The sequence below is a fragment of the Kogia breviceps genome, chromosome 2 (assembly GCF_026419965.1).
Source record: "Kogia breviceps isolate mKogBre1 chromosome 2, mKogBre1 haplotype 1, whole genome shotgun sequence".
Taxonomy (NCBI): Eukaryota; Metazoa; Chordata; class Mammalia; order Artiodactyla; family Physeteridae; genus Kogia; species Kogia breviceps.
This window is the reverse complement of record NC_081311.1, coordinates 14,609,341-15,762,463: the sequence shown is the minus strand read 5'-3', so window position 1 is coordinate 15,762,463 and position 1,153,123 is coordinate 14,609,341. Positions and strand designations below refer to the sequence as shown.

At 38.1% G+C, this 1,153,123-nt stretch overlaps 3 protein-coding genes and 1 pseudogene across 5 annotated transcripts; 3 read left to right on the top strand and 1 right to left on the bottom strand.

Annotated features, from left to right (window-relative positions):
• Nucleotides 1-112,114: 112,114 nt before the first annotated feature.
• FHIP2A (FHF complex subunit HOOK interacting protein 2A) lies at nucleotides 112,115-149,080 on the top strand. 2 transcript variants are annotated; one of them, XM_067024590.1, is made up of 18 exons: nucleotides 112,121-112,476; nucleotides 119,726-119,804; nucleotides 124,207-124,295; nucleotides 125,328-125,497; nucleotides 127,203-127,307; nucleotides 127,745-127,867; nucleotides 132,386-132,679; nucleotides 132,856-133,052; nucleotides 134,619-134,733; nucleotides 135,272-135,348; nucleotides 135,437-135,629; nucleotides 135,813-135,982; nucleotides 136,363-136,506; nucleotides 137,395-137,485; nucleotides 139,738-139,881; nucleotides 145,069-145,209; nucleotides 145,556-145,659; nucleotides 145,764-149,080. In XM_067024590.1, the coding sequence occupies exons 4-18, from the start codon at nucleotides 125,378-125,380 to the stop codon at nucleotides 145,867-145,869; spliced, it is 2,124 nt and encodes a 707-aa protein (XP_066880691.1). In that variant the 5' UTR covers nucleotides 112,121-112,476; nucleotides 119,726-119,804; nucleotides 124,207-124,295; nucleotides 125,328-125,377; the 3' UTR covers nucleotides 145,870-149,080. The 2 variants fall into 2 exon arrangements, with proteins under 2 accessions (XP_058910348.1, XP_066880691.1); XM_059054365.2 differs by lacking the exon at nucleotides 124,207-124,295 and having other exon boundaries at nucleotides 112,115-112,476.
• A 61,580-nt stretch (nucleotides 149,081-210,660) lies between these two features.
• On the bottom strand, nucleotides 210,661-211,344 carry LOC136793669 (eukaryotic translation initiation factor 1 pseudogene; annotated as a pseudogene).
• Nucleotides 211,345-211,578: 234 nt separating this feature from the next.
• Nucleotides 211,579-246,378, top strand: TRUB1 (TruB pseudouridine synthase family member 1). Its single transcript, XM_059054375.2, has 8 exons — nucleotides 211,579-212,221; nucleotides 215,484-215,582; nucleotides 223,120-223,175; nucleotides 229,206-229,287; nucleotides 238,457-238,529; nucleotides 239,852-239,991; nucleotides 242,449-242,505; nucleotides 243,306-246,378. The coding sequence occupies exons 1-8, from the start codon at nucleotides 211,942-211,944 to the stop codon at nucleotides 243,563-243,565; spliced, it is 1,047 nt and encodes a 348-aa protein (XP_058910358.1). The 5' UTR covers nucleotides 211,579-211,941; the 3' UTR covers nucleotides 243,566-246,378.
• Nucleotides 246,379-352,992: 106,614 nt separating this feature from the next.
• Nucleotides 352,993-1,058,719, top strand: ATRNL1 (attractin like 1). Of its 2 annotated transcripts, XM_059054362.2 has the most exons (29): nucleotides 352,993-353,433; nucleotides 380,590-380,673; nucleotides 381,845-381,958; nucleotides 389,060-389,188; nucleotides 390,548-390,756; nucleotides 403,416-403,590; nucleotides 406,129-406,216; nucleotides 419,043-419,298; nucleotides 448,775-448,958; nucleotides 472,521-472,675; nucleotides 491,017-491,101; nucleotides 492,392-492,600; nucleotides 493,636-493,754; nucleotides 497,975-498,107; nucleotides 502,006-502,187; nucleotides 510,830-511,043; nucleotides 512,761-512,949; nucleotides 524,294-524,512; nucleotides 543,230-543,367; nucleotides 561,517-561,610; nucleotides 586,369-586,421; nucleotides 607,232-607,326; nucleotides 611,201-611,279; nucleotides 613,280-613,437; nucleotides 651,834-651,895; nucleotides 679,830-679,908; nucleotides 832,366-832,473; nucleotides 951,041-951,155; nucleotides 1,054,524-1,058,719. In XM_059054362.2, exons 1-29 carry the CDS (start codon nucleotides 353,135-353,137, stop codon nucleotides 1,054,646-1,054,648), a joined length of 4,149 nt encoding a protein of 1,382 aa, XP_058910345.1. In that variant the 5' UTR covers nucleotides 352,993-353,134; the 3' UTR covers nucleotides 1,054,649-1,058,719. The 2 variants fall into 2 exon arrangements, with proteins under 2 accessions (XP_058910345.1, XP_066880682.1); XM_067024581.1 differs by lacking the exon at nucleotides 951,041-951,155 and having other exon boundaries at nucleotides 353,041-353,433.
• The last annotated feature ends 94,404 nt before the right edge of the window (nucleotides 1,058,720-1,153,123 follow it).

Sequence of the window (1,153,123 nt, the reverse complement as noted above, 5' to 3'; positions counted from 1 at the left end):
GGTTCGAGCCCTGGTCCGGGAAGAGCCCACATGCCGTGGGGCAACCAAGCCCACAAGCCACAACTACCGAGCCCACGTGCCACAAGTACTGAGGCCCACGCACCTAGAGCCCGAGCTCCGAAACAAGAGAAGCCACTGCAATGAGAAGCCCGTGCACCGCAACGAAGAGTAGCCCCCGCTCGCCGCAACTAGAGAAAGCCCAAGTCCAGCAACGAAGACCCAACAATGAAGGCCTGATGCAGACAAAAATAAACTAATTAATTAATTAATTAATTATTTTTAAAATGTGGGGGGAGAAGTATTACAAAGATATGTCAGTATGTTTATTACTTAACTGCCTGTTGCTCTGTATGGCATGATATTTGATAACTGTCGTGTTTAAGAAAGAAATTTGAAACATTTGACATTTCTTATGATTTTTTCCTCTTCCTAAATAAACATTCACTTTTATACCTAATTTTGTAGTCATAATTTTTCATTATTTTGCCTAAAGGGGGCTCCTCAAATAATACCATCTTCATATGGCATGTAAGGCTCCATAAAGCCTTAGCAAAAAATAACTACACATACTACCATCCCCACCATGTGCATACACACGTACACACAGATGCACGTGTGTGCGCACACACGCACACACATTTACTTGGGCAAGAACTGCCATGTTGACCCAGGTCAAGGATACCCATTGGACTCCCCATCCACTCCTCTCACAGATTCAACTGCCCAACAGATCGAGAGATGAAGTGACTCAGTAGGGCTTTGGCAACTATCAGAATTGTATTAACATGTAATCTTGACAGATTTGGCTTTCCAGAAAGAAATGCATGGGTCCATATCTGCATACTAAGTGTCTGAATTCCACTATTTCACTAGAAAAGGTGAGCCTTTGAAACATCTGCTTGTCTTTCACTCATTCTTTAAAATTCTAAAGACATTCTGAGACACCCTACTTAAAGTTGACCTATAAGCTCATACTTGTAAGTAGGTCTGAAAAAGACAAGTCAATGATTATGACAATATTCAAGCTATTCCTGTTCTATTTGGGGTCTGTAGTCCCTGTAAGGTATCTCTGTCACAAGGCACTATATATTCACTTGTCACAAGTGAATTTTGACTGTCATAAGAGCAACAGTAACGGAAGTTACTCTGGTTGTCACAAGGAAGGCAAATGAATATTGGAATGGCCAGCCCTCATGCTTAACTTCTGCATCAGTCAGGGTCTTGGCAGGAAACAGAGAGAACATTCAAACTGCATCATTTGAAAAGAGTTGAACAAAGCGGATATTTGCAAAGGTATGGGAAGGGTTTAGGTAAACCGACAAGGAACCTCCACTACATGAGGCTAGCTACAGTGGAGAGCTGTTACTACTCCTAGGCCTGCAGTGGTGAGGGGTAGAGTAGATGCTAGAATCCGAAGTGGGATAGCCAAATGGAGAGGGCTACCTGACAAGAGCTGTGGCCCTTAAGAGAAGGACAGACAGCCAATGGTGACCTGGCAGGGAAGGAGTCAGGGGAATAAACACCCCAACTACATTCTCCTCCCACTCTCAGGTGTCCTGCCAGAGCCCCCCCACAGGCTGGACCCGACTCCAGCAGAAGTCAAGGGAGCCACTGATGCAGCTGTAGAGAGTGAGCCTGGAGCACAGGGCAGGGCAAAGGGTAGAGGGAGTGGAGTCCAAGGAACATCGGGAAGATTTTCAGTGTATCCTTGAGAACGAGAGGGAAAATCTTTTCATGACAGAGTGTACTGATGCCATAATTAAAAGTTACAGTGGTTCCTTCATAAGACCTAAAAATTACAGCGTAGAGGCATGCAATGGTTTTCAAACCATAAATGCATAATGGAGGAAATTTAAAAGCAAAAAGGCTGCAGCCTATTCTGAGGTACACTCGGTCAGATTGACTACACTTAATCAAGGCTGCCTTCTGTTTGCCAGGCTCCCAGTGTCATGCTGGCTTTCTTGGTTTGGGTTTTTCCACTTTACTGTGGTTGAGACACACATGCTACGTGGATAAAAGCTAAGGAGATGACAGCTCACACTCTGATGCCACTAGTGAAACATTTTAGTGATGTGTGGACCCCGGTACAGGTTAGTCTATGACACAGGACTATTGGGGGCTTTTTAGGGCAAAGTTGAATCTGCTCAACAAAACTGTCATGGATTTTATATGAGTACTTCTTACTTATTACACATCAAACCCTAGGGCAGTGGACCGCCTCCTTTCCCTACAGCTCCATCTGCTAATGAAATACACACCTTCTCACCCTGCTATTTCCATGATGTAGCTGACAGAGCATTTTGATACCTGACTCAGGTTTTAATAAGGAAGAGGGGACATTGGTATAAGAAAAATGCCTGGGAAGGAGGAAGCCAGTTCCTACTGTGCTGGCCTCTTTCTGGGGCACGTGTGTTACTTGCCAAGGATGGCAGAAGGGCAGGTTTCCGCAACGAATACAGGATAATCCCCTTCAGATGGAATGCCCAAGATCCCATTAAAATCCCTGCACTTTGCGGGGGTGTTACAAAGCTGTTATTCCGTTAGGAAGGAAGAAGGGAGCTATGTCCCCAAAGGAGAGTGTTTTTTAAGTACACAATAATAAGGTCTGGCAGTAAACTACACATCCAAGGGAAAGAAAAACTTAGTGCAAGATGAAGAGAAAGGGAAAATAAAAAACAGGCCTTGTCAAGAAGCCATCCCTCAATGTTTTTCTTACCCAATGAAGGGTAAGAAAAGCTTCTAACCTCACATTTCCTACCACTGGCATTTACTTAGAGAAAGTATAGACTTTTCATTTGTGTTAGTCTCTTTTTGGCAACACTAAAGAACTTTCAGTTTCAATCACCCAGCTTCATTCAACAGGATTGTTTCCCTTCAAGGGGCAGCTTTTAAGAAAACTTCACTCCTTTCAATAAAAGAATAATAAAAGAAGTGAGGAAATCACACCCATCTTTCTCTAAATGCAAAGAGCGTAAGTGATAAATATCACTCTTGCAGAGAAAATGTGTCTCCCTGCTTAAAAAAATACACACAATGGATAGAGTGACAGCTTAAAAGGGGCTCAAACGAGACAAAAATGGGAAACTGACATGTACCTACTCTGTGTTAACTGCATTCTGTACTGGGAAGGTGCCGCATTCACAGGGTCTACATACCGACTTGGACTTGAAAATCATATCCCAGAAATGCCTAGAGAGGAACCTCGATAAATATATCGTAATCAACCCTCACAAACACTTTACTTTCTGGAACATTTTTTCCTCTGATGCTGTTTAGCCTGAAATTGAGTGCCTTCTCTTCCTGCTTATTAATCACAGGGCTGGGGATGGTTTTCTAATTAACTTCATCTAGATCATAAAAATCATCCATTTGAGACCTCGGACTTCACATCTCATTTTACAGATGAGAAAAACTAAAGCTCACTGAGGCTAAGTGACTTGCTGCAGATTAGACAGCTAATCAAACTGAGCCCAACCTGAAGGTCTTTGGACATGGAGCCTAGGGCTTTTTCTGCTATAGCACTTACTGGGTCCCCAGCCAAAGGCGGCCTTTCAAAACTGGGCTGTCAACCACCGGCACTGAAAGACGCCAGTGATCCTGGCACCTCAAGCTGAAAGCTGCACTTGAAAAGGATTTGGAAACCCTGGAGGGTTGACGTCCTTGTGACTAACGTTACCAAAAGCTCCCCAAGTCAGAGCCGGGACTGCTGATGCTGTGCTGTCCTCCAACTGTAACTGAGCACCCAGCTCCTCAGAAGAATGTAAAATGCTCCTTCCACGTGTCTTGGGATCACACACACTCAGAGGGGTTTGTTTTGTTTTGTTTTGCTGTGGCCTGCACAGAAGTCAATAGCAGATTTGTTTGTTTGTTTGTTTTTGCGGTACGCGGGCCTCTCACTGTTCTGACCTCTCCCGTTGTGGAGCACAGGCTCCGGACGCGCGTGCTCAGCGGCCACGGCTCAACGGGCCCAGCCGCTCGGCGGCATGTGGGATCTTCCCGGACCGGGGCACGAACCCGTGTCCCCCGCATCGGCAGGCGGACTCTCAACCACTGCGCCACCAGGGAAGCCCCCCCCCCCCCCTTTTTTTAACAGTCAGAGAAAAAGGGCTTTAAATGCTTGGCTTATTTATTTATTTTTGGCTGTGTTGGGTCTTCGTTTCTGTGCGAGGGCTTTCTCTAGTTGTGGCAAACGGGGGCCACTCTTCATCGCAGTGCGCGGGCCTCTCACTGTCACGGCCTCTCTTGTTGCGGAGCCCAGGCTGCAGACGCGCAGGCTCAGTAGCTGTGGCTCACGGGCCTAGTTGCTCCGCGGCATGTGGGATCTTCCCAGACCAGGGCTCGAACCCGTGTCCCCTGCATTAGCAGGCAGATTCTCAACCACTGCGCCACCAGGGCAGCCCAATAGCAGATTATTTTTATGTAAACTATTTACAGATTCAGCAAACTAAGGAAAAACCTTAAGAAGACAATTATCCATTCACTGTAATAAGAAATAAATTAATTAACCCCACATTATGTCCTTGTAATATCTATAGAAGAAGGATTGTTATCCTTCTGATTTCAAAAAAATAAAAACACTTCAGATTTCTCTTTCTCTCTTCCTCCTTCCTTCCCACCGTCTCTGGTCCCCTTTTATGCCATGAGGGCAGAAGTGATTCCAATGTGGACTTTTGCATATTCTTAAAGAAAGAAGGAGAAGTAAAGAAAAGGAAAGGAAAGGAAAACGCAAACCCAAACCTGATCCACATCTAAAATTTCAACATTTTGAAGTTACTTATGTTTAATATAATATTGTTCTTAATAAAATGACTAGCTTTCACGGAAGCATGGACTTTCTTATTTGATGCGGGGGGAAAAAAGGCACAAAGATTTCCCAGAAAGGCTGAGGGCCAAGGGAGTTGGAAGAGAGAGCCAAGAAAGAAAATTCCAGTCATCTTAGTTGCTCTACTTAGGGAGCATTGCCCTTTCCTCCTAATTAGCTAGCCAAACACCATTAATTTTCACAAACACACCTAGAATTAGTATTCAACCCTCTTCCTTCAATTCTTTCCAAGTAAAATCAGCTGCAAGAAAAGGACAAGGCTGGGAATTGGGGAATCTTCTGCTCTTTTCCCAGTAAGAACACGTTTAGTAAAACAAAACAAAAACCAAATTACATTCCTTAAAAGACACGTATTTCCTCACAGTGTCTCCTCCCTGATAAGTGACCCAGGCTGACATTGAGGCTGACTCGCTCTCACTCAGCCCAGTGGGTAAAAGTACCTGGTGTTCACACACACAAGTTAGTTCTCCAAAGAGGACAAAGTGCGGAGGGGTCCTCCGTGACCTCAGCTTTCACGGTGACCTTTCCTTTCTAGAAGAAACCTAGCGTAACGTATTGAAACCTTGGAGTTTGGGGGCTATTTAAGCTTAAAATTGAAGTCCATACATCTAAAAGAAAACATTTCTTCTGAACCCTAATTTTTAATTTCCAACCAAATATACTTCTGAATTCTTTCATTTGCATACCAAGAATAAGGAAAACGTGAAGAGAAATGCAATGTGGAAAGAAACATAAATACAATGAGCGTGTTATAGATTGCCCTTGAAATTACTCTTAAGAGTTAGGTACCCACGTTGGAGCAATCACATTCGACTCCCATCGTGATAGGGAGCTGTCATAATGGAAGTTCCTACTTCTCCCCCTATTTATCAACCAAACAATCAAGTGTTTCTACAGAAGGAGAGTGTCAGGATAAAGCAGAAAATCTCTCTGGTGCTATTAGAAATGCATGTTCCATCCACCACTAGAGTCACTATTTTTTGTCTCAGACTGTCTTATGGAGTCCTCTAGGCCAGGAGAGTAGCTATCCAACAAGAAGTGGAGAAAACATAGAACTTTCCATCATCATCTGCCATGTCCCTCCATGGAAGGAAAAGGTAACCCTAGATCATTTACGGCCAGTGTTAGAACCGTTTCTCCAGCTCCGGTGGCACTCTTTAGCTACGGTAACTAAGTAGGGTAAGTACATATATGCAAGTTCTAATGGTTTGTCACACATAGGGTGTCTAAAATTAGTAGAGAGAAAGAGAGAAGAAAAAGAAAACACTTCCCCATAGCCCCACAAAGAAAAAAGACACATAGGGTGTCTAAAATTAGTAGAGAGAAAGAAGAAAAAGAAAACACTTCCCCATAGCCCCCCAAAGAAAAAAGAAACAAAGTCATTGTAAACATGTTTTTCTGATTTTCTTATGTAGAGACCATCACCTCCTGAACTTATAAGGGACACTTTCTTAAGGATAATCACTTGTCTTCCGATTGATGTACTTCATCTTTAACATATATGCTATTAAGATCATGTAAACTTTCCATGCTAGAAATCCTCCTGTCTAAACGATATCAATGATTTGGGAATCCAAGGTAAAATTAAGTCCTTTAAAACTCCAAGAACCAATGATCCCCTCCCTGAGTGGTTTTTTTTTTTTTTTTGTAACATCTTTATTGGAGTATAATTGCTTTACAATGGTGTGTTAGTTTCTGCTGGATACCAAAGTGAATCAGCTCTATGCATACGTATATCCCCATATCCCCTCCCTCTTACGTATCCCTCCCACCCTCCTTATCCCACCCCTCTAGGTGGTCACACAGCACCGAGCTGATCTCCCTGTGCTATGCGGCTGCTTCCCACTAGCTATCTGTTTTACGTTTGGTAAAAAATGTAATTGACATATATACCAAAATATTTGGTATATATGTCAATGTTACTCTCTCACTTTGCCCCAGCTTACCCTTCCCCAATGGCCATCATCAAAAGATCCCCGAGTGGTTTTTATGCAGGTCTCCAACACTGAGTTCATTACACACTAGCTGCTTCTGCGGATGCCATATATGTATAACTTTCTTCTGTAATTGCTTGCACTGCTTGGAACTGCTCATCCACAGGAGCAGCAGGAAACTACAGGGGAAATGGTAACCTCTGTTAATGGAAGCTACCACATGGACACAGAGCTGTCACAGCAGTCACAGTCACCATGGAGCAAAGGGTGTGCTGGTGCCAGATGTCTGCTCACATCACCGCTGCAAGCCCACCAGCTGATGCCAAAGCATCACGTTGTCTCACTCATTCAACCCAAGTCTGCTGAGCTCCTACTATTCACTGGGGCTGAGGATACCATTGCAAGTGAGAGGCCTCATCTGTAAATGCCTCAGCAGTGGGGTAATTCTTGCCATTAGTGTTTATTAGGAGCAAGTGAACTGCGCTGTGTGGATACCTTTATCTGCTGATCTGAAGAGACTCTGAGAATCTAACAGCTGGAAGGGATGTCTGAGGTCCTAAGAAATATACAAAAACAATAAAATTGATATCATGTAGGGAGAGCACTGAACTCCAGATGAATCGGCTAGGATTCCTCAACCTCAGCATCTTTGACATTTGGGGTCCGATAATTCTTTGTCGTGGGGATGTCTGTGCCTTGGAGGATGTTAAGCAGCATCCCTGGCCTCTGCCTGCCGGATGCCAGGAGCACCAGCCCCCCCCGCCAGGTGTGACAACCAAAAATGTCTTCAGACATTGTCAAACATTCCCTGGGGGACAAAACTGCCTCCAACTGAGTACCACTGAAACAGATACCACAAACATGCCTTCAAACTAGGATTTTTTCCTTCCAGTTTTATGGAGATATAATTGATATATAGCACTGTATACGTTTAAGGCATACAGCGTAATGAATTGACTTCAAACTAGGATTTTATGGTATTAAAAAAGGCAGGAAGATGGAAAGAGGGGAAATAAGTAGGGACATAGTGTCCCTTTGAATAAGACTTCCAAATTATCAATAGATGACCCCAGAGGGTCAAGTGATTTACACCCCACCCCCAGTACATACAAACACAATTTCCCCCCCTCTATTTTACGATAGGAAACCCAGTATGGAAACACTATAATTCTAAAAAGAATCACATGTGGTTCTGTTTTGTAAGAAAATTTTCCTTCTCCAGAAGCTATTGGTAATGAGGACAGAGAAGGGAGCATTCTCTCCTGGCTCAGCCTGGATGATTAATTACCTCTGTGGAACAGCAATGCAGCAGCTGTGTCTGCCGGTGTCCCTGGGACCCATAATTAACCCAGAAGGTCCTCCAGGGGGAATCATACAAGAAGCCAAAGGAATATAATTAAATCCCTTGCAGCTTTAAAGGTGCTCAAGTCCTAGATTCTTAACCAGATCCTTTCTTTGTCTGGAAGCTCCAGTTCTCCTCCCAGGTTGTGCATGATCTTCCAGATAATCTAGCTTTTGTATTGTATGAGTCAATATTGATGTGATGTAAAGTTACTGAAAAACAAAACAACAACAAGGTACAGAAGAGTGTGTCTGGGCTGCTCTCATTTGTGTAAAGAACAAGACAGGAGTGTACATGCAGGAAAATTTTCTGGAAGGAAACAAAAGAAACAACACTGGCTACCTCTGAGGAGTGTAAATGGGGTCACAAGAAGCTCATTTCACTGAACAGCTTTGCATACTGCTTGAACTTTTGTCCACTTGTGTATGTTATTATATAATAATGACCAAGAATCACGGGGCAAACTTGGCAAAACAGGTCTGGAATATAATGAAAAGTAGGAAACACAGTGAGAAGCCAATAGATTCCACACCTCGCCCAAAGGCCACTGATCTCCCGGACAGGATTTACGTTGGCCATAGTTTCACAGAGTCTGAAAATTAACTACATAGGCTTTCTCCATAAAAGTCCAATAAACATTTTTTGACTACCTATGATGCCCAAGATACTGTACAGGGCAGTTTACATAAAAGAGCTCAGTTGAACCTTAAATAACCCTGAGAAGTAGAATCTCTACTCTCATCTGAAACTCGGGACCTTGCCCAAGGTCACTGAGGTGCGGAAAGAGCCAAACGAGGCTTGAGCTTGAAGCCCAATCCTGTGCTTCTACTTCACCACCCATCTTCCGAGCACTGGGTGAAGCAACCTCTCAAGGCCACTAACCTCACCACCGCCTAGAGTGTTGTGAGAGGTCAGTGGCTTCTTCTCATGGCTGGCGTCAGGCTCACAGCATCATTCTAGGTACTGCAGTAATAAGGATGCCCATTCTGGCGTCCGATTTTGTATGTTGTAGGGCAGGCCACACGAAGTAGAAAGGTGACATCTGTGTCTGTCACACTCAACTTCTGGGGGATGATCCCAGCAGCGCTGAGTTGGCTGCTCTGGCTGAAGCCTGGCCTCCCTGCTTTCGCCTTCTGGTGGCCTGAACAACTCTTCCGACGGTTAAACATTTTCAGAATCTCCATTCTTTTATTTTTATTTTTATTTTTGGCCATGCTGCACGGCTTGCGGGATTCTCTGTTCCCAGACCAGGGACTGAACGCAGGCCACAGCAGTGAAAGCCCGGACTTCTAACCACTAGGCCACAGGGGAACTCTCAGAATCTCCATTCTATTTTTTTTTTTTTTTTTTTTTTTTTGCGGTACACGGGCATCACTGCTGTGGCCTCTCCCGCTGCGGAGCACAGGCTCCGGACGCGCAGGCGCAGCGGCCATGGCTCACGGGCCCAGCCGCTCCGCGGCACGTGGGATCTTCCCGGACCGGGGCACGAACCCGCGTCTCCTGCATCGGCAGGCAGACTCTCAACCACTGTGCCACCAGGGAAGCCCCAGAATCTCCATTCTTTAATCAAACATACCTGCCTTTTCTTCCATTCCTTCAGAATAATTCTCAATAATTATTCCTATAAACTTAGCTGTGAAGAAGGGTCTACGAAGGGTCCTTTCTTCAGTAATACATTTTCACAGGGCTTCTGGGAGCCTCAAAAGGCAATTCTGTTCAGTGAGCGAGTACAGAGAGACATCTTTAGGAAAGAATGGTTTCTAGTAGCCTTTGAATCACAGTACTTACCCAACCTGAAACCTCTCCGTGAACCCATTTCTCCCAGGGTCCTTATGGATGTAGCAAGACCAGGGAAAATTCGAATAAAAACAACAAGCATGAAAACTTCAATCTTAAAGAAAACAAGGAACCAAATCTATTTTCCACACAACACGAACTGTGAGACGTAGTCCCTCCCACCCCTTGTCGGGCATTTGCCTACCATTTACCTTCAATCTTCACAACTCCAGCCGTGGATAATTATCCAACGAGGATAACCAATAGTGTGTCTAAATAAAAACCCTTCCCAGCAGTGGCTAAAAACCAAACACAGAGTGTCTGAGACCTCAGCCCCTACTCTGTTCCTCGAGGCCCTGAGCCAGGGTCAGCCCTCCCGATAAATCTGGCTCACACTGAACGTCTGTTACTCTGTAAGAGGCTGCTCTGGGAAGTGACTGGAAATTGTGTTCAGCTAAGATAAGGAGGGCTGCCATACTCTTTATTAATAGATCAAGTAGCTTTTCAAAGTCTGATCTGGTGGCAATGAACTGTGTTCTTTTCCAATCCCGTTCCTGGCCTGATCCCTTCTGGGACAGCTTCCTCAGTTAGCAGTACCTCCCTCACAGGTGACCTTCACCTCTCAGGAGTAGAGGTGGCACAGTGAAATCTCCTGGACCTCAAGCGTAAGCTCTTTTGCATTCTGGGGAGGATGTCTTGTGGACTCCTCCCAGCCAGTGGGGCCCCACTGAGCACTTGCTCCTAAGGAGATGCCAAGCGATGGCTCCCGGCTTGATCCAGACAGATCAGTCTGGAGGACGTCCTCGGTGAATGGGCAGGCGGGCCTGGGGGGTAACTAAGTGCTCTTAGAAGATCATTTTTAAGCCTTATGGTCAGATCTCAAGGTCCAGTCACAGTTTTTTTCTAATAAAATTCCAGAGATCTAAACTTCTAAATCAATCCAATAGCCTTAATTAAGAAATAAAAAAGTCATCATTTACAACTCGTACTTATCCGCACACATACACACACAAGGTAAGAGGAAATTTTGCTTTCCTGGCATCTCCTTTACCCCAAATGATTTTGCTTACAGGGATCCCACTGGTGCCCAAAGAGGCCTGCCTGAGTAGAAGATGCTTTGTCCTTGTCTAAACCAGTGCAGAGCCAAGGGAGCAGAGAGCGGTCTGTCACTGGCTGACCGGGAGAGGCAGGGGAGGGGGCCTCAGCTTCTGGGTTGGTCTTTTTCCCCCCAGCAAAAGCCCACTCATGCTTCCAGACCTAGCTCAAGCTGAGCTAATCCCCCCCTCTCCTGTAATCAAAGCACTGGGCACATTGTGTGGTAATGATTATTTACATGGCTGTCTCACCAGTAGAGCGCGAACTCCTACCTAAGCTATTACGCCTCCAGCACCTAGCACAGGGCACAGCCTCAGAGCAGTGGTAATATATGAAAACTTACCCTAATGAGATTTGCTTATTCAAGCCTTTCTAAGTGTCTGACCAGGTTTTGGGGAGGAAGAGAAAGTGACAGATCCAAAGGACAGGGATACCCAGGGGAGGCAGGCTCAGGAGAGGACCAGAGCTGCAGTGGGCAGGGGGGACACACAATGATGAGGACGGGCCCCTACAGAAATACTCAGATTATCTAAGAGAGCAAACTGTAACCTGGCCGAATGCGGGGGTCTCAGGAAATGGAATACGGGGCAGGTACATTTTAACGGCTGAAACAGGAATAAATGAGAGCACAGGCTGCTACCTGGAGGGCAAGTTATCTAGGATTACCCTGGAGGGCCGAGCCAGGCCAGCACGAAAGGACTGCAGGGAAAGGTCAAAAACCTTTTCAAAACCTTGAGAAACACCTTCAATCTATCCTTGGCTGACTCTTGCCCACCCTCCTCCTTACCACCAACCTACCATGGAGGCAGCCTCTCTGTCCTTTCAGCCTGTTTGACACGCCTACATAAATTGTGCAGAGAGGAATTTGTGTTTTAGTGGAAAACTATGCATTGTCTACATACAATACACACTTAAGGGTCATCTGATTCTAGCCCTGCCCATTATCTTTGAGTCGTTTGCACCGTTTTGTTTATAGGTTAAACTGAGAGACATGCCATCATGGTCATGCTTGGTAGAGGTTCCATTGTCTTCTCTCCTGCTCTGTGCAAAAATCAGTTTGACTCCATTTACGTATTTGTTTCGGTATTCCTGATGTAGAAATGTATCTGGTTTTCAATTCTCTTTTGAACTGGTTATAACATCTGCATGGTTCCTTTGTTGATTAATGAGTCAAACAAAACTTTTGACGTGTGCTCATTTTGGTATCTGTAGGAGAGCCATGGTTTTACCTTTTTCTGAAAAGCATCTTTTAACAATTGCTATTACCTCAACTCCAAACTTTCAATCGCTTTTTTGTTTTGTTTTTTGTTTTTTTTTTCAGAATGCGGGCCTCTCACTGCTGTGGCCTCTCCCATTGCGGAGCACAGGCTCCGGACGCGCAGGCCCAGCGGCCATGGCTCACGGGCCCAGCCGCTCCGCAGCACGTGGGATCCTCCCGGACCGGGGCACGAACCCGTGTCCCCTGCATCGGCAGGCGGACTCTCAACCACTGCGCCACCAGGGAAGCCCTTCAATCGCTTTTTAAAAGGAAGACCCCTCATTTCACATCTGGGAGGCTATTCGTGATATTTAAGTTGCGTGTTCTTTATTAGCGTGCACCAGAGAGAGCCCTTAACAAGGGACTCCTCGTGGCTCCCAGTTCTGCTACTTCCTGCTTGTGTGTCCCTGAGTAAGTTACTTGATTTCTTTGGGCTTCAGTTTCTTCATCTGTAAAATAGAATCACTGTGAAGATCCAAGGAGAATGTACATGAAAAGTACAAACCTGCATGTAAAGCACCTCAAATAGGAGCTCTCACCACTGTCATTACCATCTTTATGGAAGCAAGGGATTCTTTTGTGTCTTGTGTGTGTGTGTGTGTGTGTGTGTGTGTGTGTGTGTGTGTGTGTGTGTGTGTGTGTGTCTGTTAATCCCAAGCTCTTAGTTTATCCCTCCAGCCCCCTTCCCCTTTGGTAACCACACGTTTGTTTTCTATGTCCATTGAGTCTATTTCTGTTTTGTAAATAAGTTTATCTTTATCATTTTTTTAGATTCCACATAGAAGTGATATCATATGTGTCTTTCTCTGTCTGACTTAAACTTTACTTCGTATGATACTCACTAGGTCCAACCATGTTGCTGCAGATGGCATTATTTCATTCTTCTTTATGGTTGAGTAATATTCCATAGCACGTGCGTGTGTGTGTGTGTGTGTGTGTGTGTGTGTGTGTGTACACACCACATCTTCTTTATCCGTTCATCTGTTGATGGACATTTAGGTTGCTTCCATGTCTTGACTACTGTAAACAGTGCTGCTATGAACGCTGGGGTGAATGTATCTTTTTGAATTAGAGTTTTTGCCTTTTGTAGACATATGACCAGGAATTGCTGGATCATATGGTAACTCTATTTTCAGTTTTTTAAGGAACCTCCATACTGTTCTTCATAGTGGCTGCACCAATTTACATTCCCACCAACAGTGTAGGAAGGTTCCCTTTTCTCCACACCCTGTCCAGCATTTATTGTTTATAGATTTTTTTGATGATGGTCATTCTGACTGGTGTGAAGTGATACTTCATTGTAGTTTTGATTTGCATTTCTCTATTAATTGTCAATGTTGAGCATCTTTTCATGTGCCTCTTGGCCATCTGTATGTCTTCTTTGGAGAAATGTCTATTTAGGTCTTCTGCCTATTTTTTGATTGGGTTGTTTGTTTTTTTGATATTGAGTTGTATAAGCTGTTTATATATTTTGGGAATTAAGCCCTTGTCAGTTGCACCATTTGCAAATATTTTCTCCCATTCTGTAGGTTGTCTTTTCATTTTGTTGATGATTTCCTTTGCTGTGCAAAAGCTTATAAGTTTGATTTGGTCCCATTTGGTTTTTCTGTTTGTTTCTGTTTTGTTTTGTTTGCTTTTATTTCTTTTGCCTTGGGAGACTGACCTAAGAAAACATTGCTACAATTTATGTTAGAGAATGTTTTGTCTATGTTGTCTTCTAGGAGTTTTATGGTATCGTGTCTTATATTTAAGTCTTTGAGCCAGGAATTCTTAAAAGTGGAGAAACTCAGTTCTCTTCCTGCTTTTTTTAAATGTCTTTATTGGAGTATAATTGCTTTACAATGTTGTGTTCGTTTCTGCTGTACAACAAAGTGAATCAGCTATATGGATACACATGTCCCCATATCCCCTCGCTCTTGGGCCTCCCTCTCACCCTCCCTATCCCACCCCTCTAGGTGGTCACATCCATTTTACATTTCGTAGTGTATATGTCAATGCCACTCTCTCACTTCGTCCCAGCTTCCCCTTCCCCCGCCCCCATGTCCTCAAGTCCATTCTCTATGTCTGCATCTTTATTCCTGCCCTGCCACTAGGTTCATCAGTACCGTTTTTTTGATTCCATATATGTGGGTTAGCATACATATTTGTTTTTCTCTCTGACTTTCTTCACTCTGTATGACAGACGCTAGGCCCATCCACCTCATTACAAATAACTCAATTTCATTCCAAACAAAAAGCCTAGATGTTTCTATGCTTTTTGTTTGTTTCTGTTTTGGTGTTGCTTTTTCCATACCATGCTGCAGGAAATATCCTCATCCATGTTATTTTGGCCCATTTGTTCTGGTATATCTGTAGGGTAACTTGCTAGTGGGGGAATTTGTTAGTTCACCAATTATGTGCTTTTTAAGTTCTTCAGTTTTAATCCTGGAGATTTAAAAAATACATTCTCAAATGCTAATTTTGGAGTAAAGGCCTGATGCTAGTTGAGGAAGCCTTCTTTTTAAAAAAATAACATTGAGTTATTTTGTGTGGCTGGGGGTGGAGGGAGAAAAGAGAAACATTTTACTCATGGTATATCTAAATATATGAAAATGTGAGGTCCACCTCATTACAAATAACTCAATTTCATTCCTTTTTATGGCTGAGTAATAATACTCCATTGTATGTATGTGTCACATCTTCTTTATCCATTCATCTGTTGATGGACATTTAGGTTGCTTCCATGTCCTGGCTATTGTAAATAGTGCTGCAGTAAACATTGTGGTACATGTCTCTTTTTCAATTATGGTTTTCTCAGGGTATATGCCCAGTAGTGGGACTGCTGGATCATATGGTAGTTCTATTTTTAGTTTTTTAAGGAACCTCCATACTGTTCTCCATAGTGGCTGTATCAATTTACATTCCCACCAACAGTGCAAGAGGGTTCCCTTTTCTCCACACCCTCTCCAGCATTTATGGTTTCTAGATTTTTTTTTTTTTTTTTTTTCAGTATGCGGGCCTCTCACTGTTGTGGCGTCTCCCATTGCAGAGCACAGGCTCCGGACGTGCAGGCTCAGTGGCCATGGCTCACGGGCCTAGCCGCTCCATGGCATGTGGGATCTTCCCGGAACAGGGCACAAACCCATGTCCCCTGCATCAGCAGGTGGGCTCTCAAACACTGCGCCACCAGGAAAGCCCCTAGATTTTTTAATGATGACCATTCTGACTGGTGTGAGGTGATACCTCATTGTGGTTTTGATTTGCATTTCTCTAATAATTAGTGACGTTGAACATCCTTTCATGTGTTTGTTGGCAGTCCATATATCTTCTTTGGAGAAATGTCTGTTTAGGTCTTCTGCCCATTTTTGGATTGGGTTGTTTGCTTTTGTAATACTGTGCTGCATGAGCTACTTGTATATTTTGGAGATTAATCCTTTGTCAGTTGCTTCATTTGAAAATATTTTCTCCCATTCTGAGGGTTGTCTTTTCGTCTTATGTTTTCCTTTGCTATGCAAAAGCTTTTAAGTTTCATTAGGTCCCATTTGTTTATTTTCGTTTTTATTTCCATTACTCTAGAAGGTGGGTCAAAAAAGATCTTGCTATGGTTTATGTCAAAGAGTGTTTTTCCTATGTTTTCCTCTAAGAGTTTTATAGTGTCTGGTCTTACATTTAGATCTTTAATCCATTTTGAGTTTATTTTTGTGTATGGTGTTAGGAAGTGTTCTAATATCATTCTTTTACATGTAGTTGTCCAGTTTTCCCAGCACCACTTATTAAAGAGGCTATCTTTTCTCCATTGTATATTCTTGCCTCCTTTGTCAAAGATAAGGTGACCATATGTATGTGGGTTTATCTCTGGGCTTTCTATCCTGTTCCATTGATCTATATTTCTGTTTTTGTGCCAGTACCATACTGTCTTAATTACTGTAGCTCTGTAGTATAGTTTGAAGTCAGGGAGCCTGATTCCTCCAGCTCTGTTTTTCTTTCTCAAGATTGCTTTGGCTATTTGGGGTCTTTTGTGTTTCCATACAAATTGTAAAATTTTTTGTTCTAGTTCTGTGAAAAATGCCATTGGTAATTTGATGGGGATTGCACTGAATCTGTAGATTGCTTTGGGTAGTATAGTCATTTTCACAATGTTGATTCTTCCAATCCAAGAACATGGTATATCTCTACATCTGTTTGTATCGTCTTTTATTTCTTTCATCAGTGTCTTATAGTTTTCTGCATACAGGTCTTTCATTTCCTTAGGTAGGTTTATTCCTAGGTATATTATTCTTTTAGTTGCAGTGGTAAATGGGAGTGTTTCCTTAATTTCTCTTCCTGATTTTTTGTTGTTAGTGTATAGGAATGCAAGAGATTTCTGTGAATTAATTTTGTACCCTGCTACTTTACCAAATTCATTGATTAGCTCTAGTAGTTTTCTGGTGGCATCTTTAGGATTTTCTATGTATTGTCTCCTCCTGCTTTTGCCTAAAGACAAAACAGGCAAAGTTTTCTTGGCAACAGGCACTCCCTAGCACCAGGCCTGACCTTCTCTCTTGCCTATCCCTTCTCCTTCCCATCCTTTTCTAGAGGCTACAGTGAAAGGCATCTATTTTGTACTGGCCTTTTCAAGGCCTTCCGAGGTGAAGAGCATTCCCACCCTATTAACAGAACAGGGCTGGGGTGAGGGGCTCTAAGAAGTCCTGTCTTCCTCCCCTGAGCACAGGAGGCACATTTTACAAAGACCTTCTAGGGTCAGGCCCTCTCCTGGACTGTCCAACTCTAAGGAGCAACTCAAGGCAGCAGTGAGGGCAGTCACCTTACAGAGGAGACAGGAGAGTGGGTCTCAGAAAGCTCCAGACCTCCACCAGGTATCAGCCACCAGATACCCAATGCCTGCCAGTAGATGAGCCTACATATTCCCTTAGTGCAAAGTGAAGCATATTCTGTTAAAAACATGCCCCACATTTTCATGTATTCAGATGCACTGTGAGTAAAGTGATGTTTCTCTTTTCTCCCTCCACCCCCAGCCACACAAAATAACTCAATGTTATTTTTTAAAAAAGAAGGCTTCCTCAACTAGCATCAGGCCTTTACTCCAAAATTAGCATTTGAGAATGTATTTTTTAAATCTCCAGGATTAAAACTGAAGAACTTAAAAAGCACATAATTGGTGAACTAACAAATTCCCCCACTAGCAAGTTACCCTACAGATATACCAGAACAAATGGGCCAAAATAACATGGATGAGGATATTTCCTGCAGCATGGCATGGAAAAATCAAAACCAAAACAGAAACTAACAAAAAGCCTAGAAACATCTAAATACCCATTAATAGAGACTATGGCACTGTTTTTTTTTTAAAAAGAAAAATGCAGGGCTTCCCTGGTGGCGCAGTGGTTGAGAATCCGCCTGCCGATGCAGGAGACACGGGTTCGTGCCCTGGTCCGGGAGGGTCCCACGTGCCGCGGAGCGGCTGGGCCCGTGAGCCATGGCCGCCGGGCCTGTGCGTCCGGAGCCTGTGCTCCGCAATGGGAGAGGCCACAACAGTGAGAGGCCCGCATACCGCAAAAAAAAAAAAAAAAAAATGCAGACCATCCATACAATAAATGGGGTACTGACATTAATGGGCACTCCACATATCTGTATGCTCAGGTGTGACACAACCTCGATGTAGATTATCAAGTGTAAAAAACTAAAGGACGAAATGGTGTGTAGAGTATCATCCCTTATGAGAAATGAAGTGCATTTCTTCTGGAAGAATACAAAGAAACTCTCTGGGGGAAATGCACTGAGTGTCTGGAAAAGAAGAAGTCTGGGCATGTACTGTGCAGATGTAAGCCCTGTATGTGTATCACTTTTCTTGTCTTTAAATGTCCAAAGGCACTATCTGGATTGTAAGACTTGAATTCATTTTCTTTTTGTGCATTTCTATATTTAACTGCTATGTTTTATAGCTCCAAAGAATATGAGTGTGTGATTTGTAAAAAGTTTTAGGGAATAGGTTTAGAGATTTGTTGCTGTTACAAAATAAAACGAAACAGCTGTTGTGTGTGGGAAAGCTATTTTCTGCAGTTTTCACAAAACTCCTTCATTTTGCCAGTGCGCAAAAAGGTTTTGTGACTTATAGCAACACTGTCTAGCTTGCAGAAACAATGTTAAATGTGAATTCATATAAATAACAGCAATAAAGTAACCCCCCAAATTCTACAGAATCTCAAAATATCATCATCAAAGACATTTACCTCCCTTTCCCAGGCTGTCATGCCTCAGGACGTAAACAAATCAATAGGCCCATTTCATCTCCTTGCCATTTTTCTGCAGTGAATCCGCTAGCATAATAAGTGTATGGTACCACCTGAGACAATGAGCTAACAAATATTTTAAAAGCTTTCACTAGGAAAGAATAGTTTCACCTTAGGAACAAGATAAAATTCCAGGTGACAAATTAGAAGTTTCTCTGTGTTTTGATACAAGAGCAAAAAAGTAGAATACAGAATTTTAGAATACATAGGGGAGGAAAAATATCTTTCCTCTACTCATCTCAGGCTCTTGATTAGGTCTCTGTAACAAAAGACAGGTTAACAAGAGGAAAAGCATACAAATTTATTTAACATAAGTTTACTTGACACAGAAGCCATCATAAGAAAATGAAGACCTAAAGAAATGGTTAAACCTGAGCATGGTTTGTTTGTTTGTTTCCATTTATTTTATTGAAGTACAGCTCATGTACAATGTTGTGTTAATTTCTGCTGTACAGCAAAGTGATTCAGTTATAAAAATATATATTCTTTTTCATATTCTTTTCCATTATAATTTATCAGAGGATATTGCATACAGTTCCCTGTGCTGTACAGTAGGACCTTGCTGTTTAAACCTGGGTGATTTTTATGCTAGTTTTTTAAAATTGAGATATAATTGACAAATAACATTATATGTTTCAGGTGTATAACATAATGAATCAATATTCATATGTACTGTAAAATAATCACCACAATAAGTCTAGTTAATATCCATCACCCACAAACAGTCACAAATTTTTCTTGTGATAAGAACATATGATATACTCTCAGCAACTTTCAAACACACAGGAAGTATTGTTAACTACAGTTGCCAGGCTGTACATCACATCCCCAGGACTTATTTATTTTATAACTGGAAGTTTGCACCTTTTGATCCCCTTCACCCATTTTACATACCCGCTACCCCCCAACCCCAACCTCTGGCAACCACCTACGCATTCTCTGTATCTATGAGTTTGGTGTTTTTGCTAGGTTTAATGAAGAGTGGAAAGTGGTGAGAAAATGTGATAGGACAAAGAGTGTAAACTAATTGTGGGAAACTGGGAGATTTGTAAAAATGTGACAAAGAATTAGTATCCAGAATTTATAAACATCTATAAATCAGTAATAATAATATAGCTGATTCACTTTGTTATACACTGGAAACTAACAAAACACTGTAAAGCAATTATCCTCCAATAAAGATGTTAAAAAAAAAAAGACACAGTAATCCACTGGAAAATGGTAAAGATACTAACAGGTGACTCACAATTGAGAAAAAACAAATGGTCTTACATAAATGTACAAAAAGGTGCTGTTCAGATTCGTCAGTAATCAGGAAAAGGCAAATTAAAATGGAAGTGAGTTATCACTTCATACTCAAACCTGACAATGCAAGTGTTGGTAAATTTGTGGAGAAATGGGAATGCTCTTCTGCTGGTAATAGAAACCCATACAAGCACCTTGGAGAGCAAAATTTTAATATCTAGTAAGTGGAAGATGCACATGCCCAAAGGCCAAATAGTTCCTCTTCTGTTTGTGTACCCTGCATCAGAAGGACAGATAAGAATGTTTACTGTGGAGACCTTCAAGATGGCGGAGGAGAAAGACGTGGAGATCACCTTCCTCCCCACAAATACATGAGAAATACATCTACACGTGGAACAGCTCCTATAGAACACCTACTGAACGCTGGCAGAAGACCTCAGACCTCCCAAAAGGCAAGAAACTCCCCACATACCTGAGTAGGGCAAAAGAAAAAAGGAAAAACAGGGACAAAAGAATAGGGACAGGACCTGCACCAGTGGGAGGGAGCTGTGAAGTAGGCAAGGTTTCCACACACTAGAAGCCCCTTCGCGGGCGGAGACTGCGGGTGGTGGAGGGGGAGCTTCAGAGTCACCGAGGAGAGCGCAGCCACAGGGGTGCGGAGGGCAAAGTGGAGAGATTCCGGCAGAGGATCGGTACCAACCAGCACTCACCAGCCCGAGAGGCTTGTCTGCTCCCCCGCCAGGGTGGGCGGTGGCTGGGTGCTGAGGCTCGGGCTTCGGTCAGACCCCAGGGAGAGGACTGGGGTTGGCGGCGTGATCACAGCCTGAAGGGGGCTAGTGCACCACGGCTAGCCGGGAGGGAGTCTGGGAGAAGTCTGGAGCTGCCGAAGAGGCAAGAGACCATTGTTTCAGGTTGCGCGAGGAGAGGGGATTCAGAGCACCTCCTAAACGAGCTCCAGAGACGGGCGCGAGCTGCAGCTATCAGCGTGGACCCCAGAGACAGGCATGAGACGCTAAGGCCACTGCCGCCGCCACCAAGAAGCCTGTGTGCGAGCACAGGTCACTCTCCACACCTCCCCTCCCGGGAACCTGTGCAGCCCACCACTGCCAGGGTCCCAGGATCCAGGGACAGCTTCCCCGGGAGAACGCACGGCGCGCCTCAGGCTGCTGCAACGTCATGCCGGCCTCTGCCACCGCAGGCTCACCCCGCCTCCATGCCCCTCCCTCCCCCTGGCCTGAGTGAGCCAGAGTCCCCGACTCAGCTTCTCCTTTAACCCCATCCTGTCTGAGCGAAGAACATACGCCCTCAGGTGACTTACACACAGAGGCTGGGCCAAATGCAAAGATGAACCCCAGGAGCTGTGCAAAAAAAGAAGAAAAAGAGAAATTTCTCCCAGCAGCCTCAGGAGCAGTGGATTAAATCTCCACAGGCAACATCATGTACCCTGCATCGGTGAAATACCTGAATAGACAATGAATCATCCCAAATTGAGGAGGTGGACTTTGGGAGCAACTGTAGACTTGTGGTTTGCTTTCTGCATATAGTTTGTTTCTGGTTATATGTTTATCTTAGTTTAGTATTTAGAGTTTATTATCATTGGTAAATTTCTTTATTGATTTGGTTGCTCTCTTCCTTTTTTTTTGTATATATAAATATACATATATTTTTCCTTTTTCTCTTTTTGTGAGTATGTATGTGTATCCTTTGTGTGACTTTGTCTGTATAACTTTGCTTTTACCATTTGTCCCAGCGTTCTGTCTGTCCTTCTTTTTTCTTTTTTTATTACTTTAATATTTTTTAATTTTTAATAATTTTTATATTTTGTATTTTAATTATTTTTTTTTCTTTCTTTTTTTCTCCATTTTCTTCTGAGCCGTGTTGCTGACAGGGTCTCGGTGCTCTGGCCTTCTGTCAGGCCTGTGCCTCTGAGGTGGGAGAGTCAAGTTCAGGACATTGGTCCACCAGAGACCTCCCAGCTCCGTGTAATATGAAATGGGCAAAAGCTCTCCCAGAGATGTCCATGTCAATGCTAAGACCCAGCTCCACTCAATGACCAGCAAGCTACAGTGCTGGACACCCTATGCCAAACAACTAGCAAGAAAGGAACACAACCCCACCCATTAGCAGAGAGGCTGCCTAAAATCATAATAGGGTCACAGAAACCCCAAAACACACCACCAGACGCAGACCTGCCCACCAGACAGACAAGATCCAGCCTCATTCACCAAAACACAGGCACCAGTCCCCTCCACCAGGAAGCCTACACAACCCATTGAACCAACCTTACCCACTGGGGGCAGACACCAGAAACAACGGGAATTACCAACCTGCAGCCTGCAAAAAGGAGACCCCAAAACAGTAAGTTGAGCAAAATAAGAAGACAGAGAAACACACAGCAGATGAAGGAGCAAGGTAAAAACACACCAGACCAAACAAATGAAGAGGAAATAGGCAGTCTACCTGAAAAAGATTTCAGAGTAATGATAGTAAAGATGATCCAAAATCTTGGAAATAGAATGGAGAAAATACAAGAAACTATTAACAAGGACCTAGAAGAACTAAAGAGCAAAAAAACGATGATGAACAACACAATAAATGAAATTTAAAATTCTCTAGAAGGAATCAATAGCAAAATAACTGAGGCAGAAGAATGGATAAGTGACCTGGAAGATAAAATAGTGGAAATAACTACCACAGAGCAGAATAAAGAAAAAAGAATGAAAAGAATTGATGACAGTCTCAGAGACCTCTGGGACAACATTAAATGCACCAACATTCAAATTATAGGGGACCCAGAAGAAGAAGAGATAAAGAACGGGACTGAGAAAATATTTGAAGACATTATAGTTGAAAACTTCCCTAATATGGGAAAGGAAATAGTCAAGTCTAGGAAGCACAGAAAGTCCCATACAGGATAAATTCAAGGAGAAACACGCCAAGACATATATTAATCAAACTATCAAAGATTAAATACAAAGAAAAAATATTAAAAGCAGCAAGGGAAACACAACAAATAACATACAAGGGAATTCCCATAAGGTTAATAGCTAATCTTTCAGCAGAAACTCTGCAAGGCAGAAGGGAGTGGCAGGACATATTTAAAGTGATGAAAGGGAAAAACCTACAACCAAGATTACTCTACCCAGCAAGGATCTCATTCAGAGTCGACAGAGAAATTAAAAGCTTTACAGACAAGCAAAAGCTAAGAGAATTCAGCACCACCAAACCAGCTTTACAACAAATGCTAAAGGAACTTCTCTAGGCTGGAAACACAAGAGAAGGAGAAGACCTACAATAACAAACCCAAAACAATCAAGAAAATGGTAATAGAAGCATACATACTGATAACTACCTTAAATGTAAATGGATTAAATGCTCCAACCAACAGACACAGACTGGCTGAATGGATACAAAAACAAGACCCATATATATGCTGTCTCCAAGAGATCCACTTCAGACCTAGGGACACATACAGACTGAAAGTGAGGGGATGGAAAAAGATATTCCATGCAAATGGAAATCAAAAGAGAGCTGGTATAGCAATTCTCATATTAAACAAAATAGACTTTAAAATAAAGACTATTACAAGAGAAAAAGAAGGACACTATATAATGATCAAGGGATCACTCCAAGAAGAAGCTATAAAAATTGTAAATATTTATGCACCCAACATAGGAGCACCTCTATACATAAGGCAAATGCTAACAGCCATAAAAGGGGAAATCAACAGTAACACAATCACAGCAGGGAACTTTAACACCCCACTTTCACCAATGGACAGATCATCCAAAATGAAAATAAATAAGGAAACACAAGCTTTAAATTATACATTAAACAAGGTAGACTTAATTGATATTTATAGGACATTCCATCCAAAAACAACAGAATACACTTTCTTCTCAAGTGCTCGTGGAACATTCACCAGGATAGACCATATCTTGGGTCACAAATCTAGCCTTGGTAAATTTAAGAAAATTGAAATCATATCAAGTATCTTTTCCGACCACAATGCTATGAGACTAGATATCAATTACAGGAAAAAAATCTGTAAAAAATACAAACACATGGAGGCTAAACAATACACTACTAAATAACCAAGACATCACTGAAGAAATCAAAGAGGAAATAAAAAATACCTAGAAACAAATGACAATGAAAACACCATGACCCAAAACCTATCGGATGCAGCTAAAGCAGTTCTAAGAGGGAAGTTTACAGCAATACAAACCTACCTCAAGAAATAAGAAACATCTCAAATAAACAACCTAACCTTACACCTAAAGCAATTAGAGAAAGCAGAACAAAAATACCCCAAAGTTAGCAGAAGGAAAGAAATCATAAAGATCAGATCAGAAATAAATGAAAAAGAAATGAAGGAAACAATAGCAAAGATCAATAAAACTAAAAGCTGCTTCTTTGACAAGATAAACAAAATTGATAAACCGTTAGCCAGACTCATCAAGAAAAAAAGGGAGAAGACTCAAATCAATAGAATTAGAAATGAAAAAGGAGAAGTAACAACTGACAGTGCAGAAATACAAAGGATCATGAGACATTACTACAAGCAACTCTATGCTAATAAAATGGACAACCTGGAAGAAATGGACACATTCTTAGAAAAGCACAACCTCTCGAGACTGAACCAGGAAGAAATAGAAAATATAAACAGACCAAAGACAAGCACTGAAATTGAGACTGTGATTAAAAATCTTCCAGTGAACAAAAGCCCAGGACCAGATGGCTTCACAGGCAAATTCTATCAAACATTTAGAGAAGAGCTAACACCTATCCTTCTCAAACTCTTCCAAAATATAGCAGAAGGATGAACACTCCCAAATTCATCCTATGAGGCCACCATCACCCTGATACCAAAACCAGACAAAGATGTCACAAAGAAAGAAAACTACAGGCCAATATCACTGATGAACGTAGATGCAAAAATCTTCAACAAAATACTAGCAAACAGAATCCAACAGCACATTAAAAGGATCATATACCATGATCAAGTGGGGTTTATCCCAGGAATGCAAGGATTCTTCAATATATGCAAATCAATCAATGTGATATACCATATTAACAAACTGAAGGAGAAAAACCATATGATCATCTCAGTAGATGCAGAAAAGCTTTTGACAAAATTCAACACTGATTTATGATAAAAACCCTCCAGAAAGTAGGCATAGAGGGAACTTACCTCAACACAATAAAGGCCATATATGACAGAGCCACAGCCAACATCGTTCTCAATGGTGACAAGCTGGAACCATTTTCTCTATGATCAGGAAGAAGACAAGGTTGTCCACTCTCACCACTATTATTCAACATAGTTTCAAAGTTTTAGCCACAGCAATCAGAGAAGAAAAAGAAATCAAAGGAATCCAAATCGGAAAAGAAGAAGTAAAGCTGTCACTGTTTGCAGATGACATGATACTATACATAGAGAATTCTAAAGATGCTGCCAGAAAACTACTAGAGCTAATCAATGAATTTGGTAAAGTAGCAGGATACAAAATTAATGCACAGAAATCTCTTGCATTCTTATACACTAACAATGAAAAATCTGAAAGAGAAATTAAGGAAACACTCCCATTTACCACTGCAACAAAAAGAATAAAATACCTATGAATAAACCTACCTAAGGAGACAAAAGACCTGTATGCAGAAAACTATAAGACACTGATGAAAGAAATTAAAGATGATACAAACAGATGTAGAGATATACCATGTTCTTGGATTAGAAGAATCAACATTGTGAAAATGACTACACTACCCAAAGCAATCTACAGATTTAATGCAATACCTATTAAACTACCAATGGCATTTTTCACAGAACTAGAACAAAAAATTTCACAGTTTGTATGGAAACACAAAAGACCCCGAATAGCCAAAGCAATCTTGAGAAAGAAAAACAGAGCTGGAGGAATCAGGCTCCTGGACTTCAGACTATACTATAAAGCTACAGTAATTGAGACAGTATGGTACTGGCACAAAAACAGAAATATAGATCAATGGAACAGGATAGAAAGCCCAGAGATAATCCCACACACATATGGTCACCTTATCTTTGACAAAGGAGGCAAGAATATACAATGGAGAAAAGACGGCCTCTTCAATAAGTGGTGCTGGGAAAACTGGACAGCTACTGTAGAAGAATGAAATTAGAACACTCCCTAACACCATACACAAAAATAAACTCAAAATGGGTTAAAGACCTAAATGTAAGTCCAGGCACTATAAAACTCTTAGAGGAAAACATAGGCAGAACACTCTATGACATAAACCACAGTAAGATCCTTTTTGACCCACCTCCTAGAGAAATGGAAATAAAAACAAAAATAAACAAATGGGACCTCATGAAACTTAAAAGCTTTTGCACAGCAAAGGAAAACATAAGCAACATGAAAAGACAACCTTCAGAATGGGAGAAAATATTTGCGAATGAAGCAAGTGCCAAAGGATTAATCTCCAAGATTTACAAGCAGCTCATGCAGCTCAAAATCAAAAAAACAAACAACCCAATCCAAAAACGGGCAGAAGACCTAAACAGTCATTTCTCCAACGAGGATATACAGATTGCCAACAAACACATGAAAGGATGCTCAACATCACTAATCATTAGAGAAATGCAAATCAAAACTACATTGAGGTATCACCTCACACCAGTCAATGGCCATCATCAAAAAATCTACAAACAATAAATGCTGGAGAGGGTGTGGAGAAAAGGGAACCCTCTTGCACTGTTGGTGGGAATGTAAATTGATACAGCTACTATGGAGAACAGTATGGAAGGTCCTTAAAAAACTAAAAATAGAACTACCATATGACCCAGCAATCCCACTACTGGGCATATACCCTGAGAAAACCATAATTCAAAAAGAGTCATGTACCACAATGTTCATTGCAGCTGTATTGACAATAGCCAGGACATGGAAGCAACCTAAGTGTCCATCGACAGATGAATGGATAAAGAAGATGTGGCACATATATACAATGGAATATTACTCAGCCATAAAAAGAAATGAAATTGAGTTATTTGTAGTGAGGTGGATGCACCTAGAGTCTGTCATACAGAGTGAATTAAGTCAGAAAGAGAAAAACAAATACTGTATGGTAACACATATATATGGAATCTAAAAAAAAAAAAAATGGTTCTGAAGAACCTAGGGGCAGGACAGGAATAAAGACACAGACGTAGAGAATGGACTTGAGGACACAGGGAGGGGGAAAGGTAAGCTGGGACGAAGTGAGAGAGTGGCATGGACATACATACACTACCAAATGTAAAACAGATAGCTAGTGGGAAGCAGCTGCATAGCATAGGGAGAGCAGTTAGGTGCTCTGTGACCACCTAGAGGGGTGGGATAGGGAGAGTGGAAGGGAGACGCAAGAGGGAGAGGGTATGGGGACATATGTGTACATATAGCTGATTCACTTTATTATACAGCAGAATCTAACACAACATTGTAAAGCAATTATACTCCAATAAGGTTGTTAAAAAAATGTTTATTGCATAAGTTTTATAACAGCAAGAAATTGGGGGAATTGAGGGGAACCTAAATATCCACCAATACCATGGATGGATAAATTATGATTTAGTCATAAAATATTTGCCTTATAGGGCAGGGAAAAAAATGAATGAATTATAGCAACATGTATCAACATGAATTAATCTCAAAGACATAATGGTGAGCCAAAAAAAAAAAAAAAGCAAGCTAGAGAGTAGTACATAATGCTTTTATATAAAGAGTGAGATAAGCAAAGCTGTGCTGTATGTTGTTCGTTTACATATATATGTGGGAATACTCTAGAAGCAGTAATTACAACAATTCATGAAAGCAGTTACCTCTGGGGAGAGGAGATGAAAGAGATTTTGGAGGGGTGCACAGGGGAAGTCAGTTGTATTTATGACATTTTATTTCTTTATAAATCTGAAGCAAGTATAGCAAAATTGTAAAAGTCTATACATCAGTGTCCATATTATGTTTTTCTCTATTCTTTTCACTTTTTAAAGTTTTCATAAAGTAATGTTTTCCAACCTGCAGTTAGGAGTCCATTCACTCATTCAACAATTATTTACTGAGCCCATGCAAGCACTGGTTCTAGGTACTGCAACACTGTTGTTTACTCTGTGTAACCATGTGCCAGGCACTGTGCTCAGCACCTTTGATGTTTTAGCCTCTTTAATCACCACTTCACTCCCATGCTCTTAGGACCTTATTTTGCCAATGAGGAAACTGAGGCTTAGGGAAAGTACTTGACCAAGTTCTTGCAGCTATCAGCGTTAAGTACGAACCCAGGATGACTCCAAAGCCAGTGTTCTTCCCACGGTACTGACTGTCTGCCTCCAGAGGTTCCAATGTATAGGTATACCCTGAGCTCCAAAACATGCAGGCACGTTCCATTCCACATGGCGCCACCAGCCTGGTTCCAAAGCTGATCACCATCAAACTGTGGGATGATATCAAAGTCCCAAGGAAATGAGCACCTTTTTAAAAAGATTAACGGCTGCTGGTCCAACGTGCCCAAAGCTAATTATCTAGGGTATAAAAAGACCCCCGAGGACCAAATCCTGAAGTAGTTTTCACAGTCTGATTCTCAAATTGAAACAGAAACTGTGAATGAGTTGTTAAGTCGTCTGACTGTGACTGTCCACAGTTGCTCTCAGGACATAGAGCACAGGAAGCTGTGTGGCATGGCTAAGGAAAGGAGTCTGTACATAAAGCCAGGGCATTTCTTAAACCCAGTCCTGAGAAAATGATACTGTACTATACAGTATTAGGAGAAATAGAGAAACGTCAACATTTTGATGAAACAGAAGTTTTCTATGCAAAGCTCCTTTCTGATCATTTTGCCTTATGGTCTACTGTTCTGCTAGTAAAAAGCCATGTTATTTGGCTTGGTCAGGACAGTTATTGGGTAAAACTGTAAGCCAATTAAAAAATAACAGTTTCCTCAGTCTTTCAGCCACTTCACTAGAATATAAACCCTTTGAGAACAGAGGTATTATTGTATCAGTAAACATTCATACAAATAAATCAGCCTAATTCAGTGGCTTTCCATTCTTCATTCAAAAACTGCTTTACTGGGCTTCCCTGGTGGCGCAGTGGTTCAGAGTCCGCCTGCCGAAGCAGGGGACATGGGTTTGTGCTCTGGTCCGGGAAGATCCCACATGCCGCAGAGCGGCTGGGCTCGTGAGCCATGGCCGCTGGGCCTGCGCGTCCGGAGCCTGTGCTCCGCGGCGGGAGAGGCCACAACAGTGAGAGGCCTGCGTACAACCAAAAAAAACAAAAAAACAAAAAAAAAACTGCTTCACTGTTCATATGGCTGGGTTATGTTTCTTTTCCCAAATAACATGTACACAAAGAATGTATTCCTTAAAGGAAAATGTGGAATATAAATAGCTAGAGTGCTGTTTCCTCTGCTACAGTACAAAATTCCACCTAGAGTGAAATGGCTGAGTAGGCTATGATCAGTCACCATGATAAAATCCTGGGCCATTGGGCTAATGACATTATGAATTATGTAACTGAACCATAAGTTAGTTGGAGTTAGGTTCATGACCAACCAACAGCAAGTATATGGACCGTTATAGGTTAATACTAGTTTTCTTCCTAGATCCACGTTATATGCTTGTTTCAGTATTCTCATCCACTTTGCTTTTGAAATATACATACCATAATTCACCCTTTTAACCTATACAATTCATTGGTTTTTAGTACATTCAAAAATTTCTACAACTATCATCACTATCTAATTCCAAAACATGTTCATCACCCAAAAAGAAACTAGCAGTCACTCCCCATTTCCTCCGCCCCATCACCTCCCTGGCAACCACTAATCTACTTTCTGTCTCTTTGAATTTACCTATTCTGGATATTTCATACTTATGGAATCATACAAAATGTGACCTTTTGCGTCTGGTTTCTTTCGCTTAGCATGTTTTCGTGGTTCATTCACGTTGTAGCATATATCAGTACTTCACTCTTTTTATTGCTGAAAAATATCCCATTGTATAGATACACTACGTTTCATTTATCAGTTCACCAGTTGATGTATATTTGAGTTGTTTGCATTTCTTGACTATTATGAATAATGTTGCTATAAACATTCATGTACCGGTTTTTGCATGGACATACGTTTTCAATCCCCTCAGTTATATAGCTCAGAGTGAAATTGCGAGGTCATATGGTAATTCTGTATTTAACTTTTTGATAAACTGCCAAACTGTTCTCCAAAGGACTGTACCATTCTACATTCTCACTAGCAATGTATTAGAGTTCCAATTTTTCCACATCGTCAACACTTGCTATCTTTTTTATTATAACCAACCTAGTGGGTGTTAAGTGGTGTCTTGTTATTTTGATTTGCATTTCCCTAATGACTAATGATATTGAGCATCTTTTCATGCACTTATTGGCCATTTATATACGTTCTTTGGAGAAAGGTCTATTCAAACCCTTTGTACATTTTAAAATTAGGTTGTGTGGTTTTGTTTGAGTTGTAAGAGTTCTTTATTCTAATAGACCCGTATCAGATATATGATTTGTGTATATTTTCTCCCATTTTATTGGTGGCATTGTCACTTTCTTGATAAAGTCCTTTGAAACACAGAAAATTTTAATTTTGGTGAAGTCCATTTTACCTATTTTTCCTTGGTTGCTTATGCTTTTGGTGTCATACCTAGGAAATCATTGCCTAATCCAAAGGTCATGAAGAGGTACACCTAAGTTTTCTTCTATCTACCTACTTTAAATTATGCTGCCTTGGCATATTTTATGTAACACTATAAACTGTCATAAATTACCTCTAGAAAAAAAGCTAGATATTAATGAATTAATGTTTTAAAAAGTCATAGTCACTGAAAAGGACAACTGTGTTCGTTCCTTTCATATACGGAAATCCTATGACAAATATGTAAGCAAAATCTAAAAATTTAAAACTCAAAATATGGGGCTTCCCTGGTGGCGCAGTGGTTGAGAGTCCGCCTGCCGATGCGGGGGACACGGGTTCGTGCCCCGGTCCGGGAAGATCCCACGTGCGCGTCCGGAGCCTGTGCTCCGCAACAGGAGAGGCCACAACAGTGGGAGGCCCATGTACCGCAAAAAAAAAAAAAAAAAAAAAACTCAAAATATGAAAGTGAAATGTTTACATTTACTTGGGCTCCAACTGAAATTCAGGTTATATAACCTAGTTTAATGTTCAGATTCTCTAGTCTATATTATTGTGTTCATTTAGTATAAATATAATAATTAAGAATATACTAGAATCATTGATTGCATATTATGAATACTAAAAGTGGATTAGCGTCATAGTGTGGAGGACCACGAGTGTAAGGTTATAGAGTTTGGACTTTGCTACATAAACAAAACCACTGAGAAGGTTTTTGAGCAAGGGAGTGACACAATCTCAGGGGTACTTTAGGAAGATTTGGTGGGGTGCCAGGTAGTGTGATGGGACTAGGGTGGGGAATAGAGGAAAGAGAGCCCTAAAAAGGGCTACAGGGAAAATTGTAACTATTCTGAATTCTTTGACTGAATTGTCTAGCAACACTAACCTGGTCCAAAAAAAGTGCCCTTTAGGAAAAAAATATTGCAACCCACTTCTCACGTAGCTTGATCACATGTAATTCAGCCACTGTAATGCTGTACCCCAAGCGAAAACATGCTCATCGAAGATCTGAGGTTTAGTCTCTGGAATTAATTTAATCAGCCATACTAAGCAATTTAAAAGTCAGCCTTCCTGTAGCATGCTGGGCTGAGGTTATTTATTTATGGGGTGAATTGAACCCTGCTGAGAAAAACTTAGTCATGTCACACCCCATTTTCTTCGGTACCCAAAGAACCCAGGTGATGCGTGGGAAAATTGATTTACAACATCCAAATTCAGTCTCCTTATAATTAGATAAAGGACTCATTTGTTCCCAGTAAGTAACAACCAGTTATTTCTGCCCAATAGCACCTGTATCAGAAACAGACACCCTGTTGCTGTCATAGTCAAGTAAAAAGTGTTTGGCATCTCATTCTTCCTTTGTATTTTCTTTCTTTCTTTTTTTTTTTTTTTGTGGTACGCGGGCCTCTCACTGATGTGGCCTCTCCCGTTCCGGACGCGCAGGCTCAGCGGCCATGGCTCACGGGCCCAGCCACTCCGCGGCATGTGGGATCCTCCCAGACCGGGGCACGAACCCGTGTCCCCTGCATCGGCAGGCGGACTCCCAACCACTGTGCCACCAGGGAAGCCCCTTCCTTTGTATTTTCATCACTAACTCCCTATTTCAGGACGTTGAGACTTCATAGGTGGATTCAGAAACCCTATCTGGTCTTCCCGCCTCTGTTCTTTGCCGAACCTCCTGCCAGCTAACTTAATTCATCCTCTACCTGGCTCCCCACCAAATCTTCCAAATATACCACTGAGATTGTGTCATTCCCTTGCTCAAAAACATTCCAAATGGTTTTCTGTTTACACAGCAAAGTCCAAACAGCATAACCTTACATTCATGGTTCTCCATCATATGCTCACTTTCCAGCCTTATCTATAATGACTCACTCTCCCAAAGTCGCCATTCTAATCAAAGTGGTCTTCAGTTTCTCCCCAAAACTCCGTCTAGTCTGCCCAACTACCACACTCTGCTCCCCTCATCCTCCTTCTCTGAAAGACTCTCCTCACACCTCTGTTTTCCAAATCCATACAATCCACCCCATGGGAGGAAGTCTTCCCAGACCACTAGCCACATAACAGGGTGATGTGCTTTCCTGTCCGTGGCTTGACTTATCATGGCATCAAATTCTCAACAGATTATTTTACATGGCTTGTTGAGTTTTCAAAAGGGTTAAGTCTACGCTTTATTACTAGTGGGTAAGTTTCCTGGGGCTAAGGTCTCTTTAGTATGTTTTCCATCAAGTAAACACAGTAAATATGTAATAATTATGAAATATACTCAAGAGGTTAAGAAAGTCCTTGCCTGGAATAGTTTTTAAGTGAGGACATGCTACCTACACTGGCTCCAGATGGGATTTCAATCAGCTCACAAGACTGCCTAAAACGAAGCAAGTTAGCAAGTACAACTTTGGAATTTTTTTCCCCTACCATGTATACAGTGCAGTTGTAGGTACTGCAGAGGTTCACAAAGATAAGATAGATCCTTGAGTCCCTGCCCTCAAGAAGTTCAAAATCTAGGAAGCTCACTCAAGTCCTCCAGTTACTTCCTGTAAGGTTTCAGGTAGAGGGAATGGTATGAAGAGAGGAAAGCAGGCTCCTACCTAGAGTAACGCTGCAGGGTCTCTGTCTAAAGAGCAGTGACCTATTTGCTCGTTAATTAATCCAGGGATCTAAGATTATTTATTTTGTTATCTGTAGAGCCAATAAAGCACTCTCCTTAATTTCTTTTGAACACAGATAAACAAAAAAATTTCCACTTTCAGTATGTTCCAGGGGTTTGGGAGCCAACTGAAATCCCATTTATTATTTTCATTTATATTTTTATTATATTAGTAAATGTAAAGAATGGGTCGTAGAACGGAAAATGTTTTAGTAAAACTGGTGCTGTGGTCAAGTCAAAGCTGTATTTGTGAAGTGGGAACAGGAGTCCAGTAGTCAAATATTACAACATAGTACGTGTGCCTCTGTCCCTAAGGAGACTAGGTGTAGGAATATGGATGAATAATCACAAATCTCTGTATTACTCTCAAAATATCTAACCACACATCCTCTACCAATGGAAAGCCAGTAGATCTCCCTGCCTTACCATCTGTGGAGCAATGTGACTTCTAAGCTTGCTGGCAAAGGAATGTTTTTAGATAATGTACCTACAAAGACAGCTAGAGTTTCTGCAAAAGGGATTTTGACAGGTGGCGATGTTTTTCTAGAACCATTTCCATAATCCTAAAGTGCCCCCCAGGAACCAGAAGGCATTGGTTTTGAAGTCCACTATTATACCATCTGTCATATGTGAAGAAGAGCCTGGCCCTGGGATATGAGATAAAACTCAGATACCACTTGTATTAAGCAATGACCTCATAAATAAGAATGCAATAAACGGGCCATAGTGATTTAATCCTCATTGCCATTTGGGGTTTGATTATCAAGCCAAGCCAAACAGAGACAAAGAATTAGATGAGTGTGTTGGCTGACTGGATTGTATATTAAAAAACAACAACCCTAAGGTACATTTCAGTCCCTGCTTAAAAAGTAATAAAACTGACAATTACATATTGTAATAACTTTGGATGGTGACAGATGGTAACTAGACTTACCGTGGTCCTTGTTTTGTAATGTATAGAAATATTGAATCACTATGTTGTACATCTGTAACTAATACAATAAGTCAATTATGCTTCCATAAAACACTGACAGTTACACATATTCCTTAACCATTTTTTAAAATAATAAAGGAGACATTTGTCCTGGGAAAAATATAAATAGTACATCCGGTGACAGCTATCTAAACATGAAACCAGGAACAGCATTGAGCAGCACACACAGCAGGCTAGTCTATGAAAACATAAAATGCTCTTAGATCTAGTGACCAACATGTAGACAGAAATATTACTTTACCACTTCGGGCTTTTGAAAAGCCAACTTAATGCAGTGACGCTTAAAATATATCTATCTGAAATAGCTTTCAATTACACGTTGGTAAAAATTCTAGTAACACCAAAAAAAGAAGGTGCATTAGCATGTCCCAGATTCATCTGTGAGACCGTGGCAGCTACATCATTAGCAAGAAATAAAACGGTGCATAAAATAAACAGTCCCTGCTCAATTTGGGAGAAAACTTTTTCAAATCTTCTGACTGGTTGAACTCTAGGCTCTATTCTACTTTGATCTTTGAAACTTGCATCATCCTTAGTGCTTTCTGACTTCCTGGTTTCAACACAACGACAATTATAATTCCAAATCCCTCCAAACCTGAATTGTGTTATCCCCCAACCCCAAATCCTGCCCCGTAAATGGGCCTGTTCATATCCTGCTGCATCCTTATCCTAATTGAAGGAAGATTCTAACCTTGTATTATCAACAGGTACAAATATCACTAAAAAAATTTTTAAAGAATTTTTATCTCACACTTCAATATGATGTACTAAAACACTAAAATAAAGTTCAAAGCAACCCAGTAAAGAAACCTCTAAACCTATTGTGACACAACACAGAGAACACTCAGATAGGTCTGAACGATTATGGTCTTCAGAGATAGTGGCCAATATTGAATGATTTTGCACTTGCATATCCAGGCAACAAAATACATTGCATTTTTAAAGTTCATGCACTTCTCAAAATCTAATGTTTCCTCAACATTAGTTCAGCCTCAGAAGCATTCTAGTAAAAAGGGTGCCATTAGATAAAGAAGATGTGTTGTATATATACAATGGAATATTACTCAGCCATAAAAATAGAATAAAATACCATTTGCAGCAACACGGATGGACCTAGAGATTATCATTTTATGTGAAGTAAGTCAGACAGAGAAAGACAAATATCATATGATATCACTTATTTGTGGAATCTAAAAAAATGATATGGGGCTTCCCTGGTGGCGCAGTGGTTGAGAGTCTGCCTGCCGATGCAGGGGACACGGGTTCGTGCCCCGGTCCAGGAAGATCCCACGTGCCGCGGAGTGGCTGGGCCCGTGAGCCATGGCCGCTGAGCCTGCGCGCCCAGAGCCTGTGCTCCGCGACGGGAGAGGCCACAACAGTGAGAGTCCCGCGTACCACAAAAAAAAAGAGATACGAATGAACTTATTTACAAAAAAAAAAATAGACTCACAGACATAGAGAACAAATTTATGGTCACCAAAGGGGAAAGGAGGGGGAGAGGGATAAATTAGGAGTATGGGATTAACAGATACACACTACTATATATAAAATAGATAACTAACAAGGACCTATGATACAGCACAGGGAACTCTACTCAATACTCTGTAATGACTTATATGGGAAAAGAATCTAAAAAAGAGTGGAGGACGTCCCTGGTGGTGCAGTAGTTGGGAGTCCGCCTACCAATGCAGGGGACGCGGGTTTGATCCCTGGTGCGGGAGGATCCCACATGCCGCAGAGCGACTGGGCCCGTGAGCCATGGCCGCTGAGCCTGTGCTCTAAAGCCCGCGAGCCAAAACTTCTGAGCCCGCATGCTGCAACTACTGAATCCCGCGCGCCTAGAGCCTGGATGAGCAAGAACTTAAGATAAACAAGGGAAACAGTTCTCTTCAAATGAAAGTATGATTAAGAATCTAAAAGATCTTAGTAACATGGGGAAAACATAATGTCTCTTCTCTAATTACAAAAGAGAAAGGCACCTAAAACCTTCAGAATAGGCAGAGAAGCTACAATAAAGTCATTATCTGAATAGAAACCAATTTAAAGGTGATGTGATTTTGAGTAATTGAGGAATGTAAGAAAAAAGAATCCATTTGACCTTAATGCTTTGAACATTCTCCTTAAAGAAGCACAGGTGTGGTGCGGTGGAATTGCATTCCTTTCTCTGGTTTCCAATGTTTAGAATAAGCCTATACACAAAGCAGGGCAAGTTTACAATAATATCAAAATGTAAGTGTCAATTTTTGATAACATAAAAATAGTGGTAGAGCTGACGGAGCTCAGGGCTTGTAGTGAAGGAGAGGCTGAGAGTAATTAGGAACCCTAGTTCCTCAACTTACATCCTAGAGAGTCTATACAGCCCAGAGTTGACAGAACAAGAAACTGGGATAAAAATATAATTTTTAAAATTAAAAAATGTATGTTATATGGGACTTCCCTGGTGGCACAGTGGTTAAGAATCTGCCTGCCAATGCAGGGGACATGGGTTCGAGCCCTGGTCCGGGAAGATCGCACATGCCGTGGAGCAACTAAGCCCGTGCGCAACAACCACCGAGCCTGCGCTCTAGAGCCCACGAACCACAACTACTGAGCCTGCATGCCACAGCTGCTGAAGCCTGCACACCTAGAGCCTGCGCTCCTCAACCAGAGAGGCCACCACAATGAGAAACCCACGCACTGTAACAAAGAGTAGCCCCTGCTCACTGCATCTAGAGTAAGCCCGTGTGCAGCAATGAAGACCCAATGCAGCCAAAAATAAATTAATTTTTTAAAATGTATGTTATAATAAAAATAATAAAACACTAGGTAGGACGAAGAACGGCAGAGATACATTAGGGATACTAAATCTTTATCTTTCATAGTGAGGAGTCTAACATTAATGGATGAATAAAGAGCAATGTAGTTTTTACATATATATTTTATATATGTATTTATATTATATATACATATATACAATGTAATACCATTCAGTACTGATTGATTTTTTTCTTTTTACGTTAAACATGCATTGCTTTTACCATACTTTCTTGATTCTTTAAATCACAGTCAAGGGGGAAATAATCCACATGACAAATAGACACAGTAGAGACATTTTTGCCATCAAAAACATGAATCCACTGGATTGACAGTTTCCCACTTCAGATGGTCAAATGCAAGTCAGCTGGCATTCAGGCTATGTTAGGTCCTTGCTTCAACACTAGAAAATCAACTGAATACAGCCCAAAAGGCTTAAAGGAAGCTCAACCAAGATCTTATCTTGTTAGGGCATATTTCTATTGGCAACTTATGAAGTAATAAGAAGCCAAAAATGCGCTGGCCTTGGGTCCAGTGGATGAACTCCCTATTTTCAGCTAGGATAAGGATAGCCATTTCTAAAATAACAACACACTTATCGCACCAATTTTTTAAAATCTTAATCTGAATATACAATACACAATTATGGGACACAGAGAAAGAATTGTCACCAAAATGATTTAACAGTGTTTCTAGGCAATCAGTGGAGAGTCTCCCACAATGTAGTAGATAGTTGAAAACACATGTATATGGTTCTTCACTAAGTCTGACAAATGTTATTGTGGGTGCCTCAAAATTTTCATAACACCCATTCTGTCAGTTATTAGTAAGAACTGTTAAAAACAGATGTTTTGAGCTTTGCATACACGTAGTACATACATGTACCGCGTATAAGAAAAACAGGAATACTAACACAAATGGACAGTTACAGATTTTTAGCAGAAGCTTTACCCCTTGCCTACATTTTCTTAGGGAAATTTGTTGCCTCTTGGCTTGGGACTGTATAGAAAGAAATAACCCTAGGGGACTTATACCGCTTCCCTTTGAAGTCTTTCTTATTCTGCCAAGGAGGAAATCTGGGCATGACTAAATCCCAACCCCTACACATCCTCCTATGGGAGAGTATGAAAATGGAAAATTGCAGGTATGGAAAGGAGTGGATGCAGCCTCAAATCTAAATTTACAGGAAAATTAATACTATAGCGATTGGAAGTAGTTACTTGGACAGAGCTGATATGGAAATGGATCTTTGAAATAAGAAAAAAGTCTCCTTTTCTGAGGTGATATATAGACTACAAATCAGGGAAGATGTGGTCTTAGCACTTTGGAAACCACTTAACAACAGTGGTTCACTACTTTCAAGTCACCCTAAAGAATTCTACTAGATAACAGCTTTGACAGACTTGTCCTTAATATGAATCCTTTAAAATAATGGAAGTGCACTAGGTTTAAAATCAAAACACCTGCCAATAACTGGGAAGGTATATGTACAACATATATCAGGGAAATGGTTAATATCTTTAGGAAGAGAAATGGAGGGACATCCTGCTGTCTCCACCCCTCAACCCCCCACCATAAAAAAACAGCAGGCAATTCCAAGATGAAGTATATGGGAAAAGGTCAGAATTGTTCCTAATCAAAGGCATGTAAGTTCAAATAGATTCTCTTTGTTCCCCACAAATAACTGACAGTGATTATTTGCAGTTAAAATCCAGAAACTCTGAGGACACTATTACAGCTGTTAGTGGAAGTTTAAAATGATACAGCCTAGGGACTCCCCCAATGGTCCAGTGGTTAAGACTCCATGCTTTCAGTGCAGGGGGTGCAGGTTCGATCCCTGGTCAGGGAACTAAGATCCCACGTGGTGCATGGCGTGGCCAAAAAAAAAAAAAAAAAAAATACAGCCTTTCAGGAAATCATATGTCAATATGTTGTCAAATTCATTCACTGGAATATTATGATGTCATGAAAAGAACCCCAAAGAAGTTTTTATAGATCTAGAAAGTTGTCTATGGAAAACTATAACAAAACATAAGTACAGAAAAATTACCTTTTTGTCAAACACATGAAATACAACCTATTCATAACTTGTGGACTTCCTATATTTAACAAGAATGTTTAGGGTTACTAGTAGGGCAAAGCAGATTGCCTCTCCCTTAATTCTCATAGATTTAGCTAACTTTGATAGAAAGCTAGCCTATCTCAAGCTGATTCCCGTCTTATGAAATATGAATTATCTAAGATAAATTAAAAAGTACTTAATTTTTATATTTGGCATTATTTTTAAAAGGCTCTACTAAGTGTTCTTTGAAAGCCCTTGAATATTTTTATGCTGTGTTAAGTATTACAATATCAGTTAATTGCAAAATAATTAAGTATCTCTAATGACTAACTGTCAGAAGCACACTTTGATTCCACAAAAAAGTGTGGAGAGATACAATTTATCTTTGTGTTCCATCACTGCCTTATTTGAGTTTATTTCCAACCATCTGTAAGTAAGCAAAACAAAACAAAACAAAAACAAAACAAAATACCATTATCTACATTCTACCTGTCACCTGCATCCGCAAGTAAAACATCCAGACCAGCAAGTTAAATATGAAAAAAAATCTCTTCCTGAGTCAATGACTTTGAACCAGTTACTTAACTTCACTGTGCCTCAGTTTCCTCACCTGTTGAATGGGGTCATAATATTACTTACCTTGCTATGGTCTGAATGCTTGTGTCCGCCCCCCCAATTCATATGCTAAAATCATAACCTCCAAAGGTGATGGTATTCATACCATCACGTTTGGGTTTTGGGAGAGGTGATTAGGTCATGAAGGTGGAGCCTTCATGAACAGAATCAGTGTAAAAGGGACTGCACAATGGACGTATATACACTACCAAATGTAAAACAGATAGCTAGTAGGAAGCAGCCACATAGCACAGGGAGATCAGCTCGGTGCTTTGTGACCGCCTAGAGGGGTGGAACAGGGAGGGTGGGAGGGAGATGCAAGAGGGAGGAGTTATGGGGATATATGGGAGGAGATACATATAAAAGTGTATAGCTAATTCACTTTGCTATAAAGCAGAAACTAACATACCATTGTAAAGCAATTATACTCCAATAAAGATGTTAAAAAAAGAGAGAAAAAAATAAAATTGAAATTAAAATTGCAAAAAAAAAATAAAAAAGAGGCGGCACAGAGCTCCCTTCCACCACGTAAAGACACAGCGAGAAAGTGTCAGCTATGAATAAGGAAGAGGGCCCTTCCCAAAACGTGACTGTGGTGGCAATCTTGATCTTGGACTTCCCAGCCTCCAGAACCGTGAGCAATAAATTTTGGATGTTTATAAGCCACTCAGACTGTAGTATTTTGTTATAGCAGCTCGAACAGACTAAGACATATTCAACACCTCAAGGATTATAAATTCATTAATCTGTGTAAAAATCTTAGAATATTGCTTGGCACATAGTACCTCAATAAATTTTAGCTTTTGCAATTATTAGCATTACTACTACTAAGTAATGTACTTTTCATTTATTATTATTGTTCTCATTACTATTATTATCATTATTATATGTAAGGATACAAGTAGTAGCACTAATGTGGTTAAAGCATAATTAAAGCAACTATAAAAAGCAACTTCAAGGTAATTTTGCCTAAAAATGAAGCTTTAGAATGGCTTCTAGAATTAAAAATTTCTACTCCATTGGTGTTGATTCAGGGGCAATGAAAACTAGATAGCAGTAGGGTTACACCACGCGTCCTGAGTGTCTGTGTCGAAACATGCTCAGAGTAGTGACTCAATTAGCTATTAAAGGTGTCATATATTTTAGAACTCAGAAATACTAAAGGTCAATAGTAGAACCACTTGTACTTTTTGAAGTTCAAATTGCCAAACTCAGATACACTGACAGATTTCTTGCATAAATTAGATAGAACCATCTTGGATCTTGCTGTGAAATAATAATTTTTAAACTCAGTTTTAAATCAGTCCAAGCGGTAAGATAATAAATGTTTAGTTCTTTGTCTTCTCTTGACATTTTTCTTTTTCCAAAGCATGAGAAAATTTTAAACCTCTAAAAATCAAATTACTACTTTTCAAAACTATTCAAGGGAAGTAACTGTTAGTCTATAATACACTTAAAAAACAGAAACCCGGGCTTCCCTGGTGGCGCAGTGGTTGAGAGTCTGCCTGCCGATGCAGGGGACGCGGGTTCGTGCCCCGGTCCCGGAAGATCCCACGTGCCGCGGAGCGGCTGGGCCCGTGAGCCGTGGCCGCTGAGCCTGCGCGTCCGGAGCCTGTGCTCCCCAACGGGAGAGGCCACAACAGTGAGAGAGGCCTGCGTACCTAAAAAAAAAAACCCAGAAACTCTAAAGCTTGTGTTTAAGATCAGGGCTGGCAGATCGAAGCTGCAGCTCCTCCTGCCTCCTGTTCCCCACCATGGACCCTTATTTGTGTGGGCTGATGTGCAAGAGAGAGGACGGATCCTGGGAAATGGGAGACAGAATGGCCCTGTTTTTTAGCTCTGCCCACGGGCAAGGTCTAACATCTATAAAAAGAGGAGCTGATGTTAAAAGGAAAAGGCAGCTTTCTGTAGGGACTTTATGAAATATTTTTTAAAACCCTAATGTATAAATAGGATTTCTCTGGGGACCCAAGTGACAAAGTGAGACAAGAAGTGGAGGAAAAACACTTCTCATTTCTATAAAAACCGATGGGGATGCAGCCCCTCCTGGCAACCTAGGTTGACCTCTTAGGAGACCAAGAGACATCACTTGGGCATAGAAGCAGAAGCTTCATGATGGGATCACAGCTCTGTTGACGTTATATCATGGGCCTTGCTATGGTCACTCCCTAGGAAAGAATGCAATAAAAAATCATAGTGAAGCACCTGGGCTTCCCTGGTGGTGCAGTGGTTGAGAGTCCGCCTGCCGATGCAGGGGACGCGGGTTCGTGCCCCGGTCCGGGAAGATCCCACATGCCGCGGAGCGGCTGGGCCCGTGAGCCACGGCCGCTGAGCCTGTGCGTCCGGAGCCAAAAAAAAAAAAAAATCATAGTGAAGCACCTGTACCTTGGAGTCAGACGAGGTTCCAACCAAAGGAAAATCAAAGTTTTCCTTCTACCTCACTGGCCTTTTATTCTCAGGCTCTGTTTCTAACTCTTCCTTCCTGCTTAACCTCTAAACTTCAGAGCAGTGTTCCTCAACTGTTTAGGGAAAAGAGTTAGGTGTTTTTGTTTTAATTTCTAAACCCTGCAGAACAGTATTATTGCAAAGTGCAGTACAAACGTATTACGGAAACAATGAAACCAAAGGCATACAGAATGCAAGCTACTGATCGGGCATTTGTTATAACTGCTATAAACGTTTCTAAAACTTACTCTGAATTCCGTTTTTATCTCACTGGGACCAGTAACAGGGCGTGGGTGGGAACCACGCTCAGAGGTGGACCACCTCTGAGCAGCATTGCTTCACCATGTACATCTCTTCCTAGGTGGTATCCCTAAGCTTTATGCTGACAAATCCCCAATTGAAAGCTCTCGCCTTGACCTGTCCCTTAGAATACTCAGATGTCCAGCTGCCTGCCTGACCGCCCCTCTCGAATGTCTCAGAGGCATCTCAAATTCACACGTGCTAACAGAACCCATGACGTTCTTCCCACTCCCAACACCTGTTTCCTCCATCACCCCGTATCTCCCTACACAGAACCACAGCCCTCACTCTCCCCCAGGTGCTCTCCCTCCCTCCCTGTCTAACTCCACTCCATCAGTAATTACTGCCAAGCCACCCTCCTTTCTCCCCTACATGCCTGAAAGGGCATCCCAGCTGCTCTTCCTGATTTCTCTCCTGCCAACCTGTAACTGACAATCCACAAAACAGCAAAAGTGAGGCTTTAAATGTGCATCTGATCCCATCATGCCCCTGCTTAAAATCCTCCAGTGGGAGTTCATGACTGTCAGAATAATATCAAACTCTGTGGTACACAAGACCCTAGCTGGCTGGAGCTCTGCCTCCCCTCCAGCTTTCTCTCTGATTTGGTTCCCACGGATAAACTATATGCCAGCTACACAGACCTTCTTTCTGTTCCTGAAACACACCAAGCTCCTTTCTGCTTCAGGACTTTTACGTCTGCTGTTTCCTGTGCCTCTAACACTCGAGCTCAAGCTCTTCGGGTGGCTGCCTCTTTCTTCTCACTCTGATCTCAGTTCAAAGGTTCCTTCTCTAAATGGCTTCCCCGACACCCCCCCCGCCAAGATGCCCACCCACACTCCAGTCACTCTCTTTCACAGAACCCTGGTTTACTAACACCATGATAGCCCTTATGGATATTTGAAATTATCTTTTTTTGTTTCTTGCTTTGTTTATTATCTGTCTCCACCTCCCCAACAGATTATAAACCTGAGAACAGGGGGCCCTCACTGCACTGTTCACCACTGCAGCCCAGTACTTGAACTGTACCTTGGTTGGTTTGCACACACACAAAAAATTATATATATATATATATATTTGTTGAATCAATTAATGAGTGATTCTGAGAAATGTCACTTGAGATCCCTGTGAGTCTTTAATCTCCGTGCCTCTGTTTCTTCATCCGTAAAACTCAAGTGTTAATGCATGACCCATCAGGTGGCTGGGAGAATTCATGCATTCATAAATGAGGTCATGCACATAAAGCACTGGATACAGGGCCTGGCAGTAGCAATCTATGAATGGTGGCTAAAAAGTAAATTCTGTGCAGTGGCCAGTAATAAGGAGCTTCACTAGAATGTGGGAAGCTCTTTCGTAGCACGTATGAGATCCCTCCTGGGCCGTGCCAGAAAAGTGGGGAGAAACTTTCAGGGAGGAAAATGCTGAGTTCTTCCAGGTTTTTTAGTTGAAGGTCACTGAGCCAGCAAAATGTGGATACTTATAGGGATATGCCCCATTTGTACTCACTGGCTGGTCGGCCCCAGGGGAACTTGGTGTGCATTTGCATTTTACACAGCTCTCGCACTAAAATACCAACCTAGGCTTGCAGATGTCAGAATGCAACATGGAAATTTCATTTAATTTTATATTTAGAGGGAACCTCACTTGACAACCCAGCATTTTTCTCAAATATGCCTGTACAGAACTATGACTCCAGTTTTAGAATCGTTTTCAAAGAAAACGGGTGATAAACAATCATGCTCTTTTGTGCAACATCCAAATTATACTAAATTATGGAGAAAATAGAACATGTGTACTCCACGCTCAGCATTGCATCACTACATCTAAACCAAGAGTAATAAATTTCACTCTCTAGCTTTATTCCTAACTAATGTTTTCCTCCTCAACCCACCTGAGTCTACATACCTTTAAGAGTAAATGTGACCACAGGCCAGCTTATTTGATTCAGTGACAGCCCACCCTTAAAATGATCTGTTTTTCTTTTGCACTTTGATATATTTTCCTCTTGTAAATCTGTGTTTATCACCAATTTTTGTTGAATGAATCGGGCGTTAGACCAGATTAGAAGTCCCTAGCTAACGTGGTTCCTACGAATACATCAAGTTATTAGACAAGGGATGATGCTTATAATCCAAAAATTCCATGAAGTGCTGAAGCTCCTCCTATCTACCCCCCGTTTGATAACTAGGGAGTTACAGTAGCACCAGAGCACTCGAGGAAATAGGCGTGCACTTGTACAAGCTGGTTGATTTTTTTTTTCATGCCTAAAGAAAAGAGAATGTTAAATTATGAGCATTTGTAAAAACTGTCACTGCAGGGCTTATGATTTCAACAAACTGCATTTCCGCCTCCCAATCCTGGCAGTTCAACATGACCAGTTCAACTATATAGAACACTCAAAGAGAGCCAGGCACTGACTGGCCTTCCTACTCTTCAACCTCCAGGCACATCAGAAAGAGGGAGACACTGACTCCAGTGGTTCATAAAAGTTTAGCACTTGACATTTTAAATCAGAAGATATTTTATGAAATTTGAAGATGGGTATAGTACAATAGAATTGTCACAAAATAGGTGGATACCAGGAGAAGGAAGAAGAAATTATCCAAACTCTTCCACTGCTATCTATTAGTTTCCTGAAAATAAAACTGAAGTCCAGACTACGGCATCAATTTATCATTGGCTTCACGTTGTTATGAATTTCTAGAAAGCAGCATATTTTAATCACAAATACTTTATGGTCCTATTATAGGAAGGAATGTTTTCTGTTAGCTGGATTTGTCCCATGAGATCAGGTCAGGGAAGAAGCTCGGTGTTGCAGTCAAATGTTACTGAAGGGTTAATTACCCCAATCTGGGGGATGTTCGAGTGTAAATAATCTCTCACCTCTCTTATAGGTCACTGGTTACCCATGGTCCCTTATGCTACTTAGTTTCTGTTTAAGCCTATCCTTATAGCTTAAAAACTACTTTTCCCTCATGTTTCCTCCTCCAAACCAAAGCTCCTTTCACCTAAATGTTGGCTGATTTAAACTAAGTCAAGAGAAAAACAATCAGATTAAGCTAACTCATTTATAAGATCTCCCATCACAGTGCATTTTGAAAGAGGATATTGGTTAACACAACCCAATCTGGGATCAGTATAACTTCAGGCAACACAGCAAGGTGAAATGAAGAAGGGATATTTTCAAACTTCTAAATCAAGCCCGCTAACATGAGGCTGCTACCCTCATGGCATTACTAGAATAACAATGACCAGCATTTTGTTTTTTGAAGGGTTGATGTACTACTCTAATCAGAATCACATCTCTCAGAGTATTTTAACTTGACTAACATTGACTAATACAATGATAATAATTTTTAAATAATAAGGGAAATGAGAGAAGAAACTCATATTCATCAAGCACGTTCCCTACACTAGGCAGTTGACATACGTGATCTCACTCAATCTGTACATTTATTTACTCCCCTAGCTCTCTGGCATGGTTATTACTATCATCCTCTTACAAAGAAGGAGAAGCTGAAGCTAGGAAGATTTAAGTATGTTGTGAAATTCACATAGCCAGTGAAAAGCAGATGTAAACTCTGAACTCATAAATGCATGCTTTTTTTTATAGTCAGCGTTTCAACTCAAGAAATATGTATGAAGCCCCTACTGGGTACGTGGCACCATGCTAAAAATTTTTTAAATGAGCGAGACACATAGTGAAATCAAACAGACCAAGGTCCAAACCTCGGCTCTCCCATTATCAGTCGTACAATCTTGGGCAAGTCGCTTTATTTCCCTGAGTTTCAATCTCCTCGTCTTTCAAATAGGGCTTAATATACACTTCATAGAGTTTTTGTTAGGATGAAATATTATGATGTTTGCAAATAGTAATTGCTACTGTTGAGTGTTTACCATGTGCCAAGCACTGTTTGAAATCTTGTTTTTTGTATGAATGCATGAAATTCTCTTAACAACTCTATAAGAAACTTGCCATTTATGAGGAAATAGGCACAGAGAGGTGAGGGCCCTTGTCCAAGGTTACATGACAGTAAGTGGCAGTGCTGGGCTTTGAACCCAGGCAGTCTGCTTCTAGACTCATCTCTCAGTTACAATGCTATATGCCTCTCACTGCCTGGCACAAAGTAAGGACTCAATAAATGGCAGCTTTCAAAATGTTTCCTTTCTAAGTACGAGGAATGCAATGAAAACAAGCACATCAATCTCCACAATGCAAAGGGATTGTGACTCAAGAGACTCCAGATAAGCAGAAGAGGTCTCTCTCTCTCTCACAGAAGAGTCTTCATAGCATATAAGATGGGTCTTTCTTATTTATTTATTTATTTTGCGTTATGCAGGCCTCTCACTGTTAATGGCCTCTCCCGCTGCGGAGCACAGGCTCCGGACGCGCAGGCTCAGCGGCCACGGCTCACGGGCCCAGCCGCTCCGCGGCATGTGGGATCTTCCCGGACCGGGGCACGAACCCGTGTCCCCTGCATCGGCAGGTGGACTCTCAACCACTGTGACACCAGGGAAGCCCTAAGATGGGTCTTTAAAAAACTGACACAATTTTGTCAGAACCTGGTGAAGAAGAAGGTATTCCAGGTGGAAACAGAGTCAAAGGTATAGTTGTGCTGAAAAAGATGAAAAGTCTAGCTTGACCCAAGCAAAGGTTTCAAAGACCAGAAAAGTGAAGTGGGTCATCCAGGTCATGAGGAGCCTTGAATGCCAAATTAAAGTAGGCTGAAGGCAATTCAACAGGCAACAGTGGTGGGTGAGGTGGCGAGCAGGGGAATTACAAAAGCTTTTTACAGAGGGAAGTCATTGCAATCATGCAGTCAAGCTGCAAAAAATTAATTAATTTAGAAGTCATTTCTGCTGTGTGTGCCTGTCTCTTCACTCTGCTCAATGTGTATGCATGTCCAATGAATTCATCTCTTCCCTCCAAAAAAATGAAAACATCCTGGTACTTGTCACAAAGGAGCCTTGAATGAAGTGGCAGAGGACTCTGAAGGTAAATTCAAGAGACAGTGGGGGAGGGGATCACGGCAGCTTTTCAAGAAGGGAGCCACACGGGCTTCCCTGGTGGCGCAGTGGTTGAGAATCCGCCTGCCGATGCAGGGGATACGGGTTCGTGCCCCGGTCCGGGAAGATCCCACATGCCGCGGAGCGGCTGGGCCCGTGAGCCGTGGCCGCTGAGCCTGCGCGTCCGGAGCCTGCGCTCCACAACGGGAGAGGCCACAACAGTGAGAGGCCCGCGTACCACAAAAAAAAAAAAAAAAAAAAAAAAAAAAAAAAAAAAGAAGGGAGCCACACAATCACAGTCAAGCTGTAGAAAATTAATTTAGTAGTGATGCATAGAATGAAGTTGAAAGGGGATGTGAGTGAGATTGACAACAGTTGTCTATAAGTACCAATGACCTAGTTTACGGTTCTAATGGCTTTCTTTTTTAAAAACTTTTATTGAAGTATAGTTGATTTACAATGTTGTGTTTAGTTTCAGGTATACAGCAAAGTGACTCACTTATACATACATACATACACAGATAAATATTCTTTTTTCATATTCTTTTCCATTATGGTTTATCACAGGATATTGAATATAGTTGCCTGTGCTATACAGTAGGACCTTGCTGTTTATCCATCCTATATATAATAGTTTGCATCTGCTAATCCCAAACTCCCAATCCTTCCCTCCCCCACACCCTATTGCTTTAATGTATTCTTGAAATTTAAGGAGAGCATTACCTGAAATTAATTACTTAAAAGGCTGTATTAGACATTGAAAACCACAACATGATCACACTTGAATGGCTGAACTGCCAAAACGATGGGAAAAAATTACAAACCACATGAAGTCCTGTGCTTAAGTAATTCTCATTTTTAAAAATATTTATTTATTTATTTTTGGCAGCGTTGGGTCTTCCTTGCTGCACACAGGCTTTCTCTAGTTGCAGCGAGAGGGGCTACTCTTCATTGTGAGAAGCACAGGCTTCTCACTGCAGTGGCTTCTCTTGTTGCGGAGCACGGGCTCTAAGCACATGGGCTCAGTAGTTGTGGCTCACGGGCTCTAGAGCACAGGCTCAGTAATTGTGGTGCATGGGCTTAGGTGCTCCACGGCATGTGGAATCTTCCTGGACCAGGGCTCGAACCCGTGTCCCCTGCATTGGCAGGCAGATTCTTAACCACTGTGCCACCAGGGAATTCCCAGTAATTCTCATTTTAATGGAAACCATGAACTAAGTTTGGAAAATTGGGCTGACCATGTTTTTAGCTATCATTAATCTTTATTATTTTTCAGTTCTTAAAAAGCATACATAGTAGTAAACAGACATGAACTGAGATACTGTCTCTGGTTGGCCAGCTTACAATATGCAATCTGTACAAAAGGGATCACAGTTCAATTCTGAAATTACGTTTCTACTGTCAGATATGCAGAGACAGACGCAAAACAACAATGAAAATGTTATCTGTGTTTTAATACAGCCCCAGGCCTTCAGAAGTCATATCTGCTGTGTGTGCCTGTCTCTCATTCTGTTCAATGTGTATATGTGTCCAATAAATTCATCTCTTCCCTCCATTTTGTCTGCTTTCCAAAAACTAAACTAAAACTAAACTAAACTCAACTAAAATAACCTGGTGCATAACATGAAAGACCAGGCAAGGACGGCAGCTGAGATTTTTTAATATCAGTCACACCTGCACATAATCCCCATCCCAGGACACTTGTCTCTAGCTCAAATAGCGCGCTACCATCAGGACTGCCTAACAATTTAATTGAAATTACGTGTCATGGGTGTACTGAAAGTATAATGATTTATCATTGGACATCTTGATTTCTAAGCTTGGTCACACCCTTTACCAGGCGGTTATCTGGTATTACAGCATTTCCTTTCTGAAACCACAGAAGGAAGCAGTTTGCCTTCCTCTACTAGTTATTCTTCTGGACTATATCAAGCGCTCTAAGCCAAATGTTAGGCAATGACTGCCCGTTACCCATTGACTACATTTGCTTCTTTCTGGTTCCAACAATGTCAGCGATCTGTGGTGCAGGATACACACTTTGTTTGCTTGCTACAATGGTAACAGTAGCCAGAGGTAAGTTTTATTCATATAGTTATTCACAAATTAAAACAATAAACGCACACACAGGTCAGGACTAGGGTGAGGGGAGTGAGGTGCTTAGGGTGTAAAAGTTAGGAGGCATCACGCTCGGGGTTGAGTCTCACTCCCTTCACCCTAGTTCTGGCCCTGTGCATACACATGCGCGCGCGCACACACACACACACACACACACACACACACACTTCAGGGCTAGGCACCCCTCCTTCCAGTCCACCCTGCACCCAGGAAAGCAATAACATCTGATCTTCCAGCCTGTCATCTGGGCAGCCTACACAAACACACACACACACACACACTCACACACACACACACACACACACACCCCACAAAACCCAAAGATGACCAAATACTGTATAAATAAACAAGCCAAAGCCACAGATCAGGGTTTCATGCTTTCTTTAAAGGTATGCTCAGGTCAGGTCAACATTTAACTGTGTTTGTCTGCTCAAAACCCTCCAGTGGTTCCCATCTCACTCAAAGTCCTTATGTTGGTTCACAAGACAGCACATGACCCATCCGCCAAGCTGCTCTCTGACCTCCCCCTCCTACTAGCCTCACTGTGTCTGAAACACTCCAAACATGTTCCTGACTCAGGGTTACAATCACTGCTCCCTCCACCTAGAATTCTCTTACTCCAGATGCTCACATAGCTTGCTTTCTCCTCCTTCTGTTTAAATGTCATCTCAGAGAAGCCTTCCCTGATCAAGCTCAACCTGCACTCTCCATTCCCTGCCCCTGATTCATCTTCTCCAGAGCATTCATCACCATCTGATATGCTACATATTTTACTTATATTTTATAAGCATAATTTTTACATAAATAAAAATAACATCTTAAAGTGTAAGCTCTCTAGTAAGCTCCCACCGGCAAGGAAGTTTTTTAAATGTTTTGTGTACTGCTGCATCTACTGCTCCTAAGACAGCAGGTGCTTAATAAATATTAGGAGAGTGACTGTACTAAGTGCTAGGCAGACAGACTTGACTAAAATATTGTTCCTCCTACTCAGATCGTAACAGTAGCCATGATTATTGCTCCTCAGGTAAAATCAAACTCATCAAATTGTCTACATTAGGGTTTTTGTCAGTGGTGATGTAGTCGACCTTACTAAATCATTTCCAAAACTTCTTTCTTTCTTAAATTGGAGTATAATTGATTTAGAATATATTAGTTTCAGGTGTATGGCATAGTGATTCAGTATTTTTACGATTATACCCCACTAAATGTTATTACAAGACAATGACTATAGTCCCCTGTGCTATACAACATATACATGTTGCTTATCTATTTTATGCATGGTCATTTGTGTCTCTTAAACCGTACCCTTATTGTACCCCTCCCCCCTTCCCTCACCCCTCTGGTAACCACTAGTTTGTTTTCTATATCTGTGAGTCTGTTTCTCTTTTGCTTTATACATTCATTTGTATTATTTTTTAGATTCCACATATAAATGATATAATACAGTATTTGTCTTTCTCTGACTTATTTCAGTAAGCATAATATTTTGTAGCTCCATCCATGTCGTTGCAAATGGCAGAATTTCATTCTTTTTTATGGCTGCGTAACAATCCATTTTATATAATATATATACCACATCTTCTTTATCCATTCATCTGTTGATGGACATTTGAGTTGCTCCACACCTTGGTTATTGTAAATAGTGCTGCTATGAACACTGGGGTGCATGTATCTTTCCAAATTAGTGTTTTTATTTTTTTCTGCATATATTGGAAATGGATATAGTGGGATTGCTGGATCATATGGTAGTGCTATTTTTAGTTTTTTGAGGAACTTCTGTACTGTTTTCCATAGTGGCTGCACCAGTTTACATTCCCACCAACAGTGCACAAGGGTTCCCTTTTCTCCACACCCTCTCCAACACAGACCAAAACTTCTTTAGAGAAGCAAATTTAAACACTCTCCATAGGAAGTGCACATATACCTAGAGGCTAGTTTAAGCAGAATACAAAACTCAAATGAAGACTAGGAAATAAATTTGAAAAAAGGTGGGAAAGTAAAAATGTTGTTGATAATATTCTCAACAAAGCTGAAGCCAGGTAGAATACGTCCCTTCTGCCAAAGCTTTATAGCGTCAATATTCATAAACCCCCAAAAGCATTCTGCTGTATTTTAAATGTATATTACATATGACAACAATTTCCTATACAATATCTTTCTTTTAGCATTCTATTAATGAAATATATTTCCACTAAATGTCATCACTTTTTTTATGACTTAGACAATAAGATAGTAAAAATAATTTTTCAAAAAAACTTTTCCTAACTGACCTTAAAGTCATATTGATTGTACTTAGCATCCCAACATCAATTTCATGTGGAATATTTTCTTGTGCAATGAATAATACAAAAGTAGAAATCATTCTGTTTAAAAACAGTCAATAAGTACCTTTCCTCCTGACTTCTGCTTCTTTTCTTAATTGAGAAAGATGTTGCATAATCTTACCATCATGATTCTAAAGACTGAAGTGATTGATGGAGAAGCTGCCTTAACTACCAAATTCATCAAAAGGAAGAGAATGAAAAGAGTTCAGTCACTGATACTTCACTGCAAAGTCAAAGAACCGTATGAGGGAAACAGGAGCTGCTCTGAATACATACTCTAATAGGTAATAATACTCATTTCTTAAATTTGTATTTCCTATTTACTAATAAATATTTGGTATTGTTTGTTTGGTACCAGAAACAACAGGAAGAGGCATGGAAAAAACAAAGAAGATATGATATTTTTCTAGTTCTTTCTATTCCATACAAAAGTTGTCATTTAAATTCTTTTATAAGTTAGATATGATATTTTTATATTAAGCCTTATCAGTCAAGGCTTCCAAATAAATTCATCCAACCAACCTAATGAACATCATATGACCTTTTCTAAGAACAAAGCAGACCCTCTGTTAGTTTTAGGTTTGGGCTCCTTGACCAGAATAGTTACATGCATCATTAAAAATGGTATACAACAACCAGGCTCAAAAAGGAGGCTCTGCTTTCACTAGCAAAATTTTCTTTTTCATTGGCTTCAGAACATCAAACCCATCATAGTCTTCTTAGAAATTTTATCAGCTCTCCTAGTAAATCAGCAGTCACATCTTGCAAAGGCAAAAGCAGCTTAAAATTTTAATTCCATGACTTGAGATGGTAGCCAGCCCCTTCCCAAACCCCTTTGCCCAAGTAGCTCCTGTCTGCTGAAACTCCAGCCAAGAGTGAAGCGTTACAGGAATTTAATCAAAGTAAAATTGAGTCATCTGATCTGGAAATTCATTTTTAGTTTCAAAACTTGGAGGTGGAAGAGTCTTCTGAGGTCATCTTGGGAATAGGGAATGGGGCTCCAAGGTGAGGGTCTGTTGTATGGTATACCCACAATCACACAGCTGGAGGAGCGGAGTTATAGGTAAAACTCCAGCCTCCCAACTCCTCATCCAACTCTTCCCACTAGAATGTATGACCTCCTGTGGAGGGATGGCCAATTTGATTATTTGTAAGTGGGGAGACTTGGACTCAATCTTAAAAAGAATTAATTTTCAGGTTTTATTTTTTAACTGAGGGTAACGAGTGACCATGAATAAGGATAAATAATCCAGCCTTTGGGAAATATATCAGCACCAGACTATTTTGTGAGTAACTTGTCCTAAAAGCAATGGATCATTCTGGAGAAAATTAATCCTGTAACAGGCAATGAGGTTGGCTTTAGATGAAGTAAGGGAAAATAAATATTCTTTTATTTTCCCATGGGCTAAAAGTGGGCTGTCCCTTGGTAAATATAAAGGAGATGTCTGTAACATTTTTTAGTGCTGAGAAATAAGCTGTTCATAGCTGGGCAGAGACTGAATGGGAGCAAGGCAGGAGACACCACAGGAGAGAGCCTAAAGCAAGTCAACCACAGAGGGGACCATGCTCCCTTGCCATTTTCTCTGAACCATCAGTAAAGCCTCATTAAAAGTTACAGCTAATACCTATGGCTATGCTCTAAAAATCTCAACAAGATACATGCACAAAGATGTTCAGTGCAGCATTGTCTATAAAAGCCATCAAGCAAAGTATCTATCAAAAAGGATTATTAAGTCAGGTGTGGTGAAACCATCTGCTTGAACACTATGAAGTCATTTTAAAAAATGAGCTATATCTGCAGGTACTAAGATGGAACAACATCAAGATATATTATGTGAAAAAGGCCAAGTGTTTTTTTAAGTAAGCAGGTAGGTAGATCATCATTTTATAGGTAACAGATTGATTTTAGCGTCCTAGTACACACAGAACTTTTCTCTAGAAAAGAATCTCAAGAAACTGGTAATAGTGGTTACTTCAGAGGATGAGGACCTTTCACGTCTCATTTATGTTATTTAAATTATTCTTTGAAATCTAAGTATATGTGTATATCCCTCTTTTACGTCAAAAGAGTTTCTCTGGACAGCTATATTATAGCTCTTAGAATTAAAAGAGAAGCTTTTACCTTTTTAGTTTTCATTTAACTGTCTAAGTTACACCTTGATCTCAGTTATGCTCTGGGGAAGAGCCTCTGGCCACGCTTAGCTCAAACCAGCTCAGGGAGACTATGGCCAGAGTGGGTGGGGGTGGGAGAGGTGACCAGAAGCTCCAGCAAAAGAGCAGTGCCCAAGGACATTGTCCACACCAAGGCAGCAGGGTTGCAGCCAAGCTGGACGTCCAAACATAAGACACTTGAGACAATACCTTAGGAAACTCTTGGAAATAGCTGAAGGATGCTTTGCAGGGGATTAATTTGTAGCTGCAAGTGCAGCGGGCAACACAACATACCCAATACGCACCCCAGTATCCTTGACACATTTCAGAACCCCATGGCAGGTGGGAATGAGGAGTGTGGGTGTGAGGAGGATAAAGGGAGAAGGGGGTCAGGGTCCGTAGGGTACACATCACCTTGTAGGAAAACAAAACGCAGGGGCAGGAGGGGTGAAAGCGCGCATCAGAGCAACCACGTCGGAGTGTCTAGCTTCAATCCTTCCAGAGCCCAGCCCACTGAAGAACACAATGGATTGGATGGGGTTAGAATCTGCATGTCAAACACTCCGTGCCCAGGTAGGAAAAACTGTGTCCTCAATCAGGTTTAAGAGCAAAGGCATATGAGGAAATGAACTTTCAAGTCATACCCAACTTGAGTTCAACCAAAAGGACTGAGAAATCCTAGGACAGCACCTTCTCCTTCCACCCCCCTTCATGTGTTTGCGCATGCCACCAGACTATGGATTTCATGCACGGCAACCTTTCTTCTCCCAATCTCTCAATAACCATTCATTGAACGGTACTCAGCTTCAGGCTCTGGGGTGGGCTAGGATCTGGGAGTGCACTTATAACACCCAGTCTCTGGCTTCTCAGAAGTCACAGTCTAGGAGAGGATTGAGCCACTTAGACAACTCTGCACAGTTTAGTGTCACTGACTAGACGCCAGGATGAAAAAGTCTGGGTAGAGGAAGTGTAACTGTTAGAGAAAACAGCAGAGTTCACCACCAAGTTCAAGATGTATTTATTAGCAGAGAAATCAGGGCAAAAGGATGCCTCCAAAGCGAGCCCAGATTTAATCAAAGGGATTCAGAGAATCAGGCAGGCTTATCTCCAAGAACCTCTAACAGGAGGCTCACTTAAGTCAAATGTTCTGAGCCCCAGCAAGTAAATATCCTTTATCACTTGAGGCAGCTTGGCTCTGGGAGGAGAAAAGGCTGAGATAAATGAGTTCATTCGACTGCCCATTCTAGCCCAGCTCCATGTGTTACTTTGTCCCCCTTTTCAGCAGGAATAGAGCATCCCAACCATGTCACCTGTTTTTCTATGGTAAATGCATGCCAGTTGTCACTGGGTAGCCTAATATTAACCTTAAAGTAGACGACCACTTGGTGCCATTCCTACAACTGTCAATAAAAGGGATAAAGCCTCTGACCACACTATCCTAAGAGATGTGAATGTTCTGGAAGACAGGGAAGAATGGGAGTGATGGTGGCCTTCCAATTTCAGATATCAAACCTAGGTCCAACGAGGCCTCTCTGAGGCAGGGACTATATGCTGTATCCCTTGCACTTGGTAGTGAAAACCCTCCCTCTGTGTTTGTGAAATGAGGGGTGAAGGCTGTCCTCAGCATTTGTCTGGCCTGCTTTGTACAGAGAGTGAAACTTCAGTGAGGTTCTCAGGGAAACCCTAACACTAACACTGTCAAAGCATTTGCCACGCTCTCTAAAAGGCCACAGTAGTGCCCTCCCCCTCCCGCAGCCCATCTCTGCCTCTTCTCCGGCTACCTGCTGGCTGGACCTTCCTGGTGCAGGTGGCCAGGTCGAGTCAGCTCTGCTGGGGCCTTGTGATACAAGCCAGAGGCAGGGTGGGGTATTTTTAACCATACAGAATTCTTTCCATATTTTTATGTAGTTAAGTGTATCTACATTTTCTTTTATGACTTCTGAGCTTTGTAGCCTGTATGAAAGGTCAGGAATCTTCTAACATCCTCAGTTTATAAATTTACCTGTGTTTCCTTCTAGGACCACTATTGTTTCATTTATTTTACACTTAATGACTTACTACACTAGCAATTGTGTGCCTGTGTGTAAGAAATAAGGGGTCCAGATTTCTTTGTTCTAAATAGCCAGCTGTACCCATACCATTTATTGAATCTCTCTTCTCACACTGACCTTAAAAAGCCACTTTTCTATAATTAAATTCCATACACACTTGTTTACTGTACTCTGTAATCTTTTCCCACTACTCTCATTTCTCTCCAATACTTAACTGTTTTAATTATTGCAGTTTCATATTACATTTTAATATCTGATACAGCTAACCCTCCCTTAAATACACCTCTGTCTCAGAATTTCATAAATTTCATTTTGCAAAACGAATAATAGTATGATTTTGCCATGTCTCTAAAAAAATATTCTGTTGGCATTTTAATCGAGATCTCATTTCTTTTGTAGAGAGATTTAGGGGAAATGAACATTTTTGCAATATGGTATCTTGTTATCCAAGAGCCTAGTAGGTCTCTCCAATGACTTAAATTTTTCATGTTTCTCCTCAGGGTAATTTTAAAATTTTCCTGATATTGCTCCTGTATGTTACATTTCACTTCAAATGTCTTACTGTTTCATATGCTTAATTAGCATTTTTTAAATTCTAAAAGCATGCTGTGTTTGCAACGCTTTTCCTCCACTTCTCCCATTTGGCACTCATTCATTCGTTAAGGTCCCATTCTGGTATCACTTGCTTCATCAAGTCTTCTTTGGCCCCATGTCCAGCCAAGATGGAGCGGGTCCTTCCTCTGTGCTCCTGCAGCACGTTTTACGTCGCACCATCACCACTGGTCACACTGTGCTGCACCTTCTGTACACACGCCTCTCACCTCATTAGTCTGGCAGCTCTGCTAGTAGAGGAGCCAGCTAGCACCCCCCAAGCCTGGTTTATAGCGAGCACTCAACGATCAAATCAAGTGCATGAATGAATGCCATACTATGCTTCTTCATGTTTTGGTAACATTTTTGCAATGCTAACACTGATAAATAGTAGAATTTGGAATAATGTGACTGACAGGGTTTTATTTTCCCCTTAAACACAAGCCATGTTTAAAAATGCAGAAAATGATCTCATATAATGAGAAATCATAATTAAGAAGTGAAAACTAGATGCATTACTTTTCTGGCATGTATTTCAGCCTCATGTAAAGAGGCAGCATTGTGGTGGATAATATATACTCTGGCACGAACAAGACCTGAATTTAAATCCTGTATCAACCACTTACTATCTAGGTGATATCAGGCAAGTGTCTTTACTTCTCTGTGCCTCATTTTCTCTATCTGTAAAATGGGCATAATAAAAATCCTCATAATAGAATACCTACGAGACATCTGACGTTTAAATGTCCCAAACGCTTGATTCCTCTACTCCCCAAACCTGCTTGTTCGACATGCTTCCCCATTCCAGGAAATGACATGCTACCCTTCCAGCTGCTGACAAAATGGAGGTATCCACAGTTCTCCCCCTTCTTTTGCTCCACGTTTCCCACCCATCCACCAGTCCTATAAGCACTTCCTTAGAAATATTTCCAGAATCCATTGACTTTTCACCAGCTGCTTTCCTACCATCTGGTCCAAGCCACCATCTTCTGTTTTGACCATTGCAGTAACCTCCTAAATGGTCTTCATGCATCTACCCTCACTCACTACAATCTATTCTCTATATTGCTGACCAAGTGATCCTTTTAACCTATATCAAATCATGTCACATCTCTGCTCAGAACTATCAAGGGCCTCCTATCTCACTCAGTCTCACCCAGAGGAAAACTTAGGTTCTCACAGTGGCCTGAAAGGACCGATTTGACATAGCCACCCCTTCCCCAACTATCTCTCTGACTTCACCTCCATCCCTCTCCCCTACACTCTCTGATCCAGCCACACTGGCCTCCTGCTGGTCCCAGGACACACACGCAAGATAGACCTCAACACCTTTGCATTGCTTATCTCACTGCCTAGGAAACCCTTCCTCCAGAATCTGCATGACCTCTCACATCCTTCGGGTCTCTGCTCACCCGTCACATTATCAAAGAGGCCTTCCATTATCATCCCGTATGTATAAAATAGCACCTGCGGGCTTCCCTGGTGGCGCAGTGGTTGAGAGTCCACCTGCCGATGCAGGGGACACGGGTTCGTGCCCCGGTCCGGGAGGATCCCACGTGCCGCGGAGCGGCTGGGCCCGTGAGCCATGGCCGCTGAGCCTGCGCATCCGGAGCCTGTGCTCCGCGGCGGGAGAAGCCACAACAGTGAGAGGCCCGCATACAGCAAAAAAAAAAAAAAGCACCTGCCAGGCCTGCCCTCTCATCTCCCCAACTCTCTTCTCTCTTCTCTTTGCTCTTCTTTATATTTCTTCCTAGCACTTTATCACCACTTGTCACACTACATGTTTATTTGGTAAGTGGCTGTCTCATTTCAACACCTAGAATAATTTGAGCCCTTAGCAGGTGTTCAACTAATACTTATTGAATGACCAGATAAATGAACACATTGTTTACAACTCCAATTCTACAGTTTATATATAAAGTGTCTAACCACCGAACAGATCCTCCTAAGATAAAAAGGAGCTAAGGAACTGGTGAGAAAACTAAACTATCACTGGTGTCCATGCTCATTGCTCACCTGAATGCTTAAATGAATAAAAATAAAGATTCCCTTGTTTTACACAGAACAAGAGCAACAAAAAATCTCCCTAGAAGCCATTAGAGACTGCCAACCTAAACTTCTTTTCTACATTTTTTTTAACATTTAAAATGATGATGGGGCTTCACTGGTGGCGCAGTGGTTGAGAGTCCGCCTGCCGATGCAGGGGACGCGGGTTCGTGCCCCGGTCCGGGAGGATCCCACGTGCCGCGGAGCGGGTGGGCCCGTGAGCCGTAGCCGCTGAGCCTGCGCGTCCGGAGCCTGTGCTCCGCAATGGGAGAGGCCACAACAGTGAGAGGCCCGCGTACCACAAAAAAAAAAAGAAAAAAATGATGGCTTTCCCTCCCCTCTCTCCCTCCCCCAGACTCTGGGACTCCTATCCTTCTGTTCATTCTTATTTGGAGCTAAAAGCCAGAAATAGCTGTTTACTTCATTGTCCTCATTTCCCTTCATTGTTACCATTCAGTTCTCTAGTGGCTACCCTCTTGTGGATGTGTTTTTTTTTTTGGATGTGTTTTTTAAATGAATTCTCAATAAGTTGAGAAAGAAAAGCACGGGTGAAGACTTCAGACACAGATTTAAGCAAAACATATTATAGGATATTTTCTTGAGGACAAACTATTTATAAATTGACTCTAACATGATTACATATACACCATCAAATATTATTCTCATATGTAATAAAGTTAAAGAGCTGGAGAGAGAACACACAGTACAGAATAAAGAACTTTAATTTATTAAAATGTGAATAACAGTAATTACGCATGTAGAGCTCTTTCTCACACAAGCCTAAAAAAGAAATTATCTAACAAAGGACCAAAATCATATGACCTCTAATCAATCAGCAAGTTAATTTGGGGGTGTTTGACCCACAATTTCTACTTTCATTTTTATTCTAATGTAGGGCTGAATAATACAAAGGATTTTATGGGTACCTCTACTAAATAAGAACTTGCCCACCCAGTAATTGTAAAACAAAACACGGACAGACAATTTCCTTATACTGGTAAATACATATTAGATAAATTTTCCAATAAAATAATACAATGTGCTGGGGAAATAAACCTTAAATACATTGGCAGAGAGTCATCGAACAGATAGTGAGTCCAAGAACAGACACAGGTAGACTGAACTACACATTTTAAAGCTGCTTTGAAATTGCACTAACTAGACGAAACAGAGCCACTCATTTTAAATGACAATGGAAGACCAAAGGCACATTTCCTTCCCACAATAGTTTTTCTCTAGATAATTGACCCCGATAGAAGAAAACTATTGTGCGAATTACTCCAAAAAAAATTCTAAAAATTCATTTGGGTTTGACTTCATATCAAATGTTATTGTTGGTCTCTCATGGTAATTACACCTGAGCATACCAACTTCCCATGAGAGAAAACAGCCCAGAAATGTGCTGGATTGATGGGGAGGAGATGGCCAGTCTAGGATTTAAGTTAAATTTTGATGTAGATAATATACAATGTAGCTAACATTATAGGCAAATATTCAGATATTCACAAAAATTCTATCCTTTGAGACCAAGGAATACACTGACACCAAAACACAGGCTGCCTAGAAACTCTACTAGGTAGAAAGGCCACAATCCCAATTTCCCTGGGATAGCCCCACTCTACACCTATGTTCCAGCATCCCAACAGGTTTAGCAGTTGTCCTAGATAGAAGTATCCCATTGGGATGTTAACTTATATGATTCATGTAAGTTAGATTCAATGTCAACAATAAATGTTGACCAGCCCTATTTGCTCCAGCCTCATTCAATCACAAATTCTAACACCTTTTAATATGTCTGCACTCCAAAATCATGACAATCCTCACTCCAGAGTGCTCAATAAATATTTGTTAAATGACTTTATTGATTAATATATAGATTTGGAATAAATCTGGCTGCTCTAGAAAAGAGGTTCAATAAATATTAGCTGATTGAATATCAGTGAGGAAGGTCGAAAGAGCAAAAGAGTTAACCCCTGTCCATCACACTGTCTTCTTGCTTGCTGTCAAGAAATTTTCAGATAAGTAGTTGGCATTTCTGTTCTTGGGGGAAGGGAGAGAAAAAGGATGCATTTTCTTAGTTCTGGAATCCTGTGTATATCTAACATAAGTTTCAACTCCACTAGCTTCTATTCCATTTTCAGTAAAGAAAAATGTGATAATTCAATTTATACTAGCAAATATCTAAGTTAGACTCAAATCTGACATCTCTATTTTCAATTTTTAATAGTCTTGTTTAATCTACCTCAATCCCCTATTGCTCTCACATTCTCCCTCCCTCCCTCTCCCTCACACTTTACTCTCATAACAATTTCCTCTCCAGTTTGCAAGTGAATTGGTTTTTCTCCTCAGGCTGTTGTCTGTGACAGAATGATGTTGTTTGTGCTCTAGATCGTGAGGTATTTACTAAGGTAGCAAAGAGTATACCCTAAATTGTGGGGGAAAAAACAAGACCCAAAAATGGAAGTGCCCCAGGAGAACCCAAAGAAACACATGGATTGCTCTATCCACGGAGTGGAGTCATAGGTTCATTTTTAGCCTTGCTACACTGTCACCAAAATGGGTGGACAAGATGGGCTGCAGGAGAGGACCACAAAGCTTCAAAATGCTTCTCAAGAAGTCCTCGGGGCAAATGAACAAAGTCGGTTCTTTCTGGCACGCACTGCACATTTAGAGAGAGAACCACCCTACCATAATAGGATAGTGAAAGGCAACATGAGCTGTCAACTCCTAGTGACCTCATAAAATTTAATAAATATAGACAGACAGCAGGCTCTTTGATGATGTTTATTATGAACTCTAGGAAGGCTCGATAGATATCTATGGGATGGGTGGATGGATGGATGATATTCCTAGAGACTGCTGTTTTAACCAGGGTGAAATGCTGACCACTTACATTCCTTTTCATTTCACTACCATGTAATTAGAAACCAGTGATTAAGCAGATAATGGCACCACAAGTTCAGGACTTAATAAGTAGCACCTTGGGAATGGAGCAACAAAATGTTAAGTTGTATCAAGTGATCAGTACTACCTATGTCAATGAACACTAATATGGATTGAGTTAGAGAAGAACCTGAAACCACAGGCTCATAAAAGAAGAAACGTTTCTCCCCTAAAAGATTATGAAGACTAATTGACCATCTCAAAGAGACTGTTCCATAAATTTTACAAAATTTCATCTTTCATTTTAAAGGGCTCTATGAACTAGCGCTGTTTTGTTCCTCTCTAGAACTGAGGGAACTGTTCACGTGCGTGTGAAAATAGGATTGGTGATGAATGCGCACTTCTGGGGAAATGGCCTTGCTCCTTCCCCTGGCTGGAGTCAAACATGTTGCTTGGCTATTCTGCATTCAGCCCTCCTGTATGTCAGCATTCTTTGTCCTGGAATATTCTGATGTCAGGTACAAAACTAAAGATAAGACTCCTAATCTGCCATTAAAAAGGAAACACGAGAGCAGGCTTTGGGCAAAGTTTTTACCTAAATGGGAATTGTGGTCAGGATAAAATGTAACTCACTGCAGCATAAATTGGCAATAAAATACCATCAATACCATTGAGGGCAGTTGAACAACCAGGAGTGAGTTATCTGAATGTACCAAGGACAGACCTCTCACTTCCCTTCCTTACATCTGCGCTTCTCTGTTTAGGAAAAGGCTTTGATGGAAAGGCTCACTACTTCAATGCATCATTCCATTGTCTTCCTTATTCTTCCTCTCCTCCCCACCGCCAATCCTGTAACCCTCTCTCATGTCCCAGACTCATTCCTCCTCATATGTCCTGCACTTTCCCTCCTCCGTGTGTTTACCTATGCGATTCCTGGTCCTTCTGAAAGGAAGAACATCTGCCTGCCAAATCCCTACTCATCCTTCAAGATTCAACTCAAATTCCATGTCCCCTGTGAAGTGAAGGCTTCATGTTATATCCAGTAACAAATTAGTTGAACCTCCCATAGCAGTTTGATGATTCTTATTTGATAATCTTAATGATCTAATCTGGTCAGCTGTGTACGTGTACATAACTTTACACACACACACACACACACCCCGCCACACACACACACCTTAGTTTGTATTCCTTTGGGATTGAGAATAACCTTTTTTCATTTTGTATATCTAGTCCCTAACAGAATAAGGCTTGCTGTTGCATTAAGTGATATAAACTTCCAAATAAGATCAGAAATACATATCAGTTCACAAAATCAGGTATCCAAATAAGAATTTGGCTAATCTTTCAGACACAAAGACACACAGACACACACATAAAGTAAAATAAATTGGTACTTACAGCTTTAAATGTAAGAACTGTTCTAAGAATTGATTTTACTATAAATTCTAGGACACACATATCAAATGTATTAGAATCATTGCCATTGGGAAAAAGGGAATGGGATTGAGGGATAGGGATAAAAATATATCAATAAATAAACTGGACAAGGGAGAGGTCTGATGAACTGTTGATGACAGTAAGCCATAACCTGAGAAGTATGACTAACTCAACCTTCTCTACATGAGGTCTCAGATTAAAAAAAAAAAAAAAAAAAATATATATATATATATATATATATATATATATATATATACACACACATATATATAAAATGCTGTTCAGAGATACAATGCATGAACAATTCAACCTTCTGAAACTTTTCTTAAACATGATTCTCTCACCTGTGAGAAACTGATGTCAAAAACTACTTCTCTAGGGCTTCCCTGGTGGTGCAGTGGTTGGGAGTCCGCCTGCCGATGCAGGAGACGCGGGTTCGTGCCCTGGTCCGGGAGGATCCCACGTGCCGCGGAGCGGCTGGGCCCGTGAGCCGTGGCCGCTGGGCCTGTGCGTCCGGAGCCTGTGCTCCACAACGGGAGAGGCCACAACAGTGAGAGGCCCGCATACCGCAAAAAAAAAAAAAAAAAAAAAAAAAAACTACTTCTCTCATGTAAGAAAAAAAATACATTTGTAAAAAAAAAAAAATCTATTTAATTGGAACCCATATATTTTAAGTGCAAAAAAGGACTTCCAGGAAGTGTAGTGTGTTGCTGCTTTTTTTTTTTCAATACTAAAACTTATAATGGCTAGACTTGGCTTTCAAATACATTGTCCTTTTTCTTCAGTTCGGTAAATTGCTTGAGAGTTCTGTAACTCAAAGAGAAGAAAAACTCTAGCCAGAGGCCAGAAAATACAGGCCAGAAAAATGGCCCCCCTATAACACCAAATAAGAACTCTTAGTGTATTCATCTTTGCAACGTCACCATGAAAGAAGCTGATAAAGGTAGAGTGATGCAACTAGAGGTATAACAGGCATGGAGTTACAGGAGGAAGTAAGAGGGGGGAGAAACAGAATGGAAGTCTCCACTTGATCATTTAGCAGATTAATATTTGTTGAGCCCTACTGTAAGCGTGGAAGCAGAAGACGTCGGCACAAGTGAGTGTGGCTCTGAGTCCGAGAGTCCCTCTGCACCCCAGCCCTATGGAAGAACCACTGTCCAGCGCAGGGCTTAGCTGCTACTCTACAAACCTGATGGCAGCCCTCACCTCCTCGCTGCCTTTAGCCAGTACTGTCTGGGACTCAGCTCGGTCTGTCACCAGAACTCCTCATGCCAAAGTTAAGAATATTTGAGGCCGACCATGCCCAACCGTCTCCCTCATTCCTGCAGTCTCAGTCATGGAAAGGACCGGGAGGGCCCAGCCTCGCTCATTTCCTCTCCCGGTCATGCTCCCTGCCCTGAGCTCCCTCCTGCTGCACACCTGCCACCCACCACGGATGACCTTCCACTGTGCTCCCTGGAAGCACCCTTCCTTGTAAATGAAAATCCCTCCATCCCCAGCCATTCCACAAAGTGCCCGCCGCACCTCCTCACTCAACTGAGATCTGGCTCCCCTCTCCCTGGCAAACACACCCTCCTGAACCTACATGCTTTCCAGGTTGACATACACAGAACTGCTTCTTTCATGCCCGAGTCTCCCTGGAAAGCCTTTCCCTCTACCCCATCCTTTTTCACCTGGCTAAATCCAACTCATTCTCCAAGAAAATGTCCCTGCTTTCTTCAAGAAACCTCACCTGATCTCCTGGTCCTCACCCCCCCAAGGCTATATCCGGTACCACTCCTTTGTATCATCATAACTTCTTCTCTAGCTCACATTATTTCTCTCCTTCTCTCTGCACTCAGCATATCCTTTTATAAATAGTATTTATGTATTTGTTTCCCACACAGAACTAGGAGTTCCTTGAGGGTATATGCTGTGTCCTAGTCACTGACAGCTGGCACGTAACAGGTGTTCAGTAAATGTCTGTTGAATAAATGAATGAAAATCGACAGTCCTGACTTGAATAAATGAAATGAATACTGGGGATGAAGTCGACGTTTTTCTTATTTATTCAATTTTTCTCTCAATCTTTTAAAGCTATATCTACTTGCTATCAGACAACACAAAGATGTGTTCAAAGAAAAGCCAACTCTCTCCCCTCCCTACCCTTGACTTTAACTTTTTTATCCTTGACTTTTTTTTACCCTTGACTTTTTTTAAACCACTGTTGAATGCTTGGTGTGTACTGTTCCATGACTTTCTCTATGCTCATGGCACACCCATATGCACACTTAGAGATTTTTCTCAATTTGTAGAACTGGGATCGCACACATATATCTTATCATAACACTTGCTCTTTTCCCTTAATAATGTATCATGGCCATCACTCCAGACCAACACATATGGACCTAACTCATTCTTTCTAATAGTTGCATAACAGTCTATAGTATGGATGAAGCATGACTTAGTCACTCATTCTCCAATGGATGAGCATTCAGGTTGCTCCTAGTTTTATGGAAATTCTGAAAACAAAGATAGCAAGACTGATCTAACATTTCTAGAGCATACATACTTTGAGTTATTTCTCTGCCAGTGCTATGGACTCTATCCTCACATACCTGGACCTATTTTCTCAAGACTCGAGCTCTGAAAACCTAATAAGCTCATAAGCAATCTCTTCTGCGTACAGCACCAGTTGCTGCCATGCATCTTATACTGAATAGGTATTTAATATTTATTGAACTGAACCAAAAGCTAACCAGATAGAAACCACCGGGAAGGATACACAGGATGCTTAATTCCGAGGATTTGGTAGGAAGGGTGTAAAAATAGAAAATTTTCATTTTTAACTTAATACACTTCTGTTTGAATTTTTAATATAATACTCTATAATTTCAATATTTAATATATCCATTTATACATTAATATATTTTGATTATATGAATATATTGATAATAAATTTTAGTACATTATTTTTAGAACTCAAAGACAGCTTTTTTCCAAAACTTTCTGGACCATACAGAACCCCTGAGTCAAAAGAAACAAGCTCTAATTCCATAACTCCAAAGTCTGGCTGTACATAAGAATCAACTGAAATTTGCTATAAATTCAGATTCCCAGGCCTTTCCATGAATATTCCGATTCAGGAGATCTGAAGCAGAGCCCAGTATCAGCATGTTTAATAAATACTCCAGATGATTCTTTGATCCTGCTCTAATCTAATGATTTTTAGAATTACCTGGGGAGCTTTTCACATAGTATATGGATGTTTGGGCACTACCTTTAGAGGTTATGAGCCATTAGACCTGAAATGAATCTAGATTTTTAAAAGGCTACCTAGATGACTCTTCCCCGGTTTGGAAACTCTATTCTAAGTGTTATAATTTCCCCCAGTCTGTCAATTCAAAATCAAGACATGATAGCTCCATTTTGGTCTCTGGCAGTAAAAATACAACACCAAGTTAAAAGTCTTTGATGACAGTATTCTAAAAGACCACAAGAAGAGGAATGTCTTAGCTGGCCTATCATGAAATTTAAGAATATCTGTTATTGTTAGTTTGAATAATGAATTAAATTTTAGTACTCTCTTTATATCTTAAAGAGAAGATGAATTCTAAAATATTTTTCTCTCTAAAATATTTTAATAAAATTACTTTTCTATGAGATTCAATGTTTCAGCATTTTCAATTCTTAAAAAATACGTCTACCCCTACTATAACTTACAAGTCTAGATATTAGAAATTAGCAGAGTTCATTATTTAAATTAATGAGATTTATCTTTACAAGTATCTAAAGACCTTCCTAATGATAAGTTAGGTATTTAAGTAGACACATTAACTTTCTGACCATAAAAGTTTATCTCTACTTTCAGGAATAGAGATGAGAGCAGATCCTAAATTAGAAAAGCATAGTGAAACTCAGTTCTGAAAACATCTTTTATAAAAAATAAATGGCAAACAGACATCTTTCCACACGAGCTTAATTCAGTAGCTACTATACTAGGCGTTCTACTAATCATTTAGAATTGTTTTTTACAAATTCATAAAGATAAAAGTACTTCATAGAAACATAAGAAAAATCTTCTGTCATTGGTAATATCTAGGAAGTTCTGGTCCTCAAAAGTGAAGGAGGGGGCTTCCCTGGTGGCGCAGTGGTTGAGAGTCCGCCTGCTAATGCAGGGGACGCGGGTTTGTGCCCCGGTCCGGGAAAATCCCACATACGGCGGAGCGGCTGGGCCCGTGAGCCATGGCCGCTGGGCCTGCGCGTCCGGAGCCTGTGCTCCGCAACGGGAGAGGCCAGAGCAGTGAGAGGCCCGCGTACCACAAAAAAAAAAAAAAAAAAAAAAAAAGTGAAGGAGGAAGAAACAGAGTGGGGATATCAAATTAACAACATCAAGGATCAAGGGCCCTGTTTCCCGCACTTGGTCTTTACCAAATGTCCACGAAGAAGTTCCTAAATGTACTGGGAATTCCAAATTACTTACCAAGGCCATTTCCCTTCAATCTCAAGTATAGGGCATTTTTCTCTCTCAGCAAATCAATGATTGTGATGTTTACTATAATACTCAAAGGACAAGTAATAGAGAAGTACTAAAACAAAGTGGATGTGATCAGAAGTCAGACAGTCCCGGGTAGAAATCAGGATCTGCCACCCACCAAATGTTTGAGCTCAGGTTAAGTTAAACAATCTCTCAAAACCTCAGTTCCTTCATCTGTGAAATGGAGAGGTAATAACAGCATCTAGTTGAGTCAGTTATGTGAGGACCAACTGATGTAATACATGTAAAGTGCCTGACATGTAGTAAGTATGCAGTAACTGATATTTATCATGGTTTTTTCTCCCCTTGCAATATTAGTCAGACTTTAAACTGTTAAATGCAAGATTATCAACATGGGAGTTTGAAGGGGAAACAAGAGCGCTGAGTGAAAGATCTGTGTCCGACTCGAAATCATCCTGCTTGAAACCAGGTTCAAGAAGAAATATTCAAGAACCAGGTTCCAAGCCAGGGCTCTAGCCTCTGAATCACTGGGCATCTTCATTTCATATCCTCGGATAAACCACAGATACCTTGTAGTAGAAGGGGCCAGAGACAAGGTGAAACTAGAGGGTTACCTAATGAACTTGATGCTTTCTAGGACATACCAAGGTTCCCCGTAGTTAGCTGGCTCCTACGGTGTGCAATGTTTTGTGTACTAAGGGGTTTGGGTGGCATAAAGCTTCATCAGGGGTAGACTCTGACCACAGAGAGTTTTACAACCTATGAGAACTAGTCGCCACATGTTCCTTGTAATACTGAGGACAGAAGTCAGTACCAAAAGCCTCCGTCTTAGAACATAGCTCAGAGATTATACAGCTGGAGTCGCTCAGAAGATTCTGTACACACACCCAGCCCCCTGTAGTCACATGTTTCACCCTCTTTTTTCTTTCTCTAATACACACAAATTTTTAGGCATCATTAGGCAGGTAGTATCTCAGGGTCGCATATCACCTCTGTAGCCTGAGATCTACAAACGTAAATTCTGTCATTCCACTCTGCCTGTACCACCCCATTTCCAGGTACAGAACCAACCAACCATATTGCCAGACCAACAAAGACCAGTTTCCTTAAAAGGGAGTTTAAACATTCTGGATAGAATTTACTTTATTCATTACATGCCCCAGAATGAACCTTGAAAAGCATCACTAAATTATCCAACACATTGTTAAATTCCTAAACTCCCCTCAAAAAGCAGGGTTAACCCTTCAGAGTTAAAAAAAAAAAAAAAATTACGCTGCAACTCCTCTTAAAGCTTCGGGGTATTGAAAGCGGTGGTACTTATTGCTTGGCAAATATACTTTCTAAAAATAATCACTATTTTCCTTAAAAGCTTATGGCAAAGCAACCAAGTCGCTTCGTTTTCACTGCTGGCAAGCTGCACAGTGACTTGATCGCTTTAATATTTCACTCATAGTAGCAGCCACTAAGCTATGACTAACCCACTCTCCCAGCATCACCACTGGCTCCAGACGGCAAGAAATACATTCCCTTCACTCTTGGCTGAAAAGCAATTCTGATTTTTTTTGTTCTTTCTTTCGTTCAGTTTCACCTGCAGTTAATCGTTTCACTCCAGGAAGAAAACCGCTGGGGGTGAGGGGAGATTAATGCAAAGAGGAGTACAAGTAGGGAATTTACTTTTTTAAATGAGATGTAAGCACTGCAGCTTTAAATGTTACTGCATCAAGCCCTGGATTCCTTCCGTACCCAAGCTGCAAAATGGTAACAAGAACGGAGGGAAAAAAAAATACCTCTTCCTCCCTCCGGCCAGCCCTTCGGGCCACTGCCCAGCAGGCCTGGCAGCGGCGAGCCCATCCCCCACGCCCTCCAGCCGAGACGTGCGGCTGGCACAGGTGAGCCGGACAACGACCTTGGCCCTCTGGCTTCGCCCACATCCGGGGGATCAAGGTCAAGGGCGAGGGCTTCCTTATACACGCACACAACACCCCGGACACACACCCCGCACACTCCCCCCGCTCCACCCTCGGCCGCCCAGAGCCCAGGGATCCGATGCCAAAGTTTCAGGCCGGGTTGGGGCCGGCAAGGCTCTCGCGGCCCCCGGCCCCCGCCCTCCGGCACCTGCCCGGCCCTCCCTGGTCCGCGCCTTCCCCGCCGGGCCCCGCGCGGGGTCCGGGGACGGCGCCCACCTGGTCCCCACTCACCCCTTGCGGACATGGTTCAGGCAGCAGGAGTCGAAGCAGGGAGGGCGGCGGAGTCACCCGGCAGGGCGTGGGGAGGAAAAATCTCGCTGAAACGCACAAGGCGCACCCGCGCCCGCCCGCGTGGGGAGGCGGCTGGCCGCGCGGGGACGCCTCCCGCAAGACACCTGGGCGCCGCTGGGCGCAGCACGGCCGGCGGGCGGGGACCGGCCGGGCGCGGCAGCGCTGACAGCCCGCGGCCCGAGCTGGGCGGGGCCCGCCTCCCCGCCTCCCCCGCCCGGCCCACAGGGTCCAGCGGCGGCGGGGACGCGCCGCCAGCTCGGCTGCGGCGCCAGCCCGAGCTTTTGTCCCCGAGCGAGCGTGGTGCGGCGTGCGGTGAGGGCTGCGTCTCCCCTCCCCCGACCCGAGTCCTTACTGAAAATAATAGTAGTAATAAGAATAGTGCTGCCGCTAAGAGTGGCCTTCCAGCCTGCCGCTTTGGTCTCAGAGAAAGAAAGGAGGAAAGAGCTGTTCTGTTCCCTCCCCTAAGTGATGCCCTGGACAGGAGGGGAAGAGACCACGGTCGCCGGAGGGGCTTGGACTTCAGTGGGAGAAAGACCTTGGGCGCCCGCCCGCTGGTCAAGACAAAATTAGCGACCAGTGAGCCCCTTCGAAGTCGGCCGGATGGGATGGGCGGACTTTTCTTCCTGGGACCCTTAAGGTCATCAGAGCAGGGCTGACCCAGCTCAGGGTCTTGAGTCAACTGACACTCAAGGAAGGTCTGTAAACACATCTGATTTATTGTCTCAACTCTGGAGTATCAGGGCTGGGCAGGGCTGGGCTGGGCTGGAGAGTAGGGCAAACATTCTAAGCGAATCCACCTTTTATATTTATCAGAGTAAAAATGAAAAAAAATACAAGAACAATCTCCTACTGCCTGGAGGTTTTATCAACTAGAGCCTGAGGCTAGTAAGCAACCTTACAACACCACCAGATCCAGAAGTTCTAAACTGAAGAGGTGAGATTCTAAGCTTTGAGGAGAACGGGCGCAGCAGCTTATTAAACCTCTAAGACTGATGAAAGAATTCCAAGTTTCAGGAATTCACACTCACTCCCTTCTCCGTGTCTATTACTATATCCACTCTCACAACAGATATTCTAGTTATTTTCTATGTAGGCACTTCCCAAATCTATCCTGATATAATGGGAATTGTATATAATAGGTCTGATAATTCAGAAATCTTCAAAGAATAGGTGAACAAACTCTCTCTAGAAAAAAATAATCGGTGGATAACTGAGCATCACTGAAAAAAAAAAAAGCCCAATCAAATAAACATGTGGGGAAACACTAGGAAAAAGGTAAGTAATGAGAGTAGAAATTCTCATATTCAACTACCAACTACAAAAATTAACTCATTATTTATCCATCTCGACAACATCCCTTTTGCTATCTTCTAGGAGGCAAACTTGACAATAAATCACAATCCGGTTGCTTCCATTTCAAAACAACTCTTCTTTCCCACTGTCCTCAATCTACTGTTAACCCTTCTCACCCAAAGGATGATTACATGAAAGCCACTGCTCTCCCTACATCCAGCCTCCACCCGCTCCAGTTTATTTTGCCTCTTGCCTTGAGAATAGTTTTCTTAAAACACTGTTTCTAATATGACATCTTCATACTCCAAAACTTTCAGTGAATCTCCACAAATCTTCAGATAAAGCCTCAACATTTCAAAGTGTCTTCATCCGTGCAGTTAATCCTTCAACAGAATTTTATTGAATATATACTATATGCCAGTCTCTATGGTAGGTACCAGAGTTACAATGGTAAACAACATGGACATCGTCTGTGTCTATATGGAGCTTAAGGACTATGAAGATTTTGAAGCTTCCCACAACCTATGCTCTCGTACCTCTCCAGCATCATCTCTAGCTACTCCTCTAAGCAAACGCTCTGTTGTAGACAGACTAGTTTCCCTCTAGTGTGCCTCCTAAATGCCCTCCTCCTCACCCAAATTAATTTATACACTGTCTCCTCATGTAAAGTCCTCCAGCTACCTCAACCCACATTGATCTCCTCATTCTTTCAACCTGTACTTTCAGAACCATCTATTTTTACTTAATACACTGCTTCGTGTTGCCAAGCAATGGTTTTGTTGTACGTGTTTCCTGTCTCTCCAGCTGATTGTAAGTTCCTTGAAATGAGAGACTTGGATCGTCTTGTTGAATTGAATTTGTTCTGGAAGTATATCACAGGGCATATATTATATCAGACCCCAGACTAGTGAGATAGGGAGGTCCCCAAATTGTGTGACTTTCACTTTTATTCTTGTAACTAATATCCAGCCCTCTTCTCTAACTGTCACAATAGTTCTGGTCCTTATAACTCCACACCAAAATTATAGGTACAGCACAAAAGCCCAATAATGAACAGAGCTTACTCTTGTCCTTACCATGCTTATAATAGACTACACAGATGCTTATAAAATACACTCCTATATATAACTGTAAGTCTGAAATAAGACGTCTTACACAAAACTGTTAGGCACACACTGGTACTCGGTACCTGACTGACCGGCAGGTTGGAAAATGGTAAGTTATCATCAAAGATTATCTTTGGCTAAAGAAAGGTTTCCCTGTGAATTTAACTTTGGTCTTCTTTGGGTTAAGTATCAGTTCAGATTTTAAAATATATATGACTTGCTTATATTTCGCAGTTATGATTGAAATTCCTGTTAGAGTCAAACACATGGTTCCAGAATCTGTTCCTATAATCTTACAAATCTGAAACTAATTCTTCCAACCACACAGCAACCGAGTTCCTGTTAGTAGCTTGGACATCCTAACAAATTTCTCATCGAAGATAACTGAGAATACCTTTGAAATCATCGTGAAAGCAAACTGTAAGATGCAAGGAATTTTAAGAGAAACGTTAAATGCCACTTTTTAAAGTCAGGTAATAAAGTATAGGCTATTGGTTGAAACTATAAATAGCAGTTTTATATAGACCAATGGGAAGAAACATTCCAGTCTGTGTTTGAAAAAAGATGTTACTATTTGACTCTTGCCAAAAATACTCTTTCAACGTCTAATGGAAGTTAGCATACATTATTAGTGTTTTCTATTCTTTATTGACTTTTAAAGTGATTGAATATGGATTCATATTCACACAGCTTTTCAACTGCTGATTCACCACTACTTCAGTTCGGCTTTCTGTATAACTTCAAGTTGTTGTTTTTTTTTTTTTAAAAAAAGGGCATTCTGGGCTTCCCTGGTGGCGCAGTGGTTGAGAGTCCGCCTGCCGATGCAGGGGACACGGGTTCGTGCCCCGGTCCGGGAATATCCCACATGCTGCGGAGCGGCTGGGCCCGTGAGCCATGGCCGCTGAGCCTGCGCGTCCGGAGACTGTGCTCCGCAATGGGAGAGGCCACAGCAGTGAGAGGCCCGCGTACCGAAAAAAAAAAAAAGGGCAATCTGACTACTCAATAATTTTTCAGCAAATACGTTTGTAATACCTACCATGTAAGAGGCAATGAAGAAGACATGGCAAACCAGTTAGATTAGTTCCTTGTCCTCATGACATTTATTTTGAAGTAGGAGAAAGTTAGACAATGTACAAGGTGGAGAAGCTAAACTTGAGACTTGTCATAAAGCCAGGTCACTAAAGGGTGCTGAAATGATTCCAGGTCAGTAGTATCCCTGGCTCCCAAGAGAAGCAAACAAAAATTCTATTCTGATAAAATTTGACAGATGAGCCACCAAAAATGAGGTCACAATCAAAGATTACTAAATACACAAGAAAACATGCAACTCTGAATGAGAGGTATCAGAAAAAACAAATAGCAGATATAGATAGTAAGTACTTCAGATCTTGTAATTCCCAGATAACAAATACAAAATAAGAGATGAAATATATAAATAATACAATAAAGTAATAAAAGGTACACATCACAAAAAAAATGAACCAACAAGAAACTACCAAAGATGACCAGGTAAATTTTTAAAAAGCAAAATTTTAAATATCAACTGTTAAAAAATTTTTTTAGTTCAATGAATAGGTGATACAGAAAATTATTTGGAACCAAATAATCAGTGAAATGGAAGGTAGATGTTTAAAAATTTGCTAAGAATACAGTTGTGAAATATTAGGAGAGGGAAATATTTAAAAAGAGGTTAAGATATATAGAGGGCAGAATGATATGGTCTAATGCATAAATAATAGGAGTCCTAAGAGAGAATAGAAAACATGGAGGAGAGACAGCATTTAAAGAAATAACAGCTGAGAACTTTACAAAAAAACATAAATCCACAGATAAAGGAAATACAACTTATATCAAACAGGATGAATAAACAGAAATCCAGACCTAGACACATTGTATTGAAACCAAACAACACTAAAAACAAGGGGAAAAGCCATAGTCTACAAAGAAACAACAGACTAATCATATACTTCTCAAATGGTGAAAGCCAGAAGACAATGGAATTGTGATTAGACTATAACTAGCCAATTAAACTATGTAAACAGCAAAAAATCTTTCAACAATGAGAGCAAAATTAAGATAAACAAATATTGTTTTCCACTAAAGGCATTTCTACATTATTTATATATAAATATATATAATATATAAATATATTTATATAGCAAAAAATGACCTCTTAAAAGGTGTGAGATGGAAGAAAGAATGAGGGAAAAAAATTTTGTTTACATGTAGATAAATCTGACTAAACATCGATACATTTGAAATTAGACTAGGATAAAAATTATTTCTTTGAAAAGATTAATAAAATGGATCACCTTTAATGAAATTGATTAAGGAAAAAGAGAAGGCAAAAGTGAATAATATTAGAAATAGAAAGAGACACTTATTTACATATGGAGCAGATGTTTAAAAAATGTTACAGACTAAAATTCACTTCTGGACATGATGAAGTAACATGAATTAGGTTTGCTTTCCCACATCAAATAGGTGAAAAACTGAATAAGATACATGAAACAACTATTTTTAAGGCCTGGACAACAGACAACTCAGGACAGTGATCCTTTAAAAAAAGGCAAGCAAATAAGACGAGTCCTGTGAATATTCTAGCTTCTGACTAAAGTAGATTTGCAGACCACAGGTGGAAGGAGGAGAAACTCAAACAGAGCTCAGTGGTCTCATTGCTTTTAGGAAACCAGATCACAGTCCTGGGAGACTGAAGTGGCTGGAAGCTGTGGGACAGAATACCTAGAAGAGCAAAGTATGTAGAAAAAGAGCTCCAAGAATCTACACAAGAATCCCCTTGAAACTTTACTGTGTACTAGGCTGTACACATGTAAGATGAAGCTACAAAGGGTAGGCAAAATGAACAAACTGTTGAAAGAGGAACAATTTGTAGGGCTCACACAAGGCTGGGAGATATTTGAGTTCTGGCTAGGCACAGCAGAGATTCATTGGTGATCATCTAAGGCACTCAGTGGAAACTTCATCAGAGTCACACTTTAGTAGGGAGGCTAAAATACTGCTGAAGTAAAGGTACACTCCATCTACCCCAGCAAAACTTAAAACAGGCCTTGAAGAGATCAAACTGATCTGTAAATAACTTAACTGCCTGTAGAATAGAGAACAAAAATCTTAAAGGAAGACAACAAATTCAGCACTCAACAAAGTAATGGTTACAATGGTCAGCATCCAGTCAAAAATTACTAAACATGCCACAAAGCAGGAGAATGTAGCCCATAACTCAGAGAAAAACCAATCATTAAAACAGACTTAGAATGACAGAGATGATGGAACTATCAATTAACTACATTCAAGTATTTAAAGGAAGACATGAAGATAGTGAGGAAGAAAATGAAAGTTTAAAGAACAAATAAACCAAATTGAAGTTTTAGAGAGGAAAATACAACATCTTAAGAAAAAATTTCACCAAGTGGAATAAATAGCAAATAAGACTCTTCAGAAGAAAAGATCAGTGAACATGAAGTAATCAATGAAAGCTATTCAAAGTGATACACAGAGAAAAAAACATTGAAAAAATCATGAACAGAGTTTCAGTGACCAGTGGAACAATAATAGTCTAACATATGAATATTTGAATCTTAAAAAGGAGAGGAGCAGAAAATATTCCAAATTTGAGGAAAACAATAATTTCACATTTCAAAGAACTCAGTGGTTCTCGAGCAGGGTAAACATACCCACATACAAAACAAAATACACCCAGGTGTATTATAAGCAAATTGCTGAAAACCAGTGATAAAGAGAAAATCATAAAAGCTCCTGGAGTAAAAAGATAAACTAAATGCAAAGCAACAAAGATAAGGAGAGTAGACTTCTTGACAGAAACTAAGCAATCCAGAAGACACTGGAAATACTCTTTAAGAAGCCAAAAGGAAAAAAAAAAAACTGTCAAACTAGAATTCTGTATCAGCCAAAGTATTCTTCAATAACATCAAAAACTTTTTTAAACAAATGAAAGATGAGAAAATGCATCACCAGCAGACCTGTACTTCAAGAATGTTAAAGAACTTTCTTTGGGAGGAGAGAAAGTAATACCGAATAGAATCAACAGAACTAGACTCAGATATGACCCAGGTTTGGGAACTACAAGGAAGGACTTGAAAATAACTATGTATCTGGATCTGGTGGAAAAGAAGGACAACACACACAGAAAGGTGGGGAATTTCAGCAAAAAGATGGAAATGATAAGAAAAGTCTAATGGAAAGGCTAGATATGAGAATTCCTTCAATGAGCTCATCAGTAGACTGGATACATCTGAAGGAAGAAGCAGCAAATTCGAAGATAAGTAAAACAAAGTATGGTGTAGTCACATATTGAAATAATACACATTTGCAATAATGGATGCACCACAGCTATATCCAACATGATTGAATTATAGAAGCATAATATACTTAACACTAGCCAAACTGGAAAATAGATCATTTAGGGATACATACTTGTCTGGTAAGTTATTTTTTAAAGCAAGAGAATTCCTTAAACCACACTACAACTCAAAGACATAGCAGTCTCTGCTATGGCCACAGCTGACGAGACTGGAGTGAGGACCTGACCCAGGCTGGGACAATCCAGTTCTCTCTCTAGAGAATTTGGATTGGGACAGAGGACCTTTATTAGTCACTATTCGGCCTTTGATTTGAAGTGAGTTGCTATGCACTTAACTGTATCCCCCCAAATTAATGCTAAATTCCTACCCCACAATGTGATGGTATTTGGAGATGGGATGTTTGGGAGATAATTTAATTTAGATGAGGTCATGAAGGCGGGACCTTCATGATGTCCCTTATGAGAAGAGACACCAGAGAGCTTGCTGTCTTCTCCCCCACTACGACATGACAGCACAGCAAGAAGACTGCCATCCATCAGCCAGGAAGAGAGCCCTCAGCAGAAACTGACCATGCTGACATCTTGATCTTGGACATCAAGTCTCCAGAATTTTGAGAAAATTAATTTCTGTTGTTTAAGCCACTCAGTCTATGGTGTTTTGTTATGGCAGCCTGAGCGATACAGACAACTCTGTGAATAGACTAAAAGCCATCATTTACAAAACAGAAGAAGACTCACAGACTTAGAGAATGAATTTATGGTCACCAGGGGGAAGGGTGCAGGGAGCGATAGTTTGGGAGTTTGGGGTTGACATGTACACACTGCTACATTTAAAATAGATAACCAACAAGGACCTACTGTATAGCACAGGGAACTCTGCTCAATATTCTGTAATAACCTAAATGGAAAAGAATTTGAAAAAGAATAGATACAAGTATATGTATAACTGAATCACTTTGCTGTACACCTGAAACTAACACAACATTGTTAATCAACTATACTCCAATATAAAAATTTTTTAAAGCCATCAAACTGTGCATTTTAAATGGGTAGATTTGTATAGTGTGTGAATAAAGTTTTAGAAAATGAAAAATAAATCGTCATGTATCCTGGGCTCAATTCCGGTCTCCAGTTTCCTGGCTGGGAGAACTTAGGCAAGTCATTAAACCTCCAAACTTCATGATTAAAAGCTTTGATCTTTAAATCCTGGCTCTCTCACTTGCTACTCCTGCATCCTTAGGCACAGCCTCTATAAGCCTGAAGATTCCTCATCTAAAAAAGAATTGCTTCCTCTTAGAGATCTGTTATGGATTCAATGAGAAAATGAATGTTATATATATTACCATAATCTGGCATATGGTAAATAATCAATAAAATTTGTTATTATTTGCTGGGTTCAAATGCACATAATAAAAGTAATATCCACCTAGCAAGGTTACTGTGGACTACAAATGCAACAATGTATATTAAAGAACATTTTAATTAGACCATTGAATGAATGGTAATTATTTACTTGGTTAATAATGTGTGTATTTTGTGGTTCGTACCCCTCTATATCACCACTAGAGTCATATTTTTCATCTAGGGAGCTTCTGAGCTAATGTATGAAGGCACCAATCTAATTGTCCACCATTCTGAAACCTCTATTCAGTTCTTCTCAGCCTCCTAATTGTGCCCACATCTAAGATTTCACATTTAAAATGGCCATTTGGAGGTGGAGCATTGATATCATTTGGGGTATTTAATATCAATCAACTTCTTGGGAATTATGCTCTGAATGGTTTCTATTCTATCGTGTAGTAAATAGTAAATGCTTTATTATCATTATTTGGAGGCCCTAACATAATGAAACTTGCACAGGGTTAGAGGCTGGTCATGCAGCATACTGGAAAACTACATAGAAGTTGGCAGTAACTTGGGGAAACAGAAAAATTGTACTGAAAAAGGAAAGAAAAAGTAAAAAACAGAGGAATGAGTAATTGAGTCCAGATCCAGGTCGTAATGTGAAATTTGAAGGGTCTCTAATATAGACATAGGGCTAGTGGCAAGGTTTGGTAGAGCAGTGTGGAGATGTTAAATATTTTAGATGTAGGCTTCATCATTAAAGGAAGCCAGTACAAGGGAATCAAGGCAGAGTTAAGATCAGATTCTAGTCCCTACAGGAGTCAGCCAAAAATGTACTAGTTGTCCAAGGAACCAGTTGTCCGAGGAACCAGTGCCTTGGAAAGGAAAGAAGGAAGGAAGGAAGGAAGGAAAGAAGGAAGGAAGGGAGGGAGGGAGGGAAGGAGGGAGGGAGGGAAGGAGGGAGGAAAGAGAAAGAGAAAGAAAGAAGGAAAGAAAGGAAGGAAGGAAGGAAGAAAGAAAGAAAGAAAGAAAGAAAGAGAGAGAAAAAGAAAGACAGGAAGAAAGGAAGGAAGAAAGAGAGAAAAAGAAAGAAAGGGACCAGGTATTCAAGCTACCTGAGAAAAACATATCTGGATGTTCAGTGAAACATTTGAGAGATGGGGAATGGCAACTGGTTACTTCCAATCATCAAGGATTACTCATCTGCTGCTGGCTGGTGTCTCAGGAGAGAGGTGAGCCACCCAAGCAGTACATAACTGGATGTTCATAGATAGGCCAGAGAGGACACATTAGCCACAGGAAGTTCTCACTGTCCTGCTTCACTTATGATGAATCTATGGGAATATTGAAGAACACATTTTACGAACCCTCTCAGTCATTATTTAGACATGTGAAATCACACCAAAAGGAACCCCCAGTTCAATAACAGCACAGCTGCTTATATTATTGAACTGTTCCATCTGTCTCCATGCTGCAAATGTAGGGAAATCTTTAAGTGACGTGAATAAAAATGACCTGGCCTATAGTTTGTGATTAAACTCTAAACCTGGTGTTTATAATAGCCTTAAAAATGTCCCTAGTCACTGAGACCCAACATTATATGCCAGAAAAATTAGAATAAAAGCTATCAGTACAAGCAGTATTCCTAACACACAGCAGAAAGCTCTTGCTAATAAAGTCAAAGCAATGTAAACTCCTGATGGGAAGATTACATTGATGCTATGATTTGATTGCAGAGTCAAGCCAGTGGATTACAAAAGTAAATATCACCTTAAAGGAGTATAAAACTCCAGTTTGCATAACCTGGCATAGATGATCTTTAGTCCACACAATTGCAAAGCCCCAAATTATATAACATGAATAAAGTGTGAGGCCACATAGCTCAGAGTGCTAAAGAGTGTTCAAAGGACCTAAAAATGGCCATAAATATGAGATGGTGGACAACGAATCCATAACTGGTATAGGTAAAACATTTGTGATCATTGTAAGGTACAGAGTATTTTTCTTTAGCAATTTAAAGATGCCATTTCATTACTTTTTTCCATAGTTCCTGTTGAAAAGATTGCAATTACTCTTACTATTGTTTCTTGAAGGTAAAATGTCTTTTTACTCGTTTATTTTTAAGATTTCTTTTTATCTTTGGTTTTCATCAGTTTGGCTATGTGTGATTTTCTTCTATTTAACCCTGCTTGGGTTCAGTATTCATCTTTAAAAAATCTTAAGGTTAATGTTTTTATAAATTTCTTCTGCTCCATAGTCTATTCTCTCTCTCCCAAGTAATCAGTAAGTTAGACTGTTTTTAGACCATTTGTGTTCAACATGCATTTATGTGCTGTTCTTTTTCTTCCACAATATTTTCTCTATATATTTCAATTTGGATAATTTCTGTTCAGCCATCCTCAAGTTCACTAGCTCTGTCTTTAGTGTGTCCTGTCAAACTCATCCAAGGTGTTTTTAACTTTAGATAGCATATTTTTCATTTCTAGAATATGTATTTGATTCTTTTTTATAGATTCTAATTCTCTGTTGGTCTTTATCTTTTTGCCCATTTTCCCCTATTTTCTTTAATATTAATCATGTTATATTTAAAATCCTTGTCAGTTAACTGTAATATATCATCATCTGTGGCTTTGCTTGTACTATGTATTTTTTCTCTTGATTATTGGCCACATTTCCCTGCTCTTCACACATTTTGTAATTTTGATTGTATACCAAACATTGTATATAAGAATCCAGAGGCTGCAGATGATGTGATCTTCCATCAAGTAGGCAGATCACCTCAACCCCAACAAGGATCTCTTTTCATCCCTATTTCTCAGGTGTGGCCCTCCTGGCTTTTGATTGAGAGCCTGCTTGGTCTCTGTCTCTTCAGCTCTTCAGAGTCAGTTCTGCCCTTTAGGGGTTTTGAGTTTAGCTCTTTGCCTCTGACCCCATGCAGTTTCAATTATTAGCAAACGTCTTGAGGAAGTAACTGGCTATATATTTGTGTCAGGACCTCTCCTTATAGTGGGACTTTGTCTCCTAAGTATTATGAAACTGAGATATTTCACAAGACCTTTTAGAAGCTTCTAGCTAAGTCTCCTAGAGCCCTGCATCTCCCAGGAATCAGCAAATGGTCCTTTGTGTTTGGTTCTATACGAGTTTACAATCTGTCAAGCCAGCCCCACACAACCACCATAAGCTCTACTTGTACCTATTCTCCCTAGAGGGGTCAGGTCCCTCTTCCTAGGCCAAGCCTGATTCGTAGTCCTCACCCAGAACTGGCAAATATCCTCAGGGAGGGAAATGGCCAGAGATTGTCAACTTACCTAGGAAGGTCTCTTCCCTGTCAATTCTCTGATATCTTTTAAACTATGAATTTTGTAACTTATTCTTTTTTTCCCTAGGTGTTGCAGCAAGAGCACTGGCCTGCCGTGACCTATTACATTCTACATAGAAGCTGAAGTCAGAAATTGTCCTGTAATATTTTTTCAGAAGGTTATTTCTCAAAGTTGAGGCCTCTTACATAGAATCCCCTGATCTGTCAAGGCAGGTTACCTTCAGTAATCTTTCCACTACAGTCTGGCTTTCTGCTCTTATTACAACACTGATACTACATGACTAGGGTCGTCTTTGGTTGTCACTATCTTTCCAAAGTAAGGTTACTCTTTACTTCCTCCCACCATTCTTCCCCTCCCCTCTCCACTTGCTGCCAAACACACACACACACACACACACACACACACACACACACACACACACACACCACACACACACACACAAAATATACATACTACATTTCAGCAGTACCAAACTACTAGTAGTTCCCTCACATAAATCATGATGTTTCCTCCGCCTGGAATGCCCATTCCTTCCTTCTCGTCATTAGCTAACTCGTCCCCATCTTTCCAGAGTTTTCACCTCTTACCGGAAGCTTTCCTTGTCCCCACCCATTCCTTTTCTCTCCACCTACATTTATCGTTCCTATCACATTGTGATACAGCATCACATTGAGCTGAAATGATCTGTAGACTGCTTTGATTCTTCCCTCCACCACACCACCTCCCATCACACAAAATGAGCTCCTTAAGAGCAGAAAATTTGCCTCGTTGGTCTTTTTGTCTCCAACACCCAGATCAGTGTTTGATATTAATGTTGGTTGGACTGTACACTCCAATTTGCCACCCTGCATTTTGTTCCAGGATGACTAGATAACAGCAAGACCATTACGAGCCTCCTCTCCAGGGCTTTTTTATATTGATTTTTTAAAGGTACATTTCCTGAGGTCCCACTAGTGTCAAAATATGAAGAAAAGTAATAATTTTTCTGACTAAAGTGGAAACACAAATGATTTATTCTTCCCTTAATCAATAATACTAGCTAACTCTTACATAACACATTCTAGGTGCCAAGCACTTTACATGTATCATCTTCTTTCATCTTTACAGCCACCTTCTGAGGTGGGTACCATTGTTACCCCCATTTTACAGGGGAGGAAACTGAAGCACAGAGAGATTAAGTAAGTGACAAGCTACAACCTGGATATAGGTCGTCTGGTTCCAGGGACCATGAAATTAACCACTATACTATACTGTACGTCTTCTTGCTTTCCTTGTCCCTTTCTCTTAAATGTTTAACTGTGTAAGTAATAGTACATTTATACACATTGTAAAAAATTCAGAAACAAAGCAAAAGCTTACTTTAAGCCAACTTCCACCCAAGTCCAACTTTCTTCCCCAGAAGTAATCACTTCTATTTGTTTTATGGGTAGCCTTCTGAACCTTTTTTGTTTATATACATATATACATCATGTATATGTGTGTACATACACACAGAGAAATATTTTTCTACAGATTACTATTTTCATTTAACAATTTGTCTTAAGGATCTTTCCATCAGTATATATAGATCCATTTTATTCTTTGGATGCTGCATAGTATGGGTATATTGCATTGAATCAGTGCATTATAGTTTAGTTAACCATTTTTCCTTTGCTGTTCATTTATATCTTCTTGCGTTTCACTGTTACAAATGATGCTACATTGAGAATCCTTGAACATGTCTCTATGATTATTTGCAAATGTATGTCTAGGAAAGACACTTAGAAATGAAATTGCTGAGGATGAAAATTTTGTCGATTTTTTTTTTAACAGTGACTCACAAGCTGAGGCTGTAACTTTTTTCCTTTGTCATTCACAGATTAAAAAGGTTGAGGTTGCTATGTTTCCAAGAAATCAATTTTGTGTATAAGCACTCTCCCACTTGAACACATGAAGGAAAGCCAAGATCTTCTCTCTTCACCAGTTCATCTTCAGAAAGGAGAGTTTTGGTATAATTAGTAGAACAAACAGGGTCCTTGAGAACACACAATGGGATGCCCAACAAAGGAGGTGGCAGGTCAGAAGGAAGTGACACTTATTGTGGGGGAAAAAATGAAGTGGGTCAAAGCTTTCTTTCCCTCTGGAGTCTCTCTGTTCTGTATTTTGTGAGCTGGTAATACCAGGGCTGGGAATGTCCCTTTATCCCTGAAAGGTCACATTGGATAGAGTAAGATTCAGGGTTAGGACACTATAGTGAAGAGTCCACAAAAATTCTGCTTTAATCCTTTCAGGAAGATGAGGGTCAGAGATGAGAGAGGATGAGGACTAAAGATTTAGGTAGAAGTTGTACTCAATTGCCCGGAGGGTCCCTTGGACATACACCCCTCCTCACTCCAGAAGAGTCACAGTGGTGGTGGCTAGTGTTTGCTAGTGGCAACAGAACCACTTCTCATGAGACACAACCAACCAGCATTTGAATAAATGTCTTTCCTTAAGTGGTTTTAAAATTTGATGCGAGTACTAGTGTTATTTCATGTCAGTTATTTATATTATTTTAAATGTTATTTATGTGTTATAATGTTATTTTCACTTTTATCTTACTTGATGTACCCTTAGTACAGCAAGTTGATGTTACTCTCTGAGCCCCTGACTTTTTTTTTTTTAAATAATAAATGCAGCTTCACCCTTTCTGTTTCATTGGAAGTTCTAATGATAAAGAAGCTGCATTTTTAATATAAGATTAAAGTTGCAGAACTCTCTGATATCAAACTCAGTGACAAATTTATAATCATATAGCTAGAACATTTTTAGCATCACAGTCTAACCTATTAAATTGCCAAAGTCCAAATACACTCTTTCCATATGTATTTGATCAAGGAAAAACAAAAGGTATACATGGCCTGATAGTTTTATCGGTGCTTTTCTCTCTTATTTTATTTGGATTACCAGAAATACTTCAATTCCTATGAGCAATTCTAGCTCTTCGTCTTACTAGTACATACTTAGTAATTCAAATCATAAATACTAGAGATGTTCTGCTGAAGTAAAACTATCCATCTGTGAAACTAGGAAATGAGAATATCCTGAGTTTTAGTACTGCCACCTTCAGGACACAAGTCTTTATTCTAGAACTCTGCAATGTTAAAAATTAAATTGAATTAAATTTTTAAATAGTTGCCCCCTACTCCCCCCCAAATTGCCATTTATTTAACACATACTCTGTACCAGGCCTTATGCTGAGAACTTTTTCATACTTTTTTCATTATTTGTTCCTGTAAAGTAAATCCTTATTTATAGATTCATTCATTCATGCAACCAGGAGATAAACAGGGGACTGAGACAAAGAACAATGAAAAGGTAGATTTAAATTGATTTGATAATTAAAGGAACAGAAGGAGCTAACCACAAAAAGAGAAGGAAAAGGTCATTTCAGAGAGGGGGAGCCTATACAAAAGCTCTATATGGGGGGAAATCTTAGCATGTTCAAGACTAGAAAGCCAACCACTGTGGGCTTGAGCAGAACGTAAACGAACTTGAATGACCACACTTCAAGTTGGACAGATTAGCAGGGGCCAGATCAAAAACCTGATATTTGATTTTTAAGCTAAATATAGTGAAAGATCGTTTAAGGATTGTAAGCATGGAAATGCTGTGATCTGATTTACATTGTATCACTTTTTGCGGCCACATGGAGATGGATTGGAGGGGAGGATGAATTGACCTTCAGAGATCAGTTTGGGGGCTATCATAGTAATTGAGTTGAGAGACCATGTCAGCACAAAATGTGATGACAGTAGAAGTGGAGAATAAAAATAAGAGTCAAAAGATATTTTGGAATATAATTGACAGGATTTGCTGCTAGATTAGACATGGGGATGGAGGACAGGGAAGAACCACGGATGTTGCTTAAGTTTTTGGCTTCGGTAATCAAGTAGACGACGGTTCCATTGACTGAAATGGAGAATGTTGGGATAGAGAAGGTAAGAAAAGGAAAGGTTTGTGGACTTAAACCTGGAACTTTGTTTTGCCCATGAGTTTGTGAGACATCCAGTACAAGTTTAAATAAGTGTTTTGATTTTGGATCCTAGAGGGGAGGTCCGGGCTGCAGACACAAATCTGAAATCGATCAGCATATGGTAGCATTTAAATACCTGGAAATTAGTGAGATTATTTTTTGAAGCTGCTATATGAGAGGAAGAAGAGAGGACTCAGGAAACGAGTGCTAACATGTAGTGGTGGAATAGAGGAAGAGCCAGCAAAGGAGAAGGCGGAGGAACTAAGATGGGAGGAAAACCAGGAGAGAGTGGGGACTGCATAAATAAACAAACAAACAAAAAAGGGAGCTCTGTAAAGGGAAAAATGATCACCTATATCCAGCACTGTGCTGATAAATGTTTGAAAAATGGCTACTGGCGGGGTGGGAGGGCTCTGATTTGTAGCATTTGCTGATTTCCATGATGTAAATATTCTCACCATGGCTAATTTCAAGCTACCAGCATGTCTTCACTGAACTTGGAGTTGGAAAAAGATGCATATAATTAGCTGCCGGGCACCATTACCATCAGGCTCCAGGACACCAGTGCTGCTGAGAGGGAGTGTGAGACGAAGATAGGAAAATGTGCATTGAATCTGACAACATGCAGGTCATTAGTGACCTTAATGAGGGTCATTTTTGGACTGTGGGAGCAGAAGCCAAATTGAAGTGGATAGAGTAGTGCAATAAACGTAAGAAAGGAAAGACAATATACATATTTCCTGAAGAAGTAGATGGTAGCTGGAGGGGGAAGGGGAGTCAAGATTTTTTTAAAAAATGAAAACTTAATGAAATTAAGATTTTTGCCCTAAGATACATTAAATAAGTATAAATGGCATGGATAGGATTTGAACCCAGGTTAGTTTGACCCAAATGCTTACGTTTTATTCAGGGCTTCGTGGACCATAGAGAAAAAATATTTTATAAGCCATCTAAACACAGAATTATAGATGATTTTTCTTTTTATACTTTTTATATTTTTCTGGATTTTTCCATTTTTGCATTAGAAGAATTTCAAAAAGAGAATAAATTACTTTCATAATCATAAAAATACTTATAAATGTATAATAGATTTTATATTTCCCAAGTACCTACTGGGATACAGCAAAGTATATGAAAATCATTCATTAGTCTAGTTCAACATAAATAGCATATTACCAAACAGTGCCACCTAGTGCAAAGTTTATTTTGAGATAAATATTTAAACTTCCATTCTATTTTACAGCTTATAAATCAACACACATTTAAATACCTGTGAACTAAAATACCTACTCATGATTTCATAGATTCTAACTCTTAGGTGGTTTTGCAACATTAGATACAGGAAGGGACCATGTCCTGTTTTGTTTGGTGCTAAGTACACTGTCACAGCTCAAAAGATAATAAATAGTTTTAGGAAACAGATAGTGATGTAACTTTTCTGTAAAAAGATCGTTGGCTGTGGTATTGAAATTTAAATAAATTAGGGACTTTACTGGAGTTCTTGAGGATGTTTTCTTTTGGCTTTGTAAGAAGACAGATCTCTGTGATAAGAATAAGCATTCTTAGTAGAATGGGTGGAGGGTAGAGGTATGGTGTAGATACAATAGATAATTGAGGTTCCATTTTTACATAATTCTATATCATTTATGTGTAAATACAATTTTAAGGTTATGGCTATACCTTTGGATTGCAGTATTAAAGTACTATAATGATAATAGTTTTGTGTGAATACAAAATCTCATGCTCATGAAAATAGATTTTTTAAGAGCACAATACAATTAATATATTTTTCTTCTGCCTACATTTAATAGAATTATATTAGTTTAAGTATAAAAGAGAGATTCATCGCTGTTTTGAAAGAGAGAGAAAAGTACATTATTTGCAGATAGCTTAATTGTATATTAGAAAACTCAAGAATATTTATATTAACACTACTTGAACTATAGAGTATGGTCTAAAACAAAAATAAACATACAAAAATCAATCTTACACATCAGAAGTAGTCTGTTAGAAAATATAGGGAAAAAATCCTATTTACAATATCACGAAAAGCTACAAAATTCTCAAAACAGCCCTAGAAGTATGAAGGCACCGTAGTCCTCTAGAACTGGACCACATATAGGTTTCAATCCCTTTGGTGATGAGTGTGGGAAAGATGAGGACTGAATTATATTTATTTTTGAGTATCTTAAAAACTATATTTTTGAAAACTTCATTTATCTATTTTTTTTTAAAAAGCCTTTTTAATAGACAGATAAATAATAAAGTATTAAACTTGGATTTGCCAAGCAGCTCCCATAAAATTACTTGATCACACTGCCACCTACAGGTGGTAAAAAAAAAACGGGGTGGCACTAAAATGTATTTATCACCTACCATGTATCAGGCATTGTATTAAGAAAAATGCTAGGGTTGCCAGATAAAATATAGGATGCTCACTTAAATCTGATTTCAATTAACAACCAATACTTTTGCAGTATAAGTATGTCCAAAATATTGCATATGACATACCTATGCCAAAAAATGATTTATTATTTTTCTGAAATGCAAATTTAATTGGGCATCCTGCAGTTATATTTGCTAAATCTGGCAAACCTTAAAAATGGAGATAATAATGTTGACCATACTCTGCTGCTTAAAACCTTCCAATGGTCTCTCACTGGCTTCAGGAGAACGTAGGAGCACCTTAACATGGTATCATAAGAACAATCACGTCTCTACTCGTGTCTTGCTCCTCCCCGCCTTAGCACCAGCTCCCACCAATATCAGAATCTTCCCTTTGCTTAGACAGCTCGCTTGGCCTAGGATACAGAGGTTCCTGGTTTGCGTGTCTTTTCATATTGTTTATGATAATTTTAGTATGTAGTTACATCTTACCTCTGGACTTAAGTGAAGGTAAAAATTCTAATCGCAGATTATAATTAAATAATACATTACCTCAAGGAGAAAAGATGACTGAGAACATTACTGTGGAAAGGCACATTGGAAAACACTTTATTTCCAGCAAATTGTGTGTTCTTATTTAAATGTAATGAAAGAAAAATTCTAGTGAACTTAAATTGTATGTTTGTGCATGTGTGTGTGTGTATGTGTGTGTGTGTATGTGTATATGTGTGTGTGTGTGTGTATCTGCCTATATAATTTGCAGGGCAGCGTGCATCACGAAAACGTGGAACTTCTTATTCAAAAAATTATTCAGAATTTCAAGATGGTAACAGCACAGCATTAACTCAAGCATGGGAAACTCTTAAGAACAGGGCCCTGACTGCACGGGTCACATGCCCTGTATATATGTTTTTTGTTTTTTGGCTTTTTCACCAACTGAATTGACTTAGAATTTAAATTTCTCTGAGGGAAGGTACTTTTTGTTAAAAATGGAAGTATATGAGTGACTTAATATTCATGATGTTTTGACATCCTACTTAGTGGACCCTAAACTATCAAGAAGGAAATCAAGCTTATAAGAATATGGACTTTGCAGCCAATTCAAGACCTGGCTTCACGGCTGCCTAAAGGGCTCATGGGTTGGCTTTAGGAATCCACAAACTCGCTCAAATTTTAATCAAAATTGTGTGTGTGCGTGCGTGTATCTGAGTACGCATTTTTCAGAGGAGAGCTTTCACCTTATTCTCAGAGGGATCAATAACTCTAAAGGGCTTAAAACTACTGTTTTATGAAACTATTTCTCCTTATTTTGACTTTATTTCTCTGTCCAGCCATGCTGTACTTAAAGAAGCCTCTGTTGGCAACTGGTTTCAAACTTTAAATACAAGGAGTTGTGCAGATTTTAAAAACAGTTTTGTTTCAAAATATAGAAGAGAAAAGAAATAAGAAAAGAAATATGAGGAGAAAACAAGTACATAAGGATCCCAGTCAGAGAAATGACATCTGAAAGGATCTACATTAAACCCTAAAATCCTAGCTGCTACCATCAGAAAACTTGAGAGTAAAAGCTATCGTTAATGGCAATATTTCTTATGTAATGATATATAACATTTATTGAATACTTATCGTGTGTCAGGCGCTGTCCCAATAATCATTTACAACTGTTACCTCACTCAATCCTCTTAACAACCCTATAATCCCCAGTGTAGAAATGAGAAATCAGAAGGGCGAGAATCTTGCCCAAGGACACACAGGAATGGCAGAGACAGGTTTTGAATTGGCCACAAAACCAGACTTCTTATAAGCTTTATTTTCTTCTTTATTACTTAGTAGGTCCACTTAGCAAGATATTAATACTTCATAGAACTTTCATTTAATAGATATTAAGATTAAAGAGGTAGAAAACTGAAATTTTATCCTTCCAGAACATTTTCTCACTTGGCTCCCTGGACCCCACCCTTCTGTGTGTCTCCTCCTACCTGCTACAGCTGCTCCTTCTTCTGTCTTTTTCTGGGATTGTCCTCTTCTCCCTGTTAGGCCTTGAACCTCTTCTTCTCTCCATCTATATATATTACTTAGGTAAACCAATCTGGTCTCATGCTTTTAACTGCTATCCATACATTGATGATTTTCAAAGTTACGTTTCCGGTTTGGAACGCTCCTTGGAAATCTAGATTCATCTATTCAGCTGCCTTTTCAACATCTCCATTTGGGGGTCAATTCAACATCTCAAACTACATGGCCAAAATGAACTCCTCATCCCCCTCCTTCACGACTCCCTCAGTCTTCCCCATCTCAGTAAATGGCAGCCCCCTTCTCCTGATACTCAGAACAAAAAACCTTGGAGGCATCTTTGTCTCTTCTCCCTCCCTCACACTCCATGTCAAATCTACCGGCAAAAGAGGTCAACCTAGCCTTCAAATATGTCCAGATGAATATACAGCCAAAATCCATCTACTTCCTAACCCAAGCTACCATGATCTCTCGTACCTAGATTACGGCAAAAGTCTCCATGACGGCCATCTGAGACCCCCCAGTCTGACTGATGGCCCCAGCTGCTGCACTTGGAAATCCATCAGTGTTCACCAAGGACTGCTTCTAGCTCATGACAGCACGGCAGAAACACAGGGGCAGGCCCACTCCTGGGAGATGAGGGACTTCTACGATGGGTGACTTTGACGTACTGGCCTTGCCAAACTTTCATAGACCTGCACTGCAGTTTCAGACTCTTCTGTCTAACCTTCCTGCCTCCTCGACCTGGGTCAGAACTGCATTGCATTCTGAAGGTTCTCAAAGCCTGTTCTGACACCCCCTCCCATTTGCCTTCACAGGTGTTCCCTTAATAAATCTCCTACACATCTAATCCCAACTCGACTTCTCAGGGGAACTACACTAACACAGGCTCCTAATTGGTCTTCCTGTTTCCACAATTACAATGACAATTCATACTATAGCCTCTTGACACAGCAGCCAGAAGTGATTACATTAAAGTCAAACTCTTCACTTTGGCCTGTGGACTTCACAAGGTCTGGCCCTTGCTTCCCCACGGATCTCATCTCCTCTTTGCTGACTCTGCTACGGCCAGTCATGTCTCCTGGCCATTTCTTGACCCATTAGGTATGGTTTGCTTGCCTTTGCACCTGTGTTCCTCTCTGGAATGCTTCTGTCCCTGACAAATACATATCTTGATCCCTGTCCTCATCTAGGTCTATCACTTTCTATCCTCTTATATTGCTTTATTTTTTTATAGCATTTAATCACCATTTGACATATATCTATTTTGTTTATTTACTTATTAGCTCTTCCCCCACTACAAAAACAGACACTTCATATGTTTCAGTCACTCCCATATCCCCAACACAAATAAAAGTACCTGGCACATAATAGGTACTCAATAAATTTTGTTGAATGAATGAGTTCTTACTAAAAACCGTGTATAAGATCATAAAAATCAAAGGAATTTACAAACATAAGTTTGATTAGGAACATCTGTGTTTTCTGAAGAACAAGAACACAACTAGAAAAATTAGTACCACCAGTGATTAAGGACACATATTTCTGTTTTCTTATTTTTGCTTATTATAAAAACAATGCTAAATTTTTACAAAATTCAAACTACACATTAATCACTAACCTATTTACTATAAAATATGAAATAGTCTTTTTGCTCAAGCAAGCTCAAGCCATGCTTAATTACCTGAATTGTAACCAGGAAAGCGCTAAAATGTCAAGGGAGTGAAAATTGTCTTTCTGTGACTCCCAAGAGAATAAGTGATTCTAGGAAATAGTTGGCAAATCTATTTTTTTTCAAGCACAGTAGAAAAAAACACAGGAAAACATTCAAGAATCTCCATAATGCTGAGAATATATGACAGCAAATTAACTTGCTGACTGTAATGAGGAGTAATTGGAAATACATCTGAATTTTTGTGAGATTTAATGAAATTGGAGCCTTGAACACACTTGAGATTAATTTGTTTTAAATCCATGTTCTAGTGAAACCCAAATCTAATTTTCTACTCTGCCCCCTTCTTTCCCAGCTATATTCTTAAGGAAGGAAAACATAAAGTAATTATATAATCATATTTTTGAAAACTGAGTCCCAAACTGTAAGTCAAATGGTCACACAAAATTTCTCTGACATAACAGGCCTGTGCATACAAATGGCAGACTCTATGGCACGGAAGTAGAAGCCACAAAGTGACTTTTTGGCAACATGCCCTTCTATGAATATTACATTTAGTGACAACAAAGAAAAATGCAGACGCTAGACCCTGTCACTGATTCACTGCACAGGGAGAGTGGAATTATTGAAGTATTAAAATGATATAACTAATACCAGTTACTCTATGTCATTCCTGTCAAGTGCTTAAAAGAAGCCAAGGAGAAATTATATTTCTGGGTTTACCACTAAGCTATTGGACAAACTTTCATTAGTCCTTTCAATCTTTCCATGAATTATGGCAAAAAGATATAAGCATGCTTTTGGAAATGCTTACATGTTATACTCTATGTTGCTGACAAAGAAAAATTTGCCTTACTGAATCTTATTCTGCATTCCATGAGTTTTTATTTTATTTTGCCTAAGAAGAAGCAGAACTATGATCCATTAAACATTTTTAGGTAGGTATTAACACCTCCCGAGTGCATGTGTTTCAGTACAAAAAAAGCACAAGATACACCAGAATACAGCATGACCTAAAAGAACAATGAATTGGGAGTGAGAAGCCCTGTGTTCTCATTTTAAATTGGCCACTACCTAGCGTTGTACCTTTGGGTAAGTTACCCAAATTCTCAGTATTATTTATCTCTTGCTGTTTGACAAGTTACCCCAAACTTGGTGGCTTAAAACAACCAACATGTATTATCTCCCAGTTTCTGTAGGTTAGGGATTCAGGAGTGACTTAACTGGTTCCGGCTCAGGGATTTTTCATGAGGTCACAATCAAGACGTCAGCTAGAGCTGCAGTCATCTAAGGCTTGACGGGGGCTAGAGGATTTGCTTCTAAGCTTGCTCACGTAGCTACTGGCAAGAGGTGTTGGTCCTCACCGTGTGGGTGTCTCCATAGGGTTGCTCATCATAGGGCAACTGGCTTCCCCCAAAGTGAGTGATCCAAGAGTGAGAGAGTAGCTAGACAGGGGCTGCAATATCCTTTCTCACCTAACCTCAGAAGCAACAAACCATCCCTTCTGATGTATTGTACTGTCCACGTGCACTAACTCTGGTGCTCTGTGGGAGAGGACAACAGAAGGGTGTGAATACCAAAAGGTGGGACTCATTGGGGAACATCTTGGAGGCTGACTACCACACACTCTGGCCTCCGTTTCCTTATCTATGGAATGAGACCTTTTCACTAGATGAGCTTTAAAGCTGATGACCTCCTCTTTCCTCAGTGCCTCCCAAATGTCACCTCCAGACCTTGCTTTTCACTCTCATGTAGAAATGCCTACTCCTTTTAGCCTTAAGCCATATGGCTATACCAAGCTCCAGCCCTCCGTGTTGCTGTCATTTATAGACTTCCCGGTCACTGCCCCACCCCCCATCACTGTGACTTGGCACCCGGCTTACGGTTGTCCTTCTCACTCCAAGTCCTGCCATCATCACAAGATATCCATATCCTCATGGGTGACCCATCTGTCACCATGGCCTTCAGTTCCTTAACCTCCTCATCTCCAGCGTCCTTCCCATCCACCCCAATTCAGACCCCACTCCACACCAGCACCCTCGATTTGTCAACACCAAAACTGTTCAACTTTGTAAACAATCAATTCAATCATCTCATTGTCTCACTGTAACTTTCTATTTTTTCCAGTTCGCTAATCAGCGAGTCCTGAGATGGGTCCCCAGACCTGACTGGAACTTCCAGGAAACTGTCACATCTACTTCCTCTATATCAGATCTCTCTTGTCTTCATTTCCACTTCAAATTAGATTTTAAAGTCCATCACTTGAACCCCTGTCTGCATAGATTCCTCACCTCCTTTGTCTCATAGGCTCTCACTCACATCTGCCTGGAAGCGCCTTAGTTTTGACTGATTTCAACTGACAATCTTACACCTTTTCTACTACCTACGACCAGGTTAATGAAGGCTGCTGGGGAAAATCACACAACAGTATAGACCAGATAGACCACATTCACACTGGCTTCCGAAGTTGTTCAACAGTTCCACCGTCAGTGCTTCCTTAGCCAGCTCTCTCTCTGCCCGGTCCCCACAGAGGCTATTTCAAATATTCTCCGCTTTCCTCAAAACTTCAAATCCACCACCACCGCCACCCTCCACCTCTCCCGTCATTCTCACTTGCTTTTTTCGTTCCCAAAGGAAATAGAATCTATTAGCTGGGGGTTCTTTGTGTCTGGACCCATCCTCTCCTCCTTTCCTCTTGTTACAGTGAAAGAGGAGTTTTGCCTCTGATCTGAAGTCAGTCCCTCCACCTGTGCTTAAAATTTCATTCCCTCTCAACTTCTCAGCAGCCCGGATATTTTTTAACCAGGTGCAATCTCACTCCCACCTTCCTGTCTCCCCTGAAGTAGGCGCTGTCTTACTTTATTTTGTTAGCTTCTTCCTTTGTCTAAAACTCTGCTGCCTAACATGGTAGCCACTGGCCCCAAGTGGCTATTGAGCACATGACATATATAGCCCCAACTGATAAAGCTAGGTCTCAAAGACTTCGTATTTTTAAAAATGAAAATAAATTATCTAATTGATTAATTTTATATTGATTACATGTTGAATGTATGACTTTCTTGGGGGAGGCATGTTGAGTGGAACAGGGTAATTAGATTGGCCTCTAATTCCTAAATAGTCTGTCATCTGCCATTATGAAGTTATCTGGTCTACTTTATCTGAATGATACAACACATTTCCCTCTGTATATATTCAAGGTTAAATTTCTCACATAGTTAAACCCACTTTAAAAAATGCTATCTTGGGGACTTCCCCGGCGGTTCCGTGGTTAAGACTCCATGCTTCCACTGCAGGGGGCAGGGGTTTGATCCCTGGTTGGGGAACTAAGATCCCACGTGCTGCGTGGAGCAGCCAAAAAAAAAAAAAAATTCCATCTTTATTTGTGAATAAAAGAAATGATTATCTTCTATTTCAATATTAACTGTGGTCATAAAGTAGGTAATTGTGTAATTACTATTGTTTAATCTGCAGAAATTAAATGTGCCTATTTTCTCTTTTATACAATAATATACTGTCACATACTATACAGTATAAATAATATATATCATTAACAAATATCATAGTATGTGTAGTATTTATAAATGAAATTAATAGTGCTGATACTATTATTAATAATGTTATTAATATTTAAATATAGGGCTTTTTTGGGTTTTTAGCACAGTGAAACTCATTCCAGACCTCTGACCTTCAGTACTATAGGATAATCCATTTTTGTTGTTTTAAGCCACTAAATCTGTGGTACTTGTTACAGCAGCAATAGGAAACTTATATACCAGTTTTAGACTCTGAAGTCTTTTGACTGTTGTTGTTAGCTTGTACATGATATCTATTGCTGAACAGAAATAGTTAACTTTGATATAATAATATCTCTCAATCTTTCCCTTTAGAGTTTTCTTTTTGTGTTTTTTTTTTGTTTGTTTTTTTTTTTTTTTTTTTTTTTTGGTACGCGGGCCTCTCGCTGTTGTGGCCTCTCTCGTTGCGGAGCACAGGCTCCGGACGCGCAGGCGCAGCGGCCATGGCTCACGGGCCCAGCCGCTCCACGGCATGTGGGATCTTCCCAGACCGGGGCATGAACCCGCATCCCCTGCATCGGCAGGCGGACTCCCAACCACTGCGCCACCAGGGAAGCCCCTTTTTGTGGTCTTATTTAAGAAAATCTTCCTACTCTACATTCTCCTACATTTTCTTTGATTATTCAAACTACAGATTTACCTGTCATGTTTATGACTTTAGGTGTTTGTTTTTCTATAAATATGTTGTGATGGACAGATCTAGCATACATTTTTTATAGCAATAGAGTTTTCCAAGAGCAGTCTGCATTGTTACATTGGTTTATTAGTCTCTCCCTCCATTATCACTGTGCTATTTTATTGCCCTGGCTTTACAACTGGGTTTTTTTAATTGAGGTGAAATTCACATAATATAAAATTAACCATTTTAAAGTGAATGATTCAGTGGCATTTAGTACATTCACAGTCTTATGCAAGCACTTCCTTTATCAAGTTTTATAACTTTACAGTTGGTTTTAATACTGAGTAGGATGTACTCAACTCTGCCTGAGTTTCCTCATCATTCAATAAAGACAACAGCATAACCTACCTCATAGATTGGTTGCTTATTAAATTTTTTTTTTGGCCACACCACATGGCTTGCAGGATCTCAGTTCCCCAACTAGGGGTTGAACCCAGGCCATGTCAGTGAAAGCCCAGAATCCTAACCACTAGGCCACCAGGGAACTCCCAATATTTTTTTAAAGTAGTAAATCTTAAGGGCTTAGAATAGTGCTTGGCACTAGCTATTATCATATTATTATACCATATTATTGCATTATGGTCAAAAAACACAGTCCAGGATGATGTTACTTCCTTTGCTGGCACCTCTGCCTCTTCCCAGACTCTGGAGCCTGGAGTAGCTCCGGCTCATGCCTCGAACCTCTTCTCTTCCCTACCTACATTCATCCCCTTGGTAATCGCATCTAGGTTCATGTATTTAAATTTTCATGTAAGCTCTGACTACTCCCTAATTTATACTTCTAGCCCTGATCTTCCCACTGAGCTCTAGAGGGGGATATACAACTGCCTATTCAGCATCTCCACTTGGATGTCTTACAGATTGAAAACAGAACACTTGATTTCCCCCCTCTGAAAAATCCACCCCTCCCCCCAAATTTTCCATATTTTAAAATGGCACAGCCATGCACAGCCATCTGGGCTCAAACCTTGGCTTCATCCTTGGTCTTGCTCTTTCCCTCATTCATATCTAATTTTAAAGAAAACCCTGTCTGCTATACCTTTGAAATATGTCCAGAATCCAACTACTTCTCACTCCTTACTCCTTCTACTAGAATAATGTGAGCCTTCCACTGGACTCCTTGCTTCTATTCTTGCCTTCCTCACAGACTATTTTTCACATAGCAGCGGCCAGGGTGATCTTTTTAAAAATGTACATCAGGGGGCTTCCCTGGTGGCGCAGTGGTTGAGAGTCCGCCTGCCGATGCAGGGCACACGGGTTCGTGCCCCGGTCTGGGAAGATCCCACATGCCGCAGAGCGGCTGGGCCCGTGAGCCATGGCCATTGAGCCTGCACGTCTGGAGCCTGTGCTCCGCAACGGGAGAGGCCACAACAGTCAGAGGCCTGCGTACTGCAAAAAAAAAAAAAAAAAAAAGTACATCAAATGTTTCCATTCAAAACCCTCAAATGGCTTCCAGGTTGACTCAGAATAAAATCCCGAATCCCTAAGCCCTAGCCCTATGGTAAGATCCCATGGCAGTCGGTCTTAATGGAGACAGTACTAGAGCATATCCTAGCAGGTGTTTTGGAAATTAGTGGAGGACTATGGAATTCAAGGAACAGTTCTAGACATCCTGCAATATACGGGCTATTCCCATAAAAGAAGGACTTTTGAATTTCTGGCTGGATATTCACGTAGATGAAAAACCTATTTACCGTTAGTTGAATATTTAGTATAAAATAAAATTTCCAGGAATGCACTAATTTGTAAATCAAGGGAGACTGGTACATTATTTTGTTTGGAACGTTACCAAAAGTTGCTCAACACGTTGAAGAATCACATTATTCTTGGCCACACCATTTGTTCTTTGCATCACTAGTGTAACATGCCCGAGTAGATTTAGAGCTGTCACCTTCGTGCTGATCCCGCATATGGATATAAACATCTATTTTATCATGTCCTCTCTGGAATTGAGTCTCTGCATTTATGTGTTAAAACACACATAATCCTATTAAATCAGGTCCCACCCTCCTAAACTCTGCTTTGTGGTCCGGGTCTAGGTCTGCAAGCTAGTTTCTCTTTTGCCGGGTAACTGTTCAGTTCTGCCAGCAGGGGGTGCTGGAGGGAGAGTATGAGGTGGAAGCGAAGAAGCAGAACTGCCTCCTGTCATTGTTACCTCCGCAGCAGTATTTCCCTCTGGCACCAGCAGTTACTTCCAGTCTTTAGCTTCTTTTGACGCTTCCAAAATTAGCTTTATGGTGCCCCCTATGAGGTACCGGTACCAGCAGGGCAGCGCCTCCTTCTCAGGGGTCTAAGTCCTTGCTCTGTGGGGCTCCTCTTCCAAGCCTCTGGTTTTTGAAAATACCAACTTTTTTTTTTTTTTTAGTTATTTATTTATGGCTGTGTTGGGTCTTCGTTGCAGTGCGCAGGCTTCTCATTGCGGTGGCTTCTCTTGTTGTGGAGCACGGGCTCTAGGCGCGCAGGCTTCAGTAGTTGCTGTACGCAGCCTCAGTAGTTGTGGTGCACGGGCTTGGTAGCTCCACGACATGTGGGATCTTCCCGGACCAGGGCTTGAACCCGTGTCCCCTGCATTGGCAGGCAGATTCTTAACCACTGAGCCACCAGGGAAGCCCTGAAAATACCCACCTCTTCCCCTTGTTCCAGTGGCAGGTCATTATCTCTGCGCCTCAATGTTTGCCCCATGTAACACATTTCTTACATTAAATTCTCTCTGCTGAAATGACTGGTGTGGTCTCTGTCTTCCTGACGGTACCCTAACAGGTACAGTACTCAGTGCCAGAGTGGTTCTGGGAAACAGATCCTCAAAGATGGGATTTGGGATCGTTTGGTTATGTCCTTAACTTTGAAAGCAGTGCCGAGGTCTTTTGCTAATAGAAAATAGGAATCTAGTTGTCTGCGGTCATGCAGGTCATCATGATTAACTAAAATATCACCTGTAGTTGACTGTGAAGAAGTGTGTACTGAAACAAGTGGCCTGGAGGACCAAGTGGTTGATGCACTGGGTTGCTATGATAATACTGAAAAGTATGAGAACTAGGGGGTCATTGGCTGCTTCTGACTGCACTGGAGAGCTTACAGAAAGAAAACAACAAGATCAAGGTTTTAAAATGTGATTTTTGGGGGTTTTTTTTTTTTTTTTTTTTTTTTTTTGCGTTACGCGGGCCTCTCACTGTTGTGGCCTCTCCCGTTGCGAAGCACAGGCTCCGGACGCGCAAGCTCAGCAACCATGGCTCACGGGCCCAGCCGCTCTGCGGCATGTGGGATCTTCCCAGACAGAGGCACGAACCCGCGTCCCCTGCATCAGCAGATGGACCCTCAACCACTGCGCCACCAGGGAAGCCCCTAAAATGTGATTTTTAAACTTTGAGACATTTCAAGTCACAAAGAACTAGAGAGGGTCTATGGTGACCCTAAGGTAGTTTGCAATTTCTTATAGCTGCAGGGCCAAACTGAAAATCATACCCCAAATTTAGTTGCTTGGGTTGCAAAAAAAAAAAAAGCACCAACTTGAGTTGGAATTCATAGACTTGGCCATGTCTCTTATGTTAAAGTTATGGCATTGAGAGGGAGTGGACCTGAGGCTTGGAATGGGGACCTCTGGTGGAATTGAACAAAGATGAGAACTTAACTCCAAGTCTCTCTGAGCCTCTCCTGCCAACACAGACAGCCTGTCCTCCTGTGTCCAAGGAGACTAGATTAAAGATCCTGTGTAAGATCACCTAGGGAAGTTGCCTTGCATATCCTTCTCAAGACCCACCCTGACCACCCCTAATGACTCTAGACTCAGATCTCAGCATACTCCTGAGAGAACAGTGTCTTCCTGAAGACTCAGATACAACACCAGTTTGAATACAACATCCTGTCAAAAGAAAACTCAAAGAAAAAAGCACTCAGAAAAGAAAAATAGCTTGCAAAGGAGATTTTTAGAAATAACATTAACAAAAAAATACAATATGTTTTTTTAATCCCACAGTTACCAATGTTACTGAGTTTATATTTCATTTGTACATGATGGAAAATAGCAATTTTCTCCTATTATTATCATATCCACAAAGACCATGACATTTTTTTCAGGCATCAGCACTACAAAAATCAAGGATGAAGTTGGTTGTTTTTGTTAGGGAGTGAGAAATTTCCAGAAAAAAAAAAAAAAAAAAAAAAAAACACTTAAGGTTTCATTTATTTGGAGGACCAGAATTATATGGGGAGATTTTTAGTTTGTTTGTTTTTTAAAGCATAGTTACACATAGAGTTTGACATGGCTTTGCTTCAATATCCTGAGAGTCTGTTCTGTGATTCACATATAGCAGCCTGCCAAATGCTCCATACAGCATCCCTATCTGCCACTGACATTTCAGGCACCATTGGATCTGCTGGGTCATATGGCCAAGTGACAGAGCAACTTATGCTGCAGCCCAGTCCTGTTTTGGGTCCCTCTCAAAACTGGCAGTTTGGGCTTCCTTGGTGGCGCAGTGGTTGAGAGTCCGCCTGCCGATGCAGGGGACACGGGTTCGTGCCGCGGTTCGGGAAGATCCCACATGCCGCGGAGCGGCTGGGCCCGTGAGCCGTGGCCGCTGAGCCTGCGCGTCCGGAGCCTGTGCTCCGCAACGGGAGAGGCCACAGCAGTGACAGGCCTGCATACCGCAAAAAAAAAAAAAAAAAAAAAAAAAAAAAAACCTGGCAGCTTTGGGGGTCACTTCTTATATGGGTCAGAGCAGCATGGAAAAATGAGGTATATATTGCCTCCAAATTCCAAAGAGGCTTACTAGGTATTGTACCTCTTTCTTAGTGGTAGTGGAGGCCAGATGGAGCAAATTATCCTTCACACGGGAGACCTATCTTGACATGCCCCAGACGACTGAACTTGCTAGAAGTGTCACCAAAAAATGGCAAGCCTCAAAATTTTTGTGGGATTTATTTTGTACCTTCTGGCAGGTACAAAAGGAAGAGTGTAGCAGGAAGAGTTATTACTTCCTGCTCAGCAATCATTATAATGTCATCAATGTATCAGGCTAGCATGATGTCATGTGCAATGGAATGTTCAGTCTCTGAACACTGGATTATGGAATAGGGGTGGAGAGTTGATATGTCCCTCAGCTAGGACATTGAAGGTGTATTGTTGGCCTTGCCTGATGAAAGAAGACTCCATGTGATGATATTTAATGATGCAAAAGGTCAGCAAACCATGGCCTGAAGGCCAATTTGGCCTCCCAGCTGTTTTTGTACATAAAGTTTTACCGGATCACAACCATGTCCGTTAATTTACATATTGTCTATGGATGCTTTTGCACTACAATGTCAGAGTTGAGTAGTTGCGACAGGGACCTATGGCCCATAAATCCTAAAATATTTTCCATCTGGTCACTGACAAAAAAGTTTGCTGATCCCTGGTCTTTACTAACAGGTATAGAGGGGAAAAAAAATCTCAAAATAGCTGCAAGCCAGTTGCAAGAGGATGTGTTGATCTGCTCCAGCAATGAAATCACATCTGGAACAACAGCTGCAATAGGAGTCACCACCTGATTAAGTTTACAGTAAACCAGTGTGGTTATGCAAGACACATCTGTCTTCTGCAAGGCTACATAGGCAAGTTGAATAGAGATGTAGTAGGAATCACCATCCCTGCATCTTTTCAATCCTTGATGGTGGTACTTATCTCTGCAATCCATCCATAAATATGATATTGTCTTACTATTTTCATAAACAGAGGCAATTCTAGTGGCTCCCACTTAGCCTTTCCTGACATGACAGTACTCACTCCATGAGTCAGGGAATCAATGTGGAGATTCTGCCAGTTGCTGAATACGTCTATTCTAGTTACGCATTACAGAACTGGGCAAATAACCGCAAGGTAGATTCAGATACCCACTGGGACCACTATATAAGAACCGGTGACAAAACTCCATTGACCACCCGACTTTAATTTCCTAAGGCCCTACCCTCACTGGACTACAGCAACGTTTGGGGTCTCTAAAAATTAGTGTCAGAGCTAGTATTTAGTAATTCCTAAAATAGTCTGACTCTTTCTCTTTCCTCAGTACACAGTCACATTGGTAAATGATTACATGTCCTTGGGAGATGGCTAGAAAGAAGATTAACACTGTCAATATTTGGCAGTATGGCATGGTCCTTTCTCAAGGGGACCTGGCTTTCCCTCCATTCAAGGAACTCCAGGTTTGTGACATGACTCAAGCCTGGGAAATGATAGAGTAGCTGAGGCTCTCTGTTGTGGTGATACAAGCCAGACTTCTGCTCATTAGAACTAGAGTAAGAGATGAAGTAAGACTTTAATAAGGATGCCCATCTATTTCAATTCTAGGGATACCATAATCAATTAGCCGATGCCAAAGACCTCTGCAGGTTAGGCTATTCTAATTATCACTTTGGCTCTGTTGTCCATTACAGTCATTATGTCCACCTTGACTTTGGTAATTAAGTGCCGCCACTTGGCCCCTGCTATCCTAGGATCCTATCATCCCCATTTAATTTAGGGGTCCCAGTTCAATGGTAGCAGTTCCCCAATTCAACTACTTACCTAAAGAAGAGCCAGCGCAGAACTCTTCAAGGATTCTGGGGATCCCCTCATAAATCTATTTCTCACTACTTTGATGAAAAGCGTATCCTGAGAACCCTCTTGGGGGACGTGGTGGGAGGGTGGATGAGCAGGTCTTACATGATAAATCCACTAATATTCCAGTTTCCCTAAACTTTACAATTTCCTAAATACCTTTCTCTACAACATATGAAAAAAGTTTCTGGCATTTCTACTTCATTTAATGGAAGCCATTTTTGGATCCAGAATTTGGGTCAACCAAACAAGAAAACTATCAAATCTATTTCCATTCTCGTTGGCTAACATGCTGAATCTAGACTCTCTGATTAATGAGCCATCATTGGCCTGATTGAACTTTATATTCCTTCCATCCTTAAGATTTATTCCCACACCTATTCTCTAGGTTTCTATCTATATAAATTGGGAAAATCATGATACATTACCCTCAAAAATGTGATAAGACTGATAGATGACTTCTTAAAAAAAGTAATGGAAGCCAGAAAAATGGAATGATACCTTTAGGGTGCTGAAAGAAAAATAAGTTCCAAGCAACAGTAAGAATATCCTTCAATATTGAGAGTGAAATAAGTGAATAAACACATAAAGATGAAATAAGGATATTTTTAGGCAACCCCCCACTGCAAAACTAAAAGAAAAACAAAAACAAAAACAAAAACCAATCATGAGAGTTCTTCAGGGCAGAAAGAAAGTAACCCTAGAGGGAAACCAGAGGGAACTGAAAGGAGAAATAAAGAACAGAACAAGGAAATATATGGTAAATACAAGTGGATATATACTGTTCAAATAATAATAGTAATGTTTTATGGAATAAAACAACCCTAAAGGGTAAAAGTTAATAAATAGAAATAAAGTATTTTAAGGTCCCAGCATTATTATGGATTATGGAAGTTATGAAGGTAATAATCTGTATTAAAATAGAATATGTCAAGGATGTATGTTATAATTTCTAATCTAACTATCAATACTAAAAGAAAAATAATGTCTAATTAACAAATTTTGTTAAACTGTTATATAAATGTAACAATATTAAAATATTAATATTAATGGAAATTTAAAATCTTGATTAATTCAAGGAAGGTAAGATATGAATGAAAAGGAAACAAAAAACTGGTAAAATAGAAAATAAATAGTGAGATGGTAGACATAAACCCAAATTATCAGCAACTATATTAAACAGAATAAAATTCCAAGTAAAGGACTGTCTCAGTAGATGAAAGAAAAACCTATGTTGTCAATAGACAGATCTTATTTTTTAAGCACACAGAAAGTTTGAAAGTAAAAAGATGGAACTATATACTCAGTATTCAAACATTAACCAGTTATACTTATAATCAATCATAGTAGACTTTAAGGCAAGAAGCATTATTATCATAAAAGGGACTTACATCAGGACAAAGAGGTCAATCCATCAGGAAGTGACTAAAAGTCAAAATCTGAATATACATATAACACAGCTTCAAAATATATAAAGCAAAATTGGCATAACTAAAAGTAGAAGAAGCCACAATCATAGTGGGAGACTTACATCTCTCAAAAGCTGACAGAACAAAGCAAACAAATAATCACTATGGATATAGAAGATCAGAACCAAATATTAACAAGTTTGGCTTTTACAACACTGCACCCAACAGTGACAGAATACACGTTATATGATTCCACTTTATATATAGTTCAGAATGAGGCAAAACTAGTCCACGGTGTTAGAAGTCATAATAGTGGTAACTCATGGCAAGGGTTAATGACTGGATGGGCATTCAGAGGCTTCGGAAGTAGGGGTAATGCTCACTTTCTTGATCTGCGTACTGATTGCCCAGGTGGTTCACTATGTGAAAATTCATTAAGGTGTACACATATGACTTTTCCGTATTTGTAATACTTTCATTAACATTTTTCCGTTAAGAAAAGGGGCCCTTTGAATTTGACAGCACTGAGAATTACTGCTTTCTGTGATCTGACTCCTGGCCACCTCCCTAATTGCATATTCAACTTTTTCTTTTTTTCTCCTCAAACACCTACCCATTCCAGCCACACTGGCCTTTGTCAGAGACGTCAAACTCTTTCTCATATCATAAGACATTTGCACACGATGTTTTCTCTGCCAGAACCACTCTTCTATTTGCATAGCTAATTCCCTTGCTTCGTTCATGACACCTCCACAGAAAAGACTTCCTGGGCCACTTTATTTAAAATAAGACTTCACCAAATCATCTTCTCTCCCCTTATTCTAGTTTATTCTCTTCAAAGCTTTTACCACTACTTGAAATTTTATCATATATTTGTTTGTTATTAGTTTTTCCCATTAGGATATAACTGCTGTGTGTGTGTGTGCTGCTCAATAAATATTTGGTTAAAGAATGAATATTGAGTCTTTGGAATTTCCTAATGCTTCTTTTGTGGCTGGGTATGTAATCAAATTTTGTGGATGTTCCAGGTATGCTTGAAAGTATGATTTCTTTCATGGGTATACATTTCTATATAACTTTTAGCTTGAGTTTGTTAATCATGTTATTCAAATACCCTATATCTTTGCTTATTTTCAGAGCTTGATCTATTTGCATATGTGAGAGGTGAATTAAAACCTCTAAGTACAATAGTTTATCTCTTTCTGTAGTGCTGTGAGTTATTGTTTTATATATTTTGTGTCTATACCATATTTTTTGTCAATATCAGGTATATTTATATTATTGGTCTATTATTATTTTACCAATATTGTTATGTTTTAGCTCTTGTGACATTTTTCAACTTCAATTCTTTTGTCTGATACAATTGCTACTGTTTTTTTCTTTGATTCATATTTCCCTGGTATAACTTTTCTATTCCTTATTTCAGCCTTTCTCTTCCCTTTTGTTTTAAATGTGCCTCTCCTAGAAAGTATGGTACTACAGTTGACCCTTTGACAATGTGGCGGTTTCGGGGCGCTAACCCTCTGAGCAGTGGAACATCTGTGTATAACTTTACTGTCATCCTGCTGTATCTGCGTTTCTGTATCCATGAAGTCAACCAACTGTGGATCATGTAGTACTGTAGTGCATATTTATTGAAAAAAATCTGCATATAAGTGGATCCTTGAAGTTCAAACCCATGTTGTTCAAGAGTCAATTATAGATATTTTTAAAAAATCCAGTGTATGACTCTCTGGCTTTCAATTGGTGGGTTTAGTCCATTTACATTTATTATAATTAATATACCTATTTTATTTTATGTTTAATATACCTATTTTAAGTTTTCTATTTTTCATGCTTCTTTTTTATGTATTTTTTCTTTCCCACGTTTCATTGGATTGAGCAAATTTTTTGTACTGAATTTGAAAGTTATACTTTTAATTTTTCTGCTGGTTACTCTGAATTAAGCACTACATTTCCCAACTTTCTTTCCCCAAAACTAGGTGTGGTTATGTAAGTTCTGGCCAATGAAATGTAAGAAGTGTGGAACTTTCAGAAAGAATTTGTTAAAAGGGAGGAGGTAATCGCTTTTCTCCTTACTTCTTCCTTCTACTGCCCTCAAAAGGGTAACTGGAGCTCCAGCATCACTATGAGACCATGAATTGATCTTGAGTATGGCAGCACTGGATGGAGTGTGGAAAGTTAAGAGTCCTGACAGCCTACCAGGCAAACTTTTACTTGAGAGAAAGAAACGTTTTTAAGGAACTATTATTTGAAAAAAAAAAAATTTTTTTTTTTTTTTTGTCATATGCAGCTGGACCTAATAGGCACTGATCATTTCTAGGAATTGCTTCCTTGGTTGTAATTCCCTAGCCTATGGGGTAAAGGTATATCTCCCTTAGTCTGGACCCAATTTGTGGCACTTGGTCTTCCCCTCCAGGCTTCTTCCACTCTAACTCCCCCACACAGTGGGTTTCCTCAAAAGTAGACCCTGAGACAAAGACTTGACTGTAATTTACTTCAGATCACAGGAAGTGAGGAAGTGAGGAGAATAAGAATGAAGAAGGAAAAGCATCAGAGGGTTACTGAGGTCACCACTCTGGTCAGTGGGTACTTGATCCCACCAGGACATCCTGAGAAGTGTGCAGAATACTTCCTAGAACTGCTTCCCAGAATCAGACAGGACACTGGAGTCTTTATCCACCAGTTTCCATCCCTCATTGGCTAAGAGTTGTCCCCATGGGTTCTACCTCCATCACACGTTTGCAAGGAGCAGGCTCTCCTACACAGAGATTTCAGTGGCAGAAGTTCTGAAGAGGGTTGAATGAGACTGAGGTGAGATGCTGTCTGAGCTTGCACAGAACTGCAATCAGCTGCTGCTGCAATCAGAAGTGGACCAAAGGAACATGACACTGGACACTAGAGGTATCTGCTATATTTGCTAAGGAGTTTTCACAGTTTTTATATAAGGTTCTGGAATCTATCAGCTTCTCTCTTGTTTCTGTGGCAGTTGTAGGATTGAGTTCAGGAGATGAAGCCTATGCTACTTTTATCTTGAACCAGCCTCCTAATATCAAAACTCACTTCTTCCTGAACTTCATAATGTATTTTCTTATCCCTTTAACTGCTTTTTTCAGTGAATTCCTCTTCCATCTCCCAATCCTTAAATTCAGTGACTCCTGAAGTTTACATACATTATTTTTTTTGTTCACTGGACCATCACACTGAACTACCTCGTTTATTCTAGCATCTCATCTCTAAGACATGACTCTCAGATCTTTATTTACAGCCCAGATCTCTCTCTTGACTTTCTATTCCAAATTTATCATCCCATAATCAACATCCTCACACAGATGTCATCATATAAGCAATCAAACGTAACATGTTAAAAAAAACCCCTATCTTTCTACATTCCTGTAGTCCCTATCTCAATTAATGGCATCTTCACCTAACTTCATCCAAGCTAGAAACTCTAGCAACATCTTTGACTACTTTTTCTTCCTCACTTTTTGTATTTAATCACTTACACAATTTGGTTGATCTTACCTCATCTTTCAAGTCTACCATCTCCTTCCTATTTTCCACAGTTATGAACCCTTACAATCTCTTGTCTGCACCAAAAATGGTTTCTTGCCTTTAGTTTCTCCCTTTGCCAAACAAACTTTTGGTCATATCAGTTATACTAGCATACAGTTTGTCAAGAGGTTTTTACAAGGTTTGTTATGAAAGCCCTTGTCCTTCCTCCAAAACTCCCAATTTCCGGCTTCACAGAGGCAACCTCTTTCAATGCTTTGGGTGGGCTCTTTTGTTAATTACTTCCTTTCCTTAAATAATATGCTTATAGTGTTACTTCTTGATATTTTGGGTTTAAACAATACCTAATGTTTCCTGACTACAGATGATAAAGATTTAGCTTTCTTTCACACACACACACACACATACACACCCCACCCCACCCATCACACATCCATCCTTTCATCTTCCCTAAGTACAGCAGCAATACCATAATCTTTAATTAGATCAGTATTTATATTATTATGGTTATGTAAGCACTATTCACAGTTGAGCCACGGGTATACTATGATTACATATTTCTACACAATATTTTTCCTGGTGTTAACAATGATCTAGCTTTTTTTTTTTCCTTTGCTTAGTTTTCTTTGTATTTATCACTAATTCAATATCACTCTCCTCCTATCTGAAAGATCTGCTCAAACACATAGATAGGCCATCCACCAGTTCTATCTTCTTAAGGAAATCTCTTCTTTTGTTTTTAAATTGAAGTATAGTTGATTTACAATATTTTATTAGTTTTTCATGTACAGCATAATGATTCAGTATTTTCAGATTATACTTCAATAAAAGTTATTACAAGATAATGGCTATAATTTCCTATGCCATACAGTATACCTTTGTTGCTTATTTATTTTAGACATAGAAGTTTGTATCTCTTAATCCCACACTCCTACTTTGCCCCTTCCTCCTTCCCCCTTCCCTCTCCCCTTTGGTAACCACTAGTTTGTCTTTTATATCAGCAAGTCTGTTTCTGTAGGGACTCTCTTCTGACTTGCTCCAATTTGGACTGGTTGTTTGCTATCCCATCTTGATGCATAGCTGTCTTCCTGGGATTCTGCTTTACTATCATCCTAGGAATTTCCTTTACCTCCTTCTTATGGTGGATTCTGTTAGCTGATTCCTTTATTTTTTTGCCTTGGGTTTACTCCCTGAGTTTTGATGGAGCACATCTTCTGACAGCTTCCTGAGAAAGACTGCAAGTCAGGAAAAATTTTCAACACCTTGCACATCTGAAATGACTTATTTTACCCTTACACTTGATTGATAGTTTCTTAGTATAGAATTCTAGATTGAAATTATTTTACCTCAGAATTCTGAAGGCATTGCCCCAAAGCCTTCTGACATCCCATTTTGTTGTTGAAAAGTATGATGCCATTGTAATTTTTGATTCTTTGCATAAACTTGTTTTCTTTTTTTCCCCTCATTGGAAGTTTTGTAGGAGCTTTCTCTGAACCCACTGTTCTGAAATTTCACAATAATGCCCTCTAGAGCAAGTCTATTTTCATTCATTGTTCTGGTGTTTAATGAACCCTCTCAATTTGGAAACTCATGTCTTTCAGATCTATAAAATTATATCGATTAATTAATATATTCAATTATTTCCTCCCTCTATTCTCTCCAATTATTCAGATGTTGGATCCATTGGACTGGCCTTCTAATTTAAAAAAATTTCCCTGCGCCTGGGGGGGTGGGATAGGGAGGGTGGGAGAGAGGGTGATGCAAGAGGGAGGAGATGTGGGAGCATGTGTGTATGTATAACTGATTTAGTTTGTTGTAGAGGGAAAACTAACACACTATTGTAAAACAATTATACTACAATAAAGATGTTAAAAAAAAAAAAAAAAATTTCCCTGCCATTTTCCATTCTTTTTTGCTCTAGTCTAAGCTTGCTAAATTTTTTCAAGTTTATTTTCCACCCTTCTTATTTAAAAAAAAAAGTGTTATATTCTTGATTTCTAAGAGTCTCTTTATTGTTTGCAAAATGATGCTTTTAAAAAATACGATACCATTCTTATTTTACACATGCAACATCTTCTTCTATCTCTCTAAGGATATTAATGAGGATATTAAAATAGTTGTTTTTTAAAGTTTTCTTCCCATCTTTTCCTATCATGTTCCTTTCCATGTTCAATGTAAGCGACTCTGTTTCTTCCCAGTTTCTTTTTTGTCCTGTTTTTCCTTTGGGTTCTATCTTTAATGTTGTAAGCTTTCCTCAAGTTGTTGATGACCCCGGGGCTGTGTGATCCTATTTAAAAGAGGTGCATGAAGAAACTGAAGCTCTGAGCCTGTGGACAGAGCTTGTCAACTGTGGGCTGCACTGAAGACTTGTCTGGGTTCCCTCTGCAGGACCTTTGGGTCTTTTCTCTTGGATTAAATGGATTCTCCAGAGAGGACCCTTCCTGTATTCTACCTGGAAGGATCAGCCTGATGATTACATTTTGAGCCAAGTGCAGGATGAGGGTTGGGGACGTGTGTCTTCAACATTCACAAGGTTTATTTTCACTTTATCTTCTTCTCCTTTTCTTCTCTCAGTATGGAACCCCTCCCTTTCTGGGAAAAAGTCTCTATTGTTATTCCAGGGTGGGAAAGGGGAAGTCAGCCAATCTTGTGGAGTGGTGGGGGAGGTGGGGGGGTTGGGGGGATGCATCTATCCAGTTCTAAACAAACTTTCAATCCATCCTGCTATTTTCAGTCCCACTTTTACCTCTACTTCCAGAGGTACTTAATGCTACCAATTCCTGAGCCATTGAGAGGTTCTGTGAATGTACTGACATATCACTTTTGTTCTTGGTTTCCTTAATTGTTACCTTGGGATTCAGCTTTATGTCAGTCATATCAGTTACCTCCTTTACAGTTACTTTCCAATTCTCAAAATTGTATTGCTATCTCTTAATTTATGTGTACTTTTTGGGGTGTGTACTTTGAAAAATCTCTTTACTGTAATTTTTAGTGACATTTGGAAAGGGAATGTTGCTGAATTCTATATATAGAGGGAATATATAGAGAACATCTCCAGAAGTCTGCCAAATTTTGAAAGTGGGTATCCTCTAACTCTATTTCTTCTTCAACTCCATCCCAACCAAGTTTCAGTTTCACAGATTTTTCTGTGTCCTTGCTGATTAAACTTTATTCAGAAAAGAACTTAACAAATTCATTCACCCTCAGGTGTAATGAATGATAAGAGTTTAATGTGTTATCTCTCCCCAAAGTATTTTAATTTAAGCAGGGACTAAATTTCTTATTCACCTTAAGCTAAAGGAATGAAGAAATAATGTTCTAATTGAGGAATTTCAGGCACCTATCTCTAAGTGTTTTGGAGACCCGGGAAAGCCTTTGTTATGCTTTCTTAAGTCATAAGCTACTTTGTTGAGGTAGGTTCAACTCTGCCCATGCATAAGGCTGGTGATAATGTTAGTGTCATTCTAGGATGACAGGAAGTAAGAGTAACCGCTCTACTATAATTCTAGTCCAACTTGCATGTCTTGGAACCTACATATCGAATAGATGAATCGTCATCCTAAATATTGATATTAATCTAGAGCAAAACATATATCTTATTGTGCTTATATGAAGGATACAAAAGACAGGCATTGTCAAATACAAACAACTCTAAGTAAGCCTGCTTTAAACAGACCTCCTCATACAATTAGTGGTTGTAAGGTATTATGAAAATACAAAACACCATATAAGTATGTCAATTAGGTCAGGAAAATAATTAGTTAATAATATGACTCACCATCTTAAACTGTTGCATAATAATAATGATAATAAACAGTATGTACTCTTGGTTGAAGCAGACACAATTAGCTACAGTTTGATAAGGAGCACATTTTGATCTTTAGCAAATGACAGAATTTGCCACCAGCATTCTGGGGGCTACTATACAGGGAATTAGGGTCAAATTTACCTGCTATCCAAGGACAGAGGTAGCAAAAACAGGAGAGAAAAGAACACAAGACTAGTTAAAGTCTCCTCCTTAAATCTTGATTTCTGGACCTATTATTTTGTTAAATACTACTATTACTAATAACAACAAGAATAATAACAATTATCCATGCATTGCTTACTATGGACTGGGCATGTTAAAGTATTTTACGTATATTAAGGAATTTACATACAACTTCATGAGGTAGGCGATACTCCCATTTTACAGATGAGGAAACTAAAAGCACAAAGAGGTTAAACAAGTTGCCACAGTGAGTGGCCGAACTGGGATTTAAATCTAGGCTACCCAGCTCCAGAGACTGGCTCTAAACACCACCCTGCACTGATGCTACTTTTTCTGCCTTTTTCCTCTGTTCAACTAATTCAGTTACAAATACGTATTTTCCTCACCGGTTGTGCAACACTTACTCCACCCCCATCTTATCAAGAATTTAGTGATTCTTTTGAAAAAATGCCAATACAAGCAAAAACAAAGTTCTCCAGGATATGAACATTTTCATAATTTGTATCAACCCAACCTAAACTTTTCCGGCCCGAATCTTGTTTCTTCAAGGCTTGCCAAATATACTGTTGCACTGTATTTTAAGAAGCCTCCATCCGAGCGCTTACATTGTAGCTCCACTTATCTGTCCTATGCATTTCCTAGAACCCCTTCTGATTCTTTCCCTCACTGATGTTTCCCAGTATCAACTGATAAGCTGAATAGAAAATGCTATACTAAATACATTTTCTAACTATCAGACATGTTACAAATTAATAACTGAATCATCTTACCATTTGTCCATCTGGGGCTTCCTGTTTTAATGTTGAATAAATAACTAACTAAATAAAATAATATTAACAACGACAACAACAATAAAAATAATAATAAAGTTTTACAGTTAGCAAAGCCATTTCATCTGCATTAGTTGATTTGTTCTAATTCTTAGCATTTAAACCCACTGTTCCTGTTTGCCTTGGGAATACTGTGCTTTTTCTTACCAGTCTTGCAAATCTCCCCTTAAAAGACGAACCTCTGAATTTTATATACATACATGTCTACGTTTTCATACAAAATCGGCAGGTTAACTTCCATCGGAGAAACAAAGCGAGTGAGAACGGCTGAATTTTTAAAACGTAAGAATGACCTTGTCGCCGGAAGAGGGGGGGCGGCTGCGCCCAGGCCCAACTCCCGCCCCAGGTAGGCCGCGGCCTCTCGGTGCCTCTCCTGCCCCCCCGGCGTGTGGCCCCGCGGCGCAGGGCCGGCTTGGCCTGGCTGGGCCCCCCCGCACCCGGGCCGCGGCGGCGCCCCCTGCAGGCCGCGGCGGGCAGAGCGGGCGGAAGGAACCCGAGCCGAGCTGCCACCGTGTCCGAGCCGGAGCCTCCGCCGCCGCCGGAGTGTCGCGGACCCGGAGTCCGCCTGGAACGCCCTCTTCGCCGCCCGCCACGTCGCAGCGCCCGCCGGAGCCGCCTCGCCGCCCGCGCACACCCGAAGCGGCCGGGCCGGGCCCGTCTCGGCCCTCTGCTCGTCCTCCCCGCCCCGCACCGGCCTTCACTCTGGAGCGGCCCCGGCAGCCGCAGCAGGGGCGGCGGCGGCGGATCGAGGAGCTCTCCAGGTCGTCCCGGGAGAGACTGCTGCAGTCTCGGGACAGGATGTTCTCCAAGTTCACCTCCATCCTGCAGCACGCCGTGGAGGCGGTAAGGCCTCGGGCTGCGGGCGCACGACAGGCCGGGGATGGCGGCCGGCCTACGCTCCCCCGCCGGCCTTGGGAGAGCCCGGCGGCCTCGGCCCGGCCCTCGGCGTCCCCGGCCCCGCGGAGGGGCGAGGCCCGGGGCGGGCGCCTCGGGGTCTTGCGGGCTCCGGGGCCTCGCGCCTGGCTCCGAGCGGACCCCCATGCTCTCCTTCCTGCTCCGGGCCGGCGTGGAGCCCTTTCCTTCGCTCAGGAGGGTGGGCGGGGGTCCCCGGCAGGACCGGCCCCCCCGGCCCGGGTCGGGTGTCGCCCGATTCCTCCGGTGGGGACAGGGGAGTCGAGGAGCACCTGGCAGGGCCACAGGGCTCTCCCCCGTCTCCCTGGCCGTTAACCTCAAGTGGTCAGCGTTGACCAAGACAAAAGAAACGGCCTAACACTGCTTGGGTTTGTTTTGTTTTGCGGGGTGGGGAGGAAGGAAGGGGTGCTCTTGCCGGGGGCGCGGCTCTGGCGAGGAAGCAGCCCACCCGACCTAGGTTCGTAGTCTGGCCAGCTCTTGCTTTCACAGGCCTTGCGGCCGAACTCAGCTGGACCTTACTGATTGATGTGAAATAGGCGTTTGGAGGGTCTCATCGAGGGCGCCTTAGACAGCTTCCAAGCCCTCACACAGCACCGGGACCATCTGTTTCCTTTCATCTCTTCCTTTCCTGGACGCTCGTCCTTTTTCCTGCAATTGTACCCTCCTTTGAGGATTTTAGACACAAGCATAGGGAGACATTACTCAAATATCCTAACACTAATAAAAGAGAAGTAACTAACAGGAAAATGTCTTCCTGCTGTTTCAGTGAAAGGGGTCGAGTTGCTTTACTCTGGTTGTTTTGCTTTACACTGGCAGAATTACCCAAGTTGAAAAATGCACCCTGTGAAGTTCATAACAAGTGCAATTTTGCTAGACGTGTTACTTTTCTAGTTTTAAAAATGTCATTCTCTTTCTTTGTTCAGTTTGAGTGATACAGCACATTCAAATCTACACAACTTTAAGGAAAAAAAAAAAAACCCAGTTGCAATAGAACAGTTCTTATGGCCAGATAAAAATAAAATGGATTTTTAAAACTCAGTAATGGAAACAAAACTTCGATACAATTTTTATTTTAAGTGCTGTGGGGGAAATGTTTGAGTCATTTTAGCTCTACTACAAGTTCTTGAGAAAATGAGTATATCAAATCAAGCAAGACAGGGTTTTTCATATATAAAGAGCAGTATTACTCATGAGGGAGATGACAGTTTTAGACTTTAAGGCAACTTTTAATTTTCCTTTCTTGGCTTATACACAATCAATCTACAGCACCTTATTTTAAGAATTTAACTGAAATTTATAAAAAACAGTGATATTTACATTTTATATTATTCCTTAACTTAAAGTACCAAGAATCATTTAATTTTTAACACTCAATACAGCTAAATACTGAGATAATTGGGAATAAAAATTTATTACATTATTTATATTCTTTACTAATTCAGGCTGATATTTACAGAAATAAGTAGTTAGAAAAAGAAAGATGGCTTTCGTGCTGTCCCAGTAAAGACTCATTTTTGTTCAGAGGCCTGTGTTCTCTGTCTGCGTTATCTTTTTATAACTGTATATGTTAGCATCTACCAGATTATCCATGTAAATTGTCTGACTGGCTCTGTAATATCCAGGTTCTCTACTTTGCTGAGGTTAGTGAGCAAAAGTTAAGAGTGGATTATATTCACCTGGTCCTAGGAGTTAATGCACTGCATTTAGAAAAGTAATGCTCTTGCTTAGCATTAATGTTTTCAGCTGTGATACTTCCCAGTTTACCTTGATAAGAGGTTAAATCTTATGAAAAATTTTTGGCATATTTTTTTTTCCCCCTTTTAACATTCTCTTGGGAATGAACTCATACGTAATGCTGAATGAGCCATCTTTGTGGTATTTGAAGAATATTTTTTTTTCCTAACCCAAGATTGTTTTACATTTATTCAGTTCCGTTTCTTTATTTGCTTGACATTTTTTTCTGTGTACTAATCTTATCATTCCTCAGTTTATTTCATTAGCTTTTCTCTGTACTCCTTTTAATTTGTATGCCCAATTAGCATTTTCTGATACAGTATTGCAATTATCATAATTATCAGGATTCTACAGAGATGGGAGATGCAGATGCTGACATGACCTTTTTTCAGTTGTGTCATGGTGTGAATCTCTAATGTTTTCTCAACCATTTTGGTATTATTATTTCCTAGGTTTCTTTCTTTTTTAAAAAAAATTTATTTATTTTTGGTTGCCTTGGGTCTTTGTTGTTGCGGGCGGGCGTTCCCTAGTTGCAGCGAGCAGGGGCTACTCTTTGTTGTGGTGCGCTGGCTTCTCATTGCCATGGCTTCTCTTGTTGCGGAACACGGGCTCTAGGCACGGGGGTTTCAGTAGTTGTGGCTCGTGGGCTCTAGAGCGCGCAGGTTCAGTAGTTGTGGCGCACGGGCTTAGTTGCCCCGCCGCATGTGGGATCCTCCTGGACCAGGGATCGAACCCGTGTCCCTTGCATTGGCAGGAGGATTCTTACCCACTGCATCACCAGGGAGGTCCCTTCCTAGGTTTCTTGATTCAGTTGGATCGGCCTTCAAATGGTTTTTTAGGGTCAACCAGATACATATTCATTTAAATGGGGTTTAAGTGTAGAGTTTTCCTTAGTGTTTAATTAATGGTTTCTTCACATTTCCTGTTAACTACTTAACAAGGATGAAATACAACTAAGATGTTTTCAAAGATCAGTATTTGAAGATGTGTTATTAAGGTGATAGACTGCATTTTGAATTTAGGAGAGAAATTCACACCTTGATCAAAAACAAAAACTGTAATGTAACTCTTGCCTCCTGTTTCACAAATGACAGTTTTCCCTCAGCATACAAATGATTGGCCAATAAGAGTTATGAAATGACTCTATTCTTTTAGCCAGTTGCCACATGTCACACGTCTGAAATCAGGCCTCCCATGTAGTTCTGAAGTGGATCATTTTAGTGCAGCTTCTCCAAAGGATAAATAAAACACCTTCCATACCATTCAACATTTGTTGAGGGCCTTTGTCTATGTGAGGTTATCTGCCAGGGACTAATATCTTTTAAATTCCAGTCAGTTCCATCCTTGAGGGCAGATTTATTCCAAGAAGATAAAGGGCAGTGTCAGGAAAGAAAGTTTCATCTACCTTAACTAATTAATTCAATGGAAGTCATCTTTCAGAATTTGAATGCAACATTTTCTTTTAAAATTATAGTTGAGTTAATCATGATTTTTGGGACCAGCAATTCCTTAAAAATCTACTCTGTACTAGGAATTAAAACATCAGATGAAATATATGTAGTGTTTTCTTAAGTGTATTCTTTTCCAACAAGTGATCTTTAACTTTAGTCATTCAGTAAATATTTTATGAGCCCACCAAGAAAGCATGGCACAGTGCGAGTTCACAGTGAGAATGCATTGGGAGACAAAACAAAACACTGGTTAAAGTACAAGCAGTGCACAAGAGTGTGGCCTAGCCCCTAGAGCCAGTCAGAGCAGGGTTCCAGGCTTGCCTCTGTCCCTTGCTTTTTCACGAGACAAGTTACTTAGTCTTTGTACATTTCAATTCCTCATTGTAAAATGGAAATAATTGTACCTATCTGATAGGATTGTTGTGAAAATTAGAATGAGATTGTGTATATGAAGTGCTTAATGCAGTGCCTGGCACATAGTAAGTGCTTAATAAATGTTAATCATTATGATTATTATCTGGATGATTGTTCAGCCAGTGAGTTCTATAGGAGGAGGGGAGTAAACACTTAGGATTGGAGTAGTTGCAGAGGGCTCCGTGGAGGAAGTGAGACTTGAGCTGGACTTTCGAGAGGCAGAGAAGAGATGGGCGTCTGGAAAGTTGCAGCGGAGAAGAAGCATTTTAAAAGATCTGGGCTTGGAATGTTCATGATACATGTGAGACTGCAGATGTGGCTTTGAGAACACTAGTTCTCATCTGAGTTATCAATGTAGGTAGGTCCTTTTGTGTGGTAGGCATTTTGGAGAAAGAGAGTCCAGGTTTCTAGTTACAAGTAGTGTTTCCTTGGGCAGGTCAGTTAATGACTCAGGGTCTCAGAGTTTATTGTGAGAATTTAAGACCACATGGTAAGTGTAAACTTTGTAGCACTGTGCCTGGCATATAACTAACTACTCATTAAATGGTAGCACCTGCTGTTTATTCACTCAATAAAAGGTACTGAATGCTTACTATTTGCCATCATTGACTTGGAAACTGGGGATTCAGTGATGAACAAGATGATATAATCTTTGTAAACTCCTTGAGTTTACAATCTAGTGGAGACGATGGGTAACTCAACAATTACAAACATGGGATAAGGGCTGGGAGAGAGTCAGCAGTCAGTCAGGGAGCGGGTGCCACAAATGTGTCTGGAAAGGACTATAACCTCGGCAGGAGGTCTGGCAAGACTTCTCAGAGAAAGTGATATCCAGGTTAGATACTCAGGTCAGTTTTTGGTTGAGATAGTGATCGAGCGCAGGAATTTTCAAAAATTTAATCTCTGTATTGTAAGAAGTTAACTCAAATTAGAATCCCCTCACGCTGATTCACACATCTTTTTTTTTTTAACCCAGAGCATAAATGTTTTTATGTAATGATAAAACATATATTTTGCATGTTATAATTTGAAATGAAAGAGGTAAGTTTACTAGGAAGTTTAACTTAAGTAAGAAAATTTATTCATGTTTGAACAAGATTGTTACTAAATTATTTGCAACTTAGAACTGTTTCACTGTCTCCGTAAATAGGTTTCTTATTTAATAAAAGCAAATTTCTGCAAGAGATTCACAAGTAAGCAACACCATCCTGCTTTGAATTTGACTGTAACAGCAAAGGCCCCGACACAAATCATTAAGACCTTTGATTTAGTAACTTTCCTTGTAAATAGAGTTAAATCCTGTGGTTGAAATAATCTGGAACAATTCCATACATACCCTGGAAATTCCCTTGGAAAAATTTAACAAGTCATGATATTTACACATAAGAAACTAGGTACATTTTTTGTAACACCAAATTTCATTTGGGTTTTTCCCAATTGTTAATACATAATTAATTAATAATAATTGTTAACACTACATAAAGTTGGTGTGTAAAAAACCAGGCCCAAAAAACAAGAGAAATTTTTTGTGTTTTGAGGAAGATTCTAAAAATAAGTAGCTAATTAAAACAGACTTTTTAATCTAAAAATTTCAGGAAGATTATTTTCCCAATTTAATTCTTTCTTTCCTATTTTTCTTTTTAATTGTTTTCTCAATCTCCTACAAGTTATTTCTTTCCCCATGTTCTTGAAGTATATAATCTCAAAGGTTTTAACTCCTTTGTTAAAGATCTTAAAGTCTTTTAAAATTTTTCATAGCATTCTATTTGGAAATGAGATGAATATTTATATTTTCTTAATTCAGTACTATTCAGAGTGGTACGAATACACACATATGAAAAAGCTAGCATTAAGATGTTGATGATTGGTGAAAATTTTTCAGGTCCATTTTTTTCCTAAGTACAGTTCATCTTCTGGATTGAAACACTTAAGACATCATGACCAATGTTTATAATTTGCTCAAGAGTTTGGAAATTGTTTTGACAGGGTTTCGAACTTTGAGGTCCCTGCAGGAGACTCCCAAGAAATCAAAATGGAACAAGTAGAAGTATAGGAGTAACATGACCTCTTAGGTCATCTGTTTAGATGATTTATGAAAATGGATGATTATGCTGCCATAGTTTAGGTTCCCAAAATAGAAACCTATTTCTTCTTTTTTTTTTTTTTTTTGGTACACGGGCCTCTCACTGTTGTGGCCTCTCCTGTTGCGGAGCACAGGCTCCGGACGCGCAGGCTCAGCGGCCACGGCTCATGGGCCCCGCCGCTCCGCGGCACGTGGGATCCTCCTGGACCGGGGCACGAACCCGTGTCCCCCGCATCGGCAGGCAGACTCTCAACCACTGCGCCACCAGGGAAGCCCTTATTTCTTCTTTTTTTAAAAAATAAATTTATTTATTTTATTTTTGGCTGTGTTGGGTCTTCTTTGCCGCACGTGGGCTTTCTCTAATTGTGGCGAGCAGGGGCTACTCTTCGTTGCATTGCGCAGCCTTCCTGTTGTGGTGGCTTCTCTTGTTGCAGAGCATAGGCTCTAGACGCATGGGCTTCAGTAGTTGTGGCATGCCAACTTCAGTAGTTGTAACTCACAGGCTCTAGAGTACAGGCTCAGCAGTTGTGGCGCACAGGCTTAATTGCTCTGTGGCATGTGGGATCTTCCCGGACCAGGGCTCGAACCTGTGTCCCCTGCATTGGCAGGCGGATTCTTAACCACTGCGCCACCAGGGAAGCCTGAAACCTAATTGTTCTTAAGTAAACTGGGTCAACTCTGTACTTTCTGACCAAAATTTATTGATGATACTAGGACTGAGAGAGAGTTCTCTCTCTTTCTCTGACTCTTTTTAAGGACAAGAAAATGTTTTAGAAGGTACATCCAAATCTTTTTCTATCCATTTAATACCCATTTGAAATACTTGTAAATTTGGTACGAGATGGCTGAAGGGATATAATTTTGGTCTTAAAACTTCTGAAGTAAATTTCGGAATTAAAATGTAAAACATTTTTGACTTTGTGGAATTTAAATTGGTAGTGTCTTGTTCATGTAGTTACTTTGCTAAAAATATGCACTGCCTAATCTAGGCTTAAAAAGATTCACTTCTGTATGTCATTGAAAATACAGAACAGTTTTAATCTGATTACAGGGTTGACTTTGGTGATGTGTAACTAATTACATAGCAGCCTTTTTACTGTCTTGCATTTCAAAGTCCTAGGTACAAAGATCCCTGGTTATCGATTCATTTTACTGATACTTTAGTAATAGAATATTGTGTTTTCATGTAACGCTGTTACTTTTGAAGCTGTATATATAGTAACTAGTGTCAGGGGAGGGGAAAAAATACCCAATACTATAATATAATAATAATGCTGATAAATGTGTTTGTCCTCTTTCTTAATAAATCATTTTTACTTTCTTGGATTTGACTCATTTTGTTTCTCTTTGATATTGACATAAAGAATCAAATTAAAGCTCACCTCTTATTCTTATGCTGCTTTTGCATCATTAGTAGACAAATACAGAGTTATACTTAATGGGAAACTTTTAATGCCTTTTCTTAATTGCTGTGGTCTTTTTGTTTGTGTTTGTATAGCTTGCACCTTCTCTTCCTTTACAAGAAGATTTTGTTTATCACTGGAAGGCAATTACCCATTACTACATAGAGACTTCAGGTAAGAAACAATGCTAATATTAATTAAACAGAAAATTTGTGAAATGCTAAAATACATTTCAAACTAGTTTTTAAAGTTATTTTACATTAAACTTATAAACAATTCATTTTACTTTTAATTACTCTCGTAGATTCATTCAAAAGTATATCTGTTGAACACCTACTATGTGTAAGCGTTGTTCTATGCACTGGGAAATATAACAATCAAACAGACAAAAATCTCTGTCCTAACAGAGCTTATGTATTGATTGGGAGGAAGCGAACAATAAATAGACAGTTATACATAGTGTGTCAGATGGTAAGTGCTAAGGAGAAGATGAAGCAGGCTAAAAGGGATAGAGGTGTGTGTTGGGGAGTCGGGGTCAGGGGCAGATGGCTATTTAAGATTAGAGAAAGCCTTGTTACCCAAGGCGACTTCTTTTTTAACATCTTTATTGGAGTATAATTGCTTTACAGTGGTGTGTTAGTTTCTGCTTTATAACAAAGTGAATCAGTTATACATATACATACGTTGCCATATTTCTTCCCTCTTGCGTCTCCCTCCCTATCCCACCCCTCTAGGTGGTCACAAACCACCCAGCTGATCTCTTGTGCTATGCGGCTGCTTCCCACTAGCTATCTGTTCTACTTCTGGTGGTGTACATATGTCCATGCCACCCTCTCACTTTGTCCCAGCTTCCCCTTCCCCATCCCTGTGTCCTCAAGTCCATTCCCTAGGTGACTTCTGAGCTGAAGTCTGAAGGAGGAGGAAGCGAGCCTGGGGGCACCTGGGGGAGAAGTTCCAGGAGAGGACCCAGTGCACAAACCCTGAAGCTGGAGCGCGCAGCACTTGGCTTATACTAGGAACCACAAGGAAGTGTGGCTAGAGCAGGTGAACAAGGAGGGAAATGGGAGGAGGTGACAAAAGACAGGTGAGGGTGCAGATTCACACAAGACCTTGGAAGCCATTGTGAGGGCTTCGAGGTGGGAAGCCGTTAGAGGGTTTTGAGCGGAGGTGTAACATAATCAGTTTTAAAGGAATCACTTTGGCTTCTGTGAGAAAATCAGATTGAAAATATGCAGAGGTGAAGCTGGCAGAACAGTTAGGGGACTATCGCAATGGTCTGAGAGATGACGGTGGCTCAGACTAGGGCGGAGGTGTGAGAAGTGATTGTCCTCTGGGTATACTTTGAAGAAAGCTGTGTTGGTAGATTGAGTATTGGGTATGAGAGTAAGAGTCATGGATACCTCCAAATGTTGGGGCTTAGGCAGTTGGAAAAATAGAAGGGCCACTCACTGAGAATGCGGAGACTGCAGGAGGAGCAGGTTTGTGAGAGCATTGTGGACATGTTTAGTTTGAGACGCCCATTATATATGCAATTGGATATGTCAAGTAGACAATAGGAAATACGAATCTGGAATTTAGGGTAGAGGCCTAAACTAGACATATGGAATTGAGACTCATCAGCATGTAAGTAGGATTTAAAGCCTTGAGACTGGGTGAGATTATCTAGGGACAGCTAAGGATAGATGGAAGAGGGAAAGTGTTCAGGAGCTAAGCCCCTGCACTCAATGTTTAGAGATTGGGAAAAGGAGAATTATAGCAAAGGAGATTTTGCTTTTGCCAGTTCGGTAGCAGACAGCCAAGAGAGAATGGTGTCCTAGAAGCTGGAGGAGAGAAAGATCCAAGTATCAAATGAAGTCAAGCTGATGAAGGCCAGGAACCGATCATTGGATTCAGCCATGAGGAGCTCATTAGTGGTCTTGACAAGAGCCCTTTTAATAGCAAGGAAGAGAGAGGAGAGCTCATTGGAGGAAGTTTCAGAGAAAATGGACAGAGAGCACATAAAGACAGTGTGTGAAGACTGCTCTCTTGAGGAGTGTTAGTGGAAAGGGGGGCTGAGAAATGGAGCAACAGCCACAGGGGAGATGTGGTATTGAGGGGGTTTTAAATTTTTTGTAAAAGGGAACACTCTTGCACTGCTGGTGGGAATGTAAAATGATACAGCCACTATGGAGAACAGTATGGAGGTTCCTTAAAAAACTACAAATAGAACTACCATATGACCCATCAATCCCACTACTGGGCATATACCCTGAGAAAACCATAATTCAAAAAGAGTCATGTACCAAAATGTTCATTGCAGCTCTATTTACGATAGCCAGGACATGGAAGCAACCTAAGTGTCCATCAACAGATGAATGGATAAGGAAGATGTGGCACATATATACAATGGAATATTACTCAGCCATAAAAAGAAATGAAACTGAGTTATTTGTAATGAGGTGGATAGACCTGGAATCTGTCATACAGAGTGAAGTAAGTCAGAAGAATAAAAACAAATACCGTATGCTAACACATATATATGGAATCTAAAAAAAAAAAAAAAAAAAAAAGTCATGAAGAGATTAGTGGTAGGATGGGAATAAAACACAGACCTACTAGAGCATGGACTTGAGGATATGGGGAGGGGGAAGGGTAAGCTGTGACGATGTGAGAGAGTGGCAGGGACATATACACACTACCAAATGTAAATTAGATAGCTAGTGGGAAGCTACAGCATAGCACAGGGAGTTCACCTCTGTACTTAGTGACCACCTAGAGGGGTGGGATAGGGAGGGTGGGAGGGAGGGTGACAAAAGAGGGAAGAGTTATGGGAACATATGTATATGTATAACTGATTCACTTTGTTGTAAAAGAGAAACTAACACACTATTGTAAAACAGTTATACTCAAATAAAGATGTTAAAAAAAATAAAAATAAAAAAAATAAAATAAAATAAAAATAAAAATGGGCCATGTAAGGTGAAAAAAAATAAAATAAAATAAATTTTTTGTAAAGATGGAACATACTAGAATGATCTAGTGGAGAAGGAAAGGTGGGTACGAGAGTCATATGAGATCATTTCTGAGCCATATCCTTAAGTTGGCAAGTGGGGTATGGGATCCTAGTGCATTAGTGGAGGCTTAGCCTTCATAGACTTGTGGACACATTATCCATAAAATTAAGGCAGGAAGAAGAACATATGGGTGTAGATTCAGGAAAGGGGTAGACATGGTATAGGGAGTCTTTGGAAGTTATTTTCTGGTTGCTTCAATTTTTCTTAGTGAGTAGACTGAAGAGTGAATATGGGGAAATGTGAATAAATTAGGTCAAAGGTTGGCAAAATTTTTCTGTAAAGTGTCAGATAGTAAATATTTTAGGATTTGTAGGCCATGCGGTCTCTTGCAACTATTCAATTCTGTTGTTATCGTGCAAAAGCAGCCATCAACAATAAATAAAAGAATAGCATTCTTTTGTTCCAGTACAACTTTATTAAAACAGGTGGCAAGCCTGGGTTTGTCCCATGAGCTGAAGTTTGGCAACCTCTGAAGTAAGGAAATAGAGTTGCGTTTGCTACATAGCACTGTGGGCTCCCTTGAGGAATGTATAGGTAAACGCTAGTGGATGTGCAGATTGGACACATGTTTTTTAACTGAAAGGAAACATGAAAAAATAGTTGATCTGATAAACTGATGAGGTCATAGATAATTCTTCTTTAAAAGAAAGAAATTCTTCATATTTGTATCGTAAGTGAAAATCAGACTATATCTATATATACACCTTTAAGTGTAAAATATACTTTCTCCCTTAATTTGGATGTTTAGACAGCAGATCTACAGAAAAGTGTTTTGAGAGGAGCTGCCTTTTCAAATGACTATTCTTAGCCCTTGTGAATTTTTCACCCCTCCGTGGTTTTAAGGAAATGCTTTACAGGAAAGCGTGTGAGTTCTTGCTTTAAATGATATTTTTGCAGACTCGTAGCAAAAACAAGTGAGTACATTACAGTAAAGTATGGGACTGTAAAGGTGCATCAGGCACGGAGAGAGAAGGGAAGAAGGGAGAAATAGGAGGCAGTGTCTGACCTGGGCTTTAAAGGATGAGCAGTAGATTTTGGGGTAGATAAGGAGGGCGGAGGCATTTCAGATAGAAGGAATAGCTTACGCAGAGGCACAGAGATCTAAACACGGTTTGGGTTGAGAGTGGACGGCAGAAACAGATCTTCTTGAGAGCTAGGATTTTAATCCCGTCAAGTCGAATTTACAGTTTATTTATTTCTCCAAAAAAAAAGTCTTTGATTATTTTTCTCCATAAATAAGTGTAATCAGACGACGCTTAAACATTCATTCTTTCCTGGAATGTTTATATAAAGCCTACAGTAAAACAGGTGAAAAAACATTTTTAAAAAGCAAATTTCAAATAAAATTCTACACTATTTTCTATTAGCCCTAGGCTACTCATTTTAGAAGACTATGAAGTAAGACATCATAAGTTAACATTTCTTGAATTCTTACTATGTGCTAAGGCACTGGGCTTTACACAGAGTATTTCGTTGAAATCATACGACAACACTTACTGGTGTTGATTAACTCCATTTTACAGATGTTGGTGCTGAGGCTTAAACGGTCTGCCCAGGTCATCCAGCTAAAAGTGACAGAGCCAAGATTTGAATTCAAGTTGTCCAACTCCAGGTCTTATGCTCTTAACAACTGTCCCATACTATATCCAATTTGATACATATACGTCCTCCTGGGAAACAAGAGTGACTCTTCTCTTTCCGTTGTCTTCTCCATAAGGCTTTAGTATTATGGTTTAGTCTGTGTGTGTGTGTGTGTGTGTGTGTGTAAATACATACATGTGCATATGCACAGACAAAGCTTTAAATCATCAGATACATAGTATACCAGGATTGTGTAGTATAAACTGTAGCAGTACTAAGTAAAGGAGAATAGAGATGTAAATAGAGACGTAAAAAAGAACTTGTCATTCCCTAATATATTTTGTATTTAGACATTCTATAAAACTTCACATTTTATTGAGAGTAATTTAACCCTTATGTAATAAAGATAGGTTAATAAAACCATGTGTTCTTGATATGTAAAAAGTATCCATGAATGTTTATTTTGAAAAATCAATATTTTATAAGAATTCTCCTGAGAAGCAGCTTTTACTTTGGGAGTAGGTATCTGCTAATGAGAGGAGATGTCAGAAATTTTTAATAGAGGGATTTTCTTTGGGCTCCTCATGTTTTCAAATCTGGAGATGAATTGGGGACAGTAAATGCATTGTTACAAAGCAGTGCAGCAGTGATCAAAAACAGAACCTGTCCTCTCCTCATATCTTATGTTATTCAGCTTAACATTCATGGCCAAGCTGTTTCTATATAAAGAGACCTAAAGTTTAGATCTTCTGAACTGGCTAATTGAAAAAAAAAAAAATTAATTATAAGTGGGTACAAAATTCTGATGTTACTTATATTTTTTCTGATCGTGTTCCCATTCCCCATATAAATGGCTCCTTTTCTGAATTACTTTGCGTGAATATTAGCTTATAGACTATCTTTCAGAATATAGATTGTTTTTGAATAAGATATAAGCCTCACTTAAGTGTGTGTAGTTCAGATTTTTCTGTTTGAATAGGAACAGGGAAATATAAAGAGTATTTTAGGTGCAAATGTCCAGATAAAAATGTTTGAAAATTTGATGAATGTTTTTATTGTTTAGATGATAAAGCCCCGGTGACAGACACAAATATTCCATCTCATCTGGAACAGATGTTGGTTATCTTGATACAAGAAGAAAGTGAACGTGAATTTGGAGAGACGGGGCCATGTATGGAATATTTACTTCATCACAAGATCTTGGAAACATTATATACCTTAGGGAAAGCTGATGTAAGTTTCTAATCCACGTGACGTTCTTGGGCATGTAATATATGTATTCATGTCTTAGGGATAAAGAAGCTGCCAAGCACTAAATTTAATTGTAGAGTTGTGTAGTAAGTATGGCAGGATTCAAGTCAGTATGTGGAAAAAAAAAGAAAATTGTATGGCCTCTGTGAACATGACTTTCCATAGATACAGCGAAGCTCCCAAATGCTCTAGACAACAACTGGTACTTAGGCTGCTTAGAATTACAGTGTAAACATTTGTGAAAATAAACTCAAGTGCAGACGCTCAGAATCAAAGGAAATGAGTAGGAACCCAGTGAAAATTGGGTTACAAAAATTGGAAGTATCTTTCATACTCCTGAAAGAAAATGTCACTGATTTTTCTGACATTAACTCTACTGATGAGCGGAGCCAGTTTCAAGTAAGTCTCTTTGGTTAATCTTCCTCCTCTTTAAAAACTAGGAAGTGATCACCAAGGGACCTCCCCCAGCTCTAAAAATCTGAGGTTCTGTTCTGTGAATTTCTGTAATATATGATGTGAAAATCAAACTAGAAAAACCCCAAACTAATAGACATGTTTAAACACCAAATAGAATTATGAAGTAGTATTGAAGACAATTTCCTTTTAATTAAATCTGTAAAACTCCATTTCATTTCTTGGTCAAATTCATTCTATGTATATTTTTCTAGGCAACATGTTTGCTCCGTAACATCCTCCGAGTCATTGCCCTCCTGCCTTCTTTTTCCTGTTCTGTGGAGAGAGGGGTTATACAACATTATATTGAACAAATATTAATTGACTTTTGAGCAAATATTAGTAATTATACTACTAGGAAATTTAGTTTGATATTTGTGATTATAAGTATTGTGTTTTACATGAATAATTGAAGGTGTTTGCTATCTTAAAATATTATTGTGCTTAAGATTATAGCTTATGCTATTTCCAGATAACATGTCTATGATGATGATTTGGAAATATTTCTTTTGTGTCTATATTTTAAATCTGAGGCAGAATAAGCAGGTTAACTAGAGAACATATAACCTTGTTAACTCATACTCTCTTAATCTACAACATGAGTAATCATCAGGTGTACCTACTTTTCAGCAAATATTTAAAACAATTGGCATGTTATCAAAACTTATTTATTAAATATTCATTGCCTATAATAATCATAATGTAAATAATTTTGCAACTAATTTAAAACAGCATTGTTAGAATAAATCACAGCAGTTTATACATAGGATTCCTTTATTCACATAATATGTGTTGGAAGGCTTTATTACTCCTACACGTGTATGATGGAAGGTTATTGATTACCTGTCATTAGCGCAAGCGATGAGATTCTGCCTTTGCTTTGGCTGGGGAGTTTCCTGTTACCCTAGCATTTAGAATATAAACAGGTTGGCATTGCCTGAACCAAACTCCAGTCTCCATGGCACGTTATCACCAGGCTATTTGTAATTACATCAGCCTGTGGTCTCATATGCTATGTTACAGTCCCAGATGTGATTTTATTTATACAATACCAGTCAGTAATAATTTGATGGAGAATTTTATTCTGATAAAGTCATTAACTGGCTAATTGCATTGATTTTTGAAGGTGGAATATATTCACGTACATTGCCTATGCTATTTTTTAAGCTTTTGAGTAAGTATGTTTGTGTTGTCTGTTTTTTTCTTGTTTGCTTTTCTTTTCTCCTACCCCTAGTGTCCTCCGGGGATGAAACAGCAGGTTTTGGTATTCTATACCAAACTTCTGGGGAAAATCCGGCAGCCACTACTTCCACATATTAACGTGCATAGGCCAGTGCAGGTATTTTGTTCCCTTTACACAAAACTTTTTAGTTTGCTTCTTTTCGTTTAGAAGTAATTTTGTATGATTTTTCTAAAATAACATGCAAATTAGCAAATACTTGAACTTTATGCATGACGATGTATTAAATGCACTTCATGTCTTTATATTTCTCTTTTAAAATTTTATACATTTATTTTACCATTTACTTATTTCCATGACATCTCAAGGAGAGTTTATTATATAACTCATTAATTTTTTTAGAGTAACATATTTGAAAAACCTACTGCTAGCAAATTTATTTTGATAGAGGTGATTGTAAATAGTGTTCTTTCTGAAAAATGCAAGGTATTTGCATTATTTGAAAACTTTAAATATCCTGAAGGTAAATGAATGGCTGTTTACATGTTTATAAAAAGTAACCTAAGTTTAAACATTTGTTTTAAATTTTTTGACAGAAATTAATTAGACTGTGTGGTGAAGTCCTTGCAACGCCAACAGAAAATGAAGAAATTCAGTTTCTCTGCATTGTGTGCGCAAAGCTGAAGCAAGATCCCTACTTGGTTAATTTTTTTCTGGAGGTATGGTATACTTCTTGTCAACTTTCAAAGTATGTGTGTATTAAAATTATTATGAGAATTGAATTCTGTGAATAATATTAGAAGGAATTACTTACTTGGGAATCAGATAGCTTGTTTTACTTCCCAGAATTTTCATTTAAGAGCACTGTTTTATTTTAAACTGAAATCTCCTGAGAAAAACGATTCTCAAAGAATGTGATTGAGCCAGATGTATGGGGCAGTATAGGGGCTGGACAAATACAAAGCCAGGGCTTAGAAAGAGCACAGCTTGAAGGGCAAATCAGGGAGAGAGAAGTCACGGGAATTTATAAGCTATCATATTTTCAGCCAGGCTCGCTCAAGTGCAGAGTGTGGGTAACTTGACCTGGGGTAAGGATGGTGTGTGCAGATTTGGACAAGATGTGAAGCGTCATGAGTTACCTCCCCTCCCTAGTGTAGCAGTTGGAATTGCTCTACTATCTTGTACTATCTTTTCATAGCTGTAGTCACCGAATCAAGTTTACATAAATCAATTGATATTTGGATTTTATTTCCAGTTTTAAATTAGAAAATAACTTTTATGTATTTCCTGCTTTCATTTACTTTTTTGCAGCAGTGAAGTCATTTAGGAATATATTAGAAAAAGTGTTGGGTTTTTTTAGTTAAAAAAAAGTTTTTTCTTCTTTTTTATTTTTTTTTTTCAGATTGAGTTATAAGTTACGGTACAATTCAGTCTTTCTGATCCACCATTCTATGAGTTTGATAAACACAGTCGTGTAACCACCAACACAATCAAGATATGCAGTAGCTCCATCACCTTACCATATGTCCTTTTCTGGTCATCCTGTTTCCACCTCTGCCCCAAGCAGTCATAGATCTGTTTTCTGTCCCAAGTTTTCTCTATTCCAGAAAGTCATAAAAATATAATCAGCCTTTTGAGTCTGGCTTTTTTTACTTCATATAATGCGTTTGAGAGTCATCCATGAGTTTGGTCCTTTACATTGCTGAGTAGTATTCCACTGTATGGATGTACCATGGTTGTTTATCCATTCACCAGTTGAAGGACTTACGGGTTGTTTCCAGCTTGGGGCAATTATGGATGAGGCCACTGTAAACATTCACAGATTTTTGTATGGATTTAGATTTTCATTTCACTTGGGTAAATACCTCAGAGTAGGATTTCCATATCATACAGTAAGTGTATATTTGCAAAACTCGTCCCCAGTGGGTTTTTCATTTTGCATCCCATGGACACTGTATGAGAGTTCTGTTGTTCCATGTTCTTGTCAGAGTGGGTGTTGTCAAGTTTTTTTGTTTTGTTTTTAAAACTTTTAACCGTTCTAATAGATGGGCTCATTTTTTATTCACTTTATTTAATAAGTAATTCAGGATCTTATTCTGCACTCTTATTGGAGGTAGGTTAGCAATGAAGCTGCAAAATTGCATGAATTTAAATTTCTAGGTTAGTGTTAAGGACTGTGAACGCCTGATTTTCATGGTATGCATCATATTTTGAAAGTTTGCTTCAACATGGCTGGAATAGCCTTAGGATATAAATGTATCAAATATCTTGATTTGGATAAGTGTGAGATTCTTCTTCTCAAAGTTTTTTACTAAAGTTTTCTTAGATACCTAAGTTACTTCATTTTTTAAAAAAAATTTATTTATTTATTTATATTTTGGCTGCATTGGGTCTTCATCACTGCACGCGGTCTTTCTCTAGTTGTGGCGAGCGGGGACTACTCTTTGTTGTGGTGCACGGGCTTCTCTTGTTGTGGAGCACAGGCTCTAGGCGTGTGGGTGTCAGTAGTTATGGCACGCAGGCTCTAGAGTGCAGGCTCAATTGTTTTGGTGCACAGGCTTAGTTGCTCCCACAGCATGTGGGATCCTCCTGGACCAGGGCTCCAACCCGTGTCCCCTGCGTTGGCAGGTGGATTCTTAACCACTGAGCCACCAGGGAAGTCCTGATACCTAAGTTACTTTAGATGCAATAGATTTTTTTCCAAGCTTAAGCTTTAAGGAGTTTTTCTCAGAATCTCTGGAACTTGTTTCAGAAGTACACAGCCATAGATCCGAAGCAGAGAAAATTTGCAAGCATATGTATGCCTGCCTGTTTTCAGAGAAACATTTACATTTAGACCTCGACACCAAGAACATCTTTCTGAATTAGTGTCATGACTGCTGTAATGCAGCATGTTTATAGCACATACTTCTCCAAAGCATGAGGTGGTAGGTATCTCCATTTTCTGAACTGATCAGACTACTTATACGCTTTTAATGTCACTTATTACAATCTCCCTAGCATTAGAGTTATTTATATGCATTTTATTTTGTCTTCCTGGTCAGTAAGCTCCTTGAGGACAAGGACTCTATCTCATTAATCTTCAGGTCCCCACAGCTTCTCTGGTATCTAGCAGAATGCATAGTAACTTTAATTAACTCTTATTGAATGAATGAATCTTTAGAGAAATGCAGCTTTATTACTGGTAAGTAACAGATAGTAATAGAAGTACTTTGCGGTTCTTGAGCATGTATCCCCTGAAATCTAATCTCTCCATTCATTTATATCAGCTAATAGATACATTTGCTGTGAATTAAGTGCAGATAGTAGATGAGTTAGAAACATTTTTTCCCTAAAGGAGTTCGTAGTCTGGTGATGAGGGTAAGACTAACGTTCACATACTGTAGTCTAAGGTAGAGTAAGGTGAGTATCATAAGAAAGATACCCCCTAATGCCCCCTAAATGTTCATAGGATGAAGAGATTACATAGGCTCTGGTCATTAGGAAAGGCGGCATGGAAGAGGTTGTCTTTGAAATGAGCCTTGACAGATGTTTAGATAAGAAGGGGTGAGCATGAGTAAAGGAGTGAAGATACGAAAGTCTGTGGTGTGTTCACATAGTTTAATTAGGCCATGTGGTAAGAAAAGGGCCTAGGCAGATAGGTTGGAATTGTCAAAGGCTTTGACTGGCGGATGAAGAGTTTGTATTGCTTGCAGAGCTTTTTCAAAATGCAGGTTCCTTGGTGGTTCCGCCTCCAGATAGTCTCATTCTGCAGGTCTAGGTGAGACCCAGGAATCTGCATTTTTGTCAAGCCCCACAGAAGACCACAAGGCCAACAGTCCTGAGTCACACTTTGAGGAACACTAGTTCAGGGGGTGAGTGCTGTTCTAGGGTGATGCTTCCTTTTGCCATTCAGACGCCACTCCCAACACTAGTATTAACATTTTAGATGGAATAAAATGTTTTACACCCATAAAGACTGTGATATGCAGTTGACTTTATAGGAAATAGGGAAGTTGTTTGGGATATTCATGTAGCTCCTCAGAATTGTTTTCTTTTAATATGTGTGCTCTGAGCTCAATTTCTCAAGAAGATTGGTCTAAACTCTACTTCTAATAGTAATGAAAGTGATGTATAATAATATCATATAACTTTGGAAGTAGAACTTTGAGTTCATTCAGCAGTTAATGCACTTCTGTGATTGGTGAAACACTCTGACAGGCCCTGCAGAGAAGCGGGTTTATGATGAATTCTAACTTGTGTGAGTGATTCGACTTTTGCTCTTACGTTTAGATGGAAAGCAAGATACTTTTACCTGGAAACTAAAGATTTGCTTCAGTTTAGATTCTTTGTGTGTTTGGGTGTATGTGGTGGGGGGAAGGGTCACAATATTTCAAGCAAATCTTAGTTTTATCCTCAAAAACACGAGTAACAATGCCCTCAGAGTGTTGATTTATATTTACAGAGCAGAAGTGTAAGGAAACAACAGAAAAATCATCTTAGAAAACTGGTTTTAGAAGAGTCAGCATTGGGGCAATGTATTTTTAGTAGCCCAGTGATTAGAAAACAATTAACTGCAATTGAAACTTCCTGAATTTTTTTTTTTCCCTCACTAACATCAGTTGTTTTCAGTAGTAGTCAAATAGTTATCGCTAATATTGTTCATTGTGTATAGTCGGGGTAAAACAGTTGTTTATAGTTGGTGTAAAACAGTTTGTAGATCATGTTCTGAAGAGTATCATAAACGCGTATGTAATTTTTTTTAACATCTTTATTGGGGTATAATTGCTTTACACTGGTGTGTTAGTTTCTGCTGCATAACAAAGTGAATCAGCTGTACATATACATATATCCCCATATCTCCTCCCTCTTGCGTCTCCCTCCCACCCTCCCTATACCACCCCTCTAGGTGGACACAAAGCACCGAGCTGATCTCTTGTGCTATGCGGCTGCTTCCCACTAGCTATCTATTTTACATTTGGTAGTGTATATATGTCCCTGCCACTCTCTCACTTCGTCCCAGCTTCCCCTTCCTCCTCCCCACGTCCTCAAGTCCCTTCTCTACGTTTGAAACACCTGTGTAATTTTAAAATATCTAAAACCCTGTTTAAGTCTGGCTACTTTCATTTGTCACAACACATACCCATTGCTACAGTGGCTAGATATTGAATGTTAATTATTGAAAAACCCATTAAAATATGATCTCTATTACATAAGGCTTTTGACGTGAATCTTACAAAACATATATTCCTTTTCAGAGCAAGTTTAAATCACTGGCTTCTAAAGGAGCACCAAATGCAGCTGCAGAAGATGTATTAAAAGGTCAGGATTCCTTGTCAACAGACACAGGACAGTCCTGCCGGCCAGAGGCACCGTCTGGTGCTTCTGGAGTGGAGCCCACAGAGTTAGAGGATGAGCCTCCTCCGCTGGTGGGTGATCTGTCCACAGGCCTGGACACCCTCAGCATCGCCGCACTGCCAGAGGCCACAGCTGTTCGTCCAAACCAGGATTACAACTTAGTGAATTCTTTGTTAAATCTCACTAGAAGTCCTGTGAGTCATCTGCTTTACCTTTCTTTTCCCCTCTAACATAATCTCAGCTATTTGCATAGGGAAAAAATCATTTTTATTTCGGTGTAAAACTTTAAATCCGTTTAAGTTGAATTTTTCCAAACAAGCTGATGTATGTCTAATTCCAGCATTGACGAGGCCTGTGTCTTTCCCCTCAGGATGGCCGGATAGCTGTGAAAGCCTGCGAGGGCTTGATGCTGTTAGTGAGTTTGCCAGAGCCAGCGGCCGTCAAGTGCCTCACGCAGAGCACCTGCTTGTGCGAACTGCTCACAGACAGGCTGGCCTCCCTGTACAAGGCCCTACCTCAGTCAGTGGACCCCTTAGATATTGAAACAGTGGAAGCAATTAACTGGGGGTAAGAGCTGCTATTTCTGTTTTCCCATAAAAGTGACTTCTTAAACCTATGCTTTTAAATCCATTTCCATTTTGCAATGATAGAAATCTTCAGTTTTGAAAAATATAACATTGCTAGTGATCATTAAACAGGATTGTGTTTTGAGGCTTGTTTTAAAATTTGTTATCGGGAATGAAATGGCGTGGGAACAGTCCATCTGTTACATAGTTAAGCTGTTTTCCCTCTGTTAATAGTGATCAATTATGACCTTAACTGTGTTAAGATCAATAACTTTATCTGACTATATATATATATATATATATTTTTTTTTTTTTTTTTCTCCCTGTACGTGGGCCTCTCACTGTTGCAGCCTCTCCCGTCGTGGAGCACAGGCTCCGGATGCGCAGGCTCAGCGGCCATGGCTCACGGGCCCAGCCGCTCCGCGGCATGTGGGATCCTCCTGGACCGGGGCACGAACCCGTGTCCCCTGCATCAGCAGGCAGACTCTCAACCACTGCGCCACCAGGGAAGCCCCTGACTATATTTTTTAAAGAACAAAAAACCCTGAGTGAAGGAATCTTCTCTTTTATAAACCAGCTCCACTGCCCCTGGGGCAGTCTCATCATGGCCTGCCTGTGTGGAACCTCGCCTCCTACCTCTTTGTTTCACCCCTTCCCCCCAGCTTTTAGGGCTCCCTCCTTGATTCTCATATGAAAATATGATTTTTGAGGAACATTTATAAGTTATTAAAAACTGTAAAGCAGCATAAATAAAATTACCCATAATCCCACCACCTGTAAGCAGTCTAACATTTTGACATAATAACCTGTTATTGTTTCTGTGTGCATTTTTAACCCTGCTTTGGTTCTTACTTGTTTTTTTCCACCCTATAGTCTGTCAACATCTTCCAGACCCACTTGTTAACTTTACTACTGGGTGGTATTGTAAGGCAGGAAGAGAAGCAAACCAGTTATTTCCTCTTTCAGTCCCTTCTTTATGTTTCTTTCCTTCCATCCTAGTGGCTGAGAACCTCTGACTTTTCATTTCTGTTACTTGGCCAAATTTATGGTGGAAATATGAGGACCTATCTCAATGGTTTTTCTGCTGCAGCTCCATTCTGCTTCAGTCTCTCTCCACTTAATGAGTGAAAATTATTCACAACTTTCATTTAAAAGGTTTTCTCTTGGGCTTCCCTGGTGGCGCAGTGGTTGAGAGTCCGCCTGACGGTGCAGGGGACACGGGTTCGTGCCCCGGTCCGGGAAGATCCCACGTGCCGCGGAGCGGCTGGGCCCGTGAGCCATGGCCGCTGCGCCTGCGCATCCGGAGCCTGTGCTCCGCAACGGGAGAGGCCACGACAGTGAGAGGCCCGCGTACCGCAGAAGAAAAAAAAAAAAAAGAAAGAAAAAAGGTTTTCTTTTATCTTTGGCTTTTATTTATAAAACCCTCTTCTGATTGTCATCCAGCATCGCCTGTCTAAATGTATCACACTGTGTGTTCATTCACTTGCCTTCATATCCCCTTTTGTACTGAACTGGATTAATGGCTTTCGGATAACTTTGGACTTCAAATTTCTTCTGTGTCCTATAGCTTGGACTCATATAGTCATAAAGAAGATGCTTCTGCATTTCCAGGAAAACGAGCCTTAATTTCATTTCTCTCCTGGTTTGATTATTGTGATCAACTCATAAAGGAAGCACAAAAGGTTTGAGTATTTCGTTGTTTTTTACTGATAACTTAAAACTGTAAATATCAACTAAGTAAAATTTGAATCCTCAATTTATATTTTTAAATATGTCTTAATTGTCTTAGGATAGCACAGTTAAATAAATAAAATGAAATAAACCAAAAACGTATATGTGTGTGTGTGTGTGTTACAGCTCTGGAATAAATTGAAGTTCAAGTTCTGCCCCCATATGTTTCTTTAAGTATTATAGCATAACCCTTCACAAGGTAACATTGGCCTCCCTCCATTTCTTTTCTTTGGGGAGATGTTAATACAGTAAGTGACTGGGATAATATTTTTATCCTGTTTGTCTTTGTTCTTGGAAATTTAGATAACATGTAAAGGACCCAATAGCTAATGTCTAATCTAGGTTTCTGTGCCATCAACAAGAGGGTTAGTAGGCAAGTTTGTTTTTTCACATTAATTCAGATGGAGAGTGCAAACTGACTTACTGATGTTATAAATTAATCTCTTTCCCATTTTAAAAAAAGATAATGATGCTTATACTCTGTTCTAGACTGCTGCTGTTGCTCTTGCCAAAGCTGTTCATGAAAGATTTTTTATTGGTGTTATGGAACCTCAATTAATGCAAACGTGAGTGGCCTCTTTACTTAAAAAAAAAAAAAAAAAATCACTGTGTTCATGTTATTTTTGCCCACTAATTACTTGTTTGTTTTGCCAGTTCTGAGATGGGTATTCTGACATCAACTGCTCTGCTTCATCGTATTGTTCGGCAAGTAACCTCTGACATTTTGCTTCAAGAAATGGTGTTTTTCATCCTTGGAGAACAGAGGGAACCAGAAACTCTGGCAGAAATCAGCAGACATCCTTTAAGACATAGGTTAATTGAGCATTGTGATCACATATCTGATGAGGTAAGCTATGTAATGATTTAGAATCGGACTTAGATTCTTTGACATACTGACTTTGATGTACTTGTGATGTTTTGAATATAGCCTCTTTGTTTATGTGGCTTTTTATTTTGAAAATTGAAAGCGTGAAGAAGAATAGTTTATTTAAACTATTTTTCAGTTACCCTTTATCATTTTTGGTTTCAGATAAGCATAATGACATTAAGAATGTTTGAACATCTTTTGCAAAAACCCAATGAGCACATTCTTTACAACTTGGTCCTAAGAAATCTTGAAGAAAGAAACTATACAGAGTATAAACCTGTGTGCCCAGAAGATAAAGATGTAGTGGAGAATGGATTAATAGCAGGAGCAGTGTAAGTTTCTATCCAACTCTGTGAGTTTAGCATTTCATATAGAATCATAATTTTCTCCCCTCTTATTTCCCTTCCTTATTCTTAAAAAAAAAATACCTCTAACAGTTTAAAAGTTTTTTAAAAATAAAATTTAGATGTCCTGATTTTATTGTCCCTTTAAATTACAAGTGGCAGTATATAGTCATTAACAAAATCATTATAGCCTTGAGTTTGATGTTAGTATAAAATGTTAATTTCTCTAAAAAGTACAAATACATTCATTATTCCTTAATTCTTTTATTAGCAAAATTATGTAATGTTTTCTAAGAACATAGCAGAGGATCTTTTGGTTTAGAAACTATAATAAAATTTTTTTTTATACATCGTTAAATTAAACTTAGAGATCTGGAAGAAGATCCTTTGTTTACTGACATTTCACCAGATAACACTTTGTCAAACCAAGAGTGGCTTAGTTCTTCACCTCCTGCTACTCCAGACCACCCCAAAAATGATGGGAAAACTGAAGTCCATAAAATTGTAAATAGGTGAGTTGCTATATTAATTTGACTTACATCTCTTTTACGTATTTTTATAACATGTAATGGCTCTGCTCTTTGATCATTATAGAGATATGTTATGAATTCAGTCTTCCCTTCTTTAAAATCTTTAATGCCAGCTTTTTGAAATGCTTATGTAGCTAGTGACAGCCTAGGGGCAACGATCTATACAAAAGGGAAAAGCTCCAGAGTAGTAGTGGTTAAATAAATCTTCAAGGCCCTCTACTTATTTTGAATGTAAAATATTTTAAGTATTTCCCAGTTGGAACAACACCGAGAATTTCCAGTTTGACAAATTGAACTTATTAGCCGTGTACTCACATGTGTTAAGCAGACGGCTATTCCTTTTTTTTTTTTTTTTCTTTTTTAGCGTTTTTATGTTGTTGGGTTTTTTTAAGTGCCCTTTCCCGTCAATTTTCTTCTTTTCCTTCCTTCGCAATCCTGTCGCTGATATGCCTTGTGCTGGGAGGTGACTTTAGAGAAGACTGCATGTGGTGTAAGATGCACAGTTTAGGGTGCATGAAAATCGAAGGTTCAGTTACTTAAAAGCCAGGTTCCTGAGACTAACAAATTTCACGGCGATCGATCATTGTCCTGTAATGTAAAAAGAGTCGAGTCTTCTTCTGCTTGATTCGACTTTAAGTGGAATGAGTAATTCTTAAATAAAACCTTTAAAATAATGACAGAGTATTTAATCAGTGAATTGTAGTACTGATTCAAGATTAAGTACTTACGAATATACAATTTTACTTTTCAAGTTTCCATTTGCATTAATACTTGGCTGAACTGAAGGTATTGCTAGGTATTTTAACACATGTAGAGATGTTGAATTGTGAGAGTATTTGTATTATTGATCATGGCATTTTTTCATTTAAGTTTTCTCTGTCTGGTACCGGATGAAGCAAAATCATCCTACCATGTTGAGGGCACGGGATATGACACCTACCTCCGAGATGCTCATAGGCAGGTAAGAGAAGTAATTAGTTTTTGACACGCAATCTAATAAGAATGCACACACATTGCCACATTGCCCACAGTCGTTTCTCCACAGGTTTCCCTTTCTCTGCAAGACCTGAACTCCACTCTCAGCACTTGAACATTTTGCCAGTGACATGACTTTGCATTTCACTAACTGTGTGTCTCTACCTCAAGATTTCTTTATGCTCCCTTCCCCACCCACCCTCCTTTTCTTCCCTTTCTTCCTGCCCTTGAAATTATATGTCCCCCAGATCCTTTCCCCTGCTGATCTAAAACATGATTTTTAAATAATTCTACCCACCGCCTACCATTGCCCCCAGCCCACAGGCTATACCCTTTCCTCTTCACTGTTCTTACTCATCGGTAATTCACAAGTGCTGGCTCTTCATCCCCTGCATCCCAGCTTTCCACCTCACTGAAAGTACTTTCTCAAAGGTCTCCTCTTAGTTATTAAATTAAATGGCCTTCTCTCAGTCATCTTTCCCCTCTGTAACATTTTACATTTTTACCAAATTCCAAATTTTGAAATGTCTCAAGTCAGAAAAATATACATTTAATTTTCATTTAAATCCTTTGGGTTGAAGTGTGCTATTATTGATAATTAACTTGCATGCACTTATAGTTAATTCATGATGCTTTAAGCCTGAATTCAAGTCCACATTACTATGTGAATAACTAGAGTAAATGCAAATATATTCATGTTACAATAAAACAGAGGCAATAAAAAGTAGTACCAACCTCAGTAGTACTGATTGGATTTTTAAACTGCTTTGATTCTTTCTGTAAAGTTTCATTTCCATATTCTGATTACAGTTATGATTGTTTCAGAAATATTCGACAAGACACAAAAAGAATAGAAAAAATTTACACTATTACTTTCTAGCTTAGAATTTCAGAAGTGTTAATATAAAAATGCTTTATTAAATATTGGGGTTTGGTTTTATAAAGAAAATTTTCTATTGAAAGACAAATAGTTAAAAACTCACAAGATATTGAAGAAGTTGGTTTTTTAATCATTTTAAATATGTTTTTTTTTGTGTGTGTGGTACGTGGGCCTTTCACTGTTGTGGCCTCTCCCGTTGCGGAGCACAGGCTCCGGACGTGCAGGCTCAGCGGCCATGGCTCACGGGCCCAGCCGCTCCGCGGCACGTGGGATCTTCCGGGACCGGGGCACGAACCCGTGTCCCCTGCATAGGCAGGTGGAGTCTCAACCACTGCGCCACCAGGGAAGCCCTGTTTTTCTTTTAAAAGTTGAAGTTAGTGCTTTGTGTAAGAATATGTTTTAATCTCAGTTAATTTGTAAGCCAGAGATGTTAAAGTAATTTTGCTTTATTGAATAAGGAAAATCTGAAAAGGGAGAAAGAATATGGAAGACAACTATGCTCTAAATTTCTTTTGTTTAAATTCAAGTAAATTACATGTCAGGGAAGACTTTAAAATTTTCTTTTTATTTTAAGCTCTATTCTTGTGCTTATAAAAATCCATATTGTGTATCCTGCTGATAAACTGTGTAGTGAGGACCAGTTTCCACTTATTTCCAATCTGTCACTGACCAGTGCTTTTGTAAAATATAAAAAAAAATGAAAAGAAAAAACACAAAGTACAAGCCCTGATTATTTTACAGATTGAACAGATGTAAATTTTACTCAGTGAAGTTGCAAGAGAAATTTCTAAACTTGCTCTCAGTTTTCGTACTCGTCTCAGAGCAGTGGTAGTGAACAGTTTTTGGACCACACTTAGAGCAGCCCTGTTTCCTCCTGGCAGTGAGAGCAACGTGCCTGTACACACATCACAGCAAAGTCAAGTTTGCCTTCTCAGGTGCTGTGTGTCTGTTCACCTGTTTTATATGTGATATATATTTTAGGATAGATTTGAAAATGTGGCTAAGACTTGCTTTGCTTTTTAAATACTCACTAAATCTGTGACGAGAATAAATAAAAGGTTGAATTCCTCTAAAGGAAAGAGCATAAGCTCAGCTGTGAAAGGGGTTCTTCGGTAAAGTTAAAATCTTCCTGCTTTCGCATCAACATGCTGGGACTGGTGGTTGTGACCTGACCTTGTGCCTCTCTCCGGTCAGCGTGTTATCTGGGTCCTCCTTTTCCCCTCTTCCATGGCACCTCACACTAGCAGACACTTAGCATTCAAGCGGATTTCTATGCCTATTTGAGAAAATTATTTCTATTTAATCTCCATTCGTTTTTGTTCAGTTCTTCTTTAATGATCCAAATACTTTCTCCCCAGTTCCGGGACTACTGTGCTATCTGCTTAAGATGGGAGTGGCCTGGGTCTCCAAAACCATTGGAAAAGTGCAATTTAGAAGCAGCTTTCTTTGAAGGTCATTTCTTGAAAGTTTTATTTGACAGAATGGGAAGAATTCTTGATCAGGTAATAAGTTTTTTGTTGTTGTTTTTAAATTTATTTATTTATTTGTTTGTTTGTTTATTTCTGGCTGTGTTGGGTCTTCGTTTCTGTGCGAGGGCTTTCTCTAGTTGCGGCGAGCGGGGGCCACTCTTCATCGCGGTGCGCGGGCCTCTCACTGTCGCGGCCTCTCTTGCTGCGGAGCACAGGCTCCAGACGCACAGGCTCAGTAGTTGGGGCTCACGGGCCCAGTTGCTCCGCGGCATGTGGGATCTTCCCAGACCAGGGCTTGAACCCGTGTCCCCTGCATTGGCAGGCAGATTCTCAACCACTGCACCACCAGGGAAGCCCGGTAATAAGTTTTAAAATATTAATTTCCATATTATTTTGTTACCATTCACCATGAGTTCTACTCACATCTTAGTTTACATCTTCAGTAAAGTAGTTTTATTGTTTTCTTTTTCCACTAGATGACTTTTTCATAAAGCTAGATTGCCAACAGCTGGTGGGTTTCTGATGCATTCATTATGTTAAAACTTTTATTTGGCTTGACAGCTGTTACAGAGTTGTATGTTTACTTCTCATTGTAGGTCATTGTCTTAATAACCTTAACACCTTTCGCAGTGCCTAGAGTGCTTTCTTAGAAAGGCTTTTAGTTAGTACAGTTAGTACAGATACAGGTGGAGTGAAACTTGTTAGGTTTAATTCAGAAGACCTTAAATGTCATTTCAAATAGAATCTTGAGAGCTCTGGTCTCACTAAAATTATGGAACAGTATCAGATGAACCTGCTTCTTCAGACAAAGAACTTGTGAATATACTCATTTTCATATGGGGAGATGCAGTTTAAAAAAGGTTAATTTACTTATTCCAAGGTAGATAAAAATCACCATCAGCTGGTATGTTGCTCTGTCTCTCTCATTGATTGTCAGGAGAACTGAATTTGGGATGGTATCCATAGAATCCCTCTCTCCTTGACATAACGAAGTGACGGTAGAGCTTTGAAATGTTTTACACACTGGGATGGACGCTTGAAATAAAACAATCTGGCATTAAACTTGCCTCAACATGGAAACTGAGTTAGCCAATTTAGAATTAATTTAAAACTATATATTAAAGTACTTGTTCATTTTAGCATTTTAGTTAAATATTTATGTGACCATAGGGCGTTATAAAAGAAATGTACTCCACAGCAGGCTGTCTTCAGTAAACAGAAAGCCAAATAAAGAAATGATAATTAAGAAGTGTTTCACTGGGTTGGACTTCATTCAGCAGTGTTTCTGATAGTAATCAATAAAGACACAGAGTAAAGTCCTTTTTTTCTTTTAACCTCCTAACAACATGTGCTGAGTTTCTACTGTTTCATTGTTTGCTGATTTGTTGGTTGGTTTTTAACACTTAACAACCAAAGTATTTAAATCTAGCTACTGAAGGTATTATGCTGTCATACCTCACGGCTGTGTAAACCTCCCAGGTAGTGGGGCTCCTCAGTATATTGCGTTTTTGTGCTGGTTCTCTTGGCTTAGTTTGGATCTGATTAAACTAACACAGAAGAGACATTAACCATCAGGATTAAGTCAGTAATCTTTAGAAATGTTGACCGAAAGCACTAACAAGGAATCTAAATTTTAAAAAGTAGTTTCTGAATTGGGTGGAAAGATCCTCTCTGAATCCTCAGCATACTTGAGCATTTTCCCCTTCAGTCTGTAGAGTGCTGACACAAAAGGATTCTGTCAGAGACGGGATATCCCGAAATGCTTACAGTTCTTTTTCGTTCGCCAGATAGCTCTTCACAGTGCAGAAGCGATTCATACAGTGTCTCACTTATTCTTCCTGGAATCCTGAATGATAGGCAAGACAGTTCCTTGTATTATTGTATAAATGAGGAAATCCTTAGTTTCAGTTCATCTGACTTAGTGAGCTGCGGAGCCTAGCCTCAAACCTTCTGTCTTTAAAACCCTTGATTTTCTAAGCCTTTTGGGATAAGGACATTATAATCAGACCTCAAAGATGCCTAGCGTGCTTGGCTTAATTTCATTTTCTTTCTTTTCTAAATGTTTTTGCTGAAGGTGACGTTTGCTTGTATTTTCTTAGTACATATATACCCCTACTAGGATCAGGGTAACCAGGCTGGGATTAAGCATTACTACGGATAATTAATAAAGTAGCTAATTTCTGCATGTATAATTGAGAAGTTATGACATCAGGTATTCATGACACTATTGTGTTGTCACAATGTTAATTTTTGAAAAATGTAGTGTCTTTAGTATTGTGTTTAACCATAGTGAATTTAAAAATATAGCAAAAACGAAAGTCCATAGCAGAATGTAAAGAATACCAGGAACAATATAGGGAAGCCCAAGTTCTTGTCCCTGCTCTGACGGTGAAAAATCTGAATTTGGGCAACTGAACTTAGCTGTTTGTCACATTTTCTTGTTAAAGTGAAGTTGATGTTACTTGATTTGCTTGTAAGAATTATCTGAAAAAAAGCAATTTAAAATGCTTCAAAAAATATAAAATCTTGTTAAATGCAGGTGTTATAAGAAATTTCAGAGACTATCAAGTTGTTGAGGTTTTTAAGAATTTGACTTATTATTATTTTGACCATCTACATACTTGGCCTTTAATAAAAGGGTTGCGACTGAGTTTTCAGGTGACATCAGTATGCTTTCTTTTTTTGGCTGCATTGGGGCTTCATTTCTGCGCGTGGGCTTTCTCTAGTTGTTGCGAGCGGGGGCTTCCGTTGTTACGGAGCATGGGCTCTAGGCACACAGGCTCAGTAGTTGTGGCTTGTGGGCTCTAGAGCACAGCCTCAGTAGTTGTGGTGCACAGGCTTAGTTGCTCCGCGGCATGTGGGATCTTCCCGGACCAGGGCTCGAACCCGTGTCCCCTGCATTGGCAGGTGGATTCTTAACAACTGCGCCACCAGGGAAGTCTGACATCAGTATGCTTTTAAGTCAAAGTTTATTGTTCCAAAATTCAGACCTTGTATTTAGGTTGGGCTCAATCAAAAATGGGCCAAGTGCACTTAACGTGTCAGAAAAATCGGGTTAACTTTTATTTCAGGTCAATACTGTATAAAGTACAAATTGGAGGGATTCAAAATAATAGATATAAACAGTTGCTGTTTGCAACCCTCTAAAAGGCCAGCTTGTTTTAAAGTTACTACTTTAAAGTAGAAGAAAGAGACCAGTGAAGTAGAGACCAGTTCAGAGTATGGTGGAACAGTTTCTATCTAGATGAAATTTATCTTCATTTTCACAACATTAAAATATAATCTGGGACTTCCCTGGTGGTCCAGTGGTTAAGACTTTGCCTTCAAGCACAAGGGGTGCTGGTTTGATCCCTGGTCTGGGAGCTAAGATGCCTCCGGGCCAAAAAAACAAAACATGAAACAGAAGCAATATTGTAACAAATTCAAACAAATTTTAAAAAATATAATCTGAGTCAGCCTTAAGTTTCTTAAACAACCAAAGATGTAGATTCTTGTTCAAAAAAAGCTTAAAACCAAACTAACACCATGTAGAGAAAATACAGAGTTTAAGTGGCAATAGATAGTTGTTTGAAGCCAAATTTTCTCAATTTATTTAAGTACCTGTAAATGGCAGAATTTAGTGACCTAAAACTCTGAACCACCTGAAATGAAGTCACATACAATACTGTACTTAAGTTGTATTTTAAATGATTTTGTCCACATTTTACCAAATGCATTCTTCTTAAAGATTTTTAAAAATGTTTCCTTTGTGCCTAAAATACAATTTAATGTGAATTCATTGTTTGTCTTCTGAGTCTTGAAGAAGGCTATTCTGTTGCAAATATCAAGTAGGAAAAGATGCCCTTCAAACTATCTTTTAATGTGAATGGTATCTCCTTTCATTTATCTTGCTTAAGGCTAGATTTTGAATAAGAGTGACTTCGGGGTAGTTTTTCTTCTTTCAGAAAATCTGTGTTCATGTATCTAGTAGTAAGCAGAAAAGACTAAAATTGGACCTTAGCACAGGACTTGAGTTTTTGTTCAAATAACAGTATCTTTGGTATCTTCTGGAACGTGCTCAAGCATTTGCTGTCCTTTAAATGTCAAATATTCACTTCTGGATTGGTATTCATTATGATCAAGGGCTTAAAAGCTGCTCAGTGAATGAGGGTAAAACATTCAGATTCTGTTGTTAATATCAACTTGGTCCTGAATCACGTTTCCCTTTTGCTCCTGCTGCAACATCTCTTTCTCACTCATCCAGTCACCTAGGTTCTTTCCAACCTTCTCACTGAAGTCAGTTTTGTTTCAGCCACTCAGTTGCCTTTGGCTGCTTAGAAGAAAACTGGAAGGGATGAGAGATTTCTGTTGAAAGTTCTAGGCACAATAATAGCAACTCTTTTTGTACATTATGCATTTTGCTTGGATTTTGACACATACTCTGTAAAGTACCTCCAATCTGCTTCCTACGAAGAATAAACAGAATAAATATTAAAAAAACAGAATTCAAGTAAAATTGTGATACTACATACAAAAAAGTATATGAGGAACTATACACAGATGTACAGACATTGTTTTGGAAGAGTTAATGCTCTTGCATAGTAAAGGAGGTGATCCCTGTCTGTAATCATGATTTTGAATCTTCTCGTTCACTTTTGAGGCATACGGTAGTTATTTCTACCCCCAAGTACTTTCATTCTGTTGACAGGGTTCTGTGATGTATATGACTTTGTTGTATACGTGCTTTTGGTAATTGGAAGTAGTTGAATAATTTAAGAGATGAGGATTATCATTTCTAAAATTAGACTACTATAAAAGATTTTAATACCTTCCCTTCTATCTTTGGTCTTATATGTAATGTCTTCTATTGTTTGTAATTAATATTACATATGACTCTTGGGTGGGTTTTGATGACCTCTTGAACTATTTTACTACATAAAACAACCTGCATAAAACAGAGGCATTCTGACTTTGTTATGTATTTATTGTTTTCTGTATGTTTATGTGCATACCTTTTAGTTTAAGTTTTAGGACTGTGATATATGCACTTTGACTAAGGTGGTGCGAGCTAGAGCTAGTTTAGTTATAGATATTTTCATTGTAGAAGAGCATGTAGCGGGAGGAATGAGATGGTAGATTTTCCTTTTTCTTAAGAAGACAAATGGAAATGGTAAATTAAGTGCTCAGGTATATACATTATACATAATGTCAAATATCTTTTTGGTTTTTCCCTCTCCGTAGCCATATGATGTCAATTTACAAGTAACATCAGTGTTATCTAGACTTTCTCTCTTCCCTCATCCACACATACACGAGTACCTTTTGGACCCGTATGTGAACCTTGCTTCTGGCTGTAGATCTCTCTTCTCTGTAATCGTCAGGGTGAGTTATCAGTTTTGTTATGTTCTCTAGGATTGATAAACCCGACCAATTTACATCTTAATGTCATTGTGTGCAATTAGTATCACATAATAAAAAATGTTCTATATTTACTGTTTAGAAATAATTATTTTACTACAGAATGTGGAGAATAAAGATTCATTCTTTTAAGTGGTATATATAACTTCTGTATTTTAAGGGATAGCTATGAGTGCTTTGTCAAAGATTGTTATGTGAATAGTGAAAAGTGACAGTCTTCGTTTAGTAATAGGAAATGGAGTATTTTTTTATCCTGCAAATCCCCACGGAGGCGTTTAGGAACTGAGCTCCTTCTGTCCCCGTGACACAGGTTGTTGGAGACCTCATGGTTCGAATCCAGCGTATTCAAGATTTTACTCCCAAGCTTCTATTAGTCAGAAAGCGATTACTTGGTCTGGAACCTGAAGGCCCCATGTAAGTCAGCGTTTTACATGTTGTTAATCTAAAACTTTTGCCAAAACTTGATGATCTGCTAATACCCTGCATCGATTGATTGACTGCCTGCTTTCCCTTCCCAGTATCGAGCACATCACGTTGCTGGAGGGTGTGATTGTGCTGGAAGAGTTCTGTAAGGAGCTGGCGGCCATCGCCTTTGTGAAATACCATGCTGCCTCCACACCATAAACAGCGTCTTGCAAGTAACCAAGGGAACAGAACTGTTGTATGCATTTCATGAAAAAAGCCTCAGTTCCACCCAGCCACAGGAGGATAAAAAGCCTTTTTAAATGAAGCATTGCTGTAAACTGGGCAGAACCATTCAGAGCCCACTGAGTGGACACTCAGTGCAATGTTGTGTGATGTTGACTCTATCATAATGGTTCTAGATATAAAGTTGCACATCCTTGAGTCCAGGATACAATCAAAGGAACTTCAGGAAATAAGCATTTCTAATGCCTGTGTGAAAAGCTGCAAAATTTCTGATGTCATGACTTTGATGATATTTCTGTTAATTTAATATCCTTTTAGGTAGCAAGGCATTTTGACATTCTCTGGGACTCAAATGCTTATATTCTTTTGGATTAATAAGTAGCAGAAAAAAAAAGACACCTAATTTTATAACTTTTTAAGGTCAGAATTCTTATCAAACAAAATATTGAAAAACACTGTAAGTGAGAAAAAAATACAATTTAGGAACCATCAAATGAATTAATAATAGAAGATAAAAATGTGTAGAGCACCATTAACTTTCTTCAGCTTTTCTAAGAATAACAATTTAATATGATAATGAAATTCTTGATTAATATAATATATATATTTTTTAAAGAAACCTTCTTTTACTCTTGTGCACATAGCCACGTTAGCGATTGATTTTCATGTATGGGTCCCAGTTTATTTAAACTTTGTCATTTTTGCAACAATGTTGAATTTGTGCTCACTCTTGGTAGTGTTTACTAAAATAATATTTTTAAGCTAATTAACATGTATTGGGTTGAGACCCTTTTTTTTCTATCTCTCCCTCCTCCCTCTCTGAAAATTGCTTTATAATTTGATTTTCTTATTGAAATGCATGGTAGTGTGTAGCTGGTAGCAGTCAAAATGCCAGTGGCCTCCTGAATGTTTACATTTTTTTTTCCATTTTGTTCAGTCTTTTGTTTTAAATCATTCTAAAGAGGTTTTAAAACAAACCAGCAAGTCTGACCTGTTTACATATGAAAGAACTTGGGTAAATTGGTATATGTGTGAATGGGTACTTGTGTAGGAACGTGTGGTGTGGGTAGTTGGCAAAGCTGCGCTGTGCACAGCATGCTGGTACTTGATTTACGAAATGGCGTTTGCTAATCCACTTTCTATTCTTCCTTTAAGTGATACTTATCACTCAAATATTGCTTTTAAGCTTCCTTGGGTTTTCGTTTTATTTTTTCATTTGAAATGTTAAGCAGCAGCACTTTCCTCTTTACCTTTTCATTTACTGATATTTGGGGGAGCAGATGAGGCAAACCTTCCAGCCTGGAAGGAACTGTAGCTGCCCGTTCTCAGAAGTTGTTTTGTGTAGCATGTTTGTATCTATACATCGTGTAGCGTGTGTATAGAAGCATATTTTACACGTACTGCTAATTTTGTCGTGTTCGTTTTCTGACTTATTTTATAGTTAGTTTTTGCTATTTATTAACAACAAAATGTCGAAAATTATGAATATTCTTGGCTCTAGAATGCTTACCACTGTTAAAACAACAACAAAACTAAATTTCTAATTTAATGCAAATCTCTGTTAGCTCACTCTAGGAAATTTATTGAGCGAAACAATGAAAAAACAGGTGGGAGATAGTCACTTTGTGCATGATTTTCTTTAAATGATTTTTAATGATGGGAAAGCATTATTCTGTTTGCTGTATTTATTGATGAAGGAACGCTGCACCGTCTTCATTTTTAGATGTAGTTGTAGTCTACTTTGAAGTAGGTGTACCTAAAATAGAACATTAAGAGATATTAGATATTTCTTAATGTTTTTGTAGCATTCGCTAGGTGTAATGGCAATGATGTTACCTCTCAAACCAAATACGATTTTATCCTTGATTTCACCGTAGGACCTTTTGGCTAATCCATAAAACCAAGCTCAGAGAAGCTTTAATTCATATTTGTGTGTGTGTATGCTGCTTCTTAAAAGATAATTATTTTCCTAAGTTATTGTAATGACTTTGATTTGTAATCAGCTAAAGCTTAAGGTATAATTTGTTTCCCTTCTAAGTTTGCTACTGTCTTTCCTTCCTTTCTTCTTCATATTTCGTTCAGACCTAGAGCCAGCACAAGTTCTCACAGTGGGTTGGATTTGTTGGTGAAACATTGGCCTCCATGACTAGCCATTTGCGTACTGTCTTTCAGAAGCTGACTATTTCTGTTCCTCAGTATTTGCAAAACAGTGACTGATGTGCACTGTGTTGAGTGGGCAGTACCACCCTAGCAATCAATTGCCATGACAAATTCCAACCTGAATTTTAGCCCTGCTTCACATTGGTGTAAATGGGTATGCACATTCTCCTTTTTAACTTTCTCTCTAACAGTATAGTCTTTGGGTTTTTTTTTTTTGTTTTTTTTTTTTTTTTTAGTAATGAGCCACATTCTTTACGTGACAGAACTCAAAATGTGTCCTTAGCCAGCCAGTTATCATTGTAGTACTCCCATTGACTATGTAAGGTTCTCATAATGTATCTTTCTGTGCAATATATAAGCTATGAGTGGATTCATAGCTTTTTGGTTTAATTGTACATTATTGTGTGTGTACATGTGTGTATATATATGTGTACATATCTGTAAGGACCAAAATCCTTAGCTTGCTTACACTGTTGCTAGTGTAAAGATTATTACACTTAATTTTACGGGGCACAAATTATGGAATTACTTCATAATTCATGGTAACATATTTCCATAAATTATTGCATTAATGTACAATTACCATTTAATTATGAAGTTTATAGGTATTGACGGAAGTTACAGTGAAGTGCTAAAATCACAATTTATATGGTAATTATATTTGGGGTTGTACAATTAATCAAAATATGCATGTCATTGTGACATTTGATGTGTTAAAACATGATAGATAATCATATTTCTGGGCCCTGTAAAATAGTGTTACTATAATACTCTGTTTTGCCTCCTGCCTTGTTTACATTAAACAAAGGATATTTGGTAAATTTTTCTATTGTACATTGTATAGGTTACTGACAGTGTTACCAAGGCCTGGAAATCTCGGGCCATCTATGAAGAAACTCTTCAGATGGTGATTATGTACCTAATATCTCTTCAAAGGAGGTTGTGATCAAGTTCAACTTTTTGTGCTAACAATGCATGCAGGACTAAGAGGGATGATCTAAAAATAAATAACGTAATTTAAACAAAATGTTGTCTTATATTTTTGTAGAATTCTAATTGGAAACATTTCATTCCCTGATAAATCTAAAATAATGATTCATAACATACAAAAGGATACGACACACAGCAGTCAATGGTTCATTATAGCATTGATTCCAGAGAGAGAACAAAATGGAATATATCAGAATATTTGTGGAGGGGGAATGTATGGCTTGAAAAATCCCTCTGGGTGAGCCTTATCTGTATTGATATTTTCCACCCCACTCCTTAATAACCATTTCCCTAAAGGAAGGAATGGTTATATAAGTCTTAGAAATATAATTCACTGTAAGCATTATTTCTTTTTTTAATATAAGTTTATTTTATTTATTTTTGGCTGCGTTGGGTCTTCGTTGCTGCATGCGGGCTTTCTCTAGTTGCGGCGAGCGGGGGCTCCTCTTCGTTGCGGTGCACGGGCTTCTCATTGCGGTGGCTCCTCTTGTTGCAGAGCAAGGGCTCTAGGCACGCGGGCTTCAGGAGCTGTGGTTCACGGGCTCTAGAGCGCAGGCTCAGTAGTTGTGGCGCACGGGCTTTGTCGCTCCGCGGCATGTGGAATCTTCCCGGACCAGGGCTCGAAGCCATGTCCGCCTTATCGGCAGGCATATTCCCAACCACTGCGCCACCAGGGAAGCCCTAAGCGTTATTTCTTAATAGATTTATAACGTAAAAACTTCTCTCTTTAACTGACATTTAAAACAATTTGACTCTAGGCTTCTTCCATTCACTTGAGTATTTGCCAAAGTCCCTTAGTGGGAAACTGAAAGAAACATGTACTACATGGCACAACGAGAAAGAGAAAAATCTCGTTATTAATCCCTCCTACCCATGATTCTTTTCAGCCAGTGTTCCTCAAAATAGTTTTAGAAGGAAATAAAGAAGGTAACAGGTTTAAGGATGCAAGGGAGGTAAGGTTTAGGCATTGAAGAGTTAAAATTACCTCCTTATCTTGAGCTCCTTAGAAAGAAAACTGCATTTTAGGAATGCATAATCAGATCCCCAGTCCAAAAACCTGGTTCAGAATTTTGCAGTGTTCCATCTAGAAAACTAGTTATCTCAAGGGAATTTAAAGAATAAACATAAATTGCTAAGGTTGAAATTTTGTGAGAGTAAAATCTTTCAATTAAAAGCTGTACCTCTTTATCAAAAAAAAGGCAAAAACACTGTGTAACAGTTTGATGCTGAAGTTTCCATGGAAGAAAATGGTTTTAGTTGGTATAAAGCCAGTTAGGAAAGTTATTACCTATGGGCCTCACCTCATAGGAGACTGTTTTTTGTTTTTGTTTTTTTCCGGTACGCGGGCCTCTCGCTGTTGTGGGCTGTCCCGTGGCAGAGCACAGGCTTCGGACGCGCAGGCTCAGCGGCCATGGCTCACGGGCCCCGCCGCTCCGCGGCACGTGGGATCTTCCCGGAACGGGGCACGAACCCGTGTCCCCTGCATCGGCAGGCGGACTCTCAGCCACTGCACCACCAGGGAAGCCCTAGGAGACTGGTTTTTTAATTTATTTGATCTACACCCTACTATCCACGTTAGAGAGATTTCATCTAAGCCTGTTTCACATACTCTTATGGTTTGACTATTGTGTGCATTAGGGGTTTTATTTGTGTTATAATAGCATTTCTAAAAATTTATCAGAAATAGGATACTAACATGTCATCTAAAACCAAACCAAAACAATAATTTGGTTTGCTCAACAAATATTGGGAACTTCTTCTTTTTTTTTTTTTTGCGGTACGTGGGCCTCTCACTGTTGTGGCCTCTCCCGTTGCGAAGCACAGGCTCCGGACGCACTGGCTCAGCGGCCACGGCTCACGGGCCCAGCCGCTCCGCGGCACGTGGGATCTTCCCGGACCGGGGCACGAACCCGTGTCCCCTGCATCGGCAGGCGGATTCTCAACCACTGCACCACCAGGGAAGCCCGGGAACTTCTTATAAACCAAGTTTTAAGATGCTAGGAAAACAAATACGAAACTTTTCTGCCCTCACCAAGTCACAGTCTCAGTTCAGTGTGCTTACAAAAATAAGGTACACTCTACACCGGAATACTGTTAGAGAAACAGCACCCAAGCGTTGTGAGAGCACAGGGAGAGGAAGTAGTGTTGCAGGTTATCAAAAGAGAAAATCTAAAACTCAAGTCTTGACTGAATTATATCCTTACTTGTGAGTGCAGATAGGCCAGATATTCTGAGAAGTCGTAATGATAAAGTCAACTCAGCAATAAATAGACAACTGTTCTGTATCCTGTTATATTTACCATGATTAACCGTTTCCTTTCACCTTCTTCAATGTGAGATTGGTATAAAGCACCAGCCTGAATAATTGTGCCTTTGGGCCCACATTTTCTCAATTGCTGAGAAGTAATTAGCTGTTCTGATTTCAATGATCTCTTTCTAGAACTGTTATATAGAGAGAAGGCAAAAAGTCAATTGAAATATTAAAACCAAAAGATTGAAGAAGGCTTAAAAAAATGGCCGGAACATTAGGGTAAATTTGTAGAACAAAACCTTTCTCCCGGCTTGAACTCAATGCTCCTTTGACCACATTCTTTATTCTCTGCCGGACTGGGGCGCAGGTCGCTGCGTATCCAATTAAGAGAGAACGAAATGGGCTGACGGAGACAGAAAAGGTGAATTCGGAAGCCACTTGCTGGATGTGTGTGAAGATGGAATGTGTACATTTCCACCGTTTCTCATAACTCCATCCGATCCTGAAATTGAAGGCAAGGGTCAGGCTAGAAGGCAGGTGGACAGGCTGGGGGGGGGCGGGCACACCTGCCAGGACAAGATGAGAAAACCTGCCTTCTGTTTCCCTTCCTAACCTCAGCCTTCTTGAGGTAACCTCAAGGAATTACCTGATCTCCCAGGAGTGAGTCTGAGGAATTAAAGGAAATGCAGCGTGCCGTATAATTTTATATTACCTTACTCTTCCCTCTAGTTAGACTAGTCAGTATATGAAGGAATTAACAGAGATTCTCTTATAAAGAGCATTAAGGTATTGATTCTCTGGACTAAGCAGCCAAATCCTGACACGAATGTAGGACCCAGTAGGAGCGTCAGGAATACAAATATTACGCTGGGTTACTTTCCTCTCATTGCCAAGGTGAGGAGGTGAAGGTGAGGAGAAGAGGCATCCTTTGAGTTTTGTAGCTTAGTTTCATAATGGTACTCATGTTATATACATTCATTTGCATGGTGATCATTCTATTAATTTTTTTTAACATCTTCATTGGAGTATAATTGCTTTACAACATTCTGTTAACTCTTAACAAAATATTTAATACCAATGATGTGCTAAAGTTTTCAGGGGAAATATTCAGGTTGGAAATCTAAATAAGCCAAGAACACATTCTGGGTCTAACAGATCAATCTTTTTCAAAACATATTTTTCGGTTGAGAACTGTAACCAGAATTGCAAGCCTGAGGGCTGTCTGTGGCTCAGGAAAAAAAAAAAAAGAAAGAGCAAGTGACATGCGCAGCCTCTGAGACTGGAGGAGACAAAGCAAAAGCATCTCCAGGTCTTTTAGTGCCTCAGACCTGTAATTTATGAGTAAGGAATTGTAAAATCAATTTCACTGTTATGCAGAAAGATGAGATGGCACCCAAATTCCCTATAGTCTGGGTAAAGTTATATTTCAAAGCCCTGAAGATGAGATTCATTTATGTAATAACATGAGAAATGTATTCCTCATTCTACTCATAAATAGAATAGCACGTAGGGTTTTAATCGATTAGACTTCCCAAGAGAACCACGTACAGGGAGATTTCTAGAGGGAAACAAATTGGCCATTCCTTAAACATTCTTCTTGCATGTTTTTATAATATGTTTTCCTTCTTAAATCTCTTTCTCCTGTTGCTATTATTAACAGTGTAGCAAGTCACAGAGCATTTTATGGTTCTGTAATCTTTGCTGGCCGCTTCAATTATTTGGGTGTCCTGTGATCGTTATTTCAGTTCCGTTTTAGAAATGATTAGGAATAGAACGTCTTTTTCTTAAGTCGAATTGCTGTTGGGCTCCAACAGAAATGGAAGTCGGGAAGGTAACGTCTGCTTTTAGGATATAAATATTATCCCAATAGTCTGTATACCTTGGACTCCTTGACAATAAATAGGTTCTATTTTACAAAGAACTGCATTTTCCTTAAAATGAGCCAGTGTGATGCAGCTTCAGGAACGCCTTTCCCTGAAACTACTGTCGGCAAGAGCACGTGACTCTTTGGAGTCTGGGTTCAAAACCACATCCTAAAAAGAAAAGCTGTAAGTGTAAATGTGTGCATAGCAATTGCTGGGTGTTTTTCTTTGGAATTTGACATTGAAATAAAACTTTCACAGTTCTTAATGGTTGGAATCTTTATATGCATAGCTTATAATATAATTGATGTTCATTGAGTTCTGAGTCTTTCAAAGAAAAAGCTGATATATATCTTGCCAAGTAGTGTTTTGCTCATTTATTATCATTTTTATTTCAATAGAAAGAAAAAGACTAGGGAAGTGTAATTAATTTGACATAGATAATACTGGGCTGAGCATTTCAATATCAACACCATTTTAAGGCCATTATGTAACGTTCTTTGTCCTCATGACGCAGCTTGCCATTGCTATACTTTCTGATACAAGACTATTGTATTTCGGCCCTTCCTCCATTGAGCTGTGTGATCAGTCACTCAACTGATGCCATAACGCCTTAAAACAAATCCTCACTATCAGCCTTTTGTGGATAAGAAAGATGTTGGGTAGATGTAAATGCTGAGTTTTTCTGCTGGTTCTAGGATTATATTGAGAAAGACCTCACAAGTTTCTCAGACCCTGCATTACATTTTTTAAAATCTGCAAACTCTTCAGAAATCCCCACAGCTTCCCTATGGAAGCTGAGATAATCCCTGTCTCTTACAATGATTTTTTTTTTTTTTAAAAAAGAAAAAGGTATTTTACAGGAGTAGTTAAAATACTTTCAGCATTTCTGTGCATAAAGACCACTGACATCAAGAGGCTATGCCACTTATAAAAAAGGCAGGGCTCTGCTCTCCTGATGTGACTTTCCAAAATGATCCTGAATAGACTGGCAAAAAACTTTCTAGCTAAATACATAAAACACTATAATTGAGTGCTGTGTTCATAAATATTGAGATCTGAGATCCAAAAGGGATTGTGCTGTGTCACAGGATTATAGTAATATCATCTGTGATGCTCAACTAATATTTACTAAAACCCTGTCTGGCTATGGCAAGGGGAGGGGAGTCCAAGAAAGTGTGTGTCTTTGAGAGTTTTGCTTTTTAAAGTAGAGGGGATGAGAGGAGTTCCTTGCAGGTTATGAAGTTGTTGTCCTTCTGTTCCAAATCCACTCTTCTCTATTCTTTATGATGTAGGCCTGGGATTCCACACATTAGATTTCTCCTTTACTAGCTAGCTTTCTAGCTTTTGTCAATAAGGGGTTCCAGAGGAGAAGGGGAAACCAGAGGAGAAAAGGAACTTCTCTGAGTTCACTTGCTGTTCCAGACACACCAGCTCAGCAATGGGTTCTCAGCAGTTGGTTTTGGCCTCTGTATTACTTAAGCTCTCCCAGAAACAGCATCAGGCCTTCCAGAGGCAGCAACAGCAGCACGCAGCAGCCCCTGTCAGAGGCCTGAGCCCCAGCTTCCCAGGGCCCATCCTGGGTGATTACTTCTGGACGACCACAGAGAATGGTCCATTTCCTCACTCAGCCCTCCAACTAATTCCCACATTAAATTCCCTCTGCTGAAATCTCTACGATATGGTTTCTATTGTCCTGACAGGACCCATCTCAATGGCAGCATCTTCCCCCATGAACCTTGGCCTTGGCCTAGGGAGCATAGCCCCACAGAACTTTCCGAGGATACTGATATATTTCTTGGTATATATGGGTATATATATATATATATGTATATATATATATATATATATATATATATATATATATATATACACCTTGGTGAGGACAAATGGATTCCACCCGGAGATACGGTTGGGTATTCATGGCCTACGTAAATCTACATTCCTGTCTCCCTAAGTCTTTGGATGAGTTTTCTACATCACACTAGGAAGTTCTAGCATCTCACCTCATCGGATGTAGGCACCAATGAGTGCACACATCATTAGGTCAACCACGAAAACTGCTAGAGCCACGTCCATCTGGGTGAGGTGACACATTAAATCTAGACTCAGATAAACACACCCAAGTCCATACATTTGGCCTGGTTTAATATTATATTTTATCTTCCCTTGACTCCATTCCCACAATGAAGTTACTCCCCACCTCCTTCCACACTGCCCTCTTTGGAACCAAGTTGCAATGCGTAGCCCACACTTAAAGAACTGGGAGTTACATGCTGTCTTGTTGAAGGTGGAGTGTCTACATACATTATTTGCAATTCTCCAAGGAAAACGTATGTCCCCCTCCCCCTTTGTTTATTCAATCATTTGTATCAATATAGACTCATGGATATTTATTTTCTACTTTGGGTTATAAGCCAATACTGCTTCCTTGATTTTACTGCTTAAATTGCTCTCGCTTTGGCCATGGGGAGCTCTTTCAGTTGGTTCCTATGTCCTGTTGACAGTCCCATCAATGTAGGGGTTTCTTTTGGTTGGTTTTTGATCATTTCCTTACTTTCTGGCACTGCAAGATGCTCCAGGCTCATCTCCTGTATTTCCTACCCTAATCCTAGAATCAGCAGTTCCATCAAAGGAGCACCAGCGTCGTTAAAAAAAAAAAAGAGGTTCTGCAGCAATGCATTGAGTTCTGCAGCAATGCATTGAGTTCTGCAGCAATGCATTGAGTTGGCGTGCTGCTTTGGATTCAAATAGGCTAAGAAAGGCTGTTGGACTAAATGTATGGTATTTATAAAGCCCTTCCAACTTGAGCATTCTTAAGACAGGCCAGAGGACGCTAATATATTAACAGAACGATTCAGAATGGGTGACAGAGTAGGAAGAGCGGTAGGACTTACTCAAAGACAAGGGTGTCCGTGTTAACAGAAGGGAAACCTCCACGGTCACCAATATTGTTAGCTTGAACAGGCCATGCAAAAGTTTTCAATTTTAGACTTTTTATGTTATTTCCAAAGAAATGATACACTGACAGGATTGAAAGAAGTTTTTCAACGTACAGCTTTACCCCATGTTCTGTTACCTAAGGTGCGCTATGAGTTATTACTGTATACAAATCCAGTAGTTAGCTTGTAACTAGAACAATTACATTGCATTATATCTTTTGTGTTCAAAATATTAACTTGCTAATGAAGCATTTACAATCCACTGCAATTTTTAAAACCCAATTTTGGCATTTCTTCATTTTAAAAGTACTTGGGAGACTCAAAAAGTGGAGGGGACCTAGACCTCTCTGGTCCACAGAGGCCCTTGGGCATATTGCTTTTCCTTTCCTCTGACAGAACTGGTTTGCTTAAATCTGTACAGATGAGAATACAATTATTCTAAAATAGGAAAACCCACACTGGTTGTGTATACTTCTGTTTGCTCTGTAAAGGGCAGCATTTAGGTATCTGAAGCTGTATCTTGAAAGCTTTCCTGTCTCAGAAGCTCACTTGCATTAAACATGAGATGCTGCTAAGTGCTGTTGCCACAGGGAACTGCAGGCAGCTCTTCTCAGCCCCGGATGATCTCAGCTCTGTGGGAAGGCGCCACCGAGGAGGGCTTTGGGCCAGCTGAGGATGTACGCGCTGTGGGAAGAAGACGGGTGGGGATTTTGATTGCAAAGGGATCGGATTTTGATGTTTTCCTTTACTTAAGCAATTGATTGTTCTCTTTGACATCCTGTGAGGAGTATGTGACACGCTGGGAGGACACGCCTTGGATCTCTGAGAGAAGCTAAAAACCTTCCTCTAACGGGGAAGACAAGAAACGGGAAGAAAGGAGAAGTAAGAAAGGAACATGAAAAGATGCAGAGGAAGAAAGAAGCTCAAGGAGAAAGGACTGCAGGAGGGCAGGGGTGCAGAGGAGTCCCCAACCCCCTCCTCCAGCGGACCAGTGCTTGGCCTCCATCACACCACCTCCCCTCTGGTCTGGCTGGTTTCTGGGCCCGGCCTCCTCTTCTTCTGTCTACCTTTTGTTCCTCCCTCCCTACGTCCCCGCCTCACCCCAAGATTTCCTTCACCACCGAGCATAGGTTTGGCACCGTCCCAGCTCTGAGACCACACCTGTGGTCTGTCATATCTCTGGTCCTGCTCTGACATTTGGCACCAGGCCTAGGAATGAAGGATTTGACTTGTTCTCCTGACTTGTTCCTGTGAGCAGCTCCCCGCCACCAACCAACTCCCCACTACCTGCCATTGCCATCCAGGCCCCATCACTGCCCAGCTGTGAGGCTTCAGGCACCTATCGCCACCTCCCTGAGCCTCGGTTTCCTCATCTGTAAAATGGGAAGAGTACCGTCTACCTCAGAGAGTTGTTGTAAGGACTCGATAAGGGAATAATGCAGTAATGCTGTACCTGGGACCAAGTTGGCACCAGACACATTGTGGGCCCCTGCACTGCTTCTCAATCCCCTCAGATTCCTAGACCGATTGAATCAAACTGGTGGAAAAGGCCTTCCCAGAAGCTTGCTGAGCAAGCTTCCCAGGTGGTTTTGACGTGCGATAAAGTTTTCTTCACCGAGATTAATCTTTCCCCCCAGGCCCGCTCCAGGACCTCGGTCAGCATTATGGCCTGTTGTCCCTGTTCACCTTGGTGACACTTCCTCTCCTCAGCTGTCCCCCCAACCGGCCAGTGTACCCCACTACCTTGGACTTCTGCCCCCACACAAGGGACAGTGTTAAACTGAACCTTCTAAAGGGTTTGTTTTGCTAAATATTTACACTTTCCCAGACCCTATAACTGTTGATGTGATATCCACCCCCCGCCCCAGTAAACTTACAGGAACAATTCTGGCTCAGTTTAGCATTCCCGGTGTCAATAAGCAACTCTGCAGCTCTTATTAGCAACTGTTACTTCTGACAATTAAGAACCAGTCTGGAAACTTTGTTCCAGGATTATGGCTCCAAGTCTGCTGCTGACATGTCAGGAAAGGGGAAACATATTACTAATTCAAGGGAGCTTTCAAAGGGCAGGTCCATGCCCAGCCGGCCAGTGGCTGAAATGGAGGCAGACTCCATGGGAGGTTCTGTCAGGCAAGGTTTAGAGCCCGCTTTGGGACCGTTTCTAGAGAAACAAGGGGAAGAGTGAACCCAGGCCTGGCTAAACAGTTACCAAGTGTCACCACAGGAGGGCGATGTCTCCAAACAGTCTCTCTGGCAACCTGGCATGGCAGTGAGGCCGGGAGGGGGGTGGGGGGAGTCGGGGGCGGTGAGTTCCAGCTTGAATTTCCAATTCCTTCAATCAATAGGGCGTTTGGAAATTGAGAGGCTCTTTCTGAAATCCTAACAAATATGTATATATATAGCTTCAGACAACGAAATAAATGAATGTAGAATTTATGTAGAATTTTGCAGTCAACCAGATAGACTAGGTCAGTGGTTCTCAATTCTGCCTGAAGATTAGAATCACTTGAAGAGATTTTAAAACTATAGCTGTCTGGACCCCAGAAAAGACTAATTAAGTCAAAGTTTCTGGAAGATGGAGCAGTGGTATTTGCATATTTTTAAAGCTCCCCAGTGATTCTAATATTCACTCTGGAAGATTCTAGTTGGAACATCAGTGACAGGCATCAAAGGAAAATTTACGGGAGAGAATTTTAATTTTGGAAAATTCTATCATGTTTTCTCCTACAAACTAGGAAATCACTATTGATATTTGCTGTTAGAGGTAGAACTGCTTACCTCTCACAGAAGGGATCCTGTGGAAGGGATCAGTGGTTGAGAACTTCTGCATCCTGCCTGTGGAAGTCCATTTTCAATAACACCTTTGCAGAGCTAACACCCAGGTGCAAATGATTTCCTCTGAGATCAAAATATCTAGGATTCTGACAAAACTGAGGCCAGAGGAGCTTAATTTTTTAGAGAGAAGGGGGAAGAAAACTTACACTGGCTTTTCTTACCCCTGTATATAGACTTTTCTTGAAAAGTCAGAAAGTATTAAAAAATAAAATCATCTACAACCTCTCTATTGCTATTGATATTTTTATATATTTCCAGTATTTTATGAATATATGTATATTTTTTAATCTGTGAGGTCTACATAATTTTGTTTCATCCTTTTTACCTTAACATTATAATATGTACATTTCCCATGCTTTAAAACATTCTTTAGAAGCCTTATGAATAGCTGCCTAGAATAAACCTTATGAATATACTTCAAATCACGCAGTGACGGTGGAACGTGAGAGCATCTGCTTTATGCCCACACCCCACTGTAAGCCTTGGTATTATGCTTCTAGTAGGAAATAGCTGCTGTATATTGTTGTAGGTTTACATAGTCTGTTTCAAAGAGGCCTGGAGACGCCTGCTGGAATCTCTTGGACCCAATTACAAATTCCCAGGGAAGAGACTCATTGGCCAAGCTTGGGTTGAGAGTCCTTACCTAATCCAATCAGTTGTGGCATAGGAGGAGTAGGGGTGAGTTCACACTGTTACAGAAGCTGCTGGGAGCTCACAGCTATAACCTTGTGGGTGACGGGGTCAGGATAGCCCTAGGAGAACGGAGCCTGGGCTGGTAGCCCATGGGTGTCTTCTACAACCTGTCCTCCCTTAACCCTCTCTTGGCTTTTGCATATGAGACGCTACGAGAGGAGTTGTGTGGGAATCAAAGGACTGTCCTCAAAGGAGCTTAGAATCCAAATGAGGAAACATATAGGAAGCATGAAATGAGAAGTAACATAACAGTAATATTTGCTACTTTTTACTGAGCAGATATTTTGTACCATCTTGTATACGTTTATTATGTCATTTACTCTTCAAAATCATTTTGTGAGCAAGGTACCAATAGTCCAAATCTACAGGCTGAAAGGGATAAAGTAACAGTTATTAAAGGTAGACCAGGGCAGCCAAAGCCCTCACTATTTCCACAATGCCAGGCAATCTCGAGTAGCCCATAATTATGTAGCGACCTGAACTTAATGTAGCATCAGACTACTGAAGGACTCTTACAAAGTTGGATATTGTTTTAAAATGTCTCAAAAAACCCTCCAGCAAGCCCTTTAATCCCCATTTTACCTCCTTCCCTTGGGACTTGGCTTAGGCAAGCCCCAAAATTGGATTAGAGAAAGGAACTGATCTCATATATAAAATGCAGAGTTATACCAGAGCCAGACTAAAGCACATATGAATAAATCCATATGGAATGCTAACACACACACACACACACACACACACACACACACACACACACACACACACACTGGGACACTTTTTTTGACGAAAGGCAGTGATACAGGAAAAATTGTCTCTGCAATAGAGCATTTTATAGCCGTTCCCAAATACCTGTGTGTATTCTCACTATACCAGAATCACCAGAGGCACTCGTTTAAAATACAGGTATTTGAGCCCCACATAAGATTTACTGAATCTCTGGGAAAGGGCCTTTCCTCTCCCCCAAATATCAGCAGATGGTTAGTCAGCTACCTGATAAGGAGAAGTGGGCATGGTTCACTACAGGGTTTTGGTTTTTCCTAGTAAACTTTTGTTTGTTTTTAAACAGTTTTCTTAAGATGTAATTCACATACCATACAATCTACTCATTTAAAGTGTACAGTTCAGCAGCTTTCAGTGTGTTCGCAGAGCTGTGCTTCCACTTCCCCGGTCCATTTTAGAACATTTTTGTTGACCCCCCAAAGAAACCCTGCTTCCCTTAGCCATCACCCCAACTCCCTCACCCCAACTCCCAGCCCTAGACAGCCACAAATCTGCTTCCTGGCTCTATGGATTTGTCTATTCTGGACGTTTCGTGTAAGTGGAATCATACGGCATGTGGTTACGGAGCTAAGTTGGCAAGCTTGGGGCAAGAGCAGATTCGCTGCAGGCAGCAGAGGATTCTTCCCCACTTAACACCAGGTGTCTCTCCTCTAAATAGGTGTCAAATACACATTTAAAGAACACTGGCAGACTCCCCTGGTGGTGCAGTGGTTAAGAATCCGCCTGCCGATGCAGGGGACACGGGTTCGAGCCCTGGTCCGGGAAGATCCCACATGCCGCGGAGCAGCTAAGCCTGTACGCCACAACTACTGAGCCCGTGAGCCACAACTACTGAGCCTGCGCTCTAGAGCCCACGTGACACAACTACTGAAGCCTGCGAGCCACAACTCCTGAGCCTGCGCTCTAGAGCCCACGTGCCACAACTACTGAAGCCTGTGCACCTAGAGCCTGTGCTCCACCACGAGAAGCCACCTCAATGAGAAGCCCAGGCACTGCAACAAAGAGCAGCCCCTGCTCACCACAACTAGAGAAAGCCTGTGTGCAGCAACGAAGACCCAACACAGCCAAAAATAAGTAAATAAATAAATGTATTAAGAAAGAAAGAACGAACATTGGCTTGAAGGAGGTCAAAGAGTCAGTCTTCCCGGGACCCCTGCAGGGTCAGTCCTGGATCACAGCAAGCAGTCACCAGGGCCTTCCGTGCACTGAACATGGAGGGACAGCTTCTGCCCACTGTGTCTCGGGCCCAGCTGGGCAACTGAATCACCTAAAGGACTTGTTTAACACACAGAATCCAGGACCCCTTCTCTGGGATTAGTGTGTTTTGCGTGAGGCCCAGGTATCTGTATTTTAAGGAAGTGCTCTGGTGATTCTGTATGGAGGGCATCAGACAGGCATTCAGGAATCACTCTAAAAGGCCCTGCGTCCTCTGCAGACAAAAGCTTCCTCTGCTCATACACCTCCTCTTTATCCATCTTCCTTTCTTTGTAGTAGTTGCAACAGGGACTTTGCTTCTGCACAAGGCCAGTTCAGTTATTATATGGAAATTCCATTCTTCCAGAGACCAGGGGAAATTTTCAAGTATAAAACTTTCAAGTATAAAAATAACTTCCAAGTATAATTGTTTTCCTGGAAACAGTTGCAAACTGCTGACCCGCTGGACATTGCTGACCTGGAGGCGGACGGCTCCGGGACTTTAGACAATCACTGTGCCTGAACCAACGTGGGTGTTTAGTGAGGGAAACACGCCTGAAATCTCTCCTCAGCCTTCCAGTTCCCCTTCCTGGGCCTGAAACTCATTTTCTCAGCGAGCAGAAATACTTCCTTATCTGAGTCCCTCTTTGTAACTTTGATTTACAGAAGCTTCCCAGCAAATAAATACGAGTTGATTCCTAGGTCACAACCTCTGGAGAGCTTCCCAAAAGCCTTCCAAGAGGTAAGGCAGAGAAACTGGAACAATATTTGGAAAAGAATCCCTGTTGCTTGTTTATCATTTTACTAGGGGCTGAGGCCCTGCTTATGTCATGCCTCTTCACCGTCACCCTATGGGGTAGACAGGGATTTTGAAGCTTCTTTTTGCAGGTAAAGAGAGCAGATTCTGAGAAGTTCAGAGATTTTCCCAAGATTATCCAGCTGGCTTCGTTCTGGGCCTTCGTCGTAGATTTCCAAGCCTTGGGGCTTACCATGTTGCATCCCTGCCATAAATATTTTAGAGAAGATTGCCAGGATGGAAGAGACTTCAGAGATTTTTGTCCCAGCTGTTTAGCCACAGAGACTGGGTTTACAGAGCCGCTAATTCAGCCTGACAGTTCCTTGTTGTCTGCAAAGCCTCAGAAGAATAAGGAAGGTCTGCACGTTTTTCAACGATGGCCGGCCCAGTACCCATTCTAGGGTATCTCAGAGCTCTGCTAGACACACACACACACACACAGTGTGTCTCTTTCTCTCCCTTCCTCCTGGAAAAAGCAAACCTGACCTGGTTTATTTGTAGCTTTACTTAGCCCAGGTGGCCAATCTATTTCAAAGACAGTCAAGACCTAGTCATTCAATCATATTTCTGAGCACAGGCATGTGCATGTGTGTGTGTCTGCATGTGTAATTTGCTTATTTGTCAGGTCTTTCCTTTAATGAGGCCGCGGACGGTTCTTCCTGTTTGGCCTGGCGTGAGCGGTGGGCTCGGGCTCGCTGACCCGAATCAGCGCTGTGTGCGGCCATGCGTATGTGTCTGATCTCCAGGGAATGGAAGACATGCTCATGGGCTTTTTCTGAGCAGCCTCAGCCAGGCGGCGACTGCTCATCACCTTCCAGGAGCCTGCAAACCTCCAGCAGGAGCCTCAGGCAGGCACCTCTCCGTGAAGGATGCAGCAGAACCTGGCCCCGGGCATTTCGGTTACTTTCACACGACAGGAGGAGCTCTAGTGGCTGCAGAACCTAGTCTGTGCCATGGGCTTTGCTGGCATTAGCTCCATCCTCCTAACGACCACAACTGCATACCCCATCATGCAGTTGAGGACACAGGCTCAGAGAGAGAGCAGACAGACATTAAATAAACTCCTACGAATGCCGTAAGGACTACAAAGGTGGCGATAAGATGAGAGAGCAGTCCAGGAGGACTAGGTAGTGTGAAAGGCTTGTGACAGAGTGGAGCATTGGAGGCACTTAAAGAAGGCCGGTGTCACACATTTAGTGGACAGAGTAAGGAGGAGAGTTGAGAGACTGGGAAAGAGAGCAGGAGCCAGACTGGCAAAGGCCTTGGAGGCTAAGGATTTGGGGTCATTTTGTGATCGTACAGGGTTAAATAGTTTTTATAGATGACCCCTGGAATTGCAGGACCTTATATCACATTCTTCCTATGGGGAAATAGTCCAGGTTTCACAAGTCAATTTTCCAAGGGACTTTAGGATCACATCCAACTAACTGATAAGATATGGTGGGGCGCTACTGATTGTTTTAATTCTCCTTTTTTTCATATCTATGTATCTTCTTATCTACATCGTAAATTCCTTGAATTCAAAGATATCATGCTTTTTAGAACACCCTCACCCCAACACATACCCCTACAACCCTATTATTTGCTGTTAGAAGAAACAACTTTTGATTCTGCCTTTATTTGAGAGTAAAAACAATTAAGAATTCGATTGGTTTGTACTGGAAGAACATAAATGCAATATTCCATCCCAGCTTAACATAGTACACAATAGATTTTCTTTTGTTTTTTTTATGTTTATTTATTTGTTTATTTTTTGTTATTTGGGGTAAACTTTATTTTATTTATTTATTTTTCACACACAAACACACTGTATTTTATTTTTACAAGAGATAAATAAACTGACACCAAGCATTGTAAACGGATGACCGCAACAAAAGCAAAAATGATTGCAATTACCAAACACGAAACACACTCATACTGTGTCATAATATTGACATTCAGTCCAGTCATCCTCCACTGTAACAGCTCCTTTACTCTGCAGTGCACAGTAGATTTTCTTGTACTACAGACCAAATCATGCCTCCCTCAGAAAAGGTGTGACTAGATAGTAAAGAGTCTGGTTGCCATCCTTCACACGCAAAGATCCATCTGATTTCAGTTACAACATGTACAGAGTAATACATCCATCTCACTATGTAATCTGCCAAAAAAGAATTAATGCCCTGCCACGTAATTAAAATTGCAGTGGGGATTGAATTGGATACATTGGGTTGCAAGTGTCAGGCACTCAACTGGCATTAGCTTTTACAAAAAAAGCCGATTTATGGGAAGGTTCATGATACAAGGGGGGGAGCCAAGTGAGTAGAATCTGAATAAAGATGGTACCTCCCACGCAAGTAGAATGATTCCCAGGAGAAAGGAGATAGTTCCTGGACAAAAAGTTAATGTTAACAAAAGACATCTACTGTTTGAACTTTGAAACTTGTTCTATAATGTTATAAGAATACAGTTATTGTGGTAAAAAAATAAAAAAGAGCATGACTTTTTGGAGTCAGGAAAAACTGAATTGAACCACTAATCTGCAACTTATTAGCGCTGAGACGTTAGCAGATAACATAAACTCTCTGAACTTGTTTTTCTTCAGCTGAAAAAAATGACCATTTAAGGATTTAATGAGAATGCGTATAAAAGAACATAGCACAGTGCCAGACACTTAACGAAGCACTTAACAGATGGTAGACCTATTCTCTCTCCATTCATAAGGGAATGAGGTTTAACCACCTGCATTAAATGACCCAGTATGTGTAAAGTACTAAGACAGCACCTGATGCATAGCAAGAGCTCAGTAAGTGTAGCTGCGATTACCATCATTTTGATTATTGTTTCCATTTCCCTATAAGAATACTCCTAAATGAATCCAGTGGCTTCCCGTACCGCTTACCTTCCTGGGGGAAATAAACATGAAAAGATAGTTGCTTTTTTTCTCTATGCTCTTTTTATCTTAATGCTAGCGATTGTTCTTGCTCTGCAGAACCCAACAGACTTTGGACACTTCGTCAATATTAATTCATGATGTTGGTGTTTGGTGTGCTAGCTCATTGACACTAAAAATTTTTGTGCCAACAAAGCTAAGGTAGAATTAAGCAGCTGTGCTGCAAACTTGTCTCAGATGTAATCACCATTTGCTTTGTTCATATTTCCCATGCTGTTTGTGTCACTTAATTAGTCCAGTTCTGTTGGCTTTTACTGATTGTATTGACGTAGCTTCAGAAGCCCCTTCAGGAATAATCCTCCCTCATTTTTCTCTTCTGTAGCTGTGGGTACCACAAGACCAGTCTCTCTCTCAGCTGGGGCCAGAATATAACCTGTGGCAAAGAGGGTACACAGGAAGCACCAGGTTTTGCTATCATGCATTAGGCATCTCAGAGTTTCGTCTATCCTGATAGTTTACCTGTCATTATTTGTTGTTAAAGGTAGCCTTCCTAGCAACATAAAAGGATGGCATGGACATGGTTCCATGAAAGAGTCTTCTCGGGTTGAAGACCACAGTCTTCTTGACGGCAGTGGCATTGTGTAAAGCTTCTTAGTATCTCTTCTAATGATCAAATAATAACAACAACAATAACAGAAGGAACGGCCAACACTTATTAAGTGCTTACGGATGAGGGACATTATTCTAAGCACTTCACACATTATCAGTTATTTAATTTTCAAAACGACTCAGAGGGATGGTTATTATTCTTCTCACTTTACAGATGAGGAGACTGAAACACAAAGAGGTTAAGTAACTCACTGACGGTAACCCAGCTATTACGGGGTGGTCCTGGTTCTCGAACATCAGCAGAACACTTTAGAGTCTGTGATAGTAAATGCTCCGTAAACACTTACTGACTACTTACTTTTATTTTTTATTTTGTTTTTATCAGTAAAGTGTCCTTTAAAGTTTTCTCAGAAAGAAAAGAAACATTTATTGAATGTCTACAGTGTGCCAAATACAGCATTAGGTGCTATCACATGTATTATCTCATTCAATGTTCGAATAACCCTGCAAAGTAGATGCTATTTTCTCTGTTTTTACACGTGGGGACTCCAAGGATGAGAAAAGTAAAGAATTGTCTTAAGATTATACTGTGAGTAAGTGGGGAAGGTGGGACTTGAGTCCTCATAAATCTGTCTGACCCAAAGGCCATAATTCCATGCATTTCCTATAGCTGCCGGCTTTGCACCACAGATGGAAACCACGGAGGCATCTTCTGTACATTTTCCCGCTGCACAGTCCTTCTGACGTATATTTAACAGATTAAGTAGAAACTTTTATGTATGTGCACATTTGCCACGATTACTCTATTGTATGACTATTTTCCAAAAGACCCAGAGGTACCACAATACTAGAAAAGCTGCTCCTCTGCAAGATGGACCACGACTGTAGCCATAAATAACAAGACCAATAATTACAATATTTTACATTTTTACATTAAAATGTCATTAAGAATAAGCACCTTAAATTTTATGATGCTTACTATGCATCTGATATTATCCTAAGCATTTCACATGTATAAAATTGTTTAATCCTCACCAAAACCCTATGAGGTAGGTCTGCTATGACTTCTGTTTTATATGGGAAACCGACGCACAGAAAGTCAAACCACTTGCCGAAAGTCACCCACTTAGGAAGTGATGGAACCAGACCTAGACCTCGGTAGTGGGGCTTCGAAGTCTGGGCCCTCCCTCTCATTAATTAATTATTTAAGAAATGGTAGTTCCATTCCTCTCTTCATACTTTAAGCAATGGGGTTAATAGGAGAATTAATCATGTGTATTGCATGACCTAATATGTGTGTTGAATTGGCTAAATATTTACTTATCGAGCATTTACATATATGAGCCATAGTACGAGGCCCTGAGAATGTAGCACCTGCCTCCAAGGGGTTGAAATAAACAAATCAGCAAATATACGCTATGTGTTAACAGATTACAATAGGACTATAGTAGCTGTTGTCCATTTTCCATCTATTCTCTAAACGACTCTGTCAACCCTGATGCCCAGGAGACTGATCCGGGCTTTCTTGCCCTTTGACTCCTGGTTAGGTAACTCCTCTGGGCAGACATTGGAGGGAGGGAGGAAGGAGAGAGAAGTCAGGGTATTATTCGCCAGCCCCCCAGCCTTGCCTAGTCTCAGTCCTAGCAGAGGTTATGATTCTTCTATGGCTATAATTTCTGTCAGGTGACTCCTTTTCTGTTGCCCCAGCTCTTGCAAGGGTGTCTTAAACACTATTCCCTCCCTTTGTTTCTTTAGGTTTAGGAGCCGGAGTGGCCCCCAGATGCTTCATCATCCCTTGTGGGTTCTCTTGACTCTTGAGTGTATGTGCGTTTCCTGCAGGGAGCCTGACGGATATAAGATGTAAGCAGAGTAGGTTGCGAGAGGAGCGTCAGGAAGGGTGTCTCACCTAGACTTGCAGGGACAGGGGAGGCTCCTCAAAGGAAGTGAAATCTAAGATGACTTCCAAAGGACGAGTAGGAATTATCCAGATTGGGAAAGGGGATATAGGGAGAATATTCTAGAAAGAAAAAATAGCAAGTGACAAGATAAGAAATCTAGAGCATAGAAAATTCTAAGAACCGCAAGTGCTACCAGATGCTGTTCAATGTGGAGAGTAGTGAAGAGGGAGCCCAAGAGAGCAGATTCCAGAAGGCGGGGATTCTGATAAAGCTTTGCTCTGTAGTTTGTCATGTAACTTCCTTTCCACTTCCTTATGAAGCAATCGGCAAAATCTATGTGACTTACTAAAAGTTCTGGAAATGGACTTTGGGGGAGCTGAGTGAGACGAAGTGCTGAGTCTGGTTTCAAGGAGAGCATGGGAGTGATCTGGCAGTAGAGTTTACATTGCTCTGTCAGGTTTTGAAATTGATGACGCCACACATACCATTGCTAATGTGCAGCTGTGGTGAGGGGAGAATAGACGAGGCCAGCAAGGTTCTTTTAGGACAAATAATTTCGTGATGGAGAATCGGCAAGGGAAAGCTCAAAGGAAAACAGAGCAGCCAGGGCTCACATGCTATAAAAGAAAGCTTGCTCTCTGCCTCTGCTTGCATACTTCTTAGTAAAATACACCTGAGTTAGTGGCAAATACTATTTTAAAAATTATGTACAAAACAAAAACGGACTCACAGACTTAGAGAACAAACTTATGGTCACCAGGGGGGAAGCGGGGGGAGGGATATTTAGGGCGTTTGGGATTGACATGTACTCACTGCTGTATTTAAAATGGATAGCTGATGCGATGAAAGCCAAAAATCTGTCTTCATATCCCCTGGATCGAGATACAAAACTTATGTTTCAATTTCAAAAACATAAAATAAAAATAGTAAAATGGATAACGAACAAGGACCTACTGTATAGCACAGGGAACTCTGCTCAATATTCTGCAACAACCTAATTGGGAAAAGAATTTGAAAAAGAATAGATGCATGTATATGTATAACTGAATCACTTTGTTGTACACCAGAAACTAATACAACACTGTTAATCAACTATACTCCAACATAAAATAAAAATAACACTCAATACTGATGAGCAGCGACAAGACAAGCACTTTCTTTTTTTTTTTTTTTGCAGTACGTGGGCCTCCCACTGTTGTGGCCTCTCCCGTTGCGGGGAACAGGCTCCAGACGCGCAGGCTCAGCGGCCATGGCTCACGGGCCCAGCCGCTCCGCGGCACGTGGGATCCTCCAGGACAGGGGCACGAACCCGCGCCGCCTGCCGATGCAGGCGGACTCTCAACCACTGCGCCACCAGGGAAGCCCCTGGAAGCCCCTGACAGGCACTTTCTTATACTGTGTCTCTATTCCTGCTCCTTTTGTGGTTACAGATGTTAAGCACCACCCTTGCTGGCTTCCTGTCTATTTTGTACCAAGAGATGCCATTCTCTATCTGTTATCTCCATATCTCCTTGTGGGTCAAGCGCCCTTTGCTGCCCCTTCTATAGTGCTAGTCATTACAGTAATTATGGCCTGGCTTCTTTGAGGCCCCATCATCCCTATGGATATTAACGAGCCCCACTTTGAAACCATCTTTCGACCATCAGAGAAGCACCATCCCTGAGCTTGCTAGCAATGCTGGCATCCTCTCACCAGCACATTCCTAGAGGCCTCGGTAAATGGCATGCCACTGGGCTCTCCAAGGATCGGAAAGCTCTGCCAGGTCTTCCAGCCTTATATTAAATATCCATTCCAGCATGCCTACTCCCCTTAGCCTCTGCCCCTTAGAGGTCCTTCCTCCAGCATCTGTCAGGGCCCCTCAGGCATTTCCACTTTCCTGAAAGTTGGCTGTTGCTTTTGCCAGGCTTCCGAGAGCCACCCTGGCAGTGATTTTGTTCTACTCCCTAAGGTTCTTGCTAGGTATTGTGAAATGATAGAAAATATCTATAAACTTAGTCTCTGCCCCCAGTTCCTGGCAGAGAGGTTCTCAAACCCTTGTAATTTCCTAAGTGATAAGAGCATTAGGAGCACCTTTTGTTCTAATATTTGGTCTTTGACTCTGGTTCTGAATATAGAGCTCTTAAATCTCTTGGAATTTCCTGGGTGATAGGAGCATCTTCTGTTCTAATGAGGTGATGCTTGGTGGGCTCCTGGATGGCTTCAGGTGGGTCCTGGTCATCAGAAAGATCAAGCCATGATTAGAAGCTTAGAACTTTCAGCCCTACCCCAATCTTCCAGGGAGGGCAGAAAGGCTGGAGATTGAGTTAATGATTGATCAGGCCTACATGATGAAGCTTCCATAAAATCCCAAAAGCACTGGGTTCAAAGATCTTCCAGGTTGGTGAACACTTCTATGTTCCTGAAAGTTGGCATACCCCAACTCCACGGGGACAGAAGCTCCTACACTCGGGATCCTTCCAGACCTAACCCTGTGCATCTCTTCATCTGTCTGTTCATCTATATCCTTATCATCCTTTATTACGTAATAAGCCAGTAAATGTAAGTAAGTGTTTCCCTGAGTTCTGTGAGCCATTCTAGAAAATTACCAAACCCAAGGAGGGGATCCAGGGAACCTCAGTTTTTGCTCCATTGGTCAGAAGTACATGTGACAGTCTGAGACTTGGTGATTGGTATCAGAAAATAAGCAATTCTGAGGGACTGAGCCCTTAACTTGTGAGATCTGATGTTAACTCCAGCTAGATAGTGTCATTACTGAATTGAATCGTAGGACACCCTGAGGATGTCATAGAATTGCTTTGTGTGGAGAACCTACATATCTGGTGTCAAAAGTGTTGTGAGCATGTGATAGTGTGAAAGGAAAGAAAAACAGAGTGGTTTCCCAATAGAGGTGTTAAGTCCTACCTCCTGAGAAAATGCCCCTAAACCAGTGAATTCTTGTTTTTCCAGTCAAACATTTCTATCCTTTTCATCAATCACCCTCAAAATTCATTTCTTTTACCAGGACATTTTTCCAAGTGAAATCTTTAGTAACTGAGCTGCCACCTGTGCAATAGACTGTCCATGCCCCACTTACAAGTGAGGATGACATTTTCTTTGTCTCTTGGGTGACTGTTTTCTCAGATCACTTGCATTAGCACTTGTGTTAGTACAAGTCCTCCAAGAAGCATATGCCAAAATGGGATTAGATATGCAAGTATTTATTAGGGGAAACGTCTATGAAGGAAAATGAGGAGAGAGCCAAGGGAAGCTGGACGAGACATCAGGCCATGATGCAGGTCTCACGCTGGTGGAAGGAGAGCAGAAAGGAAGGAGGTTGGGTGCAAGAGCCTAAGACTGCAGTGCAGTTCTGAGAAAGTTTGACACGCCCAATGGAGTGTGCAAAGTTGCCCATCAGAGGAGTCCCATGATGCTTAGGAACAGGCCTGCCTTGGTATTCCTGCTGTACTCAGTCATTGGCTGGAAGTAGACCGCGTATGGGAAGGTGGCCTTGGCATTAACACACTGAAGACTGAGCAATTACACTTCCCGCAGTCAAAGACGAGAAAGGCACATTTTCATGGCTGCATAACCACCTATAAAATATTATTGCCAAAGTAAAATTAAAATGGAATCCATGTTAGCCTTTAGACGTAACTACAAATGTGTATGAAATATAGGGGACAGAAGAACATGTTAAAAGCCACCACTGGGATGTGATCAGCAAACTTCTGATTGTAGGAAAATCTATAGGACAAATGACTCGATTTCTTGATTCTAATTATTTTGGTCACATAAAAAAAAATCATCACAAAACTTGTTGCCATAAAATAACAATTTATAGTTGTCTCTCATGGTTCTGTAGGTTCACAGATCTCTTTGGGTACTTCTCAAGTGGGGGCTCTCATGAATTTGCAGATGATGTGGCTGGGGATAGAATCATCTGAAATTTCAACTAGACTAGACAGTAAACCTTACGCAGCTGGCAGTTAATGCTGGCTTTGGCCTGAGAGCTTAGCTAGGCCTGTTGGCCAGATTTCTTCCACATGGCTCGTCTATGTGGCTTGGGCTTCTTATAGCATCTAGTGTTTGGGTTTCAGGGGGAAGGTGTAAGGTTTAGGATGGAGCTTCAAAAGTCCTAGAATGAATGACACGTATGCCACATTCTCTTGGTCAAACTAGTCACTTAAGTCAACCAAGACTCGGTCTCTTATATAAGGAATAGTATGCACAAAGAGGGAGGAAAGAAATTGATGGTGGCTACCTCTGGAGACTCTTCGCCACATTCTTCTCTCCAAAAAATTACAAGGAATAGTAAGACAGAGGAGGAATATATAAATTAGAAGAAACTAGAGAGATGTATTAATCAATTGCAATGCATATATTTCTTTTGGATTCCAATTAAAACCAAAGAACTTGTAAAGCAGCTACTTTGTGATCCATGCACTTTCTTTACCTGGGAGGCTCTCAGGGAAAAATAAAAGAATCAGATTATTCAGTCTAATGTCCTTATCAACATGGCAACCAGACCTCCGGATGAAACGACCAATGATATACACTAGGAGGAGGGTCTTTATCTATGGAATGTTCTTAACTGTCCCTGGTTAAGTATTGCTTATAGTAAATAAACCTAGAATCCATGGATTTATGGGGTATGGCTTCCTGGACAATGTCATGTAAACTGCAAACGGATGTTTCATATTCTAAACACTCCCTGGAGTGCAAATCTTTATGCTTAGCTTTGAGACTTTGTTCTCTCTAGGCCAGAGATTGTGTCTATTCTAGGAGTGAAGGACCTAAGGAAGCTTCCCCTGCTGTCCCAGAGCTCTTCATATTTGTCTGAGTCTCTTGTAATTATTCTTGTGATTATTTGTGGAGTTTGAATACTGGGTAAGACCTTTGATTGTGTGAGTCTAACTTGACAATCCAATGCTTTGTGGTGTTTTATACACATACATACATTCATATATATATATATATAGTGTTATTCATGTAAAATATGAATACTGACTGGATATTTTAAAATATTAAGGAAACACTGTAGTACTTTTTGATGTGGTAGTGGTTTTGTTATGCTTTAAAATAAATACACATACAGAAATATTTACAGATGAAATCATTTGATGTCTGGGATTCACTTTAAAATAATCAACAGTTTGAGAGGGAGAATGGGGAGTATAGAAAACATAAAATGGACCATGACAGTCAAAGAAACTGAGTAGTGAGTTCATAGAGGTTCCTTATACTATTCTGTCTAGCATTGAATACAGAATATGATACATTTGAAATTTTCCATAATGAAGAGATTTTTAAAACACTAAAAACAAAATTTAAAGCAAATCATAAGACAGCTGAAATGCCACAGGGTGGATATATTTTATATAAAGTATTCTATTGCTTATAATAGCATTTAAAATAATAAAATAATAATTACAATAAAATAATAAAAGGAAAAAGAAAGCAGGAAGCTAGGAGGGCAGGCAGGCAGGCATGAACAAAAAGAAGGAGGAAAGGAGACTTGAAGATCCAACAATAGAAAAAAGCTAAATAAATTGTATTATAGGGCTTCCCTGGTGGCGCAGTGGTTGAGAATCCGCTTGCCGATGCAGGGGACACGGGTTCGTGCCCCGGTCCGGGAAGATCCCACAAGTCGCGGAGCGGCTGGGCCCGTGAGCCATGGCCTCTGAGCCTGCGCGTCCGGAGCCTGTGCTCCACAACGGGAGAGGCCACAACAGTGAGAGGCCCGTGTACCGCAAAAAAAAAAAAAAAAAAAAAATTGTATTATATACAGATACACACATTATTATTCAGCCCTTAAATGACACTATATGATGACAGGGAAGGATATCCATAACAATTCATTAGGTGAAAAAAGCAAACTGAAAAAAAGTACTATCGATATTTCTTATTTGTGTTTATTTGTGTAGATCTAAACAAACACAGAAAATGGATGAGAAAGATAAAGATTAAACAGTGATTATATGGTGGGGAGGAGGGTGGCTTATAGATGATTTTAATTTTCTTCCTTTTATGCATCTATATTTCCTAAATGTTCTATAATGAACCTGTATTACTATTATAAATTTTTTTTTGAATCCTCTGTTGAATCAACAATCCATTCTAGGAATCTTTTTTAAGAAAATAACCATATATATGCTCAAAGACTGCATAGGACAGTCACTGCAGCATTATTTATAATAGTAGGAAAATTGTAAATAATCCAATTATCCTGCAGTAAGAGAATGATTAAATAAATTATGGTATTGAGATGACAAAAATTTCTCATATTCCTAGGAAAATGCTGATTGTTCTGTAATCATGGTAACAAGTACCACTATAACCTGGTTTTAAACCCTTTCTACCCATCAATGCAACTTGCTTCGGTGAACATGCTTTGGCAAACCAACCAATAAGTGAGTCTTACATCCCAAAGTCAGCCAATCAGGAACAAAGTTAGTCCAATAAATATGCTTCTCAATGCCAACCAATCAACAGAAGTCTCACTAGAATAACCACATTTCTAGAGCTGCTGTCAACCTACTTTTGCCCTTGAAAGTCTGCCAATCCCTGACCTCCACACTCTCCCAAACTGTGCGTGCTATGATCAGTCTGTTCTGCTTGGTGAGACTGGTTGACCAGCATACTGCTCCCTTACTACGATCACCAGTACATTCAGCTTTGCTGTGAGCAGTATTTGTGTGTGTGTGTGTGTCCGTGTACACACTGAGGGAGCACACATAAATACATATGTACAAACCTATTATGAAATAACATGCATTTATTAAAATTTTTATTTTCAAAGACTATATGATGGCAAGTAAGATGTTCAAAATACATAATGTGAGAAAGCTGTGTATTATATAATCCTAATCAGAGAGACAGAGAGATAGAGGGAGGAAGGGGGGCTAAGAGAGACAGGGAAACTGGAAAGAAAATACACCAAAATGTTGAAAGTAGTTCCATCTGGATTTTGAGACGATGGGTGATTTTTTATCTTCTTTATTTTGTTATTTTATTTTCAAAAAAACCTACAATGACCAGTTACCACTTTAATAATGACGGGGGAAGACTGTTTCTAAAAAAATTCTTGATTTAGCATTAGAGAACTAAACTGGTTAATTTTAAATGCTATCTGAGACCTCCTATGAGTCTCATAAGAGTCTTTCATTGATGAAGTAGGCCATGATATGAATCCAAAGGCCTACATTCAACACATATTTATTGTGTGCTTCTATGAACCAGACACCAAATTAGGTTCTCAGACAGGTATAAGAGACTGGTCCCACTTTACTGGTGTAACAATTCCCTGAAAACCAGGTGGAAAAGGACATTTTCATAAATTGCACTGAGCTTCTGAAGTTGTGCTTTTCCCTTCAAACACATTCACGTTCTTATGATTAGTGGGGACCATCAATATAGGAAGTAAAGGCAAGAAGCAAAGTATAGGTGCTTGTGGCAGGACTGTGAATAATGATCTATGAAATGTGGGACAATTAAAAAATAGAAGCAGCCAGGACTGGGTATTAGAGAGCGGAAAATAAATTTTACGTCTCCTACTATCTTTTTCCTTATTTTGGAGGGAGAGAAGCTTTAGCTTCTTCTTTTCTTAATAAAAGTTGTGTCATGTTCTAATTGCATTTAATTAAGCTGTATTAGTGCGGAAAATATGGAAGGAAGCACTGGAGCCTGCTGGGTCTCCACTTCCTAATTCATGCAAGCAGCTCTTAAATGGGTAAGAAATGATGATTGAATATTGTGAACCGGCACAATAGTTAATCTTGTATGAATAGGCAGTAGGAGGGGAATGTGTTTGTCTTGGGTTTGTTAGAAAGGTTTTCATGATCAAACACTGAATGAGGATTTTCCCCATTTTCTGCCTGCTGACAGTACATCGATGATAGTTTGACTTAATGAGGTTCTTAGATTTAATAAAATAGAAAAAGGCAGTGAGCCATTTCCCAAAATGACTTGAAAGAAATATGTGGCAAAAATAATGGAGATTCAGAGATTGCTGGTACAAAGAGCTCTATCAATTTCTTCCACCAGACTATGCTCATTTGCTCTGTGTTTCCTGCTGATTTTAGAATTTACTCCATTTGCTGCCCAGATAGCAGCAACTCCCCTTCATAGAGACCGTTCTTCATAAACTATGAGGTGCTAAGGAATTAATCAAAATTTTCAGTGGGTAAGCAGTAAATAGAGAGTCTGTACAATCCTTAAGAATGATACCTTCATGAAGTCTGCTGAGTATACATAGTGCTTTCACCGACTGTTAACTCATTCAATTCCCGTTCTAATCCTGTGATTTGGTGACTATTATCCCAGCTTTACAGCTGAGAAAACTGAGGCTTAGAATAGTTAAGTGAGTTGCCCAAGGTCTCTCAGTGAGTAAATGCTAGAGTTCAGACCCAGGTCTGGGACTTGATCCAGTCTACCAGGACCACCACGTCTAAAAGAGCCGAAAGGAACATTCAGATTTGAGGTCTGAGGATCTGGGACACTGCCTCTTGTTAATAGGTGACGGGAGGCACGCCAATCCACCTCTCTGAACCATAGTTTTCTCACTGGAAAAACGGAGATAATTATGCCAGTTATCAATTTATTATTACGTCTCAGCTTAAAATCCACCCTTCACTGCTGAGATTTGTGATCTTGCAGCTTACTGGAAGATGAGACGGCCATCTGGCCATTTTGGGCTTCTTACGCCACTGAGTCAATAAGCAGATAAAGATGTTACACTAATGGCTAGAATGACTGATCCCAATTACCCAGGGGAAAGTAAGTTCCTGCTACACATTAGAGGGAGGAAGGAGTACGTCTGGAACACAGAGGATTCTCCGGAGTTCCTCTTGGTACTTTTCCTGCCAATAGTAAAGGTTAATAGAAAACTATAGAAGCAAAAACACGAAAAGCAGGATGATGGAGGACTCCAAACCTTGGAGAATGAAAGTTTGGGTCATCTCTCCAATGGTTAGCAGGGCCGCATTCCTTCTGGAGGCTCTAGGGGAGAATCTGCTTCCTTGCCTTTTCCAATTACTAAAAACTATGGGTATTCGTTGGCTCATGGCCATTCTCCAGATATGTCATCGCTCCAACCTCTGCTTTCATCATCTGTCATCTTTTTAGACACTGACTTTCCTCTTACAAGGACCTTTGTAATTATACTGTTCCCACCCAGATAATCCAAATTAATCTCAAACTCCTTAGCTTAGTCACATCTGCAAAATCCCTTTCCCACGTAAGGTGGCAAAGTCACAGATTCCAGGGTTTAGGACATAGGCATCTTTAGGGAGGCCATTATTTAGCCTCCAGTTGAACCAGTGTATTCATTCATTAAAACAAAAACAACCAACCTGTGCTGCCCAAATAATATTGTAATAACAATAATGAGAATTTTGAAGTCACCCATTTAAAGGAAATGTTTGTCTTCTAAGCAAAAGTATCTCTAATTCAGATGTTTGTCATCTGCTTTACCTTGGGTGAAGAACAGTGGGGTTTCAAGAACTCGTGCTTCCTCTGCAGCAATGATACTGCTCATAATTTTCTTAAAATACACTCATTTTAATTTTTAAATGAGTATCGTTTTTAAATGAGAAAAATAAAGATGAGGCAAAGAAAAGAAAAAAAATGTTTGAGCAAGATGCAGAGTAGAAGGTAGACAAAAATTCAGACAGCTTCTTAGCACCACTTCAGAAAGGGAGAAAAATAAAAGAAAGAAAAAAGCAAAGCATACCAGAAATATTTGCCATTCTCATGAAATGGAACTCAAGTGAGAGGAAGGTATAAACTCTGACTTGGAGGATGCTGAAGGCCAGGGGAAAATCTTCTCTCATTTGACCATACTTCAAAACAATACAGAGCAAGTGAGTGTCTCTTAGAGAAAATGGCAGAAGGGATTGATTTTTAAATTACTTTAAAATCATAAAATCCCACGATTGTAAAGCATTTTGAGTAGTCATCTGGCAGTATACCAGGAACTTTGCTGGAGAAGAAAATACAGGAAGACATTTAATGAGAAGCATAAATGCATGTCTCTGTTTTACTGAAGCTGTCTATTCTTCTTAGCAGTTGAGTTTTCATCCTAGAGAAGAATTATTTATGAAAGGTGAGCATTGGAACAGTCTATCCTGAAAGTCTAGCAGAAAATACGACATTTTATAAGTTTCATAAAAATCGTATGTAAAGAGATGCCTGGCTGAGAGTGGGTTAAAATATTTTCTGCAACTTTGATGTTTGTAATCTTTAAAAAGTACCAATTCATTTCTCTAAGCAGGTTGTGTTTCTCTCAAAAGGTAGAGGCTTGAATTCAACATACATTTTCCACAGTTATGTCAGTGTTCTTTATTCTCTAATGGAAATTGAATCACTTCTGGGTGAATTATCTGAAAATCAATTTGCCTAATGCCAGTTTACAGAAATTCAATTCATCCAGTGACAATTTACCAAATGAACAAGTCTCCAAATTTATTGAATGAACTGATTTATTTTAAAAACGTTTAAAAAATTATTTTAATATTATTTCTGACTTTTCAAACATTAAAGAGTATTCCAAACAGATGAGAAGTACATTATACAATCCTGTCATGTATTAAATGCTAAAAAATTTATTTCTAACCAGGAGAAATTCTATACATAGACTGTAGCAGTTTGCAGAAAGACTTAATGTGAAAAAGGGAAATTATTTAACTGAGTGGAAAGAATGCCTGGGAGGAGTTAGCATAATGTACTATAGGATTAATACTTCAAACTTAGGTTATCTTAACAATAAACATGAAACTGTAAAGGAAGAATTTTTTTTAAGTTTTAAAAATCCTTAAAAGTTTTAAGTCAAGCATGAACCAGAAAGTGACAAGGACGATCACATCCCATAATAAATTCAAGCTACAAATGGCTAAAAGTAACAAACATTGATTTGTTACTTGGAAAAATAAAGCGTCTTAAAAGTGCTAAAATATTAGAAAAACACAGGTAATTCCCTGGAGGTCCAGTGGTTAGGACTCTGAGCTTTCACTACTGAGGTCCGAGGTCGGGGAACTAGGATCCCACAAGCCGCAAGGCAGGCCAAAAAATAAAAAATAAAAATAAACTATTAGAAAAACAGAAACGTATACTTTTAAAATGACATTTTAAGAATTAGAAATCAGGGGCTTCCCTTCCCTGGTGGCGCAGTGGTTGAGAATCTGCCTGCCGATGCAGGGGACGCGGGTTCGTGCCCCGGTCCGGGAGGATCCCACATGCCGCGGAGCGGCTGGGCCCGTGAGCCATGGCCGCCGAGCCTGTGCTCCGCAACGGAAGAGGCCACAACAGTGAGAGCCCCGCGAACCGCAAAAAAAAAAAAAAAAAAAAAAAAAAAAAGAATTAGAAATCAATGTAAACATAAAAATTCCTAACTGAAATGTTAAGGTGTCAGTTACAGTTGAATTTTGATATGAAATATATACATAGAAGACTAAACCACTCTATAATCCGGAGTGGTTGGCTACCTGATTGTTCTTAAAGTGCTGTTATGGGGACAAAAGAGAACCAGGCAACTAAAACGTCACAGGAATATTCAAATGCTGTTAAAACTGTTGCATTCAATTCTAAGTAATCATAATGATTATAAATGATTATAAAATCAAGGTTTTTGTCAATGGGTAAATTTATTGAACAGGTCACCTTCAGTTGGACCATGTGACACATAATTGAAATCCCAGATGGCTCTTCACTGTCTTACAAAAACCCAAACTCTTGACCTTAATGTACCAGGTCTCTCACAGTAAAGCTCCTGCCTACTTTTCTATTCTCATCTAACTTCAACTAGTCATGCTGGCTGCTTTTTGTTCTAAAATTCGACTTCTGCTCTTTCTGGCTTCGTGACCTCTGCTCTCAATAGCCCCTCTGCCTGGAAGGCTCTTCTCATGACTGTCTCCTTCTCCTGTCTTTGCATGCTATTATCCATCTTTCTCTCGAGAATGTAAGCTCTATGAGAATTAAAGTTATTCTTTAAACCAAGCATCTTCTCCTGACACACAGAGTAGGCACAATGTAAATGTTTGTTGAACAAATCAGAGGATAAACAAATTTGTCTTTGAGAACACACCTCTTTGTTATTAAAAAAAGAAATCACTTGACTGCGTCTTTTAGCAACGTGAAAAGAGAGCAAAGGACTTCTTTTGGAATGAACACTTTTGAGACAATGAATCTCCCGCCAGTTATCCTCACCCCACATCCAAATAAATGGAAGCCTCCCTTTCCACTTGAGGAACATTTCCCCACCTAATGGGAAAGTGCTTGACTCCAGAATGTACTGACTACAGGGATTTGGAAGGATCTAAAACTGTCTATGAAGAGTCCATGTAAGAATGACTCATCTTGTAAGAGCTGTCACTGAAGATGATTCTGTAAAAGTGTAGGTGCATGGATCAGCCTAAGTCAACCAGTGGCCCATGTGGGAATTGTATCTGCTTGTATATATCAATACCTTCTTTGGGAGGCTTGGTTCCAAAGCATGCTTTAAGGACAACAGTATTAATTCCTGAAATTGCTTCAGAGGAAGAGATGAAAGAGTTGCATTACTTTTGTAACCTGTGGCCCCAGGCAACCTCTGTGATTTTTCACTTCCCACTGAACTCTTGTTATTGAAAAAAAGCGAATGAATTAGAAGTCAGAGGAGGTTAAAGTTCCCCCAAAGACAGACTTTCAAAGAGAAAATTGGGGAAACTTTTCCAAGCTTGATAATAAGAAGAGTTTTGATAGCTATTAAGGTGACCTCAAGTTCACCTTCAAGCAAAATTTTGAGGAAACTGATATAAGCCTCAATCTATTTTTACTCAGTGAACTGAAAGAAAAAGGGAAAGAATCTAGACATTGTCTTGCCGGTCCTAGGTAAATCAATAAGGAGGCTGCTCTTTTTTGAAGGCTTGTGTGGACTTAATGATCCTCAAATCCTGAGTTCAGAATTCAAAATTTATATGTATGTAATTATTGCAAATCTCACTCAGAAGCACGAGTTCACAATAAAAGACTCAATGAAAATGCATGTGAAATGCTGACTACAAATTATCATATATATTGTCATCCTCTATTCAAATATTTATCTTTTCTGGGGACTCTATGCTCACGGGGATTGGTAATGAGATATTGAGCCTTTTGCTGTTAATATTCTGTTTCAAATTGAGCCCAGCTTTACAAGGGAAAAAACACTGTTGTCATCTTCGTTTTCACTGGCTGCTTTCTGTAAAGACAGGAGGATACTGTCAGAACTGGCTCTGGGGGAAAATTGCAAAGTTGAGGTTGGCTTTCACTCTCATTTCCTCAGAGTCTTCTGTTTATTTCACCCCCCACCCCCCATTCCTGAGCGTTTGCAGTGTATTGCCCTAACAAGGGAGCCCCTTTGCTGGGACCTCTATCTTCCTTCTCTCCCTCCTTCCCTCAGAATATGCTCTCTCTGATTTTTTTTTTGTTTTTTTCTTAAATTGCTTATGTTCAGCAGGAGAAACCAAGGCTTTGCAATGGGTGCCAGGCCACCTCTTAGCAACAAGAAGACATCTCATAATACCAGGCCACCTGGATGTCAGGAGCTCCTAGCTAGCTAGCTATCATCTATTTGGCTATGGTCCTATCTATATCTGTCTATACATAATTGTAATTTGCATATATATAACATCTTAGATATATATGTATATAATCTTACACATATACATGTATTGTGTATGTGTGGTTTTGGTATCTATGTTTTTATGATATAGATATATGATATAGGTATAAATGTGATATGGATATATGATTGATAGATAGATAGACAGATAGATACAAAGTACCAGTGATTCCTAACTGGGGGTGATTCTGCCCCCACTCTCCCATTGGCCAGGGATGTTGCTAAATATCCTATAAGGCACAAAATAAATCTATACAACAAAAAATTATCTGGTCCAAAATTGTCAAGCTCTGTTCTTTTTGAGAAGAGCAGAGAAACAGAAGAAAAACAAATTCTCTTCAGTGTGGCTGTCACTGTGTTCCTCAAAACCTTCGATATGAAGTTGCCATCTCAGAGTTAAACTGAAAATGAATTCCTAATGGATGGGAGCAGAGATTACTAAGTACCTTGACCAAATGGTTCCCAAGGCAGTAAGAATGGACATTAATCAGACTGAAACCAGTAATACACATCTCAATAATGAGGACAGGGGAGGGTTTGGCCAGCCAAGGAGGTAGAAATCACTTGTCAGAGACAGGCTAGCAGTGCCCATCTAAGCACTGGTGGCAGATGGGGGTGCTTCCAGTTGTCTTCTTATGGTGGTCCTGTGTGGATGCCACCAGATGTCCAAACTGCAAAACTCCTGCCTCCCACTCCTACACCTCCAGCTTATTCCATCCTTCCCAAACAACTGTCTGATAAATTGTTTCCCCCACGTGGCTTGCCTACATGGAGAAAAAGCATTGGTCAGGCTTACACAAACATTCAGCATGTCTAATGATTATTTTTCATATTAAAAATTATAAGCAGGGACCCTGATTATATGACAGTGCAGGGTGAGCTATCCAGGTGCATCACCTAGGGAACCCCGTGAAGTTTCTGGCACTACCAGGCTAATATGGAAGGGATGCCCCAACGGGACCAGTCCACATGGTCACGTGGTCTGCAATTAAAAGAAATCCAGATTGCACACTGTTATGGGTTGGATTGTGTCCCCAAAAATGATATGTTGAAGCCCTAGCCCCCCAGTACCTAAAAATGTGATCTTATTTGAAAGAGGGTCATTGCAGATGGAATTAAGTTAAAATGAGGACATCTAGGAATAGGGCTGGCCTTTAATCCAACAGGACTGGAGGCAAGATTGGAGTGATGCTAACATAAGCCAAAAAACACCTGGGGCTATTGGAAGCTGAAGAAGCAAGGAAGGATTCTCCCTCGGAGACTTTGGAGGGAACATGGCCCTTGATTTCAGATGTCTAGACTTCAGAACTGTGAGAGAATAAGTTTCTTTGTATGTAAAGCCACCCAGTTTGTGGTCACTTGTTATGGCAGCCCTAGGAAATAATACACCTGTTGAAGAGGGGAGGACACCTAATGGTCTCACAAGCCCGCGGTGCCAGAGGTAGTGTGTTCAAGGAGGAAAGAGTCTATGAGACCTAGAGCTGGCTCCAAGAGGAAGTTTGAGAACAAGAGGGTTTGAGATAGAGAGTGGGTGAAGTCCCCTCTTAGAAGTATAATCTCAAAGCATGGAATTCATCTGAGCTTCCATTTACCATGACTGAATCCAAGAAGGCAACCAGAAATGGAAACTTTAGAAGTCCTTAATATCTGTTTATTTTCCCTGTATGATTATCAGTAAAATCCTTAAGGGCTACAGAAGTAGCAAGAAAAGTAGAAGAGTTAGGTAACTGGAAAGACCACTGCACCCTGTAGCCTGGTGTGGGGAGAAGAATTCCAAATGAAAGAGATCATGGAAATAGGAACAGAAAATTGGGTATCGGTCTCACAGTCTCCCCCTTGACCAGCTTCCTTAGAGGGGGATCCTGGAAAACCACTCGGGAATCACCACTTCATTTGCCTCATAGGCAATCTTTCCTTTACTTCACAGATCTTACCCAGGCCTGTAAATTATGTAACTATTCCCTCCATTGCTCAGAAATCTAGGGGTCTTCCTTGATTCTTCCCTTTCCTTCCCTCTCTCATCCCCATTTATCAGGAAATCCCAGAGAGTTTACCTCCAAATGTGTTTCCTTTACCTATCATCTGTCCTTTAATTACCATCTCCATAACCCCACCTTAGTCTAATTTTGTAACATCATTTGCCTGGACACCGCGATGACCTTCTCCCCGTTTCTAGTCTTCCTCCACTAATTCCTTCTGCACTCAGCAGCAAAAGTGATCTGCTTAAAACAAAAATCTGGTTATATAACTCCCCTGCTTAAAACCATCCATTTAATTGAGAATAAAATCCTACCTTTTTACAATGGATTACAAAGCATTTTACTGTTGAATCCTGCCTCTCTATCAACTGTTCCCTTGGTTCTAGCTGTACTGTTCTTTCTTCAGTTTCTCTGCCTGAAACTCTTTTCCACCCCAGGGCCTTTGCACACATAGTTTCCTTTATCTGGAATGTTCTACCACAGCAGCATGGCTAGCTACTCCCTATCCTCAGTTTTAGCTTAAATGTCTCCTTGGAGAGGCCTTCCTTGGTGATCACCCATGTCTATTGATCTTTATCTGTCTCATCATCCCCTTTGTTTCTTCACAGTAGGTGTTATAGCTTGTAATTACTTTCTCCCTCTCTCTCCTTCTCTCTCTCTCTTCTTTGTCTCTCTCAAAAAATGTAAACTCAGTGGGAAGCTGCCACATAGCACAGGGATATCATCTCTGTGCTTTGTGACCACCTAGAGGGGTGGGATAGGGAGGGTGGGAGAGAGGGTGACGCAAGAGGGAAGAGATATGGGAACATATGTATATGTATAACTGATTCACTTTGTTGTAAAGCAGAAACTGACACACTATTGTAAAACAGTTATACTCCAATAAAGATGTTAAAAAAAAAAAAAAAAGCAGCCCACTGCAGCAAATAGTGGAAACAGCAAAATTTCTGCAATTGATTCTCAGTTAGAAAATGGAGAAAATATTTTTTTCATATGCCATAGAATCATTAAAAAAAATTTAAAGCCATGACTTATTCAAATATTTTTAAAAATGTAAACTCCATAAAATTAGGGATTATGATTTTTTTTGTCCAATCTGTATCCAATACCAATGTATTCCCATCGCCTAGCACAGAGCTATAGGAGGTGCTCAAAAACTGGAGGGTGAAAGTGAGGTGGGAGGGACATGAATAGAACCATTTGCTGGGGAGAGGATTTTTTTACAATGTGCATGTGATAATTAATTTTATGTGTCAATTTGACTGGATCAGAGAATGCCCAGATATCCGGTTAAATATTATTTCTGGGTGTGTTTATGAGGGTGTTTCTGGATGAGACTGGCATTTGAATCAGTAGACTGAGTCAAGCAGATGACCCTCCCCTTTGTGGCTGGGTACCATCCTTCCAATCTGTTGAAGACCTGAATAGAATAAAAGTTGAAGGAGAGAAGAATTTGTCCCTTTTTTCTGCCTCATTGCTTGAGCTAGAGTCTCCTACACTCAGATTGGAATTTACCTCATCAGCTCCCCTAGTTCTCAAGCCTTCAGACTCAGATTGAATTACTCCACTGGCTTTCCTGGGCCCAGCTTGCAGACGGCCGATCTTGGGACTTTTCAGCCTCCATAATTGCATGAGCCAATGCCTCTTAATAAATCTCCTTTACATCCTATTGGTTCTGTTCCTCTGGAGAGCCCAGGCTAATAAAGTGCATGAAGTGTAATTTCACTCAATATGACAATAACTATATTTGCAGTCCAACATTCTGGAAAAAAATATTATACCTAAATATATTCATTGAGGCATTATTTATTATAGCAAAAAGTTAAATAGTCTCTTGGCTACAATGTGGAAAAGGACATATTTACTAATAGTCACCATATGGAACTTTTAAAACTATCAAAGAAGATATATAGAAACAAATCTCAATGTGATCTTTATTTATGATATTAATTTGTCAAATAAAAGGTCAAGTTTTGTGGGGTTTTAAAAATATTTATAGCTTAATAGAATATAACAAATTTGCTGTTGGTTAACAACAATATTGTACATTAATCCCGATGAAACTTAAAGAGTGGACATGTCTCTCACAAAAAATACAAGTGAGTTCAGAAGCTTTCAAGCGATACAGAGGCACAAAGTCATTACAACTGGTTTATAAGAGGGAGAGCCTCGTGGTTCTTCCTAAGATGGCCTAAAGCAGATATTCTCAGAGTGGTCCCCAGACCAGCAGAAAGGGTGAATTGTCAGGCCCCCTTTCACACCAAAAACTCTAGGGGGCAGAGGCCAGAATTCTGGGTTTTAACATTCCCTCCAAGTCATTCTGATGCCTGCTAAAATTTGAGAACCACTGGTTAAGCATCAGTCTAATTACCAGTTCTCTGTTTACTGAGGTCTGACAAAGGAGTGAAGTTCTGTTCTTGAGCAAAGAACAGGCCAGTTTCCCTGTGGACCCTGGATGAGTAGAACAGCCCCAAGACCCCTTCACCTTGGGCATGCCCCAAGTCCACCAAGAGTGGGAAGATTCTGTACCCCTTAAACTCCCTCTTTAGCCAGGGATCCACTTCTTTCTTCCCCCCTGGGTCTTAGGAGGATGAGACTTAGCAATAAACCTAGCTGTGCTTTATCCTTGCTCTGCAAATCTGTGTCTCTGAGTAAAAAGCCACTTATTAAGGGGGAAAGTCTACTTTTAGCACCTCTTCTGGAATGCGAAAACAAGTTCTTAATCTAACACATACTCTAAACACGTACTTGGATTAAATTGAACAAAACCAGCTCTAGAGCTCCCCAGAGCTGAAACAGAGACTCAACACGCTCCCAGGATGCTTCTTAACAAAGGAGGACATGGAGACTCAGAGAGCCCAAGTCTTTGAGATCACACAGCTTCTAAGTGACAGAGCTCAGACTAGCTCCTGGGGCTGCTGATTCTAATTCAGTACTTTCGTAGCTCTTCTCCATCCAGTTCCCCTTCTGTTTCCAGACTTGACACCTCAGGGTTTACGTTCTATGTCTGTGGAGCAGGGCCGCTGTGAACAGGCATACTGTCCTGTACTGAGCCAGAAAGGCCCTGCAAAGGCCCTGGGAGCACAGCACAACCTGAGCCGAGCCCTGACCCCTGGCTTGAGGCTGCATCTGCCAGAAGGAAAGACCCTTTTACACATTTGGAGGCCTTGCTGGTGCCTCTTCAAATACTGATGTCTGAGCCACACCTTAGACCAGTTAGATCAAAACCTCTGGAAATGGAGACCGCCAGTCACATATGTATTATTTAGAACTCATCAGGTGAGAGTTGAGAACCACTGTCCAAAATGATTTCCAAGCTTCCTTTACCACACTGTTGTTTAAGTGTCTAATCTTGACCTTGTCATCAAAGGCAAGAGACACTGGAGATCTACTCAATAAGTCAAGTTAGTATAATCTGGTCATCGCCACAAAAAAGGCACTGGTTGACGAAGTTAAATATTTCTTGCAATCCTGTCTGAGCCATCAAATCAATAGTGTACTTGAAAGGATCTTAAAAGTAAGGTCTGTTTTAAGCATAGGGACAGTTTCTATTTTTATACCTAAAGACTGACTACTGAAAACTGAAAAATTAAGTCCCTTGTTTTTCAAAGCAATGAGATTTTTGGGTACGTGGGGTCATGTTCTCCTTCTCCCAGCTTCCCAGCCTTGACTGACAAAATGGGAACTTCCAGGTTCTTGAAGTTATTAGATAGAAGCTTCCGCCTTCCTTCTTTTGCTGGCTCCTTCCCACGGTGGGATTTCTAGAAGAGTACTGAGCTGTTGGCATCCATCTTTTCTCAATGAGCCTGCCTGCTGGACACACATGTTCTTCACTTCAGATGACAAGCATAAGGGCAAGCCCTACCCCGCAGAGAGCATCGGTTTGCATCTCAGGAAGGAAGACCAGGAAGTCTGGTTTTGTCATAGGTTCAAGCAGCTTATTCTAGTCCAGCTTTACTAGCACTAAATTTCATATTTTGATCTTCATTTGGCTTCTGGGTCTACTGCTGAACTAATTCAGCAAAAGGATGTGACTAATTAGCCCCCTTGAATCCTGACAGTTTCATCTACATGACCAAAATGACCCATTTGACAGCCTTATTGGTTGTGTGTCCACGAAAGCCATGCTGTGAAGTGGCACGGCAAAGCACTTGCTGCAACTTTATTACTCCAGCTTGCAGTCAAACCGGTTGGTTTTGGCTGAGAGAAATGATGGCTGGATTAGTAGAGACTGGGAAGTATTGGTCACCTGCATTGTACTCCTGTGCTGATGACCTGAGGTTGATGAATTCAGTGGAGTGTTTCTTTTGTAATGTTTTGTAATGATTCTAGACTGAATACATGAACACAGCCTGAATTGATTTATAGCTCCCACGAATTGACGGAATAGTTTGCTGTTGCTTTTTTGGCATGGGTTAGTCAAGACTGGTAGAGTAAGGATTATATAGGAGTCTTCATAACTTTTATGGTCTGACTTTCATTATTATTCTTGCTCTATTGGAAAGAAATAGTTGCTACCATTCTTAGAAAAAGGGCTGGGATACAGAAATGTTAGGTTGACTGACTAGAGCAACTAATTTAACCTTTTTTGTAGTGAGATGTTTGCAACTGTAGAATAAACTGTTACTGGCCAAGTAATCTTATAATCATTGCTACCATGGGACTTGCATTGCTCATAGCTGCAAAACTAGTAGAATATTAATAAAACTTTGTGCCCCAAATCCGTAAGACGAGAATTTTAAAACAATGTATAAGAAACTTAGATGCTCTAGGTACAGAAACAGATTGAATTGAAATTACTACCTGGACTCTAGAAGCCACAGATTGATATTTAAAATAACAATTTCCTTTCCTTTTTAAGAAACTGTTGTGATTACAATGTTTCTTAATGGTAGGCTCAAGTTTGAATCTTACAATGAAGCTCAATTTCTCAGATTTTGAATTCTGAGGATTTCACTCTGGAGAAAATTGTATGTTTACAGCCACAGTAATTGATCAAGGGCTTCCCTGGTGGCACAGTGGTTGAGAGTCTGCCTGCCGATGCAGGGGACACGGGTTCGTGCCCCGGTCTGGGAAGATCCCACATGCTGCGGAGCGGCTGGGCCCGTGAGCCATGGCCACTGAGCCTGCGCGTCCAGAGCCTGCGCTCCGCAGCGGGAGAGGCCACAGCAGTGAGAGGCCAGCGTAGACCAAAATAATAATGATAATAATAATTGATCAAAAGAAATTTCTGGGAAGAGAATATATTATAGAAATTATGTAGCCAAATATTTAGGTAAATTAATTGGCAAAAGACTCTTTAATGTCCCCAGCCTACATAATTAATAATTTAGAGCCAAATTTAGGGGCATTCCACCCAGAAAGAATTACATTACCCACTATCTGTTATGTTATCCTGAAGTGTAAGCAGCAAGCTCATTAAAAATTAATGAGGTAATCAGACAAATTCTATGACCATGCCTGAACTTCTCATTAATGTTTCACTAGACAGCCTTAAGAAAGACTAAACAGACTGCACTAGATGTAGAAGTAATAAATGGACTTCCAAAGCAAAGCAACTTAATGACCTTCCAGTAAACACAAAGACTTGAAACAGAAAGGATGAAGGATTTTAGAAACGTATCCGCTATGCTTTCTGGCTGAATCTACAATGGAGAAAGGGAAATAGAGCGTGATCAATTACCTGCTTAATTTGATGAATCAAGAGGCCAGGTTTAAATATTACTTTGGAGCCTGAAATAACTCACTGGACTGTCATTAACTGTCGAAAGTGCCCAGTTCTCCCTTCAGTAAGTACTGTTTGACTAGAGCATGGTGCCTCAACAGCAACACAACGGACATTTGGTCTGGATCATCCTTGGCTGTGGAGAGCTGTCCTGTGCATTGCAGGACGTTTGGCAGCATCCTGGCTTCTATCCACTAGATGCCAATAACAACACCCGGATGTGATAACCAAAAATGTCTCCAGAAACTGCCAAATGTGCCCTCACATTTGTATTCCAGGCTGGTAAAGGGCGTCATACCTGTTAGAGTCTGAGAGATACAAATACCACATTCCCAGTCTGAGTGGGAGGACCTATACAGCGTTAAACGAAAGGATTAACTTGCAATTGTTTGGCCAATTTGGATTTCGCAGACAATTAAACTAGTTACTTCAGATCCAAATCTCTTCTTCAGGATCTGACTTATCAGGATTGGCATCTACATTAATTCAATTAGTGGACTAATGGCTAGGCATATTTTTTTTTTTATTTGGACTTCAGGTTTCAAGCTCAGAAACACTTCAAGTGCAACGATCAGGGCTAAAAAGCAAACAGAGCAGTACTCATCAGCATGACACTATTACATAGCCCTCCAAGAGTTCCTCTCCCTGGCTTCTGGTCACCTGGTTCTTGCTCTGGTATTTGCACTGTGCCTCCCCAAACCCCACTCCTTCCCAACCTAGTCTATCTACCCCAGCTGGATTTACCAAATAGCATGAAACTTGAAAGTATGTGCTTTAGAGCCAGACGAAACCGTGTTTGAATTCTGACTCCATGATTTAGCAGTCCCTCATCCTGTAAAAACTGGGATCAGTCATAATAGTAATTCCAAGGTTGTTGCGACAGTTACATAAATTGATTAGGAGGTCAATGCTTCTGCCAATAAGAGACCCGACTACAGTGTTAAAGTAGATAAGGGTTGTCACGTAGCATTCTGATGGTATGGATGCTCCAGGGAGTTACCAGGAACCAAGCTGCTTCCTGTATTTCTTTTTTGTTTGTTTGTTTGTTTTTTTTTGGGGGGGGTGGGTGGGTACGTGGGCCTCTCACTGCTGTGGCCTCTCCCGTTGCGGAGCACAGGCTGCGGACGCGCAGGCTCAGTAGTTGTGGCTCACGGGCCCAGCCGCTCCGCGGCATGTGGGATCTTCCCGGACCGGGGCACGAACCCGTGTCCCCTGCATAGGCAGGCGGACTCTCAACCACTGCGCCACCAGGGAAGCCCTGCTTCCTGTATTTCTGCGCTGCAATCTTTAGTAATCTTTTGGGTTAAAAGGTGGTTGTTGGATTTCCAGACATGATTTCTTCATTCCCAGAAGGAAGAAAGAAAATTCCAAAGAGCAAAGGAACTTCTTCAGAAGTGTTTCTCAACTTCTTTTTATTTTTATCAGCCACATACAAGTGAGAAAGGCTAGGTAATGTATTTTTTTAAGGCAGGTACAGTTGCCTCCAATAACTTAGCAGTTTTGCTAGTGAGAAAGAATGCATATTGGGGAGACATGATCATACTGTGTCACTCAGAGACTCTCTCCCTCTCTCCATTGGATCATAAGAATCCAAGAACTTATTTGACTCTGGGAACACAAGCAGGGCCCTGATTTTATGATAATTGCCATCTTTCCTGATGCTTCTTTAAGTACATTCTCTGCTACCAAGCACCAGTGTTTTGGGTGGAATCCAAGAATGCTGTCACAGAAATCCATTGGCCATAGGTTGTCCTCTAGACCACAGTGCTAGAAGTTCAGTCTCCATAGGGCCATCCGTCAGATGACCAGTCACCCTCAGAGTGCTGGGTAGGAGTGGATGTCATACCCTGTAGAACTTGCCAAATGTCCTACCACCCTACTCAGTCTGACGGAATTTAACGCTCCCATGTAGCTTCACGTGTCTCTCCTTGAACCCCCAGAAACCCCTCTTTCCCCAATCCGGGATAATCTGTCTGAAACCCCTGTCAGCTTAGGTTTTGAGAATTCAGCTTAGATTTTGAGAATCTAGGTCAAATATTTCTTTTTTTTTTTTGAGGTACGCGGGCCTCACTGCCGTGGCCTCTCTCGTTGCAGAGCACAGGCTCTGGATGCACAGGTTCAGCGGCCATGGCTCACAGGCCCAGCCGCTCCGCGGCGTGTGGGATCTTTCCAGACCGGGGCACGAACCCCTGTCCCCTGCATCGGCAGGCGGACTCTCAACCACTGCGCCACCAGGGAAGCCCAAATATTTCTTCCTGAAGCTCAGGAAATTCAAAACTTCAACACAGAAGGCTTAATTGCTTTATTTGGGGCAAGAGAGGGAGGATGCATACAATAGGGCACACAGATCTTATGATTGGGGGAAAAATAAAGGATAATTTTACATTGACCCATTAATGTCCTTAGCAGTTTAAATGGAACAACCAATAAAAATGTATTTTCATCTATGTGGGAGAAATGCAAATTATCTTATGATTTTTTGAATTTTAGAATAATTGGGATTTTTGGTCCTTTGTAATGTACGCCAATTGTAATGCTAAAAGTCTAACACTTAAAGAGTACTGATACTATTCATCAAAAGGTAACTATTCTTGGAACTATTCTTGGGCTTCCCTGGTGGTGCAGTGGTTGAGAATCTGCCTGCTAATGCAGGGGACACATGTTCGAGCCCTGGTCTGGGAGGATCCCATATGCCGCGGAGCAACTAGGCCCGTGAGCCACAACTACTGAGCCTGAGCCTCTGGAGCCTGTGCTGCGCAACAACAGAGGCCGCAATAGTAAGAGGCCCGCGCACCGCGATGAAGAGTGGCTCCCGCTTGCCACAACTAGAGAAAGCCCTCGCACAGAAACGAAGACCCAACACAGCAAAAATAAATTAATTAATAAACTCCTACCCCCAACATCTTTAAAAAAAAAGAGAAAGTAACTATTCTTGGGCTTCTCTGGTGGCTCTGTGGTTAAAAATCCGCCAGACAATGCAGGGGAAATGGGTTCGAGCCCTGGTCCAGGAAGATCCCACATGCCGCGGCGCAACTAAGCCCGTGTGCGCCAGCTACTGAGCCTGCGCTCTAGAGCCTGTGAGCCACAACTTCTGAGCCTGTGAGCCACCTACTGAAGCCCGCGCGCCTAGAGCTCGTGCTCCACAACAAGAGAAGCCACTGCAATGAAAAGCCCACGCACTGCAACGAAGAGCAGCCCCTGCTCGCCGCAACTACCGTGCACAGCAACGAAGACCCAACGCAGCCAAAAAAAAAAAGGTAACTATCCTTTAATTTTTCTACAGCTGTAGCAATAGAAATCTGTGTCTGTGTTAATGCTTGATGATTCATTGTCTGATCTCAGGCTTGTCTTTTGCCCTTTAGAAAGAAAATGCTATTTAAGTAATGAGTGAGGTATCATGGGATTTCCTAAGTGTTCACTACTCAGGAGAACAGTTGTAAATCACTGTGTTTTGTAAAACAGAAAAAGTGTGACAGACATAAACCTTTATCCAATAACTGTCTTCCCCACTGCCTACCTCCTTTCTTCCTTGGTAGGGGGAGCCCTGATCTTGTTCAGGTAATTACCTTCCCACATACTCAGCCCCAGGAGGGAATCGCTGATTCATCACTTTAAACCAATTGTTGTAATTCCATTACTCTTGTTAATGATTGGTTTAAGCATGGACACGTGACACCCCATGAGTCAGTTGGGCGGTTTCTACCCTGAAGGGACATAAATGAAAATGTACCCTTCCAATGTTTGGATGTTGTAATGTGAAGGCGTGATGCAGCCATCTTTTGAAGAAAAAGAAAGATACTGTTGATATGTTATGAATGGCATAGCAGAAGGATGGAAGGTACCTGGGCCTTGACAACATCCTTGAGCTTCTCAACCACCCTGACTTAGTTTGTAAAATTTACTGTTTAAGCCACTTATTGTTAGATATTTTGTTATTTGTAGCCACAAGCATAACTGTTAAATGACATAAGAGACTATGCTGTGGAAGAGAGACTGCTAGCTGCCTGTACGGTATCTGTTGTCCATTTTTTTTCTTTTTCCTTTTTTGCGGTACGCGGGCTTCTCACCGTCGTGGGCTCTCCCGTTGCGGAGCACAGGCTCCGGACGCGCAGGCTCAGCGGCCATGGCTCACGGGCCCAGCCGCTCCGCGGCATGTGGGATCCTCCCAGACCGGGGCACGAACCCGCGTCCCCTGCATCCGCAGGCGGATTCTCAACAACTGCGCCACCAGGGAAGCCCCTCGTTTTTTATCTCATTAAGAGACCCCTGGTTATTCTTAGTAACAACTGCACACATTTTCCAGCTTCTCTTGAGGGCTTAACTGAGAAGTCAACAAAAATTGATGGGTGTGTCTTTTGGGCTTGCTCCCTAAAGGGCATTAATTTGGCTAAAATGCTCTCTCTTTTCCCTTCCCTCTTTCTTCTCGTTACTTGCCTGGAATATAGATGTAAATCGTGGTACTCCAACGGCCATATTTGACTGTGAGTAGACTTTAAGGATGGAAGCCACTCACAAAGGTGGTAGAGCAGAAAGAAAGAAGGAGCTTCAGTCTCTGATTGACCATGGAACCCCCATGCTGGCAGTGGACTATCTACCCCTTGACTTTCTCTTGTTTAAACCACTATTATTTGGCATTACTGATGCATGCAACCAAACCTAATTCTGACTGTTGCAGCTGCTGAATGGCATTAAAAGTGATACTTTTTGGAAGAAATTAAGTTAGGAGCAGAAGCCTTATTTCTTAGGAGACAGATTCTTTTCAAATTTAAATATTGTCATTGAGTTATTCTGAAAGAGCAAGGAGCTACTCAAATTGTATTTAATAATTCTATTTTGTATTTTTTACACAATCATCCTAAAAAATTATCTTTTGAAGCTGATTGAGAAAACAAGGAATAGAAATCATTATAATGTATTACTATCTTTCCGTGAACGCCAAGAAAGGAGTCCAAAATTGGGTCTCTGAATTCATTCATTCTGCACATATTTATTGAGAACATAAGATATTAGAGACATTATATGTTAGGTGCCATGCGTGTGTGTGTGTGTGAGAGAGAGAGAGAGGGAATATCAGATATAGATCATAGATTGATCAAACAAAATGACTGTTTCCTGGCAGGAAACAATATGAAGAAGATAAAGCCAATTTCATAAAAATCAAAAATAGAAAAATACAAATAATTGCCTAAAGAATAGAAGGAAATAAGCTAAAATATTAAGTTTATATCTTTTGAATATCACTTTTTCTCCTTTATATATATTTCATATTTCCTGTAAAGAATATGAAGCTTTTAGTCAGAAAAAAAAACTTTATTAAAAAATTTTATTGTTTAAAAAAAAGATGTAGTTGTTACAGGCAAGGAATTTGGAGGCAAAGCCCTCCACTCATTGTGTCCTGGGAATTCTTGGCTTTCTGCAGTTCACTTCCACAGCTGCTTAAAATCCTTCAGTTGATCATACATAGTGACTTTAGCTGCAAGTTTTGAACCTAATAAAGGGAAGGTCCAATGGAAAGCCAGTATTTCTTAATCAGGAATGCTTATGAGCTTTTACAAAATAAAAATTTCTGGTTCCCATTCCTAGTGATTCTGATTCTGATTCACTAAGCCTGGAGTAGAACCAAACCACGTGAAACTTTATTTCCCATGTGATTCTGATAGGCACTCTGGGTTGAGAACTATTGCTTTAGGTTGTTATCTGTTATTTGAGCCTTAGTATAAATGAGAATCCAAAGAAAAGTTTGATAGGGAATGAGGGGGCATTAAAGGATAGTAGCGCCTAAAACTGAGCAGATGTGAGGCAGTCAGCATTGGGGAGAGTGCAAAAGCCTGCAACCTCACCATTCTCCCAGGACCCTGCATGCAGAGATTACAAAGGAATAAAATGTATGAAAATATACCCTCTATGGTATTTCAGCTTATTGGAACAATGAAACAGCCAGGCTCAGAGAGGTAGGATGCAATAAAGGGAAAGAGAGAAACAGTTTGGATCTTCTGATGAACAATATGAAATCATCTCGACTGTGTCTCAGCTTTGAAAGCTTAAATCAGGACCAAAGGTCAGGAGAGGGTCACTGGAGACACATCGAGAGGGAGGGTGTGATCTGGGTATCTCCAGATATCACTAAAAATTGGGAGATGATGTTTAACACAGGACACTGCTTCCTTAAGCTATTTAGGGGACCTAGCAGGGGTTCACCACAGTTTCAATACAGAGCCACATTCTGCTCCAAGGTTTTCGTAGATGACTCTTGCCATGACTGGTGTGTATGCATGCCAGGATGGGTCCTGATCTTCCTCTTTATTTATCACTGACAAAGGATGAAAACTATAGAAATAATTTTTCTCTCATATCTTGCCAGAACAAAAGAAGATCCATCATCGGCCCTAAATAACCAGTTGTTTATATAGATAATTTTTTGAAAGGTCTTAAAGCTCTATATTCCATTGTGTTACAATAATTTCTTCCTCAACTCTTAATTAAAGTATTACTACTTGAAAAATGAGCATATCTCTATTGCAAGTAGAATGATCATAAATCTTATAAATTTAAACCAGGAATGGATGCCTCCCCTGAGTTAGGAGGATATCAAAGGACTATAAAATATATTTCATTCATTTTTCCCTGAGCGGTCTGGTTCTTCCAATGTCAGGATCTGCCTGCTATCTTTTCATAATAGGTTGAACTATGCACATATTCAAGATGAGATATTACATTGTACATTACTAATTATGCTCATAGACCCTGATGCTCACAAATGTTTAATGCATTGAAGGGAAAAAGGCCTTTATTAAAGACCTTGCTGTTTATCAGCTTCTAGAGCTTATCATTTTGGATTTAGTTTGGAAGGATTTATCCAATTGAAGAATTATTAAAAAAAAAATAATAAATTTAAAGGAAACTAAAGAACTTTGTAAACTCAATATAATGAAACTTAGAATTCCTTGTAGGAATGGAGACTGATTCCTTAGTGCCCTGGAAGGCCTACATATTTTCCTTTACTCATCCCTAGAGATAAAAGAGAATTATTTCAGAAAAAATCAGCCATTATCAATTCTATCAGAGAAGCGATGACCGTACTAAATATTCCCACAGCATAGAGCATTGCAGTATTACTGATAGGTGAATATTTTACTTTAGCCTCAGTAAAAACGAAAATCTTTCTCTTACCAGAAGTACCAAGTTAAGCACTGAATCACAGAAACGCTTGTCTTGTATGTACAAGAAAAAGAACATTGTGTTATAGACTTCTAGGGAAATATTGAAAATGGTGACTCTTTCTTTGGAGGGACAAAATGTAGTTTCTCCAAAGGCAACTCTTCCCTACAAAAGAAGACCGAAGAAAAGGCTCTAGTCTTAAAATGAATCATTGAACACTAATACCCAGTTGCAGGTTTTATTACTGTAATCGCGAAAGGCCAAAGACCAATATCATTCCTATCACAGCTGAGGCCAGTTACAACCTTTTAGAAAAGACCACGTTCCAAGAACACACACCAAAATAATTGACGTCATCTGCAAAAAGAAGTAGTACTCTGCAGCTTCCATCAGCAGTGCTGAAATGGTGGCAGGTTATAAATAACCTCAGCCTACACTGTCACTTCTGTCTGAGAAGCAAACTCTGCTCCACTAGATCAACCTTCTGAATAATGATACCCAATTGCACTTACACATTAAAAACCACTGAGACTCTTCATTTGTTCATAAAAAACTGCTAAATATGTCTTTTTGGAGCTATGGACAATTTCTAATTTTCAAGACGATATCGAGTTATGTAATTGTCCCCCACCCCCAATTAAATAGGTGTGTCCCAAGGCCATCCAACCTCATGCTCTGTATGCCTAGCAGAATGCTGGGTACCTTGCTCAGTAAATACCACTGACTGATGGATTGTTCCATGACTGCATGTGGATTAGCCCAAGTGGGTGTCCAGTGCCAGATTAAAAATAGTGACCCTACTTTGAACCCTCATTGGCAGCTAACCAAGGAATTTACGTCTCATCCATTCCAATTTCTGCAAATTATAAGGAAGCACTTTCTGAAGCTCATTAAAGGAAGAAAATCTTTGATTTACCGCTACTAGCATTCCCTTCCTCCTTTGCTTCCTTGTTTCTTCTCTTCCTTCTTTCCCTTGAGCTCACTTTCCTTTCCTTTCCCTTTCTATTCACACCCAGAAGCATTTATTGCTGGCTACCAAGCTAGGAGCTGTGCTTTTTCCTCCAGCCTGCTTCAAAGGAGCTCCCAGTTTAGTGAGCAACCATTTATAATAATGATAGCTTCGTTTATTGCACATTTGCTTCCTTCCAGATGCATTTTGTCCATTGTTTTATTTAATCTTTACAACAATCTCTAGAGGAAGTCATTTGCCCACCCCATTTTACAGATAGAAAAGAAGCTTAGAGCCGTTAATTAATTTGCCAAAGGTCACACAGCTAGTAAATGATAGATTTGGGATCCAAACCCAGACCTATTTGGATCCAAAACCAATCTTTATTCCATAATAATATTCTGTTCCTAGAAAGGAAAAGATAAGCTCCATGTTGGAAGATATTTACCACTGCACTGAAGAGCGATTTCTACTCTTCTGAGGTTTCTCTGAAAATGCTTACGTCTCATCTGATTATAATTCATAAAGGCTCACGCTTAACACACATAAGGATATTTAAAGCACAAAGGCTATGATTTAGGTCAGTGATACTTCAAGCCTGATTTACAGACCAGTGCAAGCAGGTGATGTAAATATTATCAGTCTGTGATGAGCTAAATACAGAAATTGAAACTAAGCATTTAGGAACTTTTATAGCAATTTGATAGAGTAATTATATAATATAATAAGACACAATAACATATCATAATTATAATAAAAAATAAACCACATGGCATTATATTTTGGGGATTTTTTAAATTTAATTTTTCTAGTAGTTCATTTTTATTATATTTTGCAAAAATATCAGTCCACATGACTTGGGCATTTAAAAAAACTAGTCCACAAATAGTTTGAGAAGCACTGGTTTAGGTCATTCTGAATATGTAAAATTTAAGTCATGTTAGCTGGCTATCAATATGATTTTTCTGGAAACACCACTAGGACACCCAGAAATAGGTATTTTCTCCTTCCTGCACCGATGGACTGCTAACCGATTACTGGATCTGTTTCTGGGGGATATGGGAGCACTGGGCCACTCGAGGGAGCATATCTGCTCCGAGCTTCTCTGGCTTGGTGCCTGAACAAAGGGAGTTTCAGGAGGTGCTTGATGAATGTTAAATGGAACAATTAGTGACCAGTGACCCATGAGGTAAAGTTTCTTCTGAGTTTTAATTCATAGTGCTTGGTGAAAAAAGAATTAAGTGTGGATATATCAGTGAACCTTCCAGTAATTTTGATCACAGGACTTCGTGACAGCCATTGAAGATGCTTTTAAATGGTGCGATTTACAGACTGTGTTGATCCAGAGTGGTGCTCTTTACCCTACCTCGCTGGAGCATTTCAGTGAGTCATACAAGGCTGTAAGATAAGCTCGGGGCTCTGCTGTGGGCAGAAGATAGACATATAATTTGCTACTTGGAAGAAACATCCTGGACAATTTATGTACCCAGGAATCAGAATTGGCTTATTCATGACTTCCAAGGGAAGACATGCATTTAAGGAACTGGTTATTGCAACTGGTGATAAAATGCTGCTGGTGGCAGAAAATGTTATTTTATGAAAGCTTTTAAAAGATGTCTTTCCCCACACCCTGAATGATAATATGTTTACGATTTCAACTGCATGTGTCATTTCCTTATTTTCAGAGCTGTGTCCTGGCCATGGAAACATCTTCTGCTTATAGTGACGCCTTAACTGAAGTTGATAGGGTTAATTTTTTGCTGGTTGGTGACAAGCATGAACCCTTCATGGAAAAATCTAAGGAATCGAGCTCTGTGGCTGGCTCTGCCCCCAGAGACCTGCTGTGAGAATGCAAGACTGCTCTTTTATCTGTGACTGCAGAAGCTAACAGGATGACTGGGAGGCCAGGGGAAAACATGCTCTAGGGATTTCTCCTTTCAGACCCTAAAACGGGAGGAAGATTAATGGCCGGCAAAGTCACACTGCAGGTTATAATTCTCTTCGGGCAGGTTATAAAGGTGCACCGACAAACTCTGTGAGGTGGGGGAGATGAGGGAAGGGGGAGGCTCACAGCTGCTTTCAAAGCCACTTATCAGGAAAGAAAGTATCTCTCAATAAAATGACACCATGTCTAAAAATTCTTGCCTGGCATCCCTATCTGTTATATGTTGGAGTGTGAATGAAATATGCCTTCATAGGGACTTCCCTGGTGGTCCAGTGGTTAAGGCTCTGCACTACCAAAGCAGGGGGTCCAGGTTCGATCCCGGGTGAGGGAACTAGATCCCACATGCATGCCGCAACTAAGAGTTTGCATGCCACAACAAAAGAGACTGCGAGCCGCAACTAAGGAGCCCGCCTGCCACAGCTAAGATGCAGCACAACAAAATAAATAAGTAAACTAAAAAAAAGTCTTAAAAAAAGATATTCCTTTATAGTAATAAGAAAATAGAATTTATGCACATGAAATACATAAATATTAGATACATATGTTTAATAAAACAAGCTGGCTTGTTCTAAACTCTGAAATGAATCAAGATTAAAATTTCATATGTGGGGTTGCTCATCTATTTGATGAATTACACAGGCTGGCAGCTTTATGAATACCATAAGTGCCCCAGCTTTCTGATATAATATGGAATATTTATTTTGTAAGATAGATAGCGGGATCTCAATATTATTCTAAAAACTATATATATTAGAGAGAGAGAAAGAGAAAGATAGAGAGAGATGTTCCCCTGGAAGAGTTATTTATTATCAAAGATAAATTTGTTGGGTGTAATGGGATTCAGGACATGCTACTCCAAAATATGCCCCCTTGGCCTATTGAATATCTTAAGCTGAAGGAATTGGAGAAAACAGCAGAAGCAGGAAGGTCACTCTGACCTTCCTGCCTTGTTTTTCTTCCCTGAAAGCAGGAGATAAAATCTCCCAGGTGAAAGGTACCCTCCCTGTATCAGGAGGAAGGAAGACTTTCTTATCGCTAGAGCCTAGAATTTGGGGCCTAGAAATCTGTACAAAACAAACCTGGTTAAACTAACCCTTACTTGTTACCTCTTCACCATTTGCCACCCCAAGCCCAAATCCCTTTGTCTTGTCAATTCTTCATAAATTCATTGCTTCTTTGTCTAAAATGTATAAAAGCTTCCTGCTCTGGTCACTTTTTCAGGTCTTCACTCTCTTTTGAAGGCTCCCACATACATGTAAAAATTTAATAAAATTTGTACGCTTTTCTCCTGTTAACCTGTCTTTGTCAGTTTAATTTCCAGACCCAGCCAGGGAACCTAAGAGAGTGAAGAAAAACTTTTTCCTCCCCTACAGGTGAGATATAACCTTTAGCAAGATAGGCTAAAATAAGTCAGTTCGACCATTACCTGAGATGTCAGGGTTAATCCACAAACCATATATAAACTTGACGTTCCCATCCTATAGTTTAAGAAACAGATCAAGGCCCAGCAACATTGAGTTTGAGTATGATCTTAACTAAACTGAGAGAAAATTGTTTTCTTCCCTTTTGTTACTGACCCTCCAGAGTCAGCCTCCAGCAACAGTCCTGCTGGCCAGTGTCGTTCAGCTCAGAACAAGACCAAGTAGTGTCAGAAGCAAAGGAAAGTTTTATTCTTTGATCAAAAACTGGAGAGGTGCAAGCCCTAGTTCCAGAGCACACCGTCTCAGGGACAGGCCATGGGTGGGGCTGCTTTATGGGGATCTCACCTGTGGAGTAAGGGACAGGGCTCTTCTTGGTAGGTGCAGGTGTGTTGCTTAGGGCTCCAGATTGCATGCCAGGGGCAGCATCTCTGCACACCGCATGCTGTTGTCATGGTGAACTGAGGTGTCGGGTGCACTGCTTCTGCACATGGCCCACCAAGTCACGTGCCACATGCAGCAGTTCTGTGCTGAGAAGGCTGATTCCATGTGTTAGGTGCAAGGCCTCTGCACATGTCCCCTGTAGGCAAGTGAAACTAAACTAAGCACAAAAGAAGAGGTTAGACCTTATCTTATAACCTAGATTCCCTCTTATTCTCCACCCCAGTGGGCTTTGCCAGTGACACTTTCAGAAACTCTGTGAAGTAGACATTAATTTTATTTCTGGGGAAAATGACCAGAGTATGCATGGTGAATTAGTGTTTATTCAAAGTGGGAGAGTAGAATAGAAAATAGAGAAAAGAAAAAAAAATTATGTTCATTATGGATTTAGATGCATGTCAGAACTTATTTTTGAGTTCCTTATTATAAAGTCTGTAGGGTAATGTCAATAAAAAATTAATCGGTCGATCTTAGAAAGAAATGGAAAAAAATTTTTTAGAAGTGCAAATTTTTCCAATTTTATTGAGAAATAGTCTACTTACATCACTGTATAAGTTTAAGACATACAGCATGATGGTTTGATTTATATGTACTGTGAAATGATTACCACAATAGTTTCAGCTGGCATATATCTTCTCATATAGGTACAATAAAAAAAAGAAGAAAAGAATAAAGAAAAAAATTTTCTCCTTGTGATAAGATGTCTTAGGATTTACTCTCTTTTATTTATTTTTATTGAAGTATAGTTGATTTACAATGTTGTGTTAGTTTCAGTCCCTGTGTTTCGCAGTAGGTCCTTGTTGGTTGTCTACTTTATATGCAATTAGTGTATATATGTTACTCCCAAATTCCTAATTTATCCCCCCCCCTCACCTTTTCCCTTTGGTAACCCTAAGTTTGTTTTCTATGTCTGTGAGTCTGTTTCTGTTTTGAAAATAAGTTCATGAATTGGAATATTTTATTTGAGCCAAATTGAGGACTATAACCCGAGAACAGCCTCTCAGAAAGTTCTGAGAACGTTTCCACCGGTTAGGGGCCAAGGCACAGTTACATAAGTTTTTGAGACAGAGGGCTGTACATTAAATGATGTATTATTGACTGTTTATACAATCTAGTGAGTAGTGGGTCATGGGTCATTGTGGGCCCTTACAAGATCAAGAAGGAATGTTATCTTTTAAGGAGTTGCCTTGTTGATGCTAGGAAAATATTTCTCTTTATGGTTGAGCAGGTATTTTTGCTGATTGGAAGGTTGGTCAATACATAATGCAGATACACAATGTACAATAGTGGGAAAAGAGGTCAAAAGGAAGAGAAAATTTTTTCATGTTTAAATTTTTCTTGTCATAAAATATGAATTTTATTTCACAATAATAAATGTATAATATACTATATGTTATCCAATGTTAAGTAGTAAAAAGTAATTTTGGAATTTCATACTCAAGCTTTCCTTTTTCCAAAATAGCTTTTCATACTTAAGGCTAACCACAAGAATCAGAAATTTTTGGAGCCAAGGTATATCTACATAATCAAGAAACTTATGCAGATGTGCCTTGGCTCCAAAATATGAGAACATACTTTTATTTTCTAACTTAGCCAAAACATTCAGATGTTTTTTAAATTGTGGAATAGACAGCAAATCACAGATTAGAATGAACACATCCAAACATTCTCCAGGCCAAAAAACAAAAAATCAATCATACATTTAAAAACCTGTAAAATATTCAAAAGGAAGATCATAATTTTCTAAATTCGATTAAGTAGTAATAGAAAAGCTTGAGGTCTTCAGGAGTTCTGAGATAACTAATGACCAGGCAAAGCTTTCTTCTTGTGCTAGCCTCTAGGCGTAGTCCATGCTAAGTAAGAAGCTTTTCATTCAACCTGGTAATGGGAAACATCCATCATCTCTGTCTCTGAGTCCAGCCTTAAACCCTTCCTCAAGTGGAGAACATTATTAAACGTTTAAAGGAAACTGAAGTCACAGAACGACATTTCCCCAGCTTATGATAGCATAGATTAATCAATGAAGACAATTTGTACATTATCGTTGGAATGTGAATATAGAACGGTTTTAAATATTCCAAATCCTCAGAGCCTACTTAAAAACAGATACTGATAACACTTTCTCCAGGCTGTTTATAAATGACTTTATTTGCAGCAGTGGTCAATATGAAAGTTATTTCACATGCCTATCACAGAGCATGTGCATAATAAATATTTGTTGTACAAATGAATGCTAAATAAAATAAAAACAATCAGATCTACTGTGTCACTTTGGCAGCATTAAAGACAACATTTGACCAATCACAGAGTAATCTGTTCTTTTGTATTTGTAATTTACCTAATATATATAATCACGTATATTTAGTTTGTATTAAACTATCAATATTTATATTATTCATGCCCTTTAATACAAATTTAATATTTATAATTGTGTATATTGATTTAATTTGAGAGTTTATTAAATGTCCTTAATGTATCTCGATAACATTGTGTACATTGTAGGGAATCAATTGTGCTCTTTGAATAAACATTCTGAGAGCTCAGGAGTAATTACAGTTATCTCTTTATAGACCAAAAAACACAAAACGTCAAGCACTCTTATTTTATACATTGTAAAACGTCTGTATCGTTCCAGGTCTTTCTGCATTGTATCTCCTCTTTTCCATCTCTTTGCCCCTTAAAACTTTTCACATTTGTTTAACCTGAGCTACTATATTGAGCAAGGGAGGGCATACTGCTCCTTTTTGCTTATTACTGTGAAAATGTGCTTTTTTTAATAGAGAGGTCATGTGAGCCAGCTAATGCATTGGCATGTGAACTAGCTTTTACTGCCAAATGAGTCAGCTGAGATGGGAACATTAATTTATTTGAATGGGTATGAGTTGACAATGCCGTAAAGAGATATTGGTACAGCTTAATGGAACAAACTGTCACGAAAGTGTAGGTTGGGTATGGTGTAATTCGGCAAGCATCTGAATGTTTCCATGTTCACAAGTATCTGCCTTTCCTGATCTGAAATGTCTCTTGTCTCTTGGATTCCTCCACTAAAATGGAAATAGCCCTAGAGAAATGACATGTAAAATTATTGTCAGGTGTTAATATTAGATTGAAATTGCTGATATTCAAACATTTTGACCTACACAAGTAGTAGTTTTATTTGATTCAACATCATGCCTTCATAGGGATAGTTTATCAGATTGTCTTGTTATTTTTTTAAAATTAATTAATTTATTTTTGGCTGCAATGGGTCTTCATTGCTGCGCGCAGGTTTTCTCTAGTTGTGGTGAGTGGAGGCTACTCTTGGTTGTGGTGCGCGGGCTTCTCATTGCAGTGGCTTCTCTTGTTGCGGAGCATGGGCTCTAGGCACGTGGGCTTCAGTAGTTGTGGCTCACAGGCTCAGTTGCACCCTGTCAGATTGCCTTGTTATTGAACTGAGGGAAGAGAGGGCAAGAGATCTTTGCGATAGGGAAAGATTTGGAGTATGAAATACTACCTAGAGTCAGCCATGTTATCAGAACCCAATAACACCTCCCTCATTCCAGACATAATAATTCTGTTATTGCTTCCAAGATTATATTAGTTGTTCTGGTGGACATTTATTATTCATATAAAGTTTATAATGCACTCACATAAGGCTAGATATAGACTGAAATCCCTCCAATTTTTTCATTTAGGTTGATTCTAAATCATGTTTTCTATGACTTGTCCTTGAAAATTGGTTTTTAGCATCTATATTCTAGGACTTAATGTTCATCTCTTTAAAAGTTCATTTGAATTCAGCTTATCTATCTAGTCTATCCATTCTGATTAGTAGTCACTGAGAAGTGGTTACATTCTGGATTTTGGAGCCAGGCAAAACTGAATTCTAAATCTAACTGCCACTTATTAGTTGTTGGACCTTCAGCAATCTGCTTGATCTTTTTGAGCCTCAATTTCCTCATCTTTACATGCAATAATACTTCTCAGGGTTGTGTGATGAGTTACATGTGGGTCAGTTATTGTGCCAATTCTGCACATTCCAAAGTAAAGACTAGCCTTTGGCTACTGGGAGGTAACCTCTGAGCCCCTGGTATATCCTGCCTGATAAGGATGCTTCAGTGTGGCTGAGGCCTCGGGCTACACTGAATTATTCTGCCCTCTGGAAGACTGGAGACTGAGTAGCTAAGTGTCAATCATACAGGCACTGTACGTCTGCACAGTTGATCCCCAATAAAAACCCTGGAACCAAGGCTCAGGTGAGCTTCCCTGATGGGCAACACTTGACACAGGTTGTCACATTTCATTGATGGGAGAATTAAGAGCTGTCCTTGAGACTGCACTAAGAGAGGACAGCTGAAAGCTTACACCTGGTTTCTCCTGGGGCCGTCATCCCATGTGCCTTTTCCTTTTGCTGATTTTAATCTGTATCTTTTTGCTATAATAAACCATAACCATGAGTTATTATAGCTGTTCTGAATTCTGTTAGTCCTTCTAGCAAGTCCAGTCTAAGTTTGGTCTTGGGGACCCCTGAAACATCCACTTTATGTGAGCTATATACCCTCAATGAAATTATCTAACCTCACTTAGTTTCATTTTCCTCTGTAAAATAATAATAATAATAATCTGTAAAATAATAATAATAATAATACCTACCTTGCAGTGAGGTTCTGGCACCCAGCCTACACTTTATTTTCTCCACAAGCATAACTTGAGAGTTACTATAGAAATTCCAGGAAAATATAAAGTGCCAGAACATAACATATATATTCAACAAAAGTTGGTTCCCTTGAGTAATCTTGTTTGCAAGTTCTCATATCTTCACTCTCCCCCCACCCCTAGATGTAACTTCTGGACTAGGAGATCTAACTTCAACTAGTGCAGAGATGTCCTTTTCCCATCCTTTTGCCCCTCATGGACATCCTCCTCCTCCTATCAACTGTTTACTCTTTTCATTTTCATCCAAAAATCATTCTCCTTGATGGAGAAGACAGGCAAAGTAGAAGCTTGGCTTGACCTTTATCAGTTATTTGCCTCAAGCAGTAAATCTATCTCTTTCTTGATCTTCTTTAACAGTTCCATTTTATTTTCTTGTCTCTGGTATTTTTTTCCTGTTCCAAATAAGACTTTTCTGGCCTTACTCTTACATACTTGTGATACTTTTTAGTATTTATCTTTTATTATCTGCCCTTCCTCTAAAAAAATTCTTTGCCTAATTAAAAAAATATTTTATTGCTACCTGTTTTTCCTAATTACAAAAGAAATGTATGGTCAAAATTGAAACTTTAAAATATTTATTTCTTACAAAGTAAAACTTTCTTAGAAGCTCACCTGTAAAGAAACCACAATATATTTCCTTTATATACTTCAGCTCAGAGTGCCTTGTGCAACCAACTACTGGTTTCTTTAATTATCTTACCATTTTCCTCCCTATTAGGATAATTCTCAATGGCATAAACAGAAGATTTTTTTTTGAGAGTTTTCCAGCTCTTTCAAATTTCATACAATGAGACATACCCATCTTTTCTCTAAACTTTAAAAATCTATGCTTTTATCAAGTCCATGGTATAGATTTGGGCTTTCTCTTCTTGGGTATCAGGAGCACATTAAAAAAAAATTATTTATTTATTTAGGCTGTGTTGGGTCTTCGTTTCTGTGCAAGGGCTTTCTCCAGTTGCGGCAAGCGGGGGCCACTCTTCATCGCGGTGCGTGGGCCTCTCACTGTCGTGGCCTCTCTTGTTGCGGGGCACAAGCTCTAGGTGCCCGGACTTCAGTAGTTGTGGCTCGCAGGCTCTAGAGCGCAGGCTCAGTAGTTGTGGCTCACAGGCCTAGCTGCTCCGCGGCATGTGGGATCTTCCCGGACCAGGGCTCGAACCCGTGTCCCCTGCATTGGCAGGCAGATTCTCAACCACTTTGCCACCAGGGAAGCCTAGGAGCACATTTTAAAATGAGAGTGTCGGGCTATATGGTCTATAAGTCCTCATCAATCACTATTTAAAAAAATAAATTTATTAATTACTTTTGACTGCGTTGCGTCTTTGTTGCTGTGCGCAGGCTTCTCATTGTGGTAGCTTCTCTTGTCGTGGAGCACGAGCTCTAGGTGGCCGGACTTCAGTAGTTGTGGCTCACAGGCTCTAGAACGCAGGCTCAGTAGTTGTGGTGCATGGGCTTAGTTGCTCCGAGGCACGTGGGATCTTCCCGGACCAGGGCTCGAACCTGTGTCCCCTGCATTGGCAGGCAGATTCTTAACTACTGCGCCACCAGGGAAGTCCTCATCAAGCACTATTTTCTGTGATTCTGTCATCTATAGAAAGTTGCACAGATGAGCAACAGTTGGAGAAGCCTTTGTAAAGAGCAGCTCTCCCAGGCACACGTACCTATAGCAAGGACCAGAGAAGTTCCCCAGTGATACCATGGGGGAGCCAGTGACAGAATTGGAATAAAACCTGAAAGTCTTATCAATTTTTGATTCCCATTAATTAACAATCTTTGGAGGCACATGGGTAGTTGAGGACAGCATGGAAACTAGTCTAGAAATCTGAAGTTTTACATAGCAGTAGGTAGTCTTATTTTTTCTTTGCTTCAGTTCCATACATATAAAATGGAGATAAAAACATTTGAGGCCACATGAGATAAGCTACACTGGGCATATACATATTTTATGTAGGCAGCACTCTACTTTTCCAGGAACTGGCGCTAATTCCCCTCTATCTACATGGTTTCTGCTGGAGCTGCCATGTTTATTCATTCCTTTATTCAACTACTATTTATTGAGTGCTATATCTGACACTATTCCACGTCCTGGAGATATAGCAGCGACTAAAGCATACAAAAATTCCTCATAGAGCTTACATTCTGATGGAGGAAGTAAGACATTAAGCAAAATAAGTAAATATTTGGTTTGTCAGATGAAACATGCTATGGAGAAAAATCAAGCAGGAAAATAATCAAGGAAAGTGCTGTGGTTGAGGAATGAAATTAGTGAAGTGCTATGTTCATTAGGTGGCCAGGAGTGGCTTCATCCAGGATATTTTTGGAATTGGATCAAAACAAGATGGTCTAAAGCAGAATGTGGAGTAAGGAGTAGAAAAAAAGCCTGTTAGAAGCAAATGAGAAGAACGAAAAAGACACAAGAGAGTAGCATGAAAGGAGGATGTGGGGAGAGAGGGAGAAAAAGAGAGAACTTCCTAGGTTCTGCATAATATTTGAGTACATTTCTGATAAAACCTTTTTAAAAAGAATCCTTCTGATAAATTCTAAGCTGATATGAATCAGTTTTGGTCACTCCCAACCAAAGAATCCTAACTCACACATATATTAAGATAACTTATAAATGCAAGCCTTGCCCAATGTGGGAGATGTTGGTTACCTCAGAAAATCAGAACTTGATGCTTCTGATGCCAATAATACAGATTTGATAGCAGAGTTGAATTAATTTTGCTGTTCCCTAGCATCCAGGAAATAAAATGTACAAGAAATACTTATTTCTTTGTTTTCTATTTATCAAATGAGCTCTGATTCTGCACTGGGCTTGTGGAAAATTCAAATGAAAGCATTATTTTTTCACCCCTAGTTATGCCCTCCCTCCACTCCCCCCATCGGAGTCACAGCAGAATTAGGGCAGCTTGCTAATGTCTAGACAACTGGGGAGAGGCTCTCTAATTTCCAAGTCATCACTGTTTAAGCCTGCTTTAAACTTTCTCTGCCAAGAGGAGAGCACAGAAATCTTACCGGGGCTAAAGGACGCTTTGCTTCCTAGGGTGTAGCCATCCCCTCTGAAGCCGAGCCACCTTCCTGGAGAAGGGAAAATCCTGAAGCAGGCTCAGGTATTCACTCATCATGGGACCTGTCAATCTTTCAGTTTCTCTCTCCTGATTCTCAAAACAATTCTCTTCTCTTCTGGCCTCCAAGGCATCCTGTGCATAATGTTTTCAGTTAGCTTAGGTTTTTATAATAGACCACAAGAGTAAGTAAACTGCTCCTAGGAATTTCAGCTTTCCACCCTACAAAAACTCTCCCTCCCTTTCTCACTCCTCCACAGATGCTGGTTTTTTTTGTTTTTCTGGGGTTTTTTTCTTTCTTTTTGTGGTGTATTATACGTCACATAAAATTTCCCATTTTAACCATTTTAAAGTGTACAGTTATGTGGCATTAAGTACATTTACGTTGTTGTGCATCCCAAAGATTTAATGAGTCCAGTGATCTGACTGAGGCAGGGAAGGGTGGAAATACAGGAAGAAATAATTATTGTATTTAAAACGTTTTTTCGTTCTTCTTGAATGAATGGGGCAAGTTCAAATGGGATCCCATAAATGGTGATTGTGAGTAGCTAAGAGGCATCACTCGGATAATAGATATTAATGTGAAAAAGGATGATGAGGAGAAAGGGTGGCTGTAAGGAAATTTGTAGGAACAATGAAGACAAACTTTATCTGTCTAACAACACTTGTAATACCATTTCATATATCTGAAGCAGAAGTAAAATGAAGAATTTTTCTCCACTTTCCCTTGTGCCAGGATCAGAAGTGTTCCTGAATTTTGCTGGGGAGTGAATAACTTCTAGAGAGGTCTCAAATCTAAAGTAAAGTTTAATTTTATGAACTGCAGTAATGCCTAAGCAATGTGTTACTAAAGGATGCAATCCACAGAAGAGTTAGTATTAAATATCTTAGAATTCTTAAGAATTACATGTGAGTTGTGGGGTTTGGGGGGTGGAAAGGCATGCATGAGGGCATCAAAATAAGCCTACGTGATTTAGCACTGGCTTGGCCTATAGGTTTCTTTCTTTTTTATTTAAATAAATAAATAAATTTATTTATTTATTTAAATTTATTTTATTTATTTAAATAAATAAACCCTTATTTATTTAAATAAGGGTTTAAATACATTACGTAACATTAAAACTGAAGGGGAAAAAAAACCCAAAAAGAACCAAAAACCAGTTTGTTACTTCACATGGCATTGGGCAGCTGTTGCTAGTAAGTTGCGAGCTCTACAGCTACATGACTGATAACAGCGGTTTGAAATTTGTTCCCTTGTCAAAAGTTTAACTCTGATAGAAGTTTGGCCTCACATTCTAGTTTGGACATCGATCAGCTAGGATATGTCTGGTCAAAAAGACCTTGGTGGCAAGCCAGATGTCCTATCACATCAATAGAATGAAGGTGGCTGCTCTAAGCTCTGCCCACCTGGTCACGTTGGAGGTACCAGGGGATCGTTCCCCTGATGATCAAAGACTCCCTCTAGCAGTAAAGCTGCCGTGGCTGCCTCACCCCATCCTCCACTCTCAGCTTCACCGAGGGCTGTTCAGGTGGAGACATTTCTCTTAGGGCAGGGAACTCTGTAGAGGGATTGTTGAGGAGCTTCTGGCCAGACATAGCCGTCTGTGATCTTAGGGCTCTGGACTTGGCTGAAACTCACTGTTATTGCTTTGTTTCAGGCTGGACACTGCCAGGTGCCTACTGCTTGACCTCTGTTTAAATGAGGGACTTCAAGACTAGACAGCATGGCTCTTTTCAGTTTATTGCATGAAGGAGTTACACTAGTCCAAGTTAACAGCAGACCCCAAATGGTTACATTACACAAGCTGTGAGGTTTTTTAACTTGTGACAAGGGACAGAAAGAAAATTCTACTCATTGCAAGGAAATCCTCACTTAAGCTTCAGTGAGCCAGAAGCACTTAAAACCCATGAACCTTCAGCTGACCGTCCTTAGCCAGTCCAATCTCTACGAGGAACTGGCACATGTTCTTGCGCTGGTCACCCTGTAGCTGAATTACTTCTCCATATTCTGGATTCTCAATTACAGTACCATTGCAGCCAAATTTCTTCTTAAACGCCTTCACTAGTTTCTCTTTTTTTTTTTTTTTTTTTTTTTAGCGGTACGCGGGCCTCTCTCACTCGTGGCCTCTCCCGTCGCGGAGCACAGGCTGCGGACGCGCAGGCTCAGCGGCCATGGCTCACGGGCCCAGCCGCTCCGCGGCATGTGGGATCTTCCCGGACCGGGGCACGAACCCGTGTCCCCTGCATCGGCAGGCGGACTCTCAACCACTGCGCCACCAGGGAAGCCCCACTAGTTTCTTTTTATCGTAATCATCAGCGATCCCTTGGACAGTAGTAAGGGTCTTCCGGCCGTTTCTCTGTTGAATTCTTATATGGATATAATCCTCAGTGCCAGCAGGAAGCAGATCATCACCGTTACTTGCATCAGCAAAGGGGTCGAAAGAGTGGAGGTTCTGGATAGCGGACATACGATACGATTCCTTTTCCTCAGTGGAAACGGCCTGCGGAAGGCGGGCGGGGGGAACGGAGCGTCGGGAAGCAAGGGGGCTCGAGGGGGAGGTTGCTGAGTCCTCGGCGGGCATTTATCTGTTCCCAAGTATTTAAGCGCCTGCTATGTGTGAGGCACTGGAATACAGCAGTGAACAAGGTAAACATGTTCTTTGCTCTAATAGAGATTACATTCAGGTGTATTTTAATTCTGAACCATGAATCCAAGAGCACAATAAATTGAATAAAGCAGTGAACCACGGGAGCCGTGGTACTTCACAAGCTACAGAGGAAGTCAGCATTTTAAGTTTTCTATTCTTGGTTGCTGACTTCTGCTTAATTCTTGAAGGGAGCGGGGCGAGAGATGTGAAGAGATTTCTCGCCGAAAATATACACAGACTTGGTGTTTGGCTTCGACAACCCCAAATTACACCTGCGGCACCGAACTAGCCCCACCTAAGAAGCAGGCAGTATTATACGAGAAAAACTACTCCAACAGAGCCCTCGGAAGACTCAGCGACTCTCGGCCCGCAAGGGAAAGCCACGGACTACAATTCCCACAAGCCCTTGCGATCCCACCCCGGCCGGGCAGCTTCGAAGCAAGGGGAAAGACTAGGGGTTGTCGGGCGCACTCCTTGTTGCGTCATTAGCGTGCGACTCCACGAAACAAAACAGCTCTGGGCTAGAAAAGTATGGCAGCTGCTGAGGCGGCGGTGGTTTCGTCGTCGTCCTTGAAACCAGACACAGCCCCAGTCCCCGAAAGTGCAGGAATGGCTGCAGCTACGGCCGCCACATCCTCAGCGATGGCTGCAGCCGCGGCGGTTGCGGCCAGGACCGGATCCGAAGCCAGGGTCTCCAAGCCCGCATTGGCTACTAAGCTGCTGTCCCTGAGCGGCGTGTTCGCCGTGCACAAGCCCAAAGGGCCCACTTCAGCCGAGCTGCTGAATCGGCTGAAGGAGAAGCTGCTGGCAGGTACTGCAGCCGGGTGGGGACCAGGCCGAGGCGAGGCGGTCGCCGTGAGAGCGGAAGCCGCACAGAGCACACTGGGCTTTTCGCGCTCTCGTGGCTCAAGAGATGAGAGGAAGGGAAAGGGAGAACGGCCACGGTGTAAGCTCTGGACAGAAATCTGGGGCATCTCCAGCTTGGACTTGTCCTGACGTGAACTCTTGTAGCCTAGTTGGCAGTTGTCGTTCTCAAGGGGGACAGAAAAACAAAAACAAAAAGCAGAACCCACACATCCACAAATAAACCTCTGCTCTTGGGCCTGCAAGACGAGTTTTCTACAATCTGATCCCTCAGAAGCCTTTTGTTTGGCTCACGTAGATGAACTCTACCCAACGATATCACTGGCTCTCTACACCCCAAAGTTGCATTCTTAAAAATACGTTGGAAATGCGGGTGTTAACTTTGTTAACCAAGACTCAACACAGTGGTTTTCATATAGTGGGCATAAGAATTATTAGAGTCCCTTGTACAAATGCAGTTTCCTAATCCTTGCCCCCCTCAGAGACTCTGATTCTGAGGATATGGGGTATTTTTAGGAAACTGCATTTTTAAACTGTTGCTCCGGGTGATTCTGATGTAAGTAGTCAGTGGACCACATTTTGACGAACACTAAATATAACTTGGTCATTTCTAAGAGCGAGCTTTTTGTTTGCATGTTTGTTTCCTCATATACACTGGGAAAATATTAGAAAAGCCTGAAGGCTCTCTTAGTTCATCAGTCCAGTAGATCATTTCAGACAATGGAATCAAGGAACCTTGGATTGTTTTGGACTCTTGCAATAAGCCAGACCTGTGATAGCCTATGGAGAGGTGAGGGTGAAAGACACTGTGTCTTGCTAAGCTCATAGCAGTAATTTCTGCAAACTTTGGTGATAAAACTATTTAACTGGGTTTTCAAGGCCCTCCAGAGTTTGGCCCTGGCTTATTTTTCCATGAAATCAGTACAGGAAATTTCTTCATTATTTAGTGTCCCCTGGCAAATGTTACCGCCTCCGCCGCCCTTTTTACTGCAAAAGCAAATATTCTGGTAGGAATTTGTTAATTAAAACTGACACAATACAGATTCAAATGTTTATTGGCAAAGGTACATTCCTGAAGATGTTTAATACCTGTGTTATATCTGCTTATTCTATTGTTATACTTTCATTATACTTTGTTACCTGTAAGGATAGGTCATGTACGGGATGCTGAAGGAAGGAATTACATCAAGGGCAAGCTTTGTGGTGTCATCCTGGAGTTGTTTCCTTCATAGAATTGCATTCATTTGGCCTGATTTGTTAGCTAAGATAAGGCTTTTTTGTTCCTCAAGGTAATGATTATCATTCTTTCTTTCAGACAAGTTTCTGATAGGATTAAAGCCATATCCTGGCCTTCTGGTTAATCTGCCTATCAAGATCTGAAATTCCTCTTAAAACTTAGTTAAAATGGATTGTTTCAAGGCTGTTGCTGGACCATCTTCTGGAAGCCACTCACTCAGAAGTAGACATTCTCATTACTCTCCATTTCTATATTGCTTGTGATTGGCCTATTCTATATTTATGTTAGCCAGACCAGGGCTTCCCAAATGCCATTCTAACTGGCTGTCAGAATTGTCTGGGAAGGTTCTCTTAAAGATACAGATTCCAGGGCAAGACATTCTAATGCCAGCCAGGTTTGACAACCGCTGATTTAGGCCACAGTCAATTGTCATGCTCTCTACTAACATTCCTTGCCTTTTTTTACATTATTGATTCATGTTGTACTAAAATCTCTGCTCTTCCGTATTTTTGAACCCTTCAAGGACTAAAAACATATCAGAATTTTATAGCTAGAAAAGATCTTAATAAATATTCATCCACGAATGGTACCAGTGGGGTGAACCAAATTCCAATGTAGTAGAGGCAGTGTGTCTTCAAACTTGAAAGAGGTAAATTCGGGCCCAAAGGGAAGACAGTAAATTTTAGGGCCTCCACACTCCAAGGACCGTCAAGTTAAAAATACAAAGAGTTCCCCCAAATATTTCTATGAATACAGTACAAGAGATGCATAATGGGTTGCAAGTGAAAGTGAAGGGTTTGAAGCCTAGGCCTGGCCTTACAGATTTATGTTAAAGCATATGGTCATGTCCTTCCAAGCAGGGTGATGTAATCAGAGAGTGACAATAGGACTGTGTTCCAGACTGAGTTCTGACTCAGTAAGGTGGTACTTACAACCCAACTTATCCTTTGGGCCATTTAACCTGGCTTCTTCACTGTTACTCTTCCTTCCCTCCTTTCCCGTCTCTGTCCTCTCTTTTCCTTTTCTTTTACTCTATTTTCCATCTTCTGTGTGTCAGTGGTAATAAGGAAGGTTTGATGGGTTTGGAGGGGTACAGATCAATAGAGCTTTTCCTTCTGTTCTCTCCTTTCTCATTTGAATCCTAGTAGCCAATATTCTCTCAATATAATGTTATATGCCATGATGATGAGGAGGGTGATAATAACAGCATATGGTTATAGTGCTTTGAGTTTCCAAAGCACATTCAGATAGCACTATTTCATTTTGTTTTTTACAATAGGAACACGAGATAGGCCAGGTTGGCTTGTTTTCTTTCTTTCTTTTTTAATATCTAAATGCTTTGGAGTATAAGTGGCAACTTAAACTGGTTACCCTCTTCCCACATAACCTTTTGTTGAGATTAGCTTCTTTAAGGAATTGAGAGTTTTGATTAGGAGAGGAGGACAGAGCTACAGATAGTTTGCGAACTTAGTGTTCTCAGAAGTAACCCTGTATGAGATGTACTCCCAACATTTAGGTAGCTGGAGAGACCGGCAAAGAACACCAGGGAACAAAAGAGATTTTAGCAATGAAATTGAGGACTTTAAAAATTAGCTGCCTATGTAAAAGCTAACTTCTTTTCATCATTCTCTATCTACCAGCCCACTGCTACCAGGAATTTACTAGATCTTTGTGGGTTCGGGTGGATATTTACCCACTTTAAAAAACGATTTTTTTTTTTCCTTGGAAAATGAATTCTAGTTTCTAGACAACTAATTTGGGAATACTATTTCTTTGTAATTTAGGGAGCGTCTGTACATTTTAAAGTCTCTTCTTTGTTAGTAATATCCTCATAATCGTAATATATTAAGTGTGTACAGTAGTTTTTATTTGTTTTGAGTACTCCATCCACACTGCCTCATCCCCTATTTATGGAGATTCTACTTCATTTGTTTCAGTAATCACCTTTTTTTCATCCCAATTACTCTTATAGAAGCTGGAATGCCTTCTCCAGAATGGACCAAGAGGAAAAAGCAGACTTTGAAAATTGGGCATGGAGGGACTCTAGACAGTGCAGCCCGAGGAGTCCTGGGTAAGAGATACGAATGGAAGTTTGATGTAACTGCCACTTACATCAGAAGGAAATATTGATTAAGAACAGATTAAATTAACTAAGGCCATGGCATTTTCAGTCTACTTTGGAATATTTCAGGTCTACTGGATTTATAGTGCCATCTTCTCAAGAAGCCCTTGTATCATTTGGCACAAGGTATAGAAGGCTGTTAGAAACAGCCACTTTTATGTCTGGATGGACTTTGAGAAAGGGTTTATATCTGTGCAGAAAAGAGTTAACACAGCAGCCCCGAAATCGCTATCTTTAGAAAGGCCTGCATACATCTGGGGACTTGGACTTGGCTGTGTCCCCACCCTTCCCCATCCGATAAGGATGGGTTTACTGTGCCTTGACTGTTTGTGTGAACGGTGTGGTTTATGCTAAACGCCTGCTTTCTATCTTGGAGTCTGGGATTTTGTCCCACCACATGCAGAGGCAGAGGGTGTCTGGGTAACCATTCCTCTCATCCCCTCCAATAAAAACTTTGGGTGCTGAGTTTCTAGTGGGCTCCCTTGAGCAGGAACATTGTACACATGTTATTCCTTGTTGGATTGTTGGAGGAAGGAGTGTGCTCAAGTGTCCCCCCTCATAAGAGGGAGAGAGAATAAGGAACCTGAGCATGGATTTTCTCCGGTGTCTTTACCCTTAGGATACAGCTGTGTAACCTTAGGGTGTCACTGTAGGTAAATCTTAGCCATGGATGAATCTTCCAGGGTGGGATAGTCTTGGGGACTCCTGACAAGGTATATGGCTCTTTGTCCTGCCTATATCGAATCTAACTCTGACATTAGCTCTCTTGAGAAGGAGAACCTTATAGTTCTTCAGAGGAAGTCAATTGGTCTTGGGGACATTAGCTGAGTGTCTTATTGCATGTGGAGGAAAATTGATAGAATTGATTGAGGGGAGAAGAGTCATTTATCCATTTTTCTTCCATCCTTTTTTTTTTTTTTTTTTGCGGTATGCGGGCCTCTCACTGCTGTGGCCTCTCCCGTTGCGGAGCACAGGCTCAGTGGCCATGGCTCACGGGCCCACATGTGGGATCTTCCCGTACCGGGGCACGAACCCGTGTCCCCTGCATCGGCAGGCGGACTCACAACCGCTGCGCCACCAGGGAAGCCCCATCCTTTTTTTTTTTTGCATCTAGTAGAGGTTCTGAAGTCTATCTTTATAGACTGTTGAAGTGTTTATCCACAGGACAGGGTATGTTCTTAGAAACTTTTTTGTAACTGCATCCACAGTCACAGAAATACATATGTTGGGATTCTCCCTATCTCCCCCTTCCCCACATACTAGAAAAAAACTTTTATGGAACAATACTTACCTTTTTACATGCCCTGGTGTTTTATATTTTATTGTATTCCATTTTTTTTAAATGTTGATCATAATCCAGTAAATTGACTTCATGCTGCCCTAATGGACTGTGACTCATGCTTTAAAAAATACTGTGCTACATGATCCAGTCCATTTTATTAGAGCTAAAATTAGACACAAATAAAAACAAACCTGATCTAAGCTAGCCAAAGGAAATGAATGCTTACTTAGAAGAAAAGGATAAAATTGGTGAATAAAATTGTATTTTTCAAGAAAATCAGGGGCTTCCCTGGTGGCACAGTGGTTGAGAGTCCGCCTGCCGATACAGGGGACATGGGTTCGTGCCCCGGTCCTGGAAGATCCCACATGCCGCGGAATGGCTGGGCCCGTGAGCCATGGCTGCTGAGCCTGCGTGTGTTGCCACAACAGTGAGAGGCCCATGTACCGCAAAAAAAAAAAAAAAAAAAAAAAAAAGAAAAAGAAAATCAGACGCACTTTATGATTTTGCATTTTCTGAAATTACAGATTTTATTTGATGCATGTTGACAAAAACATCTTTACCTGAGGTTAAAATAGAAAAAAGAAAAACACATGGAAATTCATTTTCCTGAATTAGAGAACTTGAATAGGCATATTCTGACAACTTAATTACTGTTTTTTACCATAACTAATAATAACCATTTACTGAACACTTATTGTATGTGAGGTCCATCCCATAGTTAGTGGCAAGGTCAGAAGCTGAACCTGGACCTGCTCCGTTTTAAAGTCTCTGTCCCAACCTGGGATGGCAAATACCTGGCACTCCTGCCTCTGTTCCCTGCTCCCCATGTCCATCGCAGCAATTACCAATCAATCACAGCATTCTTTGCCATTGGTTCTAGAAGTGGCTTCAGGATTCTTATCAGTTCAGCTCTTCTAGAGTTGAAGCCTACTTATTATAACCTTCTGTTTTCTAAGGCACAGCACCATAAATCCAAGAAGAAAGAGGATAAAATGTGCTGCTATGATAGGCAGAATAATGACCCCCCCCAAAGATGTCCACGTCCTAATCTCCAGAACCTATGAGTATGTTAGGTCACGTAACGAGGGAGCATTAAAGTTGCACATGGAATTAATGTTGTTCATTAGTTGACTTTAAGAGATATCCTGGAGTATCCTGGTGGATCCAGCGTAATCAGAAGCGTCTTTAAAACTGGAAGAGGGGCTTCCCTGGTGGTGCAGTGGTTGAGAGTCCGCCTGCCGATGCAGGGGACATGGGTTCGTGCCCCGGTCTGGGAAGATCCCACATGCCGCGGAGCGGCTGGGCCCGTGAGCCATGGCCGCTGAGCCTGCTCATCCGGAGCCTGCGCTCCGCAATGGGAGAGGCCACAGCAGTGAGAGGCCCGCATACCAGGAAAAAAAATAAAATAAAATAAATAAAAAAAATAAAACTGGAAGAGGAGGCAGAGGAGTGTCAAAAAAGATGTGGCAATGGAAGCAGAGTTTGTAGTGATGAGATTGCTGGCCTTGATGAGGAAGGGGGTCATGAACCAAGGAAGGTGAACAGCTTCTAGAAGCTGGAAAAGGCAAGAAAGCTCCTCTAAGAAGGCTCCAGAGAAAGATTCTCCCCTAGGGCCTCCAGAAAAGAATGCACTTGTGCTGACACCTTGATTGTTACCGTAGTAAAACCCACCTCAGACTCCTGACCTCTAGAACTGTAGGATAATAAGTTTGTTTTGTTTTAAACCACTATGTTGATAATTTATTACAGAAGCCATAGGAAACTAATATACCCATCTATTATAAATCACTTAAAATGGAAACTGAGTTTTTATACACCATTTTAGAAGTTATTTTTTAACTTTAGAGGTTAGAAAATTACAGTGAAAAAATTTAGAAAATACAAAAAAAATAAAGTTGAAAATAAAACTTATACATTTTCTACCTTCCAGCAATAATCACTGTTAACATTTTTGTTATATTTCTTCCTAGCTTTTTGTCTATGCAGAATTTTTAAGTTGAGCTGTTTTACTGTATGTATGTACATTGTATCCTTTTTTTACTTAACATCATAACATAGCATTTTTTCATGTTAATTAAAAATATTTGTAAACATGATTTTTTCTTTTTTTAGACTTTATTGAGGAATAATTGACCAATATAATTGTGTATGTTTAAAGTGTTGAAATCATATCAAGTATCTTCTCCAGCCACAATGGTATGAAACTAGAAATCAGTTACAGGAGGAAAACGATATTAAATAACACACTTCTGAATAATCAGTGGGTCAAGGAAGATATCAAAAGGGAAATCAAAAAATATCTTGAGACAAATGAAATGCAAATACAACATATTAAAACTTATGGGATGCGGCAAAAGCAGTTCTAAGAGGGAAATAAACATTGTTTTTAATGGCAACATCATGTGATGTCATTGATTTAACCATTTCCTTATTTGAGGTCATTGGAGGTTATTACCAGTTTTGTTAGTAGGACTGATTTTGTAAGGATCATCTTTATGAATAAAACTTCCTCTTTGTTTTGGATTATTAAGATAGATTCCTGCAAGTGGAAAGATACTGGTCTTTTAAAGTGATTGCAAGGGTCTTGGAGAGTTAGACAAATGGCAGTAGAAACTTCCAACTGCAAAATGCGTTGGAATTACATGTGTAATAGACTTGCCGGCCCTAAAGTGACTCTCATCATAAATAAGTTCAATGATTTGAGAATAGAGTATTAGGACATTTGTATAGCTTTGGAGATAGTGGCTTTATTTTTTTATAGAGAAACATCTGAGCACAGAAACTTTGGGAGATAGAGTAGTAATTGTGAGACAGTACTTGGAAAATCCTGTTTCTCATTCATTCTTCCAATTCTGCACACTTTTTCAAACTGTTGTGTATTTGCTTATGCTTTTCCTCTCAGATAAACTGCTCATCTCTGTCTTCTTTAGTTGTAGAAATCCTACTAACCTTTCCTGATTTGGTTAAAATGCCATCTCCCACACGTGAAGCCTGCTCGCTTGCTTTTTTATATTGCCAATGTAAAACTTCACTGTATTCTTTGTTTTTGTTGACTCACTGAGGGCTAAAACCAAGTCTTGTTTATTTCTGTACCTATACAATAAAATTTTGAATGGTTGAGTGGGAAGAAGCTGAATAAAAATTCTGTCCCATAAACTGTCCCTTGAATGAAAAGCTGCTGGTTGGCTAGGTCTCAACTCCAGTTAATTTTCCTATATACCACTTCTGTGTTAGTCTTCCTAAAATTCTGCTTTCACTAATCACCTAACTTCAATGGGCCTTGGTCTTCTTGGATATAAAATGAGAGCGTTAGGGACTTCCCTGGTGGGGCAGTGGTTAGGAATCCGCCTGCCAATGCAGGGGACACGGGTTCGAGCCCTGGTCCGGGAATATCCCACATGCCGCAGAGCAGCTGGGCCCGTGCACCACAACTACTGAGCCTGTGCTCTAGAGCCCTTGAGCCACAATTACTGGGGCCCGTGCACCTAGAGCCCGTGCTCTGCAACGGGAGAAGCCACGACAGTGAGAAGAAGCCCGCGCGCTGCAACGAAGAGGAGCCCCCCGCTCACCACAACTAGAGAAAGCCCGAGGGCAGCAACGAAGACCCAATGCAGCGAAAAAGAAATAAATAAAATAAATAAATTTATTTAAAAAAAAAAAAAAGTAAAATGAGAGCGTTAAGCTGGGTAACTCTAAGATGGCTTCTTGTTTCATTCTGGATCACTGAACTAGCAGAGAAATCATCATCAATCCAGCATTTGAACCATGATAGAATCAGACACATCAGACTGCTCTTAAGACAGCCTGCACTCTGCTTGAGAAACCCACTGTGCTCATCCTTGTATCTGAGACTTTGTCGGTTTGTTCCTTCTTTAGAACATGCCTCTCTCTTGTCCGCATCTTCCAATCCTGTACATCCTTTAAGCCCTAACTCACACTAAATGCTTGAATGAAGCATTTCTTTGGCCTCTGTAGCCTTTTAGAGTGCTTCTTCCTTTGACCTCCTACAGCAGTTATTCTCTCTGTTCATTTTGACACAATCATACACTGTTGTATTGTTATTTAGAGTTATTCACTCATTAATTCAGGCAACATTTTTTTGAGCACTTGCAGTTTCCCTTATCTGTATTGTATTTTTTTTTTTTTTTTTTTTTGCGGTATGCGGGCCCCTCACTGTTGTGGCCTCTCCCGTTGCGGAGCACAGGCTCCGGACGCACAGGCTCAGCGGCCATGGCTCACGGGCTTAGTTGCTCCGCGGCATGTGGGATCTTCCCGGACCAGGGCACGAACCCGTGTCTCCTGCATCGGCAGGCGGACTCTCAACCACTGCGCCACCAGGGAAGCCCTGTATTGTATTTTTCCCATGCGATTATAAGCTCTTTCAAAGTCAGGAAATGTGCTGTTCCATTGAAAGTGTTCTTCTTGGGATTGAGTGCCTGGTAGCTCCTTGCAAAATATTGATTGGGGATTCTCGAATGGAATAAAATTGAATTGAATCTCTTATTATTGTACAAAGTTTTTGCCTCAGCAGCAGCTGCTATTATTTGAAGAGTGCTGTGCTCAACAGAGGCTTCTGAAGGCAGACAGTTTTTAATGTTGGTCCTTGAACCAATATGCCTGTTAGAGAAGCCGAGAGGGGTGGGGGTTTGGGATGGACTTTATGAAGGAGTTGGGATGTGAGCTGTGTTTCAAAGGATGGACTTTGAATACTTTACTAAGGAGTTGGTACTGTAGGCATTGGGACCCTTTTTTTTTTTTTTTTTTTTTTTTTTGCGGTATGCGGGCCTCTCACTGTTGTGGCCTCTCCCGTTGCGGAGCACAGGCTGCGGATGCGCAGGCTCAGCGGCCATGGCTCACGGGCTTAGTTGCTCCGCGGCATGTGGGATCTTCCCGGACCAGGGCACGAACCCGTGTCTCCTGCATCGGCAGGCGGATTCTCAACCACTGCGCCACCAGGGAAGCCCTGGGACCCTATTGAGGATTGTTTGGGGGCTTTGTGCAGTATAGGTTTTCAGAAACGGTATGAATTAGAAGAGGAAGGGATAAGATGTAGAATAGCTAGCTTTACATTATATAGGCAGATTTCGGCTGCTGGCAGTGGGAAGAATGCCTAGCTGAGTAAGGTGGCTGAGAGGATGAGAGGAAGGGGGTCTGCTGTTAGTCTGGTTTGAACTTCAACGCCACCATTTACTAGTCGTGAGATGCTGGGCAAAGTTCTTAGTCTTGCTATGCCTCAGTTTCCTCACCTATCAAATAGGGATAATTGTATTATCTTTCAGGGTTGTTATAAGGATTAAATGAGCTAATGAATGGAAAACATCTAGAGTAGAATTTGATTCATAGTAAACTCAGTGAATCTGCTATAAATATTCATGATAATTCTTTTAGCCTGCCAATCGTTTCTCCTTGTTGCTTATAATTCTGAATTGTGGTGGTTATATTGTGTTCTTTTACAAAATTGTATCCACTAATGAGAAATACTTCAATTCTTACAAAAATTTGCTTGCTATTAGGTGAAGAAATGATTATTCAATTCTCACAAAAATTTGCTTGCTATTAGGTGAAGAAATGATGATGTCCTCTCATCCTCGGTTGGTGAAATGTGTTGTCATAAGGATAATGTTTGAAATTGAGGAGACATGTGAGCCGTTGTACTTTGTGTACGGCCTACATGAACATACACTCTCCAGGCTCTCATTTTACCCTGCATTCTTTTTTGTGTTGAGTTGATTTGTTGTTTTTGTTTTCTTGATTGTATACTGCTGGGGCACTAATCATCTTTAAATGGTTCATTAGTTATGATGATGGCTTTTGCTTTGTTTAATAATGAACTCTGTCAAATATTTTATCATACCAAGATTAATTGTACCATGTATTTTCACTGATGCCCAGATAAAATTCCAGTGAGTCCTTTGAGGTTTTTCCAAAACTTTTTGTTATCTAATTGTCTGGATTGAGGTTTCTATTATGTTTCACACTTCGGAAAAGGAAAAAAATTCTCCCACCCCCACTTCAGAATTTCTTACTTGCAGGACAAGTGCAACCGATTGGAGTAATAGGAGCCCTCACATTATGCTAAATAAATGGTTTTCCAACTTTACGTTACATCTGCCAGGAAATTATGACCAATGTATGTCATAAAACATTTTTAAAACCTAGTTTTCACAGCAGAGTGTCAATGATATTTCTTTCTTTGATTTGTAGTGGTTGGAATTGGAAGAGGAACAAAACTGTTGACCAGTATGTTGTCAGGGTCCAAGGTAAGAATACTGGAATGGTTCTGTTTTTCTTCAGTGTTTTCTTAATGACCTATGTGTTGGATTTTATCAATTAAAAAATAAGCTGTATAAATTGCATGAATGAGTGTCAACACTGAGTATTAACGTAATGTCTATAATCACGATATCTGAGATTCAGAATATTGAGACTATAAATTCATGATTGAAAAACAAATTTGACTCATAGAAGCAAAACTTTTGTGATGCCCATAATTTAAACATATATGTATTTAGGGTTTTTTGGGTTTTTTTGTTCTGTATAATCGTATTTCTTAAATGAAAGGGAACTTACAGATCATAAATTCTACTAGAAGATTTTTTTAAACCTTGGAATTTTTGTAGAAGGAATACCATTTTGTAAACCATGCAATTTCCAACAAAAGATATGCTTTGTTCAATGGTTGTAAAGTATTTACTAAATAAAAGAATGGGGCCTCTTTAAGATGATGTTACATCATTCCTTGACTAAATCCGAAAGCATCTTTCGAGGTATTTGATAGGAGAGGGTGGAGGGGTTAGACAGAGGCAGGAGAGGCTCTAAACCTGTTGAGTGAGAACCCTCATTGAAATAGCAGGGGAGCCCTAAGACAAGTCTAGATGTCAGGGTTTGAGCTCCCCGGGCCTCTCAATTTTTCCTTAGGAAAAATGGTTTTGATTCTCTCAAGGGTCTCTTCTAGCTTTAAAAGAGATAATAATATCTGTATTCTAATTAGCAACTAGGTGCTGGTTATGATAGCTGGGGCTAGGGGCCAGTGAAAATGCCTGTGGAAGGAAGATTAATATGCCACTCGTTAGGGAAGAATTTCAGCAATTTCCTGGACTAAACTTTTTATTTGTTTTAAAACCCTTGCTCCAAGCAGGATATAAATAGTTTGGATAAAGTGGTTTTGTCTAAATTGTTTCTTAAAAAAAAAAAAAAAAAGTGGTCAAAGACCATTTAAAAAACTTCCCATTTCATTGCAGACTGATTGATGAGTTTTATAAAATACAATTAAAATGTTATGGCAATGTCAAATTGCTAAAGAAGTTTCTAAGCACCTTCATTTTCTGAACTTATCTCATGGTGGTTACTGGCCCTTGGGCCACACTCTGAGTGCCAGGGGTCTAAGTAAGCTTTTCTTAAAATAAAAAGCCCTGGAGAGCCTGTTGCCTTTGACATCCTATTTTAGTTATTAACTGGCATAAAAAGCTGTGTCTTTCAGTTGGGAAGGATCTTAATACCTTAGATAAATGGAAAAATTTCCATGCAGCTTGCTCTGCAGTCTTCAAAATATTGGTGTTGAAAAATCACAGAATATAAAAATTGTGTTAGAGTGGAGGAGTTTGACAGTTTTACAGTAAATTTGAACATTGTGTTTAAATACTGACCCATGGAGTTTAGAATCTGTTTCTGTTACAGGATTTGCCAGTTGCTTGATATATGTTTCTTTTTTTTTTTGGATATATGTTTCTTAATTCTAAAGTATAAACAATGGTTACCTTGATACAGGATTATGGATGATTTTATTTTCTTTTTTCACATTATTGGTATTCTCCAAAATCTTTACAATGAAAAGTCACTTTTCTAATAATAGCAAAAAGATATATTTACATAAAGGAATGTGTTTGTTTTCTTTTTCCCCCCAAGATAAAATACGTGAAGTTCACTGGAATATTCATTATCCAGCCCTCCCCTCCAAAACCACAAGTACATGTAACACACTATATGTTGTTGAAAGGTTTTACATGTAAATTCCAGGCATATTTCCAGAAATAATGATGACTGGAAATATGAATACATCATTGGCTCTGGCTTAAGTTTATTTATCACAAACCATTTTGGTATTCAGCTAGGAAAGCTGAATATCATACAGTGAAATCACTGATCCTCAGGTGCCTATAAAGTAAATAGAAAATCCCAGGTGCATCTTATTATAGAGACCTAGTTCTTGGGTGTTTCATGTTTCAAAAATAAGCGTTATTATCTTGTTAGCTATTTGTGTTTCTTATACTTTTAATGATAGATTATGTACTTGTTGAAAAAATTAAATCTTTTAAATTTTACCTTTAAATATGTTGGACATTACACTTTTATCAAAAGTTGTTAAAAGCTGTTAATGAATTTTTTAAAAATTTATTTATTTAATTTATTTATTTTTGGCTGCGTTGGGTCTTTGTTGCTGCGCTTGGGCTTTTTTTTTTTTTTTTTTTGCGGTACGCGGGCCTCTCGTTGTGGCCTCTCTCGTTGCGGAGCACAGGCTCCGGACGCGCAGGCGCAGCGGCCATGGCTCACGGGCCCAGCCGCTCCGCAGCACGTGGCATCCTCCCGGACCGCGGCACGAACCCGTGTCCCCTGCATTGGCAGGCGGACTCTCAACCACTGCGCCACCAGGGAAGCCCTGCGCTTGGGCTTTTATCTCGTTGCAGCGAGCGGGCGCTGCTCTTCGTTCCAGTGCGCAGGCTTCTCACTGCGGTGGCTTCTCTTGTTGTGGAGCCCGGGCTCTAGGCGCTCGGGCTTCAGTAGTTACAGCACGTGGGCTCAGTAGTTGTGGCTCACGAACTCTAGAGTGCAGGCTCAGTAGTTGTGGCACACGGGCTGAGTTGCTTCTCATGTGGGATCTTCCCGGACCAGGGATCGAACCTGTGTCCCCTGCATTGGCTGGCGGATTCCCAACCACTGTGCCACCAGGGAAGCCCTGTTAATGACTTTTTAAAAACAGATTTTGTTTTTAGCACTGGCTGGAATCTTGGAGATCTTCTTATGCAGTGACTTTCAAAAATTTTTTTTGACGAAGACCCATAATAAGAATTTCATTTTACACCATGACTCTATATATCCATTCATGTATAAGAACCAAAAATTTTATCAAACAACTTTAACCCTATGTACAGTGTACTCTTGATATCTTTCTTTCATTTAAAAAATTGTCTGCAGCCTTCTAGTGGGGCACAGACCTGCTGTTTGACCTAATGTTTACTTTTTCCACTTTTACAGATGAATTTTTATTTGCATCACAGTGCTACTAGAAAAATTAGACTTTTAGTATGTGTAGAGTGGGGTTACCTCAAGAGTAGAAATATTTAGTTCTAGGACGGCAGATATCCTCTGTTCATGTTATAGCCATATCGTAATACACCGTCGCCTCACCATTCAGTCCTAAGAAGAGACATTGCTGATTGAATGTGGCCTAACACTCTTTCCTGCTGAACCAAGAAATATCCTTAGAATCCTGTTCAATGTAATAAATACCAGTTCATACAACACTATCAGTTAATGGGTGGAGTGCTGACCTTTACCTAAAATCTTTAGGCCATCAGATTAATTTGCCTCCATTTTGTGAAGACCACAGATTATTTAGACCACCCCACTTCTTTCATGCATTCCTTTCCAATCAGATTGGAGTAAGATTTAAGAAAAGAGCCCTTCCTTGTCTTCGTCATTAGCTTTCTCTCTTGTCGTATGGTAAGCCTTGCTCCGCCAATGATCAACTTTCTCTTGAGTCATTTTTTTCTCACTGCATTCTCTTTTGGGATTATGAGTATAATGTGTACATAAAGCATATAGGTTTTCTGTACAGTGCCTGTTATACAAAAGTTGCTCAGTAAATACTGTTACTACTATTCTCAACTGTTTCACTATCCCCAAATCTCTCTCTCCTGAGTTTCAGGCCTCTTGGGTCTCTCTGGCTACATGTTCCATAGACATTAATTTTATTCAAGCAATTTCTGTTGGAAACCTTGAATACAGTTAATTTCATTGCTTTTATTTCTATCTATGATTTTTGGTGGCCTAGGCAAAAATATGACATTCCTTAGAAAGAGAAAGCATGCCAGTTTTTTAAGGAAGAGACTTTACTCTGGGCGTTATAGTGAGAAAGAAGTTTCTTACAGCAAGGGATATTGAGTGACAGATAGTGGTTCTCAAAATAGTTTACAACAGGTGAAAAAGTGGATCTGCATGAAATATAACTTTGGTAAAAGGATTCTAAGGGGGTTAGGCTAATACATCCCTTTGACCTAACTTGATCTAATTATGGAATATAGATTACCTAGAAGAAGGCAATAGATGCATAGTCCCTTTACTCTCTTCCCTAAATTATACTTTCTTTGAGCCAGTCATTCAGCAGAATCTGGATGGCAGATGTACTTTGAAGTAACAGACTTTGATGAGGTTTTGGAGTATTATCTTTATTAGCTTTCTATATTGCTCACTAAAAGTTGGTTACTTATATGTGCTTTTGAAACCAGTGAGTGATGGAAGGGTTGATGTTCTATTAGGAAATCATTGATGCCATATAAAGACTCTTTACTAACATTTTCCAGGTATATAAGGTGTGTATATATATATATATATATATATATATATATATATACACACACAGATAAACCATAATAGTACCTGTAGGCAAAGCCAGCATTTCATCAGAAAGCAGCTTTGTATCCCCCTCCAACCCTTGAACAAGTGTTATCATTGGGATATACAAACTTTTCCCCCGGGATATGTTCAGAGGGCAGTAATTTCCCCCAGGTATACAGTAGCATTTTTAGGTTAACCAGTCAATGTCAACTCTGAAGTGTGACTTGAATAATGTTCCTCTGAAACTTAGCAACTCTCGGAGATTAGAGCATCTCTAATCTACTTTCTCCAGAGGTAGTCTAATTTGTACCTTTTCTTTACACTCTATTAATATTCATACATTTCATAAGTACTATATTGAAAAATTTGAAGGACTTAACATTTATGAACTGTATAGAGCTATTGCTTTTTAATGAAGATATTCAAAACCACATGTTTTCAGTGTGGTAGCATAATAAGCTTATCATTAATAAACATAATTCTTCAAAGTTCTCCAGCTTAAATTGCTCAGCGTAACTACAGATTCTTTTCAGTGGGAATTATATTCCTTGCATTTTTCTCACTACTTCATGTGACCCTCCAAATAAAATTTGAATTTGATCAAAAGAGAGGAATACAAAGAATATGTAGTATAAGTGTGGCCTGAGATGGGAAGCAGAACAGTCCTCAGTTAACTCAGTGATCTACTTCTTCACTTGTGAATGAGCAGTTCTGAGAAGTGACTTTTATCCTTTCAGAGAGCTTAAGAAATAGCAATTTCTCTTTATTAAGAAACACATATGTACATTACTTATGCTATACTAGTTTTGCCTTATTTTCTACATATTTAGCTTTTGTTTAAGTGCATAAACAAGTTACTAAGATTACTCTTGGTATTTCATGTGAGAAGTAATAAATGATTAATTAAAAATTAATTTTACTTTTAAGTATGGTAAAATCATTGAATCTTGAGATGGCTAGGTAGGGGATTATTGTACCATTCTCTCTACTCATAGGTATATTTGCAAATTTTCCTTCAAAATCAAAACTGCCCAGTAAAAAACTGGTTTAAAAAAATTTTTTTTACAGTGCCAGTATATTTATAAGCCATGAGTATCAGTAAAATCAGGCTTTTCCTTGTCATATTGACTCTGGTGTGGGAAGTTTGTGAATGCACCTCAACCTGTACAATACTTCCCACATATCAAAAACTAACAAAGCGGGGCTTCCCTGGTGGTGCAGCGGTTAAGAACCCGCCTGCCAATGCAGGAGACATGGGTTTGAGCCCTGGTCCGGGAACATCCCACAAGCTGTGGAGCAGCTAAGCCCGTGCGCCACACCTACTGAGCCTGTGCTCTAGAGCCTGCGAGCCACAACTACTGAGCCCGTGTGCCACAACTACTGAAGCCCGCCTGCCTAGAGCCCGTGCTCCCAACAAAAGAGTCCACCACAATGAGAAGCCCACCCATGCACTGCAACTAGAGAAAAAAGCATGTACGAAGACCCAATGCAGCCAAAAATAAATAGATAAATAAATAAATTTATAAAAAAGCTAACAAAGCAATTACAGTCTATTGATTTTTGCCTTTATTTTGTATCAGGTGGTATTAGTAAGGTTCTGTATAAACTTTAAGACATGCATAACAGTTCTTCTTTACCTTATGGCCTATTTCTCTCCCTTGTTTCTCTTCCTCTAGAGGTATATTGCCACTGGCGAACTGGGGAAAGCTACTGACACGCTAGATTCTACAGGGAAAGTAACAGAAGAAAAACCTTACGGTATGAAGTTCATCTTAGGTAGTCCTTGTTTTTAATATTTAGAGAAAGTTTCTCTGAATTCAGAATTTAAAATAAATCTCATATTCCCAGTGATTTTAATTGTCAGTACATTTCTTTGGGTTAAGAAGGTTGGAAATGGTTTATCACATATTTGCTTATTTGGTATGTCTGTTAGTAAAGATTTATAATAATTACCTCTTTTCCTATAATCAGTTTTTCTTTAATGTGCAGAATTCTTCCAGATAACTCCCTTGCCAAAAAACCATTTATATCTAGGATTTGGGATATTTTTCCTAGTGAATGTGAAACAAAGCAGAGAAACTCTCTTGCCAGATTTTACCTGCATCTTTGCCACTGTTGTTGTTTTGGTTTTGTTTTCTATAATTATCTCTTAGTTGTTGAAATAAATGTACTAGGTTTAGTACTTTAAAATTGATCATATTCCTGTGCTTTTGAGTATATGTAAAAAGATGAGACAAAAGGAAAGCTGTTTCTCTAGCAAGAAAACAGAACTCATTGGGGCCCACCTTAATTTTTCTACCACTCCTTCTTGCACTACTTTAAGAAAGGATAGATAAATGAAATGGTTTCCTAGCAATTCTCATAGTGCTTATGCTATTTATAATGCAGCAGTTGTGGTTTTTGTACAGTCAGTTCACCTACATTATTGTGTCATCAATTGTGAATTATTTGTAAGCTTCCTGGGTTTCTTTTCTGCCTGGGCTTAATGTTGTTTTTTTTTTTAAGGTACCTATAGGCAGTCTAGCATCTGTTCCCCTATGTTTTTGTGTTGCGTGGTCTGAATATATATTACATATTTCCCCAGTAGTGAGACCAACCTCCTTCGTGTTCATAATAGCTTCACTTGCCCTGTTAACATTTATATGTGGCTTAGTATCTTGCATGATTAACCAAGCACCAAAATGAAAAGAAAAATCACCGATTTGTTTTGAGTCTTTAAAAAAAATAGATGTTGAATTAGCCTTGAAATTATTATTATGGAATAATAGCAGATGCTCACCTAATGGAAACCCAACTGCAGTCTTCAGCCAGAATGCTTTTGAGATTAAAGCGGCCTAGGAGGATGTCGGCGATTTCCAGAGTATCCTACAGTATAGGTCAGGACACATATAATTAGAAGAATGGTGAGGAAGTAAAATTGGTGAGACTTGGTTGGATGGGGTAATGACAGAGAAGAGGTTGTTAACCACGACCTAGGTTTTGGGTTGTAAAACTGGTTACATGATGGTGCAGTTCGTTGAGTAGGTGATATTAGAAGAGGACCAGGGTGATGAAACTACTTAAACATACTCTTCCTTCCTGCCCTTAAGCATTTTGGAATTTTTAAAAAACTCTACTTTGTATTGTATCATTTATAACCTTATTTACTTACCTTAAAGAAAGCATATTAGTTTGTTAAAATCGTCTCATTATAATCTTGAAAAGCAACTTTCTTTAGGCCCTGAAAAGGAGAGCTCCCTATAGTTTATTGAATAGCATTTGTGGTCCCGGAAAATGCGAGCTCAGAGAATTTTGCTGATTGGCGTGATTTTTCTGTATGATTCCTGTAAATCAGTAAATGTTTGTCATCTGTTTAAGCTGTACAGCAGGGTACCAGGGGGAAGATAAATATAAGAACCTACCCTGTTTCCTTAAGGAACTTCTGTCTTATAGAGAACTAGGACCTATGTTCTCAACCCTCTGTGAACTAATACTAAGATCTATAACCTATATTTTCTAATGGCTTCTTTATAATCCTGAAATAAAAGTCAGAGGTATTCTCCACTACCTACACGTTAAAAAAAACAAAAATGTAATACAGTAAATGGACTATAAAGAAGAAATAAAGGTAATTTATAGTAAAATAGACACATCACTATGTAAATACACAGATATTACTACATGGAAAGTCTTCATGAAGTAGTGATGTATATGTTACATATAACAGATACTTAGACATAAGTCACTGTGAATGCCACAAGTCAAATGCGGACTGACAGGAATGTGGTATTGATGACTCAGTACTGGAAAGTTCAGTATATGTAAGACTGTACAAAAAATTCTGCGTTTAAATGGGAAATGGAGTTATGTTCTAGCCTAAGGTAATTATAAACAGACTTTCACCCACATGAACATCTGGCAGACCTCCAGAAGTCATGCAACGGTATAGGACAGTTCTTCACTGTGCTGTGCCACTGCACATTGCAGGAAATCTAGCATCCCTGGTCCTCGCCTGTTAAGTGCTGCTGATGTCACCACCCTACCCAATCATTGTAACAATCAAAAATACGGTTCTTAATTAACCTGTCGAGAACAACTGACATCTGGATAAAGTAAGGCAGTATGCAGTAAATGGCAGTGATCTTAGGTCATTTTATCCTATCTAGACAAATGATATCTTTAGCCATAGAAAATGAGTCTGTAGCTCAGCAGACGCAACGTTCAAACCATATTAATAGGGCCCTTTCTTTTATTCTCTATCCTGACACCTTCTGTTATTTCTAAATAGTGTTTTTCACCATTTATTAAATATATATTTACATGTTAATTCCTAAACTGGGGCTGAGACCATGTCTCTTTTGGTTCTTGGTGTTTAGAACAATGTGTGGCATATAGAATAAAACGTTTAGTGTATGCATAAACAAGGCTGGTGATAGAGGCGTTTGCAAAGATGACTGCGGGGAAGTCGCAGGAAAAGCAAAGCACCTTCCTACCTTCTGCTGCCCTTTTCTCATCCCCACCGAGGTATTAAGTCTCAGGTACAGTTGCCGGTGTCTCTGAGGACTTGTGGCTTCAATGTGCTCATCTGTTCTTCAGGGAGCTCAGGACACTAAGGTTGTGGCTTCCCAGGCTGTCTTGGATGTGGGCCAAGCTTCTGGAAAGCCCTAACCGCTCCTGTGATGGGAATTGTTTTTTCTATACCTCCTGTGGCTTTTCTTTTGGGAGGGAAGAAATGTAGAATGAAAGTGGTATCTCTTGCTGATCCTCTGTTCTAAGCACGACCACCTCTTAGTCCCCAAATAGAAAGCGGCCAAGTCTTCTGGAATGGATGCAGCTAGTGTTGTATTTTTTTTTTTTTTTTTTTTTTTTTTTTGGCGGTACGCGGGCCTCTCACGGCTGGCCTCTCCCGTTGCGGAGCGCAGGCTCAGCGGCCATGGCTCACGGGCCCAGCCGCTCCGCGGCATGTGGGATCTTCCCGGACCGGGGCACGAACCCGTGTCCCCTGCATCGGCAGGCGGACTCTCAACCACTGCGCCACCAGGGAAGCCCCAGTGTTGTATCTTAATGGGAGTGGCTCCTCTTGGATTGTGGTTCGGCTGCCCACGTTTTCTAGAGGAAGCTGAAAAGTTAAATTGGGTCTCAAATTGTCATTGAAACAAATAAGGCACACACTATAGTAGGGCTAGTGAGTATCTGGGTATCAGTCATCCCATGGTGCCTTTTGTTTGTATTTAAACTTTTTTATTATAAAGTATTTTTACAAATAAAGGAAAGTGAAGAAAATATAAATTTACAGCTTAATGAACTATCACAAAGCAAATATCCATGCAGCTACCAATCTAGTCAAGAAATAGAAAATTCCTAGAAACCCAACTCATGCCCCATCCCGGTCTCTATAACATCTCTCTTTTCCAAAGATAGCTATCATTGTAACATCCAACACTATGCTGATAATTCTAGAGCTATAGTATAGTTTTGCCTATTTGGGACTTTTTTATTGCTATGTAGTATGCCACTATGTGAAAAAAAATGTAGAGAGATGTGTGTGTCTGTGTATACATAGACACACACACTCTTCTGTCATTAGATATTTGTGTTGACTCCAGTTTGGGGCTTTATGAATAAAGCTGCTCTGTGTATTTTATACCTGTCTTTTGGTAGACATGTGCCATAATTTCTCTTGGATATATACCCAAGTGGAATTGCTGGGTCGTTGGGTAAGTGAATATTTTACTGTACTAGAAATTGTCAGACAGTTGGAAGTGGTTGTATAACTTTGCATTTCTACCAGCAATGTGTAAGAGTTCCACTGGCTCCACATCCTTGGCAACACATGACAATTAGTAATGTTTTTAATTTTGGCCATTCTGGTAAGTGTGTCGTGGTATTTTATTGTGGTTTTGATTTCATTCCTAATGAGATTCAGCACTTTATCATATGGTTGTTGGGTATTGTCCAGATCTCTTGTCCATTTCTTTGTTTTGTTTGTTCTTTCCCTATTGAGTCACTTTTTTTTCTTTTTAAAGATTTGTATGGGTTTTTCATATGCTCTGGATATGTGCTCTTCTTTTTGGCTGTACGTGTTTACAGATATTGTCTCCTTCTCTGGCTTGTCTTTCACCTCTCTTAGTTGTGTCTTTTGGAAAACAGAAGTTCTTGGTTTTAGTCTAAGTTGTCAAGTCTTTTCATGGTCAATTTTTTAGTGTTCTGTTTAAGAAAACTTTTCCTATCCCAAAAGCATTAAGATATTTTTCTATATTGTAGCAGCTTTATTGCTTTGCCTTTCACATTATGTCTACAATGCACCATTTTTTTCTGTATGGATATCCAGTTGGCCTAGCACTTTTCCCCACTACCTTGTTTCCTGGATTACAAATCAAGCATCTTGTAAGCATGGATTTGTTTGGAATCCATTTTGTTGCATTGGTCTGTTTGTCCTTGTGCTAATACCAAACTATCTTAATTGCTATAGTTTTAGAATAAGTCTCGTTATCTGAAAGAGCAAGTTTTCCCACCTTTTCTATTTATTTATTTTTGGCTGCGTTGGGTCTTCGTTGCTGCGTGTGGGCTTTCTCTAGTTGCGGTGAGCAGGGACTGCTCTTCGTTGCGGTGCGCGGGCTTCTCATTGCGGTGGCTTCTCTTGTTGTGGAGCACGGGCTCTAGGTGCTTGGGCTTCAGTAGTTGTGGTACACGGGCTCAGTAGCTGTGGCTCGCGGGCTCCAGAGCGCAGGCTCAATAGTTGTGGCGCATGGGCTTAGTTGCTCTGCAGCATGTGGTATCTTCCCGGTCCAGAGCTCGAACCCGTGTCTCCTGCATTGGCAGGTGGATTCTTAACCACTGCGCCCCAGGGAGGCCCTGCTACCTTACTTTTATAGATTTTCTTTTATAGGTTTTTTTTATAGCTTTCTTATCAAAGTAAGGAAATTGTTTTCTATTCCTAATTTGCCATTTGTTTTTTTAATCATGAGCAGCCATTGAATTTTATCAAATTTTTTTTGTATCTGTTGATTTTCCTCCTTAGTCAAATATTAAACTAACTTTACATTTCCAGGATAATTCCAACGTGATCATAATATGCTATCCTTTACATAGATATAGTTTGCTAATATTTAGTTTAGAATTTTTGCATTTTTGTCTGTGAGTGAGATTACCCTGTATTTTTCCTTTCTCTTAATGTCCTTGACTGGTTTTGATATCAAGGTTATACCAGTCTCATAAAATGGGATGGGGAGTATTCTCTCTCTCTTTTTTTTATTCTCTGGAAGAATTTATGTGAGATTGGCATTATTTCTTTTTCTACTGTTTGGTAGAATTTACTGGTAGACATCTGATTCTGGAGTTTTCTTTATTAGGAAGCCTTTTAATCATGGATTAGATTCCTTTACTCACTATCAAACTTAATATTTTTTATTTCTTGTGTCACTCTAGATAATGTTTCCCCTAGGAATTTGTCCATTGCATCTCAGATTTCCAAGTTATTGGTATAAAGTTGTTCATAGTATTCCTTTAAGATTTTTCTTTTTATTTTGAAATAATATCAAACTTAGAGAAGTTGCAAAAGTAAAGCCATATTTTTATAGATTTCAACGTACAGATCTTTCACTTCTTTTATATATGAAATCTCTAAGTACTTCGTTTTTTTAACGCTATTATCAATTGGATTTTTAAAATATCAATTTCTGATAGTTCACTGCTAGATGTATCTAGATGGAGATGACTTTTGTGTATTAATCTTATGCCTTTCAGCCTTGCTAAACTCACTTGTTAATTCTAGTCGCTTTTGTATAGATTCCTTGTTAGGATGGGTCTAAAGTAGACTTTTTTTTCAGGTCTGTGTTAACCCTGCTCCAAAGGCATGGCTTTTCTTGGGTGTCTACCGAGTGCTGGGGTATTCAGCAAAGTTTCTTCATTCTGAGGGGTTGGAATTTGGACATCTTCCAGCCTTGTAAGAGGTTTGGTAGTAGCTCTTTTTTTTACCTTTGTGAAGACTCACTATATATATGCGCAGCTTGGAATTTAGCCAGTTTAGTGGACCCCTATAGACATTGCTTTCTCTGTGTAATGCTCTCAAATTCCAGCTGCTGCCGCTTCCCCAAATTCTGATCTTTGCTCAGTGCTTTGTTTGTTATTCCCCTCCCTGCATTACAGTTCAGAAAGCACCCCCAAGCAAAAGCAAGTGATTGTGGGCCTTACCTTGTTTTTTTCCCCTTCTCTCAGGGATGATAGTCCTTGCTATGTGTTGTCTAATGTTTGAAAACAGTTGTTTGTTATATTTTTTCCAGTTTAACAGCTGCTTTTGGTGACAAGTGTTGTCCAGTAACCATTTAACTCTATCCTGGTTGAAATTTTTTTAAAGTCTTTACTGAATTTGTTCACAGTATTGCATCTGTTGTTTAGGTTCTGGTTTTTTGGTCATGAGGCATGTGGGATCTCAGTTCCCCGCCCAGGGATCGAACCCACACCCCCTGCATTGGGAGGCAAAGTCTCAACCACTGGACTGCCAGGGCAGTCCCTGAATATTGTTTTTAAATCCATCATCCTGCTTTTAACTCCATAGTTCAGTTAAGTACCAACTTTCATGTTGGAAGTTCACTGGAAGAGCCAATAAATTTTAAGCAAATAATAACATGTAACATGGTCTTGTATATATTAATTTTATGGGAGTGACTTTTTTAAAAATTAATTTCAAATGAATACTGTCACATTGATGATTTTATTAATTTGCTAAACAAAGAATAATTACTCAAGTTCTATGGTACTTCTGTTGTACCTATCATCTTCTACCAAAGGTCCTTCTTTTGGCCAGTTATTGGATATACTTGCTTTAGAGATTTTACTCTTATTTCTTTTTAAATCCTTTGGAGGTAGAGTCTTTATTCTTAAAGGGACAATTATTATTATTTGGATCAGACTAGTATCATGTTTCAGATATAGCCAGCATGCTTCACTACATATTAAAAATATCTAAAATATTATATTTGCTTTTATTGTAAAATAACTTGCTGCATAGGCTTTCTATCTGGTGATTCGAACATCAAATGAATGATTCTTTGGTGACTTTTAAATGCCTTTTTAACCTTGAGATTCTATTATTCATCAGCAAATTAAATTCAACAAGAATGTCTTTAGTACCATCTTAATTGTGAGCATTATGTAAGAGGAAAAGCTATCTTTGCATTTAAGGAGATAAGAATTCCATTGGTGAGGTAATACTTACATATATATAGTAAGTAACAGTTAAAAATTGTGAATGATTAATTTCAGAATGAACAGCAAAACCATAAATGCCTAGGATGCATGGCAGAAGTAGAATGAGAAAGAGTACATCTTGTCACCTTGTGTGAGGGAATATCAGTAAAAGAGAGCCACTGAAGCAGGACAAAGGAGCACGCATTGGCAGGAATGTCAGTAAAGAGACCAATTTGGCGGAAGTAGAAAGCTGTTTGGTCTTATTTTTAAAATGTGTGGCAGACTAGATTGTGAACTATAGCAATTTTATCAACAGTGGCATTTCTTTCAGCAATTGCCAGCATGGTGGTAATGTTGGCTATCTAGATTTGGAAATTTTGCATAACTAAGGTGCCACCAGTAATTATGTTTTAATGTTTCAGTAGAGTAAAAAATTTTCATGGAAAAATCCATTCATATCATGAGATACATCTGTTTGAAAAGCAGTTTGAACAGAATAGGCTTTTCAGATCTGCCTTTTTGGAGCTAGGTGTTAGAGAAATTCTTTTGAGTTCTGTAGCTCTCCTCTGAGTCTAGTAGATTCTGGTCTTTTGTTCATGTTTAGCTTGTAAGGATCAAGGTCACACTGAGGTTAAGACTCTCTTGCTGCATTGATATTGAAATCCGGACATGTTCCATGCTGTCTTTTAATTTTTATTCTGGTGTTCGAACAGTAATTCAAAGCACATTAGTTTTTGTTTAATATTGTTCAAATAAAATCAAATGTAACATGTATACAGCAGAATAAAAAGTTTAAATAAATTTCCTACAAAGTGAAAAAGAAGACTGTAATCTCTTTCCATTGCTATAACCTAAACAAGTTATAGAATATTTCTGTAACTTAGTTTATTACTGAATATGAAATAGGGATAGTCATCTATCTATATGTGAAAATCCCAAATATTGAATTTCAGTATGTTACAGTTTTCAGTTGTTAAAAATTATAGAACAGTACTTTAATATTGCATCATTTTGTTTGAAAGAGTATCAAATACAAGCCGAAAAGCTTTATCTGACTAAGACAGATAAAATCTTTGCTATGTATAGTCTCTTTTTGCACTGGCTTACTTTTGAGGCAAAAGTCAGACTCCTGACTGCAATTCCAAGAGCAGTGAAGGGAGGGAAGGAGACATAAATACAACTTTACTTGGGGACAAAGTTAATGTGAGTGTGGAAAATGTATACCATACCATACATACAACAGTTTTGAAATCTTATCAGGTAAAATTTTAAATGTGGTTAGTATTTGATAATCTTCAATAACTTATTCGGTTATTTATAATATATGATGCCTGGTAAGCCTTAGAAATGAACTTAATGGGTATTTTTCCACTTTCTAATCACTGCCTTTTTGGTTTTGGTCACTGCAGGACCATTCCTATAGCTTTATGCAACATTTTTCTCAGGTCTTCTGAAGGCCATAGTAAGTATGTAGTAAATGCATATAAGATGATTGGATCATTTTTAATGGAGAAAAAAATGAAGCAAAGGAAATTAAATTTAGTCTTAATATTGGACAATATAAGACTTTCCCCCTTTTACCTAATTAGCATGTATTTTATCCATCTCAACAAGGTAGAATTTGACCTGCAAAACGTACATTGTAATAAATGCTTTGTTGGAAATTTTTTTTTAATCTTCAGAGTTGTCAGAGCTGTAAAAATAGCACATGTACTTCTGTGGTTTTTTTAGTGTCACTTTTTTGGTTCATTTTTGGCAGATAAAATAACACAGGAAGATATTGAAGGCATTCTACAGAAATTTACTGGGAATATAATGCAAGTACCTCCCCTGTAAGTTCAATTAATGAATTTGAATAAATGCTTAATTTTATTTTCCAGTGGCTAACATCACTTTAATGAAAAAAAAAAGAAGAAGAGGGGCTTCCTTTTACTCTATGGTGAGGCAGGTTTTAAATCTGACAAATGATCAAGTAAGGTGAACCTGATTCAGACAGGATGCAGAACTTCTGACACTCTTCTAAGAGGTAGTGGCATGTAGTCTCCTCTGTCTCTGGATATTGCCACAGCTTGACATCTGTGCTCTTCCAGGATTTATTGGTTCTTCTGATTCCATCTGTAGACATCAGGGCAGTTCTGGAGAGCAGAGATGTCACTTTTCCCAGAATTGCTGTGAAGGGACCGGTGCAGTCTGGTACAGACATCAGAGCTGTGATTCAGAGACCAATTGGCACTTCCTGTCAGGTGTTGGACCCATTCCTTTTGGTCCCAGAATCTTATACTTCACAATTCTCTGCAATAAATGAAACAGATGAAAATTATAACTTGTTAAAAGTATAATGATATTGATTTACCATAGGGCCATATTTTTGTGCATGTTACCATTTCAAGCAAATTGCTTCTTCTTTTTTTTTTTAATGGCTTATAGGATGTGTCAGGATATGTTAATAACAGTTCTTTTAGAATTTAGAATATATTTTGTGTTTTTAAAAAATCTTAAGTTTTTTCAAGAACACTGAAATATCTATGGAGAAATGTTTCTTCATAATTTTGCCTCAAATGTGAAGACTTAAAAATTGTAGCAGGACCTGAATAAACATTATTTTGGATCATTATTGTTAAGATGTAGTAAACATTTATATTTATAAGAACCGTTTTAGAATTTTCTTCTCTGTGATTTTCCAAGGATTTTGTGGTCTAGTAAAATTTAATCACACAAAGATAAGATCTGTTATTTGCGTATTTGCTCTCTGGAAACATTTTGGTAACTTATATGTGAAAATGAATATTATTATAATGGAAATATATTGTTTCAAGGAAATATAGCTGAGATCATTGTGACCGGAGACCCTTAACCCAGAATAGACCATCTCCAGGAAGATGGTTAAAGAGAAATATTGACAACATTGCTCACTGAGTGCTGGAATGAGCTGTATTAGCCTCAAAGATATTTAGGAACTCTATCTGTGACACCATTGTGAAGTAGATTAGAAGAAAAAATTAGTTCATTTTTAGAAGGATTTTCAGTTTAAAGGGCTACTAATCATCCTTTCTTTCCATGCTGTAATCTGGCATTATTCTCTTTCCTTCTTTCTCTACCTCTCTCTATTCTTCCTCCCTCTTTCTCTTCCTGTCTCCCTCTTGTACCTTGCAAGCTATTCTGCATTAAAGAAAGATGGACAGAGACTTTCAACTTTGATGAAGAGAGGTGAAGTAGTAGAAGCCAAACCTGCCAGGCCGGTTACCGTGTACAGTCTTTCCCTTCAAAAATTCCAGCCACCATTTTTCACACTAGGTAAGATGGAGAAATTTGAAAACATTTGTATTTACATGTGCCTTTATTTTATATTTGGCTACTTTCGTGTAATTTTAATGGATCCCTAGGATATTGGAGATTTTAAAACATTTGAATTTAAAGAAGGTTAGAATTTGTTAATACCTTTTTTTTTTTTTTTTTTTTGCCTTACGCGGGCCTCTCACCGCTGTGGCCTCTCCCGTTGTGGAGCACAGGCTCCGGATGCGCAGGCTCAGCGGCCATGGCTCATGGGCCCAGCCGCTCCGCGGCATGTGGGATCTTCCCAGATCAGGGGACGAACCCGTGTCCCCTGCATCGGCAGGCGGACTCTCAACCACTGCGCCACCAGGGAAGCCCTGTTAATACCTTTTTGACAGCACAAGTAACGAGAATACCTATAGCTATATGGAGGTTCAGAAATGTCCTAAATATCTGAGTTTTTCATATATTATATTATCTTACTATAAAGTTGGAAGTAACATACTTTGGATCTCTATGGGGAAGAATAGGTAAGGAGTACATATTTTCAAAATTTTGTATTTTGTGTTTTATCATTTTATGGATACTTGTTCTCCATTTTGGCTAGTACCTGATAGTTTACACTCAGTTTTTTATCGACATTAATTTGTCCTTTTAAAACGATGTGTTTTCAGTTTTTGGACAAGAAATTTAAGAGTGGAGTGACACCCCCCCCTTCTCTGTCACCAGTAAATTACTGCTAAAGATCATGAAAATATAGCAGTAATGGGTAAGGCAGAAGTGTATTCCTAGACATGTGGTAGATTTTAGCTCAAGTTATCAATTTGAATTTATCTATAATCCATATTTGAAATAAATTTAAAACCCAAAAAGTTTTTTTTCTATTGTTTGGAAATTTTATGATCTCCTAGCTAAAGCCCTGAATGTATAAGAGCTAGGGAGAATCAAAAGCTGTAGTTCTGGGCTTCCCTGGTGGCACAGTGGTTGAGAATCCGCCTGCCGATGCAGGAGACACGGGTTCGTGCCCTGGTCCGGGAAGATCCCACATGCCGCGGAGCAACTAAGCCCGTGAGCCATGGCCGCTAGGCCTGCGCGTCCGGAGCCTGTGCTCCGCAACGGGAGAGGCCACAACAGTGAGAGGCCCGCATACCGCAAAAAAAAAAAAAAAAAAAAAAAAAAAGCTGTAGTTCTTAGTAATCCTTAGGCTCCCTGAACTTCACCCTGCTCCTGATTTCATGGTGCACACTGAATGGGATTCCTTTTAGACATAACTTCCCAAAACCTTTTTTCCTAAACTTCATTGCTTTTTTTCCCATTGACATTATTATTTAGTGTGTATTAAGTTCCTGTTTGTGGGTTTTGTACAATTTTCATAAAAAGTCACTCCTTAAGTTTCCTGATTCTAAAATATTAGGCAAACAATGAAACAAACATACTAAGAAATGTTTCACTCCATTCCGTGAAAATGCGGCCGCTGTGTGGGCACAATAGATATTATCTATGAAAGTTAAAAAACCTCAGATTTTTCCAATCGCATTTGTTCACTGGAATTTGTCGCAGTCCAAACGTGACTCTTCACCGAAGTCAAATGTAGTGACGAATGCAGGACACCTGCATTTGGTCCCAGTGCTCTCAGCGGTGCCTCCCAGCCTTGAGCTGCTGGGGAGAGAAATTAAAATCCCCAGGTGGGGAGCTTTGATTAATTCCCACAAATAGCTTTATTTGTGTGCTAAAGCTAGACAGAGAAAGTAGTCCTTTTGTGTGAAAATACAGTTCTTTTCAGGATGTCTTGTGGATGAATAAAAATAATCCAGAGCCCTGCTCTTAACCAATAAACTTGTCTTATAGTGCGTTAAGAAGATGTTTAGTTATGCACTCGATTCTGGTACATTGTGTAATTTTAAGTTATTTCATGATTTTTTCAGGAATATTGCCAAGAGAACATTTAAATATGCTGAGTTCTCCATGTAGTATATTACCCCAAACATAATTCCTATCACTGAACAGGGTTTTTTTGTTTGTTGTATTTTTTGAGTGTACAAATCTGAAAATATTTAAAAAATCTACAACTCATGATAGCAAGGCTGAGATGTCTAACCATTTAAAGCCTATTAAGTGAAAAAGATGTACAAATCTGAAAATCGTTTTTTTAATCTGCAGCTCATACTAGCAAAGCTGAGATTTCTAACTATTTAAAACCTATTAAATGAACAAGGCTGAAGTATTAAAGTGGTGTGACTTGCCATGTAATTTTAAATGTGTTCAAGAGTTTCTGCTGTTTGCTTTCTCCACACTCTGACTTTTCAGTCTCACAAACACATATGCTACTGGATGAATAATTTATGTTTTAGCGCATAAATGTTTTATCACTCGATTGTTTGCATAGTGCATTTTTACATTTGTTTAGGGGCATCATTTCTATGTAAAGTGGATTTCATAGGTGGTTAGCAATTTACTATGTCACTGTTAACATTCCAGATGTTGAATGTGGAGGAGGTTTTTATATCAGAAGCTTGGTCAGTGACATTGGCAAAGGTAAGCATAAAGATGAATTATGAATTATTTAGAGAATAATATTCCTTTTTGCTGGGAAGAAGGAGTTTTCCGTTTCCCATGTCTCTGAGTACTGGCCCCAGGAACTAGATTCTTGCTGCCCTTCCACCTTCGAAGCGTTACAGGTTTATGGAAGACAGTTACCAGCGTAAGCAGCTGCAGTGAAATGCTTGCAATGGGAGAGATGAGAAAAAGAGGAATAGAAAATGAAGATGTGAATAATGAATCTAAGGACGAACATTTTTTTCAAGTATAAAATATTTTAACTCAAAGTAGGGATAAGAAGAAAAGATGGACCCTTCTAAAACTTATTTTTATCGCTACAAGTCAAATTTTTTAAAAAAACTGGAAGCCATAGTCTTACAAACAGCCAGGAAGTTGCGGTTCTGGCCCTGCCATTTTCTGGCAGTTGTGACACTGGACAGGTCACATTACCTCATCTGCAAAGTGAGACTAATAGTTACCTCATGGGTTTTTTTCATGGGTTAAATAAGAAGAGTGTGTGCAAATTCCTTGTAGACTTTAAAGCAGTTTATTAGGTGAGTTATTGAATGTTATTTTGCTTCTTAATCATTTCTTAATCTCAAGGCTCTTGGCTATTATATTGGATAATTTCAGTTTCACATTTGAGGCGGTTTTGAGAGGTCTGAATCGAGTTCTGTCATTTGCAAAATTATAGCCGATGAAATACTGAATTACTGGATCATTTTCGTTGCTTCAGTATTTGAATGAAATACTGGATCATTTATCTTGTGTTTTCTTTTCACCTTTTGTTGCCATAGCACTGTCTTCGTGTGCCAATGTGCTAGAGCTGACCCGCACCAAACAGGGACCCTTTACACTGGAGGAGCATGCCCTTCCCGAAGACAAATGGACAATTGATGGCATCGCACAGTCTCTCGAGCAGTGCTCATCCCTTCTCCCAGCAGAGATGGCACTTAAAAAATCAAAACCTGAGGAGTCTAAAGAGCAAGTTTTGAGCTGTGAGTATATAACTCTAAATGAGATAAAGGGAGAAGATGATGTGATTAAGACATTTTAAGTTTGGCTTGGGATTGTCTTCATTTCCTGGTTGACATTTGAATCCTTTGTGCAGAATGACAAGCTGTGTGCCAAGACAAACGATTCTTTTTTTTTTTTTTTTTGCATGAGGAAAAAATGTCCATCATTTATGGTTTCTACAGTGCACAATTTATCTGCTGTACATTATAAATAGCCTTGCAGTTCAGTCCTTGCTGTACTGTAGAATGTTCTTCTAGGATGTTATTATGTTGTTAGATTGGATTCAGGAAAATCAACTTTCTGATTTTGATCTCTCATCAAAGTCTTTTCCTGTGAAAAAGTTGACCACATTTTCCAATCAGAGGAAAAAAAATTAGCTAAATGTTTTCTTTGGTGTGACAAAGTGAATGTATATTAGTTTCTTTGACTTTATTTTGGCTTCTTCGTGACTCTGGTTTTTGAAATTCCTTAACTGTGTTTGAAAAAGCCATTATTTAACTCATGTTTTGGAGAGTTTACGATTATTAAGAACATTTCTTAGATAAGGCTGCACTTACCTTGGTAATAGCTGTGTTTGTTTAGATCTTAGAAGCTAATAAACTTCTATCGTAAATATTGGTAGATGAACCAAATTATTGCTGCTACCACTAATGGAATGTAAATAGAAGACGAAATGTTTAATTAAATTCACCTCTACTCTCCCATTAGCACAGGACAGCTCCTATGGCTTATGTTTTGGCAGCTATGAGATAGTTTCCTGGTAATTTAATCAATACAGTCGACCACCCTGTACCAATTTACTAAATAACCTAATTAAAATAAATTAAGCTAAAGAATGCCTTCAATGAAAAACTTTTCTTTATTCTTTAGTACTTATTTATACATCTTTATAGGGTATTAATCCCCATGATACTTTGCTTTCAGTTTGCTCTTTCAAGTGATGTTTATAGATGCTGAGATTGCTGCCCTGCATTTCCAGTTAATCCCTTCTGGTCTAAATGTTTAAAAACAGTTATTCTCGGGCTTCCCTGGTGGCGCAGTGGTTGAGAATCCGCCTGCCGATGCAGGGGACACGGGTTCGTGCCCCGGTCCGGGAAGATCCCACATGCCGCGGAGCGGCTGGGCCCGTGAGCCATGGCCGCTGAGCCTGTGCGTCCGGAGCCTGTGCTCCGCAACGGGAGAGGCCACAACAGTGAGAGGCCCGCGTACCACAAAAACCAAAAAAAAAAAAACAAAAACAAACAAACAAACAAAAAACAGTTATTCTCAAACGTTTTCATTCAGGTAGCCTACTGAAAGTTCCCTGTCCCTCTTTACCATAGTTTTGAAAACAGTCACATTCTGAAATAGTAAATTTCATATGTAATGAGTGCTTCATATTTTTGTTATAGGAAAGCAATATATAATGCAGCATCTGTAGAAATTTTCAAATCCCACTGCATTTATTCAAATAAATAGTTTCAAAAGGAAGACGTTAAATTTTTCATCATGTAAGAGTTTTTACATTTTTATGGATTGTCTTTCTTTTAAAGATGGTTGCTTTTGCAACCTCTAACTTATAAATTTTAAATATGTAAACAAATGTGACCTTATTTGTGGTTAACCTAGTATAAGCTCAGTATAAAAAGTTATAGGCTTCAATAGAGCACTTTCAGCGTATTGGCAACATTTTTCAAGTGGAAATAGAAATATTAAAACATTCTTAGGGTTTCCCTGGTGGCACAGTGGTTGAGAGTCTGCCTGCCGTTGCAGGGGACACAGGTTCGTGCCCTGGTCCGGGAAGATCCCACATGCCGCGGAGCGGCTGGGCCCGTGAGCCATGGCTGCTGAGCCTGTGCGTCCGGAGCCTGTGCTCCGCAACGGGAGAGGCCACAACAGTGAGAGGCCCGCGTACCGCAAAAAACAAACAGACAAACAAAAAACATTCTTAGTATGACACAGAAAATTATAAGGAAGAGTTAATTATCATAATGCCTTAAATAAAACACCAAACACACAAAGTTGTAAATTGAAGCTTTTACAGTTTTACATATTCATATCTAGTGCTCTGCAGTTTGTATAACCAAAGGTGGCAGTGGCTGCCTCTTTCTGTTGGAATGGCACAGGTTACAGAATGTCTTCATACACTGCCAGCTAAGGTCCAAATAGAGGAATATAAAACAACTAGGGCCTCTCTGCTCTATTTCTCAACTTAAAATTTAACATGTATAATTTACTAATGGAGAAGAGTATAAATTTTTTGAAAAGACAAGTGACTTTTTAAAATGTTAACCAATCTTTTTCTTTTATTGAAAACATTGAAGAAAATGTTGCCAAATGGAAAAATTAGCATATCCTCACCATCCTGATACAGGGACTTCAGAAGTTTAATTTCATATTATTCTTTTCCCTTCCTTTGTTCACATAACTACAGTCTGAAGACACCTATACTTTTTTATTGACTATTTTTTTATTTTATATTCTTTTACTATTTGTATTTAGTTTTGACAATGATTATTTTAATCATATTACTTCAGTTTGTTTAAACCATTTCTCTATTGCTGAATATTTAGGTTATTTTCAATTTTATTAGGGTAAGTTCCTGGGAGTGGGATTATTAAATGGAATAATATGAACAATTTAATTTTCCTTAATGAGTTTGCCTTATTGCTTTCCCAGAGAGTTGTAACATTTTACAGTGTCATCGTTTGAGTATGTCAGTTCACTAAAAGTCTACAGCTTTGGGTGGGGGATTTATTTGTCATTGCTCATTTAGTAAGTTATATGGGTTCAGGGTTGCTCTGATTTGCCTTTGCGTGACTTTTTCACATACTTTGTTCACTTATGTAAATAAATGTCTTAATGGTTTCTTTATACATTTGTGTGAGTTATTTGTGCAGTAAATACTTGTAGAAGCATTTTCATGGCCTGTTGTCTTTTTTATTTTAGTTTCATTTTCCATTTTTACTAACCACATTTGCTAACTATTATTAAGAATTCTTCCCCTTTTATAGTCACCAGATTTATGAGTATGAAGAGTTAATATTTATTGAAAACTAAAGATATTATTCTTAACTTTCATAAGCAGCTGTAACTGATCACGATTCTCTAAAAAGTTTAAGACTCATCCATAAGCAAATTAGTTTTCTCTTGATTCTGGTATTTGAACACCAACTGCTTTGTTTTTTTTCATTTTTATCAAAATATTAAAGAAATATCTGTGCCTTATGTATTTCTAGGCCTAATTCTTCACGTAATAATAAAGTTGTTTTACTCGTAAGCAAAGATGTGTTAGGGCTTCCCTGGTGGCCTAGTGGTTGAGAGTCTGCCTGCCGATGCAGGGGACACCGGTTCGTGCCCCGGTGCGGGAAGATCCCACATGCCACGGAGCGGCTGGGTCCGTGAGCCATGGCCGCTGTGCCTGCACGTCCAGAGCCTGTGCTCCGCAACGGGACTCCGGCCACAACAGTGAGAGGCCCGCGGACCGCAAAAAAATAAAAAAAATTAAAAAAAAAAAAAAGATGTGTTAGAAATTTCTGAAAATGTTTCAACCTGGAACATACAAATGACTTCATTTTGACACTTAGTTTTTTATATTTCTGGAAAATATTGTCTTAAAAGTCATCAAAAGTGGTCATAGAATTATTTTATGTACAGTTTTAAGATCCATGAGCATTAAAATAATATAGTTTTTTTCTTTGTGAATAAGGAACTCACATTTTCCTATACTGACTAGGTCTTTTCTTCCTAAATACTTGAATTGATACAAGCTACTGATCCATCATCAGAAATGACTCATTGTACTACATAAGAAAAGAATGTTTCAGTACGTTAGAAGGTCTTCAGTACATTGTATGCCTCTCTGATCAGTTTGAAATTTGTATCAGACTTACAGTGAACATTTAGAGGTTTAATTAGTTCTATTTCAAAAGAAGAAAGTAATTTACTTCATATCATGATGTATATAATAGAAAAATTCTAATTCAAAAAGCATTCTAAAATATTGAAACATTTAAATAGAGGAATATGATAAATATAAGCTTTATGGCTTGAAATGATTGTGATGGTCTTGTAATTAAATTGAAATAGAAACTATTTCTTTAAGGTATGTGTAGGCAGCTGTAGCCTGGCCTAATCATTTATTAAATGTCACTTGTCACACACTTATTACATGGCACTTGAATCAGTAGTGCCTTCATAGTTTCAACTTGAGTTAAAATTCTCTCTTTGAACAGGAATAGTGCTGTTCATATTCAAATTGCTGTTTTACATAATCATACCAGTAGGAAAGTTGAAGTCAGAAACTATATTTTGCTCCTCTTATTCGTAACTCTTAAAATATAACATATTAAGATTATTTCCGTTTCTACTAACAGTCAGTTTTTTGATCCAGGCGAATCACTTAATCTTTTTATGCCTCAGCTTTCTGATCTTTAAAACAAAGGAGACAGACTAGTCTATCTTTAAGAACTTTTGCAGAACTAAAATAGGCTGCTGAGTGTAGGTGATTTGTACTTATTCTGTTCAGAGCTCATTCTTTTTGAGCCTGAATTTTCATGTTTTTCATCAGTTTTGGAAAATTCTCATCCCTTATCTCTTTGAATATCACATCTTTTCCATCTTGTACTCCTGTTAGATTTATGTCTTCTCATTTTATTGTGTCTAATTACTCTTTCATATTTCCCAGTGCTTTATCTCAGTGCTTCTTCTTGGGGAATTTCCTTGAACCTTTTTCCCAGATATGAATTCATTCTTCTGCTATTTTAATTTACTGTTTACACATGTATTTGTTTCAGCGATAACTGTGGTTTTTTAAAGCTCATAGAACATCAACTTTTTTTTCAAAATCCTTTTTGTGTGTGTTGTCTTTCATCAGGGCTTTAGTTTAAATGTGTATCATCTATATATTTATATAAGTGTCAGTAAAAGTTTTATATGTGTGTGTATATGATTTTTACTGATATTTAATATCTATACAGAAAATTGCACATATCATAAATGTATCATCTGATAAATTTTTACAAAGCAAACATGTGCAACCAACAACCAAATTAAAAAAAAATACAGAACATTACTAGTCCACTAGACGCCCTCTAGAGGTTCCTCTCCAGTCACTAGCTCCCAACCCCACCCCACTGCCAAGGGTAACCATATCTAACATTATAGATTGTTCATTTTGTCTGCTTTTGTGCTTTATATAAATAAAGCACACAGTATATACTCTTTCATGTTTGGCTTCTTTTGCTCAAAATTACGTTAGTAAGGTTCTTCCATGTTGTTGCACACATCCATAGGCCATTCATTCTCATTATTGTTTAGTATTCCATTGTGTGAATATACCTACCTTTGTCCATTTTACTGAATGATGGGCACTTGATTAGCTTTCAATTTTGAGTATTTTTAGCATTCTATTACATCTTACTCATTTCTCACTATTGGCTTGTTAATGTTACCTCTTTAAAATGTTTTCTTACTGTTTTCTGTAGAATTTATGATACATGTCTTTAACATCACAGATTACCTTCAAATAGTACTGTATCACCTCATGTATATTGTAGAAATCTTACAATAGTATATTTCCATATCTTCTATCATTTGTGCTGTTTTCATACTTTTTACTTTTACATATATTATAAACTCTATAATATATTGGGTCTTTTCTGTTGTTGATGATCTTTATTTTTACTTTATTGCTTTAGACCGGGGGTCAGCAAACTTTTTCATTGTTTCGTGAAAGTAGCCCTTGACAATACACATAAATGTGTGGATGTGGTTATGTTCCAATAAAACTGTATTTACCTTCATGTTGTAGCTTGCTGACCCCTGACTGTCAGTTATCTTCTAAAAAGATTTCTAAAACTTTTATATTTATGTACATTCAGCTGTTCTTCATTTTTTAATGTAGATCCAAATTTCTATCTGGTATCATACTCCTTTCTGAATAATTTCCTTTAACATTTCTTATAACACAAGTCTGAGAGCAATGAATTTTCTCAGCTTTTGTTTGTCTGAAAAGTGTTTTTTTTTTTTTTTACCTTCGTTTTTTGAAAGATGTTTTTGCTGGATATATAAATCTGGATTGGTTAACTTTTTTTTTTTTTTTTTTCTTTCCATTCAGCCCTTTAATGTTGTTAATTATCTTCTGGCTTTTTTAGTTTCTCTAGCTACCTTCAAGGTTTTATCTTTGGTTCAAGGTTTTTAATCTGTGGTTTTTGGCTGTTTGACTCTGATGTGTCTAGGTGTGTTTTCCTTTGTATTTATCCCTGTGAGGGCTTCTCAGTTTCTTGCATTTTCAGTTTATTTTCATCAATTTTGAAAAATTCTCAGCTGTTATCTTTTCAATTATTTATTCTACTCCTTGCTCTCTCTTTTCTCCTGAGACTCAAATTATTATGTTCAACCTTTTGATATTGGTGCATACCTCTTAGATGCTTTGCTCTTTTTAAAAAAAACTTGTATTTCAGTTTGGACAATTTCTGTTGACCTGTCTTCAAGTTCACTGATTCTTTTCTCAGCCATATCTGGTATGCTGATACACTTGCTAAAAAATTCTTCATCTCTGATATCATGGTTTTTTTTTTTTTTTTTGCTGTACGTGGGCCTCTCACCGTTGTGGCCTCTCCCGTTGTGGAGCACAGGCTCCAGACACGCAGGCTCGGTGGCCATGGCTCACGGGCCCAGCCGCTCCGTGGCATGTGGGATCTTCCCGGACTGGGGCACGAACCTGTGTCCCCTGCATTGGCAAGTGGACTCTCAACCACTGCACCACCAGGGAAGCCCTGATATCATGTTTTTTAATTCAGTGTTTTTTTCTGGTTTCCATCTCTCTACTGAAATTCCCTATTTCTTCATGCATGTTGTTTACCTTTTCCACTATATAGGTCCATTATATTAATCAAAGTTATTTTAAAGTCTTTGATATTTCTGACACCTGGGTCTTGCCTATTTCTGTTGATTGCTTTGTCACATACAGTCTTTTTTATTACCTATGTGTATGTTTCCTATTTCTTGATTGAATGCCAAATATTGTGTATAAATATACATTGAAATAAATAAATTCAGAAATGGGCATACATCTTCTGTCGGGCCATTAGTGTGGGGATTGGGGCAGTCTAGTCAGTAGTTGAAAAAGGTTTGGGTTTATTGTTGTTACATTTACTGTCAGTGTACCAGACTTCAATCACTGTAGGAGTGGTCTGCTGCTACTTTGTGTTTAGTGGGAGTCTGGATTGTGGAAGGAGTTTTCTCAGTGATCCTCTCCATGCTCAGATTTCAGCAAGTCAATCATACCTATGGAATGGAAGGAATCTGACCCATGCTTTTTCACCTCTCCTGGTGGTAAACTGCTATTGCTTGTTACACAGTGAGGTTCAAGGGGGTGTTTCTCAGTTCTCTCACTCCAGCCTCAGTCTTAGGCCCTGCAGCCCTGGACTTCAGGGGTGGAGTCTCTGAGCAATTCTGCTCCTTCCCCAGTGGTAGCAGATCACTGCTTTGTATCAGTGCAGGATCCTGAGCTGAACTTATTTTCTCTCCTTCCTCCAGTAGTGGGCATTTTTTTTCTTCTACCCTCTCACCAGAGGCAGTGCATCTTTGCTTGGATCTCTCCTCTCCCCCAGCACTTATAGCTTTTGCTTCATATAAGAGAAAGGTTCATGTAGCAGGTGGGTTTCATGACTTGGTGCCACCTACAGGGTCTTTCTCAGGTCTCCTGTCCTACCTCTAATCTTTCTTACGAGCAACTAGTGGAAACCCTTGGAAAAGAACTAGGAAGTGACTTCTTGTATGTGTGGGGCTCCCAAAGTTTCTAAACTGTCACTCTTGGCCTTTAAGAATTCATTTCAAATTTCAGCTGTTTTCGTCTTACCTGCTTTTATGATGACTGGCTCTTCCTTCTATACTATGCCCTAAGTGAAACAATTTGTTTCCCATCTCTCCTCTGAGGAGTTTGTCACCCGTTTGAACTTGTTTTACGTCCCAACCTTAGCTCCCTGGTGGGCTCAAGAAGTTATGCAGTTTTTTCTTGCTGTTAGGGTGTGATTGACATTCTCTTAAAGCTTTTTATGTCTAAGTGAAAGCAGAACCTTAAAAATTGCTTATATATAATTTCCCCAGGATTTATAGTTGTGAGGATTTTGAGGTTATTTTATCTATTGTTTTTGCTAGAAATGAAACTCTCCATATCCAAAGAGTGATTAAGACAGATAAAGTTAATGACTTGCAACACCATTACATTGTAGTTAATTTTATATCCTTAGAAAATAATCTGTCAAGCCCTTGACTAATGGCAAAGCATTTAATAAGTTAGCATTCATCTATTCAGGGTGCTTTGAAATTATTTGACTTTTAATTCTTCTATTATAGGTGAGAAAATTAGGACATAGAAAAGTAACTTTTCCCAACTCCAGATTAATGCATTAGTAAGGATAGGACTTAGAAACCAGATATCTTAAGTCGTGACTATTCTTTTGGCTTGTAGAATTGACTATATTATCTAAAGGTGTTGACTAGGTGATTTTATTCCATATTATTTAAATATGTCAATAGTCAAATATTCACCAGTGCCTTTGCATGGGGAAACAATGTATGGCATACAAAAGAAGTCTTGAAGACATGGTTCAGGCCTTTAAGAAGCTTTCACTTTACTTCAAATAGGACCTCAAGAAATGTGCATATAAAAATGTAAGTAGCGCCATAAGACAATGCTTTAAGTATCAGTGAGTGATATTGCCAAAAAAATGCTGTTGATGTTTAATAGAGCAATAATTTCTGAAAACATTTGTTGAGCTCCTACTGAGAACAGAGGAAGGAGAACATGGATGCTCGGTGATCAGTACAGCTACACTGAGAAGGAAGACCTGAGTTGAGCCTTGAACAATAAATACTATTCAAAGAGAAAAGTCAGACAGAGGGGAGAATAGTTCCAGCAAAGACAGCAGTGTACACGGCACATTCAGTCAGGAAAGAGGAGAATGGTCTGGGTGGAGAGGAGGATTTATTTTGATATGTGGTTGGAAAAGCAGATTGGCATTACATCGTTCAGAGCCTTGAAAGGCAGAATTGAGTAAAGCTTCAGAGGAGGGACCTAGTTCATATGGAAGCTTTGTTTTAAGGAGGTTAATCTGGCAGTGATGCATGGCAAGAACTAAAGAGGTGGGAACAGGAGGCAGAAAGTCCAGTTGGAACTGAGTCTGGTACAGTAATCCAGGACTGAGGTAATAAAAAAACTCTGAACTAGAGTATTCTCAGTTAATAGATCTTTGAATGGACAGTTGAAAGGAAAATAGATGATATTCAGAGATTTATTAGATAATTGACAGCCAGGGAATTGGAGGAAAAATGATTAGCAAGAGTCATCAAATAGTTTTTCTTTAAAGAAACAAATCTGAGTTTTTGCATAGGAGTAAGCATTTTCTTAGGCATCGGATAGTTGGTACAGCTAGCTGCCTATGATAACGATGACCACTTGCTTATTACTTTTTTTTTTTTTTTTTTTTTTTTTTTGCGGTATGCGGGCCTCTCACTGCTGTGGCCTCTCCTGCTGTGGAGCACAGGCTCCGGACGCACAGGCCTAGCGGCCATGGCTCACGGGCCCAGTCGCTCCGCGGCATGTGGGATCTTCCCGGACCAGGGCACGAACCCGTGTCTCCTACATCGGCAGGCGGATTCTCAACCACTGGGCCACCAGGGAAGCCCTATTCCTTTTTTAATAGCCATGTGTTCTGTGACCAAACAGTAAGCCTCCTGAAAAGAACTATGCCTTTTCACTTCTCCTTTAAGTGTCTGGCGTATAGTAGGTTTGTTGAATTTAATCTGTTATTAGGGGTTCCTAATTATTATTTGAAATATTATATAAATCATGCCCGTGGTTGAAAGCATGGGCTCTGGAGTTGTTAGGTTTTCCAAGTTCTATTGCTTACTCAGCTATTAACCTTAAGAAAGTTAATTAACTTTCTTGAGCCCCAGTTTCCTCATATGTAAATTGGGGATATTAACAGCGACTACTTCATGAAATTATGAAGTCTAAATTAGGTCACTCAGGTAAAGTGGTTAGCATACTTCTTAGACCTCAGTAAATAGTAAACAGAAGCAAATGCCATATACCTGATTTACATTTAAGTGAAAGATAAATCTGAAATTCTCATGGCTTATGGATTCCAGGTATATATGTCTGAGAGATAAGATATTGAGAGATAAGATATTTATAAGATATTGTTTTGGTGGGAAGAACTGAGCTGAAATAAAGAATTTCCTGACAGCAAAGATTATTAAATGGTACAATAGGCTATTGATGCAGGTAGAAGAATCTGTAGAGAACGTAGATGTTCACCTTTTGTATATTTGGTGTGCTAATGTAGATATATATACACACACATACACATATAAACATACATGCCATTAAAGTTAGTGAACCTTTTTCATTTACACCACCTCATTTGACCCTCCAACAATCCTGTGAAGTGGGAAGAATTAGTCTTTATCTGTTATTTAGGTGAAGGACTCGACGTGGTTCTGAGTACTGGGTGACTTGCAGGGTCACATCGCCAGCGTGGCAGAGCTGGGTGCCTGTACTCTTTTGGTTCCCAAATGCTGTCATATTACATCTGGAGAAAAGTGATCTGAAGCACAGATATTTCGTGGGAAGAATGAGACACATGTGTAATGCCAAAAAATAACTGGGAATAAAAGCAGAAAGTAAGACATTTGTTTCTGTTATAATGTGACAGAAGGCAAGGCTCTTGTGGTTTGGGATTGAGCATTCAGAGGAGAAATGGGGAGCAGTCGAATTTGGGTGCAACTACTCTGGGAACGCTGCATCTGGTCCTGGCCTACTCATCGCCGGGCTTATGGAAACCACTGGACAAGGTTCAAAACAAAGCACCAAAATGATTAGGAGCTGAGGGCACTGATGAGTAAGGGAAGATCAAAAGAATTAAATATGTATAGTTCAGTTAGGTACAGACTACAGAAAGAGAAGCTAACTATGTACAAATATCTGAAATGTGTAGACATTAAAAAGGTAGATTAATTATTTAGCGTGATACATGGGGGGTGTAATACGCAGTAAGAGGATGTAAATTTAAGCTGAACATAAGGAGAAATTTCCTGATAATCTAGGAAAGCGCTCTGTGGCATAGTCTTTCCCTAGAGAAGCAATAGAGATTGCAAGCCTTCTGACTTCTAAAACTTTCCTGTGAACTAGGTATTAGACAATGTTAGAGACTGATTATTAACATGGTCAGGTGTGATAGTGATACTGCGTTTATATAGGAAAATGTCATTTTTTAGCATTAGTCTGATATCTAGGGGTAGAACAACATGATGTAAAAGATTTGCTTAAAAATACTACTATACAAAAGAAAGGAGGGAGGAAGGAAGGAGAGAAAGGAAGGGAGGGAAAGAAAGAAAGAAAAAAGGAAAGGTAAAGAAGGAAGAGAGGGAGGGAGAAAGAAAAAGGATGAAAGAAAGGGACAGATGAAGCATGAGTGATAGAATGTTGATAATGTTGAATCTGAAGGAAGGTCATATGTGAGTTCGTTTTACTCTTCTCTTTTATGTCTATTTGAAAACTTTCATAATAAAAGATCTAAATCTTCCTGAACAAAACTCAGTAGTGTCTTATTACTCGTTGGCCTCCCTGAATAGAAAAGCCTTACAGCCCCACACGCAGACTTCTGGTTGACCCGGGCCTCTGCTCACCGCCTTGCTCTGGGAGATAAATGGGGCTGGGTTGAAGGACTCTTTCTAAAACTGTAGAGGGAGATCCAAGGAAATTCTTAGAATTGTAGGCCTCTAGTGGTAGCTTCTGGAGGTTGAATTTCTAGTGAAAGCAGAGAGCAGGGTTGTTGAACCATTAACTGACCTCTCCTGCTCTCCTGTCCCTTGTTCATGGAAAGTACTGGCCGTTGAGCAGAGAACCAGGTGCCTTCAGAATGGCCATATCCTATTCTCTTGAATGAAGAAACATTGCCCCCTTGTTTGTAGAGTTTGTAAAGCAAGAAGCGGGGTAACTCACGAAGTGAATGATTTCAAAACCCAGCAAACTTCTATGAAGATGAACCTTTTAAAAACTTCTTACAAAACCATCGTCCCTCCTTTAGCCTTTCGGCAGATCTCACCTTACCTTGCAGATGAATGTTTAGGGCAAGAGATTTAGGGAACATTTGAAATGTGTACCCCGACTCTGCTCTTTTGTTTGTTAGAGGAATATAAATATTTTATCTGAATTTCACGAATGGCAATCAAGCATGAATACAGACCCAGCATTTGAGAACCTGTCATGTCTGAATTTTCCAGAGTGCACCACTAGGCCAGCACCTGTGAGACGGATTCCAGCTCAGTGTAAGAATGGATCCGGTAGCCACTGGAGCTGTCTGGAAATGTCACAGAGGCTGAATGGTGGACAAGTTTGTCTGAGTCTCTCTCGTGTCCAGACATCCTTCCTCCAGCCCCAACATCACTCGATTAGCTCAGGCCCTTATCATCTCTCACCTGGGCTATTGCAGTAGCCGTAATCAGACTTCCTCACCGCTGGCCTCTTCCCTCTGCCGTTATCCTCCACTTTGCTTCCAGCGTGGCTGTTCTGCAACACAGCTGATCATGTCATGCCTCTGTTTAAACTCTTAACACCTATACCCAGCGATTTTTCAAGACTCCAAGTGTATAGTAATGAAATCTTTCATCATGGCTCAGTCAGAATCAATCCATCCTCATCTCAGTTGCCATGGTACCTCATATACACGTTCATTACCATACTTAGCACCCCATTTTAATCATATCTTTACTTGTCTTCCCCACCAGACTGAAGGCTCTTTGAGGGCAATTACTGTGTTTTCATCTTATTTCCCCAGTGCCTGGCATGTTCTAGGCACTCCGTATCATCAGATAAGCCTTAGGAGCCATAATATGCCAAGTATAGGAAGACAGTGGACACGCAACAATTTTAAGGGTGTGAATAAAGTATAAAATAAATACTTATTGGGGGCTTCCCTGGTGGCGCAGTGGTTGAGAATCCGCCTGCCGATGCAGGAGACACGGGTTCGTGCCCTGGTCCGGGAGGATCCCACATGCCGCGGAGCGGCTGGGCCCGTGAGCCATGGCCGCTGGGCCTGCGCGTCCGGAGCCTGTGCTCCGCAGCGGGAGAGGCCACAGCAGTGAGAGGCCCGCATACCGCAAAAAAAAAAAAAATAAAAATAAATAAATAAATAAATAAATATTTTATAAATAAAATACATTTTATTTTTTATACTTTAAAATATATTTTAGTTTTTATATTTAATAAAATAAATATTAAAAAATACATTTTTATAAATAAAAATGTCCTGAATAAAGGACATTCATTCAGCCCTTATTTATTGACCAGAGATCTAGCTGATCTCTCTGTTAACCTTTAGCCTATCAGTGGTCCTTGAAGGAGGAAGCATTTCCCCCTATTTCCAGTGTAGTTGGGACACGAATATGAGTAATGCAGTGAATGATACAGTCTAGAAATATTTATTCCTCTACACTAAGCTGTCTTTCAACTTTCAGATTCTATGAAAGAAACAAGATGATATATAGCTTATTCTAATTAGTGGTAGCATTGTTTATTTGTTTCCTTTTAAAAAAATATTTATTTGTTTTTGGCTGCGACGGGCCTTTGTTGCTGCATGCGGGCTTTCTCTAGTTGTGGCGAGCGTGGGCTACTCTTGGTTGCGGTGTGTGGGCTTCTCATTGCGGTGGCTTCTCTTGTTGCAGAGCACGGGCTTTAGGCGCGCAGGCTTCAGTAGTTACAGCGCATGGGCTCAGTAGTTGTGGCGCCTGGGCTTAGTTGCTCCGTGGCATGTGGGATCTTCCCGGATCAAGGCTCGAACCTGTGTCCCCTGCACTGGCAGGCGGATTCTTAACCACTGTGCCACCAGCGAAGTCCCTATTTGTTTCCTTTTTAAGGAGGAGGTGGAATTGGATTGTTTGTTTGGTTTCTTCTTCAGTAAGAAGCATCTTAATATAACTAGTCTGGACATCTGTCCCATTTTCAAAAATTACAAGTTTCAATCACTGCTAAACTGTACAGATCCCAATCTGTCTGCTCTGCATATATTTGCATTTGTAAAAGCAGAAGCAGCCTAAAAGTTTTTCTAATGCAATCCCCTAAATGCATGAAGTATTAGATTGCTTTCCCCCGTTGGTTCATGCATTGCTAAGGGCTTAAAAGGATCATTGATTTGAATTATTTAATGTGTACAGCAAGTTGAGTTTCTTTTCTTTTTTTTTTTTTTTTTTTAAGGACCTTTGGGACATTGCCTTAGTTTTTTTGTTTTAAGTTAAATCTCATTTTTCTCTGAAAATAAGAAGTTAAAGCTGTATTCACATAAGCTCCCAAAGTGCCAGATTTTCATTGTGTTTTTAAACCATATAGGAAATGTTTGATTCTGATGTAACATTGCTGCTGAAAATTGGGCTGAAATTTCTAGGCTGAAAATATAGTTATAACTACATGTTATCCTAGTGTTGTTTTATTTTCCCTTTCTTTTAAAAAAAATTTTATTTATTTATTTATTTATTTTGGGCTGTGTCGGGTCTTCACTGCTGCACGCCGGTTTTCTCTAGTTGCAGCGAGTGGGGGCTACTCTTTGTTGCCGTGGGCGGGCTTCTCATTGCGGTGGCTTCTCTTGTGGAGCACCAGCTCTAGGAGCACAGGCTTCAGTAGTTGTGGCACGTGGGCTTCAGTAGTTGTGGCTTGCGGGCTCTAGAGCGCAGGCTCAGTAGTTGTGGTGCACAGGCTTCATCGCTCCGCAGCATGTTGGTTCTTGCCGGCCCAGGGCTCAAACCCGAGTCTCCTACGTTGGCAGGCGGGTTCTTAACCGCTGCGCCATCAGGGAAGCCCTATTTTTTCTTTCTTGAAGTTGATGCAGAAGAAATAAAAGAGAGAGGGAGAGATCCTATCTATAATAAAAAGCCATCCTCGATTTTTGATGTCTTGAAATTTAAGCTCTTTTTGACTTAAGTTCAGTAAACACAGTCCTGGACTTTAAAGGTTGAACATTTTTATTGTGTAATTCAAGTTTTAGTTCCTGTTATTTTTTGATGGTTTACTCTTTCCCTGTGGAAAGGCAGTTGTGCCTTGTCAGCACAATTTGTGATGGTAACATCTGGGTGAATGGATTTATCTCAGTTTGTGTTCTGTTCAGAAAGCTTGCCAAAAATAGAGCCTTGTTTGTGATGTCTAGTATGGCTTCCTAAAACAAAGCAAAGAGTCTTACTTAATTCATTTGTCAGGACGCTACACAAATAAAAAAATGGAAGTCTCATTCACATAAGGCAGTCATGTGATGTAAAAAGTTTAGGTAAGGGGATTGATAGGGTGACCATATAATTTAGTATCTCAACCCCAATGCTTGTGAGTCCTAAAATAATTGAGACATTATTGATCTACAGCAGGTCTAAACTGGGGTTATCCAGGACAACCAGATGCCATTGTCACCCTAACTACTTGCAACTACTATTTAAAGTCTCATTTACCATGGTATATAGCAAGTCCTTCTGGGAATTCTTGTAGGTCATTGATGTAGCTGTGTCAAGGAGTGATGTGGTAGGAATTCTAATATATCAGACAGTATAACTCTTTCCTGGATTTCTAGTAGGTAAAAGGCGTGTTAGGGCAGAAGACAGAGTAACTGGGACTTGACAAAGACTTTAACACTGCCTAATGATAAATGTGCTGTAGCTGATGGTTAATTGTTATTGGCTAAACATCTTTCTTAGTAAATCAGATATATTTAGCATTTGTAGGAGGGCACAGAAATTGATAGCCTACAGGGGAAAGTTGAGATTTGGGTTGCCTCTGGCTTTGATTCAAGAATCAGGAATATATATATTTTTAACATCTTTATTGGAGTATAATTGCTTTACAATGGTGTGTTAGTTTCTGCTTTATAACAAAGTGAATCAGTTATACATATACATATGTTCCCATATCTCTTCCCTCTTGCATCTCCCTCCCACCCTCCCTATCCCACCCCTCTAGGTGGTCACAAACCACCGAGCTGATCTCCCTGTGCTATGCGGCTGCTTCCCACTAGCTATTTTACATTTGGTAGTATATATATGTCCATGCCACTCTCTCACTTCGTCACAGCTTACCCTTCCCCCTCCCCATATCCTCAAGTCCATGCTCTAGTAGGTCTGTGTTTTATTCCCATCCTACCGCTAGGCTCTTCATGACATTTTTTTTTCTTAGATTCCATATATATGTGTTAGCATACGGTATTTCTTTTTCTCTTTCTGACTTACTTCACTCTGTATGACAGACTCCAGGTCCATCTATCTCACTACAAATAACTCAATTTCGTTTCTTTTTATGGCTGAGTAATATTCCATTGTATATATGTGCCACATCTTCTTTATCCATTCATCTGTCGATGGACACTTAGGTTGCTTCCATGTCCTGGCTATTGTAAATAGAGCTGCAATGAACATTGTGGTACATGACTCTTTTTGAATTATGGTTTTCTCAGGGTATATGCCCAGTAGTGGGATTGCTGGGTCGTATGGTAGTTCTATTTTTAGTTTTTTAAGGAACCTCCATACTGTTCTCCATAGTGGCTGTATCAATTTACAGAGAATCAGAAATATTCGCCAAGGATGTCAGCAAATGAAATACGTTTTCTTTGTTACACGTCATGAAATGCAGCTACTGCCCTATTTTCACTTACAGTCTTCCTTCTGAATTAATACACCTTAAAAATAGCTGCGGATTCTCAAATCTGTAAGAATAGTATATGTTGCTTGCCACAGTTTCTTTTTTCCTGAAGACCTCTTCAAGGTCTTCCAAAAATGCAGTTTAACTTAGCAAATATTAGGGGACCTACTCTGTGTGTTAGATGCCTCTGAGATACAAAGAGGAGGGTGAGTCCCTGCCCTCAAGGCATTTTCTATAATACAAGAAAATAAAGTGAATGCTTAGCAACACAATACTACAGAGGCAGTTGCCATTAAAAAGATACATACATTACAGCAGGGTGGTGGGTATAAGGATATTTATAACACAAGTCTATAATTTTCTGCATGTTTGAAATATCATTTAAAAAATGTTAAAGCTGTATTTCGCTGTATCTATATAGTACCAGGAGAATTCAGGGAACTGGGCAATTACATCCGGTTATGAGGATCTGTGTTGGGTTTATCTACCCTTTTCTGCAACATTCCGTTTCCTTTAATTGTCACTTAGCTTCCCTAGAAACTCTCTCATGAAAAGAGTCTTCTTTCTCCCACACCTATTCAGTGGTAGGCAGCACAACACACATTCTTCCGGGTGCCCGGAACATCCCCCGTGGTTTGCCGCTAAGAGTCTTTGATGTGAGGTTCACTCTGTCTTTCTCTCTTAACTTTGCCCATCTCACATACCCTGCGTGTTGGCACCTGCCCCCGGGGCTGCCTCTCTCCTCACCCCATTCCTTGCCAAGGCAATCTGGTATATGCCCACTGCCCACCTTCCCCAGAGCACAACTCCAGCCCAAGCCACACACAGCTCTTGACAGGACTCTGCAGTGGGTTCCTTTCTCTCCCCACACAGGTCTTGATCTCTGAGCACCTGAAGGAGGTGAGACTGGGGGAGAAGCAGGTGTGGAGATCCAGAGGATATTGAGAAGTGCCTGTGCTGGTTTGAGAAGTGTTATATTCAGGAGTTGCAGTTGGGTTGGTCTCAAAGGGGAGATGGAGGCTGAAGAGCTGAAATTCTTCAATGTGTGACGGATGTTCGTGGGCTAGGATCAGGTCATCCTTCTAGGGAGAGTGTAGATGGAGAAGCTGAATGACTTCTGAGTCCTTAGTCATCCCAAATCAGGCCGATGTGGTAGGAGGAAGCCTGGGGAGAAGGAAGGGGTTACTGGTCAGTGCTAATGAGGGAACTGGTCAGGTCAGAACCAGTGATCACCGAACCTGAAGAACTTGAGTTTGTTGGTAATCTTGAAAAGAGTAGGTTCAGAGACCATTTGAAATTATTTGTAATTGCATTATTCTGGGCGAAATGACCAGAAAAACAACCAATACTTACTGAGCAGTTCCTGCATGCCCCGCTCTGTATTACCCCCACTGAGATCTCCCAGCAGCCCTCTAAGATAAGTACCATATCCCCATTTTACAGATGACAACACTGAGGCACAGAGAAATTAAGTAGTTTGCCTAAGGTTACACCAGCTGATTAGTGCAGAGCGAAGATTTGAACTCAGGCACTGTGACCCCAGAGCCCATGCTCTTAATTACCAGACTGATGCTCATGGAAGATTGGGGTGGGGGGAGAAGGGGAGGGGAGGGAGCACCTGTGGACTAGAGAATTAGGAGTTGTTTACACAGAAGTAAAAATTAAAGCTGTAGTTGTAAATGAGATCAGTGGGGAGAGTGAAATTAAGTGTGTGGAAGAGAGAGAGACCCAACAATCACAGGGACAGTGACCTGATCACTGGCTGAGGATTAGACCCTTGAAAATATCTGCCAATAGACCCAGGTTTCTTAGACTCTGAAAAACTCACATCGCCTTTGATGGACACAAGAACTTCATATCCTCCTGTAATGTTATTTATAATGCAAGTCACATTAAATACTGTGAAGGAAATCAAAGCAATCGACAAAATGCCACTTTGTTTTTGAACTCAGCCCTTACTCTCTGATTCTGATATGTGTCTATACAGGGGCTGACAACACACACACACACACACACACACACACACAGGAGCAGCCCTGACTTGGCAGGTGGGAGGAGAAAGTTGAAAAGAATGAGCCATTTGAGAGAGGGTCGGTCAGAGGCCAAGAGAGGGGACTGGGACAGGTTTTCGTAGTGAAGCCCAGGGGACGAGACCTCTCGTCTGAGAATGGCAGCGCTGCTGGATGCGCAGGACAGGGTTCCTTTGGGGGCTGCTGAGATCTGTTTACCTTGGTAATAACACTGGTGCATATGCAGTAGGGTAAGGAAATGGATATTGTGTTTACAAGCAGATGTGGTGGGAAAACATATTTTCGGACCTATAATGGATAATAGAACAACAAGCTGAAACCCTCCAGTCCATTTTCTTGCTTTCCTGAGAGAACTGATCATTAGAATTGTGGGTAACCTTGAGGAAGGAAGAAAAAAAGCTCCACCGAAGCTGGGCTCATTTTCAGCTGTCAGCGGAAAAATACAATCCCGTACCAGCCTCCAGCAAAGCTCTCAGTCTTGGCCAGCCAGTAGTTGTTTTCCAACTTCTTTCTGTTACCTTTAAAATCCAAACATTTTTCCATCCGTTCTTTTCTGCTGTGCCAGCACTGATCAAGCTAAGTGCGAGCGTTTGGAACATCAAGACACCAAGATTACTCACTATGTCACTGGACATGCAGATGCGACGGCCCACCTCCTGCAGCTGCTGGATCAGGCTGTGCTTTTTTTTTTTTTTTGGTAGAAGTTCTTTACATAGTTGCATTGTTAACCCCTTGTCAAATATATGGTTTGCAATTATTTTCTCCCATTCCATAGGCTGTCTTTTCTTTTATAAAAAAATTGTTTTGGGCTTCCCTGGTGGCGCAGTGGTTGAGAGTCCGCCTGCCGATGCAGGGGACACGGGTTCATGCCCCGGTCGGGGAAGATCCCACATGCCGCGGAGCGGCTGGGTCCATGAGCCATGGCCGCTGAGCCTGCGCGTCCGGAGCCTGTGCTCTGCAACGGGAGAGGCCCGCGTGCCACATTAAAAAAAAAAAAAAAAATTGTTTTATTGAATTAATTCAACATGTAACATTGTGTAAGCTTAAGGTATACGGTATGTTACTTTGATACATTTGTGTATTGTAATATTGTAATGTGATTTAGCGATATTTATCATATTACATAACTATAGTACAATATTATTGTCTGTATTCATTATACCGTGCATTAGATCTCTATGGCTTATTTACTACTTATTACAAATTTGTACCCTTAAACACCATAAATCTTATCCACACCCCATCTCCCTAGTCACCAGCATTTTTACTCTCTACTTTTTACAGGTTTGACTTTTTTAGATTCCATGTGTAAGTGATATACAGGACTTGTCTTTGTCTGACTTACCTTGCTTAGCATAATATACTGGAAGTCCATCCATGTTGTCACAAATGGCGTGATATCCTCCCTTCTCATGACTAAATAATATTCTGTTATGTATATGTACCATGTGGTTTTTTTTTTCCATTCATCTGTTTATGGGCATTTGAGTTGTTTCCCTATTTTGGCTAATGTGAATATGCACTCCCATATTTACTGAAGCATTATTCACAGGCTGTGCTTTTGAAGGGATATGGTAACAGCCACGTTCAGTCAATCTTGCCTTGAACTAATGGATGAAAAGAGGCAGCTGACCCTCCACTGTAAGGGACAGCAACACTATAAGAAATCTTTTTTTTTTTCCTGTGTCAGTTTCCTACCTTTCCCTAATTTCATAGATGAAATCACAGGTGTAGAACCAACTTTGCAATTTAGCTCTGAAGTCCAGAATGGCTACGTGGGAGTGCCGTGCATTCCCTTCTGTGTTAAATCACCCAGAAAGCTGGAGGAAGATGCTTTCGTGCTTGAGCAGGTGCAAGAAGGGTGCTATCTGAAGGATATTCCGACATTTTACAGTTGAAAGGATGTGCAAGGTCTGGGAGTATTAATAATAACTTATCTTTTAATTTTTTAAAATAAATTTATTTATTTTTATTTATTTATTTTTGGCTACATTGGGTCTTCGTTGCTGCGCGCGGGCTTTCTCTAATTGCAGCGAGCGGGGGCTACTCGTCATTTTGGTGAGCGGGCTTCTCATTGCGGTGGCTTCTCTAGCTGCGGAGCACGTGCTCTAGGCACACGGGCTTCAGTAGTTGTGGCTCGCGGGCTTAGTTGCTCTGCGGCATGTGGGATCCTCCCGGACCAGGGCTCGAACCTGTGTCCCCTGCATTGGCAGACGGATTCTTAACCACTGTGCCACCAGAGAAGTCCCTATCTTTTTATGTTTAACCTCAGAGGCAGGGAGTGGAGTCAATTATACTGCTCAGTTCATGGCACACTTTTATTGCCATGCCTTCCAATGCCTGCTCTTCTTTCATGTATTTATTCCCCATTCCTGTTCTCTCGCTGACCACCCCCCCTTACCCCCATAGGTGATTGCTCTAATGTGTTTACTGTGTATTTGTTTATTTGTGTGCATTCTTACAAATTGTGTACTATCAATCTACATAATGCTACTTACTGTGTTATGTATCTTTCTCTTTCTTTTTTCACTCAACTAGGTTTTTAAGATTTATCCTTATTGCTATGTGCATATCAAGTCTATTGATTCTAATTGCCACAGAATATTCCACAATTCTTATCTCTTCATTGGGTGCTTAGTATATGCTAGGTTCTATATTAAAGTGCTTTAGATGCGTATCTCATTTGATCTTACTGTGACAGCCCAGGAGCAGGGTACTGTAATTTTGGCCGGATTCCCAAACCGAGTGAAACAAACCAGAATCATGATAGGTGATTCAAGAGAGTGAAACCAGTGTGCCAGGAGCCAGGTAGTATTTGCTCAGCATAACTCAAGGGCTGCTCTAGCAGCCCCTTCCTGCTTCATTTCGTCTCTTGGTCTCTAAATACTGCTGATTTCAACTCATGAGTTCAGCAAATGATTCTTGGGAATCACCTAATACCCAAAGACAGAGGAGCTACAACAAGCATTGGGATCCCTGTAAATTCTCTTGAAAGAATAATTTTGTAGACACTAAGGTGGCTTAGTACTAGCCCCTTGAACATAGTGTACTCAGCCCAGACTCAAGCCTAGTGGTTCCAATAGGAAATTACAGAAATTTTGTGCTTCAGAGCAGGATCTCCATCTTCAGTGGCGCAACCAGTTGGGTAAAGAGACAATTGCCTGTGATCTCAGTTGCCTCCTTTTCTCTGGTGGAATGGAGAGGTGGTGGGATGTGTCACTTGAGTGTTGCCTCACAATCTCATACAAGAGGCTGGAAACTGTGACTGCAGATCATAAGTATGTAAACGGCAATAGACTCTTTATGCAGAATATGAACCCTTGTATGGATATAGTTAAAGAGTTGTCCTTTATGTCTTGAGTCCCACCTGAATCTGGTAGAATAATATATACCCCTGAAAAACTTTTTGTCAACAATTGCACTATATCCAATGTAACTCCCAAATCAAACTGCACAAAGATGCTTCAAAACCCAATATAGGGAGATTTTTAACCATGTGTGACAAGAAAGAGCTTACTTCAGTGTTGAAGTTCTTCAGAGAAGTATTTAATTATGTTCTCTCAGATCTTATATTTTGTTTCTCAAGCCTTCATTTCTATCTTATTCATTTTGGACGTAATGCATTTAAGTAAAACTTTCAATGATCGAGTATCTTTTGGATCGAGTATCTCTGGTTCCTTTCATATTTCTGTAAAAAATAATGCTGATATTATATTTCTTTCAAATTGTTTATTTCTCTAAGGATTTAAAGCATATGGTCTAATTTGTATTGACCAGTTTTCACTTCTGGTCACCAAGCCTCTGTTCTCTTATTACCCTGTAAATCCAACTGGCTAATAACGAGCTTCTAAGAGCTTCTTTTTTCCAGTATGTCTTATCTTTTGACTGAATGCCAGTAACAAACTTAACTGTTAGGATTCTTTGCAATATTTCACAGAGCACTCTGGCTACTTCCCTCTTCTGAGAGTAATGCCAAAGTATGATGCAATAAGATAATGTGAACCCAGCATGGACATAGCAAAAATTGGATGGAAAGGGACCTCTTTGGGCTTGAGCCATAGATGATAGGCTCACTGAATCTAGGCTCCAAAAGGTCCCGAGGTGAAACAGACATAGTCTGTGCCCATGAAGTACAGAGGAGAGATGGAAGAGACATGCCTGATGAAGCTTGATACACACCAGGGAGGAACTCAGAGCTGCCCTGTGCAGCCCAGGGGCCAGGGAGGGCCTCCTGTAGGGAGCAGCCTCGGAGCTGCCAGGTGATGGGAAAACTCTAGGTCAGCTCTTCTGACTTCCCAGAGCTGCTTTTTCACATCCACTCATTGGCATTGGAGTGTGACCACCTTCAGGGACCCACAAGTCTGCTGGGTCCTCTTCTCTGCAGAGTAGTAACACTAACATGGAACCAGGCCCTAGGAAAGGGCTGTCACCATGTCCTACTCAGAAACGAGTTCACTGGAAGGACCTATGGGCCACTCACTTTCAGATTGCAGAAGCCCATGGACATTTCCATTGCTAGGTCTCCTTTTTTTCTTCTCTTCCTTAGAATCAGAATTTAGAGAACACAGTGTGCCAGAAAGTCATCCCTTCCGTGCAGGGCAAGAGCTAAGGGCCTTTCCCAGCAGGAATAAGAGTGGATGGAAGCTTCCTCTTCTTCCTGTGGTGGATAGGCTCTCTGACAGCCCAGAAAATTTTAATTATTTGGTTTTTTCTTTGGCCACACCCCAGGGCTTTTGGGACCTTAGTTCCCTGACCAGGGAGTGAACCTGGGCTGTGGCAGTGAAAGCACCATGTCCTAACCATTGGACCGCCAGGGAATTCCCAGCCTGGAAAAATTTGACACCGACCTGGCAGGCAGCCCAAAGTGGCAGGGCGGGGTGGTGGTGTGATGAATTGGGAGATTGGGATTGACATGTATACACTAATATGTATAAAATGGATGACTAATAAGAACCTGCTGTGTAAAAAATAAATAAAATAAAATTCAAAAATTGAAAAAAAACATACAGGGGATCTTTAGGGCAGTAAAACTATTCTCTGTAATCATTGTAATGGTGGATAAAGTACATCATGCATTAGTCAAAACTCATAGAACTATACAACAAAAGGAGTGCAAAAAGACTATAACTGCAAAATATGAACTTTAATTCATAAATATGTATCAATATTGATTCATTAATTGTAATGTGTTGCCATACTAATGCTAGAAGTTAACAATAGGGGAAACTGTGTGTGTGTGTGTTTGTGTGTGTGTTTGGGGGGAAGTATACGGGAATACTCTGTACTATCTGCTTAATTTTAATGTAAATCTACAACACTTCAGTAAAGTGTACTAAAAAAGAAAAAACATAAACACCTATTTTTCTTCCTTTTTTCTTTTTCTTTTCTTTTTTAAGTTAACATACTATTTAATTAATTAATTTATTTATTTATTTTTGGCTATGTTGCGTCTCCATTGCGGTGCGGGGCTTCTCATTGCAGTGGCTTCTCTTGTTGCGGAACACGGGCTCTTTGTGTGCAGGCTTCAGTAGTTGTGGTGTATAGGCTCAGTAGTTGTGACTTGCGGGCTTTGTTGCTTCACAGCATGTGGCATCTTCCTGGACCAGGGCTTGAACCCGTGTCCCCTTCATTGGCAGGCGGATTCTTAACCGCTGCATCACCAGGGAAGTCCCTTCTTCCTTATTCTGAGCTCTATGCCTTCAGAGCCTATTCTGATTATCCTATGATGTCTGCCTCTCCCTCTTCTCTGTTAGAAATGGAAAGACATGGAAGCCACTTGCCTTTTACTGAATGAAGAATTAGTTAATGAAATAAAAATTGATAGTATAAATGAAAATATAAATTAGGCAGTATAATAACAGGAATGAGAAGATATTTGACTCAATTAAAAACTGACAGGAAGGAAAAAAGAAAAGAAGGAAGAGAGGACCAAAATAATAACCCGAATGACCTATTTGTTAGAAAAATAATATCAGAGAAAGTAGATATTGTTTGTACTCATGTATATTTCTATAGAATAAAATTTATAGAGATCATATCTGATCCTTTCTGAGTAAAGAGAGCTGCAGGTAGAATTAAGAAGAGATTCAGGGGCTTCCCTGGTGGTGCAGTGGTTGAGAGTCCGCCTGCCGATGAAGGGGACGTGTGTTCATGCCCCGGTCTGGGAGGATCCCACATGCTGCGGAGCGGCTGGGCCCGTGAGCCATGGCCGCTGAGCCTGCACGTCTGGAGCCTGTGCTCCGCAACGAGAGAGGCCACAACAGTGAGAGGCCCACGTACCACAAAAAAAAAAGAGAAGAGATTCAAAGAAATGTAAAACCCTAGCACGTGCTATGTCTACCTGGAATGGTTACTCAACTGCTCCAAACTATGAAGTGTTTAAGACTCAGCTTTAATGTAATTAAGATACATAAACTGTATTTACATGTAAGTTTGTACACTTTGTAAAATGTAAATTGGTACAGCCTCTATGGAAAACAGTAGGGAGGTTCCTCAAAAAATTAAAAATAGAACTGCCATATGATCCAGCAATCCCACTTTGGTGTGTATACCCAAAGGAAATTAAATCGCTATGTCAGATATCTGCACCCCCATGTTTACTGCGGCATTATTTACAATATTCAAGCCATGGAAACAACCCAAGTGTCCATCGATGGATGAATGGACAAAGAAGATGTGGTATGTATACAATGAAGTATTACTCAGCCATAAAAAGAAGGAAATCCTGCCATTTGCAACAACATGGATGGACTCTGAGAGCATTAGGCTTAGTGAAATAAGTCAGATGGAGAAAGACAAATACTGTGTGACCTCACTTCTATGTGGAACCTTAAAAAACCGAGTTATGCAAACAGAGAAAGGATTAGTGGTTGCCAGAAGCAGGCGTGAAAGGCAGAAGAAATGGGTGAAGGTAATCAAAAGGTACAAAGTTCTAGTTAGAAGATAAGTTCCGGGGATGTAATGTGCAGCATGGTGACTGTAGTTAACAATACTGTTCTGTGTATGTGAATGTCACTACGTGAGTAAATCTTAAAAGTTCTCATCACAAGGAGAAACATTTGTAACTGTGTGAGGTGATGGGTGTTAACTTACTGTTGTAATCATCTTGCAAAATATACAAATATCGAATCATTATGTTGTACACCTTAAATGAATGCAATGTTAAATGTCGATTATATCTCCGTAAAACGGAAAAAAAGGAGACTATAAAGAGAGAATGAGAGAACGAGGCAGCAGGCAGTTCACTGGCAGAACACTCAGGATTTCTTACTGCTCAGTCTCCAAAATCACAAGTGTCTCAGATGAAAAAGGAAAAAAGCAACTCTGTGAAAGAAAAGCTTGGTGCTGTAAGAGGTTTAAAATGTACTCCTGACCCAGCTGCACCATTGAAATCCTCCCCAGTGCTGCACAGCGAAGGATCCCAATCCTAGGAAGTATTAAATTGCATTTCTGTAACATAAAATACAAAATATCCAAAAGTACTCTGAAGCAAGCGTTATTAAATCTGAACTGGTACAGGAATAAATCAACAGATCAATGAGGCAGATCAATCAACAGATCAATGGGGCAGAAATCAAGTCCAGGAATAGACTCAAATGCATAAAGTAATTTCATATAAAATAAAGGTAACATGGTGAGCCAGTGGAAGAAAATTGATCATGCAATAATTGATCTTGAGGTAATTGGCTTGTCACTGGGAGAGAAGTAAGCTTATTTCCTACTTCATTCCTTAGACTAAATAACTTGGAGATGGATAAAAGACATCTGTGTATGCTAAATACATTGAAAATATATTTTTTAGAATATCTGCTGGAACCAGCCATGCCACTGATCACATAAAGATGCAGAACTGGGGCTTCCCTGGTGGCGCAGTGGTTGAGAGTCCGCCTGCTGATGCAGGAGACACGGGTTCGTGCCCTGGTCCGGGAAGATCCCACGTGCTGCGGAGCAGCTGGGCCCGTGAGCTGTGGCCGCTAGGCCTGCGCGTCCGGAGCCTGTGCTCCGCAACGGGAGAGGCCACAACAGTGAGAGGCCCGCATACCGCAAAAAAAAAAAAAAAAGAAAAAAAGAAAAAAGATGCAGAACTGTAAAACAGACCCAAGTTTATCAAAGCATTTTATTAAAAAAATTTTTTTACTTTTAAAAATATTCATTGAGTTATAGTTGATTTACAATATTATATAGATTTCAGGTATACAACATAGTAATTCACAATTTTTAAAGCTTATACTCCATTTATAGATATTATAAAATATTAGCTATATTTTCTGTGCTGCACAATATATCCTTGTAGCTTATTTATTTTATACATAGTAGATAGTATCTCTTAATCCCCTACCCCTATCTTTCCTTTCCTCCCTTCCCTCTCCCTAAAAAGAATTTTATTTTTAACATTCTGCACTGACTCGCTGAATGAGCATTAATATGGAAGTTGCCTTCTCAAATGATGAACTCAGTCTTCCCATTCAATGTAGGAACCTCTCATATTTAAAATATAAGTGGACCAGTTTTTTTTTAGGCCCGGCTAGAGCTAAATGTTATACCTGAAGGACCAGGAGACTGGTAGTTCTTTGCATAGGGGGTCAGAGTTAAAGTTGAGCTAATTCTGACATCTATTAACACCAAGCAAAATTAGTAGAGTATACCTGCTTGGACACGTTTATGGTTAAATTTGTTTATTGAACCAACAGATGCAGTTTATATTGGGAATTTTTACCATATCAAAATGATCTTGGCTTAGCCTAGCAAAATAATGCATTTTGTTTATGTTAACTATTTTCCTCAACAGGCTGATTATAGCTGCTTGAAAAAAAGACACACACATTTAGAAATTATATAATATCAAAATTCAGTCCTAAATGTCAGGGCACAGAACTACATCCTAACAACAGAGATGCATATAAAATTTGTATTTTTGTGTTTCAAAAATTACTCATAGGAATTTGATAATGATTTCTTGGATATGATACCAAAGGCACAGGCAACAGAAGAAATAAGAAGGCAAGTAGGACTTCATAAAATTTAAAAATTTTGTGCAACAAGACACTTTCAACAGAGTAAAAAGTCATCCCACAGAATGGGAAAGAATATTTGAAAATCATACACTTGATAGGGAATTAATATCCAGCATATATAAAGAACTCCTAAAACTCAACAACAACAAAAACAAATAACCCAATTCAAAAATGGGCAAAGGACTTGAATAGACGTTTCTCCAAAGAAGACACACAAATGACCAATAAGTGCATGAAAAAGATGCTCAGCATCACTAATCATAAGGGAAGTGCAAATCAAAACTACAATGAAATGCCATCTCACGCCCATTAGGATAGACACAATTAAAACAAAACAACAAAGCAAAACAGAAAACAGCAAGTGTTGGCCAGGATATGGAGAAATTGGATCCCTTGTGCACTGTTGGATGGGAATGTAAAATGTAAAATAGTACAGCTGCTGTATGTTGAAAACAGTGTGGTGATTCCTCAAAAAATTGAAAATAGAGCTACCATATGATCCAGCAACGCCACATCTAGGTATATACTCAAAAGAATTGAAAACAGAGTCTTGAAGAGAGATCTGTATACCCATGTTCATAACAGCATTATTCACAATCATAGCTAAAACGTGGAAGCAATCCAAGTGTCTGTTGACAGATGAATAGATAAGGAAAATGTGGTTATACATACAATGGAACATTATTCAGGAAATAAAAAGTAAGGGAATTCTGATATATGCTACCACATGGATGAGCCTTGAGGACATTATGCTAAGTGAGAGAAGCCAGTCCCAAAATACAAGTAAAATATGATTCCACTTATTTGAGGGACTTGGAGAAGTTGAAATCATAACAGAGACAGAAAGTAGAATGGTGGTCACCCGGGGCTGCAGGGACGGGAAAGGGGGAAATTATTGTTTGATGGGTACAGAGTTTCAGTTTTACAAGATGAAAAAAGTCCTGAAGATGGATGGTGGTAGTGATTGCACAACATATGAATGTACTTAATACCATTGAACTGTACACTTAAAACCCATCAAGACAGTAGATTTTATGTTATGTGTATTTTATAATTTTTTAAATTATTAAAAAAAAATTTCTAATAAGAAAAATATCAATAGATCCACAATCAACCCTCAATTACCTGAGGGAAAATTAACATGGTTAAAGACTCAAAGTGGCATAATGAAATATACCCAAAAGGAAGGAAAAAAGGATTGAAGAGTAATAAATGAGGACATTGGGGCACAGGCACCGTGAGGGCTGGGAAATGAACTTGCTTTTGAGTGAAAGCAAAAGGTAAGACTAACACGCAGAAGTACCACCAATGGATAGCTGAGCTCTTATGATGTAACTGTTCTAATCACTTGACATACATCAACTCATTTCATCCACACAGCAGCCCTCTGAGGCAGACATTATCATCCCCATTTTACAGATGAGGAACAGACCCAAAGAGACTGAGCGACTGGCCCAGTTTTCATAGCTGACACGTGGTGGAGGTAGAATTTGAACCTGAAATTGACTCTGACCCATGTTCTCAGTCGCTGCGCGAAGTGAGTATCAACGTTGGTAGAAGTGGGCCCCAAATCTGCCTCTGTGTTTTCCAGTAGCCAAAACAGAAAGTGTGATCAGATCTCACTTTAATTTAAAAAAAAAAAAAAATCTCAAGGCAGCGAAATAGCGTCTTGATGAACACACCCTGCTAGTGTGTGTTTGTGTATACCAACCTCACTGATATATTCCAGGTGGCCCATGCATTTATGCTCTAATGTCTTACAGAATAAAAATGGCCAGAGGTAAGGTGTGGTTTCTAGGCCCTGAGGTTCGGACTGAGCTTTTGTTTTTGTTTTTCCTTGTAGACTTTATTTTTTAGAACAGTTTTGGATTACAGAAAAATGGAGAAAACAGTACAGAGTTCCCATATACCCCTCACCCAGAGTCCACGATTATTACCATTTTACATTAGTATGGTACATTTGTTACGATTGATGAACCAATACTAATACATTATTATTAACTCAGGTCCATCCTTCAGATTTCCTTACTTTTTACCTAATGTCCTTTTCTTCTTCCAGGAATCCACGTGACGTTTGATTTTCATGGCCCCTTAGGCTCCTCTTGGCTAGGACTGAGTTTTAATCTGCCTTAGGCAGAAAATGAGGATGTTAGCTTGGTTCCTTTGAAGCATCACAGCTCCATATTTTCAAGCGCTGTACAAACAGCCTAATGTTATGATGGCTCATAACAGTGTTTCAAGGTAGTAAACATCTCTGCTTTCTGTGCCAGCTGAAAAAACTGCTGCTTAGTCTCCTGCCAGATGACTAACTGGGTATGCAAGAGCATTTTTCCGGGTAAAGTATCTTTCCTGGGATTTCTTAAAATGCAGGCTTATATGCAATAATTGTCCAATTACAAGACTTATGTTCACATTTCATCCATTCTATTTTCACTGACTATATCTCCAACTCTGAAAAGTATGGTTTTAATCACTCAGAAAATTTAACATGACTAATTTTTTTTTCGCCATCAGCTTCCCCTCCATCAACTCTTTCCCTTTTGCCAGTTTGCTTATAAACACACTCAGGATTCCCCAAGCTTTAAAAAACGAAAAGTTTCTTACTATCCAGTTACTACTGTCTGATTCCCTTGTTCCATTCATTGCTGGAATTCTTGAAAGTCTGGCCTGTATCATTATCTCTATTTCGTTCCCATCTTTTTATTCCTTAATCCAGGAGAGTCAGGCCTCCTTCTTCAGTGCTTGAAACTTCTCCCCGAGGGTGACTCATAAGCTCCAAGTCTAGTCACCTTTTCTTGCTTCTCTTCCTCCTCATGTTCTTAGAGCATCTGACTGTGTTGTTTATTTCCTCCTTTTGGAGCGCCTCTCATGTGGTTTTCAGGACATGAAGTGATGAGGTTTTCTTTTCCCTTTCCAACCATGCCGTTATCTTTTCAGCTTTCCTTCCCCTCTCGTGTCCGCGATGTGTCATTGTTTCCCAGGATCGGCCTCACCTCTTTGTCTTCCCCAGGCCATCCTGTCCACACACATGTCTTTATGACGTTGTTATATCTATGTCAGTAACTCCGGTCTTTCTCTAAAGCCCCAGTTTCCCATTTGCAAAAGTCCGTAGACATTTCCAATTGAATATCTCTCTAATATATTTAACCTGCTGAATATCTAACAGATAGTCTTTCGCACCAAATCAGTTCTCCTTCAGCTTTTCCTGTTTCCTCTTGGTGATACCACACTCACTTCTCCCAGGAGCCCAGACTTGAAACCTTGAATTTTTTCACGACTTCCCTCTTGTCTCCCAGAATTAATCAGCAACTGCTATCGATTTTTCCTTGATAAAATCTTTCTAGGGCTTCCCTGGTGGCGCAGTGGTTGAGAATCCGCATGCCGATGCAGGGGACACGGGTTCGTGCCCCGGTCCGGGAAGATCCCACGTGCCGCGGAGCGGCTGGGCCCGTGAGCCATGGCCGCTGAGCCTGCGCGTCCAGAGCCTGTGCTTCGCAACGGGAGAGGCCACAACAGTGAGAGGCCCGCATACCACACACACACACACACAAATCTTTCTATACTTCCTTTCCTGCTATTATAATTCATTTATTCAGCAAATATTTATTGAGTGCTTACTATACACCAAACATTTTTGTTTTGTTTTGTTTTCCTGTCTCTAGTTGGTCCCCTGCCAGTTAATTCAAAAGTGCTGCCAGGTGTATATTCAGAATATTCTATTCTGATTATGTCATCTCCATGCTTAGAAACATTTAATGGCTGCCCTTTGCCTACTGCAAAATACAGAAGCACTCTGCAGAGTCCTAAGGGTTCCGTGGAGCTCCTTAAAGGCACCAAAGTATATGAGTTTAATGGGAGGAAGCACTTCAGCCACAGTAGCTCTGTCTGCTCCTGCTCCCATTTAATAATTGTCTTTGAAAGCTAAAAAAATGTATTCAACACTACTGTTTTAGCCTTAGCCTAATACTTAGTGCCCTCTTCAATCAAACTCTAAATGACTTTCCAGACTAACATATGACTAACCAGCTGCAGACAATCCACTTTTTAACCAAACTAGACTACTGGTTTCACCTACGGAAATCAAGTAGTCCACCACCCCTTCAAGCCTTCGCTCCACCATCACCTTTTCCTGGAACGTCCTGTGCTCATCTTCCCGTGTTGAATTCCATTCCCTAGCTTTTAAATGCTAGCTCAAATTCCAAGAAGAGTGTTCCTTTTTCTGAAAGTCTATGAACTTGGTTTCGCAAATCTTTTTGGCACTTATTGGAATATTTAATTGATTTTGTCATTTGTAAGTTCATTCCTTATATGCCCTTAGATGATCTCAAAGCGTTTTAGGCTCCTTGAAGGCAAAAGTGATGTTCTAAATAACTTTCTATCTTCCATAGTAGCTAACATGGCACCTCATCTGTCAAAAGCAAGGGATAGACATTTGTTGAATGAACAAATCTGTTTCCCTATGGTCTTGCCATGAGAGATCCTGTCAAAAAGAAAGAAAAAAATTTGTACAGTCAGTCTTTTGTGTGTATTCATGTAAGGGAGAGCAAGAGAAAGAAAAAGAGGAACCGTGAAAACGAGGGGCAAGTAAGAATAATATGTAGAAAAACCATACTTTCTTATACAGGAGCATCCAAGAAGGAAAACTGGGTAAGCAATAATCTTTCTTCACTTTGTATATAGTTCACTTTTTTTTTCACCTTAGTTTTGATGAATTCACATAGACATTAAATTATTAAAGTTTTCAGTATCCCTGGAGATGAGAAAGGCTGCTATGTTCATTAGATAGATAGTGAAGCTCAAATTATCAGTGACTTAAACAAGGACACATGGCATAGAAATGAAGCATAAACCTCCAGGTGCAGGTTTTAGAATTTGGATTCCCAGCTTGTGCCTCTTCACCTTTTGTCTCTCTCCCCGGAGTTCTGATCTTTTTTTGTGCATAGGAAAATCATGTTTGTCTCTCACCATCCTTAGGATTATAACAGCCCCTTTAAAGCCTCCTTTATACATTCAATAACATCGCCAGTCAGTGTTCTTTGAGCACTTACTGACTGTATATCATTATGTACACACACGGTTCCCACTTTAACACAGAAAATCCACAGCACTGTACTCTCAGCAGGTCCCACCAAGACCCCGCTGAAGCAGGTGGCATAAATCGCTAAGCACCGCCATACTGATCTTGAGCACTCAGGGGATGCAAATGCTGTCTTTCATCACCTTTTGCTGGCTTATTTATTTTGCCCATGGGGGAGTGGCTATTGCATCCATGTTATATCCATGTAATGTTGGACGGTGAGCATCACTGGCTTTTTCCAAGCAGAACTTATAGCTGATGACAAGCTGTTGCTGAGAAAATGAAAATTTTTCTGAATTCAGTTCTGCATGGAAACTGTTGACCACTTTTCATTGCTGCAATGTGGCTCTTTTGCTCTTGGTTGATTTTGAGTAATAGCTTCACTTCTGTAGCAAGGAGATTTTATTTGAAGTCCATTCAGAGATTTGGTTCAACAAACTAGACTACGGGTTTCAGAAAATCTTTTGAACCTTCCAATAATAGACTTTTTCATCTATGATTCCTGGAACACTTTATCCCTCACAGCCAAGCATGTGGATAGCTTTGTTGTTCACTGTGTTCTGTGTTTGCCGTTATGACCTACATTTTCAAGTTGGGATAAAGAATGAAATTTCTTTTATTTTTCTGAATAATTACTTGAATTCCCACTTTCCTTCCTGAGCAGGAAGCCCAATATCTTCTTGAAAATTTCCTTTTCTCAGTCCAGGAACTTACTTGGTCTGTAAGGGGTCAGGCTTCTTTCTAAATATCAGAGAAAAAAAAGAACTGTAGCTATTGTCATCTGCAAAGTATCACTTGGGAAAACTGGTCATGTAGATCTTTGGACCTTTGTCCACTTGGTAATGGTACACTGGCCGGCCAGCTTCCTGTTCAGGCTGCAGTTGTGTTCCATGTTTAACTTGTAAGTTACAGCAGGTACTGAGTAATCAACTATACACAGCTGGTAGAGCAGTCGAGACTGCCAGCTGCTTATTAGTCCTGGTAACAGTCCTTTTCAGTTCCTCTGCACATGGTCAGCCCTTTTCCACCAGAGAACTCCCACCATGCTGAAGCGGCTGAATCTGGAGGCGCCTCCAGCCTGGACCACATGCTGTACTAGAACCAGCCCATCTCCAGAGCTGTTGGAAGAGTTGGATCACCATTCTTTTTTTTTTTCGCGGTATACGGGCCTCTCACTGTAGTGGCCTTTCCCGTTGCGGAGCACAGGCTCCGGACGCACAGGCTCGGTGGCCATGGCTCACGGGCCCAGCCGCTCTGCGGCATGTGGGATCTTCCCGGACCGGGGCACGAACCCGTGTCCCCTGCATCGGCAGGCGGACTCTCAACCACTGCGCCACCAGGGAAGCCCAGGATCACCATTCTTGACACCCTCTTTCTTCAAGGTATTTTATTTCAGAGATATTTTTACTTTTCTCAACCACAGGGATTATTTAGACTCTTGGAGTGCAGGAGTAGAGTTCCTTTACTTACAGAATGCCCCCGTATTAGTGTCCTAGGGCTGCCATAACAAAGTACCACTGGGTGGCTTAAAATAACTGACATTTATTCTCTCGCAGTTCTGGAGGCTAGAAGTCTAAAGTCAAGGTGTCGGCAGGGCCATGCTCCCTCTGAGACATGTAGAGGAGAATCCTTCCTGGCTTCTGGCAGTTTGCTGTCAATCCTTGGAATTTCTTGGTGTTCTCCCCTCCTGTGTCTTTCCTAAACTTCTTATAAGAACAACAGTTATTTTGGATTAAGGGCCCCGCCTTACCCCCGTTTGACTTCATTTTAACTAATTTCATCTGCAATGACCCTATTTCCAAATAAGGTCACATTCTGAGGTACTGGAGTTAGGACTTCAGCATATCTTTTGGGGAGACACAATTCAACCCATAACAGCCCCTGTGCTATTTTGCAAATACATACACCTCCCCTTCCCAAAGTTCTTCATAGCTGAAAGCAACTCTTATACCAAGAAACAAAATACCATGCTATGTAAGCTTCACCTAGGATAATAGGTCCCTGCTTGTCTGCCTCAGAACCACCCAGGAAACTCAGTATTAAGACAAAGAAGTTCCTCTCCAAGGAGATTTTCTGTTACTGCCTGTCCAGTGAATTTCTCTTGGGAGAAAAAAATGAAAGTAAATTTTACCCCCCTATGTATCATATTAGACTTGGTTGGTCAAAGAAATTAGCTACATGAATGCAAGGACTCCCATACCAATGGAAGCTTTCCTCTGCTTTTCTGCCCCAGTAGAAGCTAGGGAAATTGTCAGAACTCTTGTTTTAATTAAGAAAATTAAGATTCAGAGAAGTGAAGTGTCTGTCCAGGTCACTCACATGGTAAGTGACAGAAGTGTGACTAAGAGTCTTCACATCTTCATAGCTCTGAGCACCAGACCATGCTGAATTCCGTCCATCTTTTCCAAAACCCAGCTGAAGACCCTCAACTTTGAAGACAGTATTGTTTGCTTCCACTGATGGATCATTGATCTAGGAAAGTGAGGTTAGCATGAGATCATAAAAGGCTTGAATGAGAGCCAGAGGAGTTTAGATCTTATTTAGCAGGAAGTGAAGACTTTTTAAAGAGAAAAATGACATGATTGGGATTGAAGTTTTGGAAGATTAATCTGTAGGGTATATTCAAGTATGATAGAGGAGAATCAAGGGGGTGCATTAGACAACCAGTAAGAAAGTTCAGGAAAGAGGAAGTACACAATGAGATAAGGGCATTGGCAGAAGTCAAAGATGGTTCCAAGGTTTGAACCTTTAGGAGACAGAGCTTCTTTAAAAATAGGGAATACAAAAGTGGCTGACCTGGGAGGGAAGGTGAATTCAGCACTGGGGATACAGGGCATGATGTCCTGATTATGTGCTCTAAAGAGATGTCCCACTGAAAGTATATGCCTTTTAAAATGAGGGGATAGAGATTCTAATTTTGGTCTTTCTTTAGTAGGCACATCCCACAGCCCATGTCCAAAGGCACATACACCCTTGTTGTTGTGCTGGGATCTCTTCACTCACCGAGTAGCAGTTCACCAACTATCATGTGCTATGCCCTGTTATAGGAGCTGGGGATATGAAATGACGGATACCATTCTAGGTCTCAAAGTTGAATAGATGATCTCGTGGCATAAGGGCTCTGCTAGAGATGAATAGTGGGAGCTACGGAGATGGATAGAAGGTGTGGGACAAGGGTGTCCATAGAGGCTTCTAGGGAGGCGACCCTGAGCCAGGTTGTAAAGGAGGACTCAGAGCTGTGTTGGAGGAGAAGTGAGTGAAGGTTTTCTACACTGAGGTCGTAGCAAGAGCAAAAGCAGAGAGGGAGAGGGGATGGATACCTGGGAAACTGCAGGTGGGCCAGTGAGGGGATTGGGAGGGTACAAAGGCCAAGGTGAAGACTGGACCACAATGAGAACAAAAATGGCTCCAGACCAAGTGAGGAGGTGGAAGACCAGGAAGGAAGAGAGGGGCTCAAAAACAGAATTTCAGTCTTAGAGAGCATAAAGTTTTCATGCTTATAGGAACCATCAAAGGCCGTTCCCCTCCAGCCACCTCAATTTACAGTTAAATAAAGCCCAGAAAGCTTAGATGGTTTGCTCAAGGTCACACAGATAAGCTAGGACTAAAGCTCCCAGATTAATGTCCGAGCTCCTGTCTCCTCAGTGAAGAAAACTAAGACCCAGAAAAGGAGAATGACTTGCTCCACTCACCCAGTCCATTAGCAGCACTTTTGGGTTCTTAGCCCCGTAGCTCAGTGCTATAGACTGAGTGCATCCCCCCCAGTAAACCTAATCCTCAGTGCGATGGCATTTGGAGGTTGGGCCTTTGGGAGATGATGAGGTCATGAGGGCACAGCCGTCATGAATGGATTTGTGCCTTTATAAGAGAGACCCCAGAGTGTTCCCTCACCCCTTCTGCCACAGGAGGACTCAGTGAGGTCTTAGTCATCTAAGAACCAGGGAATGGGCCCTCATCAGACACCAAATCTGCAGGCACTTTGATCTTAGACTTCTGAGCTTCCAGAACTGTGAGAAATAAATTTCTGTTGTTTATAAGCCTATGGTATCCTGTTATAACAGCCCAAGCAGACTAACATAATCACAGAGGTGAAGCAACTCTGAGAAATCACGAGAACAATGCCACAGTCATGCCTGTGATGTGGGTGAGAGGAGGCCAAGACAAAGGTGCTGAAAAATAAGAGTTTGACGAGCTATGAGCCCAGGGTGTGGGGAACACGATTAGCAGGGATGTTGGAAAGTCTTCCCGAACAACAGCAGAGAAAAAGACCATGAACCATGTTCTAGAATCATCCAGGAAGCTGAAAAAGTGTTCCAGAGGTATGGAGAATGGGTGGAATATGCAAACAATGAGGGCTACCTAAGAGCAGCCATTAGTGCAAAACAGAGGTGGGAGGAGAGCCTGGAAGGGGTGGTGGCAAGCTAGGTCCCCTGAGGTCTCCTAAGGAGATCCTGACAAAGTGGTTATAGAGAGGAGTTAGAAACACAGAGAGGGAAAAACTCAGGACATAGAGTATAAGATTAGAAGCTCTAACTAGGAGAGCATGAGGAAAGGTGCTGTTGAGCCCCAAAGGAAGGAGAATGTAGCTGGAGGGGGCAGGGAGAGGGGGTTGAAGGTAGGATGGTACTTTTTTGAAAGCAGAGTAGAAGGGAGAATTCGGGGAGTCACTGGATGCCTGTGCTTATGATCAGTGAGACATCGTTATTATGTGCCAGTTACTGGGCTAAGTGCCTGAGATGCTTGTCTATTACCCCTTGCCAGATCCCTCTGAGGCAGGTACAGTTATTCTCATTTTTCAGATGACGAAATAGAGGCACAGAGAGGTTAAATAACTCACCCAATATTACAGAGCTCGTAAGAGATAAAGCCAGGATTTGAACTCCATTTGACTCCAGAGTCCAAGCTTGTGACTACTGTGCTTTATATCCTCTACAAAAGGGGCCAGCACAAGAAGAACTGAGGTGATGGCAATGACCAGCCCTAAAATTATGATAGGGTGTTAAGTGTCTGTAAAACTTATTCCTTAGGACTTGAAAGGATAACATGGGTTTGCGTCCCGTCTCTGCTATTAGTAGCTTAGTGACAGGATCAATTATTTAACCTTACCGAACTGACCTTTGCTTTCTATAGAGATGCTGTAATGAAAGTAATAATCAAGGTACCTGTTTTAGCAGAGCACCTGTAGTGTTTCTATTAAAATATAAATCACATCTTGTCATTGCTCTGCTCAAAACCATCCAGTAGCTTCTCAACTCAGAGTCAAAACTGGTCTTTACCGTGGCCTGCAAGATCCTAGACTATCTGGTCTTTGACCTCACCTGCTGTTTCTAGTTTCCTCCCTTACATGTTCCAGTCACATCTGGGTCTCCTTTGTGTTCCGTGAAGACACCACGTGCTTTCTTTGCATGGGATACCTCCCCTCAGATATCTTAGTTCATTCCCTAACTCCCAATTCATTGATCAAATGTCTCAGTGAAGTCTTCTCTCTCACCCCAAGTGAAAATGTACTCTATTCCTTTCTCTACCACTCCAGTTATCTTTTGCCATGTAACAAGTCTCCCCCAAAATTTAGTAGGTTAAAATGTCAACAAACAATTTTTTTTTTGCGGTACGTGGGCCTCTCGCTGTTGTGGCCTCTCCCGTTGCGGAGCACAGGCTCCGGACGCGCAGGCTCAGCGGCCATGGCTCACGGGCCCAGCCGCTCCGCGGCATGTGGGATCTTCCCGGAACGGGACACGAACCCACGTCCCCTGCATCGGCAGGCAGACTCTCAACCACTGCGCCACCAGGGAAGCCCAACAAACATTTTATTCTCATGGTTTCTGAGGGTCATGAATTCTGGAAGGGCTCAGCTGGGAGGTTCTGGTTTTGGGATCTCTTCTATAGTTGTAGTCAAATGGTGGCTAGAACTGGAACAAAGCAGGGTTCAAGTAGCTGGGGCCATCTGCATATGTCTGTCTCTGTCTCTCTTCATACAGACTCAGGGCCCCTCCATGCAGTCTTTCCACTTAGGCTAGTTTGAACTACCTTGCAACATGGTGGCCTCAGGGCAGTGAGCTGTTTATATGGTGGCAGAGGCTTTGTAGGTGAGCATTCCAGCAAGTAAGGTGGGAGCTACATTATCTCATGATCTAGCCTCTAGCCTTGGTATTCACATGACATCACTGCCGCATATTCTATTGGTTGAAAAGGCACAAAACCCCATCCAGTTTCAAGGGGAGGAAGCAAAGAACCCATCTCTCTCTTTTTTAAAAAAAAATAAATTTATTTATTTTTGGCTGTGTTGGGTCTTCACTGCTGTGCGCAGGCTTTCTCTAGTTATGGCAAGCGGGGGCTACTCTTCGTTATGGTGCACAGGCTTCTCATTGCAATGGCTTCTCGTTGTGGAGCGCAGGCTCTAGGCATGTGGGCTTCAGTAGCTGTGGCACGTGGGCTCAGTAGTTGTGGCTCGCGGGCTCTAGAGCTCAGGCTCAGTAGTTGTGGCGCACGGGCTTAGTTGCTCCATGGCATGTGGGATCTTCCCCAGCCAGGGCTTGAACCTGTGTCCCTTGCATTGGCAGGCAGATTCTTAACCCCTGTGCCACCAGGGAAGTCCCAAGAGCCCATCTCTTAATTGGAGAAGGGTCAAAGTCACATTGTAATCAGAGCCTGTGGGATGGGAGATATTGTTGATGCCACCTGTGAACAATTCAACCAGCCACATCTCTTTTACTTTCTTCTTCTCACCCAACAGCTATTTAATTGACTTGTCTTCTGTGTTGCCTGTCTTCCTACACTAAAATGCCAGCTTGTTTTGTTCACAGCTCTAGTCCCAAAGCCAAGAACAGAGCCTGGCACACAGTATTCAATAAGTGCTTATCGAATGAATGAATTATGTCTACCAATCCTAACAATAGGTGTCTAAATTAGATGTTAATACAACCATTTTACAGAGGAGGAAAATGAAGGTCGGGCAGGTTCAGTAACTTCTGCAGGATCACTCAGCTGCAAAAGGGAAGAGCTGGCATTTAAATGATGTCTTGCTCTTTCAACTATTCCAGGCTGCCCATCACATAATGGCACCTCTTTGGACTCCCCTCCACCCTCTACCCCCACCCCTGCAGGAGACACACACAGCCACAGTCCACCACTGAAATTCAGTCTGTCCCCAGTTGGGTGCTGTCAAGCTGAGAGCAAAGCGATTGCACTTTAAATCCCCTTATAGCAGATATTTTGGAGCATGTTCAGGGTAACCAGCACATTTTGCACTCAACTGTTATGTCTGGTTTGCTGCAAAAAGGCAATTAAATGAAAGGTTAGGAGGCTTTTTAAATGGCCAACTCAAACTTTTGGCTTATTTTTTACCTAGCTGTCTTTATAGGCATTTTACCAATATTTATCACTATTTCCCTTAGGGAGCCTTCAGATCTGTGATATTTGAGATAATAAAGGCTCTCCATTGGCCCTTTAAAAGGTCTGTGGTAAAACTGCACCATTAACATTCACAGTTCCTCATTTATGAGGCCGAATTGCACTTATTTCCATATTCCTCACTGTTTCTCCAACAAGGATTTCACATAATAGTGTTTGAAGGCTAAAGACTTCAAAGCAAATTCTTTACCATTTTTGTCTTGAAAAATATTCAATATTTGTATAATTAAAGTTAAGTCTTCTTAGAGAAAATGACAACTCAAATAATCTTAAATGTACCTCCAAGAAAGAAGCTGTCAAAATGACATTTAGCTGTACAGTCACATTCTCTAAGGCCTTTTCTTCTCCTCCTGATTTCTTGTAATCTTTGAAGGTTATGTCATGGCTGACTTCAGATCACTTTCTAAATTATTATGACCTCCTTTCAGTGTGAATTCTGAGGGTGAGGAGTTCTATCTTCCCTTTGCTCCAGATTTTGTCTATTGCATTGTTTCCAAGAAGTTAAAACAAAAGCCAAAAACAAACAAAATCTTCCTCCATCCCGATTTTCCCACTATCTAACCATCCTATTTCTCTTTTCCTTGGCACTAAAGGTTTTTAGCAAGTCTGTCTCCATTTTCTCATCTCCTAAATTATATGGCAAAGATTTGCCGATGACCTCCAATCTCATTGACAAATTTAAAAGAATTTTTCAATTTTTCTTTCCTTTTTTATTTTTTATTTTTTAAACATCTTTATTGAGTATAATTGCTTTACAATGGTGTGTTAGTTTCTGCTGTATAACAAAGTGAATCAGCTATATGCATATATATATATATATATATCCCCATATCCCCTCCCTCTTGCGTCTCCCTCCTATCCTCCCTATCTCATCCCTCTAGGTGGTCACAAAGCACCCAGCTGATCTCCCTGTGCTATGCGGCTGCTTCCCACTGGCTATCAATTTTACTTTTGGTAGTGTATATATGTCCATGACACCCTCTCACTTCGACCCAGCTTACCCTTCCCCCTTCCCGTGTCCTCAAGTCCATTCTCTACATCTGCGTCTTTATTCCTGTCCTGCTCCTAGGTTCTTCAGAACCTTTTTTTTTTTTTTTTTAGATTCCATATATATGTGTTAGCATACGGTATTTGTTTTTCTCTTTCTGACTTACTTCACTCTGTATGACACTACACCTATCCACCTCACTACAAATAACTCAATTTCGTTTCTTTTTTATGGCTGAGTAATATTCCATTGTATATATGTGCCACACCTTCTTTATCCATTCCTCTGTCGATGGACGCTTAGGTTGCTTTCATGTCCTGGCTATTGCAAATAGAGCTGCAATGAACATTGTGGTACATGACTCTTTTTGAATTATGGTTTTCTCAGTGTATATGCCCAGTAGTGGGATTGCTGGGTTGTATGGTACTTCTGTTTTTTAAGGAACCTCCATACTGTTCTCCATAGTGGCTGTATCAATTTACATTCCCACCAACAGTGCAAGAGGGTTCCCTTTTCTCCACACCATCTCTAGCATTTATTGTTTGTAGATTTTTTGAGGATGGCTATTCTGACCAGTGTGAGGTGATACCTCATTGTGGTTTTGATTTGCATTTCTCTAATGATTAGTGATTTGGGGCATTCTTTCATGTGTTTGTTGGCAATCTGTATATCTTCTTTGGAGAAATGTCTGTTTAGGTCTTCTGCCCATTTTTGGATTGGGTTGTTTGTTTTTTTGATATTGAGCTGCATGAGCTGCTTATAAATTTTGGAGATGAATCCTTTGTCAGTTGCTTCCTTTGCAAATATTTTCTCCCATTCTGAGGGTTGCCTTTTTGTCTTGTTTATGATTTCCTTTGCTGTGCAAAACCTTTTAAGTTTCATTAGGTCCCATTTGTTTATTTTTGTTTTTACTTCCATTTCTCTAGGAGGTGGGTCAAAAAGGATCTTGCTGTGATTTATGTCATAGAGTGTTCTGCCTATGTTTTCCTCTAAGAGTTTTATAGTGTCTGGCCTTCATTTAGGTCTTTAATCCATTTTGAGTTCAAGTTTTCTTTTTAATTGACTGTCCCCTGTCTACATTTCCAGTTTTTACTTCATGCTTCACACTTTGCACTCTCCTCAGTGCTTGAGCATCCCCTCATCCAGGGTGTCTTCAGATTAGTTGCACAGTTAGTATCGTAACGCGTAATGCATGTATTCTTGTACACAGGCTTGCTAAGACATTGATGGAGAAGAGGAGGAAGCTGGAAGTAGGTCAAACTAAAGCTAGGGAAATTGACCCATGTCCAGGTGGGGGGACCTGGCAGTGTAACACTTGGCATTCAAAAGGGCTTGGAAAACTTGTTCTGGGCCTGGACCAGTACTAGTTCTTAGAGTCCAGTCCAGTCAGTGTTCAGTAGGGATTTCCAGGCAATACCTCTATTCGTTCAATGAGAATTTACCATGTGTCTATTCTGCATTAGGCATTGTGCTAGGCACAGGGGATGCTAGATTAAGTAAACACAGTAACTGTCCCAAAGTTGCTAACAGGGGAAGTAAAGAGACAGAAAAGTGAGCAGACAAGTGCAAAAAAATATACAGAAAAATATACATGGCCATGGAGGTAAACATTATTAACTTTTTTTAATCAGATGCTCATTCGAGGGTTTGATATGGGACTTGTTGAGTATTTTATTGGAGAAGTATGATATTTATTGGTTTTCATAGTTAAACACACGAATAAATAAATTAAATGCATTGGTATTTTTATAAATAGCTGTTAAGAGCTACTAGAAACCTGGGAACTCAAAATCTTGCCACGCTACTTCCTCTAAGACCTTTTATTTTATTTTGCACATTTCTTTACCCATACAAACACCACTGTTGTCTTACTGCTTAGTCTTTTTAAACCTCACATCCTTCCATCATCTCTTAATTATTCATTCCCATCCATTAATTTTCCTGACCAGAATGAGACAAAAATGGCAGAATATCTAATTAGGGAGAGTAGTTTTTTTAAAAATTTATTTTAATTAATTAATTTATTTTGGTTGTGCCGGGTCTTAGTTGCAGCATGCATGTGGGTTCTAGTTCCCCGACCAGGGATCGAACCTGAGCCCCCTGCATTGGGAGTGTGGAGTCTTACCCACTGGACCACTAGGGAAATCCTGACAGTAGATTTTTGATAGGCAGTATTCAGAAGTAGAAGGAAATAGTTAAGACAGATACGATAAACAACAACAAAAAGCTAATAATTTTATAGTATAACAACTTCTAGCCATACGTTTAAAAAAATTTTATGACATCAAGAGATGTGTCTGAAAAGGAAGAAATAAAAACTGTCATAAATAATTTAGAAAATAACGAGAACAGTGAATTTTTAAACTTATGGGGTGTGGTCAAAGCTGTGCTTATTGTCAAATTCATAATCTTAAATGCTTTTATAATGTAAAGCATAGGTGTTAGACTTAGTTAGACCTGGATGCAAATCCCAATAATGTCACTTATTGAATGACCTCAAATGACTGTGCCTCTCTCAGCCTCTGTTTCTCTACATGTAAGACAGAATAATAATGGCTTGCATTAAGGAATAAACGTATGAAGTGTCAAGAATAGTGTCTAATATGAAATAGGTACTTAACAAGTAGTAGCTGCTACTGAAGATTTATTTGAGTTATAGTTTTGTACTACAAATTATTAAATAAAAATTTTAAAACTAAAACTAGTAAATATTCTTAATGATTCAAAAGCTTTGCTATGACCTAAATGTGTCATACCAGTCTTCATTTAAGAAATTCATCTTTGTTCATTTATTCTGACTTGATATGAGTGCTTCTGGCTGCTCTTAATTAAGCCCTCACAGACTTTATATCATTGGTTATATGATAGACACATAATTTAATAAAATAATATTCTTGCTTCCTTTTGGGGAATTTCCTCCATTGAAACAGTTTGTACACAGCAATATTAAGCATCAAATCTGATTGGCAACAGTTTCAGATGTTTTAAAAGGATTTTTAATTTGAGAAGGGGTCCATTTGGGTTATTTAGATTCTGAGAACTGAAACTGCTTTGTTAGTTCTGTTTTTCTGGCTTCTGGGAGAGGAGGAGATATGAATTCAATTAGCACCTTGGTGTTTTCTTTATCCTTCATTTCAGTAGGAGAGATGCTTCACATGCACAGTGGTGTCAGGTTACATCAAAACCGGGGGGGAACAGTTTCTTGGTTTTTAATTTTCTACCAAAAAGGAAAGGCACCCATTTTGTTCTGCTCTAATTAGTATGAGAGCTAGTGCATGACTTTTGAGAGCAGGCAGATGCTTTGAAGGCGGTGTGACACAGGTCTTCGTTAATCTCTGTGCAGGATTTTTGCTTCTAAACTGTGGAGACTGGAGGTAACAGATCAGGAAGACAAGCAATCACAGAGCCTTAACCAACCCAAGCCAGGATTTATAAAGAACAAGTCAAGAGGGTTAGAAAATAGAATTCTCATAATCTCCCACTTTCTTATACATCAGAAAGACAAAGTTGATTATTTTAATTGGAATTTAGAAATTAAAAAAAAAAACTATTTTAAAGTCAGTAACAAGCTTAATTATAAAGACATTGACTGTGAAAGCGCTGGGATTAACTCTAGTTCACCAACCCCTCTTCTGGAGGAAGCCAGAAATGGAATCATGTAGAATGTTCACTCCACCATCAAATCTTTGCTTCTCTAATGAGGAAACGGGCCCACAGTGGTAAACTGTGGATTAAATGACTAATTAGTGCTCTGGTTCTTTTATTAAGCACTGAAATCTTGACTCAGTAATAAATTTGTCCAATGAAAGGAGCATCCCTAACATACTGGTTCTAACTGGTGTTCTCCAAAGGCGCTGCACATCCTATACACACATCTGGAGGGGACTTCACCTCCACTGCTGAGAGAGCAAAGCCTAAAATGTTGTGAGTGACATTCTGAGGCTCCTGTCCCAGCAGCACTCACGTGCCTGAGCTTCAGCAAGGCCACCTGGGGTCTGTCTCGCTCAGATGTTCCATCCATCTAATTCACTGAGCACTTAATTCTAGTTACCTGAACACCTACTTTGTCTATAAGGCTCTATGGAGATGCATAAAGATTCATCCGAGATGAATGAAATTCTGATATTCCACCATATCCTATAAAGCAACACTTTGGGAAATTTTTTACATGTGCATAAGTTCCAGGGCTTCCTTTAGGCTAGAAGTCACAAACACACGCCTGCAGAGGCCCAGCTGACAACATAAGTGAATGATTTTGGCTGGGTGTAAAACAATTATGGCCGAGTGGGTGGGAGCGCGGGCTGCTGCCAGCTGGAGAGCTCACACTTGTTTTAAAGGGGCAGCTGCTACTCATTTTCCAGCCAATTGTGTTCCCATGTAGAAATGCAGGCTGAGTATGGCCAGTGCTGAAGCTTTCTCAGGAAAAGCCAGAAATCTCGATTTTTGTGTAAAATCTCTCAAATTTCCAAAAGGAAATGTACCCCGATCCGTTTGCAGGCTCTCACTTAGCCACGTGCAGGACGGTCACAGAGAGCCGTGAGCAAAGCCCTTGTAATCGTTCTTTTTCCTTCCTCCTCCCTGCCTTCCTGTAGCCTTTCTTCTCCCTGCAGCCCCCTTGGGGCCCCAGGCCCAGGTGCAGTGAACATTCCAGAGAGGAACACTGGGTGTCAACTGCGGATGCGGTATAAACAACGTTGAGATCCATTACTCTTGTGGTAAGCACTGTGCTGTAGATTTTTAATTTTATAAAGGGCAATATTGATGATTTGCTTCTTTCAGGGAAGAGCTCTATCAGTTTGGGTAAACACTTGGAGGCTGAGACGCATTGGGAGAGTAGTGCAGGGATGCACGGTAACGAATTCCATTTTGAAATGAGTGGAAAAAGCATCAAATGTCACATGAAACTCACTGCCTGAAGGGTTACATTAGTATTAAAACTGAGTTTAAAAAATTCTAAAGGGACCGATGGGCCAGCCATTAAAAGACCTGCACGTGACCTCTCTCCCCTCTCTCTCTCTCTCTCTAAGAGATAATGGGACTATCAGAACAAATAAGTACATACAGTTGTCTGTCGTATTTAAAATATTGGGCTTCCCTGGTGGCGCAGTGGTTGAGAGTCCGCCTGCCGATGCAGGGGACGCGGGTTCGTGCCCCGGTCCGGGAAGATCCCACATGCCGCGGAGCGGCTGGGCCCGTGAACCATGGCCGCTGAGCCTGCGCGTCCGGAGCCTGTGCTCCGCAACGGGAGAGGCCACGGCAGTGAGAGGCCCGCGTACCGAAAAAAAAAAAAAATAAAATAAATAAATAAATTAATAAATAATAAAATAAAATATCGCATATTATACAGGCATTAGGTGGTGATGGTTAAGAACATCCACCGTGGGCTTCCCTGGTGGCGCAGTGGTTGAGAGTCCGCCTGCCAATGCAGGGGACACGGGTTCGTGCCCGGGTCTGGGAAGATCCCACGTGCCGCGGAGCGGCTGGGCCCGTGAGCCGTGGCCGCTGGGCCTGTGCGTCCGGAGCCTGTGCTCCGCAGCGGGAGAGGCCACAACGGTGAGAGGCCCGCGTACCACAAAAAAAAAAAAAAAAAAAAAAAACATCCACCGTGGGGAGCACATTAGGAGTCAGTGAGAGATGGTAACAGGAGGAATAAAAGGAATCAGAGGAAGAGAACAGTCCAGATGCCCATAAACAGAGACTAGAAAAGCAGAATCAGCAGAGCATCAAAGGGCATGGGATTGAAGGGTAGTGTTACATATATTATTGTGAGAGCTGACTTTGGGTACAAAGTAGGAAGGTAAACGAAATCAGTAGGGGAGGATGGAGAATAGGTAAGTGTGAAGGGATTCTGGATAATAATGTCAACATATGTAAACACACACAGTGTTATACTGGAAGATGGTTAGCACCTGGCTCTCCTAGGAGTGGAGCGAAGTCCTGACTTGTAGCATTTGCTTATTTTTGCCATGTAAATATTCCCGCTCTGACTGGTTTCAAGCTATCAACGTGAAGTTACTGAAAGCAGAGTTGGGAAGAGATGTGCAGGACTGGTCCCCAGCCAAGGAGGAAAGTAAGGAATGTGAAATCAACAAGGTCAAAGAAAACTCGAGATCTTGAGGTGCCTCAGGTCTGAGGGGTGATAAGCCAATAAAGAGCGGCTGTACTAAGGATGGCTGTAGGAGTGACTGCAGAGGTCATGAAGCTGAAGAGCTGGAAACAGAGGTTAGAAAGCACCCGGAATCTATGAGGGTGAGCATAGATGAGGTGGAGGATGGCATTTTTGATCCAGGTCCAGAAGCCACAGAAGGAAGTGTGACATTGTGCTCGAGGCCAGCAGACATTGGAGTCAGATCTCATGTGATGTTGTTGGCTGTCATTCATCACCCATTATTGAGCCTCTTCTATGGGCCTGACACCGTGTGGATTATAAAGATGCAGATGACAATAGTCCTGTCCATTTACTAGGGAAATGAGGCCAGTACACCGGTATTATGGAGTATCTTGAGACTGGTACAGATAAGGTATGCTATAGGTTAAAAGATGAGGTTCTTGGCTTCCCTGGTGGCGCAGTGGTTGAGAATCCGCCTGCCGATGCAGGGGACACGGGTTCGTGCCCCGGTCCGGGAAGATCCCACATGCCGCGGAGCGGCTGGGCCCGTGAGCCATGGCCGCTGAGCCTGCGCGTCCGGAGCCTGTGCTCCGCAACGGGAGAGGCCACAGCAGTGAGAGGCCCGCATACCGCAAAAAAAAAAAAAAAAAAAAAAAAGATGAGGTTCTTCATATTAATGATAGATGCTACTTATCAGAGCCTTTAGAATGTGCCTCGCATTGTGTTAAGTTTCCCTGCATTCCATTTAATCTTTAGAGCAACCCATTTCATAGATGAGGAAATTGAGTCCAAGGTCACACATTTTTGGCAAGTGGCAGAGCCAAGCCTGGAACACAGGTCTTTCTAATGCCAAAAAGTCTGTCCCCCAACCACTGAGCATTCTACCGTTCCCCACCCTTAAAGATAATACTCTGATGGAGAGGAAGGATGGTGTCATAGGAGACTTGGAGTTTCTTTTTAAAAAATTACTCAGCTTGCATATTCCTAAAGAGTCGATTCATGTTAAGAAATAATTTCCCTTGTGCTCGCATGTGACATGTATTTTTAGGATCTGCTGTGAGCAAGTGTATTTTTGTGTGATTGAGTGGGAGAGAGGGAAAAGTTTTGCAGAACTGTTTAAGCCAGAATGCAGGGGGCACAGCAGAGACTGTAAAATCTCTACCACCTAAGGTCTCGGAAAAATCAAGGAGAGACGTGTTCTCAATTTATTATTCTATGTACATCCCCAGATGAATGACTAGCTAAAGGTATTGTTAAAGCATTTTAAACGACCCACTTCCAGCAGTGAACAAAATCACTTACTGTGCCAAGCCAACTGGCGTTTCTGAGATTATAAAACCACAAAGTGAGGAAAACATTAAAACTGCTAAAACAAAAATGATACACAATAGTGGAGAAGGATAAAAATTGAGCTCCATTGTCTGCATAGGCAGATGGCTGACCACTAGGTGGGCCTCGGTGTAATGTCCAGGGTAATTGGCTGCTGGGGTTTTTCTGGCTAGGGCGATTCAGACTTCAGCTTGGTGCACGGGTCCTGGCTCATTCTCTGCTGTCTTGCTGCCTTCCTCCTCCCCACAACTAGATCTGATGGTTGATCCAAGCAGGCAATCGAAAACAGAAAGTGACCTTTACCTTAAAATGCTTTTCTGGAAATAACGACATGAAAAGTAATTAAGGACCGGATTTCCTACCCGTCATTCTCTTCTGCATGTACAATTATCTGCAGATATAAAATTGCCTGCTTTGATAATTACACCCTCCAATTGAGGGGCAAGTGGCTAATTATGCCCACATGTGGCCGATTGCACTCTCCATTAGCCAATTATGGGCACCATTATTTGTGCACATAAATAATTGTACTCATGGAAAATAGCAGCCCTCCTTTTAAGTCCTCCTGCTTGGAAAGGCTGATGGAGTAATCGTCACACTGAAAATGTACTTGGTGGGTAGTGAAAGAGAATCAGATCCCAGGAAACGCCTAAGTAACCAGAGCTCGCAGATGTGCCCTGAAACAAATGGCGTTAGGAGTCAAAGAGCCTGAAAGGACCCCAGGATGGAACAGGGCCAGCCTATGAGTTAGGAAACCTGCTTCTGAGGTTGGCTGAGCTTCTCACATGTGGTGATCTTGGGCTAGTCATTAACCTTCCTTTAGTTCTTCTGATTCTGCACACACGTTGAAGCTGATAATAAAGCCCAATTCCCAGCACTACTGTAGGACCATCAGACAATCCAAAAGGATTTACAAAAAAAAAAAAACAAACAGAAGGATTTGCAATCTATTTTTGTGTAAATGTACTACATAAATATGGGGCATTATCGTGTCAAATAAGCTCATTTCCAATTGCTACAGAAAGGTAAGGGTCCTCCATAGTAAAGCAGGGTCACTGGTTTGGAGCAGGTGAGGTTTGATGAGGACAGGAAATGTTCCCTGGGCACTGATGTTTCTACTGATGAGATAACAGAAAGTGATACGTGGTCATACCGAATTCATTCATTCATTTAACAGACACCTATAGAACTCTTGCACTGTCCTGGGCATTTGAAAACGTGCTGTAAGCCTTGGTCCTGCCTTCGGAGGTCACTGGTATGATGGTCTGTGTCAGCCTTTTAGTAAATGCTTCTCTGATTAGCAAATGAGGGGGACTTTCACCTCACATCTGGAAATCTGGCCTGGATTTTCATGGTCTGATTGACAAGTAAACTCAATGCCAGTGAATCTTATTGGGTATGGTTACTTTTATTAAGCTAAGAACTGTGGTTTTAATGCCGATGCTAACAAGTGGTAGATGTCACAGTGTTACTGGAAGGGGGACACCTTCCAGGGCCCTAAAGTGGGCTCTTTTCTAATACTTGGAAATGAATTGTCTGAGGAGACACAGATACTGACAAAGGAAAAGACTTGATTGGGAAGGGGCGCCCAGGTGGAGAGCAGCAGGGTAAGGGAACCCAGGAGGACTGCTTTGCCACGTGGCTCACAGTCTAGGGTTTTATGGTAATGGAGTTAATTTCTGGGTCGTCTCTGGACAATCATCTTGCTTGTGCCAATATCTGGTCCAATTCAAGGCCCTTCCTGGCAGCACGTGAAGCTCTCAGCCAAGATGGATTCCAGTGTGAGGGTTTCTGGCAGATTGGCAGGACATATTATGGGCTGGCATCTCCCCCCTCCTTTTGGCTGCTCTCGAATTCTCCCAGTTAGTTTTCTGTGGCAGCACTGCACTCCTCATCAGGACCTTCTGTTGTGAGACAACTCATGCAAGTGGCTATTATCGTGCCTGGCCAAGGCAGAGAGTTTCGGTCAATGATTCCCTAACAGCGGTGTCTGGGTGGGGTGGGGGATGGCCAAGAGGCAAGACAGCAGCTTTGCCACTTGCCTGTGCCCCCGTCTCTCCTCTCACACCCAGTGAAAGGAGGCATTCTACTTCATGGGTGTAAGGAAAGGGTTATAGAAGCAGGAATGCTAAGCTAGCCTTGAAAGAAGAGGTGTTTGCTAAATGAATGGGACATGGAGGCTGTGGTCACATTATAGAAAGCCAAGGTATGAAATAGTCTCATCTAGGATTAAGAGTGTGGACTCTGAAACCAGACTGTGCGTGGATTTGAATCCTGGCTGTGTGATGTTGGGCAAGTTCCTTAACCTCTCTGTGCTTTTGTCCACTCGTCTATAAAATGGGGCTTATGAAATACTTGTGTCATAAAGTTGTTATAAGGGTCAAATTAGTAAATATATAAATAGAAGTATTTAGAATGATGACTAGCACAGAGTAAGCACTGATTGCCATTATTTTTATTACTTGATGAAAATAGACCAAAAAGTCCATCCAGCAAACAATACCAGTGGTTCTCAACCTTTAGTAAATCTAACAATCACGTGGATAACACCTCAAGTAAAGCAAATTCCTGGGTTCCATCCTGAGAGATTCTCATCCACTAGGTTGGACTAGAGCCCGGGAATCTTCACTCTAAACAAGCATCTCCCCACCCCCACCACATGTGATTCTGAGAACCAGGCTTTGAGAAACAGAATTACATGGAAGCATCCCATTTCTTACCTGGCATATCTTTAACAGGAGAGAAGGAGGTTCTAAGGCCTTTTGTCAAAGGTCTTCTTCTGTAATGTCTGCTCTTTTCGTTGGGCCTCTTCTGTGACAGGCAGTGAGGATCCTGAGAAGCACTAGCTGTCTCCTCCGAGGCAGAGCTGTGTCTGTCATGGTCAGATGTGGATCTTGTGTTGGGCGCGCTTAGCAGCTTCCTTCTCCAACTCTTCTGTATTTTCAGGAGACGATTTGTTTCTTTAACACTAACATTGTTATTATGAGATGAATCCCATTGCACTAATTCTGAAAATAAGAAAAATTCGAAACGCTGCACCTAGAGGAACAAGTTACCAAAGCTGGATGTTTTCAGCTCCAGGTGATTCACAGTAGTGGAGATGGAGGTGGACTGCAGTCACAGTGCAAACATATTGATCAGTTGTTGGATGCTCTGCATTTTCCAAAAAGAATTGCTTCTGCCTTAGTGCTTCAATGCTTTAAGTAGTTCTCCAAAACGCTAGATTTCTAAGCCTAGCTTCCTTAAGTAGGAACACGCTAATGGTGGCAAAAATAAAACCTGTACCTGGATTGAAAAGGGACTCAGTCCGTGAAGGTTGTCACCCACCTTTCTCCTTAGATGATGAGGATGATGAGTGGATGGATGGCCTCAGGTATTTCATAATATCTCCCAGGGTCCAAATGATGAAGCAATTGCTGAAAGGATACTGTGCGTACTTGACACTTTCGGAAGCATTTTGTTGGCGTTAAAAGAAACATTGATCAGTTATAATAAAAATTGTCGTACTTACATACTATCAAAAAATGAAATTTGCTTTCCCCAGATCTACATCCTTAATTTTCATGAAGCCCAGTTCCCCTAAATACCCAGTAACATGAGAAAGTGCGCTATGCTTTGTAACGTATTCACACAGATCCCATAAATTCTCAGGAATAACAGAGAGAGTGAAGGTCATCTACTCCCCATCTAAGGGGTATCCCCTACATGAAATTCCTAAGAATGGCTTCTAGCCACTGCTGGCTGGCAGGTTTAGCGGCCAACTGGGGATGACCACGTCCTCAGCCTGATCCTAGTCAATTTTTATCCATGGTTTTCAAATGAGAACACTGGGGGCACAGTTATCTGAAAAGAGCTCCTCAGGCTGGAGGTGGGGATTGAATCTAATAAGATGATATGTGATATGGATAACTGTGAAACCAAACTCCAGACCCACAAAAGCTAGCATCATGCTTTCGAGAACAGCAGAGTTGAGCTTTGGTTGATGGGAACTTTTCCTGCTAAAGCAGCCCACTCCATTTGGACAGCTGGAAGTGTCGGAAAGTTCTTCACAAAGCACTCACCTGGAAAGATCTTCACAAGGCACTTATCAGCCATCCATTCCTCTTTTTTAATTTTGGCTGTGTCAGGTCTTCGTTGCGGTGCGCGGGCTTCTCATTGAGGTGTCTCGTTGCGGAACACGGGCTCTAGGCACGTGGCTTCAGTAGTTGTGGCTCGCGGGCTCTAGAGCACAGGCTCAGTAGTTGTGGCACACGGGCTTAGTTGCTCCGCGGCATGTGGGATCTTCCCGGGCCAGGGCTCGAACCTGTGTCCCCTGCATTGGCAGGAGGATTCTTAACCACTGCTCCACCAGGGAAGTCCCGTGCCATCCATTCTTGCCCTTGTCTGGAAGACTTGCATGCCCTGCTCCTCTTCCTCTCCCTCCAAGTCTTAGCATGTGTTACCTTCATGTCTTACCTCCCTCCCCCTGGTCACTGCGCGCCAGCCACACTGGGGCCTCTTCTCTGGTTCTTAACAGACCAAGCAGTTCCCTGCCTCTACTGCTGTCCCACCTCCTCCCAAAGCAGCCTTCCTCTCATCCTGCAGGACTCAGCTCAGATGTCTTCTCGCCCTGCCTCAAGTGACCCCCTTCCAGGCACTCTCCCTCTTTTTACCCTGTAAATCTCCTTCTAGCACCCACCATAACTTATACTTATTTTAACTTTTAAAGTATATCACTTGGTTATTTGTTTACTGACTCTCTCTCCGCGTCTTCCTTGTTCACCGTATGTCTTTGTAAGCCAGTAATTTAAAGTCAGTTAATATTTATCTGACACGTTCCTGCAAATAATTGTATATAATTTTTGGTCCATCCTGAGTTGATACACTTATTTTAATTGTATTATGATAGGAAGAGAGCAAGAGTATTTGTTCACCTATTCTTACCTATTGATGTATCTAAATGATCCAAAGTAGCCATTTGGGGGGCCTGATATGTGTGATGACCGGGCAGTCTGATATTCCTAAATATCCAACTCTGTGGCGCACACTACAGCCTAGGCACGTCAGGCCATGGGTCCCGTTCAGACGGTGTGGCCTCGGAAGCTGTGGCTCTGCAGGGGTGGCCACGTGGATCGGGACTTGCCTGGTCGCCTTTGCTGCCCATTGCACGGTAGTCAGCTCAGTCCTGACTTGGTCAGTGCGCCGGAGCTGTCAGGAGCCCAAGGGGCGCGTAGCTGCTTCTGTGGACTGCTTTCACCAGGACTGCCAAGTAGCCATCAGACAGTGTTAGTGACTTCTGATTTAGGTTTGAACAGAGCGGTCCCCGGGGCCATTTACTGTGCTGCATCATCCTTTTTGGAAAATGCTCTTCAAGTAACCGCCCAGCAGACTGAGGAAATGAAATGCTCACAGAGGAGACAAACACAGAAAGTCTAACTTCTCGTGACCCGGTGTTTCATTGTGGAACTGCACATTTTCTATATGCAGGGCAGGGAACGCACTTATCACCCCCCGCCCTCCGCTCCCACCTGCCTGTCTCTGTCTCTCTGTCACACACACACTTACTTATGCACTGCCAACAGTAATAGAGTTGCTTCTCTACCTCTTGGGAAGAAACCTCATTCTGATGAAAAATGTGCTGACTAACTTTGCTCTTCATCGAGGAAACAATGCTTTACGCCTTGATCTTTGCACAGCTGAAAGGCCTGGTAGAAGCAGTCCTCTGTGTGATATAAAATAGAAGGATTGCTGCCGAGAGTTGGCAAAGCTGCAGTCTTCTCTCCCCTCACCCCACACTTGTGGCTTCCGAAGCAGAGGGAATTTGGGCGAGGGTCACTCATGGGCAGGGCCACTTGAAGAGAAGATGGGTGATGAAATGTGTGTGTAGGTCAGGCTGGCGGTGCTGACCATGAAATGAAGGATCTACCCCTCTAGTAACCTCATCACTTTGGTAACTGCTGTGAAATAACTTGGCAAAATTCACAAGGACCTATTGCAGCTGTTAGAGGAAATTCTTAAGGCCGAGGTGTTTATTCCTGCATAGACACACAGAACGTACCTTGTGTATTGCTCAGCATTCTTGCTCTGACAATGGTGAAGGGAAGGACTGAAGGACATGGCTGTCCTCCCAGAATTAGAATAGAAGGTTACATCTCCTGGGGGTTCATTGTGTGCCAGCCGCCGTGCTAAGTGCTTTACTGTATAATCACGTCTAGTCCTCACAGTTATCAGAAGGGAGTGGGCATGGAGCAAAAAGCAATCAGGAGGTTCTAGAGTAGCTACCCTCTTTGGACCCCTGCAAAAGTAGGAATACGTATTCTCTTCTCCAAACCCTACCTACTGCTTCTGTCTCTGAGGTACTCATTGTAGAATGGAGACTTAGAAAGTAATCATGTGTCAGGGTGCCAGTCAAGACAGAGATCAAATGATCAAACGTGCTGCTCATTGAGGGCTGGGCTAAAAGTACCAGCTTCTCCGTTATCCCAGAGTGCAGATTGCTTGACTCAAGGAAAAGCCAGGTAAGTGGCTACTCTTCATTATATAAATGTTGGATACGCAGGCTTCAAGAAAAGTGTAAAGAGATCTTTGCGCTCAAAAAGCTGCCTCACTCTTTGGGTGAAGTGTGGCCAGGTGACAGTCGTGCAGGTCAAGGGAGCCCGTGACATCTGGTTCTGTGAAGTGGCAGACACTGACGTGAGGTCCACACTTGGAGCCCATGAGCCCCTGACTCTGAACTGTAAGAGCTAATCACGAGCAGCTGTAACTTTCAGAATGTGTGTGCACATCGTTGGGTAAGGGGAGCCCTGGCAGAGAGGGCTGTCCTGCAGAGAACCATTGCGTTTGTGCTTTTGTCTAGGCTAGAAAGGGCATGACTAGTAAACAGACTAGTAAAGGGACTGTGACATCTTATAGAAGTGGTGTCCCAAAGAATCTCCATTTTCTTTTGGTGTTGGAAGAAGACTGACCCATCCTGGTGCTCAGCAAATCCCAACAACGCTTGGGAGGAGGAAGCCTGTGAGGAATATATTGCATTCTCTGGGATGTTGGTGGTGGGAGAGAAAGGGTGAGTGCTGCTTCAGGATGTCATTCAGGAACCCAGGCTGACAGCAAACCTGCCATTTTTGACATTTGCTTTCAAGGTTACTCTGGTCATTGACGTCCCTACTGCAGCCCAGACGAAAGAGAAGATGGCTTGGAGGAGCATATGTGGGAATTTTTATGGGCCAGACTTGAAATGCACATATACTGTGCTGATCATCCCTAGCTGGGAGGGAAGCTTGGAAATGTAGTCCACAGAAGACAGATTTTGTGGACAGCTAGTAGTTACTGCTACCTAAGATATGGGGATCTCAAGCAATTAATTAGAAAAATATAATGAAAAATGGTGATAGCTAACATGTATTCAAAACTTACTATATAAGTTGGCCCTTGAACAACATGGGTTTGAACCGTGCAGGTCCAGTTACAGGCGGATTTTTTTCAGTAGTAAATACTACATTACTACACGATCCAAGGTTGGTTGAATCCAACCAATGTGAATTCTGATGTGAATTGGGAATCATGGACGTGCAGGAAACGCGGATACAGAAGAACTGGACCAATGGACCATAAATTATGGGCAAATTTTTGACTGTGAAGAGGGTCTGTGCCCCTAACCTCCACATTGTTCAAGGTTCATCTGTAACAGGCATGGATTAACTCATTTAATCCTTACAACAAACCTATAAAGTCAGTGCTGTCATGATCCCCATTTTATAGATGAGGAAACTGAAGAGCAGAGAGGTTAGGAGAGAAAGGGCCATATTTGTACTCTCAGTTTTTGAGCAGTTCCTACAGTATCATCTGGAATCTGGGGTGAGAAGTGCTCTGACAAGGTGTGAGCAAGAGGCTGAGGGGGCACTAAGTTGGGCAGTTGGGGATGGATGGATGGATGGATGGATGGATGGATGGATGGATGGGTGGATGGGTGGATGGATGGATGGATGGGTGGGTGGATGGATGGTTGGGTGGATGGGTGGGTGGGTGGATGGTTGGGTGGATGGGTGGGTGGGTGGATGGATGGATGGATGGATGGGTGGGTGGATGGATGGATGGTTGGGTGGATAGATGGTTGGGTGGATGGGTGGGTAGATGGATGGATGGATGGATGGATGGGTAGATGGATGGATGGATGGATGGATGGATGGATGGATGGATGGATGGAGAAGCTGATGCTTGACTTCTTTGGGGCCTTGAAGAGTGAGAGGGACTTCACCACAGAAACTGGTGGGCAGGGGGGAGAGGGGTGGAGGAGCCAAGGGGGCAGAGGAAACCATCCTACAACGTAGACACTGAAGATACTAGAGCATGTTCAGGGGGTTAAAGGAAACTTTTTAAAGGTCAAATCATGACCTCATACAAATATAAAATGAACACATGCCAAAGATTTTATTTATTAATTTATTAATGAGGGAACCAGTAAGATGTTCCAACCAGTTCAAAGGAGAATTCAAAGAACTATGCGTATATAGGCAATGAGGAATGCTGAAATGAATTTGCAAATGGATGCACAGCAGGTTTATCCATAGAGCGATAATCAATTATTTTCTACCAGACATGACTCTGTTGCGTTTCTGTGGACAGGGATAGTTTACATCATTATCAATTTTCTACAACTGACAGAGTTGTAGAATAGCTCGAAACCAGTGAAAGGCCGAGATAACACAGAAGGGTATGCTAGACAGGACACTCAGTATTTTTTTTCTCATTCCAAAGTCTTTCACAATTTTTCAGTTGTAGCAGTGATTTTGTGTGTCAGGAAGTAAGATTGGGAAAATAGTTAGGCCAAGTTTTAAGGAGAAAAAGCCACACAAAGGTTTGTGGACACTATCCTACAGGTCGGTGAGTCTCGAATTATTAATAGAGTATATAAGAAATACCTGTTGAGCTTGTTATACATTCAGATTCCCAGGCTCGACTCCCAAAGGGTCTGATAGAGTGCTTTTTAGGTGAAATGTGCAAGTCTGCAATTGTATAAAAAGCAACCCAAACTGATTCTGATGCACTTTGGGAAACACTCAAAGTGTTAGAGAGACATTGAAGGTTTTTAAGCGGGGTGGAAGCCAGAGGACATCTAGGTTGGAGCAGAGGAAACGATAAGATGTGGGAGAAGCTGGGTGGTCTTAAAAGACTGGAAAGCAATAGCAACAACAGTTAACATTTGAGCACTTCTGATGGGCCAGGGAATGAGCTAGGTGTTAGACACGGTGGAAGCCTGAACTAGTTCAATGTCAGTGGGGTGAAAGGAGGGGCTGAACTGAGAGACATTGAATCCTGACAACTCAGCCTCCTCCGAAATTCACGCTCAACGCTGTACCTATGGATGTGCTTCCAGGCTCTTTCTGGGCCTCCAGGGACTGGCCCAAGGTCCTAACAAATGGGGAGCCTTGCCAGCAGTGTAACGCCTGGGCTCTGGAACTCCCTGCATGTCGCTCATCAAAAGAATCCAAGTTCCTCAACTCCTAAAGCCGCTCATCACTTGGAAGTGGTAAAGCACCCGCGATACAGTGAACATCATTATTTTCAGTCATCCGTGAAGTGAACATTCTGGAGAGATACAGTAAGTTGCTGCATCACCCTCAAGCAGGGCAAAATGAGTACTCACCAGGAATACATGGTATTTTCAAAGGATGGCAAAGGGAAGAATAGTGGAGGCTGGGCAAACACTTTAAATAGGTTTCCCCCAATCATATATTGCAATTGAAGATAATTAAATTATAATTTTAATTAAGCACTCATGGGGCCCTTATTATTTGAAAATGAATTGCCTCCTAATTGTTCGTGTGCGAATCTTATACATTCGACTTAAGCTCTTTTAATAAAGCATCGATTTTCAGAAGCTATACTAGGTTCTCCCAGGTCAGATTTGATAAGCCATAAAGAACAAATATCAACTCATTTTTTTCCATGATAATGGGAAATAAGAGAAATGGGTAATTCAAACCAGTGGTTTAACTTTAGCCAGTGGCTTGACTCTCCGCCTCTCCCGTCCTTCTTCTCTAAGCCATTACCAAGTAACCACGCTGGCTGGCTTGAGTCTCACCTTTGTGTTCAGTAAAGAATGGTTATGTGAGTGGGCTCTCCTAAGTTAGGATTTCCAAGGCCTGGGTTCTGATTCGCCCTTTACTGGTAAGTCTGTGAATGACCTTCAGCGAGACACCTGAGGTGTGTGCAGAACTGCAGGCTTGTCATCTCTATGGTGGCATTGATAATTCTCTACCTATCTTGAGCCCACACTGAGAAAAAGATTACATGACTGTATGTAGTTATTTGAGAGCCTCATGGAAAGATGTCTTATAAATATTGTAATTAATGTTATTCTTAAGTGTTGCTTCAATGCAGATCTTCCAAGTATAAATATCAGCTGCATAAGAAGTCAGTTTTCCCTGAAGCAAAAATGAAATTTGAAAATGCAAATTTGGGAAGCTTATTTTGCCTTATATGATTACAAGTGCTCAGCAACACATATGTAATTTTTTTCTACATGGACTATTTCTTTAACATCTTTTTTGGAGTATAATTGCTTTACAATGTTGTATTAGTTTCTGCTGTATAACAAAGTGAATCTGCTGTATGCATACATATATCCCCATATCCCCTCCCTCTTGCGTCTCCCTCCCACCCTCCCTATCCCACCCCTCTAGGTGGTCACAAAGCACGGAGCTGATCTCCCTGTGCCACGCGGCTGCTTCCCACTAGCTATCAATTTTACGTTTGGTAGTGTATATATGTCCACGCCACTCTCTCACTTTGTCCCAGCTTACCCTTCCCCCTCCCCGTGTCCTCAAGTCCATTCTCTACATCTGCATCTTTATTCCTGTCCTACCCCTTGGTTCATCAGAACCATTTTTTTTTTTCCTTTAGATTCTGTATATATGTGTTAGCACACAGTATTTGTTTTTCTCTTTCTGACTTTCTTCACTCTGTATGACAGACTCTAGGTCCATCCACTTCACTACAAATAACTCAATTTCATTTCTTTTTATGGCTGAATAATATTCCATTGTATATATGTACCACACCTTCTTTATCCATTCATGTGTCGATGGATATTTAGGTTGCTTCCACGTCCTGGCTACTGTAAATAGTGCTACAATAAACATTGTGGTACATGACTCTTTTTGAATTATGGTTTTCTCAGGGTATATGCCCAGTAGTGGGATTGCTGCGTCGTATGGTAGTTCTACTTTTAGTTTTCTGAGGAACCTCCATACTGTTCTCCATAGTGGCTGTATCAATTAACATTCCCACCAACAGTGCAAGGGGGTTCCCTTTTCTCCACACCCTCTCCAGCATTTATTGTTTGTAGATTTTTTTTTTTTTTTCTGCTTTTTTTTTTTTTTTTTTTTTTTTTTTTGTGGTACGCGGGCCTCTCACTGTTGTGGCCTCTCCCGTTGTGGAGCACAGGCTCCGGACGCGCAGGCCCAGTGGCCATGGCTCACGGGCCTAGCCGCTCCGCGGCATGTGGGATCTTCCCGGACCGGGGCACGAACCCGTATCCCCTGCATCGGCAGGCGGACTCTCAACCACTGCGCCACCAGGGAAGCCCTGTAGATTTTTTGATGATGGCCATGCTGACTGGTGTGAAGTGATACCTCACTGTGGTTTTGATTTGCATTTCTCTAATGATTAGTGATGTTGAGCATCCTTTCATGTGTTTGTTGGCCATCTGTATTCTACATGGACTATTGACAACAAAATTTAACTTAAAATGTTTTATTTCCAGGAATGTTCAGAACCTTAATAATAAACCCCAATGAGAGGTTTTTAAAATGTTTTTATCTAATGGTTTTCATGACAATTAAACTTTCTGTATAATATCAGTTCATACAAGTGCTCAGAACCACAACATGTTAGGTTGATTGATTAAATATATGTATATATTAATGAGAACATTAATTTATTATATATAATAAATATGTACAAATATATACACAATATCACCTTTTGTCTGGTCAGTTTAGAGGTCAAAATAAACTATTGCAATATACAGTGGACGTTACCGCAGTGGACAGAGTACAGAACTAGAAGTCAGGACACCTGGGTTCCCAGGAATTAATAGGCTGCATGGTACACTTAGGGCTATTCAAAGAGTGGTGCTCAGACAGACATCAGAGTCTCCCCAGGGAGCTTGTTAGAAATACAAATTCTTGGGTCTGACCCTAAACCCAGTGAATCAGAATCTCTAGGTGTGAGCCCTGAAATCTGTATTTTCTCAGGCTCTCCTGTGCTTCTGATGTGCATTAGAGTTTGAGAAGCACTGTGTAGTTGATCCTGACTTAGACACACCAGGGACATGATCTTGAAAAAGTTACATAGTCACACTGAATTCAATTTCCTCATATTTAAAATAGGCACAAGTATATTTATTTCATAGGATTGTTTTGAGGGTTAGCTAAGATGTTAATGTTTAGTCTACGGTTGACATTCAATAAATGGTAGTTTCCTTGTTTCTCTGGTCTGCCATATCCTAGCTGGTTAACTGTGAGCAAGTAATTTAGCTGTTCTCAGTTTAGTTTCTTCATCTGTAAATGAGGGAAATAGCTGTTACACTCCATGCATGAAATGGTTATAAAAATCAGTTGAAATTATATGCATGACAGATCTTTGTACACTATAAAAAGAAGGGATTAATGAGACCAGGTTGATGATTTTTAAGCTCAAGTGGGTAGTAAGATTGACCCTGTTCTATGTCCACATAGAAACTCTAAAAAATATGTACATTTGAAACAGAGGGGCCATCTGGGGAAGGTGATCTGCTCACCCAAACTAGTCCATAAAAGTTAGTCCTCCAGTGGTGTGCTGGAGCCAGCTTGTAGCAGCTCATGAGAGCCAATTGTTAAATTGTCAGGCATTTTGTAAACTGGCTGTTAAAAACAGTTACTATTTTTAATTAACATATACATAAACTTACTATACTATTAAATAAAACAAATTAAGATAAAAACCAAGGCAGTAGTTAACTCCATACTCTTCTGTCTATGCCTCAAGATTATTTACATTTATTGTATACATATGGTGACAATACTTTATAATGAGGTACTCTCTCCCTAACTCCACATAAACTGCCATTGGGCTAGTAGCTTGAAATTGGCCCCGGTGGAAATGTGAATATTTGCACCATGGAGACTGGTACTTTTTTTTTTTTTTTTTTTCTGGAGTGCTGTCTGTTAAAATTTGCCAACACACTGTTAGTGATTAACTTGTAATGGAATACAAAGGATTTTCCCTATTACAAGTATACATATATTAGTAAAAATTTACCCCAATTTAGGAAAACGAAGTTCTAACCCTGACTCCAAGCCAGGAGTCACCTTTTCAGTCATTTCCAAGAAGGAACCACCCATTACAATGATTACCCCTGGTGATGGAGGTAGAAACACAGGAATGGAATTTGCTTTACATGAAAACTCAGTGTACACAGGTTGAAGTGCATAGATTTTGCTATCAGCTATAAGAATGAAAAGAATAAACTTGTGAGTAGAGACTGGCACTTTATCAGACAGAGAGTCATTCTAGCTCAGTGGTTGTTAACTAGGGGTGAATTTGTCTCCAGGGAACAGTTGGCAACGTTTGCAGACATTTTTGGTCGTCGCTGGGGGTTGCTACTGGCATCTAGTGGGTAGAGACCAGGGATGCTGTTAAACATCCTACACGCACAGGACAGTCTCACACAACAAACAATTATCCAGCCCAAAATGTCAATATTTCCTAAATTAAGAAACCCTATTCTAGCTTCCTTTTCCCTTTTATTACATTCTAGTCAATTGTTTCAGCATTAGGATCCATCCAACAATCTCTTGCCCCAGCAGTTTCTGAAGAATTTTGAAAGGTCTGAATGATTTTAATATCACAAGAAAAGAATAAATTCACATGAAAGGATGGGTCATTTCGCTTAATGATGTTTCTGCCTTTCACATAGCAGGAGCTCAATAAGTATTTTTTTAATTAAATGGATGAATAAATTAAAACATTACTTTTATATGCACTTTAATAAATAACAGGAAGATGACTTCTTATATGTTTAACTTGTTCTTGTATTTGTCTTGAGTGGATCATTAAACGTAGGCTACATGCATTTCACTTTGAATGGATCCAACAATCTCTTTAAAAAAGAAAGCCAAGGGGCTATTATTTGCTGAGTGTAATGCTAATAAAAGCCAGCTGTGAATCCAGCACGGCCCCAGATCTATTTAAAGAATTCAAAGAATGTCAGAAAAGCATGTGGCTTCAAGGTTAATTTGTAAGATTTACAGAAACTGGAAAAAGCACTATGACTAAAAAGAAAGTATGATCTCTCTGCATGCCTTTAAATTAGAATGACAGCCAAAACCAGTTAATCATAAAAACAGCTAATTTAAAAGGTTTTTATATTTGCCTCCTGCCCTACCTAGCATTTAATCAATAAGCCTTAAAGAGAAATAATGAAGAAAGGGAAGCTCTGAACCAAATTTGCTTTATTGTGTACACTCAAAACATTGAGTTTTCCGTCTGCAAATTGGGTGCTTCCATAGTTTAATAGTCACAAAGAAACGGGAATAGAGGCAGAGGTATAACTGCAAACTGGATTTAGATATAGAGAATTACAACAGTCATGAGAGATTAGGGGGACTAGAAAAAGAAGTTAAAAGAAGCACTAGATAAAGGATCCTCGTCATTGTCATAACATAAAATCACGGACCCTTAGAAAAACAACTGATGAGACATCTAAAAAACCCAATTTCTTTAGTTTTCAGCTGGGAAAACGGATGACCAGAGAGGCTAAATAACTGGTCTAAAGACACAAAGCACGGATCACCCTACAATGCAAATCCCTTAACATAAACATGCAAGGCCTTAGAGCTTCTTCAGAATTAACTCATACTTGACAGGGTCTCATTTCTGCCTTGGTTTAGCACAGTTGCCAGTCTGACTAATTTTGGAGTTCTTTAAATATCTATCCCCTCTACTATACCATACTCTTCTCATTCATTTTCATTTTCCAATGCCTTGGCCTCAGTAAATATTGGTTTAACCAAACTGAGTTGAGCCCAGGTTTCTTGATCATAGATCATAGTCTGGTGCACTGGGAACTAAGATCACATGTGATTTGTCCTTCAGCTTTTTTTTTTTTTTTTTTTTTGCTTTTTTTTTGCTCATATACTTTTTCCATGTATAGATGTTCTACAATTGTTATTAAAATCTGATACAATGCTACCTTTAAACTCCCGTGGTTAGATTTCTTAAATGTATCATAGTGATCTCTATACATCAAGTTGTTTTAAATTTTAAAATGTAGCTAGCTGGGTGAGGCTTGGGGATGTGTAAGATAGCAAAACATATTTTTGTTAATTTTTATTTTCCTTTTGTTCTTTTTAGATAACTTTTTGTCTTATGATAAAAATAATTCCTGTTCATTGTGGAAACCTTAAAAATAGTAGATAAATAAAGGAATAAAATAAACATTACCCATAATTGTACCATACATTCTGATTTTTTTTTTTTTTAAGCCCTAAGTAAATGCTAGGAATACAGTGTAGCATTGAAGGTTGAAGTTTGGAGAAGCATATTTGACTTAAGAAATTATCTAGGCTAGGCATTTTCTTGCTGGGGTTATTTTGCAGATGACGTAACTGAGAGGGTAAGTGACTTGCCAACCTCACACAGCTAGTAAGGGACAGGGGAGAACCCTGGAACACAGATTTCTAGTCTCCAAAAAATAGTCAAGAGCAAAGTGCTAAAAAGCTAACAATATCCCTCTGGATGGACATTTATTCTGTTAACTACAATAAGCCACATGGTTAAGTCCTACGGGGCATTTTATTCTTCTAATATGTCTCTGCTGTATGTAGAATCTGATAATACCACTATTAGAATTTATCTCTTTAAGAATAAAAGGAACCGAGGAACTAAAAAGAGGGTTGGAATAATCCGTTAATTATATCCGTTAAGCTTCAGTTACAGCTAATAAGGAATATCACATGACCATAGTGTGTGTACTTGTTCTGAACAATAAAGAACAGGAGGAAAGATAAGAGGACCGAAATGTCCTTCAGCACTATGTAGGTAGTGGTGATGAAAGTCATTAAAAGAAAAATTGATTGAGGTATTTTTAGTAAACAAAAGAATTCACTGCTTACCCATCAGGAAGTGTATTGTTAATAAAGCGCTGTTCAGCCTACTGGAAGAAAATGTTTCTTTATGCTTCTCTCTTTGGCCTAATTCTTATCCTGTCACTTTTCAGAAGAAAAAAAGAAAAGATTGAAAACCATGGCCCTATTTTGTTTGCCTCAAAAGAAACAGTCTGTTGCATTGTGCTTGGAACAGTCAACTCTTGGCCTTGATGTAAGTGTGAAAGGAAGACCATGTAATTGACTAGGCTGTCTCTGGGGAGGCAGCAAATATAGTGTTAAGAATATGAACGGGCATGAAAACAATGGCTGTTTGATAAAAGTAAATAATTTCTGCAGCTAACATGTTCTCGACATGTTTCCTTTGATACTGGACTTGCTTAATAGGACAATAGCAGAAGCATACATAGCTTGTAGGCCTCGCCTTTCTGATATTTTGCTTTTGCATTATTGAATTTATAATCACTCACATTTATATTACCTTTGGGTTACACGGAGGATCTGTAACTTTTAGAAAAATCTGGAGCATCCAATCCCTGACATACATCTGCAGGCTCTGAAGTCTTAGGACTGAACTAGAACATTCTTGTGAACATCAAAATGGAAGTTTTGTCTAAGACTGAACACAATAAAAATACCAGATTCCAAAATGAACGCCAGACCACCATACAGAATTTTTTTTTTTTTAAGTGTGTTGGGGGTGGAGAGAGATGGCAGAAAATCAGTTTTACAGCTCCTAAGTATTTCACCCTTGATAAGAGGATGCAAGGGTGGAAGTTGGAAATCAGGAAGTGAACATTTTTGGAGAGAGGTGTTGGTTTGCTGTGAATGAGTCCCATCCCCTCTCCCCTCGTGGAGCTAGGATAGAGGAGGCCTGTCCTTCCCTTCCAGCACGGTTGGACAGGGTCCTCGACTGGGCCTCTTCAAGAACCTACTCTGGGGAAACTGTGGCTTAGGGAACAAAGTGCTCTGGTTTCTGACTCTCAGCAAAAGCCGGGGAGACCGACTGGCCAGTTGCTTTGATGGTAGAGTCAAAATCGCCCCCACTGGGGCGAGTCTGAAATGTTGCCTTGGGTCTTGTCCAAGAGATGCCCCTGGAGGAACCAGCACACAGCAGCAGAGAGAAGCTTGAGGTAACTTCAGTGCTGAAGAAAGAGTAAGCCACCAATGAGGACCTGAATTCATTCACCCTGTGGAGAGAGTGACATGGGAAAGACCCCTGGTAATGGGGAGTGGGGATACCTCTAACAATTACAGCCCCTCACCACACACACACACACACACACACACACACACACACACACACACACACACGCAGTTAACCAGTCAGCTGTAAACTCAGGCCAAGCCTTGAAAAACTCAGATACTAAATCACCACCAGGATACCTGGCAAGTAAGAATTTTGCTGTTCCCTTATCTCTTTTTCCTTTGTTTTCTCTAACTGGTAGGGTTAGCAAGAAGCGAAGAGGAGGAGGAGAAACCCTGGGTGGGAAAAAAAGACCAGAAGCTTTCCTCCGTCCTCACCTGCAGGATTCTCCCTTGCCACAGGTTTGGGCTGGGGGAGGGAAAGAAATGTTACTTTTAAAGTGAAAAACTTAATGTTATCATTTAATTTAAAAGCATTTTTATAGCTTGACTATGGTGGGATTGGCTAATTTAATTATTAAACCAAGACCATGTTTTGAAGCTTGTAGTGATAAAAGAGCATCCAGAAAAGTCGGGGTCCTGACTGAGTGTTCTTGAAGGGGCAGGGGAAGAATGAGGTCCTAGAGCAGATTAAAAGGTCAGTGAGAGCCTCTGTAAACTCCATGAATGTAATGGTTACACATGCAGACTTGTGAACCATAGAAATAAACATTTTCTATCTTTCCTATTCCTTTTTAGAGAAGAAAGCTCAACTAGCATAAACGTCCAAGTCAAAACCCAATGGGTATATTTGCATATTTAAGTCTAAGACATACCATGTAAGCACTGAATTAAGACATTCATTATTTCAAATGACAAGCTGTGGAGGGTTTTTCCCTTCTAATTTAACAAATTAATTTCCCTTGGAAACTTCAGTTTGGATTTTAAGGTTTTAAGCTTTCATCATGAAAAAAAGACAGCACTGAAGATCAAAGTGTGTGATTCTTCTCAAGATGTTCTCAGCCCGACACTGCAGAAATATAAAGGATCTTGAGAGATTACTACAAGCAACTATATACCAATAAAATGGACAACCTGGAAGAAATGGACAAATTCTTAGAAATGCACAACATTCCAAGACTGAACCAGGAAGAAATAGAAAATATGAACAGACCAATCATAAGCACTGAAATTGAAACTGTGATTAAAAATCTTCCAACAAACAAAAGCCCAGGACCAGATGCCTTCACAGGCAAATTCTATGAAACATTTAGAGAAGAGCTAACACCTATATTTCTCAAACTCTTCCAAAATATAGCAGAAGGAGGAACACTCCCAAACTCATTCTACGAGGCCACCATCACTCTGATACCAAAACCAGACAAAGATGTCACAAAGAAAGAGCACTACAGGCCAATATCACTGATGAACATAGATGCAAAAATCCTTAACAAAATACTAGCAAACAGAATCCAACAGCACATTAAAAGGATCATACACCATGATCAAGTGGGGTTTATCCCAGGAATGCAAGGAGTCTTCAATATATGCAAATCAATCAGTGTGATACACCATATTAACAAAATGAAGGATAAAAACCATATGATCATCTCAATAGATGCAGAAAAAGCTTTTGACAAAATTCAACACCCATTTATGATAAAAACCCTCCAGAAAGTGGGCATAGAGGGAACTTACCTCAACATAATAAAGGCCATATATGCCAAACCCACAGCCAACATCATTCTCAATGGTGAAAAACTGAAACCATTTCCTCTAAGATCAGAAACAAGACAAGCTTGTCCACTCTCACCACTATTATTCAACATAGTTTTTGAAGTTTTAGCCACAGCAATCAAAGAAGAAAAAGAAATAAAAAGAATCCAAATAGGAAAAGAAGAAGTAAAGCTGTCACTGTTTGCAGATGACATGATACTATACGTAGAGAATCCTAAAGATGCTACCAGAAAACTACTAGAGCTAATCAGTGAATTTGGTAAAGTAGCAGGATACAAAATTAATGCACAGAAATCTCTTGCATTCCTATACACTAATGATGACAAATCTGAAAGTGAAATTAAGAAAACACTCCCATTTACCATTGCAACAAAAAGAATAAAATATCTAGGAATAAACCTACCTAAGGAGACAAAAGACCTCTATGCAGAAAATTATAAGACACTGATGAAAGAAATTAAAGATGATACAAGTAGATGGAGAGGTATACCATGTTCTTGGATTGGAAGAATCAACATTGTGAAAATGACTATACTACCCAAAGCAATCTACAGATTCAATGCAATCCCTATCAAACCATCACTGGCATTTTTCACAGAACTAGAACAAAAAGTTTCACAATGTGTATGGAAACACAAAAGACCCCGAATAGCCAAAGCAATCTTAAGGAAGAAAAATGGAGCTGGAGGAATCAGCCTCCCTGACTTCAGACTATACTACAAAGCAACAGTAATCAAGACAATATGGTACTGGCACAAAAACAGAAACATAGATCAATGGAACAGGATAGAAAGCCCAGAGAGAAACCCACGCTCATATGGTCACCTTACCTTTGATAAAGGAGGCAAGAATATACAGTGGAGAAAAGACAGCCTCTTCAATAAGTGGTGCTGGGAAAACTGGACAGCTACATGTAAAAGAATGAAATTAGAACACTCCCTAACACCATATACAAAAATAAACTCAAAATGGATTAAAGACTAAATGTAAGGCCAGACACTGTTAAACTCTTAGAGGAAAACCTAGGCAGAACACTCCATGACATAAATCACAGCAAGATCCTTTTTGACCCACCTCCTAGAGAAATGGAAAGAAAAACAAAAATAAACAAATGGGACCTAATGAAACTTAAAAGCTTTTGCACAGCAGAGGAAACCATAAATAAGATGAAAAGGCAACCCTCAGAATGAGAGAAAATATTTGCAAATAAAGCAACTGACAAAGGATTAATCTCCAAAATTTACAAGCAGCTCATGCAGCTCAATATCAAAAAGACAAACAACCCAATCCAAAAATGGGCAGAAGACCTAAACAGATATTTCTCCAAAGAGGATATACAGATTGCCAACAAACACATGAAAGAATGCTCAACCTCATTAATCATTAGAGAAATGCAAAACCTCATTAATCATTAGAGAAATGCAAATCAAAACTACAATGAGATATCATCTCACACTGATCAGAATGGCCATCATCAAAAAATCTACAAACAATAAATGCTTTAAAGGGTATGGAGAAAAGGAGACCCCCTTGCACTGTTGGTGGGAATGTAAACTGATACAGCCACTATGGAGAACAGTATGGAGGTTCCTTAAAAAACTAAAAATAGAACTACCATACAACCCAGCAATCCCACGACTGCATATACCCTGAGAAAACCATAATTCAAGAGAAGTCATGTACCAAAATGTTCATTGCAGCTCTGTTTACAATAACCAGGATATGGAAGCAACCTCAGTGTCCATCAACAGATGAATGGATAAAGAAGATGTGGCACATATATACAATGGAATATTACTCAGCCATAAAAAGAAATGAAATTGAGTTATTTGTAGTGAGGTGGATGGACCTAGAGTCTGTCATACAGAGTGAAGTAAGTCAGAAAGAGAAAAACAAATACCATATGCTAACACATATATATGGAACCTAAAAAAAAAAAAGGTCATGAAGAACCTAGGGGCAAGACGGGAATAAAGACGCATACCTACTAGAGAATGGACTTGAGGATATGGTGTGGGGGGGTAAGCTGTGACAAAGTGAAAGAGTGGTATGGACATATATACACTACCAAATGTAAAATAGATAGCTAGTGGGAAGCAGCTGCATAGCACAGGGAGATCAGCTGGGTGCTTTGTGACCACCTAGAGGGGTGGGATAGGGAGGGTGGGAGGGAGGGAGATGCAAGAGGGAGGAGATATGGGGATATGTGTATATGTATAACTGATTCACTTTGTTATAAAACAGAAACTAACACACCATTGTAAAGCATTTATACTCCAATAAACATGTTTAAAAAAAAGAAAAATCAAACCTGAAAAACAAAAAAAAAGTTGTTCTCAAACCCTGCAAAGGATCCTGTGCATATTCGAGCTTCTTTCCTCTCTCTCATCACCTGTGTTTCTCCATACTCTCTTTATATTCTGAAGGATTTTTTTAAAAGAAAAAAAATCTTCTGTGATTGAAGGACATGTCAAAGAATAGAGGATACAGTTCTTTTTTTTCTATAAATTTATTTTATTTATTTATTTTTGGCTGTGTTGGGTCTTCGTTGCTGTGCGTGGGCTTTCTCTAGTTGCCGGGAGCAAGGGCTACTCTTTGTTGCAGTGCATGGGCTTGTCATTGTGGTGGCTTCTCTTGTTGCGGAGCATGGGCTCTAGGTGCACAGGCTTCAGTAGTTATGGCACGCAGGCTCAGTAGTTGCGGTGCACAGGCTTAGTTGCTCCACGCCATGTGGGATCTTCGCAGACCAGGGCTCGAACCAGTGTCCCTTGCATTGGCAGGTGGATTCTTAACCACTGTACCATCAGGGAAGTCCTGAGGATACAGTTCTATATCAAAAGAAGTTTCATGGTATGACTTTAGAAGCTCATTTGACTTATGGCCCATCTTTCCTCATGGAAGCATTAAATAGCTCTGTACAATAAGGCTGGCACTCTTTCTGTAAAATACAGGTATTTTTCCTCCTGTTCTAAAAGAATGTGTATTTCTAAATGTGCGTATCAGCAGTTAGAAAGCCATATATATATACATATATGTATATAAAACTTCTTTTTCATTCAATGTACTGAAGAACCTGTACCTAATCATGAATATTTTTTTCTTCACAGATTGTTTTTTTCCCTTCCAGAAACTCAGATGTTTCTTGGCATGACACCGGGACCAATGTCCTTTTTTTTTTTTTTTTTTTAACCTAGAGATGAAAGAGGAGTGCCATATCCCCAACCAGGCATATGAAATTCTGAAGCCCCCTATTTTTTACTTTGTTTTGCAAAAAGGCCCTTCTCTTTGGGAAGGATAATTTGTTATTCACAGTTTCCTTGTCCTCATATTATTAAGGGAAAAATTGTAGATATTGTAAAGAAAGCTCTAGGCAATGTTTTCATTCCTGAATCTTTGCGGAGTTATAAAAACAAACGGATTACTGAATCTACAAGAGAAACAATCGTGAAGTCATTACATTTAAGCATAAGCAAAATTTCCTCTTGGATCATTAAGTTATAGAAGAATAGAAAGATTGCATTTTGAGATTCAGATAAAGCTAGGTAAACGTAAGTCAAACAAGTAAATTTTTACGTTTCAGGGGTATTAGCAGCAGTTGAGTTTAATAGACTTCTGACATTCTAAATTTAAAGCTTCCTTTACTGTGCTAATGGACGTCTGCCCTTAAGAAGAAAATAAATAGAATGAATGAACAATTTAAAACTAAAATGTGTCTTTTTTTCATTCTCTTTATTTACATAAAAATTTTAAAACATCACAAAACGTTGGAAAGAAGGAGGGAGCAAAAGATAACCCACTTTCTCTCTCCCCAACTGTCTCCTTCAAATCTATGCCTTTTCCTCAGGCCACAGCCCCTACTTAGTGTGCAGCCCATGTCCCACAAGATGGATGTCTGGGCAACTCAGTCCTGATCAGACCAAAGCCACTGACCCTCCTATTTCCTCTCCTCCAACACGTTCTCAACAGTTGACTTTTGGCTTTTTTTCAGTTCAAGTCCTAGGACCTGACTGGCTTATTGATGGTTAATGCTTCTCCTTCCCTCTGGTTGTTCTAGCCCTCTGCCTGTACCCTCTTCTGGTAACTAGGGACCACTCCTTCAGAACCAACAGCTAAGCCTTAGACCTCCCTCTGGCTTTAGTCCCTGAGGCAGGCATCCCCTTTGGGTGGGCCTAAGTCGGAGAGATACACACCCATTCACAAGGATCTTTAGTGAATTTCCTTCTAGTCTTTTTCCAGTATCTTTCTTCCTTCATAGTTACAATAGTACACCCACACACATATCTGATCAATATCCTGTCTTTTTCTTTAAAGTTACATTATAAACATTTAGTATCATCTATATAATGTCATGTTTAAGGTAAGACATTACTCTCCAAATGATACATAATAATTTATTGGGTCATTCTGCCACAGGAGTGAACATCTGTTGTTCTTTCTTCTCCTCATCTCTCTTTTTTTTTTTAATTTATTTTATTTTATTTTATTTTTTATTTTATTTATTTTGTCTGTGTTGGGTCTTCATTGCTGCACACAGGCTTTCTCTAGTTGTGGTGAGCAGGGGCTACTCTTCATTGCGGTGCAAGGGCTTCTCATTGCGGTGGCCTCTCCCGTTGCAGAGCACGGGCTCTAGGCATGCAGGCTTCAGTGGCTGCGGCACGCGGGCCCCAGAACGCACGGGCTTCAGTAGTTGTGGCGCGTGGGCATCAGTAGTTGTGGCCTGCGGTCTCCGGAGCGCAGACTCAGTAGCTGTGGTGCCTGGGCCCAGTTGCTCCGTGGCATGTGGGACCCTCCCGGACCAGGGATCGAACCCAAGTCCCTTGCATTGGCAGGTGGATTCTTAACCACTGAGCCACCAGGGAAGTCCCCTCATCTCTCTTTTCTTTCCGGAAATGCCTCTCCTCCTGTGCATGTGATCTGAGTAAGATTGTTGATCACAATGTATTCACTCCTCATTTTGCCTATAATCCTCTTTAGAGGATCATAGCGATTTACATTTTATAAGCAGGTAAGCAGATGACACAAGCCAGGCCAGTTAGATACGATCTGCAGATAGTCTTGAGCAAGGCATTACCCCACTCACAGGTTGGTTGGTGAGCAGCAGGTGACTGAAGTTGGGTCATTCTAACAGCAGTATCCCTAAGAAATACTGTCCATTAGACCAAGATTCCTGGACTTACCCTGGTTCCCATCCTTCCTGATGCCATTGATTTGAGCAACTACCCAAACTTTCCAATATATTGTTTTGCTGAAGACTGTCAGAGTTATTTTCTGTTCTGTGCAACCAAGGAATTCCAAATGGTACACCTGTTGCTAGGCATCTTTAGTTATTTTTACTATTTTGAATACTTCTGTGATAAACATCTTTGTGTGTATGCTCATATGTATGTATAATGGCTTTTTATACATTTTAAATAATTTCCCAGAGGTGGAATTAGTCAAAAGATATGAATATTTTTCTGATTCTTGATATAAATTACTCAAAGTTTTCTTGAGAGGATTATAACAATTTACATTTTATAATATATGTTACAGAAAGTACTATCGAAAAATACTACAAAAATTTGCTTCTCTGTTCAGAGGACCTTATGATAGATACTATGTTGAAAGTACTTGATGGAGGAACATAGAGTGCTTTCAGTTTAACTTTTAAACCATTAAATTGGGTTGTTTATGAGATCTTACACCATTTTGGCCAAACAGGCATTTATAGGTTGATCTATACCAAACATAGGATAATAAACAGATTGCTTGTTCAACAAACTTAAATCTGTAATAAAAAGCTGACACTTACTGAATATTTGATGTACGCTTTGCAAATGGCTTTGCATCGTTCCATGAACTTCTCAAAATGACCCTGCTATTATCCCTAACTTATAGGTAAAAGGAAAGGAAGACTTGGAGAACTTGATTAACTTTCCCACAGCTTGTACTGAGGCCAGAACCCAAATCCATGTGGCTTTTAACCCTAATATAAAACTGCATCTCAACCATCTCTTCCTATAGAACCTGGGGTCAGAAAGCCAGGTTGGACTCCTGACTCCACCATATAGTAATTGGATAGCCTTGGGGAATTCACTCCACTTCTTTGAATCTTAGTTTTCTAATCTATAAAACTAAAACAATAATACCTACCCTACCTACCTCATAGGACTTTGTGAAACACATAGAGATACTGTGGGAAAGTGCTCTCCAAATGTAAAGTATTAGCATGATTACTTAGAGGAGTGAACACCGTGGAGAAATACCTCTGAGCTCTGTGAGAGGTCATAAACAATACTGGAGCCTTGGGATACCCACTCCTCTTTTTCTGCCTTGAGTTTTGAAGCAGTTGAGATACATACACAAGTCCAATAGATGAGAATGAGCTATCACCTGGACTGGGATGGGGTTTAAGTGTGTGGCCGCGACAACGGGCTTCCTAATACTTCATGACTGAATAAGGAGACAGATTACTGACCTGCCACTGGCAGATCTGGACACTTTGTGTCTCTCCCACAGGGCAACCTCTTACTGCATAGCAATGGAGGAAAAAATTGGCTGAGGACAGCTTACTCCAAAACGCAGAGCATGAATGGCACTGAGCCACAGCTGGTCAGGTCCTCCTTCCTGAGTAAACAATCACATCGTTCATTCTGGACAAAGCCAGTGAGGTGGTGCAGAGACAGAGAGAGCAAGAGTTCCTCCCAAGTTTTACCCACCCGGGAATCTTTATGGGGATATGGAAATATGAGGTTTGGGAGAAGACAGTTTCCCTCTTAACAGTGAAGAATCACCATCCTTATTAGTAACAGGAAAACAAGGATCAGAGGGTGTCTGTCCTCAACTCTTTCTGCCTCCCATGTGGCTGAGCTGAAGGGAGCCATCTGTGGCTGCTGCATATGATTTTGTCAACTTTGTAATTCCACACCCACTCCTTAACTCCCCACCATGTGGCCTTCAAATTGTTCGTTTAAAAAATGAAATGTGTTTCCTCTCCTATGAAATACAGACCATTGTCAGAATGCTTGCATTGTTCGCTCTCTGATGTAACCCTTTCGCAGCGTTTGGGCTGCTTTCTTTCTCTGTGGGGTCCCTTTCAGGTCCAAGTGTGTGTCAGCCACATCTGGGCAGCAGAAGCCCCGTGGAAGGACACTAGGAGACAAGAGCTGATGGGAATTTTGTGATTAGCTGTCATGGTTGCCTGGTCCTGTCAATAGTACTCAATAAAGCCACAAGGCCAAGTGTTCCCTTCTGCATACTAATTGCTGGATCAGATTTCTCAGTGCAGAAGCACTTCCCAGGCAGTCAATTTTAGAATATTAGTCTTGGTTCTTAAGTGGTTAAAAATCCCTAGCTTGTCTTTAATCTGGGTCTGGAGAATTCTTACTTATAGCTGAGATTCTGCTAAGATATTTTTGCCCTTAGTATACACAGATCTTTTCCCAGTTTCTTAGCTCCCTGAATCAGTTATATCTGATCAACTGTCTCTTTCCAGTCTCCAAGAGTGTGAAGTGCATATTCTACCAGGTTTAGTGGACAGGAGAGCTTCTAAATGTCTTTCTCTTTGCTCCCTTTTCTTTCTTACTGCCTCTCTGCCAATCAGTCCCTTCTCTCCAACTACACCATCATGATGACCACTAAGGAGGTCTTCTAGGGCCACCCTAGTTCCTGTCCATCCAGAAGTCTGTTGTTCAACCTTTTTGCTGGTTCTATGAGCTGCCTCTTCACTATATTCCTATTTGGGCTTAAGTTAGCCAGTCTCCTTGCAACCGAACACCAGCGTGCGTGCAGCGAGCTACGTCACTGCTGAACTGACGCAGCTTTTCTTGTCAAATCTCTGTTTGTGTACGTTTGTGTGCATGTCTTTTGTCCTCGGACAGAATGTGGTCTTCTCAAGGGTGCTGGACCATGTTGCATCCATCCGTAGATGTCATACAGCACCTGGCAGTGCCTTTCACACAGGAAGTATACAACAGACATTGATTGATTGATTGTTCCACCTTCTCCTTAATCTTCAGCAACTCCCCACTCATATCAAACATCTCCATGGAGTACCAGAGGAAGCACTTAGCTTTACCTGCAGCTATGGTTCCATCCCCACAGCAGCTAAATGATAACCAAGGAAGGCAAATATAGTCCTTCCCTGGCATCAGGCCCTCGGTCTTCTGAGGCCCCATGGCAAATAGCAGAGCTTGTGGGATCTTTTTTTTTTTTTTTTTTTCTTTGCGGTACGCGGGCCTCTCACTGTTGTGGTCTCTCCCGTTGCGGAGCACAGGCTCCGGACGCGCAGTCTCAGCGGCCATGGCTCACGGGCCCAGCCGCTCCGTGGCATGTGGGATCTTCCCGGACCGGGGCACGAACCCGTGTCCCCTGCAAAGGCAGGCGGACTCTCAACCACTGCGCCACCAGGGAAGCCCCTGTGGGATCTATTTTTGATCATCTCCTCTTCTGCTCACCCTGTGGACTCACTCTGGACTCTGTGGGGATTAAGTCCCTAGAGTAAAGGGGCCAGATATAGAGAAAAATCATTATTTTATTTTATCATAGCAGTATAAATACTGAGTTCTCTGGTGTGTGTTTATGATAAGCCCATCTTTCTTTGTATGAGAGAAATAGAAAAAGTGAAAATAGACTGTCGTGGATTATTCAGAACTCTTTGATTGCATGTGACATTACTTAGTTCAAACCAACCTGAGTCAAAAAGGAAAATATATTGGTTCACATAACCTTGTCACAGAGAGGTCAGGGTGGATAAGGCCTCAGGGACAAGGGAATGGGCTACCACTTCCACCTCTGGGGCAGGGTTGCCCACCTGCTCCAGAGGTGGAAGTGGTGAGAGTGGAGTCCTATTAGAGGAGGGCGTGTACGGTAGGGTGGCGGTAAGCATACAAGGACAAGGGCCACCAAACCATTTTAAAAAATGGTTTCTTTTGATGTCTTCTTAAATTTTGCAAATACTTCCAACAAAGTAGCACGCAGGGAAAAGAGCACAAGGACTTTACTGGTGTGTGCTGTGCTTGTGTCATGAGCCCGGTGCTGGCCTTGAACAGCTAGCTCATTCACTGACTTGCCTGCGACTATAGGTTCCCTGTAAAAAGCTTCTATCTACAAAGCTGTTCTGGCGCTGGGCTCCTCATATGGTTCTGTCCCTTCCCTGTTGATTCACACCCGTGAGCTACCTCATTTCCTGACCCCTGGGACTGATGACTTGTTTGCATGAGCTGCCTAACTTTGCTTTTGTTTTCATCCTGGAGGACAAAGTCGTCAGATTACCCTAAACCAAATAAACTATAGCCACTGGGCTACAGTCTCCCCCTGCTCCAAGTGGGCCATGCTTCCAGCACCCTTCACCCTAGCTTAGGTCAAGCATTCCTGATTAGTGAAAAACCTAGTTCACAGTAGACATTCCAGAATCTGATTGTTTTTGACATGCTGTGAAAGTTATCCACACTTTGGAACTAAAGCATTACCCCACTAAAAGCAACATCCACCAGGCTGCCTCTGAATTGTAGTGAGGGCTAAATGTGGAATGTTCTAGAGAGCAGTATTTGGGGCACTTAACATATTCTCCAAAAGCTGTGCTTAGGCCACAGCACTGAAATTAACACCACTTAAGTCTGTCATACTCGTGGAGTTGGTCTCATGCAATGCAGCTTCAGAAGTGGAGCCAATCTCTTTTGTGTGGCCAGCCTTCCTTCCTTCAGAAGTCAGCTGTGTTTTCTGCTGACTCTCCATGGAAAGGCAGTGCCTGAATCCTCAAAACCATCACGTGGAGTAGTCAGTACTCCTGACAGTACCGGAAGGCATCCACTGCTGGAGCTCCAAAGCCTGATAGCTTATGGGAGTGAAATGAGAAAGCTGAGCTCTTCAGATAAACCTTGCTTTTCACAGGCCCCCTCATTTTATTGCATAATTATTCTGAATCCACTGATAATTTGTGCAATTTTCCTGTAAGTCATTCATACATAATTCCCTCTCATGCGATGCTTGGCTTTGCTAATACATATGTATTAATGAGAGCTACTTCTTAAGTGTAAATGTTTTATATGTGTTATGGCTCTTGGCTTACATACAAAGGATATTGAGTACTATGATACCAAGATCTTTTCTCTACATATGTAAAGAATTCATTGGATTGCTGAGGTAGACTGATTTGTCCATTTCTCTGCTCACTGGTAACAAAGGCATCATCATTAGCTCAGGAACAAAAAAGGGAAATCCATGCAATTAAAAGAACAGACTGACTTTGCCTGATGTAAAAATAAGACAAAAGAAACTGCATGAAAGACAGTATTTCTTTAATCAGATCACTGAGAGTCTATTAAAATATTTTTTTCTTTATGATGAGAACTATCTTGAATCAAGTGGTAAGTGATAACCTCTCTGGCCTTTTGTATTTACCTAGAATGGTGGCCTTGCCATAAAATCTCACCTAGCATGAGTACTGAGATAAGTGCCCTGGCTTGCTTTTAAAAGCACTCTGGAGTATTATTTTAGTCTTTCAGTGAATGAAAGAGAATAAACAAATCCCTCTGTGAGACACACCTCTTCCATCCTTGGGGAAGTCATTCTGCCAGAGTTCTATCTAGTAGTTACTTTTTCCTATTCATTAAATGTTGTCCCAGGCCCTGACACCGCTAATTTTTCTCTCATTTGTGATCACTTTAAACACAGGGAATTAAGTGTTCAACTTATTATTTTCTTTTCATTATATGAGTTTCAGGTATACAGCCTTATAGTTCAATATTTGTAAACAAAAGTTCAACTTGCCTTCCAGGATATACTCAGCCTTACTGCAAAGATCTAGGGAAGAAACTTAGATTTCTGAAGAATCTCTTTCATCCCTTCCATTACTCAAACCCATTTAATTGTTTCTTCTGTCCACAAGTTCTGGAAGACAGACAAGAAGAAAATGTCCTCATCCTGCTCCATTTTCTGTACTGGAAAAAGCATTTGTGGCAAAGCTGACCTTACAAAAGTGCATTAATGCTGGATGACATTGAGGACCTTCTATAGGTCCTTTCTTTAAAAAAAAAAAAATACACACATGCACACACAGTATTGCTGCAAAACAATGGTGATGGCAGTTTGCATACTGAACCAGCTGTTTCCCAAGAATGTTTTATCCAATATCCTCCATAGACAGTGAATGCAAAAGACTTAGGTTGGAAAAGTACATTAGCTTTTGATTAAAGCTTGGGTGAGGGCCAGTTAAATTTTAAAATCTGAATGAGCTTGCTGACTCAGGCTCCTTAGCAGCATAATGGACAGACAGTCCTCAAAGCTTTCACTAAAAAGGTTTCTGGTAACTGATGTCTAGAGAAATGAGTTGAAATATAATTCACTGAACTACTCAGCTTTCATCTGAAACAGAATAGGTAATCTCAAAGAAGTCAACTGGTCTCTTGAAATTTTTAGGTGAAATTAAATTTAAAGAAGCTAGAGCTTAAGTATTTTGAAGAAAGGAAACCTCCAGTAGCTTTGTGATTATATCATTTTATCCTTTCGAATCCTGTATTTAATTCTGTTTATTGCATTTTAAGTGCAGCTAGAGTCACTGATCTGTTGATAACAGTCTGGAATCATTTGTGGGAGGTTCTCAGGATGTATCAAAGACTGACTTAATTTGAATTTTGTTTTTAATTTTGGGTTCTCTCTCAACTCTGCCTTCTCTCTTTTGTCTCTAACCTCAGCAGTAGAAACAAACGGTGCCTTTGCAGAAATCTCCCCAGGAGCTTGGCTACAAAAAAGGCCACTGAAACTACCCTGAACTTGGAGGTGGTTTCATAGATCAGGACAATAATTCTCACCCCTTAGGCTACAGCCCGAGATCTGTCAGCTCTTCTCTGCAATGATGCTAGAGGTGAAGGGGTTCTCGCTTCCGTTTCTCACAAAGGAATATAAGTGATATTAATAGTCTTCTTTCCCAGTCCTGTGATATCTTGCTAAATTTATGGGAATACAGCAGCACTTCTGGAAGGTGCAGCAACGATGGCTACTTTAGAAAATGGGGGAGTTCTTTGCAGTCAACTCTGAGTTGAGGGCTCCTTGTATAACTTGTCTTCCCAATTAGGTTGTGAACTCCTTAAGAGAGCAGCTACATCCTTTACTCCTCCCGGATCTTCTCAGCCACTCCCATGCCACAGGATTTCAACAATCTGTTACCAAGCCATCTTAATCCTTTCTCTGAAGTGTGACTTAGCTTCCTTTTATTTGGAATGTCTGCCAGTTTCCAAAGACCACCGTCTTCTCTCGAAATCAGCCTTACCAGCCATATTTGTACTATATGACTCTTTCAGAGGCAGTAGCTGATTGGAAAAGTGATGGACAATTGCCCCAAACGGAACCAATCAAATTCTCTCTCTCTCCCTTGGATTTTGAATTGAGATTCAGAAACAGCCATTTAGTCTCTACATGTGGGTAGAACTGAAATATATGAACTCAGAGATGGAGGGATACAGTATTCTAAGAAGTGGAGAGAGAAGCAGAGGAAGACAGCCTGCATAGAGAGAATGAAGTAGCAAAGAGAAGCAGACATGAATTCAAAGAAGCCCGATACCTTTCTGGTTACATGCTAGCCACTTCAGAGGCCCAGATGCGTTCCTGTCTGGGAACATCGTGATCCACTTGCATAAATCTATAATACATCCTTTCCCATCCCCTTTGCATGTTAAAGTTCTTTTGCTCTTGAAATCAAGAGTTCTAAATGATATAAAAATGTCTGTTATGCAGAAAGTAGAATGGCGGTTTTACTAGAGGCTGTGGGGAGGGGAAAATGGAGAGTTGATGGGTATAGTTTCTGTTCTGCAAGATGAAAAAGTTCTGGAGATGGGTTGCACAACAATGGAAATATACTTAAGACTACTGAACTGTATGCTTAAAAATGATTAGGAAGGTAAATTTATGTTATGTGTATTTTTTTCACAATTTTTCAAAAACCAGTTTAAAAATATACGTTATAGTCAGCTTCCTTTTCCTCCTCACTGCCGCAGTCCTATTCAGGTTCCACTGCCCCAGGTATGGACGATGGCAGTTACTAATTTAGTCTCCCCTACTCCACCCCCTGGAAGCTGACCCCCAGCAATCTCCCCTGCTCGCGTGGGGCAATTCATATTCCTAAACCGGCACTCACATTGTGCCTTTCTCCAATATACAAACCTTCATGGCTACCCATCGAATTCAGGATCAAGTTTCACTCCCCAGCCTGGTACACAGGACCTATGGGACCTTTGCAACCTTCTGATCTACTGATCCCCAATAGGAAGCAAACGCTAGTCAGGTTGTTCTACCTCATCCCCAGAATAGTACTTTCTCAAGCCATTTCTCCACCTTGGATACCTTTCTTCTGCTGACCACATCTTATCCTCTTTCAAAGCCCAGTTCTAGGCCCACCTCTTCCATGAAACATTTTCTGACCACTCTGTTTCCCCAAGGACATGTATTATTAGAATCACACTTCTTAGCACTTAAATACACACAGTTTCCTATGCATCTATCCTGTTCCTTTGTTAGTCTGCAAATTGTTTGATGATAAGGACTGAGTCTTAAATTGTTTGATTTTTTTCCTAAATTATCTACCAGGATACCGTTCCCTTGGTAGGCTCTTAATAATGCTTGTTGAATGAAATCAGAAACAACGAAGGGCTGCTTTACCAGCTTGCCTCTTCAGGACAAACACTTGTAGAGAAGTAGCAGAAAAATTTATTGAATACTAAGTATTTGCCAGCTACCACTCCAAGTGTCGTACATGGATTGTATATCTCATTTAATCATTCCAACAACCCTATCCAATGACATGATTATTATCCTCCTTTTACAAATGAAGAAATGCAGGCACATACAATTAAATAACTTGCCCAAGATCATATCAGTAGGAGGCAGAGTAATGATTCGGAGCTAAATCTATTTGGCTCTTAAACCTAATGTTCTTAATACTCTATCACCACACACTTCATACTCTCTTGTTATTGCTAGCTTTCCTGCCTGGTTTTCCTGTGAATTATAACTTCCCCAGAGGCAGGAATCTTATCTTAGTATGTGGTAGACGCTCACTAAAAATCTATTAAAGAAAGGAAAGATAAATTGCCTTTCTGTCTCAGGTAGGGAAGGAGGGAGAGAGGGAGGGAAGGAGAGAGGGAGGGAGAGAAGCAACTAGGGGAGAAGAAACTTTGGGGTAGAGCTTCTCCTGTTCCTAAACTTGGCAAGATTCAATCTTGCAGGGGGCTTGGCTAGAAAACTCCAGCTGACCTTTCTGAACCACATTCCCAATGTCATTGATCCCTTTCCTCTGGGGAGTTATTCAATCATGTGTTCACTGTGTGGGTGATAGTTGATAATAAATATTCTCTTGCCCTGGTCTCTTTGGCCAGCATTCCTTGGCTTCCAGCCTGTACCCTGCCTGCTTTAAACAGACAGTACATGGCCTCACTTTCTGCCGACAAATGCAGACCTTTGGCCTCTCTTAGCCATCAAGTCTCCAAATCAAAAGAAAAAGATGGGGTTCCCTGCCCAGCCCTGCCCCTGTACCCCTGACCAGTTATCCATGGAAGCTGTAGAATATGGGTGATGACATACATTTAAGGATGGGTAGGCAGGTAACCCTAGCTACAGTCCTTGAAATTACACTGCTGGGGATTATTCCATTGGGTTAAGAGGCTCCTCTCTCTCCCCTGCCACCCCCTCACATCTCCTCAGAGAGATGATATTAGGGTTGTTGTAAGTGCTTCGCACAGTACCTGCCACTCAATAGATCGTAGCTATGGTTTTTGTTCCAGTTATTATTCTCATTAGCAACAGTAGTATTAAGATGGGCCATCACCCGGGAAAAGTAGCACATTTAGCCAGGATTTGTCACGAGCTGCCTCAAGAGGATTAGTTTACCAGCCTTTTCATGCTGTTTCCCAAAAGGATGGTTCGTCAAGATGAGAAACAGGTAGAGATGACTTACTGCAGATTTGAAGTCTGGAAATGAGGAATGCTGTGTATCTAGGTGCAGTGTGAGGAGACAGGCGAGACCTGGGCAGGACACAGCAGTGTCCAGTGAGAACCCTTTGGTTCCAAGCGACAGCTAATTCAGACTAGTTTAAGCCATAGAGAACTTCTCAGAAGGGCAACTGCGGGGACCGGGAAGCAGGTGTCTCCTCTCACTCCCAGTTCTCTTGAATTCTGCAAGGCTTTATTCTCTCTTTCTGCAAACAGACTTTTATCCGTGATGGTGATGACAGCCAACAATATATCTTTCCAGCTTTGTGACCAAAAATGCAAAAGGCTTCTTTCCTTCCGGCTTCAAATTTTGAAAAGAACCCCAGGGAAGAATATTTATTGACTCGGCCTGGTATACGTGTCCAACCCCGGCCTTTGAGTCGGGGAATTCAACCAGCATTGGTAGTTCCACAAGACTCACAAGAACAGAGCAAAGTAGGAAGGAGTCAAAGAGAAAACAACAGATCTCCGCAGAGTTTATAGTACTCGCTTCTAGGAAAGCAGGTATCCAGAGCCGAGGTGGCCTAAACATTTTCTTTTAGGCAGATGAAAATCCACATTCTTCCAGCTAAAAGGTTTCCATTCTCTTTGTGAGGAGTTTCCATGGAGAGGCCAGCTTCGTGGGAGAGTAGGAAGAAGACAGCTCATGCTGTTTCTTATTGGGGCACGTCTACTGCCATGTTCGTCAGCCCTGTACTTCCCACAGCTCACGTGTCATTCCTCACCCTTGTGACTTCTGGGTTTTTTCTCTTTTCTTTGCATACTGTTCATATTCCCTTCCCTAACAGTGACTCTATTAAGAGGGAGATTAGTCAGGTGCGCTGGTTAGAGTATGTGTTGATTTAACTCATAATCATATACCTGGAAGAGAAAATGTCAGACACACTTTAACAGCTCAGTATATAAAACATGGAGTACAAAGAAAACTGTAGGGCTTCCCTGGTGGCGCAGCGGTTGGGAGTCCGCCTGCCGATGCAGGGGACACGGGTTCGTGCCCCGGTCCGGGAAGATCCCACGTGCCGTGGAGCGGCTGGGCCTGCGCGTCCGGAGCCTGTGCTCCGCGACGGGAGAGGCCACGACAGTGAGAGGCCCGCGTACCGCAAAAGGAAAAAAAAAAAAAAGAAAACTGTAGACTTCCTCGTTGCCAACAGACACATGAAACAGGCAAGGAAAGAACATAGTGAAGAACAGTATTTAACAGCAATTGTAGCAAATGTCCAATTTTGTCCGGGAAGACCATGGCGGGGGGGTGGATAGAAGGGAATGACATCCAGTCTTTAGAACAGTGTTTACAGGTTTAGAGCCAAGGTTAAATAATGAGAGAAAAACAAATGAAGTACAATTTCATTGGCTATCTGATTGGGCCCAACATGAGCTGTGTCTGCGATGGTGCTGTTAATTTGGAGATGTTGGACCTTGTCCTTTCCTATTTGCCAAGGGCCTGACTGAGATGAAGAGAGACCATCACATTTGTACAGTTTACAAAGCATTTTCCTAAAGAATATGCTAGTTTAATCTTCCCAACTAGTTTGAGGGGCAGTAATGTTATTCCCATTTCACAGAGGGGGAAACTTGGACTAGAGCCCTTGGCTGGTGAGTTTGGAAAGCTGACCACCAGTGGTTCTTAATTTTAGTGCATGGAAGCACCTACAAAGCTTCTAAAATGGATGTTCCTGTTCTCGACTTCCAGAGTGTCTGATTGAGTATCTGTTTGGGAAGGGCCAAGGACACTCAATTTTTATTATGTACCCTAGGTGATTTGAAAGCTTGTGGTCCACTGGATATATTTGTGAAACTTTGCCCTAGGCACTAGCTCAGGTGACTGTATGAGAAACTGAAGCACACAAATTATGCGACCAAGTTTTTTTTTTTTTTTTAATTTATTTAATTTATTTATTTTTGGCTGCATTGGGTCTTCGTTGCTGCGCGTGGGCTTTCTCTAGTTGCGGTGAGCGGGGCTCCTCTTGGTTGCGATGGGTGGGTGTCTCATTGGGGTGGCTTCTCTTGTTGCAGAGCACAGGCTCTAGGTGCACGCGCTTCAGTAGTTGTAGTGCATGGGCTCAGTAGTTGTGGCTCACGGGCTCTAGAGCGCAGGCTCAGTAGTTGTGGCACACAAGCTTAGTTGCTCCGCAGCATGTGGGATCTTCCCGGACCAGGGCTCGAACCTGTGTCCCCCTGCATTGGCAGGCATATTCTTAACCACTGCGCCACCAGGGAAGCCCTGTGACTAAGTTTTTTAACCTTTCTGAGCCTCAGTTTCTTCAACTGAAAAATGGTTAATGATAATAAAAATAGCTAGGCACGATGCGGAGTGACTTACACATGTCACTTCAATTAATCCTTTCTATAAACCTAGGAAGTTGGTGCTATTGTTGTCCCCATGTTATAGGACTTAAACCCACGTCGTTTGTACTCACTTCTTTGCAGAATTGCCAGGAAAATTAGAAGTAATACATAGGGAGTATCTAGCACATATTCCTGACAAATGAATGGCAGCAACTGTTATAACTAACTACTAAGGCCAACCATTCTGACCATGCAGCTACTGCTGAGATGCAAAAGTTGAACCAGATAATCTCTAAGGTCCCTTCCAGCCCTACAATGCTGTGATTTCAGCATATCAAGTAGTTTCTATTTAGAGGGGTTTCTAGAAAGAATGTGGCAGCAACTTGGCTCAACTCTGTGTGTGACCCAATTCTTCTTTGAACAGAAATTATGTATCTTTTACGAGTGAGCCTATAGACAGAGACTAGACAGATACAGAGAAAAATGAGAAGAGCTACTGTGCTTTGATAGTACGGTATGGATGGTGCTTCTTATTTGAACAGTTTCTTTTTACATAGGTTCATCTGGTTTCTAGAACAAATAAAAATTTGGCAGAAGAGCAGAATATCCAATTTGTCTTGTGCTGCCTATTTACAGTATATTTCTTAAAAGTATTTTTTATTACAATCAGCAACTGAAAATCCTCTATAAAAAAGAAAACAGTAAAAGAAAGGTATCAGAGCTAAAAGACTTCAGAGCTGAGGGACCTAAACCTAATCGATATGCTCATTAGCCTTGGCTCATCTCAAAATATTGGAAGTAAACTATGATTCAATCTGTATCCCTTGCACAGTGTCATGTCATTTAAATAGAAAGTTCTCAGAACGATCTGTACTATCATTGTAATACTTCGCTCAGTTCTTGGGCATTAAATGTAATTTCCTGTTCTTGACCCATATCATTAAACAATGTTTTTAACTTCATTGCAAAGTCAACTATTGAGGCCTAATGCTGTACTTCTTACATGGGACATGAAGCATAAACATTTACAGTTCTGAACCTGAGGTTTCCTTTTGTTTAGAGTAGACGGCCGGGGAACAAGCGTGGAGGGGGGAAGACAAGTCAGGAGCTCTTACAACAGTCTAGGTGAGAGATGGTGGTGGTTTAGGCTTGGATGAGGGCAGTGGAGGAGGTAGGAGCTGGATGACCGTCATGTGTAGCTGATTCACTCTTCTACCCCTTGTGTCTACAGGCACAGTACTTGGCTCATCGTAGGGACACAATAAATATTTGTTGAGTGAATGAATAAATGAGAGATGAATATGTGTAAAGGTAACTTCTCTAAAGCTCTGTTTCCTCACCCCTAAAATGGAGGTTGGGGGAGGGAGATAGTAATAGTAACTACCTTTGAGGGTTATTGTGGGGATTAAGTGAGATAATTCCCTTATCACATGACTGAAACATAAGAATGCTAAGATGGCTTTATGAAACACATAAATATAAAAATTGGGGGAAGCGTTTACCTTTGGAGAAATGGAGGAGAGCAAACTTTCACTCTTGACTTTATATTCTAAAAATAAAGGAAAGAAAAAAGTATCGGAGTAGGTCAGAAAGAGAAAAACAAATACTGTATGCTAACACATATATATGGAATCTAAGAAAAAAAAAAAAAAGGTCATGAATAACCTAGGGGTAAGATGGGAATGGAGAGACGCAGACCTACTAGAGAATGGACTTGAGGATGTGGGGAGGGGGAAGGGTGGGCTGTGAAAGGGTTGGGGGGTGGCATGGACATGTATACACTACCAGGTGTGGAGTGGATAGCTGGTGGGAGGCAGCCACGTGGCACGGGGGGGATCGGCTCGGTGCTTTGTGACCACCTAGAGGGGTGGGATGGGGAGGGTGGGAGGGAGGGAGGGAGAGAGGAGATGTGGGAGCATGTGTACGTGTATGGCTGATTCACTTTGTTGTAGAGCGGAAACTGACACACCATTGTGGAGCAATTGTACTCCAATAAAGATGTTTTAAAAAAAGTAATGGAATTATGAGTCATTTTTAACATCCTTTTTGTGCTTTGCACTACTTTTTGAAATTGTCCTATAATGAATGTGTGGCGTGAAGACAGAAATGAAAGGATAGGATCACTCAGAATTTCAGATTTTTAAAACTTCAGAAATGTAAGACTTTTTTCTGCTTCTTCCACATGGCCCATTTCTCTGACTCTTTGAATGTGGATATTAATGCTTATCATCCTCCTCTCCTGCCTCTCTTTTTAGTTAAGAGTAAAGTGAGCTATTGAAGCTATTACAAAATAAGAACAATAACCTAGTTCATCCTTCAAGGTTTGGAGTCTCTCATTCCTTCAAAAGAACAAGCACATCTATTTAGTGGTTAAGAGTCCCTTGAGCTGAAACCATTCATCATGGTAACTATACTCCATCGGTCTGAAATTTCACTTATCGCTAAAGAAATGAGGCTCCTTGTTGGAATTTACAAATTGAATATCTGGTGCTCTTTAAATGGGGGCGCCGAAAGGTAACAGTAAGATGCTTGGTTGGAATCAGAGGAAAAGGCAGAGGTCACCAGGAGACTTGGTTATCAAGCCTAATCTTAGGGCCACATCAAGAAATAATTATGCTAGAATGAGCTCTGAGGTGCAAGCACATCAGCATGGCTCTTCCTCTGCAAAAAGAGAGGTCCTTCCAGCAATTTCACTCACGCTCCTGGACTTCAGCGCTTTGTTTCTATCTGCCCTTCTGGTGCTAGTGTGCTTGTTCCTAAGGTTTTCCCCTGCTCACATTCAGCTGTCCTTGCTAAAATCCAGCTGTCAGTGGTTCTCAACTCTGACTGTACATTAGCAAACTCCTGGGGAAATTTTTTTTTAAAATGGGTGTCTGGGCCCTACCCAAGACCTTTTAATTTAGAATCTCTTCCTGTGGATCCTGGGCATTGCTTCCCCTCCCTCCCTCCCCAACCTCCCGCTACTTTCTAGGTGATTCTAATGTTCAGCCAGAGTTGAGAACCACACTGATAATTAAAGCTCAAGGGGTGGCCCTTCCCAGGGAGAGTTTGCTTTCTTGGAGATTTGGAAGACCAGAGAACTGTTAACACCCAGGGGAATATAAAAACAATATTAACAATAACAGTAGTAATAGTAATACTGTTATTAATATCAATAACTAATATTCATTGACGTTAAAATGTGTTAGCCAATTTAATTTTCAACAACTCTATAAGATAGTTATTATTATTATTATTATTATTATTTTTTTTTTTGCGGTACGCGGACCTCACTGTTGTGGCCTCTCCCATTGTGGAGCGCAGGCTCCGGACGCGCAGGCTCAGCGGCCACGGCTCACGGGCCCAGCCGCTCCGCGGCACGTGGGATCTTCCCGGACCGGGGCACGAACCCGTGTCCCCTGCATCGGCAGGCGGATTCTCAATCACTGCGCCACCAGGGAAGCCCAATATTATTATTAATACACTCATTTTACAGGTGAGGTATCCAAAGCACCAAAAATTTAAATAATTTGCCCAGCAAGTGAGCGCTCAAGCGGGGATCCAAACCCAGTCTAGCATCAGTGCCCATACTTCACTACTGAGATCACAGAGAGTGGTGATCATATTGCAGACACACTGCTGGCATTTTGTCTCCTCCTTGTTAGGCCAATCCATTCACACTCCAGTGGGCTACACTTTAAAAGCAGAATTGGCTAATATATATGCAACTTCTCTGATATAATTTGATCTAACCAAGAGACTCCATCCCCTGTTTTTAAAGCAATGTAAATTATTAACCAGCATTCTGAAATTCTTTTTGGAGTCTAATTCATGAGATAAATTCATGGCATAAGTTAGCATCATGCGTTTTCTATAAATTGCTCATCAATCAGTATGTAATATAAGATAAAGCAGTAAGCATTTTCCTCCAAAGAATGGTCTTTCTGTTTGTGACAAATTATTCTTGGCAATGTAATTAGCCGGTTGGGTTATTGAAACAGATGGGAAATGTTTCTTCCAAAATTTTAGAACTGAAATGATTCTTATTCTGTCTTATGATAAATATCAATTTAAATAGTTTTCCCTTCATAGGAAAAATTAAGAAAAAAATAATTTAAGAAAGTATCAACTCTGATTGCCAGGGGAAATTTGTTTCCGCAGTAAAACAAGCAAAACAAATCAAATGTAGTCTGAAGTCAAGATTTTTTTTTTTTTTTAAGATGTTGGGGGTAGGAGTTTATTAATTAATTTATTTATTTTTGCCGTGTTGGGTCTTCGTTTCTGTGCGAGGGCTTTCTCTAGTTGTGGCAAGCGGGGGCCACTCTTCATCGCGGTGCACGGGCCTCTCACTATCGTGGCCTCTCTCGTTGCAGAGCACAGACTCCAGATGCACAGGCTCAGTAGTTGTGGCTCACGGGCCCCGTTGCTCCACGGCATGTGGGATCTTCCCAGACCAGGGCTCGAACCTGTGTCCCCTGCATTAGCAGGCAGATTCTCAATCACTGCGCCACCAGGGAAGCCCCCATCTGGAGATTTTTATAAAATTTATTGGAACAGTTCTGGTTACCTTTATTTCTATTTATTTATTTATTTATTTTTGGTTACCTTTATTTTTAGCAAAACAAAAGATTCTTATTCTTTGTTGAATTTGATCTAACATGTTACTTTTAGACAAGTCCTGACACAGCTCCTACCATGGCTGGAAAATATTCTGTGTTGACAAAGAAGCAAAGATCTTAGATACTGAAGCCAAAATGGACCATCAATTAGCTGGGCACTCTTAAACATTCTTTCTAAATTATGTCTAATGCCCTGCACCACGGGTTTGATCAACAAGCAAAGAGCTGACAGCAAGTAGCAAAATTAAAGACTATCTGGTAAGTACACTGTGTTTATTAATGCTCTTCAAATACATGATCTTTAGTTGCATTTAAAGAATGCTACTTATTCTGGGAATTTTTGTCAAAAATATTATTAACTATGGCATCAGATGATAGAAATCTAAATATAATTTATTTAAAAGGACCCTGGAATGACTGAATTCTCATCCGTGCAAAATTCTAAGTTTAAATGATTGAAATGTTCTTTCTAATTGCAAAACAACTGTTGGTCATATGGGAGTTTACATGCTAAAGTTTTATTCTTAAAAAATTAATGAATATGAGTTAAAATCCATATTTCACAAGTAAATCGCTTTTTTCATTTTTTTAGAGAAAAGACAAGGAACCATCCCCACCCAGCCCCCTAAATCTAAGATTAATATATTGACAGTTTGGCCAACATTGAAAACATTCACATTTTTTTCATAAAGAAGAAAAATTTTTCTTCATTATCCTTTTTTCTTTAAACTTATTTTATTGAAGGATAGTTGATTTACAATGTCATGTTAATTTCTACTGTACAGCAAAGTGATTCAGTTATACATACATATACTTTTTGTCATATTATTTTCCATTATGGTTTATCACAGGATATTGAATATAGTTCCCTGTACTATACAGTAGGACCTTGTTGTTTATCCATTCTACATATACTAGTTTGCATCTGCTAATCCCAAACTCCTAAGCCATCCTTTCCCAATCCCCCCCACCCTTGGCAACCACAAGACTGTTCTCTTTGTCTGTGAGTCTGTTTCTGTTTCATAGATAAGTTCATTTGTGTCATATTTTAGATTCCACACATGAGTGCTATCAATGACATTTGTCTTTCTCTTTTTGACTTACTTCACTTAGTAGGATAATCTCTAGGTCTATCAATGTTGCTGCAAATGGCGTAATTTCATTCTTTTTATGGCTGAGTAGTGTTCCATTGTATATATATACCACATCTTCTTCTAAATGCTCTTCTGTCGATGAACATTTAGGCTCTTTCTGTCTTGGCTATTGTTAATAGTGCTGCAATGAACATTGGGGTGCACGTATCTTTTTGAATTATCATTTTCTCCAGACATAAGCCCAGGAGTGGGATTGCCAATCGTATCTTCATTATTTCTTTGTGTGTGTGTATTGCTTTTTTTTTCCTTTTACAAATTTATTTATTTATTTGTTTGTTTGTTTGTTTATTTATTTATTTATTTTTGGCTGAGTTGGGTCTTTGCTGCTGTGTGTGGGCTTTCTCTAGTTGTGGCAAGTGGGGGCTACTCTTCTTTGTGGTGTACGGGCTTCTCATTGCAGTGGCTTCTCGTTGTGGAGCACGGGCTCTAGGTGTGCGGGCTTCAGTAGTTGTGGCTCGCGGGCTCTAGAGCGCAGGCTCAGTAGTTGTGGCGCACGGGCTTAGTTGCTCCGTAGCATGTGGGATCTTCGCGGACCGGGCCTCGAACCCGTGTCCCCTGCATTGGCAGGCGGATTCTTAAACACTGAGCCACCAGGGAAGCCCCTTCATTATTTCTTATTCTTGGCATATATGCAGATTTTTATTTGTCTTTTAAAACAGGAAAAAATAGACAAACACAGTCTTAAATTATTATTATTATTATTTATTATTATTGTCATCAATAGTAAAGATGACACTAGGAGCACTTTGGAGGACTAAAACCTGTTATCACAAAGAGTTAGAGTTAGTATACAGAGGCACAGATGGAAGGAGCACTCAGAAAGCTGCCTGGGAAGGACGTTTAAATCTAGGCTCAAGAGCAAACAGGTAAATTTTCTTTGACAGAAAAATCTTTGTCACAGATCCTAGGTAGTTACATTGGTGGAACATTCCCAAGGTGTTGGAATTTGTGGGATTTCAGGTTGAGAGGTAGGTAGGGTCTCAGCAAGCTCAGCTATACATGACCTTGGCACTGAATGTGAAATACAAATGTTCTGTGAGCCAACTGGACATTGCAGTTATCCCATCTATCAGGTGACCACAACTTAGGATGAGCTGGTTAAATCTGGTTAGGTCTTATCTCAGCAGGACAAGATAGGTGGCACTCAAGCCCACCTAAATGCCAGAACCCAAAGATCACTGCTGGGACACTGCTTTTATTTATTTATTAAAATTACCTTTATTCAAGTTAATTTGTGTGTGTGTGTGTGTGGAGGGGTACGCGGGCCTCTCACTGTTGTGGCCTCTCCTGTTGCGGAGCACAGGCTCAGCGGCCATGGCTCACGGGCCCAGCCGCTCTGCGGCATGTGGGATCTTCCCGGACCGGGGCACGAACCCGTGTTCCCTGCATCAGCAGGCGGATTCTCAACCACTGCGCCACCAGGGAAGCCCGGGACACTGCTTTTAAAATGAACTTATGTAAGCTTCCTAGGCTGAGGATGAAGCTGCTCAGCTACTTTCTGTCTAGCATCCGGGGGCAGGGCTGAGTCCATGGCTGGGAAATTCAGGCCCAGAAGATGGGTCGAGGCATGGGGGCTACATAAATGATGAGTATATTCCATGAATGAAGGGTCATTGGAGTGGCTCCACGTACAGGATATGTTTATAAATCATATTAAACTGTTTTGCTTTCTGGTAGCCCATTGAGGATGAAAACGTAGACTCAGTGACTTTACAGAACAATAGAAAATTGAACCAGGTCTGAAAATGGCCCAGATAGCTCTGCACCAGTGCTGGGCACCATGGTGAGGGCTCGATGTATTCTGCTTGCCCAGAATTAGACAGTTCAGTTTTTGGTGAGACAACCTCAGAGGGTAGCAAGATACCTGTCCTGGGAGTTGCAGCCTGGAGGTGGCCGGCAGGGGCAGTGGGGGCCCGCCCTCTGTCTGCTCCCCGCCAATGCTCACACCATCATGGCCCCTGATGGGAGACTTTTCCTAAAAGAGTGCCTCAGAGCCTTCCTTACACCCTCCTCCCTGATTCTTGCACCTCTTTCCCTAGATTTTGTCACATTGGTATGTATCAGTAACGAGAAGTACTTATCAGACGAGCTGGCAGACCTGTATCTAGTTACCTCCCTATTTTTCTTATAATTTTTTCACTTGTGCCCACCACTCCGCTCCTTCCCTCTTGTCTCTGGTATCTGACCCTGGAGGCAAGTTGGAAATGGGGCTGCTCTAAGAATGAAGGACTAAAGGTATAGTAAGTCTTCTATTTACTAACAAGCTTTCCCTCTTATTTCTAGGTCAGTGTCTATGTAATAGGAATGATTGGAATGTTAAAGGAAAAGAATGAATACATATTAAGTGCCTACTGATAAATAGGGGTTAATACTAGTTTGATGACATTATGGCCTGGGGTCCGGGAATGCTAAAATCCTACCTTAACCTACAGCCACCCCTCTGCCTTGAAGTTCCTGAGGTGCAATAGATATGTGTACAAGGCCTAATGGACAATAGAAGATCAAAGAGCCACTTTGTTATTTTCAGGGTTTGTGCCCCACACATCAGTGCAGAACTTGCTGGTAAAACGGACTGGATTACAGGGCTTAGAGACAAGACCCAAGGCGGTGCCATGGGAAGTAGAGAAGGAAGTCTCTCTTTCCTTCTAAGCCCCAATCTAAATCTTACAGCCACTCCACTGAGATAAAAAATGAGAGAATCCAAGCACACTTGGTCAGAGAGGAGGGGGAGATGATGACCTCTTCTTCTTGTGCGGGAGGAAAGCCATCTTCCTGTTGCTCTAGCTACTTGATCAGACGAAGCAGGAAAAAAAAGAACACAAAAACTGCCACATCCACATATGCAGTTTTTTTATACACACAGTGATCCTGAACACTAGTATAAATAATCCATCAGTGTCCTGGAATCTGACCAATCCGATTACAATTCCTGATTTTTTAAAAGGGAGTCGGGAAGTGTGTCGAATCCCCAAGAGTCTACATTTACTGTGTTCATATTCTACACGTATTATCTTCTATAATCTTTGGACCACTTCTCCATTTATTTTTACTCTTGGGTGATCTCATTCGGTGTCATCTTTTAAAAAACTTTAAATGTAAATACTATACTATACATTATATATATATATATATATATATACTGTATATGTATTTAATAATGGATATATACTATATCTCTATACTTATAGTTCTCAAATGTCTATCTTCATTCCTGATCATTCTCCTAAATTCCAACCTCCAGTTTCCAGCTGCCTGTTCAATAATCTTCGCTTGGATATCTAATAGGCATCTCAAACTTGTCATATCCAGAAGTGAAGTTCTAATCTTTCCTCCCAAGCCTGCCTTTCCCACCGTTTTCCTCATCTCAGTACATGGAAATTCCATCCCTCCAGGTTTGCTCAGAAACCCTGGAGTTACTCTTGACTCCTCTCTTTCCCCATCCTTTAGCATATTGTGAAGCCTCTAACTTCAAAACATATCCAGAATTTGGCCACTTTTCTCCACCTCTGCGGTCACCATTTTGGTCCATTATCTCTTACCTGGATTACCATAATAGTCTCCTTAATTTACCTTCCTTCTTCCATCTTTGTGCCCCCTACAGTATAATCTTAATGAAGCAGGTTGAATGGCTGCCTAAAAAGCTTTAAAATCCTAAACCAGGTCATGTTACAGGTTTATTAAAAACCTCCCAGGGGCTTCTCATGAAAGTCAAAGTCCCTACATTTGGTCTATAAGACCCTGTCATCTGCCCACACCCTCCACCCTTCTGATCTCATCTCCCGCTGTGCTGTCTCTCAACTCAATCCGCTCCAGGGACTCTCGCCTTCTCCTCACACATGCCACACACAGTCCTGCCTCAGAGTGTTGTCATTTGCTGTTTTTTCATCTGGGACCCTCTTCTTCTAGCTGTCTACTTCAGTCACCCCTGCTCAAATGTCACTTTATCGGTGGGCACTTCCCTGACGACTCTATTTAAAATCATGATTCCCTCCTGCTCCTGCCCTCTCCGTTGCCCTTTCTTGGCTTCTTTTTCTTGTTAGCACTCTGTTTATCTTACTTGTTTGTTATCTTCTCCCATTAGAGCAGGGAAGTAAGAGTGGAGAAAGCTGAAATTCAGATTCATTAACTTGGTCCGTTTATGTACCTAGGGGAACACAGGTCTTCTAATCCCAAATCTTTCCAATACAATGCTATTGGCTATAAGGATTCGTGGTGTTGTTGAGCAAAACATACTCCATAAGGTTTAAATACTAATATATGTAGTAAAGCTACAAAACATACCAGCAACGAGTACATTTCTAGGAAAGAGTATATTTTCAGCTTCTCAGGGCTCACTTTTCTCCTTTTATTGAGTTATAACATACATACAGCTTAGTGCTCAAATATTAAATATATATAGCTCAATGAATTTGTACATTTGTATGCTTCTGTGTAACCCCCACTCAGACCAAGTTATAGAATATTTCCAGCACTTGGTAATCCCCCCCTGAGGTTACAATGATTTTGATGTCTGTATATACACGCATCAGTTTTGCCCATTCTTTAACTTTATTTAAAAGGAATAGGGCTTCCCTGGTGGCACAGTGGTTGAGAATCCACCTGCCGATGCAGGAGACACGGGTTCGTGCCCTGGTCCGGGAAGATCCCACATGCCGCGGAGCAACTAAGCCCGTGAGCCATGGCTGCTAGGCCTGCGCGTCCGGAGCCTGTGCTCTGCAACGGGAGAGGCCACAACAGTGAGAGGCCCGCATACCGCAAAAAAAAAATAATAATAAATAAATAAAATAAAAGGAATAATACCTTATGTAGTTGGCTGTGCCTGGCTTCTTTTGCTCAATATTGTATCTGTAAGAGTCAGCCATGGTGTTTCATATATCTGTAGTTCTTTTTTTTTTTTTTTTTTTTTGCTTTATAATGTCCCATGACATGAGTATATCATGATTAATAAATGTATGTGTGTGTATATGTATAGTTAGGTATTTAAACTACTGTTGAATCACCTTACACTCTCATCAGCAATGTATGAAATTCTGGTTGCTCCACATCCTTGGAAATGTTTGATGTCATTGGTCTTTTAAATTTTAGCTATTTTGATCATCGTGTTATGGTATCTTATTGTGGTTTTAATTTGCATTTCCCTGATCACTATTGATGTTAGGCATTTTTTCATATATTTATTGGCCATTTGGATACTCTCATTTATGAACTATCTATTCAAGTTTTTGCCCACTTTTTAATTGGATTGTTTATGTTTCCAATGCTCACTTCTAAGTTCAATATATTTATTAATAATCTGGAGGAGAGAATAAATATTAAAGTATAGATTATAGAGTCATTCACTTATTCACTTAGTTTTACAGCTATTAATCAAGTACCAACTATTTTCCAGCACTGGAACAATGCAGTCTCTTCCTCCTGTAGGCTCACTGTCTAGAAGAGGAGACCATATAACATGAAATGATGTAGATGTTATCGTAGAGGTATGTAGAAGACATCATGGGAGTTCAGAGTGGGAGTACAAGGCAAGGACAGGTGACATAAACTGGAAAAAGTGCTTGTAATGGAAGGTGACTTGAGCTAAAATTTGGATCAGAGTGATACTCATAGTTAGGCTCTTGGGATTTCTAGGATAAGAAACTCACTCAAGCCAGCTCAAGTAGTGGAGTTATTGGATAAATATGTATACAAGGTAGAATCTCATGAAAATCCATGAATGGGAGCCATGGAAGTGGGAACCCAGTGGCCATTTTGAATCCAAGGCATCTCTAGAATTCTCAGCAGCAGGAATTCATGGCTCATCACTCTACTGCTTAGCTAGCAATACGATTCAACAACACTCCATGTGTCTGATTCTTTGTCTAATTACTAATAGAGAAAAATGTCAGAGTTGCTACTTATCTATAATTTCTTCTTTCTCATAATTTCTACCTTCTCATATCTTGAGTTACACCCTTTTTGCCCCTCCTCTACCCAATGGTCTCTCTGCCTTTTTCTGCACAAATTTTCAACCTTAGTTGCTGCTCTTAATTACTTAATTCTTTCTATATTTCCTAATTCAAGTTCTCAAATGTGAGGATTTGGTTGATCCAGTTCATTTCTGTTTGATTAGTGCTTTTGTGTGAGGTTACCTTGTAAAACTGCTGGTGAGCCTAAAGGTTGGCTGCCCCCAGGTTGGCACATGTGTCTGTGCTAATTATCAGTATTTAAGGAGAGCAAAATCATGTGTACAAAACATGGCTGCCTAAGTAGGCTTTATCAGTGGAGGATATGGGAAGGACAGTTTTCCTCAAAAGAAGTTGAGGGCTTATCTCTAATCATAATTATCTAGTGCAGATGGGAAAGGAATAGTGGATTACTCAAAACCCACAATCGTGGAAATCTAGAAGTATCTAGACATATTATGTAACTAAGTAAATGATCACACCAAAGATGAAAATTAACTTGAGATTCTTTGATTCTAATACATCTCAGAAAGGAATAATTTAAATAATATCCTCATGGGTATTGAATTTGTTCTAACCCTGTTGGAAAAGCATGCAGACATCATCAAGAATAGTTCAAATAATATATTTTATTATTTTTATTTTATAGATTTCTGTCTTTAAATTTATTTTATTTATTTTTGCTGTGTTGGGTCTTCGTTTCTGTGTGAGGGCTTTCTCTAGTTGTGGTGAGCGGGGGCCACTCTTCATCGCGGTGCGCGGGCCTCTCACTGTTGCGGCCTCTCTTGTCTGGAGCACAGGCTCCAGACGCGCAGGCTCAGTAGTTGTGGCGCACGGGCCCAGTTTCTCCGCGGCATGTGGGATCTTCCCGGACCAGGACTGCAACCCGTGTCCCCTGCATTGGCAGGCGGGCTCTCAACCACTGCGCCACCAGGGAAGTCCTTACCACTACTCTTTAAAATGTATTCTTTGGGGGCTTCCCTGGTGGCGCAGTGGTTGAGAGTCCGCCTGCCAATGCAGGGGACACGGGTTGCAGTCCTGGTCTGCCGGGGAGCAACTAAGCCCATGCACCACAACTACAGAGCCTGCGCTCCAGAGCCCGCGAGCCACACCTACTGAGCCCGCGTGCTGCAACTACTGAAGCCCGGGCGCCTCGAGCCCGTGCTCCACAACAAGAGAAGCCACCACAATGAGAAGCACGTACACCGCTATGAAGAGTAGATAGCCCCTGCTAGAAAGCCTGTGCGCAGCAACGAAGACCCAATGCCAAAAAAAAAAAAAAAAAAAAAAAGAGTAGTGGTAGTCAGATAAGTAATAAGAAGCTATTCTAGTTAAAAAGGGTTATAGAAAATATTGTAATAAATTTATGTTCATTTTACAAAATGCATATCCTAATTTTGAATGGCCTGTTTCAGTTTCTCTTCTTTATCTCAAAGATGACTGAGCTAGATAAGAAATAAATTAGACAAGGTCAGCTAAAATTATTACAGCACATATAGCAAGACAGAACCTAGAGATGAATGGCTAGGACTTCTTAGTTGGGAGAAAAATGGTAGAAATCTGATAAGAGCTATAAAATGATAAATGTTAAAGAGAAGGATAATTGAACACTTTTATTTCAATTTTCTAATAATTAAGAACTAAAAGGACACTTGATAAAATGAAAAAGCAGAAACATTTTAAACTAATAAAAGAGTGTATTTTTAATTTGAAAATTAGCTTTAGGAATTTAATGGTGGGATAATTGCTGCAGGTAGTTTGGGATGATTTAGAAAGATCAAGCGTTCATGTGAGTGAGGATAGTGTTTGCAGCCACAGAGTTAGAATAAAAATAATAATGAGCACTAGCAAATCCTAAGGCTTTAGGGCTTCTACACTGACCATAACCAGAGGAAATGTTCCACCTGATGGAATGTTGTCCACCCGCTGGGACTGTCGGGCATCTACAATCCTTCCGAGCATGTGCTGGGGTGCTGGCACTGGCTTTTTCAGTGGTTTACCTTTAGTTGCACACTTAAAGGCATCATACCCACACAGTATTGCTGCTTTGCTGTTTATTCCTACATATTTTTGGTGTCTGGCTAGTTCAGAATGCCCATATTTTTTTCTTATTAATGAGGCTGATTTTTTTCTTATTTTGAGTGATCATTTCCAGTTCCATCCTTTCCAGTCTTTCTCTAATAAGTATTTCGTTTTGACTAGTCTGCACGTTTAAAAGAAGATCAGTTGAGCCAAGAATCTGTCGGCAATGATGTTATTATTTATGCAGAGGAGACTGGGGGTAATCTTAGAGATTGACATTTCCTTAAGCATCCTCCTAGCCGTTAAAAATAGTCAGGATTTTTGCTGATGATTTCTACCAGAATGGGGTTTGCAGAGGGTGTTTCCAAGTGAATACCTAACCTCTTATTCTGATTCTTTCTTTAAATTCATTCATTGTGTAGTCAGAGATGCCAAAACCCTACTGCTAGTCCAATCTCCACCTAAAGTAGGTAGCTACTCACCATGAGGTACATGTCAAATTTTTCACCAGGTGCCACTGTCTAAAATCCCACCATTACTATTTAATTCTTTTGTGTCTGTTATCTTGTTGGACTTCTTTTATTATTATTATTATTATTATTATTATTATTATTATTGGCTCTGCCACACAGCTTGTGGGATCTTAGTTCCCCGACCAGAGATCGAACTCATGCCCCCTGCAATGGAGGTGTGGAGCCCTAACCACTGGACCACCAGCAAATTCCCTGGACTTCTTTTAAAACAGAAACATTCCTTCCATTGACACCACATTATACTAAATCACTGAAGGGTGTTACTGGCATCTCAGATTCATTTTCTTTCGAACAGGCCAGGTAGTAGTCAAAGAATGTTCACATTACGTGTGTGCTGTGCGTTCTGGGTAGCGGGGAGGGGTAGATGGGGAGGTGATACATCTTTATACTTTTCTTATATTCCTTATCAAAACTATTCTCAGGAATAGGTACAAAGTCATTCATCCTCAGGTGTTATTGACTGGTACAAACTAAGCACATTAGCCCTTCCAAGGCGTTTGCAATAGAGCAAGCACCCCAAAAACCTTAAGCTAAAAGACAAAAGCATTGAACTTGAGTTCCAAGTTTTAGCTATAGTGTGGGGATAGTGTGTTTTGTTCTCTGGGCCCTTCCAGTGGTCACTGCAGTCACCCACACGTGTGGCTCCTTATCTCACCTCGGCATAAGGCAATGGGCTGGGCTGCTGCAACGGGGAATCAAGATGCTGAGGAATTACTGAGCTTGCTTCATGGCTCTTTAGTGTCACATGGCCTTAGTGGGTCCTAGCGCAGTGTTCTCCCAGAAAGAATAAAAGGAGGCACAAATAGGACTTCACAGTTTTTCAAAAACTTTGACATTTTATCTCATTTGGAATTTTGATTCTCCCAATAACATTAAGGGAGGGCTAATATTTTTTGCTGTTTTACAAATGCAAGAACTGAGAGCGAGTGAGGCACATACTGTTTAGTTGTAGAGTTTGGGTCTCCTGGCTCTTTGTCTAGTCCTCTTGGCACTATCTTGTGCTACCTCCATAAACTAAAGGACTGTGTCGAGTGATGAAGAGCATGGCCATAAAGCATGTTCGAAAATGTCTGTTACCAAGTGGTTTAGATAATTTAATAAATACATCTCTTGCACATGCTTCCTACTTGTGGATATAACATTTTCTCTGTTTACTGTAGGAGCAATTTTCTTAGAAAAATATACGTCCTCTTCATGTGCAGAAAGACTTTCTGACTACATTCTAATTTAAAAATAGAAAACGGGGTTTTTACTTAAAATCAGCAATGTTCATGTTGACCTTTTTTTTCCTTTAATTTTAAATTTCACATCAGCTTTGCAGAGGGATACGGGTGAGGGACTTACAATAAGAAGAATCATAAGGCTGGTTTTAATTTACTTGTGTACATTTTCAAAATTACTGTGCCTGGAGTCATCCAAGACTGATGTTTTTAATAAGTAGAATGTCGTGTTATCAGGATTTGTGGGGCCTGGCTATCATTTGTCAGATATTTTTCTTTTTTTATAAGTGTGCTGTTTTGGGTTCTTCTCTGTGTCTGAGCTCTGTTCAAGGAAACCTCGCTGCACCCTGATGGCTCAGTCTCTCCTGATCAGAGAGTCCATCATTTTCTTTCATGTTCTTTTCCACTAAACATAAACATATTTTCCTAGGTCAGGACCCCAAGCAGCTTTCTAAAAGCTAGTATGTTATTGTTCATATGAATTGTTTATTTCGCTTGGGAGTTTTTGTTTTTTAAGTACTTCCTGTTTTTCTTACTGTGACTCACTTTTTCTTAAAACAGAGGGAACATGAAGCAAACCTCAACTCAGCTGAGGTTTATAGAAATTCTACCTGTTTTATCTACATATGGGCAGTGTCTTAAGAGTGCGTAGCAGTTATTGGCTTTTCTCACAACTAAAGCAATTCTTTCTATTGCTCAAAATTACAAGTACCTTTGTGTTCAATGACACTATTTTTTCAGTGTATGACCTTTCTTAAAGTTAGTTTATTTGGAAGTAAGGTGATATAGCATAATGCAGTGATAACTAATGAGTCATCTGGAGAAATTAGAATTATCTATTGGGGAAAAATTATGACTTCTGGAAACAAAAGAGTATAATATTTCCTTTTTTGTTACCTGATTCAAATTGAAATTTTGTACATTTCTATTGATAGAACTGAATTTGTGTGTGTGTGTGTGGTACGTGGGCCTCTCACTGCTGTGGCCTCTCCCGTTGTGGAGCACAGGCTCTGGACGCGCAGGCTCAGCGGCCATGGCTCACGGGCCCAGCCACTCCATGGCATGTGGGATCCTCCCGGACCGGGGCATGAACCTGTGTCCCCTGCATCGGCAGGCGGACTCTCAACCACTGCGCCACCAGGGAAGCCCAGAACTGAATTTTTTTTTAAAAAGGGTTTTGTTCTCCTTTTGCAAGAAGGAAAGTACTAGCAAATGACATCCTGGGGATGGAATAGAGAAAAGGTCCCTGACATTTTTATCTCCCCCATGCCTTAATTCCTTTCAGCACTGTCCCAACAAGGAGAAGATAGGGAGGCCTATTAGATGTCTTGGAATACTTTGGAGATTTCTAAATTTAGTCACCCTTTCTTGACTTTTTTTTTTTTTTTTTTTGTGATACGCGGGCCTCTCACCGTTGTGGCCTCTCCCGTTGCGGAGCACAGGCTCCGGACGCGCAGGCTCAGCGGCCATGGCTCACGGGCCCAGCCGCTCCGCGGCATGTGGGATCTTCCCGGACCGGGGCATGAACCCGTGTCCCCTGCATTGGCAGGCAGACTCTCAACCACTGCGCCACCAGGGAAGCCCTCTTGACATTTTTTGTCAATCACTGGGCCATGTCCTTTCCTCCTTTGTTTCCTTCTCTGTTTCTCCTTCTCCCATTCAGTAAGTCAAATTCACTTAAAAAAATAAATTTACTATTATTTTTATTTTTGGCTGCATTGGGTCTTCGTTGCTGCGGGCGGGCTTTCTCTAGTTGCGGCGAGCGGGGCTACTCTTCGTTGTGGTGCACGGGCTTGTCATTGCAGTGGCTCTCTTGTTGCAGAGCGTGGGCTCTAGGCGCTTGGGCTTCAGTAGTTGCGGCACGTGGGCTAAGTAGCTGTGGCTCATGGGCTTAGTTGCTCTGCGGCATGTGGGATTTCCCCAACCAGGGATCGAACCCGTGTCCCCTGCATTGGCAGGCAGATTCTTAACTACTGCACCACCAAGGAAGTCCCCATTAAGTCAAATTCTTATACCTTCATTTTCAAGAGAAATTTTGTTGCTGACTTGACTTATTCTAATTGCCTTTTTTTTTTTTTTTAAAGTATGTCTATTTCCTCTCTGCCTTTTCTCTCCATACTTAGGCAGGAACTTTAGTTAGCCAGTTAATTGATATTAATTGATAATCTGTATGTTGCAGACTCTGAGCTGGGCTTTCAATGTCTGCTTTTAGCTCTGCTGGCAACTTTTCACTCTGTTCCAAGTGTTTGATACAGGGTTCATTCTTTGACGGTCTGTCCTTTGGCTTAGTTTTGCCTCTGCTGTTGCTAACTTATTATGGATGTTGGAGAAGTCACTTAACTTTATTGAGCCTTGGAAGGCCTTTCTGGAGCTAGGTATGGATGACCAACCTGAAAATTTCTCCTATTAGCCTGAACTGTTAAGGTATAGGACAAAGAAAACTGGACTGCATTTCAGGAGAACTAGGGTTTTAGACTTAGCTCTGCCACTGTGTGAGTTTGCATAAAACTTCACTTTTCTGGGCCCCAGCATCTCATCTGCAAAATGAAGATCTTGGACTAGATTCATCTTTAAAATAACACAGTTTTCTTATAGCTCTGCCTCATTCTTTGTGTTTTTGTATTGACCAAATCTCTTTCAATAATCCTTTCCATCACATGGGATCAGGATTAATTCTGTTCCTAAGAGTAATTTTTGAACATTAAATGTCAGTATTATTAATATATCTTAATATATTATAATATAAAATATAGCATATACTATATTAATATACAGTATTGATTTGTACAGTACTTTACCATTTGGTAGGGTCTTTCATATACTATTTGGTTTGGGCCCTCATCTCAGCTCTGAAATGGGCATTGACAGGTAGTTTGTTTATACCCATCTTATAGGTGAGAAAACTGAATCACAGAAGTTAATGGATCATGAAAGGGTAACCAACATATAGGTGGAAGAATTAGAAATCAAACTCGAGTGTCTATGAGTTTTAGGCCCCATGCCACCTTCTTTATTTTCTTAGGGATGTATTTTTTGTTTATTTATTTATTATTTCTGTATATTTTAGAAGTAACTTTTAATTTTTAATCAAAGAGTACTGAAAGCTTTATAATAAAATGCTGCATCTCCTGCTCCTCTTCCCTATCCCTTAAGAGAAAGCAGCTTTCAACTTTTCTTCAGTGTAGTATACTTATACTGCTATTTCTGGATTTATCAGTTTTGGACTTGCAATTACCTCTTATTAAGGAATTAAGATTTAGCACTATCCTTCTTTATCCCCTCCCATCTTTTTAATAGAGACATTTTATATATTTTTGGTTAAATAGTTAGCATTTATTACGACTATGTAATTATCGTTTCCTGCTGAACAGTCTTGTGTAGGTTTCTTTCCTTTCTCTTCCTCCTCCCTCCCTCCCTCCCTCCCTCCCTCCCTCCCTCCCTCCCTTCCTTCCTTTCTTCTAGCCAACAATCACTTCATTTTGTTCATTTACTTAGGTCTCTTGGGCTTATTCCGTCTTCTACCCAAATACTCCAAGATCTGTCACATATTGTTAATATTTTTTCCAAAAGCTCCAACAGTTTCAAGCACTCATATCCATTACTTTCCTAGATACCTCCCTCCCCAGCCTCTGTTTCCAGGTTGGACTGGCTGCTGGGGCATAGCTGTCCATCATTCTAGGATATCCCTTCACAGTTCTCTTATGTTCAGCCTCTGTCCTTTTGTTTCATTCTCCAGGAGTTTCCTAAAGAAGGGTCCCTTAGGAGACAAAATTTATGAAGGTTTTGTGTGTCTGAAAATCTTTATCCTCATATTTGAGGATACCATTGCATTTGCCTGTCTCCTTCCTCCCCCTCCTCCTGCCCCCCAATATGTGAGCCTTGTTAAACTCAGTGTTTTAGGCATCTGGAGGCTCAGTCTAGTTCTGGGAAATATTCTTATGTTGAATAAATTAATCTAGACCTTTTTTTTTCTGCTCCTACATAGGAGTTGTGCCTTAACGTACTATCACATTAATAAATGTACTCATGATAAATGCTTAATTTATAATCATACATAATCTTAACAAAGCTTCTAATTTTCTTAGTTTTTCCCTTCTCCATAAGCGGAGACACCTTCTTTGTCTTGTATTCTAATTTCTAGATGATTTCCTACACTTTACCTTCCAAACTTTCTATTGCATTCTAATTTTGGCTGTCCTATTTTTAATTTTTCTGTTTTCTGAGTGTCCTTTTATATTTTTAAAGAGTATCCAGTACTTGTTTCATGGTTGCAAAACCTTCCCTTATTACTTTGACATGTTTTCTCTAATTTCCTTTTCTCTGTTTTGGTTTCTGTATTTTATGTCTAATGAACTTTTGCTGTCTATATTTAAGAGGGAGTCATGAAAAAAATTATTGAGTTGGGCTTATTGACTAGCAGGCTTCATTGTAGGTGACCCATTTGGTTTCAGTCATTGTAGGTTTGCCATTTGGTTGGGAGACCCTGAATGACAGTATCTTTTCTCGTGGACTATTCAATTTTTGCAGATAGGTATCAGATTTCTGCCTGGGGTTATTCAGTTGGCTATAGTGTTCTGGAAACAGGTAGGCAAAGGAGGCAGCAAAATGATACCATTCAATATATAGATTTTCACTTAATCTCTCCATTTTCAGCTGTGTACCTCACTCCCTCCTTCTATAATCCCTGGTGCCCCAAGTCTGGAGACTCTCTGATTCAATTTCTCAAGAGATTTAACCTCCTGTCAGAGTTGGGTCTGGGTTAGTTTTAGCTGCTTAGGGTGAGGAAGGGTACTGTGGGTCCTTATATTGCCCTCATCCATTCCCCCAGTTTTCATCCTAAAGCCCCATCTTTACCTTCCATGGTAACACTTGCCTCTGAATCCTGAGGTTTCTGGGCTCTTCAGGAGAAAAAGGCTTGTTCCTTATTATAATTCATCTTTGCAGGCATGTACCAGTTCTCCATTCACTTTCCTCCTTCCAATGATTCGACTCTTCCAAGTACATTGATATCGTTCATCTACTAGTTGGTTATGTTCTCATTGTGAGTTTATACCTTTAAAAATTAAAAAACATTTTCTGCCATGTTGGTAGAGTTCAGAGCAGAGGTAAATACACATACTTAGTCCACGATGCTTAATAGGAAGTCCTAGCCCATAATTTTACTGAATTAAGTTTCATAAAAGACAAATTTTTGCAACTGACTGCTGCAATCAACGTTTTTTGGTAACAAGTCTGAATAATTAGGATAAAAAGTTTAGTTTTTAAATTTTATTTCCCAGTTAAAAATAAATGTATTAGCCCAGCATAGTAAATTTAGAATCTTTGGATTTATTCCCTTGGATTTACTTATGACAATATGTTTGAAATGTGTTAAGTTGAAAAATTGGCAGGATCGGACTGTACGTGTGTGTTTGCAAGTGTGACAGCAAGAGAAACTGATAGAAGAAAAGAATGAATCCAAGCGAAAGCAGTGTTAGATTTTGGTGGTACGGGGAGGGGGGTTTCAGGTCAAAGTCATGTCAACATTTTCAGTATGATCAATAATGTTTTAATGAGTACCTAAAGGTGATTTTTTTTTTTTTTTTTTTAACTGTCTAATCTCACAGACCATTAATGCTCTATCAGTGTCTTAAAAATACTGCCCCAATTGCACTAAGGGTCCCTTTGAATGAATGCATTTCTGGCTCTCAGGGCCAGGCTATCTACAGCTCTCATTACTTTAGCTGCTTTCAGAAGCCTCCTATGAGGCAAATGATGAATAATAACCAGAGTAGAGATCATTCTTCAGTCAAGCAACTGAGAAGGGGCTCCTTTGGTTCATTAGCCCAAATAGGATCTTTTACTTTTTGAATAGCAATCAACAGAGCAGTGGATCTATCATTTTCCTTGTTCTTTACAAAAAAAAAAAAAAAAAATTTGCATTTCCTTCAAACAATTTGGCAATGTGAAGTCTTAGATTTTTGCCTTTTATAGTACCATTGTTAGGTGGTATGAATGGAAATGAAACACACTCCCCCAAATATCTAACGGTCCTGATATAAGGCTAATTGTTGAGAAAATATACTTATCTTTCCCCTTGGAGCAATTTTAATAGATAATTCCAATCTTAACAGTTTCATCCTACTTCAGTAAAACTGACTTTTTCCCTACTACCTCTCTGGAGTAAATTTTCACCTTTCTGCTAGATTTATGAGTGCTATTACCAATACTATGAATTATTGTAGTGTCGTGTAGCACAGCTAGGATGCTGACTCTCCTTCTTTGGAAAAAAGATAACATCATGTTGGAGTTTTAAAATTTCTTGATCAAAGAAAATACTGAAACATCAGTCAAGATTCTGGGCAAGCTTTATCATTATTTTGTGCAACCATTGTAAATCATTTAAGTTTTCTGTGTCTACATTTGTAAAATATGTGCCACTCAGCTGTACAAGAAACTCCCAATCTAGTGAGCCTAATAAAAGATAAGCTTATCCGGGGGTAGAAATCATGTTTTATTCATCTTTGTTTTCTCCTGCTTAAATTAATAATAGTTAGTAAATGCTGACTGAAAGAGTTTGAAAGAAAAACAGGATATAGGGCAAGTGCAAATCCTGTGAGATCCTTATGAGAATAATTTTATATAAATTTAATATATTCAGCTTGATTCTAAAGGCAATGTTGAGAGGAGGCCTGTGGGGCTGCATGTTCTTCACTGTAACCTAAATTACTGAGCTGATTATAGTGGTTAGAAGATTAAAAGATATATATTTTTAATGGGCAAACCCTTTGCTTAAATATAGCCTACTGTCAGTATGTGGCTGAGCAGTGATCTCTCTTGTTAAAGTGGCTCCTGTGTATCGAGTTATCTTCACACTCAGTGATGGTTTTAAGAGCTTGGTCACCTTCCACATGTCAGAAAGCAACTCTACATTAGATGTGAGAAAGATGTGGCTGACTTTAAACTTTGGTTGGCATGAGAAGAATGGAGAAGGCAACAGGGCTTGTTCATGCATGGTTAATACTCGAAAGAGTTCCGGATTTTACAGTCATGGAAATTAAAAGGTGTGATCCAGAACAATATCCTCCTTTTAATTATTTTTCCAAAACGTTCTCCTCTCCTTCTCCCCCATCTCAAGCAGTCTCTTAGGGGCATACTGATATCGAAAAGATGTGAAAAGAAGGAGCTAGCTTAATTTTTAAGTTTGAGATTGACATTTCTGGTACTGATATTTTGGGGGAATTGTGATTTGTTTGTTCCATAAATGAAAATCATGATTTTCCTTTTTCTTTTTTACTTCCGAAGGAGCCACCTCTTTCTGGACCTTTTTTTCCTCCTTAAGTCATCGCCCAGGTGTTTGCAAACCAAGCCAACACTTAACATTTTATTCACCAAACTAGAACAAAGCCAATAGAAACAGCCTAGTAAGTAGTGGGAAAAGCACAGACTTGTGTTTAACGCTCGGTTCATTGCTTTCTTCTAACCTGTCTGACAAATCTTTCAACCTTTTTGAGTCTTTCTGTCCTCATCTGCAAAATGGGGTTAATGGAGGATTTCATCTGCAAAGTGGGGATAACAGATTAAAAGAGATGACATGGGTACATTATGCCCCAAATATACATGAGTTGAATCTTAACAATACTATTATGACTGTGTGGTTACAACAAAAACTTTTTCTCCTTTTGCTGTCAGAAATGCTTTTGGTAGATTTCAAATTCTTTTTCATTCTGCTGCTCTTCTTTGGTGGGGATCCAATAATATTGCTGTGACTCGACTGTACGAGGCTGCAATTTGTGTTCGGCTTCCTTTCTCAAGGGTTCAAACAGCCTGTTCAGTGAAGGCACAAAAGTACAAAGCAAAAATTTCAGCATATGCCACCAAATCTTGGAAAGTCATCTAAAGGAGGAAAGCTTGCTACCGAGGAAGGAAAAACGGCTCTTTTCTGGGCATCATTTCTGCTATTCTGAAAAAAGCCCCGATGTTGCAATATTTTTCAAGGCAGAATATTGTCCCAAATGGAGGAGGAAACACTGACAAGCAGAAAAGGAGATACCTGGGGTTCCGAGGCAGCGTCGGAGAGGGGCGGCGCGCCCGGGGCTCAGAACCTCGCAGCTCTTTGTTGGGGGCGGGGGAGTCACTATTTCCGCGCAAGAAATGGCTCCCCCTGGGAGTGGCCCCTCTGCGGAACCGGCTCCGCGACCCCCGCAGGCCCTAGCCCCCGCCCCTCTCTGTTCTTGCGGACCCCACAAAGTGGTCAGAGTGCGGTGCCTTTAAGACTTTTGCCTGCTGCACATGCTCAGCTCTTTGTGTGCTGTTGGAGTTTTTCTCTTTTCAGAAAAAAAGAAATAGGCTGGAGGATGGGACGGAGGAAGCGGGGAGTGCTGGGGGAAAAGTGCTGCACTTTTGCAGCTGTAGACAGCGGACTGGAAGGGCTTATTTTCTGCTGAAGCTGCGAAGCCGGTCCCGATCTGATCTTTCGTTTGGGGGGGCTCAAGAGGCGCGCGGTGCGAGCGGGGCCGACTTCCCAGGCACGCCAAGGGAAAGGGCACGGCGGGCCCGCGCTCCACACCTGGCGAGCCACTCTCCCTTCAGCCGGCGGGCCGGGCAGTGCGGACGCGCGGAGTCGTCCCTGGTCCCTGTAGGGGCGGGGCGAGACCACGCGCAGGGCCTGTGTGGGGAGGAGCGGAGGCACGCGCGAGTGGGGGAGGCGGCCCAGCATCCCGCGGGCTCTAAAGGCAGCACCGGCATCTGGCTAACGTTACCGGAGAGAAAATGGCTTCTGGGGGGCCGCCGGGGGCCGGCCGGGGCGGGCGAGGCTGAACCCCGCTTCCCGAGTCCCCCCCCCCGCGTTGGGCGCGCCCACCTCGGGGCTCTCGTGGCCCCCGCCCTCCCGGGCGCGCCGGGCTGGCAGCTGAGGAGGTTGGCGCGAGCCGTGGGCGAGGCGGGGCCGCGCGCTGGGTCCCCCTCCCCCTCCCGCAGGTCCCCTCCGGAGCGCCCAGCGCAGCCTGCATCTCCCGCTCCCCGCCTCCGGCCCAGCCCGGGGCGCCGTGGCGGTGGGCTCGGCCTGCCGCGGACAAGGTCAGGAGACGGAGAGGCGATGCCCGAGTGCGACTGGAGGGAGCCGAGCGGAGGCGACAGCGGCTGGGATCTGTCCCTCCTGACGGGGGAGCGGGACTGGGGCAGGCGCCGGTGAGGAGGAGAAGCGGCGGCGGCAGCGGCGCGGTGTTCTCCTCTCCGGCCAGATTTCCCCTCTGAAGCATCCCTGTAGGCGCCCGAGAGCGCATCCCGGCCGGGCAGGGGCCCTGGGAAAGATGGAACCGGGGGGCCGGGCCCGCACTGGTCCCCCGCAGCCGGCGGCCCCGGGGCCGTGGAGAGCTCGGCCGGCGGGCGGCGGCGGCGTTGGCGGCGGCGCCTCCTTCTGGCTGCTAGACGGGAACAGCTGGCTGCTGTGCTATGGCTTCCTCTACCTGGCGCTCTACGCGCAGGTGTCCCAGTCCAAGCTCTGCGAAAGGACCGGCTCCTGCTTCTCGGGCCGCTGTGTCAACTCCACCTGCCTCTGCGACCCGGGCTGGGTGGGGGACCAGTGCCAGCACTGCCAGGGCAGGTTCAAGTAAGTGCCTTCGCCGGACCCCGAACCTCAGCCCTGCCCCGCACCCGTCGCGGCCTTCCCCCTTCTCTCGGCCCCGGGTCCCCCGGCTGGGAGCGACCCGCAGCGCTGTGGGAGCGGGGCCCGCGCTTCCCCCTTCCAGCCCTCGCGCCTCGGGGACTTCGGGCCCTGCGTCTCGCACCGACCGCCGTGGACGCGAAGCCTTTCCCGATGGTCCACCTGTCCGCAGCGACTCTGGTCCCCTGATCGTCAAAATTTCCACACTCAGTTACGGTGACAAACACCATTTTGTTAGGACACTATTTTTTAATCAAAAATTATGCACGTAACTCGTGAAATACTTGCGCATTGTGAAGCATTCAAACAATACGGAAGTTTAAAGGTTAAAAGTTCTGGTCTACCAGTACCTCCCTCTTCCCCATCCTACTCCCCTCTCTAGAGGTAAGCACTGCTAACATGTTAGTGTATTTAGTAACAGTGATCATAAGTAGAGTTTATGATGGCCTTACTATGTGCCAAACACTGTTCTGAGCCCATTACGTGGGTTATCTCGTTTGTTTCTCACACCAACTCTGAGTTACTAGAATTACTATACCGGCTTTACAGAGGGAAATCGAGGCAATCCAAACCAGCCAGCCTAACTGTAGAACATTTACTTTAAGCCAATATACTATGTTGAATTTGCGAGGACAGTCTTGAATTGAGAAATACAAGAGTGACTTTGGGTTAGATAAGAGGATGAAATTCCTGGACTTTTTAATGTGGTGGAGATAAAAGATTTTTCTAACTGGTTCTTTGACTATCAGCTGTTGTGTGGGAGCATCACTCTCGTTTTTTTTGAACCTCAAGGCCCTAAGGAGCTTGCTTTACAACAGTAAAGATACTTTCCCCCATTGGTTGATGTTTATTGCGTTTCTGTCTGATATGAAAAGAAATGGGTGAATGTGGGGGGAGCAGCAGATAAGATAGTTGAGGCCAATAGGGTGTCCATCTGACAACTTGCACCTAACAGTCACTAAGTACGTCAACTTCTTGGTCTTCTAGATACTTCACATGAAGTTTGCTGGTTGGGTTAGTAGCTCTGAAATTGCACTATGTAGATTACTTGTCAGGGTGATAGCAAAATCTAAGTGAACTGTCTCTTGGGCTCTAAGGCAAAGGTAGGAATATGGTTCACCTGCTAATAATGTATTACAGAAAAATTTCCTGGGAGTTTTAAACAGCATATTTTCTTTTTTTTGAAAAAAAAAACTTGACAGTTAAGACAGTGTTCCTGAAAACTCATTGTAAAAATGTATTTTCAAAAGTGAGACTTTTAAATTTAGGTAGATCTTACTATTTAAATTAATTGACAGGAAGTTTTTGGAAGTGAAATCTCAGAATGAAGTTTTATGAAATTCATCTGTAGCAATAAGTTAAAATGTTTCCTAGCTTCATAATTTCACAAATTCACATAGTACTATAGTTTTATATTAAAAAAAATTGGTGGAGGTACTAATTAAAAGTTTAAAAAAGTGTTTCAAGGTCTGCAAAGATTATCTTATTGAATTGTGCTTGTTAGCAGTCTTTATAACTTAAGTGTTCTTAAACTTTTGCTTTGATCATAACAGCCAGCCTCTTTACCTAGCAAGAGAGGATTTTGAACATATGAACTGGTAGTCAACAATGAAAAAAGCCACATCCATTTTTTTATATCCTTTGGTACATAAATAGGAAGATTGACTGATTCATGTGTAAGTTAGGGACATTGGCCTTTGGGTGGGTGGAATTGCTCCATTTCTCTGAAGAGGACAGAAATGGCTGCAGTCCTGAGAAGCTTCTGTCTACATTTTATAGTAGTGGAATTGCTAATCAGCTACATCAGCAGCCTGTAACCTCACTAGCAGAGGTTGTCTCAGTAGGAAAGATCACAGATCAAGTTAAAAACAGCTTAAATAATATAGAGAGATGGTTGGTGTTCGTGAAAGATACATTAGTGAGTAAAAGAGGACTAGTTTTTTTAAAATATAGATATAGTTAAATAGCAATAAACCCTGGACTAATCATTGAATATTCATTTCCTTGGAAGCTGTTTCCTATGATTCATTGTACCCTATTAGTAAGTACTTTTTCATTTCTCTGTGGAATACAAGCTATTAGTTAGAGTAAATATAACTGGTACAACTCTGTGTTTTGTTATGTATTCTCTTAGCGTAAAGAAAAAAGTGGTATTTAATGTTCAAGGGAAGAATCAATTTAGAAGAAAAGATTTCTTCCTGGTAAAGTACATGCTAGGCTAAGAAAGGTATATTTGAGGATGGTGGCTTGTTTTATCCAGCATTTGAAGTAATAGCACAGTGGGAAAGACTTTAACTGGAAATTCTCACTTCATTAATTATCTTGAAAATCTTTTACTTAACTGAAGGATAGCCACCTAACAAACAGACATCAAAAATGATCAATCTTGGTAAGCAGGTGTCAAAATTAATTGGCTGGTTCCATGGTAACATAGCTTTTTTCCTACTGTAGGGATTTCACTAGGGAATGAGTATCCTTCAAATGCTTCTTTAGAACGGAAGATTGATGGTTGGGGGGAGAAATGCAGAAGCAAATATGGTATCAAAATTGGTACTTCAGTTCTCTTAGGATTGATTTCAGTCTTCTGTTTCCATTTGAAAAGAATAAAACTCAGAATTACAAGCCATTCCTCTCATAGGTAAAACAGAATGAACACTGATCTTCAGCTAAAGCTGGACTAAAAGACTTAGGACTGAGAATCAGAGAGGACAGTGCCAATTTGAAATATAATAATCAAGTATATGATATATGCAAATGTGAATTACATTTACTTGGGTAGCTTAGTATAACATTGGAGTAGAAAATGTTTTGTTATAAACTATTTGAATGAATAACATTCTCTATTAGAAGCCAGTTCTTTAGAATTATTTTTGTAGAGTAGTTGAGATTTATGTTTATATACATTAATAATTTGAGTTCAAACTTGGACATTTTCTTGCTTATGTGACTTAGAAACCTAAGACTTCTAATTTCTCTTAGGTAAACAAAATAGCTGATATTAACGTTCTGAGATAGGAAAATAACTCATTATATTATGAATATTTTATAAATGTATATTTATTATTAAAACATATTTATTGAATATTTCTCTAAAATCATCTATTAAATCTTATTGTATGTTTAATGTATATAGATATTTTAAAAATCTCTTAAGTCAGTCAAGTATGGATAATGAATTTCACACATTTATAATGGAAGTAGTCTGTTTCTATTTTGACAGCAAAATGAAGATATAATATCAGGAGTGAGTTTGCTATTGTAAACAGAAAGTGGCAGGGTTAAATGTGTCAATATTTTCCCTAAGTTATTATTGAAAAAAAAACACCCCAACATATGTGTGTATATACAGATACACACACACACACACACATCCACATATTTGGAATCCTTTTTACTAATAATAGGGAAGCTATCAGTAACTATAAAGTTTTATTGAATATTCCCTGTCCCCAGATCTTCTTTATTTCAAACTAAGATTATTATATGTAATTTATATCCGTGGGTTCTTTTTACATTATTAAACCATAAAATCACACAATAGATTTTAAAATAATTTAAATTGAGTATTTCTAAGATCCTAAATTGATAAATTGCTTGTACTAGCATGGTTTTCAAGACCATGTGTCTACATAATTTGGTTCCTTTAGCAGATCAGACTCACCCTTCCTGTTTTCCTGCCTGGGTCTTTTAAAGTTCCTTGAAAGTGTCACATTCCTTTTGGACTCAGGGCATTTCACACATATGCATACATCTCTCTGAACCCTCTTTCCTATGTGGTCTTTGCTTGACTGATTACTAAGCATCCTTTGAATTTTAGCTTATACTAGTGTCTAAAGGAAGCTTTTCTGACTCCTCAGACTATGTGACCTCTCGTTATGTACCCTTACAGCACTATTTTTACTTTTAGCACTTTCATAATGAATTATTTAATTACAATTGTAATTTTTTCTTAAAAAAATATTTTTAAGAGCTTTAGTGGGGTATAATTGACATGCAATAAACTGTACAATTTAAAAAGTTTGGGCATATGTATGCACCTCTTAAACTATCACCACAATCAAGATCATAAAAATATCAGTTACACTCAAAAGTTCCATGTGCCCCTTTGTATTCGCTCCCTCTCCTTTCCGCTGCCTCTCCCTGTCCCCAGGCAACGAACTGAGCCATTTTCCTTCACTATAGATTTCTAACAAAATGACAAAACTCTTTTTCAAAGTAGTTGTATCTTTTACATTCCCACCAGCATGGTATGAATGTTCTAGTTAATTTACACCCTCACCAACACTTGGTATGGTAAGTCTTAAATTTTAGCGGTTCTAATAGGTGTGTAGTGGTATCTCATTGTGGTTTTATTTTGCATTTCCCTAATGACTAATGAGAGCATCTTATCATGTGCTTACTTGCCATCTGTAGATCTTCTTTGGTGAGGTATCTGTTCATATCTTTTGCACATTTTTAAAATTGTTTTTTCTTATTATTGATTTTTATGAGTTCTTTACATATTCTGGATACTAGTTCCTTATCAGATATATCATTGGCACATATTTTCTCCCATGTTGGGACTTGTCTTTTCATTCTCTTAACAGTGATTTCAAAGAACAGAAGTTTTAAATTTCAATTCCAGTTTATCATTTTTTTCCTTTTATGGATTGTGCTTTTGGCACAATATCTAAGAAGCCTTTGCCTAAACCAAAGATTTTCTTTATTTTTTTTTTCCTAGAAGTTTTGTAGTTTTAGATTTTACAATTAGGTTTATAGTCCATTTTGAGTTAATTCCACATCTAGTGAGAGGTATGGATCTCAATTTTTTTTTTTTTTTTTTCATATAGATATCCAATTATTCTAGGACCATTTGTTGAAAAAAACTATCCTTTCTCTACTAAAGTGGCTTGGCAACTTTGTTGAAACCAGTTGTTCGTATATTTGTGTGTCTGTTTCTGGACTCTTCCACTGATCTATTTGTATGTCAAGATTATTATAGCTTTATAAGCCTTGATTTCAGGGAGTTTAAGTCCTTCAATTTTGTTCTATTTCAGTTATTTTGGCTACTCTATGTCCTTGGCATTGCCACATGAATTTCAGAATCAGCTTGTCAGTTTCTACAAAAGAGCCTGCTGGGATTTTATTTGGGATTGTATTGAATCCATACATCAGTCTGGGGGACAGTTGACACCTTATCGATATTGAGTTTTCTCACCTGTGAACATGGTATATCTCTCCATTTATTTAGGTCTTCTTTAATCTCTCAAAAATATTTAAAATTTTTCAGTGAACAGGTCTTACAACTCTTCTGTCAGATTTTCCCCTAAGTATTTAATATATATTTTTGCTGCTGTTGTAAGTTATATATACGTGTGTGTGTGTGTGTGTGTGTGTGTGTGTGTGTGTGTGTATAAAATATGGAAATACAGCTGACTTTTGTATTTGGTCTTGTATCCTTCAATTTTGCTAACCTCACTTATTAGTTGTAGTAGTAGTAGTTTTTGTAGATTCCTTATGATTTTCTACATAGATAATTATGTTGTCTGCAAGTAAAAATACTATAAGCCTTTTCTCTGCAATCTGGATGCCTTTCATTTCTTTTTCTTGCCTTATTTCACTGGCTAGAATCTCCAGTACAGTGATGTATACAGGTGATAAGAGTGGTTGGCTGTGTCTTGTTTTTTGATTTAAAGGAAAAATATTCAATCTTTAACCATTAAGTATGATGTTATGTGTAAGATTTCTAAAACCTTTCTGATTTTCTGTTTCTGTCATTTATTGAGAGAGGTTATTGAAATCTTCAATTATAATTTTGTAATTATCTATTTCTCTGCAGTTGCATCTGTTTTTGCTTCATGTATTTTGAAGCTCTGTTATTAGGTGCATGAAATTTTGTATTATATCCTGTTGGTAAATTGATCCTTTTTTCATTATGGAATGACTAGTTCTTGAAAAGACTATCCTTTTTTCATTGATGTGTTTGCCCCTTTGTTGAAAATCAGGTGGATGTCTTTCTATCTCTGTATCTATTTCTTGATTCTGTTCTGTTCTGTTGATTCATGTGTCTGCCCTTTGGGAAATGCATTTCTTTTGACTACTGGATCTTTATAGTAAGTCTTTTTCCTTTTTAAATTTATTTTTGGCCATGTTGGGTCTTTGTTACTGCGTGAGGGCTTTCTCTAGTTGTGTAGAGTAGTTGCCTCTTCGTTGTGGTGTGTGGGCTTCTTATTGCGGTGGCTTCTCTTGTTGTGGGGCATGGACTCTAGGTGTGCGGGCTTCAGTAGTTGCGGCACATCAGCTCAGTAGTTGTGGCTCACGGGCTCTAGAGCGCAGGCTCAGTAGTTGTGGCACAGGGGCTTAGTTGCTTTGTGGCATGTGGGATCTTCCCAGACCAAGGCTTGAACCTGTGTCCCCTGCATTGGCAGGTAGGTTCTTAATCACTGTACCACCAGGAAAGTCCCTTTATAGTAAGACTTAAAATTAGATAGTGAGATTCCTCCAACTCTGCTTCTATTTTTGAAAATTCATTTGGTTTTTCTAGTTCATTTGCTTTTCCACATAAATTTTAGAATAAGTTTGTCAATTTCTTAAAAAAAAAAGCTGGGATTTTGATTGAGATTGTGTTGATTCAAGATATCATTTTGGGAAGAATTGACATCTAGGCAATATTGAATTTTCTAGTCCATCAACATTATATATTTCTTCATTTATTTAGATTTTCATTGATTTCTTTTTTCAGATACAGATATTGCATATATTTTGTTAGATTTATACCTAAATAGTTTATATTCTTTGATGCTATTGTAATTGATAGTTTCCTTTAATTTCAGTTTCTAATTGTTCTTTTTCATTATGTAGAAATGCAATTGATTTTTGTATATTGACCTTGTATCCTGCAATGTTGCTAAACTCAGTTGCAGTAGCTTTTTTTTTGTAGATTCTTTGGGGCTTTCTATACAGATGATCATAGCATCTGTTTTACTTCTTCCTTTCCCATTATATGCCCTTATTTTTCTTCTTGTTCTGTCGTACTCGCTAGGACCTTCAACCTGATGTTGAATATGAGTACAAGAGTGGATATCCTTGCCTTGTTTCCAATCTTAGGTGGAAAACATTCAGTCTTTAAACATGAAGTATCATGTTAGTTGCAGGCTTTTTTAAAATAAATGCCCTTTATTAGGTTCAAGAAGTTGCCTACTATTCCTAATTTTGAGAGTTGAGATAATGGAAAAATGTATATTGGTCTCTGCCCCAGTGCCTGGCATAGAGTTCCTAAAACCGTTATAATTTCCTAAGTGATAAGAGCACTAGAAGCATCTCTTGTTCTAATGTTCATCTTTTACCTTTGTTCCTAACACAGGGCTGCTGAAACCATTGTAATTTCTCCGGTGATAGTAGTAGCTCCTGGATGGCTTCTGGATGAGGGCTAGTTACCAGAGAGGCCAAGTCATGGTTTGAAGCTTGGAATCTTCAGCCCTGGGCCCCGTTCTGTTGAGAAGGGAGAATGGCTGAAAATAGAGATACGATCAATCATGCCTACATGATAAAGCCTCCATAAAATCCCCAAAGTTTGGGGTTCAGAGAGCTTCTGGTGAACACATGAAGGTGCTGGGAGAGTGATGCACCTTAACAGGGCAGGGAAACACTGAACCCCTTCGCCCACGTATTACCCTATGTAGCTCTTCTATCTGGCTGTTCCTGAATTATATCCTTTTATAATAAACTAGTGATCTAGTAAATAAAATGTTTGTCTGAGTTCTGTGAGCCTCTCTAGCAAATTAATTAAACCCAAGGAAGGGGTCCTTGGATCCCCCAGGCTATGGCCAGTTGGTCAGAAGCATAGATGGTATCTGGGCTTGCAACTGGTTTCTGAAGTGGGGCAGGGTTCGGTGGGGGGTTAGTCTTGTGGGACTGAAACCTTAACCTGTGGAATCTGATGCTGTTTCCTGTTAGATAGTGTCAGAATTGAGTTGAATTCTTGGACAGTCTCCTGTTGCCTGTGAGTTCCTTGGTGGTGGGGAAAAACCTCCATACATTTAGGTGACCGGAAGCAAAGGTTGTGTGAATAGTAAAGGAGGCTTATGGGGAAGAAGCATACGGTAGAGATGAACCGGATTTTTTCCTACACAGGAGGAAAAAAGCTGAGAATTTTTCCATTTACAGTCATGTATGGATGTTGAATTTTGTCACATGTTTCTTCTATATCTATTGAGACAGTCATTTGGTTTTTCTTCTTTTGTTTGTTAATGGTGAATTAAATTGATGATTTTCAAATGTTTAATCAGCCTTACATTCCTGGAGTAAACTCCACTTGGTCCCAATATATTATACTGTTTATGTATTACTGGATTTAATTTGCTAATATTTCATTGAGGATTTTTGCTTCTGTGTTCATGAGAGATATTGTTCTGTAATTTTCTTTTCTTGAAATGTCCTTGGTTTCCTTATCATGGTATAATGCTAACCTTATAAAATGAGTTAGGAAATGCTCCCTCTTCTTATGTTTTCTGGAAGGATTTATGTAGACTTGGTATTACTTTTTTCTTAAATGTTTGGTAAATTCATCAGTGATGCCATTTGGGCCTGGAATTTCTTTGTGGAAAGCTTGCAGCTGTGAACTTAATTTTTAAAATAGATACAGGGATATTCATTTTATCTATTTCTTGAGTGAGTTTTGGCAGATTGTATCTTACAGAGAATGGGTCCATTTCATCTAAGTTTTCAAATTTATGGGCATAAAGTTGTTCATAATATTTCCTGATCATCCTTTTAAAGTCTGTGAGGTCTTTAGTGATATTTCTTCTTCCATTTCTGATATTGGTAGTTTATGTTTCCTTTCTTTTTTCTTGCTTAGTCTGGCTAGACGTTAATGTTATCAATCTTTTCAAAGAATGTGTGTGGTTTCATTGATTCCTGCTATTTTTTCTTTTGTTGTTTTTTCAGTTTCATTGATTGCTGCTTATTTTTTTTTTTTTTTTTTTTTTTTTTTGCGGTACGCAGGCCTCTCAATGTTGTGGCCTCTCCCGTTGCGGAGCACAGGCTCTGGATGTGCAGGCTCAGCGGCCATGGCTCACGGGCCCAGCCGCTCCCCGGCATGTGGGATCCTCCTGGACCAGGGCATGAACCTGTGTCCCCTGCATCAGCAGGCGGACTCTCAACCACTGCCCCACCAGGGAAGCCTGCTGCTTCTTTTTATTTTATTTTGTTTTATTTTATTTTATTTTTGCCATGCCACGCAGCTTGCAGGATCTTAGTTCCTGAGCAGGGATTGAACCCAGGCCCGTGGCAGTGAAAGCCCCGAGTCTTAACCACTGGATCGCCAGGGAATCCCTGCTTCCTTTGGTTTTAACTTACTTTTTAAAGTCTAGTTCCTTAAGATGAAAAGCTTAGATCATTAATTTGAGATGTTTCTTCCTTTTAATGAAAGCATTTGAATGCTATACATGTTCTTCTAAGCACTGCATTATCTGAATCTCACATATTATGGGATATAGTACTTTGATTTTCATTCAATGTAATTGAACTTAATTATGATTTACCTTGAGACATTCTCTTTGGCTTATGTAAAACTGTTTTGTTTAATTTGCAAATATTTGGGAATTTACCAGAGATTTTTCTTTTATTTATTTCTAGTTAAATTCCATTATGTTCAAAGAACATACCTTTTATGATTCTATTTTTTATAAATTTGTTAAGACTTGTTTTTTGGACAAAATATGGTCTGTCGTGGTGAATGTTACATGTGCAGTTCAAAGAATGTACATTCTGCTGTTGAATGGAGTGTTACAGAAATGTCAAGAAGGTCAGTTGGTTGTTTATATTGTTTAGATCTTCTGTATCCCTAATGATATTCTATCTACTTGTTCTGTTGATTACTGAAAGAGGAGTGTTGAAGTCTCCCATTGTATTTATGAATTTATCTGTTTGTTTCCTTTCATTTCTGTCAGTTTTGCTTGTTGTGTTTTGAAGCTTTTTTTGAGATGCATATACAGTTAGAATTGTTATGTCTTTTTGGTGAATGGACCCATTCATCATAATATAGTTTCCTATCTCTTTTTCTTTGGTAATTCTTTTTTTTTTTTTTTGCGGTATGCGGGCCTCTCACTGTTGTGGCCTCTCCCGTTGCGGAGCACAGGCTCCGGATGTGCAGGCTCAGCGGCCATGGCTCACGGGCCCAGCCGCTCCGCGGCATGTGGGATCCTCCTGGACTGGGGCACGAACCCGCGTCCCCTGCATAGGCAGGCGGACTCTCAACCACTGCACCACCAGGGAAGCCCTGGTAATTCTTTTTACTTTGAAATCTACTTTGATGTTAATAGCCACATTAGCTTTCTTCTGCTTATTGTTTGCATGATGTATCTTTTTTGACTTGGAAAGAATGATGTGTGTGTGTGTATGTATGTATGTAAATATATATATATATAATTCAGTCTAATAATCTCTGTGTTTATATTGGTTTGTTGAGACTATTTACATTTAATGTATTTGGATATTTTTTAGCATTCCATTTTAATTTTCTGTTGGCCCTTTTGGTATATGTCTTTGTATTATTTTTCAGTGGTTATGCTAGTGTGCTAGTGATTACACTATGCATAGCTAAGTTTTTGTAGTCTATTTAGAGTTAGTAATATATTACTTCAGGAAAGTAAAGAAATTTTGGAACCATATAGGTCCATTTATCCTCACCTGCTGACCTTTGCTATAATTCTCATATAATCACATCTACATGTATGGCAAATCTCATCTGATAAAGTTATAAATTTTGCTTTCAACAATCATACATACTTTAAAGAGGAGGAAAATAGTCTTTTATATTTTCTCAGATATCTGCTCTTCCTTTTGCTCTTTATTTCTCAAGTTATAAATTAACTTTTAGTGCCATTTCTCTTTTGTCTGAATCATTTTCTTTTGGATTTCTTTTTGAGCACGACTGCTGCTGATGGACTTTCTTAGTTTTCCTTGTTTTGAGAATATTTTGCCTTTTTTACTGAAAGATATTTTCCCAAGTACAGAATTCTGGGTTGACAGTTCCTTTCTTTCAGTGTTTTAAAGATGTTGCTTGACTCTCTTCTGGCCTGCATAGTTTCGGAAATCTGCAATCATTCTAATTATTTTTCCCCTGTATGTATAATTTTATTTTATTTCTAGCTACTTTCAAACTTTTTATACAACTTTTGTTTTTAGCAATTCAGATTCTGATGTATCTGTGTGTAGCTTTCTTTGAATTTACCCTGGTTAGGGTTTGCTGAGCATCTTGAATTTATATTTATGTCTTTCACAAATATAGGATTTTTCTAAAAACCATTATTTCTTCAAATATATTTTTCTGCACCAGTCTTTTTCCCTTCTCTTTCTGGGACTTCAGTGATACTAATGTTAGGCTTAAACAAAATTCTTGAGGCTCTGTTCTCTCTTTTTTTTTTTTTTAACTCTTTTTTTTCTTTCTTTAGATTGTACAGCTTCTGTTGAACTGTCATCAACTTCACTTACTGTTGCCTCTGCAATCTCCACTCTGCTTTCGAACCCATCCAGTCATTTTCAAATTTTAGATATAGTTTCCAGTCCCCACATTTCTGTCATGTTCTTTTTTATGATTTCTATTTCCCTGTTGAAAACTTCTCCCATTTCATTTAAGTGTCTTTACCTTTACCCCATGGAGTACAGTTTTAATACCTAACGTCTTTGTCTGATGATTCCAATTTCTGGATTTTCTCAGGATTGACATCTATTGATTATCTTTTCCATTGAGAATCTGTTACATATTCCTGGTTCTTTGTATGTTGAGTGATTTTGGATTTATTCTGGATGTTCTGAATGTTATGTAGGTTCTTGGTCCTGTTATTCCCTGGAGAATGCTGATTTATTTATTTACTTATTTATTTTTATTTAGTAGGCAACTAACCGGTTAGGTCCAAGTAGCAAATTCTCTATCTTGCTTTCTGAAGGCAGTGGTTCTAATCTTCGTTCCATTTTCAAAGCCTTTGGATCTAAATGCACACATGCCACTCAGGGGTTAGTCTGAGACTTCATGATGTTTTAAATTTTAATTCACTTCTCAGAGCCTGTGATAAGCTGCTTTTTGGTCTGTCCCACACATGAGCAGCTCAGATTGAGCTTGAGTCTTATGTGGGTTCATATACAGAATTAGGGTATCTCCATCTTCAGCTCCCTCTTCCTTAGGATTCCCCCCACACTCTTTGGCTTGAAGGGGCACTTTTCCCCAGTTATTCTTGCTTTTGAAGAGACAGAATTTCTCTTAGGATTTGATCTGCATATGCATGTGCTGCTGCAGTTCTCTCAAGGTTTGCCATCTTTGCCATCTCTCCGGCCATCGTTTTTGTAAAGTCCTGAAGTTTCCTTTCTTGGGTTGTTGCAGTAGACCTTTAATTGATCTCTCTGTTTCTGTTTTTTTCTCTTGCTAATCTGTCCTTTATTGCTGCCAGAGTTTGCTTGATAGAACACAAATTTGATCTTATCTTCCTTTGCCTAAGAACTGGAGTATTTAAGGTAGTGAGTGGTGCCAAGGTTTCTGATGTGGGTTCTGTTGTCATTCAGATTGTTGTTCTCCTCTAGGTAGTGTGTCATCTTCCTCCGTCTTTCTTTCTTTCTTTGTTTTTTCTCTTAGGTTTTCAGAAATTTGGTTTTGATGTGTGTGGGTGTGGAATTCTTTGTTTACCTTGTTTATTATTTGCTCAGCTTCTTGTTCTGTAAATTTATATCTTTTTCAAAATTTGCAAAAATTTCTGTTATCATTTATTCAGATATTTTTTTCAGCTCCACACTTTTCCCTCTCCTTCTGTGACTCCAGTGAGACAAATGTTAGATCTTCTGTTACTAACTTTTAAGTCACTAAAGCTCTGTTCGTTTCCTTCAATCTGTTTTCTCTCTCTTCAGACTGGATGATTTTTATTTATGTATCTTTATATTCACTGATTCTTTCCTCTATCTTTTCTGTTCTGCTCTTAGACCCCTCTTGTGAGTTTTTATAAAAAGTTTCATTTATTATATTTTTCCATTTTGTTCTTCTTTACATCTTCTGTTTCTTTCCTGAAACTTATATTTTTGTATTGTTCCAAAAGTGTCTGCAGCTGCTTGTTGGGCCATTTTTCTGAGAGCTGCTCTAAGATTCTTGACAGATAATTCCAGGATCTTTGTCATGTCAGTGCTGGTACCTGCTGATTATCTCTTCTCAAATGAGTTGAGATTTTGTATGGCAAGTAATTTTGGATTATATCCTGGATATTTTGAGTATTATATATGAGACTCTTGTTCCTATTTAAATATTCTGTTCTAGGAGGCAGTCCACTCATTTTGGCATGTATGACCTAGCTCACTTTTTAAAAGTACAGCTTTATTGAGTTATAATTTATATACCATAATATTCATTCATGTCATAATACCGTTTTAAAGTGTATGATTCAGTGGTCTTTAGTATATTGAGAGAATGGTGGAACCGTCACCACTCTCTAGTTTTAGAACTTTTTCATCACCCCATATGGCAAACCCATACCCATTTGCAGTCACTTTCCACTTTCCCTACCCACCAATTCCACTAATCTAGGCAGCTGGTAAACTACTTTCTCTATGAGCTTGTTTATTATGGACATTTCATAGAAATGGAATCATATAGTTATATGGTCTTTGTCACTGACTTCTTTCACTTAGCATGTTGTCAAGTTTCATTGTATTGGTATTCCACATTTGTTTTTCTCTTTATCAGCTGATGGACATTTGGGTTGTTTCTTCTACCTTTTGGCTACTGTGAATAATGCTGCTATGAATTTTTTGTGTACAGGTTTTGGCATGGACATATGCTTTAATTTCTCTTGGGGGTATCCTAGGAGTGTGCTGGCTCTCTTTTGTGCTGAGATTCGACTGCCCACTTAGTTACAATTTAGTTGGCTTTGGCTGTGCTATTCTGCTCTGCCTTGCTTGTCTGCTACCCAGAGACCATTCTGAAACGCAGGTGGTATCCATACCATAGTTCAGTACTAGAAGTTTTTGCTGTGCTGATTCTGATCAGTTTCACATATTGCACCCGAGGGCATGCCGAGGACTTCATACACAGATTTAAAGAATCCTCTTTTTCACCATTTCACCTTCCTTATCTTTTTTTTTTTTTTTTTGCGGTACACGAGCCTCTCACTGTTGTGGCCTCTCCCGTTGTGGAGCGCAGGCTCCGGACGCGCAGGCTCAGCGGCCATGGCTCGCAGGCCCAGCCGCTCCGCGGCATGTGGGATCTTCACAGACCGGGGCACGAACCTCTCGTTAGGAGGATAAGGGGAGCTGACTCTATTGTCATTTGCCTGGTTCAGGGCAGAGGTGGTCCACCCCCCAGTCTCTGTAGCTGCTGCACCCCTAGTGGTGAGGGGCAAGGGTGCTGCCTTTTTGCTAGCATTTGCTTAATACAGGGTAGGGATGGTTGAAGTGACTTCACCCACACATTCTCCCCGAGTGGGGAGGGAGAGATCCTTTTTTTTTTTTTTTTTTTTTTTGGTAGGTAAAATATAAGCATTTAAAAAATAAAAGCACTGTGTAAATTAGGAATTTTCAAGTTGATTCTCTGTCTCATAAAAAAATAGAAGATTTAAGATCATTTTTCACGTTTTGATGTATTAAGTTTTATGCCAGGCTTCATTTGTACTTTTATGACAATATAATTATGCTAATAATGAATTTTTTCCAGAAAGTAGAATTTATTATTCTAACTATTTCATGTAAGACTAGTATTAATAGCATTAAAACTAACATTTCACAAGTTAAATTATGAGTTTAGAGGAGAAATGATATTATGTGGTGGAAAATGCTTTTACCTCTATTGCCTTTTTTATTGCTGATGAAAATCCTGTGAGATAGATGTTGTTATTCTCATTTTACAGTGGGAATAGAGAGTGAAAGACCTGAAGCAATTATTTGTGCAAAGTCTGATAGCTATGAGTGATAGCTGAGTTGCCAAGCATGTCTTTCTGGCTCTTTTTCCATAGCAAGCCATCTTCTACTCTTCAATAAGAAGTTTCTCCTCAGTTACAAATTCATAATCTTCTGGATTTCCAGATAGCATGGGGTACTTAGGATCATGAGTTTTGATACCAAACTGACATGGGATTGAGATCTATTTCTGCCAATGTGCCATGAATGTTGCATGGATTTAGTTTGCCGCTTTACTGAACACTTGATAACTTTTATGGCATTACGGTTTTAAAACAATCTTGTGAAATAAGCATTATTGTTATAACTATTTTACATACAAGGAAACTTGAGGCTTAGGGAGTTTGAGTAACATACCCATTAGGTGACCAGGCTGAGATTCTTGTAGCTCTTCTAAAGTTTTGCCTATTTCTTCTAGTTTCTCAGTCATGTCTTTTTTATTCTTCAGTGAAAAGAGAGTATTGTTCTACAGAGTTCTTACGCGTCCTTTGTGAAGTTAGTATGAATGAGTGTGTTTTACAGTACACAGAGATACCATAAGAAAAGTCTAAGCTCATTAAATAATTCTCTATGATGTAGCAATATTTTATTTATCTCCAAGCTTGCTGATTATTTAAATGTGTATTATAACAGGAACTTTTTTTTTTTTTTTTTTCCGGTTCGTGGCCTCTCATTGTTGTGGCCTCTCCCGTTGCGGAGCACAGGCTCCGGACGCGCAGGCTCAGCGGCCATGGCTCACGGGCCCAGCCGCTCCGCGGCATGTGGGATCTTCCCGGACCGGGGCACGAACCTGCATCCCCTGCATCGGCAGGCGGATTCTCAACCACTGCGCCACCAGGAAAGCCCTCAAAGTAGTTTTTAAATTTATTTTTTCAAAAAAGCTTAGGAAGATTATACAACAAGGATAAAAACATTTCCTATTAACTGAAATATTATAGAATTCAAATAATCTGAATATCTGTTGTATTACATGTAGGTACATATAGATACAATGAATATCTCTCTATATGTATACATATGTGTGTGTGTATATATCTACACACACACACCTGACATATTTCTATAGATATCTATCTGTATGATGGGGAGTGCTCCATCATCCCCTCTATTTGACATGTATCATTAGTTTATATGCTCTACATTTATTTGCTATTTGTATATTGTTTTCCCTCTTTCTAGCACTAAGTTGTCCAGTGTGTCAGTCACTATCCACATGTGGCTGTTAAAATTTATTAAAATTAAATTTTAAAAGTTTAGTTCATTTTTTTGCACTGACCACATTTCAAGTGCTTAATAGCCACGTGTGCTTAGAGGCTACCATACTGGACATGTATAGAACATTTTAGTCATTGCAGGAAGTTCTGTTGGACAGCATTGTTCTGGAATGTAAGGTCCAGGAGGGCAGAGACTTTTTTTACCTAGTTTTTCTTGTTTTTTATTTTAATAGCTTTATTGAGATGTAATTTACATAACATAAATCTCACCAGTTTAAAGTACACAATTTAATGGTTTTTAAGATGCACCTAGAGAGTTGTGCAACTATAACCATAATTTTAGAACATTTTATCATTCCATAAAGTAAACCTTGTATTCAAGAGCATTCACTCTCCATTCTCTCCCTTTTCCCCAGGTTACTACTAATCTGCTTTCTAGAGACCTTCCATAATTCACAGTTTTATCTCCCATGCCAAGAATATTGCTTGCCATTTATTTTATGATGGCCCTCATGACCTTTGCCCCCTGGTGTTCATCTCATGATTTTATGTTGTATGGCAAAAGGGAGATTATCTCAGTGATTTTCCACCACAAATCCTGGGAGGGTGAGGTACAATTAGCTCCTTCCTTTGGTATTAGACTTGATAGCTGACTCAGCACATACTGTTTGCTGGCACTGAGGCCAGTCTGTAGACAGTTTAGTTAGTGTACTGATGGCCAGTCCAACTGGTATAGCCAGCTTCGTTAGTGTACTTACATGGGGGAAAATATTAACTAATAAAGTCAGTACCTTTGTGGCCAGGATATGATTTGTACAAATTAGTGATCATGCAAAGTGGGATGATACCCAGGGTGATTTACTGGAGTGGGAAGAAAGCATTAGGGCTTCTACTACTATTATTTCTAATTTTGATTTTTTAAATTTATACTTTATAGTGCACAGTACTTTAAATAGTGTATGTTTATTAACGTGTAAATATACATTTACTTGAGTTACATAATAAAAATTCTTACTGATAAGAGAGCATGATAATTAAGGTTTGGAGACTTCTGCTCTAGCAGACAAGGTCACCCAAACTTTTATTAGGGATCAGGTGGACAGAGAATGCAGACTTGGGAGTGAGGGATACAGAATACACTGTAAGGAAGAAGTGCAAGCTCAGCACGGTGTAATACAATAACGTATCATAGTGCAGAGAGGAAAAAAATACCCATCATATAATCTAGAGGTTCTCTTCATATTGTTTAAAAAGAAATCAATAAATATTAAATAATATTTTAAATAAAAACACTATTTAAAAAAAGACTTGCATGTGAGGTTGGCTTCCAAAGGCAACTCTGTGTAAAGACTAGCCCTGAGTAGATCCGACTCTTCTTTGTAGAGTGGTTATGCTGGCAGTAAAACGAGATACTTTGATAAACAGGATTTATTGTTTCCTGTAATACTTTATAATGTTAAAACTATTGCATTTTTCTTATTTTTAAAATGTCTTAGTCAAATTTTATATTCATGGCCAGGATAGAGAATAACACTTTAGTTGATTTAATTTTAGTTCTGTTTAATGTTTGTGCTGGTTTTCCTGCATTTAGTAGTGGCCACTCCTGTGTTATAAACAGCTCAGCATGCTTATTTGATTAAGGGCTCTAGATTGGGCAGTTTCAGCTAGATGAGACATTGGCAAGGCATATGGGCATGTGCAGGCATCTAGACAGGGATTGGCAAAACTTTTTCTGTAAAGGGCCAGATAGTAGATATTTTAGGCTTTGTACACCAGATGGTCTCTGTTGCCACTACTCAACTCTGTTCTTGTAGCATGTTAACAATCTTAGATATATGTAAACAAATGGGTGTAGCTGTGTTCCAATAAAACTTCATTTACACAAATCGGCAATAGGCCAGTAGTTTATGGAACCCTGATCTAGATTAACCATGTCAATATGCTTCTCAATCCAAGAACATGATTGCTACAAATTAAAAATAAGTTAATTACTTGAAACTTAGAATGCGTTGTAACTTAGAATGCATTGTAGAAACAGCATTAGAAATAGAAGAAGCCTGTTTTACCTTTTACGTAGCTGAATTATATCCTACCTAATTTTTGAAAATCTGTACCCAGCTGGAATGTACAGATGATGTTAAGAGTAAGAAGTGAAGAAATAGATTGGAAACTAGGTGTTTGTGGTCAGAGTGTAACCTTGGAGCGTAAAACTTCTGAATTTTAGAAGAACAGTTCCAGGTTGTGAAGATGTCCAAAGTGTGTAGTGGGAGTTCTTTGCTCAAGTGGCATGGAGGTGAACAGTCTTCAAACTGAAGAAGAGATCAGGAAACTACAAAGGGGGAATTGCTCCTTCCTTATTGTGGAAGTGGTAGGAGTTTTCCCCCCTTGCTCCTATCTCTTGATGGTGAGAAATGATTTTCCATCCTTTTATCTTGGTTGGTGTCAGCCCCCCCATGTTTCAAGTAGAGTGAAAATGGCAAAGAGGAAACCTTTTCGCAGTAAGGCAAAGGTAGGCTCTTGGTAGGGGCTTTTGCTAGGAATGGGTGAAGGTACAGAGGGATTTCAGGGGCTGTGGTGAGTAGAGTTTTCTTTTAAGTCTGTGTAATTGTGCCTCTGAAGGTGAAGAGGATGGGACAGAGTGGGTGGCTTTCATGTACTCCTGTTGTGTAGCCTAGGTGGGGAAACATAACAGTTCTTTCACATCACCTCTTATAGGTGGGAGATAACGGTTATAGTTGTAGCTCCTAGAGTACATGTTTCTTTAGAGGAGGGGAGATGTATTTTAAACTAAGGGTAAGGAATTTACCAACATAGCACAGGACTGGGTGAGTTCGAGTAGGTGGGATGGTAGAGAAATAAAGGGGTTTTGGGGAAAGAAATCTCCAGTAGCGTTAGATTTCCTCATACGCAGTTTGGGAGGTATATTCCTAACTAGGAAGATAGATTATATTGTAGGTGATAGTTGCAAAGCTGTCTGTTCTTAAATTTCCGGCTTTATTTTCTTATTAAAAGAGCTATATATTTCTTGACTATGTATTAAGGTCTTTTTGAATATGTTATACTTCTCTTCTTCCACTAGAGAAGAAACTGAAAGAGAAGTGGTTGTGTAAGGTCATGGAACAAATTAGGATTTTCTTTAAAATTAAGTCTCTGAGGCTCTAAACTGTTATCATACAGGCTTAATTTATGTCTGATAATTTGTATCATTTGATTCAGCCCTGATTTGGGGTTTTTGTAATTTAAATTATAGCAATATTTTGACTTTAAGGGTTTGTTACAACTGTCAGTTACAAACTAGGGAGAAGGATTGTTTAGTGGACGCTATTGATGGATCTAAGCCTTGTTTAGATCAAGAGGAACTTTTATACAGAATTTATATGAGGTTGTGATCATAACATTTCTAAATCTTAATTGATATTTTCTATTTGTTGAGACATCATTTTCCTGGTTTCCTGTAGCTATTGTCCATGATTTCCTTTAGAATTTTTGAGTATATTTAAAACAGTTGATTTAAAGTGTTTGTCCAGGGCTTCCCTGGTGGTGCAGTGGTTGAGAATCTGCCTGCTAATGCAGGGGACATGGGTTCGAGCCCTGGTCTGGGAAGATCCCACATGCCGTGGAGCAGCTAGGCCCGTGAGCCACAACTACTGAGCCTGTGCGTCTGGAGCCTGTGCTCCACAGCAAGAGAGGCCACGATAGTGAGAGGCCCGCGCACCGCGATGAAGAGTGGCCCCCCCGCTTGCCACAACTAGAGAAAGCCCTCGCACAGAAACGAAGACCCAACACAGCCAAAAGTAAATAAATAAATAAATAAATAAAATAAAAAGTAACTGTACCATTTAAAAAAAAAAAGTAAAGTCTTTGTCCAACAAGCGCAATTTCTGTGTTTCCTGAAAGACAGTATCTGTTAATTTCTCCTGTGAATGGGCTATACTTTCTTGTTTCTTTCTATGCTTTGTAATTTTTTTGTTGGAGACTGGGCATTTGATTATTATAATGTGATAACTCTAGAAATTGAGTTCTTCCCCCTCTTCAGGGTTTGTTTTTCTTACATGTGGTTGTAGTTGTGTATTTGTTTAATGACTTTTCTAACTATTTTTTGTAATGACTGTATTCTTTGTTTTGTGTGGTTTCTAAAGTCTCTGTTCTTTTAGTTTATGGTAAGCTAGTGTTTTTTTTTTTTTTTTTTTTTTGCGTTATGCGGGCCTCTCACTGTTGTGGCCTCTCCCATTGCGGAGCACAGGCTCCGGACGTGCAGGCTCAGCGGCCATGGCTCACGGGCCCAGCTGCTCCGTGGCATGTGGGATCCTCCCAGACCGGGGCATGAACCCACGTCCCCTGCATTGGCAGGCGGACTCTCAACCACTGCACCACCCCACTAGTGAAGCCCTAAGCTGGTGTTTTGACATAGATTTCTTCAAATGTCTGGAGTCAAGAAAAAATAAAGAATTCTCCCAGTCTGTGCAGATTGACTCTGTTGGAACACTGCTTCAGTGCTTAGCTACATTGTTTATGACTGCCTTACCCTTCACTTCCTTCTTGCTCTGAGTCTGAAAATTAGCCAGAGGTGGAAGTATAGAGTCTTCTCAGGTCTTTTCTGAGCTTGTAGTCTAAGAAAAGTCTCCCTGGTCATGCATGTGGCTTCTCAAATTCCTATATCAAAATAATTGATTTTCAACTTTTAAATATATACATTTAGAGCAATATATTTCTCTCTAAACAATGATTGAGCTTCATCTCATAAATTTTGATACGGTGTGGTTTTAGTATTAACAATTAAAAATAGTTTCTAATTGTCCTTGAGACTTATTAGTCTACTGCTTAATTGTCAAACTTTTGGGGATTTTAAGTTTATTTTTGAATGGTCACTGTATATGGGGCTGCCACTAATTACATGGCTTTTGAATACATGGTTCCTGTAGCCAGTTGTCATTGATTGATTACATTGATTTAATTCAATTCTGGTGTTACTTTTTGTTGTGGCTTAAGAACAAGTACAGGAAGATCTCAGAGATATTGCTGTTTCAGTTCCAGACCACCACAATAAAGCCAATATTGCAATAAAGCATCACATGAATTTTTTTGCTTTCCCAATAATATAGTTGCACATAAGAGTTATGTTTACATTATATTGTAGTCTATAAAGTGTGCAATAGCATTATGTCTAAAAAAACAATGTACGTACCTTAATTAAAAAATACTCTATTGCTAAAAAATGCTAACTATCATCTGAGCCTTCAGCAAGTCTCAATCTTTTTGCTGGTGGAGGGTTTGAACTACTGTGAGAATTACCAAAATGTGACAAAGAGATACAAATTGAGCAAATGCTGTTAGAAAAATGGCACTGATAGACTTGCTCCATGAAGAGTTGCCACAAACCTTCAATTTGTAAAAAATGCAATATCTGTGAAGCACAATAAAGTGGAGTACAAGAAAACAAGATATGCCTGTAGTCATTTAAAGGGGGTGAGAATTTATTTTTCTCACTGTCAGCCCTGATTTCTAAAAGACTTTTGCAGGCCCAAAGGGTTAAATAAATCTAGAGCTTCAAGGTTCTCAAGTACATCTACCAGGCGGCACCCTCCTAGGTATCGGGGCACTATCTTTAGCACTGAAGTCTTGCCAGGGCTGCGAAACTAAACTTTTTCTGTAATTCTGCTCCTCTCATAATCTGGTCCTGGGCTGGTTTTCCAGTTTGGTCAACCCTCTGGCCTCAGAAATAGTCTCTTTAAATGTTACAGAGTCCCCTGGCATTTACACTGTATCTAAAATTGGTGGTTTGTGAATTGAGTCTTATAGGATCTTGGGGCAAGCTGCTTATGGGTCAGTGTCTTAGTACAGGCACTCTGCTGCAGTTTTCTGCCTTTAGCATATCAATGGCTTTTAACATCAGTCAACTCATTCCACAGTCCTTATAACTACCCTTGCTATTCTATTTCTCAAATATTAGAGATATCACATAAGTCTATTGCATTAGTCAGTGCATCACCTTCCTCTGGTATCCTCTCTCAATTCAGCAAAAGTGAAAGTCTTTGTCATTGTGAGCTATAGCATGCCACAGGTATTGCCACTGTCTCTACCACCCTCAGTGTGACTCTTGTTGCCATCTGGCCAATGAGTGATCCAGCCCCACAGCCCATCTTGAAGTTCTGCTTCCTGGTACTGTTAGTTTGGTCACACTCCCCTCCACCACCTTGAAGCAGATCCTGAGACAAGAATTGAGCACATGTAGTATATTTGGGAGATTCAGGGACACTGACAGAAGTGATAGAAGAGAAGGAGCCAGTAAGGGGGAGGTATGTTATCAAGTCAGGTACCACACTGGGTGACTGGAGCCAAATCCCACAAGGAAGTGCACTTCATTATTATTGCAGCAAAGAGATAAGCAAGTTTGGAGTTTTTCCAAATCATTCATTGGCTAAGGGCTGCTCTGGGAGGATGTTGATTCACAGGCACTTTCAGCCCACCACATGCATAGGAAGAGTGGGTTCTAGTAGATAGAGGGAGCCCTTCAACATAGATGCAGGTGCTGGCCTGAGAAAGTCAGGCTGGAATGTATGGAAATGGTCAGAGGCTCTGAGAGGATGTGGTGTAATGCTGACACTGTTGGCAACTGTCTGTTTTCAGCTATGCAAGATAATATGAGATTACTTTCTAAGGTTGTACTGATTTATCCTATGAGAATTATCTCCACATCTTTGCCAATATTTGGTATTATTAATCTCTTTAATTTTAGCCATTCTGTTGGGTGCATAGTGGTACGCTATTGTGATTTTATTTTGCATATCCTTTATTATTATTGATTGGTTCAGGTCCAGTCAGGAAAGAGAATCACACAGTAATTTTAGTAGGAAAAGTTTAATGTAAAGGATTATTGACTGTAGCACAGATTGGAACAATGAGAAATTGGCTAGTAAGAAGTAAAGAGAACTCTGCAAAATATAGAAATAGTAGATACAAGGAGCAGCCACTACTACTGTTATGGCTGAGATAGAACACTTCAGTGAGAGTCCCTGTGACCTGGCCTGAGATCCAGACCTTGTTGGGAGAGCAGGCTGTGGCTTACTGAATGGCAGAAAAGTCACTGTAAAGCTGTACCTGCGGAACTTGCTTAACATCTGCCCTTTGGAACTTGCCCTGGTTACTTACGGGATGCTGAGGAAAGCTGTTCACAGAGTGGTGTCTCACTGGAGGCCTCTGCTGCACAACTGCCTGAGGGGAAGTGCTGGGGGAAACTGTTGGTGGCTGGGTGCTGGTGGCCATGAGGTACATAGGAGCCTAGTACCTAGTGCTGCAGGAGCTTGTTGAGTTGAGTACATTGGAACCGGGAAGCAAATCTGTTTCCTCCTGCAGTCTCTCCAGCATGCTCTATTGACAAAGCCTGCAGGCTTAGCATCCTGCCATCTGGAAAAAAAAATATTTAAAGGGCCCAGATCCATTTTCATAAAGTAAGCAAAAAGTCTGAATTTTGAGGTGGGAGGCAATTGATAACTGGCACAGTCTGCCCTTTGATTATTCAGCTTCTTCTGTATGCATTCTTCTAAACACACGTGAACTCCCCAGCAACCAACAAAGCTGTATTTCTACCTAAGAAGATACATTTTTTCCAAGTGAAGTTCTCATCCTTTGTCCAAAAGGAGGAAACAAGGTTTCGACAGTCATTGTATCTATCACTGGTTATGTTAAATGCTCTTCAGATTCAGTCATAGTCACACTAAATATTCCATTATCTAAAGTCTAAATTGTAAAGTTACAGCTTGTAAATAAAATAAAAATGTGAAGGAGAGAGGATGTGTGTGTGTGTGTGTGTGTGTGTGTGTGTGTGTGTGTGTGTGTATCAAATAGAAACTATGTAAAGTTGTTAGGATACTTACCTATTTAATTTGTTTAAAGACCATAATTGATGTGTATGGTTCTGTTCTTCCACTCCCCATACCATATTTCCCCTGCCCTCAACTAGAATCTTGGCTCCTTGGAGTTTTACTTGGTGGAGTGACCCACACCCAATGGGTTGAACCCTCAGTCATCCTGCTGTAGTTTGGATATTTTTTATGGAAGTGTCTTCTAGATCTCTCATCCTCTTTTAGCTGTGTTTTTTTTTGTTGTTGTTGTTTTGTTTTGTTTTTTTGCGGTACGCGGGCCTCTCACTGTTCTGGCCCCTGCCGTTGCGGAGCACAGGCTCCGGACGCGCAGGCCCAGCGGACATGGCTCATGGGCCCAGCCGCTCTGCGGCATGTGGGATCTTCCCAAACTGGGGCACGAACCTGTGTCCCCTGCATCGGCAGGTGGACTCTCAACCAGTGCGCCACCAGGGAAGCCCTAGCTGTGTTTAATGTGTTGTTAAACCCGTCCATCGAATTCTTAATTTTGATTAATGTAGTTTTCAGTATTAGAATTTCCATTATTTTTTTCAAATATACAGTTACTTTTTACAGTTTTCAGTTAACTGCCGAAATTTTAAATCGTGTCATTTGTCTTTTTGAACTTAATACATTATATTTGTTTTATAGGGCACATCTGATAATCTCCACAATTGGAATATCTTCGGGTCTCTTCCTGAAGATATTCTGTTGGTTCTTGTTTTGTTGTCATCTATCTTTATGTGTCTTATTATTTTTGATCATAGTAGACATCTTATTTGAAAAATTATTGGTAGAAATAATTTGAGGACTAGGATAATGTTATCCTTTTTCAGAGAGTATTTTTGTATCTTCCGCTAGGAGCCTTGGCATAATATAATAGTTCTAGTATCACCTTAAGCCAATGGTAGGTCTTGGAGTTTTCTGTCTTCCTGATGGCTTGTAGCTGGGTTGCAGTCCACATAATGGCTGGTTTCTGGTACACCTTTACCCTTATAGAAAATCTTTGTGTCCCAGTTCAGAGTGCCGTGTTGTTTATTTGAGCCCCTACCTTTTGTAGGTTATTGCGTCCAGCTTTTGTCCGCCTTCTTCCTTTAGGCTGTCAAAAGTACTCTCAGTCTTTTGGCAGTCTCTAATAAATAGATAAAATTCTCCGTAACAGAAGTAGCTCTGGATGCCTGGTTCCTCTTTAAGGAATTTGCAACTTCTGGATCTTGGCTTAGTAGGTTTTACCATTTTGTTACTTATAAGATTTAAAAACTGTTCTTTAGCTTTTTAAGTTATCTTCAGTGGAGGTTTGTCTGAATTAGCTCATCTGGAGCTATTATTGGAAGTGAAAAATCAGGACAAGCTATTTAACTTGTTATTTAAAATGTGCTTCAGTTTTTTCATCTGTAACATGGGATTAATAATTACTTACTATCTTGGGGGGTTTTTGAGATTTTTAAGTGAGGTAACATTATGAGCTTACAGTAATACCTGATACTGTAAAATGCTCAATTTATTATTATATTACTTTGAGAACATTGGAATGTTTAAAAACTTTTCCAAGCATGAATTAGCCCTTTTTTTTTTTTTTTTTTTTTTTTTTTGCAGTACGCGGGCCTCTCACCGCTGTGGCCTCTCCCGCTGCGGGGCACAGGCTCCGGATGCGCAGGCTCAGCGGCCGTGGCTCATGGGCCCAGCCGCTCCGCGGCACGTGGGATCCTCCCGGACCGGGGCAAGAACCCGTATCCCCTGCATCGGCAGGCGGACCCCCAACCACTGCGCCACCAGGGAAGCCCATGAATTATCCCCTTTTTAAACCCAAACTAATTTGCAGGGATTACGAAAGACTTTCAGATAACATTTACATTAATTAACCTTTCTGTTAACCCTGATTTAGGCAAGTGAAACTCTTTTCCTTTAATGTTTTTGAGACTCTACGCCATAAGGAAAATTTAATTTTGTCTAAAACTAGATAATTACTCTGATATCTATGTATACATGTATGTATGTATGTATAAATATATGTGTGTGTATGTATATAGGGATATATAAAGACTGATAAGCCATTGTGTGTGTGTGTATGTGCATGTGCACGCGTGCGTGTATGTGTGTGTGTGTATGTCTACATAAATACATAAAGGCTAAATGGGAAGATATCTTAGTTATTTAAAATATTGTCTTGTTGATAAAATATAATTGGGCTGGAGCTAAGGAGAACAAAATGAAGTAGAATTGGTTTATTGTTTAAATATTTTAAAATGCTGAAAATTTGAAGCTTTTCTAAATATCTTTTTCTTTTTTGTGTTTAAAATAAAGGATAATTACAAAACCCTTGATTTACCCTATTTTTAAAATTGACTGAGTTCTTGGACTAGATATAAAGTTGACGAAAGAAAATGATTCTAAAAACAGGTAGCTGAACTCAAAGTCTGGTGACAGCTACTTTAGCAGTCTTGCTGCATGAAAAGCAAACATAGCTAACAATGTAACCTCCAAAAGTGCTAGGTACATATACTATTTCTCTGTTCCATAGATCTGCATCTTTCAAAGTGCATTTGATCTTTCTTTTGCATCCATCTAATTTTTTTTTGTTGTTTGTTTTGTTTTTGGTTTTTGCGGTATGTGGGCCTCTCACCGCTGTGGCCTCTTCCGTTGCGGAGCACCGACTCCGGACGCCCAGGCTCAGCGGCCATGGCTCACGGACCCAGCCGCTCTGCGGCATGTGGGATCTTCCCGGACTGGGGCACGAACCCGTGATCCCTGCATCAGCAGGCAGACTCTCAACCACTGCGCCACCAGGGAAGCCCCCCTGCATCCATCTAATTTTTGTGCAGAGGAAGTTTAACAATCTATTTTGCATCAGCATTGAACCCATCTGTATAATGTTGTCTTTCAATGTGTTTTTCCACTTTGTAAAATGAAACAATCATAATACATAAAAACTTAAAGACATTCAAAATAAGTTTCCTTTGAGATTTAGAGAGATGATATATGGCAATCTGAAAATTTTCTTAAGTTGTAAATAAATTCTCCTGTTTGGAAGTTTGGTTTAGTGTCTTTTTAAATTTTTTATGCTACTGTGTGTCTTAAAGTTACTTTAAGGTAATCATTTTCATGATTTTGTTTTCCAGGTTAACAGAACCTTCTGGATATTTAACAGATGGTCCAATTAACTATAAGTATAAAACTAAATGTACATGGCTAATTGAAGGCTAGTAAGTATATAATTTGCATTAAATTAATTTATTCTGAAATGATAAAGAAGGTGATTATATCAGTGTTAAAGCATTAAAAAATAACAACTTCATAATTATATAGTTTATTCTGTTGCTTATTATTGGAAAACATTATTCATGATGTTTTAAAATGGGATTGATAAATTTTAGATATAATGTTTAATATAAATTACAATACCCTTTTACTTCTGATAATAGTTTGATTTTTACATATATTTATTTTTAAGTTATGTTTCTGTGGCATTAAGTCAAGTATGCATTTTTGGCTTCTTTTAAATCGCTTGTTATGGAATTTGAAGACTGCATAGAAAGCATAAAAATATTCCATGCTGAATTATGCCATTGGTTCATACTATTCAGCATTTTAGTTCTAAGGATGTTAAAAAAAGAACATTTTGTAAAAGAGAAAGTTAATTGTCCTTTTGGAGGCATTTTTCAGTAATTAGGGCTTGAGACTGAATTTATCTATTTAAACATATTATGAATGGATCATAAATGATATGAGTTGTTTTTGAACTATTTTATGATTTTATAGAGTGTATATGGAAAACTGGGTTTTTATTTTTGTTACTTTAAAGGTTTTTTAAAACTTCAAGGTTATTAATTCCCTGTGTACCTGTGGTCTCATTTATTTGTTAACAAATAACAGTATATTGTATTGAGACCTTTTGATTAAAATTTGAAGACCTTATTAGTACCTCTAGTTAAGAGTTCATAGAAATAAGAACAGTCTGAGTGTTGAATTTAAAAATCAACTTTATTCAAGTACAATTTGCATGCAATGAAATACACCCATATTAAGTGTACAGTTCAATAAGGTTTCAGTAATGTATACAATTTATGTACCTCCACCTTAGTCAAGACATAGAACATTTCCTATTGACTAAATTTTTATAAGACATAGAACATTTCCTCTTGACTAAATTTTTAGAAAAGGGTGATACATACATATGGCTGGTTAATAGATTTTGGAGTTGTATATCATTTTTACAAATTAGATATGACTGGTTATAAATCTTTTATACTGATGACCTATGGATTTATAGCTAAATTATCTGTAAATTGGTTTTTAATAAAATACTCTAAGATTTCTTTAGACTTTGCTTTACATATTACATATTAATTTTAAAATATTTTAATTTTTTTTCAGTCCAAATGCAGTGTTAAGATTAAGATTCAATCATTTTGCTACAGAATGTAGCTGGGATCATATGTATGTTTATGATGGAGATTCAATATATGCACCTTTAATAGCTGTACTTAGGTGAGTAGTTATGTTTAATTGATGAATTTATAGTCAGTTGTAGAAAAGTAACTGTATAATTTATTAATTTTAAATATATACTCATCTTTACTGCAAAAATAAATTTAGCATAGGTGTTGATGGCTAAACTTCAAAGATGGTATAAGACTATGATGATACTGTGACTGTCAACTTAGGGGTATATATAATAATGTAAACATTGATATAACAGATAAGCAGTTACTGTTTCAGAAATGTGGATTTATTAATAAATACCACTTATTCTTGCTGTACATAGTTCATTCTTTTAAAGTGAATTGAATCTGTTTTCAGAACTATCTGTATTTGGATAGATTAATGTGAGTTCTAGCTGACAAAGGAATTATAGATATATGTTTTATAGTTATCTTTTTATTTTAGAGAAATTATAAAATTTTAGATTCTGTAAAAAAAGGTTAAGTTATGCTTTATGTAGTGGTTTAATAAAGAAGGTGTTTCTGTCAGTTCTCACAGTTTGGGAATTTTGGTTGTTTCCAAATACTTTATTGTTAGTAGTCAGGTAGTAAGATTTAATTTAAAAATTTTAAAATCACAGCATTTTCAGTATCAGTTTAAAACTATTATGTATGTACAAATTATTATGAAATGTTTTATGACAGGAGAGAATATATTAGATAGAAAAAATTTTGAGCATATAGTGTAGATTTAATGTACAATTTAACTAACATGATTGTTGACCAGAGTTATTCATTACATTATTCCTTACTTTTGTTACTTACACAGTATCTCTTATATGTCCTGTCATTGTTAAAAATTTAAATATGGGTAAAAGCTTATTGTTCCTTTCAACATTTTAAATTTTATTTTTCTTTTTACTATTTATGTTGTAAATATTCTGTTTTAACAGGAATGTAAACTATTATTTTTTTGGACAAACACATAAGGGCTATATTTCCGAATGACTGTTTCAAAATGACTCCTTGAGAACCTAGGTGCTTATTCTGTGATATTGCTATTGCTCAAGATAATTGTAGAACTTAATTTTTGAGTTGTTTGAAAATTATAGAAAGGGTGTTCTGGATTAACCCTTCATCTAACACCAATAGATAGAAAATGGAGCAGAGCCTTGTGAATAATTACATTGTAAGATAATTTATTGTAACAATTAGATAAGATACTAGGTTCAAACATTTATTTTTAGCAATTTAGATATAACCGTTATCATTCTTCTATTTTTATGACATTATTGATGGACCATCATTTAGATGTGTACCTTTTCATTTGTTTTTCTAGTAGTTGTGATGACTGCATTAATTAACAGTGATTCATTAACACTCTTACCAGCCATTTCTTGCTACTAAAGGAAGCTTTTGTAAGATAATTAGCAGGATGGGATTTAGTATATGACTGTGAAGGTGGAACAAGTGACTTTTCATCAGCAAGTATTCCTGTTAACTATCCTGAGAGAGATGGAAAACTCATGTTTATTGAATATCCACTTGATTCTAAACACTGTACTAGGCAGTTTAAATGTCATCAATCCTTGTTAGGATATTGTGGAAGGAGTACTATTATCCCCCATTTATTGTTGAGAAAATTGAGACTCAGAGAAATAAAGTTTTACTTCTAATAGATGGTAGAGCCAGGATTAGGACTTGACAATCTCTGGACTTAAAAGCCTATACTGTTTGTACTTCATTTTACTAAGAATTCAGAATCTAAATGTTTGAATTATTCCAACTGTATAAGAATTTATTATTCAACAAACATTTGATAACCTCCTCAATTCAAGAGACTGTCATAAGCCTGGAAGATGCAGTAAGGAGTAAGATACAGGCCATTGCAGACACCAGCTACCTGAAGTTGCACCCAACTTTATAGGTTAAGTGCACAGTCCTTCACAAAACTGCCCTCACTTCAGATAACAGCTTCAAATTCAGGGGTCTCCAGGCCACCTGCACTTCTGACCAGCTGGCTACAAATTTAGAGGTGCCTGTTGGCCCTCTCAGGTTCAATAATTTGCTAGAGTAACTCACAGAACTCAGGAAAGCACTATACGTATGATTATAGTTTTATTATAAAGGATGAAAATCAGGACCAGCCAAATGAAGAGACACATAGGGTGAGATCTGGGAGCATCTCAAAGCTGTGTCCTCAGGACACATGTTTCCCCCGCAACACATCAGTGTGTATTGCCGCTTAGGACGCTCACCTGGTTTACAGGTGTACAGAGTTTGTTTTGGGGTTTCTTTTTAGGCATTATTGATCTAATCATTGGCCATAAGGCTGAATGCAATCTTTAGCCCCATTCTGACTCTGGAGGAAGTCAGATTGATTTCTTGTGGCTTAAAGCCCCAGCCAATCACATGGTAAGTTTTTCTGGTGTGGCCAGCTCCCATCCTGAGTTACCTCATTAGCATGCACTCTGAGCCCACCATGAATAACAGAGGCATTCCTATCACTTGGGAAATTCCAAGGATTTGGAGGCTACCTCACCGCACAGTAGTTGGGCACTGGTGGTGGTATGTAAACAGATTTTTTTACACAGCACAATAAGTGTTATAATCAGGTTATGAAAAGAGGGCTATATGATTTCAGAAGTAATGAATTCATCATGGTGTGTTTCATCATGATTAGAAGAGTAATAGACAAAGTGTGGGGGTCAGATAGGACATTCTAGGTAGAGAAAAACATACGTATAAAGGCGTGTACACACTAAAGAACATTATATTTTGCGTCAGTAGGAAGTAGTTATGAGTAACTTGATCATAGGAAATGTGAAGGGATAGGTAGGTGCCAGATTACCCAATAAATGGTAATCAGTAACATCTACTGAATACTTACTATGTGTGAGGGGCAGTGTGCAAGAGTTCTTTATATATATCAAGTCATTTAATCCTCACAATAACCTTTTAGGTAGGTATTATTACTGTCATTTTGTAAATGGAGAATTAAGGCACAGAGAGATCCTGTGAGTGGCCCAGAGTTGCTTAACTGGTTGGTGATAGAGTCAGAATGTGAGCCTGATTTTTTTTTTTTTTGCAGTACGCGGGCCTCTCACTGTTGTGGTCTCTCCCGTTGCGGAGCACAGGCTCCTGATGCGCAGGCTCAGCGGCCATGGCCCACGGGCCTAGCCGCTCCGTGGCATGTGGGATCTTCCCGGACCGGGGCACGAACCCGCGTCCCCGGTATCGGGAGGCGGACTCTCAACCACTGCACCACCAGGGAAGCCCACGAGCCTGATTTTATAATGCTGTAATCACTGTAGTGTTGCTTTCTTGTTACCGCACTAAAGAAATTGGACTTTACTCTGTAGGAAAGACTTTTTAGAATATGGAGAATGGATTGGAATGGAGACCTGTTATTTTCTTATTGTGTGCTAGACGATCATGTGCTGGACACCATGTTTGTAAAGTCATAGGTAGTGATAATTTGAGGCCTAGAAAGTTATTATATTCCCAAAGAGTGCCTGGGGACACTAGAAATCCACAATCAATTGAATTCTAACTCAGGTGTTGAGGTAATTCACACCCAAACTGAAGTTCAATCCCCTGAAGGGCCTGTCTTCTACTAGTTCACTTTTACACCTAGTCTTTGGGGTCTCACGTCAAAGTGAGGGCCCTGTGTTCCACTTTTTGGTTTCCTAGCTTTGTAAAACAGCCCAGTTTCTTATCCCTTCAGACCTCACCTCCAACTTTGAAATCAGTGAATGCCCATAAAGAGAAATGGCTCTAATTTGTGGGCTTACTCTTTTCTTAGTTCTCCTAGTACCTTCTGGGTGACTTTTTTTTTTTTTTTTTTGCGGTATGCGGGCCTCTCACTGTTGTGGCCTCTCCCGTTGCGGAGCACAGGCTCCGGACGCGCAGGCCTAGCGGCCATGGCTCACGGGCTTAGTTGCTCCGCGGCATGTGGGATCTTCCCGGACCAGGGCACGAACCCGTGTCTCCTGCATCGGCAGGCGGATTCTCAACCACTGCGCCACCAGGGAAGCCCCCAGGGTGATTTTTTTTAACTGTCATTTTTTTCTAGTTGATTTCAGTGGGAGCGTTGGTTGGTCCAAATTGGTATGTTACGTGAGAAGTGTGAGTCCTCTTTCATTTACTGCTTTCAAAACACTTATAAACAAACAACCAAGCAAACAAATCTGCTCTTTTCATCTGTTTCAGAGGGATTAATCATATCTGTTATAAACATCTGGGAATATTATTTTTAGTAATATACTCATTTGATATAATCTCACTTCAATGAAAAATATATGTGTAACTAAAACTGGTCTTACAGAATTTTAATTGTGTTGACAGCCTCCTTTTAAAATCTTTTGTTCTTTCACAAACATAAGCTAGTCAATGTTATAATAATTATAGCATCAAACATTGATTACTTTTTAATTTGTTTGCTTTTCAAAATGTGTTTTCAAAATAAATTGACTATAATATTTCATTTTGTTCTGTCAAATATGATTTGAATGAGGGAATTCAGTTCCTGGTGGTGCCTAAACATAAGTTTAACAGTGTCTAAAGGCATTGACGATTTTGAGTAATGTAATTTGTTGTTAGCAGCTTCTTTTCTTTCTCAGATTTTATGATTTCATAGATTTAGAGAAGATAGTATGTATAAATAAATGAAGATACATAATTTTCCCCCATGAACAAGTAGGGTTAAAAAGGGAGAAGTACCGGTTATTAATTTAGAACTCCCGCTTTTATACATTTATATTTCTCCCCACAAGCTTCATTTTCTTTTGTGTGTGTATGAGTAATATTGTCTTTTGGAATAATTATATATTAATTTAATTTGCATAAGTATGCACAATTCTAAAGAAATATAAAAAGTGTGTATTTTAAGATGACCTAAAATACTTAGATTAGTGTATTGGAAATGTACAACTTTAACTAGAGTAGCATTGTAGTCACTTAGCTGATGTGGAATGTTCTATCTAGCTTCATGAGAATTTGCAACTAGTGGGGAAAAGTAAGGCTATAAGGTCACTTGTTAGAGTACCAAGGTGGTTTTATTTTATTTTATTTATTGAATTGAAGTATAGTTGATTTACAATATTATAGTAGTTTCAGGTGTACAACATAGTGATTTGATATTTTTATATAGATTATACTCCATTTAAAGCTATTGTGAAATATCTATATTCTCTGTGCTCTAATTACATCTTTGTATCTTATTTATACCTAGTACTTTGTACCTCTTGATCCTCTTCCCCTATCTTGTTCCCTCCGCCACCCCTGTCCCCACTGGTAGCCACTAGTTTGTTCCCTGTATCTGTGACTCTGTTTCTGTTTTGTTATATTCATTTGTTTGTTTTATTTTTTAGATTCCACATATAAGTGAAAACATATAGTATATGTCTTTCTCTGTCTGACTTAATTCACTAGCGTAATACCCCCCAGGTCCATCCATGTTGCTGCACATGGCAGAATTTCATTCTTTTTATGGCTGAGTAATATTCCATTTGTGTGTATGTGTGTGTGTGTGTGTGTGTGTGTGTGTGTGTGTGTGTGTGTGTACCATATCTTCTTTATCCATTCATTTCTTGGTGGACACTTAGGTTGCTTCCATATCTTAGCTTTGTAAATAATGCTGCTAAGAACATTGGGGTGCATATATCTTTTTGAATTAGTGGTTTCATTTTCTTTGGATATATACCCAGGAGTAGAATTGCTAGATCACATGGTAGGTCTGTTTTTAATTTTTTGAGAAACCTCTGTACTGTTTTCCATAGTGGCTGCACCAATTTATATTCCAATCAAGAATGCACGAGGGTTCCCTTTTCTTCACATCCTCCCCAACATTCATTATGTTGTCTTTTTGTTGACGGCCATTCTGACAGGTGGGGGTTGATATCTCATTGTGGTTTTGATTTGCATTTCCCTAATAATTAGTGATGTTGAGCATCTTTTCATGTGCCTGTTGGCCATCTGTATGTCTTCTTTGGAAAAATGTCTATTCATGTCTTCTGCCCATTTTTTAAACAAGTTTTTTTTTTTTTTTTGATGTTGAGTTGTATGAGCTCTGTATATATTTTGGACATTAATCCCTTATCAGACATATCATTTGTAAATATCTCCTCCCATACAACAAGGTTGTCTTTTCATTTTGTTGATGGTGTCCTTTGCTGTGCCAAAGCTTTTAAGTTTGATTAGGTCCCATTTGTTTAGTTTTGCTTTTGTCTCCCTTGCTTGAGGAGACAAGATCCAAAAAAATAATGCTACAACCTATGTCAAAGAGTGTTCTGCCTGTGTTTTCTTCCAAGAGTTGTATGGTTTGTGGTCTTACATTTAGGTCTTTAATCCATTTTGAGTTTATTTTTGTATATGGTGTGAAGGCATGTTCTAATCTCATTGTTTTACATGGAGCTGTCCAGTTTTCTCAGCACCATTTGTTGAAGAGTCTAGCTGTTCTTCATTGTATATTCTTGCCTTCTTTGTCATAGATAAATTGACCATAAGTGCATGGGTTTATTTCTCAGTTCTCTATTCTGTTCCATTGATCTATGTGTGTCTGTTTTTGTGCTAGTACTCTTACTGTTTTTATTACTGTAGCTTTGTAGTATAGTCTGAAGTCAGGGAGGGTGATACCTCCAGCTCTGTTCTTTTTTCTCAAGATTGCTTTGGCTATTCAGGGTCTTTTGTGGTTCCATACAAATTTTAGGATTATTTGTTCTAGTTCTGTGAAAAATGTCATGGGTATTTTGATAACGACTGCATTGAATCTGTAGATTGCTTTGGGTAGTATGGACATTTTAACCATATTAATTCTTCTCAAAGGTAGCTTTAAATGAAGGTTTACATATGACTTAAGTTAATGATCGCCCTATAGTATTTTGACAGGATGGATGTCAGGATAAAAGGGAGAAATGGGACATTGCAGTCCAAATGGTGAGAAGAGAAAAAGGAGTATGGTGGCATGAGAGTAGATGTTAGTCTGTTGGCAGCAGTAGCAGATATAATTGGTGAGAAATGACTAGGAACTCATTTTAGATTTATTCTTCTAGTTGCCCATTCTAATGTAGATACTTAGTGATTCTGACAAGAATATTTTGAGTAAATTTTGTGTGATTAACTGTCATATGTACATTGACATACAGTGTTCAATTTTGCTCTCTTACAGTGGTTTGATAGTCCCTGAAATAAGGGGAAATGAAACTGTGCCTGAAGTTGTTACAACGTCTGGTTATGCACTGTTACATTTTTTTAGTGATGCTGCATATAATCTAACTGGCTTCAACATTTTTTACTCGTAAGTATATTGTCAAAAAATTCATATTGTAACGATTTTTATAATTTGACATAAAAGAGTTTACTGTTTGTTTTTATAAATGTCTTATACACCAGGAGCAGGCTAGTGTGTTAAATTCCAAAATATATAGCATCTCTTCCTAAGTGACATGAAATTTTAATAATATATCCCAAAATACTGTCCAAGCTTGTATAGGATAGTTTCTAAGTCTTAGGACACTATGGTAACAAGTTAAGATTGGTTAAAAATTAATTACAAAATTAAAAATTTTTGGACAATGATTAAGTAAACATATTATACAGACTTGGTGTAACTTTACTGGTAATAACAGATATGTAGGATTGCAGGGATCCCTCATCTGCCCTACTGTGCTCCAAGGTATTTTATACCTAATTTGGAGATTGAATGAGAGCTGAGTTTTCATAGTCTTTCTGTATTCCAAAGACCATACTGGATGCTTTATATATATTATATTCTTTAATTCTCTTCTCATCAGTTCTGTCAAATGGGTATTTTTCCCATTTTACACATGAGGAAATTGAGGCTTAGGAGATAAGGTAAGTGGCTATATACCACTTTCTTCTCTAAAATTATAAAATAGTATTTATTGAGCATCTATTGTGTAGACTCTGTATACATTTTTATATCTGGAAGTCCAAGGGTGAAGTGAATTAGCCAGAGATGCTTTCAGTTGCTTTCATTAGGAATGGCCACAGAGGAACTTGATACATTTTTTTGGTTTTCTTCAGGAACGTAGAGAATGATACCAGAGAATTTTTCATGAGGAATAAAATATCCTAAATATCCTTGAATCAGCAATTTATTATAGGATTTATTTATATCAAGAATTTACACAAGGGAGAATAAATATATAGTAGAATATAATCAGTTAGAGAGCCTTAAAATAAAACTTAGTAAATATCCTTTTACTTCCATAACAGTGAATAGGTGATAGCATGCTGTTTAAGTATTATATAACCAGTTTAAATCTTGGCTTCTCATATTGTTTCAAGTATTCATGAATTTAATTTTTTTCTGTGAAATATATATTCAAAGCAGTTGAGTACTTAAGTCTTTACAAAACAGCGTGCTTGGGACTGTATAGATCCTGCAGATGTTGAGTATGTAGTCTTGGTAGCAGAGTAAACTCATTGAATGAACTGAGACCAATTGCAAGTATGTGTAACTGAATTGCTTTAGGGTTTAAAAGGTACAGAGTAAAGAATTGAAGTCGCATTGTAAAATTGCGTTAAATGAAGCGCGTAGACACAACATAAAAATTATAAAGTTAATAAAATATCAGCCAAAGTTCTTTTTCAGTTCTCTTGAATTTGAATATATATGATTTATATTTTACAGAATCAATTCTTGTCCTAACAATTGCTCTGGTCATGGGAAGTGTACAACCAGTGTCTCTGTTCCAAGTAGAGTATATTGTGAGTGTGATAAATACTGGAAGGGCGAAGCTTGTGACATTCCTTACTGTAAAGCCAATTGCGGCAGTCCAGATCATGGTTACTGTGACCTAACAGGTGAAAAGCTGTGCGTCTGCAATGATAGTTGGCAAGGTAAGTGGGTTTTGAAACTTTGATTTATGTATCTAATATATTAATACAAATTCTACACTCATTTGTTTTGCTGTAGTTTACACACCCAAATCTCATGTATTTGTTTTAATTTTAGAATGTCAGTAACAGTCAACTTCTTAATAACTTGCTTCTTCACAAATAAAATCAGTAAAGATTTTGTCTACGTGCTATTTTGAGAATCAAGTGAAGTTATATATGAAACTCTTTAAATTGTAGATGTGTGATCATTATAATCTTCTTTAATTTTTTGGTGAGTTCCCAAAGATTTGGTGACGTGGCTGAAATTAACACGTGGTACATTCAAATTTGATTTATAATGGGTAATATAAATAGTATATTGCAAAAATAGTGCTCATCTGGGAAGGTACTGGACTATATTAAACTTGTTTCTTGGGAAAGACTGACCTCTTGTGGCTATGTTTTAAAAGAACATAGAGTATTTTGAAAAGTTTAGAAGTTTTACAGCTGCTTATTGCAAAAGCAATGAGAAGAATTGGGGAAAAATTTCTAAACAATTTTTATAAATATTATTAAAGATTAATTTTAGACTGCATTGAAGAGTTTTAGCTTACTTAAGTATTTGGGTATAAAATCATAAATCTTGTCATTGTGGAATTTAATGAAGAGGTAGGTCCTACTTATCTATATACTTACCCACCCAGAACTTGCTTTGTGTAGGTTATATTTACATATTGAGAGCTTACTTTGTGCCAATGTATTAATCCTGTTGATGGGGGAACTTTGACTCAAGGAATATATAATCCAAAGTTACATGATCATGTATTATTATAATACAGTGTAACAGTAGTAGCAATAGTTCCTACCAGAGCTGTCTAAAGTAAAAACCAAAGAGCATGGTTTCATATTCAACATTCTTGAGACAAGTTAGAAAAAATGTTACTGAGTGTGCTGAGTACTTATTTAGAGGAATTATTTTAGGCTTTCCATAAATTATGCCCATTTTATTTATTTATTTATTTTTAATTTATTTATTTATTTTGCGGTACGCGGGCCTCTCACTGTTGTGGCCTCTCCCGTTGCGGAGCACAGGCTCCGGACGCGCAGGCTCAGCGGCCATGGCTCACGGGCCCAGCCGCTCCGCGGCATGTGGGATCTTCCCGGACCGGGGCACGAACCCGTGTCCCCTGCATTGGCAGGCGGACTCTCAACCACTGCGCCACCAGGGAAGCCCCATAAATTATGCCCATTTTAAACCCATGTTATTTCATTAAAAAATTAGTTGCTCCAACCATGTGAAATACCAGTGATTTTTTATTGAATTGAATTTGATTTCCTACTATGATTATGACAGATACAAATTTCTCAGTGTTTTTAATTATATATGTAAGGCATATATTTTGTTGAGTGGCTATTTTAATAAATCATGACCTTTCTTCCCTTAAAAAGTGCCTTGAGGTATCTTTTTTTTCCGTTTCAGTCTTGAAACTAAAATAACGTCCTTTTCTATGGAGAAAATAGTACACCAAGAATATATTTAAGTTAAGGCCTGAGAAATAGAAGTATAGCTTATATGCACGGTGTTTTTCTCACTAGTCTTCATCACTGTTAGTCCCCATCTCATTTTAACAGTCTTGAAAGCAAAAGAGGGATATATTTGTATAATATTCTCTATGGACAGCTCTATCCTTTTTTGCTCTTTACTTCCTTTTAGTAGTTCTCCTTTAAAATGCTTTATTTTCTGGAGGTTTTCTAATATGTATCTGGTTGAAAATATTATCTTTTGTTTTTCTGGCTTTTGTTGATCAGCATTTCACATTTTATTATTCTTGTCAGGAGTGCCTGAAATCACAAAAATTCCTGGCTCTTAAATGTCTATAAGCAAATGAAAATGGGGAAGCAAATGCTGGGTTTGTTTACTTTTAAAGCAAAGTGATAATATGAATAAGTTTATATATGTATATGTATTAACACATACACATATATGCATGCACACATATATTTTTTAAAAATGAGAATAATGTTAAAGTGTTTTATTATAAAATATACAGAAATCAGATACACTTTTATACCACTATTAATTCTTTGTAATTAAATAATTCATCTCTGAATTGATACGAATGTTTCATGGGTAGTGTTTGGTGAAATGGATATTGTGTGTCTTTCAAGACAGATGATGTGCAGATTGGTTTCTTTGAGTCTCCAAACTGACTCCTGATTCTGTATCTAAGGAAGCATAGCTTAAAGTAAGTGGGATTGTTGACTGTATCACTAGGTTTTAATTGTAGATATATGGAATGGGAGAAACCATTGAGGGGAAACGGAGAGAGAGATTTGTTTCTAGGGCATCTGAGGAATGATCAAAGAGCTGGAGGTATTTGAAATGAGAGCTGAGGAGGCAATCTTTCTTTTTCTTTTTTTTTTTTTTTTTTGCGGTACGCGGGCCTCTCACTGTTGTGGCCTCTCCTGTTGCGGAGCACAGGCTCCGGACGCGCAGGCGCAGCGGCCATGGCTCACGGGCCCAGCAGCTCCGCGGCATGTGGGATCTTCCCAGACCGAGGCACGAACCCGCGTCCCCTGCATCGGTAGGCGGACTCTCAACCACTGCGCCACCAGGGAAGCTCGATGTCTTTTTTTTTTTTTTTTTTTTTTTTTAAAGGAGGCAATCTTTATGAGGTTCAGAGTCTGGCAGTTTTTTTGTAATGTGTTATTTGGAACTGGATTCTTTGGGTTAAGAATAACAGATTGTTGCTACCTTCATTATATTTTATCCATTTATGTTGGTTAATTTTACTTACTCTGGTTCTGTGCTAGTATATAAAAAGAAAATAAATGTTGTTTTCTAGAAACTGAGATTTTATTAAGAGAATCCAGAGGAAAAGTCTAGATTTTTGTTAAGTCTTGAATCCCCTTCCTCACATTTCTCTAGTGCTTGTCCCACCTAAGCTTCACATCTCCTGGTTTTCCAAATTTAGTTTTTCTTGTAGCATCTCCTAAGAGTTTGGCTTAGCCATTACTATACTCTTTTCCCCCTTAACTTTCTCATCTAAGTCTTTCTTCCTTAACCATCTGCTTTCACCTTTTTACTGTTTTAGGCAATAGGAGTATATTTTAAGACTAGATGGCACCATTAAAGTCAACTGTCCCCCTTTTTCTGTGGAAAGCACTTGTAACAACCAAAAGCTGAAACAGTAAAGAATATAGAAAATGCTAGTGCAACGTTTTGAAAAGCACACAAGTTTATTGCATAATGTTTAATTTTGTTATAATGAATAGTTTTCAAAGACAATGTATATACATATCAAATACATTACTTAAAGGGTAGAGACCTGTAGGGATTCATCTGCTTCTGTGACATCTTTCACTTAATACAATTTAAGTCTTAATAAGTCACAGGAGGGAAAAAGATAACTTTGAAGAGCATTTTTTTCTTTTAAGATGGCTTCCAAACATTGGGATAGATGAGGATTTTTTTTGGCCACACCACGTGGCATGCAGAATCCTAGTTCCCCTATCAGGGATTGAACATGTGCTCCCTCCAGTGGAAGCGTGGATTCTCAACTACTGGACCACCAGGGAAGTCCTGAGGAATTTTTAAAAGGCATGAAAATCAAGATATAATAAATTGGATTTGTGTTCATATGTAAATAATACAGTAGAACATTAATTTTCAAAGCAGACTCTCAGATACGGTGTGTTTCCACCCCCCCGACCCCCGTCAACTCCCTAATCAGAGTGGCTCCAGGTTTCTCTCTTACATAACTTAAAAAAATCGGAACCACTAGAAGTCTTTGATTTGATTGTAAGCAACAGAAACAGTTCTGGCTTATCTGAGCAGAAAAGGCAGTTATTGGAAAGTATGTCAGGGACCACTATCTCCCAGCATTCATTCTTCCCTTCTTTTTAGTGATAGAATTGACTGAGTTTTTAGCTCAGCACATGGTCTTCAGCTACATACCACATTTTTCCGCCTTCCTTGTGTCTAGTATGGTTATTGTACTAAGCTAAGGTAAGTAGGATGTGAGTGGAAGTGCTGTGTGGGAATTTTACATCATTGAGATCTTTTCCAGTGGCTGGTAAATGGCAGTAACTGTAGTAAGCAGTAGCACTTGCCCATTTGCCTCTAGAATGTTTTATGAGAGATGAATTAACTTTTAGTTTTTTTAAGCAACCTATTTTTTGTTCTCTAAACTTGTAATCTGACTAATACAAAAGGATATTGAGTAGCTCACAAAGGAGATGGGAAGGCTGGAAAAACCTTGGTTAGAAAGGGGTAGGTGTAACAGAAGGCCAAGTGGGTTGGTTCCCAGCAAAGATGAAGCCACAGGAAAGTTTGATTAGGATATTCCTGTTACTGCCACTGGACCCTGGGGTACCACCACTGGTCTCCTTACTGTGGATACTGTATGCTACAGGCTTGGGTAGAAAAAATTCTAAATTCTTCCCACATCTTTGTATCACTTTTGAAGATTTGAAGGCCTGCTTAGTGAAATCTACTTGGCTAAACTTAGGTCTTATCCATACCTGGCTTGGCTGCCTTGAAATATAGAAATAGAGAATTTAACTTTTCTGAATTGTGTAGTGGGAAAGGATTTTGTTTCTGAACAAAATTCACACAGAGATTTTCCCAAACTAGGAAGGGGGTTCAAATGATTGGAATCTTCTAAATAAATTAAAAAATCCAAATAAAGTATTTTAAAGTGTAGATTATTGCCATAATTGACAAGGAATGGGCTGAAGAGTTCTCTCATGTCTACTCAGAAAAACTTTGCAATGTGGAATAGAGGGTGGGTGTAGACAGGTTGAAAAGATAAGCGAGCAGCCTTCAGGGTACAATTCTTTTCTTAATCTCTTACAACAAAACATTTTCCAACTGTTTCATAGAGATGAAAAACAGGTTACCAGGTTTTGTATACAAGACCATTGCTTAGCCATTTAAAATTTGTGCCCAGTCCTTTCCTATTCCAGAATGCCCTGTTCAATCCTATCGTTCAGTCCTTTTACGTGTCTTCAGGGTATTCTTTATAGATATTCAGTGTTCCTTTTCAGTGCAGTTCAGACACTGTTCTCATGTAAGGATTGAAGTTGGTTGTTTTCAGCCTTTAGATGATTGATTAAAAGACAGTATCTAATTTGATAGTTTCTTATAGTGTTTCTGATTCTTTATTGAAAGTTACACTTTGGATTTATCTCAGTTCCTTGAATGTTCTTTGTCCCTAAATATTTCAAGGCCTTTCTTATTTCTGCACTTCCCCTTACAACACCCTCACACCATAACGTTCTAAGACTGGGTCACATCCTCCCATGTGCTTTCGTTGGACCCTATCTTTTAAGTTTATAGCTTTTATCACATTTATGTTTGTGTGATTCTTTATTATCTTTCCTGCTGGAATACAAACTCCATGAAGTTAAGAATGACTATGTTTTTTTTTTGTGCTAGGCGGGCCTCTCACTGTTGTGGCCTCTCCCGTTGCGGAGCACAGGCTCCGGACGCGCAGGCTCAGTGGCCATGGCTCACGGGCCCAGCCGCTCCGCGGCATGTGGGATCTTCCCGGACCAGGGCACGAACCCGTGTCCCCTGCATCGGCAGGCGGATTCCCAACCACTGCGCCACCAGGGAAGCCCAATGACTATGTTTTGATCACCTTTATGCCCACAGCAACTTCTGTAGTGCCTGTTGTGTAGTAGGTGCTCAGATTTTGTTGTTGTTGTTGAATGAATGGATTAGAAATGTATTAGTTGCTGGTTTAATGATATGTGGACATTCAGGTATAGATGTTTTAGAAGACTAGTACTCCAATAACTTACGTAATTTACTTGATATATAAAGCATAATTTTAAATATTGAGGGAAACATTTGAATTTGAGCATCTGGTCAGTTATTTTCTTTCAGTCCTTTGGTTTTAGATTTTAGCATTTGCCATTGGGTGGCAGTATTGACTACCAGAGCACACACTTAGATTCCATGGCATTATTCAAGTTGTAAAAACTTGATGATTTTGTTTGTTTCAGAAAAATATAAAATCTTTTAGCTCAGATCCATGAATATTTTACCATACATTATTTTTTTTCTGGGTTAGTCACATAACATATTAGGACAGAATTAGTTACTTTAGGATAGTGTGTATAAGTACACATGAGACTATAGGTTGCTTTAAAGAAATCCACAGCATAGCTTACGTTTTCCTTTAGAAATTTAATAATGAACGTGATCTCTCTATTTAACTTTGTGGAGAGATGAGCAACAGATAATGTGCTAGATTAAATTCTTCTCTTTTTGTTCATTTTCCCCACCCAGCAAAAACAGCAAATCCAACTTTTTGCAAGAGCCAATAAAATAAGTTTTTATTCCTCAGCTACTTGAACAGTTGTTTAAAAATAAAAATAGTATTGTGGATGTATATATAACAAGCTTTATTTACTAATTCATTCATTTATTTTTGTTCTTCTTTTTTTTTTTTTTTCCCGGTACCCGGGCCTCTCACTGTTGTGGCCTCTCCCGTAGCGGAGCACAGGCTCCGGACGCGCAGGCTCAGCAGCCATGGCTCACAGGCCCAGCCGCTCCGCGGCATGTGGGATCTTCCCAAACCGGGGCACGAACCCGTGTCCCCTGCATCGGCAGGCGGACTCTCAACCACTGCGCCACCAGGGAAGCCCTACTTTTGTTCATTTTATGTAACAAAAATTTTAGAGCTTCTTCCAAGTGCTAGGTACTATTCTAGGACCTTTGAATACATCACAGAAGAAAGTAAAGATCCTTGTGGATCTTACATTCAAGCTAAGAGAGACAGACCATAGATAATCAACATAACATATATATTATACATATAATATTTTAGAAAGGGATAAGTGTAATGGAAAAATAAGGTGGAGCCGAGAAGGAGGGATAGATAGATCTAGGAATGGGAGTTACAATTTTAAATAAAATGATCAGGTTAGGCCTTATTGAGAAGGTGACATTTGAGTAAAGACTTGAGGCAAGTGAGGGAGTTAGCTATATAGACATTTAGGAGGAGGGCATTTCAGGCACAGGGACTAGCCATTGGCAAAGGCCCTAAGGCAGGAACATGCCTGGTGTGTGTGAGGGCCAGCAAAAGGCCATTGTGCCTGGAATTGAGTGACTGGAATTGGCAGATCGTCGGATGTGAGCTCAGAGAAGTTGCAGAGCAAGGAGATGATTGGGGATATGGTGGTAAGGTGCTGGAGTGATGGAGGTTTGTGAGGAATGGAGCTAGATGAGCTAAGCCTTAGTATTGTAGGCCATTGGAAGGATTTTGACTTTTACCCTAAGTTAAATGGGGAGCCATTGTAGAATTTTGAGCAGACGATTGATATAATCTGACTTAGTTTTAAAAGGGTCCTGTTGACTTCTCTATTGAGAATAGACTGCAAAAGCCGAGTACCAGTTAAGAGACTACTACTATAATTATAATCTAGATGAGAAATGATAGTAGTGTGGGCAGGTGGCAAGGAAGGTAAGAATTGCTTAATACTGAATGTGATTTTAAAACAGGGTTAATAGGATTCGTTGATGCATTGGATATGGGGGATGGGAGAAAGAGAAAAGTCAAGGATGACTTGAAGATTTTTTGACCTTAGAGTAAGATAGAGTTGTCATCAGTTGACATGAGGAAGATTTTAGGAGGAAGGTCAGTTTGAATTTGGTATGTTACATTTGAGATGTCTTTTAGACATCTAAGAGGAGATGTTGAAAAGGCAGTTGGAGTTTAGTGGAGAGAGGTCTGTACTGTTTGGGGCTGATTGGCTTAGAAATGTTAAATTGGAAATGGTTGATGATACTTAAAGCCATGAGATCAGATGAGAGATCATGAGGGAAGGGAGTGTAGAGAGAGAGATTAGAACAAAGGGCTGTGGGTTACAACAAAATTCACAGAATATTCTGTGCTAGACATAGGCTCCTTCCTTGTGGAAGATTACCTAATGTTGAAATATTTATAACCACTTACTTTATTGCCTCTGACTTAGATAGGTGCGATAAACAAATCCTGCTTTCAATCCCAGCTATCTCTGTATTTGTCATTTTCAACTAATCAGAACCAGTCTATAAAGCTTTGTTTTCAAGCCTTTCACAACTCAGAAATAGTAACTGGAAAGCACTGATCTTTGCTAACAGAAGGGCAGTTCCTTTCCATACTGTAATCACATCATTAACCTAAACTGTGAGAACCAAGTATTTTTGGAACAGATCTGGTGTAGTGATTACCACTCACAAATTCATTGTTCTGTAACATTAGGATATTGTCAGAACAGCTGTGGACATTTAAAATACACTAAAATTGATAACTGTCCTTTGGAGATTGGTTTTATGGGCCTAGAAAATGTTTAGAATACTTTGGAAACTGAAACAAAATCAAAATTTTCTGATGATGTTAGAAGTTAGGACTCTTGCAATGATGTTATAGCATTTTGCCTTTTATTGTGGAGAACTTCAGGTTCAATATGATCATAAGACTATTTCTGGAGTGATTACAGTAAGTTACATGTACCTCTCTTTAAATCTTCCTTCTCAGCATACTTTTCCTTTCCTATTAGCAGTCCAGTTTCTTTGTGGGAAATCGCCTTTCACTCATTGAGAGTAGTCTTGATGGGATGATAAATCCAGATACCTGTCTATTTTAAGCTTGGTTTTTCAGCCTCTTTTTAAAAATTCTTTGAATTTCCCCATGTTTTTTCAACAAATACCCATTTTTCCTTAACCTAGCCAAAAGTAGTTTTTGTGGCTTACAACCAAAGAAATCTAGCTGATATACTACACTAGAGGTACTATTCAGGGAATTGCTGTTAAACTCACTTGAAGACTTTAAATTTTTATCCTTCTTTATGGAAGAAAAGTTATTTTATAAAATTAATTTGTATAAAGCAAATAAAATTTTTGTACTGATTTCCAGTATCAAAACAGAGATAGAGTCCCTTAGAAAAACTTTTCCAGTGCAAAATAGACTACTTTGGGAAGGAAGAAAGAATATAATTCAGTAGTTCTGGAATTGCTTTGGAGAAACTTTCAAAACTTTGTAGTACTTTCTTTATTCTAGGTGTTGGCCTTTGCAATTATTTCTCAATTGTATTTACCTTTGATTATAGAAATTTTTAGTTGTAATTTTACTGTTTTCTTTTGGCATGTATATTTACTATACCTAATAATGCTAGGCTTCATTAACATATTTTGCCTGTAGACTTAATTATACTTACTTTCCTTGTATATTAAAATGAGAGGATGGACTTCATAATAGTAATAACATTATTATGAAGGTTTCATTATAGTATTTAATATTAAGTACAATCTCATTCAATCTTATTTCATTTTCACAGAATCCTATGTTCTTCTACTTACAATCTCCATGATTAAACTGAAGTTTAGAGAAGTTAATTCGTCCAAGGTTTCATAGCTAATAAGTTGGAAAGTGAGGTTTGACTTCATAGCTCTTGCTCTTAATCTTTTATGGCTCTAAGGTTATTTTCATTCATTCATTCATTCATTCATGCAGTAAGTGAATACTGAGTCCAGTCATGTAAGACTTGTGGGCCATGTTAAGGATTTTTATGTTTAGTGTGATGGGAAATCATTGAAAGATCTTGAGTAGGGAAATTTATATTTTTAATCATTCTGGTTGCATTGTGGAGAGGTGAATGTGATAGGAAGGGAGCAAGAATGGAGATAAGGAGACCAGTTTGGAGACTATTGCAGTAGTCCAGGTGAGATTGGATGGTGGCTTGTACTAGGATGGTAGTTGGAAAGGAAAGGATCAGTGTTTAGAGCCTGGTAGAGGTGATGGAATTTAAAAATGTTTATAATTGGTAAGGTACAGACACTTAGACACCAACCAATCAAAACTGATGCTGACTTTAGGACTGGGGCAGGATCTTGGATGAGCCATGCTGTGCCAGGCATTACCCCTTTAGTTGTCTTTTGTGGAGAGTCTGGATTATCTCAGAGGGGCCAGGGGAACTGGGAAGGGGAAGGCCTGGTACCTACAGCAGCATCTACTTAACAATCAGTGAAGCATTTCCATGTTTTAACAGTTGGAAAGGCTGTATTCCTGCATACATAATGAATGTCAGTCCAGGATTTGTTGGATATGGGTGTGGGAGAAAAAGAGAACTCAAGAATAGCTCCAAGATCTTTGCCGTGAGTGACTGGGTAAATGGAAGTGCCGTTTACTGAGATGGTAAACACTGGTGCAGAAGCAGATTTGGGAGGGAAAAAAATTATGTTAAGTTTGAGATGATTATGAGACATCCAAGTGGAAATGTCATGTAGGTAGTTTCATTTTGAGTCTGGAATTCAAGAGAGATTGTGAGGATGGAGGTATAAATTTAAGAGGGATGAGGATAATTCCACTGTGGATTGTAGAACAGTGTCAAAAATCTGTCTCGCAGTATAGCCTGTCACTAATGCCGAAAGTTACATCATTAGAAATTCATTTATGCTCTTTGGATTAACCCATGGAAAAGGTAGCATATTAAATCTTTTATGAAAACCCACTGTAATGTGAATTAGTTTATTACATCTTTTTCAAGACAGCTGTGATCTGCTTACCTTGAGGAGATTCCCATATTGATTGATGAAAGTTATACAGGGAGAATTATGCAGAGATGTTCCATAACAGGACAGATAATGAAGTGTTAGATTTTTCACGGATGTGTTTTTATCCTTTTTTTTTTTTTTTTTTTGTGGTATGCGGGACTCTCACTGTCGCGGCCTCTCCTGTTGCTGAGCACAGGTTCCGGATGCACAGGCTCAGCGGCCATGGCTCACGGGCCTAGCTGCTCCGTGGCATGTGGGATCCTCCCGGACTGGGGCATGAACCCGTGTCCCCTGCATCAGCAGGCGGACTCTCAACCATTGCGCCACCAGGGAAGCCCACATACTGTGTTCTTAAGAAACTTTATTACAAAAACAGGTAGTGAGTTGGATTTTGCTCATGGGCTGTTGTTTGCCAACCTGAGTTAAATGAGTTCTAAGTGGTTTAGAATTGTAGTTTAACTTAAAAAAAAAAATCAGTGTGTTCCTTTAATTTCTTTGGTTACCAAGGAATAATTCACAGTCTTTTCACTCAGAAATTATAAAGTTTTCTATATTTGATTTAAAAGATTGTGTTGTTATCAAAGAGATAATCTAGGGTGCTATCTAATTTGTACCTGAAAAATACAGACTCATAGAATGTAAGCATTGAAAAGGACTTGGAAGATGAATGAATGAATGCATGGGTGAGTGAACAAATGAGAAAATAAAAACTGTAAAGGCTAATATTTCTGAAATTAGGGTCTGTTTGGAAGCTTTAAAATTTTGTGATTCAGTGATAATCTAAAACTTTTTGATATAAGCAAATTTAACATTAAGTGATTGATCTCATAATTGTGTAAAAATGCCACTTGATTGCAGTGCCAGTGTTTGTGTTGACTAGTTAGGACCAAGTAGTATCCTTATTGCAGGCTAAAAAGAATATTGAAGAGTACTGGTACTTTTGTGATAAGTGAAGGTCAACAGATGTTATGGCATATTATATGGATAAAAAAGGTTTGTAAAAGATAAATGAAAGAAAAGTGCTGGGAGAATTATGTTGTCAAAATAATATAGGTATCTTAAAGTTGCATAAAAAAGGTGCTATGGAATTGATATCATTTTCCACTTAGGATCAATTATTTACTTTGAGCAGAACAACACCATCCATCATTTTAAGCAAAAATTAATTTTAATGATTTTATAAGTTTGTTTATATACATAATTTATAAGTTTATGTTGGTTTTATATTTATAAAAGAACTTTAAACATAAGGAATTTATTTCTAGTTTTTGTTTAAGCATATTAGTTTCATTAGAATTAAAATAATCTGTGAGCCCTTAAATTTGATGAAAACACATTTCTTTTAGAAGCATTCCTTCCATAACTTAAGTTTGAGAAACACTGATCTAGCCTAGCCTGCTACATTTTACAGATGAGGAACCAAGACTCATGAGTAACATCATGAACGTGGATAGGAAAAGGCAGTGTTTTTAACTTAAGAGTATTTATGTTATCCTGCACTCATTAATAGTTTTAATTTTATTATGCATAATAATTTTTTCTGTTTGAGGATAATAAGCCTTTCTACTGATGCCAATTTTGGTTGTTCTTAATAAGAATGATGCTAACAAAAAATGTAATTTTATTTTTATATTTCTTTAATAGTTTACAATATATGAATGCTTTAATTTCCACTGTCTTTAAAAAAATTAAATATTTATAGTAATCCTTAGGAGATAGATTGTTATTTCTGTTGTATAGATGAAGGCTTGATGATGGCAAAGGTAAGCAGACTTTTCCAAGGTCACACTTTTAGTAAGAGACAGAACTAGGATTTGAGTACATTGTTTTCTGTTCTAATATCCTATTAGCATACTGAAATAAATTTGAAATTTATATCATTTAAGTAATTCTTTTAGATTGTATTATTTATTTGAACGTATCCAAGTCTGATTTGAGTGTATGATTTTTTCCTCTGTAAGCATTACATTTGCTTTTAGAGTTTTTCCTTTAAGATATATTTCAGACCATTTATGTACATTCTATTTATTAATACGATGAGCATTGGATTCTTAAATTCTCTTAATCCATGTATTCTATTTCTATAGTCTAAGGTCTTTGTTTAATGCACTGTGTTGTTTGATTTTTTAAATAGGTCCTGATTGTTCTTTGAATGTTCCTTCCACTGAGTCTTACTGGATTCTGCCAAATGTTAAACCCTTCAGTCCTTCTGTAGGTCGGGCTTCCCATAAAGCTGTTTTACATGGGAAATTTATGTGGGTGATTGGTGGATATACTTTTAACTACAGTTCTTTTCAAATGGTCCTGAAGTAAGTTTTCTTCTTGTTTTTCCAGATTTTCACAGTCTAAATTTTAAGCTGGATATTTTCGGTAATAAGACTATCCTAAATGCCTTATGTTATTGATATACAAATTTATGAGTGATTATTTTCATAATAGTATTTGTTTGCCACATAGGACTGATTTGAGAATATATAAACTCAGTGTATCAATAAGTTATTTGTCATTGGGCATATAGGTTTGTTCTATATAGATATTTCATTAGCTTTTTAGAGTTCTTTTAATAAATTCTGAATAAGAAAATATTAACTTTAAATAAGCCCAGGCCAGGCCAAGCCTATATTGGGCATCAGAATGAAGTATAATTGCTTATATAAAAGTACTTTCAGTTTTTCTGCAAATTTTAATTTACCTAAGCTTTTACTTTGCATTTACTTTACAAGCTTTTGTTTTGGAGAACAGTGCCAGTATTATAAGATAGGTTATGTATTTACTGTTGACTCAATAGAGATTGTCCTTTGTGTGATTGGATGACAAGGAGAACTGCTTGGATGCTAGCTTTATCTGATTTTTTTCAGCTGATAATTTTATTTTATGAACTATTCAATAACAATAAAAGAGGAAATAAGAATAATTTGATTATCAATGTTGTTTTCAGGGGTGATATTCATAATATGTAATAACTGATGTGACTTGGGCATCAACCAGTTGGAACCGACCCTGGACAGTGTACCATAATGGTGTATACCCAAAAGGGTTGCCATATTTAGTAGATAAATATACAGGACACACAGTTAAATTTGAATTTTAGACTAACAGTGAATAATTTTTTAGTATGCATAGGCCGTATAATTTTATTTTGTTTTTTGGTTTTGCCCCAAATATTGCATGGATCATACTTATACTAAAAAATTGTTTATCTGAATTCTGGTTTTTCTGGTTTAACTGGGCATTCTGTATTTTATCTGTAAACTCTAATTTCTGAAAATATTTGTCTTATTAATTTTGGGGATCAAAAAAATTCTGTGTATAAGAGCAGATTGCTTTAAAACTATGATAGAATAAGACTGGAATTAAAGTATGAAATAAAATAAAATAAATTCTGGAGAGAGGGAGGAAGAATTTTAGGTAAATATTTAAGTGAACAATTAGAATTCTGTAACACAATAAATGAAGGATAAAATATAGTAGAAAGAATTAAAAGAGAGTTGGTAGGATTAAAATGAATTGTTAAGATATGCAAAGAACCTGAGGAACTGAGAGTTAAATCTGGAAAAGGAAATTAACTATAATTCATGAAAATGAAAAGATTGTGAAAATGAAAAGATTGTGAAAATAAAGTAGAACTCAGGATTAAATTGTGGTATTTGCAAAGTAGAGTTGTGAAGACAGAGTATAGTTGTCAAGGAAACATGGATATCCTAAAAGTTTGTGTTCTGTACAAGTTAAATAGCATATTTTAAATTAAGTGATGAATTTTATTTGATATTCTCCTAAACATATATTTTCTATTTGAACCAGATAGTTTATTTTTTTTTTTATTGTCTGAAACCTGGTTCTTTTGATTACAGTGTTTATTTAGTTTTATAGTAAACTAGAGGTATCAGCTTAGAAGTAATCAGAAACTTTGTTGCTGTTTTCACAGGTTAGAGAATATTTTTTCATTTTTCTGAATTTGGTTTAGTTGTAGGTAAGGATGTTTAAAAGCTTTTAGAAGTGATAGTGTCAGTCATAAGTTGATTTATCTTCTGTAGTAGAATTTAATTGAGGTGTAGATGTTATGCTTAAGACAAATTATTCAGTAAATAATGTAAAAGTTTTGTATTAGTGTCTATTAAATTAGAGAGTATTTTATGGAACATTTATACATCGACATTAGAATTAATATGTATTCATGGGCATAGCAAATTGTTTTGAACACTTACTTTGTGCTGAGTACTTGGGATCTATCAGTGGACATAATGAATATCCCATCTTTGTGAAGTTAGTGAGGAAAGACAGGCAATTAGAAAAAAATGTAATTAGCATGATAAATATGTATATTATATATATATGCACATATATTCATATACAGATATAGATAGATAGAAAGATAGGTAGCAGGGGTAAGCAAATCAGGAATGCCAAAGAGGAGGGGGTTGTACTCACAAATGTAGTGGTGTAGGCTTCATGGAAAAGGTGAGAGCTGAGCAAATACTTGAAGGGGTCAGACATTGGCAGAGAAGAAAGCCAGACAAAAGCCTTAAGGTAGGAGCTTCAAGGAGGCCCAGGTGACTTTAAAAGTGTAGAAGAGCTCACTATTGTTTCGGTTAATCAGCTGATTCAGAACAAATTAACTCCGGTAATAAATAGCCTAGTCAAGTTATTGTATATTATACATTTGGATAATTGAATCCTAATTTAGACTAGGTATATCTTGAATGAGTCTCTATTTGAAATTTCTAATATGGTATATGAAATTATGAGTTTATTCTAATTGTTTTTGAATTTAATGAATATTTAAATACAAGAAAACATATACAAATTAAAAAAACTGAAAATGAAATTTTTTTTTTCCTTGTTTTTAGTTACAATTTAGAAAGCAGTATATGGAATGTAGGAACTGTATCAAGGGGACCTCTCCAGAGATATGGGCATTCTCTTGCTTTATATCAGGTATGAATCCTGCTTTAAATTTTAATCTTTTTTTTTCTTTTTTTAGACTTTAGAGGAAGAAATACTAAATCTCAGATTTATTTCAAACATTTAATAAGAACAGTAGATCATATGAATCACAATAACTTGAGATGTCAAAAACTTTTATACTATTTTAGTAAAAAAAAAAAAGAGTTTAATACAGTCCTCCATTGAACATGAGACGAGATGAAGGTTGAGTTTTTGTCCATGATATACATAACAAAAATTTACCATTGTAACCATTTTTAAGAGTAGAATTCATTCAGTGGCATTAAGTATATTAAAGTTGTACAGCCATTACTGTTATTTTCAGACCTCTTTTCATCTTGCAAAACTGAAACTCTATACCCATACAGTAACTTCTCATTTCCCCCTTTCCCCAGACCCTGCAAACTACCATTCTGCTTTCTGTCTCTGTGAATTTGACTATTCTAGGTACCTCATATAAGTGAAATCATAGTGTTTATCCTTTAATGACTGGCTTATTTCACTTGGCATGGTGTCCTCAAGATTCATCCATCTTGTAGCATGTGTCAGAATTTCCTTCCTTTTTACGTCTGAATAATGTTCTGTTGTATGTATATATTGCACTGCATTTTGTTTTTCCATTCATCCATCAATAGATACTTGGGTTGCTTCCACCTTTTTGGCTATTATGAATAATGCTACTATGAACATGGGTATACAACTATCTTTTCAAGTCCCTGATTTCAATTCTTTTGGATAGATAGCCAGAAGTGGAATTGCTGGATTGTATGGTAATTCTATTTTTAATTTTTTGAGGAACTGCCATATTGTTTTCCACAGCAGCTGTAACCATTTTACATTCCTACCAGCAGTGCACAAAGGTTTCAGTTCCTCCATATCCTTGTCAACACTTGTTATTTTCCTCTTTCCTTCCTTCCTATAATAGCCATTCTGATGGATGTAAAGCAGTATCTCATTGTGGTTTTGGTTGTATTTCCTTAATGATTTGTGATATTTAACATCTTTTCAAGTGCTTATTGGCTATTTGTACAGTTTCTCTGGAGAAACATATATTCAAGTCTTTTGCCCTTTTATTCTTTTTTTTTTTTTTTTTTTTTTTTCCCTCCGGTACGCTGGCCTCTCACTGTTGTGGCCTCTCCCATCGTGGAGTACAGGCTCCAGATGCGCAGGCTCAGCAGCCATGGCTTGCGGGCCCAACCGCTCCGCGGCATGTGGGATCTTCCCAGACCGGGGCACAAACCTGTGTCCTCTGCATTGGCAGGCGGACTCTCAACCACTGCGCCACCAGGGAAGTCCCTTTTGCCCATTTTAAACTCTTTTTTTGGTGTTGAGTTGTAGGAGTTCTTTATATATTCGGGATTTTATCCCCTAATTGGATATATGATTTGCAAGTATTTTCTCTCATCCCGTGGGCTGTCTTTTCACTCTATTGATAGTGTCCTTTGACGGGCAGGTTTATAATTTTGACACAGTCCAATTTATCTGTTTTTTTCTTTTGTTGCCAGTGCTTTTGGTGTCATATCCAAGAAATCATTGCCAAATCCAATATTATGAAGCCTTTTCCCTATGTTTTCTTTTAAGAATTGTGAAGTTTTAGTTCTTAGGTCTTTAGTCTATTTTGAGTTAATTTTTGTTTAGGGTATAAAGTAAGTGTCCAATTTTTTTCTCTTACATGTGGATATTCAGTTTTCCCAGCACTATTTGTTGAAAAGACTTTTTTCCACATTAAATGGTCTTGGCACTCTTGTTGAAAGCATTTGATCATATATGCAAAGATTTATTTCTGAGCTCTCTAGTCCTTTGATCTAGATCTGTGTTTATTCCAGTGCCACACTGTTTTGATTAGTGTAGTTTTGTAGTAAGTTTTGAAATGAAGAAATGTGACACCTCCAACTTCAGTCTTGTTTTTCAAGTTTGTTTTCTCTATTTGGGGTCCCTTAAGATTCCATAATAATTTTAGGATGGATTTTTCTACTTATGCAAAATGTCATTGGGATTTTGATAGGGTTTGCTTTGTAATCAGTTATTTTTATGTATTTGTGGGGTTCATGAATTTAGCATGATTAAAATCAGGCTACTTAACTGGTTTTTATTTTGAATCAACAAAAATTCATGTATTTTGTGGACTGTGACTACACTCTTCAAATCAGAACTTATATATTTTCTGTGCTTGTTTAAGAAAATTTGGAAAACACAGGAGCAATGTAAAGAATAAACTACCACTGTTTTTTGCTATGCATATACATGTTTAAGAAATTAAATAAAAATCTCTCTATGTACATATGTGTGTGGATATATGTTTCTTTGTTTTCTTTCAGTTTTGTTTTTTAGTTTTTTGATTTATTTCATTTTCTTGTAACAGCTTTATTGAGATATAATTGGCATATGATACAATTCATGTGTTTAAAATGTACAACTGAATGCTTTTTAGTATCTTCAGAGTTGTGCAATTATCTCTTGCAGGTTTGTCAAAATTGCAGTGTTGTGTAATCAATTTGAGAATATTTTCATTACCTTGTAAAGAAGTCCTATACCCTTCAGCTGTCACCCCAAACCTTCTCATCCTCCCAGCTTTAAGCAATCGTGAAGCTATTTCCTTTCTCTGTAGATTTGTCTTTCATATAATTGAAATTGTTTACTATGTAGCTTGTGACTGGCATGTTGCAGTGTATATCAGTACTTAATTTTTATGGTTAAATAATATCTATTGTATGGATATTTTACATATTGTTTATCCATTTATCAGTTGATGGGCACTTGGGTTGTTTCCCCTTTTGGCTATTATGAATAATGCTGCTATGAACATTCATGTATAAGTTTTTGTGTGGACATATTCTTTCATTTCTCTTGGGTATATATAGAGTTGAAATTGCTGGATCATATGGTAACTTTTAACTTTTTGAGGGACTTCCTGACTGTTTTCCAAGGTGACTGCACCATTTACAGTCCTGCCAACTTTGTATGAAGGTTCCAACGTGTACACATCCTCACCAAGACTAGTTAATCTGTCTTTTTTTTAACATCTTTATTGGAGTATAATTGCTTTACAATGGTGTGTTAGTTTCTGCTTTACAACAAAGTGAATCAGTACATAAGTTCCCATATCTCTTCCCTCTTGTGTCTCCCTCCCTCCCACCCTCCCTATCTCAAACCTCTAGGTGGTCACAAACCACCGAGCTGATCTCCCTGTGCCGTGTGGCTGCTTCCCACTAGCTATCCACCCTACGTTTGGTAGTGTATATATGTCCATGCCACTCTCTCACTTCGTCAAAGCTTACGCTTCCCCCTCCCCATATCCTCAGGTCCATGCCCTAGTAGGTCTGTGTTTTATTCCCATCCTACCCCTAGTCTCTTCATGATATATTTTTTTCTTAGATTCCATATATATGTGTTAGCATACGGTATTTATTTTTCTCCTTCTGACTTACTTCACTCTGTATGACAGACTCCAGGTCCATCCACCTCACTACAAATAACTCAGTTTCATTTCTTTTTATGGCTGAGTAATATTCCATTGTATATATGTGCCACATCTTCTTTATACATTCTTCTGTTGATGGACACTTAGGTTGTTACCATGTCCTGGCTATTGTAAATAGAGCTGCAATGAACATTTTGGTACATGACTCTTTTTTTTTTTTTTTTTTTTTTGCGGTATGCGGGCTTCTCACTGTTGTGGCCTCTCCCGTTGCAGAGCACAGGCTCCGGACGCGCAGGCCTAGTGGCCATGGCTCACGGGCTTAGTTTTTCCGCGGCATGTGGGATCTTCCCGGACCAGGGCACGAACCCGTGTCTCCTGCATTGGCAGGCGGATTCTCAACCACTGCGCCACCAGGGAAGCCCCTACATGACTCTTTTTGAATTCTGTTTTTCTCAGGGTATATGCCCAGTAGTGGGATTGCTGGGTTGTATGGTAGTTCTATTTTTAGCTTTTTAAGGAACCTCCATACTGATCTCCATAGTGGCTGTATCAATTTACATTCCCACCAGCAGTGCAAGAGTGTTCCCTTTTCTCCACACCCTCTCCAGCATTTATTGTTTCTAGATTTTTTGATGACAGCCATTCTGACCGGTGTGAGATGATATCTCATTGTAGTTTTTATTTGCATTTCTCTAATGATTAATGATGTTGAGCATTCTTTCATGTGTTTGTTGGCAATCTGTATATCTTCTTTGGAGAAATGTCTATTTAGGTCTTCTGCCCATTTTTGGATTAGGTTGTTTGTTTGTTATTGAGCTGCATGAGTTGCTTATAAATTTTGGAGATTAATCTTTGTCAGTTGCTTCATTTGCAACTATTTGCTCCCATTCTGAGGGTTGTCTTTTGGTCTTGTTTATGGTATCCTTTGCTGTACAAAAGCTTTTAAGTTTCATTAGGTCCTATTTGTTTATTTTTGTTTTTATTTCCATTTCTCTAGGAGGTGGGTCAAAAAGGATCTTGCTGTGATTTAATCTGTCTTTTTGATTATAGCCATCCTAATAGGTGTGAAGTGGTACCTCATGTTTGATTTGCATTTCTATGTTGACTAATGATGTTAGTCATGTGCTCTTTTGGGTATCTGTATTTTCTTTGGAGAAATGTCTATTTAAGTCCTTTGCACATTTTTAAATTTTTGAGATGTCAGAGTTCTTTATATATTCTAGATACAAGTCCCTTATCAGATATATGGTTTGCAAATATTTATTCCACTTCTTTTACTTTCTTGATGGTGTCTTTTTTGTTTTTTTGCGGTACGCGGGCCTCTCACTGCTGTGGCCTCTCCTGCCGTGGAGCACAGGCTCCGGACATGCAGGCCCAGTGGCCACGGCTCATGGGCCCAGCCACTCTGCGGCATGCGGGATCCTCCCAGACTGGGGCATGAACCCGTGTCTCCTGCATCGGCAGGCGGACTCTCAACCACTGTGCCACCAGGGAAGCCCTTGATGGTGTCTTTTGAATCACAAAAGTTTTTAACTTTGATGAAATCCAATATATCTTTTTTTTTCCTTTTGTTGCTTGTGATTTTGGTGTCGTATCTAAGAATCCATTGTCAAATCTAAGGTCATGCATATTTAGCCCGTGTTTTTTTTTAAGTGTTCTATAGTTTTTTCGGCTCTTAACGTTTAGGTCTTTTATCCACTTGAAGTTTTGTATGTTATGTGCAGTAAAGATTGAGGTTCACTCTTTTGCATGTGACTATCCAGTTCTCTTAGCACTGTTTGTTGAAGGACTATTCTTTCCCCATTGAATTGTCCTGGCACTTTTGCCAAATATCAATTAACCATAGATATATGGATTTTTTTCTGGACTCTTAGTTCTGTTGATTTGTATGCTTCTCTTTTTGCCAGTAGCATACTATATTGATTACTTTTGCTTTGTAGTAAGTTTTAAAGTTGAGAAGTGTTAATCCTCCAATTTTATTCTTCTTTTTCAAGATTACTTGGATATTCTCAGTCTCTTGCAATTCCATATGAATTTTGGAATCAACTTGTCAATTTCTACAGAGAAGCCATTTGGAATTTTAATAGAGATTGCACTGAATCTGTAGATCAATTTGGAGAGTATTGCCATCTTAACAATATCAAGTCTTCTGATCCATGAACACAGGAGGTCTTTCCATTCATTTAGATCTTTCAGAATTTCTTTCAACAATGTTTTGTAGCTTTGAGTATAAGTTTGGAATTTCTTTTGTTAAATTTATTCCTAGTTATTGTATTCTTTTTGATGCTTTTGTAAATTGAATTGTTTACTTAGTTTCATTTTTGGATTGTTCATTGCAAGCTTATAGAAGTATAATCGGTTTTTTGTACATTGATCTTTTATTCTGCAATGTTGCTGAAGTCATTTATTAACTCTAATTGTTTTTTTTTTTGATTTTTTTAAAAAACATCTTTATTGGAGTATAATTACTTTACAATATTGTGTTAGTTTCTGCTGTATAATAAAGTGAATCAGCTATATGCATATATATATATATATATATATATATATATATATATATATCCCCATATCCCCTCCCTCTTGCGTCTCCCTCCTACCCTCCTCTTTCCACCCCTCTAAGTGGTCACAGAGCACCGAGCTGATCTCCCTGTGCTATGCAGCTGCTTCTTACTAGCTATCTGTTTTACATTTGGTAGTATGTATATGTCAGTGCTACTCTCTCACTTCATCCCAGCTTACCCTTGCCCCTCCCTGTGTCCTCAAGGCCATTCTATATGTCTGCATCTTTATTCCTGTCCTGCCCCTAGGTTCATCAGAACCATTTTTTTTTTAGATTCCATATATATGTGTTGGCATACGGTATTTGTTTTTCTCTTTCTGACTTACTTCACTCTGTATGACAGACTTAGGTCCATCCACCTCATTACAAATAACTCAATTTCGTTTCTTTCTGTGGCTGAATAATATTCCACTGTATATAGGTGCAACATCTTCTTTATTCATCTGTCGATGGACACTTAGGTTGCTTCCATGTCCTGTCTACTGTAAATAGTGCTGCAGTGAACATTATGGTACATGACTCTTTTTGAATTATGGTTTTCTCAGTGTATATGCCCAGTCGTGGGATTGCTGGGTCATATGATAGTTCTATTTTTAGTTTTTTAAGGAACCTCTGTACTGTTCTCCATAGTGGCTGTATCAGTTTACATTCGCACCAACAGTGCATCTCCATATCCTCTGCAGCATTTATTGTTTGTAGATTTTTTGATGATGGCCATTCTAACTGGTGTGAGGTGATACCTGATTATAATTTTGATTTGCATTTCTCTAATGATTAGTGATGTTGAGCATCCTTTTATCGGTTTGTTGGCAATCTGTATTTCTTCTTTGAAGAAATGTCTATTTAGGTCTTCTGCCCATTTTTGGATTGGGTTATTTGTTTTTTTGATACTGAGCTGCATGAACTGCTTGTATATTTTGGAGATTAATCCTTTCTCAGTTGGTTCGTTTGCAAATATGTTCTCCCATTCTGAGGGTTGTCTTTTCGTCTTGTTTATGGTTTCCTTTGCTGTGCAAAAGCTTTTAAGTTTAATTAGGTCCCATTTGTTTATTTTTGTTTTTATTTCCATTTCTCTAGGAGGTGGGTCAAAAAGGATCTTGCTGTGATTTATGTCATAGAGTGTTCTGCCTATATTTTCCTCTAAGAGGAAACATATTTCCTCTATGCCTACTTTCTGGGGAGTTTTTATCATAAATGGGTGTTGAATTTTGTCAAAAAATTTTTCTGCATCTATTGAGATTATCATATGGTTTTTATCCTTCATTTTGTTAATGTGGTGTATCACATTGATTGACTTGCATATATTGAAGAATCCTTCCATTCCTGGGATAAACCCACTTAATCATGGTGTATGATCCTTTTAATGTGCTGTTGGATTCTGTTTGCTAGTACTTTGTTGAGGATTTTTGAATCTATGTTCATCAGTGATATTGGCCTGTGGTTTTCTTTGTTTGTGACATCTTTGTCTGGTTTTGGTATCAGGGTGATGGTGGTCTTGTAGAATGAGTTTGGGAGTGTTCCTCCTTCTGCTATATTTTGGAAGAGTTTGAGAAGTATAGGTGTTTGTTCTTCTCTAAATGTTTGATAGAATTTGCCTGTGATGCCATCTGGTCCTGTACTTTTGTTTGTTGGAAGATTTTTAATTACAGTTTCAATTTCAGTGCTTGTGATTGGTCTGTTTATATTTTCTATTTCTTCCTGGTTCAGTCTTGGAACATTGTGCTTTTCTAAGAATTTGTCCATTTCTTCCAGGTTGTCCATTTTATTGGCATAGAGTTGCTTGTAGTAGTCTCTCATGATCCTATGTATTTCTGCAGTGTCAGTTGTTATTTCTCCTTTTTCATTTCTAATTCTGTTGATTTGTATCCTCTCCCTTTTTTTCTTGATGAGTCTGACTAATGGTTTATGAGTTTTGTTTATCTTCTCAAAGAACCAGCTTTTAGTTTTATTGATCTTTGCTATCATTTCCTTCATTTCTTTTTCATTTATTTCTGATCTGATCTTTATGATTTCTTTCCTTCTGCTAACTTTGGAGTTTTTTTGGTTCTTCTTTCTCTAATTGCTTTAGGTGTAAGGTTAGGTTGTTTATTTGAGGTTTTTCTTGTTTCTGGAATTAGGATTGTATTGCTATAAACTTCCTCTTAGAACTGCTTTTGCTGCATCCCATAGGTTTTGGGTCATCATATTTTCTTTGTCATTTGTTTCTAAGTATTTTTTGATTTCCTCTTTGATTTCTTCAGTGATCTCTTGGTTATTTCGTAGTGTATTGTGTAGCCTCCATGTGTTTGTAATTTTTACAGTTATTTCCTGTAATTGATATCTAGTCTCATAGTGTTGTGGTCGGAAAAGATACTTGGTACAATTTCAGTTTTCTTAAATTTACCAAGGCTTGATCTGTAACCCAAGATATGGTCTATCCTGGAGAATGTTCCATGAGCACTAGAGAAGAAAGTATATTCTGTTGTTTTGGATGGATTGTCCTATAAATATCAATTAAGTCCATTTTGTTTAATTTGTCATTTAAAGCTTGTGTTTCCTTATGTATTTCATTTTGGATGATCCGTCCATTGCTGAAAGTGGGGTGTTAAAGTCCCCTTCTATAGTTATGTTACTGTCGATTTCTCCTTTTGTGGTTGTTAGCATTTGCCTTATGTATTGAGGTGCTCCTGTGTTGGGTGCATAAATATTTACCATTGTTATATCTTCTTGGATTGATCCCTTGGTCATTATGTAGTGTCCTTCTTTGTCTCTTATAATAGCCTTTATTTTAAAGTCTATTTTGTCTGATATGAGAATTGCTACTCCAGCTTTCTTTTGATTTCCATTTGCATGGAATATCTTTTTCCATCCCCTCACTTTCAGTCTGTATGTGTCCCTAGGTCTGAAGTGGGTCTCTTGTGGATAGCATATATACAGGTCTTGTTTTTGTATCCATTCAGCCAGTCTGTGTCTTTTGGTTGGAGCATTTAATCCATTTACATTTAAGGTAATTATCGATATGTATGTTCCTGTTACCATTTTCTTAATTGTTTTGTGTTTGTTTTTGTAGGTCTTTCCCTTATCCTGTGTTTCCTGCCTAGAGCAGTTTCTTTAGCATTTGTTGTAAAGCTGGTATGGTGGTGCTGAATTCTCTTAGCTTTAGCTTGTCTGAAAAGCTTTTGACGTCTCCATTAAATCTGAATGAGTTCCTTGCTGGGTAGAGTAATCTTGGTTGTAGGTTTTTCCCTTTCATTGCTTTAAATATGTCCTGCTACCTCCTTCTGGCTTTCAGAGTTTCTGCTGAAAGATTAGCTGTTAACCTTACGGGGATTCCGTTGTATGTTATTTGTTGCTTTTCTCTTGCTGCTTTTAATATTTTTTCTTTGTATTTAGTTTTTGGTAGTTTGATTAATATGTGTCTTGGTGTGTTTCTCCTTGGATTTATCCTGTATGGGACTCTCTGCGCTCCCTGGACTTGATTGACTGTTTCCTTTCCCATGTTAGGGAAGTTTTAGACTATAGTCTCTTCAAATATTTTCTCAGACCCTTTCTTTTTCTCTTCTTTTTCTGGGACCCCTATAATTCGAATGTTGGTGTGTTTAATGTTGTCCCAGAGGTCTCTGAGACTGTCCTCAATTCTTTTCATTCTTTTTTTCTTTATTCTGCTCCCTGGCAGTTATTTCCACCATTTTATGTTCCAGCTTACTCGTCCGTTCTTCTGCCTCAGTTATTCTGCTATTGATTCCTTCTAGAGTATTTTTAATTTCATTTATTGTGTTGTTCTTCACTATTTGCTATTTAGTTCTTCTAGATCCTTGTTAAATGTTTCTTGTATTTTCTCCATTCTGTTTCTGAGAATTTGGATCATCTATACTATCACTACTCTGAATTCTTTTTCTGGTATGTTGTCTATTTCATCTTCATTTATTTGGTCTTGTAGGTTTTTACCTTGCTTCTTCGTCTGTAATATATTTTCTTGTCGTTTCATTTTTTTGATGGTTGGGGCTGTATTCCTGTTTTACCAGTTGTTTGGCCTGAGGGGTCCAGCGCTGGAGTTTGCAGGCAGTTGGATAGAGCCGGGCCTTGGTGCTGAGATGAGAACCTCTGGGAGGCCTTGCTCTGACTACCTAGGGTGTGAGGTTCTCTGTTAATCTGGTGGGTTGCACCTGGAGCTCCCACCACTGGAGCTTGGGCCCGACCTCTGGCCTGGGAACCAACCAAAAAAAAAGAAAGAAAGAAAGAAAAAAGGAGCAGTACAATATCACAGAATAAAAAAACAAAAGAATTTGAAAGATAAAAGATATATTAGGAAAAGTAAAAAATATAATTGCAATAACTGCAACAAGGTAAAATAAAACCACAACAGAAAAAAGAAAAAAAAAAAGGTGGGGGCGGGCTTCCCTGGTGGCGCAGTGGTTGGGAGTCCGCCTGCCAATGCAGGGGATGCGGGTTTGTGCCCCGGTCCGGGAGGATCCTACATGCCGCGGAAAGGCTAGGCCCGTGAGCCATGGCCACTGGGCCTGCACGTCTGGAGCCTGTGCTCCGCGATGCGAGAGGCCATGGCAGTGAGAGGCCCAAGTACCGCAAAAAAAAAAAAAAAAGGTGCGGGGAATAAGCCAAAAGGAGAGTATAATAACAAAGTATAAAGAATAAAATAAAATTAGAAAAATAAAAGATTTATTAGGAAAAATAAAAATAAAAATGAATCAACAAGGTAAAACAGAACCACAATCTAAAAGAGGAAAAGGAAGAAGAAGAAAAATAAGCCTTGGCTATGCGGGAGGAGTTTAGGCAGGGTGGGGAATTAGGCAGGCTGGGGTTTACGGTGGGGCGGGACCTAGGCGGGTGGGGGGTGTGACATTTGAGCATGGGGCAGGGCCTAGGCTCAGGACCCATGCAGCCAGAAAAGGCCCTGGGGACAGGGCATGTGTGGGGCAAGACATTCAAGCGTGGGGCGGGGCCTCTGCTTAGGACCTGGCAGGAGGGAAGAGGCAGGAAGTGGAAAGTAGGGCCTCTGGAGTGTGGAGTTCTGGAGTTTGGAGGTAAAGCCCTGGGTGAGGGTGTGTTGGTGGGGTTTAGGCCCAGCCTGTTGGAGGGGGTCTCCATATGTAGAGGTAGGGCCCTGGGTGGGAGTGCAGGGGAGGGTTTGGGCTCTGCATGGCAGGAGGTAGGCTCCGAGGGCAGAGGATTAGGCCCGGGAGCCCAACAGTCTTCCCAGTGCCTAAGTGGACAGGGAAAGCTCTGGCCCCCTTCCCTTCCGTTCCTTCACATCCCTCTTGCACTGTCTCCCAGAAGGTCTCCACCGATCCGTTGGATCCCTAACCGTGGGTGGGTCCCACTGGGTTTAGGAACTCCTCCCCTCCCGAGCCGCCCCTCAGGGGTGCCCGTCCCGGAGGTCCAACCTTTACTTTTGCTCCCCTTCCCTCCCTCCCACTCCCTCAGGACCCGTGTGGCTGGAGGGGGCCTAGGTGGGCAGAGGATCAGGCCTGGGAACTCAACAGGTTCCTGGGGGTCCAAGTGGGCAGGGAAAACCTGGCCATGCTCCCTTTTTTTTTTTTTTTCCTGTACACGGGCCTCTCACTGTTGTGGCCTCTCCCGTTGCGGTGCACAGGCTCCAGACGCACAGGCTCAGCGGCCATGGCTCATGGGCCCAGCCGGTCCGCGGCATGCGGGATCTTCCCGGACCGGGGCATGAACCCGTATCCCCTGCATCGGCAGGCGGACTCTCAACCACTGCGCCACCAGGGAAGCCCCATGCTCCCTTTTGATCCTCTGCCCTCCCAATGGTTCCCCAGTTTCCCCCTTCCAGCCTAAGTTCCCTTCCCCTCCCCCAGCTGCCCTTCAGGGACGTCAGTCCCGTCCTGCCTCCACTTCTCCCCCTTCACTCCCCCAATGCTCCACATCCTACCCGGTCGCTGGGAGTTCTTCCCATCCCCTTAGGTGTCCGTGGTCCCCCACCAGTGCCTAGTAGGTGCCCTAGTTGTGCAGAGACATGAATTCTGCATTCTCCTAGTCTGCTGTCTTGACTCCGCTCCCTCTAATTTTTTTTTTTATATCTTAGTATTCTCTGTATACAAGTTCATATCATCTACAAATAGAAATATTTTACTTTTCTTTTCTAATCTTTATACCTTTATTCAGTTTTTGCATATTTGCTCTGGCTAAACTCTTGAGTACAATGTTGAATGTAGGTGGCAAAAGCAGGCATCTTTATCTTATTACTGACCTTGGTAAAACATCCAGTCTTTTACCATTAAGTGTATGTAATATCAGCTTTCTGTTTTTCTTAGATGCTCTTTATTAGGTTGAAGGAATTATTTTCTCTTTCTAGGTGGTTGAAATAGTAATGATTTATATAACATTCATTTCAATCATATTGAAATTGTATAATTTATAAGTGCTGTAATGTATTTGCTCATAGCCATGAGAAGTGGTAATAAAAATGTACTCCACATAATATACGCAAATGTGATCTACCTTTCTGGTGAATAATGATGAAAACAGTGAATGACTGAGACTATCACAAAGCAGTACAAATAGATGGTAAAATTCAAATTTAACAACTAGGGACTCAACAACTAGGATAATTATAAACATGGTTAATTGACTATATAACTTTTAAATAAAATACCTTAAAGTAACTTTTTGTAAGTGTGGATTTTCCCCCTTCTTGTAAGTAAAAGAATTATCATTACTCATGTGTTCCCATTTGACTTTTTACAAATAAGAACTATGTCTTATGCATGTTGTGAGCAATTACTAAAATTTAATGTTTAAATTTAGTCTTAATTTTTAATTAATATATCTTGCTAAGATACAAATATTTTTTTATTAACATATGTTTTTTTAATTTACAGGAAAACATCTTTATGTATGGAGGCAGAATTGAAACAAGTGATGGCAATGTCACAGATGAATTATGGGTTTTTAACATACATAGTCAGTCATGGAGTACAAAAACTCCTACTGTGCTTGGACATGGTCAGCAGTATGCTGTGGAGGGACATTCAGCACATATTATGGAGTTGGATAGTAGAGATGTTGTCATGATCATAATATTTGGATATTCTGCAATATATGGTTATACAAGCAGCATACAGGAATACCATATCTGTGAGTTACTTTGAACATGTAACTATGTACTCTTCTTTATTGGTTGAGAATATTTTATCTATAATAAAATCCTCATGAATTTAGTCAAAATGGTTAGTTATTGGAAATTAGAATTATAAACCAAGAATTAATACTTATATATAAACTTTTAAATTTTGTGTTAGATATTCTTTAATATGTAGGTTATCTCCTTAGCCAAATGTGCAGAAATGTTACATACTAGACAGATTTTCTAAGAATTGAGAATATGTATTTTAAATATCTGAAATTCCAATAGATGGTGCTATTTCTTTGGATTTTACTTATGAACTGAAAGCTAAAACTACCCTAGTTTCTTTACTATGCATTCCATGATTTCAGGATTTTTCATTTTTCAAGGTTCTGTTTCTAATCTTATTGCAATATCTCTATGTATGTATTACTCTTCTAAAGTAAGCTTCCCAAAGACAGTCTTTTGGCTTCTATAATAGATTATATCTGGTGTGTGAAGGTGACTGGGGCAATCTACATATGACTCTTAAATACTCTAATTTATTTTTCTGGTACTTTATTTCTTTGAATTCTTTATGACATTTTCAAACAGTTGTAAGTTTTTTGTTTTTTTTAAAAAATTTGCCTACAACTGTATATACGCTGTGTTTGCTATTTAGATTCAGGAACATACTCCATTTCTGGTTCTGGCCAGGATTATGAACTCGAGTTTTTGGCCCTTTTGTGTATAGACAACTATATTCAACTATTTAGAGTCCTTGTGTAGTCTTAATGAGAAAACTCATTTGCAGATCACCATTGGCAACAACGAGAGAGTGCTTGTGTGTCGGAGGAGGACTCCCTTCTAAATTCTCCACTGTTTCCCCTTCAGTCCTTTAAGGTGATCTTTTCTTTTTCATAGCCCCAGTACAGCTGAGCTGGAATTGGGATATGTATCCTCCTTACTTCTTACTGTCATTTCCACTGTATTTTTACTCCTTCCTCCTTTAAATCACTCAACTTTGAATCTTACATCATCAGACTACACCACCTACTACTTCTCCATCTTACACTCCTCTGTTGCTCCTTTGATCACTATGCTTAATTCCTGGAAGAATATAGCTTCTGGCTCACTGTCTCTGTCCTACATATATTAGCCAGATATTTTTATGGATATTATAGGATCCATTTAAATACGTCTGTCCTCTCAATTTTTTGCTCTCTCTTACAAAGATCTTGTTTTCCATCCTGTTTGGGTCTTTCTCTTGCATTGTGGTACTCTTGACCTTGTGTACCTGCTACGAATCCTATAATTTCCATTTCAAGTATCTTACTCTTCAAGTGCTGCTGATCTTTCCAGCTTACTCCTGAAGAGTGTCCAGACTCTGGGAATTCTTCCGCCTTACCAGAGCCTTTAGTCCGTTGAGCCTCCTGTCAGTGCTTCACTCTCTCTCACCCTCTCTTGTCCGTACTTCTCATTTACTGAGTTTTAAGTTCATAATCACCAATCTGTCTTACAGTTTTCCAAGATGACTGTTTCATATGTTTTCTTTTCTCTCTTCAAACTTCTAACCCTTCACTCTTCATCATTACTCTCTTACTTCTTATTTTACTGAGAAAATAGAAGAAATCTAAAGAGAATTCTGGTGATAGGAACATTTTAGAGTGTAATGGTTAATAAATGCTGCATTAAATAAGCCTGTTTACATACATTATTGTCATAACAAACTCATGGTAGCAGTGAAGCAAATGTGGGTGAGTCATTCTCATTTTTCAGGTGGGCCCAAGAGTTGTTTAAGCAAGAGTGACAAATTTTCTATGTAAAAAGGTTGTTTTGTTTTTTGATTTTGTTTTTAATTTTTGGTTTTATTATAGTGTTCAGGGAATGTTGTAGGTATTATTTCTACTTTTTGTAATTTATTGAGATTTTCTTTGGGGCCCAATTTTCATAAATGTTCTATAGACACTTGAAAAGGAGGTAAATCCTATAATATCAAAGTATAGCTTTTGACACATATATATAAAATCTACTTATTGATTATTCTGTTTAGGTCTTTTCTTCCTTACTTATGATATTTTTTAACTTGATCTATCATGCTCTGAAAGTTAATAAAAGTCTAAAAATGTTATTTTTGCCTATTTCTTCTTGTGTATTCTGGAATTTATGCTTTATGGAAGTTGCTATTATGGATATTCATAACTGTTATATCTTTATTGCAAATTGTATCTTTTAATATTATAAAGTGCTTTGTTCAGTGTTTCTTGATCTGATTTCATCATTGTCTATTATTAATACTATGGCTCTTGGTATTTTTTTGGTGGGGAAGTCAGTCTTTTCCCTGTGTACCTTTGCCCATTCCTTTATTGTTAACCATTCAGAATCACTTTGTTTTAAATGTATCTCTTGTATACAAGACAAAGTTGGATTTTGCTTTGTGATCCCTCTGGTTTTTGTACATTTTATGTACGGTTTGTTTTTTTAAAATTACTTTGTTGTCTTTTTATGGTTTTAATTATAGCTCTTCTCATGATTAGGGAGAGTGAGGCCCATTTTTTGTGGGAACAAGAGAGGTAATATTTGAGAGCTTCCATTAGGCTTCTTCCATGTTCCTTGTTTTTTTGTCTTCCTTTCTGCATTCTTGCAGCTTTCTCTATCTGTTTCTCTTAGTTTCACTGGCTTTGTGCACATTAGCACCTGATTTGGAGTTGGTTAGTTTTTTTCATTCCTAATTTCTCTGGAAATTTAATATTCTTTTTCTTTCACTTTTCCTCCCCATGTTTTCCTTATTTTATATGTCTTCCCTGAGGAAAACGGGAAGATTCAGGGTTAAACTATTACCATGCTTGTACTTGAACCATAGGTGATGACATTTAAAGTTTTAAAATGAATACTTTAAGTCGACAGTTAACCAGTACTTTTACTCTTTGATCAACCTCCAATTTACAGGCTACTGTTTCTACTAATTTAATTCATATTGTTTTACTTTGAACACATTTGACATTATTATAAGTATTTTATGCTAGGGGTCACAATCTTTTCTATAAAGGGACAGATAGTAACTGTTTTAGGCTTTGTGGACCATATGGTCTTTGTCAAAACTAATCATCTCTGCTGTTGTAACATGAAAGGAGCCATAAACATAAACAGATGGGCATGGCTTTGTTCTAGATTTAGCCCTGGGTCTTAGTTTGCCTACCCCTGCTCTAGAGAGAGAGTGCGGACTTCTGGGGGCCTAGCAACACAGGTCCAAATTAAGTTAAACTTTTGGCATGTGGTTTTTTCTTTTTTTGAGTTTGTATGTAAGATGAATTTATGCCCCAAAGTGACATTATGTTTAGTCTATGCCCAAACTTGATTTTCCTCTATGTAGAACCAGAGCTGAAATAGATGTTTTCTATCTGCCTCTACAGAACAGATTTTTAAAAACCTCACTTTTTCATTGATGGTATAACCCTTTAAGGATCCCGACTTTATATAGAAGTTCTTTGATGCCATATCTGCATGGGTTTACCTGCAGTATTGGCCATTGAAACAAATCTATAGGCCACCTGATTGGTACATGCCTTCCCTATCCCATCTCCCTACTGGATATAGTTTACAGTTCACAGAATATATTTTACTTTTTTCATATTTCCCTTTATTGAAGGATAGTCTCATTCAGTCCTGAGACATGTTGGTGGTTATACTTTCCACGGATGGTTAGGAAGGCACAACAAATTTATTCTAATCTTCTCTGAATGGTAAATGTCGGTATGGATTGTTAACCAGTAAATTCATTGGTTGGTAGGTTTTCGGTTTTATTTGGAATAATTTGATTACACAATGTCAAGTGTAGTTTTGGTAAATTTTAAAGTATTTCTAGAGGTTCTTTTTTTTTGCCTTATTCTATAATCAAAATATTATTTCTAAATAAATTTGTCAACAGGGTATTTTTGGTTTGATTTTTGTCTTATTAATTGTATTATTTGTTAGGTACCTTTATGAATGTAGTATAAGGTGGAAATGGGAAGAATACATGATTTATGAGTTTTATAAGAATAATAGGTGAATTATGAGTGGCTTTAAAATGCTATAAATTATTTAAGTACAAAGTAAAGCTCATCAATTTTTCTAAAATGATATCTTAATAATATAAAGTTAACATATTACTTGACTCCTAAAGTATTTTGAATTTGTCGCTTATTGTTAAAGTATGTGATGTCAAAAAAATAATCTGTAAGTACTTCCACTTTGGAAAGTACTTATGAAAGAATACAAAACAATAGGTATATTTAAAGATGTTGTCAGAATAAGTTGTGTATACCATAGACAAGTGCTACTTTAGGGAACGATATTATGTTAAGTAAGGCTGCTCTGAATATAAGTAATGGGATAATTTATCATCTTAGTTATAAGTGAATGCTTATCCCTGTGGAGAGAGTTAAAATTTTTTTCCCTGTATTCTTAGTGGGAATTACTACACTGTGATGTGAGTTTAGGCTCTTTTTCTTGACTGATTTTAATGGCATCAACTACCCAAATGTAGATTGGATTTACTTTGATTAACCTTACATGTTTAAATCTTCTAGGAAACTAAGAAAAACAGTTTTTTTTTTTAAAAAAAATTAAACAAGAGGCTATCACTTTAACCAGCATTGCAGTGAGGGTAACTGAAAAGAAAGCTGAAGTTATAGCATAGTAATTCATGAAAGCAGAGTATTTTACTAGATAAAAGTTTACTCTGAAGTATACCCTAAGGATATTGATCTCACCATTATGTAGAAATTTTAAAAAGAGACAAAAACTTCCAATTAACATACTCCAAGTGACCACTTACTCAGCTTCTAATAATGTTGCAGATAATTCTGAAGTATTTCTGGCTCTGTGCTTGGTACTGTGACTCTTCCCTGATATTTTGATAATAATATGATTTAAAACAAAGGAACCATCTGGTTAACTTATCTTTAATAATTTAATTTGAACACTGTACATTAACATTAACATTTGAAAAAAAAATCTAAAATACTGCAAAATATTTTTTAGCTCTTGAAACTGTAGTTAAAAGTCTTAGGCACTGTCATTGCTCTTTATGAATTTTAGAGTATCTGTTGAGCCAAGGAGTACCTCCAAATATTGCGTTGACTTTGTAGCTTATAGGAGCACAGTTTTGGTTCCACAGATATGCAGTAATGCTTCTCAGCCAATGATGCATCAGGTATTTTCCCTTATCTTTGCAGAACTTATTTCTAGCAGGGTAATACAATAAATAATAAACAGAATAGGTATGCTTATAGATGATGTGTTAGAAGATAGTAATTTTTAGTAAAATAGAACAAGGGAAGGGGATTAAGATACTGTGAGGGTGGGAGGTAGTCACAAAATAGGGAGGCCAGAGTAAGCCTCAATGAGGCGATGAATTTTGATAAGAGTTGAATGAAGTGAAGGAGTTTGCTATGTGGCTATCTGGGAGAAGAGTTCCCAGAAAGTAGGAACACCTAGTGTAAAGGCAAGAATATGCAGGCATGTTTAAGGAACAGTAAGGAGTCTGGAAATGTTTTGTTAATGTTTATTCTCTCCATAGAGAGAGAATAAACATTAACAAATGAAGTTAGAGAAGTAACAAGGAGCAAGATCATCAGATTTCTGTTGAGTGTTTGTATTGTACTTTGGGTGAAATGGAGAGACACTGCAAGATTTTGAGTAGAGCAATAACATTTTAAAATGAATTGTTTTGGTTGCTGTGTTGAAAATAAACTCTAGGGAGGAATGAACAGAAGCAAGGAGGCCAGTTAGGAAGCTGTTACAGTGATCTGGGCAATGATGGTGGCTTAGACCAGGGTGGTAGTATTGGAGATGATGAGAATCAGTCAGTTTGTTTTTAAAGTAGAACAAATAGTATTTGCTGAGGGTTTGGAGGTAGTGTCTGAGAAAAAATGAGGAGTCAAGGATGATTCCAGAGTTTTTGGCATGAGCTGCTGGAGTGGTGAAGTTGCCATCAACTGATGTGTAGAAGACTCTGAAGCAGGTTTGAGATGAAGGTGATTCGAAGGTCAGGAGTTCAGTTTGGACATGTTATACGTGAGATATCCATTAGACATTAAAGTGAAAATGTCAAGTAGGCAGTTGGCTGTATGGATCTGGAGCTCTAGAGAGAGATCTGGGCTGGAGATGTAAATTTGGGACTTCTTGGGATATGGATGGCATTTAATGCCATGAGATTGGATCACATCACTAAGGAAATGGGTGTAGATAGAAAGGAGAAGAGGATTGAGCCCAATGATAAGAGGTGAGGGAAGAAGGAAATAAACAAGGAAGAGTACAGTGAACTAGAAGCTAAGTGATGAAAGATTATTATACAGAAGAATAATCAATGGTGCTAAATGCTGCTCTGCTGATGGGTCGAGTAAAATAATTACTAAGGATTGGCCATTAAGTTCAGTACTGTGCAGATCTTTGGTGATCTTGACAAGGACAGTTTTTGTTTTTTTAAATAAATTTATTTATTTTATTTTATTTATCTTTGGTTACATTGGGTCTTCATTGCCGCACGCGGGCTTTCTCTAGTTGCAGCAAGCGGGGGCTACTCTTCGTTGCAGTGTGCAGCCTTCTCATTGCAGTGGCTTCTCTTGTTGGGGAGCACGGGCTCTAGGTGTGCGGGCTTCAGCAGTTGTGGCACATGGGCTCAGTAGTTGTGGCTCGTGGGCTTAGTTGCTCCGTGGCTTGTGGGCTCTTCCCAGACCAGGGATCGAACCTGTGTCCACTGCATTGGCAGGCGGATTCTTAACCACTGCACCACCAGGTAAGTCCCAACAAGAACAGTTTTTGTGTAGTGTTGGGGTTAAAAGCCTGACTGGATTTAAGAGGGAGTTAGAGGATTGGAATCTGGCACAATGGGCAAAGTCAGTTCTTTCAAGGAAATTTGCTTGTGAAGGGGAGCAAAGAAGTTAGTGGCAGGAAATATAGGATGTTTTTAAACCTGGGTTTTCACAGACGCAGACCATGAAACAAGGATTCAAGTGAAATCTCACTTGGAAAATGCAGGTAACAGTCTTAGGGGAGATGAGAAGAAATGCAGGCGTGAGAAGGCAGCCATTAAAGAGTCTGTTAATAAAGCATTTACCATAGTGGTGATGGAACTTAATTACCCAGGCATTAAATCAACACATAGTATTTGAGTCCTGTGGGCTGTCTCTCCAAAGTCAGTCCATTCTTTAGCTGAAGATTTGTTTCCTTGAGTGTGGCTTGATTTATATGAAAATGTGTGTAGATGTATAACAACAGAATACTAGAGAAAATAGCTTCTGGGGAGCACATGTAAATATAGATCTGACGGAGAAATTTTTTATCAGGCACCCTAGAGTACAACTTCTAAAAGTGTATGGTTATTAAGTGGTCGGGAGTGACAGTAAGCTGTAAGCTTCATGGAAAAAATTATTGGAAATGATCAGGAAAATTATCAGGGGAATGTATAATGAGGAGATAAGCTTGCAGTAAAGGCTTTATAAACTTGTTTAAGTAACAAAGTGGAGGTGGCCTTTATAATTGTGTAATGATGAAAGACTCTTGGTGTTTCACAGGTATACTTTCTGCCTTTTTCATTTTCTGGAAGTGGTTTAATTATCCTCTAAATTCCTGTATCTCTTTGTTTATAAGTGAATATGACACATATACTGCTTTTTATAGGTATTGTTTTTGTACTTGCATTTTTTTCCCCAAGAAGTTAAGTTTAGAGAGGAATCCTGCTGTATACCTCTTTGTATGTCTACTTCTAGTAAAGTGCCATATATTAAGTGCTTGATAAATATTTGTGGGTGAATGAATAGGGTTTTCAGCAGTATTCTTTAAAAGTGAATCTATATATTTCCTGAATGTTTTAAAAGTATATTAGCCAAATTATTTTAAATTGTATACTGTGCATATTATTCTTTTTCTAGTGGTGATGTGATTCATATGATACTGTGTTTGATATTCTTCATTTGTCTCTCCAGATCTACCCTTCACCATTCCATTCTGCTCCCATGCCCTCCAGCTTTCAGTTGGGGTCAGCTGTTAGGAGGCATCATCCGTAGATCAGAAGGTGGGAGATGAGTGAGGTTAAGGTATTTTATTCCTCCAACTCCCTCCCTGCTGGATCTTCTTGGGTTAATTGGGTTGTCCTACTGAAGGCTTAACTTTCTGGTGTTCTTCTCCATACACCTACTCTCTAGAGTTCTAGAAAACAGTCCCTCCTCTTGCTTATTTCATGCCGCAGGATAGTAAAGGCTTTCTGCTCTGAAAGTCCCAGGATATTACCCTAGCCATACTTTTGTAAACAGTCTTTTTATTAGACTCTTTAGAGTTACTCATTTTGAGCATGTCTGATTGCACCTACAGTTAGTTCTCGGAGATTCAAATATAACTTTTAACCTAAATGGTCCTTCATGCGTACTTAGGTATTAGGATCCTGGAGGTTGGGGGAAAGAGGTGTTTTGTGAGAGGACTTCACACTTTTTTTTTTTTAATAAATAAGGTCTATCCTTTATTTAATTAATTAATTTATTTTTGGCCTCCCTGTGTGGCATGTGGGATCTTAGTTCACCGACCAGGGAATGAACCCATGTCCGCTACAGTGGAAGCATGGAGTCTTAACTATTGGACTGCCAGGGAAGTCCCGCACAGTTTGTTAATGGAGAAAAATGTCAGAAGAAATACAAATTTTTGAGTAGCATCGAGCTAGGTCCTTTAGTTCATTTCTACTACTACTATTTTTGAATTTTAAAGTCATCTGTAGCATTTTATATTGTTTAAGATTGATATATTTATTAACATTTTTCAAGAGCATTAGCTATTCTAACTTTTAAAAATAAGCAGTGCTCTTATTTGTCTATCTATTGCTTTCTTATTATTAAAGAAAAACCATTTGTTGATTATTCTTAATTTTATTTTAATATTTTAACTCAGCTTTATTTGGTTATTATGTCATCAACATAGAACTAATCATGTCTTACTAGCAAAGTCACCCCCAAAAGAATATCTGATGAGAGAATATTTATCTTAAAAAGATAACCATTGTGTTCCTTGAAGTTTTCTCTTTATAATAATTCATGTTCATAAAAAATTTTATTAAAAAAAAGTTTTCTGCCTCTCCATTAGTCTGAAATCCAGAATTTCTTGTTATGTTTTTTTTTTTTAAAGATAGCTTTATCACCTATACATGTATGCTTATATGGCATATTGTTTAGTTTACTTGTTTTTGAATTTTATGAAGAGGAAATAATATGCAGTTTTCTGCATATTTATGCAGTTTTCTGAGGCTTTCATTTGTTTCCTTCATCACTATATAACCAAGATTAATTCATGTTGTTATGTATTCCTGCAGTTCACTTTTTTGCATTACTGTATTTCATTGTCTGACTCTACCATAATTTGCCTATCCATTCTCCTGTTTATGAGCTTCTGAGTTGGATACCTGATAAAATTCACCCACAGCAGCAATTCTGAGACATCTTGATAAAAACACTATATTTTAAAAGGTAAAGAAAAAAAATTTCTAGGCTCTTCAGGCAGAAAGATGAAATATTTTACAAGGGCAAGAGATTATATCAGATTTCTTAAAAGCAACCTACAACTCATGGCAACTATGGAGCAAATTTTTCAAGAAACTCACAGAAAGAAAATATAGGCTAAGGGTTTTTATATCTTGGCAAACAGTCCTTCATGTGTCAAGGCTATAGAAAAACAGTTTGAACGTGGCAAAACTCAGTTAATTCTGTACATATGTGCCCTATTTCTTTTGCAGTAGAAATGTGCAGACTTTTTTTGTAAAGATCTAGATAGTAAATATAATTTAGGCTTTGTAGGCCATACATTGTGTGTTGTCACCACTCAAATCTGTCATTGAAGCTGTCCACAAGCAGCTGTAAAATATGCATGAATGAATGAGTGGGCCTTGCTCCAATAAAACTCGATTTACAGAAACACTTGGTGAACCAGATTTGGTGGACTGCAGTTTACCAACATCTCTCCTAGAGAATAAGCTCCATTTAATGAAGAAGTGAATGGGAACACTTCGAGTAAAAGACTGATCGAGAACATTTCATGTATTGAATTTCAGAGCTAAGACTGAAACAAGGGTGGTGGGGATGTCAGTAGATAACTGGTTTGCAAATGTTCTATGTTCTGTCCAAGTAGAAATAATGCAACTAAAAATGGGAAGAGAAGGAAGAGAGAAAGAGGAAAGCAGGAAAAGCACATTGTTGGATAGATAATAGGTAGGAATCAAAGGATGCCATTTAATTCTTGGTTTACCTAAGGGTCTGTTGGACCCAGTTTTAGTTTTTTAGTTTCTTTTTTGAGAAGGCCTAACTATCTACGAAGACTGTTGTTTCATAAATTGCATTCTTTCTTAGAAGTCTTCCAGAGAACAAAGAGAACATTTACTTATTTAAAAAATACAGAATAAAATATTTTATATGTAATTACCAAGATGGATCTGTTGGACCCTTTTACAAATCGAAGATACATGGTGGGATCTTCGTGTTTTTATTTTTCCTATATTTTGAAACATTTTGTTATTTTATCATTCTAGGAATTCATTGCACATCAGTTGTTCCCAACTATGCTAAAATATTAAATTACTAAGAAAATAAGCTGTTTAGAAGGATGATACCACAGTGAAATATATTGTCTATATTGTCATCTTTCAGTTTTCTTATTGCAGTGCCCAAATTATTTTATCAAATTTAAAGAAGGCATAAGAGAAGACTGGAGGCATCATCATAGTAGCCCGTTTTTAGCTTTTACTGAACACAATTGAGAATTAAAAAATTTTCATTTATTCCTATAATGATGATAGTGGAATTGATCATTTACATTAAATTTCAGATTATGACTCTTCATAAGATGATATCCTAAATAATTTTTTCAAGCTCAAGAATCAATGAGTGAGCAATATATTTTTATCTTTTAGTATATTTATGCCCCAACATTTATTTGACATAAAGAGGTTTCCTATGTTTAGATTCTTACTGAAATTTGCAAAACGTAGTTTTTTACTATTGTCTTAGTCTTCTATAAATTATTTATAACATGACTTGATAACATAAAACAAATAAAAGGAACAATTGAACCAAGATAGTGAATGTTGATTACTATTGTTCCTGGTATACCTAGGATTAAAACTGACATACAGATGTTAAAAATTAAGTAGGAAAGAAGAGAATTAAGGGCACTATGAAAGGTATAAACATCGGAAACCACTAGAACAAAAATATAAACTTTCTTAAATACCAAAAAGAAAAAAGAAAACATCAAATACAAACAAAAACCTTAGAAAAACATCGTAATTCACACAGTAATTATAAAATAATATGACAGAGTTGAGATCCAACATATATATTGTCAATAAACATGAATGAGATTAAGTTGCTTGTTTAGAGAAAACATTTTCAAATTGGTGCATAAAGCAAAATCCAACTCTGTGTTGCAAATAGGAGACACATCTGAAACACACTGATTCAGAAAAGCTAAAATGAAGGGATGAAAGAAGATTTACTAGGAAAATGGATACAATGAGAAAGCAGGTGTTGTGATCCTTATACCAGAGAAAGTAGAATTCAGGCCACCACGACATTATATGAGATAAGAACACCTTATAATATAAAAAACCCCCACAATTCACCATAAAGATATAATATGTAATAGAAGAATATCAGTGCACCAAATAACCCAGCAAACCACCTATATAAAACTGAAATTATAACTGATGCAAAGAGAAGTAGATAGCATCACTGTCAGTAGAAAACAGGTCAAGCATTACTCTCAGTACTTGACAGGACAAAAGAATATATATATATATATATATATATATATATATATATATATATATATAAAACAATACAGCTTGATTGTAGACAATGTTATCTTCTCAAGTGCACACAGAAAACTCAAAAAAAGTAAGTTGATCATATGTTAGGGTAAAAAGAAAACATCAGTAGTTTCCAGAAGGTGGAAATATTAAAATTAAATACCTGAATATTAAATAAACCTTTTCTGTTGGGTGAAAAGGGAAGTAAATACTAGCTTAAATTACAAAATTGCCGAAAAATAATAACAGTAAAAACACCTATAAGAATCTATGAGATACTTTTAAAGCAGTTATCAGAGGAATATTTTTAGCATTAAACAACTATATTAATATGATGAAACTGATCCACATCACCAACTCAAAAAGCAAGAAAAAGAACAACAAACTAAACAAAAAAAGTGCCAGAAAGGAAATAATAAAAATAAAAGCTGAAATTAATGGTGTAAGAACAGAAAAAACAATAGATCAATTTATAGCTTACAACTTTTTAAAAAAATAATAAAATAGATAAGTTACTAGCTCATTTAATCAAGAAACAAGGGAGAAACCACAAATACACAAAGTAAGAAATGATGAGGAAATAATATTTATAGGAAATTAAAAAAAATACGGGACTGCTTTGTATATCTATGCAAATAAATTTGAAAATTTTGAAGAAATGGATGATTTCTTAGAAAATAACAGTTTCTCAAAATTGAACCCAGTAGAGATAGAAAGTTTATATAGAGTAATTTCCATAGGAAAAAAATAGAGAAAGCACCAAGCTTAGGTGATATTACAGGATAATTTTAGGTAACTTAGTAACAAGATAGTCCCAATTCTCTTAAACTGTTATAGAGAATAAAAAGGGAAGGAAAACTCACAAATTTCTTTTAGAAAGCAAGTATAACATTGCCACTTAAACCTCATACATTTAGCACAGAAATAGAAAATTACATGTAAACATGTAAGAATAGTTAGGAAAAGATTACAAAGGAAGAGCTATGAGGGGACTTGTCCTACTAGATATTAAAGCATACTGTAAAGTCTCCATAATTAGAACAGTGTGACAGTGTGATAATGTGGCAGGCATGTACAGAAGGACAATAGCATAGAATAAAAGTCCAGAAACACAGTCAACTAGATAAGGAAGTCTATGATGGGCAGAGTATAGAATGGGTGGCTTCTCTCTGCTCTGTGATATCTGGGACCTCATCTGGGTAGACCTGAACAGCTGGGGTGACTTGAGTGGGGGGGGGGCTGGAATCATCTGCAGGCTTTTCACTCATATATATTGTGTCTCAATTGTGATGGCTGAAGGCTAATCTCAGTTGGGACAATTCTTAGGTAACTTACGCGGTCTGCATGCAGTTTGGACTTCTCAGCATGCCAGCTGAGTTTTAAAAGTGTGTCCTAAGAAGGAACATCAGAAGAACAAGCATTCCACAAAAACCAGGCAGAAGCTGCATAGCTTTTATGACCTAGCCTTAGAAGTCACACAGCACACGTCTGTACTCTCTTGATTGAAGCAGTCACAAACCCTTTGATTCAAAGGGAGGGTTCATAGATCCCACTTATCAGTGGTAAGAATTTAAGAGAATTCGGGCTATGTTTTAAAACTGTTTTAAGTATCTAACAGAAATACATATCCATGTCATTCCAAGGAATTTATCCTGCAGATACATCTCCAGAAACACAAAAATACGTTTTTTTGTATGCACAAGGTTATTTGTTGTAACATTATTTGGAAACTACTTCAATGCTAAATGTAAGAGAGTGGTGGATAAACTCTGTTACACCCACATTAGTGGTCATGCATTTGTAGAAAATAATGATGAACTGTGAAATTAAATGGAGTGATTTACAGGATATGTTGTGATCAAGTATATAGTATATATAATGTACTACTTTTTGTACATTAGCGAAGTAAGGGAAATTAGAAAATATACTTATGCCTGCTTATATGAGCAAAAAACGTCAGAAGGATGAACCAGACAGCAGTGATGTTGATTACTTACAAGGGGGCAGTGGAGAATGGTGTGGAAAGGATAGGAAATGAAAAATGAAAATATGTTTTCCTGAGTTTGTAGTTTTTAAAAATAGTTTGGACTTTCAGAAGCATATTGTCTTTAGAAACATTATCAATATATGAAAATTAAATCAACAAGGAAAGGAAGGAAAGAAAGCTCTAGAGTATTGCACACTGAAACTAATGAACCCACCTGTGTTTCAAATGAATAATACAGTCATGCTGAAAGGGGGAGAAAAGAACTAATCCAAGTGAGTTTTTAACACGGTGTTTGCCTTTAGTGTACGTGTGGTTGTGGGGAAGAACTGCCAACAAGTCTTTTAGGTTTGTATTTTGAAGGTTTTGGTGAAACAATTCTGAAATTACTTTAGATGTATGGTTAGACTGAAAGAATGAGTAATGTGTTGACACTGTTGGGAACTGGAGTTCCCAATGTGCAAGACAGGAGATAAAATATGAAATGGAGAAGGCCAGGGAGAGTCCTGCCTGGATGGATTGGAATTGGAGGTATCAGCATGAGCTTATGATTAGAAGGTCGATGGTTACAGATACTTGTTGATTCTTCAGAAAGGGTCTAGGAGTGAAGATGCTGCAGTAGTAGTGAACCTGTTGATTCCACATATTCCCAGATATAATTTTTAATAAAATTCCTATGAAAAGAAACAGGGCTCCTTGGAGAAATGGCTGATTTTAGGGCTGTGGTAGGGAAAAATAAAGATGAGCCTGGTACATTTGTTATGTTAAATATGGAAGTGCTCAAGAAAATTCTGGGTTATGTCAAAAGAACATAAGGGTCAGCTTGAAGGGGCTTCCATTGTACAGTCTGGGATAATTTGAGCATCTGAATAGGAAAGTAATAAACTACAAACCACTGAAGAAATAGGAATCCATGAGCTTACACAGACTGATAGGCACAAATAGAGGCGAAGAAACCTCTTTCCTACACAGAATGCTGACTGGCATTGCTGGAGTTGAAAAATAATCATTTTGCAACAATCATAGTAAAGATTGATTTATAAAAGAATCAACAATGGATGCTAAATCTATGGGGTTGGGAATGAATTTTTGATGAGATGTGCATGATATTTAAGTGTCTTTCCCATGGCTTGTTTATAGGGTTCAGGGGAAAAATAGTAACTATGTAGTGTAAAAATCGGTTAGAACCTTGTCCAGGTGATCAAAATTAACATTACAAACCACAGGAAACTGGACATTGTCTGCCTCCGGATATGGTACCTGTTAAAGGAGACATCACTTAGAGCAGAGTTCTGTAAACTTTTTCTGTAAAGACTTACACAGTAAATATTTTAGGCTTTGTAGATCATACAGTCTCTGATTTATTCAGTTCTTCCATTGAAGTTGGAAAGCAAGCCATGGATGATACGTAAATGAATAAACATGCCAGTATGCCAGTACGTCTTTGTTTACGAAAATGAGTGGCTGACTAGATTTGGCCCAAGGAGCATAGGTTACTGAACTCTGGCTTACAGTATTCTGACTGGGAATGTATACCTGAATCTAATCATGAAGCATATCATATAAACTTCAAATGAGGAACATTTTATTTAATAAGGGGGAGAGCTTTATTCTTCAAGAATGTCAATGTCATGAGAGAGGAAGAAAGGCTGAAAAATTGTTCCAGATTAAAGAAGGCTAGAGAAACCTGACAGCTGAATGTGGTAAGTGATACACAACTGGATCTACACTGGACACATTTCAATTCACAAAATGAAATATATATGTATATTAAACTGTAAATGTTAAACTTCTTGACGCGGATAACTGTAATATTGTTTTGTAAAAACAAAGTCCTTATTCTTAAGATATACACCAAAATATTTAGGGGTAATAGGAATGATCATTTCTATTGTGTGTTTGTGTGTGTGATGTGTTCACACGTGCATGTATACGTGTGAAAGAGAGATGGAGAGAGGGAAATAAACTAATGTTAAATGGGACAAAACGTTAACAATCAGTGAATCAGAGTAATGGGTATATGGGAATCCTTTGACTACTCTTGCAACCTGTTTGTATCTTTGAAATTATACCTAAAAGTGCTAAAATAGATTAGAAGAAAGAGATGTATGTTTTCTCATATTTGTTTATATAGGATATATATTTCAATAAGAATTCTTGTGAACTTAAGCTGGCAGTAAAGGAAATGTCAGTTTGTCCTTTTTGCTATACTTAGAATTATAGGATTTTTAGGGAATCTCTAAATCTCAGAGGGGAATTTATGTGCATGGTTTTATTAACTTGGACCATAAAGCTCTTCTGGGTTAGTCCTGAGGGAAATTTGTTTCACTTTTTTTTTTTTTAAATTTATTTATTTTGTTTCACTTTAGGTTAGCAATACCTCATAAACTTTCTAAGAATCTCAATGTGAATCTCAATGTTAGTATAATATTAATGTTTCACTGTACTATTTTTCATGCCTTTAGGATTTGGGAGGTATAGTTGGGAAGCCATTATTAATGTCATTTTATGTTAACTTTTTTGATTTAAAAACCATTAGATATTGTATTTTTAGGAAGGTAATTTTTTTCTCTGTTAAGTGTAGTGATGCTATATGGCTTTCTCTTCTCTTCAGTTCTTAACATCACATGTTTTTTCAAAATTCTGCGGTGAATTTCAAGTGTAAATTGGACATTGCTTTCAACCCACTGCTTATCTGGAAATATAGATCTACAGAACACAGTGTTAGATGGTGGGAATTAGGAATTTTTAATACATGAAATCTCCGCTTTAAAAATAATTCAATCATAGCAATCAGAACACTTTAACTGTGCTTAAATTAGGTTTGGCATTTGTTGTGTAGTTTCATTTGTGAAGAACTTTCAGAACTAATTAGGTAAAGTGAAACAGTTGCGAAGTAATAAGTAAAATATTTTAATAAATTGCTAGGTTTGTGTGACAGAGGCCACTGTTAATATGGTATTCATTTTTATATTTACTAAATGTTTCCAAAAATACCACAATAAAAATACTTTAGTTTTGGTAAGTGGAATTAAACCATTTGCTTTTAAAACTTTATAAGCTATGTAAATATTATACATATATTTGAAAATATGCATTGGTTATATTGAAAAATTTTAGTAGATGTGCATTCAGGATTCAGAAAATTCTGGTTTTCTGTCTGTGCTTAACATTCTTTCATTGATGGAAGTATCAGTCCCTTAAAAGGCAGCCATCCGATTATTTTACATATTTAAAAATTTTATTTATGTTTAGGAGAAATATGCATTTTTTTGTAATTTGTACTTGGTTTTCCATGACTATATAGAACTGTACATGTGCAATTTAATCACTCTTCCACATACTGGCCCTAAACTATTTTGAGATATCTTACTTTCAGTTTATCTTCTATTCTTTAGATAAGCATCTTAGTTCCTTCAGTCTTCACATAACAAGCTTTCCACTCACATCTTTTTAACAGATGTTAATGATTTACCTTAACATAGAAGTTAAGGATTTAAAGAATATTTTCTAATAATAATAACAACAGGCCTTACTGTGTGCTAGGTGGTGGTGTAAGCATTTCACAAGTATTAACTCATTTAGTCCTCAGCATGAACATGCAAATTTGTGCTCTTTTTACCCCATTTTACAGATAAGGGAACTTATCTGTAAGGCACAGATGTCTCACACCACTGGCCAGTGATCACACAGCTAGTAAATGGCAAAATCAGGATTATGTAAATATAAGATACACATTATCTTAGTTGACCCTTAGTCATCTTTATCACACTCCTATCACAGGACCCACTGTACTGTGATGATCTATTCAAACACTTCAGAGCCTAACCGAGCAGGATGTGTTACCTATTGTGAAACCATTGCTTTCCCTTGTTCTGGGCATCTTTTATTAATATTTTTATTGCAACCTAAATTTATATTTTATATTAATATTATTATTTTGACTTATAGTTAGCCTACAGACAACAAAACTTCTTACTTAGTTTATTGGGTTTTGTTGTTTATATAACTGCTGGGGAGTAAGGTATACTTTATCCTGTACTTGTCAGTTTAATGTTGTAATCTCAGTGAAGGGCTTGACATATATTGTTAAAATAGCTTCAACTCATCATTACTTTTGATTCATAATTCTGGTATCTAAAGATTTAATTAACTCCTTTTTATTAGGTCAATGGTTGTTTAATAAGTACAACTTCTATGCCTTCATCCTAGGAATTGACAAAAAATGTTGAAGAGCAAACTAGTGGCAATAAAAAAAATAAGGATGAGAATGTATAGGCTAAAAGAGATTCAGTAGACACATCAGGCAACTTCAATGTGTGGATCTCGTTTAGATCCTGATTCCAACAAACTGCCAAAAAAAAAAAAAGAAGAAGCTTATAAGATAATTAGAAATCTGAACACTAATTGGATACTTGCTGATATTAAAAATTATTAACTTTTTTTTTTTTGGAGAATCACAATGCAAACCTCTAGGGGTTTTGGAGTAAAGCCATAATCTCTTCTACAGATATCTTTTTGAGACAGTTTCTGTTTTGCTAGCCAGTATAATTCTTCCCACTGTCTGGAAGACTTTCAGTTGTTACTGCTTTTCCTAGAAATGCTTGGTGTAAGTCATCTCGAGTTCTCTTTGTGGCAGGATTTTAAAACTACAGATTAAATTTATCTGATAGTTCTAAGACTACTCAAGTTTCTTCTCTCTTGTCAGATTTGGTAACTTGATTTTATTTTCAGAATTTGTTCATTTTATCTAAATTTTCCAATGTATTGATCTAAAGTTCTTCATAGTATGCTTTTAGTGAAGTTTAAAATATTTTATAGCCCTATCCCCTTTTATATTCCTAATATTGGCTGCCTGGGTCTTCTTACTTTTTGTCTTGATCAGATTCTCCACAAGATTGTAAATCTTAATACTTTTCTAAGTACCAACCTTTGGGGTTATTGATTTTCTTAGTATATTCATTTGTCTATTTTATTCATTCTTATTTTTATTATGACCTCATTTTAATATATTTTGATTTGTTATGCTTTGTTCCTTTTTATATTGATGCTTAATTCATTATCTTTCAGGTTTTCTTCATTGAATTTTTAAAAATATATACATTTAAAGCTGTAACATAAACAATGTAAACATGGCTATAGTTGTATCCTACATGATTTGGTATGTAGTATTTTAATTGTTATTTAGCTCAAAATGTGTTTAAGATTCCATATTAATTTCTTCTTTCACTTGGGTTATTTAGAAGTGCAGTTTAAAATGTTCAAACATGGGATTTTCTAGTTATTTATTTTTTATTATTAATATCTAGGTTATTGTATTATGGTCACAGAACATATCCTATAGGCTTCCTCCCTCAAAATTATTATGAAATATTTCAAAAATACATAAAAGTTAAAAGAATTGTGCAGTGAATTCTCATAGACATACTACTTACCTTCTACAATTAATCTTTTGCTTTTTCAATTACCAGTGTATGTATCCATTTCTCTATCCATCTATCTATTTTTTTGGTGCATTTTAAAGACTGTTGCAAACATTAGTACACTTGACTTGTAAACATAATAGCATGCCTGTTATTAACTAGAGTTCTGTACTCATGTTTTTAATGTAAAAGTTACATACAGTGAAATGCACAAATTTTGTGTACAATTCAATGAGTTTTGACAAAACATACATCTGTAACCCAAATTCATATCAAGATATAGGACACTGACCATTACTTGAGAAAGTTCTCTCCTGATCCTTCTCAGTTGATACCTGCCCTGCTTCCTGATTTTTTTCATTATCAAATAGTTTTGCCTGTTCTGGAATTTCATGCACCCTTTTTAAAATAAGGCTTCTTTCACTCACCATGATGCTTTTGAAATTTATACATGTTGTGTTTATTATTAGTAATTTGTTCTTTTTTGTTGAGTGCTTTTTCAGTGTATGAATACATTGCAGTTTCTTTGTTCATTTTCTCATTGATGAACACCTGGGCTGTTTCCAATTTTGTACTGTTATGAATAAAATTTCAGTGAACATTCTTGTACAATTCAGCTAGTAGACATGTTTTTATTTCTCTTGTCTAAATACCTAAGGATGTTGGTTGGGTCAGGAGGAAGATATATCTTTAATTTTTTAAGAAAGTGCCAGACCTTTTTTCCAAAATGACCTAATACATTTGTTTATTAAGTTTAGTTAATTACTTGTGTTGTTCAAATCTTTTAGATCTTTACTGATATTTTGACTGTTCTGTCAATTGCTGGAAAGGGTACATTAAGTTTTCCATGATGTTGATTTTGTAAATTTTTCCTTATAATTTTTTCAATTTTTGCTTTATATATTTGGAAGCTTTATTACTGTCTTGGAATATTGATCTTTTAAAATTCATATGTAGTGATCTTTACCTTTAGTAATCTTTTTGCTGCTTTTCCCATAAAGTCTATTATTGTATTCTGATATATTGTGGTCATCCCGCAGAAGGGAATCCCCAATATCTGCTTTGGATGTTGAGGCCGATGGTGCCAAGAGAGTATGAAACACGAATACCAAGAGAGTATGAAAGACTTATTATTCACAGAATGAGGCTTTCTGACGTGTGCAGGGCAGGCTCCCAAGCAGGTCTGAAAATGGCTTGAGAGAGCAGGGAAAGGAGATTGGTTTGGTTATGTAATTTTACAGTGTGGGTAAAGTAAGGGAAACATTCATGCAAGCTGGTTCTTGCTTGGCTTAAATTTCCCCTTGGCACCATAGTGGGGAGTAATAAAACAGTTGGTGCTTTATTTATAGTGATCCCAAGGTATCCTTGCCAGTCTGTTTCACAAATCACTTAACAATTAACTTAATAAAAATCTTTTCTCCTGTATTGCGTACTTCCAGTGATCAGTCGTTCACACGAATAATGATATTGTCTTGGAATAATGTGTTAGCAGGGAAGGTGGTGAGGAGTTGTTGGATTCGAGATTTGTTTTGAAAGTGGTGACAACAGGAATCACTGAGCGATCATGTAAAATGTGAGGAAAAGGAGTCAAAGATAGCTCTAAGATGTTTGGTTGAGCAACTAGAAGAATGGAGATGCCATATACTAAGTGAGGGAGGCTGAGAAAGGCAGATTTACTTGTCACCGGCACCTATGTGTGTGTGTATAAAAACATCAGAGTGCAACTCGATAAGCTTTAACAAATCGATATAGTTGTGTAAGTGCTACCTCAGTTAAGATATAGAACGTTTCTATCACTCAGGAAAGTTTACTCATGACCCTGTGCAGTCAATCTCTCATGGTCCTCTAGCTCCAGGTAACCACTGATCCATTTTCTGTCGATATAGTTTTGCCTCATTTCAAGTTTCATATAAATGAAATCATGTGGTTTGTGGTCTCATTGTATTAGCATAATAATTTTGAGATTCATCTGAATTTTTGCTCATGTCAGTAGTTTGCTTCTTTTTAATCTTGAATGGTATTTCATTGTATGGATAAGATATAATTTGTTTATGTGTTTACTAGTTAGTGGAAATTTGAGTCCAATTTTTAGGTCTTTTGAATAAAAGCTGTTATGGATATTTGCATACAAGTCTTTGTTTGGGCATATGTTTCCCATTCTCTTGTGTATGTAAGTGCTGAAGAATGGGATTGCTGGGTTATTTGCAGTTATGTGTTTAACTTTATAAGAAACTTCCATACTGTTTACCAATGTGATACTACCATTTACAACCCACCAGCAGTGTATGAGAGTTCCAGTTACTTCACATCCCCACCAACACTTGGTATTGTTTTCTTTTTAATTTTTGCTATTCTGGAATTGTAGTGATATCTTATGGTTTTTATTTGCATTTCCCTGATGACTAATGATACTGAATATCTTTTTATTTCAGTATTTGCCATTTATTTATCTTCTTTGGTAAAATGTATGTTCATACTTTTTGTCCATTGTGAAAATTGGGTTGTTTGACTTATTATGGAGCTATAACAATTTTTTAATATATTCTGGATATTAGTCCTTTCTCTGATATATGTTTTGCAAATATTTTCCCCCAGTTGTGGCATACCTTTTCATTTTTACAGTGTCTTTTAAAAAGCTGAGATTTTAAATTTTGATGAAATACAATTTATCAACCTTTTCTACCTAAGAGATCTTTGTCAAGCTCAAGATCGTAAAGGTTTTTCTCTAGGTATTTAGTTTGGGCTCTCAATCTCAGATCTATCACCTGTTTGAGTTAAATTTCATATATGGTGTGAAGTAAAGTCTGAGTTTTTTTTTTTTTTTTTAACATGTGCAGCTTAATTTATTGGTCACATATACAAAGGTTGGAATCAGGATAAAAAGAGCAGTGCTAAAAATTAGTATAAAGCAGTGTTTCCTCGCCTTTCCTGTGTCATGATAACAATAGCAAATGATAATAAGAAACGTGTAGAAAAAGACATTATTTACAACATAATCAAATTGCTTAACACCAGTAACTTTTTCTCATTTTTCTCATTATCCCTCTTTTTTATTACTCAAGTAATAAATAACAATTACATAAAAGTCTGCAAATTCAAATAAGCAAAAAAAAGAAAATTACAGTTTTCAATAGCTATGATAAATATAGAAGAAAGGCAGTGATTTTGTACATTTAAAAAATTGAGCCCCTGCAGTAAATTCACTCATTAATTATAATTTTAAAAAATAATGAATGATAATATTTATAAGGTGTAGCAGTAAATGGACGGAGCTTCTCACTTGAAAGTGACCAGCCTGGGTGCTTAAGGCCTGAGATTTTTTTAAGAAATAAATATACAGTTGTTCTTTGGTTGAAAGAGTTTCCTTTCCCCATTGAATTACCTTGGTACATGTGTTGAAGAGTCAACTGACCATTTATGTATGAGTCGACCTTTGGTCCATTGATGTATATTATGTTTAATACCACACTCTATTGATTACTGTAGCTTTGTAAATCAGGCAGTGTCAGTCCTCCATCATTTGTTTTTGTTTTTATTGTTTTCAAAAGTTTTGGACTCTTCTAGGTCTTTCACATTGCCATGTAAAATTTAGAATCAGCTTGTCAGTTTATTAAGAAAAAGCATGCATGTAGGGATTTTAATTGGGGTTGCATTACATCTATAAAGGGGAAAATTGAGGCTTTAACAATATTGAGTCTTCTAACTCACGGGCATGGTATATTTCAGCGTTTGGAACCCTACAACTTTGCTGAACACACTTACTATTCCTTGTAGCTTTTTGGTAGATTGTTATTTTCTATATAGATGATCATGTGTTACGCTCATGCTAATAAACATTCTTCTTCCTTTTCAGTCTATATACCTTTTATTATTATACTGCTAGGATCTCTGGTACAATATTGAGTAGAGGTAGTGAGAGCAGACATTCCTGTCTGTTTTTCATATTTTAGGAGGGAAAGCTCCAGTCTTTTAATTACTGTAGTATTACATTAGCGGTATGTTTTTTAATGCCTTTTATCAGGTGGAGGAAATTCGCTTTTATTCCTAGTTTGCTGAGTATTTTTCATGAATAATTAAATTTTGTCAAATAATTTTCTGCATATAATTTTTTTAACATCTTTATTGGAGTGTAATTGCTTTACAATGGTGTGTTAGTTTCTGCTCTACGACATCTGCATCGATTGAGAAGATCGTTTGTTCTTTTATTTTCTTTGATTTCTTAATATGGTGAATGACATTGACTTTCAGATGTTAAGCCACTATTGCATTCTTGGATAAATCCCACTTGGCCATAATGTATTACCCTTTGCATATACTGCTAGAATTGATTTGCAAAAATTTTGTTAAGGATTTTTATGTTTATGCTCATAAGAGATACTGGACTATAGTTTACTTTTCTTGTAATGTCTTTGTCTGCTTTTCCAGGCTGTAATGGTAAAATGATTTGGGGAGTGGTAAAATGGGGAGTGGTAAAATTTGGGGAGTGTTTCTATTCTATGTTCTGTAAGAGTTTGTGTAGAATTGGTATTATTTCTTTCTTAAATGTTTGGTAGAGTTCACCCGTGAAACTATTTGGCCCAGAAACTTTCTTTGTAGGAAAGATTTTTACTATGGCACTTATTTTCTTTAATAAATGTTAGTAATATTCAAATGATCAATTTCTTTTTGAATGAGATTTGGTAGTTTGTGTTTTTAAGTAATATGTCCATATTATTTAAGATGTTAAACTTATTGGCATAAAGCTGTTCATTATATTCCCTTATACTTAATAGTTGTGAAATCTGTAGTGATATCTCCTCTTATATCTGATATGAGTTATGTGTGTCCTATTTTTCTTGTCTGTCTGACTAGAGATTAATAGGTTAATCAATTTTATTGACCTTTTCAAATAACCAGCTTTTGTTTCCTGTTTTATGTCATATTGATTAATGCTTTGTTACATTTCTTTTCTTCTTTGAGTTTTATTTGCTCTTGTTTTACTGATTTTTTAAGATGGAAGAATAGATCATTGAATTGAGATAGAGACCTTTTTCTCCTTTTTAAAAATATAAGTATCGTTATAAATTTCCTTCTAAGCCAGTAGTTCTCACACTTGATGCATAGGAATCACCTAGAAGGTTGTTAAAATAGATTGCTGTGCCCTAATCCCTGATTTTCTTATTGATTATGTCAGCATTGGTGCCAGGGAATTTGCATTTAAAAAAAGTTTCCAGGTAATGCCAATTGATGCTTCAGGGAACCAACCACTCACTGTTGAGAATGACTGTTTTAAGTACTGCTTTAGCTGTATCCCACACATTTTGAAATGTTGCATTTTTTGTTTCCATTTAGTTCAAAATGTTTTCTATTTTTTTTTGTGTTTTTTTCCTTTGGCTCCTGGGTTGTTTAATAGTATTTTGTTTGATTCAAATATATGAAGATTTTTCCGATATCTTTCTTGCCATTATTTCTTGTTTAATTCTATTATTGTCAAAGACTATGATTTTTACAGTTAAAATTTTTCTTGAGTCTTATTTTCTGACCCAGAATACGGTCTACCTTGGTGAATGTTACATGTGAATTTGAAAAGATCTGCATTCTGCTCTAGTTGGTTGGGGTGTTCTATAAATGCCAATTATATTATGGTTGATGGAGTTATTCATGTCTTCTATATCTTTACTGATATTCTGTTCAGTATTTTTCTTAGTTCTTGAAAAACCAGTGTAGAAACCTCCAGTTATGATTGTGGATATATCTGTTTCATTTTTAAGTTCTATTAGTTTTTGCTTCACTCATTTACTTATTTTTAATTTTTTAATATATAATTAAAATTAATTAATTTTAATTGAAGTATAGTTGATTTACAGTGTTGTGTTAGTTTCAGGGGTAGAGCAAAGAGATTCAGTTATGTATACATATATATCTATTTATTTCAGATTCTTTTCCCTCATAGGTTCTTACAAAATATTGAGTATAGTTCCCTGTGCTATACAGTAGGTCCTTGTTGGTTATCTATTTTACATGTATGTTTCACTCATTTAGATGTTCTGTTATTGGGTGTTTACACAATTAGAATTGTTGGTTCTAATGATAAATTGTCCTCTTTCCATCCCAGTTTCCTTCTGTTGTCTTTTCTGCCTGAAGAACTTATTTTCATATTTCCTTTAGAGTAGGTCTGCTGGCCATGGATCAGCTTAATTTTTTTTACATCTGAGAATCTATTCATTTTACGTTCATCACTAAAGGATATTTTTGCTAGATATAGAATCCTGAGTTATAGTTATTTTTATAGTTATAGTTATTTTTCAGCACTTCCTTCTGTCCTGCATGGTTTCTTAGGATAAAATCATAGTCATTAACTGTTGTTCCCTTATAGATAATTTGTTATTTTTCTGTAGCTGCTTCTGAGATGTTTTCTGCACTTTTAGTTTTCAGCGATTTCATTGTGGTATGAATTTCTTTGAATTTATCCTATTTGTGGTTTGCTCAGCTTCTTGAATCTGTAGGACTATTAATTTATTAAGTACTTCTAAATTTTATTTTTGCAGAGGTTACTCTAGAGTTTACAATATGCTTATTTATCTTTTCAGATTCTACCTTTAATTAATGTTCTACCACTTCACATATAGTGCCAGAAACTCAGACTAGTATCCCTGCATTTCCATCTTTTAATATCATATCTCATATGTTATGAAGACCATAACAAATTGTTGCAAATATTTTTGGACACTTAATTATCATTTACTGGGAGGGAAATGAGAAATGACACCTTTAATATTTGCCCACGTATCAGATATTTCCTATACTCCTCATTCATCTATATAAATCCAGATTCTGTCTGGTTTCAAGTATCATTTTCATTCAGCTTGAACTTATTTTGGTCACTTTTTTATAGGGCAAGTCTACAATAATATATTCTCTCTGGTTTTTTTTTTCCTTTATCTGAAAAAGGTTTTGTTTTACTTTCACTTTTGGAAAATATTTTGTGGGATATAGAATTCTACTTTGATAGTTATTTTTTGGTATAGAATTCTGGGTTAATGGGGTTTTTTCCCCCCCCCTTCTCAGTAGTTTAAAAGTGTAACTTCACTGTCTTCTGACTTGCATGCTTTCTGTTGAGAAGTCAAGGGGCATTCTTTTTTTTTTTGTGGTATGCGGGCCTCCCACTGCTGTGGCCTCTCCCGTTGCGGAGCACAGGCTCCGGACGCGCAGGCCTAGCGGCCATGGCTCACGGGCTTAGTTGCTCCGCGGCACGTGGGATCCTCCCGGACCAGGGCACGAACCCGTGACCCCTGCATCGGCAGGCGGACTCTCAACCACTGCGCCACCAGGGAAGCCCAAGGGGCATTCTTATTTTTGTTCTGCTTGTTCATCTTAATCACTTCATGCTATTCCTTGTTGTGGGTTTCTTTATTTCTTTTTTTTCCCTCCTGCTTGTATATCATTGATCTTCTTGGTTTTGTGGATTTATAGATTTCATTAAATTTGAGAAACTATTTTTTCAAACATCATTTCTGTCTACCTTACCACCACACTTCTTGGACTTCTATCGTAGTAGGTTAGACTACTTGATATTGTCATACAGGTCCCTGATATTTTGTTCATTTTTTTCAGGGTTTTTTCTATTTCCATATTTTAAATTCATTGTTCTTTTCTCCCAGAGTATCTAATCTTGTGTTAATTCTATACAATGTATCTTTCATTTCCAGGAGTTCTGTTTGAGCCTTTTTTATCTTCCATTTTTCCCTTATCATGTTCACGTTTTCTGTAACATTATTGAACATAGTTGAGTATATTTACAATAGCTTTTAAAACATTCTCTTCTTTTAATTCTATCGTCTTTGTTATTTCTGTCTCTATTGATTGATTTTTCTTCTTGTTATGGGTCATATTTTCTTTGCCCTCTGTGCCTGTTAATTTTTTTAATGCATTTTGAGCATTGTGTTTTTACCTTGTTGGCTGCTGGACTTTGCTGTATTCCTTTAAAGAGTGTTGGACTTTGTATTAACATGGGGTTAAGCTTCCAGTGTAAGCATTTTGGGGGATTGCTTCTGAGGTCTGTTAGAGTGGATCCAGAGCAACTTTTAGTTTATGGCATCATTGTTTTTAAGAACAAATTGAAACCTAAATGAGTCACAATGTAGAGTTACTTAAATAAGTTATGTATCATCAATACAATGGAATTTAGCTGATAAAAAATGAAAAACGGGGCCTGAAAAGATGTCCCAGATGTTAAGTGAAAAAATAGTTGTAAAATAGCATGATTTTTTGGTACAAATATTTACAGGTATGTATGTACATGCAAGTCATATACATTTGTTTTGTATATTGTAATAAAATATTCAGAATTATAGTTTGAAAATATTCTGAACATAACAATTTGTGAAAAATACCTCTAGATAGTGGGCTAGAGCAGAAGGTAACATCCACTTTTGCATTATACACCTCTTTATTGCTACAGTATTTTTTGGTAAGAAGTATGTTTATCTTTTTTTTAAAAAAGAGAATGAATAAAAACATGAAAACCTTCAGTTTGGCTATATATATATAGCTTTATATATATATATATATATATATATATATATGGCTTTAATAAGTGTTTGAAGTATATTAAAGAAATTGTTCCTAAGTTGTTATTAACTTCATTCTTTGGAAATTACCTCCAAAATGTAATGCCCATTAGTTATAAGAGTACTTTGAAATTTCTTCAAATATGTGTAGTTTTCTCTAAGTAAAATTGGCTTTAACAACCCTTTTTGATACTTCTTTTATGACTACTTTTATGACTGTTGAAGTATCACATTCTACACTACCTTAAAATTGTGTAAGTGTGAAGAATTTTAAAGTATCATCTTTATTTTTTGTTATTTGCTTTGAGTATTTTCAGTGAGTTGTCTAGTATGCCAAAGTTGAGGTGAAAAGTTAGGGGGAAAATGGAAGTGTGGTCTGGGTGGATATTTAAAGACTAATAATAGATTTCTGTATAGTTGCTTTTTATAATCTAAATTTTTTAAGGCCAAGGAGATGTGTATGTTCATCGTCATATTTTTAAAAACATGTGTTTCACATGATTGGGGCTTGTTTTAGTGAATTTGCCATAGAAATAAGAGTCCCTTCTAGATATATCAAGCAGAATGGGAACTTAATATAGGGAGTCATTTACAAAAATACTAGAGACACCAAAATGAGAGGATCACCCAGAAATCTGGAGCTGCTACATACCCAGGCTGGAGCTTAGGACCACATTTGTAATTGAGCTACTTACTGTAGGTGCTACTGTTGCCACTGTGCAGGTGGTACCCCTGCTGCTGTTGCTATAAAACCACCACTGCCATTACCTACTATAGTCACCTGCCTGTTCCTTCTTTTGGAGAAGAGAGCAGAATCTTTCTTCCTTTTGCCTTCTAAGCTCTCCCCAGTACTTTCATTGGTGGAACCTGACAGTAACACATCTGTCAGTGAGTCTTGGAAATTTAATTTTTAGGTTTTTATCAATAATACAAAGGACTCTTAGAAGGGACAGTGGGACTCATAACCAAGAGATAAAAGACCAGCAGAGTGCTAAAAATTGTTAAGGGCAAGAGTCATATCTTAATTTTAGTCTTTGTAATATCAGCAACTAAACTCAGAGCTTGTGACATAATAAGCTCTCATAAACTATTTGTTAAGTCTTTTTTTTTTCAGGTTTGTTTACAAATACAGAAATGTATGTGAGAATAAAGTTTTCATTTTCTCTCTCATACAAAAATTAGGTATTTTCAGTATTTCAGAGTTTAATTAAAATTTGCAAAAAAACCAGTCTTACTTACCTTCAATCCCTAGCACCCAACGTAGTAACTAGCACATATTTATTTATATAATAAATTTATTTATTTATTTGTTTATTTTGGCTGCGTTGGATCTTCGTTGTGGTGCGTGGGCTTCTCATTGCGGTGGCTTCTCGTTGCAGAGCATGGGCTCTAGGCACGCGGGCTTCAGTAGTTGTGGCACGTGGGCTCAAGAGTTGTGTCTCGCAGGCTCTAGAGTGCAGGCTCAGTAGTTATGGCACATGGGCTTGGTTTTTCCATGGCATGTGGGATCTTCCCAGACCAGGAATTGAACCCGTGTCCCCTGCATTGGCAGGTGGATTCTTAACCACCTAGCACATATTTAATAATTTTTTAAATTAGATGATTATTAGGTATACTTTACTCATAAAATGTGGTATTAGAATGAACTTGTTGGTAGTTTGGTGGTATATTAGTTTTATTTCTAACTACTATTTGAGTTCATGATTTATCTTCTTTCTCTTACAGCATCAAACACTTGGCTTGTTCCGGAAACTAAAGGAGCTATTGTTCAAGGTGGATATGGCCATACCAGTGTGTATGATGAAATAACAAAGTGCATTTATGTTCATGGAGGCTATAAAGCATTACCAGGCAACAAATATGGATTGGTAGATGACCTTTATAAGTATGAAGTTAACACTAAGACTTGGTGAGTAGATTGGGCAGAAGTACATTGTGCATCTTGCACTGGTCATTTCACATATGCCAGAGTTTCTCTGGGGTACATACCTAAACGTGAAATTGCTGTGTGTGAGGATATTCACATACTTAACTTTACTACCCATTGCCTAATTGCTTCTCAAGTCACTGTGATAATGTACACTTCCACCAGCAGGGTATAAGTGTCCTTGTTTCTTTGTAGTCTCACCAACACTTGGTAATTATGAGATATTTTCCTTTTGCCAGTGCAGTGGATGTGAATGGTATCGTACTGATATTTTAATGTGAATACCCTGATTGCTATAGTGAATAAGCATATTTTTATGTGTTCATTTGCACTCTTGTTTTCTATTTGAATTGCTTATTGATTTTTCTAGATATACAAGTTTTAAAATAGAATTTTTGTTTTACTCATTTTCTTTTGTAGGGCCTGGGAAGTGACCCCCTTTCTGTTTTTAAACACTAAACATTCTTTTAAACTTATATGAAATTACTTTATGTGTTTAAGTGAAATACAGTTTTCCACCAAATTGTGATTTGTTCTATCCTCTTCACTGTCACTTTCAAACATATATTCTAATTTACACTTTATTTGAAAAAAGGAAGATGAAATTAAAAAACCGAAGACTTTTCCTTTGGGTAATTTTCCTAATTTTCATTTTTTTAGTTTAATAAAATGCAGTATTATATTTTAGTAGATAGGCTACCTTGTTGAGCTATTAGTAAATGTGTGTTTAGAGAAATTCTTTTTCAATGTGGAAATGGATTATTCTGGACTACTGTTTCCACTGAGAAAAATTAGAAATTACATCTTTTTAAGGCATCATAGGACTATAAAGACAGTCCTATTTGTTGGTCAAGATTAAGGAGAGATAGAATGAAAAGGAAGGTATTATTGGCATTTTGCACAGCTTTTGTCCTTGAGACAATTATAAATCCTGAAAACTGCCTGAGAAACTGAGCAGAGCTTTCGTCAATCAATATGGAGGACCAAAATGGATTTCTAGGTGTGCCAAGGAATAGGGGTCTTGTTACACACTTCACAATGTAGTCTGGTTCTTGAAGTTCTAAACCTATGAGTGAGTATAAACTTATCTTTGAATCATCATGGTCTTTCATTGGTTTTGGTGCTCTGCCCATAGTCTAACTCGTGGCAGAGCAAGAGCAAAAGTAAATCCTCTCTTGAGGAAGACAATATCATACAGAGCCTCAAATTATTTCATATACAATATCTGCTACAAAACAAAAAATAATAAAGCTTAGGAAAAGAGAAGCCATGAAAAAACCCCAGCCATTTGAAATATAGCTATAGGATAATGGCATTTTCAGACAGAAATTTTAAAATAATTAGGACTTTATGATCAAGGAATTAAAATATAAGGTAGGAAAATATTAACAGACAACTGGAAACTTTTACTAAAGAATCAAATGGAAATTATAGAAATGGAAAGTAGATTAAATGAATTAAGAATTCTTTGGATATGTTTACAGCAGGTTAGACACAGCTGAGGGGGGATTAACGAAATGGAAGATGGGTCAGAAGGAAATATCCGTGTTGAAATAAAGAAAGACAAAGAATGAAAAATAAAACAGGGAAAGAAATATAAGGGACTTGTGGAAATGTTCTAACATGCATGTAATTGAGGTCCAGAAGAAGAGGATTGAGAAGGTAATGTGGAGCACTGTTTGAAGTCTTAAATGACTGAGAATTTTCAAAAGTGACAAAGGATAGCTAGCTACAAATTGAAGAAATTCCTTGAGTACCAAGGGGGTGAGTACAAAGAAACTTAACACTTAGAAATATCACTGTAAAACTGATGAAAACCCAAATAGAATGAGAAAAGCAGCCAGAGGGGAGAAAGGCATATTCTCTTTAAAGAAGCAACACTAAGACTGACAACTAGTTTTTTAACTGAAAAAACAGAATTTAGAAGACATGGTGTCTTCAAATGGCTGAAGGAAAATATCATCAGTCCAAAATTCTTCACCCAGTGAAAAATCCTTAAAAAATGAAAGGAAAACATGGACTTTTCAGAAAAACAAGATGAATTTGACAGCAGCAGACCTGCCATACAGCAAACACTAAATAAAGAAAATGCTAAGTAGATCTTCAAAATTTTGAAGAAAAATGAGCCTAGATACTAGAAGGAATAGAGAAATGGAAAGGGTATATCTAAGTGATTATTATATAATACTATAATAGTAATAGAGGCTTAAATATATACAAAATTTAAAGGGATGATAATAGCAGCACATAAATCAGGAAGAAGGGTAAATGGTGTTCAGCGTTACTAAGGTCTTTGTATCATATGGAAATTGATAAAAAACTAATTTATAGTAGACATTAATAGTTAAGGATTTATATTGTAATCCTTAGGTAACAACAAAAAATAAAAGTAAAACACTGTATATCCAACAGGTGAATAGAGGGAAAAGTGAGAATAGTACTTAATGTATTTGGAAGAAAACAAGAAAGGAATAGAAAGGGAACAAAGTAAAGTTGGGACAAATATAAAAGAAGATGGTCTATTTAACTCCAAAAATGGCATAATTACACTAAATGTGAGGAAGTAAATATTCCAGTTACACTGAATGTAGGAGACAAATATTCCAGTCAAAAGCTAAAGATTTTTGGACTGGGTATAAAAATAAAACCTAGCCCTATGCTGCTTAGAAAATATACAAAAAGTATAAAAGTATTTAAAACTTTTGAATCAAAATGAAGATGATTATGATGCTGCCAAGAGGGACATTTATAACTTTAAATGCATTTATTAGGAAAGATTTTAAAAAGCTTGAAAATCTATCTAAGAAGTAAATAAAGATAGGGAAAAGAAAGAGAATAGGAGATAGAGTACAAATTAGTGAAATAGAAAACAACCATATGATAGAGATGATCATAAAGAAAGAGAATAGGAGATAGAGTACAAATTAGTGAAATAGAAAACAACCATATGATAGAGATGATCATATAGCCACCAAAAATCAACAAAGTTGGTTGTTTGTGAAGAGTAATAGATAAATCCCCACCCAGACTTAGAAACAAAGATTACACTTGGCCCTCTGCATCTGTGGATTCAGCTAACCATGGATTGAAAAATTAAAAAATATTCCAGAAAATTACAAAAAGCAAAGAAAACTTGAATTTGTCATGTGCCAGCAACTGTTTACATAGCATTTACATTGTATTTACAACTGTTTACATAGCATTTACATTGTATTGGGTATTATAAGTAACCTAGAAATGACTTAAAGTATACAGGAGGATGTATGTAGGTTATATGGAAATACTATGCCATTTTATATAAGGGACTTGAACATCTGGATTTTGGTATCTGTGAGGCTCCTGGAACCAATCTCTCACAGATACTGAGGAATGGAACCAATCTCTCACAAATAACCCAAATCCAGAATGAAAAAGGACATTACAGACATTAAATTCTACAGACATTAAAAGATAATAAAAGCATATGATAAGCAACTGTATGACAATGAATTAAAAAAAATCAAATGAACCATGTCAAATATCTAGAAAAATGAAACCAGAATTGGCATATGGAAAGATAGAAAATTGGAAAAACATTATAGCAAAGAAATAGTATCTATACTTGAAACGCTCTTCCCTTAAAAAACAAACACAAACAAAACAAGACAAAATAAAACCAAAAACTCTCCAGACCCAGGTCACTTTACTGGTGAATTTGCCCAAACATTTAAGAAGTACATATTTAAGAAATAATACCAGTCCTTCACAAAATTTCAGAGAACAGAAATAATTATTTTGCAATTTATGGGGCTAGTAAAACTTTGATACAAAACTATGAAAAAGATATTACTGGTAAGAAATTATAGTGTTATATTTTTCATGAAAATAGATACAAAATATCAGGTGAATCCAGCAATTTATGAAAAGTATAATACATCATTTGGGTTCACTCTAAGAATATAATGTTAATTAAAAATTCATAAAATCAGAGTAATTAACACATTAAAAGAATAAAGAAGTGAAGGCATATAATCTCAAATGTTGCAAAGGAAAGTTTAGATAAAATTTAACAAATATTCATGATAAAAACTCAAATACAATAGGAATGGAAGCAAACTATTTGTGTGGTAAAAGGTACAGACCAATAGAAAAACTTTATTGCAAACATTATAGTGTAATGTTGAAAAATTTTCCTTTAAGTTTAGGAATGAATAAGAGTGACTACTATCAGTGTTTCTATTCAACATTGTATTGGCATTTCCAGCCAGTGCAATAATACAATTAAAGTTAAAGGGAATAATAAAATATAAAAGGTATATGGGTAATATGTTGCTAGATATAAGGTCAATATAAAGAAAACCAATCCAATATAATTCTGTATACCAGGAACAATGAGAAAATGATGATTTAAAAGCAATACAATTTTAAATACAATTTAAAAGCAATACAATTTATCATCAGAGCATCAACAACCTGAGATGTAAATGTAATGACATATACACAGGATCTTTCCATAGAAAACTCAAAAGCCATGTGAGAAATTGAAGACCTAAATAAATGGAAGATACATAATGATAATTAATTGAAATAATATTGTAGAGATATCTATTCTGCCCAAATTGATCTTTAGATTTAATGTAATCCCATAACAAAATGGCAGAAAGTATTTTTCTTTTAGAAATTGACATGCTTATTTAAAAATTTATATGAAAACGCAAAAGTCCAATCATAGCTAAACCAAAACTTTTAGAAGAACAAAGCTGGAAGACTTCTCTACTAGATTTCATGAATTCAAAGCTACAGTAATTAAGTGTTGCTGTAAAAATAGGGACATAGACCATTGTGGCAAATAGGAATTCCCCAGACAGACCTACACATTTATTGGCACTTAGTGTAACAAAGTTGGCACTACAGAGTCGTTTTTTCTTCTTTTTTTTTTTAAACCCCACATTTGTTTATTTATTTATTTTTGTCTGTGTTGGGTCTTCGTTTCTGTGTGAGGGCTTTCTCTAGTTGTGGCAAGCGGGGGCCACTCTTCATCGCGGTACGTGGGCCTCTCACTATCGTGGCCTCTCTTGTTGCGGAGCACAGGCTCCAGACGTGCAGGCTCAGTAGTTGTGGCTCATGGACCTAGTTGCTCTGCGGCATGTGGGATCTTCCCAGACCAGGGCTCGAACCCATGTCCCCTGCATTAGCAGGCAGATTCTCAACCACTGTGCCACCAGGGAAGCCCAAGTCATTTTTGCAATAAATTATTCTGGGCCAATTGGTATACAATTGAAAGAAATGAATTTGGGGCCCTGCTTCAAATCATACACAAAAATTGGTTTCAGATCAATTGTAAATCTAAGTATGAAATGTAAAATAATAAATATTGTAGAAGATAATGGGTAAATATCTTTGCTTTTATTGGCAAAGAAAGACTTTAAAAATAGTATTTAAATAGTACTCTTAATAAAGGAAAAATGATAGACTGAACTAGTATGTCTAAAAAATATCACTAAGAAGGTGAAAAGGCAAGCTGCAGTGTAGGAGATATTTGCAACACATAAAGTCAACAAAGGTCTCTATTCCTGAATGTGTAGAGAAGTACTATAGATCAACAAGAAAATGTCAGATGACTCAAGAGAAAATGGGCAAGCGACTTGAACAAAAGGATATCCAAATGACCAAAACACATTTTAAAAGTTGCTCAACCTTCTTAACCACAGGATAATTTAAATTAAGATAACATTCAGATATCACTACACATCCACTTAAATGGTTAAATTTTACAAGATTGATAATCCAAGTGTGTATAAGCCAGTAGAAGCATTTGAAAAACCTTTTGACAGTTTTTCCTAAATTTGAATACATTCACACACCCACATGTAATGTATGTGTCCTATGAAATAGTTATTTTAGTTATATATTCAACAAATTCATATATGTATGCAGTACAAATATAGTATGCATATATGCTATATTTCAGACACTCATTATGCAGAGAAATTGTCAGGGATAAACATCATGAATAGCATGTTCATCAGTATTTAGTAGAATGTAAGTAACTAATAATATATTTATAAAATTGTCTTATATCATTTTCCAAAACCTCTGACAGCTACATTTTTAGGAAATCACAAAAACTTGATAGTTTATTAAACTAGCTTTGAATACTTTAATGTAAAACGAATTCTCATTATACCAAATTTAAGAAGCTAGAAGAAATCATTTCATGTAACCAGATTAGCATTAATATGAAAACATATTTCAAGTATATGTGATTTCAAAGATTTTTTAAAGTACAGAACTAATAGCGTACCACAGAAGCACTATCTAAAACATCCTGTATTTATAGGAATTCCCATTTCTCAAAAATGATTCCTTTTGTATTGTTAGGATGTTTTATTAATTAGTACTGTATTATCCTTTGCGAAGAGACTTTTAATTTGCTGCAGTGATTTTGAGTACCAGGGCCATTATGGTCTTGATTTGTTAGCCTGGTTAGATGAGGTGTCTCATAACGTTTTTTGCACGTATATGTTTGTAGAGCTTGTAGTAGGAGCCCACATCTTCATTTTTCTTCTATGTCAAGGCTTTTCTGTAATAGTAGAGACCTCAAATTTTCTTGTCCTATTGTTGCAGTCGTTTTCTCTATTATTGTGCTCCTTTAAAACACAATAATAAAAGCACAATATGTTTTAACACATAAGGAACATATTAAACATTATCATTTACAACTTGCAACTGTAATTATAAATTTGGTATTTTTTCCAGTTTTTTCAAGTTAAAAAAAGATTTCAACTATACTTCTAGAAATACTAAAAAAGAAAAGTGGTGAGTCTAATATTTCCTCATGATTAGATTCAGGGTTTGCATTTTGGTAGATCACTAAAATGTGTTCTATGAATTTTTTTTGGGGGGGAAAATCTTTTACTGAAATAAAATTCATATAACACAAAATTCTCCATTGTAACCATTTAAAGTGTACAATTCAGTGATTTTTAGTGTATTCATAGTGTTATGCAACCATCACTAATTCCAGAATATTTCCATCACTGCAAAAAGAAATCCTATACTTTCCTATACCCTTTCCCTCCATTTCTTGGAAACCACTAACCTACTTTCTGTTTCTATAGATTTGCCTATCCTCAATATTTCATATAAATGGAATGTACAGTATGTGACATTTTGCATCTGGCTTCTTTCACTTAGTATGATTTTTCAGGGTTCATCCACACTGTAGTATATTTCTGTACTTAATTTTTTTATGGCTGAATAATATTCCACTGTATGAATATACCTCATATTGTTAATCCACTCATCAGTTGATGGACATTTGGGTTGTTTTCACTTTGGGCTATTTTGAATGAGGCTGCTATGAACTTTCATGCAGAGGTTAACTTTCATATCTTGGTTAAAGTAATGGTTAAAGCGTTTTCAGGTTTCTCCACTGTAAAGATACAATTTTTCCTTTTTAAATTAGTAGACACGGTGTGGAGATACTTTGAGACTATGTAAATATTTTGTTTCTCATTAAACTTTTACACACTAGTTTTAGCATCCATTGATCATTCTTGTTATCACTGTGATGGTTACCAAATGGTGATATTGTAATATTATTCCTTGTAAATATCCCAAGTTGTGTGTTCACTTATATTAGTATCAATTGATGGATTTTTATTTTAATCAATGTTCTATAATCAATTACTGTTCTTTATTTTGGTGTTCAAAGTGTCCCAGATTTGGCCATCGTGAGCTTCTTTCAGTAAGGCTCCTCTATTCTTTAGACATGTCCCCAGTCACTCTAGTGCATTTCTACACTTTCTGGCACAGATGCAAAAAAAAAAAAAAAAATTCTGTTTACATCTTGTAGTTTCCCTGCTGGAGTAAGTCATTTCCCCCAAGGAACCTAGATTACTTTTAGTAGAGAATGGTATTTAAAAACCAAGATTAGGGGACTAGGTATGCTTATTACTTTTTTGATGTGTCTATAGACCCTATCAGAAGATGGAGCCAGAAAATTTACAAAGACACACATGTTTATTCTTATTTATAGAAGTGGGTATATAGTTCTCTCTCTGTATATATGTCTGTTTGTCTAAACCCTCTCTGTCTAAATTGCATAATGATGTAATACAACATTACAGGATTTATTTTAGACCTGTCTTCCATATTTATAAATTCCTTTTGAAAGTGAGAAACCTGGATCCCACTTTACAATTCATATATTTAAAAACTATCTGCTTACCAGGTACTAAGGGTACGGTTTATTTATTTCAGTAAAGATATCATATCTGGAAAAACAACTGCAGTTTTTATCACCACCATTTTATTTTGTTGTCCTTTAGTTAATAGACTTTAGTTTTTAGAACAGTTTTAGGTTTAAAGAAAAGTGAGCAAAAGTTATGGAGATTTCCCCAATACTCCCACATCTTACCCACCCCAAGTCCCTCTATTATTAACATCTTGTATTAGTGTGGTACGTTTGTTACAATTGATGAGTCAATATTGATACATTATTATTAACTAAAGTCCATAGATTACATTAGCATTTACTTTTGTGTTGTTGGTCCAATGGGTTTACACCATCTATAATGACATATTCCACTGCTACTGTATCATATAGAATAGTTTCAATTGCCCTAGAAATCATGTGTGCTCATCTCCCTCTCTCTCCCTGCCCAGCCTCTGGCAACCACTGATATTTTTATTGTCTTCATTGTTTTTGCCTTTACCAGAATATTATATAGTTGGAATCATACAGTATGTATCCTTTTTTAGATTGGCTTCTTTCACTTAGCAATTTGCATTTAAGGTTCCTCCAAGTCTTTTCATGGCTTAATAGCCCATTTCTTTGATCACTGAATAATATTCTATTGTATGGACGTGGTACAGTTGTTTATCCATTCACCTGTTGAAGAACATCTTGGTTGTTTCCAAGTTTTGACAGTTATGAATAAAGTTGCTATAAACATCCACTTGCAGTTTTTTGCATGGACATAAAATTTCAACCAATGAGTGCAATTGTTGTATTGTGTGGTAAGAGTGTTTCTTTTTATGAGTATGTTTAGTTCTGTAAGAGTGGTTGTACTATTTTTCATTCCCACCAGCAATGAATGTTGCTCTGCATCCTTGCTAGCATTTAGTGTCAGTGTTTTGAATTTTATCCATTCTAATAGGTAGTGGTATTTCATTGTTTTAATTTGTAATTCCCTAATGACCTATAATGAGCATTTTTCCATATGCTTATTTCACCATCTGTGTGTCTTCTTTGGTATCTGTTCAGACCTTTTGCCAATTTTTAATTGGGTTGTTTGTTTTCTAATCGTTGAGTTTTAAGAGTTCTTTTTATATTTTGGATTCAGGTCCTTTATCAGGTATTTGCTACAAATATTTTCTCCGAGTCTGTGGCTTACTGTTTCATTCTCTGAATGGTGTCTTTCACAGAGTCAAGGTTTTTAATTTTAATGAAACCCAACTTATCATTTTTTTCTTTCATGATTTGTGCTTTTGGTGCTGTAACTAAAAAGTCATCAGTAAACTCACGGTCACCCAGATTTTCTTCTATATTATCTTCTAGGAGTTTTATAGTTTTGCATTTTACATTTAGGCCTATGATTCATTTTGTGTTAATTTTTGTAGAAGGTGTAAGATCTGTCAAACTTCGTTTTTTTTTTTTTTTTGCATGTGGATGTCCAGTTGTTTCAGCACCATTTATTGAAATGACAGTTTTATTTATTCCTTACCATTTTGTATATCTTTTATTCCCTTTTCTTGTCTTATTGCACTAACTAGGACTTCCAGTAAAATGTTGACTAGGAGTGGTGAGAGAGTATATCTTGCCTTGCTCTTTCTTAGAGAGAAAACATCTTTCCATTTTCTTGCCATTAGTATAATTGTTTTTTAAGATAGATCTTTATTGGAGTATAATTGCTTCACAGTACTGTGTTAGTTTCTGTTGCACAACAAAATGAATCAGCCATATGCATACACATGTCCCCATATCCCCTCACCATTGAGCCTCCCTCCCATCCACCCCATCCTACCCTTCTAGGTCATCACAAAGCACTGAGCCGATCTCCCTGTGCTATGCTGCTGCTTCCACCAACCAACTATTGTACATTTGGTAGTGTATGTATGTCAATGCTACTCTTCCTTTGCCTCAGCTTGGCCCTCCCACCCCATGTCCTCAAGTCCAGTTCCTATGTCTATCTCTTTTCCTGCCCTGAAACTAGGTTCAACAGTACCAATTTTTTTTTTTTTTTTACATTCCATATATGTGTGTTAGCATATGGTATTTGTTTTTCTCTTTCTGACTTACTTCAGACTGTATGACAGACTCTAGGTCCATCTACCTCACTACAAATAACTCAATTTCATTTCTTTGTATGCCTGAGTAATATTCCATTGTATGTATGTGCTACATCTTCTTTGTCCATTCATCTGTCGATGGACATTTAGGTTGGTTCCATGTCCTGGCTATTGTAAATAGTGCTGCAATGAACATTGTGGTACATGTCTCTTTTTTTATTATGGTTTTCTCAGGGTATATGCCCAGTAGTGGGATTGCTGGGTCATATGGTAGTTCTATTTTTATTTTTTTAAGGAACCTCCATACTGTTCTCCATAGTGGCTGTATCAATTTACATTCCCACCAACAGTGCAAGAGGGTTCCCTTTTCTCCACACCCTCTCCAGCATTTGTTGTTCGTAGATTTTTTTCATTATGGCCATTCTGACTGGTGAGGTGATGCCTCATTCTAGTTTTGATTTGCATTTATCTAATAATTAGTGTTGTTGAGCATCTTTTCATGTGCCTCTTGGCCATCTGTATGTCTTCCTTGGTGAAATGTCTATTTAGGTATTCTGCCCATTTTTTAACTGGATTGTTTGGTTTTTTTTTTGATATTGAGCTTCATGAGCTATTTGTATATTTTGGAGATCAGTCCTTTGTCTGTTGTTCATTTGCAAATATTTTCTCCCATTCTGAGGGTTGTCTTTTGGTCTTGTTTATTGTTTCCTTTGCTGTGCAAAGGCTTTTAAGTTTAGTTAAGTCCTATTTGTTTATTTTTGTTTTTATTTCCATTACTCTAGGAGGTGGGTCAAAAAAGATCTTGCTGAGGTTTATGTCAAAGAGTGTTTTTTCTATGTTTTCCTCTAAGAGTTTTATAGTGTCTGGTCTTACATTTAAGTCTTTAATCCATTTTGAGTTTATTTTTGTGTATGGTGTTAGGTAGTGTTCTAGTTTCATTCTTTTACATGTAGCTGTCCAGTTTTCCCAGCACCACTTATTGAAGAGGCTGTCTTTTCTCCATTGTGTGTTCTTGCCTCCTTTGTTGTAAATTAGGTGCCCATATTTGTGTGGGTCTATCTCTGGGCATTCTATCTTGTACCATTGATCTATATTTTTGTTTGTGTGCCAGCACCATAGTGTCTTGATTATTGTAGCTTTGTGATATAGTTTGAAGTTGGGGAGACAGATTCCTCCAAGTCTGTTTTTCTTTCTCAAGATTGCTTTGGCTATTCGGGGTCTTTTGTGTTTCCATACGAATTGTAAAATTTGTTGTTCTAATTCTGTGAAGAATGCCATTGGTAGTTTGATAGGGATTGCATTGAATCTGTAGATTGCTTTGGGTAGTATAGTCATTTTCACAATATTGATTCTTCCAATCCAAGAACATGGTATATCTCTCCATCTGTTTTTGTCATCTTTGATTTCTTTCATCACTGTTTTATAGTCTTCTGAGTACAAGACTTTCACCTCCTTAGGCAGGTTTATTCCTAGGTATTACATTATTTTTCTTGCAGTGGTAAATGGGAGTGTTTCCTTAGTTTCTCTCTCTGATTTTTTGTTGTTGGTGTATAGGAATGCCAGAGATTTCTGTGCATTAATTTTGTATCCTGCAACCTTACCAAATTCATTGATTAGTTCTAGTAGTTTTCTGGATTTTCTATGTATAGTATCGTGTCATCGGCAAACAGTGACAGTTTTACTTCTTCTTTTCCAATTTGTATTCCTTTTATTTCTTTTTCTTCTCTGATTACTGTGGCTAGGACTACAAAACTGTTGAATAAGAGTGGTGAGAGTGGACATCCTTGTCTTGTTCCTGATCTTAGTGGAAATGCTTTCAGTTTTTCACCATTGAGGATGATGCTTACTGTGGGTGGGTTTGTCATATATGGCCTTTATTTTGTTGAGGTAGGTTCCCTCTATGCCCATTTTCTGGAGAGTTTTTATCATAAATCGGTGTTGAATTTTGTCAAAGCTTTTTCTGCATCTATTGAGATGATCGTATGGTTTTTATTCTTTAATTTATTAATGTGGTGTATTACATTGATTGATTTGCATACATTGAAGAAACCTTGCATCCCTGGGGTAAATCCCGCTTGATCCTTTTAATGTGCTGTTGGATTCTGTTTGTTAGTATTTTGTTCAGGATCTTTGCATCTGTGTTCATCAGTGATATTGGTCTATAATTTTCTTTTTTTTGTGATATCTTTTTCTGGTTTTGGTATCAGGTGATGGTGGCTTTGTAGAATGAATATGGGAGTGTTTCTCCCTCTGCAATTTTTTGGAAGAGTTTGAGAAGGATCGGTGTTAGCTCTTCTCTAAGTGTTTGATAGAATTTGCCTATGAAGCCATCTGGTCCTGGACTTTTGTTTGTTGGAAGATTTTAAATTATGGTTTCAATTTCATTACTTGTGATAGTTCTGTTTATATTTTCTAATTCTTCCTTGCTCAGTCTTGGAAAATTGTACCTTTCCAAGAATTTGTCCATTTCTTCCAGGTTGTCCATTTTATTGGCATATAGTTGTTTGTAGTAGTCTCTTGTAATCCTTTGTATTTCTGCAGTATCAGTTGTGATTTCTCCTTTTTCACTTCTAATTTTATTGATTTGCATCCTCTCCCTTTTTTTCTTGATGAGTCTGGCTAAGTGTTTATCAATTTTGTTTATCTTGTCAAAGAACCAGCTTTTAGCTTTATTGATCTTTGCTATTGTTTTCTTCGTTTCTATTTCATTTATTTCTGATCTGATCTTTATGATTTCTTTCCTTATACTGACTTTGGGTTTTCTTTGTTCTTCTTTCTCTAGTTGTTTTAAGTGTGGGGTTAGATTGTTTATTTGAGATTTTTCTTGTTTCCTGAGGTGAGATTGTATTGCTATAAACTTCACTCTTAGAACTGATTTTGCTGCATCCCATAGGTTTTGGGTCATCGTGTTTTCACTGTCATTTGTTTCTTTGTATTATTTCATTTCCTCTTTGATTTCTTCAGTGATCTGTTGGTTATTTAGTAGCATATTGTTTAGTCTCCACGTATTTTTGTTTTTTACAGTTTTTTTCCTGTAATTGATTTCCAATCTCATAGCATGTGGTCAGAAAAGATGCTTGATATGATTTCAATTTTCTTAAATTTTCCAAGGCTTGATTTGTGACCCAAGATGTGATCTATCCTGGTGAATGTTCCACGTACACTTGAGAAGAAAGTGTATTCTGCCACTTTTGGGTGGAATGTTTTATAAATATCAGTTAGATCTATTTGGTCTATTGTGTCATTTAAAACTTGTGTTTTCTTATTTATTTTCTGTTTGGATGATTCGCCCATTGGTGCAAGTCGGGTGTTAAAGTCCCCTACTACTATTGTGTTACTGTTGATTTCTCCTTTCATAGTTGTTAGCATTTGCTTTATGTATTGAGGTGCTCCTATGTTGGGTGCATAAACATTTATAGTTGTTATATCTTCTTCTTGGATTGATCCTTTGATCATTATGTAGTGTCCCTCCTTATATCTTGTAACAGTCTTTATTTTAAAGTCTAATTTATCTTATACAAGTATTGCTACTCTGGCTTTCTTTTGATTTCCATTTGCATGGAATTCTTTTTCCATTCCTTCACTTTCAGTCTGTATGTGTTCCTAGGTCTGAAGTGGGTCTCTTGTATACTGCATATATATGGGTCTTGTTTTTGTATCCATTCAGCTAGTCTGTGTCTTTTGATTGAGGCAGTTAATCCATTTACATTCTAGGGTTTCCTCTTTCATCACTTTAAGTAAATCCTGCCACTCCCTTTGGTCCTGAAGAGTTTCCACTGAAAAAATCAGTTGATAACCTTATGGGGATTCCTTTGTATGTTACTTTTTATTTTTCCCTTGCTGCTTTTAATATTTTTTCTTTGAATTTAGTTTTTGTTAGTTTGATTAATATGTGTCTTGGGTTATTTTTCCTAAGGTTTATCCTGTATGGGGCTCTCTGTGCTTCCTGGACTTGGGTGACTATTTCCTTTCCCATGTTAGGGAAGTTTTCAACTATAATCTCTTCAATTATTTTCTCAGATCCCTTCATTTTCTCTTCTTCTTCTGGGACCCCTATAATTCGAATGTTGGTGTGCTTAATGTTGTCCCAGAGGTCTCTGAGATTGTCTTCAATTCTTTTTGTTCTTTTTTCTTTATTCTGCTCCTTGGCAGTTATTTCCACCATTTTGTCTTCCAGCTCACTATTCATTCTTCTGACTCAGTTATTCTGTTATTGATTCCTTCTAGTGTATTTTTCATTTCACTTGTTATGTTGTTCATCTCTGTTTGTTTGTTCTTTAGTTCTTCTAGATCTTTGTTAAACATTTCTTGTATTTTCTCAATCTGTACCTCCATTCTGTTTCAGAGGTTCTGGATTCTCTTTACTATCATTACTCTGAATTCTTTTTCAGGTAGATTGCCTATTTCTTCTTCATTTAGTCTTTTAGGTTTTTACCTTGCTCCTTCATTTGTGACATATTTTTTGCCATCTCTTTTTATTTTTTATGAATGGGATTGTGTTTCTGTCTTACTGATTGTTTGGCCTGAGCTTTCCGGCTCTGGTTGGCTATTGGGTAGAGCTGGGTCTTGGTGCTGAGATGAGCAACTCTGTGACCTCACTCAGTTGAATATTCCCTGGGGTCTGAGGTTCTCTGTTAGTCCAGTGGTTCAGACTTGGAACTCCCACCGCAGGAACTTTTGCCTGATCCTGGGCTCGTGAACCAAGATCCTGCAAGCCGCCTCTGGCGGCAAAAAATAAAACCCCCCAAAAAACCAAGAACCATAACAAAGTAAAAAATAAAATTAGAGTAGGAAACTAAGAGATATGTTAGGAAGAATATACAAATAAAAATATAGATGAACCAACAACTGAGAGGTACAACAGTACCAAAACAGTACAAAAGACAAGGAGGGGGAAAAAAAAAGGGTGTGGGGGAAGGCCTTGGCTATGGAGGGTGGAGCCTAAGCAAGGGCGAGGTTTGGGCAGTGGGTGGGGCCAATGCGTAGGGCCCACAGGGCTACAAAAGGCCCTAGGGGCTGTGGGGCATGGGGCTTAAGCTCAAGGAACAGAAGGGGCCGAGGCGTGCCCCCCCACCCCAGGTCTCAGAGGGCAGGGACCTCACCTGGGAGCCCGGCATTCTTCTTGGGCTTGAGTGGGCATGGCAAACACCCTCCTCTCCTCTCCTGCTCCTCCAGTCTGGAAGGGGGGCCCCTCCCGCCTGCCTCTCCTGATCTCCCTGGCCTCCATCCTATGCCCCCAAGGACCCATGCAGCCTGGAGGGGAGTTTGGAGGGCAGGGGATCAGCCTAGGAGCTCAGCAGGCTTCCTGGCTCTGAGTGGGTGGGGCAGTCGCCCTCTGCTCTTCTCCTGCTCTTCCCGGAGAGTCCCTCCCACCTGCCTCTCCTGATCTCCCTGGCCTCAGGGGCACTGATCCTGTGTGGCCTCCACTTCTCCTCCCCCCTCAGTCCCCCTACATCCTACTGGTTCACTTTGGGGTTCCTCCCTTATCCTTGGGTGTCAGAGTCCTCCGTTAGTGGCCAACAGGCACCCTAGTTGTGGGGACATGCTAACTCCATGTCTTCCCACACTGCCATCTTGACTCAGCTTCTAATATTTTTGATAATTTTTTTTTCAAGGTGAGGAAATGCCCTTCTATTTCTAAAGTTATTATTCCTAGAGTTGAGAGAGTACTTTATATATTCTACATATAAATCCTTTATCAGATATGTGATTTGCAAATATTTTCTCCCATTCTGTTGTTTTTCACTTTATTTTTAGTGTCCTTTGAAGCTCAGAAATGTTTAATTTTTAAGACCATTTTATCTGTTATATATTTTGTCACTTATGCTTTTGGTGTCATATCTAAACATCCATTGCCTAACCCAAGGCAAGGAATATTTACTTCTGTAGTTTCTTCTAAGAGTTTTATCACTTGTAGCTCTTAAATTTGGGCCTTTTATCAATTTTTAGTTAATTTTTGCATATATTGTAAGGGAAGGGTTCAGTTTCTCTCTTTTGTACCTAGATATCCAGTTGCCTCAGCATCATTTGTTGAAAAGAGTATTCTTTCCTTTCTTTGAGTTGGCTGTTCTGGGCCCTTGAATTTCCACATGAATCACAGGATTAGTTTGTCAATGAGAGAAATATCCAGCTGGGATTTTATAGAGAGTGAGTTGAATCTGTAGATCAATTTGGAGAGTATGGTCATCTTAACAATATTTTGTTTCCAATCCATGTAAATGGGATATTCTTTCATTTTTTTTTAGGCTATCTTTAATTTGTCTCTTCAATATTTTCTAGTTTTCATGGTTTAAATTTTATACTTGTTTCATTAAATTTATTTTTAAAAAATTATTTATTTATTTTTGGCTGTGTTGGGTCTTCGTTTCTGTGTGAGGGCTTTCTCTAGTTGCGGAGAGCGGGTGCCACTCTTCATTGCTGTGTGCAGGCCTCTCACTATCGCGGCCTCTCTTGTTGCGGAGCACAGGCTCCAGAAACCCAGGCTCAGGAACTGTGGCTCACGGGCCCAGTTGCTCCACGGCATGTGGGATCTTCCCAGACCAGGGCTCAAAGCCATGTCCCCTGCATTGGCAGGCAGACTCTCAACCACTCCGCCACCAGGGAAGCCCTAAATTTATTTTTAAATACTTTTTCTTTTTGATACTAATGTAAATTGAACTGTTTTATTATTTTTATCTTAGGATTTTTCACTCCTGGTTTTAGAAATACAATTTATTTTTATTTTATTTTAACCTCCAAACTTGCTAAACTCATTTATTACTTCTAGCAGTTTTTTTTGTGGATTTCTTTGAATTTCTATGTATAAGATCATGTCATCTGCAAATAATGAGAGTTTTACTTCTTCCTTTCCAATTTAGATGCATTTAATTTTATGGTCTTGCCCATTTTCCTTCTTATAATCTCTAATACAAAGTTGAATAAAAGTGAGAAGAGCAAAAATCCTTGTCTTATTCCTGATCTTAGCGGGGGAACATTTAATCTTTTACCATTAAGTATGATGTTAGCTCTGGTTTTTTGTTTTTTGTTTTTTTTCTTTTTGTAGATATCCTTTGTATTAGGTTTCTATGGCTGCTGTAACAAATTACCGCAAACTGTGTCGCTTAAAACAATGGAAAGATATTCTTTCATAGGTCTGGAGGCCAGAAATCCAAAATTAAAGTGTGACCACGGCCATGCCCCCTCCAGAAATGCTAGGGGAAATTCCTTTCCTTGCCTCTTCCAGCTTTGGCTGTCAGTATTCCTGGAGTTGTGGCTGAATCATTCCAGTTGCCTCCACAGTTACATTACCTTCTCCTCTTTTCTGTGTGTCTCTTATAAGGACACTTGTTATTGGATTAGGTTCACTGGATAATCCAAAATGAGTTCCTTATCTCAAGATCGTTAATTTAATTACATCTGAAAAGATTCTTTTTCCAAATAAGGTAACATTCACAGGTTCTGGAGATTAGGACATGGATCCATCTTTTATGGTGGTGCACCATTCAGCCATACCAGATTGAGGAAGTTACCTTCTATCTCTATTTTGTTGGGTGCTTTTTATCATGAAAGGATGTTGGATTTTTTCTAAGCTTTAGCTGTGTCTATTGGGTATATATGCGGAAGTGGGATTGCTGGATCATATTATAGTTCTTGGTAGTTCAATTTTTAATTTTTTCAGGAATGTTCATACTGTTTTCCAAGTTGACCATACCAATGTCCATTCCCAGCAATAGTGTAGAAGGGTTCCCTTTTCTTCACATTCTTGCAAACATCTTTTTAAAATTAAATTAATTAATTATTTTAAATTGAAATATAACTGATATAAAACATTGTATTAGTTTTAGGTGTACAACATAATGAATTGTTATATGTATATATTGTAAAATGATTATAACAGTTTAGTTAACATCCATCACATACATAGTTATGAATTATTTCTTTCTTGTAATGAGAACTTTTAAGTCCTTAACAACTTTCAAACATAATACAGTATTGTTAACTATGATCACTGTGCTGTATATTACATTCCCAGGACTTATTTGTCTTAAAACTGGAAGTTTGTGCCTTTTGACCACATTTACTCATTTCACCCACCTTCTACCACCTGACTTTGGTGGCCACCAATCTATTCTCTGTATCTATAAGTTCATTCATGCCATTTTTAGATTTTGCATATTTGTGAGTTCATACAGTATTTGCCTTTCTCTGTCTGACTTATTTCACTTAGTGTAATGCCCTCAAGGTCCATCTATGTTGTTGCAAATGGCAGGATTTCCTTTTTTTTTTTAAATGGCTGAATAATATTCCCCTTTGTATATATATCTTTATCCATTCATCCGTTGATGGACATTCAGGTTGTTTCCATATCTTAGTTATTGTAAATAATGTTGCAATGAATATGGGGGTGCAGATATCTTTTTGAGATAGCTATTTTGTTTCCTTTGGATAAATACTCAGAAGGGGAATTTGGTAGTTCTAAGTTTGTAATTAGATTTGTAATTTGTAATTGTAATTCTAAATTGGTTTTTGAGGAACCTCCGTACTCTTTTCCACAGTGGTTGTACCAATTTATATTCCCATCAACAGTGCACAAGGGTTCCCTTTTTTCCACATCCTCACCAATACTTCTTTCCTGTGTTTTTGATAATAGCCATTCCAACCAGCTGTGTATGTGCACGTGAGGTGATACCTCATTGTGGTTTTGATTTACATTTCCTTGTTGAGTGATGCTGAGCACTTTTTCATGTGCCTGTTGGCCCTCTGTTTGTCTTCTTTGGAAAAATGTCTGCTCCGATCCTCTGCCCATTTTAAAATTGAATTGTTCTGTTTTTCTATTGAGTTATATGAGTTTTTAATATATTTTGGAGATTGAATTTTCTCCATCACACAAAGCCAGGCCTGATACTGAGAGCGTCTTATTTATTTTCCCCAGGGCAGTGCCTGAAGTGTTCAAGGTTATGCACATTCTTCCATGGCAACAGAGTTGAGCCGGTTATATGTGTGTGCTCATTCATGACCTGCAGAAGCTAAAGTGTGCTGTCTGCAGGGGTGTGTAAGGGGTGCAGGCTACGTGGGGGAGGGATTTATGGATTGTTGGGAGCATGGGTGTGCTAGTTGAGGTGAATCTACAGGTAATACACTCTATGAAGTTTATGGGTGGGCCTCTCGGTAGAGTTCATGAGGTAGTTAGTAGAAACCTTAGCCCTGTTGGGTTTTATACCCTGGTTGCCGTGAGCCCCCTTTTTCCTCCCCTGCCCATCCTGTCATTGTTTTGGAATGGGTGAGAAAGAAGTGGGCTTCTTGGGCATCATCCTGCTTGGCCATGGAAGCTAGGTACTTACTAGGTTCTCACTTTCCCTCATGGGAGAGAAAGCAGATTGAATGAGTTTCTCTTGGCAGTGAGCTGTTGCCTTGGGGGGTGGGGGTGATGTGGTAAAGTGAAACTGTTCTTCTTACCCTCTTCAGTCCTGTTCTTGGAATTTTTGCTCCAAGTGGTGCTAGGACTTCTCTGCTGGACTGCTGGGCACCTACAAAGGTACTCCTGTCTCTGAGTAGTTGACAAAATCAGTGCTTCTGTGGGAGGATGAAGGCAGTGTCGACTGAAAAAAAAATGCACAACCTAAAAGTTGAGAGTTATGTTTTATTCGGTGGACAAATCTGAGGACTTAAGCCCATGACATAGCATCTCGGATAACTCTGAGAGACTGCTCCAGAGAGGCAAGCGGGAGCCAGGTATATAGCAGTTTTAGTAACAAAGACCAGGTAGTCAGAACATCAAAAGATTGCTGTTAATTAAAGAAAACCAGATATCTCAAGTTAAGGAATTTAGCGCTTTTCTGTGTATGGAAAGATGCAAAGTCTAGGCTCATTGAGATCATTCCTTTGATATGCACCTCAGCTATCTGGGGCCAGTATCCTGTGCTTCTCATCCCGAGTCTCCTCATGGTGCATTGTCCTGGGTGGCTTCAATGGAGGGCATTCTGTTTCCATTCTGAGTTCTCTCAGGGCTCACCGTCATGGTTGCTGTGTGATGGCTCAATGGCTGCAACTTCTTTTGTTTACTATATGGCAGGCAATATTTTTTATTCACAGTAGGAAACTTATTCCTACGTCTTGCTGATGTCTCTCCCTGTATCCTCGTATTCTGACTTTTTAAAAAATTCAACACTTTTCATATGCCATCCCATTGCCTTCTGACCTTTATTGTTTCTAATGAGAAGTCAGCTATTTATCTTATTGGGGTTCTCTTGTATGGGAAGAACCTTCTTTCTCCTGCTGCTTTAAAGATTTTACCCTTGGCCTTCAATATTTTTATTATTTTATGTCTGAGTTTGGCTCTTTCTGTATTTTTTCCTACTTGAAGTTTGTTGAGCTTCTTGGATGTGTATGCTAATGTTTTTCATCAAATTTAGGAAGTTGTCAGCCATTATTTCTTGAAAAGTCTTTTACCTCTTCCTCCTCTGCCCTAGTATTCCCAGTAAATGTATGTTGTTGCTGTTAATGGTGTTCTACATTTCTCATAGACTCTGTTCATTTTCCTCTCTGTTTTTTGAATTGCAGGATCTCTATTGATTTATCTACTAGTTCACTGATTTTTTTTTTCTTGCTGCTTGATGAAATATACTGTTGAGCTTCTCTACTAAATTTTAAAATTTCAATATTACACTTTTCCACTCCAAATTTTCCTTTTTTTGTTATTTCTCTTTGTTAATGTTTTATATTTGATAAGGTGTTGTCATATTTTCCTTTACTTCTTTAAACATTGTATTCTTTAAGTCTTTGACTATATTTATAATAGCTGCTTTAAAGTCTTTTTTGTTTCATCTGACATCTGGGTTCTCTTAAAGGTAGTTTTGTTGCTTGCTTTTATTCCTGTGTATGGGTCACACTTTCCTGTTTCATTGCATGCCATAATTTTCCCTGAAAACCAGATATTTTAGATAATATATTGTAGCAACTCTGGATCCTGACTTTTCCTTCCTCTCTGGGGCTGTTGTAATTTTATTTGTTTAGTAACTTGGCTGAACTCTTTTAGAGAAGTCTGTTTCTTTTTCCAAATGCATCCTCTGATGTTCCTCCTCAGATGGTACAGCCTGGGTATGCACACAGTCACCCTGGGATGCTAGTAATTTTAGCAGAGCTCTTTGACTTTTTCCTCTGAGCTCTTTGTTAAGCTTTCTGCCTCTGTTTTTATCACACTCACCTGGTAGCCTCCACTAATTGCCAACTGATAGTTCTATTATTTTCAACAATGCTCTGCGGGCATAAATTGCGCCACAGTCTGAATTCCATTTCAAACCTTTTTCAGGGGTAGTCTTTGAGGCCAGTCTTTGAGGTTCTGACCCCAGTAAGGCTCTTATTAGCTGTTTTTTCCCCTTGTTCTCTCTGATAAACTTCTAGCTTGTCTATGTTTTAGCTTATTGTTCTCATGTAGCTATCTCTTAATTGTTTACAACCACTACTTCCATTGTTTTTGAGTGCCTTTAAGGCTTGAAGTTTGCCACCTTGTACCAAATACAGTCAAGTTCCCTTGAGACCTTTGGGACTCTCCTTTTCTTAGGCTACCTCTCCTTTTCTTAGGCTGTCTCTCCCTGTGGGAGAAAACCTCTATGCCACTGCTTTGGAAATATAGGTGGGGTTTGTAGCCTGTTCTTTCATTGACACCACTGTGTTATGTGCGGAGAACTGGATGGGTATGGTAGCCTTTGCTCTTCTCAGCTTGCCTCTTTTGTCTTGGGTCTGCTGCCCTGTGAATTGGGGGTGAAGACTTTTTGGCCCTCTTGTTCTTAATCTCTGAGGCCTGGTGTGTAGCTTCCACCCTGTGGGTGGTGGCTAGGTAGAGAATGAGGACTCAGACCTCTCATGCTTTCTCCTTGAATAGAGCTTCTGCCACTGAGAGTTAGGGGGCGTGAGAAGTATTGGCAGTCTGTTGCTCCTGGTTGTATATTAATGGCCTGGACTAGGAGCTGAGGGATGAAGGAGCATACTGTTCTTGACTTTACCAGCCTGTGGTTGAACAGTCTTGCCTAACAGGTTGTGTATGTGTGGGGAGGTGGCAGTGATGGGAAGAATGGGAGTTGGTAATGAGTCAAATATCATGGACTGTTGCTGTTCTTAATGAAATTTAGTAGATATTCTTGAGCAAATATTTCTTTATTTGTTGTTGCTCTTGGCAACATTTTTGAGATCCAAATTGTTTTTTGTTTTTTTTTAAAATTTTTACTGATTATAGTTCTTTCCCTGGGGAGATTGTTTATGGAACTCCTTATATTGACATTCTGGAAGTGAGTTCCATATTCTTTAAGCATTAATTGGTATTATAGTTATAGCTTTTGAGATACTGTATATACCTTACTAACTATACTATACATACTATGTTTACATGTTGATGCTTTGTACCAGGGATTTATTTATAGAGTATTTATAAAGTATTGATTCATATTGTCATGAACCTTTATTATATATATATATCAGTGAATTCAGGTAAAATATAATTGTGAGCATATAGTTGTAGTATTTCTCTCATAATTACACTTTAATTAAAAGAACATTTAATTTAATTTGAATGTTTCTTAAAAATGCAATGTGATTTTCAATTATACACAATATGGGTATATCTCTAATCTTAAGCAACAGGACATACATACAAATTAATAAAAACTACGTGATTCCATTTTGTAAAGTACAAAGGCAGCAATAGAAATATTTGCTGTTAGACTCAGAATAGTGGTAATTTTTATTTTTTGATCTTAGTACTGGTTACTTAGTTGTGTTCATCTTGTGAAAATTCATTGAGTGTTAGACTTATGATGTGTGCACTTTCATGTATGTTATATCATATTTAAAAAGTTAGAAAGCATATTATGAGATCCATATGAGCCATGTAGTTTTAACTGAATATTGTTCAGAGTAAATTTATTATATTTAATTTTATATTTACTTTGGTATTTAAAACTGATGATAATTTGGTCCTCTAGTTTAAAGGAGACTTGTTTCCTACTTTTATAAATGAAAACAAAATTTCAAAATATAAATTATTATAAAATCATTAACAATTATGTTTAGTATTGTGTTTCCTGAAAGCATTTTAAGGTACTATGAATCTCAGAATATTTTTTAAAAATATTGAAATTTAGAGGCCATTTATAAGTTGTTGAAAATAATAAAGCATGTTTTTTCACAATTCCAAGGAAAATTCTATATGCAAATTAGATCCTTTCTGTAATAGATATATAAAATCAGGGAGGTCTTTTTATCCTTTGTAATACATTTTTAAATTTTATCCTGTAGGACTATTTTGAAAGAAAGTGGGTTTGCCAGATACCTTCATTCAGCTGTTCTTATCAATGGAGCTATGCTTATTTTTGGAGGAAATACCCATAATGACACTTCCTTGAGTAACGGTGCAAAATGTTTTTCTGCCGATTTCCTGGCATATGACATAGGTATGTATCTGTTAGGACTGTACAAAGTAGGAAATACCAGAAATTTTTCATGTAGAGATTCTCAAATACATTACTTGATAGCATGTGTATATGCCATTTTAGAGAGAGAAATTCAGTGACAGATTATGAATGGAATTCTTTCCAGTTTCAGCATAGTAGTAGTATAGGGCAGGAGAATAGAAGAGCTGAGGTGAGTCAGTGGTGGAGGCAGGGGAATTGAGAAATCTGGGTTTGAATGTCTTTTTGAAGGCTTTTATGTATTGTATACCTACGTGAGCACTTTATCAGTCTATTTTGTTTGACTATTACCATATTAGTTTTGATAATGGATAGATATGGAGCACTAGCAAGTTTACATTACAAAGAGTAGGAATGCAAGCATTTTAGATTTAGTGGGGATGAGCAAATATGCATTTAAGTTAAACTCATCAGATATACTTACTCCACAGAGGAAACTGATAGAATTAGAGAAAGGAATGTAGAGATAGAAAAGCTAAATAAATAATATTTTGGGAAAAACTGGAAACCCAGAACATATCTAGGAATGGAAGTAACTAAAGAAGAATCTTTACCAGGGAACCTAGAAATACAGTGCATCTATACAACTCAATTTTAATTATGCTATCTATAGTCCTATCAATTTCTGAATAGTAAATGAATATATTTTTTGAATATTAAATTTAGCTACTTGGTTGACCATTGTAGTGAAAAATTTCTTCTCTATATATCATGTTATAGATAAAACATAGCTGATATTTTAAATCTTTAGCAGTACTTAAGAGTACCTTTTATTGTGTAAAGTATAATAATAAACCAATTTTAAGCTATTAAGAAACATTTTGATAAATAAAAATAAAAGAGACCAAAGAATAACACATTTAATAGATGTAAGAAGTATCCTTTCACTTTTGAACATCATAAAGGCACATAGTCTACTTTGGAAAATTATTTCAAGTGGCAGCATATAAAGAAAATTATGACTATTAATAAGCACTTTGATCTCTAAACTATTGTAGCTTGTTTGTAAGGAAATTCCTAGTAATAAAGTTAGGCATGCTTTTTAAATTCTATGACTATCTGTCTGTGAGTAATCATTGAAAAGAATCCACTGTCTTCAGGATTTTTAGATCCTAAATAATTAAATATTTACCTTTTGAAATAATAATTTGAAGTTATAAGTCATGATGAAAATGGGATTATCTTGGCTTTCAGAAGGCTTTTAAATCAGTGCCTGAGATCCAGAAAATCGGTTAAATGAAGCAGTGAGTCTAGGCTGGCTGATTATGATCTTTCCTTGCCATGTTGGCACTGTCAACATATCATTTTGCTATGGTGATGAGACAGTATACTTATTTCTCTGGAGGTGGACGAACGTTTTGTTTTTCTTCTAGGAATAAAAATCCTAGGAAAAGTGTAGAATTTTGTTGTAATTGTTAAAAATCCATGAAGTGATTTTGAACTTTTGAAAAAGATTCTTCAAGGAGCTTCCACCAAATTTCTGTATTTTAAAGAGGAAATTAATGTTGAGCTATTTTGTAGCTGACATATCGGGAATTTATTTTTATTTCTTCCATATTGTTCAAGATGACCATATTTTAGGTTTTATGCATCCAAAAAGTTTACCAAGGTTGAAAAACATTAGAGGTGTTAGTTTTTCAGAGAGAGAGAGAGAGAGAGAGAGAGAGAGAGAGAGAGAGAGAGAGGGAGAGGGAGAGGGCGAGCTCTCAGATTATTATTCTAATTGCTGCTCTTTATTAAGTGTCTTCTAAGAGCTAGGTACTTTACTAAGAGCTTTATTTACAATATCTGTAACCTCTCTAATAACTTTGTAACAAGGTGTTAATAAACTCATTTTCAGATTATTAAGCACAAGAGTAAAAGGAATTTGCCCAAAGCCCTGCAGGTGGTAGATCAAGCTTCTTTTAACTCCTAAAGTGGTAGTCTTTCCTCTTGACTCCACTGTGCTGCTTAGTCGGGTCAATTGTATGCTCTTCATTTTCGCAACAAATTACCACTTTATGTTTAGTAAGGTTTCTTAATGCTGTGGAAAGATAGAAGCAAATATCAGTTTCATTTTTCAAACGAATTGTTCAAATTGGAGGAAGAATAACATAGTTTAAACAATGTTGTATTTTAACATAGGATTTTGTTTTCCCTGTGCTAACAACTAACAATAAAAACATAAAGCAGTACAATCAATACAGGATAAAGGTGTTTCGTTTTACCTTATTTGATTGTTTCTATGCAGTTCCCAATAAAGCCCCCCCATCACCTAATCTGTATTTATTCTCCTGGGTTTGTAGCATCAAATGCTGAAATATTTTCCTGGGAAAATTATTTTTCTTATTTCAGAAAATGTCTTCCAAAAGAACTGCTTTCCTTTTAAAGTATATTTTTGTGGAAATAAAATATAACCATTGTATATGAACCAACCTGAAAATAGATCCTCTTGGGGGAAAAAAGTTGTGTTGCTAGTTTTTCTCTTTTGTACAGTACACTGGGACTTTTATGTCATATTTAACTGGAATGCACCTGAAGATTTAGCTGAGTGTGTTCTATGATGTTTAAACAATAAAACTATGTATGCTAATACTAATTTTTCATTGCTCTAAAATGTACTATTTCAACCTTACTGCCATAGTAAATTTTAAATAGCCAATATCATTAATCTTTGAGGACATAACCTTGCCTTCCCAGTTCTCATTATACTATACATGATTGATGTAGAAGGCATATAATGGTGATTTTCAAACATGGCTGTACCTTGGCATTCCCTTTGAAGGTTGAAGGGAGAAAAATCAGACCTCTATAATCTGATCCTCTTAGATTAGGCACTGGGTATTTATATTTTTAAAAAGTGACTCAAGTGCAACTGATAATAGAGCCAGGACTGGTGAATAAACCTGGATGGACTGTAATGTATACAATGATATGTTACTTAATGTTCTAGTTTGTAAAGCTAGCTTGAAGACATTTCAAACCTGAAAATTTTATTAATATATATTTTGTTATTGTTAGTGGTATCATTATTGCACCTGATTCAAGATTAAAGTGAACTTTCTGGTAAAGATAGCTTTCTAGGACATAATGAGACTAAAGATGCAGTGGAAAAGCATGTCTCACTGAGTTGATCTCAGGTTATTAGACATATTTATACTTTTAAACTATTTGGCTGTGGAAAGTAGTGTTATAAAAGTTAGTTTTCTAGGGTCAGTGGGAAAAAAGGTATCAAGTAGTCTGTATATTTTTCATATCTCTTTAGTAAACCACCCTTCTTTTTGGTGGTTTGATTGAAGATCTCAACATTTACAAATGAGAGATTTTCCTGAATTGAAACATACCTTAAAATTGAATTGAATATTGAGACAGTATTTCAGAGTCATCAAATTAATAGCTATTATAGAATTTTCAGTAGGCCTAACATATAGTTGATACTTTTAATTACAAATGGTAGTTATTCTTCTTCAATAAGAAAATTTACCTAAGGGTAAGGGAATGTACAAGATGAAAGATAACTCAGAGATACATTGATCATAATTTTTTTTCCTCAAAAATATAGTAGAGGGCTTCCCTGGTGGCGCAGTGGTTGAGAGTCCGCCTGCCGATGAAGGGGACATGGGTTCGTGCCCCGGTCCGGGAAGATCCCACATGCCGCGGAGCGGCTAGGCCCGTGAGCCATGACCGCTGAGCCTGTGTGTCCGGAGCCTGTGCTCCGCAACGGGAGAGGCCACAACAGTGAGAGGCCCGTGTAACGCAAAAAAAAAAAAAAAAAAAAAAAAAAAAAAAAAAAATATATATATATATATATATATATATATATATATATAGTAGAGTCATGAAAATGTAATTTGTTGAGTTAGATTATTTCAGAATAGGATTGGGAGTCATATCAGAAATATATCTATCTTGCAGAAAGCAAAACACCTAAACTTCAAATCAAGTCAAGTCAAAATAATATTATAATAGAATTTAAAAAACAAATTTCCTGCATATGACAGTTTTACTTATGACATTAACTTCTTGGTAGGCAATTATTTAAAAGCAAACTCAGTAAAAAAAAAAAGTACTTAATTCCATATTTGCAGAATTAATACTATTTTAATTGGTAATGTATAATAATCATTTTAAACACAGTGGAGTTGTAGTTCAGTATACTCTTAAAAATCACTTAACTAGTTTATGAAACATAGTATACATGTTTTTGTACAACCCTGTAGAGTGATACCATAATCTGTGTATACACATACACACAGTATAATGGATACAATTTTGTAAGGCACATAATTTCATTAAAAAATCATATTCAAATTAAAACATCTAATTATTTAATTTTTTGGAACAATCCAGCAAAACTATAAAAATTCAAACTTGCTCGCTCTTCATGTTTATAATTATTTTTATTTTCTGGAGGTTATTTTATGTGTCCCTCTCTTTGTTAATCAGTATTTCTCTCTGCGCTCTGTTAACTCCTTAGGGCTCTTCCTTGACAAAAGCAGCACCCCTTGCCCTGCCACCTGAAAGAACCCATTTGTTTCTTTGTCTGTAAGAAAAACTCTTAAAATCATCGTACCCTTTTTTCAATGAATTTAGCCAACTGTTGACTGTTTTAAGCTTTACTGTATCCTTTGCTCAAGGTTCTCTTTTTCTGTCTATAATAAACTATTGTGTAGAAGAAATAGTAGTTTCTTCTCTTTAAAAAAGAGGCCAGTAAGTAAGGGAAAAAGTGACCTTTCGTTTTGTGAAAAGGGAGAACTAACATTCGCGGAAAGCTTCCTGTAATGTTTTGCACTTTACATATGCTTTATGATGTAATTCTCATAACGTCTGTGTAGCATGTACTATTATATTCATTCATACAGCAAGAAACTGTGATTTAGCGTGGTTAAACCCAAACTTGCATAGGTTGTAGGATGGTGTATTCAAAATTTGAACCCAAGTCTAAGTTCAAAGTTCTTTTGATTCTACCACTGTACTATCTATTGATGTTTTCCTGATTTAACAGGAAAAAAATTTGAAAGATCTTTAATTGGGGAAAAAAGGCATATAGTATTTGTTAATGAAGCATGACACTCAAGAAAATTAGTTTTATCAGTATATTTAATCAGTGACCTCAAGGTAGAGAATCAAGAAGAGTAACGAACAATGAATCTCTCTAGTAGATCTATAAGCATTTTGAGAGATTGTTTTGAATACAAAAATTGCTAAATAAAGATTCTTGAAATAGAATATACACTGAAAGAAAAGTGTTTATATGTCTCAACAAAACCTCTGGGGAAGAAGGCAGGGAAAACAGTCATGAATATAGAATCAAACATCTAAAATAAAATAATAGCAAATAGAATTCAACAGTTTCAAAATTATAATAAACTATGACCAAGTAGGAATTATTCTAGGATTTCAAGTATGATTCATTATCAGGGAATCTATAAATATACCTCAAGACTATTTACTGAAGCCAACAGGAAATAACACTATGTTAAAACATGATAAAATCATTTCATTTAAGATTGTCAAATAGTGGTGCTCACTTTGCCTGGCAGAGGGTATGAAGCTAAATTAATATTTATGGAATGAATGCCAGAGGACAAAATCCTGAGAGAAACGGTGGGTATGAAACTCTGGGTAGCAAAAGTGTGCACCTTTTAGAATAGTAAGATGAATTTTTACCTGGGGGAGGGGGACCCACTGAAACATCAGCATTTCAGGGGTAGATGGAAAAAGATTTTTGGCAACATGCAGAAATTTGGTTTTCTATTACTTAAGTATCCAAATGGTTAATAAAAGTTTTTCTTTGTATTCATCTAGTTTTGAGTCTTATACCTACAACATATGTGCTCTTTTTAGTTTATTTCAAATGTTATTAAGACTGAGTTATGAACATGTTTCAAATGGAATATTAAAAGAATTTTTAAAATGTGTCTTTGATGTTTTATAGATGCATATTTTCATGGAGGAATATGAGTATTTGCAGAAAAATTAGCCAATGAATGTGCATTTTCACCTGTACTATTTTATGCATAATTGATAAAATAAACCTGTCTCTAAATTTCAGCATATGTTTTTAATGTAATTATGTTGTCTGTCATATGTGAATAGTCCTACCAGCACAGTATTCTGATTGCTGAGATTTGTGTTTGAGAGAATAGTAACTCTAATTTCTTGATCTTATATTTATTGAGTGTATAAGGTTTTTAAATAAATATTTAGTGCCTTGTAGTACAGATTTTTTTAAACGTCTATATTCTAGAGAGTATATTTTACTTTGGTCTTTATTGCTGTGTGGCTTTTCTGTCAGTATGGGATGGTATTTCTGTCAATTTTCATGATGTCAGTAACTTTGAAATTTGATTTAGTTTGTCTAGCCTTGAACTGTTTGTGAAGTGATAATGACATAAGTGTTCTGGAAATATATTTTCTTCTTGGCAAAAAATATGATTATAGATTGCAGTCAGACATTAATAATGTGAGAGACTTTAATTGTAAGAATGGAAAGAGACGATATGTAAACAAATTATATTAATTTAATACTGAGCTTTATGGCATTTGATACCTTCTACATTTTACAGGAAAACTAACCTGTGTTTTACAGAGAATCCTGATCAAGAATTTGAAAACTCAGCAACAGAATTTATCTAGCCCAACATTCTGTTTAGTCATTATTGAAAAAGCTGCAAGGGATAAGTGGAAAGTGTATTTGCTGCAACTGCTCCTATGTTTTTCTCTTCTCATTCTGTTGAAAAATCCTGGCAGGTGGGCAAATATCTGCAAGCATGAAATGTCCCTATAGTTGCAAAAGTTGCATACCTCAACTAGCTTTTCATAAGCTTGCAAGTTATATTCTTTTATTCCTAAACAATTTTGTGAGTTGAAAACAATTTGCCAGCTATTTTAAGACACTGTAGAGGAATATTCACACTTACTGTATTGTATCAGTCAGTACAGGTTATGTTAGACTGAGGTAACAAACAGTCCTGTCACAGTTCTCTGAAAAGCAAACTCTGAGACAGAGTTTAGTGTTCCGGGTACTTATTAGGTCCTTGGATTGAACACCTGTAAAAGGGAGGGGAAGAAGCAGGATTGGGCGAAAAGTAAAAGTCAAGCAGACTCAACACCCTCAGCCAACTCCAGGACAACTCTGGAGTTGAAATGCCCCACAGAGTTGTCGCTCTTTAGGATTAAACAGGTCTTGGTCGGTCATTGTACAAGGGTCACTCCCAGGACCGTGGGTGCAGAAGCTCTCTGTAGCTAAGGCAGTCTCTGCAGGGGCTGGCAGCTGAATGATGTTCACTGATAAGTCCTTCCCTGAAGGTGTATTTAGTCAGTGCCTTTCCATGTTCATCACAATTCATTCTTTGGGCCACTCAGCCGGCTTCTTCAAATATATTTGTTAAACAGCTCCTCCAGGATTCCAGTGGGCCTTTCTCCCTGGTGGGAGCTTAGCTTATTGCTCTGGCTTTTGTAGCTGGTCTCAGGGCTGCAACTGATATTCACCATGTCCCTCATCCATCATTTTTTCATGTCCCTAACCCTCAGCTAGCACTTCTTCTGGTCTCTGTGTCTTACCTGGTAGCATGACCCACTCCCTCCCCCTTAGGGATTTGAGCTCCTGATCATCATAGACCTTCTAGTCTGGGTTACTGTACTTGCCCATTTACCATCACACTTGGCAAAGGGATACCAAGAAACACCTAAATGGATCATCTGTGTACCAAATATATTCCCCTGCCCTTATTTGTAACAGCAGTCCCTCCCTTTGATGGTCGGGGCCAATCACCCCTGCCAAGGTGCTACTCCTTTTTTGCCTGCTTGCTGGTCCCTTGACACAGGAGCCTGAAGTACCCACGTGGCAACTGTAGCTTACAGTTAAATGGTTAATTGCTATTTCTTCTGCCAGAATATTTTTCCCTTTGGGAAATAGGACCTCTAATCCTGCAGAACCCAGAACTGCAGGATGAGGAGCACAAATTTCCCAATTGTGTAACTGAATATGAGGCCACGAGAAGTGGCTTTTACTCCTGGGTTTTTGGACCTATACTTCCTCTTGGGGACACAGCACTATTTAAAGGTCTTTAGTTCAGGTGTATCCTGCATCCTGGTGCTTCAGTTGTGCCTGTCAAAATCTCTGTCAGGTTGTGTGGTTTGGGATCCAGTGGATTTCATGGTCATAGGCCCATTTCTGTACCTCCTTTTCTGTGAAGTGTGTCTCCTGATTACATGGGATCCCATGCTGGTTAATCAAACATTTCATAATTTCTAAGATAGTTGTGCTGGTTAAGACCCTGTGGGCAGAAAAAGCAAATGCATCCTCAAAATATGTATTCTTATCATGATGAGATGTTGGCCCATGCAGAGTGGAAGGGGCCCAAATGAGGTGAACTTGCCACCAAATGTCCAGTTAGTGTTCTTGGGGAATGGCCTTATCAGGGCATCAGGATTGATATCTTGCTGTCAGGTTGGACATCTAGTGGAAGAGTGACTCCATCAACTTTTTTCAGAAGGAGCCCATGTTATTGCGTTCCTGGATGGCCTCCATCTCTGCCACATGGCTCCTTAGTTCATGTGCTCATTTTGTTGGCACCGATGTGTCCTACGATAGAGACTGACATTAGCTATCTCAGTCAATTGTTTACTGGTTGTTTAACGTCTCTTCCGTGTTGAATGCTCTCTGATGGCCTTTAACTTGTATCACAAAGATCTTCACGTTCCATGCTCGTTCAAATATATTCATCCACATGTCTCTACTCTACAACCTCCTTGTCTCTGATCTTCAATATTTCTGCTTCTAGGCTCCTCATCAGCCAGCTAGGTCATTAACTACTGCTCCTGGGCCATTTCTCTTTCCACACGATGTACATGAGGCACACTTCTCAAAGGCCTGCCCAATTGGGAGGCTTTTTCCTTTTTTGCTGTTCTTCCAGGCCACCCCTGGGTGAAGCTGTCTTGTAAGTGATAACCATTGTGGAATTGTGGCCACGTACGAAGCTTACATATTTTCATTTTCCTCTTCTTGTTATCTGGGCATAAAGGATCCCTCACACGGCCATAGCTGTACGATGCGGGATGGGTGCGGGGGCAGCAGTGGGGGGTGGCACTAGGTCTGAGCTACCAGCTCATGCAGATTGCTTGTGCACACCGTGCTCTTGCTTCATCTTGGGTACAGCTTCCATTTTATGTTTTCGTGATTATTGATGACAGAGACAGCTCATGATAGAAAACTCTGAACACATGGTCACCTCATAACCCATGTCCAGCACTCCATCTCTGCCAGGGCTCAGGAGTGTGGTGGGAATAGAGGGATAAAATTTTCAGCTGCAGATGGCATGGCCTTTGACAAGTGTGTTGGGTCTGCATTGGGACACTTTCACAGGGGCTTTCTATATATTCCACATGCTTCTTTTTCTAACAGTGACTCCTCCAATAACTATAGTATCTACTGGGTCATGTGGCCCTAGTTGCAGGGCTGTTTGCAGTGTGTCCTGGACCTATAGCAGAGATATTTTCTGCCCTGGCATGTACTCAGAGCCGGCAGCCTTTGATATTTTCCAGTATATGGGCTTGAACAGTATTCCCAGGAATGGAATATACAGCCTTCAGAACCCCAAAAGACCTATCAGATGTTCGCTTTCTTCCTTGCAATGGGAGTTGAAAGATGTAATAGTTGGTGTTTCAGTTCAGATGAGCTCAGAATGCCCTTGACCTCTAGACCCCTAAATAGCTTACTACATGGAAGGTCTCTGAATCTTTGTAGGTTTTATCTTCCACCCTTTGAAGCATATATGTCTTAACAAGGCCTCCACTGCATTAACTGTTCTTGTTCATCTGGCACTATTAGAATGATGCCATTAACGTAGTGGAAAAATGAAATGTTCTGCAAGATGTCCAATTGGGCCAAATGTGTTCTGACAAAAGTTAACATAATCCCAAGGCAAAATTGTGAATGTATACTATTCTATTCCATATGAATGCATACTGCTTTTGGTCCTCTTTTCTGGCAGGGTTAGCAAAGAACACATTTGCCAAATCAGTGGTCATGTTAATCTGCTCTAACAAAGATACACATCTTGCATGGTGCCTGCAGTTTGGGCTACTACTTGTTAGTGAGCTATTGTCATCTTCCAGGCCTTGTTTAGTTTACAGGGGCCAGATTGGTAATTTCAACAATTTGAGGGGGTCCATTATCCAGCATTCTTTACATTCTTCAGGATAATACTAATTTATGCCATTCACTCCCTCTGAAATGCAACATTATTTTAAAACTTATTATATTATTCAGGGGGTAACAGTTCCAGAGGCTTCAACTTGATCTTTTCCATTGTAACAGCCAAGGACCCAATGTTGGGGTGGTTCCATTTGCCAAGAATGTCTCTTTCAATTATTAATCTAGGGACTTAGGACATGACCATTGCATAGGTCTGCAGACCCACTGGCTGATTTTGAGAAGAACCTTGGCCAGGATGCCACTAATTTCATCAGTCCCATATTATCCCTGCTAAAAAGAGAGGCTATGATGTGTCAGTGTCAACTCAGACCTTGTGTCCAGCAGTACTTGCAATGTTTGTGGTTGCTTTTTTCTCTAGGCTAGGGTTACCCAATGCAATGACTGTTGGTACCTTTGAGGAAGAACTAGGGACACTATTACCATGTATACTTGCTGTGGTATTACAGGGTCCTTCCTCCTGGGCCCCAGACTTTTAAATGTATCAGCTCTGGATTTAAAAAGTGGCTCAAATCCAGAAATTGAGCAATGAATTATGACTTTTTATTGCAGCATCTGCCATTAGCTTTCTGATCGTTTATCCTTGATTTCTTCTGATGACATAAGTTAGGTAGTACCCTTGTTGGCTGCCCATCTGTTTTGCTTCTAGGGATGCTGTGTTCTATTAAACATCTCTATAATTCTCCATAGGTCAGTCCTCTTGACTGACACTTGGATCTTGCTGCTTATTACAGTAATGGCTCTCTACTTGGATTGGATTCTGATGGTTAAGTGTCACCAGCTGGCCTCTATTTTCCTATTGTCTCCATCACTGAGCTCAGTTCTGTTACGGTTTTTCATACCATCAGCTTTGGTCTATGAAGGAAAGCCACCGCTTTCTCAGTGTTGCCATCTCACCATCACATTCTTCATGGCTTCAGTAAATGATATACGTTCTGGCCCTGCTGTAGGTAAAATGACATGGTGGGTTTTCTGATGTTATACAGTATATCATGATAGAAAACTCTGAGCACATGATCACTTAATAATACCTGTGGGGCTTCCCTGGTGGCGCAGTGGTTGAGAATCCGCCTGCTGATGCAGGAGACACGGGTTCGTGCCCTGGTCCGGGAAGATCCCACATGCCGCGGAGCAACTAAGCCCGTGAGCCATGGCCGCTAGGCCTGCGCGTCCGGAGCCTGTGCTCCGCAATGGGAGAGGCCACAACAGTGAGAGGCCCGCATACCACAAAAAAAAAAAAAAAAAAAAAAAAAAAAAAAAAAAAAAATAATAATAATACCTGTGAAGCACTCCATCTCTGCCAGGGCTCAATAACATGACAAGACTAGAGGTATAAAAATTTCCACTGCATATGGCATGGCCTTTGGCAGGTGTGTAGGGTCTGCATTGGGATTATTTCACAGGGGCTTTCTATATATTCCATGCTGCTTTTTCCAACAGTGACAGCACCACTTTCCTAGACTTTTAACCCCTGCTTTTAGTGTTTGCTATGACAATTCTGGCATTTAGACTGTATTTTTCTATGTTTCTAGGAGTCATCTTTTTTTCCCCCAGCTTTATTGAGGTGTAATTGATAAAATTGTAAGATAGTTAAAGTGTACATTCTGATGATTTGATATAAATATACATTGTGAAAGGATCCCCCCACATCTAGTTAATGAGCACATCCATCATCACCTCACTTATTTATCTTTTTTCTTTTTGGTGAAAACACTTAATGTTCTACTCAGCAAATTTCAGTTGTACAATATTGGGTTAGCAACTGTTGTCACCAAGTATACATTAGATCCTCAGACCTTATTCATCTTTTTTTTTTTTTTTGCGGTACGCGGGCCTCTCACTGCTGTGGCTTCTCCCGTTGCGGAGCACAGGCTCCGGACGCGCAGGCTCAGCGGCCAAGGCTCACGGGCCCAGCCGCTCCGCGGCACGTGGGATCTTCCCGGTCCGGGGCACGAACCCATGTCCCCTGCATCGGCAGGCGGTCTCTCAACCACTGCACCACCAGGGAAGCCCAGAGCTTATTCATCTTACAGCTGAAAGTTTGTACCCTTTCCTCAACCTCTCCCTATTTCCCCCATACCTGGAAACCACTTTTCTACTCTGTGTTTCTATGAGTTTGACTTTTTTTTTTTTTTTAAGATTTCACATGTAAGTGATACCATTTATTATTTATCTTTTTCTGTCTGGCTTATTTCTCTTAGCATAATACCCTCAAGCTCCATACATGTTGTCACAAACAGCAGGATTTCCTTCTTTCAAATGACTGAATAATATTCCATTGTGTATATATATATATATATATATATATATATATATATATACACACCACATCTTTATCCATTCATTTATTGCCGGACACTTAGATTGTTTCTGTATCTTGGCTATTGTGAATAATGCTGCAATGAACATGGGAGTGCAGATATCTCTTTGATATACTGTTTACATTTCCTTTGGGTATATACCCAGAAATGGGGTTGGTGGATCATATGGCAGTTCGATTTTTAGTTTTTTGAGGAACTTGCATATTGTTTTCCGTAGTTGCTTTATCAATTTACATTCCCAGTGGCAGTGCACCCGGGTTCCCTTTTCTCCACATCTTTGCTAACACTTGCCATCTCTGGCCTTTTTGGTGATACCAAAAAGGGTATTATTCTTAACACCAATAAAAGGTTATTTTTCACCCATGATACATGTCTAGTGTTGGTGGGGAGGGCAGATTTGCTTACTGTTATCATTTAGGGACCAAGGCTAAATTGCATTTTCTTTCATTGGTAATTAAATGGTTCCATCCAGAAATACAGTTATCACTTTAGCTTGCACTTCCTTGACTAAAACAAGTCATATTGTCACATCCAACTTCTAAGGAGTGTGGGAGTATCATTTTGCCTAGGCCTTAAGGACGACAACTGGAATATTTGTTGAGCAGCACCAAAGTCTACCACAAATATTGTGTGTAATTATTTTTGAACGTTTAGTATAATTTAAGGTTATGTCCTGGAGATAGTACTAAAGCCTTCACCTCCTATGACCACATATATTAAAAGGCAAAGAACTTCTTGAAGTAGAATTGGGTTGTGTTATTATTTGTCTGAGTTAATTGCTCTTACGTATAATTTTTTAAATTACTGTACTGTAATGCTTTTCTTCTGCAGGGACTTGTGTACTGTTTTAAAAAACTGTATTATCGTGTTTTTATTTTCAAGAAGTTAATGTTTATATCAAAAAGGACATTTTGATGGTGTGGTGAGGCAGTATAACGTAAAGAAGTTAAGGAGATCTGGTTTTGATTTGACTTTACTATTTAATGACTTTAAGGAAGTTACCTAACTTCTAAAGACTCTTTTCCTTATTTAAAACATGGTGACAAAAATATTTACTCCTCAGAGTTGTTTTGAGAGTTAAATATTATATAGCATTGATAAGCAATTAGCATGTTATTTTTATTAGGCAAAGGTCATGGCTGCCACTTACTTTAGGAATCTTTACCCATTTAAAAAGACTATAAAAGGTTTGATGAATTTTTTGGTTAATTTTATATAATATTATAATAGTAATTAAAAATGTTTTTTTAGATATTAGAAGCAACTATGTGCTTTTCAATTTCGGGCTTCCATAGCCCATAGATAGGGAGGAGGAGGCTTTTCTGTGATGAGCCTTGTGGGATTATTTGCTTTTAAACTTTGTACATATATATCTTTAGTTAAAAACAAGTGGAATAAAAACAAACCACAGCAGTACAGAAGTCAAATGAGACACAAATTAGTGGGTCAGGGATAAATGCTCAAAAAATGGTTCTAGGCAATTGGTATATGGAAATATACTGAGAAATATCTGGGAAATATTGTATATGGGGAAAATTAAGTTAGATCCATGCAACAAATGCAAAAATAACTTCCAACTGGATTGAAGATCAGAATAGTAAGAGCCAAACTGTTCATCCTTTGAAGAAAATTGGAGATTATCTTTACAGTCTTGAGTTAAGAATAAAAAGCACAAATCACAAGGAAAACAATACATTTAAAAAATAGATCTTTATTGGAGTATAATTGCTTCACAATACTATGTTAGTTTCTGTTGCACAGCAAAGCGAATCAGCCATATGCATACACATGTCCCCATATCCTGTCCCTCTTGAGCCTCCCTCCCACCCTCCCTATCCCATGCCTCTAGGTCATCGCAAAGCACCCAGCCGATCTCCCTGTGCTATGCTGCTTCTTCCCAGCGGCCAACTATTTTACATTCGGTAGTGTATATATGTCGATGCTGCTCTCACTTTGTCCCAGATTTGCCCTTCCACCCCATGTCCTCAAGTCCATTTTCTATGTCTACCTCTTTATTCCTGCCCTGCAACTAGGTTCATCAGTACCATTTTTTTTTTAGATTCTGTATATATGCGTTAGCATACGGTATTTGCTTTTCTCTTTCTGACTTACTTCACTCTGTGTGACAGACTCTAGGTCCATCCACCTCACTACAAATAACTCAATTTCATTTCTTTTTATGGCTGAGTAATATTCCATTGTATATACGTGCCACATCTTCTTTATCCATTCATCTGTCAGACATTTAGGTTGGTTCCACGTCCAGGCTATTGTAAATAGTGCTGCAATGAACATTGTGGTACATGTCTCTTTTTGAATTATGGTGGAAAACAATAAATTTGACCAAGTTAATGTACAGGCTTTTTGATGAAGGTACAGTGCTCCAAAGAAGATATACAGATATCCCAATAAGGACATAAAAAGACACCCAACATCACTAATCATTAGGGAATTGCAAATCAAAACCACAGTGAGATACCACTTCACACCCATTAGGATGGCTATTATCAAGAAATAGAAAATAACAAGTGTTGACAAGGATGTGGAGAAATTGGAACCCTTGTGCACTGCTAGGGGGAATGTAAAATGGTGTGGCCACTATAGGACAGAGTATAGAGGTTCGTCAAAAAGTTAAACATAATTACCATATGATCCAGCAATTCTACTTCTGGATATACACACAAGAGAATTGAAATCAGGGGCAGGAACAGACATCTGTACACCCATGTTCCTAGCAGTATTATTCACAGTAGCCAAAATCTGGAAACAACCTACATATCCATATATGGATGAATGGGTAAAGAAAATGTCGTATATACATACAATGGAAATTATTCAGGGTTTAAAAAGGAAGGAAATTCTGACACATGCTACAGCACAGATGAACTTTGAATACATGCTTAGGGAAATAAGCCAGTCACAAAAGGACAAATACTGTATGAATTCATTCGTTTGAGGTGCTTAGAATAGTCAAATTTATAGACAAAAAAGTCAAATAGTGGTTACCATGGGCTGGGGAGAGAGGGGAATGGGTAGTTATTATTTAGTGGGTACAGGGTTTTAGTTTTGCAAGATGAAGAAAACCCTGGAGATGGATGGTGATGATGGCGCACAGCAATGCGAATGTACTTAATGTCTCTGAACGATTCACTTAAAAATGGTTAAAAAACCAAAAAGCCACTCAATCGGTTGAACAAAATAAGCTAGGTGGAGAAGAATCCATAGTCTGATACCATTTATATTGTTTTATAACCTACAAAAATACTCTATATAGATCATAAATATGGGAACATTGATAAACCAATATAGGATAGTGGTTGTGTCCAAAGACAGAAGACATAAAGCAGTTGAATTTGAGAGGGAGTACACAGGGAGCCTCGATCATATCTGTAATATTTTCTTTCTTTAGAAAATCTACAGTAAATGTGGTAAAATATTGGGTTTGACAGATCTGGGTAGTGGTATATAGGTGTTTGCAATACCATTCTTTAGACTATTCTGTGTGCTTAAAAAATTTTCTTTTTCCCTAAAGAGAGTATAGAGTTACAAGAAATCTTCAAAAGGCCTAATTTTTAGTAAATGCTGGCCTTTATTCTCTCAGCTCTTTTTCCTGACTCACTTCTTAGATGGGTTTTCTGAGCATTTTCCATGGTTCTCATTTTGGAAATCTGCTTTGCTTCCCTCCTTCTGCTGATTTGTTTTGGATGCTGGGCCAAATTACTTATTCTTTAGTCCTGGATAGGCTCAGATTGTTGGGTCACTTCCTTTTCTGGATTCCAGATGTCCCAAAGATGACCTTGAAGATGATTCGTCTTTGGAGATTTTTATAATAAACTAGTTTCTGGAAGTCCTAATTTCTGGAAGTCCTACTCTTTGATCTGACTCTTTTCTGTTTCATTTTTTTGATGCACATTCAGGTTTCTAATTCAGTTGTTGGAATACAGTATTCAACACAATTTATGAATCAGTGGCCATGTGGTGTGTGTGTGTGTGTGTGTGTGTGTGTGTGTGTGTGTGTATGTTGGGTTTGGGTGGAATGATGAAAATCTGTCTGCCCTAACTCATTATCTGTCTATAACATTTTCATCTCTTGCTTTGTCAAAGTCTGTGCCTTTTACGGGTCACTCCTTCTCTCCAAATGGGAATTATCTTTCAGAATCCATTCAATATACTTTTACAACATCAGGCATTCATAAACATAATTTATAGAAAAACATAGGTAATCTAATGGGCCTTAAGGACATTGCTTAACTTCTCCTAGGTCTCATTTTTCATTTCTGGCATATGGTGATACCTGCTCAATGAACCTCACTGGATTCTTATGCAGACTATTTTAAGTTATAGAGATGAAAGCACTTTGGAAGTTTTATATTACTGCATGCATATAAATGTACACTTAAGAAATGTACATTTCTTAAGTGAACTCTAACACATAAAATTGGTAGACTATGAATATTATGTGTAGGCCTTTATAATAGTAGTTCTCAAAATGTGATCTTCAGAGCCTTGGCTCCTGGGAATGTTAATAGGTGTTATGTGAAAAGTGCTTCTATGGATGAAACATTGGGAAAACACGGGGTTTAGTAAAGTTAGGCTTCTGTGCTTTTGTACTCTCTCTTTTGAGAGTATTTAATAGGTTCATGTACTTTGTGAACTATAGAGAGAGATGATATCAACTAAGGAATACCCCTTTTGCGGCAGATTTGTGAACCTCAGAATACACTGTGGGAGATATAATTCAAGATATATTTTATTGCTCTCAGTCTCCCAGTTTAATGTTCTAAACTATGGTTTTGGTTTTTGTGATTCCTTTGATCTTTACTAGTAATAATATTGAATTAAAGTCAAATTTATTATTTCATTTCTAGTGTAATAGATATGATTGCTTATATAAGAAAACAAGTAATTCATTACAACTAACTGTATTTGAGATTATTTTCTTGTTTCAAAAGGGCTTCTAAGTTACCAAAAAATGAAATAAATTTCTTTTAAAGCTTGTTACATCTATGTGGTTGTATTAAATACCAAGGCCTTCTTTTAGATATGCCATGTCTAAGAGGATAAAATCTAAAACACTGTCCTGAGAATGTTTCTAGTCACTGAATACTGAATTATTTGACATCTCAAAATCTCTATTAATATATGTATCGATTCTGAGGCTATATTTAAATGATAAACAGTTTACTGTAATCATTTTTCTTTCCGTAGTGTTTATGTAGCTCATGAATTATTTAGGTTTTTTTTTTCATTTTTTTTCTAGTTTTTGCAACTAAAGCTCTTTTCCTTTACATAAAATGAAAACTATTCCTTTGAAATATTGAATCATTAAACTGATTTAAATATTTTATTTTGATGATTCCATTTTTAGGCATTCTTTCATTGAGTATTATATATTCCATTTAATTTTGCATGCATGCATGTAAAATTTGATTTAGTGATTTAACTTTCTGATGGGTTTGCCCAATATTGACATTCATGAATTTTACTATATGATTCTTGGTTTATTTAATAAAATATGTCATTGAAATTATCCTCCAATGTAAAGTTCATCTAATTTTTCCCCTTTGATTTCCTTTATTCTCATAGAATGTAAAATTATTTGTGAGAATTTTAGGCAGAAGTTATTTTTATTTAAGGAATAATGCTAGTTGAGTAATGATACTAAATTGGAGGTCATGGAAAATTAATGAAAGCCTTCCTAATTTTAAGTATTGCATCTTTATTTGGCCAATGATTATTTTATAGTATTTGTCTTAAATACTTCTTTTATTTCATTTTTTGTTTTGCTGTTTTCATTTTCCTAGCTTGTGATGAATGGAAAATATTACCGAAACCAAACCTTCATAGAGATGTCAACAGATTTGGACACTCTGCAGTTGTCATTAATGGGTAAAAGAAGCACATTTATCAGTCATACTACCCACATATTTTGTTATTCTTTAAAAAAAGTATTGTTTGTACTTAATGGATTGGATGTAATACCGCGAAATGAATTTTGCTTCATTAACCATATCCTTCATTTCTTTTTTGTTTAAATTTATTTAAGGGGCAGGGGAGTATCAAAGGAAAGGTGCTGAGATAGAACTTCAGATACTCCTTTAAAAAGTCATCCTGCCTTCTTTCCTTTTTCCAGAGATCAGATCATGAATGACTTCCTTAAAAAAGATCAGACTGAAGTGATAGAAAGACTAGCCACATATTTCTTTTGAGGAGAGTAAGGGAAGTGAGAAGAATTAGATTCTCATTTTGGTTCTGTCATAACTGAAATGTGACTTTTGGCAAGTCTCTTAACCTCTCTGGCCTTTAAGACTGTTATATCCACTGGAAATTTGGACTGGATGATCATTAAGTTACCTTCATCCTTTAAGTTATTATAATTTTGCTATTTCTATAGCAAAAGTTCGTTAGTGTGGACTTGTGACAGTAAACAATATGCTAGATCATTCATTAGCTTAAAATTTGTAATTCATGATGACATTTTTCATAAATTCATTTTATTACTACCTTATTCTAATTATGTAAAAATTCTCCAGTATAATACTAAAAGTAGTCAGAACTTAATCACAATGAAGCTGTGTAACTGATATCAGTTAGCTTTTGAAACTGAAATAAATGAAACTCAAGAGTGTAAACATAAAATCTCTAGGCTTCTCTGTTGAAAACTGCATTTGGTTGATTTTTATTTTACTTTTTCTAAATAATAAAAGATATTCTTGAAGCATTTTCTGATCTTTTCCATTTATTGTGTTAATAATGTTTTTAGAAATAAAAATTAGGCCGTTTTGAGGGCATGTCAAATTTTTTGGCATTGGTTAGTATTAATTAATTCAGTAATCATCTGGGCTTTTCAAATTGAAACTTTGAAAATCTTTTTGATAATTTTACTCTTGATTTTTTTATTTTATAAGAGGATAGTAAAACACTATATGAAAAACTCTATATCTAATTTCTAAATTCTTTGTATTCAAAAGTTATAATTCTATATAGCAATTCTAAAGTGTATCTTATTGTCTAAAGTGTATCTTATTAAGTATATACAGCTACTATATATTTCTAAAAAATTGTTTCCTAACTATATAAGATAATGTAAAATGTGTATTTAAATTTATTTTTAAAACTAATACATTAGACACTTTTCTTAATATTGTTTCTTTAAGATTCTTATTTTGTCTCTAATAGATCCATGTATATATTTGGAGGATTTTCTAGTGTACTCCTTAATGATATACTTGTATACAAGCCTCCAAATTGCAAGGCTTTCAGAGATGAAGAACTTTGTAAAAATGCTGGTCCAGGGATAAAATGTATTTGGAATAAAAATCACTGTGAATCTTGGGAGTCTGGGAATACTAATAATATTCTTAGAGCAAAGTGCCCTCTGAAAACAGGTAAAAATTTTTTTTCTTTCTTATATTTGGAACAAAGCTTCTCTATTTGGCTAGAAATGGAAATGCATTCCGCTTGTAAGGATTACCTTAGTAGCTTTCAGAAATTAAAAACTCATAATCCTCTAATTAGGCATTCTAATGTTTGAATTTAGCAGTGATTAGTAATTTAATATCTTTATTAGCTATTTTAATTTTCTTTTTTGAATTCTGTATGTAATATTTATATATCAATTTGTATATGTAACATGGCCATATATATGAATTATTTTCATATGTAAGTAAAAAATGCTTTCAAATACAACCTTTCTAAGATATACTGTATGCTTCAAAGAAATAAAATGAAGTAATTTATTCTGCATTTGGTAGTATTTTTCTTTCTGAATTATTGCCAAGGCAGACCATAAAGTTAAAAATTTTCTAGAATTTTGATGAGTTTTTTTATAATTTAATATTTCTTATAAAATATTGAATAAATAAATCAAACTTATGAGTAATTACTAGTAAATATTTATTTATGAAGAATGATTTGGATAAAAATTGTTCAATTTTCTTTAAATGAGTGGAGCTCTTATACCTTTTTGGTGCTACAATTAACAAATCAAGTTTTGCTAATCTATAATAAGTCATGTCTCTAAATATTTTTATGAAGAATAATAAGCAATGAGTATTTGTTACAGTGTTTTCTTTTAGATATATAATAATACATTTTGTTTAGTAAAATACCACTAAATCTTTTTCTCCCTCCATAATGTGTAAATTTTATTTAATTAATTTATTTATTTTAATGTGTAAATTTTAAATGGCTGTAGGATCCTGGTAGACTGAAAAAAGATGAGTCTAGGAGGTATCTAAATCCCTTTGAATCTAATTAAATTACAAAACTGAGTTCATATTGAAGAATTTATTTTGATATTGATGGTTATATTTATGGTTTAAAAATGTCTTAGTGATTCTTAACAGATGTTAAAAATATGTGAATTAAGACGTGTGACATTTTCTTTTTCATCCTGATGTGTTCTCCCATTTGTATCACAGCTGCTTCTGATGACAGATGTTACAGATATGCAGATTGTGCCAGCTGTACTGCCAATACAAATGGGTGCCAGTGGTGCGATGACAAGAAATGCATTTCATCAAACAGTAACTGCAGTATGGTTAGTATTTATGGGTAAATGATGTTGTAGCTAACATGCTACTTCATAATCATTAGCTTACCATGTAGTACCACTGTACAAAATAGAATTTTCCATATCAAGATACTTAGAATAGGGAAGGGGGAAGGGCAAAATAGGGGTATGATATTAAGAGATACAAACTACTATGTATAAAATTGATAAGCAACAAGGATATATTATACCGCACAGGGAGTTATAGCCATTGTTTTGTAATAATGTTAAATGGAGTATATAATCTTTAAAAATGTTGAATCACTATGTTGCACACCTGAAACTAATTCAATATGGTAAGCCAACTATACTTAAAAAAAGAAAGACATTTAGAAAATATGTAGGAAATCACCTACTTCTTGGTATGTTGTAAATTCAGCCTGTAGTTTCTTGCTCATATTTGTCAGTTTAGATTCCATTTTGAGTCTGGAAACTTTTACTTCTTTTCATAAATAAGGTTGGGAAAATACTTTCAAAAATTATTTTTCTAAAAAAAAGACTGTAGCTATAAACATTGTCTTCTGTGCTGATGAAAATAGGATTATATAAGGATCATATTATATAAGTAAGTCATTTCCGTGAGATTCTTGTCAGACATGCATGAATAGTGGTGTGGTTTAGGTTTTGTTTATACACTTTGTGTGCAAGTTTAATCTGAAGTATTGACAGTGGTAGTTTTCCTTTTTTCTGTCTTTAGATCTTTGGTTCTCTGAGGCAATATTGTCCCTTGGAGGGACATTTGGCAATGTGTGTTTTTTGGGTTGTCACAACTGTGGGGCTGCTACTGGCATCTACTATGGAGAAAGCCAGGGATGCTGCTTAACATACTACAATGAATGAACAGCCGTCCCACAAAAAATAATTATCTGGCTCAAAATTTCACTAGTGATGAGGTTGAGAACCCTATTATAGATGAGAGTATTGAAAAAATTATAAAATTAGTATTGATGATAGATTAAAATGGATTAAGAGCAGCAAAAATTAACCTTTTAAGTGGGTAGCATCAAAATGTCCCATATATTTTAGAAGATGTCAACAAGTTGAAGGAAAAAAATTTTTAAGTATTAACGATTATGTTTAGTAGGGTTAAAGATTCTCTTATTGGAGTATAGCTTAAATAACTAAATAGTGTGCATATAAATTTTCCAATAAATACATATTATTTTTTCTTTTTCTGAATTTTTATTAATCAAGAAAACTATCCACTTGTTTTTCAAGATACCAGGCAGAAGTAAAAGGTAAAGAAAAGGGAATTTGAAAACTAAGTGAAAAGTTTATTTTCTCATCTAAAATTTTTCTTTAGTAACCAATCATATTTCAAAATACTTAGTTGTATGATTCTATTCTAAAATAATATTTAAAACTTAAAATGAAGGAAAATATTGAATTATTAACTAATCAGATTGAACCCTTTTGTTTTTATACATATTATATTGGTATATACTTTTAAGTGATATGAATTGCTGTAATGATAATAGATATCTCAATTTTATTTGAGTTTTAATGTTAATATGACATGACTCACTTTGAAAATTTGAATTACTTTTTAATATTTGCATAATATTCAGCTAATGGGAGTTATATTAGTGAATAATGTGGAAGTAGGAGCTAAGTAAAATAAAATGTAGGAATAACGGACTAAAATGGAGAATGTTATTAGATAAAAATTGCAAGCAGATTTTACTTAAAGCTTTGTTCGGTAACTGAGTTAATTTGTGTTTAGGCATTTACACTATATGAAAATACACATATCTGAAAAATTGTATTATGCAAATTGTTATCAAGTGTTCATTTTTAAAAGTGGCCTTTTGCTTTAGAGTTTATTTTTGATAATGATGTGTTAACAAGGAAAGTACTGGGTGAGATAGTATAAGTGAACAGATGGTACTCACTTGTAATTTAGACTTTGATGTAATGTGTCTTTTGGACGGTTTTATCAGAATGTCTGATGATTAAGCTAAACCAAATGCTAATGGATACAGAAAGGTCTATGAGATTTTAGTGTAAATGATGTCCACTGAGATTCTATTTCATTATTTAGTCATATTTACTGCAAGTTGCATATTTTGTCCTCTGATAGCTCCAATAACCTTACTTCTTACAGATTTTCATTTTAAATTTACATCTAAATATATTAGGATGAAGATGAGTAGAGTAATGGTTATGCTTCATAGTCTGTTTACTAATGTGCATCTGGTTCATTAGGCCAAAAAATGCCAGCCACGTTTCAAAGTAACAGTCAGCTTTCTTCCATCATTGAATAAATTGGCCCTGTGTGTGACTGAAATATAATTTCATCTATTGTACTGTTTCAGTATCAATAAATGATTATACTGTTCTTTTTTAAAAAAAATAAATTTATTTTTGGCTGCAGTGGGTCTTCGTTGCTGTGCGCGGGCTTTCTCTAGTTGCGGCAAGCAGTGGCTACTCTTTGTTGCACTGCGTGTGCTTCTCATTGCATTGTCTTCTCTTGTTGCAGAGCACGGGCTCTGGGTGCACGGGCTTCAGTAGTTGTGGCATGCAGGCTCGGTAGTTGTGGTGCACGGGCTTAGTTGCTCCATGGCATGTGGGATCTTCCTGGACCAGGGCTTGAACCTGTGGCCCCTGCATTGGCAGGCGGATTCTTAACCACTGCGCCACCAGGGAAGTCCTAATTATACTGTTCTTAATGAAGAGCAGTTGAGTTATTTGGATGGTGACTCTGATGTTACCGTTGTTATTCTAAAGATTGGCATTAAGCTGTTATTCTTTCTCTTATTCTAACATGTTGTTTAGCCATTCTCTTGTCTTTTTTATAGGTTATTTTATTTATCAGATGATTCAAGTAAATTTATTTTCAGTTAGTTGACAGATGTTTGGAACTATAATAATTGTATAGAATAATACTAAGATTTATATGCTATATGAGAACAAAAAGCTATGAATCAGAAAAACAACATTAAGAAAATTTATATGTTCTTAATGAAAACATGATGGTTGAATAAGAGCTGCAATGTAATTTGGGTTTTAAAAGAATGTATCTTCTGCGATTTTTTTAGGATGAATAAGGTAAACATTAGTATCTATGTACTTTTAATCTGTGACCTTATAGTATATGCAATTTGCTCTAAAGAAGTTAACGTCCTTGAAATGGAGGTGACTGCAATGTATTTTATGTTGGAAAGTATAGTAGTTTATAAATAAATATTTGATGGGTGACAGTTTAAAGTATGTATCTAAGAGGATAAAAATTGCTTCAACCATTTTTATATATGGGTGAGTTATAAGCAAATTTTAACTCTTAAGTTTTTTGGTTGAAAAGAACTATTTAACACCCTTACATGACAAAGCCTGAGGTAAGTATGTCTGCCTACTGAAATAAAAGGGGCCTCAGGGTGCAGCATGTGTTTTTTCCTTTTTGTTTATTTTCTCAAAAAAGAGTAACAGGAAGAGTTGAGCCCAAAATTTTAGAATTTGATTTTCATTATCATAGATGCTAAAAATATTATGTGAAATATTGAACCTTGGTATATGCAGGGAACTCACACCAAAGTTTCTGTGTTGCCTTTTTTTCCCTTTTTAACCTTTAACCTCTTAGAGTTAGAATTAGTTGAAATATGATAGTTGTATAATAGGACTGATTAAAATGTAACTTTTGCAGGTTCTTTTCAACCTACGTTAAGGAAATGTGACAGATACATACAGGAGAAACATCAATTAACCAAAACCATTATTTAATGTCTGTGGAAGTAAAATTAGTTTGAGTTATTGAGAAAATAATTTATCTTTTTAGATTTTATTGGATTTTGATAAAACATCTCTTTAAGTTTTCCTACTCATCATTTCTACTTCATTCCCAGGGGTCTGTATGATAGTTTTATTATGACTAGAATTCTTTCATGTGATCATTGAGAGAAATGACTTTGTGCATTGGCTTTATTTATTGAATTGGAAACCTGTTATCAGATTCAATAGAATAGCTTTTCATTACACGGTTTCTGTTTCAAATTGTGTAATTTGCACGTTTTTTCAGTAAGCACACATTCTAATTCAAAGAACTTTGTTTAAATAAAGAAATGAGTAAGAAAAATTCTGATTCAGTACAACTGGATTTGGTGTTAGAAATCTGTATGGTAAAGCTCACCAGGTGACTTATATATACACTGAAGTTTAAGAATCACTGCTGTACAAAGGTGAAAAATAACATGCTTTATCTTTTAATTTTCTAGTCTGTGAAAAACTATACCAAATGTCATGTGAGAAATGAGCAGATTTGTAACAAACTTACCAGCTGTAAAAGCTGTTCACTAAACTTGAATTGCCAGTGGGATCAGAGACAACAAGAGTGCCAGGCTTTACCAGGTAAAGATTTCAATTTGGTAAATGAGTTTTGTAGTCCACAGATGAATGCCATTATAGTAAAGAACGTTTAGTAAGAACATCCCATTTTCTAAAATTAAATCAGTAGCAAATAAACAATAATATTGGAGTAATGATAGCTGTGTTTCTACAAGAAAAGTTTGTATGTTCATTTCTAATTCTTTTAAGATGTTCAAGGTTTTTTGTATTTATTATGCTATTGACTTGATCAGAATACTGTTCAATTAAAAAATTATGTCTTAAAAACAGAGAAAATGAAAAGTACTCAGACTAGTATCCAGATCTAGCAATGTTAACATTTTAGCATATTGGATTTATTTTTTAAGTGCCCTTTATTTTTGAAATTTCAGGAACTGTTTTTTACTGACTGCTTTTTTGTTACAAATTGAAACATTTATAATAATTGTTATATGATTTAATGAGAATCTAAGTTCTGCAAACCAGAGCAAAACTCATTTTATTTATTTAAAAAAATAATCAATTAATTAATTAATTAATTACGTTGTGCCAGGTGTTAGTTGTGGCAGGCAGGCTCCTTAGTTGTGGCTTGCCAGCTCCTTAGTTGCAGCATGTGTACTCCTTAGTTGTGGCTTGCCAGCTCCTTAGTTGTGGCATGTGAACTCTTAGCTGTGGCACACGTATGGGATCTAGTTCCCAGGTCCCCTGCATTGGAAGTGTGGGGTCTTAACAACTGTGCCACCAGGGAAGTCCCAAAACTCATTTAAAAAAGAAATTTCAATTTAATTTTTATAGCTTACGCTCTTCTTAGTGGACCCTAAGTACTCTTTCTTTCAAATATGAAAGAGAAAATCAGAAAATCGAAAACTTGTATAAATATTTAACCAGTTCCATTTTCTTGTTATACAGATAAGCTGAGACACACTGGTTATGTGACTTGCTTAAAAGTGCATGACTTGTAAATGGCAGAGGAGACTAGTAACTGGGAGTTCTATCTCTGTTGTTTTTTGCCTGTTCTATACCATGATTTTTTGTTTTTTTTTAAAATTCTTTCATAGAAAAATTTTCTGAACCTATGTAGTTCTAGAAAGTGTTGGAAAATTCCATCACAGGATTTAAGTCTTTCTTATATAGGTTCATGTAAGAAAATAAAAGTTAGATTGCCTTTAAAAGTACCACTGAGGTTTTGGAATTTTCTCTATGTACTGACTTTTGAAGCTTTTAAATAGTGATATATGCATGTGTGTTCACTTTGAGTAAATTAGAGAATATTAATGCAGTAGGCAGGATTTGAGAAGCATTAGTGATATGACACTAAACTTGAAAGTAATGATTTCTAAGTGTTAAAATCTAAAAATAACATGTAGATCAGTAAAAATACTTATAAAGTCTCTTTAAAAAGACAAAGAAAATTCTAGACTAAAATAAGATTTGACTGAAGGAATATATATGTTTAAAGGAATATTACTCAATAAGAAGGGAATTCAATTACCAGTGGAAATTTGGAAAAATAGTAGTGAAGTTATATTTGGTAGTACCCATCTATTCATTGCTTGGGAAAATATTTTAGTTTGGTATAAGGGTTCTACTTGACCAGGCTGTTATTTTGGAGAATAATAAATACAATAAAATATTTTATTATGTACTAACTTACCTTGTTCTGTGTTCATATTTACTAAGAACCAGCTTGGTATATATATAGTTTAGTTTCCATTCAGCTTGTCTCAAGGAAGTGAATGCTCTAAATGGAGGGCCCAGTCTGTATAGTAGTTGCACTTTTCCATGAACATTTGTGAATTGCATTTTTCCCATTGATCTCATAAAATTGGCAATTTGAATTTGTCTAACTAAACTTATTGAAAAAATTAACTGCTGTCCTTTTAACTCTAAAGCTGAGTTGATGCTCAATACTACAGAAGCCTAAACCATCACAACATTTGGTTCAGTGCTATAATTTAGTTTAGCTTCAAAGGCCCATGCATTGTTTTCATTTGTATGATTTATCAACCAGGTATTTTTGATCTAATAAAAAAAAGAGAGACAGGCAAAACTAATGTAAATCCTTCCTTGATTTAGTAAGGAAAGAAATAGCCGAAATTTAACAAAAACTTTTGCACTCTTTCCTTAAAGTGATTTGGTACTTTAGATTTCAGAAGACAAGGAAAATTGCTATATGTGTAGCCTGAAAATGAAAACAGACGTGTTTGAAACAGTCTTATTAAATGACTCCAGTTCATTGAGGGGTTACTGTGTTCCAAGCACCGTGTGTTATTCTCATTACCTAGTTTAACAGGACAGCAGTTATTAAAGAACCAGAGTACCCTGTAATACTAAGATATTATTTGCTTTTGTGATTCTCATTCTGTTACAGGTTTATGTAAATAGTTTTCCAAAGGCTACATAATTTGTGATTCCAATAGATTGAATGTACATGCAGATACCAGAATACAGTTATATTAAACCAATACTAAAGAGATTTGCAAAAATATTTATAAAACAATGCCACATTTTTCACTATTTTGTTTTTTGGAGACTATTAATTAAAAAATTAAATATGCTATTTATTTTACGTTGTTATATTTTTCCCCAACATTTTATTATGAAAAATTTCAAACATATAGAAAAATGGAAAGAATTGTAGAAAGGATACCGAATACCCTCACCCTAGATTCTACGATGCACATTTTGCTCTGCTTTATTCCTGATCTCTCTACCTATCCATGCCCTATTCATTTATCAACCCATCTCAATTTTTTGATGCCAGGGACCTGATTTGAACTGTTCCTAAGGAGAAAATTTGATGGTACATCTTCTTCAAGCCTATAATAGCATAAAGGGACAAGACATCCCAGAAACTGGAAAAGCGTGTTTGTAATAAAAATTTAAATTATAATTTTAAATGAATAAGTATATTTTTAAAAGATCAGTTTTTAGTTTTAATATGGTCAAACCCAATAGATATAAAATGCATAAGGGAAAAAATATGTGGAGTTCTCAATAATTTTTAAGAGTTAAAGGGGTCTTGAGACCAAAATATTTGAGAATTGCTGCTTTGTAATAATTCCATAAAGATTGTATTAATGCATCCAAGGCTGAAAGGGCAAGAGGCACTGATATATTTAGTGATGTGGAAACTAAAATGTAATGAAACTTCATAGATCGGTGTGTTAATAAAACACTGCAATGTTAATTAATGCACACTAGAGCATAACTTTATATTGTATTTATAAATCCATGTTTTAGAAAATAGGCACTGTTTTAAGTTCAATTTGGACCCTAAGGATAAACCACTGTTACTGAATGGTATGTTTAAACTTTCGAAAGATCTGAATGACTGTGTAAAAATAAATATTAGAAAGCAAAGCTTATAGCTTCTTTAATATACATAAATGAAATGAGACTTCTCACCCCATAGTTATAATTAAAGAATCAAAGAACCCAGCTTATATTAAAATTGTACACCTGGGCTATGGAAATTAGATTTAGAGGACAGTTAGCTACACTTGTAGGATAACTTTGAAATTGCTTTTGTTATGTGCTGGTTATTTTTCTATTAAAGTGATCTTGTATTATATAAATTACACTTTGGGACATAAGTGCAGTAGTGATTTTACTTGCTGAGAAACCATATGCCAGTACACTAGGTTTACACAGAAAAACCTAACAGTCAACACATTTTAACAGATGTTATAGAGCCATAGCTTTTCTTATGTTTAAGAATTAAAGAAAAAATTAGGATCTTCTTATTCTTCATCAAACTATTAGACAAATTTAGTTTAGTATGTTATAGTGATATATTTAAATTTTTATTGTTAAAATTATTTAAACAAATACCGAAGTTGTATTTAGAATTCTGAAATAATTGAAAAATACACATGCTTTTTGGTAATCTAAAAATAAGATACAATTTTTTTTTGACTAGCTCATCTTTGTGGAGAAGGATGGAATCATATTGGGGATGCTTGTCTTAGAATTAATTCCAGTAGAGAAAACTATGACAATGCAAAACTTTATTGCTATAATCTTAGTGGAAATCTTGCTTCATTAACAACCTCGAAAGAAGTAGAATTTGTACTGGATGAAATACAGAAGTATACGCAACAGGTAACAACTATACTTGTTTTTATTATGGAAATATGCTGATAATCCTGTAACCATTGGCAATGGTTCATTCTTTCTGTTTTTTAATACATTATTTTTACTAAATCGTCGAAGTAGAAGTAGAACTGATTTCTTTGGTAATAAGGTTTTCTAAATTACTCATCTCATGTTTTGCTCAGTAAACCATTACATTATCTTACCAAGAAGACATCTCATGTGAATAAATATACTTTAAAACTTGTGCATATAATTTAAGAATTTGTTTTGAAGTATAATAATTTTGGGATGTCCCTTATAATTAGAACACTAAACCAACACATTGGCTATATTTGTATATATGTATCTTTGTGTGTGTGTTCCGTGGGTTAAGTTTTTGAATTATGCTATTTTCCTAGGTATAGATTTGCTTGAAATAACGTACAAATAGTTAGCAGGACTTAAACCAATTTTTAAAGTACATGGAAGATTTGGAACGTACAGCATTTGGGAACAGTTTCAATTTCCTAGAGAGTTGGTCCATAGAAAATGTAATATTTCCTTGGAAATAATGTCAAATATCATTTTATAAGAAATTTAAAATAGGAATTCACAGTATTTTCTGTTCTTGGGATGTTAAAATACAGTCAACTCTTAAGAACAGATTATGTTGGAGATTTGAAAATAATTTACTAAATATTGTTTTGAAATATCTCATTTAGCTACTTGAAATGTCTTGAGGACATTTTTAAAAATTGAGGTATAGTTGACATGTTGTTTCAGGTAGACAACATAATGATTTGATATTTGTAATATTGTGATATATATTGTTTTTGGATTTTTTTTTTTAGGTTCCACATGTAAGTGAGATCATTTTCTTTCTCTGTCTTACTCATTTCACTTAGCATAATGCCCTCAAGAGCCATCCGTTTTGTCGCAAATGGCAAGATTTCAGTACCCTGTGATCTCACTTATGTGTTGAATTTAAAACAAAGAAACAAGCATACACACGAAAAAAACAAAAAAACAAGCTCAAAGATACAAAGAACAGATTGGTAGTTGTCAGAGGCAAGGGTGGAGGGTGGGCAAAATGGGTGAAGGGGGTCAAAAGGTACAGACTTACAGTTATAAAATAAACAAGCCATGGGGCTGTAATTCATGGCATGGTGACTATAGGTAATAATACTGTATTATGTATTTGAAAGGTGCTAAGAGAGTGGATCTTAGAAATCCTCATCACAAGAAAACTGTGTATGGTGACAGTGTAGACTTATGTGGTGATCATTCCACAATATATACAAATATTGAATCATTATTTTGTATACCTGAAACTAATATAATGTTATATGTCAATTATACGTCAATTAAAAAAAGAAAAAATATAGTCAACTCTTAAGTTGTAGGAGATTTAGAAATAATTTACTAAATCTAATTTAAAATACCTTATGTAGTTCGTATACATACTTGAAATATACTAAGATAATATAAACTGTCATAGCATCATTGAAGATTTTTGTATTTTGTGTCAAAATGAAATTAGAACTCAATATAGATCAGGTAAGTGATAAAGCTAAACAATAATAAATACCTCGGATGTGAGGTATGTACAAGATTTGGCCAAAGTTTAAGATACACACACACACACACACACACACACACACACACACACACACACACACACACACACACACATAGACACCCTGTGGTAAATAATCCACAAAGTGGCATGATTTCTATACAAATAATGGAGATATGGCTATAATTCAACTATTGCTTTGAAAACTATATTAGATCTCAATGACTTTTTTTGACCTTAGGTTATGACTTTTATTGGACAAGGGTCTGTTGGTGCTACAGAACTCCACTCTGCAGTGCAGTGGATATGGTTTTGGCTTGAAAACTTTTCAGAGCAAAGATTACCAATTGCTTGCTATTGAAACAGTTAAGTAATGCTTCCTTGGTATAGCTGATTTTTAAGCAGCATCAAGGACAACGTATCAAAATGATGGAGAGCATGCAGTCTGGACATACTCCTTCTCTCCACAGCTTAGTAGCAAGTTAACCTCCCCAGCTTACGTTCCTCATCTGTAAACTGGGATAGTAATCATAGCTATCTTATATGTTTATTGTGAGAAATAAATTAGGTATTGTATGTGAAGAGCATAGATAAATTTTATTTCTTAGTGTTTACTAAAGTTATCGTTATTATTGTTTGCATTTTAAAGATTATTTTTGTATGTCTGTTTCCACTACTGCTGTAACTACTATTTCCAAGAGTCACTAATTAGATAATGAATTCTTAAGTAACTAAATGAATTTATTCGGTGAATAGTTAATAATATTGATATTGACTGTAGAAAAATATTTTCCCCAGACTAGTGTTTTAATTTTTCCACTTCACAAAGCCTTCCACCACTCAGCCCCACTAATTATACTAGGACCTTTTCCTTCTTAAGATCATTTCTGATTTATGCTAAAGAATAGGAATACATGTTACTGATTTTCCTTTTGCTAATAACAGGGGAACAAGCATCTGGTTTTTAAAAAGTGATATAAGAACAGTTTTTGTATAAATGTTAAAAAATTAGAGGAACTTAAACACATACTCTTTTGAAATGTTTGTATGAACATTCAGTTCATTATTACTGCCTGCCATAATTTTTGTGGTGGTATTAGTGTGTGTATTTCTCATGAGTATCAATACAGATAATTTAATTTCTAATGCCATTTTATATCTGTAGAGTCAAAGCCCTCCGCCCATTAATAAAATTGATAAATTTATTATACCCCCAGTTTTTATAAATATTCAAAAATTTTACGTGGATATCACATTGTGATATTTGGCTGTCAAACATATGTTATATGCTTGATATTAATAGGGAAAAGAAAAACTATAATAATTAAATTTGTATGAAAAATTGATCTGTAAAACCATTTTTGTGTGAACTGAAGCTATATTTCTGGGAAGGATGGGCTGATCTTCATTCATTTAGTACAAATTTATTGAGCACCTTCATTGTACTTGGCAGTCTACTGCTTGCTGAGAATATAGAGATCAAAACCAATCACTGTTGTTAAAGAGCTTATGGGGGGGAAATACAAACACAGTTATACCAAAGTGTGATAATTGCAATGATAGATGCACACAGGGTGATGTATGAAGATAGAGGCTGGATACCTGACCAGTAATGTGGACTTAAGGAGTTTCCTAGAGTAATGCTGTAGTTAATTATTGCAGGACTTTGAGTTGGCCAGCGCATGAAGATATTTGTAAGGTCAGAGAAGTGCCTCTGTTTTTTCTCTTAATTTGCCTTTTTTGAGAGCTACCAGCCTTATGGTTGAGGATAAGATGCAAGTGGTGTCATCTGGGAGAGATCTATTGATTTTTAAAAAATATTTTAGAAAATATTGACAGGGTATTATTTGTAAAGTTTTATTTTTAGTCATATGGAGCATACAACATAATTTAAGATCTAGTTATATTCTTGTACCACCAAGAGCTTCATTTCTTTAATTACAAAATTGAGATTCAGTTATCATGAACATTTTGAAATTAGTTCTACTGAATATGTATAACTTATAAAGAGTGTCTTATTGGTAGATCCACATTCTTTGGGTTTTAGAAAGTACTAGAGTTTGGCATTTGAGCTCTATTGCTTTTTTCCTTGTTTAAAATATATTATTTTTAGTTTTTACATTTTAACCTTGAAATATGCTATTTTAGAAGTTTCATATTTCAAGATTTCTTATGTAAGTGCTCATTTTTTCTTGCTTATGATTATATAGTAGGTCCTTATTAGTTATCTATTTTATATATAGTAGTATATATATGCTTATGATTATAAGTCATAAAGATAGACCAACAATTATTTTGGATGTATGATGAACTTAGATTCAGTAGTTTGTGGCATAGCCTGCCCTATAAATGAAGAATGTTTTATTTCATTAGAAATATGAGCTTTAGCAAAATTTCAAAGGTGGAATTTTCTGCAAGGTGACATTCTGCTAAGCATATCTTTATATAAAATGAATTATATCCTGAGTCATTGCAGTTGTATAAACTTAAGGTAATCCTTCTGTAGCAAATAAAGATTGACAAATTCATGCACTTTAGACAGGTATCCTGGATCAAATGATCATTTACTTATCAGAAATGGTTAATGAAATGTTGCAATGATTTATGGTGTGCTGCAGTTAATTTTCATAATATAGTAATTTATCTTTCATTTTTCAACTGCCTGTCCAGTTCATTTACTGTGTAATAGTTACTTTAAATGTTTTATCAACTGCTTATTTTTCTGTTCCTCTCCTCTTCCTTGCAGATTCTTATTATGATGATTTAGAGAATAATATTTCATTTTAAATGATTTGTTTTTACTATAGATAGTTTAGAAATATAGGCAGAGTTGCTGTAATGTGAAGCACAGTCATTAATCTGAAATAGCTATGTTGGATTGATTCCTGCTGTTATTATCAAGTACTATAAAAATGTTATAGCTTTTTTGTTATCAAAATATCTTTGAGAATAAGTATGAAATATATGATGATCACAAGGCAAAGCAGCATGTGTATTTTTATAATTAGAAACATTGTTTATTAAGCACTATCTCTGTCTCAGGAATTGGATGTTGGAAAATAAGCATCTCTGTTCTAATGGCCTTGCTTAGCAAAATTTGTTGACTACCTACTATGTGTACAGTACTCTACTAGGTGATATGAGATCTACTGTTATAATGAATATTCATAATACTTTAATTTCATTTAAGAAATATTTGTTGAGTATTTTCTGTGTGAAAATTGTTATATTATACACTATAAATTTCTAGGTCTATGGCTTCTTTATAAGCTCTCTAGGACCATTTGTACAACATATTTAGAATAAATACTGGATTTATATATCTTATTTCTATATTGTTAAAGACTCAGGTAGAGGGACATATTTTTCTCTATCCTGACAGTCAGTAATGTAAAAAAAAAAAGATGATGTGGAGTTTTGAAACTACTTCACATTATAATATTATTAGCTTGGTAACTGAGAACATAAATTATTGTTATGTATATTTAAGGTAGAAATGTTTAGGAATGATGTCAGCAAGGTGATAGAATGGGAATTTGCAGCACTCATTCCCTCACAGAAACACTGATTTGAACAATCATCCGTATACAAAATACCTTTACAAAAGCTAAGGAGTCCAGGTAAGAGATTATAGCACCGGGTTGGGGGCGGTGGGGGGAACACAGAAATAAGAAAACACTCATTGAAGATGGTAGAAAGGACATTTTCACATTACCCGCATCATCCTTCCCCTAAGCCTTCACGGTACAGGAAGCACTGTGAGAAAGGGTGAGAAATACCCTCTGCAAAGGGGAAGGAGAATGAAATGAGCACCGGTTTTGCTTTGGACCCTACTTCCAGGACTGCTCTAGTGAACCCCGGTGCCTGGATGATCCCTGTGGACCCAGGCGCCAGGCACATCCCAGTGCCACACTGGCTCCTGTGGCCTCAGGCTGCAGGTTGGCACCCGCAGACTCAGCCTCCAGGCTAGTCTCCCTTGTCCCTAGGCTACAGGAGACCTAGGATCCACACCTCCGCATTAGACCCCAGCACTGGAGGTCTAACTGGAGGTCTAACCCCAGCACCTCTAGAGACCCAGGGTCAGGCTCATCCCAGTGGACTCAGGCTTCAGGCCCTCCCCTATGATCCTAGGTACCAGGCCCCCCCTCATGGACTCAGGCATCAGGCCTACCCCAAAGACTCAGGACCAGGCCTGCCCCAGTGGACCCTGGTACCAGACTAGCTCCTGCAGCCTCATGACCATGTTTGTTGGCCCAGGTGCCCGGCTTGCCCCAGCACCAGTCCATAGGATTGAGGCTCATGGCCTGATCCAGGGCCAGGTAAGCCCTGTGGATCCATGTTCCTGGGTGGCTCCCCCAGTTCCAGGCTCCAAACTGGCCCATGGACCAGGCTGCAGTCCTGCCACTGTGGACCAGGTTCCAGGCTCACCACTTTGTACTCAGTTACCAGTCCTACCCCAGTGGATTCTTGTGCCAGACTGGCCCTTCAGACCTAGGATCCAGGCCTGCACCCACAGATTCAGGCTCCAGGCTTGCCCTCATGGAAAAGAGAAAGTGGCAGAAAGCTCATTTAAAGAAATAATTTCAGGAAACTTCCCAAATATGGAGAGGGGAAAAGAATATCCAGATCCATAAATCCCAAAGAACCTCAAATAGATTAAACATAAAGAGACTTTCACCAAGACACATTATAATAGCCCCAAATAAATCCAAGCATTTGTGATCACTTGACGTTTGACAGAGGTGCCAAGAACACACGATGGGGAAAGGACAATCTCTTCAATGAATAATGCTGGATATCCTTATGCAGAAGAACAGAAGTAGATCCTTATCTCACACCATATAAACAAATCAATTCAAAATGGATTAAAGACTTACACGCATTAAGACTTGAAACTGTAAAACTACAAGAGGAAAACACGAGGAAAAAGCTCAACATTGGTCAGGGCAATGATTTTTTGGATGTGACTCCAGAAGCACAGACAACAGGAGCAAATATAGATAAATGAGATTGTGTCAAACTAGTAAGATTATGCATAGCAAAGGAGATAATCAAGAGTGAAGAGACAGGGCTTCCCTGGTGGTACAGTGGTTAAGAATCCGCCTGCCAATGCAGGGGACACAGGTTCGAGCCCTGGTCCGGGAAGATCCCACATGCCACGGAGCATCTAGGCCCGTGCACCACAACTACTGAGCCTGCACTCTAGAGCCACAGCTACTGAGCTCACGTACCGTAACTACTGAAGCCCGCATGCCTAGAGCCCATGCTCCACAACAAGAGAAGCCACTGCAATGAGAATCCCGCACACTGCGATGAGAATCCCGCACACTGCAACAAAGAGTAGCCCCTGCTTGCTGCAACTAGAGAAAGCCTGCTCACAGCAACGAAGACCCAACATAGCCTAAAATAAATTAAAAAAAAAAATGAAGAGACAACCTATGGAATGGGAGAGAATGTTTGTAAATCATACATCTAATAAAGATTTAATGTCCAAAATACATAAAGAACTAAAACAATTCAACAGAAAATAAATAACCCAGTTAAAAGATGGGCAAAGGACATAGATATTTTTCAAAGAAGACATAAAAATGGCCAGCCAGATATATGATAAACAGCTCAACAGCAGTAATCATCAGAAAAATGCAAATCAAAACCGATTGAGATATCACCTCACACCTGTTAGAATGGCTGTTATCAAAAAGATAAGAGGTAACATATATTGGCAAAGATGAGGAGAACAGGAACTCTTGTACTGTTGGTGGGAATGTAAGCAGTATAGTCAATTTGGAAAATGGTATGGAGTTTCCTCAAAAAGTGAAAAGTATCACATGACTCAGCAGCCCCATGTCTAGGTATATATCCAAAGGAAATGAAGTCAGTATCTTGAAGAGATATCTGCACTTCTATGTTCATTGCAGCATTATTCACAATAGCCAAGCTATGGACATAATTTAAGTGTCCATCAATGGATACATGGATGTATAAAGAAAATATGATATATATACATATGGGTAATTAGCTTGATTGTGGTAATCATTTCATAATGTGTACATATACCAAAAAAAACATACACCTTATATAGGTGTAATTTTCATTTGTCAATTATACCTCAAGAAAGCTAGAAAAAATGAAAAATAAAATCTCAAAAAGAAAAACATAACTCTAAAGCAGAAACAAGGAAAGAAAAAGAGGTGTTCATAATCTAAAAAATTTTGTAAAGAGAGTACCTTGGACCAAGAATATATCATTATTTTTTCAGTCTCATTAGAATAACATGTTTTAAAATTAAGTAATGATTAAAATAAGGTATATAAATACAGCATATATTTTGTTTTTAAGCTACTTTTGAAATATTATTGAGAGCCCTAAGAAAGTTTAGTTTGATGGCATTTGTCAACCTCTGTTAATTAAATTTAGGCATCCGGGTCAAAGATTTTATTAGTTTTCTTGATCTCTTTAACACTGAAAGTAGATGACATTGATTTATCTAAAACTGCACTAAGGTCCTTGTGTACTAGTAGAGGTCTGAACTAGGAGAGAGGACCTTCTTCTTCCTAGTCCTTTGTGAACCTGTTGTGAAGTCTTCACTCAGCCTTTATATACTGTTCATTGATTTTGTTTTCGATTTTCTCACAGTGCATATAATGTCAATTTAGCTTTAGATTCTTAACTCCACAACTTATTAGATTGGTAGTAACAGTAGTAATAGTAGCTGCAGCAGAAGTAGCAGTAATAGTAGCAGCAACACAATATGTTAAGTTTTTTTTTTAATGGTCTTCCCTCATAAGATAGGTATTTATATCAGATATCACCATTTTATAGAAGAGGAAACTGAGGTTCATGAGGGCTAAAGAAATGACCCCAGTCATGTCACTAAACACAAAATATGTTTTAAACGTAGTGTTCTATTATACATCATTCTCTAAGATGTGCTGGAATTGTTAATTATCCTTAGTACTCGAAGTCCTTAGAAAGGCAGTTCTATATATTTTCAAATGTAATTTTTAATGATAGTGAACTGTTTGCTAAGGAATATGATGCAGGATTTTTACATCTTACTTTTTAAAAATGTCCCTTTTGCTATTGTTTGCAGAAAGTATCACCTTGGGTAGGCTTACGCAAGATCAATATATCCTACTGGGGATGGGAAGACATGTCACCATTTACAAACACAACACTACAGTGGCTTCCTGGTGAACCCAATGATTCTGGGTTCTGTGCGTATCTAGAAAGGGCAGCAGTGGCAGGCTTAAAAGCTAATCCTTGTACCTCTATGGCAGATGGTCTTGTCTGTGAAAAACCTGTTGGTAAGTAGTCCAGTAAACTAGTGTTCTTTAAAAATCTGTTTCCAACCCTTCTTCCCACTACCCTCTTCCATGGTGTGATGCTGTGTAGGCCTGAAGTAACTTTCACCATCTTTTTATGATGCTGATTTCAATGTATATTTTATCTTTATTCACATTCCCCACTTACTATTAGTGACCTCAGCCTTAACTTATGAAAATATCAAAATTGTATTGTTTTATACAATCTTTATTTCTTGGTTAAAATAGTGAGATTATGAACATACGGTTGAGGTTACACTATAGTAATAATCTGTTCTTAATATTTTAATGTGTTTTACTTTTATAATAATAGTGTTTGTAAGAAAGATTTATCATTAAGATCAACAACTCACTTAGAATCATTTTAATCTTACAGATCTATTATTTCAGTTGGCAAACGAAGAGAAACATTGCTGTTCCATCTTTTGAAATGGGGTTTTGTTAAGTGAGAAAGGAATATTGCATTCTTTTCTCTTTTTTTAAATACTATATTTTGTATTGCGGAAGAATATACATAACATAAAATTTATAATTTTAACCATTTTTCCCTTCAGTGTTTTTGAGATATAACTGACTTTTTAAAACATTTTTAAAGTATAGAGTTCACTGTCATTAAGCATATCCACATTGTTGTTAATCTATCAACACTGTCCATCTCCAGAACTTTTTCATCTTCCCAAACTGAAACTCCATATCCATTACACAATAACTCCTCACTCATCCCTCCTCCAGCCCCTGACAGCCACCTTCTACTTCCTGTCTCTTTGAGTTTGACTGCTCTAAGTATCTCATAGAAGTGGAATCATAAGGTGTTTGTCCATTTGTGACTGGCTTATTTCTCTTAGCATAATGTCTTCAAAGTTCACCCATGTTGTAACATATATCAGAATTTCATTCCTGGTTAAACATGAATAATTATCCGTGGTATGTATATACCACATTTTGTTTAGCCATTCATATATTGGTGGACACTTGTTGCTTCCCCCTACTGACTATTGTGAATAATGATGCTATGAACATGGGTGTACAAATAACTGTTCCAGTTCCTACTTTCCTGTCTTTTGGGTATGTAGCCAGAAGTGGAATTGCTGTTTCATATGGTAAATTCTGTGTTTAAGTTTTTGAGGAATTGCCATACTGTTTGCTATGGAAGCTTCACCATTTTAACATTCCCACAAGTAGTGTACAGGCTTCCAATTTCTCCACATCCTTGCCAACATTTAAAAAATAGTCATCCTAATGGGTGTGATAAATATTATATTTTGTGTAAACATTTTATAGTAAATTGTTTTATTTTTATTGTTTGTTGCTTTGATAAGGTGTGGAATGTTTATAGAATTATGGCTAGCTAGAAAAGTAAATAATGTTAGTGTACATAATATTTAGCCAACAGATAGAAAAACCTAGGTCATGTATTACATTTCTATTTAAAAAAATTTTAAATTATACAATTTAATGTCCTTTGTAAATGATTAAAAATTTCCAAGGTATTAGAAATTTCAAATTAGATAATAAATTTAAGAAGTATTGACATGTCGTCTTCATTCTCATTTGCCTTATCATATAATTTTTACTCTACTTTTTATCCCACACTTGGCTTAATTGAAACATTCCCTAAACAACAAAATGAACGAAACTCGTATACTTGTGTTAGAAAGCAGTTACAAATGAAATAATTATATTTGCTGATTTGTTCCAGTTAGTCCAAATCAAAATGCAAGGCCTTGCAAAAAGCCATGCTCTTTAAGGACATCGTGTTCCAACTGTACCAGCAACGGCATGGAGTGTATGTGGTGCAGCAGCACGAAGCGATGCGTTGACTCGAATGCTTACATAATCTCTTTTCCATATGGACAGTGTCTGGAGTGGCAGACTGCCACCTGCTCTCGTAAGTATTTCTCTAGAGTCCCTTTTTGTTTAACCGCAACATAAATCACTTTTCTGTGATGGACAGAGAAATTCAACATTTGAGGAAGTTTTAAAAAATGAGAAAAAATACTGTCACTAGTTACCATTAAAAATTGCTAGTTACAAGTAAAAGCTAGTTTTAAAACCTCTTAATGCTGTAAGCCCCTGATTTACATTATACCATCATTTTGAATTCCCCTAAGTATATTACCCTACTATGAGCATTTTGCCATATTTGTGTTCCCCTGAACTCTGAGCGTATGTTGAAGACAGAGTAACACTTCATGAAAGTGCTCACTTCAGAAGGATCGCACTGCTTCGTTGTGCTTCTGTAGTGTCCTTTAATCTAGCACAGTTCCTGTGTCGTCTTTTTTTATAACTGTGATTTTTTTTTTTTAAAGAATCTACACCAGTTGTTTTGTAGATTTCCCAACTTGGATTTGTCTAATTGTTTCCTCATGATTAGATTAAAAGTTAAGTATTTTTTGGGAAGGATACATCAGTGGTGGTTTATTTGCTACAAATGCAAGATGTATAATCTTGGCGTCACATGGGGAGTTGTGTCACCAGGCCAGTACTGAATTTACTGTGGGTTGTGCTTCAGGGGAAGGCCCTGCCCCTTGCTGGTCTCGTGTTTTATAAGGACTATAGAATGAGGAAGCACCTGACAGTCTGTGTTACTGGGTACTGTGTCGTTATGAGGCAGCATGGTCATCCAGTTATAAGCCCTTCTTGCTCAGATGCGTGCCCTCATTTAGAGGCAGCTGCTTAAGCCAATACACGTGGAGACTGTCTCTTCCAGACCTTACATTACTCCCAGGGAGGATGTTTCCTTCCTCTAGGGACCCAACCAAATCCATATTTGTTCCATATGAGGCACCAGTGTTGCTTGAAGAGCTGGGACAAAGTGGTAATTGCCACAGTGTAGGCTAGAATTTGCAGGCTCTAGGTGTTGTGCGCATTTATTCTTCCAGGCTCTTGGAGTCAAGTGGAGAGGTGTTCCTGGGATGGGTATGGCTGGCCTGTTATGGGTTGAGCTCCCTGTTGCTATCCCATTTTTAGGAATTTTGATAAGGAATGGAGACGTACGTGATCAAGTGTGTGACAAGGGGGTGTTGCAGGCATAAAATGGTCTTGCTAGCACAGAAAACATCTTATAACTAGGAGCCAGCTGCCGAGGAAGGTTGAAATACTAGTCCTGGAGACTTGTGGGGAGTTGAGACATCGCTCAGCTTCTCTTGCCTTGATTGTTGTGTTTGTTTCACAAAAGATTATATACATATGACCCATTTAGATAAAGTTGAAAATAGGCAAAACTATGCTATATTGTTTAGGAATGAATTTTTTAGGTAGAACTGTAGGGTAAGGTAAAAAGTTATTCTTACAAATGTCAGATAGTGGATGCTGCTGGAAAACATTAGGGGTGCTGATTAGGAAAAGGGTACAAAGGAGGCAATGTTCTGCTTCTAGGCTGCATGCAGGTACAGAGTATTCATTTAAAATAATTTATTAGTATCACATTTTTCTTTATGTACTTCTATGTATGTGTGTTATATTTCACAAGGCAAAAAGGCTAAAAGGTAGGGAAAAAGGAACTTGGAAAGTCTCCAAGCTCTTAAACTTCTAAGAACTTTCTAAAAATTATTTAGAGTTAAGTCTAAGTTGTCTTCTCCATTCACAGATCTTTCTTATATTCCATTCTTTTCATTTGTTCATCTTCTGGAAAATAGTCTTCAGTAATTCTTTTTTTTTTTTTTTGCGGTACGCGGGCCTCTCACTGTTGTGGCCTCTCCCGTTGCGGAGCACAGGCTCCGGACGCGCAGGCCTAGCGGCCATGGCTCACGGGCTTAGTTGCTCCGCGGCATGTGGGATCTTCCCGGACCAGGGCACGAACCCGTGTCTCCTGCATCGGCAGGCGGATTCTCAACCACTGCGCCACCAGGGAAGCCCAGTAATTCTTTCCAAATAAATTTGTGGCTAGTAAACTTTTTGAGTCTTTGCATGTCTAAAAGTGCATTTTTCATGTTCACTTGAATGATAAAATGACTGGGTGTGGCATTCTAAATAAATTGTTTCCTTAGAAAGTCTAGCATTCAATGTTGTGGATAAGAATTTTCATGCCAATCTAATTTTCATTCTTTTGTGGGACATCTTTTTTTTTCCGTTCTTTGAGTGCTTTTAAGACTATTCTCTTTTCCTTGGCATTCAAAGTTTTGCAGTTTATTTGAATTCAGTTTTATAGTAGTTGATGTGGATTTCAAAAATGGATTCTCATTCCCTCTTAATCTGGAGAGTAGTTTTCCTTCATCTGCTAAAAATGTTCCTTAATGTCAAATTATTTGTTTTCTTCTATTTACTCTTATTGGAAATCTTAAAATAGTCATTAGAATTTTTGAATATATATCAATATCTCGTTTTTGCCTTTTTTATTGGAGTATAGTTGATTTACAATATTGTGTTAGTTTCAGGTATATAGCAAAGTGATTCAGTTATATATATATATATACATATATATATTCTTTTTTCATATTATTTTCCATTATAGGTTATTATAAGATGTTGAATATAGTTCCCTGTGCTGTATAGTAAATCCTTGTTGCTTATCTATTTTAGGTATAGTAGTTTGTATCTGTTAATCCCATACTCCTCTAATTTATTACCCCCGCCCCGTCCTTTCCTCTTTGGTAACCGTAAGTTTGTTTTCTATGTCTGTGATTCTGTTTTGTATATAGATTCAGTTTTTTTAGATTCTACATATAAGTGATATCATATAATATTTGTCTTTCTCTGTCTGACTTAATATGATAATCTCTAGGTCCATCCATGTTGCTGCATATGGCAATATTTCATTCCTTTTTTATGACACCACATCTTCTTAAGCCAGTAATCCAGTCATCTCTTTATGGGCACTTGGGTTTTTTCCATGTCTTAGCTATTGTAAATAGTGTTGCTATGAACATTGGGATGCACGTACCTTTTCAAATTAATATTTTTGTATTTTCTGGATATTTGCCCAGGAGTGGGATTGCTGGATCATATGGTAGCTCTGTTTTTAGTTTTTAAGGAACCTCCATACTGTTTTCCATAGTGGCTGCACCAATTTACATTCCTGTCAACAGTGTAGGAGGGTTTCCTTTTCTCCACTCCCTCTCCAGCATTTATTATTTGTAGACTTTTTTTTTTTTTTTTTTTTTTTTTTTGTGGTACATGGGTCTCTTACTGCCATGGCCTCTCCCACTGTGGAGCACAGGCTCCGGATGCACAGGCTCAGCGGCCATGGCTCACAGGCCCAGCTGCTCTGCGGCATGTGGGATCCTCCCAGACTGGGGCACGAACCCGTGTCCCCTGCATCGGCAGGTGGACTTCCAACCACTGCGCCACCAGGGAAGCCCTATTTGTAGACTTTTTGATGATAAGCTTTCTGACCGGTGTGAGGTAATACCTCATTGTGGCTTTGGTTTGCATTTCTTTGATGATTAGTGATGTTGAGTATGTTTTCATGTGCCTTTTGGCCATCTCTATGTCTTCTTTGGAGAGATGTCTGTTTAGGTCTTATGCCCATTTTTTGATTGGGTTGTTTGTTTTATTGTTAGTGAGTTGTATGAGTTGTCTGTATATTTTAGATATTAATCCCTTGTTGGTCACATTGTTTGCACATATTTTCTCCCATTCCATAGGTTGTATTTTCATTTTGTTGATGATTTCCTTTGCTGGGCAAAAGCTTTTAAGTTCAACTACGTCCCATTTGTTTATTTTTGCTTTTAATTCTTTTGCGTTGGGAGACTGACCTAAGAAAACATTGATATGATTTATGTCAGAGAATATTTTGCCTATGTTCTCTTCTAGAAGTTTTATGGTGTCATGTTTATCTTTAGTTTTTTAAACCATTTTGAGTTTATTTTTATATATGATGTGAGGGATTTTTCTAATTTCGTGGATTTACATGTACTGTTCAGCTTTCCCAGCACCACTTGTTGAAGGGACTGTCTTTTCTCCATTGTGTATTCTTGACTCCTTTGTTGTGGATTAATTGGCTGTAGGTGTGTGAGTTTATTTCTGGGCTCTCTATTCTGTTCCATTGATCCATATGTCTGTTTTTGTGCCAGTACCACACTGTTTTGATTACTGTAGCTTTGTAGTATTGTCTGAAGTCTGAGAAGGTCATACTTCCAGCTTTGTTCTTTTTCCTCAGGATTGCTTTGGCAATTTTGGATCCTTTGTGGTTCGATATAAATTTTAAGATTATTTGTTCTAGTTCTGTTAAAAATGCCATGCATATTTTGATAGGGATTGCATTAAATCTATAGATTGGTTTGGGTGGTATGGTCATTTTAACAATATTAATTCTTCCAGTCTAAGAGCATGGGATATCTTTTCATTTCTTTGAATCATCTTCAGTTTCCTTTATCAGTGTTCTATAGTTTTCAGTGTATAGGTCTTTCACCTCCTTGGTTAAGTTTATTCCTAGGTATTTTAGTTTTTTGACATGATTTTAAACAAGATTGTTTTTTCACTTTCTGATATTTCATTGTAAAGAAATGCAACAGATTTCTATATGTTAATCTTATATCTTGCTTCCTTGCTGAATTCATTTATTAATTCTAATAGTCTTTGTATGGAGTCTTTAGGGTTCTCTCTCTATACAGCGTATACTGTCATCTGCAAATAATGACAGTTTTATGTCTTCCTTTCCAATTCTTGTCTGATTGCTGTGGCTAGGGCTTCCAATACTATGTTGAGTAGAAGTGGTGAAAGTGAGATCCTTGTCTTGTTCCTGAATTTAGTGAGAAGGCTTTCAGCTTTTCAACATTGAATATTACTTTGGCTTTTGGTTTGTTGTAAATGGCTTTTATTATGTTGGGATATGTTCTCTCTATACCCAGTTTAGTGAGAGTCTTTATCATGAATGGATGTTGAATTTTATCAAATGCTTTTTCTGCATGTATTGAAATGATCATGTGGTTTTTATCTTTTCTTTTGTTGATCGGGTGTATCACATTGATTGACTTGTGTATGTTGAACCATCCTTGCAACCCTAGAATGAATCCAACTTGATCATGGTGTATGATTCATTTTATGTATTGTTGGATTTAGTTTGCTAATTTTTTGAGGATTTTCTTATCTGTAGTCATCAAAGATATTGGCCTGTAATTATCTTTTTTTGTAATGTCTTTGTCTGGCTTTGGTATCAGAGTGATGGTGGCTTCATAGAATGACTTTGGGAGTGTCCCTTCCCTTCAGTCTTTTGGAATGGTTTGAGGAGGATGGGTATAAATTCTTTTTTGAATGTTTGGTAGACTTCCCCAGTGAAGCTGTCCGGTCCTGGACTTTAGTTTGCAGGGAGTTTTTGTTTTGTTTTGTTTTTACAGATTCTATTTTACTTCTAGTGATCAGTCTATTCAAATTATCTGTTTCTTTTTGCCTCAAATTTGGTAGGCTGTGCATTTCTAGAAACTTTTCCATTTCATGTAGGTTGTCCAGTTTGTTGGCATATAACTCTTCATATTTTTCTTTTATTCTCTTTTATTTTATTCTCTTTATTTTCTTTTATTCTCTTACGACTTTTTGTATTTCTACAGTGTCATTTGTTACTTCTCCTCTTTCACTTCTTATTTTGTTTATTTGGGTCCTCTCTCTTTTCTTCCTGGTGAGCCTGGCTAGAGGTTTTCAGTTTTATCTTTGTGAAAAACCAGATGTTGGTTTCATTGATCTTTTCTATTGTTTTTTGATTTCTATTTTATTTATTTCCTCTCTGATCTTTATTTCCTTCCTTCTGCTGACTGTAGGTTTTGTTTATTCTTCTTCTAATTCTTTTAGGTGGTAGGTTAGGTTGTTTATTTGAGATTTTTCTTGTGTCTTGAGGAAGGCCTGTATTGCTATGAACTTCCCTCCTAGGACTGCTTTTGCTGCCTCTCATGGATTTTGTAAGGTTGTGTTTTTATTGTCATTTGTCTTGAGGTATTTTCTGATTTCCTCTTTGATTTCATCGACCTATTGGTTTTTTAATAGCATGCTTTTTAGTCTTCATGTGATCCTTTTTCCCCCATTTTCCTTTCTGTGGTTGATTTCTAGTTTCATACCATTGTGGTCAGAAAAGATGCTTGAAATAATTTCTATCCTGTTAAATTTGTTGAGGCTTGTTTTGTATACTAGTATGTGGTCTATCCTAGAGAATGTTCTATGTGTGCTTGAAAAGAATGTGTATTTTGGTCTTTTTGGATGTAGTGTCCTGTAGATATCAATTAAGGCCAACTGTTCTATAGTGTCATTTAGGGTCTCTGTTGCCTTATTGATTTTCTGTCTGGAAGATCTGTCCATTGATGTCAGTGGGGTGTTAAAAATCTCCTACTATCATTATTTTTCTCTTAATTTCTGACTTTATTTCTCTTCGTATTTGTTTTATGTACTTAGGTGCTTGTATATTGGGTGTATATATATATATATATATATATATATATATATATATATATATATATATATAAATGAGTATGATGTCCTCTTCTTGTATTGATCCCTTTGTCATTATATAGTGTCCTTCTTTGTCTGTCTTTATGGACTTTCTTTTAAAGTATTTCTTGTCTGATATGAGCATTGCTACTCCCCACTTTCTTGTTTCCATTTGCATGAAATATTTTTTTCCATGCCCTAACTTTCAATCAATATGTGTCTATATGCCGTAAAGTGAGTCTCTTGTAGGCAGCATATTGTAGGTTCTTGTTTTTTAATCCAATCTGCCATTCTGTGTCTGTTGATTGGAGTATTTATTCCATTGACATTTAAGCTAATTATTGATAAATATGTATTTATTGCCATTTTAAAGCTTGTTTTATAGTTGATTTTATAGTCCTTCTATGTTCATTTCTTCCTTTCATTTTTCTATTTATGATTTGATGGTTTCCTTTTGTAATATGTTGTTTCTTTTTCTTTTTTGTGAATCTACTATATGTTTTTAATTTGTGATTATCCTGGTTTTAAAGTATGTTAACCCATAACTACATCTGTTTGCTTTAGACATAGTCATGTAAGTTCAAACACATTCTAAAAAATCTATAGTTTTGTACTTCCCTCCCCCACATTTTATGATTTTGATGTTCTATCTTACATCTTTGTGTTTATCCTTTTGCTGTTAATTGTAGTTATAATCACTTCTAAAAATTGTTTTTGATGGTTTTTAAATTTATGTACTGGCTTATTTAAGTGATCAATCCTGTTATATTTTTGTTTTTCCTATTGTGATTTTCCCTTTCCTATAGATTCTTGCTTCTTTTCTATTTAGAGAAGACCTTTCAATATTTCTTTTAGGTTATGTTTAGTATTGCTGTATTCTTCTTATTTTTGCTTGTCTGAGAAATTCTTTATCTTTTCTTTTATTCTAAATGATAAGCTTGCTGGGTAGAGTATCCTAGGTTGCTGGATTTTCCCTTGCAGGAAGTCTAGTGAGGTGGCAGCTGTCAGCACTGGTCTGTCTGCACAGACAGCTAGGAAGCCAGCAGGTGCATGCTCTTTCTGAGCAGAGTCCAGGCTCCTCCCAGCTTGCAGGGGGGCTTTGCAGGGCAAGGACCTGCCCGTGTGTACCCTCCCTCCTTCATAGATTCCTCCCACAGGCCTTGGATCTGTCCTGATGCCTTTTTTTTTTTTTTTTTGTCCTACCCAGTTACTTGGGGATCTTTCTTACAGCTTTGGTTGTATAAGAGATCTTCTGCCAGTTTCCAGTTAGTTTTCTGTGAAAACTGTTCCACCTGTAGATGTATTTTTGATGTGTTTGTGGGGGGGAGGTGAGCTCCACTTTGCCATCTTGATCCACCTACAAGCTTAATATCTCTTAAATTCACTTGTACTTTCCATCTCTTTGTTTGCTAAGTGAGATTCAGATATTTTTCCTTTTTTAATGGTTTTTAAAAATTTGGGGCTTTTTATCTATTCAGAATGAATTTTTTTTGAGAACCCTCCACTGTAAAAATTGTAACTGCATTTTTTGAAGGGTGAATTAAAAATGATTAACTATTTGAACACAGGTATGAATTGCGTTTTTACCACTGCTGAACTAAATGATGATAACTGCTGCTGGTGGGATTGTCAGCTAGGCATGCACAGGTCACTTCTTCAGTCCTGCCTTGGCATCTCTTGTTTTTGATCTTTTGCTTCTTTTGTTTTCTTGATTGTTATAGAGGCTTATTTTCTACTTCTGCAGTTTGTTCCTTGAGCAGTTAGTCTAGTCTGCTGGATTTTTCATTTCCATAGGTCTTTTCTTTCACTGTTATGTCTATTGTCACATTTGCCTTCCCTGTGGCTATATATATAGCTCATTTGAACTGATGATGTCTAATAGCAGTTAGTTTTGTTCCATAGCTTTTAAAATTATATGGCCTGTGTATCTTTGTGGGGAAGAGGGCCATTTTACTTTGCCTCAAGGAGCCCTTGTGTTTTTTGGAAATAGTATTTACCTGGCAGTGACCCATTCCTTATAGAAAACAAACTCCTTCTCTATTACGTTTAATTCTTTTCCATGTTTTTAACCAATAAACATTGAAAGAAAACTGCTGTAAATAGGCTTTTAGTAATGTAGTAGTAGGGTGTGCGGGAGGGGAAGTATTCTACAGTCCTATGATTAGGTCTCATTCTTTTGGTGAGCCTTTGCCCCATACTGTTCTGTGAACTTCACTTCACTAGTGCTCCTCAGTCTTTTTTTCCACTCTTAGGTGGTACAGCATGGCTGGAGGGAGCTGGAGTTGTATATTTTTCTTCCCCCCACATGAAAGTCTAGAGCAGGTTACAGTTGGTTATTTCCCGTTAGCCAGGTCAGTTAGGCTCTGATTGTTTCTCGAGGCCTTGGTAAGAAAAACAGTGCTCTGGCATATCTCAAAATTGTTCCTTTTTCCCCTCCCATGCTGGAAGCACAAAGGGGTTTTTCTTCGATATTCACCACGAGGACCTGTTAGAATTAATCTTTCAAAGAGCCAAAAATAAATAAATAAAATAAAATAAAAATAATTGCTTATTACTTATAGCAATTACTAATTACTTATAGCTCATACATAGTCTTCAGACTAGCCATAACTTACTCAAAATAGCACAGCCTACAAAAGCTTTCCTATCTTATTGTTTTCCGTAAGAAAAGAAAAAACATTAGTCTTTCAGTTTTTTAGTCTTCATTACAAACTAAAGAATAAATATTCTGTTAATTTTTCAGCAATGCATGTTGCTCTCCACTCTTGAGTAATAACTAAACCAACATTACCTTTTGTAATAGTTTCATACCTAAAATAAAACATAAGAGAATAGAACGTTGCTCTGAATATGACATTTTGTAATTCATTATTAAAGCCTAAAGTGTAATAGATAAAGACACCATTAATAGTTTGTCATTCAGTCAGTGTAAGAAAGGCAGGATTCTTTCATCTAAGAAGTACCCAGTTGTTTGAAAAGCAATAACAGGTATGTTGTGTTTGAAAATAGTTTAGGTTTAATTGTACATTATGCTTCTTCAAGACATTTAATTGGTTATCTTTCCTTAAAAAGGTAATCGTAAAATAAATTTTATTTTCCTAGGAGATATCTATAGACTATAAATATAAAGCCTAGAGTTATTTTGGGTGTGACCTAGTAAAGATTTACTTCAATTCATCACATGACAGTAAATAATTAGAATGTCAAGATAGCATACCTAATTAGATATTTTACATTGTTCCCCTTTGATTTCATAGCAACCCAATATAGTTTTGAAGACAATTAGAATAATCTAGTCAGTGATACTGTGGGCTAGTTACAATCGCAGATGAAAGAGAAATATTTCACAGCAAAAAGTCTAAGGAGGAGTATGATAATATATAAAATGTTCAGTTATCTAAGGATATTTTAAATGAAGTGCCATTTAACTCCATTTACTGCTTTAAAAATTTTTCAGAAAGAAGTATGTTCATGTCACTGAATTATTTATCTACAGGGTTAACATTAATGACTTGTGTTCAATGACTCAAAGAATATTCTTCCTTTTAAATTTATTATTAAGGAAATATAGGAGATTGGTACTCATTCTTCACTTTCTTACATCCAGTCTGTGAAATGCTCAGCACTGAAAAAATTCATAACAGCAAATCATACTGTAATTGATGAATTCTTTAATCCAGTATTGTATTATCCCTGCACAGCTTACTGTATTGAGTTCCTGATGTTCACTGAGAAGCTTGCACTATTCTTATCTGCAGCTTTCTGAGGAACATTTCTGTTTCCAGTAATATTAAAACACTGAGTGGCAGTTAAGTTATTACCGCGACAAAAATGAAATTGAGACTGCCAGAAGTCTACCTTTTTTTTTTTTTTCCTTCTGAGGTTTTTCTAGCATGTCGTTAAAAGGCATCATTCATGGTACTTTGTACCTGTGCACTATCTTATATGGATAAATAATTCCCAAGACAAAGTGTACCTTTGCTAGCAAAATATCAGTGAAACTAATTTAAAAAGTCTCAGCCTGATATAAGGTACTATGATTGTGAATTAAAAATCTGAAACATCACATAGCAGCTATTATGACTATTATGGCAGACTGTAATATGTTCATCCTTGGAAAAGACATCACAGTATTCGCAGGCTTAGTTGAGGCTCATAGTCTATACATCAGTTAAACAAAAAAAGGTTGAGCTTCAGTGAGTGATTCTTGAGGTGATATTCTGCAGCTCTGAAAGTCAGAGAGAGCCTGTCCTGCTGGTTGCCTGCTAAGGCAGAGTATCCAGTTTCCATATTCCCATTCAGTTTGGCTCTTTGAGTGAGATTGCTGTTAAACATCACATGTCAGGCAAATGCTAGTATCTTGGACACTTGGGAAGAGCATTGTCCATGAGAGGCAGTCCAGCTGGGTTCAGCTAACCCAGGGAGTGGGGAAGCATGACTTGACTTACACTGGACATTCACAGGAAGATGCAGATTTTTTCCTTGAAGGCCCTCCCTAGGCACAACAAGAACAACTAACATTGCTCTATATCACAGACAATGTTGTCTGTAGGCCCCTGGATCCATTCCCCAAAGGTCTTAATACTGGCAAAGTTCTCAGGAGTGTTAAAATGCTGACTTCGTTTTTCTCCCTGTCATGGTACCACACCTTTATTCACCCTCAAGTCAGTCCATTCATCTCCTCTTTGTTCATAATGTAAGTTTTATTTGCTTTTGAAGTAACTACTGTCTCTTATCATTACATAAAATGTTTATGTTAACTATAGATGACTTTTTACTGTCCTTTTTCAGATCATATTTATTTTCCCATTAGCTTGCAATTCTATTTGAATATGAAGTCAGATAACATACTTGTTAATGATGTTCCCTCCATGCAGCTCAAAATTGTTCTGGATTGAGAACCTGTGGACAATGTCTGGAACAGCCTGGGTGTGGCTGGTGCAACGATCCTAGTAATACAGGAAGAGGACACTGCATTGAAGGGTCTTCCCGGGGACCAATGAAGCTTGTTGGAATGCATGATAATGAGATGGTTCTTGACACCAGTGTTTGTCCTAAAGAGAAGAACTATGAGTGGTCCTTTATCCAGTGTCCAGGTAATAAAAATGTGATGAAAGCAATTTTAGCTTCTGCTCAAGGACACCAATAATTACTTTCCTTTCTTATAATAAAGATTTAGAAAAAAAAAAAACAACAAGGAAAATGAGACTGAAATTTAAAGGATTAAAAAAATTCTTTCCTATATCCATGTTTGTTGTATAGGTGGTATTATGTTTGGAATCATTAAACAGGCTGACCAGATGCATGGTATATAATTGTTAGATTTGGTTTCATGCGAACTGTTAAATGGAAAAAGAATATTGGTTTCATACCAAATTTCTCTACTGTAGTGTAGTCTTTTATTGTCTATAATATTATACTATCTTAGAATTCAAAGGCAACTCAGAGGATCCAGTCAAGCTAAGTATGGGAATATTTTGTATTACATCCATGATAGAGTCATTTGACCCTTGGTATTTGGTACCATTCAATTTTGAAGGTCAGTAAAGCTTTTAGAGTTTTTAAATAGGGAATCTATTCTTCTATGGAATAAAATCAACCTTCTTGAGAAATTAGTTTTTCAGTATATTTTTATTGAGTGCCTACTATGTGCAAAGAGTGTTTTACGTGCTAGAGACATAACAATGAAAAAAGTAGACTAAAATCACTGCATTAATTGAGCCTGTATTTGACTTGAAATTAATAAAATTCATTATACACGTACATATGTATATGAAGTTAGGTGGTGATAAGTGCTATTAAATAAAGCAAGGAAGGGGGATAAAGCTTGCAATTTAAAAGATTGGTAAGAGAAGATCTCACTTAGAAGTAATGGTTAATAAACACCTCAAGTGGATGAGGGAGTGAATCATGCGGCTGTCTGGGGAAAGAGTGTTCCAGAAGACACAAAGACTTGGGTGAGATGGTTTATTTACAGGATGAACCTAGGAAGCACAATTGAGGGAATAGAGAGTTTCAAAGACAGGAGAAAAACCAATAATATGTACATGATTAGGCTGGCTACTATACTGGGAAATTTGAACTCAGACCCACTAGGGACCTAGGAAGAACTATGCAGGATGCTCCTCAGAGCTAACCCTCAGGGATTGGGGGTGGGGGTGGGGAGTTTATCCACTAACTCTCTTCCATTGATGGTTGAGTGATGCCTCTGGGGGTATTGTACTTCCGAGCTGTGCCAGCACATCTGATTAATAGCTTATCAGATACCAGTGAACATTCTGAGGCAGAAACGTGGGGAGATACTGCAGAACTTGCTTCAGGTGCGGCGCTGACTGTGTTGCACTGAAACCAGACGGACTAAGGGAATGTGGTACTTCTACATAAACTTTGGAATATATGAAAACCAAGAAGAGGGACAAACTATTGATTCATACAACAACATGGCTGAATCTTAAATACCTTTTACTTAGTGAAAGAAGCCAGACCAAAAGGCTACATATTGCACTATGGAGATGGAAGGGAGATCAGTTATTTGCCAGAAGTGGTAAAGGTAGGGATTGCCTTCAAGGGGATCTCATAATGGAATTTTTTGTGCTGTGGAACTGTTCGTAATGACACTATGCATTTGTCAAACCATACTGTGTATCACAAAGAATGAACTTTCCTGATGGCAAATTAAAAAAAAATAGTCAACCAGCATGTCAGGGGATCCCATAAGGGAATGCAAACTGTGACAAATAAATTTCACTGTATTACAAATGCCATAACCTCATCAAAATAATGAGCTGATCTAAGTAACCTTGGAAAACAGTGTTTTGGCTGGATACTGTAAAGCCTACATAAACATTATATTCTGATTGGTAAATTTGTTTCTCACATAGTACAGATTAACAATTCTTACAGTACTTTATATGTTTAGTAGGTTTGGACAAATATATAAATTAATTGTGTTTAATGTGAGCCAGGTTTCCCACTGTCACAGAAAGACGTAGACACAGAGAATGGACTTGAGGACACGGGGTGGGAGGAGGAAGTTGGGGCAAAGTGAGAGTAGCATTGACATATATACACTACCGAATGTAAAATAGCCAGCTAGTGGGAAGCAGCCGCATAGCACAGGGAGATCAGCTCCGTGCTTTGTGATGATGCAGAAGGAGGATGGGAGGGAGGCTCAAGAGGGAGGGGATATGGGGACATATGTATGCATATGGCTGATTCACTTTGTTGTACAACAGAAGCTAACACAGTATTGTGAAGCAATTATACTCCAATGAAGATCTATTAAAAAAACATGGGAAGAGTGAAGACTATAAAGAACCCTGTGGGGAATTCCCTGGCAGTCCAGTGGTTAGGACTCCGAGCTTCCACTGCAGGGGCCATGGATTCGATCCCTGGTTGGGGACCTAAGATGCCACATGCCGTGCGGCATGGCCAAAAGAAAAAAAAAAGAAAAGAAAAGAAAGAAAAAAGAATCCTGTGGTATTGGTTTAGAGTATAAGCATGAATTCAAGTTTATTTTAATATTTACTATATATACGCAGGGGTATATATATATATTTTCTAGCTCAGTTCTCCAAGAGGGCCTGGAAGCCATGATGCCCCAGTAGCAATGAGCACATTCAGTGCCCACAATCCTGGTTTCTAAATACCATTTTCCAATGGAAGGAACCAGGGCTCTCTGGAGTAATGGCTGTTTCTAGGGCTGGGGCAGGGAGAACACAAGGTGAACCTGAAGTATTGTTTAATGTCAGAAAGTAAGAAAGTGCTCAAAACAAAGTAAAGGAGGATGGGAGCATGTCAAAGGGACACAGCCAACCAGAAAGAGTTCTTAATGGGTCAAATCTGGGCAAAAACTAATGATTGTGTTGGATTGTAACCCAAAGAACAGAATACATATCCATGATTCTGTAGTGATTTAAATGATTGGATAGATAATAAATGGGTGAGAATGGATAAATATTCCTTACAGAAAATTCCAAATAATAAATGTAGAATGAATGAGGGAAATACAAAATTGGTGTTAGAACCCCACAGTAATAAGAGCCATAAGAATAGTCTTCTTAAGAATTTTCAAATTAGTGGGTGAAACTTTAAGGAGAAAAAATATATTTGTGTAGCTTCCAAAATCTTCCTCAAAAATATTTATTAATTACTGTGGTGGTTTGAACATATGTCCACAGGTACCTTGACACTCATTCCCCTAGGAAGTGGAGCTTAATTTCTCTCCCCTTGAGTGTGAGTTGGACATGGTGACTCCTAATGAATAGAGTGTAGATGTGGAAAAACTGTAACTTGACAGTGGAGGATGCAAGGCGACATCACCATAAACAAGTGATCAAGGTTAACAACACCAGTGATAAGTCATGTTAATATCACATACCCCCTGATATGATGTGGTGAGAACGGCACCTCACTTCTGTGGTATTCTTCCCCCAAATCCATAGCCCGGTTTAGTCATCAGAAAACATCAGACAAAACGACATTGACGGACATTTTACACAATACGTGACCAGTCCTCTAGAAAAGAATCTGCTTCCAAGCTCATTCCCATGTTGGCACAATTCAGTGCCTTGCAATTGTAGGGCTGAGGGGACTGTTTTCTAGTTGGCTGTCAGCCAGTGACCACTTCGGCTCTGAAAGAATGCTCACGTTCTCTCCCTCATCCCCCTCCCGTCTCCAGAACTCGCATCGTAGAGTCTCGACAACCGAAATGGGATCACTCACACTTTGAATCTCCTTCAAGTAGAGACTAATGCCTTTTAAGGGATCATCTGACCGAGTCCATCCAAGATGATGTCCCTTTCTCAAAGCCAGCTGTGCCATGTAACAACCTAATCATCAGAGTGACTGTCCCATCATATGTTCAGGTCCTTACCCCACTCCCAAGGAGGCCATTAGTGTTTGATTACATACCTGAGGTGCTATAACCCAGCTTCATCAATGCATAAGACTAACGATCATGCCATACAGTTTACCCATTTATAGTGTATAACTCAGTGGTTTTTAGTATATTCAGAGTTATACAACCAACAGTACAGTCAGTTTAAAACACTTTTTCATCTTCCAGAGAAACCTTGTACTTATTAGCAGTCATGGCCTGTTTGGGCCACCCTTGTCAGCTATGGATTTACGTATCCTGAACATTTTATATAAATTGAGTCATATAGCTGTAGTCTTCTTTTACTGGCTTCGTTCACACCACATAGCGTTTTCAAGGTTTATCCATGTTGTGGCATATAGCAGTGCTTAATTTCTTTTTATTACCAAATAATATTCCATTGTATGACTATACTACAGTTTGTTTATTCATTCATCATTTGATGAACATTTGAGTGTTTCTAATTTTTGGTTTTTAAAATAATGCATCTATGAATATTCATGTACAAGTTTACGTGTAGACATATTTTCATTACCTTGGGAATGGAATACCTAGGTCGTATGGTAACTATGTTTAACCTTTTGAGGAACTAACTACCTGACAGTTTCAAAGCTGCTGTGTTATTTTACATTTCCACCAGGAGTGCATGAGGGTTACAATTACTCTACATCCTTGCCAATATTGCTTATTTCAGCTCATTTTTTAAAATAGATCTTTATTGGAGTATAATTGTTTCACAATACTGTGTTAGTTTCTGTTGTACAACAAAGCGAGTCAGCCATATGCATATATATGTCCCCATATCCCCTCCCTCCAATCCTCCCTATTCCACGCTCCTAGGGTCATCACAAAGCACGGAGCTGATCTCTCTGTGCTATGCTGCTGCTTCCCACTAGCTAACTATTTTACATTCGGTACTGTATATATGTCGATGCTACTCTCACTTTGCCCCAGCTTCCCCCTCCCACTCCATGTCCTCAGGTCCATTCTCTATGTCTACATCTTTATTCCTGCCCTGCAGCTAGGTTCATCAGCACCATTGTTTGTTTGTTTGTTTGTTTTAGATTCCATATATATGTGTTAGCATACTGTATTTATTTTTTTCTTTCTGATTTACTTCACTCTCTATGACAGACTCTAGGTCCATCCACCTCACTACAAGAACTCAATTTTAGTTCTTTTTATCGCTGAGTAATATTCCATTCACATCGTTTTGATTGTAGTCATCCTTGTGGGTGCGAAGTAGTATCTCATTGTGGTTTGGATTGGCAGTCATTTGGTGGCTAATGATGTTGAACGTCTTTTCATGTGTTCATTAGCTATTAGTATTTCTTCTTTTGAGAAATGTCTATCGGATTCTTTGCACATTGCTTAATTGGGGTATTTGTCTTTTTATTATTGAACTGTGAGTGTTCTTTATATATTCTAAATATGTCCCTTACTAAAGATGGATTTGCAATTATTTTCACCCATTCTATGGGTTGTCTTTCACTTTCTTGATAGTGCCCTTTGAAGCACAAAAGTTTATTTTTTAAAATAAATTTATTTATGTATTTATTTATTTTTGGCTATGTTGGGTCTTCCTTGCTGCGTGAGGGCTTTCTCTAGTTGTGGGGAGTGGGAGCTACTCTTCCTTGCAGTACGCAGGCTTCTCATTGCAGTGGCTTCTCTTGTTCAGGAGCATGGGCTCTAGGCACGCGGGCTTCAGTAGTTGTGGCACGCGGGCTCAGTAGTTGTGGCTCGCAGGCTCTAGAGTGCAGGCTCACTAGTTGTGGCACAAGGGCTTAGTTGCTGTGCGGCATGTGAGATCTTCCTGGACCAGGGATCGAACCCATGTCCCCTGCATTGGCAAGTGGATTCTTAACCACAGTGCCATCAGGGAAGTCCCCACCAAAGTTTTAAATTTTCATGTTTTATCAATTTTTTCTATTCTTTCTTGTGCTATTGGTTTCATGCCTGTGAAATCATGTATAATAAAAGATGCCAAAGGTTTTCACCTATGTTTTCTCTTCAGGCTTTAGTAGTTTTAGCTCTTACATTTAGGTCTTTGATCTGTTTTGAGTTAATTTTTGTGGGTGGTGTGAGACAGAGATCCAGCTTAATTCTTTTGTTCATGGCTATAAGCACCATTTGTTGAAAAGACAATTTTTTCCTTATTAAATTTATTTAAAATTTTGTTTATATTTTTTCATCTTAGAAATTGAATTTTAGTCATTTTTATATTTTCCATTTCTCTCCTTCTTATGTTGATATTTTACTCTGTATTCTTGAGTATATGGGGCATACTTTTAATAGCTGTTTTAAAAATCCTTCCCTACTCATCTCATTTGGCATGCCATTTCTTTCTCTGTTTCTATTGGTGTGTGTGTGTATATATATATGTATATATATATATTTTAATTGATTATGGATCAAAATTTCCAGGTTGGTTATTTTTGGTGGTATTATCCTGGACATTGTGATTTTTTTCTAGCTTACTCAATTTTGTTCTATTTCTTTAAGTGTATTGGACTTTATTCTGGCATTCAGTTGTGTTACTTCAAAAATTGTTTTTAATATTTGTCATGGCCTGTACATAGCAGCCCTAAGTTCAGTGCTAATTTATTTCCACTACTAAGACAGTGCCTTTCTGTGTTCTCCATACAGTGCTCTTTGTATTAAGAGGTCTCTACACTTTGACTCTTGGGAGTATAAGCTATTCCTAGTCCTATGTGAGTTCCTGACATTGTTTTACTTACTTTTTTTCTGATGGTTCTTTCTCCAGCTTCATAGAGTTTCATACTGTGTTCAATTCATTATTTAACCAAATATTCAAGGGGACCTGTCTACAGATTGCTGTGTGCAACTCTCTCTTCTCTAGTATTTTGCCCCACAAAGTCTAACCACCATGGCCTCCCTGAACTTTGCTCTTTGTTTCCTCAACTAAATGAGGGTTTGGGTTTTTCTCCCTGGGCTGCATCCTCAAATCTGCCTCCAGATAGCAAGCCAGGGCAGTCATATTTTGTCTTCTTTTTCTCAGGGATGCCATTCCTGAGCTGCCTGTTACACTGGAAAGTAGTTGTTTCATATATTTTGTTCAGTTTTCTTATGTTTACACTAGAGGTCAGTTCTCACAGCAGTTAAACCTTCATGGGCAGAAGTGAAAATCTTCTGTCTATGTGTTTTTATTTACAGTGAATCTCTTGTAAGCAGCATAAATGTCTTGTTTTTTATTGTTGTTGTTGATGTGTTTTAAAAATCTGTTCTGATAATCTCTGTCTTTTATCAAATTGTTTAGTCAATTTAGATTTAATATAATATTGGTAATATTGAATTTAGTCCTACCATCATGGTATCAATTTTAAAATTTCCTTTATTTTTTTCTCTGTTGTTTGTTCCTCCTTTTGCCTTTTTTTTAGATTAATTGAGTGTTTTTAAAGTCCACTTTTATCACTTTTATTGGATTTTTAGCTATACCTCTTTTGTGTTTTTTTTAGTGACTGCTGTAGTGATTGTAATAGTCATCTTTATCTTATCACAGTCTACCTTGAATCAATATTATACTACTTCATGTATAAGGTAAGAATATTACAAAAGTGTAATTCCATTTGCTCTTTTCCTGTCCTTTGTGTGATTACTGCCATATATTTTACTTCTATATATATTATTAACCACACATTACATTATTTTTTTTACCTTTAAAAGACAGTTTTCTTATAAAGAAATCATAATAATAAAAATACTTTCTATTTACCCACGTATTGACCATTTTCTTTGATCTTCATTTTTCCCTATTGATCTGAATTTCCTTTTGCTATAACATTTCTTTAGCTTGATGAACTTTATGTAACATTTTAAAGTAGTATGTTTTTCAGTTGGGCTATAAATTAGCTTTTATACATCTGAAATGTGTGTGTCTTCATATTTGAAGGATACTTTTACTGGTAATAGCGTTCTAAGTTGACAGATATATTTTTTCAATAATTTGAAGATGTAATATCCTTTTCTTCTGGCTTCTACTTTCTCTTAAGAATTTCTCTGTCAGTTTTATTGTTTCTCCTTTGAAAGTAATATGTCTTTTTCTTCCCTCTAACCTTTTAAAATATATTTTTTTCTTAGTTTTTGGATGTCAGCAATTTTAGTGTGATGTACTTAAGTATCATCTTTCTTTTTTTAATTGTGACATGTGTTTTTCATCATGTTTGTAAAGTTTTCTGCCATTATCTCTTCAAATATTGCATCTGTCCCATTGTATCACTCTAGTCTGTATTTCTAAAAGCTTGATTCACTTATGTTAGGCTTTTTCACTATGTTCCTAAGTTTTCTTACTGTCCTGTCTGTATTTTATATCCTTGCACCTCCTCTGATCTATATTTTGATTCACTAATTCTTTCTTTAGATGTTTCCAGTTTTCTCTTAAACCTATTTTTTAATTAGTTATTGTTATTTAACATAGCATGTGAGGTTCACTGTATTAAAACAGTTTTACACATGATTCTGCATCATCTATTTTGCTGAATTCTGCTAGTCAGTTCTTCTGCCAGTCTCTCCTGATTTTTCTCTTGTGGCTCCATTTATCTGGCAGCTTGACTGGTTTTGGATGATCTCAGGATTCTTTACTCACACGTCTGGTGGTTTGAGCTGATTGCTTGATCTAGGGGTCCTCAGGCTGCAAATGATTGTTCTCTGCTGTATTTGGCCTATCATCCTCTGGTGGTGTAGACTGGGATGCTATACATATATGTTTAGAATAGAATTCCAAGAAGGAGAGAGCAGAGTGTATATGCCTCTTGAGGCCCAAGCTCAAATTTTCCATACCATTACTTCTGAATTCCACTGTTCTGAAAAAGTCTTCATGCCAATGCATGTTCAAATGGTGGGAAAAAATTGTACTTTTTTGATGAGAGCAAGGATAAAGTAATATTATGGATTTTGTACATGCATAGATGTGAAGAATTTGTGTAAATTATTTTTCAGCTCATCTAATTAGTGCTAACTACTTTGTTTATTGACATACAACTCATATGACATAAAATCCTTCATTTTAAAGTGTACAGTTCAGTGGTTTCTAGTATAGTCAGTAGGTGAGCAACTATTAACATCATGTAATTCCAGAACACTTTAATTACCCCAAGACAAAATTCCATAGCCTTTAACAGTCACTACCTGTTCATCCTTCCCTCTAACACCTTAAAACCACTAATCTACTTTCTTTGTGTATTTGTCTATTCTGGACATTTCATTTAAATGCAGTCATATAATGTGTCTTTTAGTGTCTGACTTCTTTCACTTAGCATACGTTTTTAAGGTTCATCCATATTGTAGCATATGTCAGTTCTTTACTTCTTTTTATGGCTGAATAATATTAAATCGCATACCACATATTCCTACTCATCAGTTGATGGATCTTCAGCTTATTTCCCCTCTTTTGCTGTTACGAATAGTGCTGCTATGAACATTTGTATATGTTTTTGTGTAAACATGTTTTAATTTTTCTTTGGTATGTATCTAGGAGTTGATTTTTTAGTCATATGATAAATGTATATTTAACCTTTTAAGGAATTGCCAGACTTTTTCCAGAGCTACTGTACTATTTTACATTTCTACCAGCAGTGTATTCTAATTACTCTCCTCACCAGTATGGGTTAATACATCATTTTCTTTATTATCCTCCTAGTTGATGTGAAGTGGTAGCTCTTTGTGGTTTTCTTTTGCATTTCGCTTAAGACTTATGGTGTTCTTTTCATGTACTTATTAGCTACTTATATACTTTCTATGGAAAATGTCTATTCAAATCACTTGCACACTTTTAAATTGAGGGTTTTTTTTTTAAATGGTAGAATTGTAAGAGTTATTTATGTGTTCTGGGTATGAGATCCTTATCAGATATATGATTCTCAAATATTTTCCACTGTTCTGTGGGTTGTCTCTTCACTTTCTTGACATTGTCATTTGAGGCACAGCATTTTTTTGATAGTGTCCAGTATATCTTTTTTTTCCTGTTAGTTGCTTAAGCTTTAGGTGTCATATATAAGAAACTGTCGCCTAATCCAGAGTCACGAGGATTTACATCTATATATTCTTCTAACATTTTTGTAATTTTAGCTCTTACCTTAAGGTTTTTGATCCTTTTTTAGTTAATTTTTATATATAGTGTGAATTGTGGGTCCAGATTTATCCTTCTGCATGTGAATATCAAGCTATCCCAGCACCATTTATTGAAAAGACTATTTCCCCAGTTAAACTGCTTGACACCTTTGTTGAATATCAATTGACCATAGATGTATGGTATTATTTCTAGACCTAATTCTATTCCATGGTCTATATATCTATCCTTACGACAATGGCACATGGTTTGATTACTGTAACTTTGAAGTAGGTTTTGAAATTGGGAATCGTCAGTACTCCAACTCTGTTTTTCTTTATCAAGATTGTTTTGCCTAATCTGAGCCCTCTGTTTCTAAATATGAATTTTAGGATCTGCTTGTCTATTCCTATTAAAAATCTTTTAGAATTTGATTGCATTGAATTTGCAGATCAGTTGTGATGAATTGCTATCTTAATATTGTTTTCCAATCCATGAATACAGATGCCTTTTCATTAATTCCTTTTAACAATGTTTTGTAGTTTTCAATGTACAAATCTTGCATTTCTTTGGTTAAATGTATTGGTAAATGTTTTATTCTTTCTGATGCTATTGTATTTGGTATTGTTTTCTTAATTTCACTTTCAAACTTTTCAGTTTGTAAGTGTATAAAAATACAATAAAACAGATTTTTCTACAATTGATCTGTAGCATTGTTGAAGACAATTATTAGATTAAATAATTTTTTTGGATTTCTTAGTTTTCTGTATGGAAGATTATGTCATCTGAAAGTAAAGTTAGTTTTCATCTTTTTCAATCTGGTTGCCTTTCATTTCTCTTTCTTGCTTAATTGCCCTGTCCAGAAACTCCAGTACAATATTGAATAGAAGTGACAAGTGAGGACAGTTTTGTCTTGTTCCTGACCTTAAAAAGAAAACTTTCAGTCTTTTACCATTAAATATGATGTTAGCTATGAACTTTTTATACATGCCCTTTATTAGGTTAAGACAATTCCCTGCTGTTCCTAGTTCGTTGAGTATTTTCCATCTATTGAGATGATTTTGTGATCCACCCCCACCCCGCTTTATTTCTCTAATAGTATGTTGTATTGATTGATTTTCATATATTTAAATAATCTTGCATTCCTGGGGTAAATGCAACTTAGTCATGGTGTATAATCCTTTTATATTCTAGTGGATTCAGTTTGTAGTATTTTGTTGAGAAGTTTTGCAGCTATAATCATAAGAGGTATTGGTCTGGCATCATCTTTTCTTGTGATAAGGTTGTCTTGTCTTTGTATTAGGTTAATACTGGCCTCATAGAATAAGTTAGGTAGTCTTCCCTTTGCTTCTGTGTTTTGGAAATATTTGTGAATAATTGTTAATTCTCCTTAACTGTTTGGTAGAATTCATGAATTAAGCCAGTTGATCTTGGGCTATACTTTTCTGGCACTTTGTTGATTACTAACTCAATCTTTTTATTGTTATAGCCTGTGCCTATTTTCTGTTTCTCCTCTAGTAAGTCTTGGTAGTTAGTATCTTTCTAAGAATCTCCCCTATCATCTATGTTATCTAATTTATTGGCATACAGTTGTTCATAGTATTTCCCTATAGACCTTTTCCCCAGTCTTTGTCAGTTGTATGTCTCATCTTTCATTCCTGATTTTAATAATTTGTGTCTTCGTATATTTCTTTGTTAGCCTAGCTAAAGCTTTGTTGATTTTGTTGCACATTACAAAGAACAGTTTGTAATTACAAAGAACAGTTTGTAACAGGCTTTATTGATTTCCTTTATTGTTTTCCTACTCTGCATTTTATTTATTTTCACTCTAATCTTTATTATTTCCTTTCTTCTGCTTGCTTTAGTTTTCTATTAATTTTTTACTTTATTAAGGTGCAAAGTTGGTTGATATGAGACCTTTTCTCTTTTTTAATGTAGGCTTTTACAGCCATACTTTTTTTCTGAGCAGTGTTTTGCTGCATCCTGTAAGTTTTGGTATATTATGCTTTATTTTATATACCTGAAAGTAATTTTTAATTTTCCCATGATTTGTTTTTTGATCCATTGGTTATTTAGAAATGTGTTGCTTAATTTCCACAATTTGTGATTTCCCCAAATTTTCTGTTATTGATTTCTAATTTTATTCAATTGTGGTTAGAGAACATACTTTATATAACTTCAGTCCTTTTAAATTTATTGAGGTTTGTTTTATGACCTAGTATATTGTCTATCCTGAAGAATTTTTTATGTGCACTTAAGAAGAATGTATATTCTGCTGCTGTTATGTGGATTTTTCTATTTATGTCTGTTTGGTCCATGTGGTTTATAGTGTTGTCCAAGTCTTCTAATCCCTTGCAAATCATCTGTCTAGTTGTTTGATTCATTATTGAAAGTGAGGTATTGACATCTCCAACTATTTTTGTTGAATTCTTTATTTCTGTTTTAATTTCTGTCAGTGTTTGCTTCATGTTGTTTGAGGCTCTGTTAGATGCATGTATGTTTACAATTTTTATGTCTTATCGATGGATTGTCCTTTTTATCATTATAAAATGTCCCTCTTTATCTTCAGTAACATTTTAAAAGTCTCTCTGATATTTCTATAGCCATTCCATCTTTCTTGTGGTTGCTGTTTGTATGCTATATCTTTTTTCATCCATTCATTTTCAATCTCTTTGTGTATTTAGGTGCGTCTCCTATGAAGGGTACATAGTTAGATCTTTGTCTTTTATCTGGTCTGTCTTTTCTGCCTTTTGATTAAATCATTTGATCTATTCACATTTAAAGTTATTTTTGATGCAGTTGGATTTATGTGTGTTATTTTATTTTTTCCCCTGTATATCATGAATTTTCTGTTCTTCCACTCTTCATTTGTTTATTTTTTTGCAGTAAGTGAATATTTTTTATTATAACATTTTAATTTTTAATGATTTTTCATTATATTTTATGAGTTGTTGTCTTTATTTTATTTTATTTTTTTTATTTTAATTTTTTTTTGTGGTACGCGGGCCTCTCACTGTCGTGGCCTCTCCCGTTGCGGAGCACAGACTCCGGATGCGCAGGCTCAGCGGCCATGGCTCACGGGCCCAGCCGCTCCGCGGCATGTGGGATCTTCCCGAACCGCGGCATGAACCCGTGTCCCCTGCATCGGCAGGCGGATTCTCAACCACTGCGCCACCAGGGAAGCCCGTTGTCTTTATTTTAAAAAATAAATTTATTTATTTATTTTTTGGCTGTGTTGGGTCTTCATTGCTGTGTGTGGGCTTTCTCTAGTTGCGGCGAGCGGGGGCTACTCTTCGTTGTGGTGTGCGGGCTTCTCATTATGATGGTTTCTCTTGTTGCAGAGCATGGACTCTAGGTGCACGGGCTTCAGTAGTTGTGACACTTGGGCTCAGTAGTTGTGGCACTCGGACTCAGTAGTTGTGGCTCACAGGCTGTAGAGCACAGGCTCAGTAGTTGTGGTGCATGGGCTTAGTTGCTCCGTGCCATGTGGGATCTTCCCAGACCAGGGCTCAAACCCGTGTCTCCTGCATTGGCAGGCGGATTCTTAACCACTTTGCCACCAGGGAAGTCCATGAGTTACTTTCTTAGCGGTTACTCCAGGGTTTACCATATATAGCTTATCTTATTAAAATATGCTTCAGATTTATACTAACTTAATTCCAGTGAGATGAAATAATGTTACTCATATAGGTCTAGTCTCTTTCTTCCCTTGTTGTGGTATTATATGTATTACATCTGTATATGTTGCAAACCTAACAGTCCATTTTTATAGTTATTATTTATATAATTTTATGTCTTTTAAAGAATCTGAGAAAAAAAGGAGGATGAGTATGTACTTATAGCTTTTGTTATATTAATATTTGTATTAACCATTTTTGGTTTTCTTTGTTTGTTCCTGTGGATCTTTTTTTACCGTCTAGTAATACCATGTCATATACTTAGCCCAATATAGATTTTTCTCCAGTACACTTCCTCTGTGGTGTTATTGGGGAATACATTATGTTTTATGTTTTATAGGCCCAACAATACCATTATTTATATCATTTAAAATACAGTCTTTAAAAATCATGTAAAAGAAGAAAGGAGACAAAAGATACATTTTTACTGTCTTTTATAATGACAGTTCTGTTACTGGTGCTCTTTGTTTTAATTTGTGTAGTTAAATTACTATCTGGTGTCACATGCTTTCTTCTTGAAGAGCTTCCTTTAGTATTTCTTGTAAGGCATATTTGCTGACAGTGAATTCTCTCAATTTTTGTTTATCTGTGAATGTTTCACTTTAATGTTTGAAAAGCAGTCTCGATGGATAGAAAATTTTTGGTTGACAGTTTTATTTTCAGGACTTTGAGTATATTATCCCACTGGCTACTGACCCCCATTTTTCCTGATTAAAAGCCAGCTATTAATCTTATTGGGATTTTTTTTGGTGAGGAGTCATATTTTCTCTTGCTGCTTTCAAGATTTTCTACTTGTTTTTGGCTTTTATTATAATGTATTTATTGATCTCTTCATGTTTATTGTACTTAAATTTTGTTAAGCTTCTTGGATGTGTAGATTAACATTTTTATCAAGTTTGGGAATATTTCAGGAATTATTTCTTCAAATAAATTTTAGCCTTCTTTCTCCCTCTCCTATCTTTCCAACACTCCCATTACACATAGGTTGGTGCACTTAATGGTGTCCTGCATTTAACTGAGGCTCTGTTTATTTTTCTTCATTCTGTTGTCTCTGTGTACTTCAGCTTCCATGGTCTCTACTGATCTTTCTTCAAATTTGCTAATTCTTCTGCCAGTTCAAATTTACTGTTGAATCTCTAGTGTATTTTTCATTTCGGTTTTTAAAAATGCTTTTATTTTATTTCTGTTAGTATGTGTAGAATTTTATCCCCCCCTGCACCCACCCTGCTTTTCTTTGGCTGCACTGTGCAGCTTGCGGGATCTTAGTTCCCCGACCAGGGATTGAATCCGTGCACCCTGCAGTGGAAGTGCGGAGTCTTAACCACTGAACCGCCAGGGAGGTCCCTCATTTCAGTTATTTTACTGTTCTACTTTATAATTTCCATTCATTGTTTTATATAATTTCTGTGTTTTTATTGATACTCTCTTTTTGTTGAGACATTGTCATCATACGTACCTTTAGTTCTTTAATCATAATTTTCTCATTTTTTCTGCCTTTAATTATTTTGTATATTTTTATTGTCTTCTAATTGTCCTTTTACTCCAGTTCTTGGGTTGTCAATTCTCATTTTTATTATCTCTCTTTTGCCTGACTCTTCTTTATGATGCTTTGTGATTTTTCATTTTGAGGTTTAATTCAGTAAGTGTTGTTGTTGTTGCTTTCATTGTCTTTTATTTCTGTATCAAAGGCTTGCAAACGAAGGTGTGATGGCCAAACCTGGTTGACTGCCTATTTTTGTAAATAAAGTTTTATTGGATTATAGCTATTATCAGTTGTTTGTGTATTGTGTATGGTTACTTTTGTACTGCAGTGGCAGCAGTGGTAGTTGTGAAGAGGTTTTATGGTCTGCAAAGCCTAAAATACTGTCTTGCAGTTTACAGAATCAAGTTTTTCCAGTTTCTGTTCTGTGTGACCTGAGTTGAAGAAATATTTCAAGGGTTCATTCATATCTACTTTTGCATGAGACTTTTCTTGTTTACAGAACAGGCTTTAACACTATTGTTTGATGTTGGGGTTTCTCTACCATATGGAAAGTGTGAATTTCAACGGAACCCATATGATCAGTATAGGCTTTAAGTTCTCACAAGTGACTTTTGTCTTTCATACATTCTTACCCCTGTTAAGGTTCCTTTCTGCTTCTTTGGGCTTGTGATGTATTTTAGTATGTTTTTCACAGATAGGGGCTACAATTGAAGGCTTTAAGCATTTTAAATATGGTTCAGTTTAGCTCTCTTATTTGAGTATGCCAGAGATTATATCTCCTGGCCCTGCTGGGTTTTGAAACCTGTACCTACTAGCTGTTGCTAGTCAATCCCCATGTATAGCAAAGTTCTGTCACTAGCTCACACTTCTCTTTCACATTCTTGTTTTGAATCCCTGTTTTATTTTTAACAATGATAATTCCCTTTTCTTCTAAAGGGCTATGTTTTAAAAAAAAGTTTTGGGTAAATTTTAGCCTTGATTTTCTGTGTATTTTTTTTTTAAATTTTATTGAGAATGCCAAACAGATACTTTTCAATGTTTTACATCTGTTTTAGAGAGCACATATTTTTCAAAACGATGTACTTTATTTGCATATCAAGTGCTGTGTTTTTCATTATGTTTTATTTTCATTTTTTTCTGTTTGTGTGTAGATAGATGAGAAGCCATCTGGGCTGGTTTTAAAATTTAAACAAAACAGTATGGATGACTTCTCTTTAGTTTCATTCATGTTCCAGACCAGGTTGTTAATAGAACCTTTCAAGTAACAGTGTATCCTGGAAGAACTATTAGATACAAGCTTACATTACCTGTTGATCCAACCCCCTGATGGCAGTGGAGAATAAAACATCATCATAGGCTTTATAGTATATCCTTTTCCTGTGTTTGATACAGCCATTATTATATCTGGGTCCTGCTTTCTATAACATGCCTTATCCTTTGCCATTGCTGCCATACTAGTTATAAGCTGCAACGATGACTATCCTTTTTTTGCTGGAAATTTTTCCAGCAGTCAGGTCTAAATTATACCAGCTTTCTGTATGGTATATTCATTACTTGGAACATTAGACTTTCCTGTATCTCATTCTAGCAGCTGATATGCTTTCTGGTTGCACCATGGCCCAGAACTGCCTTCAGAACTTGTCGCTTTCAGGAAAGGTACAGTTGAGTGGCATTATGCCAGGAGTCCTCTTTTAATTCCCAGAGGTATAGTAGGTTACTACTTTCTAGTTTTACTTACGTAGTTGTCATCGTACCCCAATTCTTGTTGCTGGCAAGTTTTTTTATTACTACAGTGGTAATCTATGAGGAGGATATTAGATGAGATTGGTAAATTTAGCCATTTTATTCAGAAGTTAAGACATTTGTTTTGCTGATGAAAAAATGTAGCCAGGGTTTCATAAAAATGCTTATAGTAACCCATCTCTTATTTTGACTTTTTCAGATAATGCTTTACATGTAGTGAGCACTCAATAAATTTTGTTTTTACCTGAGTGAATTAACCTTAGTGGTTTTACATAAAACTTTCTGTGAAAAAATAACTTAAAATTTTAAGCACAGTGTTAAAAAATTAAAGTTCTTGTCATTATTTTTCCTTTTTATAAAAGTAATATGAATTTATTGTAGAAAACTGATGATGCAGAAAAATCTTACTAAACTAAGATAACCATCATTAACTTTTCCATGGGCATATTAGTACATTTAAAAACAAAATTGTGTTCATTCTAAATATATTGTTTGAATCCTTATTTCACTCATATTACATTATGAAACAGCTAGGAGAAAATTTAATAACAAGAAAAATATTCATAATAAATTTCATAAAAATTTGAAAACTATATTGTAATTTTCTCAGTTTCATAAAGAGGAAGATTACTCAACATTTTTCCATGATGACTGCATGTCATTTCTATACTATGTTGCAATAGAGTTATGCTGCTGAAAATTTCTGTAAGATATAGGTATTTGTTTTTTACTTTTTTTTTTTCTTTACTCTTTGATGTTAACTCATGTTGATGACCTTATGCTAGTCTCTTGGGATTTCCCTCTTTCAAATTTTCTGTGTACAATAGGTATGAGATTTAATGTCTGGCCTTTGATTCATACATCCTGATTGTGCATTTGTTTCTGCCGTTCTTTAAATGTGTGATTTTGGGTAGTTGCTTAATCCAGGCCTCTTGATCTTAGAAAAAACCCTAAAAATAGTACCTTCCACACAAAATTGTTGTGAGGCTTAAATTATATAATTCATGTATGCCACTTGGTTCACTATCTAGCCGTGGGGTAGTATTTACAATATTTTAAAAACTGATATAATATGTAAACTGACCAAGCAGGATATAGATGTCAGCCACAAACAACTGCAATCGACTAAACATTGGCTTTCTTGGCTTGAGTGAGCTCAATTAAATGCTATCTTAGTTGTAATAATGATGAAAATGCTTATGAAAGTGACAATGATTATGATGTTTCGACAAGATGTTACCCAACTAAGTTAGTATTATGCCCCCAGTAGACACTAAACATGAGCTTTCATATAGGAACTTTATCTCTCATCTGAAATTTTAAAATTCTATTGTAATATTAATATGAAAACATATTAGACCTCATATTAAGAAGACATAAAAAAATCTTATGCTTTAAATCTGTTTCTGTTTAGTTCACATTCAAATAAAATTTTAATTAAGCCTTGAAGCTTTTCTTGCCCAAAGAAGATAAACATCTATACAAAATAATTTAAAAGTGCTGTTTGCTAATTTTACACTAATGTATTTTCTTGAGGTAAGGACTTACTACCACACAAGTTTCTATATTTATTGATCCTCTTTTATTATATGTAAATATAATTAAGATGCATTTTAGCATTCTTTGTCAAAGCTCTTTTATTTATTCCTGTTAATAGACATAATTGTCACATGAATCGTTAAGGAATATGTTAAAAGATATTTCCTCCTTAGCTATAACTTTTATGTTTCACTTAAATTTCTAACCCCTACATTTTACAGATCATAGGCAAAATTTCAACACAGAATTTATTGTATATAATGTCCTATATTAGTATTTTGAGACACACATTAAAAAAAAACTTGGGAAATGCCGGTTGGACTCTGCTACCATTCAGATTTGTAAAATAAATTCTTTGTCTTGATGGCAGTTATACTTGATACTGTTATGTAGTTATTAAAAATTTTTTTTTTTTACTATTTTCCTTAGCTTGCCAGTGTAATGGACATAGCACTTGCATCAATAATAACGTGTGTGAACAGTGTAAAAATCTTACCACAGGAAAGCAGTGTCAAGATTGCATGCCAGGTTATTATGGAGATCCAACTAATGGAGGACAGTGTACAGGTAATTATTTTTTCTTTCACTTCAGTTTATTTTTACTACAGAAAAGAAAATTAAGAAAGATATGCCTCTTGTGGAAAATATATTTTATTAAAGAAGATTTTTTCCATTAAGTCTCAATATTTTTGGAAGGTAATATATATTTATTAGGGACTATGAACTATAAAAATTCTGTGATATACTTTAAGAAAATATTACTTTTTCTTATTTCAACATGAATACATGATTACTATAGGAAATTTACCAAATGCAGATAAATTAAAATTAAAAATTGCCTGTAATCTTACTATTCTAAAATAATCACTGCTGATAATTTCTTTTTTAATAATAGTAAGTTATCATTTTACATTTTACTTTAGGAATAAGAAATAAAGGTTTTGTTTATGCCTTACATCACGTAAGTTTTTTTTTTCTTTTATTTTTTTTAACAAGGTGATAAGGTTTGATAAGGTTTAAGAGAATGAGTTTAGAATCAGTCCTTGGCTGAAATTCCAACTCTGCCACTGTTTAAATGTATGGCTTTAGTTAATTCACTTAAGCATCTCAGTGCTTCATTTTTCTTATATGTAGAAGGAAAATGATAATACTTCATTGGATTATTGTAAAGATCAAATGAGATCGTATGTAATAGAGTCACATATAATAGGAATTGAAGCACGTTAAAAGAGCATTATAAGAGCTAACTATTATCATATCATTTTTCGATCATGAAACCCTTCTTTTCTCTGTTTTTTCTGTCCTGCTGCTTCTTTCTCCTACTTTTTAAAAAAGAAAATTTGGTCTTTCTTTAAAAATATTTTTTTTTTTCAGTAATCTTTCTTCATTTCTAGATTAGTCCTTGTTCCTTAAATCTTTAATCTACTTTTTTCTAAATGGAATAGCCTGTAGAGCACTCACAGAAAAGCCTCAGTTGTTGGCTGTGATAAGATGAGAAATCTTTATAGAGAGAGTTGGGCCTGGGCCTTTAGATAAAACTTTTTAACACTACCTGCATATTAAAGCCACCTGGAGAGTTTTTAAAAATATGGATGTCTGGGTCAATCCCTAAAGTAATTAAATCAGTCTCTTAGTTTATGGTAAGGTGATTCTTGGTTCTCTTCAAAGTCTTCCCAAATGATTCTAATATACACTCAGTGCTGAGAAACACAGAATGATGAGCTGTGCCTTAGAGTCAACAAAACTGCTCTGGTAATAGCAGGTTTAGTGCTGATTGAAATTTTGTGATATGGAAAGCTCTGCCCTGATTGAGGCTGTAATACACAAATTGTTTGATGCTTGCATTTTCTGTGTTCTAGGCATTGTACTCATAGCTTATATTCATTATCTCATTTCAGCTGTATAACAACTGTATGGGAGAAGTCACAATTATCTCCATTTTATATACAACCAAATACACAAAGAAGTTAAGTAAAATACCCAAATCATACTGCTAATAAGAGGAAGAAAGTGTCTGATTCTTAGGCCTAACTCTTAACTGTTAATGCAGAAGTGGTGTTAATACGGACAGGGAGGATCCAGTAGCCATTATTAGCCAAAAGCCACAGCTTAGTGCTGTGTTCATTGTATACAGAAGCAGCAGTAGAGATGTGTACAACAGAATCCACAAAGTTTAGACCTTACCTAGTGGAGTCATAGTATTTTATTATTTTATGTTTATTAGTAAAAAGGTAAGGATTTTGGAGCCATCCTGTTTTCCAAAAAGCTTTTTACTACTGAATTTTCTATAGCCAAGAATTTCATTGGACAAAAAGTGTATTTCAGATAGATTATTTATGTTATATATATATAAATGTTTTGTTTCCATAACTTTAAGACAGAAACACGCCTGGATTGTTTTTTTTCCACATTGCAATTTATATGTGTTTGCAACCTTTCATATATTTAATATACAATTGTTGTTTTAATTTACTTTTATGAAAATGATTTCATTTACAGTCTCCAAATTATTTTAATGCCTATATAATAGTCCATGGGGATTTTGTGAAGTAATTTACTTCATATACTTCTGTTATTTATATATTGCTTCCAACCATAACCCCATTTTTAGCATTTTTAAAATTTGAGGTCAAATTCACATAGCATAACAGTAACCATTTTAGGTATACAATTCAGTGGCATTTACTACATTCATAATATTGTGCAACCATCACCTCTGTCAAGTTCCAGAAAATGTCCTTCCCTCCAGAAGAAAATGCCATACTTATTAAGCAGTCATCCTGGTCCCTGGCAGTCACTAATCTGCTCTCTTTCTTTATAAATTCACTTATTCTGGATATTTCATGTAACTTGGATCATAAAATATGTGACTTTGTGACTGGCTTCTTTTACTTAGCATAACGTTTTTAATGTTCATTCTTGTTGTAGCATCTATCAGTATTTCATTCCTTTTTGTGGATGAATATTATTCCATTGTATGGATATATCACAAAATTTTACCCATTTATTCATTGATGGACATTGGGTTTTTTTCCACCTTTTGGCTACTGTGAATAGTGCTGCTATGAACATTACTGCACAAGTTGTTTCTGAATACAAGTTTTTAGTTCTTTTGTATATAAACTAGGAGAGGAATTGCTGGTTCATACAGCAATTTTATGTTTAACTTTTTGAGGAACTGCCAAATTGTTCAAATTGTTTTCCATGGTGGTTGCACGATTTTACATTCCCGCCAGCAACATGGAGGATTCCAGTTTCTCTACATCCTTTGCCAACAGTTGTTATTTTACATTTTCAGAGACTTTTAGCCATCCTAGTAGGTGTAAAACTATTTCTCATTGTAGTTTTGATTTGCATTTCCCTAATGACTAGTGATGAAGTTGTTGGCCATTGTGTGTTTTTTTTTGAGAAATGTCTATTCCAGTTCTTGCCCATTTTAAAACAATTTTAAAAATTGTGGTAAAATGTACATAATATAAAATTAGCAATTTTAACCATTTTTAAGTGTGTAGTTCAGTTTCATTAAGTACATTCACATCGTTGTGCAACCATCATTACTATCCATCTCCAAAACTTTTTTCATCTTGCAAAGTTAAAACTGTATAACCATTAAATAATAACTCTTCATGCCCCAACACTGGCCCCTGGCAGCCACTATTTTACTCTTTGTCACTATGAATATGATTACTCTAGACACCTCAAATAAGTGGAATTATCCAGTATTTGTCCTTAATGATTGGTTTTTTTCAGTTAGCATGATGTCTTCAAGGTTCTATCATATACTAGCATGTGTCCTTCCTTTTTATTGCTGAATAATATTCTGTTGTGTATATATACCACATTTAAAAAATCCATGCATCCATTGATGGATGCTTGAGTTGCTTCCACCTTTTGACTATTGTAAATAATACTGCTATGAATGTGGGTGTACAAATATTTTTTTGAGTCTTTTTGTCTTTTCATGTGCATATTGGCCACTTGTATATCTTCGGAGTAATGTCCTTTTTTTTTTTTTTTTTTTTTTTTTTTGCGGTACGCGGGCCTCTCACTGTTGCGGCCTCTCCCGTTGCGGAGCACAGGCTCCGGACGCGCAGGCTCAGTGGCCATGGCTCACGGGCCCACCCGCTCCGCGGCATGTGGGATCCTCCTGGACCGGGGCACGAACCCACGTCCCCTGCATCGGCAGGCGGATTCTCAACCACTGCGCCACCGGGGAAGCCCCGGAGTAATGTCTTTTCGAGTCCTTTGTTCATTTTTTAAATTGGATTATTTGGTTTTGTTGTTGTTGTTGAATTCTAAGAGTTCTTCATGTATTCTAGTTATGAGGTCCTTATCATATAAATGATTTGCAAATATTCTTCCATTATGTAGGTTGTCTTTTCACTGTCTAGACAGTGTCTTTCAAAGCACCAAAGTTTTAAATTTTGATGAAGTCCAGTCTCTCTCTTTTTTTTTTTTTTGTTGCTTGTGCTTTTGGTGCATATCTAAGAATCCATTGCCGAATGTAATGTCATGAAGATTACCAAAATACTATTTTAATTTTTTGCCAATGTAGGCAAAAGGAACGTTTGAATAAGTATATTAGCTAAAAACTGTTTTAAATTAAAATAGTAAGTTTTATCATTCCACCAGACATAGTGCTTTTAGAAATATGTTTCCCTTTGGGGATGATACTTCTCTGCTAGGTTTAAGACTAATTCAGTTATTTCATATTATATTTGTTGCTGACATTATACATGTGGAAAGCTGAGGTACAATGCAATAGAAAACTAAAGAGAATGAAAGATAAATACCTTTTGTTATTCACTGTTGCACATTCCCTGGTAGTTTGTGAAGCTTTAAACAATTCCTTATAGTTTCCTTATTTCCTAAATTTGGCAAAATAGTATTTTTCTGTCTATGACTTTTCTACAGTGATGTGATATATGAAATTCATTTTTATTTCTTAGGGCCACATTAGCAATCTAACTAAATAAATAATATGTCACATCTGGTGAATTATATTTAATGCAGCAATAGCTAAAATCAGTTTGTAAAATATGAGAAGTAAAAGTTTTCTACTATTTTTTCATTTTTAGTTCACCTTATTGAGAAAAGTTCATTTTTTCATTACTAGTTGCACGTATTAAAATTCAAAGTCCATGGTGATGTTAAGGGAAATAAGGAAATAGATTTATATTTGAATGGTAAGGCTTTAAATGTACTGCAGATTTAGATATTCTTTTAAAAAGTCAGCCTACTAAAGCCCTTTAACTATGTTGTCAATATATAAATGTACTTGTAGACTTCCTTCAGATTGTTTTTAAACTATGTTATATTTATAGCTATTCTGTTAGTACAATTATTGAAAGTGCTTTATTATTAAAATTATTTTATTTCTTATTAATGTTCAGGAAGATTCTCTGTTACAAACTTGCTCTGGCATTGGTTATCTATCTGTCTATCTATCTATCTATTTGTCTTTGTAGCTATAAAAGAATATAACAGTGTTAAGAGTTTGGGCTTTGGAATTATACTGATTGGGTACATATTCTGGCAATGGCACTGTCACCCTGCATAATTATTTAACCTCTTAGTGTCTCACTTTCCTCACCTGCAAAATGCAGCTAATTTAATTTACTGTGAGGCTTAAATAAACATATGAAATAATTTGTGTTTCCAGCAAATGTTAACTCCATAATGCAAACTATTATTGCAAATTATTATTGTTACTATTTATAACATCATTAGGCTTAAGTATGTTAATATAAATGTATGAATCAGACTTTTGGGACAGTATTATTTTTGCCATGTTATCTCCAATTTAACATAAATTTTAGTAAAAGAAAATAAATGAAAGTTTCATTGAATAGAGTAACAGCTCAATGTGCTACAACAGCTCAACACTCAATATACTGTACTACTTTGCGATGAAGGATCACCCTTGAATTCCACAATTACTGACTACTTACTATATGCAAAGTAGTGTGTTAGGACTTACTAAAATTTATATATGGTTGACTTGAACAGCACAGATTTGAACTGGGCAGGTCTACTTATACACGGACTTTTAAAATAGTAAATACTATAGTACCACACTATCCACAGTTTGTTGAATCTTGTGTATAGAAGATGCAGAACTGTGTATAGGAGGAACCTGGTATATGGAGGAACTGCATATATGGAGGGCCAACTATAAGTTATACAGGATTTTTCTATTGCACAGAGGGTTGGTGTCCCTAACCCCCTCCCTATTCAAGGGTCAACTGAACATTGTGTAGGTGCTGTAATAGTGTTATGTAGAAGTTGAACGATAGAATTAGGGACAAAGAGATTAATTTTAATGGGAAGATCTGGGTAGGCCCTTGAGAGTTGAGGCAATTTGCATGCTTCAATTTTCTGTAATTATTATTAGCTGCATGTTTTTCATTATAACTTGTTCTAAATATAAGAAACTAAGCTATACTGTTATTAATCTTAAAAATATTTTAATAACTTTACATGTATTTGTTTTAATTACTCATAAAAAATGGACTATAAGAAAAAAGCTCCCCATATGAAGTATACAGATATTAAAAAAATTGCAGTCTTATATGACTAGTAGTTTTCTTCATCTAGGCCTTACCGTTTTTAGTTACTTGATTGTAAGATGTCTAATGGGTTTGGTTGGTGTTATGAATAAATTCTTTTCCTTTAACATTGCATTCATAACTGGTTTTAGTAAAATGTAATTTTGTATTTATTTATGACTTTTAGTTCATTTTATTATTCTTTTTCTAAGTTCTTAAATAGTATATGATTTTCTTTCTATATTTTTTACTTTTAATAGTGATAAAGAAACTCTTAGTTTCCAGGTTGAGGAAAAAAAAGTTCTTTCAACATAGTAACAGTTCTGTTTTTACCTTTGTTTCTTATTAGCAAAACTTGTATTCTTCTTTTTGGCATATTATTAATATCTGTCCATAGCAGGCTTTTACAGAAATAATTTAAAACTTTAATAAACACACTGGGCTATGACACAGATATTCTCTGAGACTTGAGAGTGGTAAAGAAGATAAGTGAACTCTTCTTTCTCTCTACTAGGATGGGAGATTTTTTTCATTTTAAACCCTTCTTACATATTGCAGATTGTTCAGAGAAGCTGAAAGTTTATAATCAAATGAACTCGAGCATTTCTTAAAATAAATGTAAGAAGTTTAATTCTCTCAAAATGGAAGCATTGACCTGAATAATCTAAAAATGCAGATAAATGAAAATCACTTGATATGGAAATCTTGTTTTTATTAATTACTTTGACACAACAAAGTTGAAAGTTTGTATTTTCTGAGTACACATTATCATCTTGTGTGGCAGAGAAAAGCCAATCTGAGATTTTAAATATTTCAAAGAATGGCCCTTAAATGAATAATTATATAATTACATGTAGCTATTTAGTATATGATATAGTCATGAAGTTATACTTTGATCTAAATTTCTTTTCAGAATGACATTTTTATGTATATTTAAGAAAACAAGAGAGCCTTTTAAAATCATATAGAATTGTTTCAACTGCATGATTAAACAAAGTCTTTATTGCATAGCTTCTATAATATTTGTTGCTAGTTTCTCTTCTCTGTATACTAATTTTTTGAAACTCTTTGTTTTCCTTGTAGAAGTGTTCCTCTACATCACATTGCTCAGTAACCCTGTTTTCTTTATCTACTCCATCTTTTCAAACTCTTTTCATCCCTTTTGTTCTCAAAAAGGAATGTTAAGGATAAGAAGAACTGCATTTATGAAAACTCTTTGGCCCTGACATTGTCAGCTATTTTAGAATGACCTTTGATTGTGGGTTATTAGAAGATGCATTTTACTACTCTTTTCTCTTAGATTCCTTTTGCAAGAACTGTCTGTGGGCTGAGTCTCATGAAACTGCTAGAGATATCAGTCACTGAACTTTTAAGTGTTGGGGAACTTTGCCATGCATAGCTCACTTTGACACCTTTCTCAAGATCTCCTTTCCTACTTTTTATTTGCACAAAGTTCTACTTTCCACCTATCCTAACTTAAAATACATTTTTACTTTGACTTTTAGCATTGGGTTAGTGGTTTTTAGGCTCTTAGACTTGATGTTATAGACCATATCCATCTCTGATTTATCAGTTTTGACCATGAAGTGTGTCACTTGAATGTTTTCTTTTCATTAGTAAGTTCACTAATATATCTCTTACGGAATTAAGCAAAAAACTATTCAATGGTTTTAGGTCTATAAGTACAATACTTACCTATTTGGGGCAAGATAGAAACCATTATTTTATCTGAGTGTTCAGTATTTCTCTTTAATTTCTCTTGACGTGATGCTTATCATCATGTATTGCTTTAGGTTATATGTTACAAGGATCTGGCACTGTTGTTTTTTTTTTAATAAGTAAGGTAAGATAATTTAATTTAAAAATAAAAATGGCTCTTACCCTAATCTACAAAGGTTGAAGAATTCCTATTAGCTTCAAATGACAGGCCTAGGATGAAAAAAAGTAAGGGGTGAATTTAAAGTGGGGCATACTTCTTGTATTCTAAAACATATAAACCATTTATTTAGTATGCTACAGAAAATTAGAGGTTAACTAAGAAACTCTAAGCATGTACTTACCTTGTCCTGATATTTAAAGATTTTTTAAAAACCAAAATCAAGCTAAATACCAATTTGCATACACACTTTTTCATATCTCAAAAACTACTTAGTGATGGTGGGCAAGTTAATTATATATTAGAAATGCCTAGAGCAGGTGTAAAAAAGCACCCGCATAAATATTCCCTTAAATATTTCATAAAGGATATTAAAATCCTCCTTAACATATTATTTAAGAAGAAATGCCTTTTCTTCAAATGTTCATTTTTATATATTAGGACATGAATGCAACTATTTGCATTTCTCTTAATCACATATAATTTTTTATACCTTTTATCTTGCTTTTTCTTTAAAGGCCAATTTACTGATTTTATAATAATCACAGTCTATACTTGTAGGCTTTAAAGCAAGTATATAAACATTTAATTGTATGTTTAGTGAATAGTGCAGCCTACTTTAAGTTGTTGGCTTTTTTTTTTTTTTTTTTTTTGCGGTATGCGGGCCTCTCACTGTTGTGGCCTCTCCCACTGCAGAGCACAGGCTCCGGACGCACAGGCTCAGTGGCCATGGCTCACGGGGCCCAGCCGCTCCGCGGCATGTGGGATCTTCCCGGACCGGGGCACGAACCCGAGTCCCCTGCATCGGCAGGCGGACTCTCAATCACTGCGCCACCAGGGAAGCCCTAACTTATTTTTTGACTTCTTATTAAGCATTTCTATACAGGCCACTATTATTCAAATCAATGCTTATAAACTGAATTCAGTAATTTTATTATCTAAAAAATTTTCTCACTTCACCCGCATTTTGTTAATGGTAATACAATTCTTTTTGGGCTCAATTTCAATGGTACCTTTGATTCCTTCCTTTTCTTCAATGCTTGTATTCTGTCCCAAGCTGCTTCTGACTCTGCACTGTCTCTGATACCTATCTCCGCCTCTGTGTTCCATTACCTTTATTAGTTTAGGCCCCCATGATCCCTCTTCTCTTCCACTGCTGTTGGATGTTACAGATTACCTAAAATGGAATAGGTTCTTATTAAGTATTTGTTGAATTAATGAATGATTACCCTCTGTATGTGCAATCTCTCCATTTGTAATCCACCCTTATATCTCCTTTATCAGAAGATAAAGACATAGTTTTCTTCCCCAAAACATTCAGTGATTTTTATGACCATTTCCAAAATCTTTCATTGCCTCCAAAGTGTCTGTGAGATAAATTAAAACCTCCTTGACAAGATGTTCAAGGCCTTTTATGCTCTGACCCAGAGTGATTTTTCTGGTTTCATATCCTACCATGTTTCTCATATTCTACCACACCTTTACTTCTCTTTTTCTCTGTGTCCACATTTAAGTTATTAACATTTTCCTTGTCAGCCAAGCTCCAAGCATTATATTAAAAACATATGTAACTAATATTTAATGGTGTTTTATTCATACCAGAAACATTGCTAAGAACTTTGCCTAAATTTTTTCATATTCTCCAAAGCATTTTGTCAAGTGTATACTATTATGTTAATTTTATAGAGGAGTAAACCAAAGACTTAGGCCTAAAGAGTCATGTTAAAGGTTAAGCCAGCAAGTGATGGAACGAGGATTGAAATGTGAACTACCAGACTCTTGTACTCCAAAGCAAGTATGTGCTTACATCTTTGAATCTCAGATATAATCAGTGGTCAGCTCTAATCCATTTCGAAGCCATAATATTGAACTGCCATTGTCTAGTTGTGTCTACCTTGACCTTAGCTTAGCCCACTGTAGCAGTTTCTAAATAGGTCAGCCTCACTTTCTTTCAGTTGATCCTTTATTCTGTATCTAGGACATTCACAATATTGTTTTCCTTTTCACCTCATATCAAACCACTCCTTCATATAAACCCAACTTTTTACCCATTTTTCCTATTTTTGCTTCCCTGGACACTACTGTGCCTCTGGACTCCATTACTCATTTTTCAAATCTCAACTCTGGAAATTTCAGCCTGAAAACTTGTAATGTCCCTCCTAACTTCAGGCAGTGTTGGTACCTCCATGGTAAGAGCCATCAGTGTTTTTGTAATCATTGTTCACTTATCTTTCTAAGTAGGATGTGAACTTCTTGATGAGGAAAGTTTTGTCTTAGTTGGCTTTTTTAAAAATCATTTTTACATTATCTTTGTGATGCTATTACATAGGTAGTAGTACTGTGCTTGGTATATAGTTAGCCCATTGTTATATTAATATTACTAAGAAAATATAATATTTGTGTCATATGTTTTACTCATTTTCATATGATCTAAGAGAAAATGTAATTCAGACTTTGTAGCTAGGTGGGTTTCACGTTTCAACCAATATTTTCACTTTAGAGAAAGAGATAAAGTAGCTTACTATTTTTCTCAGGTTGATTTTTCTTTCTTTTATTTTTAAGTAATAGAGGCAGAAGTGAAGTAATATTGGTTCCAAAGTCTATGTTTTATTTTGTTCTAAATGAGGATTAGTTTTAATAATTACCAATGGTGTTTCATTCTGTACTCATAACTTACTGAGCAATAATCCAATATTTTGTAAATAAATTTTTCATTAAATACTGATGAGAAGTTATATGAAGTTTAGATAAGGAATAAAAATGAAATTTATATAATTCCTTTCAGTTTCTAGTTTTTCTAGAGAAGATAAATAGAATATTGGTGTCTGACTTCTCAAAACTTACCATCGACATTTCACTTCACTCTATTAATTTTGGGGTCATTTTAACAAAATGTGTTATCCTATAAATGTTTTTAGATAACTTCAAAATATCTATTTCAGTATACCATATAATTTGTATTTTAAATGATTTTAAGGTATATTTTATTTATTTTTCTATCTGCCAGCAGCTAATTCTTTCAAGTTTAAAGCTGTATTGTGCTTATATGAATCCCATTGGTGGTAACTGTAAGCATTTGGGTAATTATTTACATAGGATGATTGGTCTTTCTTGAAAAGCTAGAGACTAATGTTTTCTTGAGAAATGGAATCATTATTTTACATATTGTTAACAACATCCCTTCTACTCAGAAGTATAGAAACTAAACCCTTAATAACATGGGAAAAACAAAGAAGAACTCTTCAAATAAAGTTGTTAACGTAGTTATTATTGACGTACAAGTAAAAGACATAAAAGTATATTTTATTATCTATTTTTAAAGTGTAGAATTATTTAGTCTTTTCAAAATTGAAAAGGTCTGTTAATTTTAGGGGGGACATAATTTCACACAGAAAAGTCGTAAGGATATTCAATAAGTTCCCTCAGATTTCTTCTTTCTCTCCCTATCTCTCAATTACATTGCAGACTTGATATCCCTCTATTCCTTAAAGATTTTAGGGTTTATTTTTTAAAAGTTGGGAATTCTCTTAACTACATTATAATTATAGAAATTAGGAAATTAACATTGATGCATACTGTTATTAAACACAGACCTTACCAATTGTCCTAACAGTGTTCTTTAGAGCAAAAGAAAATTCAAGATTACTAGTTGCATTGATTTGTGTGTCTCTTTAGACTTTAATCTGGAACATTTCTTGAGTCTTTCTTTTTATGTAATGACATTGACATTTTTTAGGAATACAGGTATTCCCCGCTTTTCAGATGTTCATAAACATTTGGTTAAAGTGGTGTCTGCCAGATTTCTTCACTATGAAGTCACTATTTTATCCTTTAATGAAAAAATATCTTATAGGAGATATTATGAAACTGTGTGAATATCATGTTACTTCTCAAACTTTTACTCACTAGTTTTGTGATTTTTACCAAACAGAGATTTTCTGATTCCATCATTCTTTCTATAATAATTAGTTAGCTTTCTTCTACAATGAAAAGTTTTGTCTTCTCTAGTTTGTCTGTCTGTGAATCTTATCTATGTATTCATCTGTGCATCTGTGTATTTATCTATGTATCTATGCATCTGTCTATGTTTCTATCTATCTATCTATTTATCTATCTATCATTCTTTGAGCATTTCCTTATGTTTTTGGCACTCATCTTGTACCTCTCCTACCCAAACTGGAAGCTGGCATTTCTCAAGCATCCCTGGTTCCTTTATTGGGCTCTTTGTTACAGGGCCATCAGTGTTTATGGATCATCCTATCAGACAGAACTGGAAAATAGATATATGTATACATAACAGACACCAATAAATTCTCATACATAAATATAAACACATGAGTGCCTATTTCTGTATCTACCTGTACTCTATAGTAAAATCCATGAGTTCACACTAATACCTCTCATTTCCTCTCCCTTACTACAGGGTTCATTCTATCCTTCCTCCTTTCCAAATTTTTAATTTCCTTCTCTGACAGCAAATAATCTAACTTTAGTTATTGACAATAAATATACTTTTATTTATATCAATGAAAAATATTTTTATATACTAAAGTTTCATATGTATTCAGTTCTATTTGTAGATCTTCTATTCTACTCCACTGATCTGTTTGCCTATTGATGTGCCAGTATCACAGTGTTTTAATTTTAGAGGGCTTATAAATGTTTGAATGTCTATTAGAACTAGTCCCCCATCCCCTTTTTTTAGCTTTTCTTTTTTAATGTTTTCCTGGCTATTCCTGAATGCATATTTTTCTATGTCATTATTATCAATTTATCAGGTTCCATTAAAAAATGTTAGTATTTTTGTTGAGATTGGGTTCGATTTATAAACTAATTCAAAGAGAACTGACATCTTTATGATATTGGGTTGTTTTTTTTTTTCAAGAACAATGTGTGTCTTTACATTTTTTCACAACTACTTTTATGCCTCCCATGGGTTTTGCATATTTTTTGTTAAAATTTATTCCTAAGTATTTTATCTTATTCATTACAATTATAAATAAGATTTTATATCCTTTACCTGGTTATTGTTAGAGGGCTATTGATTTCTGCATATTAATTTTTAAAATTTATTACCTTACTGAATTCCTTATTCTTTTAATTTAACACTGATTCTCTAGGGTTTCCAGGCGTACTATCATATCATTTACAAATAAAGATAGTTTCACTTTTTTTCTAGTCCTTACACATCAATTAATTTTTCATGTGTAATTACATTGGTTAATATCTCTAACCAATGTAATATCTCTAAATTGTATCTCTAATACACTTTTTTTTTTTTTTTTTTTTTTTTTTCGGTACGCGGGCCTCTCACTGCTGTGGCCTCTCCCGTTGCGGAGCGCAGGCTCCGGACGCACAGGCTCAGCGGCCATGGCTCACGGGCCCAGCCGCTCCGCGGCACGTGGGATCTTCCCAGACCGGGGCACAAACCCGCGTCCCCTGCATCGGCAGGCGGGCTCTCAACCACTGCGCCACCAGGGAAGCCCTCTAATACATTTTTAAGAGTAATAGATCTATTGGGGAATCTTGCCTTATTCCTGATCTTAGTGGAAGAAAAGCTTCCAGTGTTTTCTTATTAAGCAAGATACTGGCTATTATATATATGTGTGTGTGTGTATGTATATATATATATATATATATATATATATATATATATATATAAAATATATGTACACACACATATACATATGTTTGTGTGTGTGTGTATAATTATGCTAAGAAAGTATCCTTGAATTACTATTTTATTGAATGTTTTATCAGAAATGGGCATTGACTTTTGTTAAAGACTTTTTAGCATCTGTGTAGATAAGCATTTAAAAAAAATTTTAGATTCGATAATATAGTGTATTAATGAATTTCTTAATAATGAATCAACCTTGCAATCTTAGTACTTATATTTAATGGTGTATTTACTGAATAGGTTATTATCATTGATGTTTTCAGGTTAGTTTCAGCTTTCAAACCGTTAAAAAAGTACATTACATATTTGAAATTAAAAAACATATATGGTCAAGAATGTTACATGCTATCTATATGTGCCATCCACACATATATATTGTCTATCAATAAGTTGAAAGAATCTCAGGATATAATTCTTTACTACTTACTGGATGTATAAATGTGGACTTTTTTTTCATTTCTTTGAGGCTATTCTATCAAAGGAGTATAATACATATGGTATAAAGATTGAATAGGTAATGTGTGTGGAAGTACTTTGGAAATAGTGCAGTCATATATGGTTGTAAAATATTGTTCTTGTCATTAACCTACTTCATGTTTTATATTTTTAACATAATGAATACTCAATGACTTTTTTCAGATGATTTGATTCATTGATTAATAACTATTCAAAATAACCTTTAAAAACAATCTCATTGAAAACAATGCAGATTTTAAAAGAGATGCAATAAAAATTCAATAAATTGGAATTTAAGAATTTGAACTTAAGGCAAGTAGTAAATTTTGGTGGTAGAACTGAATGTGGGAAAAAATGCCTGGTATTTCATTGGTATTGAGGTTTAGTTTGTGAATAGATTCTGATAATATGTGTCATTCTTGCCTCATCTGTAGCCCAGGGTATTAATATTTTGCCCTACTTTTTTAGATGAATGAAAACTTCAGATTAAAGAAATAAGTAAAATTTAAAGGGTTTAAAAACTTTAATGGTAGTCATTAGGCGCGTTCAAGAAATTTATCTTGCTAGAGTTAGAAAATGAAATATGACTAAAGTTATTCTTTATCAAAGCTAAACACAAGGTATTAAAAATACAATTCCAGAAGAATTGGGTTGAAATTTTTTTTGGTCAAATATTTTCAGTGCTTATGCTTAACCCTCTTCTATCAAAAAAGAAAAAACCAAAACCTTGTTTGTTTTAAATGAGATTTGTGTTTTGAACAGTCAGAATGAAGAACTGACAAGTTATGTGTTTCCAGGCTTCGTGGTTATAGGTCAGGGGTTGGCAATTTTTCTTCTCTAAAGGATCAGGTAGTAAATATTTTATTTTTTGTGATCCAGGTACAGGTATGGTTGCTGCTTTGCTGCTGCCTCCTCTTGTTCCTCCTCCTTTTCCTCCAGCTTCACCTCCTTCTTCTTCTCCACAATCCTTTGAAAATGTAAAAACCGTTCTCAGCTTATGGGCCATAAAAAATAGGAAGTGAGGACTTGCCCTCACGGTTATAGTTTACTGACCCTTAAAACAGATGGTTAGAGTTTCTCCTCATTTTTCAGTATGTTAGACAGCTTTGAAATGTAAAGTATGAATCTTAATAGCCCTCTTGGCACTTTATGACTTTCCAACCTGTAACTTAAATCCTTAAAACAGTACCATTTACTTGGCAGTTCCAGTCCTTAAGTTCTAGATTCTTGTTCACCATCATATTCTCAGACTAGTTCTAGAGCAGTGCCTTTCACCCAACAGCGTTCAACAAATACTGGAACAAGGACTGAATAACTGAGTTTCACTGTGCTTTATTTATTGGAGAAAGAATCATTTCTTAATTTCTCATTTACTCTTTATTTAGGCAAATATGGGTGCCCAATATCCTAAGTAAACAAAATAATCTCTGTAAGTTAAATGACATATTTTAAATTATGAGACTTGTCATCTTTCCAGGAGAAAACAAAATCATACTCTCAGCAATAGATTAATACATGGCAATAGTTGTAATTTTTGAGTTTTTAGTGAGAAAAACCAGATTGCTAAGATATTATTGGTATCAACATTTCATGTTTATTTATATCAAAGGGAAACAGCTGTGTTCTGTTTTCCCTTTTCATAAGCCACACATGATGGATATTTGGGCTTAGAGCTGTAAATAAAAATATAAGTTTGAAGAATATAATTTTAAGTCATGTGGCTATTTGAACATTTGTCTTTGTCAGAATTCTTACTATATTTGAAAACTAATGTAATATATCTACTAAATATCAAGTATAATTATGCTAGAAGTATATAAAGGAAATTAAGTGGACATGATCTAACTCCCAGAAGCTGTTGTATATGTGTGTGACAAATAGCAATGACATAGCAATTAAAGGACCGAGGCACATAAACTGACTTCGAAACAAGTACTGCCAATGACTATTTTTTGATTTCCTTTTCTAAAGTATATCCTTTATATACAATTTATTTGAATAACTCTTATAGCATCTTTTTTTTCTATCCTTATTGTTTAGTTTTAGTTACAAGTTGATATTGCAAATTTATATTGTAGGGAAACAGAAATACCATGTGACCTCATAATGTTCCTGTAATGTATAGCTAGGCTATAAAATCATCATCATATAAAATTTACCAAACAAGGCCACAGTATGATGATTTTATAGGTGCTTATTCAGCATAAAAAGATAACCTCAAACGCTGACAAAAACAGAATGATTTCAGCACCGTCATGAAGTATAAATTTTAAACAATTGAATTTAAAATGCATTTGTGCCATTTTAGCCTGAAGTGTAGCACCAGAAGGGAATTCTCTCAAAATGAGTTTTCACTAAAAGGTATTTTAACACAATATTTTTTCTGTCTCAGAAATTATTAAAGCTACTATACATTGATAATTCTTTAAAGAAATGCTGCAAGTGTGACTATTATCTAGTTCTGCCATAAAGGGTAAATAAAAAGTTTACCCAAGTTTTAAAATATTAATGTGCATCATTTGTTTTGTAGTGAAGTTCTGAATACGAGATAGTATTAATGTGAAATGGCAAGTTAATATTAAAAGATACCATGGTATATTCATTCACTATTTATGAAGTTACATGTTATCAATATATCTGAGTCCCATTTTTGCTCATGATAATTTCCTTTATTCCTTGCACTTCTGCATCTTGTCATTCATTTCTAAAATTCTCACATGTTGTGTTTCCATAGTTAATTCTACAAACTTAAAGGAAGATTATACTTATCTATTTAAATAGTCTTTATGAAGGAAAACCCACACTTTTATGTAGAAGTCTCTTTTAGCAAAGAAAGCCTGGTTTCTTAATAATCTACCTAATACCAAAATTTATTTTTTATGTGTGTGTAGGGTTGTATGTATTTACTTTATATTAATTATGTGTTTTTGCAAAGCAAATAATCATAAATAATTAATAAGCTTAGTGTTCTAAAATATTATATATTTTGATCAAAATCAGTGACTCATTATCTTATTTGTAAATATGTATGAAAATCAGGAATGAAATCATTATTTCATTTTTATCAATAGAATGATTTAACTAACTGGTGGTGTGCAGGAACACAGTAGTTCTCATTAAAGGTTTTTGAAAGGGCTAATGACGTGATCCGCCTTATCTCTTGAGAATATGCCTCAGGATTGGAGAATGAGTTGTAGCCATACTGAAGGCAGGAAGATCAGTTATGTAATGCATTGGTGTCAGTAAGAGAGCACGAGTGACAGGACTTGAATGATGTGTTATCATAGTGGAAAGGAGGAGGTCAGATATAAGAAAGATCCTGCATGGAGAAACAAAACCTGGCAGCTGATTGGATGTTGGGCACAATAAAGTGTGAGATTTGTGTCCTGAATAATTGGAACGCTGATCTTTAACAAAGGAATGCAAAGTAAGAAAATGAAATGAGTTCAGTATGAACCAAATTGACTATATGTAACTGTTATACTATGGAATGTTTCAGGTAGTATTCTGGAATACTAAAACTGAGAATGATCTCAGAAAAGGATGATATTTGGGCAAATAAACAGATATGCTTTTTTATACAATATGTAAAATTATATATTTTTATTGTTGGCAGTGGTAACAGTAGTGGAAGTAATAGTTGCATTTATTAAGTGCTTGATATGTGCTAGGAATTTAAAATACATTATCTCATTTAATTCTCACCAAGTCCTGAGAGCTCCTTTCTCCTTTTGAAGAAGAAGAAAATAAGACTAGTGAGGTTACATAAATTGCCTAAGGTCACATAGCTAGTGATTATAGATGTACATTTTGAAGCTGAGCTGTTTGACTCCAAAGATCTTATGCTCTTTGAAACTCATTTCATTAAGTAGATGTACCAAATTAGAAATGGAAAAAAGTCCAAAGAAGGATGAGATAAATATTTGGATCCACACTAGACTTCAGGATACCCCAAAGACTTTGAAGAGTTTCACAAAAGTTTTAAATAAGTGAATTTACTTCCCCTAATTAAAAATAACTTGTATGCTAACCCTAGTTTTTGGATGGCAAGAGGATAATCGATGGTTTACAAATAAGATAATACAACCTTCCCTGAAATGTGATGCACATGTTTGTGACAGGGAATATTCAATATCATTTTGGTTTTGACTTACAGCTTGTACATGCAGTGGACATGCAAATATTTGTCATATGCACACAGGAAAATGTTTCTGCACAACTAAAGGAATAAAAGGTGATCAATGCCAATTGTAAGTAAACATTACTTTCTAGAACTTTCATGGGTTGAATTTGTGCTGTAGAACTAATTGTTATAGGTTTTCCATTTTAAGTTTAGTGTGGTGTTAGTTAAGCAACCAGTATTGTTGTAAGCTATGTTTACTTGCATTTCATCAATTTTCATAAAAAATTAAGCCTTTAAAATGACAATTTTCTGGAGCCTTCAAAACAGAGCCCATAGAATATTTGTCTTTTGTATCTCTCCGATAAAAAGAAACATTCTTATTTTTTCTGGAAAAATATCTTATATATCAAACCTCCATTGCTATCTTTATAATTTTTCTCTATATCTTGTTAAATAACTGAAATCCAATGTTTTTATGCATTTCCTTCTTTTGAATCTTTTATTATTAATTCTGATGATTATAGTCTTTTAGGCCTTGCAAGTGGTTTCTTACACTTATCTTCTTTTTCTCTGTTATTTCATTAGACATGAACCCACTCTTGTTGTTACTCTGCTTTCCATAGTTTTATGAGTGGTTTTTGTCTTTTTATAATTTAGTTGTTATTCTCACCTACCTCCAAAAGGAGTAACTTTAAAAAGTAGTTGTTTCATGTTACTTAAATGTTTTTTCTTATTCATATTCTTCATATATTAAAATCATTTTTATAGTTTTGAGTTGTATATATGCACTTACATTTATATTAGGTATAATATGCTGTATGACATAAACCATAAATTCCAATTATAATAATTATTTTAAAAATTAATAAAAGATTCTCCAAAACTATATGTAAAAATTTATATCCAAAGAAATATGTTAGCCATGGAAAATGATCTTTTTGTTTGTTTTTATTTAGAACAAATACATTATTCACAATAGAATTATCCTAAACATTTCAAGTTAGATGGTCATATCTTTGACTAGTCACTGAGGTATCATAGGTTTTCAAGAGAAGGTGAGCAGAACCAGTTTTCATTCCTTCTCCATAGTCTCTAAACTTAAAAATGAGGTCAAAGCATAAGATCTTAGGGAAATTCTTATTAAGGAAGGCAATTTTGTTCTCAGTACCAATGAGATTAAATCAGAGTCCTATGCTTTAAGTCAGAGAGATGCCTCCGGTATTTTGCAGTGCTACATACTGGTTGTCGTAAGTAACGCCAACTTCTTGGGTGTGTGACATGTGCATTTACACAGGGCCTCATGCTTAGAATGGCATCATGCCTGATTGAATGTTCTTCTGTCGCCATATTAAAATTCTTAATAAATTTTTAACGAGAGCCCTTCATTTTCATTTTGTACTGCTCCTTGCATCTCTCTTCCCCCAATGAATTGTGTAGTAGCTCTTGGTCTTAAGCAACAAATACTTTATTTTTGTTGTGAGATTCCATCATCATTATAAACACTGACAATTTAAATTTGTACTTTACTTTTGCACAAATGGCATAACCATCCATAGTAATTATCTGTTATGTGATGCACTACGTTAGAAACATATTTTTGTTTCTAGGTAAGAGAGACAGTATTTTAATTCACTGAACTCATGGGCTTCTAAGCTTATATATACAGAGTTACAGGATTTGGCATATGTATGAAATATTAGAAAAATAAATTATATAGTTCTGAATGGTGAAATTACATTTTGCCCTAGTTATTATAAATGGGAAATTTTTTATAAGCAGAGGAAAACTTGGAATACTAATTTGTAGAGAGTATTTTGTGGACAGTTTTTGTAGATAGAATTACATTCATTACTTTTTTGTTTTACTTATTTATTTGTTTTATTTATTTATGTAAGTTTATATGATATAATATATATCATATATTATTTGTATACCAATATAAAATATATTTATAAAACAGAAATATATGTATATAATTTACATATTTATATTAAATATATATTTATATTTGTATACATATTAATTTAATTTATTTATTTGAGTGTAGGGCAGTGATGACAATAGGGTCTTCATACTTAAAGCAATAATTTCCTGCAGTGTGCTTATACTGGAAAAAATGCTCTCTTTAAGAAGCAAAGCTCGTGAGTCGAGTCAGTAAACAATTATTAAATGAGTGGTTGCTACTCTTAATGAAGATGAATAACATATGGTTTTTACTTAAAGCTTCTTTCAGTCTAGCAGTGGAGACACTAGCCAAAATACACTGTATTAATTTATTATTGATACATTAGTGATTTGAGGTGCTTATGAATGAACTCTTTCCTCTTCCCAGGATAATTTCTGTTTGGCGTTAAGTATGTAGTCAGACATCACATCTCATTTGTGTATTTTTCATAACCTCTCCAAATTGAAATTGGTTCTCTTCCTATTTACTAATTTTTTCCTTGCATTATCTATGTACTTGCCTATCTACTTTATTAAGTGAACCTTTTTAGGGACCGTTGCATCAGTACTACAATGTAAGTGTTCAATAAATTTATTTAATGGAATAGAATAAAGAAAGTAGTGAAGGAGTACTGAAAGGCAATGATTGATTTATCATGGAAGAATAAGGAAAGTTTGAGCGAAGCATATTTGAGATGGAACTTGAAGGAAGAGTTAAAATGTTCTGGGTATAGAATGTAGTAAACAGAAAGGGAAACCACATCAGTAAAGCAAACAAGTAAAAATGAACGATAGCATTTCCAGTTTTTGCTCGAGATGTAGAGAGCTGGAAAAAGCATTGTTCCCACCTTTACAATGAAAGAAAGAAAAGCTGGGCGAACTGCAAATTCATGAGTTTTCTTGAAAGTGTTGGAGAACTGAGATTACAGGGTAACCAAATGACTGAAACGCTAAAGAGAAGCAAGAGCTTTCAGGGAGAAATGAGACAGGAACACTGGCTAACCTGGAGTGAAGCCAGCGGGAAGCTTAAAAGCAGAGTCCAGCTGAGGTGGCTGATAAATTGATGCTCAAGTGCTCATCGTCAATAGTGTGAAGGTCCTGGGACCGAGGAATTGGTGGGTCCAAACACTTTTTAGAGTTTTTTTCATGAACCGCGCCAGTTGCTCATGGAAAAAATTGGAGATAATTTCTTGTGGTGTATGCTGGGGGAAGGGAATAGCAGACACAGTGGGCAGGGCTTCAGTATGGGGTCAAACTTTCATTTAAAGGGACACCAAATTATTAATCTTGCCAAGGTAAAGTTCTCATTCTGGCCCTGGCCTAAACACAATTGGAACTCAAAAATGGTAAGTTAAAAATTAATTTAATGGAAAAGTAAACTATAATATAAAAATAAATATAAATGAGTGAAGTGGTATTCTCTAGGAAAATTGTTTACTTTTCAGGAGCAACATGCAGACTTTATTTTTGCAAAATTTCTCAATTTACAATGTGAAGGTGACCCATATTTGCATTATGTAAAATATAGTGTCTGTCATTTTCAGTGTATGTGTAATGAAGGTCAGTAGTATTGAATTGTTTTTTCCTTTAGCCTTCTAACAACCCTACTGATAGAAACTAACGTTCCTCAGTGGGAAATAAAGGGGAAATAAGATAAAAATAGGCGAAAGAAGTTTTGATAAAATGTTGTTGCAGATACTTATGAAACATCTTGCCAACTCTCATGGCTTTTAGGGTTTCGTCAAGGCTGCAGTGGACAGTTTCCTGCACTTTCCAATATTCCACATAAAGAATGAGAATCTTTGTTTCTCTTTTAGTTCCAAAGCTACTCATTTCTGCCCAGGTGCAACCAGGAAGTGTAAAGCAGTTGATGCCAGTATGGGTAATCCTTGGCCAGCGAGGAATGGGAGTTTGTCCTGCATTTCTCCCATTGTCACCAATGCTTCCTGAGATAACTCTCCTTGCAAGTACCCACATCCAAGTCCTTATTTCACCATCTGCTATTGAGGTTATTCTGACTAAACTGGTTGCTACTGGAAGCAGTTTTAGATAATAGACCCTCAGCATAGGATTTTATAACTGGTTGACTTATCAAATGGCAATAAGCACTACAATGCTCATGGTGAGCGGGGTAGTGATTATCCTGGTGTGCTATAATAATTATTGAGAATATTAACTGTGTTTGATAGGTTAAAGTATAGGTTGAGGGAGAAATACTAGTTTATGTAGCAGCTTTAGCACTTGAAAGTCATGGGGCGATGGTAATTATGCTTACAGACTTGGCTAGCTTTTGTTAATTGCCATGAAGGCTTAAAGAAGGAGGCTTCCATCAATTCATAATGTGAACCTCAGAGGCCCTCATAACAGCATTTAAAGACCCTCATCCTCTATAGCCAGAGAGCAGAGTATCTTGAAAATTATGTCCAGGATTTAATCATAAGGTTGGCAGACTGCAGATGAAACTGAAGGCTCAGTCATGACAATTTACCCATGCCAGAGTCGTTGCCTGATGACAAGGAGTAAGACTTGGAGGCCTTCAGCGGGGACACTTATGAGTACGACCTTAGAACCCTGAATCCTAGATTCTCTTGAGCTCTCCTGACTGGAAGAAGTAGCCCTCTGTCATTTGCTAGAGTAGAATAGCTTCCTTTTATCTGGACGCCAGTGCAAAGATTTCACCTGAGGGTTATGCTTCCTAAAAAAGATGTCCTCCTCCAGAGTGTCCCCTGCCTCTACTTATTGTCTTCAGATCAGTAAGAAGCATCAGGTCTCAGTGTAGCATGAATGGGAAAACACAGTCTCTGCTATAGGAAGAGATAGCTTATTCACTCGAAAAGTTGCAGAGCCTGGCAAGTATGCAGAGGCAGGAATCAGGAGTACACAGTGAGGGTGTTGGACCTGGGGACATGGGATATAAGACTGGAGAAGGGAGACAATATTGATATGGCGTCACTCTCCTATATTTCAGGATTGCATATCTTAGTGAGTTTACCTGGAGTTGCTGATGGCTTTTTAAAGTGTGGACATGATGCTTGCCTCTAGTTAATGAGGTGGGAGTTGCTGGAACTGCCTTGGGAAATTTTGAGCACTGGGGTCAGAAACTCGGGAATTGGATGTATTGGAATGCATGTATTACATAATATCAGACTGCCCATTAACTGACTATATTTTCCTGGAGGTCTTCGAGAACACTTCCTTCACTAGGACAATAAGGAGTACAACAGTAAGGGGAGCCCTGGAATCTGTGGAACTCAGTGGTGGCTATTCTCTGTAGGTCCTGATAGACAGTAGAGAATGATTCCAGTCAGCTGGGCTCTCTAGTGACAAAGTGTATGTCAGGATTCCAGAACAGTAGAAGCCAGGTGGTGACATTTAACTGTTAAATATAGATATAATTACCTTAATAGTCAGCAAGACTAGATGACCAACAGGAGGTATTGGTCAGCAGGGATATGTGGAAATGCCTAAGTGAGTTCGGAGGGATGAGCTAAATTGGCAGCCAACTAGATTATTGTTGGACTTGTATCACCAGAAAAAAATCATGAACCAATAAGCAGAAGGTTGATGTCAGCTGCCTTAGTAGAAAATTGTGATCCTTCAGTCTTTTCATGATTCTGATTTGAATCTCTGATTCCCAGAGCCCATCAGTTAAAATAGTGCTTGGGTTCCTTTGAGGAACCACGCATGCCATCTCATCAATACACACAATACATTCTTCTCCATTCTATCTAGTGGGACCTCAAGACATTTAGTACATAATTGGTCACTGGAAAATGGCACACACATACTTTTGAAGGGCTTTGGGATAAGGTGTTTGGCCTGGTATTGGTCACCAAAATAACATTAATATATTCACTTAAAAATCTGTTCAGTATTGTTACTGTGTATTTAAGGAGTTATATGAATATTTCAGAAGACACCATTGGGAAATTTTATCTTAACATATATTGCATGTTTAAAAAAAAACAAAAAGAAACAAAAAACATGTTTCTGGATTGGCCCTGGATTCGACCTGTCTAATCTTTCTAATTACCAGAAAATATCTAAAAATCCTACAGAAAGTGTTGTTATATATTGTACACAGTAACTATGAAGCTCAAAATATTTTCGTTACACAAAGGAAAACATTAATTTATTAGGTGGTTCTCAATGTTGGTGGAATAGCACCTTCTAGAACTTTATGGATTTCCATAATTAATTATCTTAAAAATTAAGGAGTGCTACTGGCATTTAGAGATGAAGTGTCATAGCCCCTTTATTAGAATGGGAACTTACTGGGACCAGGTAATAAATGGAATTTTGGTCCAAATCTGTTTCATTGAATACATTGGTCCATAAACGCACCCAGTGGTTATTTTCCTGTCCCTAAGTGCATAATTGGAATGGATAAATGTAGCAGCTGGCAGACTCTTCAGGTTGATCTTCTGAGTTGTGGGAAAGGAGCCGTTAGATAGAAAAGGTCAAGTGTAAGGAGTCCCTTAAACTCCTTCCATTCACTCTGGACCCAGTGAAGATAGTAAATCAGAAATTAGAGATCTTATACCAAGACAAATAACAGGCTGTTGAAATGGAGGAAATGAGGAAGTATTATATTCTCAAATATTAGCTCATTTGTAAGTGTAGTGCCAAAATAATTCCCTAGATTAAAATATGGACAAGATTATGATAAAATGTCACAGAAAATACACATTCTATCCTGAAACCATACCACATGTCAAGGCACACATTCAATTTCTGGTACTTGAAAAGATCTTGGAAACTATATCATTTCTTAGAAATAGGTAATAGAGGATAATTTGGAAAAAGATATAGTAATACCAGAGCCAGTAGAGTTGTTTTGGGCTTCTGGGAACATTGTCAGAGTTCCTAGCTGAAAAATAATTGGCAATCCCCAAATGCATAGTTTTAATATGTGATTTTTATCACATAGATTTTATATCATAGGGCTACAAATGTTTAGAAAGTCTATAGTATAGGAATAAAATAACAATTTTCATCACTTTATTAATGAAATCTAGTGCTATTCACAAGTCTATACTACTAATAAAATTTGGTTCTTAGTTTCTTAAAAGGAGTCTCAAATATTCTCTAGACACATGGCATACTCCAAGATGTGTGCTGTATATACCATGAACAGCATAGCTATTTTTGATGAGGTTTTCTAAAACGATGAACACATCTTAGTTAAACTCTGAATGAAATTATACATGGTCTATTTTCAAGTTACATGGTAATTGCATTCCTAGAAAATTCACTGTTTGTTATAAACATGCAAAACTATTCTGTGTTTATAGGTAAAATGGAATTAGGTTCAACAGTCAAATAATTATGAACAAGAACTGTTGATCTGCTATTTTATCCAAAAGTTGTGTGGGATTTGGATCAATTTTTTGTTATGTGGAGTTGCCTTGTGCATTCAGGATATCTGTCATCCTTGGCCTCCCTTTTAGCCATTGTAGTACATTCCATTAGAACTCCATAATTATAGAGGTAATTAATTGTTACCCACACATTCATCCCCACTGAGAACCACTGATCTAATTAATTAGTGTTTTCCTTTATCTAGCCAAAAAAACTTTTGTTGCTTTATTTATTGCATATAAGATCTTAGAGCAATTTAGCTCCTTCTGGAGAAAATTATACACATTCATGATATTGTTAGATATTATGTTGGTAGATTAATCAAAATTGATGGGTTGATCCAGAATCATGTTTTAGTTTTTATCCACAGTAGGTTGAAGATAAAATTTCTCAAACATATTAGGAATTATAATTACTGAGATATATGGCACAATTAATAAGCAGGATCTTTTAAGTTTAGTAATTTAATTCATAATTGAATCTCCTTTTCTCTTCCTTATATCTTTCCTCTTTAGTGATCATAACTTCTTCATAGCTACTTAATGTTAGGATTAAGACACTGGTTCTCAAAATTAGGGTAAAGAAGAATCTTCTGGAAAATGATGACTTAAATTCTACGATGGGGATCAAAATTTTGCTTTACTACAAGCATTCCACACAGCTGTGAGTTAGTAGTTCTTGATACATACATAGTCCTTGCCATAGGTGAATCTTCTTCCTGAGCATTTTTTCCTCACTAGTTTGCCTTTAGACCAGCAATATCTAAGATTATTACCATTTTAATCTATTTTGTTATATCTAGTCTCTCTCTCTCTCTCTTTTTTTTTTTTTTTTTTTTTTGGTGGCAGGAGGTAGAGGATGATGCCAATAATGCCATTTACATTTTTGGACAATCAAACTTGTGCCTTCGTTTCTAGACTAGTTTCTGGCACATAGTAAGGACTTTATAAAACAAATATAAATTAATGTATTTTAGGACTTTGTTTTTCCCAATTACTCCCTTTTAAAAATTGTATTTATTTATTTTTATTGGGGTATAGTTGTTTTACAATGATATGTTAGTTTCTACTGTACAGCAAATTGGAGTTCCCTGTGCTATACAGGAGGTTCTCATTAGTTATCTATTTTATACATATTAGTGTATATATGTCAATCCCAATCTCCCAATTCATACCACCGCCCCCCCCCCCTTTCTGCCCTTGGTGTCTGTACGTTTGTTCTCTGCATCTGTGTCTCTATTTCTGCCTTGCAAACCGGTTCTTCTGTACCATTTTCTAGATTCCACATATATGCATTAATATACGGTGTTTGTTTTTCTCTTTCTGACTTACTTCACTCTGTATGACAGTCTCTAGGTCCATTCACGTCTCTACAAATGACCCAATTTTGTTCCTTTTTATGGCTGCCAATTACTCCCTTTTTTTAAAAAGTCTTCTTGGGAATGGGGAAAAACAGTACTTCTCCTGGTAGGAAGGTCAACTTAAGCTAAAAAACTTCCATGTCAAGTAAATACCTGAATTTTTTTGGAGTGCGACTTTCTGAGTATAAAACTCTTGGACTATTAGGAATGTACTTTTGAATTTAGGTGTTAGCTCTGCCATCAGTGTTTCTAAGTCAACACGTCATCCTCCTTATCTCTACTAGATTGAATTTCATTTAGTTGTCAACTATGAAAACTTAGTAAACAAATTAGGCTATGTTTCCCAGTTTCTGTTACAGTTAGGTTGGAGGTCATGTAATTGGGTTCTGACCAATAGGCATAAGCAATGTCCACCACTCCATACCTGGCCCCTAAAATCTCTTGTGCTGTACATTCTCTTTTTCCTCATTCAACAGTTCAATGGAGACGAAGATGAGTATCTAAAAGATTGCAGAGCTTACAAATGGCCTAGGTCCGAGAAAACTGCATGGAATAAGAACTCTTCCTCTATACTGGACTATGCATTAAGCCACAATCAGACATTTATTGTGTAAAACTAGGCTTTCAGATTGTTGCAGGAGTTAGCATACCCTTCCACAAGTAGTTAGCGTTCACTTGGCACCTTGCTTGACATCCTTATTTATTGCCCTTTCATTTGAATAACCTTAAATGACCTATTCATTAAATGTGACTTCTAGGGTTAGGTTAGTGAAGTATCTGTGGAGTATTTAGAGTCAGATTGTTCTTTGATCCCCATTCATCTCTTAAAACCTTTGCAGACTTCTCCGTCTCTTTTATCAGAGCTGTTGTCATTGAAGGCTGTCTCTTAGGAGATTTTGCATAGTCCTTGATCTCCAGTTTGATTATTACATTGACATCAGACATAACAAAGTTAAGTGGTTTTAACTCTAGAATATCAGAATAGGTCTCATACATATAGAACTGTTGGTATTATTAGAATAAAATAAGTGTACAGTAGATAGAGTGGCCAAGAGGGCAGAGTAGGAAGACCCTGAACTCATTTTCTCCCACGGACACATCCAAATTACAACTACTTACAGAACAACTATCTATGACAGTGACATGAAGACTAGCAGGAAAGATTTTCCACAACTAAAGACATAAAGAAGGAACCACAATGAGATGAGTAGGAGGGGTGGCGACACTGTATAGTCAGAATCCACACTGCTGGTTTGGTGATCCACAAATGAGAGAAGTACCACAATCGTGAAGGTCCCACCCAAGGAGCAGTGGGTCTGAGCCCTACATTGGGCCCCTCAGTCCAAGGGTCCTACACCAGGAAGACAAGCCTCCAGAATGTCTGGCTGTGAAAAGCAGCAGGGCTTACATTGAGGAGAACCAGAAGGCTATTGGAAACATAGACTTCCCTCTTAAACGGTGTGCACAAAATTTCACATGCTCTGACTCTCAGGACTGAGGCAGTGATTTGAAAGGAGCCTGGGTCAGACCCACTTGCTCATCTTGGAGACCTTCCCGGTGAGGCAGGAGGCAGCTGGGTGTCTGCCTGAGGATGGAGATACTGGTGGCAGACATTTTTGAGATCTTGTTCTACCGTGATCACACTGGAATTGGCAAGTGTCATCTTGGAATCCTCCCTTTAGCCTCTTAGCACCAGGGGCTTACCCACCCATCAGTGAGCGAGCACAAGCCCCAAGCCCCCCAGGGGAATGCAGACAGCCATGTGGGGACCTGGCCCTGACCACCAGTGAGCTGGAAGCAGCCTTGTGACTGCCATCCACTCTCCCTGGGCTGTTCAGCCAACCATACCCGAAGCCTACCCATGCACTCTAGTGGGCCTCCAGCCACTATGTGAAGCATGGCCTCGCAGCTCACCAGGCCAGGGGCCAACTCTGCCTACCAGCCTGCTGACAGTGGTCTACTGTGCCACATACAAGGGCACACAGACCACAGAGGGGACACCCCTAGACTATATAGTTCTGGTTACCAGAGGAGAGCATACTCTTGAGCCCCATAGGACATCTTATACATAAGCCCACTTCTCCGAGATTGGGAAACATAACCCACCTACCTAAGACACAGAAATAAACACGGAGAATTGAGCAAAATGAGGAGAAAGAGGAATATGTCCCAAATGAGGGAAGAAGACATAACCTTTGAAATAGAACTAAACAAAGTGGCAATAAGCAATCAACCCAATAAAAAGTTCAAGGTAATGATCATAAAGATGTTCACCAAACTTGGGAGAAGAATGGATGAACACAGTGAGAATATGAACAGTTAGAAAAGGATAAAGAAGAACCAAACAGAGCTGAAGAATACCATAACTGAAATAAAAAAGACACTAGAAGGAATCAACAGTAGATTAGGTCAGATAGGGGAACAGATCAGCCATCTGGAAGACAGAGTAGTGGAAATCACCCAAGCTGAACGGAAAAAAGGAAAAAAAAATTTAAAAAATGAGGATAGTTTAAAGGGCCTCTGAGATAGCATCAAATGTACTAATTTGCATTATAGGGGTCCCAAAAGGAGAAGAGAGAGAGAGAAAGGGATAGATAATTTATATGAAGAAATAATATCTGAAAACTTACCCAACCTGGGGAAGAAAATGGACATCCAGGCCCAGGAAATACAGAGTCCCTAAGAAGATGAATCCAAAGAGCTCCACATCAAGACACATTACAATTAAAATGGCAAAAATTAAAGTTAAAGAGAGAATTTTATAAGCAGCAAGAGAAAAGCAACTAGTTACACACATGGGAACTCAAATAAGACTATCAGTTGACTCTTCAGCAGAAACCTTGCAGGCCAGAAGGAATTGGCACAATACATTCAAAGTGATACGAAGAAAAAACCTACAATTAAGAATACTTTACCAGGCAAGGTTATTCAGATTTGAAGGAGAGATAGAGTTTTACAGACAAGCAAAAGCTAAAAGAGTTCAGCACCACGAAACTGGTCTTATAAGAAGTGTTAATGGGACTTCTCTAAGTGGGAAAGAAAAGGCCATCACTAGAAATGTGAAAATTATGAAAGGAAAAATCTCACTGGTAAAGTCAAACATTCAATAAAAGTAGTAGATCAACTACTTTTAAAGCTAGTAGAAAGGTTAAAAGACAAACATAGTAATAAAATCCTCTGTACCCACAATAAGTAGTTAAGGGATACACAAAACAAACGTAAAATGTGATATCAAAAACATTGAATGTAGTGGGGGTGTAAAAGGAGTTTGAAACCACATCAAATGTCTTTTCCAACTACAATGGTATGAGACTAGAAGTCAACTACACGTGACCCTTGAACAACAAGGGTTTCAACTGTATAGGTCCACTTAAACACAGATTTTTTTCCATTATATATTGGAAAAATTTTTGGATATGACAAACCCTGTAGTGTAGAAATACTGAAAAAATTAAGAAAAATGTCATTAATGCATAAAATGTATGTAGATACTAGTTTATCATTTACTATCATAAAATATACAAAAATTTATTATTTAAAATTTATTATAGAAAGTTAAAATTTATCAGAAGTTATGCATACACTTGTAGCTCTTACATGGCGCCATTCACAGTTGAGATTAATGTAAATAAATGTAAAAATGTAGCATTAAATTATAATTGCATAAAATTGACTGTAGTACATACTTTACTGCTGTAATAATTTTGTAGCCACTTCTGTTGCTATTGCTGTGAGCTCAAGTGTTAAGTATCTACTTAAAATGCCTTGTGACGCTAATCATATCTGCATGAGCAGTTCTTCTCTCCAGTAAATTACACATCACAGTGAAAAGTGAGCTTTGGTGGTTCTTGTGTATTTTTCATCGTATTTAGTGCAATATTGTAAACATTAAATGAAGCCATGAGACCCATATGAAGTGCCACTAGTGATACTGGAAGTGCTCCTGAGAATCAGAGAAGAGTCATGATACTACAGGAAAAAACTGAATTGCTTGATACGTTCTATAGATTGAGGTCTGCAGCTGCAGTTGCCTGCCATTTCAAGACAAATGAATCCAGCATAAGGACCATTAAAAAACAGAGAAGGAAATTCGTGAAGCCATCAGTGCAACTACTTCAGAAGGTGCTCAAACCTTGTACTCATTGCATAATACCTTTTAAATCTCATATTGAAAATTCAGCTTATGTGGGTGCAGGATTGTTGTGAGAAAGGCATACCTATAGACGCTATGATTCAAGAAAAAGTGAAGTCATTATATGTCAACTTACAGCAAAAGCAAGATGAAGGGTCTAAAGCTGGAGAATTTAACACCAGCAAAGGATGGTTTGATAATTTTAGAAAGAGGTTTGGCTTAAAGAATGTCAAGATAACAGGAGAAGCAGCTTCTCCTGACTGAGAGGGAGCAGATGAGTTCCCAGACACCATTAAGGAAATCATTGATGAGATATCTGCTTGAGCAGATTTTTAATGCAGATGAAAATGCTGTATTCTAGAAAAAAATGCCACAAAGGACTTCTATTAGTAAGGAAGAGAAGCAAGCACCAGGATTTAAGGCAGGAAGGGGTAGCCTAACTCAACTGTTTTGTGCAAATGAAGTCAGGTTTATGATCAGGACTGCCATTGTCTATAAAGCTGCTAATCCAGGAGGCTAGCAGGGAAAAGATAAATATCAGCTTTCTGTCTTTTGATTGTACAAGAAGGCCTAGATAACGAGAACCATTTTTTTGGATTGGTTCCATTGATGCTTTGTTCCTAAAGTCAGGAAGTATCTTGCCAATAAGGGACTGCCTTTTAAAGTTCTTTTTGCTATGAGACAGTGCCCCCTGGATGCCCAGATCTCCACGAGTTCAACACCAACGGCATCAAGGTGGTCTACTTGCCCTCTAACAACATCTCTAATTCAGCCTCTAGATCAGGGCATCCATAAGGATATTTAAGCCTCCATACGCACAGTGCTCTATGCACAGGCTCGTCAGTGCTATGGAAGGGAACCCAGATAGGGAGGACATCGTGAATGTCTGGAACGATTTTGCCCTGGAAGATGCCGTTGTGTTATAGAAAAAGCTGTGAGAACTACAGACCTGGAACCAATAAATTCCTGCTGGAGAAAACTGTCCAGATGATGAGCATGACTTCACAGGATTTATGACAGAGACAGGAAATCATGGAAGAGATTGTAGATATAGCAAAAAAAAAAAAAAAAAAAAGGTGGGGGTGGAAGGGTTTCAAGATATGGATCTCGGAGAAATTCTAAAGCTGATAGATACCACACCATGGGAATTAAATAAGGACGCCTTGATGGAGTTGAGTGCTTCTGAACCAGTGCCAGACAGTAAGGAAGAAGATGTAGAAGAAGCAGCACCAGAAAACAAATTGACGTTAGACAGTTTGACACAGGGTTCTGATTATTCAAGACTACTTCTAACTTCTTTCATGACATTGGAGCCTTCTATGATATGGCCACCGAAACTAAAGCGAATGGTGGAGGAGAGGTAGTGTGTAGAAACAATTTTTAGAGAAATGAAAAAACGAAAAGAGTCAGACAGCAATTACAGTACATTTCTGTAAAGTTACGCTAGTGTGCTTGCCTCTCCTGCCTCCCCCTCCCCTCCTCCACCTCTTCCTCCTCTGCCACCCCAGAGACAGCAAGACCAACCCATCCTCTTCCTCCTCAGCCGACTCGACGTGAAGACAGCAGGGGTGGAGACCTTTAAGATGATCCACTTCCACTTAATGAATAGTAAATAATCATCATGCCGTATAGTTAATCAGCTTATCTCTTGTGTATGTGTGAGTGCTTTGCTGTGAAAATGTAATAACTGTATGACAAGAACGGTGTGAGACATTTTTGTGTCACCATCATCATCTGAGTATTCATCAGGTAGGTCATTGTGTGCAAGACTTGTATTGAAATGGATAGTCTATCCTTACATAGGCATAAAGTAAGTGATATTAATATAAAATTAATGTGTTAGATTTCTTACTGTTTTATAACTTTGCTTTCAAAGAATTACCTTACTGTACAGTATGCCTCTCTCTCTTATAGACGGAGAAACTGCATATCAGCCAACCATCACTGAGTGGTTTTTAAATGAAAGTAACAATGTTTTTGATACTGTATTGTAAATATGACTGTAATACTGTATGCCATAAAGATGTTCTTAACGTCTTTATTGGAGTATAATTGCTTTACAATGGAGTGTTAGCTTCTGGTTTATAACAAAGTGAATCAGCTATACATATACATATATCCCCATATCTCCTCCCTCTTGCATCTCCCTCCCATCCTCCCTATCCCACCCCTCAAGGTGGTCACACAGCACTGAGCTGATCTCTTGTGCTATGCGGCTGCTACCCACTAGCTATCTATTTTACATTTGGTAGTGTACATATGTCCATGCCACTCTCTCACTTCGTCCCAGCTTACCTTTCCCCCTCCTCCTGTCCTCAAGTCCATTCTCTACGTCTGTGTCTTTATTCCTGACCTGCCCCTAGATTCTTCAGAACCATTTTTTGGTTTTTTTAGATTCCATATATATGTGTTAGCATATGGTATTTGTTTTTCTCTTTCTGACTTACTTCACTCTGTATGACAGACTCTAGGTCCATCCACCTCACTACAAATAACTCAATTTCATTTCTTTTTATGGCCGAGTAATATTCCATTGTATATATGTGCCACATCTTCTTTATCCATTCATCTGTCGATGGACACTTAGGTTGCTTCCATGTCCTGTCTATTGTAAATAGAGCTGCAATGAACATTGTGGTACATGAATCTTTTTGAATTATGGTTTTCTCAGGGTAGATGCCCAGTAGTGGTATTGCTGAGTCGTATGGTAGTTCTATTTTTAGTTTTTAAAGGAACCTCCATACTGTTCTCCATAGTGGCTGTATCAATTTACATTCCCACCAACAGTGCAAGAGGGTTCCTTTTTCTCCACACCCTCTCCAGCATTTATTGTTTGTAGATTTTTAAAAATTTGATAATTATTCATTCATTAGTGTATAGGCTAAGCTACTGTGAAGCAACCCTATTGATTACACTACATTAACACAAAACAATCATATTGCTGAATTTTTGTTATCAAAGCATGAATTGCTATACTTGTAAATAAATATAAATTTCTTTTTCATATTTTTTCATTATTGATGTCTAGTGTTAGTAATACATATAACATCCACAGTGCTTTGTACCATATAAGACAACATTGATGTAGGTACTGATAGATGATTCATCTTGTGAACAGATGACATAAACTTAACGGTATTGATAAATTGGGTACAGTACTGTAAAATGTATTTTCTCTTCTTTATGATTTTCTTAATGACGTTTTCTTTTTACTCAATTGTAAGAATACAGTTTATAATACATATAACATACAAACTTTGTGTTTATTGACTGTTTGTGTTATCAGTAAGGCTTCTGGTCAACAATAGGCTATTAGTAGTTAAGTTTGGGGGGGAGTCAAAATTTATACATGGATTTTTGACTGTGCAATGGGTTGGTTCCCCTAACCTCTCCAAATTTTAATGGTCAATTGTACAAAAAAAAAGCCAAACACCACAGATAACACAAATATATGGAGTCTAAACAACATGCTAGTAAACAACCAATGGATCAACAAAGAAATCAAAGAGGAAATCAGAAAACACCTGCAGACAAATGAAAATGGAAACACAGTGGTCCAAATGGTCCAAAATCTATGGGATTCAGCAAAAGCACTTCTAAGAGGGAAGTTTATAGCAATACAAACTACCTCAGGAAACAAATCAATCTCAAATAAACAACCTAACCTTACACCTAAAGGAACTAGAAAAAGAAGAACAAGCAAAACTTAAAGTGAGACAGTGGCATTGACATACATAGACTACCAAATGTAAAATAGATAGCTAGTGGAAAGTAGCCACATAGCACAGGGAGATCAGATCGGTGCTTTGTGACCACCTGGAGGGGTGGGATAGGGAGGTTGGGAGGGAGACACAAGAGGGAGGGGATATGGGCATATATGTATACGTATAGCTGATTCACTTTGCTATACAGCAGAAGCTAACACAACATTGTAAAGCAATTATACTCCAATAAAGATGTTAAAAAAAAACAACCTAAGAAATAATAAAGATCAGAGCATAAATAAATAAAATAGAGACTAAAATAAACAATAGAAAAGGTCAATGAAGCTAAGATCTGGTTCTTTGAGAAGATAAACAAAATTGGTAAACTTGTAGCCAGATTCATCAAGAAAAAAAGAGGGCGCAAATAAATAAAATCAGACATGAAAGTGGAAAAGTTACAACTGACACCAAAAAAATTCAAAGGATCATAAGAGATTAGTATGAACAATTATACACTAATAAAATGGAGAACCTAGAAGAAATGGATGAATTCCTAGAAGTGTACAATCTCTCAAGACTCAATCCGGAAGAGGTAGAAAATATGAACAGACTAATTACCAGTAATGAAATTGAATCAGTAATTAAAAAACTTTCAACAATCAAAAGTCCAGGACCAGACAGCTATACAGGTGCATTTTATAAAACATTTAAAGAAGAGCTAACTATCCTTAGACTCTTCCAAAAAATTAAGAGGAAGGAACACTTCCAAACTCTTTTCTATAAGACCAGCATCTCCTTCATACCAAAACCAGACACACACACACACACACACACACACACAATTATTCACTGTTTCAAATTAATCACTCATCAGTTTGTATTTTTAATGTGAAATATTTTCTAAATTATCAGTAATTTCAATTTTTATTTTATTTTGATCCAGTAATTATTTTTAAATTGTTTCTTAATTTCAAAGACTTTAAATTGTTAATTTAAAAAAATCTCTTCATTGACTTGTTTTGTAAATCTGGATTTTTAAAATAGCCTTTAATTTTATAGCAGTCATAGGTTGACAGCAATATTGAACAGAAGGTACAGAAATATACCCCTACCCCATAGATGCATAGCTTCTCCCGTTATCAATACCCCTCACCAAAAAGGTACATTTGTTACAATTTATGAACCTACATTGACACATCATTATCACCCAAAGTCCAGAGTTTCCATTCAGGTTCACTTTTAGCTTTGTGCGTTCATTCTGTGGGTTTTGATAAATATATGATGGCATGTTTTCATCATCATAGTGTCATACACAATGCTTTAACTGACCTAAAAATCCTCAGGACTTCTCTTATTCATCCCTCCCTCTCTCCTAATTTCTGACAACCACTGATCTTTGTACTGTTTCTATAGTTTTGCCTTTTCAAAAATGTCATGTAACTGGAATCATGTAGCATATAGCCTTCTCAGACTGGCTCCTTTCACTTAGGAATATGCATTTTCATGGCTTGATTGTTCGTTTCTTTTTAGTGTTGAATAACTTTCCATCATTCGGATGGACCACAGTTTATTTATCCACTCACCTACTGGAGAACATCTTGGTTACTTCCCAATTTTGGCAATTATGAATAAAGCTGCTATAAACAACCATGTGTAGGTTTTTATGTGGACATAAGTTTTCAGCTCCTTTTGGTCAATACCAATGAGTGCAATTGTTGGATCATATGGTAATAGTATGTTCAATTTTGTAAGAAACTGGCAAAATGTCTTTGAAAGTGGCCGTACCATCTTTCATTTCCACCAGCAAAGACTGAGAGTTCCTGTTGCTCCACATTCCACATACCTGTCAGCATTTCGTGCTGTCAGCGTTCTGGATTTTGGCCATTCTTTTTTTTTTTTTTTTTTTTTTTTTTTTTTAAGCGGTACGTGGGCCTCTCACTGTTGTGGCCTCTCCTGCTGCGGAGCACAGGCTCTGCACGCGCAGGCTCAGCGGCCCTGGCTCACGGGCCCAGCCGCTCTGCGGCATGTGGGATCCTCCCGGACCGGGGCACGAACCCGTGTCCCCTGCATCGGCAGGCGGACTCTCAACCACTGCGCCACCGGGGAAGCCCCGGGAAGCCCCTGGCCATTCTAATAGGTGTGTAGTGGTATCTCATTGTTTTAATTTGAATTTCCCTTATGACATACTATGTGCGGCATCTTTTCACATGATTTTTTTTTCCGTCTGTAATCTTCTTTGGTGAGATATCTGTTCAGATCTTTGGCCCATTTTAAAAATGGGATGTTTGTTTTCTTACTGTTGAGTTTTAACAGTTCTTTATGTATTTTGGATAACAATCTTTTATCAGATTTGTTTTTTGCAAATATTTTCTTCTAGTCTGTTGCTATATTCTTCATGTGTATTTCACTCATCATAATGTTTTGATATTCATTCACATTCTTGCATCTATGTAGCTATAACTTGATTTTCAATGCTGTAGAGTGTTTCACTGTATGATTATAGCACACTTCATTTAATCAGTTCTATTTTTCTATTTGATAATTCTAGTTTTGGTTTTTCACCATTACAACTAATGGGCTTATGAGTATTCTCATCTATGTCCCCTGGTTCACAAGTGCATGCATTTTTGATAGGTCTGTGTTGGGCATCCATTTTTTCAATTTTAGAGGATTAACTCATAAAATTGTTATATGAAATTATACTCCTTCCAGGGCTCTATGGTTTACTTAATGCTCTACACTCTTGACAATACTTGGTGTTATAAGAGATTTTAAATTTAAGGATTCTGATGGATGTATAACTGATATGTTGTAATTTGAATTTGCATTTTCTTAAGAACTGAAGTGGCTCTTTAGTTCTTAAAGGTTTAGTATGTATAATATTTTAAAAGTTTTATATGTTTAATCATCAACTGAACTCCTCTTTTATGAAATAGTGCTCTTTCAAGTTTCTTGTGATTCTTTTCTATGGTATTCTCTTTTGGTTAATCATTTGTAATAATGTATTATGCATTCTGGATGCATGTCTTTTGTTGATGATATGTGTGGTAAATGCCACTGTGTGGATTGGGTTTCACACTGTTTTGTATGTCTTTGATGAAGAGAAGTTCTTAATTTTAATATCCAATATATCAGTCTTTTCCATATGGTTAGTGCTTTTAGGGGGTTCTGTTTGAGACTTCCTTGTCTTCCCCTGTATTAGGTAATATCACCAAGGTGGCCAGATGGTTTTAGGTTTTTCTTTGTGGGCATGTTTTAATTACTTCTTTAAAATAAGATATAAACTATTGAATTTCTTTAAAAGTAATAAACTATTGAGATTTTAAATCTCATCCTAAGTCTCTTTTATTCTTTGGCTTTAAGAATTTTTTCTTTTTGTTTTACCAGTTTTACTATGATTGCTTAATTATTATTATTATTTATCATGTTGGGTATTTCAGAAAGTTCAGCCAGTACTCTTCAAATGTTGCTTCTTCTCCATTCTCTCTGTCTTCTGCTTTTGGAGTCCAGTAACATCAGAACTTTTATGTCTTTTTCATATTTTTCCACTCTCTCCTGACCTCTTTTTCAGTTTACTTTTCTTTTTCCACTGTGTGTAATTTGCTGTTAATCTCATCCATTCAGTTCCTAATTTTGGTTATTGTATTTTCATTTTCTTGTTTTTATATTTTCCAGTTTTTCAGACTAAATTCTTATTCTTAATCTGTTATACTTGCCTTTTATAGTTTACAAAATGTAGACAAATTTTTAATCTTGCCTGTTATCTCCTCCAATATAATAGCTATTTTAAAGCCATTGGCTTTTCCTAGATAATATCTAAATTCCCATGGCTCTATTTCCATCATCCTTTGTTTTTCCTGGTTCCTGTCCTTGTTTTCTTACCTATTTCCATGCCCAGCTATTTTTTTATTTTGTACTGATACCATATTTGCAAAATATATTTATAGAAAATTTGAGACCATAGATTAAATCTTAGGGGAATTTGATTCTGCTATGTGTCTGAGGGCACATAGCATTAATCATTTTCAGGAATAAGGATGGTTCAAAGTAGATCTGCAGTCTCTGGAAGGCCTTTTTATGACCTTAAACCTAAGATTACACTTTGGCACTAAGCTCATGAACCTTTGGTGGCCCTGGAGTCCAATCCTTTTCCTGTGAAATGCTGTTCCTATTCATAATTGGTGAAAAAGGGATCCCCGAAATGATTTTACGTCCTGGGAGTCCATTCTTCTCTGCATCCTGGCCTGGTAATTTTTCACTCTTTTGCTCTCCAATACTTTTAAGCATTAAAAAAAAATAAAACCTACTGTTTTTAGTAGTCTTCAACTACCTAGTTACTTCTGTTTATTATTATCGGACTTTGAAATCCATAAGCAGCCTTACAATTCTAGAACCTGTATCTCCTCAGGTTCTGTTTCAGTATTTACCATACCTTCATGTCTGAATATTTATTGTTTATTTAGGATACATTGTCTGAGAAGTGTGGTGTCAATATTAATACTATTATAGTACTTAATATCATATTTTTGTTTATATTATATGGTATTATTTTTCTGGGTTTCTTTAGAGGAAGAACAAAGCAAAAGCAAGGGTGTTTTACCTTATGTATAACTTTCATAATTTTTCATAAAAACACACGTTTATTTATCAGATTCTCAGCTGTTTTAAATAATCTGTTATGATATTTCAAAATCACAGCAACTAGATGTCCCTGTTTTTAGTTTCTGAGTAGAAAAATTATATCTAATGATAAAATATGTATATATATTTAAATATTTAAATCAATAGAAACAAAATGAAATGCTATATTTTAACACTTAGAAATGTGGACTTATTTTATATTCTGTTTTTTAGAAAGTGATATTTATCATGTAATGTGATCATTCACATAAATGGTAACCATTATTTAGGTGACATATAATGATAATATTTACCCTTTCAAAGTCCCTAATGAATATTTCAGCCTAAATCTGTTTTATAAAAAGGTCTGGCTGTTTGCTTAGTGGGAATAGAGGATGATTATCTCTTTGCTTAGACACAGAAATACTTTGAAGTTATGTTTTTAATTAAGCCATGCAGAAGACTTCTGAGGCTTTTAATGTTTGTATCTAATATTTATACAGAAAGATGCTGAATTTTAAAAACATTATTTAACTTACATATCAGAATTATTTTTAATGTAATTTATATAGTACAATATTAATTTGTTTAAAGAATTATTATTTATATCTATACTTTTCCCTTCATATTCTCTTTACCTCTTATAATCTGAGTTTGAATTTAATTTCTCAAATTATTTTTGGTATGAACTAGTTTAACTTCTGAAATTATTTAACTTTAAATACTTTAACTTCTCAAATTATTTTTGATATGAATTAGATTAGTACATATTCATATCTAAAATAATTGTATTGAGATATAATAAAATATATTAAAATATATTTATAATAAAATATAAATATAAAATATAATAAAATTTTTATGTATAACAAAAATATTATTGTGGACAGATCCTAAGGTGACTACTACTGATCTCTGCCTTCTGGTATTCACACATTATTGTATAATCCCCTTTCATTGAGTCTGGGCAGGACATGTGACTTGCTTCTAAACTAGAAAATTTAGCAAAGGTGATGGGATTATCACTTCTATGGTTATGTTTAGTGTTTTTTGTGTGTGTAAGGAGTGAGGATTGGGTCTAATCTTATATTTTTCCAAATGGCCATCCAGTTATCTCAATACCATTTAAGATGATGAATGTCTTTACTCCAGTCATTCAGAACACTATGCTTATCTTATACTAGATTTCTAGATTTTTCTGGAATTTCTGGAATTTTGTTTCTGGAATTTCTCTTCTGTACCATTTATCTTTCTATTTATGTGCTGATGCCATACTGTTTTAATTTTATAGATGTTGAGTATATTTTAATGTCTTTTCAGTCTAGCTCCCCTCAAAGCTCTTCCTTTTCATTGATGTTTCTAGCTATTCTTGTATGTTTATATCTGTATGTAAATATTAAGATCAACTTTTCTAGCTCCTTTAAAGCTCATTAGAATTTTTATTAGATCAAATTAACCATTATCTTTGAAATTAACTGACAACCTGATGATGTTGAGAGAGCCTAATGAAAAATGAGGAATATCTTTCAGTTTATTTATATCTACTTTTGTGTTTTTCAGGCTGAATTTTATGCCTAAAATTTCATTATGTTTCCTTTGCAACTGTTTATTTCCTGAGTTGTTTGTAAGCACTGGTGATTCTTTAAATAATACCTGAAATTAAAATACCAAAAATTGGTGTTTAAACTCAACTCAATTATATATTTTGAAAATACTTTTGATACATTCAAAATTCTTTCAATAATTATTAATATAAAACCTTTTAGACAATGAATTTTCTAATTTGCTTTCTTGAGTTTGAAAATATAAAAGAGAATGTCATTTTTATATTGGACACCTTCAAGAACTCTATAAAGCCTCTGAGTTTAATTCTTAACAAGGTGGTGTTAATCCCTTATCTGTGTCAAAATTCTGAGCTTGAGTTATGAAAGCCAGCAGAAGTTACTTCCTAAACAAGAACATATAATTTCATCCTTCTGAGAAAATTTGTGTTTTGGAGAAAATAAAATTTTAAGTATTTCTTTAAAAAACTATATTATGTTGAAGGTAAACATGTTAAAATAATTTCCAGTCCAATATATTATATAATTTGAATAAACTAATTATTAATAACAAAATTGAAAGCTTCATATCTTCCATATTGGAAAATAGGTTTGTATTGGAGCTCTTAAAGTCAACTCGTAGATAAATTAAAAAGTACTTGAAATCCCTTGTCATTTGTCAAAGTTATTCATCTTAGATTGCTATGTGAACTTGAAAACCATCTAGTTAGGCAGTAAGATATACAGGGAATACCATGCATAACACTGCAGGGAATATTATGTTGAATATTTTCCTATTCTAAAAATAGTATTGTGATACCCATTTGCAACAAGTCAAGTTTACTTTTTGTGAGAGAAAAAGGAATTATAACGGTATTGTAAATTAGTTCTTTATGTGTGTACTTGGTACAAAGTGATAGGATTTAAGTAGGTGAGTCTAAAGGAAGGGACGATAGTATAGGAATAGTATAGATTCTGAAGTGCTTAACCTAGCAGTAATGAGTATGATCATTTTCGAAAGCTAGAAAAGTACTATTAACACACATTTAAAAAGTAACTTTTGGAGAAGTCACAGAAAACCTAAGTTTACCCCTAAGTTCCTTTTCTCCAGAGAATAAAGTTAGTGGTATAAAGGGCTATATATTTCTACTTTAATTTTGTAGTTACTGTAGAAAAGTATTTACTCTTCAACTCATTTTTTTTATGGATGCAAAAAATTATCAAGCACATGACTGAAAATTGCATTCAGAATGTAACTGATTATTTACTTTATTATTCTCAACTGTTCGACCCTTCATTAATTAAAATATATATGTATTAAAATTATTCCTCAGTTCTAATTAACTCTACTAAAACTAAAGACATTTTTGGAAGAATTTTCTCACCTTTTAAAATTATGCATATAATTTAAATATTGAGTCACTTTATACAATTACCCTTGTGTACATTTTATAATAATTAAATTTGGATGGCGTTCCAAGAAGTAGCATTATGCAAAGCCAAGCTATATCTCTGTTAGTCACTAATTGTCATTTTAATTGAATTGTAGAAATAAGGATTGAAAGAATATGAGCTTCAGAAATTTTCAAAATACTTATGATTTTCTCCCACTGCTATAGTTAACCGTAATTTTAAAGAATTTAAAATAGAATTCATGAGTTTGAATGCTCATGTGTTCTTTCATTTTGTTATAATCTGCTTACATGAATTTAGAGTTTGAAGTCCTGAATTTAGGGCTGGATGATTTAGAGAAAACTTTCCTCCATTACACAATTGAGGAGGTCTTTTAAAATACAGATTCATTGGTTTAGAAACTGGGGATAAATGTATTAATTTCAAAGAATACCAGAAGTAAGAAAAAGATGTGATTTATGAATTCCCACAACTTTTTCCCTCTACCTAAAAATGGCTTTAAATCTTTATCCAGACTTGAAAATTCTTCCTCATATTGTTAAGGGAGAATACATATCACCCAAACTTTTATCCCATCCCCTATATTCCTCTTGTGTATGTTTGTCTTTTCCACTTATTTCTTCTCTCACGCATTCCCGTATATAGGCTTTCTACATTAATTCTTTTGAAGATTTGTTTTTCAAACTTCAATTAATAGTAGTTTTTAAGATGTTTTAATGTAGAGTTTAATTACTTTTTTGCTGGAAGGAAAAACATGAGGCTTTTGAATTTTGTTGCTTAATAGTAAATGAGATTTTTGTATTTCTACAGATGTGACTCTGAAAATCGCTATGTTGGTAATCCACTTAGAGGAACATGTTATTGTAAGTATTTGTATTTTTTACTTTAAATAGTTGGTTTGTTTTATTCGTTTCAGGTGATTTTGCAGGTAATAAAATTCATATTCATATTCAAGTTAATATTGAATAACTTGTCCTTAGTATGTTACCATTTCTATTTTTAAATCTTTTAACTCCATTTATATTGCTAAGAAAGTCAATGTCTTCTTGCTATATTCTCTAATTATATTTGGTGCATTTTTTTCTACTCTGAAGAGTAAAACAGCAATAGATCTTATTCTGAATATGCAACAAAATATAGAACTTGAGTAAACTCAACTGGATTTTGATGTAATCTTTTTCATTATGATAAAAGTTTGAACAGATAGAATTTTGTGATAGATTTTTCTGGGAGGCAATTTTGGTTATTACTAAAAAGCACTGATTTTGTACTGAAAGATCCTTTTATTGGGTAATGATCATATGGCAGACGTATGTTTAACTTTCAAGAAACAAGCAAACTATTTCCAAAATGGTTGTATTATTTTACATTTCCACTAGCAGTGTATGAGATTTTCAGTTCTTCAGAATCTCTCGGTAAAAAAACCTTTTGTAGGTTTCATCATATCTTTTTTTATGTAGACAGTAATGTGTTCTGCAAATAATGGAATTTGATTACTTCATTTTCTTGCTGGATGCCTTTTTTTTTTTTCGGTCTTATTGCATTGATATCTCTGGTGTCATGTAAAAAGATATGATAAGCATGCTATTATTTTTGACTTGTTCCTGATCTTAGAGGGAAGGCACTCAGTCTTTCACCATTAAGTATGTTGTAAGCTTTTCATATATGCCTTTATTAAGTTGAGGATTCTATTCCTATTCTGCTGAGTATTTTTATCAAGAATGGATGATTTTTATGTCATACATTTTTTCTACCTCAGTTGAGATGACCATAAGGTGTTTCTATTTTACTTTGTTAGTATAGTAATTTTAGTTTCAAAAATTAATGGATGGTATAACATTATATGGATATATCACTGTTTTTTGGTCCATTTACCAGTTGATGGACATTAGGATTATTTCTGGGCTTTGGCTATTAGAAAAGTGCTGACATTTAGATAGTCTATATATTTTCATTTTGGGGGGTAGATTCCTAGGAGTGGAATTAGGAGGTTAGATGATATGCTTATGGTCAAGAAACTGTCAAATGATTTTATAGCATGGATATACCGTTTTACATTCCCACTAGCAATTTACATATGTTTCAGTTTTTCCACATTCTCATCAACACTTTATATTGTCTATCTTTTTGATTATAGCCATTCTAGAGTATTAGTAGTATCTTGTGGTTTAAATTTGCATTTCTATTATGACTAATAACTCTGAGTTCAATTTCATGTGTCCGTGTCTTGAACATGTTTTGTTAGATATGTAAAATACTAATTTCCTAGTACTTTTGTTGCTGTTTCAAATAGTATCTTTTAAAACTACATTTTCTATTTGTTTGATATGGTAACATGAACTTCATTTTAGTATACTGATCTGACATTCATAAAGATCAGTGAACTCTGTTATTAATTCTAATGGTTTATAAATGTTTGATTTTTAAATGCAGTTAGTTATATTACATGCAAATAACTTTTATTCCTCACTTTTCCAATTTTTTATCCCATTATTGGGATGGTTGGAATCTCTCTTTTAGTGCTGAGGCAAAGTGATGGTAGTAGACATTACCATCAAGTCGAGAGTTTGCTATAATTTATAGAATATTCCCTGTATCAAGTTAAGAAAATTCCTGTCTGTATTATGTGCTGCAAGATTTCATCATGAGTGACTTTTTCCTTTACCTTGTTATATAGGAAGCTGAATTAATAGATTTTCATTAATTAGACATATTTTCATTCTGGGGTAAACCGAACATAGTTATGATATATTATTATTGGGGATACTGCTAAATATTATTTGTTTATATTTTATTTAGGTTTATTTTCAGTATAAATGAATGAAGACTATATTTTTACATTTTTTTTCTGATGAATTGACCTCTGAGTTGTTGTTTTTCTTTTCTAACTTCATATTGTGTAACTATGGTAATAACTTTTAAAGTTGAATTTGACAAGAGTGCTGTTTTTTAATTTTTTTAATATCTTTATTGGAGTATAATTGCTTTACAATGGTGTGTTAGTTTCTGCTTTATAATAAAGTTAATCAACTATACATATACATATATCCCCATATCTCCTCCCTCTTGCGTCTCCCTCCCACCTTTCCTATACCACCCCTCTAGGTGGTCACAAAGCACCGAGCTGATCTCTCTGTGCTATGTGGCTGCTTCCCACTAGCTATCTATTTTACATTTGGTAGTGTATATATTTTAAAACAAGAATAGTTAAAAAATATCAAGTGAACTTCAAAGGTTAGCTAAATTCAACTGAGATCTCTGGGTCTCATGCTTCTTTATTAGTAGTTTTTTGTTGTTGTTCATCTTCTCTTCCCCCCATATTATAGCATTAGCTTTGGGTTTATTCATCCTTTCCACTGATTTTGTTTTCTAGTTCATCAATTTTAGGTTTTCTCTTTAGTAATGTCCTTCTCTTTTATACTTTATAATTGTTGTCTTGCCTACATTTGATATGTTTTCTTATTACTATTATTTTCTACATAGTTTATGGTTCAATTTTTATCTTTTTGTTTTTTATGTAAGAATTTTCTTAATTTCAATTAAGTAAATCTTATTAAAACCATCTTTTAATTATATTTTCTAATTTTCTTGAGAATGCGGCATAAAAAGATCCCAAAACTTACTAAGGTATTTTTGTAGCCTGTGGGACATTTGACAGTGTTTGGAGGCATTTTTATGTATCACAATTAGGTGTGGTGTGGGGGTCCTACTGTTACATATTCTACAATGCACATGAGAGCTCCTTAGAATAAAGAATTATCGGACCCAAAATTTCAACATTGTGGGGGCTGAGAAATCCTGGTTTAGAGGTTTAATCAGATCCAGATATGATTTTGGAGGAAATACTATTTCACAGGTGGGTTTGTGTTCTTCATGTAGCAGAAGTAAATAATGCCTGCAAGTCTCTCTTTTTATGTTCTTAGCAGACACTGATGCTCAATGTTAGGTTGTAGTTGATTAAGGGTTGTAACCTGGTATTCTAACTCCTTTATTTCTTGATTGAAAAACTTCTGTAAAAACAAATTTCCTCATGCGAGGTATTTGCTTTCTCATTGGTACAGTCATATAGGAAAAGCATGATAAATGCTTTAATTTTTTTTAAATTACTGGTTTTCAAAATAAAGAACTGTTTGCTTAATATCTTTCCAAGGTGACAACTACGTTTGTTGTTTTGTAAATTTATGGACACAAACATATTTAATACGTTTCAATCCACTTGCAATTATTTTCCTTACTGATGTTTATATTATCTATTTTCTATGTCTTTTAATTGATCCTTGTTGTCTATATTTCCCACATTCATTTTGTTTTACTTCTCTCAAACATACTGGATTTTATGGAGACATATTTTTGTCTGATTTCTTAAAATTAGATATTCTTGATTCTTCTTGAATCTTTAGTGTTTCTTGTGTCCCAAAGGAGTAGCTAGTTACAATTATGGACACAAGTAAATTGCATTCCATTTTTTTAGGAATAATAAATATACTAATATTTAAGCCTTTTTTTTTTTTAAACATCTTTATTTGAGTATAACTGTTTTACAATAGTGTGTTAGTTTCTCCTTTACAACAAAGTGAATCAGTTATACGTGTACATATGTTCCCATATCTCTTCCCTCTTGTGTCACCCTCCCTCCCACCCCTCTAGGTGGTCACAAAGCACAGAGGTGAACTTCCTGTGCTATTCGGCAGCTTCCCACTAGCTATCTAATTTATTTTGGTAGTGTGTATATGTCCCTGCCACTCTCTCACATCGTCCCAGCTTACCCTTCCCCCTCCCCATATCCTCAAGTCCATGCTCTAGTAGGTCTGTGTTTTATTCCAGTCCTACCACTAATCTCTTCATGACATTTTTTTTCCTTAGATTCCATATATATGTGTTAGCATACAGTATTTGTTTTTCTCCTTCTGACTTACTTCACTCTGTATGACAGACTAAGCCTTTTATATTTGAGACTAAGCTGATTTTTCTTTAGATCAGTGCTATCCAAAATAAATATAATGTAAGCCACATGTGGAATTAAAATTTTTCTACTAGCTACATCACAAAAATTAAACAAGTGAAATCATTTAAAATAATATATTCTATTTAATTCAGCATACCTAAAATGTCATTTTAATATGTCACAGTATAAAAAATCATCAATGACCTATTTTTTTTTTTAGTTTTTCTTCTAAGTGTTTGAAATACAGTTTGTATGCTATACTAATGGCAGTCCCAATTCAAATCAGTCACATTTGAGTTACTCAGTAGGCACATGTGAATAGTGGCTACCATATTGGACAGCTCATCTATTATATAGGACTCTCACCCTCTTTTAAAAATGTTAAAAGGATAGTCATGAAGCACTAGATGGCAGTCTTGTCATTTGTTATGAGACCTTTAAAGTTTAATAACATTTAAAAGAAATGGTGTTTAAAAAAAAAAAAAGAAAAGGTCAGTAGTTCTTATAATAGTGTTAATGGAAACTATTCTGATTTTAAAGATTGGAGTGAAATTTAAAATGCAGGTCCACACTGTAACTTGAAGCCATTGAGTGCAATGTGGTGTTAATTTAATTGAAAGTAATACTTCAGCAGTTATATCCTATAGACAGCCTTAGTAGTTTTTTAAACTTCAATTTAAAACCCCAAACCAAATGTATTGGATAGTTATCATGCATCACATGGAATAAAAAGAGTTTCTAGCAATGATATCAAATTTGATTGGCCCTTGTAAACACTGAAGTACTCAATTTATCTTGGCAAATATGAAAAGTAGTAGCTACAAAGTAGTATAGTGTCTTGTTTTCTTAAATGCTTTTTAAAAAATTACAACAATTATAATGAAGAAAACCTTAAACACAAGATGAAAGACTCGACTATGAAAATGTTATATAGAGGGTCTATTTCACTGAGTAGAATCAGGGTATGGAAAGTCACTTACTGAAGTCATCTACTTTTTGCTCCTACTATGTGTAATGTCCACACTGTCAGTTGTATTTCAGTATATTTCCAAGTCATCTAATATATTTGGGTTTTTTTCTCCTTTTACTCTGAAAAATTACTATTTTACTGATATTCTCCTATTGCTGTGTAGAGTCCAGTGTGCAATTTTGTGATGAAAACAATACACTTCCTCTTTTAAGAGCAAGAAATTTAATTACTACTTTTATATTGAGAGTTCACCTCTACCACTCATCACATCTTACCTTAGATTATATTACTAAAAATCAAAATACTTATCTATTCATCTCATTGTAAACCCTTTAATTATTATTGATTTATTTAATTGATGTTTGTCTTGGACTGAAAGACATTATTTATAAGCATTATTTATTGAATTTGATTTTTTTCTTTTGTTTGATAAAAGAGAGATAATATTTCTAGTAAGTGTTATTATAGCTGTAAATTAAAATAACAAATATCAGTCTCAATTTTATTACTTAAAATGCTATGTCATACAGAACAGTGAAAGCAATTAAAACTTGAATTAACCTTATATTTAGTTTAACTATTCTAAAAAGTTCTCCCCTTTTAAATGAAATATACTGTACTTTAATGGTTTATGTGACTTTTTAACTAATAAATATAAATAGCAATTTAAATAGGGTCTGGCTGGTCCATCTGCAAATAGAGCAGAAGTGACCTTGATCAACACAGAAAATCTAAATTCTTATATTTCACAAATTGAAGACATGATGGATTGAAGATTATCTGACAAAACATAAATGAATCACATGGTTGACATTTTAATCTTATTCTTTGATTTCATGTGTTCTTATTAAATTTTGTAAAGCTTATATGCTAGTGTTTTAAAATGTTTACTTCAGAATTATTTAATATTTTAGCATATTACAAAATGAAGGACAATACAGCACAATTATGAAAAAGTTAAAAATAACTGAGAGAGGGAGTTCCCTGGTGGTCCAGTGGTTAAGACTCTGCACTCCCACTTCAGGGGGCACAGGTTCAATCCCTGGTCTGGGAACTAAGCCAAAAAAAAAAAAAATAGCTGAGAGAAAAAAAATTGCTACTGAATTAACCTAGAAGAGAGATGAAAATTTATTTGACTGTATACTTATAATAAAAGTGTTATACTATTCTGGTTATGTAAGTATCATAAACACACTGTAAAAATAATTAAATAAAACAAAAAAAGTTTTATGAGGAAAACAAAAATGTCTGAAAACCTCCCACCAGGGCTGCCAAGTGGAGCTGTGCTGTCTGTGCCGTCTGCAAAGGTGCCCAGCTGCGAGGCAGAGTGGCAGCTCATCTCCTGAACTTACTTTTCGCGCTTTATCTGTCTTGAGCAAGGGTTGATAGCTCCTTATTTGTATGAAGATGTTGAATGTGCTTTTCTTTTCTTTCTTTTTTTTTTTGACTTGTGAATTTGTTTTTATTTTTATTGGGCTATAGGGGATGGGTTGGGAAATATCTCTGCAAGTTATGCCTTACTACGGAAATGTCCATTCTAATTTCCCTGGGGTAGCTTTCGGAGCTTTTTCTTTTTCTTGGAGCTGCTGCTCTTGCTGGCAGCAGCCTCTTCAGGTCCACTGCTGAGTGGCTCCTCCTTGGAAGAGAATTTCCTCTTTTTCTTGGGAAATGCTGAATGCATGTCTTTCTAAATAAATTATATCCTGAGAACGATTTTACATAAAGGAGGCAATAGCATATATAATATTCCTACTGTGAACAACTTTTTTCCACAGATATATAGCTCATTATTTAGGATCATTTATTAAATAAAACTGGAAAACCACCTGATTTTAAAATAGTGATAATACTAGTTAAACTTTATTGAGCACTTACTGTGCCAGGCTATTTTAAGCTTTTTACATTTATTAGCTTGTTTAATCCTCAAATGAGAAGGGTATGGTTTTTTTTTTCCCATTTTTATTGGAGTAATTGCTTTACAATGTTGTGTTAGTTTCTGCTGTACGACAAAGTGAATCAGCTATACGTATACATATATCCCCGTATCTCCTCCCTCTTGAGCCTCCCTCCCACCCTCCCTATCCCACCCCTCTAGGTGGTCACAAAGCATTGAGTTGATCATCCTCTGCTATGCAGCAGCTTCCCACTAGCCATCCATTTTACATTTGGTAGCGTGTATATGTCAATGCTACTCTCTCACTTCGTCCCAGCTTCCTTTCCCCCCACTCTGCATCCTCAACTCCGTTCTCTATGTCTGCGTCTTTATTCATACCCTGCCACTAGGTTCATCAGTACCGTTTTTTAGTTTCCATATATATGCGTTAGCATACGGTATTTGTTTTTCTCTTTCTGACTTACTTCACTCTCTATGACAGACTCCAGGTCCATCCACCTCATTTCAGTTAACTCAATTTCATTCCTTTTTATGGCTGAGCAATATTCCATTGTATATGTGTGCCACATCTTTATCCATTCATCTGTCAGTGGACATTTAGGTTGCTTCCATGTCCTGGCTATTGTAAATAGAGCTGCAATGAACATTGTGGTACATGACGCTTTTTGAATTATGGTTTTCTCAGGTTACTTGCCCAGTAGTAGGATTGCTGGGTCATATGGTAGTTCTATTTTTAGTTTTTAAAGGTATGCTTATTATTGCCATTTTTCAATTTGAGGGAAAAGAGACAGAGAAAGTTTAATTCATTTGTATAAGATCACATGGCTAGGAAATGTCAAAGCCAGTTTCAATCCAGGCAGCCTGGGTCTATACCCACCTCTGGATCTATACCACTCACTCTCAACCACAGGTAATAAAACTAGAGCAACAAAAATTCGCAGTATATTTAACCTAAGAGTTGTTTTTATATGAATAAAGTAAAAACATCATGTTAAAGGAAATGAAAACAGGGCCTAAATAATTAAAAATTTAAACTATTTTCTCAAATGAAGTCTTCCTATGAAAATATGCATACCAAAATTGATATATAAAGTTTATGCAGTTCTAATTAGAATTCATTCACTTCAATTTTTTGAAGGGTATGTGTAGAATAAATTATCTGAAAGTTTATTTTATATGCTGCACTTTTAGAATATTCAGTAAAATTGTGAAAAGGAAGATTAGTGAGATACTCCCACCTGATAGATATTCAGACATAGGGTAACTCTAAGTGTACTGGTTTCTATTCTGGTATAGGAATCAATGAACCAAATGGAGTTCAGGATTAGATTCCTGAACATTTGGGAATTTATATGTCAGTCATTTTATTTTTATAAAAGTTCGTAATGACTTAATCTGCTTGTTCTAAAATATCCCAGACTTTACCTTAGATTGTGGCTTTTGTATTTACTATTTTTCTGCCTCAAATACTCCATCTCTAATAGTCAACTCTTACCTAAAATAGAGTCCCTTAGGTATTACAGTAACTTTTTTTTTCATCCTAATACACTGAAATGAAATTATCTCACTTGTTTATTTGTTTACTTGAATGTAGGTTTTCTTTACTCATTAGAAAGAAAATCTGTGAACCCAAGACCTTCTGTTGTTGGAACCTATAGTTAGAAAAGCTTGTGGCTCCTAGGAAGGCTTTCAGTAAATATATACTGGAGTACACATGTAAATTATTAACAAATGAATGAATACACATGTATTGTGGCTGTATGGGCAAGTATTTTTATTGATAGGGTGTTTGACCAAAAATGTTTGGAGATCATGTTATAGGTTATCAAGTAAAAGTTGCTTTACATTATTTTTCAATTTATTTACATAAAGTAGTACAGCTTTAAGCACCAGCCATTGATTTAAATACAAATGAGTTTCAATCTTTGTTTTTCTACTTAGCCTGTGGAACATTTGCTACAAATAAAATTTAAGCAGTTTTCCATATGTCATTGCAGAATAATGGAAAGTTTAGCTACTTGGAGATACTATGAAGCAAAGGAAGGTGGTTTCTGAAGAGATCATGGTATACTATATGAAAACCCATAAATGAGAATCATTGACATAGAGGCATTGGTGATCATGGTCCCTCCTCTTTTATTCATTGATGAAAAAAGTAACTCCATGGGTTGAAGTGTATATCCTAGGCCACACAATGAGTCATTCAGAGTGTCGTTAATAACAAAGGTTCTGTGCTTCCTTCTGTGATATTATATCTAGCAAGTGTTCCACTTGCAAAATTCCGGCAACAGATTTTGCCTTTGTAATTATTCTAAATGTTTCAAGTTCAATAGAAATTCTTAATTAATAATTGTAAGCATGGATAGTACTGTTCAGCAGCAAGGAAATATTGTATTTATTGAATATTATGTGCAAAACAATTTAATATTATTTCATTTAATATGCACAAGGATGACATTTTTTCTCCTTAATTTTTACTTAAGAATTATACTGTTAGTGCTTGGAGAGACTGTCAGTTATTGGAATTGACTCACTTTTGTTTATTCATTCCACATATGTTTATTGACTACTTTGTTGGACTCTGGGGATATTACAGAGAACAAAACGTGTTCTGCTCCATTGAAGCTTATAAAGTTGTAGGGAAGATAGATATTAAACTCGTTATATAGTTACCTAGATATGATTGTCATAAGAACTCTGAATGAGAATTATAGATGCCTTGGGACTATATATTACAAGAGATTACAGAGAGCTTGACGTACATTGTGGACCCGGGAGTAGAAGTGGGTGAAGCAGGAGAATAATGAAGCTTTGATGTGAAAGATGACTTGGGAGCGGAATGGTGATGGTGTGAGTATGGGAAGGAGTAGAATCAGCGGGGGCAGCCTGCACAAAGGTCAGCGGCTGGAAAGAACATGGCATATTGGTATACTAACACTTTAACACACACAACTAGGTGAAGGGGGTTAGGGGATGAGGTGTGTGAGATATGCAGGATCAAATCATGTAGAGCTTTATAGGACATGTAAGGACTTAAGAAAAATCTTAAGAAAAGTGAGAAGCCATTGAAGGATGTTAAGAGGAGAGTAAAATGTTAAATTTTAATTTTAAAATAATCAGGCTGCTTGCAGTATGTCAAACAGCTCGGTGAGGGCAATAGAGCATGAAAGGATCCTTTTAGTTCATTTTCTGAGGCATTGTTCCTGCAGCTACACTTTTAAATATGACTGTGATACATTTACACTGTGAGTATACTTGAACTTATATTAGCATGTTTTATCATTTAATAAACACTTGTCTAAGTTGGCAAATGCGTGTACTTATACATATGCCATTGTTTAAAACATATTTGAATTCTTGATGTTGTTGTCAAAGTCTATATGCATCCTCTTCACACCCCTCAGGATGGCTGAATACATGATCATGAATTCATATATTTATGAACAAATATAAAACTCTATATAAATACACATATGAGAATCTGTTTGACTTTTGAAATCTTTTAGAATCAATTCAGAGCCAATATAGTGAATAATGAAAGTGAAATAATATTTATTGAATGCCTTTATTTTGTGAGACAGTCAAGCCAAATACATACTAACACAGTTATGTTTAACCCACAGAGCAATCCTATGAGGTAGGCAATTTTATCCTCATTGTACCGTTGAATCTCACTGAGGTTAATTAACCTGCATATGATAACCCAGTTGGTAAATGGGAGATTACAGTTGAGTTCTCCTTAAATACTGTGCATAATGCTAAATTAAAAGTAAAACACAATATTCACTGGTAAAAAAACAAATCATTAGGCCTTAGTTCCTTTCTCAAAATATTCAAATTAAGAATGTCTGAAATTTGTATGAACAGTGCATTGATACAGCATATACAAGTCAAGGTTGATTTCACTTGTGATCCTGGCATGTTTGCCTTCTTAGACCTCAGATATATCGATAGTTCCAATATGTTTGATGGCTTTTATCACTGGTTACTATTTTCTTAAAAATACATTATTTTATATAGCTTTTGTTAAAAGAGTAAAACAAGTATTCACCATTTGCTCTTCATCACCCCCATATGTAATGTACTCAGAAACTTTCTTCATAGTTCAAGTCCTCTTTCAAAATGTCTTTTTCTATGTATAAGTTTTTAGTCATCACTTTGCAATTAATCATTAGTTTGCTGGAATATCTGACCTTTTAAAACATTTTGTGCATGTTAAAATCTTTTCTCTTGATGTTTTATTTGTTTAAACTCCTTTTAACATGCTGTCTGTCTTACTCATGAGCTTGATTGTGTATAATTTGTTATTAATTCTTTGTGGTAAATAGCAGCCACTTTTTTCTTTTTTTTTTTTTTTTTGCTCCAGAAGTACCTAAAAAAGTCTGCTGTTGCATATTGAAACTTCACCCTTGGTTTGCTCTAGCCAGAGAAGACTAGGCAGAGACTAATTATTTTACATGTTTTTATTTGTCTATACCTAAGAAATAAGTGAATTAGGAATTAGATATGCCATTTCTGGAAAGATATCCAACCATATAAATCTAATTTCTTAACATGTAAGTGTAAGTCATGTGAAAAACACATTAAAGATCAAGGATCAAAAGAAAAAAGTTCTCTGAACACTTATTTTAACAAATTTCCACCTTTTTGGCCCTAGTTATGGAAGTAATGTGTGTTTCATTCTAGAAAAGAAATAGACAAAAAGACAAACTAAAAATCACTGAGGGCTTCCCTGGTGGCGCAGTGGTGGAGAATACGCCTGCCGATGCAGGGGACATGGGTTCGTGCCCTGGTCTGGGAAGATCCCACATGCCGCGGAGAGGCTGGGCCTGTGAGCCATGGCTGCTGAGCCTGCGCGTCTGGAGCCTGTGCTCCGCAACGGGAGAGGCCACAATAGTGAGAGGCCCGCGTACCACACCACCCCCCCCCAACACACACAAAGAAATCACTGAAATTCTTCTATCCAGAGAAAATTATTGGTAGCATTGTATCAGATACTTTCCCAGTCTTTTATCTGTGTAATGACACTGTGGTAGGCTGAATAATGGCCTCCCCCTCCAAAGAAGAAGTCCACATCCTAATTCCTGAAACTTGTGAATATATTACTGTAAATGGTATAAATGGTAAAAGGGGATTTGCAGATATGATTCAATTAAAGATTTTGAGATGAGATTTTCCTGGGTTATTCTGGTGGACCCAGTGTAATTACATGTGTTCTTCTGAAAGGGTACAGAGGGAGATTTGACTACAGTAGTGAGAACTGTGATGATGGAAGGAAGAGGTTGGAAAGAAAGGAGGGAAGGGGTCATGAGCTAAAGAATGAGAGGTCTTCAGAAGCTGGAAGAGGCAGGAAGTGGATTCTTTTTGAATATCCTCCAGAAGAAACCACCCCTAACACTCTGGTTTTACCCTGTAAGACTCATTTGGACTTCAGACTTACAGAACTCTATAAGAGAATAAATTCATGTTGCTTTAAGCCACTAAGTTTCTGGTAATTTGTAACAGCATCAGTAAGAAGCTAATACACACTTTTAGTGTATTTATTTCTTTTCCAAACATGGCATGACAAAGGAAATATTTCTCAGAATGATTTTTCTTTAATTTGTCCTTAATATCTTTAGGTATGTCATCTGTTCTCTTGTAACTACCAGCATATCATACCTTTAAATTAATTTTATTCATTGTTTTTTTCCATATTGGCAGTTTTAAAATCAAATAAAAATTATCTTATTTTTGACATGAAATCTGTCCTCAACAAATTTTTATTCACCTTGCATAATTGAGACTTTATGTCTGTTGATTATCAACTCCTATTTTTCCCCTCCTCTCAGCCCATGGCAACCATGTTGCTACTCTCTAATTTTTTGGGCTTGACTATTTTAGATACCTCATATAAGTAGAATTATGCAGTATTTGTCCTTCTGTGACTGTTTTATTTCGCTTAGCTCCATCAATATCATTCTGGGTGTTTATCCAAAAGAGTTGAAATCAGGATCTTGAAGAGATAATAGCATTACAGTGTTCATTGCCACACTGTTTAATAGAGTCAAGATGTAGAAATAGCTTAAATGTTCATTGATGGTTGAAAGGAAATCCTGTAATATATGACATGAATGAAACTTGAGGACATATAGGCAGCTTTTTTAAAAGCTCTTTTAAAATTTTCCATGTGAAATAATTTCAAATTTGCAAAAAATGTGCACTTTTTAAAAATGACTTTGACCCTTGGAAAGTGTTGGACAGTTATTTTATAGAATATCCTTCAATTTTTTTTTTTTTTTTTTTTTTTTCCGGTACGCGGGCCTCTCACTGCTGTGGCCTCTCCCGTTGCGGAGCACAGGCTTCGGACGTTCAGGCCCAGCGGCCATGGCTCACGGACCCAGCCACTCCATGGCATGTGGAATCCTCCCGGACCTGGGCACGAACCCGTGTCCCCTGCATCGGCAGGCGGACTCTCAACCACTGTGCCACCAGGGAAGCTTCTTCAATTTGGTTTTGTCTGATGTTTTTTCATGATGAAATTCAGATTATGCATTTTTAGTAAGGATACCACAGAAGTGAGGTGTATTTTTCTCAGTGCATCCTGTCGGGAAGCATATGATATCAATTTGTTCCATTATTGGTGGTGTTGCCTTTCGTCACTTGTTAATGCACAATGTCTACCAGTTTTTCCACTCTAAAGTTACTGTTTTTATTGTATTTAGTGAGTGTATTATGGGGAAATTCTTTGAAATTATGTAAATGTCCTATTTCTCACCATACTATCACCCACTATTTTTACCATACATTGATGTTCTTGCCAAATGGTGAATTTCTATTCTGTTATTTCTTCTGTTTCCTTTACAGTTATTAACTATAAGGAAGAGCTGTCTCTTCTCCTTCATTTATTTGTTTATTCACGTATTTGTATTTATCAGTATGGACCCATGGAGATACACACACACACATATTGTGGCTTATGATAAATTACTATTATTATTTATTTTACAGCTGAAATTGCTCTAGATTTGGCCATTGGGAACTCCCTCAAATTGTCTCCTCTGTTGTTTTGGCAAGACTCTATCATTCTCTGAGTACTTCCTTATTTTCTGACACAATAAGACATTTCAGACTCATATTGTACTTTCCAGCCCTAGCCCTGTAATCATTTTTCCAAGAAGCCATGGTTCCTTATATTGGAGAATGGTGTTTAGAAAGAAGAACCTGGGAGCTAAGTATGCTCATTGGTTCTGGGGCATTAATCTTTCTTTCCTTTAAAAAATGTTATTATTTTAATAATTAAACCACCAAGTATATTCTTTTTTTTTTTTTTTTTTTTTTTTTTAGCGGTACGCGGGCCTCTCACTGTTGTGGCCTCTCCCGCTGCGGAGCACAGGCTCCGGACGCGCAGGCCCAGCAGCCATGGCTCACGGGCCCAGCCGCTCCGCGGCACGTGGGATCCTCCCGGACCGGGGCACGAACCCGCGTTCCCTGCATCGGCAGGCGGACTCTCAACCACTGCGCCACCAGGGAAGCCCCCCAAGTATATTCTTATTCTCTTTTTGAAACTCTACTATCTTGCTTTAACAGAAACTTGTTGTATCCTGAAACGTGACTCTTCTCTAAGGGAAGTGTTGACTGTTTTTTCTTTCCCAGTTGTCGACCCCTTAGAATCTAGACATAGAAATAGTATCAACCTTTCTTCCTTTGAATTTGACAAATAACCGCTTTTCTTTACGTACTCAAAAATTTCATCTCCTTTGAAGCAATATTTTACCTCTCCTCGTTGCTGCCTTGCACTGAAATCCTGTGCACCCCATTTAATCTTCTATCCATTTAATACTTTTTCACCTGCCTATTATCTCTCTTGACATCATTCTTGATTTCAATTTCCACATGTACTTTAATTATGCATTAATTACATTGTGTTCAATTTCCAAGAAGGTTTATAGGACTCGAATACTCTGTACTCTCAGGATAGCTTTATTATAAGCAGAGGATATACATTGAAAGTGGTCTGGAGATCTTAGATGTTAGGGCTGACTATATAGTTATAGCAATTAAGGTGGTGTGGTTTTATTGTGTTAAAATAGCCCCCAAATAAGAACTGTAGGTATTTATATTTTTATATTATATCTGGCCACATACTGAAATTTTTTATTATTTTAGTAGCTTTTTAGTTGTGTTATATTTCTTTGTAAACAATCTGATTTTAGACATAAGAAGGTTAACTTTGTTTTCTTCTTTTATTCTAACTTGAAATCTGTCATCTGTTCACTGCCAGACCTTTTTGCTATGCTATTTCCATATCTGTATTTGTCTCTTAGTTGTAGTATTTGTATAAATAATTTTTTTTCAGGATGAGTATGCAGATCTTATATTTTAGGGCATTTGCTTATCTGGAATTATCATTATGTTGTTTTTCTATGTAGACAGGATGGTTGAGTATATATATTTCATAAAATATTGCTTCAGTTTCTTGTCTTTTGACATGTTGTTACTCAAGATCACCTAGCATCTTGCCTAATCTTGCTTTCTAAATAACTAATTTGTTTTGTATGAATATGTGTGTGTGTGTGTGTGCGTGCGCGCATGTGTGCACATGCCCATATGGATATGCCTGGATGTCTATTTTTTTAATAACAGCTTTATTGAGATATAATTCATATACCTAAAGTCTCACCCTTTTAAAGTGTACATTCAGTGATTTTTTTAGTATATTCACAAGGTTGTGCAGACATCACCACTGTCTAATTTTATGACATTTTCCTCACCCCTAAGAGAAACCCAGTACACATTATCAGTCACTCCTCATTCTCCTTTCCCCTAGCCTTTGGCAACCCTTTTTCTCTCTTTAAAGATTTGTCTACTCTGAAATATCATATAAATGATATCATGGAATATGTGGTTTTTGTGATGACTTCTTTTATTTATCATAATGTTTTCAAGGTTCATCCATGTTATAGCAGGTATCAGTACTTCATTCTTTATGGCCAAATAATATCTTTTTATCTTTTATGCAGGGCATTTCCTTTTAACATTTAGGTTTGAATCTTCAACAGATTTTTTATCATATATTTAACATATATGTGCTCCTTTTCAATTTGTTATGATTGTCTGCTTTTAACAGCATTTTCCCTGCATATGGTGAAAATATCTATGTCTAATATTCCCCTTGAGTGATTTTCATCTCTGTCCTATTCTGGGAGGCTTTTTCAGATTTGACCTACATGAACTGGTTCAGAATTATGTTTTAATTCCTTTATTTTCTGATCCATTATTTTTAATTTTTCCATATCATTACATTTTGTTTTTGTTTTGTTTCTTACACTTTTAACTTACCTAACTCTTTTTATTGTAGTCTTCAGTGTTATTATCTCATCTTTCATCTTTAATTATGTGGGGTTTTTTTAGATTTTCTTTTTCCTTTCGTGTATACTGCATAGATATTTTAAATGACTAAACATCTTTCTCATATTAAATAATTATATATACTCTATTATTGACAAAATATTTTTCTCTTTTCTCACTATGCAAGTCAAACTAACTTAACAATACAAAAGATGTCAATTTTTACTTTCTCTTTATTTTCATGATTTTGTTTTCATTTATACAAGCAGAATTTGGAGCCAGAAGTATGAACAGCCTCATATTAACCTTAAGGTCTACCAAGTTCATATAAAAAGTGAAAGAGGGACTTCCCTGGTGGTCCAGTGGTTAAGAGTATGCCTTCCAATGCAGGGGACGTGGGTTTGATCCCTGGTCGGGGAACTACGATCCCACATGCCTCAGGGCAACTAAGCCCACGCACTGCAGGTGGAGAGAAGCCCGAATGCCGCAGCTGAGACCTGATGCAGCCAAAAAATACAAATAAATAAATATTTTTAAAAAAAGTTAAAGAGATGTAAAGAAGAGTAGCTCTTCTTCATATACATTTACCCATATTTGTAGGCTTCACTTTTAGATCCAATTGAGAAATTAATTGCCAGTATCTAGTTTTCCTGGACTTATCAGAGGTAGTTTGCTGATTGTTAGCCAGAATATTTAAGAGCCAGCTGTATCATTTACAGTTGTTCCAAACTTCAGGGCTGAGTCTATGAAATCAGAGGGTTGATTTACGTAGTGTTTATGGTTTTCTTCAAGCTTTGAAATATATCTTTGGTATTTTTTCTAGTCACAAAGTTATCAAATAATTGTCTCTACTCAGTAAGATATTTAAAAATGCACAATGCAGTTTATCTTTTTTTTTGACTATGAAAGTTTAAAATATGCTGAAAAGTATAGTACATATATTTTCATATGTATAGTATATATACCTTTGTAGGACATAAAATTTTAAAATTATTTACCTACCAGTGAGTTTAATAAAGCTTAACACTTTGCTATGTTTCCTGCAGCAACATAGGCTCCACCTCTGCTAACCTTAGTGCAGGGAGGGGTGCTGTAGTCTCAGCAGCAGGATTTTCTTAAGACTTCCTTTTTTTTTTTTTTTTGTTATGAATTTGTTGGTGCTTCCAGATTACTGCTGGTCTAGCACACAGGTGGGGAGAGATATACAGGAAGCAAAAACAAACAAATAAACCCCCTACAAACACAGGGAACTTATGACTGGGTCATCCCTTGAGTTTTGAGGTCACAGCCTTTTACCTACCCAAGGACATTATTCTAAATTTTCTTTTCTCTCCTTTCTTATCAACTGTTTCTTTTCTACTAAATTTTATGTATGCCAAGCAGTATAAAAACATGCTCTTTCTCCCAATTTAAAAAGGAGCTCTCTTCCCTCACTTTATCACACTTACTCCTCCTGCTACTTTGTCATTTCTTTGTACTTATCAGTAATTCAGTAAGTTTTTTGAGTTGATTTATAGTCAAACATGACTTTCTTTTTTATACCATAATAAAGTGGTTCATTAAAGCAGTACAAAAACTTATTTTCAAATTATGCACATTTGCATAAACTTGGATGTATTTAAAATTTTAATGTTTTATGTTCTGTACCCTACTTAGCTAAGAAGTTCAGAGTAAATTACAGCATTAAGGTACATGTTTTAAGTGCCAGTTAATTATTCATTTGCAAACCCCCTAAAATACAGCAACATGATATTTAAAATTAGGGAGAGAAATATATCTCCTGGTTAAGTGGAAAATTGTACAGTTGACTTCTGGAAGACTTTAAGCAGGTTTAAAAGGAAACATTTTCTGTAGAATTCTAAACTCTCTTCAATTTATAATATTACTTGAATTGAGTAATGCTCCTACTAATTTTGCTCCAGGATTCAGGCTTATTTAATTGGCCACCTGACATTTGGATTGATCATTACCATACATAATATACATTGTACTGACCTTGTACTTCCAACTCTAATAAATAACAATAGAGAAATCAAACTTGAATGCCTCGCCAAGAATTTGGTGACTGTGGCTGAGGGTGAGAGTCCATAAAGGCAAAAGAATGTCCATAAGCCTGGGACACTGCAACCTCTACCCAGAGCGGCTCAGGTGTCTCAGTCACCAGTCCCTACCTCCTAAAGGCCGCCTGCTCCTGACTTCTTCATGCTTAGTTTCAAGCTAGAAAAAAGTAAAGATAGTTATTCAGACAAGCTTTGGCAAATAGATTTGAAATGTTTACTTTTTCTCAGTGGTATTTTCCCTTTATTCTGAATTGATGTTATCTTTCCTTAATATTGCAGCCGTACTTCTAAAATCTTCTCAGCTGCAATTGACCAAGGTGATCACTATTCTCTTTTCTAAACACTGTATTTCTTTGGCCCCCGGGACACTAAATTCTGGTTTTCTTCCTGTCTCATAGGTTGCCCTCTCAGTCTCCTTTAATAGGCTTCTTTTGAGGATTTTTTTTTTTTTTTTGTGGTACGCGGGCCTCTCACTGCTGTGGCCTCTCCCGTTGCGGAGCATAGGCTCCGGGCACGCAGGCTCAGCGGCCATGGCTCACGGGCCCAGCCGCTCCGCGGCATGTGGGATCTTCCCGAACCGGGGCACGAACCCGTGTCCTCTGCATTGGCAGGCGGATTCTCAACCACTGCGCCACCAGGGAAGCCCCAGAGGATCTGATTATTTAACAGTGGTTTGCCTCAGAGCTCATCTCTTGAACCTCCTCTCCATCTACAAATGGTGATTCCTTGGCTTCATGGCTTTAAATCCCATCAAAAATGCTGATGATTTCCAAATTGTTATCCACTAGACTCCTGAGCTCAAAATATCCCTTATATATTCAATATGTAACTCAGACGTAACATCTTCGAAACTAAGCTTCTAATTATTCCACACTCCCAACAAATAGAACCTATTCTTCTCACCCATCTCAGTTAATACAGACGTTTTTCTCGTCTTGGGTCAAAAAAAGTTACCTTTCTTTCTCTAAAATGCTACATCTATTTATTTAGCTAACCCTGTTTGTGACACCTTCCAAGTACCTCCACTGCTCTTCCCATCTCTACCTTCACCTCTTGCTAGCATTCTTGCTGCAGCCTCTTCACAAGAATCTGTTAAGGCTCATTCTTTTGTTGAGGCGTTTGTACTTGTTTCCTCTGCCTGGATTACGTTTTCTCTTGTAAACACCATGGTTTATTCTCTTACTACCTTTGATCTTTAAATGTTCCTTTTCAAAGTTGCAAGCATACTCCTACCTGGACAGAAATTTCTCTCCTCTTCACTGGCTTATTACTCTTACACTTATTGTCATGTTATACTATATGCTCAAATTATTTATTAATTTTCAGCATCCATTTGATAGAATATAAATTGCATAAGGACAGAAATCTGTATCTTTTATTGTTTTTTATCTCCAGTGCCTAGAGCAGCTCTGGCCCATTGAATTTGCCTTGTATTTTCTGGCAGTCAGATGAAAAGCAGAAATGTGACCTATTACATAGTTTTCATTATCACGGATAAGCATGCCTATAATAAATTCTTAGAAAGACAAAGTGTTGCCTTATACTAAATTATATAATAAATATATAGGGTGGATCTTATAAAACATAAAGTAAGCAACATAAAGAATGATGCTTTGATAATAAATCCAGTGATATTGTTCCTATCTTTACTTTTAATTTTAATAGTGTTTAATGGCTGAGGGGATAACATGAAAGGTATGTATCCAAAAGATAGAAGTCACTTCTATTTAAATAATTGGAAATATTTTTAAAAAGCTGGCAGTTTAACATTATGAGTGATACTTCACCTTTGTGTAACATGGGAAACTATTCATGACCTATAACATTTAAATGTTTTACCTTGGTTTCAGTATTATTATACATGAACAAAATTTAAAAATGTTTACCACTGAATTCTTTTTACCAGTTGTTAATAATATAGAGTCACTTTTGTAGAATGATGCTTATCACAGAGTCATTTAAAAACTGCTGAAAGTAAAAATTACTACAATAATAGGTCCAAGTAAGTGCATTATGGCATGTGATGAAATATTATTTAGCTACTAAAATTCATGTTTTCAAAGAATTTTGATTTTATGAAACTAGGATACCAAAATGTCTCCCCGTCTTTCTAGCTACAGAATTATAACTGGAATAAAATGCACCAAAATATTACCTGTATTTTTCTCTGATTGTAAGATTGTGGATGACTTTATTTTATTCTCTTGTGTAGTTTCCAGAATGGCTACAGTGTTTGTAGAACCTTTATAATAGCAAGAGAAGTAATAAACAGAATTTTGAAGAGTTAGGACTACTTTCATATCTATATTTTGCTTTTTGTTGCTTGATAACAAAGATTTATATTTTGCCAGTCTTGAATAGGCTAAGAATTAATGATAATTTTCAAATCTGATATGCAATATATTTTTACCTAACTTTTGTTTGTCAAACAATTTTTAAAAGTACATATCAGATTGTATTTTTTTTCCCTACAGACAGCCTTTTGATTGATTATCAGTTTACATTCAGCTTATTGCAGGAGGATGATCGCCATCATACCGCCATAAACTTCATAGCAAACCCAGAACAGGTGAGAAGATAATTTAACTTTTAAAATATCAACGGATACAGCTTTTCATCATCTTTCATTGTAATTGTACCTCTTCTCCGAATTATCACACTGTAGGGCTTTTGTAGAAAGACTAATTCTGTTAAGTTTTTCTTTTCGTAAGACCTAGTTATCTTTGTGATTCAGAGAATTTGTGAGCTTGATATTTCAGATTTTGTAAACAGTCCTACAATTTATGCATCATTTCTATTATTTTTCAGGCTTACAACAGCGTTTATGCTTTTAATTACGTTCTGAAACTGGGAGTTGTCTTTTTTTTTTTTTTTTTTTGCGGTACCTGGGCCTCTCACTGTCGCGGCCTCTCCCGTTGCGGAGCACAGGCTCCGGACGCGCAGGCCCAGCGGCCATGGCTCACCGGCCCAGCCGCTCCGCGGCACGTGGGATCCTCCCGGACCGGGGCACGAACCCGCGTCCCCTGCATCGGCAGGCGGACTCTCAACCACTGTGCCACCAGGGAAGCCCTGGGAGTAGTCTTTTTGAAAATATAACCCAAAGCTTCAAAACCCAGGCTATCTTATATATATATATTCTTTTTTAAAAAATATACTGTTACATAGTAGTAAATTTTCATTATATTTTTTCTAAATCAACTGTCTTATCTGAGTTATATGAATGCTAGGTTTTAAAAAAATATTTTTATTGAGATGTAATTGACATATTACATTGTGTGAGTTTAAACTGTATAATATGCTGATTTAATATGTGCATATATATTACAATATGATTACAAACATAGCATGAGCTAACACCTCTGTCATGTCACATAATTATAATTTTGAGGGGGCAATAATTAAACTCTAGTCTCTTAGCAACTTTGAAGTTCATGATACAGTATTTGTTGTCTATAATCACTACATCATGCGGTAGATCTCTAGGATTTACCTGCTGTTCTCAAGTTCGTACCCTTTAGCAACTGCTTCTGGGGGAGAAGTTCTCAGGGTTGTGCACCTTCTCCCCGTCTCTCTGGGTCATGTTGGCTGTAGTGAGCCACCCACATTTTGTTTGTTTTCTTCTTAGCTGATGTCAGATGTCCACACATGCTTGTTCTCTCAGTGCTCTCCGTCTTAGTGGAGACAGAAATAGGTCCTTTGGGCAGTACCATTGAAGGACAAGTATGTTGGATATATCCTACACTCTCTCTTTCCCCTGAGGGAGCAGTCACTGGCCAAGTTGATCTTTCTGATGTTGAGCTGTGCTGGCTTGGGGGAGGTGCTGACCTTGGTAAAGTGAAATTGTTCTTTTTACCCATTATAATGTGTCTATTCTCAGTTTCGTATTCATTTTTTTGTACTGCAACTTCTTAACTGGATTTTGGTCATGTCATAAAGGTGTTTGGTCCATATATCATTGTTAAATTGTTTTCTTTTTGTCAGGGATGAGTGCTGGGACTTGCTATTCCACCATCTTTGCTGATGTCGCTCTTTCTCAAGTGCTGTATTCTTACTATACATTAATCCAGCTTACTACATCTATATCATATATTTTAATAGTTCTTCAAATAGGTGAAACCTCAAAATGTATCCTGGCATTTGCTAGCTTCTTTCCTCTAAAATATTTTACTGAACTTGCCAACAAATAGTATAATTTAAATTTTCAATTTCCAGTAAAGTAAGAGCCCTCTTTCCCTTAAATAGGGAAATACTCCTTATTCCTTAGATTTTAAGGGATGCCTACATTATTGGGACTGCATTTAAAGTTTTGACTTTTAAATAAGGCTTTTTGAGGATGTCTTCTTACAAGTATAATACTCTCTTCACTGATGGTGTGTATTTTTATAAAGACATATTAATATGTCAGAAACTACATTTTCTGTTTAATAATAATGTTTTAATAAGTGCATTGTAAACACTGTAGACTTCTTTTTTATTGTGGTAAAACATACATAAAGTAAAACTTATCATTTTAACCATTTTTAGGTATACAATTTGGTGGCATTTAAGTACATTTGCAGTGTTATGCAACCATTACCACAATCCATCATCAAAATTTTTCATCAGTCCAAGTAGAATTTCTGTATCCATTAAGCAATAACTCCCTATTCCTCCCCTATCCCCAGCCTCTGGTAACCTTTATTCTACTTTCTGTCTCTTTCAGTTTCTGTGTTCCAGGTACCTCATATGTGTAATCATACAACATTTATACTTCCATGTCTGGTTTATTTCACTTAGCCTAATGTTTCAGTGTTTCCAGTGTTCATCCATGTTGCAGCATGAGTCGGAATTTAGTCTTTACCTTTGGCTTCTTGAATGTTTAATGGTAATTCCAAACTTGTAGAGTTCATTGAGGATATAAGACATTTAATATAAGTGGCTATCTGACTCACAATGTGGATGTGAGTAATACTTCTCTCCAATATGATCCATAGTGTCCTACACATAGGCTCAGATTAGCCATAATTCTAGTTTGCTTCTCTCTTGGCTATCCTCTCCTTCTTCAATTTCCAGAAAAACTTGAATTCTTACAAATGTCACAGCTTTCAGTTTTACTTTCTGCTGTATTGTTCAGTTGAAGCCAAGAGCCCAGACACATGTTTTTGGAAACTGAAGGACACTAAACTATCATGAGAAGTGCCACCAAGGATGCTTGTAACATCATTATAACTAATTTATAATTATATTTATACAATTTATAATTAAAGAGAAATTCAACTTGGAACAATTTCTGAAATTAAAATGGATTATTGGTCTGGGCTTCCTACTTATCCTACAAAAAAATAAAAAAATAGGTACCTTCATTATTTATGCATTTATTATATTTTGAAAACATATAATTCTAACCCACTGTACATTATCTCCAGCCAATGCTTTCATGTGAACAACTTCTGGAGTAGTTTCTTGTGTAATATCTTGCTGAGCTTATCCACATCTAACAACAATGTTCTAAATGACTAATTTTGTCATTTAATGTGGTAGTCACAGTATTACCTCTTCCAGTCCAGTATATTTCCTTGACCTTAAATGTATTTTATAGGGCTTTAGTTATGGTACCACATATTTCAGTAATGCCTAAACTTGAGAGGATGAACTAAAAATTCAAGAAGAGTTCTGTAGTTTCCTGTATCAGTTGCAAATTTTGTGTGACCTTTCTAGCAATAACACCAGTTATTCTCACATTTCCCCGACCCAAAATAAGGCACACACAATCATGAAGATGTGACTTCAAGATAAAAATAATGATTTAAGTTTTCTTAGGGGTACACTGTTTCTACCATGTTTTGTTTTCGTAGAAAAGCAACTATTCTATTTTTGAACCACTCCATTAATAATAAAAAAATCAACCCCTTCTCAGAGGTCAGCAATCATGCCTTCTTTCTGAGTCCCCTGGTAAGGAAGAAGATGAAGAATCTTATTTAATGTTCACAAGAAAGTCTTTAGGGAAGTCATGAAATCCCCATTTCAGAGATAAGGAAACTGATTTTCGGGAAGGAGAGGTAACCTTCCCTATATCAATCAGCATGTACCTTGAAGAGCTAAAATTTGAACCCAAGGTCGCCTGACTAGATGCATAGTCTATAAACTCATTTTGTTGCCTCATGAACATGATTTAATTAATATGAAGCTGCAATTGCTAAAATATTGAATTATAGCAGCCTCTGGCTTATGTAGAGAAGGCTAGATTATAGTAGGGAAGATAAATGGGAACTTTAAATACACCTTTGAATTTATCACCTATATTTTTTCATCAAAAAAGTGTAATTGGCGTCTACACTTCCTCACTTTAGTATTGACATGATGTTTACAGTTTGAGAAATATAGCATGGACATAATTAAAACAGTAAACATATCTATCTAGTATAATTTGATTTTTTTAACCACAATATTTTCTTTCTTGGTAGTCAAACAAAAATTTGGATATTTCAATTAATGCATCAAACAACTTTAATCTGAACATTACATGGTCAGTTGGTTCAACAGGTAAGAGAATTTTGTTGTCATGTGTCTTTCACTTCTGTTCCTATATGTAGGATGTTCTAATATGACCTTTTATGTTAATTTAAATGATTGAAATTAAAAAATATTATATGGCATATATATACTATATGCCATAATTATGCATATAATAATACCTGCTGTTTCAGGTAAAAATAATAAGTAGCATTATTAATAAAACTTCATTACTGTGTTAACTTTCTCCCTAATTCTATTAAAATTAGGTGGATAACAACATTTTACACTACTTAATTTTTTTTATGACAGTGTTATGAATTCCTGTGATTTTAATTAAGATAGATTACTTCTTTAATGACTAAAGAGGCTGAGATTTCAATTACTTGATTCACCATTGAAGCTATAAATTTAATTATTGACGTTAATATTGATATAAGACAGTGAATTTTTTCTGTAATGCTGATAAATTACCAATTTATCTATTACTTTTAAGCTTACCCCTTACCTTTGTCAGCTTTGGTGCTGAGAGAGGGTAAAAAAACCCTGCACTTAATAGTTCTTCCATAATAAGGTTTATAAGTTGAAATTGTTAACTTTTAAGAAACATAACTAAGAAGAAGTACAAATCTGTATGCTGTATTATGAAAAAGTATTCTCACCGTTTTACATTTACATTTTAGGAAATTCTGTTGCTTTCTACTTTCTATGTAAAAGATACACTGTTGCATAAAAGTGCTGGCAGCTTTTTAAAGAAAATATATGGATCCTTAGAAATCCATATTTGATTTCTTAAAATTAAGTTATTATGCTATTTTAATATGTAGAATAATGGAAACAGAATTCCAGAGTGAAGAGGTCTTTGCAATTCCAGATTTTATATTACATGTGTAAAAATGGAAAAGATTAAACAATTTTGTAGATATTTTGTTCCAATAGTGCAAACATGTAGTGAAATCTTGGCTCTGTGAGTTTCATTAATAAGAATTCATGATAACTTGTACTGTAAATTTGAAATTCTGCATAATAAACTGACTCTACAAGAGTTTTAAAAATTTGTCAACATAAATACATAAAACCTGTGTTAGTCACTTTAGAACAGTGGTTTTAATATGCAAGAGATCACTTGTTACCTTCAGATTCCCAGAACCAAATCTCAGAAATTTTGATTTATGAGTTTGGAAGATGTCATCAGGAAATCTGCATTTTTAAAAAGCATCCTAGGTTATTTTGGAAGAGGTCATCAGTTAGAAATTAATTCAGTTGCTCAGTATCCTAATTATTTTTACTGTTAAGGTGGAGGGCTTGGTAAGATTGTTGGAAATTCTTTCTTCCATTTGGTTAATTTCAGTAAATATTTATTGAGTAGCCAATATGTGTTTAACTAATTGAACGTTTAACTCATATTTTAAATTATATCCTCCCAATTTATTCAAGGTAGTGGTGGTTCAATTTGTGGTAAACCAAAAAAATTTGATTTCTTTTCCATTTTTAAATTGGATTGAGACATGTGAAATATGTCCTGAAAAAAATATGTCCTGAAAAAAATATGTCCTGATTTGTTTTGAAAGGCTCTGTGGAGAAGTAGAAAACACTCAGTTTCTGAAGCCAAAAAGGACTTTACTGTTCATTAGCTATAAACTTAAGGCAAGTGTCTTAATCTTTCTGAAGCTCAGTTTTCAGTTTGAAAAACAGAGCTGGAATATCTCTGGGATAAATTTTTGTTTAGAATAGAATATAAAGTCTCTAAGCCAGTGCCTAATATGTAGCACTTAATCAGTGGTATCACTTTAAAAAATAATTTTCATACTAAATCTGTTTCCATTATATCAATATGTATGACAAATCTCATTTTCTTTTTTCTTTGACATTCTAAGTTGTAAAACATGACTTTATTTGGATAGTTATATTCTTATAAGTATAGTTACAAAAATTAAGTAAATATCATATATATGTATATATTATGTTAATAAAGATACCTGTTTCCTAATATGAATTATTTAAATTTGTTATTATTATTTACATTTTAGCTGGAACGATATCTGGGGAGGAGACCCCTATAGTTTCCAAGACTAATATAAAAGAATACAGAGATAGTTTTTCCTATGAAAAATTTAACTTTAGAAGCAATCCAAACATTACGTTCTATGTATACGTCAGCAACTTCTCATGGCCCATTAAAATACAGGTAAGTGTTAATAGTATTTAATCTAATGACCACTGAGTATTTTCATTACAAAAAGAATGCTGTTTTTGTTCAGAGGTGATAAAGATTTCTATATTTTGAGCAATATGAAAACAAGTATTGGCCCGCCATAAAAAGGATACAGTGAATGTCTGTGATGCTGAATGTCTTCGTAAAAAATGTTTACACAAATAATATTGAATTAACCAAAGAATGTACTAATTTTTCATTGAGATTATATTCTTTAAAAATGCATCAAAACTTGAAATAACTACATTGTTTGTATTTTCTGATTAATTTTATTCTTTGAGGGTTAAATAGATACTCTTTTCTTACAATCCAACTTGAAATCATTTGCTGTGTTTAGTAATCTTTATTATATACTGAACATAATTCAAACCTTCATTAAAAATTTAGGATTAGCAGTACCCAATAGTTAATTCTTTAAGGCTCACTACCTTTCACTATTGATTTCTTCATCTACTCTATATATGTTGTATATTTTATTTTTATTGTGTTTAGTGATAGGCTGCTAAAGGCTTTTGATTTATTGCTAGGAACATTTAGGATGTTCTTTCTATGTTGAAATAGTCAAGGTTTGTATTCTTAATTTATGCTTTTATAAAAGAAAAAGTCTATATGTTTTAATGTTGGGATTTATTTATTCATCCTTTTATGACTGTTTGATTAGAATGAATTCAAATTAGTTTATTAAACTTGCCAAGCTCTGTGCTGAGCCATTATGTTTTATAATCTTAAAAAAATTACAGATCATTTACTCTTCTTTTATATAGAAAATTTTGCATGTTTTATTTATATTAATTTCTATGTGATTTGTGGGAGGGCTGTGTGATTTGTAAAAATCATTTGTTTGCTGGAAAAATTCTTATTGTAAGGTTGATTCCATGTCTAAGTTAAGGAAATTACTTACCTATTCAAGAAATATTAGTACAAATTACTACTCAGTAAATAGTAATAGAAATTAATTTGATAAAGTTACTTCTTCAGTGTGATTGAATTAGATGCTAATATAGTAAAAAAAAAAAAAAATGCCAGAAATATTTCCTTGTAGTTTTTTAGAATTTTGTCTTTGAGGATGCTGGATATATCATTTCATTTTCTAAGATTTATATAGAAATGTTAATCGGATTTCACTTGTTCAGATTATGATTGAAGGTGACAAAAGGGCTCATCCTTGAGCTTATGAAATAGTAATTAAAATTGAAAGAATTGTTACATTTTTTATTGTTTACTGCCCTTTATTTCATGGCTATCTAATTATATTTTATTTTTAAGCAAATTACACAGTTACTTCAGAATGTTCATGAATATTTAATGGTTAGAAATTAACTTTCTAAATTGGATTTTCTTTTGAGATCATACTAGTAATATATTCTGGAAGCCAAACCAGAATTTGAATAATGAAGTTAAAATATCCCACTCTCCCAAAATAATAAAATATGGAAAATAACAGTGATGGTCAAGATAGGTAGAGCCCAGTTCTTAGTCTTTGAGTAAAATCATCACATTAGTCCTATGGGATATGTTATATTAAGGCAGATGAGTATGTGTGTTTGTTTACAGAACTGTAATAAACTTTCCATTTTTAAACATAAAATAGTAAAATTATTTGAATTGATATCTATTTGCTAATAGAATTGAATTACATTGAGTTTTGAATGTTTAACCATCCTTACTAATCAGGGGTAAGCTCCACTTAGTCATATTGTATTATACCTTTAATATACTGTTGCATTTGATTTGTTAAAATTTTACGAATCGTACCTAGGTTTATGAGGCATGTTAGTTTATAGTTTTCTATTATTATAATCTTGTTGACTTTGTAGCATGGTACTGCTGGCCTTATAAAATAAATTGGGAAGTATTCCTTCCTGTGTAATTTTCTGAAAGAATTGATATAGAATCCATATTATTCTTAAATTTGTGGTAGAATTCAACATTGAATGAATTTGAACTTGTGATTTTCTTTATGGGAATGTTTTAACTACAACTTTAATTTCCTTATAGATTGAGAGCTTTTCTGGTTATCTATTTTTTCTTGAGTGAGCTCTGTCCGTTTGTGTCTCTCAGTTGTGTCTTTCCCATTTTATCTAATTTGTAGAATTTATTGGCAAAAGATTTTTAACAATATTCACATATCATCCACTGATGTCATCTAATTCCTGGTATTGGTAATTAGTTTCCCCTCTTTTTTTTTCTTTTCTTGGTCAGTCTGGTTAGGGAGTTATCAATTTCATTTATTTTTCTATTTTTTTATTTCATTAATTTCTTCTCTAATTATTCCCTTTCTTTTGCTTCCTTGACATTAATTTGCTCTTCTTTTTCTGATGTCTTAAGGTGAATGCTTTCTAATTTCCTTTTTGATTTCCTCCTTGATCAGTGGGGTATTTAAAAGTGGGATATTTTATTTCCAACTATTTAGAGAATTTCTAGAAATGCTTCTGTCACTTGTCTCTAATTTAATTCCAGTGTAGTCGCAGAATATATTTTGAATGATTTGAATTTTAAAAAAATTTATTGAGACTTATGGTCCAGTGGTTTTGGCAGAATAATGGCTCCACGAAGGTTACCACATCCTAATCTCTGGTAGCTGTGGATATATTGTCTTACATGGACAAAGAGGACTTTGAAGATGTGATTAAGTTTAGGACATTAAGATGATTACTCTGAGTTAACCGGCGTGGACCAGCCTAACTACATGAATCTTACTGTAACCATTTTTGGCTGAGGTCAGGGTCAGAGGGTGATGTGCCTACAGAAGAATGGTCAGAGGGAAGCAGCATTACTGGTTTTGAATATGGAGGGAGGCGGCTCGAGCCAAGGAATATAGACTCTAGAAGCTGCAAAAGTTGAGGAAACAGATTCTTCACTAGAACCTCTAAAAAGAAATGCAGCCTTGCTGACACCTTGATTTTAGTCCACTGAAACCTCTATCAGATTTCTAACATACAGAACTATAAGACAGTAAATATGAATTGTCTTAAGCCACTAACACTGTGTTGATTGGTTACTACAGCAATAGAAAATGAATAAACCTAGTGTCTTAGTCCATTTGGGCTGCTATGAAAAAATACTGTTGACTGGGTAGCTTATAAACAACAGAAATTCGTTGCTTACCTTTCTGGAGGCTGGGAAGTCCAAGGTCAAGGCACCAGAATGGTCAGGTTTTGGTGATGGCCCTTTTCCTGGTTTATAGCCTGTGCCCTCTTGCTGTGTCCTCACATGATGGAAGAGGATGGGGAGCTCTGTGGGACTGCTTTTATAGGAGCACTAATCCCATTCATGAGCAATCTACCCTCATGACCTACCTAATCACCTTTCAAAGATCATAGCACCCAGATATGAATCTATTTTGGTGAATGTTCCTTGGACAGTTGCAAAAGAGGCGTGTCCTCCTCTTGTTGGGTGAAGTCTTGTACAAATGTCAATTAGGGCAGGCTGGTTGATCGCTTTTTCAAGTCGTCTAGTGTCCACATTGATGCCCTGTCAATTTGAAAAATGAGCGTCGAAATCTCTGACCGTAACTATAGGTTAGTTTATTTGTTCTTGTATTTCTAGCAGTTTTTACATCATGTATTTTGAAGCTCTCTTACTTAGATGGATAAATGCTTAGGGTTTTTTTGTCTCCTTGATGAATTGGTGACGACCTCTTTATTGTTAGGAAATTACTTTCTATATTCCTGGTAATATTCTTTGCTTTAAAATTTATTTACAAGAAATTAAAATTGGGCTTCCCTGGTGGTGCAGTGGTTGAGAGTCCTCCTGCAGATGCAGGGGACACAGGTTCGTGCCCCAGTCCGGGAAGATCCCATATGCCACGGAGCGGCTACACCTGTGAGCCATGGCCACTGAGCCTGCGTGTCCAGAGCCTGTGCTCCGCAATGGGAGCGGCCACGACAGTGAGAGGCCCGCGTACTGCAAAAAAAACAAAAATTAAAATTTATTTTGCCAAATATTAATAGTAAAGTCATTCCAGCTTTTTAAAATTACTGCTAGAATGCTATGTTACTTTTCATCCTTCTACTTTAGCCTATTTGTGCTTTTATATTTAAAGTGGATTTATTTTAGGCAGCATATAATTGTCTTTTTCATCCAATCCTAAATCACGTACATGTAACGTATATACATTTACAGGCATACCTCATTTTATTGAGCTTTCCTTAATTGCAGTTTGCAGATACTGAGTTTCTTACAAATTGAAGGTTTGTGCCAACCCTGAGTTGAGCAGGTCTATAGGCACCATTTTTCCAAAACATCTGCTCACTTTGTGTCACTGTGTCTCATTTTGGTAATTCTCATGATATTTCAAACTTTTTTGCTATTATTATATTTGTTTTGGTGACCTGTGATCAGTGATCTTTGATGTTACTGCTAGGGCTCAGTGAAGGCTCAGATGGTGTTTAGCATTTTCAGCAATAAAGAATTTTTAAATTTAGGTATGTATTGTGTTGGCCAAAAAGTTCATTTGGTTTTAAGTAAAAATAAAAGACACATTTTTTCATTTTCATCAAGAACTTTATCTAGCAACATATTCATTAACCAAATGAACTTTTTGGCCAACCCAATACATTTTTTTAGATATAATGCTATTGCACACTTAACAGACTATAGTATAGTACAAATATAATATTTTTTTACAAATACAATTTTTATATGCACTGGGAAACCAGAAACGTTATGTGAAATGCTTTATTGCAATATCTGCTTTATTGCAGTGGTCTGGAATTGAACCTACAGTATCTTTGAGGTATTACTATATGTCTTTGGGTATAAATCTAACATCTTGCTATTTGCTTTCTATTTTTCTTATTTGTTCATTCTTTCCTTTTCTCTGCCATATTTTTTGAATTCAGCATTTTTTATGATTTAATTTTATCCTTTTTGTTGGCTTATTAGCTACAACTCTGTTGTGTTATTTTAGTGATTATTTTATAGTTTATCATATACATCTTAAACTTTTCATTGTCTATAAGAGATATTACATCACTCATTTTTTTGTATATTAACCTTAAAAAGTGTACTTTCATTTCCTTCCCCTGGCCTTTGTGCCATTGTTGAATATATTTTACTGCTTCATGTATTATAAAATTCACACTACGCTTTTACTATTTTTGATATTCCGTTTTATTTAAAGATATTAAAAATAAGAAAACATCTTCTCTTTTACCCACATATTTACTGTTTCCATCATTCATCATTTCTTCTTCTTTTTTGTAAATCCAAATTTCTTTTTTCTTTAATTTTTATTTTATATTGGAGCATAGTTGATTAACAATGTTCTGTTAGTTTCAGGTCTACAGCAAAGTGATTAAGTTATACATATATATGTATCTATTCTTTTTCAAATTCTTTCCCCATTTAGGTTATTACAGAATAACCTAGCATTCCCCGTGCTATACAGCAGGTCCTTGTGGGTTATCTGTTTTAAATATAGCAGTGTGTACTATGTAGTATCATTTTCCTACTGCCTAAGGGATGTCCTTTAACACATTAGTGCAGATCTGCTGACAATGCATTATATCTGTCTGAATTTCTGAAAAAAATCTTTATTTCACTTTTTTTTGGGGGGGTGTTAAAGAATTTTAAATTGTAGCTTTTTCCTTTCATTATTTTAAAGATGTTTCTGTATACAGTCCTTTGGTTTCTGTTGTTTCTAATGAGAAATGTGTTTAACCTTACTGTTCCTTTGTATGTAATGGCTCATTTTCCTCTTTCTGCATTAAAATTTTTTTTCTCTTTATCACTGATTTTGGCCAATTTGATTATGATGTGTATAGGTGTGGGTTTTTTTATGTTTCTTGTGCATGGGTTTTACTGACCTTCATATATTCATAAAATTATAGTTTTCACGAAATTTGGAAAATGTTCAGCCATTATTTCTCCGTTTTTTCCCCACTTCTCTCTTCTTCTTTAGGAATTCCAATTTTATGTATATTAAACTGCTTGAAATTGTTCCTTTGCCCACTAATGCTCTGTTCTTGGTTTTTATTCATTCTTTTCTTTTATCTCTGTGTTTCACTTTGGATATTTTTTTGATACTTACATCTTCAAGTCCATGAATCTTTTCTTCTATAGTATCCAATCTCATATTAATTCCATCCAGCGTATTTTTCATCTCAGACATTATATTTTTTATTTCTAGAATTTTGATAAGGTTTTTAGAAAAAATGTTTCTACTTAACATGCTCCATCGATTTTCTGCCATCTTGAACATATGGAATTACAGTTACTATAACTCTTTCAATGTCCTTGTCTGCACATTTTATCATATGTGTCATTTCTGAGGTTTTTTCCTATCGTTTTATTTTGCTTTTCCTTATGAGTCATATTTTGATTGAATGCTAGACATTCTGAGTTTTACCTTTTCGGGTGCTAGATATTTATTAATTTTGATAGATAAGTTTTAGCTTTTTTCTGCAGTGGAGTTAATTTACTTGGAAAAAATTTGATCCTTTCAAGGCTTATTTTTGTGCTTTGGTCAGCAGGAACAAAGCATAATTTAGTCGAGGATTAATCTTTCCATTCCTGAGGCACTGCCCTTCTGGGTACTCTTCTTTGTGAGAAATGAATTACAGGCTATCCACCTCTGACTGGTTGGACCATGAACTGTCCCCAACCCTATGTGAGTTTTGAGGATTCTTCTCTCTGCTCCTTTCATATGGTTATTTCCCCAACCTTGGATAGTTTCTTCACCAGTAAGTAGTATTCACCTGAAGACTCACGGGGACTCTGGGCAGTTCTGTCTTCTCCAGTATACTGTCTTGTACACTATAGCCACCTTGGCTTTTCCAGAATTCCCAGCTTCATTTCCTCAATTCAGGAAAATTTCTGGACTGCACCTGTGTTTACTCTCCTTTTGATCCAGGCTTAAAACCACAATCATCTGTGGCATTAGAAGGCTTATCTCATTTTTTCTCTACTCAGGGATCATTGTCCTGCATTACTTGATATCCAATACCTGAACACCAGTGTTTCATACATTTTGTCTGCTTTACTAGTTGTTTTGGCAGGAGGATAAATCCATTCCCTGTCACTCCATTTTGGAAGGAAGTAGAAATCCTACATTTAATTTTGAGTCTGAATGGTAATTGGATTAATATGGTAGCCATAAATTTGTTTGCTGAATGATGGGACTGTTACTATGTATGTGTTTTATGCTTTTACTTGTAAATTGTTTTAATTAATAGCTTGTATTTAAGTTTTCAAGTACTTTTCAGACAAATGGCAGTCAGTTTGTAGACATATGTCTATATATTTTAGATTTCCTCAGCACACACTATTGCAAATTCCAAGAAGCTGCAAGTTATGAGAAAGTTTACAATCCATAGATGAAAATTTTCATAAATATTTACAAACCACACTCTATGGAGGCAGTTATTTTGAAAAGTAGCTGAAATTAAAAAATACAAAAAACCCAATTCCTGTTGAAAAATATCCATCAGACCATGAGGTACCAAGAATCCTCTGTCCAAAGATAAAAATCACTGTTTTCTTTTCACAAAGTTGTATCAGTGATGCTTCAAACAAGCAAACATGGTTTCTGATAAAAATTAACATTTAACTTTTATGATCATTTTTACTTAGTTTTTAAAAATATTTGCTTCAGTAGACTTGTTACACAGGGAGAGCACTTTGTGTGTACAGCTGAAAGAAAGTACTTTAAGTTACTTTAGAACTTTCTACTTGTAATTTAATTCTTTTTTATATGCTATAGCATAAAAAATGCATGAAGAGTTTAATATTTAACTATTTGTTGTTTGCATAACAAAACATCTTTGTATCATATCCTTTTTGTAAGCCAAACATTTCACATAGATTTTGCTTTAATTAATGTCAATAGTATTTTCATACTTTTATGGTACTTTTTCCTATTCAGTTCTTTTGACTACTTTCAATTATAATGTTCCCATATATGTTTGAGCAAATTTAACAGATCAATTTAAAAAGTATTAGATGAATAAGGAGAAGGTTTTACTGATATGTAAGAAAGTAGAAAAATATTTCATTTGGCTTGATCCAACTTGGGTCTAACCTTGCTATTAATAGGATGAAACTTACTAGCATGATAATAGAACTTTATAAATTTCTGCAGGAAACAAACAAAATAAAAAGGAATGGTAATGATTGTTATTTACTTAGTATTTACTTCTGTATTTATTCAGTCAAAGGCTAATATAAAGTAGTGCTTCTTATGGAAATTGGGTAGATATTGAACATTTATATAAATTTTTGGCTACACTCTCCAGCAGATATTTCTTAAATTTCAGTCACACACAGGATACTTTGCTAGGGGATAAAATGGTACACAAAGTAGTTTCTGCCCTCAAGTAGCTCATAAAATATGAATCAGCATTCTTTCACTTGTAGGTAAAGAAATCCAACTTTAAATTAGCTTTGAAGTAACACAAGGGATATTACAGGCTTAGAAAAACAGGGCATCCAAAGGAAATGTCTCTGGGAACTTCAGGAACTCAATGTCTCCTCTTATGACCATCTTACCTAAAACTGCATCCCTTGACATTCTTTATACTGTGTTATATAAATAAGTTTTGAATTGGCTAATGTAATTATTCCCTCTCTGTAGGTTTTGTTTCACAAAGTATGTTGACTGTATTCTATTCTATTTTAGTTGGATTTATAGAACCCTAATTTAGTCATCCTGGACAGAAAAGGGGAAAGATTCTCTCCTAGAGCCTTTATATAAAATTTCAGGGACATATTTTGGTTTTGTTTCAGTCATAAAATGTTATCTGAGCTATTCACTGTGGCTAACATCATTGTGAATGGTATTTGCGAATTGGAGAGTCTAAGTTGTATATCCACCTTTGTTAATGTTACAGAGGTGATAATGAAGCAGGGAGGCGTCTTGGAGAGAGTTATATTGAAGAAAGATTTTGAAGGATGAATAGGAGTTCATGGACCAGATGTATGAGAGGGAATTCTAGGCAAGAGAGACGGGTTTTCAAAGTTTAATGAAAGAATTTTCATCAGAGAGCAAACAGATTTTTTAATCGCTGGAAACCAGATAGTATGATAGAAAAGTGATGGTGTAGAATGATTGGGGTGGTGGTGTGGGATAATAAGAGCCTTGGAAGATGGAGAAGAATTTAATGAGGCAGTAGTGCAGATATGCAAGTTTTGAGCCTAAAACCTAAGAGGACTTGCATATTTCCGTTTGCCTTCCTGCCATCTCCATGAGAATTTCACGCTTAGACTAGCCTACTTGTCCCAGGACCAACAAGTGACTTCTCAATGGAAACCACTAGTGGGGAGAAAATGTGCTGATGGAAAATATCTGTCAACTATAAACAACAAACACATTTTCCAAATCAAGGTCAAATAAGTACATTTTCCAACAACAAAAAACAAAAAAAATCTGAAGGATTTTACTGACATTAGATTGGAGCCAAGAGAAATAGTACAGAGAGGACTTTAAGCAGAGGAAAGTTCTAAAATGATCTCAGATATAAACATTGAAACACGAGAGGAAATGAAGAACAACAGAATCAGTAAACTTGATTAAAAAATAGCTTAGGGAGTTTAAATTTCTGTAGAACAAATAGATGATGAAAGTAATGCAAAGAGCAATGGGGTGAATAGAGCTAAAGTAGTCTAAGGGGCTAGCAATATCAGTGAAATGGTAAAAGTAATAAATCTTAAGAGTGTCTAATTGTTATGACTTCTCGGGTAAATCTAAAGGAGAAGAAAGGAAAGAATGAAATAAGTTGATTGAGAAGTTGAATTGATGAATAGAAATATTTTATGAGCTCACAGCAGGGTATGAAAAGAGAAAAATGGTATATAACAATGGTGGTTCAAATAAAAATTACATAGTAAGAAGATAAGTATAACCTAGCTATATCAGTAGTTACATTAAATTTAAGTAGACTAAGTGCACCAAGTAAAAGTCTAAAACTGTCATACAGGATTGAATAAAACCTGATACTTAAAGGAGACAAACTTTAGATATAATGATTCAAAATGGTTGAACATAGAAGTATACCAAAAGTATGCTATACATACCTAACCAAAAGAAAACTATTGATCACACAAAGTAAACTTTCAAGCAAGAGTCATTACTAGAGTTAAAGAGGTATGTTTCACAATGATAAAGAGGTAGCAGATCCACTGGAAAGATGGCACAATCCTGAATCTGTATGAGCCCAAAATGTAGCTTCAAAATGTGTGGAGTTAATGAAAACAGATTGCTGTTTCACAGTCCAATGGAATAATACTAAATACATAGGGCTAGGGGCTTCCCTGGTGGTGCAGTGGTTGAGAATCTGCCTGCTAATGCAGGGGACAGGGGTTCGAGCCCTGGTCTGGGAGGATCCCACGTGCTGCGGAGCAACTAGGCCCGTGAGCCACAACTACTGAGCCTGCGCCTCTGGAGCCTGTGCGTCTAGAGCCTGTGCTCCGCAACAAGAGAGGCCGCGATAGTAAGAGGTCTGCGCACCGCGATGAAGAGTGGCCTCCACTTGCCACAACTAGAGAAAGCCCTCACACAGAAACGAAGACCCAACACAACAACAAAAAAATTAATTAATTAATAAACTCCTAACCCCAACATCTTAAAAAAAAATACATAGGGCTACATGAACTAATGAGAAAATTTTAAATGTGGATGGTAATTTGGGTGGGAATATTGTGGTATTATTTTTAATATTCTCTTTTCTGATATACGATGAAGGCCTTTCACTTTCTTCTTGATCTTTGCTAATGGCAAATAAATAAAACACTCTGAATGATATCTTGCTCTCAGTGATCCTACGGAATTCAGGAATACGTGCTTTTTTTTTTAAAGAGTGGAAGTCTCTACTTTTATATCAATGTGGTTATTTGCATAGTTTTAATACGTATCTGTCCTCATTTTTTCCAGAATATAATTGGACAACAGATTGTCCAATTAAAGCATTCCCTTGTGTGTTAAATTTGAGAATAACTTTAGTCAGATATAACAAGCCCACTACTAAGGAAAAAGCGTTGTATTAATATGTACAATCATTACCTAAACAGCCTTCTAGAAGACTTGTCTGGTAACTGTTCTGTGGCTTTTAGTGTCCCAGTCTTACGTGCAGTTGTCAGGGTAATTTCCTGGAAGATCTGGATCCTTAGCAGATTTGGGGGACTTTGGAGGAAGAATAATTCACTAACTCGTTACGCTCTGAAGACAGAATTGGCAGAGACAGATTGCTTATATTTGGTTTCTAGCCTCAGAACAGAAGAAAAAGTAAGATCAGATTAAAAAATCTTCATGAAAATAGAAGCTATTGAATACCCAGGCCTAGATAGCTTAAGGAACCTCAAGACAGAAATTAACTTTCTTGACTTAGTGGCTTAATACCAAGTGGCTTTAGATTTGTTGGCAAGCGTACAAGGAGATTGTATGTATGTTGATTAACAATTCTTGCTGTTGCTACACCCATGTGTATGAATTAGGTGAAAACACCATGAAATCACCTTCTTGGGGGGGCTGAAGAATACTTTTTGAAGAGTATTTATGATTTGAAGGGAGGTGGTTTTAGAAAATGGTCTAAAATTTTGAATGAGGCAAAAGTGATTCCCATCTAACTTAACAGTATTATGGTAGGTGCTGTTTAGCAATTCTCTGAGAGATTACCTGATTCTCTAGCAGTGTGTACCTTTGATTGATTTGCTATTTTCTGCAGCCTCTCCTAAAAGTTCACGACAAATGTCCTTAGCAGCAGGCAGGATCAACTCTTCACCAGTAGTAAGGGCTTCTTAACTTTAGCAATGCTGTTAGCCACTAACAATGATGCTCTTAGTGCAGACACATTTGATGAAGTGGTGGCCTTCAATAATTGCTTCTGTTCTTTGTGTTCACATTTTTTTCTTTTGAAAAACTCCAAAGGCTTGTCTTTTAATGCAGGGTGCTTGGTCCATGTGGCGAAGCAGTTTTGAAGGTTTCATTGCTTCGTTGGATAGCCGGTCGCCACATATTTTACAAAGCAGGCTTGAAGAATGTCAATCACCTGTTGCAGTGAACCGGTAATTTAAGTAGGACTCTTGGTATTTTCTTTTAAATGCAGCTTCCTTTTTGTTGGCAGCCAGAGACTTCTGCTGTCTCATGATTGGGTCTTTCCCCCTTTTCAAAGAAGCTCTCCAGCGCCGTTTGTTTTTTACTCATTTTGGCTAGGGTTAGCTTGTGGGCTTACCAAAACTGTGACTGAGACAAGTGCACAGTGTGGGAAAGAGGTGCGGATGGAAGTGTAAATAAAACAATGGGCGGGCTACGAGCAGACTGAAATAAGTATTGGATTCTGACTTAAAGCCTGACACCAGATGCAGCTGTGCAATTGAAGTATATCAACTCGCTTGCCACTATAAAGCCTGACAACAGATGCAGCCTAATTGTCACTCGCCACTCACTGATAGGGTTTTGATATGAGTCTGCAAGCAATTGATTTATTATGGTCTTTGTGCAGTCAAACCTCTTGCTATTGTAATCTGTATTTGCAGCCCCTCCTCAGCGTTAGCATCAGCACCTCAGCTCTGCCTCAGATCATCGGACATTAGATTATCGTAAGGAGCGCGCAACCTGGATCCCTCGCGTGCGCAGTTCACAGTAGGGTTCGTGCTCCTATGAGAATCTAATGCCGCCTCTGATCTGACGGGAGGCGGAGCTCAGGCAGTAATGCGAGCGATGGGGAGCGGCTGTAAATACAGATGAAGCTTCGCTTGCTAGCCTGCTGCTCACCTCCTGCTGTGCGCCCAGGTTCCTAACAAGCCACAGACCGATACTGGTCCATGGCCCCGGGGTTAGGGACCCGCCTGCTTTAACCCACTTTTAACTCTCATTTGCTAATAGAATAAGGAGGAATAAAATACCTTTGTATCACTAAAATAAAAGAAGATCTATACAGCACGACAGATACAATTGTTTATGTATATACATGAGAGAAAGATTATATAGCATCCGACAATGACAGAATTGACATATTTCTGAAGTACACATGAACTTTTAATAAAAACTAATAAAAGACTATTTGTTGGACTATTCCTTGGAAGCATTCCTATTCCACATAAGAGGTAAGATGGAGTAAATACATGTTGACCTTTCTCTCACTGAACACAACCAAAGAAATCTGGACAGGATGCATGATATAGCAATTTGAGGTCTCTGAAAGTAATTATCAGGAGGCAGATTGGAAAAAAATACTAGAATTCAAAGTACCACTGAACTGGTGGTGAGATTAACATTTTTTCCCATTGAATTCGCTGGCCCCAGACCCAGAAGTGAGCACTGTGGTGCAGAAAGGGTGAGACGAAGAAACTCTCTACTTTTGGCCTAAAGAGTGGAAAAGGGAACTCCTAAAGTTCAGGGAGGGTGGGAAATAACGCACCACTTTTTTTCTCTCCTTTTTCTCCACTTTCCTGGGCCTCAGTAGTCAGGCAGTTCAATGGTCGTGTGGTAGTGGCTACAAAAGCCACTGGGAATGGGAAGCTGCAAAGTCCCAACTCTGAGGGCAGGGAGTCTTCTTCTCTGATAGAGACACAACTCCCAGAGGGTGGGGCTATTTGCCCTCTTTTGTTTTCCTGCCACCATTGCACAATTGCAGAGGTGGACAGCTTATGGCCAGTGGACTATAAAGGAGGTTTCCAGGTAACCAGAAAGTATGAGGAAAGAGAAGAAGGTAAGAATTCAGATGATCAGTCCCATAAAGCTGCTTATTAACTTCTTGGTTCACCCCTGACCTGTTAATGAATGGAACTGATCCTAATTAGGATACCAAGGTCTTTGAGAACGAGGATACCAAAGATACTATTACAGGCTAGGTAGACATCTGCCCAGGTCTCATACTGCCAACTAGGCAGCACACATGTGGGACTGATCCGTATAACACTGCTAAGATTTTGAATACTGAACTGATATTGGGCCACTACCATAACAACAAAAAAAGGATAATTTTAAGAAGAAATTGATGGCATCTTTGCCATTCACAGGAGCACAAATTCCTTTATATATACACATTTGTAGTGCAAGAGAGCAGAAAACAGACTGTAAGTACGATTAGAAACCATTCTAAAATTGCAGAAAATTTCCAGCTTTTTCAATCGCTATAATGACATGCTGCTACCAATTATTTGTATTATGTCATGTATTTTGAAAATCAGACCACTAGTATGTATCAAAACAGCTTTAAACTATACTTGTCAGTTTGTCAGTAATAATGTCCTAGTTACCATACCAATGGATACTTGTTAATCCTAATGCTATTCAGTTCTTTGTAGCATTTCTCACTGACTTCTTTTTTCATTCTGAACTACTTTTTCTCTGATTTCTGTTAAATCTGTCTGTCCCCCATTTGTCACCTCAGTTAAATTATTCCCTTATCTTAGCTTTAGTTACCTCATCTATAAAATGAAGACAGTAGTGCTTACATTATAGGGTTATCATGATGATTAAATGACATAATTATGTAAAATAGTACCAAACCCATACTACAGTAAATATTGCAATAAGCAGTAGATAGGTGATCGTCATTTTTCCCTCCTCAGCACCATTATCATCATTGGTATGTGAGTGTTTTTTATCTTCTTACATATATCTTACCTGTTTAAATCCTTCTGTGATTTCCCATAACATTTAAAATAAATGTTTTCTCTTTTACTTATCTATATTAGGTTGATAACTTACAACAAAAAGTAGTACAAGAATTATACCTGCTTATATAACAGTTGAAAACAAAATATTTAGTTTAATTTAAATAATTTAGTTTAGTTCACGTTTTTTTAGCTTCTTAAAGTGAGAGTTTAGATCACTGACTTTAGAATTTTCTTCTTTTCTTTTATATGCCTCTAAAGCTATAAATTACCCTCAATGCACTGCTTTAGGCACATTCCACAAATTTTGAAAAGTTTTATTTTCATTTTCATTCACAACTAAATATTTCCTTATTTCCCTTGAGATATGTTCTTTGACTCATGAGTCATTCAAAAGTGTCTTATTTAATTCTTAAATACTTGGGAATTTTCCAGGTGTCTTCCTTTCATTATTTCCTAATTTAATGTTCTCTGTGACCAGAGAAAACTATGTATGATTTTAATCCTTTAAATTTATTGGTTTCGAGTTTTGTTTGTTTGCTTTTTGCCCAGAATATTGTTGCTTTTACTGAAAATCCATATGTGTTTAAAAAAACAAGTATGCTTCGCAGTTGTTTGTTATTCGTTAAATGTTAGTTGAATATTTGGTTGATAGTGTTGCTCAGTGTTCTGTATCCTTATTTTCTTTGTACTTTTTCTGTGAATTGCTGAGTGTTTTTGAAATTTCCAACTATGTTTGGTGATTTGTTTGTTTCTTGTTTCAATACTGTAAGATTTTCTTCTTTTTCTTTGCATTTGCACTATTTTATACAATATTTACATTGGCTAATATTCCTGCTGTATTGACCCTTTTATTTTTATGAAATATTCTCTTTATTATCTCTACTTCTTGCCATACCAAATTACTTGTAGTTCCCCCAACATCTGTCTACTCTCATTTCTTTGTCTCTGTTGGGCATTTTTACATTTGGCGTTTTTTCAATGACCTTTGTCGTCTTGACCTCCTGACTATTGCTTAGCCTTTGTCTCAGTGCAAGTATAACCTCCGCTTATACATAACTCTCCTCTTAAACTGTTACATCCTTCAGCTTATCACATTTTGTTGTAATTATTGTTTCACTTCTTTATCCCCTATTAGCCTCAAAACTCTGTTATAGTAGAAACTATCCTCAGCACTTAGGTGAAGTAATTCAATGAATAGTTTTAAAATTAAGAGATGAGTAATGTATTTCTCCTGAGGGAGAATGTGTGGATAGTATATGCTTTCTGATAGTTCTCTTTTGAAAAGTCTTAACATGTAATGTAGGTAGTTTATTAGTGCAACAAAGGATTTCCCCCATCTTTATAAATGGTCACAAGGCTTCTTGTAAAACAAAACAAAACAAACATTTTTTTCTTCTCCAAAAGTGAAATTGTATAGTAAATAGTTTTGTTAGTTAAGATTCTTTGTAAGGAACAGAAACTATCTCCGATAACAAACAGATGGAAAAAGTATTATTAGTATAACATGCTGCGAACAGCGTGAAGGGAGAATAAATAATCTGGTTTACAATAGGCAGAAAGCTGTTAGTCCCAGAAGTTTTCAGTTATGAAGTGCTTTACATTCTTACCTAAGCATGACTACTCAGTGAATGAAGTCTCATGGTTTTTTCAGTTCATCCATATTACTCAGTTAAGATCTGAAAATCATAGGTGAATGAGCCTGACTGGCAAATTTAGGTCACCTGTCTATCCCATAGTTGTACCAGAGGGTGGAAGACAAAAAAAAGGCTCCCAGAAAGAGCTTTTTTAGCTTCCATACTGGAAGATATAAGACTAGAGTGGACTACCCCAATAAGAAAACTATTTGAATAAAATAATTCCTTGTTGGGACAGGAGGTGTTTGCTAGTGACCAGAAATCAACAAATATATGCTATCATAGGTAACCTTGATAAAAGTATATCAGTATCTAGGGAATAAGAATATCTTTCTGAAATTGATATCTGCCTATATTAGGAAAACATTACAGATTTGACTGAGGAAATGATGCAGTTGTTATTAAAGTGAGAAAGGAGGCTTCGCTTCCTGTGTTTTTAAAATACACAATTAATTAACCTGGTGCAAGGTAAATTATATACAATATTTTTCATCAACGCCTATTCCGTGAATGTTTTTAATCTATGTCTTCAGGTGACAGTTGCTTGCTTTTCTGGTGGCTGTAAAGAGTAGGTATTAAGAACACAGATCCTGGGCTTCCCTGGTGGCGCAGTGGTTGAGAATCCGCCTGCTAATGCGGGGAATACGGGTTCGTGTCCCGGTCCGGGAAGATCCCATATGCCGTGGAGCGGCTGGGCCCGTGAGCCATGGTCGCTGAGCCTGCGCGTCCGGAGCCTGTGCTCCGCAATGGGAGAGGCCACAACAGTGAGAGGCCCGCGTACCGCAAAAAAAAAAAAAATTTTACTGTAACGTATATAGGTGAAGGATTTTTGTCATCTTTCTTTTTAATTCAAAGAAACGTATCTCCATTATACCTTCAAATACTTCTTCCATTCCATTTTTCTTTGCTATTTTGAGATTCTTATTATTTGATCACATTTCTATTTCTATCTTGAATATCTTTTAGCTTCTCTTTTAAATTTTCTTTTTTCTCTCCCTCCTCCTCAATGTGTTCTTTCAGCATGCTAATTTGTTGTATTCATACATCCATTCATTCTACTTTGTATTTCATTTATTTTATTTTTCAAATGTTTTCTGATTCTCCTTTCACATAGTTCATATTTTCCCTTAATTTTTTAATATACTTATGGGGATAATTTGAAATTTGGGGTCCTAGGGATATTGGCTACTCTGAAAAGTACTGCATATGGAGAAGGCTAGGTAGACCTCAGTCTGTGTCAGACCTAATGACTCAGGTGGTAGAAGGGATATTGAAAATGTCTAAGATGGAAATCTTCAGGGCACTAGAAAACTGTTATTTAAAAATTTATACCTCAACCCAGTCCTGTTTTATAAACATTAGACTTCTTGTATATCTAGCTACCTTCTTGATATGCCCACTTGAATGTATAATAGGCATTTCAAAGACTAACATGTCCAAAAATACAGTCTATGATCCTTTCTCAAAACCCAGCTTTATTCCATTGTATTATAAGCATATAGAGGATATCCAGTACTAGTTGCCACATAGTCACAGGAACATTGACAAACTGGGATACATCCAGAAGAGGTAAACTGTACATGGGAAATTATATCATATGAATAAGGTTTAATGAATTGGAACTTTTACATGGACTAGAATTTTAACTATTCCTATGGAACTGTAGAGATTGGAATTAAAATCAGTCAATAGATATTATAGAGAATATAGTGCAAGTTAAAGCAAAATTTCTAATGAATAGAATTGTCCATAAGAATGGTTTTCCAGCCTTAATAGTGAGCACTCCACTACCAAAATTAAGTAGAGGCTTTATTACCATCATAAATATTGCAGAGAAGGGAATTTCCCTGGTGGTCCAGTGGTTAGGACTTTGCCTTCCAGTGCAGGGTGTGAGGGTTTGATCCCTGGTCAGGGAGCTGGGATCCCACATGCCTCTGGGCCAAAAAACCAAAACATAAAATAAAATAAGCGATATAGTAACAAATTCAATAAAGACTTTTTTAAAAAATAAATATTGTAGAGAAGATATATATGGCCTTCTATCTATAGTACTTTATGATTCTATAATTTTTAATCACAATGTAAGATTTTACATTTTAAGTAGATGAGAAAAATTTCTTACCACTTAATTATTAGAATACTTATAGTAATTGTATGTCTTTGATTAATGAAAAGTTTCTCACTAGAGGGTTTTTTTTTGTTTGTTTGTTTGTTTTTTTTTGCGGTACGCGGGACTCTCACTGTTGTGGCCTCTCCCGTTGCGGAGCACAGGCTCCGGACGCGGAGGCTCAGCGGCCATGGCTCACGGGCCCAGCCGCTCCGCGGCATGTGGGATCGTCCCGGACCGCGACACGAACCCGTGTCCCCTGCATCGGCAGGCGGACTCTCAACCACTGCGCCATCAGGGAAGACCCTCACTAGAGATTTTAAAGCTACTGTCACGTGCATATTTTGTTTTAGGTAGGCAGTAGATTTTCTGGAAAAGTCAGAGCTGCTGCAATACAAATAGTTTAAGTGCAATTTGAGTAGATGAAAGCAAACCATTTCAAATTTTTTTGGTAAATAGTGAACTATTATAAATATACATGTGTCAATGAATATGGGATATTATATTTATCTAGGTAAAAATATGTGTGTGTATCTGTATACATCTATCTATCATGTCTGTCTATTGATCTTTAGATTTTGAGGTAAAAATAAACATAAGTGGAAAGTTGTTTAAACTGGATTTTATTATAAAGTAAAGATCTTGACTGAAATAATGTTAATATTTGTATTACATTTTCATTGAAATATTTGTAGTTTCTCTCTTCAATAATGTATATTTTATTACAAGTTGTATTATCAAATATGTTTTTGTTTTTTACCATCTTTTGTCCCTTTCCTCAGTAATCCCATTCATTTTTTAATTAATTAATTTTTAATTTAGGGCTGTGTTGGGTCTTCGTTGCTGTGCTCGGGCTTTCTCTAGCTGCAGTGAGCGGGAGCGTTGCAGTGCGCGGCCTTCTCATTGTCATGGCTTCTCCTGTTGTGGAGCACAGGCTTTAGGCATGCAGACTTCAGTAATTGTGGCTCGCGGGGTCTAGAGCGCAAGCTCAGTAGTTGTGGCGCACGGGCTTAGTTGCTCTGCAGAATGTGGGATCTTCCCAGACCAGGGATCGAACCCGTGTCCCCTGCATTGGCAGGTGGATTCTTATCCACTGAGCCAACAGGGAAGTTCCCCATTAAATTTTTAAATTTATTATTATTATTTTTTTATTATTCAATAGAATGTTTTAGTGTGAATTACATGACCAACTGCCCTTGTGTAATAAAGACTGCACATGGGTAGAGATTGTGATAATTGCTAAGTTAAAAGGCAGATTACGACATTCTAAAAGCATTATTGCTGCCAAAATACACTGGCTCCATTATTTGTTTTTGTTTTTTAATATTCATGAAGATGTTTGAGGAATAAACATCTTTGTTAAGGATTTTTTTAAAGTATTATACCGTTCTTTTTACTCTGTTATTGAGTTATATGTATTGTAAAGGCTTAATTCTTCTAGTATCATAAATCTTATTCTTACCATAGAATTCTAGAAATCAAGATAATGATTATTTTTTTCTGTCAGATACATATGTCTACCAGAGTAGGACATTTTTAAGTAGGTGGCTATTTGTACACCGTTAATCAGACTCTTTTGGCCATTGAGCCTCTGCCATTTTAATATATCGTTTGATCAATTTATATATTTAAGAAGGCTGTTTACATTTAAAGTAAATCAATCTAGGGCTTCCCTGGTGGCGCAGTGGTTGGGAGTCCACCTGCCAGCGCAGGGGACACGGGTTTGGGCCGTGGTCCAGGAGGAGCCTTCGTGCCGCAGAGCAACTGGGCCCGTGTGACACAACTAATGAGCCTGCGCTCTGGAGCCCTCGAGCCACAACTGCTGAGGCCCAAGCGCCAGAAGCCGGTGCTCAGCAGCGGGCGGGGCGCCGTGATGAGGGTCCCATGCACCGCACGAGGAGTGGCCCCTGCTCACGGCAGCTGGGGAGAGACCACGGGCAGCAACGAAGACCCAGCGCAGCCCAAAATAGAATTAATTAATTTTAAAAAAAGTAAATTGTTCTAATTTTAAACATATTTTCTTCATTGTTTTTGATAGAGTATTTTACATCGCAAACCACGTTAGCATTCAGACATCCTTAAAACTTCTAATTGTGACTGTAAGACACATAGCAGTGTTCTGTGATAAATATGCTAATAATGTAGTAATTAAACAGGAAAATTTTTTTTCTTTTGTAATGTTAGGAATCATGCTGTTGAGTTGATTTGCATCAATTTCCAGAGTGAGATTTTTATTTTGGTAACACATTCTTTATGACTTGTAATGCCATGCAGTTGAATCTTGACAATAAGAAAAGAAAAAAAAATTAACACTATAACTGCAATGCTAATAACTTGAAAAACAGAAAGAGTGCATTGAACGTTAGTACTTTATATTCTCCTACAATAGTGCTGCTCATCAACATTTGTACATCACCATTTAAATTAAATTAAATTAGATTGAATCTAAATTACCTGTTTCTGAGTAAATGGGATTTGGTAATACACTATTAAGTCAATCTGCAAACTGATGTCATAATTTAGATTTGATTTTTTTTAATGAGAATGATGCTAGGAATCATTCTTCAATTTGCAAATCTAATTTCCATAGTCCAGGTGATATCCTCTTACTAATAATGGTTAAGTTATACAGAACAAAATAGAGAAAGAATGGAATCCTAATGGTGATGTTTGTAAAATTTTATCACTAGTGTGTTAGTATTTTGAAAATAGAAGATGAGTCATTTGAGCACAAAATAAGATGCTAAGCTACTAGAGGAACAGGTATTGAAGTAAACAGGAAGTTTTATCTTGTGTGTATGGTTTGAAAAGTAAGGGTTATAATATACATGTGCTGATAAAGATTTCCTTGTATAATTTTTTCCCAAATTAAATCAAAGGACACATTATAATAATTAATAATAATAATAATTATTATAATTATCTGCTGTTATTACTATCTTCCAAATTGTTGTAGGTTTGAGGAATTTGTCATATATATTTTCAAATACTTTTTCCTTTTAAGACTCTCTTTTCAGTAAACCTGTTAGCACAAGTTCAAGAAATAGTATTGAAAATTGTTAATCAATTTGATCACTCAACTAATATATTAATTCTGCTTATCAGAAAATATAAATGTGAATATATAAAATATTTAAGACATGTATTCTTTTTTTTAACGTCTTCATTGGAGTATAATTGCTTTACAATGGAGTGTTAATTTCTGCTTTATAACAAAGTGAATCAGCTATACATATACATATATCCCCATATCTCCTCCCTCTTGTGTCTCCCTCCCTCCTGCCTGCCCTATCCCACCCCTCTAGTGGCCACAGAGCACCGAGCTGATCTCCCTGTGCTATGCGGCTGCTTCCCATTAGCTGTCTATTTTATGTCTGGTAGTGTATGTAAGTCCATGCCACTCTCTCACTTCATCCCATCTTACCCTTCCCCTTCCCCGTGCCCTCAAGTTCATTCTCTACATCTGCGGTAAGACACGTATTCTTATAGAGAGAAATGGTAAGTTTTTATGACAGCTACAAAATAAGATTGGTTATGATAGGTACAGATGTTCTAGAGATTCAGAGAAGGAAGACATATCAAGTTTACACTATAATGTCAGAGTTGAGTAGTAAAAATGAGACCGTATTGCTCACAAAGCTGAAAATATTTACTATCTGGTTCTATACAGAAGTTTGTTGACTCCTTATATAAAATATTACTACCAATGCTATGCTTTATAAGCAATAAAATTGAATTAGATAAGATAGCTTAAGTGTAAAATATTTTCCTAAGAAAATGACTTATAAAGAACATTTTCAATCTTTTTATTTGTGAAATAAATCTAAGTAAAGAAATTCTCCCACTTCTTTATAGTAGTAATTTTAAAGTCATTAATTTTCCTTTGAAATCTAAACTCTTAAAATTTTTAATGCATTGTAAATAAATATCCATATAACCTCATAGATATTTTTAGATATTTGCCATCATAATGTAATTTGACGTTATAGACTGCCATGTTTTTATATAAAAGGGAGCAATTTTGTTTCTATGTAATCTTTGTTATTATTTTTAAAACTAAATTAATTTTTCATCATATCATATGGTTTCATTGTGTATAGTTGGAAATTTGAAGCTTAAAAATATATATAGCAATAAATATTCTTTTTGTGCATTTATATTTTATTTGCTAAATTATTTGGGGGGACTTACTTTGTTTCTTGCATGGAATCGGTTCTGTTTATGTTCTATATTTTTAAAAGGATTATTAAATTTTTGCATAAAAGTCTGAAAAGTAGTCTCTAGTCTCTTAATTTCTTCTCCTTCAATGGTGATTTCCCTGTTCTCATTTCTTTTGTATATTTTTGTTTTTTCCCTTGTTTCCTTGATCAATTTACCTAGTGGTTTTCTTATTTTGTTATGTTTTCAAAAATAAGATTTTGATTTAATTAGACCGCTTATTCTTCTCTTCTTGCATCATTAATGTTTACTTTTACATTTAATATTCTTTATTATTTCCTTAGCTTGCTTTAGTTTACTTTATAGCTCATTTTATACTTTTTAGAGCTGGGGATTTATTTCATTTATTTTTATTTTTTCATTTTTATTAGTTAAAGTGTTTGTGCTCTGAGTATACTTCTGATTACTGCTTTAAATATGTCTCATAGATCCTTTTATGTAGTGTTTTTCTTTTCATTATTTTTGAGAAATCATATAATTTTGATTTGCCTTTCCTCTTCTACCTCGGATTTGATTACTAGGAAGTTAAAAAAATTCCATGTGGAAGGGCCCTTTTGTTTTGAGTATTTATTTTTTAGTTTCAAGTTTCATTATATTTTAATCAGATTAAATAGTATAGTGTGCTATATTGTTGTTGTATTAAAGTCTCTTTTAATTAGTGTGTTTCTGTTGCCTCTCCTCTCTTGTAGTTTTGCTCCACACAATGTTTTCTGTGTTATTTGGTCCATTGGTGGTGGTGGTAGTAGTAGTGGTAGTAGTATATTTTCAAATATTAGTATTATATTTTTGCTGGGAATTTTGGCTTTTAGCATTAAAAAGTGCTCTTCTTTTCAAGTTTAGTGCTTTTTGGCTTGACTTACAATTTGTCTAATATCAGGATCTCAATCTTTGCTTTCTTTATTGTTTTCATGTGCCTGATAATCTTTTCTTTATCTCTTTATTTTTAGCTTTATTGAATCACTTTATTTTAGGTTTTTCTTTTTTGCAGCATTTAGTCTGGTCTTGCTTCGTGAAACAATTTAATATGTCTTTCTTAAAAAGATGAATTAATGCTATTTACACTTACTGTTATAATCAATAATTGATATAAAATTAGCCATTGTATTTATCTAAGATGGCTTTGTAAAATTTTTATTCATTTAAAAAATTTGCTTATCAGTTTATTGTTCATTTCTTTAGGTTTTGACGCATGCATACAGTTGTATAACCACCACCGCAATCATGTTATAGAAAACTTACATCCCTCCCCAAATATCCCTTATAGGGTACATTTGTGGTCAGCCCTTTTCCTCACTACCAATTTTGGCAGCCACTGATCTGTTTTCTTTTCTTGTAATTTTGTGTTGTTACTCTATTTAATTAACATTTGTTAAGTAGAGCTCTGGGAAGTTGGATGGTGGCTGTAGTTCAACAGAACACCATAAGGAAATTGAAATTGAGAAGTTTATTACTAAAAAGTCCTAGGGGAGGTATATGGCATGCCTCCAGGGGCCATACAGGAAGGTCAAGGCAGGGTACAGGCAGAGGAAGCAACAGGACTTGGGGCTCATGCCTTTATTAGGGTTCATGTGTGGAGCACTTTGGGGTTACCAGGCTAAGGCTGGACTGGTCAATTCAAACCAGAAACACTGGGATTTTGTCAAGCTTCCCAAGGGTCTTATCTAAGGGTCACACAAGGGGAAAGCCCTGGGAGGTAGAGGAAGACTTTACCGTGGTCTCTGGCACAGTCATGTACGGAACTTACATTTACCTGTGACTCTATGGGCTGCTATCTTGGGCATGCACTTGCATGGGGGGCTAATTTCAGTTTAAGACCCCGATAGGCTGCATGGCCTACACAAAATGGATGCTGAGGCAGCAGTACCATGGAGTAGTTCAGCTAGCCTCTTGACATTCCGAGTTTTCCAAAATGTCATGAAATTTGTACCATATAGTATATAGACTTGCAGTTTTGTTTCAGCAGTATTTTAAAAAATTTTACCTTTATTAAAATGTAATTTACACAAATCAAAAAAATATATAGTTTACATGAATCAAATTTATCCATTTTGAATGCACAGTTTTATGAATTTTGGCAATTACACACAATTATGTAACCTCCACTGCAATCAAGATATAAAATCATTTCATCAACCAAAAAGTTCTTTGCATCCCTTTGCTATTAGTCATTCCTCCTTGACCCCAGGTCCTAGTAAAAAACTGATCTGCTTTCTGTCACTATAGAGTGATAGTGATAGATCTACTAGACTGTTGATCTACTTTCTATAATTATAGAGTGTGTATTTAGTTGGAAATTACCCTTGTATAAACATTTTATTCCTTTGTATTATTTAGTAGTATTCCATGGAATGGATATACAATAATTTGTTTATCCAGTCACCAGTTGATGGATTTTTGGGCAGTTTACAGTTTGGGGCAGTCGTTAATAAATCCACTATAGATGTTAACCTACAGGTTTTTGTGTATGTTATCTCGTGGAATATCTATGTGTGAGACAGCTAGGTCCTACAGTAAATTTATGTTTAGAATAAACATAAGTTTGTAAGAAACTGCCAAACTATTTACCAAAATGGTTGTACAATTTTGCATTTCCATTAGTAATGTATTAGAGTTCTAGTTTCTCTCATTGCCAATAGTACTTGATATTGTCAATTTTGTTGTTGTTTTGATTTTAACTATTATAAGAGATATGAGTGGTAATTTGTTGCTTTTAATTTGACTTTCTCTAAAGACTAATGATGTTAACCATTTTTTCATGTGCTTATTTTGCATCCATGTATTTTCTTTAGTGAACTGTCTGATCAAACCTTCGCCCATTTCTTAATTTGGTTTTTGTTGAGTTTTGAGAAGTCTATATATTTTCCTTACAAGTTTTTTTCCCAGACGTGTGTTGCAAACATTTTCTCCCACATTATGTCTTGTTTTTTCATTTTCCTAAGTCTTTCAAAGAACAGATGTTTATAATTTTAGCCAAATACAATAATATTTTTTCGCAAATGGACATGTTTTTGATGTTGTATTAAAGAAATCCTTGTCTAACCCAGATAATGAGGATTTTCTCCTTTGATTTCTTCTATAGGTTTTATAACTTTAAGTTTTACTTTAGGCCTATGGTTCATTTTGAGTTAACTTTTTATAAGTTTAAAGGTATGAGCTAATGTTTACATTTTGCATTTGGATGTCTAATAGTTCCAGCACCATTTATTAAACAGTGTATCCTTCCTTCATTGAATTACCATTGAACCTTTGTCACAATCAATTGATTCTGTTTTGTACACATATTTCTAGGTTCTCTATTCTGCTCCATTCATCTATGTGTCTGTTTGTTCATCGGTTCACATTGCCTTGATCACTAAATCTTTTTTTTGTAATCTTAAATCAGTGCAAGTCTTCCAACTTTGTTTTTCTCTTCAAGAATGTTTTGGCTATTCTAGTGCCTTTGCCTTCGCATATAAATTCTAGAATCTCCTTTTAAAAAAAAATCCTGCAAGAAATCCTTCTGGGATTTGGATTGTGATTGCATTGCATTTATGTATCAGTTTGGGGAGAACTGACATTATAATCCTGTTGAGTCTTATAATTCATGACCACTGTACATCTCTTTATTATTCAGGTCTAATTAGATTTCTTTCATTAGGGTTTTGTAATATTCTATGTGTGTTTTGTATATATTTTATCAGACTTACACCTAAGCAATTTTATAGTTTTTTAATACTATATAATTGTATAATTTTTTATTCCTGTTTCTAGTTCTTCATTGTTAGTACAGATCTTCTTTGACTTACGGTGGGGTTATGTCCCAATAAACCCATTCTACGCTGAAAATATCATAAGTAAAAATGTGTATTTAATATACCTAACCTGCTGAACATTATAGCTTAGCCTAGCCTACCTTAAATGTGCTCAGAACACTTATATTAGCATACAGTTGGGCAAAATCATCTAACATGAAGCCTATTTTATAATAAAGGGTTGAATATCTCATGTAATTTTTTGAAACTGTTCTGAAAGTGAAAAACAAAACGGTTGTATGGGTACAAAATGTTTGTAAGTTTGTTGGTTGTTTACCCTTGTGATCGAGCGGCTGACTGGGAGTTGCGGCTCACTGCCGCTGCCCAGCATCACGAGAGAGTATCGTGCCATTTATCCCTAGCCTGGGAAAAGATCAAAATTCAGTATTTGAAGTACAGTTTCTACTGAATGTGTATTGCTTTCACGCCATTGTAAAGTTGAAAAATCGTAAGTCAAACCATTGTACGATGGGGAAATGCAATAGATTTTTGTAATTTCATTATATATTCTGCAAACTTGCTAAATTCATTTAATATTTATATTAGTTTTGGGGATTAATAATCATTCTGTCCACAATAGACATAGTTTTATTTCTTCTTTCCAATTCTTTCCAGATCTTTTTCTTGCTTTATTGCACTGGAAAAGAGCTTCATTGTGGTATTGAGGAGAAGTGGTGAAAGCAGACATCCTTGCCTTGTTTCCAGTCTTAGAGGGAAAATATTTCATCTTTTATTAAGTATTATGTTAGCTAAAGGTTTATCAAGAAGCTCTTTAGTTAGAGAAGCTCCTTTGTATATCTGTTCTACTGACGGTTTTTTTTGTTTTTAAATCAAGTATTAGTGTTGAATTTTTTCAGATACTTTTTCTGCATCTTTTGGGATTATTCTTTGGTAGTTCACTTTCAGTCTCTAAACTTGGTAAATTATGAGGATTAATTTTGCATGTTGAACCAGGTTTGCATTTCTGAGATAAACTATACTTAGTATTGATTTATTATCCTTTTTATACATTGTTGAGTTCAATTTGCTAATATTTATTGAGGATTTTTGCTTCTATATTAATGAAAGATATTTCTCTTTAGATGTCTTTTTCTTATTATGTCTTTGTCTAGTTTTGTTATCAGAGTAGTGCTGATCTCATAAAATAAATGTTAACAAAAGTGTTAACTCCTTTTCTATTTTCTAAAAGAGGATATGTAGAATTGATATTATTTCTTACTTATAAATGTAGAATTTTCCAGTGAAGCCATCTGGGCCTATAGTTGATTATATATAGTTGATTATAGTTGATTTGTTTTGTTGTTTTTGTTGTGTTGTTTGAAGGTTTTAAAAAAGAAATCTAATTCGTTTAATAGTTATAGTAGTATTTAGGTTATCTATTTCTTCTTAAGAGAGCTGTGATATTTTGTGCATTTCAGTGAATTTGTCCATTCAAGGATATTGAAATTATGGATTAAATGTAAATATTATACTTACCAATGATTAAAATAATACTTAAAGATTATATAATATTAAAATATAATACGGATAGTGTTGACATATTTAATTTTTTTAAAAATCTGCTTTGCCCATTATTTTTTTCTGCCTAGTGCCCTGTGGGGTAAAGGGCCTGATGAAGACCAGAGTTGAAAGGATTTCTAAAACTTACCAGAAAAACTCCTGTGCTTATGTTATCTAACATCCCATTCTTTTCAACTCTATTTTCTACTACATCAAATAACCATATGATTACTTCATGATTTTTTTATTGCAAAGTCATGACCCCTCAATTTGAGTTTTAAAGTTTTATGTGTTATTATAATGAAACCTAAGTTCTATGTTGCCATTGTTTTTCATGTAGTTTAAAACTGGAAGTTATCTATATAGGAGTAAAAACATCAGAGCAATTGTGGGGACCTACTAAATCATCTTTAAAAGCACTTTCTTCTGGAAAGCACCTTACTCACTGCATTCTGGTCCATTAGTCTAGTCTAGGTTTAATGGAGAGAAGAGAACAGAGAATTAACCTTCAAAGTATCCAAAATCAGATGTGTATAGAGAATATTCTTTGTTTGAAATTTTATTGTTTTAGTTGTTTCCTTAACAACTATTATATTAATGCCTTTTTGAATGTAGATGGTTTCATTACTTATTTAGTAGGAGTACATATGTATGAAAAATTGACATTTGAATAGTACCACATGCCTTACTAAGACCATTGGCTACAATTTCTACTTTGAGGCTTTAGACATAAACCTGGTTTCTGAAGTTTTAGAGGTAGGACTGAATGATGTAGTTGGTCTAGTGAACATCACTCTATAAAAGGAAGCTCCCTTTTGGTCACTTAAATTATAGAGGAAGAGCTAGATTGTGAAGAAAATCGTAATTTATAGAAAGTGGTGTTACAAGCATAAATTGCATATAGACTTCTATATTAGCCATTGCTCTTGCAGTTTTATATCTTGAATTAAAACCTGAGACTCTTCAAGAAACCTCATAAGTATGCTAATACTATAATTAAGAACACGTAGCATTACAAATGCAAAGTTTCATCTTTTCATTTTAAAGGTTTGGTTTCATTTTTTAACATATAACAATACTGTTTTTGAAAAAATAATATCCTTTAACTTAAAGAAAATGTACTCTCTGGACATGTAGATTGAAAGCTCTATGTATTTTAACTGACATGATCTTGATGTAAAAGTAATTGTTTTCCTGTGCAGCTTGACCTTTAGTAAAATGAAACTGTTTTAAGACTTTCTATTTAGAACATTAAGATATACATCTCCAGTAGTTACTGCAATTCATCCACTAAACACATATAAGTAAAAATGCTAGGTTCTTTGCTAGTTGCTAAGAATGTGTAGCTCAACATTGTAATGCCTGACTTCAAATATCTTAAAATCAAATGGAAAGAGAAGATGGCTATGCTAATTATCACAGGGTACTGTGATTAATTGGTGGTAGGAAAGTGTAGAACTTAAGAACTAGATTCAGAATGCATTGATTTCCATTTTAGCTCCACTGCTTGTTTCCTGGGTAATCTATAAACCTTTAATTCCTCATCTAAAAGATGAATATAATGACATTACCTATTTTATGAGGTTATTCTGAGGATTAAATTAATTAGTGTATGAAAAGCACTTAGCACAGCGCCTGGGCAATAGTAAGCACTTTAATAAACGTTAGCTCTTTTCAGTAGTACTGTGGTAAAAGTGTATGGTAGGGGCACCAGGCATACAATTGAGGCCCAAAAAATGGGGATCTAGAACTGCCAGGAAATGAATCATTTTGACAGAAGTTACCCCAGAGAAGAAGGTTTTAGGGCAGGAGGGAACGGTTTATGCCCAACGAGGCCCAGAGGTTGATAATGTATGGAGCGAGATCAGACTGCAGCGTCAATGCTCTGCATAGAGAGAGAAGCAAGGGCCACATTGTGAAGATCGGTATTGATATGTCAAGGAAGTTGGAGTCCAAGCTAAAAGTGGTGGAAAAACACTGAGGAAATTGAAGCAGGGGAATGAAGAATTTTGATGTGGGGAATTATGGGAAACGCCTTCAGTTTTAAAAAAAGAGCATTTTGTCAGCTGGGTAAAGAGTGACCAGAAAGTTATGAGGTTGAAGACAGGGAGACCAGTTAAGTTTTTGCATTAAACCAGGAGGAAAGTGATGAGTGCCCTCATTAAGGCATTTATTTGCTCTAAAAAGAATTAACCCCATTAAATTTTTATAGACAATATTCAAAGATTCATAATCAGAGTAATTTGTGTAGTATTTATGCAGAATTGGCCAGTATATTTGTTCTTGTTAGGTTTTATTGTCTTTTAAAAATCATCTATTTTCCATTTAACTGTATTTTTAAAAAAATATTTATCAGGAATGATACAAATTATATTATCAATAAGCATTGTATTAATTGTCTGTAGGAAATTTATGTTTACCTTGAATAGATTATCATAGTTGATCTTATTCAGTAATAGTTAATTTAAGCCCCCGTCTGCTTTATTTTTAAAAATGAATAGATAAAGACCTAATACGATTTTGAATTGCTTGCCTGAAACATAGCCCAGTTGTCTTTGAGATGTGACTAGATGAGTAACTTCCATTACTTAACTCTGCTTTTATGTCATCATTTTGAAGGACTGTAATCCAAATAGTGGTTTGAAAAACCTCTCTTTTACTTTCAGTTTGTTAGATGAATTTGATCATTTTAGCATATCCCTTTATATTTTCACTTTTTTATATCTCAGGGTTATATCAGAGCTTATGGCAATCTGACATTTTGCACAAACACACCAATTTGTCCTTCATAATAAGAACATTTTTTTCTCTCTCACAAAATCTGACATTTTATGGTAAATATCAAGCTATTAATCTACTTCTCTATTCCAAGCACACTTAATGCAACTTTTTTATCAAATCATAAATTCAAAATGTTGATCATTATGTTAATGAAAAATATAGCACATCTTTAAATCAGGTTTTAGATTTTGGACGTGTTTTCAGTATGAATTTGCGTTTAAGCTCAAATGGACAAAATATCACCTGCTATAGTTTTGGCTCACTCTGATTTTTAGCATACCAGTTTATCGGTTATTTGGGGCACTTTAAAAACATGGGGAAAATGAGGATATTATGAAGCTTTAATTGGTTTCCTGATTTTGATTAATTTTCTTTAAATGATATTAGATAACTTGAATAAAATCATTAAAGGAAAGAGAATTTCAAAAGTGCATTTTTCTGGCTAAAGTTTTAAAACTAACTTTAAATTCGATTTAAGTAAACTTTTCATATTTTTCACGGGGATGTAAAGAGTCATGTTATAGCCATAGCACCAGCCAATAGAAATCTTTCTAATTAGACAATTAGAGATTTTAGAGTCAGAAATGTCCCATATCCTCTAGAGATACACTCTCAGAAACTATGAATATAGTGTTGTTTTTGTTGTTATCGATTTGTCTCACTGTTTTCTAAATAAAATTAGCTAAATGATCAAGTGATCACTCTTTTAAAGCAATCTCATTTTTTTCCTTCATTGGTTAAAAAATAATGTTTCAGGTAATACCTTCTGTTTCGGACAGGAAGATTGTAGTCTGAACTAAGTCACCTTCTGAAAGAAATTCCAAGAAGCCAACATAGTTAAAAATGTTTATCATTGAAATTAAGAAATTGAGGTAAAAATACATATTAAGAAACCATTTCTGATACCTTGATTTCAAATTATTTACATTGTAGGTAAAATTATAAATGGTAGCTATTATAAAATTTTTTCTGTGATTATAAACAAATAAAAACATTTTATACAGAAATGCATATTTTTCATAACATCTGAACTACAATATATGTAAATTTTATAGGGGAAATTAGTATTTTATGATCTGAAATTAGAAGGCACTTATAGTCTGTGATTATTGATTTATAAAAGAAATTCAAATAAATAAATATTTTTTTAATGTTTCTCAGAATAATCTGTACCTCCTTCCTTTCATGGCTCTTAATCAGGATATATGACGTCCTAAGAATACTCTTGTGCTGAATTTTGCTATTGTTATTCATTTATTCAGCAAATTTTAATTAAATGCTTACTATATACTATGTACCAAATACTGTTCTAGGTACTGGAATAGTGCCATGGACATTATGAACAAGGCTACTGTTCTCAAGGAGTTTACATTTTAGTGGAAAGATATTTTAACTAATGATCAACCAATAAATCAGATAATTTCAGACTGAAATATAAAAGAAGTAGGTTTACGCAAGAGTATAGAATAAGGGAGAGGGCAGCTACTTTATATGTGTCTTAGAGAAGTGTGATATTTGAGGTGAGCTCTAGATGATAATGAGCCAGCCACATGAAGACCAGTTGCCCAGTACCACTTAGAATGCTCTCCCTTTGTCTATACTTACTCTTGTCTCTGTAGGTCTTCCAGTTTCATTGGAAGGGCCCTGGAGTTGCTGGATGCTCTTACTAGATAGAGAAATGCTGAGAAAATAGTCAGATTCCTTTTCAGCTAATGCTAGTAGCATTTCTTTCTGCTACCCCTGCTTTTTTCTCCTGTCTGTTCTCAGTACTTCTGCATGTTTTTAGTTACCAAGGAGTGATTTCTTGTCTCACATATGTTAATATACAAATTAGGATACTATTAATGGTTTTTTTTCCATTAGAATTACCAAGTTCTAAAACACTATATAATTTATAATTGTTATTACTGTTTCCGTCTACCCTGCCACAACCACTAAGAATCTTTTTTTCACTGATATATCCAAGAACCTGACATGGTGCCTGGAATATAATAGATATTCAGTGAAATATTTGATGGATGAATACCTTGACACTCCAGACAGAGAATATTGAGAGGGAATCTGCTTGAGTTAGTGTTTGCTTGGTCTTGTTAACCAATGCGACCAAATCTCCTTGTATCTGCCTTCCATTTTTATGCCTGTGCCTGATGATGGACTGTCTGACACAGTATCTTCCATAGGCTATCTCCTGTGGAACTTCCTATAGGAAGTCTCAGGTGGAGAAACATTTAAAAAGATTTGCACACACATTGTAATGCTGACTTTCCATTTGAACAACCAATATCAAATGCTGTTTAGCTTGAGTCCCCAGAACCCAGATGGTATGCTAAGTATAGAGACTGCTTGTGCCATCTACATTTACTCTTGAGTACAATTATATTAACAGATTAGTTACAGATAGATAATATAATTAAAGTTTCAGAATGTTTTAGTGCTTTAGTTCATGACTGTAACTTGTAGATCCTTCACTTGACTGCTTTATTTACTCAGATATTCTTTGGGAAAATGCAGGACATTATAGATATTTTCATTTGGGTCTATGTTTTGCTTACTTGCCTCAAAACATGATTTTTTTTCGAAGTTTCTTAGCTATATGGACCCAGAAAGGGCAAGCAAACCATAATAAAATTCTGCAGTACCAGCTTGAATCATGTACTTTGCCAGTCTAAATTGATTTTAACACTGTTGGCTGTTCCCACTGTTTATGCATAACTTATCTTGAAGGAATGCAAAACCCTTTATAGGTTAAAGAATCAGAGGATGATAATGATTTGCGTTGACAGTATGCAAAGAAATTAGTGGCAAGACCCATATTTGAATATAGACGTATTTTTTCCTCTCCGCAAAATGTATCACTTGTTTTTTAAAGATGTCTTGGCTCTGTTCCTCTCCCCAGTTGGAACTTTTTTCCTTTGTTTCCATTTTCTCGCTCTGCTCAATTTTGATTTCACTTCCAACAGTTTTTCCTCAATATGGAGCCTGTCCTGGAATAGAGATTTGACTCATTGCTTTTGAAAATTCATGTGGCCCAAGCTGTTCTAACTCCTTTTGGAACTTCTCAAGGACCCTTTGCACTCATGTGCTCTTGGACTAGGCAAAACCACTTACATTTTAACCTTCTGTATTCAGTGGGCCTGCCTGGTTCCATTGAATGACTTTTGGATTTTCCTGTCGATTCCCTCTTCTTACTCCCCCACAGACCCTGGTACCGCATGTGTCTGGTGTTGGTTTATCCATACCTGTTCATGTTTCGGCATTCAAGAGGAGGATAATTTTTCATTTAACTTTGTTGAAATTGTTTTCTATGTATTTTCTTTCTGCAGTTTACTTGCCATAGATAGGTAGGTAGGTAGATAGATAGATAGATATTGAGGTTTTTTTTTTTAATGTGGAAACTCAGGGATATTAAAAAACTATGCTACCACTGCCACTGTCCACCTAGAACTTGGCCTCACAGATTATATTTCTTAATTTCCAAATAGTTAACTTGTTTTGATTATATCCAAAATTATAGCTTTAATTTTGATTTTAATCTGATAATATAGTACATAAAATCACTACTGTTTGGAATTTTTAAGTAGTTTCTCTGCATAATGTACACTGTCTACTTTTCTAAATGCTCTGTGGATTTAACAAAAGATTTGTTTTCCTATTTTATATGCGCCTGATTCTTTCTGCTCTGTTTTTAACAGACCTTTTTGGAAGTTCAGTATGTAGTTGCTGTCTGTACTGCCTCACATTACATACTCGTCTTATGTTCTCTGTTTAGTTTAACATTCCCACCCCTTCATTGAAAGTGCATTTGTTTGTTACCCACGAAGTTGATGTTGTCAGATTTAATGGTCATAGTCCCATCCTCATCCTACTCAACCAACAAAACCAGCCACTACTTTCCTCTTGCAAGATTCCTTTTCCTTGGCATCCTTGACACAATACTCTCCTGGTTTCCTTCTACTTAATTGTTCACTTTTTTGTTGTTGTTGTTAGCTCTAATAATGGTGTGGCCCTGAACATCCTCTTAGAAGTTTTAAACGAGTCATATCCAATCTTCACCAAGCCTTCTCACCTTTCACTCTAAATTATGTGCCCATCAACTTGGTTTTGCCTCCATGGCTACTGCTCTTGTGCAAACTACTATCATGTCATAACTAGAAAAATCCAGTATCCTTCTTTCTAATGTCCCTGCTTTCCTCTATCATCTCTTTCCCACCCAGCAGCCAGAATGATATTTTTCTTGAGTTAGATCATGTCATTACATGGCTCAGGTCTTATAATATGTCCCAAACTCTTTATCATGCCAAGGACCTAGGTGAATTAACCCCAGCTTGTCACTCTGAACTTATTTTTAACTTCTCTGCCCCTAGCTCACAATACTCCAGCTCTTGTGACTTCAGTTTCTCAAACATCTCTAGCCTAAGTGTACTATTCCCTAAGCCTGGAGTCCTCTACTGACAGATCTTTGTGTGGCTTTACCATTCTTATTATTTGTATGCCCAGCTCATATATCATGTCTTCAGTGAGGCTGCCCCTAACTGCCTAATCTCAACTAGCTACATATCCTTCCACTGCATCACATCACTTTGTTTTTCTTCAGAACACTTACCATTGTTGAAAATTATGATAATCCACTTAGGAGTCTACCTGGTTATTTTTTGCCTCCTGCTATTGGGATGCAAACTCCAAGAGACCAGGGACTTTGTCTTATTCACAAGGTTGTCACCAGCTCCTAGAACAGAGCTTGCTTAAGCAATATTTCTTTGAATATTTCTTCATGATTTGAAAGACTGAATAAATTAATTTTTGTCTGCTTGATCAGATAGGTTATTAAAGAGATATACATATTAAAATTTATTCAGTAATTATGTTATCTAATTCTCCTTATAAGTCCAGACATTGTGTTTTCACTTATTTGGCCTGTGTTTTTGGTACATACAGGTTTATTATTTTTATTCATTTTTTGTGCCTTATACATTTTATTTGACCAGGTTTTGATTTTGAATTTCACTTTGCTATTGATATTATCCTTCATGCCTTCATTGTTGTTGTTTTTAAGAGCCAATTTTTTTTTTCACAATCCTTTATATTTTGGATATGTGTGTCACTGCTATAGTTATGCTTTCTATAAAAAACATAGAGCTAAATTATGCTTTTTAATGTGCTGTGGAAATCTCTCTCTTTTGATGAGGATTCAGTCTGTTCACATTTAGTGCAATTGCTTCTATATACTTTATCTTATTCCTTTACTTTTTAATTTATTTTATGTTATATGTATTATTTATTTATTTTTTCTTTTCTGTTTTCCATATATTTGCTAATTTATTCAAGCCTTTATGAAGTCCTTTTACTTCTTTTTCATTTAGATATTTCTCAACACGATCTAAGTTTACCTTCCTATTCCAATTTATCTTAAACCAATTTCATTGATTATGATTTCAAAATAATTATCCTTTTGAAGATTATCCAGTTCTCAATTGCTGTATTCAGAATCATCTTTCCATGGATTTAAGTTACTGTGGACAATATTGTTTGATAAGCTCTGTTTCTAAGATACTCTCATGGACAGTACCTGGAGAGAAAATTCATCTGTATCTTTTCCATTTTAAAAGATGTTTTTTCTTAAATCTTTTAAAACATTTTCACCTAGAACCAATCTCCTACAGCAATTGTCTTTCCTCAGTGTCTGTATAAATGCTCTGTAATTCTTCAAATGCTTAGAAGCTTTTTGGAAATGAATGTTATTATATTTAAGCTTTCATGTATATACCAAAAATTTAACCATTTTCTCGACTGGCTGTAATTTTTTTTTTTTTTAAAGAAGATGTTGGGGGTAGGAGTTAATTAATTTATTGATTGATTTTTTTCTGTGTTGGGTCTTCGTTTCTGTGTGAGGGCTTTCTCTAGTTGTGGCAAGTGGGGGCCACTCTTCATCGCGGTGCGCGGGCCTCTCACTATCACGGCCTCTCTTGTTGGGGAGCACAGGCTCCAGACGTGCAGGCTCAGTAGTTGTGTCTCACGGGCCTAGTTGCTCTGTGGCATGTGGGATCCTCCCAGACCAGGGCTCGAACCCGTATCCCCTGCATTAGCAGGCAGATTCTCAACCACTGCACCACCAGAGAAGCCCTGTACTTCTTTATTTTATATGAGAAAAAATATTTCTTATTTTAGAATGCCATTTCAATTCCTTGCCCTGAAAGCTGGGACAATTGTGAGACTCATTTCCTTTCTTTTCCTTCACTCATGGATTATATCCTCCTCTGTGTTTTGTCTAATGTCTGAATATGGTTTTTCCATACATTTTGTATAGTTTTCTAGTTCTGTAAGACCAGAGAGAAATCTCATCCTTGTTAAGCCATTTTCACTGGAAGTGGAAATTGTTATTACATATTTTTGAAAATTTTTCATAAAAGATTATTAAAGGAGAAGATTTCAAGAACTTAATTGTTTAGCTTCAGCTATCTGGGAAAATTCACTTATGTTGACCAGCTCCTTTATACATGATGTAAAAGTATAATATTTACTGTATTATACTTATACTATATACCAGATATTATGGCAATAATTTTATTTCTATTAATTGAGTTAGTCTTTTCTCTAACACATGAGGTAGATGCTCTTATTATTGCCATTCACATATGGGACAAAAATAGGTTAAATCGTTTTCTAAAATATTTACAGCTAGTAAGTGAAAAAGTTGGATTTTCTCTAGTTCTCTCTCTAAATAGATATTCTCTATTCAGATGCTGCATTATTGACTAGTATACTATGTAACACTTCCTCAAGAAATGTGTTACAGTATGATCTCTATAATGGTAACAAAAGTGGAGAACAATTTTAGCTTATTGATTTATTTCTCCTCTCAAAATTCATTAACATGAAAATATAAACTGAGGTGATGTATTTTATTCTTGCAGGGGTTTATAACAAAATAGTTGTATGCAGCTTCCCTAAACAAGAATACACAAGAAAAACTAGTTCCCTCAGTTTCCTTAATACAGTTGAAATTAAGTTTTTTGGCACACAAGCAATTATCAATTGTATTGATAGAAAAATGTGATAATTATTAGATGAAGAAACTCATTTGCATGTTTTAGTTAGGCACATTTAATACGTCATAGGATTTCACATGAAAGTCTTAGCACGCATTACTGAAGTAATTTTATAATAGTTTTCTTTTTTTCCTCACATCTTTATTGGAGCATAATTACTTTACAACGTTATGTTAGTTTCTGCTGTACAACAAAATGAATCAGCTATATGTATACACGTATCCCCGTATCCCCTCCCTTTTGAGCCTCCCTCCCACCCTCCCTATCCCACCCCTCTAGGTCGTCCAGAGCATGGAGCTGATCTCCCTGTGCTATGCGGCTGCTTGCCACTAGCCATCCACTTTACATTTGGTAGCGTATACATGTCAGTGCTACTCTTTCACTTCATCTCCTCCCCGCCCTCCCCCACCCATGTCCTCAAGTCCGTTCTCTACGTCTGCATCTTTATTCCTAACTTGCCACTAGGTTCATCAGTACCATTTTTTTAGATTCCATATATAATAGTTTTCTTAAACCATTTAATGTTATAGCCTGTGCAAAGGTCATCAGTAGTTGGTTATATTAGGTGTTTTCAATGAAATTTTGATTCCAGCACATATGATTTATAATATGGTGATCCAAATTTCTTGATGATTTAAAAATATTGTATTTACAAATGCCATGAAGCATCACCACTTTGAAGAAGAGCATAGATTCAGTAAGTTTCCAACTTTCTTTTATTTTGATTTTTCAGATTGCATTCTCACAACACAATACAATCATGGATCTTGTGCAGTTTTTTGTCACCTTCTTCAGGTAATTTGCTTTTACTGACTTTGAATTTGTTAAACCTATATTCTGACGTATGTTCTATCAATCTGTTAGGTAATTTATCAGTTCTTTAACCTTAAATATGGTACAGTGTGTCTTGAATAGTTTTATATACTTAAATATATACCACAGAGCAGAAGAAGCATACTTGACATATACTTTTGCAAGTTTGTTTTGCTGTAGTGCTATTTAATAGCTAATTGATTCAGTGGAAGGAGGATGGTGACCCTGTGTTCCCCTGTCATATAAGAGTAACTGAAGCCTGTTTTAATTAATAAAATTAACAGCGCATTCACTGTATTGATTAGGTCCATCTCCTAGCATTAAAATCCATATCAATTCAATTATTTCTTGGATTTCTTAGGTAATTATTATATGTGCTTAGCAATGTGATGAAATCTGTAGGGGATGAGAAAAAGTATGTATTTTCTGCCTTCAGAGCACTTATAATCTGGAAGTACTAAATATGACTTAGGATATAGCATAATTTCCTAGAATATTAGTTATTTGAGATATTAACAGTAGGTTCATTAAAAAGTGTTCCATAATTAAATACATTTGGAAAATGCTGTGTATACTGAAGTTAAATAGGGGTTTTTTTGGTTTGTTTTTAACTGACATTACTTCTCAGAGTTTTATTTTTTCTCACAGTTTTTAATATGTTAATTTGCAGTGTATCTTTCTAAAAGAGAGGGCAGAGTTTGTAGCATTTCTCAAAACCTGAAAGCTCTCTTCGTAGAACATCTATTTGAAAATATGGGATGTAAATGGGAAAGAAACACTGGGTGAGGAGAAGCAGCTGAGTTTTAGTGGTAGAATATCTGTTTGATGGCATCTGAGATCATCTGGATTAGAAAGAATGTTATTTTTGTTAACATGATTGTGATGTGTGTACCGCTTATACTGGCCCACTAGGTGCCTTTGTGTAAATTAGACAATTGTGCTTCCTTCTGGCAGGCATAGCCCCACATCACAGCACACAACTTTACAAACAGTGCATGTAATTTTGACCTTCACTCACCAAGTTGTCTGGGCTGCGTTGAACAGCAAAGAACCTGTTAAACCAAATCCTTGACACAGATGATATGCCAAGCACTTTCCTCAACACCAGAGTAACCATTATTGGTTATCTTACACCAACACCATACAATACTTGAATTCCTAATACCTTATCCACAGGAGTTAGCAAACATTTTCTGTAAAGAGCCAGTTAGTAAATATTTCAAGATTTGTGGGCTATAAGGTCTCTGTTGCATCTAAACAACTCTGCTGTCGTGCTGCTAAAGCAGGCTCAGCCAGTATGGCAACAAATGGGAGTGGCTATGTTCCGATAAACCTTTATTATAAAAACAGCTGCTAGGCTGAATTCTGCCTGTGGACATAATTTGCCCAACCCCTGATCTAACTTATGCCTGAATGCCTTTAATGACAGGAAACACACCATCTCTGAGATACCATTTTCTATCTTCAGATAACTAATTGTCCTTTATAAATGAGATGAAATCTGCCTCCCTGTAATAGCTCTTCTCAGTTACCCATATGGGCCCATACATAGCAAGTCTAATCTGTCTCATCTCCATTTGCAGTCCTCTAGTTTTCTAAACTCTTTGCTCCAGTTTACACATTCTCTGTTCGTTTATTCACTTCTTGTTGTCAAAATCCTTGCCATGTTGCTCACTTTGCTCTGAAAACAATCATGTTTGTCTTTGTCCCTTAAAAAGTATTAATTTCCAGAATTTAATGCTAAATCATATTTATCACTAACATGTGCAAAGTCTATTCATACTTTAAATTTGTCCCTTAAAAATGAAATTTGAGGAAACGTTTTTTTAAATTAATTAATTTTTCTGGCTGTGTTGAGTCTTCGTTGCTGTGCACAGGCTTTCTCTCTAGTTGCAGCAAGCAGGGACTACTCTTCGCTGCGGTGTGTGGGCTGCTCATTGCGGTGGCTCCTCTTGTCATGGAGCACAGGCTCTAGGTGCGCGGGCTTCAGTAGTTGTGGCACATGGGCTCAGTAGTTGTGGCTTGCAGGCTCTAGAACACAGGCTCAGTAGTTGTGGTGCACAGGCTTAGTTGCTCTGAGGCATGTGGGATCCTCCTGGACCAGGGCTCAAACCCATGTTCCCTGCATTGGCAGGCAGGTTCTTAACCACTGCGCTGCCAGGGAAATTCCGAGGAAACATCTTAAATATATTTAACGTTCTCTGATTTTGTACTTCTGAATATTAAGGGATAGTAAGCCTATTAATTAGGTTACAGTGTTTTTGGAAAAGTATTAGAAGTTGTAATTGAATGAGCCTTATTTAATGCATAAAAATAAAAGTTTTTGACAGAATAATGTGGATGTTAATATGCTAAAAAATTTAGTTTTGTGTAAAAATTCACAAAGCTGAATATATATGTAAATTATTTAAATGTTTAGGGTTTTATTTTAAGCTTTTGAATTTGAGTGCATGTTTAAGTTCAATAACTCTTTTATTAAGTAAAAGAAAGCTAGTGTTAATGTGTACCATGTCTTAGAGATGATCCTATTTATTATGTTGTCATCATGGACAAAGTAATGTGAAATATTCTAAGCATTGTGTGAGATAAAGTATATTTAATGGGTTTTTTTATCATTTAAATTTTTCTTAGTATTAAAATGTAAATTAGACAGTTTTCTAATTGTCTCATTGTTAAGAAAAGAACATGCACAAATACTTTTATTATTTTTTTAAATAAAGCCACTGTTAAATTTTAAAGGAGAGTTTTAGACAGGTCAGCATTTATGGACATCCTTCAATCAGGCCACTATTACTGCTATTGCTGTTTCTGAGTTACTGAAGTAGCATAGGTGAATGTGTCAGCCTTTCAGTTTAGCCATGGTTTGATGGAGGCCAGTTCATAAACTTTGTGTCAGTTTTTTTACTTTTATATTGGGCATAGTTCTGGTGGTAAACATAACTGAGTCAGTACTAGGAAGATCACTTACAGGCATAGCCTGGCTCTGATCTTAGCTTTCTGTGCCATCTTAAGTAGGTCACCTCGCATCTTTAAATCTCAGTCCTTTCATATCTAGAATTAAAGGATGTTGTTGTTAGAGTGTGTACTATAATATAGTGAATGATTAGAAAACTGAAGGGAATTATTTTAAAAATAAATACTTTTTTCTGGTATGTAAAATGGAAAAGTAAGTCTGTGTGAATCTGAATTTTAAAAGAATAAGCACGGTAAATTAAATGGAGATATATCAGGGACCACTACCCCTATACCATTTAGACTTTTAATGGTGGTTCTAATTTTCACTATCCCACTGTAATTACATACTTTTTTTTTTTTTTTGTGGTACGCGGGCCTCTCACTGCTGTGGCCTCTCTCTTTGCGAAGCACAGTCTCGGGACGCGCAGGCTCAGCAGCCATGGCTCATGGGCCCAGCCGCTCCGCGGCATGTGGGATCCTCCCAGACCAGGGCACGAACCCGTGTCCCCTGCATCGGCAGGCAGACTCTCAACCACTGCGTCGCCAGGGAAGCCCCTACATAATGTTTTTGATTTACCAACTTGACCAGATGGCAGGTATTTTTAGAGGTTGCCACTTGGTCTTTCCCACTATGATAGATCTTACCCCACAGGCCAGGGATGCAATGTAGGCGTTACTCTAATCACCTTGTTCATAACTTCTAATTATACACTTGAGAAGTAGGGAAATTATCACTGGGTGGATGCATAGACACAGTTGGCCCCCTATGGTCCAGAATTTAGCCAGAATTTCTTACCTGGACCGTGGAGATACCCCAAGTCTAACAAGGGTTCATGATGGTATTTTAGTCCTTGGGTATCTCTGTGATCTCTAACCCTGTGTCTTATAGTAATCAAAATATCTACTTACTCCTCTTGCACTGTGTACATACCTGTGTATATACCTGTGTATATACCCAAATATACATAGGGCTCTTCGTAAAGGAATCATACACAGGTCCCTTTGGGGATCATTTTATACACTTTCCAAGATGTTTCAAAATGTCTTTTCTTCTATGGACTCAGCCACCTATTCAGTGGGTTCTGGATTTGTAAATTAACTCATCTGGGAACTGAGCAGAGGATCATGATTTCTTCTTGGCAACAACCCTCAGCCTGTGTTCCTCCATTCCTACTTACAACAAAAGTAAATGTTAAATAGCACCATTGTTGGCTGCCCATCGATTTTGCCTCTCGAGATAGAGAGCATCCATTATTAATCATCCCACAGCTCGTTGTGGGCCAACACCCTTGGCTGCTCCTCCAGTCTTGTTGAACTTTATCCTCATTGTAGACCCTGGATTCTGTCAGTTAGGCACTGGCCCTTGATCTTTTTTACTTTGGGGCCCCATCACTTAACACCTCCCTTTGTCACTGCCTCTCCTGTTGTCAGCTCTGGTCTGCAGAAGAAAGCCACCAGTGATCTTCTTAGTGAAGCTGGTGCCCCTTTCACCAGCAAATTTCTCATGGCCTTGGTGACTGGTGCATCCCATAGGAAGTAATCTACTGGCCTTACATGATATATCCATTCCGGTTCGTTCCCTCCTGTCAGCTTTTTTATTCTTTTCTCTTCCATCTTCTAGGGCAACTCAGGCATTTCCATTTCACTTTGCCTTGGCCAGTGCTTTTTCCAGGCTTGTAAGAATCACTTCCTCATCAAGTTTTGCCCCATACCCTGGAGTCCTCCATAGGGTATTATATCACCTGGTCCTGAGACTATGCACCCAAATTCATGAATTCTTGTTTATCCAGGCTTACATTCCATCCCCCTTGATCAATTACCACCAAAATCCAATTCCTGACATGATCTCCTGGCTGCTGCCAGTATATGCTAGCCAATTCTTGCAGCCTTTTCAAGTATATAATCTTTTCCCTTTCTTTTCAGGCCAAGATGCATTATTCTGTCATTAAATTCAGTTATTAGTCTAGCAATCAGGAGAGGAGGTGGTGGCAGCCTTTAGGGGGATGACCCTGGTGTCTCTATTACTAGAAACAGGAGTTGTAGAACCAACATCCTCAAAAACGTCTATCTAGATAGTCCATTCTAGGGATTCCTATCCCATATTTCAAAAGCTCCAGTTTTCCAATAGTGGCCGTTGTCTTTGCATAAGAGGACTGCTTTGCCTGAGCAGTCTATCATCTCTGGAGCTCTGCAATTCTAACAATTAGATCATGGGTCTACTGCTCATTCATATTGGCTCCTCCACTGTCAGAGGTAAGGACCTGATTTAAAGCTATAAAAGAGACTCTCTAGCTCGTATATTTAGCCTGTAATGTTTATTAGTGGCCTTCAGTCTCTCATTATCCCTCTGTAGGGTCAATACAAACATAGCAGTAGTCAGCCAACTCCACTCTCTTTTGAAAGCACTTTCCCCAGGTCACCACTGGTGAAATTTTTAACAATTGAAGCCTTCTTCCAGGGACTGTCTGTGTTTCATCTAGCAACATGGATGGTTTCTTTTTAGCCTGCCAAATAGTGAGTGAGCCAGTTTCAAATCCCCATTTTACCTCCTGATTGCTCAGACCACAAGTCCTCAGAGAAGTGGACCAAAATGGCGTTAGCCATACAGTAAACGTATTAGGGGGAACTCGTGTGAGGGAAAGAGCAAGGGAGAAGGTGAGAGATCTTTTAGACCACAGTTCCAATCTGACCTTCGTGAAGTAGAGCAGGAAGAAAGGAAAGTTGAATGAAAGAGCCTGAAAGTTCGATAAGGCCAATGGTGAGTCCTCGAGCCAAACTCTGTATCCTAACAGAGGAGCTATGCATCTCTCAGGATCAGGCCTTCCTTACTATCACCGCCATGCTCAGTCATTGACTGAGAACAGCTCTCAGGAAGTGTGGCCTCAGTGTGAATACAGTGATAGATTGCCTTAATATTTTTCCACTTTAATATTATGTTTTTTAGTACAAACAAGTTAGAATTTTCAATTTTTCTTATGAATTGTTTGTTTTCCCTTCAATTTTTTTATTGTGGTAAAATACGTATAATATAAAACTTGCCATCTTAACCATTTTTAAGTGAACAATTCAGTGATGTTAAGTACATTTACATTATTGTGCAGCTATTTACACTATCCATCTCCAGAACTCTTTTTATCTTGCAAAACTACAACTCTATACACATTAAACCGTAACTCCCTATCTCCTCTTCCCCAGCCACTGACAACCATCATTATGCTTTCTGTCTGCATGATCTTTACTACTCTAGGTATCTTATATAAGTGATATCATATAATGTTTGTCCTTTTGTGACTGGCTTATTTCACTTAGTATGATGTTCTCAAAGCTCATCCATGTTGTGATATATGTCAGAATTTCTTTTCTTTTAAGGCTGAGTAATATTCCATTGTATGTATATACCACATTTTGTTTATTCATGTTTATGGACATTTGAGTTGCTTCCATGTTTTAGCTATTGTAAGTAATGCTTCTATGAACATGAGTGTACAAATATGTATTCAAGATTTTGCTTTCAATTCTTTTGGATATATTCCCAGAAGAGAAATTCCTAGGTCATATGGTAATTCTAGTTTTAATTTTTTGAAGAACCTCCATACTATTTTCCATAGCAGTTGTACCATTTGCATTCTCACCAGCAGTGCACAAGGATTCCAGTTTTTCCATATTCTCACCAACACTTGTAATTTTCTTTTTCTTTCTTCCTTTTCTTTTTCCTTTCTTTCTTTTTTTTTGATTGTAGCCATCCTAGAGGGTGCAACTTGGTATCTCATTGTGGTTTTGATGTACATTTCTTTAACGATTAGTGCTGATAAGCACTTTTTCACTTGCTAATTTGCCATTCATATATCTTCTTTGTAGAAATGTCTGTTTAAGTCTTTTGTCCATTTTTTGCCAGTATCACAGTCTTGATTACTGTAGCTTTGTAGTAAATTTTGAAATCAAGAAGTGTGGATCCTCCCTCTTTGCTCTTTTTCAAGATTTTTTGGGCTACTTGGGGTCCCTTTAGGTACTAAAATTCATATGGATATGGAACTAATCATGTGATTTTTCCCCTTCTTTTTGTTAATATGGAGTATTACGTTTATGCTTTTCATATGTTAGACCATCCTTGCATTCCAGGAATAAATTGTACTTGGTCATAGTATATAATTCTTTTAATAATAATTTCCCCTTTTCTGCATCATTGTTCAAAAGGGATATTAGTACTTTTCTTTTTGTGTGTCTTTGTCTGACTTTGGTATCAGGATAATGCTGGCCACATAGGATGACTTAGGGATTGTCTTCTACTCTTTAATGTTTGCAACAATTTGAGAAGGACTGGTATTAGTTCTTCTTGAAATGTTTAGTGGAATTAATCAGTGAAGCCATCAAGTCCCAGGCTTTTCTTTGTCAGGAGATTTTTGATTACTGATTCAATCTCCATACTAGTCATAGTTCTATTCAGTCCTATTTTTTCATGATTAAGTCTTGGTAGGTTTTGTGTTTCTAGGAATTTGTCCATTTCATCTAGGTTATACAATTTGTGTACAGTTGTTCATAGTACACTCTAATAAATCCCTTTTATTATCATAGGATCAGTAGTAGTATCTATACTATATTTATTTTTATTTATTTTTAGTAAGTTGAATCTTCTCTCTTTTCCTTAGTAAATCTAGCCAAAGGTTTGTCAATTTTATTGATTGGTTTGAAGAACCAACTGTTGGGTTTGTTGATTTTTCTCTATTATTTTACTATTTTCTATTTCATTTATCTGTTTTAATCTTTATTACAATATTTCCTTCCTTCTGCTAACTTTGGGTTTAGTTCTTTTTCTAGTTCCTTAAGTTTAATGTCAGGTTGTTGATTTGAGATCTTTCTTGTTTTTCAATGTAAACATTTATAGTTAAACATTTCCTCCTTAGCACTGCTTTTACTGCATCCCATCAGTTTTATTATGTTCTGTTTTCATTTTCATTTGTCTCTAAGTACTTTCTAATTTCCCTTGTGATTTCTTCTATGAGCTGTTGGCTGTTCAAGAGTATGTTGTTTAATTTCCCCAAATTTGTGAGTTTTCCAGGTTTTCTTCTGTTATTGATTTCTGACTTTATTCTGCTATAGTTAAAGGAGATACTTTTCATGATATCTATTTTTTTTAATTTATTGAGAAAATTTGTGACCTAAAATATGGTATATCCCAGACAATATCTCATGTGCACTTGAGAAGAATGTGTATCCTGTTGTTGGGAATAGTGTTTTACATATGTTCTTTGAATGTAGTTGGTTTATTGTGTTGTTCGAATCCTCTGTTTCCTTACTTATGTTTGTCTGGTGTTCCTATCCATTATTGAGAGTGGAGTTGAATTGTTGTTTTAACCATTTTGAATTCTCTATGTCTTTATTGAAATTTTTGTCTTAATTTATAACTTGTTTTATATAAACTTAGATATAGTATCATTTTGTTAGAATTTCCATGGTAAATCTATTTTCCTTTCTTTACTTTCAATATTTTTTATTTTACTAGATTTTAAATATGTTTCATGTACACCACAAATATCTGGACATTGTTTATCCTGTTTAATAATCTGAAAATCTCTGACTTTTAAAGAAACAGATTTAGTGAATTTCTATTTATTGCAATTGTTTTATTTTAATTTTTTTCTCCTTTTCACTTTTTAAAATGCTTTCTCAAGCAACCTTTTTTCTTCTCCCCTGCTTTCTATTAAATTGAAATTTATAATTCAGAATTTAATAATTCTGTCCTTTTAATATTCTTTAATTGTTTTTCCTTTTAGCAGTTTAGGAATTATACATTTCATATTTTTTCTTTAATGAATGCCCTTAAATTTTAACATGTATATTTTTCCTAACCAGTAATAATGTTAATTGGTGTCTTTTTTTACTCCTTAATCATGTAAGAACACTAGAAAATTGGCAACTTTCACCTTTACATACGATTGTCTAATTTTAAATTCAATTTCTAATTTTATTTTTTTAAATAGCCTTATTGAGATATAATTCATATACAGTACAATTCACCCATTTAAAGTGCACAATTCAATGGCTCTGCAGCCATTATCACAGGCAATTTTAGAACATTTTCATCACCCCAGAAAGAAACTGTGTACCCATTTACAGTCACTTCCCATCCCTCTCCCACACCCTAAGTTTTAGACAATCACTAATCTAGTTCCTGTATATAGATTTTCCTGTTCTGAACATTTTCATATACTTATTAAAATCATACAATATTCATTCTTTTGTGACAAGCTTCTATCACTTATCACAGTGTTTACAGGGTTTATCCATGATGTTGTATGTATCGGTATATCATTGCTTTTTATTGCTAAGTACCATTCCATTGTATGGATATGACACATTTTATTTCTCCTTTTTCAGTAATGGGCATTTGGGTTTTTTCCTCTTTTTGGCTCATATGAATTATGCCACTATGAACATTTGTGTCCATGATTTTATGTGGTGATACATTTTTATTTCTCTTGAGTATATACCTAGGAGTGGCATTGATGGGTCATATAGTAACTCTAGACTTAACATTGTGAGAAACTGGCAAACTATTTTCCAAAGAAGATGTGCCATTTTACATTCTCACCAGGAATGTATGAGGGTTCCAATTTCTCCATATTCTCAGTAACACTTCTTTTTATCTCTTTTTGATTATAGCCATCTTAGTGCATATAAAGTGCCAAAAGAGATGATGATGCTGCTTTGGAGGATCCAGAAAGCATTTTTAATTAATTAGAGGAATTTAAAGAATAGAAAAAGAAAGAAAAATTAGGAGTTAAGCAATTAAAAAACAAGAATAATCAATGATGACCCTATAGAAGTGAGCATGTGAGTGGGAAGAATAATGAAAAATAAACACTGTGATCAAGATTTTGGGAAATGGGGGCTTCCCTGGTGGCGCAGTGGTTGAGAGTCCGCCTGCCGATGCAGGAGACGCGGGTTCGTGCCCTGGTCCGGGAGGATCCCACGTGCCGCGGAGCGGCTGGGCCCGTGAGCCACGGCTGCCGAGCCTGCGCGTCCGGAGCCTGTGCTCCGCAGCGGGAGAGGCCACAACGGTGAGAGGCCCGCATACCGCAAAAAAAAAAAAAAAAAGATTTGGGGAAATGAAACAATGATGTTGTCCATGAAGATATTTCAAAAGAGAAAAAGGAAGGATGTAACTCCCTACAGGGAGAGAAGTAAACTGAAATCATTGGTAACAGAATGCCTACATCAAAGTGGCATATCCCAGAAGGAGTATGTGATATAAAAATTTTTTTTTAAATGATGCAAGAACGAAGAACTCTGGGAAGAATGAAAAATAGAAGTCCTCCTTTTCAAAAGTGAGATTATGATAATGGATATGTTAATAGAAATGAGGCCTTAAGATATACATTTCTCTAAGTAGAAACCATAAATTACATCTTATTATACTGGAGGTTTCTTCAGGAATTCTCTCCCTGGCTTTGCTGTAGAAGAAAACAGATATTTAGATCCCAGCTCTTCTTTTAAACCAAAATATCAAATATAGCTCGAGCAAAATAGTAATTGCACAAAGTTTATTGCAACTTAGCTAAACCAGTGCTCCGTGTCTAATTTTCAATGCTAAGGAACACTATAGCCTGAAACTTAGTTCTTTCACTAAAATATTGCCTAGTACTTCAAAATCAACATGTCCTAAATTAAACTTGCTATCCTGGCAAACAGCTCTTTTTTCTAATATTCTGTAGCTCAGTTACGGTTACCACTATTAACCTAACTTCAATACCTGGGAATTAACTAAATACATTTCTCTTTCCTTAATCCCCTACATAAGCCCTGATTCTTCCTTCTGTCTATCAATCTATTGTATTCAAAATAACCGAAGTGTTTTTTAACATAAATTGAATTATGAAAATCCATTGTTTAAAAGTTTCCTTTCACATTTATAATATAATTCAGACTAGACTTACAAGTTCCTCTGAAACCAGGCCTAATTATCTGCCTCCTCTCATATTATTCTCCACAAATTTATTATATTGCAGTTGCTTTTTTTTAGGAGGTATCTGGTTTATTTCTTGTTTGGTTTTGTTTTGTGTTTCATTCCTTTGTAAAGTGTTTTAAAAGTTATGTGCAGTAAAATTCCATTTGGAGGGATATGGCCATATGAATTCTAAAATACGTATAGTTTCTTTTTTTAAAATTTTTACTGGAGTATAGCTGATTTATAATGCTGTGTTAGTTTCTGCTGTACAGCAAAGTGAATCAGTTATACATATACGTATGATATCGCTTATATGTAGAATCTAAAAAGAGGTACAAATTAACTAATGATGAGTGATGTTGAGCATCTTTTCATGTGCTTTTTGGCCATCTGTATGTCTTCTTTGGAGAAATGTCTATTTAGATCTTCTGCCCATTTTTTGATCATGTTGTTTGTTTTTTTGACATAGAGCTGCATGAGCTGTTTGTATATTTTGGAGATTAATTCCTTGTCAGTTTCTTCCTTTGCAAATATTTTTCCCCATTCTGTGGGTTGTCTTTTCATTTTGTTTATGGTTTCCTTTGCTGTGCAGACGCTTTTAAGTTTACTTAGGTCCCATTTGTTTATTTTATTTTTAAAATTTATTTTATTTATTTTTGACTGTGTTGGGTCTTCATTGCTGCGTGCAGGCTTTCTCCAGTTGCGGTGAGTGGGGGATACTCTTCGTTGCAGTGTGTGGGCTTCTCACTGCGGTGGCTTCCCTTGTTGCGGAGCATGGGCTCTAGGCGTGCAAGCTTCAGTAGTTGTGGTGCGGGAGCTCAGTAGTTGTGGCTCGCGGGCTCTAGAGCACAGGCTCAGTAGTTGTGGCTCACGGGCTCTAGAGCACAGGCTCAGTAGTAGTTGTGGCACAGAGGCTTAGTTGCTCCGGGGCATGTGGGATCTTGCTGGAACAGGGCTCGAAACTGTGTCCCCTGCATTGGCAGGTGGGTTCTTTTTTTTAACATCTTTATTGGAGTATAATTGCTTCACAATGGTGTGTTAGTTTCTGCTTCATAACAAAGTAATCAGTTATACATATACATATGTCCCCATATCTCTTTCCTCCTGCATCTCCCTACCTCCCACCCTCCCTATCCCACCCCTCTAGGTGGTCACAAAGCACCGAGCCGATCTCCCTGTGCTATGCGGCTGCTTCCCACTAGCTACCTCTTTTATGTTTGGTAGTGTATATATGTCCATGCCACTGTCTCACTTTGTCCCAGCATACCCTTCTCCCTCCCTGTATCCTCAACTCCATGCACTAGCAGGTCTACCTCTTTATTCCCATCTTGTCCCTAGGTTCTTCTGACCATTTTTTCCCTTTTTTTTGGTTTAGATTCCATATATATGTGTTAGCATACGGTATTTGTTTTTCTCTTTCTGACTTACTTCATTCTGTATGACAGTCTCTAGGTCCATCCACCTCACTACAAATAACTCAGTTTTGTTCCTTTTTATGGCTGAGTAATATTCCATTGTATATATGTGCCACATCTTCTTTATCCCTTCATCTGTCGATGGACACTTAGGTTGCTTCCATGTCCTGGCTATTGTAAATAGAGCTGCAATGAACATTGTGGTACATGACTCTTCTTGAATTATGTTTTTCTCAGGGTATATGCCCAGTAGTGGGATTGCTGGGTCATATGGTAGTTCTATTTTTAGTTTTTTAAGGAACCTCCATACTTTTCTCCATAGTGGCTGTTTCAATTTACATTCCCACCAACAGTGCAAGAGTGTTCCCTTTTCTCCACACCCTCTCCAGCATTTATTGTTTCTAGATTTTTTGATGATGGCCACTCTGACCGGTGTGAGATGATATCTCATTGTAGCTTTGATTTGCATTTCTCTAATGATTAATGATGTTGAGCATTCTTTCATGTGTTTGTTGGCAATCTGTATATCTTCTTTGGAGAAATGTCTATTTAGGTCTTCTGCCCATTTTTGGATTGGGTTGTTTGTTTTTTTGTTATTAAGCTGCATGAGCTGCTTGTAAATTATGGAGATGAATCCTTTGTCAGTTGCTTCATTTGCAAATATCTTCTCCCATTCTGAGGTTTGTCTTTTGGTCTTGTTTATGGTTTCCTTTGCTGTGCAAAAGCTTTTAAGTTCATTAGGTCTTATTTGTTTATTTTTGTTTTTATTTCCATTTCTCTAGGAGGTGGGTCAAAAAGGATCTTGCTGTGATTTATGTCCGAGTGCTCTGCCTATGTTTTCCTCTAAGAGTTTGATAGTGTCTGGCCTTACATTTAGGGCTTTAATCCATTTTGAGTTTATTTTTGTGTATGGTGTTAGGGAGTGTTCTAATTTCATTCTTTTCCATGTAGCTGTCCAGTTTTCCCAGCACCATTTATTGAAGAGGCTATCTTTTCTCCACTGTATATTCTTGCCTCCTTTATCGAAGATAAGGTGACCATATGTGTGTGGCTTTATCTCTGGGCTTTCTATCCTGTTCCTTTGATCTATATTTTTGTGCCAGCACCATACTCTCTTGATTACTGTAGCTTTGTAGTATAGTCTGAAGCCAGGGAGCCTGTTTCCTCCAGCTCCGTTTTTCTTTCTCAAGATTGCCTTGGCTATTCGGGGTCTTTTGTGTTTCCATAGAAATTGTGAAGTTTTTTATTCTAGTTCTGTGAAAAATGCCAGTGGTAGTTTGATAGGGATTGGATTGAATCTGTAGATGGCTTTGGGTAGTAGAGTCATTTTCACAATGTTGATTCTTCCAATCTAAGAACATTGTATATCTTTCCATCTATTTGTATCATCTTTAATTCCTTTCATCAGTGTCTTATAGTTTTCTGCATATAGGTCTTTTGTCTCCTTAGGTAGGTTTATTCCTAGATATTTTATTCTTTTTGTTGCAGTGGTAAATGGGAGTATTTTCTTAATTTCACTTTCAGATTTTTCATCATTAGTGTATAGGAATGCAAGAGATTTCTGTGCATTAATTTTGTATCCTGCTACTTTACCAAATTCATCGATTACCTCTAGTAGTTTTCTGGTAGCATGTTTAGGATTCTCTATGTGTAGTATCATGTCATCTGCAAAGAGTGACAGCTTTACTAGTTTTCCAATTTGGATTCCTTTTATTTCTTTTTCTTCTCTGATTGCTGTGGCTAAAACTTCCAAAACTATGTTAAATAATGGTGGTGAGAGTGGGCTGTTGTGTCTTGTTCCTGATCTTAGTGGAAATGGTTTCAGTTTTTCACCATTGAGGATGATGTTGGCTGTGGGTTTGTCATATATGGCCTTTTTATGTTGAGGAAAGTTCCCTCTATGCCTACTTTCTGGAGGGTTTTTATCATAAATGGGTGTTGAATTTTGTCGAAAACTTTCTCTGCATCTATTGAGATGATCATATGGTTTTTATCCTTCAATTTGTTAATATGGTGTATCACGTTGATTGATTTGCGTATATTGAAGACTCCTTGCATTGCTGGGATAAACCCCACTTGATCATAGTGCATGATCCTTTTAATGTGCTGTTGGATTCTGTTTGCTAGTATTTTGTTGAGGATTTTTGCATCTATGTTCATCAGTGATATTGGCCTGAAGTTTTCTTTCTTTGTGACATCTTTGTCTGGTTTTGGTTATCAGAGTGATGGTGGCCTCGTAGAATGAGTTTGGGAGTGTTCCTCCCTCCGCTATATTTTGGAAGAGTTTGAGAAGGATTGGTGTTAGCTTTTCTCTAAATCTTTGAAAGAATTCACCTGTGAAGCCATGTGGTCCTGGGCTTTTGTTTGTTGGAAGTTTTTAAATCACAGTTTCAATTTCATTGCTTGTGATTTGTCTGTTCATATTTTCTATTTCTTCCTGGTTCAGTGTCGGAAGGTTTTGCATTTCTAATAATTTGTCCATTTCTTCCAGGTTGTCCATTGTATTGGCATATAGTTGTTTGTAGTAATGTCTCATCATCCTTTGTATTTCTGCAGTGTCAGTTGTTACTTCTTTTTTTTCATTTCTAATTCTGTTGATTTGAGTCTTCTCCCTTTATTTCTTGATAAGTCTGGCTAATGGTTTATCAATTTTTTTTATCTTCTCAAAGAACCAGCTTTTAGTTTTATTGATCTTTGCTATCATTCCTTCATTTCTTTTTCATTTATTTTTGACCTGATCTTTATGATTTATTTCCTTCTGCTAACTTTGGGGTTTTTTTGTTCTTCTTTCTCTAATTGCTTTAGGTGTAAGGTTAGGTTGTTTATTTGAGATGTTTCTTGTTTCTTTTTTTTTTAAACATCTTTATTGGAGTATAATTGCTTTACAATGGTGTGTTAGAATTTTCCCTGATGATAGTGGTAATTTAGGAGAAGAAGAAGGATCCAAGGCCATAGAACAATTCTGAAAGCAAAATAAGGCTGCTGAGTTTTCACCCAGTGTAGGAGATTAAGTTTTATTTTTATTTTTTATTTTTAAAATTTTTTTGAGATTTTTTAAAAAACATCTTTATTGGAGTATAGTTGCTTTACAATGGTGTAGTAGTTTCTGCTTTACAACAAAGTGAATCAGTTATACATATACATATGTTCCCATATCTCTCTCCTCTTGCGTCTCCCTCCCTCCCACCCTCCCTATCCCACACTCCCTATCCCACCCCTCTAGGTGGTTACAAACCACCTAGCTGATCTCCCTGTGCCATACGGCTGCTTCCCACTAGCTATCCGCCCTACATTTGGTAGTGTATATATGTCCATGCCACTCTCTCACTGTGTCACAGTTTACCCTTCCCCATCCCCATATCCTCAAGTCCATGCTCTAGTAGGTCTGTGTTTTATTCCCGTCCTACCCCTAGGCTCTTCATGACTTTTTTTGTTGTTGTTAGATTCTATATATATGTGTTAGCATATGATGGTATTTGTTTTGCTCCTTCTGACTTACTTCACTCTGTTTGACAGACTCCAGGTCCCTCCATCTCACTACAAATAACTCAGTTTCGTTTCTTTTTCTGGCTGAGTAATATTCCATTGTATATATATGGCACATCTTCTTTCTCCATTCATCTGTCGATGGACACTTAGTTTGCTTCCATGTCCTGGCTATTGTAAATAGAGCTGCAATGAACATTGTGATACATGACTCTTCTTGAATTATGTTTTTCTCAGGGTATATGCCCAGTAGTGGGATTAGTGGGTCATATGGTAGTTCTATTTGTAGTTTATAAGGAATCTCCATACTGTTCTCCATAGTGGCTGTTTCAGTTTACATTCCCACCAACAGTGCAAGAGTGTTCCCTTTTCTCCACACCCTCTCCAGCATTTATTGTTTCTAGATTTTTTGATGATGGCCATTCTAACTGGTGTGAGATGATATCTCATTGTAGTTTTGATTTGCATTTCTCTAATGATTAATGATGTTGAGCATTCTTTCATGTGTTTGTTGGCAATCTGTATATCTTCTTTGGAGAAATGTCTATTTAGGTTTTCTGCCCATTTTTGGATTGGGTTCTTTGTTTTTTTGTTATTGAGCTGTATAAGCTGCTTGTAAATTTTGGAGATGAATCCTTTGTCAGTTGCTTCATTTGCAAATATCTTCTCCCATTCTGAGGTTTGTCTTTTGGTCTTGTTTATGGTTTCCTTTGCTGTGCAAAAGCTTTTAAGTTTCATTAAGTCCTATTTGTTTATTTTTGTTTTTATTTCCATTTCTCTAGGAGGTGGGTCAAAAAGGATCTTGCTGTGATTTATGTCCGAGTGTTCTGCCTATGTTTTCCTCTAAGAGTTTGATAGTTTCTGGCCTTACATTTAGATCTTTAATCCAGTTTGAGCTTATTTTTTTGCATGGTGTTAGGGAGTGTTCTAATCTCATACTTTTACATGTACCTGTCCAGTTTTCCCAGCACTGTGATGTTTCTTGTTTTTTAATATAGGCTTGTAGTTATAAACTTCCCTCTTAGAACTGCTTTTTCTGCATCCCATAGGTTTTGTGTTGTTGTGTTTTCATTGTCATTTGTTTCTAGGTACTTTTTGATTTCCTCTTTGATTTCTTCAGTGATCTCTTGGTTATTTAGTAGTGTGTTGTATAGCCTCCATGTGTTTCTATTTCTTACAGATTATTTCCTGTAATTGATATCTAGTCTCATAGCGTTGTGGTCGGAAAAGATACTTGATACGATTTCAATTTTCTTAAATTTACTGAGGCTTGATTTGTGATCCAAGATATGATCTATCCTGGAAAATGTTCCATGAGAACTTGAGAAGAATGTGTATTGTGTTGTTTTTGGATGGAATGTCCTATAAGTATTAATTAAGTCCATCTTGTTTAATGTATCATTTAAAGCTTGTGTTTCCTTATTATTTTCATTTTGGATGATCTGTCCATTGGTGAAAGTGGGGCATTAAAGTCTCCTACTATGTTTGTGTTACTGTCGATTTCCCCTTTTACGTCTGTTAGTATTTGCCTTATGTATTGAGGTGCTCCTATGTTGGGTGCATAAATATTTACCATTGTTATATCTTCTTCTTGGATTGATCCATTGATTATTATGTAGTGGCCTTCTTTGTCTCTTGTAATAGTCTTTGTTTTAAAGTCCATTTTGTCTGATATGAGAATTGCTACTCCAGCTTTCTTTTGATTTCCATTTGCATGGAATTTGTTTTTCCATCCCCTCACATTCAGTCTGTATGTGTCCCTAGATCTGAAGTGGGTCTCTTGTAGACAGCATATATACGGGTCTTGTTTTTGTATCCATTCAGCCAGTCCATTGGTTGGAGCATTAAATCCATTTATGTTTAAGGTAATTATCAATATGTATGTTCCTATTACCATTTTCTTAATTGTTTTGGTTTATTATTGTAGGTCTTTTCCTTCTGTTGTGTTTCCTGTCTAGAGAAGGTCCTTTAACATTTGTTGTAAATTTGATTTGGTGGTGCTGAATTATCTTAGCCTCTGCTTGTCTGTAAAGCTTTTAATTTCTCCATCAAATCTGGATGAGATCCTTGCTGGGTAGAGTAATCTTGGTTGTAGGTTTTTCTCTCTCATCACTTTAAATATGTCCTGCCACTCCCTTTTGGCTTGCAGAATTTCTGCTGAAAGATCAGCTGTTAACCTTATGGATATTCCCTTATGTGTTACTTGTTATTTTTCCCTTGCTGCTTTAAATATTTGTTCTCTGTATTTAATTTTTGATAGTTTGATTAATATATGTGTTGGCATGTTTCTCCTTGGATTTATCCTGTGTGGGACTCTCTGTGCTTCCTGGACTTGATTAACTATTTCCTTTCTCATATTAGGGAAGTTTTCAACTATAATCTCTTCAAATATTTTCTCAGTCCCTTTCTTTTTCTATTTTTCTTCTGGTACCCCTATAATTCGAATGTTCGTGCATTTAATGTTGTCCCAGAGGTCTCTGAGACTGTCCTAGCTCTTTTCATTCTTTTTTCTTTATTCTGCTCTGCAGTAGTTATTTCCACTATTTTATCTTCCAGGTCACTTATCCATTGTTCTGCCTCAGTTATTCTGCTATTGATCCCTCTAGAGAGTTTTTAATTTCATTTGTTGTGTTGTTTACATTTGTTTGTTTGCTTTTTAGTTCTGCTAGGTCCTTGTTAAACGTTTCTTGTATTTTCCCATTGTATTTCCAAGATTTTGGATCATCTTTACTATCATTATTCTCACTTCTTTTTCAGGTAGACTGCCTATTTCCTCTTCATCTGTTAGGTCTGGTGGGTTTTTGCCTTGCTCCTTCATCTGCTGTGTGTTTTTCCTGTCTTTTCATTTTGCTTATCTTACTGTTTTTGGGGTCTCGTTTTCGCCGGCTGCAGGTTCATAGTTCCCATTGTTTTTGGTGTCTGTCCCCAGTGGCTAAGGTTGGTTCAGTGGGTTGTGTAGGTTTCCTGGTGGAAGGGACTAGTGCCTGTGTTGTGGTGGATGAGTCTGGATCTTGTCCTTCTCGTGAGCAGGTCCACATCTGGTGGTGTGTTTTGGGGTGTCTGTGGCCTTATTATGATTTTAGGCAGCCTCTCTGCTAATGGGTGGGGTTGTGTTCCTGTCTTGCTAGTTGTTTAGCATAGGGTGTCCAGCACTGTAGCTTGCTGGTTGTTGAGTGAAACTGGGTTTTGGCGTTGAGATGGAGATCTCTGGGAGATTTTCTTTGTTTGATATTACATGGAGCTGGGAGGTCTCTTGTGGATCAGTGTCCACCTCAGTGGCACAGCCCTGATACCTGGCTGGAGCACCAAGAGCCTTTCATCCACACTGGTCAGAATAAAAGGGAGAAAAAAGAAAGAAAGAAGGAAAGAAAGAAAGAAAGAAAGAAAGAAAGAAAGAAAGAAAGAAAGAAAGAAAGAAAGAAAGAAAGAAAGAAAGAAAGAAAGAAAGAAAGAAAGAAAGAAAGAAAGAAAGAAAGAAAGAAAGAAAGAAAGAAAGAAAGAAAGAAAGAAAAAAAGAAAGAAAGAAAGAAAGAAAGAAAGAAAGAGAGAGAAAGAGAGAAAGAGAAGAAAGAAAGAGAAAGAGAGAAAGAGAGAGAGAAAGAAAGAGAAAGAAAATAAGGGAGATAAGATAAAATAATTAAAATAAGAAATAATTATTAATAAAAAAATTTTTTTAAATAAAAGAAAAAAAGTACAGACAGAACCCTAGGATAAATGGTAAAAGCTGAGCTAGACAGACAAAATCACACACAGAAGAATACATATACACACTCACAAAAAGAGAAAAAGGGAAAAATATATATAGATATCATTGCTCCCAAAGTCCACCTCCTCAATTTGGGATGATTCGTTGTCTATTCAGGTATTCCACAGATGCAGGGTACATCAAGTTGACTGTGGAGACTTATTCCGCTGCTCCTGAGGCTGCTGGGAGAGACTTCCCTTTCTCCTCTGTTCGCACAGCTCCCAACGTTCAGCTTTGGATTTGGCCCCACCTCTGCGTGTAGGTCGGCAGAGGGCGTCTGCCCTTCGCTCCGACAGGACGTGGTTAAAGGAGCAGCTGATTCAGGGGCTCTGGCTCACTCAGGCCAGGGGGAGGGAGGAGTACGGAGGTGGGGCGAGCCTGCGGCTGCAGAGGCCAGCGTGACGTTGCACCAGCATGAGGCGCGCCATGCGTTCTCCCGGGGAAGTTGTCCCTGGGTCCCGGGACCCTGGCAGTGGTGGGCTGCACACACTCCCGGGAGGGGAGGTGTGGAGAGTGACCTGTGCTCGCACACAGGCTTCTTGGTGGTAGCAGCAGCAGCCTTAGTGTCTCATGCCCATCTCTGGGGTCCGCGCTGATAGCCGCGACTCGCGCCTCTGTCTCTGGAGCTCCTTTAAGCGGCGATCCTAATCCCCTCTCCTCGCGCACCAGGAAACAAAGAGGCAAAACAAGTCCCTTGCCTCTTCGGCAGGTCCAGACTTTTTCCCGGACTCCCTCCCGGCTAGCCGTGGTGCACTAACCCCTTCAGGCTGTGTTCACACAGCCAACCCCAGTCCTCTCTCTGCAATCCAACCGAAGCCCAAGCCTCAGCTCCCAGCCCCCGCCCGCCCCGGCAGGGGAGCAGACAAGCCTCTCGGGCTGGTCGGACCCGATCCTCTGCGGGAATCTCTCCGCTTTGCCCTCCGCGCCCCTGTTGCTGCTCTCTCCTCCGCGGCTCCGAAGCTTCCCGCCCGCGAAGGGGCTTCTAGTGTGTGGAAACCTTTCCTCCCTCACAGTTCCCTCCCACTCGTGCAGGTCCCGTCCCTATTCTTTTGTCTCTGTTTATTCTTTTCTCTTTTGCCCTACCCAGGTACGTGGGGGAGTTTCTTGCCTTTTGGGAGGTCTGAGGTCTTCCGCCAGCCTTCAGTAGGTGTTCTGTAGGAGTTGTTCCACATGTAGATGTATTTCTGATGTATTTGTGGGGAGGAAGGTGATATCCGTGTCTTACTCTTCCGCCATCTTGAAGCTCCTCTGTACAGTTTCTTGTAATCATCAGCTCTATCAGGATACAGACCAGTTCCAGAATCTCAAAGAATCCTTCATAGGGCTTCCTTTACAGTCAGTCTTTTTCCTCAGCCATAAACCCTGGCAACCACTGATTGGTACCGTGTCTCTATAGTTTTGCCTTTCCCAGAATGTCATATACATGGAATCATGCAGTATGTAACCTCCTGAGACTGGTTTCTTTCCCTTAGCATACTGCATTTGAGATTTATCCAAGTTGGTTTTTTCCATCAATAGTCCATTTCATTTTTGTTGTTAGGTGGTATTCCATTGCATGAATATACTCCAGTTTGTTTATCCATCCACCCTTTGATAGGTAAGAATTGTTATACTTTTCGGCAGCTCTGAATAATGCTGCTGTGGACAAGATTCATACTTGTATAGGTTTTGTGCAGACATAAGTTTTCACTTCTTTAGGATAAATGTCTGGAAGTGGGATTGCTGAATCATATAGCAAATGTATTTTTATCTTTATAATAACTGCCACTATTTTTCAGAGTGACTATCATTTTGCCTTGCCACCAGCAAAGTATGAGGGTTTCAGTTGTTCCACATACTCAGTGCTTGGTCTTGTCAGTATTTTTTATTATAGCCATTCAAATAGGTGTGTAGTGGTATCATAATTTTAATCTGCATTTCCCTAATGGCTAATGACATTGAATATCTTTTCATGTACTTATTAGCCATACTTTTATCTTCTTTGGTTAAGTGTCTTTGCAGATTTTTTGCCTATTTTTTATTGTTTGTTTTCTTATTCTTGGGTTTGAGTATTCTTTATATGTCTGGACGTAAATCTTCTGCCAGAAGTGTGATTTGATATAATTTTCTCCCAGACTTTGACTTGTATTTTTATTCTTTTAACAGTGTCTTTTGTGGAGAAAAAATGTTTTAATTTTGATAAAATCCAATGTATTTTTTGTTTCTTTTATAAGTTATGCTTTTGGTGTCATATAAGAACTCTTTGCCTACTCAAGGTCACATAGATTTCCTTCCAAGAGTTTTATACTTTTACATTGTACATTTAAGTCTGTGATCCATTTCAGATATCTTTTGTTTATGAGTCTATGGTCCATTTTAGTTACTGTTTATGATTGAGGTGTAGGTCAAGGTTCATCATTTTGCATATGGATATCCAGTTTTTATAGCCTTTGGAAAAGACTGGTCTTTCTCTTTTGAAATGCCTTTGCAGCTCTGTCAAAAATCCACTCACCATCAGGCTTCCAGTTCCAGGAAACACTCCATAAACATACATCTCTCTTTATGTCCCATGGGTCTCAACTATAAAACCTGGATGATATGCATGGGCAGCTATTTGGTAATTGTGAAAAGTAAGTATCATCAGGCAGATAAGGGAAGAACACCAGAATTCAGAGCACCCTGAAATATTTGGAAGTTAACCATTTATTCCTCCAGTATCCCCTGACTTGAGCCTCAGTGCAGAAAAATCCTGGAAAAATACTCTAGTTCTGACTGACCTGTGCTGTGGAAAAGGAAGCCCTTGAAGCTCAGAGAGTAGAGGAGATCCACCCCCCAATTTTTCCTCTCTTTTTAAAATATTTACTTACCCCCAATTCCAAACAGTCTTGAAGCAGGAACACTGGCTGCAGCAAAAACGGCCAGGAAGCTGCTAGAGCCAAATCTCCAAGGCTTGGGAATCTTCTACATAAGGCGGAACTTTGGGTACAAGAGGGTCAATACAAATCCATTGCTTTTCCCTCTTCTCTGTCCTCCCAAAGCAGAATGTGGCACAATCACAGAAGCGGGTAGTTTCTGGCCATAGGATGGAAAAGTGAAGCCCAGAGAACCAGAAAAAGTCTGGCAAATAACAGAGAGAGAAAAGCCATCCCATAAAGTTGAACTTCTGGGATCTTCCATGTGAGGCTCTTATCCTAATTAGCATACCAAAGAATTTGAGAAGTGGCTAATGGTTAGAACTCTGCCCAGGCCCGAGACTGAACCCACATGGCAGACTCAAATAGCACTGAAAAAGCTCTGGGTACATTGTAAGTACAGCCTACAGATGTCTAAAGTAAAATATATCTATAGAGAATATCGACATTTTCTATAAGATACAAATAAGACCTCAGTCCCTCTGTAAATTTGATACAGCATAAAGGGCTGTGATGGAAGTGCTCCATTCTTCAGCTTGGTTAGCAAGTCAAGGACTGTCTGTCAATATTTATTTATAGCTTTAAGAAAAAAACTTTATCGGGTGTTGGATTTGTTAACCATCCATATGGAGAAAAGTAACATTTGACTCCTACCTCATACTAATCATAAAAATAAATACCAGGAGAAAAGGAAAAACAATGAAGTATCATCTAGAAGGTAATATGGGAATTCTTCTTCACATCTTTAGAACTGGGAAAATTTCTTAAACAGACACACAAAGCACTTCGATAAAATTAGACTACAGTAAAACTAACAATTTTTGTTGTCAGAAGATGTCATTAATATTGTGAAAAGTCAAGCCATGCAGTAGTAGAAAATATTCACAACCTATATAAAGGATAAAGGCCTTATAGTCACAATATATAAATCATACAAATCAATAAAAAACAGTCTTAAAACTCAACTCCCCACCCCCAAAACGGCAAGAGACTTGAATAAGCACTTCACAAAAAAGGATAAGTGGCTAACAAAATATAAAAATGTGTTCCACTTAATTTTTATCAGGGAATGCAAATTAAAACCACAATATAATACTATCTACTATTCACCCGTTATAGTGGCTAAAAAGAACAAGATAGATGATATCAAATGTTGGAGTGGATGCGGAACTCTAGACACTTCTGGTGGTCTAGAAGTTGGTGCAACAACTTTGAAAACAATCTGACTGTATTCTAAAGTTGAGCTTACCCATACTCTGTGATCCAACAATTCCATTCCATCAAAGGTCATGTTAAACATATCTATAGCAGTGTGTTTTAAATAGTCAAAACCTTGGACTAACCCAAATACCTAAAAATAATAGAATATGGGGCAATGAAAAGAACAAACTAATTCTAAAAGAACAATGTGGGTGGCATTCACTAACATAGTTTTGAACAAAAGAAGCTAGAAACGAAAGAATGCATATTTTAGGATTCCGTTTGTATAAAGTTCAGAAATAGGCAGAAACACACTACGGTGTTAAAAATCATTATGCTAGTGACCTCTGATGAAGAGGCGACGGGCAAAGTACAATTTCTTTACTGGGGTGGTGGTTACATGGGTATATTTTCTTTGCAATAATTCATTGAGCTGTATACTTGTGATTTCTCTATGTGTGTTATGCATTTAGTGCTTTAGGAAAGCTTTTTAAGAAGAGCATTTACTACTTTAAAAATATTAAGGGAATTTTGTAATTGCAACTTTTATCCTGACTACATGGTTTCAAAAGGTATGCTTTAAATAAAAGTTGAGTGTAGAAAAGAACACTGTATACATTGACCTTTATAATTTTGGGTGCAAGTTTGTGAGATTAAGGTTTCATCCAGGTACATGATTTGTAACAGGAGTGGTTAACCAGGAAGGTCTTCCTTACTATATGTTGCTTTTGCCTTTTTAATACTTTGTCAAGGGGGCTTTAGAGCACTCTATTTTCTGTAAAATATTTCAAGAAAGGATCGAAGAGTTATCAGATGTGCTCTTTAGATTTGTAACTCTGTTACCGGTTTGGGGGAGGTTCACTTAGGTGTTTTGTTATGAATTTTACATAAATGATATCAGAAGTAGATTTTATGGATTCTTTCCCAGCCTTCACTTAACTCCTTCCATGTGGCTATGCAGTGAGGATTCAATTTGGGAGGAATTGATCCCTCACCAGCTTCATGGGTGGGCTAAAGCCAGTAAGTGCATACCCTTCAATTTGCCAAGTGATTGGCGAAGAGTGGGCATGTATAATGGTATGTGATAGAAGTCTGGAACTGCGGCATTCACTTTTGTATCTAAGAGAAAAACAAGCCTGAGAATAAAGCTGATGCACGACAGACTGTATGTCAGAAAGAAATGTAGCCAGGGCCCTGACCAGAACAAACATGGAACTTATTCTTCCTTTTGACTCTGGGGAGCGTCTTAGTCCACTCAGGCTGCCATAAACAACGAACACAGACTGAGTGACTTTAACAACAGAAAGTTTATAATCTCACAGTTTTGGAGACTGGCAAGTCTAAGATCTGAGTGCCAGCATGGTTGGCTTCTGGTGAGAGCTTTCTTCTTGGACTGTAGATGACCACCTTCTAGGTGTGTGTTCACGTGGCCTTTTCTCGGTACAAGTGCTTGGGGAGAGAGCACAAGCTCTCTGGTGTTTCTTCTTATCAGGACACTAATTCTACTGGCTCAGGGCTCTACCATTATGACCTCATTTAACGTTAGTTACATCCAAAAGTTCCTATCTCTAAGTATAATCACATTGGAGGTTAGGGTTTCAACATACAACTTTTGGAGGAACATTTGTAGCATTCTGCCTCTAGCCCCCTAAATCATGTCCTTATTGCATGCAAAGTACATTTATTTCATCCCAGCAATCCCAAAAGGCTTAATTCATTCCAGAATCGACCGTAAAGTCTGAAGTCTCATCTGAATATCGTCTAAATCAGATATGGGTGAAATTTGTGGTACAAGTTAACCCAAGGCAAAATTCCTCTCTAGCTGTGAGCCTGTGAAACCAGGCAAATTATGTGATTCCAAAATACCACGGTGGTATAGGCATAGAATAGATACTCTCATTTCAGAAGGAAGAAAAGTAAAGGAAGAAAGGGGCGATGGGTCCCAAGGAAGGCTAATCCCATCAGAAACAAGTCTTCATTGTCCTAAACTGAATCTTGATCATGTAACTGTTTTGGGGGGAGGATATTGTGAATTACAAATTGTCAAATAAAAATACTTTTTGGTATTTAGGTTACGTTTAATTATTAAATGTAAATGAATTTTGGTATGTGTACTATTGTCTACTACTGCAGACACTGTGAGAGAAACAGTTGACAAGATACGGTGTCTGACTGAATTTAAGGGATGATAAAATTGAATGTGTTTTTACATTTTACCTGGAAAGTAATGGTGAGACAAGAAGTCAACAGAAAGGGGAGAACTTGCAATTTAAGACTTTTGTAACTTAGGCAATTTACGTAAACTCTCCATGACTTTAAATTATGGAATGTCCATAATTTAAAACAAGGAATCAGGAATGCAGTCTACTTTCATTGACTCCATAGTGTGTCAAGAAGGATGAAGGAAGCCAAGAAAATAAAGTGTTCAGAAGGGTTTTAAAGGATGGATGGTTGGTATCGTCAACTGAGAAGTAAAAGACAGTTGATAGAGAAAAGACTAGTTTATTTAATTTTTAGAAAGTCATGATGAGGAGGTACCCACTAAAATGTTGCATAGTATATAAACATTAATTATTAATATTAACATTTTTATTAGTATACAAATTGGATACCAAATTATAAGACGTTAAATAAGACTAAGTTTTGAGAAAATTGACATGGAAGTGGCTACAAGGACCACTTGCTCAACAAACTAGAGGAAGCTACAGGGTTAATTAAAATAGGGCTATTGTTTTTTATTTTTTAGGAGATGTGGGACTTGAGCACTTATGAAAATTTAAATTTAGATGAAATAGAATGAGTCTATAAATACTAGAGGGAAAGATAATTATGTAAAAAGCAGTAAGGTACCTCAGTAATTGATCCTGGGGAATATGGAAAACAACTGTTAGGACACAGTGTGCAAGCTCGGAGTTCAGAGTTCCCAACAGGTGGGAAGGAAAGAGTCTGAGGCTTATGTGGCTCGTTTGGAATTTTGGCTCTACCACTTAACTCCCTGTGTGACTATAAGCAATTTACTTTGAACTTTTCTGAGCATTGGATTCTTCTTTTCTAAAATAAGAGTAATATATCCTATCTGGAAATGTTCCTATAAAACTAAACCCAGTTATCAGTGTGATGTATCTAGCACGGTATCTGGAATGTGTTCAGCACTCAGTGGATGGGTGCTAGAATTATCGATGTCATTGTCAGCATCATTGAAAGATATTCTAAGATTTCTTTAAGTGAGGCAAGGAGAAAATATATATTAAGGATTTGACAAGAGTAGAAAGTGTCAACATTTACACTGCTTATGAGTGAATCAATTGATGAGTACAAGGATTATCAGTTAAGGGTGAAGACCAGGTTTTTGGTAGTGGTCATGACCGCTGAATTTATAGTGGTACTGTTCTGCTCACTTCTGGGTCCTTTCATAGCATAATCTTTGACCACAGAGCAATGGAAGGGAAAAGAAACAGTAATGCATGGTTGGGATTGGTTAACCAGATTCACATAAATCTTGTTATTTTGAGATTTGTCAGTCTCAAATTACTGCTAAAAAAGTGTCCTCTGTTACATAGTCTATCGCATATGGTACCTAATACATATTGACCACATGTATATACATTTTAATTGAATTATTTCTTAATTTAAACATTAGCATATACAAGGGATTCTCAACTTCTGTAGGACTGACATTTTGGACAGAATAATTCTTTGTCATTGGTGGCAGTCCTGTGCATTGCAGGATGTTGAGCAGCATCCCTGGCTACACTCACTAGATGCAGGTTGCACTTCTCTCCCAGTGTGGTAATCAAACATGTTATCTAGACATAGTCAAGTGTCCCAGTGGGGGGGTGGGGGGGAGGGCTAAATCACCTTCAGTTGAGAACTACAGGCATATTCTCAGATATAAGATAGTTGCTAATAAAGGTAAAATGAATAAATGTGTGATATTTAAATTTATAAAATTGCCAGATTTTACGACTCAATAGCAATTCTAAAAAAATTTATTGCTGTATAAAACCAACAGAATTATCAAGTTACATTCCTTCTGACGGAGAAAATCTGAAAGATAGACTATAATATATATTAAAGAATATAAATAATTTTTCTACCTGTGTACTTTGCTTTTACTTGAGAATGTTTTACAAACTTCTAATTTATCTGTTTTGCTTGAATATTTACCAAGGCAAAGTGATTATTTCTATATATTTTTAAATCCTCTACATATTCTTTTATCATTTCATGACACATTGCAAGTGTTTCAAGCAGAAATTATTTGTGTTTTATTTTCTAGTTGCTTTTTATCCTTGTTACTGGTGGCCGCTGTGGTGTGGAAGATCAAGCAAACATGTTGGGCTTCTCGACGGAGAGAGGTAACAGTAATATTACTTAATCTTTTGTTTAAAGATTCAAGCAAACATATGGATCAGTATTCCTTAATTGACATCCTCCTTTCAAATCGAGATTTTCAAATCAGTTTCATTTATTAGGATTGAGCAAGTCAATCTAGTATTTTTTAAGCTTTAGAGCAAAATTTGCCACTGTCATTTTAAACCAGTATCTGTAGAAGCATTGGTTAGTTGCAGAGTTTTTTTAAAATAGTGTTAGAATTTATAGTGGTTTTGTTGATTAAAAAATCTGCAAGCTCTTTAATTTAGGTAGTTATACTATAAAAACATTTTTATAACTTACAATTTAAAAGAATATTCTGAGCAATAAATATTAATTTTTGGTTTGTATCTTGTAGAATTCTTTTTTTTTTGGTAATCCGATCTTTTTCATGAGTATCTGATAATCCAAGTATGTTTGAATTACACCTCAATTTGATACATTTCTATATCAGAATTAATCATGTATGTCCCTTATAATCTTAAAATTGATGAAAACAGTAATACTGTTACAGAACAACAGCTGATGATGTAAATATATTATACAAATATAGTTTCCTAACTTTGTAAGTATTAGTTAATTGAAAGGAACAAAGAAATATAATAATATGAGGATCCTAAGTATGCAGATTTATTGTTCTATACCTCATATAATGAAAAAGCGTTTGTTTTTTTAAATATTATTATATTCTATTACTTTTTATTTTTTATAAATGTATTTGTTTATTTTTGGCTTCATTGGGTCTTCGTTGCTGCACACGGGCTCTCTCTAGTTGCGGCGAGTGGGGGTTACTCTTCGTTGCGGTGCGCGGGCTTCCGTAGTTGTGATGCACAGGCTTCAGTAGTTGTGGCTTGCGGGCTCTAGAGTGCAGGCTCAGTAGTTGTGGCGCACGGGCTTAGCTGCTGTGTGACATGTGGTATCTTCCCAGACCAGGGCTCGAAGCCGTGTCCCCTGCATTGGCAGATGGATTCTTAACCACTGCGCCCCTAGGGAAGTCCGTCTATTACTATTAATATTAGCATTATTAACATTCTTTTTGCTGTTACATTTCCCAGTATATTTTTATACGTTTAATTTTGTGAAACAATGTATAGCAGAGATATAATTACTTACCTTCTTGTTTTCCACATATAAGAAGATTATATTTAAAAACAATCCAGAATATTCCAAATTATAGAATTAGTAAATGACATGAGTTCTTCTTAATTATTCTCCTATTTTCGAACATCCAGTGCCTACCTATAATATATTTGCAAACTTGACACTCCCCTGCAAATAAATTACTTACCCTAATTCTCTCCACCTCTCTGATTTTCTATACATGGGCAGTGCAACATCAGTGAGAATTTACTTGGTATGGTCCTATGATAAAATGTAATCCAATTTAAAAGGAATTTAAAAAATATTAATATATAAATATTTTGCAGAAAGTGGAATTCTTTGTGGAGATAAACAATCTTCTACACATGCGCTAGACAATCTATTAAGGTAAAAGTATGGATTCAGGAAGGAAAAAAACAAGTGGTAGTCAGGCAGTATGAAAACATTCCATAATGGAGTAGAGCAAGTGACTATTTATGCCTCTTATCATTAGAAAATAAGTTAGGCTCAATCAGGGAGCCTGGGTTCTCACTTCATTATGACTAGCAATGTTTAAATATCTGATTTCTAAAGTTTATAAAATGTAACTGGATAAAGATAGAATTGTGAAAACATCGATGTACAACTCTGCCATTAACTAGGTGGGTAAGCAGTCTAATCGAATTCAGTTTCCTCTGAAGAGAGGCGTCATACTATATAACTTATTCTCAGTTTGAGGTTCCTAGAGCTCTAGGAATGTTTATATGTAATGACTAAAGTTTAGAAACTATTAAATATTTGAGAAAAATAGTGGAATTGTTCATTTAACTATGAAACTTTCACACTTTTCAAAATGACAAATTGCTTTTAGTTAATATATCACCTCAGTGTAGTATGTAGTTTATTGCATATTATCGGAAGGTCTGGCCAGCTGATATTACTTTAATTTTTAAAATACAAATATGAATTTATTTTTTGATTAGAAGTCAAAATCTAAGTATGTGTTGCACATGTGAGAATGGAGGAAAAATAGGAAGGAGGGGAGAACTAGATTAGGGACCTCTAGGCCAGTTCTAATTGGTGGTTCTAAATGTTACTATGTCCTCTTGATAATCCTCAATTTAATGTCCTTTTAATGTCCTCCTCCAAGTCTTCCAGGTAATGAATCTTTGTTAAAGAATATAATAATATTTGCATTTAATTTCCTACCTCTACCAAAATACAAAATCTGTCCTGTTGAGAGGTCATGTCATGTTACAATATCATGTTAAAAAAATATTATGGGGAATTTTATCATTTTTAATTTTATTAAATCTTTTAAATACAAATTTCTAAATGTCTTAGAAACCATTCATATGTTGATGCCCAAAGTAAAGATGATATTATTTTGATGACTACCAGACATCTCTTTAGCTAATAGTTTTTATATTATTAAAAGATTGTCCTTTTGGTTTTAGAGACTCAAAGACTTATAACTACACAGTTGTAGCTAATATGATAATCCCATTTATAGACTTTATGTAAATGGGGTAAAAATGTGTTTTTATCTCTCTTTATTCAGTTTTAACTTATTAGATAAACACTAATATTCCCCAAAGGAAAATACCTCAATATTTTTTCTTTGTATGGAGATGTTACTTTCTCCAAAGCACTAAGACATCAATTATTGTAAACCTCAGAGGACCCCTATGAGTAGTAGAATGACAGTTTTATCTAACAGTAAATGAAGGTTATTTAAAGGATTCTTCCTTCTTGGTATTTCTGTAATTTTGTTATAGGAATTGTATTACTTGCTTTTCTAAATATGAGGACTGTTTTAAAATGAAAATAATCTTTAGACATTTAAAAAATATATTGTGTTAATTAAACCAGACATATTGCTTTTTTGTTTTTAATATTCGAAGGTTTGGGTCTCATAAACACACGTACATTTTTTGTGTTATAATTTTAATATCAGAAACCCATTAATAATGTTATACCTTTGAATAATTACCCCTTGAATTCAGGGGCTCTTAAAAACACAAAAATGAAACTATAAAAGACCTTAATTTTAATGTTACCTCTTCGTATGGGAGCTCGAAACCCATTTCTGTGATAACCCTATTAAAAATATGAAAGTTCCGTGTGCATGTGTGTGGAGGGGATGCTGTGCTAATTAATGGAAACAATAAGTGGACATTGATCGGTGGAAATATTATAAAATATGAGAAGGATGAGTTTATTTATTTATTTATTTTTCGGTACGCGGGCCTCTCACCGCTGTGGCGTCTCCCGCTGCGGAGCACAGGCTCCGGACGTGCAGGCTCAGCGGCCATGGCTCACGGGCCCCGCCGCTACACGGCACGTGGGATCTTCCCGGACCGGGGCACGAACCCGCGTCCCCTGCATCGGCAGGCGGACTCCCAACCACTGCGCCACCAGGGAAGCCCGAGTTTATTTTTATAGCTTATGCTTGTTACAGAGGTCTTGAAAACCTTGAGATTCAAAGGCACCTTGAAATTTAGATAGTCATTACATTACAAAAACATTTGTCCGGGCCAGGTATATATTAAAAGGAGACTTTTTAAATAGCATCATCATACTTAATAATTTTCATGTTTAAACTAAAATATGAGTTTTTAATAGGTGTTAAAGGCACAAACCCATTAACATTTTATAATTACTCCTTGCAGTAAAGGTATTTAATCTTATATTTGACTAACATAAGTGGAAATATCATGCATATCTTAATAGTTATAAGAAGTTAATTTTTTCAGTTAACAACATTTATTCCTATATATTTTGGGTGGTATGTAGTATACCTCCATTAAAATCTAACTGGAAAATCTATAGAATAATAGATCCCATAAGCAAAGGTAAGGTTATATTAATCAACTTCATATTACTAGTGGGTTTGTGTATTTGAATGATTATATTTCCTGTACCAGGAACTTTTATTTCTTTTATTCTCTTTACAGTTTTTTAAAGAATAAAAAATATGTTAATATAGATCGTTACCACATTATTTGCTTATACTTCATAGTATAGTATCTCTAATTCTTAAAAATCAGTAAGAACAATATTGTCTGGGATAAGTCAATGTCCAGTGAGTAACTGATCTTGTGTTCATGATGCTCTATTTTCCTGCACATTTCACAGTCACGCAGCATAAAACCTGAATTTGAATGTAACATAATCAATCTGAAATTTGAGTTAAAAATAATAAACTAAAACCCATAAATAGTAGCTCTGAGTGACAAACTACTTTTCTTAAGGCAAACAGATTAACTCTTTCTTCTGTTTCATGGGCACAGAAAAACAGAAAAGAATTAATATCATTAAGTTATACTTTACTAAGGAAATGTCATGAGTCAACAATTTATGATAAAATCATCTCTGAGAGTCTAAATTTGTGGTAAATAGGTTCTCTAAATATTATTAATGTAATGTATCATTGTTTACAAAGTAAGTTACTGTACCTCTTTAGAAATACACCCAACTTATTTAGAGAGAGGAGAGTGGGCACAGAGTGAAGAGAGTAATGAGAAAATGTTACTTTGGGTGGAAAAATTAAAATTAATTAATTTAGGTACTGTATGAAACTTCTTGTACAATTTCTTAGTTATTTAAGAATCTGTATTTTATTTTTAATGGTCAAAATTGCAATATCTAGATAAAGCTTTCCATAAAACATGTTCCTTTGTCAAAAAAGCAAGAAGTTTTAAATATCATTATTAAATAATGAGCTCAAATAAATGTCTATCTTGGCAGTTAATGGCCTTAGTATCAACTTATTTTTCCTTAACATTTTCTGTAATATTATGACACAAATCAATCATTTGATGTACCACTTAGAAAGAAAAAACAGTGCCAGTTAACTATGGCTCTCTTGCCACTAAGAATATTTGTTTTATACTATTCGAAGGACTCTTACAGAATTACTTATAGATTTTATTGTATATCAACATAGATATACATTGAACAGAAAGTAAAAGCAAAATAAATTGGGTAAGGTATTACCAAAACTTGTTCACGTTCATAGTCCAGTTTTTCATAAATCACTTTGACTTAGGAAAAAAAGTTTTGTTTATTTCACATAGTACCATTGACTAGAGTAATCAAGTTTGTGTCTGTGCAGGTAATGACAACTATATCATAACTGCCATCTGGCCAGTAGTGATTGTACAATTTCATTGATTATAAGACACATCAGACTTCAGAGATTTTAAAATGTGAAAACAAAGTATGTCTTAGAATCTATAAAATATGGTAGGGCCTACTTTATAAGGTTTATAGTACTAAATGAGTTAATATGTTCTAAATACCCCACTGCCTGTTACTTACCAGACTTCAACAAACGTTAGCAGTTATTGTTTGTTGATACGTAAAATAAAGAATGATTAGCAATATATTATGCATTCATATTAGTAACAGCAACTCCTGTATATCTAGGATTATTTTCCTCCTCCATATCCACTTTAACACAGTGGTTGTCAATCTAGCCGGTCCTTTAGAATCACCTGTAGATCTTAAAAAATATATTTATATATCCCTGAGTGCCACTCCACTACTGACCCCCATCAGACCTATAAATCAGAATTTCTTTGAGGCTCAGCTTGATGTATCTATTTTTAAGCCCACAATTGATTGTAATATGCACCATTAGCACTGAAACTCTTTGACTTCTACTCTTAGAGAGATGGAAAACCATTGAATGGTTTTCCACAGAGGAGTTAAGTGATTTGAGCTAAAAGGATCTGCTTTTAAACTGATAATTCCGCTGCTGTGTTAAAACTAGATTATAGATAGACACCTGTAGACACAGGAAGACTAGTAAGTAGGTTATTACCATACCTGGTGAGAGATGATGATGGCTCAGATCAAGAGGTGGCAGTGGATATGGTAAGAAGTGATTGGATTATGAGTACATATTGAAGATAATAACAGGATTAGGTGGATGGGGTGGTGTGAGAAAGAAACCAAGCATAGAGCGTGCAGAAAATGAAGGAAATAATAGAGACTAGAGGAGAAATTAATGCAATAGAGAACAGAGAAACAGCATAGAAAATCAACATAAGCTGGTTCTTTGAAACATCCACAAAATTGGCAAAATAGCTCAACTGACCAAGAATAAAAGAGAGAAGATTCAATCACTAAAATCAGGAATGAAAGAGGCAATATTATTACTGATCTTCTCAAGATAAAAAGGCTTCTAAGGGTACACTATGAACATCTGTAGGCCAACAAACTGGATAATTCAGGTGAAGTGGAAAACTCCTGGAAAGGGATAAACTGTCAAAACTGATTAAGAAGAAATATAAAATCTGAGTTAGACCGGTAACAAGCAGAAAGATTGCATTAGTAATTAAAAAATTTCACACTAGATGGTTAAATGTCCTGTCTGCAACAAGCACATGTAGTGCCCAGATCTTGCTTTCCAATACAGTGTTCCAGTTAACCGAACCAGGGAGTTTTGGAGAATTGGCCAATTCTCGGACTGGGACAGGAGATACACAAACTGAGCCTGGAGTTTCTTGTAGTGCCAGAATGTAAGGATTTGTTCAAATACACAAACACACACACACACACAAAACACTACAATGATGAGAGTATGTCAGAGGGATACTAGAGCCACCAGAGACAGCTCCCATGATCAAAACAGGAACAATTTGAGCAATAAAATAATCTTTTATGATAAACGGGTATATAAAATAAATATCAATGAACCCATACTGATATAAACAAGTTATTGAATGAATAAATAAATGGAGGAGAATTGATGTTCTCCCATGCAGAAGAATTCCAAATAATTTATGTAGGTAGTTTGCCCTTGAGTAGGTGGAGTGTAACTGCACACTCCTTAAGTGTGAGATGAACATGGTGACTTCCTTGCAAAGATCACGGTATGGAATGGGGTAAAAAGAGTAAAGCTGAGTCACTTTACAGTGGAGAAGTCTGGCAGACACACCCTTAGCCAGGTGATCAAGGTCAACATCAACAGAGATCAGTCATGGTGATAGTATGTATCTTTGATATGATGTGATAAGAATGGGACTTTATCTCTGTGGTCTTCCTCCCCAAAACCCATAACTCTAATCTAATCATGAGAAAAACATTAGCTCAGTCCTAGTTGAAGAACAATACCTGAATCTAAAAAATACTTGATCAGTACTCATCAGAACTGTCAAGCTTTAGGAGACATGACTACTAAATGTAACGTAATATCCTAGAAAGGATCCTGGAACAGAATAAAAAATGGACTTTAGTTAATAATAATGTATCAATATTGGTTCACTAATTGTCACAAATATACCATACTGATGCAAAATGATACTAATAGGAGAAACTGGGTATGGGACATACTGAAACTCTGAAATATCTTTGCAATTTTTCTATAAATCTAAAACTATTACAAAATGAAATTATTTTTAAAACTTTTCACAAAGAAAAGTCTAGGCTCAGATGGCTTAACTGGTGAATCCTACCAAACATTTAAAGAAGAATTAATATCAGTCCTCACAAACTCTTCCAAAAATATAGAAGAGGAAGGAACGCTTCCCAACTCTTTCTGTGCGGCCAGTATTATCCTGATACCAAATACAGACAACGACATAAGCACAGACCAATATCCCTTATGAATACACACAAAAAAAGTCCTCAACAAAATACTAGCAAACTGAAACCAAAAACACATGAAAGAATTATACACTATAGCCAAGGAGGATTTATCTCATGAATGTAAGACTGGTTCAACATATGAAAATCAGTCAATACAATACACCATATCAATAGAATAAAGGACACTGATCACATGAGAATCGCAATAGATGGTAAAAAAAAAAAAGCCAAACCCTTTCATTATAAAACACCCAACAAACTAAGAGCGAAAGCAAACTTAACCTGGTAAAGGGTGTCTACGAAAAACACATAGCTAGTTAACATCATATTTAAAGAATTCTTCGCTAAGGTCAGGAACAAATCAAGGATGTCCACTCTTAACGTTTCTGTTCAACGTTGTACTGAGATGTTCAAGCCAGGGCAATTAGGCAAGGAAATGGGTGGGGTAACAGCCATCCAGATTGGAAAGAAGTAAAACTATCTCTATTAGCAGATGACATGTTTTTTGTATAAAAATCCTTGGGAAACCACCAAAAGATAATTAGAACTAATAAATGATTTCATTAAACTTATAGAATATAAGATCAATATACAAAAATCAGTTACATTTCTATACACAATGAACAATCTGAAAATAGAATTAAGAAAACAATTTGATTTAAAATAACATCAATAAAATAAATTACTTGGGCTTCCCTGGTGGCGCAGTGGTTGGGAATCCGCCTGCCGATGCAGGGGACACAGGTTCGTGCCCCGGTCCGGGAGGATCCCACATGCCGCGGAGCGGCTGGGCCCGTGATCCATGGCCGCTGGGCCTGCGCATCCGGAGCCTGTGCTCCGCAACAGGAGAGGCCACAACAGTGAGGGGCCCGCCTAGCACACACACAAAAATAAAATAAATTAAAAAAAAAATAAAATAAATAAAAATAAAATAAATTACTTAGGAACAAATTTAAGAAGATAAGTGTGAAACTTATACTCTGAAAACTACAAAACATTGTGAAAGAAATTAAAAAGATTTAAATGAATGGTAAGATATTCCTAGTTGGTAGATTGGAAGACTTTATATTGTTAAGATGGCAATACTTCCCAACTGATACACAGATTCAGCATGATCCCTATCGAAACACCAGCTGGCTTCTTAGTAAAAATTGACAAGAGAATCCTAACATTCATATAAAAATTCAGAGGACCCAGAATAGCTAAAACAATTTTGAAAAAGAGGAGCAAAGCCAGAAGACTCACACTTCCTAAATTCAACTCACTGCAGTTACATTAATCAGTTTGGAGAGTTTACTGGCATAAGGATGGGCATATGATCAACAGAATAAAGTTGAGAGTCCAGAAATAAACCCTTATATTTACAGTCAGTTGATTTTCTACAAGGGTTTTAAGACAATTAAATTGGGGAAAGATTAGTCTTTCCAACAAATGATGTTGAGCAACTGGATAGCCACATGCAAAAGAATGAAGTTGGAGCGATACTTCACACCATCCACAAAACTGAGGGAAAAATACACATAGATGTACAAGCTAAAACTAAAAAATCCGTAGACGAAAACACAGGAATAAATTTTCCTGACCTTGAAAAGTCCTCTTAGATATGACACCAAAACACAAGTGGCAAAAGAAAAAGTAGATAAATTGGAATTCATCAAAATTAAAAACTTTTGTGCTTCAAATAAAACCATCAAGAAAGTGAAAAGACAACCTAAAGAATGAGAGTAAATGTTTGTAAATCATTTATCTAAGTGACTTGTATCTAAATATATAAAGAACTCTTACAACTCAGTAAAATAACAAACGATTCAATTAAAAATAGCCAAAGGATTATGACTGGGCGTTTCTCCAGATGAGATATATAAATGGCCAATAAACATATGAAAAGATGCTCAGCAGCATTAGCCACCAGGAAAATAGAAATAAAACCCACAAAATACCACTTCCCACCCAGTAGGATGGTTATGATCAGCAATAATATATGTTATTATTCACCAATAATTATCACCATTAACTACCAATAGTCATCAATAAGCATCACCAATTATCACTAATCATAAATGACAAAAATTAATTGAGGATGTGGAGAAATTTAATGCCTCATACATTGTTGCTGGGTATGTAAAATGGTGCAGCCACTTTGTAATACAGTCTGTCAATTTCTCAAAAGGTTAAAGTCTCCTTATGACCCAGCAATGTCACCCCTAGGTATATACCGCAGAGAAATGACAACATAGATAAACAGAAAAACTTGTACATAAATATTTTTAACAACATTATTCATAATAGCCATAAAGCAAAACATCCCAAATGTCCATCAGCAGATGAGTGAATAGTGTGATATGTTTGTAAATGGAATGTTACGCTGTATTAGAAAAGAATGAAGTCCTGATAGATGCTATGACAATGCATGAACCTTGACAACATTAGACAAATCTATAGAGACAGAAAATTCGAGGTTGTCTTGGGCTGTGGAGTGCCTGGTGGGTGAGGAGTGAGGGGTGGCTGAATAGCAAATGATTGCTAATAGGTACAGAGTTTCTTTTTGGGGTATTGGAAATATTTAAAATTAGATTGTGTTGACTGTTGCACAGCTCTGTGAATATACTAAACACCATTTAATTTACACTTTAAATGACTGAATTGTATATGAATATCTCAAAATAGCTGTTAAAAAAGGAGAGAGAGAGATTAGGAGGAGGAAGAGAGAACTTAAAGCATGAAGTGTAGATAACTCTTAAGAGGTTTTTTGCTTCAATGGGGCAGAGTGTATATACTTTACATTCCTGCCTTTTGTTGTAGAGGAATTTACTTTCAGTGCTTCAGTCTAAAGCTATCCGAGCACTGGATGGTCCTCACTGAATCATGTAGATAAGGCAACCATATAGTTGATTGAACTTAAACAAAACAAGCACACACATTTAAACTGGTTATTTAATTTTGGTGTTTTGTAATGTAAATGGAATGTTCATTAATATAGTACAGGAGAGCAAGTAAATTATATCTTATTCTGGAAGTCTAACAGATGCTTCTCATTTACAATCATTTATGTGGGTCAATGTAAAAAGGAAAGAATTAAAAATCTATTTTTGTTCTATTTACACCTGCTAGATGACTAGGGACTAGTATGTTCTCTCTTACATCTAAATACCTGATTAGTAAAAGAAGAATTTTGACTTATCAGAAGTTGTATTGCTTTTGCTGAAATAATATCTTTTTTAAAGTAAAAGATATTATTTCAAGGTATATGATCTTTTGTATTGCATAAATTATTGTGGAATGATGGAAATAGAATTTCTCAGGATTGTATTCAGATCCAGGATTTGGCACATTAAAAGTTGAGTGTAAGGGTGATAGTATTAACAGCATTCCATATTAACATCGTTCATATTTTGTAAATTATTGTTTAAAATAAAAGAATTGTTGCATTTAAGGATATGCCATAATTTTCACATCTGTAGTTGAGGATCCGTCTGCCTGCCCCCTACCTCCTCCCACAGTGTCCTCCCCACCCCCCGACTGCATACTCTTTTGCTAGCTGTATACTCTTAATACTTGGACATTTATATATACTTTTTATTTTTATAAATGTATTTATTAATTTAATTTAATTTTTTTTTTTGGCTGCGTGGGGTCTTCATTGCTGCGTGAGGGCTTTCTCTAGTTGTGGTGAGTAGGGGGCTATTCTTTGTTGCAGTGCGCAGGCTTCTCATTGTGGTGGCTTCTCTTGTTGTGGAGCGCGGGCTCTAGGCGCGCCGGCTTCAGTAGCTGTGGCACGCGGACTTTAGAGCGTAGGCTCAGTAGTTGTGGCACACGGGGCTTAGTTGCTCTGTGGCATGTGGGATATTCCCGGACCAGGGCTCGAACCCGTGTCCCCTGCATTGGCAGGCGGATTCTTAACCACTGCCACACCAGGGAAGTGCCTATATATACATTTAAGCCTAATACATAAATTAAGCACTATGTATAATTTTATGAGCTAAAATTTCTTCTCCTTGTGAACTTTTAAGATACATTCTACTGATTCTAGTTCGTTAGAAAATCTGCTTCTAGCAATTTTTTAAAAAATTATGACTGAACATGGTTATTGTAATGCATTCCTTATTAATTGTCCAAAATTAGTTTAGTTATCTAACAGTATATAGTTATCTCAATCATGTACTTAGTATTTTTATTTCAAAATAAAAATGCTTTTATTAATATCAGCATCCTGCAGAATTGATTTTACCAATAATTCAACCACATTATAAGGAACATAAAAACAGTATTAAATTGAAACATCTAGCTATTGTGCACCCTCCATCACTGGTAGTGGTTTACTGTAATAGGGATTCTCAGTCAAAGAGGACATTTCAAAATAGTATAATCTGAAAAAGCCTCCTCTGGTTGATTTTGATGTCCCCTTTAGAGAGGCAATTCTCTTTTCTTTCTCATCCCCGAGTTACAGCTGCACTGGAAATAATGCTAAATTGGCATTTGACACATACTGTCATTATCAAGAAATTACCTGGTATTCTTGCTACATAGTATATTGCATTTATTTATTTTTAAAGTCTTTTAATATCTGTATAATTATGGTCTAATTTGGTTTGTTGTCATTCACTGAAATGATTCATATACTTTAACTGTAATATCTAGGAAAGCCACTATTAGAGTAGTATTGAATGAACACGGTATTCATAGAACATGAATGACTCATATTGAAAGTGTTAGCTATTTTAGTATATTAATTAATTTGAGTCTGAAATCACTGTTATATTATAACTAATACTTCAAACAAGGGCAGGCAATCACAGCTTGATTCTTTATTCCCATAGCTCATGAAAACTCATTTCATATGGCCAAATGGTTTCTGTTCCTTGAGTAGCTAAGGACAAGCGCGACTTTTTTCCCCTCCCGTTTTTTTCTAGACATGTTTTCCATTTCTTTGGTAATTTATTTCACAAAATTTTATTCTAATAGTGGAAGAGAATATTAAGTCAGTCTCTCTACTGGAAGTAAACATTGGGCACATTGCTAACAAATCAAACACTTTTATTCCCTTGTTTGCATTTTTTAATATCTATTTTTAATAAGTGATATGTCTGTGTTTCAAAATTCAAAATTTGCACCCCTGTTCCCTAATCACTCAATTCTCTCCTTCCAAGAGCCAATCAGTGTTATCAGGGTTTTTTGTTTTTGTATTCTTTTGAAGTTATTTAATGCATACACAAGTAACTGTGAACATGCCTTTTTCTCTTTACTATTTACTCTAATGATAGCACACTATATACACCTGTTTAGAAGATTTTAACATTTAACTTTAAAATTCTGAATAATTCTTATAATTCTAAATTATTACCGTTTAAAGTAATATTGCATATCTAATAATGAGGAGTCAAAAATGTAAAACTAATATTTTCATGGTGTATCACATTTTGACCATTAAAAATTTTTTTTTCTCTTTACTATTTATTTCTATGGCGAAGTCATGCACTTAGAATATTCTTTCAAAGAGATTTTTAAAGAATTACAGGATACCATTTTAGCTATTAATTCTGAGAAATAATTCTTTTTTAAAATTTTATTGAAGAATAGTTGATTTACAATGTTTTGTTAATTTCTGCTGTACAGCAGAGTGACTCAGTTATGCACATATATGTCCTTTTTCATATTCTTTTCCATTATGGTTTATCACAGGATATTGAATATAGTTCTCTGTGCTGTATAATAAGACCTTGTTGTTTATGCATCCTATATGTAATAGTTTGCATCTGCTAATCCCAAACTCCCAATAATTCCCTCCCCAACCCCCTCTCCCCCTTGGCAACCACAAGTCTGTTCTCTACGTCTGTGAGTCTGTTTCTGTTTCAGAGGTTTGTTCATTTGTGTCGTATTTTATTTTATTTTATTTTATTTTATTTTATTATTTATTTTTTTTTTTGCGGTATGCGGGCCTCTCACTGCGGTGGCCTCTCCCGCTGCGGAGCACAGGCTCCGGATGCGCAGGCCCAGCGGCCATGGCTCACGGGCCCAGCTGCTCCGCGGCATGCGGGATCCCCCCGGACCAGGGCACGAACCCGTGACCCCCGCATCGGCAGGCGGACTCTCAACCACTGCGCCACCAGGGAAGCCCTGTGTCGTATTTTAGATTCCACATATAAGTGATATCATATGGTATTTCTCTTTCTCTTTCTCACTTACTTCGCTTAGTATAATCTCTAGGTCCATCCATGTTGCTGCAAATGGCATTATTTCATTCTTTTTTATGGCTGAGTAGTATTCCAGTGTGTGTGTGTGTGTGTGTGTGTGTGTGTGTGTGTGTGTGTGTGTGTGTATCACATCTTCTATATCCATTCATCTGTTGATGGACATTCAGATTGTTTCCATGTCTTCACTTTTGTAAATGGTGCTGCTGTGAACATAGATGCGCATGTATCTTTTCGAATTATAGTTTTGTTTGGGTATATGCCCAGGAGAGGAATTGCTGGATCATATGACAACTCTATTTTTAGTTTTTTGAGGAATCTCCATACTGTTATCCATAGTGGCTGAACCAATTCACATTCTCACCAACAGTGTAGGAAGGTTCCCTTTTCTTCACACTTTCTGCAGCATTTATTATCCGTAGACTTTTTAATGATGGTCATTCTGACTGATGTGAGGTGGTACCTCATTGTAGTTTTGATTTGCATCTATCTAATAATTAGCAACGATGAGCACCTTTTCATGTGCCTATTGGCCATGTGTATGTTTTCTTTGGAGAAATGTCTATTTAGGTCTTCTGCGCCCTTTTCGGTTGGGTTGTTTGTCTTTGTTATTGAGTTGTATGAGCTGTTTGTATATTTTGGAAATTAAGCCCTCATAGGTCACATCATTTGCAAATATTTTTTCCCAGTCCATAGGTTGTCTTTTCATTTTGTTTATGGCTTCCCTTGCTGTGCAAAATCTTATAAGCTTGATTAGGTCCCATTTGTTTATTTTGCTTTTATTTCTATTGTCTTGGAAGACTGACCTAAGAAAACATTGGTATGATATATGTCAGAAAATGTTTCGCCTATGTTCTCTTCTAGGAGTTTTATAGTGTCTTGTCTTATATTTAAGTCTTTAAGTCATTTTGAGTTTGTTTTTGTGTACATTGTGAGGGTGTGTTCTAACTTCATTGATTTACATGCAGCTGTCCAACTTTCCCAACACCACTTACTGAAGAGACTGTCTTTTCCCCATTGTATATCCTTGCCTCCTTTGTCAAAGATTAATTGTCTATAGGTGTGTGGGTTTATTCCTAGGCTCTCTATTCTGTTCCATTGATCTGTATGTCTGTTTTTGTGCCAATACCATGCTGTTTTGATTACTCTAGCTTTGTAGAATCATCTGAAGTCTTGTAGGGTTGTGCCTCCTGCTTTGTTCTTTTTCCTCAGGATTGCTTTGGCAATCCTGTGTCTTTCATGGTTCCATATACATTTTAGGATTACTTGTTCTAGTTCTGTGAAAAATGTCATGGGTATTTTGATAGGGATCACATTAAATCTGTAGATTGCTTTGGGTAGTATGACCATTTTAACAATATTAATTCCTCCAATACAAGATCATGGGATATTCTTTCCATTTCTTTGAGTCATCTTCAGTTTCCTTTATTAATGTTTTGTAGTTCTAAGCATATGTCTTTTACCTCCTTGGTGAGTTTTATTCCTAAATATTTTATTATTTTTTGAGGCAATTTTAAAAGGAATTGTTTGTTTACATTCCCTTTCTGATACTGAGAAATAATTCTTAAAACCACACCCCAGTGGAGTACCTCTCAAAAACTCATTGCCCTTACTCATGTAAGGAAATTTTTAATAATAATCGTGTAAGGAAAATTACTAAGGATTTCAGTAAGAAGTTTAAGGCACAGAAAGCTAAGTTATAATCTTAGAGAGTTAAATTAAAATACTGGCAAACTGCTTTAGTCTATGTTGTAAGTTCTTTGAAATATGAATAAGTGGAAAATAATAAGAAAATTTGACTTCTGCTATTTTTTCCTGCATTTAAATTTAAAAAATAATTATATGTAAATAGTTTTATGTTGGTGTAGAAAGACTATATAATTGTATAGTCATTATATCATGCAGTTATAAGTTTGTATGATAGCGTTGTGTTAAAGGGTGGTACAGACTTACGGCACTCAAGTACTGGTCTTGCACCTGGTGCATTTAGAGCAGTTTGTATTTACTTACGTTGGCCCTATTTCCTTGCTTTGGAAATTGACTTACAGTGATTTTGAAACAGAGACTCTCCAACTGCTAATAATTTGAAGTATGGTAACATCTAAATTTATTAGTATTATCATTTTTATTATTTTTTGGCTGTGTTGGGTCTTCATTGCTGCACGCTGGCTTTCTCTAGTTGTGGTGAGCGGGGGCTACTCTTCATTGCAGTGTGGGCTTCTCATTGTGATGGCTTCTCTTGTGGTACACGGGCTCTAGGCACACGGGCTTCAGTAGTTGCAGCACATAGGCTCAGTAGCTGCAGTGCCCAGGCTCTAGGGCACACAGGCTCAGTAGTTGTGGTGCCTGGGCTTAGTTGCTCCATGGCATGTGAGATCTTCCCGGACCAGGGCTCAAACCTGTGTCACCTGAATTGGCAGGTGGATTCTTAACCACCACGCCACCAGGGAAGTTCCAACATCTAAATTTAAAACCTACACATGGTCAGTAATTTTAAATAAAGTATGTAAGATTGTAATTAAAAATCCAGAAGTCATCACTTGTGTATTGGAAATTTCCCTTTGACTATCTTTTTTTGGGGTTGGGGGGCCATTGCTCTGCCTTCATCTTTAATATCCTATCTTTATTTTTATTGGTCTCTATCAATTTTTCTACTCATATAAAAGTGTATTTTTCTTTAAAATTCCAAGTTATTACTGTAAAATAACATTAGTTTCTATAAAATACAGGTTAGCAAGATCCTATTTAGTCTGTTCCTTTTACCTCACTAAAAATATTAACTTCTTATTTATTCTTATTACATCCTGAAGTACTGACATTGTGGACTCCAGAGAGGTTTATAATTGGAACATCATCTTTGACTTTCAAAAAACATACATAATTGTTTAAACAATTCTATATGAAGCCCATAGTTTTGTAATCAAAATGAGAGAAATACACTATTCTTTTAGGCTGGTTTTGTATTATATCATTATAAATAGCTGTGGACAATTTATTGTTACTTTCAGAATAGTTATTTGCCTAACAGATGAGCTAACATGAATTAAGCAGTAAATCAGTTTTACTTCCTTTAGATAATTAGTAATTTACATATAACCTTTGGCTATTCTTTTATCTTAGGGTATTGATACGAGTTGCATAAAATTGTTTTCTATATGGAAAATGCTTTGAAATGCAAAATCTAATTAAAATGCACTATTATTTTAGGACAGTTGTGTTGCTACATGATACTATAGAGACTATTATGAATATTTGAGGAATCTGAATGGAATGTGTAAGGAAGCTAAATTGTAACCTCTATGCACTACTATAGGTTTTTTTATCAATCATTTGAAACAAGTGAAACTGTCAAAGTATTTAAAGTATTGCATTTTTTATATATACTATAAAAACAGTACTAGAAGTAGTGCTTTTGTTGCCATATTATGCTACCTGGCCTATTTGAAGTCAGGCACACATTAAACGGTTAAGTTTGTTAAGAAACACTAGGTAAGAGGGAAGACTTATTGTGAATGTAGGCATCCTGCCCAGAGGCTCTGACACAGACCCGTGGAGGCTGCCCCAAAAGTGAGGGCATCAACACATTTACAGCCAATTAATTGCACATCAGTTGGTGAACCATACATCAATTACTGGCAGTTGAAGTCCAGTTTTGGAGAAAACATGGTAAATGGTGTACCTGTCTGTCAGCTAGGTCATACGAAAAGTATTTGTCAAGAACATCTTATTTGCTTAACACACATTGTTTAGCAGCTGCTTAATATTGGGTAAACAATTGTTGCATTTCATTTTAAAATTCTGATAAGTTCTTGGGCTTTTTTTTTTTTTTTTTTTTTTTTTTTTTTTTTTTTTGCGGTGCGCGGGCCTCTCACTGCCGCGGCTTCTCCTGTTTCGGAGCACAGGCTCCGGTCGCGCAGGCTCAGCGGCCATGGCTCACGGGCCCAGCCGCTCCGCGGCATGTGGGATCTTCCAGGACCGGGGCACGAACTCGTGTCCCCTGCATCGGCAGGCGGATTCTCAACCACTGCGCCACCAGGGAAGCCCAGTTCTTAGGCTTTTTAAAGATTGAAAGTAGAATCTTGTGCTGGCTGGAAACTTACGTGTCTAGATCATTATTTTCCCGTATTTTAATATCTTGGATAATAGCTTAGTAATCTTAAATTTTTACAAATTAGAATTAATGCTTTTCTGGACTTCTGTTTCTTTTTTTTCTTTAGTATTGTGGTAAAATGGACTACTGTTTTAATAATTCTTTGAGATGTATTTGGGTAATTTCTTTTCCACTGAAACATCTCATTTTGTTTCAGAGATTAATTAAATATTGGGGTTTGCTAATTAAATCTGTTTTTCATTTAATTTTTTTAACATCTTTATTAGAGTATAATTGCTTTACATTGCTTTAGTTTCTGCTGTATAACAAAGTGAATCAGCTATACGTATACATATAGCCCCATATCCCCTCCCTCTTGTGACTCCCTCCCGCCCTCCCTATCCCACCCCTCTAGGTGGTCACAAAGCACTGAGGTGATCTCCCTGTGCTATGAGGCTGCTTCCCACTAGCTATCTATTTTACATTTGGTAGTGTATATATGTCCATGCCACTCTCTCACTTCATCCCAGCTTACACTTCCCCCTCCCTATGTCCTCAAGTCCATTCTCTACGTCTGCATGTTTATTCCTGTCCTGCCCCTAGGTTCTTCAGAACCATTTTTTTTTCAGATTCCATATATATGTGTTAGCATATGGTATTTGTTTTTCTCTTTCTGACTTACTTCATTCGGTTTGATGGATCTATTTTATCAAGAAAATATATATTAATTAAAAGTATGTATCAGGGAATTGGTCAGGGATGTTGCGCGTGCCAAGTCTATTAAAAGATCAAGAATTGTTAAGATTCATTTCACTTTGATGTCTCTGTTGATAGTTTTAGTCTATTTTTAATTGAAAAGTAAAATCATATATTTATTCAGTCTTTGTTAAGGTGTAATTTGAGATCAATGCAAGAATATATTTTTTCTTTATTTTGTTAAGACTTACTAATTTTTTATATATCCTAATTAGCAAGTTATCTGCTCATTAGTGAACAACTAGGAGGCATTTTAATAACAGTAAGTTTAATTAGGATGGTGAAAACCCAACAAATTCTCTAGGAAGCACTTGCAAGGGTAATACAAAATAAGTTAACAATCACAACGTCTGTGAATCCTTTCTATTTAACCTTTATAAAACCTTTATAGTCTTGCTACTTGATGAGTGAAATATTTGGTGGCAGCTTGAGTACTATCATCCTTTATCTAGTTGTTACTCTACTTAATATGCCTCATTATTGTGCTTAGAATTACTTTTTATTTTCTTAAGATAAATGTTTGTTGGATTTCAAATGAAGGTGACTTTACACTGAAAGCTGGCAGTTAACGATAACAGTGGAATAACTTTTTATGAGTGTGGGTGCATAGAATCACGTCTGGCAGAGGTTATTGTCATACATAGTAAGTGGCCAGCACACTACGTGCAGGCTATTAAATCTTGGTGATATGTGTTATTTCAGTAGAGGAAAAAGGATATTATGGTAAGTCTTTTGTCAGTATTGAAGTTCACAAGAAATGGAACAAATTTTAATTGGCTTCATCTTCTTTTATGTCAAAAATTTAATATTGAAAGTGATATTAATAATCTGAGTACAGGAGCATTAAACAAAATAAAGCCTATTCATTGAAGATAGGATATCCATTTACTAAAGTCTGTTTTAGCTTTTTGTTGTAGTATTAAAGATTTTAAATTACAGCAACAATACTTTCATACCAATAGTTTCAGTTAGTATTGACCATAAAGACATAGTGATAATGTCTATAGGAACTGGATGTTATTCCATAATTTTTTTTTGCCAGAATTTAGATTCTAAATATAAAGCTCTCAGCAGGTTCTTAATGTTTGGCCAAAATTCACATGTTATCTTAGCAAGAATATGATGCGATGATTAAAAAGCAAATGTAGAGCTTCCCTGGTGGTGCAGTGGTTGAGAGTCTGCCTGCTGATGCAGGGGACACGGGTTCGTGCCCCGGTCCGGGAAGATCCCACATGCCGCGGAGCGGCTGGGCCCGTGAGCCATAGCCGCTGAGCCTGCGCGTCCGGAGCCTGTGTTCCGCAACGGGAGAAGCCACAATGGTGAGAGGCCCGCGTACCAAAAAAAAAAAAAAAAAAAAGCAAATGTAGACTCTTTTGAACAATATTTTTAAATTGATTTTTCAGTGCATTTTTTAATTTGAATAAAATTTAATTTTTAAATAAGTAATACATTCACATAGTTCAAAAATCAGAGGAAAATAAACATTTGTAAATTGAGAAGTTTCACATCTAACTATAACTTTGTCTACCCCTTCAGCCCATGCTCCCATAGAGAACTGTTTATGTGTCCTTCCAAGTTTTTTAATACAAATATCAACATATGCAAATATGTAATATTTTTTGCCTCACTTCTTACACAAAATAATATAGTTCTGTATTTCCTCAAACCTGAGACATCATGCAGTATAAGTGCATTTTTGTGTACCACCAAGAAAGAAAAATGCTGGCAATCAAACTGTGACATGATATTGATTATAAAGTGCATTACAATGTCAGAAATATTAAAATGTGAAAAAATTCACACCTTAGAATGAAGAAATGTAGTATGTATCCTCTGCTACACATAACTTTTGTCATTTAACAGTAAAACTGGAATATCTTTGCATTTCAGAGCTTCTTTATTCCTTTTTTTTTTACAGGTATATAGTATTTCATAGAATGATTGTACCCTAGGTTGTTTAGACCCTATAAATAACACTTGCTTTTTTTGTATATAGATTACTTTTTATGTATTGAAGGTATAACTACAGTATAAATTCCAAATGGGATTACTGACTTAGTGGTAATCACATTTGTAATTTTTATAGCTTTTATCAGAAAGTACAGTATTAGTGCAATGTTTTTCCGATGCAGGAAGAGTGTGTTGTCAGACTTTGGATCATTGACTTCTTGAATAAGAGTAAGGTCAAGAATATTTTACTATGTTTAAGGGACATTTGTTTTTCTTTTCCTGCACTCTTCGTGTTCTTTGCCTACTTTTCTATGAGATTGTTGATTTTTTAAATCTTTATTTCTAGAAATTCTCTACACTTAGGGAGATTAGCCTTTTTTTCCCCTCTGGTATGAGTTGTAAATATGTCTTCCAGCTTGCTGTTGATTCTTCATTTATTTTTCTTTTAATATGAAGATGTTTATGTTTAATGTAGTCAAATCTCACAAATTTCTTTTATGGCTTCTGGAATTTGAGTTCAGAGTTAGAAAGACTGTCCACTCCAAGATTATAAAGAAATTTACCATGTTTTCATCTAGAAATGTTATGGCTTCATGTTTACATTTTTTGTAGACTATTACTTTGGTGACCCCCCCCAATGACCTATATATCCAGATGTTGACACCCTCTGTATACCCTTTCTATCCTGACTCTCCAGTGAGGCTCTGATTACTTTGTCCAATCAAACATGGTTGGAGTGATGCTTTGCCAGTTTGCGGCCTAGTCCTTAATTAAGCTGGAAGTTCTTCTTCCATCTTGGAAGCTCACTATGAAACACTCCTTGGAACCCAGCCACCGTGTATTAAAGCAGCCCCAGCTGAGAGGCCCATATCAGGGAGAACCAACACCACCAGACAATGGCTTCAACTGAGTTTCCAGTCATCTCCAGCTGAGGCAGAATATCCAGGTGTGCTAGACCTTTCAGCCCAGGTGAGCTCTCAATTGAGCCTCCAGTTGATTGCAACCATCCCAGCACACAGGCAACATCAAGTGGGGCAGAACTTTCTGGATGATACACACAGAATTGTGAGAGATAATGCATTGTTGCTTTAAGTCACTAAATTATTACACACCGCCTCAAAGAACTTAGTGGCTTAAAATAAGAAAAATCATTTGTTTGCTTACAATTTGGGCAGCACTCATCAGGATGGCACATCTCTTCACTACATGGCATCAGCTGTGGCAGCTCCACTACAGTTGGAGAATCCTCTTGAAAGAGGGCCAGTGACAGGCTGGCCATTGGCTAAGAGCTCAGCTGGGGCTGTTGGCTAAGGATTCAGTTTTCCTGCATGTGAGTCTATTCATGTGACTGCTAGTTTTTCTGATAGCATGGTAGCAGAGTTTTTTCTTTTTTTAAAATTTTATTTATTTATTTATTTATTTATTTATTTATTTTTGGCTGCATTGGGTCTTCGTTGCTGCGCACGGGCTTTCTCTAGTTGCGGCGAGTGGGGGGCTACTCTTCGTTGCTGCGCGTGGGCTTCTCATTGCGGTGGCTTCTCTATGCCCATGCGGAGCATGGGCTCTAGGTGCACAGGCTTCAGTAGTTGTAGCTCACAGGCTATAGAGAGCAAGCTCAGTAGTTGTGGCGCACGGGCATAGTTGCTCCGCGGCACGTGGGATCTTCCCGGAGCAGGGCTTGAACCCGTGTCCCCTGCATTGGCAGATGGAGTCTTAACCACTGCGCCACTAGGGAAGCCTGGTAGCTGAGTTTTGAGAGGGAAGAAGTGGCAGCTGCAATTTCTCTTAAAGTCTTGGCCTATAATTTTCACAGTATCACCTCCACTGTACTATAATGGGCAGTAGGAGTCACAGGACCAGCTCATATTCAAAGGTATGGAAAAATAGATTGTTTTCTTTATGGAAGAAGTAATTAAAATTTTTTAATATCTTTAATCTACCACACATTTAAAAATATTTAATCCAATTTTATCTTTCTCTAGATGGCTCTTAGGTTATCCCAACACTATTTATTGCTAAATTCTTTTAATATTTTGAGATGCTCTTATTACCACTTGTTAGCATTTATTCTAAATTCCCATGATTTCTTTGATTTCTGCTTGCTTCCATTAGCCTGTCTGTCCATCCACCACCACCACATTGAGGCCTTACAATAGTTTCTCTCTGGTAGGCTAGCTACCTCTCATTCTTTTGCTTCTATAATTTTATTGCATATTCTTACCTAATTATTTTTATAAATAGATTTTATAGTCAGTTTGTCACATTCTGGAGAAAAAAGACTATTGGTATGGTTATTGAGATTTAATTAAAATTATAAATTAATTTAGGTAGAACTGTTACCTTTATGATTTTGAGTCTTCCTGTTCAAGAACATAGTATGTCTTATCATCTGTTCTACTTTTGTGTCCTTAAGGAATGTTTTAAAGCTTTTTTCTAGTAGATTCTATATATTTTAAGTTTATAAACACAGATACACACAGATATGTGCAAATATAAAGATTATTGATTTATATTTATTAACTTAATATCTTTATGCTGTATTGAATTATCTTATTGTTTGTAATAGTGTTTCAGTCCATGCTTATGGGTTTCCAGGTGTACAGTCACATTAGCTGCAAATAGGTTTATTTTTTCTTTTCTAATATTTATACCTTCGATTTATTTCTTTTGCCTAATTATACTGGATAACATCTACAGTACAGTGTTAATAGAGGTGGTAGTGATGGTGGACATCCTTGTCTTGTTCCTGACTTTGGTGGAAACCTCTTCAATGATTTTCCATTAAGTAAGATGCTTTGTGGCTTTTGGGCTGATTCATTAATCTTTCTATCCATCCATGAAATTATATTAAATTATAGTTCTACTTTATTGAGTATTTTTATTAAGAATTTGTGTTGAATTTGTATCAAATGTCTTTAAGATCTGTGTAACTATGACATTTTCTTTTTAAATTAAACAATATGTTACATTGTAATAACATACTTTCTAATAACTAACCATCCCTACAATCTTGTGATAAATCTCCATGATCATGATAAATTATTTTAATGTGTTACTGGATTCTGTGTGCTTGCTTAATTCAGAGTTTTGCATCAACATCTATAAATGATATTGGTCTATAGTTTTATTTCTGTGCATGTAGTCTTTTTCAACCTTTAGCATTAATATTATACTCACTTCATCAATAAGATTTGGAAGTATTCCTTCTTGTGCTCTGCTCTGGAACATCTAAATACTATTGGAATTTCTGTTATTTAAAGGTTTGGTAGAATTCCTCTGCGAAAATGTCTGGACTGTTGCCTTTTGGAGAGCTAACTCACACAGTTTTTCTTCTTCTGTGGAAATTGTCAGTTTAGACTATCTGCAAGAATTATGTATTTTAACCAGATTATTAACCTTATTTTCATAATAATCTGAATACATTTAAACTCATAAAGAGTTTGTTCATTTACCAAAGTGGTATTAAGCTAGAGCTAAATAACAAGAGTATAAATAGGAAAATTAAGGAATACATTCTAAATAACCCATGGGTCCTAGATAATGTTATAACAGAAATTAAATAGTATTTTGGATTGACTGATAAATAAAATACTACATATCAAAATTTCATGGCATGCAGCTGAGCAATGCTTACCAAAAAAGTGATAGTTTTGAATACTTTCATCATAAAAGATGGAAAGCTGAAAATCAGTGACATAAGTTTCCATATCAAAAGTTAGGGAAATTACAAAGTTAAAGTCAAATAAAATGGATAGAATAAAATAAAAAGGTAAAAGTAGGAATTAATGAAATAGAAGATAAAATACAGTAAGAAGATCAGTGAATCCCTAAGTTGATTCTTTGAAAAAATCAACTTGATAAACTTCAAGGAAGACACAAGAAATCCACAGTGTCTTCACACACATGGTTCTCTCCACCAAAAATGCTGACTTTACTCAGGGTTCTTTTCTGTTCATTAGTCAATAGCTATTTATCTTTCAGATTATAGTTCAAACATCACTTCCTTAACAAAGATTTACCTCGCCCTTCCTCACCCTTCCGAATAGTTTAGATTCTCCTGTTGAATTCATTCATCAGTAAATTTGGGTTCCATTTTAAGTAAGATAGGAAGCCATTCGATTTTATGCAGGAATTAAATGATGTGATTTATATTTTTAAAAGATTGCTTTGTATTCCCCAAAGCGATCTGTAGATTCAACACAATCCATGTCAGAACAAATTGGCAAGATGATTCTAAAATTCATGTGAAAATGCAAAGGACCCAAAATATCCAATTAGTCTTGAAAAAGAACCAAGTGTGAGTACAGGTGCTTCCTGATTTCAAAACTTACACAAAGCTGCAGTAACCAAGATAATGTTGTACTGGCAAATGACAGACCTATAGATCACTGGAATAGGATTGAGGATTGAGAAATTAACTCTTAGACTTGTGATTGATTGCTTTTTGACAAAGTTGCTAAGACAATTCAGTTGTGGAAAATGGCTTTTCAACAACTTTTGCTGGGACAAATGGATATCCAGATGCAAAAGGAAGAATTTGGATCCTTACCTCAACACCATATAAAAAATTTAACTCAAAATGGGTCATAGGGCTTCCCTGGTGGCGCAGTGGTTGAGAGTCCGCCTGCCGATGCAGGGGACAAGGGTCTGTGCCCTGGTCCGGGAGGATCCCACATGCCACGGGGCGTCTGGGCCTGTGAGCCATGGCTGCTGAGCCTGCGCATTGGGAGCTTGTGCTCCGCAATGGGAGAGGCCACAGTGGTGAGAGGCCCGCATACCGCAAAAAAAAAAAAAAAAAAAAAAAAAAAAATGTCATTGACAAAAATTGTAAGAGCTAAAACTATAAAACTCTTAGAAGAAAACAGGAATAAATCTTGATTACCTTGAGTTATGTAATGATATTTTAGATATACCACCTAAAGCACAAGTAATAAAAGAAAAAAGTAATTCTTTGGACTCCATCAAAATGGAAAAATTTTGCGCTTCAGAACACACCATCAAGAAAGTGTAGGGCTTCCCTGGTGGCGCAGTGGTTGAGAATCCGCCTGCCGATGCAGGGGTCACGGGTCCGTGCCCTGGTCCGGGAAGATCCCACATGTCGCGGAGCAATTAAGCCCGTGAGCCATGGCCGCTAGGCCTGCGCGTCCGGAGCCTGTGCTCCGCAACGGGAGAGGCCACAGCAGTGAGAGGCCCGCGTACCACAAAAAAAAAAAAAAAAAAAAAAGAAAGTGCAAAGGCAGTTCACAAAACTGGAGGAAAATATTTGAAAATCACATATCTGTTAAGGGTATAATGAACAGAAAATATAAAGAATCTTTACAACTCAATGATAAGACAAATAATCCAATTTTAAAATGGGCAAAGGCTTTGACTAGACATTTCTCCAAAAAATATATACGAATGGCCAATGAGCATATTAAAAATGCTCGCCATCAAGGCTGTTTGGGAAATTCAAGTCAAAACCACAATGAGAGTGGGGGGCATGGATCCCAATGGGTACAGAGTTTCTGTTTGGGGTGATGAAAAATACTGGAAATACATAGAGATGATTGTCACACAACATTGTGAATGTAATTAATGCCATTGAATTTTATGCTCAAAGGGAGTTAAGATGCCAGATTTGGGCATATATATTTACCACAGTGAAAAAATAGTAAACATACACATATGCCATAAAATACCATTTCAGTCTCATAGGATGGCTACAATAAAAAAGGCAGACAATAACGAGTGTTAGCAAGGATGTGGAGAAATTGGAGCCCTCATACATTTTTGATGGGAATTTAAATGGTACAACTATTTTGGAAAGAAGTTGTAAGTTTCTCGAACTGTTAAACATAGAGTTACTACATGACCCAGCAATTCCACTCCTCAGTATCTGTTCAAGGAAAATGAAAAAAATTATCCACACAAAGATGTATATGTGAATGTTCATAGCAGCATTCTTCATAATAGCCAGAAAAGTGAAAATAATTCAAATACCCATCTACTAGTTAAGGAATAAAGAAAATGATAATAATGAATGAATCCAGACACAAAATAAACATTGTATGCTTATGTTTACGTGAAATGTGCAGAAAAGGCAAGTAGGTAGAGACTACCTAAGCCTAAATGTGAGAATGAAGAATGACTGAAAATGGGCAAGAGGTTGCTTTTTGGGTGATGGAAATGTTCTAATATTAGGTATTGTGGTGATGGTTACACAATTCCCTAAATATATTAAAATTCATTGAATTGTACATTATGGGGAAATTTATGGTATGTATATTACATTGTAGTAAAATTGTTAAAATAAAAGAAAATCAGAAAGCTCTAGCTACTGAGTGGAGAATTGATTATAGGAGAATAAAAAGCAAAAGTAGGGAGACCAATTTGTAGACTAGAGTAGTAGCCCATGTAAGAGATGATAGTGGTTTAGACTAAGTAGGTGGTAGTAGAGATGGAGAGACAGAGGTAAATTAAGGAGTTGTTTTAGTGGAAGAGTGTATAGTACTTGCTGAGAGATTGAATGTAATGGGTGAGGGAAAGAGAAAGACTGGGTCTCACTATACCACCCACAGTTTTATCTTCAACAACCGGGTATATGGCGGTACCATAACCTGAAATCATAAGAACTAGGAGAGAAAAAATGCAGGGAGGGGAGTTAGGCAGCAATCAAAAACATCATTTGGATTTGTTACATTTGAGATGCCTAGTAGATGTTCACGGGGAGAGGTCATATAGGCAGTTGGACATAAAGTCAGTTGGATGTATAGGTCTGGGTTTCCAGAGAGAAAGGTCTGGGCTAAATATGTAAGTTTGCAAATTTTTGCCATAAAAATGGTATTTAAGCCCTAGGACTGGGTGAATGTTAAATGTTGTTTGCCAGGGGTTGTTATAAGAGCAGAGGTCAGAATGTCTTTGGGGAGCTAGCTCACAGCTCAGTGAGCAAATACACTCAAACACAAAGTGGGAATACACAAGCTGTTCTAAATTTCACCACCGGATGGAGCATAGGTAGTTAGAAAAGGCCTCACCAAACAGGCACCATCTGAGCTATCAAGAATGAGCAGGCGGGGCTTCCCTGGTGGTGCAGTGGTTGAGAGTCCGCCTGCCGATGCAGGGGACACAGGTTCGTGCCCCGGTCCGGGAGGATCCCACGTGCCGCGGAGCGGCTGGGTCCGTGAGCCATAGCCGCTGGGCCTGCGCGTCCGGAGCCTGTGCTCCGCAGCGGGAGAGGCCACAAAGAATGAGCAGGCGTTTGATCAGTGGAGAAGTTGGTTAGGATGTTATTCAGTGTCAATATAGGTAGAGGAAGTAGCGTTGGAAAATACTGGAAGATGTAAAAATACCCATTGTTTTAAAAATACTGAAACATCCAATGTGGAAGTGTGAGTTGAAAGTTGAAGTGAAAAGATACTTCTGTGTCTGATTATAGAAGTTATGACAGGCAGAAAAAAATTGGAAACAGAATCGGAAAAATCATTTAAGGCAGTATAGTCTTTGGAAAGTGGTTATCTCAATTATTCCTTATGAAATTATAATGCCATTTCTCCTACTTTTTATAAGAATCTAACTAGAGCAAAATATCCATATATATATATATATAAAGTATTAGTGTAACATGCTTTTTTTCACTTTTCAAGAAAAATGCCTATAGTTGCCAATATTATTACATTGAAACAACTTCTTTCAAATTTATTTTTCCTGTTTTTATGTACTTAAATCAAAAGTTAGTAACTGGTATATCATTAACTATCAAGAGTATTTTAATGACAAACCTACCTTCTCAACCTTTTATAATTTTTCTGCAACTATGCCTGAATATCTAGCTGAAATTCCTTGCTAAATGCACTATACCATTTTCTTTTATCCTAATCACGTTTAAACTCTGTGTTCCTTGGATGCCAGATGTTTCTTAGTTGATTTCCATATGCAGATATCCAGTAGCCCCAGAAATCCCCTGGTCATTGCTAGCATCAAAGACAGTCAGAGTTTACTCAATCCTGTTCTTTACTAACGATTTTTCTACTCACAGGGTGCTACGACAAAACTTTCCATCTCTTTCCTTGCATATTCATCTCAGACATAGCCTATTTTCTTTGTGTACACTTAGAAATATCTCTTAATTAAATAAAATTGCTTAAAAAGCAGTTATAAATCATTTTGAAAGGGCTGTAAGTTGTGGAAAATTATTGACATAGTATTTCAAACAATATACAGCTCTTTAGGTTTGGCTCAGTTTTAAAGAAAATAATTCAGTGTAACATATAGATAACATTTAAAAGAATTGTAATAAACATTGCTGCTTTTTTTCTTGAACCTGTTAAACTCATTGTTTTAATGGAAAGTGTTTAAATACTCTTTAAGTCAAGAATATATAAATTACACTATTCTAGAACATCAGATTTTGGAAAGTGATTTAGGTAGAGCATGTAATACATATTCATCTTTCTCTACTTAATGTTGAGTTTAGAAAATGTATATTGCTAATGGGCTATCCACTTTCAAGCCATTTTGTTTACTAAGCTAGAACTGAGATCTGAGCAATTATATGTGTAGTAAAACCTTTAAAACAGAATGCAGTGCATTAAAGAATGCTCATGTTCATTTGCAGTGAAGCAGACAATGGTGTCAGAATTTTGCCCTAACTAGGATCAAGTTGAGAAGCAAACTCTGTGTACATTGTTGCATTTATTATTATCTGAGTGTCTGAAGGTTTAATGTTGTTGACATCTGGAGTGTTTTTCAACATTTTTATAATGTGGTTTACTCTTTTTTCAATGTTGATCACATAGCTGTTTCCATTCCCACTAGTGTTTTCCAAGTGTTAGAAACCTTTTTCCTTTCTGCATGTTAATGACATCTACTTGCCACAGCTATATTTTTGCAAACATCCTAGATGTTGAACTCAGGTAGATTTAAAACAACTGGAAGTTATTTCTTGACATTTGTAGCACTTTCCATGTAAAGCATTTTTACAGATGATTAGACCATTAATATTGAGTACTAAAGAAGTTATGACTCTATCCTTCCATCTGCCATTAAATTGAACAGTAGAGAAATGGTGAGCAAAATAAGAAATATAAGGAGCAAAATAAGAAATACAAGGTTAAAATTATGCCATGACTATAACATAATACATTAAAATGCCTTAAAGGTTATTAACATACTTATGACCTATAAAGCATAAGCTAAATTCTGCCAATAATGTCAAGGAGATGTTTGCAATGGTTATTAGTTACATGAAGCTTGAGGAATATTTAAATGATATATTTAAAATCAATTACTCTTTGAGCAGTAGTCTTGGGCAAAAAGTCCTTATCTTTCAAAAGGGCTACCTAGATCAGTATTTATTCACAGTCTTTTATCATTATATCCTTGCTTTGTCACTGGATTGTTATTTGCTTAATGAAGAAAACATTGAATTGTCATAGGGACTATATCTTAATATCGGGCCCTTTGACAGTAACTGTGTAAGAGCACCAGACCTCACACAGCTGGTCTCGAATTCTTGTTGTATAAAGATGAATTTCAAAAAGAAAAAGGAAGTTTAACTTTTCTTTGTTATTTGAGCGTTGAGGATAAAATATTTCCTGGACCTAGATCATCTGTACACACTTGTGACTATGTTTTTGGCAATAATTTTTGACAGAGATTTAACATCTGTTATCAATTTTGGTTTTAACTTTGAATGACATTGTTTAGAATTCAATTTGTTTATGTAACACATAATCTTTTCCCAAAGTCTTTTGAATCAAAAATGTCAGAGTGGCTATTGATGAGAGATGAGGCTGTTAACCTTCCAATAGAAGGGTCAGGAGTCCATGGTCAGTAGTAGTCTTATCAGGCAACTTCCTTTGGCAATACGCCATCTCCATTGCTGCTGTTTATCATTTTCTGTGTGAAACTAAATTATAGTTGACATAGCTTTGCTGGCTCTCTGTAAAAAAAAAAAAAAAAAAAAAGCTCTAATATAGCAGTTTACTCTAGTGATGTGAAATTCACAGTATAGAATATATTGTACTATAGCAAAATAAATGACTTAATTGTTGTTAGTTAAATCAAAAGTATTGACTCCACTAGACTTAAAAATAAACCTGAATTGTAGAGAGTCTGATTGTTAAATGACTACAATCACTTCCTGCCATAGGCCACAAAAATTAAAAAGGTCTAAGTGCTTTAGACAGAGACGCAGAGACTAATTTTACATGAATACATGTCCTAACAAGATTAGTAGGCTTATTCTGGCACATGAATTGTACTTTCGTTCATGTGGAACAGGCTTGTAACTTCAGTGCCATCCTATTTTCATCATGATCTTAAGTTCTTTGCTTTAGTACTTTGCTAGAAGTGTATGCATTTGCTAAAAGGTGTGTATTAACCTTTAATTGCCTAATTATTGTTTTTTGGTAGATATTTAATATTTTTTGTTTGTGCTTTCCATTATTTATGTTATAAATCCTTTGCTTGCCCAACAAGTAAGTAAATATAAAAAGAAAATATACTCCTTTCATGGAGTGGGGAAGGGAGAAGAGTGATATTTGTAAACAGTAGTAAAATCTACTACAGTCCGTTTTCTCAGATGTAAGATCTTCCCTTCCATTCGTACATAACGTACTCATTGCCCAGCTCTCTACTCCAGGAGAAAACTTAAAAGTCTCATCTAATTAACAACCTTGAGGTAAAAATGCAAGGTATCTGGCCCCTCTCCCTCCACATTCAACACTCAGTGGTGGAATGGGACAGGATAACCATAATAAACACTTCCATTGAAAAGGGGAGAGCAGAAGGCATACAGCAGTCCCTGATCATAGCATTTCTGAACTCCTGTCGGTCAAATGTTTTATCATCTTCTTCCCTGTGAGTCAGAAGTCTTCACTTAGGTTTTCTGGGAGCGACTCCCGAGTCCGTTGCTCATGACTCTTGACTCTGCCTCTGGGAAGTCCTTCTGTTACCACTATCTCGCTTGGTCATATATGAAGAGGGCATTATAGAACCGAACTTCTTTGGAGTCTGAGTGTTGAGTCTAAAACCATGAAGGGTTTGGTACATTGCTATACTTACACAGATATACATATATGGAAACATATATAGTTTTATATATAGATATATGTACACACATACCCATGTGTGTATATAGGCCTTGTACATATGCACACATAGACACACACATGTTATATTAACAGAACCTGAGAACTCTGGTTCAGAGACAGACTGCTCACACAGTAGCTGGCATCACCTCCCTGTGCCTCATTTTCCCATAGGGTGACACAGTGAGAAGCAGATGTATTCTACACATGCAGTGCAGTTTGCACCCCAGGAGGAATTGTGAATCTTGGAGCTTCTGTAAGGTAGCTGATAATGTGCCCCTCCCTTCCAGATCCAGATATGGAGAGAGGGACCTTTGCTCTGGAATGTAAACAAGTATTTCTGGGGGAGATGCCTCTGAATCTTCTCGGAGGTCCTCATCTTTACCTTACAAGATTTGTTTGCTATTTAATCATCCTTTAACCCAATTTGCCAGTAATTTTTTTTTTTTTTTTTTTTTTTGCGGTACGCGGGCCTCTCACTGCCGTGGCCTCTCCCGTCGCGGAGCACAGGCTCCGGACGCGCAGGCTCAGCGGCCATGGCTCACGGGCCCAGCCGCTCCGCGGCATGTGGGATCTTCCCAGACCGGGGCACGAACCCGTGTCCCCTGCATCGGCAGGCGGACTCTCAACCACTGTGCCACCAGGGAAGCCCTGCCAGTAATTTTTTTTCATAAAGTCTTGACTGTGCTTTGAAAATATCCATGGAGCACTGTCTCATGGCATTGAGACATTTTCTCAGCCTGTCTCCTGCCTAGAAGTTTGGGTGTCCAAAGATGGTCCTTTTCTTATGACTACTTTCTTTAAATATAATTCGTACACTGTACAATTCACCCATTTAAAGTGTACAATGCAGAGGCTTTTATGTATTCGCAAAATTGTACAGTTGTCACCACAATTTTAGAATATTTTTATCACCCTGATAAGAAACCCCATATCCATTAAAAGTCACTCTCCATTTTCTCCCACCAAGCCCTAGGCAGTCACCTGTATTTTCTGTCTCTATGGATTTCCTATTCTGGACATTTCATGTAAATGAAATCATACCATACCAGTTCTGATGTCTTTCACTTAACTTCATATTTTTGACATTCATCTATGTTGTAGCATGTATCAGTACTTCCTCCCTGTTTATTGTTGAAGAATATTAAATATGGTCTTATTTTTCCAGCAATCATTGTCTCTTTACATCCAGGATGTAAAGGATGGCACTTTTGACAGCACAAAGCCCTTGAAAACTTAGTTGTTTTTGTTGTTGTTACTCTCTGTTTATTTGATTGCGATCAGCTACACATGTGCCTACTCACAGCTCTTTAACGGAAAGCCAGTGTCTGTCTGATCTGTCTGTCTGTCTGATCTGTCTCTCTGTCTGTCTGTCTCTCTGTCTGCCCCTATCTAATTATAGATACTTTGGGCTTATCAGGATTTTTGGTATATATTTTTTACCTATGTTCCCTGAGACATTTTGCCCAACTGAATGGATTTAGTGGGACCAACTTAATCTAACCACAGACTTCAGTAAAAGGCATGCATGTCACAGAATTTCTGACCTCTCTCTTTTCTCTTTCATCTTTTCCTGAGAACATGACAATTCTTTTCTGAGCTTGTTTCTTTATTGTATTAGCTTATTATTTTTAGCAGTAATAACTAGTTCACATTAATAATATTGTCCTTTGAGAACTGGTTATCCACAATCACATGTTGATTGTACATTAAGCAGTTTGTTATACATTAAAGAATAAATGTTATAGATTTACCAGCTGTTTTGACACTATATAACAAGGGTTTCCTTTTTCTAGCCTCCAAGTATACTGTCCTCTTATCTCCTAGCTTTGAAACCAATGCTAAATATTTTACTTTCCTGTAAAAACCCAACTTTTAGGTACCATTTTTTTTTTGGTAGTCAGTTTTTTTCTTTAGTAACAACCCCCAAATCATAGTAGTTAACAAAACCACTCATACTGGATGATGGCAGGGACAGTTAACTGTGGCCCTGCTCCAGACAGCAGATTGACTGTGAGTATGTTCCATGGTCTTCTCATCCTAAGACTTTTAACTGCAGGGGCAACCCCCCCATCTGAGAGGATGTGCTGTTCTTATGGCAGAGGGCAAACTGTGTAATTGCATTTAAAGTTCTGTTAGGACATGGCATATATCATGTCTGCACACATTTCATTGACCAAGGCAAATAACATGATCAAGTCCAAAATCAATAGGTTGGGAAGAATACTCCCAGGACACATGAGGGGGAAGAGTGGGTGGCAAGAGGAGTATTTGTGATCAATAATTTTATCTGCTGTGAAAAGAAAGAAAATATGAGCCTTTTTTCTCTGTATCAGTGAGCAACTCCCAGTTTTTAAGATATTCTGTGTGGTTTATTGTTACATTTGAGAGTCTTAAAAGAAAAACAATTGCGTTCTATAATGGAGTTAAAGATTTATTTCAAATGTGGGCTGATAATATTGATGATGCAACACTGAAAATTTATTATGAGAATCTGGAAAATCAGTATTTTTGAAATTTGTTTTAGCTTCTAAATCAAGCACAGTATGATTCTGTTTCATTAAGTAATTTGTCTGAGACCCATTAAAAAACAGGAGCTCATTTGCCATTTTAGAATATTACAAAAGCTTGAATGTGTTCCATTCCATAAATTTCATGGAGCAAAGAGTTTGGTATGGGGATACATAAATGATCTGAATTCCATTTTTATTCCGCAATTTATCAGCAAATCAAGTGACAGATTACTAACAGGTTTATTTTAGTAGTACATCTCTAAGTAGTAAATCGTGTATCAGTGTTCCAATGTTTAAAGTTTTTCCTTTATGTTGAAAAATAATATGACCTTAAAGTAAAATTTGAAAATAACACAAAAACCAAATCATAATAGTCTCATCACTTTACCACAAATGTCTACTCACATATGTACCTAATATGTTGTTGGGATCATTGTGTACATGGAAATTTACATTATTTTTTAATCAACATTATATCATAAACATTTCTAACACACTATTTTAATGACAGAGTTTTAACAATTATATCTAAAATTTACATTGAAAGAAAATTAGTATCAGCACTTCCTTGTAATCATTCTGAGATTATTGTAAAATGGGTAATTTTGTCCTATAAAATAGATATTTTGCTCATACATATTATCATTATTTTACAAAGAAGATTTAATTCATTGTCTTATCTTCCCCCCCAGGTAGTATGTGATTATTTTATTCAAAAAAATATATTTTTTATTTAATCTATTTAAATAACCTAAGAGAGATTGGTTTTCAAACCGTGCTATGAAATAAACTCTAAAATGTATAATTTGGTCAGTAAGATTTCAAATATCTTTGTTTTTGCTGTATTTATATCAGCTGTAACATGATTCATATTTACATTTATTGGTTCAGAATGAAAAAAACTATACCTTCATATGACTGTGAGTGATTTATAATTTTTCCTGGAAGAGGAAGAAATACTTAGCCCATCTTTAATATCTGAATGCAAAAAATGCCTCAAGATTCTAAATACTATATATATATATAGTCATATATGAATAATATATCATAAATAAAATGTTACCTACTTTGTATCCCCCCCTTAAATATTACATATTATATAATTGATTTGCTTTTATTATAAGCACAAGCTAAGTGTTAGCTGATTTTTAGTCCCTTTTCTTGTTTTTTTCTGGGGAAATTTCACCTTTGCTTCCATAAACTTTTAAGGATTCTGAAATTTTGAATTAGATGAAGAGTCTTAGGTAGTGTGAATCTGGATGTGTCTTAATTTGCATTTCCTCACCAGGAACTCTAGGATCAGAAAGTAATTCCTCCGTAATCCTATTTTCATGAAATCCTCTAGTTCCCCAAAGAGGTCACCAGGAGATTGATGGCTCCAAATCAAAGCAGAGTTCTTAGAAGTTAAATGTCATCGTTCTTGAGCCATCTTTCCTTTTTAAGTCTCTAGTCATGGATGCTTAGCAACTCTTTCTTTGATTAAAAAAAAAAATCTTTTCTTCATTAGTTATTTATTAAGTGAAGGACTATATCTGTTGAGGTTTAATCTGTAAAAATTAAACTGTTAAATTAATCTGTATAAATCAATAAATAAATCAGAAGTATGTAGCTTGATGCATTGTCACAGAATGAAGACTCCAGTGTAACCATCATCCATATACATTTAAAAAATATATATTTTTAATTTATTTATTTTTGGCTGCGTTGGGTCTTCGTTGCTGCGTGCGGGCTTTCTCTAGTTGCAGCAAGCGGGGACTACTCTTCGTTGCAGTGCGCGGGCTTCTTATTGCGGTGGCTTCTCTTTTTGCGGAGCATGGGCTCTAGGCGAGCGGGCGTCAGTAGTTGTGGCTCGCGGGCTTAGTTGCTCCGTGGCATGTGGGGTCTTCCCGGATCAGGGATCGAACCCGTGTTCCCTGCATTGGCAGGTGGATTCTTAACCATTGTGCCACCAGGAAAGCCCCATCCGTATACATTTACATAAAGAATTGTACTACAGAAGGTCCACTCAGCCCCTTCCCAAGCACAGTCCTCTTCAAAATAATGACTATTCCAGCATTTTAATTAAAATCATCTCTGGCTACTCTGGGCATTTGAAAAAAATTTCCCCTTCCTTCATCCCTCCTTTTTTTTTTTTTTATTGAAAAGGGGTCAAATATGAGACACTGATAAAATCTATGTAATATCATCCATTTCCAAATGGAAAATCTCAGGCATAAATGAAATGTTTTTACTTTGTCTAAATAGAGACCACCATGAGATTTGTAATATTATATTTTATCTAGTAAAAATAGCTATTAAAAACTGCTCTACTACCATTTTTTTTGGTACTTTATTCATTTTTAGATTTAAATTGTTTGGTTAATATGTTAAGAAAATTATTAAAGCAAGAATGAAGAGCTCAATTTTTATGCAAAAAATTAAACAGGTTTTTTTTTTTTTTCATTTCCTTGAACACTTATACATTACACTCTTACTCATTTAGTAGGCAGAGCAATTTTTTATTTTTCTTTAAGATTCAGCTGTCACAATATTTGATTCATTTGCAACTTTTTTTTTTAATTTTAAAGAAGATGTTGGGGGTAGGAGTTTATTAATTAATTTATTTATTTTTGCTGTGTTGGGTCTTCATTTCTGTGCGAGGGCTTTCTCTAGTAGTGGCAAGCGGGGGCCACTCTTCATCGCGGTGCGCGGGCGTCTCTGTCACGGCCTCTCTTGTTGGTCTGGAGCACAGGCTCCAGACGCGCAGGCTCAGTATGCAACTTTTTTTAATTAATTTTTTTTTAAGAAATTTATTTATTTATTTTTGGCTGCGTTGGGTCTTCCTTACAGAGCACAGGCTTTCTTTAGTTGCGGCGAGTGGGGGCTACTCTTCGTTGTGGTGCACGGGCTTCTCATTGCGGTGGCTTCTCTTGTTGCAGAGCACAGGCTCTAGGCGTACAGGCTTCAGTAGTTGTGGCACATGGGCTCAGTAGTGGCTCACGAGCTCTAGAGCGCGGACTCAGTAGCTGTGGCACACGGGCTTAGTTGCTCTGCGGCATGTGGGGTCTTCCCGGACCAGGGCCGAACCCGCGTTCCCTGCATTGACAGGCGGATTGTTAACCACTGTACCACCAGGGAAGTCCTGAATCTTTTTAGACATGAAAAAAGCAATATGGCTGTTGAGATTTTAATATTTATGACTCAGCATTTTATGAATTGATTTATTGTTCACTTGAAATGTTACAGTTTGCTCTCAATTTGAAAGGTTAGATTCAATTATAATGAAGCATCAAGGATTGATAATCAGAATTTGAAATCAAAATGTCAGAATATTTATTGTGAAGCTACTTGATGGGGTGAGAATTTCACTAGTATATCTGACAGTCAGTGATCATGAGTACTCCAGCACAGTTCTAGAGGTAACACTGTCTTTAAATTCTCCTTCAGTTTTTTTTTCTCTCTGTGATCTCATAACTAGAAAACAGATATGAGTTATAAGTGCTATTAGGAACAGTGTTAATAGTTTATATTTATTTTGTGCTTGTATTTGGAAATGAATCACACCTGAATTACCTATTATTCTCATTTGAGTTAATAGGCATAAGGTTACCATTTAAATATATGTCCAAATACTATTTTCAACACATAGTAAACACAAAGGCATTCATAAATAAATAAAAGGAGCAACAATTGGAAGGTCTTTATGTTTTTTTCTCTCTTAATGGTGTCACCTAACACTTTATAGTAGAGAAAATGGGCTAATGTAAAGGAGTAGAAGGAACAGTCATATTCAATGAGTGGGCAGATTTACTTGAATTGGGGAAAAGGTAACATTAGGATAGTATTGGATACCTGTGAGTGTCATATGAATTGACATTTAACATGATAGGCAATAGGAAATAAGATTGTATGTGAAAAATTTCTTTGTCAACCTTTAAGGTAGTATGAAGTTAGTTAATATTATTAATCCAGTTTTTTTTAGCATATTAGTTTAAATATTATTATTCTTAATACATAATATTAAAAATCTCAGAGATCAACAAAGCCTGACAAGTGATAATTTCTTGAAGTTAGTTTCATATGTAATCTGAAAATATAGCAGTGAAATTTTTGTACCCATGCATGATTTTATAGCATCATGCATTGGTCGCTTGGAGAATACTGATTCACTGAGTTATGCAGGTCTTCTAAATACTGACCCATTTCATTTTATAATATCAAAAAAATATCACCACCAATATAATAAAAATAGTCTTTAAGTGTTGGGAAGCTGTAAGTGTATGATGTAATTTCCCCCAAATTATAAAATGTTCTTAAATCTCTTGTTTTATTATTGCCAACAAATACAGTCAGTTATTTTCCTTTGAAGTGACAGGCAGACTTTTGTTCCTTTTTGGGAAAATGTCTACAAAATACCCAGTCGGAATAGTTTGTCTTCAGTCATTCTTCAAGGAGAAATGGTGCTTCATGAGAAAGGCTGCTAGATCAGATTGCAGCTCAGTCACACAGGTGCATTTCTGGGAGACCTTTCATTATGCAGCAGAAATGCTGTGTGCGTACTTCCCATTTTATGCACTCAAGAGTTGACATTTTTAAATATTAATAATTTTTACTGATACATCAAGGAAAATTTTAAGTGAACTTGTTTTTTGTTTGTTTGTTTTTCATTGTTATGCAAAGGCTTGGCAGTGAAATTCAATGACTACTAGTAGTTTGGAGCCACTGTGATTTGTGCTAAGGTCCCAGCAGTTTTACCCACCATTGCTCTTGCACCATCAGTGCAAATGTCCATACAGTGCAAAAGGCAAATGACATTCTAGAATTACTGGTAAAATAGTTCTGAGTTAGTGGTCGCCCAGACGTGTTCTATAGAACTCCCTGGAATCTGTAATCCACACTACTGTTGCTGTATATCAATTTGCTAATTTTGTTTTTGTTTTAAATGCTTTTTTATTTTATTTTTTAATAGCTCTTTATTAGAGTATAATTGCTTCACAATACTGTGTCAGTTTCTGTTGCACAACAAAGCGAATCAGCCATTTGCATACACGTGTCCCCATATTCCCTTCTTCTTGAGCCTCCCATCCTCCCTATCCCACCCCTCTAGGTCATCGCAAAGCACTGAGCTGATCTCCCTGTGCTACGCTGCTGCTTCCCACCGGCCAACTATTTTACATTCAGTAGTGTATATATGTCAACGCTACTCTCACTTCACCCCAGCTTCCCCCTCCCACCCCATGTCCTCAAGTCCATTCTCTGTGTCTACCTCTTTATTCCTGCCCTGCAACTAGGTTCATCAGTAGCAGGTTTTTTTGGGTTTTTTTTGTTTTGTTTTTTAGATTCCATATATATGCGTTAGCATACGGTATTTGTTTTTCTCTTTCTGAGTTACTTCACTCTGTATGACAGACTCTAGGTCCATCCACTTCACTACAAATAACTCAGTTTCATTTCTTTTTATGGCTGAGTAACATTCCGTTGTATATATGTGCCACATCTTCCTTATCTATTCATCTGTTGATGGACATTTAGGTTGATGCCATATTCTGGCTATTGTAAATAGTGCTGCAGTGAACATTGTGGTACATGTCTCTTTTTGAATTATGGTTTTCTCAGGGTATATGCCCAGTAGTGGGATTGCTGGGTCATATGGTAATTCTATTTTTAGTTTTTTAAGGAACCTCCATACTGTTTTCCATAGTAGTTGTATCAGTTCACATTCCCACCAACAGTACAGGAGGGTTCCCTTTTCACCACACCCTTTCCAGCATTTATTGTTTCTAGATTTTTTGTTAATGGCTATTCTGACCAGCATGAGGTGGTACCTCATTGTTGTTTTGATTTGCATTTCTCTAATAATTAGTGATTTGAGCATCTTTTCATGTGCCTCTTGGCCATCTGTATGTCTTCCTTGGTGAAATGTCTATTTAGGTCTTCTGCCCATTTTTTAATTGGATTGTTTGGTTTTTTGATATTGACTCCATGAGCTGTTTGTATATTTTGGAAATTAATCCTTTGTTGTTTCATTTGCAAATATTTTCTCCCATTCTGAGGGTTGTCTTTTTGTCTTGTTTATGGTTTACTTTGCTGTGCAAAAGCTTTTTAAAAAAGTCCCATTTGTTTATTTTTGTTTTTATTTCTATTACTCTAGGAGGTGGGTCAAAAAAGATCTTGCTGTGGTTTATGTCAGAGTGTTTTTCCTATGGTTTCCTCTAAGAGTTTTATAGTGTCTGGTCTTACATTTAAGTCTTTAATCCATTTGGAGTTTATTTTTGTGTACGGTGTTAAGTAGTGTTTTTAAAAATCAGTTTTATTAAAATATAATTTATATACAATAAAGTACACCATTTTAGCTGTACAGTATAATGAATTTTAAGAAAAGTGTGCATTCATTTATCTGCCACCACAATAAAGATAAAAAATATTTTCATAACCTCAAAAGGTTCCCTTATGCCTCTTCACAGTCTCTCCCCATTTCCACCTGCACTCCAAACCAGCACTAATGTGCTTTCTCTCACTATAAATTTTATTTTTCTTTCCTAGAGTTTCAATAAATACAATCATACAGTACGTTTTCTTGTGGCTTCTTTCACCCAGCATAACGATCTTGAGATAGATCAGTATTTTTGTGTATGACACCCGTTCGATCCCTTCTATTGCTGAATTGTATTTCAAAGCTGTTACAAATATTTGTTTACAATTTTTTTAGTGGGCATTTGTTTTTATTACTCTTGCATAAATACCTAGGTGTGAAATTTCTGGATATTACTCTAAATGTCTGTTTTAACTTTGTCAGAAGATGTCAAACTCTCTTCCAAAATTGCTGAACAATTTTATGTTCCACCAACAATATATGAGAACTCTAATTGTTCCACATCCTTGTCAACATGTAGTACTACTGTCAGTCTTTTTAAGTTTAGTCATTATAATGATTTCATAGTGGTTTTATTTTTCATTTTTGTTGGCTAATGATGTTGAACATCTTTTCACCTGTTTATCTACCATTTGTATAACTTCTTTTGTCAAGTTTGTCTTTAATCTGCTCATTAAACTATTTTAAATCTTATTGAGATGTAAGAGTTCTTAATATATTCTATGCAAGTGTTTGTTAGGTTTATGCGATGAAAATATTTCTTCCAAGCCTAAAAGCTTGCTTTTTAATTTTCTTAGTGTCTTGCAAAATATATAGTTTTTAATTTTGATGAATTTTTATTCTTTTATTGTTTGTGCTTTTGTGTGTACTATTTAAGAAAACTTTATTTATTCAAAGATCACAAAAACGTTTCTTCTATGTTTTTTTCTAGTTTATGGTTTTAGCTTTTATGTTTTGAGTCTATGATCGGTTCAAGTTAGTTTTGGAGTATGGTTTGACTATGCAAGGAAGAAAAAGGAAAGGCATTTTAAAATTTATTTATTTATTTTTATCCTTATTTATTTATTTTTGGCTGTGTTGGGTCATTGTTGCTTCACGCGGGCTTTTTCTAGCTGTGGGAAGTGGGGGCTACTCTTCCTTGCGGTGCGCGGGCTTCTCATTGCGGTGGCTTCTCTTGTTGCGGAGCACAGGCTCTAGGTGTATGGGCTTCAGTAGTTGTGGCAAGTGGGCTCAGTAGTTGTGGTTCGTGGGCTCTAGAGCACAGGCTCGGTAGTTGTGGCGCACGGGCTTAGTTGATCTGTGGCATATGGGATCTTCCTGGACCAGGGATCAAACCTGTGTCCCCTGCATTGGCAGGCAGATTCTTATCCACTGTGCCACCAGGGAAGCCCCAGGAAAGGCATTTTTAAAGGGCTGAAAGTCCATAGTCTCTGATGAAAAAGATTAAGTTTACTGTCTGTCTTTCCTATGTTCATCTACACATAATATGTCATTTTCTTTGGATGTCTATGTTTGGGTATGTTTTTATTCACTGATTTATTTTTGTCCCTCATTTTGGTCAGTTTCCTGCTTCTTGGCCTGTCTAGTAAATTTGTATTAGATTCAAGACGTATATTTTGCATTGTTAACTATCTGAGTTTTGTTTCTTTTAATAAATGATTTTTAAATAAGTGTTTAATAGGTGAGTTTTATTTTGGTAGGCAATTAAGTTACTTGTGCTTAGATTTAATCCTTTTGAGGCTTATTTTGAGCTTTATTAGAGCCATCCAGAGTAGCCTTTTCTCTAGGATTCAGACCACTAAGGTATTGGCTTTCTGTGTTCTCTACTGAGTACTCCGAGTTACCAGCAAAGACTCAACACCCTGGCTGGTTGGAGCTCAAATGTCTTCCAGCCCTTTGTGAGTTCAGAAAACTGTGCAAGTCACTATTCTTTGGTCGTTCTTTGTCTGGCCTTATTCCTTATAGTAGTCAGTGGAAATTTAAAGATATTGACATTTGTAGTTCCTTTTCTGCATGCATCCCTCCTATCCAGAATGAAGCCCTACTGCTGACTACTTCAGCCTCTCTGAACTTAGGTCTTTTACTCCTTAAGTCGGCTCTCCTTTAGGATGTACTACTTCCTGCTCCCCAGGCTGTGATATCCCACCAGAGAGAGAACCAGGGCAATTGTTGGCTCACTTCATTTGTTCCTCTTCTCTCAGGAATCGTAGTACTATTCTGCCTGTTGTCCAATATCTAGAAGCAATTATTTCATATATTCTGTCCACTTTTCTAATGTTTCTGGCAGGAGGATAAATCTGATCTCTGTAACTCAGTCATAGCCAGATGTGGAAATCTTAATTTGCTTTTTAGTTTAAAAAATTGTATTTCCAATTTGGTTTCTAAAATTGGTATCTAAAATATATATTAATCAAAGATTTTTCTCCTCAATTGTGAGCTTTGTGCAGAAAGACTGTAAGTAATAAAGAATTGTAGCATTTTGTAGTATTTTTATATTTACCACAGTTGGCTCCTTATAATGCCTTGGATCACAGAGTTTTTCTAAGTTCAATGTTGCTATCTTGTTCACCAGGAAAAATAGCTCTGATCACTGGAAGTAGAACAGGTTGTTAGTTTCCCTATCCACTTGATGGTAGTAATTTGCCTTGCTTACTTGCAAGTAATATGCTAGATCTTGATGATGGATTAGGCTTGACTCTAGAGGAATGTACAAACATAATTGCTAATAAGAGAATGTTCTGTAGCTACACTTAGCAAATGCATACGCACACACATATATATGTGTATATATATGGGGGGGGAAGGAGAGAGAGAATATTTTAATGATACACCTTTACATAGATTAAATATTAACTCATCTTTATATTTCAAACATTTTTCATGGTAGAGCAGTGTCTTTCAGTAGGTTACACAGAAATCCAGAGGTAAAGTATCAGTGGATCTCATTCATCAAAGTATTTAATTCCTTTATGTTATGCTAATTTTTTCTAAATTTTTTAATCTTAATTTCTACAGACCGAGTTGCTATAAAACTTAGTTTTTCTAAATAAAAATTTGAGTGTTATGATCCTTACTACACTAGCAAGAAATTTACATACATAATGGTTTAAATAAAAAATGGGAGGGAGAGTGGGGTAGGGAGGGTGGGAGGGAGACACAAGAGGGAAAAGATATGGGGATATATGTAAATGTATAGCTTATTCACTATGTTATAAAGCAGAAACTAACACACCATTGCAATGCAGTTATACTCCAATAAAGATGTTAAAAAAATGGGAGGGAAAAAACATAAAACTAGGGTATTTTGACCCGAGTTTATCATACCCTCATGTGTTAAAAGTCCAAGTTCCATTCTCTGACATTGATTGTTCTGGAATAAATTGAAATGTATTAGAGATGACAAGGATTGTCATTTTGCAAATGTACAATGTTGTATTTTTCAGAAATATTTTTCACAGAGACCCTTTAATTGAGAGGCAAAAGTTCAGATAACGGTTATACAGATTAGGCTTTGCATATTTGATTCTAGGAATGTACATTTTCAGCATGGTACTCATAGAATTAAATGCACAGCTACCGAAACTGTTAATGAGAAGTGCATGGTTAATTTAGTGCCTCACTGAATATATATGTATCCCTTCCTGCTCAATATTTTCAATAAAATAAAATTGGTTAAGAAGTGTTCTTATCTACATTTCATTTTCAAAGTACAACAAGAGAGTGTTATATTCCATTAAAAATTAATGTTTAAGTAACTAATTCCAGAAATAAAATATTGACTTTTTGAAGTGCTTTTTGTGAAAATTTAATTTATGAAGAAGAAAACTCTTGGAATATGGTTGTAGCATTTCAAGCTTTTTTTTCCTGCACTTGCAGTTATTATGCAAATATTATTGCTATTGCAAAAGACCTTTGTCATGAATTGCTTTGTAATGGAGCAAGGTTATTGAACACTCTTTTTAAAATAAATGTGTCTATAATAGTATTATACGTAAGACCTGAAGATAAATTGCTGGTGGTAAAAGACTAAATAAATGCACCCACCATTTTTTCCCCTAAAGTGCCAGAATTAAAGATGTTTATCCAAATGCTTTAAATCAATTTATTTTTATATTTTCCAGCCAGACCTGTGGTAGTAAATATGAAACAATGATTGTACTCAGCTTTCTTCTTTAGCTGTCATGAAGATGGTGTCATAATGTTTAGAGATATGCTCTCTAACTGTCAGCATTTGTTATAGTTCAGTGATGCGTGAGAAAGTTTGAGGGACATTGTCTTCCTGCACTGCTAAATGTATTAATGCAGGATGATATTTCCCAATGACTTCTTTATTTTTTAAAAATTTTATTTATTTATGTATTTTTGGCTGCATTGGGTCTTTGTTGCTGCGCTCAGGCTTTCTCCAGTTGTGGTCAGCAGGGACTACTCTTTGTTGTGGTGCGTGGGCTTCTTATTGCAGTGGCTTCTCTCATGGAGCACAGGCTGTAGGTGTGTGGGCTTCAGTAGTTGTGGCATGCAGGCTCAGTAGTTGTGGCACACGGGCTTAGTTGCTATGCGACATGTGGGAGCTTCCCGGACCAGAGCTCGAACCTGTGTCCCATGCACTGGCAGGTGGATTCTTAACCACTGTGCCACCAGGGAAGTCCCTCCCAATGACTTCTTACTCAAGGTCAGAATAATGAGATTCATCTGTATTTTTCATCAATTTATTTATTAATCAATATAATTTCTGTCTTAGCCTGTTTCCTTAAGTTTCTTAGGTACTGTTTAAATCTTAAGGCAAATATATATTGCAACTTAAAGAAGAACTTGTCATTTTTAACCTAATTTTATTTTAAGTGTCAACTATGATTTCTCTATTTTTTAAATAAATAAAACGGCATTTTTTTGGTTCTTTTTGTTGCTACTTATGAAATATGACAGAGGCAGGATTCTAGAGTTCTCTCATCTATTTAAATTCTCTTTCTGTTTGTGATTTCAATGAATAGGAAAAGTATTTTATAAAATAATAATTGTTATATGATAGCCAATCATTCATTCTACTTATTCAGTAATCATTTCTTATTTATATATTGTTTTAAATTTTAGAACTTGCTTTCACAGGCAATATGTATTTTCATCCTGATAACAATTCTGTGTGGTAGATATTTCAGAAAATGTTACCCCCATTTTACAGGTGAGACTCAGGGATGTTAATACCCTAGGCTCAAACAGCTAGGCTTTTTGGCTCCAAATACAGTATCTTTCCTTCTATTCCATTCGTATTTATTTATATTTATTGAGAATTTGAAGATTCCATAGCACTGTCATAAATATAACATTGTGTTTTTATAAAATAACAAAGTTACCACTACTGGAATTAAATATTTGTTGCTTCTGGATTAGTCTTTCTAAATCATCACCCTAAGTGATGTCACCTCATTGCTCATGAAACTTCAGTGGCTCATTGCCAGCCCTGTCCCTCCTTCATATATCCATATGATATTTTCCAAGGGAAATATTTACTCAGATAAGAAATACCATTATTTGCAAATTTTCATTTACTATAGTTGATCTCATTTCACTGAGTAGAGTACATATTGATTACAAGTGTTGGCACGGGATAATTTCATTGTATTGGTTTAATAGAACCCAACGTATGCTATTGGTTTAATGGCAACCATCTTTCCAGTTACAGTCTACCTATCTGTCATAAATGGTCTTTAATTTTCCCCATAGCATTTTAGACTTTTTTTTTTTTCTCTTTTCGGTACACGGGCCTCTCACTGTTGTGGCCTCTCCCGTTGCGGAGCACAGGCTCCGGACGCGCAGGCTCAGCGGCCATGGCTCACGGGCCCAGCCGCTCCGCGGCATGTGGGATCTTCCTGGACCGGGGCACGAACCCGTGTCCCCTGAATCGGCAGGCGGACTCTCAACCACTGTGCCACCAGGGAAGTCCGCATTTTAGACTTTTTAAGGACATAATTTTCATTCAGAGTTATGCTATCCAGCGGCATTATTCAAAGTAGGTTCTTTAAATCTTTTTAAATTCTGTATTATTAGCAATGTTATATACATAAAGTAACTCCATTACTTATAACTACCGTTCTACAATGAAGCATCTAAAAGAGTAAAATGTATAATTTGGAAATCTGAACTCTGCTGTTTAAAAATCCTCAAGATCCATAAAGTAGCACCAAGAGGTAATTTGAAAACCATACCTGAACTGTTAAGTTCTGTGTCAGAATTTTGATTTTGAAAGCTCCCTGAGGGTAATAAAACAAGGATCATGAACACTATATGCTTATATAGATACTTTTGGGCAAAAGTTTATTATAACCATATATTACAATAGCTCATATATGTGACAGTGAATTCAAAGTTATTACAAAAAATATGCATTCATATTTTCAGCCATTTTAATTGTGATGTATGGACAGTAACTAAATTTTTTATTAATTAAAGATCTATAAAGTAAAAATGCATTGTATACCAATAATATATATTACTGTTACTAAATAGAAGAATTTCCATTGTTGGAAGTTTGAAGTTTGGTTTTTTGTGTTGCTTTTTGTTTGTTTGTTTGTTTGTTTGTTTTTAAGGAAACTTAAGTTCTTAAAAGGATTAGGTTCAGTGGAGTGCCCAGAGGTTAAAGCTACACACTTTAGTTTTCTTAGCTTTTACTTTCAAAAAAAAATGGTTTGAACTTTTTGGAGGTAATGAATTCCTTAATAGTTTAAAATCTCAGTAGACAAAATTGAAAAAATTGCTCCAAACTTTTGTCTGATTTACTGTGTATAAATGGTAATAGTTACTGGGAATTACTTTTAAATTTTTAATTCTTTGGATAACGTGAATTACAGATATGTATAAGTATATATAAGTCCTTTACTATTAACATAAATACTTTATAGCTAACAGATACATTTAAAAATAGAAATTAAGTTGAAATATTTATTTTAATGTTATAAAATGAAATAACACTAATTACTATGAGTAATGTTTGGTGAAAATTCTGAATTTTAAAAAAATGGTATATAATTTTAGTAAGGCTATCAAGGCTTTTCTCTACCAAAATTATATAGCTTTCTCCACAGTAGCCAGGATGCATGTAGTGAGCGCTGGTGCGGACCACAGTGAAATCCAAAGAAAGAAACTCTTCTCTGACCTGCCAGTAGTTGCATCCACGGGGTGGGACAATAGGGCATATGTATGCTGATCTTGTGAGATGTTAAGAGTCTAATCAGGAGGACATAAGATAATTGACAAAAGTTATAAAATTACTTACCTTTTAATATGCTGGATTCTGTGCTAAGTGCCTTCTTCAAAACCGTATTTCGCTTTTTTCCTTCATGGTTGGGAGTTAGATAAAATTATTATCCCCGTTTTATAAATCAAGCTTGTAGAGGCTATGCAACTACTCAACATGACACAGCTATTAAGGGAGAAACCAGAATGCAAACCAGGGTGTCATTATTCCAGAAACTGTGCTCTTCACTTCTCTTTCTGGTACATTATATTGTCTTTCCAAACTTGCAATAAAACCAAATTTGAATAGCAAATAGACTAAATTTAATAAACAAATAAAAGCAATTGAATTCTATGAAAATTGTTTAGCACTATAAAATCTATTTGTCTACAAAAGACTTCCATTTTCTCTTGGTAGTTTTATTTCTATAGAAATAATGAGCGAAAGTCTCATCAAGAATTTTTCATTATTTTTCTTGAGGACTTCTCAAAGTGATAGTTGTAACTTTTATAATTTTATTTTTATAAGTAAATTAATTTGGGTTATGATTAATCTTTAATAGAGTTAGAATAGTATGGCTGCTTAGAACCAGTATGTCTGAGCTCAAATCATGTTACTAAACATCTCTGTGTTTCAGTTTTCTCATCTATGAATTAAGGAAAATAATAATACCTACATCATGGAGTTGTTGTGAACAATAAATTACTACATGTAAAGTTCTTAGAACAGTGCTTGCCTTGTCTAAGCACTTAAGGTATTTAGTTAGCAATTTTGTTAAAGAGGATTGGATGTCAGAATTATGGAATCTGATGTTAATTCTATTTTTAACAGAGAAAAGCTAAATATCATCAATTTTGATTATATACTTAAGCAGCATTCAAAATGATAGAATAAAAACTTCTTTTGTAACATTTTGAGTTAATGAAGATTATCATGAAAAGAAAATAACAAAATAATCACCCTTGTTTTAAAATTTCAAATATATAGATGATGTATTACACAAATGTAGAGTTTCAAAATATAAATCCTCTCCAAGCAGCACAGTAGTTTTCAAAGGACTTTTTTTTTTTTTTTTTTACTATATACTCCATGATACAATGAAATAGTGAAAGAAGAAATTAATAAGGTGGAACTGATTGGATTGGACATTTGTATACCTCTGTGGGTATTGTTTAATTGTGCATGAGATTGAGTTGTTAAATAAGCAGATTATTATAACATCAAGAAAGAAAATAATAAGAATATTGGAAAAAACGATTTCTAATGTACAATTATTAATTATAGGTGGCATTTTTGAGCTTGTAAAATATATACATTTCACTTGGAGAGAAATTTTATTTATATCAAGTTACTTAGATTCTATTTCACATATCATTTGTTGGATACTAACAAAATAAAGCATTTAAAGGTAAACAGAGGTAGACATATTAGAAACTATAAATTAATAGAATGGCTACTGTATACCCTTTTATGAATATATAATTCAATAGACTTAGTTTATATCTTGAGTATATTCATGAAGCATTTTAGTCTACTGTCTTTCAGGTGTTTTTATTCTAATGCAAACTTTTATGTAATAAGGGAAGAAGTATCATATTTATAACATCCTTTTTATTGATTTCAAAAAGCACAATTTTAAATAGCTAAATGGTGTGATATATTTAATTAAATACCGTCAGTTCTCATCTAATGCACATAGACACAAAGAGCTTTTGTTTACTATTAATTTGATTAATATTATTTAATCATACTTTGTGACTTAGAATAATATTTAATACAAAAAATCAGGGCCAGTAATTTAGGGACTTCTATTTACAGAATAGGTTAATCAGACCAATCTTCCCACTGGGTTTTTTTGTTTGTTTGTTTGTTTTCTGTTTGCGGTCCGCGGGCCTCTCACTGCTGTGGCCTCTCCTGTTGCGGAGCACAGGCTCCGGATGCGCAGGCTCAGCGGCCATGGTTCACGGGCCCAGCCGCTCCGCGGCATGTGGGATCTTCCCAGACCCGAACAGGGAAGGATCTTCCCGAACACGAACCCATGTCCCCTGCATTGGCAAGCGGACTCTCAACCACTGCGCCACCAGGGAAGCCCCCCACTGAGTTTTATAGTACTAGATAATTATTTTTTTAATTATTAAAAGCATTAGTGAGCTGAGTAGACAAGCATTGAGGAAGTTTTGCCCTATTGGCATTTGTCCATAGAAAATGCTCTCCATTTTAAGGTGGTAGCTCAGAGGGATATGCACATTCAGGGTAAGGGTTAATTGGAAGTCAGTCTGTAACATTCCCACCATTTTCCACCCACAAGCTACCCCTTAATTACCTGCATGATCCAAAAATATCTTGAACCATGAGTTTAGTTTAAAGCAGCTTCTGGAAGAAGAAGAAGGAAATCTTCAGTAAAGGAGCACACCTTCATCCAAGCTTTAAAGAATCTGCCAACATATTTTATTTTAAGGAAAATAAGCAGCACACAGTCAAAAATTACCAAACACATAATAAATAAAGCACCATGAGCAAGAAGCAGAATAAACGATAGATGAATAAAATAGACCTGAAGATTTAAAATATTGGAATCATAGAACACATATTACAAAGAGCCTTGCTTACTATTCTGAAAGAAATAAAAAGAAGTTTGAAAAAAATCTGGGAATAACAGAAAACTATAAAAAGTAACCTACCAGATTTGAAACATAGCCAAATAGAACTTGTAGAATTGAAAAATAAATTAATTTAAAACTCTATGCCCAGTGAAAATGTCTTTCTAGAGTAAACGCAAAATAGACATGTTTAAAGACTAAGAGAGTTTGACACCAACAGATTATTCACTAATTGAAACTCTAAAAGCTGTATACTTGAGGGGAAAGGAATGTCTGATATGCATGAAGAAATGTAATATGTGTGTATTTCTGAAAAGTTACTAACCATTGTAATACATAGACTTACCATGTGACCCTAGAGAAATGAAAACTTACCTTCAAACGAAGACATGTTCAGAGATGTTTATAGGCACTCTATTCATAATCTCCCCAAACTGGAAGCAACACAAGTATCTGTCAATAAATAAATGGTAAACAAACTGTGATTCATCCAAACATGGAATATAACTCGGGGGGAAAAAGTGAATGAACTATTGGTACATACAAGAAAGGCATTTATTATGAGTTTAAAAAAAACAGCCTCAAGAAATTACATATTGTATAATTCCGTTTATATGGAATTCTGTAAAAGTAAAAATTATAGGAATGGAGAACAATGTTTGTTGGGGGAAGTGTCAGGGGAGACTGACTACAAAGGTGCAGCACAAGGGAGTTTTTTCAGGTGATAGAACTGTTTTCTATTCTGATTGTTTTTAAACTACCTATACATATATTTTACATGTAATAAAATTAAGAGAATCTGTACATATGTTAAAACTCAGACATGTAAAATGAAAAATTAAAAAGTCTGTTTTGGTAAATGCAAATTAACATTAATTACTTAAAATATCTAAGATTTAAAAAATATTTTTGGAAAGATAGAGCTAAAATATTGGACAACAATAATGTGTATGTCAGGAGGGAGATCTATCCAACATAAAGAATTCCAAGGCCGTACAAAGTTCAGAAGGTGGGTAAAGAAATCCATTTAAATTAGACTTACGTATACATGTCAAAATATTTGGAATAGCCAATAAAATAATAACATTTTCTCTACTGGTTTTCTTCTAAACCAGTAGAGAAAAACAAATGGAATCGTAGGGAGAATGGGGGAGGAATTCATTAATTTAAATGAGACAAAAAAGAAGAACAAAACGGAACATAGAAAGTACACCCAGTTATGATAGTAGACAGGATAAATGTAAATGCTCCAAACTCAGTAGGTGACACAGAAGGATTATCAGACTGGATAATAAAAGGAAAATTGTTTACACAGAAACACCCCCAAAGCATAAAGAGATAGTACTGTTGAAAATAAAGAGGCTGGAAAATGTTAAGCCAGATATGCAGGAGCCGTTTGGCTCTGGAGATCCATTCTCAACCTCTCTGTCTCCCGCCACCACCTCCCACCCCAGCTCTGTGCATCCCGAGGTCCCCTTGCCTTCTGTCTTCTGATGGGCTCAACAAGTAGCAGACACCAGTAGGAGTTTAGAGGGTTAGAGAGACAAGGGTCAGCGTACTTGTTCTCCCAGCTTCCTTCCTGATGGACCATAGGTTGGCAGTTGCTGTGCCCCTCTATCAAAAGCTACAACTCCTGTAATATGGCCATCTATAGCTACAGCTTATCTCTGAGTTCTAGTAACATCTAGAAGCTTTCAGCTTAAGTTGCCCTTTTATTCCTCACCTAAGATTACGATTCTCTTCATCTTACCCACTTTTCCTTAAACAATTCTTTCAGTAAACTCAGCCCCACTACCTGACTGAGTGGGCAGACTGTTTCTGGCACAGTCCTTACTAACGTACCAAGCAAATTCTAAGCAAAAGAAAACTGATGTAGTATTAAAAAGCATTTCAATTGATAAAGATAGAAAACCTCTACTATTAATGATTATCTTTATTAGAAGGGTATATTAGATGTAAATCTATAATCCTTTAACAGCATAGCCTCAGTGTATTAACAAAATGACAAAATTAGGGTCTACCATCAGTGAGAAATTTTAGCATAACTTATCTCGGCAACTGACACATCAAGCAGATAAAAATCATTAAGGAAAGAGAATATTCTGATGATACGAGTCATTTTCATTTAATTGAGATATGTGGAGCCTTGATTCCAAAAAAAAAAAGAAACAGATTTTAAAGTACACATGTTACAACGTTTATAAACATTAACTACATATGAAGCCAAAAAGTAAGTCTCAGGATGTTTTAAAGAGTCAGTTTCATGCAAATCACATTCTATTACTCTAGTGCACAGAAGTTGGAAATTAACATTAAAAAATCTAACTTAAAAATTCCAGGAATTAGAAAAATTTTAAAAAGCCAACGATGCCTAATGGGACAAAGAAGAAATTGATGTAGAAATCAGAAAATATGTGGAGTTGAATGATACTGAAGATGTTACTTATCAAAACTTGTAAGATATAGCAAAAGCAGTGCTTAGAGAAAAATCTGTAGGCTTAAATGTTTGTATTAAAAAAAACCCTCACAGGGTAAAGATTAATGAGCTGTATATCTAATGCAAGAAATTTAAGAAGAACAAAATAAAAAGCCAAATAAGTAGAGGGAAGAAAATAATAAAGTTAGTAACAAAAGTTAAAAAAATTTCCCCTGGTAAACAGATCCAGTCAGTTTTTTTAAAAGACTAATAGATGAGAGAGATTAGCAAGGTGGTTAAAGAGAAAAAGGAGATGGCACAAATAATCAATAACAGGCTTGAAAAGGTAGATATAAAGGAATGCTATGACCTTTCTCTGATTCCTAGTAATTAAAAATAATTGATACTTAGTACAATACAATGTTTATAAATTTGCTACATTTCAACCAGAGTTAAGCTATCCACTGGGAACAGCAGGCACAGTGCCTAGGACTCAGAATATTTTTAAAGGCTCACAAAACTGTTTTAATTTACTTTTTTACAAAATCAGGAAAAAAAATAATCATAATGGATATATAAAAATGAATCCAGCCAGGATTATGTTTGCTTCTATATTAATGCAGTCATAAAATACAATTTTTCCATTTCTTTGACTGAGTTTCTTTCTTTTTTAAAATATTTTTTTATGGAGGAAGTGACCCACAAAGGCAAAAATGCTCAGTACCCACTAAAGTCATAATAAGCATAGAATTAAAAATTTAAACACCTCAAGCCATGGAAAAGAGGATGTATATTAGATAATTCTGTAAGAATATGAAATGCTTCCTAATATGTTTTGCAACTACATATTTAAATTATATTTCATAAGGTAGACAGCAAAATATTAAATAACATTTTATTAAGGCCCTTTTCAGAATCAATTTTTTAAAAATAAATTTATTTGTTTTTATTTTTGGCTGTGTTGGGTCTTCGTTGCTGCACGCGGGCTTTCTCTAGTTGCAGCGAGCGGGGGCTACTCTTTGTTGCGGTGCGCGGGCTTCTCATTGTTGTGGCTTCTCTTGCTGCAGAGCATGGGCTCTAGGCACGCGGGCTTCAATAGTTGTGACGCGCGGGCTTCAGTAGTTGTGATTCACGGGCTTAGCTGCTCTGAGGCATCTTCCTGGGCAGGGATCGAACCCGTGTCCCCTGCATTGGCAGGTGGATTCTTAACCACTGTACCACCAGGGAATCCCTCAATTTTTAATATATTATTGCAAAGTAAATTGTTGCCAACAGACAAGTATTTCATAGTTTTTAGAATACATGACTTGAATATTATTACTTGAATGACATATGTTTAGACATGTTATTAAGTAATTGATAAGCATAAGATATAAATGCACTGTGACAGTGGCCTGCAGGAGCTGGCTGGAGCTGATTTGTAGGAGATTGTGTCCATCTTTTCCTAACTCAGCGTATAGTGATAACACTTTGGGAGCTTGAAATGGGCCATAGTAGGAGTATTTACACCACAAAATTATGCAAAACCTGGGCTTCTCTCCTTCTCAAATTTTTGGAGAGCTGATTGTTAAACATTTACTGCCACACCACTGTGTGAAGCACACTATACATAAAAGTAGTTTCTGTGATGCTATCACATGAAATAATTGGAGGGGGATAAAGAAGTTACCTTTGTGTGCATAATTCTACTTTTTCTCACAAGATATATTTCCTTTTCATAAAGTCCCCACAGTTTCAAAGTGGCTTCTGCTGTATCATTAGAATCTGTAACCAGAACTACTTCTTAATTCCCTTTAGAAGACTGCAATATTTTCAGGGAATGGTTTTACGATTGTAATGTTACATTTCAAAGCATATATCCTTTGAAATTCAAAGTGATCCTTTGTGAAGCGAGGGTTTGGGAAACAAGCTGTGTTGAATGACAGAAACAAAATCACATATTCCACCTAAGATCTGGGCAGAAATTCAGTAAGATCATGAAGTTCATAATATCGGCATATATGGTACTTTACAGTTTTAATGGATGTTACATTTAATGAGAAAAGTATTAATATATTTGAAACAGTATGTGTTTTGTTCTTCAAGCCAGGTGCCTTCTGTAGGCACATACACTGATGATCAGAAGTTAGCTAGGTGCATATAGACAATGGAATATTACTCAGCCATAAAAAAGAATGAAATAGTGTCATTTGCAGTGACATGGATGGACCTAGAGATTGTCATCCTGAGTGAAGTAAGTCAGACAGAGAAAGACAAATATATAATATTCCTTATATGTGGAACCAAAAAAAAACTGGTACAAATGACTTATTTACAAAACAGAAATAGAGTCACAGATGTAGAAAACAAATTTATGGTTACCAAGGGGGAAAGGGGTGGGGGGAGTGGTAAATTGGGAGATTGGGATTGACATATACACACTACTGTATATAAAATAGAAAACTACTAAGGACCTACTATATAGCACAGGGAACTCTACTCAATACTCTGTAATGACCTATATGGGAAAATAATCTGAAAAAGAGTAGATATATGTATATGTATAACTGATTCACTTTGCTGTACAGCAGAAACTAACACAACATTCAACTATACTCCAATAAAAATTAATTCAAACAAAGAATTTACCTAGAAGTTGTGTTTGTGTAGATAAATTTGAAACTAGGAGGAATGTCAGTGCAAATTTCTTGAGCTGATAGAAATTTGGGATTACCTGAATTTTTTTGTTTTGGAATATTTTAAAAATACAGTAAAAATACAAAGAAAGAAATAATTATCCATATTCTCACACCCAGAATAATATCTTGAAATATTTAATTGTGGTTTTTCTCCTTTTTAATTAAGAAAAATTGCTATTGCTGCTGAAAATTATTAAACATATTTATTGAAAGTATTCAAACAAAAAAGAAAAATGTAATGGTGAAATAAAAAAGAATCCAAATATCTCTGTCTAGAAATCATCATCCATAACATTCTGGAAATCTTTCCAGGCATTTTCCCATCCATAAGTGTAGAAGAATGAGGGATGTAAAGAAAGAAGACCAACAGGCAGGCAGAAAGATTTATGGTAAACATGGGTGCTACTTTGAGTAAAATAATTTTATTTCATTTTACTTTAATTCAATAGAAGAAATGGAAACTAAAGTGAAAGTGAAATAATTCCTGAAATTCAAAAATTTTATTACCATGAGAGATATTAATTCCTAAAATATTCCTCTGAGATTAAAATAAGAAATTACGAAAAATGTTAAGATTTTGGAATCAAATGAATTGCTTAACTTTATGGTAGAGAATCTTTTGATTAGCTGCTTTGATAAAAGAGAATATTAGTGCTTTTATCTGCACTTCACATCTCCTCTCCCCATCCTCCCAATTTTGATATTTGTATATTCTTTATATTGTACTGGTTTGTAAGATTCACCTTCTGTTCTATGAATTCCTGTGGTTGGGTGGTATTGGTTATATGTTTTGATGGATTTGATACACACTACCAGTCCTTTTACCACAGCTGACTCTTTTATTTTGATTTCTCTTTTAATTGACTGGGTTTTATTGCCTAGTACTTTTTAAAAATTTGTCTTTTTAGGAAACTTTCGTATGATATGAGCTATATTTTCCAAAGATAAGTTTCCAAAATTTTTTCTATTCTAGTACCTTTAGAGTCTCAGTCACTGTTTCACAGTTCTCGTAAGCTAAAAGAAGTACCTGTTTTGTTCAGTAAATAGGTTCAAACAGCTTAACAGGTATCTATAGTCTAATGACTTACCAGCTATTTTAAAAATACATACAAAGTAAAAGAAAAATTAATATTTTATTTCATTGTAAATAACTCCTATCACTTACTAATGGGATGTATATGCCTGTTGGAGACTGCACAGCTTCACAAGCCTTGGAATCAGATTGTGCTATGCAAATATCCTATTCCATATTGATTTTCATGTGATTCTTGCCTTTTATAATGGAAACTTATGAATATTCAGCATCACAATGATGTGACTTTATCGAAAGGAATGTAGCACAATCTAACGTTTAAACTGGGTACTGCTTTAAGCAATCATCTATGCACTGCATCTGCAACTAATATCATTGTATGTACATTTAGTGTTTGACAAAAGTTTCCCCTATTGGATTGATATTCTAACAATCATCGTTTATTCTGCTATTTGTGGTACTTTCCAGTTTGTGTTACCAAAAGTGAGGCTGGGAGGATAATTGCAACATCCCTTAGTTTCCTGGACATTGTTCTTCTGAGACCAGTTTGTTCAAGGATTTAGTTGCTGACGTTGAGGGATGACCCTGCATTCTTATATTTTTTATTTCAATGAACAGCCTCTTCTCTCTCGAGAGTAAACTTCGATGCCCCTTATCAAAGTCCCTCCAGCATCCCAACTTTCTCCTCTGTTAGTATAAACATTGTGCTCAACTCTGCACCCTTAATTTACTGATTTCCACACTTTTCTCTCTCACCTCCTGAATTTGCCCCAGAGCAAATATCTTATTAATAATAATTCCTACTACATGGTATATCTTCGTGCCACCTGAGACTGGTACTGACCTGAAACAAGATATCCAACAGTAATAAACCCTTCTTAAATAGATTGGGTATATATCAATCAATCATTTACACAGATACATATACACACATATACTAGTTTTGTTAAGAATATATTGGTTGTAATTAAAGAAAACTTAAACATGATGACATCTATAACCTATAAATTGTGGGATAAATAGTTTGTTTTCCTGTATCAATTGCTGTTTTGGGGAAGGATTAGGAATAATTATATTTTATAAATTGCCCAGTAGCCAAAGCACCATAGGTTCATTTGAAGCATCAGCTGTCCTGGTAATTAGAATTAACAGTAATTTGGCTCAAATGATTTATTTTTGGTCTCTGTATTGCTTAAGCATCTGTCCATGAATTAGTTTTTGTAATTTTTCAAAATGTTCTGGTTCATGTTTGGCATATTTGGTTCTGTTATAATAATGAGATAAAACCATAGTTTTTCTAATAGCCCTTGGAAAATTTTTACTAAGTTCCCTTAGACAGGCAGCAAATTAAATTGTTAAGTTCTTAATAAATCTGCTTTTCATCTTATTCATATTTGATATTAGTGATTCACTTGCACATCAGTTTCTCAGAGTGCACAAACTAAATTGGGTCTAATTTGAAACAAAAATAAGTGAAATGTCACAGAGGGAGGTATTTTATCACTGATGGATAGATAGAAATAATATAAAAATATATTTTTTCTAACTCAATTTATGACATTATTTTTAGCTTACATATGAATAAGAGGGAGTCTGTGTTCTAGCACCTGAATAGGAGTAATTTCCACACGGAGAAATCATCAAATATGGCATGCTCTTGATAGCCACTCTTGAAAATTCTTGGCACATATGTATTTCCCAGTTCTGATGTTTAACATGTTTCTTGCCTTCTTATAACCTCCGTATTTCATGCCTTGATATTAGAAATATAATTAGGCAGATAAACGGAGTCAATTAAAAATTTTAATTCACAAAACTTAAAATTAGCCATTTTAAAGTAAACAATTCAGTGTCATTTAGAGCGTTCACAGTGACGTGCAGCCACCACCTCTATCTAGTTTCAAAACTTTCTCATCGCTGCAAAATAAGACCCTGTACCCGTTAAGCAGTTGTTCCCATATACCTCTCTGTTGGCCAGATCCCTGGCAGCCACCAACCTGAATCATCTCTATGGATTTACCTGTTATGAATAATTCATATAAATGAATCACACATGTGGACTTTTGTGTCTGGTTTCTTTTACTTAGCACAGTGTTTTCAAAGTTCGTTCATATTGTAGCATGATCAGTATTTCATTGTATGTGTATACCACAAAATTTTTTTCCAATGATGGACATATCTGTATTGTTTTCAGCTTTTGGCTGTTGTGAATTGTGCCGCTGTGAACATGAGTGTACATATATTTGAGTGCCAGTTTTCCACTTTGGGGCTATATTCCTAGGAGTAGAATTTATGGTTAATATGATTATTTTATCGTTAACTTTTTGAGGAATCACCAAAATGTTTTCCACAGCATAAAATGAACCATTTTATACCACCAGCAATGTATAAATGTTCCAATTTCTCCACATTTTTGTCAATATTTGTTATCTTCCATTTTAAAAATTACAACTATCCTAGTGGACGTGAAGTGGTATCTCACTGTGGTTTGGGTTTGCATCCCTAATGACTAATAATTTCGAGCATCTTTTCATGAGCTTTTTGGCCATTTGTGTATCTTTTCTGGAGAAATGTCTACTTAAGTCCTTTGCCCATTTCTTAATTTAGTTGTTTGTCTTTTTGTTATTGTAATATATTCTGGATACTAGGCTCTTATAAAATATATGATTTGCAATATTTTCTCCCATTCTGTAGGTTGTTTTTTATTTACTTTCTTGCAAATCTTGCTTGATGCACAAAAGTCTTAAATTTTGGTGAAGTCTGTTGTATATGTTTTCTCTTTTGTTGTTTATGCTTTTGGTGTCCTAGCTAAGAATTCATTGACAAATCTAATATCATGAAGATTTACCCTTATGTTTTATTCTAAGAGTTCTATGGTCTTACCTCATATTTAGGTCCTTGATTCACTTTAATTTTTGTATTTCCTGTGAGCTAGTGGTCTGACTTTTTCTCTTTTTTTTTTTTGCATGTGGATATCCAGTTGTCCCAGTACCATTTCCTTATTTATTTAGTTAGTTAGTTAGTAAGTTATTTAGTTAGTTAGTTTTTGGCTGCATTGGATCTTTGTTGCTGCAAAAGCTTTCTCTAGTTGTGGCGAGCGGGGGCTACTCTTTGTGGTGGTGAGCGGGCTTTTTATTGCAGTGGCTTCTCTTGTTGCGGTGCGCAGGCTTCAGTAGTTGTGGCACATGGGCTCAGTAGTTGTGGCTCGAGGGCTTAGTTGCTCTGTGGCATGTGGGATCTTCCCGGACCAGGAATCGAACCAGTGTCCCCTGCATTGACAGACGGATTCTTAACCACTGTGCCACCAGGGAAGCCCCCAGTACCATTTCTTGAAGACACTATTTTCCCCTGCTGAATGATCTTGGCTCCTAAATCAATTTGCCATAGATATATGCGTTTATCTCTAGACTCTAATTTATATTCCATTGGCTTATATGTTTAATCTTACAAATATCTTAAGTTAAATACAATAGAAATTGTGAATTATCTATACTCTTTTATACTTATTAATCTATAATTTTCATTGAGTCACAGTTATATAGATACTGTGTCATAGGCTATAGGCAGAGGGAACATAAAGTTGACTATGACACTGTCCCTACCCTCATGAAAGAGCTTAATGTTTAGTGTGGAGCCACCATAAATAAATCAACAATTTAAGTTTAGTCTGATAAGTGCTAATATTGAGGTGGGCTCAGAATGCTATAGGAGTGTAGTGTATATTCACCAATGTTCATTCAACTCCAAGTGATTAGTCTAAGTCAACCATGGGACCCTACCTCCTTTGCCAGGAATTTTTTTTTCAAGGATGGTAAGCCTAAGTCACTTTAGGCCAGGAGAGGCTCCAGGAGAGGTTACTGAGGGGTTCTGGAAATGAAGTTTATCACTCTAAAATGAAAGCCATAGAAAGTTGATCTCTTTCCAATGGAAATGAATTAGGAAGTGTGTTCCCCAAATGGTACCAGCGGTCTTCTGTGAAGCACCACTGGAGACTGCAGAGTAGAGTCAAAACTGAACTGAGTCCTTCAGGGCATCATTGAACGACTGGCTCAACCAACCCTGAAGACTGAACTACCTCATAAATTTCTTTACTATTTATGGTAGTCTGAACATGGAATTACATTTCTTGAACTTGAAACATCCTGATTATGGGGAACATAGTGCCAGAGGTATATCTAAGTATGACTAAGGATCAGATACAGCTTCCCAGAAATAGAGAGATATTTGCATTGAATGTTAAAGAACAAATAGCAGTTAGCTAAGCAAAGAAGGAAAGTGGCATTGCAAGAAGGAGAATGAAATGGGGATTACAAAGAGTAAAACATGAGCTCTGCTAACAAAGATTTTACAGTATAATTAGAATAATAGAATATAGATATACAAAGACAAAGTGAGTGTAAGGGTTTAGGTAGGAGAGACACTCAGAAATGCCAAAACTCAACAGAAACATGATTGAATAAACAAATAATTGTTGAAGCCAGATGTGCTGATACCACATTGAAGTAATAACTTGCCTGAGGAATTTTCAAAGCATCAAAGTCATAATCAAGAGATCCTGTTAAGAGATCTAGTTAACGTCTGCCTATAGTAATATATTAAATCTGTGGCATACAGAGCTGTTATCAAATCTAAGATGGTGACACCTTCTGACATGATCAAGATCATATTTTGAAAGGAGGAGAACACCTCGAGACCATTTTTAGTGGGTTTCTAGGACTGAGCACTGGTTATTGATATCCTGACAAAATGGTGATCTAGTCTACTTAGCAACAGGGAGGAATGCCACCAATTGTGGCAGAAACTTCATTTCTTCAGATGATAATGCTTACCACACTATATTTTCATTGTGATTTAATTTCCCAAATAGCATGGGTTCAATGAAAGAATCCCCTTTTCAGGCTGACAAAACTGCTGATTGTACCTGACAGTTTTTTCTCAATATAAATTAATGAATTTGAGTGTTATGTTATTTTTCAGTATTTTTTTGAGGCGTGATTTTGATAACGCTCTATGGTGTATTTGTTAAAACTGCATGCTCTGGAAGCAGACTGTCTGTCTGGGTTCAGTTACCAGCTTAGTCACATACTAGCTGTGTTACCAAAAGCCACTTAAGTTCTTTGCCTCAGTTTCCTTATTTGTAATGAAAGGATAATAATTATAGAACCTTTCTTATTTAGTTGTTGTGGAAATTAAATGTTATCCGTGTTAAGTTGCCTAGAACAGTACTTGGCATAAAGTTAGTAGTCAGTAAATGTTATTCCAATAGCTATTTTATTTCTATTCATTTATTTCAGGACTGAGTCCTTCTACAACATTGATTAAAAACAACTTTTGGGGTTTGTGAGACCAAGGGCCAGAAGTTGTTCTATATTAGGCCAGTTGAGGTATCCCTGCTAAAAGATATACTTGAGCAACTGGCCAGTATCCTTGGGCTACATCATTATCTTTCATCCATTGCAAGCATGACATCATTTCATACCACAGTAGAGTGAGCGAGGTAGCCTCTAATAGAGGAAATGGACTCCTAGATTGAAAGTGATTTTCCCAGTGTCACAGAGCAAGTGCCTGTTGGGTTTGGGGCATGAACCCTGGTCATCTGACTCTATAATCCTGTAGTCATTTCATTGTATAATGAAAATATAAGATTCTCTAGCCCTTTTCTGCTTCTCTTGTTCTCAGATTAATAAGATTTATATAACCAAGTACAGTTTGATGTTCTCCAAAGAGGTTCTGCTGTTTAAAAGCAGCACATTTCCTGAAAAATCATACCCCTTGCTGTGTGGATACTTCTCATTCTAGAGCGAGTTCTGCTAAAAGATGACATGGGAAGATCTCTTGGAAAACATAGCACTTAGGTAATGGTGCATTAGTTCCTCAAGACCAACGTTTTTATTCCACTCATTAACGTAAGCATCATGTATGGTATAATTGTGTAACAGAATTATAGTAAACACATCTTAATTTCTCATAGCATACACATATAATTTACATTATTTGTATTATTTAGGGTACAGGCTGAATGCTGTAATGGAGACCCTTCAAAAAACAGGATGATAGAAATATGTTGGTCTACTATAGTATCCCAGGGCTGGAGAGTGGTTCAGGGCAGGCAGAATACTGTTCCGCAAGCTCATCCAGCAACTGGGGTTCATTCTTTCATTTTCTTCTGTGTTCTGGGGTGTTGGCCTTATGTACATGCTGCAGCTGGCTCTCAAGCACCACATCCTACCTTCCAGCCATGTGACCATGAGAAATGAGAAATCAGAACTTTTTCAAATTAATTTTTAAGGAATATATATCAGTGTTTGTACCCATCAATTTGTTCACATTTCACTGCTCAAAATTTAAATACTAGTTGCAAAGCACTATGGAAAATATGGGCTTTTACTGTGCAGCCCTCTTCCTGTAGCGTATTCTAGTACTATAAGGAAGAAGGGAAGAATTACTTCTGGAGAACAGTTAATAGTGTTATATAAATCTATGGGAATAAGTGATTTCTAGGGATTAGGTAGAGGCAAGGAGACCATATAAGTAGGTAGTCCAGTTTCCTGGATATGAAGTAATAAATACTACAGGCTTATGAGGTTGTAAATGAATACAATTGTGTGAATCCAATAAATGTTACTGGGAAAGGAGCACTATATCTTTATGGCTAGGATAAAGAAAGAAAGAAAAAACATCAATGCTACATTATTTTTCTGTGATCTTCAGTGAATAAGCAAGTTGACTGTAAATAAGAACTCCTTATCAGTTGTATTAAAGTAAAAATAGAGATGAGAAATAGGATTTTTCTTTAAATGAGGATTTTATAGTTTTTTAAGAATCAATTTGACATAGGACATCAACTGTCTTTTTCTTATTTCACTCAAATATCTAGCTGATTTTATTTATATTAGCAAGACACCTAATTTTACATGTTGTGATATTTTTTTTATTTCTTTAGAGTTCTCAAAAACCATTAATACAAAGGGAATATGCATCTGGTGATGGAATATGTCTTATCATTTTTTTGTTATTTATCACACTAGAAAATCCTAGTAGGTATAGTGAGATTATCACATACACATACAGTTTTTTGATAAGCCACAGTACATGAATAATATAAAACTAAGTTTTAAAATCCTGAGTCAATATTATAAATACAAACCTTAAGTCTGAAAGCTAAAATTTCAAGAGACAATTTTCTTGTCCATTATTCATTGCAAAAATGCACATATCTCTAATGGGAAAACCACTTCTATCGTGAAATACAGAAGATCTTTGAGTCTTAGTTCTGTCTATGCTAATGTAAGTATTTTTTAGCACTGTAAATTTGTAGGTTGGGTTCTTTTGGGACTCATCTTGGACAGTTTCTTTCTGTGTGCTTGAATTTGGTCTATAGACATACACTGTAAGGAAACAAACATTCTTTTCTTCTATAGGCTTTAGAGTCATTTCAAAGACATGAGTTGAAATGTTTTGGTAGCCAACTTATAACCATGGACTCTGATTCAAAAATAAATTCAGTCAGTAATGCTAATAAATGATTACTTGCATTTGTTTCTAATTGTTTCCAACGTAAGCAGAATGTGTGATAGCTTATTATTAGCATTGGGTGTGTGACATATGCATTTTAAAAGTTGTAGATACTGTAAACATGAGCTAATATGTTTTTTTCTCATTAATACTTTTAGCAACAAATTCTTTATACTCTAGAAATAATCAAACATAGATAGAGATCCTGAGGTACTTTGACACCAGGAATGCCTTAGAAAGAGCCTTTTCATATTTCCCATGGTAGGCATGAGAGAAGATCTATATTTGGTATTAGCTGTGGGTAAAGATTTTTTATTATAAAAGAAATTTACCTTTATTATCTTTATTTTTTATTATTCTAAAATCTGTCATCATTACTATAATAGAGAAAAGGGGGGGAAAGCAAGTGTTTTATATAATATCTTGATAATATAATATTAATGATACCGGATCTGAAAATTAAAATTAGTATCAGTGAAAGTCAGCCAAACTAATTTTATCCAGTAAAACGTCTTAGATCACTTCAAATTTTGATATATACAACACACCATGATTATTCTGTACTCTTATTATCTTTGCCAAATTATCCTTGCCATTTTCTAAGTCACTACAATCAAACAGATTTTCCATTTCATGCTACACAGTAGCAATTCATCAGTGTCTATAATGGAACTTGAATTCAATCAACCATATTAAACCCTGACCTATTTCCAGAATGGTTCAGAGAATCATGATGCATATACTTGGATTTTGATAGTCTTAGATTTTGGTAAAAGGAAACATTTTGTGGTTGATGGAATTCATACTGGAACAATGAGTTTGACCACCAGACTGTAAGCAAATAAGGTGTCAAAAATTCGTATAATTTAGTAGTCCATTAAACCTAGTGTAGCCATATCCTACATAAGCTAATGGATTTGAGTAAAATTGTATTTTGGAAAATCATCATCATCCTTTACTATTTGAATGAAATTTAGAAAAATGCTTAATCTAAAAGATTTTAAACTATTTAATCTTTCTACTACATAGAAGTAAACATTATTCTCAGGCATTTAAATAGTAGATGCAATTGATCAATTCTAGATAGATTATACTTCTAAATATTTTAGATGTATTGTTAAATACACATTACAAAATTTTGTGGAAACAATATTTATTACTTATTAAAATATATTTTCATAACCTTGTGGTAGGCAAATATTTCTTAAATAGGATATAAAGATCTTAACCATAAAGAAAAAGTAATGAATTAGGTTATATTAAGATTAATAATTTCTCTTCATCAAAATACATGATTAAGATAGTGAAAAAATAAGCTACAAAGTGGGAGTAAATGTTTTCAATGCATAAATGTGGCAAATGATTCATATATATATATATATATATATATATATATATATAGAACTTTTTACGAATCAGTAAGAAGAGATGGATAACTCAGTAGAAAAGGGGGTAAAATTTGAACAGACACTTCACAAAAGAATATCCAAATACCCAATAAGCATATGTAAAAATTTTCAGTTTCATTAGTCATTACACAAATGCAAAATAAAACTACAATGAGATGACACTACACATCTACCAAATGGCTAAAATGAAAAGGTAGACAATACTGACTTTGTCAAGAATGTGCTGCAAATGAAACTCTTATCGTATAATCATATAAATTGATGCAGACAAAGTATTTCACAAAATTCAACGTCCATTCATGATTAATTTAAAAAAATCAACAATTTCGGAATAGAGGAGCATCACCTCAACTTAAACAAGAGCATCTACAAAAAACTATGGCTAGTAATCATACTTAATGGTGAAAGACTGAATGCTTTCCCTCTAACATCAGGAGCAAGGCAAGAATTTCCTTCTCACAGCTTAAGGTTTGGTTATTTTACCATAGGTCTTAGAATTTTTTTTCTTTTCTTTTCTTTTCTTTTTTTTTTTTTTTTAGGTCTTTCACTCCTCTCCATCCCTTTATTTCTCTTCCTACTTAAAAAAAAATTTATTGGAATATAGTTGCTTTACAATGTTGTGTTAGTTTCTACTGTACAGCAAAGTGAATCAGCTATACGTATACATATATCCCCTCTTTTTTGGATTTCCTTCCCATTTAGGTCACCAGAGCACTGAGTAGAGTTCCCTGTCTATACAGTAGTTCTCATTAGTTATCTATTTTATATATAGTATCAATAGTGTATATATGGCCTTAGAATTTAATTTGAACTACTTTTTCACTGACTTCACCTTTGTAGTTTCAGCATTGGCATGATTTGAAGTACACACACACAGTGTATATGATGAAATGCTAAAAAGTATGCTTTTTAAAGGTAGGAAAAAATGAAGTTACTTATAGCCACTGTTATTTTGCTTTGTTCTGAAAGGTGAACCAGTGTAACTAGATAAGAAACATATGTGTTAAAAATGGAATAGAATCTACTGAAAAGTTAGCATTAACAATAAGATAATTCATTATTGTAGATAATTACAAATCTATCTACAAATGCTTTTTAATTATTTGCCCATATAATAATTGCAGCCTCCTTTCAAAATCTCATTTCAACTTGATCACATATATAATCGTTGATGAGCTATGAATGGTCTTCTGGGCTGGAATTTAAATGGAACTATCACTTTATTTAAGAAATTTGTCAACAGAATAGAGAGCCTAGAAATTAACCCACTCGTATATAGTCACTTAATCTTTGACAAGGGTGCCAAACACACAATGCAGAAAGAATGGTCTCTTCAATAAATGATGTTGGGAAAACTAGATATCCACATGCAAAAGAATAAAATTGGACCCCTGTCTTTCACCACTCACAAAAATTAACACAAAATAGATTAAAGACTTGAATATAAGACCTGAAACTCTACAACTTCTAGAAAAAACTATAGGGGAAAAGCTCCTTGACATTGGAAGAGCAATGATTTTTTTTGGATATGACACCAAAAGCACAGATAATAAAAGCAAAAATAAACAAGTGAGACTACATCAAACTAAAAAGTTTCTGCACAGCAATGCAAACAATCAACACATGAAAAAAATGTAAACCATGTGTATGATAAGGGTTAACATCTAAAATATATAGGGAACTCGTTTACAACTTGATAGCAAAAAACCCCCAAATAATCTGACTGAAAAATAGGCAAAGGACCTGAATAGACATTTTTTTCCAAAGAAGACATCCAAACAGCCACACGTATGTGAAAAGTTGCTCAGCATTATTAATCATCTAAGAATTGCAATGAGATATAACCTCACACCTGTTAGGATGGCTTTGGTCAAAAAGATATGAGATAACAAGTGTAGCTGTCGAGGATGTGAAGAAATGGGAACCCTCGTACTCTATTGGCAAGAATGTAGAATGGTACCACGTCTTTGGAACAGTATGGAGGTTCCTCAAAAAATAAAAATAGAACTACCATATGATCCAGTAATCCCACTTCTGATTATATATCTGAAGGAAATGAAATCAGTGTCTTAAAGAGATATATGCACTGCCATGTATATTGCAACATTATTCACTATATCCATGAGATGGAAGCAACCCACTGTCCACTGATGGCTGAATGGATAGAGGAAGTGTGGTATATGCACACAGTGGAATATTATTCATCCTTAAAAAGAAAGAAGATCCTGCTATTTGCAACAACATGAATGAAGCTAGAAAACATTATGCTAAGAGAAATAAGATAGTCGCAGAAAGACAAATAGTACATGGTTCCACTTATATGCTGAATCTAAAATAGTCAGACTCATAGGAGCAGAGAATGGAATGGTGGTTGCCAGAGCCTGGGCGGAGGAAGAAATGGGGAATTGTTTTTCAAAGAGTATAAAGTTTCTTTTGTGTAAGATAAATAATTTCCAGTGATGTGCTGTACAACATAGTATCTATATTTTAAAATGTGATATTTTACTTTAAAATATGTTAGCAAGATAGATCTGGATAGATGTCGAGTTAATTGTCCTTACCAAAACAGACACACACAAGCACACACACACAAGAACACAAGGAATATTTTAGAGATGATGGATGTTTTTAGTACCTTGGTTGTGGTGATGGTATCATGGATGTATCCATGTGTCCCAACTCATCACAATATATACAATAAATGTGTGCACTTTTTTGTATATCAATTATAACTCAATAAAACTAAAAATGAGTATATTATGTGGCATAGTATTCAAAAGTTTCAAAAATCAGTGAGTTTAGCAAGGTCAGAGGATACAAGGCCAATACATAAAATCAAGGGTATTTCTATGTACTCTCAATGAACAATGAGAAATTGAAATAAATTTAAAAAGTGACGTTTACAATATCGCCAAGAAACATGAAATATTTAGGTAATATTTAATGAAATATGTGCTGAAAATTACAAAACACTGATGAAAGAAATCAAAGGCTTAAGTGAAGAAAGCTGCTTTTGTTTCATGAATTGGAAGAAGCAGTATTGTTAAGATTTCAGTAGTCCTCAAATTGATCTATAGATTTAACATAATCCAAATCAAAATTCCAGTATATTTTTAATATGAATCAGTAAGCTTATTCTAAAATGTATATGGAAATGTGAAGGAATTATAATAGCCTAAACAATTTTGAGGAAGTGCCAAGTTGGAGGATTCACAACACTTGATTACAAAGCTATTCTAAAGCAATTTCTCTCAACAGGGGACTGTTTTGCACCCCCAGGGAAAGGGAACATTTGGCAATGTCTGAGGACATTTTGGTTCTCATAACTGGGACCCTGCTACTGGCACTGAGTGGATAGAGCTAGAGATAATGTTAAACATTTACCATGCACAGTGTAGCCCCAAACAAAGAATTATCCAGCCCCAAATATCTATCAATACTGGTGAGGTTGAGAAATCCCCCCTCTAAAGCTGCAGTAATCAAGACCGTGTGGCATTTGTGAAAAGATAGATGCATAGATCAATGGAACATAAATATACCTGCATATATTCAGTCAACTGATTTTCAACCAAGATGAAAAGCGATTTCAATGGACAAAGGCTAGACTCTTTATCAAACGTGTTGGAACAACTGGATATCAATATGCAAAAAATAAATAAACCTCGACCCATCCTTCACATTCATAGGGAAAAATTAACTGAAAATTGATTATAAGCCTAAATTTAAAACTTAAAATCATAAAATCTCTAAAAGAAAACATTGGGCTTCCCTGATGGCACAATGGTTAAGAATCCGCCTGCCAATGCAGGGGACACGGGTTTGAGCCCTGCTCCAGGAAGATCCCACATGCCGCAGAGCAACTAAACCCGTGTGCCACAACTACTGATTCTGCGCTCTAGAGCCTGCGAGCCACAACTGCTGAGCCCACGTGCCACGACTACTGAAGACCACGTGCCTAGAGCCCGTGCTCCACAGCAAGAGAAGCCACTGCAATGAGAAGCCTGCGCACAACAATGAAGGGTAGCCCCCGCTCACCGCAACTAGAGAAAGCCTGCGCGCAGCAATGAAGACCCAACGCAGCCAAAAATAAATAAATTTTAAAAGATAAATAAAAAAAGAAAACACTGAAGACTTAGGTCAGACAAAGGTTTTTTATTTTTATTTTATTTCTTTTGTCTGTGATCAGCTCTTTCATGTGCTCAGCATAGTTTTTTTAAAATTAATTTTTATTGGAGTAGAGTCGATTTACAATGTTGTGTTAGTTTCTGCTGTACAGCAAAGTGAATCAGTTATACATATACATAGATCCACCCTTTTTTTTTAATATCCACTCTTTTTTAAGATTATTTTCCTATATAGGTCATTACAGAGTATTGAGTAGAGTTACCTGTGCTATACAGTAGGTCCCCATTATTTATCCATTTTATATATAGTAGTGTGTATGTCAATCCCAATCTCCCAATTTATAGATATGATATCAAAATACTGATAAATTGGACTTACTAAATGAATATGGAAAACAAACCATAGATTGGCAGAAAATGTTTGCAAAGCACATATCTGACAAAGAGCTTATATCTAAAATGTGTAAAGAATTCTCAAAATGCAAGAAAACAAACAGTGCAATTTTTAAGATAAGCAAAAGACTTGAATGTACCATTCAGGGCTTCCCTGATGGCACAGTGGTTAAGAATCCACCTGTCAGTGCGGGGGACACGGGTTTGAGTCCTGGTCCGGGAAGATCCAGTGTGCTGTGGAGCAACTAAGTCCATGCGCCACAACTACTGAGCCTGCACGCTAGAGCCCTCAAGCCACAACTACTGAGCCTGCGAGCCACACCTACTGAAGACCACACGCCTGGAGCTCGTGCTCTGCAACGAGAGAAGCCACCGCAATGAGAAGCCTGCGCAGTGCAACGAGGAGTAGCCCCCGCTCTCCTCAACTAGAGAAGAGCCTGCGCGCAGCAGCGAAGACCCAATGCAGCCAAAAATAAATAAATTTTTTAAAAATTAAAAGAGATCCCCTTTAAAAAAAAAGAATATATATGTGTGCCCAATAAGCACGTGAAAAGATACGCAATATCATTAGTCCTGCATAATGTAAATTAAGACAATAATATAATACTACTGCTACTACTACCACTATTACTATTACTATATTACTATTTTACTATTATTATGTTACTATATTACTATTACTATATTATTATTACTACTGCTACACACACAGAAACAAAAACCTTACAATACCAGAGAAGGAGGCAGAACAACTAGAACTCCCAAACACTGCTGTTGGGAATGCAGAGTCACATGTTCACTTTGGAAAACAGGCAGTTTTTAATATACGTAAACAGGTACGTACCACATGTCATAACAATCCCATTTCTTCATATTTACCCCAAAGAAATAAGAACCTAAGTGCACACAAAAACTATATATGAACACTTATAGTAACTTTATTCAAAACACTAAAACGTGGAAACAATCCAATTGTTTATCACCTGATAAATATATGAACAAAATGGTATATCCACATAATTGAATGCTAACTCAGTACTGAGAAAAAGCAAAATTAGTGACACAACAGCATAGATGAGTTTCAGGTGCATTATGCTAAGAGAAGGAAGTGAAACTCAGTAAGCTCAAAAGGTGCCATTTGATTCTATTTATCTGAAATCTGGAGAACACAAAATTATAGGGGGAAAAAATAGATCAGTATCTCATCATAAGGGGAGGGCTTAACTAAAAAAAAAGGGCCATGAGAGAATATTTTGATGTGATAGAACTGTTCAATTTCTTGATTATGGTGGTGGTTATACAATTGTATGCGTTTATCAAAACTCATAAAACTGTCATTTAAAGGGTGAATTTTACAGTATGTAAGTTTTACCTCAAAAATCCTGACCCCCAAAATTTAAAAAATAACAACAAATAAAACCTAGTGTCTTCTGTTTAATAAGAATAAAATTGAAATACATAAATAAATAACATGCCTGCTTGCTCTTCTTTCCCACTACGTATGTGTGCATTTGGATTTTCTGCATATATTTCAACCAAAGCATTATGTCATAACACGTTGAAAGCAGAAGCATATATGACAAAAGTCATCCTCCATTAAGCTAGACATTAAAGAGATTTGCAAACATATAAAACAACGCCACTCTTCTCACCAATTTTTATTTCATTAAATAATCTTTTCATAAAAGTGCATGACTTTTGCTCTTCCGAATGAATGAATATTTTTTAAATGCTCAGTTTTTATTTCTAATATGGTAAATTTTGACAGCAATAATCCACAAAAACAAAAGTTTTGGGGGATCCTTAATATATTTTAAGAGGGAAGAGGAGTCCTCAGACCAAAAAGTTTGAGAACTGTTGCCTGAGAAAAGTGAAAGACCAACAACTTGGAAGGAAACAGGAGTCCCAAGTGACCACAGGAGCAGAGCTGCAAAGCGCTGTCAACCAACCACATTAGGATTGTTTTGTGATACTGAAATAAACTCCTTTGTTCTTTAATCAGTCGGTTGCTGGATTTCTTTATTATAACAGGCAGCCTTACCTTAACTAGTGTAACAACCATGAGCCCCCCGTACTGATCCATGCGCTGCTACATTCTCACATTTCATTTCTACAACAATAACGTGTGAAGGCATTTTGAACATGTTTTTACGTATGAAGAAAATGAGTCTCAAAGAGATGAAGTATCTTTGCTCAAGGTCATACAGCCAAAATTTTTCATATTCAGGCTTTATTCCAAAACCTTCGTCACATAGTATATAGGCTTGGAGGCAGACAGACCTGTATTCATATCCTTGTCTAACCGTTTACTACTTTTAAGAGTTGATGACTATTAAGTGAAACTTCAATAGTACCTATTTTGCAGTGTGTGAGAATTTTCTAAATGAATGGATGTAAAATTCAGTCCAAGGTAAATACCAAATAAATGTTAATTATTATTATGCCTCAATGCCTTTCCTCATCTTACTGAGCAGGATTTAGTGGTAATTAGAAAACTATGTGTGAGGTGCTTAGAAGCAACATTTCTGGCATGTTGGCAAACGACAAGTGGTAACTGTAATTATCATTCCTGCATTTGTTGTACATGATTATTTGAGGAAACCTTTGTAATAGTAGGCTCATTCTTAAAATCATTTTAAGTGCCCAGCATTTTATCTAAAATTCCTAGTGAAACACTTACAGCTCTGAACTAGGTATTTGCAAGACAGAATCAGATATTATCACTTCATATTATTTCTCAGGTGAGTTTAAAAAATATGTGATCAGGGACATTATCTGAGATATCAAGATTTTGCCTCATCACTCAAGCCTAATGTACAGGCTGAATAGTTTATTCTTCCAAAAGACTCTGTAAAACAATAAGATTTGCATTGCTTATTATGTTTTCCATGTTCAGTAGCAGGAGGATATGTATCCAGCTTGTCCATTCACGCTTCCGTGAGATTTTATAACATAGATGAGAAACAATATCACTTCTCTATTTAAACTTGTAACTTACTAATGAGAAAAAAATGTATTCTCTTAATTTAAATACACTGTCCCTCTTAAAGTCATCAAAAAAGTAATACTGTGAAAAATTTTCTTCATCCCTTGTTCCTCTTCCTGCACAGTTCCCACCCCATTCCTAGTGGTCTCCACTATTATTAGTTCCATATATACATATATATATATATATATGTAAATTCTCCGAGATTTTTCCTTTTTTGTGCACGTACAAGCGCCACAGGGTTTGCTAAGAATTTTGGCATGTAACCAAACTGGGTTCTTGCCACAAACATTAAGAAGAAAAGATCTGGGCTTCCCTGGTGGTGCAGTGGTTAAGAAGCTGCCTGCCAATGTAGGGGACACAGGTTTGAGCCTTGGTCCAGGAAGATCCCACATGCCGTGGAGCACCTAAGCCTGTGAGCCACAACTACTGAGCCCGCATGCCTCAACTACTGAAGCCCGTGCACCTAGAGCCCGTGCTCTGCAACAAGAGAAGCCACCAAAATGAGAAGCCTACGCACCGCAACAAAGAGTAGCCCCCACTGGCCGCAACTAGAGAAAGCCCATGTGCAGCAACGAAGACCCAATGCAGCCAAAAATAAAAATAAATAAATAAATAAGTAAATAAATTTTAAAAAGAAGAAGAAAAGATCTGTGTCATACCATGTGGACCCATAGTATGCCTGCTGGAAGGCTTGATGAAGCAGACATTAGCAACACGCTCTGAATGTTTATCTAGTGGTTTTATTTCTTCCCTTTGCTTCTGGCAGTGATTCAGGTGGAGTTAGCCTGAAGTTGCTATTGAGCTATTCTTGAAGGTCCCATTCATTTCGAGCCACCCCAACCCAACTGTGTTGAAGTAGAAGCTGAAGAGTGAAGATGGTGAAGTTGAACACAGACATGTTTTAGTCCTTGGCATCTCAAGGCAAAATTGGTGCTAGAAACCAGACTTCTGCCTTCAGATCCCATATTCTTTTTTCTGTTCTATGCTCCAGCCCACATTTTCTCTTTTGTGTATTTTAACTTTTAACTTGCATGATATACACACTGAAGCCAAGGGAGTATCAGAAGTTATGGAAGACATATAAAAGGGATAATTGTTTTGAAAATGTCTTAAAGTCTTACTGATTTTAAGAAGTAGGTAAAATTTTATTATAATGTTCCCTTGAAACTATATGCTGATACCTTATAATAATGGCTGCTATAGCATGAAAATTAGTCTCCATCAGATCTGCTTTGGACCCTTTATTAATTAGATGATGTAGAAATGCTAAGTTTAGTAACCAAAGGAATTTATTTCTCTCTCATGGACCAGTTTAATGTCCATATAGTGAGTCTAGGACCCCTTTCTCTTCCATCTGTGGCTCCCTCATTCCCTCCATCTTCCAGTGGGAAGAATAGTGACCATTTAGTGCAGAAGGCACACCAGCTTCTTAAACACTATGGTCTTGAAGTGATACACATCCACATCTGCTGCATTTCATTAAGGAGAAATAGTAATAAACTACCTTAAAAGAGTAGTTTTATCCATTGATGGATAGCAGTCATCTCTGGCACAGACTCTTTCAAGGTATTTATTACTTGAGGTGTTGTCTCAGTATGTGGCCCTGTAATTTAGTACATTAGCAGGTTTTGTGAAATTTTGTTTTAATTCGGTGGAGCGGCAAAATAGCAACCAGCACACTTTGTGTAGAACATTTACATGTAAGTTCTCATAGTCAGTGCAAAGAATATTTCTAGAATGAGAATCAGGTCTGTGTTTGCCTCTAGTCTCTTCCCCTCTCTAGGTGTGTGACCTTGGGAAAATCATTTAATCTCTCTGCGTCTGTGTTTCCTCATCCATTGAGGAGTTATGATTTCCAAAGGTCCTTTCAATGTTAAAATTCTATGATATTTAAGTTATGCAAATTTTTAAAGTTTGTAGTGTCATTTTTTCACTTATTTGTCAGTTTAATTTAAATGAAATGTAATATCATTATCATTTTAAGTCAGTAGTCCTTACTGAAAGAGTAAAATTTGGGTATTTGTATTTATTCATGCCTAGTTAAATTTAACAGCAACATGAAATAAATGATTACCTGTTTGGATATAACTTCATAATAACGCCTATGAAGGTCGTTTGGAATACTGCATTTAATTAATGTTTTATTTCCAGCCTCCCTTAATTATTCTAGCCAGATGGTCCTTTATTTATGTTATTGCTAGAGGTTTCCAGCTGAGGTTGTTTGATTGTTGAAGAAAAGTATGTGATGGCACCATAAGATAACTGTAATTGAATTGTTAGGTATGTTACAGCATTTGTGCCTTCTGTCCCTGTTCTATCCACATCTGGGAAATAAGTTTGTTAACAAAGCACTTTGACACCTCATCTGATGCTTGAGTGAGATTCTGAACTGTGTAGAAGGATTTCAGATGGGAAAATGACTCTGCATTTTATTGTAAAAGGATGCACTTTGCAAATATCTCTCTGTGCAAAATTCATTTTCTGGATGATAAAAAAACACCTTTAAAATAAGTACACTTTTAAGGACATGATCTGTTTTCCAATGTCCTAATAACTTCAGGAGTAAGCTGTTCCATTAAGGTCAAATTCAAAATTTGTGCAGAGTAACCAACATTCAGGAAGCAGTTAAATGGAATTTTTATGGCATAGAACTTCAGAAGTCTAAGTGAATTATCAGCTGAAAAGATAGTCCAATAAAAGAAACAGGCAAAGTGGAAGATAAAAGTGATAAAGTGACAGTAAATTAGAGAATAGAACTAAAAGCCTCATTGTTATGAAGAACAACAATAGACCTACTGAATTATCTGTGTTTCTTTAGAAAGTATCTCTTCTCCTTCTTTCACTTGTGAGTTTTAGAATTACTAAATAAATTAATAGCATTTGAGCCGGAAGCTTCTATCAGCCAAGTTAGGTAGGAAGCCTTATTAACATGGCCACTGGCAACTTAACACTGGACAATTTTCTTCCAAGGGAACGTGATTTCATTATTATAGTATTTAAGCTGTGTGCCTGCAGAATAAATCAGTTCAGTGACCTTCATCCCAGTATGTGCAAAGACTTTGAGGCCTTAGTGTATGCAGAGCGGATGTAATTGGACATTATTGTCCAACATGCTAGTAGCTCAGTCTGTATGCTATTTGTTCATATCATGGAGGGTTTGCATATCTTGTCTTTGCTTATCGTGATTTATATAGAAATAAAATTTTATTGGTCAGAGACTTTTTCTTAAATCAAGTTACTGATTGAATATAACATACTTAATAGATATTTATTGTTAATTATTGAAGAGTTATCAAATCTGGGAGGTAATTTGATATTTAATGACATGGGCAAAGCAAAACAAATAACTCCCAATAGAATATACCTACATGCACACACGCATGTATCTGCTTGAATAGGAAAACTGACCACGTGGATTTTAAAAGATTTTTTTAAGAAACCAAAGAGGAAAATAAAATGTAAGTGGATTGGATTGCTGCTTTGTCTTGTTCTATCATTTTGCTTTCTTTTGCCAATAAAAATTAAATGGCACACTTAAGTCAACCATCTTAAAAGTACTAAATGCTGCTTCATAAGACAAAAAGCTTAATAGAGTGTTGTTCAGATTTGTTATTATTATTGTTATTAATTTGTCCCCATTTCTGCCATTTAGTTAGTTGATTATTCCAACCTGGATAGTTTCTCTCTGTAGTAGTCTTTTTGGACCAGTGACTGAAGTAAATCTCCTAATTTATAACCCTGAACCTATTTCAGTTTGACCATGTGGCACGTGTGCTGTCTAAGAATATCCACATGTGCCTCAGTGAATGTACTTAGTGCTAGGCAGAACAAGAGTCAGTTTGAGTGTTCTGTTGGTTTGCCATGGAGAAACATTTAACCACAACCCCTTCCTGCAGCTGTTGGCCACCACATAGTTTTTAAGCAGAAGATCAATGTTACCAGAGTTGGTACGAATTAAAAGAAAAGTTATCTTTGAAAAGATGACCAAAACATTCATGAAGGTCATACAGATTATGAGAAACTAGAGAGGGGGGCCCTTTACAGAAAGCATCTTGCTAGGCGTTATTAAATGTGCTTCTATTGGGATTCATAAGAAGACGAAATGGTACCTCTGACCAATTTGCTTTAATTATTTACTTTGAAGTTGACTTTTATCGTTTTGTCATTTATCAATGGTTGGTTAGTGCTGAATCGGTCTCTCTTCTATATAGCAGCAATATATAAATGCTGTATATGCAACTTAACTTAGCCAACCAAATGATACTATCCGGATATATACACGAGGATGAACTCTTTCATTTTCTACCATTGTGATCATGAAGACAGCTATAGTTTTCTCGATGAAAACCTTTATAAAATAAGTTACAGGAATTTATTTTTTCTATATACTCAGGGACCATCTTGTGAACTAATTTGTTATAGATTTTAAGAAATTCATGCTACAAAGTGGTGTCCTAAACATTGTTAGTAAAGAATTACTTTGCAGTTTTATATATTTTTTCATATTTACATAGCTTTAAAGGTAGAATTTCTCTTTTCAAAAGTACCTTCCAGAAATCACTGCTTTTTGTTTTACCTCTAGACTGATATAGTTTAAGGAGAGTTAGAGATTTTCCTCTTTTGTATCTTTCTCATTATATATTTGAGATAATAACATCATTCATCATTCTCAGTTACTAGAAAGTAATTCACTAAATGTGATGTAAGCTAAAAACTAGTGCCTAGAAAATGTTTGCACTGACCAACAGTAATAGGTTCTTATGTACATTTTGTCTCTAGTAAGTCAATAACATACTTCTTTCCACCTATTTGTGAAATACACCTAGCCAGTGCAAGTGAACACGGCCAGATAACTTGTAGAATGGAGGAAACATTTAGGAGAACCAGAACAATGGAAACATTCCTGCTAATTGACAATAAAATGTCATTGATTTTTTAAGGACAAAACCTTAAAGAAGCAGCATACTCAAGGTCTCATATTGTCTCAAAGCATCAGAATGAGAGCGTGCTATCCTGCATACATCTTATTTTTAAGAGATCTAGAGCACGGAAAGATTAAATATTTGTTTGTAATGGTTACATTGTTATATTATAACTGACTATTCTATTACCTTTTGTTTGTTTGTTTTTTTGCGGTACGCGGGCCTCTCACCGCTGTGGCCTCTCCCGTTGGGGAGCGCAGGGTCCGGACGCGCTGGCTCAGCGGCCATGGCGCACGGGCCCAGCCGCTCCGCGGCATGTGGGATCCTCCCGGACCGGGGCATGAACCCGTGTCCCCTGCATCAGCAGGCGGACTTTCAACCACTGCGCCACCAGGGAAGCCCTCTATTACATTTTTTTGAGCCAAAACATTAGATAAGAAATGTTTGCTTCTTGTCTGAATTTTATTTTGACAAAGGTGGACTTTTTTCTGAGTTTGTCTTATTTTCTAAATCATTACTGGTTATTTATTATAGATGCATTGTTAGAAGTTTATAGTGAATGTAGATTTCCCTTCAATGTAGTGAAATGGAAAGTCTGTTATTACCAATTTAAATATTATACTTATGTAGTTTCTAGTGAAACACTTAGAACTGAAGCTTTTGTAATAGTCACTTTTTAAATAATAGTTTATACTTGTCACTGCAAAAAATAATTATAACAGTAAAACTGTAAACACTGAATCAATAGGTAACCTAATAAATGCAAGCAACTAAAAGAACACATTTAGCTCATAAATAAAACCCTTCAGATTTATGACATTAAATTTAAAAGCTTTCATATGCTTTTATTTATGAGCTCTGATAATGTGACTTTTCAAAAATGTTATACTGGTTAATTACAAGTATGCTTTTATATGTGTGGCTATGCATATGTAAGTATTCATCTGAAATTATCGTGTTCATTTATTTTTTCCATTACTGCCTCCTCGTGGCTTTCAGGATGAAATTCACACTCATCTGCATCAAATAAAAGGCACTAAGTCATATGATCATAGTTATCTCCCCCAGGCATACCTTTCAAAATGTCTTTCTGCCCCAGATTCTCTTCAAGACACACTGGTTAGCCCTGAATCTACCATGGTATCTCTTTTTCAGATCTGTTCATAACCTTTGCCCCTCTGAATGTTTACTAACTCCTCCACTACTCCAAACTGGCCTTCATTCTCAAACAGCAATAACAACAATATCCTTGTTGTAAGGGACCTTCAGCTGTCAGCTTGTCATTGTCCTCTGGAGGGTCTTCCCTGGCATATCAGCCCTCAGTCTGAGCTAAGTATTTCCCTTCTGTCCTACAGCAGCCCGCACTTACCCCTATCGTGGGACTTGTCATGCTGTTATAGAATTCTCTGCTTACTCATTTCTTTCACCAATTCTCTAAGCTCCTTGTTTGCAAAGACAGTGTCTTTTTTAATCTTTATATCTCCAAAGCAATACAGCACAGTGCCTTGGCACATAGCCGGCACTAAATAAATGTTTGTTTCCTTAATGTTTATCAAACACAATTATTCATGAGGCCCACCTACACATGCAATATTTAATGTGCCTATGATCACATCTTTTAATGCAACATTTCTAAGTTTAGATAATGTATCTTGAATGCTACTATTAAATATGATTATCTCTGGTTTCTCCTGTGAGACAGTGAAATAACCCTCCGTATTTGTCTCTGAAAATGTGTTTATCCTCAGATCCGAATGCAATATATGCAATCTGAAACATTCTATGCATTATTGACATTTTGTCAAAACAGGAGATGTTTTCCAGTCTTTTGCACACGGGAGAGATTGACATTGCTGTTGTAGAAAGAATGAAAATCTGTGGATTTGTAATAAATTTGTTTCTCACTCTTATCATTCTCATTTTCTCCTTGTCAAGTTTAAAATATTTCCTGAAAAACTAGTTTTTTAACTGTTTATAGTTGCATTTTCATTTTTTGAGTGAAATTTTAAATCCCTTGTAGTAAGAGACTGTTTTATATAGCTCTTAGCTTTACATGTAGCTAACTGTTCATGTTTAGGTAGGTATGAGAATTAGACAGGAAATTGAATAATTTTCATTATTGCTTCAAACAAGATTTGTTGGATTTAAGGTGACCACAAATCCTTTGGCATTACTCAAGAAGATAGGTGACATTATGTCACACCCCCTTGAATCAGGGTGAGCTCTATGATGGCTTTGTCCCATTGTACCCTGTGGAAATGTCACTGTGCTAGTTTCCAGGCCGATACCTTATGAGAGTGGCACCTTTTTGCTTCGTGTCTTTTAGAATACTTTCTCTTAGAATATTTACTCAGGGTAAGCCAGCTGTCATGTCAGAAAGTCCGTCTTCCCTGAGACCACCATGCTGTGGATAGAAGGAGCGGGAAGGAGGGAGGGAAAAACAGAGGGAGAGAGAGGTGGGGAGAGAGAACTATACCAAGAAGCATCCAGATGCCAGATATATGACTGAAAAAGCCATCTCAGAAGTGGATTTTCCATTCCCAGCCTGCCCAGCTGACACAGTATGAATCAGAGATGAATCACCTTTCCAGTTCTTCCAAAATTCCTGACTCACAAAATTATGAATTAAGTATTTGTATGGTTTGTTAAGCTACAATAGATAATCAGAACAAAGGCAATGACATGGAAGCTTAACATAGTTCAGTCTCTGCTTCATGAATAATAAGTATAAAATGTATTATTTTTCAAGGCCATTATTTTATTTTATTGCAAGCTGTTAAGGGATGTTGAAATGTCTTTATTACACAGCTTTAAAAAGCTGATCATGAGTTGTGTCTTTATCATCCTTGGCAACTGTCACATGTTGCCAAAAGTTTCTTTTTATATTTCTTATTAATAAATTATTCAAATTATGTTTTTATTATTTAAATGTTGGCATGAAAAAAGTTTTGGGGGCTGGAAAGAATAAAATTTTAGGGGATAAAGTAGAATCCAAGATGACTGTCTCATTCTATGAGAACTGTCTCTTCTGAATTTTGTAAACACTTTCTTTGATTTGCATTTTTTGAGGCTTAATTTTGCACCTTTTGGGCAAGCCCAACCCACTTAGGTGGCGGCAAGATAAGGGCAACAAACTGTTGCAAATTGCTAGTAATCCAAATTGACTTGAGGTCTTTCCATATATTCATATTTAAAACTTAAATTGATGAGGCAATGTGAATTAATGAAACAGTTTATTTACCCTGACAGTGATCATGTCAGTGAAAGGAGCAAGAACACCTTTAGCTGTTAGGCTTAGTACATTTTCTTTCATTTATAGCTAAAATTCTTAGCCTTGTGATTTTATCCTTTATCTAGTACAAAAATGCCTCCCCAAATTCCTCTTTAGACCATCCCCTAAGTGTGAAAATAAGCTGGACCATATGTACTGCTGCTGCTAAATACTATTTATTAGCACATGGGTTTTCTCATTATATTATTAGCTGGGAATAGCATGTCTACTGTTTGGTATTAGCCAGGCCTCCTGCTGTACTTATTGATCTCCAACATTGTTATTGGCTCTTATCACTTTTGTCCTTCCAAAAATCTGAATCAGTGATTCTCAACTTCATGCCATAATAACAAATGTTTTGTAGTATCCCCTTTAGTGGCACGGAATGAAACATATTACCAATATAACATACATCAACACATGATTTTAAAAAGCAATAAAATGCCCTAATGTAAAAGAGATGTAAAAGGAAATTAATTTATGAAGAAATTAATATGTATTTTAATATGTTTATATCTATTAATGTTTGTTTATATATGTCTATGCTATAAGACATAATGAAGCTGTCAGATGCTTTCATATGTTCATAGATTTACCACAAATGTGACAGCTACAGATGCTGACAGAGGTTTGTTTTATCGGTGGCTCATCCATAAGAGCAGCATTGCAGTGTAGTGACGTGATTTTCTGGAAGGTTGAATAGCTCATGTTAAAGTTCGGAACAAGCAAAGAACAGTTTTCTCTTAACATACATGGTAGTTGCATTCCTGAAAAATTCATTGCTCGTAACGGTGCAAAACATACTTAGTGTTTGTATTAAAATGTAGTCATTTTATGTAGTTGGGCTTAGAAATGTAGTTGGGCTTAGAAATGTAGTTGGGCTTAGAAATTATAAACAAGTGAATGGTTGGTAAGGCATTTGAATGTAATGCAGGAATCAGGACAGTTAGAGGTGGGGAAGTATCTCGTGCATTGAAGGGCCTTTAGAATCTCTGCCTTCTGTCCATTAAATGCCAGCCCAGCTATTTCTCCCATTCAGTGTAAGAGTTGTCAATCTGACGCACACCTGACATGTTTCCCTTATACCCCTACGGATGGCACTTGCACCAATTAAGAACTTCTGCTTTGAACACTCTTTTCTTTCTCATCTTCTCTGTTTATACCCCAGCATCTTGCTGACAGTGCATGCTTCCTGAATTCTCTGAGGTAAGACATGTAATTTCTCCTAACTGAACATAACACAAAATGTTACCAAACTTATGCAATGACATAATTATAACATTCTCTTTATGACATTTCTTACCAAATAAATTCTATATACATAAATCTTAACAAATTTCATAATTTTAATACTACATCTTTTAACTAATATTACTCATAATATTTTATATTATAACCCCATTAATGCAAGTGCAAAATTTTATGGGTGAGATGAGGATTGGTAATATGGCTTTCAAAGTCGTCAATAGAAGGTGGTCGTTGAAGTGAAGGAGATTAAGATAGAACAGCCAGGTAGGCAAATCAGAAGAATATCATTGTATCGTATGCCAAGAAAAGGACATTTTAAGAATGCTTTGAGAAGGCCAAGTAAGGACTGAGATGGGCTCAGGGAAAGAAATTAGCAAGTTGACAAAAAACCTTGACTAAGGTAGTTTTGATGGAGAGGTGAGGATGGAAATCAGATTAGAGAAGTAAAATGTGAGAAAGTAAAGAGAGTGAGTATAGACACCTCTCTCAAGTACTTTTTCTCTGCAAGAAAGAAGATACAGCTGTAGTTTTGGTGGATATGGTGGTGGCTCAAGGACATGGATTGGATGTATGTATGTATGTACACATGTAAGGACACACGTAAATGTGCATTCAGGCGTGTACATCAATGGAGTTGTCTTAAGGAGGTTTAAATGCTAATGGAAACAGGCAATAGGGAGTATATTAAAGGTTCAGGAAAAGGAGAATAATTGATAGATTTAGACTCATGGGAGGATAGAAGAGGAACAGTATTGTTATTATCATTTTATATTGTTCTTTCCTACTAGCTTGAGCACTGAAAAGGCAGAAGTTACACATTTCTTTGTATCCTCAGCACTTAAAACATTACCTAGGGAATAATAGGATCTTCTGTATTTTAGTTGATGGAAAGAGGAAACAACAGCCTGCTAAAAGAGTTAATTTCCCTCAGAACTCTTCCAAGATCCTGGGCCAATACTTTCAATATATCCCGTCTTTAAAAATGGTCAAACATATGTTCCTTACGTATTTTATCTCTGGAAACATTTTTAAATTATCCATCTCAGACATTAGATAACAGTTTTAATAATTTTGAATTGGTGTTAAGTGTATAATTTCAGTGCTCTTCTAATATGCATTAAATGAAAAAAAGTGATAAGTTTGAGAAATTAGTAGAACCAATATGGTTAAATTTAATAAAATACAAATTGAAGAACCTATCTTATTTCCACAGTAATATCAGTGAGATATGTGACAAAGACTTCCTTAATATATAGGTTCCACTGTAAGAGTAAGATGATTATGTACAGACAGCTTTTGCTTTCTCGGCCCCATATCACACCTGTTCCTTTTTATTGATTGATTCAATTTCAAGAGACTCAAGTCTGTTTACATTAGATTAAGACTGTATACCAGCCACATGGTTTTCTGTTATGCTAAACTTTAAAATTTAATAAATGGTCAGAAGTTATCTAGATTCTATAACAATAAATCATGATATAGTTCATGGATCTAGGCTGTGATGATTCAGTTAAAGTGAAATTTCATCTAGTTATCTTGGTGGTGGTGGGATGTTATTTTGGTGGGAGTGTGATGTGTATTCTCTGCAGCCCATTGTCATACTTTCTTTTGAAGCATATTGAATAATCACATATTCTTCAAAATACATTATACTTTGAGGATTTTGTGGATTTTGGGTGATTTGGGGATACCATCTGATTTATGAATTTAGATGCTATCCCTCATAATAGAATTTGAAAACACCAAAAAATAGTTATTTTTTAAATGATAGGAGAAGATAAATCCCAGCTACTGATCATTTCAGGGGTAGAATTATTAACTTGATGGTAACTTGATTTTCTTATATCATAAAAAATAATGTTCCAAATAAGACAAAAATAATTTTACTGAAAATCTTATTTATTTAAGGGAAAAAGAAAACAGTTGACATATCCTTAACATTAGCTGATGGAAATTAGATTAATTTCTGTTAACATTTAAAGTAAATAATATAAACGTGGAAACTGGTAAATGAAAATGTATATACTGTGATCGCTCCTGAAAAGTGATTAAATTTTTTGTTATAATGCAAATTAACATTTAGTACATTTTTTTTTTAAACTGGATGTCTCTTTGTTGCATTGTTAGTATATGTCAGGGTCTGTATCAAGTGCTTTACATACATTATCTCATTTAATCTACACAACAATTCTTTTACCTATTATTATTCCCATTTTACCAATGAGTAAACTGAGGTTCAGAGAGTTTGGATTAACTTGATATGGTCATAAGCTCCTAACTAGGCAAAACAAGAATCGAATCCAGTTAGTCTGATTTGGAAGCCAATGCTCTTGACCACTGTGGTATGCTGTCTCCACATATATATTATAATCTTGGCAATTTGTAACATTTGATTTATACTTTAATATTTATACGATCATAATATAATTGGATATTATAGTTTATATTTTTAAATGTATTAAAAATATTTATGTGGTACCTATTACGTGTAGAACAGCACTAGGCATTATGGATTTCAAAACGTATAATAAGCTATCTACTCTCAAGGAATATTCAGTCTAGCTAGAAAAGGATGACATATATAAATAAAATAATTAGTGAAATGTATAGTCCAAGTGATATGCTATATCATATTATATAATGGTATAATATGCAAAAATATGTTTGTAAATTATACAGGAGTTTTAAGATAAAATTCTATAGGGTTTTTTTTTTTTTTTTTTTTTGCGGTACGCGGGCCTCTCACTGTTGTGGCCTCTCCCATTTCGAAGCGCAGGCTGCGGACGCGCAGGCCCAGCGGCCATGGCTCACGGGCCCAGCCGCTCCGCGGCATGTGGGATCCTCCCGGACCGGGGCACGAACCCATGTCCCCTGCATTGGCAGGCGGACTCTCAACCACTGCGCCACCAGGGAAGCCCTTTAGGGGTTTTAAAGGAAGAGTTTGATGGCATGTGTCATTAGGAGAGCTTTTTGGAGGAGATGACAACAAGCATTAATGGATGTAAAGTACTTGAATTGATTTAGACACACAGAATGGACTTGCTGAGATTCATCTGCTTTAGGATTAAAATTCCTCTAAAACTGAATAGTACCTTTCATTTTCTGGTTCTAACACAGTGGCTATATTATTGTGATGCAGCCAAGGCGTTTGGAATCTTAACATCTATCTTGGCTAATTGAGAAATTTCTCTGCTTGGTCCATAATATTTCCCCACAACTCCTACCTTTCCTCAGTTTCATTCTGGAGGATGTGCTCCACCATATTCCCATTTAAAGGCAACCTTGTTATTGTAGCATCCTTCCCTGGTTTCTGTTCTCGTTGAGATTACCTTCCTGGTCCCTTTATCAATGCTCCCCCTTAAAGGGGTTGTTAAGTGTTTGCCAGCTTCTGTGGCTAACTGCCTCAGCACCTGCTGACTCTCTGTACTAATCTGTAGTAAACCTAACAGTCAGTCACATGCTGTGATCTCCACAGCAGAGTCAATTGTCCTGAACTGGGTTTTAGTAGAGGCAACAGCTTCATCATGACAAAGGCATGGCAAAGAAAGGCAGTGAATCATCACACCATTTTAAATCCCAAATACCATTTTTCTCATCATGCTATTAGATGTGAACGGTGAAAATTTACGAGGAAAATATGTAGTTTTTTGATAATTTGTTTCTAATTTTATATGAGAATACATGTATAGAAAGAAAATATTTTTGTTTAAGATGAGTCATTATTTTACTTATTAACTTTTTATACCCTGTCATTGTGTATGAATAAGCATACAGCTTTGAAACAATTTAATGTTTTGCAGCAAGAACAAATTGAGATATAAAACAGTTGTGCATTTTCCAAGGTACTCTATTTTTATCTTCAAGGTTTACAATCACTTTCTAATACATGAAAATTATCACATGGATAATTGGATACAAAATTTTGTTCTCTTCACATTTCAAGGTTTATTTTTAGGTATAGAAAAGAAAATGAGATTTTTTTTCCCTTCCCTCCACTCCTAGAATCAGAATCCAAACTGCTTGTAGGAATTTTTTCTTACTGTGTACTTTTTAATCTGCCTCACAATGATTGTATCCAGTGGTGAACTGTACAGGATCAAGGGCACCTTGCTCTGTGTCAAGCTACTCCACTTCTTAACTGTTTCTGTATTTTAAAATGTATGTTATTAGACATTAAACTCTTAGTTTTACTTTTTGGGGTTTTTTGGAGGTTCCTGGAAGTTGTTTTTTTTTTTTTTATAAACATCTTTATTGGAGTATAATCGCTTTACAATGGTGTGTTAGTTTCTGCTCTATAACAAAGTGAACCAATCATACATATGTCCCCATATCTCTTCCCTCTTGCATCTCCCTCCCTCCACCCTCCCTATCCCACCCCTCTAGGTGGTCACAAACCACTGAGCTGATCTCTTTGTGCTATGAGGCTGCTTCCCACTAGCTATCTATTTTATGTTTGGTAGTGTATATATGTCCATGCCACTCTCACTTTGTCCCAGCTTACCCTTCCCTTTCCTCGTATCCTCAATTCCATTCTCTAGTAGGTCTGTGTCTTTATTCCCATCTTGCCCCTACGTTCTTCATAACCTTTTTTTTAGATTCCATATATATGTGTTAGCATACGGTATTTGTTTATCTCTTTCTGACTTACTTCACTCTGTATGACAGACTCTAGGTCCATCCACCTCACTACAAATAACTCAATTTCATTTCTTTTTATGGCTGAGTAATATTCCATTGTATATATGTGCCACATCTTCTTTATCCATTCATCTGTTGATGGACACTTAGTTTGCTTCCATGTCCTGGCTATTGTAAATAGAGCTGCAATGAACATTGTGGTACATGACTCTTTTTGAATTATGGTTTTCTCAGGGTATCTGCCCAGGAGTGGGATTGCTGGCTCATATGGTAGTTCTATTTGTAGTTTTTTAAGGAACCCCCATGCTGCTCTCCACAGTGGCTGTATCAGTTTACATTCCCACCAGCAGTGCAAGAGGGTTCCCTTTTCTCCACACCCTCTCCAGCATTTATTGTTTGTAGATTTTTTGATGATGGCCATTCTGACTGGTGTGAGATGATATCTCATTGTGGTTTTGATTTGCATTTCTCTAATGATTAATGATGTTGAGCATTCTTTCATGTGTTTGTTGGCAATCTGTATATCTTCTTTGGAGAAATGTCTATTTAGGTCTTCTGCCCATTTTTGGATTGGGTTGTTTGGTTTTTTGTTATTGAGCTGCATGAGCTGCTTGTAAATTTTGCAGATGAATCCTTTGTCAGTTGCTTCATTTGCAAATATTTTCTCCCATTCTGAGGGTTGTCTTTTGGTCTTGTTTATGGTTTCCTTTGCTGTACAAAAGCTTTTAAGTTTCATTAGGTCCCATTTGTTTATTTTTGTTTTTATTTCCATTTCTCTAGGAGATGGGTCAAAAAGGATTTTGCTGTGATTTATGTTAGAGTGTTCTGCCTATGTTTTCCACTAAGAGTTTGATAGCGTCTAGCCTTACATTTAGGTCTTTAATCCATTTTGAGTTTACTTTTGTGTGTGGTGTTAGGGAGTGTTCTAATTTCATTCTTTTACATGTAGCTGTCCAATTTTCCCAGCACCACTTACTGAAGAGGCTGTCTTTTCTCCACTGTAAATTCTTGCCTCCTTTATCAAAGATAAGGTGACCATATGTGTATGGGTTTATCTCTGGGCTTTCTATCCTGTTCCATTGATCTATATTTCTGTTTTTGTGCCAGTAACATACTGTCTTGGTTACTGTAGGTTTGTAGTATAGTCTGAAGTCAGGGAGCCTGATTCCTCCAGCTCCGTTTTTCTTTCTCAAGATTACTTTGGCTATTCGGGGTCTTTAGTGTTTCCATACAAATTGTGAAATTTTTTGTTCTAGTTCTGTGAAAAATGCCAGTGGTAGTTTGATGGGGATTGCATTGAATCTGTAGATTGCTTTGGGTAGTATAGTCATTTTCACAATGTTGATTCTTCTAATCCTGTTTATTTACCTTTAAAGCCACAGCGTAATTGGTTTGGCTTAGGAACATTATCCCAGAAATGTTTTTTAAGTGTACTTGGTCATTTGACTACTGAATCTGAATACCACATGGGAAAGCATCTAATGGTTTCTCATTAATACAGAAAATGCAGCTGTAGAGGAAACAATATGTTTGTTGCGGTGGCCAACATTCAAAATTATCAAGACACTAAAGACTGCTGTGGGGTGGGGGATAAGAGTTGTGGAGAAGGATTGAGGCATTATTTCTATTAGAAATATACTGCAGTCATGGATTATTAAAACTGTGAAAATACTTAAAGATCTTCTAGTAAAAACTTCTCATTTTCCCAGAGGAAATTAAGGCACAGAGAAAATAGGTGACCTACACAAGTGCACCCAGCCAGTTAATATTAAGCAAGACTGGAACTCCATCTCATTACTCTCAGCCAGTACACTAGTGACTTTAAAAAAGAAATTCAGACACGCCCTTGTGTTTATAGGCACCAACATTTAGGGGGGAAATATACAAGAAACTCTTAATATTGTTACCTTTTGGGAAAAAAGATGAGTTCATTCTATATTTTTTTAAAACTTTAAAATTTATAATTTCCAATGAATAAATAAAACCTTAATACATATAACTAGGATTTTTAGATTGAACATTATCATCTCTCACGTTAAGATATGAGTTGGGAATGCTGAGTCAAATTCTATTGCACTCTTTGGCTATTCTCTGAATGTTAGATACTTTCTGAGGAACTCATAAGGAAACAATTTTGTTCTGTACAGCAGTAATTTACCTCCTGACACATTGCCATTGTGAAATCAGCAATATTTTTTGAAAACTAATTGTCTATATTTTGTATATTACATATAATCACATTATATAATTATGTGATTATATAATTATATAATGTGATTATATGTAATATCTTGCCTTACAGAAGTGGTTCTCAGTGGGGGTAGGGGTGTGACTTTGACTTCTAAGGGATGATTGATAATGTCTGGTTACAGGTTTTGTTTTCATAATGTATGCTGCTGACACCTAGTAAATAGAGGCTAAAGGTGGTGCTAAATATCCTACAATGCACGAGACAGATCCCCCCTGATATAGACCAAATATTTGTGTCCCCTAAAATTCATATATTGAAACCTAATGCCCAACGCAATGGTATTAGGAAGTAGGGCCTTTAGGGAAGTACTTAGACCATGAGGGCTGAACCCTTATAAAAGAGGTCCCAGTGAGCTAACTCGTCCCTTCCTTCCCCCATGTGGGGTTACAGGGAAAATACCTTCATCTAAGAAGCAGACATTTGTCTAGGAAGCAGGCCTTCACGATACTCCAAGTCTGCCAAGTGCCTTGATCTTGAACTTCCCAGCCTCCAGACCTGTGAAATATAAATGTTGTTTATACGCTGCCCAGTTAATGGCATTTCGTTATAACCGCCTGAACAGACTAAGACAGCCCCCACGGAAAATAAAGTATTATGTGACCTGTAATATCAACAGCGCCAAGGTTGAGAAACCTAGCATTAGGTGTATTAACTGCTTGATTGAGCAGTGGTAGGATAGGAATCAGTAAATGCATAACACAGTGCGTGGTGTTCTAAAAACATTCCAGTCCTCAGTAGATATTGAGTTAAGACAGCACTGACTGTCACAACCACCACTCTCTCTTTTAGCAACCTTAAGAGTTTTTAGACTGACAAAATAATAGCACCTCCCTTTATCTTAAAAGTGGAAAATGAAAGCTAAAAGCACAGTGGTGTGCTTGTCAACTTGATATCACAGAAAATGTAATAATATTAATTTTTAATAAACTTTGTTTTAGAATAATTTTAGATTTATAAAAAGTTACAAAGATAGTGCAAAGAGTTCCCATGTATACCTCAACCCATTCCTTATTGTTAATATTGTCTATGGCCATATTACCTTTGTCAAAACTAAGAAACTGACATTGTACTGTTAACTGAACTCCAGACTTTGTTTGGATTTCCTCAGTTTTTCCATTAATCTCCTCTTTTTGTTCCAGGATCCAATTCAAGGTACCACATTGTGGTCATGTCTCCTCAGCCTCCTCTTATCTGTGACAGTTTTCAGTTTTTCTGTGTTTTTCATGTGCATGACAGTCTTGAGGAGTACTGGCCAAGTATCCTATAGAATGTTCCTTCATCTATGCTTGTCTGATATGTTTTCTCATGATTAAACTGGGATTATGACTTTCGGAAAGAATTCCAAAGAAGTGGAGTGGCCTTCTCATCGCATCATTTAAGGGAGTACATCATATTAGGGGGGCATATGTTAGGGGGTATATCAGATCCTAATGATGTTAAACTTCATCACTTGGTTAAGCTATTATTTGCCAGGTTTCTCCATTTTAAAGTCACTCTTTTTCTATTTCCCTACTTTATTCTTTAAAAAACAGGCCACTAAGTGTAGCCCACTCTGTGGGAGGTGGGGAGGTAAGAAAGAGAGGAATAAGACAAGAATTAAGCCCACCTCCTGGATGGTATTTATATATATTTATATTATTTAGATATTATTTAGAATTCTTCTGTAAGGAAGATTTGTTTCTTCTCCCTCATTTATTTATTTATTCAGTCTTTAGTTTATATCAGTATGGATACATATGTATTTTATACTTTGAGTCCTAACCACAAACTATATTATTTTTTTTGTTTCTCAAATTGTTACAGCTTTGGACATTGGGAGTGCTTTGCGTCCTGTGTCCCTTTGACATACACCCATCCTTTTGCTTTTTGAACACTTCCTTACTTTCTGGAGCTACAAAATTCTCCAGGCTTATTTTGTATTTTTCCTGCCTCAGCCCAGGAATGTAATTTTCTTGCCTCATTTCACCAAATGTTGCTTTAATTGAGAATGGTCATTAGAAACCAAGATCTGTATGCTAGGTGTTTTCTTTGCTACTGGGGTGTCATTGTTTCTAGGCCCTCTCAGCAGACAGAGGTAGGCAATAAATATATGTTTACTAACTCATGTACACATACATATCTATAATTATTTCTGTATCTGTCCATTGTGTGTGCGTGTTTTGTGTGTGCATATTAAGTTAAACATGAGTTCATACTGATATCTCTGACTCTACCCGGCACCATGGGGCTCATCTGAACTTTCCTTTCTTGTTTTTTCTGTGACTTTCCTCTCTTACAGTGAAGAACCTGACTCCCACCATCCATCATCTATGTATAATTGTTCAACTCCAGTGTACATGTACAGCAGTTTCAGAATGATTAGCATTTACTCCTATTAGAAATGAATTTGCCAACTGGAGTTACTGGAGTTTTGTAGTCTTGTTTTTTTGTCTGTCCTTTCAATTTCAAGTCAAAACATTGTTTTCCATACTTACTTAAGTTCCTCTTGTCATTACATACATAAACGTTCACTCTTTCTGATGTACAGTTCTCTGGGTTTTGACCAGTGCATAATTTCACATATGCACCACCCCAGTAACGCAGAGAACTGTTCCTTCTTCTTAAGAGTTTCTTTGTATGGCTTCGTAGTAGTCACTGTTCAACCCCTCAACTCTGACCACCATTAATCTGTTTTCCATCCCTACATTTTTATCTTTTCTGGAATGTTATATTAATAGAATCATACAATATGTAACCTTTGGGTCCAGCTTTTTAAAACGCATTTAAATTTTATTCATGATGTTGTATAAATCAATATCTCATTTCTTTTATCATTGAATAATATTCCACTGTATGGATGTACCACACTTTCTTATTTACTCCCCATTGAACGACATTTGGAAGCTTCCAGTTTTTAGTGATTATGGATAAAGCTGCTATAAACATTTGTGTATGAATGTATGTTTTTAAATCACTCAGTAAATACCTAATAGTATAATTGTTGGGCCACATTTTATATATATATACACATACATACACATACACATATATATATTTACATTATAATGAAAGTTTTATTTTTATTTTTCCTTAGTCTTCATGCATTTTGATGTTTAAACAATGTTTTGACTCTCATCAAATCAGTCAAGTTGAAAACTATATCAATAGAGGCAGTTGGTCTTGATAATTCAAACCAAAGACATTTTCTCAAGGGATTTTCTCTCCCTGGTTTATTGTGTTGAATAATTTCTCCCCCTCAACACACAATTTTACTGAGGTATAATAACAAATAAAAATGTATATATTTATGGAGAAAAGGGAACCCTCTTGTACTGTTGGTGGGAATATAAATTGATACAGCCACTATGAAGAACAATATGGAGGTTCCTTAAACAACTAAAAATAGAACCTCCATATGACCCAGAAATTCCACTCCTGGGCATATACCCAGAGAAAACCATAATTCAAAAAGACACATGCACCCCAGTGTTCATTGCAGCACTGTTTACAATAGTCAGGACATGGAAGCGACCTAAACATCCATCAACAGAGGAAGGGATAAAGAAGATGTGTACATATATATAATGGAATATTACTCAGCCATAAAAAGGAACGAAATTAGGTCATTTGTAGAGATGTGGATGGACCTAGAGACTGCCATACAGAGTGAAGTAAGTCAGAAAGGAAAACAAATATCATATATTAATGCATATATGTAGAATCTAGAAAAATGGTATAGATGATCTTATTTGCAAAGCAGAAATAGGGACACAGACATAGAGAAGAAACGTATGTATACCAAGAGGGAAGGGGGGGATTAATTGGGAGATTAGGATTGACATATATACACTGTTGATACTATGTATAAGATAAAGAACTAATGAGAACCTACTGTATAGCACAGGGAACTCTACTCAGTGCTCTGTGGTGACCTAAATGGGAAGGAAATCCAGAAGAGGGGATATATGTGTATGTATAGCTGATTCACTTTGCTGTAGAGTAGAAACTAACACAACATTTTAAAGCAACTATACTCCAATAAAAATTAATTTTAAAAAAGACTGAAAAAATTGTACATATTTAAAGTACATAATGTGATGACTTCATATATTATGAAATTATTACCATAATCAAGTTAGTTGCACATCTATCACTTCACATAGTTACCTTGTTTTTCTATGGTGAGAACACTTAAAATCCACTCTCTTAGCAAATTTCAAGTATACAGTACAACGTTATTCGCTACAGTCACCATGGTGTATATTAGATCCCCAGAATTTACTCATCTTAAACTAAAACTTCATACCCTTTGACCAGCATCTTCCTATTTCCCCCACCCACTAGCCCCTGGCAATCATCATTCTACTCTCTGCTTTTGTGAGTTCGACTGATTTTCTTTTAGATTCCACGTATAAGAGAGATCATATAGTATTTGTTTTTCTCTATCTGGATTATTTAACTTAGCATAAAGCCCTCCAGGTACATCCATGTTGTGGCTAATGGAAGGATTTCCATCTTTTTTGTGACTGAATACTATTACATTGTGTATACACACAACACATTTTCTTTTTCATTCATCTGTCAGTGGACATCCAAGTTAAAATTCACTGTTGACTTTTAACGGTGTTTTGGTGGAGTCTTTAGGGTTTTCTATAATTAAGAACATGCCAGCTGCACACAGAGACAATTTATTTCTTCCTATCCATATGTATGCCTTTTATTTATTTCTTTCACCTAATAGTTCTGGCTATTCCAGTACTTTATTAAATAGAAGTGACAAAAGTGGGTGCCCTCATCTTGTTCCTGATGTCAGAGGAAAAGCTTTCATCTTTCCACTGCTAAGTATGATGTTAGCTGTGGGTCTGTTACATGTGGCCCTTATTATGTTAAAGTACATTCATATTATATCATTTAAAGTCTGAATTTTTGTTTCTTATTCATACTTCCAGTAGAACTTAATAGTTTTCTGGAGAATATAGGATGTTTATAAATGGGGATGTAGCAGATATACACGAGAATTGAAGTGTATCTAGATATAGAAACACTACATTTCCTTTTTTGAGTTCACAACAAGGTGGTATTTCATTGCAGCTGTTAGAAATTTTAGAAATTTATGACTTATCATAAGGTAAATGCTAACTGTGAAACATGTATCACTTTTGTAACTGACATTCTATGTTCCGGTTCATTGTGTTTCTGACATATTCCCATCATCTCCTTTCATGAGAGAATCTCTTCCTTGTGAACGACAGTGACTTTTTTATTGACATAATAAAGTGCAAAAGCTTTCCAGCAGAGCATTGCTTTGTAACAATAGGCCAGAAACATTCTGCCAAGCAATAAGGCATCTATATATTCACTGGAGCACAAAAATATTTCAGTGATACACCAGGTAAAATTTTGGTTAAATGCACTTTCTTCTGTAGCTTTCGTAAAATTTCAAGTATTTAATTCTTATATATAATTATGTTTCTGAACTTCATATATACATTGTTATGTTTTTCAACTGAATTCCCAGCTGAATATAAAAAACTGAGAACAAGGAGAGGTGTTGTTACTTAGAGGTGTTTTTAACAGTTCTTCAATTTCATAACTTGTCATTTCCTTCTTCTTTGATTTAGAAATGTGTTATACTCCTAGAAGTTTTCATATTTGCTATATAAAAAGTAGAATAATTTGAGAGGGATTGTACTAGCATAGCGGTTAAGAACTGAGACTCTGAAGCCAGACATCCTGAGTTTGTAATCTCAGCTCTGCCCCTTACTTGCTTTTAGCTTTGTGCACATTACTTTACCCTCTCAATACTTCAGCTTCTTCATCTTTAAAAATGGAAATAATATTCATCTAAATGGGAGCAATAGCTCTTAGGGTTATTATGAAGATTGAGTTAATATATATCAGTGATTAATATTGTGAATATCATATAGTAAATTCTATATGTTTGTTATCATTATTGCTATCAAAAGAAAATGAAAATACATTTGCTCCAGTCATTGTGCATAACTATTTCCAATCATTGCTGTTAATTTCTTTTATTTCAATTTTCCTACAGTGAAGAAGAATGCAATGGATTTCTTTGCCACTATTTGATATTTTAAGTTGTATTTTTAATATTAATATATAACATATCCCATAATGTTTCACTATATATTAGATATTGGGAATTTAACAATAATATGTGTTGTCTCCATTCCCAGAGACTCTAACACCATCCTAACTAGGGAAAACAAATTATTATACTAACTACTAAGCAAGTAGTCTCTTTAAAATCATCTTATTTTGGGGGTGCTGTATCATGTTATTCTTTAAGCATTTAACGATTGATACTTTTTTGTTTCTCACCTTGATTAAAAATTAAGACCTTCTTTTGACAATAAAAGATATCTTTATGATGGAGGAGAAGGAAAGAATACCACTGTGTTTCTTTTGTTTCTTTTTTCCAGTTTTCTGAGAAATAATGAGCATACGTATATGTTTAAACTGTACAGCACGACGGTTTGGTTTGTATATATAATGAAATGGTTACTACGGCACATTTAGTTAGCATCATCTCATATAGATACAATCAAAAGAAAAAAATTTCTCCATTTGATGAGAACTTACAGAATCTACTCTGTTAACGATTTTCCTGTATATCATACGGCAGTGTTAGCTGTAGTCATCATGTTTTACATCATATCCCTAGTACTTATTTATCTTATAACTGGAAGTTTGTACCTTTTGACCATCTTCCTCCAGTTTCCCTTCCCTCTGTGTCTCTGATAGTCACAAATCTGATCTCTTTTTCTATGAGTTTAGTGAGGTTTGTTTGTTTGTTTTTAGATTCCACATATAAGTGAGATCATACAGTATTTGTCTCTTTCTGTGAGACATTTCATTCACCATAATGCCTTCAAGATCCATCCATGTTGTCACAAATGATAAGATTTCCTCCTTTTTAATGGCTGAATAGTACTCCATTTTAAATATGTACCACAACTTTTCCGTGCGTTTCTTGAGTGAGGCAATGAGAGATGGTAAAATGAGCAATGGAGTAGAAGGCAGAACACCTAAATTCTGGCCCTGACACTGCCATTTACTTGCTGTATGATCCTGAGTTGACCTTTGTGATTTACAGTTTCTTTGTAATTATCAAATATGAGAATTAGTGCAGAAACACTTTGGATACTGAAAATACCATACAAATAAAAAGCAATATTATTATTAATTTTGATTAAAAGCAACTTTACCTTGCTGAAGAGGTTAAGGATTAAACTGGTTTTTAACGTGCATTGTATAGAAGTGAGGTTACGGTACTACAGAACATGCTGATGTTCATGCTTAGGAAAGGGACGGTGATGATTTCCAGCCAATTCTTAGAGTGGACAGTGACTCTCAGAATTGTGTAATGGTAAAACACAGGCTGCATTTGGCAGAAGTGGCAGTTTCATAATCTCTGATTCAAATTAGAGGGCAGATCAGTGGTGTCCAAAAGATGATTTAGAAGCTTTATTTTTATTTAAAATCTTTTGAGAAATCTCCTATCAAAGGTTTTCCTAAGGATTTTTTTTTTTTTTTTTTTTTTTTGCTGGTATGCTGGCCTCTCACTGTTGTGGCCTCTCCCATTGCGGAGCACAGGCTCCGGACGCGCAGTCTCAGCGGCCATGGCTCACGGGCTCAGCCGCTGCGCGGCATGCGGGATCCTCCCGGACCGGGGCACGAACCCGTGTCCCCTGCATCGGCAGGCGGACTCTCAACTGCGCCACCAGGGAAGCACCTAAGGATTTTTAATAAATGACAAAATTAACACATTTCAATTCTTTCTCCTTTTCTTCTTTACTCACAGTGGAGGTGCTAAGTGCTCTAGATTATAGCCAGAAGGAAAACAATAATAATGAGGAGGAGGAGGAGGAGGAGGAGGAGGATGGTGGACACAATTGATGCTCATAATAGAAAACAATTACCAATTCACTGAGTGCTGTATAAGAAAAAGGAAAAATATTTACATTATTTTAACAAATATTTATTGTGCTACACATTTCAAGAGAGTTGCAAAGATGATCCTTGGCCTCAAGATCCTTCTAGTTTGATTGAAGAAAGACATATATCAAGCAACGTATCTATAATCTCCTTCCCAAGCTACCTAAAAGAGATCCGTTGTTTTCCTAAAAGGATGCTGAGTAAAGGCAAAGATGAGGGCATGGGTAATTGGGTGTGGGGAGGGGAGAACACAGATAGACCACTGACTCAACAGAGAGGGAGGGAGCAACTGGGGCAACTTTGAAAGGAAGTGGTACTTTGGGGGCGTGAGGTTTAAAGAAGATTGTTTCTGAAGTTTGTTTGCAAGTAATGTAACCCTCTCTTCTTGTCCCAGAAAATCATAACTGAAATTTTATATTTCACTTAAAGACTTTTGAGTTGGATTGTGCATACTTGGAGTTTATTTTGGATATGATATTATGCTGAGACTGGCAATAAAATGAGAAAAAACGTTGCCTAATAAATTTCACATACAGATTTATTCAAAAAATACAGAGATAATGCCACTAGATTTTTGCATAATGTTCACTTTAAGTACAATTTTTAAAATGGTAAATATTTTGGTCATAGCCTCAAAATAAGTCAATAAAAACAATATGACTGGGGTTTCCCTGGTGGCGCAGTGGTTGAGAATCCGCCTGCCGATGCGGGGGACACGGGTTCGTGCCCCGGTCCGGGAAGATCCCACATGCCGCGGAGCGGCTGGGCCCGTGAGCCGTGGCCGCTGAGCCTGCGCGTCCGGAGCCTGTGCTCCGCAGCGGGAGAGGCCACAACAGTGAGAGGCCCGCGTACCACAAAAAAAAACCCAAAAAACAATATGACTATATGAATACATCATCCTTTTGATAATAAAAACTACTGCCATATATGAGCACCACAACCAGGAATTATTCTAGGTGTTTTAATATTATCTAATCCTAACAATAACTTGAAACATTGTAAATGTTGAAATCCTTATTTTAAAGATGGGAATAAGGAAGCACAGTTGTTAAGGTGATACGCCCCAGATGACACAGCTAGAAAATTTCAGGGCTGGAATTTCACTTGAGGTTGACTCCAAAAGCCTCTTCTCTTTCCAAGTTATTATGTTCCATTGGAAAGAACACAATTTATTTTAGCAATTACTTATAGAAGTATCTCCCATTAATTCTATATTTATAATCTCATATAGCAAATCTTAAATTATAACATTTTGGAAATAGTCTATTAAAAAATGGAACATATTTGGATTGGTACAAAGAAAATGATTAAGAGGATAAAAATAACCCAAAGCAATAAGTATTAATTTAAGCAAATGTAAGCTGAACATTCAGAAGTTAAGAATATAAGCTTCTTAGATTTTCAAAGCAATAACCTTTCCTGTGGCAGAAAACATTCATTTTATGTAAACACTGATTACTATAAAAAAAGACTAGTCACATGTTGTTAATGTCTCCAGCTTCCTTACTGAATTAGTTATGTTGGATAATTTTTATATTTATTAAATCGTTGTTGATCCATTGTGTATTCATAGTAAATTAAATAGTCTTACTTGTTCAGTTTGTGACACTTTAGTAGTTTTTCCCCACTCCCACCACGCTTTGTTGCAGCAGCTTAGTTCACTGACAGATCTTGCCACTTCTCACTTTATTTATTCCTGTGTCCGATCCAGTTAATATTTTATTTTACTGATTTTAAGAAAACAATGTGTTTGGTCTCCTTATTTTCTAAGAGGTGCCCCAGAAATGTGTGTTTTAGCCAAGGGTTGAGTAAAGCATTTGGTTATTGAAGTGTCATGGGGATGGATTCTGATGGAGAAACCCAGCAGGTGTTTAGGATGATACAAGTGAAGTCAGAGCTTAGGATAAGTGGTTTCAAACTTGTGGGATGTAACACCCACCGTTAAAGGAAATTTTGAAAAAAGAACTCGTATCACCCTTATGATTGACTTTAATTTATTTTTATTCTGTTACTTCTATGTATATAAATATTAAATGAGATATAATAAATTCCTGCCCTTATAAAGCTATAAAACCAAAATTAAAATTTTCAAAAACCCTAATGAAGAATTTGAAGACCTTGTCTACCCCTCATTTCCCTGTCACAATCTGTCTATATCTTAGGATGTGAATATAATGGCTACCTCTTCCAAGGAGTCTTTCTTAATCATCCCAAATATAGTAAGTGATCCCTCTCCTCTATACCTCTATGAAAATCACACATCTTTCTCTTGTGGTAATTATCATGTAATATTTATGGGTATAATATTACCCTATTTAATCATATATTCCTTGAGAACAAGAACCGTGTCTTATTTATCTCTGCACACCATAAGCCTTGAATGGTATCTCTTTCACGTAGTTACTTATTCCTTGTAAAAATAATACATGTTCATTTTTGAAAATTTAGAAAACAGAACTGTTTAAAGAGGAAATCTTAATCACTCATATTTCTAGAGATAGCCACTACTAAGATTTTAGAGCATATCTCTCCATTCCTTTATGCTAATCATCACAAAAATGAACTAATAACTTAGTTATTTTAAAGGGTAAGTGTGTAAGGATATGTATATCTATATGTATCGTTTTATTCATTCAGCCAATGCTTTGGGTGATACTACTATATACCAGGGGTTTTTTAAAAGAATATTAGTATCATGCTATCTGTATGAGTTAGTATTGTGCTATTTTTAGTTATTATTGACTATTTCCCCATATAATTAAATATACTTCAAGTATATGTTTTATGACTAAATACAATTATAAATGAATCTTAAGTTCTTTATTTTAACAACTATGCAATGTACCGTCACCTTATTCTGTTTTTATATACATATGTTTTGTGTAGATTAGTATCTTTCACATAAATATTTGTTGAATAAATAACCTGATGTGTTATTTTATAAGGCTATATGTCTGTGTAAGAATATATACATATGTTTGCCTTGTTATTATCGTTCAGCCAGTACTTTTGGAGATCTGATTATATGCCAGTCATTGCATACGTCTGGAAAAACAGAATTAAATACAATTTCTGCACTAAAAAGACTTAGGTCTTTAAGAAAGACAAATGAGCCAACAACTACAGTACTGTTAACAATGAGCCCAGGATAGGGCTAATTCACTGATGAAAACGTACAATAATGACGTTTTCAATTTCCTTTCTAACTTGCATAAGACTAATTAAATTAAGCATTCAACACCAGGCACTTAAAACTGAGGCACTTAGAACTAAGGGTTGCAAAACCCACAGTAGAAAACATCATATATTTCATGTCTTTCTCTTTCTTCCTACCCAGCTTAGATCTCAGCTTTTGGTTCTAGGGATAGAAAGCTTTTTGTGATAGAGCTTCATAGGTTTGTGGAATGAACTCTTTTTGAATTGTCAGATGCCTTATTCCTTATTTCCACCTCCACTTTCACCTCCATACAAATGCCATTGACTTTAATTTCTCTTACAGTGACCTAGGGATTAATTTTTGTTCTTTTCTCATGCACATTTATCATTATGTGTTCTCATGTGAGCTATTTTATGATTTTAATTAATAAAAAAATAAATGTAAGATACAACTGTTCTAAGCAATAAAGAACATTAAAAGATTGAAACTTTCCCTCAAATCATTGAAAACCCACTGCAGATATAGAACATTACATATGGTAAGTGCAATGATTCATTCATTTACTGTAATGCATATCTTTTGAGAACTATTATATACCAGACTTTGAGCTAGGTCCTAGTAATATAGCAATGAACAAAAAACAAATTTCCTGTGCTTATGGAAGTTATATTTTAGTGGATGATAGAATTATACAGAAGATGCCAAGTGTTCATTTATAACTTAGTGTTTAAATTTGTAAGATTTTCATAAGATAATATTTATAAATGGAGTTATGTTTATAAAAACATCTTTAAATAATTTATATTAAATAAAAAATTATAGTGCTAATGACTCGGTAGAATCCAAGAACTATTGGAAAAATATATACCAAGATTCAAGTTCAAATGTGTATGACATTTATTTCCTTATGGAATGAATAGTGGGAACTAGACAACTGTTGCTACTCCCTTATCAGTCGGTAGAATCTTATTCTTCTCCCTTTGAATGTGAACTGGCCTTAGCAACTCATTTACAACAGAAGTGTTACATGTCTCTTCTAAGGCTGGGTCAGAAAAAGCCTTGCGGCTTCTTCCTTGTTGTTCTGGTCTCTTGCAACACTTGCTATATGGATCTTCCTTTCAGGATGCTTCCTTTTGGGAGCTGCCAAACTGTAAATCTAGGCCACATGAAGAGGTCACATGCAGGCAGTCAGTTGACACACCCAACTGGGCCCAGCCTCCAAGTCCTCTCAACCCAGGTCTCAGACCTGTGAGTGAAGTTCTGTATGTGCAGAGAAGAAAGCAAAGAGATATTTGGTGATGAGTATCATAGTAAGGGTGATGCATTGTGGCAGAGACACTAATGCTCACCAAATAGTCCATGTGTTCTTTCAAATTTCTTAGGCACCTGGCAGTTAATTAAAGCCTAAAGAATAGGCTGTGAGCAGCAGTGGTATATGTCACTTTCAGGCCATAGCAGAGAAGGTCGGTTATGAATAAGCAATGACTTAACAGTTGATATTTAGGTAGCCTAGATCCTTAAGTCACTATGTGGAGCAGAAAAGTCTAGATTATTGTTGAGTAATGTACTCTCTAAATTCTTCATCTTTTCATTTTTCTTAATCACTCATTCATGACATGAACTCCTACCGTATGCCAGCTACATGCTAGAAATATAAAGATGAGTAAAATGTAGTCCCAGTTCTTAAGGAGCTCAGTCTTGTGGTGAACTTTCCTAAATACTTAATTGTTTACTTGCCACTTACAGACTTTCTCCAGAAGAGATCTTTGAAAGACTGTAAGTTCCTTGAAAACAAAGGCTACTTATTTTTTTGTCTATATCATATATACCACCTAGAATGAAATATTCCACACAGTAAGCATTCAACAAATATGTATTGAATTGAACTGAGTTGGACACAGTGCCTTGAATTGCACCTGCATCATTTGTTCATGAATGCATCATGGATTTCAAAAGTATAAGACAAATTTGAAATAGTATGAGTATACAAAAATGGGGTTCCAGTTACTATCCTTTGACATTATTTTTATAAAATGAAGGCTGCCATATCAAAACTGTTGAGGAGAAAAAAGACCTGAAATGTGAACTCTAATATGAACACAACAATCCCATAAAATATAACATCCATGAATCTAAACTTGATGTATAAAGTTGATCATTTTTTAATGATTTAATGTTGGGTGCTTTTAAATGAACAAATTTCACCTCTAGGTGTAGATTTTTGTATAGTGAAGAGAAAGATGCACTAAACTACAGGGATGATCAACTCTGACTTCAAAATCCAATAAAACTGAGAAATTAAAATATATTAACATTTGGAGTGAACCAAAGAAATGTAACATTCATTAGTTTCCGACTGGAAATCTTATTTTCTGACCTGGGCCACATTATTTATTTGCTGAAGCCAAACGGACTCTTTAGGAGCTTCTCTCTTGCCTTATGTTCCTGTTCCCCTGGAAGTACATGGTAAGGTATGTAGTGAAGGTCCTTTCACCAGATGTTCCTCTAGACATATTAAATTCCAAGGTTCACTGTTCATTTTATTCACCACAGATATTTTTATTACAGCAAATAAGAATGGGAAAATGCAAAAGCTCAAGGGACTTCTGTGTTGTACCTGCTGTGTTTATACACCTGGCTGAAGTCACTAATAACGCTGGCATAACTAACTTCTATTGAGCGCTCACTATGTGCCGGTTCGTCTTGTAAGTGCTTTACACCTATTGTTCAATTTAATTCTCATATAACAACCTTATGAGCTGGGTTATTACTATTCCCATGTCATAGATGAAGAAACTCTGGCATGGAAAAATTAAATAACCTTACTAAAAGGTAAAAAAAACAAAAACAAAGAAGCAAACAGACAAAAAAGCCTAGGAAGCTAATGAACAGAGAGTCAGGGAGTCAGGATCACCCCGGGACCCTAGGGTTCTGTCTCCAGAGCACCCATGGCACCCGTGGCAGTGTGACAAGCAAGGAAGGAAATTCTGAAACCTGAGTAGTTGTTCCTAAATTTCAGTGATTAGTAACCCAGAACAAAAAGCTAACAGTGCATTTGATTGCAGTTTCCAAAGGGTAATTCTTAACTTAGATGAAATTGATCCTAGCATGTGAAACCACCCACAGTGACGATAAGGAAAGGATGTTGTGATGTACTATTGTTACAAAAACTAAAGAAAGCAAGTTTTCCTAGTTATCGTGTTTGGAACAAAAAGCCATTGTAAAGATATTGTACATTTTGCTGAGCGTAGAACACGGGTTGGCCTATTAAAGAATATAGTCAAAAATATTTCTGAGGAAATATGTGTTTATTGAGCAAATGTTTGGCTTAACAGTTAATGCAAAATTCAGTAGAATTATTTACTCAGTTAACTAAGTAACCCTAATTCTTCTGCAACTTCACCTGCAGAAAAGAATGGCCAGTTAATTGTATATGACCTGGCATATACAATGACCTGACTGAGATCTCTATTTCTCTATGTCTGTATTTCCACTTATCTATAGTTCAGTAAGCACGAAGTTGAGAACATAACCCTGAATGTTCTAACTTATAATGTGCCAGTTTATATCATGTCAAATATATTTTTTAAAAGAAAGGTGTTACGATATGTCAATGTAGGTTCAACAGTTGTAATAAATGTACCACTCTGGTGGGAGATGTTGATTATGGGTAAGGTTATGAATATTTGGGGACAGAGAGTGTATGGGAAATCTCTGTACTACCCCCTCAATTTTTAAAACTAAAAGTTTTAGTGAGCCTAAAACTGCTCTAAACAAATTAAGTCTTTTTTAAAAAAAGTCTTAAAAGAAAGGTAGAGAAAAGGCAAACATGAGTCAAGGGAAAAGGAGCATATAGAGGAGGGGGAAAGAATTAAGGTAAAGGATAACAATGGGGAAAGGGGGAGGTGTCAAATTACTTAAGCACCTGCTGAATGGAGGTACCCACAAGGAACATCCATGTCATATATGTGTAAATACTGAACTCTTTTCTGGGTTCCTGTTTTTTCTAAAAAAACCGTGACCGACATTTCAGTTAAGGTAGAAACAAAAGATAACTGAACTTTTATAGTTCCTGTTACCTATCTTCTCTACAGTACTTATTTCACTGCTATCATTACTTGTTTTTGTATCTGGTTGCTTACTAGAATGTATAAGTGTCCATGAGAATTGATTATGCTCTTTTTATCTTCATTTTCTCAGTACCCAGCATAGTGTCTTAACTGTAGTAGGCATTTGGTTAATATCTGCTGAATAAATGCCTGCGTTCATGAATGAACAAAAGAAAACAAGCTGATAAAGGGTCATTGATATGCATAATTAGTCTCCTGGCATAGACTCTATGAATGTAAGTGTAGGGGAGTCAAAGGATTTCGGGGCCGGTTAGTGAAAAATATACGACCACAGGTGGCATCGGCACACACAAGTTTTATTGGGGTGACACTCTGACAAGTCCTTCACAGCGGGAGACTGTCTAGAAGCTACCGTGAGGGGCCACCATCCAGAAGGGGAAGATGAAAAGGAAACTTTCAGCGGAGAAGAGGAAGAGAGAGGGAGCTTCCATGTCTCGGTGATGTTGTTCAGCAACACCTGGGGAGTCTCTGGGTCCGGTCAGAGAGCTCCAATGGGTATCAGTGGTTTGGGTCTTTATAGCCCGGGGCTTACCAATAGCCTGGGACTAGCAGATGTAGGGCAGTTTCCTTCGGTGTGCAAAGAAGGAAAGCTCTAGCTTAAAATCTGCTTATCTGGGCTATGTTTAAAACAATAGGATGTGTAAAAATTTGAGTTTCTTGCTGGTGGGCTTTTGAGCTAATGGATCTCATTCTGCTATGAAGAAATAAGCACCATCAGTGCCAATACACAGAGACCATCTCTGGCTCATTTATATAACAGTTAATTAAGCAGGATATAAAAGATAATAGTTCAAGAAAGACAGGAAGTGATTCTATTGGCTTTTACCAAGCATTATTTCATATACTTAATTTTTTCAGGCACATCAAGCTAAAAGATTATATATCATGCTAAGAAACAAATTTATACCACTGCACACATACTCATATGAAAAGCACAACTGAACAGTAAATACCAACCTCTATAGATTAAGAAATGAGGTATGAAGTTTTTATAAAAATTGATTATGAAATAAACTTTCACGTTTATTAATATAAAAAAGGAATATTATGTGGAGAATCATTATGGGAGAATGAATTAAACCCTCTGAAGTAAAATGAATCATAATTATATTTTTATTACCACTCTACTTTTGTATTAGGAAAACTCAGTCTAGCTTCTCTTTTAAGAGAGAGATTGTTTGTTATTGTTTAATATCTTTTGAGTACCTATAATATAATAAATATTTGAGTTAACATTTTCTTGTATTATCTGTCTCCTCCCCAAAGGAAATTATATCTTAAGTCAAATGCTTTGGATGCATTTATTTCACAGATATCACTAAGGATGTCATATGTCATAGATGCCAGAAAGGGGAACAACCCAAAAGTCCTATCCAATCACTGCCTCTAGCTCAGGTCTAGATATCTGGTGATAATTCGTAGTCTCCACATTAGGTCTGGACTTGGCTTTCTTGGTCCTGACCTATGAACTACAAAGAGATAATGTCTCTGTTCACTCCGTACTCAGTGGATAGTGGTAGAAGAGGGACGGGATAAACATAGCAAGCACTTCCATTCAAAAATGGGAGGAATGGAAGATATGCAGCAGGTACTTGTCTCTGAGCATTTTGAAAACTCACTGTGCAGTGACTGTGAGGGTGAGGAATCCCAAGTGAATTCCAATTGTTTCTCTTAGTCCCTAGCTGTACTCTCAGGAAAGAACTTCCTTTCTATTATCCTTCTTGGCCACATCTGAAGTAGGTGTTGTGGAATATACCTTACTTGGAGGCTGTGAAGCTTTCTCTTTCTACTTCCTGCTTAAAGGAAGTTGGTAGCCTAAGAGTAATTTTACATCTTGAATGGTAACATTATTTTTTTATTACAGATTTCTGGTTCCTTTGGCAGTACAAACCTCTCAGAAACTCATGGGGCTTCTTCTCTATTTGATTACAGTGAGTTCCATGTACTAGTAACCCTGCCCATGGTTCTTTTAGAGACATAATTCTCAGATCTGCTACTTGCTTTCTCTCCCCATACCTCACTCTCTGGAAATAATGGGGGCTGCACTGAGGCTATCTGACTTCTGTGCAAAGGCTGAGCTTTCAATCTTATCTTTGCTCTAAGTTATTTTATCCAATTGAAATATTTTTAGGCTGCATGACCCCTATATCATATTCGCCCTGTGGCATCATAATCAGATCAGCAATTTTTTAAGTGGGCATAAGGCTGTAACTTTAATGTGATCTTTGACACAATATTAAATTTTAATGGGCCTTTGTCACTCAAAGTCTTTCTCAGCTGTATTTCTTACTGTTTAGGGTCTATAGCAGTTAGCTTTCTCAGTATGTCAAGGCCTCACATTTTTGGACTCTCTCTTTTCCTTCATGTCTCTTTGCAAACTGACTAATTATTTCGTGATCAAAGGTCTTTCCTTAATACCTCGACAGATGCAAGTTAACACACTCTACTAATGCTCTGCTTTCCAGTCTCTTCCCCTAAAGCTTGAATGCACTCAGTACATGATCTGTTTCCCAAGTTATCAAAGACAGAATGTAACCAAGTTTTTTTTCCATTGGATAAAGTGGATTGCTATCTATTCAACTTCCAATATGAATTTTCTTATAACCTAACTACTAAATTAATGCCATATAGCTTAGGTTTTTGTTACAGCAGTGCCCTACTCCAAGTACCAATTTATGGATTAGTCAAGATATGCTTTGTAATGCTCTGATAATGAATTAACATTGAAATCTCAAGCTTTATACAGCAGTGGTTGATTTCTTACCCCATAACATGTCTAAAGGAAGTTAGCCAGGGGCCTCTCTTCTACGTAACACTCAGAGACCTGGACTAGCAGAAGATCAACATCTAGATTCTCACTGGTCAATTTTTATTTGTCAACCAAGGCAGCTGTAGAGAGTTCACAGAGAATTTACATCTCTGCTTTGGCCCAGAAGTGATAGATATCAGTTCCACTAACAGCTCATTAGACATGTATATACTTTCCATAAAATGTTCTGTATACATTTTAGGATTATTTGTTCTAGTTCTGTGAAAAATGTCATGGGTATTTTGATAGGGATTGCATTTAATCTGTACATTGCTTTGGGTATTGTGGACATTTTAGCAATGTTAACTCTTCTAATTACAGAACATGAGATATCTTCCCATTTCTTTGTATCATCTTCAGTTTTCTTCATCAGTGTCTTATAGTTGACAGAGTATAGGTCTTTCACCTCCTTGGTTAATTTTATTCCCATGTATTTTATTCTTTTGTGTGTGTGTGTGTGTGTGTGTGTGTGTGTGTGTGTGTGTGATTTTAAACAGGATTTTCTTGCTTTCACTTTCTGATAGTTCATTATTAGTGTGTGGAAATCAAGATATTTCCATATATTAATCATGTATCCTGCACCTTTACCACATTCATTTTTTAGTTCTAATAGGTTTTGGTAGAGACTTTAGGGTTTTCTATATATGGTATCACATCATCTGCAAATAGTGACAATTTTACTTCCTGCAATTTGGATGCCTTTTATTTCTTTTGCTTGTCTGATGGCTGTGGCCAGGACTTCCAATACTATGGAGTAGCAAAATAGAAGTGGTGAAAGTGGGCATCCTTAGCTTGTTCCTGATTTTAAAGGAAAATCTTTCAGTTTTTCACTATTGAGTATGATGTTAGCGGTCAGTTTGTCATAAATGGCCTTTATTATATTGAGATATGTTCCCTCTAAACCAACTTTGATGAGAGTTTTATCACGAATCGATGTTGAATTTTGCCAAATGCTTTTTCTGCATCTGTTGAGGTTATCATGTGATTTTTATCCTTCCTTTTGTTAATGTGGTGTATCACATTGACTGATTTGCAGATATTGAACCATCCTTGCATCCCTGGAATAAATCCCACTTGATCATGGTGTATGGTCTCTTTTATAAATTGTTGAACTTGGTTTGCTAATATTTTGTTGAGGATTTTTACGTTTATATTCATCATAGATATTGACCTGTAATTTCATTTTTTTGTATTGTCTTTGTATGCTTTTGGTATCAGGGTAATGGTGATCTCGTAGAATGAATTTCAGACTTTTGCCTCCTCTATAGTTTTTTGGAGTAGTTTGAAAATAGGCATTAGCTCTTCTTTATATATTTGGTAGAATTCCCCTGTGAAGCTGTCAGCTCCTAGACTTTTATTTGCTGGGGTTTTTTGGGGGGAGGGGTTATTACTAATTCAGTTTCATTAATAGTGATCAGTCTGTTTAGATTGCTTTTTTCTTCCTGATTCAGTCTTGAAAGAGTATATGTTTCTAGAAATTTATCCATTTCTTCTAAGTTATCTAATATTTTGGCACATAATTGTTTTTTGTATTCTCTTATGATTTTTTAAATCTTTGTGATATTGGGTTTAATTTCTCCTGTTTTATTTCTTATTTTATTTATTTGGGTTCTTTCTCTTGTTTTTTTACTGTGCTTGGCTAAAGACATAAATTTTGTTTATCTTTTAAAAAAAGTAGCTTTTGGTTTCATTGATCTCTTGCACTGGGGTTTTCTTTTTGTCTCTATTTTATTTATTTCCTCTCTGATATTTATTATTTCCTTCCTTCTTCTGACTTTGGGCTTTTTGTTTTTCTTTTTCTAATTCCTTTAGATTGTATGTTAATTTATTTGAGATTATTCTTGATTCTTGAGGTAGGCCTGTACCTCTATAAACTTCCCTCTCAGAATTGCTTTTGCTGTGTCCTGTAGATTTTGGAAAATTGTGTTTTTATTTTCATTTGTCTTCAGGTATTTTCTGATTTCCTCTTTGATCCCCTCATTGACCCATTTGTTTTTTAGTGACATGTTGTTTAGTCTCCACATCTCTGTGTTTTTCCTATTTTTCTTCCTATAATTGATTTCTAGTTTCATACCATGTGGTCAGAAAAACACTTGGTATAATTTCTCTCACCTTAAATTTGTAGAGACTTGTGTTTGTGGTGTAGCATGTGATCTCTCCTGGAGAGTGTTCCGTGTGCAATGGAAAAGAATGTGTATTCTGCTTTTTTTTTTTTTTTTTGCGGTATGCGGGCCTCTCACTGTTGTGGCCTTTCCGTTGCGGAGCACAGGCTCCGGACACGCAGGTCTAGTGGCCATGGCTCACGGGCTTAGTTGCTCCGCGGCATGTGGGATCTTCCCGGACCAGGGCACGAACCCATGTCTCCTGCATCGGCAGGCGGATTCTCAACCACTGCGCCACCAGGGAAGCCCTCTGCTATTTTTTTGATAGAATGTCCTGTTGATATCTAATAAGTCTAGCTGACCTAATGTGTGATTTAAGACCACTGTTTCCTTATTGATTTTTTTGTCTGGATGGTCTACCCATTGATCTAAGTGGGGTGTTAAAGTACTCTACTATTATTTTGTTATCATAAGTTTCTCCTTTTATGTCTGTTAATATTTGCTTTATATATTGGGTTGGCCAAAAAGTTCGTTCTGGTCTTTCCTTAAGCTGCTATGAAAACCTGAATGAACTTTTTGGCCAGCCCAGTATTTAGGTGTCCCTATAGTAGGTGCATATATGTTAACAAATGTTACACCCAGAGTCAGACCCCAGAGCCAGGGTGCCCAATATGTGTTTCAGAGAGCTCACACCCCAGGGTGAGGATTTCCCCTTCCTCTTCTGTGTCCTCTTCTAGGGACATGGGTCCTGACCTGATCACCTCTCCTCCCTTCCTATCCAACTCCATGTGGATCTTTCTTCACAGCCTTGGTTATGGAAGAGTCTTTCTGCCAGTCTCCAGTGTGTTTTCAGTGAGAACTGCTCTACACGTAGATGTATTTTTTATGTGTTTATGCAGGGAGGTGAGCTTAGCATCCTCCTACTCCAGCATCTTGATCTCCTCCTCTGTCTGATTATGTAAAACTCCTCACCTCATTGCAGTTACCATGTCATAGTCAACTAAGGGGAATTTTTCAGGTTTCACAGGTATTTTTTCTACTCTTTTCTCCTACCCTCATTGTCACCCATTCCCATATGTTTACTTAGTGACTGTATCTTTAAGAAACACTGTCTTTTTTTTTTTTTTTTTACATGCACCTTCCCACATACTGTCTCCCTTGCGACCCACTGCTCCAGTTTATGTTGGTAATTACTTTTGCTGTGTAAGGGGAAAGGTAACATGTAAAAGAAATGCAGGTATTTCTGGACTCAGGCAGGCTTACCGTTTCTGGTTCTGAAATGTACTCCAGTGGTTGAGCATGAAGGATTCATGATCAAGCAAGGTGTGAACTATGTGTGCAGCCTTTCATTGTTGTAATCATATTTTTCAGACTAAGCCTTTATGTTTAACACTGTTCTTACTCCAGCTGTGAGAATAAAAGTCTCTTGGGTTTTTCTTTCTGTTATCTTTGATGGCTAGATGGATAAATGAAATATAGGGCCTAGGGCCTAGCTCCATGGCTTAATCACTGTGTGAACTCAGGCAAGTTACTTTATGATTCTGTGCTTTTGCTTTCTAATCTGTTAAATAGGAAAATAAGAATATGTACTTCCTATGTTGTTGTGAGAATCAAATGAGTGACTACTTGTAAGTAAACTGCTTAGAAATGTGCCTCTTATATAGTAAGCACTCAATATATAATAATGGATGTGGTGGTGAAGATTATTATGTGAGAGGAGCTGGCTAATTCACTACCTTTATGTTCTTATGCCATCGCCAGTGGAAATCTCCCACCAACAGGGCAAAACAGTTGGCCGCTGATAGCTCCAAGCGGCTTTATACTTCTAAGTCATACTGTTTCTTACAAGAATCTATAGAATAGGAACTACAGTTTTCTTTAAATATCACAACAGAGGTGGTCTTAGAAAAGAGATTAAAAGCACAGAATCTGCAATGAGATTACTTGGATTTGAATCCTGACTCTGGCTTTTACTAGCTATGTAACCTTTCACAAGTTATTTACCTACTCAGGAGACACAGTTTCCACTTCTGTAAAAAAGGGATGAGGGAACAATCATAGTCCTTTTCTCATAGGACTCTTTTCTCTTATTAGGTACATATTAGAATCACTTGAGTGTTTCTAAAATAAATGAATGAAATTTTAAACATAGTTTACCAACACATATATTGTTCCAGACTAAGATATCTTTTCTGTTGTGGAATTCTGGACCAATGATGGTGTAAATATTAAACTTTAGATTTGACTCTGAGCTAGAAGACCAGGCAAAAAGTAAGAGACTCACTTATATAATTATTACTATGAATAAGAAAGAAACTTTTTCCTAGTATTTAATTTATTGTCACTTAAAGTCTCTGAGATTTAATTTCATTATCTGTTAGGAAATGATCATTTCTAACCTATATACCTGCAGAATTTTTGTGAAGATCCTCTGACATAAGGAACAGAAAGAAAGTGCTTTCCTTATGGAAAGGAATCATGTAAAGAAGCAAGGTGTCTGGAAGGAGAGGGCGAGCAGTTTCTCACGCGCCCAACATGTTCAACACCTTTTCATATTTTCACTCATTTAAACCCACAACAGCCCCACTAGCTAGATTATTTAACAATGAAAATACTTGACTACATTTTGTAATAAATAAGTTGTAGTGCTCCAGATTTACCTCCAAAACTCAAAAAGTGCACATAATTAAAATTCCGATGAATCATAGAGAATTGTACAACCTAGTAACCAAATTTCTGGGTTGAAATTTGTATAAACATCAATATTTATAAAAGATTTACTATAGGTTTCATAAACAATGATAAAGTATACAAGAAAATTTTCATTGACCCTATGTGTTTTAGGCTAATTAGATTCTGGGCTAGTATTCTAGATATTCGATATATACAGTTTTATCTAATAATGTGTCATGAGCTCTTCTAGTATCAGTATACTGTTCATGATAATTGTTTCCATATTTAGATATTCTTGTTAACCTATATTAATAATTATATAGTAGTTTAATTGAAAGGAAAGTTTTTTTAGAAACCTAGTAATTTCTGTAAAACATATTTATATTAGCTGAAGGTTTTTAATTTAAACTTGCTACTACTGGCAATATATTGTTTCCTTAGTACGTTTTACGTAATATTTATGTACTTAATAAGATATTTCTAAGAAACTAATTTTTCTTGGGCCCTCCAAAATCAGTTCATTTGAAGGATGTATTAAAACTTTAATATGAAGCATAGCAGGGAACATTCACAATCATCATCACTGGTCTGTGAATCCAAAATGCTGGGAGCCATCCATTTAGTAATTCATCTTATGCCAAAATCACCTTTAAAGTAAGGAAATCTTATATTTGCAGATGATATAATACCTTAAAGTCAGAGATAGGCTTTGTAGACATTGAGATTGTGATTGAATATGAAAGTATTTTACAAAATATCCCAGTTTTCTGCAATAAATTGAATATTGTCATTGAACACCATCCATACATTATTTGGTGATTTTTAAAGTCCTCTCTTTATTTTTATATTAGATTAGGTTTTGATGCTTTTGTTAAGCCCAAGAAAATAATTTATGACTGCATTATATATTTTGCATCTAAATTATTAAAACTTTCCTTTCTTAATTTTTCCACTTTTTTTTTTTTTTTTTTTGGCTGCATTGGGTCTTCGTTGCTGTGCGCGGGTTTTCTCTAGTTGTGGCAAGTGGGGGCTACTCTTCATTGTGGTGCGCGGGCTTCTCATTGCGGTGGCTTGGGCTAGAGCATGGGCTCTAGGAATGTGGGCTTCAGTAGTTGCAGCGCGTGGGCTCAGTAGTTGTGGCTTGCGGGCTCTAGAGCGCAGGCTCAGTAGTTGTGGTACATGGGCTTAGTTGCTCCGCAGCATGTGGTATCTTCCCAGACCAGGGATCGAACTCGTGTCCCCTGCATTGGTAGGTGGATTCTTAACCACTGCACCACCAGGGAAATCCCTCCACATTTCTTAAAGCAAGGCTTTTCTATATACCAACTACACAATGATGGAGGCCTACATAGTTTTATTGTAAATAAAAATAAATAATTACCAAATATGAGATATAATTTAATTCTTTACAATGAGTTGCTTATATAGTTTATTTCTAGAAGTTTAGGAAAATTAGAGTGGTGTTTGTAATTTATTCTTTCTGCTATTCTTGTAAGGCATCACAAGGTGAAAAACAATAATTAGATAATTCTCTAATAAAAAGCTTAGCATTTCCTTTAATTTGAATAGCATTTGTTCTGTTTTCTCAGGAGGAAGTGCTATTGTGTTAATTTTGAATTTTTAATGGCATGCTATCCCATGGGGGAAAAAACCGACAACCACATATTTGAATGGTTGAAGACGTAGCATAGCCTTTTAAGGAAGAAAACAGTGCAGCCCTGCAAATGGTTCCTTTATAGCAAAAGGCATTTCTCCCTTACAGACTTAGTTTTAGAACATTCTAGTCTGACCCTTTTTCTGAGATATTTTCATTTAGAAACCTCAGTCACATTTTTCCTGAATACAAAACTGTTGCCCTTTGTCCTCAAGACAGAGAATGGGAAGGTCTGGCAGAAGCTGCCCTAAACCTTTATTAATCTGCATTTTTGCGGCAACAACAAAGTTCTGTTTCTGGAATGTAAGGTCTGAGTGCCCGGGACTCTTCCATTTTCATCTCTAGTACCTAGTATGATGCTTGCTTGGCACATTAGTGGGTACTCAGTGAGCATTCGTAAGATGAATAGGTTGCAAGCTGATGGACCAAACCCACACATGTCAAACATATGATTAATTTTAAAGTCACTTTCAATTAAGTCGTTTAATTCAAGTTTTGTACTCATGGCTTGATATCCGAATTTCTTCTTCCAGTTTTCTCTGGACCTGTTTGTCAAGAAGTGATAGAAACCATGACTGTTACATTTGGAACACAAGTTGGCCCAGTACTGTGTAGAGTAATGAGTATAAGTGTTGAGTGATGAGTATAAAATTCTGAACTTCACCAATGAAGCATTTTTAATATTTAATGTTCTGAGATTCTTCTCTAGAGTGGAATAAAATGGTATAACTTAAATTCCTAACTCCTGAACAATTGAAGAAAACAGTATTCCCCTCAACTACAGTAAATCAAAGTTTTGGCTACTAACATATAGCTGAACTCTTGTTAATAATGTGTGAAGCTGATAGGCATCTGATGGGGCCTCATTGCTTTAAGGACCTCATTGCACCCAGAATTGTTTTTCCGTTACTAGACTTTTGAGGCAGGAGTTCAGGAATAATTGTCAGTAAGCAAAACAGTGCAGGAACTTGCAGAATAAATTGCCATATGGTGCTGGCAGTGTACAAAGTTGCAGTCAGGAGCCATGAACCCGAAGCACATGTTGTACTAGATACGTTACAGGTGAAGAGCACTCTGTTACGTTCATGAGCCAATGGGCCCTGGAAGGCTTTATTTGACAACAGATGTTAGATTGTTAACGCACTTTTAAAAAATAGCCCTGTAAGAAATTGGTAGAATGAGTTTTCTAACCTACTGAGATCCAACATAAATATGTAGAAAATAGTTATAAAACCAAATAGTAGTTGTAGAAAATGTTGATATTTTAGAAAATAATATTTTGACTCATTGTTAAGTGTATGCCTAGGCCATTATCATTTGACTATATAATCTATGGGTAAGGGAGAGGATTTGTTTTTCCATAGCCTCTTTTAAATGCAATATACTTCTTTATATATAGGCATTATTGCTTCCAAGTTGCCACATTCTTAAAAAAGCACTTAGCAAAACCATTGAAATTTGATACATTTAGGTACTGAGGAGCAATTTCTGTGCAAAGTTCTTTCCTAAATTAGTTGGATTTTTAATATGTAATGGAACAAAAAGGGGAGGTTTTATTCAAATAAGGGTAATCACCAACCTCTGTTTTTACGATTCATAGCAATACTCTGGTAATGCTATACTTAAATAGCAGAAAGGTGACTACTTATTTCAAAATGTTTTTATACTCATTTCTTTTTTAATGTCCTATTGTGGGCAGAAATGAAACTGTACTTAAATTCAGGTTATTACCATTACTCTAATAGCTATAAATGCATCACTATTTCATGTGAGCAAACATGGGCTGAGGTTTAGCAAAGCTATTGGACCAGAAAAATCTTTTTATCCGGTGGCTAGTTTATAGTTTTCAACAGAACATTGGTTTCCCCATTTTTTGATTAACTTCAGTACCCTTCATCTGAACCAAAATTACTTACAATTCTAAATGTAAAATAAATACAAGAAAAATTGCTCTATTTGACAGGGTCGGGGGCAGAAGAGGCCAGAGCCTTGCCAGCTTTTATCCTCCTATGTCCCTAGCCCCATGTCTTTACCACCAAAGTATAATTCAAAAAAAGATATTTGAATGGAAAATCAAATAACATGTAAATTAAATGACTATTGGTATTTTGATAAACTAATTATAAATCCTACATCAGTCATAATACTGTTTTCTGATCTAACCTCTTTTTTATATTTGCCACTTTTCTTTTTCTAGACACCACTTTCCTGCTTCTCACTTCCACCCCTGTAACCACCTCCACTCCCACAGTCTACACAGATACACACACACACACACAGACACATACGCAAACATACACACATCTCACTCTTGATCACTGTCAGCTTCTTAAATGCATCCTATGGTGGCCAAAGCTCAGATCAAAAGTAAAATTTTAAAGTAGGTGAAGAAGAGCCTCATTCCATCACTAATCTCTTTCCTCTCTCAGTAATCTTTCACTAACAGAACCTGGCCATTACCTCCTTTCTGGGTAGCAGCTATTGGTTCAACTTTCTCAACTGTTTGCTTTCAATCAGAGTCAGTCTGTTCTAGGCTCGGGTTCATTCTCTCAAAGTCCTGATAATTGACATACATCCATTAAACAGATGGCTAATATATTGATATTAGTAATATGGAATGAATTAGTTTCCCTTCCCTCACCATGGTTAACACCCCAATAGTTATATTCAGTTGCATACTACAAAGACTTAAAGTTTTATGGAACTCTAGTGATAGGACTGCTTAAATAAATATTTTATGAATACCATACAGCTGGGTGACCACCTAATAATGATGATATCTTAGATATGTATATTAATAATGATATCTTAGATTTTTACAGTGCTTATAATCTAGGTTCTTGAAGTAAGTCAGTGAGTGTTTCCCAAAATATGAGAACCGGGATATCACTGATGTGGAATGTGCTAAGGCAGTTTAAGGCGATGTGTAAACACTTGGAATTAAATAACACTGAATTATATGTTCATTTGTAAATTACCTTTTTATCTTTTGAAATCCCAAAGAGAAAGCCTCATTTCAGTGCTAGTTTTATTTTGAAATAAATTATCTCAGTAAAAAGGTGAGTAAATTTAAATTAAAAGGTTATATAAATAATAGCACAGGAGGATATGACAAAATTTAGTAAGTCAGTTCTGGAAGTATTTAAGCGTGAGAAACTGCACTAGCTCACTTGCTCTTCATAAAAAACTCTTGGGTGGGGTGATGCAGCTATTCTATCCCCATTTGTCAGCTAAAGAAACCAAGGCTGAAAGGGTTAGTGATTTTTTTTTTTTTGATTCTGAAGTTTAATGATTAAGCAACAAATAAAATGAATTTTTACTTCATTGAGTTGGTAGTAAACATAAAATTCACTACTAGAAAGGTCAGGCAGGAAACATAATTGAATTATAAAAAGGTCAAAATAGCTATTATGAAATTATACAAACTACATAAAAATTTGGGAAAATATGATGTTATAATTTTAAAAAGAAAAAGCAGAATTAAAAGTAAGTGCTTAGGGCTTCCGTGGTGGCGCAGTGGCTGAGTCCGCCTGCCGATGCAGGGGACGCGAATTCGTGCCCCGGTCCGGGAGGATCCCACATGCCGCAGAGCGGCTGGGCCCGTGAGCCATGGCCGCTGAGCCTGCGCGTCCGGAGCCTGTGCTCTGCAAAGGGAGAAGGCCACACAGTGAGAGGCCCGCGTACCGCTAAAAAAAAAAAAAAAAAAAAAAAAGTAAATGCTTATTACAGACACAGTAATATAAAAATATGGAACTTGGGACAAAAGATAGAGGGATTTATAAAAGGGTTAGTGATTTGTCATGTCATGTCTACATAACAAATGTAGATGTTTGTTATGTTCTAAACTTGTGGAACTAATTTGGGTAAGCTCTTAGGAAGGAAATAGTAGACAGATATCTTGCTTAAAGTAGAATGCAGGTAACACTGTTATATGAAGATGCATGACTTTTAAATTTACCTATAAAATGCATTTCCAAAGAAATTGATACTGTTATATCCACTTCGTATGCATTTAACACCATTTCTGACATTCTTTTTAAGCTCTTGGTAGTAAATAAATAATATTTGGAGGAGTAGTAAAACTACTTAAACATGATTTGATTTTCAACACAACTAACAAAGTTGTGAGTGGAATACAAAGATACTATAAAAGAGGCTACATTTGGAAAAGAATTTCCCGAGATGGGAATAGGAATTTGTTATGATTAGACTAAATATTAGATTCACTTTTCCTTTCTTTATTTGGGAGGGCAGAGGATGGTAGAAATGCAGTTTCAAGGGATTGAGTTCTGTTTTTCTAGCCATTTACAAATGTTATAAAATGCCACACAATCACTAAAGATCTCTATCCATTTATAAGACTCTGTGGAGATAAAAGAGGTTGTGAAACATGGTTTGGATTTAGTTAATATGTCCTAAATATCAAAAGTGTACTGATTTTGATGAAATAAAAGTGATACTTTCAAAAATATGCTTTGGGAAAGATCAACTAACTAACAAATTTAAAAAGAAAATTTTAAAAAATTAAAAAGAAAAATCCCAGACACTCTCTTAGTCTAGAAACAGACAGGTGTCAGCAGGTTGACATCTTCCAAATTTGACTTTAGCAGTGCTAATCTGAAGCAGAATCTTCTGTGATCATCAGGTCTAAACTCAAGGGACCATTATCAAAACCAAGAATTTAAACTGCCCCTGAAATTCAATACTGTGAAAATATAGCTTATTTCTGTGCCACTTTCATTTTGAAAAGTGTGAAGTATTTATAAATATATGTAATACTTAAACATTCTTTTTTTAAAAAGATGGAAGATGAAATTGGTAAACAGTGAGTATTTGAATCTACCAGCATTCAGTTCAGGCTCTCAGTATTTTGAACCTAGCATAATGTCATTCTAAAACCCACAGAGCTCCTTGACATTTGGCCTAGGCTATGATTTTTTTTGAAGTTAATCCCAAAAGCATCGACAACAAAAGCAAAAATAATCAAGTGGATTACATCAGACTAAGAAGTCTCTACACAGCAAAAGAAACAGTCAACAAAATTGAAAGGAAACCTACTTAATGGGAGAAAATATTTGGAAACCATGTATCTTATAAGGGGTTAGTATCCAAAATATATAAGGAACTCATACAACTCAATAGCAAAACAAACAAGCACCACCACCACCAACAGTAACAACAAATAATAATATAATTTAAAAATGGGCAAATGACATGAATAGACAGCTTTCCAAAGAAGACGTACAAATGACCAGCAGGTGCATGAAAGGATCACTCAGCATCACTAATCGTCAGGGAAATGCAAATCAAAACCACATTGATATTATCACCTCATACCTGTTGGGATGGCTATTTTCAGAGTCAAAATATAAGTGTTGGCAAGGATATGGAGAAAGGGGGACCCTTGTGCACTTTTGTAGGGAATGTAAATTGGTGTAGTCATAATGGAAAATATTTTGAGATTCTTCAAAAAATTAAAACTGGAACTACCATAAGACCTAGCAATCCTACTTCTAGGTATATATCCAAAGGAAATAAAGTCACTATCTCAAAGAGATATCTGCAGTCCCAAGTTCATTGCAGCATTAGTCATAGAAGCCAACATATGGAAGCAATTTAAGTGTCTTGTCAACAGATGAATGGATACACACACGCGCGCGCACACACACGCACGCGCACACACACACACACACACACACTGGAATATCATTCAGCCATAAAAAGAAGGAAAATCTGCTATTTGTGACAACATGGATGAACCTATAGAGAGTTATGTTCAGTGAAATAAACCAGACACAGAAAGGCAAATGTTGCATATGATCTTATTCATATGTGGAATCTAGAAACAAGTTGAACTCATAGTAACACAGAGTAGAATGGTGGTTACCAGAGAGACTGGGAAGTGGGGGAAAAAGGAAAGATAATGATCAAAGGGTACAAACTTTCAGTTATAAGATGAATATGTTCTGAAGATCTAATGTATCAGCATAGTGACTATAGTTAATAATAATGTGTACTTGAAATTTGCTGACAGCAGATCTCAAGTGTTCTCACTATAAAAAAAAAAAGATAACCTTGTGAAGTGATGGATATGTTAATTAGCTTGTGGTCATCATTTTGCAATGTATACATATATCAAAGCATTGTATTGTATTACTTAAATATATAATATATAATTTAAATTTGTCAATCATACTTCAATATTGGAACAAAGAAAAGTCCAACACCAACAACATTTTTAAATAGAACCACAAAGAGTAAATGTGATTTGTATTTTAATCTACATTCTGTAGAGTACACATTCATGGTGTTGATAACCCTATATATATTAGAGCTATATCATAATCCTTTATAACATAAAGAAAATATTAATAATATTATGTTAAATAAAAATTTACATATTCATCTGTAGGTAGTGAGGAAAATCATAAAATAATAAGAAATTAGTTGACTAAATATTTCCAGTCATCTAGTAGTAACACAATAATAGTTGAAGAGTGAATGTTACAACAGATTTTTTCAAAATTTCTAAAAGGCAGAAATTGTGTATCATTCACCCTTTTAGCTCCAGCACCTAGCACAATACGAGGCATCTAATAGGCATCTGACAGGATGTTCAACTAATGTTTGTTAAATCAATATACTATTTTTAAATATGCAAAGGCTTATCATCTTACAGTCTTTCTAAGATTGTACTTATATTTTCCTTGAATCTTCTTGTTTTCTACTAAGTGAAGTATGAAGATATGTTTTTCTATACTCTGTATTCTATTTCTTTGCCTCTAGGAGTTGTCAGTTAACATGATCAAGTCCTCCCTATTTATCTGCCTTTATTATTCAACTGCAAAGCCAAGAACTGCTTTACAAATCAGCACAACCTGCCTTGGCTGTTGTTTACATTTGCCTTGATTTCAGTTAACTGAATTTTAAAAGTTTTAAATCTTCTTGTTTGGTGTCATGGGTAGGCTGATAACTTCACACAATAATGTTTGTAAAATACTGTTTTATTTATGTGAGAAATATGTATGTCTGAAGGAACAGCATGGTGAGTAGTGTAAAGAACTGGTTGCATTCTGCCTAATTAACAGAATATCACAGTTGGAATTTAGAATACAAGCATATCATCTATTTTTTATTTAATTGAAAAAGTAAAAAATTTTACTTTTAGTGTTAGATATAGAAATCCATTATAATCCATTTTTATAATTGTAAATATCATGGGCTATACCGTATTTTATGCTATTTTGAAACTTCCTTTGAGTTAGAGGTTTTTACTTTAATGCTATCTTAATGGTACCCAAGCAAAGCACTTTTTATAACTAAGAAGACAGAGCCTCCCTTTGACCGTGTCATTGCTGCTCTCCTGTACTTGGCTGTCCTTTTTGTTGTAAATTAAAATAGATGAAGGCTGTTGAGCCAAGTCAATGATGGAGGCTAATTTAATGTGATATAATTGATGAAGTCTAAATTGTCCCACTTTTCCTTTCTGAAACACATTGAGTAGACCTTAAAATTCCAGACAGAGTATTTTGATTTATGCTCTTTGTCACATGGATATAGAGCAACACATTGTAGTGATAGAGAAATAGGAATTAACTCTTTACGGATACTTTCATAGTTTCTGTATATTTGACTGTACAACAGTCAGCTTAAATATACTGCTAGAGTAACCATTAAAAAAAAAAGAAAAAAAATGCTACCTGAGAGAGGAGGCATGTAGAGGTTACCAGCTTAATATTTATGCAGTTAAATGCTGTGAAACAAACTATTCTAGAAGAGAGAGAAGTCAAGTAAAAAAAAAAAATCCAAGTAAAATGCTGGACATGAGTCACTATGATTTTTGTGAATTTTGGTGAATCTGAATGCCCTTGAACCTGAATTTACAAGAGGAGACCTATTATAGGCATCTCAGCATGATGAAACTTCCTTGCATATGGCACACTGTTAAAGTTCAGTAGAATTTGAAAGATGCTATAGTTGTCACTAGCATCCAGAAGCAATGTAAGAAAACAGCTATCCAGAAATTACCATTACTATCAATATTCTGTTCAGTGCTTTTTCTGTTAGGTTATGTCAAAAAGACCATCAACAGTGCACATCAACAGAATTGTGCTTTCTGCTCACACAATCTGTGTCAGATAGCTCACACAGAGGAACAAAAAGAAAATCAAGACTTTTTTGAATAATATTCTCACACCTTTTACTATCTGGCAGAAATGTCAGGGGCTATGCACTAAGGCTGCCAGTCGTTAACTCTGGTAGTTCATAGCTACTGAATTGAGATATTGGAGCTTTTCTTTACTCATATGATCAATCTGTAACATTGTTATGTTACAAATAGACTGAAGCATACTCAGAAAGTGACAAGTTATAAAATATGATTTTAATCAAAAACAAAAAATTTACACAGCTGCCCAATGTGAATAGAACTGCAAATCCAAACCACAGTCTCATTTGTGCAGTATCTGCTTTTTTCTTTTTTTTCTTTTTTGGTTGTTGTTTTCTTGTTTTATTTTGTTTTGAGGAGTTATAATGGTACTAAAGCACACGGGCAGCAAGGAGAGTTCTTTAGAGTAAGGACCGTCTAGAGCTATTGATAGGCTGAGAAGTGCATCTCGTAAGCAGTAGTCAGCTACAACCTACAGAAATTTTAGTTCCCTGTTTGTGAAAAATTATTATCAGGAGAAGAGAGCCAGAGTCTTCCTGTTAAACTTCTAAGTGATGAGGAGCACAGAACAGTTTAGGGCCAAAAAAATTAAATGCCCAATGAAATTAAAGTGAATTATGTAGTAAAGTCAGTCCTTTAGAAATGGAAACCTGTTGCCAAACTAAGTTCAAAAACACTGATGCATGAACTCAATAAAGCAGGTGACTTTTTTTTTTAAGTGTTGCTAGTGTCAGGACAGTATCAAGAGGAATTAAGAAGCAATGATTGAATCACACAGGCTGTTAGAGGTTAGAGACAAAAATCGGGAGTACGGTATGTCTTCTACCTTTGAACATTCCTCCTGTTTGAAGTTCTCTCTTCCTTTAGAATCTGTAACTTTATGCAGTTTTGATTATTTAACCACCTCTATGATTATTCCTTCTCATTATTTGTCTATTTCCTAACTTCCGAATATTGGTGTTTATCATATTTATAGAAAGAATCCTATGGTCATCTCAATAGATACAAAAACTTCAACATTATTCATGATTTTGAAAAATAATCTTAGCAAGCTAGGAATACAAACAAATTTCCCTTAACTGATAAAAAGTATCTGTGGAAGTCCAACATACAGCAAATACAGAACTCAGTGGAGAAATGTACAAAGCACACCTTTAAAAATTGTAAAGAGCGGAAGGATACCCTCTATCCCACTTCTGTTTAAAATTGTACTGGTGAATGTAGCCAGTGCAGTAAGTCAAGAAAAAATTAAAAGTTATGCAGATCACAATCAAATAAATAAATCTTTCATTGTTTACAGATTATGTAATTGTCTACAGAGAAAATCAAAATCTATGGAAAAATTATTAGAAATATTAAAAAGTTAGAAAGTAACCAAAAATAAACTAAATACAGAAAATTTCATATTTATATACACAAGCAAAAAATAGTAAATGCAATTTTTAAAGAATTATAGTAACAACAAAAATATAAGCTATTTAGGAACATATCTAACAAATGTGCAACATTTTTATGTATAAATTATAAAGTTTTATAAAGCTTTATTGAGAAACATTAATAAAGATCCAACTAAATGGAAAGAAATATCTTCATGCCTAGGAAGATTTAATGTAGTAAAGATATGAATTCTACTCCAATTGATCTGTAGAATTAATGAAATTGCCATTGCAACAGGGTTTTATAGACCATGAAAGATAATTTTAAGATATACATGGAAAGCAAAGTATTGAGGATATCCAAGGCACTCGTGACAAAGAAGAATAAGATTAGATAACTTGCCTTTCAAGATATCCAGGCTTAATATAAAGCCAAAGTAATTGAGAAAGCATCTTGTTTTTGCAAAGGGATAGACAGATCAAGAGAACAGAATAAAAATGCCAGCAAAAACCCATTTGGAAACTTGATATATGTTAGTGAAAAATCATTGGGGATAAAATAAATTATAGCCTCATACAACAACATGGATAAATGTTAGAAACATAAGCTTAAATGAAAAAAACAAGTTGTAAAGGACTATTCACAGCTAGAGAACATTTTAATAAGTGTCAGAAAGCTCCAGAACCATTGACAATAGTGGTTACCTTTGGAGTGGGGAAGCAGGGGAATGAAATAGGAAAGGAACACAGGTGGCTGGAAGTTTTAGTAACATTATAATTCTTGAGTTGGGTGATGGATTCATGGGGTTCATTTTGTTATGCTTTTAACTGGATATATGCAACATATATTAATGTTTAATTAAGCATTTAATTAATTAAGCTTAATTAATACTTAATTAAGCATTAACTTATAGATATATTTATATACATTAAAATATAGTCGTTTGTATATATCTAAACATTTTAAAACAAACTAATACTAAATAAATAAAAGAAAGAAAATCAAGATATTTTAGAAATAGATGAAAAGGTTTGGAGGAATTGCCTTTTCTGATGTCAAAATTTACTGTGGTGCTTGCATAAAGATAGATCACTCATGGAATTGAATAGAAAGTCCAGAAATAGACCCCACATGAATATATCAAAATATGTGGAAATTTGATCTATGTCTTGATTTGCATATTGGTGGGAAAAGGATAGAATATTTAATAAATTATAGTGGGATAATTCATTATCCATATGAAAAAATGAAATAGGATCTTAACTTGCACAAAAGTTAATCTCAGATAGATTAAAATTAATAAAATTTTATTTAAAATAAAAAGCAAAAATTTTCAATTGAAAAAAATTATAGGAACGATGTCTTAGTAAAGTTTAAGATACACATGAATTCCTGGGTGAATAGCCTAAAGAAGCTTGCGCTTGTGCGCCAGGAGGCATGTACAAAATTTTCTTGGCAATATTATTTGTGACAGCAAAAGCTGGAACTAACACAGATGTCCATTTATAAATAAATTGTGCTGTATTCATATAGTGAAACATTATGAGAGAAAAAAATTACCTACACAGATAGGCATCAACATGAATAAATCTCAAAAGCATAATGCTAATGTACAAGAAGAGCAAATTGCAGGATATATACAACATGTAAAGAATGAAAAGTGCATATCTAAGCTGTATATTGTTTAGCAATACACATACATATGGAAAACTATTAGAAGAGACTAGTTGGGCTTCCCTGGTGGCGCAATGGTTGAGAATCCACCTGCCGATTCAGGGGACACAGGTTCTTGCCCCGGTCCGGGAGGATCCCACATGCCGCAGAGCAGCTGGGCCTGTGAGCCATGGCCACTGAGCCTGTGCATCTGGAGCCTGTGCTCCGCAATGGGAGAGGCCCCAACAGTGAGAGGCCCGCATACCACAAATAAAAAAAAAAAGAGAGACCAGTTAACACAATATTTAGGATATGGGTATCTGGAAGGAGAGAGATACAATCTGGGAAGAGAACATGGGAACTTCAAGGATACTGATCCTTCTCTTCTTAAGCAGCTGTGGGTACATGGATAATCATTATATACTGTATTGGTTTCCTAGGGCTGCTGCAACAAAGTATCACAAACTTGGTTTGAAAACAAATATTTATTTTCTCACAGTTCAAGAGGCTATAAGTCAAAGATCAAGATGTTGGCAGGATTAGTTCCTTCTAAGGCCATGAAGTAGGGTCCGTTCCACACCTCTCTCTTAGCTTCTGGTGGTTTGCTGGCAACCTTTGACATTCTTTGGCTCATAGATACATCACCTCGATCGTTTTCACATGACATTCTCTTTATGTCTCTGTCTCTTCACCTTACATTCTTCTATACAGATACCAGTTGCAGTGTATTAGGGTGTCCACCTTACTTCAATGTGACCTCATCTTAACCAATTACATCTGTAACAATCGTATTTCCACATAAGGTTACATTCTGAGGTACTAGGGGTTAGGACTTCACCATATCTTTTAGGGAGGGGGCACAAGTCAACCCATAATAATAATCTTCATATTGTGTACATGAGTTATATGTACTATTTTCAAGATACATTTCATAATTAAATTTTAAGAAAAAAATGTTACCCAGGATAAATTTTTAAACAAATATAACTTATGAGCAATAAAGATTTTGTGTCTTGCACTAAAATTTTAAAATAAAAAGTGAAAGCTAATATATCTAGATTCCTCATCTCCTACAGAACACTTTTAGTGATATAAACTGTGAGTGCTTGCCTACCTGTCTACCTTCATTTCCACTACATTCCTTTATGTTCTAAGGAAAGCAAAATATTGATTCTTCCATTGTAATTTATAATTCTTCACCTTTACATTTTCTATTCTAGTCCTTTTGCTTATTGTATTCTTATCTTTCTTTCTCTCTTTCCCCTCCCTACTTCTCCCCCTTAACCCACCCTTCTCTGCTTTTCTTCTCCTCCTAGATAACTCCTTCTTCATCAAATTCTTCTAGAAGCCTTCCTAGCCCACCGACCAGTCACTCCCAGTATGAGTTAAATGACCCTTTCCTTTTGCTCCCACAGCTGGTGTGGATTTCTCTTTCTTGGAATACTTAAATTGTGTGTTCAGGAAATAGAGAGTCGTGTCTTTCTATTCTCAATGTTTAGCACAGTTCCCAGAATCTGATCTGTACTCAGTAAATGTTTGTTGAACTAAACAAGGATCTTAAATATCTGCAGTTTATGTTTCTCTTGTACCTGGCCATGACCTTGACCATCAGATTACCTGTTTCCCTCTGAATCCTGAAAACTAAAAACTAAGTCCGTACACTTCTATTTTTCAAGCATAAGTACACATTACAGTGACTCAAATACTAATACAAATTTTTAGCATTACATGTAGAAATTTTCTTCTTCATTTCCCAGAAAACAGGATGGGTTTAAATTGTAGAGGTATTGGTAAAAATAATAAAGGGGAGGAATATGCTGCACTTTACTCCTCACACCAGTGATACCTTTTCATTTTGTTGAACTTAACTGAATTTTATCTCAAGCTTCTCCTTACTCTAAATCTGTCCTCCACTACAGGCTAGCTCCTCACTTTGGTTAATATTTAACATTCACAATACATTGCTGCGTGAAATATGAGTATACTTTTAAGATGTTTGCCACACTTTAAGGAAGAGCACCTAAACACTTGAGTGAAATACATTCACTATTCCATTCCTCTAAATTACCTACTCGGATCACAGAGATTATGACAGAAAAGAGTTTGTATGTGCTTTCAGTTTGGTTACTTCCTGAAGAATTTGACATCTTTTTCAGGCTTGAAAAAAATTAGTTTGGGTGACATACATTACTTATTGACAGACATGGTCATATTTAGGATCAATCAGTGGAAAGAGTTAATTTTCCACACCTCTTCTTATAGCACTGAGATCATCCAGTCTCAGCTTCTGTCCCACTTGTATTAGTTTCCTATGGCTACTGCAACAAATAACCATAGTGCACTTCAAACAACACACACTTATCCTCTTACGGTCCGGAGGTCAGTAGTCTGAAATCAGTTTTACAGACCTGAAATCAAGGTGTTAGGGCACACCCCCTCCAGAAATTCTAGGAGAGAATCCATTTTCTTGCATTTTCCAGCTTCCAAAGCTACATTCCTTGGCTTCTAGCCCCTTTCCCTATCTTCAAAGCCTGGAGTGTCACATCTTGCTCTAGTGGTCACATTGCCCTTGCTTCTTCTTTTGTAGTCAGAGCTTCCTCTGCCTCCTTTATAAAGACACTATGATTACATTTAGGGTCCATCCAGCTAATCCAGGATGATCTCCGCATCTCAAAATCCTTAATTTAATCACACCTGCAAAATCCGTTTTGCCATATAAAATGACTTCCACAGGCTCCAGGGACTAGGACCTGGATATCTTTGGGGGCCATTATTCAGCCTACCACAGCTGTTACCTGACCAAATCACACAATGCACTTTTCTTTGCTGTGGCTTTAATTTTAACCATGAATTTATTTAGTACCAATATTGTCTTTACATTTTTAGACCCAGGTCAAAATCTGACACAGAAACATAGTATGTCAGGACATCTGGTTTGTATCACACTGACCACCAGACGGCAAACTTTGTTACTGTATTCTTAATCCTAATCTAAACTAAATCTGCAGTCTACGTTCAATAGTAAATATGCTAATTTAAAGTCAGTTATAGTGCTGTGCAGCCTGGGATCTATTGAATTTTTATCATACTAGGATCATTTTTGATGAGAATAACTACACACAAGCAGATTTTTAAAATTGTCCTCTGAGCTACTTTAATGGCCTCCAAAAGAGATAATTACTTAATCTAGTTCTAACATCAGCATTTAACAAAAGATTCTTCCAGTAATGCATTCACTTATGTTTCCAGAAACTACTTGTACATGTCCCAAATTTTATTGACTATATATAAATAATTGCAGTTAAGATAAATAATTGACTACTGACTAATATTTATTTTAATTGTAACACTATTATTTATCATAATGGTAACTGTTTATATACAGGATTTCTTCTAAAACTTGTTTTATTAATACTTTTATCTCAGGCAAGTACTAATCCTTGCCACTTTTATCCTGTAGTATCACATAATATATAGTATAAATAATGTGCAAAATATGCCAGCTTTCTACCATACCAAAAGTTTTTACTTTATTATGCTACTATTTTTGTTTTCCAGGTCATACATCCTCATGATAACAATTCAGAGGCATCAAAATAATGGTTAATATTCCCCTTCTTTCTCTGTTACAGAAACTGCTGTATAAAAGTTGGAGAAAAATATAAATTTAAATGAATTAAAATTCATGTTCTAAAGATAGAACTTCCTTCTATTTCCTCCCAGGCATAGAGATATAGGTATAGATGTAGATATAGATGATATAAATATAGATATATAATTGGGATCATTCTTTACAGTGATCTTTTTTCTTTTTACTTCATGCAAAATATCATATTTATTGTACTGGTCCTCTCCCATTCCATCTCCCTTCATCCCCCAACCTGAAGTAAACATCATTCCAAATCATATTTTTATTTTACATATATATATAATTTTATATGATTTGTGTATTTTTGTATGCATATTATCCTTTTCATGTAAAGTTATATCCTTGATTATTTTCCAATGTCATTAAAAATTTTTTGAAAGTGTAATTTTTTTATGATTTAATACTTGTATATATTGCAAAATGATCATCACAATAAGACTAGTTAACATCTGTCACCATAGTTAGTTACATAACTTATTTTTCTATTTTCTTTTTTTTTTTTTCTGATGGGAACTTTTCTTTTTTTTTTTTAACATCTTTATTTGAGTATAACTGTTTTACAATAGTGTGTTAGTTTCTCCTTTACAACAAAGTGAATCAGTTATACATATACATATGTTTGATGGGAACTTTTCAGATCTACTCTCTTAGCAACTGAAAACATAATTTTAATGGTCATAAATATTTACCCTTTTTGGTACTCCAGTTTGTATAACCAAATTGTCCCCAATTTTTCACTATTATAAACTATACTTTGGCAGGAATTTATAAATCTTGCTCGTGTCTCTGATTACTTCATTAATATAGATTCATAAAGTAGAATTACTGAGTCAGAGGATGTATGCACTTATGATGTTCTTGATATCTATTAGCAAATAGCTTTTCAAAAAGGCCAAACCAATTGCATTCTCATAATACAATTACTGAATCTCCTCATTAATTTAATTTTTGCTAATTAGATTAAAATAGTCTTTGATGTCTTTTTGTTACCAATTTATCTTATGAATCTCTTTTATTTTAAATTATTGAAATTACATATTTAATAAAATTGATATAAAAATCAGCATTATCCAGCCTACTGTACTAATGTTGGGAGGATAAATATAGTTTCTAAAGATGTCAGGAATTATAAGCTGAAACAGAGAATGATCTTTACCTAATAAGCCTAGGATTCTCTAGCTTCTTATTTCGAGTAGATCAGAGTTGTCAATACTGCAGTAGAAAAACAAGAGAATAAAAGTAGATCTTAACTAGACTTTAGCAAGTCCCATATATACTTTGTGAGTTACTGTTCCCTGAGAAAATTGGAGCCTAGCCTCACAAGGTTCTTGTGAAGACTCAATCACTTTCAAAATGTGATATTCCTAAAGGAATGGCTGTATTAATGAAAAGGTATATCAGTAGATAATAATTAAGACTACGTTTGAAAATTCACAAAGTCTTGATCCCTTTTTAATACTATTTATTTGAAAAGGTTAAGAGATCTTTTTATAAAAAGAGGGTACTATTTCCAACAACATTATGTTGTGTCTTCCTCTCCTTTTGTTTGCACTAAAGCAAATCTAGCCAGATCTGATACATTATTCTCTGAAGGTAGGTTCACATCGTTTCCAGTTAAATGTTTTAAGTCAGCAGAATACAGTAAATTATCATAAATGTTATGGTAAGTTCAAACTGAAATGTTAGTAAGAGAATTGCTAAAGGGTAGCGTTTGACTCTTATTGGCTTTGTGTATTTGCTAACATCTGTGGTATATATTCCTTAGACTGATGAGCTTACAGTAGCTTCTAACTTGAATTAAATTATGGTTTTGGTCTCTCTCTGTCTCTTTTTATTTTGAGGTCAATACAACATTTAAATTAGAGGAATATCTGCTTTGTTATTCATCTCACTTTTTTTTGTAGCAAGTAGGCAATAGTTTGGGAAAATAAATTATTTTAATTATTTACTTAGGATTCTTAGAAAGGAAACATGCATGTGTTTTGTTGAAAACTATGGCATTCAGTGGCTTGAGTAATAATTTATGCTATAGTCTTTACTTTTATTACTGATGTAGAGAAGAGATTTTTGAAAAGTAGCAGAGGTCCATTATATTTTCACATCTATCTTAATAGTATTTATAAAAATCATTCACTTTCCAATAGTCTATATATTTCTTTGAAATTTTATCTACTTGGCTTTCAAATTGCTGATGAATATAATGTGGTTTCTTAATTAACAAAGTGTTAAACGTACAATACAGTGGCAGAATTCTTTTGGTATTTGTTGGCATGTCACCCATTCAAATACCATGCATGTCCAATTCCTATATATTGCAATGTTTGGTGATTAAAGTTTATGTCAAAGGAATGATTGATACAAATGTAGTTATGTTTTTCAAATCCTGGAACACAAAATAATTCCAATGTGTTTGAAGGGTAAAAACTTATTTCCTGTGGTGACTGTAACTAAAAAATAATAGAAAAGTCAGGGTGAAAAAAAATGTGTGATTCAGAGATGAGATAGTTTGAGAGATTCTAAGAGAAAGAGGGCCTGAAAGAAAACAAGATGTAGTGTTTGACATATTACAAGGGATAACATACAGAAATTTGTAGTATGTAGAAGAAGAAGAAAGGGCTCCATTTATTCTCAAAAAAACAGGATTGTGAAATAAAATAATTATTCTGACCCAAATTATTATTTAAATATCATAATATGGCTCATTCAAATCCTACTCATCCTTTAAGTGTCAGCTTTGTCTCACAGAACTCATAAGGCCTTTTAGTACCAGTCCAGCCTACAGAGATATTATCTTTTTCTGAGATCTTAGCATTTGTTTATGTCACTCACTTGACAACTGATCACACATTTGCATTTCTGACTTGTTTTGTCATTAACATATTCTACGGTAAGTTAACATTTCATGCTTTAAATCTCAACTTTCTAAGTAGAGTATAAATCTGGAAGACAAGCGCTCTGCCTTATTTCTTATCTCCACAGCCTTAGCAAAGCATCTTGCATTATGGAGGACTCTCAATTTTCTAATGATTGATAGAGTATAATATATAACAGTGTTCGCCAAATAAATTAACTCACCCTATATTAAGAGAAAAAGAGGGACTTCCCTGATGGCACAGTGGATAAGACTCCACGCTCCCAATGTAGGGGGCCTGGGTTCGATCCCTGGTCAAGGAACTAGATCCCACATGCATGCTGCAACTAAGAGTTCGCATGCCACAACTAAGGAGCCCACCTGCAGCAACTAAGAACCAGTGCAACCAAATAAATAAATATTTTTTTAAAAAAAGAGAAAAAGATAAAATAGCATTGAAAGCATGCAGAGATGTGGGTGAAATTTAGAAGCTTTGAAAGATGTAGTTTATCAGTAAGTTTTTTTCATCATGCGATAGTCCTGAGATGGAGGAATGGTGCTTGTGAGCCAAGATAGTATCAATATAAAGGGTGTAATAAATGGAAAAGGGGTACATGAATCAGATTATTTACATTTTAGGGATGGTGGTTCTAATGAGTACTGCATTTGAATTCATTCCAAAGTATATCTCTTGAGCTGAAAGTGTGTGCAGTCATAATTGCATGACTCCTGATAAATTGTCTTTGTCCCAAGGCAGATTATAAAACTGGCACTGAATCTCGAGAGTAATTGTAGGGGAATAGAAACCGTCTTGTAGAAGGCACCTTCCACTGAAGGCTGAAGATAGGATCAATTCTTACCTCGCTTTGCTGACAGCTTCCACTCTCAGAAGGTAGAGAGAATAGTGGCAGTCCAGGTTGGCGGAGTCAAAGTTCTGAGAGAGGGAAAATTGATCGTGTCATTTTAGATTATATAAAAGTAAGGAAAAGGAATACTGGAGGTAAGCATGTACGTACACCAGATTTTAGCAGGATAGATTTCAAAATGTTTACAGAAAAGCTGTTTGATCAAATGGCAAGAGATGCTAAAATAAAGTATCTTAATTAATCACTTATTCATTCCTTAATTTATTAAGTAAAAGCAATGGTGTTAGAAAGTCTAAAGCAACAAGTAGGTTAAGACTTCAAAACTGAACTTTTGACTTTTTTGTTAGGATTACTTGTCTGATACAGCAATGATATGCTGCAGATACAATGTATCAATTGTATCTTGACTTCAGCAAGGGATTTAACAATATCTGGTGTTCTTTTGAAATAGAAAAATTGTAATACTGTAGTTATTGTTGGTGGGTTTTTTTGGGGGGGAATAATTAGCACTCTCTTCTCTGCCTAGATTCTAAACAAACATGAACTAAACAATTAAATGGCCTTGGGTATGTAAACCTAATGAACTCCAGAATTAGGCAGATTTAGTCACCTGCCATGGATAATGCTAGAATAGGGCATGATTTCCCTGTGGTGATCTTTCCAGGTAAGAAGTTATGAGATGGATGATCAGAGTAGAATCCACAGATTTCTCCTAAGGGGAAGAGAGGCAGACCTGAGTTGAACACACCCCAGTTCGTCAACAGAATAAGTCACTTCGCCTCCTGTTGTCAACCATGAGAGTGGTTATACACCCTGGGGGAGTAGATCAGCGACTTGTCAAGACAACTCTATTCCTAGCTTCAGGACAGAGGGTGCCAATTCCAATCACTGCTCTTCCGGAAATTCTTCTGGTACCCATAGTGGTCAGTTTTTATTTTACATTCAGAAAGCTCTAAAATGGATTAGAACAGTACATTTACCAAATCAACTGGAATGACACTCTGAACCTAAAGCTGGAACTTTATCCCCAATCTATTCCCCATCTCAAATTATGTCTCACTGTTTATATGGCCACATTAAATAGCTCATTAAAAACTAAATACTAAATTAAACACTAAATTGCATTAAATACTAAAATTCATCAAGACACAGCAATAATAAAATTTCTGCAACATAGAAATGCCTGGAATTGAACAAAGTCTCTTCACTTTATCAAATTTCCAGGAAAAAATTATTCAAGTTTAAAATATTATATTTGGGGCTTCCCTGGTGGCGCAGTGGTTGAGAGTCCGCCTGCCGATGCAGGGGACAGGGGTTCATGCCCTGGTCCGGGAAGATCCCACATGCCGCGGAGCGGCTAGACCCGTGAGCCGTGGCCGCTGAGCCTGCGTGTCCAGAGCCTGTGCTCCGCAATGGGAGAGGCCACAACAGTGAGAGGCCCCCATACCGGGAAAAAAAAAAAATTATATTTGCTTTTAAGTTAAAATCATAAGTAAAGTCCAAAATAAAATTATTTTGCCTTTGTGAGTTAAAAATTCTTCAAATAAATTCCAAAAGCTATCCTTTAAATTTTCTTTTTTTTAAAAAATTTATTTTATTTTTGGTTGTGTTGGGTCTTTGTTGCTGCGTGCAGGCTTTGTCTAGTTGCGGCGAGCAGGGGCTACTCTTTGTTGCAGTGCACAGGCTTCTCACTGCGGTGGCTTCTCTTGTTGCGGAGCACCGGCTCTAGGCGCGTGCACTTAAGTATTTGTTACACACGGGCTTAGTTGCTCTGTGGCATGCGGGATCTTCCTGGACCAGGGCTCGAACCTGTGTCCCCTGCATTGGCAGGCGGACTCTTAACCACTGCACTACCAGGGAAGCCCCTAATGTTTCTTATTCTTTTTAGTTTCAGTCAGAAGCATTATCTATTCACAGGTAGAGTTGGGATTGTCTGTTTCTCATCAGAATGCATGAAAATTCCTTCAGGGTCAACACAGTAGTTCAGTGTCAAGCTTTTCATAGGCCTTATTTTTAAAGAGTACAAATCATTACTAACGCACAGAACATTTTCACAGCACTGACCCAGAAATCACCAAGTTTAGAAAATAGCCCAATCCTAAGCCTCTATAAGAGTTATCTCAAGCAAAATTATGTTCCCTAAACCTAGGTGTTAGTGTTACCAAACAGTATAGCAGAGACTCAGTAGTATCTGAAGTAAACAGGTCTATACAAATTGTCCAAAATCAAAGACCTATGAGTTTAAGTCCAAGTGAGGGAAATCTCTAAGTAAAAGGTTAATTTTGGTCTTATGCATACTTATCCCTCAGAGAGACAGTGTAGCCCTTGCAAAGGTTAGAAATTTGTAATGGGGTCAGCCCCCAGCACATCTTACTCAGATGCCTCTTTTTCCCCCAGACCTATGTTCAAAATCTCTTTGTTTCCACTCACCCCCAATACTAAATTCACAGTAACTGTATTTGGCAGGTAGCACCCACGCTAAGCAGACAGAGCAGGCACTTGGATCTTACTTTACTGTGGCTGTTGTCACTGCATATCTTTATGACATTACTTTCAAGGAAAAGTTCGGCTCTCATGTTATTAGCCAATTCAGAAACAACCTGAGACCGCACGCACAGTGGAGCGTGACCTAGAGCCTGCATTCCAACCACATGATTCTAAGGTTCATCCAGAGGTCCCTCCTTGGTCCAGAATTAATTCTTTAATTCAACAAATATTTACTGAGCATCTGACATGTACTAGATACTTTCTACATGCTGAGATTTTAACATAGATTAAAAATATATTGTATTCTTAATGGGGAGAAAGACTATATACAAACAATAAACAAAATAGCATGGCAGATGGTAAAGAATGCTATGGAGAGAAACAAAGCAGGGAAGAGGGGTAGTGGCAGTGCATGCGTGTGTGTGTGTGTGTGTCTGTGTGTGTCTGTGTAGATGTGAGACAGTGATTGACATTTGAAGTGAGGTTGTTAGGAAGGAAGTACAGGATGGAATTTTAGGCAGAGCAGCTAGTGCTGGCTACTTAGAGCTAACAGTAACCATTTAAAGCTCAATCAGGTTCTGTTTATATATTTATATACATATATATATATATATATATATATATATATATATATATATATGGAACTTCTTTGTTGTTTAATAAGAGCAAATAATATTCTGCCCAACAATATCTAAAGACTTTTCTTTTCCATAGAATTAAATCACTGTCTCAGCTTACCTGCTTAAGAAAACTTGCACCTGCATGGTAAGTTGCATCTTAAGGCCTTGGCCCTAGCTGAAGCCCATTGATCTGCATTTTCATTAGTTAGGTTGCCCCATCAGTTGTTCTAGCCTTAAGGAAGTGGAGGGAATAAAGATGGTATTATGTCCTTTATCTTCACCTTTAAATTTTCAACTTGTTCAGAATTCCAAGTAGATAAGAAGGGGCTTATTGGAAACCTTAACAGAGACCCCAACAGTTCAAAAGATTTATTGTTGATTGCTAGATAAGTCTCCATTTCTAGAGAAAGGGCTCTAATAAGATAATAAAGGGTTCATTTATCTTCCTTAATCCATTTAAAATTTTCATCAACCAGGAAATAAATGGCTTGATTATAAAATTTTGAGATTTATGGGAAATTGGTAGAAGGGACATATATTGTATTAGAATAAAGGGGATTTATAGCTTAAGTTTTTAAGTACTAAGTATATAGAATATATTTGGTAAGAGTTAATATATATTTGGTGTTGGGAAAATAATTATATAGTTGGATACATTTTGTTAGTATGAATATACCATAACCCAGTAAATTCAGGAGAACATGTACCAGTCCATAGGTGAAGCAGATAAGATACATAGGAAGAAACATAAAGTTCTTGGGAGCATTCTTGGATCAGGATATTGAATGAGCCAGGAAAGCTGTTTAGTCATCATTGGTGAGGTACTGGCTACGAGTGAAGTGTGCCAGGACCTTTCTCAAGTTACCCCAAGTTTGGGACCCACTCCTCATATTAATACAATGTACAAAAATTATGATTCAACGATATTTGATCCAAAAAGCTGCACTTCAGGCGAAGGTCTAGGGAGGATATGTTTTGGAAAAATTTTTACAGTGGACAAAGGATGATTTCACAAGGTTTGAAAATAAAAGAGTGTTCCTAATCTGCTAGCTGGGGAATTTCTTAGGTACCATAGATCTATTTTCTCCCAGTGTGGATATGTGGATACAGGCTGTAAAAATAAACCAGGTGTTTCTTATTTGGTCTGTCTTTCTACATCACTATATAGAGGAAATTCTGGAGTAGAAAAAGAAAAGTCATTCTCTTGATTGATTCTCTTGGTCATTCTCTTGATTTACTTTGGATTACTAGCAAGTAAGGCAACTCACTGTCTTATTGTTATCTTTGCCATCAAATGGTGTTGACCTGGTCAAGGGAATGGAATAGGGGCTCAACACAAATGACAATATGGGGAAGGATAACTGTTAGTTACATTGGAAGTTCAAAGGATCAAAGAGGATTCTGCACTGAAGGAAAAATAGGTTAAAACAATAGCAACAACAATAAAATATGAAAAATTAAACAATGTGAAGTTTTGAATTTAGATTAAAAAATTCACTCATATGAAGTAGGGCACACTTGTTTTGATCAAAGTTCATGTGAGAAAGACCTGAAATTGTTGACTAGTTCCAACAACAGTGTGATTCTAAAAATAAAACAAACAAAAAAATTTTTAAAAAGAGGAAAAAAGGCATGTTAATTTAGAATACATTGAGGGAGACTTCTACCATATTCTACAGTAGTCAGATCACATCTAGAATCTTGTGTTCACTCTACATTTTAAGAAGGGCGTTGAAAAGCTAAATGTTGAAAACCACGTTACATGAGAAAGTTATTCCTGTGTCTGAGATTATGGGTAAACTCTTTGAGGACAGGACTATGTTTCATATTTCTTAAACACAAGAGCCTGACCCTCTTCCCAGAACATTGGAGTATTCCTTAAATGTCTGTTGTATAAATAATGAATGAAAAATTTATGATATTGGAGTTGTTTATTTGAATATGTGAGAAAAGTTTCAAATACATAATATGTATTTAAAGGAATTTTAGTAAATGAGATTAGAAGTATATTTAATGATCCAAAAAGATCCCCGAAATATAAATTTTTTGTTCAGTATAATGAACTTTCTAATGTTATAAACCTTTGGGGAAAAAATACCATCTGGATAAAAAGTGGTTCTTTTGCTAGATATATTCGAGGGTGCTAGATAACCATCCGTCAGAAAAGTCATAGCATTTTTGATCCCACTTTAATGGGAAATTTGGACCAGGTAACCTTTAGGATTCCTTCCAGCTCTGATAATGAGTTATTCCAATGAATCTGTTATGACCACTGATTTTCTTACATTCTGATATTTGTGGTTTAACACACCATTCCACATGTGTAAGAAAGCCAGTTTATACCAGTTGTGATTCATCTGTGCTGCATCAAACTGCCCTTTGCATTTAAAAAATTCAAATGATTGAAATTAGTTTTTTAAAAATATTTCTATCATATATACTTTCACAAAAAATTGAAAATAATACTGCATATTAATATATCACACTGATTAGTCATTGAGCATCATAGGTATCTTCCAATAGAGACTTAAAAAATTATAGTAAGTAGATGTCTTATTTCACAAAGAAATATATTACAAAAGAACCATTTTTAGAGTTTCTCAATATGGAACTGAAAATGACTCCATTAGCTAATAGCAAAATAATCACATTTTCCTTAAAGGAAAATATACTTTAAAAATAATGATTAAGAGATAAATGCCAGTGTTTGAGTCATTTATGTCTCCAGGAAGATTTAAGTACCTCTTGAAAAACTTCAAAATTATTGTCACAAACTACTTAAATGTTTAACATGAACTCCTTATACACTAAATGAAAAAGCTAACTGGATTCTGTTGCATTTAAAATTTCTTAACCTAGAAGCGAGCATGTTGGGGTTGAGAATTGAATCTTGAGCTTTGTATTGATTCCCAGAATCAGGGAGAAAAAAAATCTTTCTTTAGTAAATTAATTCTTAAGGCGGGGAAAAAGCTACTGAAGGATTGCTCTGCGCTTTATTGTAACAAGTCTCCAGTCATAAATTACTGGCACACAAGCAAGAGTTGATGTGTCATTTCTATTGTAATCAGCTGCTTTTATATTTCCACCTGGCAAGGCTGACTTGATCATACTGTGCACTGAATGATGTCAGTCATTCATTTGCTCTTCTTCAGGAGAGTAGGATAGGTATTTCTCTTTCAACTTAGGCCTCTAACTTGGGGAAATAATATATTCAACAATATGACTATGGGGATATTCTGTGTGAGAAAATGTTTTAAGTGCAAAAGCTCAAAATTTGAAATTATTTAGCTTCCCAGTTTTGCTCTTTGAGGAGTAATATGTATTAAACATCCATTCTGGAGATCTAGCTTTTAAATGACCTTTTCAGTACTCATCCTTTGCTCATTTTGATTTGCTCAGATAAATTACAACCACCTGGCCTTTTGTATTAAAGAAGGTTACACAAAATTGACCTTTTGATACTTATTGGGAGAGCTAGTTTCATTGTATTTGAGATTAACTGCTGTTGCTGTTTTCTGGTTATGTCTTAAATAACTTTATTTGAGGATGGTAAAGCCTATTTCTTTTGCCTGTTTGTTCCCAGCTACTTCTAATACCATAAGAATGGACTCGGAGCAATACAAAGAGAAATTGTGTTTTTAAAAAGTAATGAATCTGATTTATTTGGATCCTTTTATGTCTGATGATATATATGTGTTATTTCAATTTCTCTTCACCTTCATAAAGCCAAAATTATCCTTTGACCATCTGCTCCTTGCCACCTTGCTTAATGAAACTCAGCCCTCTTTCTTTTTCTTGAACACTTTAAGCTCAGACTTGTTCACTTGCTCATCCCCCTGCCTGAAATATTCTTTTCTGGCTTTATTTGTTCTTGTTCCATTCACCTAATATTCCACTTTTTCCCCTACATTTTGTGGTCTCTGTTTAGTTAGGGTGGGTTCTGTGACTATTTATGGAAAATGATGTACATCACTTCTGGTGTGGGATATTGAAAAGTCCATTCAGGATTCACTAGTCTCTTTTCTGCCTTTACACTTAAGGAATCTCTGAGTTGAAATGGTAGAGCCTCAAGACTGGAGCGGTGTATATTGCTGAGTTACCAGATGGGAAGTTACCTGGACCTATAGAAAATTTTGTGTGAGCAAGAAATACACTTCTCTGTGTTAAACTGAGTTTTGAGAAGGCATACCTACTCTGAATATTCAAGGTTTCAGGTCAAACATCATTTCCTAGGAGACCTTTTGTAATCCCTGTATCTAAAGCACTTTCTCTCTCCACTATCTCTCTTTCTCCCAACCCTTATATGTTTTCTGTAGTGATTTTTTTCTTTAATTTTTTCATTTTTTTATGTATGTATATGTTGAACAAACAAGACTTCTGTATGCTGTTAATTATGCTTTTAAGTGCCCAGAGTAATCTTTAAAATTGTCAATAAGAATTTCATTTTTTGACTTTTTGTTTTAATGTCAAAAAGTGCAAACAAAACAAAATACTGCCTCGCAAAGCACTGTTGAATTTTCCATTGCTCGTTAGGAAGAATGGTCGTGTATGAAGCAATAACTGAAGTTTTGACTCTTCTAGATGAATCCATCCTGCATGATTTCTTTCATCCAGAAGTGAGATCATCTTTGGCAAAGTCTAAATCCTAGATGCCATCTCTGTCAACAAAGAAAGAATTAAGAATCCAAATTTTAATTTTAAAATCGCCTGAAGTAACCTTCAAAAATTTTTCCAATATTTTTACATATCTTCAGGTTTTAGCCCACTAGGAAATAGATAAGGATTTGTTGCTTTCAAATCCAGGCTACTTAAATAATTCCTCCAAATCAGAATGTTCCCCCAGTTGTCTACCTCCAGTCTCCTGGTAGATGGTCCAGAAGAGTCCCTGATATTTTTTTAATAGCATGGAAATGCTTGCTAAATAGAAACAAGAGTCACCTCATATATTCATTCCTAGAAAAGTGTCTGGAGCACAGTAGGAGCTCAGTAAAAATTTTTCCAATGAATGAATGATCACAGCCAAGCTTAGGCGCCAACTAAGTCAAGAACTTCCTATTGAATTGTTCTAAGAATAGGAATTTATTTGTTTATTTATTTAGAGTGAAAGAAAGGGAAAGGGAGAGGAGGCAAGGGAAGAGAAAAGAAGGAATGAAAAATCTGCCTAGAATTTTGGTCTAAACTCTTCAAGATTCACTCTTTGGAATGCCAAGTATAGAAGAATTTCAGCATCTGCTTCTTTTCCTTAGTGACATTTCTTGACAGTAACACTTGACTGAGAAATGTTTTCTTACTGCTAATGCATGAAGAGATGTACCACATTATGTAACAGTCATGCTTGTTTTCTCATTAGTGAATTAAATATGTTGCCAAATATAAGATAAAAACAAGTATACACAAGTATATCATTTGTAAAATCAAAGTTTTGCATGGAAAATCAACTATTTACTATTATTAAGATACAAATGATTTTCTTTTGAAAAAATGTTCACAAGATGAAATTCTCCATTAATGCAGTTAACAGGCAAACAGTTGATGAAAACCAGTAATTGACTGTGCTGGGACATGTTAGTATTTCATTTAGACTAAAGGGAAGTGCTAAAACTGTGCATTCTTTCTTAATTTACTTAACAATGTTAAGAGAAATGTTGGCAAATGTTAGCAATTTCTGGAGTGGATGTGGTAATTTGGTAGGGATATTGTTTTACTTTTCTTTGTTTGCTCCGTATCACAAACCAGCTTGATATCTCCAAAATGGTTTAACCAAGATCTATCCAATGATATGAAGCTTAACTTCTTGATAAGCAACCTTGTAGGATGCTGCAAGATACAGCTTTTTGTATTAAGAAAAATCAGATTTTGCAAGGTTCTATCCTTTTAAAATTAAACCTACTTTCCATGAAGACTTATAGTGGTTGATATGTATAGGCAGTTGTCAGATGTTCTTTCCATTTTCTTGGCTTCAGACTTGAACTGGGAAGACATATGCCATGTAAGAAGTATGGTTTTGGCTTCCATGATGTTCAATTAATAATGCATGACCATGAATACATGAGGATAAGGAAGATCTGTCATACTTTCTTTTCTTTGACATTGCCTAAATTAACCTAAAAAAAGGCAGCCCATACTTAAAATGCCCATACATATAAATTGGATATATCTTCCTTAATTCCTGTCAGTAGAAAGCTTTTAAGACCTTATTGTATGCAAATGTTGGTGATACTGTTTGGCCTTACGGTTTGTGCCACTCTCCTCTTGATAATATTAACAATTTTTAGAGTTCCCTGAGACTTATTTTACATGGACGTTATGATCTAATATCAGTATGAAAGGCTGATATCTTGTAGACACAAAATAATTCAGTCTAGGGTATAGGTGACGTTGCACATACAACTGCATAAACCCCAAAGTTTGAGAAACACTGAGCTAGACAAAGGGAAGAAATAAAAAGAAACTTTAGAAATATATGTTTGAGCTTCAAACCCATTCTGCCTTTAAGATAATTTTCAAGGTCTTATGTAGCAAATAGGGATGTGGAGGGAATTCTAAAGTAGCCTTGCTTGCTTTTAGAATTTACTCAATTCCTTTTTATTTTTAAGCATAAATATATGCTGATAGATTTTTTTGTTAAAAGAATTTAATAGTGGAGTTACATTTTGGTTCTGAATAAGGACCAATTAGCTTCTAAAGGCAGTACTAAGTTAAATTACTGAATCCACTGAAATTGAAAAAAAAAAAAATTGAAGAAAAGTATCATCTATTAGTGCCAGATTCATAGAATTTTCTAGTGCTTGTCTGTTTACTCTTTATAGTTCTATGATCTACAGGTTGAAGAATCTCTGGCCTAGAGGATCTATAAGTCCCTTCCAGATCTAAGAATCTGTGAAGGCTATGTCTTAGTCATATCAGTAATATGCTCAGTGTTATCCAAATGACAGCAAAGACCTTCATTTCCTGGCATTATTTAATCCTTATATTGGCCTTTTATATAAGATTTTTAGTTTTAATTTGAGTTTGAGTTACTTTGAATTATAATATATATAATTTTAGGAATATTCAGATATACACTTTCACACATACATTGACATGAGTATAGATTTTTTTGAATTTTATTTATATTTTTATACAGCAGGTTCTTATTTTAGATATCCATTTTATACACATCAGTGTATACATGTCAATCCCAATCGCCCAATTCATCACACCACCACCACCACCACCACCACCCCGCCACTGTCCCCCCTTGGTGTCCATACATTTGTTCTCTACATCTGTGTCTCAATTTCTGCCCTGCAAACCAGTTCATCTGTACCATTTTTCTAGGTTCCACATATATGTGTTAATATATGATATTTGTTTTTCTCTTTCTGACTTACTTCACTCTGTATGACAGTCTCTAAATCCATCCACGTATCTACAAATGACCCAATTTTGTTCCTTTTTATGGCTGAGTAATATTCCATTGTATATATGTACCACATCTTCTTTATCTATTCATCTGTCAATGGGAATTTTGGTTGCTTCCATGTCCTGGCTATTGTAAATAGTGCTGCAATGAACATTGGGATGCATGTGTCTTTTTGAATTATGGTTTTCTCTGATATATGCCCAGTAGTTGGTTTTCTGGGTCATATGGTAATTCTAGTTTTAGTTTTTTAAGGAACCTCCATATTGTTCTCCATAGTGGCTGTATCAATTTACATTCCCACCAACAAGAGTGTTCCCTTTTCTCCACACCCTCTCCAGCATTTGTTTTTTGTAGATTTTCTGATGATGCCCATTCTAACTGGCGTGAGGTGATACCTCATTGTAGTCCTGATTTGCATTTCTCTAATAATTAGTGATGTTGAGCATTCTTTCATGTGTTTGTTGGCAATCTGTATATCTTCTTTGGAGAAATGTCTATTTAGTTCTTCTGCCCATTTTTGGACTGGGTTTTTTTTTGTTATTGAGCTGCATGGGTTGCTTATAAATTTTGGATATTAATCCTTTGTCAGTTGATTCCTTTGCAAATATTTTCTCCCATTCTGAGGGTTGTAACTTTTCATCTTGCTTATGCTTTCCTTTGCTTTGCAAAAGCTTTTAAGTTTCATTAGGTCCCATTTGTTTATTTTTGTTTTTATTTCCATTACTCTAGGAGGTGGGTCAAAAAAGATCTTGCTGTGATTTATGTCAAAGAGTGTCCTTCCTATGTTTTCCTCTAAGTTTTATAGTGTCCAGTGTTACCTTTAGGTGTCTAATCCATTTTGAGTTTATTTTTCTGTGTGGTGATAGGGAGTGTCCTAATTTCATTCTTTTATATGTAGCTGTCCAGTTTTCCCAGCACCACTTATTGAAGGTACTGTTTTTTCTCCATTGTATATCCTTGCCTCCTTTGTCATAGATTGGTTGACCATAGGTGCATGGGTTTATCTCTGGGCTTTCTATCCTGTTCCATTGATCTATATTTCTGGTTTTGTGCCAGTATCATAGTGTCTTGATTACTGTAGCTTTGTATTATAGTCTGAAGTCTGGGAGCCTGATTCCTCCAGCTCCATTTTTCTTTCTCAAGACTGCTTTGGCTATTCGGCTGTGGCTAGGACTTCCAAAACTTTGTTGAATAATAGTGACGAGAGTGGACATCCTTGTCTTGTTTCTGATCTTAGAGGACATGCTTTCACTTTTTCACCATCGAGAATGATGTTTGCTGTGGGTTTGTCATATATGGCCTTTATTATGTTGAGGTACGATCCCTCTGTGACAACTTTCTGGAGAGGTTTTATCATAAATGGGTCTTGAATTTTGTCAAAAGCTTTTTCTGCATCTATTGAGATATCATATAGTTTTCATTCTTCAGTTCGTTATCTGGTGTATCACATTGATTGATTTGTGTATATTGAAGAATCCTTGCATCCCTGGGATAAATCCCACTTAATCATGGTGTATGATCCTTTTAATGTGTTGTTGGATTCTGTTTGCTAGTAGTTTTTGTGTGTGTGGTACGTGGGCCTCTCACTGCCGTGGCATCTCCCACCGTGGAGCACAGGCTCAGCAGCCACAGTTCACGGGCCCAGCCGCTCCGCAGCACGTGGGATCCTCCCTGACCAGGGCACAAACCCGCATCCCTTGCATCAGCAGGCAGACTCGCAACCACTGCACCACCAGGGAAGCCTTGTTTGCTAGTATTTTGTTGAGGATTTTTGCATCTATATTCATCAGTGATATACGTCTGTAATATTCTTTTTTTGTAGTATCTTTGTCTGGTTTTGGTATCAGGTTGGTGGTGGCCTCATAGAATGACTTTGGGAGTGTGCCTTCCCCTGCAATGTTTTGGAAAAGTTTGAGAAGGATGGGAGTTAGCTCTTCTCTAAATGTTTGATAGAATTCACCTGTGAAGCTATCTGGTCCTGGACTTTTGTTTGTTGGAAGATTTTTAATCACAGTTTCAATTTTATTACTTGTGATTGGTCTGTTTATATTTGCTATTTCTTCCTGGTTCTGTCTTGGAAGGTTATACCTTTCTAAGAATTTGTCCATTTCTTCCAAGTTGTCTATTTTATTGGCATAGAGTAGCTTGTAGTACTCTCTTAGGATGCTTTCTATTTCTGCAGTGTCTGTTGTAACTTTTCCTTTTTCATGTCTAATTTTATTGATTTGAGTCCTCTCCCTCTTTTTCTCGATGAGTCTGGCTAATGGTTTATCAATTTTGTTTATCTTCTCAAAGAACCAGCTTTTAGTTTTATTGATCTTTGCTATTGTTTTCTTTGTTTCTATTTCATTTATTTCTGCTCTGATCTTTATGATTTCTTTCCTTCTACTAACTTTAGGTTTTGTTTGTTCTTCTTTCTCTAGTTCCTTTAGGTGTAAGGTTAGATTGTTTATTTGAAATTTTTCTTGTTTCTTGAGGTAGGATTGTATTGCTATAAATTTCCCTCTTAGAACTGCTTTTGCTGCATCCCATAGGTTTTGGGTTGTCGTATTTTCATTGTCATTTGTGTCTATATATTTTTTGATTTCCTCTTTGATTTCTTCAGTGATCTCTTGGTTATTTAGTAGTGTATTGTTTAGCCTCCATGTGTTTGTATTTTTTTACAGATTTTTTCCTGTGATTGATATCTAGTCTCATAGTGTTGTAGTTGGAAAAGATACTTGATATGATTTCAGTTTTCTTAAATTTACCAAGGCTTGATTTGTGACCCAAGATATGATCTATCCTGGAAAATGTTCCATGAGCACTGGAGAAGAAAGTGTAATCTGCTGTTTTTGGATGGAATGTCCTATAAATATTAATTAAATCTATCTGGTCTATTGTGTCATTTAAAGCTTGTGTTCCCTTATTAATTTTCTATCTGGTTGATCTGTGCATTGGTGTAAGTGAGGTGTTAAAGTCCCCCACTATTATTGTGTTACTGTCAATTTCCTCTTTTAGAGCTGTTAGCAGTTGCCTTATGTATTGAGGTGCTCCTGTGTTGGGCGCATATATATTTATAATTATTTTATCTTCTTCTTGGATTGATCCCTTGATCCTTATGTAGTGTCCTTCCTTGTCTCTTGTAACATTCTTTATTTTAAAGTGTATTTTATCTGATATGAGTATTGCTACTCCAGTTTTCTTTTGATTTCCATTTGCATGGAATATCTTTTTCCATCCCCTCACTTTCAGTCTGTCCGTGTCCCTAGGTCTGAAGTGGGTCTCTTGTAGACAGCATATATACGGGTCTTGTTTTTGTATTCATTCAGCAAGGCTGTGTCTTTTGGTTGGAGCATTTAATCCATTCATGTTTAAGGTAATTATCAATATGTATGTTCCTATTACCATTTTCTTAATTGTTATGGGTTTATTTTTGTAGGTCCTTTGCTTCTCTCGTGTTTCCCACTTAGAGAAGTTCCTTTAGCATTTGTTGTAGATCTGGTTTGGTGGTGCTGAATTCTCTTAACTTTTGCTTGCCTGTAAAGCTTTTGATTCCTCCATCAAACCTGAATGAGATCCTTGCCAGGTAGAGTAATCTTGGTTATAGGTTCTTCCCTTTAATCACTTTAAATATGTCATGCCACTCCCTTCTGGCTTGTAGAGTTTCTGCTGAGAAATCAGCTGTTAACCTTATGGGAGTTCCCTTGTATGTTATTTGTCATTTTTCCCTTGCGCTTTCAATAATTTTTCTTTGTCTTTAATTTCTGTCAATTTGATTAGTATGTGTCTCGGTGTGTTTCTCCTTGGGTTTATCCTGCCTGGGACTCTATGTGCTTCCTGGACTTGTATGGCTATTTCCTTTCCCATGTTAGGGAAGTTTTCATCTATAATCTCTTCAAATATTTTCTCAGGTCCTTTCTCTCTCTCTTCTCCTTCTGCAACCCCTATAATGCGAATGTTGTTACGTTTAATGTTGTCCCAGAGGTCTCTTAGGGTGTCTTCATTTCTTTTCATTCTTTTTTCTTTATTCTGCTCTGTGGCAGTGAATTCCACCATTCAATCTGTCTTCCAGGTCACTTATCCATTCTTCTACCTCAGTTATTCTGCTAATGATTCCTTCTAGTGTATTTTTCATTTCAGTTATTGTATTGTTCATCTCTGTTTGTTTGTTCTTTAATTCTTCTAGGTGTTTGTTCTTTAATTCTTCTAGGTCTTTGTTAAACATTTCTTGCATCCTCTCGATCTTTGCCTCCATTCTTTTTCTGAGGTCCTGTATCATCTTCACTATCATTATTCTGAATTCTTTTTCTGGAAGATTGCCTGTCTCCACTCCATTTAGTTGTTTTTCTGGGGTTTTGTCTTGTTCCTTCATCTGGTACATACCCCTCTGCGTTTTCATCTTGTCTATCTTTCTGTGAATGTGGTTTTTGTTCCACAGACTGCAGGATTGTTGTTCTTCTTGCTTCTGCTGTCTGCCTTCTGGTGGACATGAGTAGGTTTTATACTGATATAATCTCTGAGCATTTAGAGGGAATATAGTACTTTATATTTTGGAAGATTTAGAAAAATTTTCCATTATTCCTCTTTTCTTCCTCTGTCTGGTAGCAGGCTTGATGAGAGGAAAGGTAGGTTTTGGTTTTGCCACATTACTGCTCAAACAACAACCCTGCATACCTGAACCACCCGCCTTGAAAATCTGCTGTAGCCATTTGACAATTGAGGACACTTTGCTTTTAAACAATGAAGAAAAACTGAGTAAGCTTGTGCTTTGCAGATTTAGTTATAAAATGATAGAATATCATGCTTTCCTAATCCCCTGATGCAAAGAGATGTTGCCACTTCTCTTTATTTCCTCACACCATCCTACCACCAAAAACCCAAAGTTGGTTTTTTACTTATATTCCTCTATGTTAAATGTGTTTGTGTTAATAATAGAAATAGTCTCATGAAATGTTGCTTAATCTCTAATTCAAACTCCTTGTAAATTTTATTATGTAGGCTCAGGAATAATGACTAAATCATTTTGATTGCTCCTTTTATACCTTTCAAAAATCTTAGGAATAATTGTTATTAAAATATGAATTCATTATGATGACTTTATGGCAGTTTTTTTAATAATATTTACAGTATTGCAATAAAGTGGATGAAGAGAAATAAAAAAACCTGATAGTGATTTCTTGGGTCCACAAAATTGCCCATTCTAAAAAAATGAATATCCAGTTAGATTTGAGCATAAGACATTGTAGAATATCAGAAAACATATATATATATATATATATATATATTTTTTTTTTTTTTTTTTTTTTTTTTTTTTTGCGGTATGGGGGCCTCTCACTGCTGTGGCCTCTCCCTTTGCGGAGCACAGGCTCCGGACGCGCAGGCTCAGCGGCCATGGCTCAGGGGCCCAGGCGCTCCGCGCTATGTGGGATCTTCCCAGACCGGGGCACAAACCCGCGTCCCCTGCATCGGCAGGCAGATTCTCAACCACTGCGCCACCAGGGAAGCCCAGAAAACATATATTTTAAAAGGTTTTTTCACAATTAAAATAAGTTTTAACCAAACTTGCCTTCAATCACATTCAGATGATACAGATTTCTATACTTTAAGTAAGTCATTCATTGTTCATTCATCAAATACTCTTGACGACAAAGTAAGTGCTGTGGGGAATAAAAAAACAAATAAAAAATAGTTTTTGCCGTAAAGATTTCAGAAAAGCATGAAGATTTAAAGAGGTAGTGCCACTCTAATATCATAAATAATTTGTAGGTGAGATGAACACTTCACACTTCGATGGAGTAGACGGACATTTGGAGGTGTGGGGGGAGGACAGATAGAACCTGGACACAGGAGGAAAGACATAGGAAGGCAACTGGAAACAGAAGTAGTTACTGTTTTCTTTAGTGTCCGTGTTTTTAAGGATTATTATCCGAAATCCATTAGAGTTGTAGCCTTCACAGTGTTTGGAAAGGTGATTAATATGAACTTTTGGGGAATGATATGATATTCGAAGTAGTAGTATTGCATGGAAGCATTTCATATGTACATTTGATAGAATCAATGACCATTCCCAGTTGCCAAATTGAAGCATGGATTTTCATATTATTTTTAATTTAATGGTTTGTTTTGTAAGAGATTTTGAATAATAAAACAATTATTATAGATAACAAACATGACACTAAGACTATCCATAATTTTAAAATGTTCTGCACAAAAATGTTTATGGCAACATGATTATAATCTATTGTATTATGATCAATTTGTTCTTTTGGCCTTTTCTTTCTCCTAAAAAATTGGCAACTGAAGACTAGTTATAAAATAAATCATCTGTTAAATGGCTTCTTATCTATATATAAAATGTCAAACTTCATTTTATATAAAAATCACAATCACAAAATAAGTTAATCAATTTTTGAAAGTTCTTAAGGAAGTACTCTGTATTTCCCCTTAAGTTTTAGGTTGAGTTTTTATCATTCTTAGTCACAAATGGCAGAAAGCAGTTCCAAATCTAAATTCATTTTACCACAGTCATGACATTTTCCAACTGTCTCATAAATTTGCAACATTTGTTAAAAGGGAGACTAATAGAGCAAAATGTGTCACTAGTGCCGAAGAAAATGGGCCTGTGGTAATTAGCGTGCCATCTTTAAAGACAAAATTAGTGCTTGAAATTTAACATCATAATTGTACCAATGAACCGTTACTGAGTTCTCACAATGTGCTCGATTCTGTGTTGAGCAGTGCAAGTGCATTATCTTGTTAGTCCCAATCTTCTGATATTATTGCTATTCCCGTTTATAGAGAGGAAAAAAGAAGCCTTAGAAAAGTCTACGGAATTTGATGATTGTACAATAGGTAATGGGTGGAGAAGCTGGGATTCAAAACAAGTCCTCTGATGTCTAGGTGTAGGCACTATTAATAGCACAACTTTGCAATGAGAATATTTGAGGCGTTGAGAGGTCTAAATAATTTGGTTAAGGTCAAACAGCTACAAAGTGGAAAAACATATTCAAACACAGTTCCTAATTCCAGAGTCTACGTATTTTGCCTATCAATATTTCCACGATATTTTGACAAAATTTAAGTTGTAAGCATACTGTTTATATCTCTTTTGTTCTGACCTAGAAGGGGCAAAATTCAGGAAGTAATGCATATAGTTGTTAACTGGCAAGAGAAAGGACAATTGTTAAGGATATGGCTAAGAGCCAGGGACTTAGTAGCAAAGAGAATCTCACTTTGTTCCATTTTATTATTTTAGGGCCATCATATCAAAGCAAGAGTGTTTTAGGATAAAATTACTTACCCTCCCTAAGTTTCCCAGTCAGAACATTAGCATTAGTTTCCCGAAGTCAGAATGTCAGCCAAAGTCCTCGAACTAGTCCTCTGCTAAGTGACCCGGAATGAATTCATTTGGCTAATTCCCTGTTTATATCCTTTACTGCACAGTATCTTGTGCTCTTATTCTTTTTATTTCACCATGTCTTATTTTACAAACTACAGTGTTATGGTCCTGGACAATAACAACATTTTTCTTCTTTGCAAAGCATACTGTAATAAGCATTCAATTCTTAAAAAGTGATGAAAACTCAAAGCTCAGAAGACAAACTGGAATCTTTTAAAATGCCTTTCTATCCTATAGTATATTTTTTTAATGAATAAAAGTATCAATCACTGATTTTTCTTTACTATGAGTGGTGGGGGTCACAATAATACATTATTTTCCAGAGGAATCTATTCTTTGTCAAATATAGTGGCTGTAGAATATTTATAGATGTATATTACAATTTGTGGTATTGAGTATTCATTAATTATATTTTGTAGACCTTTTACTTTTAGGTGTAGGGAAAAGGTAAAATGAGTAAAGAGAAAATGTTCATTTTTTAAAAAATCAATTATATGAGATGCCATTTATAAGCTAAGGAAAACTAGTACAAATGAAGAAACTTTAATACAGATGTTAGAAAATCATGTTAAGATCCAAACAAGAATTTACAGTTTTCTCAAGGGAATTTTTATATTATGGTAGCAAAGGCAGTTTGTATATTTGTATGTGTGTGTGTTTATGTTTTTTACCAGATAATAAGAGCATTGTGTCTTCTACACTTAGCATCCCTTGGTATTTGGAGTAACATTATGTTTGCATTTTTCATAGACATGGTATTCAGATCAGTTGGCCACTCCTATTGAGAGAGACACAAACAAGATTCTGTTTGCCAGCAGCTGTATTTTTAATAGTACAAATCTGAGTTTATATTAAGTTGAATAATTCAGTTGTTTAAATCACATTTACTTTTTACTCTGAATATGTTTTTAGTATGTTTTCATTACTCCTAAAAATACATATAATTTAAGAATTCAAACTACTACTGAGTAATAGTTGTTATTATTTCTGTCCTGTATTAGCAAGTAGATGTTCTCTCTTTAATAATAAAAGCAAGGCCTTAAATTATATTTTAGATGCTCATTACATGAACACTGTTACTGCTGTGTCACAAGCATTAAAATACAAATGTTAAATAATAAACTGCCATCAAGCGTTGGCTTTTGTTCCTTCGTCATCTCAAAGGGAATTTTATGAATGATGCCACTGCTACACACATTTACATTCAAAGACCAGTTGTTAATGTTTTAAGTTACTTCCAGTGAATCTTTAAAAATCTGTGTGAATAATGAAGCCATTCATTGTGTTCAAGGATTTTGCCTTTCTTCAATGATACGATTTTCTTCTCATTTGAAAGAGTATTTAATTGCATTGCTCATCCACTTTTAATATTTAATAATAATTGTATTAGCTGTGTAGAATGAGAAGGGCAAGATTTGCAATATCTAGTGCTGGTCATCAATTTTTTCTTATCATGACTTAATGAATATTATAATTACAAGGAGAGGCAGAAATATAAATTAGCTGAGTACTTGCTTGGGACTTGCCGGTTTATTGGTTTTAGTTTGAGCAAAGCCCAGAAGAGACACAAATAGAAAGAAACAAATATCCGGAAGTGTTTTAGAAGCCCTGGCACACGTTTTGTAACCTACTAATCATTCCTCATTTAAATAATGAACATTTAAATAATGAACAGAGGCTTTGAATAAAGTTGAAAACACTGACAATAACAACTCCTGCAATTGACAGGGGAACTTGATGACTTACAAGTCTTAGTCTGGGCAGGTACACGTTCCTTTAATCTCTATTAATGCGTTTTGACAACTTTTGATTATCTTTTCTTAAACATTTTTACTGTCACTTGCTTTCAGCTAAGACAAAAGTATGAGTTACTCTGAGTGGGAAAACTTGGCATAGCCATCATCATAATAGCACTTTTTACTTAAGTAGCAGCTCTCATCTGAAGTTTTCAAAGTGCTTTTGAGTACATTTCATTAGGCTTGTGGGCTGGAGGTCAGGGGAAATGTTCTTTGGAGGCACCATACATTTAAAGCCTCTATGGAAATATAACCCAGGCCATGGGGAGAAAATAATTTTCATTTTTAATGATCTAGATATGAGTATGTGTATTAGATGACTTCTCAATTTTGAATGCCATTGTGTTCAACATGGAACTAGATATTGTTGGATTTAACATGTTTTAAAACAAGTGATTTTTAACCCCCTCCAGCAACTGCTTCGAGAACGACAGCAGATGGCCAGCCGTCCCTTTGCTTCTGTTGACGTAGCCCTGGAAGTGGGAGCTGAACAAACAGACTTTCTTCGTGGGTCATTAGAGGTAGGAACAGTGGTGCTGAAAGGGGACCGCTGTGATTTGCATATGTATATTACTTCTCTAAGCTGCATCTGCTTGTGAAGCCAGAGTCTGATTATCTAGACTTGACAAGATTCAGCTACATATGTTATGCCATTTTCAAGGCGCATAGTTTTAATAGTATGACATGAGCTGTAACAAAAGCCACTGGAGAATCTATTAGTCTAGGCAAGAGTGACAGACTGCTCACCTGGCAGCCCTTCCCTGATAAATAGGAGCTGAAGGAATTTAAGATATAGGTGTGATGGAAGAAACACAGTGCCTGTATCTAGTCCTTGGAGTGCGCAATGCCCCTCTGTTAACAATTCACATCATTCTCTATTAACAAAGCTGGCTATAAAAGGTGGGTGGAGGGCTTCCCTGGTGGTGCAGTGGTTGAGAATCCACCTGCCGATGCAGGGGACACGGGTTCGTGCCCCAGTCCGGGAAGATCCCACATGCCGTGGAGCGGCTGGGCCCGTGAGCCATGGCCGCTGAGCCTGCGCGTCCGGAGCCTGTGCTCCGCAAAGGGAGAGGCCACAGCAGTGAGAGGCCCGCGTACCGCGCAAAAAAAAAAAAAAAAAAAAAGGTGGGTGGAGATGAGATGCATTTTAATTACATAGTTACACTTTTTGAACATTGAGAATTGTAGAATATGGTGAATTTTTTTTTTTTTTTTTTTTTTTTTTTTTTGTGGTACGCGGGCCTCTCCACTGTTGTGGCCTCTCCGGCCGCGGAGCACAGGCTCCGGACACGCAGGCCCAGCGGCCATGGCTCACGGGCCCAGCCGCTGTGCGGCATGTGGGATCCTCCCGGACCGGGGCACGAGCCAGCGTCCCCTGCACCGGCAGGCGGACCCCCAACCACTGCGCCACCAGGGAAGCCCAGTGAATATTTTTATATGATGGCTGTATTAGTATATGCTTTTACTGCAAATGCAGAAATAGAGTATGGTGAAAGAGAAATGATTATGTGCATGTAAATGTGATATTAGAATCCTGAAGTAATGCATGAAATTTATGAAAATCATAACCCCCAAAGGGGAAAAATCCATAGATTGTGATTAACATCCAATCAAAACATTTTGAGGCATAGTAATTTTATTGTATGCTTACCTTTTAAATTTATATTTCATATGTGGGAAGAAGTTTAAGCAGGAAGATTAAAAAATACTATACAATTGAAATATTTTATTCGCTTTTTAAAAAGTACCCTTTTGTGATTAACTTCATGTTGCTATTTTTAGACTTTGGTTTTCCTCGAGGAAAGCAAGGAATATAAAAATAGACTCCTCCAAATATCGAGATACAAATATAATTGATTTTGTCCATAGAATTTTTGGTCATTCTGAAAAAAATAAAGTCAGACCTCATGGATGCTATACAAAGGACCAGATTTTAGAGGGCATTTCTCTATGAAACTTTTTTATTAATAGCTTTTGTGTACTTGATTTTTTACTACTCTAGATCACAGGTTGCCATGGAAGCTTAGAACATTAGAAAATTTATGGGTATATCTTCCATTACTTAGGGAGAAGTGCTCTAATTTCTAATTTTACAGTAAGTGCTTTGATTTCATTTTGGCCCTTAGTTTAAATAACTTTAGTACGGAACCTTTAACAAATAGAAAACCTGAACTGTTTGAATCTCACTTCCTTTTTCTCCTCACTTGTTTAAAACATTCTCAAACGCTGGTGAAAGGAGACAAACGAATGTAAATGATACATATGCAGGCCAAGGTAGAATAGGAATAATCAAAGCACTAGAAAACTCAGAAGCTTAAGAAACAAATGTAATAACTGTGTATCATCATAGCTGGTCAGTTGCTGCTTAATAGTGTTCAAGAAAGTATTCTCAGGTGTTTTCTTAGCCTTAAATTTATTTTGTAGAGTTTAAAAAGTTCTACCTCTACTTTCTTTTCCCACATATTTGCCTGGTAGTCCTTTTATTCCTTTATTCCCAACTTCTCTGTATCCTTTTGTTTTACACCTATCCCTTGTAGAAAAGACTGTTTGCTTTTTATTTTCCCCGTCACTCTGTATTTCTGTCTTTTGATTGGTAAATTTAATCTGTTTACGTTGACAATAATTACTGGTCTACCAAGGCTCATTTTAGCTACTCTGGTGTGTGTGTGTGTGTGTGTGTGTGTGTGTGTGTGTGTGTGTGTGTGTGTGTGTGTGTTGGTCGTTGTTGTTGTTACTGGCCTTGCTTCTTTTTCACAGCTTCTTTTGGATAAATTGATTTTCTTCTACTAAACTGAGTATTAAATACTCTATTCCTATGTTTCCGGTAGTTATCCCTTACTTACCAAGATTCATAGAAATGACTATTTTTCCCTATCAGTGTCTAAAGCTTATTATTACAAATTCCTGCCCTGCCCATCTCAAACGCAGTTATTAGCATGCTTTCAGCTCTCTCTGTTTCTCCCACCCTGTGTTAATACTGCCTGGAATTTTTGACCCAGATATTATAGGTGCACTTTTTCTGCATCACAGCATATTTAAATAACAGTGAACCACCTTTATTTTACTCTTCTTTACTTTCTGAGTCTAGTTGCTTGCTCATGCATTTCCTTCACTTGTCACTAAAATAAATCCTCCAAATATTTTCTTCAAAGAGAAACTCTGTGTATTTGAGACCTTAACTACCTATATACCAATATATGGATTTTGTCCTCAATGTAAATAATAGTTTAATTAGATATAAACTTTTTGTTTCAAAGTTGTCTTCAAAACTTTAAAGATATGACTTCATTGTCTCAAGTCTGGTATCAGTTTGATTCTTTGTCCTTTACTAATGAGCTCCATTTTCTTTTTGGAATCTTTCAGAATTTTCTCTTGTTTTTCAGTGTTCTTAAATTTCTCTCTGATATGTAAATATGATCCTGTTTGGCACTCTATATACCCTTTAAATCTGCAGACCTGTAACTTTGTACAGTTCTGGCTAATCTTTTTTACTATTTCTTAAAATATTTATTACTCTATTCTCTCTCCTTCTGGAATTCCTATTAGATACTCTTGATACTTCTTTTACCATCTATATTTCATAGCTTTTCTCTTATTATTTCCACTTTTTTAATCTCTTCCTGATGCCTCTGGGAACACTCCTCAACCTGGTATTCCAGTAGACAATTTTTTTCTTAGATTGTATCTTTTCTGCTGTTTAACCCATTCATTGACTTCATTTCAACAATTACATATTTTGTTGTTAATACTTGCAAGTGATTTTTCTGCATAACTGCTTGTTTATGGTTCATATTTCTAATACCCTCCCTTTTCTGAAACCATTTATTGTATTTAATTTAAATATTGTTTCATATTTGCCATCCTTTAGTATAGACTGTTTCATTTTTCTATTTCTTTCATGGTGCTTACAGTCTTTTTTTCACTCTTACGTTATTCTATTAACACGTATTTTGTCATTAAGATCTACTTAAAAATAGGCATAATATCCTTGACTCTAGATTGTGCTCTTATAGGTAATTTAGAGGTTGGAGGTGAGGAAGCTGCTCATAATGAATAATCTGGGCTCAAGCACTACCGCTCATTTGCCACGGGTGTCCCTTTCACTGCAGAGAACTTTCTACCTAGTACTTCTTTCCCAAGCATTATTATCAGATGGTAGCCTCCCTCTGGTATAACTGCCAGGTCAGCAGTTGAAGTGGGGAGAAGTGAATGCTTAGGATTGTCCAGCCTCCTGCTAGTGTGGCTATAGGATCCCTCACCCTAGCAGAGCTCTAGAACTCCTCCGTCATTAGTTTGCAGCCTTGGGCTGGCACTGGCCTGGTTCTGATGCTTTTCTGCCCCACAGCAGGCAGGGTAGGCATCAGTCCACCCAGGACAATGTGGACTCCAGTCCTCTTCTAATACAGGTCACCATTTACTCCCTACAAGAGTCCTAATCACTTTCAGTCTTTCCTAGTGTTTCTTCAAGACTTTGTATTAACCTCTCTGAGTGTGTCCTGAGAGTCATCAACCTTCTGATTTCTTATATGTTATCTCTGTGTTTGAACTCAGGGGAGGGACAAGTGACTCATTCTGGCTTTTCATTTTGGGGCTGCAGGACCGTATGTGCAAGTGCTTTGTATTCCATAAAGCTTTATCTTAATGTTGGCATTATTATTTTCTCTTTTATTATGATTCAGTTATATGAATAACTGGTGTGCCTCTCTTTTGTATCACTTGTTTTCTAAAACTTAAATTCAAAACCTCAAAGAAGAAAAGTACCTACCTGCATACTCCCATTTAGAAAGCCCTTTTTATCTGGGGATCAGGTTCTACTTACCAATATATAGTATTGTTAGTTTTTTGGAAACAGCTTTATTAAAATGTAATTCATATACCATACAATTCACCCATTTAAATTGTAAAATTTGATGGATTTTAGTATATATACAGTTGTGTAACCATCACCAGAAATCAATTTTAGAACATTTTCAAAAATTGATTTCATCTCCAAAAGAAACCCCATTCCCTTTAGCAGTCACCATCCCCCTCCCTTTTTCCCCAAGCGCCTCTCTTAGCCCTAATCTACTTTTTGTCCTTATGAGTTTTCCTCTAGTATATTTTCATTCCATTTCATTTAAATGGAATCATGCAATACATAGTCTTTTGTGACTAGCTTCTTTTACTTAGTATTATAGTTTCAAGTTTCATCCATGTTGTGGCATGTATCAGTCAGTACTTCATTCCTTTTTCTTGCCAAATGATATCGATTTTATCAATATAGCATATTTTGTTTTTGCACTCATCAGTTGATGGACATCTGGGTTGTTTCTACTTTTTGGATATTTTCAAAAATGCTACTATGAATATTTGTGTACAAGTTTTGTTTCCATTTCTTTTGGGTATGTAACAAAGAATGGAATTTCTGGGTAATATGGTAATTTTTCATTCCTTGTTGAAAAGACTTTCTTTCTCCATTGAATGATCTTGGGAATCTCATTGAAAATCAATTGATCATAAATGTGAGAATTTATTTCTTTAATATCAATACTATTCCATTAATTTATAAGTCTTTCATTTGACAGTACAGCACTATTTTGATTACTGTAGTTTTCATAGTAAGTTTTGGGATTAGAAAATGTAAGTCCTCCAACTTTCTTCTTTTTGAAGATTGTTTGGCTCTTCTGGGTCCTTTGATTTTCACATGACTTTTAGAATAAGTTTGTCAGTTTCTGCAAAAAAGCCTGTTAGTACTTTGATAGGGATTGTGTTGAATCTGTAGATCAATTTAGGAGAACATATAGTATTTTAACATTCACTTTATTAAGGTGATAGTTTTGTTAATTGAGTGCCTTTATCCTCCATCCTCAAAACCCTAAGTTCAGTACCAGGTTTTCTTCATCTTGATAAATAATTATGATTTATGATATTTAAAGTTCCCTATATTCACATGTCTAATAATCTCAAGTAAATTGACAACTTAGAAATTTTTTTGAATTCAGGTTGAAAATACTGTTGTTCAGTAGATTGTTTTTAGATCTTAAATTGTTTACTTCTTCCTGTAAAAGTTAAACATCAGAAGTAAATATCAGCAGCTAATGCTAATTTCTTTCTTTGACATACTTTAGAAAATAATAGAGGTAGAAGCATAAAGTTTAAAATTATATTTTGTTTCCTCCTTTTCTAAGCATTTTGTAATAATTACTACTAAGTAGAAGTTATCTATCTGCTGTATATACACATACATATGTGTACATATACATTTATATGAGAGATTTATTTTCCATTGTCACACTGCACTGGAAGCTGCTCCAAATTGCTCTTTTTTATATACATAACTTAGTATGATGTGGTTTATTGATCTGCTTACACAGCAAATTCTGAAGCCTAGGCCTATTCTGAAATAACATTAAGGACTTTATTTAAATAAAGTGACAAAATACATTATTAAAATTTAATAAATGTACTTAGAATGTAAATTTATAAATAAACACAATTTATTAGTTGGCTTTAAACTTATTTTTAAAAGAGGGTTATTTTTAGGACTTCACTGGAGGTCCAGTGGTTAAGACTCCATGCTTCCACTGCAGTGGGCACGGGGCTCTATCCCTGGTCGAGGAACTAAGGTCCTGCATACTGCACAGCACAGCAGAAAAAAAAAGGGGGTTATTTTTGTGGTGACCTTGTGACCCATATAGTATATATTTATCAGTTTTCTTCCACCAAGTAATAGCATGATAATTTATGATAATTGTTTAAGAGATTTTTATGGAATGCTCCATATACGTCAGGCACTGTTCTAATAAGCACTTGAGAAACATCAGGGAACACAACAAAGAACCCTGTCCTCATGGAGTTTATATTCTAACAAGGAAAGTAAGTTATTCAATATGTTAGGAGGTGGTAAGTACAATGGAACAGGAAAAAATAAAGCAGGATAAGGGTTTGGGGAGTGCTTTGTGGAGGTGGGGAGAGTGTGCTATATTGAATAGGGTGGTGGTCAGGGTGACCTCATTGAGAAGATGAGAGTTGGGCAAGGCTTGAAAGAGGTGAGGGAGTTAACCAGGCAGCAGATTCCTAGGGAAAAGTGTTCCAGGCTAAGGCAATGGCTAGGGCAGGGGCCCCTAAGGTGGGCATGCCAGGCAAGTTCATGGAACAGCAAGCATAGGGTGGGGGCAGGTGCAGGAGGAAGCAGATAATATAGGGCCTTGTAAACCTTTGTAAGGGTCTTCACATTCAATCCTAAGTAAAGGGGAGAGAACCAATTGCAGGCTTTTGAGAGAGGACTGACATAATCTGTTTCTAGAAAGATCACTCTGCCTTTTGGGTTGAGAATAGTTTGAAAGGTGATATTGTATAGTTTCCTGAGAAGCAGACAGCAAGACAAGGAATTGGTTTATTTGAAGAATATGCTGGTAGGGAAATGGAGCCATGAGAAAGGGAATGGAGAGCAGTCAGTACCACTATGGACAACTAGGGCTTAATCCCATCGGGGAAACTGGGAGTCAGGGTAAAATGCACGTCAGACTACAGACACCCAGACAATTCCTCACCTTCCTCCAATCACTGGTTGAGGGCCACTTCCCAGAAGGCCAGAGGAAGCCCTCAGGCAAAGAAATGAAGACTTTGGCATTGGAAGTTAGTGGAAAACTGACATGGTAACTGGTGGGGGCGGGGTGGAGTGTAAATCAACCCAAAGTTTCTGCTACTAGGGCAAGAATAGAGGGAGAGAAACTTGTTCCAAGGCTACTGTAGGAATCCAGGCACGGGATAATGGTGGCGAGAGGCGAGACCAGGGTCACAGCAGTAAAAGTGATGAGAAGTGGTCAGATTCTGGACTTTGCTTTTAAAGTCATTATGAGTATAACGTTCTCATTGTGAAAGCCTTTCTAGAGACTCTGTGTTTGTAAAATCCAAATAGAAAATAAGACAGGATTTTCTCTCTTTAACTGGCACTGTAATAGCTCTAAAACTTCAGAGGCTGTTGTACTTACTCATTGAGAGGAATAGTCAACATTCTCTCTTAGTATACCCTCTCAAACAACAAAATATATGCTTTTCCTAGGTAACTGATAGAAACCATGAGAATATGAGGTAAAAGAACCTAGAGCCCCTTAAGTGACTTAGATTGACTAGGCTTGTTAGATCTGGTGTCACATGAAAAGTATAGCATACAGTTTGATCACAAACAAACAAGTTAATTTATAGCCCATTAGGTTGAAATGATGATGTTAAGAATGATGTTAAGAAATGATATTAAGAATGTACATTCCCTGTTCATGGTTATTTGGGGGAAGAGTAGTGGTAGGAAGGAAGGAGGGAGGGAGTTGGCAGTTTTATAAACTTATATGAGTCCTCAATTGTCATTGACAGTTTTTGTTGGGATATTATTCTTTGTTTTTATTTTTATTTTTAATTTTTTAACCAATTATTCTTCTACCTCTAATATTGAAAAACTGGAAACCACTTTAATGGCCAAAACTAAAGGATTTGTTAGTTAATTTATTATATTTTACAAAATGGTATATACATTGTGATCTAATTTTTGATAAACATTGAAAAGTATCTGGTCTAATAAATTCTTAATAATAGTTGTATCTAGGTGGGTAGTATATATGGGTTATTCTTTTTGCATATCTGTATTGTCCTTTCTGTAATGGCATGCATGGCTTTTTTTTTAACAGGAAAAAATAAAACCAACAATAGAGTGAAAATATAAAATGTGAAGGTTTTTTCCCTTAAGTTTTAGACCCTTATGTTGACTGAATATTTGGAGGCTTGAAATTTTGCCAGGTATTTAACATGAATGTTTTCAATCATCATTCCTGTTTTAGGGAACAAAAACTCTTATGCCTATTGTACATATTCTGGACTGCCCTGTTAACCTTTTTACCCATCATAATTAATTTATCCACATTTCAATTTTTGAAAATGTAGATGACCATTGGGTTATATTCTACAAAATTAGTGCTTAGGTGTTCACCAAGCATGCACTAGAGAGTGCTTTCCAAACAATAGAGATGAGGATTTATATGCCAAGGTAAGGAGCTTGAACTTGAGTTTCGTAGGTCATGGGAACAAGTGAAGTGCTTAAACTGAGTTTAAGATACTATTTTTCAAAATTTATTTACATATACTTTGAGGATTTATATGCCAAGGTAAGGAGCTTGAACTTGAGTTTCGTAGGTCATGGGAACAAGTGAAGTGCTTAAACTGAGTTTAAGATACTATTTTTCAAAATGTATTTACATATACTGTCTCAGTCTCATGTGAACCTAGGTCAATCTTATAAAACCTGAAGCAGATTTTGTTTGTTCTATTTACTATTGAAGAAACTGAGGCTCTGTGAGCTTAAGACCCTTGGTGAAGATCACAGTTTAGTCACCAGTAGAGCAAGAACAGGGTTTGTGTCTCAGATTGGCCCAAGAAATTTCTTTTTCACAGAATTCTTAAATATTCTGATTTTAGTTCAAATTGAGAATGTATTTTAGGCCCGAACGTATCTCTGGAATATTTTTTCTTGTAAAGCTATTTATAAGCATAGAATTACCTAACATTTATGTAGATGCTCATATAGTCATGAGTAATTGAGACAGTTCAGCCTAGTACACTACGTAAGAGAAAAGGTGACGGGCACATTGTTTAAATCAAGGCCAGGCGCAGTGAGCATCTCTCATGTTAAGAGCATTGTGGGCTTTGCTCCCAGAGCAGCATGAGCCCAGTTCTCTGCCGATGGGTACAGCTAGTGGCCCCTCTGGCATTTCATTCCTGGCCTGGCATCTTCATGGACAGTAGTTTCAATGGTTGGACTGAGGATTTCCTGGGTTTCTTATTTTTTAGAGATTTATAGCTGTCTTGTGATACTTAATATTTTAATTATTTTTTAACATTTATTATCAATGTTATGATGATAAAAATAATAAATCCTCATTGTAGAAAAAAAATGCAGACATAATCAAAATAAGTATTCTATTCATAAATATCTATTGCCAGAACTTTTATTTCCTTCCCTCAATATTTTCCTCTTGCATATATGTATTTTTACAGAATTGAAAGTATAGTCTATATGTGATTTTGCATTCTGTTTTTTTCACCAAGTAGTATAAGAACATTTTGCACTTCTAAGTTTGATTTTAAAATGCCATGTTGTTTTGTAGTATAACATAATGTATTTGGCTGTTTTATTTTCAATTAGTTTGATTCTGATTTCACACTATTATAAATAAGGCTTTAATTAATGTTTGTACATAACTCTTGATCCTAACCTATAAAAGGTAAACTGCTAGATCAAAAATTATGACCTTTCATGGATCTTGAGATATATTGCTTACTTACTTTCCAGAAATGTTCTTTTTCAAACTACCTTTAACGAAGAATGAGAATTGCTGTTTTCCTGCATCTTTGTCAAAAATGAGTTTTAAAGCATTTTAAAAACAATTTTGGTAATTTGAAATATGAAATGTTATATTCTCCTTCAGATTTCTTATTATTAGCAAAATCAATTATTTTCATATTGTCTTTAACCATCTGTATTTCTCCTAGTTCATTTTATTGGCTATTATTCCCATGTCCTCTTCTATTTAATAGCATTTACTGATAGTAATCTGATTACACAAGGAATTCTATATTAGTCACAGAAAATTTGGAAATGATTCATAGCTTATTCAGTATATTTCTTCATCCTTCTTGGAACATATTTTGCTTCTTATTTATAAATCACATATATTAAATGTTTATAATTTTCTGTTACAGATATTTCCCTTCTGGATATTGCTATTAAAATGTTATATTTTCTGTATTTTTTTCTACTTATCAAACTGGTTTAGTAATATTTTCAGACATTACTTTTGCTTTCTATTTATACTGAATTTTTAATTATTTTTCCTTCTTTGCTGGCCTTCTCTTGAAGAGTTTTAAAAATCAATATTTCCTTTTCTCCTCAACTGATATGCATATTATACACTTTTTCTCCTCTTTTAGTGATTACTCTTAAAGTTTTAGCAGGCATAGTTTCAGTCTGAAAATAATGAGCTCTTCCCAAACAATAAAAGGTCCTAAAAACAATTTAAATCTTGTTTTCATCTCATATGTCACAGTTATCTTATTTGTAGTTCTATGAGTTTTGTCACCCCTTGAATTAAACATTATTATTGTTGTTGTTTTACATGATCAGTATGTGTTTAAATTTTCCTGTATAGTCACTGTTTTCTTCGCTCACTGTTCTTTGGATTCAGAGCTTCCTTCTGAAATGTTTCCATCTTCCTATTATTTATCTTTAGAAATTGCTTTGGCACATGTCTTCTGATAATAGACTCTTAGCTTGTGTCTCACTGCTTGCCTCTTCAGTTTCACTCAAGCCCTGGAGCATCCCCATTGCTTGCAATCTAAGAAATGTTTTGGAAATACACATTATCAAGCATCCAGTTTCTTTGCAGTAGGAGTGCCATACTCAAACATTTTGTTTATATAACAATTGTTCTGGCTTTTGGCTTCAGTTGTTGCAGCTGAGAAATCTTCTGACAGTATAATTGTCATCCTTTTGTAGCATATCTAGCTTTTCTTACCAATGACTTTTAAAATCTCTTTGTCTTTGGTGTTCTGCAGTCTTACCATAATTTTCCTAAGCATAAATTTATTTGTATTTATCCTTCTTGTAAGATTTTGTGTTTTCTAGGTCTGAGGATTCAAAGTCTTTGTTTACTACTAAAAATTCTCAGTTATTATCCCTTTGAGGTTTACTCTCCTCCATTTTCTGTGTTCTCCTAAGATTCTGATTAGATGGATGTCAGATTTTCTCATTCTACCTTCAAAATCTCTTAATCTCTCAGTTTAGTGTTTTCCATCTCCTCTCTCTGTGTTTCTTCTGGCTTATTTCTTCAGAGCCTTGTTACAGTTTACTACTTCTTTGTTCAGTAGTATATCATCTGCTGTCTACCCTAGCCACTAGATATCTTTCAACACATATTTTTTTCATTTTTACAAGTTCTGTTCGGTTCTTTTCAAATCTGCTTAGCAGTTTTTGAAAGTCTCTTCTTGCTTGATAGTTTTTATTCCCTCACATTTTATTCCAAACATATTTTTTTAAATTTTACATTCAATCATTTTAATACCTGAACTCCTTGGAAATCTAAATCTATCAGTTTCTTTCTGTGGACTTTCATTCACTGTGGCTTGTTTCCTGGTGTGTTTAGTGATCCTTATGAGCTCCCATTTGTTTTGATCTTACTCTGTGGTTTTCTAGAGGCCTAAATATAGAATGCTTTTCTCCAAAGAGGATTGCTTCTGCTAGAAACCAAGACCTGCCATTATTCTTTAACCATTTCTTCCAGGGTCCCTGGCAAAGTACAGGGATCTCAAGTTCAGCTTTCTTGCCTTGTAAGTTACTTATATCAGCTTGTATCCTCAGGGCAGCTCTGCTTTCATGTTTGCTTGCTGCTCCCTGCTCCCCTTTCCAGTTTTAGCTGGTTGCCTTGGAACGTTCCCTGACTGCAGTGCTTTAAAAAGAATTTGGTTATTTTGTAGTGAGAGGACCCTACTTAAATTATAGTTTGTCTTCAGTAGCAGCTCAGTTTTCCTGGGTGCAGGTTCTCTTCTTTTTGGATTGATGTTATTCTCCTGGCATTAGCTTGTTATATTCATTATCACCACTTTGAGATTCCAGTATTGGCAACCTCTGAGGCGGTGGAAGGCAACAGGGGTGGGAGGGTTCTCTCTACTTGTAAATGGTTAGTGGTATAGAAACAGTCAAGCCGCCAATTTCCTACTGATCTTTTTGTACTTCCTAAGGCTCAGGAACAAGGAGGACTTGGAATACCTATTATGTTTTTTCTTAGCCCCTTAAGGACCAGAGAGCCCAAGGATACTCTGTTAGGGATTATACTGACCTTCCTCTTGGTATTTACGGAGCTCTCTAGACCATGTCTCTGTAAAATTCATACCCTGGGTCTTGATGCTAATTTCTATGCACTTCCCCAGTTCAAAGAGGGTAGCGTTCAGCAGGAGTTCCCTCACCCAGAGCTTTTACAGGACCCAAGCCCTGTTTGCACATAACTACCCATAGGCCACAGGAGCCGTTTGCCTCAAAGAAGATGATTTTCAGTTGGTAGTAGAGAGAAGTAGACTGTAAAGGTCACATCTTCTCACATTCCTCATAACAAATACTTTAGAAGACAAAAGGCTTTCTTATTTTAAGAAAATTATTTAGAAAAAAATTGGAGATTTTTATGGGCACATTTTTGGTTCTTGAAGTAGGGAAGGATATGGATTCCCCAGGTGCCTTTAGAATTTTCTTTATCTTTCTTTTAAAGTTATAAAAAGACTTCACCAAGACCGTTTAGCAGAAAATGTTTTCCAAAAATTTTTTAGAAATATAAGATTTGGAATTATAACAGAATTATAATGGATTTCATGGTTGAATGGAGCATGAATTAAGAATTAAAGATGATTGATTCTTTGGAATTAACATGATAAGAATAGGACCCATTAACATAGGATGAATATAATATAATACTTAAATTACTGGAATCTGCATGGTTCTAAATTGATATAATCAGAAGTCACAATATGTTTAGGCATGAGAAAAGTCATCTGTTTATATTCTTAATACCTAGCTTTATAAACGCCTTAGGTTAACTGTACTTGTAAGTAAAGTACTGCTAGCATCTTTCACTTAGAATTCAGTGAGTTCAAAGCTAAAGATATGTATTTATATTTTTTATGCACTTTCAAAATTAAAATTTTATAAATGGAAGTTTTCATTGAGCTATTAAAACTTTATAGTTATCTTATCTTAAATCACTTTAAATGAATATAAACTTTGATGCAGAAGAATATAAAGATGAAAATAAACAACAACAAAAACATAAGCCCAGTTTCACCTCGCGGTGTCTGATATGATAAACAGAAACATTTACAAATACAAAAGCCTTATAACCCTGGTCACCTATATTCATATTGGCTGTCATTCAGCAGAACGATACTTTCCTTAAGGATACTGTCATATCATAGTTGAAGCAATGCTAGCATAAATTATTTTTATATAGCAGTCTTGCAGATAAGAAGTGGCTGTGTAAAGTAGGCTACAATATCATATATTGGAAAGTCATAAATATAGTTTAGCAATTCTTGAGCACAGTATTCCAGCTCTGAGTAAAAAAGACTGAATTTCCAACCCCACTTCCCATCCTTATCCTTTACCTACTCTCAGGTAAAACAGATAGTTTTGGACCCATCCAAAAAAAATTGTGGGCAGATTATATCTGCTGCAACCAAGAACACACAGTATTCAAGGGTATTTTTGAATACTGTCAAACACTTTCAACACTCATTCCTTGTATATATGTCAAAATATTAATGTTTAATATATTAACATAAAACTAATATTAATATTTTAATTAGTACTGGTTACTCAGTAACAATAACAAAGAGCTAGCTATATTTTTGGCTCATTTTTCTAACTTTTTAGATTGTCTTGAGGGATTTGTTGTGTGTCTGATTGTGTGCAGTTGTATTTTCTGATTTTTCTTTAAATATTTTATTAGGCTATAGTTCCCTATGGCAGTTATTACACTTAAGTTATGCCTCTGTTTAATATATTTTCTGCTTACATTTCATGTAAAGTCAGTTACTAATTTAACTTATATTTCTTCTTTCTTTCCATTACATGCATTAGTAGATAATCTGATCAAGTTTAGATCCCCAATGAAATAACTGACTGTAAGAATTCTATAAAATGCTGTTAAATCAAATAGAAATCTTATAAAGTATAATCCCAGATATTGGAAGTATAGTGCTAGATATTTTATATGTAGAATCTAAGAAACCAATAATATTATACTTTAGCTAAGTAAACATTTTCATATGTTCTCATACTTTGCTTTCTTAGAAAATAAAATAGCAACCAGGTCAAAATTTAGGATATTAAATCTGAAAATTTACCTTAAATCTTAAAATACATTTTCTTTTTAATCAAGGATTACAGTTTTACATTTTTCATACCAGAGATCTTTGTTCATATTTATATCTTATAATTTTGTTCATGTTTATTTTAAGTCTCATTTAATTTTTGGTTCATGAAGAAAGGCACTGGATTAACCATTAATGGCATATAAAAACAGAGCAGACTATCAAATAGATAGTTTATATGCAATTTTTCATGGAGAAAGGTCATTATTTCTTAAGGACTTTCTCATCTCTAACACATTTTAGGAAACAAAAGCAAAAATAACCCAATTTTATTTTTCCATATCTCACAATAGAAAGTCAGTCTTAGAAAGAAATTCTATACTATAATAAATTTATTCAACAAATATTTACCAAAATTACTATTTGCAAGTCAGTACAGATGGATATGGAAAAGATACTGTCTCTACCTTCCAGGAATTTATACACTAATGGGAAAGATAAGATGCAAAAGTACCTCTTATATGTTTTATATATATGTACATATATATGTATGTACAATGTGATTAATGCTAAAAGGACAAAAAACATTTTCTGCTGTATAGCAAAATGAATCAGCTATACGTATTCATATATCCCCTCTTTTTTGGATTTCCTTCCCATTTAGGTCATCACAGAGCACCGAGTAGAGTTCCCCGTGCTATACAGTAGGTTCTCATTAGTTATCTGTTTTATACATAGTAGAGTATATATGTCAATCCGTATCTCCCAGTTCATGCCACCCTCCCCTCCCCCATTGGTATCCATAAGTTTGTTCTCTATATCTGTGTCTCTATTTCTGCTTTGCAAATAAGTTAATCTGTACCATTTTCTGGATTCCACATATAAGTGATATTATACAATATTTGTTTTTCTCTTTCTGACTCACTTCACTCTGTAGGACAGTCTCTACGTCCATCCACGACTCTACAAATGACACAATTTTGTTCCTTTTTACTGCTAATGTTCCATTGTATATATGTACCACATCTCCTTTATCAATTCCTCTGTTGATGGACATTTAGGTTGCTTCCATGACCTGGCTATTGTAAATAGTGCTGTACAGCAGAAACTGGCCCAGCAGTGTAAAGCAACCATAACTCCAATAAAAAAAAATTGTAGAATACATAGAAAAGAATAACAAAAATACTACATACTACACCTCAAAACTCATGCAGTTTTGAGTTTTATGCTCAGGATGGCTAAGGGACACTAATGCATTATTTTATATTTTGTGAACTTTGAATTAAGTGAATGGATTATGTAGTCAACAAAAATTTCAAACTTGTGTTTTTAAGAAATATGAATATTTTTCTATACCTAGAATAAAAAGCTTTCCATACAAAAAAGGACAAAAAGCACAGAGAGAAAAAAATTTTAAACTCAGTATATTGTTGAATGTTTCATGAAAAATTGTAGTAGTTCTTGGCCTTTAAAGATAGATGAAATGTCAATAGGTAGAGGAAGGAGTAGAGTTGAGATAGGGGAAGAGTAAAGAGACATACGAAGTTGAGGGAGCAATATGAGTAAAAGACAAGAGACAGAAAAGAGTGTTGTGTGTGTGTGAAATGGTAAAAAGGCAGGATTAGCTGAATGAGGAAGAAATTATGGGGTTCAAGGTAGATGTTGGAACATATTATGGAAGTCAATTTTAACGAGATGCTAAGGACCACACAGAAATTTTTTGAGCAGAATTTTGTGATTGGTTTTAGAAAATGTCTACTTGGCAGCATTCTGTATCATTAGTTGTTTTGAAGAATAATTGAGATGGAGAAACAAGCTGGCCACTTAAGCCCTGAACTAGTGGCTGTCAAAATGTAAAGGAGCAAACATATTGAAAACTAGGAAGAGGCAGGATTTACAGAACTAAATAGCTGATTAAATATGGAAATGGAGTCTGGGGACAGAGAGGGAAGGACCAGAATGCTGCAAGTTCCTCATACATGCTAGAAGTCATGGGTGTGAGAAGAGAAAAGAGAAACAAGGAATCTCTGGAAATTGCTACAATTAAAATGTTGGAAGCGTAATGAAGGAAAGAAAGTATCAAATGACAGACTGGGAAAGCAAAGTGAGATGTTTAAGACCATTAGAATTTAGAAAAAGAAGGCATGCCAAAATGGATGAAGTAGCAAACAATGCCATCCATTTCATAAGCAGTCGGTGAGGCCGAGGACCCGGGAGAGGAGACGGAATTTGGTAACTGTGTAGTCATTGGCGACTTTTGAGGAAGTCGTTTCTATTGAAGGGCAGACACAAGACCACAAAGACTGGGTTGAAGAGGAGAACACGGGTGCAACAAGGTGGACTGCTGGTTTGAAATTGATAATGTGGTAAGGAAGGAAGGAAATGAGACAGTAGTTTAAGAAACTGGCAGGTTCAAGAGAAGTTCCTCTGGGAGAAGAATCAATGATGTGGAAAAAAAATGTAGGTTAGGATAGAGGAGAGGGAAAAGCAGAGAGAGGATCAAGGAGACAAGTATAAGGATTAATTTTGGAAAGATAAGAGAGGATAAGAAAATGATGAGTAAAGATGAAAGGGGATTTTGAGCAGTTCCATGTGATAGTTTACCTTTGATGTTCTTATTTTTTATGGTACTATTAGAAGTAAGGTTACCTGCCTAGGGTGAGCTGAGGGTGTAAGGTGGAGGCTTAAGAATAATAGAAGAGATGCAGAACACTTGTTGGAAAGGCTGTGATAGTTGGTTAAGACAGGAAACTGGGAGTTATCCAAGATTTCTCCTTCTACTCTGTTCTCCGTTTTCTATCAGTCATTGAGCCCTGTCAGTTCCACAATGTAAATATATCTTAAATTCAAACTCACTACTTCTTTTCTGATTTCAAGCCTCAAGGTCTTTTTTTTCCTGATCTTACTATATTACCCTCCTTACTGGTCTCCCTGCCTCTATCTACCTCCCTCCTCCAGGCTTTTTAACACATTGCTACCAAAGTGATCTTTCTAGGGTGCAGATATGTGTGTATCACCCTTCTCAAAATTCCCCAATGGATCCTCATCTCTTACAGTGAAAATTCAAATTCCTCTGCATACTGTGCCGTATCCTACAGTCCCTTCCTTTCTTATTCCATCTTTTCTTGCCCTCTCACCCCAATAACCTGATCCCTACCCAACATCCCTTACCTCTATCCTCGTTTCTGCTGTTCACTTGTCCTACAAGAAGTTGCCTATCTGGTAGAATTCAACAAATTCTTCTGGTCTGAAAGAAAAAGAAAGAACGTTTGAATAAAGGAAGAGATGAATGAAAAACCTTATCTTAAGGTGACAAAAAAGATTGCTAAGCAGCAGTGTAAACCTGAAGGAACTTAGCATGAATTTTAGTAAGGACAAGGACTTTGTCTTAAAGCTAGGATCAGAAATGAGGAAAGCACCTAGTAGGGTTCACTCAGGGTTAGATACTGACAAGGTGAATAAAGATAATCAAGTTAATGAGAGAAGCTGGGATACCAATATGAGAGCCTCTTTTAAATTTGCTGGGTGTAGGAGAGAGGAGTTTGATAGGGAAGACAGGTAGAGGGCTGTGGCTAACATTATAGGTGCTCAAGGGATAGAGAGTTGAGATTAATCAATTAGTTAACTCATTATTTATTTACTAATCTAACATTTATTGTGTACTTCCTTTATGTCAAACATTGAGAATACAGAAATTAATATAGGAACACAGTCCCTACTCTTGTGAATAACAGTTAATTAGGAGTGAGGTGGAAATTCAGTGTCCGAGATCTTAAAGAGATCTGAGTTATTAGAGCTGCCTGGTTTTGCCTTTTTATTGATCATTAACAATTAAGTAGATGTGTTCTAATCATCCAATATTACAACTTCCTTACTTCACTTTAATGCACTAAGAAACCCACACAATGGCCCAGAATTAAGAAACAAACAACCAAAAACAACTTTGTTTAGAGAAGATGGTGATTTTGAGTGAACAGACAAACTCTTTTGGTGACCAAATTGGAAAATGGTATTTAAAGACTATGTTGTCCACGTGCACACATGTATCTTCATACAGGGAAAAAAAGTAAGTGTAAATGATTTATGTACTCTGTGTGAGTAAATGTGAGTAAATACTGAGTATTATTAAGCCAATGTACCTTTGTTCAAGATTTTACTTTTTTAGAGCACTTTTAGGTTCACAGCAAAATTAAGAAGGTACAGAGATTTCTCATATGCCTGCCCACTGCTCTCACACATACCCTACCTAAGTTTTTTGCCTATAACTTCTTGTTAGAATATTCACTTTCAAAATTATATGAATTTTTGAAGTATGTATTGTATATGTGGCCCTTGAATCTCTCTTTGAAATGATACATTATGACTTCTGTGTGTACGTTTTGGGGAACTTTTAGGAAGTACATTCCCGAAATAGAATAATTTTACTTTATATACATTGAATTTCAAGAAGTTCCATAGAACATTTTATTAAAAGTACATCACCTTTTGATGACCCATTTATTCGGAAAGAAAATAACAAGAAAACGTGCCATGCACTATAGTAGGCACTCCAGACAACACAAAGGTGTTTCTGATACAATCAGTGCTCTAGACTATCTTAGAACCTACTGTGGAGAATGACATCCGTTTCCCCACCCCTTTGTTACCCCTGCTCCTCTGCCCCTGCTGCTGCTTTCTTTCTCTCCCAGATTAGTTCTGTTACTCGCCATGCTCTCAGGCATTATAATAACTCATGCACCTGATAATAAACCTGAAGCACAATGAGATCCCAGAATACTTTTGATTCATTAAAGAAAATTTAATTTTAGTATAATTAGTAATCAAAGAAAATGTACTGTAATGAGATTAATATAAGATCACTCTTTCCATCATAACATTTGATTAACTGCATACCTGCAGTCTCCTGCTGTAATGAATGAAGTGTAAGTGTATGAGTACATAAATGCATGTATAAATGCGTATGCACAGTTTTTATCAAGTACTGAGAGAAAATATGATTGACTTAATGACATATTATTTAACTATTTTTCTATGTATTCTTGAATTATCAAGGCAATACAGACGTCATAACATCAGTTATTAATTTTATATAATGTTAGTTTCTCCCTGATTAGAAAATTAAAACATTCTAATTATAGAAACTTTGGAAAATACAGGAAAGTATATTATAAACCTAAGCCTCATCCATACTCTGTAAGTTCTAGCAAATGTACACAGTCATGTAGTGACCACCTCAGTCTAGATAGAGAATGAGTTCCCTCATGCCCTTCTGCAGTCAATTCCACCCCTCTGCCCTAAACCCCTGGCAACAACTGATCTGATTGTTTCCTTATAGTTTTGCCTTTTCTGGAAGGTCAAATAAATGGAACCGCATACTATGTAGCCTTTGATGTCTGACTTCTTTCACTTGGCATAACGCTTTCAGGATCCATCTATGTCATTGTAGGTGTCAGTAGTTTGTTCTGTTGCTGAATAGCAGTCCATTGTATGGAGCACACAATTTATTTGTCCAGTCACCAGGTGATGGACATCTGGATTATTTCCAGTCTGGAACTATTGTGAATAAAGCTGCCATTAACACTTGCATATAGGTCTTGATATGGAAATATGTTTTTATTTTTCCTGGGTAAATATCTATCAGTAAAATTGTTGGGTGATAACATAAAAGTATATTTAACTTTAACAGTTTTCCAAAGTGGCTGTACCATTTTGTATTCCCATCAACAACATCTAAAAGTTTCAGTTGCTTTGCATCCTTACTAGGTATTGTTGACTTTTTGAACTTTGTTTTGTTACTCTAATATGTGTATGGTGGTATATCACTGTTGCATTTGGTTTTGAGGATACCTAAACTTCTTCTCAATATAGATGGAGCCTGCCTATCCATTTATAGGTATCCATATCTTCAAATATTAATTTTTTCCATAGATATATATGTGTAGACATCAACTAAGGGATATTCTAAAATAAAAGACTAGGAGTAGGGGGATATCTAATATATGCCTATAAAATAAGAATTCAGAAATGTAACTTTGGAAAACTATTTTCATAATACCATTGTATTTTTCCAGCTTCCTATGAGGCCCTCTTTAGTGATATAACACATTAAATAAGAAATAAAATATTAATATCAAAGATTAATTTTTAACTTTTATAATGAAAAAATTTAAGCATATGTAGAAATAGAAAAATGAATTATATTCCCCAGCTTTAGCAATTGGTGGCTCAAGGCCAATCTTGTTTCATCTCTATCCCCCTTTTCTCCCAGCTCTACAAGCGGTTATTTTGAAGCAAATCCCAGGCACCAAAGATTAAATTTTAATTGAATCTCAGTACTCTTGAGTTATCATATTAGTATCGAAAAATAACTATTTTTAAATGTTTAAATTTTAAAAATTAATTTCTAGTATTTATCTCTAAGGTTTTATCAGTCTTTTGGTTTGACCTATTTATATGTAAAGTGTAAAGTATTTGCTAGGTATATTATTCCAAGCGTTTATTCAATAAGCTATGGGAAATCATCACACCTGAATGGGAATAAAAACTCATTAAGTGAGATTGTTTTACTTTATTAGCACATTGTGTATATAGTTTCTTTGGTAGTACTGTATAGACGTTAAATTATAAGAATTGCAGGTCTGCTTAATGGAAGGTGCTACTTAAGTTAACAGTATAGGTCATTTGATCTATTTTTTTATTTACTACATTATAATTTTTAAATTACACATTGACTATAATCCTTGGAGTACTTTCTTAATTCTTATTATAATACTGATCTAATTTTTTTCACTGGGAAGCTCAACTGAAGTACATAACCGGTTTTAATTAAGAATGAAAGAAAAAGAAACTTCACATCATTAGGAATTCTTATTTTTGCCACTCGAACAAAAAAGACCATAAGCGATATGAGATTAAGCAGATGTGAGAGATGGTAACCAACCATTTTAAGGGCCACCTATGATAAACTATAATTGGGGAAGTAACTTTGACATATTTCAGTCCAAGTATGAGTATCCAGAGTTTATTATATTCCAGACTGTATCCGTTACCAAAGATGTAGGGCCAAATTAACTTTAATGTTGCAGTCTTCACAAGACATTCCATAGCTAGCAATAACACTCAGATAATACTGTTAAAATAAGAATTTCAATTATAAGGCAGATGAGACTGTGAAAAACATGACAGCCTTCATGAGCAAGTAGGAGTTGGTATTCACTTTGATAAGGAACATAGTTGTCATAGATAGAAAGGAAACGAAATACAACCTTCAGCCTTTCACATTGTGTCATGTCACCTGCTATTGATAACAGCTTTGGGTTCAAATTCATGTGTCTTCAGTCTCACAGACTGGAGCTAGGATGATGGTCCGGTGAATCTTTCAGTTGCAGCTAGAACACCTTCATTTCTGTAGTGTTTCATTCTTCCAAATAGCTGAAAGCATTTGCTCTTATCACATCTTTGTTAAGAAAGGGGATCGAGGTATTGGCCCCTTCTTGCAGGTTGGAAAGCTGGATTAGAAAATCAGTGGTCACACTGGGAATGGATTCAAATTACTTGAAAGTTCACCAAATGCTTATTAAGGGTACTGATTTTAACCAAAGCATGTGTAATGAGTATGACCCAAGTACAGTGTCACTCTTTGTGTTGTATTAGACATGTCCTCGTTTTTTAATTTTACAGTGGTAGGGAGAGAAGGAACTAGTGAATATCACTGGTGGGGTTAAGTAAGATCAGAGGAGAAAAAGGCTGCTATTGACCGCAGTCTATTCATTGTAGCCCGTAAGCAGAAGCCACTCCTACAGTGGCTGTCCCTACTAGCTTTGTTAGCCAAGCTGGTGAACGTGGACAGTCATTGTCCTCCTGGTGTGATTTAACACAGAAATCTACCCCTAGGGAAGCTGGCACTGTGGAAGCACACTCTCAGGGGTGCTGAAGTTGCAACGCTGTTTCATACAGTTAAGGAAGGCTAAGAGGGCATCCTGCTCATCTGATCTATAAAGCATTTGCTTAGTGTTAGTGATCCGTTACATCATTTCTGCCACTCTGTTGTAAATTTTTAGGGTTTAAAGTTTCTTGTTCACCGTGGATTTTTCCATGCATGTGCAAATGGAGAGTTTTCTTTAAATAAAGAATAAACCTGTATGATACCTTTGGCTATTTTTTAAAGTCTGGAGCTCCTTTCTGCTTCTGGAAAAGCCTAAAGACTATTTTGGTTTTAATGTACCCTACATGTCACTATTTATTCACCACTTACATGATATAATCATTTCCCTCAATTTCTTTATGAATCCATTGCTCTTAAAACCCTTTCATCCATATCGCTTGCTCTAGAGCATGACCAATTTTCATAGTCTTTACTACAATATGCTGTATAATACCCATAATGTTTGTGCTGTCTACTCTCATATTTACTTAATCTGTCATCAAAGGGAGCATGGCTGCTGCCTTTAAGTGAACCAGTCGATTATACAGCATTATGTTTAGCTTCCACAAGCAGAAATTTTGTTTTCTCCCTTAGGAACCTTAATTCTGGAAATGAGCATCCCATCTAGATTCAGAATGTTCATTTATTAAATGCAAATGTATTTTAGCTTACATAATACATATTTAAATGATAGATCTATAAGTAACAGTAAAATGTATATGGCAATTGATCAGTGTCTATGATGACTTTAAATATAATCACAATGAAACTGATTTAAATTACAATATTACAATAAATCATTCAAGAAGAACCACAGAGTTCAGATGCAAAATTTATGTTCCTCAATTAATCAGTTAATATATTGTCTAAAATCTAAAATATAATACCATATTATTGGAGCAGCTTTGCTAAACACAACTTATACTTTTTAAATGTGAGAACATAGTGGATTTCAACCACATTGTTATAATAATTTAGTATGTTTTTTGTCCTATCTACTTTATTTTCTTTCCTCCTTTATCACTGGAAACAATGAACCAAGAATCCCAAAATAAGGAAAACTCACTATATTTCTTCTCATTCATTCTTTTTTGTCCTGTTAATTGTACTTAGAAACTCAGCATTGTGGTTCCCTGGGCTTCTTTTATGTATAGCCTTGTGGTGTAACTGAACATATAGATTTACATATAAATTTTAAAAATTAATAAAAAATAGTCATCATAATCTTTTAGTAAAAAATAAAGTATAAAAATGGTAAAAGACATATAAACATTAAAATGTTGAACAAAAAGTACTTTTATTATTTAGTATCACCTTTAAACATGTAATTAATATTATCACCCTCAGAATAATGTTTAAAACTGATCATTTGAAAATGTTATTTTGGCTGTCAGGCATTCCTTTTGGTGGAGAATAATTGGTTCATTTCATTGTAATCAGGTTTAGATCTTAGTAACATGTACATCCCTTGGAGGACTGTTGTTTTAGAATTGTAAGAGAAATAAAGGGGAATGAAATCAAGGGCAAGAGTGTATTCTCTAATGCAAAGAACATTAAATTTGAAGTCAGAAGACTTAATTGTAGTTCCAGTTCTACTCTTTGCTTTGTGACCTTGAGAAAGTAACTTAAGCTTTTCTGAGCTTCAAGTTCCTCATTTATAAAGTAGTGGTAAGAAATACCTTGTATGCCTAGCACTCAGAGTCCTCACTGGATCAAATAAGGTCTGCTACATTCAGATAGCAAACACATCATTGCTAGCTAAACATAAAGTATTCTAGCAGAGATTTACTATCCAACATTTTCGTTTATACATTTTTAATAATGATTTATTGATTATCCTTAATGTACAAGGAACACTGCTAGAGACCAGGGAAATAAAAGTGAATAATATAATACCCACCCACCTCAAATTCTAGTGGGGAAAAGCATAGGAACGCATAATAAATACTTTCATTTCAGTCATTGACCTTAATGTTGTTGGTTGAATGTTTTCCAAGGACAAGTAATTCTTATATTAATAAGAGACATTATGAAAGTTTAAAAGAAAATATCTAAAATGAAGCAGAATTAAAAATCTAGATATAGATCAAATTATGTGTGGAAATTTAGTATATGAAAAAAGAGGCATATGCATCAGTGGGGAAAATATGGGCTTCTCAGTAAGTGGCATTGGGATAACTGAATATCTATATAGAAAAAGGGAAAACAGAATCTGTTCCAAATTGAATAGAATCAAATTCTACAAGGATCCAAAGATTTTTAAAGGGAAGCAAAGAGACCAGCTATAAAAATAGGCAACCGATTATAAACAGTTCACAGGAAAAGAAATGCAAAGAGCACAGAATATAGAAAACCATGTTCAAATTCACTCACAATAAAAACGTTAATTAAAATTAATTGAGATTACTTTTATTATCAATAAGATTGTCAAAAGTCCAAAAGATTGGTAACATGTTTGTAGCAGGCAGAATAATAGCCCTTAAAGATATCTTCATCCTAAATCCCCAGAAGTTTGCATGGGAAAAGGTACTACTTTGCAGGTATGATTAAACTAAGTATTGTGAGACATGGCGATTATCCTGGATTATCCAGATAGGCTTAATGTTATTATCACAAAGGTCCTTACCAATGAAGAAGAGAGACAGGAAAGTCAATCAGAGTAGAAGACGTAACAATCAGAGCAGAGGTCAGAGTGATGCGGTTGTTGGCTTTGAAGACAAGAGGGGGCCGCAAGCCAAGGAATGTGGGTTGCCTCTAGAAAAGAGAAATGGCAAGGAAACAGTTTCTCCCCTAGAGCCTCCAGAAGGAAAACACCTGCTGACACCTTCATTTTAGCCTAGAGAGACCTATTTTTTTGGCTTTTTTTTTTTTTTTTGTGGTACGCGGGCCTCTCACTGTCATGGCCTCTCCCGTTGTGGAGCACAGGCTCCGGACGCGCAGGCTCAGCGGCCATGGCTCACGGACCCAGCCGCTCCGCGGCATGTGGGATCCTCCCGGACCGGGGCACGAACCCGTGTCCCCTGCATCGGCAGGCGGATTCTCAACCACTGCGCCACCAGGGAAGCCCTATTTTTTGACTTTTGATTTCCAGAACTGTAAGGTAATAAATTTGTATTGCTTTAATCTACTAAATTTGTTGTAATTTGTTACATAGCAATAGACAACTAATTCAGTACTCTAAGAGAAAGGTTGTGGGAAAACAGACACTTTCATATCTTGTTGTGAATGCAAATTGTACAACTGCTATGGAGGAGAATTTTACTATGTTTACTTATACACTTACTCTTAGATCCTGCAAACCCATCTCTACCGTGGTGACAAATATGAAAAGATATGCAGAAGGCTATTGCATTGCTACTTGTAATAGTAAAAAAGACTGGCAACAATGCAAATATCTATCAATAGTGGACTGGTTAAATGAAGTGTGGTAAAATGTTGTACCCTGTAGTTATTTTTTTAAATTTCTATATTTTGCTATGGAATGATCTCAGGCAATATTGTTAAGTGAAAGTAGCAAGGTGGAAAAAAAGTAAATAATATATGTCACTATTTAGCTAAGAAGGGGGAGAATGTAAATATAAATAAATACAAGCATATTTTCTTTTAGAAGTGAAAGGATAAATTAAAAAGCCTTTTTTGTGTTGTTGTTTTTTAGTGGTTATTCATAGGGCTGAAAAGGGAATAGCATGAAAGGAACAAGGATGGACAGACCTCTCTAAGTGTACTTTATACTGGAGGTCTGACCCTGGAATCATAAATGTGTTACAATTACAACACAAAATTAAATAAAAATGGAAAAGGGAGCAATCTCTAAAAAATCAACCTCTGAATCAACAAATTAACCTAAATTGGGACTGAGTCAGTAGCAAAACCATGCAGAGAGAACCTATTTCAAGTGATTCTAAATTCACAGTATTTGACTGTATACTTAGTGGTATATACCCTTAAGACATTAAAACTACAAATAAATCTGTTTTTATTAATTGTATTGTCAGGTGCAATATATAATATTATGTTAAATTGTATTATAGCATAAAAGCAATTATCAGTACTGTTAGGTATCAAGACTTTTGATGTAAGAGAAAAGAGATACAAAAGTAAAATAACTTAAGTCTGAATTGGCAATAACCACTGTGAATTCATGATATATTTTTCCTCTTTAAAAAAATTCTGAGGGAGTATAAAGGCCTGACCCTCTTGGCCCAGCTTGATTGTTGAAAGATTATTCTAGCTCTAGATGTCCTCTAGATATCTTAACCCTTTCCCTCTGTCCAATTAGACTTCGTTCCTCTCCCCTTCCACATTTTCTTTTAGTCCATAGGCACTTCTACTTGCTAACTCCGTCTTCCAGAGGGTCTGCTTCCTTGAGAATTCAAGGAATTTATGACACTGAGTTCTGTTGCCCAAAACTTCCTAGAACAATGACCAACCCAGTAGCAATAAATACCTCTTGTGTCCAGAATGAGGTCTCTAAATACCATTTCCCAGAAAGGGTCCTTAGAGAAATGTTTGATTCCAGGTCTGGAATAGGCAAAAGACAAGAGAGCTATCAATGACTGGTTTGCTCACGTCAGAAAAATTCAGGAACCAGTTTGAAGAAGTTCTTGTTGTTCAGAGATAGTACAATTTGAAAAATTAACAAAACTGTATTAACAAAAATAATAACTGCTGTTAATTGAAACACATCAGAAATGTTAAAATTTATGAATTTATAATTATAATAAAAATTGTCATGTTTGGAGAATGCTAGCAAGTAATTATTTTGAAAATTGATAAATATAGGGATATAATCAAGTATTTATCTTACTTTTGCTATAAAAACTATATAAAATTCTCAGTAAACTAGGAATAGAGGGGAACTGCCTCAACTTGATAAAGAATATTTACAAAATACCAACAGCTAACATCATACTTAATGGTGATAAACTCAAAGCTTTCCCACTAATATCGGGTACAAAGCAAGAAAATTGAGACCAACCAATTAAAATAAAAAAATAGAGAGCGAATGTTAGCAGAAAGTAAGAAGAGGAAAGACCCGGGGAGTGTCGGATGGGGAGGAGGGGAAGACAAAGAAGAGGAGGAGGAGGAGGAGGAAAGGGGAGGGAAAAGGAGGGAAAAGGAGTGGTTGAATCCAGATTGTTTCATAGGGGAATCTGACTAAGCTTTCAGGGAACAAATGGTGTCAATGCTATCTAAACTCTTCTAGAGTATAGAAAGAGAAATACATCCAAAAGAGGAGTGTGATCGGATTTCAGAGAAAGGAGAGAGTACTTTCACCTAGGAGACTAGTAAAACTTTGGATTCATTTAGTTGGTTATATATTCAGCAGATGCTTACTGAGCACCTACTATGGGGTAAACTTTGTTGTAGGCACTGTGATTCAGCAATTATTAAAACAGTCAAAACTCCTGCCCTCACATAGCTTATGAAGATAGACAAACTTAAATACTGTTTGACAAATCATTAGATAAGGGAACATTTGCTGAGAGGATTCATAAATTACAGCTTGTCTAGTTATCAAAGAGCAATCTATGTCTTAGAACCTTAAAATAATTTCAATCATAGATTTTTTAACCTTAAAAATAATTTTAGTCATAAATTTTAAGTGTATTAATAACATTTAATTATGTAAGTGATATGTGTGAATAATTGGTCGTGTGTACCATTTAGATTTATAACTCAAGATTTCACTGTAAAGAGAAAAAAATTCAATTTGTTTTTCTCCTCTGGAGATTCTTTAACTACATAGTAACATTACTTTATTAATGACAATAAAAGGAAAAAATAAACATTGAATTAAAATACAATTATCAAAGACTAGAATAAAATTAACAATGTTTTTAAAAGTTAATTTGCTTTTTAATTATCCCACTATAAGTACATACATTTGAAAAGCAATAATATATAAGCAGGATACATTATTTTTTTAATAGGTAGATGATGTTTGAAATATAAAAGAATTCCTAGAGTCTTCCCCATAACTCCATAGTCCCCTATTCCATGGGTCCTTGGCCTATAGATTGGGAGGCTTTACTGGAAATAGAGCTATCTTTTCAACAAAACGTATGGCGGTCATCCGTTTCATTTAATTTGCTTTACCAGTGAAATCCCATAGAAACAAAATGTTTCCAATACTTTGATAAATTGAGTTGTCCAGAGAGAGAACTGCTATGTATGAGTTTGGTCAAGGACTAAGAACAAACTTGGGAGACTCCCTCCTTCCACTTAATGTTGTGTGATGCTAGGTGAATTAGCTTACCAATGGCACCATTTCTTCATCTAGATGACAGGGATAATAATACCTGCCTTCATATGTTGTGAACGTGAAATGAGATAGACAGATGGGGTTGCTGATATTATTAATGCCATATCATTATCAATGATAAAAAATTTTCAGGTTAACTTAATTATCAACCCTTTTAAATAGAGACACAGATGTAGAGAACAAACGTATGGACAGCAAGGGGGGAAAGTGGCGGGAGTGGTGGTGGTGGTGTGATGAACTGGGAGATTGGGATTGACATATATACACTAATATGTATAAAATGGATAACTAATAAGAACCTGCTGTGTAAAAAAATAAATTAAATAAAATTTTTTAAAAAGTATTAAAAATATATATATATTTCAATTCTCATAGGTTAAGCATAAATATATGAAAAAATAAGTTAATTCTTTTCTCACCTTTTTAAGTAGAATACATGTAACAAAATCAATTATTTGTATGAGAGTCTTTTTGTTATTGTATTCATATCAATAACAGATTATTTGTATTACAGCTTAAGAATACTCTATGCAGTCTTCACAGCAGTCCACTGAGATAGGCATTTTTACTGTCCCCATCTCAGAGATTTAAAAAGTGAGCTCAGACACACCATTATGAAACTTAGCCCTCATTATCCTGTATTGTTTATGCAGATGCAGAAGTTCTGAGTAGTTAGACCGAATGTGTCCTGTCTTGAGGAAATAGGCATTTTAAATTACTTTTTGTTTTGACTTACCTTTATCTTTAAACCAGGGTTTCTCAGCTTGGCACTATCAACATATTGGGCTGGTGTTTCTTTGCTGTGGGGCTGTTTTGTGAATTGTAGGATGTTTAGCAGCATCCCTGGTCCCTACCCACTAGATGCCAGTAGCACCCCTGTTGTAGTTGTGACAACCAAAAACATCTCCACACATTGTCACATGTCCCCTTGGGGGTAACTAGGGGACGTTTGTGAGAACAAATGAGTGAGAGCAAGTGAGAAACAGTGAGAGCCACTGCTTTAAACTTTAGCATAGCAAAGTTTTAATTTGGGGGTTCTGATTAATATGTCTTGTTTTTAGTAGAAAGTAAAGATAATGATTTTTAAGGTATTTTATGATACAGTCACTAAATATTTGATTAAATGGAATTTAATAATTGTGAACCTATGAAATTATTCTGATAAAAATCTAGAGATATAAAAATGTGAATTTTAGTCAAAATAAAGAGAAATTGCACACAAATGTATATATATTTCTTTCCATATACTTTATTGCATATAATTTATTCAATTAATGCTTCCCACGAGACATTGCTCATTACTCTACTCTCTTTACAAAAAAAAAAATGACTAAATTTATACTAAATGTATTTGTGTTTTTGGTTTTCATTGGTTTTGTTTTTGATTTTACAAATACTAATTAAATCTGAGGAGGGAAGAAGTTGGTTTATTTATTTATTCATTATTTATTCATTCATTTAATTATTTTTGTTCGAGCACATGTATCATTCCAAAGATTTTTTCCAAAAGTACACATTTTCCTCCTTCCAAAAATAATATATAAATGAAAAATATATTTTAATATTTTAAACTGTTATTGAATTTTTAATTAAAATAATTGATAAATAATTTTAAACACTCCTAAGTAATATGTCTAGAAGACATTAAAATGTTGAATAAAACAATTTGTAATCTAATTAGATTCCTTATCAGGGTATATCATTTCCTATTATCCTATTATCCTTGATTGAAAGAAAGATAAATATTAATGTTGGGTTATCATTAGTGTAATTAAGCCATTGAATTTTAAGAACCTTTTATTTTGAAACAAAGCATGTATTTAATATATGTAGCATCACAATTTCTTATTAGCCATGAGTAAAGGAACTACAGATAACAAAAACAGAAAGAAGATAGTAGGCAAACTTTTGTTCTAGTTGCCTGAAAGATTATCAAGTAGTAAGTAATGCCAGCAGAGCGTGAAAATGACCAGTAATTCAAGAATAGATCGGACAAGGTAGAGTTTGTTGTATTTTTAACTACAGAAAGCTGGTCAATAGCTGTACTCAATTTGCCGTTGTTTCCCCATGGAAAGCTCAGTTTGTTAGCTTTAGGATAGGCTCAGTCAATGAGCTATTTTTTACTAAGAGAAATGATCCATGGGAGGTCCCCCAGGAGTAAAGTCATGAGAAAACGCAGGCAGCCTTTCATGCTATACAACCCAACCAGGGGAGTAAGACTCTGACCTATTTGAGGTAGCTTTTCAGAGACTGTGCTGTTGGAGCTCTTTTTTAAAAAATCAATTCGCATTATCAATAGAAAACTGGAGATGATAGCAAAAAGCTGTTTTTATTAGGAAAATTTTCTTCTCTTATAATAATACATTATTTGAAGTGCTTGAAATTGGCCTCAGGTAATATTAACAATGACAATAATCACACTTTTTAAGTTTGCTTCTTTGTAGGTACCCTTTGTTGTCTCCTAGTAGGACGATTTGAGAGGTGGGGAAGACACCCATACTTGGGTGAGATAAGCCAAAACACATTTATTAATAGTATGTGACCCGATTTCAAAAGAAGGATGCAGCACCTCATGATACATATATGTGTTGATGAGACACAAAAACCATAAATAATTTTCCCTTGTTATATATTGCCTACAGTTAAAGTGTCCATTTGGGCAAATAATATTGAAGAGCAATGTCCTATTGACAGCATTAGGACTTTTTCCTCATTCTTATATTCCTTCTTATTTGCAAAAGAGAATCGAGGTGACTTGCAGTGAACGGGACAGACAAAATAAAAGCACAGCTTTTGTTGTTGGTGGTGGTTTTTCTTGTTTGTTTTTTAGTAAATAGTGGCATGTAAGAATAAACTTTGGAGTCAAACAGGCTTGGATATAAATCCTAGCTTTTTCTCTTATTTGTCTTGGGTAGGTTAATTCAGTTCTTTGAACTGTTTCCTTAAAGCAGGCACAATAATGACTATGTAAGGATTTTTGCAAGTATTAAATGAGCTAAAGTAGGTAAAATACCTAGCATAATGCCTGGATCAAAGTGGGGCTCAATAATGAACATTTCTTTCCCCCTGCTTTTCCCTTCCCTAAGAATATGGAGGTTCCAAGGAAGCTTGCCCAGAAGGGCTCTTTTCTCCCTCTTCCATCAAAGCACTTTTTCTTTAATTGAAGTATATAGTTGATTTACAATGTTGTGTTAGTTTCAGGTGTACAGCAAAGTGATTCAGATATATATATATATATATATATATATATTCAGTTATATATTTGTGTGTGTGTATATATATATATATATATATATATATATTCTTTTTTCAGATACTTTTCCATTATACGTTCAAAGCGTTATTTTTTAAGAATCCAGGATCACAATCATGAAAGAGTATCCAAGTTACATATGTATGAATTTGTCCATTGGCAGCATTCATTTACTCATCAAACTTTTTTTGAGCATCTACTCTGTGTAACACACCTAGATATGAATTATGGAGGACATGAGAAACAGTTCTAATGCCCCAGCCCCAACAAAGACCTTTTTGATCCTTAGAAAAAGGAATTAGAAGAAACCTCAATTTCCTTCTTCCTTCCTGTTTTGAAAATTCTTAGTAGATATGTCGGTAAGCCTGGGAGCTGTATTCCTCCTGACTCAGACTGCAGTGATGACTTCTTCAAAAAACCTGCCTTTTCTTTTGGCAGGTTGGCTAGGATTTGTATGATCTAATCCATGATGGAAATATACAGAGGAGACAGATTAATTGAATGCATAAAATCTAGTACTTCCTGGCTAATAATGAAAAGTTCAACATTAAGGATTCATTGATAGGATAGTCACTTAATATGAGAAGAAACAATGCAGTGGTATAGAACTCAATAGCTGAAAAAAAAAAAAATCAGGACTTAGTGGATTGATACCTTCATGTAATTTCTTTTGATTGTAACATGAGTTGGGGAAAAAGGGTGCTTTTACATCCCATCTAAAGCTAAGCCTCTCAAAAAAATACTATATAAATACTCTATAAAAGTATAATAATTAAAAAATTGCTCCATACTTTAAAAATAACTATCAATAACTTATATTGACAGATTCTAACTATAGAAAATTTTTAAAGTTAAACAGTTAATGATTAAAATAATCATTCTCTAACAAGTTTACTTTTGATTTTTTCAGTGACTTACAAAGTAACAGCTTATAGTTTTTAAATTGTGTTTAAATATATTTACCCACTTTTGTATAACTTATTGAAATATTCCTTTTCAACTTAAAAATTTGGTCTGTAGAAACACTAATACTTAAAATATAAAGGCATTATAGTATTTTAAAATATGCTCTTCACTTTTTAATAGCATTTGTATAATATTGGATTACATCTCAGTTAGATTGTGAACGTTTAAATAATCTGTACAGGTTATCATAAAAATTACAATGCAATAAATATAATGTACTGACATTCTTATCAATGAGGTTTTCTTATGTCTTGCATATACATTTTAATCCTATTACTGTATACAATTTGTATCAAAGGTTAGGATTTATTCATAAATTAATGCACTTATTGAACAACTATCATAGGTCTGGCATTATGCTAAGGCTGCATATGAAAAGATTAATGAAAACTTGGGCCTTGCCCCTGAGGCACTCAGAGTCTGTTGAGGGAGAGGCAAGACACTTGACTGTGTGACATAACAATAAAAGATGTTCATATTCTCTAGGAACAGAGAGAAAGGAGGAACAGTTATGATCAGAGAGCAAGTGGAGTCATTGTTTCAGTGAAAGGGCAATATATAAGCAGAATCTTGGGGGAGAAAAGTAAGAGTTCCCCTAGAGAAGAGAGGGCATTACACAAAGCTAGCCAAGAGAGAGCATGGTATGGTTGGCCAAGCTCAATATGGTCCAAGGGAAAATGGTGAGAGGCAAGGAAGGGGAGTAGTGGATGGTCACAAAGTCTGAATCCTGTAGGCCCCAGGGAACTGGAGAAGATTTTAAAGCACAATCCATCTGTATTCTGGAAAAATCCTTCTGGTGGTATTACGGGGAATAAGTTGGAAGAAAAAGACAGAAGGCAGAAAAAGATGTTAGGAGGCTATCTGGTCAGAAAAGAAACAGGAGTAAACTAAGTCTATTCATTCATTCGTTTATTTAACAAATACCTGATTTCCAACTATGTGTCAGGCACTGTTCTAGGCACTAGAGATTCAGCATTGAAAAAACAGACAAAATTCCTATGCTCCTGAATTTTATATCCTAGGCAGGAAAGGTTTCAGGCACCCTTTTCCCAACCCCATCCGAGTTGTTCATCCAGGACAAGGGTGATTTCTAGGTAATCCTTTGTTTTATGTTGTATTTTTAATAAATTAAGAAAGTGTGTGCATGTTTGGTGTATGCGTGTATGTATATGTAGATAGGTAGATAGATAGATAGATAGATTAATATATGCATGGATATATATACATCCATATATGTATATATACATAAGTATGTGTATTTTTAAAATCTTGTATAGCATGAAGATACTTTTAGAAAAATACTGAATTGTTTCAATAGGTATTAAATGCCTGTTATATAGCATTCATATTCAAAAATCAAAAGATACAAAAGAAGATACAGTGAAAGTGAAAATTAAACCATTCTCCCACTTTGATCTCCTAGCCACCTACTCATCTTCTTAGAGGTATCTGCTATTTTCAGAATTTTTGTGTTTCTTTACAGAAATATTTTATACTGGTACTAGTATTAGTGTTCTCTTCTTTATAGATGCAATGTTCTTCACCTTGCTAGATAACTACATGTTAGCACTTAGGGAACTACCTTTTCCATGGCTGCATAGTGCTCCATAGTACTATAATTTAACTAGTCACCCTCTGATGTATAATTAGACTTTCCAAGCTTTAGCTATTTCAAACAATCTTACAGTGAATATTCTTGTCCATCTCTCCTTATTACCCTTCCCCCCCACCTCAGCCTAAAGCCTAAAGCATCATCTAGTACTATTGTTTCATTATTTGTTTTATTGTCAGTTCCCCACTCCCACCCTGCACTAGCATGTTAGCTCCAAAAGGCAGAGATTTTTCTTTGATTTTTTCCCTGCTGTGTTCCTAGCTCCTAGAATAAATATTCAATGACTATTTATTGCATAAAAATTTTTCACATGTGTAACTTTATCTGGGAAGACATGGTAGAAGTAGAATTACTAGTTTAAGAGGAATATGCATTTGTAATATTAACAAATATTGCCAAATTGATCTTTATAGAGCAAGATACCTCAGCCTCGGTACTATAGACATTTTGGACCTGCTACTTCTTTGCTGTGGAGTGCTGTGCATTGTACACTGTTTAGCAGCATCCCTGGCCTCTAACCACTAGATGCTACTAATATCCCCCTGTTGTGACCACGCAAAAATGTCTTCAGATTTCACAAATGTCCCCTGCTAAGAAGCACTGCTGTAGATGTTATGCTGTCTTCAGAGTCCCACCGACAGTCATGACAATGGTGGATTCCTACAGCCTTGCCAATATCGAGTTTTAGCGAACATTTTGTGCTTGGAAATCTGATGAGGAAAACTGTTATCTCATAGTTTTAATTTGCACATGAAGTCACATTTTAATAAAACTTTGGTGTAATGAATCCCTGGCATTGTACTCTGTCGTGATGAAGGTAAGTTTGTTTTTCCATTGTAGAGGGAATGGGATAGACTGAAAATATGAAATCTAGAATCATCTGGAAAACAATGCTACTTGCTCTTATTTTTCTTTGTTAAAATATCTAAGTTTTACAGATCCTTTCTTATCTGCAGACTATTATGACTTCATGGACTGAATCTTCTGTAGAATTAGAGAAGTTGGCCTTAATTAATGAACAAAATTTGAATTCAAAAGATTTGGATTTGAATGCAGGTTTTCCTAATTATTAGCTTTGTTACCTTGGGAAAGTCACATAAACTCTGAGGTATAATTTACTCATATAGAAATTGTGGAGAATAACATTTGCTCTGTCTACATCACTGAGTTATTTTAAGAATTCATTTTTTTTAAGTGTGAAGCCTTTCACAATTGCAAGAGCTTAGGATAATTATATGAAGGTTTTATGACCCACTGCTTTATCTTATGACTCATAGTGTCCCAAGAGTTTATCTCTTCTCAGTGCTTCAGTAACCCTTTCAAACTGTTCTCACTCATTTATTTATTCAACATTGGCATTTTGTACCCTTCCTTACCATACCTTTGCTCTAACTCTGTGGTCTTAAGTCATTACAGTGCAGTGTTCCTTATAACTGAGCAAGTCCCTGAGAGACTTATCATTCATACATTCATCCATTTAATGTACATTAATAAACACTATTATCTTTCCCTAAACTGGCTTTCCTTTCCAACAACTCCATTTTAATCAATGCCATTGTTAATCTAGCCTTGAGGGTAGGAACTTCGCAGTCATCTACCTTGCTCGTGCCCCCTGTCCTGTAGCTCCTGAGTGCCATGACCAGACTTATTATGATAGAGTACAACCTTTTTCAGTTCCCTCCCTCTGATTATGAACTTGTCTCCTGTTGGCTGCCACCTCAAATCCAAAGTATTTCTTATTAACGCTCCTCATTACCCCCACCAATTCAATATCCTAACCACTTTTCCTTTTTTGTCCCAGGCTTATTCCTGCACCTATGGTTTTGTTCATAGTAGTCTCTGCCCTAGAATTTTCTTCATCTATTCTTTCTCCTATCAACCAGTGCCATCTTTCAAGACCTATATCATTCCCACTGCTCTGTGTTCTCCTTTTCTCCATGTTTCAGCTTACTTTGATCTCTTTATTACTTAACTCATTCTTCTTGGCTAGTTTCCCTTAATGTATCAGAGAGGATCTCAATCCTGGCTGCACATCAGAATCACCTTAGGAAGGTTTTGTTTGTTATTGTGATACCTAATCCCAGGACCACTCTTGTAGACTCTAGTTCTGGGTGGAGCTTAGTCATTATACTTTTGACACAGTGGTTTGAACATTCTCGTGGTTATATTAACTGTTTCATTTTTCTTTTCCTAACCAAGGATTTATAAGTACCTTGGTGGTGAGAATGGTGATGATTCATGGTCAGTAATTGATCATTTGACTGATAGTTTGAATTTTCACTTTTCTTACTCATTCTTAGCTTCTTTTTAATTTTCTTATTCATTTTGTGCAAAGACTATTTTTTGCATCCTACCTCTCCCAGTTTCTCACTCCATGACTTTGTATAAATTACCTATAAACTTTTAACTGCATGTATCTCCATAGGTAGAAAGATAATAATAACATCTGTGTTTCTAAGTGTGATGAGTAGAGCTAAGATATAAATCAACTATCACAGCTAAATAGTTGATAAATGGTGGCCTCTTTTATTAGTATAGTTGGACATCCTGTTCACTTCTGACACTGTGAAGTAGAAGATTTTTTTTTGTGAATTTAGCTCACTTTTATTTTACAGTTTATAGTTATTCCATTTAATTTTAAAATTAAGGGATTAATAAGATTATTAAATTCAGATTCATAATATTGATCATATTCTTGTGAGAACTGCACGAAAATATAAAGCACTTTGTTTTCCTTAGGAAAAAAAAAGTTGTTACCTAAATTACCTTTGTTAACTAACTTCTATCTTAAATGAGTCATTTCTCATATTTTTCTTTTCTTACTAATGAAAAAACTGAAATTTCATTTTTAAATAAAAAGTATAGACATATGAAAAAATAATATTAGCTAATGACTTGTCTCTATTACATTAGATGAAAACAATAACTAAGGAATTAACCATAGTGGCACATTGTCAACCATAAGACAGGAGAAAATGTCCAGAACAATTAAATGAAGTATATCATTTCTTCAACCATGGTCATTTATACTGGTTTTTCAGGTTCAAAGATGTAAAAGTAATATATGGAGTCCATCCCCTCCTGCACTAGAACTAGAAACTGTACAGGTGAGTTTGGAATGCCCATTAATCATGCAGGCTATTCCCATAAATAGTAAAATCTAAAGAAACAGCATGGCTAAATAGTGCACATTTTCAGTTCCCGTAATATTTATAGCTGAAAGTTACACAGATGTCAACAATACTGAGGGCTCAGAGTTAAAATGAAAGCACTTGAAAAATTTTGTGAATTAACCCTCCTTACAGTAGATTTATGAGGTCAGACAAATGTATGTTTGATTCTCATCTCACCTGTTACATGAATATATTGGTACGTCATCAAGTTATCGGAAGGATTGAATTCTCTTAGTATGAGGCCTGCCACGTAGTTAGTTCATTGCATTAATGGAACATGCTGTTCTGAGAAGATGGTATGGTGAGAGGAGTAGCCCTGACTGCAGTCATTCTCAAGAGGCTTTATTTTCTTACTTGTGTGTTATTATGGGCCTCAAATGAGATTTCTAAGGGGAAAAAAAAAAAAAAAAAAAGGAGTTCCTTAGTTAGATCAGTCTTGAATATCACTGACTTCAAATTTAGCCACACCTGGTTATATATTCCAGATCTATCACCTGATAGCTGGCTGATTGGGGCCAAATTACTTAACTTCTCTGAACTCAGTTTCCTTGTCAATAAAATAAAAATAAATAGCAGCCTCATAGGGTGGTCCTGAGGATTAAATGAAGTCATCCATGTAAAGGGCTTTCCAGTGCCTGGTACACATTATTAGACTCAATAAGTAGTAGCTGTTATTACTCTTATTCTTACTACTAAATACAGTGTTTCAGGTTCTGCATGTCTTCGAACAATATGGAAGAGTCAAACACCTACTTCCCATAAGTGGATTGACTTTGAAGCTGATGAACCTTAAGCCTAAAGGCTCCTCATTTGCACAGGCCCCTTCCAAAGACTTGTACTTACTACTGTGTTCTCAATTTTATTAAAGAGGGCCTCCAAAACTCCAAGACTCCAGCAAAACCTGGATCTAGGTTTTGCTACCCTGAAGGTTTTGTTGTTGTTCTTGCTTTTTAACTGACAAATTCAAGGAAAGTCTTTAAAAGGAAGTCCAAAAATTTATCCCACCTAATGAACACATTGGCTTATATTAAATTACTATTTTAAACCCAAATACCATAAATTCTGTGTTGTACATTCAACTCCAAAATGATGCTGCAAGTAAAAATGGCATGCTAAGAAATGAAAACTAGAGGTAACTTGAGTGTGGCAGTAAAACTCAAAACAAATGTAATCAGTGATATGGAATTGTCTAATTTTTTATACTCTGTTTTCTAAGCTCTTTTTCTTAAAGAAAGGAAAATAGTTTTAACAGATCAGTGAGGAATTTAACTGATTAAACTTATTCAAAATAAATATCAGTCCCTCTTCAAGTTAGATAGTGTGTCAAAAGCATATTGAAGCATAGATCTTCCAACAAATTATAAATTGTCTATTACACACGCAATAATTGAAGCTGAGAAAATTACATATTTGAATCAATGAAACAAACCCTGGTATTACAAAAATAAGCTGCAGTCCACAGAAAATATATTCTTATTTTAAATGGTTAGCTTCAAAACTTTGGGAGCAAATGATTTCGGGTCTTTCTGGTGATATCAGTTAGTGAGTTTGAATAAAGCCTTAATAAAATTACTAAATTAATAAATGCCTTGTGATTTATATTGTTAATCTTGGCCTTTAAAAGAATTTATTGATGGATTTTCTTATACCTACATGTTCAGTAGGTGTGACATATGAAAAATATAATGTAAAACAGTTCAGAAAAATACTCTTGATTTACAAGGCAGGTTTTAAAAAAAATGTGTACCCTCCCCTTTTAAAAGTGTATATCTACTTCAAGGTAAACAAAGTGTATTAAAAATGTTCACCTAAAAAATATAAAATTTTAATCTTAATGAACAGATGATATTAACTTTTTAGGAAGCCAGATTTTATGGAAATTGAAGCACACTTAGTAACAGAAAAAATCTATTATCTATCAAATATGTTACCCTAACATTGTGATACAAAACACCATTCCCATTTTAAAGAGAAAGAAATATAAGAATAACCAGGATTAACTCATTTCCCCAAGGTTACTGATGCAACCAGAGCACACATTCACAGGATGCTTGCTTCCAGTCTGTTTCTTAATCTTGTTCACATCATCGCTCAGCATTTTTAGAAAGTGCATTTTTTATTATGTCTTCAGCAGATTGTGAATCTAATATACCAGCTTTCCTCTTTTCTATGCTTTCCTTCCTTGAGAACACTTTCAGGAGAGAAATCAGTTATGGTTTTCCATCTTTTCCAAATCGTTAAAAATATAAAAGATCATAGTGTAGTAAATCAGTTTAGAAGCTCAATGACTTGATGGGGAAGCTCAATTTTACTATAATAGCCTAATCTGAAATGTTATCTGAAATGCTTACTCCTTCATAATTCTTTTCTACACTACAAAAATTGTTCATAACAAGAACAATCTTGGAGAAAAAAATGAGGTGAGATGTTTCAGACAGCTTAATGGGGCTGCCACTGTACTAGATAACCATTGTTTAGAGGAGTCTTGGATTTAGCCGAAAGCTGGTATAGACTGAACGTATTGAACAATGTCTTAAGTTGCACTTTAAAAGTCAGGATAGACACTCCTCATAAGAAATGAAAGCTCCTTTGACCATTACAGGGGTTCTGTGGCTAGAGATGAAGTGCCATACTAACAGAACAGAGCTTGCAATTTGTGGAATTGGACTCCAAGGTGAAAAAGAAGGTTAACAATTTTTTGTAAAAATTCTCCTTTCCTAACAACAGAAATTCCAAAATTATTGAATACAGTATTCACAAAGACAATTTTATACTATGCCTGGTGCTTACAAGTAGGAGTTAGAGAAATAGCGTATTGCTCAATATTTTGGCAACTAATTACAAAAGTCTCCCTAACCAAGTCTAACTGAATCGCTCCCCTACAAAAATTTCAACCTTATTAAGTATCTTACTCATTGACATGGTCCATTTGAAGAAGCAATTTATTAATCTAATGGTTAATACCTGTTAGATGAAGCTGAGAAATGAAAATATTTTAATTGAAAGCAAATGCAGTAAATTCGGGCTCTTCTTTTTTCTAGTTTCATGAAAGATTGATACACACACATCCACACACACAATCTCCTTTTCCCTGGACAATTTTAATACATTTTTCTTATGAAATAAAAGCCATAAGTATCCCCACAGATATTTTTTTTGCAAGTGAAACTGCTTTTCATTTGGCAAAAGCTAAACCTGTGATTCATAGCAGCTTAGAGCACTCAAGGTCAAAGAGTACATCTTGCCTGCTTTGACTGACATTTTTGCAGGCTAAATCAGACCTGCATGATTCAGCTGCACTGAGATTCATTATGCTGCAAGAGGAGAGATTTGAGGGTGATGTAAAAGAGCATAAAGGGAATTGTCTTGGAAATGGTGGCTAGTGACTGAGGTAAAAATCAACCATAGCCAATAGGCAGTGTCAATTGGTATTTGATTGGGGACACAATGTTTTCCTGCTACCCCCTTTATACAAAGAGCTAGCAAAGAACATCAGGGAAGATTTAGTAAAGAAAACTGTTTCTGGGAAGTAGGAAAAGAGGGACTCTCCTTTGCTGCGAGAAGTGATGTCAAGGTAGAGAGCAAGAGCAGGGGAAATGGCTATTTTCAATAGTTCTCAGCTCGGGCGTTGAAAGTAAATCAAGTGTGTATGTTTTATAAAAGGAAAGGAAAATCCATCACCAAAACACTTCCCCTAAACGTCCACCATTAGCAATTCATTCCTTTTAGATTTCTTCATCATGTTTGTTCATCAGTTCCCTTTAAAACTCATATTCCCAGAAGGAGTTAAAATATTTCTACATCAGGTAGGACTTGCACAAGGAGAACACAAGAAAATTGCTTTGGGAGGATGGGGCAACAGAAGAGTGGAGTGTTTTAAAAAGATTGCTGTATGACTTAAACCTCACCAGCACCCCATTTTTGCTTAATATTTGGTTTATTGTCTCCCACATTTGGTATATAACCTAGTCATAGTGGATCATATTCTGGACCAACTACATAAACTACAGTACAAAATAAAAATATTTTGTTTAAAAATGTCAAGAAGGAGAATTTCAAGAATTTCAGCAGAGCATTTACCCAAGCTTGGGACCCTTCTAACCGTAGGGCTCTGTGCAACTGCACAAGCCAAATGCCAGTGAAGTCCGCCCTCATTTTAGTCATTATAATGGTAGAAACGGTGAACTCTCACCTGGGTTAATGAACGTTTCATTAAAGATATCTAGGGCTTCCCTGGTGGCGCAGTGGTTGAGAGCCCGTCTGCCGATGCAGGGGACACGGGTTCGTGCCCCGGTCCGGGAAGATCCCCCATGTCGCGGAGCGGCTGGGCCCGTGAGCCATGGCCGCTGAGCCTGCGCGTCCGGAGCCTGTGCTCCGCAACGGAAGAGGCCACAACAGTGAGAGGAAAAAAAAGATATCTAAACATTTTGACTTGTGAATTCTCAACACTAATACCAAAAATTTGAACCCGAATTCTTTTTAGGTTAATGTGGAGCTTTAGAAGTCGCTAAATGTAACTTTTTTTTTTTTTCTATCCAACTGATCTATCTTATCTGCCTATCCATCTTTCTTTATTTGCCTGACTTCTGTGGGAATACATAGGATTCATGAGTTCCTATCTTATCATTGCAGGTTTGGACCTCGTGCCCTCATCACTAAACCTGAGGTTCAAAAGCGTTGTCCCCACTCGCCATTCCTAACTCATGAGCCATCCAGGTGCAAAACCCCAAGGATTGCTCCCTCTAGCCTCTCCAAGCCAAGACTCATCCTAGAACAAACAACCAGCCATTTTCCCAGCCCCAGGTTTGAGGTTAGCATGCATGTGGATGATACCTGGCTATGCCAAATCCTAGAATTAAATTAATCAGAGCTAGGAGTTCTTTAGGGTAAGGATCTCTGAGGTCCCAGGTAATAGGAAAATTAAGCCTACAAGAGTCTTCATCACCTAAGCTATAAAAAGCACCTCTGGGTAGAATAGATTTCACATTCCTATTCAAAATTGAGTAAACTGCTACGTAAGCCATTATTCATTTCCTTTCTAACATATTTTGACTTCAGTCTGACAGTAGCTTGCTTTTTTATCCCTCTATTAAATTTTCTACTCATCTTTTGTTGACATGTCACTGTAATTAATATTACATTAATCCCATGAGAGACAAAATGCCCCAGGACTTCTTTTCTTATTTTATTTTTTAAGATTAGGTATTGCTGATAACACTTTTTTTTTTTTTTGCCGTGTGGGTGTGGCTCGGCTTGGGGGATCTTAGTTCACAGACCAGGGATCGAACCCTCGCTCCCTGCTGTGGAAGCACAGAGTCCTAACCACTGGACTGCCAGGGAACTCCCTTAAAAAAAAAAAAAAAAAAAAGGTTGATAACACTTCTGACCTTCTAATCTTTCACTCAGTTCTGTTTGGAGTAAATGAGGTCATTCTTTTGATTTAAGGCTGTCATTTCTTTCTCCGAGCCTTATCCCACAGGCATCAAGAAAAGTTAAATGAAACAATGGCATTTTTTATAATGTTGATGAATAGTAATAAGACATTAGCTGAGAAATGAACAGCATTGAGTGTTTGAACAATCAACTGTTAATTTTTAATGTTACACTTAGAATATAATGATAAATCCTGCCTTTGATCATAGTGGACCATTAAAAACTCATTTTTAAGTAGTGTATAGTAACTACATTTTGTCTAGTGTAATTCTAAGTACCTACTTCTAAAATATTTACCTCCAAATTTTGCCTTCTAAAACATATATAACCATAGCTTGTCAAATTCATAGCAAGTGAATGTGAATAGTTTGGTTAAAAAATGTTGAATCATCCTGGTAATATCTGGCTGGATTTTTAAACTAGTATAATCATTTTATCTTTTTAAAAGAAAATACCTAAATAAAATAGTACTCTTTTAAAATTCAATGTATTATATTCTAAGTGTTGCATTATCAATAGAATACTTTGACTTTAGGAAACAGTATTAATAGTATATTCTCTTCAAACAAAAAGTGTTTACCCACTAAGTGTCATTTTATGGTGTTGTATTATTCTTCTGAACTGTATCTTTTAAAAATTTAATAGGCTTCCAATTATAATCCAATATAACAAAATAAACATGAAATCAAGTCTCTATAACAAAATATGAAAAGTTATCATGTTTGAACTTAAAAAGACAAATGTAGTATATGCACTTCATAATATGTAAGAAAACCAGAGGGGTCAGTACAATAATTTTTAAGGTGGAATGTTCAGGAGAAAGTAACCTACAGAAAAGTCAAATATTCTTTATTGAAGGAATTTCAGTGTGCTAGAGGTAACATTTAAGCAGTGTTATAGGCGGAGCACAGGCTCCGGTCGTGCAGGCTCAGCGGCCATGGCTCACGGGCCCAGCCGCTCCGCGACATGTGGGATCTTCCCGGACCGGGGCAAGAGCCCGTGTCCCCTGCATCGGCAGGCGGACTCTCAACCACTGCGCAACCAGGGAAGCCGATGCTTCCTTGATGGCATAGCAAATTAGTCTATGATCTAGTGGATTACCAAGCTTAATCACATATGCAAGATAACACATCTTTAAAATAAATGAGATACTCCAAGAGTCAGTAGTATATTATGTAGAAAGTATGTGCAGTACCAAAATCAGTCTCTAAGACCTTACTCCAAATTAGACTTTTGCCTCCAATCATATAAAGCATATGTTGATCCTGACATGGAGTATCTAGCAAGATGTTACATATCATTACACAAGTGCCATTTGGCCTCCTTGGAAGAATATGAACTGGTGAAGAGTAAAGAAGCTTTTCATAATAATGAACAGGATGTGGAAGCTTCCAGCCTCTTAAAGCATGAACCCCGAAACTGGAAAGCTTCACTTCCACAATACCTTCACTTTTGTTATCTCAACACCATCACAAAGCTCCAAGACAACTGTCAGGAGGCCTTAGGAGGCCAGTAGCAGCTTAAAAATGACTCACTGACAATTATCACCAAGCAAACAAGTTATCACAGTAGCATGTAGTGGGTACAAAGGGTAAGGTGCCTATGTGCATAACTGTCAGAGAGATAGGAAATCTTTAGAACACATGAATTGTTTTATTATTAGGGCTCTTGGATTATAAGTGTCACAGAAAATACCATGACATCACTGGCTTTTTTCTTCTATGCATGTGTATCAAAGAAACTGGACAAAGACAACCTGAAGAGGCTGTCATTTTCAGACTTGGGCCTACCAGCTTGACACTGACATTGGGAGTAGAATGCTCGCCTCATTTAAAGAAATACAAGAACCAGCACTTTCATATCACATTCCATATGACACAGATATATTCTTTGAAAGATATGGTAGAGAAAGTTTGAAGATTTGAATTGCCACATAGAGAAAAATGTTTCTAAAGAATTTTTGAAAGTATGTGTGCTCGATAAAGTGCCACCTGATCAAATTAAGATTCTCCCCAGAACAAATAAGCTTGAACATCGATTAGAAATACATACTGAAAGCTTTAGCAATGAAATGTATTGAACTTATTATGAAATGTCTCCAAAAAGATGGATTAAGAAAATGGACAAATGGATAGATCTGTGATAAAGCTGTGATAAAGCAAATATAGAAAAATGTTAAGATTTATAGATTTGGGGTGGCAGGTATATGGGGGTTACTATACAGTCCTTCTAACTTTTCTGCATGCTTGAAGACTTTCATAATGACATGTTGTTGGGAAATGCATTTATTGGTAGAAAAGGGGAACAATCATTTCTCTGATTGGTAAGGCAGTCAACCTACACACTTGAACACAGAATTTATAGGCAGACAGGCTAAGATGAGACGCCTTATTCTTCCACATAGTGTCTGTGTCACCCTGGCCAAGTTAATTTAATCACTAAGCTCTTATTTTATCGTCTATAAAAGGAGTGTAATAATACCTGCTGTATAGTGTAGATGTAAGAATTAAAAATATGTGAAGTATCTGACATTGAGTAAACATTGAAAAAGTACAAGTTATTGTTTTTTCAAATTTTTACTACTTTTTATGTCTGCTAGTAACTGAATAGAATAAAATGATTTATACATCTTAATTTCCTTTAAAAATGTTTCTAAATTTAAAAGATTAATTTCACTACTGGAATTGTGACTTTAATTGTTATGTCGAAAAATGTAGGACTTCCCTGGTGGCGCAGTGGTTGAGAGTCCGCCTGCCGATGCAGGGGACACAGGTTCGTGCCCCGGTCCGGGAGGATCCCACATGCCGCGGAGCAGCTGGGCCCGTGAGCCATGGCCACTGAGCCTGTGGGTCCGGAGCCTGTGCTCCGCAATGGGAGAGGCCACAGCAGTGAGAGGCCCGTGTACCGCAAAAAAAAAAAAAAAAAGAAATGTAAAGTTCTTGCTAAGGAAATAATATATTTCCTATAATATCCAAATTGAGCAACAATTCTGTAGCATTAAGGAAAAGTAATTGACGTAAATTCCGGTATTTAATGTATTTTAAGATTAGATTTACCAAATTTAAATTTAACTCTAGTTTACTAACAAGAAAGTAAGAGATATCTAGTATAAAACTCTAGCCAACACATTGTTTTCAACAAAACAATTCATTCAACAAAAAATAGCCCAGTGTTAGATGCTAGGGGAGAGAAAATGTAGCCTAATACAAGACCTTCACCCATAAAAGACTCTCAGTGTGGTTAGGAAGAAATATCCAGCCCTTGGGAAAAAAAGAACAATGCATGAGTTAAAAATATAAGACAAGTAACAAAGAAGTATATGATTAAGAACTGAATGAATAATATAGATAATATGTGCTGAGAGTTCAGAAGAGGACAAAAAATCATTATGGCCTTGAAGTGAAAGGTTTGGGGCTTCCTTGCCTATGTAGGTCCTTTGAAATATGAAAGAATCTTATTGAGAACATGTGGTTTTGGAGGAACACAAAACACAATTGAATAGATAGCAATGTTCGGGGCAGGTCTTTCCTTGAGACTTATGAACAGGAGGGAAGAATGAGACCAGAATATGTAACAACAATCACAAGATTAGTAGCTGAATGTTATACCCTTCCTTCATTTCAAGAGGTATTTATTTACTGTCTAGTTCATATAAAGAATTGGGATAGGTGTCGAGGGCTAACATGAATGAGATTTGGCCCTAACTTCAAGGAGTTTATGAGTGACATTAAACAGCATTAGCTATTAAATGCCAAGTATATGGCAGGCTAGTCAAAGTTTACAGTCTATTAGAAGAGCTAAGAAAAAATTCTGATACAGAGTATAAAAGAGCAAATGCAGTAAAAAAAGATCCGATAAAATGCTAGGTGAATTTAAAGAAGCAAGTTTTCTTACATTTGACATATAAGGGAGATATTCATGCAGGAGATAATACTGAGTTGATCTTCGAAGAGGAATGAGTAGAATGTTGACAGAGAGGCAGTGAAAGAGTAAGATAATCGATAAGAATGAACCAAGGCATAGAAGTAAAGCCTATATATGAAATAAAGTACATGGTTCTTTCTGGAGACTGTAGGGAGAGAAGGGTGGTTGAAAGGGAGATTAAGCCAGACCACCAGGGCCTTGAATACCAAGCTAAGTGCTTTGAGCTTTATTCTGTTGGCAGTAGGAAGCTATTAAAGGATTGTGAGCTGAGGAATGAAATGTTCAGAACTTTTTTATTTGTTTTTAATCTGGCAGGTTGTGTAGGGTGAATTGGAAGAAGGAAAGTGTAGGTGCAAAATGACCATAAGGCAATGAGAGCCTGAACGAGGGACACAGGTGGAGCTATTTCAGAGAAATAGCCGGGGGACAGCAGAATGTACCAAAGTAGAGTGTGGTGGGAGATTGACATTGTTTAGAATTGCCAATAAATGGCGATAATAAAAAGACAACCGGTTTTTAGCCACTTTTATTATTCTTTAATTCTCTACAGGCAAAGCCCCCTTCATTGCCTGCACCCAGGGAAGATTGCTCCCACCACCTCCCACCTTTGTATGCCACTGCACAGGCGTGGAAGCGGTTCAAGAAGTCTCTCAGATTTAAGTTTAACACCTGGGCATTTGAGGGAGCTTTTAATAGAAAAATAAATTGGGAAGATAAAAGAGCAGATTTGAGAGTGAGTTCAATTTTGTACATGTTAAATATGAATTACCGCTAGAATAGCCAAGTGATAATATCCTACATTGGAAATGTGGGAGTGGGTGTAGCTCAGCTGAGAAGTTAGAGCAGACATCTAGATTGGGGAGTCATCTGTTTAGAGGTGGGGACAACTAAAGAAGGTGAAATGTGTCTAGCTTTGAGGGCTGTGATATTTATAATTGAGTATCTATAATATCACCGACTTATCTGGTCTCTAAAGCATATGGATCATAAGTCAAATAATACTCAGGATATGTACAGTCGGGGCCACTTGCCAGAAAGCTCCAGCTTGAACTGCCTTCCTTTCAGTTCCTGCCAGTACTACAGTTGAAATCATTGATACTTGAAAGCTAAGTATAAGAAGAATTTTAAGGAGATTCCTTTTATTTTTTTTCTAAATTCTATCACTGCAACTTAGTTGGTTGACTAATTACTTATACCTAAATAAATTTAGAAAATTATAGAATGGACTTGACAACATGGGCGGTGGGAAAGGGTAAGCTGGGACAAAGTGAGAGAGTGGCATGGACATATATACACTACCAAATGTAAAATAGATAGCTAGTGGGAAGCAGCCGCATAGCACAGGGAGATCAGGGGGTGCTTTGTGACCACCTAGAGGGGTGGGATAGGGAGGATGGGAGGGAGGGAGACGCAAGAGGGAAGAGATATGGGGATATTTGTATATGTATAACTGATTCACTTTGTTATAAAGCAGAAACTAACACACACACACAAAAGGAAAATTATAGAATTTAGATCGCCTACATTAGAAATTAACTGCCTAAAGAAATGCTTTCAGTGATTTACAGGGCAATATTCTGCCTTGGCATTCCTCCGGGGTTGGTAAAAAAACAAAATGTCAAAGTAGTCTGTGAAACTAGCATTAAACACATTGTCTGTTATACACACTAGACTTGTGCCTTTTATAATTTAGTTCCTGGCAAATGATTCTCTTTTCCCAATAATTGTTATGCTCCCTCTTGTCTGGCAGTGAAGATCACTTTTGATCTTGACTGTTAGGAATTTTAGAACTATATTTAATGATCAAGTGCATTAACCATTTTATCTTAAACAGCTGGTAGAACAATCTCCCTAGTTCATCTATATGGCTATGGACTTCTCTTTTAGGCTTTTTTCTTAGTTGCCTTGGTATACATATGAGTTTTATTGTTAGCTATTCCAAATATTTTAGAGGATGAGTCAGGTTATAAATTATGCATAATAATAATAAATAGTTGAAAGAATGATGCTAAACAATATTTTTTATTTATTTATTTTTATTTTTTATCTTTTCTTGTGATGAGAACTTTTAAGACCTACCCTCTTAGCAACTTTCAAATATACAGTACAGTATTATTAACTATAGTCACCATGCTGTACATTGCAGCCCCATGACTTATTTATTTTGAAATAGTGATTTTTTAAAATTTTCACAAACATTTCTTTTCTTTCTTTTTTATTTTTAAAATACATTTATTTATTTTTGGCTGCATTGGGTCTTCGTTGCTGCGTGCGGCCTTTCTCTAGTTGCAGTGAGTGGGGGCTACTCTTCGTTGCGGTACACGGGCCTCCCATTGCAGTGGCCTCTCCCGTTGCAGAGCACAGGCTCTCGGCACGTGGGCTTCAGTAGTTGTGGCATGCAGGCTCAGTAGTTGTGGCTCGTGGGCTCTAGAGCACAGGCTCAGCAGTTGTGGTGCACGGGCTTAGTTGCTACATGGTATGTGGGATCTTCCCGGACCAGGACTCAAACCTGTATCCCCTGCATTGTCAGGCAGATTCTTAACCACTGCGTTACCAGGGAAGTCCTTAAACAATATTTTTTAAAAGTTTGGTTGAAGAGGTAGCCAAAAAGGAAGAACCAGAAAGAATAACACAGTATATTGGGGGAAAAAGTACTATTCCTATAATTTAAATAACAACAATAGCTGCCATTTTTTATACATATATGGTGTTAGGTAGTTTACATAATTATATCTAGTAACCAGAATATCACCATATTATAGGGGAGAAAATTAAGGCTCAGAGAGCCAGTGACTTTTTCTAGTGGTGAAGCTGGAGACTGAACAAAGATCTCACTAACTTCCACAACATGTGTTTTACCCACTCATCAAGGCTCTATCCTTAGAATATATATCCAAAATATGTTTTTATCATTTGCTAGCTATTTTTTCTGGGTCTGTAAGGAACATTTTAAGCTTAATTTTCTATGATTTTAGAATGAAACTGAGATAGCAGACAACCAACACAATACAAAATTAAAAATTTTTACTGTTTAAAATAACATCAAAAGTATTAAATATCTAGGAATAAATATAACACAAGGAATGTGTAAAGCCTCTACAATGAAAACTGAAAACATTATTGAAAACCAAAAATGTCATAGTAAGTGGAGTGATATGCCATGCTCAAGAATCAGAAGACTCAATATTATAATGATGTCAGTTCTCCCCAAACTGAGAATAGACTCAATGTTATCCCAATCAAAGTCCTAGAGATATTTTTTTTGGAAATTGGCAAACGGATTCTAAAATATTTGTGGAAATTGAATGGCAAAGAACATCCAAAGAAAAAAACTGTGCTACTAGATATCAAGACCTATTATAAAGCTTTATTAATTAAGACAATTTGGAGTTGGTACAAGGATAGCCAGATAGACCAATGGGTAGTGTAGTATGAATATGACAAAGGTGATGTGGCATTGTAGTAGAAAAAGAATCACCTTTTCAATAAATCATGATAGGTTAATTGGATATAGATATAGGAAAAAATTACTGGGACTCCCATCTCACAGCATACACAAAAATGAAATTCAAATGGATCACAGACCTAAAGTATGAAAAATAGAGCAATAAAGTGCTTAACGGAAAACAGGAGAACATCTTCATGACCTGGCAATATTTAATGATTTCTTAAACATGACACAAAAGTGGTAGCCATAATGGAAAATGTGATGTATTAAACTATACTAAGGCCCTTTTTTTAAATTAAAAGATATCATTAAGAGAGTGAAATGTAACCCATGGAATGGGACAAGGTATTTACTACATAAATATCTAACAAAGGACTCATGCCTCATTATATATAAAGAACTCCTTCAAATTAATAAGAAAAGATGCAGTCAAAGCAATAGAGAAAAAGAACAAAGCACTTGAGCAAGTACTGTTCATGACAGCCATATGTCAATCAAGATTAAAATGATAAGCTGGGCTCATTTGTTGTAAATTAATTGACCGTATACGCACGGGTTTATATCTGGGCTCACTATTCTGTTCCATTGATCTATGTGTCAGTTTTTATGCCAATACCATACTATTTTGATTACTATAGCCTTGTAATATAGTTTGAAACCAGGAACTGTGATGCCTCAAACTTTGTTCTTTCTCAAGATTGCTTTGGCTATTCAGGGTCTTTTTGTAGTTCCATACAAATTTTAGTATTGTTTTTTCGATTTCTCTTCAAAATACCATTGGAATTCTGATAAGGATTGAATTGCGTACATAGATTGCTTTGGGTAATATGGACACAGTAACAATATTAATTCTTCCAATCCATGAGCACAGAATATCTTTCCATTTATTTGTGTCTTCTTCAGTTTCTTTCATCAATGTCCTGGTTTGCAGTGTACATTTCCCCCACTTGGTTATTCCTAGGTATTTTATTCTTTTTTAATGTAATTGTAAATGGGTTGTTAAGCGGTAGTCTCTTCAATACACGATACTGGGAAAACTGGACAGCGACATGAAAAAGAATGAAATTGGATCCCTATCTTATACCATCACAAAAATCGACTAAAAATGGATTAAAGACTTAAATGTAAGACCTGAAATCATAAAACTAGAAGAAAACATAGGGAGTAAGGTCCATGACATCAGTTTCGAGAATGATTTTTTGGATTTGAGACCAAAACCAAAGGCAACAAAAGCAGAAATAAACAAGTGGGACTACTTCAAACTAAAATGCTCTGAACAGCAAAGGAAACCATCAACAGAATGAAAAGACAGCCTCCCAAATGGGAGAAAATATTTGCAAGTCATATATCTAATAAGAGGTTAATATCCAAATTATATAAAGAACTCACACAGCAAAATAACCCTCCCCCCACCAAGAAAAAACAATCTGATTAAAATAGCTAACAGGTACTCAACATCACTAATCATCAGGGAAATGCAAATCAAAACCACAATGAGATATCAGCCCACACCTGTTGGAATGGCCGTCCTCAAAAAGACAAGAAGTAGCTAGTGTTGGTGGGGATGTGGAGAAGAAGGAATTCTTGTGCACTGTTGGTGGGGATGTGTTTGGTGAGGCCACTTTCAAAAACAGTATGACAGTTCCTCACAAAATAAAAAATAGAGCTAACATATGACCCAGTAATTTCACTTCTGGATATTTATCCAAAGGGAATGAAACACCAAGTCAAAAAGACATGTACACGCGCATGTTCATTGAAGCGTTATTCACAGTAGCCAAGAAACAACCTAAGTGTACTTCAGTGGATGAATGTATAAAGAGAATATGTGACTGGGCGGGTGGTGAGGGAAATAGAGAAAGGTTGGTAAAAGGGTACTAACTTTCAGCTATAAGATGAGTAAGTTCTGAGAATCTAATGTAAAACATGGTGATTATACTTGATAACACTGCATTGTATAATTGAAATTTGCTAAGAGAGTAGAACTTAAATGTTCTCACCCAAAAAAGAGATAAAAATAGATAAATTGTAGTATATACAATGCACCTCAGCAGACTCATTTTGAAAGAGGCCAATAATTCCTAAGTCTGTTCTGAATTAGATATGATAATAATGTTAAAATATGTATAAATTATAAAGTACCTGCAAAAGCAGACATTATTAAAATAGTAATATTTTTATTCATAGTTAATTACTTGCTCAAGTTGAAAATACCAAGTGTTCTTTAAATGATTCCATGAATTGATATTTAGTACATGGTCTGCCATGGTTACCCAGCCTGGGATTTGTTACTTTAACATGTCAATGGCAAAGTCAATCTGTAAGTTGCTAGTGATTTTGAAAGTGTCTTTGTACTCAGTAGTCTTGTACTTTGTTTGTAATTGAAGGTCATTCTTTAAGAAAAGAATGATATCCAAGACCACAAATCCATTGTACTTTCTAAGCTCTTGAGAGTAGAGATTTGCAACATAAATGTGTGGTTGAGCTTTTCCTATTCAGGTTACTCAGGCTGATGCTCACAGCTTTATTCCTTTCATATGATGCAGATAATTCCAAGAATATTATTCTTTACTTGATTGATTCTTAGAAAATGTATATCTGTGTTATCATTTGAAACCTATGAAACAATATCCTTTTTTGCTTTAGGGAAGCCCCTTCTCTCACCAATACACTTACTAGATTTTACTTGTCTTATCTTCATAGCAATCCATGTACTAAGGATATTATATTTAGAAATTATACCTCATACTAGCTGTAGGCTGGGGCGTTGTCTCTTGAAGTTCTTGATGAAAACATGCTCCAAACACCTATCTCATTTAGGTATTGTTGTAGGCTAAAACTCTCCCCGCTCCAAAAAAAAATCCCAGCTTTCCTCTGAAACCTGTGAATGATACCTTATTTGGGAAAAGGGACTTGCCATGATTATGTTAAGGATCTAGAGATGAGAGATTATCCTGAGTTATCCATGTGGGCCCTAAATGCAATCGCTAGTGTTTTCTTTTAATTTTTTTTTGTTTTTTTTTTGGCTTCATTGGGTCTTCGTTGCTGTGCACGGGCTTTCTCTAGATGCGGTGAGTGGGGGCTACTCTTCATTGCGGTGCATGGGCTTCGCATTGAGGTGGCTTCTCCTGTTGCAGACCACGGGCTGTAGGCGCGCGGGCTCAGTAGTTGTGGCGCACGGTCTTAGTTGCTCCGTGGCATGTGGGATATCCCCGGACCAGGGCTCGAACCCGTGTCCCCTGCATTGGCAGGTGGATTCTTAACCACGGTGCCACCAGGGAAGCCCCCGTGTTACAAGACAGAGGAAGAGGGAGCTTTGACAACAGAAGAGAAAAGGCAACGTGGCCACAGAGGCAGAGATTGGGGTAATGTAGCCACAAACCAAGGAAGGCCAGCAGCAGGAAGAGACAAGGAACAAATTCCCGCCTGAAGTCTCTAGAGAGAATGTAGCCCTTCCAACACCTTTATTTTGATCCAATGAAACTGATTTCGAAATTCTGGCCTCCAGACCTGTGAGAGAATAAATTCTGTTGCTTTAAGCCATCAAATTTGGGTTATTTTTCACAACAGCTTTAGGAAACTAATATAGGTGTATAACATTTTCTGTCAGAAGATGTGAGATACACCATACCCTACCAAAAACATACTGGATTTACATATAATAATTATGTTTCTTAGCAGTTCTATGGAGTAAGCACCTCCTGTGAATTTTTTGTTTTTTCTTTTTTTGTGTGGTACGCGGGCCTCTCACTGCTGTGGCCTCTCCCATTGCGGAGCACAGGCTCCGGACGCGCAGGCTCAGCGGCCATGGCTCACGGGCCCAGCCGCTCCGCGGCATGTGGGATCCTCCCGGACCGGGGCACGAACCCGCGTCCCCTGCATCGGCAGGCAGACTCCCAACCACGGCGCCACCAGGGAAGCCCCATCCTGTGAGTTTTGAGTAACATCTCTCCCCTTTGACCTTAGTAGTAATACCTAACCTGGCAATCAAAATTAACTCTGAAATTTCCTACAGAATTGGGAGACTATTTCAGGGATGTCTTTTCAAAAGAGGCACATCTTTCTCCACCTGAATAGTATATTTCAGATTTCCTCCTGCTGTAAACATTCATATTCCTTTATAAAGGCTCAAGTTCTGTTCAGTTTTCATTCTACCATTATAAATTACAAATTAAACCAAGCTTCCTTCCTTTATGGGTGCCAAATTGATGGTACAACTAATTGTTCTCTCCAATGGCTAATTATATTTCTAGTTGCCTACTTGAAGGTCTAATTAGCCAATTGCATATGCTTATGTTGGGGCAAGGAGATAATTGGCATTCTCAAGCAGATAAATAGAAAAGCAATTAGTAGTGCCCATACCTAATTACAAGAATGAAAAACTGTACCCACCAAAATGGTACCAATGCCTACTGGGCAGAAAAACCAGTCTCTGGAAAGTGATAGGAGACTTAGTGCATCTGGCAATATCATAATGAGAAGCTGTAAAACAAACTACAAACTAGACCTACCTGGATCTATATGCAGCCTTCTCTGAAGGGGCTGTCAGAGCCTTTCTACCTCTGGCAAAGGACTGCAGTTGGGACAGTTTCTCTATTGATGATAATAACCTGCCCCCAAATTTGCACCTAAACTTAGATCCATGTCAGGAGCATTATGATCTTCAAAGTTCTTTCATTTCTGGGACCAACATATTGTGAAATCGTTTCTGGAGTAGCGATTTTTGGTGGTAGTATGTTATCAGCATCCATTTTTTCACATGTTGTAAAATAAAGGGTCCTGTGAGGAACATCATTTTGGTTTTGGTTGCTTTTCCACTGTACCCGACCAGCCCTTCAAGTTCACAGAATTTCAGTCAAATGTTTCAGCAAATTCACCTTTAGCAGAAATCTTCCTGTGGTTAGCAGGTTTTGTTGTTGAAATCCCCGCAGGTTTTGTGCCCGATTAAGCTTCTGACTGTGCTGTTTGTTCTTTGTTACCCAATCATAAACCAGTGACTCCATGTAAATGAGAAGGGGTAGCAATAGGGAAGTTTGGTATATCTGACAACAAGTCAAACAGTTTCTCTCTCAAGTAACAAGAAAATAAAACTCGATGAGAAAGTTGGTGCTCTAAATACCTGAAAATACTAAATCTACTGTCAAGAAAAATGCAAAAGCCTGAATCACCACCTCTCCTGACACATTTCAGAATGGGTGCACACAGCACAAATTATAGTGTGCTCAACAGTAATGGCACTGATGGTAATGCTGGTGGTAATGGCACTGCAGAGCTCCACCCACAGCACCAAGTCTTACCGCTAAAAGGGTTCAACTGTGTGGGTTGGGCACAGATAGTTGCCTGGAAGAGCTAAGGAGGGGTAAGGTCAGAGTTTGCAAAAATAGAACAAATATGCCAGACGAATTAATGATTAAACTGGGAAAAATGCTTTTTTGTTCCTATTTTTAAATTTCTTTGCTCTGTATTCTATTTTCCCATCATGACTCTTGCCCCACCTTAGTCATTTACCTCAGTCAGGACCTCCTGCCTAGCAAACCAGGGCAAAATGTCTAGGACTATGGAAAAAATATACCTTGAAATAAAAGTCAAAACAAATGCAAATCTGCTATTATGGTTGAGCAGCTTAATGTTGCAGCACAATTGAGGTTTAAAATCTGGAAAACGTATTTAAAATAAGTATACCATCAAGAGGTTATTTTTTAAATTAGCAATGATTGAAGGATATACCACAGAGGAAGGATTAAAAACAGGACAAATAAAGAATAAGCAGACTTTGCTTCAAATGTAGATTAAAACAATATTACTGACCAGAGAATAAAGATATTTTCATGCCACTAAACATTTTTTTGCTTTTGTTTTCCAAAAACGCATTTTATTTCTGTGTTTGCGTGTATTTGTATATTTTCCAAATCAGTTTTGAGGCCGTAGAATATGTGGTCTGAGATACCATCTACTGAGAGAAGGACAATCTGACAAGTAGTCATCCAGCCTCTTCCTAATGGTGAACCCAGTGACTCCCAAAGCAACCTTATTAGTTTCAAAAAAAAAATTCTCATTGTTTGAAGGCGCGTCCTTATTTGAATTGACACCCTCATTGTAACTTCCGCCCACTGGTCCTGTCCTATTTCTATACCCCAAAGCTGCCACAGAAAGTATCTGACCCTAATACAATGACAACCTTTCAGACATCAAAAGACCCATGTACTAAATTTTTCTTCCTGATCCCTGATCCCTCTGCAGGCCTCCCTTTTCCTATTGTATTTTTAGCTGTCTGTTCTTTTCCCTTTTTTTTTTTCAACATATTTATTGGAGTATAACTGTTTTACAATGGTGTGTTAGTTTCTGCCTTACAACAAAGTGAATCAGTTATACATATACATATATCCCCATATCTCCTCCCTCTTGTGTCTCCCTCCCTCCCGCCCTCCCTATCCAACCCCTCTAGGTGGTCACAAAGCACCAGCTGATCTCCCTGTGCTATGTGGCTGCTTCCCAACAGCTATCTATTTTACATATGGTAGTGTATGTATGTCAATACTACTCTCTCATTTCGTCCCAGCTTACCCTTCCCCCTCCTCGTGTCCTCAAGTCCATTCTCTATGTCTCTGTCTTTATTCCTGTCCTGCCGCTATGCTGTTAAGAAATTTTTTTTTGAATCCATATATATGTATTAGCATACGGTATTTGTCTTTCTGATTTACTTCACTCTGTATGACAGACTCTACGTCTATCCACCTCACTACAAATAACTCAATTTTGTTTCTTTTTATGGCTGAGTAATATTCCATTGTGTATACGTGCCATATCTTCTTTATCCATTCATCTGTCAATAGACACTTAGGCTGCTTCCACGTCCTATCTATTGTAAATAATGTTGCAGTGAACACTGTGGTACATGTCTCTTTTTGATTTATGGTTTTCTCAGGGTATATGCCCAGTAGTGGGATTGCTGGGTCGTATGGTAGTTCTATTTTCAGTTTTTTAAGGAACCTCCATACTGTTCTCCATAGTGGCTGTATCAATTTACATTCCCACCAGCAGTGCAAGAGGGTTCCCTTTTCTCCACACCCTCGCCAGCATTTATTGTTTGTAGATTTTTTTGATGATGGCCATTCTCACTGGTGTGAGGTTCCTTACAATACCTCATTGTGGTTTTGATCTGCGTTTCTCTAATGATTCGTGATGAGCATCCTTTCATGTATTTGTTGGCAATCTGTATATCTTCTTTGGAGAAATACCTGTTTAGGTCTTCTGCCCATTTTTGGGTTGGGTTGTTTGTCTTTCTGCTGTTGAGCTGCATGATCTGCTTGTATATTTTGGAGATGAATCCTTTGTCAGTTGCTTCATTTGCAACTATTTTCTCCCATTCTGAGGGTTGTCTTTTCATCTTGCTTATGGTTTCCTTTGCTGTGCAAAAACTTTTAAGTTTCATTAGGTCCCATTTGTTTATTTTTGGTTTTATTTCCATTTCTCTAGGAGGTGGGTCAAAAAGAATCTTGCTGTGATTTATGTCATAGAGTGTTCTGCCTATGTTTTCCTCTAAGAGTTTTATAGTCTCTGGCCTTATGTTTAGGTCTTTAATCCATTTTGAGTTTATTTTTGTGTATGGTGTTAGGGAGTGTTCTAATTTCATTCTTTTACATATCACCATCCAGTTTTCCCAGCACCACTTATTGAAGAGTCTGTCTTTTCTCCATTGTATATTCTTGCCTCCTTTGTCAAAGGTAAGGTGACCATACGTGTATGGGTTTATCTCCAGGCTTTCTAAACTATTCCATTGATCTATATTTTGGTTCGTATGCCAGTACCATACTGTCTTGATTACTGTGGCTCTGTGGTATATAGTCTGAAGTCCAGGAGCCTGATACCTCCAGCTCTATTTTTCTTTCTCAAGATTACTTGGGCTATCCGTGGCCTTTTGTGTTTCCATACAAACTGTAAACATTTTTGTTCTAGTTTGTGAAAAATGCCATTGGTATTTCGATAAGGATTGCATTGAATCTGTAAATTGCTTTGGGTAGTATAGTCATTTTCACAGTGTTGATTCTTCCCATCCAAGGACATGGTATATCTCTCCATCTGTTTGTATTGTCTTTAATTTCTTTCACCACTGTCTTACAGTTTTCTGCATACAGAGCTTTTGTCTCCTTAGGAAGGTTTATTCCTAGTTATTTTATTCTTTTTGTTGCAGTGGTAAATGGGAGTGTTTCCTTAATTTCTCTTTCAGATGTTTCATTGTTATGTAGGAATGCAAGAGATTTCTGTGCATTAATTTTGTATCCTGCTACTTTACCAAATTCACTGATTACCTCTAGTAGTTTTCTGGTAGCATCTTCAGGATTCTCTATGTATAGTATCATGTCATCTGCAAACAGTGACAGTTTTACTTCTTTCTGATTTGGATTCCTTTTATTTCTTTTATCTCTCGGATTGCTGTGGCTAAAACTTCCAAAACTATGTTGAATAATGGTGGTGAGAGTGGGAAACCTTGTCTTGTTCCTGATCTTAAAGGAAAGGCTTTCAGTTTTTCACCATTGAGAATGATGTCTGCTGTGGGTTTGTCATATATGGCCTTTATTATGTTGAGGTAGTTTCCTTCTATGCCTACTTTCTGGAGGGTTTTTATCATAAATGGGTGTTGAATTTTGTCAAAAGCTTTGTCTGCATCTATTGAGATGATCATATGGTTTTTCTCCTTCAGTTTGTTAATATGGTGTATCACATTGATTGATTTGTGTATATTGAAGAATCCTTGCATTCCTGGGATAAACCCCACTTGATCATGGTGTATGATCCTTTTAACATCTGTTGAATTCTGTTTGTTAGTATTTGCTAGACAAACCATCTTTGTCTGGTTTTGGTATCAGGGTGATGGTGGACTCGTGAAATGATTTTGGGAGTGTTCTTCCCTCTGCTATATTTTGGAAGAGTTTGAGAAGGATAGGTGTTAGCTCTTCTCTAAATGTTTGCTAGAATTCGCCTATGAAGCCATCTGGTCCTGGGTTTTGTTCGTTGGAAGATTTTTAATCATAGTTTCAATTTCTGTGCTTGTGATTGGTCTGTTTATATTTTCTATTTCTTCCTGGTTTGGTCTTGGAAGGTTGTACTTTTCTAAGAATTTGTCCTTTTCTTCCACGTTGTCCATTTTATTGGCATATAGTTGTTTGTAGTAGTCTCTCATGATCCTTTGTATTTCTGCAGTGTCAGTTGTTACTTCTTTTTCATTCCTAATTCTATGATTTGAGTGTTCTCCCTTTTTTTCTTGATGAGTCTGGCTAATGGTTTATCAATTTTGTTTATCTTCTCAAAGAACCAGCTTTTAGTTTTATTGATCTTTGGTATTGTTTACTTCATTTCTTTTTTATTTATTTCTGATCTGATCTTTTTGATTTCTTTCCTTCTGCTAACTTTGGGGGTTTTGTTCTCTTTTCTCTAATTGCTTTAGGTGTAAGTTTAGGTTGTTAATTTGAGATTTTTCTTGTTTCTTGAGGTAGGATTCTATTGCTGTAAACTTCCCTCTTAGAACTGCTTTTGATGCATCCCATAGGTTTTGCCACGTCGTATTTTCATTGTCATTTTTTTCTAGGTATTTTTTGATTTCCTCTTTGATTTCTTCAGTGATCTCTTGGTTATTTAGTAGCGTATTGTTTAGCCTCCATGTGCTTGTATTTTTTACAGTTTGTTTTCTGTAATTGATACCTAGTCTCATAGCCTTGTGGTTGGAAAAGATACTTGATACGATTTCAGTTTTCTTAAATTTACCAAGGCTTGATTTGTGACCCAAGGTATGATCTATCCTGGAGAATGTTCCATGAGCACTTGAGAAGAAAGTGTATTCTGTTGTTTCTGGATGGAATGTCCTATAAATATCAATTAAGTCTATCTGGTCTGATGTGTTTTTTAAATCTTGTGTTTCCTTATTTATTTTCATTTTGGATGATCTGTCCATTGGTGAAACTGAGGTGTTAAAGTCCCCTACTATGATTGTGTTACTGTTGATTTTCCCTCTTATGTCTGTTAGCATCTGCTGTAGGTATAGAGGTGCTCCTATGTTGGGTGCATAAATATTTATAATTGTTATATCTTCTTGGATTGATCCCTTGATCATTATGTAGTGTCCTTCTTTGTCTCTTGTAATAGTCTTTATTTTAAAGCCTATTTTGTCTGATATAAGTATTGGTACTCCAGCTTTCTTTTGATTTCCATTTGCATGGAATATCTTTTTCCATCCCCTCACTTTCAGTCTGTATGTGTCCCTAGGTCTGACGTGGGTCTCTTGTAGACAGCATATATATGGGTCTTGTTTTTGTATCCATTCAACCAGTCTGTGTCTGTTGGTTGGAGCATTTAATCCATTTACGTTTAAGTTAATTATTGATATGTATGTTCCTGTTACCATTTTCTTAATTGTTTGGGGTTTGTTTGTGAAGGTCTTTTCCTTCTCTTGTGTTTTCTGCCTAGAGAAGTTCCTTTAGCATTTGTTGTAAAGCTGGTTTGGTGGTGCTGAATTCTTTTAGCTTTGCTTGTCTGATACGGTTTTAATTTCTCTGTCGAATCCGAATGAGATCCTTGATGGGCAGAATAATCTTCATTGTAGGTTTTTCCCTTTCATAACTTTAAATATGTCTTGCTACTCCCTTCCATCTTGCAGAGCTTCTTCTGAAAGATCAGCTGTTAACCTTATGGGGATTCCCTTGTATGTTATTTGTTGCTTTTCCCTGTGCTTTTAATATTTTTTCTTTGTATTTAATTTTTCATAGTTTGATTAATATGTGTCTTGGTGTGTTTCTCCTTGAATTTATCCTGTAAGGGACTCTCTGTGCTTCCTGGACTTGATTGACTACTTCTTTTTGCATGTTAGGGAAGTTTTAAACTGTAATCTCTTCAAATATTTTCTCAGACCCTTTCTTTTCCTCTTCTTCTGAGACCCTTAGAATTCGAATGTTGGTGTTCTTAATGTTGTCTCAGAGGTCTCTGAGATTGTCCTCAATTCTTTTCATTCTTTTTTCCTTTATTCTGCTCTGGGGCACTTATTTCCACTATTTTATCTTCCAGGTCACTTATCTGTTCTTCTGCCTCAGTTATTCTGTTATTGATTCCTTATAGAGAATTTTTAATTTCATTTATTGTGTTGTTCATCATTGTTTGTTTGCTCTTTAGTTCCTCTAGGTCTTTGTTAAATGTTTCTTGTATTTTCTCCATTCTGTTTACAAGATGTTGGATCATCTTTACTATCATTACTCTGAATTCGTTTTCAGGTATACTGCCTATTTCCTCTTCATTTGTTTGGTCTGGTGGGTTTTTACCTTGCTCCTTCATCTGCTGCATATTTCTCTGTCTTCTCATTTTGTTTAACTTACTGTGTTTGGGGTCTCCTTTTCGCAGGCTGCAGGTTCATAGTTCCCATTCTTTTTGGTGTCTGCCCCCAGTGGGTGAGGTGGGTTCAGCGGCTTGTATAGGCTTCCTCGTGGAGGGGACTCATGCCTGTGTTCTGGGGGGTGAAGCTGTTTCTTGTCCTTCTGGTAGGCAGGGCTGCGTCCAGTGGTGTGTTTTGGAGTGTCTGTGATCTTAGCATGACGCTAGGCAGCCTCTCTGCTAATGGGTGGGGTTGTGTTCCTGTCTTCCTAGTTGTTTGGCATGGGGTGTCCAGCACTGGAGCTTGCTGGCCATTGGGTGGAGCTGGGCCTTAGCATTGAGATGAAGATCTCTGGGAGAGCTCTCGCCGATTGATATTACACGGGGCCGGGAGGCTTCTGGTGTCCAATGTCCTGGACTCAGCCCTCCCACCTCAGGGGCTCAGGCCCAACACCCGGCCAGAGCACAAGTACCCTGCCAGCCACACAGCTCAGAAGAAAAGGAAGGAAGGAAGGGAGGGAGCGAGGGAGGGAGGGAGGGAGGGAAGAAGGAAGGAAGGAAGGAAAAAACAAGCAAAAACCTAAACCGACAAAATCACACAGAGAAGCATACACATACACACTCACAAAAAGAGAAAAAGGAAAAAAACATTTTTTTAAAATTAAAAATTTAAAAATTAAAAATAAAAATAAGAAAAGATTTTTAAAAATTTTAAAGGAAGAGAGTAACCAAACCAATAAACCAATCCACCAATGATAATAAGCACTAAAAACTAAACCAAGATAAACATAAAACCAGAAACAAATTAGACACAGAAAGCAAACCCCAAGTCTACAGTTGCTCCCAAAGTCCCTGCCTCAATTTTGGGAATGTTCGTTGTCTATTCAGGTTTTCTTCAGATGCAGGGTTTATCAAGTTGATTGTGAGATTTAATCTGCCTCTCCTGAGCTGCATGAAGAAATTTCCCTTTCTCTTCTGTGTTCTCACAGCTCCTGGTGTTCAGCTTTGGTTTTGGCCCTGCCTCTGCTTGTAGGCCACGCTTAAGAGTCTGTTCCCTGCCTAGACAGGAAGGGATTAAAGCAGCAGCTGATTAGGGCTCTCTTGCTCACTCAGGCCTGTGAGAGGGAGTAGTATGGTAGTCATAATTGGAATGCAGGGCGAGCCTGTGGCGGCAGAGGCTGGCATGACATTGCAACATCCTGAGGTGCACCGTGTGTTCTCCTGGGGAAGTTGTCCCTGGATCTCGGGGCACTGGCAGTGACATGCTGCACAGGCTCCTCGAGGGTATGGGTAGTGACCTGTGCTTGCACACAGGATTCTTGATGGCGGCAGCAGCAGCGTTAGTGGTTCATTCTTATCTCTGGGGTCCAAGCTGATAGCCACAGCTCACACCCATCTCTAGAGCTCACTTTGGCGGTGCTCTGCCTTCTGGGGGCACATGGGGAAGGAATTCCCTCTCCGCGCGCACCCTGAAACAATGGCCTCTTGCCTGTTTGGCAGGTCCAGACCTTTTCCCTGACCCCTTCCCAGCTAGCTGTGGCACACTAGCCCCCTTCAGGCTGTGTTCACACAGCCAACCCCAGTCTTCTCCCTGGGGTCTGACCTCCAAAGCCCAAGCCTCAGCTCCCAGCCCCCACCCACCCTGGGTGAGCAGACAAACGTCTCAAGTTGGTGAGTGCTGGTCAGCACCGATCCTTTGTGTGGGAATCTCTCTGCTTTGCCCTCTACACCCCTGTTGCTGCACTCTCCTTCATGGCTCCGAAACCCTTCCCCCCCTCCCTGCCCACTCCCCATCTTCGCCAGTGAAGGGGCTTCCTAGTGTGTGGAAACTTTTCCTCCTTCCCAACTCCCTCCCAGAGGTGCAGGTCCTGTCCCTATTCTTTTGTCTCTGTTTTTTCTTTTTTTCTTTTGCCCTACCCACATAACATGGGGATTTTCTTGCCGTTTGGAAAGTCTGAGGTCTTCTGTCAGCATTCAGTAGGTGTTCTGTAGGAGTTGTTCCACATGTAGATATATTTCTGATGTATTTGTGGGGAGGAAGGTGATCTCCACGTCTTACTCCTCCGCCATCTTGAAGGTCTCCCTCCTAGCTGTCTGTTCTTAAGCAATGGTACAACAATCGCTTAATTAAACTTACATTCAACCAGAGGTACACTATTCAAATTGGGATGAGTCTAGAAAGAGGGAGGGAAAATGAAATACTCTGCCTCAGTTAGCTATAAAAACTTGTAGCTTGACTTTTAAAAAAAAATTTTAACTGAATATGTTGGTTTCAGAGAGACGTAGCCTGGATATGTTTTTAGAATGTCCATGCTTAAGGTAATATTTCATTTACTTTTCTAGCTATATTCTCTATCTTCTACTACTTTATTTTAATAAACTTAAAGTAGAATAAAATTAAAAGACATCTATTTTCTTTACTCTCAGTTTCCTATTTCACATATATTTTATGCTTCATGTAGAAATGACATTAGTATTAAAGAAAGGAATGTTAGGGGATTTTGTTTTTGTTTTTGTTTTGCTGTACACGGGCCTCTCACTGTTGTGGCCTCTCCCATTGCGGAGCACAGGCTCCGGATGCTCAGGCTCAGTGGCCATGGCTCACGGGCCCAGCCGCTCCATGGCATGTGGGATCTTCCCGGACCGGGGCACGAACCCGTGTCCCCTGCATCAGCAGGTGGACTCTCAACCACTGAGCCACCAGGGAAGCCCCGTTAGGGAGTTTTGAACAAACACATTTTCTCTTATTCTGCTGTCTCCCAACCGAATGCAGTTTCTATGTGATTCACACAAAGCAACCCAAAGGAGTTAGAGACATGAGTGAAGCTAAGAATCTGTCAGGCAACTACTAGTAACCATGGTAATTTTAAGAAAAATATATTATGACATGTTCCTGTCTCAGGGCCTTTTAACTTCCTGTTACTTCTTCATGGGAGTCTTTTCCCCCCAGAGATCGATCCACATAGCTTAATCCCTCACCTGCTTCCAGTCTTTGCTCAGATGTCACCATTTCAGCAAGGCCTTGCCAAGTCTGCCTATTTAAAATTGTATTTCCCCTTTCCCCATGTCCACACACTCTAAGTCACCCCCCCCGCCTTACTTTTCTCCATAACACCCATGAGCATCTTACATATGCTTTTTCTCATTTTATTTGTGAAAGATATCGTTCATACAGGAGATTGTATAAACATGTATGTACAATTTAGAGCAAACACCTAGGTAAACAAATACCTGTGTAACCGCCATCCAGGATAGGAAATACGAATCTTCCCATGTTCTTCCCAGAGGTAACTGCTATCTCAACTTTTCTGATAATCATTCCCTTACATTTCTTTATTGTCTTATCATCTGTGTACATATACATTAATAATAGTACATAATTTACTTATTTATTATAGTTAAAGCAGTAGACCAAAGTATCTGGCATTCATTGTACAAATGAAGTTCTAGACCTATTCTAGAGCACCCCAAAACCCATTCTTAGTCCAACTAACTTGCCACTTCCTTCACCAGCTATCTCAGCTATATCTATTCTACCTCCAATCTCCCACTTCCTCCCAAGTTTTATTCCTTAGCTTGGTATTTATTCAATCTCTGATATTTACTCTTGTTGGATTTTCAGATTTCTTCCCAGTTCTCTTAACAGGACAATCTTTACTGTTGACTTAGGTCAGAATCAACTGACCAAGGTAATCTAATTTTACTGAAAATTATTCACCTCTCAGAATCCAAAGTACCTACTGGGCAAATGGCAGGTATTTCTTTTATTTCTTTAATTCCCAAAACAAACTTCAGGGGTTATAAAGTTTCTGATATTTGCTACCCATTCTCGTAGCAGGGAAGCTCGGGCTTGTGTTGACAGCCAAAGTATCTGTTCTGTGGTCCAGTCCTCAGAGTGACTTTGCTTTGCTGAGGGTTATCACGTGAACAAGTCACCATTTCCATTTCCATTTATTCCAAAGATTCTAGGAAGCATACTGCTTCACAGGTGATCTCATTTTGTTTTGATAGTGTGCTCAATCATTTCATATACAATCAAAATGTGTAATCAGAGGTTATGCAAATGAAACTTTTTCATCATTGGGACCTCTGCCTATTTGCAAGTGTCCTTCATCATTATCTAGTTGAAGTTAGCTATTATTCTCTTCTACAGAGTTTCAGTTGAACAATGTCCACTTTTCTTTTGTACACTATGGAGTCCAGAGAACTGTGCTCATTTTCTTTTTATGTTGTTAGAATTAGATGTATCATTCATCCATAATCTGAGTTCTACAATAGCTGCAATCACTGTGTCACTGGCCCCTGAAATGAATTTTTAGATTCAGCAATCACTACACTATCAACATATGTTAGGTGTAGCATTTAAATCTTCTATTTAGAATATTGTCATTTTACCTATCCAAAGCAGTATGCAGTAAGGGTAACAGTATGTATCTAAATTAACTTCCCTTGTAGCATTTATCATTATTTTACCTTTTCTCTACATTGATTGCATTTTACCAGAAACAAAAGTCGTGGAGCAATGGAGTATCTAGACATAGTCTAGGAATTACTTTGGTAAGGGAGAAATACTGAAAGTTCTGTAAAAATGTAATTTTTTGGCTTAGTTCTCTTCTTCAATAATGTTAGTATTTTTGCATTCCTTTCTTCATTCAAAGAACAGATTTTCAAGTAATGGTTGAGATTATTATATCCTCTGCTTAATAAATTGAAGTTTAAATAGGCTAAAGCACACAAAAAAACTGTACTTCAAAACATATAATTGAAGTATCTATTTTCAGTTTGAGAAATGTATAACAAAAGTCATTCTTTGTAGAGATAGTACCTATTTTCTGTGGCAAATTAAACCAGTTCTTTGAGAGATTTATTATTGCTAAACATTTAAAAATAACTAGTATTTGGAAGAATACAATTATATAAGTGATTGTATCCATGTAAGTACTAAACTTTTAAGGAGATACTTTAAAGTGGAGACTTAAACATTTTTTCACCATTACCACAAAATAATAATTTGATCATTTTTGAGGTTGTTCATTGAATTGCTCTTGAAAAGAAGGTCTCGGTGACAGTCTTAAATAAAAAGAAAATCTGGTTTATAAAAAAGGTAATTTATGGTTATGCATAATCTGTGCTCACTCTACTTTTTTATTGTAAGGTTATGTCGGAAGAAATATCTTCTTTTATGTGTTTGTCTCCAGCTCAATCATATAATAAAGTTATCCTGCCTTTGAAGAATTTTGTTTAGTCTGTCATCATAGTAATTGATGGTCGGTTGCCAGTGTGGCAAACATTGCAAGTTCAAATATGCTGATTATTATCATCTATGTTAAAGTGACCTCAACACTTTCCAAAATGTATTGATGGAACAGTAGCTCATCATCCATATTTTATTAGGCCATACTAAAGATAATACTACTACCATGGCTTTATAAAATAACTTTCAAGAAACTGAAAGCTTCATTTATTTTCATACAAGATGCTTGAGAACCACTTTTTTAAAAAATGCAAATACGGAAAGTAGCAGATGGGAAACACCCATAAAGATGCCAGTCATAAATAGCTGTAATATCAATCAGTTGGCAGTGCATTCATTCATTCATCAAATATTTATTGACCACCTCCTATGTGCCACCACATCCTGAACCAGTAGAAAATTAAGTAAGTTTTAAAAATAAAATCAATAAGAATGGAAATGAGCACTGACTGCTAGTGGGTGTGGGATTTTGGGGTGAGATGATAAAAATGTTCTAAAATTAGATTGCAACGATGGTTGCACACTTTTGAATATAATAAAAACTGAACTAGGTACATGCACTTTAAATGGGTGAATGTTATGGTATGTGAATTATATTTCAATAAAGCTATTTAGAAACAAAGCTTTATTGATGGAAGACAAAAACATCATAATGAGAGTATAACATTGGCTTCAAGCCAGTGTTGACCAACGAGGCAAGTGTGCATCAAATAGTTTAGAAGGCGGTCCTGAAGAAGGTAGACCACTTGGATTTGGGATTAGTGGTCGCTCTACTCTGGATGTGCAAGGAAGCTCAGGCCTAGCAACACATTACCCTTTTTTTTTAAACAATCACAAATTTACAGAAAATTTACTTCTTTCTTTTACCATTTGAGAGTAAGTTGCTACCTGAAACCCCCTTATTTCCCAATACTTCTGTGTATATTCCTAAAATAGGAACATTCTTCTCCATACCTACAATATAGCCATCAAAATGGAGAAATTAACATTAATATATTACTGCTATCTAATCTTCAAGCTCCACTCAAGTTTCCTCAGTTGTCTCAGTCACTTATAGCAAAATTATAACCAAGAAAAGATCCAGTTTAGACCCATGCATTGCATTTAGTCTTCCTCCATCTGGAATAGTTTCTCAGTCTTTCCTTGACTTCCATGAGCTTGACACTTCTGAAGAACAATTTTATAATGGATTTAGAATGTTCCTCACTTTGGGTTTTCCCACGTTTCCTATTGACTACATGCAGGTAATATAATCTTTAGCAGCTGTATTGCAGAAGGGATCCTATGTTCTTCTCATTGTGTCCTAGCAAAATGTGCACAATTTCAGTTTGTCCCATTACTGATGATGTTCACTTTAATAATTTGATTCGGGTGGTCTCTGCAGGGCTTCTCCAATATAAAAGTTATTCTTTCTCTTTTTATAATTAATATTATGTGAAAGGTGTATTGAAACTGTATAAATTTCACATTCTCCATCAAACTTTCAATTTATTATTCACTTATTTATATAACAGTTTTTCCTATTTTATTCACTGAACAATAAATATTTTGGATGTTCAAATTGTTCAAGATCTGGGCATTGAGAGCTTCATTAAGATGGCTTCCGTGTCCTTTGGATAAGTCTCCATATTCTTTGAGCATTTCCTTGCTTTCTGGACAAGATGTTCCCAGTATCATCTTGTTCTTCCTCTGCTGCAGTCATTTCTCCAAGAAGTCCTCGTTCCTTTTGGTGAGAATGGTATGTAGAAGTCATAGGCTGGCATTAGGTGTTCTCTTGCTATTTGAGGTGTTGCTGCTCCCAGGCCTCTTGGTGGACAGAACTAGAAAATATGTGCATGTGTATATACACTTGCATGTGTATCTATCTATCTATCTATCTATCTATTGATAATCATGAGTTTATGCTAACAGCTATAATTTCAACCCAGTATCACAGGGTTCACTTCTCCCTTTTCCACATTAATAACTCCTTTCCCTAACCAGTTGATGAACCTGGTTTCCATTACCCTTAAAATATTTACTTTAAGAAGAAAAGGATCCCTTTTAGGTAACCAGTCTCCCATCTTAGCTGTCATCCCCTCCCCAGTGCAGAATCCCTTCTCCCCGCTACTCAGTCTCTAACACCCCGTACAGGGCTGGCCCCTGTCCCACTTGGATGCCCTCCTAACCCTGCCAAGGCTCTCCCACTGCACGCCAGACCATGCCTGCATCTGGACTCCCTCCTCATTCCGCTTGTATACCAGGTCCCTGAATCCCAAATCCCTGTGGGGGGATCCCTTCTCACCACACTCAAGCTCTGAATCCCCACACTGGCCACACGCTCCCCAGCCAGCTGGGGCTCTGACCCCTCGTGCTTGGCTGCTTCTCTGTAGAGGCGCCTTCATCACTCAGCTTGGGACAGCTTTGCACCAGGCCACCAGGGCTGTGACAACCTGTTCTGGCACATTGTGGCTTCCCCTTTTCCCCTGGCACGGACCCCTCCCTCGCTCTGCCCCACCTAATGGCTGTAGACTGAATTATTCAGAAAGGGAGGTGAAGGGAAGCAAAAGGGAAGGAGAGGGGGGAAAGGTCACATGATACTTTAACTGGCCATGTCTTCCTCACCTACTAGACTGAAGTCTGTGGGGAAAGGGACCACATTTTTTACATCTTTTATTTCTCAGCTCTTAACACAGTATGTGACACACAGAGACAGTTACTCAATAAATGCTTGTTAAATTAACCTTACCCAAGTTGAAAGCTGAGAACTTACCTAATTCCAGGCTTTTGCTGTTATCAATCATCTCAGTAAAATCTTCTGGGCACTATTATAGAGAGGAAAGTGAATCTTAAGCAGTTTTTTGCCAGTTGTACTCCAAAGAGGGTAGTTCTAGAAGAGTACAACAAAATGAACTTATTTTTTCACAGGACTGAGCCTTCTATATACAATCTGTGATAATTTGAACCAAATCTATGATTTATTTTGAAGTCATAAATTTAATAACAGCAATGTTAGATGCACGGCTTTTATTCTTATTTAGTAGCAAAAATCATAGGTGATTAGAATTATGCATTATTTTCTCAATTTTTATAATACAGATAAATGAGTTAGCTTCTATATATGCTCAGTCTTAATAGCTAATCCAAGAAACATAATACATTGAAAGGAAATTAAAGTAAATGATGTTTGGAATCAAGCAATACATAGGAATACAAAAAAATGAGGGTTTATTCTGAAATATAAGGCCTTGACTTTTAGCTCCATTCATTGGCAGGAACAAGTTTTATTTGTTTGTATCATTCCTGGGAAACTTGTTCATTCATTCAAAATGTAATTATTGAACAACTAAGGGCCACCTACATCGTTGGTAGGGACCAGTGCAAAATGAAAATGCAGGACCCCTCGGTCAAAAAGTAGGAACAAGGGCTTCCCTGGTGGTGCAGTGGTTGAGAATCCGCCTGCTGATGCGGGGGACACGGGTTCGTGCCCCGGTCCGGGAGGATCCCACATGCCGCGGAGCGGCTGGGCCCGTGAGCCATGGCCGCTGATCCTGCGCGTCCGGAGCCTGTGCTCCGCAATGGGAGAGGCCACAACAGTGAGACACTCGCGTACCACACACACACACAAAAAGTAGGAACAAGATACTCTTAAAAGCACGAAAATATAACTTTTCCCTTTGTTGGTCTCTCTCTTGACCTGTATGGTGTTTTTATTTGCTCTTTAATTTTACCCTTCCTCAGGCACTGGGATACTCGCCAGGCAGTGTGTATCTTTGCAGGCGCTGGGAGGTGCAGCTGGGGCAGGAGGAGGCCGGGCTGCAGACGCACAAGGCCACCTCACGTAGGTTTTCTCCTCCTGCTGGTGGCTGGACTGACATGGGGACACAGTAGTGAACAAAACAGGCAAATCTTTGTCTCTGCATCATAAAACTTACGTTCCAGCAGAAGACACAATAAAAAGTGTGTGTGTGTGTGTGTGTGTGTGTGTGTGTGTGGTATCTGTTAGACAGTGATAAGTTTTGTGACACTAAATAAACAGAACGGAATAGAGGGGTTTGCTCAGCGTAGGGGATAGAGTAGGGTTGCAATTTAAAATAGGGAGGTGAGGAAAGCCTTCACGAAGTAGGTGACACTCAAGCAAAGACCCAAGTGTGACAGAGGCTGCCTTGTGGATTTCTGGGGCAAGAATGTTGCAGGCAGAGGCCAGAGCAAATGCAAACTCTCTTCAGTAAATGCCTCAACGATTCCAGTTTAGAAAGTCTGTTTTTCTCAGATTCAGCTTTGACTTTTCCCCCTCCTTCTGTCCCATCTTCCACATCACTAATCTTGTTTCTGGAATCTATTCCATTTTCTCCTTTCTCACTTTACTTCTCCCAGTTGAGATTTCTCATCTCTCACTTATTACATGAGGCTTCTAACTCCCTGCTTCAAATCTCTCTGCCCCTTTCCCCTTTTGCTGCCCATCTTCCTTACACAGCTGACCGTGTCCTCTCACTCAGAAAACCAGCCATGTGGCTTTCACACATCCAACCAAAATATGGAAGTATTGGACCATTGTTATTCCCAAAGTGCCGTAAGAAGATTTGCCCCATATTCTAAGCAAACTGATTATTTCTTATTATGGAGTATCACCTGGACATTCATACGTCCTTGCCTTTTCTCCTTTTGGAATAACTTCTTTCAGTCTCACAACTATCAAAAACTTACTCATAATTCTAATCTCAGTTCTAATGCCACCTTCTCCCTGCAATGTTTCCTGATCCATACAGTTACAATGAACTACTCACCTGGCTTCAGTTTTATTTAAATATTACTCTGTCCACTAGACAATAAGCTTTTTCTTAAGTCAGAGATCCTATCTTATTTATCTTTACATTCATAATGCCTGTCTGTTTGCTGTGCATATAATATGTACTTAATACTTGTTTGTTGAATTTAATATTATTGATACAATTAATATTATTAGTTGTAAAGTGATAAATCCTGTATAGTGTACCTGGCAATAATGCAAATTAGAATAACTTGAATTCAAACATAGACTAATTGGCAAGTGATTCCTGTCCTCTACCTGATCTCTCTACTCAAAGTTCCTCAGAAAAAAGAGGGGGAAACATGGAGGATTGGGTGGTGCTGGACAGGGAAAATTCAGGCAATCCTATCTCAGGAAGCAGGGAGGCGGGGAGTAGGTCCCCAGTATTCTCCCAACTCAGTCTCTCTGGATCAGACTAATAAAATGTCTATCAACTAACCAGAAGATTCCTGGAATCACAGCTGCTTTCCAAGAGGTCCCAGCAGTTTCCAGAATTGTCCTTATCAATTTTAAGCTGGAGTGATCACACTAGGTGGCGCCAAACTTCAAACCAGAGTAGGTGGAGTTTGGATCAGATGGAGGCTGCACTCCCAGGTGGCCTGCTGCCCAGGCTCAGCTTGGTCATTTTGTTAATCTTGTAATATCACAACTTCACATTTCACACAGCTAAATTTTTTGAATACTGTCTTAGTCCATTTGAGCTGGAATAATAGAATGTCATAGATTAATTTATAAACATCAGAAGTTTATTTCTCACAGTTCTGGTGGCTGCAAAGTCCAAGATCAAAGTGTGGGCAGATTCATTGTGTGATGAGGGCCCATTTCCTGTTTCATTGAGAGGTGTCAGCTCTCTGGGACCTCTTTTTTTTTTTTTTTTTTTTTTTTGCGGTATGCGGGCCTCTCACTGTTGTGGCCTCTCCCGTTGCGGAGCACAGGCTGACGCGCAGGCTCAGTGGCCGTGGCTCACGGGCCCAGCCGCTGCACGGCATGTGGGATCTTCCCGGACCGGGGCATGAACCGCGTCCCCTGCATCGGCAGGTGGACTCTCAACCACTGCGCCACCAGGGAAGCCCTGGGACCTCTTTTATAAGGCACTAATCCCATTCATGAGGGCTCTACCCTCATGCCCTAATTACCTACCAAAGTCCTCAACTTCTAACACCTAGGACCATCACAGTGAGAGTTAAGATTTCAGCATATGAATTGCAGGGGGGACACAAACATTGTCTACAACAGACACCACTGATTGCATTATGGCAGGGCCCTACTTTTATACCATTTTCTAAGATCTTACTGTATACCAGATACTGTGCCAGCCAGTTTACATGCTTTATTTCTAATCCTTACAGTAGCCTACAAGGTGGTAGGTACAGATATCTTTATTCTGTTGGTAAAAAATCTGATGCCAAGAAAAGAAAAGTCCCTGGCCTAAGATTGTACAGCTAAGTAACTGGCAGACCTAAGTAAGAATTGGATTTAAGCCTGACTCTCACGTCATACTCTTCATAATTCCACTCATAAAAGAAGGAAGGAGACCAGGAAAAAACAGTGGAGAAAGAAAGGTAGAGAAAGGCACTTTTGAAACAGGAGAAAAATAAATGAAGTATGTTGCCTTCTCTGTTTTCTTTACCCCAGAGGTCGATTCTGCCCAGGAAAAAAGAAGCTTCTAACTTTGTCCATTATTTTTGTTCCTTTCCTACTTATTTCCCACACCAGAGACTCCCACCAAGACTCTTATGGACTAAATGTTCATGTTTCCTGAAGGTTGAAGCTGTAACCCCTAATGTGATGGTACTAGTAGGTGTGGCCTTTTGGAGATAATTAGGTTTAGATGAGGTCATGAGGGTGGGGTCCTCGTGATGGGATTAATGCCCTTATAGGGAGAGACCTGAGAGATGAGAGCTAACCACCTCACAACCCATGTGAGGATTCAGCAAGAAAGCAGCCTCCTGCAAGCCAGGAAGAGGGTCCTCACCAGAACCCGACCATGATGGCACCCTAATCTCAGATTGCCCAGCCTCCAGAACTAGGATAAATAAATGCCTGTTTAAGCCATCTAATCTATGGTATTTTGTTATAGCATCTGAGCTGACTGAGACAATGACTTTGCATTTTCTTTAAACATTCAAGTGAAAGGCCTTTTGCCCAAGCAGACCCATCTCAGAGGCAGGTTCACATTCCCATTTTCCAGCTCTTGATGGAGATGGCAGACTTTTTGTCTTTGTGGTCATTTTCTGCACCTGAACCCAAGGTTTTCCCAGCCATCTAGATCTAGTGTGGTCCTTATCTCTGGTAAGGGTAAGCCCTTCCTCTCTTGCTTTAATGCCCTGTATTTTCCATCATTTGGGGACTCGAACCTCTGGTAATGGTGGCTAGTTAGCCCTTTGTCTTGTCTGACCTTAAATGATTGCCTGTTTTGACCTTGAGGAAATGAGTCCTCTAGGAACTATAATCTTTATGGCCACTTGGAAAACTTACAGTGGAGTAGGGTACTTTGCCATGGAGGAAACAAAGAGGAGAGAAAGAGAGCAAAGATCAGTAAGAGGAAAAGAGAAATAATACTTTGGTACAGAAGGTTCTGAAATTTCAGTGAATTGTTATGCTTCCAACTGTATTCAATAAGCCATTCTCCCCTTTATTTGCAATAAGCATGTGTTGGAATATTATCTTTGAAATGCAAATTATGTGGTTTACCATTGTTCACTTTCTAAACTCTTTGATCATTTAACTTGTGGATAGGGGATATTGTTCATGGACTACACCCAATGATCTATACCCACACAGCTTAGTGTCTGCATTACTGCGACTTTATTTTTCAGTTGTCTTCATTAACACGACTTTACTGTTCTACCATCTTCATCAGCATGATTTTACCATTCCAAGAAACGCTTGCTCAGGAAGATGAAAATTGCAAATAACTTTCTTGTTCTTTTAGGAACTTTTGGAAAATCTATTTAAAGGACTATTAAACTACTCAACTTTCAATAGATGGAATCAAATAGCTGATTAATCTCTAAGATCGACTTTGAAACTTTCACCTTGTGTGTCCAACAATCCTAAATTATTATGTTGTAATCCTTAGCCAATCTCAGTCAAGCCCTGCCCTCGTGAAAGACCTGCCTTAAACCAGAATGTCCACCCTCAACTCCCTCCCAGAAAACTCCTTAAATATCCAGACTTTGCCCTCCTGCTTCTGAAAGACCTCTAAAACTGTGCCTAGGAAGCTGTCTCCCTCTTGCTGGTAAGCAGTGAACTCAGCTTATTGATAGGCTTGAAAAAGCCTATTTTGATGATATTTTGAGGGAGCCAACATTCAACATGGAGGTGATTGAAACCATTTCCTCTCAGGCTTAGGAAATTAAATTAAAGGTCTAATTCTTTAGGAATTAGAGGAAAGAGAAACCTCTCATCTTTATCCTGTAGAATCTGTAAACTCATCGCATTTTTCTTTGGGGAGAAAGTATACCAACTGTCAAAAGCTTACAGTAGTAAGCGCGGAGATGGAAAAAAGAATTAATCATTTTTGTCAGAGGAAACTAAATGGGAAAAAAAAAACAGAATCACTATAAAAACAATTCATTTGAAGTTACTTTTTGAGATTACATTATTTTCTCGCTGGCATTCAGACACCTGAAATTCACTTTAAAATATGTTGGTGAACAATTCTTATTCTCCAGAATTACATTTTTAAAACAGCAATATTTCATAATAACAGTATAAAATGAAAATAATTGACTCTTGCCTTGTGGCACTTGGTTTTTAATCTAAATAGATATGAAGCATACTGACATTCATCTATATGAGACATTTGCAGACATAAGAGAAATTAGGTCACAAGCCTGTAAGACTAGTTCATAAATCAGCCAATCAGAAAAGTGATAAAACTTTTCCAGAACACTATCCAGGGACTCCTTATTCCTTTGCAATTCGTTACCTGTTTTATATGTCCTTTTAGGAAGAGTTCTTCTCCCATTGAATGCTTGGCAAAAGGAATGCATACAGTTAGAATTTACAAGAGCTTACGTACAACATTTATGTCATTTTTGATTTAACAATTTTGGAAGACTTGTTCAAAAATTACTCCTGATTTTAGTTTCTTTGGAGTTTTCTAAAATGCTACTGCTATCAGGGCATAAAAGCCATGCAGCCAGTAGTAGAAATCCTGTCATGTAACCATTAAGGCTGCACTAAAAGGCAAAATGTTGCAGCTAAGAGTATTTTTAATGACTTGAAATTGCTTGGAGTGCTTTCTGGAAGTAAAAGGATGCTGATTTATTTACCTAGTATACTTATCTAAATTAATTTGGCAGGATTACTTTGGACCTAATCCTCTTACAATGAAATTTATATGTTAATATTTTTAAATGGTGCATCATTCTTTTCTTGAAGGATATAATATATTGCAATGACATGAATCTACCAACAGTCATTAAAGAAAGAAGTAAATTAACCCATTGCTGAATCAGGAGCAAGGACTACGTTTTTACATAGACTACATTTATGATTTTATATGACCTTGCAAATAAAACATCACGATTTACACTGTTAATGAGAACAAATAGAATCACATTCTATTTCTAGTTTCCCCTCATGGATACTTTCCACTAGAAATATGGAAGGGGCTTTATTTACTCTGGCATAATTTTTTGTCATAGTGGTTTTTTTTTTACATTTTAAATGAATGGACTTTTTGTATACCTTTCTTATTAAGCACAATCTTTATTACAGGTTGAATACTAATGAGAGGCTCAGTATAGAGCATTTTTGTGTATTTGTTGCCTTTTTATGGAACTAGTAACCATAATTACTAACATATAAATAGACTCTTCCAAGAGCAAAGTCAGAACAGGTGTCCTTTGTGATGTAGCTATTCACTTATTCCAGTTTTATATCTTGTATTTTTCTCCAGTGATGAACATCTCCTTGGTCCTTAGGGTCATGGCCTTGCCAATAAGTATAAATATCATGAGATGCATATGAATCATGAAATACATTTTTGATAATTAATAATTGATGTGCATTTTAAATGGACGTGTAAGGTTCATATAGCTGACATTTAATTCGTTTTTACTGTGTGCCCGGCACCGTGGTGAGATGTTGAAACCCTAATCCCCAGTGAGATGATATTTGAAAGTGGGGCCTTTGGGAGCTAATTAGGTCATGAGGGTGCAGTGAATGGGATTAGTGTCCTTAAAGGAAGAGACGTGAAAGAGATCTCTCTCTCTCTGCCCCGTGAAGCACAGGGAAAAACTGGCTCTCTATACAAGAAAGAGAGTCCTGAGCACACTGGTTCTCAGACTGCCAGCCTCCAGAACTGTGAGAAATCAATGTCCATTGTTTAAGCCATCCAGTCTACGGTATTCTGTTATAGCAGCCTGAAATGACTAAGATGGCACATCACATAACTGTCTTCTAAATTTCTTACAAGAACTATGGTAGCATTACTTTAGAAAGGAACACAATTAAGGTGGTAGAGGTTAAATAGCTTGTCCAAGACACACAGTAACTAAAAGTTGTCCAGGATTTGAATCTAGGTTTGTCTACACTCCCTAGATACATAGAGCTCTTAACTAATGGGTTGGCCAAAAACTTCATTCGGGTTTTTCCGTAAGATGTTATGGAAAAGCCCAAACGAACTTCTTGGCCAACCCAATGCTTTCATGCACTGCTTTTCAAACTTACTTGTCTTGATTGACCATTTGACTAACATATCCCCAGGACACACAAAATACTTGAACCCGTGCACACCACAAAGAGCAAGGCACAGGAACCTTAAAATGAAAGCCATGACTGTTTGTTGTGACGTTATGCTGAAGAGGTAGATTTTCTACCTCCTACACATTTCCCAAGTGGGAACACATTAAATTATAGGGGAGTCAACTTGAAAATAGTATTAAATGTGCAAAGTATTTTCTACAGTTCCTTGGAAATATATATCAATTTATTTTAAAGACTGTAGGTTAGTTTATAGGTTAGTCTAACAAAGTATAGGTAAAATCAAAAGAATAATTTGCATACTGTGTATATGTTATATGTGTGTGTTAGGTGGGCAGAGATGGAGTTCAAAGCAGTATGACCACTAGGAAAAGATGTGAAAATGTGGAGATATTTTTCAAGAGGGTACACATCCCACACCCAAACATTCTCTGTCTCCCTACGAATGGTAGAAAAGGATGCTCCTTCGTTATTCAGCCTAAAAATCCAGTATGGCCTTATCTACAATCCTATTAGTCCATCCTATTCCCTGGACTATAGGAAGTTCTTCCAGGCCCAGAAGAGGACATTCTAAGGTTGTTCTTGCATGCCTCACCGTCCCGTGAAAGCATATTGTGTTGGTTTCAAGATGCTGCATTATTTTGTTAACAGTGTCATGATTCTTTCTTCTCTTTACATCTTGTAGTTATCTACTTCCACAGATCCGTTCTCTCTCTGTTCACCATTTATGATTCTGTAATTTTCATAAATACATGAAACAGTGGTTAGATAATTCAGAAATTCATACCACTCGTGTTTTAGCTGTTCTAAATCAAACATTTACTGCTCACTATTTCTTTCCAGCTATTTCATTCCACTGCTACATCACCTACTTGCCTCTGTTTTGCTAGAGGTGTGTTGAGAGAGTGCCAGGGAGTTTATTTAGTTCTATGTACTAGGACAGAACCAAAAAGCAACTTTAACTTGACAGGATCCTGTTTTCTCCAGCCGCAGGATGGGGGAGGATGCTTATGCACACAGGCAGTCTGTGGCTTGAAGACATAGCTGGCAGTTTGTCCGTTAGTGACTTTTACAGACCTAGGTTCTAAAAATAATCCCAATAATAACCTTATATTATGTAAGAAAAATCTACAATGGAATAGATTTTCACATTCAGAAATTATGTTCATTTTCCCAGCATGATATCCACTTACCTAACACTTTATGCTACATAAAACGATAAATTATCCAGTGTGATCTAAAACCATCAGAAACATTTAAAAGTTTTATAGTACAGTATTTTAAAGTTTACTAACCATTATATAAAATTAATAAGATAGTTTATACAGTTTCTTGCTTTATTGATTGTGGGTAATAACCTGTAGATGGGAATATAGTAGAATGATGTGACTAACTGCCTTTAAAAGAAACATTTAAACTTGAGTCATTTTTTTGTGTTTTCTCGGATTCTTTTCACTTCTGAAATCTTAGAGAGAGCCGGTCAGATATTGAGTTGCTTTATTCACTAAAAATTTTCTGGAGAATTTCTTTAAGGGATGATGTGGATTTTAATGCATAAATTTTTTAGACAGACTATTGAAGTTGAAATTTCATTTCAAGAGGCAGTCAGCTTTGTTTAACTCTATATTTTTAGGATCCAAAGTTACTGAACCAGACTTTGCTTTAATTAATAACTATAGGATGTGAGGCAGTTCCACTGCTGCTTTTTCTATTAACTTGCAATTTCCTGTAGGAAATTAATAAAATGAAAGAGGGGGTGGCCAGCAAGAATAAATACATGCTACAGCTGCAAGTCACTAAAATTCATCAGAATAAATTAAGCTACACAGTTTTGATTTTAATTCTATGAAGTTTCTTAATTCTTAAGGCAAATTTGACAAAGGAACAAAAGTGACAAAGAATCCAAAAGTGTTCAAATTTAATATAAAATGCATTATTTAATTAACTGGTTAAGATGTGGAAATTTGCTAAGTAGTGTTGCTCAATGGTTAAGAAAATAGATTCTAGAAATAAACTCCCTGAATTCTGCCTCTGCCATTTACTAGCAGTGGCAATTTGGGCAATTTATAACACTTAACCTTCTATACCTCTTTACATTATGTTTAAAATCAGAATCCAAATAACACCCATCTCATAGGGTTGATGTGAAAATTCAGTGAGTTAATATGTATAGTACCTGGAACACAGTAAGTGCTACACTTGACGGCACTTAGCATTTGTTTTTTCTTCAGTATTATTTTTCGAGTATCTTTTCATTAAGCTGTCTCTTCCCATAACCACTGGAGCCAAATCTTTGGAAGAGAAATTGAATTTTTGAAAATACTGCCAAATTTTGTTTTGTTTTTCTGAGTCTTTCACCATTTATTTGCTTACTTTTTAAGTGATTTGCCTGGGAATCCAATGGGTGCCCCTTGGTTGTACATACGTACTTTTAAGTCAATATTACGAGTACTAAATCCAAGTGTCTGATATTTTTTTTTTTTTGAGTAAAAAGATTCCTCTTGCTGAGATTCTAGAAAATTCTTGAAAACATTTGGAAGAATACTGCCAATTGACCAGGATACTTAAAGAAACACAGGGACTTTTAATTACCAGCATCTAGATATGCAACTCAACTGCACCGGGAAGGGCAGCCGGCTCTTCAGTGTGGTTACCTTTTCATAGCTATGCCTATGCTCATTCTACAATCAATATATATAGCAATTTAAATAAAGACATAATAAAATGTAGAATTAAGGCGTGTGCTGCTTTGACTGTATTGTTTATCTAGTTAATAGCACTAACAAATTTTAGTTGTGGCTTCCTTTGAATTCCTTTGAAATGCCTAGTCAGTGATATACCTGAGATAGCTTCTTGTTCTTTTTTATTACGTGCTTATGTGCTCACCTGGATGTGTCTTGTTACTAGGATTGCCTTTTAAAGTTGCTTTTAATTTCCCAAGTTAATTAAAGGTTTCTCTTACATTTACAGGCTCCCTAGTTTTGAGAGTTGTTGTTTTTTTTTTTTCCTGGGACGGGGAGAAGTTGGAGGAGTAGTACCTTTTATCATTCCATCTAATATGATTTATCTTTGCTATATGAATTATTAAGCTATTATGTTTTATTAAGTAATAAGAATAATGAGTGACTGAAACAAATGTTAATAAAATGACTAAAATATACATGCTAATACATTCATTGATGTGTTATTTTTTTCTTCCTAGCACTGGTTTAAGTGGACTATAATAGAGAAGGTTATTGTTTGGAAAATGTTGCTAATTTGTTTTTCTCGCTTAAGATGACATTTGCAACATTTTCAAAGTGATGTCTTTTTCAGTGTAGCACACTTAAACTAGTGCTAGGAGGAAATTTTTCCTTTTTACTGAAGGTAAATAGAATTCTTTAGTATGAACATTTCATAATTTGTTTATCTTTTCATCAGTTTATAGACTTTCATCTTGTTTCCAGTTAGAAGCTATCATGAATAAAGCTGCTATGAACATTTATGAACAGATCTTTTTTTGTGGACACATGTTTTTATTTCTCTTGGTTAAATACCTAGGAGTGTACTGTACTGGTAGATGGTGTGATAAATAGATGTCTTACTTTATGAGAAACTGCCAAACTGTTTTCAAAGGGGCTACACTGCTACACATTCTCACCAGAAAAATATGAGAGTTCCAATTGTTCCACATCCGATCACTTGGTATAGTCAGACTTTTCAATTTTAGACATTCTATAGGGTACCTTATTGTGGTTTAATTTTTCAGTTCCCTAATGACTACTGATGTTGAGCATCTTTTCATTTGCTTATTGGCCGTTTATTATATAATTTGTTTGGTGAAGTCTCTGCTCAATTTTTTTTTTTTTTGCCCACTTTTAATTGGGTTGTTTGTCTTGCTATTAAGTTGCAAGAATTGTGAGATTTTTAAAAATACATTTTGGATACAAGTCTTTTATAATATATGTGTTTTGCAAATATTTCCTTCCAGCTTGCCCTTTCCTTTTCTTAAGGTTGTCTTTTGAAGAACGAATGTTCTTTTGATAATGTTCAAATTATTTAATTCTTTTCTTTTATGAATTATGCTTTTGGTGTCAAATTTAAGAAATCTTTGCCTAAGTCAAGGTCACATAGGTTTTCTCGTTTCCTTCTAGAAGTTTTATGCTTTAGCTCTTACATTCAGATCTATATAGCACTTTGAGATTTTGTTTTGTTGGGTTTTCTTTTTTGTTTTTTGCTTGATATAGTGTGAAGTATGGGCTTAAGTTATTTTTATTACTATGGATATCTAATTGGTCCAGTACTTTCCTTGCCCCCGTTGTAGTACTTCAGCTGTTTCATTGCAAATCAATTGACTATATATGTGTGTTTCTATTTATTGACTCTATTCTGTTCTCTTGATGTATATGTCTGTCCTTATGCCAATCCCACAATGCCTTGATTATTGTGGTTTTATAGTAAGACTTAAAACAAAGTAGTGTAAATCCTACAATATGTGCTTCGCTTTCAAATATGTTTTGGCTATTCTAGGTTTTTTGAAATTCCGTGTAAATTTTAGAATCAACTTTTCAATTTCTAAACAAACAAACAACAACAAAAACCCAGCTGATTATTGATTGGAGTTGGGTTAAATCTATGAATCAATATGGGGAAAACTGATATCATAACAGTCTTGTGTCTTCTAATCTATAAACATGATAGTACCTCTCCATTTATTTAGGTGCTCTTTAACTTCTCTCAGCAATGTTTTGTGGTGAAGTATTTTGCTAAATTTGTACTTATTTCACTTTTTTATGCTATTGTAAATGGCACTTTTTTCATTTTAATTTCTAATTTTTGTGGCCATTGAATACTGAAATACAGTTAATTTTTCATATTGATCCTTTATCTTGTGATATTTCTAAACTCAAGTTATTAATTTTAATAGTTTTTTTGGTAGATTCTTTAAGGTTTTCTACATAGAAAATCATGTCATCTGCAAATAAAGTTTTAATTCTTCCTTTTCTATTCATATGCCTGTTATTCCTTTTACTTGCTTTACTGCATTGGTTAGGACTTCTAATACACTATTGTATTAAGGTGTTGCCAGCCAACATCTTTGCTTTATTGCTATACTAGGAAGAAAACATTCAGTCTTTCACCATTAAATATGATGGATGTTAAATTTAGGTGTTTTTTTTAATGTTCTTTATCAGGTTTAGGAAATTTCCTTCTTAGTTTGCTGAGAATTCTTGTCAGGATTCACTGCTGACTTTTGACAGTGTTTTTCTGCATTTTTAAAGATAATCTCATGGTTTTACTTTTTTAGTTTGTTGATATGGTAATTTAAGTTGATTGATATTCCAGTGTCAAATTGACATTGTCTTTTTGTTATTAACCTCACTTAGTTATGGTGTATTATCTTTTTTTATATGGCTAAATTCAATTTGCTATTTTTTAAGGTTTTTATTTTACCTCTATGTTCATTAGGTACATTGGTCTGTAATTTTGATTATTTGCCATGTCTTTGTGCAACTTTGGTATCTTAAGTAATGCTGGCTTCATAAAATGGGTGGGAACATGTTCCCTCCTCATCTGTTTTCTTGAAGAGCTTGTATAGAATTGGTATTATATCATGCTTAATGTTTGCTAGAAATTATTAAGTAAAGCTATCTGGTCTCTGGGTTTGTGGGGGTGGGGCATGGGAGAGGGGGATAGTTTTTAAAAATTCTTTAGTAGATTATATTTCTTTAATAGGTATGAGATATTCCAGTTATATAGTTCTTTCTGAGTACCTTTTGGTGTTTGTGTTTTTCCAGGAATTAGTCATTTTATCTAAATTGTCAAATCAATTGGCATTCCTTTATTATCTTTTTAATGTTCCATTATTATTATTATTATTATTATTATTATTATTATTTTGCGGTACGCGGGGCTCTCTCTGTTGTGGCCTCTCCCATTGTGGAGCACAGGCTCCGAACGCACAGGCTCAGCGGCCATGGCTCACAGGCCCAGCCGCTCCGCGGCATGTGGGATCTTTCCAGACCGGGGAACGAACCCCTGTCCCCTGCATCGGCAGGTGGACTCTCAACCACTGTGCCACCAGGGAAGCCTCCCTTATTATTTTTTAATGTTTGTAGAATCTACAGTGATGTTTTCTCTTTTATTTCTGATCTGTGTCTTCTCTTTTTCTCAATCAGTCTGGCTAGAAATTTATCAAATTTATTGATATTTTTCCTTGAAATAGCTTTTGGCTTTATGGAATTTTTTCTTTTGTTATTATTTTGTATGTAATTGATACTTGTATCTTTATTTCTTTCTATCTGTTTGGGTTTAATTTACTACTTATTTCCTGGTGTCTTAAAAGGGGAGCTTGGATTACTGATTTGAGACCTTTCTTCTTTCTTAGTATAAGCATTTTGAAGTTATAAATTTCCCCCGAAACACTCTTCAGCTACATTGCACAAATTTTGGTATGTTGTTTTTTCATTTTCATTTAGTTCAAAACACTTTCCAATTTTCATTATGAATTCCTCTTTGATTCTTGGCTTAATGAAAGACACGTCGTTTAATTTTTAAATATTTGGGAATTTTCCAGATATCTTTCTGTGATTTATTTCTAGTTTAATACTGTTGTGGTCAGATAATATTCTTGTATGTTTTCCCTACAAAACTACCTTTTAAATTTGTTGAGGCTCAGAATATGATCTGTTTTGGTGAAAGATCCATGTACACTTGAAGAGAATATATATTCTGCTCTTGTGCAGAGTTCTAGAATTGCCGATGAGGTCAATTTTGTTGATAATATTATTCAAGTTTCCTGTATCATTAGTTCTGCATTCTTACTGATCTGTCCTTAGTTTTATGGTCTTATTGAATGAGAAGTGTTAAAATATCTTAACTATAGTTGTGGTCTTATTGATTTCTTCTTTAAATTCTATCAGTTTTTGCTCCATGTATTTCAAAGCTTTTTTATTAAGTGTGTACACATTTAGGATTATTACCTTGTGTTGATGAATTGACTTCTTTATCATTATATAATGTCCTTCCCTTTTCCTGGTAATTTTATTTTTGGTTTGATATTTACTTTTCCTGCTACTTATGTATCCACTCCAGCTTTCTTTTAATTGGTGCTTGCATGGAATATCTTTGTTTCATCTTTTTACTTTTCACCTATCTGTGTACCTATATTTAAAAATGGGTTTCTTGTAGACAGCTATAATTAGGTTTTGCTTTTTTTATCCAATATGACAATTCTGTCTTTTAATTTTGTATATTTAGACCACTTACATTTAATGAAATTATCATTATGGCTGGGTTAAAATCTATTATCTTATTATTTGTTTACAAGGTGCTTGTTTGGGCCTTGCCCTATGTCTATAATCTCATACATGTTTCACAACATTTCTTTTCTCCTACTCTACATGTAGACATTATAAGCTTATTCTAATTCCTTCAGTGGGCCACAGTTTGACAGCCTCTTGATAGTTTCACAAGCTCTTCTCTCTGCCTAATTCTCTCTGCTCTGTCTTCCCCTGTTTCTCAACCTCACTTGACTAATTTTTGCTCATCCTTTGTACTGCAATAATAATTGTATTCCACTAAGAAGCTTTTCTTATAGTTCAAGTCTGGGGTAAGTGCCTTTCCCTACCTTTGGTTCACCTACACTAGAGTTTGTCATATTAGCATTGATTGTTTAATTTAAGCTCTGTATGGAAGGAATAGGCTAGAGAATGAATGAAGATGCCTTTCTCTTCAAAAGGAGAACCCCTCAGAGAGATTGCCATGAGAGTCTGACACTCCCCCACTCTTGGAATCTCCTTTTGAAGTGCCACTATGAGTTCTCTTACCCGTCCTGCCTGAGATCATCTCAATAAAAATAATGAGAGTCCCCTGACATCCCTGCAGAGATGTATTTTCCTTACCTATAGTCTGTTTCACCACAGTGTAGTTAGGCATTTTTGTTTTGTCATTTTTTAGAGAGTGAGGCCCAAAGGAGACTCTCTTTCAGGTAATTTCTGTTTTTTTTTTTTTTTTTTTTTGCGGTACGCGGGCCTCTCACCGCCGCGGCCTCTCCCATTGCGGAGCACAGGCTCCCGACGCGCAGGCTCAGAGGCCATGGCCCACGGGCCCAGCCGCTCCGCGGCACGTGGGATCCTCCCGGACCCGGGCACGAACCCGCGTCTCCTGCATCGGCAGGCGGACTCCCAACCACTGCGCCACCAGGGAAGCCCAATTTCTGTTTTTCTGAAACTAAAAAAGCATGTGTATATGTTTAGAAAACTGAAGCTGAGTTGTTGAAAATTCAGTGCTGTTGTTTTTCACTAATAGTAATCTGAATTGTATCACTGGCAAAGTATCAAAATCTGATTTTATGCTATTGTAATAGTATAGCTGCTGATTGTGCTTGGTACCCTTAGATTATCACAAAAAAATCTAAATAACTTCTTCTAAATTGATTTTTAAAGTTTCCACCACAAAATTCATTACCATTAGTATATCAAGACAGCAGCAATTGTAAGTGGTACTAAATAATAGATAGACGTCTAAAGAACAATATGTAGTGTTTTAAAAAATCCTTACAAGGCAAATTACAGTAATAGGTATTGATGAGAAATGTAGTTTATCTATTTATAGAAAACAATTATAGCAGACATTTTCAAGTATATTTTTTCTTACTCCCTTAATTAACTTTAATCAGACATTCTTAGAACATCTTGTACCTACAAAAAATGTTCTTTGACAACCAAATGCAATCTGAAGAGAAGAATCTTGTAAGAGTTATTTATTGTTTTCATTTGAGCCATAATGGTGAATATCATTTTCATTATGCTGGTGGTAGGAAGCTACAGTTATGTATTATTTTTTGGAAAGAGGAGAAAATGATATCCTATTTTTAAAAACCTTAATAAAATAGGTCAAAACCCAGTTCAATCCCTGAGCATCACATAAATGTAAGATCAAGTAACTGAATGATCTAATTCAACCTTCTAAATATTCTTGTACCTTAATTTAGGGAGAAAATATGAAAGTATAATTTGTAAATCATTTAATACTTTTAAAGATCCTACCTGAGTCTTCATAATGTCAGCCATATTGGGAAAATATCATGATGTTGATTTGGTCAGCAATGGTAATTTACCTTCCCCCATATATATATATATATTTTTTTTTTTTTAATTAAAAAAATTACTTCCAAAGCGATTTTTCAGAACTAGTCATTGACTGAAGATCAGATATTGTAGTGGTCCCTTTTTGAACAAAAAGGTTACGATTATTTTAATCTACCCAATACATCTTATTAAAATCAAAATATAGAGTTTAATTCTTGAAAATAAATTCCTAATTTGCAGGAAGCATTGTAGGTATAGAGGCGTATGCAACGCTGAGCTACTAGATATGTAGAGACAGAAGTGTTAAAAAGAGCAATTGGCCAGCTGGACCAGGCAGTCTGAATGTTGTTTTCCTTCAGCGTGGTTGTTTAGAGTGTTCTTCAACATGTCTTTGAATTACTAGAGAGCATTAACCATAAGGGTTCAAGAAGGGCTTTAGCCAAGAGGGTAAGGCAGAAAGAACAAGAGGAGAGGCAGTTCTGGTGTATTTATAGGTGAAAGCACTCTTAATTTTCACAACGCCTATCTTACCGTCTAGCTTGTCAGAAAGCACACAGGAAGTAGTCATGAGACCTGGGAGTGAGTTCAACCTCTATATACCTATTAGGTGTAAAATCTGAGGCAAGTTATCAAGCCTCTGTGGGCTTCAGTTTCTTCATCTATTAAAAATATGATAGTAGTATCTACCTCACAGAATTATCGTGTTATCTAAATTCCATAGTCATGTGGGAAAAAAACCTTTCTCAAATGGCAAAGCATGGTACATTTATTAATCACAGCTCACATACATAATCAGGTTAGGAGCACATTTCCAGAATTACATCCCTATGTTATGCTGGTAGGAATAGGTGGTAGCCATTGAGCAAACCAAAAAACAAACACCAAAACTTCAGTCCCTAGCTTGTCCCTGTAGTAGTATGAAATCCAGTCTATTTCTACACTTCTTTCAGGCTTATCTTATTCTCACTTCAAATTGAGTATAATAAAGACTCAGAAACTGAGACAGTGCAGAGAACGTGCTCTACATTGTGAGAACCCTGCAATGTAGAAAAATACAGTTTTATTATTTGAAAGTAATAAAATTACTCTGTTCATGTATTTGAGTTTTATTTCAAGTACCTAAAAATGAAGTTGCTATCAAGTTACACCACCACAGATCCAGTTTCTTTTTTAAGTTATGTTTTCTTCACTGCTTTTCTTAAGTCACAGATTGAGTGAAGCTTGACAAATATCCAAAGAGATTTACTAACCTAGCAACAAATTAGCCTCCCATCTTTAAGTCAGTGTTAGTGGACTATCTTCAAGTGGAGGTTGACTTAAGAACAGAGATTTTTTTTCTTTAACTTTCTCTCCTTATCAGGCAGGATTTAACAGAACAGAAATATATGTACACATAAGTAGAAATGTGCGCACAGAATCAGTGAAAGCAGCGGGGGGAGCCTCTAGACCCGCATCGCATCTATGTTGTAAAGCCTAGAAATTGAGAAAGTGGTGGGACTCTAAATAGATGTTGTACATTTTATCTTCTCAGTGATTTCCTGCCTTAAAATTCTTCTAAAAATTATATTTCAATCTCAAATTGCTGGGTAAGAGGGAGAATAAATAGGAAGCCAAGCTGATTCCATGAACCTCCAGTGCTGTTCCACGTAAGCATGCAGTATGGGGCTAATTATGTTCTCTGGGAACACTCTCTAGAAACAGATTCAGTGAATTACGGTCTTGGGGCTAAACAAGATAATTTTAAGTGAAAAGAAATCCCTCTTCAATGTGACAGTAGAAAGCAAGAAACATTCGCATTATCACTAAACTTCAGTCAGTGAGCACAGACTTTCATCACTTAAATCTAGCTCTACCTGCTAAATTGCTGGGATTCTTCGTGTCTGTGATCACACGACATGATCTGCCAACTGCAGCTTCTCACAGTCTGCCAGTTTGTCTGCCAGGGACCCCTGGCTGCCACGTGTCACTGAGTTCTTTTGGCTGTTGACCCACATGAGTGACACTGAACAATGGGAAATCCAGTTGACCATGGCAGGAGGTTAAGAATGAGATGTACCAACTTGTGTTATAGTGTTTGTTTACATCTTTTAATTCCTGAGTGGAATTCCACTGTGTGGATATACTATAGACTTTTTATCCATTCAGTTGGGATGCATCCAGTTTGGGGATGTTACAAAAGATACTTTGAAAATGTATATACAAGTTTGTGTGTGAATATAAATTTTCATTCTCTAGGATAAATCCCAACAGAGGGATTGCTGCATCCTATGTTAAGTATATGTTTAACATTTTAAGACGTTGACAAACTGCCTTCCAAAGCGGCTGTTCCATTTTATACAGCCACCAGCAATGTAGGAGAGACCGATTTGCTTCACATCTCTGCCAGCACATTGTATTGGTAATATTCTGCCAAATCTATTATAATAAACATATAGTGGTAAAAAAGAAAAAGGATGAGGTGTATTATAAGTCATTCATTCAACAAATACTTAATGAACATCTGCTGTGTGCCAGACACTTGGGCACCCATCGTAAGAACTTTTATTTGGAATCTAAAAGGTCAAATACATAGAAGCAGAGGGTCAGGTGGTGGTAACCAGGAGTGGGGAGATAGGGAACATTGGGTAGCAGGGATGGTGGTCAAAGGTACAAGGTTGCAGTTACGTAGCATGAGTAAGTCTAGAGATGTAATATACAACGTGATGGATATAGTTAATAATGTTGTACTGAATACTGGGAGTTTGCTAAGAGAATAGATTTCAGGTGTTCTTATCACACACTAAAAATTATCATTGTGTGGAGATGATAATGAGCTTGACTGCAGTAATCATTTCCCTATGTATATCAAATCATCATGCTGTACACCTCAAATACTTATAGTTTTATTTAAAATAAACAAACAAGTAAATAAATAAGTATTTCAAATCCAGATATTTCTGGCTGTAATGCCTTAATGCCTGTCCCCTTTCATCTATATCATAGACCCTCACTATGGGGGAAGAAAATTAGTAGCTCTGGTCCGTAATGTACCTCTCAACTCTCTTTCAACAATTAGAATAAAATCATGTCTAGAGTTGCATGTGGGTTATGGCAGGTATTCCCAAATCATATTTGTCTGTTATGTAAAATAGAAACTCTTTTCCTTCACCTAACGGTTCCTTTTCCTACTGAGCTGTTGGATAATTTGCAAGGGAATCGCTTCTCTAAACACAAATCCCAGGCCAGATTGAACATGAAGAGCGTGTAGTCCATTGGGGATATTATGTTTCCTCCCACTTCTCCTTCAGAATCCCCGTGCTTCCATCTGCCTGTTTACTTGTACAGATTTGGCCCCAGAGCCAGTGGGACACAGGAGGCCTCTGAGGACATCTTTAAAGCCAAGAATTTAAGCTCCACCTCTTGGTCTACTTTAAATAACCAACAACATAAGGTTTTTTCTTGACCTTTGAATCGGGGAGCAAATATGACTATGCTAGCCTACTATTATTTTTTAAATTTCAGAAAAAAATTATGAAATTGTTTATGAGGTAATAATAAATGGGATTTAGATTCCTAGTATGGATTTCATGAGACTAAAGTATCTGAGGGCTTCAAGCACCTGAAAGATCATCATGTGTTTATTGAAGCAATGTTTATAAACATTAAGTATGAAATAAAATGTTCAGGCAAAAATGAAGGAGACACAGCTTTTGACCTTAAAGTTATATGCAATCTAATAAAGAGAGACATGTGCATATATGATAGAAGAATATAAAAAAAGAGTGAGCCACATGCGTGCACCCAACCGTAACTACTTACGTACGAGTGACTGTGTGGACGTCGACCTTATTAATCTTAGTTTTCCTTCTTATACCTTTTGTGTTTAACTAGGAAAATAAAACCACCTCGTATGGAAGAAGGAAAAGAAAAGAAAACTGTCGAGATGGTTCATGAGCTGAATTAGCACTTAGCATTAAATATCTAAGCTAAACCATAAAAAGTGGGTTTTTTGTTCTGTTTTGCTTTTTAATTGAGAGCTATTTAGCCCTGTAACATAGGATACTTCCCCAAATACAAAATTTTAGTGTATGGCTTTGATTTTATGTTGTATGGTTTTCTGTTTCAATGTGCAGTCACACAAACCTGAAGTTATCACGGCACCAACAGAAAACCCTAGATATCATTAGCCAGTGGTTCGTCATGAGGGAAAGACTGTTTTACAGCAAAATTCCAAAATGAAACCTTTCCGCTATTACACAGTTCCCATTCTCCACTCCTCTTTTAGCTTCTCCGTTAGTCTGTGCAAATTGCCTTTCATTTTATTGCTTTCCAGGCCTTCTAAGTGCTTGCTTAGAAACAAATTTTCTTAAGTCCAAGCTGAAGTCCAAGATTTATTTGATTTAATTTTTTGACAATCAGCCAACCCTTTACTCAATAATTTCAGTTTCTGTGAATAAGAACCAGAACATGGAGCTGCTGAAGCCTTACAGATTTGGAGTCCATTTGGTCCATGAAGCCACACCATAAGCTGGTCTAACAGTTCCTAAACTTTTTCTGGTTAAGCAACATTGCTTTTTTTGCTTCAGGATTTTAGAATGATTATTCAGGATTTTAAAGTAATTTGGCATTATACTGATGGATGTACGCCATTTAAAAAAATTTTAATACTTTTATTATAACTTTTATTCTGTATTATATTTTCATATCAGTCTAGCAATCAGCACGTAATTAATGTAATGCAACTCCATTTTAGTGAAAGAAACTGTTGTCAGAGAAAGGCTTATTGTCAATAAACTAGGTGTTTACTCTGCCCTCCCTAACAGTTCTTTACACATCTAATAGTTTAAAAGCCAGTGATATTTATTATGGGTCTTTCCGTCCACTTACTTAAATTGTTCTTCCCTCACACGGCCAGGAATCTCCTAATTGGTGAACCCAGTAGATGTTCTCCAGTCCTTGTCTTACTTGACTTGGCTGTAGCATGTTTTACGGCTGGTTTGTCCTCTCTTAAGTCTTTCAAAAATATGTGTTAATTACCGTGCTCGTCATTGGGAAGACAAGGTGAGCAAGGTAAGGATGGTCACTGCCCACACTGAGGTTATGGTCCAATGAAGAATTCAAAGAAAACAGGCAATTACAGAAAACAAAACTCTCTCCCCTTTATTTTTATGACTTCATTCAATCCAGAGTTTATTTCCTTTCTCAATCATTTCCATCACAATATCTGTTGCTGGAAGCTCTTTCTTTGTGTTAAATGTTACTGATACTCAGGCTTCCTTTCTAGGCCCTCTTTTTGCTCTACCTGTTCCCTGTAGGTGATCTCATCAGACTTCATCCGCCTTCGACGTGCCCGTGATGCCAGTTCTTTTGATCTGAAAACCCATTAGCCAGCAGCTTGCTAGACATCTCCACCTGAGGGGCCCTTTGGCTCTTCAAACTCAGCATGTTGGAAGTCGAACGCATTAGCTTTAATATCTATTCTTCAGACCTTTATTTCCCCCTCCACTTATACTTTTTCTTAGCTAATAGCATCACTCTCTACCTAGAATGTTTTCACTACTGTTTTCTGTGAGCACAGAGCAACTTTCTGCCCAGGTCTGGGTCTCTAGTTCTTAATAAACCTACATATGAAAAGCATGTGTTGAGTAAAGTAGAGGTTTTCTTGAATCTTCTGTCTCCCACACCATTAATAAGATTGGTTCAAGTGACTCTTTAGTCCTGAAAATCGTACCACTGAAACCTCTCTGGAATTCATCCCCTCATCATTATAATCACAACATTCTACCTAGTTTAAGCCTTTTCTTTTATAATTTTAAGACACTCTTTTTGTCTCTGTATCTGTCTCTATCTCTATCTCTTTCAATAGGACCCCACACCCATTAAATTTTGTTTTATAAAACACCTAGTACAGCTGCAGTTCCTTGAGATATGCTGAGTCTGTCGTGTTCTTTCACCCCATGTCACTGGCCCTTGCCACTAAACACCAAGTTAAACGTCATCATTGCCTCATCTCATAAGCAGCTCTCTTTACTCCCTTCTTCTTCTTCCATTTGGGAGGTAGAATTCTACTTCGAGGGAATAGATTCTTTTTAAATCCTAACATCTTTTTTTTTTTTTTTTTTTTTTTTTTGCGGTACGCGGGCCTCTCACTGCTGTGGCCTCTCCCGTTGCGGAGCACAGGCTCCGGACGCGCAGGCTCAGCGGCCATGGCTCACGGGCCCAGCCGCTCCGCGGCACGTGGGATCCTCCCGGACCGGGGCACGAACCCGTGTCCCCTGCATCGGCTGGCGGACTCTCAACCACTGCGCCACCAGGGAAGCCCCCTGACATCTTTTAAAGTGAGGAATAGGCCTAGGTGGGGGGAGGCAGCAGTGAGGCTGTTTCGTAGGAGATGAAACTAGAATATGCCCTGACGCCACTCTGCCACTACAGCCCCAAACCCGCATGTAGAAATGGTCTCCAGAGGTAGCCCAATACGAGGCTGCTGTCCTGTTGTCATTTATGTAAATCCCTTTTTAAGGTATGGGTGACATACACCTCTTTCTCTGAGCCTCACTCTGAAAATCACTGTGGTTTTAACACTGGCAGAAATTCCATAAATTATCAGAACGTAATATTCATTTTCCTCTCCGTCATTTCCTTCTGTCACACGTAAGTCAGTCATCTTCCTGCCCATCACGTTCACTTGAGGACTGATTAGTAAGGTTTGGTCACAGTAGAATATCTTGATTTGGCCCCTCTGCTCCAGCTCTGTGCATCTTTACCTTTGCACAGTGGTTTTTGCAGGGGGCCCCATTACCTGAGTGCCCCAGAACTATAATGCTTCCTTCATCAGGATCCAGAAAGGAGATAGAGCTGTCTTTGAGGAAAATCACTAAGTGCTTTCTGCAATACCTGTCAAGGCCTTGGATTTTCATGAGTTAACAACTGACCTCTGAAAATTTTTTTTTTTCCTATTGAAGGCAGATAGGCCTGAACTATACATCACACCAAGTTACTATAGTCTGTCAGAGGCAAAGGGTTCTGGCCCCAGTGTTTTCTGGGTCCAGCTCACTCTTCACAGTCTCCAGACCTCCTCTTCCTCTGGATCCTTATCTGAGAGGCCGGTCAGAGTTGCGGTAAAGAGTGTGCAGTCTGCAGTTAACTGTTCTGACTGCGTTACGTATTAGCTCTGTCACCTCTGTCTCTCCTCTCTGTGCCCCAATTTCCTGGTTTACTAAAGGGATGATAAAAGCTCCTACCTTGTAGGTAATCATAATGGTTAAACATGTTTATACATGTGACGTACTTAGAAAAGTATCTGGCATATGGTTAACCTTCCTATATATGTTCGGCATTATTAACATGCTACACCTTTAAAACCTTTCTAGCCCTACCGCCTGCCCAACCATGGCTTCCTATTACCTAAAAGGTATTTGAAGTTTTAAATCCTTGGCCTTTAAATCCTTGGCATTAGACGTCCCTTTGAGACCTGTCCACACTCTGGCTTTCTAGCCTTATCTCTTGCCTTTTCCCTATTTATGACCCCTGTTTTTAATCATGTCAAGCTGCATACCAGGTTCTCTCAGGACCTCACACACACACACTAATAAATGCTAGTCCTTTAAGACCAGCTCTCAGGCCAAATACTGTCTTCTTTGGGAAGGTCCCTGGCCCCAGCATTTAGTCCTTGACAAGGCAGTCAAGTCGTATAAGCTTACACAGCCCATGTTGGCAATGTCATGACCCTTTGCTTTCTTAGGTGTCTTTCCCACTGTAACTCCTCCACCTGGGGAACTTGGTGCTCAGTGTCTAGCACATAAATGATGCTCAGTTAAGTCTGCTGAATAAGTGAGCACTGTAAGCAGAAATTAGTATATATGCACGTGAGATTTTAACTCTTATTGATTTCGCTTTTAGTCATTTATTGTTAAACATCTTGAAACCTTTTGCCAGGTTGAACTCACATGAAATATACACATTTGATAAAAACTAGCTTCCTGAGAGCTGTTTCCTGGCGAAACCATAGATGGTCACACTAGCCATGATTGTAACCCCGTTGCACTTTCAGAAACGGATTAGCCGGAACACTATCCCAGTTTTTTTCAGATCTCTTTGTCTCAATTTCTCTCAAGTTGTTGGCATCCTATGTTCAGGTATCACACGTCAAGGAGCTACACTTTATTGAAGTGGACAGCCCCACAGAGAGATGCATTTGTTAAACTGCGTGGAGGTGAACATCGTGGCTGCCCCGCTCTTGACATGCGTGATAGGACGTTAAAAATGCCAAAGTCAGAGCTCCACAAGACAGTGTCCCTGCCTTAGAGGGTCCCCGGAAGCCTGAAATCTGATGGCATGACTCCAAGTCACTGCCTTATTAAAAGTATAAACAACTAAACCCATGAGGGAAGAGCCAAAGTATTGCAGCTCAGCCTACCAATTTTATAGGCTTACATTCCTATAAACTGCTTCAGGATAGAAAAAGCATAACATCGGCCCAAGCTCTGGAATTTCATAATTTAAAATATACTCGATTAGTGCCTGCAATTGACGTGTTATCTAAGCATTCACACACCAGTTGAGCAAAGAATGCTGGCAGGCTTCAAGCCGTCTCAGAGATTGTGTTCCCCACGTTTGCTGCATCAGCCTGAAGCCCTCTGAGGTCAGAGGCAGGGTATCGGTTGATGTTAACGTTGATGGTTCTCCAAAGGAATAAGCACATCATGAACCTGTTGCAGAATGTGGTGTGGGTTTCACTTTCCTGTGGGCAGAAGAATTCTGCAAACATCCTAACAGCTGTACAAAACCGCTGCCTAGGATAGATCTTAAATCAGAGAAGGGATGAGAGCTCCCTTGTCAACAGGATGGCTTCCATGTGCCACATGTTGGCATAGGCAAGAGATGACGTAAGAGCAAAGACAGTTGTCAAATACTGTCACAAGGGAACGACCCTGGACTCCGTGAGCGTGCAACTGGTCAAATATGATACCCAGACTACCCTTCAGCAGTGGTCACAGTAAATCATGGCTAAAGAATGTTCCCAGAGGGCTGCCTCTGAAGGCACTGCCACCAGAGCTAATTCTCGCTCAGCACCCGAGAGAAGTGGCCCTCAGAGAACTGTGGCCGCCTGGACGGAGGACGGGCAGAGACGTCAACAAGGGCCCTAACACACGCGGACTGACATGCATGCTTCAGGAAGCACAAAGCCTGGCATGAGGCTCAGGAGAGCCGACTGCACGCAGCTGTCGAAGCTGTATGGGAGGGTGCTGTGGAAAATAGAAATCAAGGAAATAAAGAGGAGGTTCTTCATGGCTTGTCAATTATTTTACTCTAAAGGACATTTCAGTTGCAGTGGAAGGTTGGAATAGCTGGACAGCTGCAGCTGCAATGTTTGCTTCTCCTTGGGACGCATAGCCCATAGCATGGTGGCAGCTGTCTATCTGTTTCTCTCGCTGGAGTTGTCTAATTTCTCAGGGTTTTATTAGTGTTTTACATGTCTGTATTCTTTGGACAAGCTCAAAGGGCAGTCATTATAGTTACCTCCCTAAATGTCATCACTATCTCACCAGTCTGTTTGTGGGGGTTGGTTGCTAACCTAACCTTCACAGTAGCCTATGCAGGTCCAAGTTTCTCTTCAGTCCAGCCTGTGCAAATAGTGAAAGATGTATTCATTTGTCAGCCTCCGTAGGACACACCTAAGAGTTTTCAAATAAAGTTAAAAGAGTGTTACTAAATTCCTGTTTGAAAAAAATGCAATGTTGCATTATTAGCCCTTTGCAAATTCCTGATGTTATTAGAAACTCCAAGATCTAGGTATGTTGACAGCATTTTCAGGGGAGAGGACCTTGGATTAAAGATAAAGAGTTCTAACTTCTACAGATGGACATTATTCTATATCATCCTTTTTCTTCCCCCAATCTTCCTATCTGTAGAATTTCCCTCCGTAAACACCACCTGGGGACCATAAGCAACAGGTAATGGTTTATAAACTGTTTCGAGCACGAGGTTGATGTGCCACATAGCATTTGAGGGAAAAAAATGCAAAGAATGACCAGACCTGTAGCAAGATGGTCCTCTATCCCTACAAACGTTCCCTACTCTAGGATAAAAAGGAAAACTGTTGGCAGACGAGAGTGGAGGGCATCAGAGGTGTCAGGAGGAGGGGCAGAGTGTGGAGAGGGGACAGCCCGGGTGGGGTTAATGGGGAAGAGCAAAGAGACAGTTGCAGGCGAGACACAACCCTAAATAGGGAGGAGTTTTCGGAAAGCTTATTCTGTGTTATACGATCAAGTTTATGTTGATTTCCACTTTGCAGTCTCTTCTTCAGGATATTTCCCAGGCTTCCTTTCTACATTCTTTTCAGAAAGTCTTTTTAGAAAGTAAAGTACTGCTGCTTGTAACAAGGGCTGAGCAGCACGGTGCTCCCTGGTGTAGATGATGCCTTTCCTCTCCTGATTATCGTATTCTTTTAAGAAAAAAATAAAGAAGAAGGGCTTCCCTGGTGGCTCAGTGGTTGAGAGTCCGCCTGCCAATGCAGGGGGCGCGGGTTCGTGCCCCGGTCCAGGAGGATCCCACGTGCCGCGGAGCGGCTGGGCCCGTGAGCCATGGCCGCTGAGCCTGCGCGTCCGGAGCCTGTGCTCCGCAAAGGGTGAGGTCACAACAGTGAGAGGCCTGAGTACCGGGAAAAAAAAAAAAAAAAAGAAGAGATATCCTTTCCCAAGATTCTGTATCTTATTATCTTATGCCACCAGGGAATTCCAATTCAATAGTTGCAGGGATGGGGGATGGGTTTGTTTTTGTTTTGTTTTGTTTTGCTTTGTTTTCTTTCTGGTTGTGGGGACTCCCTAAGAGCTAAAGCAGGAAAAACGTCAACACTAGATGGCCCTAGAAGATATATTCTTAATGGTTCAACCTCTTGTCTGATTAACCTGGGAATGGTTCCGTAGGCGTTTACCAACACACAGTGATGCCACCCCAGCCCCACTTTTTCTGGACTTTACATGATTAATGCTCCGTAATTTTACTTATATGATAGGAATTCATCTTGGTCTATGCTGTGTGAAACAGTTCATATAAGGGCTCACCCTATTCTACAGGAAGTGCAGTGCAGGTTACCTACTATTTCTTAATCAGTAGACCTGCAACAAGACAATCCTTCGTTAGTGCAAAATTCTCCTGCCCACAACTGCCGAAGGCCTGCAGCTCTAGCTGCATGTGTGCAGTGCCCAGTGCCTTGTAGGTGCTCAATAAATACTTGGTGTGTGGATAGGTACAAAAGGGTTTTTTTTTTTAGCAAAATCTAATTGATCTGGCCAATTGAGCTAAGAATATATAGGCATAGAGTTAACAACCAGAATAAGTTCTTTTCTCCTTACGCTGTTGGAAGTGTTTGAGGTAAGATTCGAGGCGTCTCTCGTTTGGAATTCAGCAAGACCAGCCTTCTCATTATGCGGAGCAATACACTGAATAATAAGAAATCTGGCATGGCTATAGTATCTTGCACATAGGCTATGCTCAATAAACATTTATTGAATGACTGTCTTGTTACCAAGACTTTGCAGCAATAAGCTTTAGAGGGTTTAGTCTGACCATCTGCTAGAGTAGGATGAGTTGTGATGATGGTAGTTCAGATCAGGTTTGTGTTCACAAATTCCTAAAATTCAAGTGAGATATAGAATGCAGACCCTCTGTCAGAAAATATTGCAGTATCTGGAAATCTATTGCTTTTCAAACAAAAGGCACAGAGGTGGGAATATTTTACTGTAGGTGGGACCAGGAGCACTTGGAAACATATTGAAGAAGCTTTACAATTGAATTTTGCTCATTGGGGAACCTTGGCCACAGCTTCCTGGTCATTTTTCACGGAAAATGAAGTGCCTTTGGCCAATGGTGCTAAGATGGCTTCTTGATAGCCCTTCTCCTGTCAGCTAATTTCTATTCATCCGTCCTCACTATGACTGCCCGAGTGACTTTTCTCTTGTTCATATGAAAATCTGCAGTGGGAAAACTGAAACATAGATCAGCATTCAACCTTATTCCGTGGCTGTGGGCTAACACTTATCCATGCCATCCTGGTTATTGTTTCCTTCCCTTCATATTCCTTCAAAAGATTTCCCGTATGCATATTTTGTGAAAAATATCAGGAAAAGCCATTTTCTTCAATAATACCTTCCCTTTGTTCACCAAGAAACACACCCAGGTTGGTTGGTTTGTTGATGTTTGCTTGTTTCCCTTTCCTTTGTGGTTCGGTAGCCCCAGGGAAGTTTCCCTGAGTACCACTACTGACTGTCTGCAGCCAGGAGAGAAGAGAGTGAAGACAGAGGACGGAAGGACGCTTGTTTGTGGTTCTCTCCTTTCCTGGCACTTCTTGTCCTCCTTCTTCCTTTTGCGTGTCTCCCTTCAACCTCTCAATCTTACATCTCCATATTTAACAATAGTGTATGGAATTGTCAGAGGAGAGAGAACTGGAGGTCTAGAATTTTTTTTCAACAAATTATATTTCTTTAATAAATAGGAATAAGCATCTCACAGATGAGTACAAATGGATGGACTTGATAAAGCCCACGGTATCCCATAAGAAAAGTCTCTGATGGCAAAGGTATTGGGGTGAGGGTGGAGCAGGGTATGGAAAGCAAACCAGAAGGTGTGAATTTGTACTATGAGAGCCCAGGAGTCGGTACTTAGACGTTCACATCTTGTACTTGCCAACATAGTACAGCAACTTTGTGTCTTCATGACTCAACACCCAGAGCCCCAGCTTTATTTGTAAAGTTTAGATAGTAAGTAGCTATGAGGGTCATGGGAGGTTTGTTTTTTATTTCAAGTGAGATTTTGAAGAATTTTGTCAACTCTTCAGTGCTGAAAAAACAAAAAAGTCGGTAGAGATTGCTATTACTGAAAGAGACCTTAAAATTACTATAGCTGCTTGCTATTAGCTACTGGCATTAAGCAACTGTTACAACCAACAAGAAGAAAAATAATATGATTAAATTCTCTGACAAATAGTAATTTCATCTTATTCAAATAGTCTTCTTCTGAGGTGATCTCCAAAAATATAGAGGTATTTACAGAGATTAACAGGTCCTAACTTCCCTTTTATGAGATAAATAAAAGAAAAAAGCTAAGGTCATGAAAAATGTGAGGCCTCGTGATTGCGAGAAATGGAGAAATTAATTTGTATTTCTGTTTTTAAAAATAATCTAAGTTCTGTGGAAAGGGGGCATGTTCCTTTTTAAAATAAAGCAGTAGTCTAGGTCAGAGAGCTGTCTGGGAGCCAGGGTAAAATAAAGAAGCGCGTAGGATTTCCTCACAACGGGTTTGTTCTGATGGTGTCTGCCCTGTGAGCCTCATCTTGGGTCAGGAGCTGCTGGTCATCTCTTGCCTCCACCAACCCTGTGGGGAAATTGGCTCCTACCACCAACAGCCAGAAGACAGTGCTGAAGGAGGGATAGAGTTTGGAGGGTCATTCTACGTTTCCTCTAACTTGATATTCTTTTTGCTCTTGTCTCCTTCCTTCAAATCTCACAGAGTCTCTGGGTTCTGAGCCTTGAACTTTGAATGAATGTGTCTGCTTGTCTCCTGTGATATCTCATAACTTCTAGATACTCGTCTGGAGAGAGGGAAAGAGCCAGGCATTAGAGTCATGACAGGCCTGGGTTCAAGTCCTGACTCTTCCACTTCCCTTGCACAGGCAAGGGAAATATTAGGTACCCAAAAATGTCTATTATAATTACATATATCACTTCTAAATCCACAGCTGACTTGATGCATTCTCTCTCTTTACTTGTGCTGTCCCTGCTTGTTTCACATCCACCCCTTCTTGACGCTTCATCTCTCCCTCTCTTTTGGCCACTGACACCTGACTACCCCTGCCCCAGCTCTGACAATAACATGAATTACAGTTTCAGCGTACAAAGATCTATGGTTGAGAGCTGCAGTTAAGTAGCAAGGTAATTCCCTTCTAAATGGAAAATGACCATCACAAGTATTTTCATGACACGGTATTTCATTTTAGTGAATTTTTTTAAAATTCTTTCAGGACATGTAAGAAAGGAGAAAAGAGGAAATTGAAATAGCAAACTAGAAATTTATGGTATTCAATTATAATAAGCAGGCAAGTTAAAGGTATCTCCAATCAAGGAGAAAAAAGGGCTAAATAATTACATGGCTACCATTTATTGAACGCCATACATTATACCAAGTACTTTACATAAATTATCTAGTTTACTCATTGAAAAACCCTATGAGTTTTTGGCACTATTATTATTTCCGTTTTACAGCTGAAGAGACTTGGGCCTAGAAATATTGTCTCATTGCCTAGTTACATGCTCTATAAGTGGTAGAGCCAGGATTCAAGCTCGGTTTTGCTTTTCATAGTACAGTGTGCTGAATCTAGAACCTGCCTGCAAAGGCTCCTCAAACTTTGTGTCATACCAGAGCCACATATAAGTGCCTAAGATGTTCCATCATAAATTAGAAGATTTAAAGCTAAGTTACAAGTTATTCCTAAAGTAAAAGTGTATGATGAATTAAACAGACCATTAAAGAATAACAAAGCAAAATAGCAATAGCTAACATTTATCGAACACTTGGCTTATGCCAGGCAGTATCCTAAATGCTTTAAACGTATCAACTTATTTTATCCTCACAACAACCCGATGAAGTAAATATTACAATTATTGTCATTTTACACATGAGGAGACTAAGTACAGAGAGTTAAGAAATGTGCCAAGGTTCACATAGGAAGTGGTAGAGTTAAGAATTGAATCCAGGTTGCATCGTATCAGAAGTTATATTTGTAACCTCTATCCTATATCAACTGCCTACTTAATTTTACTCCTTTATTTTCGTTTCTTTGAATTCTTTTATCCAGTGTACTGTCTTTGAAAGTTGTAGTGAAAAGGTGTCTCTTACAAGCAGCAGTGACCTTCAGCAGCTGTATTTAGTATCTGGATGTTCTCTGTGAGGGATGCTAGGGAGCAAATACTTCTCATGGAGAGATTCCGCGTGGCTGTGCCCTGCCCAACCTCTGGGGCACTTCCCTCGTGCACCAGAATGGACTTGCCTGTAACTGACCAGTTTTCTACCTAGCGTTACAATATTTGCTGTTACTGTACTCTCAGGAGCCAGCTGTCTTATCACATCCCTCTATCCCTACATCCTTGGTGCACTCGTAGAAATTGCTCCCCCTGTTGAGTCTGAGGTTGTATCTCTAGCTTACCTTACTGCCATCCATTAGAAACACAGAGTTCCTTTTTTTTATCCTTTTTATTGTGTTTTAAATGACCTTTCAAACCTTCCTGTGTCTTGAGCCATATTTTAGATTCTTTTTGTGAAGGGGAAGATCCTGTCTGTCTTGCTCAGTGCTCTGTGCCCGACGTCTGGAACAGCCGTACTCAAAGTATGTGCTTTAAAAGTAGCTGTGGGGCTTCCCTGGTGGCTCAGTGGTTGAGAGTCCACCTGCCGATGCAGGGGGCGCGGGTTCGTGCCCCGGTCCGGGAGGATCCCACGTGCCGCGGAGCGGCTGGGCCCGTGAGCCATGGCCGCTGAGCCTGCGCGTCCGGAGCCTGTGCTCCACAACGGGAGAGGCCACAACAGTGAGAGGCCCGCACACCGCAAAAAAAAAAAAAAAAAAAAAAAGTTGTATCTGTGGGATGATGCTTTTGCCCAGTATTTAAATTCTAAGAGAGCATGGTCACACTCTTAAAAGTTCTTATCATTCCTGTTAAGTTCTCTGTTGTTTAGAACCAGACCAGAATATCAGCTTCTTTATTCTTTTAGCCTGAGAAATGAACCTGTCTGTTAGGTTCATAAGTTAGGTAATATGACCGGTTTCCCCTTGAATTGAACAGAACGGGACTGACAGGAGACGTAGCTAGTGTTAGGTTCAGAATCGGTATTAAGAAAGCATCGTGCTCATTTTTTCTCCAGTTGGATGTCTGCACTGTAGCACTGCAGTTTTGTTACCTCATATGTCACCCTAGTACTTTTTATTCATCCTCAAGTTTATGTATTCTACCCTGGTGTGTATCATCTTGCCTTACTGTGATAGGAGCCGATCTTTATCTTAAAGATATTGATGGAAACATTCTCCCCAAAGGGTTTAGTTTGTTTACAGCAGTAATTTTTTTTTTTTTAACAACCAAGCATGACTTAAATATGCTCTGCGTTCAAAAAAGTTTTAAATCTTGCTACTACTTAGAGCATGTATTAGTATCTAGCACAGCGGCCAGTAACTGCTTTTCGTTCCAGCTACCCCCTCTGCTCAGCAAATGATATAAATTTGCAGTTTACCAGCAGAGAATATGACTTAGCAGGCAAAAAGAAGAAATTGATATCTTCTCTGCCATCCCTTCTGATGCCTTATAAAACTTCACTGATATTAATTATCTCATCCTCCACTGTGCCTGCATGCAGAATAAGGGTGACCTCTTTTTCTAGAAGCGTCATGACTTAACGAAGACTAAGATACATTGAGTCATTTGCAAAATAAATGTGAAGGGTAAGCAATGCTTACTCAGTTTTTTAGACTATTAACCTAGCCATGGAATTAGCACTGAGATCATAATTTTTGCCCTTTTTTGAAGAGAAAAGTAGCTATCAGAGTTGCTAGCCAAGGTAGGAAAATCAAAGAGGGAAATCATGGCTCCGAAGAGCAAGCATTCTTCTGGGAAGATTAGTGATGGCAATAACACAGCAGCTCCACCCTGTAAGGCACAAAAGTGTACATGTCCAATAACCTTATCTATGCCATAACGTATCTCGTATGGGTCTGGCCCACGTCACTTGCTTAGCTCACAAGGACAGTCGTTTACTTGAATTATGAATATTGTGGTGGGGCTGGGATATGTTGCCCAGATCCTCCTTCAGGGCTGAGCCTTCTGTTTCACAGCCCACAGCTGAGTTGCCCTCTGCTGAAAGAAGCCGCTTCACCCAATGCTACGCCACCTCCCTGGCGACAGCCTACGCTCACTGGGAGGTTCAAAGGCTTGGCCTCTTGCCTCAATTTGCTACAACTCCCCAGGACACCCTCTGCTCCCGAGGCCTCTGTTGCAAATGCGTCACAGGTTAACTTCTCTCTCTGCCCGTTTCTGCCTCCAAAACCCTGCGCGGATGTCACTCTCCAGGGTCCTTCCCAATAAACGTCATGCACGCAAATCTTGGCGTCTCGGGATCTGTTTCCTAGGAAACCTTGACATACAACATATACTATGTCTACATTCTAAGGAACGATTATTCTCACTATTGCCAATTTTATGAACGTCATCAATTTTATGATGATCACAAAACTCCCATAACCTAGTGAGTTTTCCCATTGACATTTGCCATGCTGTGTGCTCTGTAGCTTATTTCTCAAATGAATGTAGAGGAAATGCCCTGAGAGACTACTCTTAGTCATAGTTTCAGTATTATGCGTCATGATCATTTCCAAAACAACGGGGACAAAGGGTGGCAACCAATCAGTACTCTCTGGCCATTCAACTAGGCGTCAGATTGTGACTAGGGAGACTGTATTCATTTCCTGGGGCTGCCATAACAAATTACCACAAACTTGGTGACTTAATACAACAGAGATGTATCCTCGCACAGTTGTGGAGGGCAGAAGTCTGAAATGAAGGTTTTGGCAACGTTGCTTCCTTCAGGAGGCCCTGAGGGAGAATTTGTCCCCTGCCTCTCTCCTAGCTTCTGGTAATTGCCAGCAAACCTTGGCATTTCTTGGCTTGTAGATACATCACTCCAATCTCTCTGCCTCTGTCTCCACATGGAATAATTTTTCTTCTCTGTGTCGCCTCTATATGGCCTCCCCTCTTTTTATAAGGACACCAGGCCCACCCTAATCCAGCGTGACTTTGTCTTAACTAATTATATCTGCAAAGGCCCTATTGCCAAATAAAGTCACATTCCGAGGTTCTACGTAGGCAGGAACTTTTGGGGGATACTATTCAGCCCACTTCAGAGACCAAGTCAGGAGGCAAACAAGATTTGCTTCCCTGCTGGTACCTTTATTTGTGCTGTGAATCTTTTAATTAACCCTGCTGTTCTTTTTGAAGAACATACAGTGAGACAGTTTTGTGCAGTGGGTCACACCCAGCGACAGAAGGCTCCTCGAAGGCTTAATCAATTAGATAATTAGTAGGACCAAGAGGGAATTGGTAAAGCAGCAGGAGTAAAACCGGAGGAAGGATCATTACACAGACTCTGACCATTAACTTTTAGTTATACTGAAAAAGGAGCTTTGGGGCAGGAAAAAAACAGAACAGATTTGGAGAGAGATTTTTCTCACTTTTACATACTTCTTTTTCCAAAGCAAGCTCTGATGAGGTAGTTGAGTTCACACAATCAAATCATTTGAGGAAAAAGCCAAAAGGAATGCAAATATATTCAGTTTGGTCACACAAGGGATCCACACATGTCAGATCATGGGTGGGGCAGCAAGCCTATCCTGTGAGTTCCAGAGACCCTGGGAATGACCAGGATGACTGCATGAGGACCCCATGGTCCTGCTAAAAGCATCTACTGCCTGCTATCCACTTTCCTCTAATTTATTCCCTCTTAGCCCTCTTGATTATAAAACTAAGGCAATTTTAATCTAGCAAAAAATGGTGAGAGAGCTAGTAGGCAAAGAGGCTTCCCGGGCTACACAGAGACACATAAAAGCACACTTAGTAACCATTTCTACATATGCCCATAAGATTGTTTTCTCTTTGCTGTTTAGGCAGAAAGGTTTCAGGGAATCTTTATCTTTTTTATGAGTATTTTCCCTCTGAACTTTTCACCACTTTCATTGATCAATTATCATCTCTAAAAAACTTGGAGCTTGGTTCCACCTTTAATGCACAGACACTTGTAATACTGGTCCCTTACTCGGAACCAAGTCTTAGACAGTGAAAATCTCAGGAGGGAAAGATTAAAAAAAAGAGATCTGGATATAGAAACCTCCTTTACTGCCCTACCATGTATCACCAAAACAAAGGGGAAGGGAAGTGTTAAGGTGGAACCCGATAAAAATGGCTGATATTCAATTGGTTTTAATTAACAAAAATTGCATTTGCAAATGATTTGATGTAATATAAAAATTTAAACATCTGCTTTTTGTCAGGCACTATGTTAAGTGCCTTATTCATACATTATCTTTTATAATCCTCAGAGAAACCTTGCAGGATTGGTGTTATAAACTCTAATTTCTATTGATGAAGCAGAGGGAAAATTAAATAATTTGCCCAAGGTCCCATAGGATTTGAACCCAAGTCTGCTTCACATTTAGTAAAGTCATTTGGGCCTGATGAAGTACTTCAAGACTTTATGATAAGATTATTCCCAAACACTATGGTCAAAATTCTTGAAATCAGAAAGACTGCTGTGCCCACAAACTTCAAATGACATACGAGGATTGTTATAAACTGTCAAGAAGATGTCTGTGGTCCATGGGATTGGTGATGTAGTCACTGCTTTGAATGATGCTGACAGGTCACAGCACACTGATAGCAACAGGTAAAAAGATACTGGGGAGGATGTGAAAACCCCTTGAGAAGAAGATCACTTTAATTTTTGCATTATTGATGGGTTTTACAGAAAAGCGGCCATGTTACTCACTGGCAGCTGTGCAATTTGCCTTTATATAAAGAGGCAAACAAAAAGCAAGCTCTGCATTGGGAACTTCTTAGAAAGAAAAGAAAAGAAATTCCTAGGGCTATAGCTATAATGTACATATTCAATATTATTTTAGTTTCAGGTATATAACATAGATTTAATATTTTTACAAATTTTACTCCATTTAAAGTTATTACAAATATTTCCCAGTGCTGTACAATATATTCTTGTGGCTTATCTGTTTTATACATGTAGTTTGTATCTCTTAATCTCTACCTTGCCGCTCCCCCTTCCCGCTTCCCACTGGTAACCACTAGTTTGTTCTCTATATCTGGTGAGTCTGTTTCTGTTTTGTTATATACATTTGTTTGTTTTATTTTTTAGATTCCACATATAAGTGATAACATATTTTTCTTTCCCTGTCTTACTCATTTCACTAAGCATAACGCCCTCTACATCCATCCACATTGTTGCAAATGGCAGACTTTATTCTTTTTTATGGCTGAGTAATATTCTTTGTATACATATACCACATCTTCTTTATCCATTCGTCTGTTGGTGGACACTTAGGTTGCTTCCGTATCTTGGCTATTGTAAATAATGCTGCTGTGAACATTGGGGTGCATGTACCGTTTCACCTTAGTGTTTTGTTTTCTTCAGATATATACCCAGCAGCGGAATTCCTGGATCATATGGTAGTTCTATTTTTAGCTTTTTGAGCAGCCTCCATACTGTTCTCCATAGTGACTGGACCAATTTACAATTCCACTGACAGTTTAATAGGGTTCCCTTTTCTTTACATTCTTGCCAACATTTCTTATTTGTAGACTTTTTGATGATAGCCGTTTTGACAGGTGTGAAGTGATATTTCATTGTGGTTTCGATTTGCATTTTTCTGATGATTAGTGATGAACATTTTTTCATATGCCTGTTGGCCGTCTGTATATCTTCTTTGGAAAGATGTCTACTCAGATCTTTTGCCCATTTTTTAATCAGGTTGTTTTTTTATATTGAGTTGTATGAGCTGTTTATATATTTTTGGATATTAACCCCTTATTGGTCATTTCATTTGCAAATATTTTCTCCCATTCAGTTGATTGTCTTTTCATTTTGTCAGTGGTTTCCTTTGCTGTGCAAAAGCTTTTAAGTTTAATTAGGTCTCATTTATTTATTTTTCCTTTTGTTTCTTTTGCCTTAGGAGACAGATCCAAAAAAAATATGGCTATGATTTATGTCAAAGAGTGCTCTACCTGTGTTCTCTTTCAGGAGATTTATGGTTTCAGGTCTTTAATGCATATAATGTACATATTCATACATACATTTGAAACTGCATGTGTCTTCAGTATATTGTGGAAGTTGATATTCATAAGGGCGATCACTGGACACGGAGACAATGCCAGATTACCTTTAGTATATTAGAGTCTGGTTGAGAAGCAGAGAAGTGGGTATCGAAAGAGATTTCACACTTACTAAAAAATATACCTTAAAATAGCAAAGTCTTTAGAGGGTTAATGTTCAACTTTCTGGGAAAACTCTGTCATCCAGAATGACTCATTCCCTTAGACATCTAGGTAGGTTTTACTGTATTTTAATTATATACATATTTTTGTAACCAGTCAGATAAGATCTTTCATTCAGAGTTTTGTTTTCGTTACTTATAATAGGCTGTGATTGGCATAATAATCATACCAGAAAGTCATTTATTATGCTGGATCCATTAAGATTTGATTCCTCATTAAGAATATTGCCATGTCTGCACTTGTATTTTTTCTGCTGACAGTTTTCACAGAGTTTCTTGATTTAGTTTTATGATTGACGTTTCAGAAATAAATGTTTTAATTTAATGTTCACTTGGTGTAACAGATTTGAACGATAGTTTAGTAAAAAAGCCCTGGGAGTTCCTGATAAAGAAAAGTTTGTTGCTGTCCATTTGGGACGCTGCACAGAGGCCACTATGTTCTGCACTTGTCAGGTTCCGTCTGAGCATCTCTAACTTTCCCAGCAGGTATTGATAATCTCAGTCAAGACCAGGAAGAATGAGAAGGGAGTGATGAGAGCCCTGTTTCACAGAGGACCTCAGCCTCCTCTCTGACCTCTTCTCATCCATGTCTAGTCAGCACTTCTGAGGCTCTATCCCCAATGAACCGCTAGCAATTTCCGAAATAAGCGATGTGCCTTTATGCCTCTGGGTCCGTATGCTTTTCCTGCTACCAGAACTCTCCATCCTTCATCCTCCTAGTCATCCTCTGCAAGGTACCGTCCTTCCCCATGAGAGCTACTCGTCCCTCCTCCTCCTTCCAGTCCCACCCCAGGGCTCTGTGCATAACTCTGTGAGCACATTTAGCCCTTGACATAGTCTTCGTTGCCCTCAGCCTGACTGCCCAGAAGGAAGCTTTACCAGGGCAGGCACTGTGCCTGTGTAGCGCTCTACCCCCAGTTGCCAGCAGGGGGCCTAACACATTTACGTTTTAAATTGAATTGATCTATCAGCAGCACGACTAAGGTCACATTTTGCATTTACGACATAATGTGTTTTGGAAAGGACCAACGTGGAGGGTAATACCAAGATCCTGATTTTCTAACTTTCCTGCTGGTTTATATCCATCTGCTATAGACGAAGCTTCTCTTTATAACTTTTTGTCACAACATGTAGATGTGCACAATTTGGAAAAGAAAAATCAAATACTCATTTATCCATGAAATACTTATTGAACACACAGCTTAGGTGCCAGGAAAAGTTTACTGTATGTAGCACACAATGCTCACCATCGGATCAGACTTTTTTTTTTTTGCGGTACGTGGGCCTCTCACTGTTGTGGCCTCTCCGGTTGCGGAGCACAGGCTCCGGACGCGCAGGCTCAGAGGCCACGGCTCACGGGCCCAGCCGCTCCGCGGCACGTGGGATCTTCCCAGACCCGGGCACGAGCCCGTGTGCCCTGCATCGGTAGGCGGACTCTCAACCACTGCGCCACCAGGGAAGCCCAAATAGCTTACTTTTGAGTTGAGCATATTCTTTAGTGGAACAGAAAATAATTCTAAAGCAAAGTGGGAACTAGGAAGAATAGCATCATAATAATAATAGCTGGTGACCTTTACCAAGTACTGTGATATGTATACCTATGTGGGTATGTGTATATATATATATATATATATATATATATATATACACATACAGGTACATAAAATACATATATTCTATATGTATATTATATCTGTATATAATACACATCCTATATGTATATAATATATAACATTTAATCCTCATAACAACACTATGAGGAAGGTATTGTTAGCTCCATTTTACAGCTGAGAAACTTGAGGTACAGAGAGGTTATGTGATTGAACCCAGGTAGTGGTTGCTAAAGGTTGTTCTCTTAATCACTACATTACACTTCCTCTCAATGGCTACAACAGGAAACTAACTTACTCCTGATTATTGAGACAGAATAAAGTGAGGAGGTCCTGGAGTGGCCTAGGACGACCTGGGATGGCTTCTTTCCGACTGAGAGTTTTGAGCTGGATCTTGCAGAAATGGTAGACATTGGCAAGTAGTCTGGGTGGATGAAATGACCAAGAGCACAGGGTGGGCTGAAGCAAGATGGGAAGTCAGTTGATTTGGCACATTTGTCTCTCATACTTAGCAGTATTTTTTGAGGTCAAAAAGGACGGTCTCAATTTTGAAATTAGTATATGAAGTAGAATGGTTAGGTTGCTTTTGGCACAGAGCTATGGAGAAAATTACAGGTTGTAAAAAATCTAATTATGGCAATTATTTAATAGATCATCTATTTCAGATTTTTGAAAAGTACTATCAGGAATCAACTTTTAAAGATAATCTGCTCAAAGTCATCCCCTATTAACATGCATATGTATTGACCAACTAAGGGGCAGAGCATGATTATATAATATCTCAAAAAGAGATAATATGCTCATCTTCTGGGACCTAAATACCTGTGAAAAAATAGGTGGCAAAATAACTGCTATCACAGTCCAGCCTCTTCACTCCCCAAATCAGTGCCACACAATTAAAATAACAGCAAAACTCAGTTAAACTATATATTTTACTATAGATATTAACCTTAAATATGTGTGTGTAGGGGCTTCCCTGGTGGCGCAGTGGTTGAGAGTCCGCCTGACGATGCAGGGGACGTGGGTTCGTGCCCCGGTCCAGGAGGATCCCACATGCCGCGGAGCGGCTGGGCCCGTGAGCCATGGCCGCTGAGCCTGCGCATCCGGAGCCTGTGCTCCGCAACGGGAGAGCCCACAGCAGTGAGAGGCCCGTGTACCGTAAAAAAAATATATATATATATATATATATGAGTGTGTGCGTGTGTGTGCATATGTGTGTAGTGAAAGATTTTCAACAGAGATTGAAAGTAGAGACATTTCAACAAAGGAAAAAATATTTGGTACGATATGAAAATTAAGTTTACGATAGAAATACCTTTGAAACCGCAGGAGCAGCATACTAATTCTGTGAATATTATGTTTTATTCCTTTACCTATTCCCACATGTAATACTTTATTCTCTTTGAATTTTCTTCTAATGCAGTTTAACACTGGTTTTGAGAGTGTCCATCAGCTTAATTTCTTTTATTAATATGAATTATTCTCCTAGCAAGTAAAGCTAGCTAATGTGTTTTTCCCTTTATCATTTCATACAAATGGTAAATAAGGAGACAATATGATTTTCACTTTTGGTTTTTTCCCCAAGTCTAAACAATGAAATCAGAGAATCTTCTGTTTCTGAGATCTGGAGTCTTGGTATTTGTTGATCCTATAGAATCAACACAGTTCATCAGCTGTGAGTCAAATCATCAGGCTGACTTAATTCAATGTTCAGTAAATTCATTCTATTTTACTAATGTGACTAAAAACTAAATTTTAAATCAATATAAACAGTCATTAAACTGCAAATACCAACTTGTGCAAGCTGTTGAAAGAAACTCATTTTTAATTATAAATGGATTCTGATAAGAATAGCATTAAAAGTGTTCTAATAGGGAAATGTTAGAGTGATTAATGTGCAGTTGTTTGCATTTTTAATATTTCACTCATATATCAGATTAGTATTTGTGCATACTGTCAGACTTTATTCTGTCCTTGTCAAAACACTTATTACTGCTGACAGGTATAACATATCCACATTAATCCTTAATTCCTTGATTCAATTTTCTAATTGCTTTTTTGGCATGCAATGGTGGCCATTTAGTATTATGTGATGTATTCATCATATGGTATAATAATGTGCTTTAAAAATTAGATGTGTCATTTAAAGTACTTGAACAGGAAAAAAAAATTACTAAGGATTGGAAATTTCAAATTTCACTGTACTTAGACTAAGTGTTAGATATTGTTATGTCACACATTCTAGAGGTTGTCCATAAATCATAGTCACAGAATGTTGAAGAGATCCTAAAATCATCCAGCCTACTTGTTCATTTTCTAGTTGGGAAAACTGATTCAGTAATATGCCCAGGATCACACAACTAGATACTGGCAGAACTGGTCCTAGAACTCAAGTGTTCCGAACCCTGCTCAGAAATGGGGCAAGTATATGCATATAATTTTTATATTCCTCCTATTAATAGTCAAGCTGAGAGAATGAGAGACTCCTTGGCTTCTTAAGCTATATTTTTTAGCAGTATTGTGTAGTGGTTAAGAATAAAGATACTAGAATCAAACAGACCTGGGTTCCAATCCTGGATCTGACACTCACTAGCTGTGTTACCCAGAGAATATTATCTGACCTCTCTGAATTTCAATTCCCTCATCTGTATAAAATAAAAAATAACACAATAATGCATATAAAGTGCTTAGCACAGCTCCTGGTTCCTAGTAAGTACTCAATAAATGTTGGCTGATATTATTTTTCAGTGTTTCATTTTATCCCTTTAATATCCATAATTTAATTTAAATCAGTTTCTACCCACTCATACGTTTGATAAGTGTGTAGAAACTGAGTCATACCTCCCAGTTATCTCACCATGTGACAATTGCATTTATTCTTTCATTTACTCATTCACTTACCATGTGTAAAATGCACTCCATTAGATGCTATAAGTAAGGCAAAAAGGAATCCAATATGATACCTGCCTTGGAAGAGTAGGAATCTAATAGATACCTATGCTGTAATCTAATACAACAATTACATCAATACCTGTATTAAAAGACTGGTAAACATCAGTCCCCAAAAGGTAACACAGGTGCCATGCTTAGGCTTTTCAAAGAGAAGAAGTAAGTACAGGGCCAATAGACATGAATAAGAAACTGGACCTGCCCTCAAGGAGCTTGTTCCAGTGGGAGGACAGGGCAGTTGCCCAAGTGTCACTCAAGGTGGAAAATGAAAAGGGCGGTAACAATTAAAGAACTGAGGAGGGAGAGACTAAATACCTCAGACCAGGGAAAGCTTCATGGGTGAGTTGGCTTTGAGGGATATATAAGTTTAGGAAAGTTAGAGGCCTATAGGAAGGATCTCCTGGACGGTAGGAATATTATGAATGAAGGAAGAAACAGATTCTGGAAACCCGGGGCACAGACGTTAAAGAGTGAGCACTTACATTGACTAAAACATGGAGCTTGTGCAGAATAAAAGATGAAGTTTGATGAATGGGGAGACACAAGAGCCTGGCAACCCTGAAATGACATCTTGGACTCCATTTTACAAAGTGGCATCTCTCAGCCCATTTTGACACATAGGCATGTTTTTTTGTCAGCAAAATTTTTGAGATTTAATGTTTTAAATAAATCTTGTACTTTTCAGCTCACTGTGGTACCGACGGCTTTTTTTTGTCTTATTCTACAAGTTAAGGCAGTCTTCTTACCTATTATAGACAGTGTGCATAACGGTTAGGCATACAAGCTCAGAAAATAGACTATAGTTTTCCAAATCCTGGTTTTGTCACCTATTAGGTCTGCAACCTTAGTTATGTTATTTAAACTCTTTGAGCTTCAATTTCACAAATTATGAAATGGAAATAGCCCCTACCTCTTGTGGTAGAATTAAACCCATGTAAGCATTTGGCATAGCATAAGGCACTTAAGCACTTAAGAAATGTTAGCTGTTCCTTGAAGAGATTTGAGTTTGCAAGCCCTACTGAGGCAGTACTGAAAGTTTTGCTTTTGTTTTCTATTTCATTTTATTTTTTAATGAAGTATAGTTGATTTAAAAAGTTTCAGGTGTACAGTACAATGATTCAGTTATATATGTGTGTGTGTGTGTGTGTATATACTGTTTTTCAGATTCTTTTCCATAGTTCTGAAAGTTTTTTGAGAAGGGAAATAGCATCCTTCTAATCTTTGGAGTTCTAGAGCATTGAACTAAAACCCTACTTAAATTGCAATGACTAGTCCAAGGACATCAGATAATTCTCTTAAATCCTTAGCTGCTGGGGTTAGTTTCCAGTGTCACCCACCTACTCCTTCACTCACTCTTTGAGAAGGCCAGTGGAGGAAGAAGCAAGTAGCCAGCTTTGCCTGTTGGTATCTTCTAAACATCCCGTGATTCTTATAGCAGCAGTTTCCCAGGCTAGATCCCAGGTTCAGATGGTGGCCTCCCCTTTTTAGGACATGTTATTATGAGTTTTAAGACTGTAATCTTGAAAATCCTTATGATTCCAGGAGCTTCTCTGGTAATTTGTTTGTCTTTAATAGCTGAAAAATGAAAAGAGTTTAACATAGAATTGTTGCTCCAAAAAAACAAAACACTAGTGTGAACAAAACGAGTCTTTTATAAAAGCTCCGTGTGCTTAATAAACAAGGACTGCTAATTACATAACTGTCAGTGATATTTTCTGGCACGGTCTAACGCCAGCTTCTTTCGGTACAACAAATATGAAAATGCCTAGAAGTAAATCACATTTGCTGAGTGCTGTGGGCAAACAAACCCATGCCTTATCTCTTTCAAAGGCAGCCATGGAAAATACATGATAAATTGCACAGTTCAGTGAACATGGTATGTCATTGTGAAATGATTTTGATTCATGGTTATGTATTTATTGCTAAACAACTGACAAACCTCAAGGTATCAGAAATATCATTCATGGGGTTTTGATAGTTTCTCTTGCAAAATTCAAGTGCTATAAAGTGTTTTTCTTTTTTATTTAAAATACTTTATTGAAAGTGATATTTGCCACAGTCTTTGGAAATAATTTTTTTAATTATATGAATTCCTTCCAGAAGTGTCCAAGAGCTGTGCTAGTCACTAATATTGTTATCATAATGAATAATTCATATTTTGCTAATATCCTTTTATGAAAATTTTATAGCTAAAAATAGACAAAGTTGTAAGCCAGTTTGATTTCAGAATAGGATAATCTCCTTTCATATAGCTTATCAATATAATGAAATTTTTGAATGTTTTCTGTGCAATAGCAGCAGAATTAAGAGTGAGAGAATTATATTAAAGAAGATTTTACAGAAGTGGCTTTTATGCAAACATAATTCCTTTCCCATGGTCAACATATCTTACTATACTCTATCCATTGCTGACTCTCTTCAGTTTAAAGTATTAAATAATTAAGCCATTTTCTACTTGAAACTTACAGTTATTTTTTACTGATTTTTCTCTCAATTGGTGCTTTTGGCCTCAGCATTTGATGTTTAAAACCTTTTCTCCTAGTGTTAAAAGCAGCAGGAGGGCTTCCCTGGTGGCGCAGTGGTTGAGAATCCGCCTGCCGATGCAGGAGACACGGGTTCGTGCCCTGGTCCGGGAAGATCCCACATGCCGCGGAGCAACTAGGCCTGTGAGCCATGGCTGCTAGGCCTGCGCGTCCGGAGCTTGTGCTCCGCAACGGGAGAGGCCACAACAGTGAGAGGCCCGCATACCGCAAAAAAAAAAAAAAAAAAAAAAGCAGCAGGAAAGGTAGCCTGACAACACACAATATGCACAAGGCATATCATAAGCACTTAATAAATGTTAGCTATTAATCAACTGATGTACTCTCAAATTGTGTCTTGTTTTTCTAAATCTCGTAAACCAAGAGCCACTGTTTCTTAACTGGTGGTTTGGTTTTGTTTGTATTGTTTTGCTTTGTTGTAATCATGAAATTCTTCTTTTCTGAGTTTTATAATCAAGTATTTTAACTTGGATATTTTGAGCAGTGCCATTGAGCTCTTACGAATAAAATAACAAAGAAAACCTTTCCTGATGGTAGAAATGATAAATTATTTCTTAGGTATATTAAAAGGGATTTGGGTATTTCTAATATATCGCCATCATTTAAACCTGAATTCATTTTATTTTCCTTTAGTCTATTTTAACCAATTGACCTTTACATATACTTTGCATTTATTAAATTAGGATAAATTTTAGTAGCCTAGAAATACGATTCAAAACATTCATAGTGTTTTTCTTTTAGCCTTGGAATATGACAAGCCTATTCTCTAAATATTTACATCATTGTAGAATATCTATGTACTTATGCTGATTTTGGCTTAACATTTTCAAAAATAAGTCTGTTAAATTAAATGTAAGCTTTAAAGGGGAAAACCATAGATCTTGTAACTTGATACAAGTATTGCAACATTGCTTACAGCATTTTCTTAGAAGATTTTTATGCCCTTTACTTCTACTACCATGGCTACTTTCACCTTTATATTGAAAATTCCCAAAATATATCTGTATGAGGATAATTTTAAAACATGAGATTTATGCAGTTATAAAGGAGAAATCCTTTATAACCACATAAAACCGTTGTCACCAGAAACTTCAGTCCAAGTTTTACATGAAAGGGAACATATTTTATCTTTAATGCCTCATTAAACTTTCTGAAAACGGCAATATTCTAAAATATTCTAGGTGGATGAATACATATGTCTGTATTCCTTTTGAAAAATTCAAATATCAATAAAAGAAAAAAGACTAAACAAATCATTTGTTCTAATAATTAAAGTAGTGGTATTTTTTCCTCCATTTAATTTTGCCTTTATGTATAGATGTTACTTTAAGTCAACCATGTCTCGCCTGCACTTTTTGAGTGAAATAGCTAAAACCACCATTCCTCAGCCAAATGATGTTCCTATTGTTTCAAAGGTGACGTTGTATTTAAAGCGAAATTCTCTGTGTGTTTTTGTTCGTGTGTGTGTGCCTGGATTGTGTATGTTCACACACATGTGCTTGCACGTGTGTTTATGTTTGTGTGTGGGGGTGCATGATTTTTTTGTACATTCACAATATGATAAACTGCATTGTGTGGCTAAGAACATGGACTCAGGAAGCAGCCTACCTGAGTGTAAACCCCAACCCTGCTACTTCCTAGTTGTGTGAATTTGAGCAAGTTTTTTTAACTTCTTGCTTTCATGTTCTCATCTTACAGGGTTGTTGTAAGATTTAAATAAGTTAATATATGTAAAGCATTTTGAACACCTAATCCATAGTAAGTATTTAATGACATATTAGCATTACCATTATAATTATTGTCATATATTCATTTACTCTATTTTATTTCTAAAGTCATATTATTTATACAAATGCATTGGTGGGTGATTATTACATATGTATTTCACTGAAATGATATTAAAGATATGCCTTGCTGTATGTCAATTATAGCTCAATAAAACTGGAGAAAAAATTTTTAAAGATATGTCAACAGAATATTTTGGATTGTGATAATTTGATTAGATAAACTGTTATCATTGGTGAGAGGAAACAGTTGCAAAAAAGCAACAGAAATTGCATAACTTTGTGGCTCACAGAGGACATATCAAATATCAAATATACTAAAATGCATTCAGGGACTTCCCCTGGTGGTCCAGTGGTTAAGACTTCGCCTTCCAATGCAGGGCGTGTGGATTTGATACCTGGTCCGGGAGCTAAGATCCCACATGCCTCGTAGCCAAAACACCAAAACAGTTTCATTGTAACAAATTCAATAAAGACTTTAAAAAGGGTCCACATCAAAAAAAATCCTTAAAAAATGCATTCATTTATTCAAATGTAGGCCTGTTGCACATCTACAATGTGCCAGGATTTAGTGTTAAAATGACACATAGTACCATATGATCCAGCAGCAATCATGCTCCTTAATATTCACCCAAAGGAGTTGAGAATTCATGTCCACACAGAAACTTGTACGTGGATGTTTATAGCAGCTTTATGCATCATTGCCAAAATTTGGAAGCAATCAAGATGTCCTTCAGTAGCTGAATGGATAAATAAACTGTGGTACATCCAGACAATGGAATATTATGGAGCACTAAAAATAAATGAGCTATCAAACAATGAAAAGACGCGGAGGAACATTAAATGCATATTTTTAAGTGAAATAAGTCAACCTGAGAAAGCTGAGTACAATATGATTTCAACTATATGACATTCTGGAAGAGGCAAAACTACAGGGACAGTATAAAGATAGTACAGGTGAACCTATTTGCAGGGCAGGAATTGAAACGCAGACATAGAGAACGGACTTGTGGACACGGGAGGATGGGGAGGGTGGGATGAATTGGGAGATTAGGTTTGACATAAACTCACTACCATGTGTAAAATAGATGGCTAGTGGGAACCTGCTATAGAGCACAGGGAGCTCAGCTCGGTGCTCTGTGATGGCCTAGATGGGGGGGATCGGGGGAGGAGGAGGGAGGTCCGAGGGAGGGAGGGGATATATGTATACATAGAGCTGATTCACTTCCTTGTGCAGCAAAAACTAACACAACATCATAAAGTAATTATACTCCGATAAAAAAAGACACGGAGGAACATTAAATGCATATTTTTAAGTGAAATAGGTCAATCTGAAAAAGCTAAATACTATATGATTTCAACTATATGACATTCTGGAAAAAGCAAAACTATGGAGACAGTCAAAAGATCAGTGGTTTCCAGGGGTTGGGGGTGGCATGAGGGATGAATAGGTAGAACAGAAAGGATTTTTAGGGCAAGAAAACTACTCTATGTGATACTATAATGAAAAATACATGTCATTATACATTTGACTAAGCCCATAGAATGTACAACACCAGGAGTGAACTCTAATGTAAACTATGTATTCTGGGTGGTAGAAATGTGTCAGTGTTGGTTTCTCAGCTTGTACACATGTGCTGCTCTGGTGGGGGATGTTAATGATAGGGGAGGCTGTGCATGCATGAGGGCAGTGGGTTTATGGAAAATCTCCGTAGCTTCCTCTTTATTTTGCTGTAAACCTAAGACTTCTTTAAAAAATAAAATCTATTAGGGAAAAAAAAAAAACAAGATAAAAATAGAACAAAGCAATGAGTACTTTTCAAAAATCGCAAAAATATGTGCTAATATATAATGCCCCAAGAAAAATGTCTTCTAAATGTAAACGACCACCATTACAAAAAAAACCTACATATTACTACAATAAAATATTCAATTGACCTATTAAAAAATGAGAAATGGTGTGCCTTCGACTACTAGGAATAAACATTTTAGCTGCCTGAAGCATAGTAGGAAAAAAGTAAAAAAGCAGTGTCATGTAAACCATGCAAATTTAGAATGGGTTTTCTTTTTCAGGGGGCACCCAAACCAATAGCCATTGAACCATGTGCTGGCAACAGAGCGGCAGTTCTGACTGTGTTTCTTTGTCTACCACGAGGATCATCAGGTGCCCCTCCCCCAGGGCAGTCAGGTAAGATGAATGAGGCACCACCAGCAGTTAAGCAAAACATGTAGACTGAACAGAAGAAGTAAACAATACTACCAGATAGGACAATAGAGATATTTACAAGGTTCTAATTTACAGCATGGTAAAATTTCATTAGAATACAAACTTCTACCCAAATATCTAGATATCTGCCTCGCTATAAATTCAGATTTGCAAGTGTTTCTCTTACAAAATATGTGTGTAGAATATATGTGTGTATTTGTGTATAACATAACACATGTATGTACGTACGGACACACTTCAATTGGTTGTTGTCATTACAATGAGTAATCTCACTAGCAGGGCAAAGTGACCCTTTGGGGCAGCTTCTTTTCTCCCAGTATGTGTGTCATATGGGATGCCAAATTATAAATATGATTAGAAGCTTGTTTCATAAACATGGAATCTAATTAGGGAACTTACTTACATGTTTGGAATGTTTTGCGGCATCGGAGGATAAAAGCTTGATGCAACCATCCTGGAATATTGAAGATAAGTTCTTGCTGTCAGCACCAGACAGGTGCGGTTCATGGACCCAGGGACCCTCTCCTTCACTTGAGCACAGCCAGCCTTTCCCTCTGATTCTCCTTTTCCTGCATAAAAAGTATATTTTGAATTGGAGGTAACTCTGTGTATCCTCTCAGAGATCTTCTCATTGCTTCCTCGTTGTCCATGTTGTAAACATGCCCCCTGTTGAGTATAACTTGTAACTAAGTCACAAACCACGCTTATTTCTCTCTTTGTGCATATCCTCTTCCATCTGCTTACAATTTCTGATTATTCTTTCTCCCGATTGTTTTCTTTAAAGACTGTCAGTGAAATGGATGCTTTTTGAGGGTCAGGGTGATTTCAAATCTTTCTCTTCAATTCCCCTTAAGGATAAAATTAAGTGCCAGAGATCTGGCAGGTTCTCAACAGTAGTTGATGACAAACTCAGCTCCCTGCTTATTTTTCTTTCCTTAGTTCCCTAGTTAGCTTTGACCTTGCTCCCCACTTTCTTGATTTGTGTCCAACGAGACACAAAAATGGAAGCTCCACTACTTTATACCTTATAAATTTTAAGATATTTACGTAACGGAATTTTTCCCATACAGGGACAGAGGAATTCCATCACCTTTAGACTTGTCATTTATGGTACCTGATGATATCTTGTTGCAGGAGTTTCTACCCAAAGTTCATTTGTAGATGTTTATTCAATGAAACAAACTTTCTCATATGTTGAGCCAATGCCTCACTTTTCTCCTTTCAGAACAACCAAGGTAAAATGGGATGCAGTAAATAAAATAGCTTGGCGCTGGTCAGATAAGATGGATCATTGTAGGTACTGTGCCCAGCTAATGGAAGTATTGTTTCAAAGCTGGGATGATTTCCAAAACAAACACTTTACTAATGAAAACAAGTCTATGTGATATACACCAAGGTTCTTCTAGATCCTTGACAAGATGATGTACTGATGGGTAGAGTCAAGGCAACTGCCAATACACTGTCCCTTTAACCTTTGAAATCTTTTTGACGGATTTGAAAAAGCCAAATAGCAGTGTGGACCATTACCTCAGCTGTGTTTTATTACAGATGCATTGCATTTACTAATGGTAATGCTAAATTAGATGTGCATAGTGTTTTACTCTTTACAAAGTATTTTCCTATTTTTCACGTTTGATCCTTATGACAAGCCTATGCCATAGGTATTATAAAGCTCACTTTATAAATGAGAGACTTGTGTATAGAAATCTCTGTATTTCTATACTTAAGGAATAATTGGAAAAATATTAGAATAAAGAGCAAAACAACAACAAAAAGTACTTATTACTAACATTCCAGGTAATTTTTCCTGATGATCTATAGCAGAGAGCTTATTTCTCTATAATCTACAGCCTATGTCTTCACAAAGCCAAACATTTGGAGGAGTACTGAAAATGTCCCCAGGGTTAACACAAGTCGACAAAACCTTGAGTCCATTCACAACGCTTTTTACAGTGACTGTAGATTGAACTGTGTTGGATATCTGTGTGAATAATTCAGGATGAGTTTGTTCTTTATTTAAAAAAAACTAATAAAATTTCTCTAGCTAACTTTATAGGAGTAGGAAGAGAAAGAGTCGTTGATTCTACTCCTTCAAAATAAAGCATTGTCTTCTGTCTGCAGTCTACTTTGAAATGCATCGAAGACATAATGTTATTGATGGCTGGATAGTAGGATGAGTAGATGGACAGATATGTCATAAAGCAAGTAAAGCAAATGTTAATGGTAGAATCTAGGTGATGGGAATACTGGCGTCCATTGTAAAATTCTTTCCGCTTTGCTGTATGTTTGAAATTTTTAATGGTAAGATGTGGGAAACAATACAATTTTTTGAAAACTCTTGACTTTACTGGGAGAAAGTAAAGGCAGTGCCTATAGAGAGAAATTTTCCAATGTTCACATCTATGTTTTCCCTAAACAAGGCAAATGCTGACGCCAGTATACAAACAAAATGACTTATTTTTTCACTTTTCATCAAGATATTTGGTGTGTACCCAGTCAATTAAAACTTAACATAGTATCATCCAATATTTGAGAGGAAATGCCTTCCCGTGATAGTTTAGGAACCATATTGGCTCTCGGGAGGGAAATATTGACATTGGTTATCTCATTGCTAGAGTTTGGCTTATCTCATATCTTTACAGCAAGTCCATCTGTGCACCTAGGCTTATCATAGTGCGCTGTGTTTAGAAAGCAGTTCATAACTGTTCTTGATGATTATGATAATGATAGGAGACCTGGGAAACATGACCTTGAGCAATGACTTCTGTCTATGAGACTCAGTGAACAACAATAAAATGAGCAATTGAACTAGAATCCATTCATTGATTCTCAGATTGCACAGCTAGGAGCCTTATGTGCTGAAGAGCCTCCTCGAGCATTGGTGCAGGGTTAGAGGTTAGGGGGAGTTAAGAAGGAGGTAGAGGAGTAGCTTCATGGACAGACTCCTGACCCCATCCCCACAGTGTGAGGGACAGGGCGCCCAGAGTCTTCTCTTGGCCCTTGGGCTATTTATGTCTCCTAATGTCAGTGTATCTTTTCAATGAGGACTAAGCATTAATTATTAGATTAAAAGTCCTCTTGCAGTACTTTGCCCAATTTCCAATTTTTTTTATCAGGCCCTTTTTTGAAATGTAGCTTCCTAAATGTCGAGTGATGCTTTCATAATGCACTCTTCATTACTATGAATAAAAGCATTTAAGAGAAGGATGAGTTTGGGGGTATGGAGAAGGTGGAAGCATCCTATGAGCATGGTGGTTTTTCTCTCGGAACCTGAATGTCAGCACTAACAAATAAGTGATTCGGAAACACGCAGGGGCTAGTTCTGGCCATCTCTTTTAAGTAGCAAGTAGTGGTTTGTTTTTTTTTAAATTCAAAATAGCATATATTTCAGTAATACTTAGCAAGTAATAATTAGACATGGCCCTTTAATGTCTGTCTAAAATGTGTGAAGTCCCTTCCATGGCTCTCATCTTAACAGAGGTCAAAAGAGAAACTGCAGATTCATCCTTTAGATTACCCCATGCAGTAATCTTTTCCTTTTTCTTCTTCTTCTTCTTTTTTTTTTTTTTTTTTTTTTTTTCCATGTAATGAATTTAGATGTTTATGAGCAATTCTCCCTCTAGGTGGCTTAGAAGAGTAAAAGCAAAAAATATTAAATAGGCTTTTTGGCACTCCTGGAGCTGGGCTAATTAGGTTCCCTGCTCCCCAGCCCTGTAAACCTGCTGCTTCATTCCTGTATTTTCTGTGAGCAACCACTGCCAACAACGCCAGACTCTCTTGGGCTAAAGTGGGATTTCTGCTGTTGACATATGTACACAGCCACTTTCTCTTCTGCCTCAAAGTGGTTGGAAGACTGACGTCCCCATAAAAACAGGGCATATCAAGTAACCCTGCTGCATGTCTCCAATCACCTTGGACAGCAAGGTCCCCAAGCATTTTAGAGCCACATGAAGATGAAATGTGGACAAAGTAAATAGAGCTCTTCAAAAGCATAAACTGAAAATGATCATGATTGTGTCACTTTGTGATGAAGGATTATGGATTTCATAGTTTATGGATTCTTAGTAATATGAAGCAGATTAACTTTTCTCACTGGATTAAAAATCCGGTGGCCCAAATTTCCACTGCCAAAAGGGAGCTAAGTGCTTCACCTAAATGTAGAATTTTGCCCTGATCTTGCCTTATGTTTGGCAAAAAAACAAAACAAAACAAACAGAAACTGCTGGAAAGTCTAAGATTTTGAAACTTTTCTTTAGGCTTAGAAGTTTTGGCAGGATGACCAGATTATTTTGAAAAATCCAGAAATATTCTACGATGTTTAAAAAATGATAGTCTACCCACAGTGTCATGGGTAATAATGACAAAAAGAGAACTTTGGTTTAGTCAGATGAAAAGAGGAGAACAAGAACTAGTAATTCTGAGCACTGAAGCAGGTTCTTTACATCTACTATTTCTTTTAACGCTCTTAAAGAACCTGAAAAGTAGCTATTATTATCCCACTTTTACAGATTAAAAAAAAATCTGGAAACTCAAGAGAGATTAAATGACTCATCCGAGGGCCAATACAGCCAGTGAGTGAGTGAACCAGAATTCAAATTCAGGGCTATCTAGATCCTCAAGCTCGGAGACTCTCCCTCATCACTGTGCTTCCCTGAATAAAGATACAGGGGTACTCGGGATAGCCCATATTCCAGAAAAAGCTTTATATTCAGATCAAAGAGGAAGGACCTGGAGTGTTCTGCTAAGCATTGGACTTAAGGGGGCAAGAATCACCTTTCCTGGTGATTTAACTCCAGAAATTTGGTAAAATGCAAAGGTGCACGTGCCATGACACATCTGCTAATGAAAGTATGGCTCCATTGTATAATAACAACTTGGGGCATGTAGTTATAGGAAAAGACCTTCGGCTTGTATGTGTGAGTTATGGACTTGGAGTCACAAGTCCCAAGATGTAGATCCAGTTCTGCCACCAGCTAACTGTTTCGCCAAGTCTTTTCATCTCTGGGTCGTAGTTTCTCATGTATAAAATGACTGGATTGGGCTAGGAAATCCTAAGATGGATTTCACTCTACTCCTAGTGTACAGTTCTACTACAGATTATGCTAAGTCACACCAGTTTGGGGTAGGAAGAGCAAATAACTTGTTTCTAAGTAGTACCTTATCTTTCCAGCTGCTCAGGACCAGTTAAGAAGCTATATTCCTATGTATATTGCTTGTTAGTGAACAAAAATAATTAGCACCAATCCTTAATTTTTTAAAATAATTTTAGTCCATTTCTTTTTTTTTATTAATTAATTTTATTTATTTATTTTTTGGCTGCTTTGGGTGTTCATTGCTGCGCGTGGGCTTTTTCTAGTTGGGGCGAGCGGGGGCTACTCTTTGTTGCAGTTCAGGGGCTTCTCATTGTGGTGGCTTCTCTGGTTGCAGAGCACGGGCTCTAGGTGCGCGGGCTTCAGTAGTTGTGGCACGCGGGCTCAGTAATTGTGGCTTGCGGGCTCTAGAGCACAGGCTCAGTAGTTGTGGCGCACGGGCTTAGTTGCTCCGTAGCATGTGGGATCTTCCAGGACCAGGGCTCGAACCCGTGTCCCCTGCATTGGCAGGAGGATTCTTAACCACTGCACCACCAGGGAAGTCCCAGATCCTTAAATTTTAAAAAAATTCTTAATAATTTTATTAATAAAGGCTAGTTCTCAATCTTCTCAGCATGTTTAGAAGATGTAGATCATTCATATTGCCCCACTTTAGAAATAAGTAAAAGAAATCTCATAGCACCAATGAGAGGTAGAGGGTCTCTACAATCTCAGAGAAGAATTGGGAACAGACTCCAGGTCTGCTGGCTCTCAGTGCAGTACTCATGCCTCTGAAGCCAGTTTTTTAAAGCTAATTTGCATTTTCCAGAACCTTCTGGAGTTTTCTGTCCCTTAGGACTCTGTTTTCCTTCCATAACTCTGCCACAATATCTTCACACTTGTAGAAACACACCTGTTGATCTAATCTTAGCACTCTCTTTTTTTGAGGTGGCTGGAATAAGAAATAAAACTAATGAATTGTATCAAAACTTCATTATAAAAATCTGTCATGTTAGTGACCTTTTAAGCACAAATTCAAATATTGTTTACATCCAACATGTGGGTCTTCATAAAAAGAAAGAAAAAGTGGGCGCTCATGGCAAAACAAACTACAAAATTAGGAAAGAGAGCCCAGGAAATGACAGAGATAAGAACAAATGTCTGAGATTATTGTTAATAATCCGACTTTGTGTCAAATTAAAAAAAACAACCCTGATATTAAAAGTAAACAAAATCAACAGTAGGAACTAATTTTTCTCTTCTATCCAAAATATAGTTATTATGAATCTTCATTTGTTACCTTTATTCATTTCAAGAAATATTTAAAAGTCTCTGCTACATGTCAGACACTGGATATATGGTGGTGAACAAAACAGAATAGATTTTAGAGCCCACATGGAGATAAACATGAACAAATAATCATGCAAATAAACCCATAATTATAAAATATGTTGTTTTATGAATAAAGAGTAGACAGTGTTATGAGAAAGAGGTGAAATAAAACTGATGTACAATTGCTAAGCTTTAACATCTTTCCATAGTAGTAACAAAATGGTAAACGTAGTCATTAAAATGCCCTTTCCTCAGTTCTCACTTGTCATCACGTCTCTGTAGTGTTTGTTGAATATTCCCCATCATGCCTCTCCAACTTCTGGAAACTCCCTCTGGTGTTCTTTACCTCAGTCTATCACAGGTGCCTACTTAGAATTTCCTTAGAGATAATGGATGTAGAGCACCTCCCCTTTGTTCGTTACCTACTTCTTCTGCCCTCTGAGTACCGATAGGCATTCCCTGAGGATTAGTCCTTAGCCAACTTCTCATCCTTGTCCACTCTCTCCCTTTAGGGTGATGCTCTCTTTGCTCATTTACGGGGTTTTCAGATGATAACTCCCAACTGCATGGGTCTCCAGCCAACAATGGATTTGCTAGTGTTTCAGTATAAAGTCAGTCTTCCTTCCCCCTCTCCCCTGTTACCATCCCTACTCCCCAGACTAGCTCTTCTACCCTGACTTCAGTGTTTTTGTAAAGTCCATTTCAGAGTGACTCAAGTTTGAAACTTTGGAGCTAGCTTTTTTTCTTCTCTCTTTCTCCTCTTTGGCCTCCAAGTAACCACGAAGCTCTTTAGATTTTACCCCTGAGGCAGAGAGAACAGAATTCCTCCTGCCATTCTTACTCCCTCCAGTTTTTGCTCAGGCCCTGGTTGCCTCTGACTTGGACTTCTGCCAAAGGAAAGCACAGTTCGAATCATACCGCTCCTTTCCTCATAGACCTTTGCTGACTTTTCATTGCCTGATGAAATAAGTCCAGACATTTACTCTGGGCTGTAAGGTCCTCCTTGACCTCTCTCCAACCTTCTTTCAGGTTTAGCAGGCACAGAGTCCTTGCCAGTGCCCACCTGCACAGCACCTCTGGCTAGTTGGGGCCCTTGTGCAATTATTTTAACCTCTTGAACCCTGAGTTTCCTCATCTATAAGGTAAGGAAGATGACTGGGGAGAACGTCTTTATGACTTGCTCTTAGGCCTGTAACTCCGCATGTGTATCTCTCCCTGTGACTCCATGAGAGTATATGTGTTGTTGTCACGTTCACTATTGTTCCCTGTTCCTGAAATGCCCTCTCCCTCTCAGCTGCCTGTGCTCAAAGCCCAGTTCAAATGCCACTTCTTCTTCCGTGAAGCCTTTTCAGTTTCCTCCATACAAACGGGACCTCATTCTCCTTGAAATCCTATAGAATTTGCTGGGTCACTTCTTTACTGCTTTCTAACATATATCAAAGTCACTGTGTACTTTTCTTAACTTTCTTCCCAGGTAGTGAGCTCCCTGAGGGCAGTGGTTATATCTTAGGTTATCTCTGAATCCCTAGTAGCTAACAAGTTCTTGGTACTTAGTAGTTGCTTGATAAGTATTTAATTAATGAATAAAGTTAATTATCCTTAAATGGTAGAACTTCTTCACCAAAAAAAATATGTAGATATATACTACACAAATGTAAACTTTACCAGGTAAAATTTCACTTCAGGCCCATACTCTTTGATAGAATGGATTTTATGTTTTCATGATTCATGTAGGAGTCAAGCTACATTTCTTAGGGACAAAAATCAAGCCCAACACTGAACCTTTGATAAAAAATATCTATAAAACTTACTTGCTCAGATTTAAGGTTCAATGAAAATCAGAATATTAGTGAAAGATGACACAAAATAATAAAGCAAATTATATTTCCAATGTAATATATACTAAACCTATCATAAGGTTATTCTATTTTTATAATTTGGACTTTGTTTTCCTGGATAATAATTTTTACAAAACCATTTTATTTAAATTTGAAAAAGCACAACTCAGTTCCACCCTTTATGATCAGAAAAATAATATTGAACCTTGTGGAATAAATGTCCACATATTACTTATACACAGGACAGATAACCTCACAAGATACACCTGGCAAATAAAAAGTATCAATTGCTCTTATAGCTGTTACCATGAGCATACACCATTAACACAATCTATTCTATGCTCATTACTATTCTTTGAATTATCCCTTCCCTATGAGGTGTACATTATCACTTTTATTTCACAGATGAGGAAAATTAATTCATGGAGCTTACTTGCCTACATAGTAAATAAGTGATGGAGCCAAAATTTAAAACCAGAAAATTTCACACCATAGTGCTCTTTCCATATGATTTTTTGGGGATGTGGGGGGTGGATTTTTTGGTTAGCCAGGTGCGTTTGGGGATAGCACAGGCTCACAAGCTTTTTCTTTTACTGACAGTATCACTTTGAAGTAGCATGGCCATCGTTCTCTCATTTGAGATGTTAAAAAAGTTTATCTCTGTGCTATTGTCAATTGAGAGAAATGGATGAATATGTAAATGAAACAAAGAAGAAAATAAAGATAACAATTTTGAAGAATAGTGAACATGCTGCAGAAGTGAGTGAAATACCCTAAAAGTTAACCCACTCAAGTACTTTCAAGATAGAGCAATTAGAAACAAACTCACATCAAAAGTCAGAATTTATGGACATGGAAAATGAGACCACCAGCACTCAAAGCATGGCCAACACATTTTTCTTTTCTTTTTCTTCTCCCCACGTGCCACCCCTTTCAGGTATTTCTAGAATTGACTGGTAGATAATTACTGTGGTCAAAGAGAACAATAGGAAAATGTAAGCAACTCAACAAATCAACTTACAAAGTGAAAGGGGAAAAGTCAAGATTTGTTTGGAATAAGCAAGCTGCCCTTGAAGCCACAAAACAGCAAAATAAGAATTTTGTGGGTATGAATAAAATTTAAAGGCTAAATCACCCCCGCCCCCGTATTTCTTTTGATAGGTAACACCATGGTCTATATATAAAACTGCCAATTAGTAAAACATTTTACTTTTAATTGGTCATGAATTAAGTAGTCCTGCATTACATAGGTTTAGGGGAATTTAGCAGAAGGCTACGTCCTGCATTTAACAAGGACAGACAGGTAATCCTGAGTGTCAGAGAATTTTAGAATTTTTGGAGCTTTAGAAATCACTTGGTTCTATCCCACATTTTGCAGAGGAAACCTGAAGAGCCAGAGATGGGGAGAGACTTGTCTCAGGTCAACGCTGAGCAGGGACTACAGCCAGGGTCTCTGGATCCCTCATGCAGGAATGGACTTTACCCCTCCCTCATGTTTATTTATGCCAGGTTGCAAAATATAACCATAAAAAATTAATAACAATCCACTTCTTACCAGAAGGCAGTACCGCATATGTTCTGCCACCAGGGCAGAAATGGCAAACAGAAAGGAACTCCCTAGATCCAAAAAGGGAAATTAAGTAACTTATGAAAATATGTCTCCTTATCAGCAAACTGACAAAATGCTAAGAAAATGTGGGTCAAGGGCCCTGGGAGTTCCTTCTCACATAAACATTTTTCTGGGGACCACTTCAAAGGGCCAGTGGGCCCTTAGCAAATCCGGTGGGAGTACACTCAAGTTTTCATAAAAATTCTATGTTACACTGTTAGCTGATTTAGTCTCAGATCCTACTTTTCCTGTAAAATGGTGCCATATCTACCAAAGGCATTTTCGAGTTTTGATATGCCTTTATTCTTAATGAAAGGTCCAGTGGAGGAACAAGCACCAGTAGTAGTAATGTTGAATTCTATAAAAAGATAAATGTTGCTTATAATTACATTAACTCCTTAAGACCAGAAGGCTTAAGGGCTTTCAGGGAAAGAGTTAACGGGCCTTCTGAAAAGTGAGTGACTTACCTCCTTTCATTCACCTAATTATTTGCAAATTAGCATAACCCATCTAAGTTGGGCCAGCCTCCCTAACTGATGGGCAGCAAGTTCAGGTAAAGCACTGGCAGAACTTAAGAGAGAGCTCATCCTCTTCCTTAAGAGCTGGGAGGCTAAATGGGTCCACAGGACTCCCAGGAGGTGGTTTGAAGAGTCTGCATGGTCCCTGGGATCGTCATTTAGAAGCCTTGGAGGAATATGGATTTCTGCCCCATGAACCTGCTGTCTGACATAATTTGAACTGAACCTTGAAGGCCCTAGAAGTCTGGATTCAGTGACCATACACTGAATTCCATTTATTCAGTGAGCCAGGCAGGGATCATCAAATCAATAACATGACTATGCCATCTGCTTCCATCATAATGAAAAATGACTCCTTAAGTTTTCTGTGAGGCAATTAGCTCTGACAGTAGAGCTGCAATGTCGAGAGGCCAAGTCACATTTGTATTCAAAACTCCACCAGTGAAATAGAAAGGAACTGTTGTCCATATTGATAGATACACAAAATGTATAAATAGGGTACTTTAGGGCTTCCCCGGTGGCACAATGGTTGAGAGTCCGCCTGCCGATGCAGGGGACACGGGTTCGTGCCCCGGTCCGGGAAGATCCCACATGCCACGGAGCAGCTGGGCGCATGAGCCATGGCCGCTGAGCCTGCGCGTCCGGAGCCTGTGCTCCGCGGCGGGAGGGGCCGCGGCGGTGAGAGGCCCGCGTACCGCAAAAAAAAAAAAAAAGGGTACTTTGGTCTCACTGTATTGATGGATATTATTATACCACTGCAGAAACACAGAGATAGGAAGGGCACTGAAATGACATCTGGCTCATCCAACTGCTTGCAGCCACAGCCGGTGACCCTGTCCAGAATCATCTCGGGCAGACAGACTGTTTCTGAAGACTTTCCCAAAAGACATACCCATAACTTCTGGGACTAATTCATTGTTATTTAACAGTCTTCACTGCAATTTGATTCCATTTTCTTTTGTTCTCTTTCTTCTTGTTCTCATCTTTCCAGAAATAAAGAACAGCTGATTTATCTATCACTTGGGTGCTGGAAGGCAGCTCTGAAATCACCTCCCAGCCTTCAGTTCAGGTTCCGTACAGGACTCCAGGTCCTTCCATCGCTGCCTTAGGACTTCCAGCTTAGGTCACGTCATGACGCTCAGAATGCTCTTTGACCTTCCCAGATGTCACTGGCTTAAGAACCATGAAACAGAAAGGGCTTCTAGAAGTAGTTCTGTCCCTTTGTTTGACAGATGAGGATACCGAGGTTCACCTGAACACTTCCTTAGAGTCCGATATTTATTACATGGCAGGACCAATGCTAGAACCCAAGGGGCTCTCTCTGGCTTTATTCTCACTGTTTTTCAGTGCCTAACCTCTCTTGTAAAATGAACTGCCCTGCCTCGCTGGTTACTTTCCCACTTACAGTTCAGTGGGACTCCTCTGTAGGAGGAGTCCTAACCTTTCCTGCCATTCCGCATTTTGTATTTATGCTCACTACTTTTCTTGCACAAGAAAAGGGAGCAGTGAGTTTCAGTTCATTTCTCTGATGTTTCAAGGTTACTTTTGAAGTCTAATCCTATCATTCCAAATGCCATTCTCGTGCCCTCCCCCTATTTGTGTTATTTGCAAATATGATGATTTCAGGGAGATATTAAATGCCTCACACTGCTGGATTCCAATGTGACTTTTGAAATACCACTTGTTCTGAATACACCGTACCTCTGTCCCTTTGCAGGTACTAGTCCTTCTGCCTGGACTAGCCTCCAATACGCACACCTACTCTTTCCCCCAAGAGACTTTCTAATTCAAGGGTCACCTCCTCTGTGGGGCTTGTCCCCATCTCTAACCAACCATACTTTTTTTTTTTTTTTTTTGCGGTATGCGGGCCTCTCACTGTTGTGGCCTCTCCCGCTGCGGAGCGCAGGCTCCGGACGCGCAGGCTCAGCGGCCATGGCTCACGGGCCCAGCCGCTCCGCGGCACGTGGGATCTTCCCGGACCGGGGCACGAACCCGTGTCCCCTGCATCGGCAGGCGGACTCTCAACTACTGCGCCACCAGGGAAGCCCCAACCATACTTTTTTAAAAAAAAATGTATTACTATAAAAATTTTATTACACTGTGACTACTTTACCCAGACAAGCTAAGGGCAGAGGTTTCCCCATTGTTTACCATTATATCTCCAGGGGCTAAGTGGTGCCTAGAGCATAATAGAAATGCAATATATTTGCCTAATTATTTTCCTTCTTTCTCCTACTCACCTGTCTTCATCGGTGATAACTTCCCAGAGTCCAACTCTTAAGCTTCCTGTGAATTCATACTTTTGACTGCATTTTATCTATGTACTTATTATTTGTACCTTAATGTAAATTAATTCTAAATACTTATTAGGTTTTAAAAAAAACACCCTCCTTAATCTCTGGTCTAAATTTTGGCTTATGAAGTAGAATTGAAAACTTTACTGAAGTGAAAATGACTGATTCCCCACCACTGACCAGGGCTGTTATTCAGCCTCATTCTGGAGACCTGTTTGTCCTGGGTCATGTTATTCATTTTGCAATATGATTTTTTTCTGTGCTTACTAACAGATTTATTTGGGTGTTTTTTTTATTATTTTCCACATAGAAAAATCTCACTTTGATGGTTTGGTCATTCTTAAGATCATTGTTTGATCATTTCTAAGACCATTCTTTTTTCCTATTCTTAAAAATGAATGTTTCACAGGCTCTTCTTCATTCTTGGTGCTTTAAGCGGTATCAGAGTCCCTACCAGGGACTTGGTGGCCTACATGGGTCACCAGATCCTGCTTGTGCTACTTGGGCCATGGACGATACTCAGCCTCTTCTAATTCTTGATGGGCTATGTGGCTTTTTTTTGTGTGTGTGTGGTATGCGGGCCTCACTGTTGTGGCCTCTCCCGTTGCGGAGCACAGGCTCCGGACGCGCAGGCTCAGCGGCCATGGCTCACGGGTCCAGCCGCTCCACGGCATGTGGGATCTTCCCAGACCGGGGCACGAACCCGTGTCCCCTGCATCGGCAGGCGGATTCTCAACCACTGCGCCACCAGGGAAGCCCTATGTGGCTTTTACATCTCTTGTTGCTGGTATTCAGATCACAGAGTTGTTCTTAAGACTGAGATTTTTTCTAGCACTTTGAGTCTGTTTTTCAGGCTCCAGAAGCACAGGCTCAGCGGCCATGGCTCACGGGCCCAGCCGCTCCGCGGCACGTGGGATCTTCCCGAACCAGGGCACGAACCCGTGTCCCCTGCATCGGCAGGCGGACTCTCAACCACTGCGCCACCAGGGAAGCCCCTTGAGTCTGTTTTAAGCATAATTTTTATTAACCTTTTCTCTTGCATGTAAAAACAAGTCAGTCTTTTTAAACCTAGCTCATGCTTGGTGTACAACAGATAATGTTCTGTTTCCCTTTATATCTCCAGTGGGTCACTTCAGTCTTTTCATTAATGCGTTTCACTTTCTCCAGTGCTTCAGAAACGTCATGTTTTCCCAGGCGCCTTAGGTGACTTTTAGTCTTGTTAGGACACTCCTAAGTTCCATTTGATCTCTTTGTGAAGGTCTTGCCTGTCCATCTGAGCTTCCCTTCAACTTCCTTTGTCCATCTGCATTAAAAGTATTTCTAAGAAATTCAAATTAAAACAATACTGAGATACCATTTCTCACCTATCATGTTGGTGAAAATTTTAAAGTATGACAACACATTGCTGGTTCGAATGCAAACTAGTACAGCCCTCCTGGAGGAGAATTGGGCAATACCTAAAAACACTACACTTGCACTCTTTTGACCCAGCAATCCCACTTCTAGGAATGTACCCTAAAATACACCTCCAGCAGTATGAAAGTACACAACCATTGGTTATTTATTTCAGCATTGTTTGTAATCACATAATATTGGGAATGAACTAAATGACCATACATAGGAAAGTAGTAGAATAAATTATGATACATTCACAAATGGAGTATAATGCATCAGTAAAAAAGAATTAAGAAGATCTCTATGAAATGATATGAGATTGTTTCCAGGATATATTATTAAGTGAAAAATGTAAAGTGCAAAATAATACCTAGAGCATGCAGCCCTTTATGTAAGAAATAAAGAAATTTAAGCAAATATACAGATAACTACTAAATTTTGCAAAAGATTATAAGAAAGATAAATAAAAAACTAATGATATTGGTTACCTACAGGAAGTGAAGTGGGACTGGAGTATAAAATGGGGAAATAAGAGAGGGAGTTTTAGGGATGAGGAGGAAGTGACACTTCTTTGAGGGGACCTTTTTAAAAATCTCTGACTCTTAGATACCCTAGAATGTTTCACATACCTAATAAATAAATAAATAAAATCGGGATGTGAAGAACCCAAAATGGAATACAAATGGTAAAACATGAACTTAAATGCATTACAAATGAATAACATAACTACACTGAGGAGATAGGAAAGAAAAGAGCAACCTAAGTAATTTTGGAAAATAGTATTTTGCCTGTATAGTGTAAGGCTAAAGGCAAAGAGAACCACACACAAACATCGTACTATGGTTAGTACATTTGTTTCTTCTGGAAACGGGGGCATGTGTTAGCAATTCTGACATTACTATGTGCGAGGATACAGGTAGATAAATAGTGAAATATAGAAATACAGATGTGTGTAAGTGGGTTAGTATACATATGCGTGTTTCCTAGCTGTGTCCACTGAGAGGGCCTGGAAGCAATGACAACTCAGTAGCAGTGAACACACCTAGCACCCATATCTTGGTTTCTTAACACCATTTTCCAATAAAAGGAACCAGGGCTTTCCAGGGAAATAGTTTACTCCAAGGCTAGGAAGGGAAAATGCAAGTTGAAACAGAACATCTGGTTCCAGAAAGTAAGTGTTCAAAAAATTATGAAGACATGTTGAAAAGATATAGAAGCCCACCTGAAGGAGCACCTATTGCCAAAGCTGGAACAACTTGAACAAAAAATAAATAAGTATACTATTGGATTATAGCTCAAAGAATAAATACCTATAAGTCTACACTAACACAGATATATAATTGAATAAATAAATAAATGAGAGAGGGGGCAGCTCTTCCTTAGAATTCCAGTTAATGAATATATAGAAAATAAGGAAAACAGAAAAATCACCATAGATAAATACTAGAGTAGTACTTATTGCAGGCAAGAACCATTGATGAAATCTAAAATTAGTGGGAGAAAATATAATATAAGTAATACATTTGCATAGCCTCCAAGTATCTTCCCACAAGACATTTATTAATTACAAAGGGGAAAATAATAAATTTATGGTAGAAAAATGTAGCAGACATGACATTATCCAAATGATCAAAGTTAATATCACCAATAATAAGACATAAAAATCGTATACCCCTGATATGTTGCACTGAAAAAAGGAAAACATCACTTCTGCGGTATTCTTGTTAAATGCATAATGCCAATGTGATCATGAGAAAAGACAAAAGACAAATCCACATTGAAGAACTGTCTATAAAACAAACTGACCAGAACTCTTCAAAAGTGTCAAGGTCATGAAAGACAAAGAAAGACTGAGGAATTAACACCGATTAGAGACTAATGACATTACATGCAGTGAGATCTTGAATTAAATCCTGGAACAGAAATCAAACATTAGTGGGAAAACTGGTGAAATTCAAGTAAGGTCTACAGATTACTCAACAGTATTATATCAATGTTCATTTTCTGATTCTGACAGTTATACTGTGATTATGTAAAATGTTGTCATTAGGAGAAGCTGGGTGAAGGGCAAATGAAAACTCTTAATCCTTTGTAACTTTTCTGTAAGTCTAAAATTATTTCAAAGTGAAAAGTTAATAAAGAGTATTTCTCAGGCCTCTTCTCCAAGTGGGTCATATTCCAAAACTTAATCTATAGTCCGTGTTGGTGGTATAGTGGTGAGCATAGCTGCCTTCCAAAAGTTAATCTATAGATTACAGGCTATATTTTCTCATAGAAATTATATTTCCCTGGTTATATGGTTCCTGGGCTAGCACTCAAGAGCTCACTTAACCTGGAATTTTTGTATGTATGTGTGTCTCTGCTTATTTATTAGCTATCCTCGCCGTATTCTAGAATGTAAACAATTTTCTCTGGCCATGTTCCTTAGGGTTTTAAGAGGAACAATAGATTAAGAATAGATAATACATATTGAGGGTCCCTATGCATGTGAGTTCACACACACACACACACACACACACACACACATACACACACACCTTTGAACACTGGGGACACAGATTTCTCTAATTCTAAATTCTGAAAATGGTCCTGCACCAGGATCTAGTAAAGTAGGAGGGACTGGTGGCAGAATAAGAAAATAGCTTGCCAAGAAGCTCTGGGAGAAGAGAGAGAAGAGACGGTCACAATGATCATTTTCAGGATTGCTCCCTGGCCCCTCCTGTGTTTCTAGAAAGAATGACTGATCATCATCAGGAATATCGCTGCTTCTCACTGTAGGAAATGCTACGCAGAGTTGCCCAGATGAGAAGCAGCTTAATCACAAACCTGCTCTTGTTCTCGCAACTCAGTTGAGAGTATCTGTCCGTGTGACTTTCAGTTTGGGGCTCAAATATTGAAAGCTCTGCTGTCTGTGCCCATGACCTCTCCCAGTCAGCAGCCACATGAGCTTTTGGTGCCTCAGTTTCAGCTGTTCAAGCGAATGGGTATCACAGTCTTTGAAGCTCCTCCTCAGAATTTCCAAAGTGAATCTTGTATAAACCACACAAGCTTATATTAAACCAGGCCATCCCAAACATACCTCCGATTTTGGTGAAAGTCTATCTAGCCATTATGTGATGTGTTAAAATATAAATGAAAACTTAATTTATAGTAACTAAATAACAACATTAGATTTACTGAGTACCTGCCATGTACAGTCACTATCCCAGGGGTGTGTGTGTGTGTGTGTGTGTGTGTGTGTGTGTGTGTGCACGCGCATGCACGCATATATGTATAAAAGCTCATTTTCTTACTACAACCCATAGGGGAATTTATGCCTATTTTACAGCTAAAGAAACCAAGCTTCAGAAGGGTTTTAGACTTGCCAAAAATGTTTTATTTGCCTAAGATTTTAGAGCAAGCAAGTTGTAGAGCTGATTTTAGAGCCAGGTCTATGTGACCTGTGTGCTGAGCTGCCCCATTGTTGAAGTCTCTGAGGCCCCATCTGCCAGTCTACTTGCTCACATACTGGAGACATTGAAAATCTTATGGATGCCTCTGTGCTATCCCATTGAATCGTTCTCTGATCCTTGAACTACATGTTCATTTCTTATTTTGTCCATTAGAATGCCTTACTCTTAAAATATTAACTTTAGGGCTTCCCTGGTGGCGCAGTGGTTGAGAGTCCGCCTGCTGATGCAGGGGACACGGGTTCGTGCCCCGGTTCTGGAAGATCCCACATGCCGCGGAGCAACTAAGGCCGTGCACCATGGCCACTGAGCCTGTGCGTCCGGAGCCTGTGCTCCACAACGGGAGAGGCCACAGCAGTGAGAGGCCTGCGTACCACAAAAAAAAAAATTAAAGTAGTTTATGGATTTTTTCTTCCTCCCATCTTTAAATCATATTTGATGGGTAAATCAGAAAGTGTAGAACTTCTCATGCAACAGGAGGAGCAAGGTTAATAAAAGCTTAAAGCAAGATGATACTCATTTACTGAATTATTTGTATAGATACTTACAATGTGTTACCATATTTTTGGTTAAAATTTTGAAAATGTTTGAAATAATTAGGCATCTCAAGGCCATGTTGAGACTAAGAAGCTCTTCCTATTAAAAATATTCTTAAATTATGTCGACATAGACATGTACTGAATAATTATAGAGGGTGAGGCTTCTAATGCAAATGCCATTTCTATTATGGATCCTTCTCAATTTAAAAAATATTTTCGGTAGGCTACGTAAATGTCCAAAGTGAGCAGATACACACACAACCAAAAAAAATCTACCATTTATTGGGTACTTACTATGAGTCAGTTGCTATAACAATTGTTTTCTTATTTTTCTCATTTAATCTTGTAATAATCCTATAACTTAGATACTGCTACTTGTATTTTACAAGTTAGGAAAATTGAGGTTCAAATACTTGCCAGTTGTCTACAGAGCTAATAACTGACAGAATCAAGATTTCAACCTAGATTTTTTTCTGACTCTAAAGTTTATACTGTTAATCCCTATACTCTAATGCTTCCCTGGCAGGGAAGTATTAAATACAGCATAGAAAATGAAGAAGGAAAAAAGGCATTTACATGAAATATATTAAGCTTACATTTAATTTGCTCCATTTTATTTTTTTTTAAAAAAGAGCCAAAAGAAAGGAGGGATTTTAAAGAGTGATTCAGAGATCAAACATTATTTTATCTTTTGTCCCAGAGCACTTCAGATTCAAACCCAAGGCTTCACTGCTGCTGACGTACATCCATCTCTGTGTCTTGTAATTGGTAAAGTTACATCATGTGTGTCACCAGCAGCTTAAGAAAGGCACAGATGTCAGTTTCAGGAAATCTTGGGAATTTCAGGCTTGCTCAGGCTAATTGTTGCAATCAATAAAATGCTAATGAAAAAGTAAATCCAACCCTTTACCATAGTAACTCTGAATTCTGACCACAAAGATTAATGTAACTGCCTTTCTGAAATCCCTATATTTTCATACAGTAAAAAAAGAAAAAAATTTCCCTTAAAAAATAAAGACATATTTGCATTTTTTAAAAATATATTAGCATTAAACTGGTAATGTAAGGATTACCAGAAATTCTAATTGCAAATATTAGCTGCTTTATAAAATTAAATTCCACTGTTGCATTTTTTAGAACAATAGAATTCCGTGTTGTCACTTGTTGGCTTTAATGTCATCTTGATAATACGTCTAGGAATTTTAAGCCACTAACTGCTTAAGCATTAACATCTCTCTAATGTCATATAATCAGAGGAAGCTTCCATTTATTTACACCATCTTTAGTAGCAAAAGAATGGTAGAGACAAGGTCAAGGCCTGCTTACTGGAAGCAGCAGCCTGGCAGGCGGCTTAGGGTTCCTGGTATGCTTTTTCCTCCCTGAACTGGCCCTCCTTCCTCCCTTCCTGTCTCAGTATTGTTAGCATAACAGGATCAGACAACTAGAGTTCATTTGGTTCAGCCCCCTGTCTTGCTCAGCTCCCATCTCATATTTTTAACATATCCACGGATTGAGACAATACAGGTTCTCACTGCAATCATTTCCAGATCTTAATTTCCTTTTAGTATTTGGAATGTGGCCACTGCATGATTGATTTTCATACAAACATACTAGAGCTTATGCATTGAATTTGTTGCTGCCCACTTCAGGGCTAACCCTTGAAGTTACCAAGGCTAACCCTTGGTTGCTGCTAACCCTTCAAGGCTGTTACCTTGGAAGGTTAAATATACCTATCGGAGTGATATGACTCTTAACATTTTAGAAGTGGAAAGGACTTAAACTCACTCTAGCTCTTGCCCCTTGCTTCTTGTTAATCTTCTTCTCAGACTAACTTCATACACAGTGTCTATTATCACCATCTTCATTTACCTCCCCATCCCACTGTAATCGATTCAGCAGCCACTTCTCTATTAAATCTCTCCTACTGAGGTCACCAGTGACCCCCATCTCTCTTAATGGGGGCAATTTGGTGACCTCTCACTTTCCCGGACCCACCCATTACACTGTAAGCTTCCTTACCTAGACTGTGAGCTCCATGCAAGCAAGGACCATCTTCCTTTATCACAGTGTCCTGTGTGTCCAGTACAGCGCCTGACACGAGTCCTCAACACTTAGCTGAATGAAAGAATGAATGAATACATTCACAGATTCTGTCCCTCTAATTTTACGTATACAAAGACAGAAGCCCTAAAGAAGGCATACAGTTTGCCCAAGGCAGTAGAGCTTATTATTGGCAGAACCAGCATATGACCCTAGTTCTTCTAACTCCCAGGCCAGTTGGTTTCATACACTACTGCCATTGCTCAAAATAAGTTTTGGCTTACTCGTTTGAACTGCTTTCAAAGCCTGCAATGTATTCTCTTGAATCTTTATATTCTCTTGATTGGTGGATTTTATATTTGGCATCAGGGGTTACCAGAAGCCTCTGTGATCTGGCCTTAAGCCACCTTTCTCCACTACTCCCACGTGCAGATCTGTCATTCCGCAGAAGCAGGATCCTCACTGTTTCTCATACAGAGCCCGGTGTTCCCACCTCTAGGCCTTTGCTTATGATGTTTCTTCTGCCAGGAATGTCTTTCCTCTCTCGCTTCTCAAATGCCCAAATCCTACTCATCTTCATTCATATTCTTTCCAAAACAATGATTTAACCTGTAAAGACAGAGGGAGGAAGGAAGTGAGCACTGATTGACCTAGTGTCTTCACGTGTCTTATATTATTTTATCTCACTAAATGGAAGTTAGAAGATGCACAGGAACTTGGTATTCAGCAAAAAGATGAAGAACCAATGAGTAGCACAACCTATAATGTATAACACAAATCTGTGAAGGTGTGTGTAAAAGGACTATTTTACCCTAAAGAATTTAAGGCCCCATTGTGGGAGCATTATCAGAGCCAGGCTTCAGAGTAATTTGCTTAAAAATATGCGTTGAGATGAGTTAGCTTTGTTTATATTCGTAGTCACCAGAAATCCTCAACTTTTGTAGGAAATAGCTACACAAGATTGGTGATCAGGTGTTTGTACATGTGTATGTACAGGTGAACGCACATCATACACACAACTGCTGAAGACTGGGCAGGTTGAGGAGGATGAAGAGGCACTGGGACATTTCTTCTGGAAAAGGAGGCCTCATTTCTCTTCTGCAGCTCACCTCTACTGCCTCCCACCACCACAGCCAACAACACCATCACCACCACCACCAACACCACCGTCACTGCCACCACCACCACCACCATCACCATCACCACCAACACTGCCACCAACACCAACACCACCATCACTGCCACCAACAACAACACCATCACCATCACCACCAACACCGCCAACACCAGCAACAACACCATCACTGCCACCAACACCACCATCACTGCCGCCACCAACACCAATACTATCACCACCACCATCACCACCACTACCACCAACACCAACACCACTAACACCACTGCAACCATCACCACCATCACCACCACCACCACCACCACCATCACCACCATCACCACCACTAACACCACTACCACCACTGCAACCATCACCACCAATAACACCATCACCACCATGACCACCAACACCATCACCGCCACTGCCACCAACACCAACACCACACAAATACCTACCAGTTCTTCTCCCTGTAGCTCATGGGTATTTATGTTTTATTGGTTGGTTTTCTGATTTTAAAATTAATATCTTTTCATTTTAGAAAATTTGGAAAAGAGAAATCAAAATCTTACAACTCAGAGATAACAAACAAAAGATATATTTCCTCTCAGGATTTTAGACATACTTGGATTTCTTTTCCTTTTTATAAGTGCATCGTTTCTTATGAAGTTCTGTATTCTGACTTTTTACTGAATGTTATATAATGAGTATTTCTCTGTGTCATTGACAATTCTTCAAAAACAATTTTAATGACTGTATAATACCACATTTATGGATGTATCATTATTCTCCTCTTCTTGGCTATTTATGTTGTCCCCAGGCAGCTGCTGCTTCTTTTTGGGGGGGGATGGGGGAGGGTGGAGTATTGTAAGTAAGGCCATGATAAAGATTCTCGTGTAAAACTTTTGTCCACATCTCTGATTGTTTCCTAAGGTTACAATATTAGTTCTGAAACTGGTAGGTATGAACCTTTTTGGGGGGGCGGTTTCCAATAAATATTGTTAAGTTGCTTTTCAGGAAAATTTTACCAATTTATAGTCAGCCAACTGAGGCATTTTGAGTGTTATGACAACCATTGTTGTGAATTATGGCCACATCCCCTCCCTAATGAAAATGCTCATGGGACACAGGGAGACAGATTCCACAATGAAAAGATTAATTGCAACTGACTAGTGACAGGCCCCTGCATTCATCAAAGCAGAGCCTCTGCAGAGGCCTAGGAGAGGAAGAGTACAGTAGAAGTCATCTGAAACTGAGACAAGGCCACATATTAGCATATGAAGAAGCTGGTAGTAAAGTTTATCAATATATATCTATACATTTGGTAGCATATGCTTTATTATCTACACCCCACCGGCATCCTAAAAGCGTTTGAAGTGAGCTCTGGCCACCTGAGACTGTTCCTGCTAGAGTGTTCCCTGAGCTCCCCCACCTGTATAACTCAGTAGCCAGATTCCAAAGCAGAGGTTATTATCCCCATGTTCAGTGGGACCTAACCAATCCATCTCTACGTGATTACTGATAACATCATTAATATCTTTATACATCAATCAAGAAAGGCAGTAAAATATGTAAATGGTTAAGAGCATAGACTCTGGAGCCAGACTGCCTGAGGTTTAATTCCTAGCTCTACCATTTAATAGCTGCGTGATCTTGGCAGTTTACTCAATATATCTTTGCCTTAGTTTGCTCATCTATAAATTGAGGATAAGAGTAGTTCTTTCGTTTAGAATTGTCATGAAGAGTAAATGGGTTAATACATCTAAAATACTAGGAATTTAGCATATGTATTCAGGCCCATAGTAATACTATATGTGAATCTCCTATTTTTATTTTTTCAAATCCCTAAGAATTAACTTCAACAGACAAACAATATTAGATAATAAAAATATTTTAAAGCAATTGCTTGTATTCTGTGGATAAAAGGAAGACTATTTTTCAAATAGGTTCCCAAGAATATTCTTGTTCTGTTCTTGAAAAGGATAGATAGGTAGGTAGGTAGGTAGATGATAGATAGGTAGGTAGGTAGGTAGATAGATAGATAGATAGATAGATACAGGAAGAAAGAAAGAAAGAAAAGGAAGGAAGGGAGGGAGGGAGGGAGGAGGAAAGCTTTTGGTTACAACTATACTTAGTAAATTTTTGCATCTCTCAGAAATATTTGAAAACTATATCTTCTATGAGAGACAAAGACCATTAGCATTACCATCCCATTTGATACTTTTCCCTCTAATATCAAAAAAAAAAAAAAAAATGGGGCTTCCCTGGTGGCACAGTGGTTGAGAGTCCGCCTGCCGATGCAGGGGATACGGGTTCGTGCCCCGGTCCGGGAAGATCCCACATGCCTCAGAGTGGCTGGGCCCGTGAGCCATGGCCACTGAGCCTGTGCGTCTGGAGCCTGTGCTCTGCAACGGGAGAGGCCACAACAGTGAGAGGCACGCGTACTGCAAAAAAAAAAAAAAAAAAAAAAAAAAAAAAAGATACACATTAAAATCAAACATCTTTTAAAAATCTAGCCCTCTCTTCTGTTTAAGGCAAGGAATTTCCTAAATTAACACTTTAAAACCATAAAACTTTCCCATAATCTCACAACCCAGATATAACAATGATCATGAGAATAAACACCCTATTTCCTTTCAGAACTGTTTTAGCCATATCCTTTCTCTTGGATTCATTTGGACAATCTCGCTAAGATATCAGTGTGTGTTTAGAATTTGACAGTTCTGTCCCTGGAAAGGCTTGATCAGATTTTTCATACATATATTGGACTTCTGACAATGAACTGTTTGACATTTAACTCCACTGAATGATCCTGGTGAAAAACTAAGCTAAATGAGAAAGAATCCAAGTAAACGAAGTGTTCAAAGAATCAGAAACTGCTTGAGCAGCAGAAAGTGGGCCATGGACTTGAGAGTCTATAAACTCTGGGCCATCATAGATAATTCAAAGTCATAATCTTCCAAAGGGCTTTAATTGAATATTTGGAAATCTGTATAAAAATAAACTGAGTCAACTAACTAAGAATAAACACAGCTAAACTAAATAGTATAAATCTTCAAAAGATGAACCCTAATTAAAAAGATATGCTGCACTTCCTGAACTTTGCCATTCTGGTTGTTTTCAATATTATGCCCCTGGGAAAATACAACTCTTTCTAATCAAATAATCTAAACCCCCATGCTGGGGCTTAAGGGTGGGTTCTCCCATTTTGCTCTTGCTACTTGTTTGGGGGATAAAGCAGTGCAAATTATTCAGACACCAATCAGATTTATCATCCTGTGCCTTTTGATGACATCCATCTGTTTATCTAAGAAGCCATTAAATACTTATTGAGTTACAGTGCTATGGAGAAAATTGGGTTATCATCTATGGTTAAATCCAATTCTTGCATCTGCCATCTTTTCAGCTTATGTGGTATATTCTGAAATTACCCTGACTTGCAGACCTGTACCACAAGAATACATTTGCTTCGTAGCTTTTTTTATGTCATTTCTAGAGAATTTCTGATGCATGAGCAATTTGTGGTTCAGAAAAATGTTGACAGAAAGATGTCAGTGCTTTCTCTTGTTAAAAGTTCAAAAACCTGACAGAGACTGTGCCAGCTTAAAAGTCTTATTCAGAAGTGGGTACTGTTCATTTCCGAGGTTTGTGTTTAGAGGAGCCTATTCAAAGAAAAATTTGACTCTAGGTCACAAAGGTAGAATTGTGTTAATCAGAAGATAAAGATAAATTAATATCAAGTCAGCATTCAAATGGACCAAAAAAAAAAAGGGAGAGCTCATCATAAATGTTGTTAAATAACTACCAGCAGGTAAACTGATAAGACACAAAAGACTCAATCTTCCTAGGGAATGACGGGGTAGGAGTTCAGCGCTTATCTCACAAGTCAAGCAGCTTAAGCAATACTAAAAGTCAGGTTTTCTGAGATGGCTGAAGAGGCAGTGGACTGTGTGGAGAAAACTAATTGAAATAAAGTGAATATTTGCAGTTTCCTAGAGATACTGTTATATTCTGACTGCAGGAGCTCCAGAGAAAGAGCAACTGTAAATTAGGCAGATGCTTCACTTTGCCAATTTTTCTACCGTTTGTCAGAGAAATAATGAAGAATCCATGAGTAAAACATTTTCTTGATTTGTTTATGTAAATCAGGCCAGAATTCTGGGAAGCCTAGATTTTCTGGGAATCTTCAAAGATTACAGCATAGCTGCTCTTCCTTAAAATCAAGCTGTACACACTATTTACTGGCCATTTAAGAAGATCCTTCCTATCATATTTCACAGAGTCCTTTCATTGTTGTCCTCTTTGTGAGGTAAGTACCCTGAAATGGGAGACAATAGCTGTGGAACAAATGAGCATAATCAATTGAGACCCACATGCCGGATATGGCTGGCATGAGAAAGATATCCCTTTGTCTACCTGTTTGCTTGTCTGTGACCTTCATACAGCTCAGTCTGTGCCATCAACAGAGAAGCTGTTTTTGTGAGTCACTAGTGATGCCACAATGAGAAAGAGAGCTATTGCCAAAGCAAGGATGACCAGGAGCTAGGACCTAGGCACCAGAGATGCAAATATGAGGTAGAGGAGTCTTCTTGGTATATTTCACATCCTGCTAAATTCATCCAAAAGGTGAATTTGAGTAGGACCAAAAAAGCTCCTGTTGAGAGTGAGAAGTTGCATACTGTATGATTTTTAACAACTGTGGCCTTTCTCTCTTCACCACTCTAGTCCATCCGTGAAATACTTCCCCCTGACTTGCTCAGGTCTGAAATTCTATGCCTTAAAGAAATATCTCCTGGGGAAAGGGAGGAGTGAGGGCCCTTTGGACCAGAAGGAGAAAACACTCTTGCTCCAAAGTTTTTTCTGGGATCTACTCTGTTGATTGTCTATTAGGTAAACATTTTTACTTTCAGTCAAAATGACAGAGGAAAATAAACTTTTCATTCGTTGTTCAAAGACTAATATCAGAACACCTATGGACTATTTCACAACATTTTAATTAATAACTTAATTTTAGTGTGCAGGTAGGAAAAATGATACTGAGAATTCTCTTTTTTTGTCTTTTTCTTTAATAAATTTATTTTATTTATTTATTTTTGGCTGCGTTGGGTCTACACAGGCTTTCTCTAGTTGTGGTGAGGGGGGCTACTCTTCGTTGCAGTGTGCGGGCTTCTCATTTCAGTGACTTCTCTTGTTGCGGAGCATGGTCTCTAGGCAAGCGAGCTTCAGTAGTTGTGGCACATGGGCTCAGTAGTTGCGGCTTGTGGGCTCTAGAGCACAGGCTCAGTAGTTGTGGTGCACAGGCTTAGCTGCTCCGCAGTATGTGGAATCTTCCCAGACCAGGGCTCGAACCTGTGCCCCCTGCATTGGCAGGTGGATTCTTAACCACTGTGCCACCAGGGAAGTCCCTTATTTTTGTCTTTTTAAATTGAGGTTTAGTTGTATTAGTTTCAGGTGTATAACATAGTGATTCAAAATTTTTATAGGTTATGTACATTTAAAGCTATTATAAAATATTGCCTATATTCCCTGTGCTGTACAGTGTATTCTTGTAGCTTATTTATTTTATATGTAGTAGTTCATGACTCTTAACCACCTACCCCTATCTTCCCTTTCCCCTCTCCCCCCTCCCCACTGGCAACCACTAGTTTGGTCTGTATATCTATGAATCTGTTTGTTTTGTTATAGTTGTTTGTTTGAATTCTTTAGATTCCACATATAAGTGATGACATACAGTATTTGTCTTTCTCTGTCTGACTTATTTCACTAAGCATAATACCCTCTAGGTCCATCTATGTTGTTGCAAATGGTAAAATTTCGTTCTTTTTTATTGGTGAATAGTATTCCATTGTATATGTATATATATCTATATATATCTATATATATATATATATACCACATCTTCTTTATCCATTCATCTGTTGATAGATGCTTAGGTTGCTTCCATATCTTGGTGGTTGTAAATAATGCTGCTATGAGCATTGGAGTACATGTATCTTTTTGAATTTGTGTTTTCATTTTCTCTGGATATATACCCAGGAGTGGAATTGATGGATCATAGTGTAGTTTTATTTTTTGAGGAAATATATTGAGAATTATTTAAGAAGGTTTTAAGTAATTCCATTGATTGATCAGGTAGGGATATTAACCCAAATACAAATAACTGCTGAAATGGTTAAAAGCAAGGTTCTGAAAATGTAGTGGGAATTGTTAGGGGTAATAGGTCTAATAGAACTACACCGAGACAGCACAGTAATGCCCAGAGGTGGTACCACCACTCTTTTCTCTTTTGTCTTTCCCGTCCCCTTATTTCCTGCACAGCTCTCCATGCTTCTCAACTTGGGGGCAGAGTGGTTGCTGTTGCTGTCTCTCTGACGGCCTGCTGGAGAAAATCTCTTGCCTTTTCTGCCTGTCAGTGACATATGCCTTCACATCTTGGCTACACCATATGGCTTCCTTAGAATACAGAGTCCAAGGCCAGAGGTGCCTTGTACTTGCTAGGCTGAGTTCCTCCACCTTGAAGATTACCTCCCTCATCGCCCTACCTCTCAACTGAAGTTTCCATTCCTGCCTTATTTTAGGTTGCCCTCCATTTCTGACTTGGGGAAACATGTTGTTTACCTTTACAGGTGCTTCTTGAGAATCTGTTTCTCAAGTACTGGGCATTATTGAAGAAAGAAATTTATGTTCATTATGCACAAACTTTAGGAATAGAAAAGAAAATATGGATAATTATTTTTCTAAAGGAGACTGTAATCTCCTCAGACAGCTGATAAGTATGTGAAAGTTAACATTTCTACAAAAGATAAAAATGAGGAGAGGGCTTCCCTGGTGGTGCAGTGGTTAAGAATCCACCTGCCAATGCAGGGGACACGGGTTCGAGCCCTGGTCCGGGAAGATCCCACATGCCGCGGAGCAACTAAGCCCGTGAGCCACAACTACTGAGCCCGTGAGCCACAACTACTGAAGCCTGTGCACCTAGAGCCTGTGCTCTGCAACAAGAGAAGCCACCACAATGAGAAGCCCGTGCACCACAACGAAGAGTAGCCCCCGCTCATCGCAATTAGAGAAAGCCCACTCGCAGCAATGAAGACCCAACACAGCCAAAAATAAATAAATAAGATAAATTTATATTTTAAAAATGAGGAGAAAAAACACTTACTACGTGTTATGGACTGAACTGTATTCCTCTGACTTCATACACTGCCGCCCTAACCTAGAATGTGGAGATAGGGCCTTTAAAAAAGTAATTAAGGTTAAATGAGGTCACAGGGTAGGGCCCAATTCTATTGGACTGGGGTCCCTATGAGAACAAGAAGAGACACTAGGGGTGTGTGCACATAGAGAAAAGGCCATGTGAGGATACAGAGAGACAGCAGCCATCTGCAAGCCAAGGAAAGAGGCCTCAGGAGAAACTAAATCTGCCAACACCTTGATCTTGGTGTTCTGTTGTTTAAGCCACTCAGTCTGTGATACTTTGTTATGGCAGCCCCAGCAGACTAATACATTAAAAGTTAAATGGAGTCAGTAGAACTTGAGATGTTCAAGTGATGGGCAGGACATGGGCAGACAGTGTAGGAGGAAAAGGTCAATCTAAGCCAAGGGACTCATGAGCAAAGAAGAGTCAGAAGTCAGAGTGACTTGTCGGTGGGGAGTTGCTAAGGTGGAAGGAAGGCCCTCACTCCCAGGATGCATTTGAATTTGATCTGGTGGGTATTAGGAAACCATTATGGGCTGCTGAGCAGAGAAAGGCCTAAAACACAGGGTTTTAAGAAAATTAGCTTTGCTGCAGTACACAAATTCAATTGTACAAGATTGAGTAGAAGTGGAAGACTACTTAGGAAAAAATTACAGTAATCCTGGCAGGTAAGGGTCCAGATGGCGATAGGAGAGGAGAGTATCTGATGAATCTGAAAGTTATTGCAAAGTAGGAATTGATAGGATTTGGTGACAAAATTGAATTCACTAAATATATCATTTATTCTTTTGTGCATCTCGGCATTATATATCTCTGCCAGTGAACTCGTTAAAGATATTTTTATATTAACAGCAAAGTTCTTAATGTAAGTTGATTTGAGAGCTCTTTGCCAGTTGAATAAATGTTTTACACTATCAGAATTACCCTAAAGATCTTAGTAAGCAAGACATCATCAAAAATTAGGTAATCTATATAAATAAAACATTGAGACAATTGAAACATAATGTCATTACCCAGTTTTAGGAGGAGAGTGACTAGCCAGTCAGAAAGTACTTTCAGGTTAGATATCCTGAGGGACAAATTGAAGAAAAAGTTCAGGATGGATTTTTCTAAGAATAGCCAGGAAAGGGACTCCAGAACAAATCCCTCTAAACCAAGGTATCAGTCCCTGAGACAACATGGAACATGGAATGAGGTAAAAGATCCAAGGATCTAAGTAGAGTTTATTCATTCATGCAATAATATTCCTAATGTCTATTGAGCACCTATTTTGTACTAAGGGCTTTGCATAGACTGTTTCATTTATGTGCATTGAGCACCTACTAGATGTGAGCTCAGGGTGAACAAAGCAGGAATGGTCCCTGACCTTCTGGAGTTTACTGTCTGGTGTGGGAGACAGGCATCAAACAAATAATCACATGAATACGTATCCAATTACAAATTGTGGTCATTGCAGTGAAGAGTATAGCGAGGGTTCTTCGTTTGGATTTGACAGTCAGAAATGGCCTCCCTGAGTAAATGACACTGCGGTGGAAACTTTGAATTTGATAACTTTGATAACCAGGAATTAGTCAGGCAAAGACTAGAAGAAAGAGATTCGGGGCACAAATGAAGCCAGTGATTTGCAGGGGGCCAGAGGGCTAGCTGTTAGCATTCCAAAGATGTGGCAGCAGGGGCTGAGATCTAGTCATCAAGAGACTTGAGTTCATGTGCAGAGAGCTTAATCCCTGAGGCAAACCCACCATTAAAGACCAGAGCGAGGTTTGAGGCAGCATTCAGTCATAGGGACATTGAAAGGCAAATTAAGAAACCAAATACTGAGAATCTTGGAGACAGAGTGAAAATGAGACAGAAGTAAACATAAGCTGGTGAACTACTACCTGTGCGGTTCCCATGTTATCCTTCCCAGAACCTGTAGGCACAAGCTAAATGGAAAAAGCAGTGTGGCTTAGTGGTCAGAACATTGGATTTGCAGTCAGATGCATGTGGAAACTTACTAGGTGTTTAGGTGTTTTATCTGAGAAGACACTTTTAGCGTTTCTTACCTTTAGTTTTTTATTCTGTAAAATGGGGAAAATACTACCTATCTCTGAGGAATAATGTAAGGCTCAAAAGAGATAATGCCTATAACTTGCTTAATTCAGTGCCTGACAGACAAATAGGCTCTTCCTTCACATGTCACCAATCCTTTTGCTGTTCTATTCAGTTCATGTTTGTTTGGGTAATAACATGAAGATATCTATATACACAGTAAAATGTATGAACTTTACAACTGACATTTTCTTTGTTGCTCAGAAGCTTGTCTGAGTCGTTTCCACCTTTTTCTCGACTTCTAATTGTGTTTCATACTTTTGAGGCTCTCTGAAATGAAATCTTCAGATCAGAGGAGGGTGAAGAGATTAGTATGTAAATATAGTCACTTAGACATAGGATTCAGTGTGTGCTCAATTAAGATTTGATGAATGAATGATTACTGTATAATTACAGAGATTTGACAGCAATAAGAGTAGTTAATTAATTGCTAAGATAGTGTATATTAAAGAATAATTTTAAAACATCTTTATGTATTTTGTGTTTTGAAGTGATTGGTAAACTGAATTCTAACCTCTTGCTCTCTGAATATCCTCTTAGCTATAAGCCTACCATATTTTAATTAGAGAACTGTTCTGACAGTTCCAGGAAAGGAAACATTTTTTTCTGTTAAAACATTTCTAGCATTTTAGCTAAACAATTTATCTACAATGATTTTCCCTTTAAAAATAATAGCAGACAATTAGAAGCATAGTACAGTAAATTTTCTGCCTTATGGATCCCAGCCAAAAGCCATACAACTTTTGTGCTTTATAAGCAATTGCAAACTAAAATGAGTAACTGGTATATTGTAATAGAGCTGCTTTGAGCTGCTATTACCATAGAATACTTTTCCAGCTTTCTTAGAAGCATGAGATCAAAACTGAGAAGGAATCTATCTGATTGAAGCTAGGATGTTACTTGCCTTGTACTTCACTTTAGGCAGAATGGCAGTCATTTGATTCGCTATTAATGTGAATAGAGAGATCCCTCCTTTTCGGAATGTAGCCTGCAAAAAAAGACCTGTAGCCAATACACCTGGTTAGAAATGAAGCTGCCTGTGTAGACTTAGACATCCCTGAGTCTGGTCAGGCCCGAGGAGACCATTATGGAAATCACAGTGGGAAGAGTATTATAGATTTGCTCAAATCAAGAATGTCTGCAGGGAGTTACTGAAAACTCCCCTTCGCTCTTCCTTCAGAATATAGCAGTGCAGATAGACCCAATCCAGAGAGTCCCTATTCATATAAACAGTTGGGTCAGGAATAGGTTAGTGACAAATCAATAAGGTACACTCATGTTCAAATATTTCTCCTGTGATAATACCTGGATAAGATTATTTTATTTGGATTTTGGGGAACAAAAGCATGACTTGAAAATATGAAAATCCTAGTAAATACAACCAGTAAACAAAATTTACACAATTAACTTCAAATATTTCAGCCAACCACATATCTACATAAATGCTATGTTCGCTTAACCTCACTAAGAACTTGGTGGTATTTTTCCCCTAACAAGTAGATTTGACATATATTTACTCATTTATTCAAAATGATTTACGAGTACAGGCAAAATCCTAAGCACTGAGTATACAACACTGGGTATACGGTGCTGGGTATATGGTAAACACTGACTCCTGCCCTTCTGGACCCTTACAGTCTAGTGCAGGAGACAGGAATCAAATGGTACCACAAGATCCTTTCTGCAAATGACATCTTTGGAGGACTCCCAAGAGATTAAAATGGAGCAGCTCTGGCAGAAGTGGAACAGGGCAAGAAACCTGCCATTCCTCTTCCCTTCACTGCCCTCTGGTCAACCTCCTTAGGGCTCTGAGAACCTAGCTTGAAAACTGCTTTACATGTGGTCTGATGTATAGAAAGATGGGGAAACCTCTGCTCTGCGGGACTCCATCCTGGCTAAATCTATTTCAGACCTTGCTGGCCAGCCTAGCTACCCTGGCCACACTCCAGGGGCACAGAACTGCATCCCAAACAACCGAATGCTCCACAATTTGCTCTTTGCGATGAGGGGCAAATTTTATTTGTCACCATGGTTTAGGCAGGAGAGAGTACCACCAGGAAGACTCTTCTCCTAGGAAATGGGTGACTGTGAGAAAGAAATAGATTCAGATAACTTGGAAGAAACCTCAGTGTACCTGAACACACACACACACACACACACACACACAAACCTGCATGCCAGCCAAATGCTTTGAACCTGCCAAAAGGATCTAAACTTGTAGAGTATCATATTCAATAAAATTCAGTCACTGTGTCTCCAGTCTTGGTAGATAAATGGGGCAGGGGCCATATACCCTATAGGAGTTTTCTTTTGCTCTTTCCCTATTCAAGAGGGACCTGGAGATGTGCTTCAATTATGAGAGTAAGAAGGTACAACTTGACATTGTGTTATGACCCTGTAGTTTCAAGTTTCAACAAGTTTCCATGTTCTCTGCTGTATAACGTATATGTTTTGTTAATAGCCTTACCATTTAATGCTAGTGCCCCTGATACTGTGCCTACAGAGTAGTACAAGTAGCTTCTTGGGCCAGCAGCAACATGGCCTGTACAGGTAGAAGAATTTACCTCCTAACCCCTCAAATATTAACTGTTTGATTGAAGGATTGGCCGATTCCAGTGGTGGAATGAAGAAAGGTGAAAATGTGCGATTTTAGGCATAATAATAGTATAAGAGAAAAATTATAATGGCTATCACATATACGTCGCATATTCTAACCCAGATACTATCAATATTAAAATGATATATGTGCGTGCATTCACATACTCACTTAAACATTACAAAAGCCTCATAGATAAACACACGGACTACTGAAATTGCATTGATAGGGAAGCCAAGGTAAAACACCTTGCCCAGGATCACACAACTAACAAGTGACAGTCAGAATTTGAATCCAGACAGTCTAGCTGTCCAGCCGATGTTTTCCGCACAATGCTATGCAGCCACAGGGCTAGTTAAGCCCTCTGCAGGGTATGCAGGTAGAGGGCAGATTTGTTTATAAGCTGAAAGGAGAGTGTGAACTCAATGAAGCTGTTTAATAGGGTAAAGAAATTGTGAGGAAAGAAATTAGGAACTTTGAAAGGAATCAAAAAAAAAGGTTGACTGGGGAAGACCCTCACTGTGATGATTAAATAAAAATAATAAAAATAGTAGTTGCTTAGCTGCTGTAAATTCTTTCTAAGAAACAGATAGTGGATAAATTATAAATAAATAATAATCACCAAGAGTTTTTTTAAAGAAGTAATGAGAGATTCTCATCAAATTGTGGCTCAAGTAGCTGCAAGGAAATTCAAATTACAGATGTAAGGAAAACATTTTCAACCTGAGACTAAGGTTGCACTCACTCGTGCGCACCAGTAAATCAAAGCCAAGATGGATGATCTATGGATGATGGGTGGGAACTAGATGAAATAACAGTGTGAAGGAGCCTGGAGTCACAATGGAGCGGTAAAAGCTGAATTCAGGAGCCAAGAAAATTTTCAGGAGCTAGAAATCAAAATGCACCAGCTGGTAAAAGCTGACACAGCAAAGTTGATGCCAAAAAGTATCTGGAAATGAGGCAAAGATTGCCTCAGACATGAAGCATCTTGTATGCCGGACCAGAATTATTTCAGGATAAAGTCACCTTGCTCAAGCCCTCATGTAGAGTGCTTTACCTAGACTGCCACGTGCTGCCAGCCCAGGACGTAGATCTGTAGCCCAGACTGAAAAGCTGACTTTTGGAAGGACCCAGGGATCTGAGACAGTGGGTTCAACCTGAGCCTGGGCATGGGAGAGGGTGGACTTCGGGCCTCTGGCTAGAGAAGAAGACCTGTTATAATTAGAAAAGGAATGGAACTGAAAGGGCCTAGAAGAATGTAATTAATGTTATAAAACACCTAGACCATCTGTGTCCCTGTCATTCGCCTAATTAGGATTGAATTTTTACCCTGACTCTTTGGTGCACTTCAGTGTAGTTAAGCCCTTTGCGCTCTTAATTATTTACTATGTATGTAGTGAATGAGGGTGAAAGAACTGCCTTAGAAGAGATGCGAGAGGCAGTGAATCCCAAGATAAACGTTTTTTTTTTTCCCTGTGAGAAACCAAAACAAGCTCTGGGTGGATAGTTACACAGCTGCTTCCACTTTGACATATCCTAAATCTCTAATCACATGATTCCCCTTGAGTAAAAATTACTCAGAGATATGGGGTACCCATGTGTTTGTGGAGCTGCACTGGTACACGTGTCCGCATAGCCTGACCTGTCTTTTCAGGGGCAGGGGGCTGCCTCTACCAAGGGCTTCCTCAGTTTTGTGCTTGGGGCAATGGCTGGCGGGTGCGAGTGGGAGCTTCCCCATCTCTGAGCACTCCTCCGGGGGCCAGGATGCCCACCCTGCTCACTGCTCAGTTACAGATGAGGGTCTTGTATTGCCAAGGCCACCACTAGCTCCCATATTGCCTTTGAGCCAATGCAGTTCCACCCCAGCGTTCGTGGATTGACACCCAAAGTGTGAGCTGCACGTCGGGCCACACTCGCCCCTTCCCCAGGCATTCTTGCACAGTGGTGAGCTTGCACAGCCACTCAGAGCACCCCTGAGGATTGCTTCTGTTTCTGCCTGGATGGTAATGTACGGGCAACTCAGACGCACCGAGGCCGTAACTGAACCCAGTAGCTTTCCCCCACAACTCCTTATCCTCTGTGCTTGCTTTAATCAGAATATTAAAATAGGGCTTCCCTGGTGGCACAGTGGTTGGGAGTCCGCCTGCCGATGCAGGGGACACGGGTTCATGCCCCGGTCCGGGAAGATCCCACATGCCGTGGAGCGGCTGGACCCATGAGCCATGGCCACTGAGCCTGCACGTCCGGAGCCTGTGATCCGTAACAGGAGAGGCCACAACAGTGGAGAGGCCCGCGTATCGCAAAAAAAAAAAAAGAATATTAAAATCACTTTTCACTCCTCCCTCAACCTCTCCATGCAGTGGAACACTAGTGCTGATCCCAACTCTGATTTCTGAAAGACTATTTCTGTAGTTCAAAAAGCTAGGAACTGTATATCTTTTATCTTTCTCATCCATTATGTCCATTTGATAAATGTGGAAACTCATGCTTAGACGATTTAAGTATCTCGACTCCAAATGAGCCTGCGTGACTGCAAATCCCATGCACTTTTCCACTGCATCGCACTGTTCTCGTCACTTGCTCCAGGGCCTCCAAATGGCTTCCCTACCTCACTCTCACCTCCCCAGCCCATCTTCCACCCACACAGGAGCTAGAGGTAAAGACCTCAAACACATTCAGCCTATTCTTTCAAAGATCGTTGAGGGCTAACCCTTTCTGACATGGAAAATTCAAACCCCACAGCATGGCAGCCCTCACTTATATTTTCAGTCCAATTTTCTAACACGCAAGCCTCATCTCCAACACTGCCAGACTGAGACCAGCACAACCAAGATGCTGGGCACAAATGGTAACTGGGGGACCCTCAGGCTCAGCAATCAGCCTTCACACTCACGTGTTGTCTCTGGCAAAGGGATTTGGGGGTGGGGAATCTGAGCCACAAAAGGCCTTGAATAAAAACTGAGAGCTGAGCAAGTAAGCACATACACTGGGATGCCCACAGGGTGCCCAGACGACTGGACGTGTGGTGAGTGTCAGGAGAAAACTAGTGGCCAGGTTCACCCCACCCAGTGCTGTTGGGGCAATTTTTACTGAAAAGCCTACATAAGTGGCCTTAAAAGCACCACTCAGTCTCTGACACTCACATTCTGCTTTCTAATCATACTGAGCTATTCATGGTTTCCTGAAGGTGCCCTGTATGTTCATACATCCATTCCTTTACACATGATATCCCTTCAGCCTATAAAGGCATTTTGTCACCTGGAAAAATCCTGTCACTCCCTGCGGTCAAACATCATTTGTCTCCTCTGTGAAGCCTTCCAGACTCTTCTAGGCTGGGTTAAAAGTGTTCTCTGTGGTTTTGTAACAGAGGGGTAGACAGAAAGTTTGGGGAGGAAGGGGTCTGAGTTGAGGAGTGAGAAGCGGAGAGGGGAATGGAATGGCATTTATTCATTACTGGCTCTTGGGTATTTGCTCATCATACTGCTGTAGCATTAACCACTTTGTGTATTGACCAGTTTTATAATTGGCTGGATGTCTGCAGATACCTCCACCCTTGCCAGACAGTGAGCCTTTAGTCCTCCCTGCCTCCCAATGGGCTGCTAGTTATTCTTAGAAGTCTCCAAAGAAATGAATCACTGTTGCCATGTGACTTCAGCTCTGTTTGAACCCTCTCTTCAAAGGCTCGAGCTGTCCCTTGTCCATGCCCCTGCACACAAAGCTTTTTAATGCCTCCACTCCCTTGGCCTATCAGGGGAACAGATGCCAGTAGCTGTCCAAGGCTGCAGCCTCTTTATAATCCCAAATCCCTACTTTCTACTTTCTTGGTTCAGCTTTGCACAGGATAGCGGGAGTGAGCCATCTGGCTTACCTCACTTCATACCCATCCCAACCTGTAGGCACCTCTTTACCCCTTCTTCACAGGGAAATTACATCCAGTCCACAAGCCCCAGTGGGAAAATAGACGCCATTTCTTTCTATACTTCTCACTCCAACTCAGACCCATTCCTCAACAAAACTCTCTGTTATGAGTTAGTGAGTTACAGCTGTTAGGAGTCAGCAGTACAATTGTATCTTTAGGTATAAGCCCAACAGAAATGGGTAGATATGTATACAAAAGGACTTGAACAGGAATGTTCATGGCAGCATAATGGAATACCTAAAAGTTGGAAACACGCTAAACAGCCATCAGCAGTAGAATGGATATCTAACGTGTAGTATTCACAGGAATAGTCTGTAACAGCGGAATAAACTATGGCTACCTGCAACAATGCAGATGAGCCTCACGTGAGGTTGAGCAAAAGAAGCCAGCCACAAAAGAGTATGTACTGTATGGTCCCATTTATATAGAGTTTTTTAAAACAACAATTAATCAGTGGTGATAGGAGTCAGTTTGGTGGTTACCTTTGGAGAGGAGAGAGCAGAGGGTTTTGGTATAGAGAGAACTGTGCCTTTGGGGAGTGAATGTTCTGACTAAGTTTGGCCTTCTGCTGCAGTAAAGATCTCTGTTCAAAAGTTGCCGGGATCTTTTTGTACTCTTTACTTACAGCCTGTGGTGGGGCATTTGAGGTGGGCATGGGGAATGACATTTTTCAGTAGCTTGTTGTCCACTCTGCTCATAGGAAGAAACCTAGTGGTAGATTCTGTAAGTAAAATTCCAGGGAAAACAGTGTGCACTTAAATATGGGCTCTGGTAGCAGCAGTGCTAGAGCTGAGGAAAAAGGGAACCAGCTGTCATAACAAGGCAAAGAAAATAGCACTTTCCATGTGGACCTTACCTTTCCGTGGCTGTTTTAGCCATCCTCATTCCAAAATGGATTTGAACTTGTGTCTTATCTCATTTCTCTTTATATCTGGTTCAATATTTCTTTTGGTAATCCACGCTCATAAAGCACTTATAAACAAAATTCTGGCCTATTTTTAAGGATGGGAGATATGACACACCAATTAACTATAGAAAGGTTTGGATTTAGGATGGTTTTCTTTCAGCATGCAGAATGTTTAAGCCGTTTCTCAACATAGCCAGCTACTGCAAACCCCAATATCAGAATCATATTATTCCCAGAATGGATCCCTTGGCTGTCAGGAGATTCTCAGCAAACAACAAAAACAACAAAAAGCATTAAGCCGCTTCTTCCTAATTATGGCTTTCTCTAAATATCTAATTATCACTGAGGACAAATTGCATGTTACAGAGATAATATTATGGGGAATCGTTAATCTGTTGGGCTTCTGCTTCTGAATTCCTGAGTCGGTACGGCAGCTGCTGGAGCAAAAAATTTTGCCACCTGGACACTTCATTACGGCTTCAGATTTAAATACAAAAACTGCTGATGGACTTGGCTTCTTTTGGCATTTTGTACTTAAATATGCACCGCATGTACAGCTTTTCCAAATTTCCCAGGTAGCTGGGAACATTGAATAATTGAGCATTTACAAGGACAGAATTACAAGGAAGCAATGGGAATATAGTAATACCAATAAAGTGACAGTGGAATTAACTTCTCTAATTATTCTTTCTTTTCATCAATGCACAAAGGTCTGCAGCTTTTTATGACATTTCCTCAGTAACTTCATAGGATTTCCTTAATAAATGCTGATCCAAAAAGTACACATTCTCAAAGATTACCTGATAATTGCACCTACTGTAATATGCTTAAAGCTAATTAACATTCCATCTTCACTTTAGAGAATGGAAATTACCAGGCACTTATCCCATAATTACATCTTTGTGCACTTGCTGTTGTAATCCGTGGCATTAGCTATATAATAATTAATTGATGAACAGTGCCTGTGTAAGTAGAGAGTACTTATGTAAAATGTGTGCCTCATCCAAAAATAAATAAATAAATAAATAAATAAATAAACAGTTTCAGAGAATCACGTCTCCTTGTAAATTACATTGTTCTCAAGCAAATTGTATACCATGTCAAGAATTAATAATAATACTGTCAGCTCCTTGGAGGTGGGAAGATGGCAATACTGCCCCACCGTCAGGAAGATGTCCATTGTGATTCATCTCACCATGAGGGATGAGTTGCACCAAGCAGTGCTCACTGCTTTTTCTGGGTGTACATCGAAACCCAAATACTTAGAAGTTGTCTTACTAAATATGGCCTGTCTCTAAGCTATTAAGTTCAATAGTTTTGTGTCAGATGCTTTGTGTAAGAATTCTTTTCAAATATAATGTTTTTATCTGATTATAATGCTAATATGTATTCTTTGTAGAAAGTTTGTAAAATATTGAAAAACAGAAGAAAATAGAAATCACTTATAATGCCATATTGTGTTAACTTTTTGTTTTATATGCTTTCAGTCTCTTTTCTCTTTTTTTAAATGTAGTTTATTGAGGTATAGTTGATTTACAGTGTTGTGTTAATTTCTGCTGTACAGCGAAGTAATTCAGTTATATATATGTATATATATAATTTTTCATGTTCTATTCCATTATGGTTTATCACAGAACATTGAATATAGTTCCCTGTGCTGTATAGTAGGATCTTGTTGTTATCCATTCTATATATAACAGTTTGCATCTGCTAACCCTGAACTCCCAATTCTTCCCTCCCCCACCCCCTCTTCCCCTTGGCAACCACAAGTCTGTTCTCTATTTCTGTGAGTCTGTTTCTGTTTTGTAAATAAGTTCTTTTGTGTCGTGTTTTAGATTCCACACATAAGTGATATCATATGGTATCTCTCTTTCTCTTTCTTACTTACTTCCCCTAGTATAAAGATCTCTAGGTCCATCCATGTTGCTGCAAATGGCATTATTTCGTTCCTTTTTATGGCTGAGTAGTATTCCAGTGTGTATATATACCACATCTTCTTTATCCATTCATCTGTCAGTGGACATTTAGGTTGTTTCAATGCGTTGGCTATTGTGAATATTGCTGCTATGAACATAGGGGTGCATGTATCTTTTTGAATTGTTTTTCTCGGGATATATGCCCAGGAGTGGGATTGCTGGATCATATAGCAACTCTATTTTAGTGTTTTGAGGAAGCTGCGTACTGTTTTCCATAGTGGCTGTACCAATTTACATTCCGACCAACAGTGTAGGAGGGTTTCTTTTCTCCACACCCTCTCCAACGTTTGTTATTTGCAGACTTTTTTTTTTAACATCTTTATTGGAGTATAATTGCTTTACAATGGTGTGTTAGTTTCTGCTTTATAACAAAGTGAATCATCTATACATATACATATATCCCCATATCTCTTCCCTCTTTCATCTCCCTCCCTCCTACCCTCCCTATCCCACCCCTCTAGGTGGTCACAAAGCACCGAGCTGATCTCCCTGTGCTATGTGGCTGCTTCCCACTAGCTATCGGTTTTACATGTGATAGTGTACATATGTCCATGCCACTCTCTCACTTTGTCCCAGCTTACCCTTCCCCCTCCCCATGTCCTCAAGTCCATTCTCTAGTAGGTCTATGTCTTTATTCCCATCTTGCCCCTAGGTTCTTCATGACATTTTTTTTTTTAGATTCCATATATATGTGTTAGCATACGATATTTGGTTTTCTCTTTCTGACTGACTTCACTCTGTATGACAGACTCTAGGTCCATCCACCTCATTACAAATAACTCAGTTTTGTTTCTTTTTTATGGTTGAGTAATATTCCATTGTATATATGTACCTCATCTTCTTTATCCATTCATCTGTCGATGGATACTTAGGTTGCTTCCATGTCCTGGCTATTGTAAATAGAGCTGCAATGAACACTGTGGTACATGACTCTTTTTGAATTATGGTTTTCTCAGGGTATATGTCCAGTAGTGGGATCGCTGGGTTGTATGGTAGTTCTATTTTTAGTTTTTTAAGGAACCTCCATACTGTTCTCCATAGTGGCTGTATCAATTTACATTTCCACCAGCAGTGCAAGAGGATTCCCTTTTCTCCACACCCTCTCCAGCATTTATCGTTTGTAGACTTTTTAATGATGGCCATTCTGACCAGTGTGAGGTGATACCTCATTGTAGTTTTCATTTGCATTTCCCTAATAATTAGTGATGTTGAGCATCTTTTCATTTGCCTGTTGGCCATCTGTATGCCTTTTTTTTTGGAGAAACATCTATTTAGGTCTTCTGCCCATTTTTCTATTGGGTTGTTTTTTTCTTATTAAGTTGTATGGATTGTTTGTATATTTTGGAAATTAATCCCTTGTTAGTCACATCATTTGCAAATATTTTCTCCCAGTCCGTAGGTTGTCTTTTCATTTTGTTTATGGTTTCCTTTGCTGTACAGAAGCTTGTACGTTTGATTAGTTCCCATTTGTTTATTTTTGCTTATATTTCTATTGCCTTGGGAGACGGGCCTAAGAAAACATTGGTACGATTTATGTCAGAGAATCTTTTGCCTGCATTCTCTTCTAGGAGTTTTATGGTGTCATGTCTTATATTTCAGTTTTTAAGCCATTTTGAGTTTATTTTTGTGTATGGTGTGAGGGTGTGTTCTAACTTCATTGATTTACATGCGGCTGTCCAACTTTCCCAACACCACTTGCTGAGGAGTTTCAGTCTCTTTTTTAAATGAATCAGTCTCTCTCTGTGTATGTGTGTATATGTATATATATGTATACATGTATGTATATAAATGTGTGTATACATATATATAAAACATTGCAACCTGCTTTTTTTAAGCAGTGTATTAGGAACCTTCTAATGAAGTATGATTTCTCATCATATTTCCCATGATCCTGTAATACACTGTAATACTGATAGTCCCAAAATTATTTAACCATTTTAATGGACATTTAAGTTATTTCCCGTTTTTCACCATTAATCATTATTATTTTGCTCTTCACTGTTTCAGGATTCTCTAAGAGAAGTTTTCAATATTATATTTCCATGAAAGCATATTCTAGGTTCTCCATCCTAAATAGTTACCTTGTGACAGTTCCAGTGCCTGAGTTTGCATCTGTATTCACAGTGTACTGGAGCTCTGGTGTGTCACTTTCATTGTCATGGACTAATAAGAAATGGCAGAGGTTGACTTAGGCAAATGCTAGTATACTTTGTACCACAAAACGAAACCAAAAGACTTCATAGTGTGCAGGACAAATGGAAGTTAAAATAAAGAAAAGAGGTGGCAGGATTCAGTCATCACATGGCAGTAGCGCAGATACAAAGGAAGAAGATACCAAGATACCAAGATACCCAAGAAGTTGATACCATATTCACATAGCAAACAGTAATCAAGTTTCAAATAAATATCATTAGTCACCCTAACTTAACACTGTTGATTTAAATTATGTTTGTAAATATTGTATTTAATTTGTAGATTTGTATTAAATTTGTTTAGGTTGTATAAGAACTGTAAACACAAAGACTTACTATGTAATTTCATATTTTCACACATTTAAGTAACACAGTAAAAATAATTTAGATTAACATTGAGGGGTCTGTAAGAAGCTTTTTTTTAAAGTGGATCTATACATTTTCTCAATTTGGGTTGCATTGTTCTCATAGCTACAGCTTCATGCGTATTCTTAGAATAAAGTATTTCCTTGGGGAAATTTCCTAGACATAAAATTACTGTCAAACATTGTAAACATTCTAAGGCTTTTGATGTTCTTGTCAAATTTGAGTTCAGAGTCTTGAAGCTACTTTCTCTTCCTTTAGTTTCACCTTCATTTTTAATATTTTCTGCAATAATTCATTCACTTCAGTTTGCAAATATTTATTGAGTGTTGACCATGCACAGGCATCATGCTTGTCACTGGGCCTTCAAAGACTCAGTCTCTGCCCCAGATCCCACCCACTCACAGGGAGGTGATAATTTAAGACAGCAGTTCTCAAATGTTTGTTTTCACTTTTAAAAATGATTGAGGACCCCAAACAGCTTTTGGGGGTGTGAGTTATGTCTTGATATTTACTGTATTAGAAAACAGATAAATTTTTTAAATGCCATGATTCTTACTTTCACTTTAAAGCTTATATTTTATCATTGGCCACATATACTGTTACTTGTTTTCCTTGAAATGACAGGCTTCCTTTTTTCATTTTTGAGAAAATGTCTGCCATATACCCAAATCTAAATAAGCATACTTTGTCAGTCAAAGTGGATGAATGACCCCAGAGTGAGGGACAGCTGCCACCGCCTCTACAGGGTACTCCAAGACCAGCAGCCATGTGGCTGACAGGGTCTTGGTGCTCTTGCCGGGTGTCAGGCCTCAGCCTCTGAGGTGAGAGAGCCGAGTTCAGGACATTGGACCACCAGAGACCTCCCAGCCCCACATATATAAATCGGTGAGAGCTCTCCCAGAGATCTCCATCGCAATGCTGAGACCTAGCTCCACTCAACGACCAGCAAGCTCCAGTGCTGGACACCCCATGCCAAACAACTAGCAAGACAGGAAAACAACCCCACCCATTAGCAGAGAGGTGGCCTAAAATCATAATGAGTTCACAGAAACCCCAAAACACACCACCGGACATGGTCCTGCCCACCAGAAGGACAAGATCCAGCCTTACCCACCAGAACACAGGCATCAGTCCCCTCCACCAGGAAGCCTACACAACCCACTGAACCAACCTTACCCACTGGGGGCAGACACCAAAAAGAACAGGAACTATGAAGCTGCAGCCTGTGAAAAGGAGACCCCAAACACAGTAAGTTAAGCAAAATGAGAAGACAGACAAATACGCAGCAGATGAAGGAGCAAAGTAAAAACCCACCAGACCAACCAAATGAAGAGGAAATAAACACTCTACCTGAAAAAGAGTTCAGATAATGGCAGTAAAGATGATCCAAAATCTTGGAAACAAAATGGAGAAAATACAAGAAATGTTTAACAAGGACCCAGAAGAACTAAAGAGCAAACAAACACCAGTGAACAAAACAATAAATGAAATTTAAAATTCTCTAGATGGAATCAATAGCAGAATAACTGAAGCAGAAGAACGGATAAGTGACCTGGAAGATAAAATAGTGGAAATAACTGCTGCAGAGCTGAATAAAGAAAAAAAATGAGAAGAATTGAGGACAATCTCAGAGACCTCTGAGACAACATTAAACACACCAACATTCAAATTATAGGGGTCCCAGAAGAAGAACAGAAAAAGAAAGGGACTGAAAAAATATTTGAAGAGATTATAATTGAAATTTTCCCTAATATGGGAAAGGAAAGAGTCAATCAAGTCCACGAAGCACAGAGAGTCCCATACAGGATAAATGCAAGGAGAAACACACCAAGACACATATTAATCAAACTATCAAAAATTAAATACAAAGAAAAAATATTAAAAGCAGCAAGGGAAAAGCAACAAATAGCATACAAGGGAATCCCCATAAGGTTAACAGCTGATCTTTCAGCAGAAACTCTTCAGGCCAGAAGGGAGTGACAGGACATATTTAAAGTGATGAAAGGGAAAAACTTACAACAAAGATTACTCTACCCAGCAAGGATCTCATTCAGATTCAACAGAGAAATTAAAACCTTTACATACAAGCAAAAGTTAAGAGAATTCAGCACCACCAAACCAGCTTCACAACAAATACTGAAGGAACTTCTCTAGGCAGGAAACACAAGAGAAGGAAAAGACCTCCAACCCAAAACAATTAAGAAAATGGTTATAGGAACATACATATCGATAATTACCTTAAATGTAAATGGATTAAATGCTCCAACCAAAAGACATAGACTGGCTAAATGAATACAAAAATGAGACCCTTATATACACTCTGTACAAGAGACCCACTTCAGACCTAGGGACACATACAGACTGAAAGTGAAGGGATGGAAAAAGATGTTCCATGTAAATGGAAATCAGAAGAAAGCTGGAGTCGCAATTCTCATATCAGACAAAATAGATTTTAAAATAAAAGACTGTTACAAGAGACAAAGAAGGACACTACATAATGATCAAGGGATCAATCCAAGAAGAAGATATAACAATTTTAAGTATTTATCCACCCAGCTTAGGAGCACCTCAATACATAAGGCAAATACTAACAGCCATAAAAGGGGAAATTGACAGGAACACAATCATAGTAGGGGACTTTAACACCCCACTTTCACCAATGGACAGATCATCCAAAGTGAAAATAAATATGCAAACACAAGCTTTAAAAGACACATTAGACCAGATAGACTTAATTGATATTTATAGGACATTCCATCCAAAAATAACAGAATACACATTCTGCTCAACTGCTTATGGAACATTCTCCAGGATAGATCATATCTTGGGTCATAAATCAAGCCTTGGTAAATTTTAAAAATTGATATCATATCAAGTATCTTTTCTGACCACAACTCTATGAGACTAGATATCAATTACACGAAACAAACTGTAAAAAATACAAACACATGGAGGCTAAAAAGTATGCTACTAAATAACCAAAAGATTACTGAAGAAATCAAAGAGGAAATCAAAAATACCTAGAAAAAATGACAATGAAAATATGATGACACAAAACCTATGGGATGCAGCAAAAGCAGTTCTAAGAGGGAAGTTTATAGCTATACAATCCTGCCTCAGGAAACAAGAAAAATCTCAAATAAACAACCTAACCTTACACCTAAAGCAATTAGAAAAAGAAGAACAACAACAACAACAAAAAACAACCCCAAAGTTAGCAGAAGGAAGAAAATCAGAAAGATCAGATCACAAGTTCTTACCTCTCTGCCTTTGTTCATGAGTAGTTCTTCCATGTTGAATTCCTTTCTCCCCCATTGTCAGATAGCAAATAATACCTGTCTTTCAAGATTGAGCGCCTGCATGTGGTCTTCCCAGCTGAAGTCCTCTTCAAAACCTCTTATATGGTACTTACTACCTTCTACAATAATTACTTTATATATTTTTTCTCTGTGTGTGTTAATTGGTGTAAATAACCCCTACTAGCTAAAAAATAAACAAAGGTTTAATTTTCATCACACCCAGTCCAATGGGCTGAGTGAAGCAGTCCTCCATCCAGTGACTCAGTGGTTATGTTCCCTTCATCTTTTCGTGCTGTTTTCCCAGCATGTGGCTTCCAAGGGTGTCACAGGACATGAAGAGGCCTCACAGTCTTTTAAATGTCCTAGCCCAGAAGAGGCATGTCATTTTTACTAAACTAGTAATCTGACCCCTCCTAAATGGATGGGACAATGGAGTATAATCTTCGCATATGCCTTGGAATGTGCACAGAACCAGATATGAGTGAAAACTAGTATTCTCTACCAAGCCATAAACTCCTGAAAGAGGACAAGGTCAAAGTCTGAGTCACCTTTACAAGAACCCTGAAGTATTTGAACTTTCACATGTTTGGCAATTAATACAAATTACTGGTTTAATGAATAATTGAAGATTTCAGAAGGTAAAAACTGAGAGGGAGATAAAACCAGAGAGAAACAGAAAGGCAGATACAAAACAAGACTAGCAGACATTTCTTTCATAACCCATTGCTGCTTCCTGTAGTGACATACATTTGGGTAATACTAACTAACCTGGTCAACAGCCTGAGCCTCACCTCCCCTCAAAAAAGTCAGGTTTTGTTGTAATATTATGGCTTCCTATACTGTAATGAAATTAACAAAAATTTTCACAATACAGGCATACCTTGGAGATATTGCAGGTTCAGTCCAGACCATGCAATAAAGTGAATATCTCGATAAAGCAAGTCACATGATTTTTTCCCCAGTGCACATAAACGTTATTTTACACTACACTGTAGTCTGTTAAGTGTGCAATAATAGCATTATGTCCAAAAACACAATGTGCATACTTCAATTTAAAAATACTTTATTGCTAAGAAATTCTAACCATCATATGACAGTGAAGGGTTGCCACAAATTTTTAATTGTAAAAAAAAGAAAAAATGTCTGCAAAATAGAGTTGTGAAGTGCAATAAAACAAGAATGAGGTATGGTGTAATGTTTATGTGCTGGACAGTGTGCAAGGTAGTCTATATGCACTGCCATACAGTCATTCTGTCAACAATTCTGCAGTCTAGTCATTTTTATCTCAGAGATTGTGTGTCTTGTTCCAGAACACAGAGGTCACAATTAGCTGCCTCAGGATGTGGGTCAGATCTGCCTGACTCTAAAACCCATGTATTTAGCCACGATGCCACACAAGAGTTTGTTAAACATCTGAATATTTATCAACTTTGAGAACGAGTACATACAAGTAGTGTAATTAATCTACCCATTGTAATCCCATGACCTACCTTAGGTAATCGACTCTGAGGGATCACTTGTAGAATTTTGCCAAGACTGTAGGCAAATTCTAAAGAATGTAAGTATCTGTATTTAATTGAGTTATGTATTCTAAAGCCAAGGCGATATTCCCACAATCGGTCAGTGTTGTTTTGGTTGTGTTTCTTGTGGGGGAGGGAGGTTTCCAGCTGAGACAATGGCCACAAAGTGCCTTGTCCTTTTTTTATTTGATGTATATACTCATCTACATTTGCATAAGTCAGACTAGCCTTGGCTTTATGTTTAGCTTTACATACAGTCAAAACATTAAATCGTGAAAGTGTTCATCACAGGAAAGCCAGAGAAGCCCTCGTAAGCCCTTTCATCATTGTCTCTGCACCCACATCGCTGTGGGTGGTGGTCATGAAAACACACTGGGAGGAGTGGCAGCCTGTGTGGTGTTAAGAATGTGGAACCTATTAGCACAGATTGAGAAGTTGAAGGATTCCATTTTTTTCACAAACTCTAGTATGGTTAATTTTTAAAGCTGTTTATTGAACATAAAGACATTTGATTGAGCACTTGGTAGTATGACTCTTTCTCTACCACTCTCATTCATCACCTGTTTTCATGGTATCTTTGTTAAGATGTGCAATAATGGTGCTGTATAAAGGGACTTTATGTGGCTCATCATGCCTATAAAATAAGATTTTTTTTCTCAGATCATCTTTTTTTTTTTTTTTTTTTTTTTGCGGCATGTGGGCCTCTCACTGTTGTGGCCTCTCCCGTTGCGGAGCACAGGCTCCGGACGCGCAGGCCTAGCGGCCATGGCTCACGGGCTTAGTTGCTCCGCGGCATGTGGGATCTTCCCGGACCAGGGCACGAACCCGTGTCTCCTGCATCGGCAGGCGGATTCTCAACCACTGCGCCACCAGGGAAGCCCTCAGATCATCTTTTGAAAATTGTCATTCTCGTTATTTCACATTTTTTTCGAAATGCTCTAAGTTTGCCTGCTACAGGAAAAGATTACTTAGAGAAACGTACACTTTCTATTTCCCTTAATAGCTTGTGTTATGATATGTTTGACAATTCATGAAGGACACTGTTAGGTTTGAGGAAGGAGCCAATAAACTTTAGGTACTAAGAAATACAGCCCCATAATGATTCCTACTCATATGCAGAGATATTTTATCAGTTTAAGAATACCTCTTTGTATCTGACACATTTGATTTACATGTTTGCTCAATGGCCTGTGTGCCTCTGTGCCAAATTAGTGTTGAGGGAGTTTTCTGATGAGAAGAATATTCAGTTTGAATGTTAAGAGTTATGGTCATCAAGTTGTAGGTGGTCAGCCTGGTTTATCTCTTTTTTTTTTTAATTTGTTTTTAATTTATTTTATTTGTGGCTGTGTTGGGTCTTCATTGCTGAGCTCTGGCTTTCTCTGGTTGTGGTGAGCAGGGGCTACTCTTCGTTGTGGTGCACGGGCTTCTCGTTGCGGTGGCTTCTCTTTTTGCAGAGCACAGGCTCTAGGCACGTGAGTTTCAGTAATTGTGGAATACGGGCTCAGTAGTTGTGGCTCTCGGGCTCTAGATCGCAGGCTGAGTAGTTGTGGTGCACGGGCTTAGTTGCTCCGCAGCATGTGGGATCTTCCCGGACCAGGGCTCGAACCCGTGTCCCCTGCATTGGCAGGCAGGGAAGTCCTGGTTTATCTCTTATGGTACCTTTTACTGCTTATGCAGCCTGGGGACTCATGACATGCCAAAGAAACTCTTGGTTGACTTTAAAGGAGCAAGTCAAGGCGTGTGGTATGTAAGGGCACCTCCAGCCCACAGCATTAATGGGAACTTTTAAAAAAGTGTGTTCTATCTTCCCTGGGTAAAAATAAAACTAAAAATCATATGTTTATCTTATGTTAAACATATTCTTTTTTTGATTTTTAAGAAATTTTTATTGGAGTATAGTTGATTTACACTGTTGTGCTAGTTTCTGCTGTACAGCAAAGTGAATCAGTTATACATTACATATACAGTTATACATTACATCCACTCTTTTTTAGATTCTTTTCCCATATAGGTCATTACAGAATATTGAGTAGAGTTACCTAAAACATATCCTTTAATGATAAATGAAAGCTTGCATTATATGAAATAGGATCCATTGTTATATTTAAAACATGGGTAGCCAGAGAAGAAAATTGAGAGTGAGGACATTTATGGAAGGAGAAATTCAGGTCAGGAAGTAGACAATGTAACGTATAGACTCCTGGAAGTCCCGAGGAAGTGGGAAGGCCAAATTTTAGCCCTAAACTGCCTAAGCCTATTAACCTCATCCAAGAACAGACTTGGGAGTGGGCTTGTTGGCTTTGCCCTTCTCTTTTGAAATGTGGAGTTTAGCAAATAAATGGAGGAATACTTAATTATTTCCAAGCAAAAAGTTCATGTGGACAATATATCAAATTAAATTGTACCTAGAATTATGCTATGTTTGAAGGTGAATTAGTTTCAAGGTGAATTAGTTTAGTTTCAAGGTGAATTATCATAGATTTCCTATCACTTATTTCTCCTTGGATCCATTCATTAGATACTTATTCCTTAATTTCTTCTGTTTCAAAATGTGTCATCTCCAAATACTGTACTATAAGATCATTTAGTTCTTTGTTGTAGAGAGTTTGTCTCCTCAAAATGGATAAGAACTTTCAAATGTCACAAGAAATGATAGCTTTAGTTTTCTTTTGTTTTGGCAATTAGCTTATCTGACTGAGATTCATTTAACGTAGTCCAGTAAGCTAGTAACAGTTTGTTTTTCTTTAATAACACTTTAGTGTTGTGCTATGTTGATCAGATAATTTTACATATGGGAAATAGTCTACAATTTAAATAGGACATTATTAGTTCAATTCGTCAGTTCATTACAAATGTGTGATACAAATGCTCACCCATTTACTTAATGATAGGATGCAGGGAAAGAGAAAAAAACAGCCTCATCCTTATGTGGATGAGAGTAAAATTTGTGAACTAAGGCTGAATGTGAATAGGGATAATAAGAGTCTACTAAGACTGCTGAAACCCTATCAAATAGTTTGGGGAATTTTTTCTCCTAGAAAAAGAAAAAGTTTATTCTGGAGCCAGGTCACATGAGTCTTTTTTTTCTTTCCTCTCAGAATGATATTTCTGAAATTTCAAGACATTACAAAGGTGGTTTTCATTAAAGCAAAATTTGATGGCTTTTGTTTCAGAAACCTGCTAGACAGTACAAACAAAACCAGTTACTATTCCCTGTTGAAGGAGTATGGTAAAGTTTTGTGTAAGAGACCATTTATCAAATAAGGGGGAATTTACAGTTTCCAAAAGCATAATGTAAAAGCTATCCAATTTCTCCTTGTAATTTATGCATCTGGTAATACATTTCCTGTCCTATTTAACCACCACTAATTTCAGTATCTCCAGTAAATTGTAAAAACTTGTATGTGACACAGCATCATTCAGAGTGATACCTCTTTTCTTATTGCCTTTTACTAAGAATAATGGATTCTAGGCTAGCACTGTTTCATGCTGATAATATGTATCTTGTAATACTATGAATTCTTTGAAAGCAGGCATAGCAAGTATATCATTTATACCATACTATATACTTACTGGGGGAGGAAGCAAATGGAGATTACAGAAGACCTAAAGCCCCCTCAAGCCACCCATATTAATAAGTCATAGCACTGCATATTGTACACTGGATTTGAATTCTGATAGAAATCTTTCATGATCAGAGAGTATATTTAGAAAGAGGAAATTCAGACAACTGGGAAAAAAAGAGGGACTGAGTTTTTTCACAAGCCTGTTTATGTACCTGCATTTGTAATTTTAACTCTGATTATATTTGTACTGTATTATATTTGTGTTCAAATTATATATTCTGTAAACTAGTAAAATGTTAGCTCAAAAATTGTTTCAATTAAAATTAATGCTTTAGAATTACTTAATTAAGACAAGTTGCTTTAAAAAAATTGCTGTTGAATTATATGTGTTCATGTATGTCATGGAAACTTAGGGAGGGGTTTCAACAAGGAGAGTCAAATTCTCGTGTCAAATGCCTCAAGAATAGGAGGAGAATAAAGAATATGAAAAGACCATGGATTTGTCAACTCAGAAGCCACTGCTGACTGGCCCGGTTAAAGTTTCATTATATGTTGAGAGCAAAAGCTGAATTTCAAGATATTAAGCTTGAGGTGGAGGGAGATAGGTGTAGGATATGGAGACCTTGACTATGTGGATCATTCAGCAGCCAGGTGAAGTGGTGAGAAAGGAGAAGTTATAGAGAAGATGATCATCTATACCTGGGAAGGACTTTAGTAAAGAGTATGATGCAGAGCAAAAGAGCAAGGCTATGGATTAGCAAACTATGTGACTTTTGGCAGTGTATTTAACTCCTTGAGTATCTATCCATTACTTCTATAAAATTAAAATAATGATAACCTAAACCAAAAGATTGTTGGGTGAATGTAACATCAAAAACATAAAACATTGTGGTGGGGAGAGTAAAAATGTAGAGCTTTGGAATGTGTGTTCAAAGTTAAGATGTTAGCAACTTAAAATAGATTCGGTTTTTTGTGTTTTTTTGTGTTTGTTTTTTTTTTTTTGCGGTACGCGAGCCTCTCACTGTTGTGGCCTCTCCTGTTGCGGAGCACAGGCTCCAGATGTTCAGGCTCAGCAGCCATGGCTCACAGGCCTAACCGCTCCATGGCATGTGGGATCTTCCCGGACCGGGACACAAACCTGTGTCCCCTGCATCGGCAGGCGGACTCTCAACCACTGCGCCACCAGGGAAGCCCAAAATAGATTGTTATAAATATAAGTTGTTATATGTAACTCTCATGGCATCCACAAAGCAAAATCCTATAGTATAAGCACAAAAGTTAATGGGAAAGGAATCTAAGCATACCACTAAGAAAAGTCATCAAACAACAAAGGAAGAGAACAAGAGAAGAAGAAAGTAGTAGAGGAATTACCAAACAGCCAAAAAAGCAATTAACAAAATGGCAATAAGTACCTACCTATCAATAATTACTTTAGCACTTCCCTGGTGGCGCAGTGGTTAAGAATCCACCTGCCGATGCAGGGGACAAAGGTTAGAACTCTGGTCTGGGAAGATCCCACATGCCGCGGAGCAACTAAGCCCATGCTCCACAACTGCTGAAGCTCGCGTGCCACAACTTCTGAAGCCTGTGCACCTAGAGCCTGTGCTCCACAACAAAAGAAGCCCTTGCACCTCAGCGAAGAGTAGCCCCTGCTTGCCGCAACTAGAGAAAGCCGCACCCGGCAACGAAGACCCAATGCAGCCAATAAGTAAATAAATGAATAAATAAATAAATAAAATATATTTTAAAAAATAATTACTTTAAATGTAAATGGACTAAATTCTTCAAGCAAAAGACATAGAGTGGCTGAATGGATTAAAAAAATACCTAGCTATATATTGCCTGTAAAAGACTCACCTCGGAGGTATGGACAAGAAAAAAAAGAGAGAGAGAGAGAGAGAGAGAGAGAGAGAACTCAAATAGATAAAATCAGAAGTGAAAGAGGAGACTTTACAACTGATTCCACATAAATATAAATGATCATAAAAGACTACTACAAACAATTAAACACCAACAAATTGGACAACCCAGAAGAAATGGATAAATTCCTGGAAACGTACAACTTATCAAGACTAAATCATGAAGAAATAGAAAATCTGAACAGACTAATTACTAGTAAGGAGATTGAATCAGTAATCAAAAACCTCCCAACAGACAGCTACACTGGTGGATTCTACCAAATATTCATATAAGAAATAAAATCAATCCTTCTCAAACTCTTCCAAAAAATAAAAGAGGAGAGAACACTTCCAAACTCATCTTATAAGGCCAGCATTATCCTGATACCAAAACCAGACAAGGACACCACAAGAAAAGAAAATTACAGGCCAATCCCTGATGAACATGGATGCAAAAATCTTCAATCATTCATTAGCAAATCAAATTCAACAATATGTTAAAAGGACCATACTCCATGATTCAGTGGGATTTATTCCAGGGATGCAAGGATGGTTCAACATCTGCAAGTCAACCAGTGTGATACACCACATTAACAAAATGAAGAGTAAATATTATATGATCTCAAGGGATACAGAAAAAGCATTTTACAAAATTCAACATCCATTTACAATAAAAATTCTCAACAAAGTGGGTATAGAAGGAATGTACCTCAAAATAATAAAGGCCATATATGACAGGCCCACAGCTATCATCATACTCCATGGTAAGAAACTGAAAGATTTTCCTCTAAGACTAGGAATAAGGCATTGATTCCCACTATTGGCACTTTTGTTGAATATGGTGTTAGAAGTCCTAGCCAGAGCAGTTAGGCAAGAAAAGAAAATTAAAAGCATCCAAATTGGAAAGGAAGAAGTAAAACTTTCACCATTTACAGATATGTTATTATATATAGAAAACCCTAAAGATGCCACCAACAAACTGTTAGAACTAATAAATGAATTCAGTAAAGTTGCAGGATACAAAATCAATATACAGAAATGTGTTTTGGTTTTGTACATAACAATGAACTATCAGAAAGAGAAATAAAGAAAGCAATCCATTTACAATTGCATCAAAAAGAATAAAATACCTAGCAATAAATTTAACCAAGGAGGTGAAAGACTTGTACTCTGAAAACTATAAACATTGATGAAAGCAATTGAAGAAGACACAAATAAATGGAAAGGTATTCTGCATTCATGGGTTGGATGAATTAACACTGTTAAAATATTCATATTACCCAAAGCAATCTACAGGTTCAGTACAATACCTTTCAAAATTCCAATGTCTTTTTTTTCACAGAAATAGAACAAACAATTCTAAAATTTGTATGGAAACACAAAAAACCCCAAATAGCCAAAGCAATCTTGAGAAAGAAGAACAAATTTGTAGGCATCATGTTCCTTGACTATATTACAAAGCTATAGCAGTCAAAATAGTATGGTATTGGCATAAAAAGAGACACATAGTTCAGTGGAACAGAATAGAGAGACCAGTAATAAGTAAATAAATAAATAAATAAATATATATATATATATGTGAATGACACCAAAAGCACAAGCAGCAAAAGTGAAAATAAACAGATGGAACTACATCAAACTAATAAGCTTCTGCACAACAAAGGAAACCTCCAACAAAATAAAAAGGCAACCTACAGAATGGGAGAAAATACTTGTAAGTCATATATTTGATAAGGGGTTAATACCCCAAATATATAACTCATACAACTCAATAGCAAAAACAAACAAGCAATCTGATTTAAAAATAGGCAGAGGAACTGAACAGACATTTTTCCAAAGAAGACTAGCCACTAGGTACTTAAAAAGATGCTCAACATCACTAATCTTCATGGAAATGCAAATCAAAACCACAGTGAGATATCACCTCATACCTGTTAGAATGGCTACTTTCAAAAAGACAAGAAATAATAAATGTCAGTAAGGATGTGGAGAAAAGAAAACCCTTGTGCATTTTTAGAGGAAATGTAAACTGGTACAGCCACTATGGAAAACAGTATGGAAGCTCCTCAGCAATTTCACTTCTAACTATTTACTGAAGAAAACAAAAACACCAATTTGAAAAGATATGCACTCCAGTTTTCACTGCAGCATCATTTACAATAGCCAAGATATGGAAACAATCTAAGTGTCTATCAGTGGATGAATGGATAAAAATATGGGGTATATATATATATACAATGGAATACTACTCAGCCATAAAAATAATGAAATCTTGTCATTTATGACAACCTGGAAGGATCTTGAGGGCATTATGCTAAGTGAAATAAGTCAGACAGAGAAAGACAACACTGTATGATCTTGCTTATATGTGCAATCTGAAAAAAAAAAAAACCAACCGAGCTCATTGTTACAGAAAACAGATCGGTGGTTCTCAGAGGTGGTGGGGAGGAGGGGTGGACAACAGGTGAAGGGAGTCAAAAGGTATAAACTACCAGTTATAAAATAAATAAGTCATCAGGATGTAATATACAGCATGGCAACTGTAGTTAATAATACTGTATTACATATTCGAAAGTTGCTAAGAGTAGAGCAAAAGTTCTCATCAAGAAAAAAATTCTGTTTATGGTGACCAATGTTAACTAGACTTACTGTGATCATTTCTCAAGATCTACAAATATTGTATCATTATGTTGTATACCTGAAACTAATGGAATGCTGTATGTTAATTAAACTTCAACTTTTTTAAAAAAGATACTTGGGTGGATAAAATTAAATGTAGATTATATAGCAGACTTTTTTTTTCTTATTTATATTTCACCTTTCTTCTAAGAAGGGTGAGTCCTGTCCAATTGGAAGACTTTGTACTGTGCTGAGCACACTGGTGGATTTAGCAGAAACACTTTGGGAGCAGGTCTGAGGAGAGCTGAGTTGCTCTACATTTAGAGTGCAGAGATCTGGCTGCTCCCAGAGGTGATTTAGGGGGCAGGGGCTGGGCAGCAGGGATGGCAGTCGGGAGTGGAAGGCCAGCAAATGGGACAGGCAGCTGACATAGAATGAAATGTAACTCTTACCTAGGAACCCCCTCCAAAAATAATTTTTGTAATGTCTGCTGAACTCACAAATGCTCAGTATGGATATTTTTATGATGTAAAGCAAATAAGGATCTTTATTACATACCTGAGTCAACATGACAAAGGAAGGTTTCCCAAGGAAGCCAGAATTCAAGGAAATTTAAAAGACCACTATAATCTCATCTAAAGAATGAACAAAAATCTTTGGAAGTACTTTATGCTTCCACAGGATGAGGAAAGAGGCAAGAGGAATGTAGGGAAATTTCAGTGAGACTTCAAGGGACAAGGAAGCCCTGAGCTAACTCCTGTGCTGCATATAAAACCTGGTTTCTTAAACATAATTGATATTGGATCAGTTCTGCTAATTAGCATAACTTTTGATTGGAGATACACCAGAGGGGATTGTTGATGGCCCACTGTCCAGCAAGTGGTTGGAGGAATGGGACTGAGGTGATGGTTATATTTTTCTGCTTTACAGGCCATGAAATTAATGACTGGAACAGAACTTGGGCATCATGTTGCTTTTCCCTAATTTTGCTGTTCTTTGGGAAGTCACATTGAGCTTTGTTCAGGAACTTGCTGGCCTTGTCACTATTTATCCAGTAAGCAGTACTTTAGACTCACCTCCACAAAAATATAAGAGCTTTGAAGTTGGCTATAGACAGGTGCAATGTATGTAAGGCAGTAACACCTAAGGGAATTTTATTCCTTCTTTATAATTTCAAAGACATTTACCAGGCCTCTGCAAAATACTGGAGTTGTAATATAAATATTCTGGCAATCTCCGAAAACTCCCAAAGAAAATTAGTTTTTGAAGTAGCTACCAAGATATTAATCATTGTTGCATTATTATAATGGTCAAGAGTATGTTCTTATAAAAGAAATCTTTATCCTATTTGTTTAAGATAACAGCAAAACCATGTGGTGTCCGGATGCTACCACATAATACTCCTGGACAGTGAGAGTGGCAATAGCATTTCTTCTAAAATCTACCACAAATATCTACCTCCTTCTGTTCATACAAAGGCAACCATAATGACTTTTGCTTCTGGCAGACTGAAATAACACGGGGGCCTGTGTAGAAACACTTGTAGTCTACAAAATGAGCTTTTAGTTTATCCCTGGTAGTTGATCACTATACCTCTAGGTCAATTAAATGGCTCCTAATCGCTCAGTTGTAACTGTGGTTTTACTCAAGCTGTGTGTGGTCATTCTAGTTTACTTGTTTTCTTAAGTAAAACTCAAATTGCCATGTGCATGAGATCCAGAATAATGATCAAAACTGAAGTACGCCAAAGTGGGCTATGTAATTAAAGAAATTTCATCAAAAGCTTCTTATTTTAAATTGCTGTTATACTGTTAATGTTCTCTTAGTTCCTCCACAGATCATTTCTTAAAAAGCAATAAAATAAAAGGAGCAATTTACCTTCATAACTTTAGCACAAATATTCAGAGATTTGCATGATCTGAAATGAAACAAGAGGTACAAGGTCCAAGGTGGCTGTGTGTATTGAAGGAACAAATCCACACTGGTCCACGGGGGACACAGCTGAATTTCCCAGAGGTATTTGCTCTACTTCAGTATTCTCTAGTGCAATACCTTCCCAGCTGCCAGAAAAGTTACTCCTCTGGCAGTAGGTTTATACACGGTCTGAGTGCATCATGCTATTCTAATGTGAATGCATTACTTCCAGCTCTGGGACACTCCAGCAAGAGCTTACGATCACTTCCTCTCACTTCTTACCTGTGAGCCTCCATCTGAGCAGAAAGAAACATCTTCACCATCCCTCCACCACCCCCACCCAGGATAGCAATCACCCCTGCTTTATGCATTCAACAAACACATAGTGAACTAGAATCTACTATACACAAGACACGGCTAAATGCCAGGCAGGTAAAAGGTGAATAAGAACCGACCCTGTGCTCAAAGATGTTAATGTCCTATGAAGGAAACAGACTTTAGCCAATTAGGTTATCCCTCTCCTTTTTGCTCATGGTATTTTGTACTGTGGGCGTCATGTAAAGGTGATGTGCAGAAGAGGATTCATGGAAACCTTCCCAATGGAGCTAGCGCTTGAACTGGGTCTAGAAAGACGTGCGGAATTCTGTCAGGTGGATCAAATAGAAAGCAGAGATGTTACCAGACAGAGGAAAGAGCATGTGTGAAGGCAGAGGGGATGGCTTGATATTTGCTAATTTGATCAACCAGGTGGATAAGGATGCCATACACCAAGAAAGGGACCCCTAAAAGGAGAAAATGGAATGCATGTTGGAAGCCCAGTTAGCTTTCTTTGTGTTATTGTCATCATCATCATCCTCAAACTGTATTTCTCTAATCCATTCCCCTAATGTAGTCAGCAGATTGATAAAAAAGCCATGTTGCCCATTCTGTATGGATCCAATGGTATGTTGTCTTCCTAATGTATAACATGTACTCTTGGATCATTTTTCTGCCTGTGCTGTACTATTAAATTATAAAGAAACTCATCACCCACAAGTCAGAAAACTTAAATTGACCAGTAATCACAAAATAACTTTAGAAAGCTATTTTAAACCTACGCTCTAAATAGTGCTAGATCCACATGATTTTATAAGCAAATAGTTTTGTTAGACCTGAACGGTCTACGAAGAATCCCAGCTCGCCCAAGAACCGCCAAGAGTCGAGAGTCGCTGCAACACGCAAGAGGTTTATTAGGAGCCGGTGCACCGGGGTTCCTTGGTCCTCACGCAGGAGGCCAAAGAGGAACCCCGCCCAAGCGGAATCACATACATTTTATAGCTTTCATTTTTCATTATGCAAAGTGTGGATATATCAAGGGTTTTTTTCTCATTGGTTTGTTTGTTCCGGACCGGAGTGGGGACTTGGCTCTACTTCCTTGATTGGTTGGCTGTCGGATGCCTACTTTACATTTACCGGAGTGGGGTCTTGGCTCTAGTTCCTTGATTGGTTAGCTGTCGGATGCCTACTTTACATTTTCGTGTTTTTGTGGTGGGGGGTTGAGTCACATGAGTTATGGTTGGCTAGGGCGACCTTTAAACTCTGGCTTAATCATTCTTATCACCCGCCATACTGGTTTGCTCGAGGTCTCATCCCCCGCCATACTTGTTTGCTCGGAACGGTTTCTGCCCAGGGGGGACATTCCAGTATCTTATTGCCAGCCGAAAAAGCTTAAAGCTCAAAAGTATCGATAGGGAAGTAGGGGTGTAAGTATAGTTAAGGCCCTACAGTTTAAACCTTTAAGAAAAAAAATAATTCAAATGCTAATCAAACTATTTCAGAGCATAGAGGACTAAGTCAACTCTTTCTGAAGCAAGTATAACTATACTCTAACGCAAAACCTGACAAAGAAAGCACAGTGAAAGGATATCTTGACAAAATGGTTATACAGTTTACTTAAAACTATAAAGGTATAAAAATATCTAGTAAAAACCTGGAAAAATAATAATGAGAAAAGAATAATTATTCTAGATATTAAAATATAAAGCTATAGAAATTAAAACACTGTGGGGCTTAGACTAAAGCACAGATCAGTAAAATAAAGAGTACAGAAATGTGCACAAATATATATGGTAATTCAAGGCAATAATAATATCAAGTAGAAGAAGGATGATTTTTCAATAATAGTATCAGGGCAGTTGCCTTATACTATTAAAAAATATGAATTCATATATCACTCCTTACTTTCATATAAGTTCCAGGTGGATAAAATAACACTATAAAAAGATACACATAAATATATTAAATCAAAATATGGGTAAACATTTTTATAACTTTTAAGTGGGAAGACCCACAAAGAAAAAGACTAATGGCTGTGACTGCAATACTGACACATAACTTCCATAACCAAAGCCACAGTGAAAGATTAAAACCCAGCCGACAAACTATTTACATTTATAACAGAGTCAATATTCCTAACATAAAGTATCCTGATTAATTAATTTTTAAAAATAAATGTGCCAGTAGGAAACTAGGCAAAGGAAGTGAACAGGAATTGACAAACATACATACTAAAGAAATAGGAATGGCCTATAAGAATATGAAAATATATTAAACTTTGCTAATAATTGAAGAAATGCAAGTTGTGACTCTAATATATGACCTTTAATGACCTATTAGATAAGCAAAAAAGAAACAATTTCATAATATCCATGTTAGCAGTGTTTGAAGAAAGGGCCATGCTCATGCACTGTTGAAGGGATAGTTTGGCAACATTTGTCAAAATGTGGAGTGCAGTTTATCAGTCTCTCTTAGGAACTAACAATATTTGAACGAGTATTCAAGGGTAGATTGAAGGCTATCGATTTCAGCATTTTGTATAATAATGAAATTAGAAATGCCCTAAATGTTAATCAGAAGGAGATGCAGTTTATCTAGACAGATATAAAAAGCTTAAATGCCGAGATGGATTATGATGAGAGTGAACTGAGGGAAGTGGGTCAGCTGTGCAACAGTAAGCAGGGAGCGATGGGGACTGGAGAGAATGGGAGAACAGTTACTTTCTCAAAGGCACAGCCACCACTCTCAGCTCCAGCTACTTCTTGCTGTGAGATAACGCTGAGCCAGGCTGCCAGGTTTTCCAGTTTTCTGGAAAAGAAGCTGGAAATTGGATTCTGAAACCTAATGATAAAAGAAAACACCATGTGGGTTTTATTTACATATATATGTCAAATTTGACTCACAAAACACCGATTTGTGCCATCTGACTTACACAGTGATCTATAACCATCATTGTGGTAGATTGGCATACCAGCCCCACATTTGCTTTCCATTCTGTGAAATCGGATTATCTATCCCAACGTCTGCTGCATGCCTGGCAGGATCTCTTGTGGGAGTGGTGTACTGCCCTACCTTATCAATGTCAAGCTCCTCCAAACAGTTGTGAGTGGAGGCAACACACACCGTGTCCGAGAAGCTATAAGAGTTGTTACACGTCTTTACCCTACCTTTCCCTCTGCTGACAACACGTGGAGCAGAGCCATAGCAGATGGCCCCCAACCACAGGCATGCCATGTACTCAAGAAATAAATATTTGTAGTTATAAGGCATTGAACTGGTGGAGTTGTTACTGCAGCAAAGCCGACCAATAGAAAAACTGTTGAAAGTATGACAATTTTCATTGGCATGGAAAGATCTCTACAATGCTGTTGTGTTAAAAAAGAAATAGCAAGAGACAAATTAGAATTATAATATGAAACCCTATGTAAAAATTTGTACATTAATGTACCTCCATATAGGTATATGTATTAAAGAAAAGTCTGGAAGATATGCAAAAATTGGTGACGGTGATTTTCTTGAGGTGTGGAACTTGGGACAGTTTTTACTTTCGTGTTTTTATTTTTCTGTACTTTTTATTTTCTATAACAAATCATCTTTGTAGAAAGAAAATAATATTCTTAGATGATTGATGGTTGAAAGAAGCTCAGGAGCCACATAGAAGATCATAAAGTCGTCCCATTAGGAGAATTTTCCCCCTCGAAAAAGTAAATGTCTGTCTTCTCCTAAAAATTTGATTGTGGAGCCAAAACTAGACAGGGCAGTCCCCCCAAAAATCAAAGTGCAGAGATTTGCTTATCAGGACTTCAATAATTATTATAGAGCTCTAATAGTTAAGACAATGTTTTATCGGCACAATACAGGTATATGAACCAATAATAAAACATTGCGAATATATACATATCCAGCAACTTGATTCATGACAAAGTTGGCATTGTAGACAAGTGAGAAAGGAATGGACTTTCCAACAAATGGTGTTGGCAAATTGGCTGTCCATATTAAAAAAATGAAATTTGGCCCCTACCTCACATCATAACTCAAAATTAATGTCACATGGCTTAAAAGTTTTAATATGAAAGGTAACATAAAACATTTCTTAGAAGGCAGTCTACAAAAGGTTTTAATGACTTTGGAAGAATGGAGGGATTTCTGTAATATAAAGCCCAAACCATGAAAAAAGTTAATTCAACTACATTATACAACTTCTGTTCATCAAAAGACTTCATTTAAAAATGAAAAGATAAATTACAACACAGGAGCTATTAAAAAATCTGTAACTGGCAAATAATAGTATTTAGTAATTTTTGAGTGCTTACTATGTACTAGATACTGTACTCAGCACTTTGCCTATATTAATGAACTTCATTTTTACAACCCTGTGAGACAAGTCCTATTGTCATCCCTATTTTATAGATAGCACTGAGGCACAGAGAGTTTAGGGAACTTGCTCAGGTCCACACAGTAGGTGGCAGATTTGGGATTTGAACCCAGGCAGACTGGCTGTAAAGCTTGTTCTTTTAGCCACTTGAAAACTGCATTATACTGCCTCAGCTATAGTAAATAAAGCATGATAATCCAGAATATATAAAGAATATCTACAAATCAATAACAAAAAGACTAACAATACAATGAAAAAAAAGGACAAAGGATTTAACAGTCACATCACAGAAGAGGAAATATCAGTGGTCAATAACATTTGAACAATGCTTAATTTCACTGGCAATCAATGAAATGCAAATTAGCGCTACAAAGACCTATAATTGCACAGTTACCTGATTGGCCAGGATTAGAAAGTTTGCCAGTATAAAATAAGAGGGAGGATGTGGACTCCTCCACACTGCTGCGGGGACTGTAAATTGATCAATATATTAAAGTCATCCTCATAAGAGTTAATTAATTGATATTTTGGTCCAACTATCTAGTTGTTATGAAAAAAAGTCCTATCTGTTTTTAGGCTACATTTTTCTTTATTTATCTAACATGGACACATGAAATAGCCCCATTAAAAATGGAAGCAAGGGCTTCCCTGGTGGCGCAGTGGTTGAGAATCTGCCTGCTGATGCAGGGGACACGGGTTCGTGCCCCGGTCTGGGAAGATCCCATATGCCGCGGAGCGGCTGGGCCCGTGAGCCATGGCCGCTGAGCCTGCGCGTCCGGAGCCTGCGCTCCGCAAGGGGAGAGGCCAGAACAGTGAGAGGCCCGCGTACCAAAAAAAAAAAAGAAAAAAAAAATGGAAGCAAATGTTTCAATTTGTAAAATATGCTTATGAAGTTTATTAAATGGCTTGTAAAATATAAAATTAGTCTTTAAAAATTGATGGAAAAATTGGGCCTCATTCAAGTCTATTTTTTAAATAAATTTATTTATCTATTTATTTATGTACCTATTTATTTATTTATTTTTGGCTGTGTTGGGTCTTTGTTGCTGTGTGCGGGCTTTCTCTAGTTGCTGTGAGTGGGGGCTACTCTTGGTTGCAGTGCACGGGTTTCTCATTGTGATGGCTTCTCTTGTTGCGGATGGGCTTTAGAGCGCAGGCTCAGTAGTTGTGGCTTGCGGGCTCTAGAGCGCAGACTCAGTTGTGGCACATGGGCTCCCGGACCAGGGCTCGAACCCGTGTCCCCTGCATTGGCAGGCCGATTCTTAACCACTGCGCCACCAGGGAAGCCCAAGTCTATTTTAATTAAATATCTGGTACATATTTGAGTGAAAAAAATTTTTTTAACTTGAGTCTATTTAAGAAGGATTTTTATACCAATTTGGAGGGGTTGACAAACCAAAATGTAACTGTTAATTGATTGCAGGATTTTAGGCTGTGCATTTTATTCATCATTTAATCTGGTGCCCTTTCCCTCATTTCTCACTATTCCTTGTATGATATTTATCTTAAAATATTGAATCAGTAAGAGAAGTGTCAGAAGATTACAGCTCAGTTCATCTCAAACTACTGCATATCTTTACACTGGCCTGCAAAACAGTCTCAGTGATGTTATTATAAAAAGGCCAGAGAGGAAAAGCATTTAAGAAAAAAAAAGCCTTCCTGTTCTAGAAAGTTTCCTAACATCAGTGCTAAAAATCATCATGCTTTGAACTATCATGGTTTGTAGTGATTAAAAAAAAACAAAAACCGCCCCTCTAAACCTCGGTCCAGTCCTGCAGAATTAAGTCCCGGAGGTGGCACCTGTCCAGTTTGTTTGAGGTATTGATCTGTGAAACATCCCAATGCTATCAGCAGCTTATGGGGCCCAAAGTATAATATTAAGGTAAATTATGTTTTCTTTTCCACAGCTGCACGCTAAGATTGTTTTGGAGATCTTTCAACTTTACTCATTATAATCAAGTTTACCAGCCTTTGTTTTAATAAGATTCTAATCTCGAGGTCTATCCTTCGCATCAATGACTTTACACTGTTAATTGCTTTCTTGTCCTCCATTAAATTGCGGTTGCAATTGCTTCATCTTAACAGGCGATTTGTGCTTTGTATTCTGCCTCATGCTCTGCAGACACACTTAGTAACGTCACCTTCCTAAAGAATGAAATTACCTATTATCCCTTTAATTTTGATGTACTTTTTAATGTATTTGCTTTCTAGCTAGTATCCAACCAGGAAGCTACATATTATTTTCTTTTTAAAAAATATGTTGTTGTTTTTTTAAAGCAGCATAATACGGATGGCCAGAATCTATTTCTAGATAGAACTCACATAGTGCATTCATTATTGTTTTATAGGACCAATTAAAAAGACAAAGGGTTCTAGTCGCCCCTTGATACACAAGGGTGACTTCCATTAACATTAATGGAAGGGAAACACTTGCATGGAGATGAGTGGAGCCATCATATTAGAAAGTGGAAAAGAAAAAAAAAAGCAGAATCTGGAATGAACATCTCCATGTTTTTCTCTAGAGAAGCTGCACCAAGAGCAAACAGCTCAATTTACAAATGTGTTTTCCCCCTACGCTTTCTGCTTGTTTGTATATTAAAGAAAATCGGGGGCTTCCCTGGTGGCGCAGTGGTTGAGAATCCGCCTGCCGATGCAGGAGACACGGGTTCGTGCCCTGGTCCGGGAAGATCCCACATGCCGCGGAGCAACCAAGTCCGTGAGCTATGGCCGCTAGGCCTGCGCGTCCGGAGCCTGTGCTCCGCAACGGGAGAGGCCACAACAGTGAGAGGCCCGCATACCACAAAAAAAAAAAAAAAAAAAAAAAAAAAAAAAAAGAAGAAAATCGGTGAATAATTTTGAGGCACTTCCTTCCTCCACAAATCAATTGTATGTGAATTTGTTATTGTAATACAAATGACACAACTTACAGAAGGAATTCAGTAATGAAAAGCATTTGGGGGATTTGACAGGTTATACCTGAAGCAGAGTCCTGTGAGACCTGCTTTTGGAGGCAGAGGTGAAAGTAGAAATTGGTTACCTGAAGAACTCTGTACACAGAAGCTTCATTTTCAGGGGAGACAGGCTGTCTGTGTCAAGCTTACCTTTTGACACATCTTGCCTGAAATCTATCAAAATCTGGAAACTGCTTCTGACTTTACAGTGTAGCCTCTGAATCTGTGATCCTCTTGGCCCTCTTGTGTACCTTATGAAAGTTTTAAATTTTAGACAAATATCTGACACAAGCTGGGGAAGTATCTCTCTTATTTTATTTCTTGGTTAATTGCCTAGGAGTTAAATTATTTAAAGTGCGACTAGGTCCCCGTGCCATCATCTCTTCTTTAAAAATATTGACACATTCATTTTGCATCTGGTGAATCTGGCGTTCAAATCAGATTTTAACCTTTGAACATGTGCTTCAAGGGTAGAAGCAGTCTTCTGAATAGCAGCCCTCCACTTGGTATCTTTCAGTCTGCCCTGCATTTCCTTAGCCTGGAGGGGCTCAGCAGTAACATTTCCTGCCTCCAATCTCTCCCTTCCAATGACTGCTTAGCACTGTCTCTGGAATGTTGTTACTATTCATACTGACCTGGAAAATGCTTCTGAGATGTTTCCTACTTTAATTCCCTCCTTTCTTAACTGTGACAAATGCCCTGCTTCAGAGCATTACTTGCCGCTTTCTTTGGAGCCAAAAGAAATTCAACTCCTGTAACCGGCATTCTTTTTTTAGCTTAAAATGTGACCGTATACCTGTCCTTTATTTATCACCTTTAATATCCTCTCTTTTGTCTTGGGATCCAATTCAACCTTGATCTGCTTTGGTCCGTATTCCCTAAAGAATCATCCTTCCCCCCCCCCCCAACAAAACCCTGCTTTTTCCATCCTTGGTATTGTTAAGTGGTTTGAGCAATGTGTCCAGTGAAAACTGGTGTTGGGGTACGTGGGGATGACAATAAGGAGGCCCCATAGGCATTTCACTTTAACTTTACGTTTCTAAAGTACTTTTATTTCTCCTAACGTTCCCCAGTGTGTTAGTTCAGGTCCCCTAAGAAGCTGATACCAAGATGATATTAGATGTACAATAGCTTTATTAGGGGAAATGCCTGTGAAGCATACAGGGAGGAAGCGTGGTACAGAGAGCCTCAGACCTGGATGTACATCTGACACCTCTGAAAGGAGAGGGGGGAGGAAGGGTGATTGGGTACGTGTGGCGCCATACTCAGAAAGCTTTGGTCAGGCCAGTGGGGAAGTCCTCAAGCCCGTCACCTGTGAGAGAAGTCCCTCATCAGGCAGGAATGGGGCTGCACTGGTACTCCCACCAAGCTCAGCACTGGCTGGGAACAACCTGGGAGAAACCTGGCATCAGGGACCCGAGGGGTGACAGCTAGGGCTGTCAGGGCACTGCGGAGGAGATCTGACCGGCACCTTTTTAGGCCACCACACCCAGCTATTTGTTTTCCCACTTGCAGTGCGGTTATGGCCCTCAGGGTAAGATATCAGCAAACCATGAGAGCAGTCTGTTCTTTCTGGCCAGTCTCCCAGTACCAACTACTGCTCCTTTGGGAATCATTATGGGATCACTGATGGGCGATGCAGATTGTGTGCCCCCCCCCACCCCGCCTCGGAAAGCTTGGAAATTGATGAAAACCATACATCAATTAAATTAGCTCCAAGGCAATGCTGTAGCCAAGGCTGAAAATCCATTTACTGTTCCCCATTCCAAATTATGCATAGCCATGTTTCTAATAGAGCACGTAACAGGTTATAGAGCTCAAACACCATTAAGACACTTTAATAATAGACTGCCAACACGAAGATGTCCTAAGTTTGAATATAAACCTACTCCCATGTTCAAATTCCTGGAGAAAAATTTAAGTACAAATATTTAATTACTTTACAAACTGAAATTCAAAGAAAATAAAGTCTGCAATCAGGTTCTCATGCCCCTCTTGCCCTACTGAATTAAAAAAAAAATTTAGGGCTTCCCTGGTGGCACAGTGGTTGAGAGTCTGCCTGCCAATGCAGGGGACGCGGGTTCGAGCCCTGGTCTGGGAGGATCCCACATGCCGCGGAGCAACTGGGCCCTTGAGCCACAACTACTGAGCCTGTGCATCCGGAGCCTGTGCTCCGCAACAAGAGAGGCCGCGATAGTGAGAGGCCCGCGCACCGGGATGAAGAGTGGCCCCCGCTTGCCACAACTAGAGAAAGCCCTCGCACAGAAACGAAGACCCAACACAGCAAAAATAAAATAAATTAATTAATAAACTCCTACCCCCAACATCTTCTACCAAAAAAAAAAAAAAAAATTTAAATATAGAGCGCACTCTCTCCAATTTTTTCTGTTGCTCAGTGCCAGCTACTGGGGTTCTTGATACCTACGGGAAGTTAGGGTTTCCTTAGCAGCTTCATCCTGAACTGTCTAGAAACAGGATGGATGTAGTTCCTTCAGTACTTCATAAATTGCAGCATAATTTTGAAAGAGTCCAAAAAGCTCATAGGAACCTTGAGATTATTACAACCCTGACCTCATACTTATCCTCAGTAGAAACGGAGCTCGTCCCCAGCCCCTAAAGTAATTATCCCACCCCCCGGGTTACCAAAACCACAGCAGAGATTCAGTGGTAAGTGAGTGAAGGAGGATAGATGGAGAAAATCTTGGTTTTAGTCTCTCAAGGATTCCAGTCAGTCTATGCCTGATGCCCAGAATCCATGACCTGTGAGAATAAATTCAACTGGGAAAAGTCTTTCCATAAGAGGTTAATTAGACCCTATACATTTATATCTATGGGGGAAAATCCATCTGTGTAAATGTTCCACTCCGGTGAATTTTCTTGACCCGGTACTCCTCCTTTCAAAGCACTATCTTGAGGCCAAGAACTACGTCTGTCATGTGCACCATGGAGTTTCTGGCATCCAGCACTGTGCCTAACATATAGAAGGGGGTTGATAAATAATTGTTGTAATAAAATAGAATTTAATAGAATTTAATTCCTACTCATGTCATTCAAGCTTCTATATGACTTTAATTGTAGAATAGCCTGGTTTACAAGGTGACCTGTTAAAAATCTGTTATAATTTACAACTATGTGATGCACGATTTTCTAAATACTATGCAAAAAAAGAAAAGCAGAAATAAGTCAGGTTGTGAGACCAGTATAACTGTGACTATCATCTATAACCTCTGATTTCAAATTCATCACTATAGCCATTATTTTCATTGACTGACTTTATGACAGATATTTACTGTTATAACTAACTGCTTAAAAGGCTATAAACAGAACTTATATTTATACTAGTAAAATAATTCATTTAACAAAGTATGAGTTTTTTAAAGCTAGTTTTCTGCTAATAAAGTTTGAAAATCACTGATTCAGCAACAGTAAAATTAGCTTTAAGCCAGAGAGTTTTATCTGGATTCAGATTCTTCTCTGCCTTAACATATTTGAGACTCAGGTACCTTTTTTTGTAAAATGAGCGTGATTATACATAACTCAAAGTTTGTTGCAAGATTGAAAGAGTTAAATAAAATTTTAAAAGCCCCTGGCACAGAGCAGCTCTCTATATGCCTTTATACAAAGCAGTCACAGTGGACCATACAGGACAGCAAACAAAATAGGTACTTAAAAAATGTTTTGATTAATTTTATTTTCAATATTTGGAGATACTTTAATTATTTTAAACAATTTCAACTATAAGTGGGTAAAGTGGTTTTTATTATTAAAATGAAACACTTTCCACTGTTTTATGTTACTTTGTTTACACCTCTGCTCCAGCACATACCTCCCATTAAACTTTCAGGGCCCTGAGGACAGGGATCGTGTCCTAGTCTTCATCTTCACAATGGGGGCCATGTAGTCAAACTCAGTAACTTCTGAAACAATACTATTTTTTAATTCAGGAAACACATATGCCAGTCTCTGTTGTAAGTGCTTTGTAAATATTAACCCACTTCATCCTCTGAGACAGCTACTGTCATTACCCCCATTTTATAGATGGGGAATCTGAGGCATAGTGAGCTTAAGTGACCTAACCAAAGTCATATGGCTAAGAAGGTGGTAGAGCCAGAATGGAGCTCAACGTTGCCTGGCAAATTGAAGTCCATTCTCTTGATCCTTGCACTGTGCTGCCTCCCGTTAATGAAAATGATGATCATATCACCGAAAAGGGAGTTGCAAAAGCAAGCAGATTGAATTTGCAGTCATTCAGTGCTAGATTTTGTGTTATGGTTTCCATAGTAACCTTAACTCTTCCATCGTGGGATGTGTACATTATAAAAGAAGCACTGGTATAGTTGAGCTCCGTGTGTTGTGGCTGTGGTGTTGGTACACGGGACCGTCTTATCTAGCAGCATTATGAGCACAGTGCCTAGGACGTAGAAAATGTTTAAGAACAGAAACAAAAATTCTACTCTAAAATAAGAAAACAATAAAACTTAAATTAAGGAATATCTACAAAATGTAATATAATGCCAACTTTATTAATTATTCAATTTAGCATTCATAAACATTTCAGTACACTTGCAAACAATCCAGGTTTAATTTGCTCACTTCATTAGAATTCCTCAGTAAGCAGGATCATCACTGAGTAATCATAATCAATCTTGTGTTCTATGAGATGTTATAGTAAATATTTTTAAATAAAATTATAAAAAGCTTTTCAAATACTGTATAATAAATATTTCATGTCAGTACATTTTACTGTGTTTGGTATGACATATAGAAGGGTTTATGAAGGTCTTAAAGGAGCCTTGTTATGACTCACTTCACTTCAATCCTTAACAAACTACACAGCAAACAGCCTGCTGCCCTGTACTTGTAGCAGAAGCCATGCTGAATGAAGCAAAGAACAAAGTGTACATTGTCTGATTTATGAGTTTCATAAGTAACCAATTTTTAAAAATCAATAGATATTTTTCCTAAGTACTGCCATGCAAATACTTGAATTATTACTCCTCCATTTTCTGACTTGGTAATTCTGAGAAATAGTTCCTGTAAGAAGCAGCAGTATACAGCAGTATCAGGAAGAGGGAAAAGAGCTTGAGAGGGGAGGGCCGGGAGTGACGGATGAACTAGCTCGCCGCCCAGATCATAAACTCCGGGAGGATGATGACACATCTGGGACCCAGAAAACTTGGATTCTATGAATACATAAAATCAGGGCCCTTAGCCCATTTGCATTATTTTGAATATCCCATGACTCCCTCTCAGCACCTCGTACAGTTCTGAGCCTGTCGGAGGCTCTTTAGTTTCCTAATGCTGCTGTAACAAATTACCACAAACCAGGTGGCTTGCAAGGCAAATTTATTGTCTTCCAGTTTTGGAGGCCAGAAACCTAAAACAGGTCTGAAGAGCTGCATTTCTTCTGGAGGCTCTAGGGGGAAAACCTGCTTCCTCACCTCTTCTAGCTTCTAGAGGCTGCTGGCAGTTGACCCCCCCCAACCTCCCCCTTCCACCTTCACAGCCAGCAGTGTCTGGTGAGGTCTTTCTCACACTGCATCACTTGAGCGGCCCCTCCCTCTTCTCTTCCACTTTTCAGGACCTTGTGATTATATGCCCCCCGCCAGATAATCCTGGATTGTCTCCCCATCTCAAAGTCTTTCATTTGATCACATCAATCCCTTTGGCCATGTAAAATAGATTCCAGGGATGAGGACGTGGCGTGGGCGTCTTTAGAGAGCTGGCATCTCCCTGCCCGCCGCGGAGGCACTTGGCAAAGTCCAGGTGAGTAGACTCTTCCGGGCTCTGAGTGACTTCCAGAAGCAAGTTCACCTCCTCTTGCTGTGTTCCCCCGAAGGCTCCGCTAACGTACCTTACGTTCTGCCTCTAAAGCTGATGCTGCCATCTCTTCCTACTCATTAGTTTACCCTTAAACCTAATGATAGGGAAGTTGTATGATTCACTATCGTTCCTTATTCTCTTGATAATAATACCCTGTAGGAGACCCTTAATGGGAGCGAGAGCTGTGTTCACACATACGTGTGTGAGATGTCTGCATATCCAGACTGATATTTTTCTATCCCATATTTATTTCTGTTTTCTCTACTTTTTATTCAGAAAAGAATTTTAAGAAAATTGCCACAAGCAAGGAGTCCGTTCAGGCTGTCATGTGAGTCACTAATGCACGTGGCTAATAATGACCCTGTTCTCCCTCTCCCTGTGCCGGCCCCCTGCCCCCGCGTCTCTGCTTCCTATTCCTTGTCATTGAAAAGAATCAAAGGCAGCAGGGAAGTAAAGCTGTCGGAGTCAGATCTGCCGTGTAGCTGGGAGTCCTCTTCAAATTTCTGATTCTCTCCGTGCCTCAGTTTCCTCACACAGAACATATGAACGGCGGTCGCTTTTCTGCTTCATACGCACTCAGGAACCAGTGTTTCGCTTTTCTCTTTTATTGAAACACGTTTGATTTCCAAAACAGCCATCAAGCCTGCCTACAGGATAGAGGCCAAACTCTTCAGTAGAGGCTCTTCAAAATCGGATCCTACCCTAACTCTCCAGCTTTGTCTTCCGTTGCGTCCACTGTACGCAGCCTTCCAACAAAACCCTTCTTCTTTCCTGGCCCCAAACATGCCAAAGAGAGGAGATGACTTAAAGTTCTCTCTGTGTGGGTTTTTTTTTTTTCCACTTTGATAAATGGGGAAAAATGGGGCGGGGAAGAGCAAGTGTCACCCATTGTTCGAGAGATTTTTTAAAATATTAGCATGATTATCTTGCCTTGGAAGAGGAGAAGAAATATGGTGTGTTTAAATTCAGGTAAAATGCATGCTTCAGTTAAAACGTACAGCTAATCAGACATAACATTGTAGGGGTTAGTGATACCAAGCCAGAAGGGTGTTTTAAGCATTATTAATTAAGCCTTACCTTCCCTAAATAAAGTAGATGGGAGAGTGAAGAATAAATGAGTTTCTACTTCACTCAGTGGACATTATAAGTAAGCAAATAAATGGAAAATCATCTTCTACTTGGGATGTTGCAACCTGCTTTGGGAAGGGTTGGGCATGGAGAAGTCTCACCTCTAAAGGGTCCCTCTTTTTTTTTTTTTAGGGTCCCTCTCTTGAGTCACCTGATATCTTAGCACCAGTTACCTGGTGAAAAGCAACCAAAACCAATTCAAGGGTCATTAACATCACATCCTCCTCAGGTCACTTTCCTATGAGAAAGGATGCCTAAACCACAAGAATATTGTGCTGAGGGATCAGGGCTGTGATAACAGAGGAAAGAAATTGTTGTCCCTACATTCTCAGCTTCATTCTTTGTCTTTGTACCCTTTACCCAGACCTCGTTTACTTTTTAAGAGCTGTGTTAAGGGCGCTCAATTTGATTGTTCTGGGTGGATGAATTTTTGACAGGTTATCTTCCCCAGCACCCATCTCCACCTCTCAGAGAAGCCATCCAGGACCCACGCCACGCTCTTTCACACCTCGAGACCTTTGTACGTGCTGTTCCAGTAACCGAACCACCCTTCTACCCTCCCCACCTGCACACCAAGCAATTCCCGCTCATTGTCAGTACCCAGCATCATATCTATGAAGCTCTTCCTAATGACACCCCATCACACAAAGCAAGGAAAGGTCATTAATTAATAGTGCATGCTAACCTTTAATGAACTATACAGAAGGTATGTGTGTATAACAGAATTTTCCTGCAGACTTTTCATAGTTTTGTTCAGCAGGCTGTGCTGCCCACCACAGGAAGTGGAGTTAAATGACTACAAAGCCTGTGTTTTAGGGACATTTAGATGTATATCACAGGTCAGGGGCAAGAGGCAGAGGGAGAATGAAAAGAAACCAGACTAATCATCTGAGAAAAGCCATGGCTCCTTCTCCTGCTTGCCAATGAATTTATCCTTCAAGATAGTAAACAACAACAGCAAAACTTCCATGAAAATGCATGACTTAATATTTTCTTTTTCCCTTATAGTTCACAGGTTGTTTTCATATCATTATCTCACTGGATCTTGGCAACAACCCCGTTCAGTAACCATTTTACCAGTGGTGAAACTGAGACCCAGAAAGGGCAATTGACTTGTCTAAAGTAACAGAGCCAGTGGGTGGCAGTCAGGAGAGGAGGGTGTGGTCATCCATCTACCCATCCTCCAACAAGCCCTTAGCAGATAGCTGACATGTCCTGGGCATAATTACAGCACAAGGAGACACGGATAAACAAGCTATAGTTTCTCCTCTCGAGGAGCTGCTGCCTTGCTTTCCCCGTACACCATCCTGTGTTTCTCCCCATACACCATCCTGTGTTTCTCCCCCTTACTCCTCATTTGAGCTACTTATTATTTGAGTAACTTGGTCCACAGCTCAGTTGGAAAGTTTGAAATTTGGAAAGTCATAATTTGTGATTCATTTCCTACGTCTGCATACCTTAACAGAGCTCTGTAGGGCTCTAGACACTGTTTTAGGCCTTTAGACACTTTTCCTTACCACCGCACCATGTGCTAACAAAAGACTATAAAATTATTTAATAGTCATGCTTCTGACTTAAATAGCTTCCATCCATCGGGGTGACAGGAAGAACTTGGTTGGAAGAACCACAGGAGGCAGTGGCACCCCAATCCTGAAGGTCCTTATTGATAATGAAGACACCAAATAGCGACCACAGCAAGAGGAGGGGCAATCCAGAGAACCGTCACCGACAAATACAGTAGAATGTTGATTGTTTTTATTTTAGGGAAAGCTCATACAAATAAGGGAAACCTAACGTATCAGTACAGAAAGGGACAAAATACACAAGGAAGCAATTGATAAATAGACTAATGACCAATAGAAAATATTAAAACCCTATAGTCTAACTAGTAGTCAATAAAACAGATATCAGGGCTTCCCTGGTGGCGCAGTGGTTGCGAGTCCGCCTGCCGATGCAGGGGACACGGGTTCGTGCCCCGGTCCGGGAGGATCCCACGTGCCGCGGAGCGGCTGGGCCCGTGAGCCGTGGCCGCTGAGCCTGCGCGTCCTGAGCCTGTGCTCCGCAACGGGAGAGGCCACAGCAGTGAGAGGCCCGCGTACCGCAAAAACAAAACAAAACAAAACAAAAACCAGATATTAAAACAGTGATCCTTGTCTGTCAAATTAGTGAAAAATTAAGTATATGTTATATATATACATGATGAAACAGGCATACTTTAAACTGCTGGTAGAGGTATAAGTCTCTGTAAAATAAATTGGGACTGTGTATGAAAAGCTTCAAAATAGTTCATATTCTTACACTTAGTAATTTAATTTAATTTTTAGGAATATACTTGAAGGAAATGATCAGAAGTTTGGTCAAATAATCGAAGGCAGAGATGGTCAACCCAACAGTATTTATAATAGTATAAAATTGAAAACTTAGATAAACAATGGTAAGAAAAATTTACATGAATTATATAGTTTTGTCTTATATAATAACAATGAAAAGAATATTTAACGACATGGAGAAATGTCAAGTTGTTAAATGTCAAAATTCATTCACCTAAAATCTTGGAAGAATGTAATTGCTCTTCATATGGTGGGAACAGGGAAGTAAGAAGGGACCTTCTCCACACCTGGGAGGGCATATAAGGCAGGGAGGTGACACTGGGCTGAGGACCAGATGGCCTGGCCGCTTCCACTTACTAACCATATGGCCTTGGCAAAGCCACTAGACTACCCAGATCTCCCAATTCCTCCCGGTGCGCCCTGCTTCTACCTCAGCAGGAGAATTGTGAGATGAAGAGTATAAAGCTGCCTTGTGGTGAGAAAGCTGGCTGCTGTTCGCACAGAATGCAGGCACTTGAGAGAGAAAAGTATTAGTAGGATGGAGAATAAACTGTAAAAGTACTTTATAAACTAATTTGTAGTATATGTATAAGATAATATTTTAACTGATTCCTAATTTTCATTTTTTTCCCACATAGAGAGCATGCATCTCCCCAGCTGTCATCAGTGTCTTAAACATAATCACGATTGCCTGATTATGTGATGACCTCCACAAACAGTCTTGGGTCCTTTGATCACACCCACCTACACCAGCACCCAAAGATGGCTTCAGCCTCACCCGGAGGGTAGCGATGTGGTTAAGATGACCAGCTCTGGGGTCAGGACACCTGGTTCAAATCCCAGTTATATCACAATACCTGTTGCAAAACCTAAGTCGGCATGCTTGTACTGCTGTAAAGCTACAGTTCCTTCAACTCTGGGTATGTGGGGATAGGAACCTCTACCTCACTGGGACAGCGGGAGGATTAAATGAAATAATCCAGGTAAGGGCTTGGCTAGTGCCACACCTGGCACAGAGTCAACGACAAATGGTAGCATTTATTATTATTACTACTGCCCCAAACTCCTAGATCACTTTCCATTTTCAGTCACAGAGCAGTGCTTGTGCCCTCCCAGCACTCCCATCATGGTCGAGTTAAGGAGCCCAGGACATGTCAGTCAGTGCAGAAAACATAGATGCTGTTACAGAACATGGAGGAAACCTTGATGGATGTCCAGACTGCTGGTGCATCCCCTCCGACTGTGAACCCCAAACTGTGGACCCCTACCTTGATGTATGTTTTGAGTGTAAGTGCAAACTGGGAATGGTTAGCATTTGAAAACACTTCACGGAGAGACTGGGAGGGATAGCGTGTCGGGCGAAACAGAACACTGGGGAAGGATATGCGTGGAGAGGAGGAAAGCCGGCGTGACCCGTAAAGCACGTGGCAATGATGGAATCCCGAAGTAGTGTGACCAGAGAGCAGGGATTTGGGGGTCAGAAACAGGCCACAAATGAGTCAAAGCAGATGGAAATATGCTTGTGTCACACACGTCCCCAGCTCGAGTTGTCAGGTCCTCAGCAAGCCAGCGAGTGAGGGGTTCAGCCTTCCAGGCACCTTGTGGATTTCTGCTGGGCAGCCAGTCCCGGGCCTTTTCCTTTTTTGTCACCTTACGGCCCTCCAGCTTGTCTGTACACCTGCTCAGTACTTCTCTAGGCTGATGGCTCTGTAATCATCATCCTTTCTCATGAGGCACAGGTTGAGACCCTCTCCAATTTATAAATGTCTTTCCTTTCCTTATTTTTCAAATGTTAAGCAGTGAAATAATGGGAGATAAGTCTGGGCTTTGGAGTCAGAAGATTCAGACCTCAGCTCTGCTACTTCCTAGTTCTGTGCCCTTGGGAAAGTTATTTAATTTCTCTAAGCCTCCATTTATTATTTGTAACATAAATATAAAAATACTACATCCCACCCCACTGTTGTGACAATTCAGTGAAAAGGAAATACTTGTAGAGAAACTAACATATAGTAGACAGTAAATATCTTCTTTCTCTTCAGTGGAGAAATGTTTAAATGCAGATAGTGCGTTTTATACATTTGCAATATTTAAAGGCCAGTATTGTTCTTGTGGCTTTAGGAACATCTAATCAAACATGCTCGTAGTGTTTTGAAGATTAAAAATATTTGACAGTTACAAACAGGTCAAGGGCTAAGGCTGTAAAGATAAATAAGACAAAGTTTTTGCCAGTTAGAACTTTCTAGTTGGGAGAGACAGCAGATAATTAATATGTATACAAATGATGCATACACAGATATTTTTATGGAAAAATAAGATATTCACAGTGCTTAGTTTGCATGACTTTTAAATGGAGATTTTGCTGATTGACTGATTGATGATCTTAGCTGGTGATAAGGGCAAGTGAATAAAATCCCAGACTCCAAGCTATCAGGTCCCAAAGAGATTAGAGTGAGGAGGTAGATTTTGAGCTGAGAAGGCTCACGTGTTGATGTTTAAAAGCGTGCATTTTATAAATTGTGACACCTCTGAAAACGAAGTCAGCTAGCTTTCCTAGGCCAACAAATTGCTGGTGACCCTAGAGAATTGTGTGACGCCACAGTTTAATTGCACAAGCTTTAAGAGATCTGCAGTCCTTTATCCCATTAATTCAACCTGCAACTTTGTTCTCTCATCCTTTTGAACATGCAGTTCTCATTGATTTCAATGGTAGTTACAGACACAGAGAAAGGGAAGAATTGGGCTAATTATCTGTTCAAAGCAGAGCATCATTTAAAGTACAGTTTTAAAGTGTTTTCAGGCACATTAGTGAGTCAGCTCCTTCTCACTCGTTTGTCCAGAGGCTTTCCAGCTTGAATGGGGCATTTTAAAGGGCAGCCTCCTTCCCTAAAATCTCCGTGTCATACTCATGCACCAGTAACTTGATTATGATTGCTGGGAGGCAATGACCTCACATTTTAGTCTCGATTTTACTGCTGAATTGTTTCAGACTGAAGCTGTAGCCTAATCATAATTACCAACCCCAAATAACATGTATTATAAATTCATAGAATGCCTATCAGGCTCTGACCGGTGTCCCACATTTGCAAGTTAAGTCAACGTAGCCTTGACCCTCAGAGACCCTTTGTTTGAAATAGTCTCTGTCAGTCCCGCAGCAACATAGTGCGAAGAGGGGAAATGGTTGTAAATATGACATTTAAAGCAATTGAACTGACATAGCCAGTGAGCACAGCGTTGTGATTTCAGCTCTCCCTCACCTTATGGACTATGTGTTATAGCATTTGGCCACATGGTAAATTTCTGTAAAGCAAATCCTATTTTTCTACTGACTCCCACTCTATAATTCCACATGCATTAGAATTCACGAAAGTCTTATTTGAAAACTTCTGTGGGGAGAGATCCAGATGATGTGAACTGCCAGACTCCCCAGCTCCCCTGGGTCTGCAAGGCACTTGATGCTGAGAGGAGTTGCAGCCCTGGGAGCTCAGGATCTCTCTTCACTGGGCACTCTTTCTCTGACCCTTAGAAAGTTATTTCTCCCACACTGAAATACCCTGCCTTCATGTTCCAACACCCCTCCTTTGCCTTTTGTCCCAGTATTTATAATGCTTAATAGGACCAGTCTTAGGATTGGTCTCGATCAGAAGTCCTCTCTAGGTTGGGCACAAAATTGTGTTTTCTCTTTTGCAATGAACATGAAGAGGGCTGCCATATACAGCCATGCAGGTCCAGCCCACTCACATACGGCAACACTGCAAATGGTACCATCTTGCAGCATGATAAAGGGAATGTTGTAGGGGTTTGGGGATGGGTTCTAATTCTGCCTTCAACTTTAGTAGCTGTGAGACCTTGGGCAATCTCTGGCATTCAATCTATGGCCTTTGTAAGATGAGGCCATAATATCCACCTTCTAGAGTAATTGTGTGGACTAGACATATTAAAGTATGCCAAAAGGCTGCTCAGTATGTAGTGGTTTTCTGTTTTCTGTTTGGTTTGGTTTTGAATGAGAAGAGTTATTTAAATGTTATAGACTTTCTAGGGTTTAGAAAGTCCATATGTGATTAATATTTTAAAGAAAAAAACTCTTGTTTATTTTTCTCAAAGACTCTGTGAAATAAGCTCACCAAATAGTTATGATAACTATATTTTGTTCATAATAATGCTTGAATGAACATTTTCTGCAGGGCTTGATTATTAATATTTCAGGTCAGCTCAGTTCTTACTCACCTGATATTCTCCTTGTAAACAAGCAACAACAAAATAAGTGGGAACAACAGAAACCCCTGCTATTATAATTATGATACACAAGTATTCTTTGATTGGTTGACTTTTCTTATAGGAAATCCTATTTCTAATAATTGTTAAAATAGTAAATAATAGGTACCAGAAATAATGATTACTATCATTTTAAAATCCTTTTAAAAGTGTTTCTTGCCTTGCTATAAATGAGGCATCTGAGACTTGAGTGATATGTATTCTAGCTTACAGCAGTTTATTTTCCAGTGTCTTCCTTTTGCCTTCTAAGTGGTTCTACAGATGAGCAATTAATGCTAGCTTACATGGCTTGTAGAATATAGGGTTAAGAAATTCTCAGGAAAAGTTTAAGTAATTTTATGACAATTAGTTCAGTAATTAGGAAATAATTAGATTTTTAAAAACATTAACAACTGAGTGTTTCTATAGTAGAGGTTTAGTGGGGTGAGGGATTTGAGGATCCTCTTCAGGCTTAGCTGATAAAACAATAAACAATAAAAACCACCAAGAGTTGAATTATGTAATGCAGGCTTCAGGTACTAAAGACGTTCAGGAGAGAAATTTTAGTTCAGTCTTTGGTAATCAGAAGAGCTTGCTGGAGAAGTCAGGTCTTAGCCTGGGTCTTGAAGAATAGATGAACAGAATTTGGATAGGTAGAGGAAGTATATTCCTTCAGTGTTTTGCACTTCTGATCTGTAGGGGGAGTCTGTGAATTCTTTCACATTATTGAGTGTATAAAACATTTCTACATAATTAGCAAACATAAGAACTTGACTGAAGTCAATGGCTGAAGTGATTGGCCCTTACTCAGCAGTAAGACTTCACAGAGATGACCCATGGGAAAATGGAATACTCCCACTGAGGCCCACTGTTCCAGTTGGCATGCACTATTGCCCTGAGTTTTTCCATGCAGATCTTCAAAGGATAAGGGGTCAACAGATTATGTTTATGCAAATGAGATGTTGGAATTCTACTTGGGAGCACAAGTAAATAGTAAACAAGAGAAGCTGAAAGTTAGCTAAATTGGAAAGCTGGCTGAAATACTAAATAGAACATACTTGATAAGAAATGATGGGTTCATTCAGCCTGGAGGAAGTGCAGCAGGATGGAGAATGTTTTCTAATACAGCTTTACTCGTTACGATCTCAGCAACTCCAGTGATAGGTGCAGAAGGCATATGGAAGCTCTCCACATGTCTAGCTATTTCCTGCTAAGTCTGTCATCAACAAATGCAAACGTTTAAGAATGACAGTGAATTTTATCTTCAGATAAAATGACGATGAAGGTATTAGAATTCTGCACTGTAGATGATATATGTAAATATAAGTATAATTCTAGATATATATAGATGATATATAAAGGGAAACTTATAGTTGCCTTAAGAGTCTGCTCATTTGCCCGTGTCATGCCCCGCAGCATCCCCTCCTCATCTCTCTCCAATCCCATCCTTCCTAACTCATTGCAAAACCTAGGCCCACTGACAGCCATTCTCACGCCCTTTCCCATTACTCCATATGCCCATGTTATACTATGTTTGTGGGAATCCTGTTAATTCCTAGGTCTTTGTATTCCAAACAGGGACAGCTTGTCCCTGGCTTTGATGACTTTGGTGGTTTTAAAATATGTCAACCAATTTTTTGATACTCCCTCCTTCAAAAAATGGGGCCTAATTCTCCTCCTCCCAAACATAGGCTGGACTCAGTGATTCCCTTCTGACAAATAGAATGAGGCAGAGGTTACAGTGTGCAACTTTTGATGCTGGGTTATGAAAGGCTTTTAAGCTTCTCCTCGTTCTCTCTCTCTGCCGGGTCATGAGGACACAAACTATGGAGAGGCTCCTGTGGCGAGGAACTGAGGCATCTGGTCAGCAGCCAAGGAAGGAACTGAGGCCTCCTGCTGAGAGCCATGCCAGTGGGCTTCCAAGTGGAACCTCAGATACTAATCAAGCCTTCAGAAGACTGTAGCCATGGCCAACATCTTACTTGCAACCTCATGAGAGGCCTTAGGCCAGAGCCACTCAGCTAAGCTGCTCCCAAATTTTGACTCACAGTAACTGTGAGGTTAATAAATGCTTGTTATTTTAAGCATCTACCTTTGGGGGTAATTTGTTATATTATTGTGACCTAATACAATGACCTAGCAGTGTTATCCTGAAGTTAAAAAAAAAAAAAAAAACCATACAAGGAGTTAGGTGAGAATTCCTCATTTTTTGAATAAGCCTTGGTCCACCAACTATTTTTCACATCTTAGCCAAAGGAACACATTGACAGCAGTGATTCCCAGTGGGGGCAATAATGCCCCCTAAAGTTTTTTTCAGAAATCTGTAGGACACTGGGTTTTCATGATTGGGGCCACTCTAAAGGCAGTTACCAGCAGGACCCAGGGGTCCTAGATGCACGGTAGAACATGGACAGTAGCACACAATAAAGAGTCATCCTAACTCCCTCACCAGTTTAGAGTGCTCTGCTGGACATTCTTGAAGGTAAAAACAAAAACTGTAATAAATGGTCTGAACTTGGATCTTCTTTCTTATATTAAACCCAATTTCAAGTGGTTTTAATATATACTGAATTTTCCCAGAAGTAGAACCACTATGTAAGTTGATAGCAGATTGTACTTTTATTGGTTTATAATCTTTCTAGAGTTGTTCAAGCCTCACCAATAAGACACTGGTAACAATCTGAATTTGTACCTGAAGAATTGTTGGTGATTCTACAAATAAATAAAAGTATATGACTACTTAGAGCCATATCCAAGCATTCCATATTGAGAACCATTGCTCTCAATCATTACAGATGTGTTGAGAGGCAAAGTAGAGTGACAGAGAGACCCAGATTCAAATTCTGGTTCTTCCATTTACTGTGAGTTAGCAGCTTTTACCTCTCTCCGGATTAAGTTTTCTCATCTGTAAAATAAGATAATAACAACTACCTTGCAGATGTTTGGTAGGGTTGGAGTTAATGTTTTAAGCGTTCAGAGTAGTGCATGGCCCACTGTGGGTTTGTAACAGTGATTCACATCTTGGTAAGTAATGGTACCTGTTTTGATCCATATTCTGTGAGAGGCAAATCAGTGTGCTTCTTCCTCCCAGGTGTGTTAGGTAGGATGTCAGCTTGACTCTGAAACCTAACAATAGTTATGCTTAAAAATAAAAATAGAGAAACCCAATGAGATATAAGTTATCATTTAGCTGAAGAGTAAAGAGAGCTTCATTGAGAGCTTGAAAGTAACGCATTAAAATTATTAGCAAGCTAAGGTATCTCTGATTTTTTCCAATATGGAATAACATTTTCAGTTATATTTCTGATGCAGAGAATAACTGTCACCCATGCCATACATGTTGTACCAAAACTTCAATAGAACACAATGAATTTGGGATCTCCGCTTCTCCCATAGTCACCATGGACCCCCGCTTTCCACATCCCTCCTCTCATGAGGACACGATGACTTGGAAGTCAGTACTGAGAGTTGGTGTGTTCTTAATTTTATTTATGTATTTATTTATTGGCTGCGTTGGGGCTTCGTTGCTGCGCGCGGGCTTTCTCTGGTTGCGGTGAGCGGGGGCTGCTCTTCGTTGCCATGCATAGGCTTCTCATTGCGGTGGCTTCTCTTGTTGCAGAGCACGGGCTCTAGGCCCGCGGGCTTCAGTAGTTGTGGCTCACGGGCTCTAGAGCACAGGCTCAGTAGTTTTGGTGGGCGGGTTTAGTTGCTCCGCGGCATGTGGGATCTTCCTGGACCAGGGCTCGAACCCGTGTCCCCGGCACTGGCAGGCGGATTCTTAACCACTGCGCCACCAGGAAAGTACGAGAGTTGGTGTGTTCTGATGCATGCTGTCCTCTGATCTCTCCTCTGGGCTCATTGGTGGATAGAACCTCATCGGACGCTAGCACATGTGAGGAGTTGTGCTAAAACGTATTTTTGTCCTCATCTCAGTCACCACTGCTGCTACTCATGGAACTCAAACCAGCAAAAGCTAAAGTTATCACAAGCACTTCCAAAGAAATGGCAGAAGCCAGACTGTGGGCAAGAAGGGGTAATATTAAGACAGTAATTCTGAGATTCAACTATCTCTGCTGGGGAGGAATCTGATTGTTTATCTGTATTACAGACACCCAAGAGCCTGAGCGGGGCACAAGACCCCAGGTAGCCAGATCTGGCATCAGACTCATTTGGTAGAGATGCTCAAGGGGAACTCCTAGAAGGGGCAGAGCAGCCCCAAAGTGTATAGAATGGATTTAAGCTGTCCCTTAAAGTGACCTTGCACTATTGACCAAAATCTGGATTCACTTCCCTCGTGCCTTTTTTTTTTTTTTCCTTTTGGTCATGCCACTTGTGGGATCTTAGTTCCCCCCGCCAGGGATCAAACCTGGGCCCATGGCAGTGAAAGCACTGAGTCCTAACTACTGGACCACTAGGGAACTCCCTCCATTGAGCTTTGTGAAAAAATCACCTTCATAACCTTAGATGGAAACATTAGTAGAAGAGGGAGCTCTTCTAGTCAGTATACATAAAATGAAGTCATCTAAACTCAATGTTTGGGCTTCCCTGGTGGCGCAGTGGTTGAGAATCCACCTGCTGATGCAGGGGTCATGGGTTCGTGCCCCGGTCCGGGAAGATCCCACATGCCGCGGAGCGGCTGGGCCCGTGAGCCATGGCCACTGAGGCTGCGCGTCCGGATTGGTACTAAAATTGCAAAAAAAATTTAAGACAAAAATGAAGATGTTAAGAATTATCAAAATATCAGTACTTCTTTCTATTACTGATGTAGATATAGAAGATATTAAATATAAATTGTCTGTGAACCAAAATGAGAAGTTAAAAGCAGCACAATAACAGAAATGGTTATTGAAACAATCTGAAATTTCCCCTAAGTTTCACAGTATCAAATACTGATATGACAGTCTAAGTTGCTCAGAGAAGGAGAGAGCATTAGAGAAATTATAGTAGACAGTTTTGTAGTTTCACAAAAGGAGGTCCCTGAAAACTAGAAGATGGCTTAGGTAGTGCAGTTATTTAATCAAGAATGTCAAATCCCAGCCATCACACCACCTGCTTTTTAAAGTAAAGGAAGCTAGGAACTAAAGGGAGTGTTTTTAAAAGAGGCAGAGCATGAATAAATGACAAAAGGAAGCGAAAAAATAATTGCATACAGTCTAAAGGATATGGGTGTAGCTCTGCAGTATTTTTTCCTCAAAAGTTTATGTATGAATTAATATGTATTAAAAGATAAAAAAGAAAATTGTAGAAATTAGCACCTTTTTATAAGAAAAGGATGAGGTAAGAGGCTCAAGCCACAATACCTTTTAACGTTAAGGTCCTTTCATTCTTGTCTACCTCCTGCCTCCTTGCTTCCAGTTCGTATTGCGCTTCAGTTTGAAAATACGGTCCTCATTTACCTGCTAGCTGCAGCTGTTCTCCATAGTCCTAAGGGGACTGCGCAGGTGTTGAGAACAGCAAGTAGCAGGTGCCACACGAGTGTACCTACTACCAATACCAGAAGAAATAGAACGTGAATAAACCTCACTTCGTGCAGTCATTGATTTTCTAAGAAGCATGTCAGTATAAAATATTGGTGAATCCCCTCACATTGAAGTGAAATGTATCTTAAATTTAATAACCTTTTTATAACTCTGCATTTTTAAATATTGTCAAACAAAAACAGATTAACTGAGTATCGTGGATAATTCAGGGTTAACCAAAACTTTCTGTTTCAAACTTATGAGTGAAAGTGTTTCTTAAACACCGGTGGGCTCCCTGTCTCAGTGATTTTGACCCACCTGGAGTAGTAGGCTAAGGCTTGCTTGGCTGAGTGAGGCTGCTATCAGCCTTATTAACCTGTAGGGTAATTACCCTGTCGGGCTGCAGGTGAGATGGTGCAGGACCAGGGCCTGAAACGTCTCTGAACCTGGTCCCACATTCCCACCAAATATTTTGGCACTAAGATTTACCTGAAGTGAAAATTTCTGTGGATATACATAGGCAGTTGTCATTCCCTGAGCTTGGGAGAATATTTTTACTTTAATTCTTATCTTTTAGGAGAAACAGTACGTTTTGTCAACTGGGATATGTATGTTTTGTTAAAGAAAACAGAATGAAGAATGGTTTGTCCATAATCATTTAGTTAGAATTGAGTATCATTAATATTTCCTGAAGTTAAATAGCCCATCAAAATTAAGTATAATTTTTAAAAAATAACGTGACCCTTCTACATTTATAAATAAGTAACCAGGATAATATTCTTTCTCAAAAGTCAGTAGGATTATCTCTAGCAAAAAAATACTCTTTTCCATGCTGACATATGTGGTAGTATAAGAACAGATTTTAAAATTTTAAAACTAATAAGTAAGGCAAGCTCTTTTATATAGTGAATAACATAGAGAGAAAATAGTTGTAAGCTTAGAGAAGAAGAAATTAAATTTATTTCTATAGAAACAAGGAACCAATGGAGTAAAAATAATTTAGGATCTTTAGCACAGGGAAAACACAACCCAAGTGTAGTAAATTTGGTACATGGGTTATTTTCTTCTTTTCCTTAAGATACTAGCGTTTCTTTGCCCCACAGTAAAGGGAGAATATAAATTATTTCCATGATTCAACATAATGTGTGAACCACAAAAAGCTTTTTGATTCTTTATTAAGATCATTCTGTAGGCAGTTACAGTATTTTCTTGTCCAAAGCCTTTACTGGAGGATTGAAAGGTTTCTAATGATGGTGAAGTGACTCTGATAAAATGGTCCCATGATTTAGATTTGTATACCAAAATTTTCATGTAACTCAGTAATTAATGTATATGTATGTTTATATATATATATATATATATACATACAGATATGTAATATGTAGGTAGTGGATCAGAAACAATTGCATTTCATTTAAAAGTGATTTTAAAATTTTGAACATTTGCTTAGAATATTGTGATTACTGTTGCTTTCAGTAATTTTTGTATTTTGTTTAATACCAAAATTTAAATTTAAGAAAGCAATAGAAGACAACATAGGAATACCTTGTGATGGTCTAAGTAGGAGAGGCTTTTCCAAGCAGCATATAAATATAGGAGTCATAAAGATGATCTGTGACTTGCACTACATCTGAAAACAAAAGTTGGATGCTAAGAGAAAGAAAAATGAAACAAAGTAAAAAGACAAATAGCAAAATTAGAGAACTATTTGCAGTACAATATATTGTTGTTGAATATCTTTACCCAAATGTTTTCACAGTGATACAAACTTGTAAATGTATTTGACTTGTCAAAAGAATCAGTGCACAGTGTAGATGTCGGGAACAGTTTTAGTGCTGTTTTCATGCTATTTTTAAAAAATTGAAATTCTGCAATAGGTGTTTCATGTTATGATGCAGCATCATCTCTGAGCTCAGACTATACTCTCAAAACCTTAGGGACAAGAAGTAGCATGGTTCCGGAGGAACCAAAGTCATTTAAAAGCCAAATTAGTCAGCCCTTGAATAATTCTAACTTCTGTGCTGATTTCCAGTGGAGAAAATGAGAATACTCCTTCTTCACTACTCTGCTCCACGGACAGTTTGGGAGATGGAATTGTTCTTTCCGCATTTGTTAAATCAGGGAATTTCTAAGATTCCTTCCAGCTCTAACATTCTCTAGTTCTATGAATATCTCCATTATTATCATTACACCTCATTTTGCTTAAAGAATGTTAAATCAGTAGTCTCTTATCTTAGATCTATCTTTGTGAGAAAGAGTAAAGAAAAGTGAATTCGGTTTCTTCATGATTAATGCATCTGTCAAATTCTTTCCAAGTAGCAAATTAATTTACTGTGTTTTTTCATGAATGCAAATCAAAGCCATGCAAACTATTGTGGTAAAACTTAGCAGTCCTTTTTCATAAATTAAAGCTAACTGATTTAATGTTAATGAAAGGAACTATATTCAAATACAAATTTTAATAACTTTGGTGGAAAGAAAATTCTAGACTTTATAAGCTTTTCCTTACATAAAATTCATGTAACTTGAACAGAAAGTCATTAAAATGTAATTTTCTATAGTGAAGCCTGTATTAATTACCTTGTATGAAACTGAAGAGTTCCTTAATAAATGTCTGGTCCTGTGTGTCCCTGAGAAGAATTGTCTATTGATTAGTTAATTATCTCAAAGCAAGGGCCCCAGATTTAGTTTTTGATGATCACTGTCTTACCTTTTTCCTTGTTTGAATATTCTCGTCAAAACCAGAAATCAAATGTTTTTTTCTTTTTTTACATAGGGAGTATTTTGCTTCTGTTCATATTGATAGTACAAAGAGAACCAGTATAAATTTAATAGAATATTTTGTAAGCTGTTGGTTCTTAGGACTTAGTCTAAAACTCCATGCATATACGTATGTGTTTATATGTGTGAAAAGCATCTTTATTAGTAGGATAAGATTTTAAGAATGATTTTAGAAATGCGTCCTGTGAGCTTGATTCCCTCATACTTTTAAGATTATTGAATTCATTTCAATAGGATTGTAAGAAATAAAGGCATCTCCAAACTCACTGAGGTAACTATCCCACAAACCTCATTTTCTAGAATACTTATCCTGAAGAACATGAGACAATCAAAATCAGTATTTTCTTTTGCATTTGTATTATAACTGCATTTAATGCTTTTTTTTTTCACTCCGTTCAACCAGGAGAAATTTCAACTTTTTATATTGACTAAATAAACGAACTGTAAGAGCTAATTTATGCTTATGTTTTTTAAAAGGAAAAATTTGCAGATGCTAAGTTTGGTTGCAAATATTTCATACTGGGATTTAGGAATTTTTGTATAATAATAAAAGTACCTGTTTTTTTAAATATTAAAATTTGCAATATTCACTAAATTCAAAAGGTAGTGCCAGCTTAGATTTACTCTTCACGTAGTTCTAGGGCTAATTATTTAAATTGAGAAAGGGAAATCGTTGGCACACCCTATCTTATTTTTATGTCATACTTAATCATAAAAATCGATAGAACGATGAAATTAAAACTGAAATACATCCAAAATCTTTTTGTCTCATCATCTAAGAACCAGAGAAGTGCCAAGTATGAAGGAGCTCCTGCTTGAGAAGGTCAGAGGGCCCAATTAGTTTATCTTGACTCCAGGGTCTTAGTTTAAGAAAAAAATGAACTCATTGAGGAGCACTATAGGCTTCCTGTGATGAACATATGTAATATTTTTCACCCACTTTTTAGTTTATCTTGGCTGCCTTAATATCTTCTTTCAAAATGTCAGCAGTGATTAGACTACATTATCGATAATTAATGTGAACTTTTATCTCAAATCTAATTTTGACTAATGCTAGAACAAAACACATGTCAATATATTAAAGACTGAAAGTTGAATAGATTGCTTTTATATATAAAATATATTTTTTTCTCTTTTCAGTTCACCTTTCTTTTCAAATATCAATCCAATGTAAATGTTTGAGAAAGGTTAAATAACCTGTGGGAGAAGCACTTCTTGAAGTTTGGTGGTATAGTTCCTAAAATTTTTTCAAAGATTGTGCTAGAGATCCTTGCATATTAAAATATTGGCCAGGGCTTCCCTGGTGGTGCAGTGGTTGAGAGTCCGCCTGCCAATGCAAGGGACGCGGCTTCGTGCCCCGGTCCGGGAAGATCCCACATGCTGCAGAACGGCTGGGCCCGTGAGCCATGGCCGCTGAGCCTGCGCATCCGGAGCCTGTGAAAACTTAAAATATTGGCCATTTCGGGAAGTTTAGGAAATATTTCCTCATGTACCTGGTCTAAGGTGGTGTGGCTATGGTTGATACGCTACATTTAATTCACATTTTAATGCCAATGCTCCATATTTTAAAGTTATCTTCATGTGGCATCATGTGTCCTGTTTCCTTCTTCTAAACAGGCTTTTTCCCAACTTAACACTTAGTCATTTAAAATTACTAAATAATATATTTCACCCCGCAGGAATACTAGAGATTTATTAGATGTTTGTCCCGAACTTTGCCTCTGCCATGTTTAATTACACATCTGAATAAGGGCCATGCTCAGAACTGGAGTGTCACAACTCTTGATGTTGGATAATAAGCTTCAGAATATGATCTAGTCATACACAAAGGGCACCATAACTGGATACTGATATGAACAGTTCAAACAGCCAGGTAATTCAGTCACCTACAATTCAATTGCTTTTATTTGAATTAAAATTAAATTTTGAATATAACTGGTTTAGCTGTTGATTCAGCTGGGACAGTTCTGGCCAAGCAAGTAGGCTCTTTTTTACAAAGACAGTCATACTTCATCTCAGGTAGCTCACCCAACATTTGTTACAGATCACGTTGTCTATAATCCCCTTCAAAGAGTGCTCTAAACTTGTGACTAAGAGTCCTGCTGATAGACAGTGGACATCTAAGTCATGAGCATGAGGAGGTGCTTTTCTGTAACACTGACTTTCCATCCTTTGCAAATTATTCTAACTCTGTAGAAACAATGGGTAGCCCTTTGGCATTGTGGCTCATTAGCTCAAGATATTTTTGCTTCTCTATTTTCTTCTTTCAATTCTCTGTTGACCAAAGAAATACAAACGGCCGGTTGACTATTTGCAACTCTAGAAAGTGAAATGAGAATGATGTATGATTAATTAAAATCTGCAGTTATTCATAGAGGATTTGCTTTTGTTTTGATTATCATGATCCCAGTTTGTCAAAATGCTTTTAAAAAGGTAGTTTTACACACACACACACACACACACACACACACACACACACACACACACACACACAAAGCAGGGAAGACTCAACATACTTAGTCAATTATAAATAAACCATTTATAGTTTGTCCTTTCAAAATCCCCTTTTACGGTTTTTTTTAGGGCAAGTCATAAATAACCTTTGCGAATAATAATTATCATCTGCATTTCTCCAACTTTAGTGTTTGGAGTAAGGAATATGAAACCAAATCTGACAAAATATATGTACTTTTTAAAACCTGGTAATACCATACTTCTGCTATACTCTACTTTCTTAGATTCAATGCCTCTAAAATATAAGTTTCTTTCCCTTATTTAAAAATTTTTTTCCTCTAATTATGGGAACTCATCATGGACCACTGGGCTGAAAGTCAGCGGCAGCTGGGTGGTGAACTGGCCCCTTGCCCAGATCTCAGAGTAAGACTAATTTGAAAACCCTTTACAAAATGCAGGCCAGAGCCTCGCGCTTAGAAGATCCTGCTCTAATCAACCATTGATCATAAGAGATTTCCTTTATTGACCTGAAAGCAAGTTTTTTCATCTTTCTGCTAGCTGAGGCACTTACTGAAAGTCAGTGGATAACATCTAAAGTGAATATGCCAGATAAAGAGGGCAAAGTCGTCCATCCCTCCCCACAAGTGACATTCTGACTGTGTCCAGAGGGCCTTCTGTAATCACATGTGCTCGTAAGAATTTCTGTCTCCATCCATCATCTCTTGACCCACTTCATTGCTACCTATGAGGAGCCTATGGTCAGCAAGATGTCCCTTCTACAGATACAGTTGGCAACTCACTTAGGAAACTGTAGTCCAGGCTGTGGAACAATGTGTGAGAATTCTCTTTGTGTCTGGAGATAACTTGGAGTGAACGCAGAGCAATGTTTATTCCCCTGGATATAACATCAGAAAGTTCCAGGTGACTCTGAAGTCTACTCCCTCTATGATTTACTTGCCTGTAGGGTTTGAAAGGTTTCCACTAGTGCTGACTCTTTGTGACACTTCTCAATTTACAGTAGCTCAGAGGCCACTTTCATTCCTCCCAAAGGCAAAGTGGGGCAAACTGATACTCTTTTCACTCAGAAGGGTCAGCATTTATGGGATGTACTCAGTCAGATTCTCAAAATTGCATCAGAGAATGAAGGTTTCTTTTATACTATCCTCTGTGAGATTAAAGGAGGTCATTTAAACAACCTACTTCCCCAAAGTCCCTGTTTTGAATTATTGGAGAGAATGTGTACTATCTGCGGTCCTGGATCGCTTAGCAAACATCAGAGGAATGGTTTGAAGTCCATTTTGAGAAATATACTGTCCAACTATACTGCCTTTTCCTTCGGCAAAAGAGATTTATCAAGGATCAATTTGGCTACACACACATCTGTTTTTGTTAAAATGCCTTTGGCCATTATGTTATCCATAATAACTTTTGGTAAGGTCTAAGAAATTTATAATAATATTAATGGAAAAATCATGATTCTGTGTAGCATTTTCTCATCCATTTTATCTAAATGGCCAGAGGTGAGGATTTGCATAATTTTATCTGTTTTTTTCCTCCCATTTGTAATGAGCTGAGTTTTTATATAGAAGACATAAATTTGCTTTACCACTGGAGTTTGTTATAATTGTATTTTGACGTTGCAGAGATAGTTGTATGTTTTCAACGTCTTCTAATGTTGACATTTCTTTTTAAATATTGTCTGTTATGAACTTAGAGGAGCAGAAACACCTCGGACTATACTAAAATTCGTTTTTTTGGTTGATAGCTTGTTTTTTAATATTCAGTGGAGTTTATCTGTGTAGAGGATATAAGCCCTGTAACTGTCTCCTATACTCTTCTGTAAATGCTGTGGGAAGCAATGATTCACATCACCACCCAACAATGTTTAACCTTGATTTTAAATTGTAATCTAGTTTCTTTAAAAAAAAAAAATCATTTGCGTTTTTGTGTTGGCTCTAACTTTGAACAATCTCCAGGGAGATCTCAGAACATGAAAGGTGAACTGATTTTCCCCTTTGGGAAGTGGTCCATCCAGGAACGAGGGGAGCTTATGGTCGAACTACCGAAGTTGATTTAAAATACTAAAAGACATTCAGGGAGAGTTAAATTGCTAATGCTTTGATGCCAAGCAAGTGTGGCAGCTGTTTCCGTTTTTCATCAATATTGTACACACAGCCACACATATTAAAGCCTGTTTAGGGACAGTGTTGACCAGAATACCAAGCTCACGAGTGTAGCTCTCACACTCAGGACATGAGCACGCCCAGTTCTCAGGAAGGGGCTGGACACTTTCGCAGCACAGTGGCATCGTGCAGGCAACTCTCCCCTGGGTCACCTTCTTGGACAGTAGATTAACGAAAGCCACACGGGTCCTGTGGTGTCCCTCCCGTGCCCTGCCTGAATCCCACCCTCCTCTCAATAACTTCTCTGCAACTAAATACAAGGATTAGAGAAACAAGGAGGAGGCCAGCCTATATTTCCAAATACCTTTAAGGTAAAGTAACGTTGAGACTTGTAATCTAATTCTAATCAGAATTCACCTCCTTAGAAGCACACAGCATCATGATACATCATTTAATTCTCATTCAAATAATGTTTATTGACCACCCATCATGGACTAACCATTGGGATATAAAGATGAATGAAAACAGCACCCCCACTTTCAAGGTGCTTCCAGTCGTGAGGGGTAGGCAGAGTTATAAAGACAGAATTGTAATACAATCTGAAAAAATAGAAAACTAAACTTAAAAAAATGTCTATTAGGTTGTTCTCAGATTGCTAGATGTAAGATCAAGTCCCAGGCTGGTCTTTGACGCTACCCAGTCTCTTCACTTTTCCAATTTGAGACTTAGAGCCAGTTTCTTTACCCGTGTTATTGGCACCATCAAAACCACACCTAACAAACAGTAAGTACACCCACGCCTCCTATTACCAGTGTGGTTCTCACCGGGGTACAAGTATGTCCATTCCTTCCCAGCTAGCAAAAGCAAATGCAGATCTCTCACAAGGAAATTCTTGAACCCAGCCAGTCCCCTGACTTCACAGTGATGCTCGTGGCAGCCATGTGAGAGCATGTGCGAGAGAGGAGGCCAGCAATGGTACTGGGTCCTCGCTGCTGGCCTGCTGAAGGAGGGCAGCTGCAGTCGTAAATTCGTCAAGCCGGAAGTGACCTTAGCAGCCACCTACTCCAACTTCCTTCCAAGAGAAATCTCTCAAGGGGCGTTCTGAATTTCAAATCAAGAAAAGCTTGGAAGCCACAGACTCGGCTGGCCTAGAGTTGTCATGGAATTTGGGGGCTATTTGTTGCAAACGGAAACAGGATCCGCAGCTCATAACCAACCACTGCCTCGTCTTACAGAGTCTGTGGACTATCTCAGTCCTGGCTTTCTTCTGCCTCCCTGGGTGTTCGGATCTTCTCATGGGCTCTGCTCCTCCATTACCAGTCCTCTTCTTGGTCGTTCTCTCTGTCTTACTCTCTTTCTACCGGACCTTGCCCACTCCAGTGGCGGAGACTGCTGGCTCTGCACTCAAGACTTCCGCTTCCCTCCCCTGGTGGAGACTTGTTTCTGGGAAGTAGTACCCGCTAACGACATTGAAACAGGGTGTCTTGAGCTTTTCTGGTCCACGGTGGTTTAGAAGGGGTTGAACCTTTTTTACCCTCTCATCTCCCACCTGCCACCTAGACATCACTGCTCAAGGCAGCCCTGGAAACCCCAGATTGAAGATGGCAGAAGCATCATCAATCTGGGTCCCCGAGTAACTACATAAAGCAGGTGCTGTGGTTCTTTCCTCATCCCCCACACATGTCCTGACACCAATCAGGACCTCCCACCTCAGACTTTATACAGTGAGAAATGAACCTCTCTTTTGCTAAGCTACTGAGATTGCAGGGTTTAACTCTTGTAACAACTAGCATTACCCGTCCATACAATCACAGTCCTCAGACTCCATTCATGCAGATCACCACAACTCTACCTCTCTGGGCTAGACTTATTCCCGGGCTTCACACCTGCGTATCCACTACGACGCCCCACAGGTCCTCAAACCCAGGATGTCCGGAACTAAGCAAATGATCCACCACCTTTCACACACCCTGACTGTTCCTGTTCCTCCTTCATATGGTAGTAAATAGCATTTGTATGCATCCAGCCACCCAAGGCGTACCAAGCTGTACTGGGAGTCGTACGAGGCTTCTCCCTATTTTTAATCTCCCGTATTAATCTTTCCTAAATATCTGTCCCGTTCATCCCTTTTCTCTCTCCTTATTGTCACTTCCTTATCTGGTTTTAATCATCGTAGCCTCACCCACCACGCCGGTCTGTCAGTGCCACCGGGAGAGATGTCTCTCTGAAATAAAAATCTGATTGTGCCTCTTCACTCCTAAAAATCATGTGACCCTCTTCTGCTTCCCTCTCTTTCTTCCCTCTCATCATTCTCCCATTTGCACCTGTGTTCCACCCATAGCAGATGTCCTGAAGTTTCCCAAATATCCTTTCTCTCCGTGCTGTTGAAGTTTTAGTTCCCTCTACCCAGAACGTACCACACCCCTCGTGCCAGTGTTCTTTATCTGACGACTTCCGTCTCCTCTTTCAAACCTCAGCTCAGAGATCATCTCCCCCTGGGAATCTTTGATCTCCGCACCCACCTCGCAGATCTCACTTTTATCTTTCTTTCCCTCTTGCCTTGTGCCAACTTCATAGAATTTGTCTCTGTGTGATTGTTAGCAAATCTAGGAGCTCTTGCCTCGTTGTCCTCGTTTGATGCTATTTGGTAATGACTCTGACAACAACCGACCTCAGCCACGCTGCCTGCAATATGCCCTCAATGCATGTTGATGGGTTTAACCTGTATTGTCATCTACTCCTATCTGCATAAACGGATAAAGTAATGCATATAAAGTGCGGAGAGCAATGCCTGGCATATCATATCGATGTTAACAGAATAGTTATTGTTTATATTATTATTGTTTTTATAACATCAACATTAATTAATGCCCTTGACCATAACTGATTTTACATCCCTGCCAATTTTTGCTTTTCTTTTTATTTTGGTTCACAATCGCGTGTTAGTCATTTGCACCAAATCAGCAGTTTCCTTCTAACGGCTATAAAGTGAGCAGAGTGCAAGTCAAAGGATCTGGAGTCCTGGGTTCACGTCCCCCCATGACCACCAGCTGTGCAAGCCTGAACTAGTCATTTAATCACTCTTGCCTCGTTCTGGCCATCTGTGAGGCAAGGACAAAATCAGCTTCCTGACCCAATTCAACAGAACCTAGATAATTAATGTAAAAGCATTTTTAAACTCTAAAAAAATGGATGAAAGTTAATTATTAGTGGTATCTCTAAAAGTACAAGTGATATTAATACAGCGCTTTCTCTGTTGAATATTGTCATTCATCTGTTTTGCCATATTATCACTTTCAATTATTTTTACATCCCTTAGTGAGCAGGCAACACGCACAAGTCATCCATACGTTCGTGAGCAAGTTCTCAATTTTATTGTCCAAAACATCAACATAATTCTGGCTTGAGTTCTAAACACAGTTATCACCTCACAGACGGTGTTGCTCTAAACTGATGCTGTCTGTGAGTCTTTGAATCCATCTTTCTATCCAATTTTGTCCCTTATTAGGCATTCCACATGATAATCGTACTGGGTTTTGAATGCATTATTGAATGAATGAGTGGTCCTAAAGGATAGAGGCAAAATCTTGAGTGCCCAATGTTTTATCAATTTCCAATTTGACTTCAAACTTCCCACGTGTTGTTAACGATGATGATGATTGACATTTTTGAGCTTTTATTTGCCAGGCACTCCTCTAAGCCCTTCACATTCAATCCTCACAATAACTTGGTCCAAAGAATATATGAGCTTGATCCACTATAATGTAATAAGCACCATGAGGTTCAGAATCTTTTATGTCTTGTCTGTCTTATTCACTGCTTAAGCCTTAGGGACCAGAGCAGTGCCTGGCACATAGTAGGCACTCGAGAAGTAATAATTGAATGAAGTGATTTGCTATTTAAACAATTTTTTGACCCTTAGGACTTCGGAGTTTTCTGAATATTTGTAATTTGATTGGGATTTCTTATTATTAGTGGTAGTAACTTATTGTTATTGAAATTATTAACTCACTTTCTATAATACTCTATAGTTTGTAAATACTTTCACGTATAATCCCTTTTAATCTAAAACAAACAATGACATGGTACTACTAGAAATGCTAAAATACAATGTCTCTACCTAATGGAAATTAAAATATTGCTATTTTTACAAAACTGCTATAGTTCAATTTCTTCAATGAACAGTAAGCTCTTCAATTAAATTAAGGATAATTAGGTTTTAAAATAAGGGATTATCATATATCAGATTTTTTTAATTGAAGGAAGGAAATACTAGGAAATATTTTCCCAGTTGCCTTGGAAACAGGAAATTCTCAACTGGAAATTTACTTAAAAACATGGAGAGGTAGCTGCAGAGCTGGTTCTTATGTTTGTGGCTCTAAAAAAAGAATCACAAAATATTTTAAATGAATCAATAAAATTTCCCAGTATATAATTAAAATCAGAACTGATACGATCTAAAAGAAGCTTTACTCGTGAAGAACCGTGAGGATTCGCAGTAAACAATGACTTGAGACAGTAATGGCCGTGATTTGTTCAGCTCCTAACTGCTGAGGGAACAGTTCACATAAAATTCAGGGAGTGCTCAGCACTGTGGTGCTAGAGTAGGGTTACATTTTGTAGAACTTTTACTGTGTGTCTTTAAATTAAACTTTAAAATGTTATGATGTGTTGGGAATCCCCTGGCAGTCCAGTGGTTAGGACTCTGCGCTTTCACTGCCGAGGGCCCGCCAGGGTTCAATCCCTGGTCGGAGAACTAAGATCCCGCAAGCCGCACAGCACAGGAAAAAAAAAAAAAGGATGTGTTAAAGGCCGAACAAAATTTTATAACCAGAATACAATTATCATTTGTATTTAAACATTGACATCTGTAGTTGTCACTGGTTTCTAGTAGGTGAAGGGAAACATTTCTTTAAACTCTCAGACAAATACGCTCCGTTTGTCATTCAGGTGTCTTCAGCACTTGAAGTATTTCAATTTTTGTTCAACAATGTAACCTTTGGCGTTTTGCCTAATAATGACTTCAGTTGTGCTGGCCTTCCAACAGATAAATTAAAGTGGAAATGCATATTTTCTAATTATGCATCCAGCCCTAGTTGCATATTGGCAAGGGTGGCCACACTGAATGTTAAATTAAGTCTGCACAACAGCCAGAATCTATGCAACATCAAAGTTTCCCAAACTCACTTTCTTAACTGTGTGAAGGATAGCCAGGGCTCTGATCAGTAGTCTGTAGCTATATACAATCAGGGGGAAAACATTTAAACATCCCAGCGTGGTATTTCCATTTAAATCTGATTACAGTGAAGTAAAACTGTAGCCATTAGAGGTTTAGAAGAACTACAAATATAAGCCGTAAAAGAAGACAGATAGTAAATGAGGCAGTAAAAACGTTTCAGCAGGGCAAACAGTTAACAGCGCTCATTCGAGTCTTCCTGAAGCGGTTGTGCGATTCACTACAGACCCTGAACCATTCCCGGGGCTCCACTTACACCCGCAATTAACCTTTTACACCTAATGAAGCTGTTTCCTTGGGAAATTAAAATATATAGTGATGCCTGCTCTTACACAGACTTGGGAGGAGAGCATTTCTCAATGAATGACTTATCTGGGGCTTTGTTCAAATGTAAAATGGAAGTGCTACGTTTGTACATAAAATGAGGCAATTTCATCTGATATTCAGTATTTTATTACTGTACTTATTAATTGTTCTGCATAATTGTAAAAAAAACCACACATCAGTAATTTTATGATTAGATTGTTACTGCTGGCGTCTCCTAACACCATTTCACTTCCATTAGGAAAAGCTAGAGTTTTACTAAAGATAACTAAATCCCTGATGTTTCTCCTTGGTGGTTTTGCAAATTTAGTGGTTTTAGAAAGATATATGTATGATTTAAATATTTAGCTGTTACTCATTTCCATCACTTCCTGTTTAGGGCATGCCTGCACATGTTTATTGAGAAACGAAGTTCTTAAATTTAGGAGGAAAATATTGTTTTTATCCAAGGTCCTGGGTGTAAAGGCCTGATTTGGGTGCATCTTCTACTTTTACTAAATACCTCTGGTAGCTCTTAGCATCCAAACCAGTAACAACTGAACTGTGCCTACGTTCGGAAAGAAATCTGCACGGTCCCAAAGAAGTCTGCTTCCTTCCCGGCTTGTCCTGCCCTGCGTGAACCAGAGTAGCCACTGGTGATGTTCCCATTATCAAGCACCAGTTCAAAATGCCAAGAGGCCATGGAGAATGGAATAGGAAACAGAAGATGGCACTTTCTTTCTTATGAGGTTTATAATTCATATTTAAATAATCTAAATGTCATAGTGTCTGGTATTTAAGAACTAAAAGTGCAAAAAAGGTAAAACTTGTAATAACTATTTAAACCCCAGCATTTTTATTGAATCTACTGGCATATTTTGATGTAAATTTTGCTAGCCTGCAGCGCCTGTGCATCATCTTGACGTGGTAAATGAAATTCCTTTAGAACACCAGTCTAAAATAATGAATTGTTCCCCCAGTTAATTGTATTGCTTTGATAACAAGGAACTATGCTAAGCCTAGAGAACACAGTAAGTGGATTTCACCCGATGATTTGTGTGACTTTTCGAAAAATGATCTTCTGGACTGACCCGATTTTAATGGCACTCTAATGGCATGGGGGTGTGCCACTGTGCAGCCTCCTACCAGGAGGAAGCACTTTCTCCTAGGGCACGGGGAGTGTGGGGTCGTCAGCAGAAAACCTCTCACCGGGAAAAAGTTCCTAGAGAAATCTCAACCAGGAGAGAGCGTTTGCATCAAAGGGCGATATGGAAAACTTACTTCTAAGTTGCTTTTATTTTATTGATACATATATTTTTTTTAATCCAGGGAAGATCTCAAGCTACCTTTATTTCTTCATTGTCATTGTGAAAATGAACCAAGACCAACCCATTACAAGCAAAGATTATTTATTCGGAACTTGCCATATAGCAAGGGAGTCATCCACCATCGCTTGCTTGCACTGTGGCAGAGACTTAACAACAGGCAAATGTGCGGTTACATTTTATAATGGAAAAAAGAGAAAGCTTCAAGTATATGCTTATTGGAGGCTGTTGGCACCAGAAAGCTGGCAAGCTGGCAGCAGGCTAACTAGAAGCGGGGCATTCAGTGTGCTTGGTGAGGGGTGCATATTTCCCTTTCTCTGGATGGTCCTAAGTTGGAAGCAGGGACAAACATTAGGGAAGCTGTCAGTTATTAATCAGGTCCTGGCTGTTTGGGGCCCATTGTTATGGGGCAATTGTTTGACTCCCTGGGTTCTTACTAGAGATGGCAGTCTGACTCCTACAAGCCTGACAAAACAGGCGGGCTTCTTGGGCTGGTTATTATAGATAAGAAACTGGTTTCCTGCGCAGGTTGCTACAGCCTGTGGGCCAGAGTTCTGTTTTTATATGTGGTCTGGCCATTGTCTGTTTGTATCCTCGGTCTCTCACCAGCATATAACTGTTACATTTTGGGGGAGAAGGGGAGCAATATTGTCTTTCTTTAAAGAGCTACTGACTTGACTTTTCTTTTTCTCAATTAAGAAAATTAGATTCCTTAGCTGAAAGGTAATGATAGAAATTAATTTCTCTCTCTCTTTTTTCATGGGTCTTCCACACACTAGACAATTTAAGAAGACAGGGTTCTTGTCTCTCCTGTTTACTCTTGTGTCCAGGGCCTCTTATAGGTTGAAGGAGGACCTAGCAATTTCTGGGTTGTTGTTGCTGTGTTTTAAGGCTCTCCATATATTAAAATATATGGAGAATTCAAGAAATTCAAGCATAGTAATAAAAACTTACACTTAACAATTTGACACAAGGTGTGCACACACACACAGAGTTATTATGATTATTGTGCTGTTTGTAATTAAATTACAGGATTTAAAATGCAGAAGGACTCATGGTGTGCCACCAGCTGTGTGGTCCAGTGAAGGACTCAAGCTTAAATTTGAATGAAAGCATCATTTGGCCCATTAAGACGATAAGACCTGGGCAAGTGGCCCTCTGAGCGTCCTCTGTGAGTACACATGGTGGACACTCAAATATCACTGCCTGGAGGAAAGCAGGGGTTTCCGCATACATATTGCCATTTATACAGAATCTGAAAATTCAGTTGATTGTTCAGTTTTCATAGGAAAGGACAAAAAGCTGTCAAATTTAAAATAAGCATGATTTGTAATTTTAGTATTAAATTAAGGACTGAAATATGGTTTATGATTGATTATTTTCAACTGAATGTGTTTCTAAGCTTACACATCATTAGTAAACCCAGACGTCACATTCACATACCCCGAAATACAAAGATACGGTGACAGTTTAGGATTAGCATAGAATTTCCTGTTTTGGCCACTTCAACTGTTTACTTCTCTCTTGGCTCTGTATCTTCTATATGGAAAACAATGTTTGCAGCCACATGTAAGTGGGAAAGTGTTGTTTCTCAGGGCTGCTTTGGACGAGGTCATGCCGTAGTTTAATGAATAACATGATTTCATATTTGGATGCTGTGATCACTGGAATTAGTGTAAGTGATCTCTGTTCACATTAAAAGAGACGTATATTATTTGTCGTATTTGGCTGTCTCTGGATAAGATGGTACCAAAGATGAAATAACAAAAGGTTGTGAATTTTGCCAGAAGTGTGCCAGGAGATCTGTGGAAACTGAAGGTCTGTCTGTGCTGAACTTTCACTTAGCACAACCACGGTCTCTGATTTTTAGTAAATAATGTGCTTCGGCTCCCTCCCTTACAGAAATAGCAAACTAATTATTTCTCATAGCATAATAAGTGGTTAAAACATCTATTTTGGACACTTCAGAAGTTCATATGTGCTCTTCAAAGGCCAAGTAAGTAAATTTTACTTAAATTTGAACCTTTGAACTTATGTTATCTCTAAGAAACACGGGATAATTATTAATATCCTGAAAGAGTAGGTTACTTAACATCAGCCCTTGAAAGGTAAATATGTAAGATTATCAGCCTAGCCAGTGATGACTGTAACTTTTTAATCCGTTCCCTCTCTAACACCATTCATTTCTCCTTCTCCATAAATACCTTCTCGTCTGTTTTCCAATGTACTTGAAACTCCTTTTATCTTTAAAAAAAGTATATGTACTCAGATAATCATATGCATTCACGTATATCTCATCTGACCCTGCTGCTCCCCCTACGTACCAGCTTACTTACCTCTTTCCATCGACAAACATCTTGCACATGAGACTTACGTCTGTTGGCCACACTCCCTCTCACTCCATTCCCTGCTTAACTGTCAGGCTTCCATCCTCAGTTAAGTATGGAAATGACTCAAGGATCATCAGAATCTTCCTTGAGGAAATCCAAAGGCCTCTTTGGCAAGCCTCACATGCTGGCCCCTTAGGTACTTTTTGCAGACGCCTTGACCTCTCTCCTCCCTTGACTTCCACAGCACTGTGCTAGGCTAGTTGAACTTCCTCTTACAGTGTCCATTTTCCCGCACTGGCATTTCCTTCTGTTCATGAATCTCTGGAGGTCCGTTCTCACCAGTTCATATTTGAGACTTACCTAGAATAAATTGGCCCACAGGAATGAAATAATTCAATGACACCTTGTATAGGATGAGATGCAAAAGTGAGGCCTTCCTCTAAGAGCAGCACATAGAGAAGATGTCTGTGAGAGCTCAGGGACTGGTTGGGCTCAATTCACAGTCAAGTCTCCAAGACCTTAGGGAAGGGAAACTGGTCACCTCTTCTCAAAGCAAGCAGTCTGGTCTTGTGGTTTAGTATGGGGATTTGGCACATTTTATTTTACTCAAAAAACAAAACTAGATAAAATCATTCCTGTGTAGCTGTGATAAACCAGGGTATCTGGTTGAGCCATTGCTTGTATAAACTTAGGAAAAAGACTTTACTATTCTTGAACATCTTACCAAATGTTCCTGTCAATCAATGGACAAAACAATGTAACAAAACACTACTCTTTCTTATGATAACTAGAGATCCACTTTTGTGTAGATATTCTACTGATAATACTAATGGTCTTTTTCTTATATTTAAGACATCAGCTAAATTTCTACAAGTTGTCTTCCTTCTATGTGCATCCACAACTCTATCCCTGGGGTACTTTCTTACTTCTTAAAAGCAATTTAAGAGAATGAAAAGACAGACTACAGACTGGGAGAAAATATTTTCCAAACATTTACAGTGTCTCCTACGTACGAACCTTCAAGTTGCGAACTGTCAAAGATGTGAACATGCGTTCACATGTCCAATCACATAATTAGTTTACATGTCTGGCGTACATTGTCGTGTGCTTGCATCCTCTACAAGTGGTTGTGCTTTTGTGTACTTTACTGTACAGTACTGTATAGAGTACAGTAGTACATTATCTTTATTTCAAGCCCAGGATGTCAGGAAGCAAACATAAGAGCAGCAGAGTTGTAGCTGTACTACTGTACTTTTCAAGGTACTGTACTGTAAGATTGAAAATGTTTTCTTTATTTTTTGTGTTTGTTTTTTGTGTATTATTTGTGTGAAAAGTATTTGAAATCTATTACAATACAGTACTTGTATAGCCGATTGTGTTAGTTGGGTACCTAGGCTAACTTTGTTGGACTTACAAACACTCTCTCAGAATGAAACTTGTTCGTAGGTAGGGAACTTACAGTATCTGAAAACGGACTGGTATCCAAAATGTAAAAGAAATCTCTTGAAGGACAATAAGAAAACAAACAAGAAAATTAAAAATGGGCAAAAGATGTGAACGGATACCTCACCTAAGAAGATTTACATATGACAAATAAGCATATGAAAAGATGCTCAACATCATATGTTATTAGGGAATTACAACTTAAAACAACCATGAGATACAGCTACATGGCTAAAACCCAGAACCTGACAACACCAAATGCTGACAAAGATGTAATGCGACAGGAACTCTCATTCATAGCTGGTGGGAATACAAAATAGCACAGCCACTTTGGAAGACAGTTTGACACTTTCTTACAAACCTAAGACATTGAGCTTCATGTGATCCAACAATTGTGCTCCTAGGTATTTGGGAATTGAAAACTTATGTCCACACAAAAACTTGCACATGGGTGTTTATGTCAGCTTTATTCATAATTGCCAAAAATTGGAAGCAATCAAGATGTACTTCAATAGGGGAATGGATAGACAAACTGTAGTACATTGATACAATGGAATATTATTTAGCAATAAAAACGAATGAGCCACTGAGCCAAAAACAAGATATGGTGGAACTTAAGGGCATATTGCTAAGTGAAATAAGACAATCTGAAAAGGCTACATACTGTATGATTCCAACCATATGACATTCTGGAAAAGGCAAAACTATAGAGATATCAAAAAATGATCAGTGATAACCAGAGGCTCAGAAGAAGGGGAGGGATAAATTGGTAAAGCACAGGGGATTTTTAGGGCAGTGAAGCTATTCTGTATGATACTTTCATGGTGAGTATATGACAATATGCTTTTGTTGAAACCTATAGAACTTTGTGTACAGCACGAAGTGTGAACCCCAGTGTAAACTATGAACTTTACTTAATAATCATGTATCGATATTGGTTCAATTTTTCTGTAAACCTAAAGCTGCTCTAATTTTTTTTAAAAAACCTTAATATACTGACTTTTGTTACACACACGCACAAAACTGAAAATTCTTTATACTTTTAGAACAAACGTGTGTTCAGACATAGAAAGGTGTGGAGTCATGTCCACAACTGATTGTGATGTTTTGTCACACACTGATTTGATGGTCCAATGTCAGTCAGTTAATTTTGTTAGATCCTCGCTCTTCTTCCTGTGTACAGTTCATATGTCCAAGGTAAGAATTTTTTTTTTAATATATGTGTATAACTGAATCACTTTGCTGTACAGCATACAGCAGTAATTAACACAACACTGTAAATCAACTATAGTTCAATTAAAAAATATATTTTAAGTAAAGGGTAAACTACTTCCAATAAGCAGCTAAATGTTTGATTGCTGAATGTAAAACAATGCTAGGCCACCACTGTTGCCATCCCAGAAATATGTAAGCAAACATTTAAGTGTTTTTCTCCGTGTTTTTCCAGGCCTTGCAATTGCCAGTGCCCTAATAGATATTTCACAACAGAAGCCTTCAGATAGTAAAGACAAGACTTCAGGAGTCCGAAATCGAAAACACCACCTCTCAACACGTCAAGGAACGTGTGTCTGAGAAACAGAAACTGCTCCTGGAGGTTCTGTAATGTTTGACTTTGTAAATGGCTTCCATTAAGGCTTGTCTGTGGCCTCGATTTTTACGGAGGCAAATCTCTGTATGGTCCCAGGGCCCAGATACAGTTCCCTGCAAATGGGCAATGACCCGAGTGGCCAAAGAATGTTCATGAGTTTTATCAAAGTAACAGTATTGATGGTCACAGGTGATAAATTTAGTTTTGAAGACTATCGTAGGCTTATCACAGATAACATTACTCTTGAAAAAAAGTGTATATTGTTTCTTAATGCAGATAAAAAATATGTAATTCGTATAAACCAAACTGTTTATATCCCAAGACTTTAAAGAAAGACATTTTATAATGCCTGAATGGTGAGAATTGTACAGTTTTTGCCTCAGAAGCAAACTTAAGTCACTTGTATAGGAACAGGAAATGAACAATTGCAATGGCTTTAAATGCTGTTTTATCTTATGTAAATGTAAAAAAGCAGGATTTTGATTTAGTAGGATGTAAGCAATGTATTTAAATATTTCACAGGACCATATCATGTCCAAATTCAGTTTTCAAATGTGACTACTTTTCACCTAACTGGAATGCAGACCAAAATGAGTCCATTTGGATGGGTGGTATATGCAACTTCACAGGAGGTTTATTAGAATTCTGAGTGAAGAGGACATTGCTGTCGTCCATGCCAACTGCCTAACTCATTATCAGAGCTGATAGAGCATGGAAAAGCCTGTCCAGCCATCAATTTTTGCCCTCCTTCCCAAACCAGCCTCCAATACCACAAAGCTAAAGAGAGCTGAAATAGTTATTTTACAGTGTGCAAGCTTCTGCTCTAATATGGTAATTTTTTAATTGCCTAGGAATCATTGGATCATACCTAAGTGATCCATCTGCATTTTTATAAGAACAGATCATGTTCTTTTGGCCTTCCTCTCCTAGCGGCTAGATTTTATCTACTTTTTACAAACCTTATGAAAAGTATTTCAGAGACAGCACCTCCTCCAAGTCCTAATATGACCCAGGTTCCTTCCTGCCAACTATTTCACTTAGAACACAAGTAGAGAAGAGCATTTGCTGGCAAGCATCTACAGTATTCCCGTTTCTAACACAAGCACATTGGTGTCATGAGAGTGTCTCCAGTTTAAGAAATAAAATAAGTTCATTGTTGCCCAGATTTAGCATATTGTTAATGATTCAAAAATCTGAATTACGGCAGAAAGGAAAAATGATAGAAGACAGCTTTCACATTGGAACATAGAATCATTTGTGTCCTAATTTTGACAACAGTTCGCTAGAACTCAGTAGATTAACAGACCTTGTTTGGAATTGCAGTTTCTTAACTTCAAGGGAACTACAGAATATATGTAGAGAGCAGTGACAGAGATATCCAAAACTGCTTTATACAATATAGTTTTGTTCAATATGAAAGTCATTTAACTATAATTGATGTTTAGTACTCTCTATGTACTTATCATGTTCTTTGGATTTCTGGAAGGTAATGACACTTTACTGTTTACAGCTAATGCATAGTTACTTGCATGCTATGGTTGTGCAGTAGCAGAATATGACCCTATTGTGATATTAAATGTTTATTTCACAATGCCATTTAGACATAGCCAGCTTAATTTGACGGGAACGAATGTAATATATAACAGGAATGATCATACAATATGTAGTTGCATCATATATAAGATTGCTAGGTTGCATCTAACCATGACTATGTCATTGTTTTGATAATTAGGCATTTATGAATTATAGTATATATTCCTTATGTTGGCATGATAATTTTGCTATTTTCCATGCATTAAAAATAAGACTAATTCTTAGATCAATTTAACTATAGCCTATGGGGTTTTGGGGGGGCTAGGGAGTAGAGCTGGTTGTTTTTACCCCCCTATGATATTTTCTCTCTCTCTCTCAAAAAGAAAAGAAAATTGAGCAAAGTTTGTAAATGTCTCCTGAAAACAATCAAGCAATTTTATTAGCTTTTTGGGGGGCCCTTTAAATGTTGATTTTTTTTCTCCTGGAAAAATAAATTGACAAAACTGGTGAATACAAAAATATAATCATTTAAAAATAAAATGATTGCCCAATTTGTTTAATACTCTGTAACAATTTTCGTGCGAGAAAGCATATATAACAAAAATACGGAAACATACAGAGTTGTACGTAAAATCTATTTCAGCTATGTTTTTAGAGAGGCTAAGCAAATAGAATTACTCTGAAAGAATTGTCAAGCCTCATTCACCTCGAATCCCATCAGGTTCTTAAAATTCAGAAATTTGAATCTCAGACAATTACGGGACATAACGCAATGTTAAGTTAAACTCATACTAAACCTTTCTGGGCCAAATATTGCTAACTCTGTAACTAATTATGCAATATCTTCTCGACTTTTCAAAGCTTTTTACTGGCAATAAAACTCTTCACCCTCAGGTGAGGTGGATTGAAAAGACTTTAGGGATAACCACTTTGAATCTGTGTCATGTTCTTTTTTTCCCCACATCCCAAACACTTTTAATTTGGAAGCTTCTTTTTTTTTTTTTTTTAATCAAACCACAAGTATATACAGATACTCTTCAAGAAGTTAGGCATTAAATGACATTCTCTTGAAAACTCATCTTAATGGAATTGTGTACATTTCAGTTTAGAATGTCTTTGAAAAATTCTTTAGATTTTAGGGTTTCTTATTCTTCCAAATATGAAAAATTTTGGTTAAGTAGAATGGAGTTTTAAAAATTAACCTGGGGACATTATTTGGACAGTTAGAGAATTCTCATTGAAAAAAAAATGCACATGCTTACAGATCAATTTAATACATTTTAAGAGGATTGGGATTTTCATAATTGCTTTTAAGTGAAAATTTATTTAGTGATACACATAGAAGGAAAATGTATGCCATATACTACTGTGTTATGTTCAATAGGAAAACTTCAAGTAGAATATATTTCAAGCTGTAATCGCTACTTGCTATGCTTCTCAATATCTCATTTTCTCTGAGTTCCAGTAAGACAGCAGTGAGTACCTAGCTTTGTGTTGCTGCAGGGTCATTTAGAGTGCAGACTGGTGGCTGGACCTGAGAACAGTTGTTGCAACCAGCTTTGAGCTGTGTGGTGCTGGCACGTTTTAACCTTTTGAAGCCTCGGACTTTCCATCTGTGAGGGAAGGTACTGGTGCCCACCTCGCAGAGCTGTTGTGAGCCTAGAAGATAATAGACATAAAGCTTCCATGACGGGCCCTCCGTGCAGTGTAGCTGGTATTAACAATCCTGGGGCCACCAGGCTGCTCTTTTTCTACCGATTGTTTTATGAATTCATCTATTAATTTTTTATTCATCTTTTCACCATAGGTAAAAGCCAAGTAGGTGTTTGCAAATGAAGATTTCATAAAAACTTAAGTTCCTATATTTCTAGGATATAGAGATTTCTAAAAAGCCACTTGGATATTTTGGTCAATAGCGTAAAAAGTTTTAAAAAATTAAGACTCATCAAATGAAGTAATTCTACCCGCAGACTTCAAAAACATATCAGCTTCCAAAGACCATTTGCCATTTTACTAAGGTGAGTTTGGAACTTACTTGATCGTAAGACTACCTGGGTCAGTGCAGATTCCTACCTTTGCCTCTAGAGATTAAGATACGGAAGGACTTGATGAATCCTGGAGATTCATATGCTTAATGGGCACCTTGATGATTCTTATGATTAGGCAAATTAAGGAGCCATTGCACTTGGCCAAAGAGCTGCCTTTATTTACAGTTAGAAGAATTTCTTTAAATAACGAAATTATCGAAGTCAAAATGCTTTAAATAATTTTACAAGGAATACAAGCCATCTGGTTGGTGTTACAGCAGTGTTTACATTACAGTGTACATTTAACATTTTAGTTTTATCAAATTTTTTAAATGAATGAGAACCATCTCAGTGTATATGTATGTAGGTGTGCATGCCAGTGTTAAAACAGATTGTGTGAAAGTTCAAACCTGCTTTAAAAAGCCAACATTTTATGATACAGTGTGCTATTGATCAGGAGTTTAATTATTGAAATAAAAACATTGGATCTTCCAACCCCCATTGCCAAGTGCAGTTTTGTTATATATATTTTTTCACCCTCCCAAGATCCTCCAGGAAAAAGCATTCAACCACGGGAAAAGCCCATCTTCCATCTAAGACTTGGTTATAAAATTTGGTTATTGAGTTCCACATTCAAAATCCATTTTTCTCTCTTCACCTGATTTTTCTTAGCCTTTTCTACATGTTCTCTTCGAGAACATGTTCCTGAGAATGGAAGCAAAACTCACAAGAGCCTAAGTGGCCAGGATTCCAGCCAAAACTAAGGGTCTCTGCCCTGACCGTGTGTTTACATAAGTTGTTCTTACTTACAGTGAAAGTCCTCTTTCTGAGACTGGCGCAGCTGTGGCACCGCTGAGGAGTTTTCTGAGAAAAGTCTGCTTGTTCTCTGGCAAAGCTTTGGGTTTAGTCCCCGCATTGTCCTCTGCGTCCTGGCCTATGTCCGTACTACTGCTCCTCTGGGCCTCAGGCCAGTGTTACGGAGGCAGAGCAGCCAGGGATGATCCAAACGCCTCTCTTCTCTGCAGCCCCACCGGAGGACCAAGCACCTCCCGTGCTCAGGGCCTGACCTGAGGCCTAACCCTGAGGGGGTTCCTGCCCGTGCTCTGGGGGACAAAATGGCGGACCCCCTTCTCCTGCGCAGCCCTACATCACACCTCCCAGAGGTCAGGCCAGGGAAGAGGACCACTCTGCCCTGAGAAACTTGCCCAGCCTGGCCAGCGTGCCCCAGAAGCGTTAGAAAAGGGAGAAGAGTTTTGGGGAGGAGCCCAGATGAAGATGTGTCTGAAGCAGGGGGAGCTCAGAGTTGAATCCTGGGGCGCCTTTTCCTTACGACAGAAAGCAGCAGCTTCTCCGAACATCTGAGCCTGGCACATAATCCTCTTTGGCTTCTTGATGGTGGATCAATGGTTATCGAGAGACTTGAAACTTTCAACTCAAAATTTATTTTTCTCTGCCCTGAAGAGGTTTCCTTGGAGAAGTCACCTGTGAGTGGCTGGAGTGAGGGGCCGGCATTGTTTCAGGTGTAACCCACAGACTCTCTGATAAACGTGCAATGCAACTCCCTCTCCAGTTTCCAACAGACTCCCCCACTTGTTCAGCATTAGGGTGCCTGGCACAGCCATAACAGCCAAGAGATTTTGCTGAGCTTTACTTCCTCCAGCCGTTCAAGTGAAAACAGCAAGGTTTATTTTGCTTTCTAAATATGAGACCACACTGTATTTTGGATGAGCTTCTGGAAACTGCACCTCCCTCCCCCATTCTAACCTGTCTGCCTTCCAGGGCTCCCACCCTTTGTTGAGGAAATAATTCTGCCCTGTTCAAGGACTGGTTGTGGAGCAGCCCTAAGTGAACAAGAAACTGAACCCCTCAAAGATCCCTGCAGAAACACTGTATCCTCCTCACCATCAAAAGCTTTGACCATTTTTGTTTTGGTAAACAAGTGAACAAGAAAGTGAACAAGTGAACAAGAAACTGAACCCCTCAAAGATCCCTGCAGAAACACTGTATCCTCCTCACCATCAAAAGCTTTGACCATTTTTATTTGGGGCAGAAGTGAAATTTTCACTCAGGCAAGATAGCTGTTTAAGCACAAGCCTCTTTAAGCCAGCTGTGTGCGTGGTCAGATAGGAGATCCTACTCTAGAAAATCCACCTAAGAAAATGGCATCGGTGAGCCAATTCTTCTAACAGTTCTTTGTGCCTCTGTCGCCCCTGTTGCTGAAAGATACCTTAAACGGTGTGCTTTTCGGTTACGTATCAGTTGTCTTGGAATAGGTCCTGTGTGGGACACACTTGAGTTTTCATGTGAACTCGAATGCCAACTTTTTTTAATGCCTTGGACCAGTTGTCTAAACTATTTCTAAGTAACCTGGGATAAAAATGCTCACCTACCTCACTTAGGTGTTGTGATGGGTTTATGTTGTTGAAATAGGAAGTAGATTAGAGTTAAATGTTTTATCCTTACACCATGAAAAGATTTAAGGTTAAGTTCAGGGAATCATGAGCAACGATTCTTCTCTTGATTATTTTTGGTAACGCTAAAGGGCATATCTGTGCCAAAGTTCCCAAATAATAAAATTGCAATAGAAACCACTGATACATGTTACCTGGTAATTCAGAGTTGTGCTTTTCAGGATTTCTGCAGGGTCTATTACATTTCGCGAATATTACCCTCCTCAACTTTAAATGGTAATTTTACAGCAAATACCACCAGATTGTTTTAGATTTTCATTCCCATCATCACACATCTTTCCTGACCCTTCGATTAGTCAGCTTATTTCCCCTAGCAGCAGACTAGTGCTCTCAAACCTCTGTCAATGCTTTAAACATAAATAAATAACATAAAATAGGTCTTGCACATCTTTGTTCCCTTGTGACAACGCACATTGGCGGCAGTAATCTTTCCCTTTAGATCAGCTTGTTTGAAATACGATGGTACTTAAAAGGAAGGCCGGCTGGAAAGGACACCAATAAAAATACCAGCTCGGCTTAAAACAATTTGATTTCAACCCAAAATGAATTACCTTGCAACACAAATAGATAATGGCAAATGGGATATTCTACTTATCAGGACTATTCCCTTCTGAGAGTTAGAACTCCAGGTTCATTTGAAGCTCATTGCCCTGGGAGTATAAAAAAATACGGTCTCCTGAACGTTTATGTGCAGATGAACTAGTTGGAAGAGGAAACAAAGACAATATACAACATCCAGTCCTTGTTGATTTCTGAAGTGACAGTTCCAGTTTGACCTTCCAATGCAGAAATTCAAGATGTTAGCTGTTGGAAACAGCTTTGCTGTAAGGGAAAAATACCAAATAGCATCATTTTGTTTCTCAGGAAGCAGTTGTCCATGATGAGCTTTACAAACTAGAAGTTTGTAAGGATATGTAACGATGTTTTGTTTGTGTTTCTATACATAATATGCAATGTTTTAGTGACAAGATTTTCCTTTTCTAAACCATACTTAGAAGATGGTTATGTGGTAGACTTTTCAGTAGTAATTCTTGCTTTGATAGCACATATGAACCACATGGGTTTTGCACATTAGTGAATTGAGAATTACTTTGTCCTAAAGTGGAACGGCTAAAGAAAGAATATACCTTCGTGGGAATCCCTTGAGAAAAAAATAACAATTTTTCTACTGTTTCAGTATGTCATAAGATTCTTATATCCTTTCACACTGCATAAATGCAATTAATGATCTCTCGCTCTCTCTCTCTCGCTCTCACTCTCTCTCTCTCTCTCTGGTGCCAATTACTTTGTGTACATATTCTTGATGTAGTCTTGATAACTGCCCTTGCAGTGTGGTCTCTAAGAGATTATTTACAGTATTTGCAAAGATTATGGCAATGTCAAATATATCATCTTGGTGGAATAGAAAACAAAGAATAATAATTAGTCATTTCTACAAAGTTTGGAATCTACTGTGACTGTTGGTAGAAAGTTTAATTCCACTTATAAAACAAGTCACTTCGTGTCACTAAAATTAAAGCAAATTTCCAGAATCGGGTCTTAACCACGTTAATATCAATTCGAAATGGCAGCATTGTTTGGATGCTTTGTGCTTTGTATTATATGAACTAGTCTGTAAACTATACATGAACCAAAAATATCCAAGGGGGCTTCCCTGGTGGCGCAGTGGTTGGGAGTCCGCCTGCCGATGCAGGGGACAGAGGTTCGAGCCCCGGTCCGGGAAGATCCCACGTGCCACGGAGCGGCTGGGCCCGTGAGCCATGGCCGCTGAGCCTGCGCATCCGGAGCCTGTGCTCCGCAACGGGAGAGGCCACAGCAGTGAGAGGCCCGCGTACCGCCAAAAAAAAAAAAAAAAAAATCCAAGGAAGCAGAGGCAGTTGAATCAATTCCGTCAATTTTTTCAAAGGCTGTTGACTCATATCTAGTGGTTAAAATGGAGACCCGGGAAAACTTGAATAAAACCAAGATTCTATCCTCAGCTGAATGACAAGTGTCACACACCATGCTTCCTTCCTTCCAGGGTGTTTATGAGAAATAGAGAGTTTTCAGAACCTCGGATCCAGTCGCCTATTACTGTTGTTATCAGAAGGCTGTCCAGATGGCACTGTGTGTAAGCCTTTGGTAATTATTCTTTACATTGTCGTAACACCTACAGCAATTTGATTTCCTATTGCTTTTCCCATGGGTTAGTATTCAGTGTTTTCTAGATTTTGAAGGTAGAGGGATGCATCATATCTCACTGACCTACAGAAGCTCTTGTAACTATTGTATCGATAGATAAAAGAATAAGTGACTCGGGTGCAGCATCATGATTTGAATTTCCATTTGTAAGCTGGATTTGGTGAAGTTTGACACTGGTGCTTTCTGTTCCACTGTTAAGTGACAAAGTTACTCACCTGTACATAAGCATCTGAAATTTTAGCAGGTAATTACGTAAGTGAAGTATTTTACACAAAGCATTAAAATTTGTATCAGAAAGAACAGCTCACATTATTTCTCAATCACTATTGGCACATGTTAAACCCTTTTAAAGGTCTCAACAAGATAATAAGCTAAAATATTTTTCTCTCTTCCTTCTTTGTCGTTATCTAGATATTTTTCTTTTAGATAAACAATCGGCATTGTGTTTACTGAAGCTCGCATTGATATTCCCCAATAGTGTTTGCAACTTGAGTTTTATTCCAGCAGCTACAAGAAATGAGTCCACAGTGCTGAGCAGGAGGTCCCTCTGGAACCTGAGATTATTTGTTCTCTCACTGTTCTAAAGGTAATTAAGGAGCATTGCATGTTTCTCAATTAATGATTTCTCATTCAACAGGGGATCTTTGATGCTAATTTGTTTTAATCAGGGCAGAGGCTGCTCAAAAAACTCTAAACAATTCAGTGAAGAGGAACTAGGAATTTTTAATCAAGTGGAAGAGATTTAAATGCTATGTGGGATGCATCCATCATGCACTTTCAATTCCTGTTCATTTAACTTTGTTCTTTTGAGTTTTGTAAACCAACGTGAGAATTATTAAATAGAGTATATTGTATTACATAGTATGGTTTTCCTGATATATTTGTGTGTATATTTCATGGACTTCTCCCATTTAAAGCCTGTTTATTTACAAACATTTCTATCTCTGCATAGGATGTATTTATACATACATCTCATACCCTTATTTATTATATACACGTGTAAATGTAGAACATCTTTATGTAAAAGTATATTCACATATGTGTTACAAATGAATAACAGAAGTTGAGTCATAAATGAGCATTAGGTTTAAAAAATTCTTTTCACCCCTTGGACAATGTCCTGAATGGCTATTCACAATCTGAGCTGCTGAGTCACATTGCATTATGTACATGGAAACACTCATAATTTATGTAGAAGTTGCACCTTGAAGAGGCATTACAGTATGATTAGACCATAGTTTTTGTAAAAAAATGACTTCATCAGGCAACTCTGGCTTATGCACGTAAATACTCAAAGTAATGAAATTAAAATACTGCCTTTCTTTCCTCACCATCAGGTTTTGATCATCTCATTTTGATGTCCTCAAATCAAGACCACTTTGCAGGAATGTCAATCGTGTGAAATGAGGTGGGTGTTTTTTTCCTTCCTCTAACTGAATATAGAAAAATCTCAAGAAATGCTTGAGAGCCCTAACTAGTTAAATACTTACTGGTTCACTGTATTGAAATAAGTGAGAAAGAAAAAAAAAAAAATTTAGCCAGTGGTTCTCAAACTTTTAGAGTACATCAGGATCACCTGGAGGGCTTATTAAAATAGATTTCTGGGGCCCAATCCTAGAGTTTCTGATTCAGAAGTTCTGGGATGCGGCTCGAGATTTTTATTTCTAACAAGTTCTTGGGTGATGCTGAGGCAGGAGCTGATGACCCCACTTTGAGAACTCCTGTTGTAAACAAATCAATCAGAATGAGGCAGCCATGGTTTGAGTGCAGCACTGAGCAATGAGTCCGTGTCCCTCATACATTCCAGTGTGTTTTCAGAGATTCTCTACCAGAAAGCAGTGGGCCTTGTGTGTCTCTGAGGCGAACTGTGGGTGAATTTCTGGACCAGTTGGGCAGGGGCTAAGTGGGGAATTTAGGCAGAGAGATGACGTCAGTGCCTACATTTTAATTCATGGAGATCCCCTGAGGGCTTTGCTGGAATTACAGACATTTGAAAACAAACTTTTGAATGGAAATAACAATCTAGTACACCTGTACCAATGGGCAATGCCAGAAGCCAGACTGACTTGTAAAGAGCTGGACTAGGCTGATGTTTTCCAGCCCTGCTGATAATAAAAATGATCTGGGGCTCTGTTGGGTTTCTGTGTTTTTAATAAGGGCTCCAATTAATTCAACAGACAAGTATGGGGAACTCTACTTAAGGGCCCAATTCTTTTTCCTTCCTCGTAGTGGTGCTAAAATTGCCGATACAGAGCTTCGGAGGGAAGCCCATTCATAAAGCCTCCGTCTGGGCAACTGCCTACCCACTGCACAGGCTGACCTCGTTGGCTCAGCTTTCCTTGACATGTGGCATAATTATGTCGGTGGGTCATGAATTGGCCTAGTGTGTCCCTCAGCTGTATAATTATCCCACGTAATGTGATAAGGTCAATTGTGATTTGCTTTGGTTCCATCAGTGCTGTAGGGTTTTTCTGACTCCTGTATCATAAGGCAGTTTGGGGGTTGGGGAGACTAGGTTCTCATGTATATGTATGAATGGTAATTTAATTGCATTTACATTTGCCCTTAAAATCAATCAGTGGGTATGGAACAAGCTTCTTGAAGATGATTCTGTTTTGACATATATCTCCTAAAAGTTCAAATATTTAAGAGCACCTACCATGTGCCAGACACTTTGCATGTTATTTAATCCTCTTACAAGCAATAAGAAAGGAATATTAGAATCCCTATTTTACAGATGAGAAAACTAAGGCTTAGCGTATTAAGCTTCCTAAGCGCAAGTGGCAGATATGGGAAAGAACCTATCACAGTGTGCTGCTTCCCCTGAACCTGCTGGTGATTAATTAACACAAAACCTTCAGACAATGGCAAGAAAAATGATGTCAGAAAGTCCAACCATCATTCCCTTACTATAATATCTAATGACTGAAACATTTTTAATCGAAGGGATATTTTCCCCTTTCTAGTGAGCAATCTCACCTTTGGAGCTATCATGAAAATGAGCTCTAACTCTCCCCAGCTCCAGGCAGTCTCAGACTTTCAGATGCCTGTGACTCACCATGTCCATTCGTCGGCCTAGTTAATCACACAATCATCGTGCGTGTTCATGGTCTGGCTTCAGACCTAATCATGTCATATCACTGAGTCACAAAAGTGCCAGTGATGTAATCGCATGTGACTTTGCAACTACAAGTTACATCTTGATGTGATCATATTGTCAGTATTCCACATTGTTGGGACTGACAAATCTCTAGACTGTAGTTGGAATGTTCATAGAAGCCCAGTGCAAAAGGTCATCAGAAAGGCAGTCAGGGCCCTCACAGGGACTCACTTGTCCATCGTTACTACTCTATTTGGATAATGTTCAGCACACCGCTCTCCTCTACTCTCTCCCCACCCTTTACTGAACAATCCTCTCTTTGCTGGATTCTGTCTTGCACCATCGCTTACCCAGCTCTTCCCGGGGTTCTGAGCTCTCAGAGAATAAAGCACAGGTTATAGTGGGTGCCCTAAATTTGTATCAGTTCAAATCGCATTACAAATTGCTATGAGAAGCATTACAGTTCTTTCCTAGAACTCTCGTGTTACTATCATGAACGCCAGCTACGTTTGGAAGACTTTTCTTTACACAGGTCCCACAATAATAGGAATTGATGCACAGCACTTTTCAATTAAAGCGTGATCACGGAACTAGTCAGGCTCCTTCACTTTTTCTCATCTGTCTCACGAAGGTCCACCTCAGGACATACTGGCTGGTTGTCTCTGAGTTCTTACTGGCTGACGATGCTATTGTGCTTGCCTGGGTTCCTGTTCCTTAGATTTTTATGACATCAGCTGTGAGAAGGCTGTGTTAGAACCCATCAGGTTAGCTCAGCCTCACAAGAAATACATGTCCTTAAAATGGCACGCAAATCTTCACAGGGGTGGCATTTACAAGGTCAAAGATTTTCTGATTTTGGCCTGCTTGGGTTACATTTCGGATTGGCATGGTATCACACTGAAAGAAATGGGTATTGCAGCCTTCTCGCACATTTTCTTTATCTTTTATAACAGAAAGCCTTTGAGGTACACATACTTCAAATATTCTTTATTCACCACCACCAAAATACTCAATTCTTATTTTATTTCTCAGTGAAGCTTAATTTCTACCCAAAGGACAACATATCGTGACTTCGTTGTTTCAGCTGTGTGTCGAAACTTCATTGCCTCTAAAGGGACATTCTTTCTACTCAGAAGATAAGATGAGATGTGGAGAATTACTAAATCATTTGGGCATCAAAAGATTCTTCTAGGGCTTCCCTGGTGGTGCAGTGGTTAAGAATCTGCCTGCCAATGAAGGGGACACAGGTTCGAGCCCTGAGCCGGGAAGATCCCACATGGCGCAGAGCAATTAAGCCTGTGCGCCACAACTACTGAGCCTGCGCTCTAGAACCCACGAGCCACAACTACTGAGCCCACGTGCCACAACTACTGAGGCCCGTGCTCCTAGAGCCTGTGCTCCGCAACAAGAGGAGCCACCACAATGAGAAGCCCGTGCACTGCAACGAAGAGTAACCCCTGCTAGTTAACAGAAACAGGAATGTTAATGTCCTTTAGTCTCCAAAAGAGATGGTTGGAAATATTTTTGTGGCGGCCAACTTTCAGAAGAAACATCCCAGTTACTTTATGATTATATCATGGAGAAACAGTTATTCTCCATTCGGGGCCAAAATAAACAGCAATTCTCCAACAAGCATGGCTCTAACAGTTCAGAAACATGCAAATACTGGGTAACTAGCTGGTGTGTTTATATGCAACATGCAGATGTATGACCTAGATACATCTCTAAAAATTAATTTAACGGCGCTGCACTGGGCTCGGCTAATACTCTACCAAGTTTTTTTTTTTTTTTCTTTAATGATAAGCATAAGCCCTGAGGGCATTGTGTTTGATAGAAGTGACAGCTCTGCAAGATGCAGGCTCCTCTAAGAGTGAGTGTGCTGACTCAGAAAATAGAAGGACAGCGCTGGATGGGAGGGGAGTTGTCAGACATAATTTAACCTCCTCGATTAAAAGTTATGTAGCTAATCAGTGCTACAGGCATGCTGTAACCATTCCCAAAGGCAGTGGTGACATCCTTAAGATTTACTCCTTAAAAGAAAAATCAGTATAGAACCTAGAACCTGCACTATGAAATGTCACAGGTCTTTCTCCTTTGATTGTTTGACATATTTTGAATTCCATATCATCTGAATAAAGGAGTTAAAGGAAGTTATTCTTTCCTTCTTTCTTTATTCCCCACTCCCCTTACCCCCAGCCTCAAGAAGGTCCATCATGTTCCTGAAACCACACAGGACATTGAAATCTTTGTCATTCAAATGTACTTAGAAATAAAATCGCAGATGTTTGTGTATTTCTACGATATTGCATAATTAAGCCTGATCTCAATGAGGGAATGAGAGGGAATTCGAACAAACAATTCAGCAAGAAAAATAGGTATTTATGTCTATTTGCCTGGGATTTTCTTGAAAGTAGCTTGTTACGCTGAGGGTTCATTAATCCTGCGGCTGGTTGCTGTGATGCATGGGGCTGAGGAGCATCTGGCTGATGGGGAAGCGTGTGCATGAGGTGTGGTACCCCGTCTGAAATAAACGTACTGAAAAGGACATGCACGAACCATCTAATGTGGAGGGGTTTTAGATATTTTAGATAAAAGGGGAAGTGTGTGACTTCAAGGGTTTAGCAGTTCAGTGTCAACATCAGAATCCTAATTATTATAGGTAGGAGTTACCCAATTGTGAAGATGATTAAAGGGTTCTTGAGACCCTGTTACAAACTCAGGAATGAGAACCAAAGGCACACTTACCGTATAATAACTGCACAAAGCCTCATAGTAATGATTGGGTGCCACGCAGTGAGGTTCATACAGCAATTTAACTCGTCGCTATGAAGAACTGGTGGGTCTTTAGTCTTCTCCTGGTGGTCGTATCTGGACTCCAAGTCTCTGTGCCTTTCCTCGTTCTGTGGGTTCCTTCTGAGGTTAGGTGTATCCAGCTACAAACAATAGCAACCTGAGCAACCGTGGATTAAAGCATATGGAATGTATATATTACTTAACAAGAAAATCTGGCAGTGGGAGTCCTGGGATTTTGATGGCTCAGAGATGTTCCCCTCATTTCCCTCCTCAGTGAATCGGCTTTTCTCCTCAAGTATGTGCGTCCTGGTGACAAGATAGCCGCCATAGCTCAAGGCCTCTTGTCCTCAGAGGACATTGCACAAAGCAGGAAGGGAGGGGTGAGGACAATACTGTTTCCTCTTTAGAATTCTCTTGTCTTTCATCAGGAAGGAAATCTCTCTCAGAAGTCCACCCTGACCTTCAGCTCATCTTCTTGTAGCTTTCATTGACTAAGACTGAGTCACATGCTCACCCTGGACTAGTCCCCGGCAAGGGGCAATGTGATTGCTGCAGTGGGCTTAGATCCTCTCTACTCAAGTTGCGGGGTCCAAGGAGAAACACATCCACTTCACCAGGGAGCCTGTTAGAATTGCAGGGTCTTAGACCCACCTCAGACCTAATGAGTCTGCATCTACATTTTTAACAAGAGGCGCCATGGTGATCAGGTGGGCATGACACTGTGACCAATGAGGATTCATCCCCTGGGGCTGGGCATGTTCATTTGGGGAAAATCAGAATTATGCCTGCAGTAAAGATGGGAGGGGCCTTGGGGTGGGCAACCTGCAGTGTCTGCCACAATCTTCTAATCTCTCATCACTTGGAATTATCACTTGTTTTGGTGACTATGATCTTCTCTCCAAAAACAACTCTGCAAAATGATGTCTGCCTGTGGTATGTGCTAACTCAGGGAGTACTTTTGGTCCACTTGAGTGGCCCTGCAGCAAAGTCCCTCATCTACTGGCACTTGGATCATGCTGATGATCTCCCTGAGTTCTGAGGCAAAGGGCACAGGTGTCATCCACTCCCTTTGGCTAGAAGGATCCCTTCCTGCGTAGGGCCCAAGCTGAAAATGGTCTCCCTGTTTTGGTAGGCTGAATAATGGCCCCCAGAGATATCCATATCCTAATTCCTGAAACCTGTACAGTTACTGCAGAAGAGACTTTACAGATATGATTAAGGAGGATTTTGAGATGGATAGATTATCCCAGATTATCCGGTTAGGCCCTAATTGTAATCATAAATGTCCTTCTAAGAATAAAGCAGAGGGAGGTTTGACTTTAGATAAAGAGAAGACAATGTGACATCAGAAGCCAAGATTGGAGTGATACAGCTGCAAGCTAAGGAATGCCACTGGCCACCAGATGCTGGAAGAGGCAAGGAAAGGGTTCTCTCCTAGAGCCTCCAGGGGAAAGCAGCACTGCCAAATGCTTGGCTTTGGCCCCATGAGACTCATTTCAGACTACTGGCCTCGAGAGCTGTAAAAAAAATACATTTCTGTTGTTTTAAGCCACTAGGTTTGTGGTAATTTGTTACAGCAGCCCCAGGAAAGTAATACACCCATCTTTCAGTGCCTACAATTCCCTGTGGCACAATTTTTAATCCAGCAATGTTGTCTTTTCATTATTTTAATATAATTTGCCAATGGAATTATAGATTCATTTTTACAAGACATTCAAACACTGTCAAAATAAGATCCTCTTTGGGTTAGGATAAGAAATTAGACCTGGGAAGCCTAGGGAGGCAATCGCCTGTGCGTGATCACTGCAGGTCTCTGGTCCCCGTCATTATCTTGCCTCAAGCAGAGGCAGAAAGGCACGTCGGGGAAAGGAGAGGAGGAGGAGGGAGGCATGAGCTTAGCACCGCCCTCAACACACACACCGCAGAGCCTGACTTCAGCAGCTCAGAGTAAAGAAGTACAATTAGAAAACCAACTTTACCTGTGCTCTCCAGTGCCGGGTAAATTGCACTTTTCTCCACCAAAACCACTTGACAGGACGATAAAGACTAAGAAAGGTCAAAAGCAGAAGCTCGGAGGGGACTAAACATGCCACCGAAATGAATAAAGGGTGGTCATCAGCAGCCACGGAGAGACGCAAGATGGGTCCAGAAAAGACTTCGTGGGGATGAGAAGGTCTCGTGCAAAGCAGGGGCTGCCACAGGTGGGCAGAGGCCACAGCTGCCGTCCCAGGGGGGCAGTAATTCTGCAGACGGTGCGGCCTGACCTCCATCAGGGAGAAGGAGCCACTCCTGGTGTTGGCGCTTCTGTGCTCAGTGAGGCTTTTAAAGAAGCTCTTTGGACACTGTTCGTCACAGACCATTCGGATAGAGATGGACAGACCAACGTGAAGAATCATTGTCTGCACTGCTGGGAAGGAGAGGGAAGAAGCTGTCAGAATCTTGCAAGCACAGCTTCTTCTCAGAAGTAAGCTCTCAGCCTTGATGTCTGCTCCTAAACGCCCTGTGCTGCTAAGTGATCCTAGTAACCGCCCATCCCGCCGCTGGGGAGTTGGGGCGCTCCGGAGCCGGCCTCTCACCTCCGGCTCTGCGGGGCACAGAGCCTCACCCCTGGTCCTGACTCCTTTGTTTGGAAAGAGCCAGCTTACCTTTCACTGCTCAGGTCTCTGGCCACCATTGCCGTGCCTTGCATCACAAACTTTTGCCTGTGGATAGGGCTGATATGTGACGTTTACTGGGTGGGCTTCTGTTTTTATTTTTGTTTTTTGGACTCTGTCCTTTCATTTTTTTGTTTGTTTACATCATCTTAGTGGTACACCTCCCACAAATAAAGCAGATGGTCAAGCAAAGCAGATCTGGCCCCTTGTTCCCTGAGAAAGAATGACCAAGTAAAATATAAAAAGAAAGAAAATACATTAACATTCAGTTCTGGATTTTGAAATCCTGAGGTCCGGGGCTTAGCACGAGCAAGAGGTATGACAGGATATTCCGCCAACGGGCCTCTGCCTTCAGACATCTTCAGCCGTGGAAAGGGGCGGAGGTTGCCTACGTGGACAACAGGGAGAATCTAGAGAAGAGAAAGCTAGACGAAGAGTTGAAGCCCTCAGTCCTCTCTTTGCTCTAAGACCACAGGGCATGGGAGAACGCACGTACACCTGTGCACATCGGGGCCGTACGGTCTTGGCTGTTGGCAGCAGCCTGTGGCTCGCCCAAGTCCAAGGCCAGTGCAGGACCAGCTGCCTCGGCAGCTACCCACAGGGATGCTGATAGACAGAGCAAAACAGGGTGGTGGCCATCGCCAGAGATGCCACCATGAACGGAAGGTGGCAGGGGACAAAGAGCATCTTCCCCATTGACACGGGGCGCACCCCTGCTTCCCATCACCCTGCCTACAAGAGGGTAGACATGCCTTGAGGGGCTGATGATGACTGGAAATCTTAGGAGACACCTTCAAGTAGCTGAGTTTCCTTAACTTGCCTTAAATTCTGCCACAGTTGGAATAGAAGCTGGAGGGGAAAAAGAATAGTTTGAGTAGCAGGGAATAGTTACCCTTTTTATACACCCGAGTTAAGTGGTTTATGAAGTATTATACCCAGTATGACAACTTCATTTCACCCACCATGGACGAAAAATTTACTTTAAGCTCTAGATTTCAGCTCACTGTTTGGAGAGAGTCTGGGTGGATGTTTCATCCACTTTTACTGCCTTCCCAGCAGAGCTGATCTGAACAGATGATGGCTTCCTCTGGGTGGTCTCAGGCACCCCGTGAACTCAGCAAATGTGATTCACACATGAACTAAAAATATCCACGATACAAGCAAAGAGCCACCCAACGGGACTAACACTTACTAGTACTTGTTGTGACGCCATTGTTCTAAGAATATGACCTCTGGCTCCACTCAGTCCACACTGGTCACCTGTGATGTGGCCGCTGTTGCTCTGCACTTACAGAGGGAGAAAAAGGGTTTTGGCGGGTCGACCCGAGGAGGCGGGACTCGCACCCAGCTGCCTGCTGAGGAAACTCAGAAGTACACTGAACATAAGGTCCACAGGAGACCTAAGAGGTAGAAGGGAGAAAATGCCAACTTTGAACAAATCAGACCCCCTAGGGGACTAGAGATGCCTCACCCTGGGAGACTCCCTCTCCAGAGGCTGGGGTTCAGTCTGGTGGATGGTAGTTGAGGAAATAATTTGAGATGAGGCATAATCAGTAAACAGTGGGTTGCAGGACACCAAAGGGTCTGATTAAATGGACATCACATGGAAAATCATAAGCCCACAGAAGTCAAAGAGTGAGATGCATAGCAGAATCTAGTATAACCATGGCAGCCGACACAGAACCTAGAAATCCAAGAGGTGCCATCTGCAAGTGAAAGAGCTAGGCATGGCCCAAGTGTCACTGGCTGTCACCTCTCCTACCCACATCAGTAGTGAGGTGGGGAGGGGTTGAGGTCTAGAGAAATGTTTTGGTGCAGGAATGCCTTGCATCACCTCCTCCAATGACCGTCCTCTCCCTCTGGTGGCCATCATTCGCACACACAGGCTGGCCCCGGCGTCGTCCTCAGGGTGCCAGCAGCTAGCTCTCTGGTCATGGATCAGTTTCTTTTGCTGAGCAAGAAGCTGCATGATGAGGGATCAGTTACCTCTTCTTTTTTTTTTTTAACATTGTTGGAGTATAATTGCTTTACAATGGTGTGTTAGTTTCTGCTGTATAACGAAGTGAATCAGCTGTACATATACATATATCCCCACATCTCCTCCCTCTTGCGTCTCCCTCCTTCCCTCCCTATCCCACCCCTCTAGGTGGTCACAGAGCACCGAGCTGATCTCCCTGTGCTATGCGGCTGCTTCCCACTAGCTATCTATTTTACATTTGGTAGTGTGTATATGTCCATGCCACTCTCTCACTTCGTCCCAGCTTCCCTATCCCCCTCCCCGTGTCCTCAAGTCCATTCTCTACATCTGCGTGTTTATTCCCGTCCCGCCCCTCGGTTCCTCAGAACCACAGTTACCTCTTCTCTTACATCCTCCTCTGCAAGATGAGAGCGCTGGGGAGAGCTGAGGCCACTCCTACTTCCAACACACTGTGATTCGCCCATTATAGTGAAGTGGGTTTAGCCCCGATGTCTTCATCCATTCAGGCTGCTATAAAAAAATACCATAAACCGAGCAGTTTATAAACAACAGAAATTTATTTCTCTTAGTGCTGGAGGCGGGGAAGTCCAAGATTACTGAGTCAGTAGATTCAATGTCTGACGAGCCTGGTTCCCGGAGAGTGATTTTTTACTGTGTCCTCACAGGGCAGAAAGGACCAGCCAGCTGTCTGGAATATCTTTTATAAGGACACTAATCTCATCATGAAGGCTCAACCATCAATCCCTAATCACCTGCCAAAGGCCGAACCTCCTATCGCCATCACCTTTTGGGCTGGGATTTCAACATATGCATTGGGGGCGCGGGACACAAGCATTCAGACAACAGCACCCAACGAGGAGAAAATCCTGACTTCACTGAACGAGGAGAAAATGCAATCAGTCCAAAGCGTTTATTAAATGCTTTTCTTCCCAGAGAAAGAAAAACATGCTCATGGTGATGTGACCGCCATTCAAAGTTACAAAGGTTTGCTTATAAGATCCTTTGCTCCTGTCTCAAAGGGACTGGCTTACAACTTTGTCCATGTGTAGCTTGTTTCCTGAGCATTTTTTAAGCAACCGAAAATTCACCGTTGTCTAAAATGCTTGACCCTTTATAAGGCCCCAGTGATTTTCCTCTGGCAAGCTTCCTCCTTCACACATACTAACATTTCACTTTGCCGTCTTTACAGTTGAGTCTCCAACTCCCTCTTCGTGCTCTTCACAAGAATTCGTGTCTGCAGGCACCCAGTGTGAAAACTGGGGAGAAATCTCTCCTGAGCTCTCACCCCTCCGACAGGTCCCTGGCACTGGTTCATTTCTCTCCACCTAACATTTTATGAGAAAATGTCCCCCCTCTTTGCAGATCTTCAATTTCACATAATTTTCTGGGTTCCTCTGAATTTATTGAGAGCTTAGACAGCACTTCATTTTATTTTTCCACTCCAATAACTTTCTGTCTTTTGCTATGTTTACAGAACTCTTCTGAACCCGTAGAAAATTTCTCTTTCACATAATACAAGATCTCTTTTCCTTCCAAGTGAACAAGGTTACATACACCTGCTTAACCCAATCAATAAACAAATGGATTATCAAGTATCCTTCAGATAAATAGCCGATACCCCTTGACTGCCAACGCCAGTGACGTCTTTGAAATAAATCTAATAGAGAAAGACTGGAGTAACTGATTCCTGTGTGTGCGTTTTTTCTTTCTTGAGATGAGATGAAACTTGAGCCTACAGACAACCCGTCATTGATTTTTAGTCTTTTATCCTCCATGAGAGAAGCCCCCTTGTTCCAGCTTTAGCAAAATAGCAAATAGCTTTTGCCTGTATTTCAGGTCCTGCATGCTGCCTCTTTCTCACCTCCTCAGATTAGGGGGCCACGTGGTCCGTGGTGATGCCGGATTCATTAAGAAAGGCCTCTGAACTGCCTCATCCACTGGGCCCTTTGAGCCTGTTAGAAGGCAGTGGACCTGTGGTGACTGCAAGCTGGTAGGAGCGCTCACAGCTTCTGCTGAGAACAGACGTAAAGCAAAAGGCTGTAGAAGAGCAGTGAAGTGTGGCATTAATGGGATTTAAACACATATATAAGATGCGCCAAAAGATGGGGAAATATTCAATTATTAAAGACCAATGACATGAGCTTCCGACTAATGAGCTCCCAGCATACTCAGTGGAACCTTCGGAAGAGTAGCCCAGGGGGTTATCCTGCAGGTAGATGTTTTATTCAAGTCTGCATTTCATAAACCATCTCTTCTCTCCAGACCTTCCTAGGACTCGGCTTCTCCCCAGGACCCCTTGCAAAGGAGCAGCTCGTGATTACACTTGACACTTGAGGGGAGAGCCTCCAGTCGGTCGGCCAGGCTGCCCGCCTTCTCTGTCGCCTCCCCGCGGAGTCCTCCATTATTCAGATGTCTGCAGGCACCTGCTAGAAAGTCAGGACAGTGCCGGGGGTGTAGAGCGGAGAAAACCATGGCTTTAAGTTTTCTGGCTTTATGGGGGTAGCCACTGTCTGCACCGCAGTGTGATAAGTTCTGGGAGACTGTAATCATTTGAGCGTCCCTCACCACAGTTGAGTGATTCCCGTACATCGTGTCAGTCATTCAGTGCCCACAAGGGCCTGAAAGATGGTGCTGTTACACCCATTTTATAGGTGTGGAAACTGAGGTGTCTAATCTTAAGGAATTGCTCGAGGTTTGCAGCCTTGTCTGCAGGATTCCAGGGCCAGAGGTCTCACCATTGCAGAGCCAGAGGGAACGGGGGGGGGCGGTTTGAGGGCGCCCCGGGAACTTTCTAGCTGACTTTCACAGGGGGTAGAGCCAGGTCTGAAGGAGAAGCAGGGTTAAACTCAGCGGGGGAGGAGGAGAGTCATTTCAAACAAGCAAACAAAAAAAAACGTGGCCCACGGACACAAGGCTGATCTGATGCCTGTGACCCCATGGGGACCATGACGAGTGGGGATGGGGGCAGGGCAGCACATGAGGCCAGAGTGAGGTGCCCTTGTTTTCTGGTAAATGCTGTTGTCCCAGCCTGACCCCTAATGGTGCCCTGGTTTGGATGGTAAGTTGCGTGGTTACCTCGGGCGAGAAGGAGGAGCCAGGAGGGGCTTCTTGCTAAGGAACAAGACTTTCACCCCACAGGTGTTTATGACGAATGTGCGTCTTCAGTCCAACACTCTCTCGACTGAGCTATTTTGGTGAGGATTGTAAGGAAGGCTCTGACAGCAGATGGAAATTTTGGAAAAGTTATCCCGATAGCATGGGGGAGGGGGTGGAGAAAAATGAGGGACCTGGGCTTCCCTGGTGGCGCAGTGGTTGGGAGTCCGCCTGCCGATGCAGGAGACGCGGGTTCGTGCCCCGGTCCGGGAAGATCCCACGTGCCGCGGAGCGGCTGGGCCCGTGAGCCGTGGCCGCTGAGCCTGCGCGTCCGGAGCCTGTGCTCCGCAGCGGGAGAGGCCACAACAGTGAGAGGCCCGCGTACCGCAAAAAAAAAAAAAAAAAAAAAAAAAAAAAAAGAGGGACCTATCAGGAGGTCATGGCCGGGGGCCAGAATGTGAGCCTGAGCCCAGGCAATGGCTGTGACAATGACAGGAAGGGGACAGATTTGACCAGAGGTGCTCAAAACGTTAATTTCCATGTCTCTGGAGCTTGTCATTGAAGACTGGGGACAGGTGGGAGTTCCAGCGTGGGCAGGTGGGGATGACCCGCGCATTCAGAGGGCACAGAGCAAAGCCTCGCATTTCGAACTCTTGAACTTGAGTTGCCAAAGAACTTCCCACAGTCAGAAGGAAGCATGGGGCAGCTGATGGGAAAGGAGTAGGACGCGGAAGGTAGATCTGGGAGTAGCCAACGGAGAGCCGGACACTGAAATGGAAGCGATACATGAAACGACAGCGGAGAGGGGAGCAGGGCCAGAGGCCAAGGCCAGGCTGTCAGAGAAGAATGAGGGGACAAGAGGAGCCCAAGGGTGGGAGACAGGACGCGTGCAGGGGTGGCCTGCGGGGCCTCGGGCTGGACACTGATGGCTATGTCTTGCGAGAACAGTGGCAGCAGGTGGAGACCAGGCGACAGTGGGGTGGAGACTTCCTTCAGGGCCCTCCAAGGATCCAGAGCAAGATCCCTGGGGGAGACGGGGTCACCCCACCCTGCACCCGACACCCCACCTCCCTGGCCTTTGCTCTGGCTGCACCCAGTGCCCGGCCTGCCCTACCTGACTTACCACTTAACTCACTCCAGACCCTCCTCTTCTCATATTTTCTTGCCACCCGCAGAGAGCCAATCGGCAAAATCCTGTCTCAACCAGCCCAGGTGCCCCAAATCCAGATTGGAGGACCACCCCTCACGTCACCACCGTCACCTGCCTGGTCCGAGCCATCACCCCCCCGTCACCACCTCACCAGGCCCCTGCTCCATCCTCCATGCTACATCCAGGGTAAGCCTTTTAATGCATAAGTCACATCACGTCACTCAGCAAACGCTCCGCTGCCCACCAGCCAACTTAAATTCTAACGTGCTTGCTTGCTGGGATTTAGGGCTGCAGCTCTAATGTCCTCTCTCACTCTCCAGCCAACTGTTCCTGAAACCCTCCCTGAGGCACAGGCCTCAGGCCCCCGCACTATGTCCCTTGGTCTGGAACATTCTCCCCTAGACATTCACATGCCCCACTTCCCCCGTTCACTCTCTGCTCAAATGTCACTTCCCCTACCTTCCCTGACCACCCAATCTAAAATGCATCCCCTTAGCTCACTCCTTCTCTCCCCTAGCCTGATTTATTTTTCTTCATAATAGTTATAACTTCCCATTATATTTTTTCCATTTTTCCGATATAATCTATATACAGTAAAATTCAATGTTCAGTTCTCTGAACATTGACAAAAAACTTACAGCCCTTTAATCATCACCACAGTCAAGATATACAGCAGTTCCTTCACTCCCCAAATTCACTCGTTCCCCCTTGGAGTCAAGCCCTCCACACCTGGTCCTCAGCAATCGGTTTTCTGTCCTTACCGTTTTGCCTTTTCCAGCACATCACATAAATGATGGAGTCATACAGTATGTGGTGTTTTGCGTCTGTCTTCCTTCCTTAGTGTAATGCGTTTGGGGTTCATTCGCGATGTTGGATATGGCAGTTCGTTCCTTTTCATTGCTGTGTAGTATTCCATTGTGTGGGTGACCGTAGGCTGTTTATCTGTTCCCTACTGAGGATATCTGAGTTGTTTCCAGTTTTGAGTGAACATGATAACAGCTGCTACAGCAACTTGTGATCAAGTTCTTGTGAAGACATAAGGTCTCAGTTTTTCTTGAGTAAATACCTAGGAGTTGAATTGCTGGGCCGTACGGTAACTGTTTAACTTTACAAGAATCTGGCAATCCTTTGCCAGAGTGGCTGCACCGTCTTACATTTCCACCAGCAAGAGATGGCGGCTCCAGGTGGTCTGCATCCTCACCAGCACTTGGTGTCGTTGGTTTTTTGGCTTGTTTTTTGTTTCACCATTCTAACCAGTGTACAGTGGTATCTCGTCATGGTCCCATCACTACGTGTTGATTTGTGAGAGACTAAATAGACAAATGGACAGCGGCTAGACCACATATGGCAATAAACTATAACCCACCACTTCTGCAGCAGCCAGCCCCGAATGGTCCAGAATGAGTCAGAGAGTTCCAGCTCCCTCTAATTTTTGCCCCCGCTTCCAACTCAGGACCTACCCAAGAGAGCCAAATACGTTCCCCTAACGAAGCACATAGGATGCCCTGTTAACCCCTCTCTAGCCTCCTGAGGCCAGCAACCTCCAGTCAGGGCACACCTGAAGTCTTCCCCGTATGTCCACCTTAAAGGCGTCCCAAGTCCCTGCCTGCCTGCCAGTGACAGTGGCTGACTCTCTGCTCTAGGAAGCTCTGAAGAAATAGCCTCTGCTGGCTCTCCTTTGGGTGGTCTTCCTTTATCTTCCAAGTTTGTGCATTCAGTGTCTTCTTCCATCAGGGGAGGGTATCTATGCCCCTCTGGGTCCTCACTGCCTGGGACAGTATCTGGCATCCTAATAGATGCTCCAAAAAAGCCGTTGATGGACTTCAGGAAACTCCAGGCTTCAGTTTGAGCCCTTGGCTTGTTTCCTTTGAATGGGGGCAGAAACTGTAGCCCAGGAAGTGGCCGGAGCAGTGAGGCCTGGGGCTCTAGCGGGTCCCTTGGCCTCTGCTAGGGTTGGGGTGGGCCCAGCTCTGCGCCTTCTCCAGACCCACCCCGTCTCCGGGCTGGCAGCCTCCTGCCCCATCTGAACAACCTCCCTCTGCTTCCACGGGGAGAGGTAGAGGGTTAGGGCCAGCACAGGAGTGCAGCGAGAAGGCCTTCCAGTTCTTTCTAAGGATCTTGTCTGCTGTGGAAGAATGCTGCAAAGCCCGGGGAAAGAAAGCCTACAGAAGGCTCTTTCGGAGGCAGCCAGAATCTTCTCTACTTTTGGAAACTGCCTCGTGGGAAGGGAGGCCTGTTAGACTAAACATCTCGTTGTCCCAAATTGCACCAGTTTTGGAAATGCTCCCCGAGCTGTGTCTCTCCCTGGGAAAAGGGATTTATAAACCCTTAGTCTGAAGCAGCTCTGCATGCATCTCAGCTCAAGGGCTTTCAAAACGCCCTTCTAGAAGTCAACTTCAGAAATTGGACTTGCAGTAGCAAAAAAGCAGATGCCCTAGACCCGGGTATGGTGCGCCTCAGCCCTGGTCTCCGTGGGTCCCACCTCAGGAAGGCTGAGGCGGGGACGGGATTAGTGCCACAGGGGGACCCCCGAGCCCTGGAGGCACCCACACTAAATCAAACAATAAAAACAAACAGCAGAATACAACTTTCAATGACTGCATCTCCATATGTGAGGATATTTAATATTTTTTGTCGCTATGGTGTCAAATTTATTTTCGTAAATATGTCTAATTGTTCCTTAATCAGCAGTTATTTAAAACACCTCGGCTTCATCTCAGATTAAGTATTTAATGATCTGCAAAGGAAGATTTGAAGATGCTGCTTAACAGAGCTCTTATCCTTTTGCAATGTGACCCATTTCACCTGCTATCTGTTAGAAAACCAGCTGCTTGGTGCTGTTGCTAAGAATGAGTTAGGTGACGCAGGGAGAGAGTGGGAGACTCCACTCCCACCCTGAGCCTTGTCCCCATAAGATATCTCAGCTTGAGGAGTCCTGAGCTTTTGAGGGATGCCTGTGCAAGGGGCTGTGGATTTGGGCTCTAGACTCCCTAGCTGTGGGTAAGGCAGCCAGTCTTCACATTTGTGCTGTTGGCAACCACAGGGAGACTCGTGGAGTTTGGGTTCCATAGCTCTGGCAGCACTCAACAAACAGGAGCATTTATTACTACACACACCAACACAGATAGTTCAGACCCACAAAAACAGGTTGAAGTTTGGGAAGGACTGGGCAGAATTGGGATGTTTGAAGCAACTACACCTATTGCCTAAGACTCTTGGTTGTGTTTGGGGAGAGAGAGAGTTTTGCATAAGACTTGTTTCATTTCTATTGGGTTAGTTTGCCATTTAACGCAACTCTTTTACCTGGCAATTCTGTGTAGGGCACACTCCAGGTGTATTTCCGGGGGAGAAATCAGAGCCATCCAATTACTGACAGTGAATGAATGGATGTATGAATTGATGAGCACTGAATTGCTGGAAGACACAGGTGTTGGGCCAAAGGGACTTTACATTTTCTCTTTTCATCTGCCCAGCAAAGACTTCTTGCGAAGCATCTTAACAGACCAGGAAGCAGACTCCCTCAGTATCACTGAGAGGCAAAGATGGAGTCTGATCTCAGCTGAAAAGGCTCTTGGGGACGTGAGCCCCTGGACTTGGGTAGAACCAGGGGTCACAAGCCTCAGTGATACCCGCCCTCCCCTTGTCCTGATCTGGGGAAAGGAGCCCTCGCACAGCTGGGGTGCTGCAGTGGGGAGGGGGGAGAGGTGCCTGCAGAGGAAGGGATCCCACACCGTCTTTCCCTCTGTCTGAGTTTTTCCCCCTGAAGCTTCCAGGTGATATCCTGCTCCCTGACACCCTCCATCTCCTGCATCGGTAATGACCAGCCTTCTGGGTCCTCCACTGCTTCTCTAATGTTTCCCTGATCCAGCACTTTTTCCTCAGTGCATTATTTTCCCCCAGATTTTCAAATTCCCTGTGGACGATAATCAGAGAGCAAGCTGCACACACTTGGCAATTTTGAGTTTTAATAAAAAAATCATGTTTATTCCTGTGAAGACTTTCTTTTTCTCCATGAATTCTCCTAACAAATGCAGTTTTTGCTCGACTCGGGCTTTTTCTTTTGCTTTTTAATTTTTTTAACATCTTTATTGGAGTATAATTGCTTTACAATGGTGTGTTCGTTTCTGCTGTATAACAAAGTGAATCAGCTCTACATATACGTATATCCCCATATCTCCTCCCTCTTGCATCTCCCTCCCACCCTCCCTATCCCACTCCTCTAGATGAGGGGGCTTTTTCTTGAGTTGGGTTTTTTTTTTTAAAGCTGACTCTATTCCCAGGTTAGCTCTGATCTCGAGAGCTGGGATCCTGCACCAAGGCTCCGAGAGTCCCAGGTCCCGGGGAAGACTTGCGTTAGCCCCTTGCTGGCTTTTCCTCCTAGTGTGTCCAAAGCAATTTAGAATATCAAAGGTAAAGGGGAAAAAGAAAGAGGAAGTGATCCCTGCCTGCACGAGGACATAAAAGTCATTCTGATATTATGAGGAATAAAGCAATGGCAACTTACATCTTGGTCAAGAGCTATGGGGGCAGCAGGCCATCTGACGTGTCTGTGGCCTCCAGGTCTGTCCTGGGAGCCACCTCAGCAGGGGCCACTCTCTGATGCCCTGTCACGGCTGTGGAGAAGGTGACGTTCACAGAGGATGGTGGCGCCGTCAACCCAGCCCTTCCTCGTCCACGTCACGGCAAGTAGCTGAATTCGGTTTCTTCCCTCCCTCCCTGTCTTAACTCCCAACGTTGGAGGTGACTGTCAGTGAGTCAGTGAAAAAAGTGACGATGAAGAAGAAGTAGCAGGAAGGAGTAAAGACCTTGCGTTGCCTCAGTTTGTATATCTGGACAACAGAAGAACTAGACTAGATTGTTGTCTTGGCAGAATGACCTGGAGAGCTTTTGAACACCACACCTGCCTGCTCCCGGCCTATTTGATGGTCTCCGAGGAAGGGGGCAGCCTGTGTATTTTGATGTGCGTTGCTTCGTTGACACACATTGGTGAAAATGATGATTATCGGGGTCCCTCCCCGTCCAGATGCTCTGTCAGTGCACCTCTCCTGCCGGAGACTGTAAACTCCTGGGAGATTGTTTCTCTCTTCCCAAAGGGAGGCATTTTTCTCATCAAAACATAGTAGGCACTCAGGAAACATTTCTGGAATCGAATAGATGAAGTTACCTTCTTCTTACGTCTCATTTTCTTATTTCTGCTGCTTATGCAAGTACATTGGTGGGAACAAACAATTTTGTAACCTCTAAACTGTGTGGATTTGATCCATTTATAGCGCAAAGTTAGTCTAGCCCAAGTTAATCACCCTGAAGCTATTAGCCATTTGGAATCTCTCTCCGATGGGACGAGAGGTCATGCATTTACAACGTGTGGGTTTTATGAATAATTGTTTCCTCTTCCATGCTGAGCTTGTGTTTTCTTGATGAAAAATCCATGATTTTTTCCCATCTGATCTGAGGCTCCTCTCACCCTTGGAGACTTCTCAGCCCTTGCTTTAATAACTCTGGCTTTTTTGACCTTGCATCTCAGCTTTCCTATGTATGCCCCTAGACGTGGTAGAAACATCCAGAGTGTGTGTCCAGCAAATGGCCTCAAGGGGGGCGTGGCTTGTGGGCTCACCGACTGCGTTTTCTAGTGCTTTCGCGTTTTAAGTGCTCCTAAGCCCGCAGCCGGCAGCACTGGTCGTTAGGGAAGGCGTGGGCGCTGAGCAGCTGCATCAGTCCAATTCCTGGGGCACGTCTGGCAGACTTTCCGCTGTGGGTCGGGGCCCACGGCACTGCAAGTGTCATCGGTGCTCTGGCAGCCTAGGCATTTGTTTTAGGCTTAATTGGCCTGAGGCTGGTGCATGGACCCCGGCTTTGTCCTCTAAAGCAATGCACATGGCACTGCAGTTGGAAAGAGGGGGAGCTGCTTTGGCAAGGCCTTTCACCAGAAGAATAAAGCCTCGGTGTCGCCACATCAGAGGCAGGTGGCAGCGACCACTGGCTACGGCTCCGCCTACCTCGGGCTTGCTGGGTAACGTGGCATGCAACGTATCTGAAATGACAAAAAGCACTTTCCTTTTTAATTCTCAGCTCCAACCAAACGCTTTCCCATGATGTTTTTCTCCCATAAATCAGCCTTGAGAATAAAGCATGCATACACAAACATTTCTTACCAGTCAGCACTTTCTTTACTGCTTTGTAGGAAAACAGGTGACAGTGTTTTCCCCACCCCACTGCCCTGCTGGTGGGTGTAAGGAGTGCTGGGTGGGAAATCAGATGACAGGCTGTAGCCCTGGCTCTGCCGCAGTGTACTTGTGACCTTGGAATTGACATTTAACCTCTTCCAGCCTCAGTTTACCCAAGGGAAAAATAAGAATACTAATACCTATCCTGTCTATCTCACTGGTAATTATAATAACTGCGTGAAAGCAATCTCTGAGAAGTGCAGGTTATCCAGATGCCTGGTGTTGTTAATTTCCACTACTTGAACTGGCATTTTATATTTTTTTTCCCCCTTTGGATCTGTGTTGTGGACTATTTTTCATCGGCCACAGAAAAGTGTCTTCAGAGCTGGTGCCTCTGGCAGCGGAAGAGCCGCACACCTTCTTCATCTATCACTGTTTGTCGCATTTCCTAAAGAAGATCTCTGTAGATCATGCAGCAGTTGGTTGGGGGCAGCTATCCATCAGGGTGGAACCTGGGTGATTCATCTTTACACCTGGCAGCTGCCACCGACACAAAGCAGACGCTGCCCTGAAGGGCTAAGAAGTGACAGGAACAGCTCCTCTGGGAGGGAGCCACAGCACCCCGGGACTCGTAATGTGTACGTTTGGGCAAGAAATTCCAAAGAGAGGATGTGTGTTTGAAATTATTGCCCTCCCCAACCCCAATCCTGTTTCCTGTGTTTCTTGCCCAAATCTGACACCCAAGAAGGAAGGAACGGTCTCAGGAGACTCTGGTTCCATTTCCAGGTATCTTAATGTTGACATTACGATTAGTATTCAGTTCACAGAGTGTATGGAAAGCTCAGGTGAGGCCTTTGTGACCACTCACACTTTGAGGAATTAGACATCATTTGTGCAGTGAATATCTGAGTTTGCACTCTGCTCCAGGAGTACAATCGTGACCAAGGCAGATGGAGCCTTTGTTCCCAAGACCTGACAGTCCGGAGGAGGACAGGAGGACAGGTAACAGTCAGTCACTGTGTAATGTGACATGGAGATGTATGGGGGCTCGAGGGGCGTCTGGCGAGGCGACTCTCTGGACACGGAGCCTCAGGGAAGCTGCATAGATGTTAACCAGGTTGGCTGGGGGCTGTGGAGGCAGAATAGTGTTCAGGGCAATGGGAGAGCAGGTGTAAGGCCCAAAGTGGAGGGGAGGCTGCACTAGAGCAGCGGTCCAGGACCTGCAACAAGAGCATCACCTGGGAACTGGTTAGAAATGTGAAGTCTTGGGCCCCATCAAAGGCCTACATAATCAGAAACTCTTTGGGTGGGGCCCAGAAATCCATTTTAACAAGTTCTCAGTGATCCTGATACATATCCTAGTCTGAGAATCACCATGTTAGAGCAACTGTAAAGTGTTTAGACCAGAATTTAGCCCAACTGAGCATCTTTCCTTCTGGAAGAGACATTACCTCCATCTTTAGCAGTATGGTGGGGCCCCTCCTGGCACCCTGCTCTCCTGTAGACTCTCAAGCCACTGCCCTTCCCTGACATGGTCAACTATGGGGTTTTATTCTCAGCTTCTGGCGGGAGTGGTACTCAACCTTCTGACCTCCACATCCCCCTCCCCCAAAGAACTACAGAGAGAAGTAGAGATATCCACAGTTACAGTTAGAGATTTCATCAGCCGTCTCTCAATTACTGAAAGAAGAAGAAAAACCAGAAAATCAATAAGGATATAAAAGACTTGCACAACAAAATCACCCTGCTTGACCTAGTTGAATTTTATAAAACATTCTACCCCCAAACAGGAAATTACACATTTTTTTTCAAGTATGCAAGGAACATTTTACCAAGACAGACTACATTCTGAGTTACAAAACAAGCCTCAGTAAATGCAAAAGGATTCGAGTCACACAGAGTATTTCCCTGACCACAGTGAAATTAAATTAGAAATCAATTACAGACATATATCTGGAAAATTCCAAAATATTTGGAAACTAATACACATCTAAATATCATATGACCAAAGAAGAAATCAAAAGGAAAATTAGAAAATACTTTGAACTGAATGAAAATGAAAACACAATGTACCAAAATTTGTGGAATACAGCTAAAGTGGTATTTAAAAGGACATTTTTACCATGAAACACCTATATATGAGAAGAAGAAAAAAATCTAAAATAAGTGACCTTAGTTTCCACCCAAAGAAACTAGAAAAAGAAAATCAAATTAAACCAAAAATAAGCAAAAGAAATGAAATAAAGACCAAAGTGAAAATCAGTGAGGTAGGAAACAAACAAAATAGAAAGACTAGAATGAAGCCAAAATCTAGTTCTTTGAGAATGTCAGTAAAATTAATAAGCCTCCAGCCAGATTAATCAGGAAAAGAGAAAGAGAGAGAAAGACACAAATTACTAATATCAGGAAGGAGAGAGGTAATTTTACCACAGATTCTACAGATATTGCAAGAATAGCAGGGTATAATATGAACAAATTCATGCCAATAAATGGAACACCTTTATGCCAATAAATAAATGTAAAATCTTGGATGAATGGACACATTTCTCGAAAGACACAAACTACAAAAGCTCAGTCAAGAAGAAATAGGTAAACTGCATAACCTTATAGCTTTAAAAAAACTGAATTCATTTAAATTTTAAATAAATTTAAAACGTACCCATAAAACAAAACCAAACAAGACACCAGACCAAGATGGCTTCACTGGTGAATTATAACTGAACATTTAAGGAACAAATGATATCAGTTCTACACAAACTCTTCCACATAATGGAAGTGGATGGAATACTTCCCAAGTCTTTCTGTGAGACCAGCATTACTCTGATACCAAAACTAGACACACATTGCAAGGAAACTACAGACCAATATCCCTCATGAACATATATGTAAAAATTCTTAACAAAATTTTAGCAAATAGAATTAAACAGTATATCAAAAGAAAAAGACACCATAACAAGTGGGGTTTATACTAGGAGTACAAGACTAGTTTAACATTCAAAAATCAATCAATTTATTTCATGTTAACAGAATAAAAGAGAAAAATGATACAGTCCTCTCAATAGATGCAAAAAGAGAGAGAGAAAGAAAGAAAGAAGAAAAAAGAAAGAAAAGGAAGGAAGGAAGAAAGGAAAGGAAAGGAAGGAAGAAAGAAAGGAATAAGAAAAAGTATTTGACAAAATCAGTATCTATTCCTAGTAGATGTTGGCAAACTAGGTAGAGAAAGGCATCTGAAAAACACAGCTCTTGGTGTTCTGAGACTCAGTTTCAGCAATGGGGTGGGGTAGATTTCCCCACACATACAACAAGCAATTCTTAAATACTAGTAGGGTATCCTAGAATGCAACTAAATTCTGATACTGTCTACCAGGAGACAGCATCAGATTCCATAGGTCAAGGGTTCAGTCCTACAAGACAGCTGCCCCAGAACCCCACCCACTTCAGAAGCTAGTCACAGGCCCAGGCTGTTATCTGTGCTTCTGACTAACTGGCTATAAATCAGAGGTTCCCATGACCCCCTCCTCACGTCTGATTAACTTGTTAGAGTGGCTCACAGACTCAGAGAAACATTATACTTCCTAGATCTCTGTTTTATTATAAAAGGCTATGACTCAGGGATGGCCAGATGGAAGAACTACACAGGGCAAGGCATGAGGGAGGGGCTTGGAGCTCCCATGGCCTCTCCGGGTGCATCACTCTCCCAGCACCTCCAAGTGATCACCAACCTGGAAGCTCTTCAAACCCTCTCCTTTGGGGTTTTTATAGAGGCCTCATTACATAGGCATGGTTGATTAAACCATTGGCCATTGGTGATTGAACTCAACTCTCCCCTCCCCAGAGGTCTGGGGGTGGGACTGGACGTTTCAATTCTCTAATCACATGGTTGGCTTCTCTGACAATCAGCCCTCTTCCTTTGGTTATACCTATGGCTTTCCAAAACTCACTTCACTAACACAACAAAAGACACCTCTATAGCTCTCTTCATCAAGGAAATCCCAAGGGTTTTGGAATTCTGTGCCAGAAAAGAGGAGGAAGATCAAAAGTATATTTCTTATTATACATCAGAATATCACAACAGTTAACATCATATAAAAAGGTGACAGATTGCTTTGCACTTAACATCTGAACAAGGCAAAGATTTCTGCTCTCAGCACTTCTACTCAAAACTGGGAAATGCTAGCCAGTGCAATAACGCAAGAAAAAAGTATAAAAGACATCCAGATTGGAAATAAAGAAGTGAAACACTCTTTATTCACAGTCGGTGTCATTGTCTGCATAAGAAATCTACCAAAACAAAAACCAAACTGAAAATCTATAAGAATCAATAAGTTACTATAGCAAGGTTGCAGAAGGCAAGAACAATATAAAAAAAATCAGTTTTATTTTTAATTACCAGAAACAAACGATTGAAAATTGAAACAAAAATATCACTTAAAATAGCATCACAAAATATGAAACATAGGGATTGATCTAACAAAAAGATAGCTGTTCTTGGGGCAGCTGGTGAAAGATTAAGTGGGTCTGTGGATTGGATTATAATGTGGAAACCATAATTCCCCACTGGGAGGTTATGTGCTTGTTCCCTGGAATAGTGTCCCTGTTTGGGGTGTAACACTCTGGAGTATTTTGTGTGAAGTGGCAAGCTCAATCAAGCAAAGATGTGTATGCTGAAAATCCAGATACTGCTAAGAGAAATTAAAGAAATCCTAAGGAAAAGGAGAGCTTCTCTGTTGCTCTCCTGAGGCCACGAACTGACTGTCAGCCTAGAACACTAGCTCCTCACATTTCTGGAGGCCAGAAGTCCAAAATGGAGGTGTCAGCAGGGTCATACTCCCTCTGCTCTAGGGGAGGGTCCTTCCATGCCCATTCTAGCTGCTGGTGCTTGCCAGCAATCCTTGGTCCTCCTTGGCTTGTGGTAGCATAATTCCCAGTTCCTGCCTCCTTCCCATGGCTGCCATCCCTCTGTATGTATCTGTGTCTCCACATAGCTTTTTTATGACAACACCAGTCATTGGATCAGGGTCCACTCTAATCCAGTATGACTTTGTCTTAATGAATTACATCTGCAAAGACTCTATTTTCAAATAAGGTCACATTCTGTTGTTCTGGAAAGGAGCGAATTTGGGGTGGGGGGACACTAACCTGTCCAGGCTCTGTAAAGGATGCATCAAAGAAATGAGAGTATAGCAAGTGATAAAGCTGGGATTTTAATTTAATGCTCAATCATGCAGATTTATGAAGAAAGTTTTGGAATTATTCTAAAGGCAATGGGTTGGCTTTCAATGCTTCTGAACAGGAGATACAGGGGGGTCAGATCACTGCTTTTAGACACTGTGTGGTATCCACATAATAGATAATTTCAGAGGGAAGAGCTTATACAAAGCATCCTAAATCCAGGGCTATTATAATTTTTCTCATTATCTGTAAAGAGAAGAGCCCACAGACAGGGGCAGGAGCATGACTGAATTATGCAGAAGGGCACTGGTTGGATGCGGTAGAATAAAGGAAAAGAAGAATTGCAGGGGAACATGAGGTTTTCAGCCTGGAAAGAAGGAAACCTTTACAGAAGGAACTACAGAACCCTGACAGGAGGAATAGTGACAACATTAACCAACAGAGATGACAGAGGAGCATCTAGTTGTTTTAGGGGCCGTGGGCTCAGAAGGTAGGAGTTGAGTTTGGTTGTAAAAATGGAATCCTAGCATGAGTCACATGGATCAACCCAATAGATGAACACTTTCAGAAAGGTTAGGAGACAACACTTCTCCTGAATGCCAGCCCGTGGCTTTTCCCGAGGCACCCAGCTGGGACTTCTATAAGCAGCTGGAAACAGGGATGGGGTGCCTAGGAGAGACATGGTGACTGAAAATGTATCAGGGATGTCTTCCTTCACCAGGGTGGAGACTTGGACACTTCTGCTAAACGGAGGAAGGAAAGTGCTTCTTCCAAAGGTTTCTCTTTCCCTCAGATTGTGTTGGCTTGGATTGGGCTGCAAGCCTATGCCTAAATCAGTCAACAGCAAGGGGAATGGAATCAGCTGTCTTGAACCAATCATTCTGAATGGGGGAGAGGGGTTGGAATAATTGTCTGGATGTCAACCAGTCCACCCAGAGCGTGTAAGCACTAATGGGGCTGGTGGGTCTCCACGAGGAGGTGCGTACTTCCCCAGTGGGATTTTAACACAGAACCATTTTTGTACATCCAGCTTGAGGAAGGCTGTCCTACAGATCAGTAGTAGAAGAGTCTCCACATAAAAGACTGAGCAGGAATAGCCAGACCGGTCGGAGGAGAACAGGCACCAAGGCATCAGGCACATGAGGCCTGGAGGAGTTTCTAGAAGGTAAACACTTTCTCTAAAAGATGATCTTAACCTTCGTCCAAGAGGTAGTTTGCATGTGTTGGCCTCAGGTAATAAACATCCAGGTTTTGAAAAACCCTCTTCCACTTCTCGGCCCTCATCTCCCACCTATGCCTCATCTGTTCTGCTTTACCAGATTCCACAAGCCAAGAGATTCCACTCGGTGTGTTGTCAAGATGGAGAGCAGCTCCCGTGGTCCAGAGCAGCAAATGTCCCAGCGACCGATGACCGTATTCTGTGTGTCTTTGTGTGTTCCCCATCACAGGCGTCATTCTTCGGAAGAAAAGGAGAGGGTGCAGACTTCCAGCCAGAAAGTTAACGGCCAAGGCCGTGCTAGTCCGCCTCCCAACCTCACACACAGACGCTGCCAGAGTTCAGCAAGCTCACCGATGGAACCCACTTCAGGAAAATGGCACCTATTAAAAACCACTATGGCATCCACATTAATGGCCAGTGCAGGAGTGGCGGGTGTTACACAGCGGAAGGGATCCATGGTCTCTCGACTGAATGAAAGCCGCTTCTGGTCTCTCCTGCTCCACGCATGCCGAGGAGGAAGGTGCTCCCTGGGGCGGGCATTCAGCATCAAGTCCTCGGGCCCGATGCACCCTGTCCATTGCTCACTGACCCTGGCGGCCCAGTTACACATGCTCATTTGTGTGCTTCCCCAGCTGTCTCCCTTTAGAGACCTGAGGGAGTTCATGATGGGAAAATGAACTCGGTGCATGCACTTCTGATAGGTGTGGTGTCTGCTGCCTGCAGATACACAAACTGCATTGTTGCTAGCTGGGTTTTCTGCCGATGAGACAGAGATTAATTACAGGAGGTGAGCGAAGACTCCCATTCGTGAATATGGGACCGTGCAGCAGTAAAGACAGAGACAAATTAGGAGTGTCTGCACCCATTGTGCCTGTCAGAGGAGGACTCCAACAGATGGGCTTTAGATACATGTACTTCAGAGGACTGTTTCTTCCTTCATGGCAGCAAAAGCTTTCTAAGGAGGGCATCCAGATACAGAACAATAATGTCCGCCATCTGCATTTCAAAATCAGTGCAGAGACGTGCAGATGATGGCTCAGGGATTGAAAGAGAAGTTTGAATAACTATCTCACGGAAGTCACTTTTAATCATTGCTCTTGGAGGCTGGCTCATCAGTCAAAGCAACAACTGTTGCTGACAAGCAGCTTTCATACGTCTGATACTAAAGTGTAGCCAAGAGACCCCGATCGCTTTGAATTCTCTTCACCCCGTTAAGCTACTCCCAGTGAGTCAGAACTGGTGACCTTGAATGGAGAAAATGATGAGTCTAGTAAAAGATCTGCAGTGAACTTGTCAAAGTGGGGCGTTGGAACAGTGGTGGGGCTGTGACTTTCTGAGAGAAGTTTCCTCCTGATAGGTAGGTGTGTGTTCACAAAGCTCTACTCCTTTCCAAGGCATCTATCTCTAAAGAATGCTGGGATTGTGGGGTCTGACGTTCCTGTTCTCTCCGACTCCCACGGCAAGATTATGGCAGGGCCAAAGGGCTGAGCACATCCCCTGTCCCCTCTCGGGTCAGGGGCTTAGCTCCTATGGGCCACCTGAGCCAAGTCCAGCCCTCCTCTGGGGAGGAAGGTCCTATAGTAAGACTAGGTGGGGTGAGGGCTAGAGTCATGCAGGGTGAGTGGGAAAGGGGAAACCAGCCACGCTTTAAAATACTTTCTTTCCAATAAATCTTAAATTCTGCATCCGGTTCGTTTGTCACTCTTTCCCCGGCACCCAGAGCAGAGACTGGCTCATAGTAGGTTGTTTCATGAACACTCTTGCTTATCTCCTCAAAGTCTCTCCACGTGATGCAGGAGCTAGATGGGTCCCAGGCTGAGCAGCTGCAGTTCGGCCCCTGTGGACAGAGACTCCAAAATAACAGGAGGGAGGAGAGCTGAGCCCTGCCCAGACAAGAGACCACATATGTCTCATTCTTGAGGTCAAGGAGGCCTTCCTGACTACGCACGCGCACAAAGCCTCCTTGGAGGTCAAAAGCAGGGGGCGGGGCGCCACCCCATAGTAGGTGATGTCAACCTACTCATAAAACTCTTCGCTAGAATCCATTTTGGCTAAGAGATGCACGTGCACGCAGGGGAGAACCCCGAGATAGACCGAATATGGACTCAGAACCAGGCAAAGCAAGATGACTGGCCAAAGGAAACCCATGTGTCTATCCACATGTAGCCTTTTTCCTCCCAATAAACACTTGACTTGTTTCACTACTTTCCGTCTCTATGTGGAAATTCATTTCTGCACAGCCGGTGGACCAGGGCCTTGTCACTGGCCATTGGTCCCTAGTGGTCCAGTGGCTAGGATTCAGCACTCTCACTGCTGCTGCCTGACTTCCATCTCTGGCTGGAAACCGAAATCCTGCTTCAAGCCAATGTAGGCTGAGGCCACCGGAGATCACAGAGGGGTGGGTCTTAAGATTTAGTGCTGATTTTATGGACCTACTGCCTACCTACTGGATTGGAATCTGAGGGTAGGGTTGGGATGGGATGAAAATCTGCATTTGCACAAATTCCAAGCCCCACAGGGTGGTGTGCATCGTGTAGGATCTTGAAAGACAGCCTTTGCTTGCGGAACTCATATGTAACGAGACACTTGGGAGCAGGGACCTTCACGGAGTCCTGCAAGCAGAGCATCTTTTTCTTGGTTTTGATCTGTCTCATCCATAAGCCAGTCAGTCATTATTTACTCATCAAAACAGACAGTTAGAAGGAAGGGAGGCATTGGGCTGTCTCTGTCTTGTACTGTGAATAAGCTCTTGTATATTCTATTTTTGACTGTAATTGAAATTAATCAAAGACAGGACGTCCTGTTGGATTATAGAAGCCTTCCTTGAATGCGATCCCTTGCACAAAACATTGACTCCAAGCAGTGCTGTGCTCTGGCCAGCTCACCGCGGCCGCACCCACACTTACCTTCTTGTTTGTCCTGCTGGTCAGTAACACTAACCAACATGCACTTCCTGAACATTTAATGAGACTATCCCTGTGCCTGGCACTGAGGGGCGCGCAGAGGTGTTTGAGGCCCTGCCCCTAAAGAAATTAGGATGGAAGAGGGGCTGTGGAAGAGAGGTAGAACCTGTGAACACATTCATGAATGATGAAGTGAAAAGCCGGTGGTGAACTGAAGTTCAGAGACTACACAAACGGGGTGTGCTCGGGGCTTCCGAATGAGGTCCTCGCTTCCCTATGATCCGGCACGTAGCTGTGCCTAGGGAGGCACCGCTTGTGCTGTGACCTCACTGCATTTGAGCGCCTGCTCACACCTGTCTTCCCTGCCCACCGCCCTTGGGTGCCCCGCAGGACACGGCTGTGGTCTGCTGTCTTTATAGCCGGGCTGTACATGGCAGTGTTCAGCAGATGCCTGACACCCAGCCAGCGACAGTGGGTGGAGGGTGAGTGGATGGACTTGAACCTGAAGAATGGGCGGGGCTCGAAATCTAGGGACTGTTGAGATTCCAGGTAGGGGTGCAGCATACACAAAACACCTGAAAAAGACTTAACCAGGGGCCCTGAGATGTCGGTCGCCCTGAGGATGGAAGTGACCATGATTGTAGGAGCAAAGGGAATGAGGTTGAAGGGGAAAGTGAAATGCATGTGAGCTTGGCCCTGACTGAGTAGGTCAGAGGTTTTCTAATTATGTTCTTCCAAGAAGCCCCAAGGCAAGCAGAGGTGCTCTTGGAGCTCTGCAAATAATTTAAATTTAATTTTCCAAATTACATATTTTTAACAGTAACACAATTACATCGGCACACACAAATTTGGTTTACACTAAATTGTAACACGTTGTTGACCTGCAGTCAATTAACTTGTGCTACAGATCAATTCTCTGAATAAAATTCTGGCCATTGCTATTTAATTGAAGATTATACTGAGATTGCCATGTGCTATTAAGCTGTAAAGGGTGTTGGTTTTACTGATGCGAATCAAGATTTTCTCCATTTTATGCAACTTAAATCACATACAGAAATAAATTACATGCTGAGGCTTATATAAGATTACTGTTTTCTTCCATAAACCCAGATTTCAAATTTCTCTGTTCCTCAGAACAGTTTCATTATTCTTACTGAGTGACTTCGTTGTATTCACAAATGTTTAATCATTTGGACTTATGAAATAAATTTATATTAATGTTGCAGGGTACCTAAGCAGAGAAGTAGACCCTAAGATTTTTGAAATCTTATTGAGCAGAAGCTAAAAAAAAAAAACAACCAAGAAAACCCAACCCGCTTTTTAACAAACTAAAACTGATCATCTTGTAAGAAGTGGTGATGTCAGACCTCCTTTGGGGTAAATGGTTTCTTTGTTTTGAGAAAAACATCTAACTGGGGTTTTTAATTATGGAGATGTAGAAAAGACCCTTTTCTGAAATAGAGGTATTTGAGGTCCAAGGCATAGCTTTAAGAAGCTAAAAACTGCTGTGGGAGTGGGGAGGGAAGTTAGCTAATGTTGAGGGACAGAAGCAAAGATGATGCGTTGAATTGTGTCCCCCAAAAAGGGTGTGTTGGGTTCCTAACCTGCAGTAATTCAGAATGTTGGTTACAGAATGTAGGGGCCACATTACTAAATTTGGAGACAGGGTCTTGGCAGAGGTAATCAAGTTCAGATGAGTTTATTAGGGTGGCCCCTAATCCAATATGACTGGTGTCCTTATAAAAAAAGGGAAATTATGGTCACAGAGACAGGCTCCCACATAGGGAGAATGCCACGTCACCACAAGCCAGAGAACTACAGAAGCTAGGAGAGAGGCCTGGAACAGAGCATTCCCTATGAGCCTTCAGAGGGACCATGGCCCTGCAGCACCTTGATCTCAGACTGCTAGCTTCCAGAGCTGTGAGAGAATACGTTTCTATTGTTTAAGCCACTCAGTTTGTGGTACTTGTTATGGAAGCCCTAGGGGACTGTACAGCAGGCTAGGGCTTCTCTTGGAGAAGATGATGGAGTATATCATGGCATCTGCTGCTCACCTACCCCCTATAGGAGTTGAGCCCCTGTGGCCAAAAGGAGAAAGACGGTCAGCACCTGAGGGGACCTTCTGAAGGACATAGCACAAGGCCGATACCTCAGGGCCCAATTCCATCATATACTGGGATTCAACATGAAGCTGTTTGAAAAGGGAATTCTGTTATTAAAAAGAATTCATGTGGTGGACCACGGGGAATATTTGAGCTCAGGGTGGCAAAACAAAAGAGGTATTTTAGGAAATCTATTTATTGGTGTTATTCAATGTCATTTAACAGCTGCAGCCCACCAGGACATGGGGAGACATTCCAGGCAGCTCAAGTCTGCCAGCCCAGACCAGGGTGGGGACACCTCCGGTCACTTGGGGCCTGTCCTTGCTCAGAGCACAAAATCGCCTAGAAAAGTGATTGGAACTCCAAGCAGGAGCTCTCAGGAGCCACGGGTTATGATCCAGGGTCAAGTCTGAACCTTTTTCTGAGTTCTTGCACACTCACTAGTGAGGGGATGGGAGGCGGTGACCAGACAGGGCTTCTGACCAGGGCAAGTAAAGCTTTCTACACCAGCTTCTCTCTGGCTGTTGACCTGGCCAAAGGGAAACCATGCTGCTCTGAGTACCTTGTTCCTGACTTAGTCTGTTGCCTTTAATCTATAAATTGAGAGGGAAGGGGCAAGGAAGGCAGAGCAGGGCACGCTGGACATCTGGCCTGAAGAGGTAGGTTGCTCTAACGGCCTTTGGAAGACCTCTCCCCAAGCATCTGGGTCCCCCTGAACCTTTGGTGACGGTTCAGAGAGTCACCCTTTAACAAGTTCACCCACCCTCAGATATGAGGTCACCTGACTCCTCATCAGGGCTGCTGCCTGGGCAGATGGTCATGTGATACGCTGTGGCAGCATTGCACACCATTTAATGAGTTGAATGTAACTTGGTTGCTTTGCTCGATTTGAGCATTTTGTTCCTTCACATTCTCCTGGTCTTTGTAGCTGATTGCTGGTGAGGCACTATGGCTTGTTCAGAAGTTGTATAAATTCAAGAGACCCTCCAAAGAAGGAAAGTGATGCTTAAGCTGCTGGATATGGAGCAGGATGAAGGCCTACCTGATGGCCTACCAGGGCCACTCAGAGTAGCAGACCATGGGACGGGACTGGAGCATCTTCCTGACCCCAAACATCTCACCCACAGACCTATGCTAGAGCCAAAATTCCCATTAATGCGGTGAGCTTGGGTTAATTAGTGGGCTGTCACTTTTGTAGAGAGGGCCCTCCCTGCTGAGGGCAAATATATTTTCTTATATCTGGGGTAGCTGCCGAAGTCACTGGTCCTTCAAACTACACTGCCAAGGACGTGACCCAGCATGGGGCTGGGACAGGTGAGTCTTGGTCAAAGGAGAGAGGATGGCAAGGGGCCCCCAACACGACTAGCTTTTCCCTGCCTCTCCCCACAAACCTCAGAGGTGAAATTTCCTGGAGTCCCGCAGCCCACCTGATCCCACCCTCTACTGGCTACAGCCCTCTGCTTTGAACAAGTGCTTAATTAGAGGTTGATTGTTTCATGTGTAAAGAATGTTGGCCTTGGGCTCTCTTTCCTCCCTTAAATAAGTCCCTTCCCTTCTCCAACTCTATTTTTTTGGTCTTTAATAGAAATTTCCACGGTTCTTTAACTCTATCATCCAATAGTCTGAAAGTTTCTTGCAGGAAGGGATGGCAGATTTTCCTGGCATGGATGTACTTTGCCCTGTAAGACCCAGCTCTGGGCAAAGCACATTAGGGGAGCCTTGTAAGTCCTTGAAGGCTGACTTCCGGGTGGGAAGTCTGGGTGTCTCAGTGCAGCCAGAATCACAAAGGAAGAAAGTCTTGACTCCACTGGCCACATTTCCCTGAGTAGATGTGTTAAGGACATCATAGTGACCAGCATTTATTGACCGCTCTCTATGTGTCTGGGCTCGTGTTGGCTTCTTTAACTCCCAGATCCCCACTGCCCTGCATGTATGACTACTGAGCTCTTGAAAAGTGGCCGGTCTGAGCTGAATGGGCTGTAAGTATAAAATGCACACTGGATTTACCAGGCTTAGTGTGACAAAGAGATTATAAAACATCTCATTAACACCATTAATATTTTAAATTGATTATTTATATTGATTATATGTTGACAAGCTACTATTTCAGATCTACTAGGTTAAATAAAAAATAGTTAAAATTAATTCCACCTGTTCTCTTTTTACTTATTTTTAAGTAGCTACTAGAAAATTTTGAATCATATCCATGGCTTGTATCTGTGGCTCTCAGTATATTTCTGCAGGACAGCACTGCTTCGGAGCCACAATCACAAGGGCTATTTCTTTTCATTTTACAGGTGAGGACAGTAGGGCTCAGAAAGGTTAATAAATGACTCAAGGTCACATGGGCAGTAATTGAAGGAGCTGGGATTTGACCCCAGGTCTGTCTGGCTTTAAACACTGTATACGTGACCATTTCATTTTACTGTCTCTCAAATTTATGACTCACTGAGTGTATTTTGATTCTCAGTAAGAGATTAAAGCCCACCCACGGGCTAACGAAAGAAGAAGTGTTTATGTGTTTTGCACACCAGCATCACGTATGATTAAAGTCTCATCACTCCTTGGACCATTCTAAGCTGGGAGCCCATGGTGTTCAAGTTCAACCACTGGGCCCCAGCCTGCACGCTCTCTGGAACTTGGCTGGCTTGTTCAGTGTTGTCTTTTAGGAGCATGGCATAGTCCTAACTCTACATGGGTTTGTTGACTGATGAAGGAGTAGGCGGGGTGAATTTTGCTCTGATATAATCTTGAGGTCAGACAGAGGTTGGAGTGGCAACTGTCCTGGTCAGACAGAACAACAAAACCAGGGACACACTCAGATTTGTGAGTCCTCTCCAGACCTTCCGACCTGCCACTCTACTCTATCAGCATTTAATAAAAGGCATTTCCTCCTCCCTGACGGCTGGAAGAGCAATATTATATATCTGTGGTTTGGGATCTGACGGGAAATTAGAATTTACCCAGGCAGGCTGGGCAGGGGGAGGGGAGAGACAACCAGAGCAGCACCTGGAATTCGCGAGCGTTTTCTAGGAGTTTCTTTCAAGAACACTTTTATTTCAAGAAAAGGCAAGAACAAAGCAGCCTTTAAAGACAGAGCTTTTATTTCTCATCTCAAAAAATATCCAAATGCAGTGGGGTTGTACAAGTGACACAAAAGAAATTAGGTTTCTCCTTTTTCCTGCAAGAGCAAATGTTTATATGTGTGTCACTTGCTGGGTCTCACGGTAAGGAACATAAATAAACGATTTTGCTTTGCTTTCCAATCAGAGCAAAAGCAAGTGAAAATTGTGAGCGTTGTGTGTTTTGGGGGTTGGGACCTGGGGGCTGCAAGCAGCTTATAGGAGAAGATTTTTTTAAAAGGGCAAAAAAGCTCTCCCTTTCCCCTTTTGTCTGCCCCGCTAAAATCCCAGTTAAAACTCTCTTGTCCATTTGTGGGCTGCGACTGCAGGTTCCATGTCCCTGAACTTTGGCTGCCGTCCTGCTCCCACAAAACAATGTGAGATTTCTAAACTGGCCTCAGTGTTAATCAGGGCCATGGGGGATAAAGCTGTACAGGCTGCTAGGGGCCCTGATCCAGTGTGTTCATTCATTTATCTTGCTTTTCCCTGACATGTTTGCTGTCAGCTGCAGAGCTAAATACTGAAGCATTCTGAGGTGGTTAACTTCTACTGAAGCTGAGAAAATAGCTTTCAGAGCCCTTTATCACCAAATCAATCTATCTGGTAAACCCCTGCAACTAAAATAATATGTTTTTGCAAATTTTCTTCTGGTGTTTGACAGCCTGAGAAGTTATTTTTTTCAGTTTAATTTAATTTCTCTCTCTCTCTCTCTCCCTCTCTTATATTTTTGAGAATTGAGTTTTTATTTCCCCTGTTCATTATTTAAAACTCCTTTGGAGGCAAAGTTCGTAAGAGCCTCATGTGGATTTTTCTGGGTTTTAACCCAGTGCTGCCCTGGCCCTGGCTCCCCTCTGGTCCTGTGTGCTGACTGGGAAACAGCGAAGGCAAGTGTGCCTGACCCCAGAGGGCACTTCTGGGCATCTCCCTGGCTCTAGGGACCTGTCACCTGCCCTTGAACTCCCAAGGGAGGGGGTGGCCTAAGTCAGAGCTGTCCAGCTGAAAAATAACACGAGCCACCTATGAAATGATAAATTTTTTAAGAGCTACATGAAAAAAAGTAAACAAGAAATAGATGAAATTATTTTAATAATATATTTTCTTTAACTTGACATATTCAAAATGTTATTTCAACATAGAATAAATACAAACAAATTATCAATGGATCGTTTTCAGTGCTAAGGCTGTGAAATCCCATGTACCTGACACAGCACACCTCAGTTCAGCCAGGACGCATCTCAGGCGCTCAATAGCCACACGGGGCTGGTGGTACCATAACGGGAAGCTCAGGTCTAAGTTAACAGGCTCCGCTCTCTCAGTGCCTGCCAGCTGTTTGGGAAGAGCCACGTGATGGTTTACGGAAGACTGTGCCAAGTCAGCCTGGGAAGTGGGCACCATGTCTCTGTACTGAATTACTAGGAAGAAATGAATGGGGCTGGGGGACGGGGACTGGAATCTCCAAGAAAGCTTCTAGAGGAGGCAGGACACAGGAGGTGCCCTGATGCCAAGGGCAGAGGAACCTGTAAGCTGGGCTGAGAGCATCCGCATCTCCGGAGGCAGAGAAGCTGAGGCAGGACTTTTCCCTTCCCTCTCCCAAACCCCCTTCCCTGAGTCAACCTCCTGGCAGCCCAGGGACACATGGTCAGAGGGCAGCCTCTCCATTCACAGTGTGTGGAGGACACACCGGCCCTCAGAGACACTCCCTGTACGCAGCACAGCAAGGTGGATCAAGCGGGGGCTTCCATGCCAGCCACCCTGGCTTTGTCACTTAGCAGCTGTGGGCTTTGGGCAAATGGTTTATCCTCTCTGAGGCCGTTTACCTCATCTGGAAGATGAGACCAACAGGAGCACCTACTTCGTAGGGAAGTTGACAGAGTTAAATGGAGTCCTTGGCTCAGGGGCTGGTGCCCCCAATGGTAGCTCTTCTGTGTTGTTCAGAACTGTAAAAAGTCGGTCAAGTGTGGGTTTCTGTTACAAGCAGCATCAGCGGGTACCATGTGTGTCTGGTCACAGGTTATGGTCTTTCAAGACTCGAATGGCAGGAGAGAAGGAGGAGGCCAGGTTCCGCGTGGATCCATTGCTTCCTATTGGTCGTTTGCATGTACTAACGCTCTACCTGGTGCATTAAGCTGAGACATGACCTTCTTCCTTTGAAACTACAACAGGGCTTCCCTGGTGGCGCAGTGGTTGAGAGTCCGCCTGCCGATGCAGGAGACACGGGTTCGTGCCCCGGTCCGGGAGGATCCCACATGCCGCGGAGCAACTAAGCCCGTGAGCCGTGGCCGCTGCGCCTGCGCGTCCGGAGCCTGTGCTCCGCAACGGGAGAGGCCACAACAGTGAGAGGCCCGCGTACCGCAAAAAAAAAAAAAAAAAAAGAAACTACAACATGTTGTACCACATTTTTGATCACTTGAGCTCTGATCGGGAAGTCCCTTTGTCACATTGCCCTCTTCAAACATCGATAGCCCGACTAGAGGAAATGCATTTCCTCTTTTCGGAAGGGGAAAGCGGCGTTTGTAGTGATCACTCTGGTGTGATCAGCGTACATGTGTACGCACGTGTGCACGTGTGCGTATGTGTGTGTGCTTCTGACTCTAAAACAAGAGCCCACCCCTAGGGGTCCTGATATTTTCCACAATACTCATGTTGCTTTTGTATTTCTTTGAATTAATTTTCCATTTGTGTGCGTGGTTTCGGACTGCACTGCAAGCTTGATCTGGCCTCATGTCTCCACCTGCAACGTCACCTACTCCCAGTCCCTGGGTAGGAAGAGGATTGGGGCAGGTCCCGTCTCCTCTGGATCTTCTTTCCATGGCTTGGCCGCTGCTCCCGGGACTGTGGCCCAAGGTCCATGAGGCAGGCTTGGCAAAACCCCTCATAGCCAGGGTCTACTTCTCCAGAGCCACAGGCCACTCGGTTGCCAAGTCCCTGGACGCTTCACTGCCACTGTCATCTCCACCATTTATTAAGCTTTTGTTATGCTCCAAGCAGTTACATGCCTTTTCTCTAATCCTCTGAATAGTTGTGCAAGGTGGGGAGAGTTAAGCCGTTTACCCACGTCTCGGACGGACACAAGACCAGCTCATCATCCTCCGGGGCCACTCGCTTCTAAGCGTTTGAGTTACACTTACCCCAAGAGAAATAAGTTTTGTTGAGACACAGTCCTGTAGGGGAATTGACTGCTTCCATGCTGTTATCTGCTCTGGGCACTATAATTTTGACCACAAAGTCAGGCAGGGTGTGTTCACTTAAGATCCTTATCTGTAAGGGCACGTCAAATTGTTCTTTCACTCAGGGACTTTATAAAGACAGCCAACAAATTCGTTGACAACAACTGAAAACACAGTGTGGAGGGAAAACTATATACATTTTACCATAGTCAACTGGGTTATTTACTTCAACTACTATTCTTAATTTCTCCTTTTTCTCCACCTTACTATTAGTAGTAGTAGCAGTAGTTAGTATTTAGTGAGGTTCTGATTCATTTCTAGTTCTTTTTTGTTTTTTTTACTAAACAACTAGTAAATCTTTCAGTAAAAATGGGTAAAAAGAGGAGAGACTTCGTGGTCAAAGAGTGATATGGCTCTTCAGGCATTGTCCAAATCATCAGATTCTCTCTATGCACGTCACCCTGCCCTTATGTTTTCCTACCTGGCGCTCAGATTTTTCTTCATCACACTAAGCACCTTTCATCCAGTCTGTGCTTTTGGACTTGCTCATATTTAAGCACAGACCTATCAATTCCATTGCACAAGAGACTGTGTTTTCTTCTAAACACCCACCAAAATGTTGCTGCCTGCTTTTCTCAGTACCCCAAGGCCAGCTTCTCACTCTCTTGGCTTGATGCACAAATCTGAGTCCTCTTGGGTTGCAGTTTTGTTTACATGCAGTACAATGCCATGATTGGTGGGGTGTATTAAACAATGTTTGGGGTTTAAACTGAAAAGGAAACCTCCCATTGGACAAAAATATAAAGATCATATGTGACACTAGTCACCGTTTTTCCCCCTAGATATAGAAGCTCAGGGAAGTCTTCTCATCTTAACATTTCATGCTCATTTACACATCGTCGTGGTCGGTGTGAATTGAAGTGTGAGCATATGGTCTCACTGTGGTCATCTGTTCATTGCGCAGCTGTCCCATAACTGTACTCTGATTGTGGATTATGAGTAAGGCATTGGAAGAGCTGGAGGTGGGGGAAAAGGAGTAGGACAAAATGTTTTAATCAAGATTTCACAATCTAGAAGGTTAGAGGGAGTCTAGATGAACCCAGAGGACACCATTTCCTCAAGAGCAGAGCTTCACTGAGCACTGCAGGTGAAGTCTTCTGGCACCTGAGCAAGGCAGAGAGCGCTGTTGACTGGCCCAATAGTAAAAATCCTGGGAGAAAGTGGGGTGGAGGTTGGACCTGGAGTGATGGGTAGGCTTTGATAAGTAGAGGAGTGTAGCAAGGGCAGTTAGAGCAAAGGATGAAAATCTTCAGCGACATAACCCATTCAAAAGAGACCAGCCTGGCTGGGGGAAAAAAAGTTCATGTTGGGGACAAGCAGGAGAAATGGTAGGAAGGAGGGACCAGTGTTCAACAGACGGTCTAGGACTGTGCTGTCCACTACGCTTGTCAGTAGCCATGTGTGGCTACTTCAATTTAAGTCTTAATTAATTAAAGTAAAATACATTAAAAATTAAGTTCCTTGGTTGCACTAGTCACATTGCAAATGCTCGATAGTCACATATGTCTAGTGACTACTGTATTGGACAGTGCAGCTATAGAACAGCCATTTCCATCCCTATAGAAAGTTCTAATGGACATTCTAGGCTACTACATACGAAGCTGAACAATATGGATTTTTTCATGAGGGCATCGGGGAATCATTTATGGTATTTAAGCAGGTTACATGAGGGTAAAGTAGCTTAATTTTTAAAAAATAAACACATGTTGCAGATTTTATCTAACTCATTAATTAATGAGGGAACCAGTAAGATGTTACAACAGGTTCAGTAATTGAATTTTTTTTAATTGAGGTGAAATTCACATAGCATAAAATGAACCATTTTAAAGCGTGTACCTTAATTTCTAGTTGTGGCTGGGAAAGAGCTTTTTAAATATTAATGTGGTGGCCGTATGAAGGATGTATTAGTAGGGCAAGAAATAGGAGACCGGGAGGCCAGCTGGAAGTCTGGGCAGGGCACTGGGTTTGAGGAGCTGAGGCTTGTACCAGGGAATCGGGAGTGGAGAGAGTGGGTGAGGAAGAAGAAGCAACATTTACAGGCAGAGCTGGTCAGATTGCTGACTAGATAAATAGATGAGAATTAACAGTACAAAATTCCTGAAAAGTGGAGAGGTTACTGGTTTGGAGGAGCAGATAGGTTCAGACCAGCTCTCACTCTGAACTGAAGAGCCACCCAAGGAATGGCTTCTACAAAGCACTGGAGGTGGAGCTGTAGAGGGACCCCATGCGGGGCCGGCCCATCATTGGTTACGTTGGGGACAGGTGTGCAGATGTCTTGCCATAGACGAGGGCAGAAGGGCAAAGCCTGAGCACCGAGGAACATCCACAGTGAGGGACATTGTGCAGAAGAAACGGAGCAGGCGGTGAAGTCGGAGGGGGAAGGAGGGCTTGGTTCTTTTAGCAAATATTCATTGAGCACCTGCTGTATGCAAAGCATCTTGCTGACGCCCAGGATGTTGTGGTGACGATGACGGTCAAAACCCAAACATCTCCCAGACTCATGGGACCTACGGTCCAGTGAGAGAAGAAGAAGACAGAAGTTCAGAAACAGGGACATGGTCATTGCCGAATGCTGCCAAGAAGTCAGCGAGGGAAGGGAGCCCTGCATAAAGCTTTTGTTTGTTTGTTTTTGTGGGTTTTTTTGCGGTACGCGGGCCTCTCACTGTTGTGGCCCCTCCCATTGCGGAGCACAGGCTCCGGGCGCGCAGGCTCAGCGGCCATGGCTCACGGGCCCAGCCGCTCCGCGGCACGTGGGATCCTCCCGGACCGGGGCACGAACCCGCGTCCCCCGCGTCGGCAGGCGGACTCTCAACCCCTGCGCCATCAGGGAAGCCCTTGAATAAAGCTTTGGGGTTTGGCGAGAAGGCAGCTGTCGCCAGGGGCTTGGAGAGACAGCAATTGCGGGAGATCAAGAGAGCGGAAGCCAGATTGCCGGAGACTGAGGAGTGACTGCCAGGTGAGGAAGTGGAGACAGCAGCCATCACCACCACTTCAGGAAGCTTATCAGTGAGAGGAAGACGAGAAAACCCACCTCTAGAGGAGGGAGCAGGTCTGAGTAGAGGCTTTTGTGGGGAACGGTGCTCTTCTGAGGGCAGAGGACAAGAAGCTGGTGCGGAGCAAGCTGGGGAAATTACTAGAGGGAGGTGCTAAGCGGGGGAAGAAAGATCCTCAGGCTCTGTGAAAAGTATGAAATCTACAGTGCAGGCGACCATTTTTTAAAAATTAACTCTTCTTAAATGAAAAAGCTATGCACGCTCATGGTAAAAATTCAGAGAATGAAAAGGTGTCTCTCCCACCCTTCCCAGTGGTAACTGGTACCAGTTCCTTATGTATCCTTCTAGATAATGTTTCCACATGCAACTCTGTGTGTGTCCAAGTTTGTGTATAAAATCCCAGCCCCTCTTTTTAATTTATATAATTGGGAGGGGGCACACACTGTTTTCTTGATTTTTTTCCCTTTTACAAGGAAGGTTTGGAGATCATCTTCTGTCACATTGAAAGCCATCTAATTACTTTTAATGGCTACATTTTCTTAAATGTGATTTTATTTTGTACCAGCTCCCAATTCACAAACACTTAGGTTGTTGCTGGTATTTTGCTATTATACACGACATTGCAGGGAATATCTTATATTAACATTTTTTTCTATTTTTATTATGATAAAATATACATAAAATAAAAATTTCAAATGTGCAGTTCAGTGGTAGTAAGTACATTCACATTGCTGTGCAAACATCATCATCCATCTCCAAAACTTTTTATCTTATAAAGCTAAAATCCGTACCCATTAAACAATAATTTCCTCTTCTCTGCCCCAGTCCCACCACCCTACACCCTTGCCTCCTTCTACCCTCTGACAACCACCATTCTATTGATACTTTCGGGCTCTATGAATTTAACTACTCTAGGTATCTCATATAAGTGGAATCAGACAGTATTTGTCCTTTTTGTGACTGGCTTATTTCACTTACCACAGTGTCCTCAAGGCTCATCCATGTTGTGGCATGTGTCAGAATTTCCTTCCTTTTTAGGGCTGAATAATATTCCACTGTATGTATACATACCACATTTTGTTTATCCGTTCATCCATCAGTGGACATTTGGGTTGCGTCTACCTTTTGGCTATTGTGAATAATGCTGCTGTGAACATGAGTGTACAAGTATCTGTTTGAGTCCTTGCTTTGCATTCTTTTAGGTATATACCCAGAAATGGAATTGCTGGATCATACAGTAATTCTATGTTTCGTTTTTTGAGGAACTGCCGTACTATTTTCCAGGGACTGTACCATTTTACATTCTCATCAGCAATGAACAAGGGTTCTAATTTCTCCATATCCTTGCCAACACTTGTTATTTTTTGTTTGTTTGTTTTGGTTTGGTTTGGTTTGGTTTGGGTTTTTTCATAATAGCCATCCCAGTGCGAGTGAAATAGTATCTTATTATAGTTTTGATTTGCATTTTCCTAATCTTGAATGACGTGGAGCTTCTTTTCATGTGCTAATTGGCCGTCTGTATATCTTCTTTGGATAGATAGCTATTTAAGTCCTTTGCCCATTTTTTAATTAGGTTGTTTGTATACTAATATCTTATAGATATTTATAAGATAAATTCATATTTGTAGAGTTGTAAGATTAAAGGGTAGGTGCATTTGAATACTTTTACATATTGCAAGTTGCTGTCCAAAGAGGTGATATGGATTGAATGTAGTGGTGGTATGCATGCATTCTCAAGAATTTTAAATGAGTAGAATCATACAGTATGCACTCTTGATTTTCTGTCTCCTTTTGCTCAGCATAACTATTCTGAGATTCATCTATGTTGTATGCATCAATAGTTCATTCCTTTTTATTAATGGTAGTATCCCATTGGATAGCTATACCACAATTTGATGGACATTTGGTTTATTTCCAGCTTTGGGCTAATACAAATAAATCTGCCATAAACATGAATTTACAGGTCTGTATGTAAACACATGCTTACATTTCTCTTGGGTAAATACCTAGGAGTGGAATGACTGGGTCGTATGGTAGCTGTACACTTTAATTTTAAAGAAAGTGTCAAACTATTCTCCAAAGTGGTTGTACCATTTTACATTCCAGAGAGCAGCATATCTGAGTTCCAGTTGCTCCCCATCCTGGCCAGTCCTTGCTTTGGTCAGGCTTTGTAATTTTACTCATTCCAGTTAGTGTATAATTGTGTATCAATGTGGTTTTTTTATTTGTGTTTCCTAATAACTAATAATGTCGAGCATCTTTCCATGAGCTTATCTGTCGTCTGTATATATTCTCTGATGAAGTAGCTTGCTTGTATTCTTATTATTGTGTTGTAAGAGCTTTTTATATAATCTATCGACAAGTCTTTTTTAGGATATATGTTTTACAAATATTCTCTACCATGCTGTGGTTTGCATTTCTGTATTCATAATAGTGCCTTTTAAATACAGTTTAGATGCGATAAAGCCCAATTTATTGATTTTGTTTCTTTATTACTTTGTGTCCTATTTAATAAATCTCTGTGAAATCCAAGATGGATTAGATTTTTTCCCCTATATATTCCACTAAAAGTCTCATAGTTTTAGCATTTACATTTAAGTCTATGATCCATTCTGAGTTAATTTTTGCATATCACATGAGGTAAGGGTTGAGGTACTTTTTCTTCTTTCAATCCAATTATTATTTTTGACTTTAGTTATTTATTTATTTATTGGCTATTCAGTTATTCCAGCACTGTTGTTTAAAAGATTGTACAATTTTCATTGAATTGCTTTGGCACCTTTGTCATAATCAAAAAGACCAAAGTAGGCCTATGTGTGGACTCTATCCTCTTACAGTGATATATATGTTTACCTTACACCAATGCCATACTGTCGTAATTACTGTAACTTTGTAATATCATGAAATCATTTAGTGCAAGCTCTCCAAATTTGTTCTTTTTGTTCACGTTTGTTTTGGCTTTCTAGGTTCTTTGCTTTTCCATATGAATTTTAGAGATAGCTTGTCAATTTTGGACAAAGAAAAACAGGCTGGGATTTTCATTGGGATTGTGTTGTCTCAAATCTATAGATCAACTTGAGGAGAATTGACAGTTGCCTTTCCAAGCTTATTTCCTCAACTTCCAAAGTAGAAAACAGGGCTTCCCTGGTGGCACAGTGGTTATGAATCCGCCTGCCAATGCAGGGGACATGGGTTCAAGCCCTGGTTCAGGAAGATCCCACGTGCCGCGGAGCAACTAAGCCCGTGCGCCACAACTACTGAGCCTGTGCTCCAGAGCCCATGAGCCACAACTAGTGAGCCCATGTGCCACAACTACTGAAGCCGGCGTGCCTAGAGCCCGTGCTCCGCAACAAGAGAAGCCACCACAATGAGAAGCCCACGCACTGCAATGAAGAGTAGCCCCCGCTCACCGCAACTAGAGAAAGCCCACGTGCAGCAATGAAGACCCAACACAGCCAAAAATAAATAAATTAATTAATAAATTTACATTTTTTTTTTTAAAAAGTAGAAAACAGTTGTGAAGCCAGAAAATGTAAGATGATGAGCTGACTTAGCTTCTCATCTTCATTTTTGGGAGATACTTTTGCTGGCTGTAGAATTCTAGGTTGAGAGCCTAAACCCTCCCCCACAAAAAGCCCCCCAAACCAAAAACCACACAAACAAAAAACCCTTTAACAATGTCACACCACTATCTTCTAGCTTGCATTACTTCTGAGGAGAGATTTTCTGTCATTCTTACCTTTATGCCTCTGTACATAATGTACTATTTTTCCTCTGCCTGGTTTTAAGGGTTTTCTTTTTGTTACTTGTTTTAAACAACCTGATTATGATGTATCTTGGTGTAGTTTATATTTGTATTTCTTGTGCTTGAGGTTCCTTGAGATTCTTTGGTCTGTGGATTTATAGTTTTCATCAAATTTGGGAAAAATTTAGCTGTTATTTTAAAAATATTTTATCTGCCCCTTCCTCCCCATCAAGAGGACTCGATGTTGGCTCACGGACCACTGTTTTTTGTTTTGTTTCCTTGTTAGTCTTTTTTCTCCCCTCTCTGTGCTTCATTTTGGGTATTTTTTATTGCTGTCTTCATGTTCAATTTTTTTTTTTGTATTGTCATATATGCTGTTAATACTCTCCAGTGTATTTTCCATCTCTTTTAATTTTCTTCTCTAGAAGCTTGGTTTGAGTCTTTTTTTACTATCTTCCATCTCATGGAATATAGTCATAAATGCTTTAATGTCCTTGCCTATTAATTCTAGCATCTGTGTCATTTCTTCGTCTGTTTCTATTACTGATTTTTCTCCTCTTCATGGGTTGTTTCTTCCTGGTTCTTTACATGGCTGATAATTTTGGATTAGATACCAAACATTGTGAATTTTACGTTGTCTGGTGCTGGCTATTTTGTGCACCTTCCACAGCATCCTAGTCTTTACCCTCTGTGGGCCCCATCATGGTTACAACTGCTTGTTTGATGGTCATGGCTATCTCCGCTGCTGAGCTGGAGGCTCCAAGGGTTCAGAAATCAGGTATGTCCTGTTCCTGCTGATTCTCCAGCAACTAAAAGTGTGCCTGGTATATTTCAGGTACTCAGCAAGTATTTGTCAAATAGACAAATACACGAATGAACCAATGGATGGATGAAAAAACAACACTCAGATGTCCCTGTGTCTCAGTTTTCCATTGTTGTGTAACAAATAACCCCTAAACTTAGCAGCTTAAAATGACAACCATTTTATTATGTCTCACAGTTCTGTGGGTTGAGTGGGTTCAACCTGGAAACTCTTTGGGTGGTCTTCCTTGAGTCTCGCAGGAGGCTGCTGTAAAATGGGGCTGGAGTCATCTGGAGGCCGACTGGGAGGCCAGAATGGCTGGGCCTCTCTCCCTCTCCATGTAGCCTCAGGACCTCTTTCTGTGTAGTGTCTTGCTATGTTCTCTCCAGCAGGGTAGCCAAATTTGGTGCTTCGGGACTCAGTCTCCCTGAGACATACGTGTTCCAGAAGGAAGAAATCTGAGGCTGCCAGTCCTCTGAAAGGCTAGGTTCAGAAATGGCTCAGTGTCACTTCCACAGCCTTCTGCTGGCTAAGCAGCCACAGAACCAGCCCCGATGCAGGCAAAGAAATGGAACTTCACCTTCTGATGCAGCACCTTAAGTGCACCTGCTCCGTGAAGAGGTCCTAATGTCGCATGTTCTTTTCCTCTGAAGGACTTGTCTGACTTAGATTTAGCTACAGCCTCAGTGGGAAGGCCAGGAGGTCCTCTGGTCTCAGTTCTTTCTCCTCTGAGACCCTTACCTGCTGGAGGAATGTCCTCAGGGATAGCTTCAGATCTAGACACAGAGTTGCAGGTCAACATATCAGCCTAGTCCTGATCTTATCTAGTATTCTAAGTGGAGTGCGGATTTACCGCAAACCCGGGACAGTTATTTGTTTTCATACCACCACTTTTCTTTTTTTTCCATGCCACTACTTTTAGAACTCCTAATATTCGGAACTAATTGCTTTCTTTCTTCTTTGAACTTTCATTTGGTTCTTGAATTTGCCTTGGATCTGGAATAGTTTTCATTTTTGCCAAAAATGGCCTTTTCTTCTTGACTAGTGTTTGCTTCTTAAATCCTAACATGATCTGGATAGTAGGCCAATTGATAAAAAAGTGGTAAGTATCAGTCTTGTAGGATTGGAAGAGTCTTGGGAAAAGTCTTTCCCTCGCTCTTTGCCAAATCTTAATTCAGGGAAAAATAAATTCCAGTGAAAACCTCAGTAGGTGTTCTTCTAACACTATAATCACCAAGAGGGCAGGAATGAAAGCCATGAAGTTCTGTTTTCACAGCACCTCCTTCCATAGGCGTTTAAGAACTTGAGACATGCTTGTCAGAGCTGATGTTAAACAGAGGCTTGACAACCTCCAGGAGTTTTGATTCTTTGGTTTTATTTCCTCATTGGCTGCCCCTGAAGATCAAAGTCCCCCCAGACCCAGATGTTATGATGATCCTGACCCACTGCCTTTCTCTCTGAGGTCACCAGAAGTTCAGCTGAACTGAAAATCACGCATTTCCAAGTTTTCGATTCCACAGGAGACATTCTTATGAAGAGCTGGACTTTTCAAGATGTATTTCTCTACCTGGAACTTCTGACTCCCTCCGTCAGCAATGGAAATGCATGTTTATTTTCCACTAGAAGAAAGGAGAAAAGCCGCTTGCTCCCGTGCACAGATTTATACACCGTCAGTCAAGCCCTCTTCCCTGGAGATTATCTGATGAATAAATTAGCCTTCTATAAAAATACTTTGCAAGCACTCTTGTACCATTCAGAACCATTATTGCAATTCATCAAAGCGAATCTATAAATGGGATAACTACATCCAGGAAGGAAGAATTAGAACATAAGGATTTACCCATATTTTTGAGCAGATATGTGACTTCAATTTGGTACCCACATTATTTGGACCTTACCAATATCCTTGGAAAACAAGCAGCCCCATACCTGGCCACCTTCCCACTTTTTTGACCTTTTCACTTGGGATACGACACTTTGCATACGATGTCTGATATTTTCTGCTAGATAATACTTTGGGCTATTTTTTAAACCAAGCACTTGAGCTGATAAGAGTCATATTTTTCCCATCTGTATTTCCAACATATTGCCAGAGGTTCTGGGCAATAGATATGTTTTTGAGTAAATAGAATACTAAATCGAAGCAATGGATCATAAGTTTAAGGCAACAAGCCTCTCCCTTCACCATCCAATAAAAAAGGTCACTAGACAATGAGAAAGAAATGGAATGATGGGAGATAGAAAGTTTTAATAATTCTGTCATCAGAAAGCTCAGTCAAGCTTTTCTTCCTCTTCCTGGACCTAAGAAGATAAAGTCCTCATCAGAGCACAGGAAACACGCCTGTCTTCCATCCCAAAGATGGGTGGTTCTGGGGAATCGATCACAGCAGTCCCTGCTCTAATCTCCGGAAAATTCATCAAACTTGTCTCTCCTGGGTTTGGGGCTGAGACATTGCCCTGAGGAGGTACAGGGAGGCACTCATTTATTGGCCTTCTGTGTGATTTTTAAAAGAAATAGGAGCCACTTCATCTCTCCCAGGCAGGCTGAGCTTTCTTTCAGTTTTGAGACCTTTACTTCTAAGTGCCCTCTTGCCATTGGTGGAAGTGGATGCAGAACGGGGTAAAAGAAGTGCCCTCTCCTTTAGTGGCTGCTCAGCTGCAAGTGTGCATGTAGAAGTTAGAGGCTAGAAAGCCTCTCATCTCACTTCCATCCGACCCCACGCCAAAGCCTTTGGTATGGTGCGTGTTTAGACTGCCCTGAAGAGCAGGAGGGGTAACGGGTTAGTGGGGGATGAAAGGATAAAGCTGATACCTGGTGTTCTCTACTCTCTACCTTTCCCTCTTTGAGGAGCCATTATCACCCCATCTCAGAGGCTTGCAATGCTGAACCTTGGCCTTGTTTTCTCAGAAGAAGTTGACAAAAGGAGTTGATTTTTATTTTAATTTTTAATAAATTCAGCAACAGCGCCAAGTGATGGTTGATTGTGAATTACCTCTTGCAGAGCAGCTGCTGCTGTTGGAGAGTTCTGCTGATCACATAAACAAATCACTTTTTCCCATAATCGTTCCTAGCTCTATGGTGGCTGAATTGCTTGTGTTGTTTATGCATTGTTTTAGAAGCAATAGGCCGTCCTACGGTGTCTTGGGAAGGAAGCTTGTGTCCTGGGTTTAACTGGCATCTGTGACTCTGCTAAATTTTTTCAAACTTTTTTTTCTCTCTCCTACTTCTTCTAAGCTGTATGTGATGTTTTATTTAATATGGCATGCAAGATATTGGTCTTCAGTCCAAATTGCAATTTCACATCAAAACCGATTCTCCTGACAGTTGGATGTGGATGGTCCGTTTCTGAAGTTTACATGTGCCCTGATTCTTGAGGGAAAAATAGAACAGTTCATCTAGCCTGAGACTTTGTCCACAATAAAACAAAGATCCCCCCCCCCACCCGCCCTTTGGTGCAATAATGGATCGTGGTAAAATACTGCAGCCATTTCCCAAGAAACAGGTCCATCAGCACTTTAAATCTACACTGGCATATACCTCTAACATTAGCAAGAATCTGGGGTTACTGAGGCAATTATCTATGAATTTTTGAGTTTCTCTCTCACAAGATCTGGGCACCGCCTGGCCTTCCATCTCTTTGTGGAAAGTACAACGTGATCACAAGCTTTTATAGACCAATCTTGTTAATGACAGTTGGGCCAAAGCCACTGAAAGAAAAACTTTAAACTCATGTGCTGAATATTTTTCAGTTCTAGTAGCCTAGACAATGCATTCAAAATGGTTGCCTACGAAAAAAAATATTGCAATTTACACAATACATTAATAATTGTTCTTAAAGTTGAGATGAACAGAAATGCCCTAATTCTCTACCGAATGCTGTAGGGTGGCATTCAGCTCTCTCTAAAGAATGACCCCAATTAACCTCCGTGTTTTATCTCCCACTGCTTCCCTGTTTGGTGATTCATTTATTCAGTCTGTGCAACCAATGTTCATGGAGTATCTTCTATGTGCCCGGCACCGTACTTGTGCTAAGTAAACCTGGCCCCTTTTTCTCTAGACCTATAGGACTCCTGCCATCCTTCAAGGTCAAAGAACGTTTCCACGTCCTCCTACACCTTCTCAGGTGCTCCCAGACCACAGGGATCTCTCCTGACTCCTTTACATTCTCCTTTAGCTCATTTGGCATTATTCTCTCTTGTTTCCCCCAGGAATTCTTCCATGATTCTGTATCCTGAGTCACCAAGGGGTGTGTTTCCTCCTGCAAGGCTGGGATTGCTTCTGTTTTTTTCTTTTTTTGCGGTACGTGGGCCTCTCACTGTTGTGGCCTCTCCCATTGCGGAGCACAGGCTCCGGATGCACAGGCTCAGCGGCCATGGCTCACGGGCCCGGCCGCTCCGCGGCACGTGGGATCTTCCCGGACCGGGGCTCGAACCCGCGTCCCCTGCATCGGCAGGCGGACTCTCAACCACTGCGCCACCAGGGAAGCCCTGGGATTGCTTCTTGACGTTTCTCCCTTGGCCGCACAGCTCACAGGAGGTGCTCAGCGTGTGTTTGAGTGAGTGAGTGGTCATAGGGTCCCACTGTCCTGCCTTCTCTAACCGCAGCCCTGCCATCCACCTATGATGTTCCTCCGAGCGCACTGCTGGTCAGAGGCTTGGCGCGCACTGTCCCCAACTATCTGGAACACGCTGCTCTCCGTTATCTGCCTGACTTTCTCCCTCACTCCCTCCAGGTCTTTGCTCAGTGTCTCCTCCTCAGAGAGGACCTCCCTGACCACATTGTATGAAATACCACCCCCCCACACTCGACTTTGTTTTTTGTTATCACTAACCACTGGCCATATTCTTTGCTCATTGGTCTGTCTCTCACTCCTCACTAGAATATAAGCTTCTTGGCTTAATGGAATTTCCTTTTTTTTTTTTTTTTTTTCACTGCTATATCTTGAGTATCCAGGGCAGTGTCTAGTTCATGGGAGATGCTCATATCTTTATGGAGTTAATGAATGGAAAAGTATGTTTTTCAGGGCAACTCTGCCCTTGGGGTGGGTCGCTCCCGAAGGATTTGTGCAGCACGGCGGTGGGTATCAGGACCACACTCAGGAGCCCAGCTTCAGGTGGATTTGAACTAACCAGGACTGACAAGATGAACTCGGGTTTACTACCCTGCCGGAGTCTCGGGCCTGCTCTACCTATGTGCTTCCTTGGCTTCCTCACCTGTAAAATGAGAAACTTTACCGTCGTAAAGGAAAACGACCTTCATTCAGCAAAGTTGCTAGCACAGTGCCTGGCACAGTAAGAGACCGGGCAATGTCAGTTATCGCCGAACCGGATAGGGTGGCTCTGCTCAGCTCCCTTAAGTGTTCGCCATGAGAAAGGCAGTGTAGACAATGAGGTGAGCGTGGGCTCTGTGAATGTCCTTAATTCATGAATTGTTGAGAATGCAGATGTCAGTAGCTGTTGCTGCTCTGAATGGGCATGGGCTTGCTTTCTTTTCTTTTCTTTTCTTTTCCTTTGGCTGTGCCACACGGCTTACAGGATCTTAGTTCCCCAGCCAGGGATTGAACCTGGGCCCTCGGCAGTGAAAGTGCAGAGTCCTAAACACTGGACCGCCAGGGAATTCTCGGGAATGGGCTTCTCAATGACAGGTCTAGAGGGTGTTAGTCAGCTGCCCTGATGAGACGCATTGGGGGCCATAAACTTGGCTGTCCCCTTCACTGAAGCCCCTCCATCTGGTGGCCCCACAAAATCCAGGCTCTAAGTGAGGGTGGTGGGTCTGGTTTTTTTTTTTTTTTTTTTTTTTTTTTGGTACTCGGGCGTCTCACTGTTGTGGCCTCTCCCATTGCGAAGCACAGGCTCCGGATGCACAGGCTCAGCCGCCATGGCTCACGGGCCCAGCCGCTCCGCGACATGTGGGATCTTCCCGGACCGGGGCACGAACCCGTGTCCCCTGCATCGGCAGGCAGACTCTCAACCACTGCACCACCAGGGAAGCCCGGTGGGTCTGGTTTGCCGTTGGTTGGTACTGGTCTGACAAAGAGATAATAGAAGGAAAGAAAGAAGAAAATGGGAGAGAATTCTGATGTCAAAACCTAGGTGAATCTTGACTGATTGGCTTTGGGGAGTTCTCTCCAAGCTATTTTAAATACAAAGACAGTTTGACTTTTTTTTTTTTTTTTTAAGTGTTCCTTTCATACCTTTGTTCAGAAAGGGGAAGGAGATAAGAGCTTCTAAATGGCTTTTTGTCTTGTTCCCCTGGTAAGCACAAGTGTGTTTCTTGCAACCTAACATAACAGGTTTATTGTAACCTGAAAATACCCCAGGGTTTTGGTCTAGCACCTTCCCCATGTGTGTGTCAGAAACTTGGCATTGACCGTTATCAGTGCCAAAGCAGAACTAACTCGTAGCCCACTGCCTGCCCATCTCAGTCGGTGTGTGTCTGTCCTCACACAGGGCATGTTTTCCTTACTACGTAAATTTAGCATTTGGTGAATTCTCATAACTCGAAAAAGGGACTGGAGTTCTCTTTCTATTACCTATCATTAGGATGCCTAAGAGTAATTTTCCTTCAGTGATCCTAAATATTCTTCAAAGGCTAATTTGACCTTGAGAAGAAGAGTCGTTTTCAGAGGCAATTTGACAGCAGAGTTGAAAAATTACCTCTATGCACCCTAACAGGAGGTCTTTTGGGGAAAAGCCACAGAAAGCTGAGAAATGATGTGTAGATGCTCCTCCATCATGTTTTCTCAAAAGGCATATCCAATCCTGAAATGATGGAGTCTGGAAGAGAAGATCAAGTTTAAAAAAAAAAAAAAAAAAACAGAAAAGGAAAGAAAAACTAAAGGTGTTTCATTTTCCTGATAAAGCTGAGACATAGTGGTCAGACTTTTCCATCCTGCTACCACAATTTTTAAATTTCTTACTGACCATGATTTTAAACACAAAGAAAGAAGATAATTACCTATCAGTTTCTTGCAAGCATCACCTTTTACTGACAGCACCTCTACTCTTTTATTGAAAAATGCTGATCAGCCAAGGCCACAGCCTTCAGAAGGGACAGACAATTGGCTGAGTAGTTTGTGCTTCAGCAACCTCCACGTTCTTGGCTCAGGACGTCTGGGCTTGGGCCTCACTGTGAATTTCACATTTTAGAGAACCTGATGAGGGGAGAGCGCTGAGTGATAGAAAATGTGAGGCATTTGTAACACTTGTGATGGTTACCAGGGCAGGTTCTGGACCTGGGTTCACATCCGGGTTCTTCCATGTACAAGAGGTGAACTCTCTGTGCCTCCGCTTCTGCATCTTTAAAAAGGGACTATCGACCCTGCCCTGGGAGTGACGGCTGCGGGCATGAGATAATCCCGGTTAAGGACCTAGAGCAGGGCCTGCCCCCCGTACAGCTCAGACGTTGTTGCTGCTGCTGCAGGTCTCAGTGTTTCTATAAGAGATTGAGTCTCTGCATCTGGGAGGTTAAGATTTCCTGGAAGCAGGGCTTGGGAGACTTTTAAGGCATAGAGTTCAAAGACGTACACATTGTTTTGCTTGTGCTTTTCCCATTTCGATGCCAAAATTGAAGTCTGGATTGTAATTTTGAGGACCACATGCTGACAACCCAGGCAACGCGAACAGGTGTTGTTTTTAAGCCCACTAGAGACCACTGACATATCTGAATTCAGGAGGCCTAACATGGCATCATTTTTTTTTTTTTTTTTTTTAATGGGATCAGAAGGGCACAAGCAACTGATGGGTGCAAGGCAAGTTTAATAACAAAGCATAGCCGTATATATACCCCTAAAGCAGGGAATTTGCTTAGTCACGCCTTATCGGCATCAGCTGGTTGATTGGCTTCTCGGCTTAGTCACGCCTTATCGGCATCAGCTGGTTGATTGGCTTCTCGGCTTCTCCCTCAAAAGCACCAATTTCCCCTCCAGGGTTGCTTTTCCTAGCTTTAGGGAACAACCAGGGACTCCCAGTAACTGAGCAGGTCCCTGGAGCGATTTGGCCAAAGGCCATCTCCCTTTTTACGTTCATCCCATAAAGTCCAGGATGCATACCAAGGAGAGTACAGTCGGGCCGTGAGGCTTATGAGGGTCTTAATGGCGCCTTCCTCAGAGGGCAATGCTCGCCACATTTCCCCCTCTTTTATTTTTTAAAGCTTGATAATGGAATTTCAACCCATACACCTCCTGACGAAGAGCAGCGAGACGGCCAACAACAAAGCGTAATAAACAAGGTAAGGCAATTAACATCAACAATACACATGACCCCACGGTAATCAATCCTGTGAGTCCATTTTGAAACCAATGCATTGGGTTTAACCATTGAAGCTGATCCAAGAGTCCTTGAATTAATTGTTGGGGGCCCGTCTTCTTGTAGATGAGCTTCTTGAATTGCTTGTATTTCCGCATTAAGTTTTTGTATGTCCAAACTAATGTGTCCATCAGTCCATACACTTAAAAAGTGCATTTTTACTTTGTTCCAATCCCAGTCAGTTTCATTATAAGCGTGTTGAGTCACACAAATGCAAGTATATTTTAGCATGGCAAATCAAACGCATTTTCAATTTTAAAGCCATAATTTGGTCTCCTAAACCTATGAGAGCATTTTTTAACTCATCAACCTCAGTTTTTAGTTGAGTATCAATATGACTTTGTGATGCTAATGCAATACTGGTATTTTTAGACAATTGATTAACATAACGTGCTTGTTGTACAGTTTTACTTAATGCTAAACCGGCAGTAGCGGCTGTGGCTGTTAAAGCGGCTAAGGCTAATATGCTACATATTAATATTCCAATGAATCGTTTAGGTCTTTTTAAAGCTTCAGATAATTCTAGCCAAGCTTGCATGCTAGTACTATGATACCATGGTTCAGAAATATTTACAGGCAGCATTACATAGGAAGGTTGTTTTAACATCATAACAGAAAAAGTTCCTTTCATAGGCAGAATGCAAGTACTAAAAATACAATTCTGACAAGTTATATTATATCCTAAGGAACCAGAAGTAAACTCAATCTGTAAATCTCCTATTAGCAAGGCATATGAGGGTGTAACACAAGTAATAACCGGTTGATAAGAATAAGACAATGCAAACTTCCCCAAATCCCAATGCTTATAAAAAACCAAACTATTATTAGTAACAGAAACTGAAGAAATTAAAATGGTACTATTATTATAATTTAAGGTGCACCAGATTTGAGAATTCAAAATCAGATTGGGGAAAATCAGAAGGAAAAAAGGAGGGAAACTTCAAACTTGTAACAGCTTTAACTACCTTTAAACTATGGCCGGCCAGTAAAGTCCCTCGTCCTCCTACATATACTTCAACACAAGAATAGTATCTTTGACTTTGCAGCTTCTATTAGAGCTCCACTTTCAGCTTTATGATTAGACCCATCTTTGTTGCTGTAATTACCAGTCTCATTCTTTCCATTTTTGTTATTGTTGCCCTGTGAAATCATTTTTTCTAGAACAGCAAGAAGAGGTAAAGCTTTCTCAGCTTGGTAGGTTAATATATACAGGTCTACGAGCAAAAAATACACTGCTTGGGCAAATTTTTCTTCAAAAGGTTCTATGAACTGATAAAGTTTTTCACCAATGGATATGGCTTCTGTATACTGTCGGACATGATACAGGATGACTGCTTGATTGTAATACAACATACTGTTTTCAACATCATCTAATCCATCCATTTCTTCAACAGCCGAGTGCACCTGATTCTTCAACTGGTTAAGTGTCTGTCTTAAACTATCTGTTGTTGTCTGGTTACTTTTGAAAAACTCAGCTACTGCCGTATTCAAAATTATTTTATAATCGTCTTTGTTTATATCTTGTAGGCAGGCAAGATGTTGCAGACAGACATCATAATTTCCAGCTGTGAAAGCCTGGAAAGCACTGGTGGACAACTCCTTCTCTTGATCAGTGATCTCAGGTCGGTTCTTGGATACTTTTTGTCCCATATTTTTTTACTTCTGACTATTGCCCCGAGTTACTGTCAACTTTACTATGTGGCCACACTTTCACTCTTCACTCCGGGGATTCACCTACCGAGATTCAGATGTCCCTCTTGTCAAGTCCCTGCTCAGGCGCCACTTGCCGCCAGCCGCGGCGGGTCCTCAAAGTGCAGCAACAATCGACGAGAGGGGGTAGGGAACTGAACGCACCAAGGTATGGGATCAGAAGGGCACAAGCAACTGATGGTTGCAAGGCCATGGCATCATTTTAAGTCACCGTGTGTAGGTTTGGTATGTGTGTCTCTTTAATTTTTGGCCTAAGAATTTCGCCAGTTGTAAAATTCCCTAATGTCCGTTTATGGGATTACCTTTGCAGAATCATAATTCAGCAACCATTTATCACCAATGAGATTTGTAGAACCTGCCCAGAAACTTAGAGAATTCATTCTGCGAAGTGTCACCCTACTCCACTTACATGTCTGTTGCAAGTGATCTGCTTCCCAACATACTAAGAAATTCCCTTTAGGAAACAGCAGTGGTCTCAGGCCAACACACGTAGGCCAGCTACTGCTGGAACACCCTTTGTTCCTACCTACTTGCACCCCATTGTCTGAGATTGCTGCAGCCACCCTTGTGTTAGTTACCGTGGGACTTCTCTCCTCAAGCTTTATGAAAACCTTCACCTATTGTTCCGTGAATGACAGGTCTGTCTTGTCTGTCATGGGAACAGTTCTGCCAATTCAAATGTGACTATGGTAATAAACAGTAAAATGATTTTTTTTTAAAGTGTTGAGTGTCCAAAAGTTGAGTGTTGGACACTTGCAATCTAAACCCCCACCCACCATCCCAGCTCTGTCTCCCAGGGAAAGGAGTCAGGACTTCTGTTTTGTATGTCTGGGGAGAAACAAAGTTTCACAGCAGTGGTTTCCGAACCTCAGCCATTCTCCAACCATCTTCATGTCTCCTGCCATGTCTAAGTAATACCTGTCTTATAATCTACTTATTGTTATTTGCATTTGCCTAAACATACTGACTTTTGTTGCTTTGCCTCATTCTAAGTGATCCTACCTCTGAAATTACATTTGGGTGTTCTGATTGTATTTTCAATAATACACAGGAAAGTAACTACATAGATATTAAAATGAAATCTACATCTGTCTCACCTAAAATGATTTCATCCACCAACTTTGGAACACAAAGCATCCTTTGTGGGATACGGCCCCAAGAGTCTGGTGGAAGAGTGAATTTCTAAGGAAGGAATATTTATTTGAGGCAGATCCATGACCAAAGGCCCCTGCAAAACTGTGGCCCTGGGCCCTCAGTGGCTTGCTCAACTGTCAGCCCAAAGCCGAGGACTCCAGAAGGACAGACACAGAGGAGCCATTTTCTGTCAGTGACAAGGGAATCTGTCTCAGACAGCTGTCACTGAACAATTAATCTTCAGAATGAGATCTCAATTACCAAACATGTGTTCTCATGAGCAAGTCCCTCGTCTCATCATCCGAAGATGCTATTAGACACAAATAATATATATTTTTTCCATTCATAATTATCTCCTCTTACTGCAGTCTCGATGATTATGATGTATGTTGTAACCGGTTGACTCCTCGCTGTTGGAATTGTTAACATATTGTGAAAATATGCACAAAATCATTCTTTCCAAGCTGACTTTTGCTGTTAAAATTAGAAAGACCAATATGAGTTTGAACAGCATGAAGAGGAAGAGTAGGTGATCAATTCTTGTGCTTGGAAATGCAATTGCCTCTCTGGAGCCAGGATTTCTTGCTTTTGCATCTTATTTCTTCTTGTGCTTACTATAATAAAGACAATAAAGTAAAGGGAAAGGGGTGGAAGCTGAGAGGGAATAATGGGATATTTTAGTATAAAGTGATTTTGATTTTCATATTTTTCTGTTTGTATTAACAGATAGACTTAGCTATTAGAATTTTGACACAAATAAAATGCACTTGGTTTTTCGAGGGGTTTTGTAGTGAATTTTTTATTCTAATATCTCTTGATTTGCTGTTCATCCAGAAGAGAGAAAAAGTATTGAAAATTAGATGGAAAAATCCAGACAATAAACATATTTTTTAAAAATTTGTCACTAAAATTGCACACACATCCATTGAACTGACAAAAGCCAAGCCGATTTGTTCAGATCCGAAATGGCAATGGTGTCTCCAAAGAGAACAATGAATCCTTTGATTTTTAATGGCAATTACGAGTTTTGTTTTATCAGTCATAACTGGATGAAAAATACTTTCTTGCTCCATTAGGAAAATAACTTTCCATTCTTTCTTCCATCCCCTTTGAGAATCTCACTGGTTTCCTGCCCAGGATTGGTTTTCTTTCTGCCAATGTTCCATGGGTGTTTTGTTCCATGAAACCATTGGGAGAAACAGGTCAGTTACTCATGGAAGCTGAAGTTAATTGTGGTTTTGGCCTTTCATTCCAGAAACATTCTGTGAGTTGCAAGTCCCAGAACTGAGGTCCAAAAGCTACTCCCCAACCCCACCCTTCACCAAAACAACCGTGTCATTTTTCCCTGACCCTACAAAGACCTGCCCTTACTCTGGGTCACGACAGTGCCATCTTCCCTGGTGGGGGGGGAGGGGGCACTCCAGCCTGTGTAGGAGAGCACGTCGTCCTCGGCGTCTAGTGGGTCTGACATCTAGAAACCAGAAGCCTGCCTTGGTGAACCCCCCAAACTTGTTTTGAAATATCAACACTTTCCCTGTTTTGAAATATCAACACTTCCCCTGTTTTGAATAGTAAGCACAGATTTGTTCAGCAAAGAGCTGTCTGTCCCTCCTGCCTCAAAGGATTATTTCAAAACTTGAGTATTTTCCTCACACCCTGCACTAATGAGAAGTGGAGGGTGATGGGAAGAGAGTAAGTTCTTATAGACACATATTATGAAAAATTAATGTCATCCCAAAGCAGACAACCCAGACAGAAAACACATCTCCTGTACAAAATGAGGGGTGAGGGACACACTTCTAATTAAAGTTTCAGTCTTCATCCAGATCTGTGTTAAAGCACAGAGTAAGTTTTTTGCAATGTTTGGTTTCACTATGGATAGTTTGCCAAAACAACATGAGATTTAGCTTAGCACCAGAATCTCAATTAATATTTATTTCCACATAGTCTGTGTTCAGGGCCTAGATCTCTTTGTGGGAAAGGAGCTACCAAAATTCCAGCTACAACGTTCTCTTTGGATAACGTTTTAAATTGTACATAAAAGTTTATTATTTAAAATTGCACAGGGTGCTTTAAGGAAGCACACTTTCAAAGTTAGGATAACCTGATAATAAACATTTGCAAAATAGCACATATGTTTTAAGGAACCATACCTTCGAAGTTAGGATGACCTGGTTATAAACATCTGTCTCTGTGTTTCATCAGAAATCTCTGGAGCTTCAAATTTTAAGGAGTGAGAGGAGTGAACGTCTGCAACATTCTTGAGAGAGCCTTAGGTCGGGTTGATGGGTAAGTCATCTTTGCTTCAGCATTTACCTTGGTGGGGTATTGATCAGAAGCTGCATATATGGTTTTACTTGATGTCCTGACCATTCCAATAGATTAAATGTATTTCAAATAGATAAGCTAGGAGACGGGTTTAAATATGCAGAACAACAGAGCAGGAAGTCCATATGGCATGGAATAAAGACACATACACTTTTGAAAACTTAAAAGTCTGTCATCTGCTAAGCCTGCCCGTAATAGCCACTCTCAAAGATAATTGCCACCCATGTGTCCTTGATGAAAAGTGCCTCATACTACTCCGGAAATTGGCTTAAACTGCAACAAGAAAGATGTAGATTAGCTGAGGCAGGACTTCCCGCCTGAGCAACCCTGGGTTATGAGAATAAAAGGCTGGAAGTAGACTCTGAGATGGGCCTTTATGTCCTCGGACTTCCATCCCATCTCCTTCTCTTTGGACTTTGAACTTCTCCCTGAGCTGCAGAGTAGACAGGTTGTAAGCGTCTCCAGCATAATTGGAAATGTGGGAAAGTGAATTTTAAGAAACTTAGCTTGTTTCCTCACTTCCCGTGCGTGCAGCTGTGATGGATTCTGATGGAGCTCACCTACGAAGGATGACTGAGACCAGCTTGATGATCTCGGGCACTGTTCTGGGTGCTGGGTGGCTGCCCTCAACATCTGGCCAATGAGGCAGCCCATGGGCACTCAGCAACCTCACCCACAGGCAGAGCTGCAGGAAAGTGAGAAAGGAGAAAGGGCAGGGACCATCCAGGAAACGGTCTCACCCACAGAGTAAGACAATTTCAAAGATGGTAGGCGGGGGAGCGGAGGGGAAAGCTAGGGCAGTGGCTCAGGGGGAGAATAGGCAGACTTGAATTCATGAGTTCCCAACCCAAGGCTGCATGGATGGGGACTGGCGACAGGAAAAGTCAAAGAGGGAACCAGCCCACGTGTGAGAGCTCACAGCCTGAGCATGGTGGGAAGTGCCACTAGCATGGCAGACCCACGGGATTACCAGGGAAACCAGTGATTTGTATTCCATTCGAGGTCAAAGCTTTTGAGTCTTAAGTTTTCTTGAATCTCTTGCAACTGGGAAAGTCAAGAACATGCTGGCCACCAATGAGTTTGCACTTCTGTACACAGTTAATCAAACCTATTGTGGGATCCCTTGAACATATGAAGGCGCAGACCAAATGCTGGTGACTTGTTGATGCCTCCGAGTCCACGTCTATGGGTTCACTTCTGACCCTAGAGCACTTTCATCCTGGGAGCATTGTCGTCTGTCGCAGCAGCTCACAGAGGCCCGAGAGGGGCTGCTGGGGCCGGGAGGGCGTGGCCAGCGCTGGCACTTGCAGGTCTGGAACGGACACAGTAGCGCGTCTCCTCTCATGAACCACAGGGGCTTCTCACGCTGCGTGTTCCTCGGTGCCTGCCCACGTCTTCTGTGGCGGACGGGAGGTGGGGACAGCCCTGGCATCTGCCTGTCCCTGGCCCTACTTCCTTTCAGAACCCCACACGCTCAGGCAGGGAATGCCGACGGAACCCGGGCAAGACTCCCGCCATCCAGGCATCAGGAGTCAGGCCCTACGCCTGCCGGCGCCTGTGTGCCAGGCTCGGGTACATCTGGTTGGTAGGTCCTGCAAATGCCCTTGAGCTGCTTAACTTGCACTCCCGCTTCAGAGACTGAGTATTAGAGAGAATTACAAACACTCTTTTCTTTGGATTCCAGGTTATTTTGCCTATTTGGGGGTAATAATTCTCATTACGCTTGGTGGTCCTTTTTAATAAAAATGACATTCCCCTTATCTTTAAAGGTTGAAATCTCAGCCTAATGTATGACCCACCCTGTCCTTGGCGAGTTATAAAAATTAGATTATATAACCTCACATTTCCTGATAGTGAGCATGGTAATGCTCTCGTGCAATGAGAGGGAGACAAGAGATGGGGATTTATGCTTTAATAATCCTGTTTAGATTGGTGTGTGTGGCTGTAGGCAGTGGGCCACTTTAGGGCGCAGCAGGCATGCAGCTTTCCTGGCCAGCAGGGCAATGTTTTTATGGCAGTCAATCTCTCTTGAGTAAGGGCTTTGTATACTGTATCAGGGGATGGCTCTGGCAGTGGCTTAGTATATGCAGTTGCTCTGAAAATAAGACTATTCTTATCATCTAGAAAAATACTACTTAGAACTGTTGCTCTTTGGTTCTTAATCTGTCGATGCCACTCTGGGCACCCGCTGCTGCCAGGCTTGATGCTGGTTGCCATACATACCATTTTCCCATTTATTCTTCACGCTCCTCCTATGAGGGAGGCAGTAGGAATGTCCCTGTTTCACACTGTGACCTTTCTGAGGGCAGGGACCATGTCTTCATTTCCACACCCACAGTGCCCGTGGCAGTTCATAAGAGGTAGGGAGTCAGTGTTGCTAAATAAGGAATGAGAAACCTGTGCTAGTTAATGTTATGTGTCAACTGTGCCAGGCCACTGTACTGAGATATTTGATTCAACATTATTCTAGAAGTTTCTGTGAAGGTATTTTTTTGGATGAGATTAATGTTTATATTGGTAGACTCTGAGTAAAGCAGATTATCTGCTATAATGTTGGTGGGCCTCATCCAATCAGTTGAAGGCCTTAACAGAAAAAGCCTGGTCTCCCCAAACAAAAGAAATTCTGCCGGCAGACTGCCTTTGGACTAGAACTGCAACTCTTCCCTGGGCCTCCAGCCTGCTGGCTTACCCTGCAGATGGTGGATTTGCCAAACCTCTGCAATCATGGGAGCCAGTTCTTTAAAATAAGTCTCTCGGACAAATGAACGTCAAGGGGGGAAAGTGGCGGGGGTGGTGGTGGTGGGGGGTGATGAATTGGGAGATTGGGATTGACATGTAGACACTAATATGTATAAAATGGATGACTAATAAGAACCTGCTGTATAAACAATAAATAAATTAAATTTAATTTAAAAGATAATCTCTTGGATAGATAGACAGACATCTGACTATATCTATTATCTATCTCTATCTCTGTCTCTGTCTCTATCTGTATATCTCCTGTTGGTTATGTTTCTCTGGAGAATCTTAACTAATACAAGACCCAACAGATTTTCAAACATGAACCTCATGAGAAGCCTTAGGGACTTTTAAAAAATACTGATTTCCTGGGCCCCATCATCAGCTATTCTGATTTAATTGGTCAGGGTATAGATAGGAAATCAGTATTGTTTTAAAAGCTCCCCATGTAGCAATCAGAGAAATGAAAATCAATGAGATAGTTTGCATACACTAAGATGGCTATAATCTAAAAGACAGATGATAACAAGTATTGTCGAAGATGTGGATAATTGAAACCCTCACCCATTGCTGGTGGGAATGTAAAATGTGCAACCACCTTGGAAAACAGCCTGAAAATTCCAAAAATGTTAAATGTGGAATTACCATATGACCCAGCTATTCCACGGCTAAGCATAAACCCAAGAGAAATGAAAGCGTACATTCACTTAAAAACTTGTACATGAGTATTCATAGCAACATTATACACAATAGCCAAATGTAGAAACAACACAAATGCATATCAGCTGATGAAGGGATAAATAAAATGTGGTATATCCTGCAATGGACTATCGTTTGGCAACAAAAAGAAATGAAGTATCCATATCTGCTACAACATGGCTGACCTTTAGAAACATTATGCTTAGAAGCCAGACACAAAGGACACACACTGTATGGTTCCATTTATGTGAAATGCCCAGAAGAGGAAAATCTAGAGAGGCAGAAAGTAGATTAGTGGTTGTCTAAGGCTCGGGGGAGATGGGGGAGAACTGAGAAGTGACTATTTAATGGATGTAGGGGTTCTTTTCGGTAAGATGAAAATGTTCTAAAATCAATTAGGTGTTGGTTGTATAACACTGTGAATATAACAGAACCACTGAATTGTACACTTTAAATGGGCGAATTGTATAGTGTGTGAATTATGGCCCAACATGTTTAAAAAATTCCCCAGGTGATTCTCCTGTGGCCTCGATTTGAGAAACACATGCCACTTGAAGAATGGTCCACAGAGAGGCAGCACGGGTCTCACCTGGAGCTTCTTAGAAGTACAGATCCTCAGCACCCCCGTCCCCCCCCACCCAGCCCCAGACCTGCTGGATCAGAGGCTGCATTTTGACGAGTGTCATTGGCTTCCTGTGCACATTCAAGTTTGAGAAGCAGCTGCTATAATAGACCCCCCCAGGCCTCTGGAGTCACCCACAGCCTCTGACCTCTCTGAGAGCCTCATCCTGCAGCTTCCTGAGCCTGTTGGGAAGGTTCTCCAAGACAGAAGTCTCTGGAGCAGCTTCCCTGGAGTATCCTTTGCAGGAAATATTTATATTGTACCTGGGCAATTTTCATTTATAAAAAGTGATGACCCTTCTGCCAGTTTTCAAGTTTTGAGTGGATGAACAGTGAGGGAACAGAGGCGAAAGACAGAGAAGGAGGCACACCCCCCCCCCCAACGAGGGTTCCACCTGTTCTTCCTGGTTCAGGAGCAAGGACAGCTCAGGCTTGAATTTACAGGATGGCCTTCCTTGGGGGTCGCTGAGGCGTGGGAGCTCTTCATAAATCAGCTGCTCTATAACTCATTTATCACACCTGATGCACCCCCAAACTCTGGCCCTCAGCAGATGCCCGGTGTGTATTCGAGCACTGGAAATGACAGCTGCTCTCACAGAGGGTGTCTTCTCTGTGCCGGGCCCTGTGCTGAGCACGTGCCCGGGCCCTCAGTTGTCCTGTTCAGTCCTCGCCTCAGCCCCAGCGGGTGGAGGGTGCACCACCTCCAGATCCATGGGGCGGATGAGGAAAACAGGAGAGTAACTTGCCCGGTGTCACTTGGCTGATATCAGGCAGGGCCAGGATGCAAAGCCAGTGTGTCTGACTCCAGTGGAGGGGCTGGTATCCGGTACATTTGGTGGATCGGGGGTTCTTGGTGTCTGGCAGTGGAGCGGTGTTATGATGGAGGGGAGCCCCAGCTGGCTGTCCACGAGGGGATTCGGGGAGCTGGAAGCTGAGGCTGGTACCCATGGAAGGTTAGCTAACCCCGCTCTCCATACCTCCAGCCCCAGCAGCCACTGGCTAGGGACAAGTGAGGGACCTGGTGGCGGGGGGGGTCTTTCCACCTGCTCGTCAGGGCTGTACTTGTTCACCACCTCGCCCTGTAACTCCTGACTGACCCGGCCTGCTGCCTACACTAAGTCATAAATACATTGCAAGTTCAACTCCATTCCGATTCTTCTTTTTTGTAATCCCTTTCGTTGGAACGCTGGGCCCCTGAGAAGAGAGGCCAGTGGCAACAGATGGCACTTCAGAAGAGCACCTGCAAAGGGCACACCTCCTTCTCGATCGGGCTGATTGTTAGTAGCACATTTCCGTTTCACTAATTGCAGGAAAAGTGTCTCCAAGTGAGTGGCTGGCGGTGCCCCCGGCTCTCTGCAGGTGCTCAGCGAAGACACTTTGCAGGCCCTTTGCCCAGGGTTTGGATCTGATCTGAGTCTGTGGCCAGGGGGTCAAGTCTGAGTCGCCTGCCTCTGGCACATCTGGAAAGCCTGCCCACCCCCCTCGGGGGGCCCCATCCGTATCATCCCCTGTTTCCTGTGCCAAGTACTCTTATTTCCTGAGCATTACAGGCCGGCATGAGAGCTGGGTCTGTGTATCTCGGAGAGGCCCTCAGCTCACCCAGGTCCCTCCGGTTGGAAGAAAAGTACCCCCGACACTGCTCTCCCCTGCGCCTCCGCAGAAGCATCAGCCGCAGGGCTGGGTGCCCGTCTGTGCCTGACCTGCTTGCCTTCAGCCTGGCCCAGGCTGCACTTGCCCACTTCCCAGCCTGGTTCACCGCTAACCCAATCGGACAGCTCTTGCCGTGTTACGATCCGCTCCGCAGTTGTAGCTGAGAACAGCCACAATTTACGGCTCTTCCTCGACTCAGGATGGGGATAAAGCCCATCGTAACTTGAAACTATCATGTCAAAAATGCCTTTAATACACTTAACCTACTGACCATCATCGTTTAGCCTCACCCACCTTAAATATCCTCAGAACCGTTACACGAGCCCCGCAGTTGCACAAAATCATCTAACACAAAGCCTATTTTATGACAAGGTGTTGAAGGTCTAGTGTAATTTATGGAGTACTGTACTGAAAATGAAAAACAGCACGGTTGCCTGGGAACAGAGTGTTCGTCAGTGTACGGATTGTTTACCCTCGTGATTGCAGGGCTGACTGAGAGCCGGACCCTCTGCCCAGCTTTGTGAGAGAGCATCACAGGGAACCTTACTAGCCCAGGAAAAAAATTAAAATGTGAAATTTGCAGTTTGGTTTCTACTGAGCCCGTATGGCTTTCACACCACTGTAAAGTCGAAAAGTCCCAAATCAGACCATGGTAAGGTGGAGGCCATCGGGACACAGGTCACAACTCCAGGAGTTGAGCATTTGGGCTGGTCGGAGCCGTATGGCTCTGGTCTTGGCTGGGCTCACCCGTGCAGTGGGATGCCGGGCCGGCTGGGGCCTCGCTGGTCTAAGGGGGCCTCAGCTAGGACGACTGGGCTCTGCTCACACGGAGTCTCACCCGCCATCTGGCCAGCTGAGCTCACTTACAGGGTGGTGACAGGGTTCTGGGACAGGGGAAGGGCTCAAGGCCTCTAGAAACCTGGGCTCAGGACTGGCCTCACTGACAGATCACTCCCACTGTGCTCTGCTGGGCAAAGCAGGTCACAAGCCAGTCCCGATTCACGGGTGGAGAAATAGATGCCATTCCTTGAGGGAGGAGATGCAAAGGCACTTTACAAAGGGCACAGGTACAGGGAGCCATGGAAAATTGGGGCCATTCCTGAAATCAATCGATGCCACTAAACCCCATCCCTGCGCTGGCCCTACCCTTAACCTTCAGAGCTCAAAACGGATACAGCCCTTATAAATTTTGTCTGCCCCCCAAAGACAGAATTTTACGCCCGCTCTCTGGCCCAATCCACTTCAAGATGCCACAAACTGTGCCAGGGCTCCTTGCTACGCTGGAGCTGGCCATCTCGGAGCGACAGGGTCCCGGAGTGGTGGAAAGCAAACCTAAATAGGTATCAATTTAATATTAGTCTTTCAGAATATCTCTAAGTCGTCTTTAAAAGAAAACACACACACACAAAACCACCCCAGGGGTAGGAATCCGAAAACACATTCTGGAATAGTAAACTTTCAGGCATAGTGTAGAACTCAAAAGCATGAGCTCTAGAGTCAGCGTGTCTGGATTCGGATGCCACGTTCACCACTTCTTAGCCTCAAGCACGTGACTTGACCTCTCTGTGCCTCAGCTTCCACACATGTAGATAGTGACAAGAAAAGTAGCCAGCTCCTAGGGCTGTTTTAACGATTGCATGAGTTAGTACTTGTAAATCGCTTCGGACAGTCTGGGGCACATAGCACATTCTCAAATGGGAGCTACGGTTAGGCATAGGGTAGGGGCTTTCTTAGGGAGAGGCGATGGAAGGAGAGGCAGTTTCCCCAGAAATCCTCAAATCCGACCCTGCACCGCACTCACGTGGTAACTATTTCAACTGCCCATGGTGAGAGACCCGTCAATAAAGGCACAAACTTGCCCAATGGGACCTTCTCTCACAGGAGAATCAGACGCCTCCTGAAAAGTACCCTATGTGACAGGCCCCATCCTTCGCGCCCGTGTGCTGAGATCAGGGGAAGGAGACTTCTGGACTCTCTGGCTGGTCATCTGCGGGCGGTTTTTCCCTGCAGACTGTGTGGCTTGTTCTGGTCTGGCCCAGCTGCCACCTCACTCACTTGCCCCCAGGATCCAGACGGAGGTTAAGCAGGTTCTTTCCTTAAGTCCCTGAAGGTGGTGGAGATTCTGAAGAACCAGGTGCGCCGCCTGGGGCTTTATTTAGCCCTCCACCACCAGCCCGCTCTGCTCTGGCTGCAGGGACCACCCCTCTGTGTCGTGAGCACACCAAGGCCAGGCTTTGGGTCTCGGCACCAGTTGTTCTCCCCGCCTGGGATGCCCTTCAAGCAGAACTTCTTGTCACTCAGGTCTCGGCTCAAATGTCACCTCCTCAGGGAAGTCATCCAAGCCAAAAGAGTCCTCCGGTTTCCCTAGCACTGCTTCCTATTTTAAGATTCTACATAGCACTTATCATAATCTTATTTCTCCTTTTTTTTTGTTGCTTGTTTATTCCTGTATCTGTTTGTTTGCATCTCTACCACTTTTCCCACTCTGCCCTTGGAATGTCAGTATCGAGATGACAGGGACATTTTCTTGTTCACTACTGTATTCCTAGTGCCTAGTTCGATTAGCATAGTAGGTGCTTAATAAATATCTTTGGGGTGGGTAGATGGATAGAAGGATGGGTGGATGGATGGATGGATGGATGGATGCGTGGATAATCCAGAGTATTTGTTAGCAAGGCAAGGTATCCTGGTTTCTTGTTTTTGAAACCAGGATGAGGAGACGCAACTTTTATTATTTAAAAAATCACTGACTGCAACACTGTTATCAGCTTTACTTCCAAATAACACACATTGTCCTTCGTAATTTATTTGACTTCAAAGTCCACATGGCCTCTTGCAAAAGAGTAATGTATAATGTGCAAAAAATAATAACCATAGCTTCATTTTCTAGAATTACTGTTGCTGCCTTCCTGGCTAGACTTTCATTATAGTGGGACTGCATATGGACAGAAAAAGGCTTTTCTAGAGCCATCACCTAAATTCTTCCTGGTCAACAGGGAGAGGCTGGAAGGTTTAGCTCACCTTGTCTCAGAATATCTGAAATGCAGTGGGGAGATGGACCACTGTATTAGTAATATTGCTGCCTCCTATGAAAGAACTCTCTGCGAAATGTAGTAGGACAGTTGTTGGGGGAGAGCTCTCTATATTACTGTTAACCAACCCTGCTTTGCTGTCTACCATCTTATAATTTGAAGGATGGATTGGAAATACTTGTTTTCCTCTCATTTTAATCCTTGCTGTAGCTTAGCCAGAGCATATCAGGAGGTTAAGAGACAGAGAAGGGCTTGACCACACACCTTTACACTCGATGGTTGCCCTGTTTCTAGTATGGGACCATCTATAACTATCTCCAGCAATTGAAAAATTTCTTCTATCATAGCTTACCCAATGGCTTGTGGATGAACTGAAACCAGTTCTTTCTGCAATGTTTCCCGGAAAAACTGCATCTCCTCAACTTGTACCTGATTTCACAAGAACTTCCAAGTAGCCTAAAGAAAAACAAAGATACAAACAAAATACAACAAACGTGCCAAGTTTCTGTTGTGACAAAAGTAAAAATCAGAAATGGCTATTTAATTCTCATCGCAATTGAAAGCTTAGCAAGTGTTTCTCATTCTCTCAGAGAAGCTAGTTGAAATTAACCTCCACGGGAAGGCTGAGTTTGGCAGTCAGGTCTGGTCCCGAGAGAGCTTTCAGGAGCATAGTTAACTGATGTAACCCCATTGAGAGGGTTGTATTGATCTAGATCCTGAACAATACCTGGAAGTCTTATTCACAGCTTTACAAACCAGAGTTCAGTTATTGCTTTAAAACTGGTGAAAGCCAAGTAATGTTGCCTTTTATTGTGTAAGTGGTCAAAAAGCTAAAGCTCTATAAATGCCCAGGTAAGATTTCTAGTCCCTTGACCTCATCAAGAACTGCAGCTTCTGGTCCCTTCTGACTTACCTTTACCAACCTCACAGGTGATACAACTTATTGTTTCTCTCATTTGCTGATTCCTTCTTCTCTGGTTCCATTCTACTGTTGAGCCCTTCTAATGAATTTCTAATTTTGGTTATTGAATTTTCACCTTCAGAATTTCCATTTGGTTCTTTTTATAAATTGCTATTTCTTTATTGATATTCTCTATTTGATGTAATAGTGTCATCCTTTACTTCCTTAAGCATGGCTTCCTTGAGTTTTTTTAATGTATTTATAATAGTTATTTTGAAATCTTTGTTCTATATGACATCTGGTCACCTTCATGAGTATTTTTTTGTTGCCTGATTTTTTTACCCTCAGTCTATGGGCCATTCTTTCCTGTATCTATGTATGTCTCATAAATTTTGTTGGAAAGTAGACATTTTAGAAAATATACCTCAGCCACTCTGGTTATTGGCCCCTCCCTAAGACTCGTTATTGTTATTCGTTTCTTTATTTGTTTAGTGATGGGCTGGATCATTTTAGTAGCTCTATTCATCCCTTACCTCCCCTCCCCATAATGTGGAGCTGCCAATGTTACTTGCCAGAGGGCACGGCTTTCAGGAAGCCCACAATCAGCCAGGGATGACAGTAGTTTTCACACGGTTGTTTTTGAACATCTCTCTCCCTGACCATACTCAGCTGTTAAATTCCACTAATTGCCATCTGATGATTCTATTTTTGTCACCATTGCCCTGAGGGCATGCATTGATAAACAATCAAATCTAGGCTCCTCTGAAGGGGTAGTTCCCAGAGTCCAGGTTTTAGATTTGTTCTGACCCTAGGAAGGCTCCTCCCAGATGTCTCTTTCCCTTGTTCTCTCCAGCAGACTAACTGGTCTACAGTTTAACCTATATCTCCAAGGAGTCTACCAACCTCTGCCCAAAATGCCTTTTACCACAACTTCCACTGTTTTTCAGAGTGGAAACTTGAACTTAGACTTAGACTTGAACTTCTCCACATTCCACTGCCAGTCAAGTCAGTTACTTTGAAGAGAGATGAGGAGTTCTCTGTTTTGTAACCTGCTTCTCTCCCCACGCCCCACCTTCCCACCCCCCGGGTAATGTCTCTGCACTACAGCTGTGGAGCTGGGTGTGGGGACAATGGTGTGAATCTCTCTGAGTGACAAACCTGCTTTTAGGAGCTCAGCACTTGGTGTGGGTGGGGAGGCAGCAGACTCAGAACTTCTCAACTTGCTGCACCTGACATGGAACCACCACCTTGTGAGCCAGGACAAGGGTGATTAGGACCCAGTATTCTTACTTGCCTTGATCAAGGTAGAGATTTCATCCTTTGGGTGGAGGCTGGGTGGAAGGAGAAAGCCCCTACCTCTTAGGTACACTAGTTATTGATTTCCAACCTAATTATATTATAGAGAGAACATCGTTTGCATGATAACAGTTATTTGGAAGTTTTTGAGACTTGCCTTATGGCTAGAATGATCGTAGAATTCAACGTACACAGAGGGACAATTTTGTCTGGAATAAATGCTAAACCGCATAGATGTTAAGACAAGAAGTATAAACTGGTACTGTCCTAGAAACCAGAATGTGTGTTACCTATTTACGGCTGAGTATGTGATGAAATTTTTAAATGTTTCATGTGTGTTTGAAAAGAATAACTATTTGTCTGGTGCAGGCTTCTATGCATGCCCATTTGAGCAGACTTGATTATTATCAAACATTCTTTGTTTTTACTGAATTTTTGCTTGTTTAATCTCTCAGTTGCTGGAAGATGGGTCAAAATATTCCAAATGATTTATGTCTATTCATCCTTGTAGCCTGTCAATATTTGTATCACATTTTGAAGATATGATATATTACTTTAAAATCTGTATACGTTTCTTTGTGTTTTACTTTTATCATTTTAAAGATCTTAATCTCTACGAATGCTTTTTTCTCAAAATCTATTTGATCTGCTACAAATATGACTTCATCGACTTTCTTCCAGTAGAAATTTGGTTAGAATTTAACCCTCAAGACATTACTATTATTATTAGTAGTAATATTATCATTATCATCATTCTGGACAATCAGTGTTTCAATTTAAACACATTCTTCCCTCTGTTCCTTCTTTAATCTCAGATCTTACATGTGGCAAATTTCAAAGAATACAGAACAGTATAATGAAGCCTAATATACTCTGGCTTTTAAAATATTTATTCTTTCTCTTTGGTGTATTAAAGTTTCATATGTGTGTATTTCTTTTTATATATTTGGGAGGGGGGAATCATTGTGATTTATCTCTTTTACCTCTTCAAATATTACTTTTGCTCCATTCCTTTTAACTCTAATTCTGGAACTTAATGTAGACCCAGATTTCTCAACTTCAGCACTATTGCCACAATTCTTTGTGTACAGGGCTGTCCAAAATATTGTACGCTGTTTACCTGCATCCATGACCTCTAGCCACTAGATGCTAATAGCACAGACCCTCTACCCTCTACCAGTTGTTACAACCGAGAATGTTTCCTGGAGGGCAAAACTGCCCCTGGTTGAGAATTACTTCCTTAGATATATATTAAACCTTTTAATTTATCTTTCCTGTTTCTTAATGTCTCATTCATATATTCTAAATCTTTGTTATTTCCGGACTGTAATTTGGATAATTTCTTTACTACTTCTTTCTTCAGCTATCTTAGTCATTTTTTATAGTTTCCTTATCTATGCTTATATTCAATATTATCTTTTATTTCTATAAACAAAATTCTCTTAGGTTCTGTCTCTGATAGTTTCAGTATTCAAAGTCATTGTTACTGATTCTTGTTTTTGCCAATACTTACTTTTGTTCCCTCCTTTCCTTGTGTGCTCAGATGAGTTGCTCATTTCCCTTGGAACTTGATATGTGGAATTCTTCATCTGTGGAATGAAGGTGGCTTTTTTCAGGGAGGATTTAATTTAGCTTCTACTGGATGCCTGGAATCACTACTAATCTAGGGCCACTTAAATTGTGGGTGTGAGGGTTTTCAGACTCCAGGTCATAAGAATTCTGGCTGCAGACCTGAGTGCAGACTAACTTGTAGGTATCTATTCTCAGGGATTCTTTGCTCCAAAGTTCAAGGTAACATTTCCAGGAATCCCATTGGTAGTAAGGAGGTAGCAGAGTTATTTCTAATTCATCCTTCCACTGAAGGTTTGGCTCCTGGAATCTTGGTTTTATTAGTTAGGATCTCCTATTCTACTCCCATCCTCCTGGGTGGACCCTGCATTCTGTCTTCTGTGCCCTGCGAAGCTGTGAAAATCTAAGCTCAATATACCTAGCTCTGCAAGTGCCCCAGGGTGAATGAAAGCGTTTCAGTTTTCTACTTACCTCTTGGGTTCATACTTTACTTTGTTTTTTGCCTTTGCTCTCCTTATTTTCTTGCCAGCTCATCAATGCACTTCAGAAGGGGTGTACAATTTTTTTTGCCAAGGTTTTTAGCTATTTTCAATGGGAAAATTGGTCACCTCGTTTGTTATTTTACTGGAAATGAATATCGAGTTCCCTTTTTTCCTTTCCCTAGTTACAAACCAGTTGGTTTATTGGGCATGTCATTTATAACTATACATGTTTTATCCATAGCGCATAGCTAGCCTGAATTTCTTAGGTCAGTGTTTTACAGGAGGTGCAGATGGAAAAGTAAGTCAGGAGCACTATTAGACGGCTGTTTTCAAGACCTTTCCTTCCTTGTTGACTCCCTGGCTGCAACCAATTATAGGCCAACATGTGTGAACTTAACAGATTCTCGTTATTAAGGCGCTCCCAGACCACACACTGGGACACCACGGAGCAAAGCACTGTCTCAGCCCAAATGGTTGCCAGACTGATCAGTTAATAATTTCCAGCATTGAGGAAACAATTTCTGGCATCCGCATCTTTTTAACGTGTTCCTCAGTGATTGGTGCCACTTTTTTGAATGAGCTTGGAGAGTGCCCACCTGCAACGAAGAATGGAAAAACATGCCAGGGAGATAGCTTGCTGTTACTGCTTGGGAATGGCCATTAACGATAATGAGTAAGAGGACGACGACAGTGGTGTTTACTCTGTACCACTCACCATACTTGGGACTTACCTGGATTAATCAATCCAGATGATCTCATCGAATTAATCTCAAGAGCAACTGGCCTTGTTGTTTAATTATTGCCAGAATCAAAACTGATCAAGAACTGCTGTATGGCTAATAAACAACCTCAGCCACTCACCTCATTTACTCATCTTGGCGTTAATTTTGGCAACTCGCTCAAGTAGGTGGGTGGAGCTATCGGCATCGCACCCCATAGATGTTTCAATGGTGTATTGTTTTTCTTTTGGCCGCGCCGGGCGGCATGTGGAATCTTAGTTCCCCCACCAGGGATGGAACCCGCGCCCCCGCCGTGGAAGGGCGGAGTGTTAACCACTGGACCGCCAGGGAAGTCCCTCAGTGGTGTACTCGTATGGATGAGGTAGGTGTTTCGTTTTCCAATCTAGTATTCCTATTTTATTCTCAGATAAAATTATTACAGTTACAATATATGACATGAAACAGGTAGGCATTGATCCGTATTTGTAATAGATATTTGGGGATGTGAGCTATGGAAAATCTTGGCTCTGTCTGCAGGTGCATCTTTCATCATGGCCAAGTGGAGATGGAGTGGCTTCCTCTTCTCGTTCAGGACCTCGATACACAGCCCATCCATTCTGTATGCCAGTGACTTCCAAACGTTGTGTGAAACAACCTCAAACCTACCAAAAAATTTGACAAGGATGCTACAAATAACTTTTTGTCCTGAAGTAGTTGAGAGTGAGTTGCTGAATTGCAGATTATCAGCTCATTATTTTTGTTTCTGTGTTGGCACTATCTTGTCTTCAAGTCACTTATCAGTTTTGTGTCCCGCGTGGGTAAAGGTTGAGAAAGTCTTTGAAGTGAAGACCAGATGACAGCAGTCTTGCCAAGAATAAGGGCGAGGGGACCCTATTTGTGAAGAACACGGGCAGCAGCATTTGCCAGCTGGGGTTTGGTTCTCACACTGTTCTTGGCAAACCTGGATGAGGCTCCAGACGGGTATTTGAAGGGCAGGGATCCCGTGCCCAGGCTGTGAGGCCTGAGACGTTTTAGTGAAGAACTCAACAGAAAATTCTTGTAAGACTCATGGCTTCACAATGACATAGGTAATGGTTAAGGGGAAAGAATCAGTTCCTAGGCAAGTGATCCAGTGCAATAAAGTATTTGGTGGTAATAGGAAACATCGTGCCCATTTTCTGCGAGATTTTGCCTCCCTTCCCAGGACTTGTGGTCTCCAGACGCTCTTCACTTATTCTTGTATTTAGACAGCCTACCTCTCCTTGCAGGAGGGGTGATTCCGAGATGGCGTGGGCTTTGGGACGTGCCTGAATGGCCCAGCTATGTTGTTGTAAATTAGCATTACTGGCAGGGCCCATCTGCCCAGTTTACCTTGTGTAACTGGTGCTGCTCTTCTTTTGTTGGTAAATTTTTAAGCTGGTTCAAGTCTTATCCATGTCAGCATATGTGGAGAGGAAAGAACACACGCTTTGGAATCTCACTTCCCAACGTGCTTGCTTAGGAGTGAGATGCATTTATTAGTCTCATCTGTAAAATGGGAGAAATAATCCTGCCTTCCTTATGGGCTGTCCCGAGGAGTAAATGAGATGAAAGGTGAAGTGCTTTGCCAGTGCCTGACACATGGCGGGTGCTGCGTGAGGGTAGCTGAGATGCCAGTGGTGGTACTTGAACTCAGTGAGCCTTTCCTATCAAGCGGGCAGCGCACCAGTACAGAGCTCCCAGGGCAGGAGACGGGTGTTCAGCGTCCCCGGCACTGGGATCCTTCTCAGCCTCACTCTGAGTTGAACTGGTTGGCTACGCTACCTTCCAGAGGAATCACTGGCCACAGGTGATTACAAAACAAGCACCAAGTCTCCCACCTCCTCACGGCCAACTCATCTCCTGACCTCCAGGTGGACTTGCCCACCAACACTCCGCCAGCAGAGGGGCCCCGACATCCTACGCAACCTCACCTTCCATCTCACACCTCTGCCTGGTCGCATCCCTGGAAGCATCTCTGAACCTACACTTGCATCCACTGCCTCTTTGCTTGCTTTCCCCAAGATAGGGACTTTCAAACATTTTGTTACATGGCAGCATTCCTCAGTAGCGGATATACAAATGAGAATGGGAAGTGTGAAGTGGAGGGGAATAGGATGAGGACCACCACCTTAACCCTCCCCCTCAGCACTGACCCTGCGGCTCACCCCAAAGCCTCCAGGGCCCTGAAAGCCACTGCCCTGGACAACTGAAAATGCCTTCCAAAGGGCCCCCAACCCTTGCTGCATGCCACTGTCACTGGAGGAATCTTCGTTACCCTCTGGCTGTGTTCTTCCCCTGCCTAAACTGTCTACAGCTAATAGAACCGACTTTTCAGCTTGGCATTGCTGGCTGTGTGATGTTGGGGAAGTTACTTAGTCTCTCTGTGTCTCAGCTTCCACACCTGTAAACTGGAATGGGGTGAAGTCAGATCCAATTATGCATATAAAATACTCAGCTCTGTGGTTGGCACATTACAAATAAGTGTGCAGGAAATCTTAGATGATGATATATTTGTTATTTACATACATAGCATACCTTTCTTATTCAATTGTAAACTTAACCCAGAATATTTTATAAGCTAGTGCTTATTATGGGGCCTGACACATAAGTGTTTGCTCAGTGAGAATTTTGACCCCCTATATAGTTTTACAGGATTGTGGCTTTGGGCTTCTAGATCATTATTTCCTAAAGTGTGGGTCAGAGGCCATCTGTATCAGAATAATCCTGAGTGTATGCAGATGCCTAGACCTTCTTTCAGACTTACTGGGGGCAGAGCCCAGGAATCTGCATTTCAGCATAATCATCTAGGGCTTCTTTTGCGCCCTGCAGAGAACTGCTGTTGTGGGTGTTGAATGCTTGCCTCTGGTTCTATCTTAGGCTCACCGGACCTCTCTCAACTTCGAGACAGTAATTCTTTGATCCCATTTCCGTCAGTCCATGTGTATCAACATTTAATTTTATTTCAGAATCCTCCTCCTGCTCCATACTGTCCTATAATCAGCCCCATGCCAGAAATATTGACTTCAACACAAGAAATTCTTGCAAAGTTATTTCTCCTCTGGCTTAAGTCAAGATATTATTTTGGGGGGATTGGGTCTTTATGAGTGGCTAGGTCCCACTGTTTTAACAGTTCACTAATAACGTCAGAAGGCTCTTCACTTTTCACTCATTTACCTCTATGGTAAAGACTTATTTTGGTTTCATGGAGAACAACTAATTAATTACTTAACGTTCTTTTTCATTTTTACCAACATTAGGCCAAATTTACATCGTGGAACAAGCCATCCATACAATGTGTGTCATAATTACTGTTTTGCAATTTCACAGCAGCAAAAATTTATTAAAACTTCACGACTCATTAATAGTAAGCCATCATCATTGCTTAATAGAAAAGGAAACTGTGCTAATGATGTTGGCTTTGATTAACATATTTGACCTTAAGTCATGAAGTCAAGTGAAATTAATATCGCTGAGTGTTGAACATAAGGTTTTTTTACAGTGTGCGTCATTTCAATCATCATAAAAGGCAAAAAAACTAGTTTTGAGTTTGACTAGATTTGAAACTCTTTGAACTCTTCACAAAAGATTAAGGGAATGTCAATGAACTCCTATACAATGTCGATTAAGCGACAGGAAATGAGTAGAAGCATAAGTGGCTCTTTTCTATCAAGTCCTGGAGCAATGCCATCCAACTGGCTGGGTAAACGTGCAGACACGTCACTAGGGTAGCACCCTGTCGCAGAAGAATCTAGCGTATGGTAGGAAAGGGCTCAGATGTCCTTTGAAGACTTCACCCTCTCCTAGCAAGATAAATGGAGGGGGTATATGAGGCATTGTAACCCAGAAGACTCTAAATCCCATTAATAAGAACCAGCTGTCCCGTTGGATGTCATAGACTCTGTTGTGTGTTCCAAATGTAGATCTGATGGAATGGCCTCCCTGGTGTGAACCAGGCTCTCTCCTGCATCTGTGAAGTCTGCATGCTTCAGGCCAGGACTGATGGAAAAAAGAAAAGAACCGAAACACCCAGGAAGGGAGGGATTATATTTCTTTTTTTCCCAAAGATAGAGTCTACCACATGGCAGGCTTCCAGTGAATTTGATAAGGGTAGGAAGGAAGGAGCCTGGGGGAAACCCGGTTCATACATCCTTTCAAGACCAAGTCTACATGGGCTCATATCCCCACTATGTGCCTAGCCTAGGTCCCAGTGTCACCTTCATTTTTGACTGTCAGCGTCATCACTAATTTTTGTTGTCATTATCTTTATGGCAGGAGCCATTGCCAACATGGGAACTTGACAGCAACCCCCTGAGGTAGGTTCTCTTATTTATCCCACTTGACAACTGGGGAAACCAAGGCTCAGAGAGGTCAAGAACTTTATTTCTAGAGCTTATACTCTTCAGCACCCATTCGTGATACAAGAGGAGCCTATCCTCACTTTTGGGGGGTGTTTAAAGCCTTGCTGGGGAGGGGACGTTCCTGTACACGGAACTAAGAGACAATGCAAGGCCACAGGTGAGCACGGGAGTGAGTGGGCGGCCTCTGGGCGCCGCAAAGCTGGAGAACTCTCTAGACCGGGGTGACTTGGAAGGCTTGCCGGGGGAGTGGCAGGGTGGGTAAGAGGCAGCAGGAGGCGAAGGTGGGAGGTGGATGGAGAAGGCAGTGAGGGGCTCTGCTTATTCAGGATAGCAGGGGAGAAAACGGAGAGGTGGCTGGAGCCCAAGGCTGGGTCCAGTGGGGTTTCGGAGAAACTGTCCAGGCTGGACAGGGAACAGCTGGAGGCTCAAGGCAAGTGAGATCCCTCCCCTGGGCAGAGGGCGGGTTGGCGGGTGGGGGGAGGCGGCAGGAAGAGGGAACAGCCGGGTGGACAAAGGGAAGGCAAAGCCGGGCTGGCCAATCAGGTATGGAGCCCGGCGGGGAAGGAGAGGGACAGCCGTCACCGAGACTGCTGGGGTTTGAGGCCAGTCACTGGTCGTGCGGTCGGGGGTGGGGGTGCAGGCATCGCACATAACAGGAGAAGTTTGGATGCCTTTCTCCCAATCCTCTGGGAACCTGTGACTCCCTCACATGTCCTCTGCAAAGGGGCCACCATTCACCCCACTGCGTAAGCCCAACCTGGGAGCTATGCTTGTTCATGCAAGACCTCCCAATCCCTTCTGCTCCTTTGACCCACTGAGCGTGCCCCACCCTCCCTTGCACAGGCCCTGTACCAGCCCTGACTGTTCTCTCTGTCCCTTTGCGGGCCGCGTGGTTATGGAGAGCCCTCCTGCCTACAGCGCCGCGCCCTCTCCCGGCGCATGGGGTCCCCACCCCTCTCCAGCCTCCCTGGACTGACTTTCCTTTCTTGAATGAATGCACCACACTCATCCCTCCCTCCCGACCTTGACACCGCTGTTCCCCTGCCTGGAGCACTCCTTCCCCACTTCTGGTGCCTTCTTAACATTTAGGCTTCATATCTGAGGACACCTCCTCAAAGAGCCGTCCTCTGGTCACCCAGGTTAAAGCCATGCCCCAGTCCCTTTCATCATCACACCCTACTTATTTCAAAGTAATAACCACTTCCCATGTATTTAGTGCTTTACTGCGTGCCCACACCGTAGGCACCTTGCCTGAATTAGCTCATAATCCTCGCACTCATGCTGTGACGTACATGCCATTATCGTCCTTATTTTACAGATGAGGAGACCGAGAGCACTGGCCAGCTCACGTTTTATTTGTTCACCGTCATAAATTCTCCTCCCACAACTGTGTAAGCCCAGTGAGAAGAAAGGCATGTCCTCCCCCACTCTCCACCCCATCCCCTCTGCCGGGAAGGACGCTTGGCACAGAGTGAGTGCTGACCTATGTTAGGAAACCCAGTGGGTCACAGGAGGTGGAGGGGGGAGGGCTCCTTCGTGGGCAGGCTAGTTCGAGGAGGGGGCTGGTTCTTCCCAGGGAGGTGGGAAATACAGGAAGCGAGCAACGAAGGAGCTCTCCAAAGAGGGCAGGGAAGCAAGAAAGACCAGAGGAACAGAGACCGAGCCTTCCCAGGCAGGGGAGCCACTTGTGAAGATACACAGGCAATTTGGAGTCAGAACTCATGAAAATGTCACCATTTCATTCATTGCCTAAAAGACATTCTGTTTCATTGTCAGTAAATCCCAAATTAAGACAAAAGATCCAAACACGTACGTTGATTTTTCGCATTACAAGAGGATCACCAATTTAAAACCTCAGGTTTCCTTAAAGACCTAAACCCTCTGTGGCTTTGCAAAATGATGTGATTTGCAGGAAGCCACTTCTGGAGCCAGGTGGTTGCATGATAACACCTGGGTTATAAGGCAGACCCTCGAGCTGAGCTGCTGGGGTTTGAATTCTGGGGTCCCCTGGACCTAGGGCACTTTGCCAAGTTACCTAACCCCTAAGTTGATTTCCTCATCGGCAAAACTGGGACAGCAGTACCTGTCTCAGCGCTGCTGCAAAGATCCAAAGGGACGGTCAGCATTACCTAGGAGAGTTAAGTACTCAGTGAATGAAGGATGCAGGGAAATACAGGTCTTCTACTGGAGATGTGCAAAGGCAAGGGGCAAACAGGGACCAAACTAGAAATGGAGTCGATATGGGGGGGGGTGCTTGGGTAGTGGGGTGCTGTGGCAGACCCGGAGGTCCCGGTTGGCGCCTGAGCAATCTGGACTTTGCGGGTTTTGTGTGAGTGCTGAGTTCTAAGGGTGAGGCCACGCTGAACGCAGGGGCTCCCTGCAGGGCGGGGCAAGGCCAGCTCATCAGTACCTAGAGGTAACCGGGTCCACCAGAGGGCAGCACGGGTACTGCCCTCGTCACACACACACACACAAAACACACCTTGGTCTTGGTGTGCAACCTTGAGGCATTTTATTGAGGTCACCATCCCCTGCCTCTGCTGCATTTGTTGGTCCATCACAGCTGAGGCTTCTGAACAAGTGAACAGCACAGAGCAAGATCGCCTAGCAGACACGCGCTAAGGATCTGGATTTGGCTATCCCTAGATTACAGAAGGCGTTATTCAAAGACCACTTAATACCCTCGAAAAACTGCCTTGAAAAACTCAGTGGAATTTTAAAAAGACACTCTAGATGTGCTCGGCAAAAGCTGAGAGTCCATTAAAATAGTCTGCAATTCCCCAGTGAGCGGGAAGATGCCGGCAAAGAGACAGGAAGCTAAGGAGAAGGTCACACGGTGGGGTGATGAGTGAGAGCTGCCGAGCCGCAGGGGCTCCTCTGCCACTCACCCGATAAGGGCCTTTCTGGGCCTCCATTTCCACATCCATAAAATGGGGGTGATCAACGAGTTCCCCACCTGCCAGTGGGAGAATGGAAGGAGAATGTGTGTGAAGGAGCTTGGCAAACTGTAAAGCCCTTGCAAGTTAAGGAGATATTGTCTGAATACCCTAGGGATCTTCCAGGGACAGAAATGTTTTGGAAGAATGAAAACAAAGGGGCTTTGCATCAGAGTGCGGTCGCTTTCCTGTTCTGATACTGGTACCCACAGACGGAGGGAGGGGGTCAGGGATTTACTCTCAATGGACTGGAAGGGAAGCAAACTTAGATGAGGAACATGCATTGCAGGAACCACCTTTTTCTTTCTGCCTGTTGTCCATTTTCTTCTCAATCTGGTAACGTTTTCTTTCTGAAGATCCTTTCCTGGAGTTTGGAATGAAATCCTGGCAAATCAAGGGATAAAACCCACTTTCCATCACTGATCTTGGTCTGTCCACTTCAAAAGTAGTTGCCCTGGTCCTGAGATAAGATGAGAGCAACTGTCTGATAGAAGTTCTCCAGGTGAGGGCTGCCAAAGCGATGTGCTCTCTTCCCCTACATCCTCCGGCTGTCGGGCAGAAGTGAGAGAGGTCAACATTTAGGGCAAGATGGGTACGAAGGACTAAATGGTTTTCCTGAGCCGACCCCCCTGCCAGGGGTCTGCTAACTGCCCTCACCACGTCCCCAGTGGCGAGAGCTCCTGTTCTCTGGGGCCACCATCATTGTACTGAAGACAGAGGAGGCCCAGGAGTGACAGCTGCCGGGTCAGGGGGAGGTTCTGAGGGGGGTGACTGGGCGCCCCTCAGAGTTGGAGCTGAGTCAAAGTGCTTCCAAAGTTGTACAGTAACAGGCCAGCCATGTTTTTCTGGGCACAGTCTGTGGGTAAATTAGATCTTTAAAGCAGTTAGGCAGGCTTTTGTCACTTGGTGTTAACTGCGTATGTTGCAAGGACTTTAATTGGTTTCTAGAGTGAGGGACCGAGATGGAAGTGGGACACTCTCAGGGGAGCGGTCCTGGCACTCAGATGGCTTGTCACATTTCTTTTTTAATCTGCTGTTCTTTTCCTTAAGGCGAGGGAGGTAATGTAATTATCTTTTGAAGACAAATGCATGCTGCAATATGTCAGCTTGGGCTGCTCTCATAACACAGCCCCAAGTGTGGGTAGGGGGAAATGAAGGGGGGATGCGGGTGGGTCTGTGAGCTTTCCAACTCAGGAACCAGGAGAGTTTTCCCCACAAGCCTGCAGGGCAGAGTTTGAATGGGCACTGGCATCAATAAACTGAATTCCAGTCCTGCTCTGCCGTCCTTAGCTGTGTGACTTTGCATCAGTCACTTGCCCTCTCTGAGCCTCAGTTGCTTTCGTTGCAAAATTAGATGAATTCTACCTGGGAGTTGTGAGGGCTGAATGTGATCATGTACGCAGAGCCCATCTATCCTGGTGTGGGGGGCCTGTGGTGAGCACCCAGTACCACCAGCTGTCACTGTCATGAGTGTTCTGAGGGCACCATCCACAGGGTGGGCTAACCCTTGACACGCCTGCCACCGAAGGAGCAGACCCAGTCTCCCCTCGGGCTGTGTGGGCCCTGCGTAGAGAGGACTCATCCTGTGTCACCAACCACAGAGTAAGCAATTATTTAAAAATTCTCCTATGCACACAGTGTACACTGAGCCCGTGAGGTGCTTCTTCCCCAAATTGCAGCAATTAATCTCTGAAGAGGTTCTGCGGGGCAGACACTCACTCTGCGGGGCTTTGCTGGACTCAGTAGGAAACTTTAGTCCTGAGTGTGCACTGAGCCACGGCCGCCTCTGCCTCTTTCTTCCAAAGAGCAGGGGCCAAACCCTGAGCTGGGTTCCAGCCATTGCACAGTTCAGTTTACTTTATTTTTTATTCTTTAAAATGATTGGTTAAAAAAAAAATCCAGACAAATGCTGTATCTAGATAGTATCTATCCATCCATTCATCTCTTCATCCATTCATTGTCTATCTATCCACACATCTATATCTCCTATCTATCTAATCTATCTATCTATCATCTATCATCTCTATATATATCTACCTCTATCATCTATGTTTTTTAAATGTATACAAGTAGGACTCTATTTTTCATTGTTCTGTACCTTGCCTTTTCACTTAATATACAATAGACCACTTTCTGTTTCAGTGGATGTACATCTACTTTTTAAAATAGTTGCATAATATTCCCTTATCCAGATGCACCATGAGTTCTTTCACCAGTTCTCTGTGGATGGACATTCAAGTTGTTTCAAGAGTTTTGCTATTGCAAACTATTCTGCCATGAAAATCCTTTTGCATGGATCTTGCCACACTGTGTAAGAATGCAGGGTAAATTCCTTACAGTGGAATTGTTGGCTCAAAAGGGGTGAAGATTTAAAATGATGATACATATTGTCAAACAGTTTTCTAAAAAAAAATTGCTCCCTTTTTTTTTAAGAAGATGTTGGGGGTAGGAGTTTATTAATTAATTTATTTATTTGTGCTGTGTTGGGTCTTCGTTTCTGTGCGAGGGCTTTCTCTAGCTGCGGCGAGTGGGGGCCACTCTTCATCGTGGTGCGCGGGCCTCTCACTGTCTCAGCGTCTCTTGTTGCCGAGCACAGGCTCCAGACGCGCAGGCTCAGTAGTTGTGGCTCACGGGCCCAGTTGCTCCGTGGCATGCGGGGTCCTCCCAGACCAGGGCTCGAACCCGTGTCCCCTGCACTAGCAGGCAGATTCTCAACCACTGCGCCACCAGGGAAGCCCCAAGATTGCCCTTTTTCATGTACCCACCCAAGGTTTTCTCAGGCCAGGTGCTCACTTTATCTTTGGAAAATGGTGAATTCTTTGTCTACCAGCCTGGATGGGAGAACTCTTCACGGGGGTAAAACCCATCAGTGCAGCCAGCACTGCCAGTTTATGTGACTTTTATGGATACTCCTGCTCGTATCTTTCACATCATTGTGTTTTCGTTTATGCTTTATATCACCAAACACAAGCAGTCTTGTATCTGGTTTCTGTCACAGTTTTTTACTCACTTTCTTGGCATTTCTCTCAGGGTTTTATTAGTCGTTTCTTGTTCCTGCTCCTAAAATTTCTATCACCTGCATGCTGAGATTTGGTTGTATTAGGGTTGTATTTGGTTGTATTAGATCCGAATACTGAGGACTGTGGGGGGAAACTCCAGGTCCCCAGAGCACTACCCCCTTCCCCTTTCTGTTTGATGGTTCAGGGGACATCAGAGTCCTTCCCTTCCTGGGGCCAGCCCACTGCTGCTGGCATGAGAGGTTCACTTCCCTGCAACTGAGCTTAGAGATTTCCGCTCAGGCTGTCCTGAGCAGCCCAGAGCCGGGAAAGATGTTGGGATCTAGGGTTTTGCTATACCTTAGAAATACCAAGCCCAGCTCCAAAGGCTCACAAACTTTGGATCCAAGCTGTGGAGTCTGGCAGAAGTCATCCTAAACTTGGTCAACTGAAAGCAGCTCTGAAAGCAAGGGAGTAGGAAAACCCAGTTGAATGACAAATCACAAAGAACACAAATGTTCTACAGAATCTCAAGGGAAACACAGGCTTCTGTCCTACAAACGGCAAGGTCTTCTTGGGGTCGAGTGGGCTGCAATTTTCAGACTGAAGCAAACAACAATGGTGAAGTTAATGACTGTGGTTTGGGTTTTAATAATTTGCCTTAAAAATGCTGGAGGTGATAAGGTGCCAGAAATGATAACTTCCCCGGGGAAGTGGGGGGGTCATATGTTGAGCAACCGTGATCGTGATGCTAATTCTACAAGAGAAAAATCTGGCCTCATGTGATATCACGTGATTCTTCCTTGCCAGGCACTAAGCTGGATGCTGGAAATCAGAAAATGGCTCACTCTGTCTTTACTTTTTATCAAAACACTTACTCTTTCTAAGTGTATACAAATAATTCAATACACATATGATAGTAACTAGAGAACCCACCCACTCTATCCTCTCAGTATAAAACTGCATGTTGAAGACATGAGCTAAATATCAGCCGTGGCCCTGCACTAGAACCTAGTTCCTTTTGGTATTGCACACACGAGCTGTTAGGCTGGGTCTAAAACAGTGGCTTCAACATGGCGGGCCTTGTTGCTGCCTCCCCCTCCTAGGGATTTGACATTGTCTTTGGCGGGGAGAGAAGTTGCCACTGGCATCTAGTGGGTAGAGACCAGGGATGCTGCGAAACATCCTACACCCACAGGACCGGACACCCCTCAATGTCTTGACGCTGGGAATTTCTAGTATTTGGAGATTTCAATATCACTTTCCAGTGAATTAAGATAAAAGAAGAAGACACAGTAATCATTTTTTTTTAAGAAAGAAAACAATGTTTATTAGGATATTCTGGGGTGAGGGAGACGGCTGAAGGGACTGCGTACGTACATTGTGTAATGCTTAGGCAATACGCTAACAGAAAATGTAAACATCACAAAAGTACTTCCAAAGTCCAAAGAACAAAACGTGTACTTCTGCGTGGAGACCGTCCTCCGTGGGTGGCGGCAATGAAGCACGTTGCAAAACAGCTGTGTGAGGAAGCCGCGAGGGAAGGACCCCAGGAGAACGTCCAGGTTCCTCAGGAAGCAGATACACGAGATGGTGAAACAAACGCGTTACCTTCTACACGTGGAAAACTCAGGAAACACGATATAAAATGGCGACCGGAAAGAAAGCTGCTCATCCGTATCCTCTCCTAAGTGGGGGCTTCAGGGGAGCTCACCCCACCCCTCACCCCAACTCTGGCGAGGCTGAGGGTCTGAACCCCTCTCCCAGGACAGAATTCTAAAATGATCCTGAACAGCAGAATCCTTCTCTTCCACCTGTATTGTTAACTTGCATGAAACGGAACGAACGGAACTGAGACGCACCCTCGGGTTAAGAGTAAGAATCCAACACCATCCAAAAGATACAGCAAAACAACCCCACTTCCTACAGCTCACACAGCTTCTCAGCAGGAGCTGGATTAAACAAGAGAAAATAATTTCAATATCAAGGGAAAATGCACAGAGGATGAGAAAACTCTTTAAAGCAAACTCTGGTAAAAAACGTTTCCCCACCTCCCTTGGGGGAGAGAAGGGAGAAAAAGAGAAAAGACAGATAATTAGGAGAACTATAAGGTCCTGCATTTCAGGTTTCTGAAACCATTTCTTCAACCCTCTGAGGACAATCAGCTATTTCTGAATCCAGAAAAGCACATCACAAGTGTCTGGTTACTAGAAGACCACAACCAAATAAGGCAGGGCGATCTGTGATTTGGTTCTGTGGCTTCCATTCTCTTCTCTTTCCACTGCTACCCCCCCACCCCCATTTCAGAAATGCCTTCAGCTAAAGCTAAAAAGTAAAAAAAACAAATTCCGGATCAGGCATGCTTTGCATGCCAGGAAGAGAAAGCTGGATCCTACAGCCCTGCAGCAGTTGCGACACAGAAAGAGAGAGGGAGCTTTAGCGATAGAGCTTTAAGCGCCACTGGTGCCAAGAAAGCCGAGTACCTTCCCCTGGACCTGCAGACGCCCGGCCGGTTTGCTGACAGACGACAGGCCTTTACCGACTTCTGACAGCCTGCGTTTCCTGCACCCGGGGCATCTACTGGGTGTTCCAATTCCTCCTCCTACTTTACTCTGGTTCTAAGATCTGTGTTATGTTTGGCGGACAGCTCTGGTGTCTCCCACTCCCACCAGCACCATGGCTGGTCCCTGACAGCTGGGACTTCCACTGGCCTGTGGGCCTGGCCGTGCTCACGGCCCTCTGAGGATCAGAGTGGTGACCCCACTGGCTTCTCCATGGTGGCCTTGTGGGCACAGGCTGAGGGCGGGTGTACACATGTGGACTGGGAGTTACCTCTTAGAGACTGAGTCTGAAAAGCAGCTTCACGGACTATTTATAAATAAGAGAATTTAGATTCTCCGAAGGATATCAAAGTGAAGGATTCGGCCAATCTGGAAACAATGGTTGTTCCCCTAAGCTGCTGTCAAAGGGCCCTATATTCTCCACTTACTCGTGCGGGAGCCTCGGCTCCAGATGAAGCTTCATTCAAGTACAGTAGATGTTCCATAAATGTGCTGAATTGTTCAGCACCTGAGTTCACTTCTCAGGATGCTGGCGGAGGCTGCATCCCTGGGGTCGGTCAGGACCGGTCGGGTGGTCCATCTTTCTTGCCAGCATCCTGCACTTGAAGCAGATTAAAGCATCAGCAGACTCACTGGCTAATTTCCCACAAAGTCTACCCCATTTGGGGTCCTGTCCTTTCTGGTGGATGTCGTGAGCCTGCTGGGACTGGCTGGTCCTGCTCAGCTCTTCTGGGGACAAATGCCAGTTTTCCATCTCTCGGCAGGGAATGCATCAGACAAAGCCACTTTGATCCCAACACTTTTTTTCACCCTTTCTCCCAAGTCACCCTCAATAACCTCAGGAGGACACCTTCAGCATCGACGCATAACAGCTCAGTGCCGTAAGATGATGCAAATGGGCCGGCCCTTGCTACTGTATTTCAGAATGAAACCCTTCGATGTCCTAAAGTTTTTCATTCACCCAGAAGTGTTTCATTTCCTACTCTGGATCATGCTTTCTGCTAGGGAAGCGTGAGTGGGAAGAGAGGTTCAAAAGAAGAAAGGGACTGATGGTCTCCAGCCAGTCTCTTGGCACGTCCTGCAAAACGAAAAGTGGGGATTGGTAAGACAGCTGGACCTGGGATGAAGAGAAGAAAATCAGAGAATACCTTCTATTGATGCTGGTGCTGGGTTTGGCAGCTGCCCTTGAGCAAAAATAAACTCCCTATGGCAGTGGAACAAGATGCTGCTATGGGCACCTGCCAGAGGCAGACCGCCGAAGTCGCAGCTGCACTGGTCAAATGAGCCTGGAGACCTCAGGGGGCTGGGAGCTCGATGACTGTTACAGGCTGCGGTTCTCGGCAGGCAGTTTATTGAAACAGGGCTGGCGTGCCTTCCCCACCCCTCTGGGCTGGGTCTCAGAACAATCAGAAGTGCAGGTGGTGCATCCCACTGAAAGACCCAGGCTGTCTCCGGGAGGGAGGAGAAGCTCATCAGAGAGCTCTGGGAACTACAAAGGGATGCTTGGCGAGGATGCAGGAGACAAGACAATCCCAGAGCTAAGAAGGGCGAGCTCAGGGGAGGGCTGGATGGATGAACTTTCTACTCCCGGATTAACATCATCTTCAGATCGCCTGGCTCCTCAGAGAGACTTCTCTGTCTTCAAAGAGCCAGGGTTACGTGTAGGATGGGCATCTGACAGAACAAGAATTAATTTGGGTAGGACTAAACTTAGAATGATTACGATGAAGAACTGATGGGAAGGGACTCTGTTAAATACTTGGGCAATAAGAAACAAGGGTGGGGACTGGGGTTATCAATAATCGATATGCGAGAGAAGGGAATCCGTCAATGTCTTAAGATAACGACCCTTGGGAAATGAAATGTCCCACTGAATACATCCCAGGATGGAGGCAGTGGCAAAAACCCACAGATTTAAGGCCTCTGCAATGAGAATCTATTTCAGAGGTACAGTCGCCTTGAAGAATTCTAGACAACAGAGTTCAAATAAATGGTCACTTGAGAATAAAAGCTGTGCCAAAGTCAAGAGGTATCAGATCTACACATGAGATGCTTATCTTAGGGATGAGAGAAAAACATAGCTTGTAAGGATATCTAACCAAATTCCCAGCTGTTCTGCTGTTTTAGAATTTCTAAAAAGAAACTCCTTCCTCTGCCTTCCAGATATTAGCTCTGGCGTGCTTCCTACAAAGGCACTGGTGTCTAATTCAAGGAACTCTGGATGTTTTGTTGGGACAAGTTTTCTGTTTGGATCAGACTGCACGCTCCATTTACCAATGGCACACGGTCTCTTGCGGTACCTTGATTTTGCTTCGTCTCTTCAAACTCTCCAAACTCAGTGCAGACAGGCACTTTGGCCAACATCATGTTCGGGCCATTGGTAATTGACTCTTGTGTGTCGTCATTGCTTTTTGGTCTTTCTTGAAACGACGGGTCTGACGTGGTCTCATTTGTTTTATCAAAGAGCAGAAACAACAAAGACCGCGGGGGTATGAATCCAAGAGCTCAAGAACAGCTTGAAAGAGAATGAGAAGATGTGCGTTCATTTAAGCAGGTCGTTTTCTGGCCCACAGTTTATCGACTCAAATAAGTCGTGCATGCCTGACTACATGAGTGAAAGCTTATTTTCCAAAAGACAGCTCCTCCGAGGCCACTGTTTTGTAAATAATAACAACAGAAATACATTTTTGCTGGATTCTAAGAACAGAATTTGCTAATTATATAAACTCTCACTGCTCTTACATGTCTCTTCCCAAGCACTTAACACTGATTTAGAAATGCTTCCTCTCTCCCACTTTCCTAGCTCAGCAGATGGAGTGTTTGGGAGTGTCTGATTCAGAGTACAAAGAGGCAGGTGGGAAATGGGGATGCAGCTGGAGACAACCCATCCTTGGAGCATGTGCAAGATAGAAACAATCTTAATATAGACTAGATCAAAGGCCACAGCAGCTCTGGAGGAGCCCTGTCCTATATTTGTTTTCCTTGAAGAAGTAGCTTCTAAAACATTTTTTACTACAGGATTAAGAATCGTTAAAAAAAATTTTTTTTTAATGGAAACCACACTCCTTTCACACTTTGGATACAGTTTGCTATACTTAATGAAAAATAATCTATGTCATTCTCAACTTACACTTTTTTTTTTTTTACTAGAGGCTTGAAAAAAACCAGATATGGAAAAATATATTCAGGTGGCATTCTGCATCCCCTCTCTTTACTGTGCCCTTCTTCCTTCATGTGCTCTAGTTTGAAAGCTACTCAAACACCTCTCCGTCAAAGATATTCAACATCAAGGGGACTGAATGTGCTTCTAATCGGTTTGGCAATCTTGCCTTTTTTTCTCTGAAATGCGTAGAGCATAGCTAGACTTGATTTGGGAGCCATGGTCTCCATGGATGTAAGTTACTGTTTTTGTTTGCCAAAATCAACTACAATGAGATGCGTTCTCCAACAGGCCCAAACCTCAGCAGACAGCCCTTGTATTTTGGTGGCACCTTCCACGCAGGGCCTGCAGGACAGGAAGTAGTGAACCATTTTTTGCTTTTAGCACTGCCAGAGGAAGCTGGATAGGTAAAAGGTTTTGCCTGCTCCAGTACTGGGGCAAATGATGGTGTTTCTGGGGCACCGTGTTAAACTGAGATCACCCCGAACAGCAGAAACCCTTGCTTGGCATGATTTTATAAGAGTCTCTCTAACAAGTTGTCATGGAACATCCTTCCCGCTGTTTACTTAAGCACTAATTTATTTTCAAATTGACGATTTGGTAACTCTCGTATGCTTCTATCTCTGAAGAAAAATGAGATCTGTGTTGGTGAAAGATGAGGCTTTTCAGAATTTAATTTATGTGCTACACACCCATGTGTTTTTCACTGAAGGCCACTCTTGTTAGCTCTGATAATTCCTATTTCCTCTTTGGTCATCTGAAGCTAATTAGAGCTGCTGTTTATTACAGAAGTAATCAATAGCTTTCTACA

Excerpts from the sequence above, each read along its gene's own strand:
- FHIP2A (XM_059054365.2), top strand. The coding sequence starts at position 112,432 with ATGTTCTCCAAGTTCACCTCCATCCTGCAGCACGCCGTGGAGGCG. Across the intron at positions 134,734-135,271 it reads TCATAAAGGAAGCACAAAAG|ACTGCTGCTGTTGCTCTTGC; the intron begins GTTTGAGTATTT and ends ACTCTGTTCTAG. Across the intron at positions 145,660-145,763 it reads CTGGAACCTGAAGGCCCCAT|TATCGAGCACATCACGTTGC; the intron begins GTAAGTCAGCGT and ends TTCCCTTCCCAG.
- TRUB1 (XM_059054375.2), top strand. The coding sequence starts at position 211,942 with ATGGCAGCTGCTGAGGCGGCGGTGGTTTCGTCGTCGTCCTTGAAACCA. Across the intron at positions 212,222-215,483 it reads GAAGGAGAAGCTGCTGGCAG|AAGCTGGAATGCCTTCTCCA; the intron begins GTACTGCAGCCG and ends TTACTCTTATAG. Across the intron at positions 239,992-242,448 it reads GCCACCATTTTTCACACTAG|ATGTTGAATGTGGAGGAGGT; the intron begins GTAAGATGGAGA and ends TTAACATTCCAG.
- ATRNL1 (XM_059054362.2), top strand. The coding sequence starts at position 353,135 with ATGGAACCGGGGGGCCGGGCCCGCACTGGTCCCCCGCAGCCGGCGGCC. Across the intron at positions 512,950-524,293 it reads GCAGACTGCCACCTGCTCTC|CTCAAAATTGTTCTGGATTG; the intron begins GTAAGTATTTCT and ends CCCTCCATGCAG. Across the intron at positions 561,611-586,368 it reads AAAGGTGATCAATGCCAATT|ATGTGACTCTGAAAATCGCT; the intron begins GTAAGTAAACAT and ends GTATTTCTACAG.